This window comes from Bubalus kerabau, chromosome 14, assembly GCF_029407905.1.
Source record: "Bubalus kerabau isolate K-KA32 ecotype Philippines breed swamp buffalo chromosome 14, PCC_UOA_SB_1v2, whole genome shotgun sequence".
NCBI lineage: Eukaryota > Metazoa > Chordata > Mammalia > Artiodactyla > Bovidae > Bubalus > Bubalus kerabau.
The window spans coordinates 47,586,267-48,739,699 of NC_073637.1; the positions used below are offsets into that span (position 1 = coordinate 47,586,267).

General features: G+C 41.8%; 2 protein-coding genes and 7 long non-coding RNA genes across 20 annotated transcripts; 6 read left to right on the top strand and 3 right to left on the bottom strand.

Moving 5' to 3' along the window:
- Positions 1-93,555: 93,555 nt before the first annotated feature.
- LOC129627251 (uncharacterized) lies at positions 93,556-111,659 on the bottom strand. The gene is made up of 3 exons (XR_008702508.1): positions 111,534-111,659; positions 109,145-109,254; positions 93,556-93,974 (listed from the first exon to the last, which is right to left on the bottom strand). It is a non-coding gene; the product is annotated as an uncharacterized LOC129627251 (long non-coding RNA).
- Positions 111,660-129,093: 17,434 nt separating this feature from the next.
- On the bottom strand, positions 129,094-140,844 carry LOC129627250 (uncharacterized). Its single transcript, XR_008702507.1, has 3 exons — positions 140,684-140,844; positions 134,147-134,316; positions 129,094-130,976 (listed from the first exon to the last, which is right to left on the bottom strand). It is a non-coding gene; the product is annotated as an uncharacterized LOC129627250 (long non-coding RNA).
- A 91,116-nt stretch (positions 140,845-231,960) lies between these two features.
- On the top strand, positions 231,961-759,807 carry SAMD12 (sterile alpha motif domain containing 12). Of its 12 annotated transcripts, XR_008702260.1 has the most exons (7): positions 231,961-232,112; positions 284,199-284,377; positions 440,362-440,491; positions 499,502-499,642; positions 676,456-676,541; positions 682,803-682,852; positions 684,236-684,744. XR_008702260.1 is itself a non-coding variant. In XM_055546360.1 (6 exons), the coding sequence occupies exons 1-5, from the start codon at positions 232,100-232,102 to the stop codon at positions 676,506-676,508; spliced, it is 516 nt and encodes a 171-aa protein (XP_055402335.1). In that variant the 5' UTR covers positions 231,961-232,099; the 3' UTR covers positions 676,509-676,541; positions 684,236-684,744. The 12 variants fall into 12 exon arrangements, 10 of the variants coding, with proteins under 10 accessions (XP_055402335.1, XP_055402329.1, XP_055402331.1 ...); XR_008702261.1 differs by lacking the exons at positions 676,456-676,541; positions 682,803-682,852 and adding an exon at positions 655,326-655,465; XM_055546360.1 differs by lacking the exon at positions 682,803-682,852.
- Positions 381,717-382,607, top strand: LOC129626861 (uncharacterized). Its single transcript, XR_008702265.1, has 2 exons — positions 381,717-381,802; positions 381,916-382,607. It is a non-coding gene; the product is annotated as an uncharacterized LOC129626861 (long non-coding RNA).
- LOC129626858 (uncharacterized) lies at positions 691,802-694,508 on the bottom strand. The gene is made up of 2 exons (XR_008702262.1): positions 692,973-694,508; positions 691,802-691,877 (listed from the first exon to the last, which is right to left on the bottom strand). It is a non-coding gene; the product is annotated as an uncharacterized LOC129626858 (long non-coding RNA).
- Positions 759,808-781,696: 21,889 nt separating the features above from the next.
- On the top strand, positions 781,697-1,098,085 carry EXT1 (exostosin glycosyltransferase 1). Its single transcript, XM_055546353.1, has 11 exons — positions 781,697-783,366; positions 1,055,925-1,056,018; positions 1,057,490-1,057,597; positions 1,062,968-1,063,087; positions 1,070,876-1,071,008; positions 1,074,786-1,074,904; positions 1,076,353-1,076,448; positions 1,085,860-1,085,949; positions 1,091,910-1,092,070; positions 1,094,945-1,095,116; positions 1,097,536-1,098,085. The coding sequence occupies exons 1-11, from the start codon at positions 782,405-782,407 to the stop codon at positions 1,097,719-1,097,721; spliced, it is 2,241 nt and encodes a 746-aa protein (XP_055402328.1). The 5' UTR covers positions 781,697-782,404; the 3' UTR covers positions 1,097,722-1,098,085.
- On the top strand, positions 826,460-882,603 carry LOC129626859 (uncharacterized). The gene is made up of 3 exons (XR_008702263.1): positions 826,460-833,291; positions 878,171-878,253; positions 880,499-882,603. It is a non-coding gene; the product is annotated as an uncharacterized LOC129626859 (long non-coding RNA).
- On the top strand, positions 969,677-1,011,056 carry LOC129626860 (uncharacterized). Its single transcript, XR_008702264.1, has 3 exons — positions 969,677-969,804; positions 1,006,282-1,006,366; positions 1,010,209-1,011,056. It is a non-coding gene; the product is annotated as an uncharacterized LOC129626860 (long non-coding RNA).
- Positions 1,098,086-1,105,701: 7,616 nt separating the features above from the next.
- LOC129627252 (uncharacterized) lies at positions 1,105,702-1,106,619 on the top strand. Its single transcript, XR_008702509.1, has 2 exons — positions 1,105,702-1,105,809; positions 1,106,428-1,106,619. It is a non-coding gene; the product is annotated as an uncharacterized LOC129627252 (long non-coding RNA).
- The last annotated feature ends 46,814 nt before the right edge of the window (positions 1,106,620-1,153,433 follow it).

Below are 1,153,433 nucleotides of genomic sequence, written 5' to 3' on the forward strand. Positions count from 1 at the left end.
TTATTTTTCTGGGCTCCAAAATCACTGCAGATGGTGACTGCAGCCATGAAATTAAAAGACGCTTACTCCTTGGAAGGAAAGTTATGACCAACCTAGATAGCATATTCAAAAGCAGAGACATTACTTTGCCAACAAAGTTTCATCTAGTCAAGGCTATGGTTTTTCCTGTGGTCATGTATGGATGTGAGAGTTGGACTGTGAAGAAGGCTGAGCACTGAAGAATTGATGCTTTTAAACTGTGGTGTTGGAGAAGACTCTTGAGAGTCCCTTGGACTGCAAGGAGATCCAACCAGTCCATTCTGAAGATCAGCCCTGGGATTTCTTTGGAAGGACTGATGCTAAAGCTGAAACTCCAGTACTTTGGCCACCTCATGCGAAGAGTTGACTCATTGGAAAAGACTCTGATGCTGGGAGGGATTGGGGGCAGGAAGAGAAGGGGATGACAGAGGATGAGATGGCTGGATGGCATCACTGAGTTGATGGACGTGAGTCTCAGTGAACTCCGGGAGTTGGTGTTGGATAGGGAGGCCTGGCATGCTGCGATTCATGGGGTTGCAAAGAGTCAGACATGACTGAGCGACTGATCTAATCTGATCTTACATCTTTCATTTCCTTTTCTATATTCAGATTCAATTAATTGTGAATTTAATGATTTTATCACATGATTTTGTGATTCTAAGAATTTCCTATTATAGCCTTTGTTCAAACTTCTATTGAGCTATGCTTTCAGGTCAGTTCAGATATTATATATTCTTTGTGTCCTATAGATTTTAAGCTGTCATCTGAATTTGTGTATCTGCAAATACATTTTACAAATCTATCATCTATCCATTGACTTTGGTACTTTCTGTAATATTTATACATGTTTAATGTGTCTTTTATACTATCTGAATTTCCTGTCCTGATTTAAAAATTCTATCTCATACACAGGCAGCATGTGTAACTTCTTAGATTTTCTTCTAAGATTCTCATTTATTTCTTTAAATCAATTTTTTTAAGTCTTTAATTCAGCTGAAATTTAAATGTCAACTGTTCTGAATAAACTATCTTTTCCCCCAGTGAAACAGAGTGCCAACGTTACTATATATCAAAAATTCATTAATATTACAGCTTATTTTTTTGATTTTCTATTTTGTTCCAACAATCTATTTATCTATTTAAATGTCAAAATAAATTCTACAGTAGCTTATGTCTGGCAAGGCAATATCCTTATCATGATATTTATTTTTCATACTTTTTTAAAGCTATATTTGTTACTTATTTTTCCATAAGACCATCTTTTGGAAAAGGAAATGGCAACCCACTCCAGTATTCCTGCATGGGGAATCCCATGGACAGAAGAACCTGGTGGGCTACAGCCCATGGAGTTGCAAGAATTGGACATGACTTAGCAAGTAAACCACCACCACCACCAAGAACATCTTTTATGAAATTACCAAAAACTCTTTTTACAATTGTAATTGGAATTAATATTATTTTGAAACCATTGATATTTTTATTTACTTAATGTTACCATTTAAAACATGATATGTCTTTCTAATTGCATGAATATCCTTTTATGTCTCTCAATAGGGACCAATTTTTTCCTCTAAGTTTTCTGCTAAACTTTCCTATTAAGTTCTGATGCCTTTCTTCTTAAATTCATTCCTAAGTACTTTATCATTTTTTTAACCATTACAAATAGAATATTTTCTTACTCTTATTTCTGGTTACCATTATCACAGAGAAAACCCACTGCTTTTTATATATTTATTGTATATCCAGTTATTTTACATCATTTTTCTATTAGTTTTACAATACTATTCTGTAGATGATGTACTTGTTGATTTTCTAGCTATACAACTCATCAGTAAAAAGAAACATTTTCATGAGTTCTCCAAAAGTTTGCTTTTGTTTTAATTAAAACAATTTTAATATTTGACCATTTAGAATGATATATTTAGTTTTGAGGGTATTTGAGAATAAATGATTATTTCACACTCATTAACTACTTTTTCATTATAATTATCTGGATTTTTAAAATTAATACTAATAATCTCCAATAATTAATAGTGAATAAAAACTAAATGTTAACTTCTCCACATACATACACATTAGATGGTAAGGTAAAATTAATCATATAACAATTTATTAGCAATCAGCAATCAAAACAGCCACACAATCTATTTCTAAAAATCAAGGAAGCTCTAGCTTCTCTTCAACTTTTAAGAACTCCAAAGAATACCTTGCCTGGAAAGTGCAGCCCTTCACAAATAAAGCAGATATTCTGGAGGGTCCACTAATCTAGTCAAATCAGGCAGGGAACACAGTTTCAAATGACTTTATACATGTAGAGGGCTGCCCTGAAGGTGTCAGGTGAAAAACTAGGTTCCAGCCAATAGCCATGTGAATGAACCATCTTGCAAGTCAGTCCTCTGGCCCATTTAAGCCTTCAGATTAAGTACTGGGTCCCACCAATATCCTTACCTTATGAAAGACTCATATGGTAATAAGAGGTAATGAGAGGGTAATGAGTAACAAGAGGGCCATTACTATTCAGCTAAGTTGCTCCAAAATTCCTCACCCACATAAACTACAACATAATACATCTTTGGTACTTTAGTTCATCAAATTTTGGGTTATTTTTTTAATGCAGCCAAAATCTCTTATGCTTTATGCTTAAGGTCAAATGATTGATCATAAAAATTGTATTCCTTCATACTAAATTAAATTGGAGAAAAATGTTTCATTTCTACCTTTCAGAAATTGCAAAGTAGGAAAAGGTTGATATGAAAAAATCCCTTTCCCTTCCTCAGTGTACATAGTTCACATCTTTCTTTGTTACCTTTAAACTATATCCTTGTATGTCAGTCTGTTTTGGACTCCTTTGCTAGTGTTACAGGTGGAAATAAGTGGTTAATTTAATTTGGGAAAAATAACATAATTAAAACAATATGTAGGGGACTTCCCTGTGATCCAGTGGTTAAGACTCTGCACTTCCATTGCAGGGAGCATGGGTTCTATCCCTGGTTGGAAAACTAAGATACCACATGGCCTGTGGCACAGTCAAAAAAAAAAAAAAAATCACAATATATATATTTTTTCTATCTTTCATCTTACTCTGGTAATTTATGTTGACATCTTTCCTTTTTATATTTGCAGCTTACTTACAGGTAGAACTGCTTGTTAATATGAGATCTCTACTATACTTTGGGTACTAACAGCATTCTCCCCTTTCCTGGCAGTTACAGTTAAAGCCATTATTTCTCTATTAATACTAATTTTAGCTCAAAACCCCTCATCAAGTGCTCTATTCCTCTACTGCATGCATGTGTGAGTGCTCAATCACTTCAGTCGTATCCAACTCTTTGCAACTCTGTGAACTATAGCTTCCAGGCTTCTCTGTCCATAGGATTCTCCAGGCAAGAATACTGGAGTGAGCTGTCATGATGCCCTCTAGGGGATCTTCCCAATCCAGGGATTGAACCCACGTCTCTTATGTCTCCTGCATTGGCAAGTGGGTTCTTTACCATTAGCGCCACCTGGGAAGCCCATTCCTCTACTGCAGCCCTCTATCTCCCTTGCACCTCTTAGGATGAGACTTGTAGATGCTCCATTCTTCCTATTTCCACTCATAGATTCCGTTTCTCCCCTACCACCTCTCAAACACCTTATTCCAATCTATGTTTTGAGTTACTTGCTGTTTGTTATGGTCCATTCTCCAGAATATTCCTCCTATAGAATATCTGGATGATGTATATGTTGTATCCTTTTGTACCTAAAAATGTATTTATTTCATCATGCTAATGGAACTGCATTTTGGCTGCTTACAGAATCCATGGGTGCACTTCTTTTTTCTAAGTAATCTGTAGATGTCATTCTGTGGGTGGCAACTCCTGATTCTGTACATGAGAAGTCTATTCAGTTCAGTTCAGTTCAGTCGCTCAGTCATGTCCGACTCTTTGTGACCCCATGAATTACAGAAGGCCAGGCCTCGATGTCCATCACTAACTCCCGAGTTCACCCAAACTCATGTCCATCGAGTCGGTGATGCCATCCAGCCATCTCATCCTCTGTCGACCCCTTCTCCTCCTGCCCCCAATCCCTCCCAGCATCAGAGTCTTTTCCAATGAGTCAACTCTTTGCATGAGGTGGCCAAAGTACTGGAGTTTCAGCTTTAGCATCACTCCTTCCAAAGAAATCCCAGGGCTGATCTCCTTCAGAATGGACTGGTTGGATCTCCTTGCAGTCCAAGGGACTCTCAAGAGTCTTCTCCAACACCACAGTTCAAAAGCATCAATTCTTCGGTGCTCAGCTTTCTTCACAGTCCAACTTTCACATCCATTCATGACCACAGGAAAAACCATAGCCTTGACTAGACGAACCCTTGTTGGCAAAGTAATGTCGCTGCTTTTCAATATGTTATCTAGGTTGGTCATAACTTTCCTTCCAAGGAGTAAGCTTCTTTTAATTTCATGGCTGTAATCACCATCTGCAGTGATTTTGGAGCCCCCAAAAATAAAGTCTGCCACTGTTTCCACTGTTTCCTCATCTATTTCCAATGAAGTGATGGGACCAGTTGCCATGATCTTTGTTTTCTGAATGTTGAGCTTTAAGCCAACTTTTTCACTCTCCTCTTTCACTTTCATCAAGAGGCTTTTTAGTTCCTCTTCACTTTCTGCCATAAGGGTGGTGTCATCTGCATATCTGAGGTTATTGATATTTCTCCCGGCAATCTTGATTCTAGCTTGGGCTTCTTCCAGCCCAGCATTTCTCATGATGTACGCTGCATAGAAGTTAAATAAGCAGGGTGACAATATACAGACTTGAAATACTCCTTTTCCTATTTGGAACCAGTCTGTTGTTCCATGTCCAGTTCTAACTGTTGCTTCCTGACCTGCATATAGGGTTCTCAAGATGAACTATGGATGGAGGTTCATGACATTGTACAGGAGACAGGGATCAAGACCATCCCCATGGAAAAGAAATACAAAAAAGCAAAATGGCTGTCTGGGGAGGCCTTACAAATAGCTGTGAAAAGAAGAGAAGCGAAAAGCAAAGGAGAAAAGGAAAGATATAAGCATCTGAATGCAGAGTTCCAAAGAATAGCAAGGAGAGATAAGAAAGCCTTCTTCAGCGATCAATGCAAAGAAATAGAGGAAAACCACAGAATGGGAAAGACTAGAGATCTCTTCAAGAAAATTAGAGATACCAAGGGAACATTTCATGCAAAGATGAGCTCAATAAAGGACAGAAATGGTATGGACCTAACAGAAGCAGAAGATATTAAGAAGAGGTGGCAAGAATACACAGAAGAACTGTACAAAAAAGATCTTCACGACCCAGATAATCACGATGGTCTGATCACTGACTTAGAGCCAGACATCCTGGAATGTGAAGTCAAGTGGGCCTTAGAAAGCATCACTACGAACACAGTTAGTGGAGGTGATGGAATTCCAGTTGAACTATTTCAAATCCTGGAAGGTGATGCTGTGAAAGTGCTGCACTCAATATGCCAGCAAATGTGGAAAACTCAGCAGTGGCCACAGGACTGGAAAAGGTCAGTTTTCATTCCAATCCCAAAGAAAGGCAATGCCAAAGAATGCTCAAACTATCGCACAATTGCACTTATCTCACACGCTAGTAAAGTAATGCTCAAAATTCTCCAAGCCAGGCTTCAGCAATACATGAACCGTGAACTTCCAGGTATTCAAGCTGGTTTTAGAAAAAGCAGAGGAACCAGAGATCAAATTGGCAACATCCACTGGATCATGGAAAAAGGAAGAGAGTTCCAGAAAAACATCTATTTCTGCTTTATTGACTATGCCGAAGCCTTTGACTGTGTGGATCACAATAAACTGTAGAAAATTCTGAAAGGGATGGGAATACCAGACCACCTGACCTGCCTCTTGAGAAATCTATTACCAACTTGAATTTTTAAATTAGTCTTCAACATAACTTGTTCTTTCTACCAGGAGGCCTAGACATTTTTTTTTTTATCCTTGGACTTTAGGAGTTTATTAAAACTTGCCTCAATAAACCTCACTGTCCATTCAGGTCTTTCTTCAGTTGAGGAAATTTTTCTTCTGTTATTTCTTTAATTATTGCCTTTCTGCACAATCTTCTTGTTTTCCCTTCTGGAACTCTTATTATTTGCATGTTATATCTCCTTTGACTCCTTTTAAAGAGCCATCTTTTTCTCTTGAATTCTCTTTGTAGTTTGATCAAGTAGTCTCAGAAAATTTCCTCCACTTGATCTTCCCAACATCTAATTTAAATCTCTGTAAGGACTAGCTCTCCTTCAATTTATCCACTGATATTTTACTTAAAATATTATGTCACTTACTTGCCAGAATCTCTTCTCTGCAGCAACAAACCTTCTTATCTTCTTTAAATTTTATTATTCAAGTTGCATACAGATCACCCACCAGCTCTTGGAAGGGCAGGGGCTGCCTCTCCTGATGGGCTTGTTCTTTCTCTCTCTGGGCTGTGGGAACCTTCTAGTGTGTATTTTTTTTTCTTTGTCTGCTCATTTGGGACCAGCCACTGGACTATCCTAAGTGGCACAGTGGACTCTGGTCCCACGGGAGTAGATGTAGCCAGCAGATTTTCTGACTCCTGTGTAATTACATGAGGAAACTTAGCTGTTCTTTAGTCTCTTGAAACATTTCAATCATGGGAGTTGGGTTGACTCAGCTCATTGGTTCAGTTTTTCCTCTGTGATCATAAATAATAGACCAACATGACCCAGCCTCCCAGGATCCAGATCTGGTTCAAACTCACCACATTGCTTACTGTGTGGCACCCAGGCTCGTTTATGTCCAAAGCATGGAAACTCCTGCAAAAACTCTCTCATTCACATCCTCCATGCTCTAACTGCCTTGTAGCCATGACAATGACCAAGATATTTTAGCAATCACATTTTAAAAATCCTTTTCTGTCTTTAGAATTTATTCCTTAACTAAGAGGTGATGCCAATTTGTGTCTAACACATGGTGTTAGACAACATCCCAATCCCCAAGCATCTATTTACATCCTCTTATTTACATGCAAGCAGAGCGTTTTTGAATGTTGCCTGTAATTAGGATATTTCTGATACAAACCATATTGCAAGGACAGATGATAGCTGTTGTTGATGTATGGGAAGATCAGTAAAAAAATATTTCAATTTTCCTGGTCTCAGTTTTGAAGCAAGCAGAAAGTATAACAAAGGAATAAGACAGACGAAGATGCCAGTAGCACCTTAATTAGCTATTTAAGAACATAGCTTAAGCACTGTGGTAGTTAATTTCTTAAAAAGGCACCCCTCCCACCCACCTTTGATCACCTCCCAGTATTAACTGGTGCAGCCATCCCTTGCCTATTAAAGCCTGGGTGGCTCTGGGATTCAACTGTAAGCAACAGATTACATCCAAAGTGACGCGGTGTCACTTTCAAGACTAGATCAGAAGAGGCCTTCCACTTTCCAGTTTGGTCTCTTGGAATGCCCACTCTGGGAAAAGTCAGCCATAATATCTCAGAGAAATTCACTACTCTGAGACCACCACAATGTGAGGCAGCCCAAGCTAACCTCCTTGTGGAGGGGTAGATTTGCCTAGGTAGCTCTAGTTGTTTCAACCATCGCAGCCCAGGCAAAGATAAGTCAGTGAAAACCTTGAACATTCCAGCCCTGCTGGAGAAACACTGAGGAACCCAGATGACGGCCAGAATCAAAGTCCGAAACAGATGGCTCCAGTCAAACCAGATGAGCCAAATCCAGCTATTTCAGCCAACCTTAGGCTCTAGTCATCACAGAGTAGATACAGGTCATCCTTGCTGCATCCTGTCCAAATTTCCAACTGAAATACTTATGAACTTAATAAAAATGCTGTTTTACATCGCTAAGATTTTTTTTTAATTGGAGCTTAGTTGGTTTACAGTGTTGTGTTAGTTTATGCTGCACAGCAAAGTGAATTAGCCGGCTGCGACGGGCGCACTAAGCACTGCTGAGAGGAGTTACCCCACGTCCGAGGTCAGGGGCAGCGGCAGAGAATGCCAGAATGCGACGGCTCAGGAACAGCTGAGAGGAGCTACCCAAGTCCGAGGTCAGGGGCAGCGGCCTGGAGGAGCTACCCCACGCCCCCAAGCCCTAGGCCAGGGGCGGCGGCCGGGAGGACCAACCCCACGACAATGGAGCTGTGGCTGCGCGGGCGCAGGAGGGCCTAGAGGAGCTATCCCATGTTGAAGGTCAGGAAGGGCTGCGGTGAGGATATACCCCTCCTCCAAGGTAAGGAGCAGCAGCTGCACTTTGCTGGAGCAGCAGTGAAGAGATATCCCACACCCAAGGTAAGAGAAACCCAAGTAAGACGGTAGGTGTTGTGAGAGGACATCAGAGGGCAAACACACTGAAACCATACTCACAGAAAACTAGTCAATTTAATCACACTAGGACCACAGCCTTCTCTAACTCAGTGAAACTAAGCCATGCCCATGGGGCAACCCAACATGGGCGGGTCATGGTGGAGAGATCTGATAGAATGTGGTCCACTGGAGAAGGGAATGGCAAACCACTTCAGTATTCTTGCCTTTAGAACCCCATGAACAGTATGAAAAGGCAAAATGATAGGATACTGAAAGAGGAACTCTCCAGGTCAGTAGGTGCCCAATATGCTACTGGAAATCAGTGGAGAAATAACTCCAGAAAGAATGAAGGGATGGAGCCAAAGCAAAAACAATACCCAGCTGTGGATGGGACTGGTGATAGAAGCAAGGTCCGATGCTGTAAAGAGCAATATTGCATAGGAACCAGGAATGTCAGGTCCATGAATCAAGGAAAATTGGAAGTGGTCAAACAAGAGATGGCAAGAGTGAATGTCGACATTCTAGGAATCAGTGAACTGAAATGGACTGGAATGGGTGAATTTAACTCAGACGACCATTATATCTACTATTGCGGGCAGGAATCCCTCAGAAGAAATGGAGTAGCCATCATGGTCAACAAAAGAGTCTGAAATGCAGTACTTGGATGCAATCTCAAAAATGACAGAATGATCTCTGTACGTTTCCAAGGCAAGCCATTCAATATCACAGTAATCCAAGTCTATGCCCCAACCAGTAATGCTGAAGAAGCTGAAGTTGAAGGGTTCTATGAAGACCTACAAGACCTTTTACAACTAACACCCAAAAAAGATGTCCTTTTCATTATAGGGGACTGGAATGCAAAAGTAGGAAGTCAAGAAACACCTGGAGTAACAGGCAAATTTGGCCTTGGAATACGGAATGAAGCAGGGCAAACACTAATAGAGTTTTGCCAAGAGAATGCACTGGTCATAACAAACACCCTCTTCCAACAACACAAGAGAAGACTCTACACATGGACATCACCAGATGGTCAACACTGAAATCAGATTGATTATATTCTTTGCAGCCAAAGATGGAGAAGCTCTATACAGTCAGCAAAAACAAGACCAGGAGCTGAATGTGGCTCAGACCATGAACTTCTTATTGCCAAATTCAGACTTAAACAGAAGGGGGGAAAACCACTAGACCATTCAGGTATGACCTAAATCAAATCCCTTATGATTATACAGTGGAAGTGAGAAATAGGTTTAAGGGCCTAGATCTGATAGATAAGAGTGCCTGATGAGCTATGGAATGAGGTTCGTGACATTGTACAGGAGACAGGGATGAAGACCATCCCCATGGAAAAGAAATACAAAAAAGCAAAATGGCTGTCTGGGGAGGCCTTACAAATAGCTGTGAAAGAAGAGAAGCAAAAAGCAAAGGAGAAAAGGAAAGATATAAGCATCTGAATGCAGAGTTCCAAAGAATAGCAAGGAGAGATAAGAAAGCCTTCTTCAGCGATCAATGCAAAAAAATAGAGGAAAGCAACAGAATGGGAAAGACTAGAGATCTCTTCAAGAAAATTAGAGATACCAAGGGAACATTTCATGCAAAGATGGGCTCGATAAAGGACAGAAATTGTATGGACCTAACAGAAGCAGAAGATATTAAGAAGAGGTGACAAGAATACACAGAAGAACTGTACAAAAAAGATCTTCATGACCCAGATAATCACGATGGTGTGATCACTCACCTAGAGCCAGACATCCTAGAATGTGAAGTCAAGTGGGCCTTAGAAAGCATCACTGCGAACAAAGCTAGTGGAGGTGATGGAATTCCAGTTGAGCTATTTCAAATCCTGAAAGATGATGCTGTGAAAGTGCTGCACTCAATATGCCAGCAAATGTGGAAAACTCAGCAGTGGCCACAGGACTGGAAAAGGTCAGTTTTCATTCCAATCCCAAAGAAAGGCAATGCCAAAGAATGCTCAAACTACTGCACAATTGCACTCATCTCACACGCTAGTAAAGTAATGCTCAAAATTCTCCAAGCCAGGCTTCAGCAATATGTGAACCGTGAACTTCCTGATGTTCAAGCTGGTTTTAGAAAAGGCAGAGGAACCAGAGATCAAATTGCCAACATCTGCTGGATCATGGAAAAAGGAAGAGAGTTCCAGAAAAACATCTATTTCTGTTTTATTGACTATGCCAAAGCCTTTGACTGTGTGGATCACAATAAACTGTGGAAAATTCTGAAAGAGATGGGAATACCAGACCACCTGATCTGCCTCTTGAGAAATCTGTATGCAGGTCAGGAAGCAGCAGTTAGAACTGGACATGGAGCAACAGACTGGTTCCAAATAGGAAAAGGAGTACGTCAAGGCTGTATATTGTCACCCTGTTTATTTAATTTATATGCGGAGTACATCATGAGAAACGCTGGACTGGAAGAAACATAAGCTGGAATCAAAATTGCCGGGAGAAATATCAATAACCTCAGATACGCAGATGACACCACCCTTATGGCAGAAAGTAAAGAGGAACTAAAAAGCCTCTTAATAAAAATGAAAGTGGAGAGTGAAAAAGTTGGCTTAAAGCTCAACATTCAGAAAACGAAGATCATGGCATCTGGTCCCATCACTTCATGGGAAATACATGGGGAAACAGTGGAAACCATGTCAGACTTTATTTTTTGGAGCTCCAAAATCACTGCAGATGGTGACTGCAGCCATGAAATTAAAAGATGCTTACTCCTTGGAAGGAAAGTTATGACCAACCTAGATCACATATTCAAAAGCAGAGACGTTACTTTGCCAACAAAGGTTTGTCCAGTCAAGGCTATGGTTTTTCCTGTGGTCATGTATGGATGTGAGAGTTGGACTGTGAAGAAAGCTGAGCGCCAAAGAATTGATACTTTTGAACTGTGGTGTTGGAGAAGACTCTTGAGAGTCCCTTGGACTGCAAGGAGATCCAACCAGTCCATTCTGAAGGAGATCAGCCCTGGGATTTCTTTGGAAGGAATGATGCTGAGGCTGAAACTCCAGTACTTTGGCCACCTCAAGTGAAGAGTTGACTCATTGGAAAAGACTCTGATGCTGGGAGGGATTGGGGGCAGGAGGAGAAGGGGACGACAGAGGATGAGATGGCTGGATGGCATCACTGACTCGATGGAAGTGAGTTTAAGTGAACTCAAGGAGTTGGTGATGGACAGGGAGGCCTGGCATGCTGCGATTCATGGGGTCACAAAGAGTCGGACATGACTGAGAGACTGAACTGAACTGAACTGAATGTCCTCTTCATCACCACAGAGCATTGAGTAGGGTTTCTCTGTGCTATTAATATAGAGTAGGTTCTTATTAGTTACCTATTTTATACATAGTATCTATAATTACTATGTGTCAATTCCAGTCTCCCAATGCATCCCTCTCTCCCTTTTCCCCCTTGGTGTCCATACACTTGTTCTCTATATCAGTGTGTCTATTTCTGCTTTGCAAATAGATTCATCTGTACCAGTTTTCTAGATTCCATATGTATGTGTTACTATATGATGTTTTGTTTCTCTTTCTGACTTACTTCACTCTCTAGGTGAAGACAGTCTCTAGGTCCACCCATGTCTCAGCAAATGGCACAATTTTGTTGCTTTTTATGGTTGAGTAATATTCCATTGTATATGTGTGCCACGTCTTCTTTATCCATTCCTCTGTTGATATGCCATTAAGTTTTTGGATGGTTTGCCACACAGCAATAACTGGGAAAGTTGTGCAGTAACAATGGGCTTGCTGTTACCCTCTCTGTCATGCACAGCACTGGATAATCATTAGCCTCTCCAAGCAGGGCTGCCTCCAATGAATGGACTAGGATATATGCTTTCTGAAGCAGACTGCCTTCCATGACAATGAGGAAGGAAGGAGCTGAGATACACATATCCTCTTTCCCTCCAAATTCATCAATCAGATAACTCACTCCACTACTGGGGGAGAAATAAAGGAAATGATGAGGAAGCCTAAGACATCAGGAATTATTAGGAGAACGTTTCTTCAGAGAGGAAATAATTCCCCATCCCAGATACCCAAAGGGAAAGGATTCTGGACCAGAAAGATGTATTCAGCGAATATAGGAGGGGTGGTTGTGAGTAAGGTCGTGCTTTCTACAAGACCTATACTTGGATATATGCACTTCCAGAAACAGAGCTCACTGTAAGTTGAAAAACCTACCTATAGAAATTTGAAATTGTATTATTTTGGTAGAGCAGCCATAATGAAAACCACAGACAGGATGGAGTACCAACAGAAACTTCTTTTCTTGCAGCCCTAGAAGCTTGGAGAAAGGTCTGATTTTCCCCGAGACCTCTCTCTCTGGCTTGCCGATGGCTGCCTTCTACCTTACTGTCCTCAAGTCTCTTTGTCTGTCCTAATTTCCTCTTCCTATAAGGACATTAGTCCTTGGATTAGGCCTCATTTTAACTTAATTACCTCAGTAAAGACTACTCTCTAATACAAACCAGAAGATGGGCTTATGTTACCATCAATCTTGTTTGTACACTTGGCTTAAATCTCTCATGTAAAGTGACTGTTTTTCTGTCTGGTTCTTAAGTCTTGCTTTCATGATAACATTACACTTGAGAGCAAATGATACTAAACAGTGAGGGTTGATATTGAGAAGGGCCCGGTGGGGCTCCTGGGCACAAAGCCTTTCTGTATTTCGCATTTCTTTGATTACAGGAAATAGCCTTCATTCAGCCTCCATAACCTTCCCTGAGTTCCAATGGGCAGATTTAAGCAGTTGCTAACTAGAGAAGGGAGGGGATACGAGATCAGGGAGAACAGTCAAGAGTAGCCTTGGGGCAAGGTCCTTGTTCCCCACCAATGTAAACGGACAATATCTTTGACCTATTTTGCAGATACTGAAACCCCCTCCAGATTGGAGATGTTAATGATTTAAAATGGTATGTTGCCACCAGCAGGGAGACCCCAGAGCAGCTGGACCTGAAGGCTGACGATGCTGGCTCCTACTTACTCACCACCACCCCATCAGAAGAATGTCCACAAGCTGGTTATCCCCTTTGAACCATTACTATAAAACCTTCTCACTATCCTCTCCCAGTTGGGACACAGTTTTTCTGAGGCAGGGGTCCACTGTGTCCCCCTTTGCCTAACAAAGTGATAAAGGTTCCCTGGTGGCTCAGATGGTAAAGCATCTGCCTGCAATGTGGGAGACCCAGGTTCAATCCCTGGGTTGGGACGATCACCTGGAGAAGAAAATGGCAACCCACTCCTGTACCCTTGCCTGGAAAATCCCATGGACAGAGGAGCCTGGTAGACTACAGTCCATGGGGTCGCAAAGAGTCAGACACGACTGAGCGACTTCACTTTCTTCCCTACTTCACCCAAAACTCCACCTTTGAGATTTGGTTCGGCACCAGTGTACAGAGAAGCTGAGCTTTCATTATCACAAGTGAGCAATAAAATAGAGTATTTGGCTGAGGAAATATCTAAGGAAAATGTGGAAGGAGCAGACTGTTTGCTCTTGACTGCTACAGGAAAATGGGGGAAGAGAGAGGTGCTTTAAAGGTGGAATTGTTCATCAGGAAGGAACAGAAACTTAAACGTACAGAACATTCTCAGCCTATCCATATTGTAAAACTGAGAAGGTCTATTGAGAAACAACTTTCACGATGTGGCCAAACCACCATCTGATAAGGCAATTTAGTCAGACTTCTAAAGAGAAGCCAGGAGCTATGTTTCAATGGAAAAATGACCCCTGCGTCTCCCCAAGGTGATCCAAAACTCATGAAAACAATTTCAAAAGAAGGGCCACCAGTGCCTGCGGGACCTCCATGCTCTTTGGCCTGTGTTAAATAAAATTAATATTTTATGACATGATAATAAAAATTTAAACATAAAGAATTTTCTCTGTCCCTTTGTCTCCTCTCTCCCCTCTACCATGCATCGCATATCTGCACTATGCATCAGCCAAACTTCCCCATCAGCAGAAGTACCTGCTCGACCATAAACCATAATCATTCTTCTAGCACCAACAAGACAATTCCTTAAAGGATAACATTCTTTCTTGATCTTGTAAGGGGCCATAAGGATGGCTAGAACTGGATTGTGGAAACTGTCAATACCACATAATTTAACATCCAGCCCTCTGTCTCAAAATTTATATAACTTTTATATAATTTATATATATTATACAAATAAAATGTATATAAATGTATGTAACTGCTCTGGCTTCTGATGGGCAAAACAGTTCTCAGTTTCTGGGTCTTCTCTACTGGCACAGAGTGCAGTCACCTGGGAGGCAGGGGATGTGGCTACCTCAACCTAGATTTGCAAGGAAAAGAGTGTCTCAGAGCCACAGGTGTGCCATTCAGACACAAAAACACTGTAGGAGTGGGGCTACCACAGACAGCACCCCACTAGAGTGGTGCCCAATAGAACCTGGGGGCAAGGTCATCCCCCAGACTCCGGGACAGTAGAACTACCAGCAGGCAATTCCAGTCCAGGAAAGCCACAGGCACAGGACTGAAACCAGAGGGAAGGGGGCAGAGATAAACAACCATTAAAAGAATGGTACAGCTTTGATGATATGACATAACTGATTAGAACCCATTAGGCCCAAGATGGTGGAAAATTCAACTTCCAGTGAAGCCCGAGTCTCAGTATACACTCGTTGTAATACATCAGCGTATGTTCAATGACACAGCCACAGGTGCCATGACAGTTCCAAGGCCAACCATAAAAGACCAAAAATGTGGGCAGTGGCCCAATTCCTGAAAATCCCTGCCCCTTCCCCAAAATAGTTGGAATAAACCCCCCACTCATTAGCCTATGAAATTACCTAGCTCATAAATACCAACTACTGCATATTTTGGGACCTCTCACCTTCTGAGATGGTCCACCCTCTATCTGTGGAGTGTGCTTCTCCTAGGACCACTCTTGCCTTTTCAGGATGAACTGCATTCTGTTTATGGAATATGTATTTCTCTTAATAAATCCACTTCTTACTTATCACTTCGTCTCTCGCTGCATTCTTTCTGCACTAAGGCAAAAAGAACCTGAACTAGGTCCTAAGACCAGGTGTGTGACTTAAAAGGTAGTGCAGTTCAAGTCCCAACGTGTGTTGTGCAGTTTCAGGACTACATCCAACCTGTGAGAGCTATGGTGGGGTTCATGTCAGCAAAGTCAGGGGTATGGGGCCTCCCAAAGCTGGGAGGGCAGGGCAACCTGGAGGCTTAAGGGCTGAAGCCCTGCAGAGCAAAGCTGGGGACCCACAACTCAGTCTAGAATGTGGGACCTCTGCCCCAGCACAGTTGGTGAGCAGGACAAAAAAATCAAAGAAGATTCTTACATCTTAAGGTTTCCGACTTGCTCAGGATCTGTAACTCCTCTCTTCTTGCCTTTTGGAATGGGGATATCTGTCCTGTGCCTGTCCCACCATTATACTTTGGAAGTACAAAGCTTGATTTCACAGGCTCACAGCTGAAGGGGAACTGCCTCAGGGTGAATCCACCTGGACCCATACCTGATTTTGATATTTACATGAGACCAAAATTTAGAGTTGATGCTGGAAGGAGTTAAGACTTCTGAGGCTACTGAATGTATTTTGCACGTAAGAAGGATATACATTTGGGGGAGACTCATTGGGCGGGATGCAATGAGCTGAATGTTTGCCTCCCCAAAATTCATATGTTGAAATCCTAATCTCCAAGGTGATGGCATTAGAAGGTGGGCCCAGTGATTAGGTCATGAGGGCAGAGCTCTCATGAATGGCCCTTATAAAAAGACTCCAGAGGATGGGACGAATGGAGAGAGTAGCATAGAAATATATACACTGCTGCTGCTACTGCTGCTAAGTCACTTCAGTCGTGTCCGACTCTGTGCGACCCCATAGACGGCAGCCCACCAGGCTCCCCCGTCCCTGGGATTCTCCAGGCAAGAACACTGGAGTGGGTTGCCGTTTCCTTCTCCAATGCATGAAAGTGAAAAGTGAAAGTGAAGTCCCTCAGTCATGTCTGACTCTTAGCAACCCCATGGATTGCAGCCTACCAGGCTCCTCCGTCCATGGGATTTTCCAGGCAAGAGTACTGGAGTGGGGTGCCACCCATATGTAAAATAGATAGCCAGTGTGAATTTGCTGTATGACACAGGGGCTCTGTAACAACCTAGAGGGGTGGAATAGGGTGACAGGTGGGAGGGAGGCTCAAGAGAGAGGGGACACATGTATATACCCATGGTTGACTCATGTAGATGTATGGCAGAAAACAACACAGTATTGTAAGGCAATTATCATTCAATTAAAAATTAATTACAAAATGAGAGACTTCAGAGAGATCCTTTAGTCCTTCTGCCATGTGAGGTTACACTTAAAAAAAAAAAAAACGGCTGTCTAGGAAGCAGGCCTTCACCAGACACCAGATCTGCCAATACCTCGATTTTGGATGTCTCAACCTCCAGAATTGTGAAAAATAAATTCCGTTGTTTATAAGCCACCCAGTTTATGGGATATCTGTTATGGTAGGCCAAACTGACAATCCCAGTTTCAAGATTTTAAGAAATGCATTTAATAGATTTTATTTTTTAGAGCAGTTTTAGTTTCATAGCAAAACTGAGCAGAAAGTACAAAGTTCCCATTTACTCACACCCAATACATTGTATCCTTTAATCTGTCTTTTGTTCTTTTATTATTAAAAAAAACTACTGATACTTGCAAAAACTATCATTTAGATAGTTGGTAGTCAGTGGGGGCTGGGATTCCAGAAGGTAGAAGTGATGATACTGGAGAAAGATGGGATGAGTTAGTATTTGGCCTCAACTGTACCCTCACTTTGGAGTTACCTAGCCTGGTATTTGGGTCCAATGCCAGCAATTCATTGGTCTGGAATGCTGAGTTAGAAAGAATCCAGATGATTCTAAGTGTGTCAAGATTTATAACCAAGAAGACAAAGCCATGTTCAATCAAAGTGGGGACAATTAGACAGTTAAAAAGTGTTTCTTTCATCCAGACTGAGGTTTTTCCTTTCGATTAGAGCTCAACAAGGTTAGTATGTGTAAAAGTGGAAATGGAGGCACCAGTCAGTCCTCACGCCTGGGGCTATGGGATATCAGATCAAATCACTCCTCTTGCCCTGGCCTTAGTCACAGCATCATAACTGTAAGCTATCTTTTTATCTCTCAGAAATAGCCAGTTCACTTTTACTTTCAATCCTCAAAGCTAATTTCTTCAAATAGAGTTTTGATTTTCCATTTCATCCTAAAAATGCTTTACCTGAACCAAGGGATAGCTGAGGTTTCAGCAATTCTCTTTGCAGCCTTGCAGTTGTGAATAAGCTAGTTATTGTCTGACTATCTCACTGATGTCTGCCTCTTTTCAGTTTTCCATTTAGAAATGGAGGCAAGTGTTGAAGAAATTGGAAAGAGGACAGTCCAGACACCCTTTCCTTGAAATCTCCACTTGTGTCTACAATCCTCTGGATTTCTAAAGCCTGGCATGAATAATCCCCAGAGGCACCATTGAAAATGGAATCTTGTTTTATTCTTCTGAGAACTTTCATCCCTTCCCCCTCCTTCCAATCCAGATCTTCCTGATTTGGTTATACCCATGTTGCTGTGGGCAGCATAGGAGTCACGGATCTGAGCTCCATCACCTTCAGGTTTCTCTGAAATTGGCTGGGAAGAAAGCATAACTCAGCTGGTAAAGAATCTGCCTGCACTACAGGAGACCTGAGTTGGATCCCTGGTTAGGAAGATTCCCTGGAGAAGGGAAAGGCTACCCACTGCAGTATTCTGGCCTGGAGAATCCCATGGACTCTATAGTCTATAGGGTCACAAAGAGCTGGACACAACTGAGCAACTTTCACTTTGCAGGATGTGCACAGGACCCTTCCCTTGCGTTTTTGTGAGCAGAAATAGTCCACTCCCCATTGCAGAGTCTGTCTGGAAAGGTGGATGAGATGAGGGGCTCTGGGCTTCCCATTTTCCAGTCCCATGTCACGTGTTTCAAGTCCAAGTTCAGATGTGCTGTATCTGACACCTGCCAAGTCAGGGACTAGCACTGGGGAAGAAAGACAAGATCAGAGGTACCCTTCCTAACAGTTGTTTTTTCAGCACCCTAGTGAGCGTTGCCTTCAAGGATTCAGAGCCTCCTTCACAGCGTCTGGAGGTGCACCTCATCCAGCACACGGCATAGCATGTAGCAAGGGGCCAGGACTTCTCAAAACTTCAAAACCCCTGTAGTTTTCTGGTCTTGAAAAGCTTTTGCCATCTCTCCCTGGGTCTTTTCTTTTTTTAAAATTGAAGTATAGTTGATGTATAATATTATATAAGCTAAAGGTGTACAATATAGTGATTCACAATTTTTTGAAGGCCATACTCCACTTATAGTCATTATAAAATATTGGATACATTCCCTAAGTTCTATAATATACCCTTGTAGCTTGTACCTCTTAATCCCCTACCCCTATATTGCCCCTCCACCTTTCGCTCTCCCTACTGGTAACCACTGGTTTGTTCTCAATATCTGTGAATCTGTTGTTTTTTTATTATATCTGCTAGTCTGTTGTTCTTTTTAGACTCCACATATAAGTGATATTATCCAGTATTTGTCTTTCTCTCTCTGACTTATGTCACTGAGCATACACCCTTCAAGTTCAGCCTCCCTCCTCGCTCCTTCAATGAACCTCGCATCCCTAATAAAAGAATATAAGAGTGAGAACAGGAGTTAATTGCTTCTAGAGGTCTGGAAAACTCTGTTTCTTGGGCCAAGGCCAAAGCCTCTGTTAGAATTGGAAAGTCGGTCTGCATTCTTAGGCTAGGAAAGGGGAAAAGTACCTTTCGTTCACTTCAAGAAAACAAATAACATATCACATCATCCTGCCTTAAAAACTAACATTAGGGGAAAACAAATATTGTATATATTAACACATACATGTGGAATCTAGAAAAATAGTACAGATGATCTTATTCACAAAGAAGTAGAGACACAGACATAGAGAATGAACACATGGATACCGGGGGTGGGGGGGGGGCGGGGAAGGAGGGGATAGGATGAATCTGGAGACTGGTTTTGACATATATACACTACTATGCATCAAAGAGATAACTAATGAGAACCTACTTTATAGCACAGGGAACATCACTCAATGCTCTATGGTGATCTAAATGGGAAGGAAATCTAAAAAAGAGGGGATATATGTATATGTATGTCTGATTCACTTTGCTTTTTAGCAGAAACTAACACAACACTGTAAAGCAATAAAAAATAGAGTATTTAAAAATCAAATTAAAAATTACATTTAAAAATATTAAATTAAATTAAATTTAAAAATTAATTTTCAAAAACCTCACATTAACCTTTACTTCATGCCACAGACCTATCTTGCCCAGTCCAATCTAACCAACTCATCTAGAAGGCGGTTACTTTTTTGCACTCTCAAAGCCCTTATATTTTGAGTTGTTCAATTAGTTACTTTTACATTATCTAGTCGCATGTTTGAGTCTCATTTTCCTCTCTGGGATATTAAGTCCCTTAAATATCAAGAGAATAGTATTTGCTTCATTTTGCCTGCTGTGTAGAAGGTCAGCAATGTTGATTTCTCCTTATATCAGGGGAAATAAAGGCCTCCTGAAATAAAGACCAGACCCTAACTCATTCCTCAGCTAGCTGTACTTCTTTTGGATTATTGTATCATCCAAAGATAAAAAATACTCTCCATCTATCTCTCACTTGTTCCTCCTTTCCTCCAAAATAATGAGATGGACTCTCTTTTTGTCTTGATGAATAAGAATTTAGGCCTAAATATAATTCAATTAAAAAAAATGAACAACTCTCATATCCAAATGTTACAGTCAATCATATCTGTAAAAATACATGTGAACAAATATGCTTTCTCATAACTTATCATGTGAATTGGATGAATCCCATAGTCTTTAGATGACCCAGACTATTACATGTTCAAACTTGTCTGTAAATTTGCTAAACCAAATTGTCTCTCTTCAGGCAGGAATCCTTTCCTTGTTAGGATTCCATAAATAGCACCTCTTCCTCTCTATTTCTCTACCTCATCTATGAATAGAATCAAATGTTGGGTGCTGTGGAGTGGAAGGTTATGAAACTTCCCGTCTCTTTTCAAATATTGGATTGTGGGTAAAGTTATGGTTTTAGGTGATGGGTCAATAAAATTCTGTCTCAATACCAGCTATAAGATCTGGGGTCAATTCCAGCTATAAGACCTGGGGTTGCTGTTATTCCCCACAAAGCATCTATTACAATACAGCAATTGTTACACTGACTAAAACTGTTGCAAAAAGAACATTATCATGTGAGCATTTGAATCATACAGCCAATTTTCAAAGAAAATTCACGTGGCCTCACCAAGCTTTGACTCATATCTTCAATTGCCTTACCGCCCATCCTCTACTTGAACATCCCACATAAAATAACATGAAATTACTTCACTTTTGCTAAATTTTGTATTGAGATGTTACCATTCCACCTGGAACTGATCAAATATTTTAAAATTAGGGGGATAGACAAGACCTGATGTTTAGTAGTAAAACTATCTCTATAAATGAAATAATTTGTTTTGGGGCATGTTCCACCTTACTGCACCCACTCCACACCTTATCACTGCAACTACATCCACATTGCTTCAGCTAATTGAGTGCCATCAAGTGATTTATCAGTCCATTAGAAAAGTGGCAAGGCTCTAAGTCGGCTAACAGGGCAGTTCTTCATCCTCTCCCATCTGACTGGCTGGAGCAGGACAAGAAAAAAAAGCAACTTAGATGAGTGTCTCAGAAATACTGATATTGATGCTATAGATTCTTTGAATTTCATGTAGACTGACCCTTTTCCCCAATAGAGTAGACCCCCATCTTGGTTGCTCCACTGCTAGGGTGTCTAGTCCCCACAGCTCCCATGCTTTGTGCTTTGCTGACAGTGTGCAGTCAATTTAGTTATCAATTTTCAGCTCCCTCATCTGGATTTCTTCCCTGGCATGTGCAGGCCACAGGAACAGAGGACAACTTCTGCCCTTTTCCTGCCTGGAGGTGGCATGCCACTCTGTCACTACTCCTGCTGCTCACTCTTGTCTCAGCCTCAGCAAATACAACCGACTGCAGCTCAGCAAACTCCAGTAGGAAAAAAAGAGAGAGAGAGAGGGAGAGAGAATGGTCTCCTACTCTTCCAAACTTCTTGGAAAGACCTGCCAGCAAACCCCTTTTAATTCCCACTGGGGCGGGGAAAAAAAAGAAAAGGGAAAGCAATAGAAATCTCTGCCCCTCTGGGCTAAAGTCACATTAGGAATGATATCCTTTTGATTTTACCTTCTTAGGGTCTGCATTTTTATTCTTGACCGTGAGCATCTGCTAAAGCAATGATTACCTTTATGGAAAAGGGTAACAGGCATCACAGAGAAAGGTTTAACAGGTCACATGGGAAAGGCATAGGGATGCTTTCCATTAATATTTCAGATATTATTAGCCTCTTAATTAACATTCATCAGATCTTTCTCTTGGTTGACTTTATTTTTATATTTATTTGGCTGCACTGGGTCTTAGTTGCAGCATGTGGGATCTAGTTCCCCAACCAAAGATCAATCCTGTCCCCTTTGCATTGGGAGCACAGAGTCTTAGCCATGGAACCAACAGGGAAGTCCCTTGACTTTATTTTTATACTATAATATTTTGAGTTTTAAGATAACCTGTGAGAGATAGAAGGCCATGTAGAAAAATCAGATGTTAGGGGTCAGGCAGACCAAACTGCCTTAAACTAGTTGTATAAATAAAAGCAGGTTAGTCTGTTTCACAGATGGTCTGTTCCCTGTTTTACTGGATAATAAAAAAAAAAAAATGTACCTCCTTAGGTTATAAAAAGTCAATTATTTTAAGCACTAAACCTGTAAGCACTATTAAAAACTATTAAGTTTCAATATTTTTATATTTTAAGCATTCATTTCAAATACTGATTAATAATTTTAAAAGTCTATTCAGTTGATCATTTTAAAACTTTCACTCTAAATTATCAGTTCTAATCTATAGGTTTCAGTTCAGTTCAGTTCAGTCACTCAGTCGTCTCCAACTCTTTGCAACCTCATGGACTACAGCACATCTGGCTTCCCTGTCCATCATCAACTCCCGGAGCTTACTCAAACTCAAGTCATTGCGTCGTGATGCCATTCAACCATCTCATCCTCTGTCAGCCTCTTATCTTCCTGCCTTCAATCTTTCCCAGCATCAGGATCTTTTCAAATAAGTCCACTCTTCGCGTCAGGTGGCCAAAGTATTGGAGTTTCAGCTTCAGCATCAGTCCTTCCAATGAATATTCAGGATCGATTTCCTTTAGGATGGACTGGTTGGATCTCCTTGCAGTCCAAGGGACTCTCAAGAGTCTTCTCCAACACCACAGTTCAAAAGCATCAATTCTTTGCTGCTGCTGCGAAGTCGCTTCAGTCGTGTCCGACTCTGTGCGACCCCATAGACGGCAACCCACCAGGCTCCCCCATCCTTGGGATTCTCCAGGCAAGAACACTGGAGTGGGTTGCCATTTCCTTCTCCAATGCATGAAAGGGAAAAGTGAAAGTGAAGTCGCTCAGTCGTGTCCGACTCTTTGCGACTCCATGGTCTGCAGCCTACCAGTCTCCTCCGTCCATGGGATTTTCCAGGCAAGAGTACTGGAGTGGAGTGCCATTGCCTTCTCCAATCAATTCTTTGGCCCTCAGCTTTCTTTCTAGTCCAACTCTCACATCTATACATGACTACTGGAAAAACCATAGCCTTGACTAGATGGACCGTTGCTGGCAAAGTAATGTCTCTGCTTTTTAATATGCTGTCTAGGTTGGTCATAGTTTTTCTTCCAAGGAACAAGCATCTTTTAATTTCATGGCTACAGTCACCATCTGCAGTGATTTTGGAGCCCCCCAAAATAGTCTCTCACTGTTTCCATTGTTTCCCCATCTATTTGCCATGAAGTGATGGGACAGGATGCCATGATTTTAGTTTTCTGAATGTTGAGCTTTAAGCCAACTTTTTCACTCTCCTCTTTCACTTTCATCAAGAGGCTTTTTAGTTCCTCTTCACTTTCTGCCATAAGGGTGGTATCATTTGCATATCTGAAGTTATTGGTATTTCTCCCAGCAATCTTGATTCCAGCTTGTGCTTCATCCAGCCCAGGTTTCTCAAGATGTACTCTGCATATAAGTTAAATAAGCAGGGTGACAATATACAGCCTTGATGTACTCCTTTCCCAGTTTGGAACCAGTCTGTTGTTCCATGTCCTTTTCTAACTGTTGCTTCTTGACCTGCTTACAGATTTCTCAGGAGGCAGGTCAGGTGGTCTGGTATTCCCACCTCTTTAAGAATCTTCCACAGTTTGTTGTGATCCACACAGTCAAAGGCTTTGGCATAGTCAATAAAGCAGAAGTAGATGTTTTTCTGGAACTCTCTTGCTTTTTCGATGATCCAGCGGATGTTGGCAATTTGATCTCTGGCTCCTCTGCCTTTTCTAAAACGAGTTTGAACATCTGGAAGTTCACGGTTCACATACTATTGAAGCCTGGCTTGGAGAATTTTGAGCATTACTTTGCTAGCCTGTGAAATGAGTGCAATTGTACGGTAGTTTGAGCATTCTTTGGCATTGCCTTTCTTTGGGATTGGAATGAACACTGACCTTTTCCAGTCTTTTGGCCACTGCTAAGTTTTCCAGATTTTCTGGTATATTGAGTGCAGCACTTTCACAACATCATCTTTTAGGATTTGAAATAGCTCAACTGGAATTCCATCACCTGCACTAGCTTTGTTCGTAGTGATGCTTCCTAAGGCCCATTTGACTTCGCACTCCAGGATGTCTGGCTCTAGTCCAGTAATCACATCACTGGGGTGATCTGGGTCATGAAGATCTTTTTTGTACAGTTCTTTTGTGTATTCTTGCCACCTCTTCTTAATATCTTCTGCTTCTGTTAGGTTCATACCATTTATGTCCTTTATCGAGTCCATCTTTGCATGAAATGTTCCCTTGGTATCTCTAATTTTCTTGAAGAGATCTCTAGTCTTTCCCATTCTGTTGTTTTCCTCTATTTCTTTGCATTGATCACTGAGGAAGACTTTCTTATCTCTCCTTGCTATTATTTTGAACTCTGCATTCAAATGGGTATCTCTTTCCTTTTCTCCTTTGCCTTTTGCATCTTGTCTTTTCTCAGCTGTTTATAAGGCCTCATCAGACAACCACTTTGCCTTTTTGCACTTCTTTTTCTTGGGGATGGTCTTGATCACTGCCACCTGTATAATGTCATGAACCTCCATCCATAGGTCTTCAGACACTGTCTAAATAAAGACAGAGTTTTTATCAATCTATAGGTTTATTGAACACTAAAATGTCATTGTCCATGTGCCAGCAAAGCTGTGGGACAACTGTCACTCTCATACAAAGCTCACTGAAGGGCATTTGTCAGAAAGAAGTAAAATCCTTAAATTATGTACTTTAACCTAATAGTTGCACTTCTAAAAATGCATCCCATGAAAATAACTGGATGTGTGCAAAGATGTATGTACAAATACTTTTTTATCATAGCACTTAACATCTAATTATCAGGACAAACAGAGAATTGATTCAATGATTGAATATACATACAGAGAATACGGGACTTCCCTAGTGGCTCAGCTGTAAAGAATCTGACTGCAATGCAGAAGACGTGGGTTTGATCTCTGAGTTGGGAAGTCCATTACTTTAATATATTTACTGAAAGGATGGTGTTTTCCCCATGCTTGCAGATCAACTGCTGCTTTAGTTGTCTAAATAGCATTCAGTCAGGCGAGCAGCAGGATTCTGAGTTATAAGGTAGGACCAGAGATCCCATGGTTATGTATCCATAGTCGCACCTACTTTCCCATACAGCTGGTCCCTTGGTCTGAGCAATCTCAGTCACTGCATGGAAGCCCTCCAGAGTGTTGGGAGTGAGGACAACCACATGCCCAGGGCATCGGTCATTAGCAGCCAGGACTCACAGCAGCTGGAGGATAGATGCAATGATCCAATAAAAGAGTTCTGGGCAGGAAACCAAAGTGTTTACAATAGCATGTATGACTTCTATAACCAGAAAAATAGCAATAAAGCTAAAGAAAGCTTTTATAGTCAGCTATGTGTTTTAAAATGCTGCACTTAGCTACAATTTAAATTCAAGTACTACATGAATTTACATTCTCATCTTTCACAGGAGGGAATCAATGCATGTGTGCCAAGTTGCTCCAGGCATGTCTTTAAGACCCTATGGACCATAGCCTCCCAGGCCCCTCTGACCATGGAATTTTCTAGGCAAGAATACTGGATCAGGTTGTCTTTTCCTCCTCCAGGGAATCTTCCTGACCCAGGGATCAAACCTGCGTCTCTTTTGTCTCCTGCATTGGCAGGTGGGTTCTTTACCATTAGTGCTACCTGAGAAACCCAAGGGCATCAATAGGTAGCATCTAAATTTGATAAGTCAAGAAGTAGAATTATAACATATTATTTTAAAAAATTTAAATTATATCTTAAAAATAAACACTCAGATTAGTAGCAGAAAATACAATTTCACACAGTTTAAGAGAATTAAGAAGACAGACATCATAAAAGTTGACAGTGTTTTTTCCTTGTGGAAGTTTAACAACATAGAGCTTTCAAGAACATTACAGATACAGAAAAACTTCAGTTTAATGTTTAGAGACCATACTTCAATCAGCAAGATAAACATTTTTTGTATCTCATCTGTGTCTCTTATTGAGATTGCCTCTAAAAGAAATATGAAACACCTGTTCGAAATAAGAACGAATTAACAGTATGTCAGTGGCTGTTCAACAACTGGTTAAGGAACCAGATGCCTATGTCTTCATCTGGCAAAGCCACCACTGACCAAATTAAAGTTAAATTATCTTGGCCTTCCTCATTTCCTCAAAGAAGACTTTAATCTATTGGGAATGCCAAAGGAATACTATTCTGTGCTAGAAGGGAGAGAAATTCATACTTATTCCCTCAAGTTCTGTTTTGTTTTTCCTGCTAACCCTTTATCACATTACTGAAGAAAATTAAGAGTAAATTTTAAAAGGCTTTGATTAGAGATGAAGAAGATGATTAAGTTGGCATTGTAAATTTTAAAAGCTGCAATGAATCATGAATCACAGAGCCCCTTTCTCATCCTGATTGGTTCATATATTCATCTGACCAGTGTTAACTGATCATCTCTTATGTGGCCAGGACCGAAATGCACAATACAGCAAATCTCCGAATGGAACAGATATGGCTCCTATATTACTAGAGTTAAGAGGTCTGAGGCAGGAGTGTGGCTTGGTTGGTTTATGGCTGCACCCCCAATGGAAGCATGTTGGAATATTTCTAATTTGTTGGTGTCCCTTGCTCATCTGTATAAATCAGTACTGAGGCTGCATCCCCAGATGATACTGATAACATGAAAAGATTTCTGTTTCCAACTCCCGTGGTCTTAATAGGGTGGTTAAATTCCTGAGGGTTTAAGCGGAAAGAAACCCAGGACTAAATGTGTTTGTTTCTGTGCATCAGATAAAACAGCTGTTTCTCCCAGTCTTAACAGACTGGTTCTGCATAGATGAACCTCTTCAATCGGCCCAGCCAAGCTCCTGATTGTCTCTCAAACCTCTATGAATGCCTAAGCTGTCTGTGTTTTTTTTAGTGACTCCCAGTAGTTGACAGTGTGACAAGGGCTCTTTAGCACCCCAAAGGGGAGGATCCCATTCAGCCCTGGATGCAGGCTGGAGGGAAGCCAGACTCTCAAGCAGTAGCTGGGAAAGCATGGATGGGGTCATGCCCCTTCCAGAGAGAAAACGGGAGATACTTTGCTTCTTGGAGGGCTTCCCAGGTGGCGCTAGTGGTAAAGAACTCGCCTCCCAATACAGGAGGTGAAAGAGAGGTGGGTTCGAATCCTGGGTCAGCAAGATCCCTTGGAGGAGGGCATGGCAACCCACTCCAGTATTCCTGCCTGAAGAATCCCATGGACAGAGGAGCTTGGCAGACTACAGTCCATGGCGTCGCAAAAAGACACGACTGAGGAGATTTAGCAGGCACACACATGCATGGGCTTCATGGAATACCACCATAGATGCAGGTTTTTAATTTAGTTTTATTTTATTTTTTGACTTAGCACATTCATTTTTATTGAGATATAATTCACTTAACAAAAATTCACCATTTAAAAATGCACACTTGAGTAGTTTTTATTGTGCAACTGTTACTTCTAATTCTAGAACATTTCCATCACTCCCCCCTCCCCCCCAAAGAAACCCCATTACTTGTAACAGGACAGTATCCCTCCTTTCTCCAGCATCTAGCAACCATTAATCTACCTTTTGTCCAGGGATTTGCCCACTCTGGACATTTTGCATAAATGTAAGTGAACACTAATGACCTTCTACATCTGACTTAGAATAATATTTTCTAGGTTCATCTATACTGTAGCATGTACCTACTCAGTTCATTTTAAGGCTAAATCATATTTTACTGTATGTATATATCACATTTTGTTTATCTGGTCAGCCCCTGATGGAAATTTATGTTATCTTCACTTCTGAGGTAGCATGCATAATGCTGCTATAACATTTTTGTACAGGTTTTTGTTTAAACACATGCTTTCAATTCTCTTGGAGATGGAGATATATATATATATATATATATATATATATATATATATATATGGAATTTCTGGGTCATATAATTATTCCTGTTTAAATTTTGAGGAACTCACATTTAATTTTAAGTCAATTAAATAATCATCATTCAGCACTATTTGTCCACTTTCATTCACCATCTACAACCCTTGTGCCAAAGAGAATTTGAGATGGTTCACAGTGGAAAGGAGCTTCCCAGGTGGCTCAATGGTAAAGAATCAGCCTGCCAATGCAGGAGTGTGGGTTTGATTCCTGAGTCAGGAAGATTCCCTGGAGAAGGAAATGGCGACCCACTCTAGTATGTTTGCCTGGGAAATCCCATGAACAGAGGATCCTGGTAGGCTACAGTTCATAGGGCTGCAAAGAGTGGGACACGACTGAGCGACTGAGCAGGAAGGCTTCCTGGGTGGCAAGGTGGTAAAGAATCTGCCTGCCAATGCAGGAGACTCAGGTTTGATCCCTGGGATGGGAAGATCCCCTGAAGAAAGAAATGGCAACCCGCTCAAGTATTCTTGCCTGGGAAATTCCATGGACAGAGGAGCCTGGCATGTTACAGTTTATGGGGTCACAAAGAGCCAGACATGACTTAGAGACTAAACCATAACAACAATGTGGTGAAAAGAAGTACAGTATAATAGTTATTTTAAAATATTAATACAGTAAAAAGGCACAAAATATGTAGTATACACTTAGGTGATTCTTAATCTTTTGGAGCTATGTGCCCCTTGGAGAAGTGTATAAAAGCCATGAACCTAGCTTAAGTGATTATGACATTCAAGGAGGGAAGACCCTTATATATTGAACATGGGATAAGGTGGGTTCAGTAATTGTGTGTTCTATTTGGCTTGGAAGTTTCCAGGAGCCAAAACTACTCCTGCTATGCAAAGGAGACCCTAGTCTTTCCAACTCATTTCACAACTATACCCAATAATTAGACTACAATGTAATAGAAGGGACTTCTCTGGTGGCTCAGACGGTAAAGCGTCTACCTACAATGCGGGAGACCTGGGTTCAATCTCTGGGTTGGGAAGATCCCCTGGAGAAGGAAATGGCACCCCACTCCAGTATTCTTGCCCGGAAAATCCCATGGACGGAGGAGCCTGGTAGACTACAGTCCATGGGGTCGCTAAGAGTCGGACACGACTGAACGACTTCACTCACTCACTCACAATGTAATAGAGCAGAAAACAGACTGTAACAGCATAACTTAAAACTGGTTCCAGGAAATTTCTACTCTTAAAAGCCCATGGGCACAATCCAGTCTTAGAGACATAAGATTATCTGGAACAGTTCCCTGCCTAGTGCCAGCCTGCCTCTGTATCACAAACACTAGGTCTACTTACCCTGCAAATTAATTGGGGAAATTTTTTCATTGTAAATCCTTTTTTGCTTCCTATTCCTCATCTCTTGAGGGATTTGAAGAAATCTCATTTCATACGAATTTCTACTTATTTCCTCCACCCATCATCAATGGTAGTGGTGGTTTAGTTGCTAAGTCATGTACGAATCTTGGCAACCCCATGGACTGCAGTCTGCCATGCTCCTCTGTGCATGGGATTTCTCAGGCAAGAATACTGAGATGGATTGCCATTTCCTTCTCCAGGGGATCTTCCTGACTCAGGGATCGTACCCAAGTCTCCTGCATTGGCAGGTAGATTCTTTACCACTGAGCCACCAGTGAAGCCCCCTCCCATGTAGGCCTTCTTTTATAACTCTGTACTAGTCTGCCTTTTATTCAAGGATAACTTTGAATGCTGATTTGTATCTTTTCACCAGACCCTGAGCACCAGTATTCATTTTGCTCCCTTTTCCCTTTTCCTGTTTTCCTAGAACAGTACTGTGCACAGGTAACTTCTCAATAGATAGTTGTTGCAATGAATCATCTCAGATCTTGACCCAAAGAGCTGATACTTTTTAAATTTATTTCATAAGCATTCTTTCATCTTGCTACAGTGAGAAACTTCTGCTTCCATATCCAATGCTCACTTCTTTTCTAAAGTCAGTCAGTTCAGTTCAGTTCAGTCACTCAGTTGTGTCCAACTCTTTGCGACCCCATGAATCGCAGCACGCCAGGCCTCCCTGTCCATCACCAACTCCCGGAGTTCACTCAGACTCACATCCATCGAGTCAGTGATGCCATCTAGCCATCTCATCCTCTGTCCTCCCCTTCTCCTCCTGCCCCAAATCCCTCCCAGCATCAGAGTCTTTTCCAATGAGTCAACTCTTCGCATGAGGTGGCCAAAGTACTGGAGTGTCAGTTTTAGCATCATTCCTTCCAAAGAAATCCCAGGGCTGATCTCCTTCAGAATGGTCTGGTTGGATCTCCTTGCAGTCCAAGGGACTCTCAAGAGTTCTCCAACACCACAGTTAAAAGCATCAATTCTTCAGTGCTCAGCTTTCTTCACAGTCCAACTTTCACATCCATACATGACCACAGGAAAAACCATAGCCTTGACTAGACAGACCTTTGTTGGCAAAGTAATGTCTCTGCTTTTGAATATGCTATCTAGGTTGGTCAAAACTTTCCTTCCAAAGAGTAAGCGTCTTTTCATTTCATGGCTGCAGTCACCATCTGCAGTGATTTTGGAGCCCAGAAAAATAAAGTCTGACACTGTTTCCCTATCTATTTCCCATGAAGTGATGGGACCAGATGCCATGATCTTCGTTTTCTGAATGTTGAGTTTTAAGCCAACTTTTTCACTCTCATCTTTCACCTTCATCAAGAGGCTTTTTAGTTCCTCTTCACTTTCTGCCTTAAGGGTGGTGTCATCTGCATATCTGAGGTTATTGATATTTCTCCTGGCAATCTTGATTCCAGCTTGTGGTTCTTCCAGCCCAGCATTTCTCATGATGTACTCTGCATAGAAGTTAAATAAGCAGGGTGACGATATACAGCCTTGACGTACTCCTTTGAATAACTCCCTGTAAATTTTAGCATCAAATCACATGTACAGCAGAAAGACTATTCAAGACATATAGGGCACTTGTCTACTTGCTATAAAATAACCCAGATCACAAGTTCCTGTCTAGTATTGTTTTACTACTTCCCTGAAGGAAGTTACACATTCAGGCTTTCTCTGAACACTGGTGCAGAATTGCCCAACATTCATGAGAGTTTGTATTATGGAAATATTCTACCCTCGTTTGTCTAAGATTATATATTGCTAACATCTGAGCCTGTAAATCATAGATGGTCTCAAAGAGGCATCTTAACTCTTAATGTATGTTTTACTACATTCTAAGTCTAAACAGGAGAGTCACATAAACTATATTTGCCATTAACCTTAGCAGTGACCTCATCTCACAAGGTCCCCAGACCATTAATCATTATATCCCACCACTTCTACCCTCCTTACTTCCAAATGTTTTGGATGTTACCATATTTGTTTTCAGGCCCTCTAACATTGGAGGGTGTAAGGTCCTCTATAAAAGCATTCAGGATATCATTAATCTGAATGTCTTGATACTTGTCATAAGGGACAAAACAATTTTTTTTTTGCAATTTCAGCCTGTTAATCTTACCTAGAAGCCTTTGTCCCAGCTGGCATCATTTTTCTTGCATATCAACCTTTATAGGGGTTTTTGTTTTGTTAGAACTTGTGTAGCCCTTACTCATAAATCATCTACTTAGGCCCATAATCATTTAATTTTCCTCTTCAGTTAACTCTCTCTGGGTAGTACAAGGCAGATTATTACATTATGAATTTGCATAATTTTTCCAAAGTGAATCAAAGAATTTCTCACAAACATGTTCCCATTAACCATTCTCACAGTTCCAGATAGAAGATGAGAGGAAAAACTGATATGTTTAGGCATAGAGGAAACAGTCATGGAGCATTTCAGTAAGGAGTGGGTTTGAACCTAAACATTATCCTATACAAACCAGATTGGTCAAATTTTACAGTGTCAGGGCCACTAGACATGTTTCCGGGAAAAGAGGACATATTCTTGCCCATTCTGCTAGTCTTGAGAATATGGAGTCTCCATGTGATCTCACAGAACAGCCTTGGGTTTCTTCAGAAAGGACTTGCCACCAAACCTCTGTGAGCGTTTCCATAACACCTGCTTGTTGCTGTTGATCCTGGCTGTTCTCATCCTTTGGCTCTCCTCCCTGCATCCAATTCTAGATCAACTTAAACAGTGTGCTACACCTTGAGACAAACAATAGAGAGGAGGTTCAAGGCCCTGGGCAGTTCTACCACTTGAACCAATTTCTTCAGGCTCCCATCTTGCTGCTTCTTCATCTGCACGAATAAAGTTAGTCATTGTCCTCAGAGGACTGCTGTGAGGTTGAAATCACAGAATGTATGTAGAGTCCCTGGCACTGTGTCTAGCAGGGTACTTGCTAAGCAATACCAACTATGTTACCATTATCATTATTTTTGTAGGTCTTTATTGAATTGGTTCTGTTTTATGTTTTTGGTTTTCTGGCCACCAGGCATGTGGGATCTAAGCTCCCCAACCAGTGATCGAACCCACACCCCCTGCATTGGAAGGTGAAGTCTTAACTGCTGGGCTGCCAGGGAAGGCCCATTATTTTTTATCACCAACACTGCCCTGGCTAAACTGCTCATCTGCCAACATGTATGGCTTCAGGTAAACTCTCTTTGTGTCCTGGTGAAATACATGTTAACAAGTTTTGTGTATCCTCCACCCCCTTCCCTTCTCCCCACTCACAACTTCCTTCCTCCCTTAAGTCCAGAGGAAAGAACTTCAACATCCAGATTTCCTCACGGGTCCCATCACTCAGCAGTGATGCCTCGGGGCTCACAGCTCCCACTGTATCCTATTTAAGTACGAGGAGTTATAATAACCTCTTAGCACCTGGTTCTACCACCTCTGATCCAATGCCCTAATTTTCCAGCACAATGTCTCAACACTGAACTGGGTAATCCAGGGCTTTAAAGAAAACAGAGCCCTTTAAAGGAAGCAAAACATGGGTTTGGAGGAGATGCCAGCTACCATAACCCATAAGGTTCCCTTGGGGATGCTTTAAAAGAAACTATTGTTGCCCTGATGTTCACAGAAATACCTAGGACTATTTTAGCAATTAGCAATAATGACTTTTTAGTTTTTATCTCCTGCTCCTGCTAACATTTTCTGCCTATCCTTGAAGGCCATTGATAGGATATAAGAAATACCTTTTGGATCTTGACTATTTAATTTCCAAGTGTTTATTCAGTGTATTCCTATAAACTTTATGAACTGGATGGAACCACATAAAGCTTCTACATTTGCATTATGAATTGAATCATTCAAAATAAATTCACCAGTATAACCTAATGTAAGGTGGAAATTTACTGCTCAAAGAGATAAAGAAAACAAAAGCAGACAAGCCAACAAAGACTCACACAGTTTATCTGTAAAGTGGACTAGAGTTTAACCAGGGGAGTGATGGTGATAAAAATAATGATATTGATAAAAGAGTCAATATTCATTAGCAAGTACCATTCTAGATACAGTGCAAGATCTTCTAGATGCATTGTCTCATTTCATGCCTGTCTGAAATGCTCTTTCAGGCATGATCCAAAAAACAATGTTATCCTCAGTCTCCATGGAGTAGCGTGGAGGTGCCTTTCAGAGACCAATAATTCCTTTGCAGAGACTGTCCTCATTCTCAGAAGCCAAAAGTTAGCTTGTCCAAGGTCAAATTAAAGGAGGCAGGAGAATCTAAAAGTCATTGTCTAATCTCTTAAATTTCTAGCAAATAGAGCATCAAAAATGTCCTTAATGATTCAAGTTTTAACTCTATAATATACCACAAAAAAAGAAGATACCTTACTAGCTCAAGATCTTGCTTTACTGAAAGTCCAGTTGAAAACAATTTAAGCAAGATTTTCTTGCCTTTATGTTTCTAATTAAACATCTATGCAATATAAATAAAGATGAAAATATCTATATATGAAGCAATAGGTTAATTTAAACATAAAAAAACAGACATTTATGGTAAAACTAGAACATGATCAAATAAAGAAAACTCAAAAAGTGTAAAGAAAAGAAAGTGTCATGAGAGGAACAGCCTTTTACAGGAGAAAAGGCAGGACTGCAACAGTGGTTCTCAACCAGGGGCAATTCTTCTCCCCAGGGGACGTTTGCCAGTGTCTGTGGACAGTCTTGGTTGTCGCAAATCAGGAACAGGGGGCACTACTGGCATCTAGTGGGTAGAGAACAGTGATGCGGCTAAACAGGCTCCCATTGGGTGCACAGGACCTTCACAGAGGATGACCCAGCTCATACTGTCAATACTGCTGATGTTGAGAAATCCGGGAAAATATAAAATTCCTTCCTTCAGTTATATTCCTACCTCTAAAACACCTCCAAAGTGAAGGTTACACAACTGTCCTCTGCAGATAAAAGTGGAAAACATGGGGAGAAAATCAGTCATGTTGCAACTTCATTCCTTCTGGACCGATGTGAAGCATCCAGTTGGGATTAAAGGCTGGGAATAGGCAGATCTTGAGGAGACATGGGAATATCTCAGGACTAGCCCTGGAGAAAAAAAAATCACTAGGGAGGTCCCCTCAGGCTGACCACAAGTTCCTTTAATCCTGCTGCTCCCGCTACTTGGCATCTCACATTCTCAGTATTCCCCCATTGGATGCTTCCTGTACAGAGGATGTCCAATATAGATCTTCTGGATGCTTATATAAATATATAAATTTTGTAATTGAAGGATAATTACTTTACAGAATTTTGTGGTTTTCTGTCATATATCAACAAGAATCGGCCATAGATACAGCCATGCCCCCTCCCTCCCATCCCACCCTTCAGTCTAATTAAAGAACCAATCTATTATTAGATAGTACTTATCTAGAATGTTAAAGGAGGGTGAGAACAAAGATGGAGCATCTTCTTTGTATCAAGCTGGAAGCTAAGTGCTTTATATGCACCATCACAACAGAACTGAGAAACAAGTACTCTCAGCCCAGTTCTACAGATGAAGTGTCTGAGGCTCTGTGTAATTGAATAACCAACCTAAGATCATACAGTTAACAATTGATGAAGCTGAAATCAAACACAGGTCTTTCTGACCCCCAAACCACAGCATTTTCACTTGACCACATAGCCTTCTAGGTCACATTTTGTTTTCATCTATTAACTAGTGCGTGCAACCAGAAATTCCTGAAGGGCTCATCATACTGATGGTAATTGCAGACATACATCCACTTTGTCTTGACACATTTTGCAATGAGCATCTTTGTCCATTAACCAAATCAAGGAGGCATGATGTTAAACCACCTATTCAAAGTGTCACCGCTAGGAGGACTTTAAAACATAACTCAGGCAGACAAGTATTCCTAAGACCAGGTGCCAATCAATACCATTTATGTATCAGTATTGTAATCATAAACTGAAGCCTGACTTGCTTTAATATATCCAGCAGCATGACTGAGACATCAATTCCCTACCTATCTTATTTGCCTCGGGATCTGCTCACTCTTATCCCCTTGGACTTCATAAATGCACTGAGTCACATCTCTATAGATTATTTCCTTATATGGCATCAGGAATGAGAGTAGCTTTCTGTGCTCAAAGAAAATACATAGGAGACATCAGTTCAGTTCAGTTCAGTCTCTCAGTCATGTCCGACTCTTTGTGACCCCATGAATCGCAGCATGCCAGGCCTCCCTGTCGATCACCAACTCCCAGAGTTGACTCAGACTAACATCCATCAAGTCGGTGATGCCATCCAGCCATCTCATCCTCTGTCGTCCCCTTCTCCTCCTGCTCCCAATCCCTCCCAGCATCAGAGTCTTTTCCAATGAGTCAACTCTTCACTGGAGGTGGCCAAAGTACTGGAGTTTCAGCCTCAGCATCATTCCTTCCAAAGAAATCCCAGGGCTGATCTCCTTCAGAATGGACTGGTTGGATCTCCTTGCAGTCCAAGGGACTCTCAAGAGTCTTCTCCAACACCACAGTTCAAAAGCATCAATTCTTCAGTGCTTAGCCTTCTTCACAGTCCAACTCTCACATCCATACATGACCACAGGAAAAACCATAGCCTTGACTAGACAGACCTTTGTTGGCAAAGTAATGTCTCTGCTTTTGGATATGCTATCTAGGTTGGTCATAACTTTCCTTCCAAGGAGTAAGCATCTTTTACTTTCATGGCTGCAGTCACCATCTGCAGTGATTTTGGAGCCCAGAAAAATAAAGTCTGACACTGTTTCCACTGTTTCCCCATCTATTTCCCATGAAGTGATGGGGCCGGATGCCATGATCTTCGTTTTCTGAATGTTGAGCTTTAAGCCAACATTTTCACTCTCCACTTTCACTTTCATCAAGAGGCTTTTTAGTTCCTCTTCACTTTCTGCCATAAGGGTGGTGTCATCTGCATATCTGAGGTTATTGATATTTCTCCCGGCAATCTTGATTCCAGCTTGTGGTTCTTCCAGCCCAGCATTTCTCATGATGTACTCTGCATAGAAGTTAAATAAACAGGGTGACGATATACAGCCTTGACGTACTCCTTTTCCTATTTGGAACCAGTCTGTTGTTCCATGTCCAGTTCTAACTGTTGCTTCCTGACCTGCATACAGATTTCTAAACAGGCAGGTCAGGTGGTCTGGTATTCCCATCTCTTTCAGAATTTTCCACAGTTTATTGTGATCCATACAGTCAAAGTCTTTGGCATAGTCAATAAAGCAGAAATAGATGTTTTTCTGGAACTCTCTTGCTTTTTCCATGATCCATCGGATGTTGGCAATTTGATCTCTGGTTCCTCTGTCTTTTCTAAAACCAGCTTGAACATCTGGAAATTCACGGTTCACGTGTTGCTGAAGCCTGGCTTGGAGAATCTTGAGCATTATTTTACTAGCGTGTGAAATGAGTGCAATTGTGCGGTAGTTTGAGCATTCTTTGGCATTGCCTTTCTTTGGGATTGGAATGAAAACTGACCTTTTCCAGTCCTGTGGCCACTGCTGAATTTTCCACATTTGCTGGCATATTGAGTGCAGCACTTTCACAGCATCATCTTTCACGATTTGAAATAGTTCAACTGGAATTCCATCACCTCCACTAGCTTTGTTCGCAGTGATGCTTTCTAAGGCCCACTTGACTTCACATTCCAGGATGTCTGGCTCTAGGTGAGTGATCACACCATCGTGATTATCTGGGTCATGAAGATCTTTTTTGTACAGTTCTTCTGTGTATTCTTGTCACCTCTTCTTAATATCTTCTGCTTCTGTTAGGTCCATACCATTTCTGTCCTTTATCGAGCCCATCTTTGCATGAAATGTTCCCTTGGTATCTCTAATTTTCTTGAAGAGATCTCTAGTCTTTCCCATTCTGTTGCTTTCCTCTATTTTTTTGCATTGATCGCTGAAGAAGGCTTTCTTATCTCTTCTTGCTATTCTTTGGAACTCTGCATTCAGATGCTTATATCTTTCCTTTTCTCCTTTGCTTTTCACTTCTCTTCTTTTCACAGCTATTTGTAAGGCCTCCCCAGACCGCCATTTTGCTTTTTTGCATTTCTTTTCCATGGGGTTGGTCTTGATCCCTGTCTCCTATACAATGTCACGAATCTCATTCCATAGTTCATCAGGCACTCTGTCTATCAGATCTAGGCCCTTAAATCTATTTCTCACTTCCACTGTATAATCATAAGGGATTTGATTTAGGTCATACCTGAATGGTCTAGTGGTTTTCCCTACTTTCTTCAATTTAAGTCTGAATTTGGTAATAAGGAGTTCATGATCTGAGCCACAGTCAGCTCCCAGTCTTGTTTTTATTGACTGTATAGAGCTTCTCCATCTTTGGCTGCAAAGAATATAATCACTCTGATTTCGGTGTTGACCATCTGGTGATGTCCATGTGTAGAGTCTTTTCTTGTGTTATTGGAAGAGGGTGTTTGTTATGACCAGTGCATTTTCTTGGCAAAACTCTATTAGTCTTTGCCCTGCTTCATTCCATATTCCAAGGCCAAATTTGCCTGTTACTCCAGGTGTTTCTTGACTTCCTACTTTTGCCTTCCAGTCCCCTATAATGAAAAGGACATCTTTTTTGGGTGTTAGTTCTAAAAGGTCTTGTAGGTCTTCATAGAACCGTTCAACTTCAGCTTCTTCAGTGTTACTGGTCGGGGCATAGACTTGGATTACCATGATATTGAATGGGTTGCCTTGGAAATGAACAGAGATCATTCTGTCGTTTTTGAGATTACATCCAAGTACTGCATTACGAACTCTTGTTGACCATGATGGCTACTCCATTTCTTCTGAGGGATTCCTGCCCACAATAGTAGATATAAGGGTCATCTGAGTTAAATTCACCCATTCCAGTTCATTTGAGTTCGCTGATTCCTAGAATGTCGACATTCACTCTTGCCATCTCTTGTTTGACCACTTCCAATTTGTCTTGATTCATGGACCTGACATTCCAGGTTCCTATGCAATATTGCTCTTTATAGCATAGGACCTTGCTTGTATCACCAGCCACATCCACAGCTGGGTATTCTTTTTGCTTTGGCTCCATCCCTTCATTCTTTCTGGAGTTATTTCTCCACTGATCTCCAGTAGAATATTAGGCACCTACTGACCCGGGGAGTTCCTCTTTCAGTATCCTATCGTTTTTGCCTTTTCATACTGTTCATGGGGTTCTCAAGGCAAGAATACTGAAGTGGTTTGCCATTCCCTTCTCCAGTGGACCACATTCTGTCAGATCTCTCTGCCATGACCCGCCCATCTTGGGTTGCCCCACGGGCATAGCTTAGTTTCATTGAATTAGACAAGGCTGTGGTCCTAGAGGAGCTATCCCACGGTGAAGGTCAGGAAGGGTGGCGGTGAGGCGATACCCCTTGTCCAAGGTAAGGAGCAGTGGCTGCACTTTGCTGGAGCAGCTGTGAAGAGATAACCCATGCCCAAGGTAAGAGAAACCCAAGTAAGACGGTAGGTGTTGCAAGAGGGCATCAGAGGGCAGACACACTGAAACCATACTCACATAGGAGACATAAGGACCTCTAAAAATTGTCACCTTTTGGTTCCTAATTCATGAATGGATTTTAAGGGGTTCATGCTTGTAAAATTTCATATGAGTGTGCATTATTTTCCATTAATTTATACAAGCATTCTTCAAATCCTCAGAGGTAACTATGTTCCTGAATTTAGAAATAATACTCTGCTACCATATAGACCTTGCACTGTAGGTTTTGATCCTATTATATTATCCTTAATTACAATATAAAGGACTTAACTCCTTAATACTAGCTTAGGGTACTGGGCACATAAGAACAGGAAGCTTCCTTGGCCCTACAATCCTCTATCACTACACATCCAAATGTTCTGGGGATGCCATGCTCTTCACCAAGAAACCATCTCATCCACTGGTGCTGGGCACTCACAGGTGGTAGATATCTGAAAAATCAATAAAATCTTACCCCAAAGAGTAACTCTAAGGTGATGTTTTAGATACTGGAAAAGGAAGGGAATATTGGTACCTCAAATCATAGCACCTAAGACAACCATTCTGCTTTACTTTTAAGCCAGTCTTTTCCTCCAAACTGTGGAAGACATTTTCTTCATATGGTACTTTAAGCAGAAAATTAAAGAAAAAATTTTTATAATCTGAAAGAGTTGTTGAAAAGGAGGATTTTAATGCTCTTAATACATAGAAAAGTTCCTTGAATTTTCTATCTTGAGGTTATCTCTCAATAGATTAATGATGGGTATTTGAATAATTCACCACTATTTACACTCAGCAATTCTCTCCAGTGTAATCTGATCATCTCAAAAAGGCTATACTATCAGGCAAGGAAAAAGTCCATAATATTGGGTTACTGAAATGATTTTGTAATTAGTATGACATGGTTTTCTATAATGTCACATTGACTATGAGCATAACAAAGGACTGGGAATAAATTGAGTTCACAGCAGTAAGTAGGTCCCTTTTCAGCATATGAAAAAGAAATCATGAAATATATATCCTGATACCTGTATCAGAATGCCTACTGTTAATAGAAATGTGAGGCTAGGACTCTGAATTTCAGAAATCTCAAGAAAATGAGACAGGCAGTGTGGTAGATAGTATAAATGGAAGCAAAAGCCCCTATTCTTCACCTCTTCCTCCATCCACACCTTTTACTATGTGCTTCTGTAATTCTTCCCTTAAATGAAGTAGAATAAATCTCCTTGCCATCTGACTTTGTGCTTCACCACATGGCCTGCTTTGGTCAATAGCACAAAGCATTGGAGACAGTAGTGTTTGGTTCTGATATGAAGCAATAAGAAATCTTGTATGGTTCTGCTTCCAGTCTTAACCTCTGCATTTCTGTGAGATGAGCATGTCCAGTCTGTTGGTCCCTGGAGGAAGATGAGAGACCCACAGACCTCAGCAGGAAGCTGCCCTCATCTCGCTCCTTCTGATTGAGTCAAACCCCCACCTCTATAAACATGGCGTGAGGAACAAATGCTTATCGTTGAATGCCACGCATGTTTTGCGCTATTATGCTGTATTACCAGAGAAGGCAATGGCACCCCACTGCAGTGCTCTTGCCTAGAGAATCCCAGGGATGGGGGAGCCTGGTGGGCTGCCGTCTATGGGGTCACACAGAGTTGGACACGACTGAAGTGACTTAGCAGCAGCAGCATGCTGTATTACTGTGGCCACAGTTGACTGATATAGGTGGGTATCTGTTTTGTGTTCCAAGATGACCTTAATGCAAAGTGAACAAAGTTAACAAATAACTCTACCTGGGTTTCACCTTGAAATGCACCAAAAGTAGGGAAAACTGGAAACAAGGAAACCAAAAAAAAAAAAAAAAAGGCAAAAACATAACAAATGGCTCTTTGAATTGGCTTTCATTTCAAGGATGATAACAGAGAAGAATCCGGCTCTCTCTGTGAAACTCAGGGACTCTGGCTTGACACTTTTAATTAAAAAGACATTAAAAAATTAACACAGAACTCTTCCCACTTTGCTCCGGGGCAGCTCATGAAAGATCCTTGCTTTGCTAGTTGAATGCATAATATCTTTGTCCAGGCCCATCTGCTTCCCCTTCCACAGGAAAGATTGTGAACGTCGGTGCCTCCAGTGAGAAACTGTCCCAGCGAGGCTTAATTTCCTCAGCACTGATAACATGAAAGCAATCTGGCAGAATAAATTAGTGGATGATTTCAAAGCACACATTCTTGATCTTCTGCCATATTCCTGACAGAAATCAAAACAGTCCAAATGTTTTTCACTACCAAGAATGGAAAGAGGTTTATTTGAAAAGGCACAACTTTGTTTTATCCTCTAAATAAACACCTTGTGAGATGCTGTGTGTGTGTGTGTGTGTGTGCATGCACGCGCATCTGCACGCGCACACACATTTCTGGGGCAGAGCTTATAAACACTAATCTATACACAAATCACATTGCTTTTCTCATGGCTCAGACTATAAAGAATCTGCTTGCAATACAGGAGACCTGGGTTTGATCCCTGCCTTGGGAAGATCCCCTGGAATAGGAAATGGTACCCCACTCCAGTATTCTTGCCTGGAGAAACTCATGGACAGAGGACCCTGGTGGGCTACAGTCCACTGGGTGGCACAGAGTCGGACACAACTGAGTGACTAACATCCTCATACCACACACAAATCACCAAGAGTTGATGTTAAAAGTAGATTATGATGTAGGAGGGGGTGGGTTACAAGATTCTGAATTTCTAAAAAGCTCCTCTGTGGGCTAGTGCTGCTGATCCAGATACCTCTAGAGGAGTGTTCTTTCAGTTCAGTTCAGTTCAGTTCAGTCGCTCAGTTGTGTCCGACTCTTTGCGACCCCAGGGACTGCAGCATGCCAGGCCTCCCTGTCCATCACCAACTCCCGGAATTCACTCAAACTCATGTCCATCGAGTCGGCGATGCCATCCAAACATCTTATCCTCTGTCGTCCCCTTCTCCTCCTACCTACAATCTTTCCCAGAATCAGGGTCTTTTCCATGGAGTCAGTTCTTTGCATCAGGTGGCCAAAGTATTAGAGTTTCAGCTTCAACATCAGTCCTTCCAGTGAACACTCAGGACTGATCTCTTTTAGGATGGATTGGTTGGATCTCCTTGCAGTCCAAGGGACTCTCAAGAGTCTTCTCCAACACTACAGTTCAAAAGCATCAATTCTTCAGTGCTCAGCTTTCTTTCTAGTCCGACTCTCACATCCATACATGACTACTGGAAAAACCATAGCCTTGACTAGACAGACCTTTGTTGGCAAAGTAATGTCTCTGCTTTTTAATATGCTGTCTAGGTTGGTCATAACTTTCCTTCCAAGGAGTAAGAGTCTTTTAATTTCATGGCTGCAGTCACCATCTGCAGTGATTTTGGAGGCACAAAAAATAAAATTCCTCACTGTTTCCACTGTTTCCCACCTGTTTGCCATGAAGTGATGGGACCAGATGCCATGATCTTAGTTTTCTGAATGTTGAGTTTTAAGCCAACTTTTTCACTCTCCTCTTTCACTTTCATTAAGAGGCTCTTTAGTTCTTCTTTGCTTTCTGCCATAAGGGTGGTGTCATCTGCATATCTGAGGTTATTGATATTTCTCCCAGCAATCTTGATTCCAGCTTGTGCTTCATCCAGCCCAGTGTTTCTCATGATGTACTCTGCATATAAGTTAAATAAGTAAGGTGACAATATACAGCCTTGACATACTCCTTTCCCTATTTGGAACCAGTCTGTTGTTCTTTACCTAAGCTCAATCTCTGTATAATGAAGTTATCCTGAACTTCAGGACTGATTTTTTACCACCAGGAGAGAGTACAATGCAGCATAATGAATGAAATTTAGAGGTGATCTAGAAATCCCAGGGATGGGGGAGCCTGGTGGGCTGCCGTCTATGGGGTCACACAGAGTCGGACAAGACTGAAGCGACTTAGCAGGAGCAGCAGCACTTGGTTAAGTAAAACGACTTAAAGCTTGCCTATTTATTTAACTTGCAGTATGTTTTTGGGCACTCTAATACTTATCAGCCTCCATTTCTTTGCCAATAAAATGAGAATAACCATTATGAGAAAGGAACTAACCTATAGAAAATCTTGCTAAATGGTCATTAGTCAATAATGGGAGCCACCAACTTTCAATGCAGTAAAATTTCAAATAATCATAACCTCATTTTCCTCAATTTACTAGCCTATTTTTATGTTTGGAGAAGCATTTATCCTTGTTCTGTTTCAGGTTTGTTTATTTTGTAATAAAATGCTTTGATCATAAAAAGACATGGAAACAAGACTTTTGGAGATGTCTGTTATGTGTAAGTCTTATTCATCCCATAAAATTTCATTGAAGGGCACAGCACTAAAGCCGTGATTAGTGCTTTGAAGTATAGAAAGACAAGATTTCACACCCTCAAGGAAGCTAAGTTCTAGAAAGAATCATATTGCATTTTCTTAGGTGTTACCTCCTCTTGAATTTGTTGAAGACTTCCCAGTATTCTGGGACTGAATATGTATCTTTCATTAGTAAATTTATTGTGCTTTTAAGAGATATTGGGTTTTGTAGAATCAAAAAAAAAAAAAATCAACTTTTTTTTTTTTTTTTGCCATGGAAATGGATTTTAGAAGCTATCCTGACCCATTGCTGTGTTGTATAGAAAACCTTAAGAAATATTCATGCCTTTCAAACTGGATTCTTTCATATTTAAGTATTCCTAAATACTTCTCTGATAAAATGTCTTTTGAAATTATTAGGACAAAAGGCAAATGATATTACTAAACAATTCTTAGTGTATATTTTTGGATGGAAGGGAATTGTTGAACTGATGAATTCTTGAAAATAAGTTCTTTTTTTTTTTTTTTTTTGGTTTGAAACTCTTTCTTCTCCTTTGTTAAAAGGGGGAAAGGAACTGGGGATGGGGTACCCCCAGGCTTTGGGGAGGCATGCAGGCAGCCCCAGCAGGCAGGCGCTGGGGGATGGGTGGGAAGAGTCCTGGAGTTTCCCACAATTCTTTTCTCTGCAGGGAAGAGCAAGGCTGGCTGCCCAGGGAGCAGGGGAGAGGGGCAGGGCCCTGGGGGGAGGGGCGGCGGGCGAGGGGGGTTCACTCTAACATGCAAAGTCCAGCTGCCCCATAAACTAGGTTGCTTCTCGAAGAGCGACATACGTATAAATACACAGACACAGCTACACGCACACATGCGGAGAAGGCTCTGCGTTCCCGAGGGTGGGGATCTAGGCCCGCCGGCCCCAGGGAGTTCCAAGGCAAGAGCCGGCCCAGTCTCCGGTGTGGCGATGCTCCGCTGCTCCCGGGGCCGGCGGGGCAGGGCGGGCGAGTCCTCTGGGGAAGGCTTATGAATTCTTGAAAATAAGTTCTTAGTTCTTAAACCTTGGGCAAATAATTTAATACCACTAAACCTCACAAAATTCATTTGTAAAATGGAAATAAAGAATATCTACTCTTTAGGAGGAACATAATTTCTCAATAAATGATGGCAGTTACTTGTTATTCCTTGAGCACTTTATCTTATTCTTTTCATGTAAGATACCAGGTTTCTCAAGCCAACAGAAGTTAGAAAAACTGGTTCAAAAGAGTTTTACCTTGTAGTCTTTTACATACAAGACAGTGATGAACATGGAGCTTTCCTGTACAGGAGTTTTTGTTTTTTTAATTGAATCATTACTCTTCAGCTTGTGAGCCCACTCACTTTGTGGACCCCTAGTTACTTCCTTACATACACCTTATACTCGAGGTAAGATATATGTCTACTTTGTTGTTACAAAGAATCTTTGCCCCTGGAATCAGACAACCCCAACCTCCATACTGAACCCACCCCTCACCATGTAGTCACTTTTGCGGGCAGTTGCCAGAACTGACAACAAGCCCAAAAGCGTCCTTAAATAATAACAAAGCCTATAACTATGGGAAATCACATCGTTGGAAGACTTCTCAGGAAATGATTGCAGAGACACAAAATCTAGACCCAGTGGTGTGATATTTTTTCAGCTGTGAATGCCAACCTTAGGATTCTCTAACTTTGTAATTCAATTATAAACACTCCTATTATATAGCTATAGAATTGTAACTAGGTCAAACCAAAAGGTAGCTAACCCATGTATTATTTTCCAATATCGGTGCACACAGGTCAGTGAGAATGTGGGAACTTGAGAATTTTTACACTTTTGCCAAAGTTGCTTTCCTTAGTAGACATGCTTTAGATTGTCAGTCTAATCAACTGCCTCCATTTATTAAGCACCTACTATGTTCTGAATACGTATTTATCTTAGTTGACCATTACAATAAACTTTATCAAATAGGTACAGTTTTATCATCCCAATTTACAGGTAAGGAAATAGACCCAGAATGGTTGAATATAATTTTGTCCAATCAGAGAATTATGAAGTGGTAGAGCTGAGATATATATACAATTTCTTTGACTTTAGGGCCAGTACTGGCTCTAACATTCAAAATTGTTTTCTATAACATCACTTTGGTATATTAAGAAAGGGCCCCTTTCTTCCTCAGGAAAGTGAACTCTACTTTAGAATTGATGAAAATAGGAAAAATCAAATAAAAAGCAACCCACAGGCCACCTGTAGGTTCTCCTTCCCAATTTTTAAGAAAGCTGCACATGAAATACTTGGTTGATTTGAGTTTATCATACCACTCATATACCCTCATCAGATATTTAGAGAAATCATGAGCTAATGAGCAACAGAATATCAAGATGGTTAAGATCAAGGAAGAGGGCTGGGGAATGGAAATTTCAGAGGAGCCTCAGAAAGTAGGGGACAGCTAAGGATCAGAAGGCTCAGGTAGGTCTAGAAACTCATGAAAAAAATTCTACATGAAGAAAGGTCTGTCTTGGCAAAAAAACAAGAAATCCAAAACAAGGACTCTCTCCCTTGGAGATCTACTTTGCTGGCAAAATAGGTCCTTAAGATCTCCTCAGGGCAGGATTGGGAAGGGAAGGTGTACATGTGGTAGCCAGAGGAAGGAGAGATAAGGAGGAAGATGAGAGAAAAACAAGAACTGAGGGTAGGAATGGGAGGAGAGGAAAAACACCAAATGGGGAATGCACAGGGTGAAACGCGGCATGCTTTCTGAGCAGACCGCAGACCACAGCTCAAGGCTTTTCAGCAGAGACTGCCAGAAGTATTGAAACTAATGAAGAGGTGGATCCTTGTCATAACTGATGATACATATACATCAAACTTCTATTCTTCAGCACCACAAGAGAAAAGGCCTCAGACTGCGCCAAGGGGTGGGGAGAATTCAACCTTTGATCCTCTGAAACTGTCAGCATTGAAACCTCTCACACGGCCCGTGCTTCATTTTGTCTCAATAGCATGGTTCTGTCCTCAGCCTGTAGCCACTATTAGACTACAAAAATAAATACACTGTGGCAAGATCCACTTTAGGACCATCTTTGCACTCCCTCTCATGTCTAGTAGAGAAACTGCTTGATACATTTTTAGAGTCATCAATAATTAATACACGAATGTTTGAGCATATTTGGAATCTAAACTGCAGTTCACATCTGTGTGACCTTGGACAATTTATGTAACCTTTCTGGGTTTTTGTTTCTCCAAGTGTGAAACTGGGATAGTAATAATGGAATATCATTCAGCCATAAAAAAGAACAAAATAATGTCATTTACAGTGACGTGGATGGACCTAGAGACTGTCATACTGAGTGAAATGTCAGAGAAAAGCAAATATATGATATCACTTATTTGCGAAATCTAAAAATGTGGTATAGTCTGCCCTCATAGTACTGCCAGCACCGTATCAGTCTCATAAAAATGTGGTACAAATGAACTTCTTTACAAAACAGAAATAGAGTCACAGATGTAGGAAATAACAAACTATGGTTGCCAGAGGGTAAGGGGAGGGGAGGGATAAACTGAGAGATTGGGATTGCCATAATCACACTACTATCTGTAAAACAGAAAACTATTAAGAACCTACTGTATAGCGCAGGGAACTCTATTCAATACTCTGTAATGACCTACATGGGAAAGGAATCTAAGAAAGAGTGGCTAAGTATACATGTATAACTGATTCACTTTGCTGTACAGCAGAAACTAACACAACACTGTAAATCAATTACATTCCAATAAAATTAATTTAAAATTATCCATCTCACAGGGTTCTTGTAATGATGAAAACAAATCTCTACATGCATGTGTGCAATACACATATAGCATTTGGCACAGTACCTGGAATGTGGGAAGTACACCAATCACAGGTGTTAGCTGGTACGTGTAGGTCTTTTTAAAGACCTGTCGACTTTGATCTGAAGTCCAGTTCCATAGACTGGAAATCCAGAGCTCTGTAAATATTTCTGCCAGTCCCCAAGTTCGATTTTCTCTTATTTCTCTTTGCTTCCTTCCTATACCCAAGCTTGATGCTAATTAGAATTAAGGTGAGTGTAAAATAGGGTTCCTTCCCAACTTCTCTCTCTTCCAATATTCACATACATACATCAGCAGCATCATGTACTCTTGAGAAAATTCAACTGTTGACGGTAACGGGGCAGGGTCACCTCGCACATCATGGAGCAACCTTATCATTGTAGGAGCCCCATCCTCTATTCCCTCTTCTAACACCCTCCCTCTGGGGAGGGGCAAGAAAATCTGTTCCCTTAAGTCACCCAGAGCAGGAAAGCTCATATTATACCCACTGGGTCCAGCCTTCCATTCTAAGTGCTTTTCCCCACAAATAAGAGTTGTTTTTCCCTATGGAATTCTGGTGAATTAAATATTCCTCATTCTGATATGTTATTCTGAATATAATAAGGAACTCCCAATGGTGAGTTTCACTAAGTCTGTAATAAGTTTACCAGGGCAGCTACTTAGACCTTTTCTTCCCTAGGGTTCTTTACAAGGAGATATATATTAATGATGTAGATGAATGTGTATGTACAGAAGGAGCCTGAAGTGCTCTATTTTTTCAACTGCCCTAATGATATAAGATCTTGCATTTACAATAGTGGTGTTAGAGCAGTGATCGCAGATACTTGGATTCACCAAAGCTCAGAAAGGTTCAGATACTTAATTAGCTGAAGAACAAAGAAGAAACTGGGTCTGCTGATCCTTAGTCTTATGCTCTTTCTACTACAAGCTACATTATGCCCAGTGCCCGAGCTCAACTGAGTAAACCTCTGTAGATCTCTGATTAGAGACCAAGAGGTGCCCTCCTTCCTGATCAAGGCTGACCTCAAAGTTCTAAATCATTTATTTCTATTTTAGTTCTTCCAAAGAGAGAGAAGGAGGGAGAGAGAGAGAGGGAGATGCTTTTCTTTTTAAATGATGCAGTGTTTGGAAACATCCCCAAGAAGGTTCTTTCCTTTTTTTAAAAATAAATCTCAGGGTTTGGTTTTGTTTGTTTGTTTGCTTGTTTTGGGTGAGGTTACCCTTCAAAAGGACCCGATGCACTTGGGTTGTGCAGCCATCTGCCACTACATGCTCAAGTATTGTGGTTAAAAAAAATCTGGCCACCCTGCCTTTGATATAGAAGAACCACATAGCGTTGAGTCATACACTGTGGAGAGAACACAGCTAATTATGGGATATGCTGGGCCCAGAGAAGATGTTAACTGCTACATAATTACAACTGCAATCCAAGGGGACGGAGTCATGGAAATTCAGTTAATATAAAGAAGTCAACAGAAAAATACTAAATTCTAAGCCACAAATTGTTGATATATAATCTCCTTCTTAAACATTCTTCCAAATTTAAGATCTGGTTTGTCATCAAGGATGTCCATAATCCTGCAGCACTTTTTTACCACTAAATGAAATATTGTTTAACAATGCTGTGTTTTGATGACTGGAATGAAGATGAAAGAATGGCATCAGTTTCTGAGACACAAGACCTTGGTTCCAGCCTCAACTTGCCAATTAAAAGAGCAAGAGACCTTGAACAAGTCATTTAATTTGGGAAGGGGGAAAGAAAGGAGTTAGTTAAGAGGATGTCTGAGGTTTTCCCTCATGACAGAAATAGTCTATTTCAAAAGAGTCATTGATCATCAAGTTTATGTCACATAAGTATTTGGATTTCAAAGACGAATAAGACATAGTCTAATAGCCAACTTCACAAAGTTATTACACTTTCTCTGAAGGTCTCATAATCTAGAAAGCTCATGACAGTAATAGAAACTTTACCTTTGGACATTTCTATTATTTTTTTTTCTCAAATTTCAACTCAAATTCTGATGAAGTAAAATAACTTCTTGTGAGCAGTGGATTAAGACGTTGAAAGGTGCAAAAGTAGAAATAAATCTTTAATGGGCAATATTTCATGGCCATACTCGATGATTCCTAGACTATGTTCCACAACATTCTATTTATAGGACATGAGGCTACAGGTTGAGACCAGTCAAGAAAGCAAAGGCATTTAAAAGAACCGTAGCATTGTAGTTGGTGTATTATACAGACTTCAGTTAAGTGGGCTTCAGTGAAGTGGTAAAGAATCTGCCTGTCAATGCAGGAGACCCAAGAGACGGGAGTTCGATTCCTGGGTCAGGAAGATCCCTTGGGTAGGAAATGGCAACCCACTCCAGTATTCTTGCCTGGAGAATTTCATGGACAGAAGAGCCTGGCGGGCTATAGTCCATGGAGTTGCAAAAAGTTAGACACGACTGAGCACACACACACGCACATGTATGTCCATGTGTGTTTATGTGTACGGAGTTCCATCCCTCAGGGGTAGAACATGTGCCACAGTGGGGGTTCTTAAACTGGGATTTGAATTAAAATCATATTAAGAACATATGTGATATTATAAAGTTCTCATTCAGTGGCTCTGTAGTGATATTCTTACCTTTGTTTTTAAAATAACAACTTCATTGTGCTGTAATTAACATACCATGTAATTCACCCTTTTAAAGTGTACAATTCAGTGATTGCTAGTATATTCACAAAGTTACACAATCATCACCGCTGTCTACTTTCAGCACAGTCTCATCACTCCAAAGAGTAACTCTGCTACCTCAGGACCCTGAGTAGTCATACCTAATTCCTCCTTCCCCATCCCCTGCCAACTGGGTCCTTACATCTCAAGGGACAGCTATAAGAAGAAAATGGGTTTCTTGTCAGATCTGCTAACTATTTTAATTCCCAAAGTTCCAGAAAAGTGATAAACAGCTAAGGGCTATGAGTTCCCACTTACATGAATTAGGAGACATTTTGGGTTCAGGAAAATGCAAAATTGACTAGATAAACATTAAAATCATGATGCCACTTGGGACTAGAGTTCATTTTCTCAGGCCAATTCCCCAGCGCTTTCAGAAAGTTCTCTTAAGAGACTTTTTCTTCCAAAGACCTCTGTGCTATCCAACTAACATAAGCGGTAACAGGAATTATAATAGCAATAGGAACATACTCTCCATGAGCTCTTGAAGAAATACCTCGAGCTGATCTTTTAACAGATGCCCAGCATCTGTCTTGTAGCCTGCTGGAGACGTGTGAGAGACACTAAAGATTTAATAAGAAATTCAAAGATCCCCTGCTTCCCAGAGATGCTGCTAAGGGCCAGATTTCTAGAGGTTGTCGTCATTGTTATCAATTGGAAGGCCTAGTAGTCACCACTCTGCTAGTGACATCCCTTTATTGAGAGCTTCCCCTGGAAAAAGCAGAAGCATTTTCAAGCTGGTGGCACTATACTGTCCAACATGACATGGTTGATGCATCAGTCAGGACTGAACTCAACCGCATGTGTCAAAAATCCAGTTACAGCATATTAACTAAATATGAGTTTATTTTTCTTGTGTAATAAGGTCCAGAGAAAGGTAGTTCAGGGCTGGAGCAGCTACTCATGAAAAGCAAAACTCTTTCCACTTTCTTAGCTGCACATAACTGTAGTTCTTTATGTTTTCCTCATTCTTCTGCCCACAGCTCAGATGAAGTATTTTTTAATCATCTTAAAATTATGAGAATGACAGTGCCACAGTTTGAGAAGGGAAAAAACAAAACAAACAAACAAAAACTACAGCTCCTCCAAAAGCTCTAGCCAGTAGACTTTTGCTCACACTTCATTAGCTAAAACTAGGTCATATGACCAGGAGAGGCTTGGCTACCAGGAATTCCACAGAGGAAAGTAGAGAGTGTTGCTTCTCTACTAAAAACTGGGTTGCATTAATTGAAAGCAGAAAGGAGGAAAATGCAGAAAACTAGGAGTATCTGCCACATGGGGTTTTCTTTTTTTTTTTTAAACACCCTCATAGCTATGTCTAAGTAAAAAACCTGATCTGAAGTTCATGGTTTTTTTGGTTTAGGTACAAGAAATTACTGACTAGTGCTAATTTCAATCTAAAACTTCTGGTTACTTTTTATGTTACTCTAAGAGGCTGCAACTCGGGGGGGGGGGAATATATATATATATATATATATATATATATATATATAGGTTTGACATTATAAGTTTTTAAGATGAGGGTCCTGCCTTAGAAATGTATGAAGCCCCAGTAAATATAATGCTTTGCATACAGAGGTCTACATTTCTTCTGAGCTATGAATGGGATCCAGAAAATGAAGTCAGTTTTACCCCAAAGCCTGGCAAACTAAAGTGTCCAGCACCTCCCAAGCAACCATGCAAAGCGAGCATCAGGTTGCCTAAGAGAACACTGCATATAAACAAGAAGCTCAAATAAAACGTCTTCTTCAAAGTGTCTAAACAGTGAAGGAAAACAGAGAAGAATATTGAAGGACTTTCACACAGAATGGTGGTGCTCTCAGCCACAGACAGTGGGGTGCAGAGGGGTTCCAGCTGATGAATGTAAAGAGAGCATCCCTCAGCATGTTCCTCGGGTCTAGGGAGAAGGAAGCTACTCTCTGTTACAGGCTTAACTGTGTCCCCTGAAATTTATATCTGGAAGTCCCAACCCCTATATCTCAGAATATGACCTTATTTTCAACATGACAGATGTAATTAGTAAAGATGAGGGCATACTGGAACAGAGTGAGGCCTTGATCCAATATAACTGATGTCTTTATAAACAAGGGAAATTTGGACACAGACAGCCACACAGGGAGAGAGATGTGTGACAATGAAGGTAGAGATCAGGATGATGCTTACACAAGACAAAGAACCCCAAAGAATGTCAGCAAAACACCAAAAGCTCGGAGAGAGGCATAGTATTGTTCTCAGAAGGAAGCAACCCTGTTGAGACCTTGATCTTGGACTTCTAGTCTCCAGAACTGGGAGAGAAGACATTACTATTCTTTAAGCCACCTAGTTTGTTGCACTTTGTTACATAGTCTGAGATAACCAATACTCTCTAAAGAAAGATGATGATAATTGGCTTTAGTTTTTATCATCAAGACAACAGATCTGAAGGCTGTGCTGCTGCTGCTCAGTTGCTTCAGTCGTGTCCGACCCGTGTGACCCCAGAGACGGCAGCCCACCGGGCTTCCCCGTCCCTGGGATTCTCCAGGCAAGAACACTGGAGTGGGTTGCCATTTCTTTCTCCGTCTGAAGGCTATTAGATGCATGAGGTGGCCAAAGTACTGGAGTTTCAGCTTTAGCATCATTCCTTCCAAAGAAATCCCAGGGCTGATCTCCTTCAGAATGGACTGGTTGGATCTCCTTGCAGTCCAAGGGACTCTCAAGAGTCTTCTCCAACACCACAGTTCAAAAGCATCAATTCTTTGGTGCTCAGCCTTCTTCACAGTCCAACTCTCACATCCATACATGACCATAGGAAAAACCATAGCCTTGACTAGACGGACCTTTGTTGGCAAAGTAATGTCTCTGCTTTTGAATATGCTATCTGAAGGCTATAGACCTAAGCAAATAGTGATTTTCCATGATATCAACTTTACCCCTTCTGATGATTGGGCAGTCTTACTAAGTTAATCAACAAAGGCATATGGGAAGACTGTGGCCTTGAATTCCAAATAGTCTCTCTAGCTTGTGTTTATGAATTTCCATATGGGGGAAGCCATAGTTGGAATCAGAAGCTAAAGTTTCATTCCGTACTATGCCGATTAATTGGCTGAAGAACTTTGGCAAATGACTCACATTCTCTGAAATTCAGTTATGATTACCTTTAAAATGGCGACAATACCTAGTCCAAAGGAATGCTCTGAAGATTAAATGATGCAGTGTAATACGCACAGTTCTGTGGGTGGCACTTAGTAATCTTTCAAGAAATTGTAATAAGGTTAACACTCCTGAGTTGTATCTACAGATCAGTTCAGTTCAGTTGCTTAATCATGTCTGATTCTTTGCACACCCATGGACTGCAGCTCACTAGGCTTCCCTGTCCTTCACCAACTACTGGAGCTTGCTCAAACTCATGTCCATTGAGTCGGTGATGCCATCCAACCAATTCATCCTCTGTTATTCCCTTTTCCTCCTGCCTTCAATCTTTCCCATCATCAGGGTCTTTTCCAAGGAGTCAGTTCTTTGCATCAGGTGGCCAAAGTACTGGAGCTTCACCTTCAACATCAGTCCTTCCAATGAATATTCAGGACCAATTTCCTTTAGGATTGTCTGGTTTGATTGCCTTGTAGTCCAAGGACTCTTAAGAGTCTTCTCCAACACCACAGTCCAAAAGCATTAATTCTTCCATGCTGACATAGTCCAACTCTCACATGCATACATGACTACTGGAAAAACCATAGCTTTGACTAGATGGACCTTTGTTGGCAAAGTAATGTCTCTTTTTTTAAATATGCTGTCTAGGTTGGTCGTAGATTTTCTTCCAAGGAGTAAGAGTCTTTTAATTTCATGGCTAAAGTGATTTTGGAGCCCTAAAAAATAAAGCCTCACTGTTTTCATTATTTCCCCATCTATTTGCCATGAAGTGATAGAACCAGATGCCATGATCTTAGTTTTCTGAATGGTGAGTTTTAAGCCAACTTTTTCACTCTTCTCATTCACTTTCATCAAGAGGCTCTTTAGTTCTTCTTCGCTTTCTGCCATAAGGGTGGTGTCATCTGTGTATCTGAGGTTATTGACATTTCTCCTGGCAATTTTGTGTTTCATCCAGCATGGTATTTTGCATGATGTACTCTGCATATAAGTTAAATAAGCAGGGTGACAATATACAGCCTGACGTACTCCTTTCCCGATTTGGAACCAGTCTGTTGCTCCATGTCCAGTTCTAACTGTTTTGTCTTGACCTGCATACAGATTACTCAAGAGGCAGGTCAGGTGGTCTGGCACTCCCATCTCTTTTAGAATTTTCCACTGTTTGGGGTGATCCACACAGTCAAAGGTTTTGACGCAGTCAATAAAGCAAAAGTAGATGTTTTCCTGGAACTCTCTTGCTTTTTCTATGATCTAACAGATGGTGGCAATTTTATCTGGTTCCTCTGCTTTTTCTAAATCCAATTTGAACATCTGGAAGTTCATAGTTCATGTACTATTGAAGCCTCGCTTGGAGAATTTTGAGCATTACTTTGCTAGAGTGTGAGATGAGTGCGATTGTGCAGTAGTTTAAACATTCTTTGGCATTGCCTTTCTTTGGGATTGGAATGAAAACTGACCTTTTCCAGTCCTGTGGCCACTGCTGAGTTTTCCAGATTTGCTGGCATATTGAGTGTAGCACTTTCACAGCATCATCTTTTAGGATTTGAAATAGCTCCACTGGAATTCCATCACCTCCACTAGCTTTGTTCATAGTGATGCTTATCAAGGCCCACTTGACTTCACATTCCAGGATGTCTGGCCCTAGTCCAGTGATCACATCATCATGGTTATTTGGGGCATGAAGATCTTTTTTGTATAGTTCTGTGTATTCTTGCCACCTCTTCTTAATAGCTTCTGCTTTTGTTAGGTCCATACCATTTCTGGAGAAATGGGACCATTTCCAGCACCATTTTTTGCTGACTGTATAGAGCTTCTCCATCTACAGAGAAGGTATCTACCATTTATTGTGCTCATCTTTGCATGAAATGTTCCCTTGGTATCTCTAATTTTCTTGAAGAGCTTCTTAGTCTTTCCCATTCTATTATTTTCCTCTATTTCTTTGCAATGATCACTGAGGAAGGCTTTCTTATCTCTCCTTGCTATTCTTTGGAATTCTGCATTCAAATGTGTACATCTTTTCTTTTCTTCTTTGCCTTTAGCTTCTTTTCTCAGTTATTTGTAAGGCCTCTTCATACAACCATTTTGACTTTATGTATTTCTTTTTCTTGGGGATGGTCTTGATCACTGCCTCCTGTACAATGTCATGAACCTCCATCCATAGTTCCTCAGGGACTCTATCTGTCAGATCTAATCCCTTGAATCTATTTGTTACTTCCACTGCATAATCGTAAGGGATTTGAGTTAGGTCAAACCTGAATGACCTAGTGGTTTTCCCTACTTTCTTCAATTTAAGTCTGAATTTTGCAGTAAGAAGTTCATGATCTGAGCCACAGTCAGCTCCTGGTCTTTTTTTTGCTGACTGTGTAGAGCTTCTCCATCTACAGATAGTATCTACAGATAGTGCTATAGTAGAATAAAATATGATTTATGAGGCATAATCAACTCTCAATAATCTGTGACTATAAGAAAAGGTTATTATAGGAAGTAAAACCATTAGTAACTAATCTAAAAACTATGTTTTCCAAATGAAAATTTTTATTGATTTTCATCAGAGAGCTTACATGCGTGCATGCGGGCTAAGTCATTTAAGTTGTGTCTGATTCTGTGCGACCCTATGGACTCTAGCCCTCCAGGCTCTTCTGTCCGTTGGGATTCTCCAGGCAAGAATTCTGGAGTGGTTTGCCATGCCCTCCTGCAGGGGATCTTCCCAACCCAGGGATCAAACCCATGTCTCTTATGTCCTCTGCATTGGCAGGCAGGTTCTTTACCACTAGTGCCACCTGGGAAGCAGACAGAACTTATGTATGCTCATTATAAAATGTTTACATGATATAAATATGTATAAGGTAGAATTATAATTGTATATTTCCAAAATCCAAGGTTCAGTGCTCATTTTTCATATTTCTTTAGATATGTCTGTGTGTTTAATAGAAATTTTTATACATTATTTTAAACAAAAATGGATCATATTCTGTATGCCCCCAACAGATTGATCGAGTTCTGTTCAATAATTTATCTTCAACCTTTCATGCCATACATACTACAAGCTCTATCACAATGTTTCAGATGTTGTATAGTGACTTTTCTGGTAGTCCAGTGGTAAAGAACCTGTCTGCCAATGCAGAGGATAAGGGTTTCATCCCTGGTTCGGGAAGATTTCACATGCCGTGGGGCAACTAAGCCCATGTGCCAACTACTGAACCTGCACTCTGGTGCCCACAAGCCACAACTACTGAGCCCACGCGGGTTGCAACTACTGAGGTTTGCACACCTTAGAGCCTGTGCTCTGCAACAAGAGAAGCCACTGCAACGAGAAGCCTGCACACTGCAACTGAAGAAAGCTCGCACACAGTGACGAAAATCAGCACAGCCAAAAATAGAGTAAAATTTTTTTAAATGCTGTATAATAATGATGTTCTATGGATATACAAAATTTATTTACTCAAGTTGTTTGAACATTCAGATTTGCCTGCAATTTGTAAAATTCACAATGTTATAATAAATGAAAACTATAATGAAGATCACGGCATCCAGTCCCACCACTTCATGGGAAATAGATGGGGAAACAGTGGAAACAGTGTCAGACTTTATTTTTCTGGGCTCCAAAATCACTACAGATGGTGACTGCAGCCATGAAATGAAAAGACACTTATTCCTTGGAAGGAAAGTTATGACCAACCTAGATAGCATGTTCAAAAGCAGAGACATTACTTTGCCAACAAAGGTTCGTCTAGTCAAGGCTATGGTTCTTCCTGTGGTCATGTATGGATGTGAGAGTTGGACTGTGAAGAAGGCTGAGCGCCGAAGAACTGATGCTTGTGAACTGTGGTGTTGGAGAAGAGTCTTGCGAGTCCCTTGGACTGCAAGGAGATCCAACCAGTCCATTCTGAAGGAGATCAGCCCTGGGATTTCTTTGGAAGGAATGATGCTGAAGCTGAAACTCCAGTACTTTGGCCACCTCATGCGAAGAGTTGATTCATTGGAAAAGACTCTGATGGTGGGAGGGATTGGGGGCAGGAGGAAAAGGGGAAGACAGAGGATGAGATGTCTGGATGGCATCACTGACTCGATGGACGTGAGTCTCAGTGAACTCTGGGACTTGGTGATGGACAGGGAGGCCTGGCGTGCTGCAATTCATGGGGTTGCAAAGAGTCGGACACGACTGAGCGACTGATCTGATCTGATACTTTAGAAGGGGCTTCCCAGGTAGCTCAGTGGTAAAGAACCTGCCTGCCAATGCTGGAGACACAAGTTTGATCCCTGGGTCGGGAGATTCCCTGGAGAAGGAAATAGCAACCCACTCAAGTATTCTTGCCCAGGAAATCCCACGGTCAGAGAAGCCTGGTGGGTTACAGTCCATGGGGTCGAAAAAGAGTCAGACACGACTCAGCAACTAAACACCACCACCACCACTGTGGAGAATGGATCTATTTTCTCCAATCTTTTAAAAATAAAACAAGGCATTGTTGGAAGGAAGGAAAGAAAATGAAAAGGGGAATGTTTATTCATTTTATCTAATAATTTTGGTTTATATAACATCAAATAACACATTTGCAGGTTGTCTTGTCGAATTTTACTGATAATTTCCCTGAATGAGAATTAACTGAATTGAGTGGTACCCTCTAAGTCATGTGTACACAGCTTTAGATAAAAGCTATACAATCCAAGTCACTTCAGTCGTGTCCAACTCTGTGCGACCCCATAGATGGCAGCCTACCAGGCTCCCCTGTCCCTGGGATTCTCCAGGCAAGAACACTGGAGTGGGTTGCCATTTCCTTCTCCAATGCATGAAAGTGAAAAGTAAACTGATCTTCATTGAACATGTAATGAATTTCATCTAAATAATCTAGTCCCAGGTTTTCATAACTTTTCCAACATTTTGACATCCTGCAGGAACCCCACTGTGAATCACCTCTAAAGCCAGATGGCAAAGCTTCTCAAACGATATGCCCAGAACTCACCCAGGCAGACATCCTAGGATCTTAGCTTCGTTTTGCAGATGAAATAAAGCAGGGTTTTGACTTAACATTCATTAAGAGAAAGAAGGAAAATATTTTTCTTCTGGGTTAACTTTGTGAGTGTTAAGCAATGCAAACATTTCAGAGGCAGTAGTTCATGATACCATGCAGGCAGACATCCGTGCCAGGAGACACACTTGCTTGGAAAGACGACTCTTCTTTCTCTAGTGGGTCTACATATACTATGTGGTTTCCATCAAAACTCCACTGAGAGTTTTCAAAAGGATATTGACTAGCTCTTCCCAAAGTCATCAAAAGAGCAGATTCCAAGAATAGCCAAAATATTTTGTATCAAAAAAAGATAAAACTCAATGTACCAAATCAAAATGTAAAGTGACAGTTGTTAAAACATTGAGGTGAATAACAGCAATTGACTGATTGAAATAGAATATGAAAGTCTGGAAATGAACAGATATATATGTGTGTGTGTGTATGTGTATATATATATATATACATATATATACACATGAGAGTCTATTATGTGATAGAGGTGATAGCTCAATTTAGAGGTAAAATTGCTTGCTACTTAAAATGCAGATAGAAAAAGTAAACATCTATTTGAAAAAATAAGCTATTTATTTCATTATATACACAAATGAAAGAATCAAATATATAACAGAAGCTTCAAAAAGCAGCAGAAGGAAAAAGATTCTAATAAGATTATTAACAAATTTTGGACTAATTTATGAGCAAAAAGCACTGTGCTGTGTGCTCAGTCACTTCAGTCCTGTCTGACTCTTTGCGACCCTATGGGCTGTAGCCCGCCAAGCTCCTCTGCCCACAGGATTCTCCAGGCAAGAATACTAGCATGAGTTGCCATGCCCTCCTTCACAGGATCTTCCTGACCCAGGGATCAAAACCACATCTCCTGCATCTCTATCATTGCAGGCAGATGCTTTACCTGCTGAGCCACCAGGGAACCCTAGACGCACACACACACACACACACACATACACACACACACACACACGAAAGTCTTTTTAAGTAAGACACAAAACTCAAAGGATACATATACAAACATTGATGTGTTTGTATCAATTTAGATTTAGATTTATTACTAAATCTTTATTTATTACTAAATCTAAAATAAATTTAGATTTATTACTAAATCTTTCAAATTACTTTGAAAAATATCATAAAAATTCTTCAAAAAATAAAGAAAAGTGGGGGAAAATATTTACAAAAAAATATCAACACTCACAATATTAACAGCTCTTACAAGTCTAAGAATAACATATTGAAACCACTAGGGAAAATGCACAAAGAATTTGAATAGACAGTTCAAAAAAAAAAGAGAGCAAATCATCAATAAATATTGAAAGATATTCATCTTTGTGGTTACCAAGGAACTAGAAATAATTAAAACAACACTACCATGACATTTTCACCTATCAGATGTACAATAATTAAAAAATTGTATCTAATAATAACAAAAATGCAGGAAAACGGACACTCAGCACTTGATGCAAGAGAACAAACAGCCTTTTCACAACATGATTCCATCGTGTTCATCACATTCAAATGCATTTATATTTTGGCCCAGTAATCTTACCTTTCAGTCTCTCTCCCAGAAGCCCACTCACAATTGCTTAAAGATATTTGTGCAAAGGTGTTGCTGCTGCTGCTAAGTTGCTATTGCACCATTATTTTCTAAGTTACCCATGAAGCACATGCCAACTACATAAAACACGTTAAAACACAAAAAATGATTAATGGGTGACTAGAAGGCTCAAAGGGACAAAAATACCAAGGAGAAACCTGGCTAGAGGGAACACTCTACAACTCAGTTCAATAAAAAGGCTGGAGGAGACATGGGGCAGAAAGAAACCATGTTTTTTTCAGATTCTCCCTCATTTCAAGAAAGATCCAAATCTTATGTATAAAATATTAGAATCAGATTTCTGTTTTGCACCCTAACTGTGTTTCTTTTCTACCTGAAGTCCAGATGCTCCTTAAGAAATCTTAAATGAATAAGAGTTTTATATCAGCGCCTTCTAGTTCTGATGTCCAAAGCTAAAATGAATAATGACTATCTTCAACTGAAAACACACTCTTTCAGGGCACTAAACAAAGTCACATATTTACTAAAGCTAAGAGGCAAAGCTATCATCAAAGAAACGTTGCGCATCAGGCCACAGTCAGAGTTACATCCTCACCAATAGACGTCTATAATATCCTTTTCTCTGCTTTTTGCTAAAGGTTCATGCAGTTCGAACTTCTACAGCCATGTTTATCTACCTAATTACATACTGCAACTTGCATTTGGAAGGCTAGTTCCATTTCATTACAGCTTCCCACAGACAAAACAAAAATATTTGTTTAAACTCATCCATTGAACCAAAAAAGTGACCACTGTTTTCCTATTCAATTGATACCAATATTGAATCTGAACACTAAAATGATGAAAGATATCTGTCTGGCTGAACAGAGAACAAGAGATTTTAGGATCAAAGCACATCACCACATCCTTCCTTCAAAATGGGTTCATAAGCAGTATGCAAAACTCAGTTTTTGTATCACTGGGAAGACACTATTCTATTCCAAGTCCTTTTAACCATACACCTGCTTCCAACCACTAGTGATGCTTAAGTCTTTCTCACTTGGCTTCCCCTATGTCCCCAAACCAAAGGACTATGTCTATCCCAGGATGGTACATGCTTCACTTTCTAACAGTTAGCATTCCCACAGATCCCTCTGGATCCCTATCATGGTACATTCTTTTAGAGCTTCTTGCAAATGGAGATTCCACTTACCTGCGTTATGAGGTACTGGGTATCCAGAAAGAATGATTAAGGCTTAGGACTTAAAATTGAACTACTGAAGGCAATCGCAGCTCTGCCATGTCACTTGTGTGTCCGTGAGCATATTATTGAACTTCCTTCAGCATTAGTTTCTTTATCTGTAAAATGGGAATAATAAAAGCACTTGCACTGTTGCCAAGATCATTAAACAGACTAGTACAGTGTCTGGCACATAAAAAATACAAAATATTTAGCTCTAATTGCTAGATTCTCATTATCTCCCTGCACACTCCTGCCTCGGACATACTTAGCAAAACATGTTACATAAATTCCCGAGAGGCCAAGGGACTACCTGCAGGGTTTCCCAGGATGTAGGCAAGTATACAAGCACTGAAGGCAACTCCACCAAGCAGGAGGTGAACTTCCTCCCAGACTCCTAGGCATGTCTGCCTCTCCATTTCCTATTTTGCTTTATGGAGACCCAGATAAAAAGGACACTGGTCCCATGACTATAAGCCACGGTGTCCACTTCCATACTTTGTAAAATCAGCCTTTCTGTAACCCTAGTTGTGCAGGCATGCGTCCACTGCTAGACTGTGGACCTGAAGGAGGCACCAAGTTTCCTTCCTCTTTGTATTTCTCTTGGTGACTGCCTGGTACCACGTCTGGAGAAGCAGCATGCATGCTCAGTGGTGTCCGACTCATTGGACCCCATGGACTATAGCCCACCAAGGCTCTTCTGTCTATGGAATCTTCCTGGCAAGAATACTGGAGTGGGTTGCCATGCCCTCCTCTAGTGTCTGGAGGAGAGGGAAGGCTAAATAAAGAATGAATGAATGGTTGTAATATTTATCAACAAGATAACTGAACCAGCTCAAGGCAAAAGGGAATTTGCCTTGTTCTTTCCCAGCTCCCTTTTCCCCAACTGTAAGGATATTCTTCCTTTGGTTAATAATGCCTTCAGCATGCCTTAGCTTGTCTCTATCTGTGTTTTGGATTCCTTCCTTCCATCTCTTTGTATAAGAACTTTTTCTCTGTCAAATGGCAATTAGGTATGAATGCATTCATTAATCAGGTAGGCAGCCCCTAAGACAAGGTACAAACAAAGGAATGTAACAAAAAGTTAAAAATCCTAATTCAAGGAAAACTTGTGTGTAAAGAACTTAACATGAGTCACTAGAAGCGGGCAATGTCTAGTCTCCTCCCTGACAGCTGAGAGAAAGACAACTATTTATTTACTTTCCAAGAGGCTTTTTTAAAATTACAGTTTAGCTGCTTTACAACATTGTGCTAATTTCTGCTGTACAGCAAAGTGACTCAGCTACACATATACATATATCCCCTTACGTCACCATAGAGCATTGAATCGAGTTCACTGTTATATAGGAGGTTCGCATTAGTTATCTATTTTATACATAATAGTGTACATATGTATTTGATCATTCCTTCTCCTTGGAATCCTGATGGTTTCTTTAAGTGACTCTGAGGATAGCTATTGTACACATAGAATGTGAACAAGTCTGGCCAGCCTGCTACTGCTATACTAATTTATCTTTTCTCTGGTTTTTCCCAGACCCACACTCGCAAGAATCAAAGTCCATGCAGAAAGTATTCTGAGAACAGTTACTGCTGTGTTTGCAGAACTGTTTTTCAGAGGAACTAGAGATAGCAGAGGGGTTATTGAGTTTAGATGTCAGTAGCAGCATTATTATGAACACAATCAAATGTTTGATGTCTTTGAGTGACCGCATGTAACTCCTCTACATAGCCAATGAGTAACATGACCAAAGACTGGTACTTTCCCTCACAGTTGAAACCTCCAGCTAAATGAATCACAGAAGTTCTATGAGAAAGTGAGGGGAAAACCCACCAATAATGAGCCAAGAGGTTTTCAAGTCTAACAGAGGAAGTAACTGGGGGAAGTGGGGAGTCAGAATGCCTAGGAAGTCCATTGCTTTTCTGATGGCATCTCCTATGTGCTCTGAATCATCTCGGACTGGAGAGTGCATTACATTACATTGATTGCCTTTATTTGATTAGAGTGGAAACTGCCTGAGGATAAAGTCTTACCTGACAGAGCAGTAACAGTGGGTCTGGTGAGTCAGGTGCCTGAGTCTGAGTGCAGTGTTGGCCATTGTATCTCCATAAACTTGGATTAGTTATTTCACCTCTTTGGACTTTCAATTTTGTAAACTGAAGACACTATTACTATCTTGCTCATAAAATGATTGTTGGTATTGCTTGTAATAATTAATCCATCTAAAACCCGATGTTTAGGCCCAGGTAAAATTACTGATGATCAATAATTACCAATTGCTATTGCTGACCACTGCTATCCTCCAAGTACAGCACCTAGTACACAGAAAATTCTCAAGATAAACTTAATGTCAGTCCCAAGTGTTGTCCCATGGAACTGCTATGTTGGTGAATAAATGAAACAGTCTGGAACAATCATGTCATTGTATCATCACACCTCTGCTTGCATTATCAAACAACTCTATTCTTTATTCATTGAGTAGATTGCATGAAATTTTGTAGCAGCTCTATACGGATGAACTGTGGTGTTGGAGAAGACTCTTGAGAGTCCCTTGGACTGCAAGGAGATCCAACTAGTCCGTTCTAAAGGAGATCAGCCCTGGGTGTTCTTTGGAAGGAATGATGCTAAAGCTGAAACTCCAATACTTTGGCCACCTCATGCGAAGAGTTGACTCATTGGAAAAGACTCTGATTCTGGGAGGGATTGGGGGCAGGAGGAGAAAGGGACGACAGAGGATGAGATGGCTGGGTGGCATCACCGACTCGATGGACTTGAGTCTGAGTGAATTCTGGGAGTTGGTGATGGACAGGGAGGCCTGGTGTGCTGCGATTCATGGGGTCGCAAAGAGTTGGACACAACTGAGCAACTGAACTGAACTGAACTGATAAGGATAACAGGAATTTAAAACATGACAAGGGAGTTATTCCTTTCTTCAACAAATATTTTTGAAACAGATACAGTTTTCCAAAAATGAAAACATTATAAAAATGACAGAAAGATAAAATTTCTATACCATTCTTATTAATAATAAGTCTATAATTATTACCCACCACCCAATAAGCATGGTGCAAGGCTCTTTATATCTATTAGCTCATTTTATGATGACAAAAAATGGCAAGGTCATTATTATGCTCATTTTAGAGAGAAGGAAACTAAGATGTAAACGGACTCAATAACTTGCCTAACATTTTTCAGCTAGAGTTTTCCAAAGCTGAAATCTCTTCTGTATTTCCAAAGCCTGTTCTTTTTCTATTTTGTTATTATCTTTCTTTCAATATCTTACTATAATATCAGGCAGAATGAAATAAGTACTTTATTGGAGGTATGAGTAAATTATCATGGAACTCCTGAACTCTGAAACTGTGGGAAAGAAAACAGTGAATTTCAATGGTAGAGAATGAGGGTTGACCTTAATCAGGACATTTTACATAAACCATATAAGATAAGGGGCAATAGGAGGAGATAAAGGGAACTTCAGGATGTAAAATCATATCAGTCAAGCCCTAGCAATGTCACTTCACAGGGTAGAGTAGTTGTGTGCTCAAACTTAAAAAATAGGCTGCAGGTAGGTGCAGACTCTATCTAGGTAGGGGTAGAATGACCAGAGTGTCAGAAAAGACTGTTCTTTAAAGTATGGATGCAGTCTCCATATATTCACCAACTTTACTGCATACCTGAAACACAGATGAACTTGAACGCTTCGTAGAATCATCACAATTCCTATTTGAGTGGGTTTGATTTAATGATGTTTTACAGTAACACATATGGGCTTCCCTGGTGGCTCAATGGCAAAGAGTCTACCTGCCAATGCAAAAGACACAGGTTTGATCCCTGGGTAGGGAAGATCCCTTGGAGAAGGAAATGACAAGCCACTCCAGTATTTTTGCCTGGAGAATGGACAGAGTCTGGTGGGCTACAGTTCATGGGGTTGCAAAAGAGTTGGATACAACTTAGCAACAACAACATATAACACACTCATACACACACACAACACTATGAGCAGACAATGTCTAAACAATCGTACCTTGGTCATTCATTCTCTCTACTCATTTTCTGACATAAGGCAAATTACTCACAGATTATTCTCAATCCTACAAATAATCAATAAGCAAATACATAAGGTGAAATCTGTCTGGTGCAAGACCTAAGGGAAAGGGAGAGCACTTGCTTTATCAATGACTCCAAAGCAGGTGTTGTAAGAGGAATACAGGGTTTAGAAAGTGGCCGGCTCCGGCATCAACACACAGCATGTCGGAGAGCAAGTTCATAGGACTCTGGGCCTTCAAGATAGTCTGTTTCCCCCAGTTTTATAGACAAAAGGTTTCTATAACCCTGAACTTGCACCAGGACCCAGCACCTTTGTTGCCCAAGGCCATCCTACCGCTTCATCCTTAAGCTGTTCTGAAAGCAGTGGCTGCCGCCGCTAGAATACATCCCGTTTGCCTCTAAAAGGAAGGCTTTTTTTGGCTACAGCAGAAGGAAAGTGGGAAGATAAAACAAACTTTAATTCATCTGTTCTTACTCATAGGCTTCCCATCAAGGGTGGGTTTTATCCTTATTTAGAATCAATACTAAGTAAAGAAAGTATAAATATACCAATTGAAAACCTCTTTCTGTGGATGCCTCGGCAGCCACAACTAAATTGCTTGAGGTTTACAGACACCATGCATTTTCCCCAGCGCTTATTCTGAAACCCTCAAGTGTTAAACTCAATCATTTCCTGGGACCCTTGAGAGAATGGAATCTAAGATCTGTTAATAGGGGTTTTTTGTTTGTTTGTGTTTGGGAGGGAGAGGGGGACTGTCATTCTGGGACAATTAGGTAAATCCCTAACAGACGGATGGAGTTTTTGAATCCTAATTGCTTGTGTTCAATATTTTTCCCCAAGAGATAAGAGTAACTATATTTAAGTTGAGTAGTCTGAGAAGAGTAGGAGGAGCTGGGTGAAACTGACGAACTTCCCCTGGGCATTTCCCATAGGTTAGCCCTGTGTCAACGGATTCAACCCTCAGAGATCTAGGGTTGCTGTGTGCCACTATAGAAGTGGCACAGACTCTGAATCAGGTGACTTTATGACTCTAACTACTACTGCAACCCAAGAGAAGGTCAATCTCCAAAGAACGTTTATATTCTTCATGTGTAAGATAGAAGACTCGAACAGACATGTCCCTTTAGAGCTCTTCCAACAGTGATCTATTCCACTGAGGGGGCTTTTCTGGGCAAACACAAAATGAGCCGGAAGGTAAATGCTCAGAGCTGAGTATTTTGAGAAAAAAAGAAAAATGCATGTAGAGAATGCACCTAAAGAGTTTTTATACCTGTATTTCTTCCCTAACTTAGAAAACCTGAAATCCTTTGACTGCTGCAGATTCTGGGTCAAGAAGTCTCAAGTTAGGTTCACTTTTTTTTAGGAAAGCAGGGATGGATTTATCTTCCTAGTAGGTAAGTAGGTAAAACCAAAACAACCGTGAGTGATAAGCCTAGATCTTGGGCTACTTTCCAGGCACTTTTCCACTACATTGTGCTACCTAGATTTTCTCCTTCAGACTTAAAGAAAAACATGAAATGACAGGCAGATGACTTGGAAAATGTCAAACTATTGTCTCCAGACTTTCTAAAAACTAATTCTGGAAGATATCTCATATAAAAATGTTTTTGAGGGGCAAAACATGTGGGATGTCAGAAAACTCATCTCTCTCTTGAAGTTTAGAAAGTATCATTCAAAAAAAGCTAATTAAGATCCTACTGTAGAGAAATCTACATATATTTTCTTAAACTGCTGCTGCTGCTGCTAAGTCGCTTCAGTCATGTCTGACTCTGTGCAACCCCATAGATGGCAGCCCACCAGGCTCCCCCATCCCTGGGATTCTTCAGGCAAGAACACTGGAGTGGGTTGCCATTTCCTTCTCCAACACATGAAAGTGAAAAGTGAAAGTGAAGTCGCTCAGTCGTGTCAGACTCTAGCATGCCATAATTTATTTGGCCAATGAAGACATACTCTACACAAACCACCAATTATCATTATATCTGATCTGCAAAAACATAGAAGTGATCATTTGTGTAGATCATTTTATCTGTATATTTAAGTGACCATGTATCCCATCTTAGTATGTGCCCATGCTAAGCTCCTTTTCTTAATCATCTTCATTCAGCACGCTGTTTTTTTCTTTTTGTAGTATTTTCACTTTATTTAACAAAGATATTCAGCATTTGCTATTGACAATGCATAGAAATTTTTTAAAATTTTACTGGAGTATAGTTGATTTATAATTTTGTGTTACTTTCAGGTGTCCAGTAAAATCAATCTGTTACACATATACTTATATCCACTCTTCTTTAGATTCTTTTCCTATCTAGACCATTACAGAGTATTGAGTAGAGTTCCCTGTGCTAAACAACAGGTCTTTATTAGTCATCTATTTAATATATAGTATTATATATGTGTCAATCTCAATCTTCCAATTTATCCTTCCCCCTCTTACCTCCTGGCAACCGTAAGTTTATTTTTTACATCTGTAACTCTATTTCTGTTTTGCAGATAAGTTCAATTGTACCTTTTTTTTTTTAAGATTCCACATATAAATGGTTTAATATGATATTTGTCTTTCTCTATCTGACTTACTTTACTCAGTGTGACAATCTCTAGGTCCATCCATGTTGCTGCAAATGGCATTATTTGTTCATTTTCATTGCTGAGTAATATGCTATTGTATGTATGTGCCACATCTTCTTTCTCCATCCCTCTGCTGATGGACATTTAGGTTGCTTCCATGTCTTGGCTACTATAAGTTAGTGCTGCGGTGAACACTGGGGTGCACGTATCTTTTCAAATTATGGTTTTCTTCAGAGATATGCCTTGGAGTTGAATTGCTGGGTCATATGGTATTTCTGTTTAGTTTTTTAAGGAACCTCCATAGTGACTGTACCAATTTAGATTCCCACCAACAATGCAGGAGGGTTCCCTTTTTCCCACACCCTTTCCAGAATTTATTTGTAGATTTTTGATGATGGCCATTCTAACCAGTGTGAACTGATATCTCATTTAGTTTTGATTTGCATTTCCTTAATAATTAGTGACACTGAGCATCTTTTCACATGCCTCTTGGCCCTCACCACAGTTTGTTTTTTAGCACAGTATTTGACAATCTGATTCAGTTGTTTCTACATTCCCGCCTTTGACATCACACCTCCGTATTCCCAAAATTACCTGGCATAATACTGGGTAAGATGTTATGGAAAAACTCAAACGATATTTTGGCCAACACAATGCTTGCAGGTCATGGATACTCAAATACTTGCGATGACCCTTTAACTGACCTTTACAAAACTTACAGCCATTTAAATGTGAATGCTCCATTTGATCACATATATTTGGCCCAATTGACTTCTATAGTCTATTGGTTTTGTGGCATACTGCACACCCAACCTTTCATGTGTCAGTGAGACGAGTGTAGCAAATCTAATCTTTGCTTAAATATAAACCAGGAGTAAAAAGAAGCCACAAGAATCTTCCCTCAAAGCCAGTACACACAGATCAGGGTCAGCAGTTAAAGGCACATGGTCATCTGACCAGTGACCTATCTTTACCCTTGGGAGCTGGTAAAGTTCCAGATAAGCTCTGGTGAGGAGGATGGATGGTAAGGCGGAATGAGTCCAGACCAGAGTGGCCAGAGGATCCACGCAGCCTGGAGTGGCTCCGTGCAGTCCTGCCCAGCTGTAGGCCAACACTGGTTAAAGCCCAAATGATAGGGTCACAGCCAGTAACAAGTAGCAGATACCAATGGGCACAGGGAACCACACGTGGCCACATGCACATATCGATCAGAAGGAACAAAAACAAATCATTTAAGATGAAATATGTTGGTGGGGACAAATGTATAAGTAGGAAGAAATTGAAACCCTTGTTCACTGTTGTAGGAATGCAACATTGCACAGCCACTACGGAGAACAGTATGGGAGTTCCTCAGAAAATTAAAAGCAAAACAATCATGTAATCCAGAAATCCCATTTTTGGGTATTTATCCCAAAGAACTGAAATCAAGATCTGAAAGCGCTATTAATACAATATTCACAGCGTTATTCACAATAACTAAGTTGGGGACACAACCTAAATATCCACTGACAGCCAAATGGATAAAGAAAAAGTGATATTTACACGTATAAAATAGTATCCAGCTTTAAAAAAATAAAATTCTGCAGTATGTGACAACATGGATGGCCCTTGAGGGCATTATGGTAAATGACATAAGCCAGATAAACACTCATGATTCCATTTTTATGTGGTCTCTAAAATAATCAAATTCATAGAATCAAGTAGCAGAATGATGGTTACCAATGACAGGGAAGAGAGAAATGGGGAGTGACTAGTCAGTGGGCATAATGTTTCAGTTAAGCAAGATGAATCAATTCTAGAGACCTGCCGTACAACATTGCACTCTAGTCAACAGTAATGTTATGTCACACTCAAGAATTTGTTAAAAGGGTATATCTCAAGTTACATGTTCTTACCACAATAATGTTTTTAAAAATAAAATTTGAAATAAAGGTCCTTGAGAATAAATAAATATCTAAAATAAATAAAATACTTATATATTGCATTATTATTCTGACTCAATGGGCTCTGAATAAGAGGATTTAGTTTAGTGAATAAGAGTGTGTGTAGACTGGAATCTGACATAGGGTGTTCAAAATCCTCCTGATTTCTCAAAGTTATAAGAATAGAATTAAATGGAATTATATAGGGCATGTAGCATAGGGGCAGCACCTAGCATATACTAAGTATATTTTGAATATTTTTTAAAAATATGATACAGGGCACCCTAAGCTGGTGCTCTGTGACAACCTGAAGGGATGGGGTGGGGAGGGAGGTCGAAGGGGGCTCAGGAGGGAGGGGACACATGTATGCCTATGATTCATACTGATGTATGTCAAAAACCATCACAATATTGTAAAGTAACTATCCCCCAATTAAAATCAATTAGTCAATTAATAAAAAATAGAATTGTGTGAAGCCCCTATAATTTTGTCATTATTAGTTGGTCTTCGTTTAAAGTTTATTCAGTTGCTCCTCATACATCTGTCGTGATTTCTTTCACTTTCCCCTTTGTTTTCCTCCTCATCTCTCTTATTGCTGGGTCTTATTTCTTCTCTTTCTGCTCTCTTATACACCAGGTCCACCATAGTCTTTTAAAGGTCTGCTTTCCTTGTGTGTGAGAGAGAGAGAGAGACAGAGAGAGGAAGCGGGGGAGAGAGAACATGGAGAAAGGTTGGGCAGACAGAAGTGGGCCATGGAGTGAAGGAGGGTCACAGTAGCGGCCACGCATTTCAGGACCAGAGGAACAATGGCGTACAGACCATCTTTCCTCCCCCACAAAAGTGCCATCATCCAGTCTCACTGCTCTCCTTCTGAACTCACAGACAGGACTGAGTGCTCACGCACGAACAGCACTCTGCTCTTGGCTTAACTGCCTTTGATGATGATAAGGGCGCATATCAACCACAGTCCTTAGGTATCCATCAGGCTACTGTCCAAGACATACTGACTCCTTTTATTAACTGGAAATTATTTATGTAACAAATATTTCCCAGAAATCAAATAACAGCTACTAATTTGAAAAACAAGCAAATTCAACTATTTAGCCAAAGTGGCTCCAAATGACACATATTATGCATGCAAACATCTCTAACAGACATAAACAATTTTTAAGTAATCTTTTTAAAATTAAATAGAAAATATAAACAGGAAAATTACACAAATTTCAAGGTTACAGATTGATAAATTTTCACAAGGGGCGCACACCCATACAACTATCATCCTGACCAAGAAATAGAACATTTCAGACATCCCAAAGTGCCTTCATCTTTCAGGCACCACCCCTCCAAGGGTTACACTATGCAGAGTGCTCACACCATAGATGAACTGCCTGCTTTTGAACTTCACTGAAATAGAGTTATCAGTCTCTAGTCGCTTGTGTCTGGCTTCTTCTATTCAACATAGCATTATATGATTCAGTCAAGTGAAAATGTAAATTAATTTCAATAATGAAAATTTAGCCAATGAAAATTTGAATTAATTATAACTCTGAAAACTTTAAACAGTATATCAAGTATGAAAATGTTCATATCCCTTGATCCATTGATTCTATTTCAAATAATCCATCCCCAATTTTTTTAAACAGGTAAGAGTTTACAGTCTAAAGTGATTATTAAAGGTGTATTTAACTTTGATGAAAATTCTAAGATGGGAATAGTTGAAAAAAAATAATAAGATTCATCCATGCTAATGCATGCGGCCATAATCCATTTGTTTCATTGATGTAGACTAATCCTAAGCAGCAGATTTCAATTAGCTTTATACACCAATCTCTTGATGAAAGTGAAAGAGGAGAGTGAAAAAGTTGGCTTAAAACTCAACATTCAGAAAATAAAGATCATGGCATCTGGTCCCATCACTTCATGGAAAATAGATGGGGAAACAGTGGAAACAGTGAGAGATTTTATTTTGGGAGGCTCCAAAGGCACTGCAGATGGTGACTGCAGCCATGAAATTAAAAGACCCTTACTCCTTGGAAGAAAAGCTATGACAAACCTAGACAGCATATTAAAAAGCAGAGACATTACTTTGCTGGCAAAGGTCCATCTAGTCAAAGCTATGGTTTTTCCAGTATTCATGTATGGATGTGAGAGTTGGACTAAAAAGAAGGCTGAGTGCCAAAGAATTGATGCTTTTGAACTGTGGTGTTGGAGAAGACTCTTGAGAGTCCCTTGGACTGCAAGGAGATCCAACCAATCCATCCTAAAGATCAGTCCTAGGTGTTCATTAGGAGGACTGATGTTGAAGCTGAAACTCCAATACTTTGGCCACCTGATGTGAAGAGCAGACTCATTTGGAAAGACTCTGATGCTGGGAAAGATTGAAGATGGGAGGAGAAGGGGACGACAGAGGATAAGATGGTTGGATGGCATCACCGACTCAATGGACATGAGTTTGAGTAAACTCCGGGAGTTGGTGATGGACAGGGAGACCTGGTGTGCTGCAGTCCATGGGGTCACAAAGAGTCGGACATGACTGAGAGACTGAACTGAACTGAACTGAACCAAACCCAGCATACTTTGGATGGCTTATAAGCAGGAGTTATATATATGAACTAGCGGCAAGATCAACAATCTGCTTAACTCTTTTAAAAACTTAATTAATAATTATTTTATTTTTCACTGTGCTGGGTCTTCATTGCTATGTGGGCTTTTCTCTAGTTGTGGTGAGAGGTAGCTACTCCTGGTTGCACTGAGCAGGCTTCTCATGGCAGTGGCTTCTGTGGTGGCAAAGCATGGGCTCTAGGGTCTTAGGCTTCAGTAGTTGCAGTGCATGGGCTTAGCTGACCCACAGCATGTGGGATCTTCCTGGACCAGGGATCAAACCAGTGTCCCATGGATTACAAAGTGAGTTCTTAACCACTGGACCACCAGGGAAACCCTGCTTAACTCTTTAAACAGCTCTTTTTATTTATTCTTTCTCATATGTCCTTCTCCTTGGCAATAACCTGAGACCAGCTCATTTGAAAAAAATGGGCTTTCAAATTATTAATTGCCTGACTCCTTTTTCCAAGCTCTGCCACACCGGTGATTCTCCACTTTCCCCCACTATTTCTTCTGTTTCACCTACCCTTCCCAAAGGTACGAACGCCAGGAAGTCTGAGGTGTAATATATTCTTTCCCTAACAATATGGAAAAACAAACAAACAAACAAACTACATGGGCAGAGGATGTTGGATAAATTGCAATTACTGTCTAATAGGGTCTTCACACTCATTCACTGCTTTGTTTGAAGTGTCATGAATATTCACACAAATATATATAAGAAAAAAGTGTTTTCATATTAAAAAAAAACTACTTAAGGTTTATCTGGGCCAATACTTTTTCTGCCACAAACAGTAGATGGAGAAAAATGAGAGTTAACTATAATGAACTAAAGTGAAGATGAATATTACATCCAAGCAAATGGATGCTAAGACCACGTATGTGGTTGTCTCAGCCACGGAAAAAGCCCTGGAGTATGGAAGAAAGACAGACATGCCAAAAATGGATGAAAGGAAGCATACCAGGCAATATGGTTACTCCACAATGTCATCCCTGCCCGTCCCAGAGGGGCATAAATAAAAATACTCTGGAATTGAGTAGTACTGATATTTAAGCCCAATTTCCAACAAGGTCAAGACTAATAGCGTGTTATTTGTTTTACTAACTCAGGTTGCAAATGCCTTTGGGCGGATCTGGTACCTTCTTCTATATCTCGTTCCGCGCCAAGAACACTGTTAGCCATCAACAAAACCATAATAGAATTTGAGTCTTCTCCAAGGGCCAATGAAAACACATACACTGAGCTAATGGGGACGTTTACAGGCAAGGATTCCAGTTTCCTTTCTGAAAATGCCACCAAGGCAGACTAGCTAATTAGGTCTTAGGAAGTGACACTGACCAGAAGGACCCACCTGCCTGGAGCTTTGTGAGTGCACCCAGCCTGTTTTCTATTTGTTTTGCTCTTGTTTTTGTTCTTCTAGCTATAAATGAAAATAACTATTTTTGGAATTTCAAAAGGCTCTCTCTGAGATCTGGCCTGTGTATTTACAGTAATTTCAGGAAAATGGGACTGTAGTACTTAACATTGAAAAAAGAAAAAAAAATGTATTCTTTTGGAAATGTTCAGTTATTCCTCTTCCACCCTTATTCTCTTCCTTTTGGAGAAACCTAGAAAAATAACTTTGTCCAAGGCCACCCTGAAATGCAGTGACAATTCCAGGAATGAAATTTTAGATGTTTCTCTCAACCCTGTTTCTCGATCCAGCCTAAGAATAGTCATAATTTTCCCGGTATTTCCAATATACGTGTCCTTGTGATGGTCCAACTCAACGTCTTTGTGCTTCTGAAAATAACACAGATTGACGGAGACAGGGATTATGGACAACAGACACTGGAATAACACAGACTCAAAGACTAGTACGTTGCTCTATGAATAAGAATTACTTTGACTTCAAGCAAGGTTCTTTGAACCCAAAGAAAGACCACATACAATGAATATTAAACACCAGAAAATGCAATGGGTATTAATGGAGCTTCTATTATAAACACTTAGAATACAAAAGTTTCAGTGTCCCTCATATTCTCTTCCTCCAAAATACTAGGAAAAAATGTTACAACTGCAAGTCATGGACTTTACCCATCTAAATAAATAAATAATTTTGGAGGAGTCAAAATACATCAACATGGGAGCCAAAACATACTAGGAAATTGTAATGGAATGTGGTAGAGCAGACAGAGAATGGACCAGAGAGGCAGACTAGCAATTTCAGTTTCATTTACTATCAGCTCCACAGCTGTTTAAATCTTTCAGCTTAATTTCAATTATAAAATCAAGACTCAAATACTGAGCTCTTTCAACTGCAAATATTGAAACAACCCAAATTTGTATAAATAACAACACAAATAGGTAAGAAATAAAAGAAATTTCTTGACTATTTATTAAAAAAAAACAAACCTAGGAGTTTCTAGCTTCTGGCACACTTGGATTCAGGTACTCGATATTGTCAGGAAGTCTGACATATGCCTGAGAGACATAATCTCTCTCATATGCCTCTTTCTTCTGAAAGGGCTTAATTTTCAAGTATGCTTTCCCATCACAATGGCCCCCAGAATTCAAGGGTAATATCCTTACACTCCCAACTCTTCTGCAATGAACACTTCTCTGAGCTAACAGGTAGAACAAAAGTTTACAAACTGAACCTCCTTTATTCCAATCAGTTATATGTTCAGAAGGAGGCATCTAGAGGAATCACTGGAAGGACCCCTAAGGTACATCAGAGTGCTATTACCTGAATAAAGGTAAATAACTTCTGAAAAAGTCAAAGAAACCAATGTCTTCTACAATGAATCTCAGGATTGTTGCAAAAGCAAACAAATAGAACTCAATTCCAATGTCCTAAAATTTCCATTAAGACAACAATAAATTAAAGCCATTCTTATAGGTGGATGAATCTTTGATATCCAGGAAATATGTGCTTGTATTAATTCCACTAAGAGCAGACAACATACTTAGTAGTGAAATTGCCATTATCTGCACAATATTCTGCCCAAATGAGGTAAGGGTGCAAGGTAAGATTTCAGTTAGATTGAAAAGAGAAAAGGATTTAGCCTAGTGAAGAAGAACAGAGCAGTCATTCTAAGGAGAAGTAAAATAAGATAATAATGAGATATTTTTCATATAAGAAAGAGTTTGTGGGCAAGATAAGCATTCTAACCAATAGAAAATAACAGATGCAGAAAGCAAATTTATGGTTACTGAGGGGTAAAGGTGGGAAGGGATAAATTGGGAGATTGGAACTGACATACACAGAGTACTATATACAAAACAGATAACTAATAAGAACCTTGGAGAAGGAAATGGCAATCCACTCCAGTATTCTTGACTGGAGAATCCGATGGACAGAGGAGTCTGGCAGGCTACAGTCCATGGGGTCACAAGAGATGGACATGACTTAGCAACTAAATCACCAATAAGAACCTACTGTATAGCACAGTGAACTCTAGTCTATACTCTATAAAAGTAGAGAAGAATCTAAAAATAATATGGGAAAAGAATCTGAAAAGAATGGATGTACATACATATATATGTATGTATACATAAATGATCACTTTGTTGTACACCCAAAACTAACACAACACTATAAATCAACTATACTCCAATAAAAAATGTTAAAAAGAAAATGACATATCATTAAGTAAATTTATAAATATTTTAGTAGGAAGAATTTGCATACTTTCACCAAAAATAAAATGTACAGAATTAAGTTCTTAAAACGTCGTCAGCAAGGAAAGATGTTTTGGGAGGAGTACTCAATCAGCGTAGTTTTTTTGGATATATGCCTCCTTCTTAAGCTGGTCTGCATTCAATGAGGCAGGCTGTGTGCGAACATAAATTTGACAAATGAAATTCAGCCTTCTTCATTATACGACACAATTAGCTCACTCCAGTACAGATGAGGATTTATTGGTTTAAGCATGTTAATAAAAGCCTGGCTGCAACAGAGAAACAACAAGTCATCTAGAATGAGAAAACTGCATTAATATACATGATGTGGCTTCTAACTGGGGGCCAAAAGGAAAACTATTTCCTGGATTTCAGATAGAGATCTGTCCAACAACAACCTTAATTTGAGCATTTTGAAGGTAGACTTCAAATAAACAATGAAAAGCAAGACAGGAACATTTAACCAAACATGAAGAGTTTTTTTTTTTTTTTTAAACACATGGGGAGTGCCAACCATAAATAATTTTTGCAAGCAATACTAAGCCAGACTTACCATCCTTCCGGTAATGCACCTACATCAGGCACCAACAATCCTTATTTCTGGCTATGATGAATTCAGATGAGTTATCCCATCCTCAAAAAGATGTCTAGAGAAGGCTTTGATGATTGCCAAAAGCACTATTCTCTCAAAATAGAAATCCCTTCTCAGTTCGACTTAAGTCTGTTATGATAATCTCAGGGAATTTACCAGTCTGGGAAGAATTTATTTCATGGAAATGGAGTGTTTCCAAGGTTTAAAGAAATTCACTCCATATTTCGGGAAATGAACATGTGATATATTTTGCATGTTGTTTTAATAGAAGAAGCAAATAGCTCTTTCTACAGCATGCTATGAGCTGTGGATTAAAAGTGGTTGTATGTTTACAATCAAAGAGTAAAAAACAAGACCTTAAGAAAAGTGAGCATAATTAAAATCTTGAGAAAATAAGGGTATTTTAAGGGCCATAATGGCAAAGTACTAGGTTCCAGAGCAAAAATAAAAAAAAAATTCAATTTGAATTGTTTTTCATTATTATAAGGTTGCTTCTAAATATGAACATATTGAGGAGTGTCCATGCCAAGTATTCATTGGATGGTATGATGCCTGCCAAGCATCTCTACTGCTCTGGGTCCTCTTGTTTTGTGTCTATGGTATAAAGTGACGTTTCCTCAACTCTTTCCTCAACCAAGAGCTCTGAAGCCAAAACAGAGTTAATGACATAACTAAACATATAAAGTTTTGATTACCACAAGGGTGTGCACAGCTTTCTATATGTCTGATTAACTGCAGAAGATCAAGGCAGCCTTGGGGTTTTGCTCATAGGAGAGATGTCTAAACTCATCTCTAGAAAACAGGAAAGCTTCTATGAATAGGGGAACTATAAGCCCTGCTTGAAGGAGGAGAAGAAGAAACTAGTCAGGTAAATAAGGTCTCGAGGGGGACTGGCATGGGCAAGAGACCACCAGCCAGTGGGAATACGGCTCTTTGGAGGAACTGGAATGTGTTCTGTTGCGTGAAAGAGCCACATATAAGGATGAAGCCAGTGGAGAGAGATTAGAAATGTAAGCAGAGATAAGACCACGCTAAATCTTATAGGTCATTATTAGGACCAGCATATTTGGGGAGCAGCCATGTTAATCATCAGAAAATTCTTTTGTCACTACATATGAAATATATCCAGAATCTGACCACACTTTTAAAACATCTTTATCCCCATGATGGTGAAAGAAAGTGAAGTCGCTCAGTTGTGTCTGACTCTTTGCGACCCCATGGACTGTAGCCCACCAGGCTCCTCCATCCATGGAATTTTCTAGGCAAGAGTACTGGAGTGGGTTGCCATTTCCTTCTCTAGGGGATCTTCCCAACCCAGAGATCAAACCCGGGTCTCCGGCATTGTGGGCAGACGCTACATATCCTCTCTGTGTGGGAGCTCCATCTCTGTCTCTGCCATCAGAAGGGCAGGAATAAACCAGTTTTGTTCACTGCTCTATTACCTGCTTTTTGAAAAATGCCTAGCACAAAGTAGATGCTGAAAAAGGTTTTGATCATTGAGGACTAGCTTGTGCCTCCTATATTTGAAATCCTCTAGCTGCTTACCATTTCAATAGGATGAAAAGTCAAAACCCTTACTCTGAGTTCCAGGGCCCTGCTGGACCTGGTCTTCTGGCCTCCCGCCTCCTTTCTGCTTTCATCTCCTATCACTTTTCCACTTGCTCTCTTTGACTGAGTGACTGAGCATACATACTCTTTACTAGACACATACTGGTCTTTCCATTTCCTGACTATAGTAAGCATGCATTACCCCCAGGGCATTTGCACATGCTATGCTCTCTTGATCCACATAGCTACATAATTTGATCCTATGCTTCCTTCAAATCTGCTCAAATGTCACCTGCCCAGAGAGGCCTTTTCTCTACCATCCCACACAATACAATAGCAGCCCCTTCCTGACACTCTTTTCCCCTTTACTTGGCTGAATTTGTGCATGTTAAGTTGCTTCAGTTGTGTCCAAGTCTTTGCAATCTTATGGACCCTATGGATCACAAGGCTCTTGTCTGTGGGATTCTCCAGGTAAGAACACCAGAGTGAGTTATCCCGTCCTCCTCCAAGGGATTTTCCCCACTCAAGAAACCTACGTCTCTTACGTCTCCTGCATTGTCAGGCAGGTTTTTTTTTTTTTTTTTTTAATTTATTTATTTTAATTGGAGGCTAATTACTTTACAATATTGTAGTGGTTTTGCCATACATTGACATGAATCCGCCACGGGTGTACATGTGTTCCCCATACTGAACCCCCCTCCCACCTCCCTCCACATCCCATCCCTCTGGGTCATCCCAGTGCATCAGCCCCGAGAACCCTGTATCATGCATTGAACCTGGACTGGCAATTCGTTTCACATATGATAATATACATGTCTCAATGCCATTCTCCCAAACCATCCCACCCTTGCCCTCTCCCACAGAGTCCAAAAGACTGTTCTATACATCTGTGTCTCTTTTGCTGTCTCTCATACAGGGTTATTATTACCATCTTTCTAAATTCCATATATATGTGTTAGTATACTGTATTGGTGTTTTTCTTTCTGGCTTACTTCACTCTGTATAATAGGCTCCAGTTTCATCCACCTCATTAGAACTGATTCAAATGTATTCTTTTTAATGGCTGAGTAATAGTCCATTGTGTATATGTACCACATCTTTCTTATCTATTCATCTGCTGATGGGCATCTAGGTTGCTTCCATGTCCTGGCTATTATAAACAGTGCTGCGATGAACACTGCAGGTTCTTTACCACTAGCACCACCTGGGAAGCCCATACTTGGCTGTATTTATTTTAATAATTGTGAAAAAATACTTATCATAATAAGTATTTATGTGTGTTGCATGTCTAACCCTATAAGATCAGTTCTGTGAAGGCAATAGATTTATGTGGGTCATGACTGTTTCCTGGCACTTAGAACTATGTTTGATCCAGGTTAGTATCTGCATTAGTGAAGTCAACTGGGAATCAGAAGTTACATCATTATTTGATGACAGGAAATTTAGTACCAAGAAGTGCTAAGTACTATGAGCTTGTTAAGTAGGTACCTGCTGCTGCTAAGTCACTTCAGTCGTGTCCAACTCTGTGCGACCCCATAGATGGCAGCTCACCAGGCTCCCCCATCCCTGGGATTCTCCAGGCAAGAACACTGGAGTGGGTTGCTATTTCCTTCTCCAATGCATGAAAGTGAAAAGTGAAAGTGAAGTCGCTTAGTCGTGTCCGACTCTTCGCGACCCCATGGACTGCAGCCTACCAGGCTCCTCCGTCCATGGGATTTTCCAGGCAAGAGTACTGGAGTGGGGTGTCATTGTCTTCTCTGAAGTAGGTACCAGAACAGTACAAAGAAAACTCTCGAGTGTCCCAGAAGTAACTAGAGCAGGAAGCAAACACCACCGCTTAGTCACAGGGATAAGGGAGATGCTGGAAATTCTAAAATGCAGAAACCTAGGAGAGCGTCCTTGTGGAGTTGAAACTTGGGGCTCTGAGAAGAGGGATCTCATGGCTGGTGCCTCTGAGCTCAGAGGAGTGACCTGGTAGGCTTGGGACCCAGACCTTTGAAGAAGGACTGTTGAAGGTTGGGCTGGGAAGTGATAAATGATGAAATGGGCTCTGTTCATCCTGGAAGAACCAGTGGCACACTGGATCCAGCTGTTGCTTTCAGAAGGAACAACTGCTATGGGATGAAGAAGTCATACTTGGGTGAAATACTGGGAACAGAGAGCAGACAGGAAGCCCCTAAGAAGCTAGGGAGGAAGGAGGATATCCTTTCTTCCTCTTCAACACTTGTGACCTCCCTCTGTCTCTCCCTATTGGTGAAGTCTACATGGAGCCTACTGCCAGAACCAAATTGTGATTTTCATAGTTCTAGCCACAGACAGCATCACAAAGCTGAATATAAAAGGATGGGTTTCAAGCTGAGAGACAACTCACTAACTTGCCCAGAGCTCAAGAACTTCTGTTGACAGAAGTTATTGAATGCACTGGAATGTCTTAAAAAATCATTTAGATTGACTAAAAATTAAACATGCTCATGATAATAAGTAGCAATTAAAAATTATCCAAAGGACACAGAGGCAATTGAGGTTTGTCCCCAGGCTATGGCCAAGTAAAATAATCAGTTTCTATCACAGGCAGTGCATGGTATTCTGTTTCCTGGCAGCTGAGGTAACAATGGAAATATGCCATGCATTAAAATTTCATTATAACAGTGAAGAGAGAACAGCAGAGAGGTCTAAAGATAAAGTTAGTTTTTTTTTTCTAAAGCAGAGGTTTGATTTTTTTCAAGCAAGCATATTTTTTGAAACCCCACAATATAGCACCAGGTAACATGAAATAAAAAGGCTTAGCCACGCTAATGTTTCAGCCCATAGTAGCAGTGTGTGTGAGACCACTGTTGGCCTCATCTATAAAGAACATCAATACATAAATAAGAAAACATCTCATTTTAAGAACTAGATTCTAAGGAGCCATCAGGATGAATTAGGAGCAAAATGAGCTTGAATTAGATATAAATCCACTTGTGGTCCAAGGGTGACTGAATCCCTATAAAAGACACAATAAATTGACTTCTTGCCTGGGGATATTTAAAACTGAACGTCTAGCAATTACAATGAATTTTTGTTTTGCAAGATTTTATGCCGAGTTGCTCCTCATGGAAGAAGTCAATTGACCCCCACTACTTCTTAAGTTCACTCCTAGAGAATACAACAAGAATACAACTTTATTCACATAAAGTAAGATGCTTGCATTTCTCTTTTTTTGCAGCAGGAGGAGATACAGTCAATTCATTTCATACTTGTACTATGTTGATAAAGATTTTTAAAATAGGTGCTATAATAGTCTTGTTTGACATCAGTTAAGGATATATTGTAATTTATCATGAAGGTATTTCTGCCTACCCTAATTTTGGAAAATATCTTGAGGGAGAGAGATAGCAACAGCTGTCTGGATTACCTCAGTAATCCTGACGTAACTGGACTGCATGAGATGGCCTGTAAACAACTGTCCATAGAATCAGAGGAGGATGATGGAACATCATGAAGATTACATCAAGCATCATGATGGTCTTGAGATGTTCTTAAATGCAAAGCATGTCAATGCAAGTGCATCAAAATAAATAATTATATTTTCAATTTCAAAACACAGATTACTAAGATAACTTCAAGAAAATGAGAAGACAAATCATAGAATAGAAAAAAAAATATTTGCAAAAGTCACATCTGATAAAGGACTGTTATCCAAAACATACAAAGAAGTCTTAAGACTCAATAATAAGAAAACAAACAGGGTTATTGTTACCATCTTTCTAAATTCCATATATATGCATTAGTATACTGTATTGGTGTTTTTCTTTCTGGCTTACTTCACTCTGTATAATAGGCTCCAGTTTACAATAACCCTGTGTACGAGACAGCAAAAGAGACACTGATGTATAGAACAGTCTTATGGACTCTGAGAGAGAGGGAGAGGGTGGGAAAATTTGGGAGAATGGCATTGAAACATGTAAAATATCATGTATGAAACAAGTTGCCAGTCCAGGTTCGATGCATGATACTGGATGCTTGGGGCTGGTGCACTGGGACGACCCAGAGGGATGGAATGGGGAGGGAGGAAGGAGGAGGGTTCAGGATGGGGAACACATGTATACCTGTGGCGGATTCATTTTGATATTTGGCAAAACTAATACAATTATGTAAAGTTTAAAAAATAAAATTAAATTAAAAACAAAAAGAAAACAAACAGCCTGATTTTAAAAGTGGGACAGAGACCTGAAAAGACACAATAGCAAAGAAGACATATGGATGGAAAATAAGTGTATGAAAAGATGTTCCACATTCCATGTTATCAGGGAAATGCTAATTAAAAATGAGATACCACTGCATATCTATCAGAATGGCCAAAATCCAGAACAGTGGAAATAACAAATGCTGGCAAGGATTTGGAGCAATAGAAAGTCTCATTCATTGCTATTGGGAGTGAAAAATTATATAATCCCTTGGGAAATAGTTTGGCAGTTTCTTACAAAACCACACTCTTTCTTTTCATATGATCCAGCAATCATGCTTCTTAATATTAACCCAAATGAATCTACAATTTATGTCCACACAAACCTGCACATGGATGTTCATGGTAGCTTTATTCACAATTGCTAAAATTTGGAAATATCCAAGATGCCCCTCAGTAAGAAAATGAATTAATGGTGCCATATCCAGACAATACAATGCTATTTAGTCCTAAAAAGAAATGATCAATCGAACCATGAAGACATGGAGGCAACTTAACTGCATATTACCAAGTGGTGGAAGATTGTAACCAACACCTCACTCTGATATCAGACATGGATAAAGGGGAGGTTGTATGTAATATGAGAACTCCCCATACTTTCTGTTCTATTTTGCTGTGAACCTCCAACTGCTCTAAAAATAAAGTTCATTAAATTTTTAAAAAGCGTGGAGTGATTGCCTATGTTACACTGAAACTAATATTTTATCACAACTTGTCTTCCTATGAAGGAGGAGAAAGTGGTTTCATGTTTATATTCCTTACCTCTAGAACAGCTGGCTCATAACTCTTACTCTATTTTCTAACATTTCCATCATTTTATGTCTCCTATTATTTCTGTAAATAGCATGTGTTAAATAAGAGAACAACTGCTTTCAGAGTAACAATCAAAAGTTTTACTTAAAAAGGGACCAAGATTATTTCAATTGGTACCCTGGAGACTATGTAGTTGGAACTCTTTGAGAAATCCTGACTACACCAGCCTTGCTAATCTAATCTCTCTTCTCATTACTTATCTATTCCAAATTCCATTAATTTCCTAGCTTGACTATGGCGTGAGCTTTCCAGAAGTCTTTGTAAGATTTTCTGCTTTATGGTACTTCCTGCATACCATTCAGTCTGTTTTGCCTCTGAAGGCCTGTTCATAAGACAGAATGCAAGAGAGAAGATGAGTCAGATTCTGTCACTGACAGCAGTTCATCGTTAATAATGCTAATAGTTACTTATGAACGACCAATCATGTGCCAGACACCATGTTAGGTGTTCAAATAAAAGTAAGTATTGTGCCCTTTATAGCTGAGGAAGAGTTTCCTGGTGACTCAGATGGTAAAGAATCTGCCTGCAATGCAGGAGACCTGGGTTTGATCCCTGGGTTGGGAAAATTCCCTGGAGAAGGGCAAGACTACTCACTCTAGTATTCTCGCCTGGAGAATTCCATGGACAGAGGCACCTGGAGTGCTAAGTCCATGGGGTCACAAAGAGTCAGACACAAGTGAGCAAGTAACACATATATGCATACATAGCTGAGGAAACCAAGCCTCAGAGAAGGTTCACAACTTACAAAAGTCCACAAGGCTGGATGATTTTCTGGATCCTCTGTTTGCAAGTGTCAGAAATAAGACTCCAACTCATTTTGGTGAAAAAGGATAAAGTTTGTCTCAATTCCAAATTTAAATTCCAAATTCCAAAGTTTAAACAAGCAGACCAAACGAATGAAAGTCACAAAGGCAGCGTGGCTTCAGGAATACTAAGAACCAGCAACTCAAAGTTAAAGTTTTTTCTGGGTCTCTCTACTCTCTCTGCTCTTCTCTGCATGTGTCACTTATTCCTTCTTATTGCAGACAAGTTTTTTGCCTTTGGGAGGGAACTGGGCTACCAATGGCTCCAAAGAGTTATATCTTAAAATGTCTGTCCCTGGAAAGATATTCTCTTTGCACTCATCAATTCAAAAAATCCTGGCAAAGAAAGTTCTACTCATCTTGTTGACTCCTCTGGGTTAATTAACTCTATTACTTAAAAAAAAAAAAAGAAAATGTGGATGACAAGAAATGGAAGTGGAACTGGGAGGAAGATCCCAGAAAATTGAAGACTATTCTCATAAGGCAAACTCAGAGATGTTCACTATAAAAACCATAATGCAATAATATATAATAATACAATTATTATTCTTATTATGTAGATGAGGAAAACAAAAGTTAAGCCATTAAAATAAATAAAAGTGTAACTTTGGAAAAGGAAATGGCAACCTACTCCAGTTTTCTTGTCTAGAAAACCCCATGGACAGAGAAGCGTGTCAGGCTATAGTCCATGGGGTTGCAGAGTCAGACAAGATTTAGTGCCTGCTGCTGCTGCTGCTAAGTCGCTTCAGTCGTGTCCGACTCTGTGCGACCCCATAGACGGCAGCCCACCAGGCTCCCCCTTCCCTGGGATTCTCCAGGCAAGAACACTGGAGTGGGTTGCCATTTCCTTCTCCAATGCATGAAAGTGAGAAGTGAAAGTGAAGTCGCTCAGTCATGTCCGACTCTTAGCGACCCCATGGACTGCAGCCTACCAGGCTCCTCCGCCCATGGGATTTTCCAGGCAAGAGTACTGGAGTGGGGTGCCATTGCCTTCTCCGGATTTAGTGACTAAACAACAACAAAAGTGTAAGCTGCTCAACACAACCCAAGAAATAAGTATCTGGGACTGTTCACTGTGCTTCTGTCCATTCCATTGTATCTGTTTCCAGCCGGAAGAACTGAGGGTGGCACAGAAAAAGCCCTTGCTAGTGGAAGGGTGATGCACAGTATCTCACAGGACCAAGTTGATGCCAGTGGAACTAGAAGTCCACAGATTGAATCAATGGCCAATCTCTCTGGCATCCATCCTCTTAAGATAATAAGACATAAACCATGAATATAGAATAAGAGTAGTGATATTAATTGATTACTGTCTTTATGCAGTGAAATCCGCTTATTTATTACATAAAATAAAACTCTGAAAAATAGGAAAAGATCATCACCGTTTCATATAAGAGGAACCTTAGAGAAAGAGAGGTGAAAATATCTGCCTAAAACCATGGCTGATATTCCAACCTATATAAAACCAGCTTCAAAGTTTCAGTGAGTTCCAAACATCTACTTCCAAAGAGAAGAAGGCAGAAAAGAACAAACAAAGATTCTCCCAAATAAAAATGGTAAATAACACTAGTGGTATTTGCCTTGATCTCAGCTGGATGAATGAAAGCAAAGGAAACAACAGACACTTACGATCTCAGCAGAGTCGGAGTCCTAGCAGCTGAGAGCAAGGGCTTAAATCTGACGTCAAGACTCCAAGTATTAATAGACACCAGGGATACAGTTAAACAAGAGTCTTCCAGCTGAGAAGCTTATATCTTCACTGAAAAAATAGACCATATTTTTATGTAAAACAAATAAACAGATAATTTATGTTTTGAGTGCATGCATGCATGTGTGCTAAGTCATTTCAGTCATGTCTGACTCTTTGTGACCCTAGGGATTATAGCCTGCCAGGCTCCTCTGTCCATGGGATTTTCCAGGCAAGAATACTGGAGTGGGTTGCCATTTCCTTCTCCAGGGGATATTCCGGACGCAGGGATTGAACCTGCACCTCTTAGGTGTCCTGCACTGGCAGGTCAGTTCTTTACCACCAGTGCCACCTGAGAAGCCCAATTTATGTTTTACTATTAATACATATGATGACATTAAAACAGGAAACTAGTAGCAGCAAGTGAATGCGGATGCTGGGTTGTTTAGTGTCCTCAGAGAAGATCTCTCTTAGCAGGAGATGTGCATTTAGTTCTGAATGATAAGTCAAAGGCAGCTAAACAGAAATCTGGGTGGGGTGGGAGGCAAGGAGGTGGGGAAAAGGATTATTTCAAAGAGAAAGAAGATCAAGTACAAAGACTCTGATCAATTCAGTTCAGTTCAGTCACTCAGTTGTATCCAACTCTTTGCGACCCCATGGATTGCAGCAGGCCAGGCTTCTCTGTCCATCACCAACTCCCAGAGTTTGCTCAAACTCATGTCCATCAAGTTGGTGATCCAACCATCTCATCCTCTGTCGTCCCCTCCTCCTCCTGCCTTCAATCTTTCCCAGCATCAGGGTCTTTTCCAATGAATCAGTTCTTCACATCAGGTGACCAAAGTATTGGAGCTTCAGCATCAGTCCTTCCAATGAATATTCAGGATTGATTTTCTTTAGGATTGACTGGTTTGATCTTCTTTCAGTCCAAGGGACTCTCAGAGAGTCTTCTTCAACACCACAGTTCAAAAGCATCAATTCTTCAGCACTCAGCTTTCTTTATGGTCCTATACATGACTACTGAAAAAAACCATCGCTTTGACTAGATGGACCTTTGTCAGTAAAGTAATGTCTCTCTGCTTTTTAATTTGCTGTCTAGGTTGGTCATAGCTTTTCTTCCAAGGAGCAAGCATCTTTTAACTTCATGGCTGCAGTCACCATCTGCAGTGATTTTGAAGCCCAAGAAAATAAAGTTTCTCACCATTTCCATTGTTACCCCATCTATCTATTTGCCATGAAGTGATGGGACCAGATGCCATGATCTTGGTTTTTTGAATGTTGAGTTTAACAAAGACTCTGAGAATGGAACAAGGCTGATCTGTTTATAGGGCAGAAAGAAAGCCAGAGTAGCTGGATCTCAGTAGCTGAGTTGAAAAATAGAGAGGGGCTTTGAGAGGGGAGCCTCCTCTTGATCCTGTAGTGCTTAACAGGCAAAGGCAGGAGTTTGACATTTTTAATAGGAAGTTAATGGATATTTTTATCTGGGAAATGATGAGATCTGATTTGTATTGTAGAATAATGGTTCTGAAGGAAGAGCCCACCTGAAGGCATGGAGATCAGTGAGGCTGGTAGAAAAATAGACCGGATAGGGTGGAGACTTGAACTCAGGTTTTAGCCATGAGATTTGTGCACAGTGGTCACACCCAGGGCACATTTTGGTGAAAAAGCATACAAGGTTGTATGTAGACTGTGAAGAAAAGAATCAAAATCCCCAAATCTTGGATTTTTGGCCTGTAAATGACATTTACTGAGATAACAAAACCTTATGAGAGAACAGATACAGTAGGTGGGTGGGGGGTGGGATGATACTTTTGTTTTGCCCATGTTATGATTAGTATGCCTATTAGACAGCCAAATGGAAAGGTCAAGTATGCAGTTAAGTGAATAATCTGCAAGTCAGGAAGGGGACTAGGACAGAGATATAAAAGTGAGAGTTTTCCATTTACAGGTACATTTGCACTAAATTCGTACCCTAGGGAGACACTGTGGATAAATAAACCAGAAAGATAAAGATAGAGCCCTGTGTCACATCAAAATTTAGAGTGCCGGGGAAGAAAGAGCCAATAGTAAGTAGCTCAAGGTGTAGCGTGTTAGGTGGTAGGAAAAGAGAGGGACTGAGTCACAGAAGTCTAAAGAAAAATATGTTTCAGGAAGGAGAAACAGGTCAACAATGATAAATGTTACTGAAAACAAGAGATCGAATAAATAAGAATAGAGACATCTGGATCATCATTCTTTCCACTGCAAGCCACAGAGACCCAACTGAGAGAATTTTGAACAATTTGGAAGTTATCTCAGTTATCTAGACCCTGGGCTGTCCCAGGGATCCTTAATTCAGAGGGTTAACAACACTAACAAGAACCAGATACCTTCCAATGATGATGAAGGTTCTGAATCCACTGAGTGTTCACTCTATGACAGGCATTGTTCTAATCACTTATTATTTTTCTAAATCTCATTTAATCCTCACAACATCCTTACAAGGTAGGTATTATTTTTATACCCATTTCATAGTTTAAAAGACAAGGAACAAGACAAGCCTGAAAGAGCCAGGCTTTGAACCAAGTCAATATGATTCTAGATTCTCTGTCCTTCAGCACTGTATTATGTGGTGATTTACAGAGAAATAGGTGAGGCTAAAAGATGAGGACATGATGACGGAGGAGAAGACATTTGGAGGCAGAGACATGAGAGCTACAAGGCAGGGTGAGGGATGATAAAGTCAAAGACATGCACGTCAAAGAATCTGGGGTTTTAAGGGAGGAAGAAGGAGGGACAGCCTGGAAGTGACAGTGGGGAGCAAGGCTTACAAGGCACAAAAGCATTTGAAGCATTTCCGACCAAAAGGACAACATAAAAAATAACTTCAAATTTGGGCATTTAGAGGACTTGGCAGTTCCTGAGGGTTCTGTCCTCATCGCTGTATTTTTATCCCAGGATAGGAAGTTCTTATGAAGTCCTTGTCCTCTAGTCCAGTCTAGCCAAGAATCATACTCAGTTTTGGAGTGAAGCTATCAGGTTAACCAAGAGGATATCAAAATGAATTATTTTGGGAATGGTTCTCAGCATGATACTCCCATGAAAGTATTTAAAAAACAGTAACAACAAAGAAAAAACTCTCACATGTAGGGATTTTTCTATTTTGTGATAGATTGCAAACAATGTAACTAGATGCAAATTTTCAAATGTAACTTTCCATGACAGGTTTTAAAATAAATAAGTGAACTGTTTTTCAAAACCAGTAGACATAGCTCAGGGGTCAGCAAAGTGCAGCCCATGGGCCACTTGTGTTTCTATGGCCTGAGAGTGAAGAATGCCCTTTACATTTCTAAGAGGTATGAAAATATAATCAAAGACAATTAATATTTAGTGACAGGTAAAAATTATATAAAATTCAAACTCAATATGAAATAATTAAAATCTCATGACACATCAACATTAACAACTGGACATTTGCAAAACATTGTGATGACAGATGACATCAAATAAATGAAGTCTTACTCCAAAAGGATTCCATTTTTGTCATTCTATTACAAACAAGTGCACTTGATTATTATTGTATTTTTAATTTCATCAGTAAAATATAATGGACATTTGTTTTCCCTTGTATTACAGAGGTACCTACATAACCTCAATTTCACCTGTTAGCCTGAAAAAGTTAAAAGTTTGGCTATCTGACCCTTTATAGAAAAACCTTCACTGACTTTTTGTTATAGATAATAGGTAGGCAAAATTTATATTACTTAGGTATCACAATAGAAGTCTTATGGATGTGATATGTGGATGTCTGTCTATAAATGTAAGCATTTGATCATATATTCATTCAGTCAGCAAGCATTTATTGAGCACCTGCTGTATACCAGAAAATGTCTTGCTTGCTGAGGATACAATGGTCATTGCTCTCAAGGAAAACAGTCTTATTTTATTGTCATGATAATTCTGGTAGAATTTAAGAAGAACAAGCAATTTCTACAAAGTTTTCCTGTGAATGACTATGTCTTTCTCTTTCTCCCACTCCATTTTCAGCTATCATTGACTACTGAATTTCATGTTTCTACATAAGTCTAGCAATTCACTGTTTTTCTATTTAGGATGTAAAATGCCAGTAAGCAAATGTGACATCTCTCTCCTACCTTTAATTCCACTGGAATGTGTTGAGACTTCCTCTTCTATGCTTACCCCCTATTATGTCACTGAATTGGTAGGGGTCCTGGCATGTCACTTGGACAAACTCATTCACGGGAGGTGCCTCTGCCAAGTGGAACTGAGCACTATCCATTATCGTAGCAATTGCATTGCTCATCCTCAGAATCAAGTTCCAAAGTCATTTTCTTGTTTTCCAGTAGCTAACTCTTGTCCTTTGCTTTCTAAATTGCCTCTGACAACAATGGTTCTACAGGATTTCAGTGTGGGTTTAGGAGACTGAACAGCCAATGGATCTGGGGCATTCTTATAGCATGCAATCATAACTTGTGTTTAGTTTTCATAACAAAATCTTATCCAAAACCATCTCAAAGAAGCCAAAACCAATCCAAAACCACTTCCTAGGTCCACATTGCGTAACAGATAGATGTGCTCTTTCCCACCACAAAATGAAGGGCAGTCGGTAGCTAGATGCCTAATGGTGAAAGTATTTGTCTATCATGTTTAAGCTACAAAAACTGCAAGATTTCTGATTCTGTGCTTGTTTCTGGCTCCAAGATTTCTGGTTCAGTGTTTATTAAACAACATTTTTCTATTCATAGGCATCGCTGTTCCTTCTGTGACTTCTTGGGAGTCTATTGTTCTTTCTCTTCAGTTCAGTTCAGTTGCTCAGTCGTGTCCAACTCTTTGCGAGCCCATGGACTCGCAAAGCACACCAGGCTTCCCTGTCCATCCCCAACTCCCAGAGTTTAGTCAAACTCGTGTCCATTGAGTCAGTGATGCCATCCAACCATCTCATCCTCTGTTGTCCCCTTCTCCTGCTGCCTTCAATCTTTCAAAGCATCAGGGTCTTTTCAAATAAGTCAGTTATTCGCATCAGGTGGCCAAAGCATTGGAGTTTTAGCTTCAGCATCAGTCCCTCCAATGAATATTTAAGACAGATTTCCTTTAGGATTTACTGGTTGGATCTCCTTGCAGTCCAAGGGACTCTCAAGAGTCTTCTCCAATACCACAGTTAAAAAGCATGCATTCTTTTGTGCTCAGCTTTCTTTATAGTCCAACTCTTCCTTCACATTCTAACAAAATATAACTATTGTGGGAGTAGTAACATGGGGGATTTAAGTCTTTCACTTGATACCCACAGATCAAGAAATAGGGAAGAAAAAGAGTATGTTAAAGAACTGCATTGATAGAAACGAAGGAACTAGGGGGCATGGAGCTTAAATAATTTAAATATTTAAACATTAAAATGTTTTTTCTTATTTCTCAAGTATCTTCCTTCCTTAAGCTCTCTCAGCACCATTGAGCTTCTGTGTCTCAGAAATAGCAAAGATTTGGGAATTTTTACTGGTTCAGTAATCACCCCTCTTCCAAAATGTCTTCTGTAGCAGCAATGAGATTATCTGAATCCTGAGTCCATGGGAAAGAAATCTTCATTCTTTTCCTTTTCAATTACAAGTACACATGACTGGGAGGTCTCTTGTGCTGTAGCCGGTGCACTTCGTACAGAGGGCAGGGTTTTGGCAATAATGGAACCGGAAGGGATAAAAGAATGAATTAAAGAATAGAGCAGATAGAAATTAGAAAAAATTTTTTAAGTCAGAGAAAAACTAAGTGTGTAGGGAGGTTAGGATCACATGGAAACACAGCAAGCAGAGGCCCAGATGATACAAATTTGATTCCAGGCAGTCCCATACCCTGCCCCACCACGCCCTCCAGCCCCAAAATGACATTTCTTCCATTGCTTTACGATGGTCTCTAAAACTGCCAGCATTAACAAAACTCTCTAGGGATATAATTTTAAAAAGATATTTTAACTTAATAAGACCAATCAGATGCCACTTTGGTATAAAAATAACATGCAAATGGTAAATAAGTGCTTGAGCTTGGGTTAAGCCTTATCTACACCCTCTACCTTCAAAATAAGAGTCTTCAATCAACAACACTTTCTGCATTCCACATCTCTGGGAAGGCACCCTGGCCTCTGTCACACTCTTTACAGAGTCATTCTAGATGCTTCTGTCTCCCTCACCATCTTCCCATACAATGGCACAAGCAATCACAAAAATGTACAATTCCTATTTCCTAAATATCTCCCAAATCTGTCTCCTCTTCCCTACCCACACTTCCACTATTTCAATCTAGGCTACTCCATCTCTCATGTGGATTTCTGACATAAATAGGACTAGGTAGTCCTATTCCCTGAATCTACCTAGAAAAGAGACTTTTCTAAATTACAAATCTGATCTTGATACCTTCTTGAATAACTTTCTCATGGGTTTCCTACAGGGAGTGCTCACACTCACCCCTGGGTTACAGCACACTTGTTTAGTGGCCTGTCCAGAACAAACTCCAGAGCATAGTTAGGGGTTGTCACGCTCTGCCACAGTGACATTCCTTGCAGTGTTTTATGCTGTCTCATGACTCTGCATCTTTGTGGTGATACAGATATTCTTGTCTATCTTGTGAAAACGGTGTGCTCCATGTACATGAGCACCATGTCTTTTTATTGTTATAGCCATGGTGTCTGACACAGTGTCTGGCACGTGGCACAATGAGATGGGGACTGGTAACTTCTAAAGCACGTGGACTATACCAAAAGGAGACAGTGTGTGCAGTCTGAGCACAGGCACCACAGTGATGAGGGCACAGCTACCTCTGACAGTCACAGAAAAACAGGAAGTGTCCCAAAAATTGGGGCCAAGGGAAGAAGGATAGGATGAGTGATGGGCACCAGGAGAAAAACATGAAATGCTTAAAAACAAACTGTCTAGTGCCTACTTTGGCAGAGGGCTGGCCCTGATGTGAAGGGTGGCTCAAAGGGAAATGACTGCCCAACATAGGAGTAAAGAATACCAATTATTTTCCTCTTAAGTAGGGCCAGACCAACTCAGCATAAAACCAGAGGATGGGCACTGCTTTCCTGGAAGGAAGCTGATGGTGCTGATGCCATCGGCTGGGTTGACTAAGGAGACATGATCCAGGAGCCACCCAGCTGAAGGCTGGTATACCACAGACAGACATGCTTCTAAGACCTGCGGCAATTAGGAATTCAAGGTTAGCCCCAACTTTTCAGATGAAGCCTTCTAATTTTCCTTTTCCCTCCCCCGAGCTTCTTCCAGGAAACCTGCCTTGTCCTCTGCTGTGGTTGGAAAAGATCAAATGTGCCCTTTACCGAAAAGGCAGGGCTTTCCTCTCTCCCCTGCTCCTTCATGTGCACCCCCATGTGACGGCTCATACAGGGACACTCCCGGGGCCTCTGACACAGAGCTGTCTCAACTCTGTGTCTCTGATCCTTTGTCTCGATTGAGGGCACACCAGGTCAAGACAGAAGGCCAGAGCTGCTGGTCCAAGACGGTTAATGATGATAGAATAAAGTCACCATAAAAAACCATCATTTTGAACAGAATTTTTTTGAGATAAATTTTGAGCTCAGACAATTCAGGGATGCTTTTGTGCAATACCTTCATAATTTCACTCATGCCAACTTCAACCAAAAACTTTATCAGAATAATGAGGCAAAAATCAGGGGGTGGAAAATGTGGTCTATTCTCCAAAGTGCAAAAAAAAAAAAAAAAAAAAAAGGAAAGAAAAGTTGTTGAAAGAGGAGAAAGCAGTTTGATTCCACCCTGATACCCAAGCTTTTCTCCTAGAATTTCAATGAGATTTCTAAAGTTGGCTAAACGTTCTCCCACTGCAGCCCAGGAGCACACAGGAGAACTTTCCAGTAGGTATCGTCTATATATTCATTGTCTCCATTCTGCCCAGTTGTATCAGTCCTTATAACCTGTATATTATAGAACCATTCCCCTTTTACTTCTGTCCCTCTCATCAGCTTGTGGACTTCTGGGAGACAGGAATGTATATCAGTGATCTCAGCTTGTCACCACTGGGTCACCCTTTCCTTCCAGAGATGGTTTCCTGTGTGTCACTGCTGGGCAGGGACATGGCTTATTTCAGCATATAAGACAAGAAGAAGACAATGGGCATGTACTGGCTTCTTGTCTGCTTTGGCCAAAACATTGGCAGGTCACATATTTCCATGCCCCAAGTTTGTTTGCAGATACATACACTGTTGCCTTTTCTGAAATCTTCATTTTTCTCACAATGAGTTAAATACTGCACGTGGAAGGATTTACTCTCTTGGTGTCAGCCCATGAGAGGGCTATGAAGGGGCAGGTGCTATGAGCACGTAACAAGATTTTAAGCCTGAGGTATCATGTGATGGTGGTGATGCTGGCCTAGGTCATTGCCCTCACTCACAACAGGCACAGCCAAACTTGCACAGGATCCCATTAGTAGCCCCAGTGAGGCCAGGAAATGCAGGGTAGCCCCAAAAGTGGAGTAACCACGGGGTCACTACAGAACATTCCTGAAGGGGAATATACTGGGTTTGATAAATCACAGGGTTCGTGACCCAAGGAACAACTCACTTTCCTTGATGATCCCACGGTATTTTTAGCCATTGAGCTGGTTAGTTCCCTGTCTGGATATTATTCCTTTTTTGTTTGCTCGACTCTTGATCCTTCCTTCCTTCCTTCCTGCCTTCCTGCTGTGAAATGGTCTGTTTACTGTGTATTGCTAAATCACTACCATATTTACTTGTGTTTTTACAGCCAAGATGCTCACAACCCTTCTTTTTTTCCATCTGGAAGGAAAAACCATTACCTAAAAAAGAAAAAAAAAAGCATGTCTCTTACATGAACTGAAATGTTTCATTTTATTTTCTACCCCATCTGAACACTTGCAGCTTATCAGGTATTGTGAAGCACATTAATACATATTATCTCATTTAACTCACCACGTTGATTGCTAGAGACTTGTTCTTATCCTCAGTTTTATTTAGGGGGGAATAAGCACAGAGAAGGCAATGGCACCCCACTCCAGTACTCTTGCCTGGAAAATCCCATGGACGGAGGAGCCTGGTAGGCTGCAGTCCATGGGGTCGCTTAGGGTTGGACACAACTGAGAGACTTCACTTTCACTTTTCACTTTCATGCATTGGAGAAGGAAATGGCAACCCACTCCAGTGTTCTTGCCTGGAGAATCCCAGGGACGGGAAGCCTGGTGGGCTGCCATCTATGGGGTCACACAGAGTCGGACACGACTGAAGCAACGCAGCAGCAAGCACAGAGAAACTTTCTCGAGGTTAGCTGCTAACATGTGTTGCTGCTGCTGCTGCTGCTAAGTCGCTTCAGTCATGTCCAACTCTGTGCGACCCCATAGACAGCAGCCCACCAGGCTCCCCCGTCCCTGGGATTCTCCAGGCAATTAGAGCTAGAATTTGTACCTGGGTTAGTGCGACTCCTCTTAGCTATTAATTTTCCATAACTTTGAAGTCTGTATCTTCATTTCCCATCACTCCCTCCAAGTCTGTGCATCAGTTTCAAAAGAATTCCTGACCTAGGGAATTGTGTATCACACAAGACCACAGAAATCATAGATCTCCTCAGCTTGCATCTTACAGATGTATGTAGATCATAGAGAACAAGAGTATTTACAAGATGTTAAAGCTACTTCATGCTATCTCAAACCAATTAGATTTTCTGGTCCTCTTGTGGGTCTCTTGTTCTTATTACAACACTGACTTCTCCTGTCCCTTATATTTTTACTATAATTTTCTGACGAGCAGTATTTCTTTTCCTTCATTCAAGAAGCTCTGCTTTGCCAAAGGAGAATGAAACCTCTCAGAAGGAGAAATCCAAATATATCATTTGACACCATTATGCATGCAGAGACACAGTAAGCCTTCTGGATGCTTAAGACGTCTTGGTTATGAAAAATGATTATGTAAATGAAGATAATTCATACTTCCTCGCTTTATAAATTAGCCCTCGGAACTGACTTGGCTGGTGAATGAGACTAAATACAAGCAAGGCCAACGATAAGCAAACATCAAATGAAGTGATATTTGTTTTGGATGACCTCTCACGTCCTTTCTGGCCTTTCCAGACCTCCTGGCATTCATCATCTTCTCTGCTCACCTGTCACCTGCTCAAAGTATCACACCAAATGGCTGTCCAAACACACTGTTTACCACCTTCTCTTTCAATTCCATTACTCTCTCTTCTTCCCTCCCCCAATTCTCATTCCCTAAGCTGGATGATTTCCCTCAAGGGTTAGAGGGCCTCTACCATTCTTTCGCATGTTCTCCTGTTCCTTTTCCTATGTTCTAAGAGCACCTGTGACTTTCCAGTACCGCCTCCAACCCACTCCTGACAGAAGACTTCCAGCAGAATGGGGCATTGCTGTGATCTGGGGATCTTTCTAGGGCTTTTCTCCCATGACTACTACCTGGTCTACACTTAGCTGTTTGCATGTCATTTCTGCTCTTTTAGAAGGCTAATGGATTTATTAATTTAATTATTAATATTTTTAAAATAAATTTTGATTAATTTTATATAAATTTATTAAAATAATACAAATTTTTGTTAATAATTACATCATTAAATTATTATTGTTTAGCTGCTAAGTCATGTCCAACTCTTTGTGACCCCATGGACTGTAGCCCACCAAGCTCCTCCATCCATGGGATTTCCCAAGCAAGAATACTAGAGGGGGTTGCTGCTTCCTTTTCCAGAGGATCTTCCCAACATGGAAACTGTACCCACATCTCCTGCTTGGCAGGCAGTTTCTTTATCACTAAGCCACCTGGGAAGCCCAAGGGCTCCTGCCAATGCAGGAGACACAGGAGACTCGAGTTCAATCCCTGGCTTAGAAAGATTCCCAAAGGAGGAAATGGCAACCCACTAGAGTATTCTTTCCTGGAAAATCCCATGGACAGAAAAGTCTGGAGGGCTATAGTCCTTGGGGCTGCAAAAGTGTCACACACGACTTAGCAACTAAGCATGCATGTATGGTAAATTATTGACACTCATACTTGTTAACTGGAGTAGGAGATGACACCCCACTCCAGTACTCTTGCCTGGAAAATCCCAAGGATGGAGGAGCCTGGTAGGCTACAGTCCACAGGGTGGCAAAGAGTCGGACATGACTGAGCGACTTCACTTTCACTTCACACTTGTTAATATTATTTAAATGTTATTTGAATAGTATTAATTTAATATTATTATTATGGATTTCATTAAATAAATATTGGTTAAATAAAATCAACAATCTAATCCCTGCCAATGTGTGAACTCCCTGACAGGTCATCCCACACAGTAATCAAGTTCAAAAGCACAGGTGTAGGTCCGGAAGACACTCTAGGAGTGATGACATTTACAAGCAGGTAGCAAGCCCAGTTTCTCAAATTCTGTCAGGGAGACCAGTCACTGCCAGCATCTTCTGACTCCAAAGTTAAGGTTATTTATCCAAGTCTTGCTAATTATCACATCATCCTCATTATGTCTATTATGGCTCATTCCAAAATAGATGGTTTATCATCTCATGAGGTAGTGAAACGTTTATTTTTCCTTTCATTTTTAGGGTTTATTTTTCAATTTAAAAATAATGCAAGTCTGTTCTAATAATGAAATATAAGAATACTCAAAGATATAAGGAAAAGATTAACAATCTCACTCTACCTCATTTTTACTCCATCAACCCTCAAGTAATCAATGTTAATAGTTTGATGTGAATTCTTCCACCCCTTCCTCTATGATCAATACATATATATTTGAAATAAATATATATGTTCATGCAAAGATATAAACTACAAATAAAATATTTTAATTATGCTCTAAACATGGGGTCATATTATGTGTATGGATCCCATGCTTGCTTTTGTTCTTAATAAAACGTCATGGACATCCCTCTGGTCATTATAATCTATATTATGGAATACTATAATGTAGTCAATTTTCCTTCTATTCCATCTGTTTCCACTTCTATTGTCACTACAAATAACAATATAGGAAATATCATTAACCATAGTTTTCCATCTCAGAGGCTATTGTTATCTATAGGATATGTTTCCAAAAATGAGATTGCCCAGGTCAAAGAATACATACATTATTTTCTGGAAAAGACTGGTTAAAGCAACTCAAACTCTCCTTGACAACATCTGAAAGTGTCTGTATTCTTAGAAGACTTATAATATGATAAAAACAACTGATAAAAATATTATGTGAGTTACAAACATACGATAAGTCCATGTGGGCTTGTGTCTAATAGTGAGACATTAGAGACATTTAAATAGTGAGACAATGAGACATTTAAAACAAAGGGTTGGTGGTGGAAGGAAGAGAGCCAGCTTTCAAGATGTATCCCAGCATTTTTACATAGGATAAAGCTCTTTGGAAATAGCACCAATGACCTTTCCTGGTATGTGAAAGTAGAGGTGGACATTTTATAAAGGATGAATATAGCTTTAAAGAGGAGGGTGGAAAGAGGAAAGATGATGTTGTTGCCAGGCAACCCTAAAGAAACTTGCTCTGATTGGATGTATGTCAAATGAGGATGAGATGGTTGGATGGCATCACCAACATAATGGACGTGAGTTTGAGCAAACTCCAGGAGACAGTGAAGGACGGGTAAGCCTTGCATGCTGCAGTCCATGGGGTTGTAATGAGTTGGACATGACTTAGCGACTGAACAACAACAATGAATAATTTAGCCAGATATTAAGGAACTTTACCAAAGTTTTACAGATAGAAAAATGCAGTGATGGGATTTAAATGGGAGGCTATGTGGCTTAAAATCTCATACAAATTCAACCACACTAGGTGACTTCTCAGCTGTTCTAGTACCGTAGTAATTATAACAGCTGTGATGATCAGTTCTATGTGTCAACTTGACTGAGCCATGAAGTGCTGAGATACTGATTTAAACACCATTCTAAGTGTATGTGTGGGGTGTTTATGGGTGAGATAAACCATAGGTAGACTGAGTAAAGCAGATTGCCCTTCCCAATGTGGGTGGGCTGCCTCCAATCTATGGGGGACCTGAAGAGAATGAAAGACAGGGAAGAGAGGATTCACTCTCTCTGTTTTCAAGATAGGACACTGACCTCTCCTGCACTTGGACTGGAACTTACACAACCAGCTCACCTGGTTTTCAGGTCTTCAGACTCACATAGGAACTATTCGACTGCTCTGCTGGGTCTCCAGAAGATCATGGATCTTCTGAGTCTCCAGACTGTATGAGTCAATTCCTTATAATAAATACATAATATCTATCCTATTGGTTCTGTTTCTCTGGAGAATCCTGACAGTAAAATAGCCAACCTGTATTGGTTAATTCATAGGAAACATGAATTACTATGTTTAAAGCACTGGATGCTGATAACTTTTTTCAAACTATCTCATTTACACCATACAAAAACCCTAGGAGGTAGGTACTATTATCCCATTTTACAAATAAGGAAAGTAAGATTCTGAGAACTTTAAAAACTTGGACTGGCACAAATGATTGAACTAGTATCCTAGAAAGTAGAAGTATAGGGATGCTGCTGCTGCTGTTGCTGCTAAGTCGCTTCAGTTGTGTCCAACTCTGTGCAACCCCACAGACGGCAGCCCACCAGGCTCCCCCGTCCCTGGGATTCTCCAGGCAAGAACACTGGAGTGGGTTGCCATTTCCTTCTCCAATGCATGAAAGTGAAAAGTGAAAGTGAAGTCTCTCAGTTGTGTCCAACCCTAAGCGACCCCATGGACTGCAGCCTACCAGGCTCCTCCGTCCATGGGATTTTCCAGGCAAGAGTACTGGAGTGGGGTGCCATTGCCTTCTCCGGAAGTATAAGGATATGAGGGCTCAAAAACCAAACTCTTCACTTCTGGTACTTTTTTCTCCTAAAAGCAGTTTAATATATCTCTCCCTCTTCATTGTCACTGCTATTATCCTGGCCTTCTGTATTTCACCCTGTGCTTTATCTCTTCTCTTTCTATTCCCATTACAAAGGTAGATATTTCATCTTATGTATCTCTAGCTCAACCAGGCATTAAGATCTTTTAGACTCGCATTGCTTACATCACCTGCATTGGCAGGTGGGTTCTTTACCACTAGCACCACCTGCGAAGCCCCAGATAAATGCATAGACAGTTGTATATCCTCTCCCATCCTGGGGATAGATTATTCACCAGAAATACTTACAGCTTCACCCCAAGCAATCCATGGACAGAGAGATGCAGTGATAAAAAATAAAAATAAAAAAAGTAAATCACTACAGTGAAATCATTACAGGCAGCTCAATAATTCTGTGACTCTCTGAGTTCCTCTACTAAGTTCCTGGTGAGAGATTCTACAATTAACACAAAAGGGGTAGTCAAACGAACCTAGGTTTGTTTGTTAGCTTGTTTGTATTGATATTAAACATAATATAGAGTTGGAACTGGTTATGGACAAGGAAAGTATCTATTTATTCATCCTGTGAAAGTGAAAGTGAAGTCGCTCAGTCGTGTCTGACTCTTTGCGATCCCATGGACGGTAGCCTACCAGGCTCCATGGTCCATGGGATTTTCCAGGCAAGAATACTGGGTGGGCTACCATTTCCTTCTCCAGGGGATCTTCCCAACCCAGGGATTGAACCCAGGTCTCCTGCATTGCAGACAGATGCTTTACTGTCTGAGCCACTAGGGAAGCCCTCTTCATCCTGTAATCACACCCAATCCCGTATCTTAGCACTAAATCTAAAGAAGCTATTCCTTGTCATTAAAATTTAAACCATGATATATCACATAGTGTGTATACATACAATGGTGTTATGTGATTTGAAAAGTCATTTATTTATTTTAGGGAGGGGCACAGCTTTTTAAATATCTCAATTTTCTACAAATTAACATGATGGTGAGAATTTCAAGGAAGTTTCCAATTTCAGAAGAAATTGGCCAATATCTATTCAAACCCCAAATTTGTAACCACAAAAGTTGATTCCTTTGAAAAGGACATTTTTTCCCCTTCCCACAGACAAGTCAGCTGAGCAACCCTACACATGGTGAGACTCAAGAACCAATGGAAAAAAAGGAAATAAACCATAGGCTTCTTTCCAATGTGCCAGGAAAGAGACAGTGGCGAGAACTTTAGACACTGGAATTTGGTAGGGCAACAGCACATTTATAAATTGCAGTTCATTCTTGGAGAATCACTAGGTTCCACTCCTCTTAATATCTCCTCCTGTTGGTTTCTAAAGATGGCTATTCAAAAAAGATACATCTACAATTAATCTATGACAAAGGAGGCAAGAATATACAGCAGAGAAGACAGTCTCTTCAATAGGTGGTGCTGGGAAAACTGTACAGCTACATGTAAAAGACTGAAATTTGAATATTCTCTAACACCATATACAAAGATAAACTAAAAATGGATTAAAGATCTAAATGTAAGACCAGATTCTATAAAACTCTTAAAGGAAAACATAGGCAGAACACTCTATAACATAAATCACAGCAGTATATTTTTGGATTCACCTCCTAGAGTAATGAAAATAAAAACAAAAATAAACAAATGGAACCTAATTAAACTTAAAAGTTTTTTTTACAACAAAGGAAACCATTAGCAAAACAAAACCAAACCCACAGAATAGGAAATATCTGCAAAAGATGTGAACAACGGACTAATGTCCAAAATATACAAACAGCTCAATAAAAAAAGGAAAAAAGTTCAATTTTTAAAAAATGGGCAAAAGATCTAAAGAGACATTTCTCCAAAGAAGACATACAGATGACCAGAAAGTACATGAAAGGATGCTTACCATCACTAGTTTTCAGAGAAATGCAAGTCAAAACTGCAACGAGGTATCACATTATACCAGTTACAACGGCTATCATTGAAATGTCTGCAAACAGTAAATGCTAGAGAGGGTGTGGAGAAAAGGGAATCCTACACTGTTGGTGAGAATGTATATTGGTAGAGCCACTAAGGAGAATAGTAAGGAGGTTCCTTAAAACACTAAAAACAGAGCTACCATACAATACAGCCATCTCCTCCTGGGCATATATATGAGGAAACCTGTAAAGAAAAATGACCCCAATGTTCATCACAGCACTATTTACAATAGCCAAGACATGGAAGCAACCTAAGTGGCCATCAACATAGGAGTGGAAAAAGAAGATGTGGGACATATATACAATGGAATATTGGTCATAAAAAAGAATGAAAAATGTCATTTGTAGCAACATGGATGGACCTAGAGATTACCATATTCAGTGAAGTAAGTCAGACTAAGACACATATCATATGGCATCATTTATATGTGGCATCTTAAAAATGTTGCAAATGAACTTATTTACAAAACAGAAAAAGACTGACAGAATTAGAAACCAAATTTATGGTTACCAAAGGGGAAAAATGGTAGGAGAGAGGGATAGATTAGGAGGTTGGGATTAACATATATATACTGCTATATATAAAATAATCAACAAGGACTTACTGTATAGCACAGAGAACTCTACTCAATACTCTGTAATAAGCTATATACAAAAAGAGTCTGAAAAATAATAGATATGTGTATATGTATAACTGAATCACTTTTGTTGTACACCAGAAAGTAATTCATTGTAAATCAGTTATACCCTAATATAAAAATTAAAATTACAAAAATACATCTGCTGCTAGCTGCTAAGTCACATCAGTCGTGTCCGACTCTGTGCGACCCCATAGATGCAGCCCACCAGGCTCCCCTGTCCCTGGGATTCTCCAGGCAAGAACACTGGAGTGGGTTGCCATTTCCTTCTCCAATGCATGAAAGTGAAAACTGAAAGTGAAGTCGCTCAGTTGTGTCCGACTCCTAGCGACCCCATGGACTTCAGCCCACCAGGCTCCTCCATCCATGGGAGTTTCCAGGCAAGAGTACTGGAGTGGCATTATTTATTTTGTGTGAAAAAAATAATTTAGTCTACCTGAGATAAAAATAGTGTGCCTTATCGATAAACAAGCCACCAAAGTTTTATTTCTAGCCAAACTTTTTTCTCTTTCAGTGAAAAAAAAAAATCAATACAGAATCTGACTTGGTTTGTATTCAGTGCAACTATTCTCTCTTAAATTATGTAAGCCACTTTATCTTTATCATCTCCAACCAAAGTGAAACTGATATTTACTTATATGCTACCTTTCACCTAGTCGCTAAAGATCTTTTGCATAGCATCCACCTAATTAAATCAGATAGACAAAATGAGAGGATGGGGGCAGTGCTGGCTTCAAGTTCATGACTTCCCCTGAAGGGCCAACTGAGGAAGACCTCAGGATGGTCATCATTGACACTCTATGGATGTCAATAGAGTCTTTGGTCTGAGGGTTGTAGGTGGAGCTTAACTATGCCTGGGAAGCCCAAGTGCTGGTGTGCTGTGTAACCCTGTGTAAAACAGTTGGTAAATGTGTTCTTTGTTTTAGAGGTCTGTTATATATTCTATTATGTTATATATGTATTATATATAATATATATAGTGTATATATATATATATTTGGATACATATTTTAGATATATAGATCCAAAATCTGGACTTCCCTGGTGGCTCAGTGGTAAAGAATCTGCCTGCCAGTGCAGGAGACACAGGTTTGATTCCTAAGATCCCCTGGAAAAGGGCACAGCAACCCACTCCAGTATTCCTGCCTGGGAAATCTCATGGACAGAGGAGCCTGCTGGGTTACAGTCCACAGGGTTGCAAAAAAATCGGACATGACTTAGCAACTAAACAAAAACAACAATCCAATATCCAGTGGGAAATCTTAAGAAGAAATATGACTTGGGGAACAATGGGGAACTTGGAAAAATCCCCTCCACTTAGTCTCTGTGGCCTCAACTCATTCTCATGAATGCAGGATGAACCAGAAGCTCTTTCTTCTCTGTTCCTTCTCTCTAATAACAGTGACTCTGTGTTCTTTGAGCGCCCCTTTCCTGAAGACCGCCCCTCAATGTTCTATTCTCAGCCACATGCCCTTCTACTTCTAGTCTTCTGCCCCCTGAATGATCTCCTTGAAAACACAGCAAGTGCCACACATAAAAGCAAATATAAAGTTATTATTTCTGTGCACAAAACTGGGGCTCTTTATCACCTGCCAAATAAAATTCAAGTCCCTGAGACTGACTGAGAACTGATTAAAAATCATAGCTAGAAATTTATATTCCTATAACAACAACAACAACAAAAAGCTCAAAATCAAAGATCAAATGATTATCCCAAGAAGTCAGAGGTGCAAACTAAATGTGACACAGAGAAAGTAGGAAAATAAACGGGGGTAGAAATTAATGGGAGTGAAAATATACAGTAAAGACACTAAACCGCCCAAAGGTTAGCTCTTTGGAAAGACTAATTAAATTGATAAACCTCTAGTGAGACTAATTAAGAGAAAAGAGACAAAAAAAGGCACAAATAATTGCTAATGGAGATGAAAGCAGACCATTGTTACTTGTTCAGACATTCAAAATAAAATGAGGACATTATAGGATTACCAGAAAAATATAGGATGTGGTTAAATCTGAATTTTAGAAAAGTAACTGATCATTTTTTAGTATACATATGGCCCAAATATTGTTTATCTGACAAATATCATAACAGTTTTATCCCTGTTAGAGAAATTGAAACCATAATTAAAAATTTTCCATACCAAACCAAAGACTTCAGGTACACATGGAATTACTGAGAATTGCATCAAATCTTCAAGCAAAAAATCTGACCAATCTTACACAAAACTCTTGCAGAGAATAGAAAAGCAAGCAAACACTTTCCAATTCATTTCATGCAACTGACATGAACTTCATAAGACAGACCGAACATTATAATAAAAATAAGTTCAGTCATTTCACTTATTTAAATAATATAAATAACATAGCTATAAAGACTATACAACACAAGAAAGCTGAGTTTATTTTAGGAAGGCAAATTTAGCTTAACATTTTGAAAATCAATGTTATATTCCACATTAATAGAATAAAGGAAAAAAATGATAAGACCATATCATATACAGAAAAAAGGTTGTGATAAAACTTATGCTTACAGAAGTATATTTTACCCATAACGTGCTCGGACAACAGTGTGAAGGGTTGACACTGAGTGTGTTTAAAGTGATCAGAAGTACTGGGTTGGCCAAATGTTTGCTGGGGTTTTTCAGAACATCATATGGATGCTTTGGGCCAACTCAATAAATTGAATTAGCAATTTCAGACTTGTTCCAGGAGAAAATAATTTCAAGTACATAAAAATGCAATATCTCCTAGAGGAGATACCCCACGTCCAAGGTCAGGAGCAGCAGCCATGAGGAGATACCCCACGCCCAAGGTCAGGAGTGGTGGCTGTGAGGAGATACCCTAGATCCAAGGTAAGGAGCAGCGGCTGCACATTGCTGGAGCAGCCATGAAGAGATACCCCACATTCAAGATAAGACAAACCCAGTAAGACAGTAGACGCTGAGAGAGGGCATCAGAGGGCAGACAAACTGAAACCACAATCACAGAAAACTAGCCAACCTGATCACATGGACCACAGCCCTGTCTAACTCAGTGAAACTAAGCCATGCTGTATAGGGCCACCCAAGATGGGCGGGTCATGGTGGAGAGGTCTGATAGAATGTGGTCCACTGGAGAAGGGAATGGCAAACCACTTCAGTATTCTTGCCTTGAGAACTCCATGAAGAGTATGAAAAGACAAAATGATAGGATACTGAAAGAGGAACTCCTCAGGTTGGTAGGGCCCAATATGCTACTGGAGATCAGTGGAGAAATAACTCCAGAAAGAATGAAGGGATGGAGCCAAAGCAAAAACAATACCCAGCTGTGTTTGTGACTGGTGATGGAAGCAAAGTCCGATGCTATAAAGAGCAATATTGCATAGGAACCTGGAATGTTAGGTCCATGAATCAAGGTAAATTAGAAGTGGCCAAACAGGAGATGGCAAGAGTGAATGTTGACATTCTAGGAATCAGCGAACTGAAATGGACTAGAAGAGGTGAATTTAACTCAGATGGCCAGCATATTCACTACTGTGGGCAGGGATCCCTTAGAAGAAATGGAGTAGCCATCACAGTCAACAAAAGAGTCCAAAATGCGGTACTTGGATGCAATCGACAGAATTTTCTCTGTTCATTTCCAAGGCAACCCATTCAATATCAAGGTAATTCAAGTCTATGCCCCGACCAGTAACCCTGAAGAAGCTGAAGTTGAACGGTTCTATGAAGACCTACAAGACCTTTTAGAAGCCCCTAGACCATTCAGGTATGACCTAAATCAAATCCCTTATGATTATACAGTGGAAGTGAGAAATAGATTTAAGGGACTAGATCTGATAGAGTGCCTGATGCACTATGGACAGAGGTTCGTGACATTGTACAGGAGACAGGGATCAAGACCATTAGCAAGGAAAAGAAATGCAAAGAAGCAAAATGGCTGTCTGAAGAGGCCTTACAAATAGCTGTGAAAAGAAGAGAAGTGAAAAGCAAAGGAGAAAAGGAAAGATATACCCATTTGAATGCAGAGCTCCAAAGGATAACAAGGAGAGATAAAAATGCCTTCCTCAGTGATCAGTGCAAAGAAATAGAGGAAAATAATAGAATGGGAAAGACTAGAGATCTCTTCAAGAAAATTAGAGATACCAAGGGAACATTTCATGCAAAGACGGGCTCAATAAAGGATAGAAATGGTACGGACCTAACAGAAGCAGAAGATATTAAGAAGAGGTGGCAGGAATAAACATAAGAACTGTACAAAAAAGATCTTCATGACCCAGATAATCATGATGGTGTGATCACTCACCTAGAGCCAGACATCCTGGAATGTGAAGTCAAGTGGGCCTTAGAAAGCATCACTACAAACAAAGCTAGTGGAAGTGATGGAATTAGAGTTGAGTTATTTCAAATCCTGAAAGATGATGCTGTGAAATTGCTGTACTCAATATGTCAGCAAATGTGGAAAACTCAGCAGTGGCCACAGGACTGGAAAAGGTCAGTTTTCATTCCAATCCCAAAGAAAGGCAATGCCAAAGAATGCTCAAACTACTGCACAATTGCACTCATCTCACACATTAGCAAAGTAATGCTCAAAATTCTCCAAGCCAGTCGTCAGCAATACATGAACCATGAACTTCCAGATGTTCAAACTGGTTTTAGAAAAGGCAGAGGAACCAGAGATCAAATTGCCAATATTCACTGGATCATCGAAAAAGCAAGACAGCTCCAGAAAAAACATCTATTTCTGCTTTATTGACTATGCCAAAGCCTTTGACTGTGTGGATCACAATAAACTGTGGAAAATTCTGAAAGAGATGGGAATTACAGACTACCTGACCTGTCTCTTGAGAAATCTGTATGCAGGTCAGGAAGCAACAGTTAGAACTGGACAAAGAACAACAGATTGGTTCCAAATAGGAAAAGGAGTACATCATGGCTGTATATTGTCACCCTGCTTATTTAAGTTCTATGCAGAGTACATCATGAGAAACGCTGGGCTGGAGGAAGCACAAGCTGGAATCAAGATTGCTAGGAGAAATCTTGATATGTAGATGACACCACGCTTATGGCAGAAAGTGAAGAAGAACTAAAGAGGCTCTTGATGAAGATTAAAGAGGAGAGTGAAAAAGTTGGCTTAAAGCTCAACATTCAGAAAACTAAGATCATGGCATCCGGTCCCATCACTTCATGGCAAACAGATGGGGAAACAGTAGAAACGGCTGACTTTATTTTTTTGGCTCCAAAATCACTGCAGATGGTGACTGCAGCCATGAAATTAAAAGATGCTTGCTCCTTGGAAGGAAAATTATGACCAACATAGACAGCATATTATAAAGGAGAGACATTACTTTGCCAACAAAGGTCTGTCTAGTCAAGGCTATAGTTTTTCCAGTGGTCACATATGGATGTGAGAGTTGGACTAGAAAGAAAGCTGAGCACTGAAGAATTGATGCTTTTGAACTGTGGTGTTGGAGAAGACTGTTGAGAGTTCCTTGGACTGCAAGAAGATCCAGCCAGTCCATCCTAAAGGCGATCAGTCCTGGGTGTTCATTGGAAGGACTGATGTTGAAGCTGAAACTCCAATACTTTGACCACCTGATGAGAAGAGCAGACTCATTTGAAAAGACCCTGATGCTGGGAAAAATTGAGGGCAGGAGGAGAAGGGGACGACAGAGGATGAGATGGCTGGGTGACATCACCGACTCAATGGACATGGGTTTGGGTGGACTCCGGGAGTTGGAGATGGACAGGGAGGCCTGGAGTGCTGTGGTCCATGGGGTCAGAAAGAGTCAGACATGAGTGAGTGACTGAACTAAACTGAACAAAAAATGCAAATTTGGAAATATTTTTACGGTAAATTCTAGCATATTTGACATAGGGGATCATTTTTAAATACCCTCTTCCTTGACATAAGAAAATTATTTGGAGTAACACAACTCAAAATAAAAAATAATAATGGTCAAAAATGGAAATAGAAGTAATTTTTCATTTTATAGAGCCTTTATATTGTTTTGTGATGATCCCTAACCAATATTGTAGTTGGATCGGTTCTTGTGGTTCTTATTAAGACCGTGAGATGTCCTCAGCAAAAAGGAGCAGAAAACTAGAAAAAAAGAGGTTTATTATTCATAGGTCCTGGAAAGTAGGTGGCACACCTGGGACCACGCAGTGAGGTTGCTGCAGGGTGCGGGAAGCGGGGTAAGGGAGGGAGGGAGAGGGGAGGGGGAAGGAGGAGAGAAAGAAAAGAGCACATCTGGCCTGGGATTTTGCTTTTACTGGTGGCTTCAGAGGCTTCTCTAGTGGCTAAGACCATAAAGAATCTGCCTGCAGTACACAGGTTCAATCCCTAGGTCAGGAAGATACCCTGCAGAAGGGAATAGCAACCCACTCCAGTATTCTGGACTGGAGAACCCTATAGACAGAGGAGCCTGGTCAGCTCCAGTCCATGGGCTCACAAAGACTAGGATATGACTGAGTGACTGACTCCTAGACTCAATTCTTTATTGGTGAATTTAAAACATGACAGCTGGAATTTAAAGCATAGGGAAAGAAAAAACATGTAGTCCAAATGGTCGGTTATTGAAATTAACTCTATAACAAAGGAACCTCAGTGTGGGGAGATGACCGGGCTCTTTATCCAACTGTATGGCTGGCTTGTGTTTATTCTAGATAGCCAACTTTGAAGTGGAAGCCTCAGCAATCAAAGCTTAAGGCAGGCACTTGCATTATAAGATGAAAAGCCAGCCATCAGGTCTTATGATACATACATAATTTCTTCAATTTTTTAAATGGAAACAACAACAAAAAAGAAACTTAAGGAAACAAGTAATGGATTAGTCATTTTAACTGCATTGCATATTTTTAAAGGGAAAAAATGTATACCTACATATTGATCTCTTGTAGTAACGACTAATAGTTCCAAAGAATTACAGTTCCTGTTTTTCTAGCTTTAACATTCTACAGATTTGTCAATGATTTTGTCAAAGTCATTTTTTTCACATATTTATGTTCAAGACAATGTCGACTTTTTTTGGTCAATCTGTGCTCACTGATAGTTGATGGAAGAACACATTTAACGTCATAAAATTTCTTTCACATGAAACAAGAGACATAAAAACAGCTAAGAAAATTTAATCTAAAACAGGGCAAAGTTTCATAAAAATACCATTTCAAAATAAATTTCATAAAATGTGTACTGTCCACGTCTTTATTTCTTTGGTATCAATTTGAATTATTCCAAATTTTTTACAGTCAAAAAAGTTCCACTAAAATACTTTCATCAGGAATCCATCTTAAATTTCTATTATATTTAGTAAAAACTTCTAAGTTTTTCTTTTGCTTTAGAATCAATGTCTAGAACTTAGTGGAAATGATTAGGATATTTAAACATTGCCTTGTTATTTTTCCAACAATGTAAGATGAACATCTTTTGTTATTTCTCTGGGTATTTTTCATCGAATTTGATTCATTTTTCTAGGTAAATGTCCAAATTCCTTACATCTGGCATAGAGAATAGGCTTTCTCACCATTGCTGTGCACCAATCTTCAGGGAAAAAGTTTGGAACTTGCTGCTGTCAGTACATCATTAAATGGATTCTGGCTGTGTGCAAATATTTTTATGGCTGGTTTCTTCACACTAGAAAATATATAATCAGGAACAAAAATCACATACTGCTATCTTTGTTTATTTCAAATGCACTGTTTAAATGCAGAAATATATAGCACCGTGGGAGTTGGAAATACAAACTGCTAAAGGAGGAAGCTCCAAGGATTATAAACCATTAGGAATTTCTTCTGGAAATGAACTTGGTGGCCAAGTCCACATGTGTCAGAGGCCAACTGCAGAGCTGGGCGTTCTCTGAATTAACTTTTGTATATAACCCAATGTTTATTAAAGAGATGGAAATGTGCTCATTTGAAACATAAATATATGTTACTGAAAACTCAGCAGTGATCATGGCAAATGCTTGTAAAGTAGACCAGAAAAATACTCTTTTTTTTTTTTTCCTGGATGGTGCTTAAGAACTGCTAGGCATGGTGGTAATTTAAACACAGACAAAGCTGAGTCAGTGTGGTTATGCTTTTAAATTCTTTACAGGTAATGCAGTCTCGATTGTCTGTAGCCCAAGTGGAGGGTGTATCCCAGTCTTTGATCAAATACAGATGGATCATCATGTCACTCTCCACTTACTGAAATGGAGAATACGCAAACCCTCAACCAACTTAGAACGTCGAGCCAGGAGGCTGCTCGTGCCTCTAACGGATGCCTTCATGCTTAAACCTGTACCATTTTTATCACGATTTGTGGATAGTTTTGTCAGTAGGTATTCTACGATCTCTTTTAAAATTTGCATCAGAAACAACAGTCCTGATTTCAATAGCTCACTGGGAAATGAAAGCTATGCAGAAATCCCTGGCCTATGTAGTCCATTGCTATGAGATTCAAGGCTTCTCCCTAACCCTGGATGTGTCCATCTTCCTTAAACAGGGCTCTGGTCCCACACCTTTCTTGGTGAGACACCGTCAAAACACAAACCCAATATAAACAGAGACAAAATGTGCCTTTTCCTCAGATACAGAAGCCACACAGCAGGTGGAGAAATAGGAATGTCCTCCCGATGCCATGTAACCCCTACATCTGTCCCAAAGCTGGCACACCTTCTAGAAAAAAAGAGAGGCAACCATTTAACTGGTGGGAATGGAAGAATGGCCCAGACCAGCTGGGTTGGGGGACAGGAATTCCAGAAAGCATGATGACGTTGAAGCTGGTATAACAGAATTACGTGCAATGTCTTCCTTCTGGCTGAAGAAAAAGCAGTGTTCTCCCAAACAGAATGCCTTTGAAAATGCCCTCTCTATAGAAGAAAGTAAAGTTCTAAAATTTCTAATTTCGCTTCCAAGTTTCTTCTGTTTTTCCCTACCCTCTCCAGCCACCCAGAGCTCAGCTAATCCTCCCCAAAATAAAATATTTCTGCAGTTGTTCCCAGCCTTATTCTCTTGGCCATTATGTTTTCATGCCAGCTCCTCAACTATGATTATATTGATCCATGTAACAGTAAAAGAAAGCCCCAAATGAGTCCAAGACCTTGGGATGTTCACCTCATAGCTCATTTTGACAGATTTATTTAAGAAGTTGTGTGTGTGTGTGTTTTAACTCAGTTTTGTTTCCTTTTCCAACTAAGTATATCCTCAGCATCAAGGCCCAATTTATAGACTTATGTAGTGGATTCCCTGGAATTAGTCTCCATGTACGTTCCGCCTTGTCCCAAGGTACAGACTGTACCAGACCCTCCCTCTGTGAACTGGACAAACTCCTGGCTTCTAATGCTGCGCCTAATGCCAAAACGCAGTGTGGTGTGACTGCCATCTGCTGGCGTGGTGCTGACATTACAGCATAGACCACCGTGCACTAATCAGGTGACTCTTGTTTGAAATCAAAAGCTTTCTCTGAACAAATGAAAAACAAGTTTCCTCAATCTAGCTTCAACACACACACAAATATTTACACTGGAAAAGCTGAAGAATTATAGAAATTTTTTTATGGAAGACTTCCAAGTGAGAATCATACTCTGAGGAAATGGGATTACAGACTACTTACCTCCTCACCCAGGGGGACTCCATCACCAAAAACCTAGAAGCCAAACCTCATCAACTCGACAGTGTGATTCTACCTTGTGAAGCCTGTTATGGGCTGATATCAAGTCCTATAAGAAGTGAAATCTTCCCTCAGATACTGACAATTAAAATAACTTCTTTCCCTTTAAAGAAAATAAAATGTTTCTTACAATCCAAATGGCTGAAACATAAACATTGACACTGAGGGAGGGGACAGGTGAATTCTTTTCTCATTACAAAAGCCATTCTCCAAGGTTTAAGAGTAAGAATCATGCTTAAGAAATGTTGACACAAGCTCACCCTTGAAGCAAGAGCCAGGCACTTCTGCTCAATTCTTTTTTTCTTTTTCCAACTCTTATCTTCAGGATTCATGGAACTGCACAATTCATGGCCATGAAAGCCAAATTCCTATGGCTGACTTCAATGGGTGTTGCCATTTTTTTTTAGGGCAAAGAATGGGACCATGTGTGATTGGGAATAGAATTCACAACCGCTGGGAGGACTTTCCCAGAGAGAATACCCCCTATAGTAGAATGCAATTGAACTTCTTGGAAGGATCCTACTCATTGCAGAAGCAACACATTCACTACCAAAGGCAACGGCTGCCATTAATCAACATAAATTTCTACATTAAAGGCCATGGGAACCAAGATAAATTTCACGTTTTACAAAACTAAAGGATTCAATAAGTACTAGATTTTTACATTATATGAATGCGATTTATCCTGTCCCCAAAGCCCCAGCTCCCGTTGCTCACCCCCTAAATGCATGGAGCTATCCTACACCTCTTATGCCCTCACTCATCACATCCAACCCATCTCCATGTCTTAGCAGCTGGATCTCAAAAGCCAAATCTGTTCATATCTCTCCAGATCCACATGGACCATCTTAATCCAATTGATGATTATATTCCTTGGGAGGTGCAGCCATCAGGTGCTAAATGGGCATTGTGTCCATTCTTGCCCTTCTATCCTCAACTCTCAGCTGTGCAGTTGGAGTGATCTCTTTAAAATACAAACCTCCAGGGGTGACAGAGACTAGAACCCAAATGCTGTACCATGGCTTACATGCTTTCTACCATCTGGCCTCTAGCTCTTCTTTATTCTCTTACCTTTCTCTCTTTCCCTCACTCTTTATACTCTAGCCACTCTGGCCATCTCTGTGTTCTTCCAACTCTCCAAATCTAGCTTCATCTAAGGAGGGGGATTGGCTTCTTCCTCTGCAGGATGTCAGAATGTCACGCCACCAGCAACTTCATTTTATTCAGCTCTCATTGAGGACATCACCACCTCACTCCAACGCTCCTTCCCTGATCACCCTATTGAAATCAGTCCTTCCCTTTGTTTTCTTTGCTTCATATCACTTATCATTATTGACAATTATTGTTGTTCAGTCAATAAGTCGTGTCTGACTCTTTGAACCGGACTGCAGCGTGCAAGGCTACCCTATCCTTGACCGTCTCCTGGAGTTTGCTCAAACCCATGTCCATTGAGTTAGTAATGCCATCCAACCATCTCATCCTCTGTCCTCCCTTTCCGCTCCTGCCTTCAGTCTTTCCCAGAAACATGGTCTTTTCAAACAAGTCAGTTCTTTGCATCAGGTGGCCAAAGTATTGGAGCTTCAGCTTTAGCATCAGTCCTTCCAATGAATATTCAGAGTTGATTTCTTTTAAGATTTAGTGGTTTGATCTCCTTGCAGTCTGAGGAACTCTCAAGAGTCTTCTCCAGCATCACAATTTGAAAGCATCAATTCTTCAGTGCTCAGCCTTCTTTACGTTCAACTCTCACATTCATACATGACTACTGGAAAAATTATAGCTTTGACTATATGGACCTTTCTTGGCAAAGTAATGTCTCTGCTTTTGAATATGCTATCTAGGTTGGTCATAACTTTCCTTCCAAGGAGTAAGCATCTTTTAATTTCATGGCTGCAGTCACCATCTGCAGTGATTTTGGAGCCCAAGAAAATAAAGTCTGTCACTGTTTCCATTGTTTCCCCATCTATTTGCCATGAAGGGATGAGACATTACTTTGCCAACAAAGGTCCGTCTAGTCAAGGCTATGGTTTTTCCAGTGGTCATATATGGATGTGAGAGTTGGACTGTGAAGAAAGCTGAGGGCCGAAGAATTGATGCTTTTGAACTGTGGTGTTGGAGAAGACTCTTGAGAGTCCCTTGGACTGCAAGGAGATCCAACCAGTCCATTCTGAAGGAGATCAGCACCGGGATTTCTTTGGAAGGAATGATGTTAAAGCTGAAACTCCAGTACTTTGGCCACCTCATGCGAAGAGTTGACTCATTGGAAAAGACTCTGATGCTGGGAGGGATTGGGGGCAGGAGGAGAAGGGGACGACAGAGGATGAGATGGATAGATGGCATCACTGACTCGACGGACATGAGTCTGAGTGAACTCCGGGAGTTGATGATGGACAGGGAGCCTGGCGTGCTGGGATTCATGGGGTTGCCAAGAGTCAGACACAACTGAGTGACTGAACTGAACTGAACTAAACTGATGGGACCGGATGCCATGATCTTAGTTTTCTGAATGTTGAGCTTTAAGCCAGTTTTTTCACTCTCCTCTTTCACCTTCATCAAGAGGCTCTTTAGTTCGTTCCTCTTTGCTTTCTGCCATAAGGGTGGTGTCATCTGCATATCGGAGGTTATTGATATTTCTCCTGGCAATCTTGATTCCAGCTTGTGCTTCTTCCAGCCCAGCGTTTCTCATGATGTACTCTGCATATAAGTTACTATCACAAGGTAAATTCATGAGACCTACCTTGCTGTTCTGTTTGACATAGTATCCTCAGTACCTAGACCAGACCTGTGTGCATGAGAACTTAACAAACCTTTGGCAAGTGAATGAATGTGTACACACTGTGTATGTAATTATCCTTGCTCATAATCAGACTTTTCTCTTATATAGAATAACTGGAACTTTTTAGGTTGAGGCTCAAGTTGGATACAAAAGAAAAGAGGTTCTGATATCAACAACCCTGGGTTGGTATCATAGGTCCAGGGTACCCAGTATCAGACTCTAAGGAAGGATTCACATGCAAGTGGTCATTTAAGGATGACATCCCAGGAAAGACTTGTAAGAGATCAAAAGATGTAAAACAGAGAAGCGCTGGAAGCCAAGCATAGTGGTGAAACTCAGGCAAAAGAAAAAAAAAAAAAAACAAAGAGGCGCTCTGGGGTGGAAGTTAAGCTTCAGGATCATCCCCAACCCGAGGCAAGGGAGCTGGGCTTTCTTCGTTCCTCCTGAGCAGGCACTGATGCAGGACTGCTGGGGGGATGCAAACGTCAGGGCCCTGCTGGGTCTCCAGCTCACAGGCAAGGCAACTCCAGTAGCACCCGGCTCCACCACTCCATAGCAGCCTGACCCGGGGAGCTGAGTACCGTCCCTAAGCACGAATTTAAATGAGCTCCAATATGAGTAACATTCCCAACAGAAAAATTCTTGGAATTTATTGAGATAATGCTTCCCTGGTGGCTCAGACAATAAAGAATCTGCCTGCAATACAGGAGACCCGGGTTTGATCCCTGGGTCGGGAAGATCCCCTGGAGAAGGAAATGGCAACCCACTCCAGTATTCTTGCCTGGAGAATCCCATGGACAGAAGAGCCTGGCAAGCTACAGTCCATGGGGTTGTAAAGAGTCAAACACAACTGAATGACTTACACACACACACACACACACACACATACACACACACAATTGCATATAATGCATTTACCTAACACCAAAAATACAGAGAGAACTTGGAGGAGAGCTATTATTCAAGATTTGGGTCTTAGGCAATTTGGTTTTGGTTTTAAGGCAATTTGGAGATTAGAAGGGATGTCTAGGAAGTGAAAATATTACATAAGAATAAAAGCTAAACAATAACTCTGGTATCTCATCCAGCCCTATGCATAAAAATTTAAGAGAAGTGAAGAATACTGGATAGTAGATTTAACAGAAAAGAAAAAGAAGAATCAGTGCACTTATATGAAGACACAATGTTCACTTCTCACTTAACACTATTCCTTTAAAACTTCTGTTGATGTCCTTTAGGATCCTGGAATATTCACAGAAAGAAAGCACAAACTTTTGGACATATAGGAGGTAAATGATTCACCAATTTTCAGTGCCCTGAGAATAAGAGAAATGGGTACTAACACAGTGAAAAGAAATGGGCTCAGTCACCTAATGGCATCCCGCACCAGTACTCTTGCCTGGAAAATCCCATGGATGGAGGAGCCTGGTGGGCTGCAGTCCATGGGGTCGCGAAGAGTCGGATACGACTCAGCAACTTCACTTTCACTTTTCACTTTCATGCATTGGAGAAGGAAATGGCAACCCGCTCCAGTGTTCTTGCCTGGAGAATCCCAGGGACGGGGGAGCCTGGTGGGCTGCCGTCTATGGGGTCACACAGAGTCGGACACGACTGAAGTGACTTAGCAGCAGCAGCAGCAGTCATCTAAAATATTTTTTAATTGGGGTATAGCTGCTTTACAATTTTGTAGAATGAAGTGAATTAGCTATATAAGCACATATATCCACTCCCTCTTGAGCTCCCTGCCACTCCCCATCCCACCCCTCTAGGTCATCAGAGAGCACCGAGCTGAGCTCCCTTTGCTATACAGCAGCTTCCCACTAGCTAGTTGTTTTATATATGGCAATGCTCATGCATCAGTCCTAATCTCCCAATTCACTGCCTCCCTACCATGGCCACACATGCACTCCCTGTATCTGCATCTCTGCTCCTGCCCAGCTAACAGGTTCATCTGTACTCTTCCTGATTCCACATGTATGTGTTAATGTATGGTGTTTGTTTCTTATGTTTGCACTGAGAGAAACTACAAAGGGTTATTGGCCACATTTTGGATTCATCAGTATGTATAGTCAAAAAAAATCTCATTGATCCTACAGAGAAAACAGCCTGGAGCATCTTCAACCCCACATGTAGCCAGAGCCTGTCCACTGGATAACATGAGGGGATTCTACAAGCTGTCAGCTTCACAGGAAAGTAAATGAGCTTTACTTGCCATTTTTGTATCAATGATGGTGACATCTGTTTAATAAGCTTGGGTAAATCTTTTAATAAATGTTAAAGTTTGGACCTGGGTCCAATCAGGAGAAACTACCAAAGCCCCAAACTGGTGGAATGAAGAGCACATGGACATGTGGGGGATTTGCTTCTCCCACCACAGAGCCTTGGGCCTGTAGAGAGAAACTTGATGAGATGCAAATGTGTCCACATCACTTCCCTGCTTCAGACAGCTGTGAATATCAAGTAATGCGTGTGAGGCATTTAACAGTGTCGGGCACACAGTCAGAATCTAATGTGTTATTATTTTATCATTCCTATTTTTACAGCTGTTAAAAAATGAGGATTACAGAGGCTTTAAAAAAAATTCCCAAAGGTTAGAAGGTTAATAATTTGCAAAGCTAGAATTCAAATCCCTAGAAGTTTTTGATACAAAAACTCATGGTCTTATTTATCTTTCTAATAAAGTTGTTTAAAATCTGCGGTATTAGTTAGGGTTCTCCAGAGAAACAGGATGTACATATCCAGATAGATAACTAGGTAGGTATACAGATATACAGATGGATGCACACACATAAGGGCTTCCCAGGCACAGTGGTAAAAACCCACCTGCCAATGCAGGAGAGCTGAGACACGGGTTCAGTCCCTGGGTTGGGAAGATCCCCTGGAGGAGGGCATGGCAACCCACTCTAGTATTCTTGATTGGAGAATCCCCCATGTACAGAGGAGCCTGGTGGGCTACAGTCCATGGGGTTGCAAAGAGTTGCACACAACTGAAGTGACTTGGCACACACACACATGTACACACATAAATGTGTATACACACACACATATATATGTGTGTGTGTATATATATATACACACACACATACATACGTAGAAAAGGGCTTCCCTGGTAGCTCAGTTGGTAAAGAATCTGCCTGCAGTGTTGGAGACCTGGGTTCGATCCCTGGGTCCCTAACCCTAACTGGAGGAAGGCATGGCAACCCACTCCAGTATTCTTGCCTGGAGAATTCCATGGACAGAGGAACCTGGCGAGCTACAGTCCACAGGGTCACACAGCGTTGGATATGACTGAAGTGACTTGGCATGCACACACATACACACACATAGAAAAAGAGGGAGAGACAGAGAAAGAGAGACAAGGAGACTTATTTTAAGGAACTGGCTTATGAGACTCAGGGGCTAAGTCCAAAAGCTGTGGAACAGGCTGACAGGCTGAAAATTCTGACGAGAGCTGATGCTGCAGCCTTGAGTCCAAAGACAGCCTGGAGGCAGAGCCCTTCCTCCACAGGAACTCAACGTCTGCTCTTACAACCTTCAGCTGATTGGATGAGGCCCACCCACATTACCAGTACCGTCTGCTTTCCTTAAATTTGACAGACTTAAACGTGAATCACATCTTTATAAAAAACACCTTTAGAGCAATCTTCATTGATATTTGGAAAACAACCAGGCACTACAGCCTAGTCAAGTTGACATAAAAATTCACCACATGAGACATCAGATGCAAATACGATGCATGGGAAAAAAGAATATTTATTAAACAGTATGCTTCATGGACAACAGCATACTATGCTTTGCTTTTCTGTTCCTTTTATGTTTTTTCCCACATTTGATGAATGGGCTGAGGGAGATGCTTAGAAGGTTTCACTCAGCCTATTAACAAAGGAAAACTCTAGAAAAACTGAGAAAGAAAGAAGAGGGGCCCCTGCGGTTTTTACAGACAACACTACTTCTGCCAGAGCATAGTATTTGTGCAGTGGTAAAGAATCTGTCTGCCAATGCAGAAGACTCAAGAGACACAAGTTCGATCCCTGGGTCGGGAAAGTAGGAAATGGCAACCCACTCCAGTATTCTTGCCTGGAAAATTCCATGGGCAAAGGCACCTGGCAGGCTATAGTCCATGGGGTTGCAAAGAGTCAGACAAGACTGATCACACACACACATGGAGCTTGTGAAGTGCTGCGAGATGACTCTGGCTGTCTTTGATGGCCATACACCCCTGAGGGTGAACACTCCTTCGATCACACAGAAAATGAGTGCTCACATCTCTATCATGATTCACCATCCTTCTGTTTATTTTTAATATATGTTTCTAAGATTAAATTTGTGAATTTTCCTCCTCCACAGGCTTTTGAAGCTTCTTTTATATTCTATCTGTGACAGAACAAAAGAATAAATTGAATTAGATGGCACCATGCAGTTGGGGTTGCCTGAACCTCACAATTCCTACATTATTTTCTGGGAATTTGAAACTTATGACAGTCACTCCAACCAAGAAGCAATGTGTTGCTTGTACATGAGGCCCCAAATAGCCTACTGTGCCTTTAACTAGTACAGAAAAACATGAGTTGTTTGAAATGACAGAAATTGATTTAGGATGGGGTAGTAACACTGATTTGGAGAAGGCAATGGCACCCCGCTCCAGTACTCTTGCCTGGAAAAATCCATGGACGGAGGAGACTGGTAGGCTGCCGTCCATAGGGTTGCTGAGAGTTGGACACGACTGAGCGACTTCGCTTTCAGGTTTCACTTTCATGCATTGGAGAAGGGAATGGCAACCCACTCCAGTGTTCTTGCCTGGAGAATCCCAGGGACGGGGGAGCCTGGTGGGCTGTCATCTACGGGGTCACACAGAGTCGGACACGACTGAAGCAACTTAGCAGCAGAAGCAGCAGCAGTAACACTGATTACTTATTTTAACACTCCGAGTGAAAGAGGGAATCATTTTTGTTGATGGTTGCAGAACGTGCCATTTTTGAAGTGGCATCACATGACTTAGGGCATGGGAGGAATAGAAATAGCCCGTGGTTTTCAAAGCCACGTTAAGGCATGGTGTTGTATCAGGTAGCCTAATAATTTAAATAGGTTTTTATATGTGTTTACAGGTGATTCTGAGCTCTGCCTGAGGAAACATGGTAGCAACACCACTAACACCCTCATTCTCTGTTGCCTTCTAGGCAATTTCATCCTGGCTCCCTAATATGCATCCCCTCTCAAAAAACAAAAGCCCTGAACTGACTAGACCCCCACCTCTTTCTTCAAAGGCAACTTAGTAAATACCGATTGTTGCCTCAGTTCTCCCAATAAAGTCCCACAAATGGCTGAACAAAAAATCCTTCCAATCATAAACATTATTTCTCTAAGAATTCCACTAGATTCTCCTTTCTCCATCAAATTACCTTCCCTGAGATGTTTCTGCAACTTATGTTAGTCAGAGCTAGATCAGAGAAGCAGGACCATTATGAGATTTATATAATAAGAGACTTATAGACGGAGAAGGCGATGGCAACCCACTCCAGTACTCTTGCCTGGAAAATCCCATGGACGGAGGAGCCTGGTGGGCTGCAGTCCATGGGGTAGCTAAGAGTCGGACACGACTGAGCGACTTCACTTTCACTTTTCACTTTCATGCATTGGAGAAGGAACTGGCAACCCACTCCAGTGTTCTTGCCTGGAGAATCCCAGGGATGGGGGAGCCTGGTGGGTTGCCGTCTATGGGGTTGCACAGAGTCAGACACGACTGACGTGACTCAGCAGCAGCAGACTTATAGAAGGGGTTTAATCTTAAACAAATGTGGGTTGAAGAATCTATTAAGCTATGGCTTCTGCAGCAAGGGGAGGCAGCCAGTGCATTCGGGAATGGAAGAAGGATGAGAAGTGAGGCAAGTAAGCTGAAAAAGATCCTTACAGGAATGGGCTGGGACACAGGAGAATGGCTGTAAAACTGCATCAGACTGGCACTGCCACTGAGCCTCCGACCTGGACCATGGGAATGATTTGAAAGTGAAGCTGGTGCCTGTTTTCATGCAGCTAAATCTACACCTGACCCAGGAGTCAGAGAAGCTGAAAGTGGGGTCTGGCTGCAGTACTGGATGTGGCACTAGAAGGGTGGGAAGCAGTGGGAGTGGGAGGGAGGTTCAAGAGAGAGGGGACATATGTATACTTACGGTTGATTCACATTGTTGTACAGCAGAAACCAACACAACATTGTAAAGCAGTTAGCCTCCAATTTAAAATATATATATTTTTAAAGTGTCAGCAGATAGATAACAACTCTCCTGGGATGCAACACTTTGTACCATCCTGAGCATAAACTGAATATTGCTGTTCCTTCCACCTTCCAAATCTTGTGTGAAACATCTTTTGTGGCTCACCCCAGCCCAGAGCTGTACACAAAGGGAATTCTGGGAACTGTAGTTCCTGAAGAGCTACATTAACACTCTGAATCTGCCACATATGTCTTATCAATTGGCACCCCAGGAAAATTCTTGGCTGACCCATCCATGAACCTATCAGAAACTAAAGTTTTCATGATGTCAGGATATAAGAGACAACTAGTGATGGAACGAGCTTAGAGTCATCTCAGTCCACACCTGCACTTTACAAATAAGTAAAATGACATCCAAGAAGGTGTAGAAACTTGCCCAGTTCTCTTAATCGCTCAAAGGCAATGCAAAAAATCAGCTTACCTGTGCACTATCCGTTAGATGTGAATTGAACATGGCATACCAAGCAGTAGAAATTGCCAGACAAGCCTATCCCAGTCTGATGCACCATGCCTCCTTTGAAGGCTGCACAGGGTAATAGATAATACATACGCTGTGGTCTTGGCATTCCTTTTCATTAAAAACAAAATTACTGCATAACCTATGTTTGTTATTTTTGCTTTGGCTTTCACATTTTCCTTAAGCATTATACCTTTAAATGATAACAGGTCATCAAAGAATTCATCTGAGGTATGAAATTTAAATTTCTTTAAAGATTATTTTCTTAATTATTTTTAATGGGTAATGCCTTTGAATAAAAAGTTTAGCCAAATACAACTGAGGTACAGACTATATTAAAGCTAACATTCTAAAGCTTCTGTGTGTGTGTTAGTCGCTCAGTTGTGTCCGACTCTTTGCAACCCCAGGGACTATAGCCCACCAGGCTCCTCAGTCCGTGGGATACTACAGGCAAGAATACTGGAGTGGGTTGCCGTTTCCTCCTCCAGGGGATCTTCCCAACCCAGGGATCAAACCTGGGTCTCCTGCATTGCAGGCAGATTTTTAGCCATCTGAGCCAACTAAAGCTTAGTCCAGGAAAAAAAAAATCTACATTATACAAGATTATGAAAATAGTCTTTGGAGTCACACAACTCAAATTTCAAATAAGAGTTCTACTACATATCAGCTATTGAGCCTGCATCAAGTTCCCCAAACTTTAGAAACTGTTTTCTTTTTTGTAAAATATAAAATTGAGTGTTGTGAACATTAAATGAGATAATTCAAGTACAATGTTTACTATATTGCCGGAGGAATAGAAAGAACATTAAAATAGAAGCTATTAATTACTATCATTACTATTGTTATTGCTATAATTGGCACTATTAGTAATGGAATTATACTAATTAATACTAATAATTATTAATTAGTATCACTGATTTAATTAATCATTAAGAGCATGTGGGACCTAAAGAACTGAATTAGCTCATAATAATTTTTATAAGGTTTTTTTAAATTGAAAACAATAGTTTATGTGATTCCTCTAAGAGGTCTTATTAATAAAACTGGGGTTTAATACCAAAAAAGCCTGGTATTTTCAATATAATATCTATTAGAGTTTATTAGATTTCCTAATATAAGAACTGTTAATTGTATGAAATGAAACATATATCTTTGCCAACATCCTGCCTCAAGCTGTTTATCTTCTTTCCATCACTCAGTTTCCTCTTCAAAACTAAGAAATACAGATCAAAACATAACCCTACCTGCTCAGCATCCTCTCTTCAACTGATGTTGGCCACAGATCAAGGGATGTTCTACATGACCCTTTAACATGGGAATAATTTATTCTGAAACTACTGGACCCCCCAAAAGCACCTTTTTCACTCTACAGATAAAAACTGCATGGATACTTGTTTATTAAAAAGTACTTTATCCAAGGCTCCACAAATTTCCCGATTCCCCAAGGTTTCCAAGCCTTCTTGATGTCCTCATCCACTGTCATGCAGGTTTTGACAAAGGTGAAATTGGTTGATTTCAACTTCTGATAGTTCATCCCTCTCCGTGTTCCACTGCTATTTTGAACTATTCACAACCTTTACTTAGACATGTATCAGTCTGCTGACAGCAAATACCAAAGATTTGTTTCTTTTCCATATCATATATCTTTTCCATATCATGTATATCTTGCAAGTTTTCAAGAAGTCTCTGCTCATCTTAGTCATTCAGGGTCCCAAGTTGATGGAACAGGCACCATCTTGAAGATTGCCAATTGCCGTGTTGAAGGACGGAGAAGGCAATGGCACCCCACTCCAGTACTTTTGCCTAGAAAATCCCATGGATGGAGAAGCCTGGTAGGCTGCAGTCCATGGGGTCGCTAGAGTCGGACACGACTGAGCGACTTCACTTTCACTTTTCACTTGCATGCATTGGAGAAGGAAATGGCAACCCACTCCAGTGTTCTTGCCTGGAGAATCCCAGGGACGGGGGAGCCTGGTGGGCTGCAGTCTATGGAGTCGCACAGAGTCGGACACGACTGAAGCGACTTAGCAGCAGCAGCAGCAGCAGTGTTGAAGGAAAATGAGTTCTGCAGTATCTTGCATCAACAATTAAATACTTGACCCCAAAGTGGCATGCAGAACTTCCTGTAATTCACTGGCCAGAATGATCACACGGTCCCATCTGATTGTAGCACAGTTTGGAAGTACTTAGCCAGAAGGGAGTGAACCAGAAATACCTGGGGAAGCCCTAAAGACTAGCACACCAAATTTCCATTTGATTCCAAACAGCAATATCTTTCTTTTGTTTGAAAAAACTGTGACCTTGAGAAGGCTGTTTACTTATTTTCTGCAGAAAACTTTTGTTGGTAATTCACAGAATATAATCGTTACATGAAGGGTTTCCAAATCAGATAAGTGGAAAGCATATTGATTAAAAGCTCAGGTGTAAGTAAATTTCAGTCTAGAAGAGTTTCTAATGGCAAATCACCACTGAAATCACACACTTGGAGACTTCTACACCCACCCTTGCAATCAAGATGAAAATGAAGGTAACCTGGTAACAGACCTATCCAAAGTCCTACAAAGAAGCAGACCCATAGTTTTCAAGAAACTGCCTTCATGATGTATCTTCATTGGCAAAAACTAGATTTGGCCATTCACTTAATTTAGGCATGAGAGTTCCAATTATTGGTCTTGGAACATACATGCTCATGGGAATAACAATCTAAACCAGCACTAAGAGGAGCTGCTAGCCAGAAATGTAGCTATTTAAACTTAAATGAATACATTAGGAATAAATTATATTAAATTAACAATTCAGTTTCTTAGTCACACTAGCTACATTTCAAGTGCTCACTAAGCACATGTAATTAGTGGCTATTGTATAGGAACGGCACAGATATTGAGCATTCCCATCACCGAAGAAAGTTTTATTAAACAAAAGCGAAAAACTCAAAGTGTTAATTGCCCAGTCTCGTCCGACTCTTTGAGACCGTATGAACTACATGTAGCCCACCAGGCTGCTCTGACCATGGAATTCTCCGGGTAAGAATACTGCAGTGGGTTATCTATTCCCTTCTCCAGGGGATCTTCCCAAACCAGGGATCAAACTTGGGTATCCCACATTGCAGGCAGATACTTAACCATCAGAGCCACCAGGGAAGCCCTTTATTAGACAGGTCTGATCTAAATATTTCACTTTTGTGTCTGCAAAGAGTTAAATGTTACCCATTTCCTAAATGACTTATAAGATCTTAAGAAAGGAAATGTAAAGTCCTGACTACAATCAACAGTCCATCTCTAGGGCTGGAACACAAAAGCTGGAGTTCTTGGATGACACTGATTTTATATGCTTTACAGCCTAGTGGCAAAGAGTACTTACATTAACACACAAAAAAGCAATTCAAGGACTTCCCTGATGGTCTGGTGGTTAGGACTTCACCTTCCAGTACAGGTCATGTGGTTTCAACCCCTGGTCGGAGAGCTAAGATCCCACATGCCTCATGGACAAAAAACCAAAATATAGCACAGAAGCAATACTGCAACAAATTCAATAAAGAGTTTAAAAATGGTCCACATCAAAAAAATCTATTTACAAAAAAAAATTTCAAATGCAAGGTCATTCAAGCTAGCAAAGGAAAGCAGAACATCAGAAATAGTGTACAGTTTACTTCATCTCTGCTGCTGCTAAGTCGCTTCAGTTGTGTCCGACTCTGTGCAGCCCCATAGATGGCAGCCCACCAGGCTCCTCCACCCATGGGATTTTCCAGGCAAGAGTACTGGAGTGGGCTGCCATTGACTTCATCTCTACTAACCCTGTATTTTATAATTCCAAGGTAAAATTTAGTCTAAAGGGAAATTCCTGTAACGTTACCTATATTTTTAGTATGCAAATATTATAGAAAGTCTAGGAATCATAAGTAAGATAGGATAATTTATTTTGATACTCTGTAACTCAAATGTTTGGAGAAGGCAATGGCAACCCACTCCAGTACTCTTGCCTGGAAAATTCCATGGATGGAGGAGCCTGGTAGGCTGCAGTCGATGGCGTCGCTAGGAGTCGGATAGGACTGAGGGACTTCACTTTCACTTTTCACTTTCCTGCATTGGAGAAGGAAATGGCAAGCCACTCCAGTGTTCTTGCCTGGAGAATCCCAGGGACGGGGGAGCCTGGTGGGCTGCAGTCTATCGGGTCGCACAGAGTCAGACACAACTGAAGCGACTTAGCAGCAGTAGCAGCAGCAACTCAAATGTTTCCATAAAATTAAGAACATTTGGGACATCCTTAGAGGTACAGGGGTTAAGACTTCATGCTTCCACTGCAAGGGCATGGGTTCAATCCCTGGTGGGAGAACTAAGATCCCTGGTAGGTGAACTAAGATCCCTGGTCAGAGAACCAAGATCATGCATGCCACATGGCATGGCCAAAAAGTAAAATAAATAAAATTTAAAATTACTCGAATTTTAAAAAAGAACATTTTATGACACTCAATAAAAAGGAGGTGAAAGGAAAGAGGCAGATCAGCTTGAGTTGTGAAGACAAAGAGGAGAAGATGAAAGAAGCCCCCACTCTGCTCTTCCTCAGGTATGATACCCATGTGATATGTGTATCTTTCCTCAAGATTGGTATGGTTGGTGACCAAAATGATGACCATAGGCCCTGAAAGCATGGATCATGAGAACAATGACCCAGAAGCTGGTCAGGCTTCAATTTCTGGTGTTTTGTTCTGGGAACATAATACCCCAAAATTGCCAAATATCCAAGATGTATATTGGTGTACCTCAACTCTTCACTGTCAAACCCCACTATGATGCTCTCTGCTTCTGTTTATTCAGGCTCCCCTTCCTACTTATGCAAAGTCTCTTACATCAGGGAAAAAAAACAAAAAACAAAACTAAGTTCTTCTGCCTCATCAAAGTTTGCCAAGAGATCCAATAACAGGACTGAGATCTAATTATTGACAGCTTAAGTCCCTTATCTGATACGAGCAAAGCCTGAGCAACAGTAAAAATCAAAACATTTCTCTGGATAAGTTTTATTGAACCATGATGATTTTAGGCCAAAATGTATTTGTTCTCTGAAACCTCCACATACTCAATAAGATGACTCCTGTTTTATGCAATTTGGAGAAAAACTAGGAGAATTTTAATCGACAAATTGATATATGGTTTATCTTTTTGCAGCCCAGCTCCTCAAATTATAATCACAAGAGAAACTTTAAGAAATATTCATTAAGCATGAAGCATGCATGTTCAGGTAAAATGTATACTTTTCACTCGAATGAAAATAAAAATGAAAAATTTGCCATTGACTATGAAGTTGTGGTTGTCAGGGATTGTTGGTATGAATACTTGTATTGTTCAGGCATCCGCTGTGACTGGTATTGACTCTACTTCTAAAAGACTGAAACTCGAACACAATGGCTAGGAGTCCATCCTTAGCGTCAAGACTGGGACGCTAAAATAATAGCCATACGCTTTGTTACTGTAACTTTGGAAGAGCTTCCTTATCCCTCCAGGTCTGTTTTCTTGATCATAAGATGCAGAAAGTAATATCCCAGGGTGGTTTTAAGGATTAGACGTAATGGATGCAAAGTCTCTGGCATATGGCAGATGGTCAGTGGATGTTAACTGCTGCTCTTATTCATATTGATTTCCACTCCTGTGTCCATAAGCAAGACAGTGACATGATGGTGGAAATTTACCCATGGAAGATGCAGTGACATCATCAGCCTTAGAAGGGGTTAGCACTTGTGCTCAATCATTAGGAACATGCTTCAAGCATTGAAGAAATAAATGGCTCCCTGTATGATGACTTAGTGATAATCAGACCAACCTCACATGAAAACTACCCTCAACCCCCATCAACACAGTATAGGAAGGTCTCCCTCACTGAGAGAGAGACTGTCATGTACAGACTTTGGGGGCTTGCTGTGGTGGTGGTGGTGCTGATGGTTCTTAATGTCTTGGATTTGAAATCTGGAAACCAAGGTTTGAACGCTAGCTCTGCCATTCTCAAGTTGTGTGCCCTTAGCTGCTAAGTCAATTAGTTTCACTGAACCTCAGTTTCTTTAGCTATAAAAATGGGGGCTGTTTTAAGCAATATGGTACTTGGATTTTTGAAAGCACTTTGCACATTGTAAATGCTTGTTATAATGCATATTTTTAAAAAGTCACTGGAAAGATGCTACTACAATGCATCTGTGTTATAAGGAGAAGCAACAACTGTCCTTGGATTTCACTGCTTCATCCCAGTAGCCGGCTCTCACTTCATTTATTCCCTCACTCACAAATATGGATGCCTACTACATGCCAGATGTAGCTCCAGAGACTAGACACACAGCAGATAGAGTCTCTCTTCCTGAAACCTACATACTAAATCAGAAAAAAACTAGATTTGTAAATATATGGTCTAACTTCCAGTAATGGTAAGTGCAATGAGGAGAAATAAAGTAGCTTAGGGAGTGGGGTGATCAGAGTTCTCTCTGAAGAAATAACATTTAAAAGCAGAGATTTGAATGAAGTGAGAGAATGAACCATGTGACTACTTCAGGAAGAACCTTCCTGTGCATTGAGGCAGGAGTATAACTGGAATCTTGGAGAAACATCAAAGAAATTGGTGCATCTGACACCTAGTGAGTAAGGCACAGTAGAAGATGAAACTCAGATCATGTAGTATGTGTAAGCTGTAACAAGAAGTTTGGGCGAGGTGGAAAGTACAAAGAACATGGGAGCTGACGAGGGTGGGGACAGAGGCTCCAGAGGGAGGAGACATATTTATACTCATGGCTGATTCACATTGTTGATGGCAGAAATCAACACACCACTGTAAAGCAATTATTCTCCAATTAAAAAGTCAAAACAAAACAGAAAAATCTATATTAAATAAAACTTGATATCTATTTTTTAAAAAAGAACATAGGAGCTGAGGGAATAGAAGCTTTGGTGAGGAAAGGGAAGGGAGATGGAAGGAATTTCAAGGTGGGCAGAGTGGGAGAAGGGAGATCTGGATACAGGGGCACAGTGGACGGTGCTGGACCACCAGAGCCCTGAGAGTATGGAGTGCACCAGCGTGGGTGCAGACAAAGGCTCCCATTCCCAAGACTAGCCAGTGCCTTTACTGGGGAGTATGATCACTACTGAGAACCAGTTCAACTTTTCCAGAACAATGCTTGGCACACACACAAAGTCAAATAATTTAATATTCACATTTAAAGTGGCATTTGTCAGGAGCATGCTCAGTTACTGATGTCAACGTAGAAGAGGCCACAAGAACTCATGATAAGAGAAAAGCAAGAAAGGCTGTGTACAACAGAAATGCTAACAATGTAGTAAAATAAATGTTTTTAAGACAAGGTGGCTGTGCCTTTTATTATTGTTATATTCCTAATTTCTCTAGACTACACAGTAGGACTATCCTATCACATATAGGCACACAAAGGTTTGTTAAGTGAATCAAAAGATAAGGAAAGAAGGAAGGAAAGTAGAAAAGAAGAGAAGGGAGAATAAAGGAAAGAATAGATGACACTGGTTTCCTAAGGCTGCTGTAACAAATTACCCAAATTTGGAGTCTGAAAATGACAGAAAGTTATTTTCTAACAGTTCTAGAGACTGGAAGTCCAAAATCAAGAAGCTAGGAGAATCCATACCTCTCTCCTAGCTTCCAGCAGCTGTTGACAACCCAAGCTGTTTCTTGGCTTGTGCCTGCATAATTTCTATCTCTGACTCTTGTCTTCATGTGGAAGACATATTTTTATTTCTCTCTGCCATCGCTTCTTTTTATAAGGATATATATCATTGGATTTGGGGCCATCCTAATCTCAAGATCCTTAGATTAATCACATCTTGAAGGAACCTTTTTCAAAATAAGTTCACAATCACAAGTTCCAGGTATACATGGCGGGGTGTGGGGAACAATACAACCCACTTGCAGGTGGTGATGTATATTTTTAATATGAGCAAAACTACTAATAGGTCAGATTATCTTATCACAAGCAGTATCAAGGTTATTTCTAAATTGAAAACAGTATGAAAATTTTGTCCTACACAGATACATTTTCAAAAGGAAGGATAATATGTTTTAAAGTATTTTGATATTCTTGAATAAGATTGCTCCAAAAATAGCTAACTAGATTTAGAGGGTGCAATTCTTATTTTAAAAGAAACTGAAGATATTAATTGCTATCTGCACTTTGAAGTGTTCTGCTTTTTGACTGGCCCATTTTAAAACAATTTAAGAATGATTATATTCTAATTTTCATATAAAAAGAACTTGTACAAGCAAATGCATGAGAATGAGGTTTTGCAGTAAAATGTTTAATAGTCAATAAATATTAACCCTCACAAGTATGTATTTTTATTCTGAAACAAGTTACATTAACAGTCAGCAAGCATTTGATGGATAACATACATCAACATGATTCTCAGACTGGTAAATGCAACCCCACCCCAAAAAATGAATATCCCACATCCATTCATTAGGTGGTCTCTTCTGCAACTGTGTGATATTCTTTGTATGAATATATATTGTTACATCAAAGTAAAGACTATATATATGTGTATGTGTCTATTTTTCTTTCTGACCTATTATTAAGAGTGTGTAAAAAGAAAATATGGCTAGCATTGATTTCTTAAAACAGAATGGGATCTGCCAGGAATTTGGAGAGGAGAGAGCCTGTGTTAGAAAGTCTTGTTCTTTCCTAGGACATTGTCATATTATTCAGTCTCATCTGGGGAAAAGGTCCTTTCTTTGCTCCTACAAGGCGTTACATTCTAAACAGGAAAATGGCAAGTTTGTGACATCTTTTTCACCTCCCTCATGGCAAATGGCAATCAAAAAAAAAAGACCACCATCAGAAAGTGCTCTCTCTATATATAGAGAGAGAGAAAAACCAGTGCCATAATCAAGGTAGACTTTAAGCAGAGGAATCAAGGCAAAAATATCAGGGAACTGTGGCCAAATGGCCATAATTTATTGAGAATTAAGAACTGGAAGGGAATATAAAGAGTTTGAGAGTGATTCAGACCTAGGAACAGAAATGAGGCTATATCTTATGTGACAAATCTATTTGATTGGCAGTGGTTCCTAGAGAATTGAGCGACACAGATCCTGAGACAAAGTCTACACCAAAGATCCTTTGGTGATCCTTCTGTTGATCAAAAGCCATAAAGCATAAACCTACTCGAACTCCTTTCACCAGCAGAGCATTACATTCTTCCTTGCCAAAGATGTGATGCAACACATATGGACCTAAAGAGGACAGGTAGTGAATGGAGGTAACAAAAGGAGATATACTAACCTAATGCCATTACTAAGCCCTAAAAATTATTTTAACTTAAAATTCTTCCTACTGTAAGATGCTCTTCATATTTAAAGGTGCTGTCCTCCTGGGCACAGAGAGAAGGAATCACCCGGACAGACTGTTCAATGACTCACTCTATCCTGATGAACACCTAGCTACTCTCTAACTTGGAGACATAGTTATTTGCTCTAACGCATTTGAGTTTTTCTCTCCAAATCTAATATACTGAAACAAATGATTCCTCCTTGAAATCCAAAAGAAGCAGTGTCAAATAGAGGCCTGATGTTAAAGAGGAGAGCATTTAAGAAAGGGTGCTAATCAAAAAGGTTTCCCAGGTGATGCTAGTGGTAACGAATCTGCCTACCAATGCAGGAGACACGGGTTTTATCCCTGGGTCAGGAAGATCCCCTGGATGAGGGCATGGCAACCCACTCCAGTATTCTTGCCTGGAGAGTCCCACAGAGGAGCCTGGTGGATGAAAGTCCATGGGGTTGCACAGAGTCAGACACAACTGAAGTGACTTAGCCTGCACACGAATCAAAAGAGGAGATCTAATAACCAAAGACATTAACACACAATTCACAAAGGAAGAAAAAAAATGGCTAACAAAATATGATAGTTTCAATCCAAGAAATGTAAATAAAAATCACTATGAATTTTCTTTGTTTGGCCTATTTTTTTTTTTTTTTTTTTTGCTAATATTGAAAAATACTGAGTAGTGAGTACACAAGTGTGAAGACATGCCACTCTGATGTACTGCTGTTGTTGGGAGTTTCTTTGGTACATATTTCCTGAAAAGCAATTTGGCAGTAGATGTGGCATCAATCCAGGGGCAGTTAGGAGAACAGCAGTCACTTGTTCTGAGGCTTATGACACAGCTGGGAGTCTGGGAGCATGTAGATCAGGAAGGCCCTTTTCAGGAAACCTGGAGGTGGAGGATCATAAACAAGTCACACCTGATATACCGGGTTCCCGGCCACACTGCAATACGTGGTTCTCCGAAGCATGCCTGAAGACTCTGAGGGCCTGGCTGAGGAGGTCAAAAGTCACAGGCAGAACTCAACTACTGGGCTTCCCTAGTGGCTCAGTGGTAAAGAACCCGCCTCCCACGGCAGGAGACACAGGTTCGATCCTTGGTCTAGGAAGATCCCACGAGCTGTGGAGCAACGAAGCTCCCATGCCACAACTATTGTGTCCAAGCTCTAGAGCCCAGAAACCGCAACTACCGAGCCTGTGAGCTCTAGAGTCCGTGCTCTGCAACGAGAGAAGCCACCCCAACGAGAAGACCATGCACGGCAACTTAGAGAATAGCCCCCACTCTCCACGGCTGGAGAAAAGCCCTCAGAGCAACAAAGGCCCAGCACAGTGAAAAATAAATAAATAAAAATTAAAAAACCCTACTACTGGGAAAAAAAAAAAAAAAAAAACCTATACTACTGAGTCAGTAGTACTGTGTCAGTCTTTAGCTGACCCAAAGAACCATGGCTCTTCCTTAATTTGTGAATTCTAAACAAATCCCTAACTCAAGAGAATCTGGGATACATACTTGCTGGGCTTTAAGATCCTTTGTTCCATAGTTAAACTTGGAAGTGTAGGTATAGGGAATATCTATCACCTATTTTGAGATATTAATATTTTGAATCTTTCTATTATTGAATCAGTGATTCCTCCTCTAGGAATTTAAATTGAAAATTAATGGATGCAAGTCTATAATATATATTGAGTATGTTCATCACAGCATTGTTTATAATGGAGAAACAATAGTAACTATATAATTATCCATCAATAAAGGATTATTTACATCCACATAGCACAGGAAGCAGAGATCAAATTGCCAACATCCACTGGATCATCGAAAAAGCAAGAGAATACCAGAAAAGCATCTACTTCTGATTTATTGACTATGTCAAAGCCTTTGACTGTGTGGATCACAACAACCTGCGGAAAATTCTTAAAGAGATGGGAATACCATACCATCTGATCTGCATTCTGAAAAATCTGTATGCAGGTCAAGAAGCAACAGTTAGAACTGGACATGGAACAACAGACTGGTTCCAAATAGGGAAAGGAGTACGTCAAGGCTATATATTGTCACCCTGCTTATTTAACTTATATGCAGAGTACATCATGAGAAATGCTGGGCTAGATGAAGCACAAGCTGGAATCAAGATTGCCAGAAAAAATATCAATAATTTCAGATATGCACATGACACCACCCTTATGGCAGAAAGTGAAGAAGAACTAAAGAGCCTCTTGATGAAAGTGAAAGAGGAGAGTGAAAAAGTTGGCTTAAAGCTCAACATTCAGAAAACTAAGATCATGGCATCTGGTCCCATCACTTCATGGCAAATCGATGGGGAAACAGTGAGAGACTTTCTTTTTGGGAGCTCCAAAATCACTGCAGATGGGAGACATTACTTTGCCTACAAAGGTCCGTCTAGTCAAGGCTATGGTTTTTCCAGTAGTCGTGTATGGATGTGAGAGTTGGACTAGAAAGAAAGCTGAGTGCTGAAGAATTGACGCTTTCGAACTATGGTGTTGCAGAAGACTCTTGAGAGTCCCTTGGACTGCAAGGAGATCCAACCAGTCCATCCTAAAGGAAATCAGTCCTGAGTATTCATTGGAAGAATTGATGCTGAAGCTGAAACTCCAATACTTTGGCCACCTGATGCAAATAACTGACTCATTGGAAAAGACCCTGATGCTGGGAAAGACTGAAGGCAGGAGGAGGAGGGGACGACAGAGGATGAGATGGCTGGATGGCCTCACCGACTCTATGGACATGAGTTTGAGCAAGCTCCAGGAGTTGGTGATGGGCAGGGAGGCCTGGCGTGCTGCAGTCCATGCAGTCAACAAAGAGTCAGACACATCTGAGCAACTGAAGTGAACTGAGCAGAGTCCTCACATGAGAGATATATTACTAGAGCTCCCTAATTTCTTTTGTATTGGCACATAATTGCTTTACAATGTTGTGCTAGTTTCTGCTATACAACAATGTGAAATCAGCTATATGTATACATATAGTCCTCCCTTTGGACCTCCCTCTCTCCCAACCCCACCCATCTAGGTCATCACAGAGCACTGAACTAAACTCCCTGTTCTATGCAGCAGGTTTATCTTCCCCAGACATGCACAAAGAGGTTACATGTCCCAGTCTTCTTGAAGTCAGGTGGCACCAGGTAGCTAGTTCTGATTAGAGGACCAAGAACAAAGTGTTCTAAACTGAAGCCATGAAAAGCAGTCTCTTCCCTTGCTGCACTGAATCCACAGTCAACTGTGTGAGCAAGTAATCCTTTATTTTATTAAGCCACTGAGTTGTAGAGGTGAATTTGTTACTGTGGAGAAGCCTTGATCATGCTGATTAATATAATTTATTGCTCATAAAAGATCAATCTTTCTGTTCATCAAAATGGTAAAATATTGTTTCAAGCAAATTGCTTTCTAAGTGTTAAAGCTTTCAATAAACATCTTGACTGAAGTAATGAATGGATAAAAGCAGGTTACAAATAGTGTTTGGAATATGATTCCACTTACCTAAAATCATATGATTGTACATACAGTGAATGCATGAAATGTGCAGAGAAAGATACTTGTAAATACTCTCACCAGAATGTTAACTGTGGTTATCTAGAATGTGGGACTTGCAACGATCTTTGCTTTTCTCTAAATACTCTTCTATATATACTCATTGATTTTTATAAATACCTATATATTATCTCAATTAATACTAATGCCTAAAACACAGTGTGAGTTATCATTAATATTATCATTACTTACAACCGGGAAAGATATTTTCAATAGATTTCAAAAATACTTAAACACATACTTCATTAAACATCATTGAATTATTAAAGCACAGAATTGAGTGACAGATCTAGGTATGTTTCCAGGCTCCGCTCTATCAGCAGCATGATCTTGACAAATTCACCTCTTGAAGATTTAATTATGATTATTCAGACAGGCTGTGGACTTTGGATACCTGGATTTGAATCCATGTTTCTTCCCTTAGCAGTAGTATGAGTTCAAGCAAATTATTTAAATATCTGGGCCTCAGTTTTATCATCGGTAAAATGGAGCTATTAAAATTTTACTTACCTTTTGGAGGAGACTAACTGAGCTGCCTTGTGTCATGGGAAAACTTAGTATAGAAGTAAAGATCCTTAACTCTGGATCTAGAATGTCACAGTTGCAATCTAGTTTTGCTTGTGGCTGTAGGTGTGACTTCAGGAAATTCTTTTTATCTCTCTATACCTTAATTTCCCCACCTGCAAAAAGGGGATGAATAATAGTATTTACGTATTTAGAAGATTCTTTCAAAGACTGAATGAGTTAATGTTCATTGAGTTCTTAGACCGAAGTCTGGCACATGTAAGTATTTGTAAGCAAAAACAATAAATACCATATGTGATGTGTCTGTAAAAAATACTGGGCACATAGTAAGTGCTCTATAAATTTCACTTATGCATAAACTCAGTCTGATGTATAGTAAGTACACTAGAAAAGGTATATGCTTCTGTTAAGGGAAATAAAATGCTTCAGAGAACATTTTTATTCTTTGAAGATGTTATTTAGAAAGTGGATGTTGCAGACAAACCCTTCCATTCCCTCTAAAATATCCCACCTACAAAGGGCACCCAAGGTGGCTAGATCCCTCTTCAGCCATCCTTACATTCTCAGACCAAAATGTCAGAATAGGGGTGAAGAAAGGTTATCTTCATATCAGAGTAATGTTTTTTATTTATTTAATTTCTAACATCTGAATAATGGTGTTAAATTAAATACCATATCAGTTCAGTTCAGTTGCTCAGTCATGTCCAACTCTTTGCGACCCCATGAATTGCAGCACGCCAGGCCTCCCTGTCCATCACCAACTCTCGGAGTTCACTCTGACTCACGTCCATCGAGTCGGTGATGCCATCCAGCCATCTCATCCTTTGTCGTCCCCTTTTCCTCCTGCCCCCAATCCCTCCCAGCATCAGAGTCTTTTCCAATGAGTCAACTCTTATGCATGAGGTGGCCAAAGTACTGGAGATTCAGCTTTAGCATCATTCCCTCCAAAGAACACCCAGGGCTGATCTCCTTCAGAATGGACTGGTTGGATCTCCTTGCAGTCCAGGGGACTCTCAGGAGTCTTCTCCAACACCACAGTTCAAAAGCATCAATTCTTTGGTGCTCAGCTTTCTTCACAGTCCAACTCTCACATCCATATATACCAGCAATACATAAATATTTAAGTATATATATTTATCTGTTTTATCATTTAGCCCCATTGCTCTCAGACTACATCTTTCCCATATCTGAGTCCTTAACTTTCATTTATTTGTTTTGTCATTTAAAATTTTTTTTAATTGGAGGATACTTGCTTTACAATATTGTGTTGGTTTCTGCCATACATCAACATGAATCAGCCATAGGTATATGTATGTCCTAGATTCTGCAACTATACTCCAATAAAAATTAATTAAAAAATTTTTTAAATTTAGCATTTAGAAAAATGGTATAGATGATCTTATTTGCAAAAGAGAAATAGAGACACAGACGTAGAGAACTAACGTATAGAGACAGAGGCAGGAAATGGGGGAGGAGGGTGGATGGGATGAATTGGGAGATTGGAATCGGCATCTATACACTACTGATACTATGTGTAAAATAGATAACTGATAAGAACCTACTGTATAGCTCAGGGAACCTTACTCAGTGCTCTGTATTGGCCTAAATGGGGAAGAAATCTATAAAAAAGAGAGGGTATATGTTTATGTATATGTATAGCTGATTCTCGTTGCTATAGAGCAGAAACTAATACAACACCATAAAGCAACTATACTCCAGAGCAATGGTTTTTAAACTGGGATCCATGGACCCACCAGGGCTCCATAAGGAAGCTCAGGAACTCTTAAGACACTGGTGGGATGCTGAGTAGGAAGGGCATCAAAACCTCGTCTCATTTGCACTACAGCATCTACAGCTAAGGACGTCTGCATCTTGACGTTCCACATGTCATGGTAGTGCAGCATGGTGATCTGCTGAAAATTTAATATAATACTATTACCTATTTAAATAGTTAAATGTGGGTGATTTTTTTCAGCTAGTCTATGATAACAGAGCCAAAAATTTGTTAGTCGCACATCTCAGGAGAGTGGTTAGGCCCTATTTCCTAGCTCTGTAGGTCTGTATTCCCCAATCCTCTAGGTTGCAGGAAAAACGGCCCTTTACTGTCCCTTCCTCCATTCCCCTCATTGGCCCCACACCCACCCCAACCAAGAGCCAGGAGCAGGAGATTATACCCTAATGATACCTTCTGAGGAGGGGTTTGATGTCCAAAGCTCTAGGCAATGTTGAAACTACTTTGAATCACCTAAAGAGGAAAATTATGGAGATGTTATGTCGTGAAGATTGGCAAGGGAAACTCCTAAGCTCCTGAGAGACAGTAAATCTCCTGGATTTGAATAAAATGATGGTAGATGCTGGGGAAGATTGAGGGCAGGAGGAGAAGAGAGTGACAGAGGATGAGATGGTTGGGTGGCATCACCAATTCAATGGACATGAGTTTGAGTAAACTCCAGGAGATAGTGAGGGACAGGGAAGCCTGGCATGTTGCACTCCATGGGGTTGCAAAGATTTAGGCACAGCTTGACAACTAAACAACAACAAAGATGCCTTTCTTAAAGCACAGTCTCTTTGAGGCAAGCCATTCCTCATCAAGGGCTGGCAGTGTGGGTGCTCGTTAGGGCTTGGGGTTAAGCATATGGCCTTGGTAACCTTGGCAAAAATGCTCTGTGGCTGAGATGGAAAAAAAGGAAGTGGGAGGGGCATAAACCTTTCTCCTCTGATGGACCATGGAGTCAGGGCAAGCAGCCAAGGCATCAGTGGCCACCATGGAAGCATGACCACAATTACATTAGAACTGTTGTCAAATATAAGAGGGACAGAGAAAGAAGAGGAAAGGGTGGTCCTTCCATCAGTATTGGCAAGAAGAGGCCGGGAGTCATGTTTGATTTAGCTTAAATTAAAATTTAAATATGGTATCATCTGTATCCTAAAGCATCATGTAGTAATTAAAAGCATTATTTTCATAAGACTTTGGGAAAAATGGTTTTAATGCTTAAAAAAAGTTAGAAAAGCTCTATTGTTGGACCTCACCACTCCCTTTGACCACACTACTCTTTACCTACATCAAACAAGGATTCTACTGAAGGAATTCTTAGTTCTTAGGAGTTCCACACCTGTGGGCAACACATCCAATTTTGCACAAGTCTAATAGCAAGGTCCGTGATGCCTGAAGCAGGCCTCTATAGTGAAGCAGGGGGTAGAAATCCAGACAAATGGAGAAATCAGAGCAGCAGCATCTACACGATAGTGACTACCACATCATATCGATAGCCCAATCATATGGAAAAGACTCAATGAGTTGGAAAAGACTGTGACCCTAGGAAAGATGGAGGGCAGGAAGAGAAGTGGGTGACAGAGGATGAGACAGTTGGATGGCACCATCAACTCAATGGACATGAGTTTGAGCAAACTCCAGGAGCTAATGAAGGATAAAGAAGGCTGGCATGCTGCAGTCCATGGGGCTGCAAAGAGTCCAACACAACTGAGCAACTGAACAACATCAACAACAAAGCTTTACTTGTACCCTCAGTCTTTTCCAACTGGTGAAAATACACTGGATCACAGCTGGAAGGTAAGGCAAACCTTGGGTGTTCCTCTCTATTTCCACCCAAGGGAAGAACTACCACGAAACTGCTGTTTCTCTGGCTGATACTGAGGCCCTGTAGGAATTGAAATAGTCTAAGGAAAGTAAACAGCTGATGGCACAAGTCTCAAGATTAAGCTCTCATGATCACTTTTGTCTGAGAGTTCAGAAAGAAATGTGGAACAAAGTCATTTAAACAGAGCCAGAAGCAACTCTCATTTCAGTACAAGCAAGTCCTGCTGCCTTTCTTGTGTGTGCAATTTATCATAAAAGCATGGCTTCTATTCCAGGGCAAAGCAGAAGCTGGAAGTCAATTTTAGCCCCTCTTTTGAAAAAAGCATCATGGGTGATGATGGGAATTAAAACAAAAGAAAAAAATCACATCTTATACCAGGAAAATAACTTTCAGCAGCACAAAGGAATCAAGTTCCACTATTTTTGGTCTAGAATTAATGAGGGCTTGGGGACAGCCTGAAAAGCTTTCTCTTTAGAAAACTCAATGCTATATTCAGTGGATCTCTGAATGACAAAAGCAAGGTGGGCATCCCTTCTCTAACAGGATGGGCCTTAAGTGAGGCGATCTTTTTAAATTACTTCTTCATTTTTAATGAATCATCTATCCTGTGATCTAGTTCCTGGGGCAGAGGTGGTAAGGGGTTAGAGGTAAAAATATGGGTTATTTGGAGGAAAATATGTCAAGTTAGACACTCATCTCACACATATATCAAAATAAAATCCAAGTTAAAGAGTGTCATATAAGAAGACCCAGAGAAAATAGCTTAGGTAGCAGATAATGGTAGAGAAAAGATTAGAAGCATAACAGCAGAGAGCACAAAGGAACATTTTAGGAGAATTTGCTACATAAGAATTTAAATGTCCATCATGAAATATTGTAAATAAAATCACAACTACTGAGCCTGTGCCCTAGAGCCTAAGCCCCACAACAAAAGAAGCCGCTGCAGTGAGCGGCCCTCGCACCACAACAAAGGGCAGCTCCTGCTTGTTGCAACTAGAGAAAGCCCGTGCACAGCAAGGAAGACCCAGCACAGCCAAGGGAAAAAAAAAAAAAAAAAACTAAATATATAAAATTATTAAAAAAAAAATTCTCTGTGCTATGACTCTTGGAACTCAGAGACAACATCAGTCTATCTTCACCTTAAGACATCCCTGACATTCTAGTGTCTTCTGTGAACACACTGAGAGGGGCAACTGATTTCGATTCCATGTTTTTTAACAAAAATGAAGAACTTCTAGGCAAAGTGTAATACACGGATACTTGTTTCACAGATGGGCTTCCTATATAAGCTTTTTTTTTAATTAATTTTTATTGGAGTACAGTTCCTTTATAATACTGTGCTAGTTTCTGCTGTATAGCAAAGTGAATCAGCTATATATTTACATATATCCCCTCTTTTATGGATTTCCTTCCTGTTTAGGTCACCACAGAGCACTAAGTACAGGGCCCTGGGCTGTACAGTAGGTTCTCATTAGTTATCTTGTACTGTTTATCTTTTTAAACTTTCCCCAGATCTCAGAGTCATATAACCCACACATCCCCCCATGTGCTGTACTTAGTCGCCCAGTCATGTCCAGCCCCTTGGACTAGAGCCTGCCAGGCTTCTCTGTCCCTGGAGATTCTCCTGGCAAGAATTCTGAAGTGGGTTGCCATGCCCTCCTCCAGGGCATCTTCACAACCCAGGGATCAAACCCAGGTCTCCTACATTGCGGGCAGATTCTTCAAAGTCTGAGCCACCAGGGAAGCCCATGAATACTGGAGTGGACAGCCTATCCCTTCTCCAGGGGATCTTCCCAACTCCAGGAAGCGAACTGGGGTCTCCTGCACTGCAGATGGATTCTTTATCAGCTGAGCTACTAGGGAAGGCCACAACCTGCCATATTTAAAGCACAAATACTGATGCTTGCATTCAGATTTTCTACTGCTCAGCTGAAAAGGCTTTTCACACTTAAATCCTTTAAGTATTTCCTATCCTATTATGGATGGGCTACAGATCCACCTTAAAAATTTCATTTTTTTTCCTATCTGCAAAAGGTGAATCACAAAGAACTTCACATGATTGGGCTTGAAATGAAGAGCATGTTAAATAGTTTCTTTTAAAAAAATAAAGAATTAGAGATGAGCTAATTAAAGATGGACATATTTCAGTGCATTTTTAAAGCATACAATAATATTAGGCAATAATCAAAATACCATCAAATGCCTTCAAATAATCTAGAACAATCATCTGAACATACTTGGAGGATAGTCAAGGTGAACTAAAATATATTATATATTCACTTCATGATCTGTCTGGACTCAATTCAATGATACTACTTATGATTTCAATCAGAGGAAAACAAATAATTCCAGAATAAGATTAAGGGCAATGGTAGAGAGTGGAAGGATAGAGGGGGTGAAATATAATTAGGGAGAAAACTTAGACCTCAGACCTTCGGGAGACCTGATGACCTTCTGAAAACTCTCTCCCAATATTTGAGCTTCAAATGAAACCTGCATCTGGTAAACACAGCTGTGGCTGGGTGCCAATTTAAGATCAAATGTCTACCAAGCAAGTGGCTGAAGTATTTTTTAAGACCTTGCAAAATCACTTAAAAAGAAAACCGAACTTCACATCTCACTACCCTGGTCTTCCAGTACTGAAGTCTTCAAGAGTCTCCAAAGTCTAAGCCACTTAAGTATTTTCTTTGCCCAATCTCATTCCCGATCATGCAATGTAAACGATAATGAAATTTGCAATTGTTTGTTATAGCTTATTATCAACTCCAAATCAGGTTCAGTGATTCAGTGAATCTCCTCCCTGGAGAAGCAAGAATTTCCACTTGAGAACCCATCCAAGCCCAACTGAAAACATCATCTTGTCTTAGCTCTAAGATCAGACTGAAAGTAGCTTTTCCATTTCCCCAGGCACCATAGAAATTACCTCAAGTGCTGACCACAGTGTTGATTTTATCATGTTTGAAATTTTCCATCACTGTATCTAGTCTCACCATGAGAAAGTAGCTAGGCTTTAAAGTACCTTTCTCCCACACATAAAAACGAGTTGACATATTCAAGCATCAAAGTTGTGCTTAGTTTGAGGCAACACACAGCTGGCTCTTACTTAAGAGTAATTCTCTCCTTAAAATCACATTAGTTCTCACTTTTAGCTTATAGATTCTGTATTTGGGATTCCAGGTAAGCATCCCCGTTAATTAGACACAAGCCAATATTAACAGCAGCAGCTACCACTGTGCAAATGAGATGCTACACAATGTCTGGTCTTAAAAGTCAAGAACCTATGAGTTAACTACAGGATCTAATCTAGCTTCTAATTAACCACATTAAAATAAATTAAATGCTCTTTCCTCTTCATGTTTCAAAACATAAAAATGTCATGCTCTGTAATTTGAGAATGACTGTTCTCATTTGATTCAGGAGATGGTGTGGTGTCTTTTAATTCCTTTATCAATATTATCCTAGACCAACAGATGGAGGATCAGGCAATTAAGGAGAAATGAGCATGTGCTGTGCTTATCATGCTTTTTTATTTTTTTCCCCTGAAGTTTGCTTACTGAAAGCAGTTTTGCCATATCCACCAGACAGGGGTGTTGATAGACAAGAAATGACAGAGGGAAAATTAAAGGGCTCGAGGAAATCCAAGATATATTGTAGACTCAGGGACAGAAGACAGATATCCCTCTCCTTTCTCAGTCTATTCTTTTATTGCAAGATTTTTATTCAAACAGACAGGTATCCAATAACCCTTGACTTTTTTCTTATATCCAGAAATTGTGACCTAGATTTTGCCAAGATAGTAGATCAGTCAGCAAGCATTATTGAGCACCTAATATATGTTCAGCACGTTGCTAGGCTCTGTAGACAGGTGGGTGACAACTCAGAGGCCCTGCCTACTAAGGGAACCAGAAAACTAGTAAGGAAGACAAATAGTAAGGAAACTATTTCATTTTGTTGTTGCTCCGTCACTCAGTCATGTCCGACTCTTTGCAACTCCATGAAGTGCAGCATGCCAGGCTTCCCTGTCCTTCACCATCTCCTGGATTTGCTCAAACTCATATCCATTGAGTTGGTGATGCCATCCAACCATCTCATCCTCTGTCACCCCCTTCTCCTCCTGCCTTCAGTCTTACCCAACATCACGGTCTTTTCCAATGAGTTGGCTCTTCACATCAGGTGGCCAAAGTATTGGAGCTTCAGCTTTATCATCAGTCCTTCCAATGAATATTCATGGTTGATTTCCATTAGGATTGACTGGTTTGGTCTCCTTGCAGTCCAAGGGACCCTCAAGAGTATTCTTCAGCACCATAGTTCAAAAGCATGCTAAGCCTTCTTATTGTCCAATTTCCACATCCATATGTGACTACTGGAAAAACCATAGCTTTGACTATACAGCCCTTTGTCAGCAAAGTGATGTCTCTGCTTCTTAACAATCTGTCTAGGTTGGTCATAACTTTTCTAAATATAAAGGAGTTGAATTTTGGACCATGGCTCTCGGGATCAAGACAAGTCACATGCTGTATCACACTGGGTCCCAGCAAGAAACAGAAGCCCATTTATGTAAACAGATGGGTGACTTTAATAAGGGACTATTTGTAAAGGTGTAGGCAGGATTCGGTCCCCTAAAAGGAAGCATGCGGCACTACAGGGTTGTGACGCAGAAGAGTGGAGTCCCCTGAGGAAATAATAAAAATAATAGAAAACAGTAGAGAGCTCTCTAGCACAGAGCCAGCTCTTACCCCAGGTCCTCCACCCTGACCTCACCCCATCCCACATACACTCTGGAAGGAGTAAGAGGATCATGCTTAGGGAATCCCAGAAGAACTTTCTGGAGGAATTGGGGCTTTCCTGGTGGCTCAGATGGTAAAAGAATTCGTCTGCAGTGTGGAGACCTGGATTCAATCCCTGGTTCAAGAAGATTCCCCTGGAGAAGGGAATGGCTACCCACTCCAGTATTCTTGCCTGGAGAATTCTATGGTCAGAGGAACCTGGCGGGCTAAGTCCATGGAGTTTCAAGGAGTCAGATATGACTGAGAGACTAACACTTTTCACTGACAGATAGAAATGACTCACCTCCGTGGAGGAATTCAATCCGCCCTTAGCAAACCAGCAGTGAGGGCAGGGGAACAAACATCCTGACTTCACTCTCCATCCTGATTCCCGTGGGTAAATAAAGGGCCCAGATGAGGCACAAAGCCATCACCATGCCCTGGGGACCTTGCTCCTTTCACCCTAAATCTGGCCTTGGGTGGACCCAGTGAAAGCCAGAGAGTAAGTCAGCCTGTGGATGCGGCCATGCAGACCACAGAGCGAGGCTGAGAGAGGACAGAGAAAATTAACAGAAGAACATATAGAATACATGTTTAGAGCACACTTGTTTATTTTTCTAAATCAGATCATATCTGCTCTAAGTCTCAATGTACCTGGTAGTAGTGTCAGTCGCTCGGTCGTGTCTGACTCTTTGTGACCCCATGGACTGTAGTCCACCAGGCTCGTCTATCCTTGGGATTCTCCAGGCAAGAATGCTGGAGTGGGTTGCCATTCCCTTCTTCAGGGGACCTTCCCGACTCAGGGATCAAACCTGGATCTCCTGCATCACGGACAGATTCTTTACAATCTGAGCTACAGGAAAGCTCTCAATCTACCTGGTTGGAGAGAAATTCAACTTCAACAAATATTTTGGCCCCCTTCCCCTCCTGGTATGACAGAAGAATCTTAGGAATGTGTGGTCAGTAGAGGGGGAGAGGGTCCAAGTCTTGGTAGCTCTTGCCTCTATAACTGTGCCCAGAACTACTCAGTATTTGCCCACTTTAGGCATTTGCAGTCCACTGGGGTCGCAAAGAGTCAAACAAAACTTAGCAACTGAACAGCAACAAGCAAATGTGATTAACAGATACTGCTTCTGCTGCTAAGTCGCTTCAGTCGTGTCCGACTCTGTGCGACCCCATAGACGGCAGCCCACCAGGCTCCCCCATCCCTGGGATTCTCCAGGCAAGAACACTGGAGTGGGTTGCCATTTCCTTCTCCAATGCATGTAAGTGAAAAGTGAAAGTGAAGTCGCTCAGTCGTGTCCGACTCTTTGTGATCCCATGGACTGCAGCCTACCAGGCTCCTCCATCCATGGGATTTTCCAGGCAAGAGTACTGGAGTGGGGTGCCATTGCCTTCTCCGTAACAGGTACTATTACACGTAAAATAGATAAGCAACAAGGATTTATTGTATAGCACAGGGAATTATATGCAATATATTATAGTAACCTACAATGGAATATAATCTGCAAAAAAAATGAATCACTATGCTGTACACCTGAAACAAACACAATATTGTAAATCAACTATCCTTCAATCAATTACTCATTCAATCAATCAGTATCTCCTAATTCTTCCAGTTCAAGAGAATTCAGAAATTTAGCAACCTCTGTCTGGGGCTAGAAGGGAAGAAAGGAGTCCCTAACACGCCCTGTTATATGTGTTCTTCTCAATCATTCACTCTGTCACTAAATAATAACAGCTGTTGTCAGGAGACAGGGGTGAAGAAGGTTGCCAGGTGGGAGGGGTGGCGAGGTACAACCTGAACAAACTATGGGAGAATTGGCCGCTGGCAGCCTAGAGAAAAGGTGCAGAGAAGTCAGAGTACCTGACCTTGGCAGGTGTCTTCACTCATTTTGCAGGAGATCTTCCAAGTTTTCTTGGTAGCTGCCTTTTCAACTCTGCTAATGATGATAAACTGTTGCCTCAGGACCCACAGCCAACTCTCTACACTGCCTATGGGTTTATCACTCTCATCAACCAACTGCAGATCCTAATTAGAAAACATAAATATCTGGTCGAGTATAAAAACTCACAGGTGTTGTATTGATCCTGAGTGACACTGACATCTAATTGACCAGGCTTCTGGTGGCAGTTCTCTTGGGAACTATGCAACAAAGCTAGTGATGGTTAAAAAAAAAAAAAAAAAAAAAACTGGAGAAAATAACTGTCACTTTGACTATGTACATGGTGTCCCAAGTTTAGAGCTGAATTAGAGACAGCTTCAAACCTAGAGGGGGACTTCCCTGGTGGCTCAGTGGTAAAGAATCCACATGCAATGCAGGGGATGCAGATTTGATCCCTGTGTCAGGAAGATCTGGAGGAGGGCACAGCAACCCACTTCCCCACTTCAGTATTTTGCCTGGAGAGTCCCCATGGACAGAGGAGCCTGGCAGGCTATAGTCCATGAGGTCGAAAAGAACTGGACATGATTCAAGTGACTGAGCACGCACACACTTGAATCTAGACGAGGGATTGCCTGGCTGGGTTGCAATCACAGGATACAGCTAGTGAACAGGAGGTGTGCTGATGCATGGGGGTGACAGGGAAGAAATTCCCTAACCTTTTCTGCCTTCACATGTTCATTTCCTTCCTCTTGTCTCCCACTGGCCGAGCCCAATGAGAAGAAGCTGGAAAGGGTGGTAGGGAAATATAGCCCCCAAAGACCAGCCTTAGAGGGTACAGAACAGAGATCAGAACAAGAGGCAGGCGGATGGGCAGAAGGAAGATTATTCCAGCTATTTTTGTCTCCTCTATCCAGGCTCTAAAGATCCACTGAGCTCATCCAAACCTGACTGGGATCAGAAGTACAACTAAGAGAACAGAAAATGGTCTTTCCCTCCAGGCAGAGTCTATAAAAGTCATTTCAATAATTTTCAAGGATAACATACTGACACAGCTATAGGACTATAAGATAAAGACATAAGAAAAATATGACATTGACCATGAGACTCATAAAAAAAATCAAAGGTACCTTTTATTATGGTTTTATTCCCTTAACTATTAATGGTATAGGTACTGGATATTGGGTTAGTGAAGAATATTCTATAACAGGACAGAAAGAAAGCATTTCTTAAAAATTGATCTTCCATAAGCACTCTTGTCAGAGTATATTGGATGTGGTGAGGCACCATTCAGATTCCTTGTCAGGAATCAAGGTCTGAGTGCCCAGTGCTGGGAATGGTGTTGGTAGACAGGTCTCAACTGCCAGTGTTCTCAGGGGTGCCTTAGCCTGAAGGGAGACACTCACCCAAGGTCAGGCAACTTTTCCCTAACCCAGAACAACTCACATCCAATGACTGATTAACACAGGCCTATAAATGGGCTTCCCTGGTGGCTCAGATGGTAATGAATCTGGCCGCAATGCAATAGCCCTGGGTTTGATCCCTGGGTTGGGAAGATCCCCTGGAGAAGGGAATGGCAACCCACTCCAGTATTCTAGCCTGGAGAATCCCACGGATAGAGGAGCCTGGCAGGCTACAGTCCATGGGGTCGCAAAGATTCAGACACGACTGAGTGACTAACACTTTACTTTGGGGCTTCCCAGGTGGCGCTAGTGGTAAAGAATCCACCTGCCAGTGCAGGAGACATAAGAGATGCAGGTTGGATCCTTGGGTCTGGAAGACTCTCTGGAGGAGGAAATGGCAACCTACTCCAGTATTCTTGCCTCTAGAATCCCATGGACAGAGGAGCCTGACAGGCTACAGTGCATTAGGTCACAGAGTCGGACACAACTGAATGACTTAGCATTCATGCATAAAGGGAGAGGTCTCTCACCCCAAGTAAGGACAGTTTTGAAGGTCTAGGCCATCTTCAGGACAGAACCCCCTTAGGGATGGCTCAGGCTTCCAGAGAGACTACATGTCAACTTGGCATTTCTCTCTGTATAATCCTGTTTATTTCTCTTTCCTTTCATAGGTTGACCCCAAAAGCACTAAGAAAAGCCCTAAATGCTGATCTTCATGTCAGAGTCTGCTTTCCTAAAACCCAACCTGCATCACAGAGAACCTCTAACAAATAACACTTGTATTTCTCCATATTGCTGAACCTGCCCGCTATTGCAAACCAGCTAAACAAAGGGATTATTTTGCTGCCAGTATTTCATTAAACTCTCTGCATGTTACTTTCCCTTTTCCAAGTTTCTAGTTTTGCTCTTGAAATGTACTTGAGAAAATTAATAGACTTGGATCCTTTTTTTAAAAAAAAATCAAAGCACAGTAAGTCTTGTACCAGGAAAACCAGAGTAGAGGGCAGCAGGGAGAACCATTAAAAAGGAATGAATGACCTAAGAAAAACAAGTACCAGAGCTATACCCACACACACACACACAAAAATCTCTTTTAACTCTGAAAAAAGAAAGAGATGAAAGAGAATGTAATAAATTCAACAGATTTAGAGGTCCAGTGAAAACCACACTTAATCCACACTTATCCAGTGGATACCTGATCCCATGGATACCATAGACTTCTTGCACTGGAAATCTGCTTCCGTTAGGAATCAGAAACCTTTTCCTCTGGGGCAGTACTACCATAGGACACCAAATGGGTGCAGATTCCTTCCACACTTTCTGAGTCCTTCCCTCAGAGCCTGTCAAGGCCAGAGAAGTCAAGAGCCTTCTTTAGTTTGATGCAAATGGTCAGCCCTGAAAAATGACAATAAATTCAGGTCATTTTCTGTGATAATAAAATAGTAATAGGTAACTTTCAAGTGTTATGCATGTGCAAGACTTTATGCTAAATGATTTAATAATATTTCATTTAAGGAGAAAAGGGAAGATGCTGAGAACTGTACATCATGTATGAGGGTATGTCAGTTAGCAAATGATTATGGCTATCAGAAAAAAAGAAAGAAATCAAAGAGGAGCCATAGTGGCTTCACAGTGTGTTGAGTTGGCTGGGCTGAACAACATTTCCCAACGTTCCTTTTTCTGAATGTTTCAGGTTAGGCTGGACCACAAGGTAGATTCTCCTGAGAGACCTGGAGTGCAGTCCTTCTGCAGGGCTAACAATGTAGCCCAAGCACACTGTCACAGAGCATTTTGTTGACCTGAGACAGTGGTTGGGTCCGCAACTTCTCCATCTTTCCCCAAATCCTTCAAATCTGCTAGAGTGATAGGCTCTACATACGGGCTAAGGCTTATATGATTTGAACTTCCTATAAGAACCAAAGCAGGGAGTATCCAAGTTTTCTTATCAGCCTGCCCAGGTGTGGGGCAGAGCGGAAAGGGAGTGGTGGGGATTGGGTGCTCTCAGCTAAAACAAAAATGGAGTCAATCTCTTTATTAGAAGCATCTTTGACTAATGGACCAGGGATGGGGGTTTTAACCTTATGACAAAGGGCCTTGGCCTCTCTAGAGCATTCACACCACCAAGATCAGAGGTAAGAAGAGTGGACATGGACTTCAGTCCATCTTGGAGGGCCCCAGCTCATGCTTGTGGGTCCCAGCTTCATCTTGCTTGACCCCACTTTATATCCATCTTCCCTTCAGGATTTCCTTAGCTTTGGACTTCAAGCTCCAGTAGCAGGTGCAACGACAACAACGTTAGAAGAATACTTAACCAGCTCTCCCCAGTGTACATGGCCAAATCCCTAAAATTAAATGTGTGTGTGTGTGTGTTTATACACTCCTGATTCTGCCTAGCTGATTGAACTGATTCAGAAACCCCAAATCTTACTTGTTTGGGGGATGGGAACATGCATCAAAAACGGTTTAACTTCTTTGACCACGTGATACTCTCCTTTAGTATGTTTGATCATTCTCACTGGGTTCCCAATTAAGAATGTGGGTGTTCAAGGTCCCTGCGCCTACATTTATACTCTCTATATGACAGCTCAGCTGAACTGCTGGCAGCTCTCTGACCAGATATTAATATTCTCATATCCAAAATGCAATGGTCTGGGGTGAAGGCCAAGTCCAACCACCAGAGGAGAGACTCTGGCCAACTGTACTGTTAGCCATGATCACCTGGTTTGTCTGGCAGTGTGTATGGTCCCCTTGGGCAATCTTCCATCTTTATTAGTCTCATTTTGAGAATAGATCATGTGTACAACTGGTGAGATTTTTCTTTTCAAAGACAGATTCTAGACGTTGAGAGTATATCAATCACTACATATTTTTTATTAAAAACCAATTCTCAAGGCCCTCACCATGCAGTATACTTTCTAACTTTTAGATCACAGGGTCTAACTGTGTCAGTCATGCTATCTACATGTGGATGGATTTCTTCCCTTTCATTTTTCTCTGATTTCTATTACTTACCATATTAAAAGCACAGTGTTTTACTACAATGCCCAATCTGTGCCAAGTGAAGATTTTTCATACTTACAGACAGAATTTAAAACTGCCAGGATTTAAAAGCTCAAGTTCTTATCAAGGCAAATGATTACAGTCATTTATGTAATTTTTGTTGACAGTTTTTTTTTAACTTTGATCTCCATGTCATAAAAATTAATGCCTATAAGTTGCTTTATGGTCCCACAGAGATGGATAGTGAAAGAAAGAGGAAAAATGCCTGCTCTGTTAGGGGATATGTTGAGAACTGATCATGTAAGTAAAAATCCAGATTAAAATCAATGCTATTAAGAGGCAAAAAAAAAGAAAATGGGATAAAGAAGCATTAAACAAATTATACTGAGGGAGAAACATAAACTCTACATTAGACAGGTCTGTTAACAAAAAGATAGAATACTAAATTATTATGACTCTAAACTTAGCTGAATGATTGTAGTCATTTTTCAACTCCTGTTTACCAAGTCAAATTAGAAAAATAAACTTGCACAATGAGAATAAAGGAAGCACTGAAAAATAAGTATTGGCAAAATGCAGGTGGGGCGTATTTAGAGTAAATGTGAACATAAACATTTGGTCTGGATGATATGCATCCTAGCATAACAAGAAAATTAGCAAACATCAATTGAATTGCTTATAATTATCTTTAAACAAAGCACTCAAGACATACCATGAGATTAGAGGAAGATAGATGTGGTATCATTCCACAGAGCAGATGACAATGGCTGAGCCAGCTATTGTAATTCAGAGACTCTACCTTAGCAATATAATGAAACAAATATAATAAAATGAAAAATCTTTAAACAGTTAGAACACAATGGGATCATAAGCAAAAGGTAAGATGGGCTTACCAAGAAAATATCACATTAGACTGAAGTCATAGATTTTTGCCAACAAATGAGAAAATCAATGACAGAAGGAAATGAAGTAAATGCTTTATAATTGGCCTTTGGTGAAGCTTATGACAAATTTTCATAAAATTCTACTTCTTAAATTGGTTTGAATCGGCTTAGAGATGAATATAGTCACCTGAAATGAAAATTGGTTGCCTGGTTGAAGGAATATGCCTAAAAGGCTCTGACGAGGATGAGTATTTATAACTTTTAATACTCCTAGACTTTCCTATTTCTTTCAAGGCCTTGATGAAAATGAGGGTAAATTTACAGATTTAGGCAATGCCCAAACACAGCCACTTAATTTTATATTTTTAGCCAAATGAACAGAGGTGCATCTATCTGAAGAAGACAGATGTAGAAGGAAATGAAGGAACTAGAGAAAAATAAAACACTCTGATAGAGGCATAAAGTACATAATATTGGCTGTTTCTGATGATAACTATGTAAACAGATGGAGATCGGGTTTGTTTGGGTTTTTCCTCCACTTTGGTTGAATTATCATCTGTACACATTATGGATTAAAAACCACTAAGACCTTGACCCTTGAATGATTCCCCTGCCATCTCCCCCCCTTTTTTTTTTACTGCCCAGCTACTCTTCTCATTCTCTCATGTGAGCATCCTCCTTGTCCACGGAAAAGAGCTGTTGGGAAGCTACCCAAAGATGTACTTTGTGCAACAATAAAGGACAGAGACCTGCTCTGGTTTCAAAAACCAGGTGAAAGTTAGAAAATTAGAGCCTGGGAGCTGGTTCTCCCTCATCTGGCAGGTGGGAACTGGTGAAGAACAAAATTCATCTTCCAGTATCCCAGGGTGTGAGTTAGGACCTCTCATTCACTGGGACACAGAAGTGATGAATAAATAGTAGAATTTTGTAAGATGCCTTCAAATTAGGTCACCTAATCTGATACAGAAAGTAGGAGAAACCATGGAAATGGATAAGCTGAGTGGCAGAGAAGAAGGCTTGAACTAGCTTAGAGGATCAGCAGGAGATCATCTGGGATTTAGAAAGCAAGCAGGGGAAACAATGTACTAAGAGAAAAGGCTACATGTAAAGACACAGAAGCAAGTGCATGCTGAAGTTCAGGACAGCTGTAGGCAATCTGGTATTAGATTGACTACACACTCAACACTCACCACACCACCATAGCTTACAGGACCTGCATGGTCTAGCCCACATCTAATTCTTCTACTTCCTTGCTGCATATCCTGTTGGGAGACAATTCCCTACAGACCTCTCAAGTTTCTGCATTTCTTGCAAGCAGAGGTACTTACCCTTCTGTTCCAGACTATCTTTCCAAGGGTTATTGTATAGGGCATTGTCCTGGAAGTTACAGATGATGTCTCCTTGTAGGGTAGGTTTGCGTACGTATTGTCCAGTGTAATAAAAACAACACGTACCTCCAGACTGAAGGAAATGACAACCCACTCCAGTATTCTTGCCTGGAAAATCCTAAGGACTGAGGAGCCTGGCAGACTACAGTCCATAGGATTGCAGAGAGTCAAACATGACTGACTACGCAAGCATGCCCTCCAGATCAAAGGCCAAGCAGGTCTATTTCTAATTTTAAAAGGCTCAGATTCCCAAAGCTCAGGATTCCTCAATGGTGGCACAAATTCACCATGTGTTCAGCCCCACTGGACCTCTCCATGTTGCCTCTGTGACTCTGGTGATGGGCAGGGGGAATGATGCAACACGAAGCTCCTGCTGTTTAATGTGTCAGGACTAATAGAACTTTTGTCTCTGATTCTGAGACATTTTGTCTTCTGTCAGTTTCTATAAGATGGTGGCAGGCTAACGTTTTTGGGGTACAGTTCAGTCCAGTCACTGAGTCGTATCCAACTCTTTGCGACCCCATGAACCTCAGCAAGCCAGGCCTCCCTGTCCAGCACCAACTCCCGGAGTCTACCCAAACTCATGTCCATTGAGTCAGTGATACCATCCAACGATCTCATCCTCTGTCGTCCCCTTCTCCTCCTGCCTTCAATCTTTCCCAGCACCAGGGTCTGTTCAAAAGAGTGAGCTCTTCACATCAGGTGGCCCAGTTTAGAGTTTCAGCTTCAACATCAGTCCTTCCAATGAACACCCAGGACTGATCTCCTTTAGGATGGACTGGTTGAATCTCCTTGCAGTCCAAGGGACTCTCAAGAGTCTTCTCCAACACCACAGTTCAAAAGCATCAATTCTTTGGCCCAGTTTAGAGTTTCAGCTTCAACATCAGTCCTTCCAATGAACACCCAGGACTGATCTCCTTTAGGATGGACTGGTTGAATCTCCTTGCAGTCCAAGGGACTCTCAAGAGTCTTCTCCAACACCACAGTTTAAAAGCATCAATTCTTTATAGTCCAATTCTCACATCCATACATGACCACTGGAAAAACCATAGCCTTGACTAGACGGACCTTTGCTGGCAAAGTAATGTCTCTGCTTTTTAATATGCTGTCTAGGTTGGTCATAACTTTCCTTCCAAGGAGTAAGCGTCTTTTAATTTCATGGCTGCAGTCACCATCTGCAGTGATTCTGGAGCCCCCAAAATAAAGTCTGACACTGTTTCCACTGTTTCCCCATCTATTTCCCATGAAGTGGTGAGACTGGATGCCATGATCTTAGTTTTCTGAATGTTGAGCTTTAAGCAAACTTTTTGACTCTCCTCTTTCACTTTCATCAAGAGGCTTTTTAGTTCCTCTTCACTTTCTGCCATAAGGGTGGTGTAATCTGCATATCTTAGGTTATTGATATTTCTCCCGGCAATCCTGATTCCAGCTTGTCCTTCTCCCAGTCCAGCGTTTCTCATGATGTACTCTGCATATAAGTTAAATAAGCAGGGTGACAATATACAGCCTTGATGTACTCCTTTTCCTATTTGGAACCAGTCTGTTGTTCCATGTCCAGTTCTAACTGTTGCTTCCTAATCTGCATACAGGTGTCCCAAGAGGCAGGTCAGGTGGTCTGGTATTCCATCTCTTTCAGAATTTTCCACAGTTTATTGTGATCCACACAGTCAAAGGCTTTGACATAGTCAATAAAGCAGAAATAGATGTTTTTCTGGAACTCTCTTGCTTTTTTGATGATCGAGCAGATGTTGGCAATTTGATCTCTGGTTCCTCTGCCTTTTCTAAAACCTGCTTGAACATCTGGAAGTTCACGGTTCACATATTGCTAAAGCCTGGCTTGGAGAATTTTGAGTATTACTTTACTAGCGTGTGAGATGAGTACAACTGTGCGGTAGTTTGAGCATTCTTTGACAATGCCTTTCTTTGGGATTGGAATGAAAACTGACCTTTTCCAGTCCTGTGGCCACTGCTGAGTTTTCCAAATTTGCTGGCATATTGAGTGCAGCACTTTCACAGCATCATCTTTTAGTATTTGAAATAGCTCAACTGGAATTCTATCACCTCCACTAGCTTTGTTCATAGTGATGCTTCCTAAGGCCCACTTGACTTCACGTTCCAGGATGTCTGGCTCTAGGTGAGTGATCACACCATCGTGATTATCTGGGTCGTGAAGATCTTTGTTGTACAGTTCTTCTGTGATTCTTGCTACCTCTTCTTAATATCTTCTGCTTCTGTTAGGTCCATACAATTTATGTCCTTTATTAAGCCAATCTTTGAATGATATGTTCCCTTGGTATCTCTAATTTTCTTGAAGAGATCTCTAGTATTTCCCATTCTACTGTTTTCCTCTATTTCTTTGCATTGATCTCTGAGGAAGGCTTTCTTATCTCTCCTTGCTATTCTTTGGAACTCTGCATTCAGATGCTTTATCTTTCCTTTTCTCCTTTGCTTTTCACTTCTCTTTTTTGTCACAGCTATTTGTAAGGCCTCCCCAGACAGCCATTTTGATTTTTTGCATTTCATTTTCTTTGGGATGGTCTTGATCCCTGTCTCCAGTACAATGTCACGAACCTCCGTCCATAGTTCATCAGGCACTCTGTCTATCAGATCTAGTCCCTTAAATCTATTTCTCACTTCCACTGTATAAGCATAAGGGATTTGATTTAGGTCATACCTGAATGGTCTAGTGGTTTTCCCCACTTTCTTCAATTTAAGTCTGAATTTGGCAATAAGGATTTCATGATCTGAGCCACAGCCAGCTCCTATGTATAGTAAAATCTTAGAACCATCACCAGGGACTCACCATCACTTTCTAAACTCTAGTCACATTCAACATCCTTAGATCAGAAAAATGGAGATTGAGAGTAGGAAGAGCTATTACTACATACGTATCAGAATGGCTAAAATAAAAGAAGAGTGACAACACTAAATACAGGTAAGAATGAAGAAAAATTAGATCATTCGTACTGATAGGAATGTAAAATGGTACAGCCACTGTAGAAACAGTAAGGCAGTTTTCTCAAAAACTAAATATGTAATACCATACAATCCAGTCATTATGCTCCTGAGCCTTTAGCCCAGAGAAATGAAAACTATGTTCTCATTAAAACCAGTATATGAATGTTTATTCCAGTTTCATCTGCCGCATCCAAAAACTGGAAAAAAAGGCTACGTGCCTTCAATAGATGAATGGTTGGCAGAATTTGGGTATAGCCATACCATGGAACACTACTCAGTCATTAAAAAGAAACTATTGTTACACAGAACAGCTTGGAAGAATCTCAAGAAAATTATCTTGCATTAAAAAGAGTCAGTCCCAAAAGATTACATACATGTTGTAAGATTTCCACTTATATAACATTTTAAATGACAAAGTTTTAGAAATGGAGATTAATGCTTTTCAGGAGTTGGAAATAGGGGTGAAAAGCAGAGAAAGGCTGATGTTGTTATGAAGCGGTTTCATAAAGGATCTTTGTAGTGATAAAATTTCTCACTATCCTGACTCTAGTGGTAGATGTGTGTGTGTGTGTGTGTGTGTGTGTGTGTTAGTTGCTTAGTTATGTCTGACTCTTTGCAACCCCATAGACTGTAGCCCACCAGGCCCCTCTGTCCATGGAATTCTCCAGGCAAGAACACTGGAGTGGGTTGCCATTTCCTTCTCCAAAAGGAACTACAGAAAGAAAGAAAGTGAAGTCGCTCAGTCGTGTCCGACTCTTGGCAACCCCAAGGACTGTAGCCTACCAGGCTCCTCTGTCCATGGAATTTTCCAGGCAAGAGTACTGGAGAGGGTTGCCATTTCCTTCTCCACTAGTGGTAGATACATGAGCCTAAACATGTGATAAAATTTCAAAGAATTAAATACACACATACACATGAGCACAAGTAAACCTGGAGAATTACAAGTAGGATCAGCTGGTTTTATCAATGCCATTATCCTATTAGTAATATTATACTATTGTTTTATATAATGTCTCCATTAGGGGAAACTGGGAAAAAAGTACATGGGATCTCTCTGTATTATTTCTTATAATTCTATTAAATCTAAAACTATCCCTGTAAAAATTTAAATTAAAAACTTCTGGGACATGCCAAAGATACTTTCTTTGCATAAGGAAGAAAATCTATCAAAAAATATTTCAAGGCAGAAACAGAAAAAGTCATGTCACTTCCTGTTTACATCACATCAAGTCTAACCAGTTATACACTGCTACAGCATTACATGATTTCACATTTATTTTTTGAGAACTTTGATGAATATCTCTTGCCTTACTGTACCATAAGCTTCTTTATGGCAGGACCGTGTCTGGTTTGCTCTAGGGCTTGGCAGGTATTAAGTGATCAAATATAATTTGTTGTTATTCATTTGCAAAGGTGTGTTTGACTCTTTGCAATCCCATGGACTGCAGCACACCAGGCTTCCCTGTCCTTCAACCGTCTCCCAGAGTTTGTTTAAACTCATGTCCACTGTGTCGATGATGCCACCCAACTATCTCATCCTCGCCCGTCCTCTTCTCCTTTTGCCTCCAATCTTTCTCAGCATCTTTTCTGAGGGTCTTCTCCAGTGAGTCAGCTCTTTGCATCAGGTGGACAAAGTATGGAAGCTTTAGCTTCAGCATCAGTCCTTCCAATGAACATTCAGGGTTGATTTACTTTAGGACTGACTGGTTTGACCTCCTTGCAGTCCAAAGGACCATCAAGAGTCTTCTCCAGCACCACAATTTGAAAGCATCAATTCTTCAGCACTCAGCCTTTCTTATGGCCCAGATGTCACATCTGTACATGACTACTGGAAAAACCATAGCCTTGACTACACAGATCTTTGTCGGCATAGTGATGTCTCTGATTCTGAATACACTGTCTAGGTTTGTCATGGCTTTTCTTTCAAGGAGTAAGCATCTTTTAATTTTGTGGCTGCAGTCACTGTCTGCAGTGATTTTGGAGCCCAAGAAAATAAACTCTGTCGCTGTTTCCACTTATTCCCCATCTATTTGCCATTAAATGATGGGACCAGATGCCATGATCTTAGTTTTTTGAATGCTGAGTTTTAATTTAACAAATTAATAAAGGAAGTTTCAAGAGGTAATATTAAAGAAACAGAACTTTACAAACATGAATATAATATTTTAAGTAGCGATAATGTCAAAGAAAGTTCCAGGATAACAGGTGAACAAGTACTCCCAAGAGTCAGACTGACCAGAGTTCACATTCTGATTCTGCCACTTATCTGATAGGTATGCTGTGCTTAGTTGCTCAGTCGTGTCCAACTCTTTGTGACCCCATGGAGTAGCCCACCAGGCTCCTCTGTCCATGGAATTCTCCAGGCAAGAATACTGGAGAGGGTTGCCATGCCCTCCTCCAGGGGATCTTCCCAACCCAGGATCGAACCCAGGTCTCCCGCATTGCAGGCTGATTCTTTACCATCTAAGCCACCAGGGAACCCTGTTGGATAGGTAACTAGGCACCTACGTTTATTTTCTCATCTCTGCAGCATGAAGGGATTAATGGCATCCATCCTAGAGGGTTGTTATAAGAACCAAGATTATATAGGGAAAACATAGGACTTAGAAAACAGAAGATGTTTAATAAATGCAGCTGCTTCCTCTACTACAGTTATTACTAACACCACTGACACTTGATTACAAAGCCAGTTGTTCCAACTGAAGAAAGGAGACACAGGCCAGAGGGTTTTGAAGAGATTAAAAAAAAATTTCCAACAAGTCTTTCAATAGCAAAAATGTTTTACAAGTATATTTTTCTACTGGGAGGAAAAAATAATAATAAAGTAGTTAAATAAAATCTTTCTTAAAAAGCTTTCATATTCATCAAGGTATACCACATTGTGGGCCATAAAATATACTTTTACACATTTGAAAGACTAGAAAACATATAAAGTTTGTTCTTATCCCACAATGGAATTAAAATATAAGTCCAGGAACAGAAATATAGCTGAAAAATTTCCCAAATATTTGAAGGTTAAACAATGCACTTCCAAATGACACAAGGACCAAAGAAGAAGTTATAAGAGAAATGAAAACGCATTTTGAGCTACATGAGCACAGCTAAAGGACAAAGACAATGAAATGGAGAAAAGACAGTCTTTTTAGAAGTGGTGCTAAAACAAGTGGATGTTTACATGCAACAAACAAAATAAACAAACAAAAAATCCTATATACACAGGCCTTATACCTTTCACAAAAATTACCTCAAAATGGAGTGTAGCCCTACAAGTAAATGCAAAAGTATTTTCTTCTAGAAAAGAGCAAAGTAGAAAATCTACATGAACTTGTATTTGGTGGTGAGTTTTCAGCTACAACACTAAAAGCATGATTCATGAAAGAAAAAATTGGGAAGTCGGAGTTTATTAAAATAAAAACTTTCTGCTCTGTGTAAGATGCTATTAAAAGAATGAAAAGGCAAGCTAGAGTCTTGGAGAAAATATGTGGAAAATGCACATCTGATAAAGGACTTGTACCCAAAACATAGAAAAAAATTCTTACAATTCAACACTAGCAACCAGCATTTAAAAAACAGACAAAAGATCTGAACAGGCTCTTCACCAAAAATGATACATGGAACAAAGTCAGCATATGAAAAACCTATATGAGAAAAGAGTATAAAAAGACTATATACACACACACACACACATATACACACATATGTATAGAGTATGGGCTTCTCAGGTGGCTCAGTGCTAAAGAATCCACCTGCCAATATAGGAGATGTAGGTTCGATCCCTGTGTCAGGAAGATCCCCTGGAAGGAAGTGGCAATCCACTCCAATATTCTTGCCTGGGAAATCCCATGGACAGAGGAGCCTGGTGGGCTACAGTCCATGGGGTCACTAAAGAGTCAGACTTGACTTAGGGACTAAACCACCATCCCCATATACAGTATGTGTGTGTGTATATATATATATATATATATATAGAATCACTTTGCATATATATATATATATACACACACACACACACACTCTGAATCACTTTGAAACTAACAAAACATTGTAAACCAATTATACTCCAATAAAATAAAACATATGGAAAGATTCTCAACAGCATTTATCATTGCTGCTACTGCTGCTGCTAAGTCGCTTCAGTCATGTCCGACTCTGTGCGACCCCATAGACGGCAGCCCACCAGGCTCCCCCGTCCCTGGGATTCTCCAGGCAAGAACACTGGAGTGGGTTGCCATTTCCCTCTCCAATGCATGAAAGTGAAAAGTGAAAGTGAAGTCACTCAGTCGTGTCCGACTCTTAGCGACCCCATGGACTGTAGCCCACCAGGCTCCTCCATCCATGGGGTTTTCCAGGCAAGAGTGTTGGAGTGGGGTGCCATTGCCTTCTCCAGCATTTATCATTAAGGAATTACAAATTAAAACATTTGTGACTTTATAGAGGAAAATTTTGGCAAATGCTCTCTTAGCCAGACAATCTATATTAAAGATGCTGTTCAGTCACTCAGTCGTGTCTGACTAGAGATGTCATATTGATTGTCCTCTACCTGAAGTCTAATCATGAGCAAAACACCAGACAGCTCCCAAATAAACAGCATTCTATAAAATACAAAAATCCTCAAAACTGTCATGGTAATCAAAAACAACAAAAGTCCGAGAAGTTGTCACGGTGAAAGGAACCTAAAGAGACATGTAATATAATACTGAACCCTAGACGGGATCTTGGAAGAGAAAAAGGAACACTAGGAAAAAACTAGGGAAATTTGAATCAGTATGGACTTTTAATAACCATGTATCAACATCATTACTTGTAGCAAATGTACCATACTTATTTTTTTTTTAGTCTCTAAGTCGTGTGCAACTCTTTTGCGACCCTATGGACTATAGCCCACCAGGCTTCTCTGTCCATGGGATTTCCAAAGCAAGAATACTGGAGTGGGTTGCCATTTCCTTCTCCAGGGGATCTTCCCGACCCAGGGATCAAATCTGAGTCTCCTGCATTGGCAGGGGATTTTTGTTACCACTGAGCCACCAGGGAAGCTATACTAATGTTAGATGTTAACAATAGGGGAAATTGGATATGGGATATATGAAAATTCTCTTGACTAGTTTTTGCAATTTTTCAAAAAAAGTTTTGGCTTTTTTTTAAGCCTTGTTTAATGGATAGGGAGCTCAGTGTTTCAAGATGAATAAGTTCTGCAGCTCTGTTGTATAATAATGTGACTCAACATTACTGAATTTTACACTTAAAAATGGTTAAGATGGTAAATTTTATGTTATGTGCTTTTTACCACAAGTAAAGGTTAATAAAGGGTTTCCCAAGTGGCACTAGTGGTAAAGAAACTGCCTGCCAACGCAGGAGACAAAAGAGATGCAGGTTCGATCCCTGGGTGGGGAATATCCCCTGGAGGAGGGCTGGCAACCCACTCTAGTATTCTTGCCTGGAAAATCCCCATGGACAGAGGAACCTAGAGTCTCAAAGAGTTGGACATGACAAACCAGTTAGCACACACACAAAGGTAAATAAAATTTTTAAAACCTCATTTCACTTTTAAAACAAAAGAGTTTCTCATTCTCTTCAATTAATTAAATATTAATTATTAAAAGACTATAGTAATTATTAGTATAGCTCTTAGCATCAATAGAATGCTTAATGTATTTACGAGCTGTGCTGAGCATTTCAAAAAAAATTCTTCAGTTGAAACCTCACAACAACTCCATTAGTTGGGTATTATTACAGCTGGCCTTTGAACAGTGTGGAGGGTGGGGTGCCAACTGTCCACCATTCACACAATTGAAAATATTAACACATGTATAACTTGATAGCCACCCCTCAATATATTGGGTTCCACATTCCTGGAGTCAACTCCAGACTGTGTTGTACCTATTTGGTGAAAAAGAGAAAAAAAAAAAAACCCACCTGTGCAGTTCAAACCCATGTTATTCAAGGGTCCAATGTACTACGGTTCCCATGTTACAGGTGGTAAATATGAAACCTTAAGTACATTGCTGCGGTCACAATGCTAGTAAGCGGTTCTAATTTCCAAAACAACTTGATACCAAAAATTCACATTCATGGTCACTTTGCTGTATTTGCAAATGTCACCTGCAGCAGTTCACAAACCCCCAGTTATTAAAACAAACAAACAAAAAGCCCACAAGAGTAAACAGGTAAATAAATGCCAACCCAGCAGAGCAGCCAGCCACTGACTTTGAATGCCTATGCATTTGTCATAAGGCATGCACACTATTTTGACCATTTTATAGATTACTGGTCCCCATTGTGATCCCATTAAAACCAATATTGGCCACTGTGATATAAACCACACTCCATCACTCACCCATATTCAATTTATCTTATAAAAACTGGAAGGAAAAAAATGCTATACCTTATAGACAGAAAAAATCCTAAAGGTAGTTCAGTTGAACCTTGAACATGGCTTGAACTGCGTGAATCCATTTACTGTAAATAAGTAAAGAAGACCTGTAAGTACAGTACTAACTTCATCCGGGGTTGGTTGCATCTGCAGATACGGAACCGCTGATATGGAGGAATCGTAGGTAGGAAGGAATCCTGATACAAGGGCCTACTACAATAAATTATAGGAGAATTTTCCACAGCTCAGAGGGTTGGCACCCCTAATCCCCAGGTTGTTCAAGGATCAACTGTACATTTAAACAAGCGCTGTATTCCTAGGGAAATTAGATTATAAAAAGTGAAAATGAAAGTCACTTAGTCGTGTCCGACTCTTTGTGACCCCATGGACTATACGGTCCATGGAATTCTCCAAGCCAGACCAAGCCAGAATACCGGAGTGGGTAGCCTTTCCCTTCCCCAGGGGATCTTCCCAACCCAGGGATCGAATCCACGTCTCCCAAATTGCAGGCAGATTCTTTACCAGCTGAGCCATAAGGGATGCCTAAGAATACTGGAGTAGGCAGCTTATCCCTTCTCCAGTGGATCTTCCCGACCCAGGAATTAACGGGGTCTCCTGCATTGCAGGTGGATTCTTTACCAACTGAGCTATGAGGGAAGCCCTCAGGCTATAAAAGTTACATCCTAAATATATTTTCCCTTGGGAGTAGAAGAATCTTTGAACAAAGAGGAAAGTAATGCCTTTGAACAAATCTTTCACTTTTGTTTAAAAAGACCTGCATTTACCTGTCTAAGAAGCCCCATGCACTTGCCAGGCATGCGTTGTGACTGACTGGGAAACAACTGAAATGTTTGTGAAATTTTACAGCACTCTCCTGGCATTTAGAAAAAGGCAAAAAGCTCATATGAGGCTAAACTGGATAGTTCCTTGCAGGTTAAAGTTGGAAACATTTGAGGAAAACATTTCAAGCTCTGCCTAATGCAAAAATCAGCACCAATGCTGACTTTTAATATGGAAAACCATCAATCGCTAGAATAAGTCCCTGTTTGGGATGGAACCATGTGAATGGAACATGAAAAAATGCATAAATAATTTTGAATGGAAAGAGTGAACATGTTTTCTAACTTTGAAAGGGCTGCAGAATGTTAAGTCATAGTTCATACTCTATGATTTTTTTTCCCTATCAGCTTGCAGTAATTTGAATTCTAAAGATTCTCACATGAAAGGAATGCATAACCTCTATTAACCAGGGTTCAAACTTCAATAGAGTTATTAGCTCCACCTTATTGATTATGTTAGTTGAAATTTCTCAATCTTTATTGGTGTTTTTTCCTCTGATTCCCCAGGATTGAGATAAGTGTGTTAAAATTTTCTATTATTAGTGTATTTCTATTTCACATCTCTAGTAGTTTCTGATTTCTGAAAGTCATTGCTGTGTTACTGGAGGAATTGGTAATAATAATAATTTTTGCATTTTCTTTGTGATTTTCAGACTTTAGTATTATAAAAATATTTTGATCTTCATCCTATTTTGCCTATATTGACCTGTAATTTTTTAATTACAATTGCCCAGCCTTTTAACCTTTGAAATTATTTAATTTTAGGTATGTCCCTTTTTGAGAGCTTTGTAGCTCAGAGGTTAAAGCGTCTGCCTACAATGTGGGAGACCTGGGTTCAATCCCTGGGTACAGTGGACAGCCAGATGTTGCTCTTGGGGGCAATATGAAAATCCTTTATATTTTTATCTTTTTTTTTTGTAACAACTGAAATAAGCCCGATATGATCTATATGCTTGATCCCTGTTCTGTCATATTGTTTAATGATATTTTTATGGAATGTAGAAAATTGTTCATTATGTGGACATTTTTCTTGCCCCTTTCCTTTTTTAAGACGCATATTAAAGTATTTGATAGTAAAATAACATAATGTCCGAGATTTTCTTTAAAATACTTCAACCATAAAATTGGTGGTGGGAGGGCTACAGATAAAATAAGTACGGATAATGCTGATGGTTATTGAAGGTGGACACTAGGGTTCATTGCAGTTCTTACTTTTATGTATGTTTGGAAACTTTTGTTTTCAAAAGTGTTTTGCTTTTTAAACAGTTATAAAATGTTTTGTCTTTTTTAATTTATATGTAGTTTGTGTGGTTTTTTTTTAAATTTACTTTCATAATAGCCAAGTTGTATCTTCATGAACGTAGACCTGAAATAATTAAAACTTAAGAGCTTCATAAAAAGAAGCGTTAGTCTCTAAATCAAATAAAGACTTTCTCTATTGCCCCAAGCCCTGCAGTAAATTATACATACTGTAAATGAGCACAGCTTCTTTTAAACTTACAAGAAACAATTTTGTCTTTGTGAGAGTTTTACAGCTACATCCAACAGCCTATAAAAAGCCTGTCTTGATGTGGTTCCCTTGGTGACAGGACATAATATATGTGTCCATTAAATTTGGAAATGTAATGAAGTGTAATAAAAATCTACTTCAGAAAAAATACACTTCTCAGCATATTTTTATTAATTAAAATATTGCACTGAGCATTTTTCATGTCTGCATGCCTGACAGCAAATATAAGCTTTGCCACAGATTAACTGTGACTCTTGAGTTTCATCCAATATTAATTGGTACAAAATAGGAAAGGCATTTTTGCAGAGAAAATATTTTGACTGGTAGCCCAGAGTGATTAATGGATAAACAGTTATGCTTCCTGAAGTGTGCATATACCATTTCAAATGCCACCAGCAATACGGATTTTGACATTTGTGTCTACAGGGGTAGAAACAGACTAGAAAGTGGATATCTTTAAGCCTTGGGGAAGAACTTCCTTACTGATGACTCCCTACTCCATCCTTGAAGACAGTGTCACTATTTTGCTTCTGGGGGAGGTATGGTATAATAAAAGTGGTTTAAGAAAACCCTGAACAAAATGGAGACACAGATGTAGGGAACAGACTATGGCTAACACGGAGGGAGTGGAATGAATTGGAGAATTGGGATTGACATATATACATTAGTATGTATAAAATAGATAATTAATGAGAACCTTGAAGTAGGAAATGGCAACCCACCCCAGTACTCTTGCCTCAAAAATTCCATAGGCAGAGGAGCCTGGTGGGCTACAGTCCATGGTGTCAAAAAGAGTCAGATACTACTGAGCGACTAAGCAATGAGACCTACTCAATGTAGCATAGGAAACTCTAAGTGCTCTGTGGTGATCTAAATGAGAAGGAAATCCAAAAATGAGGAGATATATGTATATGTACAGCTGATTCCCTTTGCTATACAGCAGAAATTAACACAACATTGTACAGCAACTATACTCCAATACACATTAAAAAAAAAAAAAGAAAAGCCTGCATAAATTCAACTAACAACAACATAAGCCAAGAAAAAAACCACCTTAGTGTGCCTCTAGAGGCAAAGAAGTTAAGAAAAAAAGTGGGGGTAGAGGAGAGGGAATCAAGGAGTAATAAGCAAAATCACTCTCACGTTCTACTTTGTTTTGTTCTTTAAACTTTAAGCGTTTTATTTTGTATTGGGGCATAGCCAGTTAACAATGTTGTGGTAGTTTCAGGTGAAGAGAGAAGGGACACAGCCATACATGTACATGTATACATTCTCCTCCAAACTCGCCTTCCTTCTAGGCTGGCACATAACATTGAGTAGAGTTCCACGTGCTATAGAGTAGAACCTTGTTGGTTACCTGTTTTGAATACAGCAGTGTGTACATGACCCTCCTAAACTCCCTAACTCTCCCTCCCCCCACCCCAGCAACAATAAGTTCATTTTCTTAATCTCACATTCTACTTTGGATGGCTAAAACCTGAAGCAGAAGGAGAGTAAAGAGACTTATTCTCGGGATGATGACCCGGTTATCTTCAGATGAGGAATAGAAAACTCTCAACTACTTCCATCTGAGCTCCTCCTCTCCTCCTCTCTGTCTTCCCAAATTAACAACATCTCAATGGCTTTGACATATTTTAAATCATATTAAAAACACATGGGCAAAGTGTGCACGGCTTCTACCCACCTCCTCCCCAAATCAACAAGAGTATGAGTGTCCTCTCATATATTAAGTTAATCTGAAAGATATTTGCTTTTTGAATTCTTGGGTAATTGCAATGTAATAATTATTGGAATCTTGACTGTCCTGGTTGCTGTTCCATGAAATATACCCAACCGATTTAAACCACATTGAGCAACTATTCAACCAAAGAACTAATGAGCTGGACTTACTAGGTCATAAACTCTCTCTCCTAATTTCTTTTTCAAAGTACTCATATAGGAGTCTCTTTACTTAACCACACCTTGATACCCGAGCCACGTTCATGTGAATTACAGAAAATATCTGAAAATACCACTGTACTCACTTGAAACAGTGCCATACTCAAAAGGAAATGCTCAGGCACAGTATTTGTACCAAACACATCACTGAGGGCAGAATATAATATCATATTACTATCAGATGGTACTTATTTGCCTAGCTGCAGCAGAGAGAAAGCAAATGATGGCAATCCACAAATGTTTGGAAGTTCTCCAAAACAAGATTTTTTTCCCTACTGGCTTGAAGGTTTTTTTGGAAGTAGGGAACTCTTAAGAGTTGCACATACATCAAGGCAATAATGGAAAGCAAAAGAGATGAGGAAACTGAAGACCTTCCAAATCTGAAGGCTCTCAGGGCCATGAAATACAGCCAACTGCCAAAAGCTATTGTTCACTTGGCAAGGCAGCATATGTGAGCACGCTCCTTTCACTAACCATGTGGAGTGATTCTCTACCAAAATATATCAGAGGGCTCTCTGAGAGAACCCTAGTCAGGGTTCCCTGATTTCCAGCATGTAACACTCCAGCTCTGATCCAAAGCCTCTCTGTCCCTAGTCCCTAATGCTTCAGCTCACATTGAAGGCACTTATCAGACTGTCTATAACGGTCTCCTTGTCCATGCCTGCCACGTACCAGACTGTGAGCCTCCTGACAGTGGGAGCGGAAGTGTCAGATGCTCGGTCGTGTCTGACTCTTTGCGACCCCATGGACTGTAGCCCGCCAGGCTCCTCTGTCCATGGGATTCTCCCAGGCAAGAACACAGGAGTGGGTTGCCATGCCCTCCTCCAGGGGATCTTCCCAACCCAGGGATGAAACCCAAGTCTCCTGTGTCTCCTTCATTGACAGGCAGATTCTTTACCACTGAGCCACCTGGGAAGCCCTCATTATCTGGATAGCAGATACATGAGGAGGCCTACTTTATTCTCTGCACTTGTTTGACTATTTGAAATATTACTGAATTGTTAAATTTGAATATAGGAAAAGAAAACACATATACCTAGTCACTAGTTCTGCCTATCTGTACCCATTTGCTTATTCATTTATTCTTTTTTCTTAAAAATATTTATCTTTATTTATAGATATTAACTGGGGCACACAAGCTCTTTGATCTTTGGTGTGACATGTGGGATCCTTAGTTGCAGCATACAAACTCTTTGTTGCACCATGTGGCACTTAGTTCCCTGACTAAAGATCAAACCCAGACCCCCTGCACTGGGAGCACAGAGTCTTAGCCACTGTGCCATTGGACCACTAGGGAAGTCCTTATTCATTCATTCTTGGCATATTTTTTCAGTGCCTATAAAGTACCAGGTTTGTGGTAGGCATTGGGCAAGAAGTAACGAACAAAACAGAAATTGCTTTTGCACTCTTGGAACTTAATTTCTACTGGGCTTGGGAAAAGACAATAAATTAGTAAATGAATACAGACACCAGTCAATCTTGGGTTTTAGTAGTGCTTGGAGAGAAAATAAACCAGATGATATAAGAGAGTGAATAGAAGGGGATAGAAGGACTAGATGACTAGATGGAACCCAGGTTCCATCCCTGGTCAGGGAACTAGAGAGGGGATACATTTCTGGTAGACAGGGAAGGCCTCATTGAGGTGGTAACTTTGACTAGGATAAATGTAGAAGAGGAAAGAGAGGTCGTGGGTAGCCTATGAAGGCAGGAAGGGGCTGGGGTAGGACCATGGAGGGACTTAATGGATGCTGCAAGGAATTCAGATTTCATCGCCGTGCCAAGAGAAACAATGGGAATGTTACAAGGAGGGAAGTGACCCAATCTTATCTGTAGGGAAGACCACCATGGCTGTTGGGTAGACAATGGAAGGTGAAGCACAAAGAGGAACATTTTTGGTTGTCAAAACTAGGGGAGAGGGGTGCTGCTGGCATTTAGTGAACAGAGGCCATGGATGCTGCTAGAAGTCCTACAACATACAAGGCAGCCCTTCTCAACAAAGAGCTATCTATCCAGTGGTGCCAAGGTTGAAAAACCTTTACTCTACGCAGATCAGATCTTTGACTTCAGGAGACTGCATGACAGAAGCAATGGGAAAACAAACAAATCAAAATATATACATTCTAAGGGATGTGTCTTCACGGGAAGCAAAGAGGCAAACTATGGGAAAAAAAGAACAAATAAAAAGAAGCTATAAATGTAAAAGTCAGTCAAAACATGGAGTCATTCACTTTTGTACCAAAACAGAAATGCTTTGCTTTTGAAACCAGCTGAATTCCCTTTAATTTCCCACTGCATCCTTGATATGGTGTCCTTGATATGGTGACTTTCATTGGTGGAAAACACACACACACACAGCTGGGACTTGCCTGGTGGTCCAGCAGTTAAGACTGTGCTCCCAGTTCAGGAGCCCAGGTTCCATCCCTGGTCAGGGAACTAGATCCTGCATGCTTCAACTAAAAAGACCCCACGTGCCACAACTAAGACCCAGTACAGCCAAATAAATAAACAAAAATAAACAAACAAATATTTTTAAAACATACAAAATTTCTTTCAAAAACACACAATGTTTTTTTTCCTTTAATTAAACTAAATAGCATTCCACTTAGATTGCATTGTGTTAACACTTAGAAATCCTTAGTGAGTAGCATTCTTGCCCTTGGATATGTCTTCTTTTCAATAAGTTTATGATGTGCCTTCAGAAATTTGAGCATTTTATTAGTTAGTGATTAGGATTAAAATTTTTGTCTGACAACACCTGGGCCTTTTCTATTAATATTCTGAAAACAGAGATAGCAGTCTACGTCGGACAGTACTGTCAGATATGTTCATCTAGGTTAAGCTGGATTTTTTTCCTTTTTCATGCAGATTGATGCGATGGGATTTGCCCAACAAATTATTATGCTGAGACTCAGAGACGGCTTCACACGCAAAGGGAGCCCCTGGGATGCTGTTACTACTCTTTGAAGGACACTTGACTTTCACCGAACATCTGCTTTGCTTAATGTACCTCTACTAAATGAGAGCACCTGAACTGAATATTTTAACCGAAGAAGGCAACCAGCAAAAGACCACTTGGAAAACCCCAGGATCTTTGCCAGGGGGCTAAAATACATTTGACCCTTGAAAAAAATGGGTTTGAACTGCGAGGGGCCACTTACACACAAATTTTTTCAACAAATACATATAGTACAACACAGTAGTACTGTGGTCCTTTGAACCCATGAATGTGGAACCTCGGATCAAGGGAGTAGAGGGAAGACTATGGGCTTAGGGCTTCCCAGGTGGCTTGGTGGTAAAGAATCCACCTGCCAAGCAGGGGACATAGGTTCTATCCCTGGGTCGAGCAGATCTCCTGGAAAAGGAAATAGCAACTGGCTCTAGTATTCTTGCTTGGAGAATCCCATGGACAGGAGGCTACAGTCCATGAAGTGACAAAGAGTAGGACACAATTTAGCAACCAAACAGCAGCAGTAGGGGACTTGAACTTGCAGGTGTTTTGGTGCCCATGGTGGGTCCTGGAGCAAATTCCCTGTGGATACTGATGGATAACTGAACAACTTAGATCCTTAAAAGAAAATCCTCAGAATAGGTTATTAGGGATTTCCTTTAAAGTCTGTGTTTAAAGCCTGTGAAAACCAGGCTTCCCTGATGGCTCAGACGGTAAAGCATCTGCCCGCAATGCGGGAGACCTGGGTTCGATCCCTAGGTCGGGAAGATCCCCTGGAGAAGGAAATGGCAACCCACTCCACTACTCTTGTCTTTAAAATCCCATGGATGAAGGAGCCTGGTAGGCTATAGCCCATGGGGTCAAAAAGAGTTGGACACGACTGAGCAACTTCACTTTCACTTAAAGTCTGTAATGTCAGACTTTCACAGTGAAAGTGAAAACCAACAAAAACTAATGGGAAAACAAAGATTACTTACTCGTATAAGAATATGAGTGTTAAAAAAAAAAAAGGAAAGAATGAGTGTTAGACATACTAGACATCCTATTACGAGGCAATGAAGTACAAGTTAGTACCAGTGAGGGAGGCAGGATGGGTATTCTCATACACTATTTGTGTGGGGGAGGGTTTATTAGAGCTTCCCTTGTAGCTCAGGTGGTAAAAAATCCACCTGCAATGCAGGAGACCTGGGTTCGATCTCTGGGTTGGGAAGATCTCCTGGAGAAAGGAATAGCTACCCACTCCAGTACTCTTGCCTGGAGAACACCATTATTACAAGCCCCTCTAGACAACTTTTTTTTTTTTAAGTTTATGCCTTATAATTTGATAACTACCCTTTGGGCTTCCCAGGTGGCGCCAGTGGTAAAGAATCCACCTGCCATTGCAATAGAGGCCAGAGGTGAGGATTTCATCGCTGGGTCAGGAAGATCCCCTGGAGTAGGAAATGGCTACCCATTCCAGTATTCCTGCCTAGAAAATTCCATGGACAGATGAGCCCGGCAGGATACAGTCCATGGGGTAGCAAAGAGTTGGACATAACTGAGCATACACACACTGCACCCACAACTACCCTTTTAAGTGAATGATCAGAGAAGAACACAGAGGTTTATGAGTACAGGTGCTTGGTGCAAGATTAAAATAATAGTGTGAAATGATAACAGCCAGAAATTTAAGTGGATTATAGTTAACTTATTATTATACTATATATATTAATTATTATATATTAATATAGTTAACCTAGGTTGGTAAGATGCCCTGGAGAAGGAAATGACAACCCACTCCAGTATTCTTGCCTGGAGAATTCCATGGACAGAGGAGCCTGGCAGCTACAGTCCATGGGATCACAAAGAGTCAGACACGATTAAGTGACTAACGCTTTCACTTTCATAGTTAACCTAAAATATGAAATATTAGTAACTTATTAAAAATCAAGTTTTCAGGACAACATTCAAGATAGCATTCACTAATGTATTCTTAGAACTTAAAATAATACCTGGTACATGATATTAAGCCCTCTAAACACTTGTCAAGTGAAAGAATATAACACTGAATGTCAGAGGGTACAAATAATTTTTTCCAACATGATCCAAATTCTCTTGTAAGTATAATTCAGATAGATACATGGGTAGACCCCTACCTATGCACAGAAAGAGATCTGAAAGGAACCACTCAGAATTATTTACAACTATTACTTCTAGGGGGTGGGTTTGTGCACTGTTTTTATGTTCTTTATTTCTTTCTTTATTTTAAAAATCTTCTATGATAAATACTAATAAATTCCATTAGTGACATTTCTAAGTGATAAAAGGTCTGTATGCATTGAAAAAAACATAAGTCACTATTCCTTTCGGTGATGTTTCTTGAAGGCCTTGATTCCACTTCCCTATTGCAGTGGTCCCTAACCTTTTCAGGCTTCCCTGGTGGCTTGGGTAGTAAAGAATCCACCTGCAAGGCAGGAGACCTGGGTTTGATCCCTGGGTGGGGAAGACCCCCCTGGAGAAAAGACTGGCAACGCACTCCAGTATTCTTGCCTGGAGAATCCCATGGACAGAGGAGCCTGGCAGGCTACAGTCCATGGGATCACTAAGAGTTGGACACGCCTGAGCAACTAAGCACGCACAGCAACATTTTTGGCGCCAGGAACGGCTTCATGGAAGACAATTTCCCCCAGGGGTGGGGGTGGGAGAGGGGGGATGTTTTTGGAATGATTCTCATAAGAAGCATGCAACCTAGATCCCTTACATGCATAGTTTGTAGTAGGGTTCCCGCTCCTATGAGAATCTAATGCTGCCACTGATCTGACAGGACATGGAGCTCAGGCAGCAATGCAAGTGATGGGGGGCAGCTGTAATACAAATAAAGCCTGGCTCAGTCAGCCATTGTTCATCTGTTGTGTTACTGGAACTCCTGAGTGTTTATGGGATTAATCAGCCAACTTAGCTTAACAAACATTTGTTGACATCCTGTTAAGTGTCTGCCATGATATGGGGAGACAAGCATAAGCAACATACTTCCTCCTCTCAAGGGGATTACAGTAACTATACAGCTATATGATTTATATATTTAATATAAAGCTAATATGGTTAAGAGAAAACCGTTTCATTACCTGGAACTAGTATCATAATGGAATTGGGTGGGCACAGGCCACCATCTGAGCAAAAAGCTAGAGGGTCATCACCAACCTGGGGGAGACCAGAAGGAGGAATTAAAGCCATAAGGCAAAAGCAGTGAAAATACACAGTTACAGAAGCCGAGGAAAGAAAACAAGCACAGGAGGAGGCCCCGCTGGCATTCTGACAAGAAACCAAATAAGACAACACCTGAGATGTGAAGTCAACTGCACGGGTAGTTTGACTGTTTGGTGTGTATTCCAGTCACATCTTAATTTCTATCCAAGGAGAAATGATAAATGACATGTCTACTGCCTTCTCTAGCCTCAAGGCCAATTTTCCAGCCCCTTAATCTAACTCTCATTTGTGAGTAAAACCCCCCTTCTTGGCTGCATCTCCACAAAACCTTGCTCACTCCATTTCCTACTCTTTCCACATCCCAAATCCTCCAGCTCTCCTCCCTGCCAAAGAAACACCTTCTCTAATGCTTTCATGATTTTAAGGCATTTTAAGACAGAGAGAAGCATTTTAAGTCACAGAATCCATGACTTAAAACTGCAGAGGGAGTCCATTTAAAGGAGATTTAGGTCACTGGTAATATGGTAACTTTCAAACAAGATCAGCAGTCCTCCTCTGCTCATCACGTAGGACATTAAGATGGATTGCCTTAACACCAGGCCCTTTGCATTAATAAACATCAGGTTTATAGCGAACAGCCCCAGAAAAAAAGGTATCTCTAGTGAGGCTCTTACCAACAAGCACTGTATTCAACAGCCACACAGATATAATAATTACCAATATAAGATCTTGTGCCAAAAAGAGCTAGGTGAATTTTGTGGTGTACTGTATAGATAAGCATCTAGGCCAGGGATTTCTTTTAAACACAGAACTCAGAAACAAACCACCAAAACACAAAGCAGCATGACCAATGCATAGACCAAAGAATGCTAGTTTTAGGAGATGAACACAGCTGTTATAAAAAATGAGAATCCGGGGACTTTCCTGGCAGGGGTAAATACTCTGTGTTTCCACTGCAGGGGGCAGAGGTCAGGGAACTAAGATCATGCAGGCTACATGGTGTGGCCTAAAACATTATATATGTATAGTCAAAGTGAAAGTGAAAGTCACTCAGTCATATCCAACTCTTTGCAACCCCATGGACTATACAGTCCATGGAATTCTCCAGGCCAGGATACTGGAGTGGGCAGCCGTTCTCATCTCCAGAGGATCTTCCCAACCCAGGAATTGAACTGGGGTCTCCTGCATTGCAGGCGGATTCTTTACCAGCTGAGCTACCAGGGAAGCCCTAATGAATATAAAAAGAGGTGATTTAAAGCAAAATAATATATATATTTTTAATGAGACTTTTGGGACTTCCCTGGTGTCCAGTGGTTAAGATTCCATGTTTCCTTTGTAGGGGGTACCAGTTTGATCCATGGCCGGGTAAGAACCTGCATGCCACAGCATGGGGCCAAAGAAAATAAATCAAAAATAAATCCTGGTTTAAAATTCTGGGAAACCCTACATGAGACAAGTGTCTCTACCATCGTCTTGAATGTGTCAAGGTAAACTGAATTTCTCCTAGAGCAGGATAAGATATATAACATTTCCCAAGTTTATTCGATCACAGAATTTCTTGATGTAGATTATTTTGCAGATCTAAGGTTTTCTTAGGAAGCATATTTTAAAACTCATGAAACTGGATTAGATTTTTAAATTATAGAATTGTATTAGAGGTGACTTCTAATCTCAGAAGTGACTTTAGAACAGCTGTTATCAATTGTGTCTGCCCATTAAAATCACCTAAGAAACATTTAAAATTCCCAATGACCAAAGTCTTACCCCAAATCAATCAGCTCAGAATCTCTTGTGCTAGGACCCAGACAGACATCAGTAGTTTGTAAAGTTCCCAAGGGGCCTTCAGTGGGTGGCCAAGTTGATAACCACTGTCACTGGGTCTGGGCTTCCCAGATGGTGCTAGTGGTGAAGAATCTGCCTGATAATACAGGAGACTTCGGTTCGTTCCATGAGTTGGGAAGATCCCCTGGAGGAGGGCATGGCAACCCACTCCAGTATTCTTGCCTGGAAATCCCATAGACAGAGGAGCCTGGCGGGCTATGATTCATAGGGTGGCAAAGAGTCGGACACAACTGAAGTGACTTAGCATGCGTGCATGCCACTGAGTCTCCTACCAATGTAGGAAGCTCTTCAGCATTCTGATAGCTTGCTGAAGTAGCTCTTCAATAATAGGGAAACTTGGTACCCACAAGAGACAGTGAAACATTCCTCTGCTACGTTAAACAGAAGATGAAGCACACTGCATCTAAGACAACATTTATCTCAGTAATATCTTCTCTTGCTAAAACTGTAGGGTGTCTGCAACATTCCTGTCTTTTATCAATAGATGAATGGCTCGTATATTTTTTCCCTCATTAGTTTGAACACAGTGTTCGAGATTAAATTCACACACAGAGAAAACACAAGCTTCAAATTTATTAATAAAGTTCTAACAGCAAATATTGAAAAGCAGGTATCTAGACAGAGAGTACAGAATATTAACTGTGACATGTAATATTTAAGGGTAGGCATTTTTATTAATATTTATATACCTAATATGTACCAACTAGAAATCTAAATAACAGAGATGCTTTTTGCATTATGTAGACACAGACCAAGTGAACCTAACCAGCCTCCTAAGCACAGACTGTCCTAGAGGTGGCAGCTGGCATAAGCTTCTTTGCCAATCTTTGCCTTGGTAGGAAGCTTAATTAATTTTATTTATAGTTCTCCCAAGTACTGCTTTGCTTCTTTTCGATGAATTAACTGGAACCCATGTGAGGTCATGAAAGCACTGCTTTCAGCTGAATAGTTAAAATTCTTGAACTCCAGAGACTCCAGCCAGACAAACAACCAAGACAGAAGTACCTTTCTGAATCGACCTAAAACCAATTTAACAATGACAACTCAAAAAGCATTGCCCCGACTTGGGGTGAGTCATTCTGTTAAAATGCATAATAGTTTAATCCCTTGGATACCCATGGATTTCATGCATTATAAACAAAATAACAGGCCCCAAATACAGTCACTTATGCTAAAGCCCCACATCACCAAATCTAGATTTCATTATAGTTTCAGCTCTCCCAGAAGTGGAATTTTTTTTTTTTTTAATTGAAGGATAATTACTTTACAGAATTTTGTTGTTTTCTGCCAAACCTCAACATGAGTCAGCCATAGGTACACGTATGTCTCCTCCCTCTTGAACCTCCCTCCCCATCTCCCTCCCCATTCCACCCCTCTAGGTTGACACATGGAGAAGGCAATGGCACCCCACTCCAGTACTCTTGCCTGGAGATTCCCATGGATGGAGGAGCCTGGTAGGTTGCAGCCCATGGAGTCACTAAGAGTCGGACACAACTGAGCGACTTCACTTTCACTTTGCACTTTCATGCATTGGAGAAGGAAATGGCAACCCACTCCAGTGTTCTTGCCTGGAGAATCCCAGGGACAGGGAAGCCTGGTGGGCTGCCGTCTATGGGGTCGCACAGAGTCGGACACGACTGAAGCGTCTTAGCAGCAGCAGGTTGACACAGAGCCCCTGTTTGAGTTCCTTGAGACATACAGCAAATTCACATTGGCTTTCTATTTTACATATGGTAATGTAAGTTTCCATGTTACTCTCTCCATACATCTCACCCTCCCCTCCCCTCTCCCAGTGTCTGTAAGTCTGTTCTCTATATCTGTTTCTCCATTGCAGCCTTGCAAATAAATTCTTAGGTGCCATCTTTCTAGATTCCCTATACCAGAAATGGAATCTTAAGCCAGTCAATCAGGAATCACCTAATCAGCACTGGTCAGATAATCTGCCTGATAGACATCTGCCATCCCCTAAAGAAAAGTGACCCTTCAATAACCACCCCAGTTTTTTGTCTAGTATAAACTCCTCGTTCTGCTCCCTTCTGCCTAATAAGTCTTTCATTATATACAGCTCCTTGGAGCTCCTCCTCTCTATCTGCTAGATTAGATGCCTCCTGATTCATGAATCACTGAATACCAGATCTTTAAAATTTACTCAAATGAATTTTGTTTTTTAACACATTCAAAACTTGCATCAAAGAAAACAAATACCTAGTGCTTAAAACTGAAAATGTTTATGACAAGGTAGTTGCATTATTTATTTGAATAATAAAATAGAGCCCAATTTCAACCTGACTTGCTAAAATGAGCTATCTGATCTTAGAATCACTAATCTTTATTTCCTTCACAATCCAATTTCCTTTATTATTTGCATTGCTAATGACTGTTTTGATTAAGGAATTAGGGATAGAAATGATCATGCAGTATAATTAGGTATGTAGATTTGCATCTTTTTGCTTTTAAATGCAGTGTATTCAAAGAGCCATATCTTGCTACTAGATAACTTGTGAAATTATTTATTGTATTAGTAATCTGCTGGGATAGTTAAGGAGCTAAGAATTTCAGGATCATCCCATGTCCAATGTCTGGTGGTCCATAAATATACCAAATGAATCTAAGTAGGCCTTTAAAAAATCCAATTTCATTGAAATAAATATGAGTTTTAATAGCCCAATAAAACATCACTGAAAGATAAATATTGGAAGTTATATGGCCCAATTTCAACATAGCAATTCAATGAATTTTACCTCTCAAGGAAAAAAATATATATTATAACTCTTTTTCATGACAAATTTGTATTTAACTTAATACTCCTTAATGAACTTGATAAGTTTTTATAATAATGGAGTGAAGTTATCTGCCGTTTCCCAAATAGTTTGCTAGGTATTTTGAAACTGAAATATAAAGAGGACCTCAGGGAATGTGCAGCACTTATGCTAAAGAGGAGGAAACACAGGGAAAGAAACTGAGAGGACAGGGGGATTTATAGCTGTGTTTAATTTTGTGCTTGGGCTGCTGTCATGGAGAAGAAGTATTAGACTTTCTCTGATGCTTCTGAAGGCTAGAGACCAAATGGAGATAGGTTGTAAAACAACAGAAAAAAATATTTTCAAGCAGGCAAAATTATTCCAAGATGGAAAATCCTGTAAGAGAAGTGAGTCTTTTGTTAATAAAAACAATAAAGTCTAGGCTTGATAAATACAGCAGAAATACTGAAGAAGAGGTCTAACTCAGAAGCAGAAGTCAACTGAATTACTTAAAAAAAAAAAAAATTTTTTTTTGCCGTGAAAAAGTCAAATATTGTACTGGAAGGAGGTGGCTACCTAAAGGGTTAAAACTAGGGTCATTATTATTTTCTTTTTAATTGGTGTATAGTTGCTTTACAATATTGTGTTAGTTGATAACTTTTAAAATCTGTTTCTACCCTGGTGATCCAGAAGTTAATTACAGTTAATTGGAGATTATTAAAAAAAACAAACAAACAAGGAATCTAGTTTAAATAAATTTAGTTTAAATCATTGAACTATCAGAAATCAGAATCAAGCTAAAATAAAACTTTTAATTTAAGGCACAGCCACTGAGACACACACAAATGGTCACAATTAAATTACTCTCTATTAAAAACTTATACAAATATCGTCATATTTTTTTGAAAATCTCTAGAAGAATGTTTTTTTTGTATATTTCACATTAAAAACTATAAACTACTATTTGCCTACACACTCCTGGTTATTATCCCTAGATTCGGAGGTCATAGATGATTTTTATTTTCTTCTTTTTGCTTATGTTAATATATTTGTTTTCTTAAAAATGAAATGGTTAATTGAGAAATAAATTTAGTAAAATACTCAAAGTACGTTTTGTCTACAGTCACAGAATAAAGTTAAAAACTGAGATACTTAGATATTTTCATCAAAGCCTCATTTTAACCTCAATTGTCTACATATAGCTAAAAAAAATTAAGTACTTAGTGATAGTTATGTAAATTTGTTCTTTAAATTTCTCAGTGCAGAAACAGCCTACACACTCCATAAAGCTCGTATAAATTAATAAAATTAGCATTCTGGACATATTTTACTGAAGTGTAAGAACATTGTTTTAGTATCTTTCACAATATAATTGTGTACTAAGGAGTATTTTATTTTTATAATATTTCAGTTTAAAATTAAATCATTGTCAATAATATTTCAAGTTACAATCTCAACAGCTATACCAACTGTGGAGGTTAAAACAAATAACAAGATTTAATTCTGGTAAAATGAAGCACTTTACCAAGCACTGTAGTCCAAATTAAGGCAAAAGCCACATGGTACAAATTCAAGAAAACAGAATTGTAACTTATTCTACTGTTCCCTGCCAGTATCATGCAAAAGAACTTATGAAAAAAATCTATAGTATTTCTGTGTACTTACCATTTGTACTCTGTTTTAAAATCACAGCTGTCTTCATTAAATTAAGCTGAAAGTTAAAGATATCACAAAAGGCCTTACAAAGGAATTCAGCCTCCATACTTTGAAAATTATTTGAAGCTTTGGGAAATCACTGTATTAGAAAGTTCAGCTTCTGAGACTTTCTGGTGGTCCAGTGGTTAGAACTTCACTTTCCAATGCAGCAGATGCTGGTTCAATTCCTGGTCAAGGAGCTGAAATCTCACATGCCCAGGGGTCTCCATTCCTCATGTCTTAAAACTGGAGTCCTGGCTCAGGCTCAGGCTTATGGCTAGTTACTTAAATGCTACGAATGGCTAGACCTCCCAGTTTTGATTTCTGCTAGTTTTGTTCTTCTGATGCCTCCATTTCCAGGCTTTGGTGCAGTCAGAGCACCTCTGTGATGTGATGCCATCCATCAACTGCATGCCCATCGATCACTATTTGTCCACCAGCCCTTATATGCCTGCCTGGCTAGACCTTCCTCAACCTCTGGCAGCTCTTGGCACTGCATGGACCTTCTCCATCCCAGGGGATACAACTTTTCTTTGTATGTCCCCATCCTCCTGATACAAATACTCTGAATCAAAAACAAACAAACAAAAACTATCTGAATCTCATCCATGTCAAAATAGAATCCACATATGGGACTTCGTGGAGAAATAGTTCATATGCTCCCTTTCAGAATCACTGCAGCATCTTTTCTTCATGTAAAATAGTTACAGTGAAATAGGTATATATCTACCATTCACTTCCAGGGCTGTGATTTCCTCTGCATTCCTTTTCTTGACTTCCCTAGTATGGGACACCAGTGGATGTCCCTAACTAGAGAATCCTCAGCTCTCCTCTTTTCAAGCTGCTGCTAAATATACATTTAATATACATCACAAATATACATTTGGGCTTCCTAGGTGGCTCAACAGGAAAGAATCCATCTGCCAATGCAAGAGCCGCACATGATGACAATTTGATCCCTGGGTCGGGGAGATCCCCTGGAGGAGGATATAATACCCCACTCCAGTATTCTTGCCAGGATAATCCTGTGGACAGAGGAGCCTGGCGAGCTACAGTCCATGGGGTCATAAGGAGTCAAACATGGCTAACCAACTGAATATGCATGCATACACACTAAATATACATTTAGGATGAAGTCATACATTAAAAGGCAAAATGGCTCTGGGACCTTGACCAGTAGCTACCATTACCATTGAAAAGAATTCAGTAACACATTTGTGACACTGGTAGATACTTTGGAGGAAGGAGCATTCTGACCACTGTGTGGTTTGGCCACACTGACATTTCATAATCGTGCAAGAAAGCTGCTCAGAACTGCTGTGTTATGCTACAGGGCACACTGTCTGTTTGGCTGTTCTCTGTTAAGTCTCTAAGAACTTTAGAAACAAAAACTGCTGTTAGCTTAAGTGGTGCTTAACCTGAAATCACTTGAGGAAGAGCCTGGAAGCATTGTGCCCTCTGAAGGGATGGGATAAATATAACATGTGTGAAATTTTATACCAAGTTGATAAAATAACTGAGCCCTTTGAAGAGACCACACAAAAACTTATTTTCCTGCCAACACTTGCGTACATGATTTCATCTAGACTCATGGATTAATTACAAGCTCATGACTCCCAAATTTAATCTTTCAGCCCAAATCTGTCCCTTGACCTTCAAAATTACTACCTAAATGCCTCCTCTATAACTCCACATGGATGTCAACCAAGCATCTCACACTGAACACATCCCAAACACAGATAATTCTCCCACATCCCCAGTCTATTTCTCCTGAAATCTCACTAAATAATACCTCCACTCTTGTCAGCGTACAGGAATAAAAATCTTGATTCTTCTCTTTTTTTTTCACTTTCAACCTATCAGCAAATTCAGTTAATTCTCCTTCCTAAATATCCAGAATTAGATCCCCACTCACCATCTCTGCCATAACAATCCTGTTCCAAGCAGCAGCATCTCTTGCCTGGACTAATACATCCTCCTACCTATAGCTTTGGTCCTTCTCCTTCTCCCTCTACATTTATTTTAAAGGGAGACGGAGACTTTAAAAGGTGAGCCAGATCATGTCACTCCCCTGCTCAAACCCTTGCAGTGGTTTCTCAATTTACACAGCAGAAAATCTAAATTCTTTACCAAGGTTTATGTGAGTCTTGATGGTCTGCACCCCAGCCTTCCGCTGCTTCCCACCTGCCTCTTCCTGATGACATCTATCATCACTCTCTCCATTACTCACTTTGTTCCAGCCACAAGGGCATCCATACTTCTACACCTTAAACATATGCCTGTTCCAGGGATCTTGCCTTGTTTCCTGAGACACTCCTCTCCTGCCATCCACCAGGCTTACTCCGTCACTTCTGCCAGGTCTCTGCTGAGATGGAACCTTAGAGAGGCCTCTGTCTGCTTATTCTACATAAAATAGTGTGTTTCACCCATAACACTCCTTATTTCCTGATCTTGCTATATTTTTCCTGCTTTGAACAAAACCATTTATTTACTTGCTGCTTGCCTTCTCTCAGAAGATATAAACTCCTCGAGGTTGGAGACTTTGTATGCTCAGCACCTCGAAAAGTGCCTGATACAGAATAAGCATTTGCTATATACTTGTTGGTTGATTAAACAAATGAATAATGCACTCCTGTGTTCCCAGTCTTCGTTATAATGAAAGCCGGCATGTTTGTACATCCTCGCACATCATCTGGAACACATCAGACCTTGATCCAGCCATTCACAATGTCCCCAGGATGGGGAAAATCTGGAGTTAATCATCCTTTTCAAATTGGCACTGCCCCCTGGGCATTCTATCATCCTTACACCAAGACTGCTGGAAAATCCAGATTGAGCGATTACAATGGTCTCCTAAGGAGCCATTTGCTGTTCATAAAACTCTAAAAAATAGCATCTATGGAACAAAGAGGCCGATGCAGTGTAGAGATACATTACCCTGAACAGCTTAAGATGGCTTCCAGGAATAGGATGTACCATGTAATAGCGTAATAACCTGTCCATTTCTCATTAAAAGGAGACTGAGAGTACCCTGGCACCACACATTTATTTTTTAAAGCTCTTGCGTGGAGTTGTTCTCATAGACTCTCACTGTGGACTTGAAGATTCTAAAAGAGAATTTCTAATAACTGAGAGACATCATCAACATATCTCAGGCCTCCTAAATGTGGAATTAGAAAATGAGATAGCAGACAACGAATAGAAGGAACTGCTGCAGAGAATACAGCATGTACATTTTAGACAAATCTTCTACTCTTTCAGAATGAATGAATGAATGATTTGAAAGAGTAAATACCTCACTCATTATCTACATAAAGTGTTTGGCTCAGAGGAGGCACTGAATATTTGGTACTTACATTTTTAACCTGATATTGGTGATATTTTTAACCGTGATATTGGTTAAGATGGTTAGATCTTGATATCAGATATACAAGGGTTAATTCTTGGCTGCTACTAATTACCCATTGAATTAGACAAGTCACCTAACCTCTCCGATCTTCTATTTCTTATCTAGAAAGTGGAAGGATTAGAACCTTTCATGGCTGGGGATGGGGTCGGGGGGGTCTCCCTGGTGGTTTGATGGTAAAGAATCCTCATGTCAGTGCAGGAGACATGGGTTCAATCCTTGGTCCAGGAAGATCCCACATGCCCCATAGCAACTAAGCCCGTATGCCACAACTATTGAGCCTGTGCTCTAGAGCCTGGGGGCTGCAAATACTGAGCCCATGTCTGAAGCCTGTAAGCCCCGGAGCCTGTGTTCCACAAGAGAAGCCACCACAATGAGAAGTCCTGGCACTGCAACAAAAGAATATACTCCATTCACTGCAACTAGAGAAAGCCCACACAAAGCAATGAAGACCGAGTGCAGCCAAAAAAAAAAAAAAAGTGTAAAAAAAGAACCTTTCATGGGAGAGGACTAAACAAAATAAGCAAAGAAAAGAAAGAGTGTAGTACAGCATCTGTGTGCTCAGTCACTTCAGTTGTGTCCTACTCTTTGTGACTCCATGGATTGTAACCCGCCAGGTTCCTCAGTCCATGGGATTTTCCCAAGAAGAAAACTGGAGTGGGTTGCCATGCCTTCCTCCAGGGGATCTTCCTAATCCAGAGACTGAATCTAAGTCTCCTGTGTCTCCTGCACTGCAGGTGAATTCTTTAGTGCTGAGCCACCAGGGAAAGCCCAGAACAATATCTAGCATATAAATAAAAATAACAAATACAATAGCAACAGTTAATACAGTAGGCATTGCAGGAAGGATCTGGGAAGAAAGAGGAGGCAATTACTCTTCCACACTTTCAGGTCTCCACTCTGCTCTCTACGGCATGTGATTTGAAGAGATCCTAGTGGCTCAGTTGATAAAGAATCTGCTTGCAATGCAGGAGATCTGGGTTCAATCCCTGGATCGGGAAGATCCCCTGGAGAAGGCAATGGTGACCTACTCCAGTATTCTTGCCTGGAGAATTTCATGGACAGATGAGCCTGGCGGGCTATAGTCCATGGGGTCACAAAGAGTCAGACATGACTGAGCAACTAACACTCTTTCACTAACAAAATAAAAGGCTTTGGATTCCTGTTTCTCACGCATTAGAGAGAGGAATTATTTCCCTCAACTTGTCAACTGATTTCCCAGCTGACATCACACAAAATTTAACCTCTTTTCCAGGGTTTGATAAACACCACACTTTCCCTAGGAATTCGCACTCAGTCTCTTAGAATTAAGGCAGGGACATTCATTAGTCGCTCCTCCAATCCTGCCAGTTTCTCCCTTGCTGGCTCCTCTTCCTACACTCCAATCCAGGTACCACTGGCTGCTTTTCCCCTGCTCCCTCTGCTCCCGTGAGAGAAGCCTCCTCGCCACTCCCTGAAGAAAGAGACTGGGATCTCAAGACTCACAATGTTGCACCTCCTGACCCTGCTCTTTGTTCTCATCCAAACCAAGACAGACTTATCCTTCAAGATCAAGCCTGTGTATTACCTCCCCATGATGCTACTGCTGTCTTCCCCACCAACCACAAGTAGAAATGATTTCTGACTCCTTTGCATCATCCATGTGTTTCGTTAGAACTGCATTTCACCTTTGGAATCTCTGTTGCAACTACTGGTCCATCCAGAACTCAGGATTAGGGTCAGAGAGACCTAATTTCTAATTCCAACTACCCATTAACTAGGTGACTTTGAGGATGTTATTTACTGTCCTAGAGCTTCAGAACCACCCTCTGTAAAAGCAAAGTCATACTCTCTATCTGAGAGGATTATTATGAGAATTCAGTGAGATCATGGAAATAAATGTTTAGTCAATGCTGACACATAATACGGGCTTTATGTGTAGTGTGCTTGGCACATAGAACCCAGTCTTTTATTAAAAAAAAAATTTATAGAGCACTTACAATGTGTCAGGCATTGTGTTAGGAGGCAGGAAGGCACAGTTCCAACACTCAACAAGCTCAGAGGCTGTTGCTAATGGGTGAGGGAATGCGGGTTGGGGGAAGGTGCAGTAGAGCAGGGCATGAGTGGGATGGACCGACTAGGGAAGCTGCAGTCACGCCCCAGTGTGGCAGGTGCTCTCACGGAGTGGGCTGACATGTGACTGCACCCACCCAATTCTTGGAGGGCAAGAAAGGCTTCCCAAAAGCCGTGGGGTTTAAGCTGAGAGGAATCAGCCGAACATGGCGATGGCTGAGGCAGTTGAGATGGTAGAAGTGATGAGGTTGACTTGGGGGTTGGTACTGGGGGCAGCACTTAGGTTGGTACTTAGGGCTTCCCTGGTAGCTCAGAGGTTAAAGCATCTGCCTGCAATGCAGGAAACCCAGGTGCGATCCCTGGGTTGGGAAGATCCCCTGGAGAAGGAAATGGCAACCCTCTCCAGTATTCTTGCCTGGAGAATCCCATGGACAGAGGAGCCTAGTGGGCTACAGTCCATGGGTCGCAAAGAGTCGGACACGACTGAGTGACTTCACTTTCACTTTCACTGGGGGGGCAGGGCTTGAAGGACATTCTTGGCAGGGAATGTGCAGAGACCTGGAAACAAAGGGAGCCTACTGGTTCCAAGAGCATTTCAATATGGCTTGAGACAATGAAGATAACCAATAAATATTGAATGAGTCGGACTTTCCTGGCGGTCCAGTGGTTGAGAAACCATCTGCCAATGCAGGGGACACGGGTTCGATCCAGGAAGATCCCACATGCCACAGAGCAACTACACCCATGCACCATGACTACTGAAGCCAGTGGGTCTAGAGCCCATGATTCACAAGAGAAGCCACCACAGTGAGAAGCCTGTGCGCTGCGACTAGAGAGTAGCCCCTGTTATGGCAACTAGAGAAAGTCCACGTGCAGCACTGAAGCCCCAGCGCAGCCAAAAACAAATAAATAAATTTATTACATTTATCCATATTATTGAATTAATCAATTAGCTGAGTAATTCATTAACTGGACCCTCTACCCTTCCCACCCTCACTGAGCTCTCACCACACTCTGCTGCGACTATCCATTTGAAGGTGTGTTCACATCCAGTGAACTACAGTGTAGACTACAGTGGTTAGGAGCAGGGGCCCTGGATGAAGACTGTCTGAGTTCAGATCTCACGTCTGCTACTTACTGGCTGTGGGACTTCAGTCCCACAGAGAGTAAACTCCAGTTTACTCTCTTGTAAAACAGAGATTAAAAAATAGCCCCTCCTGTGATTATTCAGATTTAGCTATTAGTATGGAACCAACTGACACAGAGAAATCATTCAATATATGTGATTAACAAAATATTCCCTAAGAGTATGTGTGCACTTCCTGTTTTGTGACCCAACAGCAAGCTCTTTGAGGTCAAACAGTCTTAAATGTTTTCTCTTCTCAGATATGACAGAGCAGTGCTGTTTGAAAATGCTCAATAAATGTGTGCGGACAGAGTTACATCAGTTCAGGCAGCAGGGAAGAATGCTTAAGATTGTGAATTTCGGAGCCAGGTCTGTCTGGGATCATATTCATACCTCTTCCACTTTCTGACTCTGTGATCTTGGGCAAGTTGCATAACCTCTCATTGCCTCCGTCTTCTCATCTGTAAAATGGGGATAACCATAGCAATGACCTCACTGGTTAGTTATGAGCATTCAGTGAGTGACCTTACTCCAGGGCTGGTATTTAAGAGCTAGTATTATAATTGTTATGCTGTGTGTATTTTTACCATTAGAATGGAAAATCAGGACTGAGGTGGGAATGAAGTGTCTAAACATGCAGTCAAACTAAAGACACAATGCCAACTAGAGATGTGCAATTTCTATGCATTTGTGTAAAATCATCTACGCATAGGCACAAATAAATATCCACAATTTCATTACATTAAAAGTGCATATTTGTGTGTGTGTGTGTGCGCACGTGTGCTCAGTCATGTACAACTCTGTGACCCCATGGACTGCAGCCCGCCAGACTCCTCTGTCCACTGGATTCTCCAGGCAAGATTACTGGAGTGGGTTGCCATGCCCTCCTCCAGGGGATCTTCCCAACCCAGGGATCAAACCCCCGTCTCTTGTATCTCCTGCATTGGCAGTTGATTCTGTACCACTGTGCCACCTGGGAAGCCCTTTATATTCAAAGTAACACCATCTAAAGTAATAGGTCCAATGTAGATTTCTTTCTGCTTCCTATCTGAATTTGTTCTATCAATTTCAAGTTAAACAGAATCTTGGCTTTAAAAGCACCAAAGTAAAAGATTGAAGGGTTTCTCAGAAATAAGAATCCAAACAACAAGAGACTGCATCTTAATATCCTGAAAACAGCAAATATCAAAAAACAACAGCTTTCAAAACTTAGATATTAATGATCAGTCTAATCCTAAGAGACTCAGTGCAATTTGAACCATCAAAGTCAGTTCTGAAGCTGGATCAAATCCACTTATCCACCCCTGATTTAGAGCTTATGGATTTATTCTTCTAAGGATCTGTAATCCAAATATCTTATGTGGGGCTCTTGGGAGAAGATACAATAAAGTGTACAGAATGATAGGAATTCAAATGGGGAAATTCCTAATTCCTTAATTAAAGTTGCATGGATAATGCTTCCTGCATGAATCAGATTCATAAAAGTATAATAACAACCATAGATTTATAGTTGGACAATGGATATATGTCATGCTCTGAGTTACAGCTGAGAACAGAGTTTGTTAAAGCTGAATTATGGCAAATGCCTTCAACCAAAAAAATGTATGCATAAAATATTAGCCATGATGCACACTTAGAATACTCTGCAGTATAATAAAGACCACTTCTTTTAAAGGTTGTAAATTAAGAATGTTTTCTTTCAAATGAAAGGAATTATCAATTATCACTTTCCCTTTAAAAGTGGCAGAGGAGGTATCTTGCACCTATCTCCTTTATAAAAGATAGGTCCTCAACTGTAACAGTTTTCTATGTAACTTTCTCCAGGGTCCCTGGATTATGGTCACAAAGCTACCATAAAAACAAAAGCAATATAACTCAGCCATTTCTATCAGTAGTTACTATGTTACTACCCAGTTACTTCTACATGTTCTTTGATGTGGTGGGCAGGTTTACAAATGTTCTGAGCACCTTTTTTTTCCTATCTTATTATTTTAGGAAAATCCAGGTAGGAATTGCTTAGGTAGTAAATATTCCCAACATGAAGGCAGACTTCTTTCTCTAAGCCAGGAAATGAGAGGAGAAAAATTCTCAAAACATTCAAAGGCACATTTTCATTAAGAAATTTGGGGATTTGAGTTTAAAACTCACATGTACAGGAAAGGGAGTCTGTTGGGTGGAATAAGTGACTCCCCAAGGCTGCAAGGGAACTGGGTCACTTGGCTGGCAGTTGATGGAGTGAGTTTTGGTGTCTCCAGTTGTCAGATTTGCAATAACATTTAGCCTTTACAAATTACTTTACCAACTCCCAAGATCATCAATCTGTAGTTTATTTGGTTCTTTTCTCTGAAACTTGCCTTTGGTTCCCACTGGTCTCCTGACTTGAGTTATTGCTAAGTTGATCCAAAATTCATCAGCTTTAGCTCTACCTCCTAACCAGGGAATATCAGCACTTAAGCTTCTTTTTGAGGGGGAAAAGAATGAAAATATATATATATATATATACACACACACACTGTAGTACATAATTAGATCTTCAAACTAGTTACTTAGACCTTCAAACTATCTCTTTCTTTAAAAGAAGCTATTCTTTGAAAGTATTCAAGATTCCCATTCTGTACATTTATCCAGCAGTTCAAGGGGGGAAAAAAAGCCTTTCGATTTTGCCTTCCTTCATGTGACTTTTTAAATATGCTTTTCCTGCTATGCTTAAATATAAGAATAAAGTACATACTTTTGTGAAATTTTTGAAGTTATGGAAAAGATAGAGAACAAAATTTTAAAAATCATTCCTAATTTCAATACCTTGAGATCATCACTATTACTACTTTGATGTTTCTTTCTAGTACTTTTCCTGCTGCTGCTGCTGCTGCTAAGTCACTTCAGTCGTGTCCGACTCTGTGCGACTCCATAGACAGCAGCCCACCAGGCTCCCCATCCCTGGGATTCTCCAGGCAAGAACACTGGAGTGGGTTGCCATTTCCTCCTCCAATGCATGAAAGTGAAAAGTGAAAGTGAAGTCGCTCAGTCGTGTCTGACTCTTTCTGACCCCATGGACTGCAGCCCACCAGGCTCCTCCGTCCATGGGATTTTCCAGCAAGAGTACTGGAGTGGGGTGCCATCGCCTTCTCCAGCACTTTTCCTATGTGCCTTCTAATAGCATAAGGAACAAAATCTATATAAACTGCTTTCCATACTGCCTTTAATATGTGATACTATATTTGAGAATTTTTCCATTTCCATATTCTGTGAAAATCAAATTTTTAGTGGTTATGTAATACTAATATGTATATAACCTATGAATTTAACCATTTCTATCTTGTCTGATATTTTAAATGTATTTACTTTTCATACTTAATTCTAGATTCTGGTTCTTATCTCTGAGTTTTTTCTCAAAGTTTCTGTAAGCACAAATACTGTGTCAAAAAGTATTTTAGAAGACTACCTAGGCCATATGATTTGTTAGACACTGCTCTTAACTTAATAACATTGATTTATTTATTTTAGCCATGTAAGGCGTGGGTACTGTTGTTATCCTTTATTTTACCTATAAGAAAACAGGCAGCAAGATTAAGTAATTTCCTGGAGTCACACTGGGACTGTGTAGAAGTACTGGTCTTTGAACTAACCATTATTCCAAGCTGCCTCTGGGGAAAAGCTGCAAGACTTTTCTGATAAATACTGTCAATGTTTCTAAAGATCATACAACACGAAACTACACGTGTGAGTGCCTCCCTAAACTTCCATCACTTAACTTAAATTCACCAGCACAGAATACTATTGCTTTTACCGTCTATCACCAAAGTTTACATTTTAGATGTGTATTTATTCAGGAATATGAATCCCTTTGCTATATACCTGAGACTAATGAGGCCTCGTGGCTCAGAAGGTAAAGAATCTGCCTGCTCTTCAGGAGACTCGGGTTCAATCCCCGGGTAAGGGAAGATCCCCTAGAGGAGGAAATGACAATCCACTCCAGTATGCTTGTCTGAAAAATCCCATGGACAGAGGTGAGCTACAGTCCTGCTGCTGCTGCTGCTAAGTCACTTCAGTCGTGTCCGACTCTGTGCAACCCCATAGACAGCAGCCCACCAGGCTCCCCCATCCCTGGGATTCCCCAGGCAAGAACACTGGAGTGGGTTGCCATTTCCTTCTCCATGGGATCACAAAGAGTCAGACATGACTGAGCAACTAGGCACGAACGCATACCTGAAACTAGCACAACATTGTAAATCAACTATACTTCGATTTTTAAAATGCAGCAAGGGGTATTTAAGGAGGAAAAGGGACCTAGGGAATTAAACTTATATCTTTATTTATTTTTTAAAAATTGTATTTATTAATTCAGCCCCTTTATTCTAAACTTAATAGACGCTTTTTCTCTTTGAGAAAATAGAACTTTGAATAAAGTTGGAGTTCAACCAATAATTGGTAGCTTTGGAAAAGAGGAGAATGAGTTCAGATCAGATCAATAAGCACTGATTCAACTTACTTGGATATAGACCAGCAAGCCTGAAAGAACAGTGTGGCCACCTGAGCTATTAAAGACAAGGCAACTATTTGACAGTGTACAGAGGAAAATTCACAGCATTAATGCTTCTGCTTAGTGGGGCTCCTTTCTTAACTCAGAGACAAGCTAACAGATGCTTCTTCAAGTTTACTATTCCTGAAGGTATGAAAGTATTTTCCAACAGAAAGCAGCTGGAAAATAATACAAGATGGTACCCAGCCATGAGCTAGATGAAATAAGTGTTATAGTAAGTCAGAGAGGGGAGAAAACTCCACAAGGCTAGGCCCTGAGCTGAATCCTGACAGATGCTGTGAGGTTTAGCTGATGTGTTGGATTGGCCAAGAAATTTGTTCAGGTTTTTCCATAAGATGTTATAGAAAACACAATGAACTTTTTGGCCAACCCAGTGACTGTATTGAACTGGTGGAGTGTGTCCTTCTGAGCAATGATGAGTCTTCTCTTTGGATGAACCTAATTCAGAAAAAGGAGAAATGTTTGCAAATGGAAGTATTTTAATTGCCTTTTAGTTTTAAGAAGGAAATACAATACCTGCAGCTGTTATTTTCTTCTTATGGAAGTAGTGCATTTTGGTTTACTTTATGTCAAAATGCTTGAAACTACATAAGCAGGCTGATGTCTGCTGTGCTTCTGAACACATTCAAGTTTGAGTAAGATATACCGATGCTCATGTTAAGGCAGCTAACTATGAGATGTGCTCTAATTGCACTTTTTAATAAAGTGGTCTTTTAAAGGATAGATTTGGTTGGATTTCAGAAGCTACTAAAAGTAGCTTTAAAATACAAAACTATTCATGTGACAGAAACACAGGCTTATTTCTAGACAGTTCTTGAGAGCAAATACTGCAGCAGTTTAAATACTATATTACTTCTTAATTATCTTTGGAAGTTGTTAAGGAAAATGTAATTACAGAATGGTTAAATTTTTATAAAAGATTAAGATACAAAGACAGTGATTTTTTTCTACTAAGAACCAAAAGCATCATGCCTAAGGCCTATAAAAATTTCAAAATCCACCCAAAAAAAAAAGTAAGAAAAAAAATACTGGCTTTAAAACAGAAAAAGAAAATTGCAAAGTAGGGATTAATAAATGATATTATTATATATACAGAAGGTATTCTTTTGTTAGGGCTTCCCTGGTAGCTCAGCTCATAAAGACTCTACCTGCAATGCAGGAGATCCCAGTTTGATTCCTGGGTCAGAAAGATCTGCTGGAGAATGGATAGGCTACCCATTCCAGTATTCTTGGGCTTCCCTGGTAAAGACGTTTTCTGGTAAAGCTTCTGTGGTAAAGCTCAGCTGGTAAAGAATCCACTTGCAATGTAGGAGACCTGGGTTTGATCCCTGGGTTGGGAAGATACCCCGGAGAAGGAAATGGCTGCCCACTCCACTATTCTGGCCTGGAGAATTCCATGGACAGAGGAACCTGAAGGGATACAGTCCATGGGGTCACAAAGAGTTGGACATGACTGAGTGACTTTCTTACACATCCTTTTGCTAATTATTTAATGACAGTTAAATCTTATGATGCTTGTGTGCTGTGCTGTGCTTAGTCGTTCAGTCATGTCCGACTCTTTGCGACCCCGTGGACTGTAGCCCGCCAGGCTCCTCTGTCCACAGGGATTCTCCAGGCAAGAAGACTAGAGTGGGTTGCCATGCCCTCCTCCAGGGGATCTTCCCAACCCAGGGATCAAACCCAGGTCTCCTGCATTGTGAGCAGATTCTTTACCATCTGAGCCACCAGGGAAGCCCCTTATGATGATTATATATAAGCTAAAATGTACCATTACCCTTGTTAAAATAAATGTGATACGATATGGGCCTCTATAAAAAAAGAACTTAAGTTCTGCCAAAATGTTACCTTGGCCCTGGAAAAGAAGTACTTCTGTCTGATCAAGATATTTTGAAGCAGTGCTCATTAAACATGGCTTTCATCTGTCCAATAAGTAACATTTATTATATAATATACCTAAGGTACACTTAAGATATCAAAAGGTATTACAAAATTTCTACATCTGTCTATAGCCTCAATTGATAAAGGTCACTTGCTTCAGGCAAGTGCTTTGGCTGATTATAATACTTGAGATGTTAGCAGTATGGTTTCCTCTATTTTAGCCACTGGTTTATTCTTCACTGAATATATATATTTAGTTTCAACATGCTTTTTGGCTCAGACTCTGTAACAAATTATTCACTGCTAGGCCTCAGGGGCCACCCAGTTTGTGGTACTTTGCTACATCAGCCCAAGAAACTGTACATCATCCTCAGGTTGAAATTCCAAACTCCAGCTAGAATAAAATGGATACATCCTGGGTCAGGTGTCCTTCTCTGCTCTAATCAATCAATCAGGCTGGGGTTGGGGGAGGGGAGGATTATAACTCCTGCAGACTAAGTGTGCATTTGAGACAAAGGGAGATCTAAGCCTGCATCCTAGAAAACAGAGCAAAAGTAAAGTGCTGATGCTTTATTTGGGGGGCGCAAAACCAGGGCGGCAAGAGTGAGGAAAAGGTAGGACGACCACGTATCCAGTTTGCTCTCATCCTGGATGGCACCTATCGCCCTGGTGCGGTGTGAGACAGATGAGCAGATGCACAAGTGGGTCTCCTTGGGAAGAGGCATGATGGTGCTTTCAGCTCCACAAATCCAGCACCATCCTTCTTTTTAAGAAAGACTATGTGATGCCAAGTGACCAAAGGGTTCATAAGGATAGAAATCAGGGCTCCAGGGCTATAGTTTTGCCTTTCATTTGGCTTAATAATGTCCATGTAATATCAGGCTTGGAAGCCATCTAGTTTGGGGTTCACTGACAAATTTTTTAAAGTAGCTTTTGTATTTTAATGCCCACTAAGTAAAATAACCAAGACATCAAATGTGCAAAATATAGTTTTAAAATAAATTTATCTTAAAAATTGAGTCAATCAATTAAGAAAAGGCTCAATAAATAATAGAACAGAGAACACTAGAGCAAAAATTGTGAGAGTGGTTCAGAAAAGAAGTTCATTCATGAATCCAATGTTTAATTCCACATACAACATGCAAGATATTGTGGTTCAGCTTGACCCTGAACAGCCCCAATGACTGGTGTTTCCTGATAATACTTTTCCAGTGCTTGACCCAGGTCTTTCCTCTTCTTCCTCTGTTCTTTTGTTGTTTTGTTTGTTTGTTTGTTTTGTTTTTTTTTTCTACTAGTCCTGACTCTGTATTCTGTGGAATCATACAAGTTATTCTACTGTTTCTTCTTCATGATTGTCCTTTGAATAGCTGAAGTCAATAATTGAATGTTCTTTTAATCTTCTTTTTCTATTGCCCTTTTTCATTAAGGATCCTTGTATTCTCTTCTTTATCATTTTTATGAATAAAGAGATAAAAGGCCCACGTTACAGAGCCTATGTTTCTCATAAAATACACTTGTGCAGGGTTCCAGGAGGGTTTCAACATTTCTATGTGCCTCAAATTTCTGAAATTCTTACATAAAAATTATGTGATCCCCTCTGTATCTTTGCAAGGTGAACAGGTAATATCAGTCCCATTTATGAAATTATAAAACAGAAGGACAAAAATGTTAAGCAATTTAATTAGAAGACAAATAATAATAAATTTCTGAATTAAAAAAATGGAGCCTCCATATACTAGTATTTTTTTTTCTGCTAATTCTGCTATTTTTATAGTCTCTGGTATCAGGAAATTCACAGCCCAAGATGTAAGATAATACAGACAGAGCCACAGAAAATGGAGAAAAAGAAAGGAGAAAACTGAAAGATAAAAAAATACAGGATCTAGAGAGGGGTAGATGGGAAAACCAGAGGGACATGATGGTTATAAAAGAGATATGATATTATATTTGAATATTTTTAAGTAGATTGTTATTCTTCATATTGGCTCTTAAACTTGAGCTCCATGAAGTGAGAACCTACCGCTCAAGTAGATGCTAGGGGGACCTTTCAGAAAATAAAATATCTTCTGGAAAAAATCAATAGAGAACTTATTTTATTTTCTGAAGGCCCCCCTAGCTTCTACTTGAGCAGTAGGCTCTGACTTCATGGAAATTTGGGTTGTTATATGTAGAAACCAACACAATATTGTAAAGCAATTTTCCTCCCATTAAAACATAAATTAAAAAGAATAAAAATACAGGATTCAAATAAAAATAATAAAAAAAAATAAGATACAGTTGGCCCTTCATATTCATGATTCCATGCATTTAACCAACCACAAGCAGAATTTTGCCTGAATTTTGGTTGAATCTGCACATTAGGAATTTGGGAAAAGGGAAGGCTGACTGTACTACACCATCTTACAAAAGGAACTTGAGCATCTGTAGATTTTGGTATCCATGGGGGTCCTGGCGCCAGTGTCCCTGGATACCAAAGGACGATCCTAAGTATATACCCCTAAGGAAGACAAGACTCATGATCTGCTCCAGGTTGGGTTTGTAGTTTCTGCTAGGAGGAATTACAAGACTCAGTATAAAGTAGAACTCACAGCTAAGATTTATTACAATGAAAGGAATACAAAGCAAAGTCAACACAGGTAAGGGCACGTAAGACACAGTCTGAAGGAAACCAAATGCAAGCTCCCAAGCGGACCATCCTCGGGCAGTCACAAGGACATGCTCAATTCCTCCAGCAGAGGGTTGTGATAGCACACTCGAAATCCTGTCCACCACGGAGGGTCACCGAAGACCCAATAACCAACACTTGCCTTGGAAGGTGGGCACACAGGCACCCACTGCCTGTCAGGTAACAAAATTCTAGAATCCCAGCAGGAAAGCAGGTGTTCAGCCTGAATGATACTGTTTGTCCAAACAGTTTAGGCACAGTGAGCCACTCTGGTCAGTTAAGGGGCCATTTAACATCCATGTAAGGATCTGTTTGCAATCACGTTCCCAGATGCCAGCCAAGGTCAATGCTGCAAGCAGAACTTTCTAAGGATGGCAATCTCAGGGGTGCCATGGCAACTCCTCTGCACACACAGGAAATGCTTCACCCAGCCAAAAGCTTTACTACAATCTCAGGTTGATTAGACCCTGGAACAGAATTTAGTTTTTACCTCTTGGAAAAAGAGAACCTGGACTGTTTTGATATATAAATACTAGTCATCAGAAATATTGGTTTCCCTGGTGGCTCAGTGGTAAAGAATTCACCTGCCAATGCAGGAACCCCAAAGGAGATGTAGATTTGATCCCTGGGTCAGGAAGATCTCCTGGAGAAAGACATAGCAACCCACTTCATTATTCTTGCCTGAGAAATCCGATGGACAGAGGAGTCTGGTGGGCTATAGTCCATGGGGTTGCAAAGAGTCAGTCATGACTGAAGCAGTTAAGTGCATATTGAGCACATCGAAAAGATATTAGGATGGCAGAGAGAGAAAAATGGGTAAGACCAAGGAACGAATCCCTACATCCGACTAAGGAATATATAATCTACAGTCTCATTGATGATCTCACTAAGGATTATTTCTCAATCCCACTTGAGGGTTCCTGCAACTGAGATATTTCTGCCCCTTAAATCTAACCTAGATCTTTCCTTCTTATTGAACTGGATCTTTCCATCTGGCTCAAGAAAGCCTTCCATTCCCCCTGGAGGCTCAGTTGATAAGTAGCATTACAGATCATCAGGGCCCACAATGATGTCTGTACCATACTGTCTGCTTACAAAGAAGGAAGCATTTGATCCTTGTACTGAAAGCGCTTAGTCGCTCAGTCATGTCTGACTCTTTGCAACCCCATGTACGACAGCTCACCAGGCTCCTCTGTCCATGGGGATTCTCCAGGTAAGAATACTGGAGTGGGTTGCCATGTTCTCCTCCAGGGGATCTTCCCAAACCAGGGATTGAACCCAGGTCTCCCGCACTGCAGACAAATTCTTTACCATCTGAGCCACAAGGAAGCTCAAAGTGTAAGAGAATTGCTCATCAGACCCAGCAAGATATGAACTCATGACCCCTGATTTACAAGACCAGTGCTCTAGCCCCTGAGCTATAGGGCCTGTACTGAAGGAGAAGGCTTTAAATTTCCCTATATAAAACACAAAAGTAATCAATGCAGAGACTTGAGGAAAGTTATGTTGGGAGATTTGGTTTCCTTCAGAGAAAACTTTCGTAACTAATTAACTGTGTCTTCTTGGCCAGTTAGACTCCCAAACCTCAGTTTTCTCATCTATAAAATGAGAGAATCAAGCTACAGGGCCTGCAAAGTCTCTTTGGACTCAAAAACTCTGATTTAATGGATCTCACATTACTGTCAAACATAATACCACTGGCCTGATTATAAAGTCACAATGTTCTCAACTCAAATGTCTTTCATCCCCAAATCAGGAGAGGGATGAGCAGTGAGCAAGGAGGGGAAGTTGGGAGAAGTGACTTCAAAAGAAAAAGTTGTTGGGATTAAAAGAGCATTTGAATTTTAAAAAAAAGAGTCTTCCAAATATTCTTCCTACTCAGAAATGTTTACTGGAATCATACAGAACTATTTCTTTATGCTCTAGCTGAACTTTCCCTGCTTGCTTTTCAATAATAAAGAGATCAGCCCATTAATTTTTTTAAAACAGGAAATGATAGGCAAAAGACTCCATAAACAGCTGAAATGTTAATCACACAAAGGCTCCCAAAGCAATTTCGTTCTGGATTCCTCATGGTTATGCATTACAATAGTAATTTTCATCAGAACAGTGGCCCTTCTGACAGGCTGCTGGGCAAATGATACCTATGGCAGCATGAATGCCTGTGCTGGCTTTTGAAGGGGCACCTGGGCAGAATGTTCCAGAAAAGCATTGGCATAGACAGTGGGGCTGGTGGGGCGGAGGCAACAGAGAGAGTAATTAATCCATTCAGAAGATACTAGGTAGTCTGCATATATTATTTATTTGAATTCAACAACAGGGGATATAATTATCATGCTCACTTCACAGATGATGGAAATGAAGTTCAGGGAAGGTAGGTAACTTTCCTACAGGCATACAATCACATCGTGGATTAGTTTTCCACTGCTGTGTTCTTGCTGCACAACAAATTACCACAACCCCAGCAGTGTAAACACCACAACTGTATTGTCTCACAGTTTCCACAGGTCAGGAGTCCAGGTGTAAGTTAGCTGCATTCTCCACTCAGATCTCACCAAGATGAAATCAAGGTGTGGGCCACGTGTGCAAAGTCACTTCAGTCATGTCCAACTCTGTGACCATATGGACTGTAACCCGCCAAGCTCCTCTGACCGTGGGACTTTCCAGGCAAGAATATTGAAGTGGGTCGCCATTTCCTACTTCAAGAGATCTTCCCAAGCCAGGGATTAAACCTATGTCTCTTATGTCTCCTGCACTGGCAGGCGAATTCTTTACCACTAAGGCTACCTGGGAAGCCCAATGTTACGTTCTGTTTACATTAGAAGTTAGAATTAGTAATGTAAATTAGAAATTAGAATTAGTTCCTGAGCCGTGTCTGACTCTTTGTGATCTCATGGACTGCAGCCCGCCAGGCCCCTCTGTCCATGGAAGTCTCCAGGCAAGATTACTGGAGTGTGTACCCATTCCCTTTTCTAGGGGATCTTCTCGACCCAGGGATCAAACCTGGGTCTCCAGCATTGCAGGCAGGTTCTTTACCATCTGAGCCACCAGGGAAGCTATGATTCTAATCTGAGGTTTGGGGTCTTCGTCCAGGCTCACTGGTTATTGGAAGAGTTCATTTCCACTAGAAGAGGTCACACACATCCTTACCATGTGATTTCAGTAGGCAGTTCACAACTTGGCTATTTGCTCCCAGGCCAGTCTGGCTTGTCCTGGATAATCTTCCATTTGATTAACTCATTAATCAAGTCAACTAACTGGTTAGTGACCTAATCACAGAGGTGGTACCCAATCCTAGCCACAGGTTGCACTCACACTCAGGTCGGGGGTGGGGAGATTATACAGCACAGCACATGGGCCACTGAGGGTCAGCTTAGAACTCTGCTTCCCATACACAGCTGGCAAAAGACAAGACCCAGACCTTGGGATTGCTAGGTCTTCAGTTGTGGGAAAGGCAGGAAAGTGAATAAACACAAAATAAATGTGTTCAGGGATATGTATGTCTAAATGTTAAGTTAGAGAGGAAGGAGCTATATCTGCCTAGGGAGGGTCCATAAAGTTCAATCTGACTTTAAAGAAGAGGCTGCTAGGTGGATAAGATGAAGGGCTGAGTGGGGAGTGTATTAGAGAAAGAGGAAGCATCTTCCCTAAATCTCTTCAGTGAATTTTCCATTGACTCTTCAGATTAATCTAAAGTCTTAAATATGACTTGCAAGTTTCCATGTGATCTAACTTCTCCTTCCTTTCCAGACACTGCCTCCTTTAGTATCTGCTATCTGGACTCACTATACATCTTTTATTTATTGATTTTTAAATTTTATTTTTATTTACTTTTTTTTTGGGGGGGGGCCATGCTGTGTGGTATGTAGAATCTTAGTTCCCCAACCAGGATTTGAACCTGTGTCTCCTGCGGGAATATGATTCCCCCAAATTACAGTGGCTTAAAACAAATGTTTATTTCATGTTCACAATGGATGATCATTATTGCTGCAAATACTGGTCATTCCAGACTTAGGCTGACAGAACATCCTCCATCTCCAATAAATCTGTGGCCATCATAACAGAGAAGAAACATGATAAATCTAAAATGTTCATCTTGGAAGTGACACGTTACTTCCATCTACACTACATACATGACATATGTATTCCATTAAAGAAAACAAGTTACATAGCCAGTCCTGAGTTCAACAGGGCAGAGACATATAAACCTCACAGAAGAAGGGGTTCTTCAAGGAAATATTTGACAAAGAGGAATATAATCAAACCAGGCTGCAAGGCTCTCTTCCAACATTTGGGTTTTCACTTTTCATTTGTTAGCAATTAAACTTTACAATTCTGCCTTGGATTTGCAGTAAAGAATACAAGTCAAGGTTTTAGAGGAAAGAGAATCAGAATGCCTTGTATTTTGGAAACAAGAAAACTGGCTCAGAGAAGCTGGTGTGCTTCCCTAAGGCAATTCTGCATCTCATGAGAAGTGGGATGAAACCACACACCACTGGCCTCTGGACTGAGGATCATTCTTCTGTTGCTTTCATGATATAGGGTTAGTCGCTCAGTTGTCCGACTCTGTGACCTCAAGGACTGTAGCCTGCCAGGCTCCTCTGTCCATGGAATTCTTCAGGCAAGCATACTGGAGTGGGTAGCTATTCCCTTCTCCAGGGGATTTTCCTAACCTAGGGATCGAACCTGAGTCTCTTGTATCTCCTGCATTGGCAGACAGATTCTTTACCATCTGAGCCACCAAGAAAGCCCTACATGAGATAACCAAACTCCTCTCCATTGATACAAATCAGACGCAAGGCTTTGCACAGCATGGATGTGATCCCTGCCCTTGAACCTGATTTACGGTCCTCCTAGGGGAACCCCTGAGTCAGTGAGTTACAATAGGGCTTTTCTCAAATCAATTCTCCTTGCTCTGTTGAGAGAGGCTGTAATTATGCTCAGTTCTTTGGTTGTTTTATAGCTTGGTACTGACATAGTGAGAACATCTCCAATAAAAATGTCTATGTGGCTTTGTTTCCTTTTGTATAAATTCATTGTCTAGAATCCAGCAGCCCATGTCTTGGTGATTTATCAGAATTAGTCCATTTAGGAAGGATTGCCTTGCTCAACTGAAGTCTGTACTCTTTGTTTTACCCAAACATTGGTATTGTCATTCCGCTCAAATTAAGCTCCCATGTATATTTCAAAGCTTTAAAAAAACCAAAAAAAAAAAAAACCAAAAAAAAACCCTTTTCTGGTTCTTAGTCAAATCAACTCAAAAGCCTCTCTATTCTAATCTTTTTATACTTCTTGCTTGTGTAATGAACACTTTTTCTTCATCATCGTTTTCTTTTCCACTGACATGCCATATAATGACTACCTAATCTGATGGCTACCTTCACTTATCAATTGGTCAAATCTCAGAGATGGCAGAAAATGTAATGAAACAAAGAACTATTTTTGAAAAATAAAGTGTGGTTTATTTTAAAAAATTTTAATATGAGCTCCTTAGTATATCATGGGTCGTATGTCCTTCATATTTTCTATGTAAAAACAAGCAGCATATACCATATGACCCTACATTCCCACTCCTGGACATATACCCTGAGAAAACACTGTCTGAAAGATTACAGGCACACCAACGTTCACTGCAGCACAGTTTACAATAGCCAAGACATGGAAGCAACCTAAATGTCCATCAATGGAGAAATGGATAAAGAAGATGTGGTACTTATATACAATGGAATATTACTCAGCCATTAAAAAGAAAGAAAGAACGCCACTGTGCAGCAACATGGATGAATCTAGAGAGTGTCATATTGAGTGAAATAAGTCAGACAGAGAAAGAGAAGTATCATATGACATTCCATATATGTGGAATATAAAATGAAATGATACAAATGAACTTAAACTTACAAAACAGAAACAAACTCACAGAGAAGGAACTTACGGTTGCTGGGGGTGGGGGGGTGGGAAGAATGAGGGGAAGGGATAGTTAGGGAGTTTGGAATCAACATGTACACACTACTGTATTTAAAATGGATAACCAACAAGGGTCCACTGTACAGCACAGGGAACTCTGCTCAACGTTACGTGGCAGCCTGGATGGGAGAGGAGTTTGGGGGAGAATAGATACAAATATATATATGGCTGAGTTCCGTTGCTGTTCACCAGAAACAATCACAATCTTGTTAATCAGATATACTCCAATATAAAATAAAAAGTTTAATTAAAAAAAATTGGAAAGAACAAACTATATGATGTTTAAACCAATGAATAAAGAAAACATGGAACATATACTCCAACATTCTCAAATCCCTCAGGAAAAAAAAATATCTATCTGAATATTCTTTTATCAATTGTTCACTCTCTGAGTTTTGAGTCCTTTTTTTTTTTTTTTTTTTACTATTTCTTATTTTCTATTTTTGACATATTTTATGTTGCATTTTTTTCTTCTACTATGTTCATGGTATTGAACTGAAAGGTAGTTTAGTGCTAAAAACAGGGCATATAGTAGACATGTAAAGGAATTTGAGACTAGACAGATTGGGCTTTTTTAAGAAATGAAATAAACATTCGCTGTCTGCAGAGAGGTTAGAATCTAGATTTTTTTTAATATATATATTTTGGCTGCATCATGTGGCATGTGGGATCTTAGTTCCCCAAGGGATCAAACCTGTACCCCCTTGCATTGGAAGCACAGAGTCTTAACTGCTGAACTGCCAGGGAAGTCACTAAAATCTAGATTGTTAAAAAATGGCCCCTGACACTTTTAAGAGTTGGAGTCTAAAAGCTTGTCTGGGGGTCCCCCATGCCTCAGCTGAATTTGGACTGCCCTCTGCTCATTTGCTGACACCAGTCCACTGTGCATAGCTTATCTTTGAACAGCCTGAGGACCAGAAATTTAGATTCACCTTCCAGTGATCTGTTCTACAATTTATATCCACATACACACATATATAACACAGGTATAGTATTTCCCCAGGGGTTCTCCAGCATAAATAAACTAAATGATGTCATATCAGACAAGGGAAATTCTTCAAAGAAAGCCAACATGGCACAGAGAATCCAAACATGGAGAGCACATTTGAACAAACAGGCAGACCGTGTGCTAAAGAGCTGCTTCCCTATAGTGCCAGAGTTTTGAAAAGTTGAAAAGTTTGGTTATTGGAATGGGACTGTTCCTAGAAGACATTATCGATTAGTGGACAGATGACTGGGCTAGGACAAGGATGCTATAGTCATGCTCTAGAGGTCTAGGAACTTAACCTGTTCCATGGCTTACTTTCCACAGCTCAGCTTGATGGCACTTCTGTCCTGGCCATGACCCTTTTTCTTTTGCTTACAAACAGCTGACATGATATTAAATCTACTGCTAAACACCATAATTTTAAGCCACAATACCTTTTGTATATTAATAATTTTCCTATATCAAAAACAGCACTGTAGAAATACAGGAATAGAAGAACAGTATAAAGAAGTTGTGTGTAATCCTAACATGCAGATGTAAAACTTCTAAAATGTTTGCTATATTTTCTTCTAACCTTTTCTTCTAGGATGACTTCATCTATAACCACACCCTCAAACCCAAACACAAAACCCCCACTTCCCCAACATACACATATGGAGGAAGGGATCCTCCATCACTTATTAGAAAATGACTTAATCTTTTTACTCCTTAGTTTTCTTACCTGTAAAATTCAGGTAAAACTAATGCCTGCTTCACATGACTAATGTAAAGATTAAATGAGTGAGTTATAGAATATGCTTAGAATCTTATCTTCCACATCAGTTCAGTTCAGTTTAGTTGCTCAGTCATGTCCGACTCTTTGCGACCCCATGAACCACAGCACATCAGGCCTCCCGGTCCATCACCAACTCCCGGAGTTTACCCAAACTCATGTCCATTGAGTCAGTGATGCCATCCTCTGTCGTCCCCTTCTCCTCCTGCCCTCAATCTTTCCCAGCATCAGGGTCTTTTCAAATGAGTCAGCTCTTTGCATCAGGTGGCCAAAGTATTGGAGGTTCAACTTCAACATCAGTCCTTCCAATGAACACCCAGGACTGATCTCCTTTAGAATTGATGGGTTGGATCTCCTTGCAGTCCAAGGGACTCTCAAGAGTCTTCTCCAACACCACAGTTCAAAAGCATCAATTCTTCGGCACTCAGCTTTCTTTCTAGTCCAACTCTCATATCCATACATGACCACTGGAAAAACCATAGCCTTGACTAGACCTTTGTTGACAAAGTAATGTCTCTGCTTTTGAATATGCTGTCTAGGTTGGTCATAACTTTCCTTCCAAGGAGTAAGCATCTTTTAATTTCATGGCTGCAATCACCACCTGTAGTGATTTTGGAGCCCCCCAAAAATAAAGTCAGCCACTGTTTCCACACATAATGATACTCAATAAATGTTGACTAGTATTATCTTACTGTATATTCAGTTTTGTTTCCTTTTTGTAAAAAAAACTTTATAAAGTACATGCAAACTGTCTCTCCACCTTCATAACCCCAGGCTAAGCTACTGCCATCTCTCTTCATAATCACTGAAATACTTATCTAATTGATGTCCTTAGTACAACCTATAGTCTAGTCTCCATAGAGTAGATAGGGCCATTTTTTACAAACATAAATCAGACCATAGAGCTCTTCTACTCAAAATCCTCTGATGATTTTCAATCACACATACAACAAAATATAAATTTCTTATTATATTTATTTTAAGAGACTGGATTTCAACTCCTGTCATGCATCCAGCATCCAGATCAAACGGGGGTGGTAAAGAACCTGCCTCCCAATGCAGGAGATGCAAGAGATGCCAATTCAATCCCTGGGTCAGGAGATCCCCTAGAGGAGGAAATGGCAACCTACTCCAGTATTCTTGCTTGGAAAATCCCATGGATAGAGGAGCCTGGTGGGCTATAGTCCATAGGGTTGCAAAGAGTTGGACAGGACGGAAGCAACTTAGCATGCAATCCAGAGTGTAACCACTAGAGATGCCCTCAAGGTCCCAGGAACTCTTTATCTTCCTGCTCCAAAACTGTAAGTTCAAAGCTCTCAGTTTCATGGTTGCAAGACACTACTCAATCTCCAGGATCTTCGCCATGTTCCAGAGAGATAGAGAAGAGAGAGGTGAAAGGGCAGAAGTCAAAGTGCAAGGAGATAAGCTGTAGAGTCTGTCCCTTTTGCAAGTCTTCACAAAAGCCTGTTCCTACACACTGATTTCTTGGTATGTCTTTATCAGTCAGTCAGTCAGTTCAGTCACTCAGTCATGTCCGACTCTTTGCTACCCCATGAATTGCAGCACGCCAGGCCTCCCTGTCCATCACCAACTCCCGGAGTTCACTCAGACTCAAGTCCATCGAGTCAGTGATGCCATCCAGCTATCTCAGCCTCTGTCATCCCCTTCTCTTTCTGCCCCCAATCCCTCCCAGCATCAGAGTCTTTTCCAATAAGTCAACACTTTGCATGAGGTGGCCAAAGTACTGGAGTTTCAGCTTTAGCATCATTCCTTCCAAAGAAATCCCAGGGCTGATCTCCTTCAGAATGGACTGGTTGGATCTCCTTGCAGTCCAAGGGACTCTCAAGAGTCTTCTCCAACACCACAGTTCAAAAGCATCAATTCTTCGGTGCTCAGCCTTCTTCACAGTCCAACTCTCATATCCATACATGACCACTGGAAAAACCATAGCCTGGACTAGATGGACCTTTGTTGGCAAAGTAATGTCTCTGCTTTTCAATATGCTATCTAGGTTGGTCATTACAGTCTCACAATCTCCCTAACCCCCACAGCAGCTTCAAGAAACCCCAGGACAGCCAGTATTTTAATGATTCACACAGGTGCTCCACACTAAACTGGTGGCCAGCTGAGAATTAACCCATTTTGTGCAACAATCACACAAACACAAAGAGACTGCTTTCAAGGGAAATACGGCATATAAAAAAAATTAAAACAAACAGGGCTTCCCTGGTGGCTCAGTGGTAAAGAATCTGCCTGTGAATGCTGGAGACACGGGTTTGATCCTTGGTCCAGAAAGGTCCCACATGCCGTGGAGCAACTAAGCCTGTGCGCCACACCTATTGAGCCTGCACTCTAGAGCCTGGGGACTGCAACTACTGAGCCCATGTGATGCAACTACTGAGGCCCACATACCCTAGAACTCAGGCTCCACAACAAGAGAAGCCACCGCAATGAGAAGCCCGCACACTGCAACTAGAGAGCCTGTGCACTGCCCACTCATAACAACCAAAGAAAAGCCTACATGGCAACAACGGCCCAGAACAGTCAAAAATAAATAAATAAACAGAACATAGGGACATTTTTTATCTCTTTTCCCCCATTCTCCCCTCATTAACACCATAACTTAGAAGTGGAAAACAGGAAAGAGTTAACAAATAAAGCCAGAAAGGCTCAAGTTCAGTTCCAAAGTTCTAGACATACCTTTGATACCAGCCAGACGAGCCTTTGAAGTGCAAAACAGGATCGGATCCCAAAGGGAATTCTGACACACAAGTCCTGACCTGAGAATTAATCAGAGAAGCCACTGGGTGTGAACAGACCAGGAGGAGTTGGAGGGTGTGGTATGAATACGCTGCTTGGTCTGGTGGTCCTCACCACAACAGAGAAAAATGATCCGCTTAGGGGTCAAGTAGGAAGTGTCAGGTCCCTCAGGGCAGAGCCTGGCAATAACCATCACTCAACATAGACAGGAAGCTCATTGCAAATAATTCAATACAGAAAGCTTATAAATAATTAATCTCAGCATCTTGCCATATTTTCCTGCTTTCTACCCTTGAACCTTGCAACTCAAAGTGTGTTTTGTGTCCTAGCAGCATTCACCTCACCTGGGGGTTGGTTAGAAATGCTAATCTCAAGCAGCTCCAGACCTATGGAATCAGAATCTACATTTTAACAGCATCACCATGTGATTCTTGTGCTCAGTCACTCAGTCATGTCTGACTTTTATGCAACCCCATGGACTGTGGCCCATCAGGCTCCTTTGTCCATGGGATTTTCTAGGCAAGAATATTGGAGCCGGTTGCCATTTCCTCTTCCAGGGGATCTTTCCAATCCAGGGATCAAACCTGCATATCTGTGGCTCCTACATTGGCAGGCAGATTCTTTACCGCTGTGCCACCTGGGAAGCCTACACACGACACTTGATATTAAAAGCCCTGAAATCTAAGTTGCATAAAAGCAGAGCCTTTGTGGGTTTTGTTTGATGTTATATTTCCAGTGGGGCAAATGATGCCCGGTATTACCTGGAGGGGCTCAATAAACATTTGTTTTGTGAATGATTCCAGGAGTGAAAGTGCAGCAGGAAGGGGGACCCTTCCAGGTCTGAGAGTAGGCGCTTGCCTAACACTTGTAAATGAATTGCCCAAAGAGACACATGCTGACAAAGCAAGAGACTTTATTGGGAAAGGGAGTCTGGGCAGAGAACAGCAGGATAAGGGAACCCAGGAGAACTGCTCTGCCACGTGGCTTGACATTTTGGGTTTTATGATAATTGGGTTACTTTCCAGTTTGTCTTTGGTCAAGCATTCTGACCCAGGGTCCTTCCTGGTGGCAAACACATCATTTAGTCAAGATGGATTCCAGTGAGAAGGATTCTGGGAGGTTGGCAGGACATATGGACTGGCATCTCCTCTCTTTTGACCTTTCCTGATTTTTTCTGGTTGGTGGTAGCTTGTTAGTTCCACGTTCCTTACCAAGACCTCCTGTTGCCTGGCCAGGGAGGGTGATTTCGGTCAGCAGTTCCCCTAACAAATGCACTAGAGCTTGCATGCTGAAGACAAATTTGAAAAGATGAGAAGAGCTACTCATGTATCATTCTCTGTATTTTACACATACAGGCACACAAACACATTTAATCAAAGAATATATTGTTAGTTCATACCTCAGATGCATTAATACAATCTAAATAGTGCTACAAGATGAACTCCTGTCTTGGCCATCATGAAAGACTAAATCCATGGAAGAGGTGAAGATAAGAGAGTGAGGTGATCCTGGAGAAGTTACTCCCACAACCCAGAAGATGATGTAGGTTTGTGGTTCACCCTGGCCTGTCCAAGAGCCATGCTCCTCCTTGGGAATGAATGCACACAGCTCAGAGGGGTATGACCAGGATCCGGGTTCTCTACATGGATGCCACAGAGCTCCGAAGAGATGCCTATTCCAGATTTGGCACTTATGCGACATTGCTAACTTATGCTAAAGTTCACTCATATCAGGTAATGTTCATTCCACCCTGACCTTGCTGGCCTGAAGACGTTTTAGAGCACTGCAGGAACCCCCCAGATCGATAAAAACCCTGGTCAGGGTGTCTGTGATGACAGAATTAACTTTCCTCCAGTGCTGGGATATAAAGACTGGGTCAGATTTCACTCCACTTAAAAAAATTAAGTGTGACATTCCCTTTTTAATCATTTCTTTTAAATTTATTTGAAAAATTTTCAAATATATACAGCAAGTGAAAAGTATAATGAGCCTTCATTATCCATCATCCAGCCCCCCAAATTATCAATATGCTGCCAAACTTGTTCTGTCTATACCTCCCACTTGCAACTCTGTGGTTATTTTTATTTGATAGTTTTATTGAGGTATAAGATTCACAGAATCCAACCATTGTGAGAGTACAAGTCAACGATTTTTAGTAAATTTATACAGATGTACAGACATCACCACAATCTGGTTTTCAAAAATTTTCATCACCCCAACAGGTCCGCATAGGCCGCCCCTCCTTCCCACTCCCATGCCTGTTTATAGTCAGTTCCTGCTCCCAATCTAAGCTCCAGGCAACCACTGATCTGCTTTCTATCTCTGTAGATTTGCCTTCTGGATATTTCATATCAAGAGAATTACATAGTATTTAATCTTCTTCCACTTGGCAGAAGATTTTTGAGGCTCATCCGTGTTGTAGCATATATAAGCACTTCAATTATTTTTATTACTGCAGAGTATTCCAGAATATGGACAGACCACAGTCTATTTATGCATTCACAAATTGATGGATATTTGAATGTAGGTTGGGGCTTTTGTGCTATAAAAATGCTATGAACATTTAGAAGGCTATAAAAATGTTATGAACACAAGAAGAAGGCTTTTTGTGTACATATTTTGATTTTTCTTGAGTAGATACATAGGTGTGGAATTGTTGGGCCATATGGTAGTGTTGTAAAATACTAAAAAAACTGTGTACCAAAGCAGTTGTATCATTTTATATCTCTACCAGCAATGTGCAAGAGTTCCAGCTTCTCCACATCCTCCCCAACACTTGTTTTGTCTTCATTTTATTATAGTCATTCTACTGCATAGGAAGTGGGATTTCACGGTGGTTTTAATTTCTATCTCCCTAAAGACCAATGACGTGCAGCATCTTTTCATGTACTTGGTGGTTTAGTCACTAAGTCATGTCTGACTCTTATGAACCCATGGTCTGTGACTCACTAGGCTCCTCTGTCCATGGAATTCTCCAGGCAAGAACATTGGAGTGGGCTGCCATTTCCTTCTCCAGGGGATCTTCTCAACCCAGGAATCGAACCCAGGTCTCTTGCATTGCAGGCAGATTCTCTACAAACTGAGCTACAAGGGTAGGACTGATGCTGAAGCTGAAACTCCAATAATTTGGCCACCTGATGCAAAGAACTGACTCATTAGAAAAGACCCTGATGCTGGAAAAGATTGAAGGCAAGAGAAGGACGACAGAGGATGAGACGGTTGGATGGCATCACCAACTCAATGGAGATGAGTTTGAGTAAACTTTGGGAGTTGGTGATGGATAGGGAGGCCTGGAGTGCTGTAGTCCATGGGGTTGCAAAGAGCAGGACACGACTGAATGACTGACATAAATCCCTTCTGAGATATATGCTCTGTGAACTTTTTCTCAATCCAATCAATAGTTGTCCCTCTATTTGATTAATGATGTTTTTCAAAGCACTCTGATTCTGGATGGTTATGACATCTGCTTACTCAGGATGTATAGAGACTTCACTTAGCTACATTTAGTTCATTTGGCCATAACATATGATGCAGAGCCAATTTTAACTGAAAGTTTTTAATCTTTTCACAGCATAAAAGTCTGCGTCTGGAGAAAACCAAGGCTGGCCAATCTTCTACCTAAAGGGGTGACCCAGGAAAGTTGGGGCACAGGGCTTCTCATGAGCGCAGAACAGAGGGTTCAGCGAGGACACCTGCTGGGACTTGGTTAGTGACTGTCAAAAATTAACATCTTCCAATTCACGAATATAGAATGTCTCTCCATTTATTTAGGTCTTTTTTAATTCCTGTCACCAATATTATGTCATTTCCAGTGTTAACAAGTCTTATACTTCTTGTGTTAAATCTATTCCTAAGCATTTTATTCTTTTGGTTGTGATTGTGAATGGAATGGTTTTCTGAATTTCATTTTCAGATAGCTCATTGCCAGTATATAAAATTACAATTGATTTTTGTAAATCGATCTTGTATCCTGTGACCTCGATGAACTCATTTATCATTTCCAGTCACTTTTTCTGGTAGTTCCTTTAGAATTTTCTACATACAGGTGTGATACCTTTTGCACGCACAATTTCTGTGGAATAAGATTCACAGGAGCCTGCTTCTAAATTGAACGAATTAGAATTCATTTGAGATTATTCCTATTATAGTGCTGCACACGCCTGAAGAGCAGAGTGGAAGAGGGATTGGCAGCCCATCTTACCTCTTCTAAGGCTGTATGAGACAGCTCTTTGGTTAAGGGTTTTGTCAAAATATGCCTATATGAATGTGTCTGGGCAAGGAGGAGGGATTCTTGAGAACTGCTGCCTTCAGAAGATGGCTTGGCCTGAGATATGTCCTTAAGGAAGATTCTAGGGAGACAGAAGAAATTAAGAGTAGAGGCAGCCTGGGAAAAACAAACCTGAAGCAACGCACTTTCATGCCCCCATGTGAAAAGCATAAAAGTGTAAGAAGAGGCATCTTCCATACTTCACAGAGGATACAGATGATGGTACCAAGTCAGTATGTTGAGTTCTGAAAGAGGACAATTCAAAGAACTAGATAAAGGCTAGGAAAGAAGGGAAGGTTTCACAATGCCTAAATTGTTGCTATAAAAGTTGCAAGCTCCTTAGGGTATAATAGACTTGAATCCTGACCTATCACTGAGTCCCTGAGTGTAAAGCACTTAGTTCAGAGTTTGTTTAAGAGTAAATGTTCAATTGCCTGGAAAATTCCACAGAGGGAGAAAAAGTGGTGGGTTACAGTTCATGGGGTCACAAAGAGTTGGACACGACTGAACAACTGAGCACACACACATACACACACAAATGTTGAATCCATGGCAGCTGTCTACATTATTACTATTACTTTCACAACTAAAATTAGAGGTATTCTTCAGTTCTCTACAACTAGCATTTCTCATGCTAAAGGCAGCTCTCTGCTCAATTTGTTGTGCATTTGAGGGACAATATTGTGGGACTCCAGAAGTAGATTAAAGCTGTTCCGGATAGAGACTGACTTCAGAGAAGGTGGTAAGGAAGATGACAAAGAAAAAGTTTACACTAAGTATGCATAGCAATCAAGACTACAAAGTGCTTTTCGCATGTCCATTACAGCATTATTCACAACAGCCAAGGTAGGGAGATAAACAACCTAAGTGTCCATCAACAGATAAATGAATAAAGAAGATATGGTTTCTCTGTCTAAAATATATAAACTATATATAATTATATATATTATATAATAATATTCGGAGAAGGCAATAGCACCCCACTCCAGTACTCTTGCCTGGAAAATCCCATGGACTGAGGAGCCTGGTGGGCTACAGTCCATGGGGTCGCGAAGAGTCAGACATGACTGAGCGACTTCACTTTCACTTTTCACTTTCATGCATTGGAGAAGGAAATGGCAACCCACTCCAGTGTTCTTGCCTGGAGAATCCCAGGGACGGGGGAGCCTGGTGGGCTGCTTTCTATGGGGTCGCACAGAGTCGGACACGACTGACGCGACTTAGCAGCAGCAGCAGCAGCTATAATAATATTATAATAAATTACATATATATATATATATATATATATATATATATATATAGTACCAGTCAGTTTCCTAAAGGAAATCAATCCTGAATATTCACTGGAAGGACTGATGCTGAAGCTCCAATACTTTGGCCACCTGACGTGAAGAGCTGACTCATTGGAAAGGGCCCTGACGCTGGGAAAGGTTGAGGGCAAGAGGAGAAAGGGGCAACAGAGGATAAGATGGTTGGATGGTATCACTGACTCAATGGACATGAGTTTGAGCAAACTCCAGGAGACAGGGAAGGACAGGGAAGTCTAAGGTGCTGCAGTTCATGGGGTTGCAAAGAGTCAGACACAACTTAGAGACTGAATGACAATACAATAAATTATATATATATAATTTATATATTAATATACATATAAATTATAGAAAGGAAATACTGCCATTTACAACAACATGGATGGACCTTGAGAGCATTATTCTAAATGAAATAAGTCAGAGAAAAAATAAATACTGTGTGATATCACTTATATATAGAATCTAAAAATGCCAAACTCATAGAAACAGAGAGTAGATAGATCCCTGTGATTACCAGGGGCTGAGGGCTGGGAACAATTGGGGAAATGTTGGTCAAAGGGGATAAACTTCCAGTTATAGGACAAATGAGTTTGGGGAATTCAATGCATAACATGGAGATTACAGTTAATAATTCTGTATTACATACTTAAAAGGTGCTAAGAGTGTAGATCTTAAATGTTCTCACCACAAAAACAGAACGGTAATTATGTGATGAAGGTGTTAGCTAACAGGATGGTGGTAATCATTTTGCAAAAGATGGGTGTATCAAATCAACAGGTTGCATGCCTTAAACTTACACAATGTGATATACCAATTATATGTCAGTAAAGCTGGGGGGAAAGAAGACTACCAAGTGCTTGTAAAGAGACTAATGAATGAAGCTGAAATGGCTGCATCTGTACATGTGTGTTTATATTCAGAATATGTATTTCAAGCTTATCCGTACTCATACTTAATTATATCTTTAATTTCTAAACTGCCAGATTAAGAAACAAGCTCCTTTCTCATTGTATTTTAAAACCTAACTCTGTGATTGTCAAAAAGGAGGCTATTGTGTAGCCAGAGAATGCAACCTGAGGGCAGTTTCAAAACAGAACTCTCCCCTCTCCTCCACTGCCCTCCCTCCCCGTTCCTCCTCTCCTTACTTCTGCTCTAGTTCAGGGCTGAGTCATCTTCCCCGGAGGTGATGGTGTCACTGATTTGGGAAATGGGGCTCTTTGAGCTACATTTACTTTATTTGGCTACAAAATACAACCCAGAAACCGAGGTCTAATTGGCTGGCAGATTTTTGGACCCTACACAGCACAAGAATCTACGTTTGGGGAAATCACCTCTGTCCTGCCCAGGTCCTGTGCTCCAGGTAGCCAGGAGTCAGAGCCTATTTGATAGGATGGTCCAGGGCAGGGCTCTCAGAAGTGGCCTGAATGTGTTCCGTTAGCAAAAATGCTCAGGTGGCCAGCACCTTTGGCAGAAGTAGGTGGTGTTGGGGCTCCCTGATAATAAGGCATCTTTATCTGGCTCATTTTCTCTCTCATGAGCAGAGAGACAATCCCGCAGCCACAGAGAGACACACATTGCTGAAAGAAGCAGGGAGCAGGCACACTGATTTTATCTTTGTGTGATGCATGGCAAGAAATGGCTGCAACCTCAGCACTGAATGGAATGAACATTCTAGACGTAACTTCATTTCCTGCTTAATGGGAAGTGAAACCATTTTACTTCTCTGAGCCTCCATTTTTGCTTCTTTATTCCAGAGAGCAATAATTCCTACCTTCAGGGTGGCATCAAGGATAGAAAAAGAACATACTCTAGAATGTTCTCTGTGAGATCCAACGCACTACACAAAAATGAACGAAAAAAATTACAAGCTGTCTCCCTGGTGCTATGTCTAAACTTGCCCCAGATACTAATATATTTAAGTGGCTAAAAGCAGGGCCAGTTTTCTCACTGATATTCTTTTTAAAAAGGTAATTTAAATTATAAGAACATACAATATTATTTTCACATAATTTTATAATGCTATTTTCATTTGAACAAAAAGAGTACAGTCATAAACTTCTTTTCTTTTTTCCTGAGTGGGTCCCTGTACAAAAATACATTGTTTATCATGACTCTAATTGGCTCCCTTGTTTCGGTCTGACACTCCTGCAGATCCATCCTTCACACCACTGCCAGCCTGCTCTGGCTCAAAGACAAATCTGAGTTTGACTCCTTTTTTCCCCTGAAGGCCCATATCCAATCAGTCAAGTCTTATGGATTCTGCCTCCTTAAAATCTCTCAAATCCATCCATTTCTCCCCATCACACCTGACGTGCCTCTATTTTAAGTCACTCATTTTTTACCAGAAATTAATGAATTAGCCACCTACACGGCCATTCATAGGGCCCCCGTGTTGCTCTTTTATCTGGATTCCTTTCTCCACCCTGCAGCTAGAATGATCTTCCCATGGTGCACATTTCATCATATAACTCCCTGCTGGAAACCGTGATTTTCAGGAATAATCAGGGTAAAATCCCCAACTGCGGGACCTGGCCTCCCTGCTCCTTCAGGTCCAACCTTGAGGTCCAAGCCCTTGCTTGGCTCCTTTGCCTCCCTGTGCACCACTCCCTCTAATTCACTCTCCACTCTAGCCTTTCCTAACGATGTGAGGCCCCCTCATGCCATGTTCTCATCCTTTGTACATACTGTTCCCTTTATCGGGAAGACTCTTTTCTAACAGTTTCCACCCTTGTTGCCTTCACATGCCTAATTCCTTTCATCATCACTGACACCATCTTTTCTGGGAATCCAGCTCGGGACCCCTAAGACTGGGTGAGATTGCGGGGAGCCAGCGTGAGGACCTCCACCCGTAGCAAAGGTCATGAGGAAGGAGCCTCGACATACGCAAAGGCAGGATCGAGCCTCAGGAGTCCCCCTGGATATTCTCAAGCATCTACCCCCAAAAACCAGAGTCTGCCTACTTTACTGCTTTGTGCTCTCACCTCTGACTTTACTGGGGGCTGTCCCCAACCACCATCTCGCTCTCTCTGATAAAGAGTTAACTTACAGCTCCAGTTAATAAGTTCCTGGGCATTAGGAGTGTTTAAATCCAAACCCCTCAGATAGCTCTCTAACTCGCCTGACAAGTTTACCCGGACTCCTACAGCTATGCATATGATTGTTTACAGTCTCCCAGCCTCCAGAGGCACGGGAAGCTTAAGATATTCAAATAGCTTAGAGCCTCTCAGAGAGTTAGAAACTGTCAGAATAAAACTAGTAAAAGATTTCATTTATGAGCCAATGCTTGCTGCCAAGTTTCCACATCCCCTGTATTGTATCCTTGAATGTGTATTAATTAATATAGTTGGTATGTAGAAAAAATAAGTAGTGGCCTTGGTGTTAGCAACTTTAGACCCTTAAGGTAATAAATTCTTTCCTTTGTTGTAAACCCACTGCACCTCTGCCCTATAGGAATGCAACTTTATCTAACACCTTCAGAGGATGGCGCCAAACCTTAAAATAATTACTCTTAGAGAAAATAGGTCTTACGGTTGACAAACGTTTGTCAAGAATCATAAAATGTTAATAGGCCTTCTGGCCAGAAGATGATGTAAATCACCTAAACCAGTTGTATAAGATAAGTTTGCAGAAAAGAAACTCTGGTCTCGATAAGGATCAAAGACTGCTGACTTTGCATGATTTCACATCCCCTATTATCCTCTATGTGCAACTTAGGGTATAAAAGCCCCTGTTGAAAATAAGCTACGGGCCTTGCTCACCAAAGCTTGGTCTCCCCATGTCATTCTTTCTTGTTTCCTTTTCCTCCTTTTCTCTTCTGTTCTTCATTCATGCCAAAATAATTTGGAGCGTGGGGGTCCTCTGCGACCACTTATTTGCCTGGGCTTCTAAGACCCACTCGAGAAGGTGCCTAAGGCGGGGCACCTTCCGCTATTCGAGAGGGTGCCTGCGGCCTCCGTGGTCAGAGCAAGTTTGGTGTCACAAACTTTATTGATTTCCCGCGTAAACCAGTTATTATTGAGCATCTAATAAATCTCTCAGCCTTTGCTATCCCTTAATTGCCAACGCTGTCATCCTGAGGGAATCCCTGGATCCAACCGGGGCTGGACCCCGACAGGAGATGCTCTTTCCCTGTGTCGTCAAGGTATTTTCCTCTGGTACTAATCTATCTGCACTTGCACTCCCTATTTGCTGCTGTGGCTCATCAGTGAGGCTATCAGCTCCCTGAGGGCATGGATAGATCCTTGTTTCTGCTATAACCCGTCCCACAGTGGATGTTGTGTTCCCACTCAGGTTACTTCCCATCTCCCAGCTGCTGGGGATGTCAATTTCTGATGGCTCAAAGCCATGACGCTTGCTGGCCACTGCCCCAGGCTGCAGAAAACTGGCTTGTTTTATATAGTTACAGATCCTCTAAGAGACACTGGGCCGTAGTTATAGACCCATCATTACAGACCCTCTAAGAGATACTGGCGGAGAAGGCAATGGCACCCCACTCCAGTACTCTTGTCTGGAAAATCCCATGGACGGAGGAGCCTGGTGGGCTGTAGCCCATGGGATTGCGAAGAGTCGGACATGACTGAGCGACTTCACTTTCACTTTTCACTTTCATGCATTGGAGAAAGAAATGGCAACCCACTCCAGTGTTCTTGCCTGGAGAATCCCAGGGACGGGGGAGCCTGGTGGGCTGCCATCTATGGGGTCACACAGAGTTGGACACAACTGAAGCGACTTAGCAGCAGCAGCAAGAAATACTGGAGGGTTACAGATACCTACAGATCCATATAGACCGTCTTAGAGAAATTGGGTCATAGTTACAGACCCACAGTACAGTCCCTCTTACACACATTGGGCCACCATTGACTGGCTGACATGGGCATACCTAGGCTGGGCCTCCTAGCTACTTTAGGAAATCTCTAAAGGGTTATCTCAGCTCCAGAGCTTCTGGTAGAATAGAACGAGGCTGCCACTGTAACTTCACTGAATATTCATTTTTCTCCTTGTCCAATCCCGCCATCTTACTTTCCTTCATGTGCATCTATCTCCCAAGAATATTCCCCAATAAACTTTCACACACAATTCACAACTCTCACTCTTTGAGTCTATTTCCAGGGAACACAGTCTAAAACATTCCCTACCACCCAATATAGTACCTGGCACACAGTAGGTGCTCAGGATACACTTGACGTTCAACCAAATAAATGTCTTGGAAGGCATACTTTCAAGTCAGGAGACTTGGATTATTCATGTTTCCATTTCTAGTGTCCAGCACAGTACCTAACTATTTACTTGCTTGAATGGTCCTTCAAAAGCTCTCTTTATATGACTAAGACAGCAGTCTTCCGGAGGCATACGGCTACTTTCTTTATCCAGAAGTTCCAAAGTTATACAAGCTAAAAGCATAAAAAGAGTCTATTATTACTCTGCATGATAAAATTTACTGCCTTCAATGGACGAACAAGTGACATTGCAAATTTCAAAGCAGTTAGAAAATACTTTGCTTTTCATTAGAGTTTAAAAGGGCTGTGCTCTCCCTGAGAATTAAAATAACTCTAAGGTGAGCTATGTGTTGTTCTAATATATCTGATAGGTTTTTTAAAGGTGTATCTTTAGGAAAACTCCCAAAGAAATATGGTTTGGAGGATAAATGCCAGCTTGAACGAAGCTGAAAACTGAAGAGCTTCAAGACCTTTCCCCCATACAACTCTGTGGCTTTCTGAGTGGTGAGAAGAAATCACTGACTAACTAAAAACCCAAGGGTGCTATTTTGGTCTCAGTAACTTGGACGTGGAAGGACATCTTAAGGAGGGGAATCACAAGGGTTTATGTAAGAACTCAATGGGTAGGAGTTGACGTTTTCCAGAACATGAATGGAATTTCAATGGGAAGTCTGGAAGATAAGGCTGTCTTGGATAGATGGGCAAAACCAGAAACAGGGAAGTCAGATTAGAAATTATGGTTGTTTTCAAAGAGGACCCACCTAGTAAAGGGTTGCATACATACATGCTCAGTTGCTCAGTTGTATCTGACTTTTTGTAACCCCATGGATTGTGAAGAAGGCTGAGTGCCAAAGAATTGATGCTTTTGAACTGTGGTGTTGGAGAAGACTCTTGAGAGTCCCTTGGACTGCAAGGAGATCCAACTAGTCCATTCTGAAGGAGATCAGTCCTGGGATTTCTTTGGAAGAAATGATGCTAAAGCTGAAACTCCAGTACTTTGGCCACCTCATGAGAAGAGTTGACTCATTGGGAAAGACTCTGATGCTGGGAGGGATTGGGGGCAGGAGGAGAAGGGGACGACAGAGGATGAGATGGCTGGATGGCATCATTGACTCAATGGACATGAGTCTGAGTGAACTCCAGGAGTTGATGATGGACAGGGAGGCCTGGCATGCTGCGATTCATGGGGTCGCAAAGAGTCAGACACGACTGAGTGACTGAACTGAACTGAAATGATGGACTATACCCCACCAGGCTCTTCTTTCCATGGATTATCCAGGCAAGAATACTGGAGTGGGTTACCATTTCTTTCTCATGGAGATCTTCCCAACCCAGGGATCAAACCCATATCTTCTGCATCATGTGCATTGGAAGGTGGATTCTTTATCATTGAGCTACATGGGAAAGCACCAGTTAAGGAGTGACTTCTTTGTTAATACATACACATATGTGCGTGTGTGTACACATACACACACATACACGTATACTTCTGGACCTTGAAGAAGTTATGTTTAGTACTTGGTTTTAAATTACTTCGTTTTTTTATTTTTTAGTGCAGTTGTAGGCACCATACACAACTAGCAAAAATTTCACACTATGAAACACAGTAATTCATTAGGTTTTAGCAAAACTGAGCAGAAAGTACAAAGGACTCTCATAACCCCTCAACTCCATCCACGCATAGCTTCCCCTATTATCAACATCCCTTATCAGAGTGGTACATCTGTTACCAATGATGAACTTTTACTGACACATCATCATCACCAAAATTCATAGTTTACATTAGGATTTGCTCTTAGTGCTGTATATTCTGTGGATTTGGGTAAATGTATAATGGTGTGTGGGCTTCTCAAGTGGCACTAATGGTAAAAAAAAAAAAAAAAAAAAAAAAAAAAAAAAAACACAAACCTGCCTGCCAATGCAGGAGACATAAGAGACCTGGGTTTGATGTTTGATCCCTGGTTGGGAAGACCCCTGGAGGAGGGTATGGCAACCCACTCCAGTATTCTTACCTGGAGAATCCCATGGACAGAGGAGCTGGTAGGCTACAGTCATAGGGTCTATATCATTACAGCATCCTACAGAGTACTTTCTCTATCCTAAGATCCTCTGTAGGCAATTCTCTCATAAAATCACCCCATTCTTCAGTAAAGAATGTTATGTATATGGACACAAGCACACACACACCTCTTGATATTCTGAAGTGGTGACTCTGAGGAGGCTGACGGTTGGGCAGTAAAGGAGAAGCAGAGCAACAGTTATTGAGGAATGGCTTTCTGGGATTTCACGTGTGAAGGTAGTACAGCAAGTAGGGACTTATTACCAAGTGAGAAGTCTCAGGGAAGTGGCCTGGTGATAAGAAACTGCTTTCAAAGAGACAACCCAAGAGAGTTCCCTCACCTGAGTTCATAAAAAGCTCAAAAGAGCCAACCTCTTGAGTTATATCCTCTCTCTCTCAGGTAGCTATGGGTTTTCCAGTAGTCATGTACAGATGTGATATTTGGACCATAAAGAAGGCTGAGCACCAAAGAATTAATGCTTTTGAACTGTGGTACTGGAGAAGACTCTTGAGAGTACCTCAGAAAGCAAGGAGGTCAAACCAGTTAATCCTAAAGGAAATTCACCCTGAACATTCAATGAAGGACTGATGCTAAAGCTGAAGCTCCAATACTATGGCCACCTGATGAAAAGAGCCGGCTCATTGGAAAAGACCTTGATGCTGGGAAAGATTGAAGGCAGGAGGAGAAGGGGGCGACAGAGGATGAGATGGTTGGATAGCATCACCAACTCAATGGACATGAGTTTGAGCAAGCTCCAGGAGATACTGAAGGACAGGGCAGCCTGGCATGCTGCAGTCCATGGGGGTCACAGAGAGTTGGATGCAACTGAGTGAGCAACAACAATAGGAAGATTCACGCTGCACGTTAGCATATCAAACTCTTCAGGAAATTCTATCACTAAAGAAAACTACTTCTTTTAAGACTATATGTTCCAAAAACTACTGATGTGTACTAATATCTGTGGTGCCCAGTATGAGGATTGCTACACAGCCAACTGACGGGATTTATTTAGCAACAGATTTTCACAACCAAAAAGGATATTCTTGGAGCTTTATGTGGTCTCTGGACACAAGATAGTTTGGAGATGACAATGACTGGAGATGTTCTTTAGGGACGGCTACAATGTTTCAATCCCAGTTCTCATCTGGTATAGAATGAAGATGGTGGCTAAGGATGAGAAGAGGAGTCAAGAGAGTAGTCATTGAGGGCAAACTGACCAGACTTGATCACTAACTTCTGTAAGGATGAGGAATAGGCAGAAGGATTCATGTCATTACATAACTTTAGAGCAAGAAGGGATCTGCAAGATCATCCAGTTTGGCAGTTTTCAAACTTATATTTAACCTTAGAACCTTCAAACATCAGTTTCAAGGAGAAACCTCAAGGTTAGGACAGTAGAAATCATAGGGCTGTGGGAGTGTTATATCCAACACTGGAGAAAGGAAGTGTGTGGGGGAGGAATTCCTGGGTTGAATTTGTTCTGAATCTTGGCTGCGAATTTTCATGGCATTCTAGATCTGAGAGAAGTGCTTCAAGAAAGAGGCTTCACAATTCAAGTATCATTTCACCCACTCTCAAAATAGGGCAGGGAAAATAAATTTCAAAGGAGGGAATATTTCACATGAGTAGTTTTGAATTGTAGGAAGACTCACAGTTTTAACTCCTGGCTCTATCACACCCTTCCATATGTTAACATCCAAGAAATTTCTTTTTATTATTATTTTTTATTATTATGATTATTTATATTGGGTGCACTGGATCTTCATTGCAGCATGTGAGATCTTAGCTTCCTGACCAGGGATTGAACCCAAGTCCCTGGCATTGGGAGCAGGGAGTCTTATTCATTGGACCATCAGGGAAGCCCCCCAAATCAAGAAATTTCTGAACTTCTCTGTGCATACTTCTGTTTTCCCATCTGTAAAACTGGGATAATAATAACAGAGTAACATCCATTTCCCAGGATTATTGTGACAATGAAATGAGGTATTCCACTGAAAATGTTTAGCACAAAGCATGACATAAGGTAAGCAGTAACTTTAGTTCACTATGTAATAAATATTATCCCACTACTTAGGATGCTTGCTATATGAAAAACACTATTTTAGGTACAGCAGAGATAAAGAAGAACACAATACTATTTAAGTCTTGCATTTACTAAACTCTTATTTCAGGAATTTTACTTATACTACCTCTTATGGTGATTTCATCAAGGCTGTATATTGTCACCCTGCTTATTTAACTTATATGCAGAGTACATCATGAGAAATGCTGGCCTGGAAGAAGCACAAGCTGGAATCAAGATTTCCGGGAGAAATATCAATAGCCTCAGATATGCAGATGGTACCACCCTTATGGCAGAAAGTGAAGAGGAACTAAAAAGCCTCTTGATGCAAGTGAAAATGGAGAGTGACAAAGTTGGCTTAAAGCTCAACATTCAGAAAATTAAGATCATGGCATCTGGTCCCATCACTTCATGACAAATACATGGGGAAACAGTGGAAACAGTGTCAGACTTTACTTTTTTGAGCTCCAAAATAACTGCAGATGGTGACTGCAGCCATGAAATTGAAAGACGCTTACTCCTTGGAAGGAAAGTTATGACCAACCTAGACAGCATATTCAAAAGCAGAGACATTACTTTGCCAACATAGGTCCATCTAGTCAAGGCTATGGTTTTTCCAGTAGTCATGTATGGATGTGAGAGTTGGACTGTGAAGAAGGCTGAGCGCCAAAGAATTGATGCTTTTGAACTGTGGTGTTGGAGAAGACTCTTGAGAGTCCCTTGGACTGCAAGGAGATTCAACTAGTCCATTCTGAAGGAGATCAGCCCTGGGATTTCTTTGGAAGGAATGATGCTAAAGCTGAAACTCCAGTACTTTGGCCACCTCATGAGAATAGTTGACTCATTGGAAAAGACTCTGATGCTGGGAGGGATTGGGGGCAGGAGGAGAAGGGAACAACAGAGGATGAGATGGCTGGATGGCATCACCGACTCGATGGACGTGAGTTTGAGTGAACTCTGGGAGTTGGTGATGGACAGGGAGGCCTGGCGTGCTGCAATTCATGGGGTCACAAAGAGTCGGACATGACTGAGTGACTGAACTGAACTGAACTGATGGTGATTTAGAATATGTCCACAAATTCTCAGACACTCCTTTAAAATGGAGAGCTTAATTCTCCATCCCTTGAGCACTGGCTAGGCTAAGTGGCTCACTTCTAGCATGTAGACTAGGCCAGAGTGATGCCGTATGAGTTCAAAGATGAGGTCACCAAAAACATGTGCTTTCCTCCTGGGATCACTGTCTCCGGGGGAAGCCACTGTCACTCTCTGAGGACCATCCAGCTGTCCCATGAAGAGGGCCATGTTGCAAGGTACAGAGGCATCCTATCTACAGCCAGCACAGATGTGCCAGGTGTGTGAGGAGCCATCACAGCAGTGGACCCTCCAGCCCTGCTCAAGCCTTCAGATGACTGCAGCCCTGACCAGCAACTTGACTACAAACTCATGAGAGACCATGAGCTTGAATCACCTGGCTAAACTGTTCTCAGATTCTCTGAACTACAGAAACTGGGTGAGATAATTTTTTTTTTTTAATTTTAAGCCATAAACTTTGAGATGAATCTGTTTAGAGAGACAGACAACCTACTCTCAAAAAGCCCTGAAAAGAAGATGTGGTACATATATACAACGGAATATTACTCAGCCACAAAAAGGAAAAAAAATTTGGGCCATTTTTAAAGACATGGATGGGCTTAGAGACTATTGTACAGAGTGAAGTCAGAAAGAGAAAAACAAACACTGTGTATTAATGCATATAGGTGGAATCTAGAAAAAATGGTAGAGATGATCTTATTTGCAAAGCAGAAACAGAGACACAGATGTAGAGAACAGATGTATGGACACCAAGGAGGTGAGGGGGAGGAATGAATTAGGAGATTGGGATTGACATGTATGTGTCATATATACACTATTGGTTTTGGTTTTTTTCAGAAATGCATGCTCAGTCATGTCCAACTCTTTGCAACCCCATGGACTGTAGCCCGCCAGGTTCCTCTGTCCCTGGGATTTCTCAGGCAAGAATACCAGAGTGGGTTGCCATTTCCTCCTCCAGGGGATCTTCTAGACCCAGGGATTGAATTCACATCTCCTGTGTCTCCTGCATTGGCAGGTAGGTTTTTACCACTAGCACCATCTGGGAAGCCTGGTGGCTCAGACGGTAAAGAATCCACCTGCACTGAGGGAGACCTGGGTTTGATCCTTGAGTTAGGAAGATCCCCTGGAGGAGGGCATGGCAACCTGCTCTGGTATTCTTGCCTGGAGAATCCCCATGGACTGAGGAACCTGGCAAGCTACAGTCCATGCGGTCGCAAAGAGTTGGACATAACTGAGCAACTAAGCACAGCACAGAATAAAATAGATAACTAGTGAGAACCTAACATACAGCTCAGGGAACTCTACTCAACACTCTGTAGTGACCTAAAAGGGCATATAGCTACATACAGCATATATATATATATATATATATATATATATAGCTACATACAGCATATATATATTATATATTAATTATAATAATATATTATATATTAATTATATATAATATATACATATACATATAGCTGATTAACTTTTCTGTAAAATAGAAACTAACACAACATTGTAAAACAATTATACTCCAATAAAAGTTAATTCTTAAAAAGTAAAACAAAATAAAAATAAATTTAAAAAATTAAGTCCTGAAAGAGATATGTGGTTATCCATTTCATCAATAAGAAAACCAAGGTGGAGATGTTAATTACTAATATTTTTTCAGGTCACTCAGCTGGTTGTGGGGAAAGGCAGATTTCAACTAAGATCTATGTTTCCAGGGTCCACGATATGTCTACTCCAAAGACAGAATCAATGAAATATCCAGCACACAATAGGAAGTGCTGTAGGGGAACATGTCCTTAGGGAGACATTGTACCTGCCTTCGCTTTTTGCCTAAGACCAGCCCAGAGGATGAGAGTGAAGGACACCCAAGGGTCCAAAGAAGGCCTATAAGAAGGCAGAGATTGCCTTAACAAATACAGTGTATAGCAATTAAAACACCTAATAGATACTACCTCATTCACATTTGAAACTGTGGGGCAAATATTAGCAGATAGTTTCCCCCACCACCATGAACTTCACATTTCTAGCTTTGGGGATTTGTGAATGAAACTAGACCTCACAGAAATACCTTTCAGTGCTTCCCTGGTGGCTCAGTGATAAAGAATCCACCTGGCATTGCAGTAGACACAGGTTAGATCCCTGGTTCAGGAAGATTCCCACATGCCATGGAGCAACAAGGTCCATATGGCACAACTACTGAGCCTGAGCTTGAGAGCCCGGGAGCCGCAACTGCTGACCCCAGACCCCACAACGACTGAAGACCGCGTGCCCTAGAACCCGTTCTCTGCAACAAAAAGAAGGCGTAACAATGAGAAGCCTGCGCACCACATCTAGCGAGTAGCCTCCGCTTGCCACAACTAGAGCAAAGCACACACGCAGCAATGAAGACCCAGCACAGCCAAAAATAAATAAACAAAATAATAAATTGGGGCTTCCCAGGTGGTGCTAGTGGTAAAGAACCGGCCTGACAATGCAGGAGACATAAGAGATGTGGGTTCGATCCCTGGGTCAGGAAGATCCCCTGGAAGAGGGCATGACAACTCCAGTATTCTTGCCAGGAGAATCCCATGGAAAGAGGAGCCTGGCAGACTACAGTCCATGGGGTCACAAAGAGTCAGACATGAATGAAGCGACTTAGCACGCAAAATAGGAAATAAATAAAAACTCATTTTAAAACAAAGAAATCCCTTTCAAAAGCCAAATTCTTCCCCAACAGTTACTGTGGGCTGGAAAAGCGAGCAGAAGACAGAGCCCGGATCTGCTATGCTAATGCTGGCCTTATCTCACAAGGCACATCTTGCCTGCTTCATTCTTTCCCTCCCAGGTGCAATCTAAATCATCTCCTATGTCCCATTTTTCTTTAACTTCTCTGAGTTTGGCAGACACGAGGATTGAGCCCTAGATCATACCTTCAGGTTTATGAGGACAGTAATCTGTCATCAGCACCTGCAGTGCCTTTTATCGGCCTCCAGCTGCATGAATTCCTCCGACTCTTAGTCTCTGACAACGGATAGACTTTTCTCATCTCTAACCACTAAGGCTCAACCCACTCGTTGCTTTTGCGACAACATACTACTCTGCTGTATTTTCTGCCTCTGGGAAAATAAGGAAGGCATACAACTTAAAAAGAAAAGGTTTCAGAGGTTTAGTCCGTGTTACTCGCCCACCATTCAAGAACAGAGACACACGGGGGTGGCTCCTTTGGGTCCACACCTGATATCAATGTACCCAGTTCCAAGTTTTGACCTTGGGTCTGAACTCTGCACAACTGCATATGGTGGAAATACAGTATGTGAAAAATTAGAAAGGTGAGCTTGCATAGTGGTTAAGCACATGGTCTGCAAAGTCAGAATGCTAGAGTGTTTTTAAAGCACTTAAAAGAATTTCTGGCAAATCATAACCACTCCATTAGTGTTTGTTTCATGTAGGAAGGTTAAATCTATTGAACCAAACTCCCATTTCTTTGGAGAACGGCCTCTCTTCTAAGATGGAACTTTAATTCTCTCATTTAATCCCCACAAAACCAAATAGTATATTAATATATTAGAGTTCAGAACCCTCTATCCATCATCCCATTCAGAACTAGGGATTTGATTGTTATTTTAGAGAAAGAATATTTTAAATTTACAGACATTTGCATAATAGTCTTTATGTTTTCCAATTTTGCTGAGCTAGGAAATTATTCTGCAGGATTTTATATATATATATATATATATATATATATATATATATACACACACACACACACATACACACACACACAATTTCAATATGTTTCCTATATTTCAAAAGCAATGTAAGGCATTTTCAAGGGCAAAGTTGCCTGTTTTTTTTTATATTTACTCTCCACTTTAACTTGAGATTCTAACCCCATCTAAACTGATGCCCTCTTTGTCATATTTAGTTGAACATTATACATGGCTTCTCTGGTAAATTTAACTTTCCATGCCTGAAATGCTATATTCAACTGTGGGATCTTTCCTCCTTAGCTCTGTGCATATAGCCATAGGGGTCCTGGGGTCATTGTTTCCAGAACTGGCTGAAGATAGAACTGTGGAGTCAGCAATGCTAAGTCGCTTCAGTCATGTCCGACTCTGTGACCCCATAGACGGCAGCCCACCAGGCTCCCCCGTCCCTGGGATTCTCCAGGCAAGAACACTGGAGTGGAATGCCATTTCCTTCTCCAATGCATGAAAGTGAAAAGTGAAAGTGAAGTCGCTCAGTCATGTCCGACTCTTCGCGATCCCATGGACTGCAGCCTACCGGCTCCTCCGTCCATGGGATTTTTCAGGCAAAAGTACTGGAGTGGGGTGCCATTGCCTTCTCCGGAGTCAGCAATAGGTCTTTGCTAATAATCATTTCCACAAATGTATTGAACACTGTTCAAAGTTTTGCTACATTTTCTCACTTTCTTCCTAGTGCAGCTCATGCCAGGTTCAGGAGCCAGCCCCGATGACCCCTCCCATCTTTTTTCACACCCATAGAAAATGAAGATTCATTATGATGACTCTGGGCTGTAAGCACAGGGCTTTATCAACTCCACTATTCCATGAGGCAAATAGGACTAGATTCCTTAGAATTATATCCTTATTACTCAATAAATTGGTTAAACCTGCTGCTTTTACCACCCAATTGAGATTGGGTCCCACTTTCTACTCCTTCTTAAGAACAATGGCTAGGGACTTCCCCGGTGGTCCAGTGGTTGGGAATCGACCTGCCAATACAGGGAACATCGGTCTGATCCCTGGTCCAGGAACTAAGATATAACATGCTGCGGGGCAATTAAGTCCATGCACCCCAACTACTGAAGTCTGCATGACCTAGAGCCCATGTTCTACAACAAGAGGAGCCACCGCAACGAGAAGCCTGCACATCACAACTAGAGAGTAGCCTTGCTTGGTTACCACAACTACAGAGAGCCCCTGTGCAGCCACGAAGACTCAGCACAGCAATAAATAAAAATAATTAATTAAAAAAAAAGAACAACGGCTAAATTTACCTCTTTGCAAAGTCTGGGTTCTAATGTCTTCTTTGGTGGTGGTTCTCAAACTTTAGCACAAATTAAAATCTCCTGGCAGACTTGTGACACCACAGACTGCTGGGTCCTGGTAGGTCTGAACTGAAACCCACGAATCTTAATTAACCAGCTCCCAGGATAATGCTTATGCCCTGCATCCAGGCCTGAGACCTTGAGAACAGCTGCTCTAGTTTATGAAAAATGGTACAAGAAGTTCCAGTCTGCTGGGGGTTGAATTGTGTCCCCGAAATAGATGTGTTGGATTCCTAACCCCAGGTCCCTGTGCATGTGATCCTACTTGAAAATGGGGTCTTTGTAGATGTAATCAAATTAAGCTGAACTCATACTGGATTAGTGAGTGAGTAAAAGTCGCTCAGTCATGCCTGACTCTTTGCAACCCCATGGACTATAGCCCATCAGGCTTCTCTGTCCATGGGATTCTTCAGGCAAGAATACTGGAGCAGGTTGCCATTTCCTTCTCCACATACTGGATTAGGGTGAGCCCCAAATCCAATGACTGGTGTCCTCAAAGGAGAGATTTAGAGACACAAGACAGATTCACGAGGAAGAAGACCACCAAGTGATAATGGAGATCTGTCTCCATGCAGTGCTGAAGCAACAAGCCAAGAACTTCAGAGATTGCTAGCAACCTAGATGAGAAGCTAGGAAGAGGCAAGAGATAATGCATGCCTGGAGCCTTCAAAGGAAGTACGGCCCTGCCAACATCTGGACTTACTTCAGAACTCTAGCCTCCAGGACCAAGAGTAAATTTTAAGCCACCCAGCTCACAGAACATGCCCATCGCAGCCATAGGAGGTAGATACACAGTCATGGTAGAGATTGAGGATTTAGCCCAATCCTTCATCCTTCCCTAAGCTCACATCCATCCCATGGCTTCCTTGTGTATTTCCTCTAAAGAGATTGGCCACATAACTCGCTTTGGCAAATGACACAGTGAAAGAAAGGGCAGTGCTCCAGAGCTAAGCCGAACCTTAACATCTTGCATGCTTTCTTTCACCCTCTTGCTCCTCTGCCATTACTAGGAGAGCGGCTTCCCCTTTCAGCCTGGCGAAGGGCTCCTTCAGTCTCCCCACAAATCTGCAGTGAGGAGCACAGCGGCGCTAGCTTCTCTGACTTAAAGCTAAGCCAGAAAACCAAGCCAAGCTGAGTCTAGAGCAACAGAAATCTTCCCCACCCCATTCCTGTCCAGAGCCTTGGTCTGGACCTATGCTGTGAATACTTGTTTGGCCACGGTGTGATCTGGGCAAACACTTTCGCTTTTCTGCCTTAACTGTGAAATGAGGGGCCTTAGATTAGCTTGTCTCTAAGTTATTACTTTGTTTTTTTAAATTGTAGTATAATTGCTTTACAATGTAGTAATAGTTTCTGCTGTACAATGAAGTGAATCAGCTATATGCAAACATACATCTCTCCCTTTTGAGCCTCCCTCCCAACCCCACCCTATCCCACCCCTCTGGGTCATCACAGAGCACTGAGCCGAGCTTCAGGAGCTTTAGAGCAGGTTCCCTCCAGCTCTCTGTTTTAAATATGGTATGTATATGTGTCAGTGCGACCCTCCCATTTTGTCCCACCCTCCCCTACCCCCACTGTGTCCACAAATCCATCCTCTGTATCTGCGTCTCTATTCCTGCCCTGCAAATAGGTTCATCTATACTATTTTTATGGAGTCCACATACTTGCATTAATACAAAATATGCATTTTTGAATTGATGAAAATGTCTACTTCTAAGAGTATGGAAATTAAAACAAACAAAAATGAAGTATGAACTTGCAGTTTCATGGGGGAAAATGGAGACCTAATCATCATTAGGTAGCTTATTCACAAACTCCTTCAGTCAGGCATTATTTATAAATGCATAATACATGTATTAAATATTCATTATGTTCCAGAGTGCTGGTAGCTGGAACATCAAAGGTGAGCAGAACTAGAGTCCATCCCTGTCCCCGTGGAACCACTGGAGACACTGATACTACTTAAATAAAGCGGAGGGCGTGGAGAGGAAGCCAGCACTCAAGAAGGTGCAACTGGACTCAGTGATGCTGTGCTATATTTAAAATGGATAACCAGCAAGGTCCTACTGTACAGCACAGGGAACTCTGCTCAATGTTATGTGGCAGCCTGGATGAGAGGGGACTCTGAGGGAGAATGGATACATGTACAAGGATGGCTGAGTCCCTTTGGTGTCCACCTGAAACTATCACAACATTGCTAATCATCTATGCTGCTGCTGCTGCTAATTTGCTTCAGTCGTGTCTGACTCTGTGCGACCCCAGAGACGGCAGCCCACCAGGCTCCTCTGTCCCTGGGATTCTCTAGGCAAGAACACTGGAGTGGGTTGCCATTTTCTTCTCCAATGCATGAAAGTGAAAAGTGAAAGTGAAGTTGCCCAGTCGTGTCCGACTCTTAGTGATCCCATGGACTGCAGCCTACCAGGCTCCTCCGTCCATGGGATTCCCCAGGCAAGAGTACTGGAGTGGGGTGCCATCGCCTTCTCCGCTAATCATCTATACTCCAATATAAAATAAAAAGTTAAAAAAAAAGATTCAGTGATGGGTTAACAAAGCAGTTAACAGAGGAGGATGCCAAGTCCCCTGTTTACTTCTTACCCAGACATTTTGGTCTCTATCCCTTTAACACTTTGTGCAATAGAAGCTACAGATTAGAATCTCCTAGAGTACTTGAAAAAAAGAAAAACAGCACTGGGTATGGGAGTCCTACTTCCAGAGATTTTGATGAACTTTGTTAGCATTGGTATTATTATCATTTTTTCAGTCTGTCTCCACCCACAAAAATGGGACGATAACTGCCTGCTTTAACAGGATGTGCCCTGTGTTTGCTTCTACTGCTGCATAACAAACTAAACACATATAACGCAAAATAGGTAAATTCAGCAGCTTAAAACAGGCTGGTTTATTAGCCCACAGTTCTATAGAGCAGACGGTTGAATGGACACACCTGTGTTCTCTGCTCAGGTTTTACAAGACCTAAATCAAGGTGTCTGGTGGTTTGCAAGCTTATCAGAAGTCTCTGGGAAAGAGTCCATTTCCAGACTCACCCAGGTTGTTGGCAGAATCCAGTTTCTTATGACTCCAGGGCTGAGGTCCATGTGCCCTTGCTGGCTGCATGCTGGGGCCCTCTTTACCTTCAAATAAGTAACCCGAGTGTTGAGTACTTTTCATGCCTAGATTCACAGTGAGTTCCTCTCCTGCCCTTCTCTTTTGCTTCCAGCTGGAGAAAACCCCTTAATTAGACTAGGCCCACCTGGATAATCTTCCCTTTTTTAAGGTCAACTGGGCCTCCTGCATGTGTGCTTGTATAATCAATCATGTCCAACTCTTTGAGACCCGTGGACTACAGCCCACCAGGCTCCTCTGTCCATGGGATTCTCCAGGCAAGAATACAGGAGTGGGTTGCCATGCCCTCTTCCAGGGGATCTTCCCAACCCAGGGATCAAATCTGCATCACCTGCACTGGCTGTTGCTGAGTCACTTCAGTCGTGTCTGACTCTCTGCGACCCTATAGATGGCAGCCCACCAGGATGCCCCATCCCTGGGATTCTCCAGACAAGAACACTGGAGTAGGTTGCCATTTCCTCCAATGCATGAAAGTGAAAAGTGAAAGTGAAGTCGCTCAGTCATGTCTGACCCTCAGCGATCCCATGGACTGCAGCCTTCCAGGCTCCTCCACATCCATGGGATTTTCCAGGCAAGAGTACTGGAGTGGGGTGCCATTGCCTTCTCCGCCTGCACTGGCAGGCAGGTTCTTTATCACGAGCCACCTCGGAAGCCCCTACTGTGCCTCCTCACAATGACAGGAGGACTGCCATCACATTCCCAGGTTCAGGGATTATAGCACAGACTCTTGAGGGCCATTTCTAGAAATCCAGTCTCTCATATATCACGAGTCCAGACAAGTGCCTGGCACACAGTAGGTCCTCAAACCATACTTGCTAAATGGAATGGAACTACCACTTTGCTGTGGCAAAGGATGAGAAGGCATAGATAGAGTGGCTGATAAACAGATCATTTATCAATTAGTTAAATCTAAGCATATTATTCTTTTAAAGACTTTTAGAGTAGAAAACATACATTCTGTGGTAGACTTCTACAAATCATACATATACAGCTCTATACATTTTCACAAACATTATATGCATGTAATCAGCACATACCTAAACAATCAGAATATCCCTAATACCCTAGAGGCCCTCATGGACATGGTCCTAATGCCATAGATTAGTTTTGTCTATTTTTTGAACTTTGTATAAATGGAATCACACAATATGTACTTCTGATTGTCTGGCTTTTTTTGTTCAACATTCTGTGTGTTGTGATAAGTAGCCTCTAAGATGACCTCCAATGATCCCCTTCACCTGGAATTCATGATCTTGACTAACCCTCTCCCCTTGAATAACCTGCATCTAACTAATAAAATGGGGCTCCCCAGGTGGTGCAAGTGAAGAACCTGCCTGCTAATGCAAGAGACATAAGAGAAATTGATTTGATCCCTGGGTCAGGAAGATTTCCCTGGAGGAGCAACTGGCAAGCCACTTCAGTATTCTTGCCTGGAAAATTCCAAGGACTGAGGAGCCTGGTGGGCTACAGTCCACGGGGTCGATAAGAGTCAGGCATGATTGAGCAACTGAGCACACATGCACACACACACACTATATTGGATACCATATAAATTAATTTATCCAACCTATTGATGAACATTTGGGTGCTTCCAGTCTGTAGTTATTACAAAAATGATGAACACGGCCATGAATAGTCCTATATGTCTTAACAGTCCTATAGCCAAGAACAGTCCTATATGTCTTTCAGAGAAAGATGTGTATGCACATCAGTCTGGTACACACCTAGGGGTGGATCTGCTGGGTCACTGCATAAGGATATATTCAGCTTAATACGCCAAATGGTTTTTCCCAAGTGGCTGTATCAATTCGCACAATGCCAGTAGTACATATGAGTCCTTACTGCTTCACAGTCTTGCCAAGAGTTTGTATTTTCTTTTTTTGGAGGACCATTCTAGTGGGAACTGGTTTTGTCCCCCAAGGTTCTCAGGTAATATTAATATTCAGCCAAAACTGAAAATCCCTGCTTAACTACTGCTTCCCCTTTATTAGGCTGAACCACATGAAACTGCTGTATTTGTAGGATTTAAAAAAACTGACATCCATATGTGTTTACCAACACAGAATGCATAACTAGTTACCATGAAATTAAAATGTTTGCTCAAGTCTTTTTTAATATTACCATTTCTGTCCCATTTCAGTTTGTACTAAAATTAAAGTAAAATTATTTTCCCCCTTGTAAAAAAAAAAAAAAGGTAAATACTGGCTATTTCTTGTGGCTAAACTAATGATTTCTTCACATCTTATTTACATTTATGCTAAAAATGAAACTCAAACTGAAATGCACACATCAGTGGGGAAATATCTTAACAACTGGAGCTGAAATGAAATTTTTAAATTAAAAATGGATTTCAGTGACTTTTACATTTTAATATTAACCAGATCCTTAAATGCTTGAAAACAGACCAATGATGTGCACCCTCACTGCCGGTCAGAATCTCCTGTGGGTTTTTAAAACTTAAGTGTCCCTGCCCCAACCCTCAGGAACCCTACCTCTGTGAGATTAAGGTCAGGCTAAGAATGTGTGTTTGTAAAAGGTGAATGTACAGACAAGGCTAAGAACTGTTGATACTACCTGTCCCATGGCTTTCTTTACTATTCATTCAATCTAAGGAAAGACTGAACAGTTTGCTGATTTTATATACTTGGAAGAGAAGCACTTGTGTGTTAGTTCCTTTTGGACTTTAGAATGCTGATCTGTATGTCAGGTTGGAAAAATTATTTTGGCCTGAACAGGACTCTTTCTACTGTATCAAGGACGGAAGGCTTGGGTTTGACTTGAATACAGCTCTATGAACTCAGAGTTAAAAAGTATCACCAAGAGCATTTACTGGTTACACACAGGTATTTTTAAAAGTGCCCAGACACAACCATGTTACCCAATAGAAGGACTAAGCATATACTCAGTGACCACAAAACCAGGTGTGCACGTACACACCCAGAAACAAAAATGCTCAGTTAAAAAAAAATTATGACCAAGTGGGACAAAGACAATCTAAGTAGTCATCATGACAGGAAGAATCAGATCCTTGTATTTCCTTAAAGTTATTTTCCAGAGTAATTAAAAATTAAATATAGGGCTGGGGGCAGATCATCTAGGGGCTGGGAGGAAGCAGTGCCAGATGCAATTCTGAGCTCAAGGCCTTTTCTTTTATTTCAAACTTTATTTATTTATTTATTAAATTTTGTATTGAGGTAGAGCCGATTAACAATGAGCCTTTAAAAATCTTACTAGAGACCTGAGTCAGATTGGTTCCCAATGCCATTCCCTTACCTCTTCCAGTGATAAACGCATCTGTATTTTCACATGAAGGGGAAAGAAAAAAGTCTGGAGACTTCATTTTTATCAGTATTTACCAACTCTGGAATTCTACTGCCTCCCGCGATTCTTTTTCCTGTCCGCTTATAGCACTCCAGCACCTGGAGTCGGGACACACGTGCGTAAGTTGAAAGAAAGCACTGCTGCTGCTAAGTCACTTCAGTCGTGTCCAACTCTGTGTGACCCCATAGACGGCAGCCCACCAGGCTTCCCCGTCCCTGGGATTCTCCAGGCAAGAACACTGGAGTGGGTTGCCATTTCCTTCTCCAATGCATGAAAGTGAAAAGTGAAAGGGAAGTCTCTCAGTCGTGTCCGACTCTTCGTGACCCCATGGACTGCAGCCCACCAGGCTCCTCCGTCTATGGGATTTTCCAGGCAAGAGTACTGGAGTGGGGTGCCATCGCCTTCTCCGAAAGAACGCACTAGATGGTTTTAATTACTAGTCTCTATCAACAGACCGCCAAGGGGCTCCCTGGCCAGCCAAGCTGAAAGCCTCCACTCTTGGAATCCAAGTAGTTTCCAACATCTGACATGCTCAGGTGGAATCCTGGTTCCTAGATTTTGTTCCTAATAACCCCTTGGGGAGATGCCTGCTCGGAATTCTCAAGACATCTCCCATCCCTACGTTGCTTAGCCACCTGAACCACCTGGAGGATCAGAACACAGTCCTATCACCAAGCAAGACTCTCCCTAACCCACCTCCCAGATCTTAAAGGAACAAGTTTCAACCGCACCCAGCACAACGGCTCTCTGGCCCAGGCGGAAAAACACACCTGGCCGGTGACTCTGATAACCTCACTAATTAGGTGGCCAAGGGGATCAGCGACAAACCCAGAAGGTCACACCTCAAACCCCTCCGCCTCCTGCCTCCCGCAAGAGCCCTGCCAGGTGCTTACCCTCTTCTAATCGACAGGGACGATCTCAATCACGGGTCTCTACTCCTGGCGCGGAACGAAACCCCGCGCGCCACATCTTGGGAAATGTAGTCCCCGTCTTCCCGGGGTCCCCGGGTCCATCCATGAGACCCCCTCACCCAGAGGGATTTCTCTGCCTAGGTCCGATGCAACCGGAGCTGCCATCCCACTGTGGGGTCGGGGCCTCCCCCCACGGAGGACTCGGGGTGCTCTCCCGGGTAGGTGGGAAGAGAGGAAACTACAGTCCCCAGGCTGCTCTGCGCCGAGCCGGGAGCCGGCAGCCTCGCTTTGCGTGACCGCGGCAGGTTGGTCCTGGAGCAGATGAGCGCAGAATATTTAGGCGAAAACGCGAGGAGGGGGTGGGATCGCGGGGCAGGAGGAGTATCTCCGCCAAGAAAATTATGCATGCGTTAGGGAAGCTCTGAGAGAATGGCTGTGGAAGGTAAGGGACGCTTGGGCATTTTAAGCTCCCTCTTAACGCGCGCACCCCAATACACACATCCCCGCTGAAGCTTGGGGAACCTGGGGAGGAAAGGAAAGGGGGTGGTGGCGAGCGGGCCCTTTCCTCTTAACACCTCTTCTTGGCACTCACCTGAGCCACGGAAGGCCAGTGGGCGCTTTATTCAGTTGTTTTAGAAAGACAAGTAGATTGCGCAGGACTCTAGGGTCGGAGGCAAAGAGTGTCCCTAATGAGAAACGATATGCTGGAAATGGGGGGAAAGCCCGAGAGATCGCCTTGAAATTTCAGCCCCTAGGTGCCCTTTTTAATGCTCCCCACCTCCTGCCCCATACACCGGAGCCAGCTCCTTGGCCTCAGGGCTGGTAGATGCTAGCTTTGCCCACCCCCGCTCCCCCCGCCCGCACGTGGGAAAGGACCCTCACCAGATGCGTCATGGGGAAGCATGGACTGCTATTGGGTCGAGGGCCCCACGTCGTGTGTACTCAGAAGCGACAGCAGTGGATGTACCCAGAGAGTGGAGGTGTCCCTACACCTGCCTCTGTTCATACAACCCTCCCGAGGCTGGCAGAGTTTACAGAAACAGTCAGTCAGGGATGAGGGCAATCAACCTCTTCGACTGGGGTGAATCCTCTTCTTTGAAGCCCTCCTTCTTCTTTCCTCATATAATTTTGGCCTTTGGCTTTACAGTGCGTGCTCTATGATCCTGCTTCATTTGAACTTTCCGGTTGAAAGCCGGGGATGGGCGGTTTGTATGGAATCCCAAGTTTTCGTTCAGATTCTCTCACCTTGGAAGACTGGCTTTTTTGCTGAGGGTGCTTTCTGGGTAAAATGTGTGGGCCAGACGGGTTTATGATGTCGCACTATAGCCAAACTGTGCCTGAATGATAAAGTGAAATGAGCACGAGACTAAAGGGGAGCATCCGATCACCTCCAGAATTATGGTTCCTGAGTGTGGCTCAGGTCGTAGAGGAAATGGGTGTTGGAAAGAGGGCATGCTTGCCAGCTGTGGCAGGCTCCTTGCCAAGGGGAAATGAGCCTGCTCCTTGGAGGCCGGAGGCAAGAAGAAACCATGAGGGCTTTCTGGCTTCCTTCTCCCCTCCCTACCCCAGGTGAGAGCAACTGAGCTACTCCACTCTTGTTAGATTACTCTTGTTAATTACTTAGCAACTTGAAGAAGCAACACCCCAGCTCCTGTAATCAACATCCATTAACTTGGAAGACTTGCTTTTGGGCTGCCTGAAGCTTGAAGATTTCCCCAGCTGGGCACTTCTATCTATTTATCTACCTACCTTTAATGTATATATTTGGCTTTTAAATTATTTATAAAATTATAAGTTTATACACACACACACACACACACATATATATATACACACATGATCTTCTGGAGAAGGAAATGACAACCCACTCCATCCAGTATTCTTGCCTGGGAAAAATCCCATGGACAGAGGAGCCTGGTGTCCTACAGTCCATGGGGTCACAAAGAGTTGCACAACTTAGCTTCTAAATAACAACAAATCATATATGTGACTTTGAAAAAATAACCAGCTTTCTTTTCCATGCAAATTAATAGTAGAATGAGAATCTGTCTTTTTGCATTGTTACAGTTGATGGTAACTGAGACAAGACTTTAGATGAAAAGAAAAAAAAAAAAAAAAAACACCAAGATAAAGCTCACTAAGCTGAGGCCAAGGGCAAGCTGACCTACTGGCACCCTCTCTGTTCACCCCTCAGATGACATGATATCTTCTCTTCCCCACTCTTCTGTGTCCTCAAGTGAAGGGCACTCCCACTGGTTGCCAATGTACTTGAAAACAATTTCCTGCTTGCTGGAAGAAGTATAGAATTAGTCATATTTCTTGTCTGATGGGTTATTATACCAGTGAAGCCAGACCTTACAAAAACAAAGGCTTTGAAAGGAAGTATGCCTGGACTGTGGAGAGCTTATTTTATTTTCTAGTGGCTTGTTTGGTTAAAGTGGCTGTCTAATAAACAGGAGATCCTGAGCTGGAATCACAATGAGCTTCAACTTGAATAAAGGGAACATTTTAAACTTTGGCTGCAAATATTCCTGTCTCTGGTCTTTACAAAGGCAGGCTTCTCGGTTTGAACTTGGCCCTTCCTGGCTACTCTCACTTGGCCTTTCAAGGCGAAGGGTAAACTTCTCTGAGAACTTATCTTAGCCCTCCTTTCCCTCTGACTTCTGAGTGGTCCGCCCAGTCTGTGGGAAGTGCCTCTAGCATTCTGTTCCCTTAGTACCTGTGCTCCATCCATCCTAGCACTTGCCTTAGTTCATGTCTCTCTCTGGACTCTAGTGAAACTGCAACCCCTTAGGAGTGGAGACCATGTGCTTTTGACATTTTATACTCCCAGTCTGTAGTATACTACCTGACCTGTGATAGGTATTCAACAAATGCTCATGAAATCCATGGGAAATAAATCCGTGGAGCTTTTGTAACTGACTCCCTAAGGGTGCATGGGACTTTCTTAGGATTTCTGAGAGGTTTGAAGGTAGGGAGGCTTTTAAAGGAAGTGCACCGTCTCTTGGAGAAGGCAATGGCACCCCACTCCAGTACTCTTGCCTGGAAAATCCGATGGACAGAGGAGCCAGATAGGCTGCAGTCCATGGGGTCACGAAGAGTTGGGCACAGCTGAGCGACTTCCCTTTCACTTTTCACTTTCATGCATTGGAGAAGGAAATGGCAACCCACTCCAGTGTTCTTGCCTGGAGAATCCCAGGGACGGGGAGCCTGGTTGGCTGCCATCTATGGGGTCGCACAGAGTTGGACACGACTGAAGTGACTTAGCAGCAGCAGCAGTCCCCTCTCTTTAGTCTTCTGATGCCCAAAGGCTCTTCTAGAACAGTGGTTTTCATCTGAGAGGGATATTTCTGCCTAGGGCATGTTTGAGATAATGCAGGGTCTGGCTTGATATTTTGTGCCCATGGGCCAGCAATGCTAAATGTCCTGCCATGCATGACTTTTTCATACAAAATTCCCAACCCAAGACCAGGGAACAATCAGTTTCCCCAAGCTCACTGAGAAACACTGAGAATAAGGAATTTCACCAGTGGGAATGGTATAGGAAATATAATACATGTTACTTAACATCTGAGATTTAGTTTCTGCATCTGGAAAAAATAGGCACACTACTGTTTAGGTCCTACTAAAGTTGTGAGTATTAAATAAAAGAAAAGGGCTTATTAAGAGTACTCAGAAGGTGGATTCTCCGTAACTGTTATTTGTACTACCATCCTTCTTTCAAAAAGCAATACTGTTTGGAACCTGTTTTCTACCCTGAATGTTTACTTATTCATGTCAGTTTTTGTAATTAGTAACAAATTAGAAGGTTTTTTTTCCTTGCAGTGTGTAACCTGTTTTCTTAAGTAAGCTTGAACTTGTAAAAGTGTTAAGAGCAAGTAAGTGGCTCATTCATTTTGCTGAACCTGTAGCTTTGAGTTTACATTAAAAAAAAGATGCCGTCTGTGTATTTTATGGCTATCCTGAGTTAGGTTTTCTTTAAATTAATGACAACATCCTAGGTGTAGTCCCTAACCTGGTTATGATCCAAGTCTTAAACTTGTGGGAAAGATGCCGTCTGTGTATTTTATGGCTATCCTGAGTTAGGTTTTCTTTAAATTAATGACAACATCCTAGGTGTAGTCCCTAACCTGGTTATGATCCAAGTCTTAAACTTGTGGGCAGCTTAAAGCTGTACTTTCCAGCCACAGAATGTGTTATGGTCTGCATTCGGATTGAGATTGTATTGGCATCCATTTTCTTCTTAAAAACATGTTGTAAGAAATTACTCCATTAAGCTGGAGAACTAGGACCTCTAGAAAGGACGTAGCCTGCAGAAACCAAGAGTAATCCATTCTCCGTGGAGACTGTGGAGACAGTTGTATCCATTGAGACACTTTTCTAACACAAGTTGTAGGCAGAGGGAAAAAGTAGATTCATCTGGCATAGTGTTGTATCCACCTCTATAATTCAAGATTGGTACCTGGCACTTTGGCAGACCTTAGTAACTTTTTCTTGAGTGAAGTATTGGGTTAGCCCCAAAATTCATTCAGGTTTTTCCATACAGTGTTATGGAAAAAAGTGAAGGCACTTTTTGGCCAACCCAATATAAATGCTTCGGAGCAAAAGAAAACTTTTCCTACTTTGGTTCTCATTTCCTCTCTCTGCGTCATCCTCAGCTGTATAAGAAAAATGGAATGGAGAAATACTATATATAGTGTTTCTATTCCAGATCTAATAGAATAATAGTTCCTCTTCCATAGCAGAAAGATGAGTCCCAATATTCACTACCCTTCCAAAAAGATTTCCAGTAGAAGGCTGTGTGCTGTAAATGACATTGGGCTAGGGGATCTGCATTTTCCATCTAAAATGAATAAGCTAACTTATCAGATAGCCTCTGATTAGTCATTCAGTGCTCACATTCTATAGTTTTTCTCCTGTGAAAGAGTAACAAAACTGCCCATCACCAAAATATTGTAAGGATAAGTAATCCTAACAGTGGCTGGGGAAAGAGGAGGAAACAAGATAGTTGGACCCTCGTGGTAAAGAGAAGCAGTCATGAAAAGTGACTGTACCCTGCTGGCCCAGAACTGAGTCACAATCACAATGCGAGCTAAAGACATTGTCTTGATTAGAAGGGTACAGGAGTTATTTTTTTCTAACTTTGGGCTGGATGGTAAAGTGGATTTGCTAATACTGCACCCCAGCAGTGAGTTTAGCCCTTACAGGAGTGCCTGTCTCTGTGACATTGGCAGCCTGGACTGCAGAGAGGAGATGGGCTTCTGCAGCAAGTACCTGGGACCCAGAGAGACACAGGCCCCAACTACGGATGCCTTGCTCCCTTTCACAGGCTTGCATGTGTCTACTTGTCTCCTCACCAGAGGAGAGCCCGTCGAGAGTGGCGAGAGACCAGCAGCGCTCTCCTCTTGAATTGCCTCCCACAGCACAGGAATCGAGGAGGAAGATGGCTATCTAGGTGCTAGCCCGCCTCCAGTTTTTCTAGCTGCGTTTCCATGTGGCAAACATGGTTTTTGTGCACTTCTCTTTGGTGGGGCTTTTTGCCTAACACATGATAGACTCTCCGTGAGGTTGGGTGAACGAATGAGTCAGTGAATAAGTGGCAGACTGAATGAATGGGGAAGCTTATGGGTGCATCTGCTTTCTGCAGTAGGCCCCATGTTCTCCCCAAGGAGAACCCTTAGCTGCGTTCATCTGCAGAAGTGGACGTTGTAAAGGCAGTGCAACCGTCAACCTGCTTCCGTTGTGACTCTGCGTAGCATCTGGTGTCAGTGTTCAGCTACTTGCTACTCAAGTCTCCTGCATTTCAGTTTTCACCAAGGGTCTTTTTTTTTTTTCCCGTCTTTTCTTAATATTTATTTTGTTCTGTATCCCACAAGATAAGACTTTCCTGCAGCAGCAACTTAAACAATCACTCTGTTTTAGGACTTGAGAGTGATGAATGGGAGCCCATCATGGAAAGCTCCTGTCGAGTGACTATGCATGAGGGAGAGGTGGGAGCCCTAGGCTGACTTCCTGCCACTCCCAGCTCTTCTCCTGATCTCTAACTGGTTGGACAGGACTTCAGTCTAATCCTGCCCTTACCTGGCCCCACCCTTGCTAATTCCTGTCAGGCCACCCTTCTTTCTCTTCTGTCTCGCTATGCACTTGGCACTAGGGCTGGTGCTAAGAAGGTGAAGACATGTGGGATATGTGATAACATGTAGCCAGTGAAGCTGTGTTCCATCCACATGCTGAGTGAGTCATAGTAGATGCCCCGGGGACACATTACAGGAGGGGCAGCCAGGGATCCAAAGCCTGTTCCTGTTCCCTGGGGAGTAAACATCAGACATTGTGCATATGGTGAATTAGGAGAAAGAGAAGAAAACTGCAGACTCTCTTTCTCTGGCATTGAGCATTTGCTGTTAATAAGCTGGAGAACATTGCCTGTGTGCAAGGAACTCTACTAAATTTGGGGCGGAGTCCATAAAGAAGAAAGCTTAGCCTTCCCTTGTGTCCACTTGGCTAGAGACAGATTCAGATGAAAGCTGAATGATATAAGTGCTAAATAAAAGTACAAGCAACATAACGTGGGAGGTCTGAGAACAGACGGAGCATTTAGTTCAGAGCTGGATGGGATGGGATGACCTAACCAAGGGGACCGCCTTTGAGTGAGCTTTGGAACACAATGCTTATGAGTGGGGGATGGGGGGAGGACATAGAACAGAGGGCTGTGAGTGGGATGTGTGTTCCCTAATGGCGTCTCCCCACCAAGTTCTAGTGTGGCTGTTTAGCCCTGTATGGGCAGGGTAGTGAACGGGCATGCGCCTGTCGAGTCTGGTACATTCCTTTTCCTATGGGCTGCTGCATTATCTGCTTGGCCAGACCTCTGGCACTCCCTGCAGCCCAGTTGGATCTTGCCTGTGGTCCTTTTGTCACAAGAGTGAGCTAGGAAAACTGCTCTCCTGATTCCTCCCCAATTTTCTGATATGGATGTCACAGCACTACCAGCTCAGAGCTGGCTCATGAGAGCACACTTGGCTATATTTAGTCTGATTTTTCTGAAGTGTGGGTGCAAGAAGCTGCTCGTATAGCTTGCCTCCCAAGGGAAGAGCACACAGGGGTAGTGGTTGTTGGGTGACAGGGGCCGCCTCACTGCCTTCTCTTTGCAGCCTTTTTCCCAGGGCACCTGGTGCTGGGAGGAAGCAGCTGGCAAGTTCAGTTCCTTTGTTCCTCAGCTGCTGTTGATGCTCTGGAAGGTGTTTGGTGCTATTCTGTCCAGAAGTCATTTTTATAGCCCAATGGTTTTACAGTGTCTGTGTATTAGCTGCTAATGAAGGAATGCAGATCCTAAGAGTTAGGATAACACCAACAAAATATAATAGGTAAAATAAAAGCCATCCTCACTTTTAAGTGTAGTATTTGTTTTTATTCATTATGTGATTCCCTGACATTATGAGGTTAACAGCAGGAAGTAAAGGTGATCATAATTGTTGTTCAGTCACTAAGTCGTGTCTGACTGTTTCCAACCCCATGGACTGCACCATACTAGGCTTCCCTGTCCTTCTCTATCTCCTGGAGTTTCCTCATAATATGAGTGTGTTTATTCACTAAAGACTCAACACTTAATCTTTCTCCACCAAAAATTTACTTTCCACTCAACACCCACAGTTTTGTAGGTTGGGCTCTCTTAGTCTGATAATTGCTCAGTTATACAATTGTGCATGCAAATTGACTGCAAAGAGAAATTTCGGATCATGCAAAAGAGGAAGAAAATTCATGGACTCTATGAAAATAACATTGGAAAACCGACAGAATGAGACAGCTGTGACCCAGTTAAGATTTGGCTTAGTTAGGCCAGGTAACCATTAAACAAGAGAAAATTGACCTACAATGCTGATTTGGTAGAAACCAAGGAAAGAATTAGACCAGCTAAGGATTAAGAGAAGTCTCTGGTGAAAAATGATGCCCTGAAATACTTTGGGGAGAAAATGATCTCCTTTATAAATGGGCTGTGAAAAGTCAAACATAAAATGAAAAATGTTTTGTCCTGCAGACATAAATCTTGTTGGAGGAGCTATATAACAAAAATTGATTTTTTTTGTTGTTGTTCTAAGAATTAACAGATACTTAAAATTTTAATCTAAGTTGACTAAACTGGAGATAAATATCTCCATTTCTCTCTCCAAGTATCATTCAAACTGTTTCAGTCTTTAATTTTTGAAACTTGACTCTCTATTTCCTTCCCTCTCTTTCTACATTAGTACTTTAAAAAGTTCAGATTATTTAGGTATAATTTACATTCAGTAAAATTTACCTTTTGTAGTTCTTTGAGTTTTGACAAACATATACAATTTATTCAGTTTTGTAACCATGAAGAAAATCAAGTTCAATTCCTACACCCTGAAAAGATTTCTTGTTCACTTTAGTTACACTTTGTTCACAGTCTCTGATTAACGTACTGTTCTGAGTTGTCCTTATATTTTTGCCTTTTCCAGAAGGTTATATAAAATATCATATACTATGATAAAATGATATACTATGTTGCCATTTGAGTCTGAATTCTTTCATTTAGTATAATGCATTTGAAATTCATCATTCAGCCCTGTTAATTGGTGAATAGCAAGCATTCCATTGAATGGATATAGCACAGTTTATTCACCAATTATATGTTTAGATTCTTTCCAGTTTGGGGTAATTATGAATAAATGACTGTTAGCAGATGCATACAGGTTTTTGTGTAAACATTGTTATTTCTCTTATATGAATAGCTCAGAGTGGAAATTGAGTCCGTGTGTGTTTTAACTTTATAAGAAACGGCCAAACTACTCTCTCGAGTTACTGTCTCATATGTATTTTTCTCAATTTGGATTTTTTTCTCTGTTAATCATCTGCTCATACTGAGGACCTCACAAGAATAAGAGAATTACATTAATGGGGACAATTAGAAGGAAACAGTTTTCCAGGAGTGAGTTCCCTGAGCTATATTATGGAAGAACATGCAAGTAAAGCAATGGCAAATATGTATCTTGCTTTCCAGGTTAGTCCAGACTTCAAGGATGGATTTGGCCTGGAAATATCACTGGTTTTACATCCAAAAGAAAGCTGTTAAATTCCCTTTATAATAAAAAGTAACAGGAATTTGCCATCAAGTTCTGGATATTTATTTGTTGTTTTGTTTTGGTTGTTGTTATTGTGGAAAACCAGATAAGGAATGGAGCCCAGACGAGGGAGGGCTTCCCTTGGGAGGAAAATTGGGAAAGAACATGCTTAAGAGGCCATAGATGAGTTAAACTGGAGCAGGAAAATTTTACTTCCTATCCCGGGAAGGAATTTGTCTTGCCTGCCAAGGGGAGCTTCCGATGGAGCCAAGGACTCCATTTTATGATGCCTAAGAAAAGGTTAATTGATTCAATCTCTAGTGATTTAAATTTTAAGTGTGGCTGTGTGTGATCTGATTAAAAATTGGGTCTTTCATGAGCTCTCCCTTTATACAGTGGGAGCAGTGCTTGATTCACCTGCAAAGACCAGATTTTGCTCAGCCACAAATTAGATGGAGGACTTTTCCACAGAATTGCTTCCAAGTGCAAAACATGGTTTTGGAGTTATAATTTGGGTATGGATGCATGAGGATTTTCAGAATTTCCCAGTGGTGTTTGCAGTATTTGAGTTTGGGATAGCCCAGAATTTGTATGATGCATGGTTGCCTTAATGTAGAGCTACCCTATTGGAGGTTGTAAAATGTCAGTTTAGGGTTTTTGTGTTTGTTTTTGAGAAGGTGCCTGTGCATTACATAGAGGTGAAAATATAATATTAACCAGGCTTCAGTAGATGAACATTGCACTTAATTTTGTTGAGTTGCTTATTTCCCCTATGATGACAGTGGTTTATAGCTGGAGGAAAGAGAGCAACCAGTAGCCAAGAAATGGACATGCACTTCCTGGTCTTGGCTGAGTCATCACCTTTTTTTCCCTTCCGTCTCTGAGGTTAGAACCAGGTATGTGTCAGTACTTTGTGATGCCTCAGTTTTTGCATTCTGTTTGTTTTCTGCTCTCTGAGTTAACTTAACCACAATGTAAAAAAAAAAAAAATTAAATTAAATCTGCCTGAATAAACTATAGGATTGCCCTTTGGTGTTAAGGCATCTTGGAAATTTAGGTGAGTATAGCATTTACTTCATCTTCCCTGGTGGTTCAGAGGTTAAAGCGTCTGCCTCCAATATGGGAGACCCAGGTTAGATCACAAGGTCAGGAAGATCCCCTGGAGAAGGAAATGGTAACCCACTCCAGTATTCTTGCCTGGAGAGTCCCATTGACAGAAAAGCCTGAAAGGCTACAGTCCACGGGGTCGCGAAGAGTTGGACACGACTGAGCAACTTCACTTACTTAGCGTTTACTTCCTACAGCTTAGAAGTGAAATATTCTTCATTTTACTCTCGTAGATATTTATTGAGCATCCAATGTATGCCAGTCTCTAGCAGAATTTGATTTATTGTCCTGTAATACTATGGATAAGCTTAGGAAAAACAAGTGTTCTGAAGACAGATCTGCTTAGGTAGTGTTTCCTTAGTGATGAGATTCTTCTGGGGCACTTGGTGATAACATCCATGTTCCTCTTCTCCTCCCTTGGATGGTATGTTTTTGAGTCAGAAATGTTAACTCAGTTGGTAAAGAAACTTCCTGCAATGCAGAAGACTTGGGTTCAATTCCTGGGTCAGGAGGATCCCCTAGAGAAGGAAATGGCAACCCACCCCAGTATTCTTGCCTGGAGAATCCCATGGACAGAGGAGCCTGGTGGGCTACAGTCCATAGGGTCGCAAAGAGTTGGACACTACTTAGCAACGAAACCACCACCAATACCATGGATAAGCTTAGAAAAAGCAGGTGTTCTGAAGACCGATCTGCTTAGGTAGTGTTTCCTTAGTAATGAGATTCCTCTGGGGCACTTGATAACATCCACGTTCCTCCTCTCCTCCCTTGAATGGTATTTTTTTTTGAGTCAGAAATGGGGCCTTGAATCTAACACATGGCCTGAGTCATTCTTAGTAAGTATATTTGCAGATGCTGATATAGGGGCAAGATTCTTAATCTAAAATCTAATCCTTGACCCCCTTAAACCATATGCACAATGTGTATATGGATATTGTATTTTTCATGGGAAAGGGGACTGGGGCTGTCATTCTGTTCTCCAGGGAATAAAGAAGAATGTGATCTTCTTTAGAACAGCCATTTTACTTTTTTAAAATATATTCTGATAAATCTCTAGTGCCAACAACTATGTCTGGCACATAGAAAGCATGCAACTATTTGTTTAGTAAACAGAAAGATTAACATCTTTTCATTAGTTACTACTGGTTACTCTAAGCCAGCCTCTTGATGGCCATTCTCCAGATGTTGTTGTTCAGTTGCAAAGTCTTGTCTGACTCTGTGACCCACTCATGCAGCACACAGGCTTTCCTATCCTTTGCCATCTCCTGAGTTTGCTCAAACTCATGTCCATTGAGTCGGTGATACCATCCAACCATCTCCTCCTCTGTCACCCTCTTCTCCTCCTGCCTTCAATCTTTCCCAGCATCAGGGTCTTTCCCAATGAGTCAGTTCTTTGCATCAGATGACCAAAGTATTGGAGCTTCAGCATCAGTCCTTCCAGTGAATATTCAGGGTTGATTTCCCTTAGGATTTATTGGTTTGATCTCCTTGCTGTCCAAAAGACTCTCAAGAGTCTTCTCCAGACATTAGTTTTCATAATGCAATGAGATAGTTGATTTCCCAGCCCATAGCTGAGAGACTTTAGGTCCAGAGATGATAAGTAATTTCTCCAAGGCCACACAGCTAATTGGTGGTGGGACTGGGCTTTGTTGCCAACTTTGCCATGTTCCAGTGAGAGTGAAAGTCACTCAGTTGTGTCTGACTCGGCGACCCCATGGACTATGTAGTCCATGGAATTCTCCAGGCCAGAATACTAGAGGGGGTAGCTGTAGGAATTGAACCCAGGAATTGAACCCAGGTTTCCTGCATTGCAAGCAGATTCTTTACCAACTGAGCTACCAGGGAAGCTTTTTCACAGTCCTGTGTTGCTTTCTGGTTTTGTTTCAGTTTGGTAGCTTGGCTGTACTTTACTAGCTGTTTGCTGGAAATGTTGATAATTTAAGGGGAAGAATAAAACAGTGTAATAAAAAAACATTGCTTATTTGGGCTCTACAGTAGGGAAAACTCTTCCAGGTTTTTAGATCAAATCTTTATGAGATATTTGTCTTGATCTCAGCTCTCTGCACTTTAGTTTCCTTCTGTGTAAGAGCCTGAGGTCTTTGGGTTTTTGTTACTGCTGTTTATCCCTGTTTCCGGATTCACTTATGTACCCAGCACAAATGAGTGTGCATTCCTATTTGGATAATAAACATTCATTGTGCACTTGTGATAAACTCAGCTCTGTGAATAGCACTCACCGGTGATAGAAAAGAATATAAGGCCACAAACCTTTCCTTCATGGGGCTTACGGTTGCTTCAGATTCAAGGCTTGGTTTGTGAATGTATCTTAATTAAAAAAAAAGAAGATATGTACTTGGGCAGAGTGGGCAGTGTAGGGGGCTCTGCTTTCAATCAGAGGGAGCTGCCATGCCCACAGCAATGGTCCTCTCACTGCCCTTGACTCCCCAGAAGATGTTCTTAAAGGGTGTTTTTTTGTTTGTTTTGTTGTTCATCTGTTTTTTTTAAAAACTTCTATGGAAAGTTTGATCACAGCCTGGAGAAATTGAAAAACCAAGGAAGCTAAAGTAATAAGATAAGGGGAAAGAAAGGAACAGAGGAACAGATGTGATAAACATTTCAGAGTAGGGGGGTGGGGAAGACTAGGATTTGAGATTGTGTAGTTACAGGGTGTGGCAGCCACATAAGTGCTCCCAACTCTTCAGGGCCACTCTACTGGCAGTAAAATCAAGCCCAAACTCCTTAGCAGTCAGCGACCTTTCCAGACTGTCACTGCCCTCCTGCTTCAGGCTGATCTCCACTCCTTTCCCTTAGGAACCTTCCCTGATACTTGAGGGCCCCAGGGATCAGCTGTGTGCTGACTCCCTACCATACTGTTTATGCTGGTCTCCCCACCTAGAAGGTCTTTCTTCCATATGTTCACTTTGCACATCATTCTACGTGCATGTCTAAGGCAAGAGAGTAGTTGGGTAAGTCAGGGAGATTTCATGTGTGATGAGCAGGATCACCAGTACCAGCAGTTTAAGGGATAGGATGAGGAAGAGGAGGCTGAAGGAGATGGGAAGAAGCACTCAGTGGAAGGAGGGGTCCCATTTCAGAGTGGAGAGTCTCAGCATCACGTGATGAACTAAGACCGCCAACAAGACATGTGCTGGGAAGTATCCAGTGGTTTGGTAAAGATTTAAGGCATTCTGATGAAATGGGGAGGCAAGTCCACTAATACTTTGGGGGTGTTGAGGAAGCTACTCTTGATGCAAATGTATCATCAAGAAATGGAAAGAAGTGTGAAAGTGGAAAGGAAAGGGAGTTGTGGAAAGGGAGTAATTATGGAAAGGGAGAGATCAAGGTCAAGGGAGTTGTAAATATTGTGAAAAGTTGGAAGAAGGAAAACAAGAGGTTCTCATGTAGGTGGGAAGCAGTTCAAAGCAAGAGATATGTATTTTTTTAAGCTATGAAATATTTGAGAGTGTTTCTAGTTTGTGTGTGAATTGACCCAGTGGAGAGGGAGATTTTGAAGATACAAAGGATAAAAGGGGTAACCTTTAGAGCAAGGGCCATCAGCACCAGCAAGAGTTTAGCTATTTTATGTCTTGGAGAAGGTGTTCCTTCTGGAAAGGGTGGTTGGTACAGGTAAGGAATGTTATAACTATAAAATAAAACACATGACTGTTAAAGATATTACTACCTGTACTGTGATAGGCACTGTTCTAAACTTATCACATGTTAATTCATTAACCTTCACATGAATCTTGTGAGGTAGGTACCATCATCATCCCTATTTACAAATAACAAAAGAGGTGCAGAGATGTTAAGTGACTTGCTTGTGGTCACTCAACTAGTTCATGGTAAAGCTGCAATTTGATTAAAAACAGAAGATGTTTGTGACTTCCCTGGTGGTCCAGTGGATAAGACTTAACCTTCTAATGCAGGGGGTGTGGATTTGATTCCTGGTCAGGGAGCTAACCTCCCACATGCCTTGCAGCCAAAAAAACCAAACCCTAAAACAGAAGCAATATTGTAACAAATTCAATGAAGACTTTAAGAATGGTCCACATCAAAAAAAAAAGAAAGTCTTAAAAAGATGTTCGTCCCATTTCCTAGTTAGGACACTTTGGGGAATACTGGATTCAGACATTATCATCTTCAGAATTTTTTTAAATTATGAGACTAGTAAATGATCACCTACTAATATACTGTTATGTCAGTTATATCAATGAAGATTTTTTTAAAGGATGATCTCTAAGGACATCCAGTGACATTGTCAGTAGGTCAGTGACAATTTCTTGCCTGAGTTTATTTTGTAATAACTAATTCTAGGTAGGACAAGGATGGAATTGAGGACTGAATTCTCAAATGTTGAGAGGGGGTAATTTTCAGAACATGAGTCCTCTTCTGGAGAGGTTAGGCTTTGTGGGGGTGGGTGGGGGGTGCTTGCCTGTGGAGCAGGGGTTGAGTGTACTGGCCAGCCAGGGGGTACCACAAGGGCACCCTCATTCTGCACCCTGGTTTCAGGGTTTCAAAAAAATAACAGCAAGCAAAAGTGATGTCAGAAAGGTGAAAAGAAAAAAGGTGAAATGATGCTGAAAATAAACTTGGCCAACTGTTCAGTTTTGCCAAGACAGGAACATCTTCTCCATTTCCTTCCATCTCCTGCCTCCTTTCTGCTTTTAAAGGCCTTAAGATTTAGGTTTCCAGGGTGCTGAGGCCATTGTCCCTGATTCTAATGATAAGGGAGAGTGATTTTCCCCAGCTAATGTTCCGTCTATTGCTTGCTAAGTGCCTCTCTACAAACTCACGGAGCTCCTGCCTCCCTCTGACCTGCTTTGCCTGGCCAGGGTTTCTTAGCGGAAATTCAATCGCTTGGCTTTGGCACCGCACGTTTGCTGGGGCTCACCCCAAGGCTATCATCATTGCAATCCTACTGCCCTGGCTTGCCTTCCCGAGTACAGCCTCTCATTGGAGCCACAGCTGACCTATTGGCAGCTGGACCAGGCACTCCTGTTCCCGTTTCATAAATTAGGATGTGAAGGCTCTCTTGCCCAGGGTCACATAACTCATTAGTGACGGAGCTCAGATTTAGAGCTCAGTGTCTCAAGTCTTTTTTTTATGGCCTCTGTGATTGCTGCCATGATTTGGAAGGGATGGTACAGTGCCTACTTTGAAGTGGGATACTCTAAAAGAGAGCAAGAATTTTCTTCAATTATGAGTGAAGGCAACCAGAATGGAGCCTGAAGTCGTGGACTTCCCTGGAGGCTACTAATCCTTGGCTCAAGTGATAAGTTTCTCTGTCTCTCTCCTAGTATTTTATTGATTCATTATAACTGTATCTTCTAAATAGTCATATGAAAGTAATATTTAAACAAACACTTTTCAGGTATGAAAAATTTTCCTATTTACCATAGAAAAAATATGAAAACAGAAATAAGAAACTAAGAATAACAATAGTTAACATTAATTAGGCACTTGCTGATATTAGCAGCTGGGACTGCTTCTCAGCCAACATACACTGGTATAACTGTTATTGGTTGGTAATAGACAAGGACTTTCCTGATGGATTGGGGTCCAGACCATACTGGTGGTCTTAAATACTCTGACTGTTCCAGTAGCCCTACAAGATGGTGGTTAATATTCATTTCCTACATAACAAAATTAAGGCCCAGACAGATTAAATAACTTCCCCCACATCATTGTTGTCATTGTTCAGTCACCCAGTTGTGTCCGACTCTGTGACCCCATGGACTGCAGTATGCCAGGCTGCCCTGTCCTTCTCTATCTCCCAGAGTTTGCTCAAACTCATGTCCATTGAGTCTGTGATGTCATCCAACCATCTCATCCAATATCACCCCCTTCTACTCCTGCCCTCAATCTTCCCCAGTGTCAGGGTCTTTTCTACTAAGTTGGCTGTTCACATCAGACGACCAAAATACTGGAGCTTCAGCTTCACCATTAGTCCTTCCGACTAGTATTCAGGGTTGATTTCCCTCAAGACTCATTGCTTTGATCTCCTTGCTGTCCAAGAGACTTTCAGGAGTCTTCTCCAGCACCACAGTTCGAAGGCATCAATTCTTTGGCTCTCACAACCATATGTGACCACTGGGAAGACCATAGCCTTGACTATACAGACCTTTCTCGGCAGAGTAATGTCTCTACTTTTCAACACACCGTCTAGGTTTGTCATAGCTTTCCTGCCAAGAAGCAATCATCTTCTGATTTCATGGCTGCAGTCACCATCCTCAGTGATTTTAGAGCCCAAGAAGAGGAAATCTGTCACTACTTCCACCTTTTCCCCTTTTATTTGCCATGAGGTAATGGGACCAGATGCCATGATCTTAGTTTTAAGCTAGCTCTTTCACTCTCCTTCAGCCTCATCAAGAGGCTCTTTAGTTCCTCTTTGCTTTCTGCCATTAGTGATATCATCCACATATCTGAAGTTGTTGCTGTTTCTCCTGTCTATCTTGATTCCAACTTGTAACTTATTTAGTCTGGCATTTGTCATGATGTGCTCAGCGTATATGTTAAACAGGGTGACCAGCTGGTAAATGATGGATCAAGAATTCAAACCCCAATTCAGATGACTTCAGTCCCCATTCTGTTGCTATTAATCAAGGAGACCACCCTGATACACCCAGTAGATTACCCTGGGAGAGTTTATATTTCTTCCTTGACTTTATGTAGGTAATTGACTGTATGTAGGTAATTGACTGTACTTGGTGTAATTTTATTCTGCCCCTTTGCTGATGCTGCTAAGTTGCTTCAGTCATCTCCGACTCTGTGCAACCCCATAGACGGCAGTCCACCAAGCTCCACCATCCCTGGGATTCTCCAGGCAAGAACACTGTAGTGGGGTGCCATTTCCTTCTCTGATGCATGAAAGTGAAAAGTGAATGTGAAGTCGCTCAGTCGTGTCCGACTCTTTGAGACCCCATGGACTGCAGCCTACCAGGTTCCTCCGTCCATGGGATTTTCCAGGCAAGAGTACTGGAGTGGGTTGCTATTGCCTTCTCCCTTCTGCCCCCTTCTGTTCTTAAAAAATGTCTGTAAGCATGATGCTCAGTTTCATTCTCTTCAGATGCAGCACTACTGAGCTCAATGATTAGAGCTCTTGAGAGGGCAACAGATACGTAACTGTCCTCGTTTCTCAAGGTATCATCACAGCGCTAGTCCTGTAATTTGTTGATGGTTATTGTCAAGGTCACAACCATAGAAAATACATTTTATAACGAAAGGTGTATGTGTTTTGGGCTTCTCTGGTGATTCAGATGGTAAAGAATCTACCTTTAATGCAGGAGACCCAGGTTCGATCCCGGGTCGGGAAGACCCCCTGGAGAAGGGAATGGCTGCCCACTCCAGTATTCTTGCCTGGAGAATTCCATGGACAGAGGAGCCTGGTGGGCTACAGTCCATGTGGAATGAGAAATCTATGCAAGATGAGGACAGGATCCAAGTTAATTGTAGAACTCAGAGTTGTAACAGTTTCTTTTTGGTTACATCTGTCAACTTCTCATCAACATTTATTACAGCTTAGTGATTGATGTGCTTTGATTATTGCCAAGGCATTTTATTCTTAAAAATGTTCTTTTAACAAGGTTTTCTACCTTTGCTTCTGAAGTTTCATCTTGGTCTCCTAGTTTGTCTATCTAGTTATTCTCTAATGTCGTGGTCCCCAACCTCCAGGATCTAATGCTTGTTGATCTGAGCTGATGTAATAATAATAGAAATAAAGGACACAATAAATGTACTTGAATCATCTGGAAACCATCCCCCCCAACCCCAGTCTGTGGGAAAATTGCCTTTCACAAAATCAGTCCCTGGTGCCAAAAAGGTTGAGGACCACTGCCCTAATGTCTCATTGATATTTTCTTGTTTATACTATGGAGGATGTTCAGCCAATTTTATTCTTAACGTTCTAAAATCTTTGATCATGTTCAGAATCACTTATTTTTATATTCAGCTACTACTTAACTGTGTCCTCCAAGTGCTGCATGAATGCTCAGTCTTGTCCAGCTCTTTGCCATCCCATGGACAAAGAGTCCAGGCTCTTCTGTCCATGGAATTTTCCAGGCAAGAATACTGGAGTGGGTTGCCATTTTGTCCTCCAGGGGATCTTCTCAACCCAGGGATCAAGCCCACGTCTCCTGCATTGAGGGCAGATTCTTTACCATTGAGTCACCTGGGAAGCCCCTTAAGTGTTAGATATTTGTAAATTAGGGTTATATTTTCAGATAATGAGACATGCCCATTTTTTTTTTTTAATAAGGGAGTATAGACAGATATTCTCTACCATTTATTGAGGGTTTATTGTACACCAAGGATTGTGGCTTATAACCATTTTTTATAATGCCTACTACAATATATGTATTCCCATTTTGCATATGAGGAAACAAGCTTTGGTTAAATGTTTGTATGAGGCTACTCAATAAAAGAAACAGAATGAAGCCTGTATATGTATGTATGTTTAAGAACATCATCATAGTGTCTAAATTCTTTGAGTACTTACTATGTGCAAGGAAGTGTATTAAGCACTTTATAAACTTTGAGATTTTATTTTTATTAGTTTTGTGAGCTTAATTGCAAAATGAGTTATTTCCTTTTAAAAATTGCTTAAAATGAGGTATTGTTTTCTTAATGTCGTATAAACATCACTAATTCCAAACAAAAATTTGTTTATTAAAGCTCTTCTCCATACATGCATATGGTATTCTGTCAGTCTTTTCTCACTGAAGAAAAATTTCCCCAAAGGATTCTGGCTGGTTTTAAGCAAGTCCATCTCTAGACTTGCTTCACAGCTGTCGTGTTTGGATTTCCTTCCACCGGTCTCTTTGGGTTGCCTTTCTTGGTGTCTGTGATATATTCCCTTCTCCAGGACCCTAGATCTATCTCTTACTTTGTTTCCACCTTCATTTTGATGGGCCCCATCCCCCTGTTACCCCTGAGAAAAGGTACATGGGAAGCATACTTTTGAGAACTTAGTATCTGATAAGGTGTGTATTCTACCCTTGTATTTAATTGATAAATTGATTAGACTTTTAAAAATAAGTTGAAAATTGCCTTCCCTCACAATTTTGAAGCCTCTAATATCTTCTAGTTTCCAGTCCTGGTTTTGAGAAATCTGAAGCCTTACCATTCTTGATCATTGGTATTACATTTTTTTGAAATTATTAAATCTTCTTTCTGTTTCTAGTGCTGAGAAACTTGATGAGAATATGCTTTGGTGTGAGTCTATTTTTATCCATTGCGTTGTGTACTTAGTGGTTTTTCAAAGTAGAAACTCATGTCATTCATTTCTGAGAAGTTTTTTGAATTATTTATTTGATTTCCTTTTATCCAATTCATTCTGTTCTTTATTTCTCTGGCTGCTATTTTTGAGATGATAAATTTCCTGGACTGGTTCTTATTTTTGAAATCTATGTTTCTTATTTCTCATCTCTGTTCTTTTTGTTCTGTTTTCTGGTAGATTAATTTTATCTTTCAAACTTCTATGGCACTTATAATTTCTACTATCATTTTTAACTGTCCAAAGAGTTTTTTTTAGTTTTCTGAAGTTTTTATAGCATCCTAATCTTGTTTTGTGGATGTAATCTTTTTATATTTTATTGAGGATATTAATGCTAACATTTTTATTTTTTCAACTGAAATTTATTTCACTCTGTATTTCTTCCAGTGCACTTTTCTTTCTATTCATTCTGGTCTTTTTTGATTGGATATTGTCAGATGTTTGTAGATATTAGGCTTTCCTTATATTTAAATAGCCCATGCTAAAAATTAGGAAGATCTCTATAAATTGGGTCTGTCAATCATGGTTTTCATTGTAAGATGAATTGGCTGGATATTTTTTAGGACAAGGGAGTGGGCCATCTTATGTCAGGACTTCTAGGGGTCTTTTTTGTTGTAGGCGGTGGTTTGTTTTTAATTGGGCTGGGCTGGTTAATTACTCAGATGACCCAGTATTCAAACTCTAGTACCTGATTGCTGAGTATAAGCCTTGTCACCAATTAGCTTCCATTATCTAGGTATATTTTATTATTTTTAAGAAAGTTGGTGATCTAAGCGTAGATTTTCTAGGAATGCCCATTTCTGAAGAGGATTCTTTTAACCAGAAATTTTCTTCCACTACAGTTATAACCTGTGTGAGTTCCTAAAAGAATAACTGGTGCATAGTAGGTGCTCAGAAAACAACTGTTGCCTGAATTCATATTTTTCTCAGCACATCAGGCTTTTTAAACAATGTACAATGGGATGAGAAAAAAGCCTTAAGTTTCCTAACTTCCATCCTAGTGCTATAGTGTACATATAGTCACTCAGATTTGACAAAAGCAGTCAGGCAAACTAACATATTAATAGATTCAGCCCTGAAAGAGAGAGTGTTCTGTTTATGGAACTTCTTGGAGTAAGAGTGTATTTTATATTTGAGATCAGGGGTTGTTGTTGAAGTGGCAGCCAGCTATAAGTCAGCCTGGAAAGGGTGAGTGGAAAAGTGCTGCCTCAGATCACAAAGCTGCTCCTCTTAGGAACCTGCAGACCCATGTGTGTTCAGATAGCGGCATTTTGGAACTTGATTTAAGCACACATTCTGCTGACTGCTTCCTAGAGACTTGCCCATCTGCTCCTTTCTGCTGATTGGGTCTTTTTGAACTTAGATTTCCCCATGGGTCTCCCACAGCTGCCTCTTTCTATTCTGACCTAGCTTTTTCTCCTCGCTTGTCCTCTGTGTCTTCCCACCAGTTCTTCATCATTGGGGTGGAAATGGAGGAGAGCTGGGTGATGCTGAGCTGGCATCTGTGGAAGAGCCAACTGTGGAACCCAGAGGACTCTCGCCTGTTGGCATGACCACATGCTCTGTGGTGACGCCTTTGTCGTCTGAACATCTGGGTTCCCAGTCTCAGGGAGCCACCAGTAGGTCAAGACTCCCTGAAAGAAGAAGGAGGTGAGCAAGACCTCTCCCCTGAGGGCAGTGAGACCACCATGTTTAAAGATAATCTTTCAGAAAAGCTTGAACTTAGATTCAGTCAGCCAACCATGTTGGGTTTGTCAAGAGATGAGAGGGGAAAAAGGGCAGTGTACAGAGAAACAGGGTAACAATGAGAAGAGTATGGTGTCTGGAAATACATAAAGAAGAATCATTCACTATGTATGAAGGAAAATAAATTACCCAGATAACAAAGCTTTATTAAAAAAATAATTTATCCAGTTACAAAGACCTAAAAGCATAGTTTGTTGCAAACCTGAAGGTTTAAAAAAATTTTTTTACATAATTTGCTATATTCTGTTACTATCCTAGAGGGAGATACTATTAGGTATTCAAGAATTTAAAAATGCAACATAGCAGCATTTCCTTACCAGTCAATTTAACCTTTTAAAATAATCACAATTACACATTTATTACATATACCCTTTGGAAAGTAGAAAGAAAAAAGTATTATCCAGGGACCTAACTTTGAAAGACAGCCACTGTTAGTATTTTCTTCTAGGCTTTTTCTTTGTATGGTTTTTGGTTTTGCATAGCAGGCATAAGGCATTTTACTTGCCTCATGGTAGATTTTTTTGGTCTTCAATTGGAGTCAACTGTGGTTATATTCTGATAATACATGTCTGTGATTTATTCTTTTCTTGTCATGAGGCTGAATAAGCAGTGCTTTAGTTCTTGGCTTGAATAAATTCTTTATATGCTTTTAACATAAAACATTGTTCAGATTAGAAAGTGAATAATCCTTAGAGCAAAGAAGTATGATGTATGTTTCACAACCCTTTTTTAAAAAGTATCAGATCTTTAAAAAAAAAAAAGTCAGAAGCACAAAAATGGCTTGGGGAAAATGTGTGAAACAAAGATAAGATTTTTAAGGTTTCCAGATAGGAGGCAGTCTCTCAGGGGCCCTAAGACACATCATAGATGTCTATCTAGCATTGCTTATTAAATAGACAATAATTTTTATTACATATAACATGGTGGTCTCAAGGCGGAGAGGGAAACCTTTATCTTTTCCCTTGGAAAAGGCACGGAAAAGAACAGTTGAGTGCAGTAGAGGCACCGCTGAAGCCAGTTGGAAATTCTGGCCCTGCCTTCACTGCTAAGTAGTTGCTACATCAGAGGCACCTGCCCTCAATATCATAACCAATAAAATGAGGTGGTTAAACTATATAATTTTTAATAAGTTTCTCTCCTCCTCTGACTCAATAAGTTTATGATCCTGGGACCAAACACTGAGAATATAAAGATGCAGAAACCCAGCAACTTGACTCTTCCTTTTCCTCTTCCTTCGCATCTAGTCAGTTACCAGGTTTGACCCATTTTACTGTCTAAGTCAGGGTCTGGCAAATGACCATCCTAGGACAGAGTTATGCTCATTAGTTTATGGATTTATTGCTGCCTTTGTACTGCAGCTTCCTTGGTGGCTCAGGTGGTAAAGAATCCGCCTGTGATGCAGGACGGAGAAGGCAATGGCACCCCACTCCAGTACTCTTGCCTGGAAAATCCTATAGATGGAGGAGCCTGGTGGGCTGCAGTCCATGGGGTCGCTGAGGGTCGGACACGACTGAGCGACTTCATTTTCACTTTTCGCTTTCATGCATTGGAGAAGGAAATGGCAACCCACTCCAGTGTTCTTGCCTGGAGAATCCCAGGGATAGGGGAACCTGGTGGGCTGCTAACTATGGGGTCTCACAGAGTCTGACACGACTGAAGTGACTTAGCAGCAGCAGCAGTGATGCAGGAGACCCTGGTTTGATTTCTGGGTCAGGAAGATCCACTGGAGAAGGGATAGTCTATCCACTCCAGTATTCTTGGGCTTCCATGGTGGTTCAGCTGGTAAAGAATCTGCCTGCAGTGCGGGGGACCTGGGTTTGATCGCTGAGTTGGGAAGATCCTCTGGAGAAGGGAACAGCTAACCACTCCAGTATTCTGGCCTGGAGAATTCCATGGACTGTGTAGTCCACGGGGTCGCAAAGAGTCGGACACGACTAAACAACTTTCACTTTCACTTTTGTACTGCCGTGGCAGAGTTGGACAATTGCAACACTGTCTGGGTTAGCAAAGCTGTAAATATTTACTATCCAGACCCTTGACAGTAAAAGCTAATCAACCCCTGATCTAAATAATTTACAAACACATCTCCTCTCATTTTCACTACCTTTGTCCTAACTTAGGTCTTCATCTCTTCTCACCTGGAGAACCCAAGAGCCTTAATGTTAGGGTTTCTCATTCTAGTTTTGAGCCTCCCAAATGTGTTGCATACAGATACAGAATAATTTTTTAGAAAAAATTTGAAATGGCAGTTTGCTTGCTTAAAACCCTCAAGGGGCACCCTGTTGAACTTAGGATAAAAATCGCAGTTCCTTACCTAACACACAGTTTGAAAACCACTCCACTGACTAGAAGACTCTTCTAGTTGTGGGACTAGGAGTGTGTTTGATGTGACACATGTAATACGAATTTCAGCCTTAGAAAACCCAACCTAACTCAACCAGGCTTGAGTACAAAGAGGCTTTATATTGGCTCACCCAACTAAGAAGCCTGGGAGCAGATGTGGATGAAACCTTTCCCAAGGCTAGGTTTCCAGTTGTGTCTCCTGAACTCTGTTTCTCTGTTGGCTCCTCTGCTGTGGTAGCCCTGTTCACACAGTGGCTTTTATCTTGGGATGAACTGCCATAGCAGTTCCTGCCTCATAGCCTCCTGTGGACACATCTTTTCCCACACAAGTGCAGAGGTCTCTCTGATTGGACAGCATAAGTCATGTGATCCAGGGTAAGGGACTGTGCTGAGGGGTTTAGGGCCAGGGCCTGTGCTTGAGCTCAGGAATTGGCTACATCTCCCCTGAACCGTAAGGAGTGGGAAGAGGAGGAGGGCATTATCCCCAAGGAGATATTAGGCTGTTGTGGAGACAGGATGGAGGTGGACTGGGACAAAATAACCAAGATTCACTGAGCATGCCATGAGCAGGAGATCTCAGGCAGTAGTAGTTGCAATGGGTACCTGGAGAGGCAGACTATCACAAGATCTGGGAACTGTGATTGCCTGTCTCAGTGGTTCTTAATTCTGGCTCTTCATTAGAAGAACCAGATGCCTGGGCTCTTTGAGGACCAGTGAACTTGGGAGCTCTTTCTGGTTGGCCAAGTGAGAATGATTTAACAAGTTCTCCAAGTGACTGTAATGTGTAGCTAAGGTGACCCACTGACTGGGCTTACATCCTGACTTCTTTTACTGGTCTATGGAATGGGAACAATTCTATCGTCCTTCCAGATTTGGGGAATGAATAAATGAGGTGATTCTATCATCCATCATCCAGCCAAATTTGGGTGATGTATGTAAGGAATATAGCCTACCTCCTTACTCAAGTAAAGGGTAGTTGATTTTGTTGTTGTTGTTTTTAAATAAGGGCACCAGTTATGTTGGATTAGGGCTCACCTTCATTGCCTCATTTTACCCTGCTTACCTCTTTAAAGGTCCTGTATCCAAATATAGTTACAATGGGGCTTAAAACATTAGCATATGAATTTGTGTGTGTGTGTAGGGAGGTCACAATTCGGTCCACAGCAGGTACTGATCTTATCATTCTCTGATGATAGCTAGTGTTTCTTTACCCAGAAAAATAGAGACATACATACATGTTTACGGACTTGCTTATGTTTATGCACTTTGAAGATGCCTGTTAAAAAGGAACATTCGAAGCAGCCTTGCAGAGGAAAACAGATACCAGAGACAAGGAGGCGTGTAACAGAGGACAAGCCCATTCATTCATTCACTTACTCATTTAACAGTTATTCGCCGAATGCTGCTGCAGGAACCGGGCCCTGTGCTAGGGTTATAACAATGACCCAGGCAAGGCTCCTTTGTCTCATGACTTTTTTTTTTTATTTCTGGAGTCGGGCAGTAAACACATCCACAATTCTGTAATAGAGAGCACCTAGTGCTATGTGTTAGAGAATTGAAATGGAGTGATGGGGTAGTGTTTGCCTGGGAATCTATTTAGATTTTGTGATCAGGAATGTCTTCGCTGAGAAGATGCTGCTGAAATGGAGGCCTGGATAACAAGGAGTCAGCCGTGCACAAAGGGGCAGAGGGTTGATGGCTGATGAAATGCCTGCTAGTCCCTGGTTTATTTTAGTACCAGCTGGCAGAGCCACCTCCTCCAGCACCAGCTGCTTCTCAGATTCCCTCCTGCTGCCCACAGAGCCAGCCTTCAGGATCTGCTCCAAGATGGGCATGGCTCTTGTGGATTGCTCCCCTCACTCTGGATGTCTTTCTCTTATCCTGTTGCAGAAATGTTTAGGTCATGTGTTCAAAGCGGGTGAAACCCGTCGAGGCAAATATCGGTGCCTCTAAACTCTCATTGACGTTCCCAGAGCTTAGTCACTATTGTCTCCTGCCTGAATTAGAGTTACCATCGTAGGGAGAGAAGTTGGCATTGGTGTTGTGGTAAATGCATAAACAATCATTGTGCTGTGTAACAGCACAGTTGTGCTTCCATAACAACATGGGAATTAAAGGGACCTCAAACAGCATCAGGATGGGATGGAGAAGACTTTCCCTAGAAGCTCCATCCTGAAAGGTCCTCACTGGCCTTAGGATAAAGAGCAGAATCCTACTGTGGCTTTCAGACGCCTGTGGGTCTGGCACCTGCCACCTTCTCTAGTTCTCTCTACCTCTCGGCTAAGAGAGGCTGGGATCAGTTCTACTCTGTGTGTCTCATCCTAGGGCGAGGTTTGAAAGAGCAGTTGCCTCTAGGCATGTCCTTTCCCTGCTTATGACAAGTGCCTGTGAAGCCAAGCAAACTTCATAGCATGCTGAACTCTGTTGCTCACATCTCCTACACTCACATCCACTGGCCAAATGAACTCACATGGTCAAGACCAAAGTCATTGTATAGGAACGTATTCTGCTCCGAGGGTAGGAGAGTGAATGTTTATCAAGCAGTAATCTGATGCACCCTAGCAGCATGAGTGCTTGGAGAAGGAAATGACAACCCACCCAGTATTCTTGTGTGGAAAATCCCATGGACAGAGGAGCCTGGTGGGCTGTAGTTCATGAGGTCGCAGAAGAGTTGAACACAACAACTAAGGCAATCTGATCCACCCTAGCAGCATTAAGTGCTTAGAAAAGTGCCCATATAAGTTGACCTAAATTAGAAACAATAGTGTACTATCTAACAATCTAATGTCTGGAAGTGGGAAAAAAGTTTGTCAATATACTCACAACAGAGTTGAGGAAAGATTATTATATAGGGTGAGACGAGCATGTCAGTAGACTTTTGGGAGGAATGAGTAGGCTGGTTGAAAATGGAAGGTGGGGCAAAGCTTGAGGATTCCGCTGAAATTGGAAAGTACAAACTTAGAGCAGTACCTTTTTTCTTGTGGTTTTTAATAGCAGCAGCCAAGAAGGCCAACAGTTGGATTGATAACTTTCTGTGAACTGAACTTTATGTGCTTGATCCCCACTCCCTTCTCCTCTCGAATCTTAAGGAGAGACTGAGATAGCGTAACAGTTGGTGTTTACAATGTTTTAATTGCTGTCATATTGAGAACTGACTAGAAGCATCTTTAGAAATAATTTATACCACCATAAAATGAATTGCTAATCTTTCAGAGAGTATTCTTTATCATTGTTTTTGTCTGTATACCAGCCAAGAAGAGCTAGACCAATCAGTGAAGACACTGGTAAAATATTTTAGAAGCATTGTCTGATTTGAATAGCTAAGTGGAAATATAAATCCTTTCTCAAATACTCAGTCACACTCGCTGCTATTCGCTTGTGGTTTTGTCGTCATTGTCTCCTAGAGCAGTGTGCGTGTATGTGCTTAACATGTCTACAACATACCCACCCACCAGTGCTCAGTGGTGGGACTCACAGGTGGGAACATAAGGGCAGTGGAGTATGTGTTGACTTGTACCAGCAGGCATTGTTTATAGTCCTTATGGTGAGCCCAGTATTGAAAGTGACAAAGGTAATGATGTTGATAATTAACAACATGATCCATTTGATGCCTGAGTTTTGAGTGGTGACTTGAAGTGGTAGCATACTGCCCTGAATGATGAAAGAAAGCTTTGGGAATTCAGATGAAGTAATACAAGTATGTGTTGGGATAGGGGAGAGGGTTTTAATGATACTTAAACTGTATCTTTGATTCAGGTGGTAAAGAATCTGCCTGCAATGAGGGACACCCAGGTTCGATTCCTGAGTCGATAAGATCCCCTGGAGAAGAGAATAGATACCCACTCAGGTATTCTTGCCTGGAGAATTCCATGCACAGAGGAGCCTGTCGGGCTACAGTCCATTGGGTCACAAAGAGTGAGACATGACTGAGAGACTCTCACTTTCAAACTGTATCTGAAGGCCACTTGCATATCAACATGTGAATGATCTCATCATTGTCATCCATGTTCCTGAAACATATTAGCTAAATTTCTCCCTGCTCAAAATCTTGCTTTTCCAACTGTTTAGTGAAAAATATTACCTCTTATCCTAATACCCAAGACATCACTCTCATTATAATCTGCTCCCAGATTATCCTGTCTCATCTTCATGATTTCTTTTCATTTAGGTTTTAAAAGACTTGTTCCTTCTTGTAAATGCTCCAGACTTCCCTAATCGGTACTTTTTATTTTCTTTTTTTTTTAATTATTGGTCTATACTTGATTTGCAGTATTATGTTAGTTTCAGATGTACCGCAAAGGGAATTAATTATACATATACATATATCCACTCTTTTTTTTAATTTTCTTTCCCCATATAGGCCATTACAGAGTATTGAATAGAGTTCTCTGTGCTATACAGCAGGTTCTTATTAGTTTATTTTATATATAGTAGTGTGTATATGTCAGTCCCAGTCTCCTATTTGGTCCTTCTGCTTAGATGTCTTCTCCTTATCTATGAGTACAGACCTCACCTCTTCAAACCCAGTCTAAAATTCCAAGTTCCTATGAAGTCTTGCCTGTTTTAGAGGAGGTGGTGATGGTAGCTGGAAGTAATTATCCCTTCTCATTTTGGAAGCCTCTCATCGTTACTTCCGGAGAAGGCAATGGCACCCCACTCCAGTACTCTTGCCTGGAAAATCCCATGGATGGAGGAGTCTGGTAGGCTGTAGTCCATGGGGTCACTAAGAGTCGGACACGACTGAGCGACTTCCCTTTCACTTTTTACTTTCATGCATTGGAGGAGGAAATGGCAACCCACTCCAGTGTTCTTGCCTGGAGAATCCCAGGGATGGGGGAGCTTGGTGGGCTTCCGTCTATGGGGTCGCACAGAGTCGGACACGACTGAAGCGACTTGGCAGCAACTTAGCAGCAGCAGCATCATTACTTCTTCAGCAGTGTTTATTCCCACCCCGTCTTACCATATCATCTGCAAATAACTGTTGGACTGCTTATTGTCATTATCATAGAAATGTTCAATCTTCTAGTTTTCATAGACAAGTAATTTTTTGAAATGGTGCTGAGTTCCTATAACTTTTTTGTTAACATTAAAACTTACGTGCACAGATGCAGAGGTACTCGGTTTTCCCAGGTGGCACTAGTGGTAAAGAACCTGACCGCCAATGCAGGAGACATAAGAGACGCAGGTTCAGTCCCTGGGTTGGGAAGATCCCCTGGAAGAGGGCATGGCAATCCACTCCAGTATTCTTCCTGGAGAGTCTCACGGACAGAGGAGCCTGGTGGGCTACAGTCCATAGGGTCACAAAAGAATCAAACATGACCAAGGCGACTTAGCAAACTCACAGCACAGAGGTACTCACAAACTCTTACCTAATTTCATAAAAGATACACAGTTGACATCAGGAAATGCAGGGAAAACAATACCAAAATGAAGGACATGGCTTTATACTGGAAACATCAGTGGAAAACTCCTAAGAGTCTGTTTTCATTGAGAACCAATGACATTTACATCGCATATATTTCTCTTCTCTGGGTAGGCATTTGGGAGCCACTATTTTAGTACACTGTGAGCTTTGCCAGAGCTGAATTATCTCTGCTTCCTAATTTATCTTTGTCTTTCTCAGATATCTTGGGTCTCTAAAAGCTTATAACGGCAACAACAAAAAAACCTGATTTGTGACAACAGAGCAAAGAGTTGGGGAGTAGATGTTTCATACATCTAACAGTTGTCTAAAATAACCAAACGAGCACATCACTTTTATAAAAGTCTATCTGAAATGTGTATGAAAGGACAATAGACAGGTTACAAAGGATCTTCATCCTCAGTGAGCAAAAATTTTACAAAATTCCAAATTATGGCTTTATATTTAATCATTTTCTTATCCTTAAAATGTAGTTTTGTTGTTGTTCAGTCAGTAGGATGTGTCTGACTTGCAACCCCAGGGACTGCAGCACACCAGGCTCCTCTGTCCTCCACTGTCTCCCAGAGTTTACTCAAATTCATGTCCATTGAGTGGGTGATGCTATCTAATCATCTCATCTTTTGCTGCCCACTTCTCCTCCTGCCCTCAATCTTTCCCAGCATCAGGGTCTTTCCAATGAGTCAGCTGTTCGCATCAAGTGGCCAAAGTATTGGAGCTTCAGCATCAGTACTTCCAGTGAATATTCAGGGTTGATTTGCTTTAGAATTGACTGGTTTTATCTCCTTGTGGTCCAGAGGACTCTCAAGACCCTTCTTCAACACCACATTTTAAAAGCATCAGTTCTTCAGTGCTCAGCCTTCTTTATGGTCCAGCCCCCACATCCACACAGGACTACTGGAAAAATTATACCTTTGACTATATAGACCTTTGTTGGCAAAGTGATGTCTCTGCTTTTTAATATGCTCTCTAGGTTTGTCATAGCTTTCCTTCCAAGGAGCAAGCATCTTTTAATTTCATGGCTGCAGTCACTGTCTGCAGTAATTTTGGAGTCCAGGAAAATAAAATTTGTCACTGTTTCCACTTTTTCCCCTTATATTTGCCGTGAAGTGATGAGACTGGATGCCATGATCTTACTTTTTTAAATGTTGAATTTTAAGCCAGCTTTTTCACTCTCTTCTTAAACCTTCATCAAGAGGCTCTTTAGTTCTTATTCACTTTCTGCTGTTAGAGTGATATCATCTGCATTTCTGAGGTTATTGATATTTCTCACAGCAGTCTTGATTCCAGCTTGTGATTCATCCAGCCCAGCATTTCTCATTATGTACTCTGCATATAAGTTAAATAAAAAGGGTGACAATATACAGGCTTGCCATACTTTTTCCCAATTTTGAACCAAGTTGTTGTTCCATGTCCAGCTCTAGTTGTTACTTCTTGACCCACATACAGGTTTCTCAGAAGACCAGTAAGGTGGTCTGGTACTCCCATTTCAAGAATTTTACACAGTTTGTTATGATCCACACAGTCAAAGACTTTATAGTTAGTGAAGCAGAAGTAGATGTTTTTCTGGAACTCCCTTGCTTTTTCCATGTTCCAAGGAATGTTGGCAATTTGATCTCTGGTTCCTCTGCCCCTTCAAAACCAGCTTGTACATCTGAAATTTCCTGGTTCACATACTGCTTAAACTTAGCTTGACGGATTTGGAGCATAACCTTTCTAGCATGTGAAATGAGTGCAGTTCTATGGTAGTTTGGTATTGCAATGAAAACTGACTTTTTCCAGTCCTTTGACCACTACTGAGTTTTCTGTTTGCTGACATATTGAGTGCAGTACTTTAACAGCATCATCTTTTAGGATTTGAAATAGCTTGGCTGGAATTCCATCACCTCCACTAGCTTTGTTCTCAAGGGTGTCCGGCTCTCGGTGAGCAATAATACTATCATGGTTATCTGGGTCATTGAGATCTTTTTTGTACAGTTCTTTTGTGCATTCTTGCCCCCTCATCTTAATCTCTTCTGCTTCTCTAAGTTCCTTACCATTTCTGTCCTTTATTTTGCCTATCCTTGCATGAAATGTTCCTTTGATATCTCCAATTTTCTTGACGAGGTCTCTAGTCTTTCCCATTCTATTGTTTTCCTCCATTTCTTTGCATCGTTCTTTTTATAAGACCTTCTTATTTATCCTTGCTATTGTCTGGAACCCTGCATGCATTTGGGCATATCTTTCTTTTTCTCTTTTATCTTTTGCTTCTCTTCTCTCCCCAGCTATTTGTAAAACCTCCTCAGACAACTGCTTTACCTTCTTGCATCCTTTTCTTTGGGATGGTTTTGGTCACTGCCTCCTGTCCAGTGTTACAAACCTCCTTCTGTAGTTCTTCAGGCACTCCATCAAATCTAATTCCTTGAATCTATTTGTTACCTCTGCTGTATAAGGGATTTGATTTAGGTCATACCTAAATGGTCTACTGTTTTTCCCTCCTTTCTTCAATTTAAGCCTGAATTTTGCAATCAGGTGCTGATGGTTTGAGCCACAGTCAGCTCCAGGTCTTGTTTTTGCTACTGTATAGATCTTCTCCATCTTTGGCTGCAAAGAACATAATCAGTCTGATTTTGGTATTGATGGTCTGATGATGTACATGTGTAGAGTCATCTCTTAGGTTGTTGAAAAAGAGTGTTTGCTATGACCAGCATTTTCTCTTGGCAAAACTCTGTTAGCCTTGCCCTACTTCATTTTGTACTCCAGGGCCAAACTTGCCTGTTATTCCAGGTTTCTCTTGACTTCCTACTTTTGCATTCCAGCCCCCTGTGATGCAAAGAGCATCTTTTTTTGGTGTTAGTTCTAAAAGGTGTTGTAGATATGGTTATTTAAATCACTGAAACAAATATAGAAAAGCCAGAAATCATTTCCAAATTCTTGTTTTTTTCAGTTCCTTTTCAAGTAACATTTATAGAACAAAACAGTTTGATTTCAACATTGGGAAGAAAGACACTGATTTTTTTTTCAAGTTTGTACTAGCCACTAGAACGTGCTATAATGATGGAAATGTTCAGTAATCTGCACTGTCTGATATGGTAGCCACAGCAGCACATGGTTGATGAGCAATGGAAATGTGGCTGGTGTGACAGAGGAACTAAATTTCATCTGTTCTTAAATATAATTAAAGTAGCCCATGCAGCTGTTGGCTCCTGTGATGGACTGTGTGGCTTCAAAGGATTGACCAAGGAGTATTGAGCTACACTTTGTGGTGCTAATTTGGATGGCATCTTATCAATTTTCTTAGTAAACTTGAGAAACTTTAACATGGGCATTTTTTTTAAAAATTAGTCTCCAGGAAATGATATGCCTATTAAAGGCTCTATTGACTTTTGAGCTACTTTTAGTCCTCAGATCACCACAATTTTTATATTTTTTAAAATTAATTAATTATTATATTTGTTTCTGGCTGTGCTGAGTCTTCATTGCTGCATGGGCTTTTCTCTAGTTGCAGAGAGTAGTAACTATTCTTTGTTGTTGTGCACAGGCTTCCCATTGCAGAGGCTTCTCTCATTGTAGGACACAGGCTCTAGGGCATGTGGTCTTCAGTTTTTTTCAGCACGTGGGCTCAGTAATTGAGGCTCTCAGGCTCTAAGAGCACAGTCTGAACAGTTGTAGCACAAGGGCTTAGTTGCTTTGTGGCATGTGCGATCTTCCCCGACCAGGGATTGAACTTGTATCTCCGGCATTGGTAGGTGGATTCTTTACACACTGAGCCACCAGGGAAGCCCTATCACAAGTTTTTAAAATGCTGATTCTCATTCTTTAAATTGCAGTCGTCCATTTCCTCCACTGGTATAGCTCTTCTTTGATGGTTTAGGTAATGTGATTTTTGACTTATATGTACTTGTACACATACATCAATCCATACATATAGGCACCTATAGATAGCGTATATACATTTGTGAAGATCAGGTGAAATGAGGGCTGGGACTTGTTAAACTTGAGTGTTCCTTTGTTGCTGCTAAGTCGCTTCAGTCGTGTCCAGCTCTGTGCGACCCCATAGACAGAAGCCCACGAGGCTCCCCTGTGCCTAGGATTCTCCAGGCAAGAACACTGGAGTGGGTTGCCACTTCCTTCTCCAATGCAGGAAAGTGAAAAGTGAAAGGGAAGTCGCTCAGTCGTGTCAGACTCGTAGCGACCCCATGGACTACAGCCTACCAGACTCCTCCATCCATGGGATTTTCCAGGCAAGAGTACTGGAGTGGGGTGCCATTGCCTTCTCCGTGAGTGTTCCTTTAGCCTGAGCATTACTATGAATAGAGAAAATAAGCAAACAGAATTGTCTGCCAAGTTGATCTGGCTCCACCCCCTTGGGGAAGGAGAACACCCACATTCGTCAAGTCAAACCAGAACCTATCAGGCCTTTTTCATGTTTCTGTGATTCCACAGAAAACTGATGTTTCTTCCTGAAGTATTCTTTTTTCTCTTCACTTGTGGGGTGACCCTTGCAAGAGAATTTTAAAGTTGCTTTTCTTCTCTGAATCCTCTATCTGACCTTTTGTCCTCTTTTCCCCTTCCTAGCCACACGAACCAGTCACCCCTTTCTTTTTAGTGGAGTTGTGTGTATATGTGGTCCTGGTCTTTGCTTTAGAAGAAATTGGCATCACAAAGATGATATTAACGAGAATGAAGGAAGTAATGATTGCAGCGGTTACTGTCTGTGGGGCATTTAGTAAAATGCCAAGCATTGACTAAACACTTTAAATACATTTTCATCTAACCCTTCTAAAGCATTGTAGAAAAGTTATGATTGTTCCAATTTTATAGATAAGACAACTTAACACAAAGTAAGTTGTCCAAAGCCTACCACCTCATCAGTGGTAGGGCTGGGTTTATTTGACTCCAGAGCTCATGGTTTTACTGACTAAGGGTTAATTAAGATGTAGAGAGAAAAAGAAAAACCTCTTATTCCCCATAGTACCATGGTGTGGTGGGAACAGCATTGTATGTCATGTGAAAGAGCTCTTGTTTTCATTTTTACCTTAGCCATTTTCATGGTGGCCTTAAGTGGGTCAAGTCTTTCTCTCCTTCTGATTTCTAATTCCCTCCTTCTTCTAAAAAATACCTTAGTGATAGAAAATGCAACATCCTCCATATGTTAATTCTACATTATTATACTTCCTCCTCCCTTCTCAAAATACCAGATTGTACTATGTAAAGACTTCTTGAACAATCAGACACTTTCAGTTCATTAGTTTGATTTGACAGACAGCCATCAGCTCACCTTTAGAGCATATGTTTCAAGGTGCAGCAGTTTGCTTTTATTTTTATTTCTGTCCTCATTCCTCAACTCTCACCAAGGTTGTTTATATATTTGGAAAACTGTCATTTTTTTCTTCTGGCTTTGCTTCACCCCTTTTTTTTTTTAAATTTCACTTTAGTTTTCCCTTTTCACTTAGGGCTCCTACTTTTCATGTCTGTAATGTGTTTGCCCTTTAAAGTTACATGATACCATTTTGCTGTTTAACAGTTGTTAAAATGGTTAATGCCAAATATTCCTCTGTTTTGATGGACGACAGAAGGATGTAAATGGAGTGTGGATGCTCGCTGACTATGTGCTAAGAGTCGGGTGTCCCATATGTGCCATCTCGTGTTGTCAATACAGTAACGTGTGGCTGAGTAATAAGGTCATATTAGTATTTCCATTTCATGGAAAAGAAGTGATATAACTTGGCTATAATGAAATATATATAGTAAGTGTAGACCTTGGGCTTGCATCAACATGTAGCTGAATAGAGGGGAGGGATGTGAATAAAAACACAGGATTCAGAAACATTTGTAGAGACTTCACTGGCAGTCCAGTGGTTAAGACTGCTTTTCAGTGCAGGGAATGTGAGTTCAGTGGGCAGCTAAGATCCCACATGCTTTGTGGCCAAAATAACACATCATAAAACAGAAGCGATATTGTGACAAACTCAATAAAGACTTTAAAAAAAAAGTCCACATAAAAAAGTCTTAAAAAAAATAAAAATGAAAGACAAAACAAACCCCAGAACATTTGTAAATATTTAAGTGTATCTAGTGTTTGTATTTTGTTACATTTTATTTATTTTTTTTTTTACAGGAAAATTATTTATTTTTTTTTAATTTTATTTTATTTTTAAACTTTACATAATTGTATTAGTTTTGCCAAATATCAAAATGAATCTGCCACAGGTATACATGTGTTCCCCATCCTGAACCCTCCTTCCTCCTCCCTCCTCCCTCCCCATTCCATCCCTCTGGGTCGTCCCAGTGCACCAGCCCCAAGCATTTAGTATCGTGCATCGAACCTGGACTGGTGACTCATTTCATACATGATATTTTACATGTTTCAATGCCATTCTCCCAAATCTTCCCACCCTCTCCCTCTCTCTGAGTCCATAAGACTGTTCTATACATCAGTGTCTCTTTTGCTGTCTCGTACACAGGATTATTGTTACCATCTTTCTAAATTCCATATATATGCGTTAGTATACTGTATTGGTGTTTTTCTTTCTGGCTTACTTCACTCTGTATAATAGGCTCCAGTTTCATCCACCTCATTAGAACTGATTCAAATGTATTCTTTTTAATGGCTGAGTAATACTCCATTGTGTATATGTACCACAGCTTTCTTATCCATTCCTCTGCTGATGGACATCTAGGTTGCTTCCATGTCCTGGCTATTATAAACAGTGCTGTGATGAACATTGGGGTACACATGTCTCTTTCCCTTCTGGTTTCCTCAGTGTGTATGCCCAGCAGTGGGATTGCTGGATCATAAGGCAGTTCTATTTCCAGTTTTTTAAGGAATCTCCACACTGTTCTCTAACCTTCTCCAGGATAGATCACATCCTGGGCCATAAAGCTAGCCTTGGTAAATTCAAAAAAATAGAAATCATTCCAAGCATCTTTTCTGACCACAATGCAGTTAGACTAGATCTCAATTACAAGAGAAAAACTATTAAAAATTCCAACATATGGAGGCTGAACAACATGCTGCTGAATAACCAACAAATCACAGAAGAAATCAAGAAAGAAATCAAAATTTGCATAGAAACGAATGAAAATGAAAACACAACAACCCAAAACCTGTGGGACACGGTAAAAGCAGTCTTAAGGGGAAAGTTCATAGCAATACAGGCACACCTCAAGAAACAAGAAAAAAGTCAAATAAATAACCTAACTCTACACCTAAAGCAACTAGAAAAGGAAGGAATGAAGAACCCCAGGGTTAGTAGAAGGAAAGAAATCTTAAAACTTAGAGCAGAAATAAATGCAAAAGAAACAAAAGAGATCATAGCAAAAATCAACAAAACCAATAGCTGGTTTTTTGAAAGGATAAATAAAATTGACAAACCATTAGCCAGACTCATCAAGAAACAAAGGGAGAAAAATCAAATCAATAAAATTAGAAATGAAAATGGAGAGATCACAACAGACAACACAGAAATACAAAGGATCATAAGAGAGTACTATCAACAATTATATGCCAATAAAATGGACAACGTGGAAGAAATGGGCAAATTCTTAGAAAAGTACAACTTTCCAAAACTCGATCAGGAAGAAATAGAAAATCTTAACAGACCCATCACAAGCACGGAAATTGAAACGGTAATAAAAAATCTTCCAGCAAACAAAAGCCCAGGTCCAGACGGCTTCACAGCTGATTTCTACCAAAAATTTAGAGAAGAGCTAACACCTATCCTGCTCAAACTCTTCCAGAAAATTGCAGAGGATGGTAAACTTCCAAACTCATTCTATGAGGCCACCATCACCCTAATACCAAAACCTGACAAAGATCCCACAAAAAAAGAAAACTACAGGCCAATATCACTGATGAACATAGATGCAAAAATCCTTAACAAAATTCTAGCAATCAGAATCCAACAACACATTAAAAAGATCATACACCATGACCAAGTGGGCTTTATCCCAGGGATGCAAGGATTCTTCAATATCCGCAAATCAATCAATGTAATACACCACATTAACAAATTGAAAAATAAAAACCATATGATTATCTCAATAGATGCAGAGAAAGCCTTTGACAAAATTCAACATCCATTTATGATCAAAACTCTCCAGAAAGCAGGAATAGAAGGAACATACCTCAACATAATCAAAGCTATATATGACAAACCCACAGCAAACATTATCCTCAATGGTGAAAAATTGAAAGCATTTCCTCTAAAGTCAGGAACAAGACAAGGGTGCCCACTTTCACCATTACTATTCAACATAGTTTTGGAAGTTTTGGCCACAGCAATCAGAGCAGAAAAAGAAATAAAAGGAATCCAAATTGGAAAAGAAGAAGTAAAGCTCTCACTGTTTGCAGATGACATGATCCTCTACATAGAAGACCCTAAAGACTCCACCAGAAAATTACTAGAACTAATCAATGACTATAGTAAAGTTGCAGGATATAAAATCAACACACAGAAATCCCTTGCATTCCTATACACTAATAATGAGAAAACAGAAAGAGAAATTAAGGAAACAATTCCATTCACCATTGCAACGGAAAGAATAAAATACTTAGGAATATATCTACCTAAAGAATCTAAAGACCTATATATAGAAAACTATAAAACACTGGTGAAAGAAATCAAAGAGGACACTAACAGATGGAGAAATATACCATGTTCATGGATTGGAAGAATCAATATAGTGAAAATGAGTATACTACCCAAAGCAATCTATAGATTCAATGCAATCCCTATCAAGCTACCAACAGCATTCTTCACAGAGCTAGAACAAATAATTTCACAATTTGTATGGAAAAACAAAAAACCTCGAATAGCCAAAGCGATCTTGAGAAAGAAGAATGGAACTGGAGGAATCAACCTACCTGACTTCAGGCTCTACTACAAAGCCACAGTTATCAAGACAGTATGGTACTGGCACAAAGACAGAAATATAGATCAATGGAACAAAATAGAAAGCCCAGAGATAAATCCACGCACATATGGACACCTTATCTTTGACAAAGGAGGCAAGAATATACAATGGATTAAAGACAATCTCTTTAACAAGTGGTGCTGGGAACTCTGGTCAACCACTTGTAAAAGAATGAAACTAGAACACTTTCTAACACCATACACAAAAATAAACTCAAAATGGATTAAAGATCTCAACGTAAGACCAGAAACTATAAAACTCCTAGAGGAGAACACAGGCAAAACACTCTCTGACATACATCACAGCAGGATCCTCAATGACCCACCTCCCAGAATATTGGAAATAAAAGCAAAAATAAACAAATGGGACCTAATTAACCTTAAAAGCTTCTGCACATCAAAGGAAACTATTAGCAAGGTGAAAAGACAGCCTTCAGAATGGGAGAAGATAATAGCAAATGAAGCAACTGACAAACAACTAATCTCGAGAATATACAAGCAACTCCTACAGCTCAACTCCAGAAAAATAAATGACCCAATCAAAAAATGGGCCAAAGAACTAAATAGACATTTCTCCAAAGAAGACATACAGACGGCTAACAAACACATGAAAAGATGCTCAACATCACTCATTATCAGAGAAATGCAAATCAAAACCACTATGAGGTACCATTTCTCACCAGTCAGAATGGCTGCGATCCAAAAGTCTACAAGTAATAAATGCTGGAGAGGGTGTGGAGAAAAGGGAACCCTCTTACACTGTTGGTGGGAATGCAAACTAGTACAGGCACTATGGAGAACAGTGTGGAGATTCCTTAAAAAACTGTATTTTGTTACATTTTAAAGATTACTTTATATTCATTATGCTGCTGTCATTCAGTTGCTCAGTGGAGTCCAACTCTTTGCAGCCTCATGGACTGCAGCACGCTGGGCTTCCCTATCCTTCACTATCTCCTGAAGTTTTCTCAAACCCATGTCCACTGAGTCGTTGATGCCATCGAATCATCTCGTCCTCTGTCGCCCCCTTCTCCTCGTGCCCTCAATCTCTCCCAGCATCAGTGTCTTTTCTAATGAGTCGGGTCTTTGCATCAGGTGGCCAAAGTATTGGAGCTTCAACTTCAGCATCAGTCCTTCCAATGAATATCCAATAGAAAGCAAGTATTTTAAGTGTTCAGGTCACTGAGTTTTGATACTTACATCATGTTGTGTAACTGAAGCAAGATGTAGAACACTTGCACTGCCTAGGAAGTTCCCTTGACTCTACAGTGAAATCTTTGTCTCTTCCACTCAGCACTTGAATGTGTCCACTGAGTTTTTCTTTTTTTTTTAATATTATTTAGTCATGATATTTCCATTTTTCTTATTTGTCTTATTTTTTTGTTTTTTTTTTTGTTTTTTTTTTTTTTGAGATTTTCTTGGCTGAAGCTTTCTGGGGGTGTGTGTGTGAGAGAGAGAGAGAGAGAGAGAGAGAGAGAGAGAGAGAGAGAGAGACAGGTTTAATTACTCACTGAAGGATTTTAAACACGGTCCACTTTTAGATTTTTGTCAAATAATTCTGAGATCTGTCATCTTGGTATTGGCATCTATGGATTGATCATTCCTCATTCAGTTTGAGGTCCTCCTGCTTCTTGGTTATGTGTGATTTTTCTGTTCAATCAGAACTTGGACATTTTCATTTTATGTTATGAGACACTGAAGGGAAATGTTAGTTGCTCAGTTGTGCCTGATTCTTTGTGACCCCATGGACTGTAACACACCAGGCTCCTCTATCCATGGGATTCTCCAGGCAAGAATACTGGAGTGGGTAGCCACTCCCTTCTCCAGGGGCTCTTCCCAACCCAGGGATCGATCCTGGATCTCCTGCATTGCAGCAGATTCTTTACCATCTGAGCCCCCAGGGAAGCCCATGAGACTGAATCTTTCTTACTTAAACCTTCTGTTTTAACTGCTTTTCTTTAACACCACTCTGGCCAAGTAGAGTTAGAAATTTAGGTTCCTCATTCTGCCTGTTGAATGCTGGGAGATGGGGCCTCTTTACTGTTTATCACTGATGATAAACAGCGTGATGAAAGCCCAGGCTCACCACCTGGCTTGCTCTGGCATCACCCAGAAAGGAGGGACTGCCTCCTTGTTGGGGGTGGAGGTGCAAACTTCACGCTTCTCAGATGACGTTGCAGGGGTGTGGAGGTAACCGTATCACCAACCGACAGAGATGAAGGTCTGGGCTCCTTACTTGGCCTTCTAGGACCCACTAGAGATTTTGGAATATAATTTTATTATAGCCTAGGGGAGGGTGGAAGTTGGGCTTCTCCTTTGCTGATATGAGTGGTTGCGTTACATTTTTACTGTGATGTTAGAGTAGAGCAATTACTATCTAGAAGTTTCCATCTTGCTAGGCTGCCCTTGTCACGGTCCTTTGTCTACAGAGCATAGGCTCTTATTATCTTTTTGTTGGTGCCCTTTGGCACCTCCATGTTTCAGCTTCTTCAGCTCCAAGTCTGGAATATATGAGGCAAAGAGAAAGCCTAGGAAACTCACCTTCATGTCTTTCCTTGAGATTCAAGGTCCCTAGGTTGTCTACCTCCTCTTCACCTTTCAAAGTCAGTCTTACATTTGCTTTGTATATAATGCTCAGGATTTTTGTTTTTCCTTGCTGCTTCTAAGTCGCTTCAGTTGTGTCCGACTCTGTGTGACCCCAGAGACGGCAGCCCACCCAGGCTCCCCCATCCCTGGGATCCTCCAGGCAAGAACACTGGAGTGGGTTGCCATTTCCTTTTCCAATGCATGAAAGTGAAAAGTGAAAGTGAAGTCGCTCAGTTGTGTCCGACTCCTAGCGACCCCATGGACTGCAGCCTACCAGGCTCCTCTGTCCATGGATTTTCCAGGCAAGAGTACTGGAGTGGGGTGCCATTGCCTTCTCCATGTTTTTCCTTAGTAGAGAAAATTGAGAAAAGTGTGTCTATTCTCTTTTCTCAGAAGCATCCAAGAGGTACTCCTTTAAAAAAATTTTTTTTGAGAAAAAAAAATCATAGTAGATTACATGTAGTAAAGGAAAATACTGTTTTATGAAAACTTGGTTCAGTTCATGTACATAGATACAGCTTTTTGGGTGCTGGTTCATGGCATGAAATCTGCTTCTTATAGTATCATGGCTAAAAATATTTTAGTCACCATTGTAGACCACCTGTTTTCTTATCAGTCCTCTAAAGCTTCACAGAACTTCTGAGTTTGCCTTTGTATTCTCCTCATGAAATAACAGTTAATGTCTATGTTCCCTGGAGGTTGTCCAAAGCCTTCCCCCACTGTCCTGATGGTGGTGAAATGTATAAGTTAAGCATTATCTGAATTTCTGCTGTGTTTAGTCCAGATATCATGGGTAGGAAGGGTGAATGCTTGCTGTGGTTGCCACACTTAAGTAGTCTTGGGGAAATGAGATTCTCTTAATCTGTTTTACAAAGAGGACGTCGTCTCTGTGGACACATTGAGTCAGAGTGAGTGTTCTTCATGTGGCTCAGAGGAGACGGCATCCCGACACAGCTTCATGTGGCTGAACACCTGGCTGGGACGGACACTCACCCAGGTTCCACTGTGGCAGCCACAAGGCAGTTGTCAAGGCTACCATCTATTGTAGGGCAGACTCCTGAAGCCAGTACAGTGTGTTTTGGGCGTCGGCTGTCCACGGTCCTTGCTGGTTTCCCCTCCTCCTCATCAGCAGAGTGCCTTCTTCCTCTCCAGCCTCTTCTTGTTCAGAGGAAGGGGTCCATCTGTTACTGGTCCCTTCCAGGCTGGCTAGGAATGGACCTGCCCTCTTCTAATGGCTCTGAGTTACCCATTTAGAAGTTTATGTTTTACTTTGTTCTTTTTAATAGTGAGCAAAGGATTTCAGACTATATCTAAAACATGTTAAGTTTTGGCATATGTTTGCAGAATCACAAGGAGAGGTTTGGAAATCCTATTCTGTTTCCTTATCAGATCAGATCAGTCGCTCAGTCATGTCCGACTCTTTGTGACCCCATGAATCGCAGCATGACAGGCCTCCCTGTCCAGCACCAACTCCCGGAGTTCACTCAGACTCACGTCCATCGAGTCAGTGATGCCATCCAGCCATCTCATCCTCTGTCGTCCCCTTCTCCTCCTGCCCCCAATCCCTCCCAGCATCAGCGTCTTTTCCAATGAGTCAACTCTTCACATGACGTGGCCAAAGTACTGGAGTTTCAGCTTTAGCATCATTCCTTCCAAAGAAATCCCAGGGCTGATCTCCTTCAGAATGGACTGGTTGGATCTCCTTGCAGTCCAAGGACTCTCAAGAGTCTTCTCCAACACCACAGTTCAAAAGCATCAATTCTTCGGCGCTCAGCCTTCTTCACAGTCCAACTCTCACATCCATACATGACCACAGGAAAAACCATAGCCTTGACTAGACAAATCTTTTTGGCAAAGTAATGTCTCTGCTTTTGAGTTCCTCTTCACTTTCTGCCATAAGGGTGGTGTCATCTGCATATCTTAGGTTATTGATATTTCTCCCGGCAATCTTGATTCCAGCTTGTGGTTCTTCCAGCCCAGAGTTTCTCATGATGTACTCTGCATATAAGTTAAATAAGCAGGGTGACAATATACAGCCTTGACATACTCCTTTTCCTATTTGGAACCAGTCTGTTGTTCCATGTCCAGTTCTAACTGTTGCTTCCTGACCTGCACACAGGTTTCTCAAAAGGTAGATCAGGTGGTCTGGTATTCCCATCTCTTTCAGAATTTTCCACAGTTTATTGGGATCCACACAGTCAAAGGCTTTGGCATAGTCAATAAAGCAGAAATAGATGTTTTTCTGAAACTCTCTTGCTTTTTTGATGATCCAGCGGATGTTGGCAATTTGATCTCTGGTTCCTCTGCCTTTTCTAAAACCAACTTGAACATCAGGAAGTTCAAGATTCACATATTGCTGAAGCCTGGCTTGGAGAATTTTGAGCATTACTTTACTAGCATGTGAGATGAGTGCAATTGTGCGGTAGTTTGAGCATTCTTTGGCATTGCCTTTCTTTGGGATTGGAATGAAAACTGACCTTTTCCAGTCCTGTGGCCACTGCTGAGTTTTCCAAATTTGCTGGCATATTGAGTGCAGCACTTTCACAGCATCATCTTTCAGGATTTGGAATAGCTCAACTGGAATTCCATCACCTCCACTAGCTTTGTTTGTAGTGATGCTTTCTAAGGCCCACTTGACTTCACGTTCTAGGATGTCTGGCTCTAGGTGAGTGATCACACCATCATGATTATCTGGGTCATGAAGATCTTTTTTGTACAGTTCTTCTGTGTATTCTTGCCATCTCTTCTTAATATCTTCTGCTTCTGTTAGGTCCATACCATTTCTGTCCTTTATCGAGCTCATCTTTGCATGAAATGTTCCTTTGGTATCTCTGATTTTCTTGAAAAGATCCCTAGTCTTTCCCATTCTGTTGTTTTCCTTTATTTCTTTGCATTGATCGCTGAAGAAGGCTTTCTTATCTCTTCTTGTTTCCTCATAGTCTGACCCAAATGATAAAATCAAACATGATTTAGTTTATCTAAATTGCCTGGGAGTGGGGGAGTGCAGAATAAGTCAGAGGTGAGTTCCCCAAAGATCCATGAGTTTTTGGCACTTTTTGATGATAAAGTGAAAGACCCTGGGGTCTCCAGAACATGGTTCAACTCTACCCTAGAACAGGGCTCACTCAGCAGACTTATTTTTGTAAAGGGTCAGCTGGCAGATGTTTTAGTCTTGCAGGCCATGGGATCTCTGGTGACTTCCCTATGGCTCAGACAGTAAAAAAAATCCACCTGCAATGCAGGAGACCCAGGTTCAATTCCTGGGTCAGGAAGATCCCCTGGAGAAGGGAATGACAGCCCACCCCAGTATTCTTGCCTGGAAAATCCCAGAGACAGAGGAACCTGGCAGCCTACAGTCCATGGGGTTGCAAAGAATTGGACAACTGAGCGACTAAGCATGCATGCCTGGTCTTTGTCACCACTACTCATTTTTGCCATTGTAGCACAAAAGTGGTCATAGATAATACATAATTAAGGATGGCTGTGTTTCAGTAAAACTTATGAACACTGACATTTGAATTCCATATATTCTTTTCAGGTCCCAAAATACTCCTTTAGGTTTTTTCTTTTCCCCCAACCTTTAAAAAAATGTAAAAATTATTCTCGGATCACAAGGCATATGAAAACAGGTGGCAGACTGAATTTGGCCCATGGGCTGAAATTTGCTGACTCCTGCCCTAGGAGATGTCCACTGGACAGGTTCCTTTGCCCAAATAGCCACTGTGCTCTGTATCCACTAGCTTAACCCAAACTTATATTCCTGAGACATTTCTGGTACATCACTATATTCTCATGTTAAAACGTTAGTGACCTCACACCCATGAACACATTCATTCATACAGAAGTTCTTATGAATATTGTGGATACTAGAGTCCCGCATTTGAGTAAGAGTTTTGCCTCAGGTCTCCACAGTGGAAGACCTGGATTGATCTACTTCTGAGGATAATTTTCTTCATTAACAACATGAACACCTTCCTTGCTAAGGTATTATTATACTTATGCAGCTTTCTAAGTCAATGGGAGTTATGCAACTCAAACTGGAACATTTTGCTAGGATTTCAGTGTTCTTTTTTTTTTTCTCCTTAAGGAAGAGCTAAGCAACCATATGTAAGTAGTTAAAATGGAATCATGTGTCAGTTTGGAATGGATCATCTGATAGAGGATACTTGATTCAAAGTGACTTAACAAAAAGGGATTATTTCTCTGTCAGAGCACCAAGTCCGGAGGGAGGCAATTATGAAAATAGTTGAGTAGCCCTATGGTGGCAGAGCCAATGTGGCCACTGGCCTCTTGACTTTCATTTATGTTTGGAGCCCTGTTGTCACAGAAGCTCTGTAGCAGCTCTAGAGAACACATCAGCATTCAAGACAGAGGGAGGGAAAGAAGGATTGTATCCACATCTGTTCTCTTTTGTCAGTTCCGGGACTGTCTCTTTACCCATCAAATGCCTGCTTAGGTCCTGTAGGCAGGAATCTGTCAGCAGCCACTTGTAGCTGCAAGGGAGGCTGGGAAATTGAGTTTTTACTTTAAGCCATGTTGTGGGAGGTGGCCACGGAGGAGAGCACTGGGAATGTTTAGCCAACTAGAAGTGTCTGCTACAGAGAGCAAGCAGCATTTTGTGATGCCTGGGTGACTTCTAGAGAGTCAAGTTCTGCTGAGTTTGAATCCAAAATATAATGCACGAGGCACTTCCCTTAATTAAACAGGTGCTTGGAGAGTGTCTGGTATGTGTTTATTATATATGAGAGGTATGAAACAAGGGCCATGTCCTCCAAGAACTTTATCTCTAGCTAATAGCAAGAAATAGACGTGAAATTGTAAAGAGTCTATCTCAATTTTAATAGCTAAGGCTGAGCATTGAAGTATATTAATATTTGTGTCATAAGGTCGTGTGTTCATTTAGCAACATTTATGAGGTGCCAAAGATGTCAACTGTTTAGTTTGCAGGTATGCAGATGAATAATGCAGTTTCTGTTCTGCAGAAAGCAGTCAAGTAAAACAGCAGTTTTGGGATCTCTAGGGTTCTGTGATTTATCATAGCTTGAATTATCCAATTATGTTGGAAGAAATTTTATTTGCTCTTTTTTGTTGTTTTTTTGTTTTTAAAGTTTTTTTTTCAATGGGATTATAGTTGCTTTACAATGTTCTACTATACAGTGAAGTGAATCAGCTATGCTGCCGCTGCTAAGTCGTGTCGGTCGTGTCCGACTCTGTGCGACCCCATAGACGGCAGCCCACCAGGCTCCCCCGTCCCTGGGATTCTCCAGGCAAGAACACTGGACTGGGTTGCCATTTCCTTCTCCAATGCATGAAAGTGAAAAGTGAAAGTGAAGTCGCTCAGTCGTGTCTGACTCTTAGCAATGCCATGGACTGCAGCCTACCAGGCTCCTCCATCCATGGGATTTTCCAGGCAGGAGTACTGGAGTGGGGTGTCATTGCCTTCTTGGCCCTCTCACCCTGCCATCCCACACATCTAAATCATCACAGAGCACCGAGCTGAGCTCCCTGTGGTCTATAGCAGTTTCTCACCAGCTAGCTGTTTTACACATGATAGTGTATACATGTCAATCCCAATCTTCCTTTGAAAAATAAAGATGTAAACTACTCAACAGAAGGGAATGACAGTCAGTAGGACTGGATCAGTATCTTTTCCATCGTACCTCTGCTTATTCTGTAAGCATCTTATTGAATCAGTCTTATTGTTTCAGGGTAACTGTACAGTAGTAGTCAGGTGGCTGGGCACTGGGTTTGTAAAACTCAATAAGAAGTCCCTTGCTTCATGGGGCTTCTAGTTATAGGGTAAGCAGACATGTTAATAAACACTTGGAATGCATGGTGTGTACTCACACAAGATCTAATAAGAAAAAGATGTATTGTCAACATTGCTTAGAAAGATATTAATGGATGCACAGTCAATTAAGGCTTCACAGGGAGAAGAAGAAAGCATTTACTATTTCCATGCAAATAAGGAAACAGAAGAGTATATTATGGGAAAAGACCAATTCTGGCAAAGCAGAGAAGCATAAGACATCTCGAGAGTTCCAAGCAGCATCTATGAGTTGGTATAAACGTAGGTGTAGCCAGAGCAGCACCATTGACGGTGTTTGCACAGCATCTCTCTTCTCAGTGATGCTGGAAATAAAGGACCATTCAACTTGAATGAGTTGTAAGGAGACAAGGGAGAGTGTGGCATGGGTGGGGATTAAAAGGACTGGGCAGCTGTGTGACTCCTTGACAAATAAATCCACTTGTTCTTACAAAGGAGTGTCGTGAGGCCAGCACGTCCCTCGGCTCCTCTTGAATTATCTCGAGGTGAAATGAAGCCTGGCACTTAGGCAGAGTTTGTTACTGTGACCGAAGTCCCATCGGAATGAGATCCCTCAGAGGTCAGGATCAGGCTGGCCCAGGCTCACTTCCAGCGAGTGAAGCATGTCTTCTGCTGGTCAGGCTGGGGTCCTTTCTGGAGACCGTGCCCTTTTCAGGAACATTTGAAAGAAATTCGATATCATTGAGCTATCGTAACTATTTTATTTTTGAAAAAAAAAAAGAAAAAGAAACATACCTGAAAATCACAATGAGATGATTGAAAGAAGACTAAAAATATTTTTGGAACTTTCTGCTTTGGGAGGCAGTAGAGAGGTGAAAGTAGACGTAGTACATTTTGGTTTTAAAATTTTATTGTAGAATATAACAGAATTGGTTACCGTAAAAAACGGTAAAAATTGGTTACCATTTTTGAGTGTGTGAGTCAGTGGCATTAGATATGTTTATATTGTTGTGCAACCATCACCACTGTCTATCTCCAGAACTTTCTCATCAACCCAAACTGAAATTTCATACTAAGCAATAAATCCCATTCCCCTCTCTTCCAGCCTCTGGAAACCACTGTTCCACTTCGTCTCTCTGAATGAAATAGAATCACACAATACTTGTCCTTTTGTGACTGGCTTCTTTCACTGCACATAATGTCTTCAAGGTTCACCCTTGTTGTAGCATGTATCAGAATTTCATTCCTTTTTAAGACTGTATAATATTCTGTGGCACATATATATCACATTATGTTTGTCCATTCATCCATCAGTGGACACCTGGGTTCTTTCCACCTTTTGGCTATTATGAATAATGCTGCTCTAAACACGGATAGACAAATACCTATTCAAATCCCTACTTTGGTTGGGATTGCTGGATCAAATGTATTTTGTATTTTAATTTTTTTTTTTTTTGAAGAATCATCATACAGTGTTCCACACAAACAGTCCCATTTTACGTTACCACCAGCAACACTCAAGGGTTTCCATTTCTGAGGGAGTGGATTTTTGCATGTGAAAAAGAGATGATGCCTTCAAATTGGCATCTCAAAACAATGCTAAAACATGGGTATTTGCAAGAAGAATTTTCTCTAGCTTTTTAAAGATTTTTTCTTTTTTTGGGTGTGGACCATTTTTAAAGTCTTTATTGAATTTGTTACAATATTGCTTCTGTTTTAGGTTTTGGGTTTTTGGCCTCAAGGCATGTGGGATTTTTATCTCCCCCACCAGGGATCAAACCCACAGCCCCTGCATTGGAAGGCAAAACCTTAACCTTTTTATGCTTTTAAAACCTTTAATGCTTTTAAAAGAGCAACATCTGTAAAAATCTGGTCTTTAACTCATTTTAAGAGCTCACTGTTAGCAACTTTAACATTAAAGCCGCAGTGGCAGCACTTAAGGTCAAGACTGCAAGCAGCCTGCAGTATCAATACAATAACTAAAAATCCACAAGCCACAAGACTGTGAGATTAGGGAGATCCCGGAAACAGTAAGGTCTCCAAGCTGACCTGTGAGCTACTGAGCCCATTAAACTGAGTAAATAACTTTAGTGAAAACAAGAAAGGGTCGTAATGAGGACAGAAAAGAGAAAGCAAATGGGGGCACCTTTTACATGATGAACAAAGAGATGGAGGTCACGGCATATAAGAGGCCATTTGAAAGTGGCTTGATTTGTAAATATTAGGGACATGAAATTTCAAGGAAAAGAAAACGAAGCCTGTCAGGAACCGTTTTAAATAAATACACCCAAGCACAGAAACATAAATCGGCTACTGGATTTGTAAGTGAGGAGGGAACAGTTATGAAGGATTAAAACTGTGTATGAAGAAAGCAACATGCATAGAAAGTCAAAATGCCATATCCCACCTCAGGTCTATAGAGATCTTACATTCTGTACACTCAGTATTTACTAGCAGAGAAGAGAGGTATTTTGATGTAAGGTGTGTTTGTGTAAAGATAGAAGATTGCTGGTTCATTCAGCAGCTGAACAGATGTTTCTCCGGTGCCTGTTACGTGCCAGATTCTGGACTGGGCAGTGAAGATGGAGTTGGCAGTTGTCAGCAATGAGACAGATCAATTAGACAGACATCCCCAGACAGGGAGGAGATGAAGCCCAGGATGCCAGAGCTCATAGGAGACTCGGTGAAGATGTTGGAACAGACACGTGGGCTGAGTAGGAGTTCACGCCCCAAAGAAGGAAGTGGGATTTGGGTGGAGTAGAACCTCTTTCTAGGAGGAGGGACCAACATGAGCAAGAGTGAGGGAAGTATGAGAGTCTGAGTTGGGAGGGGATAGCAGAGGAGGACAGGAGATACTGGAAGCTCCCAGCAGCTCAGTGATATTCCTCAGGATGTGAATTTCAAGGCAGGAAACAGCTGGGAATTGTGCTTGAGTATGAACAAAGATACACATTTTTTTTCTTTTCTCATTAATGTCTAAATCCCCCATCTCCCTATACAAGCTCACCTCTTTTTAATAATCACAGTTTTAGTATATTTAATTGAAAATTCACTGTAAGTAGGCTGATCTTTGGAGATGGAGAAGCTGATTGTTATTAACAGTAATTAGCCTCACGCTCTCATAGGTTGAGTTCTTTTTATTCCACTGCCTGAACTGAGTATTATGCTTGGTTCTCCAGCATCCATTCCACACCTGCTTGTTGAGTAACGGCAATGCGGTTAGGGGACTTGACCTTAGGTGGTTTAAGGGTAATCCTACCTCCACCACCAGTGTTTTAGTTCACTATTGGGTGTGTGTGATTCACTTTGGACCAATGAGAACAATCCAAGTTTGGAGGTGGATTGAGGGAGGAAACCTATGGTCAACCAAGCTGTCTCTATTGCTAGATGTGAACTAGAAGTTTGTAGCTGTAGTGCCCTGTTGGGGCCCAGGCTTACGGTGATGTTATGGATGGTAGAATGGAGAAGTAAAAAGGGTCTTGATGGCCCTATTGAACTGGGAAATCAGCTAACGCAGAACTTTTCCCATTACTGGGCTTCCTCTCCTGAAAGTTAATGATTTTCTTCACTGCTTAATCTATTTTGGGTTTGTTCATCTGAAACTTGAAATCATCTGCAACCTAAATGATACATGATCTTTGTGACCTTCAGCAGACACTGTACGACTTTTTATGACTATAACCCTTTAAGCCTCATTTCCCTTGTCTGTGAAATGAATATAATTATGTATCAGGGTTTTTCATGAAGATTATTTGAGATCCATCACAAAACCCAAGGGAAGAGGCATGAACTAATACATGAGTGCCTATGATGCACCGTGAAATAGGCTGGTCCATGTTTTAGGAACTTAAAAGACTAGAAAAGAATTTCTGATAATTTTTTAGATAAAATGGTATAAATAGGGCTTCCCTGGTGGCTCAGTGGTAAAGAAGCCACCTGCCAATGCAGGAGACACAGGTTCAATCCCTGATCCTGGAAGATCCCACATACTGCAGAGCAACTAAGCCCATGAACCACAGCTGTTGAGCCTGTGCTCTAGAGCCCAGGAGCGGCAACTACTGAGCATGTGTGCCATAGCTACTGAAGCCTGCGTGCCCTAGAGCCCGTGCTCCACAACAAGAGAAGCCACTGCGATGAGAAGCCCATGTGCCGCAACTGGAGAGTAGCCCCCACTCACCATCGCTAGAGAAAAGCAACAAAGACCCAGGACAGCCAAACAAAGAAATAAAATTATAAAGTGGTATAAATAAGGTCACATGCATACAGGCCACTGTACAATGAGTTTTTTAAGATTCGTGCAATGTTTGTTAAATACTTGTCGTTCCAGGCGTAGGATCTAATGTGGGGTGTGGGGGGGGGAGATAGGGAGAATGAGGGAGGGGATTAAGGAAAGGCGTGTCTGAAGAGTTGGTATTTAAGCCAAAACCTGACTGATGAGTGGCAGTTAGCTGAAGAATGGGGAAGAACAGATCAGACAAAGAAACATTATATGCTAAGTCGAGAAGGCATGGGATGTTCGAAGAAGAGACAAGGAAGTGGGTGGTACAGGTGGAGTGGAAGGGTTACTGTAGTGGGCGAGGAAATCGGAGAGGTAGAATGAAACAGATAATGTCATAGCCTTGTTGCCCACATTAAAGATTTTTGAATGTTCTGGGTGTACAATGAAGCCATTAGAAAGTTTGTTTGTGTGTGTTTTTTTTAAACTTTTTTATATACACAAAAGTAGAAGGAGTAGTGAAATAAATCCCCATGAATCTATCAATTAGCTTCAAGAATTATCAATGCATGGCCAATATTATCTATCTCATTCTCTTGTCCCCTCTACATTTTTTATACAGTGGATCTTTGATTATTTTAAATAAAGCAGTGTGTACATGTCAACCCCAAACTCCCTAACTATCCCTCCCCACCCAGGTAACCATAAGTTTGTTCTCTAAGTCAGTGAGTCTCTGTTTTGTAGCAGAAGAGTCTTGTAAAATGACCTATACATTTTTTTAATGAGATTATGGGTATCCAGGGAGGAGGAGCAGTTGGGGCGGCCAGTCTAGGTGACACAGGTGGGTAGCATAGACCAGAGTGATGGCAGTGGAGATGGAGTGAGGTAGGTGGATGGGAGCAACATTTTGAGTGCAGCACTTACTGGCCCTGGTAAAAGATGAAAGTGATGTACTGACTTACAGGGAGAGTGGTATCAAGGAGGACTCTTTAGCGTCTCTGTAGTGACTGGAGAAGGTGAATATTTGGGGGTAGAAAAATCAAAGTTCAATGTGAACATGTTAAATGTGAGATCTCTGATACCCTGACATTGGGATGCTGAGTGACAGTCTTACTTATGTCTGAAGCTTGTAAGAGAGGTCTTTCTGGGCTGTATGCGACAGGGCCATTGCTGGTTCAGTGGTAGAATTCTCATTTCCCATGTGGGAGACCCGGGTTCAGTTCCCAGCACATGCATCATGTTCACATTCGTTTTATATGTAAAAGAGATGACCAGTGCAAGTTTGATGCATGAAACAGGGCACTCAAAGCTCATGCTCTGGGACAACCCAGAGGGATACGGTGGGAAGGGTGGTGGGAGGGGGGTACAGGATGAGGAGGGGGGACACATGTATACCTGTTGCCAATTCATGTTGATGGATGGCAAAACCATCACAATATTGTCAGGTAGTTATCCTCCAATTAGAATAAATTAAAAAGCAAGTACACACCTGTCAGAAAAAAAAAAAAAAGAGGTCTCTCTGGGCTGGATGTAAGATTTGAGAGTCATGGGCAGATTGATTTTATCAGAAATGATGGGAAGGGATGGGACTTGTTAAGGGAGAAGTGAGAGCTGGAAACAAAATATCTGCTTGCCTTCTTACTATTTGCTCAATAAATATTTGTTGACTATTGAGTGGATGCTCGAAGAATAGGGAAGATTCAGAAGCTGGAAGGAATGAATGAACAGTGTTCCAGATGGAAGCATAGATACAAACTGAACTGCAGAGGTTGAAATAACTGCATGTGTGGGAGGCAGTGCCTAAGTTTTGCCTGATTTGGTATTATCATCTGTAATGTGGGGATTAGTCACTTGCTCAAGGTCGAACTTCTTGAAACTGATGCTTCCTGCATTTGTGCTGCCGTCTTTCTGACTTCGGAGCTCGGGATTTGCCACCATACCATGGTCCCTCTTCCCCAGGTTATTTCCTATAGTTATGATTCCACCCCTCAACTTGGAAATGTCTTGTTTCTTCCCATGTAGACCAAATGAAGTATTGTCTTTCATGGACACCTTCTTTATAGGATCTGTTTTCTGAGTTCGATTTCTTTCCTCTTTCCTAGCTCTCCACTGCGGTTTGAATCCACGGGGTATTGATCACCCTGCCCATGGTGAAGGTATTAAACTACAAATTGAAGGTGAAGGTGTTGAGTCTCAATCCATTAAAAATAAAACTTTCCAGAAGGTGCTTGACCAAAAAGGAACCCCCAAGCGACTGCAGACAGAAGCCGAGACAACTAAGGTAGGTGATACTCCAATGAGATTCTGAAGCTGCAGCTTCTATATTTTGTGGTCCAGCCCCAGGGAAGAACTGACAGTACTTTCATTAATTATTGTTGGTGATTCAAAAATCACTGCTCCTCGATTGCAGGTAATAAGAAATGAAAATAGTGACTTCATCACCTTTAGAGTGAAATCAAAGCACATTTGTGGTCAGTCTTAGAGCATGAGGCTCTGAGGATGGTATAGGATGAGCTATAGGGATGAGTGCCTGAACTTAACGATTTGTTTACCAGGCTCAATTGATCATTTGATAATATTGGACAAGTCATATGACTTTCCAAGCCTCAGATTCTTCACCTATAAAATGGGTACCAGAAATACTATCATCTCCATCAGGTTGAACAGATGAAATAATACTGTATATGTACAAGTATTTTGTAAAAGGCTCAGTTGGCTGCATGAGTATGAGGGGATTTTGCTGACCGTCACAGTAACAAGTGATATTTTATGAAATATATACATATATTCCAGGTATTGTTGGAAGGACTTTGACATACTGGCTTATTAGGTTCTTGTAACAATTCTGTCAGGTAGACAATAGTAAACAGAACCGTGGTTAAAGATATAGTTGCTCTATTTTGTTGCAGTATTCTTCAGTCCTTTAGTCTTTAATATAGATGTAGGTATAAGACACATAGTGGCAAACTGGGAGTTTAAAGGATAGATGATTATTTAGTAAGAACAGCCTCTTTCAAAGGTTTTCCATCATGGAACTGGCACTGTATGGATTTTTGTCTGAAACCAGTGAAGATGCTTTTGTTGGGGGTGTATGTTAGTTTGCTCCTTGCAAATTGAGAGAACTCATCTTCCTATGGTATTTCCTTCGAAGAGATTTCCTTTCAAATGTTTGTTGAGGAGATGAATATATGCATGCCTTGGAAAGCAGATGTTGCAGTCCCCCAAGAAAAGCCTCAAATAGAAAGGTCGCTCGGCTGTCATACAATAACTCCCTTCCACTCCTGTAAAAAAAAGAAAAAAGCCTTCCAAGATCAGATGTGAATTTTTCTACCTTGTCTGTACTTTTGGATAATTACCAATTACTTTAGTGCAGATAATTAAAAACTGATGACAAAAGAGTGTGTGTGTATCTGTGTTGTAGGGAGTGGGGAACAATTAGCAAGGGAGATATTGCAGATATTTTGCACATTTTAGCTGAGAGAAATTACACCTCATAGAAAATTGGTTGGTTATTGTTATGTGAGACGAGCTGGGAATAAGTAAGCCCTATTTGGTGTGCTGCGATTCATGGGGTCGCAACGAGTCGGACATGACTGAGCGACTGATCTGATCTGATCTGGTCTGATTTTGACATCTAAATCTGGTCAGCCAGTGGTTGGTTCCATCTTGAAAGAGTGAGAAAAAAAATGTCTTAAAGGTCTTCTTTAACTAGGAAGATAAATGGTTTATTTGAGTAGGATCTTTTCAGAGATGCATAAAATATTAAATATTACAGTGGAGGAAAAGAAAACAAATTAATTGACAATTGCCTGATTTTAATTCAACTTTAGTTTAATTAAATTAATTTAATTCAACTTTTCCAGATTCTCTTTTATTTGCAGAACAGATTTGGTGATATAAGAAGTTGGATTCAAACCTGATAGGATTTGATAACTTCTGAATTATTTGGAATGTGTGATGTGGTAGTAAAACCAGTCTTCATGTCAGTACCTTTTTGCCTCTAGTTCACTTCACATTTGCTTTGCTGAAAACCTACTTCACCGAGAATGCAGTCATCTATAATGAACCTTTCCTCAGGTTTAGACTCTAGTTGCAAGCCAGATTTGTCTGAGATTTTCCAGGTTGTCTACAGTGAAACCCCCAAACTGAGTTGAAAGGGAATTCTGAATGTCTTCACATTGACATATTTAGGAGTGAACAGACTAGGAGCTCTTGTTACAAAGTATTTATTTTTTCATGGAGGACTTGATGACAGTGGTGGTTGCTGGGAAACAGGGGCAAAAAGAAAAACACGGATTACTCCAGATCTGCAGTGTCACGTACCCCAGAGATTCTGTACCACCGACAGCGTGAACATGCTCTGTGCATATATGGACACACTGAGATGTGCCTTTCGGTTGCACTCCAAGGGTTATTGGAGTTGTGAGTCATCCTTTCTCCTTAGGTAAATAATTGAATCTCTGGTAACTTGACCTACTTTACACTTACCTTAAAAAACCTCTAGCTACAGATGCATCATGTAAAGCCACTCAAAAATGCAAATCAGTACAGATTTTCTGGAGGACGGTCTGATAGAGTTATCAAAATTTTCAATGAGTGTAAGTTTTGAGCCAGTGATGCCCTCTCTAGGAAATTGTCCTAAGGAAATAATCACCCAAATGTGCAAAGATGGCTGCAGGAGAATATTCACTCTAGCGATGTCTATAATATGAAAATAATGTTCATTCATAAAACTTTGGCCAAAGAGACTGTATATTCATGGAATTGAACAGAATTCTATCTTTTTAAGGGTGATGGAGACCTATGTATATTTATCTTAGTTTGTTCGGAGTGCTATAAAACACTTTAAACTGGGTGGCTTATAATATTATTCAGCTGTATAAAGGAACAAAGTGGAATCATTTGTAGAGATGTGGAGTGAAGTCAGTCAGAAAGAAGAAAAGAATTATTGTATATTAACACATATATGTGGAATCTAGAAAAATGCTATAGAGGCCTTCTTTGCAAGGCAGAAATAGAGACAGACGTAGAGAACAAACGTATGGCCCCTAAGAGGGGAACCAGGGGGTGAATTGGGAGATTGGGATCAACATATATGCACTATTGATACTATGTATAAAATAGATAACTAATGAGAACCTATTGCATAGCACAGGGAACTCTACTCAGTGCTTTGAAGTGACCTAAATGGGAAGGAAATCTAAAGAAGAGGGGATATATGTATACATATAACTGATTAACTTTACTGTACAGGAGAAACTAACATAGCATTATAAAGCAACTGTGAAAGGAAAGTTTTAGTCACTCAATCGTGTCCAACTCTTTGCAACCCCAGGGACTGTAGCCCACCAGGCTCCTCTGTCCATGAATTCTCCAAGCAAAAATCCTGGAGTGGGTAGCCATTCCCTTCTCCAAGGGATCTTCCTGACCCAGGGATTGAATCCATGTCTCCCACAATGCAGGCAGATTCTTTACCATCTGAGCGATCAGAGACTATGCTCCAATAAAAATTAAAGAAACTGGATGGCTTATAAACAACAGAAATTTGTTTCTCATAGTTCTGAAGGCTGTACCACCAGCTGGAGTGTCTGATATGAGCCTTGTTACCCAGGTCATAGACATCCATCATCTCACTGTGTCCTCACACAGTGGAAAGGGACCAAGGATCTCTCTGGAATCTCTCTCATGGGGACACTGATCCCATTTTTGAGGGCCCCATCCTCCCAAAGACTCCTCCTCCTTACTATCACATTGGGGGTTAGGGTGTGAATTCTAGGGGAACACCGATTTTCAATCTATAGCAGTGTTTATGCAGGAAAGTGAGCGTGCTGCTATTACAGCAGGGGGAGAGGAAGACGAGCAGGTTCCTGCACAGTGTGTAACATGTTCCCATTTTCCTATAAATATCTTTTCCCTGTAAAAAGGCATCACCGAGTCTGAAAGACTTCATTCCATAATTGTTTTTAATTTATTTATTTTTAAATGGTTTTTAATTTATTTCAAAATTTTATTTATATTTTAAATTAATTTATTTTTATTTATAATTGTTCTATAGTATTGTGTTGTTTTCTGCCATACATCAGTATGACTCAGCCATAGGTATACATATGTCCCCTTCCTCTTGAACCTCCCACCTCCTACCCGATCCCATCCCTCTAGGCTTGCACAGAGCGCCGGGTTTGAGCTCCCTGTGTCATGTAGCAGATTCCCACTGGCTATTTTACGTATGATTATATATATGTTTCTGTGCTATTCTCTCAATTTGTCCCACCCTCTGCTTCCCCTACTGTGTCTGCAAGTCTGCTCTCTGTTTGAATCTCCATTGCTGCCCTGCACATAGGTTCATCAGTACCATTTTTTAGATTCCATATGTATGTGTTAATATACAATATTTGTTTTTCTCTTTTTAACTTCACTCTATATAATTGACTCTAGGCTCATCCACCTCATTAGAACTGACTCAAATGTGTTCCTTTTTATGGCTGATAGTTAAGTCATGTATGACTCCTTGAGACCCCGTGGACTACAGCACACCAGGCTTCCCTGTCTTTCCCTATCTCCCAGAGTGTGCTCAAACTGACGTCTATTAAGTTGTTGATGCCATCCAACCATCTCGTCCTCTGTTGTCCCCTTCTCCTGCCCTCAGTCGTTCCCAGGATCAGGATCTTTTCCAGTGAGTTGGCTCTTAGTATCAGGTGGCCAAAGTGTTGGAGCTTCACCTTTAGCATCAGTTTATCCAGTGAATATTCAGGGTTGATCTCCTTTAGGATTGACTGGTTTGATCTCCTTGCTGTCCAAGGGACTCTCAAGAGTCTTCTCCAGTACCACAGTTCAAAAGCATCAATTCTTTGGTGCTCAGCCTTCTTTATGGTCCAACTCTCACATCCATACATGACTGCTGGAAAAACCATAGCTTTGATTATACAGACCTTTGTTGGCAAAATAATGTCTGTATTTTAATATGCTGTCTAGATTTGTCATAGCTTTTCTTCCAAGGAGCAAACGTCTTTTAATTTAGTGGCTGCAGTCACCATCTGCAGTGATTTTGGAGCCCAAGGAAATAAAGTCTGTCACTGTTTCCATTGTTTCCCCATCTATTTGCTATATGCTGATGGGACCAGATGCCATATTAGTTTTTTGAGTGTTGGGTTTTAAGCCAGCTTTTTCACTTTCCTTTTTTACCTTCATCAAGAGGCTCTTTTGTTCCTCTTTGCTTTCTGCCATTAGAGTGATGTCATCTGCATATCTGATGTTATTAATATTTCTCCCGGCAATCTTGATTCCAGCTTGTGGTTCATCCAGCCTGGAGCATTTCACATGAGGTACTCTGCATTTAAGTTAAATAAACTGGGTGACAGTATGCAGCTTTGACATACCCCTTTCCCAATTTTGAAACAGTTCCTTGTTACATGTCTGGTTCTAACGGTTGCTTCTTGACTTGCATACAGATTTCTCAGGAGACAGTTTATATCTAGAGCTGAGATTATGGGGAAATTTTTCTTCTTCTGCACTCGTTGGAGTTTCTTTTTAATATATGTACTCTTTTAAGCATAAAGGAAATCAGTCCTGAATATTCATTGGAAGGACTGATGCTGAAGCTGAAACTCCAATACTTTGGCCACCTGATGTGAAGAACTGACTCATTTGAAAAGACCCTGATGCTGGGAAAGATTGAAGGCAGGAGGAGAAGGGAACGACAGAGGATGAGATGGTTGGATAGCGTTACTGACTCGATGGACATGTGTTTGAGTAAACCCTGGGAGTTGGTGATGGAGCTTGGCATGCTGCAGTTCATGGGGTTGCAAAGAGTCGGACATGACTGAGCAACTGAACTGAACTCTTTTAAGCGTATTTATTTAAGGCTCTTTTCAGGTTGCCCATTAGCTTAAGCAGCTGAGCTGTGACTCTTCCTATTTGTTGAGTTGGTGTTCTACCTTTGAGGGTGTTGTCTTTCCTCCCATGGGTCTGAATTCTTGCTGAATGATTTGCCAAGGAGGAGAGTTGTCTTGGGAAATACGCCGTGTGTTGAGGCGCTTTTGTAGTCTGTGTGCTGTTGAAGCAAGCACTGATGTGCTTTTGTGTTTGTCTGTTCCTGAATTGTTTGGGAGGTAGCAGCTTTGACCAGGTGTTTAATTATGTCTCAATCTGATGTTGTCTTTGCTACTGATTATGCAAATAAAGTCCCCCCAGATGTGCTCTTTCATCTGCAGCTTCACACAGGAGCCTGGTTCCATCTCCCTGTCATGCCTGTGGGCTCTGCCATTCTGGGTCTGGCCAGGCGGGGCTTTGGAACCAATCCCTATTCCAGATTTCCAGGAGGCGTCTTTAGCTTCATCATTCCTCATTGCTATGGGCTCTTGGCACCTAAAGATATCTCTTCCTTGATTTCAAGTATGGCAATATATACATTTTAAAATATATTTTCTAGTATCTTTACATTTCTAGAGTCTGAGAGGGGATTGTATTGCATAAGTGTAATCTACCATCTTGACTGTGCAATTCATATTGCTTTTATAATTAAAAAATTTCTCTGTCTACACATCCTTGGAAAAAGCATCTTTCTGTTTCTTTATCTTAAATGTGATTTGGGGACCCTTGCCCTCAATGACTCAAAAGACTAGAGCTGTAATTCTAGAAAGAGGGTTATCTATGGCATTGGCTGTCTTAAATGAAAGAGAAATTAAATAGAAATTAATGGAGAACCAAGCTCGCTTTTAAGCCTTATTACTGGGTCGCATAGGGTCTAGTTGGGAAAACAGAAACAAAAACAGATACATTTGATGTGTGAATTTGCAAAAGGTATTTGCCAATGGGAGTCCTAAATGCCAGTGAGGACTTGGGGATCAGTGTCTTGGCTAGCACAGACATAGAACATCACAGAAAATTCTATTGGACAGGCTGCTCTGATCTGTGGAAGCCATTGAAGTTTTCTGATTATAAGAGTGAGTAAGATGAACAGATGGAGTTGTGTGAACATTTTCTCTGACCCTTGTCCTTGGGCCTGGGGGGGGCATGTGCTTCAATCATAAGAATAAATGTGGAAAGGGGAGTCTGTTTTGAAGGTTGTATCCCTCAATTGTCCTATGGTTGGAATTTGCGTTTCCATAGCAACTCAGGATCTGGATTAAGATCAGCCCATCGGTAGATAGCATGCTGGCTGTTCCCTACCTTGAAATTCTGGACTGTGTCCTCACAAGTGGCCTAAATACAGCATTGGGAAATCGAAACTCTTGTCTTCTAGACATGATCTTCTAGGTGCTTACGAGGAAATTTGCCCTGTGTTTTCATGCCTATAAAGTAAGAGTTTCATAAAGTTAATCTTTATTTTTTCATACCAGCAATGCTGATTCACCAGAGCATGTAAAACAGTGAATCAGAAGAATGAGAGTCTTGATGGCTTTCTGTGTGTCTCTTGTTTAGATGTGATTGACTCCTATGTTTTTATATATAAAATCTCCATCTTGCAGCTGAGAAAATGAAGAATGACTTGCAAAACTTAGCTTCTGGCTAAAAAGTGGAGGAACATGACTGAAATCTAAGTATAATGACTCTAAAACCAGGATTTTTTTCATCTCTTTAACATTAAATGACAAATGATTGATTGATTTGGAAAGAAAAGAGAATCTGTTATACTGAGAATCAGGCCAACGAGACAAAGGAAGAGGTTAAAGCACTGCATGTATTCTTTCGTTCTTGGGGAGAAATGCAGTAGATCCTGATTGCTATATTATATAAGGCAGAAGCAGTGCCAGCATCCAAAGCAGTGAATAATTGGCCACATTTGGCTCTGGGATGCATTATGTGAATCTTTGGCAGCAGATAGCCTTTTCTCATTAGGCTAATATTAGATTTAGTTTGTATTTCTTTGGCACAGAGTTAAAGGAGCTGGCCTGGAGTTTGGTGCTGGAGGCGGGAGGAGGAGAAAGCCCGGTGCTTGGGATAAGCCACAGGTGGATAAATGAGAGCTGACTGTAGGGCAGCTGGGGGATGTTTGTTAGAGTGGGAAAGGAAGCATAATCTGGGATTGAAACAGAAAGCTCTGAGAATTGTGTCTTGGGTTAAAGATGAAGGGGGATTGTACTTAACCTTGATCAAATCACATTGCTCAGCTGCCTCTGAGAAGGCCTACAGCAATTTGGGGATAGAATGATCTAATTCTTGGCTATCTGTATTTCTTGGCTTGGGAAGTAAGAATGTCTCCAAAAGAGGCTGCCAACCCACTGTACTGTCACCAGTGATAGGAAAGGACATAATGCATGGGAAACATAATGACCACATACTTAGTTAAGAATTGTCAGGGGTCAGAACAAGAGAGAGAAGCCAAAATGACTTCATGCCGTGTGAGTTCCAGGCCCCTCCTGCACATGCTCTGAACACTTGGAAAGACCTCAGGAGAAACTGCAGTCAACCCGTATTTGAAAAGGTAAGCATTTATAACTGAAGTGTTGAGCTCTGGAAAGTGTGACAGTGGAGCATGCATTGGAGCCATAGTTTCATGGAATAATCGATCAAGAAGGCACCTTAGGGAGCATCTGACTACCTGGTTTATGGCATAGGTGGTGGTGAGATGACGCCTTCTCCAAATCTTGAGGCCAGTAGTGGCACAGCCTGACCTAAAACATCATAATTCTGACACATGGCTGAGCTCCCACTCTATACAAAACAACAGCTTCTTGCAGCCACTTGGTTGGCGTTCCTTTTCTTGTGTACCCAGACTGCAGCGCATGCCATTTGAGGATAGAATGGAAAGTTGGCCTCAGGGGAAGTGGAGCCCCTATCAGTGGATGGATCGGAGCCCAGTTACAATTCCATTGACAATTTGACACAGTAAAGATAGTCTTCTGGAAGAAAGGGTGAGTTCTAGGGGTGGCTTGTCTGGTAGCACTCTGCCCAAATGCTTTTCTTTTCCAGTCTGAAATGCTGGGGATCAATATGTAAACTTTTCAACCATGACAGCAGTTAGAGTCATGCCTGTCAGAACTGATTGAGAAGTTTCAGAATTGCCTGCATTTATATAAAGGCAAGTGTATAATTTGAACCTAAGAAAAAGACAAACATAAGAGGCAGACGTGACAGCAGGGATCTGCTTCTGTGGCTGTGCTGAAGAGACTCCGAGTCCTTGATGGGTGACATTGGAAAAGCCTAGAGGCATCTGAGAGCCCTGGTCAACTCAGCCAAGTGAAGAACTCAAGAGAAGATAAAACAGAAGTTGGGAGAAGCTTAAGACCAAGTAAGATGAAGAGCAGAAGGTGGTAGAAGAAAGCAGGGTTGCACCTTTGTCTGTACCCATAGCTTGAGGACTGACGCTTATTCCAAGTGAGGGACATTGTAGTTCACCAGACGCACAGCATCTCTGAACATATACATACACGTTTCCCCTTTTGACCCTCTCTCTCCCTGTACACACAGACAGATGCTAAGACATTTTTATAAAATGTGTATTGTTGCATACGATTTTCAAGTATATTTTGGCTTTTCCTGGTATCCTACATCATAGTTGCTTTTGAACTATGAATACTTGGACTCAGGTGACCATGCAATTTGCAAACTTTGGCTATAAAAAGCCAGATAGTAACTGGTTCTTCATGGTGGGTGTTGCAGTCCCCATGTGACTTTGCAGAAGTGGATGTATTTCACTGAGATGCCTACAGGTAGACCTGTGTGGAGTTGCACGTCTGCGTGTCTTCCCTGCTCCACGATGTCTCAGTTGCACCTCAGCCAATGGGAGGCACTGGACAAGTCGGCTTTAGATGCTGTACACCCAGGATTCTGAACAAATACATGTTGGGAGAGGGTGTGTGGGGAAGGGACATTTTAAGTCATTTTATAAGAACACCCTGCCTTCTCTTCTCTCTTCTCTCTAAATATACAAATGGCTAACACTTATGTTCTATTTGGGTATAACTTGCCAAAAGTTAATAGTTGTAACAGGAAAAACTGTGGTAATAAGTAATACATGATTTTAAACTGCCCTATTATCTCATGGCGCTATCCCAAGTGGCATTAGTGGTAAAGAACCCACCTGCCAATGCAGGAGATGTAAAAGATGCAGGTTCAGTCCTTGGGTCGGGAATATCCTCTGGAGGAGGGCATGGCAACCCCCTCCAGTAGTCTTGCCTGGAGATTCCCATGGACAGAGGAACCTGGCAGACTACAGTCCATAGGGTTGCAAAGAGTCAGACACGACTGAAGTGACTTAGCAGGCAGCAAGATATCACTCATACATTGAGAAAGAGAATGATTTTGTAATAATGATTGAGTTGAAAAAATAGTATGTTGCATTATGTAGGAAAAAAAACATGAATTGTACAGGCAGTTCTGTTGTTTAGAGATAGATTATCCATCAACACATCATGTCTTACTTCTTATTCTAAAATCTACTCATGTTCCCACATCTGCTATCACCTGGACCCACCTCACTATTTCTTGACTGGCTTCCACTTCACTCCTGCCCTCCTGTGATCCTGTTCCCACACACCAATCTTGAATTAAAGGATACCACGCACCTTCTTAGCATCCTTTTCACTTAAAGTAAAAAATCCAGACTCATTCCTATGGTGAGAATCCAAGACATTCAGGCTTTGCTTGGCCTCCCCAATCTCACCTCATATCAGATTTCCCTCTGGTCATCTAAGCTCCAGACATACTTGTCTTTCTGTTTCTGGAATATTCCAAAGTCATGCTCTCTCTTGAGCGCATTGGTACCTGCAATCCTGTCTGCCTATATTTACCTCCTTGATCATTGCACCTTGGTTCCCTGTCACATAGGTCCCAGCTCAAATGTTTCTCTGCAGAGAGGCCTGGCCACTCCAGTCACGCTTTCTGATATCATGGTGTATCCTTCATGGAGCTTCTTCCTGTCTGAAATCATCCTGTTTATTTTCTGTCTCTCCAGTAAAATGTAAACTCCTTGACAGCAGTGATCTCTCTGTCTTATTCACTGGTACAGCATCAGTGCCTGCTGCAGTGTCCAGCACATCTTAAAGAATACACTTCTGATAAATGAAATGTTAGTTGATGTGACCCAGAAGTTCCTCGCCTCTGGGTCTTCCTTTCTTTTGCCCCATAGTGTTTATCTTTGGGCTTCCCTGATAGCTCAGTTGGTAAACAATCCACCTGCAATGCAGGAGACCTTGGTTCAATTCCTGGGTTGGGAAGATCCACTGGAGAAGGGATACACTACCCAGTCCAGTACTCTTGGGCTTCCCTTGTTGCGCAGCTGGTAAAAAATCTGCCTGCAATGCAGGAGACTGGGTTTGATCCCTGGGTTGGGAAGATCCCCTGGAGAAGGGAAAGGCTACCCACTCCAGTATTCTGGCCTGGAGAATTTCATGGACTGTGTAGTCCATGGGGTCACAAAGATTCAGACACAACTGAGCGACTTTCACTCATGCCACTCTGCTATCTTTATCCTCTGTAGAGGCGAGCAGGAAGATCCATCTTGCTGTAATGATTGTTAGTGGCAGAGGATGCTTTTCTGGATGGTGGGTGCAAGTGGAACATTGTCCACAGGACAGGCAAGGGTTTCATCCATAGCTCTTTAGTTACCCTCCTTCTTCACAGTTCTAACTTGTCCCTTAGGCTAGGGAAATACCTGTTCATGGTCTGTGGTTGGCATTCCAAACTTGACTTAGTTAAAAAGTCTCTGACCTGCACATCCGTCCCTCTGCTCCCTCCAGTGTTGGCCAAGATTCCACCTCCACCCACAGCTCTCTTCATAATCCTCAGTATAAGCATCAGCTGACTCCCCTAACTCTTTCCCCTTTGCCTTGAAGTCATAACCAGATGATAAAAGAAAGCAGCGGCTTCTCCTTAAATGATCAGGAAGTTTTAAATTGAGAATCAGACCACCAGGTATCAGAAAACACCTCGAACATTATTGCCAGGGATTTATGAATGAGAAATAGTTTTCAGGTGTTGCTGTTACATGTGACCATACATATTTTGCTATAGCAGCTTGGGATGCTATAACAAAATAGCATAGTTTATAACATGGACTAGGCAGCTTCAGTAATCATGTCTCACCGTTTTGGAGGCTTGGAAGTCCAAGATCAAGAAGTCAGTCAATTTGGTTCCAGGCAAGGGCCCTCTTCTTGACTTGCTAATGGAAGCATTCTGCCGGTATCCTCACATGATGAAGAAAAAGTGAGCTCTAGTCTTTCTTTCTCTTCTGAGAAGAATGCTGATCCTATCATGGGGCCCCGTCCTCATGACCTCATCTACACCTAATTATCTCCTAAAAGCCCTACCTCCAAATACGATCACTTTGGGGGTAAGGGCTTCAGCCTGTGAATTGAGGAGGGGCCACAAACATTTGGTTCAGAATATATACCAAATGTGCATTTTGGTCAGATGCCAAATGACCAAGTGTCCAGCCACTATTTGGCTGAAGTTGAATATCTTCATCTTAGAAAGAATGTCTGGCATACAAGTATAACCTGAAATACTGATAAGAATACCTATTTATTACAACTTAAATTTATACCAAGCGGATACTTTTTTTAATTGCCATTGTAGTGCAGTGGTATCACAAGCAGAGTCACAGCTATGGACTCCTGTGGCTTCTATAGTGCACATTTGTGATACTGAAAATACACTCTTTTCAACTGAGATCAGTGAAGGAGCAACAGATGTTTTGGTCAAGCTCTGCCCCTGCAGGCCATGCTAATGATGATATTACCAAGTCATTGAACTTTCATCCTCTCCACTGAAAACTGACTGAAATGAAGACTTCAACTCTTGGGCTTGCCATGTTGGTTGTAGCTCATGAGGCAGTTTCATTGAAACAGTCCCATAAATGAAAGCTTAGGATTGTATTTAAAGAAGATACTTGTTAAGCGTTCTCATGGTTAAGCTGAATTTTATTGCCATCCCTGTGGTTTTCTCTCTTAAAAAATGTTTTCACAGTACTGTAAAGCAGGAATTTCCATTCAGTAGCTGGAATTCATTCATATGCCCATCAGATCATGTTGTTCTCTGCTCAAACTCCTCTCATTGCTTCCCATTTTCTTTGAATTAAAAGCCAGAGTCCTTTCGGTGTCCTCCTGGGCTCTGCATGATCTGTTCCCTGGTAAGTCACTCGTGTCATCTCCTGCTACACTCTTCATGTTCAGGCTGCTTCTGGACTAAACCGGGTATCTTCCCACCTGGGTGGAGAAGGTAATGCCACCCCACTCCAGTACTCTTCCCTGGAAAATCCCATGGATGGAGGAGCCTGGTAGGTTGCAGTCCATGGGGTCGCTAAGAGTCGAACACAACTGAGCGACTTCACTTTCACTTTTCACTTTCATGCATTGGAGAAGGAAATGGCAACCCACTCCAGTGTTCTTGCCTGGAGAATCCCAGGGACGGGGGAGCTTGGTGGGCTGCCGTCTATGGGGTCGCACAGAGTCAGACACGACTGAAGCGACTTAGCAGCAGCAGCAGCAGCAGCTTCCCACCTGGGAGCCCTTGTAATGCTTGTTCCCTCTGCCTGCAGCTTCTTTTTCTCAGGATGCCCAAATCACTCTCCTCCATCTTCTTGAAACCTTTATTCAACCATAGCCTCAGTGAGGCTTGCTGGACTGTTGTGTTTAAATAACGAACTCTTTCCCAGTGCTTCTGATCCTTGACTCTTTCGTTATTCTCACTCCCACACTCAACATACCCATGACGTTCTAAAACAGTGTATCATCTTCTTATCTATTACATGTATTATTATTTTATGTCATCCCTCCAAATGTAAATTGTGTGAGGGCAGGGACCTGATTTGTTTTTTGATCTATCCCTAAAATGACAAACTATGCTTGGTATGTTATAGGGACACAATTACTTGTTGTGTAAATTAATTCATATAATCAATGTACATGTAAGTTTCACCTGATTAACTTTTAATATAAAAACAAGCCAGGAGATTAGCTTAATTAGACATAAAATACCTACTTTTATTGGAAAGGGAATTTTCATATAGCAATAAAAAGCCCTAAGGAGCATCCACATTGGAGAAGGAAATGGCAACCCAGTCCAGTGTTCTTGCCTGGAGAATCCCAGGGACGGGGAGCCTGGTGGGCTGCCGTCTATGGGGTCGCACAGAGTCGGGCACGACTGAAGTGACTCAGCAGCAGCAGCAGCAGCAGCAGCCCTATCTGTGTCACCAGAGGTGTAAGTAACCAACATGACCAAATGATCATGATTTTGCACAAGGTCAAGGTTGCCAAAACTGGAGCCAAAATGGCATTTGGCTACTTGGCCTGCCAAAAACCAAGGCTGAAGCCAAATCCTTATAGAATTTCGGTCAAATGTCACCAAAAGCTGAACTTCATTGCTTCCCTATTCTTTATATAATTAGTTTAGCTCTTAAATGCGCTCATGTCTAACTTGCATATTGTGTAATCTTTTTTTGGGAGAAATCTGATACCCACCTTTTCTCATGTTGTACTAAATAGACAAAGCAGGGTTAGTCCTATCAATGCCTGAATAGTAGTAACTACTTAGAGGTAGCCAGAAGTGTAACAAACAGAAAAGAAAGTAAAAGTGTTAGTCACTTTGTCGTGTCTTGACTCTTTAGGACCCCATGGACTGGAGCCTTTCAGGCTCCTCTGTCCATGGGAGTCTCCAGGCAAGAATACTGGAGTGGGTTGCCATTTCCTCCTCCAGGGAATTTTCCCAACCCAGGGATCAAACCCAGGTCTCCTGCATTGCAGGTGGATTTTTTAACCATCTGAGCCACCAGGGGAACCCAGATGGAAGAAAGAAATGCATCAAAGCTTGGATTTGTTATCGAGCAGAACTTTTTAAATAGAGGATATGTGATTTCAACATTTTGTTTCAGTTCAGTTCAGTTCAGTCGCTCAGTCGTGTCCGACTCTTTGCGACCTCATGAATCGCAGCATGCCAGGCCTCCCTGTCCATCACCAACTCCCAGAGTTCACTCAGACTCGCATCCATTAAGTCATGGATGCCATCCAGCCATCTCATCCTCTGTCGTCCCCTTCTGCTCCTGCCCCCAATTCCTCCCAGCATCAGAGTCTTTTCCAATGAGTCAACGCTTCGCATGAGGTGGCCAAAGTACTGGAGTTTCAGCTTTAGCATCATTCCTTCCAAAGAAATCCCAGGGCTGATCTCCTTCAGAATGGACTGGTTGGATCTCCTTGCAGTCCAAGGGACTCTCAAGAGTCTTCTCCAATACCACAGTTCAAAAGCATGAATTCATTTTGATATTTGGCAAAACTAATACAATTATGTAAAGTTTAAAAATAAAATAAAATTAAAAAAAAAAAGCATCAATTCTTCAGCACTCAGGTTTCTTCACAGTCCAACTCTCACATCCATACATGACCACTGGAAAAACCATAGCCTTGACTAGATGGACCTTTGTTGGCAAAGTAATGTCTCTGCTTTTGAATATGCTATCTAGGTTGGTCATAACTTTCCTTCCAAGGAGTAAGCGTCTTTTAATTTCAAGACTGCAGTCACCATCGGCAGTGATTTTGGAGCCCCAAAAAATAAGGTCTGACACTGTTTCCACTGTTTCCCCATCTATTTCCCTTGAAGTGATGGGACCTGATGCCATGATCTTCATCTTCTGAATGTTGAGCTTTAAGCTAACTTTTTCACTCTCCTCTTTCACTTTCATCAAGAGGCTTTTGAGTTCCTCGTCACTTTCTGCCATAAGGATGGTGTCATCTGCATATCTGAGGTTATTGAGATTTCTCCTGGCAATCTTGATTCCAGCTTGTGTTTCTTCCAGCCCAGCTTTTCTCATGATGTACTCTGCATATAAGTTAAATAAGCAGGGTGACAATATACAGCCTTGACATACTCCTTTTCCTATTTGGAACCAGTCTGTTGTTCCATGTCCAGTTCTAACTGTTGCTTCCTGACCTGCATATAGGTTTCTCAAGAGGCAGGTCAGGTGGTCTGGTATTCCCATATCTTTCAGAATTTTCCACAGTTTATTGTGATCCACACAGCCAAAGGCTTTGGCATAGTCAATAAAGCAGAAATAGATGTTTTTCTGGAACTCTCTTGCCTTTTCCATGATCCATCGGATGTTGGCAATTTGATCTCTGGTTCCTCTCCCTTTTCTAAAACCTGCTTGAACATCTGGAAGTTCACAAAATACGTGAAGTATTGCTGAAGTCTGTCTTGGAGAATTTTGAGCATTACTTTAATAGTGTGTGAGATGAGTTCAATTGTGCAGTAGTTTGAGCATTCTTTGGCATTGCCTTTCTTTGGGATTGGAATGAAAACTGACCTTTTCCAGTCCTGTGGCCACTGCTGAGTTTTCCAAATTTGCTGGCATATTGAGTGCAGCACTTTCACAGCATCATCTTTCAGGATTTGAAAAAGCTCAACTAGAATGCCATCACCTCCACTAGCTTTGTTTGTAGTGATGCTTTCTAAGGCCCACTTGACTTCACATTCTAGGATGTCTGGCTCTAGGTGAGTGATCACACCATCGTGATTATCTTGGTCATGAAGATCTTTTTTGTACAGTTTTTCTGTGTATTCTTGCCACCTCTTCTTAATATCTTCTGCTTCTGTTAGGTCCATACCATTTCTGTCCTTTATTGAGCCCATCTTTGCATGAAATGTTCCCTTGGTATCTCTAATTTTCTTGAAGAGGTCTCTAGTCTTTCCCATTCTGTTGTTTTCCTCTATTTCTTTGCATTGATCCCTGAGCAAGGCTTTCTATCTCTTCTTGCTATTGGAACTCTGCATTCAGATGCTTTTATCTTTCCTTTTCTCCTTTGCTTTTCACTTCTCTTCTTTTCACAGCTATTTGTAAGGCCTCCCCAGACAGCCATTTTGCTTTTTTGCATTTCTTTTCCATGGGGATGGTCTTGATCCCTGTCTCCTGTACAATGTACCAAACCTCATTCCATAGCTCATCAGGCACTCTATCTATCAGATCTAGGCCCTTAAATCTATTTCTCACTTCCACTGTATAATCATAAGGGATTTGATTTAGGTCATACCTGAATGGTCTAGTGGTTTTCCCTACTCTCTTCAATTTAAGTCAGAATTTGGCAATAAGAGGTTCATGATCTGAGCCACATTCAGCTCCTGGTCTTGTTTTTGTTGACTGTATAGAGCTTCTCCATCTTTTGCTGCAAAGAATATAATCAATCTGATTTCGGTGTTGACCATCTGGTAATGTCCATGTGTAGAGTCTTGTCTTGCGTTGTTGGAAGAGGGTGTTTGCTATGACCAGTGCATTTTCTTGGCAAAACTCTGTCAGACTTTGCCCTGCTTCATTCTGTATTCCAAGGCCAAATTTGCCTGTTACTGCAGGTGTTTCTTGACTTCCTACCTTTGCATTCCAGTCCCCTATAATGAAAAGGACATCTTTTTTGGGTGTTAGTTCTAAAAGGTCTTGTAGGTCTTCATAGAACCATTCAACTTCAGCTTCTTCAGCATTACTGGTTGGGGCATAGACTTGGATTACTGTGATATTGAATGGTTTGCCTTGGAAACGAACAGAGATCATTCTGTCGTTTTTGAGATTGCATCCAAGTACTGCATTTCGGACTCTTTTGTTGACCTTGATGGCTACTCCATTTCTTCTAAGGGATTCCTGCCCGCAATAGTAGATATAATGGTCATCTGAGTTAAATTCACCCATTCCGGTCCATTTTAGTTCACTGATTCCTAGAATGTCGACCTTCAGTCTGAAACGACAGACACACTGAAACCATACTCACAGAAAGCTAGTCAATCTAATCACACTAGGACCACAGCCTTGTCTAACTCAGTGAAACTAAGCCATGCCCGTGGGGCCACCCAAGATGGGTGGGTCATGGTGGAGAGGTCTGACAGAATGTGGTCCACTGGAGAAGGGAATGGCAAACCACTTCAGTATTCTTGCCTTGAGAACCCCATGAACGGTATGAAAAGGCAAAATGATAGGATACTGAAAGAGGAACTTCCCAGGTCAGTATGTGCCCAATATGTTACTAGAGATCAGTGGAGAAATAACTCCAGAAAGAATGAAGGGATTGAACCAAAGCAAAAACAATACCCAGCTGTACATGTGACTGGTGATAGAAGCAAGGTCCGATGCTGTAAAGAGCAATATTGCATAGGAACCTGGAATGTCAGGTCCATTCAGTTCAGTTCAGTCACTCAGTCGTGTCTGACTCTTTGCAACCCCATGAATTGCAGCACACCAGGCCTCCCTGTCCATCACCAACTCCCGGAGTTCACTCAGACTCACGTCCATCGAGTCAGTGATGCCATCCAGCCATCTCATCCTCTGTCGTCCCCTTCTCCTCCTGCCCTCAATCCCTCCCAGCATCAGAGTCTTCTCCAGTGAGTCAACTCTTCACATGAGGTGGCCAAAGTACTGGAGTTTCAGCTTTAGCATCATTCCTTCCAAAGAAATCCCAGTGCTGATCTCCTTCAGAATGGACTGCTTGGATCTCCTTGCAGTCCAAGGGACTCTCAAGAGTCTTCTCCAACACCACAGTTCAAAAGCATCAATTCTTCGGTGCTCAGCTTTCTTCACAGTCCAACTCTCACATCCGTACATGACCACTGGAAAAACCATAGCCTTGACTAGACCGACATTTGTTGGCAAAGTAATGTCTCTGCTTTTCAATATGCTGTCTAGGTTGGTAATAACTTTTCTCCAAGGAGTAAGCGTCTTTTAATTGCATGAATCAAGGCAAATTGGAAGTGGTCAAACATTTTGATTGCTCTTGATATAAAGTAGTAAAGGACACTGACCTGGGACATTGGATCCAATCCCCAGTCTACCCTGCTACTTGCCAGCTGTATAACCTGGGGCCAGTTTCTTATCCTTTCTCTGCCTCAGTGTCTTCATCTGTCCAGTGGGGATAATCATAGTGCCTGCCTCTTGGGGTGGTTGCTCGTATCATTGGAATTTATGTATAAAATGCTCGAAACAGCTCCTGGCATATAATAAGCATGCTGTTAAGTTTGCTTCTATTATTGTTCTTCATATCATCATTATCCCTGGAAAATATTTTGGCAAGATGGATTAGAGAAAATAACTTTTTTCAGCAGAAGTTTTGAATTGGCTGCCTGCAGCCATATTGGGTCTACCAACAAGTTTTGTTTGCCCACACACACTTAAGGTTTAAATTAATCTTCAGCAGTGGAAAAACCCTAACATTCTTCCTTTAAATACTCCAGATTTCCCACTTCTCTTGAAAATTTTTTAAAAATCTGGAAATGATAAGCCTAAATTGGTACCAGCTGGAGTTGTCAGCAGCTGCCCCTTTTTGATGAATAGGCTCTCTACTTTGGTTCTGCCTATGCCTGGCCCCTCTTCATTCATGAGGTTTCCTGCCAGGCTTCTATAGGGAGTTTAAGTTTGTGATCTTCAGTGTAAAGGACACTGACATAGTATAAAAAGTATAGTAAGCCCTATCTTATTTAAATGTCTTATCTCCTTAAAGTGCACATATCATTCAACATTCAAAGTATCTGTCAGACCCCTTCTCTGGTGATACTGTATTGAATAAGACAGAAGTGGAAACTGGATCTCAAACATGTACTATGGCACAAGTTCTGATATATATTTGGAAGGAAACCAACTGAGGTCTGAGAAACTGAGATCGAAAATAAAGATGGAGGTTAGGCTAGGGACCTGAAGGAGGAAAGGGAAAAAGGGTGCATTCTGAAATGAAATCCAAGTATTAGAAAGGAGCAGCCTTGCCAAAAGATGGGGCTGAGAATACTTCCTGAACCAGAGTCAGCTCCTACAAGGGCCCTGAAGTAGGGAGGAGTGTCTCCTGCTGAGGAAAGGAAAGAAACCTATGTGGCAGGTATACGGATGGCTCAAGGTGATGTTAGGGATCCTATGAGTTTGCCTGAACCTTATATTTTGTGCAATGGAGAAACTGATGGAAGGTTTCAGATAGGGGAGGGGCTTACAAAGAGAAGATCCCATCTGCTCCTCAGAGGGTTGGTTGGAAGTGAGCAAGAGGAGAAATAGACTAGGATGTGGATACTGGAGTTGATGGAGGTGAGAGATGCTGATACCAATAGAAATGGAGAGAAGGGGCAAATTTGGAGTTTATTTTGGAGACAGAAGTGATAAAATGAGATTAGGTATAATCCATGAGGCAAAGGGAAGAAGTGAGCATGACGACTAAGTTCCTGGTTTGAGCAGCTAACCAGACACTGGTGTTATTTAGTAAGATTAAAAAAAAAAAATGTCAAGGAAAGATGATGTTAATAGGGGAAGATTTGAGGTGAAATCAGAAGTTTCTTTTTGACCATAATTAATTTTATGATTTTAGAGTTACATCAAGAGAAAATGTCAAGTAAGTCATTAAACTTGCAAGTCCAGTTTCCAAGGGTGATCTGGGCTACAGCTATAGGTCAGCGGTCACGTGCATCATATTGTGGTGTGTATCTGTGTGTGTGTTGCAGAGGGATCAAACATGTAGAAACTCAGGGATATTTTAGAAGTCCTGACTTTTAAAAGGGGATATCTCTGTGGTTTTCCTGACTTTGTGTTGCTACTTGGACTCTTAGCCTTGTCCTGTCATTATTGAATTTTGAGCCTAAGGACTAGGCTCTTCAGTTTGGAGGATAATGACATAGCCGGAAATCATTTGGGTAGTAGATCATCTTCACTTTTTTCAGCTTTTTTTTTTTTAACCTCCCCCACCCATCGTCATGTTCGCCTACTGTTGACTGTTTCATGCATTTGGTGGAAGGAGACCAGTTGGAAAAGGAGTAGGGGTTGGGGGGATGAACAGCAGGTCGTTGTTAAGCTCTGAAGGCTCCTTAAGTGTCTGTAGGGACGTGAGTCTCTGCTCTTTATCAGTGTTGTCATTATAGTTGTCACTTATGTTCACCAACATCCACGTCTCTCCTCCTGGGCTCCAGTAAGACTGCACTTGCTGGTCTCCCAGAAGGCCTAGACAGTGGCCTGTAAGAGAAACCCACTGCCCTAAAGGACTGGGGCTAGCAGACACTCTGGTGCAAACTTCCAGCTCCCTTTGGGGAGTGTGGTAGCCACCAGCTCAGATGGCAGAGCACAGAGGCAAAGGAACTTTGATCACCAGGTCACCACAGAGACTGCCCAGGAGCTGACTCGGAGCTGACCTTGTATAAGCAAGAAGTACATTTTCATTGTGTCCCAAGAGTTTGTTACTGCAGCATGTGTTGTCATTTAGTCGCTAAGTCATGTCCAACTCTGTGACCCAATGGACTGTAGTCCACCAGGCTCCTCTGTCCATGGGATTCTCCAGGTAAGAATGCTGCAGTGGGTTGCCATTTCCTTCTCCAGGGGATCTTCCCAACCCAAAGATCGAACCCGTGTCTCCTGCATTGCAGGCAGATTCTTAACCACTGCGCCACTAGGGAAGCCCTACTGCAGCATAAGCCTAGCCTAATCAGTTTAATCCAGGTGGCATCTGAGAACAATGTAATAATGTTTGTCCCAAACCTAAGCTCCTCACAGGCAGGCATCTTGTTGAACGTCAAGCCAAGTGCAAACCCTGACAAAGATGGGTGTGCTCCACTAATCCTCTGAAGTCAGTATCGATCATGACTTTCTTTTCAACAGATGGAGACTCTCAGTGCCCTTTTCACTTTGAACGACTGAACTAAAATTAAACTGCTATTTGAAGATTTTAAAGCTTTTCTCCTGGGCCCCAGCGATTGTTACCAGCGTCAGGACATTATGGGGCACGTCTTCCTAGTGCCCCATTTTGTGTTTGTCTGTGATTGACAGGAGCTAGCCACCGTTCCCATCTCACGTTGTTGCTGTGACTTCCGTTAGCTCATGGTTTCTTCTCGAATGTATCACAGAGTGCTCAGTGCTGTACCTGGTCTACCTTTTTGGGCTTAATTGTTGCTTTTTTCCAGTGTTATTTGTGTGCGTGTGTATGCATGTATGCGGTTTAATCCACTGAAGCAATTATTTCGTTTTGGAGATGCTGCCCTCTTTTTCCTTCCAGAACGCAAATATGTGCTGTGTCTCTCACCATTTATACATCAACTTTAAGAACCAAGTGCTTCTCCTTGAATGACCCCTTTCCCTCTTGGGCTTAACTTGGCTAATATTTATCGGCAACATCTAGGGTTGAGCACAGGGAAGTTATTTGCAGCAGTGCTTATTAATGCTCTTCAGTGAGTCATGGCAGTTTCTAGCCAATGCCGCCATTTTGTTGAGGATGGTCCCCAGTGGAACCCCAAAATTTGCAGCAGCTTCTGAGGAAGCACAAGGCTTGTGTGCCTTGATGGCAAACCCTAGAAAATATAGGGGAAAGGAGTGGTCATAATCAGCATGAATGTTCAGAATCATCCAGCCCTCTCATTTTTACTGGTGAGAAAACTGATGGGCAAAGAAGAGGGATGGTTAGCAGAAGCCTGTGAAAATGTTACAGAGATGAAATTAGGAGTCAGATTTTTCATCCTGTCACTCCATCATGGCCTTTTTTTCTTGGGACTTTATTCAATACTTACTCCAAATATTTATGAGAAACTTCAAGTTGTATAGGGGTTGGTTATTTTCAGCATTTTAAGGGTTTCTCCACCTTTTTCCTGGAGAAGATCTCTTTGGAGCCATCCCTCAGTTAGAGCAGGGTGGAAGATGGCCTTTAGCTTTATACTTGGGGCTTGGACAGTGATGGCTATTAATGAGATTGGAATGAAAATCTGCCACAACATGGATGGACTTGGAGGGTATTATACTAAGTGAAATAAGTCAGAGAAAGACAAATACTATACATTACCACTTTTACGTGGAATCTAAAAAAAAACAACTAGTGAATATATATAACAAAAGACTCATAGAAAGAACAATCTAGTTGTTACCAGTGGGAGGAGAGGTAAGATAGAGAGGTAGAGGATTAAGAGGTACAAACTACTATGTATAAAACAAAACTTCATGGCCAAATTGTACAGCACAGAGAATACAGCCAGTACTTTATAATAACCGCAAATGGAATCTTAGCTTTAAAAACTGCAAATTGTTATGTTGTACACCTAAAACTTACATATTTTAAATCGACTATACCTCAAAATAAAATAATAACAATCTTAGGGATTGTTTATAAAGTGATTCCTAGGCTCATGCATGCATTTCCACTCTTTAAAAAGGTATGTATAATATTTGATAATATAGAATAGCATATAAAATATGTATATGTGACTAATAGTAAAATTAACACTGGTGAATCCACCACCGAACTTACGAAAGTCTGATTCATCCTCTCACTTTTAAACCCTCGAGTTTTCTGGAAATGACTGGCTCCCTTAGCTTTATCCTTTTTTTGTTGGTATTTTCTCCTTCTATAAAATGCTATTGGCTAAACATATGTACTACTTTTCTCTGTATTTACACAAGCCATGATTACAACAGTCTAAGGCGATGGCACCCCACTCCAGTACTCTTGCCTGGAAAACCCCATGGACGGAGGAGCCTCGTGGGCTGCAGTCCATGGGGTCGCGAAGAGTAGGACACGACTGAGCGACTTCACTTTCACTTTTCACTTTCATGCATTGGAGAAGGAAATGGCAACCCACTCCAGTGTTCTTGCCTGGAGAATCCCAGGGATGGGGGAGCCTGGTGGGCTGCCGTCTATGGGGTCGCACAGAGTCGGACACGACTTAAGTGACTTAGCAGTAGCAGCATCCCTCATATATAGTGATTTCCAAGACAATCATCAGCCTCCTCCTGGTTTTCTTACCATTTCCGCCTCAGCAGTGTCTGTGCAGATGACCAGCCGGCCTGGCCTCCAGGCCTGACAGCTCTCCCGAGCCCGCTTCCTTCACTTCCCAGTGCCTGGTGGACAGTCCCCCGGGACGCGCTGCTGTTACAGCACAAGGAACAGAGCAAGGAAAGGCTGCATCCTTTCTTTGGCAACGTATAAGTCTTTGACATAAAAATCAAGGAAGAAAAAAATCGAATCTATATTATTATTTTAGATGTCAAGCCTATTTCTCATCCATCTTGTAATTTTTCTTAAGTGTTCATTGAACTTGTTACAGTATTGCTTCTGCTTTATGGTGTGGGGGAGCCTCTTGGCCATGAAGCATGTAGGATCTTACCTCCTCAATCAGGGCTTGAACCTGCACCCCCTGCATTTGGAGGGCCAAGTCATTAACCCCTGGACCACCAGGGAAGTCCCCATCTTGTCATTTTTAAGAAAGGTATTTGTTTTTAGAAATGGTGCACACTTACATTATTTAATATTATTTTTCTAAATTGTCTCTTATACTTGATTACTGAGTATCAGTTTCTAAATTTGTAGACTGAGTAGGAATTTATTCTTAACATTTTATATCTTTCTGAACAAAATTTGTTAATCAGATAGTCCCATGAGCCATAAACTTTAATACACTAATTTTTTTGTTTGTTTGTTTTTTGCTTCAAGTCAGGTTGAGGGTTTTAATTTAATACTTGGTGTCTTTTATTAAGGAAGGCAGTTTTAAGATCATGATTATAACCCCAGAGTTAAAGTTTGAAATTTTATAAATGGTTTTAATTCCTATTTTAAATTAATCCAACAGAGGAGCAATGCAGGTATAGCTTAAAATATAGAAATTTCTTTTTCTTTAAAAATTTGTTCTTACTAAATGGATGAATAAAAGGATTTATTTGCTATGCATTATCAAAAGTTTAAATTTTCTTAAAACTGGCCCTCAAATTTCATTGTTTCATCAAATGTCTTCTTAAAATTTCACTTTTAGTCTAGTTGGTTTTTGTTTTTGTCCTGCAGTAGATTTTGTGGGGTCTGATACTTAGATAGTTTTGAAACTTTAGCTACAAAACTTCCAAGTACAAAAATTAACAGAGTATGATTATCACTTTAGAATCTGTTATTGTTGTTGTTCAGTTGCTAAGTTGTGTCCAATTCTTCAGGACCCCATGAACTGCAGCACCCCAGATTTCCCTGTCCTTCACTATCTCCCTGAAATTGTTTAAACTCATGTCCATTGAGTCAGTGATGGCATCCAACCATCTCACCCCCTTCTCCTCTTCCCCTCAATCTTTCCCAGCATCAGGCTCTTTCCAATGAGTCAGCTCTTCGCATCAAGTGGCCAAACTATTGGAGCTTCAGCTTCAGGCCACTCCTTCCAATGAATATACAGGGTTGATTTCCTTTAGTACTGACTCGTTTGATCTCCCTGCTGTCTAAGGGACTCTCAAGAATCTTCTCCAGTACTACAGTTTGAAAGTGTCAATTCTCTGGCACTCAGCCTTCTTATGGTTCAACTTTAGAATAATAAAATACAAAAGTTATAAATCTGAAAGAGCTGATAAATATCACAAACATCACAAAATCCAAAAAATAAAATTTTATTCATTGATACATAATACTTTTTTCCTTTTTTGACTGTTTGTTCATTGACTGTCTCTCCCTAGAACACTGATTTTTGTAGTATTTTCTATAGCAAGAATAGAAAGATAATTCATTATTTCCTCTAGTGGGTTTCACCAAAATTTCTTGGGATAGTGTATCCTGGAGTTGGTATCATATGACCTCTCATATAAATATACTTACCACTGGTTGTAGTAATACTATAGGTTTGAGCCCTAAGATAGGAATCATGATAGAATCTATTTGCTAAGATTCCTACACAAAGGGGAAAAAAAGATATGCTTATGTCATATTGTCAAGTCTGTTCCATAGGTCTCTTTTGACTTGGTGTATGTAAGAGCTAGATTCTCAGCTTTCAGCTTCCCATGTCTAAATAGTCGAAGAATTTTTCAGACTGGCACCTTGCTTCATTACATTTCAAAGCTTGCTTCTTTCACTACACTTGTACTTCCAGTGACAAATGATTCTGAGTCCATGCAGGTGAGAAAAATACTCTAAGAAGTCATACTATGCTGAGACAGCTAATAGTAACTTAGCTATACATGGAAGCACCATTGACCATGTGATAGCATATAAGCTATATAAATACCTATTACTAAAAAACTTAAGTTGGTTCTGCCTCAACTTCTCCTTAGCAGGATCCCCAACATGTCTGTGGATTTTCTAAGACTGCCCAATAGGAAGGCAGAAGGAAAAGTAGGGGCCAATTATCTTAAGTTACTATGGGTAAGATACATCACCTTAGCAAATTTTACAAATTATAACAGTATATACGGTTATGTGATTCCACAGGTGAGGCCCTGAGCAAATGAGGGGATGCTTCCCCAACTTGAATTTTAGTTTGTTGACCTCTATTTCACCATAAATATGTAGGATAATTGTTAAAAAGCACTCACTTTCTGAATAGTATTGACTTTAATTCACAGCTGATGACATGGCATTAGTTTATATGATTGCTTTTCCAGGATTTATTCAATTTGTGCTTTAAAATAAAAATGCATTGTTTATTGGAGCCCTCCCTTAACAAAAAGCACATAATCAATTTAAAGTGGAATTTAAAAAACCCACTAGGTTTACTTTACAGAAATGTTCAGTTCAGTTCAGTTGCTCAGTCATATCCGACTTTTGTGACACCATGAATCGCAGCACGCCAGGCCTCCCTGTCCATCACCAACTCCCGGAGTTCACTCAAACTCATGTCCATCGAGTCGGTGATGCCATCCAGCCATTTCATCCTCTGTCGTCCCCTTCTCCTCCTGCCCCCAATCCCTCCCAGCATCAAGGTCTTTTCCAATGAGTCAACACTTTGCATGAGGTGGCCAAAGTATTGGAGTTTCAGCTTCAGCATCATTCCTTCCAATGAACACCCAAGACTGATCTCCTTTATAATGGACTGGTTGGATCACCTTGCAGTCCAAGGGACTCTCAAGAGTCTTCTCCAACACCACAGTTCAAAAGCATCAATTCTTCGGCACTCAGCTTTCTTCACAGTCCAACTCTCATATCCATACATGACCGCTGGAAAAATCATAGCCTTGACTAGACAGACCTTTGTTGGCAAAGTAATGTCTGTTTTTCAACATGCTATCTAGGTTGGTCATAACTTTCCTTCCAAGGAGTAAGCGTCTTTTAATTTCATGGCTGCAATCACCATCTGCAGTGATTTTGGAGCTCAAAAAAGTAAAGTCTGACACTGTTTCCACTGTTTCCCCATCTATTTCCCATGAAGTGATGGGACCAGATGCCATGATCTTCGTTTTCTGAATGTTGAGCTTTAAGCCAACTTTTTCACTCTCCTCTTTCACTTTCATCAAGAGGCTTTTTAGTTCTTCTTCACTTTCTGCCATAAGGGTGATATCATCTGCATATCTGAGGTTATTGATATTTCTCCCGGCAATCTTGATTCCAGCTTTTGCTTCTTCAGCCCAGTGTTTCTCATGATGTACTCTGCATATAAATTAAATAAGCAGGGTGACAATATACAGCCTTGACGTACTCCTTTTCCTATTTGGAACCAGTTTGTTGTTCCATGTCCAGTTCTAACTGTTGCTTCCTGACCTGCATACAGATTTCTCAAGAGGCAGGTCAGGTGGTCTGGTATTCCCATCTCTTTCAGAATTTTCCACAGTTTATTGGGATCCATACAGTCAAAGGCTTTGGCATAATCAATAAAGCAGAAATAGATGTGTTTCTGGAACTCTCTTGCTTTTTCTATGATCCAGCGGATGTTGGCAATTTGATCTCTGGTTCCTCTGCCTTTTCTAAAACCAGCTTAAACATCTGGAAGTTCACGGTTCATGTATTGCTGAAGCCTGGCTTGGAAAGTTTTGAGCATTACTTTACTAGCATGTGAGATGAGTGCAATTGTGTGGTAGTTTCAGCATTCTTTGGCATTGCCTTTCTTTGGGATTGGAATGAAAACTGACCTTTTCCAGTCCCATGGCCACTGATGAGTTTTCCAAATTTGCTGGCATATTGAGTGCAGCACTTTCACAGCATCATCTTTCAGGATTTGAAATAGCTCAACTGGAATTCCATCACCTCCACTAGCTTTGTTCATAGTGATGCTTTCTAAGGCCCACTTGACTTCACATTCCAGGATATCTGGCTCTAGGTGAGTGATCACACCATCGTGATTATCTGGGTCATGAAGATCTTTTTTGTACAGTTCTTCTGTGTATTCTTGCCACCTCTTCTTAATATCTTCTGCTTCTGTTAGGTCCATACCATTTCTGTCCTTTATCGAGTCCATCTTTGCATGATATGTTCCCTTGGTATCTCTAATTTTCTTGAAGAGATCTTTAGTCTTTCTCACTCTGTTTTCCTCTGTTTCTTTGCATTGATCACTGAGGAAGGCTTTCTTATCTCTCCTTGCTATTCCTTGGAACTCTGCATTCAGATGCTTATATCTTTCCTTTTCTCCTTTGCTTTTCCCTTCTCTCCTTTTCACAGCTATTTGTAAGGCCTCCTCAGATAGCCATTTTGCTTTTTTGCATTTCTTTTCCATGGGGATGGTCTTGATCCCTGTCTCCTGTACAATGTTAGGAACCTCCGTCCATAGTTCATCAGGCACTCTGTCTATCAGATCTAGGCCCTTAAATCTATTTCTCACTTCCACTGTATAATCATAAGGGATATGATTTAGGTCATACCTGAATGGTCTAGTGGTTTTCCCCGTTCTTCAATTTAAGTCTGAGTTTGGCAATAAGTAGTTCATGGTCTGAGCCACAGTCAGCTCCCGGTCTTGTTTTTGCTGACTATATAGAGCTTCTCCATCTTTGGCTGCAAAGAATATATTAAAAGGTGTGGTTTTGTGTAATCATTCAGTAAGTATGCCACTATAATTGCTATGTATGTTACATTACTTGGATACAAAGAAATGGAGAAGAGAGAATGTTTTTAATTTCAGCAAACACTTGTATAGCAGTTATCATGCATCGGGTTCTGCTTGAAGTGCCTTTCGTGTGTTACCCCTTCTAGTTCTAGCAGAATGGCATGGTAGATAACCTGAGAGCCCTCTTATTATAAATAGCAAGAAATGCTACATGAAATATACCAGAAATCCTATACAGTGCATGGCAGAGCTTCTAAGGAAGTTAAAGGAAACCACCAGATGCTAGAAACGAAAAGGGAACCAAAACCAGGAGGTGAGAATCTGTCACAACACTGTGATGCCCTTGGTTGAAGGTTGACACTTGGATTTTAAAACTCATGTGGAGTTAAGGAGTGAGAAAGTTGGAGCTGCTCCTCACCCTGCATAAAATAAGAACTCTAAAAAGGCAGCATTTTCTGAGCAAGAGTAGTCTAAGGGTATTCCCATTAGAACAGGAAAGCAAAAGAAAATGTCTGTCTTCATGTGGGTTCTGGGTAGGGAAAGAAAAGTCTTCCTAGAAAAACTTGAATTTATGTACCTGGCTTCCTGTGAATTTGGAATTTATATTTGTAATTCCCATGTGTTCCAGGAGCTGCCAGCTGAGAAATTAATCCCCAAATTAGCTTTGTGCCAGTAATAGCCTTGGGACAAATCCCAGAACTAAAATCTATTTTGGAGGGAGGCTCTGAGATAATAAGGGATCAGTAAATAACTCTCTTCCATCTCCTGGTTTGAGACCCAACTAAATTATGGTTGGACAGATGTCAATTAGATTGTCACCTCTATTCCTGACACATCTGATTGGAAAGTGAGCAGTATGGGCTTGCTAGTGTTTCTCTCAAACCTGATCAATTTCATTGAGTATTAGCTCAGTTTCACAACTGCTGATCACTCATATGGGACAGATCATTTACAGCAATTCCCCCCAAAGATTGTCTGGCAGTCATCCTTGTCATTGTGTAATGATAGAAGGAAGAGTTCACTAGTCATATCAAAATTGCATGCACCTAATAAAATAGCCTCAAACTAGATAAATAAATTGAATGGAGAAATTGACAAATTCACCGTTGGAGAAGAAAGCTTTAGCTTCTCTTAGGAATTGAGAGCCTAGGTGGACCAATATTAGAAAGGATGTAGAAAATATGAACAACACAGTAAAGAATCTTGGTGTAGTAGATAGAGTTAGAACCTTGGACTAACAAGGAGTACACACTCTATCTGTAAAGTAAGCTAAGGTGACAGAATTAAAGGCACACATGCTATAACGTAGAGGTTGCATCTTACATCCTTGTACAGAAAATGATTTGTGAAAGAAGACATTTCATGAGTGTTAATTATAGGATTGTTTATAATACAAAAAATAAGAACCTAAATATTCAGAAGTAGAAGACCAGATAAATGAATTTTGTTCATACAGGGAATACTAAACATAATTCTAAATGATTGGTCTAGAAGTATCTAAAGCATCAAAATGCATAGGTCTCGATGAGTAAGAATCAAATTGTAGAAAAATATATGCAGCATGACAATATCAAGTTTAAAAATGTAAAAATGTATTTATGGGTACATAAATCTTTGCCAGCTGGTCAATAACGTGTGTACATACTGGAGGAAGCAAGAGAGTGGACCAGGTCTTACAAGGTGGTTTTGACTATGCTTGAACTTTCTCGTTAAAAGCAATTCTAGAATACTATGCTTAGAGGTATGGGAGCAACAGTTTCAAAGGGATGAACGTTGAGTGCTTGAGAATATAAAAAATCATATTCTAAATGGAATGGTTTTCCATTTAAATCATTAACATTCCCCCATAAGGTGATTGGTAGATTTCTATTCCTTCCACTTAGATAAGAATCCTAATGAGGCACAAGACTAAGGACCCCAAATCTAAACTCTGTACTTGTGACTCAGTGCTCTGTACATAATCATCTTACTCTGACATTTTCTAGTTCCCCATTCCCAGGATGTGATTTCATCATTTTTTTTCTAAACCAGTTTAGTAGAACATAACTAATGACTAGGTACTCACTGAAAATTACCAAATATCAAGGATTGGTAATTGTATCCCCCAAATCATTTAAAAACCACTTTATTACATGGTAAGTTGACCTGATGTTCAAGGATCCAGGCATAACCCTTGCCCAATTTCATGTTGCAGTGAGGAGGTTGCATTGCATAGTCGAGCTAATTGTAGCTAATTGGTCTTCCCAGGTGGCTCAGTGGTGAAGAATCCGCCTGCCAAGAAGGAGACACGGGTTCGATCCTATCAGAAATATTCCCTGGAGGAGGAAATGACTAGCCACTCCAGTATTCTTGCTAGGGAAATCCCTTGGATAGAGGAGCCTGGTGGATTGCAGTCCATGGGGTTGCAAAGAGTTGGACATAGTGACAAACTATGTCTTTTTTTTTTTTTTTTTTCAAACTAGTTCTTATGGTTTGTTTCTCTGTTCAGGAAATACAATGATAAACATATAACAGAGCTGATCTGCCCTTCATTGGCACACTGTTATTTAGTTGGATGGGGGGAATGTGCAGTGTGCTGATTTGCAGGGTAGAAGAGCCACATATTTTATGATTTTAATATTTTAAAATATCAATTGTCAATGTGGGCTGTAGAATTCATTTAGTTGTTTGATTCATTAAGAAAAGGCTTTGTATGGAGTGTCCCTGTGATAGTGTGGAGAAAGACAAGCTTGTTGTTTATAATACACGGTGATATACTAGAAGAAACCCACTGGCATCACTGAGAGTGGGGCAGGGGAAAGAAGAGGAGGAATAGTGTTGTTTTAGGGAAATATTTTAGAAAACTTAACTATATTTCTTTTCTGGCACTGACTCAAAGAGACAAAAGTACCATAAGCAAACTGTGAAACTTGGGTAAGAACATCTTAGTTGTTTTATTAGTGCTTTAAACAAAACTAAGAATGGAAATCAAGTGTAAAGATAAACAACATCAGGAAAAGAATTCTTCCGCACATGCTGAGAAAGTTGTAATTGAAATGAATTTATCATTAATTGATCTGTGTAGTTACCGTGTTGCTTATTTTTCTTAATTCTCACATTTGCTGTGTTAACAAACAACAGATGAATGTCTCACTTTTATCATTGTTGAATTAGTGATTTTTTTTTTCTTTTTTACCCAGATCCCTGATGGGTCATCATTAGGCCTGACTTGAGCCTCTTACAAATGCACAAACCGGGAAAAATATGGTGTATTAGTTCTCTGGACAGAACCCATTGGTTATATAGATATAAGTTGGCATGCTCAGTCACTTCAGTTACATTTGACTCTTTGTGACCCCATGGACTGTAGCCCACCAGTTTTCTGTGTCCATGGGATTTCGCAGGCAAGAATACTGGAGTGGGTTGCCATTTCCTTCTCCAGGAGACATGAATCTATTCATCCATATATCTTTTACCTAGCTACTTACCTGGGCATCTGCCTGCCTACCCACTTACACATCTGAGACAGATCGGGTAAGGAAATGGCTCATGACTGTAGGGCCTGGCAAGTTCAAAATCCACGAGGCAGGGTACAGACTGGGAACTCAGGCAGGGTTTATGTATTGCAGTTGTCAGGCAGTATTTCTTCTTCTTTGGGAACCCTCAGTCTTTGCTTGTAGGGCCTTCAGTTGGTTGGTGAGGCCCGCCTACATCACAGAGGGTTTCTTTGGGTTCTCCAGAGAAATAGAACCAACAGGTTGGTTGTGTGTGTCTGTGTGTTAGTTACTGTGTTGTGTCCGACTCTTTGTGACCCCATGGACTGTAGCCCCCCAGGCTCCTCTGTCCATGGAATTCTCCAGGCAAGAATACTGGAATGGGTTGCCATTTCCTTCTCCAGAAACAATAGTAGCAAGACATAAAACCACTGCTTTGGAAATATAAAATTAAGGAGCAGCAAAAATGGTTAGAAAAAAGGCAACTGGATGGGAGAATGCAGCAATAATACAGGAACATGAATGGGAAAGGAGAGAACAATTCAGGAGATTTTGTTTAAGAGAATATTCTGAACTTACTGACTGGATATGCAGGGAAAGGGAGAGGGCAAAACGAGGGATAAAGCTGTGGTGTCCAGCTCAAGTGGCTGAGCAGATGAAATGCCTTTTAAAGGGATAAGGAAGTCAGAGGGGAAGGCAAGTACAGCTGACTCTTAAATATTAGGGATGGGGATGGGAGTTAGGGGCTCCACTCCTCCAGAGTTGAGAAGAGGGGATATCTTTACAGTCAGTATCCATGATTCCACAATGGCAGGTTCAGACAACCACGGATCATGTAGTACTATAGTATTTATTTTAAAATAGGCATATAAGAGGACCCCTGCAGTTCAAACCTGAGTTGTTCAAGGGTCTTTATAGAGAGTATGCAAGATTATCAGTTCTATTTTGGACAGTACTGCTGGAATTTGGAGAAAATTCGTAGTAGTTACCCTGACTGTGTAGCACACAATTTAAGATTAGAGCCAAACAGAAATGTAGGATTTAACCAAAGAAGATAGTTCAAGTCATGACAGAAGATGAGATACCCCAAAAATAAAAGAAAGGAGAGTAGTACACCTTTATGGTTGAGAAGAAAAGGACCCGAGAAGAGGAGAAGTTCCACAGGGAGTGAATTAAGAGTGGCAAATGCTACTGAAATGGAAAGATGAGGACGAAGAAAACAGCATTTCTAATAAGAGTAAGAGGTACCTTGAGTAAATGGAGGGAGAAGCCAAATTCAAAAGGGTTAGTGAGTGATGGTAAGAAACTGAAATAAATTCAAATTTGTTCGCACCCCTCCCATCATTTCTTATTCCCAAAACACTGGTTAGATTTGTAGTCACAGGCCTCTTTCCTTTTTTTGGCATTCTGTGGCCCTCCAGATAGTGATTTGAGTAATTATTCTTAAATAAGTGTCCTTAGCAATCTTAGCTTAAAATCTGTTTGTTGGTCTTTTCTGTGCTGTCAGCACTCGGTACTGGTGCCTGGCTTGTCCCTGCTCCCTGCCACACCCCGTGTGTGTGTGTGTGTGTGTGTGTGTGTGTGTGTGTACACATGATTAAGGAATCAGATCACATGGTTATGGAGGCTGTTGTTCAGTCACTAAGCCATGTCTGACTCCCTGCGACCCATAGGCTGCAGCCCGCTAAGTTTCCATATTCTTCACTATTTCCCAGAGTTTGCTCAATTCGTGTCCATTGAGTGAGTGATACTATCTAACCATCTCATTCTGCGTCACCCCCTTCTCCTTTTGCCTTCAGTCTTGCCCAGCATCAGGGTCTTTTCCAGTGAGACAGCTCTTTGCATCAGGTGGCCAAAGTATTACAGCTTCAGCTTCAGCATCAGTCCTTCCAATGAATATTCAGGGTTGATTTCCCTTAGGATTGACTGGTTTGATCTCTTTGCTGTCCAAGGGACTCTTAAGAGTCTTCTCCAGCACCACAATTTGAAAGCATCAATTCTTTAGCACTCAGACTTCTTTACAGTCCAGGCCTCACATCTACACATGACTACTGGAAAAACCAGGACTTTGACTCTACGGACCTTTGTTGGCAAAGTGATGTCTCTGCTTTTTAATATGCTGTCTATGTTTGTCATAACTTTCCTTCCCAGGAGCGAGTGTCTTTTAATTTCATGGCTGCAGTCACTGTGTCACTGTCCATAATGATTTTGGAGCCCAAGAAAATAAAGTCTGTCACTGTTTCTACTTTTTCCCCATCTGTTTGCCATGAAGTGATAGAGGCGGAGAACTTCCCAATTATCTGCTGTCAGAAAACTGGAGACCCAGGATCTGCTGATATACTGCCTGTCCACAAACTGGTGATCTCAACATTCAAAAAAAGCCCGTGTTTCCGTTTGAGTCTCAAGACAGGAAAAGACTGATGTCCCATTTCAGAGCAGTCAGATGGAAAAGGGGTTCTCTTACCCAAGAGGGTCAGCTTTGTTATTCTGTTCAACTTTGTTTCTTTGTTGTTCTGGCCTTTAGCCAGTAGTTTGGTGGAACTGACCATTTACATCAGGAGGACAATCTGCTTTACTCAGTTTACTGACTCAAATGTTAATCTCATCGAAAACACCCTCATAGAAACAACTGGAATAACAGTTGGCCAATTATATGGGCACCATGACTCAGTCAAGTTGACACATGAAATTAACCATTATATAGGCTGTATTTTTTTTTCCCCTTGTTAAAGTACTGTGACCACTTCTTAAGTTATTAGGATACTAGGAAGAAAAAGAAAAATAATGTATCCTTTATCCCACTAGAACTTCTCTTTCAAGTCTTAAATTAAAGGCCATGTTTTAAAATATCTTGAAAATATTTGCAAAAATGCTTTGGGTGTTTGAAAGCTTTCATCTCTTCTGCTTATTTGTCCCAGTCGTCAGAGCAAAAAGACTAAAATGGGCCCGGGGGCCCTGGATGTTTGTCCAGTCACTGCCACTCACTAACTTTATCTGTTGAGAAAGAAAGAAAACCTCTCCTGAGCTTCAATTTCCTTATCTCCTTATGGATTGTTTGGGCTTGGCCATCTTTGTGACCTTTTCTGCTTGAATATTTTATTAATCTAGAATTTCTTAAGGGGGAGGTAAATGTCCCACTCTTATTACCACGTGCTGGAGGATTGGAGGTGGTGTACAGATGAACAGTGCTCAGTTTAATAATTTGAATATTTTACTGTGTGTTTGAACCAAATAAGATTTGCACACATAATCATGGTTTCCTGATTGTTGCTTAGGACGAGGTGAAAAGTAACAAAGGGAATCATTTTAGTGAAAAATATTAAGAAAATACATATTTTAGACTTATATGGAAAAACATTAGACTTGTTCCAAACTTGGGCTGTATACAGTATACAGTATTAACCTATGAATCTAAGTTGATGTGCTCTCGTGATGCTTTTCATGAGACCCAGAAATACCACAGTTCTTGTAGCAGAGACCAGCATATATGCTTTACTAACACTTTGCTCCACTTGCATGAGTATAACCTGCCAAGTACTGTACCAGGCACAGGAATCCTTGGGTGAGGGGATGTTGCTTTGGCCCTTGGAGAAGGCAATGGCACCCCACTCCAGTACTCTTGCCTGGAAAATCCCATGGACAGAGGAGCCTGGTAGGCTACAGTCCATGGGGTCACTAAGAGTCGGACACAACTGAGCGACTTCACTTTCACTTTTCACTTTCATGCATTGGAGAAGGAACTGGCAACCCACTCCAGTGTTCTTGTCTGGAGAATCCCAGGGACAGGGGAGCCTGGTGGGCTGCCGTCTCTGGGGTCGCACAGAGTTGGACACAACTGAAGTGACTTAGCAGCAGCAGCAGCTTATAGTCCGGAGAAGGCAATGGCACCCCACTCCAGTACTCTTGCCTGGAAAAATCCCATGGACGGGGGAGCCTGGTGGGCTGCTGTCTATGGGGTCGCACAGAGTCGGACATGACTGAAGCGACTTAGCTGCAGCATCTTATAGTCTAGTGTAGCATCAGGAGTGTAAATGAGTCACCGTAACCCAGTATCCTATCTGCAGTAGGGAAAGTACGTACTAGGGACCAGGTTTAGGATAATAGAGGTGGATCACCTCTGCCATGGGAACACCAGGGAAAGCCTTATTGAAGTCATTCTTGACTGACTGAAAGATTGGGAGTGGGCATTCCAACTACAGGAAATAGGCTGTCCAAGAGGCTTTCAGTAGATCCTTGGGTGTTTTCTGATATTTTGATCAGGAAGTCCCTGGAGAAGCTGTTTTCCTTTTGTCTTCCCAGATCCAGGTGACAAGCCTGAGCTAATCTTGCAGTGGTCATGGATTAGATTCTGGAATATTTGCCATCTCTGCACTTTCTTGTTTCCTGGCTCAGGGTTTCTATTTTCTTTTCTTTTTAAATTCCGAATGAGTCCTAAGTAAGAATCTGCATATCCTATAAATATTCTTTTTCAATATGGCTCTTGCCATTTTAAAAAAGGCAAAGAGAAGAAAAATGATTTTCAGTAATCTTGGATGAGGGAAAACTTTGTACCCCTAATGAAATGCCTAAGTTTGCTTTTGTGTTAGCTGGAAGCCTACTGTAAAGCAGACCGATGTGGCCTTCTGTTCTACTCCAGGCGCCAAGAGCTTGCTGGGCTGGCTTCCCACTGAGTCTGTGTAATGCATTCCTTCTGTCCCACCCCATATTGCTGAACTGCTGAGGCTGGTGACATCACCTTGGATGATAAAGCCATTCCCAAATGATTACAAGTTGAGCTGACTAAATGGAGAGATGCGGTGGGGGTGTAGAGGGGCTTGCCACTTAGACTAGCATTGTGATTTCATTTGCCTTCTTAAAAAAAAAAATTCCTCTGTAGAAATAGGAATGATTACACATTTAAATTTGAAGTATTTTATAGGGTGGATTTATTGCTCCATTGCCACTTGGCTCTCAAGCAGATCCATTCATCTGTTCCTTTGACAGCCTACAGATTTAAGCTTTCTCTCCCAGTGGGCCTCCTCTGGACACTTTAAGAGCTAGTGGGAATCATATGGAGAAAGTAGATGTGGGCTGCTGGGACAAGTTATCTGATGTCCTGTGATTCTGGTTGAGAATTTTTCCTGTCAGGGCTGGGGTTTACAGAAACCTCCTCCTCCCATCTCTTGCTTTGATAACTTAGTGCTACCCATCATTGTTAAAGTCTCACCTTAACCATTCCTTGGCCCAAGAGCCTTCCCTGAGCACCTAAGTTATGGGTGAGTCTCTTTGTTATCTCTGCTTCCCATCTCATCACAGTTGCCAGGCAAAGAAGGCCACAGCAGGCTCATGCCCTCAAAATTGTGTCCCTCAGACTTCCCTAGTGGTCCAGTGGTTAAGACTCTGTGCTACCCGTGCAGGGGGCACAGGTTCAATCCCTGGTTGGAGAACTACGATCCCGCATGCTGTGTGATGTGACCAAAAGATATATATTAAACAAACAAACCAAAAAAGCCTGTGTGTCTTGACCTGGAGGGAACAGGGAGGTGTTTCATAGTAATGATTCAAAGAGGGTGTGATCAGCTCATGAACATCCTTCTCACTGGTTGCTGGTGAGGTAAGTGGAAGTCAGCATCATTGATCTTGTAGGTCCAACCTGTCTGGGGTCTATATGCTTGTGGGCAGGATACAGTTAACTTCTCCCACCTGATGGAGGTTTCAGTATCTGTAAAACAGCTCATGTATCCCTTGAGGGGGAACCAGGACCCTGCTCCAAGGCTGCAGTATTGTTTATTTTGACTGTTCCTTCCTTGTCTCTGCATCTATCTTCTCCCTTCCCTAATTAGCAACTGTTTGAATCTGCTTGCTGGAACTCAGGGAAGGTCATGGAAGCTGAATGAAGCCTACTTCTTTAATGAAGAAATAGGGACACAGACAGGCTCTTGTGCCCAGGAACACCACAGGGTCCTGCACAATATCAAAATAATAGTGTCAACATAAATAGGAGAGAAAGTATGGGGTTTAAAAGAAGTAGTAGATACCATAACCTAGGATATGTGAATACTTGTGCGTTATTTAGAACTACCTGAGCTGCTTATTTAAAAGTCTGTGTGTCAATTTGTATATGTGTGCATGTGCATAGGTATTTGTATAGTTCAGAGCTTTATCTCAGCCTAGAGATTTATGACTGTATGATTAATACTTGGGCATCTTCATTTATCAGTTGCCCTCGGGAGGTCTGTCAGGGCCAGCATGAAACAATTTGAGAATCAAGGTCCTCATCCACCTTCTGTTGGCTTTCTTTCAACTTCTGGTCCCCACTCCGCCTTTTTCTGATTTTTTTTTTTTTTTCCTTCATTCCTTCTCTTCATGATATATGAAAGCATCTGGTACAATGCCTGGGCTTCCCTGGTGGCTCAGTGCTAAAGAATTCACCTGCCAGTGCAGGAGACACAGGTTTGATCCCTTGGCCAGGAAGATCCCCTGGAGAAAGAAATGGCAACCCACTCTAGTATTCTTGCTTGGGAAATCCCATGGGCTACAGTCCATGGGGCTGCAAAGAGTGGGACACAACTTAGCGACTCAACAGCAGCAGTACAATGCCTGGCGTGAAGCATGTTCTCAGTAAATCTAATCTTTTCCCCATCCTTTCTGCTGAATATTTCCAAAATGAGTGAGTGATTAGAACATTTAGGGGGCAACATTGCAGGATGTGTTGAGGAAGAAGTGGAGTAGTCAGGTGAAAGCTATGGACTGACATTTGTCCACGTTATTAGTCAGGAATGAGGATTGGGGAGGCCAGAGGAGGGCAAATACCTATTTGTGTGGTTCTTCTGAAACAAGAAGGAAGGGGGTGGGGCACAACCTTTAAAAGAATGACATAGCCCGAGGACACGACGTAAACTGATTGGAACCGAACAGATGGTAACAGAGCTCTGATACCAGACCCAAGAGCTTAGACTCTGTTCTCTAGGTAGATGGGCCCCCAGTGGACTTTCCTGAACAGGAGACTAATGGAGTAAATAGTCATTTAGTCCCAGTGGCTTGCAATGGGGAGATGCTGGCAGTAAAGTGTTGAAGGAGGATTATGAAGACCATCCTAGAAGTTGATGAGTACCTAAGATTTTGATTGTTGTTAGAAGGAAGGGAAAGTGAGGAATGGATGCAAAAATATCTTGTGAAGGAAGAGTCTTTGTTGTTGAGGGATATGGAGTCAAGACTCCTGAGGTTTCCACTATGAACTGAAATAGAGGTATGGGAAAGGGGAGCTTGGTGAAGGAGAAGGTGACTTACTGTTTTTTCCCATTGGGATTTGACATGAAGGTAGGTCTCCTAAAGAGGGATGTCAGACTCCGAATGAGAGGCCAGGAAAGGTTATAGTGATAGAGATTTGGAAGTTATACACGTAGAGGTGTAATTGGTGTCATGAGTGTGAAAGGTGGTGAGCTTAGGACTAAATGCATAAACTCTGGGAATGTCCAAAACAAGGGACAAGCTTTTTTGATTTTTTTTTTTTTTTTTTTTTGCTAGGCCTACAAGGATAGCCCTTTTCCCCTTCATTCTTAGGCTGTTTGTGTGTGTGTGTTTTTTTTTAACTGAGATAATAATGATTTATAACATAGGTTTTGTGTGTATAACATTCTGTTTGTACTTCTATATACACTATGGGATTCTCACCATCAAAGTCAGCCCATTTTACTGGTTAATTCTTTTTTCTCTTTTACCTTCTTTCATCTGCTTTCCCTCTTTAAAAAATTATATTGTATAAGTCTGAGATATACCATATGACGATTTGATATATGTATGTGTATATTGGAAAATCATTACTACACTAAGATTAGTTAACACATCCATCCCCTCCCATAGTTACCTTTTTTGTTTTTGTTTTTTTCATGTGTGGTGAGAACATTTAGGATCTATTCTCTTAGCACCCTTCAGGTGTATCATATGGTGTCTCTCCCCTAGATTTATTGAGCAATGTGCTGTGTTTAGTTACTCAGTCATGTCTGACTCTTTGCAACCCCACAGGGACTGGAGCCCACCAAGCTTCTCTGTCCATGGGATTTTTCAGGCAAGAATACTGGAGTGGGTTGCCGTTTCCTCCTTTAGGGGATCTTCCCTTCCCAGGGATCAAACCCACATCTCTCATGTCTCCTGAATTGGCAGGGGGATTCTTTACCAGTGTGCCACATGGGCATCCCTATTGAGCTATAATTGGCATATAATATTGTGTAAGTTTAAGGAGTACAACATATTCATTTGGTACATTTATATATTGTAAAATGATTAACACCTTAGGGTTAGATAACACCTGTATCACACACCATAATTACCATTTCTTTTTTGTGGTGAGAACATTTAAGAGCTACTCTTAGGCAGCTTTCAAGTATATGATACAGTGTTGCTCACTCCAGTCACCATTCTGTGTATTAGATCCCCCAGAACGTGCTCATCTTCCAGTTGCAGTTACCAGGCTGTACATTGCCTTGCTTCCCTCTTTTCTTTCTTTTCTCTCTTTTGGCCCCTCCCTCCTTCCTTCACCTCTTCCACTTCTTTTTTCTCTAATTTTGTCTTCCTTTTCACTAATCGAATGCAAAGATGCCTGGATGTTTTGACATAGACTAGGGACAATCTTTGATGCCAGAGAGGAGCATAGGCAAAGAGAAAATACAACCTTGAGAAGTCCACGGTTCTGTTTTATATGTTATGCACAAGACTAGTTTATCCTTCAAGGGCAAATTATTCCTCATCATAGAAATAAAATTCATTTGGTTAAATGGGGATTACAGGCAACCTATCATAACTAAATGTGTATAGGCTTGGAAATTAACTTTCGCTTGGACATTATTTTAAGTAACCTCATAAAAGTGATTATCGGGGAGGAGGGAGGAGGGTTCAGGATGGGGAACACATGTATACCTGTGGCGGATTCATTTTGATATTTGGCAAAACTAATACAGTTATGTAAAGTTTAAAAATAAAATAAAATTTAAAAAAAATAAATAAAATAAAAGTGATTATCATAAAATTGCCTTTCTTTGTTCTCTGGTTTCCTAATTCTGCAAGACTTGGGAGAGTGCCCTGGTATTTCCATACAGTGGTGTTGAAAGTTGAAATCAAAGTTCTGCCTCCTTCTCCAGATGACTTTAAAAACATACTCCCCTACAAGCCAGAACTTTAAAAGGTATATCTAAAATTGTACTATTTTTTTTTTTTAGTGCAGTATGTTAAGGACTAAGTTTGTAGCAAATATTATCATCTCAGGAATATTTTTAATTTATATTTAAAGCATTTTATTGTTCATAATGTGATTTAATTTTTAAGACAAATGCTTTTTTGAAAATTAATGGCAATAGATGTACCTGTTTTCCTACTGAGAATGAGATGATCTGATCATCTTTACAGAACTCAAGGAAAATATCTTTTTGATGTATCATTTTCTTGCTATTGTCTGGATGTCCTGACACTTACAATCTATGCAGCCAAAGGAGACTGTTTCTCACTAGCTGAATAATTCTTTCAACCTTATGTGGGGTAACGTGGGTAAAATGGACTCTGCCCCTTTTCAGTGGACATATGCCCGCCATCTAGCATCGCCTGCGTACCTTCACTTTCTTTGCTTTATTGTAAATGAGATATTTGACATTTGAAGATATTTTTACAAGATGAAGATATTCATCTTCAAGAATAAAAGTACTCAAAATCATGAGTTAACACCTTTATTAATTTGGTCGGTTAGTACATTTGCATGCTTTGGATCTGGCATTTTGTCAGTTACTGAAGAGTGTGTGTGTGTGTGTGTGTGTGTGTGTGTGTGTGTATTTAGTCATGGGGAAATCCTAAAACAACATAAAATGTTTTAACATATGGAATTTGTCAATAGGGGTTTGACAATCTAACTTCATGGTGATTTATTGCTGAAAACAGGAAACTCTTACCACAACCAAGTGCTGCATTCTCCCACTGCTTATTTTGTAAATAAATTTTTATTGAAACATAGCCACACATGGTTGTTTACATATTGTCTGTGATTGCTTTCACACTCTAGTGGTAATTTTGAGGAGTTTGACAGACTTTGTGTCCTGTAAAGCTTCAAGTACTTATTATCAGGTCCTTTACAGATGAGATTCAGTTGACTCCAAGCTTAAATGCACTTAAATACAAGTCAGTGATGCCCAAAAGGTTGGCCAAACAAGGTCTCATGGAGAGGCATTTTCAGATTGGCTACAGATTCGTGTAAAATATTATATACCTACTTGGAGAAGGGCAAACCAGAAAGACATAAACTGAAATGACTTTGGACAATTAGGAGTTCTAGTTCATCAGCAAAGTGAGCTTAATAGGTATCTACTTTCCTGGGTCACAGGATTTAAGGAAGTCACACACATACACCTGTTTTCTCTGGGTTGGCTTCTTGCTCTGGGAAAGACAGGTCCTTGTATCTCTAGGCTTACAGGCTTCTGTTAGTTGAGATTTAAGAAGACCCCATTCTATCACTTGAATCTCTCTAGTCACTTGCTCATGTCTGGACCAATCACTGGCCTTGTTGTTTAGTCACTAGGCCATGTCTGGCTCTTTTGTGACCCTGTGGACTGTAGCCCTCCAGGCTCCTTTGTCCATCACATTTCCCAGGCAAGAATACTGGAGTGGGTTGCCACTTCCTCCTCTAGGGGATCTTCCCAACCCAGGGATTAAACCCACATCTCCTGCATTGGCAGATGGATTCTTTACCACTGGGGCCACCTGGGAAGCCCATCACTGGCCTACCAGGATGCCATGGCCTGAGAGAGGAGTATTTCCTATGAGAAAGGAATGCAACCAAAAACTAACACGTTAACTGCATTGTCTTTACCTTTGTTAGACCTCATTCTTTGACTTTATTCAAGCTTTGTATGTATTCTGGGTTGAGATAAATGGTTTTCATAGCTAAGGCCTAGTGTACACGTGGACACTGATGTACAGCCAGCAGCGGTGGTGCAGGCTTAAGGAATAGAAAGGCTCTTCTGCAGCACCTGCAGTAGAAACTGCAGTGGCTTGTGGAGCTCCTGTGATATGTTTAGAATTCTGTGAATGGCACAGTCTCTGTGATTCTTAACTTTTTATCTACCTTGACAAACAGTGAGGGTAATTTTCACGTAACTAACAGATCTCTGTGTATATCCCAGGGGTTATGCACAATTCCCCGAATGCTGGCTTTATCAGATTTCTCTTCCACAAGAAAGCACATGGGAAGACAAGTGAAGCAGACTTTATTACAGATGACCTTGAATCTGCTCAGAGGGTGGGAACAATCGTAAAGCACTCCCCAACTTTAGCACTTCATTATAACATTAAAATTAGTAATGACCTACCTCACTGCTGATCACAATACCTTGGGGACCTGTGTCATGGTGGTTGAGAACCACTATCCTGGAAGAACTTGGAGTCACCTTAGGGTGATGGAAGTGGTTTATAAAATTATTCATGAGACAGGGTAGGTGGGTTGAGTGCCTAATAAGTGGAGCCGACATCTGGAACAGTCAAGAGCATAAAGCATCCCACAGATAGAGGATTCTTGCATTTGTGGGCCCGTATTAGTTATAGGTCTCTGGTTACAAGAAACAGAAATTCTTGTCAGTTAGCTTATGCAAAAAAAAGGAGAAGGTACTATAACAATAAAGTGTATCTTCTAGTCCTCCGTCGTCTAAAATGACATCTGGCACATACTAGGTGCGAAGTAAATATTTGGTGAATGCGTGGTCCCAGCCAGAAAGTCATTAGAAACCCAGTGGTTTTCCATCTCCAGCTCTCGTCTCTCTTCCTTTGTGTATAATACTCAATTCACCTTTTATTTTTTGCCCCTGCAGATGATTACTCAGCTTCCCACTTGATGTGGCAACCTGTGGCCACCCACAGCTCCAAGCTTATACTGTCCAGTTTCAGCCATGAAACGAGGCTGACTTGACTCCTTCATTCCCACTTTGAATTCTGGGAAAGCGAGAGTCTGGCCAGTATAGGTTAGTGATGTCCCTCTGGCAGATCAGTGGTGCTGCAGACCCTAGACTCCCTAGGATCCTGTGGCTCTGCATCAAGCAATATGGGGACTATTCCCAGACACAAAAGAATTCATTGTAGCTGAGAAATCAGTCCAGGGTGGCTACTCTTGACCCATGAGATAAATGAGATGGAAGGTGCTAAAGCCAGCTCTCCATGTAGTCTGCAGCAGGGCAGGATTCTCTGGGAATGGATGGTTATAGCTGGAGTCAGAATAGTTAAGCCTTCCGAGTCTTAGGTAGACTATCAACCCTACACTTCTGTGTTTATTATCACTCGGCTTCCATGCCAGCCAGGAGAATATAGAATATAGAATTGTCTTTTGAGAAAATGTCGAACTGAGGCATCCTGAGTTAGCTGGTGCTGAATAATAATGGAATTCTATTCTTGGACTTCGTGATTCCATCTCTGAGCAAATGCAGAGGAGACCTTGGCAGGTATCTTTATATATGATCAGCAATGCCAACGCACCTCTTACTGTTAAGGCGGTGCAGCAGACATGAGTGACATTTTTAGACTGTTTGTACTGAATGTAATAATGTTTTCATGTGGAATGTACTGTGCTTTACTCTTGAGAGATGGCTTGGTTTGATAGAGAGAGGCAAGCAGGTTTATTAATACAGCCCAGTAAGGCCACGTGCCATCTCTGAAGTATCAGTCTACTTCTTTAACCTTTGTGAGTTAGTTTTGTCATTTGCCTAATGGAGATAATGACATTTCAGGAGAAAGAAAGAAAAGGAATAAATAGATGCTTACTTTATAACATACACAAAAATTAATTCCAGATGGATTAAAGGGTGATTATGATAAAGTTTTAAAAATTTCAGGAGACAATGTAGGAGAAAGATTTTCTTAGGCATCATAAAATTAAATATTTCTAAATACAAAACAAATCACTATGAGCATAGGTAAACTTGGGTGACAGTGTGAAGACATTTGTAACATATAAAGCAGACATTCAGTTAATATTCGTAACATGTTCTGTAAAACAAATATCCACAACAAATCAGTAAAATAGGTCACATAAATAGGCAACTCAGAGAAGAAATTTTCATGTCACAATAAACTTATAGAAAGACTCAACTTCATTAATCAAAAAATTCATTTTTTAAATGAGATGCCCTTGCATTGGATTAGCAAACATTAAAAAAAAAAAAAAAGTGATGTGGAACAATGACCACTTTCATACACAACGAGTGGAAATTTTTTTTTTTTTTTAGTGAAGGCTCTGTTTGTTATTTTGGCATTAATTCTAAGATATAAAATGTGTATGCCTTTCGACTCAGCAATTCTACTTCTGGGAATCCCATCAAGAATTCAATTGTGCACAATAATGTATGTATCAGGACTCTTATTTCAGAATGTTTTGCTGTATAGAAAAAAATGAGAGCCAATCTTTATCAATGGGAGTAGTTACATTATGGTATCTATCATTAGAATGAAAAATTAGAAACACACTAAATCCCATCAATAAGAGGATAGTCAAATCAATCATGGTATATTCAGTAATATTGTGGAATATGATGTACAGATTCAAAAGAATGAGGGAGATCCAAAAACGAGACTATGGAAATATTGATAGCTCTCCAAGATCTCTTGTTAAGTGAAAAACTGAATCATGGAATCACAAATACAGTATGGTAAATTTATATAAAAGGTACTTAAATTTGTGTATATTTATGGGAAAATAGAAGAAAAAGGAAGGGTCATGCCAGTTTGACAGTAGGGGCCTTTGTGTAATGTTTCAATGTATAGATGAAGAGTGATAGTCACACTTTCTGTATTATTGTGATATTTAACTATTTTAGGTGAAGCATTTCCAATTTTTCACTCTAATGAATATACCATAATTTAACTACTCTATTAATACAGTGTTTTTAATTTTTCCCTTATAACAAAATGTTTTAAAACAAGAATCTTTGTACATGAATTTTGTGTACAATTGAATTCTTGATGGTTCCTAAAAGTAGAATTGCTGGGTCAAAGGGTATGCACATTTTATAAGTGTTAGTCGCTCAGTCATGTCTGACTCTTTGTAACCCCATGGACTGCAGCCCACCAGGCTCCTCTGCCCATGGGATTTTCTAGGCAAGGATACTGGAGTAGTTTGCCATTTCTTTCTCCAGGAGATCTTCCTGACCCAGGGATCAAACCCAGATCTCCTGTACTACAGGCAGATTCTTTACTGACTGAGCTAAAAATAACTTAAACAGAAGCCTTACTAAAGAATAGTTTCATTAACAATTTATGAAGGGTTCATTGTTCTACATTACTTGCCTAAGTTACTTGCTTGGTGCATAATAAGTCCTTGATATCTATTAACATTTTTCTTCTTTTAATTCTTTGGTAGAATGGATAAGAATTGCATAAACTAAGAAATATTCAGTTAGTGCCTTCTGTATGTCCTGGGGCGAACTCTCTGTAAGGACCTTCCAACCTGCCTCTGAAGATTAAACAGATTCCCTTGAAATGTGGATTTGCAAAAGGAAATTAATTAATCTGTTAAATGAAAAGTACAAATAAAAAATGCATGGGCAGTTGTCAGGGCTGATGTGTATGGTTGTGTAGGTTGGGCACTACACAATCTCCTAGATTTGTGCAAGGGTTCCAACCAGTCCATTCTGAAGGACATCAGCCCTGGGATTTCTTTGGAAGGAATGATGCTAAAGCTGAAACTTCAGTACTTTGGCCACCTCATGCGAAGAGTTGACTCATTGGAAAAGACTCTGATGCTGGGAGGGATTGGGGGCAGGAGGAGAAGGGGACAACAGAGGATGAGATGGCTGGATGGCATCACTGACTCGATGGACGTGAGTCTGAGTGAACTCTGGGAGTTGGTGATGGACAGGGAGGCCTGGCGTGCTGCGATTCATGGGGTCGCAAAGAGTCAGACGTGACTGAGCAACTGAACTGAACTGAACTGAACTGTCTACATAACTCTGTGGAGTAGTGAGATTATAGATGACCAGAATGAGCTGGAGTCTTAGAGAAAGTCATGGGAAAGTTGGAATTTAGAATGATAATTAGGGAGTAGGAAGGATTTGAGACAGAAGATATGAAGCAGTGTGATATTCCCAATGGCGACGAGGGGAATAGCAAACCTTTACAAAGAACATGTTCAGGGCTGAGGACAGCCGGAACCCCACGACTTATGCTTGTTTCCACCTGTGTTTGCTTTTGTTCGCTTCATTTGTGACTTCTTCAATTGTTAAAATGATAAAGGCATAGTCTGGCTTTGATGTTTCAAGGTTTTAGAAGCCATGCATTCTTGATTTAATCAGAGTTGAAGAGGTTCTGGGTTGTTGACTTATAGTAGTCAAACATAGAAGAGACTGATTCTGAACCAGAATGCAAAATCATTAATTTCCCAGGAAAGAGGCACCTGAAACAAGACCGAGACCCAGACATCTGGTGCAAGTATTGGCGGCCCATCAGAAGATTGCTTGATTAGTCCAGACTAGGGGCTAGGGTTCTGGCAGTCTTAGGAGAGATTTCCAGCAGATATTGGATTTGTTTATCTACTTTAGTAATGTCTATGCCTAGACTCTGTACCATTTTCTAGAATCAGAGCATCCCTTTCCTATTGTCATATCAGAGTTTGATGCAGACTAAAATGCTTAGCTATCCTACTTTTGTCATCATTATTTTTCAACTTATCCAAGAGTTTCTGGTACAGTTAGTCCTTTCCATCTCCCTGCTCCCTTTTATGAGTTGGTTCTTGTGTTTTATCCCTGTTTTAAAGTTTTATTGTACCTTTTGTTTTAATCTGTCTTGATTCCTTTTTTAGAATACAGGTATACAGTAAATAAATGTATGTTACTTATGCTTGCCACAAATTTCTACCATGACTTCATCACTTCATGTTGGGCATGTTACAATTAAGTTGTTAATTTTATTTTGTTAAGCTGCGTTTTCTGATAACTTTTGGCCCCCTCCCCAAGCAAAATAAGGTGGCTTATCAGGTGGCTCAGTGGTAAGGAGTGTCCGCCTGCAACACAGAAGAAGCAGGAGGCATGGGTTTGATCCCTGGGTCAGGAAGATCTCCTGGAGGAGGAAATGACAACCCACTCCAATATTCTTACCTGGAAAATCTAACAGACCTAGGAGCCTGGGGGGCTGCAGTCCATGACGTTGCAAAGAGTTGGACACAACTGAGCTACTGAGCACACAACAGTGCAAGCAAAATAAATCCACCCTCTCCTGTGTGTTCTTTCTTCGGAAGGCAGCTGTGCTCACCATTCTACCACCAACACTATACCACCACCACACTCGTGTGTGTTCTTTCTTTGTTTCTGCATGTGTGTTAGAATGTCTTATCTACCTGTGTCACCATGACTAGATTGTAGAGTTCTGAAGAAATCAAAGACAAGGTACATTCATTCATGGACTAGACACCCTGCTTCCTGGAAAGACCTGGGTCTGCAGAGTGGTGTGGACTCTGGGACTAAGGGCAGCACCACCCCTGGAACTACCTCTTGGAGGACCTCCTGACCCCCAGAGACAGAGGCTGAGGGATGAGAATACATAGGTTGCACTTCTCCTTTCTGTGTGAGTAGGAGAATGCTGGCTTCTCCAGCTGAGGGACTCAAGGGGAAAATGTACTTCCTTGGCATGCTGTATGAGTCCTGGCAGTCTCAGTGTAATCTGTGAAAAAGAAAAGTCCCCTAAACCTCAGTGACAAAAGTACAACAATTTTCTTTTTCATATTATATGTCAGTTGCCCATCATCGGAGGTGTCTCCACACCAGGAACCCCAGCTGATTGAGGCAGCACCATCTGGAAAGTCAGTAGTTACTAATGAAGGAAGAGGGAAAAGATGAGTGATTGCACACCGACCCTTCAGTGTTGTCTCTCCGAAGTGACACATACATTCACTGGGTAGAACAAGTCAGGGGAGTGTAATTCTTTCTGTGCAAGAGATGGCAGGAACTGTATATCAGCAGGCAGTGGAAATGTCCCCCACACTTAGAAATGGCAACTGCCAACCCAGCCATTGCTGGTCCGTGTGCCTTTGACCTCTTACCAGATTACTGTGTAAGGGCCTCAGTGGCTGAACCTGAACCTCAGGGACGAATAGAGCCAGGAAGAGGCAAAATAATAATAATAACCTAAAAGGGGCCCAGAATCCAGAGAGAAGAAAGATATGGAAAACACTCATAATAGGTAGCAACTAACTCCTGTAGGGGTCAATAGATTACAGCCCATGGACCAAATCTGGCCCAACCATTGTTTTTGTCTGACCCACAAGCTACAAATGATCTTACACTTTTAAATGATTGAAATAAATGGAAAGAAAAATAACATACCATGTGTTTTACAACGTGTCATACATTATTTCCTAGTGGCTCAGTGATAAAGAATCCACCTGCAGGAGACACAGATTCGATCCCTGGTCCAGGAAGATTCCCTGGAGGAGGAAATGGCAACCCAGTATTGGTTGCCAAAACCCAGTATTGGGGGAAAAAAAAAAAACCTGTATTTTTGCCTAGGAAATCCCAAAGGATAAAGGAAATCCCATGGATACAGTCCATGGGATCACAAAGAGTCTGACACAGCTTAGAGACTACACAGTAACAGCAACAACAGTATATTTTTCTAAGTCTTTTCTTTTATCAGCTCAATTAATCTTTACAGCAATCTTACAGAAGAGGTACTAGTAGTCATTGTGTAGAAGAGGCCACTGAAGCTTCTAGATTGGTTAGGGGATAAGTAGACCTCATGAGTCCTACAGCTGGAATTCACACCCATAAAGTTGTACCCTAGAGCCTAGGCTCACATATATATTTCTTATGTATCAGATCAGATCAGATAAGATCAGTTGCTCAGTCGTGTCCAACTCTTTGCAACCCCATGAATCGCAGCACGCCAGGCCTCCCTGTTCATCATCAACTCCCGGAGTTCACTCAGACTCACATCCATCAAGTCAATGATGCCATCCAGCCATCTCATCCTCTGTCGTCCCCTTCTCCTCCTGCCCCCAATCCCTCCCAGCATCAGAGTCTTTTCCAATGAGTCACACTCTTAGCCTGAGGTGGCCAAAGTACTGGAGTTTCAGCTTCAGCAGCATTCCTTCCAAAGAAATCCCAGGGCTGATCTCCTTCAGAATGGACTGGTTGGATCTCCTTGCAGTCCAAGGGACTCTCAAGAGTCTCCTCCAACACCACAGTTCAAAAGCATCAATTCTTCAGCACTCAGCCTTCTTCACAGTCCAACTCTCACATCCATACATGACCCCAGGAAAAACCATAGCCTTGACTAGACGAACCTTTGTTGGCAAAGTAATGTCTCTGCTTTTCAATATGCTGTCTAGGTTGGTCATAACTTTCCTTGCAAGGAGTAAGCGTCTTTTAATTTCATGGCTGCAGTCACCATCTGCAGTGATTTTGGAGCCCAGAAAAATAAAGTCTGACACTGTTTCCACTGTTTCCCCATCTATTTCCCATGAAGTGGTGGAACCTGATGCCATAATCTTCATTTTCTGAATGTTGAGCTTTAAGCCAACTTTTTCACTCTCCTCTTTCACTTTCATCAAGAGGCTTTTTAGTTCCTCTTCACTTTCTGCCATAAGGGTGGTGTCATCTGCATATCTGAGGTTATTGATATTTCTCCCGGCAATCTTGATTCCAGCAATGTGTGTGTGTGTGTGTGTGTGTGTGTGTGTGTGTGTGACTGTGCTGAGTCTTTGTTGTTGCACTTGGACTTTGTCTAGTTACAGCACTCGGGCTTAGTTGCCTAGCTATATGTAGCTTAGTTCCCTGACCAGGGATCGAACCTGTGTCCCCTGCATTGGAAGACAGATTCTTAACCACTGAACCACCAGGGAAGTTTTTGTATCCTAGAGCCTAGGCTCTTAATCTGCTTCCCTAAGCCAAAAGTTCAGCACTGTGAGTGCAGTGTTGAAATGACAAAAGAAATATTCAGGCAACACATTATTGGTGAGTTCCCAGGAAAGATGGTTGTATTTCAGTAAAGCAGAGAAAGGCTCTGTAGGAAAAGGAATCCCTATTTCTACCATAATAATAGGAACCACTAACTTTAAATCCTGATTAAGAAAATTCTTACCCATTCTCCTCCAAAATAATTCTGTTCTTCATTAGCAGATTTCAGACACATGTTACAAAAATTATATTCAGTAATCACTACTATGGAGAAGGCAATGGCACCCCACTCCAGTACTGTTGCCCAGAAAATCCCATGGATGGAGGAGCCTGGTAGGCTGCAGTCCATGGGGTCACTAAGAGTCAGACACGACTGAGCGACTTCACTTGCACTTTCCACTTTCATGCATTGGAGAAGGAAATGGCAACCCACTCCAGTGTTCTTGCCTGGAGAATCCCATGGACGGAGAAGCCTGGTAGGCTACAGTCCATGGGATCGCACAGAGTTGGACACAACTAAAGCGACTTAGCAGCAGTAGCAGCAGCAATCACTACTATATTTTAAATTTAGCTAATGAAGAGTTTATGGAAATTGACTTACTCTCTTGTTGTATGTGAACCCTATACAGAAGAAATTTGCTCACTCCTGAACTAGTGCGATGGAAGTTGATAAGAAGATGCCAATAACATTAATGCAGACAATGATACAAACATTTAGGAAATCCAGTAATAACATAAAAAGCTTTTGTGTAAATAAAAAATATGAATTTAGTTTTTTTTTTAATATGAAATTTTGAAACATACTCAAAATAGGAAAAAGGGGGTAAAATGGACCTCAGGTACCCAACACCTAGTTTCGATAAATGCCTAGTTTTACGTATTGCTCCAACTGTTCTGTCTCCTGACATCAAGGTATTGTAAACAAAGGCATTCTATCATTTTACTGGAAAATATTCCAGGATGTTTCTGTAATCGGTAAGGGCTTTTTTGTTTGTTTTTTTAAGGCATAGCCACAATATCATTATCACACCTAACAAAATTAGTTTTAAAAAATGCCTTAATGTTATAAAATAATAAGTCCATGTTCAGTTTTTCCTAACAGTGTCAAGGAAAGCAGAACTTGAAGTGGAGTGCCTGTGGGGGGAGACAGTGAGTGGTAACTTGATTAAGCCAAGAAAAACAAGGTAAAAGGAAACAGAAAACAATGAAGATATGAAGAATGCTGGGTGCATGCTAAGTTACTTTAGTCATGCCTGACTCTTTGTGACCCTGTGGACTGTAGCCCACCAGACTCCTTGGTCCATGGGATTCTCTAGGCAAGAATACTGGATTGCATTGCTATACCCTCTTCCAGGGGATCTTCCTGGCCTAGGGACAGAACCCCTGTCTCTCATATCTCCTGCACTGACAGGTGGATTCTTTACCACTTGCACCACCTGGGAAGCCCAAAATAAATAGAAAACAATGAAGATACAAAGAATAAAATTAAGTGTATCAGTGGCTTATGATGAACATGACAACCTCCCTTATTTTATACAGATTCAGTAAACAAAATCCAGCAACACGAAGCCCTTTTAAATCAAGGAGCTGAAAAGTGGTTTAAATTACAGGAATGTGCAAAGAGATACCAAGAAAAATAGAGGTTGTAATTTAATATACAACTTATGGGAATCTGAGGTTAAAAGCAGTGAACAGGATAAATAAGGACATTACTTATAGGCACAATACAAAAGGAAGATCTATTAGTCATAAGCATAAAAGCATCAAATAAGACTGAAAAATAAAAAGCAGAACTTACTAAAATGCCAAGGAACTTGATATTAGTTCAATTTTAGTGTATAATCTTGCTATATATTTTTCAAAATCACCTAGATCAGATAAACTATGTTATAATAAATACAATTACATATATTTAACTTTGAATTCTGTGAAAGGGAAGGGGGAGTATATTTTTGTATGTCCATATTATACTTTCAAGAATAGTATACCCAAATTTTCATAGACCATGTTCTCTTATTATAATCTAATAATTAAAAACAAGTTTAAAAAGGAAATCAATAATAAAGTGACTCAAACTATCTTAATTATATTCATAAAATTCTCCTAAATTAATCTTGGGTCAAAATGGAAGTCAAAACTTGAATTGTGAACTACCTCAAAAGCAATTTAAAAAGGAGAAAAATCTTATACCAAAATCTTATGGGACGTATCAAGAGCTGATCTCAAGGAAATGTATTATTGCTTTAGATATCAATATTTACAAAGTAAAAAAAGGAACTTCAAATGTGTCTTAAGAATTTAGAAACAGAACATAAAAATAAAACCTGGGAAAAAGTAGTAAAGATAAAGACTTAAATTGGTGAAGCAGAAAATAATAACTTGTAGAAAAGTTATGTGAGTCCAAAATCCAGTGCTTTGAAAAGACCAATAAAATCGATAACCTCTTCTTGATTGTAGTGGAGAAAAAGAGAGAGACAGCAAAAATGTGTGTAATTAGGAACAAGAAAGGAGATAAAACCACAGATAGAGAACAAATTAGAACACTTGTGAAAGGATACAGTGTAAACCCTTGGGACAGTAAATTTGAGAGCCCAAAAGAAATGTTTAGGATGCAAATTACAGGTCATATCTGGGGCTGGCCTACTCCGAGAAGCCCTACCCAGTTTATTGCTTCCAGTGGTTACAACCAGAAGTTCTGGATACCAAAAGAAACTGCCCAAGGCTTCAACAGTAAACAGTACACACAGATGGGGAGGGAGTCAGAACTTGAACTACCAGTACAGCGGTGATCACGGTTTTCCTGTTTCGCCCCTGCCTGGCTGAAATCTGAACTTTGCAGAGAGTGTCTACTACAGGTTAACAGAGAAACCCCCTATTTCTGACCAGGAAAGGGGGGCCTCCTGCAAACCAAAGAGTGGGAGAAATCTCTCTTTTCCTTGTTTCTTTTTCTCTCTGAGCCCTATCCTCACTCCAAGGGTGGCCTCAGCAGAGGTGCAGGTACCTAAAACCTTGGTCAGAAGAATCAGAAAAAGCAACCCCTCCCCCCAACAAACCCAGTCCAAAGATTGATGGGGGGATCACCCCATTACTGTTTCTCTCTTGTCTTTTCACCACATTGCCTGAGGGCATCCCCAGTTACACAGAAGTGTGAACAGTAAGGTGCCTTAGACTCAGCACACCTGTCTGTCCAGAGGAAGCAGGAAGTCAGACCCCTGTCATGGTGAGTACGTGACTCCGCGCATTCATCAAACTTGCAGGCATGTGTACCAACAGGAATGGATTTAACTGGATACAGATTCACAGAGAGGCCTAGAGTGCTGCAGTCCATGGGGTTGCAAAGAGTCGGACACGACTGGGCAACTGAATAACAAATTCAAAATTAAATTTAAACCAGAAAGCTTATACATTCATTTGGGAAGAAGAAAGCTTTGGTAATTAATTATCATAGAAGATATTAGAAATGTAGCAAAAGGTCTCCTGACTTTTAAATAGAAACAGGCCATGTATAGCTAAGTTGTCTATATATCAGAAAGAAGTTTCCACATATAAGTGGTATCATACAGTATTTGTCTTTCTCTAGCTTAGCTAGTAAATATAACAAAAAAGATGCAGACTCAGATATAGGGAACAAACTCGTGGTTACAGTGGGAAGATGAAAGTTGGGGGGCAATAATGGGGTAGGGAATTGATGGGTACAAGCTATTAACATCAGATCAGTCGCTCAGTCGTGTCCGACTCTTTGCGACCCCATGAATCGCAGCACGCCAGGCCTCCCTGTCCATCATCAACTCCCGGAGTTCACTCAGACTCACGTCCATCGAGTCAGTGATGCCATCCAGCCATCTCATCCTCTGTCGTCCCCTTCTCCTCCTGCCCCCAATCCCTCCCAGCATCAGAGTCTTTTCCAATGAGTCACACTCTTCGCCTGAGGTGGCCAAAGTACTGGAGTTTCAGCTTCAGCAGCATTCCTTCCAAAGAAATCCCAGGGCTGATCTCCTTCAAATGGACTGGTTGGATCTCCTTGCAGTCCAAGGGACTCTCAAGAGTCTTCTCCAACACCACAGTTCAAAAGCATCAATTCTTCAGCACTCAGCCTTCTTCACAGTCCAACTCTCACATCCATACATGACCCCAGGAAAAACCATAGCCTTGACTAGACGAACCTTTGTTGGCAAAGTAATGTCTCTGCTTTTCAATATGCTATCTAGGTTGGTCATAACTTTCCTTCCAAGGAGTAAACGTCTTTTAATTTCATGGCTGCAGTCACCATCTGCAGTGATTTTGGAGCCCAGAAAAATAAAGTCTGACACTGTTTCCACTGTTTCCCCATCTATTTCCCATGAAGTGATGGGACCGGATGCCATGATCTTCGTTTTCTGAATGTTGAGCTTTAAGCCAACTTTTTCACTCTCCACTTTCACTTTCATCAAGAGGCTTTTGAGTTCCTCTTCACTTTCTGCCATAAGGGTGGTGTCATCTGCATATCTGAGATTATTGATATTTCTCCCGGCAATCTTTATTCCAGCTTGTGTTTCTTCCAGTCCAGAGTTTCTCATGATGTACTCTGCATATAAGTTAAATAAATAGGGTGACAATATACAGCCTTGACACACTCCTTTTCCTATTTGGAACCAGTCTGTTGTTCCATGTCCAGTTCTAACTGTTGCTTCCTGACCTGCATAGAGGTTTATCAAGAGGCAGGTCAGGTGGTCTGGTATTCCCATCTCTTTCAGAATTTTCCACAGTTTATTGTGATCCACACAGTCAAAGGCTTTGGCATAGTCAATAAAGCAGAAATAGATGTTTTTCTGGAACTCGCTTGCTTTTTCCATGATCCATCGGATGTTGGCAATTTGATCTCTGGTTCCTCTGCCTTTTCTAAAACCAGCTTGAACATCAGGAAGTTCATGGTTCACATATTGCTGAAGCCTGGCTTGGAAAGTTTTGAGCATTACTTGACTAGCGTGTGAGATGAGCGCAATTGTGTGGTAGTTTGAGCATTTTTTGGCATTGCCTTTCTTTGGGATTGGAATGAAAACTGACCTTTTCCAGTCCTGTGGCCACTGCTGAGTTTTCCAAATTTGCTGGCATATTGAGTGCAGCACTTTCACAGCATCATCTTTCAGGATTTGGAATAGCTCCACTGGAATTCCATCACCTCCACTAGCTTTGTTCGTAGTGACGCTTTCTAAGGCCCACTTGACTTCACATTCCAGGATGTCTGGCTCTAGGTCAGTGATCACACCATCGTGATTATCTGGGTCATGAAGATCTTTTTTGTACAGTACTTCTGTGTATTCTTGCCATCTCTTCTTAATACCTTCTGCTTCTGTTAGGTCCATACCATTTCTGTCCTTTATCGAGCTCATCTTTGCATGAAATGTTCCCTTGGTATCTCTGATTTTCTTGAAGAGATCCCTAGTCTTTCCCATTCTGTTGTTTTCCTCTATTTCTTTGCATTGATCGCTTAAGAAGCCTTTCTTATCTCTTCTTGCTATTCTTTGGAACTCTGCATTCAGATGTTTATATCTTTCTTTTTCTCCTTTGCTTTTTGCTTCTCTTCTTTTCACAGCTATTTGTAAGGCCTCCCCAGACAGCCATTTTGCTTTTTTGCATTTCTTTTCTATGGAAATGGTCTTGATCCCTGTCTCCTGTACAATGTCACAAACCTCATTCCAAAGTTCATCAGGCACTCTATCTATCAGATCTAGGCCCTTAAATCTATTTCTCACTTCCACTGTATAATCATAAGGGATTTGATTTAGGTCATACCTGAATGGTCTAGTGGTTTTCCCTACTTTCTTCAATTTGAGTCTGAATTTGGCAATAAGGAGTTCATGGTCTGAGCCACAGTCAGATCCTGGTCTTGTTTTTGTTGACTGTATAGAGCTTCTCCATCTTTGGCTGCAAAGAATATAATCAATCTGATTTCGATGTTGACCATCTGGTGATGTCCATGTATAGAGTCGTCTCTTGTGTTGTTGGAAGAGGGTGTTTGTTATGACCAGTGCATTTTCTTGGCAAAACTCTATTAGTCTTTGCCCTGCTTCATTCCGTATTCCAAGGCCAAATTTGCCTGTTACTCCATGTGTTTCTTGACTTCCTACTTTTGCATTCCAGTCCCCTATAATGAAAAGGACATCTTTTTTGGGTGTTAGTTCTAAAAGATCTTGTAGGTCTTCATAGAGCCATTCAACTTCAGCTTCTTCAGCGTTACTGGTTGGGGCATAGACTTGGATTACTGTGATATTGAATGGTTTGCCTTGGAAACGAACAGAGATCATTCTGTCGTTTTTGAGATTGCATCCAAGTACTGCATTTTGGACTCTCTTGTTGACCATAATGGCCACTCCATTTCTTCTGAGGGATTCCTGCCCGCAGTAGTAGATATAATGGTCATCTGAGTTTAATTCATCCATTCCAATCCATTTCAGTTCGCTAATTCCTAGAATGTCGACATTCAGTCTTGCCATCTCTTGTTTGACCACTTCCAATTTGCCTTGATTCATGGACCTGACATTCCACGTTCCTATGCAATATTGCTCTTTACAGCATCGGACCTTGCTTCTATCACCAGTCACATCCACAACTGGGTATTGTTTTTGCTTTGGCTCCATCCCTTCATTCTTTCTGGAGTTATTTCTCCACTGATCTCCAGTAGCATATTGGGCACCTACTGACCTGGGGAGTTCCTCTTTCAGTATCCTATCATTTTGCCTTTTCATACTGTTCATGGGGTTCTCAAGGCAAGAATACTGAAGTGGTTTGCCATTCCCTTCTCCAGTGGACCACATTCTGTCAAATCTCTCCACTATGACCTGCCCGTCTTGGGTTGCCCCACGGGCATGGCTTAGTTTCATTGAGTTAGACAAGGCTGTGGTCCTAGTGTGATTAGATTGACTAGTTTTCTGTGAATATGGTTTCAGTGTGTTTGCCCTCTGATGCCCTCTTGCAACACCTACCGTCTTATTTGGGTTTCTCTTACCTTGGGCATGGGGTATCTCTTCACAGCTGCTCATAAGGATATACAAAACAGAATATAGCCAATATTTTATTACTAGAATGGAATATATTCTAGCTTTAAAAAATTGTGAGTGATTGCATTGTACATTTGTAATTATGTAATATTGTACATTAGCTATACTAATAAAGAATTATTCCAAAACTTAAAAAAAAAGGCAGTTAATCCTGATGTTACTATACTATCCCAGGCTATAAAGAGAAATAGCCTATCACAAATAGCAAAATATGATTTAAAATATATATAAGGAACATGTCTATAGGTCTACATGTCTGTATCATGATATAACTATAGCTATATATCTATCTGCATGTCTATATCATGTGATTAAAAATACCAAATAATCTAGCATTGTGACTATGAGTAATATGCTATAAGTAGGTAAACTTTTTTCCAGGAACAGAAAGATACTCAGTTTCAGGAAATCTATCAGTATAATTAATTTCTGATACAAATTAAAGGAAAACCATGATTAAAATGCTTCTAATGGCAGTTCCTAAACTTCAGAAGATATTCCTAAAGTGAAAGTAATGATGTGAGCATTTCATAAGTAAAGACTGTTTACAAAGAACAGATTTCAGTGGCTAATGAGTCTTAAATTGTAAAACATTCAAATCATTTTAGATAAAATCAGGAACTAGACAAGGGGTGGCTACTGTCACCAGTAGAATTAACAGAATTGTTTTGGAGGAATGAAAATGTAAAAATTGGTATAAATAGTAGAAAAAGAATACTTTATCACCTGTGCTTATTATAAAAGTCTATGCCTAGAAAGTTCATGATAGATTGATACTAGTGTTAGAATTAACAACCACTTGGTCCACATAAATATGCAAAAATCAATAGTTTCTCCTCTCAACTAGCAAAACTGCAAAAAATGGGAATAAAACACATTACATCCACAGTTGGTGTCTGCACATTACCTGTATGTTGTGGGGAGCTACTGTCGAAGGCGAAGCCTGGGAGAAATAGGATCAGTTTGTATTTTGAAAAGAATGCTTTGGCAGCTCCAAAGAGACTAGTGTGAAGCAGGGAGACCAATTATGAGGCTCCTGCAATGATCCAAGAAGAGACGGTGTTGCCTCAAGCAATGACAGCAGCAGTGGAAAAAAGTAGAAAGGGGTGGATTTGAAAGATCAAGCAGGGAATAAAGGATTTGCCATCAGCTGATTGGAAGGAAGGGAGAGGGAAGCGTTAGAGATGAATCCCTAGCTTCTGTTCAGGAGCCTGGGGGTGGGGGCTTCTTTTCCTATGTAGGAACACTGGAAGATGCAGGATGCTTTGGTCCCATGTGCAGGGGGTGGGGAATGTGAGGCATGTCTAGTTTATGGATATATGAGTATTCAGTAGGCAAGTGTGGTTACCTGTGTTTGGAGCCAAGAGTGAAGGAGGCATCTAAGGAAGACATTTGCATCTCCATTGCTGCCCTGCAAATAGGCTCATCAGTGCCACCTTTCTAGATTCCACATATATGTGGTACCATACGACATTGAGAACAGACTTGTGCACACAGTGCGAGGAGGAGAGGGTGGGACAAATTGAGAGAATAGCACAGAAACATATATGTTGCCATATGTAAAACAGCTGGTGGGAATTTGCTGTATGACACAGGAAGCCCAAATCCGGTGCTCTGTGACAACCTAGAGGGGTGGGATGGGGTGGGAGGTGGGAGGGAGGTTCACGAGGGAGGGGACATATGTACACCTATGGCTGATTCATGTTGGTGTATGGCAGAAACCAGCACAATATTGTAAAGCAATTAAACTCCAACTAAAAATAAACACAATTTTTTTAAAAAGAAAGACATTTGGGTGGCATCAGCAGATGGTAGATGTGTTGGAGATTCACAGTGCAATTACTGGATCAATGTTTCTTTACAATAGGAATCTGATCTTCAAATGCCTGATATAAAAACTTTTCCTTTTAGTCCTCCAGACAAGTATACCTCTCTTTTTTCTCCTCTTTGCTCAGGTATGAACTCCTTTCTATATAATTTATTTTTTTGCCATGTTTTAAAGTTTTAATTAAAGGATAATTTCTCTGCAGTATTGTGTTGGTTTCTGCCAAACATCAACATGAATCAGCCATAAGTATACCTACGTCCCCTCCCTCGGAACCTCCCTCCCCATCCCACCCCTCTAGGTTGTTACAGAGCCCTGGTTTGAGTTCCCTGAATCACATAGCAAATTCCCATTGGCTATCTATTTGATCTCTGTCTCCTGACCAACTTTGGCCTTGACCGACCATCTGTGCTCCTGCCAGGCTGTCTTCTCTAGCAACTATAGCAATTCTGTAAACTTTGGGCAGCTGTTCCCTCGCCTTGTCGCTTTCAGCCTGGAGGTTTAACTCTCTGCTGGTGTTCTGCTCCACCTGATCCCTGCCCACACTATTATAATTAGTCCCTTCATTAAATTCCTCCTCATCTTCCCATTTGATGTGCTGTTTCCTGTTGGCTATCTTATCTGGTTAGTGAATTGGCTGCATCAGAATTACCTGGATGCCTATTGAAATTCAGATTCTGGGCTTCATCCCAGAATAACCAAAACAGAACTTTTGGGGTGAAACCAAAGACTCAGCAATGTTTCAGGGGTCATAGGTGATTCTGATTTGTAGCCAGATTGGGGAATCTTCCCTAGTGTTCCTGGTGACATTTCTGGGACCACATAATATAGTGGACCAAATAAGTGAAAGTGAAGTTGCTCAATCGTGGCTGACTCTTCGTGACCCCATGGACTGCAGCCTACCAGGCTCCTCCATCCATGGGATTTTCCAGGCAAGAGTACTGGAGTGGGGTGCCATTGCCTTCTCTGACGTGGACCAAATGGCAGAGGTTGAATAAATAGTCCAGGGCTCTGCCATTGTCTTTGTGTGACCTTGTGCAAAATTATTTCACTTGTTTAAGCCTGGGGTTCCACGAATATAAAGGGAACTCATAGTTTCTTTCTCTTATGGTTATTCAGAGGCTTAAATGACGTAACCCAGATAAAACATCAGGATGCTCCTGGGCTTCCAGGGTTCCTTATTATCAGTTGATAGGGTTCATTCAGTCTCCACACACTTGAATTTTACTAGCTTTGGGGCAGATAAGACTTGATCCTTATATCCAGTCTTGTGCAGGACACAGAAAAGCAAGATAATTACAATAAAATGCAATTAGATTCTTCAATATTTAAAAACTGCTAACATAAAAATTTAGGAACTTTGACTAATGTCAGCAAGCTGTGGCCCAGAGCAGATGTCTGTCAGCTTCGTCCTATGGAGTAAGGCTAGCAGTTGCTTGGGCAGTGTTGCTCTCAACATATGAACAAGTAGTTGTGAACCTAACTGGGGGTAGAGCTGTTTTGTGATAAACTCTTTGGGGAGTACAGGAGAGGTGGGTTGAAGCAGGGAAGGTTTCAGAGACATCTGTGACACATCAGATACTTGAAGATGTTCATTCCTTGGGCAAGGAGTCAGGGCAAGTGTTTCACTGGCACCTAATAACACAGAGTACATGGGAAATGAAGTGTGGAATCATTGGGAAAGACACAGTTTGGTATGATGGAGACACAGTATTAGAAATGGCTGGTGTTTATTCAGCTCATATTTATTAAACTTTTGCTATGGATCAGGCACTGCTCTGCATGTTGGGAACACAGACTAGTGCAAAATAGTCCTTGTTTATGGCGCAGGAGCTTCCATTCTTGTAAGGATTTTAGTGAACAAACGAGTAAATGTATAATTTAAAATGCTGGTAATTGCCATCTGCTGTGCTCAATCGCTCAGTCTTGGCTGACTTTTTGCAATCCCAGGGACTGTAGCCTGCCAGGCTCCTCTGTCCATGGAATTTTCCAGGCAAGAATACTGGAGTGGGTTGCCATTTCCTTCTCCAGGTAATTGCCATTGAAAAGTACAATAAAGCAGGATAAAGAGAAAAGGGTATATGGACTGGGGAGGGTAGATAACAAGGGGCAGCCAGGGAAGGCCTGTCTAACAAGCTAACCTGAGAGAACACAGAAGCTGGCCAAGTGGATCCCTGGGGAAAACACTTCAACAGAGGGAACGTAATACAAAGACCTTGATACCAAGCACTCTTGATGGACTGAAGAAACAGCAAGGAGCCTGGATGGCTTGAAAATAAGAAAGATGAAAAGAGTGATGAGACAGGAGTGGAGAATTAGTGGAAACTGTAGTTCATGTAGAGCTTGGGTGCCAGTGGTGAGCATCTTTGTTTTCATTCCGGGTGAGGTGGTAAAGCATCATTGGTTTTTTAAACTATTATTATTAGTTTGGCAGCACTGGGTCTTCAGTGCTGTGAGGGTTACTCTCTAGTTGTGGCATGTGGGCTTTTCATTGCAGTGGCTCCTCTTGTTTTCGAGCATGGTCTCTATGGCACAAGGGCTCAGTAGTTGCAGCTCAAGGGCTCAATAACGGTGGCTCCTGGGCTCTAGAGCACAAGCTCAGTAGTTGTGGCATGCAGGCTTAGTTACTCCATGACATATGGGATCTTCCCAAATCAGGGAACAAGCCCATGTTTCCTGAATTGGTAAGACGATTCTTTACCACTGAGCTACCAGGGAAACCCCCATCATTGGGTTTATTAGCATCTGACTGACTTACAATGGGTCACACTTGCTGCTGTGTTGAGGATAGACTGTAGGGGGTGCAGGAGGAAAGCAGGAATACCACTTGGGAAGCTGTCCTAATAACCCAGGAGAGAGAAAGAGGGGGGCCAACAAGGGAGACAGGGGCAATGGTGAGAAGTAGTCAGACACTTGGTATATTTTGAAGATTGACCCACGTGTTTTAATGATGGATCACAGGTAAGTGTATGCATAAGAGATAAGAATCAGTTCAGATCAACTCAAAGTTTTTGAGCAGAGCAGTTAGAAGGTCATAAGTATTAACTGAACCAGAACTACAGGAGGAATAGGCTTGTTGGGTAAGGATGAAAATCAGGTATTCTCCTTCAAAGGTGTTTAGTTGGAGGAGGAGAGCAGACAGCTTCAGTAGAGAGCCTGAAGTGCAGGGGAGAAGTGCAGGCTATGGGAGGTGTTAATGTGTAAGTACTATTTAAAGCCTTGAGACTGGATGAGTCTTCTTAGGAAGAGAGAGTTCTACAGAGCTGCAAGGACTGGATGCCGGGGCTTCCAATATTTAGAAATCAGGGAGACTAGGAAGAAACAGTAAGGAGTCAGAAGGAGCAAGCAGTGAGGTGGGAAGGAAAGGAGGTGAGTTATGTCCTGGATGCTAAAACAAAGTGCTTCTAGAAAGGGGGACAGTGGAATTAAATGTACCTGATAAATGGACTTTGATGACTGAGAATTGACTGTAGCAGTTGGCCACATGGAATCGGTCACTGGTGACCTAATAGAGCTGTCTCAATTGGGTAGTGGGCTAAAAAGCCCGGTGAGAGTGAATTCAGGAAAGAATGAACCCACAGGATTTGGAGAACAAGAGCAAGGACAACAGTATTGAAACTTTTTACTTTAAAGGGAAAGAGAGATGCAATGGGAATAGGAGGTAGGTGTGGAGATATGGCATAGAAAAGGTATTTCTATCCTGATGGGGTTGATCTCTTATAGAGAGGGGAATTGAAGTGGAAGAAGAGTAGACAAGGGCTGAGTAATGTCTTGAAGTAGGCACGAGGGTGTGAGGTCTAGTGTTTAAATCAAAGGCTTGATTTCAATTAGGTCCCAGAGTTACAAGAGAGAAGACAAAGCAAATGAGCTCAGAGACAAGATGGGCAAGTGGAGAGATGATGGGGAAGGATTGGGGAGCTTTGTTCTGCTGGCTCCTCTGGTCTCAGAAATGAGAATTATAATTCCATTCAACAGTGAGAATGGACAGCAGACATTGGAAGGGGGTGAGTGACTGATTAGATGAGGGGCACAAATTGGAGATGCCCAGAAACACTAAATTTCCTCTTAAGTTACTGGCCTTGAATTTCAGTGGTAGCCAGTCACTAGAGTGGAGTTTTATTCTCCATCCTTATTCAGCTGGGAAGCTGAGGGTATTGTGTAGACAGAGTTGAATTTATCTAAGGTTGTGGCTTTGCCAGGCAGATGTAGCCAACCAAATGAGAGAGAAGCAAAATATGCCATGTAGGAAGCTTAGCTTTATTCTGTAAGCCAGGGGGTCTTCTGTGATGACATATGTGTTTCATTAGGATAAACCTGACAGCCATGAAAAGGGGGAACCAACATCCTGTTACAGTGGATGCTGAGGACTGATATTAATTGCTTCCGTTTCAGCTACCCTGACCTTGGTGCTTGCTTTCCGTTTGATGGACTGTTTGAAGTGTGGACCTCTTGGTAGACTTGTGTCTTTAACAAATAATAACTTCCATTTCCACAGGAGGTTGAGAGAGCACCCCCACCCCCACTATCCACTTCCCCTCCTCACAATCTTCAATAAACCACATGCCAAGTCAGCAAGCTCTGAAAAGTCTGAGGTTCCCAAAGCTAATTTTAACACTTTGGTACATCACAGAGCAAACATGCTGTGCCACTCTCGGTTCAACTGGGCCAACTTTTTTCAGGTACAAAATATATTTTATGAGTTAGATATCTATCTAAGAGTACATTTTGTAAAGCCAGATAAAATTGCATTTTCAGCTAGAGAAATATCAAATATCAGAATGACCTCCAAGGACCAAAACATCCCAGAACACTGTGTATTTTATTAAGTAAAGAGAGCTAAGCAAAATTCGTTGTGTGGGTATGTATAAAAAGTGTTTACACCAGCATCATCTATCTTGGGATGGCTTCTCATGACTACTTGCTTTATATATACCCTAAAGATAACTCAGTGTCTTATTTTTATTATAATTCATGTAAAGAAAAGCCTTTACATAAATTAAAAACCTTAAGAATTATTGTTTCCATTAAGTCATGTTGATTTTGTTCAGAGTCGTTTCCCATCTGACGATACGTTTGTTTCTCAGTGTAACAAATCAGGAAAGCCCTGCTGACAAGGCTTACAATTAAGCTGGATATGAAACTCCTTAATCTGCAGTTATCACAAATAGATTAAAAGTTCACAGCAGTTTTGTAGAAAAGTGTCTTTTGAAATGATTCCTTTCTGTTCCCCTTTGATGGAAACCATTAAAGCTCATGTCTTCTGACGGAAGATGATTATTTAGTGCTGAACTTGGTATCAGTTGTCTGGTGTGGGAATGTAGTTTGAGGCAAGGGTTTTTAAGTTATTGAAAACATTGATATGCTTAAGTCTCCCCTAAGACTGCTGAAAAACTCCCTCTGCTCACCAGGCTGTTAGGAGTGGAAACTACAGTGGACACTGAAATAATTGGATGATGTGTCTAGGTTCTCTTAGTTCTTCCCTTCCCCCTCCCTCTTTTACTCAGACAATTAACAGTTTACAGAGTGGCCACCACAATGCAGAACGCTGTGATCACACCAGGCTGGGGGGAGGACACAGTTCTTATCCCCGAGACTTTGTAATCTGGAGAATACTGGGCGAATTGCGCTATGTTGGCTATCGTAGAGGTTATAGACTTTCTTAAGGAACCAGTACTTCCTTGGGATGATGAATTTCCTGTTAACAAACACATATTGTCAGTCAGTGTAAGATTCCGCTATTGAGTAATCCAAAGTGAGTTTGGAAAATCTCAGCAAAAGTACCCTCTCCCCCACTCCACCCAGGCACACAATGAAGGGGGAGGCTTCTCTTTCTTTGCTCTATAGCTTCTGGATCTGACTGAATGCCAACTAAATGAGGTGGTGACAAGGATATGAATTTAATTACCTGGCAAGAAAGAGGCCTAATAAATTCTCAGCCTTATCACTTAGCATTATTAGTACCATTAAGGAAAATCAGGACCTTGGATAGAGATGAGCGGGGCAGCCTGGTGTCGGATGGAGCCCAGATGTGTGTATTAAGTATAGAAGGGGCGGAAGGTCATGCATCACTCACTCCAGCCATACGTGTGTGTATCTGATCATATAACAGTATCAGCAATAACATTGTCACATATGCAGGCGGCTGGAGGATAAATATGGACGTCGTGTGGAAGGTAAAAGCAGGAATAGAAGAATAAAGTGACAGTGAACCCTTATCTCTCAATAAGAAAGATGCTTTCAAATGTGTCCTCCTTCGGGCCTGCTCTGACAGGCCTCTAATACAAAATCCTTTGCCTCACATAACCAGCCTCTGAGAGTCGGAGCCCCTGTGCTAAGCCCCCTCTGCTCAGCACAGGGATGAAGGAGGTAGACATGGCAGCTGGTGTTAAAGAAGCTTAGCTCAAAGGGAGGATCAAGGGAAATGTGACAGACAGTGAGTGCTGGGTAGAGATAACACCTGCATGATGGATGTTTGGAAAAGTGAAAAATTGGACAATGCGACAAATAAAATGGAGAGGGGGAAAATGACAATTTTGAGATCAACATGCACAGTGATGCTAGTTTAGATGAAAAGGGAGGAGTCAGGCAGCAGACTAGAGGACATGAAGGAAGAGAAATGTATATGTATACACTTAATATACTTTTAAATTATACCTGGGGTGCAGCTAATCTTTAGTGCCTGGGCAAATACAGATTGACGACCCCGATGGCGAAACCATGCTGCCTAATAGGTTTACCCTTGCCCTAATTATTTTTTATGGATCGCTACCCAGAAAGGATATAAAAAAGAATGGCTTTAACCTTTCTCTCAGGCTGATTGGAGTTTTACTATCTTTTTGCTCTTCTCCTTTCTAAATCAATGAAAAAAAGTTTGTCTAAGAAACAGTAAATCGAGCCACTCTGACCTTTTGATATTTGGATAAAGCAAAAATGTAAGTGATCATCTTTAGTCATCTTATTGATGAGTCTTCCAAAAGAGAAGCACAAGCCATCTGGTTTCCTGGATAGCTAGTCCTTTACCTGTGAACATTTAACCATTAAGTGCCTGAATCTTCACAAATAAGTTATATGTTTTTAGATACAGATAATTAATGTAAGTTCCCTGGAAGGGAACGTGTCCATGTATAGATGCCTGTGAGCCTTTATATTTTAAAATGATCCTTTAAAAAAAAAAAAAAAACTCCTTCTATCCTTGTCCTAATAGTGTGGAGAAACATGGTCTTGCATTGTGTTAGGATGCTTTTTCTTTCCTGGACAGTAGTAATGGCCATGTTTTGGGGTATCTCACAACTATGCAAGTGTGATCTCTCACCATGCCTACCAATTCCGGCATTTCAGATGTAAAAACATTCAGGTCGGCTTTCCACATGATTTAAATTGACTACACTTTCTGAAAAGTCAGGAACTGCAAGATGAAAAGGAATTTCTATACATACTTTTTCTTTGCTAGAGGCTGGTGTGTGTCAGCATATGGTTGTCATATGAGGTAATTAAATCATTAGATTCTAGCAATGTTTTTATTTTAGGGAATAAACCAAGCAAATCAAACTTGGAATGCTCACCCTCTCCTTCCTCAACTCCCCTCTCAGCCAATTCCTTCCCTACACGAATAACTAGTGTGGGCCCCCCAAAAAATTTTTAAGATTTTCACATTGCTGACAATTACCTGAAATTATCAGTAATCATACAAGAGGCAATTATAACTTATAGAGGTACCAACATAATTATTACATTTTTTCAGTGCTGTGAACTTAAATATACTGATAACTCAAGCACAAATGATGTAGCTGTGGCTTTATTAATCATATTGTCTAGAATACACAGACTACACGTTAGTCACTTTATTTAGTTGTGACCAGTAAAAGTAAGTCCTAATTTTAAAAGTTCACAGCTTTAGACACTCTGTGGACTTCTTGCTCCTTTTTCTAATTGGAGCATGTTCACTCAGGCCATACCATAAAGCAGATCATCTTTAGGCAGAACCATATTATCACAGGGATGCATACCCAATTGGCATCAGCAATCTCTCAGCTCATGTAAAATCATCAAATAGGGTATGGCACTTGAAAGCAAATGTACAGCCACTGTGCCTCCATAAATCATCAAAAAGAATAAAAGTGATTCATGTATTTTTGAATGGACATAAGTCCTTTGCACTAGACTGGTTAGGAAAACAGTCCCAGAGGACTTTAGATTTTTGTATAGGGGAAAGAATATAAGAATTTCATCGAGACTTGCACTGAAATTCTGTCACTGATGCTCATTCTTAAGCTTTAGCTATTTAAACTCTTCTTTATAAACGACCAACATAACTAATGACTAATAACTTTATTATATAACTTTATATATATATATATGTATGTATAACTGTATTAACGACTAATATAACTGAGCTTCGCTGATAGCTCAGTTGGTAAAGAATCCACCAGGAATGCAGGAGACCCTGGTTCGATTCCTGGGTCAGGAAGATCCCTGGAGAAGGGATAAGCTACTCACTCCAGTGTTCTTGGGCTTCCCTGGTGGCTCAGCTGATAAAGAATTCACCTGCAATGTGGGAGACTTGGGTTCGATTCCTAGGTTGGGAAGATACCCTGGAGAAGGGAAAGGCTACCCACTCCAGTATTCTGGCCTGGAAAATTCCATGGACTGTATAGTCCATGGGGTCCCAAAGAGTCAGACACAACTGAGTGACTTTCACTTATATAACTAAGGGGCTTCCCAGGTGGCTCAATGGTAAAGAATCCTCTGCCAAGCAGGAGATGTGGGTTCGATCCATGCATCGGGAAGATCCCCTGGAGAAGGAAATGGTAACCCGCTCCAGTATTCTTGCCTAGGAAATCACATGGCAGGCTGCAGTCCATGGGATCACCAAAGAGTCAGACATGACTTACCAACTAAACAACATTATAACTAAAGATGTCAAGTGCCTGGCAAAACACCTGGCACATGGTTGGTGCTCAGTAAGTGGTAGCTCATATTATGTGCAGATTGTCACTGGAGGAGTTCCCTAGGGTTTAGTAGGGATGGTGAGGTTAATTTAGGGGTGTGTGGAGAACGCCTGGAAACCTCTGGGAAGATGCTTAACCACTGAGAGTCTAACTGATGAGGAGGCAGAGCAGTGCCATCCTGCAGTTGTATTTCTGCCATTCCCACATGACAGGCTTGCTTGTCTGTTGGTTTAAACAGGCTGGACCTCAGACCCAGACTGTTGACCTTTGTTCCCCTCTACTGATTGTTCTCTGCATTTCCAGCTCTCCTGCCTCTCCAACCTAGCTCTGTTGTTCAGAGCCACCATTATAAACCCCCCATTTCCACAGTTACCTTCTTTAAGAGGTTATCTGGGGGCTTCCCTGGTGGTCAAGTGGCTAAGAATCTGCCTGCCAATGCAAGGACACGGGTTCAATCCCTGGTCCAGGAAGATCGCATACACCGCAGGGCAACTAAACCCGTGCACCACAACTACTGAGCCAGCACTCTAGAGCTCGCACATCTCAACGAAGAGTAGTGCCTGCTGGCTGCAGCTAGAGAATGCCTTCGCACAGCAACGAAGAGCCATCACAACCCAAAATAAAGAAACTTAAAAAAGCTCATCCATTCCTTTCACAAACATTTATGGAACACACGCTGTATACTACACCCTTGTGCCTGACACTGGGGATACTGAGATAAAAAGACAGAGCTGTGCATTCCAGGAACAGGAATCCCAGCTCAGAAGCCCTAGGGAGATCTGGGGTGCTAACGATGCTCAGAGCACACTTCCTGAAACCTTTCTTCAGGAGGCCAGGGGTGCTCAGCATGATGGTGGGACAGCGGAGTATGAAAAAACATCACTCCAAGGAATGTTCTGTGTCTGTGTTATCTAGTAAGGGCAGAGAAGGGTGACAGGCTCTTATGTCAGTGGGTGATTTTCCTTTACCCCCAGTTTAGCACAACAGTTTATTCATAACTTGGGGAGCGTCAGACAAGCACTATGCTGAATGCTTGAAATGCAGTGCTAAGTACATTTCGTCCTTCTGTAACCCTTCAGGCATAGGGCACATACTAGAAGAAGGGATGGGGTAAAAGAGGCTATTTTTCTAATTTATCAGGATGCAAGTTTTGGGCTCAGAGCTACTGAGACTATATTGAAAGCTTATCTGTCTGTAGTACGACAGGTCCTCAATCCTGTTGGGAACCTGATCCATGTTGTTTGGTGGAGCCCATGGTGGCAGGCATATGACTTAGGCCTGGTAGTTTCCTATATCTTTGAACACAGTGATTGGTTCAGATATGGACATTTGATCCAGACTAGGCCAGTTGGGAATCCATGTAAGACATTCTTGCCAAAGCTATTGAAGATAACTGCCCTCTTTTCCTCGGGGTTGCTAAGCTGGTAGGAAGTGAGTCTGGGGTTACTTGACCACCACCTTTGCCTGTTGGGAAAGAGAAGAGAAACAGAACCTGAATGGCATCATTTCCGGCCCCAGATTCAATCATGAATGAAAATAATATTTCCTAGTTTTGTGTGTGTTAATCACCTCCCTCCTGTGACCCATTTCAACGATGAATAGATAGACATCAGCCAATTTAAATTAGATGGAGTTGCAACCAAAATAATTCTTATAAACTCACCCATTCAAAAGCTATTACCAATAAATCCTGGTTGATTTTATAATAATCTCAAATGTCTTAAGTCACATTGCCTCTGGAAACCACCCAATGTGTGTGTGACTGACTGTGCTGCTTTCTATGACCTTTCATATCCTGTTGGGCAGGCACCCAGCACACACGATGGTCCCTGGTGGTTTGTTAATAATCCTGTGCTCTGCAAGCACCTGGATGAAACATCATCTGGAATTTCTGTAGAATGCCTTTATGGGTGGGATCTACTTCCCTTCCATTTGTTGTTTTCAGTATTTCTCAGTCACTCACCACGTGCCAGGAACTGTTGTTAGACATTATTGTCATAACCTTTCATCCATTCTGTATGAGGAAATTAAGATGTTGAGCAGTTGAGTCATTTCCCCAATCAGCTGAGTAAGTGCTAGACCTGTGATTGGCCCTTGAACCTGACTCCAGAGCATGTGATGTAACCACTGTGTATTGGCATCTGTCTGTGTACCAGAAGTGATTTAGGTTTCTACATGTTTGGTCTCACTTCAGACAGTCTTGGCCTTTTCCCCTCAGCTCGTTGGTTCCCCTGGGTGACTAGTATGTCTACTGCCCCCTTTGAGCTAGGAAATATTCAAAAACAAAAATGGTTTCTTCCCACTGATTATTTGCTGAGAGAGATATTCACCCATATAAAGAAAGTAAGTCAGCCTAAGAAAGCCCTAGACTTGCTTGAACTGTCTTGAAATTTGTAATTTGTAGAACTATGAAAAAGTGGGCTTCTCTGGTGGCTCAGACAGTAAAGAATCTGCCTGCAATGTGGGAGACCCGGGTTCCATCCCTGGATTGGGAAAATTCCCTGGAGAAGGAAATGGCTACCCCTCTAGTATTCTTGCCTGGAGAATCCCATGGACAGAGGATACCAATATTTTGTTTGAATGGTTTTTCCAGTGGTCATGTATGGATGTGAGAATTGGACTGTGAAGAAAGCTAAGCACCGAAGAATTGATGCTTTTGAACTGTGGTCTTGGAGAAGACTCTTGAGAGTCCCTTGAACTGCAAGGGGATCCAACCAGACCATTCTAAAGGAGATCAGTCCTGGGTGTTCTTTGGAAGGACTGATGCTAAAGCTGAAACTCCAGTACTTTGGCCACCTCATGCGAAGAGTTGACTCATTGGAAAAGACTCTGATGCTGGGGGAGATTAGGGGCAGGAGGAGAAGGGGATGACAGAGGATGAGATGGCTGGATGGCATCACCGACTCGATGGATGTGAGTTTGAGTGAACTCAGGGAGTTGGTGATGGACAGGGAGGCCTGGCGTGCTGCGATTCATGGGGTCGCAAAGAGTCGGACACGACTAAGCGACTGAACTGAACTTTCAGAACTGAAAGAAAAACATCAACAGTAACAAAGAGCCACAGATGAAGTTTAAGGAAAAATGAGTCAAAGTGAAAAGATATTTTGAACCATAAAATTTATGGTCCAGGGAAGGAAAAATGAAATCTTGGGACTGTTAAGAACTAAGTTGTCTTTCTGTACCAAGGACAGCTTTCTGTATTCCCAGAACTCCTAGGATTCCTTTCACTGAGCAATTGTACATGCTTCATGTCAGCAGCATGCTATAAGCAACATAAAGCTTTTGTCCAAAACAATTTTACAAAAGTAGGATGTCATCACCACAGCAAAACCAACAGAAGCAAAATATTAATAACTCAAAAGCAATTGTAAAGCCATGTTTAAACCAATACATAATACTACAGTGTAAAGTGTGTAATACCAAGAAGATAGAGGGTATATATAAGAGATAAGAAAATGCTGGAGAAGTCAGTGTTAAATATACGTAGAGTATCATTCAGTCTTAAAAAAGAAGGAAATCCTGTGTATGAAATAACATGAACAAATCTGGAGGACTTTATGCAGAGTGAAATTAACTAGTCACAGAAATACAAATACCAGTTTTTTAAAAAGATTTTTTTTATGTGAACCATTTGTAAGTCTTTATTGACTTTCTTAAAATATTGCTTCTATTTTATGTTTTGTTTTTTTGGCTACAAGGCACATGGGATCTCAACTCCCTACCAGAGGTCGAACCCTCCTCCCCTGCATTGGAAGGTGAACCACTTGCCCACCAGGGAAGTCCCATCACATGATCTTATTTATGAATTTTTTTTAAGTCAAACTCATAGTAACAGAGTAGAATGGTGATTACCAAAGGTTCCTATAACCCTGATTGTCCACATAGTTAATTTCCTTAAATTGACTAAATCAGCATTTCATGTGCAGAAAGCAGCCAGTGTTTGAGGTGGTCAGCCTGCACAGTCGGTGATCCACTCTGAATATGTTGTAGACGGAAGGAGAAGAAGACACCTTTGATTTGTTAGACTTCCTCATCTTAAAGCCTTGAAGTGAGGAATGCAATGAGAATGCCTGGCTTGTAGTTGGTGCTCAAATATTTGCTGTGAATGAATGGCAGTGAGGAAACAAATGACTCATGGGACTCCCTTCTGCCTTGTCCAGAGCCTGCTATAAAGTTAGTCTGAAAATGGGCATCATAATACCTTTCTCCACATTTGCTCTGTGGAGGAATTGAAAACTTGGATGCAAAAACACTTGGTAAATACACAGCACTGTGTGCCTGTGTGCGTGTGTGTGTGTGTACTCAGTCGTGTCCAGCTATTTGCGACCCTATGGACTGTAGCCCACCAGGCTCCTCTGTCCATGGGATTCTCCAGTCAAGAATACTGGGGTGGATTGCCATGCCCTCCTCCAGTGGATCTTCCCAACCCAGGGATGAAACCCATGTCTCTTGGTCCCCTGCGTGGCAGGCGGATTCTTTACCCACTGAGACACCCGGAAAGCCCATACAGCGCTGCTGCTGCTGCTGCTAAGTCGCTTCAGTCGTGTCCGACTCTGGCAGCCCGCCAGGCTCCCCCGTCCCTGGGATTCTCCAGGCAAGAACACTGGAGTGGGTTGCCATTTCCTTCTCCAATGCATGAAAGTGAAAAGTAAAAGTGAAGTCACTCAGTTGTGTGCGACCCTCAGCGACCCCATAGACTGTAGCCCACCAGGCTCCTCCGTCCATGGGATTTTCCAGGCAAGAGTACTGGAGGGGGGTGCCATTGCCTTCTCTGCATACAGCACTACACATGTGTTTAAAATTCCTGCTGTGGTCCCATGACTCATTTTAGGGCCCTCTATGATCAGAAATTAGAAAGTAATATGGGGCTTAAAAACTAGCTTTAAATATTATGCAACTTGCAGAAGCTGCCTGGCTTTAAACACTCCGTAGCAGAGAGCCCAATAAATTTGAAGTTCTGCAGCCCTTCCCCGACCCCAGCAAATACCTCTCTCCAAATACTCCAAATACCTCTGCACTTGAGGTTTTTGGCGTAGAGGCTTTTCTTTTCTCTCTGGAGCAGCCAAGTTCTATCCTTTCTATAGCTGATTCTGCTGGCTTTGACCTGGTCTTTATTCTAAAACATGTATAGGAATATACATATGTATTTTGTGGGATTTGTGACAGGGGGAGCTGTTTTGGGAAGCATCCTTTTAAGACAGGGTAGATATAATTTTACAGCTTCACAGGAACCTTGTGAGCTCTGTTAGCCATTTATAATCCCCCAGCTTGTCCCGCATCCTACATCCTTTAATATGTTTTAATAGATGTACTCAGAGTTCTTCTTCCTTTAAGATTTTTCACTCCTGGATTATTTATATACTTTATTTGTAAAATATTTAAATTTCCTTCTCCTTGGGCTAACTGCATTTGGGATTGCCAGATTTTAAAATTTTCATGGGCTCTGCTTTTGCAAGAGAAAAATCAAATGACTAGTGCATGTCTGAACTACATGAATACTATTAGTATTAATTATGCCCAGACAGTCAACAAGGAAGAGAGATAAAACCAGTGCCTGCCTTCAAGCAGTTAAGAGTCAAATGAAGAAGATACACACATACAATATAAGTGCAAGAAAAACAATGATAAGAGTGCTCAATCATATTAAAAATAACTGACTTTATATACTCCCCCAAAGTGTTTGGAAGGTTTTTCACATACATTGCTTGGTATAAGAGCTTTGTAGAGAAGGGAATAATTATATCTGATGGGAAGACTTCGGTGAAGCTTCATGGAGGAGATGTTGCTTAAACTTGGCTGTAAAGGATAGTCTATAAGTGGAACAGTGGGGAAGAGATTTTGGGAATACATTCCAAAACAAGAGAATGACAAGCAGTATCAAAGAGGCATGAAAGGGTAGGGTGGGTTTGGATATGGATAGACCAGTATAGGTAGATCTTAGGAAGCCGAGAACAATATTCTGGACCATTTCATTGGGAAACTAGATCATAAGGAACTAGATCTTAAGGAACTCGTTGCCATGCTGAGTATTTCAGCACTGCACTGAAAGACTCAGTGTTTCTGCCAACAGCCTGGTGGTTTAATTACCCTTTATTGTAGTCTCGTAAAAATATTGTTTATTGAGAACCTGATGTTTCAGTGAAATGTGAATTGTTTACTTTCTCTGGGATTTGTTCAATTCTAAGTGATAGTAAAGTACCTTGTACTGTCTTATGCAGTTAATCAGTCAAATGATGGGATCAATATGTATGGACTCACGACATAACACTGGACTTTTCTGGTGGCTCAGATGGTAAAGAATCTGCCTGCAATGCAGGAGACCTAGGTTCGATCCCTGGGTTGGGAAGATCCCCTCAAGGAGGGCATGGCACCTACTCCAGTATTCTTGCCTGGAGAATCCCCATGGGCAGAGGAGCCTGGCGGGCTACAGTTCATGGGGTCACAAAGAGTCAGACACAACTGAGCAACTAAGCACAACATAGCACAGCACTGGAAAAGCCGATGGTGGCCAGACATGGCGGATCCAGAGCTCACAGTGTCACGGATCTCCTCCTTTAGGTCTCCTTTTTCTCTTTTGGCTCTACAGCAGGGCCTCTGCATGTGTACAATACCCAGGTCAGGTCCAGTAGACAGATGTCTCTTTCTTGGGAGTTCTTGCCAACATCTTCAGAGTTAAGGAACCACGCTGATTGTATTCACCTGTCCAACTGAAATATGGGCCTGGGAGTGGGAGAGAGGTGCCTCCAGGGAAATTGGAGTTATTTCCAGATGAAGGGGAACCGATGCAGAGTTGGAAGACAAAAGAAGTCCACTGAAATAATACTTTGTTCTCTTAGAAAGGCTCAACTGTGATTTACTCACTTAGGATTGGAGGCTCAATATCACTGATAAACAGGAAGGGCAAGTTTGCTTTTTATGTCTGTCCTACAAGTAGCAACAATTGGTTGCAAAGAGGCCAAAGCTTTGTTTGATACAGATGTGAATTTGTCACTGTTGTGCACTTTTGCTCAATAAATGGATACTTTTAAAGACATCACTATGGTAAATGCTTTTAACTATTAATACAACCAAATTGTGTCTGTTTAATTTGCTACTAACTGATCTTTATGAGGTTGTCAAGCCCAGTTACAGACCTTCATTCTGTTGTGAATTTTGTGTTGCATTGTGTTGAGAAATCTTCTAAATTGTCTTTTTTCCCCTTTACTTTAGAACTTGCTATTGAAGCGGGAATGTAAGAAAGAAAGTGCCTCTTCAACCGGAACTATAGAGTTGCTAGGGCCCTGCCATGATAATTGACACAGCAGAGGTTCAGCAAACACTGCTCTGAAGTTTGCATTATCAAATCTACCCAGATTTTCCAATCCACAAAACATCTATTCAGGCACTCTTTTTTTTTTTTTTTTTTTAATTTTACCATCCAGAGATTTCTAAATTTGTCAATTGACCTGCTAGACACTGCATATTACGTTGCTTAAAATAACACCGTAAACTGTGGGGGACAAAGGTGGAATTGTCAAATCACCTACAGTTTTTAATGGCTTTCTCTTTCATATGAACATTTCAATTTCAATTGCTGTCAGTTCCTCTAAATAGGAATCAATCTTTTTTTTTTTTTTTTCCACTTTCCTATTTCCATCATTCTGAGTGCTTTCCAGGGAAGCAACCAAATTAAATTAATCTCTGCAGCTTTTGAGTTTTTGTATTTATTTATTTATTCTTTTCTAATTCAGTGAATCTGTTGCACTAAGACATCCCTTTTGTTAATGGTTCAATTTCCTTCTACAGTTCTAGATGAGTTGTCAGTGATAATATTTGAATTCCAGTAGGTTCCTTGTGAAGAAAAATATAATATCCCAGGCTGTCACAGTCAGTTTATTTTTTAAATGACAGTGGTGGTGTTAATACCTTTTAACTTGACTTTCAAGAAGAATTTCAAGCTTTGATAATGTTAGAATCCATAGAAAAGTAACCACATTGACACTTTGCATTCTATCTACTGAATAGTTTGAGTTATTAGCGTTTTTAACTGTTGAGCCAAGCAAGCTTTTGATAGGAACTCGGTGAAGAATTGTTAAATGAATAAATAGTACTCTCCTGCCCCAGCTGCTGCTTTTGGGGTTTTTTTGAAGTGGTTAGAGAGGTTTGGGGTATTTACTGCCTCATAGAGCTAGACTGTAATTATCTAAGCTTGACCAGTAGCTGCTGTCCAACATGACACCCCTTTGTCTGCTGACTCGGGCAAAGCAAAGGTATACTGCGTAATGGAGGGAAGGGGTGCTTTCACTTTATTTATTATATGAATGACTCTTCCTGGAATTCTCTGGAGGAATCTTTTACTCAAAGTTCAAGGTTAAATTTTATATATACTTTATAGGCAGTAATGGAATATTATAAAAGTTGTTGTTCATTCACTAAGCTGTGTATGACTCTTTGCGGCCCTATGGATTGCAGCACACCAAGCTTCCCTGCCCTTCACTATCTCACGGAGTTTGCTCAAACTCATGTCCTTTGAGTTAGAGATGCTATCCAACCTTCTCATCCTCTGTCACCTCCTTCTTCTGCCTTCAATCTTTCCCAGTTTTGGGTCTTTTCCAGTGAGTCGACTCTCTGCATCAGGTGGCCAAAGGATTGGAGCTTCAGCTTCAGCATCAGTCCTTCCAATGAATACTCAGGTTGATTTCCCTTAGGATTGACTGGTTTTATCTCCTTGCTGTTCAAGGGACTCTCAAGAATCTTTTCCAGCACCACAATTTGAAAACATCAATTCTTTGCCACTCAGCCTTCTTTATGGTCCCACTCTCACATCCGTACATGACTACTGGAAAAATCATAGCTTTGACTATATGGACCTTTGTTGGCAAAGTGATATCTCTGCTTTTCCATATGCTGTCTAGGTTGGTCATAGCTTTCCTTCCAAGCAACAAGTGTCTTTTAATTTCATGGCTGTAGTCACAGTCTGCAGTGATTTTGGAGCCCAAGAAAATAAAATCTGTCACTATTTCCATTTTTTCCCCATCTATTTGCCATGAAATGATTATAAAAGTTAACCTCCATAAATAAATATAGTTCTCTTTCTCATTAAAAAAAATGATTGTGATACTGAACAATTGAGTGAAATTCTTCCTTGTTAGTGTGATCTGGACCAGAATCACATGACATGCTTGTCAGTGAAGGCTCCTGAGCCCCACCCTAAGCCTTCTTGGGGAAGAATTTTTTTTTTTTTTTTTTGGTGAGATGAGTGCTGATCACCAAGCCTCCCAGGAGGTTTTTATGTGAAGTAAAAATTGAGAACCACAGTTATAAAAGATTAGTAATTGTAAAGTACTAGCCTAACATTAAAATGTAGGAGTATGAAAAGGAAACAATCGTGTACAGTTGAGCCTTGAACAAGCTGGAGTTATTAGCATTTTTAACTGTTGATCCAAGCAAGCTTTTGACAGGAACTCTATGAAGAATTGTTAAATGCCTGTAATGTATAGGATGGGGAGGAGCTGGTCCTCCCCATCCATGGATTCAACCAAACATATAATAAATAGTGTAGCACTTACTATTGAAAAATACACACATATAAGTAGACCCACAGTTCAAACCCATGTCATTCAAGGGTCAACTGTATATTTGTATACGTGTGTGTTTGTGTATATGTGTAACTTCTTTTGCTTGCACAGATAATTCTCACCCTTAATATTATCTCTATCTACCAATGTTATTCCAAATTATTGAAATAATTTGTTACACAGTAACTACATATATTGTTACTTTAGGGTACAATAAAGTATTATACAAACATCACCTTTCTATCAAGATTTAACATCTAAGATAAATAATAGTCAGTGTTGACTATTTAAGACATGTTAAGGACAGAAGTCAAAGAAATTACAGGATTTTTTACTAAGTCACGTATTTCTACATTTCAGAAATAGAGCCATTTCAAGAACAGATCATGTACAGATGTATTCATTCTTGCCCTCCAAGAGTCAAGGCCATTTCATGAAGACACAGTACAATTTCTGTTCCTTGGGAAGTGATTTCTGACACCCTCCAGTGATTTTGCTGAAGTTCAGGTGCAGGCCCCCTCCCCTCTGTTGTCCCAGCCACTATGAGGTCTAGCCTGTGGGTTTAATCACAATCGACAAGGTGACTGTTTCAGCTGTGAATCAGTCCCGGAGGGTTAGATCTTATTAAACTTTGGTTAGTTGGCCAAATTCATTCCTACAAGAACTTCTAAAGTTTTAAGCGATTATTTGACATTTATAAAATACCAATAGAAACACAAAGAGATGTACATTTCTCTATATTTGGGATCTTTTCATACCTTCTGGAGGATCAGTTCACAATCACCCAAGAAAGGAATGCTTTTCTCTTACCAGACAATTATTCTATTTTATTTATGGCTGTCCTGGGTATTCATTGCTGCACGGCCTCTTCTCTGGTTGTGGCCAATGGGGGCTGCTCTCTAGCTGCAGTGTGCAGGCTTCTCATTGCTGTGGCTTCTCTTGTTGCTGAGCATGGGCTCTAGAACACGTGGGCTTCAACAGTTGCAGCACGTAGGCTCAATAGCTGCAGCTCCCAGGCCCTAAAGCACAGGCTCAATAGCTATGGCGCATGGGCTTAACTGCTCCGCAGCATGTGGGTTCTTCCCGAATCAGGGATCAAACCTGTGTCTCTTGCATTATCAGGTGGATTCTTTACCACTGAGCCAGCAGGGAAGTCCTTACCAGACAATTATTGAAACATAAAGGAAGAGGGCTAATACTCTTGGTATATTTTTTTTATCATCCACTTGCTTCCCAAGTGGCAACGCCTCCCCAATATTTAGGCCAGAGCATTATTAAGAATATGAAATGTTATTACAGAGCAGATTTCATAAGAAATTTGATCCATCACTATGGTATTATAGCAGACTTTCAATCACTTTGTACCATTAGAGTTCCATTTTTAATGTTGCCTGGGCCTGGAACTATGTTCAAAGTTGAAGAATGAAATGAGTTTGGAGAAAATGCGTTTATCCGTTTCATTCATATCTCCACCTCTGTCATGCTCTGCCTACCTTTTTGATTGCCCCCAGGAATTTGGCTGAAAATAGAATGTATTGTCTGAGGACTTGCTGTGTGCCCCTAAGTGCCCCATATTTAACAATAATACAGAAAAGCATTTCCTACCCAAAAAAGGAAAAAAATAATAAGTGGTGATGATACAAGTCACGTGGAAGCAAAAATACATTCACAGTTTCCAGGGATTTGGGACATGGACTTAGCTTTTGTGGGGGAGGTGGAGTGTGTGCTATTCAAACCACTACATCCTCTGATAAGCCCTGAGTTTTCACAGTATCCACCCAAGCCTTTTGGAAATAGCAAGTCAAAGGCACACCCTGTTCCCCACATGGTCTCACCAGCTGTGCATATTTGGAAAGAATAGACAAAATGATTAACAGCCAAGTCACCATTCCCTTGTGGTGGGCCTTATAGTGTTTCCTTCTGGAGAAGGAAATGGCAACCCACTCCAGTGTTCTTGCCTGGAGAATCCCATGGACGGAGAAGCCTGGTAGGCTGCAGTCCATGGGGTCGCACAGAGTCGGACATGACTGAAGCAACTTAGCAGCATGGTGTTTTAAGGGTTAGATGGACCTGGCACTAGGTGTGTACTCATTAAAGAAAATCTAGCCATTATTACTGTGTTGCTCTCATCTGGGCTTCTTTGTAATGCCTGGTCTGGAAAAGGCAGATCACAGACAGGCGTGTGTTGTTTTGCTGTGGGTTTATGAAGGTTGGTTCGTGACTGCGTTGTAGGTAACAACCTTTCCTTCCCACTCAACTGTGACCTCAGAATATAGATGAAGGCATGGTGAATATGAACTTCATAATATGGTAACAGAAAAAAAAAAAAAAAACCAGGAGAATGAGGGGCTAGGGAAAGACTGATTTAATAGTTGCAGAGGATCTAGATGAGCCAAGGAAATAATGTGACGAAGACCATTTCTATGGGATGATTAATCTAAAACACTGTTTTTGAGGACTTAAGTTTTGATAACCCCCAAAATAAACTTAAATAAGGAGGTTTGAGTTATAACCCATCCACTATAACCAACTTGCAAAGTTAATATCACTGCTCCTCTCAGGCTAAAAAATCACCTTAGGCAACCATTTTGTGTTTATTTTCTCTTTTAGTCCTTCTCCAGGCAATTATTTTAATTGGATTTTATCTGTGGCAAAAAATAGAGGGTGGTAGTCATGGTGAAGGATTGACTCTAGAGAATGAGAGGTGCAGGGAGATGGTGGCAGTATTGTGATTCCCCCTCCCACCACCAGGTGGCGCTTGATATCTGACTGACTGTTTAGCCTTGGAACAGGGTCTATTCTCAACTTTTTAAAGTGATGAAAGATGACATCATCTTGAAACAAATAGCCAACTCTCAGTGGACTTTTCACGCTTTGTGGATGAATTTTGACCTCATTCTAGAGGGTGAAAAGGAGTCATTGATGAGTTGAGCCCAAGAAGTGCTGTTGGCTAGTGGGAAGGGAGTCCTGAGCACAGTTATCTTATGCGTAAATATTTGTTAAATGAACAGATGACTTTAAAACCTTTTCATGAAAGAACTCTACTCATTAAATACTCAGAAGTCGTTAATGTCCCAGCCACAGAAGAAATCACATAAGTTTCTTAATTTCCTTTTATAATGCACTACTGGAAAGAGAGCTTATTTCTAGTATTAAACCAAATGACAGTACATTGATACATTTCCTTTTACTTGTGAGAAATCCCCACAGACAGCATTAATGGATTTATTTTAAATTGCTGTTTGTAAAATGAAAGCAAACTCCAAATAATTATATAAAATTGTTTTTTAATGTTTGCATAATTTTTTCATCATTAAAAGCCACTGAGCTCTTTAATATTGAGGCAGAACCATCCACTGAGCATAAAAAATTGTTACCTTGATGCTTTTAATATCTCTGCCTCACACACAAGCATTCTCTGCTCTTTGTGGTTATTTATAGTGCTTGTCACATTAGTGGTTTACTCTGACAAATGTATTGTTTTTCATGAACTTTACCAAGAGAAAAAGGGGAAAGAATCCTTATCCTGCAACTTCCCAGAAACCAGGCCTATGTGCTTGGCCTGGCATAGAGAATCAGACAAAGGTGCTACTCTCAGTTTACCACTTAAGAGACCTTTAAGTGATGCTATTCTTACCTTTCCCCTATTTTCAAATTCATCCTCTGCAGAGGCCATAACTGGATGCTGAAAAAGCCTACTGAATCCACTTATTAGGATCAATGTGTGGTTTTTAAACTGCCTTCCTCTTGAGTTCAGTTTTATATACATTTTCACTCATTGAACACTGGAGTGAAAATACACTCTTCAAGGTATTCCAGATGAATGCACCGCAGATCATTAGTACTTTAACTTGCCTTGACTTGCAGATAATAGAGAGAAAAGCTTTGCCTGTCATTTCTGTTTCATTGACACCTAACCTAAGATTGTAAACAGCCTGCTAAATAGTTGTAAATGATGATGATTATTTTTGTCTCTATGAATCAGGGCATTCATCAGGAAACATGCAAAAATAAACTAAATACACATGCTAATATTATGCATTTGTCTTACATAACCCATGAGTTCAAATTTTGCATTCATCAAAACAGCTTTACTGGCCTTTAGAATTGGCTGACTTTATAATAAGCAATGTTAAAAACTTGAACATAAATATTCAAGCTAATAAAAGATTGCTTTTGCCTAACAGTCCCTGGAAGATGCTGTTTTAAAATAGCCTCCCAATGAGCAAACTAACAGAATGGTTAAAAGTATGATCTGCCCACCAGCAGCCTGGAGGTTTGTTAGAAATGCATAAGCGTGGACTGAACCCCAGACCTGCTGAATCAGTCTGGATTTTAACAGTGACTGATAAATCTCCTGTGCAGGTTATAGATGATTTATATGCATGTTACTTGGAGAAGCACTGCATTAGACTAAGTAGCGTAAGTTTCTGCTGATAAACTTGTCGTCTGTGGGAGGTACCACTTATCACCCAGGAAAACACACTGTAAAGTGGAAGTGTTGGTTGGCTCAGCTGTGTCCTACTCTCTGCAACCCTAAGGACTGTAGCCAGCCAGGCTCCTCTGTCCATGGGGATTCTCCAGGCAACAGTACTGGAGTGGGTAGCCATTCCTTTCTCCAAGGGATCTTCCCGACCCAGGGATCGAACCCAGGTCTCTTGCATTGCAGGCAAACTCTTTACCATTTGAGCTACCAGGGAAGCCCACTGTAAAGATGCTTCCCAGATGTCACTCAGAGGGCCAGTGTCCAAACTGGATGTATTCCAAGGGCACATCTAGAAAATGATATAATTGATCTTGTGGGGATGAGGAATGTGTATGCATATTTCAGAAAGCTTCCTAGGCAGCTGTGATGAGCAGCTAGTTTTGTAGAAAGCAAGACATCAGAGCGTGGGATGGAAAACTGACAGTTTTGAAAGTTTGAAAAAAAGGGAAGATGAGTAAAAGGAAGGTTCACATCAAGAAAAAGTGATCATGCTAGATTGGCTCTAAGGTACCAAATCCTCATTAGTTAAGAGCTATTTGAGAAAGACAAGAGAAAATGGAAATGACAGAAAAAGTGGCTAGAGAGGCACCCCATCCACATTTGCTGGATACAGATCACCATGCTAGCCAGTGATGGAGGTGAGTGAGCAGACAGTCTAACCTGTAGTGACCTCGAATTGGGCGGGGGTCAGGGAAAAAGACTATCACTGACTCTAATCCAAGTAAGGACAAAATAAATATGAAAAGAAGGTCAGATAATTGTATTCTCAACCTAAAGGAAAGACTGAGCGGTTTTGGCTGGAAGAATCAGGAATGACTTCCCTGAATGGAGACCATCCCTGTGCTCCAGATGTTCTTCTCATCACATATGTTGATTGATTCTTTTAAGGAGACTCAGAGGTCAAGGAGGGTCAGCATCCTTTTTTTTGCATTGTTGTTGTTTAGTTGCAAAGTTGTGTGTGACTCTTTTGCAGTCCCATAGACTGTAGCCTGGAGAAGGCAATGGCAACCCACTCCAGTACTCTTGCCTGGAAAATCCCATGGACAGAGGAGCCTGGTAGGCTGCAGTCCATGGGGTCGCTAAGAGTCAGGCACGACTGAGCGATTTCACTTTCACGCATTGGAGGAGGAAATGGCAGCCCACTCCAGTGTTCTTGCCTGGAGAATCCCAGGGAAGGGGAGCCTGATAGGCTGCCATCTATGGGGTCGCACAGAGTCGGGACACGACTGGAGCGACTTAGCAGGAGCAGCAGCAGCAGACTGTAGCCTACCAGGTTCCTCTGTCCATGGTACTTCCCAGGCAAGAATACTGAAGTGGGTTGCAGTTTCTTCCTCCAGGGGATCTTCCCAACCAGGGATCGAACCAGCATCTCCTGCATTGCAGGGAAGCCATTTATTTTCATTATCCAATAGGAAAAAGTCCTTGAAGCTCTTGTCCTTGGAATCTGTGGCCAAGATTCATAAGTCATTTGTGTTTTTATCCATGCTGATCTCTTGGCAGCCTCCAGTGTTTATGAGTTTTTCTCAAGCACTGGCCAACCATGTCCTCCTTGGACTTGTGAAACTCATATTCAGCACATTCTACATTTCTAGAGTATGTGTGCTTTCAGAGTGTTTTTAGTGTCCCACTGCTTCACTGAAACTGTAGACCCACCATCCAGGGTAGGGAGGAGAGAGATGATTGCCATCTAATTTTAGGGAAGTTAAGTAACTTTGTGGACAGGGGGCTAATTAGTCATGGAGATGGGACTAGATCAAGTTAATTGTCCTTTTCATATTTCCACACTTCCTCTCCCTCCTTATCACAAGCCACTTGTGTTAAATCACTACTCCTAGCTAACAATATTTGATCCACCTCTCCTTCTGGACACATGGAGAGTGAACTTTCTGCTTCCCATCTGGTTGAGTGGTTCCGGCCAGGGAGACTGAGTGGAAGCGATGGTTGCCACTTTCAGGCTGGAGCATGTAATGGATAGTTTCAGACCAAGTGGTCTCTTCCTCTGTGTGGTCATCATGGAAACAATGCCAGGATGAGGTCTCTGTCACCCTGGGTTCCTGAGCATCTCTGATGAGCTGAGCTGCTGCACTTGACTTGTAGTATGATTAGAAAGTATACATTCATTGTTAAGTCCCTTGAAATTGGGAGTCATTGCTATATAACCTACCCTATACTGAGTGGTACAGACTCTATCAGATCCTTTTGTATATGAGCCAGTGTGTGTTCACTGGAGAGCAAAGGGGTGTCAAACCACTTGAACTCAGCAGGGTCATAAAGCATGTGCCCAATTCATGTGGTAATACAAGGTTCTAGATTCTCAGAGTGAGGGTGCTTCACCTCCTTTCCAATTTAAATCAACCACTTCTACTTTATACCTCACACCTCTTTGGAGCCCAGTCTATATTTGTTGAATGAATAAATGAATGAAAGTGAAAGTCACTCAGTCATGTCCGACTCTATGCGACCCCATGGAATAAATGAATAAATAGACATCCTTGGGGTTTGTTCTTCCTATCAAGATGTTTTAGCAACATCACTTCTACATGTTGAACTCTGTAAGCCATGGGAATACCAGGTGTAAACACCAACCTTTTCCCAGGAATTCAGTTTGGATAGGAGATCTGTGGCTCGGTGGTAAGGAATCTGCTTGCCAGCACAGGAGATGCAAGAGACACGAGTTCAATCCCTGGGGTCAAGAAGATCCCCTGGAGAAGGAAATGGCAATCCACTCCAGTATTCTTGCCTGGAAAATCCCATGGGCAGAGGAGCCTAGTGGGGTTCAGTCCATGGGCTCACGAAAGAGTCAGACACAACTTGGCAACTAAACAACAAAACAAAGGAGATCTATATTACCACAAAACATCTAGCATCATAGGTTTTGGAGGCAGAAAAAAGGGATGAAGTTGTTAATGTTACTAGAAATTCAGAGCAGGAATCCCCCAGCTTGGTTTGGTGATACTCCCAACACCTGCCATGTACCTCTAGGAATGTTGGGACATAAGATACAAGACTCTCAAGAAGAATTTAAATAAAACAGATTAGCTTTAAGTTTTTAATGTTTCATTGAAAACAATATCTTTTTACCTTTTATGTACCATGCTAATGAGCCCGTATTCCAGGGAGTAGCATGCCTGCATGCTAAGTCGCTTTGACTCTTTGCAACCCCATGGACTATAGCTCTCCAGGCTCTCCTGTCCATGGGATTCTCCAGGCAAGAATACTGGAATGGGTTGCCATGCCCTTCTCCAGGGACCTTCCTGACCCAGGAATGGAACCTGAGTCTCCTGTGTCTTAGTTGGGTCCTTTACCACTAGCGCCACCTTGGGAAGCCAGGGAGTAGCATATAGCTGCGTAAATAAAGTCCTTCAGCAGAGACAGTGTCTGTGATCAATAGCCATTGAAACCCTAAGTGGACTGCAAAGTCAGTTGTCTCAGCTGGTATCAGAGCTACCGGGTCTGGGAAGGGTGTCCAGGTTCACTGTGATGCCCTTGGCTACAGCTCTGCCCCCCATTATTTCACTGCAGTAATTATTGGTTCCTACTTCTTCTGTTTAATTACTCCTCTGTTTCAATCTTCCTGCTTCCTAACTTCATTTCTTTATTTTTTTTTTTAATTTTTTGTTGAAGGATAATTGCTTTATAGAATTTTGCTATTTTCTGTCAGACCGCAACATGAATCAGCCATAGGTATACATATATCCTCTCCCTCTTGAATCTTCCTCCCATCTCCCCCCCATCCCACCCCTCTAGGTTGACACAGAGCCCCTGTTTGAGTTTCCTGAGCCATAAAGCAAATTCCCGTTGGCTATCTATTTTACATATGGTAGTTTAAGTTTCCATGTTACTCTCTCCATACATCTCACCCTCTCCTGCCCTCTCCCCATGTCCATAAGTCTGCCTATTCTGCATGTCTGTTTCTCCATTTCTGCCCTGTACATAAGCTCTTCAGTACCATTCCTCTAGATTCCATATATATGTGTTAGAAGATGATATTGATCTTTCTCTTTCTGACTCACTTCACTCTGTATAATAGGTTCTAGGTTCATCCACCTCATCAGAACTGGCTCAAATGCATTCCTTTTATGGCTGAATAATATTCCATTGTGTATATGTACCACAACTTCTTTATCCATTCATTTGCTGAGGGACATCTAGGTTGCTTCCATGTTCTAGCTATTATAAATAGTATTGCAATGAACAATGGGATACATGTGTCTTTTTCAATTTTGGTTTCCTCGGGGTATATGCCTAGGAGTGGGATTTCTGGGTCATATGGTGGTTTTATTCCTAGTTTTTTAAGGAATCTCCATACCATCTTCCATAGTGGCTGTATCAATTTACATTCCCACCACAGTGCAAGAGCTTTTCTCCACTCCCTCTCTAGCATTTATTGTGTGTAGACTTTTTTGATGATGGCTATTCTGACCATTTTGAGGTGATATCTCATTGTGGTTTTGATTTGCATTTCTCTAATAATGAGCAATGTTGAGCATCTTTTCATGTGTTTGTCAGCCATCTGTATGTCTTCTTTGGAGAAATGTCTGTTTAGGTCTTTTCCCCACTTTTTGATTGGGTTGTTTGTTTTTCTGGCATTGAGTTGTATGAACTACTTGTATATTTTGGAAATTAATCCTTTGTCAGTTGTTTCATTTGCTATTATTTTTTCCCATTCTGAGGGTTGTCTTTTCACCTTGCCTATAGTCTCCTTTGCTGTGAAAAAGTTTTTAAGTTTAATCAGGTCCCACTTGTTTACTTTTGTTTTTTTATTTCTGTTACTCTAGGAGGTGGGTCATAGAGGATCTTGCTTTGATTTATGTTGAGTGTTTTGCCTATGTTTTCCTCTAAGAGTTTTATATTTTCTGGTATTTTATTTAGGTCTTTAATCCATTTTGAGTTTACCTTATTATATGGTATTAGGAACTATTCTAATTTCATTCTTTTACATGCAGCTGTCCAGTTTTCCCAGCACCATTTATTGAAGAGGCTGTCTATGCCCCATTGTATATTCTTGCCTCCTTTGCCAAAAATAAGGTACCCATAGATGCATGGGTTTATTTCTGGGCTTTCTATCTTGTTCCATTGGTCTATATTTCTGTTTTTGTGCCACTACCATACTGTCTTGATGACTGTAGCTTTGTAGTATAGTCTAATGTCAGGAACATTGATTCCTCCAGCTCCATTACTCTCTCTCGAGACTGCTTTGGCTATTCAGGGTCTTTTGTGTTTCCACATGAATTGTGAAACTTTTTGTTCTAGTTCTGTGAAAAATGCCATTAGTAATTTGATAGGGATCATGTTGAATCTGTAGATTGTGTTTGGTAATATAGTAGTTTTCACAATATTGATTCTCCCTGCCCAGGAACATGGAATATCTCTCCATCTGTTTATGTTGTCTTTGATTTCTCTCACCAGTGTCTTATAATTTTCTGTGTACAGTTCTTTTGCCTCCTTAGGTAAGTTTATTCCTAGATATTTCTTTTTGTTGCAATGGTGAATGGGATGGATTCCTTAATTTCTCTTTCTGATTTTTTATTGTTAGTATATAGAAATGCAAGTGATTTCTGTATATTAATTTTGTATCCTGCAACTTTTCTAAATTCACTGATTAGCTCTAGTAACTTAGTCCACTGGGGTTCACTCCTGAGGCTGCCCTGGAGGGCTTGGGTTTGCCCCTCTGAGGCCAGGTGTGGAAGTGGTGCAGCTGCTTGGGTCGCAGGGGTTCTGGCAGCACCAGGTTCTGGCAGCAGGAAATACAGTGCTCTAGAAGGGTATGACAACCAGTATTGGCCGATACACTCCAGTATACTTGCCTGGAGAACCCCTCTCGCTGACAGAGAAGCCTGGCAGACCACAGCCTACAGGGTTGCAAAGAGTTGGACACTGCTGAAGCGACCCTGCATGCATAGATGCAGGACTCACTGTGGCAACTCTGCCCCAGTGAGAGTTGAGCATGAAGGTGTCACAGCTGCTTCTCTTGCAAGGACCCTGGTGGCACCAAGTGTGCAGGGACATGGACTGCCTCCTCCACAGGAGTTCTGGCCCTATCAGAGCCTTTTTTCGAGCCTCTTGTAGCTGGTGATCAGAAGGCCTCTTTGGCCAGTCGTTCTCCATAGCTCTGCCATTCAGGCACTTAGAGGGCTCCCTTGCCTGGGGTCCTTCTCTGTTATTCAGCATGTCAGGCACAGAGAGGGACCCCCCTGGATGGAATCCTACTCTGTAGATCAGCAGGTCAGGCACTTAAAGGAGCACCCTAGGTGGGGTCCTACTCTGTAGTTGAGTGCATCAGGCGTTTGACGGGCCAGCCTCTCTGTTGGTCAGCTGCAGATGCTGGCATTTGGGGAGAGAGGCTACGGTGATGGCTCCACCCCCCATGCGTGACTCAACAGTATCGCCTTGCTTCCATGGCTGCCCGGCTTTCTTCCACAGGCATTTCCCACCACAGTCTCCTCTCTCACATCCTGTCCATTCATCTCTCCACAGTCAACAGCAGCGCTTGCCCTGGGATTGCTCCACAATCCCTAAATTCCAGCTCCCAGCCACTGCGCCTTCTGGGGGACCTGAGTCCCTGTCCAGGGTATGTATGGCTGCGGCAAGAACTGTCTGATTCTCATTACAGTTAGTCTGCCACAGATCAGCTGTTTCACCCTCAGCCTTAAAGTTTATCCTCTGACTCAGACAATTGCCCCAATGTGGGGATCAGACCCCTGCTTCCATTCCCCCACTTGCTGAGGGCAGGTCCAGTCCTATTAACACCCCTGTTTTTCCCCCTAGTTCCTTCGTCCTACTGAGTTTTGCGTGGGTCTATATATTCTTTTCCACTGGTCAGGTACTCCTGTCCGCTCTCAGCTGGTGTTCTGCATACACTTCTGGGTCTGAAGGTGTATTCCTGATGTATCCATGGAGAGAGATGTATTCCACGTCCACCTACTCCTGTGCCATTTTCTTCATTCCTTTTTTTCATCATCTCCATCTGTTTCTGTCTTTGAAAACTTCATTCTGGTCTTAAAGTCTAATTGATGTCTCCTCTAACATTTCGTAGTTCATTAGCATATCTTAACAGATTTCTTACATAGAGTTCAGCCATTTTTTACGTATCTAAGAACTTGAAAGTTCTTGATTAAGTATATGGGGCCTCAGAAAGTCACCTTTTTTAGAGGAAATAAATATTCCCAAATGCTTATGATTCTTAAAAAAAACATGTTTTCTAGTCTCTTAAGTCCAAAATAGCCTGTCTGCTACCCTTGATATAACACATTGTATTATTTGAAAGCATACTGATTAATGATGGTAAGAGTTAACTTTTAATGAGCACCTAAATGTGTCAGGCATTTTCCCTGAGTGCCTTGTATTTATTACGTCACTTAATTCTTGCTAAAACCCTAAGAAGTCAGTGTTCGCCCTGTTTTACACATGAGGAAACTGTATTGCTGAGTACTTGAGTATCAGTAACTGTGGCTTCAACCAGGCAGCAGGATCCAGGTCCCATTCTCATAACCATTGTAAAGAGAGAAAGAGATAAGATGAATAACTGGCCAGAAATACCTACAAGTCTTTGCAGATTATTTTCTGGTTGATATTGAAGTTTCTTACCAGTTTTCAGTTGGTCACCATGTATAGATTTCTTAAAGTGATCATGTCAAAATCATACCCCGCTGAACTTGGAAGAAAAATATTTCACAGAGTCAGTTTATTTGGAACCATTTTTGGGGGACTAGGAGAGAATATGAATGTTGATATTACTCTGTATTATACCCACTGAAGCTTTGGAATGTGGAGTTCTCCTATGCTGGATGGCTTGCTGAATACCCAAGTGCCAGGTCAGTCCTATACCCACAGGGGCACATCCCGTGACAATCTGTTGACACATTTGGATCTCTTCCTATTTTATACATATTGCCTAATTTCACCCCACAGTCTTTAACGTCCTCTGTTAGTGACAAGAAGGCTGAGCACCGAAAAATTGATGCTTTTAAACTGTGGTATTGGAAAAGATTCTTGAGAGTCCCTTGGACTGCAAAGAGATCATACCAGTCAATCCTAAAGGAAATCCCTAAACATTCATTGGAAGGACTGCGGCTGAAGCTGAAGCTCCAATCGTTTGGCCACCTAATGCAAAGAGCTGCCTCAATGGAAAGGACCCTGATGCTAAGAAAGATTGACAGCAAAAGGAGAAAGGGGTGGCAGAAGATGAGATGATTAGATAGCATCACCAACTCAATGGACGTGAGTTTCAGCAAACTCTGGGAGATAGTGGAGGACAGAGAAGCTTGGCGTGCTGCAGTCCATGGGGTCACAAAGGGTCAGGCGTGACCTAGCAACTGAACAACAGCACCAAGGTGATGAGGTTAATGAGAGTAAACCAACGTTTACCGTCCGGTACTTGTCAGGTACTCCATCTTCTTTATGGACATTCACTCATGTGATTCTTAGAGTAGCTCTATAATGTATGTAGTGTCATATCCTCGGCCTACAGAAAGGCAGCCTAGGGAAGTTTCTGTAATTTCTTCGTGGTGACACAATGGGGGACTGCAGCACTGGTAACCCCTGTTCTCAGCATATATGATTGGCGGTGAGTGTGTGTGTGTAGTTGCTCAGTCATGTCAGACTCTTTGCAACCCCATGGGTCCATGGGATTTCCCAGGCAAGAATACTGGAGTGGCTTGCCATTAGTGGAAGGCATCCATTTACAGACATTTATTGCCTCTGCTTTGTGTGATGTGTCCTGAGCACTCAGAGGAAGGAGGTGGTTTTTGTCCTTATGAACTTGTAGTCAGCCATGCACACAAATAATTGAGATAAAGAGATGAAAGAGTCTTTTCTGGGAGCACCAGCCAGAGAAGACCAACCAGTTCCTTAGGGGAAAACCAAGAACAGAGGCAGTGCATTTGATTGCATAGGAATTAACTAGGTGAAAAAGAAAAAGGCATTCAAGACTGAGGAAACGCTGTGTGTAGAGGCCTGAAGCCCTTTACTGATTCATTCAACAAATATGTTTGACTTACGGTTACCAGGGGGTTAGGGTAGGAGGGAATAAATTGGAAGATTTGGATTGACATATACATACCACTATTTATAAAATAAATATCTAATATGAACCTACTGTATAGAACAGGGAACTCTGCTCAATACTCTGTAATGGCCTATGGGAGAAAAGAATCTAAAAAAAAAAAAAAGAGTAGATATATGTATATGTAATAACTGATTCACTTTGCTGTACACCTGAAACTAACACAGCATTGTAAAGCAACTATACTCCAATAAAAATTTTTAAAAATATATGTTTGCCTGCATGTACTGGGACTGCCTTCATGGAGCTTACACCCCACCATCCAACAGATGGAATGAGATTTCATGGACATGCATGGCATGGCTAGCACGTGGCTACACGGGTGCTTACAAAGTAAAGGCAGGGAAACCTATGGGATTAGTTACCTATTGCTGTTGCAACAGATATCCACAAAGAGTGGCTTAAAACAACACAAGTTTATTGTCTTCCTGTAGTGGGAGTCATTTGTTGTTGCCGTTGTTGTTTTGTCATAAGTCCGGAATAAATAAATCTTAAGGTCTAAAATCCACATGCTGTCAGGGCTGTGTTCCTTCTCGAGGTTCTAGGGAGGGTCTATTACTTTGTCTCTTCCAGCTTCTAAAGGACACCTGTACTCCCTGACTCACAACCCCTGCCACCATCTTCAAAGCCAGTGGTGAATCACCTTCAAGTGTCTTCTACTCTTATACTCCTGCCTCCTCCAGAAAAGGACCCCTGTTACTACGTGGAACACAGCTGGATAACCCCTATCATCTCCCTCCACCTAAATCACAAAGTGCCTGCAGAATCCCTCTTGCCATGGAAGGGAAGGCACTCACAAATCTCAGGGATTAGAACATGGACACCTCTGGGGCCTCTTGTTTGGCAGGAGAGGCAGGTGATGAGTTTCATTTGATGCCCTCGATCCTGGGCTTTGTTTAATAGAATCACAGGAAATGAGCAGCAGCAAAAAGAGGATGGGAGAAAACATTAAGAGGTTTTTGCTTGTAAGAGCTGATGAGGATCTGAAGTCATATCAGTGAGAGTGGAAAAGAGTAAGCAATTTGAGAGAAAATTAGTACAGTTAGCATGGTGATTAACTGGATAAGCGATGAAGGAGAGGGAGAATTCTAAGATGACCTTCAAGTTTCTCCTGTGGTCAGCTGGGTAGCAAATATTCTTTATTTTCTGCTTAAAATGATGTTTTTCTGGACTGTCCAGTGTCAGCATAAATATTCAGGCCAGTACCTTAGCTGCGTTGACTACTAACAAATCACTGGTGTTAGGTTTTCCAGTTGAAGTTCCTCTTCTGTTTTTATATTTTTTCTCTCCTCCTTTTAATATGCTGGTATATCCAGATGTCTTCTGCACTGAATTGCATTTTAGTGTAGTATATTACTCTAATCTATGACTCAAACCTTTAAGATACGATAAGACGACGCACATCACTCTTTCTTTTGGCTTTTGATATGTTTAAGAAAGTAATTTTGATCCAGCAGCCTCATTTCTGGTAATATATCCAAAGGAAATAAAAATCACTATCTTGATGAGATATCTGTACTCCTGCGTTCATTGCAGTATTATTCACAGTAGCAAAGACACGGAAACAATCTAAGTGTCTATGGCTAGATGGGAATGGATAAAGAAAATGTGTATATACATATTCCATTGTGTGTTATATATTGATATATATGTACATATATCATTCAGTGTTATAAAAGAAGACAATCCTGCTATTTGTGACAACATGGATGAATCTGGTGGACATTTTGCTAAAAGAAATAAGCAAAAGACAGATATTGCATGATCTCACCTATATGTGGAATCTAGAATAAAAGTGTTGAAGAGTAGTGGTTACCAGAGGCTAGCAGGTGGGGGGAAATGTAAGGTATTGATCAAAGGATACAAACTTTCGGTTATAAGATGAATAAATCCTGGAGCTCAAATGTACAGCATACTGACTATACTTAGTAATAATGTATTATATACTGGAAATTTGCCAAGAAAATAGATCTCTAACGTTCTCACTATACATTATGGGATGTAGTAAATATGTTAATTAGTTTGATTGTGGTAATCATTTCAGTGTATACATATAGCAAAACATGTTGTTCACATTAAAAATCTTGCACAGCCTTGCTAATGCAAATTTCAGTTTTTTTCTATAGGACAAACACTTTACCAAAATATGCAACCTTTTTTGGTGGGAAAAGAGACTGTTCTGTGATTTCTACCCATTTCCTGAGGCCTGTGGAAATAAACCTTTATGTACTTAAAGTTATACACAAAATAGAATAAAACTAATACCAAAAAAATGTTGTACACATTAAGTATATACTCTTTATTTGTTAAAATTCAAAATATATTAATTCTTACCATTAAACGTTGTGTTTGCATAGACTGGGAGGAGTATATGCGATGCATGTATCTGACAAGTGACCTGTATTCTGAATAGATAAAGTCATACAGATCAAATTAAAAAAGAAACAGCCCTACTTTTTAAATTGTCTAAAACTTAGGCACTTCACAAAAGAAAAAAAATATCAAAGTGGCTGATAAGCCCAGGAAAATATATTGTCATTCAGATCAGATCAGGGACATATAAATTAGAACCATGGTGAGAAACAATGTCATACTCCTAGAATAGTCAAAACTTCAAAAGATCAGCATCATCAAGTCACTGAAGGTGTGGAGCAATCAGAACTCTCTTTCAGTGTGAGTGGAAATATACAATGTTGCAACTACCTTCCGAAAACTGTCAGCAGCATCTCAAACCTAAACACGGTAAATATAAGGTTAAATACATACTTGCCCAGTGACTCAATTCTACTCCTAAGTATTTCCAAGAGAAATTAAGACATATAGCCATGTAAATAATTCTACATGAATATTCATAGAAGTTTTATTCATAATACTCTGAATGTGTAAACAACTTAAATGTCCAGCCAAGAGTGGATCAACAAATTATGGTTGATAGTGGCTCTCTGCAACATTAAAAGAGAACAGATTACTTGTACTCACATCAACATGACTGAATCATAGACATTGTGTTGAAAGAAACCAGACCCAAAAGCAAACAGACTGCATGATTCCATTTAAATGAGGTATGAAAACAGGCAAAAACCACCTATGGTGATAGAAAATAGAAGATACTGTAAGGGGTTGGAACTAATTGGAAGAGGACATAACGGAATTTCCTGGGGGAATGGAATCATCCTATATCTGATTAGGGTATTGGTGATGCTGAAGCTGAAGTATCAATACTTTGGTCACCTGATGAGAAGAGCCGACTCATTGGAAAAGACCCTGATGTTGGGAAAAATTGAAGACAGAAGGAGAAGGGGGCAGCAGAGGATGAGATGGTTAGATAGCATCACAGACTCAATGGATTTGAACCTGAGCAAACTCTGGGAGATAGTGGATGGAGGAGCCTGGCATGCTGCAGTCCATGGGGTCACAAAGAGTCAGACGTGACTTAGTGACTAACAACAACAATATTGATTACAGGGTGAACACGCTTATCAAAGCTCATCAACTGTATATTTAAGGTGTATGCATTTTATTATCTGTAAATTTTATCTGTAAAATAAAAATAGTGTGCTAGGTACTAGGAATGCAATGATGAACAAAATAGATGGGGTCCCTGCCTTCATGGATTTTGGAGATGGATGAGTGAGAAAGACATTAAATAAGAAATTGCATGAGAGATAAGCCTTATACTATGATGTTCTAGTAGGATAAAGCAAGGAAACACACTCAGGAGAGCTTAGTGTCCCAAAAGAGATGATATTTAAGCAGATTCTTAGAGGATGAGAAAGAGTGACTCAAGTGAAGTTGAAGAGGCAATGAGAGATGAGTTTCCTAAGAAGTTGGAAAGTGGAAAAAGCAAAACTCACTCATTTAAGGAATAGAAGTAAAATATGACTCGAACATGGAGAAAAATGGGGAAAGTGACAAAAGAGGACAGTCAGGGGCCAGACAGTAAAAAATCTTGTGGATCATATTAAGGGCTGTGGTATGTTGCTGGGGCAAGGGGAATGTGGTGGTTGGCTTTACTTTGTAGAATGATGTGGTTGGTCCAGCGCTACCTACCAGGTTTCCTCCTGTAATTTTTCATTTAATATTAACAAAATTTTTTATCTGGGCATGACTGCATGCCCAGAGCAAAAGCTTCATTTCCTAGCCTAACTTGCAGCTCTTTGTGGCCATGTTGCCAAGTTTTGGTCAAGGGGATGTAAATTCCTGGGAGATTTCTCTAGGAGGCAGCTGGGGCATGCCCACCTTCTTCATTTCCTATTCCCGCCTGCTCCCAGGGACTTGGCTGTGGCCTTGAAGGATGCTTGAGCATGCTGGCCACACTGATTCTCGGGTCAGATCCTGAGGACCTCAAGAAGAGCTTACATAGTGGCCCTGAATGACAAGCCTTCAGACTTTTATGAGAAGGAGAGGGAAAGGAAGAACGGGTAGAGAGAAGAAAAAGCAGTTTGGAATTTTTGGTAGTTCTAGGTGAAGCTAGTCCTGACGCAGATTTCCGATTTTAAAAAATCATCCTAGCTTCACTGTGATTTCTTAAACACACTGTTTCATCCACTTTCCTTTGATAGTTTGCTTTCTCTTTGGTTTCCCTATCCTTTAGGGAGTTAAATGATGAAAATGAAACCATCTTTTATCCACACACAACACTTGATGGTTTTACTTTCAATTTCTGCAAGTGGCTGGTTTAAGGTATAGGAAAATGATAGACATGGTCCACAATTATAAACTAATTACCAAGAACATGGGAACCAAATCTCAATAAATGGGTTGCCCCCCTCCAGTTCATCTTGAGTGAAGTTGATTAGCATCTTAAATAGGAAAGTTGAATGACTCTCATATCTGAGTAGTTGTAATATGTTAGCTTATAATAATGATTTACTACATCAGCAATATCAGACTCCCATTTTAGAAAATGACAAACTAGTTAGGACTTAAAACATTTTACTCAAAAATAAACAAAAAACTTTTCTATCTGCAAGGAAGAAACATAGGCAGGATCGGTGCATAGTGATGGTATGGAAAGGAACCATTTCTTCCCTATATTAATCTGAAACCTCTCGGATGTTTCTGGACAACAGAGCTGCCTCCATTCCCTCCCATCCCCCACCTCAGTGTTCACCAGGACCTCAGTATCCTAATACTAACAATTGGCATGATGTTTTGAACAGTTAAATCATGATACTTCCTTTCAATGAGTCAAACAGAAGATGAAGCTAATATTAAAAAAGCACAATAAAGCAAAAACCATTACAACTGTGCTTAGAACAGAAGGACATTATGAGCTAAAAATGTTTTAAATTAGTTTTTAATGTGAAAATTAAAGGCATTATAAATCCATCACATGAACAGGATTGTAGTTTCCAGTCGATGCAAAGAAAAAACTATCCTGACAGGAAGGGTTTTAAAGCACCGGAACAGATCACTGAAGGAAATTTGTCAAGGTGGTTTCTCTGGAGATCTTTAAAGGGGAAGAAGTCCATCTTTTATAGCTGGTGCAGAAGAAACTTGGGAGGAGGCATGTGGCTTAAATTGCTGGCAGTGGAAGGTTTGTCTCTTCTACTGTTAAAAGTTCTGTGCAAAGGGGATGTCTTCGTAATGTTAGAGTTGGAGAAAATTTTTGAAAGCTCAGCATCATTACTAGTCGAAGAAATGCATATTAAAAACAAAATGAAACATTATGACCTTCTTACCAGAATCGCTGTAATTGAAACAACTGCCAATACCAGGGTTTGGCTGGAAAGTGGAGTAACTCGTCTTTTACTCATTGTTGCTAAAGTGTGAATTGCTGCAACCTCTTCAGAAAAGTGTTAGGTGGGTTTTGGTTTTTTTTTGGGGGGTGGGGTGGGGATGTTGGGGAGGGAGGTGTCTTTGTTTTTTATGAATTTAAATAAGCAACTCCTGTGACTCTGCAATTCTACTCTTAGGTATTTGCCCAAGAAAATGGAAATATGTCCAAACAAAGTCTCATATCATAGGAGCTTTATTCAAAATAGCTACAAACTGAAAATAACCTAGGTGTCTGTCAATCGGAGAAGGGAAGAAAGAACTAAAACCAACGATGGTATACTTTCTACACAGCAAATGGCTGATGCATGTATCAATATGAATAAAATCACAGACTTCATGCTAAACGAAAGAAACCAGGTGCCCGAGTGCCCACTATATTATCTCAGTGATGTGTGGTTCAAGAGAAGGTGGAACTAAGAGATGGAAGAGAAGCGCCAGAATAGCAGACTCCCCTAGGGCTGGAGACTGGGGGAAAGGGTGATATGTGACAAGTTCTGGTTGAGCAAGGGACATAAGAGAAACCTTCACGGGTGATAGAACTTTCCATTGTCTCGATCTAGGTTGTGATTGCGTGGTGTGTACATATGTAAAAAAACTATTGCATTATACAATTTGTACTAGCCTATCTTGCTGTTTGCATGACTTTCCTGGTGGCTCAGGGGTAAAGAGTCTGCCTGCAACACGGGAGACCCGGATTCAATCCCTGGATTGGGAATATCCCCTGGAGAAGGGAATGGCAGCCCACTCCAGTATTCTTGCTTGGAGAATCCCCATGGACCAAGGAGCCTGGCGGGCTACAGTCCAAGGGATTGCAGAGAATCGGACACAACTGAGTGACTAACACACACACACGCCCACACACACACACTATATACCTCAATACTCTGTATTGTGATTCTGAGTCCTGTGGGAGTATTGTCCAGTATACTGGATACATTGTATAAAGCACCTGTCTTCAAAGACTGTATTCTTTTAAATTTTGTTTCCAATTTTGTTGAGATATAATCAATAACACAGTGCTGTACAAGTTTGAGATTTATAGAGTAATTATTTCACTTATGTTTATCATGAAATCATTACCATGATAAATGTAGTTATCATTTATCATCTCATATAAGATACCTGCCCCCCTAAGAAAACCAAAAAACAGTGAAAAATGTTTTCTCTGTGATGAGAACTTTTAGGATGTACTCTCTTAACAACTTTCCTGTACACCATACAGCAGTGTTAAATGTAGTCATCAAGATGTAAGTTATAGTCCTATGCTTATTCATCTTACAGCTGGAAGGTTATACCTTCAATAGTAGGAGAAGGAAATGGCAACCCACTCCAGTGTTCTTGCCTGGAGAATCCCAGGGATGGAGGAGCCTGGTGGGCTGCCATCTATGGGATCGCACAGAGTCGGACACGACTGAAGCGACTTAGCAGCAGCAACTTAGCAGCATACCTTTATACCACCTTCCTCCAATTTCCCATCCCTCTCCACTCTAACCTGTAAGCCATAAATCTGATCTTTCTTTCTATATGTTTGAGGGTTTTGTTCTGTTTTTGTATTCTACATATGAGATCATATTTTTCTTTGACTTATTTTACTTCCAATAATGCCCTCAAGATCCATCCTTGGTACAAATGGCAAGATTTCCTCCTTTTTATGGTTGACTAATATTTGATGTCTATGTATACCATAATTTCTTTATCCATTCATCTGTTGATGGACACTTGGGTTATTTCCATTTCTTAGCTATTATAAATAATGTTTCTGTGAACATGAAGATGCAGATATCTCTTTAGCATAATATTTTCATTTCCTCTGGATATATTCCTGAAAGTGGAATTGCTGGATCATATAGTAGCTCAGACGGTAAAGAATCTGCTGCAATGCAGGAGAGCCAGTTTCAATCCCTGGGTCAGGAAGATCCCCTGGAGAAGGAAATGGCTACCTGCTGCAGTATTCTTGCCTAGAAAATTGCATGGACAGAGGATCCTGGTGGGCTACTGTCCATGGGGTTGAAAAGAGTCAGCCATAACTGAGGGACTAACACTTTCACACTTCCATGGGAGTTTAATTTTTAATTTTTTGAAGAGCTTCCATACTCTTCCAAAATGGCTATATCACTTTCCTACTATACCATTGTCCTACTAACAGTGCACAAGGGTTCCCTCTTCTCCACATCCTTGCCAGCATATGTTATCTCTTAATAATAGACAGCCTCACAAGTGTCAGTTGATATATCTCATTGTGTTTCTGATTTGCATTGCTCTAATGATTAGTGATATTGAGCATCTTTTCATGTACCTTTTGGCTATTAGCATATCTTCTTTGGAAAAATGGGTCTTTTCCTATTTTTTAATCTGATAATGATGATTTTGCTATTAAGTTGTATGAGTTCTTTATAGATTTTGAATATTAACCCCTTATCAAGTACATGGTTTGCAGATATTTTTCCCACTTGATAGGTTGACTTTTTGTTTTGCTTGCCTGTGCATAAGTTTTTTGGTTTTTTTTTACCTAGATGTAGTCTCACTTGTTTATTTATAGTTTTTTCTTCCTTGTGTTTTAAGTGACATATCCAGGAAGTAATTGCCAAGACCCATATCAAGGAGCATTTTTCTTATGTTTTCTCCTAGGAGTTTTATGGGTTTTGATCTTATGTTTAAGTCTTTAATTCACTTTAAGTTAATTTTTGTTAGTAGTGTAAGACAGGGGTCTAGTTTCATTCTTTTAGCCATGAATATCCAGTTTTCTCAGCATCATTTATTGAAGGGACTATATTTTTCATGAGTATTCTTGGCCCCTTTGTCAAATATTAGTTAACCATACATGTATGGGTTTATTTCTGTTCTCTAGATTCTGCCCCATCAATCTGTGTGTCTGATTTTATATAAGTACCATACCATTTTGTTTACTGTAGCTTTATAATATAGTTTGAGATCAGGAAGTGTGATGCCTCTCTCTTTGTTGTTCTTTCTCAGGATTGCTTTGCTATTTGGGTCTTTGGTGGTTCCATATAAATTTTAGGATTTTTTAAACATCGTTTTAAAATGTCATTCTAATATTGATAGAGAGTGCATTGAATCTGTTGATGGCTTTGTATAGTCTGGATATCTTAACAACTTTAATTCTTCCAATCCATGAACATGGGATAATTTTTTATTGTGTTGCCTTCAATTTGTTTTTAATGTTTCCTAGCCTCAATGTAGAGCTCTTTCACTTCCTTGGTTAAATTTCTTAAGTATTTATTATTGTAAATTTCAAGCACTTTAGATCACGTATCCTGTCATTAAAAAAAAAATAATAGTAAAGTGAATGAATGGAGCATGTATGCAATACATCCTTTATAACTGTATCTTTTCGAACAAAATGTATTTGGGGTAAAAAGATGATGATTATTGATGGTAATTGTGAACTCACATTAGATATTCTTGCTATTTTTTGTGTGCTGACTTGATGCTTTTGATACCAGAAACCCCTTTTTACTATGCTTATTTATGGGAATAAACATACATTCATTTTAATTCATCAGCTGCATTGCTGAACTTCATAGTCAATATCTTGGTGTGCAGGGTAACAATATATTATATTATGTAAAATTAATTAGACTGCAAGAATAGAAAGTCATGATGCATTTGATAGGTCCGTCTCTTAAGTTATGAAGCCATGATGTGAAGCCATGCTAGACTGTGTTAAAATGAACAGAAGAGTGGACTTCGGAAAAGTGAAGTAAAAGTTGCTCAGTCGTGTTCAAATCTTTGCAACCCCATGAATATACAGTCCATAACATTCTCCAGGCCAGAATTTTGGAGTGGCTAGTCTTTCCCTTCTCTAGGGGATCTTCCCAACCCAGGGATCGAACCCAGGTCTCCTGCATTGCAGGCAGATTCTTTACCAGCTGAGCCACCAGGGAAGACCAAGAATACTGGAGTGGATAGTCTTTCCCTTCTCCAGCAGATCTTCCCAACCCAGGAATCAAACCAGGGTCTCCTGCATTGCAGGTGGATTCTTTACCAACTGAACTACCAGAGAAGCCTGGACTTAGGAAAGATTACTGTCAAATCTCAGTTCTATCACACACTACCTCCAACCAAGTTATTTTTCATTTTTGAGTTTTACTTCTCTAAAGGAGGACCAGTAATACTTGCCTCAGAAGTTCATTTGAACAAGTAGAATAAAATAATATTTGTGAAAATGTCTAGCATAAGGCATAATACATATTAGGTTAAAGCACAGTAAAGCTTCACTCCTTCCTTTCAGGGCTCCCAGGAGCCACACGAAGCATCTAGACTTGGGAGTTCTTCCTTTTTGCTAAACGATCACATGGTTGGCCACTCCCAGCCTGCATAGCAGAAGCATCTAGGTGAACTCTGAAATAGATGAAGGTACCCGTGATGCATGCTGGCTTGTGGCTTGGATGGTCTTCCAGCCCCTTCTGGACCTTATTCTCTGCTTATTCACTAAACTTAGTGTACCTTCCCTTCAACTCCCCTTCACAAAACTCATAGTCTTTTGAATCAGATACATTTCCCAACTGCATCACAGTTGTATAAAATAGCTAGAGAATGATAATATCAAAAGCCTAGAGCTGCTAACAACCCAGAGTGGTAGAGTGGGTTGCCTGAGTGGGAGAGCCTACAGCATACCAGGTCCCTTATGTGCATTTGATATTGGGTATTCTGTTTACCCCATAAATCCAGCCTCACTCATCTTCGCCCTACTCAGACCCTGGTAGGACCACAATACCCAGGCTCCCTTGACCTCTGACTTCCAGTTGGGAAGCACCAGCAGGAGACCAAAGGGCAGGAGGAGAGTGAGGTTGAAATGTTCATTTCTCTTCTCCCCCTATACCAAGCTTTGATTGACAGCAGCTACAGTCTGCTACCTGAGGCCATGGCTCCCATTGGGCAGTACCTCTCATTTGGCTCAGGTTTCTTCAGGCTGCATTAGCAGCTCTCTCTCCTTCAGTCCTAGAGATGGTATCTGCCTCCCACCATTGCTGGCCCAGAGGTGACCCTCCCACCCCTACTGGTTCCATTAAGCCTTCCTGTACCTTTGTCAGTGGTTCTTACTGTGTTAATTTTCTATCGCTTCCATAACATGACCACAGATTCTGTCTTAGAACGTATATGTATGTTAGAAGTCTGTCATAGGTCTCACTGGGCAAAAATCAAGGTTAGTTAGGGAAACTCCAGGAAAGAATCCACTCCCTTATCTTTTCTGGCTTCTAGAGGTACCCACATTCCTTGACTTATGGCCCCTTCTTCCATCTTCAAAGCCAGCAACGGCACATTGAGTCCTCATAGCCAATCTCTCTGACCCCATCTTCTGCCACTGTGTTCTACTTTTAAGATTGGCCTACTTGGGTAGTTTAGGATAATTTCCCCATCTCAAGGTTTTAATATCAATCAATCCAGCAAAGTTCCTTTTCCCCAAGTTCTAGGTTTACAGGGATTAGAATGTTAGCATCTTTGATGGCCTTTATTCTGCCTACTGAAGCTTGTTGTTCAGTTGCTAAGTCATGTCCACCTCTTTGTGACCCTATGGACTTCAGCATTCCAGGCTTTCCTGCCTCCAAATATCTCTTGGAGTTTGCTCAAACTCATGTCCATTGAGTTGGTGATGCCATCCAACCATCTCATCCTCTGTTACCCCCTTCTACCCTCAGTCTTTGCCAGCATCAGGGTCTTTGCCAGTGAGTCAGCTCTTCACACCAGGTGGCCAACGTATTGAAGCTTCAGCTGAAATGCTAAATTCTCTTCATTTACCCCTTTGTGTTATCTGTTTCCTACCAGCACACTGATAAAGTATTCTTTAGTCCCATTCCCTAGGGACTCTGTGATATATAAGTGTTGTTTCACAGATGAGAAGATTGAGGACAGAAACCAGTCAGCTAAATTTGGATTTACCATACCCAGTATTAGGTAATTTTAATGATGTTTGGCTAGTTTAAAAAGAGAATCAGAAAATCCAAAATTGTTTGTCTTTTAGCTACTGGAAATACCCAAGAAATTTCATAAACATTGCCTAACTCAAGGCAGAATTATTTGCTGTACAATATGTGTATGTAAAATACATATGCATTTATGTATTCTGCCCCCCAACTTCCACAACCTGAATGTCATAACCCAGGATAAAGAAAAGGAAGTAGAAGAAAGAATCTGTATCAGGAGGTTTTAACTTTGAAAAACTGTGGAATAAGGGAGGTTCACTTTATTCTGGTTCCTTTGATGTCTCTGCTTCTCTCCTCATCTAGCCACTCAATTTAGTTTCTTCTTCCTTCTGCACCCCACCCTCACCTCTATGTATCTAATAAGTCATTGCAGCTTTGGTGTGAATTATTTTAATATATTGGGTTGGCCAAAAAATTCATTTGGGCTTTTCCAAAACATGGGTTTTAACATAATATGGAAAAACCTGAAAAAACATTTTGGCCAACCCGCTATTATCTCCCCCAGGATAACTGATGTGGTGGAAGAGGAGGTATCTGCAAAGCAGCTCATCTCGTTTCTTAAAATATTAATGGATATCTTGGGCCCATGGGTCATTTGGTCCTGCCTGATTAAGAAGCCGCTGCATTCATCTCCTCACTGCTGATCCTGTGCGCTACGTGAACCAAAGTAACAGAGAAACTGTGCTGGTGAAGGAACACTTGGCAGAACAACAGTCCAATTGAAAAGCCAAGATTTGGGTCTACAGATTGTGCTGATGCAGTTAGAGACAACCCAGGGGCAGATTCCATGCAGGGAGGCCAGGGCCACCATCAGCAGCTTTGAGTAGATCTAATAGCATGCAAGCCCTGTAGGACCAGGGATTGATGTCTGGTTTCCTTGGTCTCCATATTCCCAGTGCCCAGCATACATATTCTTTAGATTGTTGTTAAGTGAAGGACTGAGAGAAAGAGAGGAAGGAGAGAAAGAAGTGGCCTTTTTAGAGTCTGTAACCACTCCGCCAAAGACAAAGGGTGACTGTTTTTCTCTTGCCGTCTTTTGCCCCTCTTAAAGTAAAGCACTCAAGGGTTGACAGACATGTCTTGACAGCCAGAAAGAAGCAAAGCCCCACAGGAGGAATTAACTGTTGATTTTGAAAGAGAATTTCAACTGCTGTCTCAACTAATGTGTTTTCCTTCCTAAGGAGACGATGATATTTGATGATAAAGCTGTACCAATAATACATATGTAACCTACTTGTTGGGGCCTCCCAGGTAGCACAGTGGTAAAGAAGCTGCCTACTAATGCAGGAGATGCAGGAGCCACGGGTTTGATCCCTAGGTTGGGAACATGCCCTGGAGTAGGAAATGGCAACTTGCACTCCCACACCAGTGTTCTTCACTGGAAAATTCCATGGAGAATGGAGCCTGGTGAGCTATGGTGCATGGGGTTTGCAAAGAGTTGGACACAACTGAATGAATGAGCACACACAGAGCTTACTTGTAATAGAATATTGTAGATCAGTATATAAATGTGTCAAATCAACATGTGTGTGCCTTAAACTTATACAATATTGCATGTCAATTATGTCTCAATAATAAAAAAAAAATATCATGGATCAATTGGGAATTCTCTTGCCTAACATACTTCAATACATTCTCCCAGTAATCACGCCACTTCATCCTCATGACTTAAATCGCTGAAGTCTCTGCTCACATGTTCCTTTCTAGAGATCATCTCCCAACCTCATTACTGGCCCTTCCCTTTTCCTCATAGCACATGCCATGGTATTACATTACATGATAACTGTTTATCCCCACCAGAATGAACGTCCGTGCAGCTAGGCACTTTCTCTGTTTTGTTTCCTGTTGTGTCCTCAGTACTGAGAACAGTCCTTGACCCAGAGTTGGCACTCAGGATATATTTGCTGAATGAATGAACCTGGCTTTGAATCTATCTGGTGACCTTCGACAGGCCCGTCTCTCTGCACCTCAGTCTTATCATCTATGAAATGGGGGTAAGAATTACAATATGGAGTTATTTTAACAATTAGTATTCAAAAGATCCTGGCACACCCATCTGAACTTTCAAAGACCCTCAAAAATAGGGGTTTCTTTCATGTTGCCTGTTTTAATTGCATATATTCTTGAATGTAGGTCATTTTTCTTTGCTAAAAGATAATTATTAATATTATTAGGTATTTAGGAAACTTGTTAATATTAATGATCTAGATATGAGTTGTAGTAGTCAAATCTCATCAATGAGACAGAAAATCAAAGTTGGCCACTGACCATTAAATAAAATGTTATAATGACATTCACTAGATGGCAATCTTGGTCTCAATATGGCAAGAGTTGAATGATTGACAGAAGTTCTTATTTGTTAAAGCAAATTGTAAATGACCACGTTAGATGACATAAGCAGAGCAATAAATGTAGAATGTGATTTAAGACTAAGTTCTTATAATGTCAGTCCCTTTCAATTTGCAAATCTAAGTGGTATGTTTCTCCATTAAAAAGTCCGTGCAAATGCAAAATACTGTCTCCTTAAAATGTCAAGTGCAGTGAATTACTAAGATGTTGCTGATGGTTTGTGTTTTAACCTCAAACACTCCCAGTTATTGTCTTGATTGTTACAAATAGCAGATGTGCTTTCTGACATGGTTATTACTTTATTAAATAATTTTATTTAATGCTCTTTTATCTCTCCCATGTCTCTCTAATAATTTATTCATAAAGTTCATCATATTCTGCATAAAACTAGCATGATTATATTTGTACCTGAATTTTTTTTTTTTAGATTGAGATGGATGACAAAGATCAGATATGTTAAAATTACTTTGCTGCATTGCCCTCTAATTGCCAGTTTTACTGAATGTGAAATGTATTTACCTTCTCATCATTGTGCTTTCCCTGGGAATAACACTCCAAAGTCAATGAAAACTCTGTTCATTACAGAGCATACTTTCTGGTGGTCCTTCTTAGACTCCTTCTGCAAAAGTATCAGAATGTTTTTTATCACATTCAGATGTAATAAAAGGTGAAGTGAGCTCTGGGGCTTCCCAGGTAGTGCAATGGTAAAGAATCTGCCTGCTAATGCAGGAGGTGTAGGAGACACGGGTTCAAACCCTGAGTTGGGAAGTTCTCCAGAAAAGGAAATAGCAACCAACTCCAGTCTTCTTTCCTGGAGAATTCCATGAGCAGAAGAACCTAGTGGACTACAGTCCAAGGGATCACAAGGAGTCAGACATGATTGAGCATGTACATATGAGGTTAACTTTATGGATGACCTGAATTACTGATTGTTGGGCAGTTTTAAAGCAAGCAAAGAAACATATCTGTTTTTCTTATCTTTCATTTGGTAGCTGTTCAGTATTAATAAACAGTGGGAATTGAAAGTGTAAGAAGTGACATGCGTTGTGACTAGTTTTTAAGATATCTTTGCCTCAGAAAGTCATCTTTATTCTAGAGAGAAAATTGACATGACTGATGATGTTTGCTTTCGGATGGTGGGTATCATTTAGTTGCATAGAATGCTCATTTCATGCCTTTGAAGCTATGGGATCCTGTACCTTTTGAATGAAAAGGATTTCTACTGATGATGATTTTGGGGAATGAAAAAGATGGATGGTCATTTAACACATGTTACTGGGCATCCTTCTTGGAGGGGCATGACTGCCTGAATTTAAATCCCTGTTCTTCCAGTAATTAGCTACGTGATCTTCCCACATTTGTGATGGAGACAATAACTGATCTACCTCACGGAGTTGTTGGGGGAATTAAATGAGTTTATGTTTGTAATTCTTATCCCTGGGTTGGAAAGATCCCATGGAAAAGGAAATGGCAACCCACTCCAGTATTCTTGCCTATGAAATCCCATGGACAGAGGAGCTACTGTCTGTGGGGTCACAAAGAGTTGGACATGACTTAGCAACTATACAACAACAGCAATGTATGTAACTCTTGGGACGTTGCCTGGCTCCAAGTAAGCAGATCTCTACGTGTCTTCCAAGGTGCACTGTGGATCTTGCTTTGTCTATGGAACCTTCTTGGATCTCTCTTCTTTCTGGCTGCCTATTTGATTTATTGTCTGAGCTGTATATTTTGGAACTTTATTATATTTGGGGCTTCCCAGGTGGCACTAGTGGTAAAGAACCCGCCTGCCCATGTAGGAGACATAAGAAATGTGATTTTGATCCCTGGGTCAAGAAGATCCCCTGGAGAAGAGCATGGCAACCCATTCCAGTATTCTTTCCTGGAGAATCCCATAGACAGAAGAACCTGGTGGGCTACAGTCCATAGGGTCGCAAAGAGTCAGACGCAACTAAAGCGACTTAGCACACAGCACATCGTTATTTGATGTAGCCCTTTTTGTACCTCTGTCTTCCTCCCATTCATGTAAGTCAGTCTCATCCACAAATTTGTAGAATCATTTAGAATCATTAATGAACTGGAGCAAAAATGTTATTATTAATGATGGCAGAGGGTATGCATTTGCTGACTACAGATTGCTAGCCAATTATGTAGTAATACTGCTAACAATCAGAGTAATCATAATGAGATGGCTTCTAAAAAAATAAATGTTATTAAATATTGTGAAATTCATCTCAAATCTATATCATCCTAACAGTTTGCTTTGAAATTAACTTCTGGATTGAAATAAAATTACAATTCTGATGTATTATTTCTATAAACCACACAACTTGAGCCCCCAAAAATCACTTTTTTAATTGAAGTATAGTTCATTTACAATGTACTTTTAGTTTCAAGTGTACCACTTAGTGCAAAATTCTTGTAGATTATATTTCATTTAAAGTTACTATAAAATACTGGCGATATTCCCTGTACTGTGCAGTGTATCCTGGTAGCTTATTTTATACATAGTGGGTTTGTGCCTCTTAGTCCTATACCCTCTATAGCAGAGGGCTGGCTAAGTTTTTGACTTCGGTTCTTTGGTAGAAACGGTTCAAAGTGACCCCCCTCTGCAAGGCCTGTTAGGAACTTACTTCCTTTTCCTATGGAGAATTAGTTTTTTTTCTTAGCATTCCTTTATCCCCTAAAACCTATTTCTTTCTTCCTTCTTTTCCCCTTCCCCACCTTTGTTTCCTTCCAGTCAAGCCAACCGCCTAGCCAGCTAGCTATTCATCTTTTTCAACCTCTTGCTATGTGCTAGGTGTTCAGTATTCAAAGGGTCCACTTAGAGCTAGCCCCTGTTTTCAAGGAGCTTATACAGTGATATAAACAGTTGAGTACTTAATTGCAGATTACTTTAAAGACTAGAAAGAACAGTGTGCTCTGAGTGCAGAACAGTAGACTTTAAACTGTGTAGTTAAGGCTGCACTGAGGAAGTGACATTCAAAGGAGGACTTGCAAGATGAGAAAAAACCACCGTGCTGATATTAGTGGGGGAGAAACAAGGTGAGGAAGCCCAGGGTGGGTAGAGGGGACTGCACATAGGGAGGCATAAAGACCCTCATGGAACGGGGGATGGCCAACCCAACTGAAGCCCTGTGGGCTTGGAAGAGAGCTCTGAGAGAGGAACCTAAGTGGTCCCTGGCGGTGACCACATGGAACCTTGCAGGTCAGGGGTCTAGATCTGAAGAGTAATAAAAGTCAGTGAGATGGCTGAGGCTTGCACCTTTTGATTGCCATTTTTAAGTCACTCTGATTGCTTCTGTGGATATTGCTTTGGAGGGGGCCCAGGACAGCGTGAGGGGACCCAGAGGCTGTTGCAACAGTTCGTACCTCTATTACCATATTTAATGCACTGGGTTATTTAGTGATTGATTAGCTTTGCTCTTCATATTGGCGATAGTGAGTCCTGACACTGAATGCCTGAATTTAAGGCCACCCTTCATGCTGTCCAGGGGGATTACTTCTCTTGTGTGTGACTTGATTTGCTCATGATGCTGCTCATCTGCCACTGTCCCTGACCAAGGACCCGTGGCACACATGCTGCCCAGCTCCATAGCACCAGTCATCCAGCACAGCATCCTCTCCTGCAGAAGTGGTCCTGGCGAGAGAACCACTGCTTCTGCTTGTCTAGAGAATCATTACCTCTGCTGAAATTTAAGTTTTCAAAAGCATATGCTGAATTATTTTTTGAGATGTGTGTGTGTGTGTGTGGGGGGTGATGTTGTTCATGTTCTCTAATGACCTTGCTGTCGAATCCAAATATGACTCTGGTAGGGGGTTATACTTCTCTCCCTTCTACCTTCCTTCTCTTCTATACTGGTTTTGGGAGATCATCTGGATAACAGCAGCAGAAGAGGTGCTGTGAACCTGTGTAGAGGTGCCATGGTGGTCATGTGACGGGGATACAGCAGTGGTCATGTGTAGGGATGTGACAGTGAACACAGAATGATTAAAAAAATACCTACCTGTGTAAGGACTTAGTTTCTGGGAGCAATTATATGAGACAATGGTGACTATTATAGAGGCAAAAGAGAGGAAGGAAGAAGTTCTGGCCAGTGGGGTCATTGTCAGGAAAGGCTTCACTGAGAGGGCAACAGTTGAGCGAACACTTGAAGAGCGAGCCACGAGGACATCAGGGAAGAGCTCCCTGGATGAGGAGAGCAGCTTGCGCAAAGGTTCTGAGGCACTGCCTGCCTGGCAAGTCAGACGCCAGAGTGGACGGAGGGCAGCGAGCGCAGGGTGACTGGCCACGTGTCATCGTGAGACTGAGATGCAGGGACAGACGAGGACAGTCCTGGGGTCCACTATAAGGACTTTTACTCTGAGGGACGTGGGGAGCCAGCCCAGTGTTGACCAAAGGAATTCCTGGAGGTATGTTGACTGTGAACTGCTCATTAAGTGACTGAGGGAAAATGACCTACCAAATCCATTTGTCTTGAAATTGGTTTCCCAGGTGTGGCAGAGGAAATCGCTGACACTGGCTTTGAGTCACTCTGACATATTGTCATTCCTGGGGTAGCTTAATATCAAATAATGGAGTGTCAGCTCTCCCCTAATGAGGTCTTAGAGCTCCTCCTCACTGCTGGAGAGTCAGAATTGTGAAAAGTAGATCTGTCTGGGCAGTGGGGACCGAGGGTGACAGACACTGCCCGAAGCAACTGGTCATTAGGAAGAGACTCACACACAAGTGGCGTGGAGAGGCGGTCCGGTGTCAGGGCTAACAGCAGAGATTCTTGAGCCAGGCTGCCTGGGTTGGAATCAAGTTGTGCCCAAGCTGTAATGTTAGGAGTTAAGTTTGTTGTGCCTCAATTGCCATAGGCATGAAATGGGAATCATTGTGGCACCTCTTGGCATTGCTGTGAGGATTAGTGACTACTTGTAAAGTGCCTTATATGTTTTGAATAAAATCCACATATACTCTAGCTTTTGGGGGCTTACGCTCCAGGTCCATTACTTTGTGGCTGAAGGAAATGAAATTGCACTCCACAGAGCCATGTTGCCCTTTCCTGGGTTGCTTTGTTTTCCTTTGTGTTTGGCTGGTTGATGATTCTGCAGTTAAACCTGTATAGTTCAGGGCTCCCCTCCAGTCCCGGTCAAAAATGGAACAACTGCTTTCCTTGAAGGGGAACACTGTTGGAAGAAAATACATTGGCCAAGCCATCATGCTAATTATCTAAGGCTCAAAGGAATTAATTTTCTGGTGGTCATTGAGCTTACTGTCTTAAAAAAAAGAGTTTATTTAATGGGATAGGAAAGGATTTATATTTAAGTACTTGCATGATGACTAGAATAAGAATGAAGGCCTACTGAGAACTGGAGATACAGGGTCAGACCGCCAGTATTATTAAACATATATTAATTCTTAATAGATTCCCAGGTTTTTGATGAACTGGCATCTGGGTGATGATGCTATGTGCTAAGAATACTGTCTGGTTCTTTTTAACTTTAGAATCGGATAATTATTGAGAAGAGAGTTGAACCAAGTACTGAGTACTATGCTATACCATGTGATTTTTTAAAACTATCTCAGTTAATCATCACTTCATGAGATATGCACAGTTTCATCTCTGATACACAATTTGAGGAAACTTGAAGCTAAGAGGTCATACAGCTACAAATGTTGGTGCCAGTGTTGAGAACTTACTGTGTGCTTTCCAAGGCCACACTGTATCCACTCTCTTGTCTCTTTGGGAGGTCACTACAGACCATGATGAGTCACAGAACTTGATCTAGTCTATCCTAGTAGGTAATATTAATGCCTCCTTATCAGAATTTTGGATCCCTAGAACCAGTATGACAGAATTGACCCAGGAATAAATTATAGAATAAATCCTTGTGTGTATATCCTGTTACACAGGAGGAGGAGAAAGGGACAACAGAGGTTGAGATGGTTGGATGGCATCACCGACTCTATGGACATGAGTTTGAGTAAGCTCCAGGAGTTGGTGATGGACAGGGAAGCCTGGCATGCGCAGTCCCTGGGGCCACAAAGTGTCAGACGTGACTGAGCAACTGAACTGATCCTGTTACTAGTGTTCTCTAAGACTTTGTGAGTATGTGCTAAGTGGCTTCAGTCATGTCCAGCTCTTTGCAACCCTATGGACTAGAGCCCTCCAAGCTTCTCTGTCCATGGGATTCTCCAGGCGAGAATACTAGAGTGAATCACCATTTCCTTCTCCAGGGGATTTTCTCGACTCAGGGATCAAAACTGCGTCTCTTGCATCTCCTGCATTGGCATACAGATCCTTTACCACTGGCACCACTGGGAAGCCGTTTATATAAAGGGGAAAGACCAGAAAAATGAAAGACACAAGATCAAAATAGGGAAAAGAGAAAGTAATTTGAGTAAAGTATCTCTGGGTTGAAGTAAAGAATCTGCCTATAATGCAGTAGTCCCAGGTTCGATCCCTGGGTCGGAAGATCCCCTAGAGAAGGAAATGGCAACCCACTCCAGTATTCTTGCCTGGAGAGTTCCATGGACAAAGGGACCTGGTAGGCTACAGTTCATGGGTCATGAACAATCAGACATGATTGAGCAACTAACACTTTCTACTGTGTCTTAGAGAATAAGCAGATGCTGCTGTTGCAGGTTATGGGACAGCTGTCTTGAACTGGGCATCAAACAGACCACAGAATCAGACTGTGCTGCACCTTGGGGCTAGAGTTCATCCAAAGGATGAGAGAAGGCTGCTGAAGTGAGCAGGCACAAGGCTGCTAAATGTGTCTGGGTGGGAACCAGTGGCAGGTTCTCTAGAAGTCTTGTGTTTGTAGTCTTTGCCAGCAATTGGGAAGAAGCTTTGAGCATTGCTCAAAAACTGGCATAGAACCACTGTGCTAGAGAAACAAATGTCATTTTCTGAGGACTGAGGTTTCTTGGCAGAATCTTTGATATTTGGAGCTGCCAGGATGCAAATAAAGGCATGAAATAATTTTAGTATTTATTTTTAGTAATTTTTAAGAACACACTTAGTATTGTCTTGTTCCTAGAGTCACCTGTTCCAATTTGTTGAATTCGGATGGAAGCCATGCTAGGCATCTTTAGCCTCCTTCCTCCCACTTGAAGGCCCTCCACAAGATGCCTATCTGGTTCTACATACTCGCAGGATGACAAAATCAGCCGTGGAGAGGACTAAAGTGCAGTCTGGGAGCTTTAGAATTGTTAAGGGGTTTGGTAGAATTAAAGATGTCTTATCTTTCTGGGCTAGACTCAACTTGGGTTCTCTATCATCGTAAGATGAAAATTCAGACACCAAGGGACAGAAAAAATCCAAAAGCTAAGCATTCTGTCTATATTCCCTAAAAAGTAGAGTGCAGAAAAATCCTGAGAAATTGCCCACACTGCATTGAATCTGTAGTTCACCTTGGGTAGTATGGTCATTTTAACAGATTGATTCTTCCAATCCAAGAACTCAGCATATTTTTCCGTTTGTGACAGCTTCGATTTCTTTCATTAGTGTCTTACAGTTCTTAAAGTACAGGTTTTGCCTCTTCAGGTAGTTTATTCCTAGGTATTTTATTCTTTTTGATGTGATGGTGAGTGGGATTCTTTCCTTAATTTCTTTTTCTGATATTACATTGTTACTGTGTAGAAGTGCAGCATATTTCTCTATATTAACTTTGTATCTTGCAACTTGACTGAACTCATTGATGAGCACTTGTAGTTTTCAAGGGACATCTTTAGGATTTCTGTGTATTGTGCCTTCTGCAAACAGTGACAGTTTTACTTCTTCCTTTTCAGTTTGATTTTTTTCTTTTCTTCTGCAATTGCTGTGACTAAGACTTAAAAAACTATATTGAATATAAATGGTGAGAATGGGCTTCCTTGTCCTGTTCCTGATCTTAGAGGGAATGATTTCAGCTTGTTATTGTTGAGTATCATGTTACCTGTGGATTTGTCCTATACAGCCTTTATTATGTTGAGGTGTATTCCCTCTGTTCCTATTTTCTGGAGAGTTTTTACTCTATATGGATGTTGAATTTTATCAAAAAATTTTTCTGCATATTTTGAGTGATCATATGATTTTTATTCTTCAACTTGTTAATGGGATGTATCACATTGATTGATTTGTGGATATTGACGTCTTTGCATCCCTGGAATAAATCCCACTTGATCATGGTGTATGGTCAATTTAATGTTAGATTTGGTTTGCTAGTATTTTGTTGAGGATTTTTGCATCTATGTTCATTGGGGATTTGGCTAGTAATTTTCCTTTTTGTGATATTTTTGTCTGGTTTTGGTATCAGGGTGATGGTGGCTTCATAGAATGAGTTTGGGAGTATTTCTCATTTTGCAATTTTTTGCAATAGTTTCAGAAGGATAGGTGTTAACTCAGTCCCATCTGCTTCTCCCAAGAAGGGAAGACAATCACATGGAGATTAATGGATCTTTGGTCTCAAATGGGATTTTCCCAAAAGTCTTCTCTAACCAGACTTAGGCATATATTCCCAGTATCCAATTTGATAACTAGCATTTATTAAATAATCCAACAAACCTTTTTTAAGTGCCCCTGAAAAGAAATATAGACATATTAAGAGTAGAAATGTAAGACATAGAATGCCTAGATTTCAGTCCTAGCCCTGCAACCTACTAGTTCTACAGTCTGTTAATTTACTTTATTATTCTATGCCTCAGCCACTACAGCTGTAAAATGAGGGTGAAATTATCATTTGTACCATTGGGTTGATGGCAGCAGTAAATGAATGAATATCTCAAAACCACAGAGGACAACGTTTGACACATAACAAGCACTATTTAGGAGCCTGTTGATTGAATGTGACGCTAATGACAAATATGACTATGACAACAATGTTGGTGACGATCATGATTGTGTTGTTAGTCTGGGAATAAAAAATACAGCTCTTTCAAGTGACTAGTCATTTTGGGTAAGGATACAGCCAAATGAGTCAACAGTTTCATCACAGATTTTGAATGTGTTTGGATAGAAGTGTGAAGTAGTGTATGAGTATGGAGGAGACTTGGTGTGGGGTGGTGGGGAGAACTCTGGAGGGTATGATGTCCTAGCTGTATCTCAAGCAATGAGTAGGGGTTAGCCAGGAAACTAGATGAGAACAGTACCTTCCAGCTAGAAGAAGCAGTGTGTGTGAAGCTGTGTGACGCGTTTGAGAATCACAGTTAGTTTGGCATAATTAGTCAACATGTAGAATGCTGGTGAGTGAGGGGTGAGGTATTACCTTGGAGAAAGAAGTAGGAGCCAGATTTCAAAGGCTCTCATAGGCCTTAATTGGGAGTGGGGCTTTTACCTGGAAGGTCTGAAACACAGGACTGACAGAGCCAGGAAGGCAGAGAATCCAAGACTCAGAAACATCAGTGATTTTATAGCTTTGTGAGTTTCCTCATCTATAAAATCAGGGTCTCTGGGACCACAGGGTTTTAAGGTCTCTGCTGTGCTTGTAAGTACAGAATGAATGGACAGAATATTCTCATTTTGGACTCTCCATTGATCAAGGAGGAAACAAATGGCATACTTGGGTTTTTAAGAATAAATGTTAAGGAGAAGACTCTTGAGAGGTGTGAGCTGAAGATGTGGATACGGGCCACCTGAGAAAGGTCCAGCCATTGCCAAGACTGCTCAGATTCAGGGAGCAAGAGACCCTGTCCTCTGCCTGCCCCACCCTCTCATCTTCTCCTAGTGCCTCCCCTCGCACCTACTGGAAGCAAGAGATCAGTGTATAAGGTTGTATCCTTGGAGTTCAGGGAAGGACCAAGAGCAGTCAGATGGAAAAATGGGAAATATCCTGAACTCCTCTTGGGACCAATTATTCTGAGTCTATTTTAAGCATTTTTTTCCCTCTTGGGTCCCTATCAAAATCCACTGTAAGACAATAGCTGTGGATAAGATTGGAATTTGTGAAATTTTCCAAATCATCTTATTGTTCCGAATCAGAAAGCAATACAGGTTCTTTTACTATGATCAGCTACTTTATTCTGTTAGGGCATTACACGGAAAACCACAGAGTAAGTACAATACTTCCTCCTCCTCTTCTTTCCTCTTCTTGAAACTCATCAGTATGAGAGCCTCTTGAGAGTTATCACCACCATCCTTACAATAATCTAAAAGGTGCTTTATATTATTCACATTTTACGCATGAGGAAATACGCATGAGGACAATGGTTTTCCAGTGACCCTATGGCTGTAACAAAACAGGGCTTCCAATTCACTTTGGGGTTTTTGTTTATACTCCAGTATCTTTAGGCAGTAAAGGTCCTTTTGGTAAGTCTCCCATCCTGCTTTGGGAAAGATGCTGGTGCCTGGTTACTAACGCCATCACCAGCGTTGTCTCTACCACCATCTCTGCGGTCATCACTGGTGCTAACCCAAAACAAAAGCAGCGCATAGATACTTTAGGACGAGAGGCAAATTTTATGGACGCTAAGTCTGAGCATCTTAAGGAAGATTTATTTTTGCTTAACCTCTGGCTTCATTTTTTAATGACGTGTCAATTTTGGCTTTGTAAAGGTATTTTTTAAAATCAGGTTTCTTCTCACAGATGCTATCAGTGGTAACATATTGGTTATAATTTGGTGCCATGTCACATTTCAATGGAAGGATCAGGTCAGCCACTACTTCAGTACTATTTGGATGCAACTAAAATTTTTGCAACATAGTGCTAGTTAAAATTGCCCAGGACTAAGTGCCCTTCTGCTGTCCCCCAAAATGGTGGCTGCTAAAAGTCCTTACAACTGCAGATTAGGTAATTGAATAATTTGTATACCAAATTAAGGTCCAAATGATGCTTTTAATAGCATAATTACTCATAATAAGGAAAAGGTCAGCATTCACTAGTAATTATCTATTCTCTATAATTTTTAAAACATTAAAAAAAAATGCTGTGGCCAGCACATCCAAAAGGGAAAAGGCACCACAACACATCACTGATAGGCGAGCACCATGCCTTATTAAATTAGTAATTTCACTTGAGAGACACAGTGTATAATTGATCAGCTAATTTTCCCAAAGCCTTTCATTTAGATACTGTATTTCACATCTCCTTTCACATTTTCACATTTCTAAAAAGCCAGCATCATTATGTGACATAGTTTATTTAGCATCTTTCTTTTTCTGTCTTGGTGGTACCTAAAATAAATGCACATCTTAAAATCCAGTGGCATCTTAGATCAGATGAAATAGGGATTCAGACCCTTTTGTTTACTTTCTCCCAGTGAGATAGCCCTGAAAGACTGAAAGAACTCTTTGAAAAGAGCTAATGCAGAAGACTGAATTTACATCTTCTCCTAGTCATTTATTTTTCTAATTTATAGTATGTGCCTTACCTGGTTGAAACACTGTGAGTTCTTTATGGGAATAATAGTCACAATGATAAATAGTATTTTCAGTGTTTGAGTTGCCCTTTATAGTCTTTGGGGCTTCCCAGGTGGTGCTAGGGGTAAAGAATTCACTTGCAAATGCAGGAGATACAAGAGATGTGGGTTCAGTCCCTGGGTCTGAAAGATCTCTTGGAGAAGGCAATGGCTATCACTCCGGTATTCTTGCGGCTCTGACATACATCATCTTATTCTCAAAAGTGCCTTGGAGGACAGACATCAGTTTCCCACTTTCTGTCTAAAGAATCAGGTGCAAGCCTTCTGAAGGTTGGGTGATTCTGCTAAGGTTATCCAGGTCAGCACTGACAGCCAGAGCTAGGATCTGGGTCTGCCAACTCCGAGTCCACTCTTTAGAGAGGGAGCTTCCAAAGTTAAAGTCCAACTCCTGCTTTTCAATCAACATCTAAGCAAATTTTTTTTCCCCTTAGGTTCTAATATCTTTTCCCATGTTCTTTTTTTTAATTGCATAGGTAATACGTGAACACAAACCCACTGTTTTTTAAAAAAAGTGAAATATAAAGTAAAAAGTGATATATCTCCATACCACTGTTTCTTTTCTCATTTACATATGTATAAATAGCTCTTCAGCATAAATGAAATCATACTATATATAGTTTTGTAATTTGCTTTTCTTACTTGTGGTCTGTCTTAGAGGCACTTTTCTCGGCACTGAGAAATCTTCATGTCAGTGTATGTGATTTTATCTCTTTTCTTAACCAATAAAGGATATTCCATTCTACCCATTTACCATAATTTATTAAAATGCCTCCCTGTCATTGGACATTTGGCTTGTTTTCAAATGTAACTTCAGTTACAATTAATGCTAAAAAAAAATACAAAAATTGTAGCACATGCCTGTCAATGCAAGTGTGTACACTTGTGGGTGACAAATGTGTACTCTTCGTGGAGGAGTGAAGAGTGGACCTACTTATATTTTAGCTATTCTTACCTAACTGTCCACAAAGAAAAGCAAACCAGCAGTGTGTCAGAATAAGCAAACTGAATCTCCAGGAACTTTTTTCCCCCAGTTATAAAAGGGAGGAGATAACACTTAAACATCATAGGCTTCTTCTGACAGTCTTGCAGAGCGGGAATGAGAGCAGAGTCATGATCGCCACACTGCAGGGCTTCTCCCTCTCGTGGATCAGACCAAGCCACAAAAATGTGCACAACCAGGCAGTCAGTCCCAAGGGCACCTAGACAGTGTAGGCAGTTTCCAAAGGTTGGAGGATGAGGGGACTTCTGGCTGCCGTGTGATGGGAGCATAGAAGAGGGAGTCTGGCCAGCCTAGAGGCTGGGGAGACATGCATCAGGCCATGGCATCCCAGAAAGAACAGCGTAGGCAGAGGCAGGGAGAAAAGTGTGTTGGTGACCTGCGTGCAGCAAATCCTAAATGGTGTGATGTAGCTGCAACCCCAGACTGGATGACAGCTTTCACCCTGTATCTCATTAGTACAGCCGTTGTTTTTAATGACCTTTTTTGTTTAATGTGGACCATTTTTTAAAGTCTTTATTGGATTTGTTACAATATCCCTTCCGTTTTATATTTTGGTGTTTTGGCCACAAGGCCTATGTGATCTTAGCTCCCCAGTGAAGTGAAGTCGCTCAGTCGTGTCCAACTCTTTGCAACCCTGTGGACTGTGTCCATGGGATTTTCCAGGCAAGAGTACTGGAGTGGGTTGCCGTTTCCTTCTCCAGGGGATCTTCCTGGCCCAGGAATGGAACCTAGATCTCCTGCATTGTAAGCAGATGCTTTACCATCTTAGCTCCCCAACCAGAGATCAAACCCTCACCCCTTGCATTGGGAGGCGAAGTCTTAACCACTGGACTGCCAGGGAAGTCCCAGGATCAGCTGCTTCTCTTTGTCTGCTTGGCGTGGCCATTGCTTTCTGCCCCTGACTCTCTGCCCAATGACAAGAATGATACACCACCCATGGTTAGGCCACCAAGAGTCCTACATATCCCTCTAGTTATGGGAGAATGCTCATCAGACGTTTAATAACAGGGCTGAAACTGGAGGAAAACCTCTAGTCTGTTCCCACAGTGAAGCTACATTTGACTTCAACATGCCTGAACTGCTCTCTGCCCAGCGTTTTTCCAGGTGCTTCTGAAGCAAAGAGAGGAAGGTGGAGGGAATGAGATGGTTACAAAACCAACCCCGAACCAACTAAAAGCTTTCAGCTTAGAAATAGACTATTGTTTCATATCAGCAAAGCCCTGGGAAGCGCCGTGTGGCTCTTTGGATCTCCCTTTGCAGCAAGTTATTTTCCAAAGGCATTTCTGAGCCAATGGAAACAAAAGCAGGGTAGAGGAAAGAAGGCATTCTGGCATTTTTAAGGAGGATGCGGCTGCCAACAGTGCTGGGGTTTTTGTAAGCATGTGAAGACGGGCTGGTTTTCAGAGGCGGTTGGCAAAGACCCATCCCTCTTGGCTAGTTCATGTTACTTCCTGGTGTATCTGCCAAAGACGGTATGATATACTTTTTGGTCTCATCGCTGCAGCTGTTTGCCCATCATCCACAACTGTTTAATATTGTTAGAGATCTGGCCTAGGAGTGTTGTGTGTGTGTACACACTTCCTGTGCTAGGGTACTCTGTTATTTGTCATTGTTCATTTCCACATCGGTACTGTTGATACTCTATCATATCACTTGCCACAAAAAAAGAGTTGTGGTTTACAGCAGTGAGATTATCAGAGTAAGAAGTGCTGGCTTGAAACAGGTCTCCGTCTCCCAGTGGGTGGATAAAGTGACCCGCAGCATAGTGACATACTGACTCCCATCCTTAGAAATGAGACTCAGAAACCCACAAGTTTGGAGGCCTGTTGGGCTCTTGACTTATAAGACCCTCAGGGTGATTGGAAAGTGTAGTCTGATTAGCAACCGGAGTCATAAATAGATTGACACTGGGTCATAAATAAATCAAGAACCATCTACTCTGCATTGTTGTCTCAGACCATAATTGATGGGGCAGGATTCAAATAGATCCTTACCAACTGGCTCATTTGGCCTGTGCCCAACTGCCCACAGGTTTGCAGTTGCCAGGAGCTGCAGAGTGCAGGGCTGTATTACATAATGTGTCCAACAAGCCCATAAGGGGAGTGGCTGCAGTCCAGATACCTTGAGGTTACCTATTTTTCACTGGTCCGTATAGTCAAAACTATGGTTTTTCCATTAGTCATGTACGGATGTGAGAGTTGAACCAAAGAAGGCTGAGTGCCAAAGAATTGATGCTTTTGAACTGTGAAATTGGAGAAGACTCTTGAGAGTCCCTTGGACAGCAAGGAGATCCAACCAGTCAATCTTAAAGGAAATCAACCTTGAATATTCACTACAAGGACTGACGCTGAAGCTGAAGCTCCAATTCTTTGTCACCTGATGTGAAGAGTCAGCTCACTGGAACATACCCTGATGCTGAGAAAGATTGAAGGCAGGAGCAGAAGGGAATGACAGAGGATGACATGGTTGGATGGCATCACTGACTCAATGGACATGAATTTGAGCAAGCTCTGGGAAATAGTGGAGGACAGGGGAGCCTGGTGTGCTGCAGTCTATGGGGTCACAAAGAGTCGGACACAACTTAGCGACTAAACAACTTTACACTGAGTTGGCATTGTAGCAAAAATCACGACCACATGTCCCTCTGCAGGGAAACGCAAGAGATGGCTCTCCCACTTTTCTAACTGAACCCGAATCAGAGATCCTAACTTCCAAGTAGAGATAGCACAGCTTTGGAAATACACACAACAAAAACAGTAATGAAAATAGTAATGAACCTTCCTACAAATGTTACCATGTAGTCAACATTATTCCAAGCACTCTAAATGGATTGCATCACTTAATCCTTCAACAACACTGGGAGGTAGATTCAGTGATTCCCTCTTTACAGACCAGGAGACAGATTGGTGCAAAAATGATAATGCAGTGAACTGTATAGCTGCTGAGTGCTGGTTTGAGCCTGGGCAGTTTGACCTTAGGATCCCCAGGCTATAATTGGTTGTAAGAGTCCAAAGGAGCACAGAAGTAGCCATGGGGACAAGGAACTGTAGGCAGGGATCATAAGCATTTGATAATGGGCATTGTCTCTGAATACATAGCTCAAGAAGATGCAGTTTTGTCATTTTCTCTCCCCAACAGCATAGTATCTTCTCTGGTGATTCCTACTAGGAACCATTGATTACTGAAAATGGTTCGTGAAGCAATCCAATTAAGTGAGCCAAGAATTACATGTCAAGTGTTACCATCTTTATTTGCTTATGTCAAGTGGAGTCAGAGTCCTTCTGTGATCAGCAAAGCAAGTATAAAGTGGTTGATTAATTTCCTTTAAGTTTCGTCAAAAAATTTGTGGGCAGGGAATCTAATTTTCAGTTTAATTTTCCTTCCTAACACAGACACTCCATTTTTTTCTTTCCCTCTCTCTCCCCCAATTACTGCTAGCCAGAACGTATCATCTGTAGTTTCATTTTACTTGAGTGTTGGGTTAATAATTTTAATCTGAATCCTTCTCCCTTCTTATCTTTATTTTAAGTAATTTGTAAAGGATGCTCCATTACAAACCTGCTTAAATAGACACCAGCCATTTTGCAGAATACCTGAAAAAGCAAAAGACTTTTTATCCTTTAAAGTACTTCCCACACTGAAAGTTTTTTTGTGTGTGTGGCTAATAATATATATTTTGTGGGATTCATTGTGTGCCTACAATGGACTGGAAATGGAGGAAACACACGGGTGAATAAAACTCGTATCTACAACTGCAGTTTTCTCGTATATAAAATGAAGATGGTAAGTGGATTTCTTTCATAGAGGTGTGATTAAATTATATAGTCTTTGTAAATGTCTTGGCTTCCCTGGTGGCTCAGATGGCAGAAAATCCACCTGCATTGCAGGAGACCCAGGTTTGATCCCTGGCTCGGGTTGGAAAGATCCCTTGGAGAAGGAAATAGCAACCCACTCCAGTATTCTTGCCTAGAGAATCCCATGGACACAGGAGCCTGGTGGACTATGGTCCATGGGGTTGCAAAGAGTCAGACATGAATTCTTAGTCTAAGTATTCAACAAATGTTAGCATTGGCCACATGGCTTCAAGGTTGGCTTCTGCTTCTATGACATGGAAGCAACTGGCTACCCTGGACTGTAGGGTCCGTACTCTCTCCATGTTCTCCAAGCTCTCAGACCTGTGTTGAGACTCCTATTTATTCTTTCCATGTTGCCAGTGCCTGAGCTGTGACTTTTCAATCCTATATCAAGATTTCATCTAAAGACACATGGTGCTAGGTGTTAACTCAGGCTGTGTGATAGAGTGTGTGCTGGTTTCTCGTTCTTGGTGTGAGGATGTGAGACAGAACATTTGTGATTTCTCCTCTAATTTGATTGTTCCCCTTTAGCTACCACTATGGAGAAGGCAATGGCACCCCACTCCAGTACTCTTGCCTGGAAAATCCCATGGACAGAGGAGCCTGGTAGGCTTCAGTCCATGGGGTCACGAAGAGACAGACACAACTGAGCAACTTAACTTTCACTTTTCACTTTCATGCATTGGAGAAGGAAATAACAACCCACTCCAGTGTTCTTGCCTGGAGAATCCCAGGGACAGGGGAGCCTGGTGGGCTACCGTCTATGGGGTCGCACAGAGTCAGACACGACTGAAGTGACTTAGCAGTAGCAGCTACCACTAAAGGATCAGTGACACTTTTTTAATAAAGTTAAGCAATCCCACTGCTGGGCATACACACTGAGGAAACCAGAAGGGAAAGAGACACGGGTACCCCAATGTTCATCGCAGCACTGTTTATAATAGCCAGGACATGGAAGCAACCTAGATGTCCATCAGCAGATGAATGGATAAGAAAGCTGTGGTACATATACACAATGGAGTATTACTCAGCAATTAAAAAGAATACATTTGAATCAGTTCTAATGTGGATGAAACTGGAGCCTATTATACAGAGTGAAGTAAGCCAGAAAGAAAAACACCAATACAGTATACTAACGCATATATATGGAATTTAGAAAGATGGTAACAATAACCCTGTGTACGAGACAGCAAAAGAGACACTGATGTATAGAACAGTCTTATGGACTCTGTGGGAGAGGGAGAGGGTGGGAAGATTTGGGAGAATGGCATTGAAACATGTAAAATATCATGTATGAAATGAGTCGCCAGTCCAGGTTCGATGCACGATACTGGATGCTTGGGGCTGGTGCACTGGGACGACCCAGAGGGATGGAATGGGGAGGGAGGAGGGAGGAGGGTTCAGGATGGGGAACACATGTATACCTGTGGCGGATTCATTTTGATATTTGGCAAAACTAATACAGTTATGTAAAGTCTAAAAATAAAATTAAAAAAAATAATAATAATAAAGTTAATCCATCTTAGAAAGCTATGGGTATGCATGGACACCAACTCATCCCAGACTTAGCGTTGAAAGTCTTAAGTTTTAGGAACCCCTAAGGGTTAGTTTCCCCAGGACTGTCGCAGTTTTTAAGCTGAAAATCCCAGCTTCCAAGAACCTCCTTGAAAGAAAGTGAAAGTTACTCAGCTGTGTCCAACTCTTTCTGACCCCATGGACTGTACAGTCCATGGAATTCTCCAGGCCATAAAACTGGAGTGAGTAGCCTTTCCCTCCTCCAGGGGATCTTCTAAACCCAGGGATCAAACCCAGGTCTCCCACATTGAAGGCAGATTCTTTACCAGCTGAACCACCAGGGAAGCCCAAGAACCTCCCTGGTCCCAGGAAAACAAGGATGTTGGTCTCTCTAGATGCAGAAGACCAAGGTTGTCAAGAATGCATTCATAACAGCTTATTTGTATGTAGTTATTATTTTGCCATAATGAAAAATAAGAGCTAGTTATCCCTTTTGAAATACAATAACTGCTGTTAAAGTTCTGTGACACTGATGAGGCTTTACACGCTCTCCTGAGAGTCAGGAGGGATCCAGGTCTTAGCCTCTGTTTTGTATGTATCTGAAGCTATATATATCCGTTTCTCTCTAGTTAGATTCTGGAAGTTCTATAGGGCTCTTCAAAATAACAAGAAAATTGACAAATACATTGCTTTAATTGATTTAAAAATAACTGACTGGCTGGCAGGCAGACGGATGCCTTAGGTCAGCAGATCACATTTTTTAGCCTCTATAACAAGAATCAACCTAGAAAATGAGATAACTGTAAGAAAGGTGCTTGTTAATCATGGTGCTAGAGCAAAGGAAGTTGAGTCATTACATTAGAAAGCCATCAAGTTTTATGAGTTCTACTCGCTCATCTGAAGGTATGCAGTTAACCATTGAGCCATGTGGGAGTTAAGAGTGTTACCCTTCACACAGTCAAAAATTCAGTGGACCCTGTGTATCTGCATCCGCATCTGTGGATTCAGCCCGCTGCTGATCATTTAGTGCTGTAGTATGTATTGAAAAAAAATCTGGACCCATGCAATTCAAACCCATGGTTTTCAAGGGTCAACTGTGTATATCAACTTTCAGTGCAGGCTATGAAGTATGATCATTGCTTCCACAATATGCCCCTCAAAGATTCCAGTTTTATTTGATTGGAATGGCTCTCAGACATTGCTCTTTTAAAAATTCTCCGGGTTATTCTAATTTTAATCCAGCGTTGTAGCAAAGGATGTTGAGAACCCTCTCTACCGGGTCGTACCAGACACATTGACAACCACGCATTTGACCTTTTCTTTTGCTCCATAAAGACCAAACCATTCTGTGTAAAGACAATACAGCAAAGCATAACATCCACTACTTTCTGTTTGTAATTTCCTTGGGAAACTCCAGGTTATCTTATTAGGACTTGGGGGTATTTCCAAACCCTTTCTTATGGTGAGATAAATCTCCGTTTATTTATTTATTTATTTATTTTTTTCATTTTGGAGAAGGAAATGGCAACACGTTCCAGTATTCTTGCCTGAAAAATTTCATGGGCAGAGAAAAGCCTGGCAGGCTACAGTCCATAGCGTTGCAAAGAGTTGGACATGACTGAGCCACTTCACTTTTTGTTCATTTTATTTAATTCTTAATTGAAAATCAACTACATTGTACATATAATACATATATACAATGTATTTGCAATATGTAATAACTATACTATTTGTAACTATACAATATGTAATAATTGTATTAAAATAACTCTGCAACAGTGTGTTAGTTTCAGGTGTATAGCAGAGTGACTCAGTTATATATAGATATAACTGCATATGTATATTTTTAGATTCTTTTCAATTATAGCTTATTACAAAATATTGAATATTGTCCCCCATGTTATACAGTAAATCCTTGTTGATTATCTATTTTATATATAGTAGTGAATAGCCATTAATCTCATATTCCTAATATATTCCCCCCCCCACCTTTTCCCTTTGGTAACCACAATTATTTTTTCTATGTCTTTGAGTTGTTTCTGTTTTGTGAGTAGATTCATTTGTATTATTTTTTAGATTCCACATATAAGTGATGTACTTTCTCTGCTTCACTTAGTATGATACTCTCTATGTCCATCCATGGTGCTGCAATTTCCATTTATAATTGATTCTTAATATCAACCTAAGAGCTCCAGTTTTAGGTAATGCCCTTTGCAAATGTTGCCTCCAAAGCTTAGCAGGGCAGCCCACCAGAAGACTTTAACAGGTGCTGTATTAGCTCAAAATAAAGAAGTCAGATAATAAAACAGAATTGTTTCTGTGTATCCTTTACTCCACTTTCAAACATCTTTCTTTTTTCCTTCCTGATTTGCATTTGGAAACTTTTGGAAGAAAAATTTTATTCTTAGCTAAACAGTCAACATTCTACGGGTTAGATTTTCAGTTAATACCAAATAATACTTTACCAAATATGAACAGCTCTCTTTATCTATTTCCTTGGTTCTGTTGTCAACCTTAGAAGCCCCTTTTTTCTGGAGCCATCTTTTCTCTGAAGTGTTCTCGGTAGTGTTTCTGATTCAACTGCACGGGCTGGTGGAAATCCTGAGTCTCTTTGTCCCTGTTTCTCTCTGAAGGCTTCTTTAAGATAAATAGCTCAGTCGCATTAAATAGTAATCTGTCTTACAACACAACTAATTTGGGTTCAGCAAAGTTAACTTCTTCGCCTATCACAGACATAGCGCTAGTGCATTCCTTTGCAGTGGTTATTTGAGGGGACTTCTCCCAGGTCTCCTTTATTTTTTTCAAGGCCAGGGGGTGAAGGGCAGTATATAAATGAAGGATTCCCTGTAATCCTAATCCTTATAGTATCACTGTGGGCTCTTTAAAGCTACTCCTATAAGCTACCTCTGAAATATGATTTTCATTTTTTTCTATGTGGAAACTCAGACATAGTCTCACAAAGAGATTAAACGACCTCCCCAAGGACATTCTTTGCTAGTCAGAGGGTGATCCAGTAATCTAATTAAGGCCTTATAATTCCAGCAGTGTTGCCAAAACCATACTTTTCCCTCCTCCTACAAACCCAGTAACTGAGCATGATGACTCGCTGGCCCCTGGCCCTGGAATCCCTCTGATGCCCACAGCTGAAGCCATGTGACCACACTTAATGGATTCTACCCCTGGCCGAGGGCATGGCATGCTGAGTGGTCATTAATCAAGGGGGGAATTTAAGGAATCCTCCTCCAGGATCAGGTCTGGCCACAGAGACTTCTCTGGGTTTGATCCTTATGGCTGCAACATGGCCCCATATTGTACCCTGGTACTGGTCATAAATAGGATTACCATTCTCTTCTCCTTCTTTGGATTTTCTGATTTGTCCTTTGGTTCCTGCAAGGCTAGGGTGCCCAGTGTGCCCTCCCAGAATCCACGTTCTTTGAGCCCTTGCCAGGCAGCTTCCACCTGTCAGGCGGGCAGCCCTGCTTCTCCCGCCCATTCACCACCTGCTCGCCTTCCCACATGGCATTCACATGTGCCATTGCTCCCTGTGATTCCTGGGTAAATGGCTCTTTTCTAGACCAACTGGCCTACACATATATGACTATGGCCAGTTCATATTGATGTATGACAAAAACACTCACAATATTGTAAAGTAACTATCCTCCAATTCAAATAAATTTTAAGAAATTAAAAATAGCACCTACCTGGGCCGCTATGTGCCACCGACTCCTAGCACCTTGCTGCCCGCCTGCCCAGGCATCTCCCCCATTGCTGTAACTGGGTTGCCTCTGCTCTGTGAATCTGTCGAGGTTCAAGGTTCTAGTTTTGTGCCACCACCCATGAAGTTCCAGTGTGCTAGTCTGGATAGGAGCCGTCCATACCCTATACTAATTGAAGATGCTCTTTAGACTCAACACTTTCTTCCCATTTTCATTTATTTCTTACAGAACTTAACCTTTTATCCTGGCATTTGGAGGTAACCAGCAACCACCTTCTGTATTTCCAAGTGGTGTTTGGGCTATCTGCTTCTGAGTTTGAAAATTGTTCTCATTGCTCATTGTCCTTATTTTCGGCCATGGTGCCAGGTTTGTGTTTGTCTTTTCTTTCTCTGTTTTCTTCTTTCTTGTTTGATTTTGTGGAGGGTTCTATTTAATCCACCTTTTACTGTATCATTCTAGCCAGAAGATGGATGGGTGGGTGGGTGGATGGATGGACTGACATGCAGACATTCTACCTATTGCCTTTTCAGTGATCCATCATTGGCACAACCAGAGTATCCGGTGTGTGTGAAATTGGTGGATCTTTGTGTTTTTATCACTATCCCCTCCACAGTACCTTAAATGTAGCTAACATTCAACACATGCCTATTATCAATAATAAGGCAAAAACTATTACCTTGTCAAATTCAGATTTGGTGTCAGAATGAAGGAGAGGCTTCTACTAGTTTACCAGAATAACCACATCCTTCACTTTGTGTGGGAAGAGAAGCAAGACAAGGCTATTAACATCTCTGGAAATAAGTGATGTCTCTCAGTTCAATTCAGTCGCTCAGTTGTGTCTGACTCTCTGCAACCCCATGAATTGCAGCACACCAGGCCTCCCTGTCCATCACCAACTCCCGGAGTTCACCCAGACTCATGTCCATCGAGTCAGTGATGCCATCCAGCCATCTCATCCTCTGTCGTCCCCTTCTCCTCCTGCCCCCAATCCCTCCCAGCATCAGAGTCTTTTCCAATGAGTCAACTCTTCTCATGAGGTGGCCAAAGTACTGGAGTTTCAGCTTTAGCATCATTCCTTCCAAAGAAATCCCAGGGCTGATCTCCTTCAGAATGGACTGGTTGGATCTCCTTGCAGTCCAAGGGACTCTCAAGAGTCTTCTCCAACACCACAAATCAAAAGCATCAATTCTTCAGTGCTCAGCCTTCTTCACAGTCCAACTCTCACGTCCGTACATGACCACAGGAAAAACCATAGCCTTGACTAGATGGACCTTTGTTGGCAAAGTAATGTCTCTGCTTTTCAATATGCTGTCTAGGTTGGTCATAACTTTCCTTCCAAGGAGTAAGTGTCTTTTAATTTCATGGCTGCAGTCACCATCTGCAGTGATTTTGGAGCCCAGAAAAATAAAGTCTGACACTGTTTCCACTGTTTCCCCATCTATTTCCCATGAAGTGATGGGACCGGATGCCATGATCTTCGTTTTCTGAATGTTGAGCTTTAAGCCAACTTTTTCACTCTCCGCTTTCACTTTCATCAAGAGGCTTTTGAGTTCCTCTTCACTTTCTGCCATAAGGGTGGTGTCATCTGCATATCTGAGGTTATTGATATTTCTCCCGGCAATCTTGATTCCAGCTTGTGCTTCTTCCAGCCCAGCATTTCTCATGATGTACTCTGCATAGAATTTAAATAAACAGGGTGACAATATACAGCCTTGACATACTCCTTTTCCTATCTGGAACCAGTCTGTTGTTCCATGTCCAATTCTAACTATTGCTTCCTGCCCTGCATATAGGTTTCTCAAGAGGCAGGTCAGGTGGTCTGGTATTCCCATCTCTTTCAGAATTTTCCAAAAGGCTTTGGCATAGTCAATAAAGCAGAAATAGATGTTTTTCTGGAACTCCCTTGCTTTTTTGATGATCCAGCGGATGTTGGCAATTTGATCTCTGGTTCCTCTGCCTTTTCTAAAACCAGCTTGAACATCTGGAAGTTCATGGTTCACGTATTGCTGAAGCCTGGCTTGGAGAATTTTGAGCATTACTTTACTAGCGTGTGAGATGAATGCAATTGTGTGGTAGTTTGAGCATTCTTTGGCATTGCCTTTCTTTGGGATTGAAATGAAAACTGACCTTTTCCAGTCCTGTGGCCACTGCTGAGCTTTCCAAATTTGCTGGCATATTGAGTGCAGCACTTTCACAGCATCATCTTTCAGGATTTGGAATAGCTCCACTGGAATTCCATCACCTCCACTAGCTTTGTTCTAAGCTTTCTAAGGCCCACTTGACTTTACATTCCAGGATATCTGGCTCTAGGTGAATGATCACACCATCAATGTCTCTAAAGGGACCCTATTATCGGATGCACACATAGCCCTAAATTGCAGTATTTGAAAATATTAGAAATGAGAGAGATTTGAAATAAACCAGCCTTAGGAAGGGACAGACATGGGACCAGAGTGAATTTAGATTCTTTCAGTACCTCAGAGCCAAGAGTCACAAAACACTATGCAGGTATTCCATAATTTATTAAACCCTTATGCACATTTTAGGATGCTTCCAAGTTTTCACTGTATAAGTACCATAGCAACATACATGCACACCTACATGAGTACATTTACACATATGTGTTTCTGCTTCTTCAAGACAGAACTTGAAGTGGAATTGCACTTTGTAAACATTTAAAAACACACTAATTTCCACTTCAAAAAGACAAAGCTAGTCTGAGAAAGCGCATTTCTCCATGAATATTATCAACGTTCTCAATATTTGCATATTTCTTGGGTAAGAACTTAAACAAGGTTTTCCTCTACATGTCTGTGTTTATTAGTGAACACTAAGCTTTTGGAAATAAAGAGGTGAATCTGGCTTCCCTCATAGCTCAGTCAGTAAAGAATCTGCCTGCAATGCAGGGGACTTGGGTTTGATTCCTGGGTTGGGAAGATCCTCTGGCGAAGGAAATGGCAACCACTCCAGTATTTTTGCCTGGAGAATCCCATGGACAGAGGAGTCTAGCAGGCTACAGTCCATGGGGTCTCAAGAGCTGGGCATGACTTAGCAAGTAAACCACCACCACATCTGTATGTTGTAGGGTGGAAAATATTTCAAAAATCTACTGTTAAGTAAAACATAGGGATGGGCACAGAAAACCATTTTTCCTATTTTGTGTGTATATAGGTGTAAAACACACAGGAAAGAAAATGCATGCAAGGCTATACCTCAAAGTGATGATAGTTGCTAGCTCTGCTGAGAAGAATGGAGTTGGGAAAATAGTATGAAAAGAGTGGCTGATTCTTTATACATCTGTACTCTTTGAATTGTTACAGAAAATGTGCTTTCAAGAATTACCATGTATATATTTTTTAAAGATTTATTTATTTACTCATTGGTTGTGCTGAGTCTTCGATGCTGCACGTAGGCTTTCTCTAGTTGTGGTGAGTGGGGCTCCTCTTCGTTACGGTCTGCGGGGGCCTCTCATTGCGGGGGCCTCTCATTGCGGGGGCCTCTCATGCCGTGGAGCACAGGCTGTAGGTGCAGGCTTCAGTAGTTGCACTGCGTGGGCTCAGTAGTTACAGTTCCCAGACTCTAGAGTGCAAGCTCCATAGTTGTGGTGTGCAGCCTTAGTTGCTCTGCTGCATGTGGGATCTTCCTGTACCAGGGATCAAACCAGTATCCCTTGCATTGCAAGGCAGATTCTTAATCACTGGACCACTGGGGAAGCCCATCGTGCATACCTTTTAAAAATAAAACAGCCATAGTATAATGTCTCTGTCTCAGGTATCTGAGCCTTTGTTAAATGACTGCTTGAATAATAAATTATGTAAAACCCGACATGTACACAATGAACACCTCTTATATGGCAGACCTTGTGGGGGAGCCAATGAAGGGTAGAAATGATGGGCAGAAGTATGAGTGCCCTTGAAATGCTCAGAGTTGTGTGTGGGCACAGATGTATAGACAGATAATTAAACCCCACTGGAAACGGGACTCTAATGAAAGAATGTTACCAACAACTATGGGAACAAGGCAGAGGGGGTATTGGGGAGGTCCTCCCAGTGAGGTTGCATTTGACCTGGGGCTTAAAAAGGTGTGCAAGAATTCTTCAGGTCAAATGAAAGTAACACCCTAGCAAGATAAAGCTCAATGTGCAGAGACAGGGCAGGGGAAATAGTTTATGTGGCTGGGGAAGTAGTTCTGGGGCAATGATGGGTAATGAACCTGGGGTGATTTGTTGGGTACCAATCACATCAAGTTTGCCTGATGGGACCATAGAAACGGGCCTCTCTCCCTTGCTCTTGCTTCACCAGCACCCAGTGCAGCACAGCTTGAGAGAATGTGTAAGTGTGTGCGTGCAAGTGTCCCCACCATGTATGGGAACCCCACCGTGTCACTCTCTGTGGCTGCATCATTCATGCTCTTCCCAACTCCTCACCTATTCTCCTTCTTCAGTGATAGTCCTCCTTTCCCATAGTCTTTCAACTTTCTCAATCTTTTGGTTTCTTCTTTCCATTTCATTGATATCCTTGTGTGTCCCTGTCCTAAAACTGCCTACTGTTGATTCTTCCCACTCTCTGACTGCATTTCACCTTCACTTGCTTGGGCTGCAGACTGGTTGTATTCCCATGGGTGCCCACCTCATGGGTGCTGCACTTCTCTTACCTTGGATTGGGTTGGCCAAAAAGTATGTTCAAGGTTTTCATAAGATCTTACAAATGAACTTTTTGGCCAACCCATTGCTGCTACCATATACTGCTCTTACCCACTTATATTTCTCTCTCTTTTGAAACCCTTGGCTTCAAGCCCTCATTTTTCATCTTTGTGTCCCCAGCAGATGGAATAGTGCCTAGTATATAAGATTTGCTTTTTGTTGTTGTTTAGTCACTCAGTCGTGTCCAACTCTTTTGCAATCCCATGGACTGTAGCCCACCAAGCTCCTCTGTGCATGGGATTTCCCAGGCAAGAATGCTGGAATAGGTTGCTATCCCCATCTCCAGGGGATCTTCCTGACCTAGGGATCGAACCTGTGTTTTCTGAATTGCAGGCAGATTCTTTACTCCTGAGTTACCAGGGAAGCCCCAAGCAAGTGCTTAGTAAATGTTGAATAAGTGAATTTTACCTCCGTTTAAGGATGGGCTGTTGATTGTTAGTTTCTGTTTTTATACCTGGCCCATCAAACAGTACAATGTTCTGTGTGCCTATTGAAGAGTGCAATTCTGTGGTGATCAGATCAGATCAGATCAGTCGCTCAGTCATGTCCGACTCTGCGACCCCATGAATTGCAGCACACCAGGCCTCCCTGTCCAGAACAATGCAAATAAAACATAGTTCATGAGGATGGAGCATTTGTGAGAGTCAGTATCATATGGGGGGCTTCCCAGGTGGCTCAGTGGTAAAGAATCTGCCTGCCAATGCAGGAGACACAGGTTCAGTCCCTGGGTCAGGCAGATCCCCTGGAGAAGGAAATAGTAACCCACTCCAGTGTTCTTGCCTGGGAAATCTCATGCACAAGGAGCCTGGTGGGCTACCTCCCATGGGGTCATACAGAGTTGGACACGCATTAGTGACTACACAATAATAACAACAGCATATGAGACTTCAGAGCAGATTGGAGGCCGTGTTATTACTAGAAAACACAATTCTATTGAAAAGGAAACACTTTTCAATAAAATCAATGTTGTAACACCAATGTTAATTTTCATAGTCTCGTGTTGAGGTTTATACATGTTAATGCTTTTCAAAATATCAGTTTTTATTTTAGTGACTAGTTGTTCCCCAGCTGACATAGACATCCTTACTGCACTCTTACGGTCCTGATCCCACGCTCTCTCCTCACCCAGCTTTATCCTCACGTCTCTCATCACGATTCAGTGCTGACTCGAGTGTGTCTTTTATGCTAGAAAGTAAACCATTTGCAGGCAGGGGTCCTTTTGTTCTTTCTCACTAGCCTATCTCAAAGCATAGCTTAGATATTTCATGAGGGAATGAATCTTCTAGCTATTCTTCTAAAAAGTTACCTAGCCATTGGCCTGCTGCCTGATATTAAAAATTCTTCATGCTGAAATTCTCTTCTTTTGAACTCTGAGAGTTAGGAGAGGCTACTTAGCAGCATATTTAAAAACCTTGGTATGCATCTGACAGAAAACAGTCATCCAACGTCATTAATAATTGCTTGCTTGTTTTAAGTGGCTTTTAAATAGTTTGACTTACAATATGCAGAGGCATTTTCCCTGCTTTCAGTACTGCCCTTCTGCTCAGTACTCGGTCATTTGGGTGTAGGGTTGACTTATTTAAAGTAGAAAGTAAAGTAAAATGTAGAAGTGCCACTGCATATGTTAACTATGGAAATCAGGCCGCTTTGCAAATAGGAACTACAAAGCCAGTGATATCACATAACAATTATAAATTATTATTTGATGCCTTGCCTGTGTAGGAGACTTTTTTAAAGTAATATATTAATATTGTAAAAAGCTGGAGCCATGAACTGAATAAACACACACACACACACAGAGCTGAAAACTTAACTACTATTTGCTTTGAACAATGGGGCAAACAGAGCATGAAATTAAGTGTTGAGCACATTAAATCTACAGATTTCAAACTTTTTATATGGTCACTTTTCAATGAGTAATACTAACTTGAAAACTAGTTTGACTCTAAAAAGAATTATGGAGTGAAATACATTTGATGAGTAGAATAAGATGATTGAAAGGGTAGCTGCGAGGGAGGCTGGATGCACCCTGCTTGCCATATGAAAGATTTTTGCTGCTTTGTAATCAATAATTCTAAATGACTCTGAAGGACTCCACTGATGTATAAAAGGTACAGAAAAATAATGTAATGGAGGAACATAGAATCAGTGGAAAATTAGTTTGGAATCCTTTTCTGGGCTTTTCTTTGAAAGATCAGAAAAATGTCCTGCACTCAATTCTCTCTGGTCTGTATATCCAATGTGTAACCCAGATATTTTTATTATTAAGATAATGTGCTTTCAAATCAAAGAGGTCAAGAAATGCTGCCAATACCTTTGAACCTCCAGCCTCTTTTTGCACCTGCTCAGAATTCCACATGGCTAAAAGATCAGAATTAGAGCCCAGAAAATAAATGGAAAATAATGAGCATGCAAAGGCAGAGAATGAAGGTTTTTTGTTTTTTTAATTTAACTATCTGTGTAAATTCAAGAGAAAAATTGGAAATGGAGTAAAAAGTGAAAAGGGGAGCCTATTAAAAAGGAATAAACAGGAGACAAAAAGCAAACATTTGAAAGAGGATTTTCGATGATTTATGGGGAAATACGATTTTAGGTAAGGAATGAAATGGCATTTTTGGCATATCTTTTAGTGTTGTTACTCATTCCTACAGACTCTGGGTGATGCTTGGTGAGTGGAAGAGTTTTTCCTGTTTTGGATTTGTTAAGCACTTCTGTAATATCCCAGATTTCATTTTCACAAATAACATTTGTGTGCTGAGTGAGCCTTGCTCAGTGAGATTCCAGATTTCTATTTATGCCCCTGAAATGATCCTCACTAGAGAAGATCCGACAGCCACAAGGACCAAAAAGACAAGACAGACTGGAAGAAAGACTGAACAAATGAAAATGCTTCTCTCGGTCAAGACGTATGTGTACTGATTATTGGAAGCTTCGGTTCGTGTTTAATTGGCTGTTTGTGGTCAGAGAGAAGGCTGGCCTACTCTTCTCTGGCCTTTATTTCTCTGTGAATAAAGCTGCCTGATTTATGCCAGGATCTAAGAAATCAACAGGATACAATGCCATGTTTCTTACCTTTTCATACTGTTTTTGGAAGAGGTTATGGAATGGCAACCATCAAATCCTTTGCATTTTTTCCTTCTAGTAGATCTGGGTAAATTAGGCCACTGAGAAATAACAAAGCTGGTTTATTAGGCAGCTGTCAGTGTTTCTAAAAACATGCTTAATTCTGATTTGCACCTGACCTACACTTCAGTAGCAATAAATAGAGTAGCCGTAGAAGGAAGAGTAGATATAGCAACGGTAGAAGCAAAAAGAAAATAACAGTAATGGTAGAGGCTCTCAGTTATTAATAATTATTAATCATCAGGAGTAACAGAATAAATGACATGTTTTGAGTTTATTTTCTCATCAAAGTCACCATGTGTGTTCAATTGCTATGTCATGTCCAACTCTTTGTAACCTGTGCCCTGCAGCACACCAGCCTTCCCTGTCCTTCACTATCTCCCAGAGTTTGCTCAAATTCACATCCATTGAGTTGGTGATGCTATGTAACCATCTCATCCTCTGCCTCCTGCTTCTCCTTTTGCCCTCAATCTTTCCCAGCATCAGAGTCTTTTCCAATGAGATTGGCTCTTCATATCAGGTGGCCAAAGTATTGGAGCTTCAGCTTAAGCATCGGTCCTTTCAAGGCTGATTTCCTTTAGATTGACTGGTTTGATCTCCTGGAAGTCCAAGGGGCTCTCAAGAGTGTTCTCCAGCACCACAGTTAGAAAGCATCAATTCTTCGGTGATCAGCATTCTTTATGGTCCAACTCTCACATCTGTACATGAGTACTGGAAAAAATCATAGCTTTGACTAAATGGACGTTTTTCAACAAAATGGTGTCTTTGCTTTTTAATACTCTGTCTAGATGTGCCATAGCTTTCCTTCCAAGGAGCAAGTGTCTTTAAAAGTCATCATAGCAGAGGCATAAAGACATTATCACCTGCTTAAAATTAAATAGCCAGTGTATGGAAAAGCCAAGATACAAATCTAGGTCTCTGGAATTTCATTTGAACAGAGCCAGCTGAGTGCCTGTTCATGGTGTCATCCAAGCTCCCTTATCTGATCTTTGGTCTTTCAGACTCATGTGTGAATGTGAAGCACACTGTGAACGTCCCTCTGTGTCGGTCAGTGCTCAGTAACCCACACGTGATATACAATGCAAGGTGCTAATCAGGTGACCAGTAAATGCATATGAATGAAAGAATGAGGACAGAACTCTCATGATTTTTAAATTCAGATATCCAAGATTGCTGTTGCTTGGCAGGTTGCTTCATTGTGCCCCTTTGTCTTACACAAAAACCTTTCTCTCCCATCAAACTGGATCAGCAAATGGCACAAGGAAGACTGATTTCTGATCCAGCATGTAAGAAGCTTGGAAGTCGTCCCTCTATCCTAATAACAAGAAAAAGCTGTTATTAAATAAATAAAAAGAAAAGAAAAGAAAAATCAATAACTCTTCTTAGATCCACAAGAGAAGTGAGGTCACATAGCAAACTACTGCCTCCTTAATTAGAGAGACTAATAGGCAAATACAGAGACTCAAATCTCACCCGGAGAAGGCAATGGCACCCCACTCCAGGACTCTTGCCTGGAAAATCCCATGGATGGAGGAGCCTGGTGGGCTGCAGTCCATGGGATCGCACAGAGTTGGACACGACTGAGCGACTTAGCAGCAGCAGCAGCACATCTCGCCAGAGCATGAATGTCCATGTGGACCAGCACTGGGCTAGGAACACCTGAACTGGCATTGATGAATTGGAGACTCAGTGGAGGACACTGAAATTACTCAATGAAAGAAGCTAAGCTGAAAAGGCTACAAACTATATAATTTCAACTGTGGCATTATGGAAAGTCAAAATTATGGAGATAGTATAAAAGATCACTGGTTGTCAGGGGTTAGGGAAGAGGCAGGAATGAACAGGCTAAGCACAGAGGATTTTTAAGGCAACAAAACTGTCCTTTATGGTAGCATAATGGTGAATAGCTGTCATTATCCCTCTGTCCAAACACACTCAAAAAATGTGTAACACCTAGAGTGAATCCTAATGTAAACTGTGGACACTTTGGATGATGATGTATCGATGTAGGTTCATCAGTTGTAACAAATGTACCTCTCTAGTGGTGAATAATGCTGATGGGGGAGACTGTGCATGTGCGTGGGCAGAAGTATGTGAATAATCTCTGTACCTGCCGCTCAACTTTCAGTTCAGTTTAGTCACTCAGTCGTGTCCGACTCTTTGTGACTCCATGGATTCCAGCACGCCAGGCTTCCCTGTCCATCACCAACTCCCAGAGCTTACTCAAACTCATGTCCATCAAGTCAGTGATACCATCCAATCATCTCATCCTCTGTTGTCCCCTTCTCCTCCCGCTCTCAATCTTTCCCAGCATCAGGGTCTTTTCAGATGAGTCAGTTCTTCCCATCAAGTGGCCAAAGTATTGGAGTTTCAGCTTCAACATCAGTCCTTCCAGTGAATATGCAGGTCTGATTTCCTTTAGGATGGACTGGTTGGATCTCCTTGAAGGCCAAGACTCTCAAGAGTCTTCTCCAATACCACAGTTCAAAAGCATCAATTCTTCGATGCTCAGCTTTCTTTATAGTCCAACTCTCACATCGATACATGACTACTAGAAAAACCACAGCTTTGACTAGATGGACATTTGTTGGCAAAGTGATGTCTCTGCTTTTTAATGTGCTGTCTAAGTTGGCCATAGCTTTTCTTCCAAGGAGCAAGTGTCTTTTAATTTCATGGCTGCAGTCACCATCTGCAGTGATTTTGGAGCCCAAAATCACAACTTTGCTGTGACCTTAAAGCTGCATTAAAAAATAATTGTTTTTTTTTAACTTACACAAAGACACAAAGAGATAAAGTGTAATTCTGTATTCTCATTTTAGAATTTATACATCATCATAATCAAGAATCAGTGCAGACTCTGGAGACAGACCTATATTAACTGTTTGATTTATTTGTCATCTAAAGAATATTTACTGTGTGCCAAGTGCTAGGTGCAGAGAGTATAGTAGTAGACAAGTAAATGGAAAATTATTAGATAACAAGGACTATAATACATTAAAATGTTTGGGGAATTAGTTATGAACTGATGGTCAAGAAAGTCAGCCCTGAGGAAGTGAAGTTGAAACAGATCTGAATGACAAGCCAGTGCTAGTCAGGAGCAGAGCTGAAAATGGCCAGCCTTTGGTGCTTACTCTAGAACAGGGATGGGCTTCTTGTGTTGGAGGAGCAGGAAGAAGGTGAGAATGTCTTGACCTTAGAACATTAAGGCCAAGGCAGAGAAGAATTGGAGATAGCTTTGGAGAAGAATTGGAGCCCAGGAAAGGGCTTTTCAGGCTAGAGGATGGCGTTTGGATTTTATTATAAGTGGAAGGAGAAGATAATGAAGAACTGAATCAGATTTACATACTTAAGAGTTTATCCTTATTGAGCTATGGACAATAGATTATAGATGGCAAGTGTGGAAGTTGGGAAATGAGACAGAAAATTATTGCTGAAGTCTAGGTGACAAATTGTTACCTTTGGGGGTTGGAAGAAGCAAACTTGAGTAGAAGGATCCCAGACACAATTTTCATGCAGACTCCGTAGTCCTGGTATGGATCATGTATATTTGAATATTAGAAAAAGGGTGAGGGAAAGGTAAGTAATGAAAGAATGATTACTGGACTTTGGGTCGTATCTTCCAGGATGTTGAAACAGTGGCAGAAAAACAGAATTGAGGGAAATTGTGAATTCGTTTTAGGATATGTTGAGTTTAAAAGTCCTATTGGGTATCCCAGTGAGACATAAAATAGGTGACTTGTCTAAATAAGTTGAAGTTAGAGATACTGAGGAAGAAGTATAAAACTTCAGTATCACTGACTTATAGACAGTATTTAAAGCCAACAGGACTTGAAATTACCACAGGTGAGAGTGCACGTAGAGAACAGAAGTGGCTCTAGCATCAGTGCCAGAACAGACCACTTAGGAGTGAGTTAGAGGAGAATCAGGAGACACAAGAGACACGGGTTCGATCCCTGGGTCGGGAAGATCCCCCAGTAGAAAATGGCAACCCAGTATTCTTGCCTGCAAAATCCCATGGACATAGGAGCCTGATGAGGTACAGGCCATGGGGATGCAAAGAGCTGGACACAACTGAGCAACTGAGCACACCATCTATCCATCCATCTAGAGAAGAAGCAGCTTGCAAAAAGAGAAGTAACTGGAGAGGTGGAAAGAAAACCATTAGAGTGAGATGTAGGGAAACCAGGAGAAGGAAGTATTTCACCATCACAGTTTGTCTCATGGTGTCAGATGCACCCGAGGGGCCACATGAAGGGAGGTGTGCTACTGGAAGAAGTGATACTGGGCTTGGCCACCTGGATGCCTCAGTGGCCATGACAAAAGCATGTTCACTTGGAGGAGGAGGGAGAGAAGCCCAACAAGGTCAACAGCATGCAGTGCTGAAACAGACGGTTGCCCTAGACAATTCTTTCTGTGAAGAGAATGGACCAATGGGGCAATAGCTGGAGGTAGGGAAGGGGGAGACTGGGTTTTCAAAATATATTGTGGCAGAAAAATCAGGAACAATATACATTGTCTATTAATGGAGAAATGATTCCATTGTTAGCTTTTCATTGGAACACAAGTGTGTGTGCCTATATGTGAACATATATTCTTTTGCGTGTAGAAAATAGTATAACAATTTTTAGAAACAAGTAAATATGGCAATCATTTGTACTGACCGTAAACTGAGCACAGATGTCTGTGTCTTCTTCCTGCTAAATACCAAGAAACTCTGCTCAATGTCATGTGGCAGCCTGGAGGGGAATGGGGGAGAAGGGATCCATGTGTATGTATGGCTGAGTCTCTTTGCTGCTCACCTGAGACTATCACAGCATTATTAATCGGCTGTGAAAGTGTTAGTCTCTCAGCTGTGTCCAACTCTTTGTGACCTCATGGACTGTAGCCCACCAGGCTCCTCTGTCCGTGGAATTCTCCAGGCTAGAATACTAGAGTGTTTTGCCATTTCCTTCTCCAGAGGATCCTCCTGACCCAGGGATCCAACCTGGGTTTCCCTCCTTGTGGGCAGATTCTTTCCCATCTAAGCCACAGGGAAGCTGTTCACCTGAAACTATCACAACATTGTTAACTGGCTGTAACCCAATGCAAAATAAAAAGTTATTAAAAAATAAAATAAGATAACGGTAGGGGAATATAAACATTGATGGCAATAACAATGAGAAAGGAAGTGGGGGGAGACACCAGTGAGTTTCATTGTAAAATCTCAAAGAGGTTCTAGACTTGGGGACAGGAGTAGAAACAGGACGTAAAATAGGGGGTCAGTAAAGCAATGTTCATCAGTCTTTTCCTTGCCCATTCCTGCTTGTAGAAAGAAAGCCTAATGGCCAGGTGTTTATGCCTCAAGCAAAGAAACAGTATGTCTCTTAAAGGTTAACTTTTTTAAGTGTGTGGGATGAACTGGAGCATATTGTGTGGGTATTAGCACTCAAGAGTGAGGTCATCTTCATTTTGGCATTTGGGGATCATTTTGAGTAATAGGTTACTCAGGCATCACGCCCAGTGCAAATGCACAGAAATCCCTGTCTAGTCTCCACTGCCTCTTTTTTTTTTTTTCATTAGGAGATAAAGATATAAACCAGATATTTGCAGGAAACCTACAGATAAAGCCAAATATGTGCAAAGAGAACTTTTGAATAATAAAATCCTCCTTTTAAAAATTCTTCTTGTATCCTCAGAGATATTCAGAAACATACTGCATCCATATAAAATGCATTCAGTTTTTTAAAAGTCCTGGATGCCATGAAAAAGGTACATATCTAAGAATAAGTCAGCCCATGGAAATTACAATGCAATTTTTGAAATAAATTTTAAAATGTCATAGATTATTTGGCACATGAAATTGAGAAAAATCTCTCCCCATGTGTAGAACAAGGGTTGGCAAACTTTTTTCTGTGAAGATCCAGATAGTAAATATTTTCAACTTTGCAAGCCATTTGGTCTCTGTCAAAATCATTCACTCTAGTTTTGTAGCCTGAGGGCAGATGGGCATAGCCAAGTTCCTGTAAAACTTGATGGACACTGAAGTTTGAGTTTCACATAACTTTTACCCATCATAAAATATTACTATTCTTTGGTTATTTTAACTATCAAAAAATAAAAACTATGATTAATTAGATTGTGGACCATACAGAAACAGGTAGTGGATGTACCGGCCCATGGAACCATATCTTATTGGCCCTTAATGTTGATGAATGTATGGATGATATGTGGAAATAGCAAATGAAATTGTGGAATGAGTTTAAGCAACTGTTGGCATATAAGAAAAGAAAGTCTATTTGGTTTTCATGTTGGGAAGCTTCTTTGAGATTCTCAGCAAATATGACATTGGAATGCTGAGAATGTGACACAAGAAAAAAATCCAAACCAGACTAATTGGCTCAACATTTGAACAGTATTTACACAGTCATAATAGGGTAAATGCTGCTTACTGATCTTTTTAACTTTGAATCTATCTACAGTCATAATGGGGCAGACCAGATAGAGGTTGTAGGGCAAAATACCCACCATTGACCATGACAATATAAAAATAATATTATAGATGATGGAGGTGGGACTTGGAAGGAGGTGAGCAAGTATTGGAAATGTAGGAAGAAGAAATGAACAACCATAGAAAAAAGGTAAAGGGGCTTATTTGGAAAATCCTCTATTTAAATATATCAAGGCTACAAAGATAACCAATTAAGAGCTAAAGTTATTAATACAAAGAGTAAACCAAGGAGAAGGAAGGGGGACACTAGCATTATGTGTGTGAATTTCTCATCCTTCTCATGGAGAAATCTACAGATAATTCTCTAAGTTTGGTAGGTTAAAGAGACCGAAGAGAGGAATCATTAAGAGATTGCCCCTGGAAATTGCAACTGGGATTGGAGAAGGGAGATATTTAAGTTAAGCTGTGTGTGTGTTCAACTGCGAAGAACTAATTGTATCCAGTGAGAAGACATGGAACTTTTGTTTTTCAGTGTAAGCTCTTTTGTATATCTTCTTTTAAAAAAAAAAAAAAAAAAGAAAAGCATGTGCATGCTTTCCTTGATAGCAACAAGAAGGTTAAAAATAGACAGGATGACTATAGAGGCATAAAAATGACCTAAATTGGTAAGCTAGTGAAAGTACATGATTTTTTGTTCAGAGGGAAATACAGCCTTAAAAATATGTGCGTAGACATGGTTTGTGGGAAAAAATAGTTTATGACAATAAAGGTAATTATGTTGATGAGATCAATCTGAAGTAAAATTTTCTTTAATTTTATGAAAGTATTTGAAAGGTAAATGTACATATACGAGAAAAATATATTTTGGCTTTTATGATAAAATGCATGATACTCTATTTTATTCTCTTCCCTTTTATGTACTAAGGTCTTCAGAGCTCTATCAGCCTTAGATTGTCAGACTATTTTGTCCACCTGGCCAGTTTATCTGAACTAGAATTCACTCCTGTATTAGTCAGCCATAATAAAACACCATCAAATTGAGTAGCTTAAATAAGAGAACTTTCTGTTGTCACAGTTCTAGAGGCTGGAAGTCTAAGATCAGAATGCCAGCATGCAGATTCCATTGAGAGCTCTCTTCCTGGCTTGGAAATGGGCCACCTTCTTGCTGTGTCCACACCCTGGAGAGAGCTACAAAGAGCTCTCTGATGTCTCTTCTTCTCTAAGGACAGTAATCCTATGGGATCAAGACCCCACCATATGACCTCATTTAACCTTAATTACTCCCATAAAGTCTCTGCCTCTGAATACAGTCACACTGAGGGTTAGGGCTTCAACATATGTATTGGAGACGCAGACACTTAGTCTGTAACGGCCCTCATTGAACTAAGTTTCATGTGGCTTAGTTGAACTTACAAACACATTATTCTGCCACTGAGATGTCATGAGAATGACAATCCTTTATATAGGCTTGACTTTTAAAGCCTGATAACACTAGTATTAGAAGCTTTACATAGACTGGCTCTGACCCTAACAGATTGTAGAGATTTTAAGCTTTCCAAACCCAAGTCCCCATCCTGTCCCTGCTAAATATACCTAGACCAACATTCTCCTAGGGCTTTTGTTTCCTCCTGAGTGCCAACAGCATGGTGCCCTCAACTTCCCGAGACCCATCGGCCCTCTTTTTCTCTATATTCATCCAAAGTGAACACTTATCCTTTTGATTATTTCATTTGGTCATCACAACAGCTTTGCAAGATGGAGAGAGATGTTTTTATCCACATTTTATTGGGGATGTAGTTGAGAGAGAGAGATGAGCCTTGCCTTCCTTCCCATATAGTACAAAAAAATGTGCCTCCTTCCATAATAAGGATAAACAGCCCTGGACTAGGGGTCTTATGACTGGTGCCCATTCCAGCTCTAAGCTTGGCATACTCAGGACAAAGGCAGCTCAGATTTATCTTCATTGATTCAGTTAAGGAAGCAGTCTAGCCCTGGGCACCTCAGTAAGATGTCCCATCTTTTTGTCCCTTCATCCATCAGGCCAACATGATATCATAATCCTCGTTTCCCGCTATGTTCATGGAGTAAGAATGGAGTTTGAATTCACTAGCATTGTGACCTTGGATGAGTTACTTCACCCCTCTAAGCCTGTTCCTTTATAAACTGAAAATAATAATTACTTTGTGGATTGTTGGAAAGATTGTAGGTTTTTGGAAAGATTAAAGATGATTTATCTAAAGCACTTAAAACAATTCTCGCTCCCATATGCTGTTATAAAACTGTGCCTAATATTATGTCTAGAATGGTATTAATCTCCTCTGCCACTTTCCCAAGCCCAATTTGGTCCAATTTAACCAGACCTGTTCTAGCAATTTCAGAGGAGCAAGAAGAAGGCCCAAGTGCAAAAGATCTCTTGACCTCACCTATCATCAGCTCTGCCTTGTTCTTCTGATCAAAGCAAGTCACCAGGCTCCCTTCTCCCCTACCCCTATATTTAAGAGATGGATAAATAAATAGGTGCTACCTTGGGAATCTAAGGACCCTGGGTCGTATTGCAAAGGGTTTTTTTTGTTTTTTTTGGCACTGAGGATATTTTTGTTATCAATGCACCACATTTTTGTTCCAAAGGAATTTTAGTAAAAATATTAAACAAGGATGATCAACAACCATTTTTATGCTTCCCGTTTGGTTTCATTTGCGCTTCTGTTCATCCAGCATTCTTGCAGGGGTTTGCCCATCAGGTATGTGCTTGGAGTGCACATGTGCCCTGGCTCCTTGCACCTACCCACAGGGTGTGCTCATCTGGGCAGATAGCTGATGGGTTTCCCTCCTTACTATGAGCAGGCACAAAGGACAGTGTGATCCTCTCCCTTCGTGTCTCTCTTGACAGGTGCAACAATCGGGGCTGATAGGAAAGGCAGGCCTTGATAGTCAAGCCATCCAGGAGGCCAGAGGGATCTCGTTTCCTATTGACAGCCTGCATATGTCTGTGTGTTCCCTCCATGAGGTTTTATTGTTAGAAACCCTGATGCATACCCAGTATCCCACTCTTGGGATGCAGCAGATCTTAACCAGCATTGAATGCAAGCATCCGCTTCACAGCTTGTGAGCAGTAGAGTCTACACATCTGGATGATGTGCCTTTGTAAATATTTAGGTGCCTGGGGAATCGGGGATTTATCTTTGGTGTGAAATTAGGGTGCTTTCTGTCTGACTATCCCTGGAGACACGGAAGAGCTGACTCTGAGTCGGATAAAAACCAATGGCATGACCTATTGTTGGAAGGCATGAGGTGACGTTTGTGTGGTTGCAGCAAAGCCAGCCTGAATAAGGAGGACCGTTTCCTCATGTTTCCTAATTTGGTATCTATTTTTTTATCTTTCCTTTCTTTCCTTCTTCTGCATTTGCTCCCCCTCTCCCTGCTCGTATATCTACCTTTTCCACCAGTGCCTTTTCGTCTTCCTTGTTTCATACCAGCTGTTTTCCTTCGGATCTCTGCTTAGTACTCCTAACGCCATCTCACAATGCCTGTAACTGAGCTCCAGTCAGCCAGATTCCAAAGACTGACTGTGTCCACCATACTATTGCTTCCCCGCATCGGGCCTAAGAATCCAGTAGGCGAGTGTCCTGGTGCCCTTCAAGAGATGTGACCATAACTCTCCTGAGAACATAGTGTGTGCAGACACTTTTAAGCATATTTCTCATCCTTCCACCAAGGACAAGATCGGAATTGTTTCCAGCATGTGGAGGAGCATGTTTAGAAAGATTCGGTGACCTGCCCAAGGTCACAGTGCTAGTGAATGCCAGAACTGGCCTTCCATCCAGGTCTGCCTGATTCCAGATGCCAAGTTCTTTCATTACATCACTCTTTGTATCATTCAAAAAAGAAAAAAAAAAAAAAAGGATCAGAGATGTGAGCTATCTTGCTAAGAATTATAGTGCCAGACTGCCTCTGCATTTTTGGCTCACTATGAGAGACATCTAATCGGAGGAAAGCCTGTTTTACTCCCAACCTGGGAATGTCAAAAGCACAGCTGGGACTTGAACCAGTTTTCTGACACTCAAGGATATAGGAGCTGTGATATATGATAGACAGACCTTTCTTTCACTCCTTCCACAAATTATCAGGGCTGTGTGCCAGGCACTGTTCTGAAGTGTGGGATTCTTTGTGAAATAAAAAAGATCTTTGCCCTTGAGGAAGCTGCAAGCTAGTGGAAAGAAACTGATAATAAACAAAAGACAAAGTTAACTCTGGTACTTGCTATGGAGATGGAAACAGTGGAACAAGGTAATGAGTTCTGGAAGCTGGAGGGCAGAGTGTTGCATTTTTAATTAGGGGAGATTGGGCAGGACGTATTGGAAAGGTAGTATTGGAACAAAGGCTTGAAGGAAGTGAGGGAATTAGCTATGTGTAGGTATCTGGGGGAAGACCATTTCAGGCAAAACAAGGAGTGGGTATAGTTGGCATGTGTGAGTAACATCAAGAAAGTGTAGTGGAAGCACATGTTTTAGAAAAAAGTAATACAGGTGGCATCACAGATTTAGGTGCTCAGATTGCTCGAGGTTGTGTAGAACATTGTAAAGATTTAAAATAAGGGCAGGGGGAAAACAAAATGCTCTGTTAGGTGCATTGGGTACCTTGATGAAGTACTCTAGATGTGGCATAATAGTGTTTCTAATCATGACTGTAACAGTGTTGGTGATGAAAAGAGAAGTGGAGTCTGCATATAATGGAAAGTAGACCCCTCAAGTTTCCCCAGTAGATGAGACATGGACTACGAGAGAAAGGCATCCATGATTAATCCAAGATTTGGGATTTCAGCAACAGGAAGCAGGCCGTCTCTCTCAGATGAGCTGTAGACAGCCGTCTGGGGAGGAAGAACAGAGGTCATTTTTGGCAAAGGTGAATTAGACTGTTTCCTAACAAAGAATTGTGGAGGGAAAGGAGGGAAGAGGCGGGAATCAGGTTAGATACAAACACATAAACTTTGTGTGGTTAAGAAAAAAACAATTGTGTAGTGCTCTATTCCATTGACGAGAACAGTCCAAGCATGTAATAAATGTTTTATAAATATTTCTTGAATAAACAAAAACTCAGCATATCAAAAAAAAGAAAATGTTTCCTAGATATGCAAATAGAAATGTGAAGTCATCAGTTGTACAGTTTGGGATTCTGGAGATATGATTTGGGATTCATCATATACCAACGTTTAAAAAAAAAAAAAAGACATGTGATCCCATGGAGAGCCCCAGTGTGATGTGTGAACTGGAGATAAGTCCAGCAGGTAGTGAAATTTGTCTTGAATTGCTCCAAAAGTAAGACTCAAAAAGCAGTGAGAAAGATGATGGAGCTCTGACTTTGGCTTTGATAAAAAAGACCATTTGATGTATTTGATACAAAAGACTATTGCTTATAGACATGAAATAATAACACCTTTTACAGGACACATTTTCTAATGCTGCAAACTTTCAGAAAGAATCTTGAATCTAGATTGCCGTTTTCACAGGTCTGGGTTTCTCTAGATCTGTGCAGCTTCAAAAAAAAGAAAAAGAGAGAAAAGAAAAATGTAGTAATTATTTTCAGGTACAGGATTGACATTTGATCTTTATGTATTCAAGTGGTTGTTTATACACACACACACCCTTGATATATCCATCCTGATCCAGGTTTCTGGTCACCATTTTAGATGTCTTAAACTGGATTGGACTCTTGCCTTGGGTTCAAACTTGAACCTACCATTTAGATTTCTTCAAATTTTCAGTTTCTGTAATTCAGAGCATTTTGGAAGGAAAAAAGGCCATCAAAAATTTAATATGGACAAGTTAAGGGAAAACAACTATGTCAGGCCAAACATCTTTTTCTTTTTTTTTCTTTAATGGCACCACCATGATGATGCCTTAAAATAGTGATTCTCAAGCTTTTAATTCCAGGACCCTGCTATACTTTTTAAAATTATTGAGGACCTCAAAGATGTTTTCTTTACATGGATGGTGCAGATATGGGAGAATAACCAAATGCCCTTTTTAATAAGGATCTCAAATGATGGACTGAAACCTGTGAAATTAATGTTGATTAAAAAAATCTGCTTCAGGGTCAGAGAGTGCTAATTTGACAGAAATTCATCTAAAGAAGATGAAAAGTTTTAGAACTTTCCCCTAAGTTCAGTACAAGTCATTGATATGACTCAGTAATAATGAAGGTTTAGACTTAATAACACATTTCATTTTTGTAGTCACCACACTTAGGACACTACCTTTTGAAGGAAATACTAACAAGCTACAATACCTGGTGGAGGAGACTGGAAAGTAAAAGGTCTGAAACAGATGCCCTATGAAGAACTGTTGGAGGAATTGATCAATGCCACACTGTATACTTGGAAAAAAATGACTGAAGTTGCATAGCTGCTACTGCTAGTTAGAGGTGCTACACCGCTCACGAGAGATGAGCACCACAATTAGGAAGCATACAGTGATCCAGGTGGTAACTGAAGCAGTAGTCAATGTTGGAAAATGTGAATGAAATGAATCTTTCATTCATTCAAGAGGAAAAGTGTTTAACTTTTACCTGGAAACTTTCTAGCAGTGAGGTATCTTCTCTTGGGGAGGCAAGATGTTTAAGAGCTTCATTCACCGTAAGATATTTTGGTTTAAACCCGAGAAGGACCAAGTGGATCTCATAAACTACCCGGGGAATAAAATATAATAGAAGAGATACCTTTTAAAATTTGTCTAATCACATTTTTTCCCTTGAAAGAGTGAAGGTGGCCAAAGAGGGCACTCAGTTCAGTTCAGTTCAGTCGCTCAGTCGTGTCCGACTCTTTGCGACCCCATGAATCACAGCACGCCAGGCCTCCCTGTCCATCACCAACTCCTGGAGTTCACCCAGACTCAAGTCCATCGAGTCAGTGATGCCATCCAGCCATCTCATCCTCTGTCGTCCCCTTCTCCTCCTGCCCCCAATCCCTCCCAGCATCAGAGTCTTTTCCAATGAGTCAACTCTTCGCATGAGGTGGCCAAAGTACTGGAGTTTCAGCTTTAGCATCATTCCTTCCAAAGAAATCCCAGGGCTGATCTCCTTCAGAATGGACTGGTTGGATCTCCTTGCAGTCCAAGGGACTCTCAAGAGTCTTCTCCAACACCACAGTTCAAAAGCATCAATTCTTCGGCGCTCAGCCTTCTTCACAGTCCAATTCTCACATCCATACATGACCACTGGAAAAACCATAGCCTTGACTAGACAAACCTTTGTTGGCAAAGTAATGTCTCTGCTTTTCAATATGCTATCTAGGTTGGTCATAACTTTCCTTCCAAGGAGTAAGCGTCTTTTAATTTCATGGCTGCAGTCACCATCTGCAGTGATTTTGGAGCCCAGAAAAATAAAGTCTGACACTGTTTCCACTGTTTCCCCATCTATTTCCCATGAAGTGATGGGACCGGATGCCATGATCTTCATATTCTGAATGTTGAGCTTTAAGCCAACTTTTTCACTCTCCACTTTCACTTTCATCAAGAGGCTTTTGAGTTCCTCTTCACTTTCTGCCATAAGGGTGGTGTCATCTGCATATCTGAGGTTATTGATATTTCTCCCGGCAATCTTGATTCCAGCTTGTGTTTCTTCCAGTCCAGCATTTCTCATGATGTACTCTGCATATAAGTTAAATAAGCAGGGTGACAATATACAGCCTTGACATACTCCTTTTCCTATTTGGAACCAGTCTGTTGTTCCATGTCCAGTTCTAACTGTTGCTTCCTGACCTGCATATAGATTTCTCAAAAGGCAGATCAGGTGGTCTGGTATTCCCATCTCTTTCAGAATTTTCCACAGTTTATTGTGATCCACAGAGTCAAAAGCTTTAGTACTTAAAAATTACTTAATTTAAATGCCAAGTATTCTGTAAACTAGCCCATCCTTCTTGATAATTAAAGGCACTTTTTTTGGTAAATGAGCATAAAAACTGCTAGAACAGACATTAACGGGTTATTGTGTGAGTATACGTGTTCATCCCTCCTCCCCTCTCTTCCTTCCTTTCTCTAATCTTGAGTAAGATTACACAATGGAAGACAGTAAAAGAGAAGACTTGAAACTAAAGAAAAGACATTACAAGATGGTAAGAGAGGAAGAAGCAATTTTAGAGTTTACAAATACCTGTAGCATCACATTATAAGCAAGTATGTTTACCACTTTCTGATATTTGGGCATAAAGCTTTCTTTGTCCTGCCAATGGCAGTAAACAGGCTTTGCTTTCTCTACTTTTTCCAGTCAACCCACTGGACTTCAGGTGAGCCGAACTCATTAAGAGTTTGCACAGCCATTGGGGGCTTAAAATTTCAGCATTCTCTTATAAATCGAAACCCAGTAAATTAAAAAATAAAAAGAATTTATATGGAAAAACAAATAATGGATAACTGAATTATAAGATAAAATTTCGCTTTAAAAGTATTTTGTAATATGTTCTTTCAATATCAAGCTCCTTTAAAGCATTTTTTATTACTTAGCAGAAATGCCACAAGTTTACCTTAAACAACATATAACTTAAGAATTTTTTCTAGAACTTCCCTGGAGGCCCAGTGGTTAAGAGTCTGTCTGCCAATTCAGGGGATATGGGTTCGACCCCTGGTCCAGGAAGATCCCACGTGCCATGGGGCAGCTAGGCCAATGTGCCACAACTAGCGAAGACTGCGTGCTCTAAAGTCCATGCTTTGCAACGAGAGAAGCCACCGCAGTGAGAAGCCCATGCACCGCAACTAGGGAGCAACCCCACTCCCCACAGCTAGAGAAAGCCCGTGCAGCAACGAGACCCAGCACAGCCAATAGATAAATACATTTCTAAAAAAAAACCAGAAGAACCCTTTCCAATTAAATGCAAATCAGAAACTAGTAAAAAAACAGTTGAAATTATGGATTAAAGCAAAATTAAAATGGGAATTTCTTGCAAAAAGTAATTTGCAGACAATTTTCCTTTAAAGTCTTTTTAAAGAACTTTCAGAAATGTCATGTGTCTTTTACATAAAGTGAGGTGTCTGTAAAACAGAAAGTGAAGGCGTCTGAAATGTACATTCACATTGCCTATAGAAAGGCCAGGACCAATTCATAAAGAAAATGCCTGGAATTCTGCATGATGTCCAGTGCATAGGGGTTAAGATAACAAACTGCCTCCGGCCTCTTTCAGGGCAGCAGAATAAACCAAAATTGTCTCCAGGGCTGGAAATCAGATGCAGCAGACCTCCTGAGCATGGAGAAAGAAATAGGGCAGGTGTTTTTTCTAATGTTTGCCTCGGGCAAGATTTTTTTTTAAATTACTTTCTAATAAATATGAAATACTCTCTCTTTGTTTTATGAACTATTATTTTGGTTTAGACTCTTACTGTGAGGGGAAATACACCATGTTCAAGAAAATTATCTAATGTTGGGTGTAGAGAGAGGCATGCCTGTTGAATGGGAGGGGCAAGGAAGTAACACCATGAAGAGTGGACAGCTCTACACCTCCCATTGGGACAGTGTGATTATCGAATAGGCTGACGTGAGTTTGACACATGTTTGTTGTTCCAAATTGCACAGAGAAATAAAGTGTAAGCTCTTTAAAGACATCAGGTGATGGCTCCACCTGATGGTGGACTGACTCCCCAGGCTCGGTTGCTGTTGGGGGCGTCGTAATGGAGGAGGAGTGAAAGTTGACGGGGGCGGCTACACCGGGAGAAGTTGAAGCAAAACAAATGAAAGTCTGCTGTGAGAATAGAGAAAGCAGCTGCAGACCCGGGCAGTGGGAGTCACAATGGCTCTTCACAAGTTAACGTGTAGCCAACTAATAACAAGTTCAGATTAGAGCCAAGGCTGCGAGTCAGTTGATAAATGGGGCCAATAGTTACATCACATTCTCAGTAAGAGACAAACAGGGCTTATTAACGCTAGGAATCTCTGTCCCTCCCCTTTATATCTGTTATGCCTGTTGTTTACAGGGAGGCATATCTCCATAGGCTCATATAATCTTAAAAATGTATGCCTGAAGCTTTTCCATCTAACACCAAATTACTGCAGAGTAAGAGGAGAGTGTGGGCTTCCCTGGTGGCTCAGTGGTAAGGAATTAGCCTGCCACTGTAGGAGATGTGGGTTCAATCCCTGCATTGGGAAAATCCCCTGGAGAAGGAAATGGTAACCCACTCCAGTATTCTTGACTGGGCAATCCCACGGACAGGAGAACCTAGCAGGCTACAGTTCATGGGGTCTCAAAGAGTCGAACATGACTTAGTGACTAAACAACAAGAACAAAGAGTATAGCATGGAGGCAAATCAAGGCCGCACCTGGATTGTTAGCCTCAGCACACCTGGATTTACAATAAAAGGAAATTTATCACACGGGCATACATGGTGGGCTGAAAGGGTGTATTCTGCATTGACTTGGGATGTTTGGATTCATCTCCTCCTGAATCCCCAGTTGATGGGGCTTGTCTTGGTGCTGAGGGTACTTCATTCCCTAGGAAATGAGCAAGTGAAGGAATAACCTCCCAGGAAGTTTGATATCTTGATGTGTAAGCAGTTTTACCCTCCTGCCTCTCCCTTCCTAATTTACAGCCTTCTGTGACTGGTTTATAGTTGTTTTCAAAAGATTTGATTAGCTTTACTTGCAAGTAACTTGCTAGGGGTTTCAGGGCAATGATTTGTCAGCTATGAACTCATTCAGCTAATCTGAAGGAAACTTTAGAGCAGGAAGGAGCCAGATTCAGAGGTGCTGACTTGTGAAACATGGTGGGATGTGCATTTCTAGCTGAAAGAGCCAAATCTCTGGTTTCTTAATCATGTGAGGGAAAGGCGATGAGGGGCGGAAAGGAAAAAAACTAAACAACAAAGCATTTGCTCTATCCGTGCCAGAGGCCCTTCTTTCTCATCAAAATTAGGAAAACGATTGATCTGGTTGTACACCGTGATTGGAGGGAAAGGGGCTTCCTGTCTGCGACCAGAGGCTGTGGAGTGGAAGGAAGAGGTGAGATTAATTAGGAGCCACGTGAGCAGCACACAGTGAGGCTAGAGCAGAGAGGGCTGGACTTCCAATCCAGCTGGATTAATCCAGCTGGTTAAGTAGCAAGGCAGGGCTATGCTTTCAGACTCAGTGAGAATGGTGTCATTAATTCATTATGGCTCTATAGAGCATCTATTAAGTTCAGGGCTCTCTGGGAAGCTCAGCTGTCAGAGTTCTGTTCTGAGTGTTTCAGTTACTAAGGTCGCCATTACCCCAGCACAGTGGTGGAAGAACTGTATATGTTCTTTGTGGATTATATGGGTCAGCGATTGATTCGTTTCTGCATCAGGGTATCTGGGAGTTTGAACTAAAAGATTTGAATCCTGGTGGCTGGAATAATCTGCAGCTTGTCTACTCATTTGTCTGATGGTTGGTAGGTTAGTGGTGGCTGTCAGCTGAGATCTTATGCTCAGGGATTGGCCAGAACTCCTAGATCTGGTCTCTTCATGTGGTCAGGGCTTCCTTACAGAATGGTGTCTGGGTTTCAAAGGTGAGTGCCAGAGAGGGTGAGCCAGGTAGAAGCTGTATCTCTTTCATGATGTAGTCTCAGAAGTCACAGATAGAATCAATCCCACTATATTCCATGGCCCAGCTCCCTGTGATCCCTGTCAGAGATCAGGGGGAGGGAATATCAACCCCAAATATCAGTGGAGGAATACCAGTCACAGTAAATGAAAAGCAGATATATATGTGCGTATGTACATGTATGTGCACATGTAAAAATCATCTTTGGAAAAATGGAATGCCTTTCTTAAGAGTGAGAGAAAAAACTTAGCACAAAGCAAAAATCGATTTTTTTTTCTGATTATTTTATAAGCAATGGCCCAAAGAATCATGCAATTGGAAATATACTAATAAAACATAACACCTGAACAGTTTTCTAAACTTGAATTATCCTCTGTTTTCACTGTTACCATCTGTATTGTTTCCTTAAATTTTTTTTCTTGAAATTGACCTGTTTTTTATTGAAGGAAGTTGATGTACAATATCATCAGTTACAGGTGTATAATAGAGTGATTCACAATTTTTAGAGATTATTCTCCTTCTATAGTTATTATAAAATACTGGCTACATTCCCCATGTTGTGCAATATATCCTTGTATCTTACTTTACACCTTTTAGTTTGTACCTCTTGCTCCCCTACCCCTGGATTGCTCCTGCCCGCTTTCCTCTCCCCACTGGTAACTACTAGTTTGGTCTCTACATCTGTGAGTCTGCTTCTTTATCATTACAGTCACTAGTTTGTTTTATTTTTGGGTTCTACCTATAAGTGATGTCCAGTGATAAAAGAAAGTATTTGTCTTTCTCTTTCTGACTTATTTCACTTAGCATAATGCCCTCAATGTCTATCTGTGTTGCTGCAAATGGCAAAATTTCGCTATTTTTTATGACTGAGTAGTATTCCACTGTATGTGTATGTGTGTGTCTGTCTGTTGCTGTGTATGTGTGTATATGTATACACACCTTCTTTATCCACTAATCTGCTTCTGCATCTTGGCAATTGTAAATAATGACCCAGGTTTTTTAAACTCAAATTTGTTTTAAAAGAAAAGATTTAGGGTAACCTTACATATAAAAAAATAAAGCAGAGCAGTTATTATGTGCTAGATGAAAATTCTGCTTTCTGATGACAGTTCTGAGGCTGAAGGAAGCCCTATTTTTGTCAAAGATCATGTCAGTGTGTGTTGTAAGATATTAAATATATTATATCAATATATATTATATATTATATAATATATATATAATAACGCTTATACAAAATCAAGGCTCTCCTCTTGCCATTCAGAGAAGGCAATGGCACTCCACTCCAGTACTCTTGCCTGGAAAATCTCATGGATGGAGGAGCCTGGAAGGCTGCAGTCCATGGGGTCGCTGAGAGTCGGACACGACTGAGCGACTTCACTTTCACTTTTCACTTTCATGCATTGGAGAAGGAAATGGCAACCCACTCCAGTGTTCTTGCCTGGAGAATCCCAGGGACGGGGGAGCCTGGTGGGCTGCCACCTATGGGGTCGCACAGAGTCGTACACGACTGAAATGACTTAGCAGCTCCCCTTGCCATAATCTGAAAGTGTAAAGGGAAATGAAAGACATGTCAGTAATATTTAAGGCCAGGTCTGTGTACCATCCAGCATCCTTTACAGAACCATCTATATTAAAAACTGAGATCCAACTAGTCCATTCTGAAGGAGATCAGCCCTGGGATTTCTTTGGAAGGAATGATGCTAAAGCTGAAATTCCAGTACTTTGGCCACCTCATGTGAAGAGTTGACTCATTGGAGAAGACTGATGCTGGGAGGGATTGGGGGCAGGAGGAGAAGAGGACGACAGAGGATGAGATGGCTGGATGGCATCACTGACTCGATGGATGTGAGTCTGAGTGAACTCCGGGAGTTGGTGATGGACAGAGAGGCCTGGCGTGCTGTGATTCATGGGGTCGCAAAGAGTCGGACACGACTGAGTGACTAAACTGAACTGAACTATATTAAAATCCTGATCCAGAGTGCAAACAGTGATTCCGAATGATTTAAAAACAAAAAGCTATAGCTGGTTAAGCTTCCATCTCCCCTCAACCAAGTTCCTGGGGTCTGTGAGGAAGATGAGCCTCTAACACCATTGATGATTGTTAATGAATGAGTGTACTTGTAACCTGCCATTGGTCCACCTCTGTGTTTTGTTTCATAAACCTCCCTGAAAGATCCAGTGACCAATAAAAGACCTCAGCTGGTTGGCTTCTACATGAAGTCTTGCTATAGCCATTATCTTATTACCATCCCCACATGCTGGTGGAATTGACTTTTTCCCTTACCTACTATGCATAATTAATTCCTAGACTTTACAGGACCACCCTACATCCAGAGCTCCCAGGCCCACTTGCATACTTCTTAGTATGCAAGTATCTAAATCCTATAATGTTCCTAAAATAAGTATTAGCACCTGCTGTGGCCAGTTATCCTAGGTCCTAGAGATATCTGAGGATAGTGAGAAATCGACACTGTCTTAGAATATGCAGAGAAGCCATTTGGGGGCAGCTGTTTCACCCCCAAAATTTAATCAATTACTTAGCAATCCAGTTGTCTTGTTGTTAGAGTAGTCATCAGAAAATACTGCTTCCTGGGGACTTTTCCCAACAGAGAGAACTCGAGAATAGGTGTAGTTTTCATGGCTTTCTCCACCTGGACCTTTTCTTCCTAGTTTTCAGGGGTATGAAGACCGTTAAAGGAGGACAAGAGTCAGATATTTATCTTCAGGGACTCCAGCCTGTAGCTTTGACAGTCATCCCCAATTTGTTTTTGATACCAGGGACCCGTTTCATGGAAGATAATTTTCCTACAGACCAGGATTGGGCGGGGATGGTTTCTGAATGATTCATTACATGTATTGTCCACATGTTTTTAAGCTAATGCTGCTGCTGATCTGACAGGAGGTACTGCTTTGTGGTCCGGAGGTTGGGGACCCCTGCTTTACCACACTACAGGACTTCTAGCAGTAGAGTAGTAGACTCTAGGCATGGGACTGGCGTTAACAGACCTTCTTTTCCTTCTTTATTTGTAGTCGGCTACAGTAAAGCTGTCAAAACCAGTGGCCCTGTGGACCCAGCAGGATGTCTGCAAGTGGCTGAAGAAACATTGTCCAAATCAGTATCAGATCTACAGTGAGTCATTCAAACAGCACGACATAACTGGTAAAGTATGCAGTATCCGAAGTAACTCAGTCCCTCTCCCCAGCTCGATGGCCTTTCCCACACCCTCACAATGAAAAAGCATCTTCCTGCTGAAATTTTCTGGCCTGGGTTTACTTTAAAAGGGGTGATAAATTCCAGATCCGGGCACGCCACTGCAACTTAACAAGCAAATGTGGTTATTACAGGGAGCCATGGGTTTTGAGTGTCCAATATAAATGTATGTGGTAATCAGGGTTAAGGACTGGGAGGATTCTAGAGAAAATAAGAGTGTTGCAGTCCTTGAGAAAAGAAAGGGAGGAAGTCTTTCAAATGAGCTTGGTTACAGGATCCGTAGGTAGATGTTTTCAGTAGAAAAGATTTCTGAATGGGAAAATTCTGGAGTGAGTATAATAATACTAACTCACTGCCCCTGAGATGAATACCTTCAACGCACAAATTAAGCCTCCGTTTAGATCAAGGGCCTTTACGTATTGTATGTGGAGGTCGAGAAGCACTTGGCAGCAGGAAATATGACAGTATAATGAACTGTAAAAACCTGTAGGATCGTGGCTCTCAACTGGAGAATGGGGTGGGTGAGAGGAAGCTGGTGGGTCCACAGGGATGCTCATCAGGGTCAGGGTGTCTTCTGCAGGCCTCACCCATTCCTCCCACCCTTCTCTTTTCAAACTCTGTAATGAAAAGACAGAGGAACATGTTCTGTGCACCAAAACTGTGCTTCAGGGGGGATAAAGTTGACAAGTCCTGATTTGAGTCCGGATCTGTAGCGCACCAAGCTTCTCTGTCCATGGGATTATCCAGGCAAGAATACTGGAGTGGGTTACCATGCCTTTCTCCAGAGGATCTTCCCGACCCAGGGATCGAACCCAGATCTCCCGCATCACAGGCAGATTCTTTACTAACTGAGCCACCAGAGATCTTTCTTAATGTTTGTTTGATAGTAATAACAATGCTTTTTTCATTATGTATTTGAAAGTAGTGTTACCTTTTAATAGGGGTAGGAATTCTGTGATCCTCTTGAGGGAAGGGTAAGCATTTACAGTGGTTAGAAGAGAGTGAGCATTATACCCCTCAGGAATAAAGATCTCATGCTTCAATGATTATGAAGTAAACGGTACCACTTCCGAAGGCTGTATGCTAAGTGACGTGTTGCAAACAGCTGTCATATTGCTTTTGGTCTCCATGGATACCTCTAGTGTTAGTAGATCTCAACCTTCTTGGGATCTTTTGCAAACTCTTTAACCTAGGCAAGTTATTCAACCTCACTTCTTCATCTCCTAAGTGGAGATAATAATAATAATAATAATAATAATAATAATAATAATACCTGTTTCAGGGAGTCGTTGTGAAGATTAAATGAAATGGTATAATAAACCACTATAACCATTTAGTGACTACTGCATACCTGTTCTTCATGTCAAAACTCATCTGGATGTGTTTAAAATCATACTACTACTTCATTCTGGAGGGCAGCCTGTTTTCTGGCAAGAAAAGAAAGCAGAGGACTACTGGGGGACTTAAAAGGGAATGATTTCAGATTAACATTTGGCACACATCTTTCTGACATTCACCTGTTTGAGATAGACTACTTTTGTCCCCTGATTGCTGACCCCTGCCTCTCCAAGGGTGAATGTAAACTACCCAGATGATCACAGGTGCCAAGTGGCCAGAAGATAGCTCTCAGGACTTCAGCCAGCCTGCAGTTTCCAATCCTGTGGTGCTGGAAGCTCCAGGAATCCTAGCGCCCTTGTAGACTCTGATAAACCTAGGCAGAGAGGGTTGTGAAAAATCAAGACATGATGGCAGAGAAAACCTCAACAACTGATGCAGTCTGTAGAGTGTCTTAGAGTGAGGGTTGGGCAGTAGTTAAACGTCCCAGGTCAGTGCCCAGACTTGCAGCTTAGCGGTGTGATTCTGTGAAGGTGACTTGGTATTCTCCAGCTTTCTTTATCAATAAACAGGAGCTGATGGTAGTACCTGCCTCAAAAGTGTTGCTGTGAAAGTACTTCTCAGTCATAGTAATCACACAGTAAATGTTAGCCACTGCTCTCTTCCTCAGTGCTGCTCTGCTTTCTGTGGAAACAAACTATGCACAGAAACACTGCTGAATTCATCCATCTTCATTATCCTAAAAATTGTAATGAGCACCTAAGGATGGGGGTTGGGATCTGGGCTGGTAATATTCTGTTCTTGTCTGCAAGGCCACAATAAAGATGTTCATATGTCTCTTACTTACGCTTAGATTCTTAAAGCCAGGATCTCCAGTATCAAGCTCATCAAGGAATTATGTCTATATCTCTGTTATATATAAGTCGAAGTGAAGTCACTCAGTCCTGACCGGCTCTTTGTGACCCCGTGGACTGTAGCCTACCAGGCTTCTCCGTCCATGGGATTCTCCAGGCAAGAATACTGGAGTGGGTTACCATTTCCTTCTCCAGGGGATCTTCCCAACCCAGGGATCGAACCTGGGTCTCCCGCATTAGAGGCAGACGCTTTAACCTCTGCCCACCAGGGAAGCCCATAAACAATCCCCTAATTTAGAGGCACATGATACCATAATAATAAATTTAAAGGATGTGTTGAATAGAAGAATAAGGAAGAAGAAAAAAGACGGGCTTTCTGATTACAATCCTGAGGCAAACCCTCCTTCCCCACCTGCCTCTGCCCCTGCTCTCCACCCCTCGACCTCTGACAAGTAATAACCATGCAACGCTACACAAGCTAGTTTCAAGTTAGTGATATGAGAATAATATTTATCTTAAAAGGTTGTTGGGAAGATTAAAGAGGATGATGCATGTGAAGGCTTTAGCTTTATGCCTGATACATAGTAGACATTTATCTGTTTAGCAAGTATTTATGGAGCATCTACCCTGTTCCAGGTTTCGGGAATACAGCAATAAATAAAATGAGCAGTGATCTGTGTAGGGAAAAAAATTGTTCCTCCATAGAAAACTATGCATCCTCAATAGCACATTATTCCAGGTTATCTAATTCTGATTCTACAAAGCTGTTTTACAACTCTGTAAGTTGTAGGAAACTGATAGCAGTATAAAATAATTCCTGTTGTAGGTGTATAAATTCTGTCCCACAGAGGTGCAATTGACTTCACAGTCCACTGTGGAAAAGGTGAATTTTGCCACTCCTTTACACATTCACATCACTCCTGAGCTAAAAACATGTCTGCTGTTTGGATTCTCCTTTGAGTTGGTTGTAATATCTTTTCAGTTTTCACAGAATCTTAAACATATGTTGATTTTTCTGTTTCAGGAAAGTCATGCTTTTAACACTTTTGAAAATTATCCTTTAACCTTGTTAATTGTTTCATCTTTAAAAATTGATTTTAGCCAACAACTCCACTCTATTAATATCTTTCTGATGCCTTTGTTTGAGGCTTCCCTGGTAACTCAGGTGCCAAAGAATCTGCCTGCAGTACAGGAGACCCAGGTTCAATACCTGGGTTGGAAAGAGCCCTGGGAGAAGGGAATGGCTACCCACTCCAGTATTCTTGTCTGGAAAATTCCATGGACAGAGGAGCCTGGTAGGCTACAGTCCATGGGGGCTTTCCTGGTAGATCAGAGGCTCAAAGGGCTGCCTTTATTTAAAAGACATTAAATTTTAAACAAACTTCTCCCACCCTGCACCATCCAATTTCTCCAAAGTCTGAGAAAACTTAAATATGTTTTCACATACCAGCATTCAAAACCTTTTGCAAATTTCCTATTAGGATTTCTGCGAATTTCACTATGTCCAGAAGGCACCTGCTATTTTGTGGCAGATGTGTTTAATCAGAAGAGACGCTACTAGTGGTAGTAACTCCCTGCAGAAGCGCTTAACAGGCATAAGATGGTTAGAACACCTGAGAGGCGTTAGACTGGGTAGATTTAAATCATCAGATTAGGCTTGAAGGAAAGAAATTTGTCTATTTTCCTGTGCTTGCAAGATTCTTTTCCCCAGCTTTCCGAGGCAGGGCTTGGAATGCTGATGAGGAAGCTCAACTGGGGCCAGGTGTAAGCTCACAGGCAACTTTCAGATTCTCTTTTAAGCACAGTTAAGAATCTTTTCAGGTTTGAGGCGATTTCAGCCTCTAGCTGTGCCTAGTATTCTTCCTGTGGTGGTCGCTAAAGTCAACTCATTTCCTTCACCACCAAGCCTTCCATCTGTAAAGGGTTCTTTCCCTTGCCAACTTTAAAAACCTATTTTCATGGGTGAAGCACTCAGAGTGCCCCAAAATACACAGTGTGTTTTTAAAAACGGTTTTAAATGTGTAAAAGCTTTCCACATGACCTGCTTCATGGAACAGTGATGGGAATCCTTTAGATGTCTGCAGGAATAAATGCTTACTATGTAAATATCCCCTGCAGATGGTCAGTATTGATTTGTCGTATTTCTCAATGACCTCCTCCAAAATCAGTGACTGTTTCTGGTTCTTTTTGTGCTTCAGCCACTGCCCATTTGTACCTTATCCCCCTTTGCAGAATATTCCCCTGGGATGTAGCATCCTGAAATTTGGCAGTTCTTATGCTATCAAATAAACGAAGGTGAAGTGAAAGTGAAAGTCACTCAGTTGTGTCCGACTATTTGCAACCCCATGGACTGTACAGTCCATGGAATTCTTCAGGCCAGAATACTGTAGTGGGTAGCCTTTCCCTTCTCCAAGGGATCTTCCCAACCCAGGGATCAAACCCAGGTCTCCCACATTGCAGGTGGATACTTTACCAGCTGAGCCACAAGGGAAGCCCAGACCTTTAGGTTGTAGACTCCGTGCATTTGCTAACTTTCTGCTGTGGTCTTCCTAGTCTTTCATTATGGTTAGTTACCCATCCAGGCCAATGGAGTATGCAGTTAACAAGTGTCAAAAGAAGCAGAGTGTTATTTTACATGCTATACCTGTGAGAACAGTACTTTGTAGAACCCAGTATATCCCAGTAAAATGGAGGCTTGTTGAACCACCACACAGCCTCATCTGTATCTACACATTTTCTCGTCTTTATTGGATTTTGCTCTGGGTAATGTGTTCTACTTTTGCATGTTTGTATAATCATGATGGTGTGATCACTGACCTAGAGCCAGACATCCTGGAATGTGAAGTCAAGTAGGCCTTAGAAAGCATCACTACGAACAAAGCTAGTGGAGGTGATGGAATTCCAGTTCAGCTATTCCAAATCCTGAAAGATGATGCTGTGAAAGTGCTGCACTCAATATGCAAGCAAATTTGGAAAACTCAGCAGTGGCCACAGGACTGGAAATGGTCAGTTTTCATTCCAGTCCCAAAGAAAGGCAATGCCAAAGAATGCTCAAACTACCGCACAATTGCACTCATCTCACACACTAGTGAAGTAATGCTCAAAATTCTCCAAGCCAGGCTTCAGCAATATGTGAACCGTGAACTTCCTGATGTTCAAGCTGGTTTTAGAAAAGGCAGAGGAACCAGAGATCAAATTGCCAACATCCGCTGGATCATCAAAAAAGTGAGAGAGTTCCAGAAAAACATCTATTTCTGCTTTATTGACTATGCCAAAGCCTTTGACTGTGTGGATCACAATAAACTGTGGAACATTCTGAAAGAGATGGGAATACCAGACCACCTGATCTGCCTCTTGAGAAATCTGTATGCAGGTCAGGAAGCAACAGTTAGAACTGGACATGGAACAACAGACTGGTTCCAAATAGGAAAAGGAGTTCGTCAAGGCTGTATATTGTCACCCTATTTATTTAACTTATATGCAGAGTACATCATGAGAAATGCTGGGCTGGAAGCAGCACAAGCTGGAATCAAGATTGCCGGGAGAAATCTCAATAACCTCAGATATGCAGATGACACCACCCTTATGGCAGAAAGTGAAGAGGAACTCAAAAGCCTCTTGATGAAAGTGAAAGTGGAGAGTGAAAAAGTTGGCTTAAAGCTCAACATTCAGAATATGAAGATCATGGCATCCGGTCCCACCACTTCATGGGAAATAGATGGGGAAACAGTGGAAACAGTGTCAGACTTTATTTTTCTGGGGTCCAAAATCACTGCAGGTGGTGACTGCAGCCATGAAATTAAAAGACGCTTACTTCTTGGAAGGAAAGTTATGACCAACCTAGATAGCATGTTCAAAAGCAGAGACATTACTTTGCCAACAAAGGTTTGTCTAGTCAAGGCTATGGTTTTTCCTGTGGTCACGTATGGATGTGAGAGTTGGACTGTGAAGAAGGCTGAGCGCCAAAGAATTGATGCTTTTGAGCTGTGGTGTTGGAGAAGACTCTTGAGGGTCCCTTGGACTGCAAGGAGATCCAACCAGTCCATTCTGAAGGAGATCAGCCCTGGGATTTCTTTGGAAGGAATGATGCTAAAGCTGAAACTCCAGTACTTTGGCCACCTCATGTGAAGAGTTGACTCATTGGAAAAGACTCTGATGCTGGGAGGGATTGGGGGCAGGAGGAGAAGGGGACGACAGAGGATGAGATGGCTGGATGGCATCACTGACTCGATGGACGTGAGTCTCAGTGAACTCCGGGAGTTTGTGATGGACAGGGAGGCCTGGAGTGCTGTGATTCATGGGGTTGCAAAGAGTTGGACACGACTGAGCGACTGATCTGATCTGATGTTATATTTCTCTTTGGTATGAATTGCTCTACATTTTTTAACTAAATCTCAAGCAGCATTTTATTTCTGCATTGTAAAGTTTTGACATCATCAGGGCATGAATGTCCCATAAATTAATTTTCTAATAACAGCACTTATTCTTCTGTGATAGAAAGCTTAGTAATGTTACCTCTGTATTCCTCAGCATTCTTAAACCAAGGGTGCCAAGTTTGGTTGTATTGATGATTCAGGATAATAGACTTCTAAATGTTGAAAGGAACTTCAGAAGTCATCCGAAGTTTTATAGGATCAGTTTAAAAATGCCCTTTTCAATGAAAAATATGAATGGAGATCAAAATATCAGCTTCATTTCTAATAAAGCTTTTCTGAGAATGTCATTTAGGTCTTCAGATGAACACACCCCTTTCTCTGGATGATTCCAGCTTCCTTTCCAGCTTTAGTTCAGATACCACCTCCTAGAAAAGCTTTTCTTACTCTTCCTCATCTGGGTTCAGTAACTCATCCTGTAGCTCCCAGGATAAAGGCTGTGATAGGACATGTGATGTTGAGTTGACACTTGAAAATTTTAATTATTAGGAAGTTCTGCAGAGGTTTAGCTGAAACCCATCCTTAGATCCCATTTAGGTTCCTGGGTTAGAAACGTTTGCAGAATAAGGCCCTCAATACAGATTCTCATGCCAGGCCTTCATGGAGCCATGGTACCTTCCCCTGGCCTTTTCTTAATCACAGTGGTTTGTTGAGTGGCCATCCCCAAAAGCCTCCTCCCACATCCTTTCTTCATAAAGAAGAAAGTAAGTAGAAGACCTTTCTTCTAGTAAAGGTCTTGTTGCTGCTATACTGAGAAGTTTCACATTGTCTAATGGAACTTCCCTAAAACTGTTTACCTTCTATCCCATATGTCTTCTGCCTCTTGTTACAGAAAGCAGGTTCCTGTTCCCTTCTACAAACAACCTTTTCTGTCTCTACTTTCATGAGACTCCCCTTGTGACCTCTGGATATCTGCTTTCTCAGTTGTAGTCATCCTCTCATCTTTAGCTACACTGGTGACCTCCTTTCTCTGTAAATACAGTTGACCCTTGAACAAAGTGGGTTTGAACTATACAGGTCTACTTACACGCAGATATTTTTCAATGGCAACAGTACCACATTGTCCATTGACTCCTCGGATGCAGGGAAACAATACACGCAAAGGGCTGACTCTATATATATATACACAGGTAGATTAACCACCCTCATTGTTCAGGGGTCAACTATAGTTTCATTCTAGCCCCTTGACCAGTCCGTTTCTATTAATACTCATTTCATTTATTTGTTACATCATAGTTAATTCACTTGTTTTATAAGATTTCTGTGACCACTACTGCATGCCAGGCAGAATACTATACCCAACAACTTTAGAATGTTACACCCTTGCAGTTCAAGAGACTTATTCACCATGATGGACCATATGCTGGGTGCAAATCAGTCTCCGTCAATTTTTAAATTGTTCATTTTTGTAATTTAAAGTGAAATTTACATTTATTAATTTAAATTAAAGTGAAATGTAAATTAAATTTATTAAATTGTAGTGGCACAGGGTGCATTATCTAACCAAAACAGAATTAAGTTAGAAATCATTACCAAAACAATTAAGAAGCAAATATTTAGAAACTTAATGCACAGCCATGTAACCACATGGGAAGAGGGGGGAGGGAATCACAAAATAAAACAGAAAATATTTTGAACTGAATGATAGTATCAGGTTGGCCAAAATGTTCATTTGAGTTTTTCTGTGAGATGTAATGGAAAAAACCCAAATGAACTTTTTGGCCAACTCAATAGAAAGATTAATATTTCTAATGTTTTTGTGGTACAGACTCAATAGAACTTAGAGGAAAATTATTGCATGAAATGCCTGTATTAGAAAAGAAAGAAGACTTGAAGTCAGTGAATTAAAATGTTATCTTTAAGAAGTTAGGAAGAATACTAATCTCAAAGAGCTAAAGTCAGTGAGACGGGAAACATACACACTATAGAGAAAATTAACAAAGGTGCAGTTGATTCCTTTCAACAAAAATTGATAAATGTCTAGATAGACTGAACAAGGGCAGGGTGGGGGAGAGAGAGAATCAAGTGACAAATTGAGATACCACTAAACCTTCTACATGATTAAAAGAGCAGAAAATATTATGAACAGGTTTCTGCTCATATCCTTAACAACTTAGATGAAAAGGACTAATTTCTTAAAATTTAAATAGCCACAGATCTCTTTATACGTTAAACTTTTAATTAGAACTTCCCATAGAGAAAGCTTCAAGCACAGAAGTCTTTTTCCAGTGAATTAAGACAGTCAAGAATTAGCAACCAAACCTTCACAAATTCTTTCAGAGAATAGAGAAAAGGGGGTGTACTTCCAAACTCATTTTATTTGACCAGACTAATCCTGATACCAAAATTTGACAAAGATATTACAAGAATTGTATGGTACAGACCAATATCCTTCATGAATATAAACCGACAAACCTTGAGGAAATAGAAGCAGGTTGAATTTCACAGTAGACAAAAAGGATAGTATATCCTGGTCATGTGTGTATAGGAGTGCTGCTGCTGCTAAGTCGCTTCAGTCGTGTCCGACTCTGTGCGACCCCATAGATGGCAGCCCACCAGGCTCCACCACCCCTGGGATTCTCCAGGCAAGAACACTGGAGTGGGTTGCCATTTCCTTCTCCAATGAAAGTGAAAAGTGAAAGGGAAGTCGTTCGTTCGTGTCCAACTCTTCGCGACCCCATGGACTGCAGCCTACCAGGCTCCTCCATCCATGAGATTTCCCAGGCAAGAGTACTGGAGTGGGTTGCCATTGCCTTCTCCATAGGAGTGCTAGGTTGATTCTATTTTTTAAAATCAGTGTTTTTCATCATATTAAGCATATTAAGTGTAAATGAAGTCATACGACCATCTCATGAGATGCATAAATATCAGTTCTGATATGTAAAGGAACTTGGATGTCATCACTGTGATCCTTACCACAAGAGAAGCTGGACACAGAGAGGTCCCTGGTGGTCTAGTGGTTAGGACAGTGAGCCCTCACTGCCAAGCATCCAAGTTCAATCTCTGGTTGGGGAACTGGCATTTCACAAGTCATATAGTGCATCCAAAAAAAAAAAAAAGCTGGACAAACTGAAAAACAGCAGGGGTATTTTTGGACCCAAAAGGCTGATGTCACAAGTGAGATCTCCATCCTGTAATTTAGAGAGAAAGGCACATGCTAGAGCTACAGGCCCCCAAAGACTGCTTAGCTGGAACAGAGACAGCCAATAATAAAGGTCAAAAACCTGGATCCTTCCCAAGGAAAATAAAAGAATGGCCAATATGCATGTGAAAATATGCTCAGCAGTGTTATTAGAAAGATGGAAGTAGAACCCAGTGAGATATCACTTTACGCCCAGTAGAATGGCTAAAATCCGAAGGATTGGCAATACCAAATGTTGCTGAAGATATGAAACAACTGGATCTCTTGTACACTGTTGTGAGTAAATATGGTGCCACCTGATGCAAAAGCTGAATTTCTTAGACAGTTAATCATACACTTATTAGATGATCCTGCCGTTCTACTCAGAGATATTTACTCAAGAGAATAGGAAACATATGTTCATAAAAATTCCAGTCTGCTCATATTCAAAACAGCATTACTCAGACAAAAATTTTAAATAAGACTTAAGTCTTCAAGAGTCAGCTGGATAAACAAATTGTGATATATTCACACCAGAAATAATACAGAATCATACAAAGGAACCAACTACTGATACCTATGACAACATGTATGAATCTCATGTTGTACTCAGTGAAAGACATTAGAAAGAAAAGGACAAATACAGTGTGATTCCAATCATATGAGACTCTAAAACAACAAAATGAACCACAGTGATGGAGTGAAATTGGTGGTTACTTCTGGCCAGGAGGATGCCAGAGGGGAGACTAATTATAAAAAGGAGCAAAGAAACTTTCTGTGCTGTTGAAAATGCTCTGTATATTTGTCAGAGTTGTCTATTTGGCACCTCAAGTATGTGAAATATATAGTAAATAAGTTAAATCTCAAAGTTAGTTTTTAAAAGCTTGTGTGTTTTCCAGCTTTTCTAAAATGGACATACTGTTTTTAAAAGGAAAAAATGGAATGTCATCCTGTATCATTACATACTGGTTATAGGATCATTTATGTTAAAGGTAGATACGGTTTTATATTCATTTGTCTGTAATAATATATAGTTATATGTAATGAGATTGAGTTTGCAAATCCACTTTATGCATTTTTCACTGGAAGAATAATCAGATACCAGAACATTCTTATACAGAAAGATATAGTTTTACCAGTTTACCAGGGAGATTACACTGCTGATGAAGAAAGAGCAGCTCTCTTGTATTGAGATTCTTATTGAGTCTACATCTGTGTGTCCAAGACACTTGTATTTCACAGATAAGTTAAATTTCACGAAGTATTTGTTGCAATAGTAGATAGTTGGTACTTTTATATTTTACTCATTAATTTGTTGTTCAGTTGCTAAGTTGTGTCTGACTCTTTGCAACCCCATGGACTATAGTGCACCAGGCTTCCCTGTCTTTTACTATCTCCCAAAGTTTGCTCAAATCCATGTCCACTGGGTCAGTGATGCTATCTGACCATCTCTTTCTCTTCCACTCCCTTCTCCTTTTGCCTTCACTCTTTCCCAACATCAGGATCTTTTCCAATGAGAAGAGCCACCTGGCTCTTCACATCAGGTGGCCAAAGTATTGGAGCTTCAGCATCCAAAACAGAAGCCCAGAATATTGAGAGTTTACTTCCTTTAGTATTGACTGGTTTGATCTCCTTCCTGTCCAAGGGACTCTCAAGAGTCTTCTCCAACACCAGAACTTGAAAGCATTAATTCTTTGGTGCTTAGCCTTCTTTATGGTATAACTCTCACATCCATACATGCGTACTGGAAAAAACATAGCTTTGACTATATGGACCTTTGTAGGCAAAGTGATGTCTCTGCTTTTTAAGATGATGTCTAGGTTTGTCATAGCTTTCCATAGTTTTTTTCAATTAAAAACTACTCTCACCACCATTTTATAAACCAAAGGAAGTTTAACAACAACAACAACAAAAACCTCATAGTTTAGATAAAAATGAAGTACATTTTACTTTAAGAAAAACATACATTGTTTTTTATTTCTCCCACTTTCATCACAGATCAGCACTGCTTTGTAAGCTAGCTTAAAGAAACTACTGCTCTTGGGGGACATTTTTTGATATTCTAAATACATCATTTGTTTAATATTAGAGATGGTGTTTGGCAGGATAAGAGTAGAAGTTGTCACCAAGTGAACTATTCGTTGTTTCACAGATCAGAATGAGAACAGAAGGAATATTATTTAAAAAAAAAAAACAGCAGCATAAACTTAAATACTCCCCGTATATTGCTGCTCTTGTTTCATCTACTGACTGCCCTCTGTGGAATTATTATAATCCAGAGTCCTCTCACAGGTGGGAGGGTTGCTATGGCTACCGGTTCTTTCTTGGATGACCTTCCCCCTCCCTTTACCATCTTTATAGGTTTCATAGTTTCAGAAACAGACTCAAGGAGAAGGCTTGCCTAGGTCCCACGTCCAGGAAATGGGGAGCTGGAGTCAGGAATTGTGTTTTAAACCCTTACACCAGTGCCGCTCTCACTCACAAGATACCCTTTTCCCAGCCAGCACCAGATAACAGACCAACACCAAAGGCCTCCGAGACCTGAGACATGCTGGTGCCAGCCAGGAGGAATCTTCTTACCAAAGTAGTAATTCTGCTTTAGAAAACCCATTGTTAAGTCAGACAGAGATGGAGAAAAATCATATGACACCCCTTATATGTGGAATCTGAAAAGAAATGACACAAATGAACTTACAAAACAGAAAGAGACTCACAGACTTAGTGAATTTATGGTTGTGGGGGCAGGGAGGTATAGTTAGGGACTTTGGGAAGGTCATGTACACACTGCTATGTTTAAAATGGATAACCAACAAAGACCTATTGTATGCACATGGAGCTCTGCTCAGTGTTATGTGGCAGCCTGGATGGGAGGGGAGTTTGGGGGAGAATGGATACATGTATACATATGGCTGAGTCCCTTTGCTGTTCACCTGTGACTACCACATCGTTAATTGGCTATACCCCAATATAAAATGTTTTTGGTGTTAAAAAAATTTTTTTAAAAGAGAAAACTCCTGACATCTTAAATACTGTCTACTGCTTTTTGGAGGTTTTCTATGTGCAAGAGGCTCTGCTGAGAACTGTCTGCCTGTCAGGCACCTATAACTGGGACCATCAGTGTTGGCAAGTTAGTAGCTCTCTATCTTGCAAGCTGTTACAGGTGAGGAAGTGAGGCCCAGACTTCAGTGGGTGACTCAAACTGAGCACTGGACATCAGCAGGACCTCCCACACAGGCTTTTTGGGAGATGAGAGGAGTGAAAACATACTTACAACAGTGCCTGGCACGGGCTAGGAGCTCAGTGAATGTTATCTGCCATCCTCCTCATTACTGGCCTATGTTTAGTGAGCGAGAAGCATTTCATGCTTACCACTAGAAAAGCAGGACACCATCGGTTCCAGGTTTTTGGTCTTCTAGTCCGATAGAAGACTAGAAGACTCCTCCTCCATCCTCTTATTCACCTGTGCAAAAAGAAGCCCAGAGCTAAGCCGATCTGTGCAAGGGCACACAGATTTTTGGATTACCAGGAAATGTGAAAAGCTAGGTCACATCACTTTGGAAGAACAGGAGACCCATTCTTAGGGAGAGTCTAGTAGGTTGCCTTGCTTAGAAGTAATCAGAGTGGGGACCTGAAACGGACAAGACTCCCTTTCAGTGAGCATGTTTTTCCACTTCCAGTTCCAGGATTAGAGTGAAGGTTTTATAGTCACCAACTCAATCTCATAGTTCTCTTTCCACCAGATCCAGCTTTTCCTTCTCTTCCTTTTCTTTATTCCACCTTTCCAGTTCCCTATAAGAATGTCACTACATTATACTAAATCAACTATGATCCAAGATCTAACTTCCATCACCCTTTCTTTGAACATTGAGCTTTTTACCCTGTCAGGGAAATTAAGTTGACGAAATACTTCATCTGTCCTGAGAAGTCCCTGTTTGCTTTTCAGCTTCTGTATCCATTTGATTCCTTTTTTCCTAATGGTTTTATTAATTATGCTGTCTTGTTTTCCGTTTTACTTTGCGTGTTTTGGGAACATGCTGAAGTCAGATTGCACAATTGGAGATCCCCTCCCCTTGGTTTTGCTCCCAGCTCCTGTTTGAAAATTCATATATGTGTACTCCCTTCTTGTCAAGTCAGATTTCCCATCTGCATGGAGCCCAGGTTTTATGGGCCAAGCCTCTGTCGCTGCACACTATTGGGGGATTGGAAATTATGCCCTTTTAGAGGCCATCTGCTAAGTGGCCCAATGACTCTCCTCCTTCAGATGGCACTGTTTACAGTGATAAGCATGATACTGTACATTATTAATGGAGAGAAACTGAAGCCCACATGCGGGACTGATTCTATTAATTTTTAAGACCTCATGGCAATGTTCAGACGAAATGTGATTGTCCTCAAGAGGTCTTGGCCAGCATCATTCTAGACCATTCGTACTGGCATTCTGATGTTCCTCCTGGAGAGTTTCATTAGGTATAATTTCCAATTCCCGTACTTACTTTAGAGTGATGTAGCTGTTAAGGGTTTAATTGCTCCTGACAACCTTTCATAACCTTCAGAAAGTTATGAAAGATTAGAGAAAACAAGGAGTCCCCTCCACTGTTGAGTTGCCTTGGCCAAGTCTGTTTAACCTCTCTGACCTTACAAAGTTGGTGTTAGTTATTATTGCTATTGTTGTAGATATGTAGCTGAATGGACTCCATACAAAGGTTTGTAAGATGCAAAGGAGAGTATAGAAATTACTTTGCAAATGGTAGAGAATGATGAAATACATGTGTGTGTATGTTAAGTGAAAGCATTAGTTGCTTAGTCGTGTCCAACTCTTTGTGACCCCGTGGACTGTTGCCCTCCAGGCTCCTCTGTCCATAGGATTCTCCAGCAAGAATACAAGAGTAGGTAGCCATTCCCTTCTCCAAGGGTATCTTCCCTACCCAGGTATTGAACCTGGGTCTCCTGCATTGTAGGCAGATTCCTTATTGTCCGAGCCACCAGGGAACCCCATATGTGTGTGTGCATATTGTATGTAATATATGTGTATGTATACTTCTTGTTTTCACTGTATAACTATGGCCCTAAAAACTATCAGCTTCAATTTCCCAGCCCACCAGAATTTTACTTCACCCCATACATTTTTAAAGTAGTACTAATTATTGTAAATAAATATCAACTTATCTCCCAAACAAATACTTAGCATCAAATCCTCTCAATACATTTCTCTAGTAACTCAGAGTGTTAAAGAGTTTAGAAGATTTGATTCTTGATAATTAAGAAAATTACCGTGTTGGGGACAACCATTTATTATTAAAAATATTTGGATGTTTGCATGCCAGGCACTCTAGTAAGTATTTTGCGTGTATTTTATCTTCGTGATAATCCCATGCTATGCTATGCTATGCTAAGTCACTTCAGTCGTGTCCGACACTGTGCGACCCCAGAGACGACAGCCCACCAGGCTCCCCCGTCCCTGGGATTCTCCAGGCAAGAACACTGGAGTGGATTGCCATTTCCTTCTCCAATGCATGAAAGTGAAAAGTGAAAATGGTAATCCCATAAGGTATTGTTATTCCTGATTTACAAATGAGAAAAAATGAGACTTGGAAAACTTGGTATCTTATGCAAGCCTAAAAGTAGCAAAGTCAAGGTTTAAAGCCAGGGCCATCTGAATCCAAAGCTCATGTTTTGGCCTCTATGCTATAAAGATAGCACCATACAAGTACAAGTGAGTGATATAGAAAATAAACTTGGGAATTAGTACCAAAGAGGATTTGAGAAGGAACTCTTATTTGTGGTTTATTAGAAACTCTGCTTGGAGGAGGCTGAGCTCATTTGTATGAAATTTTAGAAGAGAAAGTCCCTGAAATATCAAACTGTTTTTGTATATTTGGTTTTATCCTGATAGAATTTGAAAATAAAATATAACAACTTTTGAGCCACAAACCTCACCACTCTCTATTGCCTCATACCATGCCTTTTAACACTTGTGTTAAACCTGCCTGAGCCTGCAAACATTTGGATTTCTGAATTCTGAGGAGTAAAACAGTGGTGGAGGTGGAGATAGATCAGAGGAGTAGACTGAGAGCTGCACTAGAGAAGCCTTGAGTGTCAGGTTAGGGAAATTAGATTTTCCTCTCTTGAGTGTCATTCAGCACCCGGTATAGCATCTTTAATGATAAGTGAAATGATAAGCGCAAAGCACTCCTGGAAAAAAATCAAATGCGCAGATACAGTGACATCACCGAGGTATAACTTGTTGGCCCAGGTGGATTCTGAAGCTGTTAGATAAGTCTTTCACCAATCTCTAGCTTTTTCCCTTTCTGGTTGCCAGAGGTGGTTTTATACCTAACTCCCTTTCCACAAAGCCCTCATCCCTACCATTTCTCTTAGTAGCATAGAGATCAGTAGTGATGAATTGTCTCAGTATCCCTCCCTGCAATATTATCTGCATTTTTACCTCTCCATAACTGTTTCCCTTATGTCTCTGAGGGGGAAAAAAAAATCCCAAGGCCAGTCCCCTAACCATGCTCTTCTTTCTGCCCACATGCCCTTTTTCCTCCCCCAGCCCGAGAATCTTACTCATCTGTTTTTCCCTTCCTTCTTGGTCTTCAGATTTCTGCCTCCACTTTCAGTTTGAAAACATGCTGTATCCTATCTACACCCCCTCCTTGCTATTCTTACTCCCATCTCTGTGGTGTAGGATTTCTGTCTGTCTTCTAAGCAATCTCCTATGATCCAACTTTATGGCTCTCTGGGAAACCATCTTTTGTCATTTTACACCAGACTGGACCAGGTCACTTCTGCATTGACATTGCATACACACTTCCCATGTATGTGTGTGTGTATATGTATATATGTGTGTGTATATGTATATATGTGTATATATGTAGATGCAAGCTTCCAAGGTGGTGCAGTTGTAAAGAATCTGCCTACCAATGCAAGATATGTGAGTTCCATCCCTGGGTCAGGAAGATCCCCTGCAGAAGGCAATGGCAACCCACTCTAGTATTCTTGCCTGGAAAAAATCCATGGACAGAGGAGCCTGGTGGGCTGAGGTCCATGGAGTTGCAACGAATCAGACATGACTGAGCATGCATGCATGTATATATATGTTTGTGCATGTATGCATGTATTTGTAGGTGTGTGTGTGTGTGTGTGTGTGTGTGTTATGTATGTGTGTGTAGATGTAGATGTGTGTGCTTCCCAGGTGGCACTAGTGGTAAAGAACCTGCCCGCCAATGCAGGAAACATAAGAGATGCGGGTTCAAACCCTGGGTTGGGAAGATCCCCTGGAGAATGGCACAGCAACCCACTCCAGTATTCTTGCTTGGAGAATCCCATGGACAAAAGAGGCTGGTGGGCTACAGTCCATGGGGTCTCAAAAAGTCGGACACAACTAAAGTGAACTAACCAACCCATGTAGGTATATAGATGTATATAAACAAAAGCTACTGGATAAAATCCAAACTCTTAAGCTTGGCATAAATATTCCTCAATTTCATTTGAGTCATTCTTCGTGTCCACCGATTCTACAACTGCAGTAGACCACACTAATTCTTGTTGCAATATATTTGCCTAGTGAGCTTTTAGTAATTTTCAAGACCTAATTCAGATTATTCCTCTCTTCCCTTCCTTCCCTGGACCAAGCAGAATTAATTTTTCCATCCTGTATTTTCTTTACATTTTTTTTTAAACAGCGAATGACAGCTATTACTGTTAATATTATAAGACTTATCATTTGGTTACATGTTTATCTCCTTTCCATCAGCCCAGAAACTCCCCTAGGGTAGAAAGAGCATCTGATTTATCTTATCATCTCTAGCTGTGTTAACCCAGTGCCTGACATAAAATAGCAATTTAGTAAGTGTTGATTGGATTAAATTGAGTTTATTCTTCCTTTGATAGGCTGAACTCTGAACTTAAAGCTGTTCTTCATTTCTGTTGATAAGAATACTTTGATTAGTCCTTAAGTTTCCTGATTTCCCTCCTTTTCATGAAGCTTATCCTATCCTTTCCTATCTGCGATGTCTTATAATTACATTCCATGGATAATCAAGTCTCTCTTCCCATCTCATTCTTAGAGAAGCCCCATTTTACTTTTTTAAAGAACTTCTATTCAAAATGTGTACCAACCCCCCAAATGCCATCTTTAAGTGTACTTGAATGACAGACTCTCAACATTTTGCAGAATTCAGAGTCCCATATTTCCTTCAGACAGGTCTTCCCAAGGATGTTTTGGCAGGCTGTGTCTGGCTCTCTACTCAGTGCCAAGACTGGTTGTCACCATGTCGTGGAAGCTTGCTGGGCCCACTGAAATGCAAGAGACAGGTGTTATCTTGTAGGGTGGAAAGAATATCCTTTGTCTGAAAAGCTTCTGTTTAGGGCAGCAGGGCAGGAATACAGAATCTGTCACACCACAGCTATGTTTAGTGCTGGTTTGCCTGTGTTTCACAAATAACAAGGCATGATACAAATAGAGTGTTATGGATTTTGTCATCTAAATGTCTGGACTTGGGTGCAGTAGTGCTAGATTGAATCCCAGCCCTTCATGGCAAATTAGCAAACCCCAAACTACCTTAATGACATTGATACTATCTCAGAGATTATAATTAGCACAAAAGAAATGAGAACAGTGAGTGACTGGAGTTGCCAATATGGAGCAGTTTTGACCAACAAAATTGGCAATTGCATTAGGTTTCTCATAATAGTGGAACGATGTATCTGCTATAAAGGAAGTAGTTAATAATAGGTAATGCTTTTGAGAATTTTCTAATATGCAGGGGACACTGTTAAATACTTTTTATGCATTAATGATTATAAAGAGAGTTATCCTTCCCTTTATATATGGGCAAAATGGACAGGGAGGGTCCAACTCTCTCAAGCTCACGTACTAATAGGATGCAATGGATAATACAATATCAAGGAAAGAACTCTTTGGACCCAGGAGTCGGAAAACTCTTTTTGTGAAGGGCCAGGTAGGGCCATTTGGTTTTTCAGGCCATATGGTCTTCTCACAAGTACTCAACTCTGCCTGTGCAGCATGTAAATGAATGAGGTGACTGTGTTCCAATAAAACTTTATTTATACAGGCTGTAACCAGCAGCCCCCTATTCTAACCTCTTCCTTCCTCTGCTCAAATATGTTTTCTTAGTGATGGTTATCAAAGAAATGTAGAAGTCATAGTTTTAAAAAACATGCATTACCTTTTTCCTTTTTGTGTATATTCAATATAGAGAAATTAGAAAATATGTACACAAAAAGGAATAGTATGTATTAGATTCACCAAAATGTTCATTAGAGTTCTTCCATAACATCGTATGGAAAAACCTGAGCCAACTTTTTGACCAACTCAGTGAAATACTGCTTTAATTCCAACATCCAGAAATAATCACTGGTACATTTTGATATGCATCCTTTCAGATTGTTGTCTCTGCACACGCATTTATAAGAAGTGGCATTTTACCTTAGAGAGTGGAATAGCTTTCCGTTTTCCACTTAAAAGTACATGGCAAGTGCAGTTGTATGTCAGTTGTTGAATGCAGAATATTTTCTTCGGTTGTTAGTGGTCATTCTCTGGATGTTGTGCATGTCTCCACTTTCCAGATAAATTGTTTATCTGCTCTCATACACTTCTCCTTCAATACCTCATCCTCCCTTCTCTCGCTCTGCCTGACATATATTCTTAGTTGTATTCTGAATTCTCCTTCCTCATACTTGTAACACACACAGAAGTTGATGATGACTTGATGTTGACCTGTCGCTCTGTCATGTCCAACTCTGTGACCCCATGGATGGTAGCCTGCTAGGCTCCTCTGTCTGTGGGATTTTTCAGGCAAGAATACTGGAGTGAATATTGCCCTTTACTCCTCCAGGGGATCTTTCAGACCCAGGGATCGAACCTCTGTCTCCTGCATTGCAGGCAGATTCTTTACCTGCTCAGCCAACATACACAGAGGTGCCTGCAAAACACTGCACTCCCAAGGCCCTTAATCTCCATGTCAGTAGCTCTCAGTTGTGCAGTTGGGAGTCATATTTTCTTTCACTAGCATTGGTACCTCTGATCCAGTCAACCAGATTCCTTCATCATAGCCCTGGTTGTGGCCAGCACAGTAGTGAAATCAGCTCCAGAGGTAAACAGGAAGGAGAAAAATACTCCATCTCCAAATTGCTGTTATTGTCCTCTATAGAAGCCACCCTTGAGGACAGCGTAATTTCTTTGAATGTTTTTCTTTCTGTCAGTTTCCTTCTTCCTCAGGGCTGCTCCGAAGGGGAAGCCTACAGCTTTTCTTAAATTCATTAAATTTTCAGTGTCCTTCCCCAGTGGTTGGTTCCCAGAAGCTTACACAAGACAAGAGGGCATTACAGTTCCTCCCAGGGAAAAGATACACCAAGAGAGTTTCAGAAGGTTGCATGTTGCCACCGTGGCCTTCTTTATAAATCTTTCAGGGGATGCTGAGCATTTCTATAAGTGACAGCTGGTGTCATTTTGGAAGGCTCTTACTCCAACCTGTCGTTGGGTGGTAAATTCACAGTGAAGATCAGATGAGCACAGAGAAAAAGGAGGATGTAGTACCTACATCCTACAAGATGTAGGTACTTCTGGTTTTGCAAAATGTGCGCCCACTAAGTTTAAAGTAAAAGTGTTAATCCCTCAGTCATGTCCAACTCTTTGTGATCCCATGGACTGTAGTCCACCAGGCTCCTCTGTCCACGAAATTCTCCAGGCAAGAATACTGGAGGGGGTAGCCTTTCCCTTCTCCAGGGAATCTTCGCAACCCATGGATCAACCCTGGGGTCTCCTGCTTTGCAGGCAGATTCTTGACCTTCTGAGCCACCAGGGAGGCCCCCTACTAAGTTTAGGTCAAAGATTAGTCTCAACAAACGTAGACTACAGAGTAAAGGATGCAGTTACAACTGGGTGAATACAGACAGAAAGTGCCCGATAGAATAAAAAAGGGAGGCCATTTGTTTCTCTAAGCAGTGACTTAAATGTGTTCAGCTAACTATTCTGAGGATGTCCCCAGAATAGTGTAGATTTTGTTACTCATAAGAAATTTCCCACTGATATTCAAATCACACTTAAAATTTATAAAGGTATATTTCATACATATCATCTAACCTCAGAACCCTGTTGATACAGTATTAATGGGAATCTGTTTTCAGATGAGGAATATAAAACTAAAAAAAGAAAAATGACCCAGACCACATAGCCAGTAGATGGCAGCACTCAACTCTGACACCAAAGACTGCATTTTTTTTTGCTCCAGTCCAAGTTAATGTCACCTTCCTTACTCCCCTCATTTTGCCCTTGTTAAGTAAATCCTGTGTAGAGTCATATTTGGCTATTACAGAACATTCTATGCTATTATATGCTATAGAACATGCAAACTATTAGCAGATTGAGAGCTCTAATCTGTATAGCCCAAGCATGGCTGTTCAAGATCTTTTAATACTGAGGGTATTATTCACCAAAATATATTGTTACCTTTAACTAGAACTAGTAGAGAAAGGGAAATTACAGTGGAACTATTCTGAGATAATTAGTAAAATGTCAGGGACAGATGGACTTGAAACTATGGGAAAAAAAATGTATATTCCACTGATCACACATTGGCAAAACGTGCTTCCTGATTGGAAAACTCTACTTGTCATTTTTTTTCTGCTTTTTATTTAAGAAATTAGCTGGCTTGCTTTTGCAAGTTTTTGTAGTCTGTGTCTTTCCCTCTTTATCACCTCTGGCTATGCACATTTAAGTTAGATTTTCTTAGTATGTTAAAAAAGAAAGACTAGGAAATGAACAATTCTACTCTCTGCTTGGAAGCAGTATCAATAGAAATGATTGTTGTATGAACCACTAAGGGAAAAACCAGGTCCTGTTCAGAGGATAATGGATGCTATAGCTCCTATCTTTGAAACCTCATAGTTTAAAAGGATAACTGTTACAATTATACTCTCACTTATTGTGAAGCCACTACCTCTTAATTCACAAGAACTGACCCCGTCCATCGAAATGACACTCGGTAGGCAGTGGAGAAATAAAGATTGAGTTAATGGCAGGCAGAAGAGATAGAAGAGAAAACCGAACCAAAAGAAAGCCAGCTATGTGCTAGCCAAGTAAATTCAGGTAGCTCATACATCGAAATGGGGCTCCAGTTCTTCATCTGCAAAACAGTGGAGTTTGAACAGAAAACCTCTCAAGTGTGTTTTAACAATAAGATTCTAAATCGGGCATTTAGCAGTTGAATATAAAAGAAATCTTCATTAATAACACGTTATTATGCAAAACGGCATGGTGAATTGCACTGCTCACTAATTTATCTAATTTTGTTTCAGGGCCCATTTATATCTTAACAGTGTTTGAAAATAATATTTATTTTCTGTGCAAATATTCTTTAGTTTGGACCTTTAATCCTTAGAGGAATCTTCCTTTTTTATTCTAGCAGTTTGTTTACTTCCTGAATATTTTATTGTTCTCTCTATTGAAGTTTAATTATTCACTGATTAACAAAATAATTTGTAATTTATTATAAATTGCTAATTTACAAATCATTCATTACCTGATAATTGTTTAATTATCTTTAAATTAGTGCTCATTAATTTGCTCAATAAACATTTGCTGAGCAATTACTAGATGGCCAGCACTAGCAGAATGGAGACACAAGCCCGTAGTGGGAAAAAAGTTGGGCTCCTTTAGAGAAAGAATTCACTGTCTGTGGTTTTCTGGAGTACTGGTTCTTCTTCCATGCAAACACCTATATTCACAACACCTCCTTATTAACCTAATTCCTTTAGCTTCATTTAGGGAAAAAAATCCCTAGAAAGATGACATTTAGAAACTTGTATCTGCTGCAGTTCATTTCTGAGATTGGTCAAAGGAAAACACCTTTGATAATCCAGAAGACTTTGAAAAATCAAAATGCATGAAGTTAATGGAATCATCAAAATTATATTTGTGTACTATATAATCCTCTGGAAAAGGGCATGGCAATCCATTCCACTATTCTTGCCTGGAGAATTCCATGGACAGAGGAGCTTGGAGGGCTAATGCACAGATTATTACTCTTCAAGTAACTATAGATGTGAGCTGGGCTTGAGGGATGAAAAAAATGGGATGAAAAACAAATTTTGAGGGGGGAAAAATTGTGAAAAGTTAATGGGGTTAGATGAGGTTGAAGGATTATTCCCTGATTCCATTGTGTTAGTTTTCCCAGGTGGTACTAGTCAGGCTAACCAACCCAAAATGAATGAAACTGTAAACCACAAAATGGTTCAATTTTTCTCACATAGGACAATTTTGGATCTGGAATTTTGGCAGCTGCAACATTTAGTTCAACAGCCTAAATTTTGTTTTAGATGAAACCATGTCTTTGTCATTTGATTCTACCCAAGTTTAAAGATTTCCTTGATTCCAGCTGATTCTCTGGGGCATGTTAGAGATAGACTGAAGTAAAAGCCTAATGTCATGGATTACTCTTTGCCAGAATTTGAGTAACATGCCCTGAATAAAACATTAATGCCTCTTGGCCTAAATTCTTTACTGGATCTGAGTAACTTCTGACAATTATGGTTAATAAGAATAGGTAACACAGTTAATAATAATAAAATTATGAAGCTCAACACTTCATACCACATTTTCTCTGTGTCTTTCCCTACACCCAGCATTTAATGCCATCTTACTGGGACTTAGATGGACAATGCATATTGCAAACTGCCACCCTGATTTCACTTCAGTAGGAACTATTAAACTATTATTGGCACTGAGCTGCCCTGATCTAATAGAAAGAAAACCCTATTCTCCTCTTAGAATCCTGAAATTTATGTCTGTCTTCATTGTGTTGAGGGAAATGTCTCCAAAAACTTTAAAAGGAAGAGGGAAAACCACACTTGATAAATGCGAATGTTCAGACAGGGTTAATGGAAGATCTCTGAGTCACCTGAGGCCCCAGGCATTGTTAGTCTGATAAAGCCCTCTTAGTTCTAGCATGAAATGGGCAGATTCTGACTTGTGAGTTGCCACTTCTAGTGTGCAGCGTGCCCTGGAGGTTTACTTCTTTGTCTTACGTGGGCAGATTGCTTAGAGCATTCTTAAAACATACTTGGGAAAGGAGCCTGTCGATCCTAGAGACAAATGCTTACTGAAGACCTGAGGCTACCACAAAATTGCCTCATTCCTTCTAACTCTTTCAAAACCTTCCAAGAGTTGGCTTTATGGTGTGCTTCTCTAATGGCTCAGCAGTAAAGAATCCACCTGCAATGCAGGGGACATGGGTTCTATCCCTGGGTTGGGAGGATCCCTTGGAGAAGGAAATGACAACCCACTCCAGTATTCTTGCCTGGGAAATCCCATAAACAGGGGAGCCTGACTGGCTACAGTCCATGGGGTCACTAAGAGTCAAACACAACTTAGAGACTAAACAACCACCACATCTTGAACCAAACGCAGACTCTCCAAATTCTCATTCAGCCAAATAGAATGTTTTCCAATTAATTGTAGCTATTTATCAAGAAGTATATTTTCTTCCTCATGTCATTCTCAGAACCCAAAGCAACTAATCATTGGTAACAGTCTACACACAGAAAAGTACTACTTTAGAACAGCCTTATCTTCATTTTTATAGTGGTTTTTTTTCTCAATTTTGTTGAAGAAGATGGGTCTTGGCTGGTGACAGGAGGTACCCTTGTGTTATATATATTTGTTGTTAAGTCACTAAGTCATGTCCGACTCTGTGACCCCATGGACTGCAGTACGCCAGTCTTCCCTATCCTTCATTATCTGCCGGAGTTTGCTCAAACTCATTTCAATTGATCAGTGATGCCATCCAACCATCTCATCCTCTGTCACCCCCTTCTCTTCCTGCTCTCAGTCTTTCCCAGCATCAGGGTCTTTTCCAGTGAATTGGCTCTTCGTATCAGGTGGCCAAATTATTTGTCTTATTTCACTTTAGAGATACCAGTGAAATAATAAAATGTCTTGCATGTAAGCCAAAAAAAAAAAAAAATTGAAGCCTTTTGTAATTGAAACCAAATTAGTAACTTTGTTTAACCTCTACTTAGAGTTGAAATAGATAGGGTATATAGAAGACTTAACTTTTCTCCAAACAGATGCTGAAAGGTTATTATAGTCTTTTTCAGACATGTTTGTCAAGGATTTTTTTGTTTTGTCCTAAAGGAGTGGGTAGCCTTTCTTCTGAAAGACAAGAGCTGGTGGTGGAATTTTTCAGGTGAACTTTGCAGTTGGCCATGTAATTTTTCAGTTGAATTGTGCAGTTGTTTTGAGCTCCTCAAGGGGGAGCTTCCACACAAGTTAACTGCGGTAAGCTCATGAGTTCCTCTTGACTTTTGGTAGGTAGCTCCTTTTACCACCACTTAGTCCTGGTAGGAGTCTCCCTTTGATATGCAAGTTTTACTGTTTTAATTGACATAAAGGAAGTGACATGCAGCCAATGCGACATACAGCCAATGATAGAAGTTTTTAAAACTTCTGTCAAGTTGTAAATTAATTGTTTTAGTTGTAAATTAATTGGCTCCAATGTTAAGTGCCCTACAGTATGTAGGACAGCACATACCTTACAAGCATGGTCAGTCTTGGCCAAACTGGCTCAAGAAAGCAATGACGATTGGGTCTTAGACATGTACTTTTAATTAGACAATTTTCTATAGGATTATTCAAACCTATCATTTCATACTGCCATATAAGTGATGCCTTCTTTTTATGGTTAATATGAAAGGCATTACTCTCATTCTTTAGTAGATCTCAGGAGTTATTCCTCACCCCACCTCCAAACACTGTCCCTTCAACACAGATCTATTTCAGTGTGGATTATGTTTTTATTCTCATTTTTAATATCTGAATATAAGGACTGGGTAAATCCCACAGAGACTCCTTTTTCAAAAATAAGAGGAAAGATAAATTAGTAACTTTGTTTAACCTCTACTTAGAGTTGAAATAGGGTATGTAGAAGACTTAATTTTTCTCCAAACAGATGCTGAAAGGTTTTTTCCTCTTGCTCCTTTTTTTTTTCTTTTTTTTTTTTATGAAAAAAAATTGAGATTTACACAGTGTCCCTAAACTGTGATTTTTGGTGGGTGATTATTTGCTCTAATTCAGCCTCCCCATTTTCTTCTGAGGTAACTTCCCTGGGGAGAAAGTTGAGACAAAGAGAAGATGCAGAGTAGCATTTCTCTTTAGGATTTTTGGAAATATAATGCCCTTTTGTGAAAAATACAATCATTTAGAGGGAAATGATTCTTCTGTTTTAACTCTGAATAAAGTGGGAGGATTTCTGTAGAATATAAATATTTGTAAATGCGTTATGTAAGCAGGCTTTAACCAAACACCTGGTAAATGTTGCACAGTTTATTAATGACTTGCAAACCCTCCAAGTTGGGAAATAAAACTATGCCATTATGATCAGTCATTTGGCAGACAGTCAAGCCTGACAGCGATTGTTTCATACCTTTTTGCCCATAAAGCCTCTGAATCACTGAAAACATTCAAGATTTCAGCAGATTTCCCTCCTACCCCCCGACCCCTGACCAAATTGCTCAATTATCTTGCATAAAGTATTCTATTATTCTTTCAAATTTGAAGTTATAAAAAATGACTCTAAGCAATGTTATAAAATGTACAGTACATTGTTTCTAGCTAAGACCCTTTCAAAAGCTATGGCGCATTCTTTGCTCTCTTCCTGTATTCATCTAACACCTATTGCATGCATGAGACTAGATTATGTGCTGGAGGGCTGGGAAGAAGGGTGAGAAGGAGTAGGACACAAGATACCACCCTCAGAGATCCTTAAGTACTTTTGAGTTTCAGTCTCCCTACCTGTGAGTTAAGTAACATCACGAAGCAATATACAGTTAACTGTCAAGAAGATGGTACAGAAGGTGAGTTCTCTAGGAATCCAGAAGTGAAGCTGTGGTGGGATGGAGTAGACTAAATTGATTCTGGAGTTCCAGAATTTAAGCTAGACTGTTACGAGTACATAGGATTAGGAGAGCCAGAAAAGGGGGAAAGAGCATCATCAGAAAAAAATAGTAGTTTGAATATGCCAAGTGTTTTAGGGACAGTGCACAAAACTGAATGTTTAGAAACAGAGTGGTTTTTATTAGCAAAGTGCCTTGAAATAAAAATCCTTGTTGTATTGATTCTATATTGCTATTAAAGGTACATAAAACACACATCCCCTCTCAAGGGGTGGATTACGACAAATATTTATTGAGCTCACAAGTTCACAGCCTAGTGATTTAGGGTAGATGAGTGGTCCTTCCGGGCTTGGCTGGCCTCATCCACTTGTCTGTGAGCCAGTTGGCTGTTGGTTTGTGTGGAACAGACTTAACCAGGATGACAGGGACAAATGGAGCCTCTGCCCCGCTGCCTTGTCTCTCACCTGCCAGCAGGCTGGCCTGGGCGCATCTTCTCATGGCAGTGATGGAGGTGCAAGAGAAGAGAACCCCAATCTTACATGTGCTATCCAGTCTTCTGCTTGTGCAACAGTTGCTAGCATTCCCTTGACCAAAACAAGTCACAGGACCACCCCCTCCCACCCCACTATGGAGTGCATCCTAGATATACACAGCGAACTGTTGCAGTTATCTATTGTTGCCCAATGAAATATTCCAAAACTTAGTTGCTTAAACACAATTTATTAGACTTCATAGGTTCCACGGATGAAGAATTCAGGGAGAGCTTAGCTGACCTAGTCTTCTGATCGTCATTGGTACTCATCTGGTAGATACACTATTCTGGATGATCCAGGGCAGCTTTGCTCATATGCCTGATGTCTTGGCTAGAAGTCTGGGCTCAGCTGGACTTTTAATTGTACTTTGTTCCAGCTTGATGAGGTCTTAGGGAGACTCAAAATCCTTTCATAGTGCAAGCTTTTCCCACAGTCAGCCTCCCAAAAGAGCTAGGGCAGGAACCACATGGCCTTTTCTGACCACACAGTAAGCTCTGCTGAGCTCGGTAGGTCAGAGCAGACATGGCATCTCCCAGATTCCAGGAGTGGAGACATAGACTTTATGGGAAGAATATGAAAGAATTTGCAGACATGTTTGGAAACCACCATGGTTATTCACAAACAACAAATTATCTACATTTTTCCCATGTGTGAATTATACTCAACTCTCATAAGCCCTTGTGGCTCAGCCGGTAAAGAATCTGCCCACAATATAGGAGACCTGGGTTCGATCCCTGGGTTGGGAAGATCCCCTGGAGAAGGGAAAGGCTACCCACTCCAGTATTCTGGCCTGGTGAATTCCATGGACTGTATAGTTCATGGGGTTGCAAAGAGTTGGACACGACTGAACGACTTTCACTTTCACTCATAAGCCCTGGGCTTCCCAGGTGGTAAAGAACCCACCTGCCAATGCAAGAGACATAAGAGATGTGGGTTCAGTCCCTAGGTCAGGAAGATCCTCTGGAGGAGGGCATGACAACCAACTCCAGTATTCTTACCTGGAGAATTCCATAGACAGACAAGCCTGGAAGGCTACGGTTCATAAGGTCGAAAAAAAGTCCAAGAAGTTGGACACAACTGAAGTGACGTAGCACACATGCAGGCACTCATGAGCCCCACCCATCGAAAGACCCATCCCATTCCGATATCAATCTTAGGCACAAGGTTCAACATCTTATCTAAATCAGGTGTAGCTGAAACCTTCACCTCTTCTTATCAGAATAGCATATTACTGTTGCTTTTATCTCATAGTGAAGCTAGTAAATGATTTTCATTGAAGTAAAAGTGTGAGTGTCACCATTTCAAGACTTGTTTAACATTCTTGTCTATTTTGTGTAAGTCAGTCGAGTTAAAATTAAATGTTATAAACTACAAAGCCATTTACCTGGCACATGTAAATGGAATATCTCATAGGACACTGACCAGGATCCCGTGAAGCGGACAATGCTGCTATCCCCCCAAGCCTATGGAATTCTCACTTTTCTGCTGTGAGTACTTTAAATACACCATAACCTTCCAAATAATGGAGCCTTATTTTTTAGGTTAAAAAATTATGAATATGTAGTCTTTTTCTTTGTTGTTGTTGTTTAGTCACTAAGTCATATCTGACTCTTTGTAACCCCATGGACTGTAGCCCACTAGGGTCCTCTGTCCATGGGATTTTCAGCAACAGCCCTGGAGTGGGTTGCCATTGCCTTCTCCAGAGGATCTCCCCAGCCCAAGAATCGAGCCCATGTCGCCTGCTTGGCACATGGGTTCTTTGTCATTGAGCCACCTGAGAAGCCCCCACACCCTAATGAGTCACCTGGCACACCCCCTAGGGTACAGACATACTATACTGAAAGCAATTCACTTTATCAGAGGATATTCAGTGAACAGAAATTGCATTAATAAAAGAAAAAATCTCTCACAAAGTAGGGATGGACACAAAGTTGAAAGAATACGAAATTGCTGTATCTGCAACAGAAAGTAAATTGCAGAAATCTCTGTTTTTTTCCAACAACTCATTACCTCAGTGATGTAGTCAAAACATTATGGAAGATTGGAACTTATTTTCCTATAAAGTGCATACCCAGTGGAGACTGATTTGAAAAATTAACATTCTGTATCAGTGGAGATTAACAATTTTTCCTCCTTTCTGCACCCTTCCCATTTGTAACTTCTTGATGTCTTGGGTTTTATGTTTCTAGTAGCCTCATAAATCATTAATTCTCTTCAACAATTAACTGAGCTAAGTTGGCAATGTTAATATCTTTTTTGTTCTTTTTGAGAATGAAGGCATACTGAGTTGAAATTTCTCACTTAATGCCACCTAGTACATCAGTAACCATGCTGAGATTAAATTTTTTAAATTCTTACTCATGGGTTTTACCTGTGTTGCTTTGAGCCACTATGGCCTTTTGATTTTGCTTGAAATAAAAGAATTCTTGATGATTAAATAAGTGGACTTTCTTTTAAATCAGCAAATAATGAGGCTTTCCAAACTAAAAGCAGTAAGCATAGAAAATCCAATAAGAATACTATTTTATAAAGTAGAGTTGCTACAAAGCAGCGTATTAAGCTGGAAAAAAAGAAAAAACAAGACTGTTAATGACTGTGATTCTTCAAGAATCCTTTTTTAGGAAGGTGGAAGGTGAAAATCTGACTGCCCTGTCAACCTCCAACCCAAAGCAGAGTCTGTTGGTTGATTTTAGAGTAGAAAAACTGAAGGAGTTCTCTTCTGTCAACCCCCAGATATTTCTACAAAGCAGAGCCCTTCTAACAGTGATGGTAGGTAGTGGTTGATAGGGAAGTTTAGGATACTGACAATTTGGAATGGAAGTGGTATAGATTCACACAACTGTTGAGCAGGTCTGAGGATCCAGGTGAGGGTGGAAACCATGGCTTGTAGTGGCTGTGGTCCACACGGGTGCTGCTGCTGCTAAGGCGCTTCAGTCGTGTCTGACTCCGTGTGACCCCCTAGACGGCAGCCCACCAGGCTCCTCCGTCCCTGGGATTCTCCAGACAAGAACACTGGAGTGGGTTGCCATTTCCTTCCCCAATGCATGAAAGTGAAAAGTGAAAGGGAAGTCGCTCAGTCGTGTCTGACTCTTCACGACCCCATGGACTGCAGCCTTCCAGGCTCCTCTGTCCGTGGGATTTTCCAGACAACAATACTGGAGTGGGGTGCCATTGCCTTCTCCACCACACTGGTGCAACTTCTCTAAAGTAATGTGTAGGTTAATAAGACAGATGGTTTGTATGGTCTTTGATTGATGCTTAGTTGGTCTATGATTAATTTGAGGATATTGTCAATGGAGTCTGTATGCAATTGACTATAGAATTGGAGTAAGAAAGTGAACTCACATAGGAATTTATAGATGAGGGGAAAGGAGAAGTAGAAGGCTTTTGAATGTGCATAAGGCTGAAGGATCGGAGAAGGCAATGGCAACCCACTCCAGTATTCTTGCCTGGAGAATCCCAGGGACGGGGAAGCCTGGCGGGCAGCTGTCTATGCGGTCGGACAGAGTCGGACATGACTGAGCGACTTCACTTTCACTTTTCACTTTCATGCATTGGAGAAGGAAATGGCAACCCACTCCAGTGTTCTTGCCTGGAGAATCCCAGGGACAGGGAAGCCTGGCGGGCAGCCGTCTATGGGGTCGGACAGAGTCAGACACAACTGAAGCAACTTAGCAGAAGCAGCAGCAGCAAGGCTGAAGGATAGAATAGCCAGAGGGAGTGGACAGCTGGGCAGAGAGGAGGTTGGTGATGAAGCTTGAACTTAAAGAGCATGAATAATTCACAGTGATACCCGAGTCCAGAGAGTGGCTCTAATGGTGAGTGTCTGAAGTAGGATAATAGTAGGTAGTAGATTCAGTTGTATGGTAGAGAGTAGGATTTGATGGAAAAATTAGTCTGAAATCCACGTGCCATGTTCCTCAAGGGATGTGGGTGATTGAGAAGATGAATGACGGCAAGAGAAGTAAAAAAGAAATTGGAGGAGGGTGTAAACACTAAAGGAAAAGGATCTTTTATGAGAGTGGAGTAATAATCAGTGAAGAACTAAAGAGCCTCTTGATGAAAGTGAAAGAGGAGACTGAAAAAGCTGGCTTAAAACTCAGCATTCAAAAAACTAAGATCATGGCACCCGGTCCCATCACTTCATGGTAAATAGATGGAACAACAATAGAAACAGTGAGAGACTTTTTGGGGGTGGGGGCTCCAAAATCACCGCAGATGGTGACTGCAGCCATGAAATTAAAAGATGCTTATTCCTTGGAAGAAAAGCTGTGACCAACCTAGACAGCGTATTAAAAAGCAGAGACATTACTTTGCCAACAGAGGTCCATCTAGTCAAAGCTATGGTTTTTCCAGTACTCATCTATGGATGTGAGAGTTGGACCATAAAGAAGGCTGATCACAGAAGAACTGATGCCTTTGAACTGTGGTGTTGGAGAAGACTCTTGAGAGTCCCTCGGACTGCAAGGAGATCAAACTGTTCAATCCTAAAGGAAATTAGTCCTTAATATTCATTGGAAGGACTGATGCTGAAGCTGAAACTCCAATACTTTGACCACCTGATGCAAAGAATTGACTCATTTGAAAAGACCCTGACGCTGGGAAAGATTGAGGGCGGGAGGAGAAGGGAATGACAGAGGATGAGATGTTTGGGTGGCATCACCAACTCAGTAGACATGAGTTTGAGCAAGCTCTGGGAGTTGGTGATGGACAGGGAAGCCTGGCGTGCCGGAGTCCATGGGGTCACAAAGAGTTGGACATGACTGAGCAACTGAACTGAAATGAGAGTAATAATCTGGAAGCAGCGATAGAAAAGTCTTGCCAGCAATCACTCAGACCCACCTCACTGCCTGTCCCTCCAGTGGCATTTGTCAGTGAGGCAAGGAGGAAATTCCTAGTTGATTATTTTTAAAATTAGAGAATTTTAAAAATAAAGTTATGGTTTTTGTTCATACTTTGTCCTTCCTAGTGTAATGAATGCAAAAATATAGGGCTGACCTCCCTCTTCTCCCTTCAATATTTTCCCCTCTGAGTTTATTTTATCATTTTGTGATTTATTTTCCTTGAGGAATGCACAGTGTTTATTTTAACCTAATTGCCTTGTAAGAAATATTGGAGCCAGGCATTTCACGGAAGGCCTTGTATATTTTTCTTCTTTAAGACTCTTTTCTCGTCAGAGGGAAATACTTAAATCTGGTTTAATCCAGCTTTATATAACCTAGTTAAACCAACATTCTCCAGCCTCCTGAAATCACTGAACCTTGTAGTATTTATCCATGGAAAACATTTTTTGTGACTGACCATATAGCCAAGACCAAAAAGAAGTCAGCAGGACTTATCTTTTCACACATGTGATTTCCATCGATTGTTAATATTTATTAACAGGAAATATTTACTCCATCTAGCTTTCTTTATAGTCTGGAACATGCTGGCTGAGAAAGAATGTAATAAAATCTGTGAAGTCATTAGTGATGAAGACCAAAGGGCTTTCAGTATTGTTTTCCAGATTTCCTAATTCTGGGACAAAGTGGTTTATCTTTTTCTCCCTCCCTCCGTACCTCCCACCTCCTACTCTTTCTGCTCTTTCTTTATCTTTCTTTCTTGCTGTTTTTCTGGTGTAACTTACATATAGTTGTGACTTCCCTGGTGGCTCAGACAGATTTTCTAATTCTGGGACAAAGTGGTTTATCTTTTTCTCCCTCCCTCCCTACCTCCCACCTCCTACTCTTTCTTCTCTTTCTTTCTCTTTCTTTCTTGCTGTTTTTCTGGTGTAACTTACATATAGTCAGCACACAAATCTTAAATGTACAGCTCAATACATTTTTACATAGGTGCATATATACTCCCATAAACCTCACTCATAACAAATCGTTTCTGTCATTCCAGCAGTGTCCCTCTGCTGCCTCCTAGCTATCTTCAGAGTGAACCATTGTTCTGGCCTCTACCATCATACACTGGATTTATTAATTCTTAAAGTTCGTTTATGTCTGGCTTTTTTCACTTAATATTTTCTCTGTGAGGTTCTTCCATGTTGTTGAGCGTAACTGTAATCTGTTGTTTTTCACTGTGTGTGTGCTCAGTCACTCAGTCATCTCCAACTCCTTTGCAATCCCATGGACTGTAGCCCGCCAGTCTCCTCTGTCCGTGGGATTCTCCAGTCAAGAATACTGAAGTGGGTTGCCATTTACCTCTCCAGGGGATCTTCCCAACCTAGGGATCAAACCCGTATCACCTGCCACTCCTGCATTGCAGGTGGATGCTTTCCTGCTGAGCCACCATGCATGATATTTAGTTGTATGAATATATCCTAATTTCTCTGTTTCATTGCTTAGGGACATTGGATAATTTCCAATTTGGGGCTATTTTGAATAAAGCGTCTAAGAATATTCTTGTACATGTATTTTGATAGAAAGAATCACTCATTTCCATACCAAGAAATGGAATTCCTGGGTCTTTGAGCCTGAATAGATACTCCAAAGTTTTCAAAAGTGATCATTCTAGTTTATACTTTGACAAGCGTTTCATGATAATTCAAGTTTTTCCACATCCTTGTCAACACTTGTAGTTGTCAGTGCTTTCAATGTTAGCCATCTTAGGAGAGCTGCAAGAAAAGTTTATTCTTAATCTAAAACCAGGACGATTTTAAGATGAATAAATAAAAGCATAGGTTCAAGCAGAGGGCCACTAATCTTCCAGAGCTTATTGGAGTGCCACAGTAAGAGATTTGTTGAGCTGATGTTTCTGTAAATATAACCTGCAAATCACCAACCTCAACTTTATTCAGGATGATACTCCTGGCTTCAACCCTGATCCACTGAATCAGAATTCGTGTCCTCAAACTGTGTACCAAATGTGTACCAAACTCTCTTAGTGACTTCTATAGATGTTACTGATTTTATGTAAACCACTGCATACAGATTAGAATGACAGAGATCTCAAATGGTAATGTAGAAATTGGGTTAAATCTATGTTGACTGTATTGCAAGGCAAGCAGTTGAGGTACCAAAAAATCAGGACAGCCTCAGAAAATCTCAGTCACCATTGATATCAGATGATTGCTCACATCAAATGATCATGTGTGGGTAATTTGAATTCCAGTGGGAAAAGAGAATGAGGTCAAGGAAATATTTGAATTTTCTTTGGGATACAGAGAATTATCAAGAGTTAGTGCAGACATCAAACCATACATCCAAGGAACTCAGAGAACACAAGACAGGACAAATACCAAAAATCAATCAATCAGACAAACAAAGCACACCATGCCAAGGCCTATCATGTTGCTGAAGACAAAATGCAATATATTATCTCTATTCAAAAGGTGTGGAAACATTTTTGTCATTGATTACCCCATGGCTTTTTTAATTCAAGTTATAAGCTTTAGTAAGAGGATGGTGCTGTTGTTGGCTTACCAGTTCAGAGCGTCCCCGCTCGTCTGATTTACTTCCACACTTTATTATATTATGTCATGCTAGGCATGTCAGTGCCAGTATTGGAAGTTGACCCATTAAGGTCACACCCTCCAAATATTCACAACTCATTTTTATAAACTCCTTTTGTTGTTTTTAATTTACTAACGGCAACTCTTACAAGACCTTGTGTGGCAGGTATTTAGTATATATGTATATCATCTCACTTTATCCTCATTCTCATGACAACTTTATTAAATAACTATTATTATCCTTTTTAAAAAACACATGTAGAAACTGAGGATAAAGGGACTTAAAATGTTCAAATTGATCAAGCAAATAAGTGAAACAACTAGAATTTAAACCCAGGCGGTCTGACTCCAGAACTCCTACTCTTTTTCTTTCCATGTTTATTCAGTTATAATTGGCAAATAAAAATTATATATATTTAAGGTACTTGACTTGATGTCCTGATATATCTATGTGAGTGGAAACAACTACACTTAACCATTCTGCTATACACATCTTAATTAAAAACCAAAACAAGAAACCACACCTCATTACTGCACACATACACATAAGAGCATGTGTATATGTAGCATGGATGTATAGCAGACTTTATTCCCTGTTGTTACTAAGAGTTGAGAGCCCGATTTGCTCAACAGGTTAGGACCTGTTTTGTCTATTTACCCTTGTTTTCATTTGCCCTGTTGCAACAGCAGACTGGTTGAAATGAACAAATCCTTTTGAACTCTAGAGCTGTGATACAGGAGTTGGCAGGCTGGCGTGGAGATGCAGTGTTTCCTACACGGCAGATGCTGGTCTCATCTCTCCAGTGTGTGGAGAGACGCAATAAATCAGGAAGGAGGCTGTGTACCCAATTCTGAGTGCAGGGTGTGTGGGCGGACTCTCCACAGGGATTCTGATAAATTTTAGAGATTGCTCACCAGCAAGTTCTTTTTACCCCATTTCACTGTTTTCTGGCAGGCTTCTTCTTTTTAAATGACTTGTCGCAACTAGTTCCTACTATCAGTTTTTTGTTTGTTTGTTTGTTTTTTTAAGCAGAGGACAACAGTAAAAGACAAACAAGACCAGGCCTTACCAAAAAATGTGTCTTTTCAATGGTCATATGGTGAAATCTAAAGATGCTTGAATTTTTTAGATAGTTTTTAGATAATTCTGCTCTGATTATTTGGGTAAATGCTAGCATCTGCTCCTTGTTGTTTATGCTTTATCAGCCCAGGACACCTACTTTCATATCTCCTCTCTCCCCAACACACATATACTCAGAAGAATGTTTACTGTGAGCCGTTGCTCTTTACTAGAAGGAAAACAAAACGGGAGATTTCTAAGGATTAGGTTACAGTCCATAGATGAAAGGTTGGGATTTTACACACAATAATATCCTTCATCCTTTGACCCCTCTGGCTCTTCTGGCTTTAACAGTTCCCTTCTGAACCAACCTCTGGACACTGTCAGCGCAGAAACCACACAGAACTCACATCTCTAGCTAGAAAACTTTCGAATAAAGTGTTATCTGCTTGATGTTTTAGTGCCATTTCTCCATTTGCCTGTCCTCTGCATCTTACATATTTCTCTCTGATATTTTGATCTATAAGGACTTGCCTTTGATTAAGGGCCCTGCTCCTTAAATGTTCTTTCTCAGTTTCTCCACTTTATCAAAAGATTGGAGGCACCTCTGGTGACCCAACATCCTTGACGTATTAAATCTGGGTGTCAATTGCAAGCTTTGATTTGACAAGCCTCTTCCATTTCTTAATTTCAATGACTTTGTAATACTGAATTATTTCTTTTTGTAGGCATATGATGTTCTTCTCCTCAAACGTCCCTGTGTTGCATAGGTTTTTCATGATTAAAGGCACTGGATTGTTTAGAATCTAATCGTGGACACATGTGCCTTTTTTATTCTGAAAAGGATATGGAACTTCATAAATCAGAATACTGGGCTTAAAATATAATTTATAAGGAATAAATACAGGAAATGTAAATCATGCTTAAGAAAGGCTTACTTTCATCTTAGAAGCTGGATTGAAAAATCCTGTGGCTACATTTGTAAGTGATGAAAAGACATTCTGAAAATAAAATCTCAAGGTTAAATCTAGAGGCACATTTAGTGGCTATTTGAGCATTCCTAGTGTCCCCAAAAGGTGTGTGTGTGTGTGTGTGTGTGTGTGATCCTAGCGATGAATCTCACGGCTCAGTTCATTTAAAAGGTGAATTCTCATCAGGGCTGACTTCTGTGTCCATATGAGTTTTTAACATTTCGGTAATTTAAAGAAAGCCTAGAGCTATAATAATCTGATCCAAAAAATATACAGGACTCTAAGCAAAAGGAAGCCTGGAAGACTATTGCTTTACTATCAAAGAAAATCTGAAAGAACTGTTACAGATTCAAATTTCAACTGTGTCCAGATTTCTTAGCACTGTATGATTAAGGAAGAAATCTAGGAATAGTCACTGCAGACATTTGTGTTCTTTATGTTAGAAGCAAGATGTGAAAATGGTCCAAATTACTAGTATTGGGATGACATGGCCAGGAAGATACAGCCCAAACCAATAGAAACTTGATGCTAGAGTAGAGATATATGATTTTAGAACTGACGATTCTATAAAGTCCTATCTAAGGATAGAATCATCTAATTCATCAGTTTAGACACATTTTGGGGCTATTCTTCACTGTAATAGTGAGGTTGTAACATTTGACATCTTTATGTAGGAGACTTAATTTAACCAATATAGTTTTTGTTGACTCCAAGCTGTTGATGTTACGATAGCAGTGCATTTATCAGGTATAAGATGTTTCTTCAATCTCAGTTCTGTTTTTATGGGCTGATCAGTATTCAGCTCTTCCTTCAACAGAAGCTGTCTCCTGGCTTATGAGGGTGTGTGTTCTCACGGTCACAACATGGGGTGTGTGTGTTGATTTACAGATTTTTGTAGCTGAAGGCATGTATTCTCCTATGCTCCATTAGTCTGCATACAAAGGGAAACATTTCGATTGTAAAAAGCAAGCTCACTTGAGTTGCTGAGACGATGTAGCTTCTGCTAGGGGCAAAGGACAATGATACATTTCCCCCATGGCTTTGTTGTTTGTGAATTTGACTTGTGTACCCTGGTGTCTCGTGATTTAAGGAAACCCAGTGTACAACATCTAAATGTGTAAAATGAGGGATCCTTGAGTCTCTGTCTGTTCTTGTTTTACTCTTGTTTAAGTCACAGCTTTTTACAATAAATTTGTTCAAATCAATGTTCAGCGTGGTATGCTGCTGCTAAGTCACTTCAGTCATGTCCGACTCTGTGCGACCCCATAGACGGCAGCCCACCAGGCTCCGTCATCCTTGGGATTCTCCAGGCAAGAACACTGGAGTGGGTTGCCATTTCCTTCTCCAATGCATGAAAGTAAAAAAGTGAAAGTGAAGTCGCTCAGTCATGTCTGACTCTTCGCGACCCCATGGACCTCAGCCTACCAGGCTCCTCCATCCATGGATTTTCCAGGCAAGAGTACTGGAGTGGGGTGCCATTGCCTTCTCCGTCAGTGTGGTATAGGGACTAAAAATATAGGGCTTGACGCTTCCCTGGTGGTCCAGCAGCTAAGAGTCCTCACTCCAATGAAGGGGGACCAGGTTTGATCCCTGGTCAGGGAACTAGATCCCACATGCTGCAACTCAAGAAACTACAGCAACTAACTAATTAAACTCAGCCGGTTTAATTAGTTTTTTTGAAGTCTCATAGTGCCAGATTCGGAGAAGGCAATGGCACCCCACTCCAGTACTCTTGCCTGGAAAATCCCATGGACGGAGGAGCCTGGTAGGCTGCAGTCCATGGGGTCGCTGGGAGTCGGACACGACTGAGCGACTTCACTTTCACTTTTCACTCTCATGCATTGGAGAAGGAAATGGCAACCCACTCCAATGTTCTTGCCTGGAGAATCCCAGGGATGGGGGAGCCTGGTGGGCTGCCATCTATGGGGTCGCACAGAGTCGGACACAACTGAAGCGACTTAGCAGCAGCAGTGCCAGATTTGACCCAAAACATCAATTCTTCTTGCTAGGAGGTCTTTGTCATAATCTTTAACATCTCTGGGCTAAATTTTCTCATCTGAAAAATGAGAGAAGTAATTATGCTTGTATGTAAGACTCTGATGAAATAAATCACAACAAGCATATAACAGATTATGCATAGATATTTGTGTGTGTATGAAAATATATGTATGTATATGCATATATACATATGTATTTAGGATTTACATAGTGATCAAATACAGAGTGTGCTATTCTTACATAGTGCCCACAGTGTTTTATGGAAAATGAGACACTTATAAAATCAATAGATAATGTACACATACAATTTTTAGCAGCAGATTTATCTTACTAATTATGTATTGCAGAGGCCACTATTCCTTTTGATCCCCCACGCACACACTTACTTACCATGGAGATGGGTGACTTCAAGGCATCCTGGCTGGGGCAGTGAAGCCACCTGGGCTGGTTTAAACTCAGGCAACATGTCACGTTTGTTTTGTCAGAGACTCTATCAGGCACCACTTTGCCTAGTGAGTCTGTGTCAGAGCTTGGGGCTTCCCCAGAAAGCAGGCTTAGAGAAGGAAATCTGAGTATTGGGAGTTTATTGGGTGGTGTACTACTTATCACCTTCTAGGAAAGTGAAAGATGCAGGATTCAGGCTGCGATTCAGTCATCACAAGAGCCTCAACTAGCTCTGGAGCAGGGATTGACCTTTGGAATTAATCCAGACCAGGGCCGGGGTACTTGGGGGCTGGACCTTTACGCCTATGCCTTCATCTTCCCACCCACCCACCAGTTATCGCTTCTGGGCTGCTCTCAGAAACAGGGTCATGACCTCGGGCAGCGTAACTCTTTTCAGCCCAGGACATCACCCAGAAGAGCTTCAAGCAACAGTCACTCCCACCTGGGGAGTTCTTCAGTATCTAAGTGACACAGCACGAAGTCTCCCATCCATTAGAACCTATCATTGTCAGAAATTGATTTGACCTAAGTTATCTGGTCTTGGCTTTTCTCTTGTTTTTCTTCCTCTATTCTTTCCTTTTCTCCCACCCTTCCATCAACCACTAATTGATGCCCTGCTATGTAGCAGGTATACTCTGCTGCTGCTAAGTCGCTTCAGTCGTGTCCAACTCTGTGCGAACCCATAGATGGCAGTCCACCAGGCTCCCCCATCCCTGGGATTCTCCAGGGAAGAACACTGGAGGGGGTTGCCATTTCCTTCTCCAATGCATAAAAGTGAAAAGTGAAAGTGAAGCCGCTCAGTTGTATCTGACTTGCAGCGACCCCATGGACTGCAGCCTATCAGGCTCCTCCGTCCATGGGATTTTCCAGGCAAGAGTACTGGAGTGGGGTGCCATTGCCTTCTCCAGGTATACTCTAATGAGGTCTAGAAATTCAAATATTTTTTAAAAGAGATTCTCTTCCTGTTCCAAAGCTTCTATTCAAATAAAGAGACAAACCAGGCAGCAAAGTGGGCAGTGATGATGACCTGTGGAATTGGAAAAATAATCATTCAACATTCTGCTGTCTCTTGCCCTCCATGTGATTGTGTCACTAAAATTCTCAAGCCCTATTTTCCTCATTTTTAAAATAAGGATAGCAATTAAACCTATCCAGAGGACTGTCCCAAAGAATAAATTAAAGAATGAGAAATTATTCACATTTATGCCCAGCCCATAATTGTCCACTCAATTTTATTGGTGATGTTTTTATTATTGGGAATAATGACTATGTCAGAGGTTCACTGACCCATTTCCATGTAACTCCTTCACCTTTATCTGTTGGGTCAACCAAAAGATACCTCACCTAGGCGAGGAGCTCAGTGGTTGAATGACCTGGTGTCTTGAACTCTACCCTTCCATACATTCTGTACGTGAGGGATTCCATGTCTTAAGAACCTTCCATTACGAAGTATGCAGTTACTACACCTGCTTGGGCTCCTCAGCGTCCATCACAAATGGTCTTGTCTCTTTCTTAAACCACATTCCTTCTGATATCTCGTTCTCCCAGATTTTTTTCCCTGTCTCTAACCACTCATTTAGCAGTGTGTCGCTGTGGGCCTGTTTTACTGATCTACCCACTTAATGGTAGAGGTCCTCAAAGGATCAGCCTCAGCGCCTCTCCTCTGTTCATGTCCCTTTCCCTTTGACGATGGGTTTATATGTCATCTCTATGATCGTGGCTCCCAAGCTAAACTCCAGACCTGACTTGTCTTTGCAGCTCCAGCTTGTACACCTCCACACCCACTTTACTGGTAAATATCTCATAGGCATAGGCAATTCAGATTTATTCCACGTCCTAACCAGAAGTATTAATTTCTCTCTTCTGACTTGTTAACTCAGTATTCTCCATGTCAGTAATTACCCTTTCTTTTATTTTATTAACCAATTTATTTATTGTATTGACCAATCCAGAAACCCGGGATGATCCTTGGCATCTGTTTCTCTCTTACCTCAAATACCTAATCCATCACCAAATCCTTTTGATTCTACATTTGAAGTATCTCCTCTCTTTGCATCTCCATCATCACCTTCTAGTAGAAGCCACCATCATCTATGGACTCAACTAAAGCTCTAGTCTCCCAACTAGCTTCTCTACCTCCAGATGTCACCTAGACCTTCAACAGGGACATTTTTTTTAATAGCCAAAGAGTGAGTTTTTAAATACAAATTGCATCTTGTCACTGCCCTGCTTAAAACTGTATTTTGATTTCCTATCACACTTGGAATAAGTAATGGGATTCTTCTCTTGCCTCCAAGATCAAGAATGATCTTAACTTTGTCTGCTCTTCTGTCCTCATCTCAAGCCATTGGTCTCCACCCTCCTCACAAGGCCACCTCCGCTCTCTGGCCTTCTTGCCTTTACTGAAAGTAATAGTCTGCAGAGAACATTTGCATATATTTTTTCTTCTGCCTTCACCCTCTTTCACTGCCCTCTTCACCAGTCTTTCTCATCCTTCAGATCTTAGTGTTCCTCCCTCACTAAATTTCAGCTCTGTGAGTACAGAAACCATTGTATTCATTGCTTGTACCCAGCAGCTAGCCTCATGGTTGTGTTAGATTATTGTTTATTAAATGAAGGCATGACCTTTCTAGACACAGTGTGAATTTGAATCAGATGTTTTGGCTCTAATCTCTGCTCTGCTAGGATTAGGCGTGTGACTTTGGGCAGGTCTCTTCACTTTTCTGGGCCTGGTTTTTTGTGTCTTTTAACCTTCAAAAATGGGGATGATACCATCTCTTTTCCCTTTCTTACAGGGCCATTAATCGATCAAAATGTTAATGAACACCTATCAAGTGCTGAGCACTGGAGCTACTCAGTTAAATGAAACTTACATTCTCTTTATAAAGAGTGCACAATTTGGAAGTGAAGACAGGCATGTGAACAAATTCATGATAATACTATAATATAGTAAGTGTAATGATAGAAACAAGGCATTCCTTTATGAAATCTCTGTTTTAATCATGAAGTATACTGAGTCCAATACTATGCAGAAAGTGCAGCGCATGTGCACTCAGTCATGTCCAATTCTGTGAGACCCTATGGACTGTAGCCCACCAGGCTCCTCTGTTCATGGGGATTCTCCAGGCAAGAATACTGGAGTGGGTTGCCATGGCCTCCTCCAGGGGATCTTCCCGACCTAGGTATCGAACCTGTGTCTCTTGCATTGGCAAGTGGATTCTTTATCACTGGCACCACCTGGATTTCCTACCTAATTTAACTTTCACCTAGAAAGCTGAAAGCTACAAAAGTCAATATTCCCATTTTACAGATGAGGAAACTGTGACATAGTAACCTTAAGTAAGCTCCAGTTCATAGCACTAGTGGGTGGAAGTGCGGAGATTCTAACGCAAGCTTTCTACTCAAGTTCAGGTTGCTTTCCTTCCCCCAGAAAAAGAAAATACAACAAAATTAAACTAAGTTATTACCTTATTGCTAGAAGAATGAATTAACTAATATTTAAGTAAAGTATTTTATTGCCAAATATAAGTCAGAACAAAAAATTTTAACAAGAATCTCACTTTTTCCTTCAGTTTTTTTCCTAGTTTTCTGAGTCTATTTTTATTATCATTTACCATTGCTTTTGAGTCTATTATTGGTTATAGCATGTCTTTATTTGTACCCACAGTAAGCAAAGTGTTTCCTATGACAATGATTTGAAACTTTTTGAGATCAGATGCCTTGTATGGGGCATTTTGGTCCCAAAACACTGGCCTCATATGGGGCTATTGGAGAAAACCCAAGTGGGCATTGCTTTGCTTTCTTTCCAAATAATTCTTGAAATGTCTCATTACAACTTAAAGTTCTTTAAAGGGGGCTCAATTTGAGATTAAATATATGAGGTACACATCCTGTAACAATGGAATTATTAAAAAGGGAAATAAGGACAGCTAAGGGACTTGAGCCATCAAGCGCAAGTGGCTGAGAGTAACAGTGAGTGAAGGAGTGTACAATGCAGGTGTTGGTGTAATTTTCGATTGGCTGTACTGTGTAAGTTGGTTGTATGGTACATTTCTCCTGTGCAGAGGGGCCGCATTGCTCATCAGAGACTCACCAATAGCAAATCCTCAGTCTTAGGACTGGTTGTCATCATCATCCATGGCTAATTTGCATTGAAATCTCATTGGGGGACTTCCCTAGTGATCCAGTGGCTAAGCTTCTGCACTCCCAATGCAGGGGGCCCAGGTTCAATCCCTGGTCAGGGAACTAGATCCCACATGCGGCAACAAAGATCAAAGAAGATCCTGAGTGTTGCAACTGAGATCCAGCACAGTGAAATAAATTAAAATAATTCTTTAAGAAAAAGAAAGATTATTATGTACCAGGCACTGTGCTTTCTTTATATCATCTCATTTAATCTTCATAAATATTCCTACAACAGAGGTACTGTTATCCCACCCATTAGGAAGGTGGGTAAATGAAGTCTTAAGTCAGATTAAGTAACTTGCTTAAGGTAGTATGGCATGTAATTGGTGGAGATCTGTTTTGCACCCAAGCATCTGACTCCACAGACATGACCTTGACCATCATAAAGCCATTGGTCCTTGCTGTCTAGTCGTCCAGTTCCCCCTTCCCCTGTGCTGCCAGTCTTCAGGGGTGATCTCACTCATCCTAACACGAGCCCTCTCCCTTCTCCTCTCACTCTGTTCTTTCTGCCTTCCTCCTGTTCCAGCTTTGTAATCCTGGGGATGAAAGAAGGGAGAAAATAAAGCTATCATCCATCCATCCATGTCTCAAGTTCCACAATCGTTAACACCAACACTCGCCTGGACTACCAGGGGGCTGTTGCAAGCCTGCAATTGCAAAGTCGGGGTATTGGCACTGTAGACATGGTGAAGCCAGCCAATTCAAATATACAGGAAATTGCAACATGGGACTGGTGGCCTTAGGGTCTGCCATGCCCTCCAACTTGAGTTTCCAATGACAAAGTTCATTTTGACTCTGTCCAAATATTATTTCACTAGTTTATTAAGCAGTATTCTGAATGTCAGCAACGGAAAAATGACAAGATGTACCCGTGCTTTAAGTGCCTCTAAGTAGGGGAAAGACATCCTCTCTGTAACACCACCGGATGTTTTACCTGTAGATTCTCAGGGGAGTCTGGGAGAGGTTAAGACTTGAGTCAGCCCTCAAAGCCTAACAGTCAAGAAGGGGATGGGGGCAGGGAAGACATGAGGAAGCAAAACTTGTAGGGAGACAGAGATACAAGAAACGTTGAAGAGAATCTGATTGTGCTGCTTATCTTATTCCAGTATAACTTTTAGTGGTATAACTTGTTGACATCAAATTTTGGACTTTAAGCTTGATGACCTTACTTTTACTCCCTCTTGGAGGACAGAAAGGAACAGTATGAACATGTGCATTTTTTTATTATCTCTTCAACATTGAAGCAATGCCAAACAGTATCAGTCAATTTTTATAGTCTTGCTTTCCTCAAATTTTCATCACTTATCAAACAGAGGAATCTGATTTCACTTTTGTTATTGTCTTAGTTAAACGTCACTTGAAATGTTATGGTTAAGCTTGATGGCTTTGAGGGCCATCAAGACCCAATGCATGGAAGTTTTTCCTGGTAGAACTGAACTGGAATCCTAGTTCTTCTAGTTGTATGCTTTGGCATTTTATCTCCATGGCTTGTTTCTGCATCCTTAAAATGGAGAAAAGAAGGCTTCCCAGCATGATTTATGGACTCAGTGGGGCGATGGATGGGAATGTGCCTGACACATAGTAGGTGCTTTCTCAAAAGTATGTTTTGTGTTGGTTTGCCTCCTTATCTGCCCAAGTCCTATGGAACCTCCAAAGCTGAGGATGAGTTTGTCTCTTGGGTAAGCATTCAATTAGTTGAAAGTGAACATCTATATTAGTGGTTCTCAACCAAGGGCAGTTTTGCCCTGCAGCAGACATTTGTCAAAAATCTGAAGACACTTTTGACCAGCACGACTGGGAACCAGTGCTGCTGGCATCTAGGCTAAACTTCCTGCAGTGCACGGCACAGCCCCACAGCAAGGAATTTGTTGTTGATGTTGTTTGGTTGCTCAGTTGTGTCCAACTATTTGCAGCTCCATGGACTGTATTCAACCAGGTTCTTCTGTCCATGGGATTTCCCAGGCAAGAACACTGGAGTGGGTTGCCACTTCCTCCTCCAGGGAATCTTCCCAACACAGGAATCAAACCTATGTCTCCTGCGCTGCAGCCAGATTCTTTACCACTGAGCCACTGGGAATGCCGAGCCCCAAATGTCAATAGCTCCCAAATAGACAAGGTCAAGCAAATAAGATCCACTGCATTTGCTTGTCATATTAATGACTTTTGAAATTTGGGATGTACTAAGTCAAATTTTCTTTTCCTTTTTACCCCAACATCCTGAGAATGGATTCCCAGTGTCACCATCAGGATGTCCTTCTTCCAGGTGCTTCCATCATAGTTTTGGAGTGAACTACACCATTCCCTATAGGACCTTACATTTCTTTTGGTCCTAGAAATGGCAATGACAGTCTCTATTCTACTCACTTCATTGAGTGCTTAATTAGCACACATGGGGCAGAAGGTATCATTTCATCCCCAAATTTACAAGTGAAGAAACTGAGGCCTAGAAAGGTGAGTCATCAGAATAGTAACCATGGAGCAAGTAACTGGTCAAGCCAACCCTGACTTTCAACTCCAAACCCAAGACCTCTTTCTTTTTCACCAAAGTTTTCATGGTTCTTGCTGTAGGATTTTATCACATAGTTGCTTTGTGGTCTGGTTGTTAGGACTTGTGGCAGTCCAGTTAAGACTCCGCACTTCCAATGCGGGGCACCCAGGTTTGATCCCTCATCAGGGAACTAGATCCCGCATGCTGCAACTAACCCCTGGCGCAGCCAAATAGATGTTAAAAGAAAAAAGCTTTGAAACATTTGTAAACATTCCTTTGGCATTGGGTCACTGGTTGGGATGAATCTGTGCAGAGAGACCAGCAAGCCTAGCACCCACCTCTTCTGGCTCTGTACATGTTGGGTTTACGGCCATGAGTGGAATACCACAGGGGAGGGGGAGACTGTCGATATCTCACGTGCTTCCTGGTAATTAATTTAGAAAGATGCCCAATGCACGGTGGGTTGCTCACCTAGTGACATTCGATTACCTGAGAATCCCCAAAGCCATGCATATAAACACTGACAAATAAAAGCAGATGCACCAACAGGTCTGGTCTACCTAGCCAAAGCAGAAAAAACCTTGAAGGCGATTTATGATATCATAAATCTTCAACCATAGTCTTGGATAAGTTGATACTACACTTCCTCGCTTGAAAAATCCTCTCTGAGGTACAAGGGAAGTAATTACTGAGTTTTCCCAGGGTCTAAAACAGAATCCCCAAACAAAATGTTTTAAGGTTTTCTTAAATTAATTTTTGGAGAGGATTTGGTAACTGTATGTTCTGCCAACAACATACAAGGATTTAACCTTTAATTTACTGTTTGGAAGCTGTGCCTTCTTAGGGAGCCGAAAAATAGTGCACAGGCCACATTTTCCCTCTGTTTGAAAAGCACTATAATTTCTTACCTTTATATTAATACTTTGGCTGGGAATTAGCATTATTTTCATTTCCTCCTTTGAACATCATTGGCACCTGAATATATTCAACCAAAAACCTAGATTATCTAAAACAGTCATCTTATCCTAGGATTAAACCACAATGGAGAAGAATATGTATAACTAAGTCACTTTGCTATATAGCAGAAACTGACACAAGGCTGTAAATCAATTATACTTCAGTAAAAAAAAAAAAAAAAAAAACCAATAAATTTTTTAAAAATTAAAAGAGAAAAGTCTTTTTTATCCAAGACTGGTTTAAAAAATCAACATACAGTCCCCGTCAGTATGGTAAATTACTCACAGTGACCATGGTGCAAATGCCCAATAACCTTCTCTTCCTCAACACAGGGAAGCGGTCTTTAATTTACTGCGAATCATTCCGAATGCAGCCAAGTAAGTGACTGGGCTTGGCAGTGGGCTGTGTTCTCAGGTAGAAATGAGAGGGGACTTATTGGTCTTGGAAGGTTTTGTGCACCTTCTTGCCAGGAAGTGAGGCAATGGGTTGGCTGACCTCAGAGTCCTGTTCACTCTGGTGCTAGTGATTCCCAGTTACCTTTAGGAAATCAGGACCTGGGTTAGAGGTTACCTGAGAAGATAGGTTTGCACTACACATTAGGTTGTAAAAATACAAAGAGCCAGTTCAGACTAGTCGTCAGCCACCCTTGGTCTCGTTAGCTGATAATCTAGAATAGGTCCCACAGAATGGAATCTCAGACCCTGGACTCAGTTGAAATCCTGAAGGCAGGGCTGCCTGAATCCCTTTCCACTGCCAGTGGGTGGGATGTGGGGGCTGTTGCTCTTGTTCAGTTGCTTACTCATGTCCGACTCTTTGTGATCCCATGAACTGCAATACACCTGGCTTCCTGTCCTTCACCATCTCCTGGAGTTTGCTCAAAATCATGTCCATTGAGTCAGTGATGCTATCCAACTATCTCATCCTCTGTCATCCCCTTCCTCTCCTGCCTTCAATCTTTCCAAGAATCAGGGTCTTTTCCAGTGAATCAGCTCTTTGCATCAGGTGGCCAAAGTTTTGGAGCTTTGGCTACAGCATCGGGCCTTCCAGTGAATATTCAGGGTTGATTTCTTTTAGGATTGATTGGTTTGATCTCCTTGCTTCCAAGGGACCCTCAAGAGTCTTTTTCAACACTACATGGTGGAAGAAAGGTTAAAAGTCAGCTATTGAAAGTGGCAATTTATGTGTCAGATATGACCCATCTACATGCTTTGTTTGGATTATAATATGAGGTGGGGGCAAATTTTAAATTAGGAGTTTTCATGAAACTTCTGGATTTTCCATTCTTAGCTTAAAAATAGAAAAAGTAACACACAGCCTGTATTCTAGCATAACAAAAATGTATCAGAATTGCACATTTTAGGGGGGGAAAAAAGCCAGACTGACCTGTCCACCATCATCCACCTAGTCCCAGTCGTCCCGTGGAGGGGTCCTCTTCACACAGTTATGTTATCCTGACAGCATTTGAGTCTATAACCTCTGGTGTAATTAGATAAGGAGGTGAACCCAGGTGCATCTAACATACAGAAGTATCCAGTTGGTCTTAAGGCATATTCCACATAATTTGTAAGGTATCATAATTAAAATACCAAAATTTGCCAATAATTAACTTTTTGGAAATAAGTTACCACAGGTTCTGATTATTCTTCCTCACCTACCTCCTGATGGGCTTTCTTGAAATGGTGATAAGCAGGCCAGGACGCAGCTCAACCGAGAATCGAGAATCGCAGATAAGCTTGACTCTGAAAGTCAAGATTATCTTGGAGTACATATGGTACATGAGCTCAGCTTGCTCCCTACCCTCTCCCCCTCGATATTGACTTTTATCAATGAGAAACCCAGGAATATCTGACTTCAGGCAGGGCTGTATTCAGGAAATCAAATAATGTTGTCTCATCTACCTCCCTCTCTTCCTCTGCTCTCACCACCCCCCTTTCTTCTTCTCAGCTCTTCTCTCTCTGTTGGCTTAATTCTCCAACAAATTCTCTCCATATGGTGGCAGAGACAGCCGCTGACAGCAAGTCTAAGCTTATTTTGCCCCTTGGGACATAATCTAAGAAAGACAGAGAGCATCCCTCTTTAGAAATCATAATCATTCTAGTAAATGTTATTGACCTTGTCTGGGTCACACACCCAGCATTAATTTAAGAAATTTGTTCAGTGCCTCCATTGAGTCAGGCTCTAGCTAGGTGATTTAAACTTTCTTACATAATGGGAGGTGGGAAGGGATCAGAAAATAAAAGGTAAACATAACAAGAAAATGATGCAGTACTTGAAAAGTCCTGCAGGGACTTTTTAACTTAGTGAAAGCCCTACCAGGGCTTCCCAGGTGGCACTAGGGGTAAAGAACCTGTCTGCCAAGGCAGAGGACATAAGAGATGTGGGTTCGATCCCTGACTCAGAAAAATCTCCTGGAGGAGGGCATGGGAACTCACTTTAGTATTCTTACCTGGAGAATCCCATGGACAGAGGAGCCTGGCGGGCTACTGTCCATGGGGTCACAAAGAGTCAGACACAACAGAAGGGACTTGGCGTGCACACAAAAGCCCGACCAGGTGAGGAGGAACAGCCCTCCCCACCAAAAGCAAAAGATGAGATGTGTTCAATCCCTGGTACTGACGTAGACCTATGAAGAAGGAGGGATGAAGCTGTTTGACGGCTCCCCTCAAAGACCCCACATTCCCCTGTCATTCTCCACTGCAAGGGGACTGGAAGGGTGAGCTCAGCCTAGTGCATCGTGAGGTTGTTCCCGTGTTCCCACTGCTTGCTTCTAAGTCCTCAGGCGCAGTAATCACTTCCTAACCCTTGCCTTTCCTGCCTGAAAATTGGCAGAAGTGTCAGGCTATGGAAAGAATTGCTGGGTGGCAGTTTACGGAGGTAGTTAAAGCACGGCCTCTACATATTTTTGTCTCCTAGATCTGCAGCTTAGTAAATATGTGACCTTTAGCTATGTTTAGTAGCTTTTAATTGATTTAGATAATAATAGTATCTTCAGAGAGTTGTTGAGAATGAGGTAATCCATGTAAAGCCCTTGGAACAGTGTTTAATGTTGCTATTATTGTGAGGGGGAGTGGAAGGAAGCAGGAGGAAGCATTCTCAGGCAGCCAGAGAACCATAGTGCCCAGGTAGTTCCCACATGGCATCGTCATGGTGGGTCCAGTTTGCAAAGGGCACGTGTTTGTATTTGTCATTTGATCCTCACAGTCACCTCCTGAAATAGGGTCATTTTTAGCCCTATTGTAGAGCTGAGGCGATTAAGACTCACATGTGCTTTCCGGAGCCTTTATCTGCACCATTTAGCTCATAATCGCATACTTTTATGTTTATGCTTCTCTCCTTGTATCGTTACTCCAGAAACTGTGACTTTGGAGTCATGGTGAGATGGAAGAAACATGGGTTCAGGCTGTGGTCCCTGGTGGTGTGCCCAGCCCCTGTCACTCTGTTACTTTGGCCCAGCCAGGACTGGGGTAGAGCCGAGGCATCCACCTCATGTGTCACCTTTACCAGCATCCGATTTGGAGCTAGTCCCATGCACAAATGGCTGTTTGTTTGGGGAGCTGTTCAGTGACCTCTATTTCTGCAAGAAAAGAGTCCCCGTCATCATTCTTCAGGAAAAGTGGCATCCCCTGCTCACTTGTAGGTGCATCAGGACTTTCCAGTAGGGTCGGAGCTGAAGCCGCATCCTCGGTCCCCTCCTGCTTACCCTGAAATTCCCATCAGGCCTTGCAACATGCAGTCAGTCACCTTTGAAAGCTATGCCAGGGCTTCTGCTATAGTTCTCTGAACAGAGGATTGGGGTCACCTAAACTAGAGACCAGACCAGACACGTGTCTAGACACAAGTCTCCTCCCATTTCCTGTGTGGTTTTAGTCAAGTACTTTCTCTGAGCCTCATTTCCTCACGGGAAGCACAATGAACCCTTTGCCATACTCAGAACTCTCAGAGATTGCTTCCAACTTAAAACAGACTGAATAATGGTCATTCAGAGACACAGGTCCTAAGCCCTAGAATCTATGAATATTACCTTATTAGGGAAAGGGACTCTTTGTAGATGGGATTATGTTAAGGGTCTTCCCAGGAGGAGCTTTTTCCAGGATTATTTAAACGGGCCCTAAAGTAAATTACAGGCTTCACTGTGCTCAGACAGTAAAAAATCTGTCTTCAATGTGGGAGATCCAGGTTCGATCCCTGGGTCAGAAAGATCCCCCGGAGAAGGGAATGGCAACCCACTCCAGTATTCTTGCCTGGAAAATGCCATGGACAGAGGAGCCTGGCAGGCTACAGTCCATGGGGTCGCAAACAGCTGGACATGACTGAGAGACTAATACACACATACAAAGCAGATCACAGGCCTCCTTATGAGAGAGAGGCAAGATGAGATTATACACACAGAAGAGGAAAAGGTAATGTGAAGATAGAGGCAGAGATTAGAACAATGTGGCCACAAGCAAAGGGACCGTGACTGCCAGCAGAAGCTAGAAGCGTCAAAGGAATCCTCGCCTACAGCCTCCAGAAGGGGTTGTGGTCCCGCTAACATCTTGATTTCAGCCCAGTGACACCAAAGCTGAACTCTGGCCTCTAAACTATGAGGAGTGAATTTCTGTGGTTTGGAGCCCTGTGTTTGTAATGTGTTAGGGCACCTGTGGGAAACTGGGACACCACTCCCCAAGTCTATCGTCACCTTCCCGTTCCTGCTCCCCATCTGCGCAGCAAAGCTTGTAGTCTCACTGGGTGCTTTTTCAAAAGCAGAAAAAGGCATTTGTCTTTTGTGAAGCCTATAGGAGGGCTTCCCTGGTGGCTCAGATAGTAAAGAATCTGCCTGCAATGCAGGACACCCAGGTTCGATCCCTGGGTTGGGAAGATGCCCTGGAGAAGGGAATGGCTACCCACTCCAGTATTCTTGCCTGGAGAATTCCATGGACAGAGGAGCCTGGTGGGATACAGTCCATTGGGTCACAAAGAGTCAGACATGACTGAGCCACTAACACTTTCACGTTCAAGCCTGTAGGAAGGTGAAGTGGTCATTTATTCCCAAGTTCTCTATGCCTTTCAACTTGGCAGGTGTTTCTGTGTTCAACCCCAATAAAATGCCCTCTATTACATTCAATTTCTCATTGTTGATGTCCAACAATGACTCTTGCAGCAGAAAAGGCACTTAGTTTAACAACCTTGAGATCATCAGTATGTGAGTAAAGAAGACAACATGCATTTAGTGACTCTGAGGACATCGTTCAATAAATATATCTCGATCGTTCTGTGTACCAGCACATGGGCAACATTGGGGCACGTGTGACGGTGGAGAGCCTGACAGGAAAGATTCTTATTCTTATGGAGCTGGCATTGTATTAGCCCTCACACATTACAGCTTCTGTGTAATGCTTAAGCTTCAGTTGGGGCAAAATTCTGATTTTCCAAGATTGCTAGCAGAGCATCAGATCCACGTTTCAGCTGGGTGAACTTCCTCTCGGAATATTCCAGGGCTGGAACTTCTGCAAGGGGTTCTAGGAAACAGTTTTAGCACCCAAGACCATTGTTAGGGTTCAGCAGTACAGACCTTGGCTCATAAGAGGTCCCTCTGATTTCTCTAAATTCCACTAGAAGTGTGTGAGCTTACCTGACCCCAGCCACCTTACAGCTTTGGAATTGAGGAGAGTATTGAACGAATGAAAACACTGTGGGCAGGAAAGAATATTTTAACTGTCCTCCTTTGTTTAATTCCATACTTTTCATCACTTCTCTAAATCCCAAGTACTCTCAAAAAAAAATAATAATAGCACTAGGTCTACCATGATTTCCTCCCTTTAGGACATCCTGTCTGGGGGCAGTGACTCAACTTCCTGCCCTGAAATGCAGCCCCCAGCCATTGGTGATTCAGGTTGAAGCCTGAGTTTATCTCTGATGTCTGCTGTTCTTTCACACCCCACTTGTAGATATCGTAATTCAAAATTCTACTTCTTTTTAAAATTAATTTTTAAATCATTTTTAAAAGTCTTTGTTGAATTTGTTACACTATTGCTTCTGTCTTATGTTTTGATTTTTTTGGCTACGAGGCTTGGGAGATCTTAGCTCCCCAACCAGGGACTGAACCTGCACCCCTTGCATTGGGAGGTTAAGTCTTAACTGCTGGGCCACCAAGGAAGTCCCTAGAATTCTACTACTTCTTACTATATCCTTACCTCCACCCTAGAGTGAGGCATCCCCACTTCCTGTTTTGACTGCCCTGGTGGTGTGCTGGCTCTTGCCATTGCTCCTCACTTACTCCCCACTCCCAGTTCATTCCCCACGTAGTAACCCAAGGGAGTCTTTGCATATATGAGATTATGTCTAGTTTATCACTTACTCAAAACTGTCTCCATTGAGTATAAACTCAGGAGACCTCACCAAAGTCTGGAAGGCCCTGTGTGATCTGGCCCCTGCCTTCCCTTGGACCTCATTTCCTAGGTTCACTTCTCTTGCCTTCTCTGCCCTAGTGACGCCAACCTTCCTGACATTCCTCTATTTGCCTTGACACTTCTGTGTGTTCCAAGGTCACCTCGAGAGAGACCCCTTTCTCACCACCTTAACTGTAATAGCACCATCCTTCCAGTAGGGGGCCCTGTCTGCCCTCATATATAGGTTTATGTGTGTTTTCCTCCGGCAGGAGTGGTAAGCTTCCCTGCAGCTCCAATACCCAGAGTAGGGTCAGGCATATGATGGTGCTCAGTAAGTACTTCATAAAGGAAAGAAGTAAAAGGCACGAGAATGATCAACATGAAGGCTTTTACGCTTCTTCCAACTCCAATCTATGAGTCTGTGAAAGGCCCAACAGCCTGGATCACCAAAATGCCATTTGGCACCAGTTGGAGTATCAGAAAATTTAGGTGATGCTTCCTTTTTGAAATTGGGTTGACTCTTCTCTCCCTCGCCCTCTTTAAAAGTAATATTTATTTATTTATTTGGATGTGACAGATCTTTGTTGTGGCATATGGGGTCTAGTTCCCTGCCTGACCTAGGATCAAACCCAGGCCCCATGCATTGAGAATGAAGAGTCTTAGCCACTGGACCACCAAGGAGGTCCTCAGAAGACTTCTCTCTCCTTGATCTCTCCCTGTGTAGGCGTCTGACCACAGAGCCATGTGGTCAGTCAAGACACTCTGTGAGAAACAGCAGGAGTATAAAGGTCCTAAGAGCACTCCTCTAATTTCTGTCTGTAATAGCAGCCTCCTCGTTCATCTAGATGCTGTTTAGTCACTAGGTCATGTCTGACTCTTTGAGACTCCATAGACTATAGCCCTCCAAGATCCTCTGTCCGTGGGATTTCCTAGGCCAGAATACTGGAGTGGGTTGTCATTTCCTTCTCCAGGGGATTTTCCTGACCCAGGGATCAAACCTGCATCTCCTGCTTGGCAGGCAGATTCTTTACCACTGAGCCACCAGGGAAACCCATCTACATGGTTACTGGACTCTTTAAAAAATCTTGGTTTTATCCAGTGGTCTTAGTCTGATTTACTTACTCTTATTACTTACTCCCTAAGTACAGGTTAAATATATCCTACTCACTGATAGCTCCCTGATACCCAGACTAGTTTAGCTCACCCAGTCTGGGCTCTCGTATTTGCCCTTTCTTAACATTGACACACCTGTAAACATTGATCATTATCTGCCTTGCATATCAATCTGAAAGCTCCAGGAGTGACCCTGACTGTCTTGTTCCTCATTATCCCCAGAGTGAATAGCAAAGTCACAAGGACACAGTCAGTGCTCAAAAAATGTTTGTTAAATTAACAGTTGGATTTTTATGATAAGCAACAAAAAGTGACAATATAAATTGCCAAAAAACGAGATATAATTGATGATTGTTGACTCCTTATCACTCCCATGACTCACTCTTGTTTAGACACTCTATTCTGTGATCAGCAGGAGGTGTTTGGTGAGGAGGCTGCCCAGGCATTTGCTCCTATAAAATATCTAATGCTTGTCAAGAGTTTTTGGAACCACAGGCTTGAATGGTTCCGTAAAAACCATCCAGGGATGGCAGCAAATCAGATTTTGTTCCTGAATTCCTTGGTGTACATATTATGATCTTTTCCAGAAGATATTTTATCAGGAAATTCTCTTATATAATTTCCCTTAATCTCTCTACTGTAGTCTAAGACTTTTATTTTCTTACCAAGGAAGATAAAGCACAACTAAAGTATAGTAGTAGGAATTAGGAAAAACTCTCATGCTTTAAATATTCTTCAGCTTTTCTCAATTTTCCTTTCTATCATTGGAAACAATGGGGTTCAGGATTGGGAACACGTGTACACCCGTGGCAGAATCATGTTGATGTATGGCAAAACCAATACAATATTGTAAAGTAATTAGCCTCCAATTAAAATAAATAAAAAAAATAACAACAGCAAGAACACTTACGGTCTCAGGGTTTGATAGAACAACTTGAACAGCCACGCATGTAAGAGGTGAAATGTTGATAGGTATAATTGTTTGTACCACATAGTGTGAAATGCACAGACTATTATACAAGTTTTGTAACTTACCCATTCAGAACTGATGAGATAACATTCTGACTGGGCTTCTGTATCCACACTGTGATATGTCAGATGCATTAATGGAAATGTTGAAGTTGGAGGTTCTTAGATGGGAGCATCTTGGTTTCTTTGCTTGTAAAGAAACTGAGCCATGCACAGTAGAATAAAACCCTCCCTTTGACTTACTAGCACTAATGATGGACCAGCCAACCTCTCAGGACCAAAGTTCTCATTTGCCCTACCAACACCTCAGCAGAATGTTCCAGCTTATGAAACCACAGCCCAAATGATGAGGAACAGAAAGTGAGATGATATCTACAGTCTGCTGGTGGAAGGGATTTAGATAATCTGAATTGTGTGTTTCGTTTTTTAACCAGCCTTTTTTTCTGGTTGGGGGTGCCCCCTCTGCACTGGTGGCATGTGGTGTCTTAGTTTCCCAATCAGGAATCGAACCCAAGCTCCCTGTGTTGGAAAGTGGAGTCTTAACCACTGGACGACCAGAAAAGTCCCCTGCTGCTGCTGCTGCTAAGTCGCTTCAGTCGTGTCCGACTCTGTGCGACCCCATAGACGGCAGCCCAACAGGCTTCCCCGTCCCTGGGATTCTCCAGGCAAGAACACTGGAGTGGGTTGCCATTTCCTTCTCCAATGCATGAAAGTGAAAAGTGAAAGTGAAGTCGTTCAGTCGTGTACAACTCTCCGAGACCCCATGGACTGCAGCCTACCAGGCTCCTCCGTCCATGGGATTTTCCAGGCAAGAGTACTGGAGTGGGGTGCCATTGCTTTCTCCATGTATAAAGCACTAGATTCCTGCTATTTGGAGGCCAATTAGCCACATAAATGATACCCAAGTCCCATAATGTATTTTCTGAATGAAATTTCAAGACCAAGGTCTGATAGCAGAATATTTGAAGGCAGGGCTGTCCTAGAAGCCTTGGACTTAGACTTACCACTCCTTAGCTCTTCACCTTGGAGTACGCCAGTGTCCAGAAACTAAGAAAGGAATTGGAAAGGAAATCTAAAGCCATGAGTTGGCTTCTCCAAAGCACATTGAGTTCCAGTCACAAGGCCAATTGCTACTGTAAAAAATTACTGCAGACTTAGTGATTTAAAATGACACAAATGTATTATCTTAGAGCTGTAGGGATCAGAAGTCTAAAATAGGTCTTCAGGAGCAGAAATCAAGGTGGAGCCACATTCCTTCTGGAGGGTGTGGGAAAGAATCCATTCCCTTGCCTTTTCCACTGCGTAGAAACTCAGTTCCTTGGCTCATGGCCACATCACTCCAGTGCCTGCTTCTGTTATCACATCTCTCCCCTCTCTGGCTCTCCTGTCTCCCTCTTTCACTTATAAGGACCCACATGGATAATGTCAGATACTCTACCATCTCAAGATCCTTAATGAAATCACATTTGCAGTGTCCCTTTGGTCGTATAAAGTGACAAACTCACAGGTTCCAGAGATGAGGACGTGGACATCTTTGGCCAAAGGGCATCATTCTGTCTATTGCAGAAGACAGACACGATTACTTGAGAGTGTGTGTGTGTCTGTACATGTCCCTTGCCTCCTTTCTCATGGCTGCCATGACCTGCCCGCTCTTGCTAAGCTTCCTCAGGTTCCCCTTCCCCCACCTCTCCTTCCTCTTCCTCGTACAGATTTTATTGAGGCTTCAGACCAGCACCCACCTCCACAACCTCCTGCACTCACTTCCTTGCCAGGCACCGGTCCAGAGCCAAATCAGTACTGGTGTGGTTCTCATCAGTTCTCCCCATGAAATGTGTCTCTTCCCCCACTTCTACGTGGCACGTGATGGAAGCACAGTTCATGTGTGGACCCTTGGTGGGTGGGAAAGTTCCTGTGATTACTTCTGGCCAAAGATTTGTCAGTAACTCTAGGCTGAGCATTTCATTGTTGCTCTGAGACCTTCCAGCACATCTCTTTCCCCTCTGATATAGTGATCAGCAGTTTTCAAAATAGATGGACTTGCAGTTGACATGAGAATAGGCAGGAAATAAACGTCATTGTAGCCACTGATATTTTGGGCCTACTTGTTACTGCAGCATGGAACCTAACCTACTCTGACTGATGCATTTAGCAAAGATTAAAGGAAAGGAAAGAGAGGCATGAACAGCACAGGTTGCTCCTAACTGTTTCTCCCCATTCACCTGTCTCTACTCAGAAGACACTTAGGTTTCACTGTTCCTCAGAAAAAAATGCCCATTAACCCCACCTTTGGACTGTTGGATTTCTTTTTCAAGGAGGTAGAGAACTCAGTTCCCGAAGTGTATAGCGAAGTGTACCCAAAGACTTACCTTTAATCACTGGTGGACTGTGTCTATTCGTCATGAGTTAAAGTGAAAAAAGACCTGCAAGTCTGGTGCCTGGGGGTGTGGAGTACAGGGGGGTGCTGCGGCATTAGCAATAATCATTCCCTTTATTTCTTACATTGAACTCTCCAAAGGGAAGTGTGCTTATTCCAGGGCAGGCAGAGTGTGGAGAGAGTTGGAGAATTTGATAGAAATCACAGTAGCAAGGGAAGCATGCAGGACCCTACCCCCACACCAGGAATAGAAAGGGATTGAAAGGAATCTATGCCAGGCTGCCCTGGTGGCTCAGTTGGTTAAGAGTCCACCTGCAATGCAGAAGACCTGGGTTCGATCTCTGGGTTGGGAAGATCCCCTGGGGAAGAGAATGGCTACCTACTCCTGTATTCTTGCCTGGAGAATTCCATGGACAGAGGAACCATCGGGCTACAGTCCATGGGGTCTCAAAGAGTCAGACACGACTGAGTGACTTACACTAACCAACACTATCCGAGCTACCCAGGGCCCAGGGTGTCTTTTCTGAGGGCACTCACACCTGAGGCTCCTTGTTTTGTAGTATTTTCGATGCCCACGCTCAGCCCTGCTGGACCCTGGCCTTAGACTGGTGATTGAGCTAAGGCATAGCTCCCACCAGGCTTCCCTGGCGGCTCAGTGATAAAAATTCCACCTGCCAATACTAGAGATGCAAGTTCAATCCCTGGGTCGGGAAGATCCCCTGGAGAAGGAAATGGCAAGCCACTCCAATATTGGGGAAATGTCATGGACAGAGGAGCCTGGTGAGCTTCAGTCCATAGGGTCACAAAAGAGCTGGACATGACTTAGGGACTAAATCAACAGTAGCCTAGGTTCCACCAGCCAAAGATGGAACTCCAGCCCAGCACCAGGGGTGCAGCATGGGAGGTGGATGCTTGCCGATGGAACCTGGAATATTAAATGCATGTTTCACAGAAACATTATTGTAACCTGGTTAATCATTGCTGGAGTTTCCCTATAACCATAGTTAGAGCATCTAACTCTTCAGGCTGCTCATCAGTGGCACGGGTTCCTATAGGCGAGCCTCAGAACCCATCACCCAACAGAGAGCATTGTTTCTATGGAAACCTGCAATCCGTGACCCAAATACCCAGGTTAAAATGTTGCTGTTCTATTTAACTCAATGCGTGGGTCAGTCGGGGTTTGCCAATACTAGATGAAAATTGAAGTGCTTTTTTAAATTTGTGGATTTTTTATCCATCCTGCCTATCCATTCCTGTCAGTGGGCACAAAGGAGGACCCTCTATTCTAAAGTGTCTGTGTTTAGATGGAGACTTCTGTTAGGACAAGGTCAGCCCAGAGGAAGACGGAAATCCTTTTCCAGTGTTGTTCATTTGCTTTTCCTTTTATTTCTTAAAACCCTGCAGGGCGAGCCCTGCTGAGACTTACAGACAAAAAGCTTGAGCGAATGGGGATTGCCCAGGAGAACCTCCGGCAGCTCATCTTGCAACAGGTGCTCCAGCTGAAGGTGCGAGAAGAAGTCAGAAACCTGCAGTTACTCACACAAGGTACCCTGCTGCTGCCTAGCGAGTGGATGTGAGGGGAGGCGGGAGGAAAGAAACCCTTACCATCATGACAGAGGGGAGCCGGGGAAAAACTGGATTGTTTTGTTTTGGGGTTTGGTTTTTGTGTTTTTTTTTTTTTTTGCAGAATTTCTTTCATCTTTTTAAAAAATATATATATAGATTTAAAGGTCACTTCCCTCCTAAAATTTCTCTTTTTCATAGCTCCCTAGGGGGAAGGAGGTACAGATGAGTAATGGATAAATAAACAATTATCTGAGCTAATTTCAAGGTCATCCATCACATCCAGCTATAGAGGTTGCGCACTGCATAAGCCCCAAAGAGTACCAGTAACATAGATCAGGATACCATTGCACCCCCTAGAGTTGTGCAGTGTGCAGCTTGCACAACAGTACAGGGCAGCCCCGCCGTTTTAGTCTAACTACCCATTCTGCAGGGTCCTTGGGATTTGAGTTCATATGTAGTTCATATGGCCATGATATAAGTGGCATTTTTATTCTGTTTTGTTTTACTTCACTTTTCACTACTAATGGGAGAAAAACATTTTAGAGGTATGTCTCTGTCCATGTGTGTGTATATATATATGTGTGTGTGTGTATGTGTGTGTGTGTGTGTGTGTGTATACATGTGGGGGCTTCCCAGGTGGCTCAGTGGTAAAGAATCTACCTGCCAACGCAGGAGATGCAGTTTCCATCCCTGGGTCGGGAAGATCCCCTGGAGAAGGAAATGGCAAACCTACTCCAGTATTCTTGCCGTGGAAAATCCCATGGACAGAGGAGCATGACAGGCTACAGTCCATGGGGGTCCCAAAAGACTCAGACATGAGTTAGCGACTAAAAACAATAACACATACATATGTACATACATATGTATGTATACACACACTTTCTAGGAATTTTGCAAACCCTATTTATCATCTTGAAAAGCAAATAGAATAAAATTTTAAATAGACTGTGGAGAATTTAAAACTGGAATATTGCAACCATATAGTTCTAAAGAAGAATCATTAATAATTTCAATTTGTTGAAAGCATTTAAAAGCCCTATAACTGGAAGTGACAGAATAAAGTTGAATCTTGAAGAAAACTTTAAGGCACACTATATGTAAGTTATATGTCTAGGTAAGATCTGGTTGCTATCAACCACTGTCAGCTATAACCCTGTTTTATTTTAATGCTCATTGTACACCATTTTGGATGAAAGGATGATAAAATATGTATTTTTGAGAGCCTTGGGTATTTTTCAATCTGTAGAATATTGTAATTGCATGCATACTGATATTGAAGAAATCTGGGTCAGCCAAGTTTCATGGTATTGCATTTAGATTAACCCAGTAATAGTCTGTTTGCCTAGAGGAAGTAAAGTACTGCCTGAAAGATGACCGTTCTAGAAGGATAGATACAGACTTCAAGTGATATGGAAATATATTGTTTATTTGGTGTGCATTATCCACTTTGGTCTCCAGAGACTTTCGATGATAAATTTACAGTTAACAGGTACACTCAGTGACTTACATGTGAATCCAACTTAGTGATACTTTTAAGTTTCTCTCAAGAAGTACAGAGAGATTCCAAGATTTATCACAGGAGTGTCCGTTGCAGTGCCAGGTATAAAACTGAAAAATTAAAACAACCAAGAAGTTCAGCAATACAGGGAGAATCAGATAATTCTACGTAAACTGAGAAGATCCAATATAACGGAGTCATTGGAATTATATCTTCAAGGAATATATGACAACATGGGAAAGTACTCAAAGTAATAGGAAGAAGGGGGAAAGGTCACATATAAAATTTCATTTATAATATGAGCCCCATTTTGTAAAGACATATTTTTATAGGCACATAGAAAAAGAGTTGAAAATGGTTTAGCCAGTATTTTGATAATGGTTTTCCATGGGGAGTGACACTGTGGGTGATTGTGTTTTCTTTTTATTTTTCTAAGTTTTTCCAATCTTCGAGTATAAATCTGTATTACATTTGTAGTAAGAAAACACACGCACACCATTTCAGCTCCAGTCACAGTGCTGCCCTGCCCAGTTCTGTTCGGCATCTGGCGTTTCCTCCGCTCTGCTGTTCTCCTCCCGGGGTGAGACACAGAATGAGACCTGAACTCATCACGTGTACCTTTGGGCTTTTTTTTTTTTTTTTGCCTGTGCTACTGACAGTCTGCCATGTGTTTGCTTTGCAAAATCATTTTCTACAGCTTTCATTGCCCTAGATGCATAATATATAAGATTTTTCCTGAGATAGTACTCAACTCTATTAAGCTAAATATATGTTTGTGTTCTGGGAAGGTAATGCGGAGTTCAGCCTTTTCAATTCAGTTGTTGTCATTTTCTTTCACTTTGAAAAGCAGTGCCTTTAGAATCCTTTTATTCCATTCCCTTTAGAAGAAGAGATCATGTTCTCTAGCTCTTGGAAATTTTGTTTGCACTCCTATTACTTTTTTTTTTATTGCTTGTCCTTTCCATGTTAATGTTCAAACTCATTTTATGTCAGATGGCCTTTGAAAATCCATACCTTATTGAAAGGATGATTTCTTTAAAAAAAGAAAAGGGAAACAGAAATTGACAAGTCATTTTATGATTCATAATAGAAGTTCTAAAATCAGCTAGGGTTGCCTTAAAACATTTTGGGTCTAGGTTCGCTGTAATAAGAATTGTAACTCCATTCCACCCAGGTGAACTGAGTGACTTAATTGTATATTATATAAAAATGTACCAGGGTAGCGATAATGTGATCCAGTATTGAATATTTGATCCCTCATCTCTGAAAATATTCATCACTGGAAATAATATGCTAGATAGGTATAAACAGATGTCTTAGAACGTGCCTTCGTTTTGGGAAATCCCTGCACATTTCCTTGAAAGAGTGTAACTCACCTCTTCAGTCTCTAGAGACACACTTTCTCACATGGGACTATGATTCTAGTGTAATGCAATTCATTTTTGTTTTTAAGAAATATTTTCCTACTAACACATTTAAATGGGGATTGTTGCCTTCAAAGGAGTCAATTTGTAAGGATGGGGACTTAATTCACAACTGATTAAGTTTCTTATGTGTTTCCTTCATGCTTTGGAAGGCAATTTCAAAACATAAGCTTTAACTGAGTAGCAAAAGTTTAGGAAGAGCCTGAGTGTCCACGTTAGGAGGCCAGATAAATACATTGTGGTACATCTGGGCGATGTTGTATACTTGGAAGTTATAAACACGAGATTGAAGACTAATGATATGAAAGGATCTGGAGATGCTGAATGAAGTAGAAAAAGCAAGGCGCAGAACAAGGTGGAGAGGATGCTGCATTTGCGAATGAAAGAGGGAGAAATATGCATACGTGCTTTATGTACATAAGGAAATGGTACTCAAGAAGACTCTTACCTGTGGGACGGGAAAGAAGGGAGGTACGGGACTTATGCTTTTTAAGTCACTTTGTGTCTTGAAATATGTTCATATTAACTGTTTAAAGAATAAAATATTTAAGAAGAAACAAGGAGAAACCATGAATTGTAGCATCACACAGGCCTGAATTTTAAATCTTGGCCCAGCGCTTACTGGTGTGTTATTTCATGGAAGTTACTTTGTCTGTGCTCCAATTTCCTGATCTCTGAAAAGTGAGATCAGTAAATCTACTCACCTCATGGGGTGTTAAGAGAATTAAATGAGCTCAAATACATACATCACTCAGTGCAGCGTGACAGTAAGTACGGCACGTAGTCAGCGGTCAGAAATGGAAGCCACAAAACTAAATCAACCTCCTGAATTTATATCAAAGCTTTATTTTTATATTATCCTTTATTGAGATATAAATTCACAGAATATGCAGTTTAACTACTTAAAGTGTAAATTCAGTGATTTTTTAGTACAGTCACAGAGTTGTGCACCCATCACCACAGTTAATTTTGAAACATTTTCATCACCCCAGAAAGAAACCCAATACCCACTAACAGTCATTCCACATTTCTTCCCAACACTCCCCAACCACCAGCTTTTAAAAACCATTAATCTGCTTTCTCTTTGCCTATTCTAGACCTTGCCTATGAATGGAATAATTCAATACATGGTCTTTTGCAATTGGCTACTTTCACTTAGAATAATGTTCCTAAGATTCACTCATGTTGTAAGCATGTGTCAATATTTCATTTTTTTAATTGCCAAATTGTATTTCATCATATGAATGTACCACATTTGATTTATTCATTCATCAGTTGGATACTTGGATTGTTTATGAATCTTGGATATTTTCTATAATATTGTTTTGAACATTCTTGTACAACATTTTGTATGGACCTGTTTTCATTTCTCTTGGGTATATACCTGGGCATGGAATTTTAGTCATAAAATTCCATAAAATTCCATAAAATGGTTACACACTCCATGTGTAACCATTACAGGACCTGCCAGACTGTTTTCCAGAGCAAGCTGTACCCTTTTTTTTATTTATTTATTTATTTTTAATTTTATTTTATTTTTAAACTTTACATAATTGTATTAGTTTTGCCAAATATCAAAATGAATCCGTATACATGTGTTCCCCATCCTGAACCCTCCTCCCTCCTCCCTCCCCATTCCATCCCTCTGGGTCATCCCAGTGCACCAGCCCCAAGCATCCAGTATCGTGCATCGAACCTGGACTGGCAACTTGTTTCATACATGATATTTTACATGTTTCAATGCCATTCTCCCAAATCTTCCCACCCTCTCCCTCTCCCACAGAGTCCATAAGACTGTTCTATACATCAGTGTCTCTTTTGCTGTCTCGTACACAGGGTTATTGTTACCATCTTTCTAAATTCCATATATATGCGTTAGTATACTGTATTGGTGTTTTTCTTTCTGGCTTACTTCACTCTGTATAATAGGCTCCAGTTTCATCCACCTCACCCTTTTATATTCCCACAAGCAGTCTATGAGGGTGTCAGTTTCTCCACATAGTTGCCAACACTTGTTATTGTATGTCTTTTTTATTGTAACCATTCTAATATGTGTAAAGTGGAATGTCACTGTGATATTGATTTGTTTATTTCCCTGACGGCTAATGATATTGAACACCTTTTCAAGTGCTTATAGGCCATTTGTGTATCTTCTCTGGGTAAACATCTATCATAGATCCTTTACTTATTTTATAATTGGATTATTTGTTTTTTCCCAAGCTTTATCTTGGACCCACCATGTTTCTCCATGCTTGATTACCCACTTTATTTACAAGATCTAAAGGTAAATATTGGGCTGCCATTTCTAAAGAGGAACCCAATTCTCCAAGGATGAAGTCTTACCCCAGGAGAGGCATTCAAAAGAACCTGCCACAAACTTGGAAATCAACTCCAAAATGAAACAAATGAATGGACTCTAAAGATTTCCTCTCAAGGAAACAACATCCTTTTGGATGTAGAAATTATACACAAATCAGTTACTTCAGTTTGTAGTCAAACCTCCAAATTAGATACATCCATCTGAAAGCTCATTCTACCCTGTTTCTAGAGGAAGTAAACTAATAGATAATTAAGGCTAATTTTCTGACTTTTAACTGATGTTTTAAAATCTGTCTTAAACTTTTCTTCTACACCAGTCATTGTCACTTAGCCACCAGGAGCCCCATGACAGTAATATGGCCAAAATCATCAAATAGACCAGGAGGGCTCCAGTCTGTCACTGTAGCTTATCTAAACACAGGAGAGATGAAGTTTCTGCCCTCCTTTTTCTTGCTGTCCCTCTTCTGGATGCTGACCAAAGACAAAAACTGTAAGGTGCTTTAAAAATGTGTATGGTGGACTCATAGTAAATAGATCCATTTATGGGCTCTATCAATGAATTGTGACAAAAATTCCTGAAGCAGCTCATGATCTAAAGCCAAAACCATCCTTCAGCTAAAATGCTGGTCTCTAATTGCCCTGCCTTTAATCACCATGGCCCTGTAACTACCTGATACTTGCCAGCAACATAATCAGAGTTTGGCCCTGCTTTATTCTCGTTCCCTTTGGTGCCTTTGAGGTGCTTCCTTCCCTCCTGCAGCCTTTTGGTCTTCTGTGGAGTGGCCAGGCTGTTCATCTGGTGGTCTTGCTTGCTTCCATGTTCCTGCAGGAAACTCAGCCATATCAGGGCACCTGCCACTGTCTTTTGTGAAATGCAGTACAGAGCAGGAAATAACATGATTATACTCTCCTTCTGCTTGATTCATGAGAGACAAGGAAAAAAAGGTGCTTTATGTAATACACAGAGTGGTGCAAATTATTCTGGGATCCACCAAATTAATCCATAATCAAACTTACAGGGGGCATCCTTAGCTCTTTATTACAGGATATTTCTAGGAAGAAAAACACTCACTCAGGGATACTAAAAGCTGTTTCTCATATAGCTGATGAGTATTAAATATTTACTATATACAAAGCAATGTGCTAATTGTCACATCAACCCTTGACATTTACCCGAGCATAATCAGTACTGTTGTTAGCTTCAATTTACTTGCGGGGAAACTGAGGTCAGAGAATATAAATAATAGATGCAGTTTCGGACAGCTAGTAAAAAGCCTAGCACAGGTCTGTCTGACTTCACAGTGAACTGTATCCATTACACTGTATCACCTCTGATCTGTCCAGTGAGTTATTCCTATTTCACAGCAATGATATGAGGATTGCATGAGATTTTATGTGAAAACTATATAGCACAGTTCATAGCATAGTCTATGAAAGTGGGCTGGCAGACTTCTTCTGGGAAGAGCTAGATAGTAAGTATTTTAGTCTTTCCAGGCCACAGAATGTCTGTTGTAAACCCCCCGCCCCCACCCATGATGGGAGAGCCACCACAGACAGTCCGAAGTGAATGGGGCTTAGTAGTGCACCAATAAAGCTTTATTTACAAGCACAATTTCTAGTTCATAGTTTGTGGACCCCTGCTTCACAAGGTCAAAAGTGTAAACTATTAACAGCATAATCAAGATTACAGTTTTATTCGTAATATCTTCCCCTTTGAGCTGTAATTGCTTCCCTCAACCCCAGGAACACTGCAGTACAGAACCGCTGCTGCAATGCCCTTTTCAGTGTCTTTCTTGGCTACAGATACCTGGATAATATAAAAATGTAACAGTAACTGTGAAGGTTGGGTAAATTTAAGCAGTAGAAAGCGATGTTCCAGCTGGAGGATAAGGCAAATGAAGACAGTAAACGCTGCCAGTCTTCAAAGGCCTTTTTAATTAGTGCCTGCAAAATGAAAAAAAAAAAAAAAAAAAATAAGAGTATGATTGTTTACCAAGGCCAGTTATAGCTCATTAAACATTAGTGTTTCCCAAAGGGCTTTTTCCACATTGTCAAAAATATATGTGTCAAATTTTAGTTGAGAATTACATGACCAGATGGACTTGCCCAAAGCTCCATCTTATAGAACATCACAAATTGGAAACACTACTCCCTAAGCCAAGAAGACTTTTCAGAACCATGTGTACAGACTGAGTATTTTAGTCCAGTCACCCCCACAACGATACTTTAGTAACTAAAGTAGGCCATCTGAATTGGAATAGGCCATCTGGTCCACGACCTTGCTTAAAGAAAGGAGTCTTTATAGAGCACATCAGTAGAATTTTTGAGAAAATTTCCAATCTCATTTTACAATTTTGGGCACCAAGACCCAAAGAGGGTTAGAGGATGGTCTGTGGTTACCCAGCTAGTCAGTGGCAAAACTGAAACTAGATCCCAATTCTCTTAATTCCCAGGCTGGTATTCTTTTTTCTCATTGTTTCTAATAAGGTATGATTTACATACAGTAAAATCACCATTTTTAATGTACAGTTCTGCAAGTTTTAATAAATGCATATGGTTGTATAACAACCACCACCACAATCAAGATATAGCAGTTTTATAACTCCAGAAAATACTCTCCCTGCTACCCCCATGTTGTCAACGCTTCTCATTACCTCCAGCGTCTGGAAGCACTGATAGGTCTTCTGTTCTTAGTTTTGCCCTTTCCAGAATGTCATATCATGGGACTCATAAAGTCTGGCTTCTTTCACTTGCTATAATACACTGAACCTTACCAAAGCAGAGGGTGTGTGTCACTTGTTCATTCACTCTCACTTTTTAGTGTGGAGTTGGATGGATATACCAAAGTTATTTATCCATTCCCCCAGTGAAGGACATCTAGATTGTTTCCAATTTGGGCAAATACTAGTAACGCTGGTAAGCATTCACAGTGACTTCTCTGGTAGTCCAGTGGTTAAGAGTTCACCTTCCAGTGCAGGGGGTGTGGGTTCGATCCCTGGTAGGGGAACTAAGATCCCATTTGCCTTGCGGTGCAGAAAACCAAAACATACCAGCAGAAGTAATATTGTAACACATTCAATAAAGACTTTAAAAATGGTCCACATCAAGATAAAATCTTTCAAAAGGATAAATAAAAGTGTGCACATACAGGTTTTTGTATAAACATCAGTTTTCATTCATTAGAAAAGTACCTAGAAGTGATTGCTGGGTTGCATACAACACGTTTAACTTGGTAAGAAGTGTTAGGCCAGTATTCTTAGGATAATCAAAACAGAACAGCAGTAGAGACTGACTTTAATACATATAAAATATTGGAGGTTTTCTGCAAGTCACTGCATCTCTGCAGATGTCCTCCCTAGCACTTCCTGGAGCCACTATTACCGTGAGAGGGCCCTGCTTTCCTGGGAGTTTCTAATAAACTGTCTCAAGGTAGGTTTAGGTCAAATGTGTTCACCGTTCACTCATTAATTCAATTTAAAAATTCTAGCATCTATGTACAGGCAGTAGGGTATGGTTTTCCCCAGTTGTCCCTGAGAAAAGCTTCCTTTGCCTCTTTACTAAGGAATAAAATCTAGTAATATTTGCAGCTCCTAGAAGAGAAAATGTGAGCCACTCAGATTCCTTGTTATGTGTACATGAGCTTTGTTTGATGGCTCTTTCTAGTATCTCTCAGTTTATACTATTTAATTTCCAGGCTTCTCCATGTCTAATTTCAGCTGTGTCACTGGTGTTATAAATCTGATGCTCACATATCAGGTCTCTTCATAATGGGCTCTTCTGTATCATAATTGGATAGCATTAAGTTTTTCCTCCTTAGTGCTCATCTATTCCATGAGCATGATAGTGACCCCCTTGGTTCTCCCCTTTGGTTTCTAATGGCTCCTTCTCAGGTGGGTAGCTTGATGCCCCCTGGAGGTAGGTCCTCTTGGTTCTTCTCGTTTTACGTGCTGTCTAGAGAGCCTCGCCCACTCCCATTGCTTTAACCATCCCCGACTTCAAAGTTACTTTCAAATATATCTTAGACCTCTATGAAGCTTCAGTTCCTTACATTAATATCCTTAAAAGATGTGAACCTCTGATGAGTAGTCCACTGACATCTCAAATTTAAAATATCCAAAGTCAACCCAATTGTCTTTCCCACCAGGTCTCCATCCAGTTCTCCTCTCTGTATTTCTTCTCAAGGTTATTAATGCCTTATTCATGCCATCACCTGAGTGAAGAAGGCTTGGAGTCACCTGTACTCCTCCTGTCCCCTCTCCACTCAAATGTAATCAAAGAGCAAACCCTCTGAATTCTGTTTATAAAATGGCTTTCTAGTTAGTCCCTGCCTCACCCTCATCCTTGTCACTGTGTTAAATTACCTCCCTTTGGCCTCTTCCCAGGCCATTAGACAGAGAAGGCAATGGCACCCCACTCCAGTATTCTTGCCTGGAAAATCCCATGGATGGAGGAGCCTGGAAGGCTGCAGTCCATGGGGTCACTAAGAGTTGGACACGACCGAGCGACTTCCCTTTCACTTTTCACTCTCATGCATTGGAGAAGGAAATGGCAACCCACTCCAGTGTTCTTGCCTAGAGAATCCCAGGGACGGGGGAGCCTGGTGGGCTGCCGTCTATGGGGTCGCACAGAGTCGGACATGACTAAAACGACTTAGCAGCAGCAGCAGCAGCAGGCCATTAGAATAACATACTAGTTATGATTTTGCTCTCTAGTCTCTGCCTTGCCCCATTCATTCTCCTTTAACTTCCAACTTCGGTTGCCAGAGTTAATTTAAATATATATCTGACGACATTATTTCCCTCCTAAAAAAAAAACAAACAAACATTTGATGACTCCCAGTTGCCTAAGGAATAAAATCCAATCTCTTTAGTATTCCATAGAAATCCATTCTAAAGCATTTCATAGGTGTATTAACTTTGGGCAAGTTACTTGTCGGAGATTAAGTTTCCTTAGTTGTAAAAATGGGGACTGAATCTATTTCACCGAGTTGTTATGAATATGATATAATAAAAAGGACCAAGCCAGGATGAGACATCACCTCTTCTGAGAAGCCTTACCTTATCTCTCAGGCAGAACCAATCACTCCGTCCTCTGCATTTCTAAGCGCATTGTTCATACTAATAATCTATTCATTACACAGTGTCTGTTGAATATCTGTTTGTTCTTCCATCCTGTTCTTCCAATGAGCAACAGGCTCTGTGGTAGACACTAGGGATAAAAGGAGCACCCAGTCTAGCCATAAGGATAAGCTGTGTGTGCCATGGCAGAGATGCATAGATGTGCAGTGATGCCACAGAACTGGAACATAACCTCATCTGGGAAAAGGGGGTAAAGGGAGATTTGCTGAAGGTGTAACTCTTTCAGTAGAAGTTGGAAGTTAATTAAAGGGGAATGAATGGGGCAGGGCAGAGACTAGAGAGCAAATCATAAGTAGTAGGTTATCCTAATGGCCTGGGAAGGGGCCAAAGGGAGGTGGTTTAACACAGTGACAAGGGTAGGGGTGAAGCAGGGACTGACTGGAAAGCCATTTTACAAACAGAATTCAGAGGGTTTGCTCACTGATTACACATGAGTGGGGAGGGCACAGGAGGAGTACAGGTGACTCTGAATCTTCTTCACTTAGATGGCGTGAATAAGGCATTGATAACCTTGAGAAGAAATACAGGGAGAAGAGCTCGATCTTAAAGGATGTAAGTTTTGACAGAGGAACATGAGCTGGCATGAGGCAGGAGCGGAAGCTTGGCCTCAGGCATGGGCGCGTGGGGTGTCTTTGTCTCCCCTACAGATCATGGGCCTCCTCAGTTGTCATCTGATTTTGCTGTGCTCTTCTATCTCCCAGCACCGTGTCTCTCAGAGAGTGAATCCTCTGTTTAAATGTGTTTTGCTGATTTAAGTGTAATTGTTGCCCTTTTCTCCTTATTTACCAGCTCTTATTTCATTTTCAATGTCATCTTCTAAAAACAGTGAATACAGTATCATTTTTTAAATGGGTTTGTAATAAAAGAGAGTCGCTAAATAGCCATTTTGCATTATCCATAGGCAAAATTGCCCCAAATTGTATTCCTTTGTGCTCACATTGTATCGATTTGATTAGCGCAGTGGCTGTGGTTCTTAAACGTATATACCTTTGGTGAGGACTCTTAAATACATAAGCCCGCCCCCCGCCCCCCCCCACCACATACATTGAGTTGTACCTCATATTTTCAAGTCTTCAGCGTGCTCCTCAGTGACACTCAACTGACCATAGAATGAACCTTTTCTCGTAAAACCCAGTTAATTGTCCAGGGGCTCACAGTAGGTGAGGACATTGAATGAGTGATTTGATAGGATTATATGCAGATTATTCCTTTTCCCACTGGAGTCTTCCATTGCTTCTTCTTCCTTCAGCGTTGTTTGATCATGCCCTACCAACCACATGCCCTTCCCAGTCTCCAAGACAACCTGTCTTCAACCTGCTGCCTTCTTGGGCTTTACCTTCAACACATTTGGGATCTTCACACCGTTTCACATAGTTTGCAATTAGGAATATTTCTAATTGTATCAGGTCTTTGTGCCTTCAGAGAAATTCTCCTTGGCATAGATTTGTGTTTAGTTTCCTAAACACAGGCTTCTTTGGGGGATCACTAAGCTCTCACATCAGTTCATCGGTAGGAGTTAGCATTGTGACAGGTGCATCCTAGCTAGTGTCCACTCCCGTTTTATTTTCATTCTGAAGTTCATCATGGCCATTCAGAAAGTGTTTTGTTTGAGGCTTGAAATGGACCCTTGATTCTAGTCTGTTGTAGTCTTCATGGCTGAAAAATATCTGCTTGTTCTGAGTACCCTGATGGCCCCTCTATCTAGTAGAAGGTGGAAGTGTTCACACATCGTTCTAATTTGGACACATTCTGCCAGGAATTATTCTTGTCATTACTTCTCCACAACTCCGTGTCTTGTGGTATCTTTGCATAGTAGAGTTCCCGTTAGGAAACCCCCACAGACTCCAAATTCTTCATGTCTGCCTCTGCAAAAATAATCAACCTTGAAATTCTCTGCCATTGACCCCTTTGCATTAAATGTTCTAAATGAAATTAAAAATATAGTTGGTGTTTCTTGTTTGGACAATTCAAGATGGCCATGAGATTGCACTGTTATGTCACCTCATGGTTTGAAGAACCTCCAGTGACTGATATTGCAATGAAGGTGATATGTGGGTTTTCCATGACTGACATTGGTCCATTTCTTTGGGGGGAAGTCTGGATCCTGAAACCTGAGCTGTATGGTATTCAACTCTCCTATGGGTTTTTAGAAAGGCACTTGAGAAGGACAATGGCATGTGGACCTGATACGAGAAAATCAAAGCCATTGGCAAGGATGCATGGAGCAGTGTTGGATTTTTTTTAAGAAGAGAGAAAATATGCCATCTAAATGCTTTAGGATTTCTGTCCCTAGTATTATATATGATATATTACTTTTGCTGTGGCTTTTTTCTTTGGGGCAACCAATTCTCAGTGCCTGGAGTTAAGTTCTGCACAGTGTAGATGTTCAAGGTTCTCCTTACATCCGAGTTTCTACATGCCAGTTCTAGAAGGCCCCACGTACATACATGTACTGTGAATGGCCCAGCCTTGTGCCCCAGCCAAGAATTAAAACCTTTTGTTCTTCTCTGAAATAGCCCCTCCATTCTTTGTGTCCCATTTTTGTTTGTTTATCCCTTTATAGTAGCAGTTATACAATCATCCAGTAATTCATCTAAAAGCAAGTTTATTGAGATCCTACCATGTACCCAGCACTTTATCTATGTGTTAGGGATACAGGGATGAATATGACATTTCTTGACCTTGAAGTCAAGCAAAATAGATATGAGGAGTAACAAAGGTAAATGTAGAATTCTAGGATCTTATAGGAAGGTCATCTGATTTAGAAGGAATGTGTCAGGAAAGATTCCGAGAGTAAGTGACCTCTGAACTGAACTGGGTGCTATAATTAGCAGAGTGTGTTTATTTTCTCTCTAATCATCAAGCAGATATAAAATTGCTAAGATGATAACTTTGGAGAGTTTATTTACTAACAAATCATAGATTTACTACTGAGTGTCTGCTATGTGTCTGCCTTGACTGAATGTTGGTGAAATTCAGTAGACATGATAGACGTGGTTCTCCCATACATGGATTTTGTGTTTTAATGAGGAAGGCAGTCATCAAAGAAAGAATCATAGTAACACAACAAGTGATGTGAAAGGGGACGTTAGTTACACTTTGGGGAGGGAATTCCCTGACTCTGAAAGATCAGGAAAACCTCCCTCAGGCTGAGATCTAAAAGAGCGAGAGGCAGTAACTAAGGCAAATGGGAATTGGGAAGATGTCTCAGGGAGAGGGAACAACCTGTTCTAAGGTCAAAGTTGAAGAGAAAGCTCGGTGCACTCCAGGAACACAAGGAAGGCTCCTACGATTACAGGTGGAGAGAGAGGGAGAAGGGACGCCAGCCAGCAGGAAGCCAGGTTGAAAAGGGACCCAGTCATGAATGTGAATGCCTTGTTTGTTTGAGCCCCTTAAGGAATTTCCAAGTCCCCTTAAGTTCCAAGGGACTCTCAAGACTCTTGAGAGTCCCTTGGACTGCAAGGAGATCAAACCAGTCCATCCTAAAGGAAATCAGTGCTGAATATTCATTGGAAGGACTGATGCTGAAGCTGAAACTCCAATACTTTGGCCACCTGATGTGAAGAACTGACTCATTTGAAAAGACCCCGATGATGGGAAAGATTGAAGGCAGGAGGAGAAGGGTACAACAGAGAATGAGATGGTTGGATGGCATCACCAACTCGATGGACATGAGTTTGAGCAAGCTCTGGGAGTTGATGATGGACAGGGAAGCCTGGTGTGCTGGAGTCCATGGGGTTGCAAAGAGTCGGACACGAATGAGTGACTGAACTGAACTGAAGGAATTTAGAGACAATGAGAAGACACTGAAGGGTTTCAGACTGGAGACTATGCTGATCAGATCTGTATATCAAAAGATGAGAAGAGGCACTGGAGAAGGACAAGACAGGGGGCCAGACATCCAGGCAGGAAGCTGTTGCATTGATCTGTGCAGGAGATGATGACATCCTGATTGTGCTAATACTGATTGTGCACCTATTTGCACATTTGGCATTTTAAATTCCATATTTAGTTCATACAATAACTTTGCAAGGTAGTTGTCATGAAACCCATATTACAGATAAAGAAACTGAGACCCAGAGAGCTGCAGTGCTACACAATTAAAACTAGCAGATGCAAGGATTCTTCAGAGAAACAGAACCAATAGGAGATACATATAAAATATTATATAGGAGATACAAGCATAGGCAGGGAAAGAGAGAGAGGGGGGTGAACTGATTAACTGAGTGTCCATTAGGAATTAGCTCTCATGATTATGGGGGCTAAGATCTATAGTCAGAAAGCTGGGGCCCCAGGACAGCCAATGGTGTAGTTCCAGTCCAAATACTGGCAGGCTGAAAACCCAAGAGCAAGTGTTACAGTTCAAGTGTAAAGGCTGGGAAACAACCCAGTGTCCCAGCTCAAGACAAGTCAGGCAGGAGGGGTTCGCTTTTACTTGAGGGGGGGATGAACCTTTTTGTTCTGTGCAAGTCTTTGACTGATTGGTTGAGGCCCACCCACACTGGAGAGAGCAATCTGCTTTATTCCTCTACCTATTCAAATGTTAATCTCATCCAAAACACCCTCACAGACACACTCAAAATAACATTTGACAAATATCTGAGCACCCTGTGGCTCAGTCAAGTTGACACGTAAAATTAATCACCCCAGTGGGTAAGATAACTAGTTGTCTCCAAAACCAATGCCCTTTCTTTCCAACCTACCTGCCTGCTGTGAAGTATCTCTTCTTTCAAAGATGCAGTTATTTTTCTTTTATAAAAAACTCTCAGTGCCAATGCACTTTTAAACATTAATGCTTGAGGCTGTTCAAATAAAAGATTTTTCTTAATAGCTTGCTTATCACACCTGGTTATCACTCTCCATCCCCCATTTTCCATGATTTAGGGCTGCTAGGAATGGGAGGGTGTCATTTTGCTGGGCTGTTTCTTGCATACCTGAGATTTGGGGGCACTAAGAAATCAAATTTGTTCATCTCCCAACTTGACATCATAATGAAGCAGAGATGCCAACCCAGCATTTCCTGATGTCCCTCAAATATCCTGAGTAATCTTAATCTTATTAGATCAATGATGTGAAATTTAAATTGATTGCCAGTTGCCATTTTAATTGATTTAATTGAAATTGATTCGGCATAAAGGAGTGCACAGAAAATTATTAACAGTGACCCCAAAGGTTTCAAGTGTCTGCTTTGTAAGAGGTGATGGAGCTTTGATGTTTATATCAGAAGACTCAGTCTTTCCAAGTTATGTTAGAGAAGTAAAGCGAATGTTTAGCACAAAAAACCATGGAACTTTGATGAGGTTCACATACAGAGGGTCTGAAAATGTCTGAGAAGCATTTGACTATACTTTCCAGTTCGCCCCATTTCTATCATGTTGTTTGGTCGTCATGAGTTCATGTTTACTATAAGCTACATATGTGGGTATTTATTACTGTGAAGTATTGGAAAATTTGATTTTTGCCATTTGGGTCCCTAAAATTCAGACCACACTATGGAATGGAGGAATAGATGAAATAATAGCAGTAAAAGTCTCATTGACCTAAAATTGTTTTTGTAATTTTTTTTAATTAATTGATCCTCTCTTGAAGCTTGGATATGTTTTGCTACATGAAGAGTTTTACTATAATTTTGATCTAGCAGGATTTGACCTTACTTAGGCAAAAATAAATGGCCTCTAATTCTCGGTTTCTAAAAGTTTAGATATGCATTATCTTTTCTGCTTCCTCTTCCCTTTCCCTCTTTTATTCTCCCCAGCTTCTCTCCACTCCCTATTTCTTCACTGGAGACCCCTCTCAGCCTGCAGAAGAACCATTAGAAATTTATTAATTAAAGACCAGTTTCTGCTTCTTTGCCAGGGATAATCATTTGTTTTAGAGCTGATTTTGTGCTTTAATTAAATGAACATGTCGCTCAGCCAAATGAATTCATTTATATTTATTTATCTAGTTCTTTGGGCTGGACTTTCTTAGCAGGGTCTCAGGCACATCACATTTGCTCACAGAATGAGCTGAAAAGTGTCTCATGTCAGTTTAAGAGGTTCACAAATGGTTACTCCTCCCCGTAAAAGCTGCATGAACAAAGCTGTGATTAGCAAATGTGCAATTGGCTGTTTCCTCAAGTCAAGGTCATCAGAGGAGCCATATTTGATTATGTTTGTGCATACACATGTGTCCTGCTAGAGCAGGAAAGTGAGGACTACCCATCACCACAGTCACTTCAGACCTTAAGAAAGTGTCAGAGGTCATGTTTTGACCATTTGGGCATCTACTGGCCTTTTCAAAATGCTAATGGATGATGCAAAGTTCAAATTCTACCCAATCTTTCCCATCAAATTTTGGGTTAGATTACCTACTGAGTATAGACTATGTCTAACATTATCATCAGATCAGATCAGACAGTTGCTCAGTCGTGTACAACTCTTTGCGACCCCATGAATTGCAGCACGCCAGGCCTCCCTGTCCATCACCAACTCCTGGAGTTCACTCAGACTCAAGTCCATCAAGTCAGTGATGCCATCCAGCCATCTCATCCTCTGTCATCCCCTTCTCCTCTTGCCCCCAATTCCTCCCAGCATCAGAGTCTTTTCCAATGAGTCAACTCTTCACATGAGGTGGCCAAAGTACTGGAGTTTCAGCTTTAGCATCATTCCTTCCAAAGAAATCCCAGGGCTGATCTCCTTCAGAATGGACTGGTTGGATCTCCTTGCAGTCCAAGGGACTCTCAAGAGTCTTCTCCAACATCACAGTTCAAAAGCATCAATTCTTCGGCACTCAGCCTTCTTCACAGTCCAACTCTCACATCCATACATGACCCCAGGAAAAACCATAGCCTTGACTAGACGAACCTTTGTTGGCAAAGTAATGTCTCTGCTTTTGAATATGCTATCTAGGTTGGTCATAACTTTCCTTCCAAGAAGTAAGCGTCTTTTAATTTCATGGCTGCAGTCACCATCTGCAGTGATTTTGGAGCCCCCAAAAATAAAGTCTGACACTGTTCCCCATCTATTTCCCATGAAGTAATGGGACCGGATGCCATGATCTTCGTTTTCTGAATGTTGAGCTTTAAGCCAACATTTTCACTCTCCACTTTCACTTTCATCAAGAGGCTTTTGAGTTCCTCTTCACTTTCTGCCATAAGGGTGGTGTCATCTGCATATCTGAGGTTATTGATACTTCTCCCGGCAATCTTGATTCCAGCTTGTGTTTCTTCCACTCCAGCGTTTCTCATGATGTACTCTGCGTATAAGTTAAATAAACAGGGTGACAATATACAGCCTCAATGTACTCCTTTTCCTATTTGGAACCAGTCTGTTGTTCCATGTCCAGTTCTAACTGTTGCTTCCTGACCTGCATACAGATTTCTCAAGAGGAAGATCAGGTGATCTGGTATTCCCATCTCTTCCAGAATTTTCCACAGTTGATTGTGATCCACACAGTCAAAGGCTTTGGCATAGTCAATAAAGCAGAAATAGATGTTTTTATGGAACTCTCTTGCTTTTTCCATGATCCAGGTGGTGTTGGCAATTTGATCTCTGGTTCCTCTGCCTTTTCTAAAACCAGCTTGAACATCAGGAAGTTCACGGTTCACATATTGCTGAAGCCTGGCTTGGAGAATTTTGAGCATTACTTTACTAGTGTGTGAGATGAGTGCAATTGTGCGGTAGTTTGAGCATTCTTTGGCATTGCCTTTCTTTGGGATTGGAATGAAAACTGACCTTTTCCAGTCCTGTGGCCACTGCTGAGTTTTCCAAATTTGCTGGCATATTGAGTGCAGCACTTTCACAGCATCATCTTTCAGGATTTGGAATAGCTCCACTGGAATTCTATCACCTCCACTAGTTCATAGTGATGCTTTCTAAGGCCCACTTGACTTCACATTCCAGGATGTCTTGCTCTAGGTCAGTGATCACTCCATCGTGATTATCTGGGTCATGAAGATCTTTTTTGTACAGTTCTTCTGTGTATTCTTGCCATCTCTTCTTAATATCTTCTGCTTCTGTTAGGTCCATACCATTTCTGTCCTTTATAACCCATCTTTGAATGAAATGTTCCTTTGGTATCTCTGATTTTCTTGAAGAGACCCCTAGTCTTTCCCATTCTGTTGTTTTCCTCTATTTCTTTGCATTGATCGTTGAAGAAGGCTTTCTTATCTCTTCTTGCTATTCTTTGGAACTCTGCATTCAGATGTTTATATCTTTCCTTTTCTCCTTTGCTTTTTGCTTCTCTTCTTTTCACAGCTATTTGTAAGGCCTCCCCAGACAGCCATTTTGCTTTTTTGCATTTCTTTTCCATGGGGATGGTCTTGATCCCTGTCTCCTCTACAGGGTCACGAACCTCATTCCATAGTTCATCAGGCACTCTATTTATCAGACCTAGGCCCTTAAATCTATTTCTCACTTCCACTGTATAATCATAAGGGATTTGATTTAGGTCATATCTGAATGGTCTAGTGGTTTTCCCTACTTTCTTCAATTTAATTCTGAATTTGGCAATAAGGAGTTCATGGTCTGAGCCACAGTCAGCTCCTGGTCTTGTTTTTGCTGACTGTATAGAGCTTCTCCATTATATTAGACATTATATAGACACAGTTTATAATGAGCTTCCCAGGTGGCTCAGTGGTAAGGAATCCGCCTGCCAATGCAGGAGATGTGAGTTTGATCCCTAGATGGGGGAAATCTTCTGGAGAAGGAGATGGCAATCCAGTCCAGTATTCTTGCCTGGGAAATCCCATGGACAGAGGAGCCTGGCATGCTACAGTCCATGAGTTTGTAAAGAGTCAGTCATGACTTAGCACACACACAACATTATAATAGGTGCTTAGGATATGAAAATGGAATAAACATACTTATTCATTCACTAGTTCAACAACTTTTGTTGAGTGCCTATTATGTGTCAGGCTAGGTATTAGGACTCAGTGATGAATAATGCAGTCCTTGCAATTGGACAAGTAGGCCAGCTGCAGAAGACTCACTAGAGTCTTTCTGGCATGAGAGAATCATGTTCCCTTTCCAGAAGACTGATGCACTGGTTCTTAAAGAGTTCTCATCTGCTTTTCCAGAACACATACCAAAGGGGATAAATGTTATCTTAAGTTCTTACCAGAAAGCAGTTCTCCATCTGATTGAAAGGATGGGAAAGGGTGCTGATGCCCACCTGGCACTGATAGACTTTAATTTAGACTTTCTGGTGATCTCACAGCTACAAATAATGAACTTCTTAATCACCCGTCCTTTGTGACAAAATCCCGATGGGTGTAAAGAGTAGCTCTGTGATTAAAAATAACTGTGTTCTTCATGACACATATTGCCATTTTCCCTGCTGAACTGCAAACAGGCTTTGACTCCATCTGGAGTCTCGGGGGTTTTGTTTTTTATCTAAAGTTGTCTGAACACAAAACTGGGTTTTAAGGGCTTGACCGTTGAGTTTCCAACAGCTTAACAAGTTACTCCTTAATGGAATAGGCATAATGTTAATCTTGAAGTCATTTGTTTTCTTCTCTGCATCATAATAAGAGCGGAAATTCTGACAACTCGGCAGTTTCTAATGTGAGAGACATTTGGGCTGGGAGTCAGTCTGTTGAATTCAACCAGCACTGGGATTAGGAACTGCCAGTACTTGAGTTTCCTCATCCTTAAAATAGTTCCTGGTAGATAATAAGTGCTGTGAGAATACAGATAATTGACATAATTCTTGCTTAGACTCTGGGGAGCCTATTCCATTCAAGCTCTCGGCTTAGAAAGGAAAGGTTGAGAAAGAGTTGACTTCTTTGTCCCTTGATATGGGTGTGGAAAGTGTTGACCGTGGCAGAAATCCTACTGCCCAGGTGGAGAGAAGAAGGTGACTGGCTGTTTACAAAGGTAGGAGAATGGCTTCAGCTTAGGAGCACCATCCCAGACCCCGAAATGTAGCTCATAGAGTATTCAATTGGATAGACATTTACTGAGTACATATTAGATGCTAAATACTATACTGATTCAAGACAACCCTGCCTTCAAGGATCCTTCAGTCCAGTGAGTGTTTCAAAGACTTAGACTTTTAACTTCTTAGAGTCATATTAAAATTGATCCACAAATCCAGAATCCTTAGTCCCAGGTAAGGCCAGGGTGACTAGCAACAACAGCAACAATCACTATCCTTTATTATATATTTATTATGTATCAGCTCTGTTTTAAACTCTCTGTTTACACTGTCATTGTATCCTTTCAACAACTATGAGACTCTTAAGATGGAAGCTATTATTTTCCCTGCTTAGTGGATAAAATAACTGAGGCACAGAGAATTGAAGAGACTTGAACCAGGTCCCAGTTTCAGAAGTGACAGGGCAAGGATTTGAACAGGCTTTCTTCGAAGCCCACTCTTAGACACCATGCTAAGCGTGTAGGTGCAATCATAATGGCATGAAGAAAAGACATGCAAGGGAGAGTGTTGGAACTGCAGTTTTAAAAAAAAAAAAGTACATCATTGCACATATAAAAATTCAACTTCTGTAGAGACTTACATTGACTTTTTCTAATAATGCAATACCCTGTGAATATATTTCATGATTCCTTTGTGCCATGTTCCATACCAGGTACTAGAGTTACAGTTCAGAATAGAGCGGAAATGGTCCCTGCCCTGGGTGATTTTATTTTATTTGTATTGGAGTATAATCACTTTACAATGTTGTCTGTGTTTCTGCTGTACAACAAAGTGAATCAGCGATATGTATACATATATCCCCTCTGTCTTGAAACTCCCTCCCAACCCCCCGCCACCAACCTAGGTCATCATAGAGCATGAAGCTGAGCTCCCTATGTTATACAGCAGCTTCCCACTAGCTATTGATTTTATATACAGTAGTTAAATATGTGAGTGCCACTCTTCCAATTCGTCCTACCCTCTCCTAACCCCCACCTTGGGTCCACACATCCATTCTCTCCATCTGCTTCTCTATTTCTGCCCTACAAATAGGTTCATCAGTACCATTTTTCTAGATTCCATATATATGTGCTAATATGCAATACTTGTTTTCCTCTTTCTGACATAACTTCACTCTGTATGATAGACTCTAGGTTCATCCACATCTCTACAAATGACCCACTTGATTTTAGAACCTCAAAGGGAGGTGGATGTGAGAAAAGAAAGAAGGCTGCATGTAAATATAGTCACATCTCATTAATGCCATCCCTGGCAGCACTGATTCATTATAACTACTTCTTTCTTAAATGTTTCCTTTAAAAAAATTATTTAGACCTATAACTATCCAATATAGTTACTAACCTGTATCTTATCCATTCTCTGAACTGTCCCACTCTGTAGTCATGCAGTTGGCTGCTACAGCTCACCTTAATGTATACTCGGCCCATGAGCATGGGGCTACTACTCTGGAACATTTTCAATCAATCAGCAATCTTTCTTCATAGTCTAAGTTTACTGTGCTCCTTGCTTATATTTTTTCTGCTTTGGCCTCTTTCTACCATTAATTTTGTCATCTGGTGACCAGTTTAGACCATAATAACATGAAGAAAAGACATGCAAGGGAGTGTTGGAACTGCAGTTAAAAAAAAAAAAAAGTACATCTTTGCACATATAACAATTCAAGTTCTGAAGAGACTCACATTGACTTTTTCTAATAATGTAAATTTTTATTTTTTTAATCAGAGAATAAGTGCTTTACAGTAGTGTGTTGGCATATCTCCCCTACCTCTGGAGCCTCTCTGCCACCCCTCCCCTCACATTGACTTTTAAGGTTTCAAATTTGCTTTCTGTAGGGACTCAAATTTGCCTTGAAAGGACCTAATGAAAGCCAACAGGAACATCACAAAGTTGGCCAGTGGTTGTTGGAAACAGTCTATGGTGAGAGTTATATGAGACTCCTTAGATTCAGAAGCATGGCCGCCATTGTCCAATACCAGAGAGGCATCTCCAAGGGAGCTGCACTGCCCCCTGCAGCATTGTTCAGGTAGCACATCCCTCTCTGGGGTCCTGCCCACAGGAAATGAGGTGCGTGTGTGTGTGTGTGTGTGTGTGTGTGTGTGTGTCTGCCTGTGTGTAGGCTATGAAGTTTCATCAAGGGTAATGAAGAAATCATTGAAAATGTGAAGAGTGGCTCTACGTTAGGCTGGGGAATAACAGTGACATTTAAGTGGTGACAAGAAGGAGAAATAAGGGTTGCTAGGTAGAGTAGAGGAAGAACAAGCAGGCTAATGGGAAAACATGTGCCAAATTTTGGAGCATAATAGAGGTTAGCATTACCTAGAAACTGAACACAGACCACAGACCGGACCTCAGAGCTCATCACACGGCCCAGACACAGCAGGGGCCCGATCCTGAGGGCCTGGGAGCCACGGTGAGGATCTGGAATAGCCGCTCCATAAGTAAAATGAGAGGCCATTTAGGGATTTTAAGCAGAGGAGCTAGGAGATCTCATTTACATTGTAAAAGATCACACTGGCAGCTGTGGGGAAAATGGATTGGAGAAGGGCGGGATGGAGCTGGGAAGGTCGGTGACTTTTGCAGAAATCCAGGTGAGGGCAGGCAGGTGACGGTTACAACTAGGGTGCTGGCCACTAAGATGAATGAGACAACAGGGTGGCTCTGTTTGCAGGTAGGCTCAATAGGACTTGGTGATGGAGTGGGTGTGACTGAGGGAGGTTGCAGAGTGAGTCCCGGTTCCTGTCCTGAGCTGCCAAGTAGGTCGGGGAGCCTGGAAGGGGGAGTGTGATGCAGAGGATGGACTGAAACGTGAAGAGGTCAGTTTGGAGCTTGTTAAGTCTGAAGTGCCTTTGATACACGTAAGAAAGCGGGTGTCTTGAGTGTGGAGCTCCAGTGAAGGATGAGCACAAACCTGTAGGTTTAGGAATCATCAGAATACATGTGTCCAGTATGCTGGGGGAAGGGGGGGGTGCAGTCACTTGACCACAAAGCCTTCCTGACCTTTACTTACAGTAGGTCTTGTTTTACGTCAAATAAGAGAACTGCAGGGGCATACTCTCAGAGTGCTGGGTGTGCTTTCCTGACTAGGTCACCCATCTCGAGTCTCTTCTGATAAAAGTTGTTCAAATGAAGATCAGAAAGGGCTTTGAGAGGGATGAGAGAGGATATTGAGGAGAGATATCATGGAGTGACATTATGAGGCTGTCCATCCCACCCTGTCCTCGGCTAGCCCCCCACCCCCCACCCCAGCATTACTTCTGTTGATATAGGATAAAGGATTGGAAAGTGACCCAAAGAATGAACCTCAGAGTCAGAGAATCTAGGTTATGACCCCAGCTCTGTCCCTCATCACCTAGGAGGCAACGTCAGATCCTCTCTGAAGGTAAGTTTTCTCTGCTGTCAAATGAGAACAAAAATATCTAGCTCAGAGTTGCTATAGGATTCAAACAGAGTTTTGCAAAGATTTGTCGGAGATCTGAATAAATGGTAGATAGGAAGAGAACCCACATCTAAGAAGATATTCTTTGCAGAGATGAGTAAAAAGATGAGGTATGTGTTTTATAAGACTGTCCTAATCACTCAAACACTGAATTTCTGTTAAAGTTCAACAATCATCTCAAGCCAATGAGATAAGAGATTGGACATTGTATAGGATATATATACACTGCCATTAAATTGCTTCTGACATTGGCCAGCTCTTTGTCAATCAGAATGACAATCATTACTATAGCAGTACCTAAAGACAAGTTTTCATTGTCTGTGAACAAGTCTGGAGAGTGGTTTAGAAGCTTCTAAAGATAGCTATGCATTTGGGTCCTTTTGATGATTTCATTTGATCAGGATATATAACTTGTTAAAGAATCATTCCTAATGTTTAGAGGTTCTTTATGAGAACATTTTACAAAACATAGTGTTTTTGCCTTTATCATTGTGGGACCAGAAAAATCCCTACCACAACTACCAGCAAACTGTCCATACTCTGCCATTGCTATTCCCTAGATTCCATTGTTAATAATTCCTTGTGTTTTAATGTTCCGCTGAGAAATAGTCACGGTCATTACTCAGGTCAGCAGGTATATCTGCTAAGCATCTCCTGTGTGCCCAATGCTGTTTGGACTCAGAGTGAAGATTCTTCCCTATATTTCATTGACTCTGCAACTAGAGAACAATACAAGAGTGTTTAATTTAATACTCATTGGAGTCATACATGGGGCTTCCCAGGTGGTGCAGTAGTAAAGAATCGGCCTTCCAATGCAGGAGATGGAAGAGACACAGGTTTAATTCCTGGATTGGGAAGATCCCCTAGAGTAGGAAATGGCAACCTACTCCAGTTCTCTTTCCTGGAGAATCCCATGGACAGAAGAGCTGGGTGGGCTACAGTCCATGGGGTTGCAGAGAGTCGGACATGACTGAGTACAGCACTCAGCACCAGTCGAGTCATGCGTAATTAAGTGTTCTAGGATGGCTCTGTCCAATAGAACTTTCTCACATCATGGAAATATTCTAGATTCACATTGCTCACTACAGTAGCTACTGACCACCTGTGGCTATTGAGCATTTGAAATATGGTTAGCATGACTCAGGGACTGAATTTCTAATTTCATTTTAATTTACATGTAAGCAGCCATATGTGGCTACTAGCTACCATATTGAGCAGTGCAGCTCCAGTAATTCTAAGGAGAGATGGCTGTGGGCTCCAAGAATTCAGGAAGGAGGTAAGACTCCAGCCTGAGCTTAGAAGTAGGGAGGAAACTGGAGGGCCACTCTAGCTAGGGTAACAGCGCGAGCAGAGGCTTTGAGGGAGGGGAAAGTGAGAGCTTTGTGAACATCACAGAGGGAAAGGCATTGAGGGAAATCAGATGACTGAGACTTTCTGAAAGTGGAAGAGGTTCCTGAGTCTAGACCATTCTTCTATTTTACATTTGGTATAAGTATTTCACCTGCATGAAGCCTTGCATATTTGGAACAGGGGTAACATAGTGTTGATTTTGTTATGCTTTCTATAAATAAATGAATTCCACAGAGTTATACCACATAGTATACTAGGTGTTCATTGAAACTTTCAATACAAATCAGATGAGAATCTAAAGATAATTAATAAGCATTTACTGGGACCTCCCTGGTAGTCCAGTGGCTAAGACTCCACAGTCTCATTACAGGGGACACAGGTTCAATCCCTGGTCAGGGAATCAGATTGGGCATGCCACAGATAAGACCCAGCACTGCCAAATAATTTTTAGGTTTTTTTTTTTTAAATAAGCAATTACTTATCAGAGGTTAAAGGAACCCATGAGGGTGTTTAGTCAGCCAGTGGTTAACAGAAGCAGAAGCCAGAAGGAGCAAAGGGAGAAACTGTGTTCATGGAGTCTTCAGAGAGCTGTAGCCATGGGAGAGGGGTCAGCTAACTGCAGACTCCATAGCAGAGTGGTGTAGCCTGTGCAGAACCATCAGTCCAAGCAGGGAGGGGATGAGAGAATAGCCAAACCTCTTGCCTGTTGCCTCCTGCTGGTCCCTCACTAGATAGAAACAGCCAGAAGCAAGATGGCATGAGGTCACAGGTAATGCATTCCACAGGAGTCAGCCTTCTAGAGCAGGACCGGACAGAAAAGGTGAGAATGGATCATGAGGGGAAGGGACAGGGAAGGAGGTGGAAATAAACAACACTCTTTTTTTTTTTTAATGTTTAAAAAAGTAGTGGCTTAGTTTGTGCTGCTAAAGCAAAAATACCATAGACTGGGTGACTTAAACAACAGAAATTTATTTCTCATAGTTCTGGAGATGGGGAAGTCCAATACCAAGGTGATAGCTGATTCGGTTCCTGGCGAGAACTCTCCTCCTGGTTTTCAGACAGTTTCTTCCTTGCTGCCTCCTTCCATAATTGGGGGTAGCAGGTAGCAGTGTTGTAAGTAGCAGAGAGGGGAAAAAAGCAAGCTCTCTCATGGCTCATGTTGCAAGGGCACTAATCACATTCATGAGGGCTCCAGCCTCATGACCTCATTTTTCCTCCCAAAAGTCCCACTTCCTAATATGTTCACATTAGGGATTAGAGATTCAGCATATGAATTTTGGGAAGACACAAACATTTAGTCCACAGCAAATGGTAAAGTAGAAACTATATAAACATCTAATGTGTTGGTTAAACTATGACAAAACCATATAATTAAATGTGTACAGTGTTGAAATTATATGCAATGATAAGAGAAAGTTCTCACCAGACATTAAATGAAGAATATGAAAATAGCATATGCAGGAAGTTTAAAATGTTATTTTTAGTGTATACACAGTAGATGTGTGAGTGTATCTTATAGGGAAAAAAAGAAAACTGAAAAGAAATGCACCAAAATTTTAAGTGGTATCTCTGGATGGTTGTTTGAGGGTGCTTTTTATTTTCTTCTTTGCACTCCTCTGTTTTCCAAATTTTCTAAAGCAACATAGTTACTGCATTTTTCTGACCTGGAACAATGTTTCTGTTGTTCTTGATATATCTGCAGGGCTACATTGAGTAAAGAGCAGTGTGACCAAGTTCCTTTTTATCAGCCAGATGGCAACCCATTCCAGTATTCTTGCCGTGGGCAGAGGAGCCTGGTGGGCTACCGTGAATGGGGTCGCGCACAACTAAGCACGCATGTATGCACTAGCTCTGCAGTTCACTGGAGTCTCCTTGTGTATCCATTTCTGCAGTGATGACAGTGACCTGAGTTACATTTCTTAGTGTGCTAAAAATGGGATGAGTTCATAAAATGCTCCTCTTTTAAAACATTCCCCTGAGAAATCCTTAGGTCCTGGAGAATGGCCTGATTTCCTATTGATCTTTTTATTGCCTCAATTATTTCCTCAAACATGGTTGGTTAGTTCAGGTCCCCACCTTTCCCCATTGTCTATTACGTTTGGTTTTTGTTAAATATGAATCTTTGGCGGCACTTCCATTATTAAATTGACAGTTGCATAATGCTATATCGGCATCTGTAAGAGTGAAGCGTATTTCTTAGGCCCCATGGAGACAGTAGCCATTTCTTTTTTGGGGAACCACCTGAGCAGAGCCAGTATTTTGTGCTCTTGTAATCTTCATCTTAAACACAGCAATCCATCTGTTTCATTGTTTTATTCTCTCCTGATAACACTTCCCGCTGCTGTCCTCCTGATCTATAATCATCCGATCCTCATGGACTCTTGTAAACTGAATCATCACTAGTGATCTGATGATGACTTCTCATATAAGTTATCATTTCAGGAAACCCATTCCCTTTCCCTGGTTTGCTTTTTAACCTTCAGCTGCTGCCCAATTATTAGTTCTTTGGATGGCTGCTTCAGCAGCTTTTCTCTTGTACTTGCTTGTAGTAGGTATTAATAATAATAAGCAGTTCATAAATGTGCACAATGTTGAATGCACATAAGGTTATTGTTGACAATCCTATTTGTAATCAGTTTTCCTGTTAGATGAGTTAGGATTCTTGTGGTTGCAAAGAACAGAAAGCCAAAAGTGTCTTCAGTAGAACAACAGGGCTTGGTAATACACATAGGTAAGAAGTCTTTGACTGGGCTTCAGAGCCAAGAGGCAGGAAACAGGGCCTCGGGTAGAAATATTAGTTTGGGCAAAAAGGTCGTTCAACTTGTGGACATGGTAGGGGAAGGAGAGGATGGAGCAAATTGAGAGAGTAGCGTGGAAACATATGCATTACCTTATGTAAAACAGATAGCCAGTGGGAATTTGCTGTATGATGCAAGGAGCTCAAACCAGCACTGTGACAACCTAGCGAGGTGGGATCAGGTGGAAGGAGGGAGGGAAGTTCAAAGGGAGGGGACACACGTATACCTGTGGCTGATTCCTGTTGTGTATGGCAGAAACCAGCACAATAATTATAAAGCAATTATCCTCCAATTAAAAATAAATAAATTTTAAAAAGAAAGCAAAAATAAGCAAAAAAAAGAGAAGTATTTACATCAGTTATCCACATGACTATACCATGCTGCCACTAAAAAATTTTCAAAGAAAAAATTATGAGATATTGATAACAATAAAATGCTAAAATTTGAGGATAGAGAAGCAGCATAGAAAAAAATATAGATTAGGTACCAAATTTTATATTTCTAATTTGTGTGTGTTTAGAAAAAAAAATTATATCAATTAAAAGTCAATGAACTACAAAAAAAATGCAAAAAAAGATGTGAGAATTTTTTTTTAAGTATGCCAGATATTAAGAAAATTTGAAAAAAATGTAAAGGAATGTCACTCTTCACTGATTTTTTAATTTGGAAAATATTTATTTCATAAAACATAGATTAACCGTGTAATGGGTTTATTATTTTAAAATGATTTAATAAAAACATTTAATATTGAAAAAAAGGTCATTCTGGGTTTTCCATAACATCTTACAGAAAAACTGCAATCAATAACCTTTTTGGCCAACTCAATAGAACTATGAACTGGGATCTAGACAATAGCCTGCTCTCTCTCTCTTTCTCCATCTGTCTATCTCTCCTCCTCTCTCTCATTTCTCCTTTTTTATTGACCTCATTTTCTAATCACAGTATCTCTGCAACCCAAGTCACAGAATAACAGACAATGCCTCACTCTTTCAAGTTCACTATGACTAAAGCCCTCAGAACTCTCTCAAATGCTCTCAATTTCTCACCTTTCTTCTCCGACTTATCTTCTGCCCCACCCCAACCCAATTCCATATTCCCTGAACAGGAACCCCTGACTCACCCAGCTTTGATCCAATCAACAACAGCCAACAGTAGGATTGTAATCTGTCTCCGTAGCTGTCTAAAGACATCCCCTGGGGTCATGGTGAGATGGACAGACACCCTAAAAGGTGTTGACCACAGTCATTAAGTGGTTGATGCCTTCATTGCACTTCCTTTGTAAGTACTTCACTGTACTTAGTCAATGTCAGGGGTATAAATTTACCAGATTTAAATCTTTTTTCATTAATATTTAGAGGAAGAAGCATATAGCTACTAAAGATGAAGTCATGGGGGGAAAAGTGAGCTTTGAAGACTTCTTTCCAACATGGCAAGAAAGAACAGGTTGTGTTCTTGGCATAAGAGATTATCACACAGAGATGTCAGGGAGGTGATGGGATGTGATTAAAGAGAGTAAAGTAGAAAAATCAGAACTAGGAATGACAGCAAGAAAAGTAAAAGCGGAAAGGGCTAGCTCTCGAGAAGTAGGCAGGATTCCCATGGTAAATATGGCTATTTTAAGTACCACATTTAAGAATCCAAATACCAACCTATGTAAGTTTTATAAAACTTGCATCCCACAAGTAAGAAGATCCATTTTGAGGTAACCAGAATACAATTAGCCCTTCTGTGTGTGTCCTATTGCATTGGATCCCGAAATTGAGGCATGTATGTATTCACTCATCTAAAAGACATTTGTAGAACACAGGATTCAGAGATAAACAGGCTTTGACCCATCAGATGTTGCTAGACAAGGAGGCCAACACTGGATACTGAAAACAGACAGATCTGTGAATAAATGACATTTTTTCAACACAGGTTTTTTGGACCTAAATGGTGAGCCAAGCACTGAGGTCAGTGTTAATTAGGAATTGACAGGCATGGATGGCACAGTGAAAGTGTGTGGAATGTTCTAGATCCTGCAAAAAAAGAGAGAGAGAGAGAGATGAGTCCTAGGAGAATGGCCACAAGGAATTATCTGTGTAAACAGGGGTATGACAAACATTGGCTTGCCTCAAAGAGATAATAGCATAATTTCCTCACCAAGTCCTTGCAAAATTCTTTATTTAAGCAACGGTTTTAGCACACCCAAGCATGCTGAGGGGTCTTCTCCTCCCAGTCTCTACACCCACCTGTGACTATCGACTCACTACAAAATATATCACTGTCCTTCACGTTCCAGAATGACGCTGCTGACTCTCCATATATCTCAGTGAAGGATTATTCAGTTATATAGAACATTCCTCAATTGGAGGTAACTTGAGATGAGAGAGAGAAAAAAGTGTTAAGGCATATTAAAAATTGGCTTTTTCCTGGTGGCACTTTGTCATTTTTCAATTTGGCATCCTTCCCTGTTCTCTTTTCCACCACGTAGATCTGTCTGAATCTTGATTCAGAGGGGATTTTCTTGCAAGGTCCCTTTCTTCCACCATATGGATAAAATCACCAGGTTTAACTGAAGGCTGTTTGGAGTCTTGCTTTATTTACAGTCAAAAGCAGATCACTTATGTTGTTGGCCTCAGTCCTAGACTCTCAGGAAATAGTGCCTGTTGGCCGATGATGGTCTGTGTCTACGCCCTGGCGTGAGCCTTGGCTTTGACTGGCCGTGGGTGTCACCGCTTCCTGGGACCTGGAGCAGGCTCCACCCCGGGCTTTTCTTGTTCCCTCAGGCCACCTTAATCTGACTGTCCCATCCCTTAGTCTCTGAAGCCACAAGTCTATTTTTGGTGCCCCTCTGTGGTTCACGGCATAGAGCAAATTATCAAAGCTGCTTGAGCTGGAAAGAAGTTCATTTACTTAAAAAAAAAAAAAAAAAAATCAGCAACCACACGTGCAGCAGTTCTTGTGTATTAAGCACTTTCTCATTTCACAGATAAAGAAACCAAGGCACACCAAGGTTGAGGAACTTGTCCTGCAGCTGGTAACTGGCAAAGCTGGGGCGTGATCTCGGGCAGTGATTCAGAGTCTTCACCGTCTCCCCCAGCTGCGCTGCTTCACCCCACTTAGAGGTTCCCTCATCCAACCTCTTATTAGATTAAATGAGTTATTGTATAAAAAAGCTCTTAACACACAGTCAGAGCAATATAAGTGCCAGCTGTTGTTATGAGTGTGTTTAATAAATGGTGAAAGCCGAAGCCAGAGAAGTAATTCAGGTTCATACACTTAGTGCAGTATTTCCCAAATCATATTCTGTAGAACGCTAGTATCCAAAAGGATGTAATAAGCACTGTATTTTTTAAAGGATAATGACCAAAGAGGTTTGGAAAATGGTGGTTAAAATTTAAAGCCAGTCTTTTACGCTATAGTACTTCTCAAAGCACTTTCATGTGCTAATGTGTATTATTAACCTCCCAAAGGTGGCCCTGACACACAGTTTTCTAGACTGAGTAAGACTATTGTATGGGAGAAAATTAGCATAACAAGACTGAGACTGCTTTTTTTGCGAGGTTGGCCCCAAATGGATTTCAGGAGAGTTCCCACCGCCTTTTGGTCAGAATGGCCCATGTGCCCATGTGACTAAATTGTCCATACAAGATCATTCATGCTGAGTACTTGCTTCCCTTCCGGGAGTCTAGAAATTTGGTACATGCCAGGCTGAGGACGCCTGTGTAACCAGATCCTGATAATAAAAAAAAAAAAAATCTCTGGGCAGTGACTCTCTAATGAGCGTCCCTGGTAGACAGCACTTCACACGTGTTGTCACAACTGGTAGCTGGAGGGATTAAATGCATCCTGTGTGCCTCCCTGGGGATAGGATACTCAGAAACTTGTGCTGGTTTCCTCCAGACTTCCTCCCGGGGGCCTTTCCCTTTGCAGATCTTGCTCTGCATCCCTTTGTTGTGATACATCTTAGCTGTGAGCCCAACTCTCTGCTGAGTCCTGCTGGTCCTCGCAGTGAGTCAGCAAACCTGGGATGTTCTTAAGGACCCCTGTCACAACCATGACTTTTAACAACATGTGACCCACTGGGGGTCCAGAGCGTATGGTGTGGGTAAGGATGAGCTGTTCACATCCTTACCCCCACAAGTTAGAGGCGGTGATCGCCCCACATCACCCCTCTGAGAAATGTTAGGGTTCCTGAGGCCCACATGGAAGTCATTACCAAGTAGTGATTTCCTTCCTGGCTGGGACACCCAGATTAACTAAACAGTGACAGAGCACAACTGGCTGGTTACAATTTTATCACATTTTTGGCACATTTGGGTGGCAAGAATAAGGATGAAACCAACTTTCAAGTTCTCCCATTTTTTTTTAAAGATTCACTTATTTGATTTATTTATGGTTGTGCTGGGTCTTTCTGTAGTTTCAGCGAGCAGGGGCTACTCTCTAGTCGCAGTGTGCAGCCTTCTCGTTGCAGTGGCTTCTCTTGTTGCGGAGCATGGGCTCTAGGCACGTGGGCTTCAGTAGTTTCCGCTCACAGGCTCTAGAGCACCAACTTAGTCATCGCGTTGCACGGGCTTAGTTGCTCCGTGGCATGTGGGATCTTCTTGGACCAGCGGTCAAACCACATCTGCATTGCAGGCAGATTCTTTACCACTGAGCCACCAGGGAAGCCCCAGTGTTCTTCCATTTTTTAGCCTTACCTCTTTAGCCCAGGATAAAAGTGTTTATATAGATGTGTATTATATTAGCATTTGTATGAAATGTATCATGTCAAATTATATTTGTGCATAGGAATTGTTTTATATATCTAGTTAGACAACTCTAGTAAAGGGAGGCTTTTTGAGCCTCATGGCTGAGCCTGTGGGCTTATCCCTTGGTAAATACAATTTCCTTGAGTTCATTTTAGAGAATAAACAGATGTGCCCAGGGTCTCCCGAGAGCAGGTAGGCTGCTCTGGTGGATGAAAAACCAGCTGAAGAGGGTAATCAGCCCCAGCATGTGTTCCTTCCAGCCCTGTCCCTGGTGCCCCTCCTCCTCACATTCTTCATGGCTGACTTGTCCTCCTGGTGTTTTTCACAGCTTCCAGAAGTTATATTTGCATATCCTCCACCATGGGTGGGGAACTGTACTTCCTGCAGACCAGCCCACTCCAGCTCACTTCCCTACATTGTATGTCTAGACCTGCCTACACTGTTTGCCTTTGACCTTGTTCTCACAGCCATGGTTGACCTGTTTCTAGATAACATACAGTCCTATACCAAGAACCATTCAGTTACTGGTTTCGCAGGCTGTTTGGCAACTGGACTAAACAGTTGGTCCTCCTTATAGTCCCAGTGCTGTGTGCTCACACTGGATCATGCCTTCATTTATGTGTTTCTTGTATCCTCTTTGATCTTGTTGAACTCTCCAAATCCCAGCTCACAGAGTGCTCCATGAAGCTGGCCCTCTCCATTGCACCACTGTGGACCTCCCTGGACCTTGAATTCCCACCAGTGTCTCTTATCTGTAACATATGCTTCACATGATTATTTTATCTCCTTATACATCCGTATCCACAGTGGTTGAGCTCCTGCTAAGAGCCATTCAATGTACTCAAAAATGGAGATACAAAAAAAGAATAAAACAAAGTCCCTGCCCCAAGGAGCTGACTGTCTGAGCTGCTTTATACTGTTACACTGTTTTTCACACTCAAGTGCTGATTCTTCTCTGCATCTTCAAACTCTCTGCAAATAACAAACTCTTCTTGGGTTCTTTGCATTTCCAGAATGATGATGCTTCAGTAGCAAATAGTGATTAAGAACTCAGGAACAGATTGAGTTCCCAGTCCATTTCTATAGTCATGAAACATGTTTGCTTCTATTTCCTCATCTGTAGACTGAGATGAGGAAGGGCTGATGTGGATAATGTTCATAGATTCCCAGCAGGGGCCATGCACACGCTGATCACATAACTAAGTGGTAGCTGTAATTCTTACTAAGCAGGCCTATGACACAGAGTTCATAAATGTTTTTCCTGGAATTTTGGCCTTGGAGCAGCACTGGGAGAATTTTCCTAGTGGGCGAGATCCTGGCATTGTACCATCCACCTCCGATCAAGTCCAACCTGAGCAGGATGGGAGGATGGGAGGTGTTACAAGAGAAAGCAGTGGTGATTCAGAAAGCCAACAGTGCGTGTCAAGACCTGCTAGGCTTCCTCTGCCCAAGGACGTGCATTTCCACATCCATTTTTGGCAAGAAGCTTGCTGCCCCTGTTTTGTTTCATTTCCTGACACTCAGGGTGGAATGGAGGCCGGAAAGAAGACTTTCCATGTAATGGTGGAGTACTGTCTGCCAGGTGCCATGTATGCCTTCTCTGTCTTCACAGCATTCCTGCTTAGAAGACCATCTTACTCTCATTTGAAAGACTTGAACACTGAGACTTAAAGAGGTTAAGTAACTTAACCGCAGTTACACAGCTAACCCAACACCGATCCAAAGCCTTTCCCCTTAATACCAAATGCCCTTTAGTAAATCAGATCTGTGGAAGTCCTGGCCTACTCTGAGCTGATCCATCTGTATTTTCCCTCCTGCAAGACCCACTCCCACTCAGCCCCCAGGGGTCTGTGAAATAGGTGGCAACTTCACACAAGCCTGCAGCACCATCGTCCTATAATGCAACCTCTTCAGGGCTGGGACTAGGGTGAGGTGCATGAGGGGCCTGGTGCAAAATATAAGGGAGGCCCCCACGCCCAGGTTCATGCATGTGTCTGTCCATGATTTTGCTCACCCTAATCCCAGCCCTGCCTTCCCCAAAGCCAATGGTCCTGCTAGAATTCGCTGAAGATGACTACACCTAGACCTCCATCACCGTGATAACCAGGATGGGTCTAAAATTCACTGGCAAGCTGTGTGCTCCCCCTCTCCCTCTTCTCAGATTGCATGTTTCTATACCAGGACAGTTCCTGCCCCTAAAAGTATTTTCCCTCCTCCAAAACTACTCTTTGTGGTTTCTTTTTACCTGATTCTCCCTCCCAAACCCTAATTTGCACGCAAGCAGGAGGAGACCTCAGAGATCCTCTGCCAGGGCTACAGATTTGGTCTCAACCCAGGTGTTAGCTCCATTCTGTTGGATGTGGCTGAGCAGAGAAGGATTGGAGGTGGGGGGTGGGGAGGGGGGGGGGTGGGCGGTGGGCAGGGCTGAACAGAGGAGGACTAGGAGGCCGGGGCTGAGTGGAGATCAGGGTGGTCTGGGTGAGCGGGCTCCATCTCAGGTATGGCTTGTGGACAGTTGTGCTCCCTATTGTTATAACCCTCGCTGGCCCTCCTCATCGTACAGAAGAGGAAATGGAAGCCACAAGGAAGGGATGACTTGCCTGAGCTAAGTTAGCCAGTGAATGCTAATCCAGGCTTAGAAACCCTGCCTGCTACTCTGAGCACATTTTCCCCACTGAGTCAGGCAGATGGAGCCCACTTTCTTCTCTTGGCCCCATTACTGCCACAGCTACCAGCTCATAAAAGGAGGTGTGATTCATCAATCTAGAAATCAAGACCTTTCAGAGTTTAGAACCACCCTTGATAGATGCACATTTTACTTTCTTGGCAAACTGCAGTGCAACTTTGGTTCTCCATCCAATTAAATATGGGCTTTGCTGATCTCCAGCTTTGTTCACAACAGATTTCTGCCTGTTGAGACAATAATCATGCATGAACAACGCTAGATTTCAATTGCACATTTCCTTGTTGTTGGAGTTAATAGATTGCTCAATCCCTTTTAAGCAAATAAGGTACCAGGTTACTGATCTGACAAAAATGAATAACTTCATTAACTATGTAATTAGACATTTGAAATTGAACTTTATGAATGCTTGTGTTCATTGAGAAAGCCATTAAAATCATATGGTAAGCGTTAAAAAAAAAGGGGGGGCGGTCATGATTCATACTTTAGCTATGCCCAGCTCTCTCTCCAAAACCTCCCCCCATAATTGAGTACTAGCAATGTGGTTAGAGCTTCCCTTGTGGTTCAGCTAGTAAAGAATCTACCTGCAATGCAGGAGAACTGAGTTTGGACCCGAGGTTGGGAAGATCCCCTGGAGAAAGGAAAGGCTACCCACTCCAGTATTCTGGCCTGGAGAATTCCATGGACTGTACAGTCCGTGGGGTCGCAACGAGTCAGACACAACTGAGCGACTTTCACAGTATGGTTCAGAATCATCTGGAGTTTTGACTCAAAAGTGCTGTGTCTTGCAACATCCCCTGATTCTCCTGACTCAGAAGGTGAGTCAGTCACTAAAGTTTAAAACGTACTCATATGGAACTTGGACCGTTTATATCAGTGACTTCTTACTTGGTTTCTGAACTTTTTGTTTTTCTTTCCTTTGAGACATGAAGTCATTACCGCCATCATATCTTGTATCTCTGGTTCTGAGTCAAATTCAACAAGAAATGGAAATCACTCTACATTTCATCAAACTATGTTTTGACCAAGATAGACATGGGAGAAGGGAATTCTCAGAATAGGAGACATTCAGTTTTCTCTTGTGGGTCATGATAGAGTTATATAGGAAGATCCCTCATTTACCTACTGGTGTGTTTTCAGTAAAATTCTGTTGTCAAAGATGATAAAATGCCCTTAAGATCTTTATTTTCAGTTATAGGCAGAAAATATCCAAATACGTGTCAGCATTTTCCTAAAGCTCCTTTGTAAGAATTTCTTTTAGTGCATGAAGCCCAGAGTGCATAGTGTTGGGCACGGCCAGAATCTGCCAACATGCATATTTGACAACAGAGTTTTTCAGAAAATGTGAATTAATCTCATTAATTAATTTGAAATAATTCATAAACTTGAGTTAATAATTTAAAATATTTATATTTTAAATATAAATTTCCATCTTCTACTTAAAATTTTTTAACTTTTTCATATGGGACCACAGTCCACCAATGCAACAGCCTGGTACCTAGTGGCTGTTCTTTGAAACAGACTGAGGCACACTAAAGACATTTGGAGATTCTCTAACATTCCTCTTATTGAGAGGTGGTGCTTGGGTATTCTCCCCTTGGAGGCTGAGTGACTGCTCTGACCATTATCATGTGGCATAAACTGGCAGTATCTAGTTCCCACACTCGTCCAAGTGTACCCACATAACAAGCACACCTGCCCTGAGATCACCATGCTGTGCGGAGCCCAAGCCACAGGAAGATGTTCTAGAAGAGACTTCACATGGAGAAAAATAAAGGTCAGGGAGCACCCAAGAAGGAATTCCCTGATGGTCCAGTGCTTAGGACTCAAAGCTTTCACAGCCAAGAGTATGGGTTCAATCCCTGGTCCAGGAACTAAGATCCTACCAGCCCTGTGTGGCACACCCCACCCCCCAAAAACAGATCACCCAGATGCCAGACACGTGACCGAAGAAGCCATCTTGGAAATGTACCCTCCACCCCCATAAGGGGACATCATATGGATCAAGGATGGACCACCCAGCTGAGCCCTTTTTGAATTCCTACCCAACAAAAACATGGGCAAGAGGAAACTCCTTGGCTCAAGCCATCTATTTGGAGTAGAGAACTGAAACAAGAGCCTGTATTTCTTCTCTGCTCTCTTCTCACCTTCATTCTTTCCCCTGGCCTTACTTTCTCAAAGTCATTTTACATTCTGGCTCTTGTGGGAATTTGGGTTATCAATCCTTATTTAAACCAGTCTGGAGATCTCCTCAAGTTATGTGAACTTTGGAAAATTAGAATATTAAAAATAAATGCATATACATTACAAAATTGGGTTCTGAGGGCAGGAGGGCTGCAGGGAGCAATGGAAATTTCTGCTTGAAGTGCTTTATCTTCCATGGGCCACCTTGCTCAAGGTGAAGAAAGCGCAAGATCAAGGATTGGTCAGCTCTTTCTGAGAGTTGCCTTCCTTATCGGTAAAAGCAGGACCTGTTCATCTTTGACATTCGAGGAGCCTAGGAGTAAGATAGGTCTGCTTTTGTATTACTTATTTTGAGGGATATTTTTGTCTCTTGTAACATATTAGAAGATATATTTATTCCATGGCAGTCCAGCCTGTGGGGCAAAAGAAGTATCTAATTCTTTGTAGGAGCCTGTGCCTTTCTCATCTTGTATCTCCAGCTCTCAGTAAGTAGCTTTGAATAAATGAATGAACAAATGAACGTGTGTTAGTGACTGAGGCTACAAAGACAAGTGAGACACGGCTCCTGCCCTTGAGGAGCTCACAGTCTATCGAACACAGGCAGCAAATTAAATACTGGTTATGCCTCCTAGGTAGCACATTCTTTTATTCAGAAACATCGTTCTGTCAGTATCGAGCTACTGTTATACCTATATCCTGATGGAATGACAAGCTTCAAGGAAACACAGTTCAGAAGATGCCAGAATAGGGCAGGAGGCTGCCAACCACTCACCCTAAATAGATAGCTTCCCCATGCTGGGTTGAGGTCTTAGCTTTGGTGGGAGGAGGAAGAAGGGAGGTATGTCCCATTAGAGCTGTGGAAGGCCAGGCACAATTACTCAGAAGCCCCCTCAGGGACCTGTCAGAAAAGCAGGAACAGAATCACTAACGCATCGTTCCATCAGGCTTTGCTGACAGAGACTGCAGAAGCAGCAGCAAGACTGCTTCATCACACTAACCCTCAGAGCTGCAGCCAGAGCTGAAAAGTTCAAGGCAAACACCAGAGTTGTTTTGTGTGTGAAGAGTGATGAGGAAGTCACTGATTTTCATCAGCCTGGCCCACAGGGGCTTTGAGGAATTGCCTTTTGTTTTCCACCCCAAGTCAGTTTGGCGAAGTGTCAGCTCATGCCTTTTTTCTCTTTTTCTTTCTTTATACCGAGGACTTTAGGAGGTGGGAGATAGAGGAGGCAAAGACCTTTGTTTAAAGATAAGTGGCTTCTTGTTCTTTACTCTCCTGGGGAGCTTGAGTATCAGTGACAATATATTGATATGATCAACATTGTATGGAGCGTTGCTTACCATGTTTTGGAGTTTTGAAAGATTTCTTTTTGTTTGTGTTACATAGCAACACCACAAGGATGTCAGGAATTTGTCAGAGAGTGATGCCAGGATCTGGTTAATTTCCAAGCAGTAGACTCATGTTCTAGCCCAGGGAGGCCGATCCCCACAGGTGGAAATGACTTTCTGTTAGTAGAACCTGGTGAAATACCTAAGCAGTAGTTTATTTCCTATCTTCAGTAGACTCTGAGCTCCTTCAAGTAGAAATCCCACAAGGAAAGGTAAAAGCAACAACATTGCAACCCAAAGTCTTTCCCATCCCTCACAGTTTAAAAATATCAATATCTTAATGCTTTGAGAAGAAAATGTCATCTTTATCAAGGGCCACTTTCTGTTTTAAAGCATAGCTTTTTCATCATCGTATCATTGGACTCCAAAGTAATCACAAACTCACTGTCTTGATAATTAGGTACAATTATAAAAAATAAAGTTTTTCTTTTTAAATTGAAGAGCAAGTACAGAAACTGTTGCTAGTAAGTGGTGATTAGCTTGTAATTACCGTGGCACTGACCCATGAACCTCATCAGCAGTTCTAACTGCAGAGCTCCAGTTTCAAAGGGGAAGAACTTTCATATTTCTGAAAGTAGAGCCTGCTTGCTAGTTTTGTTTCTATTCTTTTAAGTTTTACCACTTTCCATTGGTCTGTGCATTGCTCTTAACTGTGAGGAGTGTTTCCTCTGTGACCCTCCATCCCTGGTGATTTTGTTTACATCTGGACTCTTATGGCCCAAGATCCCTCCCTGTCTTTAGATGAGTAGTGAATAAAAAGTTTTATTGCTTAATCTGCAGGAGGCGACTAGAAGGTGAAATGAGGTTAAAGAAAGCATATCAAGATAGCATGCTTGGTCTCTCTGCTTCTAAGAGGTCTGAAATCACTCAGTTCCTTGGGACTCAAAACATGGAAGAGACACTGGTGTGTAAAGGCAAAACTAGCATGTAACATGGATTACTGGTCCCAAGCCAGCAATGATTAAGGACCCTCTTGGTTGCATAGTCTTGTCCCTTAGTCCAGAGAGCTGAACTCTCAAATGAGGACTACATGGAAAAAATTTCTGTAGCATGAGGTTCTTTCTTCCTCCATTCATGAAGACTGTTCTGTAGCCATAAGCATCCTAGAGGATGAGATAGTTAGATAGCATCACCAACTCAATGGACATGCATTTGAGCAAACGCTGAGAGATAGTGAAAGACACCGATGATTGGCATGTTGCAGTGCATGGCATTGCAAAGAGTTGGATATGACTAAGCAACTGAACAGCAACAAAACATCGAAGACCCAAAAAGAACTTGGAAAGATTGTTTTTGTCCATATGCTTGACTTCAGATAAAACAATCACAACCTACCCATACAAGATAAGAAAATGATAGTGGTCAGTTTTCTTTGGTAACATCCTGATGTTCGGTTACTTTCCCCAGAAGGAAAATCCTGGTATGCCTTTGGAGTCGGACAGATCTGGATTCCAGTGTCTGTGCAGTTACTCTCTGGGTGTGTGATTATGAGCAGATTATTGATCTTGCCAAACCGTAACTAATTTGTAATATGCAAATAAACACCATTCTGCATATATTAGGAGGTTTTGAGGGAGTGGAGATCTATGTTCTGTTCCTTCTCTCTTCCTCCTTATTCCAGCCAGTCCCTCCTGCTACATTCTCACTGCTGTCCTCCTCAGGGCCGAGGACAATGTCCAAGTCTAATCATTCCCAGGGCAGTAGACAGCATGATATAACTTGAACACTCGATGTAAATTTTAAAGGGAAACTTTCTTGCCCCCTTCAGAATAGCCAGATAAACTAAGCAAGCAGGTAGTGTATCCCATGATGAGTTAGTTTAACAAAGTGCCCAAAACTGGGTAGCTTAGAGCAACAAATATCCACGTGAAGGCATCAGGAAAGCTCTGTTCGGGGCCTCTCTCCTACCTCTCTGGTAGCTTCTTGTATGGCAGGATAATGCCAGTCTTCACATGCCTCTCTCCCAGTTTTCCCTTTTATAAAGACATCAGTCATTTTGGATTGGGGGCCACAATACTCCAGTGTGACCTCATCTTTTACATCATTCCATCTACACCACCAAATTAGGTCTCACACTCTGACCTGATGGGAATTTGGACTTTGATATATTAATTTGGGGGAGACACATTTCAACCCATAACACACTAAGTTGTGGGACAGTAATTCCTGAAAATCTTGTGGCAGGTCCTCCTTGACATTATATTAATACTTGGGATTCAAGACAAAGTAATTTGTTGCCAGCCCCTCAGGTGTTTCAGAAAGACAATTACTTGGAAAAACAAACTCAAACCCAGCAGATCAGGGAAACGTGTCATAGTGCAGAGTTGCAAAGTCACGTGCACAAAAGAAAGGGAAGGAAAGCCTGGAGGAAAATGGACAAGACAACCATAAGGGGCCTAACAGCCACATCAAGAATGCTGCACAATAGGTAAAGGGTCTTTGAGGCCCATACACTCTTCTTAGATCTAGGAGGTCTCTTCCTCTAACTAACGCTGTGCCTTTACCGAACTTAGGAAGCTTTTGGTCCCACAACAGTGACATGTGATGCAAAGACTTTCAGTCCCCAGGAGAAAGGTATTTGTCAAGGATATCTAGGCTTGAAAACTGGGCTCTATAAGAATAAAGTTAATTGAGATTCTTTTTTCTTTTTTAATAATAAATTTATTGGAAAAACTTTGAACAAAGATGTGGAAAACCTCCACAATGGAAATGATGAAAGATAACTAAGGGAAATTAAAATAAGATCTTCAGAAGTGTAGAAAGATCCTATATTTATATGTTGGAAATTTCTTTTTTAATTTAAATTTATTTATTTTAATTGGAGGCTAATTACTTTACAATATTGTATTGGTTTTGCCATACATCAACATGAATCCACCACGGGTGTACACGTGTTCCCCATCCTGAACCCCCCTCCCACTTCCCTCCTTGTACCATCCCTCTGGGTCATCCCAGTGCACCAGCCCCAAGCATCCTGTATCTTGCATCGAACCTGGACTTAACATCACATATTTTTGTTAGTTGGGACTAGCTGAGAAAATTTTAGAATAATTTTCAAATATTGGAATGGTGATGGAGAGCAACATTTTGTCATTTTCAAGGCAAGGGAGGATCAAGGGGAGACTCAAATTATGGGAGGTGTAGTTCAAACTAGATTTGAGAAGAAATTCCTGACAGTAAGGGTAATTTATTTTTTAAAAAAGTAAAACTGTGGTATCTTCTTTACATATGTTAGATACAAAGGTGGGCTCCTCTCTGTTATAAAATGAGCCTAGTCATTCCTGAATATCAAAGAGCTAGGCTTTATCTTTCCATCATTTTTATGGACTGTGCTCATAACTTACACAGGTGCAGAGCTGAGGTCTATGGTCACAGGGATGATAGGCACAGGTTCTATCCTCACAGAGCTCACCCACTCATGTCACTTAGCCAATATCTAGTTGTTGAATAAAAACATAAATGGAGATATAAACACAGATCAATTCTAATGCAATAGCATAGTACTAATGGCTGCCCCAGTACCATGTTTCTATGTCTAACTGTGGCCAAAGTCATTCAAGAATGCTTTGCAGGGCTTCCCTGGTGGCTCAGCAGTAAAGAATCCACCTGCCAATGCAGGAGACACAGGTTCGATCCCTAATCTGGGAAGATTCCATGTTCCATTGAGCAATTAGCCCGTGGGCCACAACTGCTGAGCCTGTGCTCTAGAGCCCGGAAGCCACAACTACTGAAGCCTGTGCACCCTAGAGCCCATGCTCTTTAAAAAAGAGAAGCCACTGCAATGAGAAACCTGCTTACCACAACTAGAGAAAAGCCTGTCAGCAACAAAGACCCAGTACAGCCAATAATAAATGAATGAATAAATAAAATTATTTTTAAAAAAGAGTGCTTTGCAGAAGAGTTGGCATTTGGGCACCATCTTGAAGGATGACTGTTGGTTTGCAGAATAGGCATGAAGGAATGGGACACACACCAGAGGCATAGTGATGGGCTATTTGGACGCTGAGTACAGTGTGATTTGAGTAGAGATGACCTAGTGGAAGTCAAGGGGGGCCAGTGATCAGAGAGGAGGTGAGAGGCAAGTAAAATGCATAAACCCCAGTTCTTCAGAGGGTCTCTTGAGCTGCTAGTGACTCAGATGCCTTTTAAGTGTGGTCCACTGTTTTCAGGACTCCCCTGACCCAGACTGACCATAAGACACTTTATTTTGTCCTTCATTTGTAAGTTGTAAAACAAAAGGGTTATCACTTGATGATATTCTAAAAGACAGGGCTGGATGAGGTCACTCTTCAACTTGGGAGTATTCAATTTCAGTGTCAGGTCTTCATGAACCTTCCCTCTCTGTCAGGAGAGATCCACTTGTGATCATAATGCAGAAAGCTGAACAAGCCTGATGCCAGCTTCTTTCCAGAGAAAGATGGAGCTTTGGGTAGGGGATGGATGGATGGAAGCACAAGCCAGCTGGACTCTTCCGTGAGGGTGGAGCTGGCCACAGCCACCCTGCTGTTGAACACTTGCCAGCTTATTTTGTTGCATAAAAATCTCATCTGTGCACTGGAAGAGTGGCTCTGTGGAGCTCAGAAGCTCAGGGAACATGCTTCGCCAAACTCTGCTTCTTAGACCCTAAAATTGTTACTGAACCAAACTTGGCTTTACTCACCCAATCTACCGACACTGGGTTGTGGTGAAGGAAAACACAGTGTTTATTTACCAAGGAAGGAGAGTAAGCAACTCATGCTCAAAATACCCAAACTTTTGATGGCTTTCTAGGGTTTTAAAGCCAATGTTAGAGGTGAGAGTCTCAGGGTGGGCGATCAGCTCCTGGTCCTTTTCCTGATTGGTAGGTAGTGAGGTAACTGGGTGATGTTTCAGGAATCTCAATCATTCCAAGCAGTCTGGGGTGTGTGTGCTTGTGGTCAGCATGAAGTCACCATCCTCTGCTGGGTTTTTCAGGGAAGGGCATCAGATTGTTAACTTTATCCCTTCAGGATGAACTTGAAGGCCTATGATTGTTGTTCTAATCATTAACTGCTTGAGTCTGCTCTTTGGAAGTCAGAGAATGTTACAGAAGAAAAAGGGGGAAATGGGAAGACTGGTGCCCACAGGGTCTTGCTAGTTTTCAGTCCCCCCTACCTTTTCTTTGATATCCCTCAGTCCTGAGGGGAAGAGGACAAGAAAGGGAATAAAGTTTCAAAGGGAACTCAGTTTTAGGGGAACTCAGTTTCAGGTTCTCATGAGAAGCAATAAAGCAAGGTATGAGCAAGGGAAGAAAAGGCTGAAGGGAAGCAGCTCAGAGGAGCTTTCCACACAGAAGTATCTGTTGAGCACTTTCTACGTTTTAGGCGCTGTGCTCCCGCTGGATGCAAACACCATATTTCCCTGCCTGCAGGCATACCATTCCCTGCCTGCTGAGGTGAGAGAAACATTTCCTCAGCAGAAGAGACAACTAAAAGCAGTCACAATATACAGGGAATTAAGGAGATAGGCAGAGGAGGCCGTGGACCCTTGGAGCAGCCTTAACGTAGCAAGGCATTCCAGGCATGGCAGCCAGATTCAAGAAAGGACTTGCTCAGTATGGCCAGAAGTAAGGTAACTCAGCTGGTAAATAATCGGCCTGCAATGCAGAAGAGCCCGTTTCAATCCATGGGTCAGGAAGATCCCCTAGAGAAGGGATAGACTACCCACTCCAGTATTCCTGGGCTTCCCTGGTGGCTTAGATGGTAAAAAATCTGCCTGCAATGCGGGAGACCTGGGTTTGATCCCTGGGATGGGAAGATCCCCTGGAGAAGGGACGGCTACCCACTCCAGTATTCTGGCCTGGAGAATTCCATGGACAGAGGAGTCTGGCGGGCTACAGTCCATGGGGTCGCAGAGTTGGATACGACTGAGCGACTTTCACCGGTTGGGCTAAATTTTGTGGTGGGTGCAAATATGAGGGCTGAGACTGGAGGGCAGATAAAAGTGAATGGTGCTAGGATTTCTTTGGCAGATCGGTGAATAAGACCCCCTCCCAATGCAGGGGGAGCAGGATCAATCCCTAGTCAGGGAGCTAAGATCATCTCACATGCCTTGGGGGTCGAAAAAACCAAAACATAATGCAGAAGCAATGTTGTAACAAATTCAAGAATGACGTTAAAAATGGTCTGCGTTAAAAGAAAAAAAATCTTAAAAAAAAAAAAAGGTGTATGGTGCTAAGGAGCTGACATATAACAAGAGAGCCTTAATAGCCTCACAGGGACTGACCGAACAGCTGAGGACCCAGTCTCACTGGGCTAGCAGCCAAGGTCCCACACCTTTAGCACACACACAAGCAAGCACCCAAGGGTGCTTTGCTACTACTGCTATGGTTATACTGAGAAAACCAGGGAAGAGCACAGTTGTAAAGAGTAATTAGTGTTGTGACTAAATAAATGAACGCCACCTGTGCATCCTGTTTGGGGAAATGAGTCAAATTAGTGAAACAAGTTGCATAATCACAGCAAATGCCAATCTCAGCCATTGCAGCCAGGCTGGCCATTTCTAGTTTTAATGAGCGGCTTCGTGATCAGCGTTCATTCAGATGAATGAAGAGGAATTTTCGGTGTACGTTTTATTTTTAATCGCATACATAATATGTAATTGCTGCCAGAAATTTTTTTTAAAATCATTCAAAAATTTAAAAGTTAAAGTTACTTTAAACCAACCATGCAGGAACAACTGTTACCATTTTGGTGCACATATTTTTAGACTTTCATAAATATGTATATTTATAAAAGCCGATTATTTGTTATTCTGTTCTCTTAGCTTACATTTGATTTCAGTTTTGGGGAGTTTCTTTTGTTTCTTCCCCCTTTTTAAAAAATATGAGAGTGACTAGTTTTGCCCTATGTTATGAGTTTTTCTTTGATTCCCTCCCACTCTCCCCATCCCATTCCAGGAATCTGGAAGGTAATGGAAATTGTTTAAAGTTCTTTTGATTGTTACCATCAGATTTTTTAAATAATACTGACGTGTTTAAAATCTATGTTCTAAACCTGTTTCTCAATTATTAATGTCAAAAATGAAACAATATCTATTGACTCACCCCTATATACAGATGAAAAATGCTCACACTTTTCCTTCCTCCGGCTCCAATCCATACCACCCTTCCTTCCAGTTTTTTGTTACTCCAAGTTTTTTATCTCAGTCTGCAGTAGTTAAGCTGTTGATTGTCACATAATGGGACCTCTTGTTTCAAGTTTGAGATAGCATTTACATTCTCCTTAAAAACAATGCTATTTAATGACGTTTGCTTTCCTTAGCGTTCATACTGCTGGTTCATCTCAGTTACCAGAGAGAACATATGCATGCGTGCTAAGTCGCTTCAGGCATGTTCGACTCTGTGACCCTATGGGCTGTAGTCCACCAGGGTCCTCTGTCCATGGGATTTCCTAGGCAAGAATACTGGAGTGGGTTGCCATGCCCTTCTCTAGCGGGTCTGCCCGACCCAGAGATCGAACTTGCATCTTTTACCTCTCCTTCATTGGCAGGTGGGTTCTTTACCACTAGTACCACCTAGTAAGACAAAACACATCAGCGTTCTAAAGTATTTTCCCAGCTGAAAATGTCTTCTTCTCGCCTTCCTTTATTACTGATAGAATTTGGGAAATAACCATTCTCCCTGAAAAACACATAGACAGATTCAACTGATATCTTTCTCTTGTATACAGGATATATTTCTTTTTCCTGGATTTGAGGAAGTTTATTTAAAAAAAAAAAACAACTTGATATTCAGTGGATGTATTTGCACAGAGCCCACAGTAAAGCTTTAACTAGAGGGTTTTTTTTGTTTTTTTTTCTCTCAGATTTTTCTTCACTATCCATTTTTGGGGAGTTTACATTTACCCGTTTTATTATCCTTTTTTCTAGCTTAGTTTTATTGAGAAATCATTGACATACATCATCCGTGTAAGTTTAAGGCACACAACATGATGGTTTGATGTGAGTGTGTGTGTGTGTGTGCTCCCTTCAGTCATGTCCTACTCTTTGCAACCCCATGGGCTTAGCCCGTGGCTAAGTCCTCTGTGCATGGGATTTTCCAGGCAACAATACTGGAGTGGGTTACCATTCCCTCCTCTAGGGGATATGTCAATACATATATTGTAAATGATTTCCACATTGGTTCAATACAAATCCACTTTTTCATATAGATACAATAAGAAAAGAAAAAAATTTTTCTCCTTATGTTGAGAACACTTAGTATTTACTCTCTTAGCTTTCTTGTATATCATACAGTGGTGTTAGCTATAATCATGTTGTACATTACATCCCTAGAACTTACTTATCTTTTAACTTCTGGTTCACACCTTTTGACCATCTTCTTCCAAATCCCCTTCCCTCCAGCCTCTATTGCTGATAACCATAGTTCTGATCTCTATGATTTTTTTCTCTTTTTCTGTTTTTGATTCTACATATAAGTACAATCACAGAGTATCTGTCTATCTCTGTATGCGTATTTCACTTCACATAATGCCTTCATGACCCATCTGAGTCATCACAAACAGTCGTGTTTCCTCATTTTTTATAGCTGAATAAATGGGCTTCCCTATAGCTCAAACAGTAAGGAATCTGTCTACAATGCAGGAAACCTGGGTTCGATCCCTGGGTTGGGAAGATCCCCTAGAGAAGGGAATGGCAATCCACTCCAGTATTCTTGCTTGGAGAATCCCATGGACAAAGAAGCCTGGAGGGCTACAGTTCATGGGGTCGCAAAGAGTGGGATACGACTGAGCGACTAGCACACTAATATTCCAATGTTTATATGTACCACAATTTCTTTATCCCTCCATCCTTGGACGGATACATTTTTGCAAAAGTAGAGTTGCTAGATCATATGGCAGTTTTAATTTCTGAGGAGGCTTTATCCTGTTTTTCCATAGCAACTGTCCCAATTTATAGTCCCACTCATTGTGCGCAAGGATTCCCTTTTATTTATATCCACACCAATATTTGTTATCACTTGTCTTTTTGATGATGGCCATTCTAATGGGTATGAAGTGATAATCTCATTTTGGTTTTAATTTGCATTTCCCTAACGAAGATCATGGCATCCGGTTCCATCACTTCATGGGAAATAGATGGGGAAACAGTGGAAACAGTGTCAGACTTTATCTTTTGGGGCTCCAAAATCACTGCAGATGGTGACTGCAGCCGTGAAACTGAAAGACGCTTGCTCCTTGGAAGGAAAGTTATGACCAACCTAGATAGCATATTCAAAAGCAGAGACATTACTTTGCCAGCAAAGGTCCGTCTAGTCAAGGCTATGGTTTTTCCTGTGGTCATGTATGGATGTGAGAGTTGGACTGTGAAGAAGGCTGAGCGCCGAAGAATTGATGCTTTTGAACTGTGGTGTTGGAGAAGACTCTTGAGAGTCCCTTGGACTGCAAGGAGATCCAACCAGTCCATTCTGAAGGAGATCAGCCCTGGGTGTTCTTTGGAAGGAATGATGCTAAAGCTGAAACTCCAGTACTTTGGCCACCTCATGCGAAGAGTTGACTCATTGGAAAAGACTCTGATGCTGGGAGGGATTGGGGACAGGAGGAGAAGGGGACGACAGAGGATGAGATGGCTGGATGGCATCACTGACTCGATGGATATGAGTCTGAGTGAACTCCGGGAGTTGGTGATGGACAGGGAGGCCTGGCGTGCTGTGATTCATGGGGTCACAAAGAGTTGGACACAACTGAGCGACTGAACTGAACTGAACTGCATGATTAGTAGGACTTCACTGGTGGCTCAGCAGTAAAGAATCTGGCTGCTAATACAGGAAACACAGGTTCAATCCCTGTTGGGGAAGATCTGCTGGAGAAGGAAATGGCTACCCACTCCAGTATTTTTGCCTGGAGAATCCCATGGACAGAAGAACCTGGCAGGCAACAGTCCATGGAGTTACAAGAGAGTTGGACATGACTAAAGCTGAAACTCCAATACTTTGGCCACCTCACACGAAGAGTTGACTCATTGGAAAAGACTCTGATGCTGGGAGGGATTGGGGGCAGGAGGAGAAGGGGACGACAGAGGATGAGATGGCTGGATGGCATCACCGACTCGATTAACATGAGTTTGGGTGAACTCTGGGAGTTGGTGATGGACAGGGAGGCCTGGCATGCTGTGATTCATGGGGTCACAAAGAGTCGGACACGACTGAGCGACTGAACTGAACTGAACTAGCAACTAGGCAACAACAATGCCTAGTGATGTTGAGCATCTTCTCATGTACCTTTTGTTCTTTCATATATCTTCCTTAGAGAAATGACTTTCAGATCCATAGCCCATTTTTAAACTGGGTTATTTGTTTTTTTTTTCTATAGGGTTGTATGAATTCTTAATGTTTTGGCTATTAACCCCTTTTCAGATATAGGGTTTGCAAATGTTTTTTCCCATTTTATAGATTATATTTTCACTTTGTTTAGGGCAATATACATTTTTGAAATGGATTCTCTCGCATTGGTTCTGATTGCTTCCTCATTTACTCACGCTGTGCATAGCTATATACTGTGTACCTGATTTTTTTTTCCTCTCTCTCTCTCTGAATTCTGGCTACATCTAAAATTCTGGTGAGTGTCTCACCTTAATAGTTACTAAAGCAGGTTGATATTCTGAATCATTTCAGGGTATTTTTGAAGTACAGATTTCTTAGCTTCACCAAAGGCCCGCTCAATCAAAATCTCCTATATGTAACCCTAGGAATATGTATTTTAAGTATCCTCCCCCTTCTGTGATCTTATAGGTTTGGAACCACTGGCCTATTCCACTAGTCTAATTCCATTTAGTTCAGGAACAATTCTCTTCACGGCTTTTTAGCAGTTTTAAATTCTACAGTGGAATTATTTGCTTGCTTGTATTCTTTTCAGAAAAGAATCTGCCTGCAGTACAGGAGATATGGGTTTGATCCTTGTGTTGAGAAGATGCCCTAGAGAAAGAAATGGCAACTCACTCATATTCTTGCCCAGAAAACTCCTTGCACAGAGAAGCCTGTCAGGCTACAATCCATGGGGTCACAAAGAGTCAGACACAACTTAGCAACTAAACAACAACAATTTTTTTCATAAAATGCCTTTTTTAATCTCCATTTGTTGCCTTATGACCTTTCCTTTAGCAAGTTGTGTTCTGAGTAATTACCTTGAGTATATGGAGTAGTTACTCTTAAACTTTTGTCTTTGTCTTGTGGCGAATTTTTTCCAAAGTCCATTCTTCCCTCATATGTTGTTTATTTCCTTTTAAAATGGAATATAAATATTTTATATTTTTATATATATATAATGAATAATAATATATTAATATTAATAATAATAAATATAAAAATATATAATAAATATATATATAAAATATAAATGTTTATTTCCTTTTTAAAAATGGGTTTAGATGATGTTTATGGTCTGTGGTGTGGAACCATTCTTCATGCCTTGGTGGGAGCCTGTTTGATAACTTACTCTTCACTGGTACCTTGGGTAACTTCTCTGCATTCCCAGGCACTCTTAATTTGAGGGCTGCGTGATGTGCATTTACAGAATAAGTTTTGTCATTCAGTTGCCTCGGGAGAATAGAAAGGAGCCAATTTCATGAGTAGACCCAGCAAGAGAACTTTGCCTTACTCAGCATTTGCTACGTGTGTGGGAACTCGTGCATCAAGACCTGTTTCTCCATATCTTGGGTACACTTCACCCTCCCCACTATTCTGTACGCCTAGTGTGGCTGCATCTATACCTCTCGTGAATTGTCTGATCACGTGATAGAATTACCTCTGGGTAGAACTTACATGAGTTGGAGCAGTATCCTATCTAGTTCCAGAATGTTTGTCCTGTTTCTTTAGGAATGACCACATTGCTGACAGGTTAGAGAGAATCCCCACTTCACAGGAGTTCTGAGTGGGTGGGCCATAGGCATTATTTTCCTGCACTGCATATTCCACAGTGTTCCATAAAATTGACTCTCTCCACTTCCAGCAGACTGCCCTGCCTCCAGAACCCTTCCCCTGGATGTTGGAGTAAATGCACAAAAAAGTCAAATAATAGCCCCAAACTGGAAATAAGCCCAATATGCATCTGCAGTTATGGTTAATAAATTTTGCTGTTTGCACTGCTGCTGCTGCTGCTAAGTCGCTTCAGTCGTGTCCGACTCTGTGCGACCCCATAGGTGGCAGCCCACCGGGCTCCACCGTCCCTGGGATTCTCCAGGCAAGAACACTGGGGTGGGTTGCCATTTCCTTCTCCAATGCATGAAAGTGAAAAGTGAAAGTGAAGTCGCTCAGTTGCAACCCCATGGACTGCAGCCCACCAGGCTCCTCCGTCCATGGGATTTTCCAGGCAAGAGTACTGGAGTGGGTTGTCATTGCCTTCTCCTGAAAAGTAAATTCTAATTAGCCACATGCCTCAGTGTGGACAAATGTCAGAAACAAAGTTGAACAAGGGTCTAATGGAAGGCATGCGGTATGACTGATTCACATCCCTTTCCAAACAGACAGAGCTTAGCAATACATTACTTAGAGATATGTATACAGGTGGTAGAGGTATTTTTTTTAAAAGCAAGTGAACAATGAACTCAAGTACAGATGATCACAGGTGGAGGGGAGGAGGGGGAACAGGGATACGGCCCTCCAGACATTTGAAGTCACTGCTAACATTCTACTTGCTAAAATCAGTAGGTGATGCTTGAGTATTTGTTTTATGGTTATTTTTAATAGCAATACTGATTTTTAATGACAATGATTTTAAATGTTTGTATATTTAAACTTTTAATGTGACTTAATAACTCCTTGTATGTAATCTAAGTCATGTTCAACTCTTTTTTGACCCCATGGGCTGTAGCCCACCAGCCTCCTCTGTCCATGGGATTCTCCAGGCAAGAATACTGGAATGGGTTGCCATTTCTTTCTCCAGTGGATCTTCCTGACCCAGGAATCAAACCCACATCTCCTGCATTGTCAGGCAGATTCTTTACCAGTGAGTCACCTGGAAACTTAATAATTTCAGTAATATATGAAATCTAATCTCAATAATTTTCATTACTCCTTTTCATGAATGACACTTCCTAATTTAAGAGCCTATTATACAGAGTGAAGTAAGCCAGAAAGAAAAACACCAATACAGTGTACTAATGCATATATATGGAATTTAGAAAGATGGTAACAATAACCCTGTGTACGAGACAGCAAAAGAGACACTGATGTATAGAACAGTCTTATGGACTTCGTGGGAGAGGGAGAGGGTGGGAAGATTTGGGAGAATGGCATTGAAACATGTAAAATATCATGTATGAAACGAGTTGCCAGTCCAGGTTGGATGCACGATACTGGATGCTTGGAGCTGGTGCACTGGGACGACCCAGAGGGATGGGATGGGGAGGGAGGAGGGAGGAGGGTGCAGAATGGGGAACACATGTATACCTGTGGCGGATTCATTTTGATATTTGGCAAAACTAATACAATTATGTAAAGTTTAAAAAATAAAATTAAATTAAAAATAAGAAGAAGAAGAAGAAGAAAAAAAAAAAAGAAATTAAAAGTAAAAATAAGCCATGTAGGAGAGGAAACAGCTAAGGGTGATCCTTCAGCTGTCCCCACTTCCACCCCACTGTGGCTTAGAGGGCCCTGTGTCTGTCATGGGGAGGAGGCTCCAAATGGGACCATGTTCCTTCCAGCCACCACCCATGTTGCCAGGCTTCCTAATCTAGTGATGTTGTTGGACTTTCCCAAAATGCCTTCCACTTGTTCCCAAACAACTGTGATCAACTCATAGAATGAGAGTTTGTATGCCTTCCCTCAGTTTGAGGTTTCTAGATACTAATGAATGGCTTTTTAGGTGACCTGATTTAGCACTAAGACAAGGCAGTTCCCTACTCCTGCTTCTCTTTGGATTTCTGAAAGGAGGAAGGTGGGGAAACTTGCTTTCATGTGAGACTTTTCCTCCAGAAATAGGAATAATGGCTAGAACCATAACACAGGGCAATGTTAGCAGCAGTGTGACCATGATCAATACAGAACATCATTGTCAAGTAGCACCGCGTGTATTCACTTCCTTCAAAGGCAGGGTTCATGCCATTATGCCATCAGACAAGGACAGTGAGGCTCAGGGAGTTGAAATGACTCGTCCCTCTTTTTGAAGCTATATTCACTGTCCAAAGCCCACCTCCATCCACTCCATCATAGTGCCCAATGCTTCAAGCCTATAGTCAGCTCTAGTTGAAAGATACTTTCAATCATTCAGTAATTATTTGTTGAGCACCTGTTTTGAACTGGACCAGGTGCTAAGGACATAGCAGTGAACAAGGCATACATTTTCACTGCTGTTCTGACCCTTAAAATATAGGACAGAATATAGACATTAAAGAAAGAATTACACAAATAACTAAGAAAGGACAGTTGTGAAGAAGTGACTGTGTAACAGTGTATAAGGGAAAACCGATGCTACAGGGTCAGGGAAAGGATTTCATAAAGGAGTGACCAAGAATAAACAAGTTATCAAGCAAAGAAGTGGGGAGAGGAAACTTTACAAGAGGTGTAGCCGGTAGGAAGAGCCCGGGCTCTGAGGAGAACTCGGGAAACTGAAGAAATTAGCAGAAGGGCTTAGTGAGACAGGTGGACGGTTGTCAGAGATGAGGAGCATCACACTGCAGGGCCGTGTAAGCCATGGTCAGGATTTTGGTTTTATTCCAAAAGGAAGGGCAGATCTCCAAAGGGTTTCATGAAGAGGGAGAAGCATGGTCATAGCCATTGCTTTGTCTACTGAAAAGAAGGTAAACAGAGCAGACCAGCTTATTTTAATCCAAAATATAACAGGGAATGATTAACATATACTAATCATATCCTGTATTATTACAGACTTGTTTAAAGTCTATAGTATCCGTAGTGAAAGTGAAATTGCTCAGTCGTGCCCGACTCTTAGCCACCCCATGGACTGCGGCCTACCAGGCTCCTCTGTCCATGGGATTTTCCAGGCAAGAGTACTGGAGTGGGTTGATGTTAATGGAAAAAATATGTCACTCTCACTCTACATATTGGAATAGATCTGGCAAGCCTTAAAATCTCTGGCGTTCACAACTTTTCAAGTTGAAGATGCGTCTTCTGAAAAGGAGGCGTCACTCGCTTGAGGCAGCTCCCATGGTTCTTGCCATGGCCCACCATCACCAGTCAGATTTGTCTGTCCTTCTGCAAACAAAAGGGTGGGTGGGGCCAGGAACTGCCAAAACTTCAGCTCTTCAAGGGTCTAAAGAAATATATATACCACATGACAAAATGAATGGGCCTTTGTTTTTCATCAACCTTTTGTTTTTATAAATTCTCATTCAGTGTCTATAAAGGGCCCACCCAGCAGATCTTTATAAAATCAGAAAGTTAATTTTAATATAACTTCACTTGATTACCCGCCAGTCTTTAACCCCCTCTAGTGGCATTTTATCTCTTGTTTTTCCATAAACTGGGAAATGACTGATTACTCTCCAGCATAAGGCTACCTGGAATGGCGAATGGTCCCGTTCACACCTGTTTATTGAGAACTTGTGCTGTGAAGCTACTGTGTCATATGCTTTGGAAATGGATGACAAAGATGAGCAAACCAGGTTTTCTGCCCTTAAGTGGCCTTCAGTCTTAGGAGATCAGAAGATTGCAGTAAACTGTAATGTATATGCTGCCAAGATGGCTCACAAACTGGATTTTCATAAACAGGAAAGGAACCAGGAGAGCCTTCAGTTACTCAGATCTCTGGCAGTAGAAGTTACTTTTTTTTAATTGGCGTATAATTGCTTAACAATGTTGTATTAGTTTCTGCGTACAATGAAATGTATCAGTTATATACATACATACAACCCCTGCTTCTTGGCCCTCCCTCCCACCTCTCTCCCTATCCCACCTATCTAGGTAACTTCGGAGTACCAAGCTGAGCTCCCTGTGCTATACAGCAGTTCCTTGTATAGCTAAAATAGTTATTTATTTTACACATGCTGCTGCTGCTAAGTCACTTCAGTCGTGTCCAACTCTGTGCAACCCCATAGATGGCAGCCCACCAGGCTCCCCCGTCCCTGGGATTCTCCAGGCAAGAACACTGGGGTGGGTTGCCATTTCCTTCTCCAATGCATGAAAGTGAAAAGTGAAAGTGAAGTCGCTCAGTTGCGACCCCATGGACTGCAGCCCACCAGGCTCCTCCGTCCATGGGATTTGCCAGGCAAGAGTACTGGAGTGGGGTGCCATTGCCTTCTGCGATTTTACTCATAGTAAGGTATTTATGGGACTTCCCTCATGGCTCAGACGATAAAGAATCTGCCTGCAATGCAGGAAACCAAAGTTTGATGCCTGGTTGGAAAGATCCCCTGGAGGAGGGCATGGCAACCCACTCCAGTATTCTTGCCTGGAGAATCCCATGGACAGAGAAGCCTGGTGGGCTATAGTCCATGGGGTTGCAAAGAGTCAGTCAAGACTGAGTAACTAACACACACAGTGTATTTATGTCAAACCAAATCTGCTAATTCATCCTACCCTCCCCTTCCACACTGTGTCCAAATGTCTGTTCTCTATGTCTGTGTCTCTATTCCTGCCCTGGAACTAAGTTCATATGTGTAACTTTTCTAGATTCCAGCTGCATGCATTAATAAACAAGATTCCCTTTCCAACTCAATGCACTCCGTGTGACAGACTCTGGGTCCATCACATCTCTACAGATGACCCAGTTTCATTCCTTTTCTGGCTGAGTAGTATTCGTTGTGTATATGTTCCACATCGTCTCTATTCATTCATCTGTCGATGGACACTTAGGTTGTTTCCGTGTCCTGGCTGTTGTAAATAGTGCTGCAGTGAACATTGGAGTACTTGTGTCTTTTTGAATTATGGTTTTCTCAGGGTAGGAGTTCATTTTAAAAAATACTGAAAGTCCGTGCTTCTGAAAATTCATGACTAGAATTCTGGACTGTCTGTTCGTGTACTCCCTACATAATGCCCTTCACTGAGTCAGTCTTTGAACAAATCTTCTCTGAACTGCCTGCCTCTTTGGGATCACTCATATACATGTTTGCATGCCGCTGCATGCTCACTCCATGGAAGGGACCAAGATGGCTATTGTCAAGTTGTTTTCCTTTTTAATTTGCTTCTCTGTAAATGGGATGGAAAACTGGCTATGGTAAGCTAATTATACTGAAGCATTTCCTTTCTGCTGCTAAATGGGATTATGTAGAAGGCATCCCCCCTACCCCAGAAGAATTTAGCATTTAACTGCAATAACTATTTTTATGTTAGATGAAACACCTGACTAACCTTTAGGACCTCGCTTGCCATGAAGTATAAGTATCTGACTAGCCAAGGAAGCATCCTGGTTCTGCAGAATGGCAGTGTATTGTGTCCACTACTCAGTATAAACCTCCAGTCGCCATAATGTAGCAGCTTCTTTGTGAGAGGGTGGGATGGGGCTGTTGGGGATGGGGGTGATTTAAATAGCAATTCCAGTACAGATTTATATCTTAGTAAACTCCTAAAAGAGGCTGAAATGGTTCTTTTACTTGGTGACCCTGATGCTGGGAAAGATTGAAAGCAAAAGGAGAAGAAGGCAGCAGAGGATGAGATGGTTAGATAGCATCACTGATTCAATGAACAAGAATTTAAGCAAACTCCAGGAATCAGTGGAGGACAGAAAAACCGGACATGCTGCAGTCCATGGGGTCACAGAGGCGGACATGACTTAGCGACTGCACAACAAATGTTCTCCAAGTCATCACCCAGCTGGGACCCTGAGTTTTGGGTCTCTTTTAGGAGGTGACATTTCACAGTGTATTCCTCAGTTTATGGTAACTGAATCATGTTGATTCAGGGGTAATTGCTCCCAAATTCTTTATAAGAAAAACTCAGTTGTCATTTGCATTTCAGATCCCTGAAATGGATTGGCAGGCATTAGAGAGTTAATCCATCTTCTAGCTATAAGTCATATATATATTTTTGTCATTCTCCAATTTGACACAGTGGAACAGGGTGCTGCTATTGAGAAATTGAAGCACCAGATGTGATTAAATAAGATCACACATTTCATTCTGTCTTTAATTTCACATCACTCTTCAGCAGCTGAATCTGTATGCTCCCCCCATGGAGTCAGCCAGCACCAGGCATTCTTAGCGTGCCCAGCAGAGCGGTAGCAAAATGTTTCCAAAGTCAGCCACCCTGCTGGGCTCTTGTGAGTCAAATCTGTTTTTGCCTCCAAAGTGTTCAGTATTGCTAGATCTGGTTTATTAAACTATTCCTCTCCCTAGAGAGTAAGATCCCTGGCAAATTTACATCATTAATGCTCAATTTCAACTAAGAGGCATTAAAAAAAAAACAACCTAGAATCAAGAATAAAGAAACAATTAGAAGTCTTCCTATCTTTCCCCTCAGCCTTCCCTTGTTTCTGCTGTGACTTCTCCATCTCTCTCCCCACCTACCCTGATTCTTTGCTTCTAGGAATAAGAGTTGGAAATGGCATTTATACATCTGCTTTGCAAGCATGTCTTAAGAAGCTATATTTGTGGCATTCCTGATGTAGTTGAAAAATGCAGTTGAAATAAGGGGCCATTTCTCAGATGAGGGCTCAGTGTACATGACCCCCGCTGTTGCACATCAGGCAGTTCAGTATCAACAATAGTGAAGCAGTGTCCTGCCTTGAAAAGTGCGTAGTGGTCCTTGGCATACTTGGCATGGCCATAGGGCCATCGTAAATGTAGTCTTTGAGGAGAGAAGAATAGCTGTCCCTTCCCAGCTGGGTATACTCTTCCTTTACAACCAGAATCCAGACTAAGATCAGCTGGATAGTATGATGTGGCTTGATTCATTCCACAAATACAGATGGAATATATGAATGTATGTAGGGCTGAGCACTGTCCTAGGCATGCTGAGCAAACATCATCACTGCTATGATGAAGCTTGTCTCCCTCTTCATGATCTGACCTCTGCTTACTTCTCCTTTCTCATCCATTCACCCGCAGTGTGCTCGCCAGGTAGAATAACCTGCAGTCTCATGACCATCATTCATTCTGGCTCATGTGTCTAGCCAACCTGAACTTCCTTCTACCCATTTGTCGGCCTGGCTTCCTGGCCAAGCATCAGGTCTCATTTCCTCCATGTGATGGCCTTGCCTCCTCCTCTGAGCTCACTGAAATGTATCTTCTTGTCTTTCATTCATTCTTCAACGTTTCCAAAGGTAAAGAGTGCCTCTTACTCAGTATGGTCCACATTCTGCCTAACACATAGTGGGCACTCAAGAAACATTTGTGGAATTAATCTGTGAATTCATTTATACCCTTAAATAAGACTCATATATACTCATTTGCCCTTCATACAATTTTTGTAAGACCCACAAAATAAACTCTTAAAAGGAAGTAGATTGTGACATCTATAACCTTATAACCCTAATTGTGCTGAGAAATTAACACTCCTGTGTACTTTCTTATGAAACTCACCTCCTCTCCCTGGTATGCTTTTTAATAAGAATGGAACCCCCCTGGCAAAATTAAATTGGAACTCTTAGAAATATTAGGTGGTTCTTTGTTGGAATCACTTCTGGAGAATTACCAAGCCTGTGCTTTCCTTACTGAGTACAAATTAAACTTTATTTTAAAAATAAGAAAAAGAAGAAACAGATTTGCAGCTATGAAAAATAGACATGCATATAGATAAAAGGGCTAAGACAATGGGTAAAAATGAAAGAGTGTGTTCGGGGGGTGTGATTAGGGTATATTTTTCTTATTTCAAAATGTCCTTTAATATTTTATAATTTATTTTGATGGAAAAAGTATTAAAAACAAAAACAATCTTCTTTGAAAAAAGCACATGTCCAGAAGGTTTTTGCTTTACTTACATGAGCACAAATGAATCAGTTAAAAATTTTCCCTGAGCAAACAAATATTTTTCCTGTGTTTTTGTATTGTATAGACTTTTTTTTAATCTCAGACTTTTCATCAGCAACATGTTCAGTCACTCCTTCAAAAAGTAAACACTAAATATCAAGTATATGTCAGGCATTCTGATATGCACTTGTTTTCTCTGTATTAAAAAAATGATTTGCAGTATATATGTGTATCAAATCATCACATTGTATACCTTGAGCTTACACAATGTGATGTGGCATCTGTATTTCAAAAAAGCTAGAAGAAGGGACTTCCCTGGTGGTCCAGCACTCAAGAATCCGCCTGGCAATGGAGGGGACACGGGTTCTATCCCTGGTGAGGGAACTAAGATCCTACATGCCACAGAGCAACGAAGCCCACGTGCCGAAACCATTGAGTCCTTGGGCTACAACTAGAGAGTGTGTGTGCCGCAATGAAAGATCCCTCATGACCCAACTAAGATGTGATGCAAATAAATAAATCCAAGTAAATAATTTGGATTGAATCCAATCCAAAGAAATAAGCTAGAAGAAAAATAATGTTAATGACAGAATTTAATAGCACTTTCTACCTCCTTAAGCTCTTCCTTATACAGAAGAACTACCATCTTTCACAACTCTATAGATAGGACATGTATTGGAGAAACAGTAGCTGCTATAACAAATATATTCCAAAAAGTTAGTGGCTTTGTTGTCTCTTATTTAACATCCTAGCTGCAGGTTGCAAGTCAAGGGGATGACTATTCCACACAGGGATTTACGGGCCAGACCTAACAGCCATTCTGCCATCTTTGTGCGTGTTAGTCGCTCAGTCATGTCTGACTCTTTGCAACCCCATGCACTGTAGCCCACCAGGCTCCTCTGTCCATGGAATTCTCCAGGCAAGAATACTGGAGGGGGTAGCTGTTTTCTTCTCCAGGGGATCTTCCTGACCCAGGGATTGAACCCGAGTCTCCTGCATTACAGGCAGATTCTTCACTATCTGAGCCACCAGAAAAGCCCCTGCCATCTTTAATATACCAGTTTTGATATTGATACTGCTCCAATCTTTGTTATTCCAATCTGGAAGTAAAGGGCCTTGAGCAGGAAACAGAGGTGACAGACATCACTTGTGCTTACATCCTATCAGTAAGAGCTTAATCACATGACCACACCAGCCTCAAGGGTAGTTTGGAATTATAGTCTAGTCTTGTGCTCAGAGTGAAGGGAAGAATGGACTTGTAGGCACAGCTAACAGCCTATCCCACAGCAGATATTTTTAAATTGTCATTTGTTAGATGAAAAAAACTAAGGCTCAAAGAGGTTGATCTCGAAATCCCCCAATTAAACATGAACTATCAGAACTATAAGTCTGGCTTCTGAAGCCTAGATCAATATCTCTTTCATCACTTCACATTGCCTAGAACTAGAATGAGAGCAAAAGACTGGCTCTGTGGAAGCCAGTGGCTTCCCTATAGCTGCCCTGTGCACTGGCTGCGGAAACAGGAACCGTCCTAGCACAGCCCAGAATTTGTTATTCTTCTCTTGTTTTATTGGTTCAGCCTTGACCAGAGAGGGGATGCTCCTAGTGTTAGAAGAAAGACTAAATGCTGCCTTATAAACAATTTACTGCAAGCAATATGTCTTTCTTTCCAGCAGCTCCAGGACAAGATAAGAATAGACTAATAAAATCCATACCCACATCAAAAGTTGAAGCACAATCTGCAAGCATGAATACAGCTGGGGGATCTCCCTTGTATCTTCAGTTGCTCCATATCTTTTGGCTTATTTAATGATTTTTATGGAGAACTTCAGAGAAGACAATGGCACCCCACTCCAGTACTCTTGCCTGGGAAATCCCATGGACGGAGGAGCCTGGTAGGCTACAGTCCATGGGGCCACTAAGAGTCAGACACGACTGAGCTACTTCATTTTCACTTTTCACTTTCATGCATTGGAGAAGGAAATGGCAACCCACTCCAGTGTTCTTGCCTGGAGAATCCCAGGGACGGGGGAGCCTGGTGGGCTGCCGTCTATGGGGTCGCACAGAGTTGGACACAACTGACTCGACTTAGCAGCAGCAGCATGGAGAACTTACCTTGTGGTGGGTACTAGAGAGAGGATCAAGAGAGAGACAACTCCAGCCATTACAGAGCTCATAAGAGATAGCAACTAACAAAACAGTTACAAATCTGTACCAAAAAGGCTGAGACAGACAATAATGATGGGAGTCCTATTTCAGGTATGGCTTCTGGAAAAGGCTTTCTAAGGAGGTAACATTTAAATTGAATCCCAGAGGATGAAGGAGTCAGTCATGTTGAGGACAGTGGGGAGTGTCTTACAAACAGAAAAGCAGCATACACAGTGATTCTGATCAAGAGAGAATGTGACATATTCCAAGAACTGAAGGTGTCATGTCTGCTGAGAGATACTGAGTGAGCGGAAGATATAATACTGGCTGAAGCATTCCTTATGTAACTCTCATAACAACCTGCGAGGTGGGTTACTACTGATCATCCCATTTTATTGATAAGGAAACTGAGGTGTAAAGGAGTTAAATGGTTAACTAACTAGCCTAACATCACACAGTTAATAAGCAGGGGGTCAAGAGATACACTCAAGGAGCCTGGCTACCTCCACAATCTTATTTTATGACATTATCCCATTATAATGCTGAAAACTCAAAACTTTCCACTCTGTCATAAACAGATTTTTCTCTCCTTCAAGACAAAATCCCTCTCTTCCTGTAGTGAAAGATTCTTAACTTTACATCTCAGGAACTCTTCCTCCTCCAAGGAAACCGAGGATGGAATTCATGAATTGGGGGTTCATGAATTTGGATATATATAATATATATTGTTGTTCAACAATATGTGATAAACATAAATAATATATTTAGGACTGATGAATTTAGAGATATATGATATATACTCTTGTGGAATAAATTACATAAATATTGCATATACATTTTAATCAAATAAAGTTGTACTGAGTCTTATGCTGAATTCAGTATATAAATTATACTTTATTTTTACTGAAATTTAACATTTCCTTCTATTATGAACATAAATATAAAACCTCACTATTCTTAACAGTTCTTGTGACTTTGTTACTAGAATCACATGTGATTTTTAATCACATGACGGTTGAAGTTACCTTGAAACAGCATTTGCTCTCATCACCACTCTCAAATTGTGTTAACTATGCCTCTGGCCAATAAATCCTCTCATTTAATGCATTGATAAAGAAACACTTGAGTAGGTGTTTGTTTGTTTGTTTTTAAGCTACTTATTTATCTCTGGTTGTACTGGGTCTTCCACTGCCTTGCACAGGCTTTCTTTAGTTGTGGCGAGTGGGGCTGCTCTTTGTCGCAGTGCATGGGCTTCTCCTTGCAGAGGCTTCTCTTGTTTCGGAGCACAGGCTGCAGGCATGAGGTCTTCTGTAGTTACGGTTTGTGGGCTCAGTAGTTGTGACTAAGGGGCTTAGTCGCTCCATGGCATGTGAAATCTTCCTGGACCTGGGATCGAACCCATGTCCCCTGCCACCAGATGTTGTTTTTCAAATGACGGGGGACATGAGTTTTTTAATCTGGCAGTTTAAATTTTTGCCCTCCTTCCCTGCATAACTAGGTTTCTAGCGCAGTCTGTATAGATTGTCTGCACTTTCTCACATCTCATTTGTTCCGCCATCCACTGTGTTCTGGCTCTCATGCCCAACTTCTTTTCCCAAAGTGGTAACTCTAAGATCACTGGCATCCTCTGAGGTTAAGCAAACACTTCTCAGTATCCCTTTTCCCTGAAATCTGTAGAATTTTGCCACTGTTGATCCCATTTTTCTTCGGGGGACTCTGTTAAGTCACCTTCAGGAAAATCACTCTTCTATTTTCCTTATGCATGTAGCAGTGTCTTTACCAGCAACTCCACTAATCACTCCTTAGAAAATAATGTTCCTCTTCTTGGGGAACCACACCTACTCCCAAGCCCTCAACTGCACCTGTCCACTGACAAGTCCAACCCCAGCCATTTCTTCTGAGTTTCATTCCAAGTTCCCAGCTGTCCAAAGACCATTTTTACACCATAGCCCAGAGGTACCTCCCACCCAGCACATTAAAGATGAAGTTATATGCTGCTTCCACACCAAACCTGATCTTTTCTCTTGTATCTGTATTTTGACTGTGGATATCAGTCTCTTCTGATCACCCAAGATCAAAACCTTAGGGTTCCCCTCAATTGCTTCCCCTCCCTCACTCCTACTTCTACTGAACCGACAGTTCCTATTGGTCCATTATTGAGGAGGGGGGGTTGACACAGCCCAAGGATGATGTGAACCACTGGGAGAGAAAAACATATTCTTGGTACAAGTTTTATTAGTATCATATCAATTTATGACCCCTTGAAAATTACTCTGTGGTTTTTATTTTTTTTATTCTTTTTTTTTTTTATTTTTGGTCACACTGGGTCTTCACTGCTGTGTGTGGGCTTTCTCTTGTTGTGGAGAGCAGGGGCTACTCTCCAGCTGTGGTGTGCAGGCTCTAGGCATAAGGGCTTCAGTAGTTGCAGCACGCGGGCTTCAGTAGTTATGACCAGTGGGCTTTATTGCTTCGAGGCACATGAATCTTCCTGCATCAGGGATCGAACTCCTGTCCCCTGCATTGGCAGGCAGATTCCTATTCACTGTGCCACCAGGGAAGTCCTATGGTTTTTATTTTATTTTATTATGATATCATTGACATAGAATATTAGATTAGTTTCAGATGCACAACATGATTAGATCCATGCCTTTATTGTGAAATGATCACAGTAAGTCTGGTTAGCATCTGTCACCACACATAGTTACAAATGTTTTGTTTTTTTCTTTTTCTTGTGATGAGAACTTTTAAGATGTGTTCTGTGACTTTTAACTGTCTTTCCCAAGGCCACAACTTCCACTAGGAGTCTGATGGCTGACTTACAACTTGAAATTCCAATTTTAATGGTTTTCCTCTCTTTTTTAGCTTGGAACATTGTTGGAAAAAGAATATAGGCTACATTCCTGTATCCAGCATCACATGCAGCTCATTCCCTTTGCTGACTAGGGGTTTCTCACCTTTTCCTGATGAGAACAGGTTGAGAAAGGCACAGTGGTCACAAAAGTTCTTGCGTGACAAATACTACCATAAGCGGACCCTTGCTCATGAGAGCTGACAAGTGTTTCCTCTTTGATGTGTTCCTCTCAGGACACTACCCTGCTCCCCACACCACTGGAGGTGACTCATTGTGTTTCCTTTGATGAGGGCAAATGCATCTGTGTCCTTCTACAAGCTTCTGTTTCTTCACCCGATGCTATTTCAGCAGCACATCAGCTTCTTGGCTTGAGTGGTGTTTTCCCTTTTTAAGTGGACGCTTTCTTTGAGGAGATCTTAGCAACTCCACACCAGCTCCGTCGTGCAGGAGGGCCCAGGTTCTGTTCCAGGGGAAATGGGGGTGTAGTCCTTGCACAGACAAACGAGGACAGACTGTCTCTGACATTAAAATCTTTTGTTTAGTCTGCCAGCAGAGCAGTTAGCGAGCCGCAGGTTCTGGCTCTTTAGATGTCTCTCTCTGTCCCCTGAGATCCCAGAAACATATGTCAGGCTGTTTGAGAGTTCCTTGAAGCCACCTCACCAGACTTAGAATCAGAAAGCAGCCACTCCTGTCTCTCTCCCCTCAAGCAAACAGAGGCAAATTAGAATATCAGGGACGCATGCCCAGCTTTTTCATAGAAAACCTCTGTCCAAAATTTTTCAATTGAAGTACGCACATAGAGCCTGCCACACATGTCGCGAGTGGTAAAGAAACTCCCTCCCTGTGCAGGAGACGTAAGAGACGTGGGTTCAATCCCTGGGTCAGGAAGATCCCCTGGAGGAGGGCATGGCAACCCATTCCAGTATTCTTGCCATGGACAGACGAGCCTGGCGGGCTATGGTTCATAGGGTCACAAAAAGTCAGACAGGACTGAAGCGACTTAGCCTCCACACACATACATATAGAAAAGACCATGTATGTTAACTGTACAGCTCACAGTATTTTCTCAGAGTAACCACACCCCTGAAACTAACATCCAGATAAAGAAATAAAACATGGTATGCATTGGAGAAGGAAATGGCAACCCACTCCAGTGTTCTTGCCTGGAGAATCCCAGGGACAGGGGAGCCTGGTGGGCTGCCGTCTATGGGGTCACACAGAGTCAGACACGACTGAAGCAACTTAGCAGCAGCAGCAGCAGCAGTATCCCAAAAGCCCTGCTTATGCTGCCTTCCAGTGGGTACCCCCTAAGGGTAACACGATTCTCAATTCTAACAGTAAAGAAAAGCATCATCTGTTTTTGCTCATCATATAAATAGAATCACTCATCATGTACTCTTGGTGTATGGCTTCATTCAGCAGTGTAGATCATTCATTCATATTGTTGTTTACAGTTGTTTTCTAACATGCTCATTATTTGTTTCTCTATGGCTGCACTGGGTCTGCGGTGCTTCTCGGGGCTGTCTCTAGTTGTGGCAAGTGGGGGCTCTCTAGTTGTGCTGTGCAGGCTTCTCACTGCGGTGGCTTCTCTTGTTGCGGAGCACAGGCTCTAGGACGTTCAGGCTTTGGTGGCCGCAGCGCGTGGGCTCACTAGCTGCAGCTCAAGGGCTCCAGAGCACAGGTTTGTAGTTGTTGTGCATGCGCTTAATTAGTTGCCCCACCCTGGACTAGGGATCAAACTGGGGCCCCCGCCTTGGCAGGTGGATTCTTAACCACTGGACCATCAGAGAAGTCCCAACTACAGTTTTAGATGGTTTATTTTCACTGCTCTAAATTGGTCAACATGCAACACATCACAAATTATTTCTGCATCCTGCAGCTCATGGGTATTTAGATAGCTTCCAGTTTGGGGCTACTCTGTATAAAGTTCTGCTCCGGATTATATTAGACATGTATGTGGGTGAACAAAACTAAATATTTCCATTGATACACATTAGAAGTGGATTCGCCCAGGAGGGTAGGGTATGTTGTGTTAGATTGCCAGTGCTATTATCACAGGAAACCAAATACTGGCTGGCTTAAACAAGAAAACTTATTTCCTCATAATTCTGGAAGCTGGAAGTCTGAGATCAAGGTATAAGTAGTATTGATTTCTTCTGAGAGCTCCTTCATGGCTTGGAGATGGTCGGCTTTTCCCGGTATTCTCTCACGGACTTACTTTGGTACATGTGTGTGCTCAATCACTTCATTCACGTCTGACTCTTTGGGATGCTATGAACTGTAGCCCACCAGGCTCCTCTGTCCATGGGATTCTCCAGGCAAGAATACTGGAGTGGGTAGCCATGCCCTTCTCCAGAGAATCTTCCTGACCCAGGGATTGAACCTGTTTCTCCTGTGTCTTCTGCATTGCAGGCAGATTCTTTACCACTGAGCCATTGGGGAAGTCCTTCCTTTTATATGTCTCTGTTCAAAATGTTCTCTCTTTATAAGAGTATCAATCATAATAGATTAGGGCCCACCCTAAAGGCCTCATTTTAACTGAATTACCTCTTTAAGATACTATCTCCAAAAGTGGTCACATTCTGAAGTCCTAAGGGTTAGGACTTCAAGATATGAATTTGGGGATGGGGGATGCAATTCAGTCAATTCAAATGTCCCTATTCCAGTTCTCATGATCCCCATTAACTTAAAATTGACAGGAACACATAAAGGCTTGACATCTGTACATTTTTCTCTGTCTCTACTAGACTATGTGGCTCATACATTCTGTAGAATAAAATAAAATCTAAATATCATCTTAAAAGTAGAATAGTGAAACTCTATTGTCAATGAAAACATGAAGACATAAAATATGCCAGTTTTCTTTTTATTTTTAAATAATTATAGATTCAGAGGAAGCAGCAGAAAAAAATGCACAAGGAGGTTCTATGTACCCTTTACCTCTCACTCCACATTACTAAAACCTTGATAACCATAGTACAATATCAAAACTAGAAAATGGACATTGGTACAATCCAATAGTTTTACAAGCATGCAAGTGTGTGTGTGTGTGTGTGATTTTGTCACAGGTGTAGCTTTGTGTTGGTGACTCAGTGGTAAAGACTCTGCCTGCCATTGCAGGAGACGTAAGAGACATGGGTTCAATCCTGGGTCAAGAAGATCCCCTGGAGCAGGAAATGGCAACCCATTCCAGTGTCCTTGCCTGAGAAATCCCATGGACGTAGGAATCTGGCAGGCTACAGTCCAGGAGTCGCAAAGAGTCAGACATGACTGAGTATGCACACACACATACACAGAGCTTTGTGTAACCACCACTACAGTTGAGATGCAGAGCCGTTCCATCAGCACAGGTCCTCTGTGCTGTAATTTTATAGCCACATCTATCCCCACTGTCCATGCTAACCCCTGGCAATCACTATTTCCTCCTCCATCTCTGTCATTTAGGTACTTCAAGAATGTTACTTACATGGAATCACAGAGTATATAACCTCTTGAGGTTGTTTTTTTCTTTTTCTTTTCCCCACTGAGCTTAACTCCCTTGAGATGTATCTGACTTGTTGCCATGGATGAAGAGTTTGTTCTTTTTTATTGCTGCCTCATATACCCCGGATGAATCCCACAATTTGTTTAACTTTGTACTCAAGGAAGAATATACAGATTATTTCCAGTCTTGGACTGTTGCACATAAGGCTGCTATGAACATTAGTGTACAGATTTCTGCACAAATGAAAGTTTTCATTTTTCTAGGAGAAACATCCAATAGCTTTCTTTAAAAAAAAAAATGTTCTTAAAAAAGAAAAAAAAAATAACAGGAGCTAGATGAGTTAATAGAGAATATTTAGCACATTGTTCGGAGAAGGCAATGGCACCCACTCCAGTACTCTTGCCTGGAAAATCCCATGGACGGAAGAGCCTGGTGGGCTGCAGTCAATGGGGTCGTGAAGAGTCGGACAGGACTGAGCGACTTCACTTTCACTTTTCACTTTCATGCATTGGAGAAGGAAATGGCAACCCACTCCAGTGTTCTTCCCTGGAGAATCCCAGGGACGGGGGAGCCTGGTGGGCTGCCGTCTATGGGGTCGCACAAAGTTGGACACAACTTAGCAGCAGCAGCAGCAGCACATTGTTGGACTAGTAAAGTGCTTGTTCATGTCAACATGCACTAACATTTTTCTACTGTGTTAACAGGAAACAGGCGCTATTCTAGACGCAGAGTGTACAAAGATAAAAAGATATAGACCCTGCCCTCAACAAACTCACTCTTCCCAATTAGAGAGAAAAAGAGGAAGGGTACCAGTGATCAGCCTTAGGCTGAAAAAGGCAAGAAGAGGGAGTAGTTCCAGGGACTTAGGAGGGGACAGTCATGGGGCAAGAGCCACTGACAAGAGCTGTGGCCTTTAGTTAAAAGATTCACCCCCGGAGACTGCGGTGAGGGAGGCTGGGGAATCAATACCCTGAACGCCTTACCTCCTCCCTCCGCAGTCTTCTCCTAGCACTTCCTATTGGCAGGACTCAACCCAACCAGAAGCCAGAGGACCCTGTGATACGGTCCGCCCAGATCAGTGTCTGGAAATACAGAGCATGATCGGGAAGGGTGTGGAGCAAAACGAGAGGAACCAGTAGACTTAGCTCCAACACCTTATACCTGGCTTTGAATCCACTTGGTAACTTTAGGCAAGTTAAGTTCTCTGCGCTTCAGGTTGCTTACTGCAAAACAAGTGTAGTAATGATAGTTATGCAGGTTATCAAAAGCATGAACTAGATGGTTTCAGGAAGATACCTAGTGGAGTTCCTGGAATGTGGTAGGCATCATTTTGTGTGGCCCAGCCCCACCCCCAGCTGATGACAACTCTCTACACTTGTGGCAATGTTGTGGCCTTCATGAGTTCCCAGGGGCACAATCTCTCCTAATGTGGTCCATAGACCAGGCACTGTAGAGACGCCTGGGGTCCTTTCTATCAGGCAAGTTCGTGACCCAGCCCCCCAACCCCATCCAACTAAATCATGAGCAGAAGGGTGGAAATCTTCACTTCAGACAAGTTCCCCCCAGTGATTGTCATGCACAATAAAGTTTTGGAACTACCATCCTAGAAGTCCGTATTTCTAATTGACACCCGCTTGGGTGAAGTATAGGTGAGATTTATCTGTACTTGGCAGCCATTAGGTACAGTTACAGCTCATCGGCTCCAGGAAGAGGGGCCATGAGACCAGGACACTAACAGTGTGTCTTGTGGTGTTGGGCCATGCTGATTTTCCGTTTTGCTGGCTTTATTAATACCTGAGGAACAATGTTCCCAGGCTTTTAATTAAAAATTCTCTAACATCCAGACTCTAATCATTTTCTAGGTTGGATATAGGCTCAGTAAGTAGCTGGCTTTGACCCCCCCCAACTCCTCCCTTCCAGAGAAAACTTAATAAGCAGAGCAGAAGCTGTTAAAGGGAATAAAATCTTTGGAAAGCTTTGTAGATGAGAGTAGGTCAATTCTAAGTATAAACAGGAGGAGGCCAAAACTTGGAATAAGGTCAGAGGATCAAGGACCTTGCTTTAATTTGTTAAGGAAAGGTATAAGAAAATTGATCAGCAGTCTGGGGCAGACACTGAGCTCATGATTTGGGTCCTGAATTGGTTTGGAACTCAAATTGGCTGCAGTAAAGAGATTGGAAAGAGCAGAAGCTTAGAGTAAAGAGAATTTTCTTTGCTTCTCGTGTAAAACTACAGAGGGAGGCAGAGCAGACTTGGGATGCTGATTTTTCTCCACAAAGTTCTCAAGGAATTGGGCTCCTGTGTCTTTTGGTCCTGCTGTCTCCCAAATTTGGCCCACATCCTCATGTTCCAAGATGGAACACCAGTGGTCCCATCCATGCTCCAAACCACAGGAAGAGGGGAAGAAGGTGCAGTGAGGACAGAGCAGCTAACTTTTAAAGAAAAGTTTAGACTCTGCCACACCACTCATCTGATCACTTCACTGTGGCCAGGACTCGTTCACATGGCCACAGCAAACTACAAGTCTAGCTTAGAAGCAGAATCCCTGCTAAATATTCAGTTTCTTAATATTTTGGATGTGGTCTGTGGTGTGTAGAATCTTAGTTCCCTGACCAGGGATCAAACCCGCACTCCCTACATAGGAAGCACAATACAGTCTTAACCACAGGACCACCAGGGAAGTCCCTAAATATTCTATTAAATGGATGACACATTGAGGACACCTAGGAGTCACTGCCATCCATTCCACATCCTGAGAAAATTTGGACCTTCCTTTCCCAGTGGAATGGTTATCATTCAGATTCCAGTCAGGAAGCCAGAAACCACTCTGGGTATATTTAGAATAGAGAACTTAATAAAGAGAATTGGCAGAACAAGTGCAAAAGTGAGACAACCCAGAGGTTAATAGCAGTGGAAACCTTTCCCGGGGCTGGGGCACACAGGAGGAGGCAGAGTTCAGAGCTCAGAGTTGCCTGGCAGAACTTGGAACCCCAGTGGGCAATCCAGTGGGAACTGGAGCCACGAGATGACAGTCACTGCCCTAGATGCCCCCAGAAGCAAAGTGACCCAGGAATATGCTGGCCTTTCCCTGCTTCTGCCCCCAGTCTCCTTCTCGTGCCTTACATTGTCTAGAACTGTCTGGAAGCCAGAAGGCAGGAACTGTCTGGGAACTGCAATTTCATGCCAACAGAGTAAGCAAAGGAGAGTGACGTATGGACCAGAAAGCAAACAGGTGCCTGGAATAGCACAAAATCAAGTTGTGGACGAGTATAAACTGCCAATAAGTGTTACCTGGCTAGGCATTATTTCTGGATGAAAATTTTGCAAAGCAAAATACTGTCCTCCATTGAAATATGTGTGGGGGCTTCCCGGATGGTAAAGAAGCCACCTGCCAATACAGGAGATGCAAGAGACATGGGTTCAATCCCTGGGTCGGTAAGATTCCCTGAAGGAGGGCATGGCAACCCACTCTAGTATTCTTGCTTGGAGAATCCCATGCACAGAGGAGGCTGGCAGGCTACAGTCTACAGGGTCCCAAAGAGTTGGACATGATTGAAGTGACTTAGCAAACAAGTACTCTGTATATATACACACACATCTTCAGATGTTCCATATATATAGATATAGATATATATATCACATATATCTGAAGATACAGAAATGGGTAATCTCACAAAGGAGCAGGAAAAGAAGTGAGAACCCAAAAAGCCTACAAGGGATCTTTGAAGAAGGAGAATATATGGGGAAATGTTCAGTCTCTGTGTTACCTGTTAACAAGGAGTGTCTGGGGTCAGGATATACCCAGCTCTGTCTGAAACAGCTCAGCAGTGTCATTGAGAACAAGCACTGAGAATGGTTGTTGGCTTCTGCCCCCAGAAAGGTTACTGGCTGCTTAGTAAAGGCTGTGTCTGTGAATGAAAAGGGACTCTACCCTGAAAGGGGGTGAGCAGAACAGTCTTTTCTGCATTTCTCCATTTGCTGGCTCAACAGAAGCAGTAAACAAACCCTATTCCCAGAACTATGCTGACAACGTTGATGACGGCGGCACACAAATTAGGAGAGAAACAAAAAACCATGTTAATTTCAAGCTCCATTAGAAACACAGGCAGAAGGGGAAAAAATCAACATCTGCCAAATAGAAAAGGTCAAAATCAGAAGGGAAAGAAACTTTCTCTTTGACATCCTAAGAAAGGTACTGCCAATGTTGAAGACATAGGATTCTGTTTCCTCGTTGACTTTGTTAACCATAAAAGTCTTGTAAAAAGTTCTCTTGTCAGTATCTCCTCAAATCAGATCTATGAGGTGATGGAGAACAACCTGCCTGTTCTTTCTCCTGGAAAAGAAAACTGTATGTTGTTTGGGATACAACCACAGGATTCCATTCCAAAGCTGTCTTCGATTTGGTTTATTGATGTAATTTTTTTAAAGAACCTCCAATAATGTTTATGGCTTTGGCATAATGTGTAAGTAATATTCTTTTGAAGACTCCACAGTATAAGTTGTCTATGATGTAAAACTGGCGTAACAGTCTTGTCTGAAAGACATCGGGCCCTTGAATGCCTTTGTGAAATGTGTTGTAGACCCCAGATCAAGTCCAGGAAATACACACATGCCTTCCTCTTAGTTGCTTGTGTTGAGGGGGATGATACACAAAGAAAAATAGATATTCCTCCTAAGTTCTTTCTTATGTCACGGCAGTGAGCATTCTGGGTCTTTGATGATGAATGAGTCTTCATCTGTAAATTGAATGCCATATGTATTAACTTCATTTCCTTCCAGGCGTTTTGTATTAGTGAGCATCACATATGACTTTATAATGCTTCAGTACCAGATGCCTGCTTGTTCTTTGATTCAATATATGCAGGAAGAAATGATGCATACGGATGTCACTGTAACTCTTTGGCTAGGAAATCAGTCAGAAGTTCCATCCCACCTGGTGGCAAGGGATTGACCTTGTTGATTTCTCGGGCTTCTCTCTCTGGAGTTTATGATCTGTGACATATTTTCCCAGAGGCATGAAGTTTGAAGAATCAATCACCAGATGTAATCAAATTCACCCTCCCTCCCCCAAAATCAAACAGGTATTTTTAAACACACAACCATATACACATTTCAACAATAGCAGAGTTCTGTTTGAGAATGGAAACATAGTCATTGCTAATTACATGAGTGGACTGAGCTGAACTCCAGGTATTAGTTACAGTGGGAAGTGAGAAATTGTAGGAGACTTTTAAAATCAGAACATGGATTATGGCTTGAATTTAATTAAGTGCATGCTGCCACTTAATTATATTCAATCTATCTCTTTTTATATACCAACTCTTACTCCCCAAATGTTTCATCTCTGCTCGTCGTGTTTTTTCTAGCTCTGCCATAAGCTCTTTGAGATCAGAGCTAATGTCACATAGTAGATCCTCGACAAAGACATTAAAAATAAATTAAGGAGCATAAGACTAGATGAATGTGGCTACAGATTCAAGACACTGCCATTTACATTACACAATATGACCTGAGAAATTTAAGAACAACTGAGGATATTCCCAGTTCTTCCCTGGAAGCCACTCAGTTTCCCCTCCTCTGGCTTCCATAAATAATATACAGGTTTAATTTTTCTTTCTCTGGTCTTTTGTTCTTTGAATCCACCCCAGCAAAAATGCTCAACTCTATGGCACTGGAAAATATTGTGAAGAGCTTTACCATATTCCAACATTTATGTTTTCCTATGCTTATTTTTTTCTTGCTCTTCATTTGAGCTTTTAAAAATTTTCTCAGTTTCCACTGTCATTTCATATTTGTGTTGTCTTTGCCTTCTTTTTGGCAGCTAAGGTACCTGTTTTAAATGAGATATTCCTTAGATGCAAGTTAAGGACTCTCTACTTGTAGAAAAATTCTCTAAGGATAATGTAAGGAGCTAGTGGCAGTGGGTATGTCCAGGAGCTGATATTGATGTATGGCAGAAACCATCACAATATTGTGAAGTAATTATCCTCCAATTAAAAATAAATGTTAAAAAAGGAGTGTAGAATCATGGAAGAAAGTGTTTTCATTTTGTGACCATCTGCATGGATTGTCTTTGCCCATGAGCCTGCATTGCTTTTATAATTTAAAAACTGGTTAAAAGACAAAATGTCTACTCTTATGATGGCAATTCTAGTAAGTCCTAAGTTTTCATGAAATATGAATGCAATCAGTTTATGCATATGATTATGAGAAACAAATGAATAATCTCATTGTTTTAAGATACAACACTTAATGAATTCTGTATCCCACCTTTTGAAGCATCTTGTAAGTGTCGGATATTAAATACTGGTCAGTGATTCATGCTAGGGGACATTTATGGGCAGAAAATGACTAAGCTGCTTTTGTATTTGTAGCTTTCAGCTTTGCATGGCATACATCTAGTGAGCATTTAATCACATAGAAAATGTTTCTGTCAGTGGGTCAACAGAGCCATTTCCATTGCATCTTTCTGTATTTTTATTCATGTTTTCACTCTTGGCAGTGTTCACACTTGTGCATATTGCACATGCTAAGAGTCCTCCACCTTGATTACAGCTTGCTAATTCTTCACGTCCGTGGTCCCATCACTTTTCACTCCTTGCATTCCCTAAGTTTCTCTTTCTCTTTGGGGTTTTTATGTCATTCTTTTCCAGGGTTTCATTCCCATGTCAGTCTTATCTGATCCTGCTCTGATTTATCATTAGCATTTCTACTCTGGCTTGTTTGAGTTTCTGCAAATGGTTCAACCACTGTCAGACATGTTCTAACTTTTAAGTAAATAAACGCCTGCCTATAAGTGCATAAAATTATTTGACTCCATAAATGAACTCAGAAACACATGCTGGACATTTAGGTTGCTTCCGTGTCCTGGCTATTGTAAATAGTGCTCCAGTGAACATTGGGGTACATGTGTCATTTTGAATTCTGGTTTCCTCACATACTATATCTCCAGTAGTGGGATTGCTGGGTCATATGGTAGTTCTATTTTTAGTTTGTTTTTTTTTTTTTTAAGGAAATTCCATATTGTTCTCCACAGTGAAACTGAAAGTCGCTCAGTTGTGTCTGACTCTTTACGACCCCATGAACTGTACAGTCCATGGAATTCTCCAGGCCAGAATACTGGAGTGAGTAACCATTCCCTTCTCCAGGGGTTCTTCCCAACCCAGGGATCAAACCCAGGTCTCCCACATTGCAGGCAGATTCTTTTACCAACTGAGCCACTGGGGAAGCCCAAGAATACTGGAGTAGGGAGCCTATCCCTTCTCCAGGGGATCTTCCCAACCCAGGAATCAAACAGGGGTCTTCTGCATTGCAGGAAGATTCTTTACCAACTGAGCTATCAGGGAAGCCCAAAATATGTTTAAATTTGTACATTGTAGAAACTGGAATTTTAATTTCCAGCAGAGTATGTATATAAATGCTCAGAGATATATACAGTTATGTGAAGATGCACTGTCTGTCTGTAATCTGTAACATTTAAAAATTAGCAAAAAAAAAAAAAAAAAAAAGAAAGAAAGAGACTGGCTATCTAATCCCCTTCACCAGTGAGTCTCCAACTTTAGTATCTATTAGAATTACTTGAAGAGCTGGTCGAAACACACTGAGTCTGAATTACAGATTCAGTCAGTCTTCAGTGGAGCCTCTGAGTTTTCTTTTCTGACAAAATCCCAGTTAATTCTGATTCTGTTGATCTCCAACAACATGTTGAGAACCATTGTGACCCCAGTTCTCCTGAGGACACAGAAGCACTGCACTTCCCAGCTGTGCTTGTATTGTACTTACATTAGGACCAAATGACTGGGTCCAGCCCAGCGACTCGTGTATGACATCTCCTAATCGGGCCACACCATTTCCCGCATGGTCCTCCACTCTCTCTCGCCTTTCCTGGGCAGCAGTGGAGACTATGTATTGAAGATGGTGGTCTGCCAAGATGGAGGGTCCCTAGATCTGTGAGTTTGTGGTGAAGGAAAACAGCCTTACTCACATAAAACTGGCATGTGAAAGAAGAAGAAGCCTTTCTTATCAGTTTATCCAGTCAGCGAGGTTTGGGCAGCATTGTTTAACTCATCCTAATATGCATGACTTTCACATGATCATGAGATGAACCAGTTGCCCAGCTCTGAGGCAACTATGCAAACTTGAGAGATTGGATCAATCTACCATCTACTCTCCCCATCCCAAAAAAATCTATTTGAATTGACCTATATGTACTTGGGACGTCCCTGGTGGCTTAGATGGCAAAGAATCCACCTGCAGTGTGGGAGACCTGGGTTCAATCCCTGGGTTGGGAAGATCTCCTGGAGGAGGGCAAGGCAACCTACTCCAGTATTCTTGTCTGGAGAATCCCCATGGACAGAGGAGCCTGGTGGGCTACAGCCATGGGGTCGCAAAGAGTCTGACATGACTGAGTGACTAAGTACACATGAGTACTTAGCTTAGAGCCATAAGGGTCTGTAGGCCACAAAGATTGTTGATAATCCTTCCAAACATCTCCTAAAGCCACTTTGATGCACTCTGGGAAGATGATCTTTCATCTGAGTTTTTCCAACTGCCAGCTCCTTGGACTGTTAATATTCTTACACTTTCAGAATGGTTCTACCCGCCCATCCTTTGCTTCATATTGAAGGAAACCAAGGCCCTTTTCTTCTCATTCAAGTCTCATGACTGCACAGCTCTGCCTTGCCTGCCTCCATTTCTCTTCTACCGTGTTCTGCCAGTGAAGTCATCCCAGAATTTCTTTTAGACAATCTGATTTATGTTTTTAGTTTTTATTTCATTTTTGGCTGTGCTAGGTCTTCACTGCTGCGTGTAGGCCTCCTCTAGTTGCAGCAAGTGGGATCTACTCTCTTGTTGCAGTGTGTGGGCTTCTCATGGCAGTGGCTTCTCTTGTAGAGCACAGGCTCAGTAGTTGTGGCACGCGGCACAGGCTCTGCTGCTTCACAGCATGTGAAATCTTCCCAGATTAGGATTCGAACCCATGTCCCCGGCATTGGCGGGTGTATTCTTAACAACTGGACCACCAGGGAAGTGTTCTTCTTTTATTTTCATGAGAACTTTAATTGAAGTATAGCTGGATAATGTGTTAATTTCAGGTGTACAGCAAAGTGATTCAGTTATCTACACACACACCCCCCCCCTTTATTTTTGAGATTCTTTTCCCTTACGGGTTATTACAAAATATTGAATATAGTTCTCTGTGCTATACAGTAAGTCCTTGTTTGTCATCTACTTTATATGTGAAAGTGAAGTCGTGTCCGACTCTTTGCAACCCCATGGACTCTAGCCTATCAGGCTCCTCCGTCCATGGGATTTTCCAGGCAAGAATACTGGAGTGGATTGCCATTTCCTTCTCCAACTTTATATATAGTATGGTGTATATGCCCCACCCTTTCCTCTTTGATAACCAAAAGTTTGTTTTTTGTTTGTCTGTGGATCTATTTCTGTTCTGTACATAAGTTCATTTGTATCTTTTTTTTTTTTTAATTTAGATTCCACCTATAAGCAATATCATGTATTTGTCTTTGCCTGTCTGGTTTACTGGCTTGACTAGAGCAGAATTCCCCTCAGGTATCTTCAGAGTTAAGGCTCATGGGCCTCTCATCGTGGTTTAAGCCTTGGAAGCCCCCAGAAGACCCCGTTCCTTTACCCCATTGCTGGTGTTACTTTGTTGAATCTGACCCACCCCCTGTCTCTGGACCCTGCCACATGCGCATCACCCCATCCTGCCACACAAACCTTGAAGAATTTGACCATCTGCCTGCTTGGTATGTGCCAGGCTCTGGTATCCCATTTATTTGCCAGTTCTCCTGTCCGCACTCTACACACAGCACACTTCGTAACTAAAGTGGACTTTAGTCGAACTCTCTTCTTTTTTATGTACGTGTTATATCATTGGTCCTAAGAACCTCTCTCACAAACAGAATTAAACCAAAAGCAAAGACTTTTCCAAAATATACTATTTAAAAATGTGCACTTCCCTGACCTAGACTGATTGGTGAGGAAGTTTCCTGGATAGTGAGACAAGTTAGCTTAGATCTGAATATTGAGTAAGACTTCACCTAAAAAACATATATATATATACTTCCCTCAACCCTTTCCTGGTATACTACACCACACTACCTTACATGAAATAAAAGCCTCAAGATGACAAAATATCAAAGATTCACATTTTAAAATGGTGTTCATTGTCCTGATGATAAGTAGACATACATTTTTTGAGAATTTTGAAATTCAGAAGAGTGGCAGCCTCTATCTAAAGATAATTTCTTATATATTTATTGCCATGTCATCTATAGTACCTAGATACTTAATATTCTCTTATACATTTAGGCTATCATTTATTCAAACGATCCGAACAAATGTTGCATCTGATTTTCTTGTTATTTATATAAAGACAGGCCGACTAAATCTTGTGCACATAACCTGATAATATTTCTAGAGTAGATCTAGAAACACATCTACCAAAAATCTGTTCCTTGATTCTTTGTAAGGAAATCCCTTCGTAAAAGTTTATAAACAATTGATGTAAATGCTACAAGAAAGCACTAAAATGTGAAAAGTGGTTATGCCTTGCAAGAAGTTCACTAAGATGGGCAGAAATGGATAGATGGATGCTGTTTTCAGTTATAAGCGCTGCATTTGACTTTTTCTGTCTGTGTATTATTACAATAAAACTTAGCATATTATTAAAATTATTTTTCCCGTGTGAAATTACAAGAAGGGTATATGAATACTTTAACGAATTCATATTACATACCTGTATGAACAAGCTGCTCTTCTGAAAATATACACAAATTTACCCTCCCATCAAAAATGTAAAACATTTCCCTTCCCATAAAAGCCTCACAAAGTAGGTATTCTATTTTCTTTTAAATATTTTCAAATTAGCTTTAAAATGACAAGCAATTTTGTTTGCTTTTATCTTACTGATAAGGTTGAATTGCTTTCCTATCTGATTATTTACTAACCATTTGTATTTCTTCTCTTTGCTTTTTAAATGAACACACCAAAGCTCGTACATCTAATGTATGCTGTCTCTGTGACATCTGTCACTTTCAAAGGTTGTTTCCTTACACCAGTGACATGGCCATGGCTTAAACATTTGGGTAACTCTTATTTTTGAAAGATCATCAGAGTCCAAGTCATGTTTTTTTGGATATTCTTAGGACCAGCTGTATCATCAAGTTAGGGACAAATTGCAGAGCAACTGCAGGGAACCTTAGTTTTCTTTTGTGGTTTTAAACCATCCATGACAGGAACTGTCAAAAAGGCATTCCAGGGATCTTCCCTGGTGATCCAGCAGTTAGGAATCTGCCTTCCAATGAGGGGACATGGGTTTGATCCCTAGTCGGGGAACTAAGATCCCACAGGACAACTAAGCCTGGGTGCCACAACAAAGAGCCCGCACACTGCAATGAAACATTCTACATGCCGCAACTAAGACATGATACAGTCCAAAATAAATAGATAAATGGCACTCCAGTTTCCCGTGGAGCTACAAGAATGTGAACAGAATAAATACGTGGCTCTGGAAAAGCAGTGCAATCATTTGACTATATCTAGTATGGAAGGCTTCTCACTAACTCATCATTTTACAGACTTCCTATTTAATATATTCATCTGAATTAAAAGCCCATTAGTCTGCATGTCAATCTGTCATACAATCTTATACACACAGAGTTATACAGAGCAGACACTTAGAAATTGGATCAAGATGATAGACCAAGCGTATTTTTGACTAGAATGTCATGCATCCTAAGGATTCTTCTCTGTTTTATTCATTGTATTCCAGACACCTAGAAGAGTCTCTAGCACAGCTAGGTGGTCAACAAATATTTACTGAATAAATGAATACATGAGGAAAATATAAATGAATGAATGGACAAACCAACACTTCACAATTGGGCCTTAAGACCAAAGCTTTGTTTACCTTCTTTTGTAAAACAACGGAAGATGGCAAATGCTTTTGAATAATACAACTGATAAATACACAGTAGAGGTCAAATGGCATTAAAAAAGGAGCAAGCTTCACGTCTCACCTTGGCTCTGTGCCCTCAGGGAATTTACAGTCTAGTGTATGAGATAGAGAGAGAGAGCTTGATCAAATGTTCCTACAAATAAATGGGAAATTACGAATTTTGTTGTTAAGTGCAGACATGTAACAGGCTTACCTGGCCTGACTAATCAAGGATGGCTTCCTTCTCTGAGGAAGAGGTATTTTGACGACATATGGAGGTAAAGGGAACATTTTGAATACAAGTTCAAAGACGAACAATAAAAGCACCAGGCATTGGAGAAACAGAGAAAAAACAGGTGCTAGGAAACTCTTGGGAGTAGAGAGTGTTGAGAGATGATGCTGGAGATAAGATCTTGGTGGTTCTCTGCTATGTGATAAGGGAGAGACTCATTGACCCTTACCAGCCGGAAGGACTTGGTAACGCCTACCTGGTAGATGTATTGTGAAGATAAAACATATAAGTGTAGCTGTTTGCTTAATGTCTAGCTCATTGTTGTTGTTCGGTTGCTAAGTCATGTCTGACTCTTTGCAATCCCATGGACTGCAGCATGCCAGGCTTCTCTGTCCTTTACCATCTCCCAGAGTTGGTGTCCACTGAGTTGGTGATGCTATCCAACTGTCTCATCCTCTGTTGCCCCCTTCTCTGGAGCCCTCAGTCTTTTTCAGTCATCAGTGTCTTTTCCAGTGAGTTGGCTCTTTGCATCAGGTGGCCAAAGTATTGGAGCTTCAGGTTCAGCATCAATCCTTCCAATGAATATTCAGGGTTGATTTCCTTTAGGATTGACTGGTCTGATCTGGCCCATACAGGTGCTCCATTATGGTTATTTTTTTCCCTCTTTCTTTTCTTTTATTACTTATGTATTGAGTTCATTAAGAGCCAGAACTTGGTCTTCTCTTTCAGTGGATCCCCCTTAGTGCCTGACCTGATGTGAACTGCTTGGTAAATGCTCAGTAAGTGACAGCTGGAGTTACTATTAGTAGTAAGTAGTCCATTGTATGGGTTTCCCTGGTAGCTCAGCTAGTAAAGAATCCATGTGCAATGCAGAAGACCCCAGTTCAATCCCTGGATCAGGAAGATCCCCTGGAGAAGAGATAGGCTACCCACTCCAGTATTCTTGGGCTTCCCTGGTGGCTCAAATGGTAAAGAATCCCCCTGCAATGTGGGAGACCTGGGTTGAGAAGATCCCCTAGAGGATGGCATGGCAACCCACTCCAGTATTCTTGCCTGGAGAATCTCCAAGGACAGAGGAGCCTGGTGGGCTACAGTCCATGGGATAGCAAAGAGTCAGACACAACTAAGCAACTCAGTACAGCATAGTCCATTGTATGCTGGGTCTTACATTTATTTTCTTACTTTGGATTTTATTCAATAAAAGCTGCTGTAGATTTTACTAAATTGAGTACCTAGCAATGATAATTCCTAGGTGGAATTATGCATCTTTGCTATCTGTTGAGACTTGATTATACAGTTTGGATATGGTTTTATTTTCCAGCAAGTGGAATGTTATTTCAGAGCTTCAAAACATCTGTAAGATTTAGAGTGATGAAAAATGTAGTCTATGTATAGTGAACTGCAACATATATTTGCATCACAGCATTTTTCTGATGGCTATTAAAGAAGCATATAAATACGGAGATTAAATGAATGCATAGAAATAAAAATATCCTTTCACCAGTAATTTGCTGCTCCAACAACAAAGCAATAATTTAGAGCTCTGACCTTGTAATTCAGCTGATTAGAGGAATCCAATTCTCTCTTTATTTCATGTTATGTTGTATCTAATTGATGGAGAAGTCTAAGTGAATCAATATGCCCAAAATTGACCTAGACAAACTCCATTTCTTTTGTGTCTAGATGACGTGTTTGCCCAGTTTTCCCAACTTTCCAGGAAAGAAAAGAAGTCTTTTTCCTTTTTTTCCAACTGCAAAAACTACAAACTAAATCTGGGTTCTTCCTCTCTCTTACACAGTTACATAATAAAGTTCCCACATTCCAAACTTTGCTGACAATTCTGTTGAGCATACACAAGATAGACTAGAATGCATCTCAGCCTTCCTTAACTAGATGAATCTAAACAATTTTAAAAACAACCTCTAATCAGATTTAATGTACTCAGACCCAGCCAAAATGCTCACAGAGCAGATCAGAGGAGAAAGAACACACAAAGCATCACCTTTTATGGCATGATCCTACATGGTTCTTTTTTTCTGATTCTTGGGATAGACCCAAGAAAATATTTACACTCTACATATTACCCACAAATGCTTTTTTTTTTTTTGTCTTTTTCATCCTTCCATTTTTATTAAGAATTTAAGTTCCTGTTTATCTTACCTCTCAGTCCTTCTTACAAATACTGTTTTGTGTACTGGCCTATTCATAAATTATTAATGTCACATTGGAAAAAAACCTTTCAGAAACAGGTCCTCCTGACATGTAACTACTGGTAATTTCAGCTGAGCGTCAGGGTGCCTGAAGCCCGCCCAGCCCTACCAGAGAGGAAAGCCTCTGAATTTCTCCTTTCCGCTAGTGAAACAATTAACTTTATGTTCCATTTGCCGACTGCGGGGCCCTCCTAAGTTGATTGTGTCTGTTAAACCCGTGTCAGTCTTTTCAGTCTGCTCAGCTCAGGGGAGAGTCAAAATGTATAGCCAGGCTCCCGCGCTTTGGGGTAGAAATGAAAAGATTTGTACTCATCGAACAAGAAAATGGCCTTGCTGGCTGTCAGTCCGGAAGGAAGAGCTTTTCTCTTCGATGCTGCACAGCAGGCTCTGCTCACGTCCCCAGCTGCAGCTCACGCCTCAGTGCTGAGCTAGCAGCTCACCCCACCTAACCTGGCAGGCAGACGTGTCTGACATGAAAGCAACCCACCCTCAGATTGAGCTGCAAGGATGTGCCACACTGAGACCGAGTTCTGTTCAACTGAATAGGTTGCACTGCTCTTACTTTAATATGGATTAGCCATCAGCTTTTGAACTGTGGTATTGGAGAAGACTCGTGAGACTGCCTTGGACAGCATGGAGATGAAACCAGTCAATCCTAAAGGAAATCAACCCAGAATATTCATTGGAAGGACTGATGCTGGAGCTCCAATTCCTTGGAGCTGACTCATTGGAAAAGACCCTGATGCTGGGAAAGATTGCGGGCAAGAGGAGAACGGTCGACAGAGGATGAGATGATTGGATTGCATCACCAACTCGATGGGCTTGAGTTTGAGCAAACTCTGGGAGAGGGTGAAGCACAGGGAAGCCTGGCAGGCTGCAGTCCATGCGGTTGCAAAGAGTCAGACATGACTTAGTGATTGAACAGCAAATCATTGGCTTTAAGATGGGCCTTCAAAGCCTAGGAAATCAAGTGGGAGAGTAGTCTATAGAGGTAGCTTGTGTCTGAAGACAGAGTGGCACATCATTTCTCACTGGCATCCGATGCCCCTTCCCCTCTCCCTGCCATATCTCGTCCAGCATAGAAACCCAAGTGGGCCAGTTGATCGGCTGTGAAGGGGATTGGGGATTGCTTGGAAGAACAGGCTTGGAGCCCCATGGGTAGGAAATGCCACAGTTTGGATCTATGATCTGACTGTGCATGGGGGTGTTTTGCATTTCACGTCTTCATCTGGCTTCTAGCAGCACACATCTGGCTCTGATTTTCACTAAAGTGTTTAAAAAAAAAAAAGAAAAGAAAAGTAAAAAAAGCAAAGTGGCTATGGTAATGCTCAAGGAGTTATTTTCTAAGAAGATAAATCTGCTGAGGGGGACATGTATTTCCAAACCAAATATAAATTGACTTCTGTATTTTCGATTTTCAGTTTTGTATGTTGTCTTTTCATTCACAAATATGGATTAGATGCCTAGTCTGTGCCACCACTGGACTTCCCCAGGTGGCTCAGTGATAAAGAATCCACCTGCCAGTGCAGGAGACGCGTGTTCTGGGTCAGGAAGATCCCCTGGAGGAGGAACTGGCAAACAACTCCAGTATTCTTGCCTGGGAAACCCCATGGACAGAGGAACCTGGTGAGCCACAGTCCGTGGGATCACAGAGGCCAACGTGACTTAGCGGCTAAACAACTGTGCCACTGTTACAGTGAGCAAAACAAACTGTTTTTCTGGCCCACAAAGTAACATTCTCATCAGTGATCATGAATCTTCAGAATTGGATGTATACAGATCCTTAGCATTTCAAACTATTTTACCATGTCTAAACACCTTATGGCTAAATGTCAGCATCTCATGTGTATAAAGAGGGGAATGGGTCTACAGAATCCTTAGGGTACCTGGAAGACATTCAGCTGGCTGGCTGGCTCTGCCATCGGGACCTGTGGGGTCTTGGGGAAGGTGCTTAATGTTTCTGAGTTTCAAACTTTGCATAAGTAAAATGAAATAATGCCCAATTTGCAAGGGTTTGTTTGTTTTCCCCCCCAGTGGAATGAAGATTGAAGTCTAGCCTGGCCTAATAGTAATAGAAGTAGCTATTATTGCATTCTTGCTGTTTTTTCTGTGAATCAGTTAATATAGATTTTGAGACAAGGATTCCAGAATGTGTTTTATTAGGTTTACCAAAATCGCCTGGTTCTGGTTTGCTGCAGTTTATAGTAGGCAGTAATAGAATTCAGTTTCTAAAGCATCACTCTGTAGCAGTTTCCTCCTTTTATATACCCACATGCAGGAGCACAGATGAAAAGAGATGCATATGTTCACTCTTGCCTGGTAAAGCAGGGTCATGCATAGGATCCAGTACAGGCTGTCACTAAAGAGTCAGCTGCTGAAAAACCAAACTCTGAAGTCACGCTATTTTGATTTCAAGCAAGCAAAACACACGACAGTTTATATAGATCTTTTCTGTTCCTCTAAATGTTTCCTTCCATGTTAGAAAAATGACAAAGATTTTTCTGGGAACTAAAGGGTAAATAGATGATCATAAGGAGACTTCAGGAAGTATAGCATATATTTCCTTTCAGAGCCAAGAACACGTGGAAATCAGGCCTCTGAAACATCAGCCAGATGCTGGAAACTCTTATGATTTGGTTTCATTAAAGATACCAAAGAATAATTAGACCACGAGGGGAATTCTGTTTTCCATTCCCCGGGGACTAGGATTAGTAAGTGATTTTACATGTCAGGGGTTTTTTTTTTCCCACTTCCTGTTTTGTTCCTGTTTGAGAAAAATGTTTGCCAAATGACAGGAACAAATAGAGTGGGAATACCCAAGCACCGTAGGCTATATGGCGACCCAAGGAATGCTGCTATGGGCTTCCCAGGGGGTACTAGTGGTAAAGAACCTACCTGCCAGTGCAGGAGACATAAGAAATGTGGATTCAGTCTTTGAGTCGGTAAGATCCCCTGGAGAAGGACACAGCAATCCAGTCCAGTTATTCTTAGCCTGGAGAATCCTTTGGACAGAGGAGCCTGGCAGGCTACAGTCTGTGAGTTTGCAGAGTCGGACATGGCTGAAGTGGCTTGGAATGATGCTAGTTATTTTTATTCCTGCCAGCCTGATCTAGGCTCTCCTGCAGGCCTTGGGTAGATTCTCTTTTCATCTAGGCAACCAAAAGGATAGAACTTTGGTATCTTTTTTTCCATTGTTAATATGAAAAAAAAAAGAAAGATAAAAGAAAATATGTATGCATAGAAATAAAATGAAGTTACTTGATGTGTTAGTGTTCCTAACAACTAAACACAGCGAAACACTATCACAAATAGGAAAGACTTTCAAGGTTTTCATTGTACTAAGAACTGTACACAAATAAATTGAAGTATAAATGTAAGCCAGCATTTCAGTTAAACTGCTCATTAAAATAATTAGGCCAGTGAAGCGAGGACTGTGTAAGCCAAGGAAATTGTGAGGTTTGGTTAAAATCCCCTCGCTGCAGGTATGTATAGAATTGAATGGGAAGGGAGTTGTAAAGCTATGGGTTTAGTAAATAAAACCTGTTCTGTGCTAAAAGTCAAAAGATACTGGGAAAAAACTAAAAAAAAGAAACCAATTTTAATCTCTATAGAGTTGTAGTAATAGGATTCCTAAACTGGAAGGGATTTTTGTTAAACCATTTCTAAACTGGCCACCATCAGGTTTCCATTAAAATTTATTTTTCCCTCTGAGTTTTAATTTTTGAAAGATCCCCTTTACAATTTACACTTATTAACTAGCAATTAATTAGATTTCCCACTAAGTAAAAACACAATCCTCCAATTACAGTATTGCCTTAGCATGGAATAACAACTAACTACTGTTTGCCCTTTCAATTCATATGATTTAAAAAATAAATGTGACATTTTAATTTTCCAGTGTTATCTTACCATGGGTAGATGTGTGAATTCTGTTAGACTTTTTCTGAGAAGCAAAAATAGTGCCAGGAGGCCCTGGAAACTCTTATGATTTGGTTGGAAAAAAGTGCCAGGAGTTGCCACTCTTGAGGGTGACTAGTAGCCACCCACTGTCTGTTCCAGTCTCTTCGTTGTCTGGGGGGTTTAATGGTTCAGCCTGAGACTGCACAGTGTAGTGCAAGGTCAAGGCTAAAATACAGGTCGGTTGATTTTTCAGTCTAGTCCTCTTTTTGCTAAACACCCTGCTGCTTGATAAACTTGGGAGCCTGAGGAATTTTGAGTGCTAATAATTCCAAGATTTTAGAAGCACAGCTGCATTTGAAAGTCTGTAAAAATTGCACTGTAGTAACCCATTTTCTTCTCTGGCTTTCTCATTAAATTTTCTTAATATCAAACTGGTCATTTTTTATTTTTGTCTCATGGGCCATACTGTTCTACAAGGGCCATACTTCCTGCTTAGTTGATCCTCTGTAAGAACTTCCAAGTCATTGCATCTTCTCTATTTGAGTCTTTAGTATGAAACTTGCCTCCCTCAAACACTTCTATTTGATAAAATTAACAGTAAGACCTAGAAAAGCTCAGAAGACACCTCTCTTCAAAGATAATTGTGTTAGGATTGCTTCTTTTTTAAAAAAAATGTTTATTGATTGATTTGACTGCACCGGGTCTTAGTTGTGGCATGTGGTGTCTTACATTGCAGCATGAACACTTAGTTGTGGCATGTGGGATCTAGTTCCCTGACCAGGGATTGAACCTGGGCCCCCTGCATGGGGAGCACAGAGTCTTAGCCATTGGAACACCAGAGAAGCCCCAAGGTTGCTTCTTTCTGATGACAGCTAAATTTGGAATTGAACCCTATACACCATATCTCTGAGCAAGCTGGTAAGCAACTCAGATGTGCTGTTAAGAACTCAAAAAAAAGAGTATGCGCTCCTCCATCTATAGGATTCTCTAGACAAGAATACTGGAGTGGGTTGCCTTGCCTTCCTCCAGGGGATCTTCCCAACCCAGGGATCAAACCCATGTACATCTCCTGGATTGGCAGGTGGGTTCTTTACCACTAGCGCCACCTGGGAAGCCCCAACTATTTGAGTCCATACTAAATATGTTTGGAACTGTATCCTTTCAGAACTTTAGGGAAAGTACAGTTGGCTTCAGAAAAGTGATAACATTGAAAAAAAGCAGTGTGGCTAAGAATTAGAATTGGTGCCAGCCGCTTAGGGAGCATTAGCCACCCCTGAATCGGGTTACCGCTACTGTAAGTTCAGAAGCCATAGTGAATGACTGGCCCATCACACCTGGCACCATTGTCTTTTTAGACCACCTGAGCATGCAGTGAACACATGAAAGGTTGCCATTGCCTATGGAAGCTTTTTTAGAAAACATGAGCTCACTGGGTGCCCCACAGGCCCCTCATAGCATCCAAATTACATTTGGAGAATGGAACGTTTAACTGCCTGCCATTTTAAGCTGCTGCTGCCAAGGAACCTCTGTCCTGAGGCTGCTTCGGGGAGACATTTGCAAGGTCTAGAGGGTGTCTCTCTTTCAACCTATCAATTAGGAAAAGAGCAGAGGGAGATGTGATAGATTACATGGCCCTAAGATGGATCGCTCTGAAAAATCTCATATTGGCAAGAGTAATTCAAATTGCCAGGAATCCAAACTTTGCCGTGTGACAGCCACAGAAGTCTGACGGGGTTTGACTGGTTTATCCTGCTAAATGAAGCTGCTGAGATGACTGTCGTGGGGTGATTGATAAAGTGCATAAATCTTAACTATGGAAAAAAGAGAAGATGAATCGACACACACATAGATTGGAAATGTAATGAAACCAAATTGAAGATACCAGGACTTCCTAATATAGTACACGAAAACAGTACCCTGTTTAGTGTTCCTCACGGGTCCCATTCCATTGGCCTCGTTTTGCAAATGACCGGGAGGACATGTTTGGTTTTCATTTTTCTCGCATTAGAGACCTAAACTGGCAACAGAGCAAGAAAATAAATAATAATGACAACATAGTGAATACGTGCCTCTGGTATTTATCATTTATTATTTATTTCCCTCATGTTAATGGAGCTTGGAAAAAAAAAAAGATGGCTTCTGCTTCCCTCCAAGCTGCTACTGAATGCTGTTAGTGATCATATGCAAAGTTATGGTAGTTTTCAAAGTAATTAGAACCCCGAGCAAATAAACACTAAATGGGCTCTCATCTTTGAAGTTATTTTTTCTAACTAAATCACTCTGTTCTGCTATAATTATATACTAGTCATTATAAAATTAAAAATCATTTTAAGTGAATGAATGCTTTTTTAAGAAGCATTTGTTTCTCGCTAATTATTACCAGCTAATTATAGTTTATGATGGTCTTCAAGAAATCCAAAATCACTGCCGTTAAGCCCTAGTCCCCAATGGTTGCAAATTTCAATTCCAGAAAGAAAAGAAAAATGATGGCGAAGAGGGTCCAAAGCAATGAAAACCTGAATTTTCACGACTTTGAAAATATCTGACTTTCTGAAGGTCATCACAGACAGATGGCATGAGAAAAGCTTTGTCTTGTGGACCAGCATTTCTAGAAGCACTATTGGAAACTAACTGTGACCTTTGCATGTTAATTAATGTCTCTAAGCCTCAATCTTTGCATTTTGGAAATGAGGATAATATCTACCTTGCAGCATTGTTTTGAGGATTAAAGATAATGTCTATAAAATTTTTAGCACAGGAACTGGCATCATAATTAGTCGCTATTATTATTAGCATCGTTTATCATCATTTATGTTTTTTTTCATGCTAAGAAAATGTACCACTGCTCAGAGGCCCAAGCTTGGTCTTCAGGACAGTCAGTCCTTGGCTTCTTGCGACAATTTTGCTTTCAGTGGCAAATTAGTTTCTACCAAAAACATGGCATTTAAGTTAAACAATCTGGAAAAGTGGCAGTTTCCCATGTTATTTTTCTTCCTTTTGGGGCTAAAACCAGAAGAATGGTGGGAAGAATGTGACTGTACAGGGCACATGATTTATGAGGGGCTTTCCCGTGAACCAGCAAGTTCTTGAAAGCCCACTAGTCATAGTTTCATGCAGGTCCACACTTTCTTAATATCTCCCGAGGACAGTAAGGAAAATAAATAAGAAGGGTAAACAGCAATAACAGAAAATCAACCCTGATAGCTCAGTTGGTACAGAATCCACCTGCAATGCAGGAGACCCCAGTTTGATTCCTGGATCAGGAAGATCCACTGGAGAAGGGATAGGCTACCCACTCCAGTGTTCTTGTCTAGAGAATTCCATGGACTGTGTAGTCCATGGGGTCACAAAGAGTCAGACATGACTGAGCGACTTTCACTTTCAAATCATGAAATAAGACAAACCCCTACAGATAAGCCCAAGTTCTCTCTTTCTTTACTTTGTATTACAAAGTAATACCATGAGTTAAACAGATTAATAAAACCTGGGTACCAGGTGACTTGGGAGGGAGGGAAAGGTGATGAATGTCACTTTTGGGGTTTCCCTCTATCTCCCAGCACTGTTCCAACTGTCTCCATCACAAAGCTCTTTCCTTTTACTGACCTTAGCTCTTTGCTTTGACTTCTCATTTCTCATTTTGTTGTTGACATAGAGAGCATTCCTCCTAGCTCCTTGGTTTCCAAGGACTAACTTTGCTGCTCTCTGCTCTTTAGTCGCTCACTCGAGTCCAAGCCTTTTTGCCCCCCTGAACTGTAGCCCACCAAACTCCTCTGTGCATGGAATTTCCCAGGCAAGAATACTACAGTGGGTTGCCATTTCCTTCTCCAGGGGAATCTTCCCGATCCAGCAATAGAACCCACGTCTCCTGCTTGGCAGGTGGATTTTTACCACTGAGCCACCCAGGGGGCCCTAAATTTTCTGATGGTTCCTTATATCCCAGGCACTGAAAATGCTTCACATGTGTTATCTTACTTAATCCTCAGAACAACTCAGTATTACAGTTGAGGGGAAGAAAAAAAAAGTGACCTCTTTCAGGTACGTGAGATCAGGCTACCTTCCTAGCTATGACATAGTGGGTACAGATTGGTAATTCCAGGTGAAATATCCACCAGACAAACCAAATTTTGATCTAAGTGCAGATGATATGAAGGGCACTGGGGCTATGACTCCTCAGTCTGACTTCTCCAAGCTCCCTCAGTGGAATGCGTCTAGTTCTTCTGGTGCGTAGTTGTTGATCAAGAGACACAAATATGGGACCTCCCTGACAGTCCAGTGATTGAGTCTGTGCTTCCAGTGCAGGGGAACTAGGGATCCCACATGCCGTGTGGTGGTTTAGTCACTGCTAAGCTGCTGCTAAGTCACTTCAGTCGTGTCCGACTCTGTGCGATCCCATAGACAGCAGCCCACCAGGCTCCCCGTCCCTGGGATTCTCCAGGCAAGAACACTGGAATGGGTTGCCATTTCCTTCTCCAATGCATGAAAGTGAAAAGTGAAAGTGAAGTCGCTCAGTCGTGTCCGACTCTTAGCAACCCCATGGACTGCAGCCTACCAGGCTCCTCCATCCATGGGATTTTCCAGGCAAGAGTACTGGAGTGGGGTGCCATCTAGTAATGTCCAACTCTTTGTGACCCCATAGCCTGCCAGGCTCCTCTGTCCAGGGAATTCTCCAGGCAAGACCACTGGAGTGGGTTGCCCTTCCGTTCTCCAGGGGATCTTCCTGATCCAGGAATCGAACGCAGGTCTCCCACACTGCAGACAGATAACTGTAGAAGACCTATAGGCACAGCCCAAAAAATTTAATAATAATAAAATAGTGTTTATTAAAAGAAAAAGTCACAAATCCAACCGACTTTCATGCATGCTTTCTTCCTTCCTCCTTGGAGCCATATGTTTCTTATAGCTTCCTGGTCCCACCACTCTGACTTCCCAGTTAAAAGGAGAGAGAGAACCTTGCCAGGTTATGACATATCCCCTCAGGGGTAACGGAAGAACATGCTGTCATTTCAATGGAATAAGGGTGTGGTAGTGTTGGCCTTTATTATTTTTCTTAAAGATACTGGAAAGAAAAAAAAGGTTGGGTGGTTTTCAGAGGAGAGATTGATGGGAGACAGGAAACCATACTGAGATGAATTGAATGCCCCCTGCAAAAAAAAGACAAGAAAAATTGCCCTTCCTAACTGCATCTCATTCCGAAGAGTCCAACACAGCTGTCTAACATATGCTTCTCCCCACCCACCAAACTCAAGCACCAGTAATAAAACCAGCCGTGTGTGTCTTTCTCCAAGTATCAAACACAGATTCTCACAGGATCAGATTTTTATAATAATTTTCTAATAGTAATAGCTACTGATTTGTACACCCACTCTGTGCCAGGTATGGAACTAGGTCCCATTCAGTCACTGCAGTAACTCTGAAATTGGTAAACTTTTATTCCTAGCTTACAAGAAAGCCATGGCTAAACAAGTTTAAGCAAACTGTTGCTGACATGTAGTTTGTTGTTCAGTCACTAAGTCATGTCCATCTCTTTGCAACCCCCTGGACTGCAGCACACCAGGCTCCCCTGTCCTTCACTATCTCCCAGAGTTTGCTCAAATTCATGCCCATTGAGTTGGTGATGCCATCCAACCATCTCATCCTCTGCCACCCTCCTCTCCTTTTGCCTTCAGTCTTTCCCAGCATCAGGGTCTTTTCCAATGAGTTGGCTCTACACATCAGGTGGGTAAAGTATTGGTGCTTCAGTATCAGTCCTTCTAATGAATATTCAGAGTTGATTTCCTTTAGGATTGAGTGGCTTGATCTCCTTACAGTCCAAGGGACTCTCAACAGTCTTTTCCAGCACCATAATTTGAAAGCATTGATTCTTTGGTGCTCAGCCTTATTTATGGTCCAATTCTCACATCTGTACATGACCACCAGCAAAACCATAGCTTTGACTACAGAGATCTTTGTTGGCCAAGTGATGTCTCTGCTTTTAATATACTGTCTAGTTTTGTCATAGCTTTCCTCCCAAGGAGCAAGCGTCTTTTAATTACATGGCTGTAGTCACCATCTACAGTGATTTCTGGAGCCCAAGAAAATAAAATCTCTCAGTGCTTCCACTTTTTCCCTTTCTGTTTGCCATGAAGTGATGGCACCAGATAGCATGATCTTAGTTTTTTCAATGTTGAGTTTTAAGCCAACTTGTTCACTCCCTTCTTTAACCCTTATCAAGTTAGAAATGGGGATATCTGGTATTAAAACTAAGCCCCACTGTCTTTCAAGACTGGCCATTTCTACTATGCCTCGTTGTCAGTAACAGGACAGAAGAGGGAACAGGGTTTTAAGAAAATCTGTTTGATAATCCAGTAACCTGAAGAAATAGCATTCGTTTCTTTTCTTTTAATGGCAACATTTAGAGGTCATTAATACGATAAACCTTCAAACTATTCTACGGCTTTTCTGCTTACCTATTTCTTTTTTTAAAAAAAATTTCTGCGTCTTCCCTGATGTTAATATGATCACCATAATAAGAGGACTATTGGTTCTCTCATGGAAGGTTGATTCAAGACTTGAGTACCCACAGCACATTTTGGGCAAAATGGATTTACAAAACACTCAGAGTTTGGAGATCCAGTCCAAAAATCCACGCCTTCAGCCAATAGTTCAGGCTCTTTCTTGTGGCCATTCCTGAACAAACATGGCTAAGAGCAGAGAAACTGAATAAGGAATCAGAAGGAACATGCCTGAGTAGAAAAGAATATGGCATTTAGAGGGAACGTGGGCCAGATCATTTATCTCTGTCTGGGATCATGTAGTTCCCAACAACAGATGAATTTTTGTCCACTGTTTCTCCAAGATTCTCCTATAGCCTAATTTCTAGAAAACAGTTATGTGAGTATCCATATGTCACCTCTGGCAATTGTAAGAGAATTTAATGAATTTTTATAACATCATTTCCAGGCAACTTTGATGTTCCATTTTGGTCTAAATAGTGTAAGAGGGATTATTGCAAATTCCTTATGGATGAAGATTGGAGGGAACAGGGATACATCAGGCAATCAATCATTCACTTGTCAATCTAATTGTGCAGATGTTCAAAACAGGATATGCTGATTCTTGTCCAATGCTGTGTGAAATTTTATGGAATCATATTGCTTGAAGGGAAGTTATGAGGTCATGCTAGCCAGTTCTGCCTCAAGCCACATACACAGCAAACTAACTGTTAAACATGAAGAGAGTAGCTTATTGTTTCATCTCTCTTTAAGAAAGGCAAGAAACCTGGAGCTTTCTTCATTTTATCATAAAGGGGGCAAAAAGTGATCATCAGGGTTGCCCGTAATGAGTCTAAAGATGTATATTTGGAAAGGCTTCATTTAATAATCTTTGGTGGATAGAAGATTTGGCAGTCTTTTAAAGCCACGTGTACGTTACCCATTTTCTTGACATGAAGTCTATGACTCATAGTCATCTTTGTTCTTTGAAATGAACTCACACACCTTCCAGAATGTGATACATTTTACTTTAGGGTGCCTGCAGGCCTCTACCAACCAGAAGCCACTGTGTCTCCATGTTGGAATTTATGAATGGAAACATTCTGTAATAGGGGAATTTTCTGAGTCAAACTCCCAGACAGTGAGAAGAAAACCCTACTCTCCAACCCCAGGACAAGCCCTGTTCCATATTTACGTACACATTCCACATTCATCTCCTCTGTTTATACATTGGCTATTTGAAGTCTTTATTCATTCTGTTTCTAACCTCCCCCCACCCCAATCTCTCCAACTTCTAGCCATACAAACAAGTACCAGGGGAAACCCTTTCTCTTCACAGAAGGCTCATCACTGGAGTCTAAGATGTACCTCCCTTCCCTAGAGTTCAGTACTTGAGGTTCTTACTCAAGTTCAGGTTAGTTAGTATTAGTTCAGGTGTGGCCAACAGCTTCGTTTCACATGCCAATTTGGATTGGGTGAGGCTGATTAGACAAAGATTACAAGGCCACTTATCTGTGAGGAGAATGTGGTGACAGGTTAGCAGCATCTTTCATGAGTATGGATATGGGAATAGAATATCTGCACTATAAATGTACCCTTCCAAAACTCACTCATAAACACCTAGAGAATAAGAATCTCTTACTTTGTATTTTAAATACTTTGCATACCTGGTACAGTTCTGACATCAGGAATGAATTCTAAATGAGCCTAGAAGGCAATATCTTATTTTTACCCAAAGATAACATTGTCTCTAAAAGCACCAGAGAAGGAGTACTGTGTACTTTTTTCCATGACTCCCAGCCAAGTATCAGAATAAAGTGAAATTCCACATGCAGCCATACTTAGAAGTAGATTTTATTTGTGATACTTCTGGGCCCTTTGGAATTTTTATTGTTTGTAAAAAATCCATGAGAGCAATTGTCCAGCTCCTTCTACCTGATACCGAATTTGGGCTGAAATGATAGGCCTAAAGGAAAAAATCTTAAAAATAAAAATATTTATCTGGCTGATATAAAAATGAAATAAATGTGCAGGCTGCTGCTGCTGCTAAGTCGCTTCAGTCATGTCCAACTCTGTGCGACCCCATAGACGGCAGCCCACCAGGCTCCCCCGTCCCTGGGATTCTCCAGGCAAGAACACTGGAGTAGGTTGTCATTTCCTTCTCCAATGCATGAAAGTAAAAAGTGAAAGTGAAGTTGCTCAGTTGTGTCCTACTCTCCGTGACCCCATGGACTGCAGCCTACCAGGCTCCTCTGTCCATGGGATTTTCCAGGCAAGAGTACTGGAGTGGGGTGCCATCGCCTTCTCCGAAATGTGCAGGGAACCACAGCTAATGAAAGTAGCTCACACGATAAAAATAGTCATATTTGCTTTGAAAACCCGCATTGAATTTTTAGAGGGAACAACCTGGTGGTGTTGACTGAAGCATCTAAATCCTGATCCCTCTCCAGTTTCGGCAGATTCCCAAAACATTGGAGATTCATTCTCATTTCATAAAGAATAAAAAAACTCCCCTATAGTTACAGCACTTACTGCCAGGGTTAATTGGAATTTCAACTTCAACAACTTCTGGAGGCTTTGAGCAAAATATTGTACATATGAAAAGCAAGAGAAATAAGTTGTAGGAAACTGACAGGTTGGGTTTCCACAGAAGTTTCCCTTTCTTTGGAGGAAAGCTCTTGAGCTGATCGAAGAAATAGGCAGCTGCCAGGGCCCAGCTTTTAATCTGTTCAGCAGACAACCTTCCCTAGCCTGTATAGAACACATCAAAGGGAGAAACAGCCTTTGCCCACCTTGAACCTTATGCCCTTAGGAAAATGGGAAGAACAATGGACTTATTATTGGAGAAGGCAATGGCACCCCACTCCAGTACTCTTTCCTGGAAAATCCCATGGACAGAGGAGCCTGGTGGGCTGCAGTCCACAGGGTTGCTAAGAGTTGGACACGACTGAGCGACTTCACTTTCACTTTTCACTTTCATACATTGGAGAAGGAAATGACTACCTACTCCAGTATTATTGCCTGGAGAATCCCAGGGACAGGGCAGCCTGGTGGGCTGCCATCTATGGGGTCGCACAGAGTCGAACACGACTAAAGCGACTTAGCAGCAGCAGTGGCAGTATTATTGGGTTGGCCAAGAAGTTTGTTCAGATTCTTCCATAAAAAACCTAAACAGACTTCTTGGCCAACCCAATAAAAGCCCCCAGTGCAAGTTTTGACTTCCCCAGTGGCTCAGCAGTAAAGAATTCACCTGCAATGCAGGAGATGCGGGTTCAATCCCTGGGTTGGGAAGATCCCCTGGAATAGGAAATGGCAGCCCACTCCACTATTCTTGCCTGGAAAATCCCATGAACAGAGGAACCTGGTGAGCTACCGTCCGTGGGGTTTCAAAGAGTCGGACTAAGCACACACATGCATGGTGTAGGTTTCTTCAAGACAGCTGACATTGAACATGTAATATAGCCAGTTTAAACATTGACTTCCTCTCTGGGAAAAAAAAAAAACCAAAACAAAACTGTTTTTGCTTACACCACAGGGTTGAGATGGTCAGATAAGAAAATGGAAGTGAAGACTTCCCTGGTAATCCAGTGGTTAAGAATCCACCTGGCATTGCAAGGGACATGGGTTCAATCCTGGGTCCAGGAAGATCCCACATGCTGTGGGGCAGCTAAACTCATGTGCTCTAGAGCCCAGGAGCTGCAGCTATTGAGTCCATGTGCCCTAGAGTGCGTGGTCTGCAACAAGAGAAGCTATTGCAGTGAGAAGCCCCTGCACCACAACTAGAGAATAGTGCCCACTCTCTGCAAGTAGAGAAAGCCTCTGCGCAACTATAAAGCCTCCAATTAAAATAAATAAATAAATTTTAATAAATAATAAGTAAAAAGACCCAGCACAGCCAAAAATAAATAAATAATATTTAAGCAAATAGAAAATGGAAGTGAAAGGACCTGATAAACTGTAATCAAGGCACATCATGCTGTTACCATCTGATGTCACTCAGCTCCTAGTTGGTTACCCCTGTCTAAACAACTTGCCTTAAAACAGAGTCATTAAAGTCTTTCTGGTGTTGACCTCACTTCTGCCAAAAATACCTGAAGCATGCAACTCCTGTGTATAACTTGTGGCTTTCTGCACTAGATGGTGGGAGAGGAAATAAGACTTTGAAATGACACTGCACCACCCCCCTGCTCAGTGCGACCCATAGCCTTTCATGTAGAAAAATGCATGATGAGTGCATCTTAGGGAGGATAGAGGAGATGTCGGTGTAGAAACTGAGGAAGGGTTTTTAACCATCCCTGGAGTCATACTCAGTAAGGGGTCTACTGAGTCACACTAAAGGCATCTACATATAAGGCCACCATGACTAAAGCTACTTAGAACCCTGCCAGCTTCTTTGGGGCCTGATGGCCACCCAGTGCAGGTTTCTAAACTATTTCTAGATGTATCATGTTTACAGAAACAACTGCCATGTAGACGGCATATCCCCTCTTCTCTCCGGTCTAGAGCTTATCCCTTTATGCCAAATATCAGCAGTTCCTTAAAATGTCTAGTGTCTATTGGGATGCATGCGTGCTCATTCGTGTCTGACTCTTTGTGACCCCATGGACTGTAGCCCACCAGGCTCCTCTGTCCATGGGATTCTCCAGGCAATAATACTGGAGTAGGTAGTCATTCCCTACTCTAGGGGATCTTCTGATGACCGAACCCATGTCTCTTGCCTCTCCTGCATTGGCACGTATTCATTCAGCTGACATGTATTGTTCACCTGTCACAGGTTCTGTGCTAGGAACTGACGATAAAACAGTGAGCATGTTAGAAGGAGTTACTGTCACATAGCATTTTCACCCCTAAGCCCACCACCACTATACACAGGGAGGCCCTTGAACAAGGGGCTTCTCTGATGCTGCATTTCTAAAGAACACTGGATTCCAGGTCTCCACTGAACCTCAGTTCTTTCTCTCTTACTAACTCACCATGTCACCTTTCTCATTCTCCATTTCCTAATCTGTGAAATTAGAGGCTGAAATGAGTTCTCTTCGGACCCTTTTGATTCTAGAATAACCTGCTTTCCTGGCCTTAACAGAACATGTGCTTCAACTGCCATATCTGTTGGAAAATTATATTTGCCCTGCTAGCACCACTGCCAGTTTCTGAAATTGAATTTAGAGAATATGTTGAGTTTGAACAATATAAGGTGTCCAGGTGCACAGAAGGTGCTGCTAAGACTATGCTGAGGATATGATCACTACCACAGGCCAAAAGCAGGGCAGCCTCGCAGTTTCCGCTCGGGGCTCCTGACTGTACATTGGTGCCACTTAAAGTAAAAGCGTGGAACCACCTGCTGCTGTGCAGGTGGCTGACATAGCTGGCAATTATTAAGAACTGTTATTTCTAGAGAACCTCTCCCACCAAAGTGCTTGGGGCACAATACATATATAGTCATACAGTTGAGATAAGTCTCAGTTGCCTAATGAGAAAATTACCTCCTGTCACCATTTATGTGTGTTCCCTAGAAGCTAAGTTCAAACCAGTTTCTCCTTATTTCTGAAGAATGCTTGAGCCTTTTCTTTCCCTTCTGCTGCTGCTTGGAGTAGGCTTTTGGAAGGAAATCTGTGTTTTCTTTCTCCTAAGCTTGATGGGCCAGGGTCACAGTCCCCTCAGGGTCGTTAAATATTATCATCATCCTGGCTGTTACCATGTTTATATTGAGAGCTGTAATCACCAAATCTCCAAGAGGTATTGAAACAGGAGGGAAGAAGAACAGGGCACAACCTTTAAAAGAATAATATAACCATAGCACATGACAAAAACTGGCTAGAACCAACTAGGTCCAAGATGGCAAAAGACCTTAAGCTTCATTATATGCTCACTGTAATTGTCGTTGCTTAGTCGCTAAGTCGTGTCCAGTTCTTTGCGACCCTATGGACTGTAGCTCACCAGGCTCTTCTGTCCATGGGATTTCCCAGGCAAGAATACTGGAGTGGGTTGCCAGTTCCTTTTCCAGGGGATCTTCCTAACCCCAGGGAGCAAATCCAAGTCTCCTGCTTGGCAGGCAGATTCTTTCCCGATGAGCCACCTGTGAAGCCCCCAACATTAGCTAATGACATGCCTACTAGCACCGTGACAGTTTAGAGCTAACCATAAAACGCCAAAAGTGGCGGTGGCCCAATTCCTAGAAAGGCTCCCCTCTTCCCTGAGGCAGTTGGAATAATCCTCCTACTCATTAGCTTACGAAATTACCCAGCTCATAAGAACCAACCATGCCATATTTAAGCGTCTCTCACCTTCTGATATGGCTCACACCCTTTCTTATGTTTCTTTCTAGATAAATCCACATCTTACCTATCACTTTGTCTCTCATTGAATTCTTTCTACAATGAGACATCAAGAACCTGAGCTTCCTTAGGTTGTAAGACCAGGTGTGTGATCTCAAATAAAAGACCATGGATTCAAGTCCCAATCTGAGTTGCACGGTTTCAGTATCAATGATGACAATATTATCCTTGATTCTATCCCAAACTCATTTATCTCTGCCCTTATAGCATTAGAGTGGACAGAGCAGCTAACTGGACATGAGCTCAGTGCACTTTGAGTGACTGCAATCCTCTCTGAGTTGCTTGGCTACAAAATGGCACTAGGAAAATGTTTTGCATTTGTTTAACATCATAAGGACTGGACTGAAAGGTATATTTTGACTAAGAATGAGGACATTGTGCTATCATTTACATAGGGATTTGCTTTTGGTATTCCTTGTTGAGCTAAAGAAAACGTTAAGGCTATTGATTTCATGGTTGATCTGGGCACTCACAGCAGAATAAAGCCTAGAAGCATTTATTATGCTCCCTGCATCGCCATCATGAAATTAACAAGAAGGCCCAGTGCCATGTGGCCAGGGAGACAAACTACAAAGGTCCACTGAGAATCTCAGTGGTGTCATCTAGGAGGGAAGCACTGGCAGATATGAAATTTGCCAAGGTTAAGTCACGTGTGTCTGTGTGTTTAAATATGTGGTTGTCTGTGCTCTAGTTGTTTGCTTCCCTAACTACCTCTTTGGGGAAATGAATACCATAGGACCAAGCTGTCCATTTCCCCCTGGCTGCCCCCAAAATGAAACAAATCTCAGACACACAGGGAGAATAGAATTATGCTGCATGGAAATCAGCAAAATGCATCAAATATGCACGTCCAGATCACACTATTAAAATAGATTTTTTACTTATTCCCTCTTATTTAAAGCACTGACAATGCATGCCACAGTGTCAGAACAGGGAAGTGGTAGGAGAATTAACCATTTCAGTTTTGTGTCTGATAGCCATAGACTTGGCTACAGGTCAAAGCATAATTCAAATGTGAACCAAAAATGAGTGATTAAAATCATTTAAAAAGATACAGTGCTTGCATCACTTCTCACGTAACCATTTCTTATTAGAGTCAATCATAAGCATTAATGAGAAGATGCTCATGTATGATTATTGCCTAATATTAAAATACACAAAGGCACACCCCCGTTTGATCTAGATTTCCATTCCAGTTAAAAGCAAGGGAAGGTGCTAGAATATTTTTCTTTTCATGTGTACTCAGTTGGTAATAAAGGGCTATTGGTCTGATCAGTAGGTCTTAAAATAATAACACTAACAGCAGCTGATTGTAATTTGTATTTCAGAAAAATAGTTGTTATACTTTGCATCATGTGGAGGGAAAAAAATTGTCAGGGGTGAGCACTTTTGAGCTTTTTGATCCCTTGGAATTCATCTTCATTTTTGCACTGGAGGCTGAAGCAGCCGCAGACCCAGATGTGCAGTTGATTTTTGTTCAATTTCAACTCTTTGGGGAAAATTACACAGAATTGCGTAATTTTTTTCTTGAACGCCCAGATTATGTAAACACACCCTTTTCATTTTAATAAGAAAGCTAGAGCCACCCATTGGGAGAGCATGCTAGTACCTTTTTTCCTCTAAATTGTATTTGGGAGCAAATCTTGAACAAGAAAAAGTTTAGATCCTTTTATAACCTGGGATGTGACAACATCTTATGAGCCACTTTGCAAATACACTTGGCCATATATGATGAGAACAATGCACTTTGACTTTCCGTCAGTTTATACTGCCATGTTTGTCTCTTTGATCATGTATGAAACCTCAGAATAGACAACTTACTGGACATAGTTTTGCATTTGCGTTCACTGAACTCTAAATTATAGTGATCCAAACTTTAACTCCTTTCCATATGACTTGAGGGCTTCCCTGGTGGCTCAGAGGGTAAAGAATTTGCCTGTAATGCAGGAGACCGGAGTTCAATACCTGGGTCAGGAAGATCCCCTAGAGAAGGAAACGGCTACCCACTCCAGTATTCTTGCCTGGAGAATTCCATGGACAGAGGAGCCTGGCGGGCTGTACAGTCCATGGGTTCGCAAAGAGTCAGACATGAATGAGTGACCAATAATTTCTTTTTTTTCTTATGGCTTGAGAGTAAGCTTTTTCTGGATATGTTGCTTTCAACCTGGTCTTGAATAGAAATGGCTCTGTTCCACTGGTAAGGCAGCCACTGATCAATGAAAAAGGGCCCATGTACCGTCTTTATGCTTTGTTCTCCATGTTGCCTGCATGCAGGAACTTTCTTGGATCCACTTTAGACATTCAAATTCAGCTAGGAAAAAGGGGGACTTGTGGAAAGACAGAAAAAGAGAGCCTTTTCCTCAGCTCTTTGCCTGTGGTAAATTCCACAGTGATAAAGCACGGAAATTAAATAAGATTAGTTTATCTATGGCATTAGATTTGGCAAGGTTGCCTCCAATAATACTTTAGGCTTAGCCTGCAGAACTACGTGGGCTTTTGCATAAACAGATATGTGTTTAATGAGAATTAGAATGGGAACCAACATCAAGAGATTTTATGGAAGGCTTAATTACCCTCAGAGGCTTGAAGAGTATGAATTATGAGATATTTGGTCAAAAGTAAAAATGGTAATTAAAAATTGCTTGACATTAGGACCCAAACAAAGGTTTGCTTTGAAAGCATTTGTTTATGTTATCATTGTTTGCTTTCCCACAATCTGGTCTCTTTCTGGAGTCAATAAATACCAAGTTTGCTAACAGAATGAGTGCTAGCAATTAGCAGAGTTCCAACCAGCACAGGGTAAATAGCTGCATTATTTGCTTTGAAAATTACCAGTGAAAAACTAACCAGAATTGTTTTTACCAGTTCTGAAAAGAATCTCTCAGAGCTCTTTATTTGGGGAAAAAGTAGCAAGAGTCAGGATAAAGGGCATGGACTCTGGGATTCAATAAGCAAGAGTTTGAATCCCAATTCAGTAAGTTAATAATCTCAAAATGTGGTCTCAGGTACCTCATCTATAAAATGAGGGTACTAATAAAAACTCTCCAATGGAGTCATGATAAGGATTAAATAAAGTGAGTATTAAAAGTAGTATACATAGTGGAAGGGAAAGCATCTCATTAGGGTTAATCCTTTTTGTTTCCTTGATCCCTAAATAATATCATTGCGAGTAGAATTCTGCAAATTTTGTAGCAGACATTCAAGTCAAATCTAGTTGTTTATCCCTATTGTGCTAGGCCTGCATAAATCTGTCAAAACAACATAAGGGAATGAGTGTGTTGGAACCAAAGCCTGGGATTTCATTTCTAGCTAGATGAATGACCAGATATTTAGAGAAAAGCCTTCCCAGTCTGCATTTAAGCATGCTGGATGATGATAGATTGATAGATATAAAGATACAAAGTCAAGAAACATCCAGAAAGCTCTACTTCACAGGAGTAAGCAAGTCCTGGAGCTGGCACTTGTGGTCTAGGTTTAGAGCTATGCACTTGTCAAGAAAGGTGGACTGGAGTTAAAATCTGGACTCGGAGCATATTGGGAAGTTGAATCAGATGTCCCTCACAAAAAGCCAAAACCTTGAAGTCCAAACATTCCCCATAGGTGAATTAGGAAAAATAAAACCTACACCACAGAAGTCTTGCTTTCCACAACTCCAAATGGTACAGACTGCATAGAGTCTAATTTCTAAGCTTGTGGAAGAAAAACTGCGGAGAGAGAAAAACTTCAAAAATCCTCAAGAAGTCAAGAAAGAAAAATGATAATAGTGGAAGTATAGAAAGAGTGGAACAGATGCCACAAAATAAAGCTGGGGAAATGAATCTAGTTATTTCAGTAGCCAAAACCAATGTGATTGTACTATCCTTCCCTACTAAAAGTCAGTAGTTATCAAACTAGATAAACACACACACACGCTATCAGACAGAATCCAGCTATATGTTGTTTAGAAGAGACACTGAATGGTTGAAACTAAAGATGAGAAAAAGATAGTTTAGGCAGACATTAGCCTAAATGAAACTTTCATTGATATAATAATAATATCAAACAAAAACAAAACTAAAGCCAAAAAATATTATGCTAGAGATATGGAGGTACACTGAATTTTCTTAAAAGTTGACATTCATCAGAAAACTGTAATAATGTTGAATTTTTATGTAATGAATAGTATAGCTTCAAATCGTAAAGACAAACTGATAGAATTACAGTGAAATACACAACGCCACATCATAGTAGGAAATTTTTACTTGTTGCTTTTAGTAGAATATAGAAAACTAGAACAACACAACAAATAAGCTTGACTGCAAGGACACACACAGAACAGTCTTCCAACAGCCGGAGAGTAGAAATTCCTTTGAGAGAGACCCAGAAAATTCATAAAAAATTAATCATATTCTAGGGCATACACAAAGTCTCTACAAATGTTAAAGAATCCATTCGATCACACAAGATATAAATAAATCAGTCATAAAAAGGTAAATGCATGTGTATGTAAGTTTTAAAGCCCACTTTTAAATTACCTGTGGATCACAGAATAAATCATAATGGAAACTATGTAAATTAGGTGATAATATAAATAATACTTCAGAAAGTATGTGACAAGAAGCTAAAGTAATACTTAAAGAAAAATTTATAGCCTTGAATGCTTATATTAGGGGGAAAAATGTACTGAGTGAATCATCAACTGAAAAATTTGAAAAAGAGCAGCAAAGTAAACCCAGAAATACCAGCAGGGAAATTGAGATTTTTAAAAAAAATGAAATAGAAAATACCAATAGAGATCATCATTACTCTTTGCAATAATGAGACTGATCACACAAAAATATTGTGTAAATAATAGATATAAAGTAATTACAAATGCACAAGAAGTTAATTAGATAAGGCAAAATTATAAACTTCTTTATGCAGATAAATTTGAAAATTTAGGTAAAATGGATAATCTAAAAATACAAATAATCAAAAGTAATTTGTGAGAAAAATAAAAAACCTGAATGATCTCATCATGAGTAAAATTAGTGAAGTTTTTCCTACTGGAAAACACTAGACAAGATTTTAGTTATGAGTTATGCCAAATATTAAATTCTAAAATACATAAAATATTTTAGGCAATAGAGAAATAAGGAGGGAATAATCCCAGACTTTTTCTACAAGACCAATATTAACCATGGATCCAAACTTGACACAGACAGTATAAGATAATGAATTACACACAATTCAAATATCTAGAACAGTAACAGGTAAAAAGAAATATTAGCAAATCAAAATAAGATTTTTGAAAGATGTATCATAAATTTGGCTTAACCCTGGAAGCACAATTGTTGTTGCTGTTCAGTCGCTCAGTCATGTCTGACTCTTTGTGACCCCATGGGCTGCAGCACGCCAGGCTTTCCTGTCCTTCACCATCTCCCGGAGCTTGCTCAAGCTCATGTCCTTTGAGTTGGTGATGCCATCCAACCATCTCATCATCTGTCGTACCCTCTCCTCCTGCCCTCATCCTCTCCCAGGGTTAGTCCGTTGTTAGAAAGTTATTGAATGTGAAGTGTCATGTCAACTGAGTAGAGAAAATCATATATCATCTCAATACATATCGAAAATCATTCAGTAAAATTTTACAATTCATTCATGATAAAAATTCTCAGCAAACTAGGAATAGAATGGAACTTTCTTAATCTGATAATATATTGGGTTGGCCAGTTAAGTTTGTTGAGATTTTTCCATAAAATGTAACAGAAAGAGCCAAACAAACTTTGGCCAACCCAATATATCTACTGGAGAAGGCAGTGGTCACCCACTCCAGAACTCTTGCCTGGAAAATCCTATGGAGAGAGGAGCCTAGTAGGCTGCAGTCCATGGAGTCACAAAGAGTCCGACATGACTGAGCAACTTCTTTCACTTTTCACTTTCATGCATTGGAGAAGGAAATGGCAGCCCACTCCAGCGTTCTTGCCTGGAGAATCCCAGGGACGGGGGAGCCTGATGGGCTGCCATCTATGGGGTTGCACAGAGTTGGACACAACTGAAGCGACTTAGCAGTAGCAGTAGCAGTAATATATCTACAAAAAAAAAAACCATATTTAATGGTGAAGTACTTTTGAAAGCCCCTTTAAAATCAGCAACAAAATGAGGAGGCTAGCTATCACTACATGTATTCAAAATACTTTGGAGGTTCTAGAGAAATATGGCTTAGTGAGTAATTTGTATACCGGGAGACAGGCACCAGAATGTTCAGAACAGTTTTGATTTCAATAGCATAAAACTGGAAATTACCCAGCTATCCCTTGACTTAGATTGTTAAATCAGTCTTGACATCTTCATATAATACCCCTCTATCACATCAAGTAAACCAATGGACCTTATCTTTATGTCTTCACATGGATAAGTAGTGTTGAACAAAACTAATCACAGAAGAATGCATATATTAGTATCATTCCATTTACATGAAGTGTACATAAAATTTAGAAACAGGCAAACTCTCATGTATTTTTATATGCTAAACACTGTTCTTTTTTTGTTAATTTTTAAATGTTTATTTTATATTGGCGTATAATTGATTAAGTTAGTTTCAAATATACAGCTGAGTGATTCAGTTATACATATATTGATACATGTATCTATTCTTTTTCAAATTCTTTTCCCATTTAGGTTATTACAGAATATTGAGCAGAGTTCCCGGTGCTATACCATAGGTCCTTGTTGGTTATCTATTTTAAGTATAGCACTGTATACAAAATACATATATAAACTATAAAGAAAAATAAGGTACTAACATTCAGAATTTTGGTTACGTCTGAGGGGAGCAGAGGAGATGAGCTTAGGGAAGGGCTTATGTACAGTTTTCTGTATCTTAAGCTTTTAAGAGGTACACAGTTCAGTTCAGTCGCTCAGTCGTGTCCAACTCTTTGTGACCCCATGAATCACAGCATGCCAGGCCTCGCTGTCCATCACCATCTCCCAGAGATCACTCAAACTCACATCCATCTAGTCGATGATGCCATTCAGCCATCTCATCCTCTGTCGTCCCCTTTTCCTCCTGCCCCCAATCCCTCCCAGCATCAGAGTCTTTTCCAATGAGTCAATTCTTTGCATGAGGTGGCCAAAGTACTGGAGTTTCAGCTTTAGCATCATTCCTTCCAAAGAAAACCCAGGGCTGATCTCCTTTAGAATGGACTGGTTGGATCTCCTTGCAGTCCAAGGGACTCTCAAGAGTCTCCTCCAACACCACAGTTCAAAAGCATCAATTCTTGGGTGCTCAGCTTTCTTCACAGTCCAACTCTCACATCCATACACGACCACTGGAAAAACCATAGCCTTGACTAGGTGGACCTTTGTTGGCAAAGTAATGTCTCTGCTTTTGAACATGCTATTTAGGTTGGTCATAACTTTCCTTCCAAGGAGGAAGTGTCTTTTAATTTCATGGCTGCAGTCACCATCTGCAGTGATTTTGGAGCCCCCAAAAATAAAGTCTGACACTGTTTCCACTGTTCCGCATCTATTTCCCATGAAGTGATGGGACCAGATGCCATGATCTTCGTTTTCTGAATGTTAAGCTTTAAGCCAACTTTTTCACTCTCCTCTTTCACTTTCATCAAGAGGCTTTTGAGTTCCTCTTTACTTTCTGCCATAAGGGTGGTGTCATCTGCATATCTGAGGTTATTGATATTTCTTCCAGCAATCTTGATTCCAGCTTGTGCTGCTTCCAGCCCAGCGTTTCTCATGATGTACTCTGCATATTGTTATTATTAGACTCTACATTTTGTATTTTCTGTACTATATTTCATAATGTATAAAAACAAAAAATTGTATGAATGTGGATGGAATACACATTCTTTGATATAGCATCCTATTACCCTATCAAAGGAAGAATCTGCCTGCCAATGCAGGAGAGGCAGGTTTGATCCCCTGAAAAAGGAAATGGCAACCCACTCTTGCCTGGGAAGTCCCACGGACAGAGGAGCCTGGTGGGCTACAGTTCATAGGGTTGCAAAAGAGTTGAACATGACTTAGTGACTAAACAACAACAACCCTATCAAAGGCATCAGTTCTAGAAACTTGCCAATTTATATATAAGACATCTCACATGGTGATCATCTAACTATTGTCCTTTGTGTTTATTTGGTTGTGGCCAAATTCTCCTCCATTATTTTTCTTCACATTCTTTTAAATCCACACTTTCATTTCTTACAGCCATAGATCCATGTCATGCAGTATATAACTACATGCTCATTCGGTCATTTGCAAATTTCTTAAATTCCTAAGGTACTTCCTCATCTGCGAAGCAGAAAATGTAATACCTGTCTCCCAGGCTGGTGCACGTTAAACAAAACGATTCTCAGCCTGGATCTTAGTAAGTACCAAGTACATGTTAACCATTATTGATTGTTTTTGTGAAATAGAATAGCATATGTAGGGTTCCAAGAAAATGTTGCATGCAGTGTGAGCATTGAATACATCACAGTCATTCTGAGTGTCATGGATCCAGGCCTGTGTTCATTTCCCTTTGATGATCTTCCGGGGACGCTTGTGCCGACCTCCAAGGCTATACCCATTTGCACGATGCTCAGCCCCGTTTCAATAGGACACATTCCTTGAGGCAGGTTCTCTGTTTCCCATCTGTGTGTCTGCATTGCCTGTGACAGTTTTTGCTGGGGGTGAAGGGGTCCTCAATGTTTACTGGCTTCCTTTACAGTCTACCATGTATTAGCATCTGTTCAGCAGTGACCATTACCTGGTATAGAAGCTCATCACAGGGCCTTCCTGAGGGCTTCACCCCTGGGGTCCTCTTCACTCAGAGCTTCAGACCTCCTTTTCGCTCAGGTTGATTATTTTTCCATCTTCTTTGTCCAGTCAGTCATCACAGGTTCTTACCCTGAAATAAAAATTAGTGAGGAAACATGTAAAAGATGCTACTACACAAATGACAGAAGAGATCTTTAAAAATCACTTGCCTTGCAATCCCTCTTTCATACTCTTGCCTTGCATTCAAGTCATTCCCAGAAGTCCAACCAATGAACCATGGTTTCTCAATTTAATAATTAGGGATATGATAACTTCTGCTCCATGTGGTTTAAACTTTAAGCTCCTATGAGCCCCATTTACCTAATAATTATATTCAGCTGATGCAGTGACCGCTTGGCCTGCTTATTGTATAAATAATTTATCTTATCTCTCCTTTATCCTTATTTGTTCTCTGCTGGTTTGCAATGTGTTCTTTTTCTCTTTAATCCAAGAAATATGTCACTGTTGTTGTCTTTTGGATTATAAGATCAAGTGTATGATCTAGCAGATTGTCAAGGATGTTCAGAGGAGACTGCTAAGAAAGACTATCTCATATGTGTCATGAATTTTCCTCTTAATGGCCAAGCTCCAGAAAAGCGCTAATTCAGCACACAGTATGTTCTGTGATTCCCTAACCTCTTGAAAAGAGACCAGATAAGAATGAGGAATGTTTCCATTTAATGTGCTATGTGTACAATGCAAAATTGGAATACAAATAAACATTTAAAAAAGAAAGATGAACAAACTCAAACAAGACCAGCCTACCCTCTGGGAATTCATAATCTAAATATGGCATACACAGAGTGAGAAAGGAGAAAAGAAAGTGGGTGGTAATGATATTGCTGACAGTAATGTCCACTCAGGAAATGGAAATATAAAGAGGAGTCAGCTTGTTCTTGGGCATTGATCAAAGAAGAAACCACAAACATATAGCAGGAGAGGAAAGTTGCTTGATTTCTTAACAGACTCCTGCTGATTTTATCTGGTTGCAGAGCTAGTTACCTCTGCCGCCCCAGGATTCTGGGGTGTTTTGACTAACGTTATTTGCAGTGTCCATAAACTCAAAGGAGGTTAGTGGTAAAGGGGGTATGAGAGAATAGTCATGGTGCAAAAAATAAAAGAAAACAAATATACTTAGGGAGTAGAAAATTCATAGCAATTTGTGAAGCAGCCTAGTGATGTTACCATAGTAGGAAGTAGAGATGACTGCAGAGAACTGTGGAGTTCTTTCCCCTTTTCCCACCAACATCCCCACTTAAGGCACTCACATTCTAAAAGAAAAAGTTTTTCTCATCTTTATTTCTTTAATTAATTTTTATTGGAGTATAGTTGCTTTACAATGTGGTGTTAGTTTCTGCTGCTGCTGCTAAGTCGCTTCAGTCGTGTCTGACTCTGTGTGACCCCATAGACGGCAGCCCACCAGGCTCCCCCGTCCCTGGGATTCTCCAGGCAAGAACACTGGAGTGGGTTGCCATTTCCTTCTCCAATGCATGAAAGTGAACCGTGAAAGTGAAGTCGCTCAGTCATGTCCGACTCCTAGCGACCCCATGGATTGTAGCCTACCAGACTCCTCTGTCCATGGGATTTTCCAGGCAAGAGTACTGGAGTGGGGTGCCATTGTCTTCTCCGGTTAGTTTCTACTGTACAGCAAAATGAATCAGCCATACATGTACATGTATCTCCTCTTTTTTTACTTCCCTCCCATTCAGATCGCCACAGTGTAGAGTTCCCTGTGCTCTACAGTAGGTTCTCATTAGTTATCTATTTTATACACAATATCAATAGTGTGTGTGTGTGTCAATCCCAATCTCCCAATTCCTCCAACCTCCCCTTCCTTCCCCCTTGGTATCCATACATTTGTTCTCCACATCTGTGATTCTGTTTCTGCTTTGCAAATGAGATCATCTATGTAATTTTTCCAGATTCCACATATATGCATTAATATACAGTATTTGTTTCTGTCTTTCTGACATACTTCACTCTTTATGACAGGCTCTAGGTCTATCCATGTCTCTACAAATGATCCAATTTTGTTCCTCCTTATGGTTGAGTAATATTGCATTATATGTATATATGTACATATTGCATTGTATACATATATATACATTTATACGTGTGTGTGTATCTTCTTTATCCGTCCCTCTGTTGATGGACATTTAGGTTGCTTCCATATCCTGGCCATTGTAAATAGCGCTGCTATGAACATCTAAAGAAATTCTTTCTTGTGCCAACAACCATGCTAAATGTGTCTGCTGACCCCAGCTGACATTGAAATACCAGTTGGTGAGCCTTAACAACTCCCACCGCATAGATGAGAGATGCCTACTGTGTTAGTGGTGTGGTGGTTTTAGTCACCAAGTCGTGTCTGACTCTTGCGACACCATGGCCTGTAGTCTGCCAGGTTCCTCTGTCCCTGGGATTCTCCAGGCAAGAATACTGGAGTGGGTTACCATTTCCTTCTCCCAGGGATCTTCCCAACTCAGGAATTCAACCCAGGTCTCCTGCATTGCAGGCAGATTCTTTACCGACTGAACTATGAGGGAAACCCCATTGTGGTCTTATTTACCCCAAATCACACAAACAGGGACAGAGATGCAGCTGGGATCCAGACCTGTTCATGCTGATGGGTGACTGTGCAACTTTGAAAGGAGGAATGTGCAGGGTTTTTTATGCAAACAAACAAAAAGAAAAAAATGTGCTAACTGAAATAAACCAGATGAGAGGAGTATAGAAGTTTTGTAAACACTCCCAAAGTACTGGGGTCAATAAAAGACACCCAAAACTTGATTGAATAAAACATCTTGCTTCCACCTCATTGCATCCTTGTCCATATTGATCAGCTGTAATAGAGCATGACAGAGGTATTGATTGCCCGAGGCAGTTCTAAGGTATTTGGGACCTAACAGCAGCCATAGACTATCAAGAAGGCAAAGCTCCACAGAAGCCTAAAATTAGGAAGGTTAAGTGAAAGGGGAAAGGTGCATAAGGTGTTCAATATTTATATGAGCCCAGAAAATGACTTACTTGAAGCAGAATGGGCTCATTTTTTGTCACCTGTAAGTTACAGATAAGCATACATTGGCTATTGTCTTATAATATCTGTTGATGTCTACTTAAAGTATTTTCCTGGGTTTTCTGTAATATTGATTTCTAAAACACTCTTAAAAATAGTGAAAGCAGAGTAGATACACACGTCTACATTTGTCTCCTGCTTAAAAAAAGAAAAACAACACCAAAGAAAAATGTTAAGTGCATAAATCCTTAAGACATGGAAAGGAAAAGAGAAGATGACAGTTCACAAATGGGAGCTGGAAAGCAAATGGACACATGGCAAATCTATTAGCAGTCTGAGGTATTCGTACCTGAGCTAATTGAAGAAGATCAACGGAAAGTTTGAGAAATAATCAGATCCCCAGAGCCCCTCTACCTCTCCTTATAGGCAGAAGACTGCCATGCCCCCTACCCTGGCTAATGACTGAAGCTTTGTCCCTGGAAAGGGTAAAAACGGTTTCTGGAAATGGGCTACCCCAGACACAGTTGAGAGCAAAGATCCAGGAGCCTCTTCTCCAAAAAGATGAAATTAATAGAGTACCTGAAGTGTGAAACATCTTCAGAGGGTATTTAGACAAGTGGTAAAGAGTCTGAGGCTGAGCAGTGACAAGTATTTAGAAAACCAAACAAATTGAAAAACACGATATAATTGCTACCTTTCAGGAAAACAGTAGTCACACAGGAAAGAAATTGTGATAGTAGTCCACGCCCTCCTCAATTTTGCATGGCATTTAAATAGTGTGACAGTGAAAAGAGTGAATACTGACTGAGTGCAAAGTCCTATGTGGGGACTAAGGGGTGATGGGAAGGGTGACAAGAGTGACAGAAGTTTACCGAGAGAGGTGAGCTAAGTGGAAAATTGCCTTTTTTAAAATTTGAAAAAAAATTCAGTAACATTGTAAATATATCATTTAGAGATATCCAGGTGAATGCCAAAATAATCAGCTGGGAGAGGAGGCAGGGAAGAGGAATATCATATGATCTTTTTTTGTTTCTCTTTTGCTGCACAAGGTCCTTTTTGCCGCCTGCAGGCTCTGAGTTACACAAGGGGATCTAGTTCCCTGACCAGGGATCCTGGCCACCTGCATTGGGAACTCGGAATCTTAACCACTGGGCCACCAAGGCAGTCATGATCGCAGATCTTGTAGAGCTATTCAGTTCCTTAAAATTAGGCCTAGATAATTATGATTTAAACATCTTTATATCATATAGATCCCTGGTGGCTCAGATGGTAAAGAATCTGCCTGCAATGCAGGAGACCTGGGTTCAATCCCTGGGTTGGGAAGATCCCCTGGAGAAGCGAATGGCAACCCACTCCAGTATTCTGGCCTGGACAATTCCACAGACAGAGGAGCCTGGCGGGCTACAGTCCATGGGGTTACAAAGAATCAGACACGACTTAGAAGCTAACACACACATTATATATAGATTCCAAACTGATTAACAAAAGTAGGATGGAAGTACGTGCTGAAAAGCCAAGTTGGACTTTTGTCTCAACAGCCAAGGGTGAGGATCAAAAAGCGTTCTGGTCTCTGCTGACATCTTCCCCAGCAAACCACTCTGTCCACGTGCTGTTGAAGTGATGCCTGTGTCTCAAGCTGATGAAATGATGTCCCCTCACTTAGGAATAATAGGAACCAGATGGCCTCAGCCTTTTCAGAACATCTCATTTCTAACTGCTTTTATTTATCTTACATTTTTGGTTGTGTTTCTTTAGGACATTTTTTGATCTTGCCAATAGTAAAAATTATTTTCTGAGATTCAAAGCATTTGTAAGACGTGAATTCTCTGGAGTTTATAGGGTCTCCTTACCCACCTTTTTCTGGATAAATAAGATCTATGCCTTTTTAACGGAGAAGGCAATGGCAACCCACTCCAGTGTTCTTGCCTGGAGAATCCCAGGGACGGTGGGGCCTGGTGGGCTGCCGTCTATGGGGTCACACAGAGTCAGACACGACTGAAGCAACTTAGCAGCAGCAGCATGCCTTTTTAAAAGTTTAAAGTATGGGGTCAGTGAGGGGGTGATCACGCTCACTCACCTTAGTCTCTTGCATTGTAAAATGCCTTACAGTCTTTGATAGGGAGCTACATAGTATTTAAGCTTTTTTTGGTCTGAGGCTTTTAGTTTCGTGAAAGCTATGGACTTCTTTTTCAGACAAATTCCTGTGTACAGATTTTACATGAACTTTAGGAGGTCAGAGTCCCAGATGCCCACTCACAGACCACTTAAGTGTCCCTGAACCTCTTAACAGGTCTGATCCGTATCACTTGCTCTACTAATAGATTCTAAGTAAGTGTTGAATTAAATGACTGAATGGATAAGAAAGCTATGGTACATATACACAATGGAGTATTATTCAGCCATTAAAAAGAATACATTTGAATCCGTTCTAATGAGGTGGATGAAACTGGAGCCTATTATACAGAGTGAAGTAAGCCAGAAAGAAAAACACCAATACAGTATACTAACGCATATATATGGAATTTAGAAAGATGGTAACAATAACCCTGTGTACGAGACAGCAAAAGAGACACTGATGTATAGAACAGTCTTATGGACTCTGTGAGAGAGGGAGAGGGTGGGAAGATTTGGGAAAATGGCATTGAAACATGTAAAATATCATGTATGAAACGAGTTGCCAGTCCAGGTTCGATGCACGATACTGGATGCTTGGGGCTGGTGCACTGGGACGACCCAGAGGGATAGAATGGGGAGGGAGGAGGGAGGAGGGTTCAGGATGGGGAACACATGTATACCTGTGGCGGATTCATTTTGATATTTGGCAAAACTAATACAGTTATGTCAAGTTTAAAAATAAAATAAAATTAAATAAATAAATAAATGACTGAATGGACCCAAAGAGAGGGCCTCCAGTTCCAGCTGACTTCCTGGGTGAAAACAAGGACACGTAATCATTGCACTCTTTTATGTCTTTGATTTTCCTCTTAGAGTCTGGAGAATCGGTTTCTCACCCCTGCTCTTTGGGTTCTGTCTTGCCTTGTATCATCCTCCATCCATCCATCCTTAAAAGATATCTTCCCTACTACCTAGACTCCTGAATTTCTAGCCCCGACTTGTAAAATGTGCCATTAATAGTTTGTCTTGCCATCCTGAAATAAATAATAATGCTCTGTTATGCCCAATTTGTTCTACTTATTCAGGGCTGCCATATGGCTTCAATGGATGTCTAGTGAAAATGTATTTAATATCTCCTACAACCTACATAAAGATGTCAAACTCCTATAATTAAAGACAAATCCTTTTTGAGATATTGCTTTACCAATTAGCCACCTGGAGCTGTCTGGCCAAGTCCTAATCAATGAGCCAGTTGTGGACATTTTTAAGATGTCTAAGTCCAAAGGAGAGTTGGGAATACATAGCAAGTTTAGTAGTGATGAGAGCACCAGGATAACTAAATTCAGGATGTTCTCATGATCTAAGTGCCTCCTTGCAGACCATTTCCACTCCCTCAGGTGATCACCATTGGCAGTAACTGGGCAGCATTACCTGAGCCCTGCCCTTTGCAGGATAGTAAAACTTCCAGTGGCCATGTGAGGAGCGATATAGTGGAGGTCAGAGGAAGTACTGCAGAATTAACCTTATTCTGTAGGTGGTTCATTCCTTTCTACAAAGGAGTTATGTCTCAAATTAAGTCCTCGCCTTGAGATGCTGTCAGGTCCATACAATTTCACCAGCATCCCCTTCCTTAGCAGTTCCCCAACAAGGTAGGAAAAGCTGAGGGGAAGGTAAACAGCAGTGTGTCTCAGAATCGCCCTGGGGACACACACCCATGTCCTGGTACTACGTAGTCCCTAGCTCATTCTCATGCATTTGCTTTCTTTTCTCTCATCCCCTAGCCTTCTGCCTTCACCTGTTCCACTCCTGTGCATATGGCCACAGTAGTCTCTTGACTCTAGCACAGGTCCTAACCAGCTTTAGAAAACCACCAACTAGGAATGTCTCGGAGCCTTTGTGATGGGTCACCAAGGCTTGCAGAATAGTTTCTCTGAAAACAATTTTATCTTCCTTCTTTGGCATTTAGAAACCAAAAGACTACTCCAATATGATATTTACGTCATTAAACCAAACCATGAGGAGAATTTTGTAAAAGATAGCCGGAAGTCCAGGATTTGTGCGTTACCCTTTAATGGAACTTGGGAGGAACAGGAGGTGAAAGTCTGTGTCTGTACTAGAGACACCTCAAGGGGCAGCAGAGATACTGAGAGAACAAAAGCTACGGGGGTAGTTACCCGGGAATCGTTTGCCTTCTGGAGAGAGGGCTAACTAGAAGGTTGTGTCGATTTTTGCAGGTGTTGGTGACAGAGCAAGAAAGTTGGACTGAAACGGAAAATAAAATAAAATTGAAACTTATGTTAGGAGACAACCGCGTGTAGCGTTCTTTCCATGGCAAGGGAAGATGGCTTTAGCTTTTTACAGGAAGTCTCACATTACTTGATGAAAACCATCTCCTCAGGGCTTAGGAGAGGAGTGGTCGCTTGCATTTTCACTTATTGTGAGCCTTTTAAGGACTGTTTTTGCGTTTGCTTGTCAGCACCTTGACGGAGCGGGCCAGCTCCATTCTCACCTCCCCTGCCTCACAAGCAGAGCCCTGGCTCCCTACTTCACTGTGCCTCTGGGTGGGAGCAATTACCCTGTATCTCCTAAGCCTTTCCACAGAAAATTCTTCCCTTGTATCTTCACATATGCTCCTCTTTATGGTTGCTGGGTGCTTTCTCCTGCAGTTGCTCTGTCCTTACCCTGGAAGTCTTGGCTTCCTAGAAACCAGAAGTCATGTCTTTCCCCACTCCATCTTTTGGTAGCATTTAGGATAATACTGCAATAAGAAGCCAGCCCTGAAACATGTGGATTAATTCAATAACTTTTTTTTTTTCCCCTTTTTTCTGGGATACATGTCTCTGTGTGTCTGAACAGAATTCTGTGACTTTGGTTAAATGCATGTCTGAAGGGCTTCACATTTCCCAAAAGCTAATGTTTAAAACAACGCCGGAGGCCTAAAAGCACCAATTTTCCTGTCCTGTTTTGCTCCACTCCTGCATTAACAGCGCGAGTCTCATCGTTCCACACCCTCTGCCATTGTTTTCATGTGTCCACACGTAAGAATTAAAATGATCACTGGCTGACTAGTATTTCTAAAGGATTCTGTGCTTAACACTTGGCAGCTGTTCTTCCCACAATCAATTACAGGAAGCAGGCACCTTTTTACAAGGAAACTAAGAAAAAAGCACTTTATCAAGACTGCTTTACAACACCAAGAAAATTAAGTGGAGAGGGAATAAGAGATGAAGCAAGAGTGACAGACATCGATGGTGACCAATCCTGGGTGGTGGTTCACATGGGTTCATAGTACTGTTCTCACTACTTTATGTGTGTTTAGAAACGTCCATAAAATAAAAGTGTTAAAATTATTAAAACAAGGCACTTCCCTGGGGCCCCAATGGTTAAGACTTCGCCTTCCAATGCAGCAGGAGTGCGGGTTCAATCCTTGGTCAGGGAGCCAAGATCCCACATACCTCTGGGCCAGAAAACCAAAAATGTAAAAGAAAGAATAGTGTAACAAATTCAGTAAAGACTTCAACATCCGAAAAATCCTTAAAAAATATTAAAATGAAACTAAGTTAAAAACTGGTCAGGAGAAATTACATCTCTTCTTCATCTAATCTTTGGTTATGATTATTTGGGTTCCTCCTCCTGGTATGGAAAATACTCATGATAAATGAATTCGATTCTGGAAGTTCGTTGAAACCCCTGGATAGTTTGTATCCAACCATTTTTCCTCCCCAAGGCTTTAAAGGCTTTAGATCTCCTTTAGCTTTCCTCCTGAGTATCCCACAGAAGCCTGTTTGGTGCGCCAGGAAGACATCAGGGAATGTCACTTCAAATGCCAAGATAGCAACTTTTTGCTCTGCTCCTTTGTGATACCTTGTGTGTTTCCCAGTAACTTCTCTCGGGTGTAAACTGCTTCTTTTTCCATGTCGTCTGTGCTGCCACCTCGTTTTCTTGTTTTAACTGAAGAATTGTTCATCTCTATTTAGACTTCAGATCTGCATCTGCTTTATGTTCTTCCATCTGTTCTGCATTGTAGTGTCTTTGTAATATATTAGGTGCTGGGTAACATTTAAAGAGACAGTCAAGCTAGTGTAGGCCTTGGGCTTTCTCTCTCTTAAAGGGGAAGATTCTTAGACTATTAACAGAAGTATAAATGGGTTTTACTGCCATGTAGAAATCAGTTTGTCTTTGGAAATTTAAAAATAAAGAATTTCTTGTTTTTAATTTTTAAATTGTAATTAATTTACAAGGTTCTGTTAGTTTCAAGTATAGAGCAAAGTGATTCATTTATATATATTCTGAATATATATATATATATATATTCTGAATATATATATATTCTTTTTCAGATACTTTTCCATTGTAGGTTATTATAAGATATTGAGTATAATTCCCTGTGCCAAACAGTTTATATATATAGAGAGAGAGGGAGAGGGAGAGAGAGAGTAGTGTGTTTATGTTAATCCCAAACTCCTAATTTATCTCTCCCCCACCCACTATCCCTTTTGGTAATCATAAGTTTGCTTTTTATGTCTGTGAGTCTATTTCTGTTTTGTAAAAGTTCATTTGTATCATATATTTCAGATTCCACATGTAAGTGATATCATATGATATTTGTCTTTCTTGGTCTGACTTCAATTAATATGATAATTCTGGGTCCACCCATGTTGCTGCACATGGCATTATTTCATTCTTGTTGATAGTTGAGTAATATTTCTGTGTGTGTGTGTGTGTGTGTGTGTACACACACCACATCCTCTTTATCCATTCATCTGTCAGTGGTTATTTAGGCTGCTTCTATGTCTTAACTATTGTAAATAGCGCTGCTGTAAACACTGGGGTGCATGTATCATTTTGAATGATAGTTTTATATGGATACGTGCCTAGGAGTGGGATTGCTAGATCATATAGTGGCTCTATTTTTAATTGTTTAAGGACCCTCCATAGTGACTGCACCATTGTCTTAATACATTCCCACCAACAGTGTCGGGGGGCTGGGTTCTTTATCCTCCAGCGTTTATTATTCATAGACTTTTTAAATTAAAATATTTTATATTCTTTTTCTCCTTACCTTTTTTTCGGCATCATTCCAAACCCACTCTCAGAACTAAGGGACCTGGTCTCCCCAACAGACTGGTGGATTGAAACTTCAAAAGTACCTGTGTATCCATGTGTCTCTCTCTGCTGCTAGGGGTGAGTGTATGTTATTCAGAGAAGGGCAGTTTCCACTGTGTGGCTCCTAAGTCCTCGTGCTTGGAATGAAATCCCACCTCTGCAGCAGCCTTCCCCAGACTCAGCTTTGCTGTCCATAGAATGGCAGGATAGTGCCTGCCTTGTAGTATTGTCATAAAGATAACATTTGCCAGGGCTTCCCTGGTGGTCAAGTGGTTCAGGATCCACCTTGCTATACAGGGATCTTGAGTTCGATTCCTGGTCAGGGAACTAAGATCCCACATGCCTCTGAGCAACTAAGCCTAATTGGTACAACTAGGCAGTCGGCGCACTGCACAAAAGAGCCCACGTGATACACTAAGACTGGATGCAGCCAGATAAATAAATAAATAGTTTTTAAAAAGATAACCTTTGAGAAGTTTGCAGTATAAGACCTGTCACTTACTGCAAATATTTTATAAATAGTCAAAAGTTATAATTACTATTAACTCTCCAAGTCACTGACAGCATGGTAAAGGGCTAAATATGGATGATAATAGCTACAAAAAATAATGTGTTTTCTGGGTTGCCAAATTAAGCTGAAACCAGTTTTCACATTAACAGCAGGAGGCACTTGCTAAGTTAGAAAACACAGCTACCAATGAGGTTCCAAAGGAAGATCTTTGAGGCTGATGCTCATTTCATGTGTCATATTCACTTTGGGTGAAAACTTTTACTGAAATGTGAGAGTCTCATTGAATTTATTTATTTTTCCCTCTCTTGTCTACCCAGCTGTTATTATGTGTATCCTCAGAGGTAGAAACTTTCTGACCAGGGCTTGTTGGTCAGGACAGAAGTTTCATGCTTTGATTTTGTTTTGTGTTTGAGGTTGCAATGAAGAGTTCAGGGGAAGAATTGTTGGATGCTCTAGGGAGAGTATAGATGTCACTTTTATTTCTATCTCCTGTAAAGTGACAAAGAACAGCAGTGCTAATAAGTGATACTGTGTCTAGTCAAGATCAAAAAAATAATTCACTGTTTCTGAAGAAAGTGAAGCCTTTGAGGAAGGCAGCTTTTTTTAATAAATGAAAGATTCTAAGACTTCCAGTAAAAAATTTTGGTAACATCTGTATTCCTTCATTTGCACTTTTAGTAAACATCTCTTGAGCATCCTCTTTGAGCCAGTTTCCTGTTATAGTAAGAATATTATAAAAAGGAGGGAGATGGCTCAATTAACTTCTATAATTTTAGGAGAGGTTTGAAAAGGGGCTAATTGCAGATGAATGGATTGGGTTTAGATAAAGTCACAAGGGATGGTGCAGTCCCAGGGGCATTGTGACAGTGGGGAGATATTTACCACCTCTTGGCCTCAATGAACAAGGGAAGGAGTGAGCCCTGGAACCTGGAGAGAGGCCAGTATGACTGCGCTACCCCTGGGAGATGCAATGAGCTATAGTTGATCAGAATGACCTGCTGGGCAGAGAGCTGAAGAAGATAAATTCCAAGGTCACTCCTCTGCTGTCCCCTGAAACTCCTGCTGGTGCTGCCCATTGGCAGATCCCTCTTAAAGCCAGAGAAAAAGGGAGCTCATTTGTGCAGTTCACAGAGGTCAGTCTCCCAGGTCTCAGAGCAAGGTGGAGAAGGTGCTGGAAAGGGCAAAGGGAAGAATCCAGCACCACTGTGACCTCCCTCAAGACACTCAGTTTAATGGTAGAAGGCTGACACAAGAGCAGGTAAATTTCAGCATTCACTGTAATTAACATGCTACTGAAACTTACAAAATAATGTGAGAGCCCAGAGGACAAAGCTACCAGCTCTGCTATTAGGTAAAATTTATTCTGGATCTCAAAGAATGAGTGCAAGTTTTCTGGATGAGAAGGGCAGGCAGAGGAAGAGGAAAAGGCAGAAATATACAAATCTTGTTTACAGATCATCAATGGCACCCCACTCCAGTACTCTTGCCTGGAAAGTCCCATGGACGGAGGAGCCTATTAGGCTGCAATCCATGGGGTTGCTAAGAGTTGGACACGACTGAGCGACTTCACTTTCACTTTTCACTTTCATGCATTGGAGAAGGAAATGGCAACCCACTCCAGTGTTCTTGCCTGGAGAATCCCAGGGACGGGGGAGCCTGGTGGGCTGCCATCTATGGGGTTGCACAGAGTCGGAAGCGACTTAGCATAGCGTGACTCCAGAGCAAGGTATATAGGACACAGGGAAAGGATTTGGAATTTTGCAAGGCTTTGCTTGGATTGTTGGAGAATCTTATCCAGACCTACAACAAAGTGTTTAGTGAGCAAGTGTAAGAGGCTGTCACATGCCAGCTTCATGAGAAGTGTCCCTTGTGTTCACCGCTGTGTGTGCAGCCACTGGAACAGTGCTTGGCATCTGTTCCCCACTCAAAAACTCTTTGGAGAACAAATGAGCAAGAGAACAAAAGACCTGTTGTATTTGACCTAAGTCCCATGACTTTGTTTTGATTTATTAAAATTAAATTTGATACCCATTAGCTAGATGGTGCAGTGGTAAAGAATCAGCCTTTACCACCAGGAGACCTGGGTTCAATCCATGGAAATATCCCCCAGAATAGGAAATGGCAACCAACTTCAGTATTCTTGACTAGGAAGATTCGTGAACAGAGGAGCCTGGCGGGGCCTACAGTCCATGGGGTCACAAAGAGTCAGACACGACTGAACACGCACACACACAGAGCAAGTAATACTGTTTTGATTCTCCCTTTCTGAGCTCAGTTCAGTTCAGTCGCTCAGTTGTGTCTGACTCTTTGCAACCCCATGGACTACAGTACGCCAGGCTTCCCTGTCCATCACTAACTCCCGGAGCTTACTCAAACTCATGTCCATCGAGTCGGTGATGCCATCCAACCATCTCATCCTCTGTGGTCTGCTTCTCCTCCCGCCTTCAATCTTTCCCAGCATCAGGTCTTTTCACATGAGCCAGTTCTTCACATCAGGTGGCCAAAGCATTGGAGTTTCAGCTTCAGCATCAGTCCTTCCAATGAATATTCAGGACTGATTTCCTTTAGGATGGACTGGTTGGATCTTCTTGCAGTCCAAGGGACTCTCAAGAGTCTTCTCCAACACCACAGTTCAAAAGCATCAATTCTTCAGTGCTCAGCTTTCTTTATAGTCCAACTTTCACATCCATACAGGACTACTGGGAAAACCATAGCTTTGACTAGACGGACCTTTGTTGGCAAAGTAATGTCTCTGCTTTTTAGTATGCTGTTTAGGTTGGTCATAGCTTTTCTTCCAAGGAACAGCGTCTTTTAATTTCATGGCTGCAGTCACCATCTGCAGTGAATTTGGAGCCCCAAAAAAGAAAGTCTCTTACTGTTTCCATTGTTTCCCTACTTAATTGCCATGAAGTGATGGGACCAGATGCCATGATCTTAGTTTTCTGAATGGTGAGTTTTAAGCCAACTTTTTCACTTTCTTGTTTCACTTTGATCAAGAGGCTCTTTAGTTCTTCACTCTCTGCCGTAAGGGTGGTATCATCTGCATATCTGAGGTTATTGATATTCCTCCCGGCAGTCTTGATTCCAGCTTGTGCTTCATCCATCCCAGTGTTTCTCATGATGTACTCTGTATATAAGTTAAATAAGCAGGGTGACAATATACAGTCTTGACGTACTCCTTTCCCAATTTTGAACCAGTCTGTTGTTCCATGTCCAGTTCTAACTGTTGCTTCCTGACCTGCATACAGATTTCTCGGGGGACAGGTAAGGTGGTCTGGTATTCCCATCTCCTGAAGAATTTTCCACAGTTTGTTGTGATCCACACAGTCAAAGGCTTTGGCATAGTCAATAAAGCAGAAGTAGATGTTTTTCCTGGAATTCTCTTGCTTTTTTGATGATCCAATGGATGTTGGCAATTTGATCTCTGATTCCTCTGCCTTTTCTAATCCAACTTGAACATCTAGAAGTTCATGGTTTACGTACTGTTAAAGCCTGGCTTGGAGAATTTTGAGCATTACTTTGCTAGCGTGTGAGATGAGTGTAATTGTGCAGTAGTTTGAACATTCTTTAGCATTGTCTTTCTTTGGGATTGAATTGAAAGCTGACCTTTCATTTTCACTTTCAGTGCTTAGTCCTGTGGCCACTGCTGAGTTTTCCAAATTTGCTGGCATGTTGAGTGCAACACCTCTGAGCTCAGTGGTAAAGAATCTGTCCGCAATGCAGCAGACTAGGGTGTAATCTCTGGGTTGGGGAAATCCCCTGGAGAAGGAAATGGCAACCCACTCCAGTGGTCTTGCCTGGAAAATCCCATGGACAGAAGGGCCTGGTGAGCTACAGTCCCTGGAGTTGCAAAGAGCTGGACAGGACTCAGCAACTAAACCACCACAAAAGACAGTGGTTTTTTGCAACAAGCACAAGATGAGGAGCCCAGATATCTTTTCATCACTGGAAGCATCATTAACCTTCTGTGTCTCAGCTCTCTTGTCTCTAAAGTGGAGACTGTACTCTCTTCCTCAGCTTTCTCTTAAGATTATTGTGAAGATCAAAGGTGCCTTCATAGGTATAAAAAACCTTGACAGTTAACATGACTCCTTCCCCTGCATCACCAGCAACTGAGATGGGCCACATAAGCGAATTTTTCAAATAATTAAATCTGTTGCATTAAACAAGAGTTTCTCAGTCTCAGTACTATGTACATTGGGGGTCAGAATATTTCTCTGTGTGTGTGTGTTGGGGACAGAGTGGCTGTCCTTGCATTATAAGATGTTTTACAGCATCTCTGACTTCTGCTCACTGGCACCCCCCACCACTAATTGCAATAACCAAAAAATGTCTCCAGACTTTGTCCAGTGTCCTCTAGAGGGCAAGGCCATCCCCTGGTTGAGAACCACTGCATTCATCATTCTTTTCTTTTCTTAGCCATTTTAGATGGAAATCTTTCTCAAATACGTTGATCACATCCCTGGCCTGTTAAACATGGGCTTCTGGGTTGCTCCACTAGCGTACTGGCATCCCATCTTTGAGACATGATAGAGTTATGTCCCCGTATCCCTACTCTCCCCTGTTTTCATAGACATTGTATCTGTATTGTATGCTTTTGATTTTCCCTCCCTCTCTTCCTGTGAGGCTGACGGCTGTCATTTTCCCATAAACATCAAAGTGTACTAATTTGCTGTCTCTGATCTGCTGAGGATTTTAACAACAGCTAACCAGATTTCATAGAATGTATCTAATATGAGGATCAACTCGCTCCCTGGGTTTGGACGTACAGGAGCCTGGCAGATGGACTTGGTTTCTTGAGCCATGTGGTGTGCTGTGTGCTAATTCACTTCAGTTGTCTCCAATTCTTTGCCAGGTTCTTTCATCCATGAGATTCTCCAGGCAAGAATACTGGAGTGGGTTGCCATGCCCTCCTCCAGGGGATCTTCCCTACCCAGGGATGGAACCCCCGTCTCTTATGTCTCCTCCACTTGCAGGTGGGTTCTTTACTATTAGCGCCACCTGGGAAGAGCCATGCAGAGGCTCTCTTATTCTTCACTTCTCAGCGCTTCTCCCCTTAGAGACACTTGCCGGGTCCCATGGTGATATCACGACTGCTATTAATATGGCCATGATATTACCCACATCAGCTTTCCCATATCCTGATTTTAGAATGAAATAAGAGAAGGATGAAAAATATCTGATGGTAGTTCACACATTCCTTTCAATTGGGTACAAACATTTCAAAAGACAGTTTTTTTTCCCAGTCTCACCACCCTCCTCACTCTTACATCCATTGAGAAATTATACAAGGAGATCATATATCATTTATGTCATCTAAGAAGCTGCCCAGAGCCTGGTGTGATGTCAGCCAATAAGATGTTCTTTGATATTTTAAATAAGTCTCATGTTAGCACCTAGGATAGTGACGTATTACCAGACACTTAATAGGTTCTCAAAAAATGTTTATGGAGGGAAACATAGGAATGAATAACAAGGATATAAACTCACTTCTGGCTCAGTGGTAAAGAATCCTTCTGCCAATGCAGGAGACACATGTTCAATTTTTGGGTCAGGAAGATCCCCTGGGGAAGGGAATGACAACCCACTCCACTATTCTTGCCTGGAAAATTCCATGGACAGAGGAGCCTCGTAGTCCATAGGATTGCAAAGAGTCAGACACAGCTTAAGAGACTAAGCAAGGACAACAAATCTCACTTCCCAGTTGTCAGTATGAAGAAAACTCATGGAAGGTATGGCAAGTCAGAGACTTCAAAAATCCAGATGAGGAAAGTGCTTTGTAATGAAATCACAGGCTAATCTTCCATGTCACAGATAAAGAGAGGAGTGCAGATGTCCTAGAGGCGGGCGGGGAAATAAAACAGCATTCTGTTTCCTGTTCTGTGTGGTTCTTCTTTTAAGTTTACAGACTGGGAATGGCCCAGCAGATTCCAGCTCACAGAGAGAATCCACCTCCTCTTCTTCCCTCCATTGCAAATGCTTGTGTTTTTCACTGGACAGGAAGAAAGGTTCCGACACTCGGTGTCCCCCTGCCACCAGAAGATAGAATCTGTCAGTGGATAGAACCTCAGTGATCTCTAACCACAGTTTGCCCAGGTAGTTAGGCTATTTCTGTCCACTGTAGCAAGGAATAATCCCTCACGTCAGAATAAAGCAACCTATTGAGGAACTCCTAGCTGAATGGTGTGCAAGGTTGGAGAAAAGCATTCCATTTAAAAATGGCTCTGTACGTAATTTTAAAAAGGGATCCATGTCCAGTAAGACTCTGAACACTGGGAAGAAAAAACAGCATTTGACTCACTGCATTCTCTCAAGGTTACATCTGGTCTTGACATTCCCCATGGGTGACAGGTTTTCAGATGGTGATTCTGAACCAGCCAGATCCTTGAGAAAGGAGGCCGAGATGACCAGTTTCCACCGGGGACTGTGAAGCCTGAGATCACTGCTGGTAGCATGATCACCCACAGGGCATGGCCTGGAATCTGAGCTGATCCCCGAATGGGATGAACCCAGGGATGCTGTGACTTATACTTGCAGATTTCATCTGGTCATTGCAGTGAGGCATTCTGTTAAAGACAATCTGACCTGGCCAGAGACAAGAAAAGAGCCTGTCCTTGAAAGATAAAGAAATTCTTAGAGCATAGTAACCACATGTTTGTATTTTCAAAAAGGCAACATTAGAAAAAATATCTGTGTATTTCTTGGGTTCTGCAGTCTTGTGGTATTTCAGATAGGTTAATTGGGCTGGGTTAATGGTTCCTTTTATTATGGTGACTTTCAGCTATGCAGAAGGCGCCTGATTAAATCATGGGCTGCTCTGGGTGAAAGATATCACTTCTCTGGCATTTAGCCTCCGCAGAATACAGCAGGAATTACATGGGTGACTTTGGAGCATGGTGGGGACTTAGCTTTGTTTTGTCTACATTCACAACAAAGAGCAGCAAAGTGCCTTTTCTAATGAGATGATTACACAGGATCTGGGGCCCTTTCTTGAAGCCAGTTGTGTCTGGAGTCTGAGCAAACAGGAGGGTGATGTGCAATGAATTCAGCTTAGGCAGGGCTCAGCATTAGGGACCTGTTAGGAAATGAGGAATGAGGGGTATAGAGGTGGGAGCTGTGTCACTGCTGAATTCTGGGTTGAATTCTCCCTGAATCCAAGGTCTCCTAAACGACTCATTGGACAGTGGGTTCTGGGGCTAGAAAGAATAACTCTTATGCAAATAGACTGAGTTAAAGAGGCCCTGCTGCCCATTTTGTAATTATTTATTGAGAACTTGCTAGGCTGTGGTCACTTTTATGCATGTGATTTAAGAGAATTTTTACAAGCCTTTGGGACATTGAACTAGTATTTTTATTTTTAAAGATGGGATAATGGGGGGCTGGCCATTTTCATATAGGTGATTTAGGAGAATTTTTACAAACCTTTCAGATCTGAATTATCTTTATTTTAAAGATGGGGAGATGGGGACTTCATCCCCATTAGTCTTGCATACTGTGGCCTGAAATTGGACCTGTCACAAGACTTTATTTGAAACTGGCAAAACTCAATTTGAAAATAGGTTTTCTGTTTTGTCCCTTTTATATTAAAGTTCTTCTTATGCTTCATAGGTTAAATTAACTTTTGAGACCTAGCCTAGGAAATGGAACACCAGAAATAGTTTTGATGAGGAAATGTCTTCTCATGGCAAATAAGAATAGTTGTTAAAATATAACTTGTAACCACATATATGTACATTAGTTATGAGGAATAACTTTTGTATATTATAAGTAAATGTGTGTGTACATGTGTATATATACAGTTACTTATTTATTTTGTATTCACTACATCGAGAAAAATTCTGAAACAATAGATCTTAAATGGTTAACAATAGCTTTCTCTGGACAATAAGATTTAAGGTAACTTCATTTTGTTCTTTTTTTTTCTTTCTCTGCTAATTTTTCCCCCTCATGGGGATGGAGCACGAATGATCATCCTTAGGAAAAAGAAAAATAAAGGAGACAGTGTACACCTGGCTCTTTAAAGATTCGGGCATATTTGGATTTTTCTCCTTCTGTAACCCATTCCTCCATCTGTATTGGTTTCATCACAATAATGTGGTTTAAGCGCTCAATTTGAAAGTGATTTTGTAAGAATATTAATGTCTGTGTGGGTGTCAACATTCCAGAGACATCGACTCAGATGCTAATTAGGATTGAGAGAATGTTCAGGGAGATATTGGGAAGAAATACAAGAAACCAAAGGGAAGATATAGAGCTACCTGGTCTCTAGGACTGTCTCCAAGAGACTTCAGCTTGGGGAGGTGATGAGCACCAACAGGGGGAAAGAATCACCCATTGTTGATCATTGCCTCTGAAATCAATCTGGGAGAGGAACAAAGGGCAGATCTCAGAGCATGAGAGGAACCCTAGAAAGATGGGAAAACATGGCCAAAGAGACTAAGGAAAGACCAGCTCTGAGTTGTGTGCTAAAAAGTTGGAGAAACAGCACCGCCCTACAGTGGGCACTGGTGTGTTTGAAAGGCTTGTGTGATGTGATCATGGAGGAAGCAAAGGGACTCTTAGAACTCATGTCTTGGGAAGAAATGGGGCGGGAGGATGGAGGAGGAGGGAGTGAGCCCTCAGGACAGAGGGAATGGAAACAATTTAGATATGTGTTATTAATTATTGTCTCCAAAGAGCCTGATGTGGCAAAATGGATGATGACACAGTGGGGGGGGGGGGGGTGGGTATTACTTCAATCCCTTCCAACATTGCTTACGTCTCTTCCCGTGTGGCATGAGTCATAGTCTCTGGAACTTTCTTGTTTCCAACAAAGAGGCTGCAGCGCTGATAGCAGCTATTGGGAAGATTGAGTGTTACATCTCTGCCATTTTTGCAACTGTTTTTCACCCTCCTGTCAACCCCAGCCTGCAAGACCCCAGGGTGGAAATAGTCACTGCAAACTAATACTTGACATGTAGGGGATTGATTCTAGAATGATTTTTCAGAACTTAAGTTATATTCTCAAATAAGTGGTTTCTGGCCCTTGTTCTCAAAACCCTCCTCTACATCTTTCATCTTTTATCTACAACAGATGTGGCCGATTTTCCCGTAGATGGAATCTATTTTATTTGCAGGCATCTATGGCTTAAGCATTATCATTGTCGTGATGGTGGTTGTCATTGTCATTTAAACTTCACCTGCTTCTAAGAAGTGTTTGAGACAATTTTCTTAGATACAATAGAACCTTTTAACAAGACTAAAATGCAAGAACTTTTTCACTGAAAGGATAGTTATAAACTGTCAGCCCGAGTGTTGTGTTTCCCATTCTGAGCATTTTCTTCCTGGGTCATAGCAGACACTTGATAACTATTTTGGAGTTAAATATAAGTGGGTTTTTATTTATTTTTGGTTGCCCTGGGTCTTTGTTGCTGTGTGCGCTTTTCTCTAGTTATGGAGACTGGAGGCTACTCTCCACTTGTGGGGCATGGGCTTCTCATTGTGGTGGCTTCTCTTGTTGTGGAACACAGGCTTAACACACACAAGCTTCAGTAGTTACAGCGTGTGGGCACAGCAGTTGTGGCCCATGGGCATAGTTGCTTCAGGATATGTGGAATTTTCCCAGACCAGGGATCAAACCCAGGTCCCCTGCATTGGCAGGTGGACTCAGCCACTGGACCACCAGGGAAGTCCAAGTATAAGTGGGTTTTGATTTCATGTGACTCATCTCTCTGTTGCCTATCAGTGTCATATGCCTTGATCAATTTATCTTCCTTTTCTGGGGCCTGGCCTCGGTTGGGGGATAGGCCAGTTGGTTAATTCATTTGTTTGCTAACCAACTGAATACATGCTAAATGTCAGAGTATGTGAGGCACGGTAAGTACATCACCATTATATGTTCTCCTCTCAGCAGCAGCAGCATCAGGAACATAAACTTCCCCAAATACCTGCTGTCACCAGCAGTGACACCAAAGATCAATTAGGGACCAACTGTTTACAAGGCAGCTTGACCATAAGACACAAAAAACATGTCTTCATACCTACAAAAACAAGTAGGGCATTCTATTTAAAAGTAACAATATGGAACATGATAATTTATAGTTTACTGTAGATAAATTATTTAACCATTTGCACAGAAATGGGATAAAATATGTCTTGCCACTGTTTCTGTTTTGGCATTGAGAAAACTGAGTCCTGTTACTCAGAATTTACAAACATAATGTGTCCGTCCAGGTTCTCTGGAGAAACAGAGGAACAGAACGTGTAGGAAAAAGGAAGAGATCAGGGTAGATGGATACATACATATACACATATCAACTGTTAGCTGTTAGGAACTGAGCCACACGATTATGGAGGCTGAGAAATTCACGTTCTATTGTCTGCAAGCTGGAGACAAAGAACTGACTTCCACTCCAAGTCCAAAAGCCTGAGAACCATGAGAGCTGGTTCAGTCCAAGTGTGGAATCCAAAAGCAGGAGGAGACTGTTGTCCCAGCTCAAAGACAGTCAGAGAGAGAGAATTCTTTCTCACTCAGGCGTTTGATAGATTAGCTAAGGCACACCCACCCTGGGGGAACTCCCCTGGTGGCTCAGTGGTAAAGAATCCGCCTGCAGTGCGCAAGATGTGGGTTTGATCCTTGGGTGGGAGGATCCCCTGGGGGAGGAAATGGCCACCCACCCCAGTATTCTTGCCTGGGAAATCCCATGGACAGAGGAGCATGGTGGGTCCATGGACCTACAAAGAGCTGGACACGAATGAGTGACTAAACAACGACCCACACTGGGGAGGGCAATCTGCTTTACTCCACCCACTGATTCCAATGTTCATCTCATCCAGAAACACCCCCACTGACACACCTAGAAACAGTTTAACCAGACATCTGGTGACCCTATTAAGTTGACACATAAGATTAACCATCACATGTTCTTACCTGAGCTTGTACCTCACAGTAAGAGACAGCTCACACTCCTGTGCCTTCCCACAAGGTTTCTCATTGAAAATACAGCCACCCCCCAACCCTACTCAATTTGGACAAAAGCTTAGATATGTTTAGATGTGTGTTGTCTGCAGGTGGTTTCTGAAGGAGTATCCGGGAGAGTCCCATCTCTCACCAGAGCAGCTACAGTGGCCAGGGGTTCTCCTACCTCCCCGATGGCTGCCCGCTCTCCCTCATCAAAGCCACACTACAAGCCTGTGCTCAGCTTCTCACCGCATGGCACCCATGTTCAATTCTTAGCAATGCTGCCACACTCTCCTCGCCCCAGTTGCCACATTTTTCAGGAATTCCCCCTGGCCCGGGACTCCTGCAGGGATGGGCAGAACAGAAGATAAAGGCAGGATGTGCCCTGTGCCTCCAAAGGCTCAGATCCCAGATCCATGGGGGATGGGACTACTCAGGCCACCAGTGTGTGCCCAGGGCCCAGGCCAGGCCACTCACCCATGTTGGGCAATTAATTAGCCTTTGGTAAAAGAAAGGGAGGATGGGGTGGGGAGAGGATGTCTAAGAAGGAATAAGATAGGGAAAAGAGGAGAAAATAAAAGAAAGGAAAAGTGAGAGAAAGGAGGGAGGGAAGAAGAAAGAAACATGAGAAAATTAAAAGAGGAGGAAAGAGAAGAAACAGAGGGCTTCCCTGGGGGTCCAGTGCTAAGACTCGACACTCCCAATGCAAGCAGCTCAGGTTGTCCTGTGTGCCACACCTGGGACCCAGCACAACCAAATAAATAAATAAAAATTAGAGAAGGAGCAGAAAGAGCCAATAAAGGAAGTGAGAATGGTGCTGGACTGGAACTGGACAGTAAAGTTGGATGATGGCTGGTCCAGGTAAAGAGAAAAGAGAGGCGTCTCCTAGCTCAGCCCTTAGCCAGCTACGGGACCTCACTCAAGTCAGCCAGCCTTTGTGGACTCTGGTGGGATGTCTTGTTTGTAACTGGATAGAATCAGACCAGATCATCTGATGGAGCCCCTGCCTCCATCCTGGCCCTCCGAGGATCAGCACAGGCCTCGTGGCCACCCGCACTGACTCAGTCCTGTTTGCTGTGCATTTCACCCAGTCTTCATCTTGCTGTTATTTGTTGTTCAGTCACTAAGTTTTGTCTGACTCTTTACGACGGTAAAGCATCTGCCTACAATGCGGGAGACCCGGGTTCAAACCCTGGGTCAGGAGGATCCCCTGGAGAAGGAAATGGCAACCCACTCCAGTACTCTTGCCTGGAGAATCCCATGGACGGAGGAACCTGGTAGACTACAGTCCATGGGGTCAAAAAGAGTCAGACACTACTGAGCGACTACACTTTCACTTTCATTTTTGCAACCCCATGGACTATAGCCCACCAGGCTTCTCTGTCTATGGGACTTGCCAGGCAAAAATACTGGAGTGGGTTGCCATTTCCTTCTCCAGGGGATCTTCTTGACAAAGGGATCTAACTCACATCTCCTGCATCAGCAGGCAGATTCTTTACTATTGAGCCACCAAGAAACCCATAGATGTACACCCATGGCTGATTCATGTCAATGTATGGCAAAAATCACTACAATATTGTAAAGTAATTAGCCTCCAATTAAAATAAGTAAATAAATAAAAACTATATGCTAAAAAAAAAAAGAGAAAAACCCAGTCTTCATCTTAATAGATACATAGTTGTCCTAGATGAACTTAGGGAGGAAAACAATGACAGTTTCTGTAGCAGCTAAATTGCAGAACATGGAGAGGGTTTGAGAAGGACCAAGCTTATTTTACATGGCCTGCTCTTAAAGCCAAGACATAGGCACATGCAGACCTTGGGTTCTGCCCTCTGCTGCACTCAGCCAGAGCCTGACTCGGAAGCTTCAGAAAGGAGAGTGTAAAATGAAATATAGATATTTATAATTGAAGTGTCTTTCCCCCTGGGTATCACTTTTCCTTTTTTTTTTTAATGAAAAGTCAGTCAACTGAATATTTAGCTCCCCAAGGATGGCTCCTTGGCTGTCGATTACACCACGCACATGAGGAAAAGCTCTACCGGAAAATGATGCCCGCTCTTGGCTAATGATCACCTTGCTCGGGATCAGTGCCAGACAAGGTCTTTGAGGTTGGCCCCCTTTCAGCTACGAATTAGGTATTAGGTTCAGAGTATAGCCAAAAGCATTTTGTGTGCGGCTGCAAACCCAATGGGCACTGGATCCAATTTTATACATGTACAGGTATATCAAATAAATTTAATTTCCCCATTGAAGGTGCTTGCTTTTAATTCTGGGGCCAGCAGTGCAGAACAGTTTTGAAGATTAAATTTCCATTCCAAGAAAGTAGTTGGGGATAGAACTTCTAAAGCAGAAGTAACCAAAAAGCAAAAGGTTTTCAGTGCTCACAGAGAAGGAAGGGGGGCGGGTACAGTGATCTCTCGGACAATAGATAGACAAGAAGCCTTCAGTGCAAGATTACTTCTGCCACCTCGTTTCAAGCCAGATAATCGCCTTACTTGTAACCAAAGCAAGGCTGGCTTTGATGCCCGATTGTAGCAGCGGGGACCCTACTGTCATTCAAAACACCTGGGGCCCCCCTGTGTTATAGGTGGCTGCTCAGCTTCTTAAACATAACTGCAGAATGCACCTGAATTAAGTATAATTTTAAGACCAAATCCAAAGGCTTTAAAGAATAATCCTAGATCACTTCCTCCATGAAGCCCTTTCTGATTTCTGCCACTCAGCCACCACCACCTAACCACCCTTTCCTGTGTCTGGCTCAGTGAGACCCTATGCACATATCTGTGACAGCAACTATAAGAAGAGGTAGTTTTATCTTAGGGTTCAGTTACCCACCTGGGGTCAATCCCTCGGTTGGGAAGATCCCCTGGAGAAGAGAAAGGCTAACCACTTCAGTATTCTGGCCTAGAGAATTCCGTGGACTGCATAGTGCATGGGGTCACAAAGACTCAGACACAACTGAGGGACTTTCACTTTCACTTCACTTTAAGTTACTCAACCTGTGTGTATGCATTTTATTTTTATTTATTTTTGGCTGTGCTTGGTCTTCGTGGCTGCTCGCAGGTTTTCTCTGGTTGTGGCGAGCGAGGTTGCTCTCTATCTGTGCTGCTCGGGCCTCTCATTGCCATGGCTTCTCTGGTTGCGGCTGGTGGGCTCTAGAGCTCAGGCTCAGTAGTTGTGGCACATGGGCTTAGTTGGTCTGTGGCATGGGATCTTCCTGGACCAGGGATCAAACCATGTCCCCTGCATTGGCAGGTGGATTCTTAACCTCTGGACCACCAGGAAAGTCCCTGTGCATTTTAAACAATGGCCATAATAATAAGGTTGTGAGGATTGAGAAGTACTTAAATCAGTACTTGGCACATGGTAAATATTATAGAGCTGGGGAGGGGAGAGCCTGTCTTTGACTCTCTAAAAGTCATCCCAGCTTAGCAAGAAAAAACAGCTGATTGACTTTTGATCCCTTTGTTTAGCTCAGCGTTTCATACTCTAAGCCTTGGGATATTTGAGGGGATTCAACAAACTGAACAGGTTTAGGTTGTCCCCAGTGATTGAGTGCCCGCTGCATACAAGCAGATTCTTTACCATCTGAGTCACCAGGGAAGTCTACTGTAGTAGGTACAAAATACTCTGTTTCATCCTTTCATAGCCCTCTGCTTTTTCCCATTCTAAATATTAGGGAAATGAGTCTCAAAAGAGTTTAATAACTCACTTAAGATAGTACTTGATGACCCAGGATTCAAACACATCACATTCCATCTCCATGCTGTTTCCTTACCTCAGCCTCCTGCACGTCACAGCTCGAGCAGTTGGATCACGTGCTGCCACACTCCAATGTGCTCTGCCACCCACACAGACCAGCCTCCTCACATGATCTGGGCAATTCCTAGTCAGCCAGACTGGCTGTCCTTCTGTCCCAAGGCCAGAAACTCAGCTCAAATTAAGAGACCGGGGGACATTTGCTCAGCTTATCTTCCATCCATCCTCTCATCCCAAAACCTGGAGTGTGGGATTGCCATCATCAGCAGTGCCTGCTCCCAGTCACCCAGTTAGTGATAAGACCAACAGCATGCTGGACCTCTAAAGCCTTCCCCCCAGGACTCCATCAGAAGTGCATGGTACCCTTGAAAGATAATCCTTTTGAAAGTTTGCACTTCATCTCAGATTATTCTAAGGGCCTAAGCTGCTGTGTTTTTGTTTTAATATTTATTTTTTTGGCTGTGCTGTCTCTTAGTTACAGCATGCAGGATATTCTGGAATCTTTGATCTCTGTTATGGCATGTAGGATCTTCAGTTGTGGCATGTGGGATCTAGATCCCCAACCAGGGATCGAACCCCACTACATTGGGAGTGTGGAGTCTTAACACTGGACCACCAGGGAGGTCCCTAAGCTGCTGCTTAAAATAAGTGCAAAGTGAGCCTAGAATCTTACAGACAGTACCAAGAAATCCTGACATTACTGCATGTCTTTTGTTGAGGAGAGGCTACCTGTCATTAAAATTATCTTTTCTGCTTTCTAAAATAAAAATATCTTTCACAAAGTACTATTTTGTAGGATATCCAAAGTGATTTATGAGAACAAAACCTGCAGCAGAAGAAAATTATGTGTGTGTGTGTATATACAGACATACATATCTACTCCGTTTTATTTAAGAAAATGAAATAATTGTCAGTTCAAGTGGTATTTTGACAATAGGGGCAATTCCACTCAGCGGATGGTTCTTGAGCATGAACAGATTCTCATGAATAAAGAGGTGCTCCTAGCTGTGTTTATCTTAAAATGGATTTGTTTTAGTGAGCTGACTATTTTAAGGAGAAGTATATATTAAGTTAAAAGAGTATTTTAGCAAGAAAGCTTTCTAGTGCTTTTGGTCATTTGGCACCAATCGTATTTTAATTGGCTTCCATTTATTGCACTTGTTTTCAGAAAAGGGTGTTCATCTTCTGATTTTTTTTTTTTATATATATAAAATAGTCACCTACTCACTAACTTTTATCAGATAGTGGCCAAAATAAAGAGTGGACTAAGGCCAGGTTAGCAGATACAGTCATGATTGCCATCGGATCCTTTCCATGCCCAGGGCAGACATCAAAAATCAATCTGATCCAGCCTTCTTCTCAATACCACCCTCTGGAAGCCACCACAAATCCATCAGTGTTGGCCACAAGTCTGATCCTGGACTATTTGTTCTTAAGTTTCTTCATAGTTGGAGCCAAAGCTCATACAGCAGTAGCCAAGAGTAAGAACAGAATTCCACATTGTTTAATCAAGATAGATATAATTCACTGTGAAAATCATACCATGTGATCCCTGTATTATGAACAGAAATGGAATAGTAGCTTTCCGTGTTCAGTTCAGTTCAGTCACGTCCAACACTTTGCGACCCCATGAATCGCAGCACTCCAGGCCTCCCTGTCCATCACCAACTCCCGGAGTTCACTCACACTCACGTCCATCAAGTCGGTGATGCCATCCTGCTATCTCATTCTCTGTCGTCCCCTTCTCCTCCTGCCCCCAATCCCTCCCAGCATCAGAGTCTTTTCCAATGAGTCAGCTCTTCGCATGAGGTGGCTAAAGTACTGGAGTTTCAGCCTTAGCATCAGTCCTTCCAATGAACACCCAGGACTGATCTCCTGTAGGATGGACTGATTGGATCTCCTTGCAGTCCAAAGGACTCTCCAACACTACAGTTCAAAAGCATCAATTCTGCTGCACTCAGCTTTCTTTATAGTCCAACTCTCACATCCATACATGACCACTGGAAAAACCATAGCCCTGACTAGACGGACCTTTGTTGGCAAAATGATGTCTCTGCTTTTTAATATGCTATCTAGGTTAGTCATAACTTTCCTTCCAAGGAGTAAACGTCTTTTAATTTCATGGCTGCAATCACCATCTGCAGTGATTTTGTAGGAAACAATGAATCATTTGGAAAGCAATTAATCATGAGGCCATATTTAGGGTAAGTAAAACAGTTCTTACTGGATATATATTTCATGTCTTCCCTTGGTGAAATGTCCCTATCCACCCATCTCCAGAGCCATGTCCCATTCTGCCTCTTAGGATCTCTCACCTGAACTTCTATAATAATTCCAACCAACCTTAAGCTCCTGTGTCTCTTTTCCATAATTATTGTTCATTTTATGTGAGTGCCTAGCACCATTTGGCACAGTGAATGAATGTGATTGAATCAATACCCACTGAGTTCCTTATCTCCTTTAATTGTATCCTCCATTTAAAAAATGTTTTTATTGGAGTATAGTTGCTTTACAGTGTTGTGTTAGTTTCTACTATACAGCAAAGTGAATCAGCTATACATATACATATATCCCCTCTTTTTTGGATTTCCTTCCCATTTAGATCACCACAGCATTGAGTCGAGTTCCCTGAGCTATGCAGTAGGTTCTCATTTGTTATCTATTTTATACATAGTATCAATAGTATGTATATGCCAATCCCAGTCTCCCAATTTGTATCCTCCATTGTATAGCCGTATGTAAATCTGAATATATCACTTCTTTGCCTAAAACCTTGTCTCCTTTTCACTATTGAGTGAAACCCAGAGTTCTCCCCAGTGATGCTGCCAGCCAGCCAAGCTTTGCACTTTAACATCTAGTGATACCAAACTCTTTGAAGTTCCCCACAAATATTATAATAGTTCATTCCTTTGTGCCTGTTTTCATTCTGTTCCCACTACCTGATAGCCCTTTCCCACCTAACTCTAGTTCAGCCTTCAAAGCTCAGTTAAATTATTATTTCCTTAGAAATCCTCCCCTATATCCCAGAGGTGGGGTCAATGCCTCACCACTGTTTATATTTTTATTGTAGCATTCAACCATTTGATGTTGTAATGATCTATTTTTAAATCTCCTTAAATGATTACATTTTTTGCTGCACATTACAGAAAATCCAACTCAGACTAGATTATATTGGTTCACATAAATGGAAAGAGGTAGAGAGGCTTCAGGTATAGTTTGATACAGAGGTTCATGGGATCACTAGGCTTCACTTTTCTATTTCTCTTGAGCCAGTCTTCCTGGGTTTTCCTTCAGACTAATCCCTCATGGTATCATAATGATTGCCACAACTCCTAGTACAAGTTTCCTGGTTGATACTTCTCTTCCCCTCGTGAGAAGACAAAAGCTCTGCACTTTCTCAGATTGAGTGAGTGAAAGAATAGCACCATCACTAAACCAATCATGGGTACAAAGGAGATAGGAATGTGATGATTTGTTGAGACTCCGAGCCTGGAAGGGGGCTTCCCAGGTGGCACGAGTGGCAAAGAATCAACCTGCCAATGCAGGAGATGTCAGAGAGACGGATTCTATTCCTGGGTTGGGAAGATCGGGAGTAGGAAATGGCAACCCACTCCAGTATTCTTGCCTGGGAAATCCCGTGGACAGAGGAGCCTGGTGGCTACAATCCACAGGGTCACAAAGAGTTGGACCCGACTGAAGCGACTTAGCATAGCACAACACCAAGGTTGGAAAGCTCAGGTCCTTGTAGGAAGGGGGAAGGTATGAAGAATATTTTGAAGGCCAACAACAGTATCCACTCTACTTTCCAATTAGACCAAGCTCCTAATGGTCACACATGCCCTGCCATATTTATCTTTGAGTTCCCAGCATGTAGCACCATGCTTGATACATGCAGAATAGATGATGAATACTCATTGGCTTAGCAGAAGGGAACTGAGCCTGCCTGGAACTGAAAACACATATCTATCCACACCCATGTTTGTGCACACTCCCTGCTTTAGCCCTGCAGATTCCACCTCCACGCTGACTGCCTCCTCCAGCTACTTCTCAGCCTTTCCCTATATGAATTCTTCTGCCTGAAGTGGATTCCCAGTGCCCTTATCCTGGGTTATTTTTTTCTCAGTCAAAATTCAGCTTCAACCCCACTCACACCCACCCCAGTTCCAAAAAGATCTTCTGGTTTAGAGGCTCTCTGAGGCTTCCCTTACAAGTGGAAGATTCTGTGATAAGTGCACGAACATATCACCAGAAATGATGGAAACATCAAAAGAGAATGGTTTGTCAGTCAGCCCTTTTTTATTAAGTATTTCCAGAAGGTAGCTCCTATATATCTTTTGATTATTCCTTCAGAAGAGAGAGGATAACAGAAGTAGAAAGAGACTAGACTTTGCAAACAGGTCAGGGTCAAATCCTGGAGCCATCATCACTTCTTAACTCTTTGAAATGTTGGGCAAGTGACTTAACCTCTGTGAGCTCAGCTCCCTCCTCTGCAAAGTGAGGGATAATCCTCCTCACCTCCTCGGATCACAATAAGGGTTAAAAAAAGATAAGCTGTCAGCCATAAAAAGGAACACATTTGAGTCAGTTCTAATGAGATGGATGAACCTAGATAAGTAAGTCAGAAAGAGAAAAACAAATATCACATATTAATGCATATATATGGGATCTAGAAAGACGGTACTGATGAACCTATTTGCAGGGCAGCAATGCAGAGAGACACAAGCATAGAGAACAGACTTATGGACCCAGGGAAGGGAAGGGAAGGGGAAGGTGGAATGAATGAGTAGTATGGAAATATATACACTACCATATGTAAACTAGATAGCCAGTGGAAATTTACTGTATGACTCAGGGAACTCAACCCCCACTCTGTCTTAGCATCCAGAGTACATTATTGATATATACCTAGTATTCTAAGTTCCATAGTAAAAATCTACAGGGGAGCCAGGCTATTAAACCAGCTCACTGTGACTGGAGAAGCTCTTCTGAAAACTCATTCAGCCTCACGGTGTCTGAGAGTAAAAAAGTGAGACTCCTTAACCATCTTTGGTCATTTGTCCAGTTCCCCTCAAAGGAAATTGTCTTCCTACTTTGACATGCCTTGGATTTGTTTCCTTGGTAAAGCCAAAAATAAACAGCTTGCCACCTGTGATCCCTCTGAAGATCCAGGTAGAATTGTTGCGGAAGTGGAGTCTGAGGAGTCTCAAGTGTCCTCGGGGGTGCTCTGGGCTCTGGCTTCCACACACATGGCCTCTCTGATAGAAAAGTCAGCACCATCTCCTGTTCCCAGAAATAAGCCTTACTGGAAATGGGAAATAGGCCAGGAAGATAAGTTGTTCGTTGACTTCACACAACTTCAGATGTATCAGTGGACATCCCTGGTTATAAAAACCTGCACCAGGCTATTATCTGGTTATTTCTTCAGACTTTTAAACCTCCTCTCGACTCCTCTCCATATATTCTGTTTCTTCCCCTTTGTGAGTTTTTGCTACACTTTTCTTTGGAGAACAAAACAGGATTTCTCCCACTATATATATATCCTTCAGGGCATTTTATCATCAACTTTTGTGGTTTTAACTACTTGTCTCCAACTACTTGTCTCCATGAACTGTAGAGTTCATCCCCCCTCCTCAAAAAAAAACAAAAAACAAAAAAATTGTTTTTACCTTTTTTGACCACACCATGCAACATGTGGGATCTTAGTTCCTTGGCCAGGGATCAAACCCCATGCCCCCTGCATTGGCAGCTCAAAGTCTTAACCACTGGACCACCAGGGAAGTCCCCCAAATTTTCAGCAAACAGAGATTGTTCCTTCTCTCAGAGGAATTTTAATGCCAGCTATCAATAATCGTTATGATTACACATTCATCACATATGTGTATGTGTATGAATGGATTTTTTTTTTCCCTACAAAATGTTCAGAAAGGGCCACCGCATGGAAAGGACTGCAATCGTTTTCAAATTCCAGTGATTAAAAACAGAGGTCAGTGGCTTCATTTGATACCTGAATGGGAAGAGGACAGTTATTTTATGTGTTCTTTGCCAGTGGATTTCTAATAGAGGGAAAAGCCTGGTAACTCTTGGGGACAATGTTTTTATTTGTATGTTTTCTTGGAGTATAATTGCTTTACAATATTGTCTTAAGTTTCTGCTGTACAACAAACTGGATCAATTATATGTATACATATATCTCCTCCCTCTGCAGCCTCCCTCACTCCCTCCCATCCCACCTATCTAGGTCATCACAGAGCACAGAGTTGTGCTCCCTGTGTATACAGCAGCTTTGCATTGGCCATTTGTTTTACACATGATAGTGTATGTACGTCAATGCCACTCTCCCAATTCATCCCCCCATCCCCTTCCCCCACTGTGTCCACATTAGAGAAAATGTTTTTAACTGTATACTCTTGAGTTTCTTGGGGAGCCAAGGAAAGAAAATGCCTGCCCAGTGTGTGGTTCTCTCTCTCTGTCTCCATGCAGAATTCTTTCTCTTGGTAAATACAGCTGCCTCGTGCTCAGCTCTTTAAAGTTTTACCCCTTTCCATTTTCATGAGAAGCACAACCAGAAATAAGAACTTCAGGTCATCTTTCAGGGACCTGAGCCTTCAAAGCTCCACACTGTGGGCATGGGTACAGGTGATTAAGCTAGCAAAACATGACACGTACCCTTAGGCCTTGGAAGTAAAGTTGTTTTCCTTCATACAAAAGGAATGTGTGTCCATTGTCTAGAAAGTCTAGACTATACAGATAAGCAAAAGAAGAAAGTAAAAGTCATATCCCGTTCCAGGACTAAGAAATAACCACTGTTAATATTTCATTGCAAATGTTTTTGATCCTTCAGACATATGTACATCTGGATAAACTGTTCTTACAAAAATGAATCAGAGTTTGGGCTTGCCGGTTTTCTTTCTGAATCTCAGCTGCACAGAGCTGAATTAACTGTACTGCTTCGTTTGTAGCATGCAATTTTTTCAGCTCTCTCAAAGCGCTCTCTATCTCCTCCCACTTAAGCAAAAACTACAATGTTTGACATATAATTAACATATACTATTGTTTTGAGTGAGAATGTTTGTAATTCATACAAACATGATACAGTGTTATCAATACCATAGTTTTTTTTCTCTTCTTTCATTTGACACTGGGAATCTGTGTTGCTATATATATGTGGCTTATATTGATATATATGTGTGTGTGTGTATATATATATTATGTTGATATATATATATGTATATATATTATGTTGATATATATGTATATGTATATATTATGTTGATATATATATAATTTGATCTTTATGAAAATCCTGAAAACTAGGTGAAACAGATATTATTCTCCCCATATGAATGAAGAAACTAAATTGACATAGAGGGATGAACTGACCTGCCCAAGTTCATATAGCTAATCAGTGGCCACACCAAGATCTACAGTCAAGGCTCTTGTTCCCTATCAATATCTCCCCATAGTACTTAAGAGTCAAGATTGTTTCCAGCAAAATGCAGTCATCTTAAACTTCTCCATGAGAAAATTGTTTATAACCTGATGAAAGGTCACATCAAAATATAATGTTTTCATAAGTCTGGGTTGACCTTTCATTTTTGTCTAAGAAGTAAGCCAGATGATCCTTTCCTCAAAAAAAAAAAAAAAAGAAGAAGAGGAGGTATCAGTGTGGCAGGGGTCACTCTTTTCTTTGAACACTGTCATGGGATATAAGTTTCCTTAATGAGTCCTGTTATGAAAGTGGTGATGGCAGACAAATTATGGTTTTCAAGGTGAATCATCTCCTAAACCTGCCCTCAGGTTAGCAATGGGATGAACCATTGTGCCAAAAAGAACAGAAACTTGGATAGGAAGAATGGGAAGCAGACAAAAGTTTCTAGCCATTCTCACATCAGAAAATACCCTGTTAGAAAATGAGAGTATAGTTCCTTTTGACCTCTGTGCAGACCATAAAAAGACATGTTCAAGAGAAATATTGGATTTTGGCCCCTAAAATCAGTGAATACTATCCCAGGAGTGGGACTCATGAGTGGAAGGTTGGGTGATTGTGTGCAGGGAAAGGTGAAGCCAAGTCCTTGACTCTTGCTGGTTAAGGAAAACGTGATTGAATGATGGGCTGATGGAGGACTCATTCTTCAACGTAACCTTAATTATATTACAGAATGCTCTTCATCAGCATTTTGTGGACAAAGAGAGAAGAGCTCAGTTGGCTGCTGGGTGGTTCTGGCTTTTTGATCTTGGCATGTCCTTCAGCACCACAGGCAATGGCAGGCAAAACCTGTGTTCTCCGAGCATGTTTTCCTCGTAAAAAGATTTCATCTGCATAATCCAATTGACAAAGGCTTATAGTCGGTACTTTAAGAAGAATCAGTATTTCAAATATTTGCCCAAATGAGCTCCCCAAAAGTTTCATAGTGATAATAATTATAACTTCTAAATACTGACTGCTTGCTGTGCGCCAGGCACTGTGTTTAACAAGCACCATTTTATTTATTCTGGGGGGGAAAAAAAAGAAAAACTTGGGCATTAGTACTATTATTATCTGCATTTTGTGGATGCAGAAATTGAGGCTTAGCAATGTGGAATGAGTTGCCCACGGCTGCAAAACTAACTGGCCAGACTGGAATGCAAATCTAGAACTGTGTAACTCCAAAGATAAATCTCTATGCTCTCAAAATTTGTGTGAGTTATCCATTCCTATGTTACAAATTACACACCACCACCACCATTCCCATCCCCAAGGCATAAGAATACCCTGGTGTGATGATTTAAGAATGTTCTCAGTCTGTGAACATGAGACCTAATTCCTCTTTCACTTCAGGTACCCTTATTTCAGAGAAGAGTCTGTTTCTTCTTCCATGATAACAAAACGTTTACTCCCCTATGTTGATATTATGTTATTATGACTCAAGGAAAAAAAGATTTTACCCCTAGAAGAACTTAACAAGCCTTGTCACCAGACTCACCCGAAGTATCTTGGAGTCATATTCCCTTAGTATTGGATTTCATCTTCACTATTTACCAACTCTGTGGGCTTGGATATATTAGCAACCCTCTCTGGACCTCCATGGCCTCATTTATAGATTGAAAACTTACAATTATTGTTTAGTTGCCAAGTTGTGTCAGACTCTCTTGCGACCACCTCATGGACTGTAGTCCACTAGGCTCCTCTGGCCATGGGATTTCCCAGGCAAGAATACTGGAATGGGTTGCCATTTCCTTCTCCAGCAGATCTTCCCAACTCAGGGATCAAACTCACATCTCCTGTATTGGCAGGTGGATTCTTTAGCACTGAGCCACCAAGGAACCCTGAAAACTTACAGTGCTACCAACCAAATGCCAATGAGGCTGTTATAAGAAATAACTGAGATTCTTTTGTCACATTTCTTGCATGTCTTTTCCATGGTAGATGCTCAAAGAAATATTTATGGAATCTTTATTTATTTCATTTTGCATTTATTCTTTCCATGTTGATGGAATGAATGTTCTAAGTCAATGCCCAGCTTTGCTGCTCATTCTAAAACTTGTTCACATGAGAGAAAGAAGAAATCCTTCCAAAATCTAGGGAACCCTAGAGGGATGAAATATCCAGGTTCCAGGGTTCAGTGTGACTTTGGGCAAGTCATAAGATGTGATTCAGAGTCTCAAGGGCCTTACACACAAAATAAGAGGAAACTGTGGCTGTTCAACCATGTGGATATGCTTAATGCCACTGAGCAAGACATTTAAAATAGTTAAAATGATAAACTTTATGTTATGTATATGTTACCAGAACAAAAAAGAGAAAATAAAGGAAAATCCTAACAGGCTACAGTACATTCTTTTCTTTTTTTTTTTTTTAACTTTTATTTTATATTGGGGTACAGTTGATTAACAATGTTGTGATAGTTTCAAGTGGACAGCAGAGGGACTCAGTCATACCTGGACATGTATCCATATGCCTCCAAACCCCACTCCCATCTAGGCTGCCACGTAACACTGAGCAGAGTTATCTGTGCTATATGGTAGGTCCTTGTTGGTTATCCATTTTAAATATGCAGCATGTGCATGTCCATTCCGAACTTCCTAACTATCCCTTCCCTGCATCTTTCACTCCAGGAACCATAAGTTGGTTCTCTAAGTCTGTGAGTCCATTTCTGTTTTGTAAGGATGTTCCTTTGAATCATTTCTTTTTTGATTGTGCATATAAGAGATGTTATACAATCTTTATTTTTCTTTGATTTACTTCTTAGAGTACATTCTGATACTGGAGTGCCAGAGATTGAGAGAGATAATATTAGCTTGGCTAGCATGTATGATCCTTGACTATGCGCCAAGCACTGCTAAGATACCAGATGTTTGATCTCAGGTGACTTTCTCAGTAGTCCTATAGATTGGGGTGTTATTATTATCCCCATCTTATAGACGAGGAAACAGCCTAAACTAGTGTATCCAGAGCTGGGATTTGAACTGATATGTGGCAGCTACAGTCCATGGGGTCACAAAGAGCCAGACATGACATAGTAACTAAACAACAACAACAGTACATAACTTATTCCAGCAATTCAGCTAAGTACATATATTATTAGTCATTGTCTTTTTCCATATAAAGCAACAGCTGTCCCTAGAATTTAAGTAATTTGCCCAGGACTACAAAGTTTTTAAGTTGTGGAGGCAGAGTGGAATCATGGAAAGTAGCTACCATTTACAGAGCCTTTTCAGTGGAGTCAGTGGGAGGACTGAATGGAATAATTCATCTAAGCATTTAACCCAGAGGCTGACACCAACCCTATGAAAAAGATTCTGTGACTACCATCCTACGTTTACTGACAGGGAAAGTATGGCTTACGGTAGGCAAGAAACGGTCTGAAAATACACAGCTTAAAGTGACAGAGCTGTGGAATCTGTCTTAATGCCAAAGCATAGGCACCAGTCTTCTGTGTCCTCTGACCTCAGAAATTGACTAGAAGTCAGGAGGGTAGATTTCTGACCTTGTGTGGTCTCCCTGTTAGCTCTGTGCGGTGAACCCCTGTTGTCATGGGGTTTAGTTGTTGTTTTGGCTGTGGTGGGCCTTTGTTGTTGCATGCAGGCTTTTTCTAGCTGCAGCGAGCCGGGACTGCTCTCGAGTTGCAGTGTGTGAGCTTCTCATTGTGGTGGCTTCTCTCATTATGGAGCGTCGGCTCTAGAGTGCAAGCTTAATCGCTGTGGCACTCGGGCTTAGCTGCCCTGCAGCATGGGGTATTTTCCCAGACCAGGGATCGAACCTGTGTCCCCTGCATTGGCAGGCAGATTCTTAACCACTGGACCACCAGGGAAGTCCTGTTGTTTTTGTTTTTTTATGAAAGTGAGGCATAAAGGGAGCTCTCAGTCCCCAAAAAATGTATCTTTTCATCTTAAGGATCAAGCTTGATAATGAAGGAAATTGTTCAGTTTGGTCCCTATATCAAATCTATTACAGAAGATGGATACTGTTTGCAGTGCCTTCTGTAGACATGAGTTGTAATCACTTCTCAAGAAGCTTTTCATATAGCGATGCAGAACCACTCTAAGTCAGCCCAGGCAAGGGTTTCCCCCATAATTGTGCCCGTAGTAATCTACCATTTTATATTTATTTCATCAATTTCAGCAGTTCATAAGAACACACATAATCTTAGATGCAGTAATCAACTGTTTCAGCATTGCCCCGTCCTAAAATTAGGGCTTGGACTTGGTAATTTAGCTGGAGAAACTTCATTGTTGAGTGCCACTCTTTCACAGATGAGGGAAAGTGCTACTATTTGGGCTGTATTTAATTCTTATTATTTCACCAGTTGAACTGGATACCATGGAGTTTAATAACGTGGGGTATAATGGCTATAATGCTGTGAAGGTGTGGCTGCTGCTGCCTCTAGTCCCTGCTGCAGGCCTCCCTCCCTCACAAATGGGACCCCGCTCCTCAGTGGGGCTTTTCTGCTCCAGTTTTTTAATAAAACAGATTTCCTTACAGTGAGGAATTTGTGCAGGAATCAGTTAAGGGTATGAAGTGGTCACCAAACAGCTTTTCAGGACTGCTAACATTGATCAAGGATTTCAATAAGTACCTCTTACTGTACCTTCAGCTTACTTCCTATCACTGGAACCTTGGAAAGTAGGTCCCTGTGCTGGCAAGTTCGCAGGGGCTGGACGGGGATTGGTCTGTAGTAGGTCACATGGCTCACAGGGGAGAACACCTCCTCCAGAGTCAGTGGTGTGCAGTTCCTGTTACATCGTCTTCCCAGCATAAACTCTTCTTGGTCCTTTTTGCAGCATGTAAAGGAGGGCATGTCTTAGAGCAGACAGAATCTAATGCCTAATGATCTCAGGTGGGGCTGATGTAATAATAATAGAAATAAGTGAAAGAAAGTAAAAGTGAAGTCGCTCAGTCGTGTCCAACTCTTGGCGACCCTATGGAATGTAGCCTACCAGGCTCCTCTGTCCATGGGATTTTCCAGGCAAGAGTACTGGAGTGGGTTACCATTCCTTCTCCAGGGGATCTTCCCAACCCAGAGATTGAACTCTGGTCTCCCACATTGCAAGCAGACACTTTACCATCTGAGCCACCATGATAGAAACAAAGTGCTTAATAAATGCAATGTGCTTCAATCAAGCCAGAACCATTCCACCCTCCCCAGTTCACAGAAAAATTGCCTTCCACAGAAGGTCCCTGGTGCCAGGAAGGTTGGGGACCACTGTCTTAGAGCATTCAGCACGTTCCATAGAGGATGAAGACAGTCCCAGATGAGCTGTGAACCCTGCATGTTTATTTGCCTGTTTCCCAGGTAGACTGTCATGGCACTAATTGCCGGTCAGGATAGTCCTTGTGTCTGTATGCTCCCCACCTCCCTGTCCACTCTTCAAGTATGACCCCAACAACTGAGAATGAAACAAATGTCACTCTGAAATGTAAAATATCTTATGAAGCTGTATCATTGCCACTGCTGAGATACTTTTCACTTTGTAGTAAGACTCACAATTTCCCATGGGAAATGATTCTTCCTTTATCAAAATGTGTAAACCCTGCGGACACCAGGACACATGTGATAAAGTAGATTTGTGATAATCACATTTCTTTTAAGAGTTTATAATGCATATGTTACTTGTTAATAGGTTGAGAGTGGCATCTTGCTGACCCTAAAATGTAAGGTTTATACTTCTAAGACAGTTGAGCAGATTTTAAGGGAAATAATGGTAGAAATGACCGCTTATTTGGATAATACCTTCTGACTGCTAAGAAATAAGATGAATCGAAAACCAAAGCATATTTATTTAAACATAACTTGGGATTTATTGGCCAAACATTTTTTTTGTGGATACTGATGTAGAAAAAGTGGATAAAAATCAATTCTGCTTCTTAAGCATTTATAAATCAAGAAAAAGTAGACTATGTTTGCTGAGGAATGATCTATTTTTAATGTCTTATTTTATAGCAGTAATTAAATTTTGTCTTTACTTAATTGTCCTCCTAACCTCTAAAAATAAAAGCAGCAGTCCCTATACACAATATGTATTACATTGTTCATTACTTCATTCAGTAAATATTTCTGTATCAGGCATTGAGCACTGTAGCAAGTGAGATAGAAAACCTGCCATCACAGGTCCATTTCGCTAGAGGAGACAAGTTATGAACACAAAACCAAATCAATTTGTGTAATTTCAGAGGATGATAAATGTTACGACAAATAAAAGTAAGGTAAGAAAGTAGACAGACAATGCTTCCTTTGAGGGGTAGTCAGGGAAAGACTTGTAAGGAAACAGAATCCCAGTAAAGACTAATGAAAGAGAAAGAAAGTTCCATGAATGCCTTTCATGTACAGACACCTCACCCAAAACAATTGGGGAACCACCAGCCCCACCTAAAGAAAAATTATTCTCTCTGACTTCCTCCCCCACAATTTTTTCCTAGTTCTGTTTTCTTCATAAAGTATTTAAGATTTTTTTTAAAAAAAAAAGGTCTCTGTCCATCTTTCTTTAATGTTATTCCCAAAGTGAGGCCGAATTTATCCTGAAGTTGGGATCAATTCTAACAGTGAGGGACCCAGTTCCATTAATCGCTAGCTTGCTATTTTCTAGAAGGCTCTTATTTGCTTGGGTCTCCTTCCCTGGTGGCTCAGACAGTAAAGAATCTGCCTGCAATGCAGGAGACCCCGATTTGATTACTAGACAGGAAGATCCCCTGGAGAAGGGATAGGCTACCCACTCCAGTATTCTTGGGCTTCCCTAGTGGCTCAGACAGTAAAGAATCTGCCTGCAATGCGGGAAACCTGGGTTCAGTCCCTGGGTTGGGACGATCCCCTGGAGGAGGGCATGGCAACCCACTTCAGTATTCTTGCCTGGAGAATCCCCATGGATGGAGGAGCCTGGAAGGCTGCAGTCCATGGGGTCGCAAAGAGTTGGACATGACTGAGTGACTAAGCACAGCACACAGCACACTCCTGTCCTTTGGACTCTTCAGATACCCTTCTCCCTAGGGGAAGTCCTTAACTAATGAACTCACCTTTCTCTTTATTCATATGCTAACCTGGAAGCCAGCCTTTGTTCTCTGTCTAGGGCTTCATGTCCTCTTCTCTCCCTGTTGAGGAGGAAAAAGAGATGAGACGTGCCATTTGATAGGATCCCAGGCATTTGACACACTTTGCCTCCTCTAATTTTTCTAATTTTCCTGAAAGCCTAACTGTTGTTCAGTCACTCAGTCATGGACTCTTTGTGACCCATGAATGGCAGCACACCAGTCTTTCACTATCTCCCGGAGTTTGCTTAAACTCATGTGCATCGTGTCAGTGATGCCATCCAACCATCTCGTCCTCTGTCACCCCCTTCTCCTCCTGCCCTCAGTCTTTCTGGGATATCTTCATTCTATAGGTGAGGGAAAACTGAAGCCCAGAATGCTTACCCGACTTCTTCAAAGTCACCCAGTTCGTGAGTTGTAGATCTGGATTTTGACCTTATTTCAGATTCCAAAACCATCCCATGCTCTTTCTACTGCATGGATCCAGAAAACTGTCAATTTCTCTTATCCCAGAAAAGGCATAATATATGCAGCTCTCCCACTGCTCAGCATATCCCAAGAAACCTTCTAACTAATTCTCATGGCTAGTGCCTGGCAAGTGGGACAACAATGCTACAAATGAACGTTCCAGTTTCTAGAATACAGTTTCCATTAAGAGAAGATATTGCAGGCAGTAAACCGACTACCTTAATAGTGGGTGCCAAAACCCTGTGGGTGATATATAGAGAAGTTGAAATAAGGAACAAAACAAATACATTTAGGCTTGACCGAATTCCTCTCAGTTTGGGAGGAAGAAAAATATTATTCTCTGCAAATGGGGAAAAAAAATAGATTTATTCCTCTCTACTATTACACGAGTCCTGCTAAGCAATAATGCACGGCCAAGCCAAATGCTCTGATCGGTTTCTCTGAGCCGTTATTAAAGTTTGCAAAATATTGCTCAGATTCTTCCTGGCAGGGTTTCAATATTGTCTGTTTAAACTGGAATTGGGCTGGTACTCTTCATTTCTGTTAAGCCTGCCAGAGCTGGTGATCCCACTGCACAAATCTCCTGGTGCGGTGGCCTTCATCCAGCATGGGCTGGTGACACCCTGAGAGGCAACACCCTCCCCTCTCTTGGAGCTCTGATATGACTCAGTTCAAAAATGACTGAATCGACTAAATTCATCTTCTTTCCCTTTGTCTCTCCTTCTCACCCCAACGTGCATGCACACGTGTGTACATGTACTCAGGCAAATGCACGCTTTGGGCTTCCTTGCTGAGCAGAAATGAGAAAGGGGAACTCTACAGCACAGTGTCTTGAAAGGTACCCTTCCCATGAAATGGGGACCTCTGAGCCCAGTATTCAGAAAGGGACACAACACTCTTCTTCCATCAATCTGGCAGGTGCCCTGAATTCTCCAGCAACTTTCTACTCCCCAACTTTGTCCTCTGATATTGTCCAGCCCTACTCAACCTGTCCCATTTCGTCAAACACCCCATGCTCTTTCTTGCCCCAGACTTTGCTCTGATGGGACCATCCTTCCTCCTTCCTATTCTGATGAACTCTGGTTTACCCTGTAGGTCTCAGCTTGGATGGGCTTCCCTGGTGGCTAAGGGGTAAAGAATCCACCTGTCAATGCAGGAGACATGGGTTCAATCCCTGGGTTGTGAAGATCCCCTGAAGAAGGAAATGGCAGCCCACTCCAGTATTCTTGCCAGGGAAATCCCATGGACAGAGGAGCCTGGTGGGCTATAGTCCATGGGGTTGCAATAGTTGGACACAACTTAGCAACTAAACAACAACAACTCAAATTGGATGGCATTTCTCTGATTCCTCAGGGTGATGATTTAGATGCCCTTGTTATGTGCTACTATGGGGAGCTTGCCTTGTCACACCTTGATTGTAACTCGTCTCCCCAAACAGGGCTGCAAATTCTGAGATACAGACTAAGACTGTCTTGTTCACAGACCTGTACAAGGGTGGGCTAATTGCCATAACACATCAACCAAAGAAATGAATGAAATGTCCAACACCATAGACTTTTATTCTTCCATGAATAATGATCCTAGGCAGCTTTGTCTGGTACACAGGATGGCCCTCATCCATGCAGTCATTCAACAGCCCAGACCAGCAGAGGTTCTGCCATCATCAATAAGTGGTTTTTAAAGACTCCCTGGAGGTTTCCTCCTTTCAATCCAGCCAAAAGGAAAAAGCATGAAGGAGTGCCTCACAGGAGGCCTTTATGGACCTGGTCTAGAGCTGTGTACATCATTGTTGTTCATGGTCTATTGGCAAGAACTTAGTCACCTAGCCACACCTAATTGCAAGGAGTCCTAGGACACATAATCCCTGGCTAGGCAGCTACTCCTGGGAGGGAGAACATAAATTTGGGTGGGTAAATAGTCATCAATAAGTATCCAATCAATAAGTGGTTGCTAAGCAAATAAATGGATCAACAAGTGAAAAGACTTAGGTAAGAAGACATCTCCTTAGTGTATTATGAACTATGGTGCAGGAGCACCTTCTCCCAGCTATTTCAGATTTTTAAAAAATCTATCAGCTACCAATGGTCAGAGAGGCAGGTGGAAACCTATCAATAGATTGCCTTCAGTTTTCACTAGTAGAATGATGTGCCTGGCACAACAGACAACATAGACAGTAAGCCCTCCATATCCACAGGTCCTGCATCTGTGAATTCACACACCTGCAGTTATGGAGGGCTGAGTACTCTACACCATTTTACCTAAGGGACTTGAGCATCCATGGATTTTGGTACCTGCAGGGGTCCTGAAACCAATCACACACAGATACCAAGGGAGGATCGTAGTTTATGTTCAATGAATATCAGTTGAATGAGTGATTGGAAATTGTAAACTATTGAGATTGGAAAAGACTTAAGAATCCCCATATTTATATTGTGCTGAGTGATCATCCAGCCCCACTATGGAGGAAGCACACTCACTGCTAATGTGGCCTCTGCCATCTCCAGGTCATCCCTGTTAGAAACTCCTGCCTTTCACTGAGCCGAAACCTGGCTCCTTACACTATCCCAGCATTGGTATCTATCCCTCCAGGTCATACAGAGCATGTGTCTTCCAGAGGTGCTCAAACCTGGCTGTACCTCAGAAGTGCCATGGGCACTTTTAGGAAGCTATGTACTCCCTGATGGCATCTCCAGAAATTCTGATTCCTCTGGGTTGTTTAGGAGCCAATTGTTTGAATGATCCTTACATGTAGCTGGTCCAGGAAGCCATGTGTCTGATACTTCTGTCTGGGATTAGAATCCTGCTTCCATCACTTATGGGCTGCAGTCCCCTGGGTGAGTTGTTTAGCCTCTTTATTCTTCATCTCTAAAGCTGTGACAAGAGTAGTGTCTATATCATAGAGTTGTTGTGAGGATGGAACGATTATTTCAAGTAAAGTGCTTAGTGTAGTATCTGGCCCACAAAGACCCTCATTAGACAGAGGGCACCATTAGCCTCCTTGCCCTCCAACTCCTGTTACTCACATCCTTTGTCTCCTTAGCAGCTTTTCAGATATATCAAGGCAACTACCAAAAAAAAAACACTTCTTTTTCCTGACCAGTTACTCTCAGTTCTCTTTTTTAACCCCTTTCCTATATGAAAGATTCATATTTCTCCTCATCCCAGGAGGAGGTAGTGTGTTTCTGTACCCCATAACTGGTAGGAATCAAAGCCTTTGATGCAATGACTGTAGATAATTGGGCTCTGGCTTGAAACTTCAGATGACAGTCGTTACTGGTCATAGGAGGGCAGCTGTGCATATTCTCTTATTCCAGGGAGGTCTTCCCATAGGGGAACCCTAGATGAACTAATGTCTGTAATGAAGGGGAAACCAGAGAGAGGATATGGGAGTTTATTTTCTGAATGCTTTCATCCTGATATGTTCAGTTGAGAGTCAGAACCCACCCCAAGTTAACTCATTAAGTTTCTAGAGTTCATTGTGGATTTTCAGTCTTTAGTTATCATGGTCAACACCACAGAAGCAAAAATAATGAAAATGGTGCCTGGGGAAGTAGGAAGGGCAGATCTACAGATCCAGTGTGAAATTAGGAGGGGAAGAAAAGGCCAAATGTAAAAAGCAAAGTGAGCCCTAGTTAACGATAAGGTATGGTGTAGACTTTCGGAACACATAAACAAGTCAGGGAGAAAACAATCTGGACGTTTCCTAGTACAAGACATACATGTTTCTTAAGTCTTATTTGTTAGTCATGGGTCATCTTTCTTTCCCTTAAGGTTGAGACTTATGCTTGTAGCATGAGGGACAGTTGGGGATTGGAGGGGATAAATTCATTTATCATCACAATAATTATATCAATAAGATGTTCTTCTTAAGCTTCATAATTGTTCAGTTACATCCCTATGAGTTAGACTATGTATTAATATTCTTGTCTAATATATGAGGAAGTGTCTCAGAAAGGCAGAGTGGCTGACCCAGTGTCAGGCTTCCATGTGTGCCCCACGAAGGAGGAAAACCCAAGTTCTTCTAATTCCAGGTTCAGTGTCCTCCACTTCTAAAGTTGCCAGTTGTTCCTGGAATATTCCATTCATTGACCAGCTCACTGTTCCTCAATTTTTACACATGCACATATTTAAAACTGTCATGTTCCTTTAAGCAGCTCTTATCCTCAGCTTACATGTCACCTCCTCTGAAAGTTCTTGACTTCCCGAAGTTGGCCATAGCATGTTGCTTCTACCTCAGTTACAACATGTATATCACTGGATTCTAATTGCTTTTTTATGAGACTTCTCCCTCCACCCCTGTGATGACCAGCCTGAGGGCAAGGACTATATGTCAACTTAACTTTATATCCCCAGCAACTTACACAGTACAAAGCATAGAGTAGATCCTCCTTAAACATTTGTTTCTTGGGTAGATGGACGGATAGAAGGTTTTTCAAGGTTGAGATTTTTAAAAATATACAAGGGCCAGCCTGCTTTCAATAAAGGGCTTGCTTGGCTTTCTGATAAGGACAGAATCCTTCTGATGCATTTGGTTTAGATCTTCTCCCATAATTATTTCTCCATATTCTAGAATTTCCATTGCTGAAATATTTACTTGCTATCAGTCATCACCGTGCCCAAAAGGGAAAGAACTTGTCCCAGGCAGCAGTGTAGTAAGAAGAGCACAGACATCAGGTAGAGAAGACTGGAATCTTGATTCATCAAGTTCTTGAGTGTATGAATTCTTCTACAAATTCCTTATTCCTTGGTTTCCTCAAGTGTTAAATGAGGACAATGATGGTGCCCCCTGTACAGATGGTTTGTGAGAATTAAATGAGATACGTAATATGTATGCATGCTCAGTCCAGCTCTTTGCAACCCCATGGACTATAGCCCACCAAGCTCCTCTGTCCTTGGCATTTTTCAGGCAAGAATACTGGAGCAAGTTGCCATTTCCTTCTCCAGGGGAGTCTTCCCAACCCAGGAATTGAACCCACGTCTCTTGCATCTCCTACATTGACAGGTGAATTCTTTACCACTAGCGCCACCTGTAAAGTGCTTAAATGAGATAATCAGGGCTAACCTGGTGGCTCAGACAGTAAAGGATCTGCCAGCAATGCAGGAGACCCAGGTTCAATCCCAGGGTTGGAAAGATCTCCTGGAGAAGGGAATGGCAACCCACTCCAGTATTCTTGCTTGGGGAGTCCCATGGACAGCAGAGCCTAGTGGGCTACAGCCCACGGGGTTGCAAAGTCAGACACAACCAAGTGACTCACACACACACACACACAAGTATAAAACACTTGGTACACACCAGCACTTTGGACAGCACCAGACGCAAAGTAAGCATTCCTTATGGATGAACTCTTCTGTCTTCTTACTGCACACATAGAATCCTGGGACCCGAAAATCTGCTGAGTCAAGTCTGTACCTGGAGACCCAGTGCCGAGAAAGCCTGAACATGTGATTGCGGTTACTTTTTAGACTAAACAGGCTATAATTCACTGCATCTTTAGCCAAGTCATTTCTCTGACTTCAGTTTATCATCTCCTCTTACAGACCTGCTTCAGTGTTTTAGTGAGCTAGATGTCAAGCACGGGGTCCCCTGCCCTGAACTTGGCACTTGATGTGTGTGACTTGAACTGGAAGTTCTTTGAAGACAGGAACTGTTTAATCCTCATCTTTCCACATCTGGGCCTGACTTCCTTCTCAGGAGTCCCTTCCCAAAGTTTTGCAGAGTTGAAATAAACTTTCCTACATCACTCAGCATGCTCTTGGGGGGACTTATTTGAGCTCCAGGAAGGTTCTGGCCCATTAACCCTGTTCCCCTGCAAGCACTTAGTGAACTTAATGATCCTGCTGCCCCCAGCAGGGCACCAGACCCACTCGTTCCCCGATGCCTTCCGAATCTTCCCTGGCATCCGGCAGCCATGAAAGCCCTGGCAGCACCACTTCCCCAGTGGCACTTGGGGAGCCAGGCCAAGTTCTCTGTCAAGTTAATGGAGCGACCTTCTTTTAAGTTGTGGCCAAGGCAGCCTCATGTTCAGAGGCAGAGGGCTCTCTCCCTGGAGCTATAAGCTCTTAAGTTTTATGTCTGTGGCTGCGTAGCACCTGGAACATAACAAACATTTAACATATGGGGAAGGATGGAGAGAGAGAAGGAAGGAGAGAGGGAGGCAGGGAGGGAGAAAAAGAGAACTGGATTCTTGGTAGTGTTAGCCTCAAGATGTATATCATTTACCTAATATAGGATGGAGATCAAGGAGAGCTACTTTTACTGTTTCCTAATAAAAAGTCTTCTCCCATGAGTGATTTTATGACCTCTACAAGCAAAGGGCAAGAGGGAAGCAACAAAATCATTTGGTCATTCCAATAGATGCTTTCTCCCATCCTCTGCCCTTTCAACAAATCTCAGTTGAGAAATATCTGTTGATAGGTGAGCAAGGATAATGTCATTGAATAAAAATGGATGGAAACCAATAGAAACTCAAAATGTTTTTAGTGCCAGAAATACTGTTTGCTCAACAATAAGTAACATCAGAGGACTGAAAGCTTTCCCACAGAGGTCAGCAGTTCTGCGAGTGAGGCACCGAAATTCACACCTCTGCCAGAAGCACTCTCTTCCTGGCATGACAAAGGAAAACTGAAATCTGTTCACGTCAATACCCAGAGGAGGCGAGTTTACCTCTTCTGATTATTGTTCAGGTGTGTCATTCTCCAAAGAGCCAGCATCCGGAGGCTTGTGAGACCTGTTATAAAATGTAAAAGCTTTGTTTTAAAATGGATAAGTCCTTTTTATGTTTTTGTTTTGCTTTGCTTTGTTTTTACTCTTGGAACTAAACTGTAGCCTGCAGATGTCTGTCCTGTGTGAACCTCAGATATACTCCTGTTTTAGCAAGCATCGCTTTTATTTCCATAATTGGCCATATCATGAAGCACACCACCTGGGCTAGACTATATCTTTGGTTGTCTTTGTAATTTTAAAATATTGTTCTTTATAGCGATTCGTTATCTGAGAATCTCAATTCTGGAGTCAAAGTATTTGAGGTTAGAAATTAAGGATAATAATAGTAACACTTGGATGCAAGAACTTTTTCTTCCCTTACTTCATTGAATCATCACAACAACCTATGACCTGAGTATATTATAATATACTTGTTATGAATATGAGGGAATCACTAGCCAAAGCTAGAATCCAGACTCCTCCAGAGCCTGTAACACTTCCATCCACTCTGTGGCTCCAAATACACCTTTAGCCACTCTTTGTTTTTCTTTAATACACTGTTGTTTTTGTTTAGTCACTAAGTCACGTCTGACACCATAGACTGAAGCCTGCCCGGCTCCTCTGTCCATGGGATTTCCCAGGCAGGAATAGTGAAGTGGGTTGCCATTTCTTTCTCCAGGGAATCTCCCCAGACCAGGGATCGAACCCATATCTCCTGCATTGGAAGCTGATTCTTTGCCACTGAGCCACCAGAGAAGCCCTTTCCTATAGCACCTATCAATTTCCAGCATACAAAATAATTCACCTATTAAGTGTATTGTCTATTGTCTTTCCCCTCACTAGACTATGAGTCCCATGAATGCAAACATTCTTTTTTTCTGTTCTGTTCATTGCTCTTACCTAAAGTCAAGACAAGAGCCTAACACATAGTAAACTTTCACTGTATATTGCAATAATTATCATCTATGTTTATCTACCGTACTGTGCCAATCCTATTCGTGTTTCACTAGTGGAAAAACTGAGGTCAGGTGCCACCTGCTGATTTACTAATGATGATACAGTGAGCAAGTTGGCAAGAAAAATCAGATCTCCTTACTGCCAACCCAATTCTTTGCCTAAATCCCAATTCAATCTTGCCGTACTTTTATTATGCTATAAAATGAATAACTGTTTATGAGTTCATTCCCAGGCACATTATTGCTTTTATATCACATCAAAGAACTTGAGACGGGCAAAAGATATAGCCCTATTGATTGTTCTCAGAGACTCAACTTTTCCATCCCACAAGGAATCCATGCTTAAGGTTCATTTTGGGGACAGAAGCAAATTTACCTCCGTGTCAGGACAGAGTTGCCAGACTGTCTGGTGTTAGGAATCTTGAAGTCAGTCATCTGAACTGAGAACCCTTATCTGTTCATCTCCATCATATTCTGGCAGAAACTTAGAACTGACCCAAAGTCAAAATCCTGAGATGTTTTCAGCTTTTGGAGACTCAGTGGGTTGGTGTCTTCTAGGGGAAATCCAGGAGCTGTGGGAAGTAGCAGGAAAGTGACTCACCCATCCTGGAATTAGTCATTGAAGCCGTGGGCCTGGGATGCAGGGCTGAAGTCCTGGATGTTGGCTGAAGAAGAAAGTGCCAACTTTAGAAGCAAGGGTATGTTAAAATAAAAGTGTCTGACTTTCTGATAAAAGACAAAAGATTCCAGAGCCTGTCAGGAGAATCCATTTATATGAGCATGAGTTTTATTACTAGCAACCTTAATCTTCATCAGTTCAGTTCAGTCGCTCAATCATGTCTAACTCTTTGTGACCCCATGTACTGCAGCATGCCAAGCCTCCTTGTCCATCGCCAACTCCCAGAGTTTACTCAAACTCATGTCCATTGAATTGGTGATGCCATCCAACCATTTCATCCTCTGTCGTCCTTTTCTCCTCCCACCTTAAATCTTTCCTAGCATCAGGGTCTTTTCAAATGAGTCAGCTCTTTGCATCAGGTGGCCAAAGTATTGGAGTTTCAGCTTCAACATCAGTCCTTCCAATGAACACCCAGGACTGATCTCCTTTAGGATGGACTGGTTGGATCTCCTTACAGTTCAAGGGACTCTCAAGAGTCTTCTCCAACACCACAGTTCAAAAGCATCAATTCTTTGGTGCTCAGCTTTCTTTATAGTCCAACTCTCACATCCATACATGACCACAGGAAAAACCATAGCCTTGACTAGACGGACCTTTGTTGGCAAAGTAATGTCTCTGCTTTTTAATATGCTGTCTAGGTTGGTGATAACTTTCTTTCCAAAGAGTAAGCATCTTTTAATCTTCACAGTAACATCTCATTCTGTCTACAGTGGAATATGTCACTTTCAGTAGAAAATATAGGAAGAGAGACTTTTCTACTACTAATGACATGCCTGGACTACTCTGCTATCAAACTCATGCACAAGGCTGCTGGCCAAAAAAGGGGGACTTATTTGTAGTTTAACAAGTCAAGTGGCCCATAGACATTAAACTTATGATGTTGAATTGATTAGTACTAGGCACTGGACATGAATTTGAGCAAACTCCGGTAGATAGTGAAGGAAAGGGAAGCCTGAACACAGGAGCCTGACGGGCTGCAGTCCATAGAGTCGCAAAGAGTCAGACATGATTTAGAGACTGAACAACAATGGGCTCTATTAGGGACTTCCCAGGTGGTGCTAGTGATAAACATCTGCCTGCCAGTGAAGAAGATGTAAGAGACTCAGGTTCAATCTCTGGGTCGGCAAGATTCCCTGGAGGAGGGCATGGCAACCCACTCCAGTATTCTTGCCTGGAGAATCCCATGGACAGAGGAGCTTGACGGCCTACAGTCCATGGGGTCACAGAGGCAGACACTACTAAAGCAACTTAGCACACACACAGGCTCTATTGGGCATGCACTATTCTTTAAAGCTTTCTACACTTTAAAAATACATTTTTAAAAATATACTTTCTCATAAGTTTTAGATGAGTGTAAAATCATCCTGAGTAATTGCAGAGACTTTTTTTTTCCTTAATATTTATTTATTTGGCTGACTCAAGTCTTAGTTGTGGTGCGAAGGCTGAGTTGCCCTGTGGCACGTGGGATCTTAGTTCCTGGGCCAGGGATTGAACCTGAGTCCCCTGCCCTAGAAAGCACATTCTTTTGTGACCTTTGTGTATAACATGGAGATGACAGGACTTAAGTTCCAAGATTATTGTGAAGATAAGTAGTAATATAAATAAATAGCCTAGCGTATTTTCTGATATGTGTTTTTTTCATATTTAATGGACTTTTTAAAAAAGTTTTAACTGGAAGATAATTGCAGCATTGTATAAGTAGAAGGTGGATTCTTCATCATTTAGGCCACCAAGGAAGTCCCTATAACAGAGATTCTTACACTTTCCATTTTATAAGTTAGAAACCTGAGTTAAGAGACACTCAGGACATGCCCTACGACAAATCCTCTGGCTTCTCAGTCTTTCCCACTGTGAGTTTCTGCCCCCTTCTCACCGTGATGTCTCTACCCGGATGTCCTGTAGGCTTCTCAAATACATAACAAGAGGCAAATTCAATATCTTCTCTTCTCAGAGAAAAAAAAAAAAGAAAGAAAATCCCATTCCTCTTTCCCCTTGTTATCTAATAACTGTTCTACTTCAGTCACCCACTCTAGAAACTTTGGAGTCTCCGTTGAACATCCCCTCTTTTCTCCTGCCGTATGTCTTAGGTAACTCAGGATTTTCATTTTTGAAATGTCTGTCAAAACTCTTCTGTCTTGTCCATTGTTACTGGTACTGCTCTGCTTCAGGCCTTTATCATCTCTTACTTGGCCTGTGCTAATACTCAGTAGTTTAGTTCATTCAACAATTCATCACTGGGGCTTCCCTGGCAGTCCAGTGGTTAAAACTTCATTTTCCAGTGCAGGACACTAGTGAGTTCAATCCCTGGTCAGGGAGCTAATATGCTCTGTGACCAAGAAAACAAAACATAAAACAGAAGCAATATTGTAACCAATTCAATAAAGACTTTAAAAAATCACCCAGATTGAAAAGAATCTTTACCCAAAAATGTCATCATTGAACCTCTGCCATATACCAGACACTGTGCTTGATGCTAGGGAGCCTGTCCTGGGCAAAAGCAAGCATAGACCTTGTCTGCATGGCACTCTGTTCTCTAATTTTGTTGTTGTTCAGTCACTAAGCTGTGTCTGACTCATGACCCCATGGACTGCAGCATGCCAGTCTTCCCTGTCCTTCACTATCTCCCAGAGCTTACTCAAACTCATGTCCATCCAGCCAGTGATGCCATCTGACCATCTGATCCTCTGTCGTCCCCTTCTCCTCCTACCTTCAGTCTTTCCCATCATCAAGGTCTTTTCCAATGAGTCAGCTCTTCGTATCAGGAAAGTATTGGAGCTTCAGCTTCAGCATCAGTCCTTCCAGTGAGTATTCAGGGTTGATTTTCTTTAAGACTGACTGGTTTGACCTCCTTACTGTCCAAGGGACTCTCAAGAGTCTTCTCCAGCACCACAGTTCTCTAATTAGTTATAATCAAATAATCACTCCAACAAATATAAAAGGGCAACTGTGAAAAATACATGATTACCTTGTCAGGAGTGCTAGTACAGAATGCTATTTCTAAACTGTGTATATGATCATGGCACAGTCTCTGCTTTACAGAGGTTCCTAACCACTCATCACCTACATGATAAAATCTGAACACATTAGCTGAGCATACATGTCTCTTCATGATCCGGCTCCAAACATTAGATGAGGTTGCAAGCCTCCTCCAACTCAATTAACTCATCCTATGACTCAGCCATATCTGATATTGTTTTCACATGTTACCCTTCTGGAAACAAGTGTGTTCCTTGCTTCTTCCACACCTTAGCTTAAGCAAAACTCTTCCAGCAGTGCTGGTCCTCTAGCTATGTAAGGAGATATCCTACTCATAGTGCAGATTCAACTTAAGGCCTCTTCCCACTCCCTGGATGTAATTAATTATTCTTTATGTTTTCTATGCCACTCACATGGCATGTCTCCCACTGGAATATAGTTATTAATAGTTTCTCTTTCTACCTCCCTCCCTGCCAGATTGTGACCCACTTGTGGGCAGAGATTGTTTTAGTTAATATAGATTTGAATTGATGTTACTGCATAAGCCAGACCATAAACACATAGTAAGGGAGACAAAAATATTTTGTTTCTTTAAAATTAATTTTTATTAATTTTTACCACAGTTGTGTCAGTTTCTGCTGTACAGCAAAGTGAATCAGCTGTATGTAATACATATTCCCTCTTTTTTGGATTTCCTTCCCATTTAGATCACTACACAGTGCTAAGTCGAGTTCCCTGAGCTATGCAGTATGTTCTCAGTAGTTATCCATTTTATACGTAGTATTAATAGTGTATATACGTCAATCCCCATCTCCCAATTCCTCCCAACCCCCACTTTCCTCCCTTAGTGTCCTAGCATTTATTCTCTATATCTTTGTCTCTATTTAAGTTTAAATAATATCATCTATACTTTTTTCTAGATTCCACATGTATGCATTAATATACATATATTTTTCTGTTTCTCACTTACTTCACCCTTTATGATGTCTCTAGATCCACCCATATCTCTATGTTTCATTCCTTTTTGTAGCTGAACAATAGTCCATTATATATACATATCACATCTTTATCCATTCACCTGTCAATGGACATAAAATTTGCTTCCATGTCCTGGCTATAGTAAATAGTGCTACAAAAAAATTTTTTTTTCATTTACTTCTTTTCACTGTGACTTTCTAATTTCTTTTTTTAATATAAATTTATTTATTTTAATTGGAGGCTAATTACTTTACAATATTGCATTGGTTTTGCCATACATCAACATGAATCCACCATGGGTATACACGTGTTCCCCATCCTGAACCCCCCTCCCACCTCCCTCCCCATCCCATCCCTCTGGGTCATCCCAGTGCACCAGCCCCAAGCATCCAGTATCATGCGTCAAACTTGGACTGGCGATTCGTTTCATGTATGATATTATACATGTTTCAATGCCATTCTCCCAAATCATCCCACCCTCTCCTTCTCCCTCTCCCACAGAGTCCAAAAGACTGTTCTATACATCTGTGTCTCTTTTGCTGTCTCTCATACAGGGTTATCGTTACCATCTTTCTAAATTCCATATATATGCGTTAGTATACTGTATTGGTGTTTTTCTTTCTGGCTTACTTCACTCTGTATAACAGGCTCCAGTTTCATCCACCTCATTAGAACTGATTCAAATGTATTCTTTTTAATGGCTGAGTAATACTCCATTGTGTATATGTACCACAGCTTTCTTATCCATTCATCTGCTGATGGACATCTAGGTTGGTTCCATGAGCACTTCTTTGCCCTCAATTTAATGTCAGGAAGTTTTCCCGCTTGGTTGGGGGTTTTTGTAGGAAATCATATGCAAATAATTCCAGAGACCTTTATATCATCATATTCAACAATGTGTCATCTCTTCACTATGTACACTATGTCCCTCCTGCTTTTTAAACCTTTGGCATAAGAACAAGTTTTGCATATTTGCATAATTACTATTTACATAATTATAAAGTGACCACATCAAAATATGGAAAAGGTGTTCTTTGGGAAGACTTTGATCTATTTGTTTGTTTGTTTCATGGCTATAAATTACCAGGAATGGATGAATTAACTGTTAACTGTTTCCATTACCTTTCCAACCTTGACCAAGCCTAGATCTTGTCTCTCTGTGCTTGAATCATGATTATGGCCAATTGGTTCCCAAGGTGTGCAACAGGAAATTGAGAAACCCATGAGAATAGCTGTAAACAGTTCTTTGAGAAACTGATTTTACAACATGATGAGAATGGTAGAAGAAAAATGTAGTGATAAACTAAAAACAGACCCTTGGGAAGGATGTAAGATTTTCTTTTAAATGTACACTTCTTAAGGACCTTTAGATTTCAGGCATCTGGCAATTTAAAGGAAACATTTCTTCAGTTCAGTTCAGTCGCTCAGTCCTGTCCGACTCTTTGCGACCCCATGAATCGCAGCACACCAGGCCTCCCTGTCCATCACCAACTCCTGGAGTTCACTCAGACTCACGTCCATTGAGTCAGGGATGCCATCCAGCCATCTCATCCTCTGTCGTCCCCTTCTCCTCCTGCCCCCAATCCCTCCCAGCATCTGAGTCTTTTCCAATGAGTCAACTCTTCGCATGAGGTGGCCGAAGTACTGGAGTTTCAGTTTTAGCATTATTCCTTCCAAAGAACACCCAGGACCGATCTCCTTTAGAATGGACTGGTTGGATCTCCTTGCAGTCCAAGGGACTCTCAGGAGCCTTCTCCAACACCAGAGTTCAAAGGCATCAATTCTTCAGTGCTCAGCCTTCTTCACAGTCCAACTCTCACATCCATACATGACCACAGGAAAAACCATAGCCTTGACTAGACAGACCTTTGTTGGCAAAGTAATGTCTCTGCTTTTGAATATGCTATCTAGGTTGGTCATAACTTTCCTTCCAAGGAGTAAGCATCTTTTAATTTCATGGCTGCAGTCACCATCTGCAGTGATTTTGGAGCCCCCAAAAATAAAGTCTGACACTGTTTCCACTGTTAGAGGCTATCAAATCTCATATTCCACAACCTGGTAGTCATAGACTGTTAGACTATTAGACAATGCCATAAAATACAGAATCATGGTCATATTATTCATGTAGATCAAAACAATGGATAGATAGCTTTCTAAAATATAAAATAAAAAATTAATAGCCCAGCAGAATTGCTGTAGAGAACAAGATATTATTCACCATGTCCATTACTGAAGGATGTGACGGTGGAATTACACATAACCAAGTACTCACTCAAAGTGGTGTGTGCATCACAAGACCCTGATTCTCTCAACAGCAGAACTCCCAGGCCAGTCCCTCCAGCCATGAGTAGCCTCAACCATTTACTCAGAGGGCCAGACAAGCATGATCACTTTTAATATATGCCATTACTGTCACCAGATGAGGACTAGAATTCTGATTATAAGGATGCTATCAGATAAATAGTAGAAATCAGGATGATTCTGTTTCATTTCTCTAGTGCTATGTAACCAACTATACCCAAAACTTAGTGGTTTATAATAAAACAACTACCATTTCATTATATCTTACACATTTGAGTGTTGGGAACTGGGGCAGGGCTCAGCTAGGCACCTTTTTGACCTCACATGGCATTGAATGTGGTTCATATGTGGCATTCAGCTGGTGGCAGGGTTGGTCGAAGACAGATTTACTTGTGTTCCTGGTGCTTTGGTGGGGATGGCTGGAAGACTGGGCTCAGCTTTCCACTTTCCGTAGAATCTCAAGGCTTCTCCATGTGGTCTTTCCTATAGTGTGGTGAGACTTAACAGACCAAGCTGCCCGCCTCTTACAGGCCAGTCCTAGACCTGGGATAGCATCATGATCCCATTCTCCACTGTTCAAAGCAGACAGAGGCCAACCCAGATTCAAGAAAAGGGAAATAGATGCCATTTCTCATTGAAAGAAAGTGTCAAAGAATACGTAGATGCCTTTCCTCCCCAAGAGAATGCAAATTGCCTTGCATATTTGATTTCAGATTTGTGCTGTAGATTTATAACCTAGACAGAATAGATCTGTGTTTATTCCATTTTTCTAAAAGTATTTATTAAGCATGAGCTTGTTGTGTGCATAGCACTGTGCTGTCTACTGAGAGAGACTGAGAAGAGATACGGGGCACAGTCTCTCCCCCTCCAGGAATTTGCATCTTGATGTGAATACAAGACAAACACATAGCAAGCAATTAGAGCATATACTAATATAATTAAAGTGGGAAAATGCACATCATAGACCAGTGTGGCCAACACAAATGCCTGTAGGGCTCAGGCAAACCCAGAAAAGAGAGGTATGCTGTCCTGGGAACAGTCAGGAGTGTGATGGGACTTTGGAGGGCTGGGGAGTTCGTGGCACATCTCAGGAGGTAACTCTGCTCAGCTCCAGCCAACTATTGTCATTTGAGAATATGGGACAATGATGCCACAACTACCGATTTTTCAAAGAAGTATATTCCTCTTCATTTTTGCGTGTTGACAATTAATTAAAATTTGACCTACATGCCACCAGTTTGCAACCCCTAAAAAGATAAGTGCTTTAAAGATTTGTGAAAACAGATGAAGTTAGACTGGAGCAGCACTATTTAAAGTGTGAACTGCACGGGACTTTCCTGGTGGTTCAGTGGCTAAGACTCCTCCCTCTCAATACAGGGGGTCCAGGTTTGATCCCTGATTGGGGAACTAGATCCCACATGCTGCAACTGCAAGTTTTCATGCCATAGCTAAAGATCCGCATGCCTCAATGGAGATCAAAGATCCTGTGTGCCACAACTGAGACTGATACTGTCAAATAAATGAGTGAGTAAGTAAGTAAGTGTGAGCCGCAGACCAAGGCTAGGCTGTACGCTGTGCATGACTAATCCACAGTGAAGTCAATAATTGAGGATAAGTATTGTGGCATACTCTACAGCACTTTAACACCCAAGCCTGTGCCTGGTATGCTTGTCCTATGAGGATGGACCAGTGTTGGTCCTGCAGAACTTGACTGTAAGCTGTGTTTGTTGTGTGCTGCATGGTAGCCCTGCATTGCAAGAGCATGTGGGACCAAGCCCCATGGAATAGAGCCCCCTGTGAGGTCCCACGGAGAAGCTGGACCTCAAATGATAAAAAGAGCTGGGCTAAGCAAGAGGGGACAGAAAGCTTTACTGGGTATTAGGAATCGTTGTTGTTCAGTTGCTAAGTTGTGTCTGACTCTTTGCGACCCCGTGGACTGCAGCACACCAGCCTTCCCTGTCCTTCACCATCTCCCAGAGCATGCTCAAACTCATGTCCATTGAGTCAGTGGTGCCATCCAACCATCTCATCCTCTGTCACCCCTTTCTCCTGCCCTCAATCTTTCCCAGCCTTAGGATCTTTTCCAATGAGTCGGCTCTTCGAATCAGTATTGGAGCTTCAGCTTCAGCATCAGTTCTTCCAATGAATATTCAGGGTATTAGGAATAGCATGCCCCCAAAATCAAAGGAGAGTTTATTTGTGAGAAATGTTGTGGAAGGCACAGATGGAATGTGGAGTGATGATAGAAAGCCCCAGATACAGCCTCGTACCCTGGAACTTACCTTGTGAGGAACACCCCTAGAGGGTCTTGGAAAGCAATTGTCCATTGCTAACTTCCTGAAATGCTTTTTCCACTCTTTTCTCATTTCTTTCAAGATCTGGTTCAAATTCCACTCTCTCAATTTATGCAACAGTGATCGCTTTTTTTTTTGTATCAACTAATACTCTATTTATACTGTCATCATTCCATGGCCATCCCTCTGTATCTGTGGGGGATTGGCTTCAGAACCTGCCACTGATACCAAAATCCTCAGGTGTTTGTGTTCCATAGCCCTCCATATCCTTGGATGTGGAACCCAGAGATATGGAATGCTGACTGTATTATTTATTGAAAAATAACCACATGTAAGTGGACCCACAAAGTTTAAACCCATGTTTTTCAAGGGTCAACTACATACGTATATTATCTTTCCTCCCTAATATTTGATGTACTTTGTGGGCAAAAACTCCCTTACCCAGCCCTGAGTCCCCTTCAGAATCTAGCAAGATCTCTTGCCCATAGTAAATATTCATGTGTGTGCTGATAAACAAGACACACAGTTCTGCAGGGCAGACTCCTGTGATAAGAGCATTTGGAATAGGTTAGAGCAGAAGAATAAAACATAAGCAAAGGTCTGAACAATGAATGCTGAGAGCGAGCACTGGAAAAGGATAACCTTATATAGAATGTGCATACAGTATACTTTGCTGACAAAGGTCTGTGTAGTCAAAGTTATGGTTTTTCCAGTACTCATATATGGATGTTAGAGTTGGACCATAAAGAAGACTGAGCACTGAAGAACTGATGCTTTCAAACTGTGGTGGAGCTGGAGAAGACTCTTGAGAGTCCCTTGGACAGTAAGGAAATCAAACCAGCCAATCCTAAAGAAAATCAACCCTGAATATTAGTTTAAAGGACTGATGCTGAAGCTGAAACTCAAATACTATGGCCACCTAATGTGGAGAGCCAACTCACTGGAAAAGACCCTGAGGCTGGGAAAGATTGAAGGCAGGAGGAGAAGGGAGCAACAGAGGACAAGATTGTTGGATGGCATCTCTGATTCAATGGACATGAATTTGAGCAAACTCCAGGAGATGGTGAAGAACAGGGAAGCCCGGTGTGCTACATTTCATGGGATCGCACAGTCAGACATGACTTAGTGACTGAACAACAACGAAAACATTGCACATAAGTTTATTAAGCTGTGGTACAGGTATCCCTATGTTAAATGTCCCCAGACTGTTGCAATTCAGTACATTTTCTGTTTCTTCAGTCCTCTGCCAAATCCTACTAAATGGTACCACGTGTGGGTCCCCGCTACTGTGTATCCTGATTTACTTCATGGAACTTGTTTGAGTGAGGATGAAAGGGTATTTCCTGTATGTCCATGGAATAAAGAGCACTTTGTAACAGCTTTTTCCCTTGCAATATAGAATCCTCTTAAAGCCTTTTCACTAGTACTAAATTTATTTTTGGTATTCTACATCGGGTGTCAGCAAACTTGTGTGTGTGAAGAACCATAGTAAATATTTTTGGCGTTGTGGATTATATGATCTCTGTAGCAACAACTCAGCTCTTCCACTGTAATTTGAAAGTAACCATAGACAATACATAAATGGATGGGTGTGGTCATTCCAGTGCAACTTGATTTATAAAAACAGGGGGTAGGCTGGATTTTCCTTATAGGTGCTCCAGTTTTCCAGCACCTGTTCTAGATTACTGGAATGGCCAGACGCAAGCTTTTGAAAGAGAGGAATTGGACTGTAACTTCGTTTTTATGTTTAAAAGTAACAGATTTTTCGTTTGTAGAGAAATTTCTCTAGTTTGCTCATTTCTTTTATTTTTAGATTCTCATTAGTTACCTGTTTCATACATACTAGTATATGTATGTCAAACCCAGCCTCCCAATTCATCCCACCCTCTTATCCCCCCTTGATATCTCTACATTTGTTCTCTATGTCTGCGTGTCTCTTTCTGCTTTGCAAATAGGTTCGTCTGTATCATTTTTCTAGATTCCTTGTGTATGCACTAACATACAATATTTGTTTTGTCTCTTTCTGACTTACTTCACCCTGTATGACACACTCTAGGTCCATCCAGGTCTCTACAAATGGCACAATTTCATTCCTTTTTATGGTGGAATAATATTTCATTGTATATATGTGCCATATCTTCATTATCCATTCCTCTGCTCAGTGGACATTTAGGTTGCTTTCCATGTCCTGGCTATTAATAAATAATGCTATAAAAAAACTACACTAGTCAGAATGACCATAATAAATCTACAAACAATAAATGTTAGAGAGGGTATGGAGAAAAGAGAATTCTCTTACACTGTTGGTGGGAATATAAACTGGTGCAGCCACTAAGGAGAACAGTGTGGAGTTTTCTTAAGAAACTCAAAATAGAGCTACCGTTTTTGTTCTTGTTCAGTCAATCCCGCTCCTGGGCATATATCCAGAGAAAATCATAATTCCAAAATATACATGCACCCCAAGTTTATAGCTTACTCACTCTATTCAGATCTTTTTAGTCCTTCAAATAAGTTCTCCTTACATCTAACAACTGCGGTAGTAGCCTGACCTCTTGTTCAACCTCTCATTTAAGTGCTGGGTCCTATCTAATCTCCACCTCCATCTCCAGCTATTGTTCCACTGCATTTTCTACTCTAATCTATTATGTCCAAATGCTGTAAGACACTGTCTCCTGCACAACCAATTTCATTAAGAAATGGTAGCTTTGTCATCAACCAGCAAGTCATGGAAAAGAATGACAATTTCATGAGTGCTGTAACTTTAAAGCACAGATAAACACCAGCAATTTGTATTGGGTTCAACACTAAGTTGACTTTCCTTCCCCTTCTTGATTTGCATAATAGACAACAAGTTTCTAACATCCATACTCATGTTAGATAGCATCCTTCACATATGTCTATTAAAAGGCTTCCTGCTTCAGTGATGAGTGGACTTTCCTTAAGACAAAGATCTGTCTCTTTAAGCCTCTTCAGTTGAACATTGCACTGCAAGAGAAAATGCTTGACAGCATTGCCTCTTGAGACACAGACATCTTTACCAAGGGCACACACTCGTAGCGTCGGTTCTAACACTACAGAAACCATAGCCTCGGCATGCAGACCATGAGCTGTTGAGACAAAAGATTTTGACATCCTGGCATAGAAAGTTAACAGCGATGTGAAATACATTTGATTGCTGTCTAAAGTAACATCATGGTCAGCCAGACTTCTGTCTCGACGTGGAGCCTTTCTGTCACAAAGACATGACTGATTCCATTCCGTGCGTTGGTCTGTCAACAAGGTAATCTACATCTTCTTCAGATTTCATTCTAAATAACCCGTGGCTGAGATGAATGAGTCCCTAGTGACTCTTACTTGTTTCCACTAAGATATTATTCATTGAGGCCACCACTGGATATCTAAAAAAGCTTGGGAATTTCACAAGCACATTTGCATCTAATTCATGAACTCTACTCCAAATTCCAAGAAGTGTTTAAGATTGTGTGGGGGGCAGGGAGGGGTCTGAAACTTTCCCCCTCTTGAGTATTTCTTAACTCTTCTCTATTTCTTTCCTACATGAGTATGTGCTGAGTCACTTCATTTATATCCGACTCTTTGCAACCCCATGAACTGTAGCCCACCACGCTCCTCAATTTTCCAGGCAAGAATACTGGAATGGGTTGCCATTTCCTTCTCCTGGGGATCTTCCTGACCCAGGGATCAAACGCAAATCTCTTAGGTCTCCTACATTGACAGGCGGGTTCTTTACCACTAGCGCCATCTGAGAAACCCATTTCTTTCCTGGGCCCAGCACAACTCAGCTCTTCTAAGGATTTCCAGTGATGGAAGAAATTCCTTGAGGGTGAGGAGAAAGGACTTTCTTAAAATTTTCATTTATAATCTACAGATCTCAAGAAAAAAACAATGAGTTGAATTTTAAGCCCTATACCTCTCTCATCATATGATTAGATGAGAACTGAGCAGTAAGACAATCAGAACCCTCCAAGTCCTGCTTATCCCCAGTAACCCCAGTGTATTAAATAATTATGCACAAGCCTCAGTCCAATAATTTAAAAATCTAGATTGACTTCCAGGTCCTGCTTCTTTAAGGTTCTTGAACAGACCTTCTTAAAGTATCTGTGAAAATTAACAAGGTAGTGAATTTCAATTATCTGTTGCTGCATTAAAAAACCGCCGCATTTTTTTTTTAATTTTTATTGGAGTGTACTTGATTTACAATGTTGTGTTAGTTTCAGGCGTACAACAAAGTGAATCAGTTATATGTATACATATATCCATTCTTTTTTAGATTCTTTTCCCATATAGTTCATTACAGAGTATAGAGTAGAGTTCCCTGTGCTATACAGTAAGTCCATAGTCACTTATTTTATATGTAGTAGTGTGTATAAGTCAAGTCCCAATCTTAGAGGCCCACAACAGTCACTAATTGGCTATGATTTTGCAGTTTGGGTGACTCAACAAGGAGCTCATCTTTTCCCCCACATGTTATCAGCTGGGGCTGAGATCCACATCCAAGACGGCACACTCCAGTGGCTAGCAAGTTAGTCAAGGCAGGTGGCTAGTTGCTCAGCTGGAGTGTCAGCTGGGAACCTCAGTTCTTCTCTATGTGGGCCTTTCCATGTGGCCCCTTGGCTTGCTTATAACATGGTGGCTGGGTTCTCAGAGGGAGGAAGCAGAACTTTCCAATCCTCCCAGATATTAGGTCCAGTGCCATTTCTGCCATATTCTGTTAGACAAAGCAGTCACAGGCCTGGCCCAGATTTTAAGGAGAAGGAAAAAAATACCCCAACAGGAGTTAGGAAGAGGGGCTGTGACAAGAATTTGCAGCCGTCTCTCACTCAGAAATGAAAATACTTTGATTTCCATGGAGATAACTCATAGTTTTTAGTTCCTAGAATGTAAATTTTATCCCCAAAGAGTCATATTTCAATCCAGTATTTTATCTCTTTGCAACCATATGAGAGTTATCCTCCCTGCACTCTTTTGAGATCCACCACTCTCCGTTATTAAATGGAAAGGAGTATGAAATTTGTTGAGCATCTGTTAGGCATAATACCCATAATATATGTTATTTTATTTACTGTATTTCTTTGCTTCTGAGGTATACTATTAGCACTTCTGAATTGTACCTTTTACATTATAATCACTGTAGGTCATATGGCAGTCTTGGCTACATGAACTTGGCTGACTGTTGATATTTTTATCATCTCACTCAAGTTATATATACTATTAGCACTTCACCTGTTGAGTTTAATTGCTATTTTAAAATGTCTTCAAAAAAAATAAAATGTCTTCAGAAATATTACACTATAATTTGGCATTGAAGCAAAAATTTATCCTGAATGCTGAAAGTCATGGAACTAGAACACCATTAGCGAGGCAAATGTTTGACATTGGGATAATGACCTCAATTTCATATTTTTCTGCAAAGCAGTAATCATGAGCTTTACACTGCCTAAAGGAAGATGCCACGAGTAGATGAAGGTGTGTTGATTTTATTACTAGGATGCATGCAAAAGGAATGCCTGTCATACATAAAGCTTACACCTAAAAGTACAGAAACCGCCAGGTTCTTCAGAGCAAATGAAAGAAATACCAAAGAAACTAAATATCATGCATTGTTCAGGACGGTCACAAAAAAAGCATTATCTCATAGTTCCATGAGCAGTGTTTTCTTCTCCTTCCTTTGTCCACAATGTATGCTTAGTCTCTCAGTCATGTCTGCCTCTTTGCGACCCCATGGTCTGTAGCCTGCCAGGCTCTGGGTCTATGGGATTCTCCAGGCAAGAATATTAGAGTGGGTTGCCATGCTCTCTTCCAGGAGATCTTCCCAACCCAGGGATTGTACCCAGGTCTCCCTCATTGCAGGCAGATTCTTTACGGTCTGAGCCACCAGGGAAGCCTATGAATACTGGAGTGGGTAGCCTGTCCCTTCTCCAGGGGATCTTCCCAACCCAGCAATCAAACCAGAGTCCCCTGCATTGCAGGCAGATTCTTTACCAGTTGAGCTAGCAGGGAAGCCCTTGTCCATGATACGTTAAAAAAAAAAAAAATTGCATTTTGGAGTCAATGAAATATAGTAGTTCTCACAAAACCATCTGTAAACCACACATGAATTCCCTCCTTTTACAGATGAAGGAACCTTGGCTTAGAGAGGTTAAATAACTTGACCAGTCTTAAGACTAGTGAGTAGAAAAATCACTGATGTTCATTACCCCACAGTGATTCTTTAAAATTGTAGAGCAACACAGGTGGGTAGTTCTAGAAAGATACTAAATGTTGAATGACAGCCACCACTGCCGTCTCCAGCACTTCACAAACGTGAATGCAGTGCCACGTGCAGTGCACGCAAACCAAACTCCTCGTCTCTAGAGAGAGAGCTTTCCACAGGCTGGGCCCCTGCCCAGGATCTCCCCACAGTCCTGTTGAGAAGAGCAACTAATAAAAAAGTTCACTCGTGCAGAGTTTCGGTGACTCAATCGATAAAGAATCTGCCTGTGATGCAGGAGACCCGGGTTCAATCCCTGGGTCAAGAAGATCCCCTGGAGAAGGGAATGGCTACCCACTCCAGTATTCTTGCCTGGGAAATCCCATAGAGAGTGCTCTGACAGGCTACAGACCTTGGGATCACATAGAGTCAGACACGACTTAATGACTAAGCCACCACCAATAAGTAATCAAAAATTAATGCTCTGAAAGAGTGACTTTTAAAGAACAATTTCCCAACTCTTAAATTCTCCAAGTTACTATGCCTAGAATGTGGGGCAGATACCACTTGCCCAAACTATCATTTTAAGGCAGTACATCAAGCATCCCCTGGCACCTTACAGGCAAGAGCTATGGTTTGGGCCGCTGCTTGCTCTAAGGAGCAAGGAAACCCTAAGGAGACATGGGAAGCTTCCTCTATCCCATCCTATCTGGGTCGGCTCCTTGTGGGGCTACCATAGCAGTCAGCAAGTTACTATGCAGAGCCTGCCACCCTCTTCTGCTTTTCCACTGAAGGGACAGAAGGGAAGCAGTTTAAAGGCCCCTCCTATCCTAATGAGAGAGACTCCATCACTTCGATGACAGTCTTTCATTAGGTGTCACTGTCACATAACTTCAGTTCAGTCTCTCAGTTGTGTCCAACTCTTTGCCACCGCAGCACACCAGGCTTCCCTGTCCATCGCGAACTCTCGGGAACTTACTCCCGGAGCTCATCACCATAGAGTCAGTGATGCCATCCAACCACCTCATCCTCTGTCATCCCCTTCTCCTCCTGCCTTAAATCTTTTCCACCATCAGGGTCTTTTCAAATGAGTCAGTTCTATGCATCAGGTGGCCAAAGTATTGGAGTTTCAGCCTCAGCATCAGTCCTTCCAATGAACATCCAGGACTGATCTCCTTTAGGATGGACTGGTTTGATCTCCTTGCAGTCCAAGGGACTCTCAAGAGTCTTCTCCAACACCACAGTTCAAAAACATCAATTCTTCAGCGCTCAGCTTTCTTTATAGTCCAACTCTTACATCCATATGTGACTACTGGAAAAATCATAGCTTTGACTAGATGGACCTTTGTTGGCAAAGTAATGTCTCTGCTTTTGAATATGCTATCTAGGTTGGTCATAACTTTCCTTCCAAGGCACACGTGTCTTTTAATTTCATGGCTGCAGTCACCATCTGCAGTGATTTTGGAGCCCCCCAAAATAAAGTCTGACACTGTTTCCACTGTTTCCCCATCTATTTCCCATGAAGTGATTGAACCAAATGCCATGATCTTCGTTTTCTGAATGTTGAGCTTTAAGCCAACTTTTTCACTCTCCTTTTTCACTTTCATCAAGAGGCTCTTGAGTTCTTCCTCACTTTCTGCCATAAGAGTGGTGTCATCTGGATATCTCAGATCATGAACTCCTTATTGCCAAATACAGACTTAAATTGAAGAAAATAGGGAAAACCACTAGACCACCGTCACATAGCTACTTAGTTTAGAGACTGCTGAGTGCTCAGGGCAAAACAAAGATGCATAAAATACAAGCCCTTCACATGTGAAGTTTCCCTAAGCAGGAGGGTGGATGAATCTTGGGCAGAATTCCCAGCCATATCTGTTAACAGTAATGAGCACCCTTCCTTCTGTAATATTATCCAGGATGTTATATGATAGTGGTTTTCCTGTGTACAGATCTCTCCATAGACTGGAAGCTTCCTGAGGGCAATGACAAGGATTATTCATCTTTATGTCTCTGGTGTCTTGCATAGTGCCTGGTACAGCAATCCAAAAATGGATGTTCATTTCTTTTGTTCATTCATTCAACAAAATCTTGCAGAGGTTCTGAACAGGGAGAGAGATGATTTATGAGAATATATAAGGCCATGTTGAAGTGGCCTGTGAGATGGCCCAATAGGAACAGGGGAATCGGGGCAGGAGGATGAGGAAGGAAGGACCATGTAAACAAAGGAAGGGCAGGATGGGACAAATTCCATCAGTTACTATGCCTGGAATTCAGGGTGGATACGTCTGGAAGAATGGGCTAAAGTGTAATTGTAAAGGGCCTGGAATATTGGGCCAAGTGTTCTTCTTGAATTGGTGCCATTAGATAGAATCCCCTTGCTCTCCTCAGAACACTCAGGAGGTGGCATTGCTCTGGAGGAGACTGGGGAATCAGGGTCCAGGGGGCTTCTCTTTTAGAAAAATGTGCTGGTGATTTGTCTTCCATCTTGGAAATGATATAGAGTGAATGCCGCGTAAGAACCAGCAGACTCCAGAGCTTATCTGTGATGCTAATGATATTTCCTTAGGGAGGAGGCAGTACATTATAACCAAGAGTCTAGGGTACCAGCTTCCATCCTGGCTCCATCCATTGTCATCAGTGCGACCCAACCACTGTGCCTTAGTTTTCTGGATTGATAATGGAGTTATCAAAGTTAGCAAACTGGAGTTGATAATCACATCATCTCAAAGGTGTTAAAAGGTTTAAAGGAAATGATGTTCAGAAACCTATGAGAACAGTACTTCTTGGCAGGTAAGTGTTCCACAAATGTTAACTACGATCATCTCTTCTCTTCTGTGGACCTTGGTTTCCTCACCCAAAGGGAGATAATACATGTTCTGGACCCACTTCTCCTGGGCCCTGACAGAATAAAATACGATTAAATGCATGAAAGCAATTTGGTAGTCAAGCTCTGCATAGTGGCAGGGTGGAGATAAGGCTGTTAATTATGATGTCCTTGGGTGAAACATAATCCCAAGAGCCTGGACAGGAAGGTGGGCTGTTCACATATTTTCAGGCTGCTGGTTACAGGTGGGTGTGTGTAAATGACTTCTCTAGATGAAGTATGTCAAGATGAGGGCTCTAGTGTTTGACTGGTCAAAGATGGAATAAAGATGGAAACAGGGAAATTTCCTAAGCAAGAAATAAATAAGGTTGCAGCCCTACAGCCTTGTAAGCCATATAATTTCAAACTTCATAGTCTCAGACATCTGGGCTCTATTACCTGAAATCCCATTAAACCTTCAGTTTCATAATTCTGTGTAGAACTTGGTAAATTGCAAGATTCTGCTTATGGCCACCAGCCAGTTCAAGCAATTAATCACAAGGGTCCCGGAGCAGGATTGCAACTCATGCCAAATGGATTCTTTAAGGGGAAACTGTGTACACAAAAGAAATAGCCCCATCCACACAGTTTCGTAGCAACATGCTTTGTAGCTCTGCCAACCCAGAGAAATTATCTGTTATCATTAAGACATCCAAGTCTCATAACTTTTTCCTCAATGGAAATTCATACTCACCAGCCCAAGGAAGATCCTCAAACCTCGTTAACTGTAATGTAGACTGTAACATGCCCAGAGCCAACAAGTCCAGTTCAGACTAAATGAAACCCTACCCTTTACCCACCCTCAGCGTTTTCTCCTTTGAGGGAACTCAACATGAACTGAGCTGTCTTTCCTTTTGAACTTTTCTAGAATGCCTGGACTGTTTGCATTTGCCCATATGTTCCAGGCCAAAGGGCCAAAACCCACAGCAGAGAAGTAACCTTGGAGCCTCTCTTCAGAATCCTGCTAGACATACCCCAGGGTGAAAGGGCCCATCACAAAGGAACTATTTCTCCTAAGACTTCTTGCTTGGTTTTGCCAACTTGAAAGAGTTTATGTAAACAAGATAATCTTCTATACTTTAGAGCATTTATAAAGCCTTTCCTAATTACTGTTTTGTTTAGAGAGAGACTGGGAACATGATAGAGAACAGAGGGGAGCCTTGAGCCCTCCCTTCAGACAGCAGAAAGGGGAGAGGGTGGCAGTCAGAATAAAATTTATGATATGGGGAAAAGTATTGTGACTTCACCTTGCTTTTTAGGTTTCTTCTTTCTGAAAGCCCCTTTATATTAAATCGCTCAGTCTCTGTTTCTAATGCCACACAGCAGCCGTCTAGTTTAGTAGCCACTAGGTACATGTGACCATTTAAATTTAAATGAGTTGGGACTTCCCTGGTAGTCCAGTGGTTAAGACTGTACTTTCAATGCAGGGAGTGAGGGTTCAATACCTGGTTGGGGAAGATCCTACATGCCTCATGGCCAAAAAATTTTTTAAATTAAAGTATATATTTTCAGAGTCCTTAAAAGAAAGAAAAAGAAAGTAAATTTAAATGAATTAAAATTAATTTTATGGAGACACTAGCTACATGTCAAGTGCTCAGAATAGCCACATGTGGTTAATGGCTGCCATACTTGATAAACCTGTGGTGCTGGAGAAGACTCTTGAGAGTCCCTTGGACAGCAAGGAGATCAAACCAGTCAATTCTAAAGGAAATAAACCCTGAATATTCATTGGAAGGACTGATGCTGAAACTGAAGCTCCAATATTTTTGGCCACCTGATGTGAAGAGCTAACTCACTGGAAAAGACCTTGATGCTGGGCAAGGAGGAGAACGGGATGACGGAAGAAGAGGTGGTTGGATGACATCACCAACTCAATGGACTTGAGTTTGCGCAAACTCCAAGAGATAGTGAAGGAAAGGGAAGTGCTGCAAGGACGGGTGTGCCGCAGTCCATGGGGTTGCAAAGAGTCCGACATAACTGAGAAACTGAACGACAAAGAACATTTCCATCATTGCAGAAGCTCCTTTGGATGGTGCTGCTCTAGATGAAGAACCTCAACAGCCTTGCTACTCAAAGTAGAGGGCACAGACCTGCAGCACTGGTATCACCTGAGAACGTGTTAGACATGCTTGATCTGCATTTTAACAAGATACCCTGGTGACTCCTCAGATCAGATCAGTCGCTCAGTCGTGTCCGACTCTTTGCAACCCCATGAATCGCAGCACGCCAGGCCTCCCTGTCCATCACCAACTCCTGGAGTTCACTGAGACTCACGTCCATCGAGTCAGTGATGCCATCCAGCCATCTCATCCTCTGTCGTCCCCTTCTCCTCCTGCCCCCAATCCCTCCCAGCATCAGAGTCTTTTCCAATGAGTCAACTCTTCGCATGAGGTGGCCAAAGTACTGGAGTTTCAGCTTTAGCATCATTCCTCCCAAAGAAATCCCAGGCAATTCTTCGACGCTCAGCCTTCTTCACAGTTCAACTCTCACATCCATACATGACCACAGGAAAAACCATAGCCTTGACTAGACGAACCTTTGTTGGCAAAGTAATGTCTCTGCTTTTGAATATGCTATCAAGGTTGGTCATAACTTTCCTTCCAAGGAGTAAGCGTCTTTTAATTTCATGGCTGCAATCACCATCTGCAGTGATTTTGGAGCCCCCAAAAATAAAGTCTGACACTGTTTCCCCATCTATTTCCCATGAAGTGATGGGACCAGATGCCATGATCTTTGTTTTCTGAATATTGAGCTTTAAGCCAACTTTTTCACTCTCCACTTTCACTTTCATCAAGAGGCTTTTGAGTTCCTCTTCACTTTCTGCCATAAGGGTGGTGTCATCTGCATATCTGAGGTTATTGATATTTCTCCCGGCAATCTTGATTCCAGCTTGTGTTTCTTCCAGTCCAGCGTTTCTCATGATGTACTCTGCATAGAAGTTAAATAAACAGGGTGACTCCTAGACACATTAAAATTTGAGAAGCAATGTTCTAAAATATCCTTCCCTTCTAAGAGTCTGTATAGTGAAATTGATAATTTCACAATTTGTTCATTTTTATGTAGCTTGTGTCCCCTTGTGACCTAGAGGGTGGGATGGAGTGGGAAGTGATAGGGAGGTTCAGGAGAAAGGCTAACCCTATGGCTGATTCATGTTGATGTATGGCAGAAACCGACACAATAGTGTAAAGCAATTATCCTTCAGTTAAAAATCAATTAAAAAATAATAATAAAAGATTTACTCTTTGTCCAAAGAAGCTTGGGGTTAGGAGTAGTGATACTTAAAAGAGTGGTCCTCAGATGGGTGATGTGGGTGTGCCCTGCAAGTTTATTAGAAATGCACATTTACAGACCCACTCCAAACCTACTGAATCAGATTTTTTTCCACTCAGGGCCCCAAATCTGGGTTTTACCATGCTCTCCAGGGAATTTCCAAGCACAGTGAAGTTGGAGAAGCATTAGGCAGACACGTCATCAGGTGATGCTAAAACAGCAAGATAAGTATAATGAGACAGGAAACTCTCCAAGCCCTGCACCCACAAGGGAGGGTGGGGGGCGGGTATCTTAGTAAATGTTTGGTGGAACAAATGTGGCTTGTCTGCTTAATTAAGTAGCTGATGCATGAATAGGCTTGTAGAAACTAAACAACACTGGGATGATGGACCTGGGGCTTTGGATGGATTGGATGGCTTGCTCGGGTCTTGCCTCTCCCATCTGCCTCACTCTAAAAGCCAGTATTTGGATCACTGCACTATATTATATCCAGGACTCTTGGTATTTTATTTCATGAAGTGAGCAAGACTATAAAGCAAATTTCCCCCACAGTCTACACACTTTTCTCTGTCTGAAAGACAAATAACTACTATTTAAGTACTGAGGAGAAGATGTAGGGGCACCCATGGATTTGTGCCAGGCAGGTTTCGTGAGAATCACCAAGCTGCTTGTTAAACAGAGAGATTTCTAGACTTCCCTCTGGACACTCTGAATCAGAGGAAATTGGAGAGAGGCTAGACAAAATAAAAATTGTAAGAAGCTCCTTGAGATGAGTCAGATGCAGTCGAGTTTGAGAACCTCAGACGAAAATGGCCAAGTTCTTATCACCCTGGAATTCAGAGACTCAGCTTAACCCACAGGAACCAGAGCTGATTTCTGAGAGATGTGTAAGCCTCATCGTGTAGACTAGCAGTTTCATTTGTAGTAGAGCAGGAAGGGGATGAATACAGTGTCAGTGGGGTGTTTTTTCCCCTTAGTGCTGAGGAAAAGGAAAGGGGCAGCTTGTGCACAAGTGCATTCTTCCTCTCAGTGTGTGTGTGTGTGTGTGTGTGTGTGTCTAATGTCACTCATCTCAGGAACCCACAAACTCTGTACAGAGAGGCAGCAACCCAAGCTGATCATGACAGCAAAGCCTGCTCCAAAAAGACTCCCCTTACAGTATCCAGATTCCTTCACATTCTAACTGAAACAATAAAATTGAGGGCTGAAAGGATAGAAGACGAAATCAAGGCCTTCCTACCCCACCTGGGTGTAAATGATTACCTAAAGGTCTTCGCACGGGGCTCTGGGCCCTCATGTGTCTTCTTAGCACTTGTGGCATCAGTGGGACCTGGACATGTCATAATCAGGTTGAACGTCGTAGCCTGGCCTGAAGGCTGCAGCTTCTCTAAGGTCCTTTATCTCCCCAAGCCTGCCTCTTTATCTTTAAAGGGAGGTCATGGGATCTACCTCCTCAAGTTGCTGCAAAATGGAACAGGCTCTTATCACAATGCTTGACACAGACTACTTAGTTAAGGATAGTTTTTTACAACTGTGGTCATTGTGGTCTATAGACTCTGAGTTAGTTGATGTTATCCAGAGAAACAGGATCAATAGGAGATATTGGTCTCCAGTAGGTGATATATCTGTATATCTATCTATAGATCCATCTATCTAGAGAGAGATGGAGAGATAATAGAGAGAGATAGTAAAGAGATAGATAGATATTGCAAAGAATGGCTTACACAATTTTGGAGGCTGAGAAAGCCAAGGATCTGTAGTCAGCTAGCTGGAGACCCAGAAGAGCTGATGGTATAAATTCTAGTTCAAGCCCAAGTGCAAAGGCAGGAAAACACAGATATCCCAACTCAAAAGCAGGCATAGAGAATGAATTCCCCCTAAAGCAGCCTTTTTTTCTACTTGGGTTTTCAGCTGACTGGATGGGGACCACCCACATTAGGGAGAGCAACTTGCTTGACTCAGTCTACTGATTCAAATGTTAATCTCATCCAGAAACACCCTCCCAGACACACCCGGAATAATGTTTAATCAACTATCTGGCCACCCCATGGCCCAGTCACATAAAATTAACCATCACAGAGTCATTACAGATTCCAGTTTACGGAGGGTTTTGAGAAGTTACAGGCTAGTTTGTGTGTGTGTCATCTGTTTTATTGCCCTGAACCCAAGTCCTCTGCCCTCCTGATACTCATCTTGTCTGAGATTCTGACCTCCATCTTCATCCAGTCAGAGGTAGCACTGATTTCTTCATCACATTCTCAGGAGGCAAACACCCCCTTCCTCAAACCATCAAGAAGGCTGGTAGTGGCAGAAATGAAACCAGTGGAGCTGAGAACACATGTGACTTCTCCCACCAGAGGGCTGGTGAGCAGAGTTGAGTTTTATTGCCACATAAATCCTTCTTTGTCCTTCTTTTATCTCCTAACTCCTTCCATACCTACTGATTAATTAATTGAGCATACCTGTTTAAAACATCCCCTCTTGATTCTTATAATAGTATGCCTGTGAGGGTTCTAAAAGTTAGAAATGATTTAGTATCAGAGGTTTTGATTACATTGAATATAAAATCAAATAAAATGAGCAAATGATGAAGAGAAGAGGGGAGTGAGGTTTGAAATTAGCCTTATTTCCTGTACACACAAGAGGCACACTTAAGTTGGTTTTTATCTTGGCCTATTTTGGGAGTGATATATTTGACTCACAACCAGGAAGAGAAGAGAAACAAGGACCTGTACCCTCTAAACCATCTTCAGTGCTATTGACATTTTGAGCTGGATAATTCTTTGAAGTGAGGGTCTGTCCTGTGCATCCCAGGATGTTTAGCAGGGTCCCTGGCTTCTACCCATTCGATGCCGGTAGTATGACAACCAGAAATGTCTCCTGACGTTGCCCAATGGGAGAAAAATTGTACCCAGTTGAGAACCACTGCTCTAAACACAGGACAGCTTTAGACTGTGAGACAGAAATGTACTTTCTCTAGGCCAAACCTCTTATTTAGGGTTCTTTATGTGTAGAGTTCACATTTGATGAGTATTCTTTGATAAAGACACAGCTACTTGCTTTGTCTCCTGCATTCCTGTTGGAGTTTAGCAACTCGCTTTCTTAATACATGTTTCCTGTTGAGTCAGGAAAGCATTGTGGTGAGAACAGATCTGCTTTCCAGTCTCAGCTCTGGGCACTTCAGCAGGACGGCCGTGACAAGTTAATGAACCTAACCTCATTTTTTCTGGGTGTGTTGTGAGGATAATGCAATTCAGCCCTCGAAGAAGGCAGTGGTGACTCATTGAGTACCCATAAAGTCTTAGCTGGCCATCATAGCTGCTCAGTGAATATTAGTGCTGCTGCTTCTTTTTTTTTTTTTTATGATTTTATTTATTTATTTGGGCTTCCCAGGTGGCGCTAGTGGTAAAGAACCCACCTGCCAATGCAGAGGACCTAAGAGATGCGGGTTTGATCCCCAGGTCAGGAAGACCCCTATTTATTTATTTTTGGCTAAGCTGAGAGTTGGACGGTGAAGAAAGCTGAGTGCCAAAGAATTGATGCTTTTGAACTGTGGTGTTGGAGAAGACTCTTGCGAGTCCCTTGGACTGCAAGGAGATCCAACCAGTCCATCCTAAAGGAGATCAGTCCTGGGTGTTCTTTGGAAGGAATGATGCTTAAGCTGAAACTCCAGTACTTTGGCCACCTCATGCGAAGAGTTGCCTTATTGGAAAAGACTCTGATGCTGGGAGGGATTGGGGGCAGGAGGAGAAGGGGACGACAGAGGAGGAGATGGCTGGATGGCATCACCGACTCAATGGGAGTGAGTCTGAGTGAACTCTGGGAGTTGGTGATGGACAGGGAGGCCTGGCGTGCTGCGATTCATGGGGTCGCAGAGAGTCGGACAGACACGACTGAGTGACTGAACTGAAACTGAACTGAAACTGGGTCTTCATTGCTATGAAGGCTTTTCTCTAGTTGCAGCGAGCAGGGGCTACTTTCTACTTGCACTGCACCAGCTTCTCATTGTGGTGGCTTCTCTTGTTGCTGAGCACAGGCTTAGGGTAAGCAGGCTTCAGTAGTTGCAGCACATGGGCTCGGTAGTGGCGGCTCCCAGGTGCTAGAGCACAGGCTCGGTAGTTGTGGCACATGGGCTCAGTTGCTCCAAGGCATATGGGATCTTCCAGAACTAGGGATTGAACCCGTGTCTCCTGCATTGGCAGGTGAATTCTTTACCACTGAGCCACCAGGGAAGCCCAGTTATGCTTCTTATTGATTGTTGTGGAGGCAATTCTGGGTCTCCCTCCTTTGGATGGTGCATCTCACACCTGCTATAAATTGTCAGAGTGCATTCAGGACCCCGAAGTCTTCAAACATGAGTCATAGGAGAGACACTTTCAGATAGAAGATATGTCCCTTCTGGTTGAATGGAAGACACTGAACAACCCTTTTAAGAGACGAAGTCATCTTTCCTCTCCAATCCGTGAGGGACGGGGCTGCCTGCACACACCATCTTTTCTTTTTTCCCAACACTCCCTTGCGGCTGGAGTAGGGGGAGGTGACACTGGACACTCTCAGTCCCAGGCACGTTCTTTAATCCTCTCCAGGCTGGCCTTTTTCTCCAGGGCCAGCGTCTTCCTGCCTTTCAAGTGTCTGTTGTAAACGGTCCTTATCACAGAACTGTCTGTTGGCATCGGCACTAATCTGGGTGAGAGGGGAAGCCAGCTGCATTCACTGTGGCCTTGGCAGGTGAGGGGAATGTTACCCATCACTGGAGGGGGCAAAGGCTTGGCCTCGGGGCTGTGTTGTTTCTGCTTCCTGACCCCTAGCTGTGGCGTTAGTACACTGACCTAATTGTATCTCGTTTCTCTAGGGAATTTTGAGAAGTTTCAGTAGTAATAATAATAAGCACCCATCACTTAGCAGATATTGACTGTTCACTAAACACCATGCAAAGAACTTTTTCTGTGAACCAATTTCCGCATTACATCAACCCAGTGAGGTGGGAATCATGATCACCATTTTAAAGGTGAGGATGTTGAGGTTTGGAGAAACTCACATGTTCAATATCCTGTAGTTGCTAGGAGGTGAGCCTGGGATATCAACCAGATCTGCCTGATTCAGTAACTCATGCTCTTCAATCACTGGACTCTGATGTGGCCCTGCTCATGCTGGACTCTGAAGCTGTTGCACTAAGGAAGGAAATAGCTCTCAGGATGGCTAAACCATTCAATAGTAATGTTGTTCACTAGTTGCAAATCCACACGTGGTCATTTCTGGGATGCACATGTTCCCTGAGTAGTCCTCGTGTGCATGCATGCGTGCTCAGTCATGTCCTACTCTTTGCAATTCCATGACTGTACCCTGCCAGGCCCCTCTGTCCATGGAATTCTCCAGGCAAGAATACTGGAGTGGGTTGCTATGCCCTCCTCCAGGGGATCTTCCCAACCCAGGGATCGAACCCACATCTCCTGCATTGGCAGGCAAATTCTTTACTGCACCACCTGTGAAGCCCGAGTAGTCCTTAGAGTCAAGAAAGAAATAGGCACAATTCCCACTCATTTGCAGCCCCAACTACAGGATTAGGTCTCCAGTAAAATTAGATATTGAATTAAGCCCTAAAAAAGAGAAAAACCTCTCCTTCTGCAACATCAGTTTCTTCTTCATTATTTCACAACCATTTATTAAGCATGTTCTGTGTATGTGGCACAACACTTTGCATTAGGAAGACACGCAATAAGTTGTGGTAGCACCCTCAAAAATTTAGGAGGCGAGATGGATGCATTAAACTTATGTTATTCTTAATAATTCTTTTTCAAGGTCACACATTTTCCAGAGCTGATATTAGCAAAAGTCTGAGTGATACTATGTAATGTCAGATTCCTAGAAATCTGTTATTCCAGCTACATTTGTGTACTTGCATGCATGCTAAGTCGCTTCAGTTGTGTCCAACTTTTTGAAACCTCATGGACTGTAGCCCACCAGGCTCCTCCATCCATGGGATTCTCCAGGCAAGAATACTGGAGTGGTTTGCCATTTCCTCCTGTACATTCCAGCTATACAGTTCCTTTAAGGGTTGGCTTGGATGAAAGATTTTTATTTGCATCAGTTTCTAACCCCCTTTAATAATGCTAGAATGTTGTCTCTTAATCGAATTATAAATATTTCTTTTCTTAGTAGTATTAGTGAATGAAAATAACTGTGGATGCTTTAGTTAGCCAAGGCTTATGGATCAAAGTTGCACCCTTGCAAACTGAATTTTTTTGTTCTTTTGTAAAACATCGTGACAACAATAAATCAAAGTCCTAAAGCCTTCACTTTTCCCTACATTTCTTTTCTATACATATGTGTAAGTTTTTTTTAACTTTTTATTTTGAAGTAGAGTTGATTATGTGATATTTTCAGGTGTACAGCAAAGTGATTCGGTTATACATATACTTGTATCTGTTGTGTTGTTTGGTTTTATTCAAATTCTTTTCCCATGTAGGTTGTTACATGAGCAGAGTTAACACGGAGCAGAGTTCCCTGTGCTCTACAGTAGGTCCTTGTTGGTTATCCACTTTAAATATAGCCGTGTGGACATAAGTTTTGTATTGTGGCATATCGTAACTGCTCACCATGTTGCTACATCATCATCATCATTATTACTTTAATGGCCATGTAATCATTCATCTTATTAATGTACTATAATTTACTTAACCTAAATTTTTAACAATAGGAAATTGGTTGTTTTCTACATTTTCCACTATTATAAATAACCTCTGGGTTGCACGTTTGTGCATATAACTTCTTTCATTTTCCTTAGGATGCACTCCTAGCATGGGAACAGAGTCAATGAATGTGAATTCTTAATATTTTTTAAATAAATTGACACTATTTTTCTAGCTTACAATGCCACCACAATATATTAATATTCTACTTTCATTACAGTCTTATCAGTAGTGTATATTATTTTATATTTAATACACTTAAATAGTACCTTACTTTTGTCTCAAAAATCATAGGTTTTAATGAAACACTTATAAATTGTGTATTCTCTCATGTTTTGAAAAGCCTGTTTTAAAGCCTAGGAATTTTTTTTTTTTAATAGTAAGAACTTTTAATTCTCTCCATTGCCCAATAGTTTGGGGTATTAAATAAAGCTAATACCAATATATTTTTCTGAGCAAAATATTCAATTGGCTCTTTTATTAACTAATTAGTGAAGACCTGTGTATATTGTATAGGATCTATAGGGAGTGCTGAGATAAAAGGCAATTAGAAAATGAAGTTTGAAAAATTAGACGAATATATCTGTACCAGCATTGCCAAGGTCAAGAGCACGTTTGCCATTCAAGTAGTTCAATCTGCTCAGGTTTTAATGACTTTCTCTACCTAATCGCTAACCTACTCAGCCAGTCTGCCTTTTCAACTAACAAAGGCAGGACCTCCACCCATACTGCTTCCAATATTTCCTTCTGGGTTTTATCCTGGGAAAGCTTCTTAATGCAGAATGAAGTGCCCCCCGCTATTGACTATACACACCACCCCCCCTGAAATGCTTCCACACCATTCCCAATCTGATCTTCCAGAACAAGTAAATGCATGAAACCCCACAGTGTACAGCATGGGTTCCCAAACCACAGCCCTGTCATAGGGCCGAATGCCAGTTCCAAGGATCTGGTTTTCCCCTTCCTTGCATTCAAGCTTGCACATTGCTGAGAGAGATATCTTCCGTGCTCTGGGAAAAAAAAAGGAAGGACGTTCCAAGAATACAACCCATCACTGTGATTTGCCTTGGAGTTGAATCACCGTTACCTCCACTAGAGCTTTCTCTTTGACCTAAGGATGTTGAGGTTTGTTTGAATATGACTGTTGCTACATACCAGAATATGAGAATATAAAGAAATTTATCATGTTTTCTTCTTTTTCCTCTTGCAGCCTCAGCCGAGGGTTCTCCATAAATGCAGTTAGCCTTCCAAGCTGCTGTCCTGCCAATCAATACGAACATGGCCTGTTCCTCAGAGAAAGACTAACTCATGGCACTGCCAGAAGATATCCTTGGAGCATTGACAGATTAACCAGATTAACTGAAAAACCACCCATTCAGTCAAGATTATGGGCTGTGGAAAATCTTAGTTTGCTCTGGATTTTTAAATGAGGTGCATAATATACAGTGCCAACTTGTTCCAAGTGGTCATTGGCAGACCATTAGCTGGAAAATTGCTTCCAGTTTTCATCACTGTGCATAACTGAGGCTCTCTTTGGGGAGCTGTCTGTGCCCTTCACTACAGGTCCTGTTTTAGCATGACAACTACTGGATTATTTTATTATGTGTGCAGATGGCATGATGTGTTAGAAAAAAAAAAAATTACAGCAGTCCTGCAATCTCAGTGGAAGTGTTCACAATATTATGCCCTGGTAGGAATATAAACATGTCTCGATTGTGTTAGTTATGGTGTCTAAAGGTAGTCTGTCCAACTCTTCAGCACTTTACATGATAACCCTACACAGAAATGCATTAGCACGTTCAGTACATGTGAGAAGACAAGTCTTTTGTGCTTTCTTATAAATTTTGTCCTATTTTGGCTCAGACTGTCCAAAACAAGACTCCACTCCCAGCATATACCCCATAGTTTGGGACAGATTGGTAAATATGGCCACAATACTGTTAGACTTAATCCCTTGACACTTTACTGGATTTCTTACAGCACCAAAGGGAGATAAAGGTGGGCCTGGGGAATGGTGGTCGTTTCCTCTTGTTTCCTCTTCTTGGGCACAACTTACCACAAGCACATCCACACACTCAAACACAGGAGGCTTCTTTCTAATTGGCCAGTGTACATAGTCTCTGTTTCTATAGAAGAGTTCTTTCACCAAAAATGGGGGGAATGGCCATATTTTCATCTTAGACTATGGTGCATTGATAGTAAGGACAGCAGAATAAAGGGATGTGACTTTAACATTTTGGAAAACTCTTTAGGTCAAGTGTTGATCTCAGTTCTCTGAAGAGGAAAAAAATAGTGTGACCCCCTGCATGTCTAGAGAAGCAAGAGTTTCCAGCCGCACACTAGGTTTCTTCTTCAGAAGAGAACCGACTAGTCCTTTTTAATCCTCTCTGGAATTATACCCGTAACAAATATGTTTTACTATGTTTTACAACAAAGCACAGTCCTGGGGTGCCAGTCAGCCCAGTTATTGCTTGTCTTTAGGAGTTAGAGGAATGTTCATGTTGACTGACCCTATATCATGCTTTAGGCATTTTTTCCCCCTGAAAATGTAAAGTTGACTGAATCAGAAACTCAGCCAAGTATGTTCTGTGTGCCCGTAATCCCAGTCTGTGGATCGCAGGGATAGGAGACTTTTCTTTAAATACATGTAACAACCTGGGACCCAGCCAGCACAAGCAAGCTTGGCATTTCAGAGGGTCACCAGACACACACTCATTGTCTGTTCTCCCCACATCTTTCCACCCCTGGGGGTATCAGGAAATGCACAGCCCATTAGAAAACATCCCTGCCTGTGATTTGGAAGCTTGACAGGGAAGGAGGGAGATCCAAAGGTGATCCGGGTGAGTCACCAGGCCAGATGACTCACCGCGAGTCTGCAGGCTGTGGTGCCAGAGAAGGGGGCTTCCAAGCGGGAACTCACAGGAGCTTCAGTCACCACCGAGATCTGGCCCTTTGATGGGTCAACATCAGGACCAACACTGTAATTCTTTACAGATCCAAAATTAAGAGGCCAAAGCCTACCTGCCAATGCCCCTGGACACCTCAGTCTCCACCACCCAACTCCTGAGGTTCAATTCCAACAGCAGAGTTCACTCCAGTCTTTTGTTTCTTCCTTTCTTTAGAAATCAAGTGTTTATTGAGCATCTACTATGCGCCAAGCATTGAGCTGGGGCACTATGGTTTACAAGGTAGACTCTCCCCGCCCTTATATCTCCTCCTCCCAAACACTATCCCAACCCCACCTTTTCCACAGTGAAAACTGAATTCAGACAGCATTCACCCCTCCGGAGTAATGTGGAGGAGACGGTCGCGCACAGCTCCCGTGACTGAGGAAGCAGGCAGCAGAGGGGGAGGTAATGGACAGCATCAGGCCATGTATTCGCACCCGTTATGTACAGCCAACCCTTCCGGCACCCAGATTTAGCTGATGAGAGCTTCCCAAAGCAAGTTTCAGTTGCTTCTCTTGATATCCACCCTGGTCACCTATATTCCCATCCCTTATACAGAAACAGCCATTCGTCATTTTGCTGGCATCTCTGAAAGCCCAGTTCTATAACTAGTCCTGGAGACACAGAATTGGGCCTGAGGAACTCGACAGAACTCCTGCCAGGTGCTGAGATACTGTAGCTGGAAATGCACTGGTTTAGCCGGGAACGTTAATGATTGTTAACACCCTTGGAAAACCGAACATGTTTATGGTGCAGATAGATATTCATTAAATGATGGTGATTCATCCTTACTTTGGCTTTTGCAAAATATGTTATGAACAAGTAAATAAGTAGAGTTGTCTAGGCCTTTTCTTTTTAGTCAAAGTGTACTGGACAGTTATTTAAAGATAGTGGGTGAAGGTGGAAATAAGAGAGCAAAGATGGAGACAATGAAAGAGCCCCATTGAAGATGGCTTCTCTAAAAATGCCTTAATTCCTGGCACGTACCACATATTTGCATATGAACTACTACTGTTTTCCAAACTGTCAGCCTCTGTTTGAAATCATTTGAGGGCATGGTTTTGGAAATGTGGTGGCTTAAAACCAGAACAGTCATGACCTAAACCAGCAAAACTGGAGAAACGATTTCCTTCTCAGCCTTGGGATTCTTTGTTCTGTGCTGACCCACAGTTACCCATGGCTACTTCCTGCTGTGTTGTACCTTCTTCCCAAGATGTGTGTAGGACATTTTACCTCCTAGAGATGGCTCTGTTGAGTTTTGTTTAGGAGGAGGCAGGAAATGGGGAGGGAGAATATAAAGGCTTTGATGTCTCAGGGCTGTAAACTGTTGATGCATTAACTTTTCCTCTTACTTGAACTTGTGCTGCACCTTTTATTAAAAGTCTGGCCCCTACACTCACACAGGAAAGGCACTCCTGGGAATGAACAGAAACGAATACTTATCAGACTCTCTGGGGTGCCAAGGCGGATAAGCTCAGTTCGGGCTCCAGAACGGAATTTAAATATGCGGAGCATCGGTGGTTCTGCTAGGGTGAAAAACACATCACCCGAGTCCTTTAAGATGCACCTGGGGGACAGAGACACTATCAGCTTTCTTGTGGGTAATGGCACGTCTTGGATTCCCTGCTTAGGCTCTGTGAGGTGTGTAACTGCGCCATCCACTTCTACCTCCAGATTACGGGAAATAACCCAGGTTCCCTCCAGAGTCCCTTCTCAGTTGCCCAGACAGAGGCGAATAGTCCTTCGTTCTGGGGGAATTAAGCCTCTTTTTTAACCTTCAAAAGGAAAGGAATATCAACCTTACGTGAGACTATAAACAAAAGGTTGAAGCCTCTAATAGATGCACTCCCTGGTTTCTTACAAATGCTTTCTTTGTCTGCAAATGTCACATGATTGTTTTGGGATAGGAACAATACAAGTCTAATGGAAGAAAAGTTTTCAAGACCCCCTTAGTACTTTTGTTTTACCAAAACCTCCTCTTCCAGTACATTAGCAGCTTCATTCTTTGTGATGCTTTCCTCTGCATTCTTTAGAGTAATTTTGTTACTTGACAACTAGACTTAAAGCTGCCTGTCGTCTCTTTTTAAAAACTTAATCTTTAAAAAGACATCAATTCTTCTATGCCTTAAAGGCTGTTTTTATTCACCTCTCCCACACCCCCTCCACCTCACTTTCTTGCTTTTGTGTGTGTGTGTGTGTGTGTGTGTGTGTTTCTTTTTAATCTCTTTCTTCTTTTCACATGGTTCCTTGGGTAGATTTCAAGTATTCTATAAAGAACTCAAACAGAGAAACATAGTTGTCACCTTTTTTCCCCAGGACTAACTAAGAATTCCTTCTTAAGTTTGATCTTGGTGAAAGCTAGTTGCCCAAACACTGGGACAAGAATTCTGATCTGGGGGCGGGGTGGGGGGTTGGTGGTGGTGATGGCAGGTCAGTGCCGATAATCAAAACAAGGGCCGTATGATCACAAGAGAGGACAGCCCAGGAGATGCACCTGCTCAGGACACGGCCGGGGACTCAGTTTCAAAGACAAGCAGGTCCTTCTCCTTAGTCTCCTGAGATGTGAATCTCATCCTGTAGCCAGAGAACTCGCTTATGAGTTCTGTTTATCAATGTGAAATATTCGTGGCTCTGAGACACAGCTTCAAGGTCAAAGAGAACTGTGCTTGCATTGTTTTGCTCTGCTGACTTACTCCAGGAAGGAGATGGGGAGCCTTCTTTTGAAGGTGAACCACCTGTGGGAAGCTTAAGGAAAAATTAGCCAAGGAGGTTACACCAGCCCTTAATAAAAAGCACAAAACAGAGTCTTCCCTGGAGATCTCATTTGGGAAGATGGCTAGGAGCATGGTACCCTGGTTTCTTCTGGCCATTATCTTGGCTCTGCAGGGAAAATTCTGGGCAAGTGCAGCAAGCACTAAGATCTGACCTTTTCAGGGTGAAATTTGCCTGTGACAGATAGAAATGCCGCTGAGTAGGGACTGGTTTTAGACATCCTGCTCAACTGGAGAATTCCATGGACAGAGAAGCCTGGCAGGCTACCATCCATGGGGTCGCAAAGAGTTGGAAACGACTGAATGACTAACCCTGACTGACTCAGCAGCACAGACTGAGAAATTACCAACACAGAACGGCAAAAAAGGGGTATAGAAGGCACTGTAAATCTGGAGTTTCCATTGCCACATATACGGCTATTTTAAAACCTTGCAGAGCCCCAAGCATCCTTACTTCAGAGGCTCCTTTCCGCAATTATATCAAGCACTAGAAGGCACCAACAGCTTAGGCCTCATAAAATTTCAAAGTAACCATATGACTTGCATTGAATTGCAGGTGACTGGCTTACATTATAGATATTTAAACATTACTTCTGATTATACAATATCTTTTTCAGCTGTGGGAGCCAGTGGCGTGGGGTTTCATTGTTTCTTTCATTGTTGTTGTTTTGCAAACCTCCAACATTTATGGAAGCCTTAGAAAGGCTCTTAAAGCCAGGCCTTTTTGCCTAAAGGACAGTGATTGAAACAGCCATTTGATGTAAACAAGGAGACTGTTAAATTAAGCCAAAGTTGGAGATACTACCACCTAAAATCTTTAAGGCTGGTTGCCTTCTGCATTGTTTATAGCCTTTTAAATTTCAGCCATTTGGATCAAAGGAAATAAATAGGGTGCTTTCACGTGGCCTTGGCACGGTAGCACACACAACTACTCCAGGTGGAATTCTAGGCTGGGTTGATGTGCCAAAGCACACAGATCTGTCTTATGTGGTTGTATTTAATCACCACCACCCACCCCTCAATTTCTATGAAAATATATTCAAATGCTTTACTCACAAGAAAATTCTAAAATGAGACTCATTATTTAGATCATTGCTTCTCTCATAGGAAGGGATATTGATTTTGTGACATAACCTTGAAGAAAATCACCTGCCATTAAATACCTTGATGGTCGCTTCTGTTCCAATCCACAAGCATACCCTGGTCTTCTCCCATCTCCTCAGAGGGCTGCCCAGCCTCGCTCTTAAGTAGCACATGTGTTATAAAGACCCCTTCTAAAGCTCTGAATAGACTCTCTGTTCAAGCATAATTCCAAAAATGCAATTTGAATTTTGGGTACCACCTTGGTCCTTGATATGACTCCCTAAATCAATTCTAATTCTTTATATCTATTTTCAGTGTTTTTTTAAGCCACAATCAACTGCATTTATATGTTTGCATTGGTCACTTCCCACCCACTCTGTCGCAGCTTTTGAGCAAGCCTAGACGATAAAGAATCTGCCTGCAGTGCAAGAGACCAGGGTTTGATCCCTGGGTCAGAACGATCCCCTGGAGAAGGGAATGGCAACCCACTTCAGTATTCTTGCCTGGAGAACCCCATGGACAGAGGAACCTGGTGGGCTACAGTCCATGGGGTCGCAAAGAGTCGGAAACAACTGAGCAACTAACACCTAACTTTTACACCAATTCCCATTTAAGACATTTGAGAAAAGACCAGAAATATTTCCCTGTGTACCAGCTGCAGAAGCTTTGAAGCCCATAACCAGGTTCTTTTTCACATCAAAAGGCTCCTGTTTATAGGTGGAAACCTTAAAGAGAAATGGGGGCATGCAAGGGGGTAGGATTCACATTTGAACACTGGAAGCTTTGTCTTTTTCATCATAATCTCACTCTCCCATCGCATCACCCTTCTCTTTCTAAAAGCAGTAGCCTCTTTGCTGAGTGAGTGTTGACCTCCCACTTGGGGTAGTCGGGGTTCCACTTGCTTAAATTCACTCAAGGAGAATTAGAAGGCTCTCAGGGGCTCTGAGTGATTCCAACACCCCTACTTTTCCTTTCCCAGTCGAAAAACGCTATCCTTATGCGGCCATGTTTGACAAGACCATGATTTAACAAGTGGAAGTTCCTATTTCAGAGAGCTGAATAAAGCCAGCTTCTTGACCCTGCCCTGTCTCAGTCGTGATTGGCCCAGAAGCAACTCATCTGCTGAAAAGCCAAGGCAGCACAAATGTTTTGAAACAAATTCCACTAAAACTCTTGTGTCACTCTATCACACCTGCTGTAGTTCCAGTTAATCCAACTATTTAATATTGTTAGGTACCAAATTAAACAGCTGTACACAAAATTTTAGAAAAAATCAATATTGTAATACAATTATACATTAGCCATCAAAAGTACCCGAGAAAAGAAAATATTGAACTGTTGTTTCTGTACTTGAATTATTCTTAGGATTCTGTGGAGAGTGGCACTGCTCTGATAAAGGGGAAACTGTTTCGAATTCAAGAATACTTGCATTCAAGAGAAATTGCGCGTCTCTCTGGGCCTTTGCTCATCTGTCTGGGATGTTACCTGTTCTGCCTTAGCAGACAGGGTTGTTTGGAGGCCAAATTGAGCCAAGGGGAGAAGCTGTTCTGTATCACCAATGTCTATGTATTCATCATGGTGAGCAGGGCTATGGGCTTTCATCAGTGAGTTCCTTTCCCTTGTATTATGCCTTTCCCTCATAGCTGTTTTTACTGAGTCCATTCTGGGATGCTAAAAAGTAAAACGGTAAGAAAGCACCAATCAATATTTTGGGGAAGCTACCAAATTATTTGAAGGGATGCTACTTAGGAAGAAACTTCCGTAGATGTTTTGGTACAACTTATAAAAAAGGTAAAGGTAACTCAAGCATTTTGTATGCACACACAATACATGGGGGCTGGTCTGCAGAACCTATGGCTAGGATGAACATTTATCTCCCCCTCCCAAAGGTTTAGAGCGCTGTGACCGAGCTGAGGGAGAGAGTTCCGGCTGGGCTGAGCGCAGGTGAAGATTGCCAATCCTCAGGTTAAAGAAAGCCAATGAAGTTGATGAATTGCGGGTCACAGGAAACAGCCACATCGAACTTCCTAGATGAGCTGGTGTCTTTGTGCTAGGAAAGGAAGAGGAAGAAAAATCACACCATGTGAACTGAATATAAAATGAGTGCTTTCAGTTGCATAAGAGTGGGAAAAATTCTGACCAAAAAAAAAAGTTCACTATTTTATAAACACTAACAAACATGGCTATAAAAGCACATTTCATAACACAAAAGCCTACGCAGATGGGAGACATTTTTATAGCTTCCTTAAGTGAGTAGTTAAACCAGCAGTCTGAAATCTCTTAGTCCCCTAAGAGTGGTTAATTAAATATTTTCCTTATTCATTGCCCACAAATGTGGGTTGTTTTTTTTTCTCTATGCACCCTAGAAAAATTCCCAAGACTAGACTTAAGGAGGACACAAGCTGGTTATGTAGTAAAATAAGAGTGCCTTTTCTGTTGGATGTTCATTTTAGTTCCCTGAGTTCCCAGGGCATACAATGTTTAGAAACTTCTTTCTCTAAACATAAGAATTATTGCACACCACGATTTTGAACTACCGATTTCCATATCTTAAGCAGCTATCAACTTGCCAATTCCCTTTGGGTCTTCTTTACATTTTTCTTATAATGTTTCCTTGTGTTCTGGATTGTCCTCAGAAAGAGTTTCAGGGGTGGGGGGGGGGGGCATGATTCTTTTTAAATTGATAGAAATGAAACTACAGATTTTTGCCCCCTTGTATCTGTGAGCATGATCTCTATCAGGCTTAAAAATCTGCTTTATCATTTTTGTATATTTGACTATTTTGTATTCAGCATTACTTGATTCCTTATGTGCATGGCAATGTATTAAAATGTGGGATTTCTATTACTGTGTAAAAGTGTTTTGATTCTGATTTTCAACCTATATCCTTGGGAAAAAAAATTACATTAAACTTTTCATTTCTATTTTCTTCAGCTCATCAGCTTTGCAGAAGAAAAAAAGAAAGTTAACAGCATTTCACTTTCCCTGTGTTAGCTAATGATGCGATTCATGGTGGAAAATTGTCCTCAATTATGCTGTGTTTCCTGGAGAAATGATATATGTGGAATGAATTGGTGGCCTCCCTCCAGCTCCCAGCACACAGAATTCCCCCAGCACCAAATCCCACCAGCATGATGGCTATTACCATTGAACACTTTCATGTGGAGCACAGCTGGGTAAAAGACACAGTTCTGTTCCTCCGCAGATACGCTAACACCCTGGAACGAGATGGCATGACAGATCCTGGCCTGCCAATTGACTTTCACCCCAGAGAGTCTTAAGTGCTTATCATTGCATGATTGATGGCATCCCCCAGCACTTCTCTCTCCATCTCTCTCAGGTGATGACCAGGTGCCAACTATCTGTATTTTATCAATTGAGATGCCTTCAAGTAACACCTGCCTAAGAGATTGGAATATGAGGGCCGTTCTCTAGTTCAGCAAACATCTAGATATACTCCATTCTCAACCACGTATTTAAAAGACACCAACTTTATTTTTTCCTCAAAAAAATCCACTGAGTAATACAATGCACCAAATATAACAATAGACCATTTTATCTGCTCCAAACTCCCATTTTCACCCTTCCCTTTCTCAAGGAAACATTGTAATGAGTACTTACAGCCACTATGACTTTGCTGAATATGATAAATTGCCTCAATTGATATTAGACACTTCCTTCCCCAAAAGGAAAAAGGAAGTGTAAATCACATGAAAAAGAAAGGAAACACTCATTGCCTTTTTTATTATTATTACATGTTTACAAAGAATCTAGTGTTCTGGGGGATTTGAGGGTTTTTGTTTTCCCCAGAAAAGGTTTCCAAAAACAAAACGTGTGAGAACCTTTTACTTTAGTTTACTGACCATATATAAAACTTCTAAAGCTGTCTACACACCCTATAACTCTAAAGGCACAATTTTCTCCCACTTTCTATTCACACAAGTTAAGAACATGGAAAATGGGGCATGTGTTTTTGTCAGTGAACTTCTTCAGAAGATGTAAAACTAGACCCCTACAACGTGCCCCCCACTTTGTCCTGACTTTTCTTGGATCATTTTTGGCTATTTTTTCCTTTCCTTTTTTTTTTTTTTTTTTTTTTTTGGTCCATTCCTCATAATTTCCTTCCTTTTCCTCTGTCAGTTCTATGACTTTAACTTATTGCTCCCTTTCTGTGTGCTTCTCTTGATGCCTTTCTCTGCCTTACCTTCCAACACCTCTATCTTATCTCCTTCTCTCTCCCTTTCTCCGTCTCAATCTCTAACCTATTTTACCTTTCTCCTTTCTTTTCCCTCTCTGTGGGGTAGGACACTCATCTTATTTGTATTTGTATCTCCATCTCTTGGTATATAATAGTTGCTCAACAATGTTAGGCCAACTGAATTAAACTTGGTTCCTAATTCTTCCCACCTTATTTCCTTCCTTTCTGCGGAGCCTACCAACTGCCACGAGCTCTTCATTAAGCAAATAAACTCATGGTAATAAAGATGAAAGCCAGATGTGTTTTCAGACGTGGGTGTTTTCAGAGGTGGGTGAATGGTAGCAGGTTACCTAGGTAGCTTTATGTAACCCAAGCCAGAATTATGCACATTTCCCTAAGTACCACTTTGCCAGTACAAAGAAAGCTTTCCTGCCATCTCTGCATTTCAGAAACTCATGCTTGCCTGGGTAAATGTGGTGCCCATATTTGAACCAAGGGTAGACACTATCATACAGAGTGAAGTAAGTGAGAAAGAGAAAAACAAATGTTGTATATTAACACATATATGTAGAATCTAGGGCTTCCTGGTGGCTCAGATGGTAAAGAATCCACCTGCAATGCAGGAGGCTCGGGTTCAATCCTGGTGTTAGGAATATCCCCTGGAGAAGGGACTGGCTACCCACTCCAGTATTCTTGCCTGGAAAATCCCATGTACAGAGGAGCCTGGCAGGCTGCAGTCTACGGGGTCACAAAGAGTTGGACATGACTGAGCAACTAACACATACTTAAGGGGAATCTGAAAAAAACTGGTATAGATGATTTTATTTACCAAGCAAAAATAGAGACATAGCAACTGTGAAATAAAACTGTAATAGACATAGAGAACAAACATATGGATACCAAGGGAGAAGTGGGGTGGGATGAATTGGGAGATTAGGATTGACATATATATACTACTGATACTAAGTATAAAGTAGATAACTAATGAGAACCTACTGCATAGCACATGGAACTCTACTCAGTGCTCTGTGGTGACCTGAATGAGAAGGAAATCCAAAAAAGAGGGGATGTAATACATAAAGCTGATTCACTTTGCTGTACAGCAGAAACTAACACAACAGTGTAAAGAAACTATACTCTAATTAAAAGGATAGTTATGTCATGAGAAGTTCACCATCAGAATTATGTGTTATATGACCCAGCAATCCCACTCCTAGGCATATACCCTGAGGAAACAAAAATTGAAAGAGACACATGTATCCCATTGTTCATTGCAGCACTATTTACAATGGCTAGAACATAGAAGCAACCTAGACATCCATCGACAGATGAATAGATAAAGAAGTTGTGGTATAGATTCACAGTGGAATATTACTCAGCCATGAAAAGGAACACATTTCGGTCTGCTCTAATGAGGTGGATGAACCTAGAACCTATTAAACAGAGTGAAGTGAGTCAGAAAGAGGAAGATAAATACCGTATTATAACACAAATATACAGAAGCTAGAAAAATGGTACTGAAGAATTTATTTACAGGGCAACAGTGGAGAAACAGACATAGAGAATAGACTTATGGACAGGGGGAGAAGGGAGGAGAGGGTGAGATGTATGGAAAGAGTAACATGGAAACTTAAATTACTATATGTAAAATAGACAGACAATAGGAATTTGCTGTATGGCTCAGGAAACTCAAACAGGGGCTCTGTAATCAACCTAGAGGGGTAAGATGGGGAGGGAAATGGGAGGGAGTTTCAAAAGGGAGGGGATATATGTATACTTATGGTTGATTCATGGTGAGGTCTGACAGAAAACAGCAAAATTTTGTAAAGCAATTATCCATCAATAAAAAATAATTTAAAAAAAAGAATTATGTGTTAACGTAGGATGATTCAGAATCATATAACATCCCTTCAGCTGCTGCTGCTAAGTCGCTTCAGTCATGTCTGACTCTGTGCGACCCCATAGACGGAAGCCCACCAGGCTCCCCCGTCCCTGGGATTCCCCAGGCAAGAACACTGGAGTGGGTTGCCATTTCCTTCTCCAATGCATGAAAGTGAAAAGTGAAAGGAAAGTCGCTCAGTCGTGTCCGACTCTTAGCGACCCCGTGGACTACAGCCTACCAGGCTCCTCCATCCATGGGATTTTCCAGGCAAGAGTAATGGAGTGGGGTGCCATTGCCTTCTCCGAACATCCCTTCAGAGGACCTAGTAAATGTATTCTGCTGTGCTAGGTCTTTTGTTCCAGAGAAAGCAGTCCACAGTTAAGGAGACCTCTGGTGATTATGAGATCATTAGGATTGTTAATACTTTCTCTTTTACAGAAATCTATTTTTTATGGCATATAGATATATGTGCACTGTAAAATAGCTTTCTGTTATCTTTCATGATTTTGTACGTCCATGGATGAAATCAACTAAAATAAGCTTTAAAGTGCCTTTCCAACCACTTTCTTTTGTTTTTGTAAGCAACTGGGGAGATGTAAAGAGAGAGTGGATAACGAGAAGTGTATACAGTTGTTTCACAAGAGATGTCCCCCTTCTCATGAGAAATGGACCACTTAATAGATTCCTATTTTTCTCTCATGTGTTTTTGTTAGTTTTAAACATAATATAATTAGGTCTCCCATTGCCCAATCTCTAGAGGGAAGTTCAGCAGTGGAACAAAACTGTAAACAAACATATTTCCAGATTTTATTTTGCCCTTCATGAAGCTTACAAAGCAGAAAGTGTGAGTCAGAGTGTGGTTATGTGTTATACAGAAAATATCTTAAAAGTCCTTTTCCCATGTATCCCATCCTCCTCTTCCATCCAAAACAGGTGCTTCCCTTCCTTAGACCAGATCTTCCCCCTCTGCCCCTTAACCAAGAACTCTCCAGCCACCAGACTTTTCTGGTTCTCAGTTCAGTCACTCAGTCATGTCCGATTCTTTGCGACCTCATGGACTACTGGAAAAACCATAGCTTTGACTAAATTCATTCAAGCATCAGCTATTTGTCCCCAGAGAGTACTAACGAATGGTGCATGGAAGAAGCACATGGGGAAATGCTGTTTTAAATCCATCATTAGTTTGGTGACAATGTGTTATCTTGACCAGATGACTATAAAGTCCCTCAGGAAATAAGTGATGCAAAAGATGGGCCTGCTAGAAGGTGATAGACATCTAAGGGCCAGAAAATGGGATAAGAACTTGCCTGTTTCTATTAATTAATTGTGAAGCGACAGTTAGAACAACAATACTTTGGCCACCTGATGCGAAGAGCTGACTCATTTGAAAAGACCCTGATGCTGGGAAAGATTGAAGGCAGGAGGAGAAGGGGACGACAGAGGATGAGATGGTTAGATGGCATCACCGATTTGATGGACATGAGTTTGGGTAAACTTCGGGAGTTGGTGATGGACAAGGAAGCCTGGCATGCTGCAGTTCATGGGGTCACAAAGAGTCAGACACAACTGAGCGACTGAACTGAACTAACTGAATTGTGAAGCAACTGCTACATAATCAACCTATGACCTATCACATCCTAGCCCTGCCACTAACATAATGGGAAGGGGGAAAACAGTAATGTGACTCTGGCCAAGTCACGTTTTTATTTATTTGGTTGTGCCAGGTAATAGATGTGGCATATGGGATCTTCCATGTTCATTGTGGCATACAGGATTTTTAGTTTCACCATGTGAGATCTAGTTCCCAGAACAGGAATCAAACCCAGGCCCCCTGCATTGGGAATGTAGAGTCTTAGTCATTGGACCACCAGGGAAGTCCCTGGATTTTAATTTTTTATTTTGAAATATTAGCAGTTTGGAATAGATGGGCTCTAATATGCCTTTGTAGCACAACCTTTTAAGTATGACTATAATTTGTACCACATTATCTCAAAATTTTGCTTTTAAAAGGCAGTGGCACCCCACTCCAGCACTCGTGCCTGGAAAATCCCATAGACGGAGGAGCCTGGTAGGCTGCAGTCCATGGGGTCGCTAGGAGTCGGGCACGACTGAGCAACTTCACTTTCACTTTTCACTCTCATGCATTGGAGAAGGAAATGGCAAGCCACTCCAGTGTTCTTGCCTGGGGAATCCCAGGGACGGGGGAGCCTGGTGGGCTGCCGTCTATGGGGTCGCACAGAGTCGGACATGACTGACGCGACTTAGCAGCAGCAGCAGCAACAAGCATACATCAATATCTAGAAGCTCCACTCCACTGTACCTTGGCTTCCTTCTTAAGACTAAAGAGGACTTTTTATATTACATGGTTTTGTTTCACAAGTGTCATGGGAGATTTTCAAAGGAAACAAGTTGGACCAGAATTTGAGCAATTGCACAAGCACGCAGACTACAGGCAGCCACCTCTCTGACATGAGCAGGTGCTGGGTTTTATTGGTTAAGCCAAAAATCTTTTTCAAAAACTATTCTTGGACACAATGGGAACTAGGGGGTAAAAAGCAGTCTTGCAAAGAATTAGAAAAAAAAAAGTGTATCAAACTTGCCACTTTGGTATGATTCCTTTGATGACACTCTGTTCAAAAATTAAATTAGTGGATTTAGAGAGAGGCTGAATCCCAAACTATATTTTAAAGAAGCATTCATAAAGGTGTACATTAACTTGACTATATTTCTCAAAGTGCATTGGTATATGCATAGTACAGTGATAGAAATGAAGGTGGGAGGGAAGGAGGAAGAAGCTGGAAATGTTTCTAACAAAGACCCAATTCTGCTTCGTCCATCTTGACTTCCTTGCTGATGCTGCACAAGACGGATAAATCCTTTCCCTCTTTTCCCTCAGTATTTTTCTCCATGACATTCCAAAATCATTCCATGGTACATGAAAACAGAATAATCTTTTTAAAAAGACATATTTTATTTCATTTTAGAGAACAAAAATTCTTATCGTGAGAATCGGTCCAGATGAGTATGTGATAATAGTCTCTGAAATACAATTTAATTGACTGACCCTAACAAAAACAATAGCTCCATTACCTGAGTGTTTGCCATGTGTGGAGCATTCTATATGTTATGTCATTGAATCCTCACAATATTGTTAGGTATTATTATTCCCATTTCACAAGTGAAGTAATTAAGAGAATTTAAAGGTTTTAAATTCTTAGGTCAGACTGCGTAACTGACTCAGCTCTTTGTGACCAGGAAACACAAAATCTCAACCATTAGAATATACATACATTAATAGAGCATGTACCATACACATTAATTGAGTACTAAATGACTAATCCCTCACATCAATTGTCCTTGACATCTTCAAAGTCACAAGTTCTTTTGAAACTCTTCTGAAAGCCATGGATGCTCTTGTCCAAAAGTGTACCCAACATACAAATCTTTACATACATTTTCAAGAGGTTCAAGGGCCTTCTGAACCTCATCCCATTTTAAGAATGCTCCCTTTAAGTAACAAAACAGAATTTACTTGGTGAAGTTGAGATGATAGCAGAAGAAATGGAGCCAGCAATGTTTTGGCCTTTAGTAAACAGCAAACATCTTCTCACAGGAAGGAGGGAGACAGTCATAATTCATTCCACAAGTAGTTACTGAGTGCTTCCCATGGGAAATGCCATGGTAGACCCTGGGAATACACCAGGAAATTCTGCAGACAAGGTCCAGTCCTCATGGAGACTGTTGTTTGGGAGGGGAGACAAGGAGATAAACAGGCATCAAATTTGCAATCCTTATTCTTCACTTTTTGAGCCTCTCACTGTTTATAAGGGTCCCCAAAAGACCAGATAATTTAGTTTTGGGTCTCTGTCGTAAAGATATATGTGACTCTCGCATGGTTTCTGTCCCAGTGTGTGAAGCTGAAAATATAATGAGCACTGAGGTTAAAAATATTTTTCTTTATTGCCTTTGGTAAACCGAGGAAGGAAGTGGACCCACTCTTTCCAATGCTGATGCCAACATCTGTCCTCTGAAATCACTATTAATGTATTCTCTTCAAATTAGGACTTTTGATTTTCTGGAGATAACAAGAATATTAGCTATGCTTTTTTTGTGTTGTTTCTCTTAAAATTTTAAACACGTTCTTTTTGTTCAATGTATTGTTCACTTCAACTGAGGTTGGGGGTGAGATGTCTGTTTGTAGGAAACCAAGAACATATTCTGTGTCCTCAGATGGAATTATTTCAAGCTTGTCAAGTCTTTTTTTTTTTTTTTAGGTTTATATGAATGCTTTTATTTATTCATAATCCATTTATATCCACAAAGTAGTTGAGCCAGTTCACAAGAAAATATACCATAAAATAGAAAGTTATAAATAAATAAAATCAGAACCAGAGAAATTGCACAGAAACTAGAAGATGAAGACAAGGATGTAGGCTGAAGCCCATCCATGTTGGCCGTCATTATGAAAGAGGAGCCATAAATTTCATGTCAACATCAGAGGCAAGCATAGTAAGCTGATATAAGATTTACAACATCCCTAAAACTAAACATGATGTCTAGTGGAGAAGAACACAAACATCACGTGAATTTTTAACATAAAACAGAAATAGTGCTCATACTGCTTAGGGTTATGCCTCCAACCCCTGGGAGTATGAGTTCAGTCTTCTCTGATGATAAGACTGAAAAAACTGGAGAAGGAACACCTTGGGGGAAGTCAAGTTTTCCTTCCCACATGAGTCTGAGAAAAATTTCTTAATGCATATTTCTAGATAGGACCCTGAGTGAAGCTATAGACAATGTCCCTATAGCTCATCCCGGTGGCTCAGATGGTAAAGAATCTGCCTGCAATGCAGGAGATCTGGGTTGGATCTCTGGGTCAGGAAGATCCCCTGGAGGAGAACATGGCAACACACTCCAGGATTCTTGTCTGGAGAATTCCATGGATGGAGGAGCCTGGCAGGCTATAGTCTGTGGGGTTGCACAGAATCAGACACAACTGAGCAGCTAACACTATCAGTTCAGTCGCTCAGTCATGTCCAACTCTTTGCGACCCCATGAATTGCAGCACGCCAGGCCTCCCTGTCCATCACCAACTCCCGGAGTTCACTGAGACGCACGTCCATCGAGTCAGTGATGCCATCCAGCCATCTCACCCTCTGTCGTCCCCTTCTCCTCCTGCCCCCAATCCCTCCCAGCATCAGAGTCTTTTTCAATGAGTCAACTCTTCGCATGAGGTGGCCAAAGTACTGGAGTTTCAGCTTTAGCATCATTCCTTCCAAAGAAATCCCAGGGCTGATCACCTTCAGAATGGACTGGTTGGATCTCCCTGCAGTCCAAGGGACTCTCAAGAGTCTTCTCCAACACCACAGCTCAAAAGCATCAATTCTTCAGCGCTCAGCCTTCTTCACAGTCCAACTCTCACATCCATACATGACCACAGGAAAAACCATAGCCTTGACTAGACGAACCTTTGTTGGCAAAGTAATGTCTCTGCTTTTGAATATGCTATCTAGGTTGGTCATAACTTTCCTTCCAAGGAGCAAGCGTCTTTTAATTTCATGGCTGCAGTCACCATATGCAGGGATTTTGGAGCCCAGAAAAATACTGTTTCCATTGTTTCCCTATCTATTTGCTATGAAGTGATGGGACCAGATGCCATGATCTTCATTTTCTGAATGTTGAGCTAGCTTTAAGCCAACTTTTTCACTCTCCTCTTTCACTTTCATCAAGAGGCTTTTTAGTTCCTCTTCACTTTCTGCCATAAGGGTGGTGTCATCTGCATATCTGAGGTTATTGATATTTCTCCCGGCAATCTTGATTCAGCTTCTGCTTCTTCCAGCCCAGCGTTTCTCATGATGCAATCTGCATATAAGTTAAATAAGCAGGGTGACAATATACAGCCTTGACAAACTCCTTTTCCTATTTGGAACCCGTCTGTTGTTCCGTGTCCAGTTCTAACTGTTGCTTCCTGACCTGCATACAGATTTCTCAAGAGGCAGGTCAGGTGGTCTGGTATTTCCATTTCTTTCAGAATTTTCCACAGTTGATTGTGATCCACACAGTCAAAGGCTTTGGTATAGTCAATAAAGCAGAAATAGATGTTTTTCTGGAACTCTCTTGCTTTTTCCATGATCCAGCAGATGTTGGAAATTTGATCTCTGGTTCCTCTGCCTTTTTAAAACTAGCTTGAACATCTGGAAGTTCACGGTTCACGTATTGCTGAAGCCTGGCTTGGAGAATTTTGAGCATTACTTTACTAGCATGTGAGATGAGTGCAATTGTGCAGTAGTTTGAGTATTCTTTGGCATTGCCTTTCTTTGGGACTGGAATGAAAACTGACCTTTTGCAGTCCTGTGGCCACTGCTGAGTTTTCCAAATTTGCTGGCATATTGAGTGCAGCACTTTCACACCATCATCTTTCGGGATTTGAAATAGCTCAACTGGAATTCCATCACCTCCACTAGCTTTGTTCATAGTGATGCTTTCTAAGGCCCACTTGACTTCACATTCCAGATTGTCTGGCTCTAGATGAGTGATCACACCATCGTGATTATCTTGGTCATGAAGATCTTTTTTGTACAGTTCTTCTATGTATTCTTGCCACCTCTTCTTAATATCTTCTGCTTCTGTTAGGTCCATACCATTTCATGCCCATCTTTGCATGAAATGTTCCCTTGGTATCTCTAATTTTCTTGAAGAGATCTTTAGTCTTTCCCATTCTGTTGTTTTCCTCTGTTTCTTTGCATTGATCGCTAAGGAAGGTTTTCTTATCTCTTCTTGCTATTCTTTGGAACTCTGCATTCAGATGCTTATATCTTTCCTTTTCTCCTATGCTTTTCACTTCTCTTCTTTTCACAGCTATTTGTAAGGCCTCCCCAGACAGCCATTTTGCTTTTTTGCATTTCTTTTCCATGGGGATGGTCTTGATCCCTGTCTCCTGTACAATGTCATGAACCTCAGTCCATAGTTCATCAGGAACTCTATATATCAGATCTAGGCCCTTAAATCTATTTCTCACTTCCACTGTATAATAATAAGGGATTTGATTTAGGTCAACCTGAATGGTCTAGTGGTTTTCTCTACTTTCTTCAATTTAAGTCTGAATTTGGTAATAAGGAGTTCATGATCTGAGCCACAGTCAGCTCCCAGTCTTGTTTTTGCTGACTGTATAGAGCTTCTCCATCTTTGGCTGCAAAGAATATAATGAATCTGATTTCAATGTTGACCATCTGGTGATGTCCATGTGTAGAGTCTTCTCTTGTGTTGTTGGAAGAGGGTGTTTGTTATGAGCAGTGCATTTTCTTGGCAAAACTCTATTAGTCTTTGCCCTGCTTCATTCCGTATTCCAAGGCCAAATTTGCCTGTTACTCCAGGTGTTTCTTGACTTCCTACTTTTGCATTCCAGTCCCCTATAATGAAAAGGACATCTTTTTTGGGTGTTGGTTCTAAAAGGTCTTGTAGGTCTTCATAGAACCGTTCAACTTCAGCTTCTTCAGCGTTACTGGTTGGGGCATAGACTTGGATTACTGTGATATTGAATGGTTTGCCTTGGAAATGAAGAGATCATTCTGTCGTTTTTGAGATTGCATCCAAGTACTGCATTTCAGACTCTTTTGTTGACCATGATGGCTACTCCATTTCTTCTGAGGGATTCCTGCCCTCAGTAGTAGATATAATGTTCATCTGAGTTAAATTCACCCATTCCAGTCCATTTTAGTTCGCTGATTCCTAGAATGTTGACATTCACTCTTGCCATCTCCTGTTTGACCACTTCCAATTTGCCTTGATTCATGGACCTAACATTCCAGGTTCCTATGCAATATTGCTCTTTACAGCATTGGATCATGCTTCTATCACCAGTCACATCCACAGCTGGGTGTTGTTTTTGCTTTGGCTCCATCCCTTCATTCTTTCTGGAGTTATTTCTCCACTGATCTCCAGTAGCATATTGGGCACCTACTGACCTGGGGAGTTCCTCTTTCAGTATCCTATCATTTTGCCTTTTCATACTGTTCATGGGGTTCTCAAGGCAAGAATACTGAAGTGGTTTGCCATTCCCTTCTCTAGTGGACCACATATTGTCAGATCTCTCCACCATGACCTGCCCGTCTTGGGTTGCCCCACGGGCATGGCTTTGTTTCATTGAATTAGACAAGGCTGTGGTCCTAGTGTGATTAGATTGACTAGTTTTCTGTGAGTATGGTTTCAGTGCGTCTGCCCTCTGATGCCGTCTTGCAACACCTACCATCTTACTTGGGTTTCTCTTACCTTGGGCGTTGGGTATCTCTTCACGACTGCTCCAGCAAAGTGCAGACGCTGCTCCTTACCTTGGACGAGGGGTATCTCCTCACCACCGTCCTCCCTGACCTTCAACGGATAACCATCTTATTGGGGTCTGGATGCCAGGTTATCTTTTGCAACTCCTGCATTGTAGGCAGATTCTTGACCGTTGAGCCATCTTCCTCTAGGTTCTTGAATTCCAGTTAAGTGAAATGTTACCTCCCACAGAAAAGAATTCTATGCTTCTCATTCTTTGATCTTCCTTTAGTTGCTCTCAACATCAACTGGATAGGGAGAGATCCGAGGAACCCAACGGAGGAACTGCACTTGCCCTAGCCAGATACCTCCGCAGAAACACTATAGCACATACAATAAAGGTTTTCACATCCAGCAGCTTCTTATCACGTCCATCAAAGGCAGCAAAGGGCACAGCAACTATGTGCAACCAGGTGGAAAAAAAATTCTGTGTGGCCAAGTCATGTGATCTCTGTTTATGAGCTCATCAAATCTGCAGGCTGCCTAGAGGATTGAGAATAAGGACTAAGGAAGATCATCTGCTCATGACTAGAGCCGCCTAGCAACCAACCTCAGTTGTGACAACAGTCATGTTTGGAGTGCTTGTAATATGGCAGGCACTTGAATGCACTGTATATTTAATTCTTGCAATAGCTCTCCAAGTCTTTCAGATACTAGAAACTTTCAGATAGTAGGCCCATAGAGCAAAGGAATATGATAAGTCATCTCTCACTAGCCAGGATGAGTCCCACGGCTCTGTCCATGGTTAGGGACTGGTCTGGGAGAATAGGGGACCTCCCTGGTAACTCAGATGGTAAAAAAAAAAAATCTGCCTGCAATGTGGGAAACCAAGGTTCAATCCCCGGGTCTGGAAGATCTCCTGGAGAAGGAAATAGCAACCCACTCCAGTATTCTTGCCTGGAGAATCCCATGGACAGAGGAGCCTGGCGGGCTACAGTCCATGGGGTCACACAGAGTCGGACATGCTGAGTGACTCAGACTGGGGGAATGGGCCATGCATGTCGATACTTTTGAGGTTTACCTTTTAGGCCTGTATGACTCCAGACCTTTGTCTCTCACCTTCTATAGCGCAGTCATATATTCCTCAAGTGCTACAAAGAAGCAAATGTAGATAGTAAACATTTCTGGCCAGCCTCTCCCGCACCAGCAGCCATGAGTGAGAAGGAGACATATATTCCCATTCCTCAGCTGATCCCAGGAGAAAGAGCAATAGATTCAAACACAGAACGCTAAAGAAGCTGGCTGGCACCCTGTCCAAAGGGCCATTTCAGCACCCAACTTCCCCTCAAGAGCCAAGGAGAAGGGGGCTGACTTGGAGGCCAGTTGCTACTGGCCTAGTAGTAAAGTGTCCAGAGCTGAGCCCAGCTGAGAACAACACTTTCAGGCTGCCAGGCACTGGGCTGAACCTCCAATGCAACAGTGCTTTTCAGCCACAAATTGTGTTCCTGAATTTAGTTCTTAGCGTGATTTGTCACGTGATTTTCTCTTTACGGACAACAGCAGGTAGTGATGGGAGATGCTGGTCTGGGCTGTCCAGATGCTGCCATGTGGTCTTATGTGGTAGCAGGAATCTGAGAGCATTAGGCATCATCCAAGTCCATTCTTACCTTATCTGTACCCACAGTTTTGATGCCAAACTCTTACCTGACCCCTAACTGCTTGAACCAGACTGTAAACCATATCCTCCCACTCTTGCCTCTTCTGGCTTAAACCAAAACTTGACTTAAGCTATGGGTAGAAGGCCTCTTTCACCTGGGCCCTACACTAGTAGGGAGTTGGTCTTCAAAATGTAGAGGAGGAAACCTGAGGCCAAAAGTGAAGTGAAAGTGTTAGTTGCTCAGCCGTGTCTGACTCTTTGTGACCCCATGGACTGTAGCCCACCAGGCTCCTCTGTCCCTGGGATTTCCCAGGCAAGAATACTGGAGTGGGGTGCCATTTCCTTCTCCACGGGATATTCCTGATCCAGGGATCAAACCCATGTCTCCTGCATTGCAGGCAGATTCTTTACCTGCTGAGCCACCTAGCTGCTGCTGCTAAGTCGCTTCTGTCGTGTCTGACTCTGTGCGACCCCACAGACGGCAGCCTACCAGGCTCCGCCATCCCTGGGATTCTCCAGGCAAGAATACTGGAGTGGGTTGCCTTCATGGAGGGCACAAAATCAGTTGTATATATATATATGTATATATATGGCGTGTGTGCTAAATTGCCTCCAGTCATGTTCGACTCTTTGCAGCCCTAGGGACTGTAGCCCACCATGCTCCTCTGTCCATGGGATTCTCCAGATAAGAATACTGGAGTGGGTTGCCATGCCCTCTTCCAGGGCATCTTCCTGACACAGGGATCAAATCCATGTCTCTTAAATCTCTTGCACTGGCAGGCGGGTTCTTTACCACTAGCACCACCCAGAAAGCCCCAGTGTCTTCAAAATTAGAGGAGGAAACCTGAGGCTGAAGGACAGGAGAAAAAGCAGCTTTCCAGAAGGGAGTGCTAAGAAAAGACAGGGCTTTTGATGTCTTCGCTTCTCTTACTCTAAACATCACCCCAACTAGAGTTTCCAATCATATCAGGTGTCCCCAAAGACTTCAGTCTTGAGATTTCCTGCTTTCACACAGAACATCTGTGGAGACATCACTGATTCTGACCTGTTATCCCAAGGACTGCCCTCTATTGCCCATCACAGGATGGACTGGCACTTGAGAATTGTCAACAGAAGTGATGATGTTCCCCCGAGCTCCTGGCAGTAGCAATAAACAGTCAGACTGCCTCCTCCTGTCCTTCTCTGCCAAGCATCCAAGGCCACTTTGGAGGCCACACATGCCAGATGGTGAGGCTACAAAGAGATGCTCCACCTGCATCAGGCCTTATATGTGCAAGAAATAGAACTGTAATGCACAAGCCAAGATTTCAGGAGTTGTCTGCTGTGGCATTTAGCATTAGTTATTCTGGCTAATTCAATATGAGAAATGTGTAAAAAAAAAAAATCTCAACTGTTTGGAAAATCATACAGTAGGCCCTAGGAGATGGTCTGTGCATGCTAAGTCGCTTCAGTTGTGTCCGACTCTTTGCGACGATATGGACTGTAGCTCGCCAGGCTTCTCTGTCCATGGGAATCTCCAGGCAAGAATACTGGAGTGGGCTGCCATGCCCTTCTCCAGGGGATCTTCTCAACCCAAGGATTGAACCTGCGTCTCTTTTGTCTCTTGCATCGGCAGGTGGAATCTTTATTGTTAGCGCCACCTGGGAAGCCCATCCAAAAGAAAGAAAATGTCGTATATCATTCTTAACTGCCCTTCACTTTTTCAGGAAATAGTTCTAGAATTGTGTATATGACCTTAAATTTTCTTTCTCAATGGAACATGGAGTTATTTGGCCTGAAATAAGGTTGATCATTATTGACAATTAATTTGACATTATTCATATCAATTCAAGTCTTAGCTACATTACACTGATGATACTTATACATCTTAACTCTAGTTTCAGAACATGGATTGTTTCATCTTCCACTTATAGTTATAAAATGAGAAGATAAAAAAATAAGAAAAGATTCATAGAATTGACTGAACACAACTGGATGGTCAAAACTAGATTGCAGGATTACAGGAAGTGCTTCCAGGTGATGGCTTCAGATTTTCTGATTTATGAAAGTTTGAATTCAGCCAACCAACAGTGGGTAAGAGAGGTTTGGAGGAAAGTGTATGGCAGTGTGTTTGCACCAGATGGGAGCGTATAAACTGGCATGAATATCTACCACCTGGGCTTCTGAAAGAGCCTCCTGCCTTTCTATTTTCCATACCTAGAATCCTCTCTTACCAGATCATCATGTAGCTATTTCTTTCTCAACATTCTGTTTTTCCCTCAAATGCCACCTAAGTAGGAAAGCCTTTTTTAATCACCCAGGTAACCACTCTCCCCACCCCCCAACACAAACAACAACAAAAAGCTATAATGGATTGGGGGTAGTGGGGGCACAGATGAGGAAAATTTGAATTTCACTACATATTAAATAATATTATTTTAACTATTAAGTTTTCTGAGAGTCCTAATGTCATTGGTTATACAGGTGAATATCCTATTCTTGGACTTCTTGGTGGCTTCATGGTAAAGAATCTGCCTACAATGCAGCAGCCATAGGAAGCACGAGTTTGATCCCTGGGTTGGAAAAATCCTACTGGAGGAGGGCATGGCACCCCACTCCAATATTCTTGCCTGGAGAATCCCATGGACAGAAGAGCATGGTGGGCTACAGTCCATAGGGTCACAAAAAGTCAGACACGACTGAAGCAACTTAGCAAGCATGCATCCTAAACTTGGGCTCTTTCCATTTCATCAAGTCACCTTGGCAAACATTGCCCCATTGAAACCCTCAGGTAAATCCTACAAACAGATAAAATGATTAGCCTGTCAACAGACAAGGGGGCCAAAATACTGGAAGGATCACAAGACTTGCCCAAGGTTATGCAGAACTAAGATTTGAACCCTGTTTTCCTGACTCGAAACAATTTGCCCTTTTTGCTATGCATCATACCATCTAAAAATATTACCATTACTAACCAAGAATTACAGCATTTTTAATTGCCAAATGAGTTACATATTTATATGTCTACAGATACATATATTCGTCAAAATCACATCCCAGAATAGTCTGTCACAGAAAACAGATTACTTCTCTGAAAGATAGAGGCTTGTAATGTACAACGACAACTTATTTTGTCTTTGAGATGGAGGTTGTAGGGGCACTGATTCTGAGCTAAGCCTCTGGGTCCTTTAAAGCAAGTACTTCTGTTCTTTAATCCACCAGCTTGACCTTCTGCACCTTCACCTCTGTAACGACAGTCAGTGGTGGCTCCAGAGCTCTAACATTGCACCCTGGCAATGCCCAACACCTTGCAAGCTGCACAGAGGCCTGCCTCAATCAATACTTGAACAGAAAGAAAACCTGGGAAAAAAATTTTTTAAGCATTGCAAGGAACAGTGTTGTTCACTTAGGAGTTTGTACTTTTAATCATGAGTCAACACTATATCACTTGTCCAGTAGGAAAAGGGGCTGGGTGAAATGTGTCATTCCTATCTCATATAAGGAACAGGAAGCTTAATCCTAGAAGCTGGTACTCAAAAATCCAGTGGTGAAGTCAGTCAGAAAGAGAAAAACAATTATCACGTATCAATTCATATATATGGAATCTAGAAAAATGGTACTAATAAACCTGTCTGCAGGGAAGGAATGGAGACACAGACATAGAGAATGGACTCTGGACACAGCAGCAGAAGAAGAGGGTGGGACAAATTGAGAAAATAACATTGACATAACCATGTGTAAAACAGATAGCCAGTGGGAAGTTGCTGTATAACATAGGGAGTACAGCCTGGTGCTCTGTGATGACCTAGAGGAGAGGGATGGGGGTGTTGGGAGGGAGGCTCTAGAGGGAAGGATATACATATTAAATATATATATATATATAGTTATAACTGATTTGAGTTGTTATACAGCAGAAACCAACACAAGACTGTCAAGCAACTATCCTCCAATTAAAAAAAAAAACCCAATGGTACCTCTAATTAGACTAGAATGCCTTTTGATCAAGGTTCAACTCATAATTACACACCCATCCAAATTTTCAATTTGGTCTCCAATTTGTTCAAACATGCCTGTGGATTTGGCTGTACAATAGTGTTAAGCTAAACCCATGCAATGATCACATATACATTTTATATTTTAGAAAGCTATGCTGAAGAAACTGACTAGAAAATCCGCATTCAAGATCTGTTTGGGAATTTTTCCCTTTCTTTTTAAAAAGCCTTACTAAGATGCAATTGCTATACCATAACCCCTATTTTAAGCACGCAGTTCAAATGTTTTAAACTATATTCACAGGGCTATGCAACCATTTACCACAACCTAATTTTAAAACGTTTTCATCATGCCAAAAAAGAGCTCTGCACCCCTCAGTAGTCACTCCTCTCACTCCAAAGCTCCTCTTCCCCCAGCCCCTTACAGACACGAATCTACTCCTATAAATCTGCCTATCCTGGACATTTTGTATGAATGAAATAATGCAATATGTAATCTTTTGTAACTGATTTAGTTCACATAGCATAATGTTTTCAAACTTCACTGGTCATAGCATGTATCAGCACTCCATTTTTATTGCCAAATGTTTCACTGTATGAATATACAACATTTTGTTTATCCACCCATCAGCTGATGGATATTTTCCTTGTTTTCCACTTTTGATGGTTATGAATAATGCTGTTGTAGAACAGCATTATTCATCTACATTCATCTACAAGCCTTTGGGTGGATATACATTTCTATTTCTCTTGGGTTTATACCAAGGGCTGAAATTTCTGGGTCATATAGTAACTATATGTTTAACTTTTTGAGGCACTGACAGACTGTTTTCCAAAGTGACTGAACGGTTTTACATCCCTCTTAGCAAAGTGTGAGAGTGGCAGCCTCTCCATGCTGTCACCACCCTTGTTAGTGTGTGAATTTTTCATCACAGTCATCCTAGTAGGTACAGAATGGTATCTCACTGTGGTTTTGAATTGCATTTTCACAATGACTAAAAATGTTAGTGAGCATCTTCTCACCTGCTTGTCATACGTATATCTTATCTGGAGAAATGTCTCTTTGTATCCTGAGACTAATTTTTTAAAAACTATTTTGTATTAGGGTATAGCCAATAGTTTCAGCTGAACAGTGAAGGGACTCAGCCATACATATGCATGTATCCATTCTCCCCCAAACTCCCTTCCCATCCAGGCTGCTTCCCTGTTCTATATAGTAGTCCTTCGGTTCAATTCAGTCGCTCAATTGTGTCCGACTCTTTGCGACCCCATGAATTGCAGCACACCAGACCTCCCTGTCCATCACCAACTCCCGGAGTGCACCCAAACTCACATCCATCGAGTCGGTGATGCCATCCAACCATCTCATCCTCTGTCATCCCCTTCTCCTCCTGCCCCCAATCCCTCCCAGCATCAGAGTCTTTTCCAATGAGTCAACTCTTCGCATGAGGTGGCCAAAGTACTGGAGTTTCAGCTTTAGCATCAGTCCTTCCAATGAACACCCAGGACTGATCTCCTTTAGAATGGACTGGTTGGATCTCCTTGCAGTCCAAGGGACTCTCAAGAGTCTTCTCCAACACCACAGTTTAAAATCATCAATTCTTTGGCACTCAGCTGTCTTCACAGTCCAACTCTCACATCCATACATGACCACTGGAAAAAACCATAGCCTTGACTAGACAGACCTTTGTTGGCAAAGTAATGTCTCTGCTTTTCAATATGCTATATGCTATATACTGTCCTTCCAAGGAGTAAGCATCTTTTAATTTCATGGCTGCAATCACCATCTGCAGTGATTTTGGAGCCCAGAAAAATAAAGTCTGACACTGTTTCCACTGTTTCCCCATCTTTTTCCCATGAAGTGATGGGACCAGATGCCATGATCTTAGTTTTCTGAATGTTAAGCTTTAAGCCAACTTTCTCACTCTCCTCTTTCATCAAGAGGCTTTTTAGTTCCTCTTCACTTTCTGCCATAAGGGTGGTGTCATCTGCATATCTGAGGTTATTGATATTTCTCCCGGCAATCTTGATACCAGCTTGTGCTTCTTCCAGCCCAGCTTTTCTCATGATGTACTCTGCATAGAAGTTAAATAAGCAGGGTGACAATATACAGCCTTGACATACTCCTTTCCTATTTGGAACCCGTCTGTTGTTCCATGTCCAGTTCTAACTGTTGCTTCCTGACCTGCATATAGGTTTCTCAAGAGGCAGATCAGGTGGTCTGGTATTCCCATCTCTTTCAGAATATTCCACAGTTGATTGTGATCCACACAGTCAAAGGCTTTGGCATAGTCAATAAAGCAGAAATAGATGTTTTTCTGGAACTCTCTTGCTTTTTCCATGATCCAGCAGATGTTGGCAATTTGATCTCTGGTTCCTCTGCCTTTTGTAAAACCAGCTAGTCCTTAGACCATTTTTAATTTGGCTATTTGTCTTCTCATTGAACTCTAAGTGTTGTTTATATATCTTGGATACAAGTGCCTTATCAGAGATATGATTTGCAAATATTTTCTCTCCTTCTGTCTGTTGCTTTTTAATTTTCTTGATAGTATCATTTGTAGCACAGAAGTTTTAAATTTTGGTATAGTTACTTGTATAGTTTCATTGTTGACTTGGAAAAAACTCACTTCACTCTTCCCACTGTGTTTTTTTAATACGACTACCACACTCACAATACTTCTAACACCAGATGTGTGTGGGGTTTTCCCCACACCAAACCATCTCTAACACTAGCTGGGTATCCTATAATTCAACTCAATTCTGACATGAGCTGCCTGAAGATATGGTCGGATCCCACAAGCTAAGGGCTCGGTCCCACAAGACTGCCCCCACTTCAGGTGACTGTCTCAAATCCAGCTGGTTTCCTATGCTTCTGCCCAACTGGCTATAAATGGGAGGTTCACCCAACCCCTTCCTTGGGTCTGATTAATTTGCTACAGAAGTCCATAAAACTCAGGGAAAAAAAAAAATCTTACATTTGCTGGTTCATTATTAAAGGTCATGATAAAAAGATACAGATGAAGCTGTATGTAGGGCGAGGTCTGGGAGAGTCCTTAGCACAGGAGCTTCTGTCCCTTCGAGCTGAGGTAAGTCACCCTCACTGCACACAAACGTGTGCACACACCTGGAAGCTCTCCAGGTGTGTGTGCTTCTTTGGGGATGCTGTACTTTAGGGATTTTTGTGATGGTTTCATCACATAGGCATGATTGATCACTAACTCAGTTTCCAGCCCCTTCTCACCTTCCTAGAGGATAGGGGTGGGGACTGAAATCTCCAAGCTTGTAATCATGGTTTGGTCTTTTGGTGACCAACTCCCACCCAGAAATTCACCAAGTGCTGTCTCATAAGAACAAAAGACGCTTCTTCTACCCAGGAAATTTCAAGGGACTTAGGAGCTCTAGGTCAGGAATGAGGGTCAAAGACCAGACATTAGAACAAAAGACACTTCTAGTGCTCTTATCACTTAGGAAATTTCGAGAGTTTTAGAAGCTCTGGGCCAGGAACAGGAGGCAGAGACATGTGTGTGTGTGTGTGTGTGTGTATATATATATATATATATATATATATATATATATTTATTTATTTATTTATTATTTCATAACTGTTTCATCCTACATACTGTTACCTAACCTAAGGTCCTTCCCCAGTGGCTCAACGGTAAGGAATCTACCTGCAATGCAGGAGATGGGGGTTTGATCCCTGGGTTGGGAAGATCTCCTGGGGAAGGAAATGGCAACCAGCTCCAGTATTCTTGCCTGGGAAATCCCATGGACAGAGGAGCCTTGCAGGCTACGGTTCATAGGTCGCAAAAAGTCCAACACAACTTGATGACTAAACAACAACATAGCTGTCCTACCCTAAATACTGCTGCCTGACCTAAGGTCATGGAGATTTACTCCCGTGTTATCTTCAAAGACTTTTTTATCACCTACATTTAGGTCTGTGATCCATTTTGAGTCATTTGTGTGTATGGTGTGAAGGTCAGAGCCCAACATCATTGTCTTGTGTGTGGCTGTTTCATTGTCTCAGAACCGATTGTTAAAGAGATTACTTCCCCCATTGAATTGTCTTGACCAATTAACCAGAAATGTGAGGGTTGGGTTGATTTTTATACTAGCATGCCTTCCATACTCCTCCAAAAGTTACCATTAATTAAATTGCTCTGTCTTATTGTTTGGGAAATATCTGATGTATTCCTAGGAAAGAGAATTTGCAGAGTATACGTTTACCAACAGAATATGACATCTTAAAGATGACTTTGAGCCCCCCTCCGTGTTTTATAAGGAATATTAGTTTTTAAATTAATAGATCAGCAATAATTATAATAACAGTAATAGTAGGATATATTGGGCCTGGAACTGTGCTAAGTTCCACGTTTCTTTCAATATGTGGAGCATTTAATCTTCACAAGAAGAATTTAAGCTCAGTGTATACTTGTTTCCCCAGATGAGAAAACTGAGGCTTAAAGGCATTGAGTAACTTGCCTCACACAGTAAGTCACTTGTACATTTCCAAATCTCAGATGAAGTGATCATCCTCTGTAAAACTTGTAGATCCTGCCTACTAGCAGACACAAAAGTCTAAATGTTCCCTCGGGGTATGAGAGTGTGGTCAAAACAACCCACTAAAAACCTGAAATTTCCTTGAAGGCCCCATTTACTTTAATGGAAAAGAAAACTGCATTAAAAATTACATGGATTTAAATTTAATTTAATTTAATTTTTTTTCTTTTTTAAATTTTATTTTATTTTTAAACTTTACATAATTGTATTAGTTTTGCCAAATATCAAAATGAATCTGCCACAGGTATACATGTGTTCCCCATCCTGAACCCTCCTCCCTCCTCCCTCCCCATACCATCCCTCTGGGTCGTCCCAGTGCACTAGCCCCAAGCATCCAGTATCGTGCATCGAACCTGGACTGGCAACTCGTTTTAATTAAAAATTGCATGAGTTTAAATTTGACCTTTTGTTGTTGTTGTTCAGTTACTCAGTCGTGTTCGACTCTCTGCGACCCCATGGACTGCAGCATGCCAGGAGTCTTCACTATCTTCACCATCTCCTGAAGTTTGCTCAAACTCATGTCCATTGAGTCGATGATGCCATCCAACCATCTCATGCTCTGCCACCCCTTCCTCCTCCTGTCCCCAATCTTTCTCAGCATCAGGGTCTTTTCCAATTCATGCAAAAATTTAATCTCCATAATACCTACATTTACTTTAACTAGATAATATGTTTATTTAAATGAAGCTTGTTCCTGGAGGTAACACACAGGAGGAGGGAATTCCTTTATTTCTTCTTCATCCTTTTTTGGTTTTAATAATTATTTATTTATTTGGCTGCACACAGCCTCAGTTGTGAAAAGTCGTGGATCACAACTGAATGATCTCTAGTTGTGGCATGCCAACTCCTAGTAGCATGTGGGATCTAGTTCCCTGACAGGGACAGAACCCAGGCCCCCTGCACTGGAAGCATGAGTCTTAGCCACTGGACCACTAGAGAAGTCCTTTTAAAATTGCAGTTAAAATGTTGCAACTGAACATATTGCCTCTTGAAAAGCCACCTAGAACTATCCCTAGGTCTCTCAGAAAGAGCCCTTGCGGGTCACAGGATTCTGCTGATAACAGCGCTGTGTCTGACTGAAGGACTCCGCATGTTCCTGAAGCATGGCTATAAAACAATTTCCTTTAAGCAAATCTGATTTTCATACTAACTTACATGATGGGAGTGAAGATGTATTCCTACAGGAACAAAGAAACGTAGCCCCAACATGTAATTTGGAAACAATTGCATCTGCAGGAAAGGTTTTCAAAATCACCTATTTAAAAAGAATGTATCATTTTTGATAAAACAATAATAAAGCCAAACTAAGTCACAAGGAGAATGAATAGTATGCTGAAACTTACAATACTGTGTTAGAATCTACATTTCCTCATGGAATGGTTTCCTCAAAAGAAAATTTGTCTACTGTGTACTCTGGGCTTTATAGTCAACCTGTTACTGGTTTTAAAAGGAAAACAAAAAAGTGTTAAGATGCCTAACATTTTTGAATATGTTAATTAAGGTTGATCATTCTCTTAGATAATTCATGGTCAGAGCCATGGATGGGTTTGTTTAATATCCTTTTCAATAACGAAAACGGGTTTATTCTACATATGGATGTCTTTATAATCCTTTCTCTTGGACTTGATTTTCACAACTGGTGTGCAGTTTTCTGACTTAGCATTCAGAAAAGGAAAGGGATGACCTGCCAGTCAGCTGATCTTGAAATTTAGTAATTTCAGAAGGTCTTTCCTAAACCTTTTCATTAAGCAAGGTGGAGCATCAAGAAGGATAACTTGTCAGAGGGTGATCCTGGGGACGTACCAGGCAAACTGGTGAAGCAGATGAACCAGAGGTCTGTGCGTAATAGAACAAAGGAGTATCTCAGGAAGAATGCATTGTAAGATAAAAGGGTCAGAGTGTAAAGAGAAGAATCCAGTAAGAAGCTTTGGTCCCGGCAAAAAATTGACAGCACTCTCAAACTGAATAGTTGAAGAGCTTTTAATAAAGATGCTATGTACAAAGGTGTGGCATTAAGGAAACCAATAAGAACTGGTGCAATGTCTCAGGACAGGACCATGTGGTCACTAGAATACAGAGAGGACACCCAGCGGGAAGTGGGGGGCAGGTATTGGGGGAATGACTACCTTTACCTCATTCTCCTCTTAACCTCCATCTTCTACCGGTTTCTCCCATTGGTCAAAGCCAAGCAGACACCAAAGGGGTCTTTGCGTCCACTTAGGTGTCAATGCCCTCCATCATAGAACTCCAGGAACATGGCTGTGATTGATCAATTGTGCTTATTGCTGTTTGTAATGGACGAGAATGCACACACACCCTGGAAAACACTGGGAGTCTTAGAAGGGGATGCAAGAGAGGATTTATTTCTAGGATTTGGGCTGGCGGTCGGTAATCTGGGAAAGCACTGAAGAAGCGAGAAGCTTAGTTGTGGGTCGATCCTGTTGGGAAGTGAGACAAAACTTCTTACCAGTTACAGCTAGGTCTCACCCCATGGCTCCATCATTATAAATAAGATTTATTTGGCTACCCAATCATAGACTTGCCCCACTTTCTCATAGCACCCCCCCTCCTCTAATTAAGATGATTGGTTATGTTTGTAGCTCACACAGTGTTCACATTTTTGTCTGTGTTCCCACGTGAGTGTAGAGTGCTCCTGCTATCTTGATCCATGAGGGTCACAGCCTGTCTGATGCTGAGGTTCTACATTAGATTCCAAGCTCTGTCTTTCCATATCCACCTTGCTGGGCAGTCAGCAAGGTTGATCCCTGGGCAAGAGAAAGGCAGTTCCTATTCTCTGGGACCTGGCCTGATGTAATCAGGCCTCAGGGCTCTAGTGTTGAATATAAAATTTTTATAGAACCTCAACATCAGACAAGAGCATGAAAGATGGAAGGCTCTGAGTCCAATGTGATGTTTGTCATCAGGCCACATCTCTGAGCCCGATTCTCCATGAGGAAAAGTAAGAAGTGATTTTGTTTCCCTTGAAAAGAAAAAAAGAAAAGCCCCACCTTGGGCTGCCTCCTAACAGAACATGATACGGAGGGAAGAGGACCTTCTTTCCCACATCACTGGAGGTTACTGGACCCTGTGCAACTTGGGCACTAGGAGGGATGGTTAACTCTGTGAAGGTGTCTGGCAGGCCACGGAGGAGGACTGCATTCTGGCACCTGATTGGAAAGTGATGCTCAGAGAAGCAGAGGAGGCCATTGGTCTGTGAGCACAGAACAGATGTCCTCTAGGGATCCCCAGATACACACAAGGGGCTTTATAGGAAGCTGAGATCTTGAATTATGTAGAAGGAATGAAGGAAGGAAGGACCAGAGAAATTGGGGCTTACCCTTATTGTCACTTTGTTAATATCCATGGTCTGTTGAGGTATAGTGGAACCTAGCATAAATATTTTAAAACACCAAATCAACCAATTTCAAGTGCATTTAATTAAAATGAGCCTCTTCCTCAGTTTGGCAACGATGCACAATGCACTTTTAACAGCTTTGTGCATCATTCCCAACCTGTAAATGCAGATAATCAGGTTTACTTATTTATAAGGTTCTTTGAGGGCTGGGGATGAAAGTCTCTTTTAAAGTACAAAGCATTAATTTTTTGTGACAGAGTGCTGTACGAGAAATGAACATGAAGCGATAGAAACAAGTTTGTGTTCTTTCTGGCTTTTGGTTTTTAGTTGCTTTCTTCAGTGAGACACAAAAGCCAGCCTCCAACAGGAGATCTGGGGTTTGAGATAACAGAACTAATAAAGTCCTGGAAGTATAAAATCCTAGATAGGCTCAAATCGGCTACTCCTTTTGAAGATGGGAGAAGTAAATTGATAGTCAGAGTATTCTGTACAAATGAACTCATTTCAGTAAGTTGCACTGATAAGCCTAGGAGTATGTAAATGGACCTCTATTTATAGACCCGTTACATCCATTTTTGACCAGGACGAGCCAGTGGAACGATTGCAATAGTCAATCATTACAAGTAACTAGACCACAAGAGAAAAATTTGCCAGTTGCTAGGTGATGACTTTCAATCTATCATTTTAAGCAATAAATATAAGATGAAGTTATGAGGAGAGAAGCTATTCATAGCTAAAACTCTAGCTTAAATGGCTATTATTTATTGCATGGAACTGAAATCGGATGAAGTTGAGAAACCCAGCATACCAACCCAGAAGCCAAGATGCTATACCAGCGGACATCTTTCAAGGACAAAACCAAAGGTAAAGAGAGAACAAGGATTTAGGAGAAGGATGAAGAGGATACATGTTAAAAACAAAAAAACAAAAAAAAAACACCATGGACCTGACTGTGTCACTTCTTATTATGCTTCAAACCATGAAAGGCAAAAGGAGTAAGCATTGTTTCATTATTTAGAACTTTGCCATTTCTCAAAAAGATGAAAAGTCCATCAGACCCTATCAATTAGCAAGCAGGTGGCAATAATGTATTTGGCACAATGGCAGACGTGAATGTCATGGAAGGCCCTGCTCTCGGAGAGCATGGAAATCAGTCTGGAAATACACGTAATCCAAGTGAAACAGAGAGTCACAAAAGGCATCAAAATCCATTGGTTAAAACCTATACCTGACCTAAAGCAAGTGCTTCATCAATGCCAGGTTTAACGATAAAGAATTGTGTAGCACAGTGTATACTATTGCTGGTCTATAAGGTGGAAACTTCAGCTGTCTAAAACACAGCTGAGAATTACAAAGCACAAGAAAAAGCCTTCCCTCATCACCCATTTACCTTCACAAGCCCGGTCTTCTAGAACAGTGGTTCTCATACTTTAGGGTGCATCAGAATCACCTGGGGAACTTGGTTAGTCACACATCACTGGGCCCCACCTCCCAGAGTTTCAGATCCAGTAGGTCTAAGATCATTTGCCTTTCTAATGTGTTCCCAGATGATAGTGATACTTCTGATTTGGGGAGCATATTTTGAGAACTACTGATGTCAAAGATTTTAAGCAAATTTAAAGGCATGAAAGAAGAAAATAATAACAGCTAGTACTTAATGGGTACCCACGATGTCACTATGCTTCAAATCCTCTATTAGGGGATAGATGGAATGATTGATGATAGATAAAGAGATGATAGATAGATGATAGAGAGAAAGTCTCTAGTTTTCATATATGCATAAACACAAAAATAGGCATTATGAATTTCTAATTTTATAGATAAAAACCTGGAACTAGGAGAAATGAAAACACTTTCCCACAGCTTGTAAGAGGTAGAACACAGTTTTGAACTCTAGCCTGTCTCAGTTAAAGCCTACGGTCCCTTCCCCATACCATTCTGCATCTCAGCAAGGCAGCAGTCACCTGTTGACGATAAAAAACACCAGCTCACAGTGTTAGAAGAGCTTAAAAACCAACCAAAACCAGAAAGTAGAACAGACAGCATATTAAAAAGCAGTGACATTACTTTGCCAACAAAGGTCTGTCTAGTCAAAGCTATGGTTTTTCCAGTAGTCATGTATGGATGTGAGTTGGACTGTAAAGAAAGCTGAGTGCTGAAGAATTGATGCTGTTGAACTGTGGTGTTGGAGAAGACTCTTGAGAGTCCCTTGGACTGCAAGGAGATCCAACCAGTCCATCCTAAAGGAAATCAGTCCTGAATATTCATTGGAAGGACTGATGCTGAAGCATCAATACTTTGGCCACCTGATGCAAAGAACAGACTCATTTGAAAAGACCCCGATGCTGGGAAAGATTTTTTTTTTTAAACTTTACATAATTGTATTAGTTTTGCCAAATATCAAAATGAATCCACCACAGGTATACATGTGTTCCCCATCCTGAACCCTCCTCCCTCCTCCCTCCCCATTCCATCCCTCTGGGTCGTCCCAGTGCACCAGCCCCAAGCATCCAGTATCGTGCATCGAACCTGGACTGGCAACTCGTTTCATACATGATATTTTACATGTTTCAATGCCATTCTCCCAAATCTTCCCACCCTCTCTCTCTCTCACAGAGTCCATAAGACTGTTCTATACATCAGTGTCTCTTTTGCTGTCTCGTACACAGGGTTATTGTTACCATCTTTCTAAATTCCATATATATGCATTAGTATACTGTATTGGTGTTTTTCTTTCTGGCTTACTTCACTCTGTATAATAGGCTCCAGTTTCATCCATCTCATTAGAACTGATTCAAATGTATTCTTTTTAATGGCTGAGTAATACTCCATTGTGTATATGTACCACAGCTTTCTTATCCATTCATCTGCTGATGGACATCTAGGTTGCTTCCATGTCCTGGCTATTATAAACAGTGCTGCGATGAACATTGGGGTACACGTGTCTCTTTCCCTTCTGGTTTCCTCAGTGTGTATGCCCAGCAGTGGGATTGCTGGATCATAAGGCAGTTCTATTTCCAGTTTTTTAAGGAATCTCCACACTGTTCTCCATAGTGGCTGTACTAGTTTGCATTCCCACCAACAGTGCAAGAGGGTTCCCTTTTCTCCACACCCTCTCCAGCATTTATTGCTTGTAGACTTTTGGATCGCAGCCATTCTGACTGGTATGAAATGGTACCTCATAGTGGTTTTGATTTGCATTTCTCTGATAATGAGTGATGTTGAGCATCTTTTCATGTGTTTGTTAGCCATCTGTATGTCTTCTTTGGAGAAATGTCTATTTAGTTCTTTGGCCCATTTTTTGATTGGGTCATTTATTTTTCTGGAGTTGAGCTGTAGGAGTTGCTTATATATTCTCGAGATTAGTTGTTTGTCAGTTGCTTCATTTGCTATTATCTTCTCCCATTCTGAAGGCTGTCTTTTCACCTTGCTAATAGTTTCCTTTGATGTGCAGAGGCTTTTAAGGTTAATTCGGTCCCATTTGTTTATTTTTGCTTTTATTTCCAATATTCTGGGAGGTGGGTCATAGAGGATCCTGCTGTGATGTATGTCAGAGAGTGTTTTGCCTATGTTCTCCTCTAGGAGTTTTACAGTTTCTGGTCTTACGTTTAGATCATTAATCCATTTTGAGTTTATTTTTGTGTATGGTGTTAGAAAGTGTTCTAGTTTCATTCTTTTACAAGTGGTTGACCAGATTTGCTGGGAAAGATTTGAGGGCAGGAGGAGAAGGGGACGACAGAGGATGAGATGGTTGGATGGCATTACCGACTCCATGGACATGGGTTTGAGTAAACTCCGGGAGTTGGTGATGGACAGGGAGACCTGGTGTGCTGTAGTCCATGGGGTCACAAAGAGTTGGACATGACTGAGAGACTGAACTGATCTGACAGAAGAAAATACAAAAAAATCACAGTAGCTGTGGTTTTTTTGACATACAGTCTGCCCCTCTGCAGGCTGGAGAGAAGGAACCAGTGTTGAACTGCACAGTATTATTGCTTGGGGTGACCAAGCAGTGGGGTGGGTGGCCAGGCCTCCCTGATGGCTCTAACCTTCTTATGGTTGAAGCAGAAACTGGCTGGGATGACTTTCAAAATCCAGAGAATGGACAAAAAGAGATGCTTTAAAATTACACACTCTCTTGGAAGGGCTCATATTTCTCCACACTGACATTGACTTTGACCCCAAATAATATGTGGAAGCCAGCAGGGTTAGAGCTCTAAAAAGTGTCTCCTCTCCCTCTTCCTCCTGCTTCTGCTCCTTACACAAAGAAGAGCTTTTGGTTCCGAGCCGAGAGTGGCCATGTAACATTTGGAAGTAGGCACCCATTCCCCTCGTCACAACTCCTACCCACTCCTACCCACGCTTTTGCTTCCTGCCTTGAGATAATATAAGCCCCTCAGGTTTTGTATCATCCAGATATTCTTTTCCTTTTTCTGATAAATTAACTTTATTATATTTTGTACATAACAGATAAGTGGTGATTGGGGGAAGATTATAAACAATATAATTAGGAGTGCATTTCCAGCAAAAACAAAGCTTTTAGGTTTTCCTTCACTCTTTGTTAAATATTTCAGGACCTGTAAATTAATGCCAGGGGTTTCCCTGGTGGCTCAGTGGTAAAGAATCCTCCTGCAATGCAGGAGATGCAGGTTACATCTCTGGGTCAGGAAGATCCGCTGGAGAAGGGATATGGCAACTACTCCAGTATTCTTGCCTGGGAAGTCCCATGGACAGAGGATCCTGTCTGGCTACAGTCCACAGGATTGCGGAAGAGTTGGACAGACCTAGCAACTAAACAACCATTAATGCCAACAGTTTTCTACACTTGGGGTTTACCTTCCCCTTCCCCACATGCGAGCACACCCGAACCTGACGCCGGTTGATGACCTGGGCTCCCAGTTATTCCCCAGCCAGGCCCCATTGCGTTTCGCCCACTTCCCTCTGAGGCCCTGCCAGGCCCTCTTCCCTGAAGCCCAGACACCTGCAGGTAACATCGCTGATGGGAGCTACCCGGGACCTCAGCAGTTGGGGTCGGGAAACGTGAGTGGAGCAGTAACTGACACGAGCCCAGGTGGGCCTGAGGAGGAGGAGCAATGAGCATGCGCCACCAGACCTGGGGCTGCATGGAGGAGAGCCAGGAGGCGGCGGGGGAGGAGCCTGGAGGAGCAGGAAATAGCTGAGTTGGCGATGTGGTCGCTAGCGGTGACCCGGACGCAGAGCAGGTAAGACAGCAGCCCTGGAGGGAAGAAGAAGGCCCCTCCTCTCTCCCCTTGCGCCCCATGACTCAGTGACCCCGAATGAGTTTAGTTCCTTCGGGAATGGCTTGCCTTGCAGAAGGAGTGAGATTCAAGAGCAGTTGAATGTACCCCTCGCGTCCCCCGTCTCCCCCACACCTATCTGCTGATGCCTGCTATTACTTTAATAGCAGATAAGACCTTTCACTTCCATACTTACAAGATTGAATTATGAGACAAAGAACAAATGTTCCCTGACCCAAATGTATCCATAGTAAAGAATAAGGGACTAAAACGGCCACCCACTCCAGTATTCTTGCCTGGGAAATCCCCATGAACAGAGGAGCCTGGCAGGGTACAGTCCATGAGGTGGTGAAAGAGTAGGACATGACTGAGACTAACCAACAGTGAGGGGCTAAGGTGAGACCTGTCCCGTAGATAGAGGTTAGGAAAAGGGACACCTCCTTTTCCACCTAGATTCTCTGATTTGACTCACCAAGGCATCCTGTGGCTGCAAAACTCTCCCAAGTGCTTCTGGGTATAGCGGAATATGAGAAACAGCTCTGGTATCTCTCTTATCTTGGTTTAAATCTGCGGTCTCTCCTGCTGCTGCTTTCCCCCCTTCTAAAAACATACTGTATCCAAACTCTAGGAAAAAATGCTTTCATCAACCCAGCATCTCCACAAACTCCTTGTCATTTGTATTCTTTTTTTTTTTTAATTTTTTCTCAGTTTATTGAGTTGTTTTTGATATATTACATTGGGTAAATTTAAGGTATACATTGTGATGATTTAATACATATATATTGCAGAATGATTACCACCATAAGATTAATTAATACATTCATTTCCTCACATAATGAACTTTTTTTGATAAGAACACTTTAAGATTTAGTCTTCTAACAAATTTCTTTTTTTTTTTAATTTTATTTTATTCTTAAAAAATAATGAAGGTTATGCCTGCCTGATTATTTAAACCCATTCAGTATTTAACCCCGCAAAAGCAGACTCTGGTCTCTATAACCTGTCAAAGCAGGGTTTTTGGTTTTTTTCTGTTTCTCGAACCCAGATGCCAATAACTTAGTGGCTCAGTTGGTAAAGAATCCGCCTGCAGTGCCGGAGACCTGCGTTCAGTCCCTGGGTTGGAAATGGAGAAGGAAATGGCAACCCACTCCAGCATTCTTGCCTGGAAAATCTCATGGACAGAGGAGCCTGGTGGGCTATATATAGTCCATGGGGTCACCAGAGTCAGTTACGATGTAGTGACTAAACCACCACCTCCTCAACTTTAATGATGCAGTTGATATGGAGACTGTTTAATCTTTGAATCCCTCTCAGGCCTTGAATTTGTGACCTCAGTTAATACTGCATTTCCTCCCTTACCAACCATGGCTTCTATGTCACTGTTACTCTTTTTTCATCCTCTACCCCATAGCTGTAGAAATTCCTCCAAGTTCCATGCACTTTCCCTTAGCAATCTTGCCCATTTGTAGGAATCAATAATCACTTTTTAAAACCATCTCTGCCTTCTTTACCTGTTGCCCAAGACTCTCAAGAAGTCTAAACCAAGATTCCACCTATGTATTCCACCTGTACATCCCCATCAGGCTCTTCCAAGTCGACATGTCCCAAATGAATCCATTGTTATCCTCTAGCCTTCTGTTTCTTCCCCACTCTCTCATCTCTTATGGAGTTACCCAGAGTTGAATCCTCAACATTATCTTGGAGTTACCTTTGTTTTCTTCCATTTCCTGCTAATTAGAGCACAGTTTCCATAACTATGCTAATACTTTCACGGAAGTACAATTGACATACATACAATAAGCTGTACCTAAAGTGTTTAAGTGATAAATTTGGCCATATGTATATATCCATGAAACACACAAGATAGTGAACAGAACTATAACAAAAAATGTCTCAGGCTCCCCTTCCCAACTGTCCCCTCCCCAGCCCAGGCAGCTATCTGCTTTCTATTACTAAAAGTTACTTGGCACATTTTAGAATGATATTGATCTTTTCCTGTGATTGTTTGCCATTGTGTTCTTTTGTGAAGCATCTGTTTAGTCTTTTGCTAAAATGTTAATTTACTTGTTAGAGAAATATACTGTTATTATTACATTTGAGGGCTGTTTATATATATCCTGGATACAAGTGCTTTGTCAGATTTATGATTTGCAAATATTTCCTTCTAGTCTGTGACTTGCCTTTTCATTCTCATCATGGTGTCTTTTGAAGAGAAGTTCATAGGCTTGATGAAGTCCAATTTTTTTTTCTTTTATAGATTGTGCTTTTGGTATTGTATCTGAGAAATCATTGCTTAATCCAGGGTAGCAAAGATTTTCTCCTGTTTTTCTTTCCTGAAGTGGTATGGTCACAGGCCTCACATTTTAGGTCAGTCAATTTTTATGTATAGCTTGAGATGTAGATCAAAATTCCTTTTTTCTTTTGCATATGGATAGTATATTGTTCTGCACCCACATTTGTGGGAAATTCCAACAAAACTCTCTGCTTTGTTGAAATCAATTCATCATATATGTGTGGATCTCTCTTCGTTTCTAGACCCTTTATTTCACACCATTGATCAATTTGTCTACAAGGATGTCAATATAACATATCTTGATTATTGTAACTTCATGATAAGTCTTGAGACCAGGAAATGTAAAGTTTGTTCTTCATTTGGAAAGAATTGGCTATTCTAGGGCCACTTAATTTCCATACAAATTGTATGGATTTTGAGTGGAATTTATTGAATCTATAGATCACCTTGGAGAAAACAGATGTATTGTAATACCAAGCCTTCAGCTCCACAAGTATATCTCTCCATTTATCATGTCTGCTTAAATGAACCACAGCAGCGTTTTGCAGTTTTCAGTATACAGGTATTATTCATCTTTTGTTAGATTAATCTCTAACTATTGTGAGTTTTATCTTGTTGGGTTCTGTGTATTTTTATATTCCCATAAATATTTGTGAGCTTGTTCTGGAATATGGTTAAGTTACTTGGAAATTGGAAACAGTTTGATCCTTCTGAGTCTTGCTATAAAGCTTTGTTGGGCAGAACCAGAGCAGCACTTAGTCCAGGATTAATTTTTCTCCACTAGTGAAGTAAAACCCTGCTGAGTACCCTGCTTTATGCCTTGTGAATTACAACATTTTCTACTCTTGCTGGTGTGAGCATGAGGTCTTCCTGGCCCTGTCTGAGATCTTATGGACTGTACTCTCTGATCCTCTTGGATGGTTCTTTTCCCAGCCTTGGATAGTTTCCTTATGAATAGGCGCCAATCATTACTCAGCTGAATATGCAAGAGATGTCCTCTACAGAACCCCAGAGTCCTCTCTTCTCATGTATTTCCTTCCACGAAAACTCTAAGTCCCTGGGAGTTTGACCTCCCTGTACCCACCCTTTGTCTCCTCAACTCAAGAAGACCGTTGGGATCCACCTGAGTTCTTTTTCCTTTCTTGCTACAAGGCCTGGACCTGCTCTCCAAGCAATAAACTGGGGCCATCATAGGGTTCACCTCATTTGTTTGCTATCTTTCTGAGAATACTGCCCTTTGTTGTCTGATATCCACTGCCTTGAAAAACTTTGTTTCATGTATTTGTCCATTTTCTCAGTTATTTTAAGTAGGAAGACAAATCTAGTCCCACTTCTTCCATCTTAGCTATACAGAGATGTCCTCCGTGTCCCATGACTTTATTCTACAGATTCTATTCTATTCTCTTTCATTCATATTTTCTATTCCACTGACCTCATCGTAACATTGTAAAAACAACAATGAAATAACTTTCATTTATGAACCCTTGCTGTGTGCCAGGGCCTATGTCACATGCTTGATAAGTGTTATATCCAACAACCATGGCTGTGAGTTGGGCTTATTTACCCATGAAGTATTTAAAACATTTAGAACAGCTCAAAGTAATGTAAATATTCTCAACAACTACAATGGACAGTGCTAAATTTTGGCCACATTTGCTTTAGCAGATGTGAAAATTCCCTTTGTATCTTCTTCCCCAGATCAATTTCCAACCTTCCCTTGCTTAAGATAGCTTTATTCTGGAGTTGGCATTCTTCAGGTCCATGGATTTGTACATTCAAGGTGGACTTATCCCCATTTTACTAATGAGGAATCTGGGACATAGGTTAAGTAACATGCACAGAATTGTTCAGTTTATAACTAGTGGGACTAATTTTGGAGGCCAAATCTCTCTGGTCCAAAACTATGTATCAGTACTTCACTCCCAAGAATACATTCATCTTCCCACAGTCCTATTCAGATCACACCATTTGCCAATTTTAAATGCTATGCCTGAATTAAATAAAAGATTTTAATCTCAACTTTGTAGTCCTGACAAAGCGTGACTTCAGTGTACGTAGCCACGCCTGCCCTGTGAAACCTTTTCCAATCATACCAAACCACATTTTTCCACAGTATCGCAGTGAATTTTCTTGCTGCTGTGTCTTGCCTATATTTTTTTTTCTCCTTCTTGAATGTCTTCGTCTCCCCATACCTGTGGATTAAAATCCATAGTGATCTCTCGTAGCTTATCTGACAAAATACATCACTGATTCATTCATTTATTCATGTCAAATACGGATGTCTAAAGAGCAGATGAGCGATGGCTATTTGAATCCTTGCTCCTTCCCTCCACTTGGTATTCTGCCGCTCTACTCAAAACCCATTAGCAAAGTATTTTTCATCTCTTCCCCTAGCATTTTGCCATATTTTATAGTAATTCACATACATACTCTCCCTCTTCTGTATGGTAATTTTATCTCTGTATTACTGTGAATGTCTAACACAGTGCCTTTGGACATGATGGGTGCCAATAAATGTTTCTTAAATTGAATTATACACTCCAAATCTGGATATTCTGGGAAATGTAGGAATTGATAGATATAGTAGTATTTGTTTTTAATTTACTTTAAGCTGCTTAAAAATTACTGAATGCAAGCATTTCCTTTTCTTGTACATCCCTAGAGCCCTTTCAAAACATGCAGCGCTCCGGCCCACGGGGAGCCTTGCTAGCCAGTGTTCCTCCAGCAAACCCCTGAAACACAAAAGGAAATCTCAACTCTGTGCTTCCACCCACAGAAAATGGCATTCACATCTTAAAACCAGTTGGCTGAAAGACCTTTGGGTCCAAGCAAGTGATATTAGGCCAAATGTTCTCACTGATACAATCTGACATTATCTCATATCGCACATGTTTAGTTTGGAGTTTTGGTGTAATTGATGGTGTATTATTATTATTGCCACATGAAATGCCACTGCCATGAACAGAGTTGCTATCAGTGAGTCTTTTTATGGTCACTGAGCTGCAGAGCAACACTGCTTGAGCTGGAATGACAGATACAGTGAATTTTTTCCTCAGCTAATTCCATGCGAATTTAGCCCCATTTTATAGTTCCCCTTGCCCTCTACTAAAACAGGATAGTGACTTTGAGATTACTCATTATATAAGGCAGAAAATAAACCATGTATTAGCACTATATATTATGCAGGGAAGCATGCTTTAAGACACAAAAAGTATTTGTTGCGGGATAGAAATGCGTGGATTTGTTTCTATGCTTGTGACACAATTTTGCTCAGCTAGGTGGATTAACCAAAGAGTGAGAAGGGAGGAAAAATACCTGAAACCAGAATAAATATTCCAGGCTGCTTCACCCTGTTCAACTCTTTGTGCATGGACATTGCTGATTTGGACATGTACCGTTTCGTTTTCATTATTCATCCTCCCAGAAGCCTGACAGACTAGAAATGTGCTAAGGTGTGTTGTGAAAAAGTAATGAATTCTTGGCCACAAGCACCCTCCCCAGCCCACACTCCATTCACTAGCCATAGCAACACAGCAACTCCCTGAGGCTTTGGTCCAAGGAGGAGCCTAGCATCACCCTCCTTGAAGCACATCCATTTTCAGCTCTGACAGGGTGCATCAGTGGGCATCTTTCTGGTACCAGTGTAATTTAGATCAGTTAGCACTGGCTGAGTACCTGTGGCATACCAGACTCAGCACTACAGTGGATACAATGTGATGCCTGGTTTTGCAGCTCTCATAACCTAATAGATCTAGAAAGAACTTTAAGATACTGTATTAGGGGGACTGTCATTACTTGTGGCCCACCCAACAAGGAAATACGTTGTTTAGCCACCGCATTCGGTAATGAGGTATCTGTCCTGTGTGTTCTAACCATGAGATTCTTTTTTTTTTTTTTGCATTTTAATTTTATTTTATTTTTAAACTTTACATAACTGTATTAGTTTTGCCAAATATCAAAATGAATCCGCCACAGGTATACATGTATTCCCCATCCCGAACCTCCCTCCCTCCTCCCTCCCCATTCCATCCCTCTGGGTCGTCCCAGTGCACCAGCCCCAAGCATCCAGTATCGTGCCTCGAACCTGGACTGAGATTCTTTTTTAAGTGTGTTTATATATGGCTGTGCTGGGTCATCCTTGCTGTGTGGGGCTTTTCTCCAGTTACTGCGAGCAGGGGCTACTGACTAGCTGTGGTGGGTGGGATTCTCATTGCTGTGGCTTCTCTTGCTGGGGAGTGCAGGCCCGAGGGCATGCAGGCTTCGGTAGTTGCAGATCCTGGCTCCAGAGCACAGGCTCAATACATATGGCACACAGGCTTAGTTGCTCCCCGGCATGTGGGATTGTCCCAGATCAGGGATTGAGCCCGAGTCTTCTGCATTGGCAGGCAGATAGATTCTTTACCACTGGGCCACCAGAGAAGTCCTGACCATTAGACTCTTATTCTAATTTAGAGTTGACTCCATTCTAACTTTGGTAAAATGCAACAGCTTTCTACCCAGGACTTAATAAAAATCAGTGAAAAAGATTAATCAGGTTGGACCTACAAGCTAAAGCAGATTTGATGTAATTTACTAAATAGATACTAATAAATATATGCATGTTGATTATACATACATATGCAGTATTAAAGTTTAATAACTAAGCTATAACTAATATGCAGAGCCAACTAAAATTTAATTAGTGTATGAGCAGTCTTGCTAACAGTGTTGCCCAAAGGGACGTCACCATCATGTAGGGTCTAGTTCTTCTTAGCTTCTCTCCAGTTCTTCTATATCTGTCTGCTCAGTTCCTTTGGTGGGTCCAAAACTGGTCACCTGTGAGACCATCTGCTTAGTTTTTTATTCCAAGGCTGACATACTGTTATCGATAATTGTTACCTCCTTCTGTCATTGCTCTCAAGGTTCAAGCATTTAGTCTTCACTTAAGGCTTTACTATATGTCATTATATTTCAGTACCACCCAACCTTTTGTTGTTCCAAATTTGCTTTTGCACAAATGTGTGCGGTGCTGGACTGTAGGATGCTCACTATTCTCCAGTGTCCACTCTGCACTACTGTCTGTTCCAGCCACATAGATTCCTTGTCAGTCCTGAAATTTACTGATGTGAGGGGTTCTGTAGAACACCCTAGGTCTCAGGTAGGGAAAGAACAACTTCCAGGCTAAGTGCTTTCTAAAAAAAGTTTCTGCATTGTGTGGGCATTATTGATGCACTTTTTTCTCCCTGGGGTTTCTGTAAGTGATCGATACATGCATGTTTATATGAGGTCTGCACTAGAGTAACATGATGAACAAAGCACCATGGGAACACAGAAAAGAGACTGTTGAATTCTGAAAGGACAGTGATACTTGATGATGATGGCTAGAAATTTTGTTCTGGCAGAGGAAGGGCATTCCAGACATAGGGACTGCCAGAAACATACAATAATTCATTGTTGTGAATGGCATGTTTAAAGACTGTGTGGCCCCCAGGTGTTACTGGAGTACAGGTGACTTGAGATGAGGTGAAGCGGCAAAGGGAGCAAGGTTTTGGAGGTCCTTGAATGCCATGATAAAGGTGTTGGAATTTGTCCTTTAAAAAAAAAATCTATCCTTTGGCTTTTTGTTTAAGCAGTTTTTGACATCTGTTTTTGTTTTTTCAAAGGAAATAGACTGCAGTGTAGTAGGTGGACCAGTGGCAGGTGGAACAAGTAAGGTGACTGTTATCCAAGTGAGAGATGAGAGACAATGAACTTCTCAATGAGGATGATAGCAGGGAGAGTAGGGGATTGTGTCATTTCAGATGTAGATTAAAGGGAGTTAAACTGTATGAAGGGTTGAAGGAGAAGGAGGACCAACAATGAAGTTCAGGTTTCTGAATCGAATGACTGGGTAGACTTCGATATCACTGATTCGGATTAAAAATATAGGAGGTGGTGAATGAAAATCTGCATTAGAGAGATTTGGAGGATGGGAAACAGAGATGCCACTCTAGCCTATAATCCTTGGTTCATGGTCTTGCCATTAGTCATCCCTCTTCTAAAGCAATAACAAGGGAGAAGCTCATTTCTGTGACCAGTGTGAAGAATGAAGCTTAGTTCAGCCAAGGTAAGTGAGAATACACCTGAGCATGAGCCACTGTGGTTATGACCAGCGCCTTAGTACCTAGGCTTCCAGAAGCTCCCTATGTAAATTGACCTTTCCCCTCTCCCCAAGAGGTAGATAGCATTATTGACTCCAGTCCTTTACTGCTTTTGGTATCCACACCCTTGATCATATATCTTTGCTGTGCCACCCACAGAAGACATGGTATACTTTCCTTCCTCTTGGCTCTGAGCTTACCCAATGACATGTTAGTAGGTGGGATGCAAGCAAGGGTCTAAAACGTGCTTGGGCAGTGGGCCTTGCTTGCTCTTTTGTACTTCACCCACCACCATCAGGAGTCCTTTTCCCTGAGTCACTTTCTCCCATTCACCCATTTACGAAGCACAGCCAGTCCACAGCGTGGAGTTTAGCCACCCAGACCCACATGAGGAAATAGTTTCATGTCACTAGGGTGTTTTGGGGATCTTTTTTGGAATGCCAACCATATTTAAAGTCTTTATTGGATTTGTTACAACATTGCTTCTGTTTTATGTGGGTTTGTTTATTCTGTTGGCTGTGAAACATGCAAGATATCAGCTCCCCCACCAGGAATTGAACCCATGCCCTCTGCATTGGACTTCCTGGACCACTGAGTTTTGGTGTGTTCTGTTATGTGGTGAAGGGCTTCCCTTGTGGCTCAGACAGTAATGAATCTGCCTGCAAGGCAGGAGTCCTGGGTTCAATCCCTGGGTCAAGAAGATCCCCTGGAGAAGGGAATGGCTACCCACTCCAGTATTCTAGCCTGGAGAGTCCCATGGACAGATGATCCTGGCAGGCTACAGTCCATGAGGTCGCAAAGAGTCAGACAGGACTGAGTGACTAACACAGTTTAGGGAGGTTATGCAGTGAAAACTGATACAGCTAGTGAGTGGAAAACATGGCTCTTGGCGGTGATCCTCTCAGCTTCTCTTCAGCCAGCCTGAGGTTGAAAGAGGCTGGCAGAGCCCCCAGCTTGTACACGCTGGTCTGAACAGCAGCTTGCACAGTGACTGCTGAGGTTAAACAGATCTAGTCATATTAGTGATGGGACCCTTCACGGATTTTCCGCCACCACTTGAAAACCATCCACTTCTGCTCATGAATGGCATTGTGCTTGTGTTTCTCAGATCACTAGAAACAGAAATTCCTCGCTTAGTGGTGGACTTTTTGCAAACCTTAATTAATCCCAAATCAAAAAATTAATGCTGTTTTGAATCTCAGTTTTTTATTCCATCCTAACTCTTAACTTATTTACGGGGCAGGCTGTGGGGGGAACTTGTTTCCTTTTCTGCAGAAGTAGACTATCTGGTCAGATGCCAACTTTAAATTCTTAAAGATGAGTATTAAGTAGACCTTTGGCCTTGCTTTTTCTGGGTAAACAATCCAAATTCACTTAACCTTTCCTCAGAGGTTCAATTTGCCAATTATGTGACTGTTCTTTGGTCTTTTCTGAACCCTTTTCTACTTTGTTACATCTCTTCTAGGTTGTAAAGACCAAAATTGGACTGGTCTTTACATCGGAACTGGTGCTAAGTGTGACCCCTGTACTCTTGGGTCTTTGAGAAGGTGCCAGGTCAGATACCACAAGGTTGGATTAGTTTCCATTGCACAGTTACAGAAGGTCTGTGCTCACTTTGGATATCCCAGCCACCTCTGGGACTCCCCATCTTGTAACTTTGGCATTGATTTTTTTATATATAATTTTATTTTTATTTATTTTTAGCTGTGAGGGTCTTCGTTTCTCTGCAGGCTTTTCTCTAGTTGTGGCAAGTGGGGACTACTTTCTAGGTGTAGTGCATGGGCTTCTCATTGTGGTGGCTTCTCTTATTGCAGAGCGTGGGCTCAATAGCACACAGGCTTCAGTAGTTGTGTCTCCTGGGCTCCAGAGCAAGGGCTCAGGAGTTGTGGAGCATAGGTTGGTTGCTGTGCAGCATGTGGGACCTTCCTGGATCAGGGATTGAACCCATGTCTTCTGCATTGGCAGGTGGATTCTTAACCACTGAACCACCAAGCAAGCCTGGCATTGACTTTTGATACTTCAGACTCTTAATCTGTTATTTTGTATTTGTCATGACCACTCCAAGTTGGTGATGGTTGTTCTTGATTTTCATAGAACAATACATCCTTCTGCTGAGACTCTAATCTTTGTAATTTAGATTTGAGATTTCAAAAGTTAAAGAAAAGACAGCCACATTAGTTAATTAGAATGGTGGGAGGGAGACTATAGAGGAAGGGGCTATACGTGTACTTATAGCTGATTCACGTTGTTGTTCAAAAACTAACACAACAATGTGAAGCAATTATCTGTCCAAAAAAAGTAAATAAATGAAAAAAAAAAAAAGAATGAACACACACCACTTTTGTAATACTAATCAAAGATAGTATTATGCTTAGTTACTAAATATAAATATTATACTAAGATAGTTAAATAATACCATAAGTTTATAGCCTGCCCAAAGGAAAAATGCAAAATGGTATCATTTCTCATATCCGTGAAAGGATTCCCCCCTAAATACAAGGTGAGGAAAATTAACAATAGTCATAATAGCTAACATTTATTGAGTAAAAACAATGCTCTAGGGGTTATACTGTTTCTGTACATTTTTGTAGATTAGGCTTCCCCAAAAAGACATAGATTAAAAAAAAAAAAGTTTGTGTGAATGTGAACTCACTAAGTTGTAGACCCAGCAGAAACCAGGAAGGGCCTGGAGAAAGTAGGAAAGGAAAGGGAAGAATTCAAGCAAGTGTGCAATTTCAGGTATGCAGTTTGCTCCTGGAGGAATGAAATCCATTCCAGTTGAACATTCCTGGGATAAGTCATCAAGACAGTGTGGCATTAGAGACAAAATGAACTCATAGATCAGTGGTACAGAATAGAGTCCAGAAATAGACCTATACACACACGGTCAATCGATTTGCAATAAAGAAGGAAAGGCGATTCCACTGAGAGCTATCAGTTCAGTCGCTCAGTTGTGTCCAACTCTTTGCGACCCCATTGCAGCATGCCAGGCATCCCTGTCCATCATCAGTTCCCTGGGCTTGCCCAAACTTGTGTCCATTGAGTTGGTGATGCCATCCAACCATTTCATCCTTTCTCCTCCTCCCACCTTCAATCTTTCCCAGCATCAGGGTCTTTTCCAATGGGTCAGTTCTTCACATCAGGTGGCCAAAGTATGGGAGCTTCAGCATCAGTCCTTCCAATGAATATTAGGACTGGTTTCCTTTAGGATGGACTGGTTGGATCTCCTTGCAGTCCGAGGGACTCTTAAGAGTCTTCTCCAACACCACAATTCTAAAACCATCAATTCTTCGGCACTCAGCTTTCTTTATAATCCGACTCTCACAGCCATACGTGACTACTGGAATAACCAAAGCTTTGACTAGACAGGCCTTTGTTGGCAAAGTAACGTCTCTGCTTTTTAATGTGCTGTCTAGGTTGGTCATAGCTTTTCTTCCAAGGAGCAAGGATCTTTTAATTTCGTGGCTGCAGTCACCATCAGCAGTGATTTTAGAACCCAAGAAAATAGTCTCTTACTGTTTCCATTGTTTCCCCATCTATTTGTCATGAAATGATGGGACCAGATGCCATGATCTTAGTGTTTTGAATGTTGAGTTTTAAGACAGCTTTTTCACTCTCCTCTTTTAATTTCATCAAGAGGCTCTTTAGTTCTTCTTTACTTTCTGCCGTAAGGGTGGTGTCATCTGCATATCTCAGGTTATTGATATTTCTCCCAGCAATCTTGATTCCAGCTTGTGCTTTATCCAGCCCAGTGTTTCTCATGATGTACTCTGCATAGAAGTTAAATAAGCAGAATGACAATATACAGCCTTGACGTACTCCTTTCCCAGTTTTGAACTAGTCTGTTGTTCCATGTCCAGTTCTAACTGTTGCTTCCTGACCTGCATACAGATTTCTCAGGAGGCAAGTAAGGTGGTCTGGTATTCCCATCTCTTGAAGAATGTTCCACAGTTTGTTGTGATCCACACAGTCAAAGGCTTTGGCATAGTCAGTAAAGCACAAGTAGATGTTTTTCTAGAACTCTCTTGCTTTTTCAGTGATCCAGCAGATGTTGGCAACTTGATCTCTGGTTCCTCTGCCTTTTCTAAAACCAGCTTGAACATGTGAAAGTTCTCTACTCATGTACTGTTGAAGCCTCACTTGGAGAATTTTGAGCATTACTTTGCTAGCATGTGAGATGAGTGCAATTGTGCGGTAGTTTGAACTTTCTTTGGCATTGCCTTTCTTTGGGATTGGAATGAAAACTGACCTTTTCCAGTCCTGTGGCCTACTGAGTTTTCCAGATTTGCTGGCATATTGAGTGCAGCACTTTCAGAGCATCATCTTCCAGGATTTGAAATAGCTCAATTGGAATTCCATCACCTCCACTAACTTTGTTCATAGTGATGCTTCCTAAGGCCCACTTGACTTCACATTCCAGGATGTCTGGCTTTAGGTGAGTGATCACACCATCGTGATTATCTGGGTCATGAAGATCTTTTTTGTACAGTTCCTCTGTGTATTCTTGCCACCTCTTCTTAATATCTTCTGTTTCTGTTAGGTCCATACCATATCTGTCCCTTATTGTGCCCATCTTTGCTTGAAATATTCCCTTGGTGTCTCTAATTTTCTCGAAGATCTCTAGTCTTTCCCATAATCCTTTTAATAAATGACACTGGAACAATTGGCTGTCAATATGCAAAAAATAAAAAAAAATGAACTTCAGTTCATACTTTACATTATATGCAAAAATATCTTAAACTAAAAATAGATAATGGGTTTAAGGCACAACTTAAACTTTGAGACTTCTAAAATAAAACAGAAAATCTTTAGAACCATGGATTAAGCAGAGATTTCTTAGATGTCACAAAAAGTATAATCCATAGAAGAAAAAATTCTTATATTGTACTTAATCAAAATTAAGAATGCTTACCCTTTGGCAGACTCTGCTGAAGAAGGATAATATCAAGCCATAAACTGAAAGGAAAGATTTGCAAATCCCTATCTAATAAAGGACTTGTACCCACAAGATATACAGAACAGTCAAAATTCAACTATAAGAAAACAGTAAAAATGAGGAAATGTTTTGAAGATATGTACATGGAAAATCATGTAAGATCATGCATGGCATCCAGTCCCAATCACTTCATGGCAAGTAGATGGGGAAATAATGGAAACAGTGAGAGACTTTATTTTCTTGGGCTCAAAAATCACTGCTGATGGTGACTGCAGCCATGAAATTAAAAGATGCTTGCTCCTTGGAAGAAAAGTATTACCAACCTAGACAGCATATTAAAAAGCAGAGACATTACTTTGCCAACAAAGGTGCATCTTGTCAAAGCTATGGTTTTTCCAGTAGTCATGTATGGATGTGAGAGTCGGATTATAAAGAAAGTTGAGAGCCAAATAATTGATGCTTTTAAACTGTGGTGTTTGAGAAGACTCTTGAGAGTCCCTTGGACTGCAAGGAGATCCAACCAGTCCATCCTAAAGGAGATCAGTCCTGGGTGTTCATTGGAAGGACTGATGCTGAAGTTGAAACTCCAATACTTTGGCCACGTGATACAAAGAGCCAACTCATTTGAAAAGACTCTGAGGCTGGGAAAGATTGAAGGTGGGAAGAGAAGGAGACGACAGAGGATGAGATGGTTGGATGGCATCATCAACTTGATGGACATGAGTTTGAGTAAGCTCCAGGAGTTGGTGATAGGCAGGGAAGCCTGGTGTGCTGAAGTCCATGGTGTTGCAAAGAGTTGGACAGGACTGAGTGACTGAACTGAACATGGCAAATACTTATGTACAATTCAACATCATTAGTCTTTAGGGTAATTCAGATTGAAACAACAAACATATATCGCTTCAAATCTACTAGAATGGCTGTAATAAAAATACAGAGAGTTACAAGTGTTGGTGAGCCTGTAGAGAAACTGGAATGCTCGTCAGTTGATGGTGGGTATGTAAAATGTAACACCCGCGTTGAAAACTAGTTTGTGCTTTCATGAAAAGTTAAGCACATATTTCCCATATTACCCAGCAATTCCACACTGAAGTATCTACTCAAAAGCCAAAACAAGAAAAAGAAACAAAACACATGTCCACACAAAGACTTGCCCACAAATGTTCATAGTAACATTATTCATAATTGCCAAAGAGCAGAAATCGTGGCTGACGTATGTACACTATTGATACTAGGTATCTAATAGATAACTAGCTGAAAATATACTCTACAGCACTGATGCTGCTGTTTAGTTGCTAAGTCGCATCAGACTCTCTGCAACCGCATGGACTGTAGCCTGCCAGGCTCCACTGTCCATGGGATTTCCCAGGCAAGAAGACTGGAGGGGGTTGCCGTTCCCTTCTTCAGGACATCTTCTTGACCCAGGGATTGAACCTGTGACTCTTGCTTGGCAAAGAGTTTTTACCACTCTTTACCACTGAGCCATCTGGGAAGCCCCTGATGTATAGCACAGAGGACTCTATTCAGTGCTCTGTGGTGACCTAAATGGGAAGGAAATCCAAAAGAGAGGGGATATGTGTAAATGTGTAGCTGATTCACTTTGCTGTACAGCAGAAACTAACACAACAGTGTAAAGCAGCTATATACCAATAAAAATTTAAATAAAGAAATGTCCACCAACTGGTGAGTGGATAAATAAAATGTGTTATAATCATACAATGGGATACTATTTGGGACATAAAAATAAATTGTAATTCATGTTACAACGTGCTGCTGCTGCTGCGTCGCTTCCGTCGTGTCCGGCTCTGTGCGATCCTATGGACGGCAGCCCACCAGGCTCTGCCGTCCTTGGGATTCTCCAGTCAAGAACACTGGAGTGGGTTGCCATTTCCTTCTCCAATATGGCTAAACCTCAAAAACATTATGCTAAGTAAAAGCTTGGTGCAGTGGCCACATATTATATGATTTAATTTCTATATGAAGTGTCCAAAAACGACAGATCTGTAGAGAAGAAAATACATTAAAGTTGACTATGACTCAGGGTAGGAATAGGGATTAAGTGCCAGCAAGCATAGGGATTTTTTTTTTTTTTTTTTGCAGAGGTTTGCAGAGAATGATGGACATAGTCTAAAAGTGGATTGTGGTAATGGTTGCATAACTCTGAAGATTTTCTAAAAATCATTAAATTGCACACTTAAATTGGTTAATTTTATGGTATGTAAATTACACCTCAGCAAAGCTATTTTTTTAAAAGATTATATTTTTTAATATTGTTATTGAATTATAATTGATTTACAGTGTTGTATTTACAGTGTTGCTATGAATATAGTGGTGTGTGTACATTTTTGAATTATAGTATTGTCCAGGTATATGTTCAGGAGTGGGATTGCTGGATCATACGGTAATTCTATTTTTAGTTTTCTGAGAAACATCCATACTATTTTCCCTAGTGGCTGCACCAACTTACTCCACCAACAGTGTCGAAGGTTCCCTTTTCTCCACACTCTCTCCAGGATTTATTATTTGTAAACCTTTCAATGATGGCCATTCTGACTGGCATGTGGTGGTTCTTTCTAGTTTTGACTTGCATTTCTCTAATATTTAGCAACGTTGAGCATCTTTTCATGTACCTATTGACCATCTGTATTTTTTCTTTGGAGAGATGTCTATTTAGGTTTTCTTGTCCATCTTTTTTTCATTGTTTTTCTGTTGTTTCTGTTTTGATTTTGTGTTGTTGTTGAGTTGTATGAGCTATTTTTGTATCTTGGAAATTAAGCCCTTGTTGGTAACCTCATTTACAAATATTTTCTTCCATTCTGTGGGTTGTCTTTTCATTTTGTTTGTGGTTTCCTAGGGAAATCATATTGTATATACAATTTTGCATTCCACTTTTTTCACTAAAAACTATACCATATGTATTTGTTAAGTCATTAAAGATAATTTGAAAATATCTTTTTAATAACTACTTACTATTTCTTTATATAAACATACCCAAGATTTATTTAATAGTTTCCTATAGACTGTTTATGATTTTTAAAAATATTTTGTTTAACCTCTTTGTATACAATGACTGTGTAACCACAGACATGTTCACCTCTCAGAACTTTAATTATCTGATAGGAAACAAGCATAATTAAGAGTTCTGACTTCTTAAAGACAAAATGGCTATTCTGAATATTATATAAAGTCAAGTGTGAAACAGCATGGTAACGACAGAAACCATCTAGATGTTAGCCATTATTACTGCTATTAGCAAACTTTATAGAACTTTAAATTTATGATTATTCCTCAGAATAGAATCACAGCAGTGAAATCTCAGGGCTTATTTTAAAACAACAACAACAACAAAACACAGCTCTCTAAATTAGAAGTAGGCAAAACACGTTCTTGGCTCTTCTCTGTCCCCCTTTCTCAGTCTGGGAATCCAAAATGATTCTTTGCGTTCTTGCTCTGATGCCATGAAGAGTTCCGTGGCTATAAACTTTTTATTTCTTCAATCACACCCCATCAGCCTGTGCTTTCTCTCCTCGTGGGGTATGGACTAGGTGGCCTTGGATAAAGACATTGAACAAAAATGACTGTGGGTGACAATGATTTATATGCTTCTTCACTGGTAACATAGTTGCCTTTTCATTAGGCTCACTAGAGCCTAAATCTAGAGAATTGGAGCATGGAGTCTTCAAGATTCTCTAGGAAGGTTAACGGGGAAAATCGTTGGTCACTGAGTGTTCAAATCACAGACCATTTTGCATGTTGTTGTCCTGCCCTAATTCCTTAGCCTGGTAGGCAGAGGCCTTAATTATTTACCCCCTGTTTACTTCTTCAGCTTTATCTCTTGCTTCACTGTCCCTCCAATAGGATACTAAAATCATACAGTAGAAGGTCTTGCCATTCCCCCAAATATGTTAGGCTTTCTCCCCCACAAAGCTCTATACACTATGATTCCCTGCCTTGAACACTCTGTACCTATCCCTACTCCCTTTATTTGGCTACTCCTACTTGTAATGCTGGCATCGTCTAATAAACTACATCTTCTTGGAAGTGGTTCTGTTCCCAAGCTCAAGTTTGGTGCTCCCTCTTTAAGCTCCCATGGCACCCTGTCATTACCCTTACTGGATTTAAATGGCCTGTTTATTTGCCTTCTCCCCAATCACATTATGTGGCAGCCATGGGGTTGCATCACTTTGATCTCCCTTCAAGAAAGAGCTTGCTATTTAACTGCAAGGAGTGCAGTTAGCTGACAGCCTCCAGCTGTTAATGCCTTCAGGATCTGCCCCAGCTTTCAAGCTGAGACCATGATCTTTTCCGGCAGCCTCAGCCAATGACTGAGCATAATAGCGGCACTGGGGCCAACTCAGAGCTCCTGCAGTGGGCAAGCTCTGAGTTGGCCAACTTGGTCAGATCTGCACGGTGGTCTGAGGTGCTCGCCGCCTCATTATACTTCTTTCATCTCTCCTCTCACACATGTCATGTCTGTGTTGGGGGCCGAAAATGTTCCCTTCACAGTCTCACCTCCTCACCCTCACTTTTATGGAATTGCTCTCCAATAAACCTCTTGCATTCCTCAATTTATCACTGCATCTGTTTTCTGGAGAACCTAAGACAGACGATGAACTTTTTAAAGGGAAGGACCATATTCTTATTCAAGTTGTATTTCCAGCTCCCATAACAACTCACAATAGGATCTCAGTAAATAATTTGGGAAGAATTGAATGAATGAATGAATGCTCAAGATAATGGTTAACTTTAAATGATATCTTGATCTTATGTAATTCACAAATGCCAGTCAACAGTCAAGAACATTCTGATCTGAAGACCCCAATTCATTCATGAAATGCATTGTAGGAATGACATAATTGTGCCTTTTGAAGTGGACATTTTCCAACGGTTGGATTAATGCTAAATATAAATTACCCCTTAAGAGAATCGCATGGTCTGCAGTAGTGGACTATGAGTCATAATAGATATTTGTATTTGAAATTACACAATAGCTATAAAATTATTATTTACTATCAAAATAGCAAATTTTAAATAGTATGGCCTATGCCTGGAAACCCTGTCTCAATGTTGCTCTATAAAATAAAATCCAAAAGCATTCAACATTTTTCAAAACCTGGACCCTCTTTACTTGGCACCTGGCACACTACCATCTGTATCCAGGAAGCAGCTCCCCCGTAGACTATGAACTGCTTGAGGACAGCACTCCAAGAGCACACCAGGCACTTCTTTGTATCTAATCCCTCCCACCCTAACTTAAACTGAAGCTGAAACTCCAGTACTTTGGCCACCTGATGTGAAAAACTGACTCACTGGAAAAGATCCTGATGCTGGGAAAGATCGAAGGCAGGAGGAGAAGGGGATGACAGAGTATGAGATGGTTGGATGGCATCACTGACTCAATGGACATGAGTTTGAGCAAGCTCTGGGAGTTGGTGATGGACAGGGAAACCTGGAATGCTGCAGTCCATGGGGTCGCAAAGAGTCTGACATGACTGAGCGACTAAACTGAATTGACCCTAACTTCACCCCCAGCATCTGTAGGAGCTGCTTTGTATTGGAAAGCAGTGCATTTCAAATGAAATGCAAGCTTCATCACTTACTAATTTTGACTTTCATCATCTAAAACTCCTCCTTATTTTCCATCTTATAAGAATTAGTAGTGAGATTTGGAGATCCTGTTTCCTTTCTTCTGCTTGCTCTCTCTCTGCCTCTCTCCTCTTCTTTCCTCACCCTTTCCTCTTCTGATTTTTCCTCTCTCTCTCCCTTTCTTCCCCTCCCCCTTCCTTCTTTCCTTTCTTGTATTTTCCAAACATTTATTAAGTATCTACTACGGCAGGTGCTTGGCGGCAGTGGTGAATAAAGCAGACAAGGCTTATGTCCTTCTGGACCTTCACGGTAGGGGGTGGAGATTATAAAAAACAAGGGACTGGCTGCAGGACTGTGGTGGGCCGGAAACTAGCCCCGCCCGCCCCACGACATCCAAGTCGAACCCCTGGTGTCTGTGAATGTGACTTTGCTTGAGGGGGACAAAAGGAGGGGGTCTTTGCTGGTGTGATTAGGCCCAGGATCTTGGAATGAAAAGACAGCTCTGGTTTATCTGATTGGTCCCTGAATGGACCCTGCCAACAGTTTGGAGATTATTCTGGCCTCTAGAACTGTGAGAACTCATTGCTGTTGTTTTCAGCCAGCAAGTTTGTGATAAATTTTTTTTTATCAGCCATGGGAAACAAACATAAGGGGACATGAAGCTAGGGGCTCTAATCTAGGTCAGGGGATCTGGGAAATGTCTGTGCAGAGACCTTGGTCCTCCCATGCTTTCCTGCCTTCTGCCCCCCTCGCACTTGAGGGTATTGTCTCCATTTCTGGACTCTACGTCCTTTCCTCTCTGTTTGATCCAGTCTTGCCTTTCCCTTGTCCAGAAAGTTGGAGATGAACTCTTATAGGTTTGCTTTAGACCCTCCTTGCTAAAGATTCTTAGGTCTACACTCCACATTTCTAGAAGAGCACCACTGACCTCCCTCAGCCTGGGTAGTGACAATGGCAGAGAAAGGAGGCAGCTAGGGCCCACTTTGCTAGCAGGTGCTACTTCCTAACGTAGGACTCTGTGAATCACCGGCATAAAAGACCCAGATGAGTATCACAAAAGTAAAAGTGAAAGGCGTTCAGTTGTGTCCGATTTTTTGTGACCCCATGAACTATATAGTCCATGGAATTCTCCAGGCCAGAATACTGGAGTGGGTAGCCTTTCCCTTCTCCAGGGGATCTTCCCAACTCAGGTATCAAACCCAGGCCTTGTGCATTGCAGGTGGATTCTTTACCATCTGAGCCACCAGGGAAGCCCAAGAATGCTGGAGTGGGTGGCCTATCCCTTCTCCAGCAGATCTTCCCGACCCAGGAATCAAACCAGGATCTCCTGAATTGTAGGCGGATTCTTTACCAACTGAGCTATCAGGGAAGCCCTGGGCATCAGAAAGTGAAAGTGAAGTCGCTCAGTTGTGTCTGACTCTTTGTGACCCCATGGACTGTAACCTACCAGTGTTCTCCGTCCATGGGATTTTTCAGGCAAGAATACTGGACTGGGTTGCCATTTCCTTCTCCAGATCTTCCTGACCCAGGGATTGAACCTGGGTCTCCCACACTGCAGGCAGACACCTTACCGTCTGAGCCACCAGGGAAGTCCACCAGGGAATTCCACCAGGGCATCACAGGCACTGCACTTTAATTGCATTTCAGATACCCTATTGATTGTATGGTCTTTGGCAAGTTGTTTAGGTTATTTATGCTTCAGTTTCCTTATGTGAGAAGTGAGCATTTGGGATGGGCTCAACCCTAAAGTTCTCTTGTTTTGTGCCCATGCTAGTCATGTCCGACTCTTTGTGACCCCTTGTGCTGTAGCCCACCAGGCTCCTCTGGCCATGGGATTTCCCAGGCAAGAATACTGGAGTGGGTTGCCATTTCCTCCTCCAGGCGATCTTCTTGACCCAGAGATTAAACCCGAGTCTCCTGCATTGCGGGCAGATTCTTTACCCACTGAGAAGTTCTCTTCTGGCTTTAAAAAGAATTCTCATTTCATAGTCAAAGATTTTTCACTTTTGTGGAAAAATATTTTATGCAAATTGACTTGGGATCCTATATAACTAACTTTGTAAATAAGTTCTGCAACACACATTATCTGAAAGGAAGAGGATCTGAACACTTAGATACTATGTGTCCACCCCGTATCAGATACACAGGTGATTGCTGATCTTGACTGTTCTCCCAAAACACACAGCTCAAGTCAACCTTTGAGAATTAATTTTTTTAAAGTGTCATGTGTTTCACAGTGTCATGTCCAGGGGTAAACTTAACCAAGTAGTATAAGGTAAATTATTCAACCGAAAGAGGTTCTCTGTCATACTTCCTTAATAAGATTGACAATTAACTGGTGCTGGGCCATGCCTGTGTTGGATAATTCATGATTCAAACAAATCTCTGGTTCTGTGCTCTAGGCAGACTGGACTGAAACATGCCTGCTCTTCCCTAACTCTCCTCTCTCTTGTCTCTCCCCTGCAAACTAGATGACACTGGATAATATTAATTACTTCAGTTCAGTTCAATTCAGTCGCTCAGTTGTGTCCAACTCTTTGTGACCCCACAGACTACAGCACACCAGGCCTCCCTGTCCATCGCCAACTCCCAGAGTTTACTCAAACTCATGTCCATTGAGTCAGTGATGCCATCCAGCCATCTCATCCTCAGTTGTCTCCTTCTCCTCCTGCCTTTAATCTTTCCCAGCATCAGGGTCTTTTCAAATGAGTCCATTCTTTGCATCAGGTGGCAAAAGTATTGGAGTTTCAGCTTCAGCATCAGTCCTTCCAATGAATATTTGGGACTGATTTCCTTTAGGATGGACTGGTTAGGTCACTTATATACATCAATAGATGCTTTCATCCAGTAGCCCACTTCTTTGCCTGACACTGCAGGAATCAGAAATGCACAAGACGTAAGTGGTCTGTGCCATCAAAGAACTTACCTGTGCAAAGATCGCCAAACACTCGTGTCAGCAGTAAGAACCTATATAGGAGTACTTGAATTTGTTGTAGAAACAAAGAGCAGGAAGCAGACACTGTGGTCTGAAATCTAGTCCATGAATATAAGTCATCCATAGAGACCCTAGAGTCTAGCACAATTTATCCAATAAAGCAAGAGCCCAGTAGATGTGAATTGAATGGATAAATGTATGGTTGAAAGTGGGTAAGGGTGGTCAGGAGGTTTCCAGAAGAGAAACTTGAGTTAGGATGTAAAGGATTGAGAGACATGAGATGACATAAGGCAAGAGGAAACTTCTAGAGGAATATAAGTAATGTTGCCAAAATAGACTGCCTAGAAATAAAAGTAGGATTTGAATGGAGAATTAATGCTGAGGTTGATTCTCTAAAGGTTAATGCTGTTTCAGTCCATGGCTTATACATTGTTGAATAGTAGAAATTTACAAGGCATTTCTGCTTCTGCTTCATAGTATGTTTCTAGCATTTGTTAATTTTGGCAGCAGAAACGAGAAATCCAAGGACCTGGGAGAGAGGCACAGCCTCCCTCTGCAGCTGACCTGCAAAAACTTTCCTAAGCAGATGCCAAGGTTTTCATGTGTTTCTAAAACTTCCAAGTGTACAGGGAGAATCATATATACAGCTGGGACTTCCCTAGTGGCTCAGTCGGTAAAGAATCTGTCTACAGTGCAGGAGACCTGGGTTCAATCCTTGGGTCAGGAAGATCCCCTGGAGAAGGAAATGGCAACCCACTCCAGTATTCTTGCCTGGGAAATCCCATGGTCAGTGGCACCTGGTTGGCTACAGTCCATGGGGTCACAAAAGTCAGTCATGACTTAGCAACTAAACCACCAAAACCACTACCACAGGATTTGTGTGGCTATCAGCAGCTGAGCCTAAAGAGGTGTTGCTTCATGGTAAGACAAGCTGGGGTGTCGTCTTAGGACATATGCCATTGAGAATTGTCCCAGGGCAGGATATTTCCCCAAAATTTCCAGAAACCAGTCACAAAGGATGACCAGGATTCTTCCTCAACCTCCTTTATTCTTCTCTGTGGGCCTGGTTCTCTACATCTGAACATCTTTCTGGTCTTTCTTTCTTGCTCACATCCTTAATAGTTGTCATGGAGTCAGGTGGCTTCCAGAGATAAATTAACTGGGATGATGCTCCATTTAGGATCCATATGGTTTCTATTACCCAGTGAATCAGAACTAACATTCTGACTTGGTATGTAAAACCATTCGCCAGGGTTCTTTGGACCTCATTCCTATCCCTTTAACCTACATCTCAGTTTCTGCACTTGTATTTTTGCATCATGGAAAGTTAAATATCAGACTGTTGGAAGGCAGTTTGGTGTATAGAATATTGACTTTAAAACTGACAACCTTGGCTTGAGACTAGATTCTGTCACAAATGAGCTATCTGGTCCTCCCCATGCCTAAACTTCATTTTCCAAAACCATGGCAAAAAAGGAACAGTACGTAACCTGTCAGCCTCACAGGATTATGGAGATAATCTAGTAGGATAGTGCGTGTGACAGCCTTTGTAGAATGTAAGGCACATAAATATGTTAAAAAGTTGTTTTTCTTTTTGAGTCTTCTCTAAGCATATGGCATTCTCAAATTACTATTTCTGTTCCATTATACAAATAGATATTGAAATCCCAAGACTTTCATAAAACCTGAGTCAGGTGAGTGTTGACAATGTCTGTTGAATTTCACAATCTCTTAGAATTTGATTCTATAGCTTCTTATCTTTTATGCCAATATCTAAATTTATTCTTGCCCCTGTGGCTAACACTGGCATGCTCAGTTATATCCGCTGAATTAATATATGAGTGACTCAATGTCTATTAGCCAGGATAGTCTAGGCTATGCTTCAATAACAGAAAAGTTGTGAAACCTCAGTAAGTTAATCTCATAAAACTTTATTTCTCATTCATGTAAAATCTGATGCAGACCAGTGAGGCTGGAGGAGGTCTTCAGAGACTCTGAGGGTCAGAGTTTTTTTTGCACTGAAATCAAGACTTGTTTTCCAAGATTGCCACAGGGAAGGAAATGAAAAATGAAGCTCAGAACTTTTAATTGCCCTGACTTGAACATAACAGGTGTCTTTTCCACTCATGGCCTATTTTGTTGTTATTGTTGAGTGGCCAAGTCATGTCCAACTCTTTGCAATCCCATGGACTGCAGCATGCCAGGCTTCCCTGTCCTTCACCATCTCCCAGAGTTTGCTCAAACTCATGTCCGTTGAGTTGGTGATGCCATCCGACCATCTCATCCTCTGTCATCCCCTTCTCCTCCTGCCTTCAATATTTCACAGCATTAGTGTCTTTTCAAATGAGTCAGCTCTTTGCATCAGGTGGCCACAGCCTATTGGCCAGAACTAATTGTAGAGACCAACCAGACCGCAAAAGAGGCTACAGAATGCAGGGGAGCAAATGCCAAGTGCCAGACTATTTGCTGAGTACTAACTTCTCTGCCTGTGAAGAGCTGGCTCATGGAAAAGATCCTGATCTGGGAAAGATTGAGAGCAGGACGAGAAGGGGGCGACAGAGGAAGAGATAGTTGGATGGCATCACTGACTCGATGGACATGAATTTAAGCAAGCTCTGGGAGTTGATGATGGACAGGGAAACCTGGAATGCTGCAGTTCATGGGGTCGCAAAGAGTCAGATATGAGTTAGTGACTCAACAACAACTTCTTTGCAACACAACATGGCCCTCCATCTCAGCAAGGGTCTTGCCTATTACATTCCAAGTACTGTCCTAGCACAGGGAACCAGAGCAATGTGTAAGGCAGACAAATTCCCTGATTTGGGGGAGGATATGTTGAGGTGAAAGGTTGAAAACATTCTGGCTGCACTCTGATGTTACAGTACATTGTTCTGTCTGTACTTCCACTTCAGTTATTGTTTATCCCTGTACTTGTATCTTTTTCGAGGGTGTCCAAGTTCTTGGACGAATAGAACCATTCTGATCACTCTGTGCTCCTCCCGGGAGAAATGACACTTACTTGTCTTGTTTCAGCTCATGTCTGCTGGTCATGAGGGTCAGAAGCCCCTGTGGTTTCAGCTGGAAGGAGGGAAGGAAAGCTTGGAGGCAGCGCCTTCCAGCTGGCCTTGTTTAGATTGGCACCGTCTCTGTAAGCAACCATGACTCCAGAGCTGCTGGAAAATGTGCTTATCACCCTAGGGGGCTGAGCAGGAAGGGGAAGGTCCCAGCTGATAGAACTTGAAAGAGAGCTAATGGAAAACTGGCTTCAGCCTTTTGGTGGATAAGCAGGAGGAAGATGTGGGGCTCAGCCTCGGGGAATGAGCAAGCTGTGATATTATTTTCACAATCATAGCCAGAGAGAAAGGAAAACTGTTGTTAGTTTTCATTGGCTGAATGGAAGAAATACACAGTTATGTTTCCTTTCTCGGCTAGTTCCTTGTGACAGTCCTTCCCTTCGATCACTGGAGTTCCCTTTAGCTTAACGGAAATATTTTTTTTCCTTATCGGCCAAAACCCTGACACCAGTCTCTAAGTCGACTTCACCCAACCTGACTTGTTCCTCTAATGCAGACTGGCATTTCTTGATTCTCGACACTGCACTTGATACTTGCTCTGGATATTGTTAGCATCCATGTCGACCACCTCTGTCTCCAGTTCACCTTCTATTACATGGACAGAAAGCTAAAAGCTACATTCCCCAGTCTCCCCTTGCTGTTAAGTCTAGGTGCAATGGAGGATTCTTCCATGAGAGATGTCCTCTCATGAGATTAGAAAGTGGAAGGGAGAAGTACCATCCTCTCCAGGGTTGGCACTGGTTGATGCACATGATCATCACATGAGAGCTTGTGCAGTGACCAGGGAAGCTGGTCTGGGAATGAGATTTGAGGCTGTGGAGTAGCTGGCATGTGAGCATGGTCTTCTGCAGTTTCTGAATTGGAGGTGGCAGCTGCAAGAGAAGCTTTGAGGCCTAGAGGTGGCCCCTGTTTCAAGTTCCTGCCTGTCTTCCTGCAACTTTGTAACCACTTCAGTTCAGTACAGTTCAATTGCTCAGTCCTGTCCGACTCTTTGCGACCCCATAAATCGCAGCAAGCCAGTCCTCCCTGTCCATCACCAACTCCTGGAGTTCATTCAAACTCATGTCCATTGAGTCAGTAATGCCATCCAGCCATCTCATCCTCTGTCATCCCCTTCTCCTCCTGCCCCCAATCCCTCCCAGCATCAGAGTCTTTTCCAATGAGTCAACTCTTCCCATGAGGTGGCCAAAGTACTGGAGTTTCAGCTTTAGCATCATTCCTTCCAAAGAACACCCAGGGCTGATCTCCTTCAGAATGGACTGGTTGGATCTCCTTGCAGTCCAAGGGACTCTCAAGAGTCTTCTCCAACACTACAGTTCAAAGGCATCAATTTTTGGCACTCAGTTTTCTTCACAGTTCAACTCTCACATCCATACATGACCACAGGAAAAACCATAGCCTTGACTAGACAGACCTTTGTTGGCAAAGTAATGTCTCTGCTTTTGAATATGCTATCTAAGTTGGTCATAACGTTCCTTCCAAGGAGTAAGCATCTTTTAATTTCATGGCTGCAGTCACCATCTGCAGTGATTTTGGAGCCCAGAAAAATAAAGTCTGACACTGTTTCCATTGTTTCCCTATCTATTTGCTATGAAGTGATGGGACCAGATGCCATGATCTTCGTTTTCTGAATGTTGAGCTTTAAGCCAACTTTTTCACTCTCCTCTTTCACTTTCATCAAGAGGCTTTTGAGTTCCTCTTCACTTTCTGCCATAAGGGTGGTGTCATCTGCATATCTGAGGTTATTGATATTTCTCCCGGCAATCTTGATTCCAGCTTGTGCTTCTTCCAGCCCAGTGTTTCTCATGATGTACTCTGCATATAAGTTAAATAAGCAGGGTGACAATATACAGCCTTGAGATACTCCTTTTCCTATTTGGAATCCGTCTGTTGGTCCATGTCCAGTTCTAACTGTTGCTTCCTGACCTGCATATAGGTTTCTCAAGAGGCAGGTCAGGTGGTCTGGTATTCCCATCTCTTGAAAAATTTTCCACAGTTGATTGTGATCCACACAGTCAAAGGCTTTGGCATAGTCAATAAAGCAGAAATAGATGTTTCTCTGGAACTCTCTTGCTTTTTCCATGATCCAGCACATGTTGGCAATTTGATCTCTGGTTCCTCTGCCTTTTCTAAAACCAGCTTGAACATCTGGAAGTTCATGGTTCATGTATTGCTGAAGCCTGGCTTAGAGAATTTTGAGCATTACTTTACTAGCGTGTGAGATGAGTGCAATTGTGTGGCAGTTTGAGCATTCTTTGGCATTGCCTTTCTTTGGGATTGGAATGAAAACTGACCTTTTGCAGTCCTGTGGCCACTGCTGAGTTTTCCAGATTTGCTTGCATATTGAGTGCAGCACTTTCACAACATCATCTTTCAGGATTTGAAATAGCTCAACTGGAATTCCATCACCTCCCCTAGCTTTGTTTGTAGTGATGCTTTCTAAGGCCCACTTGACTTCACATTCCAGGATGTCTGGCTCTAGATGAGTGATCTCACCATCGTGATTATCTGGGTCATGAAGATCTTTTTTGTACTGTTCTTCTGTGTATTCTTGCCACCTCTTCTTAATATCTTCTGCTTCTGTTAGGTCCATATCATTTCTGTCCTTTATCGAGCCCATCTTTGCATGAAATGTTCCCTTGGTATCTCTAATTTTCTTGAAGAGATCCCTAGTCTTTCCCATTCTGTTGTTTTCCTCTGTTTCTTTGCATTGATCACTGAAGAAGGCTTTCTTATCTCTCCTTGCTATTCTTTGGAACTCTGCATTCAGATGCTTATATCTTTCCTTTTCTCCTTTGCTTTTCACTTCTCTTCTTTTCACAGCTATTTGTAAGGCCTCCCCAGACAGCCAATTTGCTTTTTTGCATTTCTTTTCCATGGGGATGGTCTTGATTCCTGTCTCCTGTACAATGTTACGAACCTCTGTCCACAGTTCATCAGGCACTCTATCTATTAGATATCTATCTATCAGATCTAATCCCTTAAATCTTTTTCTCACTTCCACTGTATAATAATAAGGGATTTGATTTAGGTCATACCTGAATGGTCTAGTGGTTTCCCCCACTTTCTTCAATTTAAGTCTGAATTTGGCAATAAGGAGTTCATTATCTGAGTACAGTCAGCTCCCGGTCTTGTTTTTGCTGATTGTATAGAGCTTCTCCATCTTTGACTGCGAAGAATATAATCAGTCTGATTTCGGTGTTGACCATCTAGTGATGTCCATGTATAGAGTCTTCTCTTGTGTTGTTGGAAGAGCGTGTTTTCTATGACCAGTGTGTTCTCTTGGCAAAATGCTATTAGCCTTTGCCCTGCTTCATTCCATACTCCAAGGCCAAATTTACCTGTTACCCCAGGTGTTTCTTGACTTCCTACTTTTGCATTCCAGTCCCCTATAATGAAAAGGACATCTTTTTTGGGTGTTGGTTCTAGAAGGTCTTGTAGGTCTTCATAGAACCATTCAACTTCAGCTTCTTCAGCATTACTGGTTGGGGCATAGACTTGGATTACTGTGATATTGAATGGTTTGCCTTGGAAATGAAGAGATCATTCTGTCGTTTTTGAGATTGCATCCAAGTACTACATTTCAGACTCTTTTGTTGACCATGATGGCTACTCCATTTCTTCTAAGGGATTCCTGCCCACAGTAGTAGATATAATGCGCATCTGAGTTAAATTCACCCATTCCAGTCCATTTTAGTTCACTGATTTCTAGAATGTTGACATTCACTCTTGCCATCTCCTGTTTGACCACTTCCAATTTGCCTTGATTCATGGACCTGACATTCCAGGTTCCTATGCAATATTGCTCTTTACAGCATTGGATCATGCTTCTATCACCAATCACATCCACAACTGGGTATTGTTTTTGCTTTGGCTCCATCCCTTCATTCTTTCTGGAGTTATTTCTCCACTGATCTCCAGTAGCATATTGGGCCCCTACTGACCTGGGGAGTTCCTCTTTCAGTATCCTATCATTTTGCCCTTTCATACTGTTCATGGGGTTCTCAAAGCAAGAATACTGAAGTGGTTTGCCATTCCCTTCTCCAGTGGACCACATTCTGTCAGACCTCTCCACCATGATCTGCCTGTCTTGGGTGGCCCCACAGGGCATGGCTTAGTTTCATTGAGTTAGACAAGGCTGTGGTCCGTGTGATTAGATTGACTAGTTTTCTGTCATTATGGTTTCAGTGTGTCTGCCCTCTGATGCCCTCTTGCAACACCTACCGTCTTACTTGGGTTTCTCTTACCTTGGACGTGGGGTATCTCTTCATGGCTGCTCCAGCAAAGCGCAGCCGCTGCTCCTTACCTTGGACGAGGGGTGTCTCCTCACCGCTGCCCCTCCTGACTTTGAACATGGAGTAGCTCCTCTCGGCCCTCCTGTGCCCACACAGCCACTGCTCCTTGGATGTATTTCTTTGACAACCTTCAGGACAATAATTTCCTGCTATATCTCTTGGAACGACCGTGTCTGATGACTGCATTTTAGACACAACGGACTTGTAGGAATGATTCTGAAGCGGCAACTAACCAGAGTCGGAATAAGAGAGAGAAACGGATTCCAGGAGCCTGCTGGCAGCCTGACTCAACCGGGCCTGGACAGGCCCCCACTTCATGTAACCACACAATCCAGAACTACGGAAGCCTCGGGGTCGGCCGTTACTCGCCTGGCGGCACCTCCTGGAGCCTCCAGGGCTCCACTTACTTCTCTAGTTTTAAGTCCTATTCTGCTTGAAATATCTAGAGTGGTTACTGTTCCTTGTGCTATTTACTGACCCACATGGTGCTGCTATCCACTGTTTCACTGGGATGTTCACTGACTACACTTGACCCAAGGCACTCACCTGCCAGTGGGTAGTCAGGAAACACACTCTAAGATCCATGTTCTTATCCCTACTCCACGCTGCCTCCTTCCTTATCATTTAAGGCTCAAATCAAGTTTGACATCCATTCTCACCCTATTCCTCATTCCTCCATTCCAAGCAGATGTCTGTCCTGTACCTCTTCATGTTGATTCATTAATTTTCCCCTCTAATCCTCACAAAATGAAAAAGAAAGCTCCACATATACATACATTTTACATATATATATATATATATATATATATATATATATATATATACACACACACACACACACATTCTTACTGTTTTCCATTATGATTTATCACAGGATACTGGATATAGTTCCTTGTGCTCTACAGTAGGATCTTGTTGTTTATTCATTCTATATATAATGGTTTGTATCCACTAATCCCAAACTCCTAGTCCATCCCTTCCCCATCACCCCTTAGCAACAAGTCTGTTTTTTATGTCTATGTGTCTCTTTCTGCTTCATGAGTTTGTGTCATATTTAGATTCTGCATATAAGATTCCACACATGATATTATATGGTATTTGTCTTTCTGACTACTTCATTCAGTGTGATAATCTCTAGATCCATTTATCTTATTGCAAGTGGCATTGGTTCATTCTTTTTTATGGCTGAGTGATATTCCATTGAATATATGCACCACATCTTTATCCGTTCCTCTATTGATGGGCATTTAGGTTGCTTCCATGCCCTGGCTATTGTGAATAGTGCTGCAATGAACATTGGGGTGCATGTATCTTTTTGAATTATAATTTTGTCTGGATATACACCCAGGAGTGGGATTGCTGGATCACATGAATCTCTAGTTTTAATTTTTTGAGGCATTTGCATGCTGTTCTCCATAGTGGCTGCACCAGTTTGCATTCCCACCAGCAGTGTAGGTGGGTTCCCTTTTCACCACACCCTCTCCAGCATTTGTTATTTGTAGACTTTTTAATGATGGCCATTCTGATCAGTGTAAGTCTTGGTGTAATTTTAATTCCCTCTGGTGTATTCTTTGCATTTGCTGGATGGCCCTGTGCTAACTTGTAGAGCGTAAGAACACAGCACTCTTCTTCAATTTAAGCTGATCCTGCTCCTACTGTATGCATAATCCAGTGTCTGTGGGGCAGTGACAAGCACTATTGGGAAATGGGGGTGCACATTCTAGTGAAGGAAGAACCCCTATTACCAAAGAAATGGACGGGGAAGAGGAGGCAGAAAGAAACTGCCTTGGGATTTGTCCAAACAGGAAGCCCTGGGTTTTCTTCTTTGCTGACTTGATCACAGTTTTATTCTAAATTTCACATCTCAGGTCTCCTGCCATTATTTCACAGCAGACATCAAAGTGACTCCCCCTACCCCAATTTACATAGCTGCAGCTGGGCTAGGGACCCAGCTCCAGGAGCGAAGATACCAGCTGCGCATCCGACCCGGTTGTCTCAAGGGGAAACTTCGAAGTCATTTTCAAAGGTTAAAGGAAAGTTTAACCAGTCTGGAAGCTGCTGGAAATATCTAGCACGTACTTGATTTCTTTCCAGTCTAAGGAGAAAGCCTAAAGGATGGAGAGGCTATAGCTCATTGGTTAGAGAACACCAGGGAAATCAGAACTCAGTGGTGAATATCTGGTTTTGCAACTGGAAAAGTTCTCTCGGTGGTAAAGTTCCATCTTCCCCTTAGAGTCCCCTTGTGACTTTCCCACTAGATCTCATTCTGTGGTTTTGGTACTGGTTCTAGCCTTTCGGTTCATGAGAATTGATGGGAGCATCAACACTCTGAAACCAGCTTCAGAGTGACAAGACTGGGCAGGTGAACAAAGGTTGTGGGGAGTGGGAGGGAAAGGAAGGAGGGAAGTATTCTGTAGGAGGCGAGGGGGAAGAAAGCATGAGGGTTCTGAGAACACAAAGAGGAAGAAAGTAGAGACAAACAACTTTTCTCCAATGGAAAGAAAGATCTTTGTCTAAGCCCCTTCAAGACGGAACCTGGGGCTTCCCTGGTGGTGCGGTGGTTAGGAATCCGCCTTGTAGTGCAGGGGTTACCTGGTGCAGGAAGATCCCACATGCCGCGGAGCAACTGAGCACGTGAACTACTAAGCCCGCAAGCCGTAGAGCCTGTGCTCCGCAACAAGAGAAGCCACCACAGTGAGAAGCCCTGCTCACTGCAATTAGAGAAAGCCTGGGTGCAACAATGAAGACCCAGTGCAGCCAAAAAAAACTGTTTTTAATTGAAAAATTATTTTTAAAAAGATCCAACCTGATAAACTCTTGTAATACTGTTTTTTGGATCTCTCACTTTGTACAGACCAACTGGCAGGTCCTGTAGGATCATGTGTCATTTGTGCCAGGGTGCACTTGATTTCACGATTAGACCACCAGGTCCTCCAGTCACTTCTCCAGTCATACCTGTGTGGTCTCTGGACCAGCAGCACCGTCACTAGGGAGCTTGTTAGAAATGCAGACTCTCGGGCCCCACTCTGTAAACATGCTGAATCGGAATCTGCATTTTAACGAGATCTCTGTATGATTCGTATGTCCAGTAAAGGCCCTCGTGGGAAAGCCTGATGCATTTCGACCAGCTGTGTTGGGCTGGGAGCTAATTAGGAGGAAAGCTAGAATGGTCCTGCTTTCCCAGCCGTGTCATCCAGCAAACCTGAAGACAGTGCGCTGGTAAAGAAAATTAGAGATGAGACCCGGGAGCTGCCGTTTCATTGAGGGGAAGGTTTTGTCTTTTCTTTGCAGGAGAAAGCTAACATTTCCCATCTCTCCCTTCACCAGAATTAGGCAAGCATAAAACCAAAGTCAATTTCTTACAATTTAAATAGCCTCAGTACCAACCAATTATATTCCCGGACATGAGAAACAGCTGTTGTAACATTAGAGCTCCAACAGTTTCATCTCAGCTATTTAAAGGGATAAAAGAGCCAATATTTTCATTCCCTTGTGATATTATCAAGACATGATAAACAACAAAGACTGTAGTATTAATTACATTAATTTGGAGAGGAGAGAGACCACTTTAATTGCTCCAAGCTGGAGAATAATTTTTTATGGGACAGACAATCATTCTATAAATTCACATTAGAAAAGGTATTTTGTCTTTCTCTATCAGCAGCAAAATTTCTGGAGGCAAAAAATGACCGCCCCGTTTTAAGGTGGATTTCAATGGGAAAAAAACATTCTCATTGTTTCCTTGAGTCATTCATTGAACCCTGACTTGTGGAGCTATTTGAGAGAAAGCAGCACAGAGGAGGTATTTGTCTTGAAATAATTTGTGATCTATAAAAGGACGTAGGACTGACACCGCTAGATTTAAATGCTTTCTCATATGCAGAATGGATTTAGACTGTGTCACCTCGCTCTCAGGGTCAAGAAGACCAAATGAGTGATGTACATCAGAATGCTTTGTAAACTAGAACACCGTACAAAAGTGAAAAGGGAAAAATCCTTTATCAAGTGCTTCCTACATGGGGCACTGAGCTGGGTCTTGACTTCTAGGACCCTATTTTAATATTCATAAGAAATCTTAGGAAGAAAAATAACATTAAAAAATGAGAGAATGTAATAAGTAGGTGATTAAAATGCCAATTTTGTCAATGTGGAAATTATTCAGATAAAATTATACAGTTCTGATTAATTATGTGATACATACAATACTATTTATTCATGGTTACATAATCTCTCTCACCCCAAACACATAATAAATGCATACTGACCAATGTGCAGGCATGCTCAGTTGTGTCTGACTCTTTGTGACCCCATAGACTGTAAGGTGCCAGGCTCCTCTGTCCATGAATTGTCCAGGCAAGCATAATGGAGTGGGTTGCCATTTCCTCCTCCAGGGGATCTTCCCTACCTAAGGATCAAACCCAAGTTTCTTGCGTTGGCAGGTGGATTCTTTACCACTGAGCCATCAGGGAAGCCACATACTCACCACTACCCGGTCACATTATGAAATCACCCACACATTAACTGTAGTTTTGGTAATGAAAATACATGTAAGTAAATCTACCCATGAAAAGCTCCTAAGATTAATAACATTTGGCTCCAGTGGTAGTGACAGAAGAGGAGAATTTAGGGTGGTTCCAGAAAGAAGTCCAACGAGCTGTTGAATGTAGCAAGTATTGCTCTGGCTTTGGAATAGGCATTTGTAATTCAGGTCTTAGAGGATGCCATCCAGGTTTCTGAAAGTACGTGTTTTAGAAACTCTCTGTGAACCCTGCAGATGGAATTCCAGTTGAACTATTCCAAATCCTGAAAGATGATGCTGTGAAAGTGCTGCACTCAATATGCAAGCAAATCTGGAAAACTCAGCAGTGGCCACAGGACTGCAAAAGGTCAGTTTTCATTCCAATCCCAAAGAAAGGCAATGCCAAAGAATGCTCAAACTACCACACAATTGCACTCATCTCACACGCTAGTAAAGTAATGCTCAAAATTCTCCAAGCCAGGCTTCAGCAATATGTGAACTGTGAACTTCCAGATGTTCAAGCTGGTTTTAGAAAAGGCAGAGGAACCAGAGATCAAATTGCCAACATCCACTGGATCATAGAAAAAGCAAGAGAGTTCCAGAAAAACATCTATTTCTGCTTTATTGACTATGCCAAAGCCTTTGACTGTGTGGATCACAATAAACTGTGGAAAATTCTGAAAGAGATGGGAATACCAGACTACCTGATCTGCCTCCTGAGAAATTTGTATGCAGGTCAGGAAGCAACAGTTAGAGCTGGACATGGAACAACAGACTGGTTCCAAATAGGAAAAGGAGTTCGTCAAGGCTGTGTATTGTCACCCTGTTTATTTAACTTATATGCAGAGTACATCATGAGAAATGCTGGACTGGAAGAAACACAAACTGGAATCAAGAGTGCCGGGAGAAATATCAGTAACCTCAGATATGCAGATGACACCACCCTTCTGGCAGAAAGTGAAGAGGAACTCAAAAGCCTCTTGACGAAAGTGAAAGAGGAGAGTGAAAAAGTTGGCTTAAAGCTCAACATTCAGAATATGAAGATCATGGCATCCGGTCCCACCACTTCATGGGAAATAGATGGGGAAATAATGGAAACAGTATCAGACTTTATTTTTCTGGGCTCCAAAATCACTGCAGATGGTGACTGCAGCCATGAAATTAAAAGACACTTGCTCCTTGGAAGGAAAGTTATGACCAACCTAGATAGCATGTTCAAAAGCAGAGACATTACTTTGCCAACAAAGGTTCATCTAGTCAAGGCTATGGTTTTTCCTGTGGTCATGTATGGATGTGAGAGTTGGACTATGAAGAAGACTGAGCGCCAAAGAATTGATGCTTTTGAACTGTGATGTTGGAGAAGACTCTTGAGAGGCCCTTGGACTGCAAGGAGATCCAACCAGTCCATTCTGAAAGAGATCAGCCCTGGGTGTTCTTTGGAAGGAATGATGCTAAAGCTGAAACTCCAGTACTTTGGCCACCTCATGCGAAGAGCTGACTCATTGGAAAAGACTCTGATGCTGGGAGGGATTGGGGGCAGGAGGAGAAGGGGCCGACAGAGGATGAGATGGCTGGATGGCATCACTGACTCGATGGACGTGAGTCTCAGTGAACTCCAGGAGTTGGTGATGGACAGGGGCCTGGCGTGCTGTGATTCATGGGGTCGCAAAGAGTCGGACACGACTTAGCGACTGATGTGATCTGATCTGTGAACCCTGCTAACAGTGTCACACTTTCCAGGTTCCCCTGCCATTGCCTCCAGAGTTAGTATGGAGCAGTGTGGGGAATGGGTCTTCAATCCTTTTAATGCTCTGAAAACTCTAATTGAGGACAGGAGCAATTCACACACAACTAATAATATCACACTAAAGAAGAAGGGATTCAAAGAAATGAAAAGTACACTCTAGGACTGTGCATTCCCCAGTTGCTGGCACCAGGGGCACTGCTATATATGGGAAGCCCTCACTGAAGGATGAAAAACTCTGAGTACTGCAACATTCTGAACCACAGGATACCTTTTTATATAGAAATATCTTTATAAGTTAAATGTCCAATAGGGGATTGCTTAAGCAAAATGTGGAACAACTGTATAACCAAAAAAATCATGCAGTAGAACTGTGTAAGTCAATATGGAATAAGTCAGTATGTGTGAAGTATATTGCAGGAGAGAATTTCAATTGCAAAATAGTGTTGTTCAGTATGATCTCACTTTTCTCTAAAAACGTGTTAATATGAATAGGAAAATGTTAGAAGTATATGTATATAGAAATTTTAACAGTGGTTGTCACTTGATAATGGGATTTCAGGTCATTTTTATCACCTCTTTGCTTATCTACACTTTTAGGATTTTCTACAATATTATATGTGTGAGAATATATATACATATATATATATATACACATACACACACACACATACATATATATAGTTTTGTAATGCCCCAGAGAGACAGTCATATGACTATCATCCACATTTTTTTGGAGTTTGTTGTTAACCCACTTTTGAAAGCTTAATTTTCATAAACACAGAAACACCTGCAAAGAAACAACCTGTGGCCTAGCCAATATCCCATCTTTTTGTCTTGCTAACACACTCCAAATATTGTCTATCGAGCAGTGACTTGCTAGGAAAAGTAGGCTCAACTCTGATAGATTATTCTTAATCTAAGCCACAGTGATGGTTAATTTTGTGTCAACTGGGCCATGGGGTGCCCAGATATTTGGTTAAACTGAATATGTCTATGAGGGTGTTTCTGGATGAGATTTAACACTTGAATCAGTTGATTTAGTGAAACAGATTGTCCCCCTCAGTGTGGATGGGCTTCATCTGATCCAGTTGCCTACCTAGATTAAGAAAATCTTCTCTTTCCTGACTGTTTTAGAGCTGGGACATCGGTGTTCTTCTGTTTCTAACTCACGCTTGTGCTGAGACTGGACCTTACACCATCAGTTCTCCTGAACCTGAGCTTCCAGCTTGCTGACTTTGGAGCTTGGGATTTGTCTGCTTCCATCGGCACATGAGCCAAGACCTTATAATAAATCTCTTTATATAAAAAATGTAAAAATACATATCATTATATCCCACAGATGTATACATATATATTTTTTTTCCTCTATTGATTCCATTTCTCTGGAGAACCCAGACTAATGCAGTCAGTCATGGTCATTGCATTCTCTTTTGCTGGTGGTTTATAACACTGACTCCCTTCTGGTCAATGAAATGTAAAGAGATGCTGGGGAGGGGGTGTTCTGTGGAACTTTTCCTCTTTAATTAGAAGGAGAGTGGCCAAAATCTGGTGTGGCTCCTCTTTCTTCCTGCTTTCGGTTGGGTTATATGAGGGCAAATGCCTAGAGCTGGTGTAGCCATGTGTTAGTTGTCATGTCCAACTCTTTGTGACCCCATGGACTGTAGCCCGCCATGTTCCTCTGTCCATGGAATTCTCTAGGCAAGAATACTGGAGTGGGCAGTCATTCTCTTCTCCAGGGGATCTTCCCAACCCAGGGATGGAACCTGGGTCTTGTGCATTGCAGGCAGATTCTTTACCATCTGAGCCACCTGGTGTAGCCATATTATAGCATTATTGCTGACTTTAGTGATAGAAAAGTAGATGGAAAAATGGGAACCCTGAGTTCTTTTTTTAAATTGAGTTATAATTAACATACAGTATTATAATCCTTTCAGATACATAACATAGTGATTCAATATTTCTATACATTATGAAATGATCACCACAATACAGGCTGTATTCCACATGTGTATGTTATATCCCCACAACTTATTTATTTTTATTAACCGTAGGTCCATACCTCTTAATCTCCTTCGCCTCTGTCATCTGCCCCCCCCCCCACCTCCATCCCCTGTGGCAACTACCAGTTGGGTCTCTGTATGTATGAGTCTATTTTTGTTATGTTTTGTTTGTTTTGTTTTTTACATTCCATGTGTAAGTGAAATCATATGTATTTACTTTTCTCTGACATTTTTTACTTGGCATGATACCCTCCAGTTCCATCAACATTGCTGCAAACAGCAAGACTTCATTATTTTTATGACTGAGTAATATTTCATGTGTGTATGACTATATATATAGTCACACACACGTAGTGTCTTCTCTTGGTTTCTTTCCTTGTGGTTTGATGGATTCCTTTACTATTACTGGGCTTTCCAGGTGGCGCTAGTGGTAAAGAACCTGCCTGCCAGTGCAGGAGACAGAAGAGATGAGGATTTGATCCCTGGGTTGGGAAGGTTCCCTGGAGAAGAATACTCCAGTATTCTTGCCTAGACAATCCTATGGACTGAGGAGCCAGTGGGATTGTTTTTTCTTTGTGTGTGTGTGTGTGTGTGTGTGTGTGTGTATGCTCAGTTGTGTCCAACTCTTTGTGACCGCATGGATTGTAGCCCTTCAGGCTCCTCTGTCCATGGGATTTCCCAGGTGAAAATACTGAAAAGTGGGTCACCATTTCCTCCTCCAGGAGATCTTCCTGACCCAGAGATCAAACCTGCATCTCCTGCTTTGGCAGGCAGATTCTTTACCATTGAGCCACGGATGAAGGCCTTTATTTTTTATGTATTCATTGTAAGTTTTTGGTTTGTGGTTACCATGAGGTTCTTCTATGGCAACCTGTATGTATAGTCTTCAATTTTAAGCTAGTAGTTGCTTGAGTTTGAAGATATTTTGAAAGCACTATATTTTTACTCCTCCTCCCAATGTTTCATATTTTTAATACCATATTTTATATTTTGTGTACCCCTTAATTACTCACTGTAGTTATAGTTGACTATACTACTTTTGTCCTTTAACCTTCAGATCAGATCAGATCAGTCACTCAGTCATGTCCGACTCTTTGTGACCCCATGAATCGAAGCATGCCAGGCCTCCCTGTCCATCACCAACTCCCGGAGTTCACTGAGACTCATGTCCATCGAATCAGTGATGCCATCCAGCCATCTCATCCTCTGTCGGCCCCTTCTCCTCTTGCCCCCAATCCCTCCCAGCATCAGAGTCTTTTCCAATGAGTCAACTCTTCCCATGAGGTGGCCAAAATACTGGAGTTTCAGCTTTAGCATCATTCCTTCCAAAGAAATCCCAGGGCTGATCTCTTTCAGAATGGACTGGTTGGATCTCCTTGCAGTCCAAGGGCCTCTCAAGAGTCTTCTCCAACATCACAGTTCAAAAGCATCAATTCTTCGGCGCTCAGCCTTCTTCACGGTCCAACTCTCACATCCATACATGACCACAGGAAAAACCATAGCCGTGACTAGACGGACCTTTGTTGGCAAAGTAATGTCTCTGCTTTTGAATATGCTATCTAGGTTGGTCATAACTTTCCTTCCAAGGAGTAAGCATCTTTTAATTTCATGGCTGCAGTCACCATCTGTAGTGATTTTGGAGCTCCCCAAAATAAAGTCTGACACTGTTTCCACTATTTCCTGATCTATTTTCCATGAAGTGATGGGACCAGATGCCATGATCTTCGTTTTCTGAATATTGAACTTTAAGCCAACTTTTTCTCTCTCCATTTTCACTTTCATCAAGAGGCTTTTGAGTTCCTCTTCATTTTCTGCCATAAGGGTGGTGTCATCTGCATATCTGAGGTTATTGATATTTCTCCCGGCAATCTTGATTCCAGCTTGTGTTTCTTCCAGTCCAGCGTTTCTCATGATGAACTCTGCATATAAGTTAAATAAGCAGGGTGACAATATACAGCCTTGACAAACTCCTTTTCCTATTTGGAACCAGTCTGTTGTTCCATGTCCAGTTCTAACTGTTGCTTCCTGACCTGCATACAGATTTCTCAAGAGGCAGATCAGGTGGTCTGGTATTCCCATCTCTTTAAGAATGTTGCACAGTTTGCTGTGATCCACACAGTCAAAGGCTTTGGCATAGTCAATAAAGCAGAAATAGATGTTTTTCTGGAACTCTCTTGCTTTTTCCATGATCTAGCAGATGTTGGCAATTTGATCTCTGGTTCCTCTGCCTTTTCTAAAACCAGATTGAACATCAGGAAGTTCACAGTTCACATATTGCTGAAGCCTGGCTTGGAGAATTTTGAGCATTACTTTACTAGCGTGTGAGATGAGTGCAATTGTGTGGTAGTTTGAGCATTCTTTGGCATTGCCTTTCTTTGGGATTGGAATGAAAACTGACCTTTTGCAGTCCTGTGGCCACTGCTGAGTTTTCCAGATTTGCTTGCATATTGAGTGCAGCACTTTCACAGCATCATCTTTCAGGATTTGGAATAGCTCAACTGGAATTCCATCACCTCCCCTAGCTTTGTTCGTAGTGATGCTTTCTAAGGCCCACTTGACTTCACATTCCAGGATGTCTGGCTCTAGGTCAGTGATCACACCATCGTCATTATCTGGGTCATGAAGATCTTTTTTGTACTGTTTTTCTGTGTATTCTTGCCATCTCTTCTTAATATCTTCTGCTTCTTTTAGGTCCATACCATTTATTTCCTTTATCGAGCCCATCTTTGCATGAAATGTTCCTTTGGTATCTCTGATTTTCTTGAAGAGATCTCTAGTCTTTCCCATTCTGTTGTTTCCCTCTACTTCTTTGCATTGATCCCTGAAGAAGGCTTTCTTATCTCTTCTTGCTAGTCTTTGGAACTCTGCATTCAGATGTTTATATCTTTCCTTTTCTCCTTTGCTTTTCGCTTCTCTTCTTTTCACAGCTATTTGTAAGGCCTCCCCAGACAGCCATTTTGCTTTTTTGCATTTCTTTTCCACGGGGATGGTCTTGATCCCTGTTTCCTGTACAATGTCACGAGCCTCATTCCATAGCTCATCAGGCACTCTATCTATCAGATCTGGGCCCTTAAATCTATTTCTCACTTCCACTGTATAATCATAAGGGATTTGATTTAGGTCATACCTAAATGTTCTAGTGGTTTTCCCTACTTCCTTCAATTTCAGTCTGAATTTGGCAATAAGGAGTTCATGATCTGAGCCACAGTCAGCTCCTGGTCTTTTTTTTGCTGACTGTATAGAGCTTCTCCATCTTTGGCTACAAAGAATATAATCAATCTGATATCGGTGTTGACCATCTGGTGATGTCCATGTGTAGAGTCTTCTCTGGTGCTGTTGGAAGAGGGTGTTTGTTATGACCAGTGCATTTTCTTATTTGTAGGTTTTTAAGAAGCTGAACCACTACTTTTGCTATTTGCCTTTACCAGCATGATATTTCCTTTTATATATTCTATTATTTAGTTATGGCCTTTTTATTCTACTAAAAGAAGACTCTTTAGCATTTCTTGTAGGGCCAGTTTAGTGGTGTTGAACTCCTTTAGTTTTTCTGTTTCTGGGGAACTCTTGATCTGTCTTTCAATTCTGAATGGTAACCTTGCCTGATAGAGGACTTTAGTTTGTAAGATTTTTCCCTTTTAATACTTTAAATATATCCTTCTACTCCCTCTGGCCTGTAAACTTTCTGCTGAAAAATCAGCTGAAGCACCTATGAGGTTTCCTTTGCCTGTGATTGGTTGCTTTCCTCTTTCTGCCCCCTGGATTCTTATTGAAACTATTAACCTGTGTCACCAACCAAAGCCAATTTCTAGACCACGAGTTAAGTGAGAAACTAAGGGTAAGACATTTTATTTAAAGCACTTTTGAGTTTGCCTGTACTGTTTCTTACATAAGAAACTAGCCAAGGAACAAACTTGTGGGACACAGTGGTGTAAGGAGAGGGACAGATTGAGAGAGGAGCATGGAAACATATACATTACCATATGTAAAATAGATAGCCCGTGGGAATTGGTTGTATGATGCAGGGAACTCAAACTGGTGCTTGTGACAACCTAGAGGGTGGGATGGGGTGGGAGGTTGGAGGGAGGTTCATGAGGGAGGTGACATATGTATACCTGAGACTGATTCTTGTTGATGTATGGCAGAAACCAACACAATATTGTAAAGCAATTATCCTCCAATTAAAAGTAAATAAATTTAAAAAGAAACTAGCCAAAGAAAGGAAAAGTATAACCCCTCCCCCACTATTATTATATTTTGTTAATCTTTGTAAAAATTTGCTCTTTATAATCATTTCAGCCACAAAGTTAGAAACTTTACAAGATAAATCATTTACTGTTTGCCTGCTGGTCCCTGAAGCAGCCCCTGCAGAAAGATGAATACATAGAACGAGATCCCTTCTGCCAGTGACATTGCGCTCACTTTGTGAGGGACCGGACACATATCTGTTGTTGGAAGAGAAAGAGGAAATGGAGAAAAGGCTCCCTTTTCTTTCATGAGTGATATCAATGCCACTGAATCACTCTCAGACTTCAGAGTTCCTTGGGGAAGCAATCATTCCAGCTTTTAAAGGGTAAAACTGGTTTTCTCTGGCAGCATGGTTTTATAGTAAATTTCATCTCATCATGTCTCCAGCAAGGGAAACCTTTATTTTAAAAGGTTTAAAGTGGGAAACAGTTTATTGATGACACTGGCCATGAAGCCAGAAGAGGCACACAGGTACCCTCAGCCTTTGGGTCTTGGCAGCTTGCCTCCAAGCCCTTCCCCAACAGGAGACTTGGGAAGGGGCCAAGAAGATGGCTGAGTTGCAGAACTTGATGTTGGCTGCTTGGCCATGGGGCCACTTCATTACTCTAGGGACATTCATTCTGGGACAGTTAATGACCACTCCATAGAGCCAAATGAATTGAATACTTGGGTGCAGTCTTGAAAACGAGACCTCAGTTCTGTTCAGTTCAGTCGCTCAGTCGTGTCCGACTCTTTGCGACCCCATAAATTGCAGCACACCAGGCCTCCCTGTCCATCACCAACTCCCGGAGTTCACTGAGACTCACATCCATCAAGTCGGTGATGCCATCCAGCCATCTCATCCTCTGTCGTCCCCTTCTCCTCCTGCCCCCAATCCCTCCCAGCATCAGAGTCTTTTCCAATGAGTCAACTCTTCGCATGAGGTGGCCAAAGTACTGGAGTTTCAGCTTTAGCATCCTTCCTTCCAAAGAAATCCCAGGGCTGATCTCTTTCAGAATGGACTGGTTGGATCTCTGACTAGACAGTAGTAAATCTATTGAGAATAAGACTCAATGGGCTTAAAGAAATAAGACAGCAATTCTAGATGTGTGCCTCCTTTCACTGATTATAAGCACTGAAAAGTGAATGCAAATCAACTTATCGTAAAGAAAATCCCATCCTGCTAGTGGCCTGTATCATTTCAAAGATGATTTACCGGGCTGATGATTGATTTTCAAGATGTACTTGTTTCCAAACCTTTGACCTAAAATTTTTATTTTATCTTCCCAACCCTCTTGGTAAAATTACATTAAGTTAGGGATGCATTCACTCCTTTCCTCATTCATTCCACATGAATTTTATGCACACTTAACAGTGTGGCAGGTACTGTGCGAGGTGTGCAGGAAACAGAGGTGAAAAATCCTTGTCCTTATGAAGTTAACAGTCCTTCTGAGACTTCTAGTGTCTCAATCAACAGATGAAATAAGATAGGAGCAGCATAGTTATAGAGACATGGACAGGAACGCTTGACGCCAGATGAAATGATCAACTTCACACAGAGGGGATTCAGTTAAGGGAGCCTTTAGTTCCATGCAGTTCTCTTCCACAGCTTTAGCAAGCCGAAGTGATCCATTTTCAGATTTCAGTAAATTAATTGGTCCTAAAGCAAGACTTGGCTTAAACCATATATCTACTCCATTTTATTTTAATTAGCTTTTCTTGAGAATATGGGTTTATCTATTAGCCGTTCATTCAACAGAAGTTTATTGCACACAATTAGATGCTGGGTAGGTTGGAGAATTCTGGCTTTCAGTGTGAGTAAAGGAAAGAAGAGGTAAAGATTGGTTTGAAGGGAATAAAGGGAATAACAGGAATAATTGTGAGTCTAGGTCAATTCCATATTGGTGACTAAGAGAATATTTAGGAGCCTGGGCTCATACATTTAAAAAGCAATTTCCCACCTTAGATTAATAAGACCAACTGGTGCACATCAGTTTCTTTCCAATTAAAGGTAGGATCTCAGTGCTGCATTCAAATCAGTAACTGAACTTCCTCATAAAAACAGCTTAGTCAACATAATATTGCTTCCTTTGTGGTTCAGATGATTAAGCATCCTCCTGCAATGCAGGAGACCTGGGTTTGATCCCTGGGTTGGGAAGATCCCCTGGAGGAGGAAATGGCAACCCATTCCAGTATTCTGGCCTGGAGAATCCCATGGACAGGGAAGCCTGGTGGGCTATAGTCCATGGAGTTGCAAAGAGTCAGACACAGCTGAGTGACTAACACACCCACACACAGCTTAATATTAATGATTTGACTTAAGGCCCTACTTCTGCTCACACACATATGCTACATACACACATATATGTAGTACATATGATACATTTATAGCTTTCTAGAAATTGATTTATGATTTAGACGAAAAGGACAGACAGCACTAATACCATGATAAGTATGAAAGTGAAAATGTTAGTCACTCAGTCGTGTTGCACTCTTTGTGACCCCATGGACTGTAGCCCACCAGGCTCTTCTGTCCATGGGATCCTCCAGGCAAAAATACTGGAATGGGTTGCCATTTCCTTCTCCAGGGCATCCTCCCCACCCAGGGATTGAACCCCAGTCTCCCACACTGCAAACAGATTCTTTACCATCTGAGTCACCAGGGAAGGCCAATACCATGATAACTTGCTCATATTTTAAAGATCCTTCTTCCCTGGCAATCTCAAGCATGTTACTCTGAATTCCACCCTGAGAAAGGCTTGGAAACAAGCCTGGAAGGAGAAGAGACCCAAAGAGCCAAGTGGCGTGTGGAGTGGGACTGGTAGAATGTACCAGAAGCTCCTAGAATGTGACAAGGGAACTTTCATTTGAAGGGTGTGGGGAAAAAAATTAATTAGACAGCAACTGAATTCTTCAGTCAGGTTGTTGGGCAGGAGTTAAGAGGTACACTGTGCTCCTGTAAGGAGTTTGTTGTTTTTTTTTTTTAAGAACACCCAAGTGGAGAACACGGAGATATAATTTTTCTTGACACACCAATGTACAATGAGAACATATATTTAGTAACATTCGCCTCCCTGCACCCTGAGCAGCTGTTCAGCTCCAGCAAACACTCCTCCTTCCTGCTGGGGAAGGAGAAGCGTGCCGCACGAAGCTTCTGGAGTTGCCAGCAAGAGAGCGAGCTGGGGCCAGCCTTCCAGAGCCGCCCCTCCCTCTCCCCCCTACTAGGCAGCAGGGGGTCCATGGTCGGGAAGGGAAAGAAGATGCTCAGAGGGAAGACCAACCAGAGAGTCCTGTCTAACTGCAGCAGGAAGAGCACTTAAAGTTCAATCCTCCTTCTCAAAAGCAGGGGGCAGGAAAAAGAATCTCTTGAAATTAACCACCCCCCCCACCCCCCACCCCCAGCTTTGCTCCTTGAGGTTGTAAGTCACTAGGCAGGGTTAGGGGCCATCAGGGAACTATGTTGTATTGCCTAGAGGGCAGACTTACGGGAAGTGGAAGACAGGATGTATCAACCTGGGGTCAAGTCATGCTTTTCCAAGGAGTGACAGAGTGGACATCTGCTTGTCTAAGTTCACAGTTACCTTCTTGACAGTTTTTGACAGGAGCCGCGGGTGTACAGGTGGTGGTTAGGATGGACCAGGGTGGAGAAAGGCCCTGTGTAAATACAATACATGATCCAGTCGAGGATTGTTGGGTTTCCTTCTTCCTCTTATCTCTCTTCCCTCTCTCCTTCCCTTCTTTCCTTCCTTCCTTCTTCCGTCCCTCCCTGCTTCTACTATAGTGTAGTGGTGTTACTCAAAGTTTGGTCCTCTACTGGCAGCATCATTGTCATCATCACTTGAGAACTTGATAGAAATATAAATTCTTGGGTCCCACCCCGTATTCCCACAGGAGGTAAACTCTAGGCAGAAAGATGTCAATTCCTAGATGAGGATATAGAAAGACATGGGGATGGTCTTGGATATTCTCTGTCACTCACTCACTTGCTGTGAGGGAAGCCAGCTGCCATATTTTGGACATCCTTTTGGGGAGGGCTCTGGGGCAAGAAACTAATATCTCAGGTTAACAGCCAGTAATGACTGAAGGTCCACCAACAGCCGCATGAGTGAGCAGAGAACAGGATCTGCCCTAGTCAAGCCTTGAAATAGCATTAGCTTCCCCCGACACCCTGATTAGAGGAAACTTTGAAAGTCTCTGAGCCAGAGAACCTGATTAAGCTGAGCCCAGACTGCTGATTCACAGAAACTGGAGATGATAAATGTTTGTTGTTATAAGCCTCTAATCTTGGGGTAATTTGTTACACAGCAATAGATAACTAATAGAACTACTGAATTAAAAACTCTCCAAGTGGGGCCCTGGAATGACTATTGTAACATATTTTCCAGGTGACGTTCACACAAGGTAGTTTGAGAAGCACTGCATGTGACTAAGAATAGAGGCTTTGCAGCCAGACTACTTGGATTCAAATCCTAGCTCAACTCCATCCTAGCTGTAAGACCGTGAGCGGCTTACTTAACCTCTCTGTGTCTTCATTTCTTCTATAAACTGTTACTAACGATAGTATATACCTTTAGGTGGTGTAAAGAGGATTAGTTGAATTAATATATTTAAAGCACTTAGTACATTGCCTGGCAACATCGAGTACAGTACATTTAGTGGTGACTCATCATTCAACAAATATTTATAAGGCACCAACCAAGGGTGAGGCATTGTGCTAGATGCTGGAGTTACAAAGATGAATAAGACATAGGTTGACTTTCCTGGGACTCTTGTCCCAGGAGATAGGCATAGAAAAAAATAAACGTAATGTAAAGTTAAAATGCTGGGCTTGGGCTTCCCACGTGGTCCAGAGGTTAAGAATCTGCCTTGCAATGCATGGGACACAGGTTTGATTCCTGGTCTGGGAAAATCCTACATGCCATGGAGCAACTAAGTCTGTGAGCAACAGCAAAGACCCAGTGCAGCCAAAAATAATTTAAAATAAATAAATTAATTAAAAAAAAAAAAGTTGGGCTTGATTCTGGAGCCCATCAGTGGATGGAGGCATTAAGGAAAAACTTGATAAATGGGGTACTTGGAGGGATATGGACTTGATTGCCCCCAATGCCTTGTCTCAGTTCTTCTGAATCTCTCCAGCTTCCTTTTTATATGGAGAACTGGCAAATCTATGATCACCAACAGCAGCTCCTTAGATAGCAGCTGCTTAAATGCAGTCTTATTCACAAGGCTGTAGCCACTCTGTCCTGTTTTCCGCTCCTAATAAGGCAGCCCAGTTCGTCTGACTTTCGGGTGTCAGCATCTGCTCTTTGCTCTAAAAGCTTCCTACCCCACCTCCTTGCAACACAGGCTCCTTCTTACCCTTCATGTCTCTGCTCACGTGTCTCCCTGTCTCTGCTCTCACTGCCTGGTCACTCTATTTAAATAATGCCTCCGTTTCAACACACTTTTCATACCTTGAGCACCAGTAGAATCTGGTCCTTGCTTAATTGGTTTATTTATTTGTGAGTCTCCCTGAGTAGACTACACGGTCTCTCCAAGGTAACGTTTGGTCTGTTGTATTCACATGGCCCATGCCCAGTGCCCTCCCTGGGACATAGTAGGCTTTCAATAAATATTTGTTATTGATGGATAAATGAATGGATGGACATGTCCCTTTGCAGCCACTGTAACACTTCAGCATGATTTGCTGAAATGCCAATCTTAATCACCAAGGGCATTAATTCAAATTCTGTAAGACAGAACTGCTGAAACACCGATTGTGAAACCAAGTCACTTTAATTCTAAGGGGTTGCTGGAAAGCCCGGAAGAGATGGAGAGCAGGAGGCCATTATACTATTTAGCATTTAGTAAGCACCTCCTCCTAGGTGCTGGGTGCTCTATTAAATGTTTTATATGCATTATTTCATATACATCTGAAGTAGTTATTATCACTGGGGAGAGCAGAGAGGGAGACTGAGGCTTGGAGCCCGTAATTAACTTGCCTCAAGTCACAGCCAGTGTGATGTAGAAGTATCGTGATGGAACCCAGATGGTCAGGCTCTGAACCTCCTGGGTTTAACCACTCAACTCTCCTGCCCCCAATGGAATGCAGCTCATTAGGTAAATATTCTGCACAGATGGAAGTGTACACAGCTGAATAGCTATATGACACTGTAACCAGACGGGGAAATATCAGAAAGGTCTCTGATAGCCACGAAATGACAGCCCTGCTGGTCATAGACAGAGGTAGGTCATTCATGGGGGCCCTTCTCCTGCACCCGGGGGTGTGTTGTTCAGAAGTCAGGTGGTCAGGACAGCCGCAGAGTGTCCCACCCCCTCCAATTGATGTGGGTGTTCTCACTCTCCAAAACCGGTTTGGTGGTCTCTTTCTAAGCTCCTAAAGGATTAGCATCATCCTCCCCAGGATGGCTTGTAATTTGCAGTCATTGGCAATTCCTGTTGCAAGGGATTCTAAGATCAGACAAGCCAAGGAGCAGTTGACAGGTCACATCTGAACTTAGATGGACAAGTTGTCAGGGTGGGAGGGACAATAACTGAGACAAGGGGGCAGTAAAGCTTTGGGGCCTGTCTGCATTGCACCTGGAGCAATCTTTGACCAGGGGTTTCTATTAACAACAAGCCTCCACAGGCCTCAAAGAACAAGAAAGGAGTCAGGCTTATCCAGTCTTAAACAGGACTAAAGTCTGCATTTTTCCTGTGTGATGAGGAATTATTGGGCCTTCAGTGAGGGCAGGCTCCTTCTTGGGTAGAAGAGAACAGTTAGGAAAAGTGAGAATGCTTCTGTAGGCAATTCCCTTTTCAAGGCTTAATTAAAGCCAGAATGTATATTTTTAGTCTGCTTTTGCATTTGTGACATTTAAATATTCAGATTTTCAATGAGACAAAGCCTATGCTGAAATTTACATATAAATATATTGAAATATATTTAAATATGAGTCTTCTTCATACCTTTTTTCTTAGTGTTCCCAAGCTGTCTGCATTTCCACAAGGCGATCAGTCTTTGGGAAATGAAGAATAAAGGTGTCTAAAGAGAGAAGTAGAGAGAGATTTGTTGGGAAGCTGATGTACTTGGGTAGACCTAACATTATGTATCAGTTCAGTCGCTCAGTCGTGTCCAACTCTTTGAAACCCCATGGACTGCAGCATACCAGGCCTCCCTGTCCATCACCAACTCCCAGGGCTTACTCAAACTCGTGTCCATTGAGTCGATGATGCCATCCAACCATCTCATCCTCTGTCGACCCCTTCTCCTCCCACCTTCAATCTTTCCCAGCATCAGAGTCTTTTCAAATGAGTCAGTTCTTCACGTCAGGTGGCCAAAGTATTGGAGTTTCAGCTTCAGCATCAGTCCTTCCAAAGAATATTCAGGACTGATTTCCTTTAGGATTGGCTGGCTGGATCTCCTTGCAGTCCAAGGGACTCTCAAGAGTCTTCTCCAACACCAAAGTTCAAAAGCATCAATTCTTTGACACTCAGCTTTCTTTATAGTCAACTCTCACATCCGTACATGACTACTGGAAAAACCATAGCTTTAACTAGGTGGACAGTTTACAATTTGAGGAATGGTTTTTGTTTGTTTCAACTTCTCTGGTGGCTCAGAGGGTTAAAGCATCTGCCTGCAATGCAGGAGACCTGGGTGGGGAAGATCCCCTGGAGAAGGAAATGGCAGCCCACTCCAGTACTCTTGCCTGGAAAACCCCATGGATGGAGAAGCCTGGTAGGCTACAGTCCAAGGGGTTGCAAAGAGTCTGACACGACTGAGCAACTTCACTTTCACTTTGTTTGTTTAAATTACAACTTTTCAGAGTGACAGTTTATCCAGGCTAGAGGTCAGTCCCCAGCCATGCAGGCTTGGGTAGATGTATGTGTGTATTTTAATCTATTTAGAAAGGCTGCAGGCTTCCTGAAAGGCTACAGGCTTAGAGGCTTCCTCCTCAGACCTCAAGAAGTACGATTCACGGAGATAGAGCAAATTTGATCAAATAACAACCTAGAAGCATCACTCAAATCACTAGCTTTACAGTCCATATTATCACCATGCTAATAACTAGTTACCATACACGATCCATGGACCACCAACTTTAAATGATTTTGACTGTCATGAACTACATTTGAATCACTGAAATAGGACTGGACATAATCCAGCCTCCATCGAGTGAGTTAGCACGTACTTTTAAGATCCTACGGGGTCTCTCAGTTATTACTGCAGTCATCAATAAGTATGCACCAAGGGTAGTATATAAGTGCAAGAGGATGCACATTTTTCAGTTGATAGATAGCAGACAAACTTGATTCCACTGGGTATCAGAAGTTTGTTTTTTTTTTTCCCCCCTAAGTGAAGGGAACGTTGACAGACTATTGCATAACAAAGAATAGTACAATCTAATGGGGAAAATTGGCTTGAATTGTGGGTGTCTTCCTGATTTCATCACCTTTGATAGTTGACATTTCCATTTCTCATTTTCTCTCAGTTACTTGTCTATAAATGGATGTTCAAATGTTAATAGGGACCCACACAAATGTAGCAACTTCCTCCTCTGGTAAATTATACCCGTGGAGCCAATTTTATTGTGATTCTTTCTTTCCATGTCTGTTTCTCCTCCTGGAGTTTGGGCTGTGTGGTGCATGAATTGTTAAAGGAATGAAACAATTCCTTGGGAAGGAAACAGAAGCTACCGAGACAAGCCAGCAGCGTGGAGCTTGTGCTTCCCCCAGGAGTCAGTAAAACTTTCACAAGGCCCCTAGAATGGCATCCAGACTGAGGTCAGGGTAACTGAGGTCAGGGTAACTGAGGTAAGGGTAACTTCTTTGTCACCATTTGTTTCTCAGAAAACACCAACGAGAGGATGTCCTGTCACGGAAAACAGCTGCCAGTTTCACTTTGTGAAATACACATGGACGACACAGATAAATATAAATGTATATGACTTGGACCATGTCAAGCACTAGAGTTAAGATCTTAGAGGAAACTCTCAATTTAAATGTGCAGTTTTGATAAACACTAATACAGACTATCTTGCCTCATAAGCAATCGCAGGCTAAGTATCCACCAACTTGGCTTATTGGCTTGACTCTTGTCATTGTTTCTGTACTATGAAGACAGGACTTAAGTTTCCCTTCTCTCCTGGCTTGCCATCCTGGCTTCCAGTTGTTACTGTAAGGAATAAAGACTTGAGAAAAATGGACATGAATCTGAGCAAACTCCAGGAGATAGTGAAGGCCACGGAAGTCTGGCATGCTGCAGATCATGGGGTTTCAAAGAGTGGGACACAACTTAGCGACTGAAGACGACAGTATAAACTTGACTTCCTGCTTCCATTTTTGCTCTACTATCAGTGAGAGGAAGCTGTTAAAAATGGAAATCAGATCATATCACTCCCCTGCTTAAAATCCTCCAGGACTTATCCATTCCACCGAAAAGAAAATCCCAGTACTTGGCCCGACCTGCAGTGCCAGGGCATGTAAAAGTGCCTGCAACTTCTCTCTCTCCCTCCTGTCCTCTTACTTGCACTCAGCATACTCCAGAAACAGTAGCCTTTTTGCTGATGCTCTAACTCAATGGTTCTTAAAGTGTGGTTCCCAAACCAGCAGCATCAGCATCTTCTGCATAGTGGCTAGAAATGCAAATTCTTGGGCCATACTCAAACTCTACTGAATCATAAGTTCTGAGGGTGGGCCCCAGTGATCTGTGTTTGAACCAGCCCATCTAGGGATTCTGTTGCCTGCTGAAGTTTGAAAACCTCTGGTGTAGCTCCTCAGACACACTTCTGCCTCAGGACCATGTACTGGTCAGACCCTTTGCCTGCTATGCTCTTCCCAGGGCTCTTTCCTCATCAGCTGAACATTAGCTGAAATGTTAGCACCTCACCAATCATCCTATATTTTATTTTATTTAAAGTCTTTTTTTTTTAAAGGAGTGTATGCACAATTTTATTTATTTGTTTAGGGAGAGTGTGCCCAAGTTTATTTTTCTGTAGTGGTATTAAATTTTTAAAGTATTTATTGAATTTGTTACAATATTTTTTCTGTTTTCTGTTTTGTGTTTTTCTGGGCCATGAGGCATGTGGGATCTTAGCTCCCCAACCAAGTATTGGACCAGCACTCCCTACATAGGAAGGCAAAGTCTTAATCACTGAACCGCCAGGGAAGTTCCTATTTTATTTGAGTAAAGTTGATTTACAGTGTTTTGTTAGTTTAAGGTGTATAGTAAAGTGATGCAGTTAAGTGTTAGTTGCTCAGTAGTGTCTGACTTTAACCCTGTGGACTGGAGCCTGCCAGGCTCCTCTGTCCATGGAATTCTCCAGGCAAGAATACTGGAGTGGGTTGCCATGCTCTCTTCCAGGGGATCTTCCCGACCAGGGATCAGATCTGCTTCTCTGCACTGCAGAATCTTTACCGTCTGAGCCACCACATACATTCTTTTTTAGATTCTTTTCTCATATAGGTTATCACAGAATATTGAGTAGAGTTCCCTGTGCTATCCAGTAGGTCCTGTTAGTTATCTATCATATATATATAGTAGTATGTGTTTTCATCCCAAGCTTCTGATTTATCCCTCTTAAGCATCTTATTTAAAGTGAGCCTGTTTGCCTCTCCTCATCTTAATCTATGCCATTTAATTATCCTCTATGTTCTCTGTAGAACTAGCTCAAATTGTCTTGCTTATTTATTTACTTGTTATTTTATTATCTCCCCCATTAGAAGGAGATCTGACACTCTATTTTTCTACTGTGGATTCTGAGTGCCCAGCATAGCGCTTGCACGTAAGATGGGCTTAATAACAGTTTCTTAAATTAGTGCTTATGAGATTATTTTTTTTTTTGATTGCCTGTCTTTCAGAAGGAGATCAGTTAGACTCTCTAAAGGAAGCTGCAGTGTTGTGGCCAAGCCTTGTCATGGGGTCAGAAGATGAGGGTCAAATTCTAAATTCTCCACTTGAAAATCAGCTGACTTTGGGTAAGTCATTGAACTGGTTTAATGGGGGTTACAACAAGGAGTGATTTTGTCTCATCGAAGTGTTCAGCGGTGTCTGGAGATGTTTTTGGTGTCAACTGAGGATGCAAGTGAGAGTGGGGTGTGCTCTTGGCACCTAATGGGCAGAGGCCAGGGATGTGGCTAAGCATCCTGTAGTGCATGGGCCAGCCCCCACCTTATGCTCAGGAAAATAACAACAGTGCCTCAGCTGAGAAAACCCGAACTAGAAAATTAGGATTAACACTCTCTTCCTAACTCACAGGGTCCTGACGATGCTCAAGCAAAATTCTTCTCATGAAATTGTCTTGTAAATGACAAAGGACTGTAGGCAAATACCCTCAGTGTCCGGCACTGCACCTTACACAGAGTAGCTGCTTAATAAATATTGGCTCAAGGAACAAATGGATGAATGGATGAGTGGATGAATTGGATGATTCCATGAAATGGATGATTGAATTGCATGGAGCCCCTTCCCAGAACTGAATTTTTGTGTCCTCATTTGCAACAGAGGATAAGGATAGTACTTGTGTCCTAAGAACCTTGGGAGGATCGTGGAGACGATGTGTACAAAGCACCTGGCTCGGGATTGACACATCTTTGAGAGAATTGTCCTTGTTTCACCCTTGGTTATTGCCCTCGCCACCCCCACAGAGTTCCCGCTTCCTCCCCACTAAGTGACTCCCCTCCTCTATTCCCTTAGTTTACACAGAGCTGCCCTATCTGTTTCAGTGAAAAGGCATCATCAAGTCCTACTCCGCATTTTTCTGATGAAACACCTGTTATTCAGAAACCACCTGCTCCTGGTTTCCCAGAGTTCCGGAGAAGGGACTGGAACCCAGGCTCCTGTTTCCTGGCTGGGAATCTCTCCACCATGCCACTACTTTCCCTTGGCTCCTTCTGTTTTCTCACCTCCTACAACCAATCAGCACATACCCAGCAGAGTTTCCCAACCTTTCTGAGAGCTGGGAATGCTTACTGTTAGAAACCCCAGCACACATCACCAAAGCATTAAAATGTGCCCACGTCAAATAAAATCTGTGTATAACTTTATGAAAATTGGGTTGCCTTGGCAGTCGACTGAAAGTTACATTTTAGAAAATTTAAACACTTATTAATGTAAGTATTTTAGTTTGCTTTTTTACATTTTGAAGTCATTTTTTTTTTTCCCTCCAGCAGATGTAATTATAGACCCTTGAAAGGCATTTGTGCCTTTGGTGCTTTACACATTACAAAAAAGTTCTTATTTACTTTTTTGTCCATTGGTGAGTTTCCCATCTTCCTTGTTCCTGTTTGCTTATAATAGTCAATGACCATTCCAGAGTCTAGGAAGCATCTGGAAACTGTTGAGTACTTGGTGGGTGATATTTCATGTAGGTAATGCTGTTGACTTGCAAACATGATCTCATGCACTGGCGTCCATTTTTGTCCAAGAGTGTGACAGTCGAATCTTACATTTGCCATAGGTATTGTGGACTGCAAAGGGCTTTCTCATATATTACCCATTTGTACTACTTGAGCACAATCTGTATTATGTTACAGTTTCTCTTGATTTTACCAATAAGAATCCAAAACTTAGGGAGGAGAAGTGACTGACTCACTCAAAGTTATAAAGCAAGTGGCAGAACAAAGGTGAGAATTGCTATCTTCTGGGTTTCAAGTGTGCCATGATGCTTTTGGATCTGGAGAAATTACTCCTGAAAGAGGAAATAAGCAAGGATTGAATCACTGGGATAGCTTTAGCTTTGTGTGAGTGTGCACATGTGTGTGTGAGACTGAAACTAGCCTTGAATATTCTTTATTTGCCCTACAGATAGTGGAATCAAATTAATTAATTAGGTCAACAAATACTTATTAGTGATGGACCCCGTTGTAAGTGCTGGGGATATAGCAGTGAACTAAAAGAGCCTCACAGAGCTCACATTCTATATGCAACAGATAAATGATAAATTGACAAGACAATATATATTAATAGTATATGATGTCAATTAGTGTTAAGGATAAAAATTAAAGCAGTTGAGGGGATAGGAAAACTGGGTGGGGGGAGTTGCTGTGTTGTTCAGACAGGTCAAAGGTGGCTCATTTGTAAGGTGGCCTTGAGAAGAGACTTATAAGGGAGGAAGGATGTAGCATGGATACTGGGGACCGACTAGCCTAGATGAACATGTGCGAAGGCCCTGAGACAGGGACATGTTTGGCATGTATGAGAAACCACAAGGAAACCAGCCCAGCTGGAGAAGAGTGAGTAGACTGGGATGGAGGGAGAGAGTTATTGGTAGAAAATAAGGTGAAGAGGGGTCTGGTGAGGAGGCATGGGGTTAGTTAGGGAAGATCCTCCAGGACCTTATAGGGGCTTGTGGGGGCTTTGGCTGGGATTCTGAGGTAGGGTTTCCTTGAGCGCTCTGACCAAAGGAATGACATGATCTGACATACACTGTTAAAGATGTTTGATGGACTGATTAGATCATGGCATCTGGTCCCATCACTTCATGGCAAATAGATGGGAAACAGTGGAAACAGTGTCAGACTTTATTTTTGGGGGTTCCAAAATCACTGCAGTTGGTGATTGCAGCCATGAAATTAAAAGATGCTTACTCCTTGGAAGGAAAGTTATGACCAACCTAGATAGCATGTTCAAAAGCAGAGACATTACTTTGCCAACAAAGTTCCGTCTAGTCAAGGCTATGGTTTTTCCTGTGGTCATGTATGGATGTGAGAGTTGGACTGTGAAGAAAGCTGAGTGCCGAAGAATTGATGCTTTTGAACTGTAGGGTTGGAGAAGACTCATGAGAGTCCCTTGGACTGCAAGGAGATCCAACCAGTCCATTCTGAAGGAGATCAGTCCTGGGTGTTCCTTGGAAGGACTGATGCTAAAGCTGCAACTTCAGTACTTTGGCCACCTCATGCGAAGAGTTGACTCATTGGAAAAGACCCTGATGCAGGGAGGGATTGGGGACAGGAGGAGAAGGAGACAACAGAGGATGGGATGGCTGGATGGCATCACCAACTCGACTGACGTGAGTTTGAGTGAACTCTGGGAGTTGGTGATGGACAGGGAGGCCTAGTGTGCTGTGATTCATGGGGTTGCAAAGAGTCGGACACGACTGAGCGACTGAACTGAACTGAATTGAAGATATTCCTAGTTTGTAATATTTCCATCTTAGGAGACTCAGACCTGCTTTGAGAGACCACGAGGGACACCTTGCTCTTCAAGCATGTTCAAATCCTGAGGTGAAGTCGAACTTTAGTAATTGATTCATCATTCAGATCAGTGACTGGGCTCCACCCGAATACCAGAGCTACCTATGGCAGCCTTGGGGATTGAGGAATGAGTAACACAGGGTTCCTGCACTGAGGAAGCTCCTCTTACAGTAAAGAAATACAGACAACAAACAAACAAACAAAGGATTTCAGCTATTGAGAAGGGCTGGGGAGAAAATAAAACCAAGGGAGACGCAATGATGATGCCATCATAGAGGGCTTCTGTAGATTCCAGTTGGCTTTTGAAATGAGGAACTTGAGCAAAAAGTATTGCACACGTAGAGCAATTTATGGTATCCAGTTTCATAAAAAAAAATTATTATTCTGACTTTTTAAGCGAGAAGCTGACATTCCATGAGATTAAACCACATGACTGAGGCACTCGTAAATGACAGATCTGGGGGCCTGAATACAAATTTTCTCTCATTTTCCGAACCAGAGTTTTCTCATAGTGTATAGCACTATGGAATGTGACAGTAGGGCTGGATAACCCTGGAGCGTGGGATGAAGGAATCCATAATGCTTAGGCAAGATGGGAAAAATGTGTCAAAGCAGAAAGAGACGCAAAAGAGCAAGGGCTGTGACTTGCTCCCACTACGGTCACACAGGATGACTGTCAGGATGTAGAGGAGCTGCAGTCCCCATAGCCTTAGTTCCACTGGGCTGAGAAAATCTCCAGCCTAATCTCAACAGAAGGGCCCTTGCCTTGCACGGGTGCTCTCAGCAACCCAGGCTGGGGTGGGCCCCTGGGTCACATGTGGTTTCAATCACTGCATGTATCTGCATCACTGTCATTGTATCTGGAAGATGACTGAAGCCTCATTTCTCTCCCAGGCCTGTCTGATTGTGCAGGGGATACACGTCAAATCTGGAAAAGCTATCTCATCTTTGGCAGGCCAGAGATAGGGCAAGACTTCAGAAAGGTACAGCAACATCCCACCCAGGCCCCTTCACCCCTTTATTAAAAACAAATCTGAAACAACAAATGTCTAAAATTTTCCACTTATTCATTTCATCCTGCCTCATTATAACCATGCCCTTTGTCCACACCCGCTGGAGTTGTTTTTTTTTTTTGCAGCCTTGGGGGAAGCTGGGATGTGTCTGTCCCTAGCTCTCAGTCCCTCCCATAATAAACAATCACTAAACAGCTTGCTGCCCTAGGCAACTGTTTGTCCAGTTTGGCCACGCCCCTGTGACTTAGGCTGGGGAAGAGGGTGGGAGGTGTTCCCAGTAAAGCAGAATTCAGGCTGTAAGGCCAGGGACTTGGCTTTGACCAGAAGTACTGTTGGAAGCACATCTTTGCAGTCTTGGAGGATCTTTAGATAGACTCTGCATCTTTATCTGATTTGTCCAGTGATGGGTCCCTGAGGGTAGGGGCTCATGGCTGGCGTGTGGGAGGGCCGCTGAAGGAAGGACTAGCTTGTACTAATGGTAAAAAAGGTCATCCCCTGCCTCAAGTGTCTCATCTACAGCTGGCCATTCTACCAGTCATCTGTCCCTCAGAGACAGCGCCTTAAAAACCATTCACCTCCCCCGCAAAAGAGAGTAACATCACTTTCGGTACTGGGAGGAGCTTAAATCAACCGGGTTATTCTCGGCTATTAGATCTTTCTTTTTTCCACGGTGTGATTGGATCTCTTGGAAGGTTTCTACTGAATAGACAAAGGGCTTCGGAAGCTAGGAAAGGATGCGCGGAAAGTTATGGAGGATTTGGAATAGGTGTCTTCTCTTAGTGCACAGACATGAAGAATTAAAACGATTCCTTTCGGTTGTAGTATTTCCTTTTTATTATTGGGGATTGGGGTGGTTCCTTGGGAGTAAGAAAAAAGAGATGGGCAATGCAGGAGACGCTGGAGATAATGGGTTCGATTCCTGGGTTGCGAAGATCCCCTGGAGGAAGGCATGGCAACCTGCTCCAGTATTCTTGCCTGGAAATCCCACGGACAGAGGAGCCTGGCAGGTTACAGTCCATGGGGGTGGCAAAGAGTCGGACACGATTGAAGCACACATTTAGGGGATAAGGGACCTGTTTAAATGCTTTGTAGGAAGGAAAATTCGGGGCCCTCAGAGGGTGGAAGGTGGGCAGAGAGAGACATCCTTCTGGTCAACGGTCGCTTTCTATGAAGTCTTTTTTTTTCCTCCTGCAGCCCAAGGGCTCGCCCCACTGCTCCACTTTTCGAGCATCCTTCTTCAGGAACCCGAACACACCCCGCCGCCCGCTCGGGGAGGCGCTCCCGGCAGGCAGCGGAGGAGTAGGAATTCTCGAGGACGACCGGGGCAGCCGGAGCAGCGGGTCGGGGAAGCGCCAGCCAGTCCCCTGTTCCCCAGCCTCCGCGCGCCCGCAGACGCCTCTGGGAGGCGCTGGTTTCCCGGCGCGGCGGCTGCAGGTGGTGCGGCCCAGGCCGGGGTCCGGATCCCGGGCCTCCGAAGGGCCGCGGACTCTCTCGGGGCAGCCCCGCGCTCCGCCCGCTGAGGCCCGACCGAGACGCCCCGGGGTCCCCTCGCCGCCCGCACCCCCAGCGCCGCGCCGGCGCCTCTGCCGGTGGCCGGGGGTTATGAATGGGCGCAGCGGAAGCACCGCCCACCCCGGACGTGACGCTCGGCCAATGGCAGCGCGGGCTGCGTGGATGGATGAGGTCAGCGCTGTCGCGTCGGGAATGGAATGTGTAAGTGTAACATTCAGAACCGGGTAACATTCGGCGACCGAACGCGGCGGTCGGCAGCGATCGCGCGGGGGCCTGGGAAGCGCCGCTCGGGGCCGGCACTGCCCGCGGGGAGGACGCGCCGCCGCCGTCACCCAGCGCCGCCGCCGCCGCCTCCAGCCTTCTCCAGCCGGGCCGCCGCGCGTCCCGGGGGCCGGCCCCGCGAGCGCAGGAGTAAACACCGCCGGAGTCTTGGAGCTGCTGCAGAAGGGAATAAAGAGAGATGCAGGGATTTGTGAGGTTACGGCGCCCCAGCTGCAAGATGCACTAGCCGGCTGAACCCGGGGATCGGCTGACTTGTTGGAACCGGAGTGTTCTGCACGGGAGCCTGGATGAGTTGAAGTTGCTTTCCAGGGGCTCGTTTTCCACGGTGCCGAAAGGAATCCGAGAGGCAAGGAAATCACTTCGTCTTGCCATTGATTGGGCATTGGGAGCTTTTTTTCCCCCCCCTCTCTCTTTCTTTTCCTCGGTCTTGTTGCATGCAAGAGAATTACAGTCCGCTGCTCGCCCGCCCTGGGTGCGAGATATTCCGCCCCGCTCTCTCCCGTCCATTGTGCAACCCAAAGATGAAAGACCGAAGGGGAGAAAGTTAAAGAAATCGCCCACATGCGCTGGATCAGTCCACGGCTTGGGGAAAGGCATCCAGAGAAGGTGGGAGCGGAGAGTTTGAAGTCTTTACGGGCGGGAAGATGGCGGACTGGAGCTGAAAGTGTTGATTGGGAAACTTGGGTGATTCTTGTGTTTATTTACAATCCTCTTGACCCAGGCAGGACACATGCAGGCCAAAAAACGCTATTTCATCCTGCTCTCAGCTGGCTCTTGTCTCGCCCTTTTGTTTTATTTCGGAGGCTTGCAGTTTAGGGCATCGAGAAGCCACAGCCGGAGAGAAGAGCACAGCGGTCGGAATGGCTTGCACCATCCGAGTCCGGATCATTTCTGGCCCCGCTTCCCGGACGCTCTGCGCCCCTTCGTTCCCTGGGATCAATTGGAAAACGAGGATTCCAGTGTGCACGTTTCGCCCCGGCAGAAGCGAGAGGCCAACTCGAGCATCTACAAAGGCAAGAAGTGCCGCATGGAGTCCTGCTTCGATTTCACCCTTTGCAAGAAAAACGGCTTCAAAGTCTACGTCTACCCACAGCAAAAAGGGGAGAAAATTGCTGAAAGTTACCAAAACATTCTAGCGGCCATCGAGGGCTCCAGGTTCTATACTTCGGACCCCAGCCAGGCGTGCCTCTTTGTCCTGAGTCTGGACACTTTAGACCGAGACCAGTTGTCACCTCAGTATGTGCACAATTTGAGATCCAAAGTGCAGAGTCTCCACTTGTGGAACAACGGTAGGAATCATTTAATTTTTAATTTATATTCCGGCACTTGGCCTGACTACACCGAGGACGTGGGGTTTGACATCGGCCAGGCGATGCTGGCTAAAGCCAGCATCAGTACTGAAAACTTCCGACCCAACTTTGATGTTTCTATTCCCCTCTTTTCTAAGGATCATCCCAGGACAGGAGGGGAGAGGGGGTTTTTGAAGTTTAACACTATCCCTCCTCTCAGGAAGTACATGCTGGTCTTCAAGGGGAAGAGGTACCTGACAGGGATAGGGTCAGACACCAGGAATGCCTTATATCACGTCCATAACGGGGAGGACGTAGTGCTGCTCACCACCTGCAAGCATGGCAAAGACTGGCAGAAGCACAAGGATTCTCGCTGTGACCGGGACAACACCGAGTACGAGAAGTAAGTGACGGGCCTCAGCGGGTTAGCCCCGGGCCCTGCCCACCTGGATCCAGGTGTGAGCTTGGGGAATGGGGGTGGGACAGGGGAGCCCCTCCGGTCCTCTTCCTCTTGCTCCAAGCCTGGGACGGAGCAGCCTGGTTCTTCAGTGTGTGGCTCGGAGCTGAGGACCCAGAGTTGGAGCTCCTCGGGCAAGCGGAAAAGCCTGGAGCACTTTCTTGGGCCAAGTAGGTGACAGTGTCTCCCTCTTGCTTGGAAAACCTTCAGGGTGATGTATCTTCTATGAAGGGTGTGGGTTTGATCCAAGTTTGGAACCTGCGCTTCAACGGCGGAGCCAGGAGAGTGTTTGTGAGAGGTTATAGGGACCCCAGAGGCTCTGAATCCACCCAATCTAGGGACCTTCCACCCAAGATTGATGTTTTATTTGCTGTTCTCACGAGGAGGGAGAGGAAGCTGCTTTCCCTGGGATTCTCCCACCCTCCAGTTGTCATCTTTCCGTAAACCTTAAATGTGTGTTAGTAGTGGAAGTGCTCTAATTTTAGCTCCTAAACTTTGTGTGCCTGTCTCTTCCCTACTCCCAGATGGCATTGACTTTTATTAAGGGAGACTGTAAGCTGGTTAGGGCCTGTGATCTTGCATGCACGCATGCATGCATGCATTCATTCATGTGTGCTTGTTGGTATGTATATATCCTGCTTCCCCCCCTGGGAGAAAGCTGTTTGTAAATCTGGGCCTCAGCTCTACTGCTGTAAACTCCAGTTGCTAATTTAGATTTCCTCTTCCCTTTTGTCTTTATCAATTTGCATGTAAATCGGAGACTGTTACTCTGAATGGGCGGTGAGATGCCTCCTCACCCTCTGGAGTGAAGCAAGTTTTGTCCAGTTGCTAAGTAACTGAGCTGGAGACTTTGTAGCCTTTCTCACTCTTCCTTTTCCTTCACAGTGATGGTAACTGACACACTGGACTTGAGGGGGGGGGTGTCAAAACTAGTTTCCACCAATGGGCTTTAACCTGAGCTTGGAGGGTCCGTTTCCTAGTGGATGGGGTGGGAACTCCAGTTACTCAACTTGTGTCTGGCTTTGAAAGAGTTAGTGAGCTCCTACGGTGCATTTCCACTTTACGCCAGTTAAAAACCAGAGCAGCCTTGTGCTACCCAAGGAAACAAGGGGACCTCTCCGCTGAGTACAAGAGGAACTGGCAGAGGTTGGCGGATTTTGCAGTTGATTCATGAAATGCAGAATAGGGGAAACGCTTCGCAGACCTGATTGGAACCGGAAGGGGCATGGTGGGGAAAGGGCCCTGAAATGAAAGGTTTGATTGTTGTCTGTGGATTTCCTCAGACACTCAGGCCTCTTGTCGGAGGGATTGGAAGGGAAGTTCAAGTCCTCCTGTACTTGATCGTAGACAGTAAAGGAGAAGGGATCAAACACTGGGATTCCCCAACCCCCAGCACCTCTTGCCTTTCAAGCATAAGCAAAGCCTGAGGCTGTAGGGTCAGTTATGAATGTAAATTGTCCCCTGCTTCAGGGGCAGTTACCTGTGAATGTTGGGTGCAGTTGCCCTGTCTTCAATTTTTCTCACAAAAGAAACAAACCGTGGTTGGTAATGAACGCTTTGTTTACACGACATTTATATTGACCTATTCCTGTGGGTGCTTGTAACAAAAAAATGCTCATAGCCTTTGAAGAATTTCTTTGTCTGGTTTATGGTGGAGTAACTCGAGATGAAGTCTTAACCTTTCAGTCTAAAGCAGTCTCACTGAATTTTGTAGAAAGATCATTATGATCTTCATTCTTACAAAGGAGCTGGACCTGAGGTCTTACCTTAAGAAATTGGAATTGTGCATTTATTTGGGAAACACCCTCCATCCAATACAACAATCATATCTGCTTTACCTTCCTAGGCCTCAAATGAATATTAAATGTCTACATTCTCTGCTGAAGCGTTTTTCTAGAGATTTTGGCAATGAGGGAAGGAGGGGTTCGTTTTCTAGAAACTTTTAATAGTTGCTCATTAAATTTCCCTAATTTTTGACCCCTTTGTGATTGCACCAAGAAATCTGACACCCACGCCCTTGTTTTGGTTTATTTTTAAGGCCACAAGGGGTCAGGCCCTCAGGATTGAGTCTCCTTTGAAAAGTGGCATTTAGTGAGGAAGGCAAGTTGCTTCTTTCTCCTGAGCAGGGGTTTCTTTCGCAGCCACTTCTGGATTTTCTTCATTCCTCTTTTGCATACTTTCCAACGCTAACCTGGAGTTTCCTGGGATGGGATGGTGCTGCAGAACGTTTGTATTCATTGGCCTGGTTGACCTGGAGTTTTAACTCATTCCTCTCACTGAGTTATCTGGATGCTTTATTGTTGCTAAATGGTGTTTGCAAACATGATTGCCTATTGCGTTGACTTTGGAAGATATGAAGATGAAGAATGAGCTCTGATGTGGTGAGAATGCTCACACAGCAGGCAACCTGTCTTGTGCTCTGAAGTAAGCCCAACTACTGTACTTTGCTATTTATCCTGATGTTTTCTGGAAGTCAGCCGTGCATGTATCAGACACAGAACTCCAACAATCAAATGCTAATCTTGTTCCAGCATTCTAGAGGAGGTTGTTGCAGTTAGGTCTATAGAAGTTATCTAAGTTCGACTTCTCATACTGCCTTATGGTGTGACTTCTGATTCATCATCTTGAACCTTAGTTTATCTTTTGGTAGAATGGGTTTTAGATGGCTTCAGGGCACTCTATAAGCGTTTACTTGATAATGGCTTGTGAAAACAGAATCCGTTTTCATCTACTTCTTTTTTTTTATTACAAAGTGTCTATGAAAATGCTTCAGTTTAATTTGCTGCCACAAGTAACTACATATAACTTTGCTCTAGAATTAGGGGAATGATAATTAGATTGAAAATTTACGGTCTCATGGCCAAGTTAGGATACCATAGAATATGTACAACTAAAAAAGTTGCTTTTAGTGAAATTTAGTCTTAAGTGACAATAAATATTTAGTTTCTTCATCTCACCGTCACTTTTGTGAAAAGCAGACATTTATTGCTAAAGGTATAGAAGAGCTACGTGGAATAAAGGGAAAGACTTTTCTCTTGTAATAGAGCAATAGTTGTGACCCAGACGTCTAGGATTATATTAGAACATCCATTTTTATGACACTCATAATTAATTTTCATCAGTTACATATATTCACAGATGTAGATGACGCCGGCTAAAAGAAGTCGATGCGGTGATTACATGATTTGTAATGAGGCTTTAGAGAAATTCTATTTTACATTTTTTGAGCTTCTTATGCATTCTTACAGAATGACCGTAGTTTTTGCATGAACTACGTAGTTCAGATCCCTTCAGAGGGCATTATTGTGAAACTTCAAATTTGGCTTTCTGAAATAGAAGAAAGAGAAGGAAATGAGAGGTGGCTTCTATCTTTGACCCCTCCGAGGAAAGAGGTGGAGAATATTTTAAGGTGCTCTTCTGGTAACAGGCAGGATTCTGTGCAGGCCTTTTGGACACCTTTTTCCTGTGTTTGTTGAAGCTCACAATCCTGGTATTTTTACGGGTCCCGAGGTTAAGGAATCATTCGACTTCCAAACATCCTCCTTTTGCTGATGTGAAAACTGAGGGATAGACTGATGAATTTGCTTAAGGTCAGAAAACTGGTTCGTGGCAGGGGTAGTCCTAGAAAGTAAACCTTCTTCTGACTTTCTCTCCCTTGACCTACAATATTCTATCTTTAATTACAGACACACTTGAAAGCTCTCCAGACACTGGAAGGTCCTTGTTGATGGTGTTTCTTATAGGATTTCTCTTGGACTCATTTGGGAAGCTGATAAAGACTTTGGACAAGCTTTGTGGGAAAAAAAAAGAAAGCACATAGATGCATAATTTGTCATCTAGTTTTAGGAGTTGGTACACAGCCTCTACTAAAGGGCATTGTCAGACTTGAGAACTTTTGCTCTTGGGCTTGCATATTTCTTTTCATTGCCAACTAAGTTGGAGGTCCCTGGACTGTTGTGTCTGAGTAGGAGTTGTGGGAACCTTTCAGTTTGGCCTCAAGGAATTAATTCACTGAATGAGAAGCTGAATTCAGATGCATTCATGGCAAGCACAAAATGTGTACAAGTAAATGATGTGTTTATTCCCCCTTTTCCCAAGCTATGTTCCTAGACACCTGAGCAATTTCGCGATCCAGCAGGGAACCTTGGAGGCATGAAAGGTGGAAATTGTGCTTCTCAGGTTTTACATGTAGAAGCACCCTTTCCCCCACAGGTGTACAGTAGCACCAACACATTTCTAAAATAAACCACAAAATCACAGTTTTAAAATAAAGCTAAGGCCAGCCCTAGGCTAATCTTGAAGTTGGCAATTATGTCTTCTTGAACTGAGGTTCTAAAACTTTCTCTAACGCTTTTCCCCATTACCCCCCGCCCCCTACCCCCACACTTTTCTCAATTCCTCTGAACTTGCTTTCTGGAGAGAGCTCAAGAACCTGGTTTGTAAGGAATCCCTAAAGGTTGGGGTTCTGTGTGCTACTTCTAAGGACACTGCAGATTGATTGAGTCCAGTTCAACAAATGACCGTTGCCAGTAGAAGCCTTGACCTAAGCCTGCAGAGAATGGCTTGCTAGGAAGGCCCTGCCTGTGAGAGGCCACGTTGGTCGTCCCCGTGACTGTGACATCAGCTTTGGATGGCACAGACTTGGCCAAAACGTGTGTTCCCTTTGTTGGAAGACCTGTGGATGTGCCTCCCCAGAACTGTGACAATGAGACACCTGCTGACAATGACCTTGAGTATGCCAAGGTCACACCGAAGGTTGTGCTTGGTAGGGCCTGGCTCCTCTGCTCACGGGTGTTTCGTCAGGCCACAATCCAAGTACATGAGCTGAGGCCTGCTCTGGTGAGGTGCATCGTTGTAGGCTGCACAGCTTGTGGGTACCTGAATGGGGGCTACAGCCCAAGCTGTGTGGCTCCTCTCATTTCTCTGAAGCCTGCTGCTCCCTCCTGACCGTCATTTTCCCGCCTCTTTAGAGGAACTTCTCTGGCTCAGTGATCACTGGATACTCCAGACTCTGGAGCGTGTTTGTGCCTGGATGTGAACACAGGAGTTCGCATTTCCTTGAGCTCAACAACCATCTGGTTTTCCTTCAAAGCTCTTCTGCCCAGTGACCAAGTTCCTCTAATGCGCAAGGACCTCCTCACAATTGCATGGCATTTGTCCAGTGCCTGACGTCAGGTTGCCTTTATTAGCGCCTGAAGCCTTTTAACCAGTGTAAGATCTCCATTTTACAGATAGGAGTGCAGGCCTCGAGAAGGTCAAGTAAGGAGCCACAGTTGCGTCTGGTGAGGACGCGGCGGTGTCCAAACCAGGCATTCCGAATGCCGAAGACAGTGCTCCCTCGACAGGACATGACCACCTTAAAGAGCCAAACAACATGTCTGCCTGTTCACGGTTGTGTGTGAGTTTAATATCATTCCAGTGTTTGTGCATCATATCTCTCCACCGCCCCCCCCCCCCCCCCCCCAGTGCTGATTTCCTTTCTATACATGTTTTCCAAGGAAAAATTTGGCTCAGAGATGGGATCAAGATGGCCCCATTTATCAGCATGGCATGCTGCAGTTCATGCCATCGAAAAGAGTCAGACCACAACTTAATGGCTGAACAGCAAAAACATTGAACTCCTTCAACTCTTCTGTTCAGTTCAAGGCTTGTTAATAATTACTCTGTCTGTGTAGATTCTGGCTTTCATTCTCTCCTAAAGCTCTTCCCAGAAAAGTGAGGAAGTGAATGGTATGTGACCTTTGCCCTCAATGATAGCACCTTGCGGGGTTTGCCCTGTCCCAGGTGTCAGTGAACCCGTGAGAGTGTACTGGGGTGACCACACTAGGTGTCAGGGAACCTGTGAGATGGTGCAGGAGTGATCGTTGCCCCAGGTAAGAAGGTGTGATCCTGTAGAAATGGGAGACCCACTGGAAGGTTCCACTTCTGACAGAATGGGCCAAGTTTCTAGAGTATAGCACACCACTACTCTCTACCCTCAGGATCCCTATGGAAAAACAGTGGTTAAAAAATTATGAGTTGTGCAGAGCCTAAGACCTGGGTTTGATTCTTGGGTCGGGAGGACCCCCTGGATAAGGGAATGGCAACCCACTCCAGTATTCTTGCCTGGAGAACCCCATGGACAGAGGAGCCTGGTGGGCTCTGCAGCCCATGGGGTCTCAGAGTCGGACACAACTGAGTGACTACCACAACCACAACCAGCATGCAGAGCTTTTGTGAAAAATTAGGCAAATGCAAAAGATAGGAATATGAAAATAAGTTTCTTCTCTAATCCCCACAATAAGAGCTCACCACTATTGTTAAACTTCAGAAGCTCACCTTTTATAACCAAAATGTACACCTCTGTGATTATGTCATTCTGTCTCTGCATATCCAAGTACCTTCTACAGATATGTTAATTACTGCTTAATTAATAGTAAACAATGAATCTGACACATTTTCTTTCAGTGTCTTGTTTGTGCCAGACACATAGGTGTTGGAGCTTGGGGCATCCAGGAGCGAATACAGCAAACTTCCAGCCAGCCTCCTCAGTGGGTTTTATAAAGTCAGAGTCCGACTTTAAATGGATTTTTACATGTTGCTTTTTTTCTTAACATTATCCCAGAGCATTTTTCTCTCCCTCTAAATAGGAAAAGCCTATTAAAATATTAAAGTAGGATTTTTAATGGCTGCATAGTTCTTTTTAGTAACTCATGGCTATATCCTAGTTGATTTCCATTTTCTTAGTTAACAGATTTAACTTGTTTCCCTTCTTTTATTATACTTGGGCCTGTGATGAATTTCACTGTACTGAGGATTTGTTTTCTTCTTGACTAAGGTCTCTCTCGGAAAATACAGCACTTCCTTTCTCCCAACCCCCACCCAGATCCCTTTTGGAGGAATAGCTGTTCTTGAGGTGAGTCTGAGCACCCATTTAGTGAAGTAGCCATCATGAAATGACTGCTTAGATAAACATTTGTAGGTGTTAATTGGTCCTGCAGGGGGGTCTTTGAAGCTCCCACAGCTCTGGTCCCTTTGAAGTTTTGTTTTTACTGGAGCCAAAACCCTCTGTTGTGTCTCTTTCTGAGTAGACTTCTTCCTCCCTGCGTTCTGCAATCCTTCCTGGGATCTCAGAATCTGTGGGCCTAACCTGGGTAGGTGTCATTTTTTAAGTTAATTGTATCCGTCGCTCAAAGTCCCTCATCTCTTTTCTCTTTGGTTGTTGAGCTTATAGTTCTTTGGAGGTGAATTGAGGCAGGTGGCTTTGCCTGAGGGGTGTCCAGGTCAGATCTGGGATTCTAAGTGCAAATGAGGCACTATTCTAAGTGATTTAAATACCAAGTCAGGGGGGAATTGGTTAGGGCTCAGTGCTTTCACTGCTGAGGGCCTGGGTTCAATCCCTGGTCAGGGAACTAAAATTCCACAAGGCTCTCTGTGTGGCCAAGAAAAGAAGAAAAGCAAAAAACCAAGAGAGAAAACAAAGTGAACCAAATTCCTTAGGCCTAGTTAGTTAGGCTCTCTTTGCATCGTAATTGCTTTGAGCAGCAGTGAGAATTTTGGAGAACTTTGCTTGTCTTTTGTACCTTCTTGTTTCCCTCAAAGCCCTTTAGAAGAGTGCAGCGACCCTGGACCAGGGAAGTCACTGACCCACACACATTTCTGGACTAGGTGATGAACCTCTCAGCCTCAGTTTCCACATCTGTGAGTGGGGATCACAACCCCTCACTGGGACATCGAAAGGAGGTAGTGTGGGTGCATGCTTCTGATGCAAAAACTGGTAAATGCTAATGTGCTCTGCAAGGTGGTGGTGTTTATTAAAAACCATCTTCCTGCCATTTTCTAATCAGCCACAGAGGTTTGCTTTGTTTCATAACTTGGCTCTTTACTAAGCCACAGAAATAACTGCTCACCTCTCTCTTGATGTGTAATCCTCAGGAAATTGTGGTAGGTGCTCTGGAAGGCTACCCATTGTTTCTGTGGGCTGTGGAAAGATGTAGATGGGCACTGGAGCTTGCAGGTGGGCTGGGGCAAGGGTACGAGCAGGTGGAGTGGGCTGTCTCTGGGGCAGTCAGGCACTGCCTTGCCTCCACATCCTCCAAGTTTCCTGGGCGACTGCTCCAGGAATGCAGATGGTCACTTTTGCAGGTGACTTCGGCACCCTGATCGGTTGAGGGTAACTTTTGGGAGGATACCGCATGGGTTGGTTCCACAGGCCCTTAGGTTGCAAAGAGCAGAGTACCACTCAGGCCACCTTATGTCACAGGATTTATTGTGAAGGGCACAGGGAACAGAAGCTGGAATGGAACTGCTCCAGTGAGTTCTCAGGACCCAGCGCAACACCTGGGTATCTCCATCTGGACCTTCATCTCTGCCCTGGCTGGCACCTCTGTCCCTGTGTGTGTCTGCCAACCACGGGCCAGTCCTTCCTGAATTCTCTCATGCAGGCCCTGGATGAAACCAACCTGATTGGCTGCCCTGGGGATCCTTACTCTTTCAAGGGAGAGCCATTTGTATTAGGCCACGTCTCTAGGTCTGGTGGCGACCTCATCAGTTAAAAGGCTGTCCTGTCAGATTGTCATTCTTGATTGAATTGGTGGCTATCCTTTTGCAAAGAGCAACCTAAAGTTGCTTCCTGAAACGGGGGGCTGTGGTTAGGGGAAGTTGGCTGTGGTAAACACTGTTGAAGCCATATCCTGTTGGCACTGACAGATTTGAGCCTGGTTGATGATGATGATGATAGCATTCTTGAGAGCATACCATGTGCTGGGTGATGGGCGGTATCTTCTTGAATCTTTACGTCCACCCAAGCAGGAAGATATGCATTTGAGATGCAGAACGAAGTTCAGAGAATCTTTATAAGTGACTTGCCTAAGTGCACACAGCAGGGATACCAACCAAGGGCCATCAGCATTCTGTGCCTGCGTTCTTCACGTTGGTGTCTATTGCTTCTGCACAGCTGGAGTTGATGTCATAAAGACCACACACATGTGTCAACAATAGCTTGATTGATGTATAGAATATCACTCGTGTTTCTCACCTAGAATTTATTTCATCTTACTGAAGAAGAGACAGTTTTAACCAGCTTGGTCATCTGGTTTCTTAGCCCACAGCAGATTCAAAGCAATCGATTTAAAGAGAGAGGGATTCTTGGGAAGGCAGGTCTGGGAAGAAGGGACAGCTGGCAACCCAAATAGAAGGAAGCAGGCGGGAAGTGGTAACACCCAAAAGAAGTAAAGAAGCCCTGAAATTTTTTTTTTTTAATTTATTTTTATGGGAGTGTAGTTGCTTTATAATGTTGTGTTAGTTTCTGCCATACAGCAAAGTGAATCAGCCATACATATACATATTTCCCCTCTCTTTTGGATTTCCTTGTTATTTATGTCATCACAGAGCCTTGAGTAGAGTTCCCTGTGCTCTACAGTAGGTTCTCATTAGTTACTAAGTTTATACATAGTATCAGTGCTAGTCTCCCAATTCATCCCACTGTCCCTTTTCCCTCTTGGTATCCGTACATATGTTTGTCTCTACATCTGTGTCTCTATTTTTGCTTTGCACATAAGTTCATCTGTATCATTTTTCTAGATTCCGTATATAAGTGATATTATACGGTATTTGTTTTTCTTTCTTACTTCACTCTTTATGACAGTCTCAAGGTCCATCCATATCTGTACAAATTACACAATTTCGTTCCTTTTTATGGCTGAGTAATATTCTATTATATATATATATATATATATATGTGTGTGTGTGTGTGTGTGTGTGTGTACCACATCTTCTTATCCATCCAAGAAGCCCTGCAATTTAAGCTCAGCTGGCCCAGAGCCTGAGCGTGTCCTGCAGGTACCCCACATGTGTGCCTGTGGGTCCTGCCCCCTGGCACTGTGGCGGTCACACCGACCAGAGCTCCTGTAAATATCGGATAAACTATGCCATGGCATAGTGCCGACCACAAGCCATCACCTGTGTGCACTGGCCTTTGTTTAAGAAAGTCGGGGAGCATGTAATGAGTTTTGTAACTTTTTTTTTTAACCCCTGTGGTGAAAATAAAAATATTTTGGTGGCCCTCAAAAGAAGCTCTCCATTTGAAAGCTTATCTATTAATACTAAGCTCAGCAAGTTCCCCAAGGGCTCGGGGTACAAGGGATGTCCTTGGGATTTGTATCAAAGTTCTGGTATTTGTTGCTAACTCAGATTTCTGGGGTTTTATGATACATATCAGTACTGTAATGAGAAATACGAAGTTTTCTGGTATTGCTGTGTGGGCCTGTGATGCTAGTTATTCCTGATTGACTAGTCTTCCGAGTGACTTGGGCCCTGGGCTCAGGTAAAGAGCTGCCCCAGGTGTGGAGTGTGGAGGCTAGGAATTAGAGAGAGAATGTGCCCATAAGGGGATGAAGAGCCGCTTGTCTAGAGCTTAGAGGCTGCCTGGATGGTGCCGTGGGGCACATGTCCTGCTTTTTCCCCTTTTCTAGGGGCGTCCAGCATGGGGATTAATGGGTGGAAATCTGGAATGGATTTCACACATCCTGCATAAATGCTGGCATCCTGACAGACTGGTGGGAAGCATCCGCAGCAGCACTGATAGACATAGGACCGTGTCACCATGGTGCTGGGATTTGCCTTCGAGGCTTCTTGTTCATCCATATAGTATGGCGGGGGTGGGGCTGGAGCAGGTGCAGCTCCACCTGCCTTTCTGTCCTCAGGCTCTTAGTGGAGTCTCATTCCTCCTCTTCCTCCTTTTCCCCGAATGGCCTCCTGTCTCTCTCTTGGAAAGCTGTCCCCTGCTCCGTTCATTTCTTCCAGAGTCACTTCCTTGAGGCCCCAGACATCTCACAATCCCATGCTTTGGGCTCTTGTAGAACTGTTCTACCTGGCACGGCTGTGTTTTTTCCCATTTGTTTTACTATCTGTTTTTCTCTCTTCCCAGCAATTGTATAGGCCCTAAGGGGAGGATTCAGGTTGGTTTTTCACTACTCAGCTGATACTTACTGAGCACCTGCTGTTTTCCAGGCACTGGGGATTCAACACTGAACCAAACAGACACACATTCCTGCCCTGTGATGGCCCCAGTCTAACGATTGGAGACTGATAACCATGTCTATTGTGGTCTATGTTAGAAAGCTTTGGATCCTGGGAAGAAAACAACCTGTGGAAAGGGGTGAAGACATTGGCTCTCAATGTGGGGAGCTTCTGGAAATGGGGCCCAGGTCCTAGTCCTGGCCAATCAGACTCTTGGGGGATGAAGTTCAGGTGTTTAGAAACGCTCACCACGTGATGTGGATGCACAGGGAGAATGGGAGTGGGCATTTACAGTAAATGTGGGGGCAGGAAGGCCCTGTCGGTAAAGTGACACTGAGCTCAATCACTGATGTATCTTCACAGCCTAGCACTGTGCCTGGCCCACCCACACTGGGCACTCAGTTTTTGGTGGGTAAATGAAAAAGAGAAATTACATTTATTTAAACAAGTTACGTTTATTTGTAAATTTAAAAAATTAATTTGGTAAATCACACTTATTCATTTATTTTACATGTACTTAATTACATCTCTTTAACATTTATTTATTTGATTACTGTGTTTAATCAAAATTCGGCTAACCATTGATTCAATGTATGGGTCTGTAGGTGTCCCTGTCTTTGGTTTACAGCCCAGGAATCCCCGTGCTCTCCCCAAGTGCATCATTTACTGATTCACCCAGTTTCTTTTTATTTCCAAAGGGGATATTTCTCCCAATAACCTTTTTCTGCCCCTCCACAGTAGTTTCCTTTCTTTTTCTTTTTTGTTCTTGTTCTGTTGAATAAGCTATCGGTGAAACCAAATTAAAATGAACTGACAGGCTTTACTATGTAATGTGAATCTAAGGAATTTATTGCTACAGGAGAAACCATTATGGTGTTTTTGTCATTTAATTTTAACAGTCTGTAGATATTGGGACTTTCTGTCCCCCCTTAATTGCAATTTTTCTCCCAAATGGTAGGTTGAATATAACTTTTGGCTTTCATTTCCTGCTCAGGTTACATCCCAACTCTGTTAACTGATATTGAAGCGTTGCCCCAGAGTATATAGTAACACAGTGCTTAATTGAGCTATCAGGCTTCTAATGAATTCATATTGAGATTTATCATTTAATTAAAAAGCAAAGGGGAAAAAAAGCAGAGGGAAGGTATTCCATTGTTTCTCCCATTGGCCTCCATTTCCTGCCTGTAAAAATCTGCTGACTTGTTTGTGTTAGCTTGTGGAATTGTTCGGATATTGCGTAGAAGTATTCAAGGTGTGTAGATCAGAGAGAAGACACTGGATCACACTTACTTGGCTTCTTAGTAGGTCTTAAATAAGGATTCTGGTTTGGTAGCCATCATATGACACTTGATTAAATATGAATTATGTTTTATGTTTTTACAAAGCTTGGGAAGGTCATTTTCCAAAATGATTTCTAGGTCTGTATATCTGAAGCAATCTGAAAATCTAATCAGAACGGATCTAATACCGAGATGCTTCAGCTTTACTGAGCAACAGAGAATAAATTTTTCTTGAAGACATCATTTCTTAAATGCCGCATGCTCCTTTAAAATTCACACTGCATTTAAAAAGCTACCTTTAAGCAACACCTTTTATGATAACTGCATTTTTAAGCATTGCAAGTGTAATGTTGCAAATCTGTAAGTGTAGGGTCGTCAGTCTTTTATTGATTCAGAGACTGGAAATGTATAATATGCTCTGTATTTAGATTGTAGAGCTATATTACATGTTTTTTAAAAAATTGAACAGTATTCTATATGAAGATAAAATTTAAGTACCTAAATGTTTAGTAAAGTTCAGAGAAGGGGTAGTATTTTCCTCCACTTATTTTAGACTTAGCCACCTCTAAGAAGTGACCCAAGTAGGGTAAAAGAGAATGCTGCTGCTGCTGCTATGTCACTTCAGTTGTGTCGGACTCTGTGCGACCCCATAGATGGCAGCCCGCCAGGCTCCCCCGTCCCTGCGATTCTCCAGGCAAGAACACTGGAGTGGGTTGCCATTTCCTTCTCCAATGCATGAAAGTGAAAAGTGAAAGTGAAGTCGTGCAGTCGCGTCCGACTCGTAGCGACCCCATGGACTGCAGACTACCAGGCTCCTCCATCCATGGGATTTTCCAGGCAAGAGTACTGGAGTTGGGTGCCATTGCCTTCCCTGAAAAGAGAATAACAAGGATGAAATATCAAAAGAGACCTTTTTGAAAAATTGAGATATAATTGACATAAAACATTGTGTTAGTTTTAGGTGTACATCATAATGATTTGCCAAATGATGATATATATAGATATATTGTAGAATATTATATATATACGTACTGTGCCAGGCTCCTCTGTCCATGGAATTCTCCAGGCAAGAATACTGAAGTGGGTAGCTGTTCCCTTCTCCAGGGGATCTTCCCAGTGCAGGGATCAAACCTGAATTTCCTGCATTTGCAGGCAGATTCTTTACCGTCTGAGCTACCAGGGAAGTCCTCCTATATGTTAGCAATATGTATATGTTGTGAAATGGTTATACAGTAAGTTTAGTTAACATCCATCACCATACATTTTTACAACTTTTTTTCTTGTGTTGAGAAATTTTAAGACTTACTCTCTTAAGAGCTTTCAAACATATGTTACAGTGTTGTTAACTCTAGATACCATGCTATACATTATATCCCCAGGACCATTTATCTTAAAACTGAAAGTTTGTACTTTTTGACCACCTTTTTATTCACAAGTGGTATTCATATGGTATGACTATCATATGGTATTTGTCTTTTTCTGACTTATTTTACCTGGCATAATACCCTCAAGATCTGTGTTGTCCCAGATGGCAAGCTCTCCCTCTTTCTTAAGGCTGAATAATATTCCATTGTGCATGTGGACCACATTTCATTTATCTGTTCTTAGGTTGTTTCTATGTCTTGGCTACTGTAAATGATACTGTCAAAATAAATCTAAAGTTTTTATAAAAATAAGCTCAGAGATTAAGTGCTCTTAAATTCCAAGTATGAAGTAGATATTCTAGGGGTGTTGGTGACACTTTGGACCTCGCCGGGTCCTCAGGTTTCCCTTTACTGGTTTTCTTGCACAGAGTCCTGTGAGTTCACCCCTGATTGGAGCTATCAGGTCTGTCTGTACACACATCTGTGTGTTTTGCATCTGTCTCTTCATCTGAGGAGAGGAGCCTGGTGTCAGTCATGCTATCGCGGTGTCAGTTTTATCTGGAAGGAGGAGAAATAAGATCATTGGCGTGATCTTAAAGATCTGATGTAACTCTTGTATTATATAGATAAGGAAGTAGAGATCCAGGGAAGTTGGGCAACTTGCCCAAGGTCATGTGGCTGGTTATGACAGAACAGGGAGTGGAGCACCTGCCTCTTGACTTCCAGGAGTGTGACCGTGTGGCATGGAGGTCATGCACTTGGGCTCTGGAAGCCAGGGCCTTGAATGGTGGTTCTGCCACCAGCCATGAAACCCTGGGTGTCTTCTTTCCTCCCATTTCTTCACTTATAACATGCGGATGATAATAACTCCTACTTCATAGGGTTGTGACTGTGAGGACTGAGTGAATATTACACATAAGATGCTTAGAACAGTGCTTATGCAGTAAGCGATCAGTAACCATTGTTACTGTCGTTAATCTTCCTGTGCCATTGAATCACATTTGTCTTGTACGGTTTCCGATTTGCCACTTGTGTCTATTTATCATCCCTTTCATTTCTTCCATTGGCTCTGTTTATAGCTCAGTCTAACTGTAACCTGCAGTGTGATACAGTAGCTTGCTAGTCATATAGAAGTTCTAGGTGGTTTGGCAAGTGCCCAGAATTCCAACCACCTGTTGTAACTGTTGCCAAAATACAACAGATTTTCATTTCCCAAAAGTTGTTTCACCAAGGATGCAGATCATTAATATGACTTAATGTCTTAGAATTTTTTTTTCTTTTGCAAATGTACATATCATGCTTCCCACCCATTCTGTGAAGCTGAGTGATGACATGAATCTTCTTGTTCCTGCCTCTTTTTTTTTCTTATTTAAACTTTTTATTTCTTCTTGGAGTATAGCCGATTAACAACGTTCTGATTGTTTCAAGTGCTCAGCAAAATGATCCAGTCATACATATACACGTATCCATCCTCCCCCAACCCCCGCTTCCATCCATTGTTCCTGCTTTTCGAAAAAGCAGTAAAACAGTGGCAGACGTGCCAGTGGCATCACCTGAAATGACTTTCTGAGCCAAAGCTGCTTGAGACAGAGAAGATAATACTATTTTTTTTTTTCTTTTTTCTTTTCTCTCAATTCAAGTAGATGGAGGCGCAGTCCCCTCCTGATGGGGTACTTAGCAAATCAGGTAGTGATAACAGTGAATAACTTTCTACTTTCCCACATTTGCATGGTAGTTAACAATTGATGGCTTTTCTTTAGGAAGGCATTATCAGCTGCAGCAGGAACCAGACCTCTGGACCCTTTCTGCGTGCTAAGTTAAAGCAGTGCTGTACCTACCCTTGATGATAAACTTGTAATTGCAGTCAGGGTGAACGTTGGGGAGGAAATTTTAGCCTGTGTTCTGAAGATCTGGGAGGGTTCAGACACATCGTAATTTATATTTTCATTCTTTCTCTCAAGAGACACAGCTGCAATTATGAACAAACATGTGGTAGGAGCTGTTCTGAAATAACCATTTCTGCCACCAAATCCAGATGTGATCTGATTCCTACTTTATTCCATACTGAAGCGGGCCTGACTGTGTGATTAACATGTACCACGCGGGCCACACCTTATCCCTTGGCACTTTATTACATCCCCCCGCCCCCCAAAGAACAGGATCGTATCCTTGTTGTAAATCACAGAATCCTATAGTGTGTTCTTTAACATCACCTTTTGCAAAAGAGACTCTAGGGACAGTTCATTAAATGTAAGTGGGACCTTCCGCCGTCATCTCAAACATAATACTGCTTGGCTACAGAGAATAAGCAGGTGTGTATTTTATTCATAATAGCGACTCTAATCTTGTGTTTGTCTGTGGAGGAAATATTCAAAATCATTTTTTTTTCTGGGAATATTATTGGGTCAGTGTTGCATATTGTTTTCTACCAAGAATCAGGAACTTTTTTTTTTCCCCCTTTCCTTGTCCCACAGTTCGCTCATCTCTTCCCCACAAAATAAAAACTGCTTTTCTTTCTCCCAGTAAGCTGACTTGCAGATTTAGGTAGTAGTAGAGATAAAAGGATCATTTTGTATTTCCAGTTAGCTCATTTAATTAGATGAGGTGAACTAATTGGATTTTTTGACATGTCTTTTAACATCTAAGATATTCGCTTTGGAATTCCCAGGTACAGCAGCTTTCTCAGTCTGCTCCTTGGTTCAGGACTGGTGTAAAACCTGTCATTTGAAGCCTGTCATTTGAATTCCCCTTGAGGGGGTAGAAAAGTGGCCGAGTGATTTTTCAGATAGTGGAGCATAAATCAACAGGCCCAGGGCATTCCCTGGTTATCACCAGGCTCATCAGCAGAAGCCTGGATTAAGCATTGCTCTGTCCACACACAGCAGCTGAGGTGGTAACCTAAGGGCCTGTTTCCATCACGTGTGGACGGACTCTGTGAAGCTTCCTCACCCCTCTGTTAGAGGTCTGTAAGCTTTGGGGGACCTCCTTATGTCCTGTCATTCAGGGCCTGGGGAAGTTCTGGAATTTAGATTGGGGCAGTTTTAAACCTTACATCATTCTACTGTGCATTGTAATTATTTAGGTTTTGTCTCCCTAGATACCTATTTTGTCTCTCTAGGTGTATACTTGGGTAAAGCTGGTTCCTTTTCCTTTGTACCCCCAGAGTTCTCCCCCAACTTCAGTAGCTGACTTGCTAGGTACTTAGTTAAATCTTACTGCATTTGATTAGACCATTGAAGTCCTTTCTTTGCTCTAGAAATTCCAGAACCCAAACAGATGAAGGTAAGACTATGGTGTATATACTGGAATTTTTCGTTTTTTAAAAAAAATATTGTTTTTTAGTTTAATTTTTCTTTAGTATCTATCTTTTTCAAATACAGACCAAGGGGGCCAAAAAATTTACTGGGATCCAAGTACATAGCACCTCATTTCATGGTGGAAGAGTAACCGTAATAGGCTCTCTCTCTACCATTTGCTTCCAGACATCTTTTGATCACAAAGTTTTTTGGAGGTTTCATACTTTGTATTCTACTTGGACTTAAGTAAGACTTAAATCATAAGTTTTATCTTTAGACTTGTGTATTTGTTTTTCATCTGTTTTCTTGGTATTAACACAGTGCTGAGCATATAGTAGCTCCTCTAGAAATATTTGTCCAATGAGCATCTTTTGGCCATGGTGACCTATAAATGTGGAAAGAAAGACTTTTGGAACTTAATAGAATTTTTTCATTTTGTTTGGAATAAGCAACACAAAGGGGATATTGAATAGAAAAAGTAGGTTTAGAAGAATCCCCCCTTCTTTGCCCCCCCAACATTAGGTTAAATATAGTTAGTGTTAGTTGCTCAGTTGTGTCCAACTCTTGGTGACCCCGTGGACTGTAGCCTGCCAGATTCCCTCTGTCCATGGAATTCTCCAGGCAAGAATATTGGAGTGGGTAGCCATTCCTTTCACCAGGGGATCTTCCTGACCCAGGGATTGAACTGGGTCTCCTTCATTGCAGGTGGATTCTTTACCAGGTGAGCCAGAAGGGAAGCCCTGTGAAGTTAGAGATTCACCAAAATCAGATGATGATTTGCAGCTTTGAAATAACTTGTGTCTCTGACTGCCATTTTAGCTATGAGTAGGTTCCCGGTCATAATTCCGTAATATCCTGCAAAGCCTGCTTTATGGCCCTTGACCTGCACTGTGTTGTCTAAGGCCTCGGTTCTTGGCCAGGTACAGTTTCTATTGCTTCAAAGTTCGCTTCCTCCCGGAGGGCAGGCCGAGAGAGAGAGTTCCTTGTAGGGAAGTGGGGTGGACTTTCCTGACAGCTCCACAGGAGAAGAAGCCTCTGCTCACTCTTTTGGTGTTTCTATTGCCCCCTCCCAGGAAGGGACCAACCGTGCTGCTGGGACCAGAATCTCCATCCCCACTGTCTGCTAATGAATGGGGCACCGCCTACCGTGCTGAGCCAACAACTCTTGGTGCCCTCAGCCTTTCTGAACTCTAATCCCATCTCAGAGACTGTACACGGAAGGCCCAGGGATGCAGTTCTGTGGCCTCATGCACCCGGGGCCGTTTCCTGCCGGCGGGCTTTCAGCTTCCAGGGTTTGTCTCTAGGCTACTTCATTCTTTTCTTCCAGGCCTTCCATTGCCACTCACTTCTCTGCAGAGCAGCTCCTGTCACCTCCCACCGCCTTTTGACAGGGATGGGTTTTACACACCTCTTTTTTCCTGGGTCCTCTCTGGCTGTTAACCAGGGACTGTCAGAGGCATTTCTTTGTGGCTGTTCACGAAAACCCTCCCTCTCGTATGAGTCACCCACCCTACTCTCTGCTGCTTCTTTTTAGTTCTTTAGTTCGTCTTTTTTTAGTAACCCTCCCTCCCTCCTGTGAGGGTTGTGTGCACATGCATACACACACACACACACACACTCTCTCTCTCTCTTTCTCTCTCTCTTCCTGTTCCCTAATTCCCTTATCCTACGTCACCCCTCTTATTGCCATTCAAATCAAGCTGTTCTAACTCTTAAGGGTTCTTATCTCAGAAGCTGGAGTTTACATTTAACTTTTAAGATAGAGCCACCCAAGGCTATAGCGTAAACCACAATCCAGTGAGTGTTTGAGAAAAAAAAGTTTTTTTAATTACGATTGCAGATTGCAGAACTAATATTAGAGCACTGTTCAAAGTTCAGATGCTACAGAAAGTGAAACTTACCTGTAATGCACCCATATATCATCTTGAACTATTGAGTGTATCTATCCTGTTTTCGAGGCACATAGCATATTATTTATTTTCTTGAAAATAGGATTATTTTACATAGACACACACACATAATCTCCTCCTTTGTAATTTTTTTTTAATCGCTGAATTATACATCAAGCACTGTTCCATGTCAGTACATAACAAATCTCTCCCTCGTTTTAATAGCTATATGGTATTCCATTGTGAAAATAATTCTTTGATTATGTTACAGCAGGGTATCAAGTGTGGCATTTGAATCCTGATCTTAGTCTGTCTTCCTGTATATTTAGCCTCCATTCTTGGTCCAAGAAAAAGCGGTACACTAAGTATACTTCTAGCAAAATGAGTGTTTTTTGGGGGGAGGGGGCGGGGATAACTAGTAGTTTAAGTGGTGTATTTTTTTCAATTGCCTATGCCTGATTAAAGATCTATTTTAATGGTTAAAAAAGCCTTAGGATTTTAATTGCTTTTTAAAATACAAAAATAATGCACAGTTTAGTGTGTCGATTTAACTAAAGGACCAAAGTCTGTTAACTGAAAAAAAGTAAGTCTATGTACAGGAATAAAGAAATGTTTTCACAGAAATTGGGACTTCTCTGAGATTCAGAATTGCAGACAGTGAAATTTGGGGTGTGGCCCCTTAAATAAATGTAATTTGGAAAAGCTTTTTAGCACTACTTCACATAGTACTTTCAAAATGTCTGTTTATTTTCTCTCTTGGCACAAGTGAGTACAAATCATAACTGGTTAGATGATATCAAAAGTCTGAGACTAGCGTAGGGAGTGGGTCTTACTCTGATTTGATCAAAAGCAAACAAAGCAAAAGCAAATGGAAAAAAAAAAAGTCAAATGTTTCTCATTGTGGGACTAAAATGCTGCATGCTGAGTTTTCACTTTCTGATTAGAACTGACAGTTGAACAGATATGATTTATGTCTTTGGGGTCAGGAAGAAACTGTCAAATTTTAGTGTGGCTGTTCTTTTCTCTGTCTCCCCCCTACTTTTTTCCCCCCTTAAGCATGACTGTATTAATCAGATAGCAGCCAGTGTTTGACATGTCCTTCTGTGGTGTTTGCAGACTAAGTCAGAACCGTGCCAAAAATCACTTTGCATTTTTCTGATGGAGCAGAAATGAACCTGTTTCATTCCATCTCAACAACTTAACCCAAATGGGTCAGAGCAGACCTGCCTGATTTCAAGGAGGAGAGTAATGTGGGGTATGGTTTAATACAGGTGCCATTAAGACTACCCCCCCCCCCACCCCCCTCACCTCCAGGTTTTATGTTTTCATGAATATTGGCCTTAATTTACCCCAAACAAGCATATGAATGACCTTGTTATAGTATCGCTTGCCGATTTCAGCACCCTAGTAATAAGCCTGGGAGTGTTTTCTTTCTCAGCTCATCTGGGAGAGGGGAGCAGGTCTTCTGCAGTTACTTTGTGATACATTTACTTTCTACCTGCTGGCTTCAAACAGTATTAATTTTTATGTGCTCCTTGTGCATTGTGTTTAATTAAAAGCAGTTCTATTCGCAGAGGTACTTGTAAGATTTTTTTTTCTCCCTGAAATGAATAAAACAAATAGGCATCTGGTATTTGTTTTGTATAACACAATCCCCATAAAATGAAGAGTAATAAAACATAATTATCTGTAAAGGCTTGTTTTATAAGCCTGAGAATGGGCTTGTTTCTACCAGCATTTAAAATTCTGCTCATATTATAAAGAATCCCTTTTGTACATTAGTACGTAACAATAATAACAACAAAAACTTCCCAATTACATGCAGGAATCCAGCCTTTTTTCCCCTATTATGGCGTAAATGACCAAGGTTTGTCATCACATTCTCTCTAGGTAAACATGTTAGGCTAAAAAGGGGGAAATATTTACTTCCTGTTCAATATTCTGTTCAATTGGGATAGCTCCATTTATGATTTTTCCCCGTAATTAAAGAAACAATTTTATATCAGGTATTGATTTTCTGGAGGGGTGGGTCACAAACCACTCTGTATATTTTAAAACCTTCTTTTCAAAAAAGCACACATCAAACTTTTGCATACATTTTGATAGGATTTTCAGATCTTCTGATCCTTGGTTAAAGATTTCTGCCAATGCCTGATAATTGTTTTGAAAACCTTAGTTATAATCTGAAGCTAAGGTATTAGCTTTAGTATATGAATATCTGATGATGGAAATGTGCTCACTGGTTTAGTAGCATTGGATTTAATTTTGGGGTTGGGCTTCTTTTGGGAAATGGAGGAGTACTCCTGTCTGAGGGCAAAAAAAAAAAAAAAAAAAAACCCTCAGATTGTGGAAAGTATAAAAATTATTAATTCAGAGGTGGATCTGTTGTCATATTGGATGGTAGTGCCTACAGCCCTGGGGGCTCCTGTTCCCAAGACCATTTTTATTGTTCCTATCCAGTGCTGGGTGCGAGCCTGAAGTGGTGAATTCATCCTCTGAGGTTGTGTGTCCATTGCTGCAAGAATAAAAGAAGCAGTAACAAAATCATGCAGTGCAGTATTTCACGATGACAGTTTTATGTGGTGTGTGATGTTGCAGAGCCTTGTATGTGATATTGACCCCTTTCTCTTGAATCAAAGCCCAGGGTTTTATTGGAGAAAGGAGGCTTCAAAAATAACTGAGTCTACCACAAAGGTAAGCCCCTAAATAGTTACCCCATTCTGTCTATTATTAAACTAATTGCTTACAGGAAGTAATAAAGTGCATATATCTATTATATAGTACATATACTTACGTCCAGTTTGAGTAATGATGTCTAATTTTAGACTTCTAACCCTTTCTCACCTTATCTTTTGGCATTGAAATTATACTAAAACATTCATATTATTGTGAGTGCAGATGAATTCAATAAGGTTAATACTTGGTTTCTCTGTTGTCATCTATTGGAAAACAAATAGCTTTAAATAAGAGCATTAGTTCCTTATCCAAAGTGGGGAGGTTGGATAGTCCACTTCTAGATCGGCAGTTACTTTGCGTGCTTACTTGAAATACCGTTTTTGAACATACTTGGCAACTTAAAGTACCCAATTAAAAAGCTCTGTGGAAAGAGGAAGTCTGGGGATATATAATTAGTCCTTAGGATTCAGAGCATTTCCTTTATGTGTGGAAGGCCATAATATGAAATCACTGGACACAATAGCTTTATGCCAGGAACTCAGAATAGAGGGCATTTTCAGGATGGATTATTTTTGTACTCTGGGTCTTAAAATGGTTTATCCAAAGAGACTTCCAATCCCATAAAAATACTGATGGTGTGAAAAAACCTGGTTCTGTGCTTTCACAAAATTTTAGTTGGTTGACAACCATAACTAGCCATTTAATGAGCAAGACATAGCATTACACAAGCGTTGCTAGCATTCTTACACTCTTGATTTTAGTTGATTGACAGCCTCATCCCTCCCACCTTTTATTTTGTTTTATTCTTAAAGGGATAAAGGTTGGGTTCCAGAAAATTGGTCCAATATGGTGCTGTTCCTTACCAAAACAGTGAAGTCTCCCTGGGTAAAGTCAAGTGAGCTGTATAGTCTGAGATTATTTATAGTGTTTACGATAGGCCCAAAACACTAAGCACTTAGTAGCTTTCCTTATTTACAAGTCAGATTCATCTAAGGGATGTTATTCTTTATTTTTCTGCTGCTTGAAATGTCCCTTTAAAATAGATTATTGGGGGAATACACAGTGACAGAATTCGTTGGTGGCGAAAATGCAGGACAGATAAGCATTTTATTTTTAAATGCTTGCAGTGGAAAAAGCCCATTTTATCTAAGTAAAAACACCACTTTTTGTCTAAGTGAAGTCACATACACACACGAGTAACATAGAATGGGTAACTATATGTGAGAATGTGGCTTTTAGTTCCCAATTATATAATAGATGCCTTCCATTAAAGTTTGCAGTAAATGAACGTCTATTAAGCAAATTATTTTTCCCCACTGATTTCTATTGTAGAAATGGTGTTGTCTTTCACTAGGCTATGAACGTAATATATTCTCTAGTAAGAATACTAAGAGAAAGGAAGGAAGGAAGGGAGGAAGAGGGAGGGAGGGAAGAAGGAAGGAAGAAAGCAAGAGAAAGTGAGAAGAGAGAAAAACCCCGTCAATACCATAAATCTAAAGGAAACCTGGACTTTTTAATGAAGCTTCTGTTGGATGCTCAAAGTATAGCCTGTCATAGTGTCAGAGTTAAGGTATGGTGTATGACTTTAATAACAAAATGGGGGCACACAATAATATCCAAATTCTGAAGGTGTTATGCTTTTTCTTCGCCCTTCCTCCCATTGTTCCCTTTGGAGAAGCAATGTCACCAAGGAAGCTTATGTATTATTTTAACAGCCTCAGCATCCTTGTCTCCATACTGTATAATCTTGACCTCCAAGTATTGTTTTGTTAACTTGAAGATATAAGTTGAACATTACTCACCTCTTTCGAAACCATTTTCTCCTAACCCTTCACCAATTTGTTACAAGATATTTGCATGAGAAGTGCTAGTGGGTGATACCTAATACCTGGTGATTGAAACATCTGCACTTTGTTAGCAATAGTCTCTTCCTCAGTTCAGTTCAGTTCAGTTCAGTCGCTCAGTCGTGTCTGACTCTTTGCAACCCCATGAATCGCAGCACGCCAGGCCTCCCTGTCCATCACCAACTCTTGGAGTTCACTCAAACTCACGTCCATCAAGTTGGTGATGCCATCCAGCCATCTCAACCTCTGTCGTCCCCTTCTCCTCCTGCCCCCAATCCCTCCCAGCATCAGAGTCTTTTCCAATGAGGCAACTCTTCTCATGAGGTGGCCAAAGTACTGGAGTTTCAGCTTTAGTATCATTCCTTCCAAAGAACACCCAGGACTGATCTCCTTTAGAATGGACTGGTTGGATCTCCTTGCAGTCCAAGGGGCTTTCAAGAGTCTTCTCCAACACCACAGTTCAAAAGCATCAATTCTTTGGTGCTCAGCTTTCTTCACAGTCCAACTCTCACATCCATACATGACTACTGGAAAAACCATAGCCTTGACTAGACAGACCTTTGTTGGCAAAGTAATGTCTCTGCTTTTGAATATGCTATCTAGGTTGGTCATAACTTTCCTTCCAAGGAGTAAGTGTCTTTTAATTTCATGGCTGCAGTCACCATCTGCAGTGATTTTGGAGCCCCCCAAAATAAAGTCTGACACTGTTTCCACTGTTTCCCCATCTATGTTCCATGAAGTGATGAGACCAGATGCCATGATCTTATTTTTCTGAATGTTGAGCTTTAAGCCAACTTTTTCACTCTCCTCTTTCACTTTACATCTATTGTGGTACAATATGGATTGTAGAAAGCCCTGTGCTTTGGACTCCCAGCCCAAATACCTGACCTGGATTAAACACCAAGAGTGTATCATCAGGAGGGAACTATGCTTAACTCATACTTATCCTTGCAAAGGCTTCACTTGGTATGTATTGGTCAGTCTCTATTTTATAGGATGGTGAGGCTTAGACTTGTCAAATGACTTGCCCAGAATCACTCAAAGAATAAGATAGGGTTAGCGTTTGACCCCAGCTCAGATTGGGCTCAGGTACCTGGAAAATGCTTAACTAACACCACGCCTTGGATCTCAGCCTGGGTTGTGCTTTCAGAGTCATCCAGGGACTATTTTAAAACATTGCTATGCAAGGACTCAGCATCTTAAGGAGTGGGGTTCTGGGTGTCTCTGTCTTGAAGGTTTCACCAGTGACCCTGATGCTCCATCAGGCAATGGCTGAATTCTGTAACATGCTCAGTTTAGTTTCTTGCTTGTTTGTAGAACTGCTGAATAAAGATCTGATGCCCACATTCTTTGAGCCTATAGTTGGGTCAGGAAGATGGATGTGCACATAGCCAAGCCTGAGGAAGATGCCGTGTAGCAAGTACAGAGGTAGTGTCTTAATCTGGTCAAGCTGCTTTAACAAAATTCTACAGCCTGGGTAGCTTACAAGCACCATACATTTATTTCTCATAGTTGTGGCGGTGGAAATCTGGGATCAGGGTACAAACATGATTAGGTTCTGGTGAAAGCCCTCTTCTATGGGGCAAACTGACCCCTTCTTGCTGTGTCCTCACATGTTGATGGGGGGGAATGAGGGATCTGTCTGGTGTCTCTTTTATAAGGGCACTAATCCCTCTCATGAGAGCCCCACCCTCCTGATCTAATAACTGATTCCCCTCCCCAAAGGTCCCACCTCCTAATTCTATCCCCTTAGTGGTTAGGTTTCAGTATATGGATTTTGGGGAACACAAACATTCAGACTGTAGCAGGTAGGGCAGACTGCTTTGTAGTAACTCTGATGAGAGGGCTTACAGTGGGTCAGGTAGCATCTGGAACATGGTCACTTCAGACCATAACATAAACAGAATAAGACCTGTTTATTTTAGCTCAGTAGAGTTAGAATCTTTACTCTCTAAACCCTATAATTTCCTTGGTCTAGGTTCTCATCAGGGTTCCCAGGCAGGGATTTGGAGTCTTCCCCATTGAGCTTGTCTGGGAAAGCTTGGGTTATAAAACCAGTCATTTGTACATTTCTTTGATCCCCCCCCCTCCCCCCCCCCCCAAACTGACAGGTATGTTCTGCCAGGTCCACTTTACTGGGGTTATTAGGTCAGAGATAAGGCATCAGCCAAGACTTAAGCAGGCTGGAATGATAGTGTTCTCCTTTATGCTTTTCTTTTCTTTTGGCATGTAATTGCTTTACAGTGTTGTGTTAGTTTTTGCTCTACAACAAAGTGAATCAGCTGTATGTAGGCATACATATACCCCCTCCCTCCCACTCCCACCCTGCCATCCACCCCTGCCTCCTCCCCATACCACCCCTGTAGGTCATCCATCACAGTGCGCTGAGCTGAGCTCCCTGTGCTAGACAGCAGCTTCCCACCAGCTGTGTATTTTATACATGGTAGTGTGTATATGTCGATTCTAATCTTCAGTGCATCTCACCCACTCCCATCTCACCCGCTGCTTCCCTCTCTAAGTCCATGTGTTCGTTCTCTATGTCTGTGTCTCTGTTTCTGCCCTGCAAGCAGGCTCATCTGTACCATCTTTCTAGATTCCATACAGACCTGCACCTCTTTTACTCTTACTGAGACCCATTGAACAAAAACTAGTGCTCGATTCCTGAGTTTAGAAAACCTCTGTTGGGCTTCCTATGTGCTGGGCAGTGAGAACACCAGGGTGACAGAGACTTTATAGGAACGAATTAATCTCTTTTAGGTGAGGAAGAGAGGTGTTGAGGTAATAACAACTAGGGCATGGGCAGAGGATCTGTCTCATAACTCTGGGATTTAAGTTCTTGAATTCTTTGTTTTTTGGAATATGGATTAGGGCTAGACTGGCATTGACAACCAGGATCATTAAATACTTATGGTGACCGTTGGGTGATTGACCACATAAGAAGAAGATAGTGCAGTGTTCTCCATAAAAAAAGATTCTTTAATTGTGGAGAGGACTGTTCTGTATATTTATTCTTTCATGCTTTGACTATGTACTTATTAAGTGCTTTTTGTGTGCCAGGCTCATTCAAAAGTCTTTAGATTTCAAATTTGGTTCTTAGATGACTCAGAGTTTAGCTAAAGGCATTGTTTTGTCCTGAGTAGGAATTTTATCCAATTAGAATATGCTTAATATAAAGGGGCACGTCAGTCTCTCCATCACTCAAACTCTACCAGGTCTACTCCTGATTGGTCTCGCCAGTCAGCTCTAGGAGGTACACAACTTTCTCGGACCATCAGCACTGTACTCTATTGCATATCCTGGTAACAGATTCAAAAACCGATTGGAAGAGAAGTTTAATCATTTGTGCGAGTCTCACTGTTCAGGGATTTCAGAATTCTTTTCCTCACCACCAACTTAATTCTTTCTTCTCTGTTTTTAGTTTTAGAAGATCTTTCGAATGTGCTAGGGAGATTACAAAATGAAGTTAGGAGAACCACCCTACATGTCATTGGTGCTGTGAATAGGGGCAACTTGTGAGAAAGTTACTTAAAGTTGGATTTTCAAAACTTTTTTTTGCATACTGGTCAACTCACTATGTAATACTGTAATTACATTTAGCCCCAAATGGTGTTTTGGGTTGCATTATCTGTTAAGTTGGAACTTTTTGGTTGAAGAGAATATTGATACCCACATTTTAAAAAATGAGCCCATCCTTTTCTTGCTAAAAGAAACCATAGGCATCTGATAAAATCTCTGTTTTAGCATACTCAATCTTACTATGACTTTATAATGGTTTTATTTCTACAAAGTTTTATCCACATTGGTATGATTGAGAAAGAATAGATAGCTCTTTACTGGGGGAAAATGGAGAATTTTTCAAATAATAAAGTCACAAGATTTCCAGTTGTAATCTTCAGATATTATCTCATGGCCTCCAGTTTTAGAAGCGCATCTTTTCCCGCCAGGTGTGAAGAACAATGCTTCTTAGGACAATGGGGAGACTTTATCACATGAGATTATCCCTTTTGTGTTGTGTTATGGTGCATGGTGTGACAGCTTAGAAATAAACACACTCTTGGACACAACAGGATTCCATTAAGACATCCACTATTTTTAATACATTTTGCTATTTGGGGGCTGTTATGTTTGTTCTCTTAGGGTGAGAAACACCATCCACTTGCTTTAATCTGAGGTCAGAGTTAGCCCTCAGTTCTCTGTAATGGACTTGATGATGTTATGGTTTTGAAATAATTGAAAATTAAATAGGGGAAAAAATGTCTGTATGTGTGTAACTGAGTCACTTTAGTGTGCAGCAGAGATTGGAAAAACACTGTAAATCAACTATACTTTAATTAAAAAATAAAATTTAAAAATGAAATTAATAGAAATAAAGCCCGAGAAAGTAAAAATAAGCAGTAACTGAAAGTGAACGTTTCTTGTCTCCAGGATTACGATGGTATCCCTCTATCGCTTTTATGCTGTTAATCACACTCCTTTTTTCAAGAACTACCTCCTCTCCCCAGAAGTTAAATGCCATCATTTAATACACCTAAGTAATACCTGGCTAAAATCCTACAGTGTTTTGTTTTGTTCTCAGCTTTTGTGACAGTGTGAAGAGGAAGGCAAGTAGCGCAGGGGTTGGGCTGAAAGAGGAGAAAATGGAACAGTTGGATTCCCCCAGGGACAGAGTAAGCGATTGTTAATACATTAGTGGTGGGAGGGCTTGTGCAGAAAATACAACTGTACAATTAAATGGGGCTATTAAAAGCACGCCTGTGTCAATTCATTACATGACAGTTGCGATTTCTTTATAAGCCCTGTTCCAAGTCTTTCTCCTCCTGGGACTCAGGAGCGCAAAGACTGCCAGGAAAGAGCCACAGCCACTGAGATGCCCAGTCCCTCACTGCCTGCTTTGGGGGCTGATTGATGAAAACATTTTATGGAAGGGAAGCCCACTGAATACCTCTTCTCATCTGTAGCCCAGGGATGAAAGCAGGGCATCCTTGGTGACCATCTAGATTTGCCCTCCCAAGCACACCTGGCTGTATAAGCAGATACTTGATATAGAAGACATTTGCCAGGAGATAAAACCAAGTGAATTAGGTGGGACATTTGGGGTTAGAACCTTTTACTCCAAAAGAATACTGAATTGCATTTGTCAATCTTCTGTAAAAAAAAACTGCTCAAATGTTTCTTTTTTTAGTAAAATGTGTTTTAAAAATCAGCTGGAATTTGATTACGTGCATCACTTAGAACTTTGATTAAGGCTTGGGTTTAAGCATGTTTGATATCAAATGCTATGGTAGAGATTTTGACTTGGCATCTTTTTTTTTTTTTTTTTTCATTTTACTTAACTAAGATTGTCTCATCTCCTACCCCACCTCCATCCCCTACCCTATTTCCTCATTGGTAAAACAGGATACTAGTATATGTCTTATTATAGTTGCTTTGTGAGATTAGATACAGAATCGAAAGCATTTAGTATAGTTCCTGACACAGGATAAGTGCCCGCTGAATAGTAACTACTCATTATCAATTTAATTTTAGGACCAAAATAAAAAGGATTTGTGGTCTCATCTACCTATTGAAGGATAAGACTGAGGAAGCTAAGACCTAGAGATGAAGCATTAATTAGTAGAAGAGCGAGATAAGAATCCAAATCTATGGCTTCCCATTGGACTCTGGTAGCACTCATAGTATGAGGTGGTTCTACGTTTTGTAAAGGAGGATGTAGCCTTATGAATTCTGCCTCATTTTCCTGGGGATTGTATGAACTTCTCCATTTGGCCCCAACATCTTTTCCAGCCCCTGTTATTACATATGAGGGATGCTTTTTATATATTTAAGATGATAGTTTTCTATTGCTCAGGTTCTTTTGGTGGCAGAAATCCCTGTGCTTTTGAAGGTATTATCATTGTCTGAGTTTTAAAAGAACTACCTTCAGAGGAAAATTCATTCTTTTTGATTATGCCCGAGGCCCGCAGAACACCATTTAAACAGCAAGTGATTTTTTTTTTTTAAAGTCAAGTATTTGATTAAAACCAATCTCCCTTAAAGACAAATGTTTCAGTATGTATCAGGCCCTCTTCAAGGGAACTTCAGTGTGTTTTGCTGATGGCCAGATCCAATTTCTGGTGAGGTAAAAGAAAAGGCAATTATTATTATTATTTTTTAATTCCTCTTTTAACTTACAGACTTGATATGTTGAATCTAAAAAGGGGAGTGGAGATAATAGAAGTCTGAGTACTTAAAAAAAAAAAGTATGACATAGACTTCAGAAAAACAGCTATTTGATCAGATTTTGGGATAGCCTGAAGTTCTCATTGATAAAAGCTATTGACAGGCGAGTGACATTTATCAGCTGAGTAACTCAGGAAGCACAGATGATCTGAACCAGTGGAGATGCCTCCATACAGTTTTTTGCATTGCTTTGGTGACGGTCTGAGGTCTGTTTGGAGGAGACACTGGTAACTCCTGTTTTTAGTACAGATCACAGCATTTGCTGTTTCCATGGCCTGCTATAGCATCTGCCACTTGCCTCATCCCAACCTAATTTTTTGCTCACCTTCATTTGTTTTAAGACTCAGCTATAGGGATTTCCCTGTTGATCCAGAGGTTAATAATCCAACTTTGCGATGCAGGGGACACGAGCTTCAATTCCTGGTCAGGGAACTAAGATCCCACTTGCAGCAGGGCAACTAAGCCTATAAACCACAACTAGAGAGTCTGTGCACCGCCAAGAAAGATCCCACATGCTGTAACTAAGACCTTAGGTAGCCAAATAAATAATATTACAAAAATTAAGTAAAGTGTTGGAAAAAAAAAAAAACCTCAGCTATCACATTACCCCTGAGAAAGTCCATCTTGTCTTTCTTTATTGAACCATCCTGGTTAGAGGCCCCTCTGGGGGCTTTCCATAGCACCCAACTTTTGCTGCTTCTCCTAGCCCTTCTGGTGCAGTATTATAGTTATATGAAAATCATCTGTTTCTTGGTCTCTTTTTTCCTATGAAGCTTCCAGCTCTTTGGGGACAGGCTACTTTTTACTCAGTACTGGATCAGGGTGCCTGAAGGCAACAATGAGTGTTCATTGACTGAACGAATGAATCACTTTATGTCCAAACCTGGCGTCCCTGGGTTTATAGGCCCTGGTAACCTTTTGTAAACGAAACTATTTTTATTTAATTAGCCGTTTCTCGTCTTCCTGTCTACTGAAGGAATTTTTTATTTCCATGTAAACCTTGTTGTGCCCATGTGTCCCTCTTCCCCCCACCACATCCAGTGTGGCTCATGCTTTGTTTTGCTTTTTTAATTTTTGTAGTGTGTAAAGTACAAGAGAGAATATAATGTAGGCTAAATCCCAGGGCTATTCAACTCGACTAGACCCTTTTGGCCTTCCAGAATGTTGAGAAAGTAATTAGTGAGTGGGGAGAACGTGTTAGAAGAAATAGCCATGATTCTTTGTACCCGAAAGAATGTTTCTCCTTGGTGATTGTCACCCTTCTGAATAAATCCTTAAGTAAAGTACAAAAACACCAGCGGGCCGAACAATGACCAGCCGCCTCCCTTTGGGATGGCAGTCCCTAGAGGGATGGAATGGGGAGGGAGGAGGGAGGAGGGTTCAGGATGGGGAACACAGGTATACCTGTGGCGGATTCATTTTGATATTTGGCAAATCTAATACAGTTATGTTAAGTTTAAAAATAAAATAAAATTTAAAAAAAAAAAAAAAAAAACAAAAACAGAAATGGGTTTCCTGTTCAGATTTTTGACGAGTCATAATGTTGAGTGGCAGGCTAACCTTTGAACTTTCTGCATTTTGAACATCAAAAGAAATTCTGTGCTTTACCAAAGAGTTGTATTCAAGGAATTAATACTCTTAAGGCACAGAGAGAAATTAGCATCAGACTTGTAGACAATGATGGAAAAATTGGTATCTTTCATTTGCTCAGTTTCTTTGGATTATAGTTTTTCATTTCTGTTTTTTTACAATGGAGAGGTCAGATTTCCCTAGGTTTTCAGGATGTTGCTTTTAATGCCCATAAAATTAGTTTTCCTATGCAAAACTGGATTTGATTGAAAGTGGGTTTTTTGGAATGACTTGAATACTCCCCTGATTCTTCAAGACACCTAATGGTGTTCATTTTACTTGTGAAAAGTTTTGACTATGAGGGACAAGTTCTTAAGTAACACTTTTGTAGCATCTGACAACTTTTGGAGCAAAAATATGAATCAGTATAAGTGCACGTGCTTTTAGCACAACTAAAAATTCTCTTCATGGAATTTAAGATCTTAACTCTTGTTTTGGCAGCAAATTTTTGCACGTAGTAGGCTCTTAACACTGAACTGAATCCATTTGGACTATTCTTTGAGTTCTGAACATCTAATCTATGTTTCATTGTGTCCCTCACTTAACTCTTAAGTTGTTTTTTTTCTGGAGATGTATCATGGGAGATGTATCGTGGGAGATGTATCGTGCTTGGTTTCCGATTATTAATTAAAAAAATAAAACAGACAGCTAAACACATCCATCCCTTAGCATTTCCTATTTACGAATAAGAGTAATTTAAATTTTTCCAACATGGCTTGATGTGAGGATGTGTATTGTAACCAGAGGTCACTGTTTGTTCAGTTTACTTTCTTATTCACCCTTCATTTTTAGAAAAAAGGACTTACATGTTTAGTATGTAAAATGCCTTTCATAATGATCTTTGGGGCTGAGGTTTTTTTTTCCTAAAATGCTCCTGACCTCAGAAGGCTTATTATGAAAACTTAAAAATTAAAAATGTAATTAAATGCCCTTCACCTTTCAATAGACACACAGTAAGATCAGAAGGGGTTCAAAGGGTAACTTGTAGAGTCAAAGGACTTAAAATATGTCACAAATTTTGTCATATAAAATGGGCAAGACAAAATCATCATGTCTAGGGAGGCATCCTTGGTTGATAAAACTATAAAGAAACGCAAAATATAATGAATGTTAAAAGTAATCTATAAACATGTTGCCAGCAGTGCATAGAATGAACACTCAATGTATCATAGAAGCATTTAAGTTCTTGCCCATTTCTGGTTTTTAAAGAAACACAAATGAAATCAGATTATATGCTATAGGTACAGATTTTTTTTTTTTTGGTCAAAAGTCTTGGATTTTGAGTAGGATTATGTTGAGTCTGTGGACTAATGTAGGGAGAATTTATATTTTTGCAAGGCTGACACTTGTAATCAGGCCTGGACACTTTTGTTTTACAGGTACAGATTTTAATGGTGGCTAATATGACAGTGCTGAATTCTTAATAAAAATGTAAGGAATAGTTTCTGAGATATGGACCTAATAGAGATACTAGCTAGAAAGGTGACTGTATCGTTTTTTTTAAATTGTGAAGGAAATTTATTATCACTTTGTTTGCTATTTATTGCTAGTCTTTATGTTAATTCTGGTTTTATTGCTTTTCAGAATAATGAAGACCTAAGTCTTCTGCTGAATTCTGCTCAATTTTGTGATTTGTTTTGCTTTGTCCATTCATTCTGTAAATGTTACCCAGCAGCTTCATAATGCCATACCGTGAGCTGGGGCTACAAGGATTAAGTACAGCAAGGTAATCCTGCCTGTAAGGGTCTCCCGGACAGGGTCTTGAATAGTAAGTAAAAATAATGAATAAGGATTCGTTATTTTTGCTCTAAAAGTTTGTGATGGGATTTTGTCCAGGGCGATCTCAGCTGAATTCTCAATAGGGAAGCCTCTGAGCTGGGCGCGATTGTGCAGAGCCTTGCTATAGTCGCGGATGACTTGAGAAAGCTTGAAGCTGGAAGCTCACCACTCATGGGTGACCTTTTTCTAATGCTGCACAACCCTTGACATTCCTGGCATACTATCTTGAAAGACAGTTTATTGCCTCATAGGAATTCTGGATATTGTCAAAATCATTTGTTATTTTTCAAAATAAAATTGAAAATGCACTTTTTGGAAGAAAAATGAACCTGTTTATTTAACTGCATCGACTTGGGTTTTTCCAGGTGTGGTTTCTTTAATTGAAAGTTCTGTCTGGAAACAGATTTTTCATCTCCCTTCTCTTCTGTCTACTTTTAAAATGGGGAAAATTGGAACACTGCTTTCCAAACATTTTAATAAAAACAACTCCCAGAGTGAAATCTGTATGAAGTCTTTATTTTTATTATTCTATATATTTTTATTTTCCCATTAATAATTGTTGACTTCCTGTTTATAGGAAGGCCAATAAAAATGCCTGTGTAATTTCCATTTGGTTGCACAGTTTTGTCATCTAATTGTAAGATAAAAATAATTTCAGCAAATGATTTAATTTTCTAAAAAAAGAGGCGTCTCTAGCTCCTAAAAATTCATCGAACATTCATTCATCAGACACTGCTGTGTAATAGTAGTATCTCATGTTTATTGAGCACTTACTCTGTGTCAAGCACTGAGCGTCCTGTGGAATTAGCAAGATATCCTCACTGTTCTTGGGTGTGAGGGTGAATAACATAGTTTTTGGCCTCCGAAAGCTCAAAGATGAAGAGAGAGCTGTGGAGAGAGGGGTCAAGACAGACGCATGCCCAGGAGGAATTATTACTGATGATAATGGAAGTGCATACAAAGACTTTGAATGTCACACAGAAAGAGAAGGACACACTGAAAACTTTTTTAATGTTTACATTTGTTGTTAAAATTCATCCAAAGCAGACAATCATACATACCTGCTCTGGAACAAAAGTCCATTAAGTGATTACAATGGATGGTGTTCAAAATTCCGCAATTCACACCATTTCCCTTCCCTTCTAGAAGGGGAATGTAATGGAAAGTGGAAACTGAAATTTGTTCTTGAAAGCAGGGTGCCTAACATTTACTTTTAAAAGCAGCCTAGTTTGTGTCTTGTGGACTTGGGGATCTTACAGTTCTTATATTATCAACTGGTGACTTTTCTACGAGGGTTTTTTGGAATGATTTTATGTTTTGTTTCAGGAATATGCTTCCCTCAGCCCTGAATTACATTCGTGGTGATATATAAATCTATAAATTATGTTCATAGTGATATATAAACCCTCACCTGGTTGTATTTATTTTCTCTTTTCAGTATATAAAATGTAAAAGAAAACAGAATAATTACCCCCTACAGTACAAATAACAACTCCTTCCACAGAAACTTTGTTTAAATAATGAGAAGCTTGGATCCTTGGTACCATTCTTTAGCACACAGCACCGCCTCGGTATAAACTTTTCCATAGGGTCACAAAGAGTCCAACACAACTTAGCGACTGAACAACAGAAAAGCACCCCTCCTCCTTCCGCCACAATGCACTCCTGAGGCTTCCTTAAGGGGAATGGATGGGCTTCTCGTCCTTCCTTATAGCTTAAGCTTGAGAGTAGAGACGCAGCACAACTGAGGTTCCTAAACGTGCAGATGTGTGGGTCCAGCCAAGTCCTGATTTACAGTAGAATTCCCTTGCTGTGCTCTCTCTGAGCCCACGACTTTGGGTGCTTTCTGGAAGATTCTTTGGCAGATGCCTTGGCAAGATGTTGCATATAAAAGATTGGATATCCATTTGCTCAGTCAAGTTAGATCTGTTTCGAGAATTCGGACCTGTGTTTAAGCATCACTTAAAACAGTAACATCTGTCAAATGTTAACCATGCCATTATATTTGAGAGGGGAGGAGAAAAAAATAAACTTTTAGGAGGAAAAAAAAAAAGTCCTTTAGGAGTGTGCGGTAATTGAAACCCCACTATCCCAGTAGTGCTTTATTGTAGTCATGGGAAATGAATGGGGATGGTAGCCACACCTACTGGAATGGATCTAAATAAAACTTGCAGCCAGCTCTCCGCTCCCCAAGAATCCCAACCTCCTGTGGTCCAGATTTTCATATTCTTACCAATTTGCCCCAGAGCACGCTGTGACCCTCATCCATCTTTTTTGCATTTAACTAAGCTGTAAAGGGATTTATATGCTTTCCATTAGTCTTAGTAAAGCTGCTGTCATGAATATTTAATAGCGAGCACAGTTTGTTTTCTTTTTCTTTCTTTCCCAGCACCGCCTCCGCCCCCCCCCCCACCCTCCCGCCCAACCCCCACCTCTTGCTCGTCTTTAGCCTGCCAGAAACAATGTAAATATCTCAGCCCCGCACCCCTGGTCCGATCCTAAAGTGGCTCTAGCCTCTCTCAATTTAAAGCCTTGAACCCCTAAGGCTCCCCACCCCCACTGCATTGGCTCCCCCTCCTTCTCTTTTTTGGTCTCTCCCTGCTGGAATTGCTGTCCGTTTCGCGGTTTCGCGGTGGCGCGCGGTGGTGCGGGGACCAGCTTGCTCAGGGCTCTGCCTCCGCCGGGTCTCCCGGGTACTCCTCCTGCGCAACAGCCTAGCCTCCGCGAGTCCCCCGGGACGGTCTTTTCCTTTGAACTTCACTGAAGCACAATAGCTGCCCTGCAACTTCGCTGGGGCTCCCTCGGATGCATTCCTGACACTTGCACGGGTCGCTGGTCCCTTTCTCTTTGCAGCCGCAAAAAGGATGAATGTCTGGGACAGAAAATGACTTTCGAAGGCACTAAAAGATTTACCACGCCTAGAGCAACCTCTGAACTTTGCGGTTGTTATCTCAGAAAAATGCACTTTTCCTGTTGGAGGCTTAGAGCGGTTCTGGGCCTTCTCTCCTCCTTCCCTCCCTCCTCGCATCTCACCGTTTACTTAGGGAATTTCCTCATTTCACCGTGACCCCATCCTCCCCTCCATCCCTTCCCCCTTTTCATTTTTGCATTATCTCCTCCTGGGCCTGGGAAATGAGAGGCTCTCAAAGGCAAGGATCTATCCCAGTAAACTGAAGAGTTAAATCCTTCTCTGTAAGGGGAACGTTAAGGGCCCTGCAGGCCCTTCTCTCTGCTAGTGAGGTCCCGCCTGTGAGAATGCCTGTGATCGCCAGTACCTGCCTAAAGGCTTGTTGAAAAGTTGGACAAGGAAATCCATGCAGAATTTCATTGTAGCAGTTGACTATAGTAATGCTCGATAAATATCAGCTATATGTTGTAATTAATTTCACTATACACATTTACTCATTTTTCTGAAAGTTCTCCTGGTCTCAAAAATTCTCATGGGTTCTAAATCTTTCCCATTTTATTAATTTTGGTAGAATGGAATAATGTTAGAAGTACTGACCTAGATTCTGTTTATCCTTTATATGTACAAATACAGTTTTTTTTTGCATTAGTTAAAAAGCTACAGTTTATGAACTTAGATTTTTCTTTATTGGCTTTGGACTTTCATTTTTGACTTTTCACTTTCTTGGTGTATTCTGGACCTCTCCTCTCCTTCCTTCTACCTGTTGGATCCAACTTTAATCTTGGTTCTTTTTGATGTGATTTTAGCCACTAAGCACATTTTATACAAACCACAGAAGCAATGTTTCTTCCTGATCCAGAGGGCAGAGTATTTCACTGGTTGCCATACCTCTCCCACTTCCTCTGTGTCTGACAGTAGAAACTCACTGTGCCTCCTCCTGCTTTTAATTGCAGACACTGTTAAAAGATGTTGTGACATCCCAGCAAACAAAAGTATTTCGAGTGATAGCTAATTTATCTTTTAGTTTTCCCAGTGAAAGTTTTTGTAAATCTCATAGTGGAGCCGGCTCTGTGTGTAAGTCAACTTTATTTTGGGATATCCAGGGATTATTTCTTACAAAGTGGAAAAAAAAATAAAAATGGCTGCTTAGTCACCAAGCAAATGCTATAGGAGTCTATGTTAGTCTGCCCTTAGGCTCCTATGAAATCATTCTGTTTGCCTTCTAAGGAGCATGCTTGTGGTAATGGTTACCTGATGAGTTCAGTGAATCAACCGTAGGAATGCACATGGAGGAAATGAATGGGAACTCAAGTGCGATTTACCTTCCTGGAGCTTATTCACCTGCAAAAGCTAGAAAAGTATATGACAGGCCTGGATATGAGTGGTTCTCTTTCTCTTGAATGAATTATTTTTACTAGATCTTGGATCCTAAGTGCTTATCTATCTCTGATGAACGCCTACCACCTTCTGCTTAATTGATGAGAGTATTGCTTCATTTCTCTTTGGGTAATCTAAAATTTGAATCCATTAGCTTGCAGGTAACCTTAGCTCGCTAATTCATTGTGTGGTTACAGTTAGCTAAAATCTATGACAGATTTCTACAGGGGCTTCTAATTAAACATATCCTCCTTGTTCCTGTTTGGTAGACTTAACTACGTATATCTTTAAATTTCTTCTCAATAGATTTGGCCCCAAATTCCAGCTGATGAGATAATTTTGGATTCTGCCCCCAAAATCTAGTGAGTTCCTCTTTCTCAGCTTCAGACCTCCCTCAGATTTTGTCAGCATACCCAATTGCATCTTTGGTGGCAATGTTGACAGAGCAATGGCAAGTGAGAGCCCTTCAGTTCATCTTTGGGACCTTCTTGCCTTGAATTGACATAGGCCCACTAGTAGATCCCTTTGGGTAAGAGTTCCTCTAAGGATTTTCCTCTTTAGTTTTTTTATCAAGCCATGAGGCAGATTGGAGAGATGTTTTCAAATACCTTGCTAAAATCTTGGCACACTTGTGAACAGATGTCGATATGATTAGGCTGGATGAACAGAAAACGTGTATAGCTAGATCCATCTCTAAAATAAACTAGTTTCCACATTGCTTTCGATTTCTTCTTGTTTTGTTTTCCTTAAGACTTAATCCCTGCAAGTTTTAATTGACTTGAAGTTAAGAAATAGGAGGACGGTCTGGTCACTGGGTCTAGGAAAGAGGGATAGAAACAAATGGCGGGGGTGGGGGATCTCTCCCTTGGAGTAGGTGAGAATCTTGCTGGATCAGACAATTAGGTAACAATGTAAGGAAACACCCTGTGTGCGTGCTACATTGCTTTATTGAAGTCCGACTCTTTGCAACCCCATGGACTGTAGCCCACCAGGCTCCTCTGTCCATGGGATTCTCCAGGCAAGAATACTGGAGTGGGTTGCCATGCCCTCCTCCACGGGATCTTCCCAACTCGGGGATCGAACCCTTGTCTCTTATGTCTCCTGCATTGGCAGGCAGGTTCTTTACCACTAGTGCCACTTGGGAAGCCCAAGGAAACATAGATCAAATGCTAAATTAGGAAGAGCAGAGTATAGGCAGATGGTGGGGGAAAATGACTGTCTTACAACATCTCTGATGTCTGGAACAAGTTTCTGCTCTCTATTCTGAGGCTGTTCACTGCTATTGAAACTTTTCTGCTTTCTTGAAGCAATGATAATGTTTAACATTTTTCTGAGTACTTACTGTATGTCAGGAGATTGGTCTAAGAACTGATCATAACTAATTTGATCCTTTGCACACACCTCAGAGGTGCATGTGTTTCTTGTCTCCAATTTTTGATGAGGAAACCAAGGTGGGGAGGCTCATACCTGCCCGATGAGAGCCTTGATTAATTGTTTCTTCCTTTTGCTAGGACTTGATACCCTGTTTGCTCAGACGGTAAAGAATCTGTCTGCAATGCAGAAGACCTGGGTTTGGAAGATCCCCTGGACAAGGGCATGGCAACCCACTCCAGTATTCTTGCCTGGAGAATTCCATGGATAAAGGAGCCTGGCGGGCTATAGTCCAAAAGGTCGCAAAGAGTCAGACACAACTGAGTGGCCAACATTTTTGCTAGAAGGGTAGGCAGGGAGAGACGGGTTGCATTCTGAAAAGAGACCCTGAATTTTTAATCCTGGCTTCTTTTTTACCTAGTTTCCTGTGTAGGTAAGACCCTGGGCAAGTTGCTTCACCTGTCAGACGTTCTCAGTTGTAAAATGGGGCAGGGTTGTTTTCTGATTTAAATACCTTCTCTGCAATAGACTCTGAAGGAATGGGCATGCATTCATGCTTAGTTGCTCAGTCATGTCTGACTCTGAGTTGAAGTGGGGTAGTGGACCAGAATGAGGAAGGAAGCAACATCACCCTCCTCGTGCCAGGCCTAGAAGCCCAAGGACTTTGAGATCCCATGAGCTGCAGCCCACCAAGCTCCTCTGTCCATAGGGATTCCCCAGACAAGAATATTGGAATGGGTTGCCATGCCCTCCTCCAGGGAATCTTCCCAATCCAGGGGTCGAACCCAGGTCTCCCACATTGCAGGCGGATTCTTTACGTCTGACCACCAGGGAAGCTGTCAAGGGATGGAGACTTGTTTTATTCAAAGCAATGATAACAATGTCGTTATCACACTCTCTGCCCGAAGGAGATCTGTTAGAATTGCAGAGAAAAGGAACATGTCTGACTTGATAAGTTTTTAAATCCCAGGACTAAGTACAATATTTGTCCTTTATGGAATATTTGTGGAATGGACAGATGGAAGGACCGAATGGGACAGGGATCAGAAGCGTTCCTGTAGCAGGTGGAAATCATGTCATTTTCCAGTGGAGTTATTTTTAGCCTTTGTCATCCTTCTTTCATCGAAACAGTCCTTTTCTTACCCTTACTTTCCACCATTAGTGATGGTAATCATCACCACCCGACTTACATTTCTTGGGAAAACACATGCAAACAAAGCTATCTCTTTGTCTTGAAGGTTTTAACAGTAAGAAGTCACCTTATCACTAACTCCTGCCTTGTGATCCTGCCAGTGATGAAGAACAACGTGCCATCACACTTTGTGTCACCGCACGCAGAGAACTATGGCAGTTCATCCCGTATTAATACATTGTCTTAAGGTCCTATCACCAGATGGCAGGCTATAAAGATGGCTCCTGAACCAAGTGCTCGCACAACTATTCATTCTTCATTTACTTATTCCATTCTAAGGATGGGAATGCTGACGGACACTGCAAAATGCACTACCTACCTGTTTATAGGAATTGAATGACGGGCTCTTTGGCAGACTGCAGTAGCTTTTTATTGACACTATCTTTATGTATTTAAATTTCACACCTTAAGTATGTTTGCAGCACCCACTTACATGATTGAAATGAGAGGCAGTTGTTCATAAAAGCTACTTCAAAACAAATAAATTAGGATTTAGTTTGAAAGGGTCAGATCGCAAATGGAGGTTTTCAAACAGCCTCACGAACATTCAAATTGCATGTTTAATATTTTATATGGTTTTATATTTAGATTGGATATTTTATGTAAAGTCTTTTTTCCCTTCTTAGTGCTTAGACCTCTTGAGATCCCTTTTCTAGTTGGGTTGGAGAGAACAGTTACACTTAACTTCCATTTGCAATAAGTAATTTCAGTTTAATTTATGTCAAGGGAGATTACCAGAAACTTCCAGCCTTGTGTCTTTCTTGCCCCACTTAACTGTATTGATAGGTACCATTCCTTTGATTCCAATATATTATTTCTACATGATAAAATATGATTCCAATGAATTTGCACTTAGCAGTCATAAAAGAGTTAGTTTGGACTTCAGTTTAAGAGATTATTTATATTTGCATTGATTCTGGAATCCAAAAATGGAATCCTTCCCCAGATGGCATGGTTTCCTTGAAAATCAGTTTCAATTTTTCTTTAATCAGTTACTTTCAGTTTTGATTTTTCAAACTCATAGGTAATCCCCCAGTTAATCTCCCTTTCCAAGATTTCTAAAAGGAAAGTAATTTTAAGTTACATTAACTTTAAAATATCCTTATGCCAAACGCTAATTGATTTGAGGGGATTGGTTACATAAATAAAAGTCCTAAGAGAGAGAGAGCTTCCTATGTGTTAAGAGATTATTTTTTGAAATAGACATAGCGCTTACTCTAGATGTACGTATGTGTGTACACATGCATGTTCATTTGTGGCACACACAAACACACATATGGAAATGTATGTGATGCTCTAAGAATCTTGGGACCATCGGAAAAAAGTCAAGTAAATAAAATTAAAAACTTCAAAATAATTCCTGGGTTAACAGTGCAACTTCAGTGTTGCATTTCTGTATAAATAATGTTTACTGAAATTTAAAAGCAACCCAAAGCTTTGATGATTACTTTAAACTTTAGGAACAATCAGATACATCTTCTTTTGACAAAAGTGGCAGTATGTAAATGATCATCTGTCTGTCTGTACTCAGTTGTGTCTGATTCTTTGCAATCTCATGGACTGCATGTAACCCACCAGGCTCCTCTGTCCATGGGATTTTCCAGGCAAGATTACTGGAGTGAGTTGCCATTTCCTGCTCGAGTAAATGATCATATTTTTCCTTTAGAGCCTCATTCTTATGGATATAACAGGTGTGTAAGGGTATCATCTAGTTCACAGGGTTCTTGTCAGAAGTAAATGAGCTAGTATCAAAGAAACCTTTCTAATGAGCCTGGATCATAGCTAACCTGAAGGGAAAGATCGTTGAATTCTTACATTGTCACTAGAGCTAGGCTTTCATCCTGGGTCTTATCAGAATCATTTCCAAGTCCTTTGCCTGGTACAGAGTGGGAGATTAAAGTAACCCTTTCAAATGTCTGTGGCATCGCTACAGAGAATCTTTGAACCCTTCTGTGAAGTTTTTCCCTGGCATTGACCTTGGCCATAGGCTGTCGTTTCTTTGTTGGTGTCTATTTTATTTCTGCCATATGTCTCCTCCTGTCTGTCTCCACTAACTCCCAATCTGTAGTCCTTCCAAATTTTCTTTCTATCACCTAGACTTGGCCAAAGAGTACTTTTCACTTCCTTTTCAGCAGCACAGGAAACTTTTATGATTTGTAAATGGAAGAGGGTGGTAGGTTTGCAAGATTGGTCTCCAGTAGGAGTTCTGAGATAGCCAGCCCAGAAAGGAGGACATGGAGTCAGAATGAAACAGGACAGATGGGGAACTGGGCTGGCAGTCACACTGGCGGGCAGCTACTGGGGACTGACACTGTCTGTCACAAGTGTGAAACTTCCCTCTTGTTCCGTTCGAAGAAACCTTAGGCTCAAAATGCTGATGGGTTGTTGTCTCACTTTGTGTGAAGTGTCAGACATGGGAAGTTCACCTCAGCTACAGAGACAAGTCGTGGGCAAGCGGGAAGATCTCCATGGCTTAATTGCGTCCTTCTCGAGCACCCTCTCTCATTCTCTCTGGTTGCGTCTCACTGTGTGTACTTCCACCGACTGCAAGCTAGGTTTCTGTCAGTCTGCTGTCTACTCAGTCACTCCATTGTGTCTGACTCCCTGCAGGCCCTGGACTGTAGCCCTTCAGGCTCCTCTGTCCATGGCTTTTTCCAGGCAGGATACTGGAGTAGGTTCCCATGTCCTACTCCAGGGGATGTTCCCGACCCAGGGGTCGAACCCGAGTCTCTTGCATCTCCTGCATTGGCAGGCAGATTCATTACCACTTAGCCACCTGGAAAGCCCTTCTCTCAGTAAAGAATTGCCGTTTGATGGATACTTGCTATGAGCCGGATACAGTACTGGGGGAGGTGGGGTGCATCTGCGGGGTATTCCTTCCCAGCAGGCTAGCTTGGCTGTGTTTACGTGCCAACAGGGTTCCAAGAGGGCAGGACTTGGAAGCTGCAAGGATTCTTGCAGTTTTGGCTTGGACTGAACGAATAACAACAGCAAAACGGTAACAGTGATAGCAGTAATGCAAATTGCTCTTCTTTGGGACAAATCTGTTTCTTGTCCATGGAATATGAAAAATGTTTATCATTCAAGATGATTTTAAAAATTATTTTCTAAGCAGTGTCTGTTGTTTTTCAGGCACACGCACTTGGAATGACATATTTTTGGAATACATCCTGCTGATTATAAGGAGGCAATATTTTTTTTTTCAGATACAGGTTTATCTGTATGTTTATCTGTATGATAAACTTATGCAAGTTTATCAGTGCCAATTTCTGTTTATCTTTAGTGTTACCACTTTAACGAGACCATTTAACATGTGATTAAAATCCAGTATGATCTTTCTTCAAGACAGGTATGATTTCAGAAATGTATCTACATTTTTTAGCTTTCTTTTGCCAGTAACAGGCACTGACCACATTATTTAAGAATCCAGACTTTGGAGTCAGCCAGACCTGGGGTCTAGCCTCATGCAACCTTGCTGAACTCATTTGCTTAGCTCCAAAATGAAAATGGTTTCTCCATGAAAATCTCTATGAAGATGAAATGAGAGAGTGTTTGTAAAGATGGGAATGCAAGGGGTGGGAGGCAGCTCCAGCAGTCAGAGAGGTATAGTCACTGTTGTTCCAGAAAATGTTCTAAAAACAGGCCTCAGTGGTGGCTTCTTGTAGCTGGAGATTTACGCTCACCTTCCACACTGAAGAAATCAGTGATTTACTTGCCTTTCATTGTCGTCACTCAGTTGATCCAGCCCTGAAATGCTTACAGCATGGGGCTCATGAATCATGGATCAACACAAATGTTAGCAAGCTAAGAGAGAGTTTAGCAGAAGCAGCCTGTGTCAAGATAAGGTCTCTGATTTAATGTGCAATTTCTGAAAACCAACCAGCATGTAACTGGCCTTAACCCTGCTGAGATAAGATCTCAGGATAGTTGTTTTGCAATTTTAGTAATTGGGGGAGGATAATGTCCGTAATTTCCAGTTAGTATTGATCTAACTACTGCTTTGGTCTAGGATGAAGCCCCTTTGTCTCTATCCACTTTTCTTAGCTATGATGTGCACAGTTTAGTTTAATTTTTTTTCCCTAATATTTATTTATTTATTTTGCTGCATCGGGTCTTAGTTGCAGCATGCATTATCTAGTTCCCTGACCAAGGATCGAACCCAGGTGCCCTGCATAGGGAACATGGAGTCAGCCATTGGCCCACCAGGGAAGTCCCCAGCGTTTAGTTTAAAGCTAGGCTCATTGATGTGCTGGGTCCACACTGGACAGTTTATTGGGCAGGAAACAGCCAGTGAGCTCTGGAGAGTTTCCTTCCATTCTGCTGGTTTGGCTTCTCTCTTGCTGTCTTTTTTAAAAAATGTTCATTATAGTTTTTTTTTTTTTTCTCCCCAGGTTGATTTATTTATATACTTTGGCTGTGCTGGGTCTTGGTTGCTGCACTCTGGCTTTTCTCTAGTTTCGGCGCGTGGGGGCTTCTCAGTGTGGTGGCTTCTCTTGTGGAGCACAGGCTCAGCAGCACGTGCACATCAAGAGTTGTGGCACAGGGGCTTAGTTGCTCCAAGGCAGGTGGGATCATTCTGGACCAGGTGTCAAACCCATGTCCCCTCCATTGGCAGGTGGATTTTCAACCACTGGACCACCAGGGAAGTCCTCTCGTTCTCTCTTTTTCCTCGCTTCTTTCATCTAGTCCAAGCTATGTCTTAAGTCAGAATTGCCATCTCATGAACACTTGCTGAGAACCAGACTGTGCTGGTGGGATTTTAACACACTCCAGGAGGAAAGAAAACCCCAGACTGGTCCACATGGCTACAATGTCCCAAGAGGACAATGAGTGGAAACTGCAAGCTTCTCACAGTTTAGGCTTGAAAGTCTCATAGTATCATTTCCACTGCGTTCTTTGGGTTCAAGCAAGTTGTCTGACTACACCCAGAGTCACGGAAGAAGGAGATGTCTCAAGATCTTTACATGGAGGGAGAGGATTATCATGACCATGTTGCATAACGACCTACTGGAGACTTAGAGATGCCAGCTACAATTTCCCCACGTGGGTGTATCACTTATGAACAGACATTTATCTAACGAATGTTAGCTGGCAAAGCATCTAGGATGTTAGGTTTTAGTTTTAAAACTTTTTCAGAAAGTTCAGCTCCATCTGCAAGTAGGTGATTAGCACATCCATAAAATTATCTAATTTTCAAACAAGTGTGGTGAAGAAGAACTTTTAGGACATTTCAGGCTGGTAACCTTATTAGAACCAGATGTAGACCTACAGTTGTCTTTAGAATCTTTTAGTCCAGTTTCTTCTCACCTTCTCTCATGGACTTTGCTTTTTTCCCAGTGTGACATCTGGGACCCACAGAGATTTTAGTCACATGTCCAAGGTCAGGTGGATATTTAGCGCAAGGACTTCAGCCTCTTTCTGTAACTCCACCATCCAGTTGAAAGAATTGGGACAAGAGGAGTATTTAAAAATGCCCACCCACCAAATGTTATCTTCCCAATTTTGTCTATACACAGATATGCTAGAATTCTTAAACACTTATCTTTGGTGGTGCTTGGTTTGCAAAATCCAGCCTTTCTTTAGCAAATTTGCAAGGTGTAAGTTCAAATGTCAGGGTTCTTCTCCCACCCCCCCCATTCCCCACTCCCACCCCAATGCCTTAACACAGTAGGCAGTTTTATAACATGTACCAGATCCTTAGATTCATTTGGGGAAGACTGTGAATTCAAACCCTTAAAAATGTTCTGACTTGAAGCTGGAGAAGAAATTGAGAAGGGACGCAACTGTGAAATCGTGGTGGTCCTGGTCTCTCTGGTCTGTTCATTGTCGCCTTGTAGTTGCTTGTGTCCACTCTACAGAGTCTGTGGAGTGGTATTCTTTGATTCCGGGGGAACTGCAAGCCTTTTCAAAGCTTTCATTTGGAGGGGCATTTACAATCATATTTAAAAGCATGTCACTTGGTCTTATTAAATGTATGCTTTTTGTCTCCGTGTAATAGGAGTAACACAGTAATAGTAACATAAGAGCTGAGAAGCAAATAGTTCAATAAAACCTACAGCAAAAAAGTCTCCTGAATTGGGCTTGTGGTCTCACAGGGGAGGGTCGGTTGGAAGCTGAAGGCCAGAATTTGTAGCAAATTCTGCAGGGTTATTTGTAAGAGGGTATCTGGTCTGTCCTGGTTGAGTAGAGTCCTCTGTGTTCCCTCAGAGAGGTCAAGCAGTTTGTTTTTAAGACCCAGAAGAGCAAAACATCTGCCTGTGATGGGACCATCGGCAAATGTGGTGAACCTGGCCGTCACAGCAATTGCTGTGTTTCAGCTCCGTGAAACTTTCAACTGTGATGGTGCGATTAGCGCTTCAGCAAAAGCTTGGGAACATGCCTCATCCACTTCCGTGGAGAGGCAGGAAAATAACTAAGTAGCTGCTTTCATTGAACATCATGGCAAGCCTTGTTGAGGTGTACACCTTTCATACAAAAAGCCCTAGATGAACTGCAGTGGAAAATAGGGGTTTGTGATAATTTTGAATGATGTGTGATTGCCTTGATTAGTGCCATAGTTACTAAGCATATAAGCACTTCTTTGTTTTAAAAGGGAACTTGATTTTTTTTTTCTTTTTTTACTATAACTGCCAGTTGCTCAATCTCTACCATCTTTTGTCGTTTCAAAGAAAAAAATTTCTACTTAATCTGTGCTTGTCAGTGATGGCAAGTTTTAAAAGTAGCTCAAGTTAAAAAGAAACAGAAACAAAACTCTTTAGAAGCTATCATTGGTCAAATGTTAGCAGTGGTTTTTTCCTTTCAGATAGGTATGAGACATTTTCTGCTTCTGTTTTGCATATTTGCATGTACCTTTAATGTTCCAGAAAGCTAGGCTTCCATATTATTTTGAGTTTATGAAATTATAATAACCTAGTGATAGCTATGGGGGTGATTGAGTGTGGAGGGGATAGATAGGTAACAGAAAAATGGCAAGCAGCATGAATTGTACATTCTTATTTTTTTAAATAATTTATTTGTGGTTGTCCTGGGTCTTCATTTCTGCATGGGATTTTCTCTTAATTGTGGTGACTGGGGCCACTCTCTAGTTGTGGTGCTTGGGCTTCTTACTGCGGCGGTCTCTCTTGCTGCAGAGGACAGGCTCTAGGGCCTGGGCATCAGTAGTTCAGCAGTGGACTCAGTAGCTGGGGCTTCCAGGCTCTAGAGCAAGGCTCAGTGGCTGTGGCGCACGGGCTTAGTTGCTTCTTGGCACGTGGGATCTTCCCGGAGATCAAACCTGTGTTCTTCTGCATTGGCAGGCGAATTCTTTACCTCTGAGATGCCAGCAAAGCCCATACATACTTATTTTTGACAATAGTCTAGTATACAGTTTCCTTGCTTTCCTCAATCCACATATAGAACTTCTCTTCCTGAAAACACTGGTCCAATTTTACCAGCTTCTTGTTTAAAGCTTTCTGTACCTGCCTCAGACAAAAAAACAAAGAGACAAAAACAACAACAAAAAAATCACACTCTGAGGCATGATTCTTTCTAAATTGGTCCAAATCATTCTTCCCAGGTCACCCTTATTTCTGTTACTCATGAATGGCTCACATCCCTAGGCTGGCAACATGCTATTTTTTTCTGTTTTGAATGCCCGGAGAATCCCCTCCTTCTCCCTCAGCTGGTAACATTCTGTTGATTCATGTAGACTTGTTGAGTTTTGAGATCATGCCCCAGGTGATGCTGACCGGGTCAGTTCCTCCTCTGCTTCCTGAGCCCTTGAGGGAGCCTTTTGTAAAGCATGACTCGTTCTGTGTTGGGAGTTTGTGTCTGCAAGTCTGCCTCTCTCCCGCGGATACAGTTTATCGCTGGAACTGTAGGCCAGTCAGGACTTGACACATACTGGCCCGCTGCCTAAATATTGCACAAGGCATTGAATGACCTGCAGTGGAATAGTTGAGCAGATCCCAAATGGTCTTTTCCTGGCACCCATGCCAACTGCGGAAGGATTGTGGAGAAGTAGAGACTATCATGACCAGGAAGCTGGAAAAAAAAAAAAAAGTCAACGGAAGCGTGTAAATGTCTCTTTGTGGTTGTTCACTCCCTCAGTCATGTCCAACTCTTTGTGACCCCATGGACCGCAGCACACCAGATTCCCTGTCCTTTACCGTCTCCTGGAGCTTGCTCAAACTCTCGTCCATTGAGTCAGTGATGCCATCCAACCATCTCATCCTCTGTTGTCCCCTTCTCCTCCTGCCTTCTACCTTTCCCAGCATCAGGGTCTTTTCTAATGAGTTGGCACTTTTGTCAGGTGACCAAAGTATTGGAGTAACCTCTAAAAATGAATGAGTGCTACCTGAGAATTGTTTTTCTTGTTGTTTTAATGAATTTTTTCTTAAAAAAATAAAACTCTACCATTATAAGTCATTTTCCAATGAGTCGGCTATTCGCGTCAGATGACCAAAATACTGGAGCTTCAGCTCCAGCATCAGTCCTTCCAGTGACTACTCAGGGTTGATTTCCGTTAAGATTGACTGGTTTGATCTCCTTGCTGTCCAAGAGACTTTCAGGAATCTTTTCACTGGACTCATTGGAAGAGTCCCCAATACTGGGAAAGTTTGAGGGCAGAAGGAGAAGAAGGCGTCAGAGGATGAGGCTGTGGATAGCATCACTGATGCAATAGACATGAACTTGGGCAAACTTTGGGAGATGGTGAGGAACAGGGAGGCCTGGTGTGCTGTAGTCCATGGGGTTGAAAAGAGAGATGACTGAGTGACTGAACAGCAACAACCATTATAAGTCATTTTTTCTTCTCTATTTTCCTGTGGAATGTTATTTTCCATTATGAAAGTAAAAATACTTGAGAATTTTGAAACTTTAAAATCTAATCAAAGCATTTTCTCATTTTACCTAGTTACTCAGATTTTTTGTCCTATAAAGTGGGGATAATGTCCTTGCTTTTCCTAATTTATCTTGAGAGAGACAGAATGGAAATATTTGATCTCCAAATTTTCTGTGTAGATGAAGAACTCAGTTTATTGGACTTTTTGTTAGAAACCAGCTTGTGCTTCTAGAATCTTCTAATGTTATTTGGCTGATCAACTAGACATATGAGTATTTTACCTCATGTGCCTCCTTTAGCTTCTTATACTCTCCAGAGACCTAGTCAGTCCTGCCCCCGACCCTATGATGAACTGAGCCCGTCATGGGGAATTTATCTTACTTTACGTTTGAACATTTGGGTAGAAAGCTTGGGGTATTGAACCTTGTGGGTTATGAAATGGTTTTAGGTATCTAATGAGCCACACCACAAGTCTACACAGATGGAGAATTTTATTAGCCCATTTTCTAGGAGACGTAGTTGCTGCTTGCTTTTGAACGGAACCAAACACAAACAGTTTCCAAATTGCATTGCATACAACCCCCAGCTTATAGACTCTTGATTTATAAATGTCTCTCTTTCACTGGCGTGGCTCCCAAGGAATCCCCTTCCCAGCTTTGGTTGAATGTGCTTTTAATTTTGGCATGAATTGTCTGTGTTGACAATAATAAAACATAACAGTAATTTGAACCTCTATTGAATGTGCGTGCCAGCCCCTCTGCCAAGTGTTTTGCAGGCAGGGTTTATTTCATTCTCACTACAGTGCTCTTACAATGACTGATTTTAGCTGAGGAAGCCAGGGCAGCGAGGAGGGAAGTAACTGCCCCCAGTTGTCCGGCCGCCGTTTGCAGACACGGACTTTTTGTGGAGTTTCCATGTATGTCTGCTATTGATCTTTGCTTTCAGGCTCAGGCATCTTGCCTGAAGATCATGTTCGCTTGAGAATATCCACTGTGTAGCCATTTCTGCTTTTCCTCTCACCTCATGATGTAAAGAAAGAGAAAATGATACCAGGCAGTATTTTTGATAATAACAAGCAGATGTATTTTCATCAAGTAGTTCTCCTTGGTGAAGAATAACAGGTGTGCTTCACGGACTCTGATGCTGTGATTTTTACCTGGGGCAGCTGAGCTGGGTTGTGTTCCATCTTGTTCTTGGACGTGTTGCTACAGCCTCTTAACTGCACAAGGTATGTACCTGTTAATCACCTCTCCTTTGACATGAAGGCTGTGCTATATTAGGACCTGGAAAATGTAGGCATTTTTAGCAACCTCAAATGTTAATGACCCTTATCGGCCAAGACACCTCAAAACCACAGGTCACCAACTCAGAAACATCCTAGGGTGAAACAACTGGGAAAACTCAAACATCATATAAAGGTAATCTCTTTGAGCCTGCGAGGCCCTTGAGTAGTGGCTTCTTAAGAACAGAGGTTGCTGGCTGCAATCTCAAATGTTCTCCCAGCCCTAGCACGTGTTGTGAGTGGAGTACAGGGTGGGAGCTGAGGTGGTTGCCCTGCAGGAGGGTGGGGCTGGGGCAGAAGGGGTGCGGAGGTGGGGCTGGGGGAAACGACAAAGTCATCAGGTCTTTCAGGAGAAGTTGGAAATGTGGAATTTTAGAGGAAATCTCCCAATTTTCAAAAATTGAAACCAGTTCAACCATTTGAAAAAATCGGGGCAGGGGGAGGTGAGGGGGCCCAACCAGCATGCCTGTGGGCCAGAATCAGCTTGCAGGAACCCAACTTGTGACCACTGGTTTAAGGCATGTTGATAAATGAATTTATGGGTAGTTGACTAGATGGAATCTGAGAAAGATTTATCTTTTAGGTAAGAAGGAAGTCACTTAGGCATTATTGCTTAAGAGTTGTTGAGTTGCAAAATATTGGAAACTTGGCCGTCTTGGGGCACTGGTGGAGAGCCATCAGGGATGAGGCTGATATTTTGTGAAGAGCTGCAGGGGTTCAGGGTGGTTCTAGTGTTTGGATGGGTCATGTGTGTGGGGCTATAGAAACATGTTCTCTAATGAACAAGTTTTTGGTTCCTGTGTCCCAGTTACATGAAATTATAACTGATTTCAAAGAGGATCAGTAGTAGGCACGGGGACTGTGGACTGAGGTCTTGTTTCTGTATTATCTTATTTATCAAATAAGTTTCAGGCAAAGAAGCAGAACCATGGTGACTGTTATGGGATGAAGGAGTTTTTTTTTTTTTTTTTTAAATAGAAATTGGCCGTTTCTTGAATATCAGAGAAGTGAAGGCCTTGAGGGATGGCAGGGGAGACAGAGGATTTAAAGAAGGTTCTACTTGGTCTTAAAAAGGGATCATAGCCAGGAAGCCCATGAGAGTTCTCTAAAAATTGTTGTGGTTGCCACCTCTGTGGTCTGCAGTCAAGTGTCTAGTGGTACTCAGTAGGGCAAATTGATTGGGAAGACAAAGGTATGAGGGCATAAGCAAGGACATGCTGGGCCCCACCAGGCACCTTCCATCTGTCCATTGACCCTCTGAGAATCATGGACTGAATTTCACTTCTACTTTCCAAATCTTATACAGGGTCCTCATATGGCCAGCTATTACTGGAGCATAGTGGGAAGGGTTTTCTATCAAATTAGGGCTCCCAGCTAACCAAGTTGACCCATGTACCATCAGCATCCCCTGTGACTAGGAATGACTCCATCCTCAGAAGTGTGTACTGAGGACTGCTGAATTCTCTCCTTTGTCCTTAAAAGACTTTTTGCTCTGAAACAAGGAACTGAAATAGAAGATTTAGGGACTCCTGCTTTGGGCAGGCCAAAGGAGGTGCTTTTCTGTTTAGGATCCTTCCAGCATTTTATGAGTCACTCTTATGTATATTAAGGTCAATTGTTTGATCTGATCTTCCTGGAAAACTTGAGTCTGGTGGGTTGGAGGAAAGAGGTGGTGTCCGGGAGAAGCAAATGTAGAGATATAGAGAAGCGGAGGGGAGAAGGGAACTCTGAAGGTTAGGTTGAAGGAAGCTGAATTCAATTTTGCTTTGGTCCAACACACATAAATTTGCTACCTTATAGTTTTGTCTGCCACCCATCAGTATCTATTTCTATTCATTCTGATCCATGTCCATACACTTATCTATGTATTTATTTATCTGAATTTGTTTGCAGTATAATCTGTATCCTGCTATAAACACATACATCAAAAAACTTTTCAGTGGAGACTTTTATGGGTCTTTGACTATCTTATGTTGAAAGAATTTTGTATCAATTAGATACAATAATCCTCTTCAGAGAGAAATTTCAGTTCTATAAATTCTCACACAAAATAAGCTCAAAACAGTCTTAGATGTCAGCCTCTTTTCAACCTTTCTGTGAGATAATTGTTTTCTCTCCATTTGAGGAGATGCAAGGATAAATGAGAACTCCAGCTTCCTAATTTGTCTGCCCTTTGTCTGACTACAGAGTTGTTACAGAATTACATACTTGCAGTTGAGGGAAGCATGTTTGTGGGTTTATGGCTGAAGTTGGCAGTTTTTGCCAAAGTGTGGGCTGCTTTTAGGTGATACTTCAGCTTCTTATTGAAAAATTGGCTACTTCTTCTTGACTGGTAGGCAGCCTGACTGCTGAACAAGATAAGGGAAATTACTTTCAATCCTTAGAACGTTAATTTGGAAGTTACCTAGTGCACAGCAGCCAGTTTTCCCTCCTTATTTCTTCCCGCTGCAACCAGGTTTTTCCTTATCACCTACTTTCAATTTGGTAGGTGCCTTTTCATCAGTTTTGCTTGCTGCAAAAATGACCAAACTCCATCTTTCCTTCTGACGTTAGATGTTCTGGTGTGTATTGATGTCTGTGTGTATGTGGGAGAGGGGAGGGTTGTGTGATGTAGAAGTGTAGAGAGATGTGCTATCTTCAAGGAACATTCTCCCCAAACAGCTAAGCATTCTGAGTAGAGACAGTGGTTTGCTCAGGTGCAGATCATTTTAGAATATTTTAAGAGAGCAGTGAATTCCTCTACGTTCTGGGCACCGACCTGGGTACTTGGCCCTCTTAGGTACTCAGTGGGAAGGTTGCCTAATTGTCATGGCCCAGGTACGGAACAAAAGAATGGAAGTTGAACAGTCGTGAATTCGACTCATCACATTCATTAATTTATCATGTATTTATTGAGCATCTGTTCTGTGCCTTAGGAATTGAGCTGAGTGCTGAAAGGTTTAGTGGTGAGCAGAGCTTACACTGCAGCTAGGGAACAGACAGTCATGAAATGATTATACAAATAAATACATACACTCATTACTATGGTAAATGCTCTGGGGAGGAGGTGGTTAGGTGTTGCAGTGGGAGCACAAATTGGGAGTGTAAGCACAGAGGTTGTTTAGAGAAGGCAGGGCTTTGGAGTGGAGATAAACTCGGGGAATAGACTAGTCTATCTGCCGTGTCTGCATTAAGCCATCCTGTAGCTGTGGTCAGATGTGCTGTGGTCAGAAAAAAGAGTGTGCTTGAGGATATTTTTGCTTCAGATCCCAAGCCCCATTTGGAAGAAACTAGGTTGCACCTCTGGGGCTTCCCTGGTGGCTCAGCGGTAAAATTGGCCTGCAAATGCAGCAGACTTGGGCTCCAGCCCTGAGTCAGGAAGGTCCTCTGGAGAAGGAAATGGCACTCTACTCCAGTATCCTTGCCTGGGAAATCCCATGGACAGAGGAGCCTGGTGGGTCACAGTCCACGGGGTCGCAAAGTGTTGAACACGACTTAGCGATTAAACAACCACAGAAGTTGTCCCTCCAGCGCTCTCTGGTCCCAGGCATAGCTGACTTGTCATCTGAGCAGTGTGCTTGTCCAGGCTGACACAGTCAGCCTTCTGAGCTCTCCAGCCACATCTGCCAAGCCCACCAGTTGCTTTGTTCCCAGGCAAGGTAGGAAACTCACACAGACATCTTCTCCAGGCTCTCTTCTCTAGTAGAGCTCTTTCATAATCTGTCCTGTCCTGGCTTTTCTTTCTTTCTTCTTTTTTTTTTTTTTTTCTTTCTTTTTTTTTTTTTCTGATTCCATCAATGTTGAGTCAGGTGCCTATCCTCTCTTTGTGGAAAGCTTACTGTTTATTTGGACCAGACTGACCACTCCAGGCTCCCTTCCCGACTTCCTGGTAGATGCTCTGTTGTTCAGTTGCTCAATAATGTCAGACTCTTTGCGACCCCATGGACTGTAGCATGCCAGGCTCCTCTGTCTTCCACTATCTCCCAGAGTTTGCTCAAACTCATGTCCATTGAGTCGGTGATGCCATCCAACCATCTCATCCTCTGTTGCCCCTTCTCCTCCTGCCTTCAGTCTTTCCCAGCATCGAGGTCTTTTCCAGTGTGTCGGCTCTTGGCATCAGGTGGCCAAAGTATTGGAGCTTCAGCATCAGTCCTTCCAATGAATATTCAGGGTTGATTTCCTTTAGGATTGACGTGCTGATGCTCACCCAGGCTCAAATCACACACGTTTCTTCTTCACCTGGGGCCAGCTGCTTCTCTTTCAAACACTCCCTTTTTAGACTTGCCTGCACATGTGCTGGTACAAGGGGTGGATACTAGGGGCTGGGTAAGTTGGGGAGGGGAGGTGTGGGGTAAGTAAATCAGTTACACGGAGCATTTATCACAGCCCTCATTGGAGCTAGATGGATTTCACTAAATCCATTCATTTCCTTCTTGCTGCTGAGTGAATAATCAGGTGACTCAGAGATTCAGAGAAAGCTACAGGTTCAAAGGTTGCAACACGTTCTCACTGGTTCTGTCCTGTTAGACCTGGGAAAGAAGCTTCCATTTGGGTGTGTTTTTAGGCACAATGTGTCAACACTTCTGAGACTTATATTAAATTTTTTTTTTCTTTCCTCCAGAGAAGACATGGTTTATAAAACCATGAGAAGCACTCTGTTAGATCCTCTTTTTGTTTACTGTCTGCCTTCGAAGTGGTTGAGTGATCACTCAAGGTAAAAATCAGTCTAGAGGAATTTGGCACAAATAACAGGAATTCTGTGGTGGCTCAGATGGTAAAGAATATGCCTGCAATGCAGGAGACCCAGGTTCAATTCCTGGGTTAGGAAGATCCCCTGGAGAAGGAAATTGCAACTCATTCCAGTATTCTTGCCTGGAGAATCCTATGGATGGAGGAGCCTGGCGGGCTACAGTCCATGGGGTCGCAAAGAGTCAGGCACTACTGAGGCACCGAAACTTTCACTTTTTCTGTTTAAAGGCGTGATGGGGAAGCTTAGTCATTGTTTAACGATAGATATTCATATTACCAGTAATCTTATCCCATATTTATTGAGTACTTATACACTGGGTACAAGGTTATGATTGTATGTAGTCATCATCATTTAATCTTTACAACAGCCCTAGGAAGGAAGTCATGTTACCTTGATTTTATTCATCAGGAAAGTGACATAAGGTTAAATGATTGCTAAGGGATGGGTCCCAGAGAAGGCAATGGCACCCCACTCCAGTACTCCTGCCTGGAAAATCCCATGGATGGAGGAACCTGGTAGGCTGCAGTCCATGGGGTCGCTGAGGGTCGGACACGACTGAGCAACTTCACTTTCATTTTTCACTTTCGTGCATTGGAGAAGGAAATGGCAACCCACTGCAGTGTTCTTGCCTGGAGAATCCCAGGAACGGGGAGCCTGGTGGGTTGCCGTCTTTGGGGTCACACAGAATCAGACATGACTGAAGTGACTTAGCAGCAGCAGCAAGGGATGGGTCCAAATGACAAGACACACCATCTTCCTGGAAGAACATGTTTCTAGCTATTTCTGCAACATGTGCTCAGTAAGAGAGCATGGTTTGTTTTCTCATTTCCATTTCTGTATGCTGGAAAGAGGGTTCAAGATTTAACACAGTTTTATGATCTGGCAAAGTGTTTCTCTGGATGTGAATGAATTTAAAAGAGAATGGCAGGACTTCCTGGTGGCCCAGTGGTTAAGAATCTGCCTTCCAGTATAGGGGATGCAGGTTCCATTCCTGGTCGGGGAACTAAGATCCCACATGCCAAGGGGCAACTAAGCCTGCTCACTGCAACCAGAGAAAGCCCGGGCATCACAATGAAGAGGCAGCATTTTGTAGCTAAGACCCAATGCAGCCAAATAAATAAGTGGGCGGGGGGAGGGGGGAAGAGAATGGCAACTTGTATGGATGTTCACAGCAACTATTTGTAGTAACTCTCAACTAATCACAACTCAAATATCCTTCAACATCTGGATGGAGAGACTGTGACATAGTCATACAATGGGATAATATCCAGCAATGGGAGGGAATGAACTATTCATACACACTAACATGGATGTGTCTCAAAATATTATGCTGAATGAAAGAAGCTGGGGGGCGGGGAGAACAGTGTATGTGCCATGTGATGCCATTTAAAATTCCAGGAAATGCAAGTTAAGTTACAAGGACAAAAAATAAATCAGTGGTTGCCTGGGAGTGTCTGGGACTGATGGTAAAGCAGAGGACCAGGAAGAAACTTTCAAGGGTGATGGCTAGATCATTAACTTGATTTTGGAGTTGCTTTCATGACAATGTATATGTCAAACTCTCCAAAGTGTACAGTTTAAATATGGGGAGTTTATGGTGTGTCAATTATACCTCCATAAAGCTGTGAAAAATATATGCAGCAGGAGAATGCAAAGAGAATGGGTGTAGATATGTGTGAGGGAAATAAAAACGTGGTGGAAACCTCATTCATGGAGTGGCTGCTGAACCCCAGTGAGGTCATTATCGTCAGGCCAATCCTCCAGTGGGTGGATTTTGAACATTCTACCAGGTATTTTGGGAGAATTGCAGGTGTGTGTGAGACACACGGTTGCCTGAGCCTGGTGATGGGACCTCTTCAGAGAGAGCTCAGCCTTGTCCATCAGTTGGGTGTGGATCTGATTCTGGGCTCTTCTGCTTCTTTAGGATGGAGCCTTTGAACTTCCTTAACTTCTCTAAACTTCAGTTTTAGTTGTGGAGAAAACAGAGGACAGTATCTTTACTTCAGGTTTGCCTTTTGTGAACCTAAACATGTATCATGTGTTTGGCCAAAGTCTGGGTCCCATGGTAGGAATGCAATGGCAGTGATCATGATTATTAACCCCGTGAGCTGGTGGTACACTGTAACTTCGAAACCGGAGGTGCAAATTCTAGGGGAAGGAAATAGTTACTGTGGGCTGGTCTTCTCAGGCAAAACCTCACTTGAAATAGCTTCTGTTGGGAATTCCTTGGCGGTCCAGTGGTTAGGACTCCAAGCTTCCACTGCAGGAGGCTCGGGTTTGATCCCTGGTCTGGGAACTCAGATCTCACAGGCTGTACGGAAAAGAAATAGCTTTTGAAGGCTGTACAGGAGTTAGACAGATGGCAATAGCTGAGTAAAAATGCAGAGGTGACCCGGCATAAATAAGTTTTGATGAGGGGGGTAGGTGGGAAGAGCAAGAGAGAAAGACTCTTGTTAGGAAAGATGGTTTCCTAGCTAGTTTTGGATGCAAATAGCATGTAGACTTGGGGAGAAGGCAATGGCACCCCACTCCAGTACTCTTGCCTGGAAAATCCCATGGACGGAGGAGCCTGGTAGGCTGCAGTCCATGTGGTTGTTAAGAGTCGGACACGACTGAGCGACTTCACTTTCACTTTTCACTGTCATGCATTGGAGGAGGAAATGGCAACCCACTCCAGTGTTCTTGTCTGGAGAATCCCAGGGAGGCAGGGCCTGGTGGGCTGCTGTCTATGGGGTCGCACAGAGTCGGACATGACTGAAGCGACTTAGCAGCCGCAGCAGCATGTAGACTTGAAAGTGAGGGTGAAGAGAAGGAACGTGGGTGAGAAAGGTCTGTGTCATGTGGGTTCTTATCTGATCATTCTGCGTTACTGGCATTTTGGTCTGGATAGTTCTTTGTCGTTGGAGCTGCCCTGTACACTGTAGGCTGTTTAGCAGCATCCCTGGTCTCTACGCACTAGATGCTAATAGCACTCTGGCACCTACCCAGTCAAGACAATCCCAAGCATCTCCAGACTCTCAAGTGTCCCTGGGGGCACTGAGGATGTGTAGTGGTTAGACCAAGCTTCATGAAGATGATATTTTCTTTTTCATGTTGGGAGGGAGAAAGGATTGGAGCTTATACAGTAATAGAATAAACCATCCTAGCTGTAGAGGCTTATTTTAGCAGAAGTGGAACAGTTCAGAGCATTGATCAGGCGTCAGAACTGATTCGGATCCCAGCTCCATCATTTACAAGCCGCGTAGCCTTTGGCAAATATCCTATTTGTACTTCAGTTCCCTTACCTGTGAAATGGGGACAGTCGTGGTACCTTCCAGTAGAGTTGTTGTGAGAATAAATAAATTGTAACGGAAACCATGAATTATTTGCTTGAAGAAAACAGCCTAGCGCTTCTTCCTTTATTCAAAAGACTTTGAAAAGCACCTATGGGAAGACAGTGTGTCTTCCTGTCTCCAGGCTTCTTGAATTGATTTTTAAAGTATCCATCTCTTGAAAAGACCAGTTAAAAATTTAGTCTGAAAAGAAAGCATTGAAAGATAAATGTGGAAACCAGTACTTTGTCTCCACGGTGATTCTTTCTCCCCGAGCCCACGGAGAGATCCTTGTGTTACTTCGTAGGGGCCAGGTGTCCTTCAGCAGAGCAGAAAATGATGTCTAAGGCATGCAGTGGCTGTCATTGAGGTGAGTGGCTGTGTGCTAGAGAGAACTTCTGCGAGTGGCCTTGGCCTCAGGGAAATCTCGGAACTGGGAAGCCCTTCGCAGACACAGAAGCAAAACCACGAAAGGGCTCCATTCCAATGGGATTTTTCAATGACACTGGAGACCTGGAATGATGGCCAGATTGCCTCCTCAGACCATTTCCCAACCCGGGCCTTCTGCTGCTTTTAAAACTTAGGAAATGCTATTAGGGATGTGTCAGGCTTCAACAAATGAGAACTTCCTCCCCGCCACCTCAGTGAAGCCAGAGCAGTATAGAGCCTGGCAGAATGACGGATGCAGTGGCTTATCAAGGTCATGAGTGGCAGCTGGCCCCATTGTAGCCTGCTTTCAAAGAAGGCTCCCCCAGCACTGCTCGAGTCCAGGGTTCTGGCGCACATTCCTCACATTCCAGACACAGAGGAGGTACCCTCCTGCTGGAGTGATGTCCCCTGGGGCAAAGGCAGATTATTTTTAAGCTCTTGTGTAGCCTTCACTACAGACAGATGGGCATCCTTTGTCCTAAATAGAGGCTATTTGATAACATTTTGCTTCTTGTTATTAACTTTATGTACTCATCTCATGAATCTAAACTGTTTTGGGGACAGCGTTTGAATTATTCCAAAACAAAGGGAGAATCGTTCGGCCCAGTATTTCTTTCCTTTGGAGAGGTGAATATTAAGTAGGGTTTAAAGATTTTTTTTTAACCTCAAAAAGTTGAAGCTAGTTCTGGGGCTTAACATATATCATTCTGTGAGTACGTTGCTTCTGTAAGTCCAGTTGTCCTAAAAGTATGCAAACTCTTCCCAATAATTCAGGTTCATTTGATGTGTGTGTTTACTTTATTGGGGTTAGGGTTGAACTGAAGGAGAAAAACTATAGAAATACAAGCAACCCCAAAAGAAGAAAAAAACTGAATAGCGGATAATGCAGTGTCAGTGGCTGGGAGTTTTCTACATTCTTTCTTTGTACTGTGGTGAAGACTCTTGATTCGTCCTCAAGTGGGAATGGGGTTTTCAGCAACATTTTATTTCCATCAAAGCTCAATGTTTGTCCCTGTCTTGCTGTTCAGACTTATTGATTGAAATTAAAAAAGTGCAAAAATTAAAAAAAGAATCCCAAGTAGGAGGAGGGAATGTCCCAAGGATTTTTTTTTTGGATAGTCTTTCCTAAACATTTCAAAACTGATTGACAAAGATTAAAAGTTGACCATATTTCCTACTGGCTAATGTTTTGTGGTACCTGAGGTCTCTGAGGTCAGAGTCGTCGTCTTAATCATGTTGTTGTTTAAGTTGCTCAGCCGTGTCCAACTCTTTGTGATCCCATGGACTGTACTCCGCTGGGCTCCCCTGAGCATGGAGTTTCCCAGGCAAGAACACTGGAATGGGTTGCCATTTCCTCCTCTACCAACCCATTTGATCTTCCCATTTGCCATTTGATCTTCCCATCCCAGGGATCAAACCTACATCTCCTGCATTGGCAGGTGTATTCCTTAATCATGCTCACTTGCAAATCCTTTTCCCATTTTTTTGTAATTAAAACTTTTTATTGGCATTTGATTTACAATGTTGTGTTTTTGGTGTACAGCACAGTGAATCAGTTATACATAGACATATGTCTTTTCTTTTTTAGATTCTTCCCCCCCTTTTATCCCCCTACTCTTAAAGGTTTGATGATGTTAGGGGTTAGTTAACCTGATTCACATATGACCTCGTTCTAGAAAGACACTGAAGGGGCAGACGCTCCTGGTTTTTAAGTCTTTTTTTCCTCTGTTCTCCTCAAAGTTGCTTCTGACACTTAGAAATGCCCCCATCCCCTAGCAAGCATTTACTTTTCAGGAAGCATGCGGTATGGTAACCACCTTTCCAAAGGCCAAGGGCAAGGCCGGGTTTGACTTCAAAACGTGGTTACATTTACACTTTCTGTTGGGAATGCCTAGCAGAATATAACAGGCCAGCCATGTGGAGAAATAAAGCCAGAAGAGACAGTATATTTTTAGGAGCAATTTAGAGTATAATTGATCTTCCTGATAACTGCTAGTGTAGTGTTTATAGCTGACTAGGTTTACCCACAGCAACTAGCCAGAACTCTGTGTTTGGAAAAATCATGGGAGAAAATACACTGATTAGTTGGTAAGTTAACTCCACACTCTTAAGTGAGGAAATCAGCCAGTCCTTGAGAACTTGGAAAGATGTTCGTAATGTAATATGTCTTGTTCATCTCTGGCCAGGGTCACCTTTGTTTTCCCTGCCCAATGACATCATCTCTCTACTTTGTTTTCCCTGCTTAACCAAATTTTCAACCGGTTTTATTCAGTCTTCTTTTCCCATCAGAATAACAGAGGCAATTGTGCCCAAGAAGCAAACTTAATTCATAGGATGCTTCAGAGATCTAAAAAAAGAGATGAATTTCAAGGTTGTATGCTAGTTTGTGAACTGAGTTCATTTTAATTAAACATCACTATATCTGCATGTTTCATGGGGTTCTCTCTCTTCCTCTTTACCTACTCTGAAATGAATCGACATGTCATCTATGAATACCATAGAGGAGGGCTGCTAAACTCTGGCCTGTGGGCTTAGAATGACTTCCACATTTTTAAATGCTTAAAATAACCGGGAGAAGAAAAATGTTTTGTGACACATGAAAATCGCCTGCAGTTCCAATGGCAGTGTCCACACATAAAGGTTTATTGCAACCAGGTGTGTGCATTCATTGACTTGCGCTCTCTGGCTGACCTCTTCTTGCCGTGGTAGAGGTGAGTTGTAGCAATAGAGAATTTAAGGTCAGCACAGCCTAGAATGTTTACTCTCTGGTTCTTCATGGAAGAGTCTGCTGCCCCTGGTGTGGAGGCACATTGAAAACTGAGAAAGTAAGAGATGAGAGCATAAGCTTTAGAGGCAGGCAGGATGGAGTCCATGCCTTGGTTCCTCAAAGGTAAGTCAACTGCAGATTGTTCTACTTCAGAAGATGTTGGTAAAGGTGAAATGAGATAAGGAACATAAAATATGTATATATATTATATATGATGTGTATAACTATATAACATGATACTTTATATAAATAAATATGTATAGATGGAATGCAATAATTTATAGTATTATATATCTACATCTATTAGTATATACTATGTATAATATATGGACTTTCCTGGTGGCTCAGATGGTAAAGCATCTGTCTACAATGTGGGAGACCCGGGTTTGATCCCTGGGTTGGGAAGATCCTTGGAGAAGGAAATGGCAGCCCACTCCTGTACTATTGCCTGGAAAATCCCATGGATGGAGTAGCGTGGTATGGGGTTGCAAAGAGTCGGACACGACTGAGCGACTCCACTTCATGTATAATATATATAAATGACACATAGCTATATTATGTCTAATAGCTATATTAAGTCTAATAGCTGTATTATATATAATATATATATATAATTGTGTGTGTGTGTGTGTGTGTATATGCACACACGTGTGTGTGTGTGCTCCTCATAGATACTCAGCTAGTACTTGTTATCGATGTTACCAGTTTTTCAGTTTCTTTTTCTTATCCCAGGTCACCTGTTAACAGAACTGTAGCAGAAAATACTCTTTTCCAAGTCCGACAAGAGTTAGAACTGTATTTCTCACTCCTGCCCTCCTCCTTCCTTTATTCACCAGCTTCTTTCTTTGGCCCAGGAAGGCAGTGAAATGCATTTTACCTTGAGGTGAATAGGTAGATAGAAGTGGTCTGGCCCTTGAATGAAAGGAAAGCACGCCAGGCATCCTGGTGCTGGTGGAACTTCAGAGAGCGCGCTGGGTGCAGGGGACAGGGAGCACTGACCTTCAGAGGAGGGCTTCGCACCTGGTGTTGACTTTCGCGTCTCCCTTGAGGATGCGAGGGGGCCCCTGGGGGTCACGGGACCGCCTCCACCCACCAGCCGTGCTTTTTCCCAGTTAGCAGGCTTCTGGTTAAGCTGATGTGGCTCCTTCTAAACTGCATCTCCTTGGGCCAAAAAAGAAACACAAAGCCACTCCACGTGAAGATGAAGGTTCTTTGGCAGTGTCTTCCTCTGTCTCTTAGCGAGCACTGCAAACAGAGAACTCCCTTCTTTCCTGCTTAAGTTACACATATTCCGCCCCCCCCCACCTCCCCCCCTTCTTTTTTTTACTTTCAAAGCTGGCAGCCTCATAAGAACAGCATTCAAGTTGGCTGCTCCAGGGATGCGGGGCATCATGAATGGGGCATTTCTTGTCTTCCTGGCCTCCTTTCCCTTTGTGCTGTCTCTGCTGTGTGTATTATTAGCCACCTTGTGAAGTCGGAACTTTGCCAACCACTTGCTTCTGGGGCCTGTGGGTCACTGTCTGAATTTTGCTGCTTTTCCATGAAAAAGAGTTCATTTTACTACTGTTTGTAGGGGAAAAAAAATGAATCAGATTGTATCAAGCTCATTTAGATTATTAGGACATGTGGTAAGTTACCTAAGTAAACTGGGAGTAAAGCTGATGCTATGCAATGTGCTCATTGCAGTTGGGTTTTAATATGAATTTTGTCGACTGGTGAATGATATGGCCATATAAGCTTTTACTTTTCTTACTGTTTTTAAAAAATTATTATCTTCTATCTTTCTGTCTTTCTCTTCTTTTAAACATATTTTCATGTAATCTACCATTCCTGATTAGTTGGCTGTAAAGAGGGTAGAGGGATGTAATTTCAAGCCTTTTGATACTTGGCTTTTTTGGGGGAGGGAGGAATGGATAAGAGCATTCGTTCTTGTTATTGGCTTATGATGATCATCTGGAATTATTTTATAGATTGTGTTTGGCTGCCAGCATGGTACTTGAGTGTGATTAATTTGTACCGCTTGCCATTGGATAAATAATATTCATTCCTTGGATCCTTGTTCAGAAGGGATTAGCCAAGTGAACTGGAAACCATGCCTTTGCAGGAGAACTTTGGCTGTTTGTGATAATCAATGAACAATCTAGTGGTTGGTTTAATTCATTTCTCATAGAACTAGCTGACTCATTGGCACTTAATGCTTTTTAACTTCTTTTGTAGTTTAATCTTTAGTTTCTCACACATCCACCAATACTATAGTGGATATAGTTCAGAATTTAACATTTCCCTAGAGACTTTGCGAATTCAAAATGAATACCTTGTGAAAGAGGTTTCAAGAAAGTTGTTTTTTTAATGGGTCTGTTTTTCTTCTCATAGACCAAACATGAAATAAAGTAAAATAAGCTTAGTGTTTTGGAAAGGGAGGTTTAAAGCAAATATAACGTGAAACAAAACATGTACTCTCGAAGTCCATAACGTGGCTTTGGGTTTTGATAGTGCATCATTTATAGGCTAAATAATTTATAATTAAGCTTTTGCCCTGTGGGAGGGTTGCAGTGTGTTCCACCAGGAGGCAAGGGTTTCTTTTCAAATCTCCAGTTCACTTGATTGATGTGTAAGGTAAGTGACTGAAAAATAGAAGGGTCAGTTTGGGAAAGCTTTCTCCCTTCTGGCTGTCCTTTGCCTTTGAATCATTTCCTACAGGGTTTTGTTCATCTGGACAATACATTGCCTTGCCCAATGTGGGGGAGCTGACTTGTTGCTCATAAAATGCATGTCTTTTGGCTACCAGGGAGTGAAACAGAAAAGGTACAAGGTACTAATTTCCCCACCTCCCCCCGCCTGTGAGTTTGTGTGTGCCTGTGTGTCTCCATGGACTAGACTCTGCTTCCCCCCCGAATTTTAGCCTAAATTTCAATAAAAGTTGAATGTAGGTTTGTAAGATTTTACAAGTAAAAATAGAGCACAGCTAGGTACATTTGATTTTCAGATAAACAGTGAAGTTTTTAAAAATTATATTGTAGTTATTATATTTGATCATATTGAGTATACATACCCTTTTATCCGGTAGCCCTCAGTGAGTGCTGGTGAGTTAAGTTTCTCTATATTAAGGGCCCCCAAGTTGGATCAGGTATTCAGAGAGAATTGTGAGTGAAATGTAAGAATGGGAAAAGAGAATGCCATTTATTAAGCATTTAAAAAATATCAACTCCTTCACAGTTAGTCCTTAGCTTGAGAGGTAGATACAGTTAATCTTCAGTATCTATGGGGGATGGGTTCCAGGAACCCTTTGGATACCAAGGTCTGTGAATGCTCAAGTCCTTTATATAAAATGATTTAGTGTTGGCATATATACACACCCTCCCATATACTTTAAATCACCTCTGTCATTGTTGTTTAGTCACTAAGTCGTGTCGAACTCTTTGTGACCCTATGGACTGTAGTCTGCCAGGCTGCCCTGTCCATGGGAATTTTGGGGGCAAGAATGCTGGAGTGGGTTGGCATTTCTTTCTTCAGAGGATCTTCCTAACCCAAGAATAGAACCCAAATCTCCTGCACTGCAGGCAGATTCTTTACAACTGAGCCACCAGGATTTCTTAAAATACTGAACGCAATGTCAATACTTTGTAAGTAGTTATAAATACAGTGGAATTGTTATGAAAATAGTTGCTGGGTGCACAGCAAATTGAAGTAGTTTTGTGTTTTGGAACTTTCTTGAATTTTTACATTTTCACATATTTTTGATCTTCAGTTTGTTGAATCCACAAGTACAGAACCCGAGGATATGGAGGGGTGAGTGTATTATAAACCCTTTATACCTTTGCTGATAAAAAATTTATAATAAATAACATTTATTGCATGCCTTCCATCGGCTGGGCACTGTTCTGAGAAGTTAGATGTACTCCTCATTCAGTTCTGACAGTACTTCTATGAAGGTTAAGTACTGGAAGAATTCACATTTTATAAGGGGTAGGGGATTGAGCTGCAGTCCTGTAGCTCGTAAGGGATTGTTTGAGGTTTGCAGGAGAAGGATGAGAGAGGAGCACCTTGGTCCAGGTCACATGATTTGTAATTAGTGGAGCCAGGATTCCCAGAAAGGTCCCTTCACTCCAGCAGTTTTCCCTTTGGCTGCACGCTGGACGCCCCTGGAGAGCTTTAAAAGCCAGAGATAACTGGAACCCACTCCCAGAGAGTTGGATGTGCTTGGTCTGAGCTTGGCCGAGCCCTCAGAATTTTAAAACCTTCCCCAGACGATTCCAGTGTGCAGCCAGGGTTGAGAGCAGAGGCTTTAGCCCATTTTTTTGGAGTGAGATGAATTACTCTCCTTAGGAAGTCTAGTCGCCGTATGTGGCCATTCCTTTAGTTCCTCCTCCCCCACAGTAACTCACCATTCCAAATCTGGCAGCTAATTTTTCATGGTTTTTGTTTCTTCAAAATAATTTTCAGGAAGTCCCGGTGGATATATGTTGGGGTATAAACAAGCCATAAAGAAAGACTTCTTAGGGGTATTCTGTTGATGGATTTTTTTCTGAGCGATCTTTTCTTTTTCATTCATCCATTAGACTTCCTGGAGGAGGGAATATCCCTTTGTTCCTCATTTGGCTCCAGCTGGGTACCAGGCTGGGTATTTGAGGAAGTCCACAGATTAATAAAACTAAACTGCTGCCCTCCAGGAGTTTTCAATTTTGGAAGGGAAGTATATAAAAGTAATTCTCGGTTTAATTTTCTAAAAGTCATATTGGAGGATTTCAAGGTATTGAAGAATTCAGAGGTGGTGGAAGCAGGGGGCAGTGGAGTGGTGGGTGAGCTCTGCAGTCTACCTGCCTTGGTTTGAACTCCTGCCCCATCACTTACCCACTGCCCCTCAGCCTCCCTGCTCTCCTTGGCATAGCAGATGTTCCAGTCCTTTGCTGGGGGCAGGCAAGAGTCAGTTCCTGTCTGCGGACTGAACACAGCTGACCTGGACTGAACACAGCTGACCTAGCCCGGGATGGAAGCTCAATCAGTGTGAGCTGTCATTTTGTATCACTTTATTTTTTATTTTATTTTTTTCTGTGCATCACTTTAAGCTTTCCAGCTGGCCTTTGCAAAACTGATGGGCCTAAAATACTCATCTTAGGTCACTAACCCTGGTGCTACAGTCTGTGGGGTCACAAAGAGTCAGATACAACTTAGCGATTGAACAATAGCCCCAACAAAGCATGCGTCCTAGCTCACTAAACTTCCTCTATTAGTCCTTGAATTCACAGGGTCAAGAATTTGCCTTCATTCTGGGTCCACGAGGGGTCAGGAAGATGTGTGAATGGGGGACTGGACATGGTTCTAGAAACTTGTGACCCAGTAGAAACTGGAATAGGATGTGATAGGGCCTCAAGATCCTGGCTTGGCTGAAAAAAAAAAGAATAAGCCAGAAGGCAGCAGGAATAGAAAGAAGGGATGGATTTGGTACAGGGACTCAGATACCTACTGTGTATGGTGGGTGGGGAGGAAGGGGAACTTCCCAGGTGGCTCTAGTGGGAAGTAACCCACTGCCAACGCAGGTGACATAAGAGACGCGGGTTCAGTCCACGAGTCAGGAAGATCCCCTGGAGGAGGGTATGGCAACCCACTCCAGTATTCTTGACTGGAGAATCCCATGGACAGAGAAGCCTGGAGGGCTGCAGTCCATAGGGTCACAGAGTCAGACACGACTAAAGCGACTTAGCATGCGTGGGGAAAAAGGGACTGAGCTTTCAATCTGAAGGGAGATATTCACAGATGGATGGCCCAGGATGAGAGGCTGATTGTTAAAGAGGAAAGGATGGTGAATGAGGTTCCAGGTAAAGTTACACTGCGGCCTTCATCACAGGCAAAGCAGTGCCATGTTACGTATTTTCTGCGTGCCCTGACTGCTTATTTGGAGATAATGTAGAATCTTTCTTTAACTTTCACTGGTGTAAGAACTTGAATGAAGAAAGGTTCATACCACTACTTATCCCATCTGTCCTTTATATTGAACTTGTACTTTCTTGCCCTGGTGCGTGTAGATCTGAGTATAATATTTTGCATAGGGACTCGATAAATCTTCTGTTGCTCCTTGACTAAGGGGGCAGTTTCCTTGCTACCGGACAGTTCTGCAAGCAATAAATACTTAGGATATTCCGAGTACGTTTATTTCTAGATGGGAGCAGGAGTGGTAAGGCATTTACTAATGCCACGCTCCAGTTATAATTTAGTAACAGAAAGCAGACGACTCGCAAAGACTGTTCCCACTCGGGATTTTTAAGGTCACTGGAAAGCTTCCGTTTTTATTGCAGGCTCTGTACTTTGTGAATGATATGTTGAGACTTTTAGGGGATTGTTATGACTTAAACATTTTATCTTTGCCAGTGTAGCCAGGACCAGGGGTTGGCAGATTTGTTCTACAAAGTGCCAGATAGTAAATATTTTAGGCTTTGTGGGCTATTGAGACCCTATTGTAGTGACTCAACTCTGCTATTGATACATGAAAACAGCCAGAGACCATATATAAACAAATGAGCTTTGCCATATTCCAGTAAAACTTTGTTTACAAATACATGTGGTAGGCTGGATTTGGGCCTCAGGCCAAAGTTTTCTGACTCCTGGCATAGTATATGGGCATTATAGTCTTATTTTTTTTTAAAATATAAATTTATTTATTTTAATTGGAGGCTAATTACTTTACAATATTGTATTGGTTTTGCCATACATTGACATGAATCTGCCACGGGTGTACATGTGTTCCCCATCCTGAACCCCCTTCCCACATCCCTCCCCATCCCATCCCTCTGGGTTATCCCAGTGCACCAGCCCTGAGCACCCTGTATCATGCATCAAACCTGGATTGGCGATTCGTTTCACATATGATAATATACATGTATCAATGCCATTCTCCCAAACCATCCCACCCTTGCCCTCTCCCACAGAGTCCAAAAAACTGTTCCATACATCTGTGTCTCTTTTGCTGTCTCGTATACAGAGTTATTGTTACCATCTTTCTAAATTCCATATACATGCGTTAGTATACTGTCTTGGTGTTTTTCTTTCTGGCTTACTTCACTCTGTATAATAGGCTCCAGTTTCATCCACCTCATTAGAACTGATTCAAATGTATTCTTTTTAATGGCTGAGTAATACTCCATTGTGTATATGTACCACAGCTTTCTTATCCATTCATCTGCTGATGGACATCTAGGTTGCTTCCATGTCCTGGCTATTATAAACAGTGCTGCGATGAACATTGGGGTACACGTGTCTCTTTCCCTTCTGGTTTCCTCAGTGTGTATGCCCAGCAGTGGGATTGCTGGATCATAAGGCAGTTCTATTTCCAGTTTTTTAAGGAATCTCCACACTGTTCTCCATAGTGGCTGTACTAGTTTGCATTCCCACCAACAGTGTAAGAGGGTTCCCTTTTCTCCACACCCTCTCCAGCATTTATTGCTTGTAGACTTTTGGATCGCAGCCATTCTGACTGGCGTGAAATGGTACTTCATTGTGGTTTTGATTTGCATTTCTCCAGTAATGAGTGATGTTGAACATCTTTTCATGTGTTTGTTAGCCATCTATATGTCTTCTTTGGAGAAATGTCTATTTAGTTCTTTGGCCCATTTTTTGATTGGGTCGTTTATTTTTCTGGAATTGAGCTCCAGGAGTTGCTTGTATATTTTTGAGATTAATTTTTTGTCAGTTGCTTTGTTTGCTAATATTTTCTCCCATTCTGAAGGCTGTCTTTTCACCTTGCTTATAGTTTCCTTTGTTGTGCAAAAGCTTTTAATTTTAATTAGGTCTCATTTGTTTATTTTTGCTTTTATTTCCAATATTCTGGGAGGTGGGTCATAGTCTTCTTTATATGGGCGGTGGGCCCAGAAGCTCTTGGTTTGATTGGCCAGTTCTTAGCTGTGTGACTTATCCTTTCTTGAGTCTCCATTTCATCAGCTGTAAAATGGGATCCATAGAAGAAACAGCCCCATGGGGGTTATTTTGATGTTAAATGAGATCACACAGGACTTCCCAGGTGAGTCTAGTGGTAAAGAACCTGCCTACCAGTGCAGTAGACATAAGAAAAGTGAAAGTGAAAGTCCCTCAGTCGTGTCTGACTCTTTGTGACCACATGGACTATACAGTCAATGGAATTCTCCAGACCAGAATACTGGAATGGGTAGCCTTTCACTTCTCCAGGGGATCTTCCCAACTCAGGGATCGAACCCAGATCTCCCGCATTGCGGGCAGATTCTTTACCAGCTGAGCCACAAGGGAAGCCCAAGAATACTGGAGTGGGTAGCCTATCCCTTCTCCAGTGGATCTTCCCGACCTAGGAATCGAACCGGGGTCTACTTGCATTGCAGGCGGAAACGTGGGTTCCATCCCTGGATCAGGAAGATCTCCTGATGGGAGGGTATGGCAACCCACTCCAGTGAGATCACACAAGTAGTTCTACAAAGTGCCTAAAAATAGTAAGGGCATAGAAAATGTTAAAGAGGAGAAGAAACCTAGCAGTGCATTTCAGTCTTCTTTATACAGTAATCTTGAGGTTTAAAGTTTTTTTTTTTTTTTTTTTTTTTTTTTACTTTTGCTTGCACCACACAGCAGGTGGGAATCTTAGTTCCCCAACCAGGGATTGAACCTGTGCCCTCTGTGTTTAGAAGCACAGAATCTTGACCACTGGACCTCAGGGAAGTCCCAGTAATCTTGAGATTTGATTATAATCATTTTAAGGTCAAGAAGGAGAGACCAGCAAACCACAGTTTTTGAAGAACCACTGCAATCACAATTCCACAAAAAATGGATGTAAACTTGTTTTATGTTAGCTTTTAACAGACAAGAAAAAGTTGATGAGATCTTGGGAAGCCCTACATGGCCAGTATTGTTTATCCTTTGGATGGTTTGTCTTCTTGGAAATTTTGTGCTGTTCCCTTTCTGGAAATGAGTTAGACGTTTACCTATTTTGGGGGGATGTATAGTTGGGCTCCCCCCACCATACCCACCCACGATAGCTGAAGTGTAAGGAATGATTTCGCAAAGTGAAATGTAACAAGCACTTACTGAGTATCTGCTGTATGTTCACACTGTGAAAGGTGTCGTGACCACAGAGGGCATTTCTGTAATCAAGGACCTGGTGGTGGAGTTGAAAGAAAAATACATCCATGTGTGAAGGAGCCAGGCACAGTGCTCAGGCAGTATGTAAATAACTGAAATAAGTAAATAAATAAAGACGTAAATAAATAAGTGAAGGCTTGTGTGATGCACGGGGCTCTGTGTAAAGGTACCGAGGAAATTCAGCCTGAAGACAAAAGTCCTATCAGATGGTCTTAACCAGTGAAAGCTTCAGGAAGTCAAATCTGGATTGGGGCCCTTGCGAGGGTAGTTCATCTCAGCTGGGAAAATCTCTTTGCTGGGAAATACTTCTCTCTCCTTCCCCATAGGCATCATTTGATTTTAGATGGATAAAGTATCTCTTTATTTAAAAAACTGCTCCAAATCACCAAGGCAGTGATGTAAAAAGTGGGACTTGATGGTGATAGCCCAAGGTAACAGTCATGGCTTTAGGCATTGGGTTTGCTTCACATTTCAGAGAACTTATAAGTCAGAGTGATTTATTTATTCATGAAAACATGCCACGCACAGCCGCTGCTCATGCCTGGAATTCTTGCTGTGGGTGGTCAGGCTGCTCTGGTGAGAAGGGTGGTGGGCAGAGGGAGGTGAGGAGCACTTTCTCCATTAGAATTGCAATTCCACCAGGCAGGCAGGCATTTGGGGCTTTTGGATTCATTGCCATATACCCAGCATACTGGAACCAAATGTGCTGCAAAGTTGGAGCTCAATAAATTACTTTCTGAATAAATGTGCAAAGGAAATATTTGATGTTTACCTGTTGCCTTAAATTTGATATTGGGCATTCAAGCAGAGTAGTCTAATGACAGAATGGACGTGAAACAAATCAGAATAATCCATAGGTGGGGCTGTGATAAGTCTTCAGAGGGGCCGAAATGAGAGAACCAGCTGTCCATTTGGAGTTCAGGAAGGTTTCAGATGTGCTTTGTAGGAACTTGATCTTCAAGGATGGGTGAAATTATGGCAGGTATGTCAAGGCATGGAGCACAGGGAAGGGCATACCTTGCAACAGGAAGAGCTGGGCAGAGGCATGGTGGGATTAAAGAACAAGGCAGATTCAGGGGACACTTAAGCCTCTTGTAATTGAACTAAAAAGCCTCTTGATGAAAGTGAAAGTGGAGAGTGAAAAAGTTGGCTTAAAGCTCAACATTCAGAAAACAAAGATCATGGCATCCGGTCCCATCACTTCATGGGAAATAGATGGGGAAGCAGTGGAAACAGTGTCAGACTTTATTTTTCTGGGCTCCAAAATCACTACAGATGGTGACTGCAGCCATGAAATTAAAAGACGCTTACTCCTTGGAAGGAAAGTTATGACCAACCTAGATAGCATATTCAAAAGCAGAGACATTACTTTGCCAACAAAGGTCTGTCTAGTCAAGGCTATAGTTTTTCCTGTGGTCATGTATTGGATATGAGAGTTGGACTGTGAGGAAGGCTGAGTGCCGAAGAATTGATGCTTTTGAACTGTGGTGTTGGAGAAGACTCTTGAGAGTCCCTTGGACTGCAAGGAGATCCAACCAGTCCATTCTGAAGGAGATCAGCCCTGGGATTTCTTTGGAAGGAATGATGCTAAAGCTGAAACTCCAGTACTGGCCACCTCATGCGAAGAGTTGACTCATTGGAAAAGACTCTGATGCTGGGAGGGATTGGGGGCAGGAGGAGAAGGGGCCAACAGAGGATGAGATGGCTGGATGGCATCACTGACTCGATGGACGTGAGTCTCAGTGAACTCCGGGAGTTGGTGATGGACAGGGAGGCCTGGCGTGCTGCAATTCATGAGGTCACAAAGAGTCGGACACGACTGAGCAACTGATCTGATCTGATCTGATTGAAGCGAAAGGTTCAAGAGAAGGGTTATTGATACACATACCCAGAGCACCTTGGCAGATGATTTTCGGATGTTCTTTGCTGCTGCTGCTGCTAAGTTGCTTAAGTTGTGTCCAGCTCTGTGCGACCCCATAGATGGCAGCCCACCAAGCTCCTCTGTCCACAGGATTCTCTAGGCAAGAATACTGGCGTGGATTGCCATTTCCTTCTCCATCCTTTGATGCAAGGACTACAGTTTCTTAGAGTTCCTTCCTGCGCTCCAAGATCAAAGACCACTTTGGTGTTCCCAACCTTAATGGGGAAAGAGGAGAGAGTACTCTAGTCCTCAGCCTTGTAGCTGGCAAGTCTCCTCACCCAGCCTGGCTTCAGTGGTGTCACATGGAGGGTCACATGTCACATATGGGCACTGTATCTTTTTTTAAAAATACACCCAGTGTATTTTCTGCAACTTGTAGGAATTGACATTTCTGGCTTGAATTAACAGCTGCCATTCACTGAGGGAGTGTGATTCAATTGCCAGACCCTGTTCTAAGGGCTTCACCTCTAGTTCTTGGTATGGAATGCTTATAATAGCCCAGTGAGATAAGTATCCCAGTGAGACAGGATTCTAATCCCTACCTTATTGTTTTCAGGCAGGGACTTTATCTCGTTTGTTCCTTGCTGTCTCCCACACCTTGAAAGGCTCTTGGCACATAGTAGGTGCTGGAGTTTGAAAAGATTAATTGAGGGCAGACATCATTTGACCTCCTCATACTGGTTCTGTGTGGGAATTAGAAGCCAAGACTGAATGATTTCAAAGTCTGGATTCTTCACCCTGCATGATATTACCTCCCTGATGCCTAGAGGAGGAAATCGCAGTGTTTTTCAGACTTGAGGTCTCTGTGTTTTCTTTTTTTAAAAAATGTTTAATTAATTAATTTATTTGGCTGCACCGGGTTTTAGTTGCCACATGTGGGATCCAGTTCCCTGACTAGGAATTGAACCTGGGCCCCTTGGATTGGGAGCATGCAATCTTAGCTACTGGACCACCAAGGAAGTCTCAAGGTAATTTTTTTTTTTATAATATTCTGGCTGTGGGATGCCCACAGAGATACTTTTGGTCGCTCTCTAATATGTTCTGGATAAAAAGTTATAATACGGCAGGTGCTGTGTAGAAATGGCTTTGTGTTTTATGCTTATGCAACAATGTGCCTGTTCACTTCTCCCGATTTCACACCTGCTAAGGGTGCTTGCTTTGCCCAAGATTGGGATCCCCTACTATAACCTAACTTTGACAGACTGGAAAATTTGTGACTTGGAGCCTGAACCCTCTCCTGGAGTCTGGGTCAGGCCTGAGTTTGGAGAAGCCCCAGAGTTGGAAATTTAGGGGCTCAGCCACTGAAACTCATGTGCACAATGGACAAAAACAGTCCAAGGATTTACTGAACAAGGAAAGGCCATTCCATTCACAGATACTTCCTTAGTCCTTATCCTCTGTACTGTGAGAAATGAGAGCGTTCTTTGCCCCAGGGAGCTTCTAGTCTGCTGGAGGAGGTCAAACTTCTGGAAGTGGGGCAGAATGTGGTAAGAGCTTTAATCGAAGCTACACGAACTGGGAGGAGAGAAGAGATAGATGGCTTTTGGGTGCCTCACAGGCTTTTCTGCAATCCTGGATCTGGAAGAACACGATAGCACGGGTGATCTTGAAGGAAACCTAAAGGAAACTTCTACTGATAAGAGTTGAACATAGCCCTGGTCCAGTAGGCTTGCAATCCAATTTATGGAAACAAAGCAGAACATAGACAAAGGGAAAGAGGGGATGAAAGGGAGATGTCTGAAATAATTAGTAACTCCAACAAATGTGCCCACCACCTCCTCCTGTCCTCATCTCCCAAGGTTACCAAAAGGCAATTTCATAAAGATACGTAAAGATAGTTTCCTGCAACCCTCCATCATTTTAATTACCCTTGGGGCTCCCATCTCTGGACAATGAAGATACTTGTAGGAAGAGAGAGTTTCTGGGGGGGTGGGCAGGGTTGTGTGAATCTGTGGTTTAAGGACTGGTCACCAGGGTTTTTTTTTTGACAATAGAGCAGTTTGTTTAAAATGTTTAAAACATGCACGTGCATGCACACACACCCACCCACTCCGAACTCTGGTTTCTTACTGTAATGAGAAGGAAGGTTTCAGAGGTCAAACGTTGGCTCTTTCTACTTCTCATTTGATATTTTCGTGAGCCAGAAAGCTTCTTCATCAAACGGCATTTTCAACATTACTGGGCTGTGTGTTTTTTGGGGGCTGTTGTGCCTTCACAGAGGTTTTGAAATGTAACCACATTTCAGGATGAAAATGTGAAGTGAAAATGCTAACGCAGTAAACACCAATAGTAGAAGTGCTGTTATGGGCCTTTCTGCTTGAAGGGTTTTGTGTTTTTGGTGTGTTCATGTATTCTTTGGGAAAAAAAAAAAAAAAAAAAAACATCAAGCCTGCTTAGTCACTGCTCCCTCCCACCTGCCCAATTGAAGGAAGTTTCAAACCTTTCACCTTCACTCAGAATTCACGTGAATTATTGGCACCTGCTTGGGGGTTCAGTGAAAACACTTCATCAGCATTTTCTTCAAAAATTCTCATTTATTTTCTGGCAGTTTTGACTTGATATTTCCATTTGGTGGTCTTTTCATTGTATTTCCTGGTTCTTAACAGAATATAAGCTTACCCTTAGAGTGAAAGAAAGAATCAGGACATAAAATATCTGGGCATGTCTAGCCCAACATACATTAAAAAAGAAAAAATATATGTATCACTATATATATTATCTTCCACTGTTTGGAATGAGGTGATGCCACAAAATCTGATGAGTTATTTATTTATCCCTGCAAGTATTTTTTAAGCCCCATGTTCCAGATAGTAAGATATAGGAGAGTGAGCTAGACATTCAAAACCACTGCCCTAAAGGGACCTGTTTTCTTCTTCTTGGTGTGTGTGTATAGAAGATAGATGATTCATAAATTAGCAAGACCTTTTCTGGCTACAGCAAGGTCCATGAAAGGAACAAACTGTCCGTCTCAAAGGAAGGAGGCTAAGACAGGGGAGCTGGATGTTCAGGTCATGGTCAATGTTCAAAGAATCCTTTATGGAAAATGGGTAGGGGCAGAGAGTGGGCAGGTGTCTTAGGCTCGTTTTGATATGGTTTAATGAAGAGTGCTGTAAACGTTGTGTACCCTTCAAAGTTCGTGTTGAAACATAATCCCCAGTGGGGTGGTATTTGGAGGTGGGGTCCTTTGCAGGGTGGTTAGGTCATGAGGGTGGAGCTCGTGTGAGTGGCTTTAGAGTCCTTATAAAAGAGACCTCAGAGAGACCCCTGGCCTCTTGTGTGAGGACACAGCAAGAACACGGCAGTCTAAGAACTACAAAATGGATTCTCATGAGACACCGAACTCTGCCAGAACTTTGATCTTGTGTTTCTCAGCCTCCAAGAAGCATGAGAGGTATATGTCCATTGTTACAAGCCACTCAGTTTATGGCATTTGTGCTATAGCAACCCAAGTGAACAAGACAAAGAGTGATGGCTTGACATGAGACAAGGCTAACTTCAAATCTCAAATTTACTTCTTGGATGTCCTCTTAGGGAGGCGTAATCTCTACCATGCATAGTTGTTAAGAGGAGTAAAGACGAGCACAGGGCTCCAGGGCAGTCAGTGCTCAGTCATCAGTAAGTGCTCTCAAAAGTGTGAGGTGTCCTATGTGTAGCTAGAGCCTCAGTGAATGCAAGTTTGGAAGAAGGGGAACGGCTGATCATAAATGAAAATTAAAATCACCTAGTTTAATTAGGCTGCTAGCTGAGAGAAGTCCTGGAGGCTGTGTCAAAATAAGAGTCAAAGAGTGGACGGCAGGCCTTTCCCCCTGCCTGCTTCCCTGCCTTATATATTTAAACTGAATTTGCATTTAATTTATTAAGGGAGCAAATAAATCTCTAATGCAAGTCATTCTTTTTGTGATTTGTCATTATTCAGCAAGTCTTTTTTTTTAAACATTATGTTTTAAATGCTCTTAGGATTTATGTCTCTCTCTCTTGCATTAAAACAAAATGCTTTTGGGACCCAGAACTCAAATTCTTTTTAAGTTTTTTTTTTTTTTTTAACTTCCTTTAAAATCTCTTCTTGATATAATGAGATATCTGGAATTGTTTCAAAGGAGGACAATTGAAAGACTAAAAACTGACTCATCCAAAGATACTTACCCAGCTGGTTATGGAGAAGAGAATAGATTTTGGCCCTTTCAGTTTTCAGTGGAGAACTCATATTTGGTTTTAACTAATGTGTAAAATTAGGCAGAGCACACGCAACAGTATGCATGCAGGCTTCGTCAGAGCAGTCAGATCATTAAAGTGTGTGTGTATAACAGAAAATAAATACAGAGCCCCCTTTTCTGACTTGTTGTAAGAGTCGATTTCTTTTCCTCATCTTTTTACCTGAAAATTATAAAGCGCTTGAGGGCAGGCATTGGTGTTTAGATGTGTGTGTATGCGTGTGTCCATGTGTATACCTGTGCACGCTCATGGCCACCTCTCATGCCTTTCCCTAATGCACACTTGTATATCTCGAGGTCAGTGGGAGACTTGTTTATTTCATACAGGTGTTTTCCTTAGAATATTCTGGAGAAAAGTTTGAAGAGAGCCATCTGCATTGATCATAAAGTTAGGAAATTTGAACTATAAAATGATGCTGAGATAGGAATTTAAATTCCCTTTGTCAATTTCTTACAAGGACTTTTTGAGGCCAATGTTTCCTACTCTTGCTTGAATATAAGCATCTCTTGGGGAGCAAAATTTGGATTGTCTGGTTTCTTCCCCAGAGATTGCCATTGACTTAGCCTGGCTATGATAAAGCAGATTCTTTATACAGTAAGTTAAGACGGGAAGAAGATAAAAGTTCACTTGGAAGAAGAGTATTGCAGGAATAGGGAACAGAGTTGGCAAAGTCTTGCAGGTTCAAAAGAGCATTGGAGAAAGGGGTGTTGTGACTGAAGGGTGCTGGGTGGTCAAGTGGGGAAGATGAACCCCAGGAGGTAATTGACAGACACATGGTCTAGGGCCTTGTGTATAAAGCTCAAGTGTTCTTCATGGTGTGCCTAGTGCCTCATTCAATGTGTATGTTTTTTTGTCCTTACCAATGATCACAAAAGTAACATTTGTCCTTTAAAAATGGAAACATTGTAGAATAAATTGATCCCCAAAGCAAAATGTTCCCACAATTCTACCCTGTCCAACTTCAGTGAAATTGTTATTGTAAAGTGTTTGGTGAATCAGATACTATTCTTGTTCAGTCACTAAGTCATGTCCAACTCTTTGTGACCCCACGGACTGCAGCTCACCAGGCTTCCCTGTCCTTCACTATTTCACGGCGTTTGCTCAAATTCGTGTCCATTGAGTCTGTGACACTGTCTAACCATCTCATCCTCTGTCTTCCCTGTCTCCTCATGCCCTCAATCTTTCCCAGCATCAGGGTCTTTTCCAGTGAGAGCCCTATGAATCAGACAAGTGATTTAGAATTACAAGTCTGGTGGTGGAATGCAGCGGGAAAAGGGTCCAGCTTAGAGATAAGGTGTGATGTCATTTCAGTGTTCCAGGCAGGAGATGAATTAGGCTCTAAACTAAGGCCTAGGAGGATGCAGAAGAGGGGAGGCAGCCGAGAGATATTTAGACAGTGGAATGGATAGGATGTGGGGGAGTGAGAAAGGCCGAAGGAACCAGAGGGACCTCTGAGGCTTCTGGCTGGATTAACTGACTGACAGGGGCATTGTATCCTTAAGGACACTTAGGATTCTAGTGGGAGATCATATGATTGGAGACATGTCAAATTTGAAGGGCCCAGGGGTGTGTGTGGATGAGGATATCTGTTAGCCTTCTGGAATTTTGAAAGTGGAATTTAGGAGTGAGTTGGAATTTTAAGAATATAGATTTGGAAGCCACAGAGACATGAACTGCCCCCCCACCGCCCCCCCCCCCCCAAAAAAAGAGAGAAATACAGAGTCAGGGAGGCAAGAAAAATAATAGTAAAATGGGTCATAACTGATTAAGAGCTTTTGTTTGTAAGGCTTAATGAGATAAGGGCAACACTCAGACTTCAGGGAGAGGGATGGGAAAAGTATCTCCAGAGGTCACAAAGAGGTTATAGGATCTGTTCTCATGAATCCATGAAATTCAACTTCTCATGCTGAAAAAGTAGAACATTCCTACAGGAGCCATCATATCAACTTTCTGTTGTTTTGTTTTTCTAACTTGAAAGAGGTTCAAATGCAGAGTATTTATAAATTCAGAGAAATGTTCAATTTAGATTCCAAGTGTGGTCATTCCCATAACTATGTGGTGAAAGAAATCATGTTTTTGATGATTATACGGTTTTAAATATTGTACTAAAAAACTGTGACTGTTATGAGTTTTGGATTTGCTGGTGTGTGTGTTTGAATTGAGTTACAGAAATTACATCTGAAATCATTTTTCTGGGGGTTATTTTCATTTTAACATAAATTTTTTTCTATTTTTTCCTCTAAAAATTCTAGATTAAGAAGAAATGATAAGCCTAAAGTTACAAAGTTTAAACTTAAAAAAAAGGCAAATTTAGTTTTAAAATTTACAATAGCTGTATTGTCGGTGGATTTGCGGCGGATTCTGTAGAGTGTGGTTTTGGAAAATACATTGACTTTTCATGGCTTCAGATGCGGTTGACTTCCCAGCGCTGCCACTCATGGGCTCTTGGAAGTGACTCAGGACCTCTGAGCTCCAGGCTCTTGTTTGCAACTTAGGATGGCTATGCGCATTGCACGGGAGAGTTTCAGGGTTAAGTTACACTTTGGATGAAAACCCGAGCCCAGTTCTAACCTGTCCTGGGTTGGTATTCAAAACATGTCCATTCCCTTTCTATTCTTTACTTCCCATCCTCCCTCCCACAAAAGTCATGCTCTGTTTTGTTAAGACCCTTTTGTAATGCTCTCTTTTGCATGCTTTCTCTCAGTCCTAAGTCATGTCCCACTCTTTGTGACTCCATGGACTGTAGCCCGCCAGAACTGCTCTGTCCATGGAATTCTCCAGGCAAGAATACTGGAGTGGGTAGCCGTTCCCTTCTCCAGGGGATCTTCCCAACCCAGGGATTGAACCCAGGTATCCCGCATTGCAGACAGATTCTTTACCACTGAATGCTCTATTTTAACATGATACTAAACATATTGTCAGAAACCATGCTTTCCAAAGCATCTGGTGTAGTTTTATCATTTCTAACTTAGCTATTTTCATTAAAAATTTGAAAACTTTTTAGCTTTATAAACTTGCCTTTTGTTGTTAATGTTTGGGTTAGGGGGACAGTTTCTAGTCCTACTTTTCTGATGGCAGCTGCCCTGCTTGCCCCGCAGTGATTTCCCTGTGTCCTAACGGCATGACGGGTGTCATGCTTTGGCCATTGGTGTAGTTACTCATCCTGCCTCTGCAGCCTTTGGCAAGGATAGAATTAGAGAGGTCCCTGACCCAGTCCCCTGTGTGAATTGGTGGCTGTCCTGAATGTCACAGCAGCCTAAAATGTAGACCCCATCAGGAATGCAACAAGTGAGAATTTTGTCCGGTGCTACCCCGTCCCACAGTGCTGCCTGCCATCAGGACCGCTGTGACTTTGCATGTGTGTGTGGAGCCGGAACACTGTCACATTCATATCTGTGTGATCTAATGCCATTTTGCTTTTCTATCACCATCAGGGCTGCAGTTGTTTCTTTGCCTACAAATAACCAGCCCACCATCTAGAACTCTGAGAGATGCTATCGGACTTTATCAGACTTCTCTTTGAGAAGCAGATAGACTCTGCTCAGGTTCCAGAAATGTTGTCTTAAGATAGCTGGAAGGAAGTGTTTGAAATGGCACATATGCTTGTGATGCTGGTAACCAAGGAAACGTGTCCCTAATGCAAAGCTTCCTTTAAAAAAATGATAGTACCTTTGGAGGATTGTCTCAGAATCACCCACAGGAAGAGTCCAAAGGGACTGTAAATTAAACTAGGTCACTTCTAGAAATTGTGTCAAGAATGAACAAAGTACACGAACTGCCTCTTTAAAAATAGAAGAGCAACCCAATACATTGGAGATATGGTATTCTGGCATCTGAACAATCTGAGTCCTACATCCATTATAATGCATGTTGGATAAATCTTACTCTGCTCATGTGTTATTATTTTTATTATTATCATCATTCTCAGTTTGTCTCCTATTCCCAATTAATCTTTAGATTCTGTCCACCTTTTTTGTAACATGATTAAAATTATATAGTGATTGTTCCATGCAACAGCTACCTAGAAGGCATGAAGTGAAAGTGAAAGTTGCTCAATCCTGTCCAACTCTTTGTGACCCCATGGACTGTAGCCTGCCAGGTTCCTCTGCCCATGAAATTCTCCAGGCAAGAATACTGGAGTGGATAGCTGTTCTGTTCTTCAAGGGGTCTTCCTGACCCAGGGATCGAACCCAGGTCTCCCGCATTGCAGGCAGATTCTTTACTTTCTGAGCCAGCAGGAAAGCATGTATATGGAGTTTGCTAATACATGCATGTTGTGCAGAATCAGAGAAAGTAGAGTTGTTTTAGAAGATACAAACTTTTCTTTCAACAAATGAGACATTGAATTGAGGAAGTGTTACTTAGAGGTAGAAAGCATGCCCTGAATCTGAATATACACATTTTGATGATGTTCTTGACACAAAGACCTGAGTGTTGGTACAGTTCATATAGTGTGATCATCAATACCATTTTAACATTTCTTTTTGTTACAAAAGATTTCTGAGCACTGAACAACAGGGAAAAAAAAAATAGTAAATTTACAAACAGCCGAAGGAGTAGGACAGTCTTGAATGGAAAGGTCTCAATCTCATATGTTACAGCAGCAAGGCAGTCTTTACAAATATGTAGACTGATCTGTCGTGAAAGAACAGAGATCGTGCAGGTGTTTGAGGAACCGCAGTGGGTATAAATACTTAAAGTTACTTCAAGGACTCTTGACGGCCACATGGGTAGCAACCCTGCCTTAGACTTTCTTGTAATAAGCTGTAAACTGAATTAGTGCTGCCTTTTCCTTAAGTGATATGTTTCATAATTAACGAGGTTGAAGTGGAAAGAAGTGTACATAGAATGTTCACTTGAGAGCTAAATTTATACCTGATGCCTGGTTATTAATGAAATTATATACTTGGGAATACAATTTCAGTTTAGCTTAAAAGTTAAATTCCCACTGTGTATGAAAGATACTATGGAACCTTGATAGATCTTAAAGATACTAGATTATGTTAGAGTCATGAAAGTGAGCACGGACCCTGAGACAAATCTGTATTGTCTGAAAGCTGTGGTTCTCAAACAGCCATGGGCACCATAATCACCTGGAGGGCTCCTGCTATAGGTTGCTGGGCCTTGTCCCCACATTTCTGATTCACTGGGTGTAGGGGGAGCCTGAGAATTGGAGTTTCTAAGAAGTTCTCAGCAGATGTTGCTGCCTCTGCTCCAGAAACTGCTCTGAGGACCATGGATTAAAGGAAACCCAACAGTTTACTTCATTTTACATGAGCACTCCAATTAACCTGGTGCATTCATTTTATACTCATCCTACTTGCTCAGCCAGTGACTTAAAGACTGTGGCCCCTTAGATGGAACGTCCTAAGCATGGTGCCTGGTCAGTGTTTCACAAGTGGCTTTAGGGCTGAGGAAGAACTGTAGTTTGTCCTGTTGCCAGTGGGAGTGGTACATACACTTTCTTCCATCATGGCTACCAATATCTCACCCATCACCTTGTGTAAAGTTTTTGAAAATTGAACCATCATCTTCAGCAAAGCCTAAATCATAAAGAAGTGTCAAAGTTCACGTTGAAATTTAACCTTAAGAAAAGGGAACTCTTGTGCACTGTTGGTGGACATATAAGTTGGTACGACCATTATGGAAAACAGCCAGTATGGAGGTTTCTCAAAAAAAAAAAAAAAAAGCAAGCTATCATGTGACTCAGCAGTCTCACTTCTGGGTATATACTCAAGTGAAATGAGATCAGTTTCACAAACAGATAGCTACACTCCTATGTTCACTGCAGCATTTTTCACAGTAGCCAAAATATAAAAACAAGCTAAGTGCACTGGAGAAGGAAATGGCAACCCACTCCAGTGTTCTTGCCTGGAGAGTCCCAGGGACAGGGGAGCCTGGTGGGCTGCCGTCTATGGGGTCCCACGGAGTCGGACACGACTGAATCGACTTAGCAGCAGCAGCAGCAAGTGTACATCAGTGGTTGGAAATTTAAAATGTGGTATGTGAATACAATGCAATGCCATTCAGCCATAAAAAAGAAGGAATTCCTGTAATTCGCAACAATATGGACAAACCTTGTGAGTATAATGCTCAGTGAAATAATCTAGATGGAGCAAGACACATACTGTGTGGTATGTATGTATGGAATCTGAATAAGTCACACTCACAGAAGCAGTAAGTAGAACTGTGGTTGTCAGGAGCTGGGTGTGGGGGAAATGACATGTAGGTCAACGAGCATAAACTTTCAGTTATAAGATGAATAAGTTCTGGGAATTTAATGTACAACATGGTAAGCCTAGTTAATAATAGTGTGTTGCATACTTGAGACTTACCAAAAGAGTAGACCTCAGTTGTTCCTACTACCACCACCAGAAAAAGGGTGAATATGTGAAAAAAAGGAAAAGAAAACAAGGGAGGGAGGAAGGAAGAAAGTCAGCTTACCCTTACATGAGACAGACTGTGACCTTCTCTTTGAGGGTCAGGTATGGAGAGGTATAAAAAGTACATTTTTAGTTGAACGTGGGTGGTCTGATGAAGATGAGTCTAGTCGAGGGGGAGTAGACATTAGAGTTCAAAAGTCAAAGACTCTCTGTCCACCGAGGAGTTTTATTGGCTCTAAAGCCTTTTAATTTTGAATTATTTGCTGACTTTAACTGAAGATTTTTCATTAAAAAAAAAAAAAAATCCAAATTTCTGGCTTCTGTTGGATGAAAAGTTAGAAGTTGTGGAAACTCCAGATCCAGATTCTTACTCATCAGCCGTTCGCTGTCACTGCGTGGCTGCTGTTTCCTCCTCCGCGTGTTCCCCATTTAGACTAGGCAGGACCTCTCCTGTCCGTCTTTGTCCTTCGCTCTCAGCTGTGACACCCTTGGGCCTTTCTCATCCATCGGCACTCATGCTGACTACTGATGCCCTCTGCATCATTAGATGCAGATCCAGCATTATCTGCATCCTCTTTCATGGTAAATGCCAGTGGGGAGAAGGGAAGCATTTAGTCACTTCAAAGACCTTTACAAATTGAACAGTGAAAGTGGTCAGGTGTCTCTTTATTTCTTATTCTGTGTTTTCATCCTCCCTTTACTTGGGGAAAGGGAGAGGAGAAAAGAATTATACTTTCTAGAAACAGAAGCCAAGACCTGGGTGCTTAGGCACTCAGTTATATCTGACTCTTTGCAACTCCATGGACTGTAGCCTGCCAGGCTCCTCTGTCCATGGGATTTTCCAGGCAAGAATACTGGAGTGGGTCGCCATTTGCTTCTTCAGAGGATCTTCCTGACCCAGGGATAGAATCTGTGTCTCCTGCATTGCAGGTGGATTCTTTACTTACTGAACCATCAGGGAAGCCCAGAGAACTCTCTAATTTCTCTTTCTAAACTATAGACCTGGGATCAAGATGATGATATTCCTGATAAGAGAATATGTGCTCGTTGCTGGTTTAATTCTTGTTTGTACGGTATAGACATTTTTCTTTTCTGAATCCTGCTATTTGTTTGTCCCTCTGGTATTTCTTTTCCCATTTGCTCTCAGCACCTTGAATCTGCCCTGCTCAGGTTGGTTTTCATATCCTTAACTTCTGTGCATCTGGGAAGACACAGAGCAGAAGGAAATCTTTCTCACAAAATCTTGGACTTGCATGACCCACACTGTGGTTATTTTCTTTGAGGGAGATATTCTAAGTGTCTCTGGGAGAAAAGCCTGGGTTTAAATCTGATCATTATCAGATTGAGAGCTAAATACTTTGGCAACTTTCAGGAGGAAATATCCCTGGGAATTTTCTGGATAAACATATCATTCTTACGTCTTGACAGTGTGCAGAAATTCAGGCCACCCACATTGTGTGGGGTCCAGAACTGTTTGGTGAAGTTTAAATGATGTGTTTTCAGAGTTTGGTTGAACTTGTAATTTAACCTGGGGGAGAGTAAACAATACTTGTGGGAAAATATTTGTGCTCAAAATCAATAAGGAGCAGGCAGTACATTGCCCACACTGAGAGCTCTATCTACTTCGCAGCTGAAGTCAGTACCCCGTGGCATTTGTCAAGAGCGGGAAAAGGAGTGAAGATGTTGTCTTGGTTGGGCATGCTGACTTGCTAAAGACCACGCCTACTGACTCTTTGTCTTAGGATATTCAAGTCAAAGTTTATCCACAGACGAATAATCAGCGAGATTTATTCAGCATTTCCTTTGTGCCACATGGTGCATCATAGAAAGTTAGCATTATCAAGAGTCTCATTTTGGGGATAGACAGACTGTCTCTTGGAGAAGTCAGTTACCCTGTGGTGTTTCACAGCTCGTAGGTGAAAGCGCCAGACCCGAGTTCACCTTTTGTCATTTCTCTCTCTGATTTTTGGTTTTAAGCCATTGTGATCTGGGTCCATCTTACTTTAAATTAATTTTTTAAGTTAATTATTTTTGGCTCTGTTGGGTCTTCATTGCTGCACAGGCTTTTCTCTAGCTGTGGCAAGCGAGGGCTCCTCTCCAGTTGTGGTTCACAGGCTTCTCATTGCAGTGGTTTCTCTTGTTTCTGAGCACAGGTTCTAAGTGCACGGGCTTTGTAGTTGCTGCTCCCAGGCTCTAGAGCACAGGTTCAGGAGTTGTGGTGCACACAGACTTAGTTGCCCTGTGGCATGTGGGATCTTCCTGGACCAGGGATCGAACCCGTGTCTCCTGCACTGGCAGGTGGATTTTTTACCACTAAGCCACCAGGGAAGCCCTAGGTCCACCTTTTGAATCACATATTTTGTGTATATGTCCTGGCCCTTGGAAGACTATTCTTTTTATTTTTTTGTACTCATAAATGTTGAATCTACAAATGCATCACTATAAAATTTCTTATTTTAAACTCCTAAACTGGGTGGTCTGTAAAGTTCTTTGGATATTGCTTAGCACACACCATCTATCTGACATGGCCTGAACATGTTTATATATTTAATGAATATTAATGTATATATTATGGTGAGTTCCTCTTACTTTGTAATGCATAGCTTTATGCCTTAAATTTTCTTTTTATTTTTTCCTTCTGTGGTTGATTCCTCCACCAATCAGCCATATATAGAGAGAAATAAGTATTTTAACTCCCTTTCTTTCATTTACGAAAATTGAAAGATACTAGGTTTTCAGACGCCCACCGAAATAAAGTAGGCAGATTCCTATGTTCTGTAAAAAGCACAGCATCTGGTGAACAGAGCGTGTTAGATTTTCCATTGAGAATTCTCACATGTATCCAGTTTTCTGGAGATACCTTGTACTATCCCAGTTAACCTAGAAGTGTGTTTTTATTAAGAATTTCTTTTTCCTTGAGTCCAGATGCATCCCTGCCCTTTGGCTGAGTGATTCTGGGCTATCAGTGGAATATTGATAGCTCTGGGAAGAGAGCGGCTGCTTCAGGGTCCAAGCTTTGGGGTCTGTCGCCATCTATTTTTGTAGACTCTTAAGCATTTTAGTTGTTGTCCTCACCACAAGGGCCTTTGAGGGTTGGGGTCACAACTTTCCCTCTTATTCTCTGGTTGCAGCCACATAATTCGTTGTAAAACTTTCACCTGTAGGTGAAAACTCTCTCTTTTTGGCAACCATGAATTCCCACTGTAATTCATTTAGAAACTGTGTTATTTCTATTAATGGAGGAGTAAGCTCAAACAGGAGAAGGCAATGGCACCCCACTCCAGTACTCTTGCCTGGAAAATCCCATGGATGGAGGAGCCTGGTGGGCTGCAGTCCATGAGGTTGCTAAGAGTTGGACATGACTGAGTGATTTCACTTTCACTTTTCACTTTCATGCATTGGAGAAGGAAATGGCAACCCACTCCAGGGTTCTTGCCTGGAAAATCCCAGAAACCGGGGAGCCTGGTGGGCTGCCGTCTATGGGGTCGCACAGAGTCGGACACGACTGAAGTGACTTAGCAGCAAGCTCAAACATCCAACAGCCTGGCTCATATGTGTTGTTAATTGTATATTGTTGATAACTGTAAACTCTGAAATTGCACTAATAAAAGGTAATAATTCCCAGGACAGTCAGAAAGAGAGCTGAGGACGGCTTCAAATTCAGCTCTGGCCAGTTTGCTGTGTTGACTGTGTGTAAGCAAGAAGAAACTGATCTGAGTGACAATAATGCAATGGGAAATTTTTTTGGACTAAATATTGGTGATCACGATGCAACAGACATGAACTTGGGCAAACTCTGGGAGATGTTGACGGACAGGGAAGCCTGACGTACTGTAGCCCATGGGGTTGTGAAGAGTTGGACACGACTTGGTGACTGAACAACAACAACAGGTGATGAGAGATTGAAGACTTTGTGTCAGTACGAGGGCATGATGACGGCCCATGGCTCAGATGGTTTTTTCAGATAATGGCTGAGGGCTTGCAGTGCCATGACAAATGCTTCTCAGAAGTTGTAGCTCAGCCTTATATGGTCAAAAAGGAGTCTTCTTGCCTTTGGATCCACATTTCATGGAAGCTGAGGGCTTCCCTCGTGGCTGAGACAGTAAAGAATCTGCCTGCCTTGTAGGGGACGTGGGTTCAATCCCTGGGTCAGGAAGATCCCCTGAAGAAGTGCATGGCAACCCACTCCATTATTCTTACATGGAGAATCCCATGACAGAGGAGCTTGGTGGGCTACAGTCCATGGGGTTGCAAAGAGTCGGACACAACTGAGTGACTAACGCTTTCATGGAAACTGATACTCAAGGCAAGCACTTGTAGAGGGAGAAGAGGATGAGGATAAATCAGGTTTGGGCTTGAGTCTGGCTCTGTCCCTTTGCTGAATGCCCTCAGCCAGATCCGTTCAACTCACTAAACTTCAGTTCTTCGAACTTTGTGGAATGTAGCTGCTTTGTTAAGGCCACTATGAGCATTCCCTGAGATAATGTAGGATACTGAGAAATGACTTTGTAAACTCTTTTAAACATGGGGAAACCAGATACCTCCCCTTTCTTAATTTCCCAATGAGACAAATGGGCCCATAGGATGTACCACTGTAAATCTAGTCTTTACACTTGAGGTTCTTTCAGATACCACCCCCAAGTAGTGCTTATAGTTTCTCTCTTAAAAAAAAATTATTAAAAAGTCAGTTTTTGACCTATTCTCTGGGGCTAGAGGTGCCTTTTTTCCCCTTAATGTTAACCCAGATTCTCATAGCTTGCACTGGGTCATTACTTCGGGCAATCTGATGCCTGAGAAGATCTTGTTCTCTGTGTTTCAAATGAACCCTCTTGGGCTTGGAAAAGGCGCTGTCGAGAATGTGTGCCTAACCGACTGTTGAAGGTATTAGACGTAGCCCGAGAATCTGGTGCATCAGCAGATGACGTTTGTTGTTAGTAGCTATCACCATTTCCCCCCAGAGATAAAAGACATGCCAGCCCCTAACAATTAAGTTTGACTGTAACAGCATTTATGGCAGAGCTGAAAATCAACTAAAAGTCAAGTTACTACTCGTGGCTTAGCAGAAGTCAGACTCCTCAACATGGGTGGGGGAATGAATATGTTGTGTCCTTCAAGGAGAGATCTCAGAAGTTTATTCTACCCTTTTGAAATTGTGGCAGTTTATATTTTATTAAAAACCTATAACTGGGAGGCATATTTGTTATGTTTAATTGCATTCAAAGAAATAAAAGTAGCAGAGTTGAAAGAGAGGCGTCTAGAAGACATTGTTACCTTTTAAAGTCTTTGTCAAGATTACACCATAGACTCTGAGCAAACAAGAAGTGATAATCCAAGCTTTTCATCTTGGGATTCTAATGAAGTACATCCTTTCGCTGTACTGTTTTCTCCTGCAGTCCTCACTTCAGTGGAGCACAGAGAGTGTCTTGGACAGGGGAGGTGGCATCCTCTCTGAAGTGGAGGCTGACTTCTCTTAGAAGAGTTAGTATGGATCGCAAGATCCCAAGAAGATCGCAGGGCTGGGCTTGGGCCCCCGGTCTCCACCTGTCTGGATGGAGACCTCCGTGTAGTTTCATCATGGCAAGAGGACGAGCCGTATCTCCTAGGCTCTGCATAACTGCAACCTCTGGAACTCGAGAGGCAATCCTTGCGTTCAGAGCGTGGCACCTCTTTTCGGCATGTGCTTTTTTCTTGCATTTTTTGTTCCCTGCAAAACTTCCTGCAGCCAAAGATTGATGTGCCTGGGTGATTTATGGCAGTGATTGTCAGGGACTTTTGAAACCCATCCACTTTCAGGATTCGGCTTCTCATTTCTTGTCATTTGTGGCACATTTGATGAATTCTCACTATCAGCTGACATGTTTCATAATTGTCAAAACTTTGATGGAACTGGTATTTCTGGGAAAACAACAACAGCAACAAGAATGGGAGAAAGAAAAAACAAAACTCCTTTAATCACTTTTTTTCCCTGTGCCCCAAACTGCTCTGTAGGAGGTTCTCAGCCCCCTCATTTAGCCGCTCAGTGACTCGCTGACCTTGCAAGCCCGTCCGCCTCGCTCTCTTTTTTTCCAGCCTTCTGCCTGTGCTTACCAGGCCTTGTATTTTGCTTGTTTGGACCTTTTCTGCTCCAGATGGTAAACGCTGTTGAAAGTAGCAGTTTGGAGAAAGTTTCTTTTGCCTTCAGTTGTCTTTCAAGGCACATCTGAGTGGGGCTGGAGTAGATAGTATCAAGCTCTTTCCCTTATCTTAAAGCTGGTGTTGGTTTATTTTGTTTTTGTATTTATTCCACAAGCCAACATTCTTTGGCTGCAATGTCGGCTCTCCAGGTCTTTGGCTGCTTTTACAACCTAGAAACGCGTTTTGCGTTTTGCACTTTGCCCTTTCTTCTCTTCACAGTGAAGGCAGCAAGCATCAGTCAGGGATGGATCTGGTCCCTTATTAAGTAGAGTTGATTTTGTTGTTTACTTTGCTTTTCCTTTCCTTTTCTATTCTTTTCTATTTCATTTCATTTTCATTTTATTTTTGCCCACCTTAGTCCTGTGCATCTTTCTCATTCAGTAAAAAAAAATTAATATTAATAGCAACTGACTTCCTTCCCACTCTGCCCCCAGGATGCAGTGACAATGAGGTCTTTCTTTTACCCTGGCTTATAGTTTCTCAGTTTCCTTCCCCAGAAGCAATTACTAATATCAGTTTCTTTTGTATCCTTTCAAAGATAGTCTATGCACATATAAGGATTCATTAGCACACATACATAGAAACACACATATACAAACATCAAGAACTCATATAAATCTGAGCTTCTCACACTACTGTTTAGAACATATTAATATCTGTCATCTCCCTCCTGCAATTTAGGTGAAAGACAGTCTAAGTCCTGTGAGGATGCGCCTCGTGTGATCTGGTTCCTCGCTGACTCTCCAGCTCATTATCTGGGTCTTCCTCTTACTAAATTCCCCAAGCTCAACCCTAGTTCTTCTGTTAGTCCCGCAAACAGAAGCCTTCCCTGGTGCCTCACAACAGTTACCTGGACTGTTCATTTGTAGCATATATCATAGTTTTTAAATTCTGTATTTATATGACTGAATAGTGTCTTTCCTCTTCTAAACTGCAAGTTCCATGAAGACAGGCAGCTTTGTTTTGCTTTGCTTTTTCCTTCCCTTTTGCTTTTTTCCTTCCTCCCTCCCTCCCTCCCTTTTCTCAAGCCCTTTTATCCTGGAGCCTGTGCTTTGCCTGAAGTATACATAGCAGAGTTGCATAGATCACAGTTGCATGAATGGATAATGAATGACAAATGGTTGACTGGATGGATAAACGTATGGTCGAAGTTTCCTTTGGGTAGGGAGGAAATGCTGCCTTCTGGAAAACAGTTGCATTTTACTGTCAAACACATTTTCAGTCCATAGCATTATCTTTTTGTTGTTTCCTACCAATTCCTAAGAAGTTAGCCATCCTAGAAAGGTTGATCATAAAACAATGTCAAGAAGAATCTTGGTTAAGTAGGGTTCTTCCTTCTATTTTTATTTTTATTGTGGTTTATTTTTTGAAACATAAACACTGCCCCCCCCCTTTTTTTAATTCTTTCACATTGTCATTTCTCAATCCAGAAAATAAGATAGGGTAGATTGGTGAGAAGAAGAAGGCAAAGTGGACTTCTGGTCCACTGAAGGCGAGACCCCTGTCAGATATCTTTGTTCCCAGCATCTGGCACAAGTGCTTAGTACCTGATCTGGAGCCAAAATGGGACAGTGGACAAATATGTGGCAGAAAGGAAGAAATGGCACTGCTAGTTCCAGAGCTGACATTATCATGAGTGAACTGAGTGAACCACTCTGTTTCTTTGCTCAAGTCTTGAGTCTGATAAGCTGCTTGAGATCTGTATTACTTATGCTGCAGCCACTTTTTCAAATTTACCATCACTTTTTTCCTTTTTAGTTTTTTCCTTTAACTCTCAAGTTTTCATCTTGTGTCTGTAAAACTACAGAAAGTATTGGGAGCCTTTAGGGCAGGGATGGTGTGATGAATTGTTAGGTACAGCTCAGCATCTGGTCTTGGCGCTCATGCATTTTTCAAGGTTGATCACTGTGTTTTTCTCTTAGCCTAGGATTCAGTTTACAGTAACATCAGTCCACTTCTTGGATCTCAGATGTTCAAGAGAGTCAAGGTATTCCTGTTTAACTGAGCTTTCTTCTAAATCAGAGTCAAGGAAGGGGTACTTGTTGCTATTATCCATTGTGTGGATTGTGGCAGCACCATACATAATTGACAATGGTCAGGAACCTTCCTTCTTAATAAGAATTCTGGAGATATTTATAATTAGCCCATTGCTTGTTTGTTACTGGATTTGAAGTGCTTGAAAAATCTCTCAAGTCAATTTCTCTCTACCTTATTCCCTACAAATTTCCTTTTTCCTTAGCTAATCACAAAAACCAAGCTAACCCTAAGTCATTCTAAGTAGTGAAATGGTTTTGCTCTTTTATGAAGCATTTGAAATACAGTGTCACATTTGGTTATTTTCCAGGAAGTAATGGGACCTTGCTCTGAAATTTCATGTGGTTTGTGACTTCGTTTATGACACCAGATGAAAGCCACAGACTTAAATCCCCTAGCCACTTGTTCCTCTTTTCCTTCCCTTTGTTCACTTGACTTGACTTTTGATACAGTTCTTACATATCAAAATTTGCCTAGGTGCCAAGCTTCATGTTATGAATGATCCAAGGATCAAAGTATTTGACCCTTACTGTCTCCCCAGGTGTTTTCCTCCATAAATGATGGGACACACTTTATTCCAGTCATGAAAAGTAATTGGTTGTTTCTTTTAATCTACCCAGCTGCATTCCAGAAAGTAATAAATCTGAAGTTATTGAAATAATGAACAACAATTACAGACATTATTGGGTTAATCTTGGGAGCTAATCTTAAGGGAAATTAAGAGTGTATCCTTTATTCTATGTCACTCCCCATTCTTCTTTCTTTTTATTTCCTCCATTGTATATTCATGTGTATCAGCTTCACAGATACCAAACAAGTTATTGCTCTTTGGTAACACAATCTTTGGTCTGCCCTGGTGGCTCAGTGGTAAAAATATCCACCTGCTGAGCAGGAGACGAAAGTTCAATCCCTGGGTCGGGAAGATCCCCTGGAGAAGAAAATGGCAACCCACTCCAGTATTCTTGTCTAGGAAATCCCATGGATGAGGAGCCTGGAATGCTATAGTCCGTGGCGTCTAAAGAGTTGGACACAACGGATTGACTAAACAACAATGTCCACAACAACACAATCTGTATCTAACATGAAAGCTGTTACTGAGGTTTCACTGATGGTCAGTTTAGCTGGGGTTTATAAGTCAGAAGGCTTATGGAGATTCTTGGTTTTCAGCCAAGTTTCTATTCTATTTTGGGTGGAAAACCCAAGTCTCTTTCCGCATTCATGAAAATAGATTGATCAGGGTGACTAAAGTGATCAGAGCATAGTGTGGTTTCCAGATGAAGAGCAGAAAGATAAGGACTGGAGAGTGGTGGGATGAAGGGAGATGTGTAGGGTAGGGGCAGGTGGAATGTAGACTTGCTTACCTCATCCCAGGATGCTGGAACAAAAGGGCACCTCTTTAAGCTGGAGGGAGTAGCTTTAGTTCAAATAAAGGGGAATGGAAAGGATTTTCCCAGAGGATAACAAGCATATCGAACCTATTATCCTAAGCATCTGTGCCTGGTGCTTGGCATCTGAAATGCCAGGGCGTGTGTTTAGAGCTGGGTGGTTTAGACAGAATCCAGTGAGGACTTCTCAGTATCCAGCAACATTCAGACACCACCAGCCCCTGAGTTCACCATCACATGGGCAGACAGTCCTGTACAGTGTGTGTTTTGTTGAGATTATCACACATCATAGAGTCCAGTGGAAGCTTAGACTTCTGGTCTGACCCAGGGTGACAGTTTTTATGTTCTTAATACTGGTCATCTTCCAGAAGTGTCCATTTGATCGTGCTCATATCTCAGTACCTGAGCTTCTAACAGAGAAATTTTATTTGAGTCATAAGTTTTTAATGTCAAAAGCTTCCTGACAATTATTAGCTCAATGTTTAGTCCAAAAGAGAGATTAAATACATTTATCTTGTAACTTAGCTATCAAATGACTTTAACCCAATGAGGATTTTCTGGTTGGAAGTAGTTTCATAGGACTTTGGCAGAGAGACCTAAAGATCTCATATTTTAGTGATCATAACAAAACCTTTGTAATATATTATTAATGACCCACTGTATGAAAAACATGTTTCTAGAGGCAACCCAAGGAGTATAGTTAGGTAGTCCTTATCAATTAAAAACTCCCTCTTTTTAAAAAAATTTTTTTCATAAAAGTTCGTATTTGCACAATAAATGATTTATAGAGAAATTTTAATGTGTAAGCTTTCCACCGAGTCTAACTGAAATTAGAAAGCTTTGAAATGAACTCATAAATATTATTCTAACATACAAAAATATACTGGAAGCTGTAAAACATACATACAGCAGTTTATCACTGAAAAGTTAGGCTATATTAAAGGATGTAGATTTGGTTTAACTCTGTCTTCTCCACAGGGCTCAGTGATAACTTTGATGCTCAATGTTTTGCAGAGTCCTTTTTTCTTATAATTGTATTTGTTTATTTTTGGCTGTGCTGGGTCTTCATTGATTCATGGGTTTTTCTCTAGTTGCGTCATGGTCTTCTCATTGCGATGGCTTCTCTTGTCACAGAGCTCAGGCTGTAGGGCTCGTGGGCTTCAGCAGTTGTAGCACCCGGACTCTATAGAGCACAGGCTCAATAGTTGTGGCACTCAGGCTTAGTTGCTCCACAGCATGTGGGATCTTCCCAGAGCAGGGATCAAACCAATGTCTCCTGCATTAGCAGGCAGATTTTGTAAAGTACTTTTTACATATATTGTTTTATGTGATCTGTGGCACCACCCCCTCAAGTCAGAAGGAGAGTTGGTATTACCATTCTGGCCATCCTGGTTTTGTAGGCAAGGGAGCTATGGTGGAGAGAGGCTAAGGGGCTTGTTGGAAGGTCACCAGCACAGCCAAGTAGGGACCTAAGAAGACACAGATTCTATGACTCATAAGTCCAGGTCTCTTTTCCCTCAGTCATGCTAACCCATCATATAATACTATTCGATCAGGCATGGTCTTGAAATAGCCTCAGACAGACCTTAATGCTGAAGGACATATGCTTCCTTTTAATCAGAGAAGACCATGACAGCAAGGATTAGCTTACACTCATCCCTTGTATGCTACTGGCTAGGTGAATATTTGGAAAAGCTCTATATTTGTATCTTTGATCAGATAATACACTAAGCATTGTTTTATAGAGGATTATCGTAGCATCTGTAGTGTGTTTTAGATAACACAATTAATACAGCTCTGATTTCACTCAATGCTTTAAAAACCATCTCTACCTTGGGTACCTCCATCAATAACTAGGTCTGGATCGAAATGTAGCACAAAAGTTAAAAGCAGAGGTGTATGAAGAAAAGACCTCGAGCTGCCTCTCTCTGATTCTAGTGAAGGGGGAAATTTGTAAATAGAAGCTCAAATAGTGTCAGTGAACTCAGTTGTTAGAGTGAACTGTTTTTGCTTTCTGTGGCTGTAGGAACTGAGACCAGATGATTGCAACATCTCCAAATGACATTTTATTAAAATTCTCTCCAGACAAGCATTTTTAGAAGGATTACAAATGCAGATTTTTGGTTCTCTTCCTTTGTTGAAACAAAATAAGTGTTTTTCTGAAGCCATTGGAAGAACAGTAAAATAATAAATGCCAATAAAGGTGGAAGAGAAGCAGAGACTATGAATAATCCCCTAGACTGATAACCAGGGCTGACTGGCCAGCATGGCTATGTTATCTTTTCCACGTTGGACTAGTCAGGGGTCTGCAACATGAGACTATAAAAAGCATTCATTCTGCATGCATTGGATGTATGACTTTTGGTTACTTAACCACTGTTTACTAGAAAGCAGTGTTGGTGGTAATGAAGATGCTAGAATCTGGAACCCAGGGTTCGAGTCCTGGCGGTACCGCTTACCAACCAACTAGGTAAGTAATTTGGGGCAGTTGTTTAACCTTTGCAAATCTAAAAAGGGGATGTTAGCAATATTTCATAATACCCAGTGTTTAAAATAGTGCCTGACACACAGAAACCTTGAGTGTGTTCAAATCAGCATGTTAAGAATGGCTGGGGAGAGACTTCCTGGGCAGTCCAGTGCAGGGGACCCAGGTTTAATTCCCTGGTCAAGGAACTAGATCCTGTGTGCTGCATGCTGTATCTAAGACCTGGTGTAGCCAAAACAACAAAACAAGAAACATGTCAAAATAGAAAATTTTAAATAAAAAAAAAATGGTTTGGGGTGAGAGGAAGAAAGATAAAGACTCCTGGGACCTTACTTAGGGCCTGGGAGATGGCCATTCCATTTCTACAAAGATATAAGGAGTCCTATTCTGGGTGTAAGTGATACGAGATGAATAATTAAGGAAAAGAATCTTTCTTACAGTAGAACCCACCATTTACTTGTGGTTCTGCTAACAATTTAATGTTGGGTTACTTGTATTAATTAGTATTCCTGTTCTGCCCAACCTGTCCCTGATTCACAGACTTTTTATTCCTCTCTCTCTCTTTCTTTCTTTCTACACACACCCACACACACCCACACACACTTTTTTTTTTTGAGGATAACAGTTCAGAGAACCCCTTAGAATTAACTCGTAGTCGAGTCTTAGGTCCCCTTCTGCATAGACATTTGAGTCTATTTCTCCCATTTCTATCTCCTTTTTTTTGGTTGCTAACCTCATCTTACTCCCTCCTAAGGGAAAGAGAAAAGAATTAATTAAAGTTAAGGAAATCATAGTTTTCAGAAATGAAGAAACATGGATTTCTAAAGCTACTCACATTGGACTAGGTTATTTCATGTGTATTTCTTTAAGTCTTTTTTTCTTTTTTAATTTTCTTTTCCCTCTGCCTCTGGAGCTACCAAAAGCACATTGATCACTTTTTACAGCTTTGCCATGATAGGTGCAGTAGTTGTTTTTTTATTGAACCATAGATTGCAGTATTATAAAACACACTCATTCAGAGGAGTAATGAAGGCCATTTTTAATTGCACTTGGGAAGCAGGGCACTATTATTAAATTATACCTGTATCTGTATTGGAAAGAAGAGAGAGAAAACCAGATTGTGTTTCTCTTTTGGGATTTGAGATTTCCCAGAGCTGAAGTGAATTCGGGGCTGCCTGACAAAATTTGGAGCTTCCGCCTTTGGGGAGTGTGAGTCAGAATTTCCCCGGTCCTGTGATTAACCTCATATACCCACAACTATTGCAAATCAGACAACCAAGGGGTCAGTAATCTAAGGTTATTCATTAGCGGGTGCCTGTGTTCGTGCACAGACAGATAGGACACAGGGGTACATGAAGGTTTCAGTTAAAATTTGTATATGTATGTGGTATTAGTTTGCTAGGGCTTTCTTAACAGCCTTCATAAACTTGATGGCTTGAGTAACATCAGCCTCACAGTTCTGGAGGCCAGAAGTCCAAGGTCAAGGTGTTAGCAGGCCTGATTTCTTGTACAGTCTGTTCTAGAGAGTCAGTTTTATATATCACACTTGGCTTCTGGTGGTCTGCTGGCAATTTTGGTGTTTCTTGGCTTATAGAAGCATTTCCCCAATCTTTATATGTATGTATGTGTATACACACACACACACACGCACGTGCTCAGTATTTGGTTCAGATGGTAAAGAATCTGCCTGCAATGCAGGAGACCCAGGTTTGATCCCTGGATTGGGAAGATCCCCTCGAGATAGGAATGGCAACCCACTCCAATATTCTGGTCTGGTGAATTCCATGGACAGAGGAGCCTGGTGGGCTCAGTCCATGGGGTCACAAAGAGTTGGACGCAACTGAGCAACTAACACTTTGACTTTTCACTCTGTATTTGGTTTTTCTTTTAGTATTCATTTGTTTATTTGACTGCATGGGGTTTTAGTTGCAGCATGTGGTGTCTTTGTCGCACCATGAAGGCTCTCCCCTTGTAGTCCATGGACTCTCTAGTCGTGGTATGCAGCCATAGTAGTTGAAGTGTTCAGGCTTAGCTGCTCTGCAACATGTGGGATGTTAGTCCCCGACCAGGAACCGAACCTCAATCCCCTGCAATGCAAACCTGTGTCCCCTGCATTGCAAGGTGGATTCTTAATCACTGGACCACCAGGGAAGTCCTTGTCCCAGTCTTTGCATTCATCTTCATATGGTGCTGTCTGTGTGTGTGTGTTCAAATTTCCTCTTTTTTTAAGGGCACTCATCAGATTGGATTAAGGGCTCGCCCTGCTCCAGTATGACCTCATCCCAATGTAACTAATTACATCCATAACGACCCTATTTCCAAATAAGATCACATCCTAAGGTACTGGGGTTGAAACAGAGGCATTTAGGGGGGCATTATTCAACCAGTTTATCTTTATTGGTATATGTATATATCACAATATTCTGCCATAAGTTGTTGAGAATTTCTAAGAAGGGTGGAAATGAGTTGCAAGGGGAAAAAAATTCCTTGTGCAATGAACAGCACTAATTTCCTTCTTGACATTTCAGGGAAGCATTCTGGAAAGTGAAATTGCTTTGAGTCACTGCATGGAAAATCCTCTGTGAGTGATCATGCCTTTTGTTGCATTCTTCTAAAGATTCTTCTGACATCCCTGTGCTTAGTCCGGAGCCTCCACGTCCGGTGGTTTAGGCATGTGTGTACACGATTGTGCGCAGGGTTGTGTGAAGCCAATTATGGTTGGAAACACTCGCTTAACCAGCAATTAGGTTCCTCATGGTCTTGAATTATGTTGCTTTAAATTAAGATTGTGCAGATTTGAGCTGCTTTGGTAATTTGCAAAAGACATTTTGGAGTTATAACTAGAAATGTAATCTTCCAATTAAGAGGTTTTCTATCTGATACCTGTTTTGTTCATTAAACCGTAGGCTGAGTTTAAGGATTTTTTCTTTAGTTTCCAAAGCAGTGGCATGAGTGTTTGCATACCATCCAGGTGAGCATGGATAGAGGCAGAATCCTGAATCTTTGTCTGGTCCTGACCTCAGCTTTTTAGGACCCAATTCTGGCTCTATTGCTGTTCACTTTAGCAACCAGGTAGAAACAAGCATCAAAAAACTTTACCGTTGAATATAAAACCTGAGGTTTTGCAAGAGAGGAAACCTTTCAAATGTGAGATCTATTGTTTAAATATGAAGTAATATTCTATTATTAACCCAGGCCAGCCAAGACATGCTCTTTAATTAGCCTACAAAAGAGAGGATAATATGTAAGGAGAATGGAGGCGATTTTACTTAGTAATGTCTTAGAGGTTTAAAATTCATCCTAAGGTGATCAGATTTGGATTCAGGGGGACAAAGGGATAGAAATAATTGAAGTTCAAGATGATGGACATCTTATCTTTATAAATAGGATCGTGTCAGTCCCTCTGGGGGAACGGGAGGCCATATGTTGCATTTTCTCTCTTTCATTGCAAATTTTATGAAAGTACCATGCATATCGGGAAGTTCACACATCACAGGTTCTCAGCTTGATGATTTTTCAGAAAGCGAACTCACCTGTGTAACCGGCACCCGGATGAAGAGACAGAACCCCGAAAGGATGCTGTGTCTCTTCCAGTCACCTCGCTCCAGGTTTTGTGATTGTGCTGAAAACTTGTTTTTAACAGTAACTACTGATGATTTCTGAGAGCACACTTCCATCCTGGTGTTGTTTTAGTTGTTGGTTCATTTTTACTGAAAGCACTTTTGTGGTTCTTGTACACCCTCCTGAAGGTTGTGTTCGGTCCTTAGAGTGGAGTGTCCGGTGCTGTGACACAGAGGAGAGGATGGACTTTACTACCCCAGGGACGGTGTCCTCCAGCCACTGCCCACCTTCCCTTCTCCCCAAGTGCCAGGCGCTTTAGTCATGTCCGACTCTCTGCAACCCTAGGGCCTATAGCCCACCAGGCTTCTCGGTCCATGGGATTCTCCAGGAAGAATACTGGAGTGGGTTGTCCTGCCCTTCCCCAGGGGATCTTCCCAATCCAGGGGTCAAACCTGCATCTCCTGTGTCTCCTGCATTGCAGGCAGATTCTTTACCCACTGAACCACCTGGGAAGCCCAACCAATCTGAATTTCCTTTTCCCCACCAACCTGAATCCATGTGGTTCCTTGAAACCAAAGCCTTCTTCACCTTTACCTCCAGCTTTTACACTTGCTGTTACCCCTGTCAGCAGCCCATCTGCCCACGCTGGCTCAGTCCTATTCTGTTAGTTTCCTTGGGTTGTAATAGAGTATCACACACTGGGTGGCTTTAAACAACAGACATTTGTTCTCCTATAGCCCTGGAGGCTAGAAATCCAAAGTTGTTAAGGTGTTGTCAGGGCCATGTTCTCTCTGAAGTCTCTAGGCTTCTTCTCTAGTGTCTTTCAGCTTCTGGTATCTCTAGATATCCTTGGTTGTATGACTGTCACATGACTGTTTTCCTTTTGTCTTTTGTGTTTCTCTGCAAGGATATCATATGGCATTCCCCTCCCTCTTTCTTTTTACTTGAATTATCAGGACTCTAGTCATCTTGGATTAAGGGTCCAACTTATTCAAGTATGATCTCATTTTAATGAATTTTTACCTCTTAACAACCTTATTTCTGAAAAAAGAAATCACATTCTGAAGTGTTGGACTTAGGACTTCAACATCTCTTGAGGGCAACAAATTTCAACCTTCTTTTTCCTCTTTCAACACCTACTTGTCCCTCTTCCTTGGTTTAGATGTCACCTTCTCCGGGAAGTCTTCCATGATGATTTTTTGACCTTGATGTCACTTTGACATCACAACTCCCTCATTGTAATACTTCTTAGCATTTCTTATAATTGTTTCTTTATTTTCACTCTCTATTCAACCCTAAGTAACCTGATGTCAGGGATAATTTAGGGTATTTTAGAGATGTTTGTTTTCAAATTATCAGAAATGTTCCATTATAGTAATTTGCAGGAATTTATGCGTTTTGAGATAACTTGAAATATTGGTACCTGAATCATCTTCATTACCTTTTTTTTCGGGGAGGAAGGAAGTGGTACTTATTTGTAAAAGCTGAAGCTTGATTTAAGCATCACCCGCTGTCTTGAGTTTTTGTCATCGTGGAGGAACACGGTTTCTAAATCCTCGGCTCAAAAGCATATGACTGTCGAGTAGATGTGGCATCCGGTTCTCTCCAGAACCCTTAAGCAGCTTACTGATCCAACAGTTTAAAGACTGTTTACCGGCCATGGTAACATTACTTCTGGTTGCCTGTCTTAATTCATTTTAGATTAATCTGTCTTGTAGACCGAAGGAAAATGAATTGAGTCAGTAACTTCGAGTTATGTAAAATCTGTACAGTGCTAAATAATTGAATGGGGTTTTATGTACAGTCTTGAAATTGGAATGTCAATTTGACACAAATGCTCCAAAACAGAGTGCTAGATGAGTCGATCTGCTCCTCACAAAAAAGCTTTGAAGTTTCCATTCCTGTATCATTCTAGAATGTACCATTGCCCTCCTTCATGGAATATTCAGGGCCTGTTCATTTTCCTCGAGCATGAGTAAACTTTGGGGAAGGCAAGTTTGCCATGGAGCTCCTTACTCTGGGTTGAAGATTTTAGAGTGAAACGTGGAGTATTAGTCACTTCAGTCATGCCCGACTCTTTGTGACCCCATGGACAGTAGCCCGCCAGGCTCCTCTGCCCATGGGATTCTCTAGGCAAGAATTCTGGAGAGGGTTACCATTTCCTTCTCCAAGGGGTCTTCCTGACCCAGGGATCAAATCCGGGTCTCCTGTATTGCAGGCAGATTCTTTACCATATGAGCCACCAGGGAAGGTTTTGGGGTGATGGTACCCAAACTTCAGTGTATTTAAGAATAACCCAAACAGGCTATTTAGGAGGGATGCTTTCCGGGCTGCCCCTGGAAACTGATTTGGTAGACTGTGGTTGGGGCCCAGGAGAGTTCTTTGTAACTACTGGTGGCTCTTCTGCCGATGTTCTCAGACCACATTTTAAAGAAATACTGCTTTAAGGGATATGGGGGGAGAGTACGGGAACTCTCTAGAAGAAACTCAGGGCAGTTTCCCATCAAATACATTTATCATAACCAAGTGAACCAAAATTTACTTTTTTGTCTGTGGGAAAGGGGATATTTTGTCAAGTCCTCCCAAGCCCCCTGCCCCAACCCCTCCCCCTCCAAGAATAGTTCTGAAGATTTCCCTGGAGACATGTGGGAGGAAGGCTAAAGTGTCATTTTTCCCAGAAAATATATTTGAATTCTATTACCAATACCCTTGGGGCTTCCCTGGTGGCTCAGACAGTAAAGAATCTGCCTGCAATGCAGGAGACCTGGGCTCAGTCCTTGGGTCAGGAAGATCCCCTGGAGAAGGAAATGGCAACCCACTTCGGTAACTCTTTTCTGGAGAATTCTGTGGGCAGAGGAGAATTCCCCAGTTAGCCTATGAGGTCGCAAAGAATTGGACACGACTGAGTGACACACACTCTCACTTTTCACCAGTACTCTTAAGCCCATTTTACTGTGGGAAAGACTTGAGACCTAAAGAGCAAAGAAAACTAACATTGGTTGAGCACTGCATCGAAGCAGTAGAAATATTAGTAGTTATTATCATTATTTCATGACCCTTATAGAGCAGCCCTGTGAGGTGTTATCATGGTCATTTACAGATATGGAATGTGAGAGTCAGGTAGTTCAAATAACCTGCCTGGATTACACCTTTAGTTTGTGATCTGACTGGGATTCACACACAGCTCTCTTGAACTCCAGAACCCATGGTCTTGCTACTACATCAGGCAGGTTCAAGATCTTTATGTGGCTTGAATTGCTAGATAATAGGATGGCCAATTAAATTTGAATTTCGGATAAACAGTGAGTATTTTTAGTATGGCCCATAAAGTCAGTGAGAGAGACTAAGAAATTAGTGGAACATATTCATACTTTGAAAGAAATATCTGTGGGTGTCGTTATATTGAAAAACACGGTATTTATCTGAGATTCACATTTAACTGGGCATCCTGTGTTTCCGTTTGCTAAATCTGGCAGCTTTGGCTCTGGCTCTGGGTTTCAAGCTGTGGGATCGCCGTCTCCTGACTTCTGACTCCAAGTCCATGCCCTCCTCTCTAGGTGCCACATCCTGTCCTCTGTCACGTGTTCTCCTCTCTTCTCTTTGTGTCTAGTGAACAGCTTATCTACTCTAGTTCCCTCTTCCTAGATTGGTGAAGCCCAGCTCAGGTGGGAGTGAGGTCTGTCTCAAACCAGTAAGCACATAGACATGGCTTTCACTTTCTTCACCCACAGCACGGGTAGCTTCATTTGTTACATTTTAGAGACAAGAGTAAGAACCAGGGTGATTTTAGAGATAAAAATTGGAACCAGAGTCAGGTACCTTTGTAGTGATGATAGAATCAGACCACCAGTCTGCTACATCAGATTTAGGAAAAGGTTTTTATTTGAGGTATAGTTAAAGGCAGAACAATAAAGGTGAGTTAAAAAAAAAAAAAGCTCCTGGGGTAAAATTTTTGCCAGAAAAATAATTAATTTTTTTTGGTTAATGTTAGATTGAGTTTTTGTTATTTGGCAGGCACTTTATATACATCATTCTTACAGGCTGCCCTGTGAGGTAGTAATTATTATCACCCCATTTTAGAGATGTGGAAGCTGATAGAGAATGATGTACACAGCCCCAGGTATAACAGTGCTGCTCTACAGAGCTGGAATTTCAGCCAGCTGTCTCTATCCTAAGTCCTAGTCTTCTTCTCCTTCTTTTTTTTTTTTACTTAATTTTTATTGAAGTATAGTTGCTTTACCATGTTGTACTAGTTTCTACTGTACAGCAATGTGAATCAGCCAAATATTTACATATAGTCCCTCTTTTCTGAATTTTTTTCCCATTTAGGTCTCCCCTAGAGTTCCCTGTGTTGTACAGTAGGTTCTCATTAGTTATTGATTTGACACATAGTATCAATAGTGTATGTATGTCAACCTAGTCTCTCAGTTCATCCCTCCCCCTCCCTCCGTATCAATACGTGTGTTCTCTATTTCCTACAGCCTCATTTTTTCCCCCTAAACTTTTAATTTTTAATTGGAGAATAATTGCTTTCCATTATCATGTTGGCTTCTGCAGCACAGCATGAACCAGCTATATGTATGCATACATCCCCTCCCTCCGGAGCCCCCCTCCCACCTGCCCATCTCACTTTTCTAGGTCTTCTCAGAGCTCTCGCTGAGCTGGCTTTACTCAGTAGCAGTTTCCCCTCTAACTGTTGTACACATGATAGTGTGTATATTTCAATACTGCTGTCTCAGTTCGTCCCATTCTCGTCTTCCCCCGCTGTGATTGTCCTCTGCTGCCACCAATGCTAGAGCTTGCCAACTGGACACAGTCCTTCCACCGCAGACTGCCCTGTCCAGTGGCCTTGTAGGGGGACTTCCCTGATAGTGATCCAGTGGCTAAGACTCCATGCTCCGAATGCAGGGTGCCTGGGTTCGATCCCTGGTCAAGGAACTAGATCTCACATACCATAACTAAGAGTTTTCATGCTGCAACTAGAAATCCTGCGTGCCGCAACTAAGACCCAGTGCAGCCAAAATTAAAACAAAACAAAACAAAAAGTCGCCTGGTAGGAATCTGTTCTCTGGGCTCGGAAGGCCCACAGCCCTAAAGGATGCTGTGAGCTCCACACGGGTGCTAGCAGAGGACTCAGGTTGAGTGTGCAGGCGCTGGCAACTTTCTCCCTCTAGTTTTCCACATGCTAACTTCCCAGGTGGCTCAGATGGTAAACAATCTGCCTGCAATGCAGGAGACCTGGGTTCGATCCCTTGGTCCAGAAGATCCCCTGGAAAAGGGAATGGCTACCCACTTAAGTATTCTTGCCTAGAGAATTCCATGGACAGAGGAGCCTGGCAGTCCATGGGTTTGCAAAGAGTCGGACACAACTGAGCAACTAACAGGCGCGCACACGGCTTCCCAGGAGCAGGGTCTTTCCTGAAGTGCCTTCTGTTACTTGTGGCACGTGCGGAGGCCACAGCGACCTCTTCAGGAATTAGACCTCAGCGCAGAGGAAATGCAGTCTTATGTCTTCTGTGTGCAGCGGAAGCTTCCAGCAAGCCTTCTTAATAACTCTTGATGATTGCTGAATTACTTTGAAATTAAAACCAGTATCTGGCACACACTTAAAAAGGTTTCCTGCTTTAAGCGAGAGTTTTTGAAAACTTACGTCTGTGAATTTTCCTTTATCAGTAAATGACAATGACACTCTTTAAAGACAAGAAGTAATGTTTGTGGTGGCAGTTGTATGAAGGAGAAATGTGGAGACCGAGAGCCGGTCTTTGAAGTGTGGTACCCGGTGCCCCTCCTGCTGCATCCCTGAGCATCCCCTTCCGCACCAGGGCCACCTGCAGCTGACGTTCTCTCGTCCTGTCTGGTACTCTGACGAAGACACAGGCTCTCCCTTCCAGAATCATTTACAAAAACAGACTCTTCCCATTTTCTAAAGTGATTAACATTTCCTTGAAATAGTGAGATCAGAAGTGCTGTTTGGAATTTATCTAAGTGAATATTAACTGTGTCTTGGAAGCCTGGCAGAGGGGAACCGGGTCCTTTGAAATGCAAACGAAAGTCCTCTGAGCCAGAAAAGGGGACAAAGTGGGAGGTAAGAGAGGCAGGGAGTTTTGGAGTCAGATGAGAAATGGTCACCTTCTACATAGCTGATTTGGGGGAGTTGTTTTAGAGTCTCAGAACCTCATTTTTCTTAATCTGAAATACCAGTAACACTGATCACAGAGTCCTGGGACTAATATTACATGTGAAAGGCCAGGCAAGCTGACTTAGACCCAGCACTTGTTCAGTGCTTTTCCCCCCTCCTCTCCACATCTTCCTGGATGCACAGTGGTAAAGAATCTGCCTGCCAGAGCAGGAGATGTAGGGGCTGTGCGTCCTAGGTCAGGAGGATCCCCTGAAGCAAGATATGGCAACCCGCTCCAGTATTCTTGCCTGGAGAACCCCCACGGACAGAGGAGCCTGGCGGGCTACGGTCCAGGGGGTCGCAAAGAGTTGGACGCAACTGAGCGTGCACAGCGCCTGCCACATCATGCTATGGTGGTGGGAGATGGGTTTTGGTTTGTAGAAATCTCATAGGCAGTTTTATATTTTTATTTTTTAATTTAAAAAAAGCAATGCAACTTTATTCTCGTACATTTCTTAGATTTCTGAAGATCAGACATCTAAAATCAAAGGCTGTTTCCTCCTGGAGTCTTAGGTGGAGAATCTGTTTCTCTGTATGGTTGGTTGGTTTAGTCTCTAAGTCGTGTCCGACTCTTGTGACCCCAGGGACTGTAGCCCGCCAGGCTCCTCTCTGTCCATGGGATTCTCCAGGCAAGAATACTGGAGTGGGTTGCTGTTTCCTTCTCCAAGGGATCTTCCCAACCCAGGAATCTAACCTGGGTCTCCTGCATTGCAGACAGATTCTTTACCAACTGAGCTATGCTGCTGCTGCTGCTAAGTTGCTTCAGTCGTGTCCGACTCTGTGCGACCCCATAGACAGCAGCCCACCAGGCTCTTCTCTCCATGGTATTCTCCAGGCAAGAACACTGGAGTGGGTGGCCATTTCCTTCTCCAATGCAGGAAAGTGAAAAGTGAAAGTGAAGCCGCTCAGTCGTGTCTGACTCTTCGCAACCCCATGGACTGTAGCCTACAAGGCTCCTCCATCCATGGGATTTTCCAGGCAAGAGTACTGGAGTGGGTTGCCATTGCCTTCTCCGACTGAGCTATGAGGGAAGTCCATTTCTTTGTATAGGCAGTTTTTTAAATGAAAAGAAAAAAAGCTGTTGCCTAATTCCAACTATGCCTTCATGGCTGTTTCTGTGTCGGCTCTATTCCTGGCACTCTTTAAGCCACTGGGGATAGAGTATGAATGGGACAGGCATGGTTCACGCCTCTCTGCAGTTTAGTAGGCAAATGAACAGATGGAGTGTACTTTTAATGTTAGATAGCATCTTGAAGGCAACGCGGTGGGTAATAGGAATACAAGGGTGTTTGACTGTGGCAGCCAGTGTGGGCTTCTCTGAGGAGGTGACACTTGAGCGTAACGCTTTCTTGCCGTGAGTGGCTGTCATGCTGAAGATGACAGATCGCCGTCACTGGACAGGTCAGTCTTCCCCCCACGGTACATAAATTTTCTTTCATGTATCTTTATGGCTCTCACTTGTCCTCACCCCTGCTCTCTCCCTTCCACTGCCGTTATCCTGCTAGCATCATATTACCAGGCAGAATTCAATTACTGCACAGAAAGCTCTCATCAATGTGGCTCTTCCATCGAGGTGTTACTGTAAACCTTGGCACCATGAAAGTTGGCTGCGGAAGTAGCTCCTGGCAACAAGAGAGACTGAAGCCTGAGATGCGACAGGGTGAGAAAAAGTGAGATGTGAGCTGAGAGAATTCTTAAAACTTTCATGAGATTCCACAGAGCCCGCTAGAATACCTGGGGGCCCCTCCGTTGTTGGTGAGAATTGATGCCTTCAGCCCAAGGTAATGGAAGGCTCCTTGTAAACTGATGTGCTTTGTAAATATTACCCCCGATGGCCCTCAGTGCTGATGTTAGGAGTAAACTTCTCTAAGACTTCTCTTTTTAACTAGTGAGATGGATTTGGAGAGGTCAGTGTAACGCACTCAGGTAGAATTTACATTGGTTTAGTCAACAGCAGCCCAAGTTGGAATTTTTCCCAGCTGAGGGTCCCTGTTCTGCTTTCCCCTTGTTATTTTGCTGAGATTTGTGGGGAGGTGAAGTGGAGGTTGGGGGAGGGGCAGGGGGGTGGAACGTAAGCCACCGAGTCTGCAAATATACATGGATCCTGCCAACTCTGACATCCATCTTTTTTTTTTTTTCCCCTTATTTGGATGCAGCCCATTTTTAAAGTCTTTATTTGATTTGTTACAATATTGCTTCTGTTTTTGTGTTTTAGTCTTTTGACCTAGAGGCACTTGGAATTCTAGCTCCCCGACCAGGAATTGAACCTGCATCCCCCTGCTGTTGGAATGTGTAGTCTTAACTACTGGATTGCCAGGGAAGTCCCTGACATCCATCTTCTGACAGGCAGATGAGACACTGAGAGGCAAAGATTGTTCTAACTTATTTCTCTTATAGCTTCTCCTTCTCAGGGGTTCAGTAGCTCTGAAGCCTATTTGTAACTTCTAGCACTTGACGTTCTCATCAGCCTTTCCCTCCTTTTGTTTTGGATTTAATGTGCTCTTGGTGGAGGCAGCTGTGGCCACTGTTGATACAGACAGTGCGCCTCTGCTGATGCTGAGCCTGAAAACATTGGCCGGTATCTGGTCATTACTTGCTTTGACCCACTTGCTCGATGTCCTTTTCTTGAACTGCCTTCTGTGGACCAGAGCCACCAATCTCCTATGGCCTCATTTTCCAGTACTGAAAACAGGGACATGTGATCTTGGCCAAGTTTTTAATGTTTCTTCTAGGATTGAGAGGTAATCTGGGAAATATAGCTTGTCTGCCAAGAATTGGGTATTTCCAGGACACTTGGGTGGCTTATGAGAAGAACAAAGAAGAGTTTAGAATCTGGGAGGGGAGATTATTTTCCCAAAGCAGTGGAAGAGTCACTTTCTGCAGAAAGGACTTGCAAACTTCTGAAGTCTGTATGGTGATCTTTGGCCTTTTCCTCCCCCAGCGAAGTCAGTGGACACCTCATTTAACATCGCTTCCCCATTTCCTTTTAAATGTCTTGGTAATTCCACTACTGGAATCTGTATTATGTATATACTTCCATGGGTATGAGATGACCTGTATACTTAATAATAGTGACACTTGCTGAGCCCTTACCTGATTTCAGAGCTAAAGATTTTATATATTTCAAACTCATTTCATTCTTAAAACAACTCTTTGAGGTAGGACTAACAGTATCTCCATTTCTAAACAAGACAGTGGAGGCAGGAAGAAATGAAGTAACTTGACGAAAACAATTTTTTTTTATTTTACTTTTTTTTTTGTAACAACAGAAGATTGGAAGCAAGCTATTCACTGTGCCTCAATAAATATATAACTGTGGAATACTGTGTAGTCATAAAAAATGGTATTGAATATTGTCATGTAGTCACATGTAGAAATCTCCATGATATAATAAGTGAAAACACACAACTCTGTGTAGAGAGTATAATATGCTGCAGTTGTCTATGGGTTTGATTGGTGGAAAGAGGATGTATTTTTTCTAATATCCAAGAGATGAATGGTGATTATTTATGATGGGAAGGGGCCAGACTGGCAGATGGGAGACACAAGTGGAAAGGAATTTTTTTCCCACTAGGGTATTTTTGGAGCCCTGTGAATGTATTTTTTATTCATGATTACCTAAATATAATAATAATAATTTCAGCAATACTATTATGTTGCTCAGTTGCTAAGTCATGTCCAACTCTTTGCGACCCCATGAACTACAGCATGCCAGGCTTCCCTGTCCTTCACTATCTCCTGAAGTTTGTTCAAACTCATGTCCATTGAGTCGGTGATGCCATCGAACCATCTCATCCTCGGTCGTCTCCTTCTCCTCCTGCTTTCAATCTTTCCCAGCATCAGGGTCTCTTCCAATGAATCAGCTCTTCGCATTAGGTGGCCGAAGTATTGGAGTTTCAGCTTTAGCATCAGCCCGGTTACTATTATGAGCAAAACATAAATGAACCAGCTCACTCCGTAGTTAAAAAAACAGCAACAAAAATGACAACCATCACACATGTTTTATGACCCAAGCCCTTGTCATACATGATTTAATTCCACCAGTCCTGGCATGGTAGATGTTATTAGCACCGTTGATAGTGGGAAACTGAAGCTTATGGGAAACAGTTGGTGCCTGAAGCCCCAGCTCTGACCCAAGGACTGGCTGATTCTAAAGCCCGTTGCGCTGTTTGCATTCTGTCTCCGTGTGGGGCTTTTGCATCTATTAGAAAAGGAACTCGGCACATGAAATTAAACTCATTTGTTCCACTTACAAAAATATATTTTATCAGGTTAATTTGAGGGCTCAGTGATGAGTTAGTGATGCTTTAAAATGTTAAATCTTAAATTATGAGACTCTTTTGCTAGTGTTTTCTAAAATGAATGCTTCTCTGAATTATTCATTTGTCCTTTGAGACTTTATTTTCAAGAGTAAGACTAGGGAGTCCTTTAGTCTGGGATTTCTCTCTATATTGTTTTAGCAAGAGTCAGAATACTGGAAAAATGCTGTTCTAACCTGGGGGCATAGGTGGGCTTTTGATGGTGTACACAACTCTAGGGAATGGGGGGCAAACTTTTCTGTGTATTGATTTCCATGGAGGCATTTTCCCTGAGTGTGAGAGTAGTTTTAATCCAGGTTTTTAAAGATATTCAGGATCTCCTAAAGTTGTTTAAGACTGTTATCCTCAGAGGTGCTGCCGTTCTTCTGTAACCTGCAGACAGGTTTTCTGTGTCCATCAAATAATTTAAAAAATTGAATTAATTGCCAACTCTAATAGTTGGGAGATTTCACACAAAAACCTGGATTCAGTGCTGAGGTAGAAAAATTGAAAGGCTTGGCAGCACTGAGTTTGCAATTCTCTAGGGCTGTAGTCTTCTGGGGGAACCTTTTTTTTTTTAAATTGTTTTTAATTGAGGTATAGTTGATTTACAATGTTCTGTTAATTTCTGCTGTATAGCAAAGTGACTGAGTATGCACATATATACGTTCTTTTTTGTATTCTCTTCCATACGGTTTACCCAAGGATATTAAGTATAGTTCCTTGTGCTGTATAGTAGGACCTTGTTCTTTATCCATTCTATATGTAATGGTTTACATCTGCTAACCCCAGACTCACAGTATATCCCCCCCTCCCCACCACTGGTAATCTCAACTCTGTTCTCTATGTCTGTGCTTCTGGTTTTGTTTTGTGGATACATTCCTTTGTGTGAGACCCATTTAATGGGGTGTGTGCTCTCTATTTTGCCTCAGACTACAAGCTTCAGGGCCAGTTGCAGTCTAAATGGCATTGATTTGACCTGGCAAATGGGTTTTAGTCTCTTTCCTGCCCAAAACAGCTCTTAAAACAGTGTGGGTCATTCTTCACAGAGGATGAGACTCAGGTTAGAGAATTAAGACTCAAGTTAGAGAACTGAGACTCAGGTTAAATAACAACCCAAGTTGCACACTGATGTGTGTTAGGAGGACATGGATCTTGAACTCAGATCATCAGACTTTCTTCTAGTATTTTCTCCATTGATCCACAGTTATCTCCCATTATTTGTTGCTGTTATTTTGTTAATTTGACAATGACAGCATTACTAACAATAGGTAAAGTGTTGTATCCATTTTACAGATGAACAAACCAGAACTTAGCAGAACTCTGAGAAAGGAAGGTCATGTCCCGGAAGGGCAGGCCTGGTATTTGGTCCCAAGTTTTCTGAATCCAGACTTTATATGCGCTTTTAGTTGTGGGGACTTACAAACTACAGAGATCAATATGAATTCTGAGATTCTCTAAAGCCAAGATGTTAATGATTTTAACATGTTTGATTCCAAACAGAAGCAGGAAAGGTGCTTCATTGTTTCAGAACTGGTGGAAAGTTCCTGGGGTTAATCAGACCACAACTTGTAAAAGACTCCTTCCTTGCAAGGCAGGAACTGGTCTGGGATGTAGTACATGGCTAACAAGGAGAGAGGTGAAGAGGGATATCAAACTGCTTTCCAGAGTCCTATAATCTTTAATAAGGAACCTAGCTGTATATACCTGAAGGGATTTAAGCACCTTTATAAAGGCTATGCCTTAATAAGTACCTATTAACATTATTTTAACTGTGTTCTTACCTATAGCCTAAAAGGGATGGTATGTTGTATCAGTGAGAAGTGGCTGCTTGAGGGAGATGGGTTGTAAACCATTGTATGGAGCTATTTGGAGCATATGTATCAGTGCTCTGTATTAGTCACTAAATTTGCAAGGTGGGGGTTCTCTGCCACGAATGAAGAAATGTAGGGTGTGCTGTTTTCCTGGGTGCTTCTTTACTGGTTGACGAGTTCGCACTCAACTTGTAGTCTTCAGTCATACATAATACAGAAGAAAACGTGCAGGGAGAGCCAGAATCTCTGAAGACTATTAGGTCTATTAGGTCCTGGGCTCAGGACCAGCCTGTCTGGTTTAAATTCTGGCTCTGTCACTTTAAGAAGATGAACAAGGATGTGTGCTGTTTTCCTGGATTCCACATATATGCATTGATATCTGGTATTTGTGTTTCTCTTTCTGACTGACTTCACTCTGTGTGACAGTCTCTTGGTCCATCCACGTCTCTGCAAATAGAACAATATTGTTTCTTTTTATGACTGAGTAATATTCCCTTATATGTATGTACCCCCATCTTTTTTCTTTATCCATTCATCTATGGATGGACATTTAGGTTGCTTCCAGGTCCTGGCAGTTGTAAATAGTGTTGAACCTATTTGCGAAAGAGAGACACAGACATAGAGAACAAATGTGTGGACACCAGTGGGAGGGAAAGGGGCGTGGGTTGAATAGGGAGATTGCAAGTGACATAGAAACACTGCTGCTGCTGTTGCTGCTGCTGCTAAGTCACTTTAGTCGTGTCCGACTCTGTGCGACCCCTGAGACGGCAGCCCACCAGGCTCCCCCGTCCCTGGGATTCTCCAGGCAAGAACACTGGAGTGGGTTGCCATTGCCTTCTCCAGTGCATGAAAGTGAAAAGTGAAAGTGAAGTCGCTCAGTCGTGTCCGACTCTTCGAGACCCCATGGACTGCAGCCCACCAGGCTCCTCTGTCCATGGGGTTTTCCAGGCAAGAGCACTAGAGTGGGGTGCCAGTATCAAATGGATATACTAATGAGAACCTGCTGCCGTGTAGCACAGGGAACTCTGCTCAGTGTTACCTAGAAGCCTGAATGGGAGGGGAGTTTGGGAGAGAATGGATACAGGTATATTTATGGCTGAGATCATTTGCTGTGTTCCTGAAACTGTCAACAGCATTGTTAATTGGCTATACTACAATATAAGAGAAAAAGGTTCTTAAAAAAAAAGATACCTGCTTATAGAGTTTGTTACTTGTGTTTACTGCTTTGATTGTCAAGTGCTTGCCTATACCAGACAGTTCTCAGTTTTTCATCCCTACTCCCCAGTCTTCTCTGTGAAATAGAAGTTTGTTAACGTGGCTAAAGTTAACCAATATGAGTAGTGGATTCTATACTAGGAGCAGTAGTGATAGAGGAATATAATTATGCAGATACTTTAGTTTTACAAGGAAAAAAAGAGCAGTTTGCTGCTTTTTTGAATCTCAGACATTTTTGATCTCCAACCTTCATTATATTGAGTTGACTAAAATGTTCATTTGGGTTTTTCCGTAGCATCTTAACAGAAAAAGTCAAATAAACTGTTTGGCCCACCCAATACATTTGGGCTTAGTGAAAAGTCTCTGTAGAACTTTGGTTTATGTGGTTATAGCCATCAGTGTTCACCATGTTGAAAATGGGAACCTTAAAAATTGTTAAGTACCTGTTTGTCAATTCATCTACAATAGACAGCAATCATGAACACAGTACCTTTTAACACAATTAGGGTCTTGGTATATTGTGAAAATAACTGACTTCATGAATAGCCTGAGGGAGAGCTGCTGACCTAAAGTATCAGTTTGTCTCAGAACATGAAATAATAAAGGATAACACTTGGAAGGTGAATTTCATTTGTTTTGCTTAGAATGACCGAGCTTGTAAAAAAAAAAAAAAAAGAAAAGAAAGAAAGAAAGAAAAAGAAACAATAAAATGTATTAAAATCAAGAAAATTCCATTAAAAAAAAAAATCCTAATTCTATCATTTACCAGTTTGTGTGACTTTAGATCATTCATTTATTTGGCCACTTACTGCCTCGGTTTTCTCCTCTGTAAAACCAAGAGAACAAAAAATTCATATGCCTTGGAATTATTGTGAAGTCCAGTGAGTTATCTCTGAAGAAGACTTAGGACGGAATCTGGCGCATGCTAAGTAGAGCGTGGGTATTGGCGGCAGTTGCTGCTTTTATCTCCGTTGAGATGCTGCTTCCTGCGTTGCTCTGTTGTGGCAGAAGGAGCTTGGGATCTAAAGCTAAAGAAACTGGTGGGCACAGATGCTGGGAATGGGCACCCTCTGGGGCTCCCTTCCTGAGCCTTCACATGAGGGCATTAGACTAAGTCCCAAGAGTCTGCCTAGCTGCACACAAGTCTGGGATGCCCTTCCATGACAAACAGTTTTATTCAGTACCTGGTGGTCTGTGAGGCTAGGACAGCCATGTGCACACAGAGCCCTAGTTTTCAAAAGATGGCTGACTTTGGGGAGAACCATAGGCTCTGACTTTGAACTTTGACTATACCACTTCAACTGTAGGATCTTACACAGATCTCTTCTGTTTGAGGGCTTTGTTTCTTCCCTGCCATGTAAAAGTGGAATAATAATACCATTTTGCAGGGTCTGTGTCAGGAATGAATAGTTGTGTTTGGTGAAGGTCCTGCAGAGTGTAGTGGCCTGGTGCTCAGGAAATGGCAACAGCTCTGAGTATCGTGATGAATGAAAAATTCTGGCCTCAGATCCTGTAAATCGAAATACCCTAACTCCTTAAATCATCCACATATCTGAAGACCAATAAATACTGTGGATTGCATATTACTTGGAGAATGTGGGTGAACTAATTGCATCCAGGCAAGGGGTTGACTTGCTTGAGATTGAGTCAAAAGGAATTTCCTGGGTTTGTGACGTAAGGGAAGTCCACAGCCACGGTGGTGGTCAGAGTAGTCAGGAACTGAAACCCCAGGTGCCAGGACCAAGAGGAGTGATTACAAGTGGCTGTGAAAGTGATGGAGGGATGGGGTGATGGACCGAGTCTAACTGGACATCTACACTGTGATCTGCGTTCAGTTTCCTTCCTTTAATGGCTGAAAAATTTAGAGGTCAGTGCTTCTTCCTCCCCCAGCCAAGAACAGTTTCATTTTTCGCTTTAGTTCTGTCCACCCTATCTTTTCTTGCCTCTATTTGCCAATTTATTCAATAAATACTTATTTCACTTCTACTGTGTACCAGGTCCTAAAGATGCAATAGTAAAACACATATGTACAGACATATAAACATGTACACACACACACACACATATATATACACACATGTGTTCTCCAGTCCCTCCCTTTGCACAGTTTATGTTCTAGTTGAAGAAAATAGAAAATTTCTTTTAAAAAGTGTTTAGTAAAAGATAGAGTTTGTTCTGTTAGGACTGTTGTGTGGTTTTCTTTTTTGTTTGTTTGTTTTTGCCTCTGCTATTTAGGGAGTTGAGTGTTCCATTTCTTCCTCCTTAACCCATCCTTTCTGATCCTCTTCTCTAGGATATGCTAAACTCCCAGTCTTTAGTCTGTAGACTTGGGGCTTTTGGTGTGTATAGATCAGATCACCTTATTTGTGTGTATAGAATCTTGGTCAGTCTCCCTCTCCTCTCCTCTCCTTCTCCCCTCCTGGAAGATAGTAATCTCACTCCAACATCCATGATACAATGACTTGCCAAGTGCTCTATTTCTGGCTACGGTTACTAAGGAATTGTAAGAAGGCCCTGGAAAATGGCACTTGGCCTCTGCTTAGCTTTTATTCAGATTGGCTGTTTTCCAAGCCCCAGAAGATCAATGATGCATGTAGTGCAAAAGGGCAGCTGCAGGGTCAGGGCATATTTATTGCTTGCTGGGGCATGTTATTGACCAATAAGAAGTTAAACAGTGCCTGGCTATACCTGTTAAGATGTTGCCTCTGAGCCGGGAAGACAAGAGATCACCTCAGGCCACTTCTGTTTACACGGACAGGTGTGCAAATGGACTCGATGCCTGTAGTGCTGGGCATTCCTGTGTCTACTAGAATTTTAGCTTGTTTGGTCCTGGTAGAAAGAACACATTCATGATGCTGAGCCTTTTTGGACCCAGTTTTCCTCAAGGTGAATAGGGACTGATCACTTTGAAACCTCTGTTGGTACACCCAGGCTCTCTGCAGGTACCAGTTCATGTTTCCTGATGCTGAGCTACCTCTTCTGTCTGTCTGTCTCTCCCTATGTGTTTATCCATCTATCTGACATCTATCTGTGTATCATCTATCTCCATCTCTATCACTTCTGTAACACCTCTATCATCTATCTTTATATTTTACAAACCTATTTATAATTTTCTCTCTTTTGAAACTGTCTTTTGGCATTGAATGAGGGACAGACAGGAGATTCTGGTAACTGATAAATACAAACACACTTTGCATGTGCTTAGATGCATAAGGAACTCCAGAGGTGCTTTATTCAGGAAAAAAAAAATCCAACTCTGTTTATACACACACACACACACATATATGCACACACTATATATGTATTAAAGAAATATGTAGTGAAAATCTCCTTTTAGCTTTATGTTCTTTTCTGAAGCTCAGCGCTGGGGTTTATGTTCTGGCTGTGAAAAAAATTTTTTTATGAACTTTTTAAAGAATATTTCTTCTCCTTTTTCTTCCTAGATGTCAAAAGTACTATTTGGGTGAAGTATAGACTGAGGAAGGAGAGGCTGGAGCAAGGAAAACAGCAAGAATCCAGATTAAAAGGCCCTAAAGAGTAACAGCTAGTGTTCCCCTGTCTCCCCACCCTGTCATGAAATAGTTGTTTCACTTTGGTTCTTTATATTGAGGATTAGGCTTGTGTGAGCCTCACAACATTTGAGATTCCTGTGTTTTTGTAACCACCTGCCTTAGAGTGAAATATTTTAGCATGTTAAGCATGTGTTGTGTATGTAGGAGGGTTAATCAGTAAATGGCATTAGAAGTACAAGAGTATCTAAAACTAAAGCACAGATATATTTTGGATTCTGTTGTTTAATCACGTTTGATGAATCTGCAAGAATGGTAAGTAGTGTGTATCTGAATTAAGAAGGGTTGTTGGGGTGGGGGCGCCTGCCCGCTGTTGTGCAGCTCTCATCTTTATGTGATCGACATGTAGGAGTTAAATTGTGGAGCATCTCCTATCAATTGGACTTCACTGGTGGCTCAGATGGTGAAGAATCCACCTGCAATGCAGGAGACCTGGGTTGGATCCCTGGGTTGGGAAGATCCCCTGGTGAAGGGAAAGGCTACCTAATCCAGTATTCTGGCCTGGAGAATTCCATGGACTGTATAGTCTGTGGGGTCGCAAAGAGTCAGACGTGACTGACTTTCACTTTCACTTTCCTAATAATTTATCCAGAAACATCCTTCTTATAACTGCGAATCAGATATTGACTTGTTTGGTGGTTGAGCCTGATTTGACTACTTTTTCATTGTTTCAGGTTGTGGGAACCGTTTTGTGCAGAATCTGGTTGTTTTCAGTGCTAGAGTTTGGGGTTCCATTGTGTACCAGTAATTCTGGGAAACTCTAAAGTAGACCAACCAACTTTTAAAATGATGGTACTGTTCGATTACTGTTGACTTTTCACAGTTTCCTTTAAAATCTGTGTGGCGGCCTCTCCTTCTGGAATTTCTGAAAGGTTGAGGAGGAAGTGAATGGCTATTTCCCCCGGACCTGCTATGTCCCGGGCATTGTCTTATATGAGACAGACATGCCCTTCTTTCCGAAGGTAAGGAAGCCTTGGGCCTTTACCTTCGTTTTACAAGTGAAGAGAGAGGTTAGCAGATAAGGGCAGGGCCACCCAGTTAGGGAGGAGTGGAGCTAGGACCCTAACATTGTGCTTGACTTCTGTGCCTATAATCTTTCTGCTTCTGTTTCTTGAAAATGGGCTCATTCGGACTCCTTTGGGGTTTCACCACTTGGCCTTTTGGTAAGAAGGGCCTGGAAGCCTTCACCCGTGTTCAGCTGTCTTGTATTTGTGTGAAGGGCATGGAGCACTTGCATATTTGTTGTTTTTGTTTGCAGGATCAGCCTCATTCTACCAACAGGAATAAACTCCCTCCCTAAAAATGCAGAATTTACCATATGCATGAATGGCAATGGATTCTTGCTCTCAAAGTACATGCTTGCAGAAGCACAGGAGTGCCAGTCACAAGAGGAGGCTACAGGGAAGGGCTGCGGAGGCAGGATGATGTCACTGGTGAGGCAGGGTCCTGCAAGGTCTTTGGAGAGCAGAGGCGAGCCCTGGTGAAACAGAGCTTTGTATTAAACCACAGGCATTTAGGCCAACGAGGTGGGAGATGGAGAGTGACAAACACCCATCTCGGCCAACAGTTGCTTATTAGCTTAAGAGAATAGCTTATTATTTCTTTTCAAGAGCTATAAGGGGAGGCCACACTCAGAAATAATCAAGAGTGAGCTTTACCAAGCAGGGCATCTCAGGACAGCAGTGTGTGTGTCATTTGAACTGCCTTCTGGAATAATTCCACCTTGACAGTGTGCAAAATGGCCCGGGAAAGGCTTAGAGAGGGAAACTGAGGCAGGAGGTGAGATTCCGTACAACTTGGGGAGGCTCACTGAGGAGGGCCTACATTTTAGGGATTTCCTTGCGTGGAAGGAGGAGAACAGCTGTTAACTGAATTTAAAAAATTTTAAGTTTGGGTCTTGAGGATCACCATGTGAGGAAGGCCTAAGTTTTACTGTGGAAAAGAGCTGAACGAGTATAGAACTGTGGGTTAAATGGTGCTTGCTGCACATTTTGTTTTGTGACCTTGGATCCCATGTGATCACACAAGCCACTAAGGATGTCAGGGAAATAGCATCAGGCTGGGATGGCCATATTCACAGATTGGCCAGTGTGTGGGTTTGGGTGAAAACCTGAGCTCCTGATCTTGTCACCTGTCAGCGTTCTCACCTGATCCTCAGGTTGTGTGCTCTGCTTCCCTTATCTCTGGTAAAAACAATCTGGACAGTTGATGAATCCAGTGACCTTCCAAGCAAGCAATTTTTCTTTTTATAAACTTGGCACCTGAAGGAAATGGGTTTTGTAATTTTGTGGCTTCATCTGCATTGGGATATTAATGGAACAGAAATTGTGCTTATTAACTTACAAAAAATAATCAGAATAATCTAATCTGAGCTAATGCTTTCAGACAAAGGCCAGAATAGGCTGTTTACTGTTTTCTGCCTCTACCAAATGATAGAAAACATGTATATCAGTTCAGCCAGTTGATTTGCTTTAATTGTTCTTGATCACTTTCCCAAAGCAATTTCTGTTTGAGGTAATGGCATTAACCCCTTGTCTTTTAGTCAGTTATAAGGGGTTGCCTCACTATGGCTCAGACCCTTAACAGGAAAAATTTATCAACCTTGACCTATATTAATGAATATGGCTTTATTGTATCTGTGCATTTATAGTAAATTGCAAACCCTTCTTGAACAAAAGTGGGGGTGGAAACCTACATACATATCTTTCAGTGTATCCTGTGTCTCTCAATTGTGTCTGACTCTTTGCAACCCATGGAATTCTCTGTCCACAGGATTCTTAAGGCAAAAATACTGGAGTCGGCTGCCATTTCCTTCTCCAGGGGATCTTCCCAACCCAGGGATCAAACCTGGGTCTCTGCATTGCAGGCAGACTCTTTACCATCTGAGCTACCAGGGAAGCCTTCAGTGTATCCTAGTTGGTCATATTGGGAGGAAAATTAGCCCTTCCCATGGTGACTTGAAAGGAAAAAAAAAGGGAGGTGGGGAATGGCCACCATACATACCAGGAAGGGCCAGTGCCTAAATCCAGGCTGTAACTTGGAGAGCCAATTGAAGGCATTTCATCTTCTCTCTCAGTGTGTGCAAGAGCAGGATAAGACCACAGAGAAGTGTTCCACAGTGCAACTGGTGTTCTCCTGGTCTGCAGCCAGAAGAGGTACTGGTGGAAATTTTAGCTGCTTCTCGTATAAAATGTTAACTGCTCTGCTCAGCACAAGCTGAGGGTTAGTGACAGGGACTGAGTGTTCAGTTGTGTTACAATAAGTCATTTCAGGAATGACTGTTGACTCCTTACCTGTTACTCTCTGCTTCCCCCTTTACAATTCTGCATTAAGGAATGTAGGTGTAATGGAGTTTTGCGAAGGGTCTTAGAAGTTCTAAGAAAGACTGTTCTTCCATTTACTATAACTGCATCTCAAATGACTCCAAAATTTACCTGCGTAAACAGCCGTTTATTATGCTGACAGATTCTATGGGTCAAGCATTAAGACAAGGCAGAGCAGAGATGACTTGTCTTTGTTTTTTGATGTATGGGGCCTCAGCTGAAGAGCTCAAATGCTGGGGCTGGAATCATCTGAAACAATGCTGTCTAAGAGAATTCCCCACAGTGATACAAAGATTCTATATCTGCACTGTCCAATATAGCAGTCACTAGCCACTCACCACTGTCGAGCTCCCGAAATAGGGCGAGTGCAATATGGAATTAAACTTTTTATTTAGTTAATTTGGATATAAATAGCTACTAGTGGCTGGCTTGTGGCTACCATATTGGACAGTACAAATCTAAAGACTTGTTTTCATAGCTAGGTATAGATACGTACTATCCAATATGGTAGCCATGAGCCACTAGTTAAAATTTAGTTGGGCCTGTTTCCAATGGAATACCTCTTTGCGACTGCTCCTTGTGGCCTGCTCCTCCTCATCACATGGCAGCTGGGTTCCAAGGGTGAGGTTCTTGAGAGGAGCCAAGGAACTGACCTACCACTGGAGTGGACAGTGTTGCTTCCACCATATTATATTCATCGAGGCATTTACAAAGTCCCATCCCATTCAAGAGGAGGGGCAAAAGACTTAATTTATTGATGACAAGTGGTAAGGTTCTGGAAGAGCGTTGGGACTGGAAAAATTGCTGTAGTTATTTCTCAAAAGTGTCATTCTGCCACTGGTGCTCTGGGTACCCAGTCTGTTCACTCATTTATTCATGCAGCAGACATTGAGCACCTACTCTGTACCTGCATTACATTTTTTAGGGGGAATAGCAGTTGAAAGTAGTGAAGCTTATAACAGAGTGGACAGGGTTAGTGGGGAAGGCACTCAGGTATTTCCAAGGCAATGTGAAATGTGCCGTGATGATATGTAGAAAGTAGAGACGATTTGTTGAGACACATAGGAGTCTGTTTGAAGAAGCCACATGGAAACTGTATTTTAAAGTCATTCGAGAGGGACTTCCCTGGTGGTCCAGTGGTTAAGACTGCATGCTTCCACTACAGGGGGGTGTGGGTTCAATCCCAGGTTGGGGAAATAAAATCCCGCATGCCATGCAGTGTGGGCCCTGCAAAAAAAAAAAATTATGCCAGACTGACTAAGGAGTGTGCCAGAGAGGGACCAGTAATTTAGGCAAAAGGACAAGCTTATTGAGAATCAGGCAAAAAGCTAGGCTTTTCCTAGAGATGTCTCAACACTTAGAGCTTGGTCAAGAAGGAAGACTGTAGAGTTGCCCTGCCAACCACATCTTTCACTTCCCTTGTGTGTGTCCCCATCCACACTCTGTATATTGAGAACCAGCCGCACACCCAGTGGGTCACCAAACCGGAAAAAATCCATAGCCCACGGGGATATCATTGATGAATTACCAACAAGTTGCCTGTCAGCAGGAAACATGGATTGGATTAGAGAGTCCTCATACCATGCCAGCTTTTCTAAAGAAGGTCTGGCTCTGAGAGAGAGGAACAAAGATGCCTGAACACATGGTCAGCATTGAAAGCAAATATTGATTGGCCCCTGCTGGGGGAGCCAAGCTAGAGTGGGTTAGAGTCTGATGTTAGAAATTGCTGGGGTGTGGAAAACTATTAATTGTGCTGATTGACCAAAATAAAAGCTCCACCTATTTTGAAGATCTCAAAAATGAGGGGGAGATATTTGAGCAGGTGGAAGGGCAAAAGGGGTGGTTAGAACCGAAGCCCTGGGCATAGGCACTTTCTCTGAGTTGGCCTTTGTTACTCTGGCCACAGGTCCTGGATATCCTTTTCTATCTCGTGTTCTGCATGGTGATTCTCTGGACCTGAGTGTGTTCCTTAACGCGGTGCAGAATTCACTTAATTGAGTATGAATGTCCAAACAGCTCATGTTCAGCGGTGTTCAGATTTGGGATTCAGACCGTCTGCTGGGTGTTATTAAACTGGTAGAAAAATGCTCTGGCTGTATCAGATTGCATCTGACTGTCGACTGGGTTAGAAATATCTCCGTTCACTAGCAGATGTACGAAACATTGGAAAGTGAGCCTTTTCTTTAGCAAATTAGACTAGCCAGCTCCATGGATCCAGATTGACTAAAATAGCTTGTTGCTCCAGGGATAAGGCTAGCTGGGCTCAGTTCATTCCTTTAAAGTCTGATCTTGAGTTTTTTAATTGAAGATTTTCAAAACCTGCTCCTTTACTTTGAAACCTATCCTGTGTTTGTCTTCTAGAGTAGCATTCTCCAGTAGAACTTTCTGCAATGAAAATGGTCTAAATGTGCATGGTAACCATTAGCCACAGGCGGATATGGAATACTTGAAATGTGGTTAGTGCAACTGAGGAGCTCAGTTTTAAATTTTATTTAGTTTAAGTGTAAACAGCTACATGGGGCTAGCAGCCACCCCAATAGGCAACACAGTCATGGGTGTATGTTTTTAGAAATGGTATTTGCTGCTGTGATCATGAAAGCTTTGCTAAGTTTCTAGTTTTTAAAAAATAATTTTATTTATTTATTTTTGGCTGTGCTGGGTCTTTGTTGTGTCTTGGGCCTTCTCTAGTTGTGGAGCGTGGGGGCTACTCTCTAGTCGCAGTGCCCAGGTTTCTCATTGCGGTGGCTTCTCTTGTTGCGGAGCACGGACTCTAGGGCATGCAGGCTTCAGTAGCTGTCGCACGTAGGCTCAGTAGTTGTGGCTCCTGGACTCTAGAGCCCAGGCTCAGTGGTTGTGGTGCACAGGCTTAGTTGCTCCAAGACATCTGGGATCTTCCCAGGTCATGGATTGAACCCATGTCTCCTGCATTGGCAGGTGGATTCTTTACCACTGAGCCACGGGAAGTCTGACTTTCTAGTTTTTGAGCAGTATCTTAAATCATGAGTCCAGTCTTTCCTCTAGCAGCAATCTGTGGAAAGAAGCATCAGCTGAGGTGGGTGGGTGGTCATTAGCAGATAGGAGGCTTGGGATGAGGATGGAAGTTTGAAAGGGTCACTGAGTCAGTCATGACACTCATTTTCCCTCTGGCTTCTCTGAGAGAGAACCAGGGTATTTCTAGTGGATTCAGTAGCCAAAGAAATTTGGGGAAAGCCAGATTAATTGCAATCACACGGTTCTTTCTCAGCCTTAAATATGCTAATATGGATTGTGAGTTTCCAGATCAGGTTTCAGGGCCAGTATATTTGATCCCCTTTTCTCTTTCTGGTGTTTTCTATGAAATGCTTTGGGAAATGATGGTTTAAGCCATGACACTTTCTGCCATGAGAACTGATAAACTTAGTATCTGTTACAGGCAGTGAGGGCTTCCCAGGTGGCACCAGTGGTAAAGAAACCACCTGACAATGCAGGAGATGTAAGAGACGTGGGTTTGACCCCAGGGTGAGAAAGATCCCCGGAGGAGGGCATAGCAACCCGCTCCAGTATTCTTGCCTGGAGAATACCATGGACAGAGGAGCCTGGTGGGCTATGGTCCATAGAGTCACCAAGAGTCAGACATGACTGAAGTGACTTAGCATGCACTCACAGGCAGTGAATCTATCCATCCCTCTTTTGGATTTCTGCAGAGAGCTGGATTCTGCATTTGTGCTGTGAGTCTGGTCGTTCAGTCATTCCTTCGCTGTGTGTGCATTGTCCGTTAGCTCAAGTCTGGAAATATCTGGGCTGGGCTGGCTAGATTGCACGCCCTACAGGCCAAAGGCTCAGGTGTCTGCTGCGGATAATTTCAACTTCTTGAGCCCTGGGTTGTAACAGCTAGCGCCACAGGCCTGAATGTAGCTTTTTCTTTTCTTTCCTAGAAAAGGGTGAGACTTTTTAACCCTCACATTACTGAGCCCTTGCTGCTGACTTTCTGAGTGGTCAGGATTAGTTCTTGTAGTTGGAGAAATGCTGGTGCTTCCTGTTTCAGTAATTATTCTCTTTGCTCTCTCCTTGTATAGACTTGCATATGAATGCATACATACTTCTCTCTATTTTTTTTTAATAACTTGATCAGCCCACAGCAGACAAATCCAGCAGATCATAGCACCCTATTTATTTAATCATGTGAGTTACTAAAGGAAGGAAAAGGCAGGAAGTATGAAAATGAAAGAGAAATATTTTCTCCCCTTCCTCTTTTGCCTCCCTCTCTTTAAAAAATTGTCCACTGAGTTATCTGCAGAAAACATCTGTCTCCCCAAGAATAAATGCAATTTTGTTTCTGATCTCGGCGGGTCCCCCTCTGGTTGGAGGGACGAGTTTTTGCCATGCGACAGAAGTGAAATCAGCAAGATGCTGTCTGTTGGGAAGTTAAAACACTGAGCTTTATGAGATGGCAGTCCATTGGGAAGAAGTGGTGTTTTTCTGCTTGACAGCAGCACCATGGTGGGATAAAGAATTCTGGGAAGAAGAGGCTCACAGATCACCAGGTCTACAGATGTCTGTCCCCTTGTCCTTCTAGGCTCACTGTTGTGGCAGTCCCACCACCTTGGAGTGAGGACCATCACTGCTTCCTCTGTGTTAGTGGTTTTCTGGCTTGTACTGATGATCTTGTCAGGAGACAAAGGGTCTGCAGCATAGGTGACTGAAAAATGTCATCTATAGCCCTGCAGGGAATAGGATGCTCCGAAGGCGTGAGGAGAAATGCATGGTTAGTGTGTGAAGCCTGGAAGCCTCCTCTTTGTTAAAAAGATTCATGGGTGTCTGAAGAGTGACATCATCAAGGCTAGGGTAAGATTTGGGGTCAAGCCTTTGTAGTCTATATCCATATACTGAAAACAATTTTTTTTTTTTTTTGAGTTAGCAGAAAAGGGGAGGTCTCACTGGGGCTGATTTGAACCAATATTTGCTCTCCCTAATTATGTAGCCAGAGCAGCTCTCCTGAGTGTTTAATGCACACCTTCGTATTGACAATAGCATAAGGAAGAGTTTAGCATGTGTTTGGGAGGCTTGTGAAGGTGGGGCAGTGATTCTTCTTTGCACTTCCGTAAGACTTTCCTTCCTGGGAGACCTCAGCAAGGTTTACCTTAGCCGCTGATCACGGGGCAAAGTGAGGAGATGAAACTCCAGAGAAGGGAGGAGCCACTCAGGGCAGCCACCAACATGTTTTATAGGTGAGACACTTGTCTTGGCCAAAAGTTTTGTGCCAGCCACCATCCTTTCTTTCTGAGTAGGAGTAACAAGCAAGCCAGAGCTTACAGCTTCTTCCTGTTAATGGGTCTGTGAGTGTCATGTCGGGTGGGTGGTGGGCAGGCTGGACTATTGACCCTGATGGTGGTCTTCTGGCTCAGTCCCTCCTCTGTGATGGGCCAGACCATCTCTTTATTAGACTCAAGATTTAGTGAGTGTTACTAAGAGAATACTTGAAGAACTTGTCTGCATGTTGAAGACGCTGGGGTCTAGGGTAACTGAGTTCAAAACCTTCCTTCATCCTGTATTTGGACTTTGGCAAGATTGTTTTACTTCTTGGTGCCTTGGTTTTGCCATCTGTAAAGTAGGCATAATAAACACCATTCACACATGCTTGAACTGACGTTTAGAGAAAGTACAAGTCTAGCTCTAGAGCTGGGGTGGATGCTTGTGTTGGAGCAGTGGGTATTAATTCTGACAACACCTGTAGAGTCTTTCAACACCTGAGGGCCAGCTTTATTTTGCAGGTTGGATAACATTGGCTTTTAAAATCATTTCCTGAAATTTTTCTCCATGTCATTCATTGCATCCAGAACAACTCAAACTGGTTCACTCAGAAGTCATGGTCTCCCCACAAAATTAGAGAAAAAAGGGGGTTGTGACCAATACAAGGAAAGCAATGAATACTTTGCTATACACCTGAAACTAACACAAAATTTCAATCAATTATGCATGTGTGCGAGCTCTGTTGTGGTTGACTCTTTGTGACCCCATGGACTGTAGCCCACCCGTACCCTCTGTCCATGGAATTTTCCAGGCAAGAATACCGGAGTGGGTTGTCATTCCCTACTCCAGGGGATCTTCCCTACTCAGGGATCGAATCTGCATCTCCTGTTCAATGGGTGGATTCTTTACCATTGGGCCACCTGGGAAGCCCATTGATCAACTATACAACAACATAAAATAAAAACATTTTTTAAAAGTTCTTTCAAAAACAAAAAAAGGGAAGGCAATGAAGCACGTGAATATGGCCAAGATTTCTAGGATAGTGGTTCCCAGCTCTCTCAGCACCTGAGACCGGTTTCATGAGAGAAATTTTTCCGTGGACCAGGGGGATGGTTTCGGGATGATTCAGGGGTGTTACATTTATTGTGCACTTTATTTCTCATCTTATGCTACCATTGATCTGACAGGAGGTTCTGGTCCCTGGCTTGGAGGTCAGGGACCCTGGTCTAGGAAATCAGGTTGTGGGCAGTGAAGATGCGAGTGGAACCTCTCTCCTCCAGAACTGGGTCTGTAGACCTAACTCGAGTTCATCCACCTCCCTATTGGGAACTAGCTGCTGGAATTGCTGCCATGACTTCTGAGCCTTTTGCTGTCCGGGAAAGCATATATTTAGGTGAAGATGTATAAACACTCACTTTCTGGGAGGCTGGAATGTGTCAAGATGTCTCCTCTGCTGAGAAGTCTGCTTTTCCTGCTCCAACTGTTTTGGTTAAATCTGGTTCTGTGGATGCTGTGCCCAGCCGTCAGGTGGTCTCAGTTCTCTGGAATTTGTTTAAAATAAAGTCAGTTGTTTCTTACCTGTTGTCTTGAAACAGAATTGTTCTGGTCTTCATTGTTACCATCTCCAAGGTCAGGAAAGGATATCGTTCTCTACAGAGAGACCGGGAGACTCCACTTGGTTTCCAAGGGTCCTTTGATTTAATTCCCCTTGTGTGCATGCATTTGATTGTAACATCATTGGTGTCATGTGAGCCTTGGAGATGGGAAAACATTGGCCATCCTCTGGCAGGGCATGGCATCTCTGGTTCTTGGGCATTGACTTTAGAGGTGGGTGGGTTATGTCGCCCAGATTGCTGACTGGTGATGCTGGTAGCTGACTTCCTGTCCTGGACTTTGTCGAGTGGGTGACTTGGGGGTTTGTTAAGTAATACTCAACAGGGCTTCTTTAAGTGGTACTTCCACACAAGAGGAATCGTCACCACACAGAATGGGCTTTGGAGCTGGCCGGTTCAAAAGAACTATTGAATGAGTCTGTCGGGCTCTGTTCTGAGGCCTGGGGCCTCAGGAATGAACTGGACTGAGCCGGTTCTTTGTTCTCTAGGAGTGTATAGTCTGGAGGGGGGTGGGCAGATGGATAGCAAACGTGGAAGCCAAAATAAACAAAGATAAACAGATAAGACTGGAGAGGGAAGTGGAAGGAGGGAGACCCTCACGAGGCTTTTGATATTCTCCAGACCTTAGTAATGCTATTTGGAGTGAGGTGAAGCCAGGGGAGATGGGATCTTCATCTATAGTTTGGCGGAAAATCCATCAGAACCTGCCAGGTCTTGCCTCTGCTGTGGTTTGGTATTTAACTTCTCTGTAAAACCTTCATTTTCTTCTTCTGTAGAAGGGAGGTCATAGCAAATTCACTTCACAGAGTTGTCCTGGTTAAAAATGCATATATGTTTTTCATGGTGAGTGAAGGGGTGATATGAGAACAGGGACCTCTTGGTTTTCAAGGGGGTGCCCTGTCCTGTCTCAGGATGTCCACTTGTCCCTGCCGCCACCTCTGCAGGGACTGCTCCTGACTCTGGGGGTTGGGGGGCCTGAAGTGAGCAGCCGGCGGTGGGGAGGAGGGAAGCCCGGGGCCTGCCCTGGTGTCTCTCTGTCTGGTCGGTCCTGCCTTCTCCCACTGCTGATAGTTCCCGCCATCTTCTCTGATGCACAGTGCTTCCCCAAGAGCAGTGGGTACCCAGGTGTGGTCTGAGTCCCTTGGTGACAGAACCATATGGGATCTTTGTTAGACGGCAGACTCCTGGCTCCCCCGCAAATCGCCTGCATCAGAATCCCCAGGGCTGGGCTCCAGAATCCACACTTACTGATGGGCTCTCTATGCCAGCCTCATACACTCTAAATCTTGACACTGTCTCATTCTGAAAATTTGATTTTGTCCTTGGAGTCATGCTGCTGCTGCTGCTAAGTTGCTTCAGGTCGTGTCCGACTCTATGCGACCCCATAGACGGCAGCCTACCAGGCTCCTCCGTCCCTGGGATTCTCCAGGCAAGAACTCTGGAGTGGGTTGCCATTTCCTTCTCCAATGCATGAAAGTGAAAAGTGAAAGTGAAGTCGTTCAGTCGTGTCTGACTCTTCGAGACCCCATGGACTGCAGCCTACCAGGCTCCTCCATCCAAGAGAGTTTCCAGGCAAGAGTACTGGAGTAGGTTGCCATTGCCTTCCCTGCCCTGGAGTCATAAAGGTAGCTAATATTTATTGTAGGTTTATTATATTTTACATGCAATAACCATGTCATAGATCCTAGTTATCCGCTTGTCTTATCAGTGAATGAAATGTGTTCAGTTCAGTTGCTCAGTCGTGTCTGACTCTTTGCAACCCCATTGACTGCAGCACATCAGGCTTCCCTATCCTTCACGACCTCCCAGAATTTGCTTAAACTCATGTCCACTGAGTCGATGCCATCCAATCATCTCATCTTCTGTCATCTGCTTCTCCTCTTCCCTTCAGTCTTTCCCAGTGTCAGGGTCTTTTCCAGTAAGTCAGTTCTTCACATCAGGTGGCCGAAGTACTTCAGCTTCAGCATCAATCCTTCCAATGAATATTCAGGACTGATTTCCTTTAGGATGGACTGGTTTGATCTCCTTACAGCCCAAAGGATTCTCAAGAGTCTTCTCCAACACCACTGTTCAAAAGCATCAATTCTTCGGTGCTCAGCTTCCATAATAAACTGAGGAGATAGAAGATTTAAACAGTTTGTTCAAATATTGATGAAAGAGCCAATATCTGAACCCATATCCCAGCTCTTGTCCTTCCCCTCTTCTTTTTCGTCTCCCTTATGTAGTGATATTACGTGAATCAATCTTCTTAGTTTAAAATGAGGCCTGGGTGACCTCCTATTATGTAAAAAGTAGAAAGTTAAACGTGGAATGTTTTAAAATTGAGCTTTAACTTACATTAAAGCCTGAGATTTGGCTGAGAGTTTGATCTAAGTGTCCACCCTGATGACATTATTTTAAGGAAGGTTCACCTTTTGTTACTTTGGTAAATCAGACCCTGTGGTGTGGCCCTGCATCTCTTATAAATCTTTTACCTGCTGCATGAAATGCTTGTGCTGATGGGCCAGCACCTGAAACAGCTTCTGCTAAAGGGCCAGCACCTGGGCAGGTTGATGCCGTGGTTACCTTCCCCCACCCCCGCCCAGCTTCCTGGGAGGCTGTGTAAAGAGACCAAGAAGCTGGGTTTTCCCCTTGTCTGGAGAGCACTGAAGGTACTTTTTCTTTTTTCTTCTTCGTGATTCCAAGTTAGTGTCTGAGAAAAGTTGGCCATCAAAATAGGACCAGCCCAAGCAGGCTTACAGATAAAAATCAATCATTCCATGCATAGTATTTTCTGACTTCAGATTCCTATTGCTTCCAACGCTAGGGAAGCAACGACCTCACACATGCTTAAGGTGGAAAGAGACTTTCACTATGTATAAACTTTACGTCTCTTGCTGCTGCTGCTAAGTTGCTTCAGTCGTGTCTGGCTCTGTGCGACCCCATAGACGGCAGCCCACCAGGCTCCGCAGTCCCTGGGATTCTCCAGGCAAGAACACTGGAGTGGGTTGCCATTTCCTTCTCTATTACGTCTCTTAGAGAATATTATTTAGAAAAGGATAGGTGAAGGAGGTCATGACTAACATTTTATCCTTGCATCTCACATTCTGAAATCTTTAAAGCGTTTTTTTGTGCCCCCAAGCTGGCTCAAAATTGCATTTCTGAAAGCAGTTTTGTTGGTTTTAGCTTCACTTGAGTTGTGAGCACTTTGAAAATCCAAAGCCTAATCTTTAAGAAAAAGTACTTTAAAAATATAATGGTCTTGCATGCTGAACATTTGCAAGTTTGGTTTGTTTGTGACAACTTCAAGATTTACGACTAATTATCCCATTAACCATTTGCCAAATGTTTCTGAGTCGTTGGGATGCATTTTACCAGCTGTTCATAATAAGAATTTGTGAAGTTTTCTGGCCAGTTTTCAGAAAACAAGCCTATGATCGATGTTTATCTTTCTCTGAAACTAGGATCTCATCCTTAGAGTTTCCTCTCCACTGATTGGGTATTGAACACACAATAGTGGAGACACTGGACTTCCACTGTGCCCTGAATTTGTGGGCTTTGGTCTTTATAAAGTCCTAAAGTTGTTCTCCATAAAAGGAGAGGTAAAGACAAACATTTAAGATTGAATTTCAGTGCTTTTAAAAATAATTTTATTTACTTGGCCGTGCTGGATCTTTGTTGCTGCACAAGCTTTTTCTCTGGTTGGAGTGAGCAGGGCTACTCTCTGGTTGTGGTCCATGCGCTTCTCATTGTAATGGATTCTCCTGCTTCGGAGCACGGGCTCTGGGGGCATGGTCTTCAGTAATTGCAGCTTGTGGGCTCAGTGTTTCGGCTCTTGGACTCGAGAGCACAAGCTCAATAGTTGTGGTGCACAGGCTTAGCTGTTCCACAGCATATGAGATCTTCCTCCACCAGTGATCAAACCTGTGTCTCCTGCTTTGGCAGGTGGCTTCTTTACCACTGAGTCACCAGGGAAGCCCAAGACAAGCATTTCTGAGGTGAGCCAGGGACATCAGAAAGTTTGCACTTTGTAGAAAAAAGTGGCGCAAGGCACAGAGAAAGACGTTTCTAGGCTTTGTATCAAGGGCAGAAAGAGGAGACTTTGAGCAAAGAGTGTGTGTGTGTGTGTGTGTGTGTGTGTGTGTGCGCGCGCGCACACACACACATGCATATGTGCCTAATTGTTGGGTTTATTTTAAGCATCACAGAAAGACCTTGCCACCCTTTTATTCCTGCAACTGGTAAAGGATATCGACTGTTAATTAGCTCCTTTTAAATTTTCCCTTAGAATATTTAGGGTGACAAAGAGTCGTAAAGTGTTTAGTACCATCATGAAAAGAATAGCCTAACACTCAGGCGCCACCACTATCTTTTTTAAATGAGACAAGTCTCCTGTAGGTTTCTGGAAAAGAAGAAATCCCCAGTCCAGAGTCACTGAATTTAGAACACGACATCAAATTCTAGCATTCAAGCTAAGGAAGAATAGGCTGATTCCAATATAACTTATTCCAGTATTATAGAAAAGTGATTTGTGAGTTGACTCTAACATTTGAGATTTGTTTCAATCATAAAAATCACAAATTAACTAAGGAGCCAACAATGGATGTCATCTCATGTGACATAAATTTTGACTTAAATAAATGTAATCAGTGTGGCTACACCCCCATTGCTTCACGTTTACATAGTTGAAAAAGTTGGAAAAGTAATTCACATGTACAGAGTTTCTATATTTTTTCAGCTAAAAGTTTTTCTAATCTTTTCCTTTAAATGACCTCTTAATTTTTTTCTCTCCCTTTCCCTGAAGCTCCAGACTCCTTGTACCTTTAGAGCATCCAGAACATGTAGACACATGTGTGTTTTTCTCCTTTGGACTGTTTTGCCATACCAGAAACACTTTCTGTTCCTGGGGTCTTATTTCTAGAGAGCTCCACAAATACAGAGATCTGCAAATAGTGTACTGTGCCTGTGCTCAGTTCGGGGAAGTCTCCCTAATTTGGGCTCTGAATGACAAGGCGTTTACAGGCAAGGGCAGTGCTTACTAAGGCCTTCCTCCTGGTACCAGGGGGGCGGGGGACTGAAATGGCACCTCTGTGTGTGCACAAGGAAAGGGAAATGTGTGTGTGGGGGGGCGCATCTAAAGCAACACCTCCAGCCCCTGCTGTCACCAGCCCTGCCTTATTTTTTCCCAACGACAGCTTGCATATTGTCTGTCTGTCCCGTTAGAACTAAGGTTCCATAAACGTAGGGTAGTTCTCTGTTTTGTGAATCCTCCTATCCCTAGCATCTAGACCAGGGCCTAGCACATAACAGGGGCTCCATCCTTCTATGGTGAATAATGGGTTTTGAGTTTTCCATTTCTCAGTGATATGCTCTCTGAAAATTACAATAGGAAGGAAACTGGAGAAGACAGCCAGACACCATATATGGGATAAAGATAGATCAATTCACAGTGTGAAGGATCAGGCCAGATGTGTCATCATGACTCAGAATACCTCCTCTTAAATATTGTTAGCTCTGAACAAAATAACGTTTGTGTCCTTTTATAGTAAACACACACGTACATTAAATCATTAGATTCCTCTAAAAGATCCTATTAAATGGTGCTGATTTTTTTTTTAAATGGCAACAGTGTTGACCTTGTTTGTGGTAGGACTGTGTCTGCTTTTATTTTTATTTTGAGAGAAAGCAGTGGTGTTACAGATGCCAGGAGATGTTTAGAACCCGCATATGCCATGGGATCGACTACTACTGAGTTTGCACGTGGACATTTGGAGTTTTCTGATACTTTTTTTCATTGTGATAGTCAAGTCTGATAGGCATTACTCCTTCCCTGCCCAGACTGCTGTTACTTACCTAGAGAATAGAAAAGACAGACAGGCTTTGTTAGATGCCTTCAAGGAAACTACAGATCTTTATTTGATTGCACTAATAGGTAGTGGCATCTTAAAACTATGTTATTGGCTTTGTTGAAGTGTCAAGACCAGGAGAGTGGTGCTGACTGGGGAACAAATTTAAGTCTGCTTTTCTTTTTGTGAAAAGCACCCTTAATTTTGAGTAACTGGGGTTATACAGAACTCTTAACTTGGCCCCCAAGATTTCCACACTATGGTGTACACACATCTTATCCTAGTGATCTGATCAAACACTGATGGAGGTGCTGCCCTGAAAAGATTATTGCAGATGTAATTAAGGTCCTAAATAGTTGACCTTAAGATAGGGAAATTATCTTGAGTGAATCTGACCTAATCAGACGAACCCTTAGCAAGGGACTGGACACTTCCTTAAGATAAGAGTCAAGCCATGAAAGGGATTCAACCTGTAGGAGCTTCTCCTTTGCGGGCTTTGAAGATGGGAGGCAGGCAGTATGGGGAATGAGGCAAGAAATGGAAGTGGCCTGGCTGCTAGCGGCTGAAAGTGGCACCTGACTGAAGGCCAGCCAGGAACTGGGGACCTCAGTCCTTTAACCACAAGGAACTGAATGCTGCCACAGCCGTCTGTGCTTGGAAGCAGACCCAAGGCTGCAGATGAGAACATCACCTAACTACATCTGGCGAGACTGTGAGCAGAGAAAACATACACCAGGGCTGAACTCCTGACCTTCAGAACCACTTGTTCTTAAATTGGTTCTTTCAAGCTTTTGTGTTTACAGTCGTTTATTGTAGAAGCAATAGGAAGCTAATACAGAGGGAAATCTCATTCGGATTCAATCGGTTAAAAAACCCTACACTGTTGGTGGGAATGCAAACTAGTACAGCCACTATGGAGAACAGTGTGGAGATTCCTTAAAAAACTGGAAATAGACCTGCCTTATGATCCAGCAATCCCACTGCTGGGCATACACACTGAGGAAACCAGAAGGGAAAGAGACACGTGTACCCCAATGTTCATCGCAGCACTGTTTATAATAGCCAGGACATGGAAGCAACCTAGATGTCCATCAGCAGATGAATGGATAAGAAAGCAGTGGTACATATACACAATGGAGTATTACTCAGCCATTAAAAAGAATACATTTGAATCAGTTCTAATGAGGTGGATGAAACTGGAGCCTATTATACAGAATGAAGTAAGCCAGAAAGAAAAACACCAATACAGTATACTAACGCATATATATGGAATTTAGAAAGATGGTAACAATAACCCTGTGTACGAGACAGCAAAAGAGACACTGATGTATAGAACAGTCTTATGGACTCAGTGAGAGAGGAAGAGGGTGGGAAGATTTGGGAGAATGGCATTGAAACATGTAAAATATCATGTATGAAACGAGTTGCCAGTCCAGGTTCGATGCAGGATACTGGATGCTTGGGGCTGGTGCACTGGGACGACCCAGAGGGATGGAATGGGGAGGGAGGAGGGAGGAGGGTTCAGGGTGGGGAACACATGTATACCTGTGGCGGATTCATTTTGATATTTGGCAAAACTAATACAGTTATGTAAAGTTTAAAAAAAAAAAAAAAAAAACCCTAAACTTTTAAAAATGGGGAACACATGTATACCTGTGGCAGATTCATTTTGATATTTGGCAAAACTAATACAATTATGTAAAGTTTAAAAATAAAATAAAATTCAAAAAAAAAAATGAAATGCAGTTTGCTTTTTGAAGGAAAATACTTCTTTTGTCTCCATGTCACCAACATACACGACAGCCTATGGAATCAGGCTTAGGGTTGATTGCCTTGCTCTGTTGGGTCCTGGCTAAATGAGTAGATTGAAAGTTTGGGTAATTAGTAATCAAATGTTTATAAATTAATGGGTAGCTCCAAAGTATGAGAGGAGCCCTAAAATAGTTTCCGCCAAATGCTTTATCTATTTTTGGAACAATCTTATTCATGCATTATCACTTGCTTAGCAATCCTTTCTTCATAGACAGTACAGAGATTTGTTTCCGCTCTCTTCCTGTCTGAAGACTGTAGTTACTGAATTAGAGTTGGAATTCATAGTTTTAAAAAAGATAAATAAAGTGCTTAAAGTTCCCAGTGCTCCTGGTTTCACATAAAGAGGGAGTCTTTGATGAAGATCATGATATCCACAGACATTTTCTATAAAGGCATATTTTCAAGTGGGTTTGGGCAAATGAGGTCTCTTTCCTGAGACGTGAGTGAAGCATGTTTTATGCAGGAGGCGATATAAGTGCAGTCCGTGTACTCCTGCAAGTGGCCCTTTTGAAAGGCAGCCCCGGATGCATTTGCAGGCTGGCTGTCTTTAGCGTGAATGACAGCTCAGTCCTAGGAAAGCATACGCCTGCTCCCTGGGCCACCTCCGCCGCCGCCTTGCATGCCGCATGGGGCTGCCCTCCTGGCAGGAGAGTGTGTTTGTCCTGCCGGCCGGGGGGACTGCGGTTTGGCCTTTCTGTTTACAAGAGAGAGAGGAGAGTGGCCTGTGTCCTCCAGCTGCTGTGCAAACAGTGTTGGAAACCCAGAGCGAAGTTTCCACTCAAGGACTCAGCCTGCAAAACACCCCCCAAACTAACAAACCTTCCTTAATGAAAGACCGACCATCTGGGTTAAAACACAGCCCAGCGGGCCAGAACCCAGATGACAGGAAGACCGTGATGAGAGTAGTTGTTGTTTAGCAAACTTTCCGAGTGGGATTTCCATGTTTCAAGTTGGCAGAGGGCCTGATGGTGGAAAACAGGAAACTGGAAAGCAGAGTGTGCATTTCGTAGTGAAGATGGGATTAGTGGGGTCAGTGTGCATTTTGGTTCAGACCCCCATCTCTGAAGGTCTCCCCCCAAAGTGAGATAGGTTCAGGATCTGGCTTGGTATGACCTAAAATATGGGGAGGGGTTCACTGTGTCCTGGGCTTCCCTGGTGGCTCAGAGGGTAAAGAATCTGCCTGCAATGTAGGAAAACTGGATTCGATCCCTGGATCAGGAAGATCCCCTGGAGAAGGGAATAGCAACCCACTCCAATATTCTTGCCTGGAGAATTCCATGGACAGAGGAGCCTGGTGGGCTACAGTCCATGGGGTGGCAAAGAGTTGGACATGCCTGAGTGACTAACACTATTCACCATGTCTGAGGAATCAGGCTAGATTCTCAGTGGAACATTTGTGAAAAAACAAACCACTATCTCAGCTTTCATGGGAGCTTGTACTCTCCTGGGGGAGCTAGAAAATACCAGTGATTTTCAATTGGAGTTTAAGCGCAGTAATTGGACCCTGTAACCTTCTCATTAGAAATTCTGCTGTGATACGGAAAAAACTCACCAGGTGTAGTGATACAGAAAGTGCTAGCGGCAGGCAGTGGGGGAAGTACAGTGACAGAAAAATGTGATTTTTTTGGTGCCTCTTAGGAGAGGTGGCATCTAAGCAGAGTCAGGAATTCAGGATGAATCAGCTTATGAAGAGTCAGGGGAAGAATATTCCTGATGGAAATAGTTAGGAAGCAAAACCTGAGTTAGGAAGGAGCTTGTGGTCATTGGAGACATCCAAGGAGGCTGGCATGGCTGGGACGGTGATCACTAGGAGGGTGTCACCAGATGAGGGTGGGGAGGTAATCTGGGTTTGCTTGCACAAGGTCTTCAAGGAGGTTTTGTTTTAGTGTCAGTGTGCAAGGGACCCACTGAAGGTTATATAGCAGGGGATGTATCCATGCTCTGTTGTGCATTGAGTAAAATCTGTTTGCTTTTTTGGAGAATGGCTGGAAAGGAGCAGGGCTGGGCGGGAAGGCCAGTGTGGCAGCTCTTTCTGCCATCCAGGAGAGCAGTGACAGTGATGGGGAAGTGGGAGGTGACCACAGAGGCAGCTGGCTTGGAGCAGGACTTGGGAATGGATTGCATCTTGAAAGCAAGGAATGGGGAGAGGGAAGGGGGGAAGGACCAGGATGACCCCCAGGTCATCCTTCCCTTTCCTCCTTTGCCCTGTCATTTTCCTCTAAATTACCATCACAGGAAAAATGAGAATGAGCCTGTGAGACAGTTGCTTTGCTCAGTCAAGGCCAGAAGCTAGTGACCTAGAATTCTGTGCAGAGCGCCTTGAAGCCTCTAGACATTGGTACGGAATGTTGGCCCACTGTGAATTAATAACATACCTAAGCTATCCTAGACAGGAAAGCAGTTATTTACACCACGGGGGTCTCTCCATTACAGCGTTGCTACCTTGTCCCTGGGATCTACAAGCTTCACACTGAAGACTGGTCCCAGGGCATCAGTGAAAACACCTGCGTTAACCCATGGGGCTGGTGGGGCAGGGGAGGGGGGAAGGAGGGAAGTGCTGTGAAGCAGACGAGACTTCCCTCGTGGCTCAGCCAGTAAGCAGTCTGCCTGCAGTGCAGGAGACCCTGGTTTGATCCCTGGGTTGGGAAGATCACCTGGAGAAGAAAATGGCAACCCACTCCAGTATTCTTGCCTGGAAAATCCCTATGGACAGAGGAGCCTGGCAGACTACAGTTCATGGGGTTGCAAAGAGTTGAAGAGGACTGAGACACTTTCAGACATATAAAGAAACAGTTTGGCTAAATGGGAATTTATTTTCTAGCTTTTGCATGTCACTCACGAAAGGTACAATGGTCCAGATAAATGTGATTCTGTATGTATGTGTCCCCATGCCACCGTGTTCTGTTAGGGAGCTTTGGAAAGATGAAGAAAGTCACTTTATCCATTCAAACGTAGAGATTAAAGATCAAAATCTGGAACATTCTGCGGTGGAGACTATGCATTTAGTGGTAACCATGTGTTGCCTGGTCTAGTTTTTAAACTTTGAAGGGGAGCTGTCTTTGTCCTGTTTCTGTTATTCCTTTTTTCATTATCTGTTTACCAGGATGGTCTGAGGGCTTCCACTGGCTAGAGTACTTTGTCTTTCTCTCTCTTTTTTTAATATTCTTTAAGCAGCAGACTCAGTTCTAGAATGTTCAGAACTGCCTTATCTGCCTTATCATAACTGCCCCTCCCCCCCATGATCGTAGAAATACGCCATTGTAATCAGTAATGAAGGCAGACATGGTGGATGGGGCTCATGGAAACTAAATGAGCCCATTTGGTTTTTAACCCAACATAGTCATGTCTTCCTCCTGGGCTGAGGGCCTGGGGGACAGTGGCAGGAGAGGGGAGGAAAGTCATGTCTCTTGGAGTCATTTGCAAAGGGTCCATGCTGAGGTCTGCTGGTTACCAGTGGTGGAACTAAGCATAAGGCACCCGTCAGCCTTGGTCTTCTGCTTCATCACGTGGAACGTGGTAATAACCATGCCGGCCTGCTTCCCTCACAGACTGGAGTGAGAAATCAGAGGAGAGGGGAAGTCAGACGTGAAGTGGCTGGGTCAGCTGCACAGTGCTCTGTCACCATCTGCGGATGGCAGTGTTATTTCTAGACCAGTCGTGGGAGTGTTGGTAGACCCCAAACCAACCCCAGCCTTTCTAGAGTCTTTTTCCTGGTGTTAATCACTGCTTTGCTTTCAAACATGTTACCAGTGGGTCAGAACTAAAAGTGAATCATTGTAGCCACAACACATTTGAAGAAAGATGAACCTTTCTGGGATGTCCTGGGAATGTTTAGTTTATCATTCCTGTATATATCATCCAGAGGAGGAAATCTCCCCCTCGCCACACTACCACATCCTCGGACAGACACACAACCCAGCCAACCCAGTCTGTTTCTTTTCCCTCGGTAGTTTAGATAAATTGTGATTTTTCTTTCCAAGGAGAAACTTTGATAAGAAGTTATCTTTATATAGTTGAATGTGACCTCTAGATTCTCTTTTTGGGTCTTAGCATTTGCATTAAAATTCCAAAGAGGTGATGTACTGGCTGAAGGAAGCTGACAGATAGGGATGGGAAAAAGTCATTAACTCATTACTCAGTTTTTATTTTGTAACTGCTTAGAATAAGTGTATGTGTAAAAGGTGAGCGTAATGATGTGGTTTTAGCTGGAGCCAGATGCGGTTGTTCAGAAACAAGTAAGCGAATGGTTGCCAGACATTGACACGTCACTGGGCCTCATGTATGGTTGTCCAAGCTGGCAGCGCTCCCCATGAAGTAAGGTATAATGTACCTCCACCTTTCATCAGCAGAGAGGCTCCAAACATCATGGGACAGAGTAGATACTGGGTATGTATTGCATCTCCATCACCCAAACAGATACCCCTTTAAAGATCCTAGATACTGAGTTAAGGCGACTTCACTGTTAATTACTGTGTCAGGAATTCTTTTCCTTGAAACGAAACCGTATCAGCTCTGTGTCCTCATTAACTCTTTAGTTAAGTGCCTGGATGATGTATAGCTCTCCTTAGGGAGCTCTTTGTTGAAGAAAGAAAACCTAGTGACTGGCTTCACTGTTTGGGTTCTTAAATTTGTCTTCTTTATTATGTATCTACCAGGCCATTGGTCCTGAATGTTGCGATGTTTACATGGATCTCAGACCCTCTCATCTGATCCTCCATGCAACCAAGGCCAGTCAGTGATTGACCCCAAAATTGAAGGACTGACCAGGGTTGCATTTCATGCAAAGACTGTTTTGCCTTCTATCCTCTATGTTCCTTGCTCCTTCTATGTGTTTTCTTGGTATCAGGTTTACAGACTTAAAATGGCTTGTGGTTGACTGTGAGCCTCACATCATCTTCACCTCTCAAGTTGAGAACTTCACGTGTCAGCATTAGGCAATGTCTTTTCCCACTAGCACTGTCTTTTACTCCTTTGCCATACTGAAGGGGCACTTGATATGATCATCTATCTGAAAAATCTCAGGATTAAGAGTTATATTAAGTGTGCATTAAACCTTCGTGTACTGTGTAACAGTGAGTTCTGTGGGTGACTGAAAGATTCTTATCACAGTGCCCAGGGATACAGATACTAGGACCCCAATATCTAGGGCCACTCTTCCTTCAGGGGTCAGACCTGGGCTACCCATGCCCTGGCAGCACCTTTTTTTGATGTATTTCCTCATCCACGAGGCTCCCTGTCCTCCTCTTCTTACCTCCACCAAGATCTCGCATCAGCTCCCTTCTGCCCCTACTGTGCTGTTTCAGGGTTGTCTCCCACGTGAATTTGTTAAACAAACTTATACTTATTTAAACCTTCCCTGAAGTATAAACTGATATCAAGCGCCAAATCCTGTTTTTAGATGTCATGCAAATGGAGTCATATGGTACGTATCTTTTCTGTCTGACCACTGTGACTCAACACTGTGTCTGTGAGATTCACCCACCAGGTCGCGTTTATCTGGGTTTCACTGTTTGTTCCTGTTGAGCAGTGTTCCACTGTATGAATATACCACAGTGTGCGTACCCACTGGTACTGTGGATAAACACTCTAGTTGTTTCCAATTTGGGGCTGTTTATGAATACAGTTTGTATAACTGTATGTATGTGTATATATATATATGTAGATAGATGTAACACTTATTTCTGTTTGACTGTACAGCCATCAGAGGAATAGTAGGTTATTCATATGAGATTTTTAATGGGACAGATTGAATTTGATATTGAGAATTATGCTTTATAGTAAGCCTGATGGGGTATCTTTTTCCATGAGTTGAAAAATAACTCTAATACAGGTCTGACTACTTTTTTGCTTGATACTCTTAGAGAAACTTATTTCTCCAAGTTACCAGTGCCGTTTTGAACATGAATTTAGATTTGTTTGTGTGTTTTTTTTTTAAACCCCAAGACCACTTATTTATGCTCATGTGACTATTTTTCTATCAATAGATTAGCCCTTTTTCTTTTCCAGCATTCAGATTATTTTTTAAAAATAACAACATGTGAGTTCAGGGTCAACACTGTCAGAATCTTTCTTGTAAAATTACTCCTGGCTTGACATTGAACTACAGATGACAAGTTTGCCAAATTATATGAGGTAAAAGTAAAGTGAGAAGGTTAATTTTTCAAGTGGATATATTTGGGCAGCAGTCATTTATGGAGCACTCTGTGAAGCCATCACTCTATCAAGTACCCCAAAATATAGCCATTATTTGCAAGGAACTGACAGTTTGGTAGTGGGGGGCAGAAAAGGAAACCCATGTATTTAATGTCCTTTAAATATTGCTTTGCATGTTAGAGGGGAGAATGGGACGGTGGGAGGGGATGGAAGGGGGAGGGTGGTAACACGGGAGCATGGATATCGGGCATCTGAGTCAGGCTGAGACTCAGAGAGGGCTTCCTAGAGGAGTAGATTTTGAAAGAAGAGAAAAATTTAGGTATTTTGGGGAGATAGGGTGGGGTCAAGGGTTTGTATTCCAGGCAAAGGAACCAAATAGCATATTTAAAGAAATGGAGGCATGAAAAAGTATTATCCATCCGGTATCCAGTTTAGGGGATAAAACGTGTTCTGTTCCATTGGTGGTATACATTTGCTGTATACATTTCTGCAGTGCCTCTTTTGTAATGACTTTCAGAGCTAATTTTCAAACTCCACCAGAAAATCACTGTCGATACTTTATAGCTTTGACCCAAATGATATTCCCCAGCTGGGTCCTCACCAGATTTGTCTCCGGAACGCTTTTCACTCATTCCAAAGCAATACAGTCTGTTTTCAGAAGGTTTAAGATGTACCACTATTGAGGACATTTAAACGGTTATGTGTGCCTCAGAACTCAGAAATCAATTCCAGAAGGCCAGCTGTGTGCAAAAAGCACTTATTGGAATACGTCTATAACCTCTTAAGGTTGAAGTTCAGTTTCAGCTTTTAACCAAGTTTCTATTTTAGAGATTTTATGTCAAAATTGGATCATTTTGTATGATGAGAAATAGTGGATATGCCTTATGCCAAGGCCAAGTGCTTTTGGAGGAAGAAATGTATTCTTGTAACGTTATAAGTAGCCCTGGATTTGGCAAAACTGGCTAATAGACCATGGAATCAAGGGTCATCTGGGAGACAGCATTGAGAAATGAAAGCCACATCCTGGTGATAATTGTCTGTGATGTCTGCCAAATTGGGGTAACAGAAAGATCCGTAAAGCCATGGAACAGATGGGGAAAGATGGGGGAGGGTAACAGAACAGAGGCTTCAAGAAGGCAGGAGGTGGAATCTGGACAGTCAAAGAAGCTGACCAGCTCAGACAGTAATCAGTTAAATAGCCTTGCCTCCAGCTGTGTATTTTGAGTTGGCCTTTTCTTAGTTCAGTGACTCCTGTGACATGTGAGCAAAAATAAACCAAAACCCTCCCCTCTGTCAATGTAGATCTGATCTGTTATCTCTCGTGTATTTAGTTAATCAATCCTAGTTACTTTTGAAGATGGGAATCGTTTTATGGCCCAGTGAGTTGGGAGGGGAAAGGAAGACTGATCAACTTTTTATCTTAGGTCAAGACTTTATATTTAATGAGGGGCTAAACAATTGGAGCAGGTCTACACTGGTCTAAAAACTTACTTAAGATCCTGTTGGGTCTACTTCACTTATTTTCACTGGTCCAATAGCTCACGTGAGTTATTACTTTAACCTGGCTTAAACAGAGCCATTATACCATGCGCTTCAGAGTAATTAGATTCAAAAATCTGTTTCTGCTCATGTCTCCCCACACCCCGACCCCCCAGCCCAAATGCATTTATAGACTTTTTCCTTTAAGGTGTAAAGGCCCCATCTTAAACTAGCATGCTGCTGCTGCTGCTGCTGCTAAGTCGCTTCAGTCGTGTCTGACTCTGTGTGACCCCATAGACGGCAGCCCACCAGGCTCCCCCGTCCCTGGGATTCTCCAGGCAAGAACACTGGAGTGGGTTGCCATTTCCTTCTCCAATGCATGAAAGTGAAAAGGGAAAGTGAAGTCGCTCAGTCGTGTCTGAATCTTAGCAACCCCATGGACTGTAGCCTACCAGGCTCCTCCGTCCATGGGATTTTCCAGGCAAGAGTACTGGAGTGGGGTGCCATTGCCTTCTCCATAAACTAGCATAGCAACCATTGATTTGCAAATAGCCCTACACACATTTGGGGATGGAGATCCTGAAGGTTGCCGGAATTTTCATCTATCTGTCCCCACACGTTACATGTTCTCATACAGGTCTGGTTAGAACCACAGTGAGGATCAACAGATTACCTCCTCCTCCAACCCCTACTCTGGGTTTCCAATACGGTTGTTGTAGTGGAAGGGGAGGGGCTTACTGGCGATTTTCACTCCCCTGTCATTTTATCTTGTATCTTCAATGGCCATCAATTTCCTGAGGCTGTCACTTCAGTGCAGAAGCACCAGCACTTAATTTCTCACAAACAGAAAATACTTTACAGTGGCCCTGCAAGTTCTACAACGAGCACCACATAGTTTGTGTCTGAAAATATTGTTCAGCCATAAGGCAGCAAGCATCCTATACTCTGCTGGCTCAGATGGTAAAGTCTGCCTGCAATGCAGGAGACCCAGGTTTGATCCCTGGGTCAGGAAGATCCCCTGGAGAAGGAAATGGCAATCCACTGCAGTATTTTTGCCTGGAGAATTCCATGGACAGAGGAGGCTGGTGAGCTATAGTCCATGGGGTTGCAAGGAGTAGGACACGACCGAGCAACTGTCACTCACAAGGCAGCGTCCAAACAGGTTTGTTCTTGGTTTTCAGAATCTTTCTTTGGCTGCTGGTGAAACGTATGAAAACTATTGAAGATAAGTTATCGGCCTTTGATTGTGCATTTGCCACTATAATATGTGGACACGTGTGTGTTGTGTGAGAGTGTGCTTTTCCCCTTGGAATGGAAGAAGCGCACTTAGCCTATAATGAACTTGCTCTCTTGGCGCCTCTTCACCTCTTCCTACCATCGGAGCCAAAGCATTTCATATATTCTTTTCCAGCCATTGACCTTGCCTGTGTCTACCTATTACTTAACTAATTTTATTTGTGTCCAGCACCCTTGCCACAAATTTGCTTTTCAAGTGGAAAACAGTAAATATTCCTCTACAGTGTTTATTGCTCTGCAGAAGAAATGGGCAGAGGTTATAAAATGTTCATCCAGCACAATGGATTCTTCAGCTCCTCTCTGGAAATCCAGGAGCCTCAATCAGTGCCAAACTCGATTTCATTTTTCTGCTGTAAAAATTGTTACACGTTATGAATGGCTCTCCTCTTGGTGATCCTGAACACATTGGCACAGACCTCAATGTCTTTTGGGGGAAAAAAAATTTAAAAAGGGAATGGCATTTACAAAAAGAGTCAAACGCTGGTGATTACTAGGCATCAACAGTCTACAGCAGTAGTCCCTGTCCTTTTTGGCACTAGGGACCGATTTTGCAGAAGACAGTTTTTCCAAGGAGGGGTAGGGGAGTATAGTTTGGGGATGATTCAAGAATAGTACATTTATTATGCACTTTATTTCTTATCTAATGCCACCACTGATCTGACAGCAGGTACTGGTCTGTGGCCTGGAGGTTGGGGACCCCTGGTCTACAGACTGCCATTCATTCAGGGGGATTTTCTAGGGTGGGGGGCAGGGGAAGGAAGGATGCTGTTCATTCTATAGTTCTTCATCACCGATATTAACCCACATGGCTTTTTTTACTTCCTTGCAGTTAAATCATTAATAATCATGAAGAGTTTATAAACTCTGGATTTAATCTTCATTAATATATAAAACTCAGAGAGTGATGTCCTTTGAATATAAATAGACCATTTCTCCTCTGTATACTTAAAACTGCATTTTCCCTTTTGGTTTCTGGGATCCCCTTAACTCTGAGAAGGGTGTGCCCCAGCATGATTTGGATCAGAGAACTTCAGGAACTGTTTCTTGACTTTGGACCCCATCTGTGTTTTGTGGGCTGGCCAAAGTTTATCATACAATGTCCACTCCAGGAATGTGCCCCAGTTGCTCAGCCTCTGTGGGGCAGGGGAAATGGAGTAGTGTTTGTGGGAAGCTTAGAAGAGATGTGTTTTCCTTTGAATTTCTATAGTGAGTGAAGTGGTCTGGTTTCAAATAAGCGCTGGTAGGTTATGCAGGCTACTTACTCCTTCCTTTGGAAACATGACAAATTCAGATCCTTCTGCTGTTTTGGGGCACTGAAGGCAAGCCGGCTGGACCCCAGGGGCCGGGGCAGGCCAGCTCCCTACAGCCCAGTGCCTCTGGAGGGAGTGGGGGCAGGAGAGGACGTAACAGGGTTTGAGGACCTTCTCGGAACCCGGACCCACATTAGGTGATCCCTCCAGGTTCCTCATCCTTCTTTCCTAGAATCTGGTGAGAGAAGCCTGCCCACTTTGATTTCTTTCAGATGAGAAAACTGAGATAAGCCAGGATTACCCCACCCATAAGTAACATAAAGTGGCAGAATTGGAGCCCTTGTCCTCTGTGTGTTCCCTCTCATAGGTGTTCTCATTAAAATCATTTAGCTCTGATTCACAAGGAATTTTGGATGCATCTCAGCCAGGTCTGTAATTGCTAAATCATGATGTATGCACCCAGATCATCAAGAATTTCAGCTAAACCACTCTTTTCCAAAGTGTGGTCCGTGGACCACACACCTTGAAGTCTCACAGGGCCTTTGCTGAAAGTGCTGATTCCTGGGCCCTGCCTCTAATCAACTAGATTTCATGTTTTGAGGGTGGGGCCCAGGTATCAACACCATGGGAATTTCTGTGGTATCCCAAATTTGAGAGCTCTGGGGTACAATCTCTTCATAGCACTCTAGTAGAAAAATGTCTTGGGAAGAGGAATGGCTAAACCAGTATGTCTGCAGCAACGAGTCTGTGAATTCTGCCTGAAGAGTGTCTGGTTCTAGCTCCTCATTCCTTTCAAAAGGAAACTGTGGTTTGGAAGGTTTAAGTAATGGTTAAATAAATTCTCCTAGCTTCTTTGCAGTAAAGCAGAGACAAGGACCAGTTCTCCTCTTACCACACTGTAGTGCGCTGTCTCCAGCCTTTTAAAAATCAGCTAATCAAGGAAACTTGGATCCATTTCAATCCTTTCATTGACCCTACACTCCACATAAAAGATGAGTCCTGGGAGAACAACCATTCTGATTCACACTCATTTGAATGTTGAAAAAAACAGTGCATTTCTTCAGAGTTCTCTGTAGGAGGTGGAAAGATTCAATAAGCTAGCTAAAAAGGTTTCCATCTCTCTCTCTCTCACACACACACACCACCACCACCACCAAACAGCCTGGGTCTGTCACAACACGAGGGGTGGGGACTGGCAAGCATCCATAGTGTAGCAAGATTTTCATGGATTTTTCAGTAGTTGCAGGCAATTTCTTCAACCATCTATTAAAACAATTCTATAAGGATTAAGCTGGAGTTTCACTGTGGCCTCGAACGGAAGAGGATTGGCGATTCTGGGATTCATGTGCATATTTTAACGTGAGGCATTTCACCTTATGTCACAAGGAAGGTCTCACACGATGGCTGACATTTTTAGTGTGTAGGACTGAACACATGGATTGCCAGACAATAACTAGACAAAAAGGTGGAAGAGATTGTTTTGGAAAACAATTCAGTTAAGAAACACCTCTCTGCATACAATTTACTTGTTAGTTCTCAGAGAATAATGCAGAAGATACTTCTTGGGTGGGGGTCCTTGGGACAAAACCAGATTCTGCTTATTCCCATTTTTACTTTGGATTCCAAATCATGGGGCTTCTAGAAAGCTTGAACTTAGTCCCAAGGCCTGCCATAGGGGCTGACTTGTTTTGTTTCCTAATTGTTTAATTTGTAAGAATCTTCCCAATAAAGATGGTAAACATTTTTGGACCAGATCTGCATTTTGCATTTTCGTCCTTTCTTTAAACACCATCATGGGGTATAGTGCCTATCTTTACTTAATAAATAGTTTTGGGCCCGAGAAGAGTTATATATTTATTCTTTCCACATAATACTGTTGAGCACCTTCTGTGTTCAACATTATAGTGATGCTCCATCCAGGTTACTGAACACAGCTGTACACAGTAGGTAGGTTATAGTCAAATATTTATTGCTTTACATAAGGCAGAATGGGTTGTGTTTAATTAAGAGCATGTGTTTTGGGATGAGGTGGGTTGCATTTGAACCCCAGCAACGATGCTTGTTGCCCCTTGTTATCATCTTGGGAAGATTGCTTAACACCGCTCTGCCTCAGTTTACCCTTCTGTGAGTTAATAGTAACTCTCAGTAATGTTTTGAAGATTAAGTTGCAGACTGCATCAGGAAGTGCTCAATAAGTGATAAGTGCAATGGCTGTTATTATTGTTAGCAAGAACCAGAACAATTCTGTTACTCAAAGTATTGCTGTGCTGAATTATCTAAGTGTTTTTCTTATTTGACTTTTTGAACAGCTGCTGCTAAGTTGCTTCAAGTCATGTCCGACTCCGTGCGACCCCATAGACTGCAGCCCACCAGGCTCCCCCGTCCCTGGGATTCTCCAGGCAAGAACACTGGAGTGGGTTGCCATTTCCTTCTCCAGTGCATGAAAGTGAAATGTGAAAGGGAAGTCACTCAGTCGTGTCAGACTCTTAGCGACCCCATGGACTGCAGCCCACCAGACTTCTCCATCCATGGGATTTTCCAGGCAAGAGTACTGGAGTGGGGTGCCATTGAACAGCTAGGCTTGCTTAATTTCTGGGTTCGGTTTTCCGACCTCCCCCCTCAATTTGGTTTGTTGAGCTCATATCTATATTTTGTGATGTTTCCTTTTGCTCATATTACCTCAAGTTTACCAAGTTGAAATTTTAAGCATGGAAGCCTGAAGAGGTCTCCTTTTCTGAAAGGATTTTACTTTTTTTAATTTAATAAGTGTTGCTTCTTAAGTCATTGGTCTGATGAAAGGGCAGTATTTCTTTGGCGGTTGGCCCAAAGACAAAACAATAGGAGCTGGTCCTTAAACAGAAATGTGGAGTTTGTGAGTGAAGAGTTGGTCACCCAGACAGCCCTCCTCGCTCAGACACTCAGGTGCATTCTGGGAAAGCTAACTTAATTCAAAACCCTCACCTTGTCAGGGTCACCTTTAAGTGCCAGGCACAAAACCGTAATGAGCTTCCTTTCTCATAATTCTTCTTTTCATGATTTTTCTCAGCTGGATTCTTCAAAGGATTATTTGTAAAGACCTTTATGGTGTGTTATGATTTAATCAGATGTAGCTCGAATTTCCCAAGATGTGTTAATTATCATTGCCACACAAGTGCATCAGAGGAAGCAAAATGTTTTTCATTTGGGCAGGTTGAGGGTTTGTTTAAAATGTACTTAGGGCCATTAGGATCAAATCAAAATATAGTGCATGGTAATTATGCATGAAATAAAAGATTACCTGCTGTTTAAGTAGCCAGTTTTCTGATAATATTGCAATAAAGTCTTGAGAGAAAATTGGTTTCCCAATAGCAGTAGAATGCCTTATTTAAGGGGACAAAGTGAACTGTATTTGATTGAAAAATGAGAAAGAGATAGGGAAAAGAAAAATAGATTTTCTCATGAACATGATCAGTGGATACTATCCTCAGTCTTAAAGAAAAATTATTGTTTTAGTTATTCCCCTGATCCAAATTGAGAATGATTTGTTTGCATTTAAATAGCAATGAAGTTGTTATATTTCAGATTTGATTAAATAAAGGAAAGAATAAATAGCTTACATAAGAAGGGAAGGCATATGTTAGCCTCAGTATATGAGAGTAGTCAAAAACCTGACTTCAGAAATCAGACAAGTTCCCAAGTTGAAACCCAAACCCCAGGCTTACTAGCTACATGGCCTCCGCCATATTCCGTAACCTCCCTGACCCTCACTTTCTTTATCAGCAAAATGAGGCTGTTAATATAACACTCCTTGTGGTAAAGATTAAATGAGATAATGTAAGTAAAGCACTTAACCAGACATGTTTATTGTGTAGGAGTGATGAATTAATATTAGATGTTGTTATTATCCTATCAGCTGAGTCTATGGCTGGTTGAAAATAGTCTGAATAGAAGGGAAAGTTATTTTAAACTTTGGAATTCTGAACACATGTCGTATGTCTAAGGTAGACATCTCATTCTGTTTGTTGGAAATGGATGTTGCTTTGTGGAACTGTGATGGTGAGGGTAATATGAAGTGACAAATATGCTGATATGGAGAATTTTCAGCATCACCCATTGGATCAGTACTTATTTATCTTTTGGAGAGAATTAAATGATGAAATAGACATGTGTATAGTGATTTGGTTAGTTGATTTCTGAGAAGGTTTTCTTGTCACAGAACTGTCCTTGAAAAGTGAAAAGTGTTAGTCACTCAGTCATGTCCAACTCTGTGTGACCCCATGGACTGTAGCCGTCCATTGACTCTGTCCATGGAATTCTCCAGGCAAGAATATTGGAGTGGGTTGCCATTCCCTTCTCCAGGGAATCTTCCTGACCAGGTCTCCCACATTGCAGGCAGATATTTTACAGTCTGAGCCACCAGGGAAGCCCACAGACCTATCCTTGGTGAAGAAGAAATAATTTTCTTGTTTAATCCTCCAATAAGAAATCTGGATTTTGCCTTTTTGTTCATGATCGGTTAAGTTTCTAGCTACTCCTTGTGATCTATCTGTGTGAATAGTTAACACATGTTGAGAGTTAAAAATTAACTAGTTACAGAAAGTTCTTTTTTTTTTTTTTAAATTCTAAAAACGTAACTTCTTTTTGGGTATTAGAGAAAAAGTTCAAGCGAGTCACTGGTTAATATTTATTGAGCCAATTACATATCTGGCAGTGTGGTAGTGTTTTCACAGTTCTGTGTAACTTAATCAAGAATAACTGGAGGGGAAGAGGAAGAAAAAGACTCTTGTTCATATGAATTAGAAGACTATCCTTCAAGTTCTAAGAGTTGTCTATGGGCTTCTGAATTGCATGATTATCAATCTGCAAGACCTTGAGACTATTAACCGGGAAACTTCTGACCCCTGAATGCCAGCATCATTTTTGGTGGTCTCTGGACTGAATTCCCCCTTGTTTTTCATGTATCCATTAAAGAACAGAATGGAGGCAGTGCTTTTCTGCTGAGGGAGTCCTCAAATTGGCAGCACCATTTGGTTCTCAGTTGTTAATTGAACAGTAGCAATCAGCTTGCATGATCTTTAATATTCTCCGGCTGCTCAGTGATGCCGAGGACATCAGACATTCTGTAATCCACTACGAAATCATTCTGTACTCAAGATCAAAGAAAAACAACATATCAGTTGGACCATGTTTTATCTTTATTTTCAAGGTCTAGATGATATGCTGGTTGTATCTTTCCGTGGTCTCGTTAACTCTCAGACACTCCATATCTCAAGCCTAACATGAAAGGTCTTGAGAGTTAGTTCTGGTGAAATCATTTATTTCTGACTCTTCCTTTTACTTCATTTGTTTATCCAACAAATACTTACTGAATGTCCACTGTGTGCCAGGAGACATTCTTTTAAACACCTGGAGTGAACCAGCGAGTAAAACCAAGATTTCTGTTTGTGTGAAGTTTACACAACCCACTCCGGTATTCTTGCCTGGAGAATTCCATGAACAGAGGAGCCTGGCGCTCTACAGTTCATGGGGTCGCAAAGAGTTGGACATGACTGAGCGACTAAGCACAGCACAGCACGGCACACCCGTAAGGAATGGAGGTGGTTGGGATTTTTTAAGGGATCCTTAGCCTCTTGTCATTGCATATGGAAAGAAGAATTAAATCAGAAGGCAAAATACTGTACAAATCTTATTTTGGTGAATTAACATCTATTCCCTCACCTTCCACTGCCTGCCCCAAACTACCATGCATACACACCTTTCTGGGAAGAGAAAAGGAAAGCAATATAAAATTTATTGTACATGGCAGTGTTTGCTGTGGTCGTACCAAAGGTCTATTTAACTCAGCCTCCCAATCTTAATAATTGGCATTTTATAGAATCAGCTTTGACCGTCTCCTTGTTGCCCCCGCTGGACAGTTCTTTCTTGGTACCGAAAGTTCTGCCTTCTCCATAAATTCCCAGTTATGGTAGTTTTAATTTTTTTTTTCACGTGCAGTACTTTCATGTGATAGCTGACCTCAGGGGATCCTTATAAAAACTTAGCAGACAGGAATTATAAGCACTTCATTGGAATTCTACTAATTCTGGATTTCAGATCAACTGGGAGGGTTGTCTAGACAGAAGCTTATCTTTGCTTTACATTGCTATCTTCAAAGATAATGTAAATTAAAAGGATGGAGGGGAAATATTTAAAGTATATAAGTAAACAAATGATAAAAAGCTCTCTAATTCCCCAAAGCAGGCTCTTTGAGAATGCACAATGGTTTGTACTTAAAATTAATATTCCATGTTTAATAGCTTTCACCAGCTTTAATCAGCATAACCATTTCATCAAAATTATTGAGACTTTGATGAAATGCACCTGACTCCCAAGGGGTGAGGCGGGGAGGTGGGTTGCATATAATAAAACTAATTTATATTTGGAGATAAACAGCCACCTACCCCAAACTCTTGGGAATAAAGTAGTTAACAGTGGCTAAATTTGATTTGCCACATTTACAGAAGCAATGCAAGCAGTTTCTGCTTTTCATAGCATAGATTCCTAGAAAGAAGAGCATTCCACATGGATAATGGCTTAATATAGTTACTGTGTGGCTTGCAGTACCTTCTTCTACCAGAAGGTGGTCGTTCTTTCAATTCAGGAAGCCAATCCTCTGGACCAGACTACCTGGTAAAGAATGAGGGAGAAAACAGTGACCAAAACTGACAAATACGGACTTTGTTGTGGCACTACCTATATGGACAAGATCTGAGCCAACAGAAAGAAGGAAATGATTACCTTGCTAGTTTTTTCCCCTGTGCACTGATCATTACTAATTAATATCTGAGATCTCACCAAGACAGACTTTGTATCCTTCATTTATGGATGACACCAAGTGGAAAATTTATAGTTTACACAGAAAGTTGGGAGAGCCATGTCTAAGACCCCTTTAAGGCTGAAGTAGCAGCTTAGCCCAATGGCACCCCACTCCAGTACTCTTGCCTGGAAAATCCCATGGACAGAGGAGCCTAGTGGGCTGTGGTCCATGGGGTCACTAAGAGTTGGACACAACTGAGTGACTTCACTTTCCCTTTTCACTTTCATGCACTGGAGAAGGAAATGGCAACCCACTCCAGTGTTCTTGCCTGGAGAATCCCAGGGACGGCGGTGCCTGGTGGACTGCCGTCTATGAGGTCACACAGAGTCGGACATGACTGAAGCGACTTAGCAGCAGCAGCAGCAGCAGCTTAGCCCAGCAGATAAAGGTAGTAGTCCAGGTACGTCTTATAGTGAACCTGCAGTTTTTCTTGGATGTACTCCTGAGAAAGATCTAGCGATCCTTCAGATACAAGACCCATGCTTATCTTCTGCAGCAATACTTGTTCTCAACAGAAGATCACTGAATAATCTCTTTATATTTGACTTTTTAAAATAAGTGCATACAGGTTGCATGTTCATAAGTAGCTTCCAGTTTGAAAAAACTCATTTTAAAAGCTTTTAGGAATTCACAGGTATAGACTCATGAAATGTCAACTCAGCTCATAATGACTCTTTTGGTACATCCAGATTTCTCTGTGCTGGGTTTGCTTAAATTCACTGTAAATCTTAATTGCAAAGCATATTCAAGTCAGTGATTAATGTCAAAGATAACTGTTTATCCTCAGGCTTCTATGCTAGGATTTTTTTTTTTTTCCTCCCTCAATTCCATATGCTCTTTCCTTGACATCTGCTTCAAAATCAAGAAATGCTGTGGACAAGTAAATACCCTGAAATTTGGTCAAAGTAAGAGTCTCTTTAGGGCTTCCCAGGTGGCGCTAGCAATAAAGAACCCGCCTGCTAATGCAGGTAGACATAAGAGACAAAGGTTCGATCCCTGAGTTGGAAAGACCTTCTGAAGTAGGGCATGGCAACCCACTCCAGTATTCTTGGAGAATCCCATGGACAGAGGAGCCTGGCGGGCTACAGTCCATAGGGTTGCAAAGAGTGGGACACGACCAAAGCGACTCGCATGAATAAACCAGTGTCTCTTTAATACCACAGAAAATGGTATTGAGATGATTCTGCTTTTTTAAAAAAAGTTTGTGAATGTCAGGCAGCGTCTTGCACCTTCCAGGGTTTTCTCGCTGCTAGAATCAGCAGGATCAGGGCTGGGCATAGAATATCCCAGACAGATTTCACCCCTGTGCAATTCTTCCTTGTTATTATTTGAAAAACCAAGAATTCCTTGTAGCCCTTCAGTGCACTGACACTCGCATAGTTTTCCCCAGTCCCCTCATAAACAGCAGCATCTAAATGAAATGTCAGATTTCACCGCCTCCACATCCTCTGTGGGCACAGCATTCACGATGCGCATATCATTTCTCCAAGATGGCCACCTCGGGCGGTCTGTTCAGTCAAACCCAAGTTGTGACTAAGTCATTTTAGTTTTACACACCTGCCTTCATTCGCATTTCTCTCCGTTTATTATGCATGGTGAAAGTTCCTCACTGCACAGATCCAGGTACTCATGATGATGCACGAAAGACCTCAAACTGTTTCCTAAGGTTCATTCTTTTCTCTCATTTCCTTTCTATCTCTTCTCAGTTGAGTGCCTCTAAGATGAGATGGTCGTGGTGGTGAATAATTTGTGTTGGGTCTAGGTGAGTAAAACCTGGAAGGGTCCATTAGGTTTGGAGCTTTTGGTAAGTTTTTGAAGAAAGTAAAGGTGGAGTGGGGGTAAAATGTTGGGGGGTGCATTTAGATTACTTGCACAAAATAGCTTTTGCTATGAAAAATGCACATTTTATTCAATTTGCTGATTAATCCATAGCTTGCATTTTATATTTTATCATGTATTATACATTCTCATTGTGCAAAATCTGATGTTCTAACGAATGGACTGGTCCTAACAACCCTGTGCGGTCAGGTGGAAGCTTTTGAGATGTTGAGTAACTTAACCATGGTTATAGAGAAAGAAAGTCACTAAACCGGGCTTTGGGGCACAGGTCAGGTAGGAACTTAGACATTCAGCCTTCTTCAGTGTGTGTCGCTCACCTGTAACACTGGGCTCCGGGGCCTGACTCAGGGTGTTTGGACAGTTGTATTATGGAGAAACATTGTGATGCATTCATTGTGAGCTTGGGTTCTGGAATTGAACACATAAGGGTTCAATCACATTCTTTCCCTTACTCTCTGTGACCTCTAAGGTTCTCACCTGTGAAATAGAGATAAAGCATCATTGTCAAAAGGGTGGTTGGAAGGTTAAGAAAGATAGTGGGAAGGGTTTTTGTAGCGTCTGTATCCATAGGTGGTGATGGTGACAGTGGTGGAGACACGAGGATGGTGTAGATAACTGGCTTGGTTACATTACCCTCTCCCTGTGTAGACGCTTTCCTGGTGGCTTAGACAGTAACGAGTCCGCCTGTAATGCAAGAGACCCGGGTTCCATTCCTGGGTCGAGAAGATCCCCTGGAGTAGGATATGGCAACCCACTCCATTATTCTTGCTTGGGAAATCCTATGGACAGACGAATCTAGCAGGCTATAGTCCATGGGGTTGCAAAGAGTTGGACAGGACTGAGTGACTAAGCAGGCACTCTCCCTGTGTAGGGCCCCCCTCCCTAATAAGCCCCCTTCCCCATGGCTATAGCTTGAGGGCACATCTGGTGAGGAATGCTAAGCTAGCAAAAGCACAAAGGATGAAACATCTTTGTTTGTGGGGAGCTTAAAGCAGAGCACAGTGATAGATGCTCCATGCACAAGGCAGTGAAGGGTGGTGGTGAGACCATAAAAGGAGGCAGGCGCCTGGGCAGGGAAGGCTTGTGTACCATGAGAGTTCTGTGTTTCCTCCAGAAAAGTGGCCTGTCCTTTGATGGCTTTCCCCAGTGAGAGCACCTTTCCTAGGCAAGCCTGTCCACAGTTATTCTCATGCCCACACTCCAGGCACAACCTGTTTTCTAGGTGCAAGGAGGTGCTAGTTGAAGGAGGTGTCAAACATTAGAGGTCCTCAGGGTTCCTCTGGGGCCCTCTGGCTGATGGGCCCCTGCCTTAGAACTAGATCTGTGATAAAAGGCAGTAGTGGGGGGACCAGGAGGTCTAGGTAAACTCACCCTGCTTTTGGTTCGTAGTGGGGCTTCTGAGAAGAGACTTCCACATGGACTAAAATGAGGATATTTAATTGAAAAGCCAGAGGTAGTGAGTGCAAGACCCGTGGAGGGAGATGAATGGTGTATTTAGGGAAAAAAACAAAAACAAAAACAGCTCTTTGTGTCTATTTTTAACTGAATAAACTCCAATAAATTACTGACTTTTGACTGAACAAATTAAAAAAGTGTTCAGTTCTACTTGCAGGAACTAAAACTAGAGCCTGTGGGTACAGAGTTAAATGCTCATGAATATTTGCTCTGAACTCCAATGAAGATTACTGTGTTGCTCTAATATTTTTAGTTTCAGTCAGTTCAGTTCATCCACTCAGTCGTGTCCAGCTCTTTGCGACCCCGTGGACTGCAGCACGCCAGGCTTCCCTGTCCGTCGCCAACTCCCGGAGCTTGCTCAAATTCATGTCCATCGAGTCGTTGATGCCATCAAACCATCTCATCCTCTGTCGTCTCCTTCTCTGTTGATACCATCCAAGCATCTCATCCTCTGTCATCCCCTTCTCCTGCCCTCAATCTTTCCTACCATCAGGGTCTTTTCAAATGAGTCAGTTCTTTGAATCAGGTGGCCAAAGTATTAGAGTTTCAGCTTCAGCATCAGTCCTTTCAATGAATAATCAGGACTGATTTCTTCAGGAATTTTCGTATATATATATTTTTTTAATTTGGAAAGTAGGTAAGCAGTCTAAAAAATTATATTAGAATTAGTAATTTAAATAGAAGGAAATATGAGTGGTTAGTCTGTATGTGATTCACAAGCTATTTTGATGACCAAGTTTTGTTTTGGTTTATGAGTAGATTTGGTGTCAGTGTTTCTCAATTATCTAATTGGGGGGTAGGCTGGGCAGTGGTTTGTGTTTAATTCAAGTGCTCAGTTGGTAAAGAATCTGCCTGCAGTGCAGGAGACCCCTGTTTGATCCCTGGATTGGGAAGATCCCCTGGAGAAGGGATAGGTTACCCACTCCAGTATTCTTGGGCTTCCCTGGTGGCTCAACTGGTAAAGAATCCACCTGCAATGCGGGCAACCTGGGTTTGATCCCTGGGTTGGGAAGATCCCCTGGAGAAGGGATAGGTTACCCACTCCAGTATTCTGGCCTGGGGGATTCCATGGACTGTATAGTCCATGGGGGTCACAAAGAGTCAGACGCGACTGAGAGACTTTCACAAGTGAAAAACACACACTCCAAAGCAGGCTTGGTTCTTTTGGGAAGTCAAGTTCTTTGTAGGAGGTTTAGGGTCGTGTATAGAACTGTGATGACATCTCTCTGGATCTCATGTCCTGAACCCTGTCGCACACCCCAGCACTGCTGCTCGCTCTCCTCCATTCCTTCTTTTGTGCACTTGCAAAGCTGGATGCTTTCCTATAAGACGGGGTATTGCTTACAAAGAACTTTTCACTTGAGAGAAGACTTGGGGGACTTCCCCTCTGCTTTAACTTAGTCCCCATTTCAGTAAGTCTCTAAACCTTTGAAAATAAAATGCATCTGTTAAGAAGACTTGTTACCAGGAAATCTTGGGGGTAGAGGTTGGTTTCGTTGAAGGAATTAGAGGCTTCTCCCTTCTCCCTTCTTCAAAATAACCACTGAGTTCCACATTTACTAGTCCTCTTATTTTTAGAATGAGCTGGTGGTAATAGTCGGTTAAGATAAGATCGTTTGAGTATCTACAGGCGTTATTCTAAGAAAGCCTATTTCAACAGAAACATAGTTAAGTATCTTGAACTGCACAGATATGCTTTCAACGTTGAGCTGGAAATGAGTATTTTTATCTTCTTTAAAGAATGAACAAAGGAAAAGGAAAAGAATGAACTTTTTAAACTCCCTCCACCCCATAACCTCCATTAAAAATTTAAAAAGTAGTGCAAATACTCTCGAATTTCTTGAAATTCAGTACTACGCCATTAAAATGTCTCTAAGTATATAAGCAAGACAGGATTTTGCTGTCTTAAAGATTTACCTGAGGGAACTTTGAGGAAAATGCATTTCTAACACCCCCACGCCTCACCCCTAAACACAGATGCACACACCTGTCTTGGTCAAATCCCCAGTCGTTTTCGGATAAGGCTGGGACTGTGCAGGCAAGAGTTGGACCATAAAGAAGGCTGAGCGCCAAAGAATTGATGCTTTAGAACTGTGGCACTGGAGAAGACTCTTGAGAATCCCTTTAACAGCAAGATCAAACCAGTCAATCCTAAAGGAAATCAACCCTGAATATTAATTGGAAGTATTGATGCTGAATCTGAAGTTCCAATACTTTGGCCACCTCATGTGAGAAGCTGACTCATGGGAAAAGACACTGATGCTGGGAAAGATTGAGGGCAGAAGAGAGGGAGTGAGAGAGGATGCACTGGTTGGATGGCATCCCCGACTCAGTGAGTTTGAGCAAGCTCTGGGAGATGGTGAAGGACAGGGAAGCCTCGTGTGCTGCAATTCAGTGGGATCGCAGAGTTGGACACACCTTAGCAACTGAACAACAGGGTGCAATTTTGTAGTAAGATGGAGTCCTGATTAAAACATTGTGTGGGGCTTATTAAGAACTTGTTTCAGTATGATTCTGGATTATTCATTCCACAACTTTGGTAGTAGTCCGTACCAGAGTCACCAATTGGTAGAAGTATGCTGGATCTCTCATCTTCTGGGGGCGGAAACACGGGCCAAGTGAGTGGAAGTGACTTCTGCAGGGCAAGACCAAGCTTGTCCCAGGGGCTCCTCATTTTCTATTTCAAGGTTCAAGGTCTGTCTTCCATTTAAGGATCCCCCAGCGAAGGACCTGCAGCTGAGGAATCGCAGCCTTTCTGTTCTGGGCAGAGGGCAGCACAAAGTCATTGACACCGAAGGAATTACTGGTTGTTTATCAGAGCCTCTGGCGTCAATTTAATTTAGTGGCGCTATGTTGCTGGTTGAAGGGTTTGCAACTTTTCACAAGTAATGGATTTAACCAATTCCTCTGCTTTTATCCTGGCGTCTTAGCAGTCTTCAGAAAATATCAGCAGTAATGAGCTGATGCAGACTACTCTTAAAGCATGCACGCCTCGCATCTTCTGCTCGTCTTTTTGCTGCACTCTGAGCTTCTAAGACTCTTCACCTTGGTTGGAGTGTAACTCTTTTGACTGCTAACATAGTGTTGTCCCCAAGACACAAAGCAAGGAGAACCACTTTTCCAGAACTTGTCAGGTGGTTCAAGTTAAAAAGCAAATTATGATTGTGTTGTTAGAGCCCAGGAGAAGTGAAACTGTGTATTTCAAACTTGCCACTTCCTCTGTAAATTGCCCTTGTTGTAGGTTTGAATTTGGTGACCAGTTTCCAGTTCTCAGCCGGTGGTGCCCACTGGGAAGGCCTGTACTAGGGGTCCACTCTTCAGTGTGTTTCTACCCTGATCCTCCCCTTTCTCTCTTCTCTTCTGCTGTGCATATGTATATTGATGCCCATTGGTAGGGAAACCTAGCTTGGAATGCCATTGCCTCTCACATTAGAATCTTAAGGTGAGAAAGCAAAGCTGGCTCTTTTCTCTGTTTTAAAATAAGTCCTTCCTGCCTGGTTATGGGATTGTAGTTGGGGTCTATGAACAGTAGTAAGGAAGTACTATTTTTACTCTCTGTTTTGCTATTTTAAAAAAATTCATGCTTGTCATTTTGGGACCTTTTTCTGTAGCATCATTATTTATTAATAACCACGCTTAAAAGAGATGCAGGGAGTTCAGATGATCTGTAAACAACAGCTATTTTAACATTACTATGATGTACTTTTGAATTCGTTGCTTTTGTGGCTGTTATTTTCAGATTCTGTCTTCTCTGAGTACTGTTGATTATATATAGTAAGCGGACTGGCCGTGTCCGGGGTACCCTCCGGTTGGGTTGTGGTTCTAGGGGAGGCTGGTTTGGGCAGCAGTATGCTGTTGGCAACACATTTCTTTCCATGATTTCCAGATGCAGGGAGTTGGCAGAATGGTGATGAAGTCTTGAATTATTAATATAACCTCGATGAGCTCTGTGGTGGGGTTTAAAGTAAGGCTTCAGATTCAGGCTTGGGTTTGACCTGGTGGTCTATTCTTGTCTGTATCGCTAGCAAAGATGGCTGTTACCCTCTCTAACAGGGAGTACAGTGATGGGGGCTTTTGACTGGGTTCATTCTTGACTCAGACACATAGGATTGTAGGTGCTTTATGCCCTTCCACGCTGCTGTCTCTGCACAGCTGTGTTGGTCACAAGTTGAGTCTCATTACATCAGGACAAGACAACTTCTGGAAGTTTCCTCCTTGGGTCGCCTCTCAGGAGCAAGAATGTCCCTGGATCCCCTTAATGGACTCTGTCTCAGCTTCCCACACTGGAGGGAGGGCAGAGACGAAACACCATGATGGCTAACCCAGCTGGGAGCCGAACTCTGAGGGGGATGGGAGCTGGAGTGGGGCTAGTCTCCCCCTGGAGCAGATGGCCTGGGGAAGAGAGTAAACACACAGTGAGGAGTCTGCGAAGAAGGCGGATGGAGACCAGCAATGGAGGTTGGGGGGACAGGGAGGAAGCTGGCCTCAGCCTCAGTTTCCTCTGTTGTGAAATGAGGAGAACAGTAGTACTTAATGGAATTATTGTGAGAATTCAGAGCTTCCCCCATGGCTCAGCAGGTGAGGAATCCACCTGCAATGCAGGAGACACAGGAGACGCAGATTCAATCCCTGGGTTTATGTCCACCTCCCCTGCAGGAGGGCATGGCAACCCACTCCAGTGTTCTTGCCAGAAGAATTCCATGGACAGAGGAGTCTGGGGATGGTGGGGGGCTACAGTCCAAGGGGTTGCAGAGAGGCCAAGGTGACTGAGCAACTAAACACAGTGTTGTGAGAATCACATGAGTTAATTCTCTAGAACAACAGTCCCCAGTGTTTTTTGGCATCAGGGACAGGTTTCGTAGAAGACAGTTTTTCCATGGACTGGTGCAGGGTGGTGGTGGGTGATGGTTTCAGGATGATTCAAGCACATGTATTTATTATGTGCTTTATTTCTAACCTGACTGGTGATACCAGTCCACAACCTGGAGGCCAGGGACCCTTACTCTACAGCACCTAAGAGAGGTCCACTCACGTAATGAATATTCAATATGTGGTAGCTGTGATTATTACAGTAATGCGAGCATTGCAGTCCATTGGTGGTGTAATACGTGTTAAATTTAAAACCAGTGATAAAAAAGTGCAGGGAATGACCCACTATATGGCTGCATAATAAACTACAGTCCGAACTGGAAGCAGAGGCATCCTTTGTCAGCTTTGTTTGGGTCTGGTCACTTGTCACATTGAACCTGAACATTTGGGGCTTTCAGGATCCACTGTCAGCAGACGTATGGGCCACCGGATAGATTCCATCTGGGAGGAGCTAGAGAGAGCAGGCCCCTGAGAATGCACGTCATTGATTAGGCTGTAAGCTTTTTTGGGATTTACGGCACTGGAAAACACCTTTCGCAGAATAATGGGAGCAGAATGATCATTTCTCCCCGTAATCTGGGTCCCAGGCCCCATTTTGCTAGCTACATAGTTTTATGAGGATGGATTAAAGCAGTGATACATGTATTTATATTGCTGGATGAAGTGACAGCTGTGGGGCCAGCTGGGTTAGGACTCAAAATAAGATCATAGTCTTACAGATCCTCGGAGGTTCTGGGAAACAGGAGGGAGTTGTTATTTGGGACACAGTGGGGAAAGTGAATGACAAGAAGAGAGGCAGATTAATTAAAATACACACATCCTTGCCAGAATTAAAAGCGATTACATCTCTGGTTTTCTAACTGCATTATTCAGTCATTTACTAAATATGGCTTGTAATACATCAGCCAATATGATAACCTTTATATTACTGTAAAATTGATGAACCTCTTTGGTGCACACAAATCCATCTTTGGAGGCTTACCTCATTTCAGCCAATGCAGAATTGAAATGAGGGGTAAAGATTCTAAGATTTTATTCTAGAGTGTCGTCTCGCCCACATGTTTTTGAGTGTTGATTTTGTTTTCCCGATAAATTATAAATTCCTTTAAGGAACTCTGTTAAGCTCATCCTCTATTCCTGCTCTTTAGCGGAGTATCTGGAATGAAGTATTTACTTTGTAAATGTTTGCTGAGTAGGTGTTGAAGGTGTGAACCAACTACATTGTAAAGGCAATATGACACTAATTTTGTATTCAAATAACATTTTGCTATCTCATGCTTTATAATGTATATAACTAATGCGATTGCTACTTCATGAAGATGTGTGATAATGGGCATTTATTTCTTAAAGATTATTTAACATTGACTTGTGGGGGATATTTGTTCTAGGATGATCACCAAATACGCTTCATCAGAAGCCATTAGGAATCCCATTTTTGTGTGTGCTTGGTCGCGTAGTTGTGTCTGACACTTTGCGACCCATGGGCTGTATGTAGCCTACCAGGCTCCTCTGTCCATGGGGATTCTCCAGGCAAGAATACTGGAGTGAGTTGCCATGCCCTTCTCCAGGGGATCTTCCCAATGGAGGGATCGAACCCAGGTCTCCCACATTGCAGGCAGATTCTTTACTGTTTGAGCCACCATAAAAGCCTCCCCCATTTTTATGAATTCTAATAATTAATAATTTCTGATGTTGATTCAGTTTAGTTTTATCTTAGATGAGATCCAAACCATCTAGATCAGGGGTCAGCCAGCTTTTTTCTTTAAGAAGCCATGTGACAAATGGTCTTGTGGTCCATATGGTCTCCGTCATAACTATTCAGTTCTGCCCTTGTAGCAGGGAAGTAGCCACAAATAATACTTAAAAGAAGAAGCGTGACTATGTAACCCAAAATTATTTATGAACACTCAAATTTTAATTTCATATGTTCTTCTTTGATTTTTTCCCCACAACCATTAAAATACGTAAAAATTATTCTTAGCTTGCAGGCCGCCCCAGCCAGGCCCTGGATGGTAATTGGGAGATCTCTCGTGTAGACCCAAGTCATCTACTTAGTGTGCTGTCACAGAGGAAGTGGTCTACATAAAGAGCATAAATTGGAGAAATCAGGAGCAGGCAGGATGGCTTGTGTGCAGCCATTTGCACATATGTCTCTTACAGTCATAATTCCACTGGGTTTTGCTACATGTCTTTTTCCCATGGGCAGTAGGTGTCCCTTATGAGGGCAGAGTCCTGGCCCATTCATTCCTCTCCATGGCAATGCACCCCACTCCAGGACTTTGCCTGGAAAATCCCATGGATGGAGGAGCCTGGTGGGCTGCAGCCCATGGGGTCGCTGGGAGTCTGACACGATTGAGCGACTTCCCTTTCACTTTTCACTTTCGTGTATTGGAGAAGGAAATGGCAACCCACTCCAGTGTTCTTGCCTGGAGAATCCCAGGGACGGGGGAGCCTGGTGGCTGCCGTCTATGGGATCACACAGAGTCGGACACGACTGAAGTAACTTAGCAGCAGCAGCAGTGCCTGTGAATGAATGAACGAAAGAATAAAAGCATCAATCCAATGCACATGTCACAGTAGATGCTAGGTTACTGAATAACAAAGGATGAAATTTCCTTTGAGAAAAACACAAAAACCAGAGGCCCACAGCATTGCTATCAGTTTGCCTACAGACACTGAACATTATAATTGGGCTTTGTGTAACACATGGAAGAGTAGCATGGGGGTGCTGTGTAAGGAGTGTGTTAGTTGCTCAGTTATGTCTGACTCTTTTATGAGTCCATGGACTGTAGCCCACTAGGCTTCTCTGTCCATGGAATTCTCCAGGCAAGAATACTGGAGTGGGTTGCCGTGCTCTCCTCCAGGAGATTTTCCCTACCTAGGGATCAGACCCAAGTTTCCTGCATTGTAGGCAGATTCTTTACCATCTGAGCCACTGGGGAAGCCCTGTGTAAGGAGGGAAACTTGCAAATCATTCAGAAAGATTTCCATTCCCGTGGACTCTGGGTTGCTGGGGCATTTTGGTTCTTCCCTTAAAGAAAGATTGATCAGTCATCAATGATACTCTAAAATGTTACCTCTTCTTCAGCTTTATGTCTTTACAGAGGGACTGCTTAACCCTCAGGAAAGGTTTCCATAAGGAAATGATCTCAAATAAGATTAGATTTTTTTTAAACTAGGACCCATCTTCTTATGTATATTGGTACCATTATTTCTGATGTTGATTTAATTGATCTTTAATTTGTTGTTGTTGTTATTCAGGCGCTCAGTCATGTCTGACTCTTTGCGAACCCATGGACTGCAGCATACCAGGTTTCCCTATCCTTCACCATCTCCCGGAGCTTGCTCAAACCCATGTCCATTGAGTCAGTGATGCCATCCAACCATCTCTTCCTCTGTTGTCCCCTTCTCCTCCTGCCTTCAATCTTTCCCAGCATCAGGGTCTTTTCCAATGAGTCATCTCCCCCAAAATACAACTGTCCCCTTAGTTTAAAAGTAAAGAAACCCATGTTTTTTTAATGTTTCATTTTTGTTTCTCCATGGATAGTTTTGTTGTCGTTGTTGTTCACTCAGTTGTGTCCGACTATTTGTGACCCCATGGACTACAGCACACCGGGCTTCACCATCTCCCGGAGATTGCTCAAACTCATGTCCATTGAGTTAGTGATGCCATCCAACCATCTCATCCTCTGCCGTCCCCTTCTCCTCATGCCCTCAATCTTTCTCTGCGTCAGAGTCTTGTCCAATGAATTGACTATTAGCCAGTAAAATCCTCCTATTTTAACATATGAGAAAAGGCTGATTATGCTCTGGGGTGGTTTCTGCTAAAACAATCCAGGTGAATTTGTGGATTATCTTTGAGCACAATTCGTAGGCCATCCATGTAATGCTCTGGTATATGGATTTTGCTTTGTTTGCCTTTGGTGTGTCTGTCTTCTCCTTCTGTCTCTCACTCCTGTGTGCTCCTGCCCGCTTCTATCGGGTCAGGCTGATGTGAGCTTCAAAGGGACAGCTCAGACGGCCATGCTACTGGCTCCAGGCAGTTTGGCTCCTGTTGTGACCACTTCCGTTTCGCTGTTGTGATATTTTGACAAAGTGAAGGCTTATTGTGACAGGAGCTTAAATAAACAGGAATTGGACTCCTACCCCCATTTCCAGGAAAAAATGGGAACAGCAGGTATTATCTGATGTAATTAAAGTGTATTGAACCCTGAACAGAGTCCTCATTGTAAATCCCCATTTGACCCTTACAACCAGCAAGTTTAGAACCAGGGATGTGAGTGACCTGCTGGTTGGAAGCTCTGTGGCCTCTCTAAGGGCATGTAGAGTGCATGGCGAGCCTGTTACAGTTTTCCTTGGTAGTTTTTAGAAAGATACTTAGATAGCACCCGGTCTCCCCTCTCTGAACCCCAGTTACCTTGTCTACCAAGTGGATATAATTTTATCTCCCATTGGGATTGATGTTGGTTGGGCTTAACAGAAGCATTTTAAATAAAGTGCTTAGCACAGTTTCTCAGATTAGCAGACCCTCAAGAGTAAGTGACTGTTACTACCTTTTCTTTTCTTTTGCTAAACATCCCCCTAAAGTCTTAATTAGTAAAAGAATTCTTTCTTACTTGGTTGAAATCTTTACCATATAACCTAGTTTGTTTTGTATTATTGGGGACTTTCTGTGGTATTATAACTTATGTATGAAATAGCTGAACTATGTTCAGATTTTTCTACCTTGATATGTGTCAGTCATATATATATATATGTGTGTGTGTGTGTGTGTATAAGATATGTGTGTATCAATTATTAATATATATGTGTATGTATATATTGGGTTGTCCAAAAAGTTCATTTGCATTTTCCCATAAACTGCTATGGAAAAACCCAAATGAAATTTTTGGCCAACCCAATATATGTGTGTGTGTGAGTGTGTATATAAAATACATGCATATAATTTAAAAAAGCAGGTGCTGACATTAGATTTACCTGCAAAATTATAAATATGTCAGCTGTCTCTTAGGGTCACTGATTTTTCTAATGCTTTCAAATATTTCTAGAACTATAAGTGTGTAGACATGATGGATCCTTTGACTTCAAACAGGTGTTTGTTATTCAACCTAAATATTATTCATCCAGGTCCACTGCATTCTGTTTTACCCAGATTAATTTTCTCTTTCTTCTGAGGATGGCCTTATATACAAACTGCCGACATATTGAAGATAATAGGTTATGAAGTGAAGTCACTCAGTCATGTCTGACTCTTTGCGACCCCATGGACTGTAGCCTACCAGGCTTCTCAGACCATGGGATTTTCCAGGCAAGAGTACTGGAGTGGGTTGCCATTTCCTTCTCCAGGGAATCTTCCCAACCCAGGGATCAAACCTGGGTCTCCCGCATTGTAGGCAGATGCTTTACCCTCTGAGCCACCAGGGAAGCCCTGAAGATCATATGAATTGGGAAATTGATTGGGAATTTGCAGAATCATCTGGTTCTGGGTGAGAATGAGAATTTGGGATCTTTATCTCCCAAAGATACATAAACCTATCTCTTAAACACTCAACAAAGAATACTAGCATCATTAGACAACATTTAAAATTCAGGCATATTCACCCTTCCAGTTCCAAGTTGGAATAGACTTGTCTTCCACTGGGGAATAATTTGTCTCTATTAATTGAGAACAAACATGCATGGGTGTTTTAATTACACAGTAAATTAGGAGAATTTAAGATGCAGAATATGTGGGAGCCAAGAATTCAAAACCAGCAGCTCAAAAACCAAAGTAGATTAAACAGGGAAAACATCTCAGCATACGAGTACAAGCAGGTCCCAAGATAAAGAAGGGAGAAAAACAAGATCCAGACCAATTATTTGGGTTTTACTAAAGCTCCTTTCAGGGAGAAGGCAATGGCAACCCACTCCAGTACTCTTGCCTGGAAAATCCCATGGACGGAGGAGCCTGGTAGGCTGCAGTCCATGGGGTCGCTAAGAGTCAGACACGACTAAGCGACTTCACTTTCACTTTTCCCTTTCATGCATTGGAGAAGGAAATGGCAACCCACTCCAGTGTTCTTGCCTGGAGAATCCCAGGGATGGGGGAGCCTGGTGGGCTGCCGTCTATGGGGTCGCACAGAGTTGGACACGACTGAAGCGACTTAGCAGCAGCAGCAAAGCTCCTCAAGCGGAATGATTCTGACTTATGGTTATAAGTTGTTGCTGGCTGGACAGGACAGATGGAAGAAAACATATTCTTCATGGGGTTCCTTCAAAATGTCTGGCTTTCAGTGGCCCTTCTGTGCATTCAGTGAAGAATATTCAGTGAAGAAGAAGATTTCTTACATGAATTTGAGTGTTAGAGAAGTATTCAGTCTCTGTCCAAGGAACCTTGAGAGTATGTGCAAAATCATATGATTATGAGCTTCTGTGAGGAAAGACTCTAGAACTTTCTGTAGATTCTCAATGGAGTCCTTGATCCTAAAATATCTGAGGAATCAGAGCTGCTGCTTGAGTGATGTAGACTTTTGTTGACTTTGTTATCTGTCATTTGACCAGAGTTGCCTTCTCATAATGGAGAAGGAAATGGCAACCCACTCCAGTGTTCTTGCCTGGAAAATCCCAGGGATGGGGGAGCCTGGTGGGCTGCCGTCTATGGGGTCGCACAGAGTCAGACACGATTAAAGCGACTTAGCAGCAGCAGCCTTCTCATAAACTCTTACAGCTTCTGATTTTGTTGTTGTTGATCATTCGCTAACTTGTGTCCAACTCTTTTCGACCCTGTGGACTGCAGCATGCCTGGCTCCTCTGTCCTCCACCATCACCCAGAATTTGCTCACATTTGTGTCCATTGAGTCGGTGATGCTACCTAACCATCTCATCCCCTGCCGTCCCCTTCTCCTTTTGCATTCAATCTTTACCAGTATCTGATTTTTAGGTGAGGAGAATCAGAATTTTTTTTTTCCAGAGTGCCTTCAACCAAATTTGGTATTTCCCAGCAAGACCCGCCCATTTGTCGCTAGTTCAGACCCTCTTTCTCTTTCTCCTGCAATATACATGTTTAGATACCGCTGTCTATTCTTTTTTATTAAAAAAGAAAATTGCCTGGGTATCTGAGTGTTTGTTGTGAGCCACCTTAAATCCTTTCTGGAAGCAGTTTGGATGTGATAAAACACACACCTCCCTGAGATCTCAGACTGCTGGTTGATTGATTACAGGGCAAGGGAGGCAGAAGATGTAGGTAATTCCTCAACCATCGTGAGGGACAGAAAACAGCCTCTAATGGCATGTTCTACTGATGGCGACTGGGAAAGGCCCTCTTCAAAAGAGAGGACGGCGGGGAGAATTAGGGACTTCACCTGACCTCTGAAGTAGAACTGAGATCATGGCTGCCTTCCCAGCACAACTGAGGCTAACTACTGGGTAATTACTTGTTTTTATGCTTCCAATAGGGGTTGTGTACGTGCAGGTTTATCTTGTTTCCCCCAGTGGACTTTGAGCTCCTTAAAAATGAGGACGCTCACTCTTTTTCTGTTGAGCATAATGTTTCTTTGGGCAGTGCTTCTCACATAGCTGGCAAAATGCGATTGAAGTTAATGATCAAGACACTGACTATTTGGGAACCTAACACTGCTTCATGGAGGACCTTGAGAATACCATGAGGAGTTTTGTGGTAAACGTGTCATCACGTTCCAGAAAGTTTCAGAACTTGGTGATGATTTGTGCTTTCCCAAGACAAGCAGCTATGCCAGCGCTCGAGAGCAATGCTCCCTTCTAAACAGAGGGGATCAAGTTTAATTCATAGGAGCTGATTTCTGAAAGGTATAAGACATGGCTGTGTATTTTTTCCTCTAAACATTATCTCACAAGAAATTGAAAGAAAGAAAAAAGGTGACTCTGGGAAAATGTCAAGGATAATTTATTGTTTAAATCCTGAACTATCTGTGAGATCTTTAGGCCACTGAATACAGAACATTTTACCCTTCCGTCACTGGCATGGAAGTGTATTTACCCATCAAGGGTGGTTTATTTCCTAGTTTATGTGTGTTGTGTGTGTATAATCACGTCTGCCTTTTCCTCTCCCTCACATCCTAAGTGGAATTAATCACTTATTATGGTCCCTTTAAACAAGACAGGGCAGATCTCTATGTAAAGCTTAGGCGGTTCCTTTATAACAAAGCTTGGCTCAGGCATCTCATGTGTGTACTTCTTAAAATTACATCCCATAATTGTAATGTCCTGAAATTGGCTTCAGAGGCACACATGGTGTCCTCTGTGAGAAGCTCATGAAGCAATGTAGAAGAAGGAAGAAGGAAGCATTGTCAAGGAGGGGCCAGAAGTCAATGCTTTTTTATTCCCCAATATACGTTTCACTTTCCCTAAAGAGGAGGGTGGAAACTCCCTCAGGACTGTGCCAGGTGGCCTAAGGGCCAATGGCAAAGTCCACACAGGAACACGAGATGTTAATAATTAAAAAGCCCCAGGTCTCCCGCTGCCCTGGATGGATGCCTGGTGCTGAGACAAGTTTCAGGCCTGCTCCTGGTCCTCCTGCCAGGGCTCGGCTCTTTGTATTGACAAAACTTTTTGTCTGCTTGCCTTATGATCCCAAGTTACGTGCTGACTCCTGTGGGTTGTTCGGGCCCCTGGTTGTGTCTCTGCAGGCCCTGGCCTGTCTGTACTTTCCTCCCCTGTGACCGACCAGCTTCAGACACGAGCCCCAGAGGGTGCTGAGCTCCACACAGCACTTAGGTATGGCATTTACTGTTCTAGAGTGTCACATTGCCTTTTATTGGTTCTTGTTCAGAACTCTGATGTCAAGTGGGAAAAAAAAAAAAGATTGTTACTTAGGCTTTAATGCCAAAGGGGAAAGAAACAGAGTCAAGTCAAATGTGCCTTGCAAACAAATCCAAATGAAACTGGACTCCCTCTAAACCCCAACCACACTTTTTAGTATTCAATTGCAATTTCCACAGACGTGACATGGGAATCTTAAACATCAACAGACACTTGCCAAATATTCTGTGATGCTAGACTCCTATGAGAAGGTCCATCTCAAAGAGGAAGATAGGGTCCCCCAGATCCATTAAACTTGGCCTACTCTGTCCAAATGGCCACCAAAGGGAAGCCGTGGAGTCCAGTTTGGGAAAGTTGCCAGAGTCTCTTGGGGCTAACGTGGAGCTCACAGAGGGAGGGTGATGATTTGATTGAGGAAGGGTGACATGTTACAGATATTGGGACTGCTAGCATCCGTTTCTCATTTTGCAGACCTGCTAACCATATGATCTTAGTTATTTGGCCTCTCCAAGCCTCGGTTTCTGGTTTCCTCATCAATAAAGTGGTGACGCAAACGGGCTTATCTATTTTAGAGCTTCACCCATAGGCCGTATCATATCATATCTCATTGTGACCCCAAGAATGGCTGTATCATTGCTATTTTTGTTGTTGCTGTTATAACAATTATAACAATTGTTATAATAAATTATATAACAAATATAATTGTTGTTGTACTTTGAATTGTTGTACTTTGAATTTGGGGGAGTAGGTTTAAAAATTGAAACCATATCAGTAATAAAAATTGCCTATTCTTTTAATGGAGCTTCCTCTGGTGGCTCAGATGGTAAAGAGTCTGTTTTTTAAGTATGTATGTTCTTCCTTGGGAAGCATTCCAACCATGATCTGAATTTTTCTAGCTTAACAGTCATGGGGCAGTTCTGTCATAAAACCCATCATGTGTGTCATGTCTAAGAAGAGTGTTGGGTGCCTAGTAGCTGTAGTGAGGCAAAGCTGTCATCTGCTTCACTTCTTCACCTTCATCAAGCGGGAAAGAAAGTCAATAGCTCTGAAGAGTAGAAAAGAAATAACTCAGTACCAGGACCACATATGGCCTCAGGGGCCTTCCACTCCTTGTACTCATTTCACTTCCTGTAGTTAAAGGTAGAGTAGTGAAGTAAAGTGAAAGTCGCTCAGTTGTGTCCGATTCTTTGCGACCCCATGGGACTATGGTCCATGGAATTCTCCAGGCCAGAATACTGGAGTGGGTAGCCATTCCCTTCTCCAGGGTATCTTCCCAACCCAGGGATTGAACCCAGGTCTCTCACATTGCAGGTGGATTCTTTACTAGCTGAACAACAAGGGAAGCCCAGGAATACTGGAGTAGATAGCCTATCCCTTCTCCAGGGGATCTTCCTGACCCAGGAATTGAACCGGGGTCTCGGGCATTGCAGGCGGATTCTTTACCACCTGAGCTATCAGGGAAGGGAGAGTAGGGGGGAAGATCAACTAATAAAGGGCTTCCCAGGTGTTGCTAGTGGTAAAGAATCTGCCTGCCAGTGCAGGAGACTCAAGAGACGTGGATTCGATCCTGGGGTCAGGAAGATTCCCTGGAGTAGAAACTGGCAACCTACTGCAGTATTCTTCCCTGGAGAATTCCATGGACAGAGAAGCCTGTTGGGCTTACAGTCTGTGGGTTCACAAAGAGGCAGACACAACTGAGTTATTGAGTGCAACTAAGAAAACCACACACCCCCATCTCCCTTGTTCAGGTCAGTTGCTCAGTCATGTCCAACTCTGTGACCCCATGGACTGTAGCACGCCAGGCTTCCCTGTCCATCACCAACTCTTGGAGCTTGCTCAAACTCATGTCAGTTGAGTTGGTGATGCCATCCAACCATCTCATCCTCTGTCATCCCCTTCTCCTGCCTTCAGTCTCTCCCAGCATCAGGGTCTTTTCCAGTGAGTCAGTTCTTCACATCAGGTGGCCAAAGTATTGGAGCTTCAGCTTCAGCATCAGTCCTTCCAATGAATATTCAGGACTGATTTCCTTTAGGATTGACTGGTTTGATCTCCTTGCAGTCCAAGGGGCTCTCAAGAGTCTTCTCCAACACCACAGTTCAAAAGCATCAATCCTTCGGTGCTCAGCCTTCTTGATAGCCCAACACTCACTTCCATACATGACTACTGGAAAAACCAGTTTTGTCTAGATGGACCTTTGTTGGCAAAGTAATGTCTCTGCTTTTTAATATGCTGTCTAGGTTGATCATAGCTTTTCTTCCAGGGAGCAAGTGTCTTTTAATTTTATGGCAGCAGTCACCATCTGCAGTGATTTTGGAGCCTTGTATCTTGTATCTATTATCTATCTCCGTGTCTGGTATCTGTCCCTCTGGAGCCTTGGATCTATTACATCTCCTTATACAGAAATTGAGAGAGTGTCTCAGAAATATGATTGGAACTAAGCAGCCAGTATATGGGACAGTCAGTATAATGGGAAACAGACAGTGGAAATGAGGCCATGGAGCTTGGTGAGGTTTGCTGACTAGACCTGCTGGAGTTACAGCATGGCTTACCATGCAGCCAGAGCAGCAATGACATTAGGAATATGAGGCCTAAAGAACCAGCCGGATGTTCAAGGAGGTGGGGGTATCGCACCCTAGCTCCTCAGCTTCTGGCCTATTTCACTTGGCAAATTAGAAACAAAATAGGTTATCACACTGGTAATAAATATCAACGGTAAAAACAGAAAGCACTTACCATCGTCTTACCTCTCAGATATTCCTGTTGATTGTGACCTGTATGTCTATATGCGGATACACACACTGTATCTGGGCTCATATACTTTCCTTTTTGTTTTTAATTTTCTCTTTTTTAAAAATTTATTTTGAATGGGGGGGTACTTGCTTTGCAATGTTGTGTTGGTTTCTCCTGTACAACAACGTGAATCAGCTGTAAGTATACATATATTCCCTCTCTCTTGAGCCCTCTCCCACCCCCATCCCACCCTTGTGGGTCATCACAGAGCAGCGCGGAGCTCCCTGCGCTGCACAGAAGCTTCCCACCGGCTGTTTATTTTACGCACGGCATTGTATGTATGTCAACACTACTCTTTGGGTTTGCCCTGCCCTTTCTTTTCCCTGCTGAGTCCACAAGTGTATTCTCTGTGTCTGCATCTCTATTCCTGCCCTGCACATAGGTTCATCATTATGGACTTTCTTTTGCAAGAATATCATCTCTGCTGTCTCTTTTTGACCCGACAGTCTACCATAAACAGTTTTCCCTTTTATTAAATACACGTCTGTAAACTTTCTTTCTGTGTGGCTGTTTAGTATTCCTTGGCATAGGTGGACTATAATTTATTGATATAATCATGTATGATTTTATCATGATTCTTATGATTATAAGAAACACAGACATTTCTTTGTGCACCTCCTTGGCTCTTTCTCCACAAAAGACCTCCCATTCGACTTTCTTTCCAGCAGTTTATAAATTTCTACTTACTCCCACTCTTGCTGGTATCAGGTAATTATTTTATGAAAAAAAATTTCTTGCCCATTTGTTAGGCTGAAAAAGCTCCCTTGCTTTAATTTGTATGTCTGCGATTACTAGTGAGGTTGCAAGTCTTTTCCTATATTTATTGACTGTATGCATTTTTTTCTCTTGTGAAGGGCCTCCTCATGTTCTTTGCCTGAGTTGCCGTTACTGTGGCTCTATCTTACTTTATAAGAGCTCTTTTACATATTCAATCTATTTTCTCACTATTGGTCATAAATCTTGGCAGAATCTTCTGATGACAAGGAGCTGATCTTCCAGGAAAGAGAATATTCTGGACATAGTGATCTTCTGGAAGCAAGAGAAAAACAAAACCCAAGTACAGCAGTTTGCTTGGTTCTTCAGAAATAGGAAGACTTACTTTAGGGGATGTTTAGGGAATCCCAGGTGGTGCAGTGGTAAAGAATCCGCCTGCAATGCAGAGACACGAGAGAGGCAGGTTTGATCCCTGGGTCAGGAAAATCCCCTCAAGTAGGAAATGACAACCCCACTCCAGTATTCTTGCCTGGGAAACCCCATGGACAGAGGAGTCTGGGAGGCTACAGCCCATGGGGCTGCAAAGAGTCAGACATGACTGAGCAAGTGCGAGCATCCTTTCATGCTTTAGGGATTGGTTGCCATAAGTAAGGTATGTTTCTAGTGAATATTTCAATGTTGCAGTTACATGTACTCAAGCAGTGTACCTGAGAGAAGACAGTTTCTACTTTGGTAATAGAACATTAAGAGCAATGAAGAATTTTCTATCTCTACCTTTAAATAAAGATGGAATAAGAAAGCTATATCTGCAAACCAGTTACAGTGGCATGGTGGGGTATTCATGGTTTAAATCTGGATGGTTTAGGGCAAAATATCATATTTGCATTAAAGATTTAAACAAAACCAATTTTTTAATTGCCTAGATAAATGCTTCCTTACTCCATGAACATTTCATACATTTAAGGGAGCTATAGAAAATGATATAGGGACTGTTTTGTTTGAACATAAATATGTATATCAACTATAGATTGGAAAGAATCCTTGTAACTACGGGAGAGCTTCAACCCAGTGGACTCATGTTCCAATGATCCATGGATCCGAGGATACTCTCTATTTTCTCAAGATCATATGACTTCTACATGCCCAGGGCTAGGAGTAGACTCCAAGCCATCTGACTTTTTATCAAATGTCAGTTTTGTTACATCAGCAGAACTTGGTGGATTTGTGAGTGTAGAAATTTGATCATTTACTCACATCAGCCACCCTGCTAGGCTCTGCGGATATAAAAGATATGGGCCAGGTCTGACCTCTGTGCCATTATAGTCTCATAGGTGAGAAAGTTACTGTAACCTGGTAAAGGTACAGTCAATAAGTAAATGCCTCAAGTATCCAGGTGGTATGATTATGGTCTCTGTACAAGGAGGATGAAGAGAAAAGTGTGATTTATTCAGAGTGAAGACTTAATGGAACCTTGAGCTGAGTTTAAAGAGGCGAGGAACTGGGGTTTAAGGGATTAATGTGGCCTCCATGTCCAAATGAATAAGTTGGAACATTTGGATATCAGTGCGGATAAGGAGGCAGCAGAAGGTGGTGGAAAGATGATGGACTGTGAAAACAGTTTGCCCTGTGTTTGTGTCCTGACTGGTTGAACAGTTGATATACTTTCTGTGAGCCTCAGTTGTCCTGTCTGGAAATAGGACGATAATGTGTGTTGAATGTGTGGAATGGGGATTGCAGTCTCAGCTCAGTGCCTAGTGGAATAAATGGCAGAGAGGACAAGCGGGGGTGGCGGTAGTGGCATTCACAGGGTGAGTGACAGGGCGGGGAGGCCTGAGGCTCTCAGCTGCTGTGACCTTGCTTAACCTGTGTCGTACACTGGATGGCATGAGGCTGGACGTTGTGATTTTCACCCGGACTTTTCATTATAAAATGAGGAGTCCCATGAAGAAGAGAGACAGTGAGTTTTGCATGGAACGCTTTCTGAAGGACCCATTTTGGAGGAGCCGAGGATTTGGTACAAGGGTGTGAGATGGAAACAGAGCCCTTCTGTGCCAGCCCTCTTAAGGGGTCGGTGAGGGGGTGGGGCTGAAAAAGGTGCATTTACCATCGGCCCGGTCTGCACCATGTGTGGCAAAGGCCTGAGCTTCCTGCCACCCTAGTGACTAGTGTGCAAGGCTGTTTCTGAAGCCGACCCTGAAGAATCCAACCGTTTTCCAGCTTGTTGTTGCTCCCCTAGCTCCAGGCTTCCTGGAGTTTTCCCAGATCATCAGTTGTTTTTTTTTTTTTTTTTTTTAAAGTGATGAGCCCGGCCCAACATCTTTCTCCCTTCTTTAGTTTATGGTGGCCAAGTCCCCATATTCAAGCTTGGCAAATTAGAAATTGATTGATTTCCTCTGCTTCTCTAAAACTTGCCAGTGGCTTTGCATTCTGCATAATAGACTTCCTACCATGACATTTGATACTCACCTCTGCATGCTTGCATGCTTGGTCGCTACAGTTGTGTCTGACTCTTTGCGACCCCTTTGCGACTCTTTGGACTATAGCCTACCAGGCTCCTCTGCCCACGGGGTTCTCCAGGCAAGAATACTGGAGTGGGTTGCCGTTTCTTCCTCCAGGGGATCTTCCCAACTGAGGGATTGAACCCACACGTCTCTTGGGGCTCCTGCATTGGCAGGTGGGTTCTTTACCCCTCGAGCTACCTGGTATCCACCTGGACACCCTCTGTATTCATCAGGTATCCACATCCCTGCTCCCCTGGACAGTCTCTCTTCCTTGTTTGCTGCCTGCCCGCTGTGATAGGTAGGGTTCTTTGGATGTGGATTCTCATGCAAGTGATTTACTGAGAGAATATTCACTATGGAAACCAGTGAAATCATGAAGGAAGCAGGAGAGGATGGGGCAAGAAGCTGGGCAAAGAGGGCTGTAGGTTCATTGTAGTCACACCTCAGTCCTGGCTGGCCTCAGAGTCATCTCACCTTGAGGCTACAAGGCTGGGCCTTTGTATCTTGGTGTCGATCAGACATTGGCTACCTTCTGTGTGGGGGGAGGTAACCAGCCAGGATTGCCGCTGGAGATGACACTTATAACCTCAGCTATTAGGGCATTCTCTGGAGACGTTAATAGCTCGTACTCACTATACAGGGAGGACTGTACTGGCCCAACATAAAGTGAATCTGGTCAGACCACCAAGCTTCAACTGTACCTGCCAATCAAACTCCTACTGATCCTTCAAGACCCAGACATGCCCAACACCATGTGAAGTGTTCCCTAGCCCAGAAGTCCTCATTCCCAGCTAATGATGTTATCTACCATCTCTGCTTTTCTTTATGCCTCATTATAAGCCTTATCAAGATCCACTTTGCAGCACTGTGAATTGGCTTAATGTGCGGCACCCTGCTAGACTAATGAGTTTCTCCTTGAAGGCACAGTATGTTTTAATTCACCTTTAAATAGCTGCTCCCCAGGCCCCAGGACTGTCCCTCTGTAGCTCTCTAGTAAAGGTTCTCTGAATTGAAATGAACTGGAACATTCTTCCAGGCTGCCGTGTGCTTTGTCCCCAAGGGGCTTTTCCTCCAAACCTTCCCAATTTGGGGGGAGGGTTCTCTTCCAGAAATGCTAGCTCGGCCTGTTGTTCTTTGCTCCCCAGAATTCCAGAGCCATGGAGATTTTACAGCCTAATCTAAGTCTTCTGTCTGGACTTGTGTTTTCTTCCTCCTGCCTGCACCCCACCCCCGCCCCCACCCCCCAACCCATATGTCACCTGACTTTATCTCCCTCGTGAGCCCAGGCAGGTAGCCTGCTGTCATCCGCTCCCTGTAGCCTGCTGTCATCCGCTCCCTGCTTGGACTGGGCCCCCTGCAAGATGAAGTTGAAATAAGCATCTCGTCCTGAATGCCACTCTGGCTGCCACCCAGAACTTGGCAGTTGGTAAATTCCGGCTCGTGTCACTGAATGTCATGGCTCATTGGTCCAGCCGTGAAAATTGTTCAGAGGACAGCTGAGGCCTCTGTGGCTGACCCAAGAATCCTCTCTCGTGATGGAAAAGGGCTACCACCTCATAGTTTAGTCTAGAACCAGATTCAGAAAGTTGCGCTCATAGTCCAGGAGTCACATGAAAACACTCGTCCTTTCATTCTTTTACCCCATGGTCTTTTCTTCCTTGTGCTCTATTTCTTGTGGGCTGGGTAGGGGAACAATGAATGAGATGTAGTTTTTGCATTTGAGGCGTTTATAATCCAAGGAAGGAAATGGGATTGAGACAGGGGTGTACACAACTTGAAATAATCAGAGGAATTATGAGGTATATGCTGCAATGAGGGAAGCATTTAGGGCGCTGGGGAAGAGTTTAGTCTCTGAAGTTCACCAGCCCTAGGTCATATCTCAGCTCTGTTATTATTGGCATTGGGACTTTGCACAAGTACTTTAAGTTTCTTGGCTTTACTTTTTTTCATCTGTCAAATGGAAGTAACAATAGCACCCACTTCACAGGGTATGGATTAAAAAAAGGTTATCCATGTAAAGTATATAGCCTGGTGGAATTTATAAATATTAGATATCATTATGAATATTATTATTGGTGAGACTGATGCTGAAGTTGTAGCTCCAGTACTTTGGCCACCTGATGAAAAGAACCAACTCATTGGGAAAGACCTTGATTCTGGAAAGATTGAAGGCAAAAAGACAAGAGGATGGCAGTGGATGAGATGATTAGATAGCATCATTGACTCAACATTAATTTTAGCAAACTCGGGGAGATAGTGAAGGATGGGGGATCCTGGGGTGCTGCAGTCCTTGGGGTCAGACACAACTTAGCATCTGAACAACAGCAGAAAACCAGTCTTCTGGAGGGGTTCATAGAATAGGTGGCATTTTAGTGAGGCCTTGAATTTTTATAGGTAATAGAGGTTTCCAATGGAAAGAAACAGCCTGAAAAAGAAGTGAGGGAATAATTTATTTGGGAATTAGCTAGTGATCTGGACTGGGGAGGTACTGATCAATACTTGATGGGTTTCTCTGGGAACTGAAGCTATAAGATAGGTAGGGTCCAGTACCTGGCAGATAATGAGTCCTCAATAAATATTCCCCAAATTTCTTTGATCTGTGTATCTTGAGTTACTTTTTTATGTTCATGCATTAGCCTTCATTCATATTAAAGGATACTGGTGGGCAAGAGGTCCAAGTTTATTTTATTGCAACATAAAAATAATTCTGAGCATACCACTTTGAACAGGTAGGGGATTTTCAGAGATTTGGCCTGCTCCTGAAATCTGCACTCTCCAGCACACCAGCCATACGTAAGTCACGTGGGGCCACCGAGCACTCCAAGTATGGCTGGTTTGATAAAAAAACTGAGTTTTTAAATTTTCTTTAATTTTAATTAATTTACATTTAAGGAGCCCTGGGTGGCTGAGGGCAACCAGACCACATGGCATTGTGGTCCAGAAATGATTTTGGAGATCCAGAGGCAGTGTGCAGATGTGAAGCCCTGGATTTGGATTGGTGAGGTGCAGGGGGATGTTTCCTAGGGAGATTTCTGATCCTGTCATTCTGGAGAAGAGGGCCACTAAACCAGCTGTTTATTTTGATCAGTGTGGTTTCAGGGAGTCAGTCTCTGAAATAGGCTGCCTCTGACTAAAGTAAGCAGTTCTCCAATAGAGGGCCTTAAAAATACAAGGCAGATTACTGAATCCCCAGGAAGCAGTTGTCCTAATCAGACTCTGTTAATAAACTATAGGCCACAAACCAGTGTGTGTTCCTGTCTCTTCTTTCTCTCCCGATTCAGTGCTCACTCTGGCACAAAGCGCACCGCAGTTATTTTTCATCGCAGCCTCAGATTTGATGGCAGGATGCTCTGAAGCCCCTTGAGTTCAGGGGAAACCTTGCAGCCTTTCTTGCGCAGGAACAGCTAATGAGGGAGTCACTCTGACCACAGCTGGCTCTGTGTGCCGGCTTCTGGCCTCCAGCCTGTTGATTCGCTCACTGGGATGACTACACTCAGGCGGGCCGAGTTGAGCCACAGGGGGAGGGCAGCGTGAAGACGGGCAGGCTTCATAAATCAGGACGATTTGGCGAGATTGCATTTGCATTGACTCTGGGCCAGAGGCCTTCACGCCGCGGAGTGTCTGCTGTGGAAGCTGACATTTTAATGATTTGATTAGTTTAGGAAGAATATTTTTATGGGTTGTGTCGTCGACCGTATTAAGTCCTGAGTGGAGTTGTTACATGATGATGAACTTCCATTACCTTGGCTGTGGACGAGTCTGTGCAGTGACTGCCGCTCGAGACCCTAAGGGTAATCTCGTGCAATCCTCTTAAAGAAAGCGCCATTTAATGACTAAAGCTGTTAATCATATTAAATACACACAGCCCTGCTGGGAAAAATTGCCAAACAAGCATAAATTTTTTAAAAAAGGGTTTTGAATTAGCTAAACAGGGTTTTCTGGAGGGATGTTGGATGCAGAAGTAGCAGTGGGGAAGGGAGTCAAGGGGGAGATCGAGAAAGATAGTAGTGATAACCTGGTGCTGTTTACTGATCTGTGTGGCTGGTACTGGCTTGACTGAGTGTATCGGAATGCTTCGGGCCACGTATAAGAGACTGCCCAACCCCAAGTAGGTTACACAATAAGGAAAATTTACTATCTTGCAGGAAAAGAATTGAGATGGTAGACAGTTCTAAAGTGGTGTTTCTTATTGCTGTGTCTTATAAATCACTGTGATGTCAGAGTTCCGGGTTGACTTTGTGGAGGATGAGCTTGGTTTTCTCGAGATTTGGTCATTTTTGACCAGATGGAGGTTTATTTCTCCACTGGAGTGTCTTCTTGACCAGTGGAGGTTTATGAGACTGGTTGGGACGTGAGGAATCTCAAGTAGATCTGTCACAGGGAGGGGGACCCCTTCCAGGGCCTGAGAGTGGGCGCTTGTCTAGCGTCCGACAAGGAATTCTCCAAGGAGACACACGTGCTGACAAAGCAAGAGATTTTATGGAGGGGCGCCTGGGGGGAGAGTAGCAGGGTAAGGGAACCCAGGAGAACTGTGCTGCTGTGTGGCTGGCGGTCTCGGGTTTTATGGTCACAGGGTTAGTTTTCCCGATTGTCTCTGGCCCATCATTCTGACTCAGGGTCCTTCCTGGTGGTATGTGCATATTTCAGCCAAGATGAATTCCAGCAAGAAGGATTCTGGGAGGTTAATAGGACATTTGGACTGGAGTCTCCCCTCTCCTTTTGACCTTGCCCAAATTCTTCTGGTTGGTGGTAGCTTGTTAGTTTCATGTTCCTTTCCAGGACCTCCTGTTTTAAGATAACTCATGCAAACGGTTACTATCCTGTCTGGACAGGGCAGGCGTTTTCCATCAGTAGTTCTGACAGTGGAATTTAGAGCTTCTGGATCAGCACTCCACTGGAGGTGTTGGCTGAGAGCAGACTCCAACCAGAGGGTAATCTGGGAAGTTCCAGTCCTGAAGGTAACCCTCTCCTCCCATCCACCAGCATCCATTTTGTGTTCTTTGCATGCATCTCAGGGGAATTACGTTGCCAAATCAGGCCACCATTTTACTTGAGCAAATACGGGTGCACAGTTTTCCAAATACAGAGGCTTTGTGGGGTGATGGGCTGATCTGAAAAAGGAACAAGCCCTCTCTTTCCTTAGCCCTGTGTTGTCTTAGGCAAGAGCTGATAAAAGCAGTTCATTCATTCCCCTCTGCCTGGCGTTCTGTCAACCAGAAACAGGGAGCTTTGAACACAGCATTGAGCTGTCGAGGTTGGTTGTCATTAAATATTAAATACCTGCCCTTAAAATTTACAACCAGGTGTTTTGACAACCCGAGTTCTCTCTGTACCTGTGATTTCCTGTGTTAAGATACTGTGACAGAGGTCTGAACATTAAAACATATAAAATAAGGGTATGAGTTACCAAAATACATATTTGCGTTGGGATATTCAAGAACACAGAGTTTGAGTGCCGCAGGGTTGTAAGCGTGATAGGTGACTAAACAGGATTTTGTGCAAGAAAAAAACTTGGGTCTGACGAATGGAAAGATGACTGAGTGAAAATCAGGGGCTTAATGGTGGCAGTGATGGTATGTGCCCTCTACCCCGGCAACTGCTGTGTTGTTTCCTAAGAGCCGCTCCAGGGGAGTGGGCTCCCTAATGCCCATGACCATCTATCTAATTCTCACCACCGTCCTAGGAGGTTTACAGGTCTTCATTTTAGAGATGAAGAAATTGAGGCGACCAGCGTTTAGTAAGCATCAGAGCAGATTTTCAAGCCCAGATCTGTTTTGATAACAAAGCTCTGAGCCTCTCTCCCTGAGGATGCTCTGTAAGCTGTGTTCTGCTGAATCCTCAAGAATCCCTAGGTTAGATGAACGTGTGGGATCAAGTCAGGGCGAGAGGACTGGAGTGGCTTTGTGGCTCCCGACCTCTGCTCTAAATTGTTCTTATATCTTGAGGTTTAACATTTTTGTGGAGGAAAAGCTTCTGTGCTTTAAAAATTAATAATAAAATAAGAAGCATGTAGACCCATGTCCTGTCCCACAGTACTTAATTCTGTTTTCCTTTTACTTGCAGCGTAAGCCAGAGTAGGGAGGAGTTCTGGGCTTGCTTGCTTTATCTCGCTCTTCTTAATTGAAGTATAGTTGATTTACAGTGCTGTGTCAGTTTCAGGCATACAGCAAAGTGATTCAGTTGTGCACATGTATCTATTCTTTTTCAGATTCTTTTCCATTATAGGTTATTATATAGACTATGGTTCCCTGTGCTATGCAGGAGGCCCTTGTTGTTTATCTATTTTTTATGTAATAGTGTGTGTACGTTAATCCCAAATTCCTAGTTTATTTCCCTCCACCAAGCTGCCTTTCCTCTTTGGAGCTCTGGGGTTTCAAAGCACCCATCTGGCTGACTCCCTGGGAATTCACTGCCCATCGGCTTTCATTCTATAGCCACAAACTGAAAGGCATGAGCCCTTTGAAGAGACAGACGAAAGCAAAGAGGATCATCAAGATGAGAAGGAAGGGAAGTGGAGTGTGACATTCCTTGGAGGAAATTTCCCCAGTGGCTACTGCCTCCAGAGCTTCCACACTGAAGCTTAATGGGCAATGGCTTCCTGGTCTCCGCCGAAGCCCTGGGGACCTCTCCCCGCTCGTGGGCAGCTCCCCAGGCCCTTCCATCTCTCCTTATTAGAGGCTCAGAGTTTGCCTGCCTCCCTCTATTCTTATAAAGCCAGCTCTGTTTCCACCCTGCCTGTCTGCCTCCCTGGACCCCTTCTTCCTGAAGGCAAGTAAAAGAGTTGTTTTTTTTTTTCTTTTAAAGACATTACTCACTATGGGGGGACAGATGGAGGAGAACAAAACAAGCTCCTCAGGATCCCGGTCTTCCTGTGTCAGGGGCTGGGGTGCGGTGGGGTGGGGGGCTCTGAAAGGGTGCGGGTGTGTCTCAGACTCAAGGGGTTGCAAAACACTGTACTGAAGCAATGCACATCAGAGAAGGCACAGGCTGTTCTGGGTGGGAAAGCTAACCTTTGTTCAGAGTCGGAGTCAAGAGCGGAAGTGCTGGCAGGATGGTGGCAGAGGTTCTCAGAGCTGGAGCCGGGAGGGGAGGGTTCATGGCCCTGGGAAGCAGGCAGCCCCAGGTGGAGCCAGGCCCTCCCCACCCAGCCTGTGAGCCGGAGTCTGGACTTGATAATTTGGAAATGAAATAAGAAAAGTGTGATGTAACAGGTTCAAAAGGGGGCTCATGGGCAGAGTTGAATAGAAGGGGTAGTTGCATCACCTTTCTATGCCCTGTGCCATGCAGTTCTTCATTCATTTGTTCATTTAACAAACTATTGATTGATCATGTAAAATGGGCTCAGGCATATGGGTGTTGTCATTTGCTGTTTAGTCCCTAAGTTGTGTCTGACTTTTTGAGACCCCATGGACTGTAGTCTGCCAGGCTCCTCTGTCCATGGAATTTTCTAGGCAAGGTGGAGTGGGTTGCCATTTCCTCCTGCAGGAGATCTTCCTGACCCAGGGAGCAAACCCATGTCTCTTGCATTGCTGGCAGATTCTTTACCACTAAGCCACTGGGGGATTCAGGAATATGGGATAAAACTATAAATAAGACCAAGAAAGGCCCAGCTCTCAGGGGGCTTATATTCTGTAGACAGAGAATAAACAAACTAGCCAAAGTAGTGCCACCTGGGAAGTCCTAGATTAAAATATACATGTGTCATGAAGGCTATGCAGAGAATTAAAATAGGTTTATGATGTGCTTGAAAGAGACTGGATCTACTGAGACCAGGAGGCCTCTCTGAGCAGGGCTTTTAGGCAGAATAGGAGTAGAGAAAGGTGCCAGTCTTGTGAAATAGAGGAAGAATATACCACGAAGGGAGGACAGTCAGTGCAAAGACCCTGAGGCAGACAAGATAGTCAGGGAGCAGCGGGAAGCCCAGTGCAGCTGGATTTGAGTGAGGGAGGAAGGGGGAAGAGTGTTAGGAGTATTAGGTTTTTGTTTTAGATTTATTTATTTGGAGCTGCGTTCAGTCTTAACCGTGGCGTGTGGGCTCTTCATGGCAGTGTGCCGGCTTAGTTGCCTCATGGCATGTGGGATCTTGGTTCCCCGACCAGGGATTGAATATCCCCTGTGTTGGAAGGTGGACGCCTAATCGCTGGACCACCAGGGGAACCCCAGAGTATTAGCTTTATATGCCTACTGAGTGTCCTTGAACAACTTCCTCAGTCTGTCTGTACTACTGCACACTTGCTGCCAGCTCTGGGTCTCACATACTGGATTTTGGATGTCCACAGATGTGAACCCAAACTCCTTCATTTCTTGTTTCCAAGAACAGTCATAAAAGCATTTTCTGGGTCCTCATGATGCTCCTAGGACCGAGCAAAGCAGTGGATTTCATAACTGTTGATGTTTGTTTTGTGCCCTTGAGTCCAGGCAGTCAGTACCATGTGTATGTCATGAGTTGGATTCCCATTTTTATATGTCAGCTTGCCACATTTCTTGGAAGTATTCTTAGCTGGAGTCTGCTCTAACTTTATTTCCCTCTGCTCCCAGACTCAGTAATTGGATTAGCTACCATTTGATGCAGCTTTCAGTGCCTCAGAACTAGCCTTATCTTCATTTGAACAAAGCACCTCTTCAGATTTACCCAAGTGACTACTCAGTAAAATCAGCATGAAGGGATTGCTTCCTGGTCTACATTTGGGGAAGCTGAAGTCTGATTATCTTGAGCTTGCAAAGAAAACTTTGAAGTTCCTAATAACTTTTTGTTCAACCTTCTTATGTAAAAGGAAGTTAAAGGACCCCCAAAATCTTAAATATGGAACCCAACCAGAGAAAAACCCAACTGTTTTTCTACTGTAGAACTCAACTTGGACCAATGGCTTTTAGCAAAACATGATCTCAAATCAAAGTCATTGTCATTTCTTTGGTTTTTAAAATTTTCTATTTGTACATAAGGAGTAACATTTCAATAAAAATAATTTGAGGGAATACATTTACTTAATGCTTTTCCACATGGGTATTTCCTTCTTCACATGTGGTCCATATTACCTAAGTTTGAGAGTCACTGCTCCAGTTTACAAACGAGCTATGGAGCCTTTCAAGTGGTCAGAATACTAAGACCCAGATAGGATGATGCAGAGCTTTGGGATTCTGACCTGAGCCCCCAAAGAAACCTTGAGGGATGAATACGATTATCGCTATGATGCCCCGATAAAGGAAGAGGAGTGACAAAGGAATGAGACTTTGCAGCATGTAGCTGTTCTTCACTGGTATTTCCTGAGTCAGGCCCCTTTGGAAGGGTACTTTTGAAAATAGATGTCTTCAGCCTCTCCCTACCTTTTATTTTTGGCTTCTGGATGACCAGTGAACTTGGTAAGATTCATCTTGTGTGTGTGTGCTCAGTTGTGTCCAACTCTTTGCAGCCCCATGGACCACCAGGCTTGTCTGTCCATGGCATTTTCCAGGCAAGAATGCTGGAGTGGGTTGCCATTTCCTCCTCCAGGGGATCTTCCCAACCCAGGGATCATACCCATGTCTCCTGTGTCTCCTGCATTGGCAAGCAGATTTTTATCACTAGCGCCACTGTGAAGCTTAAAATTCATCTTAATATCTAGCTAATTACCACTTCTAGGTGTTTGCTTTTTCTCTCTCCTTCCCACCCTCCTCATCTCTCCTCAACCTCCTTCCCTCCCTTATACATTCTCGTGCGATACACAAACACACACACACTCTCTCTCTCTCTCTCTCTCTCTCTCTCTCACAAATACACACCTTATATTTCAGTGTAGCTTTAAAGATTTATCAGTTCCTCAGCATCTCAATATACCCAGTTCCTAATCGTGTCTCCACTGCTGTGTGTCCAGGAAATCAATCAGTCTGTTTGACTGTTGGAGAACACTCTGATACCTCTTCTTTTGCTTATATAAATATAGACATATATATTTAAACTCGACAGACATTTTTGCCACCATCTTCTCTTCTCTTCTCCCATATCCTCCAGTCCTAATCCATTTTTGGAAATGACTTTTGGAAGGGGTGGGCCAAAAGGGGTGGACCAGATGTGGATATACAGAGATAAGTCTGCCCATTTTCCAAATGAAGACGTCTATGTGGTCTTTGACACCTTGATTGTATGGATAAATGTTCTACTCTTTTGAACATTTGGCTAAAATAATTCATTTGCATTCGGTTGCCCAGATCTGTCTTCATAGCCTGGGGAGAGATGATGGTTGTCACTCATGGTTCCCTCCCACTCCCCACATTTCATTTGGTGCTTCATCTCATCCTCTGGGTGTCTGTGAGCATCTCAAGAAAAATGTTGGCTGGCCCACTCGTGCGGGTGACAGTGAGTGACAGGCAGTCTCGCACTTCTGGATTCAGGATAAGATCACCCATTTGGCCAGCTTTCCATGCTTCTATCAAACACATGGCTATGGATAGAGACCCATCTTAAAAGAAGCATCAGGCTGCCTGGGCTTTGCAGTTAACTGCTGGGCAGATCTTCATCTTTGTTCACTTCCCTCAACCTTGCCCCTCTGACCCTGACAGGAACAGTTCTGGGGAATCTGACATGAATCTCACCAGAAAAATCCATTGAGCCTACTTATAGTTCTTTGGTTTTTCTTTTCTTTTCGGTCATTGTTTTCCATCAGTCTGTTCGTTCGGCAGTTACTCAGCTCCCACTCCATGCCTGCTCACCGCTTTCCAGGCTGGTCTGTGAGCACAGCAGTGGGAGGCCAGTGCATATGGTTTATTGCTGTGTTCCCTGGCACCTTCCATGTTGCATAGCATGCAGTAGGTGCGCATATTCCTGTTTTGTGCATGGAGTGATTGGGGGAGGTGCTCAGAGACAGGGGTGCTGCTTAGGTTTAAGTCACCTGCCTGTAGACAGTCTTTTTTGAGCTTGTGTCTGGTATCTCCACAGTGTGTATATTTTTCTGCCTTCTTTGAGGGAGCTCTCTCTCGAGTTCAGCATTGCAGACATTACAACACAGAACACTACTTGGTCAGACTTAACCCATAAATAGACAACATGTACTGAGCACTTACTTTATACCCAGCACTCTTTCATGCATGGCATATCATGAGCTACTTTCCTCCTTCCAGTGACTTACAAGGTATAAGTGTCCACGAGGACCCTGACTGCTAAAGCCAAGGAACAGGACGGATTGAGACTTGGCTCAAGTGACCCACCACAAAGGAAGTTTCTTTAATCAACCCAGGGCTCACTAGTTCAGTGTTCGATTTGGCCTTGGGCTGTTGAGGTTGTTTTAATGGGAACATAACTCAAAGTCCTTGGTCTTTGCATGCTCATTTTAGTCAATGTCACAAGCACTTGCTCCATACAGAAATGGTCTCTCTTTTACTTTTCTCTTTTAAAAGAAAATGTTAAAAAAATTCCTTCTCTGTAATGCATTGGTCTAATCTTTTTGTTTTTGAAATATCGACCCATGTGTCAAGAGACCCTGTGGGCTTGAACACACGCATCTCTCGTCACATCTGACAGACATTCAGGCCCTGGCCTGAGGTTTCATGTATTTGAGAGTTACCAGGCAAAGAGACTTATTACTGAATTCTGTTGGATGTAAGATCTGAGTCGGCTGCCATTGAGATCTCTCTGCCTTCCTCTATTGTCATGTTCTAAATCAATGTTATTGCTCTTATCATCATCATCATTATTTTACGGTCCCTGTTTGGTGTTTTTCCAAAGAGGTATTCCTTCCTTGAAGGACTTAAAAAGAAAACTGGAGATTTTTAAGAAAGTTTAAGTAAAGGAAACATCGAAATGTTTAGATTCTGTGCCTCCTGAGAAATAATTTATTTTTTTGCCTTTTTGGTTTGTTCCTTCATTTACACATGCATACATACATACTTGAGTGTTCAATCAGGTATTAATTACATACGAGCAGTGAACAGAGCATTTCAACAGTTCTCATCAAATGGAACTTGATGTAGCTGAGAGAACAACAGCCTTGGTTTTTATCCTGTCTTGCCAGAACTAACTGTTCATTCTTTGACGAGTCACCCCAATGTCCAGCTGTTTACCCCAAAATGAAGCCTCTGTTCTCGAGGTTCTCTTTTGACTCCAAAGGTCTAAGATATTGATGATAAGGGCAGAGATATATGAGTTCAGGTCATCAGCAACATCATTTCAATCCTCTTCTGTGAGGAGGAAGTTGCCTTCTCAACTGGAGGCTCCAGTGAACAAATATCATGTCCTCTTCTGCCCCTCGGTTTTCTCATTTGACCATAGCAGCTTGTGTGAAAGGGAGCTGTTTGTAAGCCAGAGATGGATGTTTGCAGGTCTTAGCCTGAAAGCAGCCCCAACCACATAATTTTAATGGTCTTTGTTGTTGTGTGGTCACTCAGTTGTGTCTGACTCTCTGTGATTCCGTGGACTGCAGCACATCAGGCTTCCCTGTCCTTCACTACCTCCCAGAGTTTGCTTATTAGACTCATGTCCACTGAGTCAATAATGCCATCCAACCATCTCATCTTCTGTCACCCTCTTCTTTTCCTGCCCTCGATCTTTCCCATCATCAGGGTCTTTTGCAGTGAGTCGACTCTTGGCATCAGGTGGCCAAAGTATTGGAGCTTCAGCTTCAGCATCAGTCCTTCCAATGAATATTCAGGACTGATTTCCTTTAGAATGGACTGGTTTGATCTCCTTGCAGTCCAAGGGATTGCAAGGAAGTCCAAGTCAAGAATTTTCTCTGGCAACACATATTGAAAGCATCAATTCTTCGGCACTCGGCCTTCTTTATGGTCCAACTCTCACATCCATACATGACTACTGGAAAAACCATAGCTTTGACTATATGTTAAAGGGTCTAGCACCAAATGAAAATGCAGGCTCCTGATTAAGAAATTGTTAAGTAGAGCATTAAACCAAGCCTAGGATGCTTCTGAGAGAGCTGGATTTCTTTGTCATTGCCTGGGCCACCCACTCCTGAAGTCAGCTTTCCCTTCGACCAAATCTGATGTAAAGACAGAAGTATTTTGTAAGCTGATTAAGTGTATACTCCACAGTTTCACCTTGTATAAATTCTTCTTGCTGCTACTGTTGCTGCTGCTAAGTCACTTCAATCGTGTCCAAGTCTGTGCGACCCCATAGATGGCAGCCCACCAGGCTCCTCTGTCCCTTGGATTCTCCAGGTAAGAATACTGGAGTGGGTGGCCATTTCCTTCTCCATTCTTCTTGCTACTATAATGTTATTATCATGTAGTGATTATAATCATTTTATTTTAGTTTTCACTGTGCTGGGCCTTAGCTGCAGCATGTGGATCTTCTGCTGCGGTATGCAGGCTCCAGAGCGCATAGGCTCAGTAGTTGCGGCACACAGGCTTTGTGGCCCCACAGCACGTGGGACCTTAGTTCCCTGATCTGGGGTCCAGCCCACGTCCTGTGCATTGTAAGGCTTATTCTTAACCGCCGGACTGCCAGGAAGTCCCTATCATTTTTATTTTAAAAGGCACTGCTGCCTCTGCCCATCTTCCTTTGTGAGAGTATGAACTCTCTTGGACAGGGATTATAGCTTACTTGACTTTTTATCCCTCCCTGCCCCCCATCCCTCAACCAGATACCTGGTGTATGTTTGTTAAATACAGTGAATGCCATATTTACTTGTAAGAAGAAATCGTGAAATATTTTTTTTTTCCAGAGACCGCTTTTTCCAGGGAATGGATTTTAAAAATCCAATTCAGGGAGTTCCCTGGTAGTCCCAATGCTTAGGCTTCCAGGCTTTTAGCTCTGGGGAACTAGGTTCCTGCCCCGGGGAACTAAGATCCTGCAAGTTGCATGGAATGGACAAAACAACATCAAAAACATGCAAACAAACCCAAAACTCAGTTTGAAGAAGGCAGAGTAATACTTAATATGATGTGTGTGGCAATTAAGATGGGCTGTTCCCTGAGCTGCTTGGAAGGAGAACAGACACTGGGCAGTGAAAAGGAAGGAGCCATAAAGCAGTGAGATGAATTTGTTTTGGTTTCATTTGAAATCTTTTCGATGCAACACAGTTCAGTGTTTTTGTTGCTGGTTGGGACTTCCTGGAAGATGATAACCAGATGAGGGGAGGACTAAGAAAACCAGGAGGTGAAACATATAGACTGTGGTGTCGATAGCCCTGCATTTCTTCCGGGTGATATTATATATGTGTTCTTATGGAGGGGATGGTTGTTGTGCTAAGTTGCTTCAGTTGCGTCTGACTCTCTGTGACCCTGTGGACTTTAGCCCGCCAGGCTCTTCTGTCCATGTGATTCTCCAGGTAAGAATACTGGAGTGGGGTGCTGTGCCCTCCTCCAGGGGATCTTCCTGACTTAGGAATCGAACTTGTGTTTCTTTTCTCTCCTACATTGGAAGGCAGGCTCTTTACCACTAGGGCCACCTGGGAAGCCCAGGAATGGTTGTTACTATATTGTTATGACATATCCCACATGGCTGAGAAGCCAAAAGAGGGCTCACTGAAGGAGTAATAAATTGCATGTGTAAGCAGCTGGACTTCTGCGGGTCGGTAAAGCCTCTGAGATGAGATTGATGAAGGACATTATGCTATTTGGGGCTTTAGTTGTTAGTGTTCTTCTAGAATTTTTGACATGTCTTTAACCAAGAGACATGAGCAGTGCAGTTATTTTCAATAACCTGGACTCTTTAGGAAAATTTAAAAATCCATCCAAAAAGAAGGTAAAGAAAGATGTTTATAAGCAGAGCCTTCTCTGTAAGTGTTTTCATTGGAGATGGATTGTCTGAATCCTTGGCATTGAACCATCCACCCTCTTGCCTTACCTTATTCTCTTTAGTCACCTGTATGGTCACTTTGGCTTCAGTGACTGCCCTCTTTCTCTCCCCTCCCTGCCCCAGGTTTTTAGAAGCCAGTTGTATTTATGAGCTAAAGTATTTAGGTACTTGAATTTACCCAGTAATTTGGGCAGTTAATGACCTTCTATGGATTCCATTCTCACGCACCATCACTCTTTGCCTGTATGGAGCCAGGACGCTCTGCATTAATGATGCAGCTGGAGTGATGAAATGCTATATGCAAGAAAGTAGGGGAAGCAGAGCAGTCAGTTCAGTGGACATTGAAGTAGAGACCCTGTCTGGGATTTTATCTGGTCCTCTTCAGAAGAACTCACCTGGCTGCTCTTCCTTAGGATCACAAACTGTAAAGCAGTGGTCACTTTAGATCCATTTAGGGGCCAATGTGCATGCATGTGTACATGCTAAGTCACTTTAGTCGTGTGTGACTCTTCGTGATTCTATGGACTGTAGCTTGCCAGGCTCCTCTGTCCATGGGATTTTCCAGGCAAGAACACTGGAGTGGGTTGCTGTGCCCTCCTCCAGGGAATTTTCCCGACCTAGGGATCGAACCTGCATCTCTTATGTCTCCTGCATTGACAGACAGGTTCTTGACCAGCAGTGCCACCTGGGAAGCCCTTGGGGGCCCATATACTGAAATACTTTAAATAGACAAAGAGAAGTTCTACCACCCAAATGATCTAAAGAACGAGATCACAGTTTGCCCTGACAGGTGCATTGGGAATATACTGAGTTAACTGACTATGTTCCTATGAAGATGCTCACCATTGTCCCTTAGAGTGAGGGCGTCAACATGCTGGAGGGGAAAGAAGCATGAACGCGGAGAGGCCAGCCTGGGATCCAGTCCAGGCTCTTCTAACTTGAACTAGACCTGAGTCAGACTGCTTAACCTTCTGGGTCCCAGTTTCCTTAACTTTCAAATGAAAAAGCTCATAGAAACAACACGGGACCTGAGTATTGCAGGAAACTAGGGCTTTCGGCCCAGATTACCTCAGATATATTCTCATACACCTGGAACCATGTGCCTTCTGTAACTGGAAAAGGCTATGAAGTGATGATGAAACCATTTGTCTTTTGGAGAAAAAAATTCCTTTTCTCTGCATAGTTCTGCCGCAGCTTTGAAATACTGTACCAGGTCTCCCCCTTCAATCATAAGTTGTGGGTTATGTTTTGTTTTGTTCACTGATCCATTCATTCTTTCTCAACACTTACGTGCCAGTGTTATATTAAATGCTGTGGAAAGAACTGACGAAAAGGCAGATGTAGTTCCTGTCCTTGTACCTCTTAAAGCTGCCTCCTGTCATGTGAAGAAAGCCATAGACTATAGCTGGGGTGGGGGAGTGACATCATAGAACATTTAAAAAGCATTCTCGTTTCTAATCTAAAGATATCCGCAGTGGCACTGGGCGGGTATTAACATAGTCACTTCTTTTTAAAAACTTTTTATTTTGTATTGAGGTGTAGCTGATTCCCAGGTGGCGCTAGTGGTTAAGAACCCACCTGTGAATGCAGGAGACATAAGAACCTCGGGTCAGGAAGATCCCTGGGTCAGGAAGATCTCCTGGAGGAGGGCATGGCAACCCACTGCAGTATTCTTGCCTGGAGAATCCCAAGGACAGAGGAGCCTGGGGGGATAGTGTTGCAGATAGTTGTTGCATAGTGTTGCAGAGAGTCGGACACAACTGAAGCAACTTAGACAATGTTAGCCGGTTAACAGACAATGTTGTGATAGTTTCGGGTGAACGGAGAAGGAACTCAGCCATAAATATACATAGCATAGTCCCTTCTTCGGAGAAGGCAATGGCACCCCACTCCAGTACTTTTGCCTAGAAAATCCCATGGACGGAGGAGCCTGGTAGGCTGCAGTCCATGGGGTCACTAGAGTTGGACACGACTAAGCGACTTCACTTTCACTTTTCACTTTCATGCATTGGAGAAGGAAATGGCAACCTACTCCAGTGTTCTTGCCTGGAGAATCCCAGGGACGGGGAAGCCTGGTGGGCTGCCGTCTATGGGGTCGCACAGAGTCGGACACGACTGAAGTGACTTAGCAGTAGCAGTCCCTTATTACCTAAAACATTTCTAGTCTATCTTCTGGGATATTTTCCTCCATAAGAATATGTCTGTATTTATAATGAAAATCATTTAAGAGTCAGAAACTAACAGAATACCTACTTGTGAGTTTATTAGGGAAACAGGTTGCTGAGATTTAAGCATCATTTAATGAGCCCATTACATATCAAAAATTTGATACATTTCAAGAGCCATTTACTTACATGCTTTATTGATAATGCTTGTCTCTGATATTAAAATCCCCTTTGAACCAACAGACTCTAACATGCAGAATAAAGGGGTGTTAATTTTGCCTAATCTTTATCACACTTGGGTCAGGTTTCGTGTCCTCCTGAACCATAGCGGACCAGACTTTCCCTTCTCCCTCTGCTCCTCTTCCCTCTACATCTGTTATGTAGAAAGCTGTGTGTTTCTCTGATTTCCTTTTTGCTGTTTTCCTGTTTGCTCTGATTTCCTGTTTGCCCTGTAATGATCAGTATTTTTTCTCTGAAGCACATGATGTAACCATGGAGGCCAATGTGAGGTCGGTGGTACCCACATGGCACCGTAATTACTGGCAGCTGCTGATTGTCTTTGTGCTCAGATTTATAAAGATGTTGCATAAAGGTGTAAACAGATCATTTCCTTTTAGCCTCTGTTAACAATACAACCTAAAGGGATTCTACTCATTGAGCATTGCTCCCCCTTGGTTTTTATAGCAGCCAAAAATACCCGCCCTTCACTGCTCCTGGATACGAGGTAGCTGATGACATGTAAAGTCAATCTCTTAATCCCATGTGAGCTATAGATGGGATCAGCTAGTTTTCTGCAGTAGCTCTAGCCCAGTGCCATGTACAGAGAGGGCACTAATTATGTCACTAATACAGTAGAAATAGAGGAAAGAATTTTGGCCAAATCAGTCTGTATGAATCATCTCATTATTTTCTTAAAATGCAGGTTGTGATTCTAAATGATTCTAAATCTACTAAATCTCCGTAGATTCTAAATGAAGGCAGAGTCTAAAATTCTGCATTTCTAACACTTTGCTCCCATAGGATGTCAGTTCCCCTGGTCCCAGAGCCTCCTTTGAGTACCAGTTAGGCAGTGCTGGGGCCAGAATCTCGCTGTTGTGACTCCCACGCTGGGAGTCCTTTCCAGGACATCAGCGATAGCAAATGCCTCTTTCCTCTTACATGGTTCCCACCACTGACTGACTGCGAAGCTCATTGTCTCTGAGCCCCCAAGATGCTGCATCAGCATCATTCTAATGGGGTGATTCATGCCCCAACTGCCATGTGCATTGAATTTTATTCCAGATCATACCTGGGGCGGGGAGGCAGAAAAGGGAGTCATCCTTACACTCCCTGTTGCTTCTCTGAGTCAGCTAACGACAGTAAGTCTCCTACCTATGAACGCTCAGGTTGTGAGCTTTCAAAGATGAGAACATGCATTCGCACGTCCAGTCACAGAAGTCCTTGTGTCTGGCATGCGTTGTCACAAGCGTGCAACGCCTACAAGTGCTTGTGCTTTTGCGTACTTTACGATATTGTATCGAGTACAGTACTACAGTATTACTGTAGTATTATTACTGTAGTATTACTACAGTAATACTGCAAAGTACTACAGTAGTACTTTGTACTACTTTTCAAAGTACAGTACTGAAAGATTAAAAATTTTTTATTTTTTGTGTTTGTTTTTTATGTATTATTTGTGTGAGAAGTATTATAAACCTATCATAGTACAGTACTAGATGAGTGAGTCAAAGTCTCTCAGCTGTGTCCAAATCTTTGCGACCCCATGAACTGTAGCCTGACAGACTCTTCTGTCCATGAAATTCTCCAGGCAATTCTACTGGAGTGGGTGACCATTTCCTTCTCCTGGGGATCTTCCCAGCCCAGGGATCGAACCCGGGTCTCCCGCATTGCAGGCGGATTCTTTACAATCTGAGCCACCAGAGAAGCCCACAGTACTATATAGTTGACTGTATTATTTGGGTGCTAGGTTAACTTTGTTGAACTTATGAACAAATCAGACTTATAAATGAACTATCAGAACAGAACTTGTTCATGTATAGGGGACTTACTGATATTGATCATCCAAATTCCCATCAAACATTAGCCTTAGCAAATGATACCTCTTTATCCACTGGTAAGTCTAGTGAATATTCTTCGCAGAAAATCATAGAAACTGACTTTGACTGAGTTCACCAGAGAAAGAAATTACTGAGGGATCTTGGACTGTTCACAGCATTGAACAAGTGAGAACTTGACTGGGAATACTGGTTGGAACCTTGACTGTGACCTTCTCAGAAGCAGCCCAGACACACTGGGTGCTAGGCAGTGCCTCCACTGGATTCTGAGAGCCTCAGGTTGGCCACCTTAGGTTCTACTTCTAACCCATCCCGGGCAAGGGAGGTAAGGGGCGAGAGAAGCTGGGCTCCTCCCTGCTTCCATAATGAAAAGAAATCTTGTCCACCCCCTCTCCGCCCCCCATGGATTCTCACAGTGGGGAATTCCTCTATATAGAAAAGGGGATCATTTATTGGGCAGCCAAAGAGGTAGATGTCCACCGTAACTTTCATGCTCGGCAAAGTTACTTAGCAAAGGTTCTGCTGCTGCTGCTGCTGCTGCTGCTAAGTCACTTCAGTCGTGTCCGACTCTGTGCGACCCCGTAGACGGCAGCCCACCAGGCTTCCCCGTCCCTGGGATTCTCCAGGCAAGAACACTGGAGTGGGTTGCCATTTCCTTCTCCAATGCATGAAAGTGAAAAGTGAAAGTGAAGTCGCTCAGTCGTGTCCGACCCTTTGCAACCCCATGAACTGCAGCCTACCAGGCTCCTCCGTCCACGGGATTTTCCAGGCAAGAGTACTGGAGTGGGCTGCCATTGTCTTCTCCGAGCAAAAGGTTCTAAATGCTGCTAAAACTTAGTTACCAATCAACTCTAATAACATAGTGCAGAGTGCCCCTCTGTTCTTTTAATTGATGCTAATTGATGTTGGAAATCAGTTGACCTCTTCACATGGATGGAGGCATCTCCTTCTTTAGGAAGTAGGGTGGGGTGCTGGGCATGGAAGTGTTAAGGTCTGTGTGGTTCGAGTTGCCTGTGAATTTCTGGAAGACATATCTCCTTTGCAGGAGTTGTTGCCTTTGAACCAAATGGATTATCGCCCCCAGCAGCAAATCCAATTGACAATTGAATGTCTGCAGTTCTTACAGGCATTTAAGTGAAACTTTTGAAGCTGCCTTTTTGTAACTGGGGTTAAAAAAAAAATCTACATAAAGAGAGATAATCCTTTATGAAGTTTGAGCGTATAGTTCTGTTTCTTCAATTGTGAATGTTTTCCAGGCAGATGAACAAACTTTCTGGAATGTTGAGTATATGCAAACATTCCAATCAAGGCTAATTGTTGTGTCTGTGTGCTTTGACTCTGATTTCGCTTTCTCTTCATCTTCTGCTGTATCCTATAGGAATGTGATCACAGACTTAGAATTTGCGTTGATATAAATAATGCCCAAGCTATTTGGAGAAAAGACTTCCTGTCTAGGGCATACTGTTTGGAGATGGCGTTTTCTGCCTCAAATCTAGGCTTGGTTTAGGTAATACAAATCACACTTTTATTTGTCCAAACATCAGAGTTCACTTACCACCTTTCCATCTGTCCTTTCATTTGATCTTCATTCCAACCCCACAAAGTTGGCCAAATGGGCATTATTATTTCTCATTTTGCCAGTGAGGGAGTGATGCTTAGAAGAAGGCATCTAGATGAGAGATTTCTAGGTAATGTTCATAATGACATCCTCCAGTGTTACCCTGTCAGGTATATTAGTGGGTGGCTGTTTCCTCCCTTCGTGAATGGGACGTCTTTATGTGTCTCAGAGCTGCCTGGTGAGACTTAATGAGCAGTGTCTGTAAGATGCACCAAAATCCTCAGATAAGAGGGACACCGCTTAGTATTTATTTACTATGAAAGAGCAAGGCTTTTTGAGTAGCTCCTCCTGTGTCATTAATGACACTGGCCAGAGGAGTTGCTGGTTCCTGGGCTTTGTCTGAAGGCTTTAGTGGTCATTACCATCAGGAAATGTACCTCGATCAGGATGTTACTTCATAAGCTGTAAGTGCATTTTTGGAACAGAGAAAGGAAAATAGAAATTGCCTTTTTGATATAACATGTTAAAAGATGACCTTTATCATTACTGTGACCCTGAGTTCTCCAAATTTGAAGATATACCTTTGTTCTGAATTTTATATCGACTGGGTTTTAGGGGTGGTGGGGGCCTATAAAGCCACGATAGTGGTGGGGTCTCACTGAGTCTTGGGGAGGGGCACAGCGGGCTCTTTTCTGAACCAGCCACTCCTGGAACCCCAGCACAGCTGTGGATAAGTCATCTTAACCACCATAGGCCTATTTCCTCCTCCTGCCAGTAATCCCGAAGATAATGATGCTGCCCGTACTTCCTCAGACATTTGGAAAGAGTAGCTAATGTAAAGTAAAGGGGCTTGCAGTGTATACAAGCGTGCTGGAAACTTGAACTGCAAGGTAGCAGTTAGTAGTGCTCATTGTGGCTCAAGTACCATCCTGGAAAGGGCTCGGGACCTCCCCCCTCCAGGGCAGGATCCTTGCTGCCAGGCCCTCCCAGTGTGCTGACTGCACCATGGTCATCTGTGCATGTCTGCAAGAGCTCAGAGCATGTGCCTGCCAAGTCAGTGAGTGAGGGAAGGGAAAGGAGAGGATGAGGTGCCTACAGTGCCCCCCAAGAGAATACCTCTGGGATGGAATGTATGATTGCTTGTCCAGGCACACCCTCATCTCCTGTTCTCTCTTTTCTCCCTATAAGACACCCACCGCTCAACTGGACACACAGAAGCGATATGGGTATTATTATGAGAATGTGCAAATATGCTCATCATACCAGGTCCAAGGAGAGTTCTGAGTCTCTGAGGCTATTCCATTAGTTCTGTTAAATCAGTATTACACCATCCACCTCCAGAATTGGGAGTGAGAATTTTATGAAAGTGTCTTGACATTGAAAATATCCAAGAAGCATAAGCAGGTTTTTAGATCTTCCTATGAGTATTAGGATGAAGATAAGAAATGACGGTCGCAGGAGGAAGCTACTTACGAAAAGATGTCTTTACAGGGTGGTAGCTTGTGACAATCCTTTTCCTCTTCTCTTTTTTGTTCCTTCCCATCAGTACTAGTACTAATATTACTATATTGGTACTGACTGGGGAGAAGGGAATTGATTTTGATAGGTTTTCTTGAATTATTGTATTCCCTCTTAGCCATTATTATCTGAAATAGCTTTCTCTTAATATTGTTAATAAGAGTTGGAAATATGAATTTTTATTGGCAGTGCTGTTTCCAACTTTGATTCTGTCATTTTAAACTTCTTTCTACCTTATCATGCCTTTTTAGTAAGATAGGTATAGATATACCTATTGTAGATATACAATTTTATTATAATATACAATTATATAATATATGGATTATATAGAAATATATAAGTTAATTATATATAAATTATAAAATTATAATATATACCTTTATTATATAAAATGTAATACATAATCATCCTTGCAAAAACTGAGATGCAAGCCTCTATCCTGATAATTATAAATCTCTTAGGAAAGAGGCTCCTACCTGCGTTTCCTGGGTGATGGATATAGTATTACGTGTGTCTGTGTGTGTGCATCTGCATGCTGATACTCTGGGTCCTGGAGCCTGGTATCAGAATTACTCTGACCTAAAACCGCACTCTAGATTTTAACACACCTCCAGGCAAAGAGAGGCAAACACACGTGCAGCATGGAATTATCGGTGGCATTACCACGCAGGTGTCAAGGAAATGAAGCTTTTCTATTACAAGATTGCAGTAAATCACACAAGACGCTGACAGCCTCGTTAACATGGGTAAAGTTACTGTGATTTATGTATAAATAACTTTCCTATGTCAAGACATAGTATCATTCAGTCCCTCCAGAATAACATCTCTTCCATGAAGAAAGTGAAATGCCACAAAAAGCCGGTTCTGTCAAAGAAAGCCACAGAAGACAGTGGTTTCCTCCTATCAAACTGGCTCTGACACAGCCCACAGCATCTCTGCTTTATAATTTTAGGTTTTCCTTTCAGCCAAAACAGAATATTTTAGGCCTTATCTCAAATAGTGATTTGCTATACCGTTGGCTTTGATGCATCAATTGTCTGGGAGCCAGTTTAGAGCCAGATTATATAAGGACCTCTGTGGTGTCCTTTGGAAAAGGGGCTGTGTTGGGTGAAGGGTCTCTACTATTGATTTTATACTCAACTCATGGCAGTAGCCAAAAGGCTCCTCCACGTGGTTTAAGGAGAGATTTTGCCAGAGCTCCTGGCATAGTGAAAACATCTAGAGAGAGATCCTGAGCACGCCTCATGCTCTGAGGTCCCTGGAACTAGAAGTGAGGCCAAGCTGTAGTTCCAAGGCATTCACTTTGCTTTTGTGTTAAGGCCTGGTGAAGGGACAGGCAAGCAAGGGAGGCCCATACCCTTGTGTGAGCAGGAGTTCCTTGGACAAGCTGGCATCTTCGAACAAATGCTGAGTTTACCAGCTTGAACTCTACCACTCAAATTTATTCTTCTCTCAGTTCTACTGTGGCTATAATTATCTGGAACCGATCTCACAGTTTTCAGTATGAGACTAGTGATAGAAATACCAGCCTGGATGTTCACGTAAATTCTGGGACGGAATTTTGATTCGATTGTGCTTGACCTGGGGTGCTATATTCACACTTCCTGGTGCCATGTTGCACAGTGCGTGACAGGCGATTCACTGCTTACGGTCAGGATCCAGTCTGGCCAGAATGGACTCATTGCACTTTACACTTCCACCATGGCCTCTGCAACCAGGCACCATAAGCATGTTCCTGAGATTGGTGTGGGTAACCGAAAGAATGTGGAGCCCCAAATTTAGGAGGTCTGTGTCCTAGGCCCAGCTTGATTTCTCTGAAGATTCCAGTTTTCTTGTCGGTACATGAGGCTACTGAAATTAATCACTTTCAGGATCTCTTCTAGCCTTGAAGGAAGATTTTTCTTGCTTTTTAATTAGTTTTTTAAACATACAAATTTTAGTTATTTTTTAAACATGAAAGTACAACTTGATCATTCACATAAACAAATGAAAGAGTAAGGGAAAGAATAAAGTAAAAAGTCAAAAGTTTCCTGTCTCCTTCTTTGTTGTTGTTCAATTGCTCGGTCATGTTTAACTCTCTGCGACCCCAGGACTGCAGCGTGCCAGGCTTCCCTGTCCTTCTCCATCTCCCGGAGCTTGCTCAAATTCACATCCATTGAGTCGGTGATGCCATCCGACCATCTCATCCTCTGTTGCCCCCTTCTCCGCCTGCCGTCAATCTTTCCCAGAATCAGGGTCTTTTCTAATGAGTCAGCGCTTTGCATCAGGTGGCCAAAATATTTGAGCTTCAATCCAGTCCTTCCAATGAATATTCAGGGTTGATTTCATTTAGAATTGACTGGTTTGATCTCTTTGTTGTCCAAGGGACTCTCAAGAGTTTTTTTTTTTTTTTCTTTGTTTCTTAGGTCTTTAAATATACAGTTTTAAAGGAGGAAATCTGAGTCAGAAAGAGATGATCTCTTTAACTGTTTTTAAAAAATATTTATTTCTTTGCCTGCGCTGGGTCGTAGTTGCTGCATGAGGGATCTTTAGTTGTGCCGTGGGAACTCTTCGTTGCAGCATGTGGGGTCTAGTTCCCTGACCAGGGATAGAACCCCGGGCCCCCTGCATCAGGAGCACATAGTCTTTGCCACTGGACCACAAGGCAAGTCCTGAGATGATCTCTCTACATTACTCTTAGAAGTAATCTCTAATGATGATGACATGTAGCTCTTGTAAGGTTTTCTACATGCTATTCGGCAAGTGTGTGAGGCTGAACCATTCCAAGGGAAAGATTCTTGTTTTCAGTCTTTGTCTCTTTCCCTTGCACAGATTTAAGTAGGTCTCATGAGCCAGTGGGCTTCTCCAGTGACTTAGCAGTAAAGAATCTATCTGTAATGCAGGAGACACAGGAGACTTGGGTTCAAACCCTGGGTCAGGAATACCCCCTGGAAGAGGAAATGGCAACCCACTCCAGTGTTCTTGCCTGGGAAATCCTATGGACAGAGGAGCCTGGTGGGCTACAATCCATGGGGTCTAAAAGAGTTAGACATGACTGAGCACACATGAGACTGTTTGTGGTTACATTACTTGTACCAGTGACACCTAACAGCAAAGCCGTTTCTCAGACTCACACCTGAGCACTCATGGATGACTATTTGCTTATCTAGAGTCTTGTGGATCTTGCCATAATCTTGTGGAAAAAATATTGGTCACCTAGCTAGACTTTCTAAACCCTGGGCAGCTCATCTATAAAATGAGGACAATGACCCTTGATAAGGTTGTGGCGTGGTTAAACTATGTAACATACACGAAGCGGAGCCTGGACTCTCACATAGTGGTTCTCAGATTATTTCCTTTTTCCCAACCCCCACTGTAAATTCCTCTTCCTTCTTCCCTTCATTTCCTGATTTTTTTTCACTTGCAGTCACTCTTGTGACTTCAACTTATCTATTGCCAGGCTGTAGTTCCAAGTAGCAGAAAAGCAGAACTGGATGTGTTTATTGCTGTCTCAAGCTTGTGTTTGTAAGCTGGGGTTAGATCCCACACAAGGTGGACTGTCTTCCCTGGAGTTCTGGAGAGGAAAGACAGCCTTGTTGTTGTTTTAGTCAGTCATGTCCAACTCTTTGCAATCCCATGGACTGCAGCATGCCAGGTTCCTCTGTCCTTCGGAGTTTGCTCAAATTCATGTCCATTGAATCAGTGATGCCATCCAACCATCTCATCCTCTGCCAATTCCTCCTCCTGCCTTCAGTCTTTCTCCACATCAGGGTCTTCTGCAATGAGTTGGCTCTTTGCATCAAGTGGCCAGAGTATTGAAGCTTCAGCTTCAACATCAGTCCTTCCAACGAATATTCATGGATGATTTTCTTTAGGATTGACTGGTTTGATCTTCTTGCTGTCCAAGGGACTTTCAAGAGTCTTCTCTAGCACCACAGTTCGAAAACATCAGTTCTTTGACACTCAGCCTTCTTTATGGTTCAACTGTCACATCCATACATGACTACTGGAAAAAGCATAGCTTTGACTATATGGACTTTTGTCAGCAAGGCGATGTCTCTGCTTTTTAATGTGCTGTGGAGGTTGTCCTAGCTTTCTTTCCATGGAACAAGTGTTTTTTAATTTCATGGCTGCAGTCACCATCCGCAGTGATTTTAAGCCCAAGAAAATAAAATTTGTCACTCCTACTTTTTCCCTTTCTATTTGCCGTGAAGTGATGGGACTAGATGCTATGATGTTAGTTTTTTGAATGTTGAGTTTTGAGCCTGTTGGTAGACAAATGTGCCACAGGAAGAGGTGGCTAGCTTGTGGAATATATTCTCATTCTGATATCTCTTTCCTTTTTAAAAAACGTATTTATTTATTTGGCCTCTCTGGATCTTTAGCTGCAGCTTGCAAACTCTTAGTTATGTCTTACGGGATCTAGTTTCCTGACCAGGGATCAAACCCAGGACCCTTGCATTGGGACCATGGAATCTTAGCCACTCAGCCACCAGGAAAGTCCCTGGGAGTCATTCTTCTGGGAGTAATTATATCTTCACCAGCAGTGCATCTTGTCCTCCCAAGACTTGACGTGTGCACTCCTACTGGAGCTTGTAAAAATGATATGAGTCTGGCAGAAGCATTGAATCCACTGTGGAGACACCCTCCTTAAAGGAAATAGAATGCAGATTACATTTATCATGGGGAATGCATATTAGACCTCTCCTGGACCTCTCATATATAAATTCATTTTTACACTTTCTCCAGCAGGAGTTTCCACGAAAGGGAAATGATGGCAATGACAGGATTTCCCTGCTGGTCCAGTGGTTAAGACTTCGCCTTCTAATGCAGGGGGTGCAGATTTGAACCCTAGTTGGAGAGCTAAGATCCCACATGTCTCATGGCCTAAAAATCAGAACGTAAAAAAACAACAAAAGCAATATTATAACATTCAATAAAGACTTTTTTTAAAAAGCAAAATTTTAAAAAAAGAAATGATGATAATGAACCAATGATTGCAAATGAATGGAGCACCCCACTGTGATTTTTTTCTTTCTAAATGATTAAGAGCATCGAGTTATACACATAAGAAATAAAAGTAAGTTTTTAAGGTAGGTAAGTCACCAGCAATTATAGGACTGCAAATCAGCCTTTCCTTTTTTAACTTTTTATTTTGAAATAACTTTATACTTAGAGAAAAGTTCCAAAAATAGTATGGCGAGTTCTTTTATATCCTTCACACAGCATTCCCTAAAGTTAACATATTATGTAACCATAGTGTAATTACTCAAACTAAGAAATTAGCATTGGCGGTAATACTATTAATTAAGCTACAGATTATTTGGATTCTTTTTTTTTTCTTTTTTCCCACTGCTTCTCTTTCTGTTCCTGGATCCAGACCAGGATCCTACCCTGCCTTTAGTCTTGTCTTTTTTTAGTCTCCTCCAATCTGTGGCAGTCCCCAGTCTTTCCTTATCCATCATGACATTAACCGTGATTATTCATTTTTTAATGCTTCTTTTCAATCCTTATCTCTAACTTCTTTTATAGTCAACATTATACTGCCGTAGTAAATTTTTTTTCATTTAGCATCCCAATATGCGAAATTTTCAGTGCATGGCTTATTAAGTGACTAGAATTTCTCTCTGCCATAAATTTCAGAATTCGGAAAAAAAAAAAAAAAAAAAAGAATTTGGCTTGTGATTCAGTTCTTAATGCTTCCCAGGTGGCACAGTGTTAAAGAATTTACCTGCTAAGCCAGGAGACCCAAGAGATGAGAGTTCAATCTCTAGATCAGAAAGATCCCCTGGAGAAGGGCATGGCAACCCACTCCAGTATTCTTGCCTGGAGAGAGGAGCCTGACGGGCTACAGTCCATGGGGTCCCAAAGAGACGGGCACAACTGAGCACACGCATGCTGCTACACCACTGCTCAGCTCTTAATACTCACAGAATGAACAACAAAAGTACTTCTGATAGTTTCCTCCAAGGACTCTTGCCTTGAGCATAAATAGAGGGGAGAGGAGTAAGGGGACACAGGGAGGATCATGGTTAGTGGAGAACTCCAGTCCTAGCCTGTTGTCACATGGGAACCACCCTTAAACCCTCCAAAGTTTTCCCTTCACAGTTGGAATTAAATCTAGTGGCTACTGGCCTCAGCCTGGCCCCCCTCCCTCCTTCATGATTTTCTAGTCTCTCTTGCTCAAACATCCCGAGCTCATTCTTCCCTCCTATCTCAGGGCCTTGCTCTTGAAAGCTATCGATTTCATTTTGATTTTCCTAAAAGCTTCTCACTATAATCCGTGACTTCAATGATAAATATTGGCTTAGACAATAAGCAGAGCTGTCTCTTCTAATTGTAAACTGGCCTCGACGTGTTTTGTTTGCTTTATTAAGTCTTCCCTGCATTGCTGTCCGCTATAGAATGGGCTTCCTTGGTGGCTCAGATGGTAGAATCCACCTGCAATGCAGGAGACCTGGGTTCCACCCCTGGGTTGGGAAGATCCCCTGGAGGAGGGCATGGCAACCCACGTCAGTATTCTTACCTGTAGAATCCCTATGGACAGAGGAGCCTGGTGGGCTACTGTCCAAAGACACAACTGAGCGAATAAGCAGAGCACATGGAATGTGAACTTCTAGGGAGTTAAGAACCTCAGTCTGCTCACAACTGTCTCCTCAGGTCCAGAACATGCCTGGCATCTGAGAAATAGCTCAGTAGTTATCTGCAGACTGCGTGAGTACATTTTCTGAGAGCTGTGGTTACAGGAAAAGAGCCCTGTTCATCCCTTTCTCCCACAGCCTGTGAGAAGCATCTTTCCTGGGTTACCTGGTCACTAGGAATTTGTTGGAGGTCTCCCTGTGTAGCATCACAATAGGGCTTTTTAAAATCTGCCCTCTTCTCCCCACTGTTTTCTGTTTAGCTTGAATACTATAAGGGACAGAGAGCAAAAAAGATGAGCATTTCAAAGGCTTTTAAATCGGTCAGCACTGCCACTAGGCCTTTGGTGGGTTCCATTCAGTGAGAAATCCACCCCTTCTATAAAGGTGGTATAGGATACCTCTTTCCCAAGCATTTGGAGTGAGACTATACTGTCTTTGAAGGATAATAAAATGCCAAGGCTTAAATACGTTTCTGTTACTTTTGACAGCTCTGTTATTACTCCTTTGTCATTGGAGGGGCTCCTGAGGGGCTGTGAAAGGCCTTCAACCTGCAGATCAAAAGACTGAAGGCACCTCTGGGTTCAGCAGCCTGAAACAAGAGGACAGTGGCTTCCTTTCTGAGGCCTGTGCCCTGCCCCTGACTAGGCTTTACACTGTTAGATCTGGGTGGAGACCTGTTTGATTTGAGAGCTGGGTCGGCTTTCATTAAAAAATTTGTTTTTCCTTTATGAAGTTTCCTTAGCCAACTTGTTTGGTACGAATTACGGAGGCTACTCTAGTCAAGCCTTCTGTCATGACAAGGAATGAACAAAATGCATTATCCTCTGCCTGTTCTAAATGAGTGGGACATTAAGAAGTGCCAGGTCAGGTCATTCATATGTGATTAGAAATATAAAACTATCCTTTTCATTTAGATCAAAAATCCCACTTCTAGCATACTATCCTTATAATGGTATCAATCCATTTCCTGATGAGAATGCTGGGCTTTGAAAAGATCGGGTGCTGCTGTGCTGTACTTAGTCGCTCAGTCGTGTCCAATTCTGCTACCTCATGGGCTGTAGCCCACCAGGCTCCTCTGTCCATGGGGATTCTCTAGATAAGAATACTAGCATGGGTTGCCATGCCCTCCTGCAGGGGATCTTCAATCTTTCTTTCTTTCTTTCCTTTCAAGATCCAACCCAAGGATGGAACCCAGATTCCAAATATTTATATTTATTTCAAGTTCCAATCCAGGGATGGAACCCAGGTCTCCTGCATTGCAGGTGAATTCTTTTACTGTCTGAGCCACCAGGGAAGCCCAAGAATACTGGAGTAGGTAGCCTATCCCTTCTCCAGTAACTGACCCAGTACTCTTCCCAGCCCAGTAATCGAACCAGGGTCTCCTGGATTGCAGGTGGCTTCTTTACCAGCTGAGCTCAAAAAGATCAGAAAGTAGCCAGTAACAGGTGAACCAAAGTCTTTAAGAAATTATATGCATAAATGTATTGAATCCTGCTTGTGGAGCAGCAGGCATTATCCTGGTTCCACTTAGTGAATCGGATGAGTGATGAATAGGTTCTGAAAAGACTTTTTGGTGTTTGTTCCCACTTTGTTTTATATTTATTTCAAATTCACCAAACAACCAAGGTTAGATTGAGCAAGAGTTCCTTGAAAAGGAAGGCCAGATATGGACTCAGGGGGCCTGGGTGCTGCCTGATCTCTTTCTGTCACCAGCTAAGTTATTTGTGAATTGGGGCAGCAAATAGCTCTTTAGGCCACAGTCTCCTTTATCTGGCTAATTCTAAGTTATTATCCTTGTCTGATTCTGTGACAAAATAATTTTTTAAAGAAAGTGATTTGTAAGAGATATACAGGCTTTAAAGTTCTATTTTTTTTTAAGTTTTGGAAAGGAGAGTTATCTTAAAAAAACAGATATCATTGCCCTTAATTCTATATTATTGATAACATTTCTTTACTTAAAGAGACTTTCTCATGCACAATATTTAGTGAATAACAAATATACGTTGCCTAAATTAGTGAAAATGTTGTTTGGCCAAAATGAACCGAAAAGTCGTTTCTTTGAAGTTTAGACCATATTTCAGAAAAAGAAATGTAATCCATGTTGATAAGATTGTCCCTCGACCTTACAGATTACAAGGACTCTCATCCAAAATGTTTCTTAGTTAATATTATCTGCTAAGTGTAAAAATCCCACGGGCAGCTGGTGTACATTATAAGGCTTATAAATACCAGAACTTATAAACAGGCTGATCAGCAAGCTTTATAGTTTGCATTAAAAAGTAAGAGCTTCCCAATGGTGGAGAAATATCTCCAGTTCATTTGTTTTTAAAATGTGACTTTCATCAAGAAACCTAGGATGGATTCTTACCAAGTAAAGTGTGGTATAACAGTAAACTTCACAGCCCACTTTATTAATTCATATGTAATATGGGAGAAAGAGTGCCTATTGAAAACAGCAAAGCGAGAGGGTATTCCTCATTCAGAGTATCTCATTTTCTAGTATTAATAATTAACAGAGCTTTTCATTTTAAGTGTCACTACCGAAAGTGCCACTGTGCTCAGCAGTAAGTGATTTCAGAATGTTGTTTTAAGGTAATGGTGTTCTCACTGACAACATAAGTCAGAGGTTGGGCAGGATACACTCTTATTGTCAGATACAGGCATCATCCTGAAATAGGCTTTGTGGATTGTTCCCCAACTCTTTGCCCATAACTCTAATGCAGATACCCAGAGCAAGCATTTTCTGATGTTCAGAAGCTTGGAAATTAGGACTGAAAGTGGAACAAGATTTTTTTGGTTTAAAAATTATCACTTATTAATAATTAATAATGATTATTATTAAATTAATCCTTTAACAATTAATTATTACTTCTGTTATTTTTGACTGCACTGGGTCAGAATAGGCTGTAGGCATCTTTGCTGCCTGTAGGCTTTCTCCAGTTGCAGCAAGTGAGGGCTACTGTCTTATGGTATGTGGGTTTCTCATTCCAGTGGCTTCTTCTGTTGCAGAGCATGGACTCTAGGGCACTTGGGCTTCAGAAGTTGTGGCTCTCGAGCTTTGGAGCACAGGCTCAGGAGCTGTGGTATACTAGGGAAGTCCTGGAGTGAGGTTGTTGATGGTGCAAATTGCTAAACCCTTAGATGGGCAGATTGTTTTAGCTATTAAGATGCCAACATTTCGTGGTTACCTATTTGTGTTTGAGCAAGAATCTGGATATTAGTGGGCTTGCCTATGTGAAAGCATTTGCTTCATTAAGGTAGCCTTGTTGGATCTGAGAATGGTTTGAGGGGGGGTGTGCGCAGTGGAGGATGTCAAGAAAGAAGTCCTTGAGGAAGGCTCAGCCCTTTAATAGAGAATTCAGGACTGCTATGGGTGAATTTCATACTTCACTGGTGGCTCAGTGGTAAAGATTCCACCTGCCAATACAGAAGAGCAGGAGATGTGGGTCGAGAAGATCCCCTGGAGAAGGAAATGGCAACCTGCTCGAGTGTTCTTGCCTGGGAAATCCCATGGACAGAGGAGCCTGGTGAGCTACAGTCCATGGGGTCACAAAGAGTTTGACATGACTTGGCAACTAAACAGCAACGTGGGTGGATGTGCAGAGTCAGGCATGGTCTGGGTTGTCATCATACTGAGGGATGCAGGGGATGTGTTAAAAAACAGGCAGTCTGCCTTCCCTTGTTTGTTTTCTGCACTTAGAAGTCTCCAGATTTTGAGTAATAATAGTTTCGTATTAGCCAGATGGGTTAAGACCTGTGTGACATGACCTTTGTCTTCTGATCTACTAGATCTGACACCTACTAATGTCACCATATTCTTAAAATAGATGTGAAACATATGCACAGTCTTCTTTTCCAAGGAGACAAGTGTTTTCCCAGGAAAATATTTACAGTTCATTAATTTTTCAGATACCCATTTTTTTTTTTACCATCTTTTTCTGTTACTGTTTTGAGGTATACCAATTGCATGTAAAAAGCTTAACACACAAAATATGAATGTTCTGGGCTCTAAGGAATTATACAGGAAATAGGGCATGTGATGGAACAGATTTTTGAAAATGTGCTTTGAGGTTACAAGGTCTTGGAGAGCTGTCGTTTGGGAGGATATTTATCCCTGGGGATGACTAATGGATTTCAACGGGTGGCAACTCATATTAATTGGCAGTGGTTTCCTGGACTGCTGTGTTGAGAAGGATTCAGAGGGCTTTTGAACTCAGTGGGAAAGAAATCTATTTCTTACGTCTGTCATGGGCATGAGTCTTGTCATTTGTTTTAGCATTCCTGGTTTATATACTTCACTGATGTGAGACTCAACAGGGACTTAGCATAAAGCACTGTTTAGTTGGGTTCTGAGCCAATGTTCCAGAATTAAATTAGGTCCAGGAATGAAGTCTGTCAGAATCAAATCTTTGTTGAGTTCTTACCCTGTGCTGTATGCTGTGCAAAAAACAAATTTGCAAAGTTAAATGGAAACGTAAGACACTGAATGGTGGGAAATGGTCAAGTAATAATAATTGCATAAAGAATTAGGAAGAGAATACCAAACTGAGAGTCAGGAGAATCCGAGATAATAAAGAATGGCAAAGGGGAAGCCATTCTTGCAGGGAGAGATGGTTTTATATAAACAAAGGCAGCTAGCACAATGTATAGCCTTTTCAGAGGAATGTTAGGACTTCACCCTATTTGGAAAGATTGTTATTTGGAGAAAATGGGAACCACCACCTGGTAGAGGGCCTTAGAAATGGATTGTTTTCATGGTTTTCTTCTTCTTGCTACTTTGTTCTAGACTCCAAGAAACTGGTTATCAGTCACCTTGTTTGATTCACCAAGATCTGTTAAGCAGCCCACCATATGTCAGGCACCATATTAAGATGATGAGACTTGGTTTGGACTCTGGCCTGGAGAATTTTTCAGAGTGGAATAGAAATAGGGAAGACTATGAATACCCATTCATACCTGTAAGCCTTTTTAAAGGAACTCATGGTTAGCTCTATTGTACAGAAGACAAAACTGAGGCTCATAAATGTTAATTTGCTTAAGGTCACACAGCAGAGCTGGAAAGACATTTAAAGTAAGCAATTTATTTTTAAACTAAGCATTTTTAATGAAGCATAATATTCACATTGAAAAAGTCCACAAATCATTAATATTCAACTTGACCGGTTTTCACAAAATGAACACACTCCTTAGTGTGTGGTTCACAAAATGAACCACGAGGAACTCAGGGGTTTCCCTGATGACTCAGATGGTAAAGAATCTGCTTACAAAGCAGGAGACCCAGGTTCGATCCCTGGGCTGGGAAGATAACCTGGAGAAGGAAATGGCAACCCACTCCAGTATTCTTGCCTGGAGAATCCCATGGACAGAGGAACATGGTGGGCTACAGTCTGTGGGGTCACAGAATTGGACACGACTGAGCAACTGACACACTCAGAAGAACTTAATGCATTTCACGTATTTAAAGTGAGTGGAAATTGACCATAAGATAAGTACTTTTTGCATATTTCCTCTCTCTCCATTCTTCCCTTCTTTCCTCCTTCTTCCTCTTCTCCTATTCCCCATTTCTCTTATTCCCCTTTCCTCTGTTTCTCTTTTCCCTCATTTCTTCCAAGCTAAAGTGTTCCCTTAAATTTTTTGATTACAGAACTCTGTTCCAAAGGACATCCAAACCTTGTGGTTTGGAGGGGAGAGTGCTTGTTTTTGGGAATCATTTCAGTTACAGAGAACATGAGAAACGCCAGCAATGTTGAGTGCTGATTTCATTCTCTTAAAGCCACCTTCTACTCACATAAAATGTACCAATCACCGTGATATTTTAAAGAATATTTGCATGTCAATCTTCACAGATACACCCATTTTTGCCTACTAAGACACTGAAATTCAAAGCGGTTAGGTGACTTTTGCAAAGTTATATACAACCTAATAAATGGTATATTTCTTTTACTCTCATCCATTTTTCCTTAAAATGCATCCTAGTTGCCTTTTACCTTGGCTCTTTGCTAAACTAAGTTTGCATGACTAAAAATAAAACTAAATTAGTGCAAAAGGGCATAGAAACACCAGGTTTGTTACAGGAACTGCTTCCCTCCCGCACTTCCCCCACCCCCCCTTTCTTTTTTAGAATATGAACTCTGATTCCAGATAATTGCAGTCCTGGAAATAGAGACACAGACTCATATTTTGAGAAGCTGTTCTCACATTTCCAGATCTCTGTAAGAGCCCATCTTTGCAGCCCTGTTCATAGTTATCCTGTTGGCGTAAAGCTGATGCAACTGGTTTTCTTAAAACCAAAAGTTCCTGAAGCGATACTGACAAGAGATAAATCAGCCTTCTTTGTGTTCTGGTTAATTACAAAAACAAATTTTAAAAACCTCAGGTCAATTACTGTCCCTTGAGTAACCCATGTTAGTAGGAAGTACTTTAAATGCCCTTTGAGTGATACAAATGCAGTTCATGAGAAGGGCATCTAAGAATTTGTTTACAACTTCTGTCATTAGAGCAACTCTTACAGTGGAGTTCTTTTGATGTGAGAGTCTCCTTTATTATTTGTAGTTCCTTGTCATGCCTTTGCAAACTCAGTGTTGGGATTAAGCCTCTCCTTAGATTATTAATTAGAGGCACCGTTTAACTTGGTATTTGGACAAAGACTGCTGTATGTCATTTTGTAAGACTGACTTCTCTGTACAAGCAAATGGCCAGCAAAGAGGAGGAAATGAGTTTCAGTAGAGCTCATTGGAGATTGAAAATAATTTTTTACACTCTATGACTCCTTTCAAGAATTCCATTTTTATTTCTGTTCAGTTGAATCCATGATACATCTTTGTTTCCATGTTTTTTAAGAGTCAGTTCTAACTCAGAGGTGATCTGGGATATTTCTAAAATGCTCTAGTATATTCATAATAAACATATTTTTTAACATAAAAAATGAGAGCAGTTTCTTTTTCTTCTTTTGAGAGCATTTTCTTTCCTCTCATCACTCATCAGGGAGTTTGGGCTCATCAAGGGAGTATGTTCTGTTGGTATCTGGGAATCCCTAGAGCTAAATGAACACCCTCTCCCTTCTTCTGGTCTATTCCTTAATCTCTTCAGGAGTAGTGGAGTTTTTGCTTTGGCAGTTTCCTACTGCTTCTTATCTTTAGTTTGAGCCTTCAGATACGGTTTGAGCCTGAACATAATAAAACACTCCCCAAATAGGCGAATACCGGCAGGACAGATACATGGTTTGATGCTTCCTTTGTGCTGGGCTTGATTTTCTAGACAAATACCATCTTGTGTGCATATTAAGAACTTAATAAATATGGATGGAATGAATGAAAAATTTATGACAATGAAGGTTGTGTAACCCAGTAGTGATATGCACAGATCGTGGATTAGTCCCCTTGTTTGTTGAATTGAAAAAGGGACTTTCCTTTTATGAGATTGGAGATTTGATGGGAACATCAAAGAACACCTAAGGGGCTAAAGGAAAGAAATCTCTAGCACGCAGATTGTGGAGTGTGTCTGTAAAATCGCTCTCTCTGACAACGACAGGACTCTAAAGATTCAAGTGCTGAATCAAGAAGCTGAGAGCCTCCTTAGCCATGAGAAAGGAGAAAGGAAAACACGAATGGGAGAAGATGAAAAATGTATTGTTGCACTCACAGGGTTCTCCCCTCTTGTTTGCATAGGGTTACCGAAGGCTGTAGCAGGCTATTGGATTGTTTTCTTGTATGTGTGTGTGCATGCGCACGGGTGCTCAGTTGCTCAGTCGTGTCCAGCTCTTTGTGACCTTATGGATTGTACCCCACCAGGCTCCTCTGTCCCTGGGATTCTCTAGGCAAGAACACTGGAGTGGCTTGCCATTTCCTTCTCCAATGCATGAAAGTGAAAACTGAAAGTGAAGTCGCTCAGTCGTGTCTGACTCTTAGCGACCCCATGGACTGCAGCCTACCAGGCTCCTCTGTCCATGGGATTTTCCAGGCAAGAGTACTGGAGTGGGTTGCCATTGCCTTCTCCGGACCCAACTCTAGATGGCATTTATTGATGACAGATGTCATTTATTGCTGATCAGAATTCTGGCTTCACTGGGACTTCTTACTGGGTACTTTCAGCTTCCACACAAGACTGAATTCTTGCAGAGTTTATGCAGTGTCTACTTGGTAGGAATCAGAGGATGCTGCCAATGGCATAGTAGGCTTTGGGGTCAGAAAGACTTGTGCTGGAACCGTGACTGTTCTACTCATTAACTATGTGTCCCTGGGTGTGTTACTTAACGTCTGAACCTCATCAGTAAATCTGAGGAAAGGTATCCTCTTCCTCCTAAAGTCACAATGACCTGAGGAAAAATAACTATTAATACCAATGGATGGTAGCTACTAGTTCATACAAAAAGAAAGATTCCCCTTTCTTCTTTTCCTAACCTTTCATTCTAGGAGCCATCAAGTCTATTGCTGAAAGGGAATCACAAGGGACTATGAGAGCAGGGGGCTTGGAAATAGCAGACCAAGTCTTGGAGTTTGGCTCTCCAACTAACCTAGGCTGTTGGGGTCATTCACCTTGGTCTCTGCAACTAGGCAATGTGATAGTTTCCTCTATTTGTCAGTAGTGGGGGTGGAACAGATTCCTATCCCAGAATTAGACTTGTGGGAAAGACCAGTCTGCAACAATACATTTCATAGCTTCAGTGACAATGCCCAGCCCTGTATCCACTCTATGTCTTGAACTGGAATGAACTCAGTAAGCAACTATGCCCAGGTATTCTCTGTCAGACAATAACAATACAAGGCAATTGTTTTGAACTTGCTCTTAAAAACAAAGAGCATCGTCATATGATTTTCATATAAGAAAAGTACACAACATTTATTGAATCCTATGCCTTTGGAGAGTGATGGTGCTGATGTTGCCTTAGCAAATGTTGTTCTGCTTAGCTGGGTGCTTCAAGACCAGCACCTAACTCAGGTGTCATCTCTGGCCATCTTTCCTCGTCTCCTGGTGGACTTTCTCCTGATCATGCTCCCACAGAACACTTCTCTCAAAATACCCCCCACACTGTATAGAATGAATGAGTCATAAGTTGGCTTATCCCAGTAAGACCTGAGCCCCGTGAAGGTGAGGACCTTCCTGTGGTCAGTCAACATGATGCATCCATATCCTAGCCCAACGTCTGGCATGGAACTTGTTCCTTTTTGCTGTGATTGATCTCAACTTCACCAGTGCATTTAAGGGCTTTCTTCCTCTTGTAGAGGAAGATTCAACTCCAGTTTGAGTTCAGGTTGTCTCTCAGGGAGCATACACAGAGTGCAAGGTAGGGTATTTTGACATCAAGGGTTCTACGCTCAGACTGCCACACAGAAAGAACCACTTTCCCCATTCATGTACTTTCCTGATCCAACCCCAAAAGGAGGCATCAACTGCAAAACTGCAGTGGCTGATAAGCTTTGATTTTTATGTTGGTTACATTTTCCTTGCTGCTTCTTCAAAACACAGGCCTGCACGTTGCCTCTGAGACATCCTGTCTGGTCTACCCCATCTCTCTAGATTGGATTAATAGATTGATATAGCTGTTAAACACATGCTGCCTCAGAACACTTGTGTTTTAACCCAGTAGGAACCCCAGCTGATCCCTTCGAAAGCAACTTTTAAGAGAAACTGATGTCTTGTGAACACGTTAGCAAGCTGTCATTGCGAGTTTGTCAGCAGGCTCATCTTAGAGCGGCTGCAGACATGTTTCAAGGTTGCCTAATTATATACTGGGTCATGCTCCTTTCCAGTGATAGGCTGAGACTGAGCTGTTTCTTAAATACAGGAAGATATGCTCTGAATCCTTTACCGTTAAAACAGGTCACTTTTCTATTATGTTTTCCAAACTCCTAACAATAGCATTTTGTTTTCAGTTGCTAAGTTGTGTCTGACTCTTTGCAGCCTCATGGACTGTAGCCTACCAGGCTCCTCTGTCTGTAGAATTTTTCAGACAAGAATACTGGAGTGGGTTGCCATTTTATTCTCCAGGTGATTTTCCTGACCCAGGGATTGAACCCGAGTCTCTTGCATTGACAGGTGGATTCTTTGCCACTGAGCCACCAGGGAAGCCCAAATGCTAGCATTAGAATATATTAGAATATTAGAATAAAGCTAGCATTAGAAAATACTGTTTCTACCAGCTTCTAAAGATACAGAACTGTTCTTTCAAAAACTTGCTTTTTAGTGTTGGCAAATATGAGCACTGCATGTCTTACTGTTGGTTTTTAAAATAAATGTGTGCCTGGTGTGAGTATGTGTGTGTGTATTTAGACAGAGAATGTAAATTTCATCCCAGTAAGTGTTTATTCTGAAGACCATCCTCTCTTTAGTGTAAATGTGTGCTTATCAGTATGGAATAAATGTATTCCCCCAAAGTAGAAGAGTAAATGGCCTTTTATTCAAATTGTATTTTTTTTATAATCGTAAAAGCTTTATTATCAAGTACATCATTTTTCTCCACCTACAGATTTGGAGGGTAGAAAAAGAAAGCATTTGGGGGCCAGTTCTTTGAATCAAAGCAAATCAAGAGTTGGCAAAACTGTAGTTTCCTGACTATTTACCAACCTGATTGGTATCATTTTCTGAGCTTGGGAGAACAGTATTCATTCATTTTTATTTTACTTCTGCAGACTGAGTTTAGTAAGTAATGTGGAAGCCATCTAACATAAATAAATTGCTGCAAGATAACAAACAGAATTGGAATTCATGCTTGTGTTCCCTTGGCTCTTTTTCTTCTTCTTTTTCCTCCCTTCTACCCAGCTCTGCCTGGAAAGGCCCGTAATATGCTTTTCAGCATGTTGAACAGTCTAACTTACCAAGCTTCGCGTGGTCCTCAGTCATTCATACGTTTTACAAAACCATAAAGGTGGCAGTGAGGGAGGAAGTTCAAACTCAACTTGTCATAGAGGCATCATTTAACCATAGCTGAATCAAAAAATATGTGATTAAAATCATACCTGCTCGTATGAGGACACCACGATTCTGTTAAACCAGGTGGCATTTCTGAGCCACTTCTGTCAAATTCAGTGTTTCCATGGCTTTAAAGTCCCTAGCCCCTTCTATCTGCCAAATTTGCAAGACTGGAACTAGAAAATGGAGTGAATGTTCAGAACACCCCCAAGATGGCTTTGTCTGGGACACTATGCCTAGCATCCCATAGGGAAGCACTTCCTCCAAGAATTGACTCCATAGACATTGCTTCTGAGAAGAAGGAAATCCAAGTAGAGACTCCAGCATGAAATCATGGAAGCCCCTTGCTGTCCTTGGTTTGTTTGAAGCTTTGATTGCAAAACCTGGCTACCTCCACTCTGGGTCTTTCTCCTCAGGATACTGCTTCATGAGGAAATGATAGGGCATTGTGCTTTGGTGTTGAGACAAGTTCAGTTCAGTCGTTCAGTCGTGTCTGACTCTTTGCAACCCCATGGACTGTAGCACACCTGGCAAGTTAGGGAGCCCATTCTTGGCTTTGTTTCCTGTTGACAGGCTTGTAGGTAAAAGCCGTGTGCAGATAGTTTTGTCTACTATGGCGAGAACAACTAGTTCTGGCTGATTTTCTTTTTTTAAAACTAGCTGCCCCTTTGGTGTCATAGAAACATAGCGTTAGTCTCCTATTCTTCCCTGTCAAAAAATTACAATGCAGTGGCCCGGCATAGTCAGAGGAGCTGGCAGGTGAGGGTGGTTTTGGAGCAGGGAGGAGGCTGAGCACCGTCCTTAGAGGTGATGGGACAGGAACTAGTGCATTGGTACCCGAGGAGGGAAGAAGTTATGGACAGGGTTCATCCTTCTCCCTCGGGATGGAAACCTTAAAAGTGAACCCTTGGTTTAAGGGCAGTGAATTCAGAAGGCAGCTCATCTATTTGTCCCCTGTTCTTTCTCTCAGTGTAATTAAGGAGACTTTGAAGAAGGAATATTGTGCTAAAGCCTAGATAAGAGCCGCTCTCCATCCATCTCCGCAAATCCCTCAAACCTCGTTTGATTTTAATATTTTTCTTGTGGATTCCACTGTGCTGCTGTGAGGGCAAGCAGTGGGGCGGGGGTAGAGAGGAGGGTTCCTGGGGCAGCAGAAGCCCTCGTGGAAACCCGTTTTTAATCTGGATGATGGCTTGGTAATGTAAGCAGTGAGAGTTGGCAGGGGGTGAAAACTGTAGGATTAATGGCCTCGAGCCTAATTCCCTGATACCTTTTAAAAGGCCAGCTAAGCAGCTGGCTGTCTCCTTTCGCTCCACATACACACTCTCCCATATCCTGAATTTTTTTTTTTTTTTTTTACCTTTAGCCATTTTTAACCCCTTCCCTGATTTTTAGCATCAAATAAGGGTCAAATGAATCGGCTCTACTCCAATGTAAAATAAAAAGTTTTTAAAAAATGTGTGTCAGAGAGAGTTGTATGTATATGATTATATGAATCAAAGATGCTTAATATTCTAATGGGAAGACTTGGTCATGAAACTTGAGATGGTTGTTAGCATTACAAAGTGATCTGGGATTTTTTTTTTTCCCATGGTGCAAATTTTTTAAAATATAAACTCTTACATGGCTATGTGCACAAGCTCACATGCATGTACATTCCTGCCTATGTGTGAACGGCTGTGATTTTCCATTTAAACTCTCAGAATATGTGATTTCTTATGGAAGTAGAAATAAAACCCAACAAATGTTCCCAAGTCTTGTTGATGTTCCAGATACAATATAAAGGCCGGACCCTCCTCGTGCTTTAAAATCTTACCGCTTTATCCACGTTTTCCTCTAATGTCAGGCTGAAACTCGTGGGATCTTTAAGAGAGGCAAGCCAGGGTAGCCATACACAGCTGGTCTGGGCACGTCCGTGTGAACCCCTACAGGTGTAAGTGTGGAGGTAATGATCATTACTTCGGGTGCGAGTGGAAGCACCAGGCAGGAAGCAAAAGGAGTGTGACTGACTCTGGCAAACAAGAAGTTGATGAGTGTTTCCAGCATGAAGCCTTTGAAGTGGGTCAGCAGGAAAGGAAGAAAAGGCAAGGCAGCGAGTTGCAGGGAGAAGAAAATTTCTCGTTGCCTAGGTTATTCCAGGCGACTCTGATATACCGGTCCTTATTAGCGTGGTGGATAAACAGTCTCATTATTGCTGTCATTTGCGTTATTATTGGAAGATAATTAATGACACAAAGGTTTTCATATAACACTCAGACCTGGATGGGTCTTTTGGAGATCACTTCATTCTTGTGTGAAGTTGTTTACTGGTTGATTGTGGAGTGCTGGAAACCACTTGTGGTTTGCTCTGGTTGTGAGTGGACCCTGCTGTGCCTGATATGTTTTGTAATCTATTGCATTGGCCATACCAGTCAGATTGGCTTAATTCTTTCCGCCCTAGTCTAATGCCTGGCAGTATAGGTGTTCAGTAACAATCAAGGTGATTACAGTATGCATTAAACCAAAATATGGGAGCCTTTGTATAATTCTTGTTGTCATGACTGGTTTATGTCCATAGATAACATCTGATGTTTGGGGATTGTGGGTGTGCTTTTCCCAAATCACAGATAAACCCCCTCACATGTCTTTGAGAGCCAAGTCAAACAAGCCAGAATGTTATCAGATTGCTCCCTGTAACGTCATAGACTTTCTTGGTTGACAGCCATTCTGATCATGTCATCTCTAGATTTCCCATTGACAGTGGATTAGTTCCCCCACCCAGAGTTTTCGCCAATTTGATTACATCAAGCCCACGACACTTCTAGAGATTGAATTCACCAGTTGATGCTTGAGCCAGTCTTCCTGTTTAGATTCAGTTAAACACTCACATTTACACATTTCCATGTTTTTTTTAGCTCCTTTCTCCACCGCTTCCCTTCATTTCCCTTAGCAGGCCCCTCCCCTCTTCAAATGCAATGCAGGGATTAAACTGGATGCGGTGATAAAGGAGGCAGTGTCATTTGAAGCATGTTTCTTATAATGCATTTAATTTGCCCCAGTCAGGATCAGCCGAGGGCTCTCTAATGACAAGTGACAGAGGTGGCAGCCTTGGGGAGGAGATGGGTTTACTGTCCATGCTCTGCTTTGAAACAGGACCCTGCTCATGGTGGAAAGGATAACTAATTCAGAGTCACTTTACATTCATGGCAGACAGGAACATATTTCTCCGGTATTACTTAAAAAGGACTTGGAGGTGGGAATGAAGGCAGAAGGCAGAATTAGGAATGTAAGTACAAATAGGGCTGTCGTCTTTGTGGTTGTCCCTCTGGACGGAAGCTATTAATTTTAACAGCGTTGTGAAAGAGAGAGAGACTCGGGAACCTTGTGCTACAATCAGTTGCTCTCTCGCCTTCCCACCAGCTTCATACAAAACCCAATCCGCCCGCCATGGAGGGAGGGAGTCCAAGAGGTGCTGCCGCCGCTGCTCACTGTCTGTTCTCAGGAAATGTGACCCAGAAGTGCAGCAAGGGTGGCAAGAGTTTTTACCACTTCGCAGCGTGGTTAGTTCCACCCTGAGGTGAGAGCAGAAGGCGCCGGGGATTAGCGACAGGCTCAGATGTTCGGCAGCACCCTAGGGGTTGATCGGCCCACTTGAGTGCCAATCTCTTGAATTGATGTTGCTGTCTGTACCCCAGGGAGGTCAGCCTGGAAGCTTCTTGCCTCACTGCCCAAATTCCATTTGCACCCAGCAACCCTCAGAGGATTGCAGAGACCTTTTGTTTCTTCATGCCATTCTCCCTGTAAGCTTCCCATATGGCCTTGGCATGAAACAGGTGGATCTAAACCCCAGGGTATTAACAACACAGCTTTGATTGTTCTCGGAGACCTTTGCTTCTGTCCAAATGGCTTTTCTGTGCCTCCTCTCTCAAAAGGTGACAAAATGCTCACGTTTTCCCCTCTGACTTCATCATAATTCTGTGCTTAGTTACTTAGCTGAAGGTTCACAGGGATAAGAAAGATGGTATATCATGGCCATTTTTGTTCAGGAAGAAATGACCCCCTCAAGGGAAGATGAAAAAAAGGGTGCGTCAACCAGCCATCAGTCACTTGGATGTATATACAGACACATACATATACATACAGATAAATAACTACACACTTGTGTCTCAGACAGTAACGAATTTGCCTGCAATGCCAGAGACCCGGGTTTGATCTCTGGGTTGGGAAAATGCCCTGGAAAAGCGAATAGCTACCCACTCCAGTATTCTTGCCTGGAGAATTCCATGGATAGAGGAGCCTAGCAGACTCCAGTCCATGGGGTCGCAAAGAGTCAGACTCTGAGCAACTAACACACTTATGTATGTATGTATATGTATGTGTATAGATGCGGCTATAATAATGTGTCAGATACTTTTCCAGGATTGTCAAGAAGTAAAACCGGGAGCACAGTTTTAAACATGTAAGATTATATTTTGAAATAATACGTCTACAGCCAAGTCTTCCTTCACCCTCCCAGATTTGCAACTTCTGCTCTCTTCTCATCTCAGAAAAAAACCAAGTCCTCTCTCCGTTTGCTCAGGCCAAAAACCTTGATCTTGCCCTTGACTCCTTTCTCTCATAAACCACGTCCAGCTTACGGGAACATCCTGTTTGTTGTAACTTTGGGAGACAGCCAGAGCCCAGCCATCGTCTTATCTCCAGGGGCTTATCTCCAGGGCTTCCTCTTGAATCTCAGTCATGGTCACCTCTCACCTGACCATTGCGGCGGCTTCTTAGTGCACAGGGGCTGCCAGAGAAAAACACCCCAGACTGGGTGGCTTCTCAGCAACAGACATCTATTTCTCACAGTTCCGGCGACTGGAAGTCCGAGGTCAGGGTGCCAGCATGGTTGGATGAGGGCCCTCTTCAGGGTCACAGGCTCCTTGCTGTGTCCTCACGTAGCGGAAGGGGCAAGGGAGCTCTTGGGCCTCTTTACAGGGGCATTAATCTCATTCCTGAGGGACTTCCCTGGTGGTCTGGTGGTTTAAGAATCTGCCTGCCAATGTGGGGACACTGGTTCTATCCCTGGCCCAAGAATTAGGATCCCACATGCAGTGGGGTAGCTAAGCCCGTGCACCAGAACTACTGAGCATGCGTGCAGCAGCTGCTGAAGTCTGGGAGCCTAGAGCCTGTGCTCCACCATCAGAGAACCCAACACAGTGAGAAGCCTGCATGCCGCAACTAGGGAGTAGCCCCAACTCGCCGCAACTAGAGAAAGCCTGCTTGCAGTAGTGAAGACCCAGTGCACCCAAAACGAGAGAGAGAGAGAGAGAGAAAAGTCTAATTTATGGGGGCTTTGCCCTCGTGGCCATATTCAGCTTTCAAAAACCCCACCTCCAAATACCATCGCATTGAACATAAGGATTTCAACCAAAATTTGGGGGACAGGACACAAACATTCAGACCACAGTAGCTTCTTAATTATCCTTCCTGCTTACCCCACTCACTTTTGGCCCACTACCAGTTCTCCACCCTGCAGCCACCAGAGGAAAGCTTGGAAAAGATAAGTCGGTTCTTACCCTTCCTTTGCTCACAACCCTGAACAGCTTCCCGTCTCACTCACAAGAGATCCATATCTCCTCCAGGATCTACGAGATGCTGTCTGATGTCATATCCTAACTCTTCTCTTCATCACTCGTCTCCCAATTGACACGTATGCTCCAAACAGTAGTAGATGTAGCAGAACTGGAAGTAGAAGTAATTTTCTTATCAGACAGACTTAAGCTGACTTTTGCTACCTAGAGTCTTCCCATTGGAAAGTATCCTTATAAGATTACTTGCTTTGGGGTCATGTGTTTTTGAGCATGAGCTACCCATTCTCCTTTATTGGCCCTGCAGTAAAGCTTTTTCTGCTCCAGGAAAAAAAAAAAAAAATCACTTACTTTGGGCATTTTCCTAGGTGGGTGCGTTTGAGACCTTGCTGACAAATCCTTGGGCCTTACCTTGCAGTGGCTGTATTGTTTTGAGGTTCCTCAAATCTTCTACTGAGTGTCCAAAGCTCAGGAGATAATGAAACTGGAAATAGAAGGCATGTCAGGGATCAGCCTTTGTCCTCAGTGGGCTTGTGCCAAGGAGGCCTCCCCTGCCCCTCATTTGTCCTCAGGACAGTGCCTTCAGCCAGGGCCCCTGGGCTGGAGGGAAGCCCTTCTGAATGTTTTCTGTATCTGGATTAGTGAGAAGCAAACTAGACACTGTGGCATTTGTTCCTCCTGCCACGTGTAAAAGCGCTCAATGACTTCTTTTGACTTCATATAAGAAGCATCTTTAAATAGATTGAATCCAAGGCAATGATGTTGATCACACCCACTCTGTCTTCCTGACTCGGAGCCTTTTTTTCCCCCCCCTCAAGGGCATTTCCAACAAAGGAGTATAGCTTTCAGATTTGTAAACTGCCACCTTATTATCCTATTAGTCAATTACAGCTGCTGAAGAGCAGGGTAAGTGACAGTATGGCAGATTACAGCAATTTATTTGCCGTTCTCATCGTCTTGTTCAGCATATCATCAGGCTGTTTAAATTTAATGATAGGACTTTTACATGTGTCTTAGAGCAGTTGAAGTTGTAATCAAAATGTTTAGGAAAAACCCCTACTGACCTGGGTAAGTGCTGCCTCCTTCAGCATTGCTGGTAATGCCTTATTGTCATTTTTATTAGCAGAGCTGATTCTAATTAGGAGAAGCAACCTCTTTTGAAAAGAAAAGTAGGGCTTTTTGGTGTGTACAGAGCTCAAGAAAGATGGTGAGGATGGAAATCTCTTACTTAGGTTGATGTGCAAATAAGTGCCAAGTAGCTAACTTTTCCTGAGAAGCTCGATGGAGGCTGGGAATGGAGGAGGTCATGGGTGTGAGGTCAGGATGGGGTGCACAGCATTGGCACTGGGAGTAGCTTGGAGGAAGGAGAGCTATGGAGGAAAAAATAACTGCCATCTGGATGTCGAGTTCTCTTTCAAGCTAAGCACCATCATTTTTTAGTAGTGGCTACAGTGAAACAAAATCTGTATAAAAGAAAAAGCAGTTGAGAACTTAGAATCTTTGGATTTTATGCTCAGGATGACATAGTAGAGGACCTGTTGCCTTGAACTTGTCCACACCTTCAGTTTCATTGGTGGACGTGAGGGGCTGTTGTTAATAACTAAATAATGGGAAGACTTCAGTTTTGGCAATACCCAGCTTATTCTAAACTTCAGTATACTCTCTGGTCCTCACTGATAATTAAAGATGTCATTATTATTGAGCTCTCAGGATACCATATCAATTGTAAAGTCAACAATAACTGGTCTCCTATGAGTTTAAGCTCAAGAGTTTAAGACCTATAATCTCAGGGGTATGTGAGACCAGGGTTTCTCAGTCTTGATACTATTGGTTGGATAATTCGTTGTTATAGGGGCTGCTCTGTGCATTATAGGATGTTTAGCAACATCCCCAACCTCTACCCCATGGATGCCAATAAGACCCACCTATCACCCAATTGTGACAACCAAAAATGTTTCTAGATAGTGCTGAAGGTCCCGTGGAAGCCAAAATCAACTATTCCTGATTCCTGATAATTCACACTTTACATTATCACTAGCAAGTAACTCAGACTTTTGGGGTACACTTAACAAATATGTAATGAATATCTACTCTGTGTAAGTCAGCACAGAGGGACTGAAACAAGATACTTATTTACTGTTTTGTGACAGTGTATAGTACTTGTTGGTATAAAATATACATCCCAAAGTGAAAGTCACTCAGTCGTGTCCGACTCTTTGCCACCCCATGGACTGTACAGTCCATGGAATTCTCCAGGCCAGAATACTGAAATGGGTATCCTTTTGCTTCTCAGGGGATTTTACCAACCCAGGGATTGAACCCAGGTCTCCGGCACTGCAGGCAGATTCTTTACCAGCTGAGCCACAAGGGAAGCCCATATTTCATAGTTAATTGGGCGAGACAGTTTTTTTCATTCATTTTTGGAAATCATATATTTGAAAGTTATTTCAAATGGTTTTCTGAGAGAAATCATCATTTTGTTATATCAAATTTTACATCATGTGCCAGAGTCTAGCTGTAGGTTTTTCAGAGTTGGCAGAGTAATTGAATAGTCTGGGCACTGTATGCTGTAAAGCCATATGGTGGTGTTGCCTGAACTTTCTTAAGCAGTTAGACCTTAAGATGCTATCATATTTTTGGCACATTGCTTTCTTCCCATAATATTGGATCACTGAATTCCAAGTATGTTTTGTGTACTTTTTTCTGGATGGATTGGATCATTAGTGGGAAGAGCATGGGCTTAGGTCACCTGAATTACTTAGTAGTTCAGGGAGAACACGGTAAACAAGTGCCAAGTGACAAGTGGTGATGGTGTCGGTGGTTTAATCACTAAGTGGTTCCAACCCTGTGACTCCGTGGACTGTAGCCCACCAGGCACCTCTGTCCATGGGATTTTCCAGGCGAGAATACCCTAGGGGATCTTCCTCACCCAGGAATTGAATCCATGTCTCCTGCACTGGCAGGCAGATTTTTTACCACTGAGCCCCTGGGAAACCCGACAACTGATGCTACTGGAATTTAAATAAAGCATGATATCAGAGTCCAAGACAGTCAAGGAAGGCAAAGGGGAAGAGTTGGGAGTTGAGAAGGCTTTGAAAGAAAGACAGAGCTTGGAGAAGCAGAAAAGTAGGGAAACCAGAGTCCATTATAAAAGCTACATCAGCTGCTGTCTTCCTTAGAAGTCACAGTTCACAGGCATTTAGCTAAGACCTGAGAGCCAATGAAGGACCAGGTGCCTTGGGTTCTAGCAAGCATTCAGTTTTCTCTAAACCATTTACAGAACCCTTAACGAACCCCTATTGCCCTTTTTAGGATATATAAATATGGTATGTTACTAGAATGAGAAATATTATATAACCTTATTCTGCCTACTTCCAAAGCTGTTAAGAAACTAAAAGCTCTGAGACTCATGCTCTTAACATCTACAAGGATCATGAATCTTTCATGAATCTACAAGATTCATGAATCTATATGAATGTAATTGTATTGTTTAATCTATTATTATATCATCTATTTTTGTTATCACCATGTTGAGATAGTTCAGTACAGCATAAAATGATAACCTCTGTGAAAATGACTTGACATGTATTTCTACTAACTTCATGTTTATTTAGATACCATAAGAATTTTTGTTTTTAGTATTCTTAAAAATAGGTATTCTGAGAAGCACTATTATATTTGAATAGAACAGTCTTATTTTTATCAATTTTTTATAATATCTTTCAAATTGTGGATATTTGATCAAACAGAGAAGTCAGATGAGCAATGAGAGAGAGAGAGAAATTATTGTATGAAAAGAATAAGGGATTAGAGGTGTTCCTGGAAACGTTTTGCTTGGTGGCGTGTCCTTATAATATTTTTGAAAGATTAAATGTAGCATGGTATTTCTTAGTAGAGACAAGATAAAGAAATATCTCTGAGGCATATAATATCATTCTGTGTAAGCCTATAGCTCTATCTAAAAAGAATTATTAGCCAGTAGATGTCTTAGAAAATTAAGATATGGCCTGGAAAATAGATGTAACTATTTCTTATACGTTACCAAGGTAAGAAAGACAAAGGTTACCACTTTTCATGAAAAGAAAGCTTTCTTGGCTAAACTGTTAAGCAGAGGTTTTATTATTGGTAGAGTGCTTCCAATGATTTATTTCTCTTTTTAAAAGATTTTTAAAATATTTATTTATTTTATTTGGCCATGCCTGGTCTTAGCTGTGGCATGTGGGATCTTCTGTCTTTGTTGCAGCAAGCGGAATCTTTAGTTGCAGTATGTGGGATCTAGTTCCCTGACCAGGGATGGAACCTGGACCCCCTACATTAGGAGTGTGGAATCTTACAGCCACTGTACCACCAGGGAAGTCCCGCCAATGATTTATTTCATTCCCATTTCATAAATGTGTAGTGGAGGAACATAGATTACTTAACAGACTGAAAGTCACAAACTAGTAAGTTGTGAAACAGATTCAAACTCTGGTGAACCAGCATCAGATCCTAAGCTTTTGTTTGTTTGTTTGTTTTAATCCTAGGATTTTAACCTCTATCCTATGTCATATGGAATTTCAAACTAGGAATATTGAAGCCCTTGAGTTAATTTTACCCATTTAAAATAAGGTGAGCGGGTAAGAAGCCTACCTTCTGAAACTGGGATATGAGATGAATGTAATTGACTTGGCTACCTTGACCACAGAATGAGAAGACATAGGAAAAGTAGTGATCTAGTGGTTCCTACTGGGTCTTGCCCAGTGGCTGGATAAATATCTAGTTTCTGTATCTCAGGGATAACTTTCCTTTGGAATTTGATTTTTTTTTTTTTTTTTTTTTGTGTGCTCAGCCAATTTGCAGGTAAATCCGTTACATCTGTCATGCTACGGTGCTGCCAGTTTGGTTTAGTAAATGTTTACTAAGTCAACAGCCTAGCTGTCTTGCCTCTGAGAGTAGGAATGCTGACACTCATTCTTGTATGGAGGACACAGTTGGTAGCCACTAAATATTTGTGGTATCAAACTGACTGATAGGTCATCTTTGTTGTGTTTCCACTAGAGCTCACACTGAAATGGAAAGAAGCTAACCCTGAAACTCTAGTGCCTGGCATTCACCAGCAGACTGAATTCAGTGCAGTAGAAGGCGGTCCATTTATTATTCTGCCCGAGAGGGCTTAATTGCTGACACATCAAAAGAACTTTATTCTGAAGCCAGTTCACTTACAAGTTATATACTTTTACATATAATGTTGTTGCCATTAAAAAAAAAAAACACTCTATATTAAATGCCTGCTGCTAGGAGTCAAACACGACTGAGCGACTTCACTTTCACTTTTCACTTTCATGCACTGGAGAAGGAAATGGCAACCCACACAGTGTTCTTGCCTGGAGAATCCCAGGGACGGCGGAGCCTGGTGGGCTGCCGTCTATGGGGTCGCACAGAGTCGGACACGACTGAAGCGACTTAGCAGCAGCAGCAGCAGCACTACATTTTGAGCCAGGAAATGTGCTTCTGCCCTCTTCCTGATATGTCATCCTTTTGAACCTCTAGGAGGCGCTGTTGTGTGTTTGTATCTCAGAGTTGCCAGTCTACATTTTTCTTTTTCTCTGTTTTGCCTCATTTTCAAACAAACAAAATAACCAAAGAACTATTTTAGGGTCCTTTTGCCGCCACCACCAATATTAGCATCAATGTTACTAAGACACCTTGAGCTTTTAGATACAAAGAAACATTGACTTAATATAGCAATTTGTTTTTGCTGTTTAATTTACATTTAAATCTAGACAAGCTCCCACCTTTTAATATTTACTTAAAATATTTACTTTTACACATATACACAGCACTTGATAGGAATGCATTGAAGATGAGTGTTGATTTATTTGGTTTGTTTTTTAGTAAGTAATGCTGTCTATATTGCAGTGTGTTACAGGGGGGTCATTACATCAGCAACTCTTCAGTCTGAAGAGTGTATTGATGTGTAGGCTATGCCCTCACACCCTTTTCTGTACTCTGATGGTGTCATGGTAGCTTTCAAAATAAAGCTACCTATTTGTAGCTGTTTTTAGATTCATCTCCAATGCATTACTCAAGGAGAAAACAAACTCAGCAGACCCTCTGTTAATTGGGAAGCCCCTTCTGTGTTGCATTTCAATCTGTTTTTAAGCTGAAGCTGATTTGCACTTTGTGAAAAGTGAATCTAAATCCTTTGTGCTAACCAAGGGACTTTGAGCCATGTTGTTACTGCGGAAAGCTGGAAGGAGGAATGGATAAAATGGCAAGTTTCTTTTTTGTATTATTATTATTAACTATACAGTGTATAGCTTGGTGCCACACCTACCCTCTTCCCCAACAGACACCATTACTAAGTGCTGGTTTAATAAAGCAACCTAGCAGGTGAATATTTAGGGTTTAGTGGAATTCGGATAGTTTCACTTCAGAGCAGTAGAGAGAGGAGAATTTGGGGATGGGGCCATTTCCAGCATGCTGTTAAGGAAAGTGTGCGAGCTGACATACATTATGACACAATCGTAATTCTGAAGCATGATGTGTTTGTGAATTGGCTGTGTTTACTGTAATTTGTGGCTGTTCATCCTTGGGTGGTGTTTTCAGATGCAGGTTTTATCGTTATTATTCAGATATGGCGGGGCTGACAGACCAGAAAGCGATTGCTATTGAAAAGATAGTTTGTTACTGACAGTTTTTGGGTGGAGGAGGGGCATGCTGTTCATTCAGGGCCATGTGGGGAAGCACCTGGGTTGGTTAGGAGGCAGAGGAAGCAAGAAAGGAACCTAGACAAGTTTGTGTAGGGGTGGGAAGGGGTTTGATGGGAAGGAAAGGGTGAGTCCCAGTAAACAGTCTTAGGATTAGCTAGTTGAGAATCACTTCAGCCAACTGACTCTGGAGCACACAGGCTGTTTCTTATCTGGTACCTGGCCCTGAAATGAATAGGGTCAGGGGATGGTGGCATGGGGTATAAAACCCTAATAGAGGAGGGGATTGGAGGTGTGGGTTCTGGGCTGATGGGTTTACTGTCTCTAGGAATTAGCTAGCTCTGAGAGGGGCAGTCCCTTCAGTGTCCACCAGGTCCCAGACGCCAAAAATATCCATATAGAGATAAGCTTAATACAGGTGGTACGAAGCTCTCTGCCCCTTGGACAGCTGGCACTGATGATTGCATATGACACTCATCTACCTCTGCCACCTCCAGATGCCACAAGCTGGGCAGGTGGGTGCATAGTCTTGACCTGCAACTGATTGCATTCTTACTCTTGCCAAGCAGTGGCACCAAAGAGTCATTTGTTGATTCTCTTCCCCCTTCATTTTTCTTTCAAGGCTCTTGAGAATGTGAGACTCTTCTTTGTTTTCTTACTGCCTAGTATGGAGCAAGGAACGATGCCAGGGAATGGGGTGGAGAAGAGGAAGGGAGGTCTCATAGTATTTAGTTTTGTTCTTTTTCATGCTTAAACAGACTTAAGGAATTTTCAGAGCAGAGTCTTGTTTCAAGTATATGACCATTTTTCAATTAGAGTCACTTATTAACCTCCACTTCCATGAGCAGAAGCTCCCAAGTCTCTTTGAAGGCACAGACCAAAGATTTCCTTCCTCCCTCCAACCCTGTCCAAATCCCCAATGCTACTCCTAAGCTGGTTGAGAGGTTGAAAAGCTCACAGATGTGAAGACAGAAGCAGATTTGCACCTTTATGGCATGAACACTTTGATGTCTTCTTACAGAGAAACTATCCTGTGTAATTCAGAATTTTTTAATGTACATGCAAAACTGACTGCACTTTACCTGCTGCTGCTGCTGCTGCTGCCGCTAAGTTGCTTCAGTCGTGTCCAACTCTGTGCGACCCCATAGACGGCAGCCCACCAGGCTCCCCTGTCCCTGGGATTCTCAGACAAGAACACTGGAGTGGGTTGCCATTTCCTTCTCCAATGCATGAAAGTGAAAAGTGAAAGTGAAGTCGCTCAGTTGTGTCTGACTTCTAGCGACTCCATGGACTGCAGCCTACCAGGCTGCTCTGTCCATGGGATTTTCCAGGCAAGAGTACTGGAGTGGGGTGCCATTGCCGTCTCTGAGTTTACCTGGTAATGTTGTTAAATGGTATCTGGCCTTGACTCCAGCTGGTCTGTGGTCTCTGAAAAGACAGCCACACAGAGCCACTCCAGAGCTCTCTGCCCTCTGGAAGCTGTCTCCAAGGCACACTCCACTGAGATGGTGCACTCCACCATTGCTTAGCTAGGGCCCTTTCCTGAGGATAACTCCAGTTTGGGTTTGTCTAGTTGTACGCTGCCAAGGTAACAAGGAATCTCAGAAAACTAGAAGGAGAAGTGGCATCAATAGAAGTTCCTTGAGAAGAGGGCCTGAATTGACTCAAGCTCCATTAGCTTGAGTCAGCTTCAGAATTGCCAATGGGTGTTTCATGGCTGTGATGATTTTCATGAGCTATTATTGTTGCTTTCGCTGGCAGGACCATTCAGGGCCAGTGAGGAGAAGCACTGTCTAGTGAAGAGCAGTTCCTGTGATTTTCTGGAAGTGAATTGTAATCTCAGAAGCTGCTGCACAAAGGCCAAAAAGAAGTTTGTAAAGAAAGTAGAAGTTGCCCAGGTGGTGGTGGTGTAGTCGCGAAGTCGTGTCTGACTTGTGACCCCAGGGACTATAGTCCGCCAGGCTCCTCTGTCCATGGGATTCTCCAGGCAAGAATACTGGAGTGGGTTGCTATTTCCTTCTCCAGGGGATCTTCCTGTCCCAGGGAGTGAACCCAGGTCTCCTGCGTTGCAGGCAGGTTCTTTGCCGACTAAGCTAGGAGGGGAGCCAGAAGTTGACCAGGAGATGATGTCAAACAAATGAAACCTTGAGTTGATATTTTTTTCCCCCATGCTGGGTACCCAGGACCACATTTAAATGCCAGTACTTAAAAGGATAATTCAAAATCACATCCCCTTTTTTAGATCCCATTTTTTAGTAGATCCCCTTTTTCATAACAAAAATATGTAATTGAAGACAATATGCGTGCTTTGGGGATGGTTTATCTGGGTTAGAACTCTTCACTGAATATTGTGTGTTTTTATGTTTATTGCTTTCTTTCTTGATATTTCCCAGATGGCAAAACTTTTTAAAAAATTGTAGTGTATAGTGCCACATTATATTTTTAATACTCAATAGCACTTAGCACACTGATAGACCCAAAGGACTGATTGCGTAACCTTGCTTTAGAGGAAGTAAGTTAATTTACAGACCCTGATGCTGGGCAAGATTGAGGGCAGGAGGAGAAGGGAGCGACAGAGGATAAGATGGTTGGATGGCATCACCGACTCAGTGGACATGAGTTTGAGCAAGCTCAAGGAGATAGTGAAGGACAGGAAAGCCTGACCTGCTGCAGTCCATGGAGTTGCAAAGAGGCGGCTCTGACTTAACAACTGAACAACAACAAACAAGAAAACGTCTAAAGCTGCGAAGTAATGATCCATGTCCTTTTTCTACTCTGGGGATTTTGCTGAGGCTGATTGCGAACTGGTGGAACTGAGTATTGATGAGGGTAAAGGGTCTTAATGGCAGTGACATTAAGACAATAGGAAATTACAGTAGCCTGCTAGACATTGCCTCATCCCCGCAGCCACAAGCCCCACAAACAAACCTGCCATTGACCATTTAAAAGAAACTAAATAACATTAAAAGACGCTTACTCCTTGGAAGGAAAGTTATGACCAACCTAGATAGCATATTGAAAAGCAGAGACATTACTTTGCCAACAAGGTCTGTCTAGTCAAGGCTATGGTTTTTCCACTGGCCATATATGGATGTGAGACTTGGACTGTGAAGAAAGCTGAGAGCCGAAGAATTGATGCTTTTGAACTGTGGTGTTGGAGAAGACTCTTGAGAGTCCCTTGGACTGCAAGGAGATCCAACCAGTCCATTCTGAAGGAGATCAGCCCTGGGATTTCTTTGGAAGGAATGATGCTAAAGCTGAAACTCCAGTACTTTGGCCACCTCATGTGAAGAGTTGACTCGTTGGAAAAGACTCTGATGCTGGGAGGGATTGGGGGCAGGAGGGGAAGGGGACGAAAGAGGATGAGGTGGCTGGATGGCATCACCGACTCAATGGACGTGGGTTTGAGTGAACTCTGGGAGTTGGTGATGGACAGGGAGGCCTGGCGTACTGCGATTCATGGGATCGCAAAGAGTCGGGCACGACTGAGCGACTGAACTGAACTGAAATAACAACAATAAAAATCCAACTCTCTTGCTTTTGTCTGGCTACTGTTTCCTTCATAGGCTTAGATCTTGAGGTACGTGTTACCTGGCAGAAAATTCTCATTAGATTTATCACTACTTGATTTCTTAATAGTATTTCTCATCAGAATAACGTTTGGAGAAGATACTTTATGCCAAGGCAGTCCCAGGGAACCTGTGGAAGAAGGCCTGTATTTTTTGTCTGCAGCAGCAACTACAGTTTAGGAGAAGCACTGGGCGTGGTTTTGTGGCTTGTCTCTTTTTAGGGCTGCTCATCACTTCAACCACAAAATCACTGCCAACTTTCAGAAGGGGAAAGAAATACTGGCCAACTGACTTTTTCTTTTCTTTTTTTTAATGACAGTCAGTGACTTGGGTTCTTAGAGACCAGGCCCCTGAGTTGCGTTTGGAGTTCCCCAATACAGTCTTTGTAGAAATGTGGGTTAGTTTCTACATTGCTACAAACCAATCCTCTGCATTAGGGTTGGCCTGTGTCCTGGAACCACAGAAGTGGTTTGCTCTACCAGTTGACTCATCCTGCTTAATTTCTGTATCACCGTGAAGAAAGAGCCCATGAAGCTGTGGGACAGGGAACCTTGCAATGAGTGGTAAAGACTGGCCAATTTTCATTAAAAACCAAGAATCATTCATTTGTTCATTCATTCATTCAACTGTTTTTATGGACTTCTCTAAATGACCCAGGGAGTTCTCCAAAAGCTATATAGATGCAGTAATGAACTAGACCCACAATTGCAAAACTTTTTCTTTGAAGTGCCAGATAGTAAATATTTTAGGTTTTGCAGGCCTTAACTGTTCCTGTTATAGCTCAACTCTGCCTGTATTTTGGGTTTTTTGTTAGTTTGTGTGTGTGTGTGTGTGTGTGTGTGATTTTGTTGGTGTGTAGGTGTGTGTGTGTGTGTGTGCACAGTAGTAGCCTTAATGTTGTTGTTTAGTTGTGTCTGACTCTTTTGCTACTCCATGGACTGTCTGTCTGTGGGGTCCTCTGTCCATGGGATTTCCCAGGTAATAAGTGGGTTGCCATTTCCTTCTCCACGGGGCCTTCCTAATCCACGGATTGAATCAGCATCTCTTGCATTGGCAGGCAGGTTGGTTTTCTTTTTTTTTTTTTTACCACTGAACCACCAGGGAAGCCTCAGTAGCATATGAATAGCCATAGCAGTGTATAAATGACTATTAGTGTATAAATGACTGTGTTTTAATGAAACTTAATTTATAAAAACAGGTAACATGTGACTCACTCTTTACCACCCCTAAATTAGACCATGATATTCTTGCCTTTGTTGAGTGTACATTCCAATAGTCTGCATTTAATTTCTACAAGGTAGTTGTATTTTATGCAGAAGATATGTTCCTAAAGGCCTCACGTAATTCAAAACAAGAAAAGTTCAAAACTTAAAAGCTTAGGTTTAAAGTAAAAGACTCCTGAAGATGTTAAGATGTCAATGTAACCAGCAAATAGAAAAACTTATCATCTAAGAGTCAAAACAAAGCAATATTAAAAAAAAAACACATTTTTAATAGTTCATTATTACTAATGATTAGTAACTATGGAATATAATTTCTAGATATTAAACATCCACAAGAAAACTAAATCATCTGTAGTTTTTGATGAACTGTTCATTCCTTTAATGCTATAAAGACAGAGTAGAAACTTGTCACCAATTTCAGAAATCTAAATCTTTTAAGAACACTCCATCCCATACATCAAAAGTACTGCAAACTCCATAGATAGTTTAAAGAAACAAGTCATTTAGAAATTTGGTGAATGCAGAAAATTGTTCATTTAGTATGCTATCTTTGGTGAATTGGCCAATCATTGATTTGGTAGCTAGGCATGTTGACTTTTGGCAAAGAAACCTGGAAGCGATAAGCTTGGTTCTAGATACATGTCATGACTCAAAATGCTCTTTGGCTGGACGGTTGCATACATTATGATTACACGCATGTGGCCAAACTTGTACGTAGAATAGCATTAACTGTTTAAGTTAGAGGACTTCTCAGATTTCTACATGGCAGGGGAATTTCATTCACGATTCTGTGTAGAGAATGTTTGCTCTTGGAGTTCAGAAGCTGATTCAGTTCTGGACTTGCTTACAGTTTTCCCTTTAAATGCTTATAAATTAATATTTATAAATTTTCAGGCATATAGAAAAGTTGGAAGACTTGCCCAATGAACACATACATAGCTTCGGTCAGTGCTCAGTTATGTCCAACCCTTTGCGACCTCAGGGACAGTAGCCCACCAGGCTCCTCTGTCCTTGGGATTTCCAAGGCAAGACTACTGGAGCGAGTTGCCATTTCCTCCTCCAGGGGATCTTTCAGACCCAGAGATTGAACACAAAGACGTCTCTGGCGTCTCCTACATTGACAGGCAGATTCTTTACCACTAGCGCCGCCTTAGGCCTGCTCCTGTATGGCTGGTGAGTTTCTAATAAGTGGAAGGCTCAATGTTTCTAGAGTAGGTAAAAGAATATCAACTCAGATTTTTTTTTTTTTTTTTTTAGAACCACAGCTTTTCAGGAGTGATCAGAGACTGAACTGAACCATTTCTAGTTCTCCTTTGTGTTTCTTAGGAAAAACCATGAAATATTCCTTAGCTCTAGGTGGTACATGCCCTTGTACTTGCTCATTCTCACTTTCAGAGAGTTTAAAAAAAAAAAAAAAAGACAATGTTAGGTTTCTTTAGTGTCATGGAATCACCATTGCCAAGCCTTACAGGAACTGAAATCAACATCAGAAATGCTGGGTATGTGGCTGGATATTTTTCCACATGTTGTTTAGAAACTGGAACGCCTAGGATGCCCTTCTGATTTGGTAAGATTTACCTTTCCAGTGTTATAATTCCATTTAATTGCTACAGAATAAAAATTCAAGAGGTCTGTGTTACCCCAGCACTGTCTCTTTCCACATGTCAGTGTAAAGTATCATATGGATCTCAGGAAGGATTTACTAGCTGCAAAGTAAAATGCCATCTTCCACACTGTAATTTCTTGAGTTCCTTTTCCTTCCTGTGGGAAGGAATGATTGAGGGGGAAAAGAAATTGTTTGACATCTAACTACAGAAGGAAAAATTAGTCTCCTCCAACTTCTTCAGTTTCTGTTTTTGTTTCATTCTGCATCCTGTGTGCTTCTGGTCTGGTGAGGAATTATGATGTAAAAGGGAGTTATTTTCTTTTAGAAGATTCAGTCACCATTTAATAGTAATCACAAGTTTGGGAAAATTGAAGGGTTGACAATACTCTACGTCTTTCTGGGTCATCGGGTACACTCTGATGAATGCTACAACCTACCCATCGTTGACTGTTTTCTTGGCCACTCCTGCCTGTAGGATAATGATATATTCTTGCCCTGTTCACCTCCAGCTGTTATTCTGTTTTGGGCAATGAACTAGTGAGCTCAAATCACCTGTGTCACTTACCACGAAAAGCTTTAAGAGCCTTTGAGTGGTTCCATCGTTGTCTTTGTTCCTGCTCACCCGAAGGTGGTCAGGGCTCCCTGGAGGCAAGCTGCTCGGGTTCCCTAGTGAGACGTGGAACACAGCCCTCAGTTGACTGACAGTGACCATGTTGTGGAAAGCCATTGATACAGTGCTGGGGTCATTTATTACTGCAGCATAGCTTAGCCAAGCAGACTGGCATCCTGTGCTTAGCATAGTGCCAGCTCATGCTTCTCTGGTTCTAGGATGGAAATCACTGAAAGTTGTAAACTATCACCTGTGGAATTATGAGAGGAGGAGAGGGCTCTGGGCCAGTTGCGGTTAGAACAATGGATTTTTCAGACTACAATAACTGTTTTGAAAATCCTCTTCCCCCTTTCTGCTGCTACTGCTAAGTCACTTCAGTCGTGTCCGACTCGGTGCGACCCCATAGACGGCAGCCCACCAGGCTCCCCCGTCCCTGGGATTCTCCAGGCAAGAACAGTGTAGTGGGTTGCCATTTCCTTCTCCAATGCATAAAAGTGAAAAGTGAAAGTGAAGTCATTCAGTCGTGTCCGACTCTTAGCGACCCCATGGACTGCAGCCTACCAGGCTCCTCCGTCCATGGGATTTTCCAAGCAAGAATACTGGAGTGGGGTGCCATTGCCTTCTCCACCTCCTTCCTGGATTCTCCTCAAATTAGTCCTTTGAGAAGCTTTAAACTGAATTGCAAGCAGCTTATCCATCATTAATCAGAATAAAGCCTCCATGCGGGCCAGAGTTTGTTTTCAATGATGTATCCCAAATGTCTGCCACATAGTAGATGCTCACAGAATATTCAGTGAATGAAAGAATAATGTGATTTATTTCCAGTGGGTTTCTCTTTTGACATATATGTATTTTGTAAAGCATATAGTCAAGATAATCACATTCCTGAACTTTCTTTATCTAATAGAAAATCAGATTCTGGTTAATAGGTTGAATATTTCTTTCTCTTAGTAAATTAATTGACACTGCAAGATTAAATGACCAGAGGTCATGAAGGTGTCATCAATTGCTTGAAATACTACCTTTGCCTCTTTGAGGGGGAAAAGTTAACATATAGTTTAAAAGAAAAAGTTGACTATGAACTAGTAGCTTTCCAAAATGTGAGATTCTGCTTGACTTCAGTGTTCTAATAACTGAACTGGACCGGAAATGAGTCCTGTCACCTTGTTATATTCGTGAGCCCTGCCTGATTTAAGGGTGAGGATATTTCCCTGGACTTAGCGCAGCACTCATTCACTTCCTCTGCTTTGTCATTGTCAGGCTGGGTTTAAGTAGCATTACTGTAAAATTGCCCACTGAGAAATTTCAACACGAAGAGGTTTTCTGATTTCTTTAAAATAAAACGGTTAAAAATAGACCTTGTGGGAACAGTTTTCCACATCAAGAACAAAATCCTGCAAAAATGTTTGAATGCATATCGGGGACCCAATTATGTTTTCTCACCTCCGCTTAGCCATAGTTGCGCTGTAGTGAGAACAACAAGGCTAGGTTTTACAGAATGTAGCCAGCGAGGCCCTCTGAGTCCTGAAGAGGTCCTGTGTTGACTTGGCCACCGCCTGCTTCCTCTCCCCTCGCTGGGGCTTTGCTTGGGGCAGTGGGTCAAACTTTGCAGCCCTTCCTCTTCAGTTCAGTCGCTCAGTTGTGTCCGACTCTTTGCGACCCCATGAATTGCAGCACGCCAGGCCTCCCTGTCCATCACCAAACCCTGGAATTCACCCAAACTCATGTCCATTGAGTCGGTAATGCCATCCAGCCATCTCATCCTCTGTCATCCCCTTCTCCTCCTGCCCCCAATCTCTCCCAGCATCAGAGTCTTTTCCAATGAGTCAACTCTTCACATCAGGTGGCCAAAGTACTGGAGTTTCAGCTTTAGCATCATTCCTTCCAAAGAACACCCAGGGCTGATCTCCTTCAGAATGGACTGGTTGGATCTCCTTGCAGTCCAAGGGACTCTCAAGAGTCTTCTCCAACACCACAGTTCAAAAGCATCAATTCTTCGTCGCTCAGCTTTCTTCATAGTCCAACTCTCACATCATACATGACCACTGGAAAAACCGTAGCCTTGACTAGATGGACCTTTGTTGGCAAAGTGATGTCTCTGCTTTTGAATATGCCATCTAGGTTGGTCATAACTTTCCTTCCAAGGAGTAAGCGTCTTTTAATTTCATGGCTGCAATCACCATCTACAGTGATTTTGGGGCCCCCCAAAATAAAGTCAGCCACTGTTTCCACTGTTTCCCCATTTATTTCCCATGAAGTGATGTGACCAGATGCCATGATCTTCGTTTTCTGAATGTTGAGCTTTAAGCCAACTTTTTCACTCTCCTCTTTCACTTTCATCAAGAGTCTTTTCAGTTCCTCTTCACTTTCTGCCGTAAGGGTGGTGTCATCTGCATATCTGAGGTTATTGATATTTCTCCCAGCAATCTTGATTCCAGCTTGTGCTAGTTATTTCCCTGACCTTCTCCTAAGAGACCAAGAAGGCCAAGTTGGTTCAGCCACACTGGCCTCTGCTAATTGCAAACGGTGAAGTCTGCCCTGGGCAAAGGGGCAAGCAACTAAAAGGAGAACAAGGCACCAAAGAGACTCTGTAATTAAGATCCAGGGTCTTCTATTCACTGGGTCATTTGAGCTGGTTAAATCCCTCCTCTGTGACATGCCCAGGACCTTGGTTAGTTTGCGGCCCGTTCAGAGCATCTATATATAGCAAAACAGCCTCCTGACTGGCTATGGTGCTTTCTTACTTCAGTGTTATCCTCTTTCCCACAGCTTAGGCGCTTCCTTCTCTGTGAATGTTTGCTTGTGACCTTCCTTTACAGCTTTTGTTGCTGTTCTTTATTGCTGTCATTCTAACACCTTAGAAGGGTGCCAGGGACTTAATATGTGCTCAGTAAAGAGTTGTTGAATGAAGAATGAATGGCAAACTGATAAAAGCATCTCCAGTATTCGTGATTAGTAATGGTTTAATTTTGTGGTGGTGTTTAGTGCTTTATGCCCTATTGGGTTCCATATCGGGGAAAAGACTCAGAAAGTTCCAAATATTGCCTTTTACAATATAATATGACCCACACTCATCTTTATGGTTTGAGTGATTATTATTTACCCTGTGCCCTTACTTCTAGTTAGCAGGTAGAAAAGTCTCTCCAAGAAATTGTCACTGGACCAAACTTAGGTCTGCTTGACAATCTACTGGCCCCAGGTTGTGGTGAAGGAAAATGCAGCCTTCATTCCAGGGCACCAACTGAGGAGTCCAGGGCAGCCAGTGCACAAAATACCTCAACTCCCAAATGGTTTTCAGGGAGGCATTTGGAAGGTGGCATGCTATGCAGCATGTTAGATCTTAGTTCCCTGACCAGGGATCAAACCCATGCCCCTGCAGTGGAAGCACAGAGTCCTAACCACTGGGAAGTCCCAGGGAGGCAGTTTTAAAGGCCAGGTGAGGGAAGGGCTTGCAGGGTATGTGACCCTGGTGGTGGTTTTACCATCTGTAAAACAACTCAGGAAGTGTGCATCATATACTGTTGTCTAGACCCTTCAGAGGGGAGAGGGAGGGGTCTGTCCCGGGAAGGCCCCCTAGGACCTGCTCCATTCTTGTTGTTGCTCAATTGCTCAGTTGTTGCCAACTCTTTGGGACCCCACGGACTGTGGCCCTCCAGGCTTCTTTGTCCATGGAATTTCCCAGGCAAGAATACTGGAGTGGGTTGACATTTCTTACTCCAGGGGATCTTCCCAGACCAGGGATCCAACCCACATCTCCTGAGTCTCCTGCACTGGCAAGGTGATTCTTTACCACTGTGCCACCAGGGAAGCCCCCTGCTCTGTTACAAAATAGCAAACAATCCAAAGTCTAGCAACCAAGAATGGAATGCATTTCTCAAGATTCCCATTGGGCCATCTGTGTGGGGCATTTTTTTTTGAGTATTTTTATAAGAATCCACCCCTAGCCTGTGGGTCCAGGGTCTAGAATCTCTTCAGATGAACTTGAATATTTCTGAGATACACTGCATGTTGCTGTTGCCTGTTTCTGTTGCAGAGAGCTCATTTCTCTTGTGCTCTTATTGTACCCTCTTTCCACATGTTTCCATGCACATGCTTATTCCTCCTGCTTTTGTCCCATAATTCTGAGTGCATGCTCAGTCATTCAGTTGTGTCCAACTTTTTGCAATCCCCCTGGACTACAGCCTGCCAGGCTCTTCTGTCCGTGAGATTTTCTTGACAAGGATACTGGAGAGGATTGCCGTTTACTCCTCCAGAAGATCTTTCCAACCCAGGGATCAAACCTGTGGCTTCCGCATTGGCAGGCAGATTCTTTACCACTGAGCCACCTGGGACACCCCCTATAAAGCTATCATCTTTAAAGTTCAAGTGTCACTTCCTCTGGATATGCTCTCCCCGCACCTAGGAAGTAGATGCTTCCCCACCTCATTGCACCTGATGTGCTCTGAGAATATTTCCAGCATATAGTACTTATGACCTTCTACTGTTGCTATTTGATGAACAGGTAAATGGTTAAATTCTTAATGCCTCTAGGCCATGACAGGGCTTCTCTTGTGGCTCAGCTGGTAAAGAATCCGCCTGCAGTGCAGGAGACCTGGGTTGGGTAGATCCCCTGGAGAAGGGAAAGGCTACCCACTCCAGTATTGTGGCCTGGAGAATTCCATGGACTGTACAGTCCATAGGGTCGCAAGGAGTCAGATACGACTGAGCAACTTGCTCTCACAGGCCATGGCAAGAATATTTTTCATCTCCGCTGGTGGGCAGAGATGGCATAGTGCCTGGCGTGAATAGGTACTCAGAATATTTGTTGTGTGAATTTAATTGTTTACGTTCTAAAGAAAGCTTCGGGTAGGTACTCACAGTCCTTGGCATCTCTTTTTACATAAGCCAATTATCCTTCTCACTGCCTGGAAGGTTTGAATTTAAGGCCAGTTCAGCCTGCTATAGCAGAGCCCATGGCTATTGCCTGCTCCTGTGTGGGAAGAAGGGCCAGAGGGCATTTGTTGAGCAGGACACCAGGAATCCAGGGTTCTGGAATCCCATGCTTTCTCACTTTCCCATTATATTCTTCCCTATGCTTTTTTCCTGTTCCCCTCAACTTCTCTCCCCTAAAGGCAGGACTTGACAAAACTGATTATTTTGCTCACTTAAGCATCATGGAAATATAGCAAATAAAACAATGACCCTGGCAAGTCACTAGAACACAGTTGGAACATTGCCGAAAACAGTTATGCATGTGGAATTAGCAGTCAGGGCTCTGAAATCACAGCTGTTGCTTGAGAAGCAAGAGGCTGGAAGGGCCAGATACTGAGGCTTCTTCCTCCTCCATCCCCTGACTCTAACTATAATCATCCCAGGCAGTTGATTCGCAGCCTTATTAGCAAAGCACTGGGAAGAGACAGTGTCGCCATTCCCGTTGGCAAGTGTCTGTAGATGTCTCATACATAAGAAACCTGACCAACATCTTAACAGGTTTTTTTGTTTTTTTTTTTTCCCCCACAAGCTCCGGCTTAAAATTTTTCCCTCTAGCAGCTTCCATTTGTAGGAAGGAGAACAGTTGGCTGACCCAACTGTCGGATCTCCTACCAGACCATTGGAAAGAGGAAATTTAGGAAATAAAGCAATGTTAAAAATTGGGTAATGTAATTTTTAAAATGCAGCCACCTGAATATATGATGTGAAACTCAGGGCCGATGGAGAAAGAATGTTTATTAGATTCTGTGATCAGCAGTATTGGAACCCACTGGGATAAGAAACTGTTTTTTCCTTTACCATTTAAGGCTAATTATAGAATACTGAATATGGTTCCCTGTTCTATACAACATGACCTTGTTGTTAATCCATTCTGTATATAATGGTTTGCATCTACTATCCCAAACTCCTCATAGAACCCTTCAACTCCACCCCCACAAGTCTGTTCTCCGTGAGTCTGTTTGTGTTTCATAGATAAATTGATTTGTGTCATATTTTGGATTCCATTTATAAGTTATATCATATGGTATTTGTCTTTTTCTTTATGACTTACTTCACTACATATGATCATCTCTAGGTCCATCCATGTAGCCACAAATGGCATTGTCCGTTCTTTTTTATGGCTGAGTAGTATTCCATTGTTTATATGCACCACATCGTCTTTATCTGTTCATCTGTTGATGGTCATTTAGGTTGCTTCCATGTCTGTCTTGTCTGTTGTATATAGTGCTGCAGTGAACATTGAGGGGCATGTATGTTTTCAAATTTTAGTTTTCTCTGGATATATGCCCAGGAGTGGGATTGCTGGATCATATGGTAGCTCTGTTTTTAGTTTTTTGAGGAACCTCCATATTGTTCTCCATAGTAACTGCACCAATTTACATTCTCAACAACAGTGTAGGAGGGTTCCCTTTTCAGAATGAAAAACTTTGTAAAGTTCATGTTGTCAGTGAAAGATTGTCTACATTTTTATACACATGTGAGCAAGGGAGAAGATCAGTTGGTGGGATTGTACTAGATCTCATTTAGTAATTGTCCAGGATAATTGGGGTATAAGGATAAGGGTTTTTATTTTAAGGATGTAGTGGGAATTGCATTGAAAAATGAAATTGTCAAACAAACTTGACAGTATATATCCATTTATAATCATGCATTATTCAATAATCTACCCAATTTTATACCTCTCCACTCATTTCTATATTAAAAAGAACTGATTATTTTCACAAGCTAGACTGATTCATTATTTCCAAATTTACTTACCTACAAAAACTAATACCCAGGTTGAGTTTGATAGGGTGAGGAAGATTAAGATGTCTCATCGGAGGAGAACTCCTCTCCCAGGGCACTTGTAACCTTCTGTATTCCATGCTACCTGTCTTTCAGGATGGAGGAAGATCGTCCTGGTGTGTTATGTTTTGGTGGCATTCTAAGCCAGAAATGCAAACCAGAAATACCAAATGAATCTATTTTGAGTATTGATGAGCTGTTATTTGTATGAATGTCCAAAATCACTCTGACCTATTGGCACATCTGTACATATCATGTTAGTTTCCTTTTTTTTTTTACTAGTAAGAGAGATCAGTATTGGTCTTAACTATGTTTGCCATTTTTTTCCAGCTCCCTAACTCTCAATTTCTGTGGAAATTACAGTTTTCCCTTCAAAAAGAGTATTTCATTCGTAGATTACTCTTTTAGGGAACTATTTTGAACTAACCAACTGAAGTATTTCCTTGAAGAACTCTGAAACCCTCTCTCTTTAATTTCTCCCTCATTATCATCGTGGAAAATTCAGAATCTGTTACATAAAATTCTGTCTTGGTTCCATCACTCCTAAACTGGACATACATATCCTTTTAGTTTTTTCTCTCTCTGCCCAGTACTTGATTTGCAGGTGCTTAGAGATTTAAAAAATTGAGTGAATAGAAGAATTTATAGTATAGAAGTTAGATACTAAACTGCATCTCATGATTCTACCATGTCTTTCTTTTCCATACTGCTAATACTACAAATAATTATCCTTTGCTTAAACACCAATAACAACAGCAAACCCGCCCAGCTTCTCTTTTAATGCTGCACAATTAGCAGCTATCCAAACATCTCATGGTAAACATATTAAAATCCACACCCCGTGCTTTTAGGTAACAATATGTGCATTAAGATACTCTTCATTTTATAAATTAGGTAATCCTGGTAACGTTGGATAGTGTTATTCTCAATTCTTATCTGTAGCTATACAGTCATTGAGCTGAATAAAATGTTGCAATGTAGCAATTAAGAATATCCTTTTTTCTTTTTTAATCCACAAGTTCGGCAAATTACAACTTGTTTGTCTAAGTAAACAATGTTACCTGCTGTGGCTGCCTTGTTATACAACAGAGTTCTGCGTGCAAATTACCAACAGTTACAGTTAGAACTGGACATGGTACAACAGACTGGTTCCAAATAGGAAAAGGAGTAGGTCAAGGCTGTATATTGTCACCCTGCTTATTTAACTTATATGCAGAGTACATCAGGAGAAGCACTGGGCTGGAAGAAGCACAAGCTGGAATCAAGATTGCTGGGAGAAATATCAATAACCTCAGATATGCAGATGACACCACCCTTATGGCAGAAAGTGAAGAGGAACTGAAAAGACTCTTGATGAAAGTGAAAGAGGAGAGTGAAAAAGTTGGCTTAAAGCTCAACATTCAGAAGACAAAGATCATGGCATCTGGTCCCATCACTTCATGGGAAATAGATGGGGAAACAGTGGAAACAGTGTCAGACTTTATTTTGGGGGGCTCCAAAATCACTGCAGATGGTGATTGCAGCCATGAAATTAAAAGATGCTTACTCCTTGGAAGAAAAGGTATGACCAACCTAGATAGCATATTAAAAAGCAGAGACATTACTTGGCCAACAAAGGTCCGTCTAGTCAAGGCTATGGTTTTTCCAGTGGTCGTGTATGGATGTGAGAGTTGGACTGTGAAGAAAGCTGAGCGCCGAAGAATTGATGCTTTTGAACTGTGGTGTTGGAGAAGACTCTTGAGAGTCCCTTGGACTGCAAGGAGATCCAACCAGTCCATTCTGAAGGAGATCAGCCCTGGGATTTCTTTGGAAGGACTGATGCTAAAGCTGAAACTCCAGTACTTTGGCCACCTGATGTGAAGAGTTGACTCATTGGAAAAGACTCTGATGCTGGAAGGGATTGGGGGCAGGAGGAGAAGGGGACGACAGAGGATGAGATGGCTGGATGGCATCACTGACTCGATGGATGTGAGTCTGAGTGAACTCTGGGAGTTGGTGATGGACAGGGAGGCCTGGTGTGCTGCGATTCATGGGGTCACAAAGAGTCAGACATGACTGAGCAACTGAACTGAACTGAACTGAACCCTTATGGCAGAAAGTGAAGAGGAACAAAAAAGACTCTTGATGAAAGTGAAAGAGGAGAGTGAAGAAGTTGGCTTAAAGCTCAACATTCAGAAAACTAAGATCATGGCATCTGGCCCCATCACTTCACAGGAAATAGATGGGAAAACAATGGAAACAATGTCAGACTGTATTTTTTTGGGCTCCAAAATTACTGTAGATGGTGATTGCAGCCATGAAATTAAGACACTTACCCCTTGGAAGGAAAGTTATGACCAACCTAGATAGCATATTGAAAAGCAGAGACACTACTTTGCCAACAAAGGTCCATCTAGTCAAGGCTATGGTTTTTCCAGTGGTCATGTATAGATGTGAGACTTGGACTGTGAAGAAAGCTGAGCGTCGAAGAATTGATGCTTTTGAACTGTGGTGTTGGGGAAGACTCTTGAGAGTCCCTTGGACTGCAAGGAGATCCAACCAGTCCATTCTAAAGGACATCAGTCCTGGGTGTTCTTTGGAGGGACTGATGCTAAAGCTGAAACTCCAATACTTTGGCCACCTGATGTGAAGAGTTGACTCATTGGAAAAGACTCTGATGCTGGGAGGGATTGAGGGCAGGAGGAGAAGGGAACGACAGAGGATGAGATGGCTGGATGGCATCACTGACTCGATGGACATGAGTTTGGGTGAACTCCAGGAGTTGGTGATGGACAGGGAGGCCTGGCGTGCTGCAGTTCATGGGGTTGCAAAGAGTCAGACACGACTGAGTGACTGAACTGAACTGAGTATTTCCCAGTATGACAGTGGCTATGTTTCCTATAACTTAGACCTCCTTTCTCCCACTAAATCAGGAAAACAGATTAAGATAAACACATTATCCATATTGGGATAGCTCAGTTGGTAAAGAATCTGCCTGCAATACAGAAGACCCTGGTTTGATTCCTGGGTCTGGAGGATCCGCTGGAGAAGGGATAGGCTACCCACTCCAGTATTCTTGGGCTTCCCTTGTGGCTCAGCTGGTAAAGAATCCACCTGCAATGAGGGAGACCTGGGTTCAATCCCTGTGTTGGGAAGATCCCCTGGAGAAGGGAAAGTACCCGCTCCAGTATTCTGGCATGGGAAATTCCACGGACTGTATAGTCCCTGGGGTCGCAAGGAGTCAGACACGACTGAGTGACTTTTGCTTTCACTATTATCCGTATTCCCAATTTCTCAGCCCCAGGCAACCACGCCCATCCCAGCCCTAGCCTAGGGGAGATGGTGGAAGGACACCCTCTGCTCTCACAATTGCATTTAACAATGGTTCACAAAGTGTGTACAACCTAATCAGGACAGCCTGTTTGTGTGCTCAGTTGTTTAGTTGTGTCCGATTCTTTGCCACCCCGTGGACTGTAGCCTGCCAGGCTCCTCTATCCATGGGATTTTCCAGGCAAGAATACTGGAGTGGGTTGCCATTCTCTTCTCCAAAGGATCTTTCTGACACAGGGACCAATCTGTATCTCTTGCATCTCCTGCATTGGCGAGTGGATTCTGTACAGTTGAGCCACCTGGGAGGCTCTGGTCAGTATGGAGGCAATGCCAACTCATTTTCTCATTAAAGGTTAGAAATTTTTCTGGACCAGACTGAGTATGCATAGTCATTCCCACATTGGGGTAAACTGTGGTATTTCAGTGAGGTCCTGCTCTTGTGTACTGCATATGGTTCACTGTCAGATAATTTAACACCCAAGAAAATCTCCCTTGAATAAATTAGAATATATTTGCAAATTAATTGGTTAATTAGATTTTAGATATCTCTGGGGGACTGAGCTAAAACAGATGTGTGCAGAAGCCCCTCGTAGAACCAGGGACGAGGGCTTCTTATCCAGCTTTCTGAAGGAAGAACTCTCCTATTGCTCCATCCTCTCCTTGGTGCCAGAGCATTTCATTATGTGCATTTACACAGAAAGCAATAGAACTGCGTTCCTGCCTGGGAGTTAATTGTTATAGGGACATGCTCAGAAGGGTCCCTTCTCTGCAAATAACTGTACTGTAAAATAAAGCACTATTGGAGTTGATGCTTTCTTGATTATGTCAGGAAACCATATGGGGATCCAGTGATAACTACAGGAAGACAAGCTAAGAAATACTTTAAATACTTCTGTAAGACACATGCAGTGCCTGTGAAAATACCCCGTAAAAAAAAACAGAACTTGAGCTCAGGCCTTAAAGTTTGAAAGCAACCAGTATTTAGTTGTCTGTTTCTCTTTTTCACTCTGTTGCTTTACCCTTTAGGAGAATGAAAACTCAGTTGGCAGTACCTTAAGTACTACCTAACATTAATACTAGTTTGACTTTTTAAATTGGATCATTCAAGTAGATTCCATTTTGTTCCTTTTTTTACTTTTTTTTAATAAATGAAGCCTGTGTAGTGGACCCACTGGGTCCTAAGATGGATGCTGGAGACAAAAGAGAATGGCCCGGTCCCTGCTTTCGATGACTGCCTGCTGCTTTGTGCAATGGTGAAATGGGATTGTGTCTCTTCTAGTACTTGCAGTGGGAAGAGGCAGCCCACTCCGGAACAACTTGCATGACAGGAGGATGAAAAGGTCCAGTTAAAGATGGATTACGGACGAGTCATGTGTCCATAGCTATGAACTCACTATTGGCAGAACTACTCTGTGGGAGCTTGTGGACTGTTGGGCAAGGTGCTATAAAATTTGGAAACAAATGGTGTAATCAGGACAGAAATATCAACATCAGGCATCTTCTTCCTTTCTCTATTTGATGTCCACTAGTTACAATGATTTTCAGCTCCCAGAGGACACCTTTGTGTCACCTATATCTCAAAGAGTCCCCAGCAAAGAACAGACTGACAGCAAATGTTGAATCTGAGTAGATGCGCTGATGAAGCAAATGTTCAAATAGAAGAGCCACACCTGGAGAATCAGAAGGGAAGACTGGGGATCCAAGGTGGGTTTTTTTTGGGTGAGGGGGGAGGCAGGGAGGCATGCCACATAGCTTTTGGGATCTTAGTTCTCCAACCAGAGATCAAACCCAGGCCCTCGGCAGTGAAACCTCTGAGTCTTAACCACTGGACTGCCAGGGAATTCTCCAAGATGGAATTTTAATGACCATGCATCTCATTTCACTCTGAGATTTGAGGGATATGTTGAATTATCACAACAAATTTCTTCACTTTTAGTTTTGCTTACATGTTTAGAAAAGTGAACCATCACAGAAATAACTGATGAATAGTGCATCCTCTTTAAACCAAGTTTTTTTTCGTTTTCTAAACCTGACGTTTTTTTTTAAAGTAAGAGACAAAGCCTTAAAAAAGAAGTATGATGTTCTCTTTTGAAATCAGTACTGTTTCCAGCTTGGGGGCCATTGCTTCTTGTAATAGGGGTGACAGTGTCACCTCATATGATTTGCTTGCGTTCTATTCCATGGTAAATTGGTTTTTCCTCTAAATCTTAAAAAATTAGTTCATAGTCTAAAGGATTATTATATTTGATTTTTTTTTCAGAACGATGTTATTAAAAGTACTATTCACCTATCACAACCATATTTCAAGGAGAAATATATTTAGTGTGAGGGAAAATGAATCTTTATGACAAAGTAATTTAAACTCTACCTTCCTTTTGCAAATGGAATCCATTAAAATATAGTTTAATCAAATAGGATTATTTTAAAATCAGAAACCTATATACCGGTATTTATATTCAACATTGAAATAGAGATACCATAAAATGAAATGTTATTTTTAAAATGGACTTTGTTCTTGCTATGCTGTTCTTCAGTAAGAGCCCATATTTCCAGGGAGGGGTGGGAAGAAATTTACTAGGTTTGTTTGATTTTGATTTCCAGGCACGGTTTTTGAGGGGGGGGTAGATGTTTTGGAGGATTCCGATCATTTTCGGTAATTGACTTCGTCATACACTTGAGACCCTCTGCTCTAGAACCTGAATGGTCCTTTAGCCAACCCTGACTCAAGAGATGAGCATACAGTTCATTCTTCCAGTCCTCTGGATCGCAGAGACAGACTGCTGTTTATGGGCAAGAGCCAGCTCTTCACAGGTTGGCGTTTCTGTACAGATACTACAGATTGGCAGGTTGCCTTCCTTTCCTAAAGTTCTTCCCATTGGATGTGGAAGCAGGCTCGGACAGGTTAATCAGGGTTCATGGAGCTGATGGGAGGATCTGGGCCTGGAGAGATGCCTTCCCCACTGGAGGGGATCGGACGCTAGGTGGGGGCCTGCAGGTGCCGACAGGAAGTCCAGCCAGCCAGGCAGCATGCACACAGAGTTGTGCACAGAGTGAGGTTTCTGGCAGGCACTTGTCACTCAGGACATCCCGAGGGCCCCAGGACAGCTGAGTGGAGGAAGCCTGGGAGCTAACCTGTCCATGGAGCTTTAGTGCAGTCTGACACTGGTATCCGGCCGTGCTTCTTGGGCCAGGATTTTGGCAGGACTAGAATTTGTCCTGAAAACATGTTTTTATTGTACCATATCAGCTGGTAGTGAGAACGCGTGAAAGGGACTGTATGGTTTCTTCCTCCCTGGGTTGCTTAGACGCTCAATACTGATTACGAGCGCCTGACCCGAGGAAGCAGCCATATTGGCTTAAATGGCTCCCAAAGTGAAAGTGAAAGTAATAGTTGGCTCAGTCGTGTCCGATTCTTTGTGGCCCCTGGACTGTAGCCCACCAGGCTCCTCTGTCCATAGAATTCTCTCGACAAGAATACTGGACTGGGTTGCAATCCCCATCTGCAGGGGATCGTCCTGACCCAGGGACTGAAGCCGGGTCTCCTGCATTGCAGGCAGATTTGTTACCATCTGAGCCACCAGGGAAGTCCCAGGCCTTATCTTAAAAAAAACAACAAAACAAAAAACGTGGCCTGGGGAATGTACTGATGGCTTACGCTTGCATCCCGTGCTGCCCCTAAGGCTGGGAGGAGGGGTGACTCCCATCCACGCCAAAGGGACTGGGGAGCTCCCGAGAGAAGCGGATGTTGAGAAGGATGTGGCAGCCACGCAGTGTGGGAACGCACAGGAATGTCACATGTGTTTGGGTTGCCATCCACCTTGGGCTGTCTTCCATGAAGTTGTTCGCCCTAGCCTAGGGCCCCATTTGTCTGGAGAAGAGTGTGGGCAGTCATGCTGTTGGTTAATGGTGGTCCTTAGAGCCAAGTTTCTGGGCCTGGAAGATAGAGTTTGGACTTGGTGTCTGAAACAAGGGGAAAGTCCAACTATAAGAAGTTGAGACAAATAATTAAAAGAGCTAATGACTTCGGTCATGGGCTGAATCCCTGAATCTTGAACCCAGGCTTCTCAGGGCTTCTCTCTCAGAGGTGGGATGGTTCTAGAACCTCCCGTGGAATTAACTTGCCAAGTGGGTGGTCATGTGTTTCACCATGGGGCTTTGAAAACTGTGAGTAGAGGACCAGCACATTTAAATAGTAGAGCATATGAATCAGTTATTACGGGGTTGGTTGGTTAATATGTATGTTCATGTGTAGAAGAATGTACAGCCTCCCAGTTAGCAGGGAGGCTTTTTAAAACATAAAAACTAGGAAGGGGAAATAAAAAGATGTGCTTAGGAGAAGTGGGTAGGCTTCAAGAAATGAGTCTCTTAGATTGTTAAAGGTATAAGTCCAAGTCTCCAATCCAGCCAGGGTGTTAGTGACTGAAAATCATTATCATATGACCATTTGCTGTTTGGTGGAGTGTTTGGAATGAGCTAGTTAATCCCATTCCAATTCATAATGGGCAGGTAGCCAATTCATACAAAACACCTTGACAATCCATACTAATTGGTTTGTCTCCATGGAGCTGCCAAATTGAATTGCCCGTGGAGATGGGCATTTCCCTCAACCCACCTTCTGTTTCAACTCTCCTCCTCCTCCTCTCCCCTGCCACCACCACCCACTAGACACACACACACACACACACAGAGTCCTGGAATAATTTTGCATTGAAATAACATCATTTTTTCCACTCATCTTTCTGGGCTATAAATTTCCCCAAGCTTTCTTTTTAAAAGAAGGAGTCAATTCGAGGTAAGGAAAGAAAACCAAATGCCCTCGGGACCTTTTCAGGGTCATTTGTATTTTCAGACTTGCAGAGGGTAGTAAGAAAAAAAGAAAAATATCTGTGAACAAAGCAAAAATGCACTTCATGTTTTGGAAGGCCAGGGAGGCAAATTCCCAGACAAAGATTCATGCAGCCTAGAAATAGTTTCAGAAAGATCTACCAACCCACAAAAACTTCTAGCAGCCCACAGAATCATTTCCAAGAATGGCTAATCATGTACTATTGAGAAATACCCCCCAAAAGGATAAAAATGTAGGTTTATAACTTTTATCGATAGCTGGTTTTTGAATAAATAATTACCCTTTACACCTGAACGTTGGCTTTCCCAAGCAAGCGCTGAACCCTGTCTGGGCTCAGTTGATTCTCTGGACGTTTTCCAAGGGCCGTAAGATTGACAGCATTCCCTCCGTTTGGTGAGTGTTTTGTTCTGCCGACTAGCTGGGCGAGCAGTGGTAGTTGGGAGCAGTTAATTTTGAGCTCTGGAGCTGGATTGAGTCCGGTGATCTTCACCAGCTGTGTGACCTTGAATAATCATCTAATCTCTCTGGGCTCCAGTTTTTTAATCAACCATCTTTGTCCTAGGGGCTCTGCTGAAAATCATAGTTTATAATTCAATAACATGTTGTTAGTTTTTCAGTTTTAAAGGACTTTTGGTGCGTTTAGGTTTTACCTAAGGAAGGGAAACTTCCATGCAATGAAATGCTGTAACACCCCCTTCCTTTATTAATGTATATGGCCCACGCCCTTCTCCCTCCATCTGAGGGTAAATTAAAGCAATATAACTCACTGTAAACATTTGTCAACCCAGATGCATTTCTAGGCATTCGATGTGTACAGACACCTGGTTATTTACACGATTTATACCATTAGGGCAGTCATCTTGAGATAGGATGAATTTCGAATCCCTGCTCCACATAAGCCTTGCTGAGAGTTTTGACAGTCAGAAATAAATAATCTTACCTTTAATTATCTCTGTCTGTAGAATGTGGTAGATAGGGAACAATGGGTATGAAATACTCTTTTCTCTTAAGGTCCAAGAGAGATGAAAGAAATAGAGAAAGTTTTCATAAAGAAAAGACAAAAGGAAGTCATTTCTGAGTAAGCCCACTAAATAGTTTTCTTACTCCCTAATGACAAAGCTTACACACCCCCTGAAAGGCAAATGATCTGATAGGCTCCTCTTTACCATTGCTCGAGGATAGAGGGAGGTTTGATCTGAGCCTCTATGAAAAGCCACATAAACAGAAAGTGAAATTTACAAGGGATCCCAACAGAATCCACAAAGGTTGGCATGGGGTGGGCCAGCATATGGAAGGCTATCATCCTGGCTCTCAGACGTTCATTTGGGCTTCCATCACAATAATTCCTCTTTTATGCAGAGGAGGAATGACTGCCAGAGACAAGAAAACTAGAAAAGAAACCTCAGCTCAGTTTCTACTCTTTTGAAAAGTCCTTGTCTTTCTGGAGAAGTGAGAGGGAAGTAGGGAATCTCTCCAGACTGCCTTAAAGAAAACCTGCAAGCCATGGCAATCCAGTGCTGTCCTCTGGGTTTTCTTATTATCCATGTCCATCAGTTGCTAGATAAAGTCAAGGATACTTTTAATTGGGGAGAGAAAGAAAAACGTGTAAACTTGTTCCTTGGACTGAGAAAGAATGGAGTTTTAAAAGATTTTCCCTGATCTTTATGTTTTTGTTGTAGGTTTGAAATATATTCTTAAGGATTTTTTTTTTTTTAATGTTAGTAGAACACATTTTTCAACATTAACTTCTCTCCCTTTTGAGAGGACAGATAGGTATGGAATCACCTTGCTATGATGTCAGTGTACTAAAATTCTCTACGACCAGTTGCTTGTGGAAGACGTTGGAATAAATTGTTGCAGATGGAGGCTGACTGGCAGCAGAAACTTTTTCCACTGCATGTATGACTACTTCATCTTTTGGAAACTGTATCCAGGTAGTAAAGGCTGGCAGTGATTTATGCTGATTCGGGCTATGGCTCCTTCTATGCATAAGTGAAATACCACCAGTCTAGGGGGCTTCTTAAAGAACTCCACTAGATCCACTTCTTTCATCCTTCTTCCTCAGCCTCCATTAGTGACATGTCTGGAGTGTGATTTGAGGGTCTGCGGGAGGAAGGAGCCAGGATCTGGAGCCATCTGGAGCCTGGGTGAATAAGCACTGGGTGAACATCTGTTGGAAACTTTGTGGAAATATCTAGTACCGCTGATTTACAGCCCTTTGGGGAGTCTGTGTACAGAACCCAGACTCGAGAGGAAGCTGGCATCTGGCAGGAGTCGGGGAACACAATTGTGCTTGATTATCAGGATATGATAAGTCTGTCTGGCCTTATATCCATTGCCAAATTGTAGATTTCTTTTCTTTTTTTTTTTAATTTGGGCCACATTAGTCCTCCCTGCCATCAAAACCGAAAAAAATAAAATAAAATAAAATTTAAAAAGTACAAGGGGGGAAAAAAAAAGCCCAATCTTACCATGAAAGTGAAAGTCACTCAGTCGTGTGTGAGTCTTTGTGACCACATGGACTATACACGTAGTCCATGGAATTCTCCAGGCCAGAATACTGAAGTGGGTAGCTTTTCCGTTCTCCAGGGGATCTTCCCAACCCAGGGATCAAACCCAGGCCTCCCACATAGCAGGCGGATTCTTTACCAGCTGAGCCACAAGGGAAGCCTAAGAATACTGGAATGGGTAGCCTATCCTTTCTCCAGGCAGATCTTCGCAGCCCAGGAATCAAACCAGGGTCTCCTGCTTTGCAGGTGAATTCTTTACCAACTGAGCTATCTCATGCTAAGTTGCTTCCGTCGTGTCTGATTCTTTGCGACCCTGTGGACTGTAGCCCGCCAGGCTTCTCTGTCCATGGGATTCTCCAGGCAAGATACTGGAGTCAGTTGCCGTTTTCTACTCCAGGGGAACTTCCTGACCCAGAGATGGAAGCCGTGGTTCTCACATCTCCCTCATTGGTAGGCGGGTTCTTTACCACTAGTGCCACCTGCGAAGCCCATCGTACTCATATCAAAATATACACAGTCACACAGAACTGTCCCAGTAAAAGTATCTCCTAAGGATTGTGAGCATATAGAAGCGAAGAGTATGCACTTTGGAGTCAGGTAATTCTAGTTCCAGTCTAGGCTCTGGCACAAAAGTAGCTGTGTGACTGTGGGTCAGTCACTTAACCTCTCTGTGCTTTTACATCCTCATCCTTACAGCTGGATGTTAGTAATAGTGCTTATTTTTTGAGATGTAGATGGAGTTTATATATGTAAGAGATTTAAAATAGCACCTGGGAAATTAAGCACTATATAATTGTGTGTGTGTGTGTGTGTGTTTCTGTGTTTTCCGTGGAGTAGATAAGTATGATCACACCCAGGGCTACCCACTGCTCTGTCGGGAAAATGGCTTTAGTTATGTCATTTACCTTCCTTCCTCTACCATCACTTCCCTCTCCACCACTACCACCCCACCCAGACTAGCTTGCTTTCCCTTGATCTTTGAGAGTATCAAGAATGTTCCAAGTTGGAGCTCTGCACAAATTCATCCCCTTTCCAGAATGGTTCTTCCCACACCCACTCTAGGAAGCTTCATTGTCTTCGGCTTTTATGCCATGTCAATGTTGCTTCTTCAGAGAGGGCTTCCTTGAGCCCCCGGTCTTGACTCAGTATTGACCTTCTACCCAGAGTCACTCTATTGCCCCTGTTCTTTAGCCCCATTGGAGCTTACAGCTGCAAAGGACTAGTTGCATTTCTCCAGGGTTTGTATTGCACTGTAGATGATGACGTACGTGGAGCACATCTCATTTTTGAGTGAGTTCCCATTGTAGGGCCAGCAGCCAGCCCAGTGCCGTGCCAGCCCATAGAAGGCACTCACTAAATGTTGCTCCTCAGCAAGTGACTGACCAAATGATGGGCTTTTCTAGATTACATTCAAGGTGGCATGGGCAACCCAGTCCTTCTGAGCTGGTCAACTCAGATTCCTGTCCCGCTACCAGCCATCTCACTGGCCTCTACCTCTTTTGTTTATATTGTAATAGAATTGAAAGAGAAGTCAGGGAAGTAATCAAAGTCCTCTTTCAGAGATAAGATATGTCCTCCTTTTCCCCCTTTGGAATCATTTTGACCATCTGGTTGGGAGCGAAGGAGGAGGAAGCAGAACCTACTCTGATCAGCAGAGTTCAGTGGGAAGACTTGCCATGTGGATGTGCCCCATCTACTGGTCGAATCGGGTAACTGCATCCTTAATGGTCTGTGATCCCCTGTGCAGTTAATACTGGGCATCCAGTCTCATTAAAAGCAGCTGAGACTGGAGTTTCTATCACATGTTATTATCCTACCAGCAAGAGAATTAACAGTAAAGCATGGTTTGCTTGCAGAGCACGCTTTTTACCTTTCCAGTGTCTACATTGCATCAGGATTGACCATATTCTCTTGTGTGGAGTTTGCAAGTTTGTGGTGAAGGGTTCACACTTGTGCCCACAGGTTAAAATCTATAGTTTAACATCAGTGTTCACTGTTGAGTCATTCCCTGTGAACATTATGTTGACCAGATTTGCAGCATTTAGAGAATCCCTTCTCTGCAAGTCATCTGAAGATGTGAGCATCACACGCATTTTTCAGTCTTCCCGTAGGGATCGTGGGTTCTTAAGATAAAAGTTTTAGGGGAGAAAATAGAATCTCCTTGTGTTTTTATTTTTCTCTGTCTCCCTGTCACACACATATACACACCTTGGGACTTAAATTGCCTGTAAGACTCAATAAGTAAATTGGGGAAGATGGAATTTGTCAGTTTGCTTAAATAAACATAATTATTTTAAAATGACAAATGGTCCCTTTGTCACTAAATTATTTATGTCTTAGCTTCCATGCCTGGATACCTTGTGTAAATTATGAATTAGCTTGTAAGTAGGTTTAGCACAGGGTGCCCAGCAGGTCTCTGGGCTGAGGGTTAAGTGGGTAGCACTTCTTTCATTCTGATGCTCTTCCACTGTTGTTGTCTTGAGGATGCAGATGTCTGAACATGAATTCAGGTGACTATAGCTGTAACATGTGCTACTTTACAAGGATTCATCTAGCATTGCCATCCAAAAGAATCTTAGCTTACACCACACCCTCCAAATTTCAATATCAGAGGTAGCAAGTGCAAGATGAAACCATCTTACTTCAGTTTAAGTTTTAAGGTCAGTCACTCTCAGTTATAGGTTTTTGGTTTTTTTTCCCTTAAAAAAAAATTAAGTAGCTACTAACATATTCTTTGGGCTTCCCTGGTGGCTCAGGTGGTAAAGAATCTACTTGCAATGCAGGAGACCTGGGTTTGATCCTTGGGTCAGGAAGATCTGCTAGAGGAGGGCATGGCAACCACTCCAGTATTCTTGCCTGGGAAATCGCATGGACAGAGGATCCTGGTTGGCTATAGCCCATGGGGCTGCAAAGAGTAGGACATGACTAAGTGACTCACTCATACACACACAAACACACACACACAATGTATTCTTCCTCACTGTTACTCCACAGAATCTCCACTCAGCCTCCCAAAGGGAAGGCTTTGAACAAGTAGCTGGTTTTTTTGCCTGTATATTTGATCACTGAGTTATTTACAACCAGAGGATTTCACAGTGACAAGTGAACTCGATGGACCTGCAGCTTAATTTGGTTTTTCTCCATTCATGATGATTTTGGACAACTGAGCACATGTCTTCAGCACCCTATCAGAACAGAAATGAAAGACAGACTATGAATGCATTAACTTACCTGGAATGCAACTTATCTGCAATTTACATGACAAGAAGTCAGCCATGTAAATGTCTGCATACCTGTCAGTTCTGTATGTTAGGGTTTAGTGGTGCTTTCTTTGAATTGTTGTTGTTTTTCAATCACTCAGTCATGTCCAGCTCTTTGTGACCCCGTGGACTGCAGCACACCAGACCTCCCTGTCCTCCATCTCCCAGAGCTTGCTCAAACTGATGTCCATTGAGTTGATGATGTCATTCAACCATCTTATCCTCTGTCATCCTCTTCTCCTCCTGCTCTCAATCTTTCCCAGCATCAGGGTCTTTTCCAGTGTGCACTGCAATGTTTTCAGTTTTCATGCTTTGAAAGATCTCATCCCAGGGACGGGGGAGCCTGGTGAGCTGCCGTCTATGGGGTCGCACAGAGTCGGACACGACTGAAGCGACTTAGCAGCAGCAGCAGCATGCTATGCACTGAGCTAAATACTTTACATACAGTATCACCATCTCAGGGTCACAATCTAAGGTTAATAGCATAGGAGTGTGCTGAAAGTTGTAGCTATTGTTAGAGCATTATCATTACTGTTATTTCTCCATGTGAAGGTTCCTTGGTGGCTCACTGGTAAAGAATCTGCCTGCCAATGCAGGAGACGTGGGTTTGATCCCTGGATCGGGAAGATCCCCTGGAGGAGGAAATGGCAACCCACTCCAGGATTCTTGCCTGAGAAATCCCATGGCCAGGGGAACCTGGCAAGCTACAGTCAGCTCATGGGGTCACGAAGAATTGGACATAGAGATTAAACAACAACAACACACATGTGAAGGTACTATTTTATAAATATATATTTTATAAATATAGTTTCTGTTTTTCACCAAGAGCTTTTCCTTGGTCTCTTAAATCAGCTTTCTTACTCCAGGAGAGACTATGATTTAAAGAATGGAAATCCATTTTGTGATATTTAAATGTATCTACATATATTTATATTTCCCCCAACTTTTCCCTCTGATTTATGTTCTAAGAGATGAGCAGCCTTCAGGATACAGGTGGTAGTGGTCTGCTCTGGTCTGACCTCACAATATGATCTTGAGTTTGCTGTGTTGGAGGTTGTGGGCAGGTCTTGTAATCCCTAAATTTGCCTAAGAGGTAGATGGAAGGAAACAGTGTCTTTGATAGGTGAATCCAGTTTTGGCTTTTTTTTTGTTCTCGGCTCCAATCCAGGCATAATGCCTTAATAACTGAAATTGCCTCTTTCAGCTTTCTTACCTTAAAGACTGTTAAACTCAGCGGGAAAGGCTCATCGCTGTGGCAGAGAGATGCTCTCCCAGGTCTCTCTGGGCCAGTGGGCCCCAGGCTGGCCCCCAGCAGTCAGTATTTGAGGACAGGTAGGAGACAGGGCCCCTGGGTGCTCCTCCTGTGCAGGCTGTCCCTATAAAAGCTCCAGCTTGTTTTCCTCTCTGGCCACTTGTAAGGCTGCCTCCTTTTGCAATTAAATCATTTCATTCCTTTCTCTCATGCTTTCCTTCACCCTAGAGATGTTCAATGTTAGGACATTCTAGCTGCTCGTAGCATTTAGGGAGTTGGGGAATTTGGCTTTTAATTACTATGAAAATATGATTATTTGGGGACTCAGCACCATCTCGGCCGAGCCTGTAGGATGTTGAGGCAAACAGGAAGAAGGGCTCATGTGCTGTGCTGTGCTGCACTTGGTCACTCAGTCATGTCCGACTCTTTGTCATTCCATAGACTATAGCCCACCAGGCTCCTCTAGCCATGGGGATTCTCCAGGCAAGAATACTCAAGTGTGTTGCCACGCCTTCCTCCAGGGGATCTTTCCAACCCAGTGATTGAACCCAGGTCTCCCACATTGCAGGTGGATTCTTTACCATCTGAGCCACCAGGGAAGTCCAAAAAGACTGGAGTGGGTAGCTATCCCTTCTCCAGGGGATCTTTCCGACCCAGGAATCGAATCATGGTCTCCTACATTGCAGGCAGATTCTTTACCAGCTGGGCTACCAGGGAAGCCCACAAGGGCTCATAAATAAGTCTCAAGTAGGGAAGTTGGCAGGTCCTGGGAGGTGCGGGCAGAGGTGATATGAACTGGCATGATCCTGAGGATCTTTGCTTTTCTGTATTCAAGATGTCAAGCCTCTCACTGGCCGCAGCTTCCCTACCTGTAATGTGGGTTTGGGTCTGCTGCTCAGCAGGTGTGTGAAATCTGGGATGCTAGTAATATGATCTGGAGAAGGCAATGGCACCCCACTCCAGTACTCTTGCCTGGAAAATCCCATGGACAGAGGAGCCTGGTAGGCTGTAGTCCATGGGGTTGCTAAGAGTCAGACATGACTGAGCGACTTCACTTTCACTTTTCACTTTCATGCATTGGAGAAGGAAATGGCAACCCACTCCAGTGTTCTTGCCTGGAGAATCCCAGGGACGGAGGAGCCTGGTGGGCTGCCGTCTATGGGGTCGCACAGAGTTAGACAGGACTGAAGCAACTTAGCAGCAGCAGCAACAGTAATATGATCAACACGCTCAACAGTTTCTGTTGTGTATCTGTCCAGACATCCAAACTTGAATACTCATTTTCCCAGGCAGCCCAACCTTTATTTTACATGCCAGCCTCTGGATCCGTCTATGTCACATTTGTTGGGATGACTCATTGTGGTATGTTTATTTTTCTGGCTTGAATGTATTTTCAATTTCTTGATGGTCTTTGAGAGCTGGCTGTCAACACTGCTCACAGTACCCCTCTCCACTCCCCGCCCCCCACAGTCCTGTTTGACCCTTACTTATCCTTTAGCCCCCAGTTTAATCCCTTCCTCCTGACTAGGTCAAGTTCCTCTTTCATGTCCTCCCTTAGGACCATTAGTCTCTCCTTGGAACACTCACCACAGCAGTTGATTTTATTATGGTTAGTTATTTAATATCAGTCTCCCAAAAGAGACTGTCAGTTCCATAAGAAACATCATCATCATTATTAAATTTGTTGTTTTGCTCACCATTGAATTCCCCACTGCTGACAATAGGGTGCCTGGTACTTAGTGGATTCACAGTAAGTATTATCGGTAGATGGGGGATGGCTGGCTGAGTGAGTACATAGATGAATACATGAATGAATGACGTGCCAGTGGCCGACAGGATTTATCTCTTCCCTGTCCTGTTCCTGTGGCCTCAGGTACCCACACATGTAGTATGGGCTCCACAGAAGCGTCTGAGATATCTAAAAGGTATGCTGTAGTTCTCGGCACCACAGCCCCTCAGTGGAATTGGAAAAAAAAAAATTACATGCATTCTTAGAAAGAGGCCTTGATGTTTCTGTGTTCCAAAGTGGTCCTGCCTGGGATAAAGTACAGTAAATGAACCACAGCTTGTTTCTCACCTATTCTCCCTGCTCCCCGGGACCTGAGAATCATACTTTAAATGTGAGCTGATCTTGGGAAGGTGATCCTCTCTGATGCTGAGCTGGATAAAAGATCCAGTGCCCGGCATGTCTCTGATTAGAAGATCATAAATCAGTCCAGTAGATTCCATAGTAGTTCTCACAGTGTCCCTCAAGGCAGAGTTCACTGGCCAGTCCCTGGGACATCTTCTTGAAACATGATAGGAGGTGCCGCACACACACTGCATGCGTACACAGCGTGTGTTACTGTATATATGGTGTGTGCATTACTGTATATACAGTGTGTTGATTACTGTATATACAGTATGTGTTGCTGTATATACAGTGTACTGATTACTGTATATACGGTATGTGTATTACTGTATACACAGTGTGTGTTGCTGTATATACAGTGTGCATATTACTGTACAGTAACTTGGCCCTGCAGTCAGAATGCCTGAATTCAGATCCCACCTGCCTACTTATTATTATAAGTTCAGTTTAGACAAATCAGGTGTAATCTTCAATTTCCTCTTCTAGGAAGTAGGAGACATAATGTTACCTACCTTCCCTGGTGGCTCCGCTGTTAAAGAATCTACCTTCAATGCAGGAGACCTGGGTTCAATCCCTGGGTTGGAAAGATCCCCTGGAGAAGGGAATGGCTACCCGCTCCAGTATTCTGGCCTGGAGAATTCCATGGACTGTATAGTCCTTGGAGAAGCAAAGAGTCGGACACCACTGAGCAACTTTCACTTTCGTTTCTCTTTCACGTCATTGGGTTGTTGGAAGATCAAATGGCCAAATAGACATAAACTGCTATGCAGAAGGTCGGACGTGCAATAAACACAAGAAATGTTAGCTTTAATTATTACCACCAGTTTAATTCATTGCCGGAGTTTCCATTGCAATCCCAAGCCAGTCGCTATGAATGCCTTTCCATCCTGTCCCTTTCAGACTATCCTGGGACCCATGTGTTCCCCTGGCTTTTCTGCCTGCCTGCCTTTGGCTCAGATTTTTACTAGGAGGACCCAAGCCCAGTGTCCAGAAATGGCACCAATTATATTGCATCTTGCCTTATAATACCTTAACCCATACTGCAAAGGCCAACTTGAATTGCCTGAAAATCCATGCTGTACAGTGATTTGGGCAGTGTGCACACTCCATACACAGGCGTTAAATAAAGTAAATAATGCTGACAGTGTGTGTGTGCACTCAGCCAGATTGCCCCGCTTTCTTAAATCATTTAAGCACACTTAATCTAATGGAACGTGTTATGACTTCAGCAGCTTCTGAATAAGAGCTGGAGGAAAGAAAAATCCGAAATGTGGCACCAACTAAAAATCCCCATCCGGTTATTTAAGGTGGCTGAAGCATTTGCAGGGAAACTGGGCTCTGCTGGAGAAATAGCCACTCCTCTTACAGAATGAAACCACCCCCCCCCCCTTTATTTTTGGCCTTTTAAAACATTCCTTCTTTTGTTTTTAGATTTTGGTTGAGAATTGGAGTCCAAATCAATTTTCAGGCAATTTCTTCCTTTTTCTACTTGCTCAGAACAGTCCTTTTTATCTTGTTTCTGCCCCTGGTAGTATTATCTTAGGCTTCACTTCTGCTGGGTGTTCGCACTGGGTGATCTTTGTGGTACCTCCCAGCTGTTACCAGTGTTTTGTTTTGTTGTTTTTGATTTCATGATTTCTCTCCCTTGTTACTACAGAAAGCACAAGTGTTGTGCCTTAAGCCTAAGATAGGAAAGTATTTATTGGTCAGGTTGAAAAATCTCCACTTTCCAGGGCTCTGAGTTTGGGCTCAGAGAGTTACAGTGGTTTTCAGGCAGTTTTTGTGCAAAGAGTGGTTTTGAATTTCTTTTCTGTTTTTCTGTAGACCTTATTTGGACGTCTGGCCACTTGATCTTGGGAGAGAATACTGTGTCTCGACATAACACCAGTGCCCTTACCATTGGCAGGTTGTGGAAGCCCCACAGGCGGGTCCCAAGGCTGCCTGAGTCACCATTAATGAACCAAACGGCCTGTGATGCTCCTGTGGTCGCTTTTTGGCACATGGCAGGAAAATCCTTTTCATGTTAGTTTCAAGGTTGTCAGATATCATTATCCCCAAGTATTAAAAATTTCAAAGAAAGGAGGCAGTGTGTTTGATTTATAGAATAATTATCTAGCTTTAGCTCGAACTTGGCTTTGGCAGTGGTTTTGCAAGCACTTGAAAATTAAATCCATTTTTTATGGCACTACAAGGTATTATCTCACAGCAAATGATAATTAAACACCTGTGAAATCAATTAGCCCTTTAAGCAGGGAAAAAAAAGTTTTCCCATTATGTTTTCACACCTCCAAAACTTTTGTAATTCCAAAACCCGGCACTGGTGGAGAGGGATATGGTTGATGGGCGTTTCCGGGTTAACTTTCCATAAAGATCGTCCCCGAATTTTGCTTTGACTCAGTCCTGAGGAAGGCAGTTTGTGGAACCGGCTCCCTTCCAGAGAGGATGCAATCGCCTTTGGAGCTGATTCTTAGCAGCTATCTATCTGACACACAGCTGCGCTGTCAGCTCCTCTACAAAGGAGGTTACTCACTTTGTGTTTTGATGCCAAGTTTTACTTGACAGTTTATTTAAAAGCCAAGATACCTTAATGGAAACTAAGCTACACGGCATTCCGTGTGACATTATTGCTCTCCCTTTCTAAGGGCCCTGTAGCCAAGAGTTCTGAGCCATCTTCATTCCAAATTCATACGCCAAAAACAGACTGATGGGTTAATAGCTGAAACCTAGCACAGTGGAAAACTGGGAATCGTGGCAGGCCTTTCAGCCCCACAGGATCATATGTGTTTTAATCATTGGCTTTGGTAACAAATTAGCTATTCCAGATGCTTCTTTTGGAAAATCATCTGCACTTCTGAAGAACTGAATACATCTGGGAGAGAGGACATAACAATTTGGGACCCAAAAAAGAAGAAAAAGAAACAGGCGTTTGACATTCTCTGCATTATGCCGCAGATATGTACAAAGGCCATTCCAAAAATATGCTTGTTCATCTTTACTGATATTACTTAAATTTGCATAATACTCTCATCTAACTGTTTCATTACATCCTCAGTAGACCTCATTATTAGGTAGGCAAGACTAGCATTATTGTCCCATTTAATAAATAAGCATGGATTCAGAATCAGAGTAAGTCGCATAAAATCAAACAGTAACAAAGTCAAGACCAGAGCTTATATTTTCTAGGGGTTATTTCATGCATTTTCCATCCCATCACTCTATATAAACATCTCTTAAAAAGTCTTTTTTTTTTTTTAATTTTCTTTATAAAGACATTTTAATGGGACCTTGCTTTCATAGCAGATGGCATTTGGAGAAGTTGATGAATCTTAATGTTAACCAGAGATATCAGGCTGGTATGGCATACGGCAAAGACGAGAGAAAACTTCTCTTTTATCCTTTTAGAAACTTGTCCTATAGAATTACCCTTGCGAATGTGCCCTGAGATTTGGACACTTTGTGACCTCACAGGTGTTATTGGCTGAGGAATAAGGAGATCTGGCATTCATTTGACAAATCTTTCTTAAAAGATGACTGTGGTCCAAGTGCTGATCTAGCGGCTGGGGTCACAGTGATGAATAGGAACAGTTGGCCAGAAAGACAAACATGGGTGAATTCAGACAGCAGTAAGTCCTAGGACCGAGATAAAATAGGGACTTGGGACAGTGAGTGCTGGGAACACAGGCTGGTCTGCGAGGGCCTCTCTGAGGAGGAGCCGCTATTTGTTTGAAGGCTAATATGTGTCTTGAGGTAGATCTGGGAGAAGAGTGTTCCAGGCAGAGGACATAGAAAGTACAAGTCCCTGAGATGGTAATGAGTGTGGAGTTTCTAGAAACTGAGAGAAGGACAGTGTAGCTGTAGATGTTGAGTGAGGGGACAGGACTCAGAGCTGTGGGCAGAAGCCAGTTTCGGGGAACCCTGTCAGCCAAGGCAAGGGGCGCGACTTATTCTCAGGGCCGTGAGGAGTTGGTGGAGGGTTTTCAGCCTGGGAGTGACATCGTAAAGTTGTCTTTGGTTGCTCTAAGGAAAATGGATTTTGGGGGAATGAGACCGAACTATTCTGATCTAAAACTAGTAAGAACCAGAATATGCTCCTTGATGCTCTGCTTATATGGGAACTCAAAGAAGTAGAATTAAAGAGATAAAGGCAGGAGGGGAGTAAGGAGACTCTAGTTCCCATGAAATTACAGAAACCAATATGGGGGCAGCTCCTGGGGCTTCTGCATCATTGTTTCCTCAGTGCTCAGCATGCTACTTGGCACAGGAGATGCTTAACTTTCATTTGTCCAGCAAGTAAATATTAGAGCATGAAGGCATCTACAGGGCCATCTGGTCTACCTCTTCCCCATCAGCTGCTTTAAACATTCTCCTTGCCCCACAATCTCTCCCCAAAATGAGGCCACATAGGAGTTAACTAGCTGCTTAGCTGTTTCTCAAGGAGAACAGTGCTGAGCAGAGATGGCTAGAGGAGAGGCAGAGATGAGTCAGAGCTTCACAGGCTCTTTACTCTGGGGCACTGTTGTGCTTCTGCCAAAGGAAATGGCAGAGTCTAGACTTACGGGCTTTCTCAGTCTCCAGTGACCAAACCCCTCATGGGAGGATGATCTCATCAATAGCAATATATGGCACCAGATTGTTCATCATCACACAGATTTTTGTGTCTCATGGAGGCACATATGCACCTGTACATTTATATATTACATACCCAGATGGGAGAGATTAAACTTTCCATAGACAACTAGCCTCATGCAGCTATCACATGACATCCGTGTCCTATAATTTTTTTTTTTTTTTTTGACCATGCACTGTCTCTGCCTGTGCAGAGTTCTGAGGTCTCCTTTGCTCATTTGCTCAAAAGGCCCAGAAGTGAGGTGGCTCTGACTGTCAGAGTCAGAAGGTGGAGCCTAGGAATGGCAAATGTGGCAAAGGAGATGGGAAATGAGGGTAGCTGAAACCAGCATCATTTCATTAGCTGTTTGTAATTAGATTCTCAAGGTATTTTATAATCACTTAAGTGCAGGGACCAGATGAAAGGCTTCAGCCCCGACTAGGAATTCAGAGTATGCGAGATTTGCCACTGAACAGCTCCTATGTCGTGCCTACTCTGGTGACAAGAACAGCCTAGCAGGAATTCCAGCCATCGTCCTAATCCAAGCACTGGCTGACCAAGGTTGGCTATGCAGGAAAGAATGTCTTGGCTCAAGAAGGGAAGCGGTCAGAACAATGGGGTGAGCCCCATATTTTGGGAGGGATGAGGAGCCGTCATCTTTGCACCGATGCAGTGTTTATCATGACAGGAGGAGGTTCTCCAGTTTTTTTTCTTTAGTTCAGATATGGAGAAAAGACAGTTTGAATAGTGCTGTGCACACATGTAACTTGATTTGCAAATAATATGATTTATCAGAGCTGCTAAAACATGCATCTACCCACCCCCTTCTCCCATCAGTGTGCAGAGAGAAGACAAAATTTTTAACAAACTGCCAGGCCTTTGGAAATAGAGGCAGAGAAAGGATGGAAAATGTACAAAAGGAAGACACTATATGTAAACCACACTCCTTTCCCATCTCTAAGTCAGTTGGGCTCAGGCTGAACACAGGGAGTGCAGGTCATCCTAGAAAGACCTGGCAAAGTCAAGAGTGGGCCATCTTGTGATAGTAGGTGGACAGAGATAGTTATAACGAAGGGCTTGCATCTCTTCCTGTGTCTCCATTGCTTCCAAGCTCTTCTGCAAACCAGTGGACACTGAGAACTTTTCATCCTTTTCAAACCTATGCTTTTTGTGTGTGTTTCTTTGTTTAGTATTTATTTATTTGGCTGCGCCCGGTCTCAGTTGCAGCATGCATGATCTTTGATCTTCTTTGTGGCATGTGGAATCTTTAGTTGAGGCATGTGGGGTCCCTGTTATTGTTCAGTGGCTAAGTCATGTCCAGCTCTTTGAGACCCTGTAGACTGCAGCACGCCAGTCCTCCCTGTCTCTTACTGTCTCCTGGAGTTTGCCCAAGTTCATGTCCATTGAATTGGTGATGCCATCCAACCATCTTATCCTCTAGTTCCCTGACCAGGGATCAAACCCCGGCTCCCTGCATTGGGAGCACTTGGAGTCTTAGCCACCGGACCTCCAGAAGAAGTCCCCCATACCTGTGTTTGGAGTAGTTCCTATAGGCCAGGCCCTGGAGGCTGGTTCAGGAGGAAATTGGACCATGATCCTTCGGTCCTGACTCCTGAAGCCCAGTAGAAGAAAAAAAAGAAAACAGGCAACTTAATCCGGAGGGAGCAGTAGACAGGTCACCCTGGGTGCCGTGTGAGCAGCAAGAGGGTCTCTGGGCAGGACTTGGGGTCAGGTTTTCTTCAGGGTGGAGGGGAAGAAGGATGTGTGGAAAAAGGAGTGCCCCATCCACAGGCTGCGCCCCAAGGAGAAGAGTCGCCATCGAGGCTCGACAGCCCATACTGCCAGCCTGGTGCTGGCTTCTCAGCTTCAGTCCACACTTCCTGGCCCTGCTCCACTTGGCTTATCTTCATGGCGCAGAGCCTGGTGAAAGGTTAATGGTAAGATAATGACCTCAGGCTTCTCAGTTGTCCTCGAGTTGGTCCCAGACATTTAGCTTCTGCAGCCAAGATCTGGGTATGCCTCTTCTCAACCTATTTATCCATCTGAGGTCACAGTCGCTGTTGGCTCCTTAATTATCACTCCCTTCTCTTTCCACCCTGTACCCAGAGAGCCCTTTATTTAGCATTTTCAGAAATGCTTTATTTCCAATAAAAGAAAGAATTTAGACTAACGAGGCCTGGAATTGCGTTTATCTCAGAGCAGTTTGGAATTTGGTATTGCTGAGCACAAAAGCAGGTGCTCCAAAACCTCACCTCCTTCAGATAATAGGTTAACCTCCTAAGGTTGTTAACCTCCCCAGCACAGAGTGGGCTTCCCTGGTGGCTCAGATGGTAAAGAATCTGCTTGCAATGCTGAAGAACCCAGGTTCAATCTCTGGCTCAGAAAATCCCCCGGAGAAAGGAATGGTTCCCCACTCCAATATCCTTGCCTGGAGAATTCCATGGACAGAGGAGCCTGGCGGGCTACAGTCCATCAGGTCCCAAAGAGTCGGACATGGGCACAGTATATTCCAAATCTTTCACTTTTCCTTTTGCTGGCACCATGTTACTGCTTCCTTCTAGGTGTCTCTGAGAACACAGAGTCCGCCTTGTACAAGCGCCACAAAACCTTGGCTCCTCAACTTCATCATCTATAAATGGCGGCCACTTCACGTGGGGTTGTAGAGAGAAAGGGCAGGAATGAATGCGGATTGTTGTCCCACCCACAGGAAGCATTTAATCAGTGGGGGGATGATTGTTATAATTGCTACCATTAATGACTGTCCTACTTTTGGCACTTGCTTTTACATTTTAGCCATCGAGCTGCTGTGTAATGAGTGGGAACCAAGGTGGCCTTCTGCATGGTGTGCCTGCTGCCTGTTAAACTCGTCAGTGTGTGCAGGTGAAGCTACCATCTGGTTACAGTTTACAGTTCTGAGCCTTCAGTGGGTATTAAGGGTAGAGATGGAGTAAGTGAGTTTAGACTTGATATGGGATTATGATCCAGTGTGTTCAGACACAATATTTTTATTCCAAGGGTCTGTCTGGCCCTTTCTTCTTCCCTGTGAAAAGCAGGTATAACTGTATCCAATTCCTGGGTGGCTCTGAGGCTTAAATGAGATAAAGTATGTGAGAGTTGGTGCCTCCCACCCCAGCCAGAGCCCACACACTATTCCTCCTTCCTTTCTCAATATTGAAATGAATTTAAATGAACATAGAAAGAAGATGGTCTTCTGTGGAAAGCCAAGAAGTGTGAAAGGGATTGGCAGCATCATTCAGAGGAGCATCATTAAGCAATCAGTTCATAATCCTTGGCCTGACCAGGTACCCCAGAGGTTCAAGCCCAGCAGAGTGGTCTGTGCTAGAATCTCACCATTTCCGAATAGCGAGAACCTTCCTGTCGGGAGCCGCTGAGCGTCCCTGAGTCTGCAGCCACTCTGGTTACCAGTGACTCATGCTGGGATAATCCACGTGCATTTCCCTGACTCGGAAATGTGGAGTAGCTCATTCACGGTCACAGAAACTGTGCACACAGGTGGTGTGAAGAGATGGAGGTTCCATGAGTCCCGTGAATTCACAAGGACCACAGTGGGCCTATACTTTTCCCTGTGTTACTTACAAGACAACATGTAGAGATAAAATGGTGGCCAGTGGACCCATTTTCCAGCTAAAAGGTTGGTTCCCACTCATGGGCTTCTCAGTTCAAGTCTGTGCCTTGGACCAATTTCATATTATTGCATGCTATGGATTTGGGGATTTTCTCACAAATAATTGAAATTTGTTAATGTTAAATCTGTAGTAATCCACAAAAGGGCCATAGTTATTAAATGACAGAGCACCATCTCAGACTGAGCTCCAGATGTGACAGGGGGCAGAATTTCGAGTAGGGGAGAAAGAATCCCTTGAAATGGGGCTGTCTGTCGCCAGCGCTTGAAACTAGGTGAACCGCTGAGGACGTCACTGTGTCGGAAGCTGCATTTGTGTGAACTGCCCCAGGAGACAGTGCCATGTAGTGGAGAGCAAAGGCCCTTTAGAATAAAAAAGCCTGGAGCTGGAGCCTCATGCCTCCTTCGAGATGACCTGCATTGGCAAGGTTATGGGGCTCTCTGAACTCCATGCCTGCCTGTCTAGTTGGCTTACATCAAGTCCTACCTAAGAGTTCCTTCCATGATAGGTCATTGAGCCATTCAGTGGCTCACGAGCGCCCACACGGGGTCATGTCTGAGGTCCGGCAGTTATCGCACGTGATCTTTCCAGGGAGACCCTGCCTGTACCAGCAGCCTTACTGGCCCCTCCCTGCCCCTGACCCCAGACTGTGGGCACTTTATCTCACTGTCTCACTCCTCTGCTAGCTCCACCACCAGAAATGCCCATGGCCTCCTCTCAGCTCTTTGCCAGACTGATTCTTTTTTTTTTTTTTTTAATTTTATTTATTTACTTTTGGCCGTGCTGGGTCTTCACTGCTTTGCTCAGGCTTTTCTCTAGTTGCAGCAAGTGGGGCCTCCTCTCTAGTGGTGGGGGGGCTTCTCATTGCAGTGACTTCTCTGGTTGTGAAACACGGGCTCTAGGGTGTGTGAGCTTCGACAGTTGTGGCACATGGGCTCAGTAGTTGGGCTCCCAGGCTCTAGAGCACAGGCTCAGTAGTTGGGCTCCCAGGCTCTAGAGCACAGGCTCAGTAGTTGGGCTCCCAGGCTTAGTTGCTCTGTGGAATGTGGGATCTTCCCAGATCAGCGACTGAACCCATGTCTCCTGCATTGGCAGGCAGATTCTTTACCACTGAGCCACAAGGAAAGCCCCAGACTGGGTCTTGCTCTTCCTTTAATATTTGGCTCAGAGTCTCCCTTCCTCCAGGAGACATGCTTTCTTCTCACTCTTCCCACGAGAGCCAAGGGGTGACTTGTCATTGGTCTTCTCTGCATCCTTGCCTCCATCCTCCCATATCCCTCACTAAATGACAATCATTTGATAACACATCTACCTTCTCCCTGGAGAAGTACTGTTCCTTGAACAGTACTTGACACATGGTAGGCATTCAGCTAATGTTTGCTGAATGAATGAGAGAAAGTACAGCGGAGATGCTGAGGAAGCTTATTTCCCTTATCCCACAGCACTTTAACTACAACAGTCTTAAGTTGTTTTTGTGTTCTTTCTTTCTTTTTTTTCCTTCAGAAATGTGATTCCACCCTGGGGGTAAGAAAAGAAGTTTAAGTACTTATGAGGATGAGGGTCTGAGAGAAAACCAATCAGCTATAGAAGTTTACTTACTTTATTTCTTTATTATTATTTTTAATTCTTAAGCCCAGTGTGAACTCTTAACTGTGGCATATGGAATCTAGTTCCATGACCAGGGATCGAACCCAGGACCCCTCCACTGGGAGCACAGAGCCTTAGCTACTAAACTACCAGGGAAGTCCCTCACTTAGTTTGTAAATAAACACTTGAGACAAACTGTAGCACCATTGGGGGAGACTAAAACTGTGTGACTACAGAGATGCGGGCTTGCCTCACTTCTTCCCTGTCCTCTTTGATTAGCAGAAAATAGGCTCGCATGGCAGATTCCTACTAAGGAATTGTAGGAAGCCCAGGAGGACCCGTGGGCACACTGTGCCAGCAGTATCCTTGGCTGTGGAGCTTTTGATAATAAGGCAAAATCCTTTCAATTAGAAGCTGCTGTTGTGATTCATAGCTTCTGTTTTTGTTTAATTTCCAAGGGTCTGCTCCACACTTCTCCCTGGCACTGTCTTTGGGAATCTGATCTTTTTCATTTGTTTGTTACTTTTTTGAAATGTTTTTATTCCTCTTGAATTGCTGTAGTTTCTACAAAAATTTACAGTCATGTAGTGCGTTGCAGTTTCTACTGTATGCACTTAATCTCATTTAATCCTCACATCTCTGAGGCTCAGAGGAGCTAAACAGTTTGCACAGGGACGCATGGAAAGTGGTAGGTCCAGAATCCAAGTTCTTCAGCCCAGGCTTTCTGACTTCAAGTTGGCTGTACTTTCCATTCTATCTGGTTGCCTCCCTTCCATCATCATAATCACAGCTACCATTTATGGATTGTTTATAGAGTGCAATAGGCTTTCATTAAAATGTATCATTTAATCCTCCTAGTAAAAGTATTATCCCCATTTTGCCAACCAGGAAACTAAGATCTAGACAAATTAAGTAACTTTTCCCAAGATCACTCAGTTTGTGAATAGCCAAGATAAAAGTGGAACCCAGGCTTGGCCGGGTCTAAAGCTGCTTAACCACTAAGCTCTTAATTACTAAGCTCTTCACTACCATGCCAGTGGTTCTCAAAATTTAGGGTGTATCTTAATTACCTGGAGGGCTTATTAAAACATGGAATTCTGGGCCCTTCCCCCAGAGTTTCTGAGTCAGCAGGCCTGGGTGAGGCTGAGAATTGACATTTCTACCAATTTCCCAGATGATGCTTATAGTTGGAACAGCGTACTATGAGGACCCCAGCACTAATGCCACATTGCCCTCCACCCATTTCCTGGTTGCACTGAATTGCTGCCAGCCAAAAAAGAAAAAAAGAATGTGTTTCATATGGAGGGGAAGGACTTCAATTATGCATTATTATATGGCCCATTTTAAATGGGGTGTATCCCATGTGTTATTCAATACGCCTTTAAGGAGAAAATTATTACGGCCATAGAATGGTTTTGGTTTCTAGGTTAAATACGGGGTCATGTCATTTTTACTGCATTTTTCATTACAGTAGTTTATAGAAACTCTTCTACCTTCTGTGTCATCATCTATACAAGCAGGGACTTAATGGCCATCTGAAAAGGGTAACAAAAGCATTATTAATTAAATCTGTATCTGAGATTAGTTGCCTCCCTCATCTACTTACCTTCTTGCTTAGGATCTCATATGTTCATTATTTCTTGTTTTTAAGAAGTTTATGACTTCAATATGATTTATACTTCTAAGCTTAAGTCATAGGTAAGAAGTGGTCACTAAAAAGATTGTCCCCCTCACTTGACCTGTCCTCTCCCCCATGTTTTCCCCCATCCCTATCCACTGGTAACCACTAATCTGTTCTTCATCCCTGTAATTATGTTAGTTAATTAATGCTATATAAGTGGGATAATTCAGTGTGTGTCCTTTCAAGATTGGATTTTTCACTGAGAATAATTTCCTGAAGGTTGCTTGTCTGTATCTGTACATACAAGCCTGAAGTTTTCCAGTTCATATGACGGTAGTAGCTGTGCTGAGACCATGCATGTCTCCCAGCATGGATGCAGCAGAGTGTTCTAGGGGAGGCATCTACTAATTCATGCATTAATTTACTCAACATGTGTTTCTTGAAGGCCTACTATGTGTCTGTCACCAGTGCTGGAGCCAGAAGATCAGGGGAGACCTTTTACCCATATAGTGGGGGGGGGCATGCCTTGCCAGGGTTCATGGAGAGACATTTCCTTTTTTTTGCTAGTAAGTATTCTAAGTTATACATGCACCACAATTGGTTGAATGATTCACCCATTAAAGGATATTTGGATAGTTTACAGTTTGGGGCTATTAAGGATAAAACTGTGAACATTCATGGACAAGTTTCTGCGTGAAAATAAACTTTCATTTCTCTGGGATAAATGCCCAAGTGTGCAATTGCTGGGTCATACACTAAGCTCATTTTTAGTTCTAAAAGAAACTGCCAAACTATTTTCCAATGGGGCTGTACCATGTTACCTTCCCACCAGCAATATATGAGGTTTATATTCCAGTTTCTCATCAGCACCTGTTGTCATCTGTCCTTTTGATTATAGCCATCTTTGTGGTATAAAATAATATCTTATAGTTTTGATTTGCATTTCCCTAATGACTGTGGTTAAGTATCTTTTCATGTGCTTATTGGCACTTGGCATATTTTCTCTGGAACAGTATCTATTCAAAGCCTTTGCCTATTTTTAAATTGGATTATTTATCCCGATTTTTGGTTTGCAAGAGTTCTTTACCTTTGGTGGATAAAGCCACTTACCAAATTGATAATTTGAAAATATTTGTTTTCTTTTCTATAGGTTGTCTTCACTTTCTTGATGAGAGCTGAGGTAGAGGGATCCTAGTCTTCTCAGCTATACTCACCTACCTTAGAGCTTCTGTAACGCAGAGCTAGTGAGGGTTGGTAATGGAGCGGATCTTGGCTCAGATGCCCCAGATGCTCACAGTTCTTGCTGAAATTTGGTAGATTTTCCTGAACAAATGGTTTTCCACGTGTCATGATGCTCTTAGGACAATTTCCAGAAATTGTCAATGAATGTTCTTTGTTAAACTTTTTATTTTATATTGAAGCATAGTTAATTAACAATGTGTTAGTTTCAGGTATACAGCAAGGTGATTTAGTTAAACATACACACGTATCTATTCTTTTTCAAATCCTTTTTCTAGTTAGGTTATTGCAGAATATTGAGCCACGTTCCCTGTGCTGTACAGAAGGTCCTTGTTGGTTTTCTGTTTTAAATACAACAGTGTGTACATGTCATCTCAAACTTCCTAACTATGCCCCCTGTTCCCCAGCTCTTACCCCCTGGTAGCCGTAAGGTCATTCGAAGTCTGAGTCTGTTTCTGTTTTATAAATAGTTCATGCATATCAGCTTTTTCAGTGAATGTTCTTATACTTTGTATCAGGTAAATTGGTGTTTTGCTGGAAGGAGCGTCCACAGAATTCCTTACTGTGTCCTTCTGGAAGGCCAGCCTTCCACAGTGTACCGAGAACACCTACCCCCAGGGAGATACTACCCCTGAGATCCTTGTCAGCCTTTTCTACTTATCTGATGAGGCTTTGGTAGGTCTAGCAGCAGGAGAAGCATCTTCTCCAGGACTAGAACAGTGCTTGGAACATAGTATTTCTTGAAAGAATGACTGAGTAAATGAGTTTGAGCTCTTAGAAGGAGGTAGATGTGGGCGTATGAGCAGACCAAAGAGCTGAGTAGGGAGAGCACCACACATTCGCGTGGTTCTATTAGGACCATCACCCCCTTGCAGGCGTCATCATTTCTTCAGTTGTCATACACAGTCACTCATAGGCTCACTGTCACTAGAGCTGATGGTTCATGGGCTGAGCATGGTGAGAAATAGGAAACTCATTGTTTTAAGTTGTATGTGCTTATGTTTCTGTATGTCTTTGTATGTCAGTATAAATACACACATTGCACACTGTATAGACAAGCAGATTTCTATAGAAATATGTGTGTGTCTGCATGCATGCACACTAAGTCACTTCAGCCATGTTCGACTCTTTGTGACCCTATGGACAGTAGCCCACCAGGCTCCTCTGTCCATGGGATTTTCCAGACAAGAATACTGCAGTGGGTTGCCATGCCCAGGGATCGAACCTATGCCTTTCGTCTCTTACATTGGCAGGCAGATTCTTTACCACTGACACCACCTGGGAAGTCCCTTAGACACATACACACATACATGCATACAATGGCTATGGAAACTTTTGGAGCAGTGGGATAGTCTCAAAGGGACATAAACTAATGAAAGAATAAAGAGTAATGGGAGGACTTCCCTGGTGGGCCAGTGATTTAAGACTTTGCCTTCCAGTGTAGACCATGCAGGTTCAATCCTTGGTCCTGAAGCTAAGAACCCACATGCCTCACAACTAAAAAAACCTAAAAACAGAAAACAGAACAAATATTGTAACAAATTCAATAAAGACTTTTAAAACATGGTCCACATCAAAACACACAAAAAACCTTGAGAAATACTTTTAAAAAAATAATAATAATTATGGAATATTCCAGACAATCTTTAGTCATCTTGCCCAACTGACTCATTTTGCAGATGAGGAAACTGAGGCCCAGAAAGCCCATTGTTTCATTTGGAATTTCACAGCTTACCTAGTGGGTTCCTGATTCCAGCAAGAATGCCTGTCCCCTTTCTCCTGTTACCCATTATGTGAATGAACACTAGCTTCAATCATGAAGCTTTATTCCGTACATCAGCAAATCCCTCTCTACAACCACTTAAAAATCCACACCTTGAATAACTGTCATTTGAGTTTTTCCTCAAGTTTTCTGCTTTTCTTCTCCCTCTGCTCCTTTCCTCAAGTAAATTCTGCAGCTGAAAACCTTGAAACTTGTTACGATCCAGAACATTAATAGGGTTTTACATTTTTAGCAGCCTAATGATGAGGAGGTAGGGCCTTCTGTTCCAGCCCCTTAGGGGTTTCTATTCTGGGTATTTATTAAACTTTGCTGTAGCCTCAAGTATATTTGACCTTTTTAATATTAAAAAGTTTCAGTTTAAACTTTATACATACATCGTGTGTGTTTCCCTGGTCTCCATTGATTAGGTAGATATTCAGACATTATCAACAGTTGAGCCCAAGATCCTTGTCAATTATTTGCTTATGTTTGGTGAGGAAGAGAGAAACCATTACTATCATAATGTAATATTTTTTTCATTTAGCTAAATTAGAGCCCTCTTAAAAACCTTTCCACTTGGAAGTCTATTTTACAGTTTAATTAACACAGCAAGGATATTCCTTTTTCTTTCTTTCTTTTTTAAAATTTTTACTCTCAATGGAGATAATCCATTCATGGTGACCTTTTCTTGTGCAAATTAGTTGTACACGCTTGTTTAAGCAAATGGTCCTTTGCATGATGTCTCTTCTTAATGACGGGTTTATAATTGAAAATTGGCTTACTCCCATATGCCTAGTTTGTATAAGATTATAAAAATAGATGTGGACTTTAAAAATATAAATGTATATATCAGTATCCCCAAAAGAGGAGGGAAGAATTCAGTGCCTTCAGGCTATGATTAAATTAGACTATTAGAGTCAGAAAATGCCAGTGACATATGCTACTGTCAAAGGCACACCTGTCTGCTGAGCCCAGGAAGTTCTTGAAAAACGAGAGTGATTTCATCCTAGCCCTGAGAAGCTGGGCCTTCCCAGGACATGAGCCTTCTCCAGTTTCCCAACTTTGCTTCAACTCCGAGTGAACTTTCAGCTGTGTGTTTAGGACTGGGTTTGTGGAAATCATGTTTCAAGTGCCAGCCCTAAACAAAATGAGGTGCTTGTTGTCTTTCCCTGCACTGCACTGACATAAAGAGACAGGTGACATTCCTGTTTTATTTTGCATTTTTCTCAAGTGCAATAACAATGTGAGCTGGCTCAATGGTATTTGAGTAAAAGACACGATCATCTCATCTCTTGCCCAGTTTCCCACAGCCCTGAGTATTTTTTCTTCTCTTGTTATTTCTTCTCTTTCCCAGTTTCTTGGGCTGGCTCCTTCTCTCTTTCCTCCATGCCAACCATTCTTACACAGGAGTGTTTGTCTGGGGTAACCGAATGTTCTTGGTTAAAAGTAGAAACTCCAGCTTGAAGGAGAAAATAAATGTTTTGTGCTCAGAATGGAGGTTTCCTGAGTAGATTTTAATAGCATGGTTTCTTGGGGTAGGTAGGAAACAAGAGCAGTCTTCAGGTTCCTGAATGATATGGCATTATAAAAGAACAACTAGCAGTGATTATTTTTTTAAGCCGATGAAGGCAACCTATTTTTGCCAAGACACGAAAAAACCTGATTTGCAAAGTAAAGGCTGAGCAAGCCAAAATGTCACTGAGACCATCAGACTTGTCTTTTACGTATTGTTTGCACAAGACCCTAATTGCTTTGTCCAGTGGGAAGGGTCACATTTCCATTCCATCATGCGACAACCCTTCCTGCCTTCCCCCTGGAAAAGTGGGGGCTGGCTTGTATCCCACCCAAGTTGCTCTGGGTGGCTTCATGCACCCTAGGCATGCCTATTCATCCCGCCTCCATTCTTAATGATCTTTGTTTGCTGATGGCACCTCTTCTCCTTCTAGATATGATTATCGGGAAATGCTGCACAATGCCACTTTCTGTCTGGTTCCTCGTGGTCGCAGGCTTGGGTCCTTCAGGTTCCTGGAGGCTCTGCAGGTAAGAGACCCTGATCATCCCCAGAACAGAGTTGAGAACTGACGTCAGACAGGGGGTGGGGTGAGGGGAGGAGGGTTCACCTTACCACATCTCCTGGGATCTAAACCAAATGCACGGTTTACCTGGAACATCTGAAATCTGTTTTCCCAAGAAAATCTGCAACCTTTTATATGCGTGGGCGGCAGAGGAGGATTTACACCCTGCCTTTGGACATGAGGAGATTCAGTGGGAATCTCAAGGGAAGGTAGGTTCTCAGAGATGGGCTTGCAAACAGAGAGTAGATCTGACTGCCCACCAGACAGCAGAGCCGGGCTCCTCATGGAGGCTCAGCCCTCCTCCTTGGAAGCCAGTTTCAACAGCAGTGAAGATGGCTAATAAGTGGTATTTCCCCAAATCAAACTTGTTCTGTCCCCATTGCAGTCATCACTTGGCTTCTCTGAATTTTGAGCATGACCCCCAGCAAGATAGAGTCACTGTCTCAGCCTGGCTCTTCCAGGCTCTGCAGTTCTGAGGTCCCAGAGCTTCAGGACTCTTTTGCCATTAACCTTTACTCTCTGCGGTTCTCACCCAGAAGTTGCATCCAGCCTTCCTTGTTGGCGAGAAAGCAAGCCTTCCACCTCTCACCTCCTCCTCTCCTGAACTCCTTGCTGCTGTGACTTTCTTCCTTTGCACTCTGCCCCTGCCTGAATCTGTGCTTTAGTCACCATGTTTCCAGTGTTCTGTCTTGTCCTCCAACAGGAGGGCTTCCTTTCCTTGAAAGTCTTTTCTGACATGTTCTAGGAAGCATATCATCCCTAACATTCTCCTAGCCTCTGGGTATGTTGCATGGAGCAAATTGGTCTCTGCTTAGGATTACGAGTTCTTTGCAACCAGATTTTTGTCATTAGCCTGGTGTTTTAAGGCTCTTAGGTCACTGTTCAGGTAGTAAGTTGGTCAGGATCCTTCCACACTGAAGAGACCAAGTCTGGTTCGGGTGTTTGCCTGGCCTGGTGAGCACCCTGTAAGAATTAAGTCCACAAAGTGCTTTATCAGGAAAACCAAGTCCTGTTCAGCTCTTTGTTGCTCAGGACATTGGCATGAAGCACTTTGCACAAGAACTGTAGCGTTTTCATTGACAAGACCATGTATGTTCAAGGTGGGGTTTATGCTAGGATTTTGTTGGTGAACGATTTTGTTATGTCAGTAAAATTTCTTCAGCGAGGCCAGTTGTTTCCCTAGAAATAAGGTCAGCCAAACCAGGTATAAGAATAGAAATGGGGTTTTCACATTCTAAGGCACAACTTGCAAACAGTAAAATCTCAGCTGGATACGGACAGCCTTCATGTGACTTCATGAAAGCCCACTTTTCTATTGACCTCAGCAGTCCAGGATTCATGTCAGTAATTGAATTTGTACCGATTTCACCCTCCTGATTGGAAGGGTTCCTCCTGCCACCACCTCCCTCACACTCACAGTGCCCTTCTTTGTACAGGCCGCCTGTGTCCCTGTGATGCTCAGCAATGGATGGGAGTTGCCATTCTCTGAAGTGATTAATTGGAACCAAGCTGCCGTCATAGGCGATGAGAGATTGTTATTACAGGTAAGGAAGGGGTGGTGGCCTTCCCCAGATCAGTGGGTTATTGCTGCCCCCGTACAAACTTTCAAAGAAGATGAATCCAAAAGGTCAGCTCTATAAAAGAAATTTTATCAGGAGAAAATTGCCTGTGTCATGGCGAATATGAAGTCATTTAACATGACATCGTTCACTTCCTAGTATGCAATCTCCTCAGATCCAGGGAATATATACTCGGATAAGGAGAAGCTACAGGTGGAGGACATGAATGTTGATACTGACAAGAGGTGTATATCTACCCCCTTCAATTTCTGTAATATTTAGAAATCATGCCAGAGAGTTCGTGTACAATTCTGCTGCCACTTTGTACTCCTTTCCCATTTCCATATTTGCCTTCAGATTAATTTTCAGAAAGACAGGTCTCTAGGGCTGATTCTTGCCATTAGTGTTATCATTGCTCGAATGATCTAGTCTGGGTTAGTGTTATCTTTAAGATGTATATTTAAAAGAGCAGCCTCAAATGAAAATGTGTGTGTGGGGGGGGGGGTTGTCTTGTATTTTTGGCCATGTAGATTTTTTTTTCCATTTCATTTTATTGTTGTAAAAATACGTAACATGAAATGCACTCTCTTTACCAATTTTGACGTATACTCATTATGATTGAGTATAGGTAAATACAGTGTATTGCAGCAGGTCTCTAGGCTTATTCATCTCACTTAACTGAAATTTTATGCCCACTGATGAGTAACTCCTCAGTTCCCATCCCCCAACCCATGGTCACTACCATTCTACTCTTTAATTCTATGGACTTGACTATTTTAGATACCTCATATAAGTGGAGGACTTCCCAGATGGCTCAGTGGTAAAATAATTTGCCTGCCTGCCAATGAAGGAGATGCAAGAGACGTGGATTTGATCCCTGGATCGGGAAGATCCCCTGGAGAAGGAAATGGCAACCCACTCCAGTATTCTTGCCTGGAAAATTCTATGGACAGAGGACCCTGGTGGGTTACAGTCCATGGGGTCACAAAGAGTCAGACACAACTGAGCAACTAAACACATGAAAGTGGACTCATGAAATATTTTTCTTTCCATGACTGGTTTATTTCACTTAGTATAGTATCTTCAAGTTTCAACAATGCTGTCCTGTATTGCAGAATTAAGACTTACTAATTATTAAAATGTTCCTATTACCCAAAGTGATCCACAGATTCAAGGGAATTCCTACCAAAATCCCAGTGGCTTTTTTTTTTTTAAACAGAAATAGAAAAACAGTCCTAAAATTTGTGTGGAACCAGAAAAGACCCCAAATAGCCAAATCAATCTTAAGAGAAAAAGAATAAAGCTGGAGCATCATCATCCCTAGTTTCAAACTATATTACAAAGCTACAGTCATTAAAACAGTGTAATACTGGCATAAAAACAGGTATATAGCTCAATAGAACAGAAGGGAGTGCCCAGAAATAAATCCACGCATATATATCAGCTAAACTTCTACAGGGATGCCTAATAAAAGTCTGAACATCTCAATAGCTGCCTGGTAAGGGGGAATATGATACTCACAGAGAAATCCCAGGTCAGGAATAGTCAGTCACTGAGAATTTTTAAAGGCATTTTGTGCAATGATGCTTTAGCTTCAGCATAAATTGCCACACTCTTTTCTCTAAAATGATGTAATATTTTAATCATTTATTTCATGACATTGTACTACCACAAATATTTTTAGAATGATATTTTTTTTTAATGTCCTGCTGGCCAGTCTGCTAACTGACTGGTAAAATAACTCAGTACTCTCCCTAAAGTCACAGGTGAAATATCTGTAACCAAGAGTGCAATCAATTATAGCAAGGCCAGCTGAACACAGCTTCCAAAACATGCCTTGTGTCTGGTATTCAGATCTGTGATCTCCAAGGCCCCTGGGACCCCAGAAGTAGGAGAAGAACATGTGACCTAGTAGAGTTCTCCCTAGGTGCGTGCCTAAAAACATTCACTCATGGAAGGCCTAACAAAGTGATAGATGTGGTTCTTTTCCATGTTGCCTTTTTCCTTCCTCCTTTGATTTTTTTTTTTTAAAGATGCATGCTCATTAAAGGAAATTTGGAAATGAAAAATACCAGCCATAATTTCTCCAATTGTGTACCCACGCTCTCGTGAATGATATGAATAAGTTGGGAGTTTGTCTTTGAAATGGAGTGGATTCCGGGGTGCTGAACTGTGGTTGTCTGATCTCTGCCATTTCACCAGAGTTGATTCTCCAGAAGCATTTCACCTTCTGAAGCAACATTTAGGCTTGACGCTGGGGGTTTTGTTTTTCACTGTGCACCCACTCAAACTCGTTGGCATTTTCCGCTCATATGCAGTCTGTCTGCACAGCTGCCTCCATATTGAATGACGACTGAACTGTCATTGACAATGGTTTTAAAGAACTGGCACCCAGCCCAAATGTCTGCTCTGGGAAATGTTTTTGTTATGTTACCATTTTTCATTTCCTGTTTTAGAACAGCTCAGATGTTTTTATTTGCATATAGTCTTGTCGTCATGTCACCAAGAGAGCTTACTGTTGCTTTCCTGTATCTGTCTTGGTAGATTCCATTAGTTCGGTTACCATGCATGACCTTTTATTAAGACTTCGCTGGGTTCTGCCACTTCGAACAATCTGGCCAAATTGCAATTAATTTATCACTTTCCTATACCTGTCTCTCGGGACAAGCAGATTAATAACCAATAGCCAAATGCCATTAAAACTTGGAACTCTGTCTTTTCAATCAATTGGAATTATCTTCCAGAGCACTTTGCAGACTGCTGTCAGACACGTGTATGCACAGACGGGTAGAATATATTTCACTTGATATAGTAACAGCAAGATGTGGCTTATGTAAGAGAGGGGATGTATTGATAGGCTCATGTGTGATATACCATTCTGCCTTCCTAACCACAGTCTACTCAGTTTTCTGGAGACCACATAGTGATGATAGCTTTTGACATTTTTCTAATGGACTGGTTCCTCAAAATCACAATAAAACAGTGAAGTATCAACCTGTACAACCCTTAGAAAATACCACTGACACTTAGAAGAGGGCATGATTATGAAAATTGAAGATGATCATTTTTTCCTAATCTTTCTTTGGCTATCTGGGTAATTTTCTCAGTAAATAAAATTAAATGTTCTTTGACTTATCAGGGATTGATGATCTGAATGGTTTCTCCACCTTCTTCAAGGATATTTTATTTCCCCTTGACCTTGAGCTGTGATTTCAGGCAAATGTTTTTCTCCATTACCTGTTACCTTCATGCTGCTTCAGTGTTGAGAATCCAGACATACACTGGGGCTGCAGATTTAGTATCTGCTTTTGGACATCGCAAGTGAACTTGTCCTTATGTAGGTACTGTGGAACAGTTCTCTGGCTTCCTGTAGAAGTGGTCTTGAAAAAAAAAAAGTTCCTACTTCCTTCCCCTCCACTGGAAATTCAGATGTAGTCTTAGTCACGATGTCATGGGTAACTTTCTTATTAAAACAGCTAGCAGAGCATTCCTGCTTCAGTCCATGCCTCTCTGATTAGTTACATATTAGGGAGGCAAGCATGCAGAAAGAGGTGAGCACAAAAGGGCACTTGCTAATCACAAGGAATCTCCCCTAAGAATGTAGACTCCATAAATGAAACAGACCTTGGGCTTTAGGTGAAGATAAGGAGCAAGCCAAGGTAACTCACCAGACAGCCAGGAAGTACATTTCAGAGCTCCAGACCCAAGCAAGTTCACAGGCAAACATTAAGCAATTGGTCCAGCTTTTCATGTCATCACCCTTAAGTCAATAGCAATAGTAGTAGTAATAATTACTTTGTCAGTTAAACGTCCCATGTGTTAGGCATTGTGTGAAGCACTTACGTGCTCTTCATTACAACCTTACAATGATGTTAGAACTGTATCGCTGTTTTATAAATGAGGAGATGGAATCTTTGAGACATCAAGTAACATGTTCAAGGAAGCACAGCTAGTAAACTGTAGAGCCAAGACTCTTACCTTTGTCTGACTCCCATTTTCCTGTACTGCTAGTGAAAATAATAATATTCCTTCGGTGGTTTCAGATGGCTGTGGTCAATTTGACTTTTATTTATTAAATAGCTACTACAGGCATACCTCATTTATTTTACTTCGCTTTATTGTGCTTCATAGATGCTTTTTTTTTTTTTTTTAACAAATTGAAGGTTTGTCATAAGCCTGTGTTGTCAGATGATGGTTAGCATTTTTTTTTTACTTTGAATAAAGTATTTTAATTAAGGTATTTACATTGTGCTTTCAGACATTATGCTACTGTACACTTAATAGACTATAGTGCCAAAGTAACTTTTAGATGGACTGGTGGTGGTGGTGGTCCACAGTGGTGTCTGACTTTTGTGACCCTGTGAACTGTAGCCACCGGTCTCCTCTCTCCATGGGATTTTCCAGGCAAGAATGCTGAGTGGGTTGCCACTTTCTACTCCAGGGGATCTTCCTGACTCAGAGATCGAATCTGTGTCTCTTGCATTTCCTGTATTGGCGGGTAGATTCTTTACCACTGTGCCACCTGGGAATCCTCTGGGTGCACTGAAAAACCAAACAAATTTTGTGTGACTCGCTTTATTGTGATATTCATTTTATTGCAGTGGTCTGAAACAGAACCCACAGTATCTCTGAGGTGTGTCTGTACATAAAAGCCACTCTCCTAGCTAGAAAGTGTTTAGCTGGATGGACAGGGCATAAATCCTTCCTTTAAAATTGTGTAGCCTGGTAGATAGCAGTGTTGGCTAAGCACACATGACGGATCGTGTTAGTTTGGGGTAAGCACTAGAGCCAAAAAGAGAGGTCTGGGGAGCAGAAAGCTCTCAGGGAGAGAAAAGGGATACCTGCACATAGAAATAATTACCCTCAGCTGCATATTAAATGGACAGACTCCGAGACATTCCCTAAAAGGTCCTTCTGTAGGTCATTAGTAGTCCTGAGGGTGGCATGTCTTAGAAGTGCTTGGGACATAATGGCTCTCAGCTTTGCTCCAAGACTGTAGCCCCTTCTCTGCAGGATTTGATTGTTCACGGGCAGGTTCAAGGGCATGTGGGATTCTTAGAAAACGGCAGAGGAGCGCTACACAAGTGATAAGCTGCTACCAAATCTTAGAAGTGAGCTCTAACTGTTGTTTATTTGGTCATTAAAGGTCATCAATGCTGACTCCCAGTAAGTGCTGTTTTTAGCTAACACCTCTTAAGGGCCTTTCAGTCTAGGGGTTGGTGGTTTTTAGTAGATCTGTACGCTAGAAGCAGAATGCTATGAAGAAAAAAACTCTAACCTGAGTGGGTTATGATGATCAAATGGCATCTCATTGTTTTCCAGTTATAGTTATTATGTGTTCACCTTGTGTTACAGATTCCTTCTACAATCAGGTCTATTCATCAGGATAAAATCCTAGCACTTAGACAGCAGACACAATTCTTGTGGGAGGCTTATTTTTCTTCAGTTGAGAAGATTGTATTAACTACACTAGAGGTAAGTGAGATGCCTTGGCTTTCAGTCTCGAATAATGGTCCTTTATATGTTTCTCTTAGCCTTCTCTTTTGCTATTGTCAATGTGTAATTGGTCAAATGGGGCAACACTGAACTTTCTGTACTTGGATGTGTCAGTTAACCCCTTTGACCTGCTCTCCATTCTTGACGAACTCCACAGAGGAACACTAACTTAGGAGGAATTACACTCCTTGACACAGAGATCGGCTCTGACATATCATTTCAGAGACAGGTAGCTAATTATTGGCCTGTCATTCACACTCATGGCATCCTTTGAAGGCGTATTTCTGGAGTCCACTTAAGAAACAGATAGTGAGCAAGTAGGGGAAAATCTCCCATTCTAAATATATGAATAGTTTACTGGGTACTGTAGTGCAGTGGCATTCGGAAACAGCCAAATTCATTCTCAAGATACATGCAACCCACCAGTCATTATCACAAGGATGTGTTAAGAAAATAAGAATTACACTCATCTAGTGCAGAAAGTGTTAAGCTTTATAAAATCAGAAAATCTTCCAGGCAGATGGGTGCCCATCTTCAAGTTGCTTTTTTTAAGGCAGGAGGAAAAAAAGAAAGGGAAACATGGGGATGATTAAAACCTTTGGAAGTAGAGCAGAGAGCGGTGGCCTGAGGCTACACCAAAGTAGCACAAATTGCTGAGAAAAGATTTCGGAATCTGCACTCACAAATTACAGGAAGCAAAGCAGAGGTTCTCAGGTGTAGCCCAGCAGCGAGGTAATTCTGAGGTGTCTGTAACATGAGGTGGGGGCATTCGTGGCCTCACTTTCGAAGTATTTTCTTTGGAAATGTGATTACTGCTCCAGAAGGTAATGTCCTGGGAGTATGCAGTATGATCATTCTGAGATATACCAAGAAAATGGAAGTCATCCTGTTCTGTGCATATCACTGCTGTCTTGCCATCCTGGGTACCAGAGCCAATGCTGGTCATACCCCAGTCACCCTGGGACACTTACCTACCTGAAGCCTGGCCTTGGCTTCTGCTCTCATGGGGCTGGGCTCTACCAAAGTGTCCTCTCTGGGTGCACTGATTTCATCATGGAACTTAGTGAAAAGATATTTAGTACCCAGGTCCACCCATGAACGGGGACAGGGTAGAATGCCTTCCAAGGGCTTCTTTATTACAAGCAAATTCCTCTTATTCATCCAAATCACCCTCCTCAATGAAAATTAAGTTTCACTTGCATTCATAGCAGCAGATTTGAACATGTAATAAATTCTACCTTTTGTTTTTGATCATGTCCTCCATCTAAGACTCTTCTAAGAACCTTCTTAAGGAAAGTTGAATGTGAATTGTGTTTAGATTTTTTGTTGTTGTTGCTGGTTTGTTTTTTTTTGGAATGAGTGCTTTTTATCAAAGAAGTGCATGTTCCTTTTAGAAAATAATGGAAAATACTTAGAGCACAAAAATAAAATAATCTATCCGTACAATTCACTATTGACATATATACACACATATAAACATATATATATTCATTTTTTTCTATGCAAATGCATAAATATGTTGTCATTTTTAATTTAAAGAAGAGTCTTTCCATACTTAGTTTATAACCTGTTTTTTCTCCTTAATAATATATTAAGATTATCTCATTAGATTTTTCTGTAGTTATTTTAATGACCAATATTCCATTCATAATATCATTTAACTCCATTAATTAATCCCCATTTGAGACTACTGCAGTTGTTCTGTTTTTTCATTGTTATACACGTCCTTGAAGAAAATAGCCTCAGTGACGAATTGTTATGCAGGTTCAAGATTACTTTCTTAGGATAAAATCCTTGAATTCGAAGTCCTGATTCAAAGAATATGCCAAATGCTAAGATTTCTACATGAATTGTCAGTTTTCCTGCAATAGAATTAACTAATTTATATTCCCTTCAGCTTATATGAGAGAACTTATTTTAATTATTTTTATTTTTTTTCACCTTCACCATATTGGACATTATATCCTTCAAACTGATAAATCATTATTTTCTCAAGATTTTAGTAAGAAAGATTTTTCAGTATTTCTTGCTCAGGCAGCTCACAAAGAAAGGAATAGAAATAGCCACAAAATTTTCTCATTAATTTTTAAGAGCTTATTATATGAAAAATATTAACCCTTTGATTCTTTTCTTACAAATATTTTCCCCTAATTTGTAGTAGGCCTTTCTGTTTTGTTTATGATTGGGAAGTCTTTTCACTTGTGCCTTTTCCATTTGCTACTATTTAGAAAGGACTTTTTGACTCATAATTTTATTTATGCATAACCTGCATACACAATTTTCTAGTATTTATTTTCATGTTGGGGCTTCCCAGGTGGCACTAGTGGTAAAGAACCTGCTTGCCAATGCTAGAGATGTAAGAGATGTGGGTTTGATCCCTGGGTTAGGAAGATTCTCCTGGAGGAGGAAATGGCAACCTACTTCAGTATTCTTGCCTGGAGAATCCCATGGACAGAGGAGCCTGGCAGGTCCATAGGGTCATAGGGAGTTGGACATGACTGAAGCAACTTAGCATGCACCCACACACTTTTTTTAAAGCTTTGTATTTTGTACTGGAGTATAGCCAATTAATTTTTTTTAATGCAATTTACTTTGTATGTGATCTGTGTTGAAAAACCTAAACCATCCTTTTTTTTTTTTTTTTTTTTAACCAATTATTCTGTATTTGTCCCAATACAGGGTTTTTTTTACATTTTTATTTGATTTTTTTTTTTTTTTTTTTTTTTTTTGGCCACATCACACAGCTTATGGGATCTTGGTTCTCAGACCAGGGATTGAACCCAGGCCCTTGACAGTGAGAGCATGGAGTCCTAACCAGTGGACCACTAGGGAGTTCCCACAATAGATTTCTTAAGTTATTCTTTCCTCAATGTTTCCACATGCCACTTTTATGCATCTTTGGCTATACACTGAGACCACGTGTTTTCATTTCTTCACCCTATATTTCATCTCTTGGTGAACCTCTATTTATTAACTGACCTGCTATGGTTGACTGTTACTGTTGTCTCTAATTCATTCATTCTTTTTTTTATTTTTTAGATAGAGATAGCCCTTTATCCAATCAATGACTTTCCATGTGTATCTTAGACTATCTCTTTAGAATGGAGTCCTTGAAATAGGATTACTCAGGCCAAGGGTCCAAGCATGACTAAGGCTCATGATATGTATTGCCAAATTACTCTTCAGAAAGGTTGTATCCATCTAGATTCCCACAAGCCATCTGGGAACGACCCTCTTTCACTGTAACCTTATCAACCTTCAGGATCATAATTAAAACAAACATGCACAACTTTGCTAATTTGCCAGATGAAAGATGGTATTTCATTAATTCCGTTTCTTTTGAGTATGGTTTATTGCATAGCTCTGGTCTCTTGCCTGCTAACTTAGCAGTGCTCAATTATCCTATAATAGCAGTTGGATATGTTATATTCATCAGCATAGGATCTTAAGCCAAGCTGTTTTCATCTCTGTGCCTGGAAAGGCCTACTTCTCCTTGGATCTGAGCCAGGCAGTTCTTTAGAGAAAACACAGTTGTTTTTAAAACACTACAAACCATATACTTCATTCAAATTTATAGCAACTGTCAAAATCCCCTCATATAGTTCCAAAATTGGATTGTAACAGTTTGACCTCTCAACTGAATTGCATGAGAGATACCATCCAGTTTCCCTTTTTAAATCAGAGCTCAAATTACCCTAGGATCCAGTGTAAACAGAAAAGCAGAGAAAAATAGCAGAAAATGCCATCCACATACACAGATAAACAGCCAACAATGTTCATAAGAACGATTTAACTATCACAAATCAAAAATTCCTACTTGGCTTAGAACTTGGATAATGTGAATTCTTCAGTCCCTGCTGGAGTGCCTGCTGTCTGAGGATTATTCGGCATTACCCTTGGACAGCATAGATTCGAAGGTCTCTTGCTAAGGGGATGTTCTACACTCCGGCTTTTTCTTGCTTCTGTGCTGTATTCTGGGTCACGGGAAGGGAATTACTTGCTCTTTGGAGATTATGAGCCTTAGAGTTGTAGCAGTGCTTAGATAAAATTGGAAACAGGATGCTTCGTCCTTCTAACACCAGGGTCAAGTTGTGCGTACATTCGACTGTGTCACACTCTGTCCTGCCTGGGATTTGGCTAGTATTTCCAGGCTGATTGAAATTTCCAAATTCTGCACCTTAGAATTAAGGAGCTATTTAATAAGAGCTAGGCTCTTTGGAGCTTGTTTTTTTGGTGCAGATTGAGAAGTAAGGATAGGAACAGTGATAAAATGCTGCAAAAATAATGTTCATGGATTCCATTATTTGTCAGAATATTGTATGACAGTAACTTGGCACTAAGGGCTGAACCCTAGGAACTCAGTTGGAATCAGCCTGAGCAAAAGAAAAGGGTGTGAAATTGTCATAACACATGAGGACAGCTCATGGTAACTTGGAAAGCACAATTTAAAGTGAAGTTCTATGAAGGAGTCTCCATTTCTCTCTTCACTTATCTCTAACCATACACATTCAGACCATAGTATTGCTGATGCTGCTGCACAATGAAAATTTAAAATCAGTGAGAGAATAGAAATAGAAGATTAGTTTGGAGCAAGGTGGCATATGGCAGCCCTGCATGTATTAGGCAACGCTGCATTTGTCAAAAGACCAAGTCAGGGTCGCCTAGAATGGCTGTAGCCTGTAACCAATAGTCTATGATTTTAAAAATAGATGGCACATAAAGATGAAAAATAAGGAGCCTGTCATTCTTCCCTTTGAATTCACATTAATAAGAAGTACTATCCTTACTGAAGGTACCATGTGGGGCTATACGGAAAAAAAATTGTGTAAATTTTTCGTGATTGTGTGTTTTGATTTTCTTTATAGTATCCAACCTTTAAATATGACGTCTTTGTCCACAACAATTAAGAGTGAGTACCAAGGATCCAGGAAGCTGTCCAGTGTAGCATTAGGGAGACTTAGGCATTAGGAGAGGGACGAAATGACCTTTCTATTTGGTAAAATAAGATCTGTCAAACTTTTTTTTTTTAATTTTATTTTATTTTTAAACTTTACAATATTGTATTAGTTTTACCAAATATCGAAATGAATCTGCCACAAGTATATATGTGTTCCCCATCCTGAACCCTCCTCCCTCCGCCCTCCCCATACCATCCCTCTGGGTCGTCCCAGTGCACCAGCCCCAAGCATCCAGTATCGTGCATCGAACCTGGACTGGCGACTCGTTTCATACATGATATTATACATATTTCAATGCCATTCTCTCATATCTTCCCACCCTCCCCCTCTCCCACAGAGTCCATAAGACTGTTCTATATATCAGTGTCTCTTTTGCTGTCTCGTACACAGGGTTATTGTTACCATGGAGCCTATTATACAGAGTGAAGTAAGCCAGAAAGAAAAACACCAATACAGTATACTAATGCATATATATGGAATTTAGAAAGATGGTAACAATAACCCTGTGTCAAACTTTTGATAAGCCAAGTTGATATCAACCTTTCAGAAAGACAGTTGACAGTACATATGAACAGCCTTTAAAGTGTTCATACCCTTTGACAAAATCTTAAGGCATCAGTCCTAAATGTGGCAAGTTTTAGCTCATAAATATGTTCACTGATTTGCCTGGAAATAATTGCACTATTATTGGTCATTTAGGATAAGTAAACCATGAATACTATTAATAATATGGAAAGATCTGTAATATATAATACTTATGGTAGTATAGCTGTGTAAAAATGGGAAAATCCATGCTTAGACAATGAACACAGGAATGAGATTTTTTTAAGGCAAAAAAAAAAAAAAGAAGTCATAAGTATGAAGACTTAGGCAACTATTCCTAACAGATTCTGGAGGTTGTTGTAATTAATGTGATATTTTACTGCTTATTACATATGAGGATAGTAAGTCATAAAGGTGGCAGACTGCTTGACCTGGATTATATTCAACATTTGTTATTGCTCTTCTACCTTTTTTGATATTGCCCTGTCAAGATCTATTTGAAGAGCGTATAATGTGCTTTTTGGTATTTCAGAAGAATACTATGACTTATCATATCCCTGAATTCAAAAAGATGGCAGTGTTGTGATACTGAACCAAAAAGAGTCGACACTGAGATTCATACCATCCAGAGACCCAAAGTGAATGGGGATTCAATTTGTGACATCTCTGAGTTCTGTGTCACTTGTATGTAGGTTGGATGTATGACAGTCTTCTATCAATGTGTTCTGTGTCTTGATATCCAGAGTTTAAGTGACCACATGCTTGAAGGTGTATAAATTCGGGAAGCAAAAAAAAAGGACCCGAATGAAAACCTATAAAGGAAAATAAGTAGACAGTAGAATAGGAAAGTACAAATAATTAAAAACTGGAATAAATGGTGTACAAAGTGGAATTGCAAACCATGTAAAAACTCTTCACAACCATGACAATTAATGCCTAGACAACAGCATTTTAACATATCTCTGTTGTACCACAAAGAACAAACATTAACATTTGAGTGAAGTTTCTAAAATCTTCCCCAAATTTGAAACTTCTGCCAAGTCATATAAAACAAGAAGTTTTGATCTAAGGAAAAGAGAAACTGCAGAAATCATTGAACTAAGATATTTGAGTTCTAAATTTCCTCCTTGCTTCCTTTCTTCTCTTATTAAAAAATATAAACATGATAAGGTTTGTAAAGATAAGTGTAGCTCACTTTATTACTTGTCTAGCCACCATATGGGATGAGATGAGGGTGGTAATAACCTTAGCAAGTAATACAACTCCAACTAAAATGGTCTGTACTTAAATCACATTGCATTAAATGGGGACCCGGAAAATGATGATTTTGGTCTTAAATCTCTAGAGATATATAGTAGGCTTCTTCTCTTTTTTAAGCACACATACACACACACACAAAAAAATTGCTGAAAACTTGAAATTCTGTATCAAGTTAATTATTTGCCAAATCATATCTTAATGAGTAGATGGTATAATTACAAGAGTTTGAAAGTCACAGAGAGAAATCTATAAAGTAGACTAATCACCTTCATCTGACAAATGATTCAGGATGGGGGAATGTTTGACTCTAAATGTAGAATTTAATGATCTGCAAGGTCTTCAAGTCCAAAGAAACTAATGAACTAGCTTGGCTATTATTAGTCTTCATATGCCATGGTTTTTGTCCTATTATGTAGGTTGTTTTGAGCAATTGTTAGTTAACTCACTACTTTCTGAGATTAAAGTTAGAAAACCTGCAGCTAACTAGTACCCCCAAAGTCCTACAATTGAATTTGAAAGGGCAATGAAACTATGTCAAACAAATAAACCTGCCTCCTGAATTAAAGGAACAGATCAAAAGCTCAGCTGCTTATAGAATGTGCATGCCTTCAAGATGCTCCCAGCTCAATCTCTACATGGACATCTCTGTGCACTGAGAACCAAATCTTCATGTTAGAAGATCAGCCATTAAGGAAAATAACTCTTCTACACACTACTTTGAAAGGAGCACGGACTTAACAAGAGAAAGACAAGAAAGAATTTATGGTGAAACTGAAGTATAATTAGAAAATTGGATTAACCATCTCTTTCCTTTCTCTCTCTCCTTCTCTTCCAACACTCTGTCACTTTCTATGTATCCCAGACATTTTTATCATTGGAGAATGGGGGGTGGGGGTAGACCCAGTACTTTTACTGGCATCAGCCCTCAAATTTGGCCTGAATGTGTTCCTCATTAGATACCATCAGAGTCTCCTCCTCACCATATGCCAATGTTTTTGTTTTCTAGATTATTCAGGACAGAATATTCAAGCACATATCACGCAACAGTTTAATATGGAACAAACATCCTGGGGGATTGTTCGTCCTACCACAGTATTCATCTTATCTGGGAGATTTCCCTTACTACTATGCTAATTTAGGTAAGTGAATGCCTTCCCCAGAGCTTTTCTGGTTTACCCTCCAAATGTTCGGAACTCAAGTCCCTCGATTTTTTTATTCCATCGCAGTGTCTTTGTAACACCCTGTGTTGGAGACTGCTTTCTAGAGCCCTGTCCTAAATGGTTTATCAAGGTCATGAATTATAAATCCAGCTGCTGCTGCTGCTGCTAAGTCACTTCAGTCGTGTCCGACTCTGTGTGACCCCATAGACAGCAGCCCACCAGGCTCCCCCGTCCCTGAGATTCTCCGGGCAAGAACACTAGAGTGGGTTGCCATTTCCTTCTCCAGTGCATGAAAGTGAAAAGTGAAAGTGAAGTCGCTCAGTCGTGTCCGACTCTTATCAGAGACCTCATGGACTGCAGCCTACCAGGCTCCTCCGCCCATGGGATTGGGGTGCCATTGCCTTCCAGCAGAGCCTTGCAAAGTGAAAAACTCATTCCTGATCTGAGCCGCTGTTCTTTACGTTTAGTAGAGTCATTGCTTTTTAAGAAAAAGGCTCCCCAAATTACAGATCATTCTGAACATGACAATCTAAGTAATCTAAGTGAAAGTTGCTCAGTCATGTCCTACTCTTTTGCGACCCCATGGACTGTGGCCTGCCAGGCTCCTCTGTCCATGGAATTCTCCAGACCAGAATACTGGAGTGTTTTGCCATTCCTTTCTGCAAGGGAATCTTCCCAACCCAAGGATCAAACCTGGGTCTCCTGCATTGCAGGTGGATTTTTTACTGTCTGAGCCACCAGGGAAGCCCCAACATGACAATGAGTTTGCTATAATTTTGAGTCTTATCATGTATAAAATGAATCTAAGAGAGCTCTTCCTACATTTTTTTTTCTCCAAGATCCTAACTTCTCTGTCTCAGAATAAAGAAAAACCAAACTAATAAAGGGAAAGGGAAAAGATTTAAGAATATAGGACAGAGGACAAACTTATGCACTTCATTCCACACTTATTATGCTCCTCTTCTGTGCCGTGTTAATGCAGTGCTAGGTTACCACCTAGCACTGGTAGGAATAAAAAGTCAAAGGAGATATAAGCTCTGCTCTCAAGCAGCTTTTGTGCTCAGTCGCTCAGTCGTGTCCTGCTCTTTGCAAACTCACGGACTATAGCTCACCAAGGTCATCTGTCTATGTAATTTTCCAGTCAAGAATGTTGGAGTGGCTTGCCATTTCCTTCTCCAGGCAACTTTTAGGCTGGTCATAATGAGGAAAAGGAAACAGGTGGAGAGATGAAGCTTTACAAAAGGCTACCATTATTGCCATAGACATTTATGTATTGGGCTGGCCAAAAAGTTCATTTGGGTTTTTCTGCACCATCTTATGGAAAAACCTGAACAAACTTTTTGGCTGCCCCAATATTTGGAGCCCCATTTGCTCTAATGTTGGTAACATCTTGGACATTTCCCTTCAGTCACAGTTCCAAATTTGAGAAACCTTGGGATAATAAAGCATCCTTCAAGTTGATGTGGCAAGAAGACTCCAGATTTTTGTGTGGAGTCAATCGAGTTAGCACATTAGAAGTGTGTAAATGTTGCTTCTTAAACCATTACAGGAAAGTCTAAAAGCAGTGACTTGTCCTTACTGTTAAGGGAACCCCCTACATCATATTTATTCTTCTTACTTGGCAAAGCCTTAAATGTGTATTTCACTAGTGGGAAAGCTAGTTTCTTTCCAACATGAAACTGAAGTACTAGTCAGATGATGGCGTTTTCTCTGCAAAAGATCCATATAATTCTTTGAGGTATACACTGTAATTCTTCCCTTTATCAGTCACTCTCAAAGCTTAACTCCAGTGTCCCTTCACTGTCTTGGTCATATTTAAGCTGCTAAAATGTGAAATTAGTGGGTCTATACTAATGAAGTTTTCTAAAATTTAATTTGTTATTTTCATTATAATTCATGATGAATTTTGGATTTCACATTTATTCCTTTTGTTTTAAATGTTAATCAAGTTTATTGGCAGCACGACCCCTCCCCTCCAAAATAAAAGCTGTTCTATCATCAATAAAGACTGCTTATTCTAATAGTCTAATAAGAGCTCTACCATAGTATTAATGTTTCTTAGTCTGCTTTTCTTTTTTTTTAATTCTTTTTTTTAAATTGAACGATGATTGCTTTATAATATTGGTTTGATTTCTGCCGTACATCAACTTTAATTAGCGATAGGTGTACATATGTCCCCACTAATGAAGTTTTAAGAGGCTTTTAACCTGGCTCCTGTTTCTCAGTGAGTTCTCAGGAAAAGACTCATTTGCAGAAGAAGCCACCTCACTGCTTTCTCTTTGGAGGCAGTTGTTATTTTGCACGTGTGTGATACCTTTCCACCTTGGGCTTCAGAGCACACGGTTGGCAGAGGTCTGAACCACATGCTTTTTCTCTCGGCTGTGTTTCCCCGCTACATAAAGAAGAGATTTCTTGGGAGTAGAGCAGCTTCCACCCCAAAATAATGATGGTGGTGGCAGTGATGGTGATGGTGGGGGTGAGCTCACGCTGAGCACTTGGCGTTTGCAGGTCCTGTTCTAAATGCTCTGTATGCATCAACTCATTTAAATGCATTTTCATAAAAACCCTGTAACCTTGTTGCTGTTGCCATCAGTCCCATTTCACTGCTGTGGAAACACGGAGGGTTAAGTAATGATCCCACCACCACTCAGTGATGGAACTGGGCTTCAGACCTAGACACTTGGGCTCTGGATGTTGGCCTTTTAACCTTGACCACTTGCTGGTTATGATCTGAAATAGTAGCGATCAGGCAAAAACCTTTCAAAATGGCAGCATAGGAAAACATATTTGCAAAGCCAGCAACCAACAAGAGATTAATCTCCAAAATATACAAACAGCTCATGCAGCTCAATATCAAAGAAACAAACAATCCGATCAAAAAGTGGGCAGGAGATCTCAATAATGATTTCTCCAAAGAAGACATACAGATGCCCATAAAACACATGAAAAGATGCTCAAAACCACCAGTTATTAGAGAAATGCAGATCAAAACTACAATGAGGTATCAGCTCACACCAGTCAGAATGGCCATCATCAAAAAAGCCTGCCAACGGTAAATGCTGGAGAGGGTATGGAGAAAAGGGGATCCTCTTACCCTGTTGGTGGGAATGTAAACTGGTGCAGGCACTATGGAGAACAGTATGCAGGTCCCTTAAAAAATAGAGCAACCATTGTGACCCAGCAATCTTACTCCTGGGCATGTATCTGGAGAAAACCATAATTCAAAAAGATACATGCACCCCAGCATTCATGGCAGTGCTATTTACAATAGCCAAGACATGGAAGCAACCTAAATGCCCTTTAACTACATCACTAAGAATAAGATATATGCAAATACCCTGAAAGAGAGAGCACCTTTACTAAAATCCAGCCTAGGATGTAAGTAACTATGGTTATACCCTTTCTTGAGTAAAGAGTGGTGAGTAATGTTATGTGTATGTGTATAATTAGACTCTGGGTGCCTAAAAAGCAGAAGGGAGATCAAAGATGTATCCCCGAGGGAGGAAGGAAAAGGCCATCAAAGGAAAAATCTGGAAATGGGCCTTGAACTGTAAATTATCCAGGTCTCTAAACTCAGGCAGCAGTTCACTAGCAGCTTTTCACCTTGTTTTTGTTCTGTCAAGACATAAGAGGCAGAGGAAAAATATGCGAGAAGGGAACATTAGCTCTGGGGTGAGGCGATGGAGCAGAGAGGAATAATTTTCGAAGTCTTGTTTCTCAGTGCTTCATTAGGTTGCTCTGCCCTTGCTCTTTCAGGTTTAAAGCCCCCCTCCAAATTCACTGCAGTCATCCATGCGGTGACCCCCCTGGTCTCTCAGTCCCAGCCAGTGTTGAAACTCCTCGTGGCTGCAGCCAAGTCCCAGTACTGTGCCCAGGTGAGTGGGGAGGTAGGGAGGGTTGACCCAGTGCCTGCACCCTGCCGCTTGGTGGACCAGAGACCCCCCCACTCCTTCCCTGCTACACACTGGCTCCCAGGGACTCATCTCACGTCCTGCCCTCTTACTCCCCTTTCATTTGTCATGCCTTGTTACTCTCTTTTCATCAGCTTAGAGGTTCTTGGAAGTGAAATCTGGTACAGGTAATGGGTAGGTTACAAAGAGATCTTTGCCCTGGGGTAAAGTGAAGTATATACCAATACCTTTTCTTTCTTTTTTTTTTTTAAGATTCCACATATAAGTAGTACTGTGTGTATTTGTCTTTCTCTTTCTGACTTTCTTCGCTTAGTATGATAATCTCTAGGTCCATTCATGTTGCTGCAAGCGGCATTATTTCTCTCTTTTTTTTTTTATTTTAATTTCCTGGCCATGCTCCATGGCATGTGGGATCTTAGTTCCCTGACCAGGGATCAAACCCACACCCCCTGCAGTGGAAGTGAGGAGTCTTAACCACTAACCACCAGGGAAGTCCCCCAACACACTCTTTAAAGAATATATACACACATTATTTCATCTTTAAGTGTCAAAGTGAAAAACAAACTTCAGAAAGGCCCCTGAAAGGACCCAGAAAACTAAGCTGCAACAGCAGAAACTGACTCGTTGGCGTCAGGAGGCGTCAACTTTTCTTTCACAGCCGCTGGGACTAATTATAAAATTGGGAGCAGAAGATGATATCTATGGTAACAGTGTTTTCCAAATTAGCATTGCTCTCCTACTCTTAACAGTGGTTTTTCTGAATTGTAAATTACACGAGAAGGTTTACATATGAGAAAAGAATGGAGTCACACTGAAGGCTGCATTTGGGGGCTAAACACATTTATTGGCAATAATAAGGCCACAGGAAATAAGCTGCCATCCTGGAGAAGTCGGATCTTGACTTCTCTTCCTTCTCGCACATTGCCTGCTGGAGTGAAGTTCATAGCAGATGTTCAGTGTGCATTTTTCTTTAGTTTGATCAAGGCTGTTATCTTCCTCCTCATCATAAGACACCAGAATTTAGAAAACCACTTTTTTAAGAGCCAACAACCCTGGCATGCCTTCTTTCCTCCCCAGCCTTCTCCTACCCACTTGACATAGGTTTTCTTAGGTTACCCTTCTTGTCCCCTCTCTTTGGTTGTTAGAGTGATGGGGTTCTGGGGGTTGTGTGGGAGTAGACTCACTTAAAAAAATTTTTTTTGGAGTATAGTTGTTTTACAGTGTTATGTTAGTTTCGGGTGTACAGAGTGGAGTGGACTCACTTTAAATACAGTTTTGAGGTCTGCCTCTCTGCCTTGCTTAGAACACCGTCTTCTCTCTCTCTGTGTGTGTCTTTAAGAAGAAATGTTGGGTTGGAAGCCTATGTAAATCCAGCCTTACCAAGCCATCTGATGACCCCTTATCCCTTTCAGATCATAGTTCTATGGAATTGTGACAAGCCCCTTCCAGCCAAACACCGCTGGCCTGCCACTTCTGTGCCTGTCATTGTCATTGAAGGAGAAAGCAAGGTAGGACCCTAGGGGACTTCACTGTGGAATCAGCATGGAATCTTCTTTTCTGCAATGGGGCACCTGGGTGTTGGCCTTTGCCATCTTCCTCCTGCCCTTGGGAGGTGCTGGCCCTGGACTACTTTTCCAAAACTATACCTGTCTCTGACTGTCCTCCACTTTGATAGCCATGGGATTTTTTTTTTTTTTTTTTTGAAGTATAGATGATTTACAATTGTGTTACTTTCTGCTGTATGGCAAAGTGAGTCAGTTATACATATAGGCACTCTTTTTTAGATTCTTTTCCCATGTAGGTCATTATAGAGTGTTGAATATTATTCCCTGTGCTATACATAGGTCCTTATTACTTATGTATTTTTTAAATTTATTTTTAATTGGAGGATAATTGCTTTACAGTGTTGTATTGGTTTCTGCCATATAACATGAATCAGCTGTAAGTATACATATATCCCCTCCCTCTTGAGCCTCCCTCCCATCCCTCTAGGTCATCACAGAGCACCAAGTTTATTAAAGTATGGTTGATTTGGACTTCTCTGGTGGCTCAGTTGGTAAAGAATTTGCCTGCAATGCAGGAGACCTCAGTTCGACCACTGAGTTGGGAAGATCCCCTGGAGGAGGGCATGACAACCCACTCCAGTATTCTTGCCTGGGGAATCCCATGGACAGAGGAGCCTGGCGGGCTGCAGTCCATGAGGTCACAGAGAGTCAGACATGACTGAGTGACTAAGCACAGCACACATAGTTGATTTACACTGTTGTGTAATTTCTCTTGTACAGCAAAATGACTCAGTTACACACACACACACACATATTCTTTTTCATATTCTTTTCCATTATGGTTTATCACAGGAGATTGAGTATAGTTCCCAGTGCTATGCAGTAGGACCTTGTTGCTTATCCAACCTATTTATCCTGTTTATAATAGCTTGCATCTGCTCATCCCAAAGCCTTCCACCTTTCCTTCCCCATTGCCCTCTGACCTCTGGGCATCTACAAGTCTGTTCTCTATATCTTTGTCTGTTTCTGTTTGGTAGATAAGTTCATGTGCATTGTATTTTAGATTCCACAAATAAGTGATACCATATGGTATTTATCTTCTCTTTCTGACTGACTTTGCTTAGTATGATATTCTTAGGTTCATCAGTGTTGCTGCAAATAGCATTCTTTCATTCATTTTAATGGCTGAGTAATATTCCATTGTGTATATGCACCACATCTTCTTTATCTCCTCATCTGTTGATAGACATTTAGGTTGCGTCCATGTCTTGGCTGTTCTGAATAGTGCTACTATGAACATAGGTGTGCATATATCTTTTGAATTATAGTTTTGCCTGGGTATATGCTTAGAAGTGGGATTGCTGGACCATATGGCAACCCCCTTTTTAGTTTTTTGAGGAACCACCATACTGTTTTCCGTTGAGACAGCCATAGGCTTTCGAGTCAGGGAGTTCTGGATCTTAATACTAACTCTTTAGGAGATATGTGACCCTGTCTGTACTTTCCTTCTCTGAGTCTCAGTTTCCTCATCCACAAAATGGAAATAATACATACCACATGGATAGCAATTAGGAGTAAATGAATTCAGGACCTGGCAAAAGTAATCTTTCTGGAAATGATGAGGATGAAGAAGAGTTGGTGGTGGTGATGCATGAGCTGATTAATGCATTGCTTAGCTGATTAATCTGAATTAGTTGTATCAATGAAAGCAGTGGTTCTTCCCCACACCGATCTTAAAAAAGACATTTCCACTTTATGTTTGCTTTGATTTCTCCATCAGAGACTCTCAGGAGGGCTGGCTGCCTGGCTGGCCCCCTGCTTCCATTCTCCAGCTCATTTTGCCTACAACAGAATGATCTTCACAATCATCTCATAGCCCTTAAGGGACTCCTTTTGCTAATGTTTTCAATTAACATTAGAGACTGTGTACAATCTGGCCTTTGCTGGCCCTCCCAGTCTCCTCTCATTGCTTTTCCTTTACAGACTTGATTATTCACAGTTTACTGCCCTGTGTCCCTTCCCACCTCTAACGGTGGTCTTTCCCATTTGCTGTAGGTCTTGACCATCCCTCTCTCAACTCTTCATCTGTGTTATCGAAATTTCCATATATTCTTTAAGCCCATGCTGCCTCCTCTTTGAAATGTCTTGTATTTGTGGCAGCCAGGGATAAGTTCTCTTTTCTCAAGCTCTGCTTTATAATAGCTCTTATCCATTGTGAAGAAATTTGTTGTTGTTTTTGTTTAGTCACCAGGTCATGTCCAGCTCTTTGCTACCCCATGGACTGCAGCACACCAGGCTTCCATATCCTTCACCATCTCCCAGAGTTTGCCCAAGTTCATGTCCATTGAATCAGTGCTGCCATCCTACCATCTCATCCTCTGTCGCCCACTTCTCCTTCTGAAGAGATTCAGTTCAGTTCAGTTCAGTTGCTCAGTCGTGTCTGACTCTTTGTGACCCCATGAACTGCAGCACGCCAGGCCTACCTGTCCATCACCAACTGCCGGAGTCTACCCAAACCCATGTCCATTGAGTCGATGATGCCATCTAACCATCTCTCCTCTGTCATCCCCTTCTCCTCCTGCCCTCAATCTTTCCCAGCATCAGGGTCTTTTCAAATGAGTCAGCTCTTTGCATCAGGTGGCGATTATCTCTATTCAATGAAATTTAATAGAAGTTAGTCTCTATTAAATGACACTGATGTTGTCATCTAAGAGACTTTCCCTGTTGGTTCCCAAAGACTTAGGTTGTGAGAGATTGTCTCATGCTAAGTAAACTATCCCTGGGCCAGAATAAGAATTATCAGTGTATTAAGTTGCACCATTTGAAATCATCATTTGAGCTGCCACAGTGACCATTTCATGTAGTTCAGCAGGATGCAGGGAGAACTGTAATGGTTATGTGGACAAGATGGTCCATGCATTGTCTATTCAGTCCCAGTGTAGGCTGCCTACTGTATGCTGGACACTGTGCAACATGTGGGAACACAGTGAGAAAGGTGACAGACACAGTCACACCCTTCCAAGGGCTGGGGTCAAGCAATGTGGTTATCAGAGAGCTACTTGATAAGTATTAAATGAGGAAGTGAAAGTGAGCGAAGTCGCTCAGTCGTGTCCTACTCTTTGCGACCCCATGGACTGTAGCCTACCAGGCTCCTCTGTCCATGGGATTTTCCAGGCAGTAGTACTGGAGTGCATTGCCATTTCCTTCTCCAGGGGATCTTCCCGACCCAGGGATTGAACCCGGGTATCCCGCATTGTATACAGTCGCTTTACCATCTGAGCCACCAGGGAAGTCCTAAATGAGGAAAGGGAGGGATTAATCACATGCCTCTTGGCATCAGTTTTGCTTGTCCTTCTGAATCCCTCTCACCCATAGGTGTGGTTTTACAAAGGGTCTGGCACACAAAAGTTTCCTGCCTGCAGCCCCAATTCCAATGCCTGAGGCCCTGCACAGTGCTCACGTGGATGCTTTTCACTTTGAACTTGGGAATTTTTCATGGTTTGTTTTTATGTTTCCATAGGTAACTAGAACTCCTTCTGGTAGATAGGTCTTTCTTTGACTATGTCAGGATATTCAAACAAGATCCATTCTGTGTGACGGACTGTGAGCCATTCTGACTCCTGTGGTTAATTAGTATGCATTTTTATGCTCAGACTCGTTGATTGATTTTATATTTTCACTCCCAGCTAGTAGCCCCAGTTTCTTTATTTCTAGTTCAATTCAGTTCAGTCGCTCAGTCGTGTCTGACTCTTTGCAACCCCATGAACCACAGCACACCAGGTCTCCCTGTCCATCACCAACTCCGAGTTTGCCCAAACTCATGTCCATTGAGTTGGTAATGCCATCCAACCATCTCATCCTCTGTTGTCCCCTTCTCCTCCTGCCCTCAATCTTTCTGAGCATCAGGGTCTTTTCAAATGAGTCAGCTCTTCTGATCAGGTGGCCAAAGTATTGGAGTTTCAGCTTCAACATCAGTCCTTCCAGTGAACACCCAGGACTGATCTCCTTTAGAATGGACTGGTTGGATCTCCTTGCAGTCCAAGGGACTCTCAAGAGTCTTCTCCAACACCACAGTTCAAAGCATCAATTCTTCAGCGCTCAGCTTTCTTCACAGTCCAACTCTCACATCCATACATGACTACTGGAAAAACCATAGCCTTAACTAGATGGACCTTTGTTAACAAAGTAATGTCTCTGCTTTTGAATATGCTGTCTAGGTTGGTCATAACTTTCCTTCCAAGGAGTAAGCATCTTTTAATTTCATAGCTGCAATCACCATTTGCAGTGATTTTGGAGCCCAAAAAAATAAAGTCAGCCACTGTTTCCACTGTTTCCCCATCTATTTCCCATGAAGTGATGGGACCAGATGCCATGATCTTCGTTTTCTGAATATTGACCTTTAAGCCAACTTTTTCCCTCTCCTCTTTCACTTTCATCAAGAGGCTCTTTATTTTTTTTTTAATTTTATTTTATTTTTAAACTTTACATAATTGTATTAGTTTTGCCAAAAAGAGACACAGATGTATAGAACAGTCTTATGGACTCTGTGAGAGAGGGAGAGGGTGGGAAGATTTGGGAGAATGGCATTGAAACATGTAAAATATCATGTATGAAACGGATTCATTCAAGAGGCTCTTTAGTTCTTCTTCACTTTCTGCCATGAGGGTGGTGTCATCTGCATATCTGAGGTTATTGATATTTCTCCCGGCAATCTTGATTCCAGCTTGTGCTTCCTCCAGCCCAGCGTTTCTCATGATGTACTCTGCATATAAGTTAAATAAGCAGGGTGACTATATACAACCTTGACATACTCCTTTCCCGATTTGGAACCAGTCTGTTGTTTCATGTCCAATTCTAACTGTTGCTTCCTGACCTGCATATAGGTTTCTCAAGAGGCAGGTCAGGTGGTCTGGTATTCCCATCTCTTTCAGAATTTTTCACAGTTGATTGTGATCCAAACAGTCAAAGGCTTTGGCATAGTCAATAAAGCAGAAATAGATGTTTTTCTGGAACTCTCTTGCTTTTTTGATGATCCAGCGGATGTTGGCAATTTGATCTCTGGTTCCTCTGCCTTTTTTAAAACCAGCTTGAACATCTGGAAGTTCACAGTTCACGTATTGCTTAAGCCTGGCTTGGAGAATTTTGAGCATTACTTTACTAGAGTGTGAGATGAGTGCAATTGTGCGGTAGTTTGAGCATTCTTTGGCATTGCCTTTCTTTGGGATTGGAATGAAAACTGACCTTTTCCAGTCCCTTGGCCACTGCTGAGTTTTCCAAATTTGCTGGCATATTGATTGCAGCACTTCCACAGCATCATCTTTTAGGATTTGAGATAGCTCAACTGGAATTCCATCACTTCCACTCGTTTTGTTCGTAGTGATGCTTTCTAAGGCCCACTTGACTTCACATTCCAGATTGTCTGGCTCTAGGTCAGTGATCACACCTTCGTGATTATCTGGGTCGTGAAGGTGTTTTTTGTACAGTTCTTCTATGTATTCTTGCCACCTCTTCTTAATATCTTCTGCTTCTGTTAGGTCCATAACATTTCTGTTCTTTATTGAGCCCATCTTTGCATGAAATGTTCCCTTGGTATCTCTAATTTTCTTGGAGAGATCTCTAGTCTTTCCCATTCTAATGTTTTCCTCTATTTGATGATGATAATAACAGTACCTTTCCTGTAAGGTTTATCAGATATATCTTATAAAATACCTCCCATTCTCCCAGCCATATTTCTGTCTGGACTGCTGGCCATTTGTTGAGTCCTAGTCTTGACAGAGGAGCCCAATGGGCTACAGTCCATAGGGTCGTAAAGAGTCAGACACGACTGAGCAACTAACATTTCATTTTGCAGCCTTGACTTTGGCCAGTGACTCCAGTAGGTCGTGTGGTTCCTTTCCCCTCACTGTCACTGCCCTGAGACTGTGCATGTGTGTGTGTGTATGTGCATGCTAAGTCACTTCAGTCATATCCAACTCTGTGAGACCCTAGAGACTGTAGCATGCCAGGCTTCTCTGTTCATGGAATTCTCCAGGTGAGAATACTGGAGTGGGTAGCCATGCCCTTCTCCAGGGGATCTTTGCCACCCAGGGATTGAACCTGTGTGTCCTGCAGATCCTACATTGCCGATGGATTCTTTACCACTGAGCTATTGGGAAGTCCCGCCCTGGGACTGTACCACCTAATAAAGCATTTGCCCTCAAGCCTTCCTTTAGATTCTGTATTCTAGGGCAACTGGGCTAAGACTTGGGCTCATTTTGAAGAAGAAATATGACACTGTATTACAGGTGCTCAGCCCTGTAATACACTCGGCATTTGATAAATATCAGCTCCTTTTCTAAGGGGATGTTGTAAATTGATGGTTTGCCTTATGGGCTCTGGGGTCAGACTTCCTTTTTTGTGACCTCAGGCACATTATTTAACTCTCTGTGCCTCAACCCTCCCCTTCAGTAAATGGAAGAAATCCTAACATCTAACTGGTTTGATAGATAGTATCAACCACATAGTTTGATACTATACATATGAATGCACCTACAAAGTGGGTATATGTGGTAGGTGCTTGATAAATGTCAATAATTCTTGTGCTTTGTATAATTACTTACAAACGTTTCTTAGCTTCCCCACTGGACAGGGAACTTTTTAAAAATATTTATTTATTTGTTTAGCTGCTTCAGGTCTTAGTTGGGGCATGGGGCTCTTTTGCTGCAGTGTACAGGCTTCTCTCTAGTTGTGGGATGTGGGGTAGGTAGTTGGGGGACACAGGCTTAGTTGCCCCATGGTATGTGGGATCTTGGTTTCCCAACCAGGGATCCAACCTGCATCCCCTGCATTGGCAGGCAAATTCTTAACCACTGAACCACCTGGGAAGTTCTGACAGGGAACTTCTTGAGCCTTTGTCATTTCCTAGTCATTTTTGTTCATTTTAGAAGGGCTTGGGCTCTTATGGTAGCTAAATATTTCAAGTTAACAAGGGAGACTCAGCTTACTCTGCATTGACTTTGTAAGTAGATGCTCCTTTCATGCTAATTCATGGAGCTTTTGGAACTCCAGGTATTTGAGAAAGAGCCTCTAGTTTCTACACTAGAATTTGGAAGTGGCTGGCTTATGGGCGCTTAACTTTAGTTGATGAAGCAGTTTCAGAAAAAAGAAATGGATTCTTTGAAACCCAGTGGTTGGGCCCATAACAGGGGAAGGAAGTCATACGTCCTCCTCATTCCCCATTTTAAATTTCTACGTCTAGCCTTGAGTTTAAAATTGATGTGTTGGCTGCTTTGGCTGGGAAATTCTGTTTTGAATTTATAGGCCTTGTCTTTGCAGCTCTTCCCCTGTAGGCTTAACAAGGGAAAGGTCAGGGCATCGCTAAGCTGGCAACTAATGGCTTCTGAGTTAGTCAACGGACAAGGAAACAGTGTCAGGAGAATTGCTTCAGGCTGAGTTTCTGAGCCCTGTGCATAGGGGGTTGCTGATTGCTTTTGTATTTTATTTTATTTTGAAAGCCTGAGGGAAGGGGGGAAACGAACAAACACTTGACCCAGTTGACAGATGTGTGGGAGCAGAGCCTGGAGCCATTTATGCTGTAGATATGTCCCTTGAGCTCCCAGAGGTGGGTTCTGGTGGACATTTTCCATCTTTTAATGTCCTAAGCCCTCCAGTAGCTTCACAGACTTATAAACTGACTCTGAGACGAGGCTTGTGGATGAGCTGGCTTCCGGATGTAAATATAGCTTGGGCTTCTTTGGGGGGGCGGGTGGGTGAAGGCATTCTCAGATTTGTGGAGAGCTCACCCTTGGCAGCCAGACTAAGTGCCCCTTTTCCCTTTGCCTCCAGCACCTAACTGCCTCCTTCCCTGGCCTTCATGCCTTGAAAGTTGATTACAAGTGTCTTCTTTCTCTGTCTCCAAATATGAACCGGGAGAGGATGACGTAACAGTTAATAAGCCTTTCAGAGGAGGGTGGTGAATGTGAGATCACCATGTGTGGTCCATGTTCACTGCTGAGGTCCTTTCAACCCCAAGACAGGTAGAGTGTAGCGACTGAGGTGTGCTACAGGAGGTCCCCAACCCCCAGGATCTAATGCCAGATGATCTGAGGTGGAGCTGATGTAATCATAACAGTAAATGGAATTGTGCTTGAATCATCCCAAAATCATCCCCACTACCACCATCACCAGCCACCCACTGGCTTGTGGAAAAGCTGTCTTCCATGAAAATGTCCCGGGTGCCAGAAATGTTGGGGACCGCTACCTAGGATTGCGACTGCTAGATGGAATGTTGAGAGCAAGACACACCTTTCTGTACCTTAGTTTTCTCGTGTATACGATGGGATTGTTATAAAGATGAAATAAGAACTTTGAACATTCTTCGGCACATAATAAATGTTTAAAAAATGTTGGTTTTTCTTATATCATCATGCTCATTAGTTATTCAGTGGAAACCTTAGCACAGAGGTATAAGCTGTAATTGTCGTAGGGTAGTCTCTTTGGTCTCAGTCTTCCAACTGATCCCCCAGATCCTCACCACACACACAGGCACACACATACACGTGTAGAAACACACATACACTCACCTTGCCATGCCTTATCCTGGAGCTCCCCAAATCTTATTCATATACTAGCTTTACAGTTTTCCTTAATACATGGACCACATGTTCTATTGTTTATTTAATATTGTTTTTAAATCAGCTTAGTTTTCAATTTAATGAAATTATCTTTAAGGAGCTCTACTACTACTCCTTATTGCTGTAGCTATTAATATATATGTGTACATATTTTTGCTTCTCTGAGCTAAAACGAAGCCTAGAAAATTTTAAAAATTTGTCTCTGCACCTCCTAAAATGACCTGGCGGCCATCAAGTGGTGTGTGTCCCATGCTTGAAATCACTGCTCCCTCCATCTGCTCTTTCCTGACCTCAGAGCACTGGCTGTCCACTCTCTGCCTTTGCCTCTACTGAGCCCTCATTTCTATTTACACTCGGTGGATTCCTGGCTATCAGGATCACTTCTCCAAGGTCTTCGTTGCTTTTCCAAGCAGCTGGTTACTGCATCCTCTGATTTCCTGGGATTTCTCATAGTAGGCCAAGACTGATGATCCGCATCTTGGTCTTGGTCATCTTGGTCTCCCTGCAGACTGTGAACTCCTCCAAGACAGAGGGTGTATCTTACTTACCTCTGGCCTCCCTTTGACTGGCAAGGTGTCTGTACAGTTAGTGCCCAGTAATGGTGGAACCAGTGAATCTGCACTGATGGGAAACGGAAGCCTTTTATGTTGAGGGGTGACATGGTGGTTGAGCATCCTTTGTGAAGGTGAGGATGCGGGGGAAATTCTCCCCCAAACAAGACTCTCCATTTACCTCTCTTTTCCTGATTCCTTCCCTCCTGCCTGCCCCGCCGCCTCCTCCGCCCCCAACCTCCACCTCCCAGGTGATGAGCAGCCGTTTCCTGCCCTATGACAACATCATCACAGACGCTGTGCTCAGCCTTGACGAGGACACCGTGCTTTCAACCACGGAGGTAAGCAGCCTCTCAGGAGGTGTGGCGGGCCCTACAGGTGGTCACCTCAAACCCCAGGGTGCTGGCACCTCCTCTGCCCTTGCCTTGGCCAAGCCCAAAACATTTTTCAGAACTTCCTGCAGAGTGGGTTTGAATCAACCCTGATGAGGGCCTTTTCTCCTTGTTTCCTCTGCTAATTGGCTCCTCACTTGCCAGGCTGTGCCTCACCTCACCCTTCTGTCTGCCCTCCTGTTTTTGGATTGTTTTTAAACAGTGCAGGTGTGGGCAGGTGTGCAGAGGAACCCAGACGAGGCGGGCGGGCGCACCTGTTTGGTATTTTCTTGAAACCACACGATCCAGAGCCCCCATCTTTCGCGATCCTCCTACTGCCATGCAGGCATGTGTGGCCTCTGTTGGAGAACACTATTTCTGGGTTCTAAAGGCAGCTTTTCTGTCTTGGTTGGAAATGCGCATTTTCTTTTACCCACGCGAGAGCAAACAGTTTCACTTGAAGGCTGAGATGGAGATCCCTGCCTTTTCAGATGTTCACATACTTGTGCCAAAAATAAGATTGCACAGAGCCACGTGTGAGGGGGAGAGCGAGAAGGTGAAAGATAGATATGATAGAAAACCAATTTTTACAACTTGAATGAGTATTGATCTCTGAAACCTCACTTAAAACCGAAGAGGGGACCAAAGACATTTACACAAAAATGTAGCATGTCGGAAATACATCATTCAGGGTAGGTAGCTGCTAAAAAGCATGGAGACTTAGCTACTCACCCCCTTCCCCTTCTTTTATTCCTTTTTATTCATAGGAATAATTTTGTTCATATATTATCTTTTTTTTTATTTTATTTTATTTTTAAACTTTATATAATTGTATTAGTTTTGCCAAATATCAAAATGAATCCACCACAGGTATACATGTGTTCCCCATCCTGAACCCTCCTCCCTCCTCCCTCCCCATTCCATCCCTCTGGGTCGTCCCAGTGCACCAGCCCCAAGCATCCAGTATCGTGCATCGAACCTGGACTGGCAACTCGTTTCATACATGATATTTTACATGTTTCAATGCCATTCTCCCAAATCTTCCCACCCTCACCCTCTCCCTCTCCCACTGAGTCCATAAGACTGTTCTATATTATCTTTTTAATGTAAACACCAACAGTTAGCCGCAGACATTTTCCTGGGCGCCAGTCTGATTCTAATGGTCTGATGCCCCATACCCAAGACTCATGTTAACCTGGGCTGTTGGTTTCTGCTGCTCTTCAAATTCCATGGATGTTTCCCAGTTTCCATCCAATGGAGTTGAGCAGATGTTCTGTGGAAGGGCAACCAAAATCACCCCCCTGGGACACCTGCCCTGGGTCAGATCCTTTCTCTGCAGGTCTGCCTTTGTCGATCCTTTCTATGCAGTGCAAGGCCTGTAAATACTTGGTGAATGAGTTGGGGAGATGCGTGCTTCAAGGATTAAAGTGTGAACACACATCCAACTGTGTCACATGTGAGGCTGCAAGAGAAAGATGGGGTGGGGTGGTGGGGGTGGAAAGCAGGGGGAAAAGATGCTTCATGTTCAAAGGGAATGACAGCGATGGAATGCAGGGAACGGGACACTCCAGCTTGCATTTTTCTCCTGCTTCCTGCAAAGGAAGCTGGCACCCCTAGTGCACATTCATTCAACAAGTATTTATGGAGGGCTGGCTTTGTTCTGGTCCCTGTGCCAGGTACTTTGATTACACAGATCCTGCCTAGAGCCAGCAGAGTCCTGGCAGCAAACAGAATTCAAATCAAGTGATTCAAATGAAGGGATGGAGGATGACTACGTAATGGGGTTAAAGAACCCCATAGGAGCTGATGGAGAGGCAGCTGGGGAGTGGTGAGGGCAGGAAATAGCTCCCACTTCTATGCCTGAAGGAGTGAAGGAAGGGAAAGTGTTTCCAGAGTCCCTGAGAATGACTTCCCTGGTGGCACAGTGGTAAAGAATCCACCTGCCAATGCAGGAGACGCGGGTTCAATCCCTGGGTCAGGAAGATCTCCTGGAGTAAGAAGTGGCTACCCACTCCAGTATTCTTGCCTGGAAGATCCCATGCACAGGGGAGCCTGGAGGACTAGAGTTCACAGGATTGCAAAAGAGTTGACCATGACTTAGCAACTAAACAAAAACAATAGCAGTCCCTGGAAGGAGGAATTGAGAAGAAGAGGCTGTTGTCCTGTAAGAACTATGATCGTGAAGGGATGTGGCACCTGCCAGGACTCTGGTGCCAAAGCCAGGGCTTGCGGGGAGAGCAGGGGAGAAATACTGCCCTGCCTCTGTCCCACCTAATTTTCCTGCCAACGACTACCATTGACCTAACCCAAGCAGCCAGCAAGGATGCCCATGCTGTGCAGTCCATAGAGTCCCATTGTCTCAGGCGTAGGGCATGCAAGAAGGATGGAGAGTGGATCTTGGCGAGCAGACAGAGGAAAGGCCACACACTGTCATGGCGGAACGGATGGTCAAGACCACAGCATGCACCTAAATCGTTACCCCAGGACCAGAAGTATCGATTCACCTCTTGTCCTCCCCTGGGCATGAGGCCATAGATCTCACGCTAGGATTTGTTTCCCCCTGTCCCACGGTGAAATAACTTCCAGCTGCTGTGATGGATCCACGTGCTAGTGGGTATCTTTTCAAAGAACAGCAGTTCCAGCCTCTCAGCGCACGCCAGGAAGAACATGTGTTGCATGTGGAGCAATGAGAAGTTAGCTTGGCTTGAATATGAGATGTAAATTTAAGAGGCTGGCCCTCTAGTTTGCTTTGTGACTGATCAATAGCACAGTTGTATTGCCCAACATGGTGGAGGACAAAGATTTCTGTTTTCTCTTTTAGGTGAATAGATGTTGGTTCATTTTATTTCCTCTCTAAGGATCCTTAGCTTGTTTAAATGCCTCTCTGTGGTATTAAGGATAGATTTTTAAATAGCGTCCTATAAAGGGTATTAGACAGAGTTGGTTTTCTAGTTATTTACATTTATCTGGATTGCTGCACACTCTCAAAAGAAAACAGATGTTGGTTTTTAAGAGAAGAGGCCATAAGCTGACCTTTGCCTCCTTTGATGTGCTAATGAGCAGCTGAAAAGAGAACTATCACAAGCATCATAGTTTTATCGGAATTTACTTTTGAGTTGCTTTGAAATGACTTGAAACGGCTTTGAGATAGGAAGGAATTCATGTGATGAAAACACCCCATCGGGTTCTATAGTAGTTGCCAGTGTCTGCGTCTCCCTTTCAAAGGATAATGGAAAACCCCAAAGAGCGCTGACAGTCGGGCTGTTTCTTTGCCAATGGACTGCATAATGCACTGTCCCACCAGCTGGCACCGTTAGTCGTGAATGCCAGTGACAACGCTCAGGTTTTCACGACCTGCTTTCTATTTTCTGACAAATACTGTCCACTCAGCTGCTGTATTTTAACTTTGAGGTGCCCCTCGCCCCACCATACTTTCTTAATGTATATCCCAACCCCTCGTTTCCCCCTCCATGGCTTCCCCAGTGATTTCAGTGGTCAAAAATCTGCCTGCAATGCAGAAGATGCAGAGACACAGGTTTAATCCCTGGGTCGGGAAGATTCCCTGGAGGAGGGCATGGCAACCCACTCCAGTGTTCTTGCCTGGAGAACCCACGGACAGAGGAGCCTGGTAGGCTACCAACCATAGATAGGGTTGCAGAGAGTCAGACATGACTGAAGCTGCTGAGCATGCACGCGCAAGCTATATTGTTAAGGTGTTCGTATCTTGAGTCAGGGCACCAGACTAAATTCTTCATAAAGTTTTAAATTTGTGGCTGTTTATAAAAATTGTGTCTTCTAACTAAGCCCCAAGTATTCAGAGGAAAAAAGGACCCTTGCAGATCACTCAGACTGGTGTTTCCTAAACCTAGGATTTCACTGACCTGTTTACCTAGAATGGTGCTTAAAAACAAACAAAAAAAAGAAGTATAGGCAGTTTAAAGAAAAATATTAGCTAAGTCATTAAATGTGGCAAAAGAAGCAACAGTGGTAATGAATATGGTGAAAGCTAGGGAAATATCTTTAGGCTTATTTGCTTTGTCTTGTAATTGGGGTAAAATTCACAAAGCATAAAATCAACCGTCTTCAAGTGGCGTTTGTACCTTCCCAGTGTTATACACTTATTACCTCTACCTCATCCTGAAACGTTTTCATTATCCAAAAGGGACACCCCGTGGCCGTTAATCCGTCACTCCCTCTCCACTGGAGCCACCAGTCTGTTTTCTTTCTCTGTGGATTTGCTCTCCCTGGACCCTTGATGTGAATGGAATCACACAATATGGGGCCTTTTGTATGTGGCTTCTTGCACTTAACATAATGTTTGCAAGGTCCATCCACGTGGTAGCACGCATCAGTATTGCATTCCTTTTTAGTGCTGAGTCATATTCCACCAAATGGATATGCCATATTTGGCATATTTATTCATGAGTTGATGGCATTTGGGTTGTTCCCATTTTAGGGCTGTTGTGAACAGTTATTTGCTCTGCCTTCTTTTTTTTTTTTTTTGGCTGCACCATGTGGCTTGTGGTATCTTAGTTCCCCGACCAGAGATTGAACCCTCACCCTCAGCGATGAAAGCACAAGAGTCTTAACCACGGGACTGCCAGGGAATTCCCAACTTCTCTGCTTTTAAACCCCTGGGAGGTCAGGAATTGGACTTGCCAGCATCACTCAGCCACCATTACAATGCCAAGGCTTGAAACGTATGTGGAATATATGAAATTTCCATTTGCTTTACTTACAGGGAAAAGGTTGTTGATGGACATGTAACCTGTATAAGAGAAATTGTTTTGCACACTGTAGCAACAGAGCTAAAAGTGAGGCTATGATAACAGTGTACACTGAATCTGAAACCAGATGGCTTGAGTTCACATCTTGACTCTGCCACTTACTACCTCAGAAAAATACTTGAACCTCCATATCCGTAGCTTCCCCCCACTCTGTAAACTGGAGACTATAAAATTACCTACTTCTCAGGGTTATCGTGAGGATTAAATGAGTTAAAATATGTAAGTACCTGTCATATTATAAGGATTACATAATTATGAGCATTTCTATTACTTTTTAAAAAAAACTTTCTGTGTGTTGTTTTATTATTCATCAAATAATCATGGAAAGTCAGAAGTGAGTGCACACATTTGAAAACCGACTGTTCATGTGCTAACACAAGTGTTTGTAGCAGGTTCAGAAGTCCCTGCTTTGGGTGATCTTGAACACTAGGAAGTCATTTCACTGTGTTTCCTTTAAAATAATCCCATGGCTTTATTTGGCCTTGTCCCCACTTACTCCTAGTAATTTTTCACTGTGGGTACATTTCTGAATTTCCCTTGCACTGAGCATCTTCACACCTGAGAGGCCTGAATTTCTGCTCATGATGATACCTGCTCTTATTCCTGGTAGAACTTGTGTGCTTTTTAAACACCTTTTCTCTGGCTTTTAAGTGGATGCCTTGATTTTAGTCACTATGGCTTTGCTGCATGCTGGTAATGTTACATGCTATATATTCATATGCCGGATGTATATAGAAAATCTGCTCCTGTTTATAAAACAGATGCGTTTGTTCCTCCCACCCATGAATGGTCACGTGTCCTTTGTGGAGCAGCGGGGGTGGGAGAAGCAACTGATTTTTTTTTTTAAGCTTGAACAGACTGGATTTCTACAAGACATATCGCCAGTGTTTTGTTTTGTTTTGTTTTTTTTCCTTCTTTCATTTCCACACTAATCTGAAGTTTCTTTAACAGAAAACATTAAAAATGTACATAATTATGGGGCAAAATGTCAAGCAGTCAGTTTAATTTGCTGATGAATACATGGAATTAATGTTTCCCAACAGTCCCAGGATTTCGCATTACGAATTAGCAGGGGGAAGGTAATGTTTTGTTGACATTTGTTAACACTGTTGATTGCTTGTTTGGCTTGTGTTCTGCCTGCAGGTGGATTTTGCCTTCACCGTGTGGCAGAGCTTCCCCGAGAGGATTGTGGGGTACCCCGCACGCAGCCATTTCTGGGACAACTCTAAGGAGCGGTGGGGCTACACGTCCAAGTGGACAAACGACTACTCCATGGTGTTGACGGGAGCTGCTATTTACCACAAGTGAGGAGCCTGAACATCATTTTACACTGTTCCTTATATGACTTTCTGGCTGCTGCAAAAATTGGAACTTGGGCCAAGTCTTGTTAACAACCTTAGCGAAAATTAGTCTGCATCCCTGTTTGAGTTTTGTTGATGTGGTTAACATGTGTCTTTGAAACCAGTAAAACCTCTTGGCTTATTGCATTGTTAGAAGTGATGGTAGATCTGCATCTTCAGCAAGTCTGAGATGTGGAGACATCCTCAGGGTGTGTTGAGGGACTGAATGTGTAGAAGAACCAACAAAGTATATACTTCATGGAGCACCGCCCAGCATTGTTCTGGGGCTTCCCTGATGGCTCAGACTGTAAAGAATCCACCTGCAATGTAGGAGATTCCAGGTTTGATCCCTGGGTCAGGAAGATCCCCTGGAAAAGGTCATGGCAACCCACTCCAGTATTCTTGCCTAGAGAATCCCTTGGATTCTGGCAGTGGAGCCTGGCAGGCTATAGTCCATAGAGTCACAAAGAGTCGGACATGACTGAGCAACTAAGCAAGCGTTGTAGGTGCTTGGGATTTACTAGTGAATAAAATAGAAAAAAGACACAGGTCTTGAATCTAGCAAGGGGAGACACAGTATATATAATAATTCTATAATATGTGAGGACATAAGTTATATAGCAAAAAGTCAACCAGAGCAGCATAAAGGATACTGCTGCCACTAGGTCGCTTCAGTCGTGTCTGACTCTGTGCGACCCCATAGACAGCAGCCCACCAGGCTCCCCCGTCCCTGGGATTGATTCTCCAGGCAAGAACACTGGAGTGGGTTGCCATTTCCTTCTCCAATGCATGAAAGTGAAAAGTGAAAGTGAAGTTGCTCAGTCGTGTCTGACTCTTAGCGACCCCATGGACTGCAGCCTACCAGGCTCCTGCCCATGGGATTTTCCAGGCAAGAGTACTGGAGTGAGTTGCCATTGCCTTCTCTGGCATAAAGAATGAGGAGTACCAAAGGTGAAAAAGGGACTGGTTGGGGGTGTAGGGTGATCCTCCCTAAGCGGGTGAGATTTGAGAGGAGACAATAGGAGGAAAGGAAGTTAGGCAGGAGAATACCTGTTGGAAGAGTGCGCTGGTGTAGGGAGCAGCTGGAATAGATGCCCTGAGGCAGGATGCTGGAGGAATGTCCAGAAGATCAGTGTGACCCAAGTGGAGTGAGGGGCAAGCAAGTGAGAGAGATCATGGGAGCCCAGAAGCCAGGCCCTATTGTCCATTATGAGGACTTGACTCTCTTCTGGGTGACATGGGAGCCGATGGAGGGGTGTGAGGAGGGCAGTCTGTCTTATGCTTTAGGCATCCACTGTGAAGACTGTGATGAGGGAGGACTACAGGGGGACCAGGGAAAGTGCAGGGAAGCCTGTTAGGGGGTGACTGACCTGATCTAGATAAGAGATGATGGAGCCTGGATTCAGAAGTGAGGAGCAGAGGTGGGGAGTAGTGATCAGATTGTGCCTGTATTTTGAAGATGCTCCAGCATCATGTACTGACAGACCGGATGTAGAGTTTGATGACTCAGGCTTTTTGACCTGAAGAACTAAAAGGATAGAGTAAGCCATCAGTAGAGCTGGGGAAAAGTGTAGATGGAACAGGTATTAGGGAAAATAGAGGAGTTCAGTCTTGGGCATGTGAGGACATCGAAGAGAATGTTTGAAAAAGGTCAGGGATGGAAATAAATATTTTGGAGCTGTTTGCCTGGATCTGGTCTTTAAAGCCAGGGGACTCAGGTAAGATGGCCAAATTCATGAGTGTAGAAGGCTAATGTTCCTGACTGAGTCATTCTTGAAATCCCGACTCCTTTGTAAGATGAACATACCAATTTCACCCTAGTCTTTTTTAGAAAAAAAAAAAAAAAAAATAGAGAACCCTGTCATCTCAGGGATGGTGTTGGAAATGCACAAGGTATAAGCATTTGGGGTGACTGAAGCTTGATTTCAAGATTCCACCTCTTTCTTCCTGCTGCCACCACTCGGTGAATCTGATTCGGTCAAGTGATTTTTTCTAGAAATCTGTGCTGAATATGCATGTGTGCATGCTAAATCACTTCAGGTGTGTTAGACTCTTTGCTACCCTATGGACTGTAGCCCACCAGGCTCCTTTGTCCATGGGACTCTCTCCAGGCAAGAATACTGGAGTGGGTTGCCATTTTCTTCTCCAGGGAATTTTCCCAACCCAGGGATCTAACCTGTGTCTCATCTCCTGCACTGGCACGTGGGTTCTTTACCACTAGCACCATTTCTTTTGAGCAATGTGTGCTATATATACCTCTCCAAAAAAATAGTAGGGTGAGAAATAATTCAAATTAATTGTGTTTTCTCCATAATGATTGACCACCAGATTAATAGCTCTAAGAAGTGATGCAATACATGGCTTAGAGGCCCCCAAAATGGAATGATTATATTGTTGGAACCAGAGTTATGGGATAGTATTGAATATAGCTCTGATTAAACCAATAATTAAAATTGTAAAGCAGCTTGTAATGATATGTGTAAGTAACTTATTTTACATCTAAGTTTCTAACCAACCAGCCTGATTTTAAAGTTAGGCTGAGCAGACAATATCTGCATCTGTGGATATCTCTGTACGTTGTTTCCTTGTCTGTAAAACAGGGATAATAATAGTACCTACATCATAGGTTCCTTATAAGGATTAAGTGAGGAATTTCTTAGAAGGCACTTTAGAACATTACCTGGTGTGCAGTAAATACCATATAAATGATAATTGTCATCATCATCATCCAGGATGTGTTTAGGGATTCAAAGAATGGGTATGTATTTTCTTTCAAAGAAGACCAGCTGTTATTATACAGTGATGGCCCCTGCTAATACCTGTCTTTGGTTTTTACAGATATTATCACTACCTTTACACCCATTACCTGCCAGCCAGCCTGAAGAACATGGTGGACCAATTGGCCAACTGTGAGGACATACTCATGAATTTCCTGGTGTCTGCTGTGACAAAATTGCCTCCAATCAAAGTGACCCAAAAGAAGCAGTATAAGGAGACGATGATGGGACAGGTAAGAGAAGGAGACCTCTCCTCCTGTGCTTTGCTCACTGGTAGCTCAGTCTGTAGTAACGAGGACATGTTTTCTTGTAGGAAGCATAACAGGAAATACCAGGAAATAAACCACATCCAAAAGCCCCAAGGGAGCATATGGTCGGCACATAATTGGGAAGATGAAAGTCAAGGGTATCTTTATGTCAAGAATATAAAAGCTCTCTAAATTGGTACAGCCACTATGGAAAAAAGTATGGAGTTTCCTTAAGAAAACTAGAAATAGAATTACCATATGATCCAGCAATCCCATTCTTGGGCATATACCCAGAGAAAACTCTAATTTGAAAATACATATGTACCCCAGTGTTCGTAGCAGCACTGTTTACAATCGCCAAGATGTGGAAGCAACCTACATGTCCATCCACAGATGAATGGATAAAGAAGATTCTTTATACGGTGGAATATTATTCAGTCATGGGAACAACTGAAATAATGCCGTTTGCAGCAACATAGATGGACCTAGAGATTATCGTACTAAGTGAAGTAAGTCAGACAGAGAAGGGCAGATATCATATGATATCTCTCATAAGTGGAAGCTGGAAAAAAAAAGATACAAATGAACTTATTTACAAAGCAGAAACAAACTTCTGGTTACCAGAAGGGATAGTAGTGGGAGAGGAAAGATAAATTAGGAGTTTGAGATTAACATAGATACTACTTTGTAGTGGACTCTTTTTTTTTTTTTTTTTTTTTCTTTCATTTGTAAGAGAATAAGAATGAGCTTAGGATCTCAACAGTGTTTCCATTCTCAAATGTGAGCGCTTGCTGGGATGTAGGGGGTCTGGCCTTTTGAAGATGAGCAGGTCATTCAGAAATAATCTACAAGCTCATCCCAAATAATAGGAGCAAAATGGAGCTCCCTAGGACTTCCCTGGTGGCTCAGACAGTAACGAATCTGTCTATGATGCAGGAGACCCAGGCTCAGATCCCCTGGAAGGGAATGGCAACCCATGCCAGTGTTCTTGCCTGGAGAACTCCATGGACGGAGGCTGGTGGGCTGCAGTTGGTAAGCTGCAGTTGCATCGAGTTGGACATGACTGAGCAGCTATCACTTGGAACTGTCAACTCTGATATGGAGTCAAGTGGTCAGCTTAAACTGATACTGTCTCTGACTTACCAAGCAGAGTTCCTCTAGTACCAATGGTAAAGAATGAAGTCTGGGGTTTTCCCTGCCAATCCAGTGGTTATGACTTCACCCTCCAATGTAACGGGTATGGGTTCCATCTCTGGTCAGGGAACTAAGATCCCACATGCCCTAGGGCCAAGAACTGAAACATAAAATGGAAACAATATTGTAACAAATTCAATAAAGACTTTTAAAATGGTCCACATCAAAAAAAAAAAAAAAAAAGAGAGAGAGAGAATGAAGCCTGAGTTCTGCCCCTTTCTAGCCTTGAACAAACAATTTTAACTTCCTTGAAACTACTTCCTCATCTGTACAGTGGAAATGTTATTACACGGGTAGATCACTTGATCAGGTTGTTGAGAGGCTCAAATGAGCTCATGAAAACACTTTACAAATAGTATTTTGTTTGTTTCTTTGCTGCTCCAAGGTAACTTGAGATCTGTGTTTACCTTCGGTGGTTCCTTTCAAGCATGTTGACACTTGTGGTTTTACAGTGACTCTGAGTGGTTCTCACAGCAAAATGTACCTTCCTATGAAAGTAGTTTCTAACAATGTATGAGGATACAAACATGTTATACACACATACATGTATATGCATCATTAAATATTCACCTATTGACGTTAGTGAATTCATGGATTTTTCCCAACATAATTGGGCAGCCCACCTTTTCCTTGTTTCATACAAAGATGAAGATATTATGCTTTGTTGGTCCATTTAAATTTCAGCGCTGGGGTCATTTATGGTTTTCTTTTAAATCAATGTCAGTCATTTAAATGATCTAAACCAGTCTCAAGGTCAACATGGAGAATGAAGAGGTGGCAACCATCTTTCTACTTACCCAGAATCAACCAAGTTCACAGGAGGGCTTTAAAAAATTATCTTGGAAAGCATACACACATTATGAGTCATTGTATTTACCCCCAAGTGCAAAAAGAAGTTTTCTGTTGAGCGACCACAACAGCTGAAGCTCAGTTGGTAGGTCCTTCATGGCCCAGAGACTGTGTCAGTGCCTGTGGATCTTTGTTTGGAACATTGGGGAACGTGGCAGGTCTGGGGAAGGCAAATGGCAAGGCTGAAAATCCGGACCTGTGCTTGCATCTTCACCAGCCACATGGATGGGGCGGCCATGGTGGCCAGGCCAGACCCAGAGCCCTAACGCATGCCCACTGAGCACGACTTCATTTCCTGCCGTGTGTCCCTCTTGCCTGGTGCCCAACTCATCATCTTCCTTGTTTCTCTCCCTTTCCGCAGACCTCTCGGGCTTCCCGCTGGGCTGACCCTGACCACTTTGCCCAGCGACAAAGCTGCATGAATACGTTTGCCAGCTGGTTTGGCTACATGCCGCTGATCCACTCTCAGATGAGGCTGGACCCCGTCCTCTTTAAAGACCAGGTCTCCATTCTGCGGAAGAAATACCGAGACATCGAGCGGCTTTGAGGAACCCGGCCGAGTCGGGGAGGGGCCGCGAAGAAGGGCTGGAGGACAGGGTCAGCTGTCTCTCTGCCGCGTGCAGGTCCGCTCAGCAGCGGAGCCAGATTGTGCCAAGCATCCAAATAAACTAAGATGAACAGAATGACAGAAAAAAAAAAAAAAAATGGCCAATGGAAACTCTACTCCTGACTCGGGGGACTGCACAGGACTGCTCCAGATTCACCTCACTGGCTTCTATGTCCCAAGACTAGGTTGTGTACAGTTTAATTATGGAACATTAAATAATTATTTTTGAAATGATTGCTATGCAGGTTTAAACTTTTTTAATGATCAAAACTATTAAAAACCAGAGTTCTTTCTTTAATCAAAATTGTGTTGGTTGTGAATATTTCAAAGTGGCTGCTCCTCACCCTACAAACAGCATTGCTGTGGGTCACCCAGAGTGCCCAAAAGTTACAAAAAGCTCAGACTCCATGGAAAACACCCTGAGTCAGTCTCTCCTGTGTCAAGAAATAGCCAAGCATACCTGAGACAGGTTCCCTCTTCAACTTTGCCAGTGCAGATTGCTTTCCATTTTGAATTTGCAGATCCACTTAAACTTTTATCTCTAAATATCGCAGCATGGGAGAAGGTATTATGACCTCCAAGTAGACAGTTCTAACTTAAAACTTTATATTTGGGGAGTACGGTCATCTTTTTCACTGGGAGAGGTGGGGGAATTAGTACCAAGAAGACTTTAGTGTAATTAAGAAATGTGCAATTTGCACAAGGAACCATGCAAACATTCACCAGCATATTAATGAGGTGGAAATACTGACCCATAATAGTTATCCAGTGCTTTTCAGGGAGATGGGCGAGATTACACATTCAGCCACTGACACAAGTCTACTTAACGCTGGGAAAGGCTTTGGCTTAGAGGCAAAGAAAGAAGGAATGTGCTGGTGGCACAAGCAGAAGTCACAAGACAAGTTCTTCCGTGGTTGAGTGGCCCGAAGTTTCAGAGTCTTTACTATTGAGAAAGAAATGATAATGTCTAAATTCTCAGCACTGAACTTGAGGACTGCTGAGGAGCGTATCGCACCACTGGGACCCTGATACCATTTTTAGCCAAACACTGTTGTGAGCAAGAATCTGGCAAACAAAATAATCAGGAACAAATGTGAAAGCCATTTTATTTCGTATTAATTTTTAAATCTGTAGTGTGGTTGTGCTTTTTCTTAAAAGAATATTTCTTTTCCTACAAATGCTGCTTTGGCTTCAGATTATTATAAAATTGCAATTACTTGCAATTACAAGCTGATATATCCCTTAACTCCAGTGTAAAAGATGGAGACTTCTGAAATGAAACGCTTGCTTCTACTTGGAAGAAGCAAGAGAGAATAGAGAAGAGAAAGACCTCTTATGCTAAATAAACAAGAAATACTTTAAATTGTTTTGCCCCTCAACTATCATATATCTCATAAATTTTTTCCAGGATTGGGTGAGAAGAAAGTTTCATCACAGAATTGTGTTCAAATCACTTCAGGTGTCTGGCTTGGGTCAGTGGAAACCGTAAATCCAGGAGACTTGAACTCATCCTTGTATTGTAGACATCTGGAAGAGAAAGAGGAACTTGCAAAGAGAATTGAAAGAGGGAGAGAGAGATGACTAAGTATGCTATCTGGTGAGAGAGCAAGATCCAAAGCCCGCGTGTCCTGATTCTGTGTTGTGAGTGGTACACAGGCAATGAACTTCAATGAAAGATGGTCTTTTCTCTGCAGCCTTGTGACTCAGAAGAGCTCCCTAAATCTCTCATTCAACTTGACCCAGCCATAGCCCACTCCCATACATATGACTTCTTCTGCATAGTGGATGTGACTATCTCTTAGGTGTTTATTGAAACATAATTCTTAGGTTCATGGTACTTGAACTTGTTTCCTTCTATTACATGCCCAAATATATTTCATGCTATTTAAGCTGTGTCACTCAGCAACCTAAAGGGTTGTCAATTAATCCTTATTCATCTGGCCTCTGCAAATTTGTATTTAATTCTTTAGGTTTTCCAAATAACCCCTGTATCTTATCTTTCTTCTTTGCGAAAATGATTGCAATGTTTTGTTCAACGATCCCAAGTTGACTTGAAACTCAAGTTGTCATCTTGGCTTTCATATCTGTGTCCTTCATTGTACCAGCCAGTCACATGGATGGACCTAGGGAATTGCTTTACGTGTCACAAAGTTCACAGGGCATATTCTCCACAATGTATGTTACATGAAAAAAAAAAGGTAATTATAAATGAAAACAGGGTCTGACATACTTTTTAGCCACTTGAAATCTCCATGGTTTTATTTCATGTCATTCTCAGAGCACATCTCTTTAGAATGCTTGCTGGCATGTTATTTTCCCATTTGAAACCTACAGCTGGGAATTGAACAATGCTTGGCAAATCAGCGAGGCCCAACAGTAAGATGTAATTTTAATTCACTTAGGCAAGAGCTGTATTTCACTGCAGCAAGTTGACAAATCATAGCCATCTCTGTAGGATGTCAGGAGTTATCTCTCAGTCAACTTTAATGATAGCCAGGGGTCTCAAAGTCGGCCAACATGAATTGGGAAGGAGCCAAGACCAGAGAGTAGAGTGCCAACCACGTAATGAATTTCATGCAGAAACTCCGTAGAGGTCTCAGCCACTTATGATTCCCACACAGTATCTTTTTCCAGCTCCACGTTAGGACATATGATCTTAAAAATATGTTTTTTTCTTTTTACTCTGGCTTATGTATTCATTTGAGAAGGCTTATAAGAATCAAATCAAGTTTACATATACATGAACCATATCATCTTTGTTGGAAAAGCAAAATGACCCAAAATTGAGGCTGTAGAGAAAAAGCCATGAAATAATCATTGTAGCCATGTCACAAAAGATAACCTAGCTAGGACATACCTGGACATACCATATTGGCACACTTTCCAATAGGATGCTTCAGAAGAAGTAAAATATATGGCACGTGGAATTTTCTGTGCATGACACTAATTTCTTGTTCCAAATGGTGCTCAAAGAAGGATCAATCTCAATCGCTTCCTTCTATTTGTCTTTTGGGATGATTTTTGTTTTTCATTTACAGTAGGCTATGTTAGCCTTTATTTGAATGATTCTGGAAACCTGGTCATTTGAAGGAATGTTATGCTAGCTCAGATCCATTTAGTTCAGTCGCTCAGTCATGTCCAACTCTTCGTGACCCCATGGACTGCAACACGCCAGGCCTCCCTGTTCATCACCAACTCCCACAGTTTACTCAAACTCATGTCCACTGAGTGGGTGATGCCATCCAACCATTTCATCCTCTGTTGTCCCCTTCTCCTCATGCCCTCAATCTTCCCCAGCATCAGGGTCTTTACAAATGAGTCAGCTCTTCGCATCAGGTGGCCAAAGTATTGGAGTTTCAGCTTCAGCATCAATCCTTCTAATAAATATTCAGGACTGATTTTCCTTTAGGATGGACTGGTTGGATCTCCTTGGTGTCCAAGGGACTCTCAAGAGTCTTCTCCAACACCACAGTTCAAAAGCATCAATTCTGCAGCACTCAGCCTTCTTTATAGTTCAATTCTCAGATCCATACATGACTACTAGAAAAACACAGCTTTGACTAGACAGACCTTTGTTGGCAAAGTAATGTCTCTGCTTTTTAATAAGCTGTATAGGTTGGTCATAACTTTTCTTCAAAGGAGCAAGCATCTTTTAATTTCATGGCTGCAATCACCATCTGCAGTGGTTTTCAAGCCCCCCAAAATAAAGTCGGTCACTGTTTCCACTGTTTCCCCATCTATTTCCCATGAAGTGATGGGACCAGATACCATGATCTTAGTTTTCTGAATGTTGAGTTTTAAACCAACTTTTTCACTCTCCTCTTTCATCAAGAGACTCTTTAGTTCTTCTGCACTTTCTGCCATAAGGGTGGTGTCATCTGCGTATCTGAGGTTATTGATATTTCTCCCAGGCATCTTGATTCCAGCTTGTGCTTCATCCAGTCCAGCATTTCCCATAATGTGTTCTGCATATAAGTTAAATAAACAGGGTGACAATATACAGCCTTGACATACTCCTTTTCTGATTTGGAACCAGTCTGTTGTTCCATATCCAGCTCTAACTGTTGCTTCTTGACCTGCATACAGATTTCTCAGGAGGCAGATCAGGTGGTCTGGTATTCCCATCTCTTTCAGAATTTTCCAGTTTGTTGCTATCCACACAGTTGAAGGCTTTGGCATAGTCAATAAAGCAGAAGTAGATGCTTTTCTGGAACTCTCCTGCTTTTTTGATGATCCAGCGGATGTTGGCAATTTAATCTCTGGTTCCTCTGCCTTTTCTAAATCCAGCTTAAACTTCTGGAAGTTGACAGTTCACATACTGTTGAAGCCTGGCTTGGAGAATTATGGTAGTAGCCTTTCATAAAGTTTATTGAACTTTAATTAGGGGTGAGCGAATAGTTCTGGATACTGTTAGGTGGGGGAAAAAAGAGCTCTTGACTAAGAAGTAATGAAATTTTAATCAAACCTGTTTAAAGGGTGGGGGTAAGGAGAAGGCAGCCCTGGCAGCTTAGAATCTAAATAAGCCTTGCTAGACCAGCTGAGTTATGGATGAAGAGCTGAGACAAACTTCCCAGCTCAGGTCTTCCCTCAGATCTCCAAGAGCTCCAGGTTTAAAAAGGACCAGTTATTACCATGAACTCTCAAAAATGCCCCTGCTTTCTAATAGTTAAGATAATTGACAAGCAGCCAGTACATCAGGGCTTCAGTTGTTCATGTGATTTACCTAATTTCCATTGGCTGCGATGAGGGACAAGAACCTTTCAGGTGGCTCTGTCATTCTTGGCCAGATTTAACCAAGAAAGCTCTTTTGCTGCTGGCCTCAGGTGGCTCAGACGGTAAAGCGTCTGCCTACAATGTGGGAGACCCGGGTTCAATCCCTGGGTCGGGAAGATCTCCTGGAGAAGGGAATGGCAACCCACTCCAGTATTCTTGCCTGGAAAATTCCATGGACAGGGAAGCCTGGTAGGCTACAGTACATGGGTTCGCAAAGAGTCGGATACAACTGAGTGACTTCACTTTCACTTTCATTCTCTCAGGCATGATTGAGAGAGACAATGTTGTTCTGACTTCAGTTCTCAGTAAATGAGTATTAATACCAGCCTGTGCCTCCTTCCGTCTTAGAACTTCAGCAAGTACACATTCTGTTACTCCCTGTCTCCAAGTCTACTTTGAAAGAATGGGATCAAGCATCTAAGAACACTGTCTCTCCTGTCAGTTCAGTAATGCTGTCCAGAGGCTGTGGCTGGAAAAGCTGCTGTTTACAACATAATCTCGATAAGGAAAGTGACCCCTGAAAACCATCTCCCCTTTCGCTCTTTCCAAAAATCAAAGGATTTTATTGCTCTAATTTTTACTTAGCAGGGAATATCTGTAGTTGTTACTAATTTAGAGTTCCAGGATGTTTCAGGGGCTTCCTGAAAGGCTCAGTGGTAAAGAATCTGCCTGCAATACAGGAGACTCGGGTTCTGTCCCTGGGTTGGGAAGATCTCCTAGAGAAGGGAATGGTTACCCACTGCATTATTCTTGCCTGGAGAATCCCATGGACAGAGGAGTCTGATGGGCTATAGTCTATGGGGTTGCAAAGAGTCGGACACGACTGAGAGACTAATACTTTCTCTTTTCACTTTCATGCTGCCTATCAGGAGCCTAGATGAAATACCCGAATTTGGGACTCCATTGCCCAGTTCCAGAGGAGAGGGAGGCTGTAGTATTCTCTGGAAAAGTGACAAGTAGCAACCATCAAGAAAGCTGGCAGATTAGCACGGTCTCACCTTTGTTTAGGGTGACCTGGTGGCTCAGATGGTAAAGAATCCATCTGCAGTGTGGGAGACTTGGGTTCGATCCCTGGGTCGGGAAGATCCCCTGGAGGAAGAAATGGCAACCCACTCCAGTATTCTTGCCTGGAGAATTCCACGAACAGAGGAGCCTGAAAGGCTACAGTCCATGGGGTCACAAACAGTTGGACAAGACTGAGCGACTTTCACTTTCATCTTTGTTTAAAATCAAGTCAAGCTAGCCTTTCAGTCAGTCTATTTTTATAATGGTTTACCTTTTAGACCTCAAAGGCCATTTGATTTCTGCAGTAGTTCTCTGTTCTTCTTTTACAGGAATACATCCCTTTCCTTTCAATCGTAATTTTTATGACAATGAAAGCCATGCAGATGAACTGGTTACATGTAATGAACCTTGTATATTCATTTTGAGAAAAAGATGTATAGGATTGTTGAGGAGTAAAAGAAAGACATGGGAAACGAATTCTTTTAGGTGGCAAGTTGTAAAGAAGAAAGAAGTATATCTGATTTTGTATACGATGTACCTTTGGGACAGTTTTCTAATATGTTGCCAATGTTTTTTAGTAACATCACAGGTCTTTGCTGTAGTGTTTTCCCCATTTGTTATAGACTGTTATTGAACTAGTGCAATTAAGCCCTGAAGTGTGTGCATTGAGAGAGCCTGCGAGAAAATACAAAGCCATAGATCTTGATTTACTTCACTGACCTGTGTAACTTTATGTCTGGGTTTTCCCATCTGAGATAGTTTGTTTTATAGAGAGTGTCACCAAAGACTTTTTCCTTCCAATTTATGGAAGAAAAAAAAGAGACATTATTAATAAATGACATGACTTTTCATCTGTGTGGTTTTCCTTCCATCTTTTCTGTCGACTACAGAAAGATGTCAGTTCTAAGGAGGATTTGCTGCGCCAGGGAACACAAAGTGTGGTGGAGATTCTGGGGGAGATTGGAACATGAGGTTGGACCACGTGCACTGGGTGGAGGTCCAACTCTCACAGCCTGGCTGCAGCCCAGTGCCCAGCCTCCTGGGGAACATGGTCCTGCCAGCAGCAGCCGTCTCCCCGTCCAGATGCAGCTGGTACTGCTGGAAGCCGGCCAGGGTGAACAGTGATGATATGCCCAGTTCTCAGCATTCCTCCACATGGACTTGGGGACAACGTGGCAGGGCCTGGCCCCAGAGCATCTGGAGCCTGACAGCTGTGCCCATTACCCCCTTTGGTTTCAGCTGCTATGAAAAGGTCATGAATTTCTGGCTGACAAAGCATTTATTAGGCTGGCATTTCTCAAAAGAGTTTATAAATGGTTCCAGGTGTGAATGCAGCTCCCTGGTTCAAGACCACTGTAGTGAGGCTTTTATGACAACAGTGATCCTCATCCTCATTCTGCTCTGTGCTCCTTCCTCTCTGTGTCTATTCCTTCCCTTCAGCCCTCTTTCTTTGGACATGTTTTAGAGAAAGGATATCAGTTACCAATTCCATGTATTTGCAGGGTAGCAAGTTCCAGATTGTACATGGGGTGTTGATTTAAGACATCAGTGAGGTTTTATGTTCTGTATTTCAGTTTGTCCATCTGATTGGTGGCTAACGTGATGACTTCAGAATATTAATAGACAAATATTTTCTGAACAACTCTTATATACAGAACACTGTTCTAGGTGCATCCGAGAGAATAAAGATGGAAAAAGTCCTACTCTTTGCCCCAGTCAAGAAGTCAGGGTGAAGTTGGACCAGGCAAGTCTAAGGCAAGTCTTCTGAGGATGCTCAGAAACGAGCCGGCCAAGTCCCGGCTTCCAAACGGGAACGTGTTTGTGACAGTGCTGCTCGTGAAATCGCGCCACACGGTGTGGCTGGTGCTAGAATCGCTCCCACGTGTGAGGACAAACAAGAAGGCTTTTGAAGAAGTCCCTCTTAGGTTCTGGCCAACCCAGCATCACAGGTGTTTCAACAAATGCCATGGTGTGCAGAAATATCTCGAGCACACCTGCTTTACAAGTAGGAGCTGGTGTTGATTTATGGTCTGAGCATTTACACCAAGTCTACCCATGACAAAGGAAAACCAGAAGTTATTGTGGATACCTGCGTCATTCTGCACTGGTCTCCTCTAATGCTTACTGAATCTGATTTGCAGGAACTCAGAATGTAGCGGAAACAAATTAGGCTATGATGCCTACTGTTTGAGGCTCAACTGTGCCTTGGAGGATAGCAAGAAGACATATACCCTATGCAGTGGATGCAAGGTTTTTATTTGCTTTTGATTTCACTTAACTGCCCAAGTGTCCTACGTAAAGTCACAGTTTCACACCTGGGTCTGAATCCTGATTCTGTCTCTTGGTAGTTCAGTGATCTTTCCTCTCTCCCTCAGTTTCCTTAGAATACTACTCTATACCTTATAGGGCTTTCAAGGGGACTAAATACGTTAATCAATAAAACATTCTTAAAACAGCACATGGTATATAATAAGTATGTGACTCGTGGGCTTCCCTGGTGGCTCAGTGGTAAAGAATCAGCCTGCCAGTGCAGAAGACACAGCTTCTTCCATCTCTAGGTTGGGAAGATCCCCTAGAAAAAGAAATGGCAACCCACTCCAGTCTTCTTACCTGGGAAATCCCATGGACAGAGAAGCCTCTGGGCTATAGTCCATGGGGTCGCAAAAGAGTCGGACATGACTTGGCGACTAAACAACAACAAAAAAATGTATATAACTCTTAGCTATTATTAATACTCAATATTTTTGCAAAATGGCTTTTTTTAGGAATCTTTCTCTGTCTTAGAATCTAAGCCTATTAAAGAGTAAACAGTCTTAGTTTAATGTTTAGGGTGTTAATATTGATGAACTGGCTTTTCTACTCCCACAGGCACCTCTTGTTTTCAACTGCAATCATGTCTTGGTGTCTATCATCATGAAATCCTCCTAGCATTCAGGAATGGGCAGTCTATCAGCGGAAATTGTGCAGACTCAAGTTTTGATGTCCTGGCTGAACTTTGAGGAATGGTCTGTTTTTTATTCTCATTTAATAAAGTATAGTTGTGGTAGCTCAAGACGAAAATGAAGTTCGGGTGCCAAATATTATTGTTTTTTTCTTGGTGGCTTCAATTGTGTTAAGAAAGAAAACATGCTCTTGCCAAAATATAAAGTATTTGCCAAGTTTGGATTTTTCTTCCAAACTGAACTGCAAATAACCTGCTTTCCTTGGCTAAATCTACTTAAGAAATAAACTTAAAATGTGTCTTTAATCAGATAGGACCAGATCATTACATCTTAGGATTTAAGAGAAAAGTTAAACTATGAAGACGGGGACTTAGGGGCTATTTTAACTGCTCCCCAAAGGTCCATATACACATATTGTTTTATAAGATGCTTTAAAAAAGTTAATATATAGTGAACATATTTCCACACATTCAATCATCTTGAAGAGTCAGAATGTAATGAATACACAGAACTCCCTTGTATGACTATTCCACTTTTTTTTTAACCTAATTCCTAACTATTGGATATTTAGGTATTAATTTTCTTACAATTATGTGTAAGTATTGTAATCATCATTTGATCAATGTGGTGTATGCTGTGGTAAATATTCTTAAGATAAATCTTTGTTCATACCCATGACCATTATCTTAGGATAAAGCGTAGACAAAAATTGACAAGTCAAATGTTATAAACATTTTAAAGCCATGTGCTACATATTCACAGATAATTTCAATATATGATAATGGCTACTGAAGGGAAATTTAAATTAACCCAATAAAAAGCTATGTAGAAAAAATCATAATAATTGCAGTTTGGCAGCTAAAATGTTTATTAAAATGGAGTCCATGGAGGCAAAAGTAATAAAGGGTAATCTTCAGTGCTCAGAAAAAGAATTGAATATTATTCTTCTGGAGGGACAAATTTATTGGTATTAGCCCTCTTGTTGCTAATATGATAAAAGTGAAAGAGGAGAGTGAAAAAGTTGGCTTAAAACTCAGCTTTCAGAACACTAAGATCATGGCATCTGGTCCCATCACTTCATGGCAAGTAGATGGGGAAACAGTGTCAGACTTTATTTTTTTGGGCTCCAAAATCACTGCAGATGGTGACTGCAGCCATGAAATTAAAAGGCACTTACTCCTTGGAAGAAAAGTTATGACCAGCCTAGACAGCATATTAAAAAGCAGAGACATTCCTTTGCCAACAAAAGTCTGTCTAGTCAAAGCTGTGGTTTTTCCAGTAGTCATGTATGGGTGTGAGAGTTGGACTATAAATAAATCTGAGCGCCCAAGAATTGATAGTTTTGAACTGTGGTGTTGGAGAAGACTCTTGAGAGTCCCTTGGACTGCAACAAGATCCAACCAGTCCATCCTGATTAGGAGATCAGTCCTGAATATTCATTGGCAGGACTGATGCTGAAGCTGAAATTCCAATACTTTGGCCACCTGATGTGAAGAACTGACTCATTTGAAAAGACCCTGATGCTGGGGAAGATTGAGGGCATGAGGAGAAGGGGACAGCAGAGGATGAGATGGTTAGATGGCATCCCCAACTTAATGGACATGAGTCTGAGTAAACTCCGGAAATTGGCTATGGACAGGGAGGCCTGGCGTGCTGCTGTCCATGGGGTTGCAAAGAGTTGAACACAACTGAGCGACTGAACTGAACTGAACTGAATGATGCCCTCTTTTTGCACGCTGAAGATTTTTCTTTTCTAGGTAACATGTGCCTTATGTCTTGTCTTTAGGTTGAAATAAGAAGTTAAGACAAAGCTTCCTTCTCATATATGGTCTTCATCCTTCTGGTAATATCCACATCAATTACATTTTAATGAAAGTATTTTAACTGCCATCCTCCTTGGCAGCTGCTGCTGTTGTCTTCCAGTATCAGCCTGTTTTGCTTTTAAGGGAACCCAGCCCTCTTCCTTCTTAGGTCCTATCATTTATATGATGCTGACCCCACCCTTTGTCATAACTCAAGGGTAGTTGTGTGCCTGTCAGGTCATTGAGACCCAGTTCTAAATCATGCATTGGCACTTTTAAGAAGGAGGTACCATCTTTCTTTTAGCATTATGTGCATAGTGTAAGGCAGTAAGAATCACACTAACAATACAACAAAGGTAGATGTGTTGGAGAGGCATTTAGCATACCTCAAAGGAGACTTTGTTGGCATTGAAGATATGCGTTTAAGAGAATAAATAGCAATTTAACAGAAAAGAGTAAAAAGGGACATGGACCCAAATACCTTCCATCAGAATTATGTACAGAGAGAAAAGCCAGACCCTAGATCTATATGAAAACATCATCATAACATGAAGATTTTGTTAGTTCAGCTCAGGATGACTGCTTGGCTAACAGTAAGTAGTACTCCCAGCAAAAAGTAAAGTAAGTAGGTAAGTAATAACAACAATAATAGTTGCCTTGAGTCCCATTTTCTTTGCTCCTAATGCAAAAGTTTTGGTTGCAAACATGGAATTGAGGGTCAGAACTGATTCTGCAGCATTTAACCAGAGAAGGTATGCAGAGGGGAGCGGAAAGCCTATGCTTCTCAAAATCTTTAGGAAAGATCTTGCTCTAAAGACTTCCAACGTGGAAAAACTAGCATTTCATTTCTGATTAGGATGTAGAAAGTTGCCAAAGACTGTCACACTCATCCTTCCAATGAGTACAAGTCCGATAAGCTACATGTCATAATAATTGAAAGCCTGACAGAAAGATGAAGATGCAAAAACACTGAAATGAACTAAATCTTAGGAAGAGATAATCTATTCTTAGGAGAAGAGTTATCCCGTGGCTGCTTTCATTCTTGTAGTACCAGAAATTGTTTTCCATCGGAGAGGGGGGTAATGAGAAAACCAGGTGAACTGCTCGTAAACTTTTAGTGGCCATGTATGGGTTGGCATGAGGGGTTCAGATTCCTAGGCGACACAGTTGCCTGTTGAGCTGTGCCCATCTACCAGTTCTTTCCTGGGAGAGCCTCACCAATTGTATGCAGCAGGAAAATGAATGTAGATGCAGAGCAGGAGGATTGAGAGAATTCCCCTGGAGGCATGCTGGCTCTTCTCTGGGTGGAAGGTAATGGCCCACCAGTACCATAGAGGAGGGCAGAAACGCAGAGCATCCTTTCCACCCTGAGACATAGAAACCGAAACAGTGCGAGGCAGTGGGCCACCGAAGATGGGGTGGGGGAGTGGAAGCAGGAAAGCTGAGAGAGGTCTCCCCCTGGAGCACACAGAACCCCCTCAGGATTCACTGACCTTCCACTGAGGACATGGCAGTGGCCAACAGAGGCTGAAGGTGAGGCCAGGAAGAAAAATCTTCAAGTTCATGGGACCCCCAGCAAGTACAAGGCAATGACTCCCCACATCTTTGCATAGACATAAGGTAAGTGATATTTAATGTAAAATTAATATGTTCATTTTCTTATTGCCTTATAACTTGACTTTCAAAAAATTCCTTTCTGTACAGTAGGTTTCTCTCTCAAAATTGGAGAAACTGCATATCAGCCTAGAATCACAGATAAGTGTTTATATATATATATATATATATATATATACACACACACACACACACACCACACTTCAATACATCTTGCACAGAATTTTCTACACAAATTCTTAGGCAGTGATGATGATGCAGAAACACCTCATACAATTCTTGCCAAACAGTTATTGGATTTTTCACATGAAGACACACACACACACAAATGAGTTTATTAACTGTAAGCTTGAGTCAAGAGTGCTGGGAGAAATATCAATAACCTCAGATATGCAGATGACACCACCCTTATGGCAGAAAGTGAAGAAGAACTAAAGAGCCTCTTGATGAAAGTGAAAGAAGAGAGTGAAAAATTTGACTTAAAGCTCAACATTCAGAAAACGAAGATCATGGCATCTGGTCCCATCACTTCATGGGAAATAGATGGGGAAACAGTGGCTGACTTTATTTTTTGGGGCTCCAAAATCACTGCAGATGGTGACTGCAGCCATGAAATTAAAACACGCTTACTCTTTGGAAGGAAAGTTATGACCAACCTAGATAGCATATTCAAAAGCAGAGACATTAGTTTGCCAACAAAGGTTCGTCTAGTCAAGGCTATGGTTTTTCCAGTGATCATGTATGGATGTGAGAGTTGGACTATAAAGAAAGCTGAGCACCAAAGAATTGATGCTTTTGAACTGTGATGTTGGAGAAGACTCTTGAGAGTCCCTTGGACAGCAAGCAGATCCGACCAGTCCATCCTAAAGGAGATCAGTCCTGGGTGTTCATTGGTAGGACTGATTTTGAAGCTGAAACTCCAATACTTTGGCCACCTCATGCGAAGAGCTGACTCATTTGAAAAGACCCTGATGCTGGGAAAGATTGAGGGCATAAGGAGAAGGGGACGACAGGATGAAATGGTTGGATGGCATCACCGACTCAGTGGACATGGATTTGGGCGGACTCCGGGAGTTGGTGATGGACAGGGAGGCCTGGCGTGCTGCGGTTCATGGGGTCACAAAGAGTCGGACACGACTGAGCGGCTGAACTGAACTGATGGTAGTTATTTACTATTCACTACATAGAAGTGGATCATCATAAAGGTCTTCCTCCTTGTCTCTTTACCCATGGTAGGCTGAGGACAAGGAGGAAGAGAAGGGGTGGGTCTTGCTACTGTTGATGCAAGTAACACATAGTGAGGTCAAGCAAACTGAAACATCAGAGTTTGGAGCACAGAAAGTTTTATTACAAGGCCATGCAAGGAGACAGGTGGCCCATGCCCTAAAAGTCTAGAACTCCCCTGAAGCCTTTAAAGTACTTTTAAAACCCAGGTGAGGGAGGGGACTCTCACTGTCTGTGGTCAGCTTGTGTACAAGTCCCTAAACAGCCAATGGTGTAGTAGCAAGGTGGTGTCACAGGGATTAACATTATCAGTCCTTCAGTTCCAGGAGGCCTGGGGCTATGTGCTCATGGTCCTCAATAGCTAACACATTCCACTGGGGGGAGGTGTTTGGAGGTAGTGGTTTAAATCTGCCAAACAGCTCAGGAAATGTGCATCAAATACTATTATCTAGGTACTTCAGAGAGGAGCTAAAGCAGAGGTTATGTGGGAAGGCCTGTCCTGGGAAGGCCCCATAGGGTCTTGTTGAGTTACACTTTCTCAGGAGTAGAAGAGATGGAGGAAGCGGAAGGGAAGGTAGGTGAGGTGGGCACACTCAGTGTAACTTTTCAGAAATGCATCGTAATTTCTATCTGACTTTCTTGCTTTTTCGTTTGTCTAAAAATATTTCAATATGGTACCTGTCCTTTTCCCACCATTTGATTTCATTTCAGTGCGCATGTCATGGGGGAGTCCATGTCCTAAGAGAAGTCAGAGCAGTCTTGAATAGTCAGACCCTCCTGCCAGATTGTCTAATGTAAATTTGTCTGCTGGCACTGCTTCTTCTACATCTTCTTCTTTATCATCTGACACTGGTTGGGGAGTGCTCATCTCCATCAAGCTGAATTCTGTTTATTCATCGATGTGGTGTCCATTAGCTCTTGAGTTTCTCCATGATTCATATCTTGACACACCCCTGACCCCCCCTTTGCCACGTCTACAGTCTCATTCCTGACTTCCTTGATTGGCTCTGTTGTAAATTCTGTGAACTCATACACAACATCTGGAACAGTTTTTGCTGGCAGGAATTTATTATTTCAGGTTTGATGGCTTTCACATTTTTTCCTTCAGCAACTATGGTATCTTCAATGCTGTAATCCTTCCAGACTGGCACGATGATCTCTCTGTCAGGGTTCTCTTCCATAGTGTTGAAAACTTTTTCCATAGAGTACTGTGTGTAATGAGCCTTGAAGCCCCTTGTGATCCCCTGATCTAGAGGCTAAATTACAGACCTGGTGTTTGGGGGCAACTAGATCACTTTGTAAATGTTGGCCGGTTGCATTGTCCAATATTAAAAGAACTTTAAAAGTCAGTCTGTTACTGGCAAGATACTTCCTGACGTCGGGGATGAGCATTGATGGAACCAACGCAGAAAAAGGTCTCTCGTTGTCCAAGCCTTCTGGTTGTACAACCAAAAGACTGACAGTTGGCATTTACCATCTCCGTTTAAGACTTGAAAGTGAGCAGCTTCATCGGTAAAGGCAGCCTTAATCGTAAACCCAGTTGCATTTGCACAAAACAGTAGAGTTCTCTTCTTCCTTCCTATCTTAAATCCTGGTGCTCATTTCTCTTCCTTAGTAGTAAATGTCTCTTGTGGCATTCTTTTTTTTTTTTCCCCAGAACAGGACTCCTGTTCAGGCAGAAATCCTTTCTCCTCAATAATTTTCTTAATGGCACTAGGGAACTGATCAACTACGTCTCTGTTGGCAGAAGCTTCTTTTCCTGTCTTGATATTTTTTAAGCCAATCCTTTCTCTGAAATGATCAACCATCCTTTGCCGGCATCAAAGTCTCCAGCTTTAGATCCTTCACCTTCCTTTTGCTTTTTCTCAAGTTTTGTTAATCTATGAATATTCCTTTCTTATAGTAATCCTGCAAGTACATAAAAGCTGCATTTCCAATATGAGATAAACAGATGCTTCACAAAAAGTGCAAGGTTTTCACACCTCCTGGGATAGCTGCAGTGATGATTATGAATTTTCTTTTGTTTACAATGGTCCTTACATACAATTCTTTTATCTTGAAATGGTGGGCAATGCAGACCTCAATCCACAATATACATCCTCAAAATATTAAAAATAGAACTGCCATATGACCCAACAATGTCACTTCTGAGCCTATTTCTGAAGGAAATGAAATCACTATCTTATCTGTGCCTCCATACTCACTGTAGCATTAAGTACATTAACCAAGATTTTGAAACAAACTCTGTGTCTATTCATGGATAATGAGTAAAGAAAACGAAGTATCTGTCTATCTAATACCTACCTGTCATCTGTATCTGTGTATCTAGATATTATACATAATGGAATATTATTCAGTCTTAAAAAATAAGGAAATCCTGTCATTTGTAACAACATAGATGAATCTTGAGGGCATTATTTTAAGTGAAAGAAGTCAGACAAAAAAAGACAAATACTGTATGGTCCTGCTTACGTGGCAAATCTAAAGAAGAAAAGCAAACTCATAGAAGTAGACAATAGAGTGGCGGTTGCAGGGGGGAGAAATGGGTAAAGGTAGTCAAAGGCAAAAGGTTCTAACAAGTAAGTTCTGGGGAAGTAATGTAGAGCATGGGGCTATAACTAACAACACTGTATTCTACATTTGAAAGTTGCTAAAAGAGTAGATCTTAAAAGACCCCATCACACACACACACACAAACTGTAAGCATGTGAGGTGATGGATATGTTCATTAATTGTACTGTAATCATTTTGCAATATATTCAGTTCAGTTCAGTTCAGTTGCTCAGTCGTGTCCGACTCTTTGAGACCTCATGAATCGCAGCACGCCAGGCCTCCCTGTCCATCACCAACTCCCAGAGTTCACTCAAACTCATGTCCATCAAGTCAATGATGCCATTCAGCCATCTCATCCTCTGTCATCCCCTTCTCTTCCTGCCCCCAGTCCCGCCCAGCATCAGAGTCTTTTCCAGTGAGTCAACTCTTTGCATGAGATGGCCAAAGTATTGGAGTTTCAGCTTTAGCATCAGTCCTTCTAATACTTGTACATTAATATATGTTATTTATACCTCAATTTTTAAAAAATGTTTATTAATTAAAAATCACTAGCAATAAGAGAAATATGATTTTGAAAGTAATTAACATGCAAAGATTCCAGTCCTGGCTAATGGAGAGCTTAAATATTATCCAAGAAGAAGACAAAGAAGCACCTTACTAAAAGTAGAGTGAGTGCACTTTGGTAAGACATCTGGAACTCAGAAATGTAGGTTTTATGCTACTACAGGATGCAAAAGCAATTATTTTTCAACTATTTTGGGGTTCAGATGCCTTTGAGATTCCATCAAAGTTATGATCTCTGGCCCAAAGATATATATATAACCTATGTACACACAATATCTGACATGCTATAAAAGAGCTTGCAGAAGGAAATGGCAACTCACTCCAATATTATAGCCTTGAAAATCCCACAGACAGAGGAGCCTGGTGGGCTACACTCCATGGGGTCGCAAAGAGTCAGATATGACTTAGCGACAGAACTTTAAAGAACTTCATGAAAGTGGGAGTGTCATGGATTCCTTGGAGGTTATCCATGGACTCCTGGGATTCCACTGATACCAGGATAAAAAATGTTTTCCTAAATCCTCAAAGCCATAGAAATTTGCAGCACCAAGAAGCTGCCTTTTACTACTAAAGAAGACGGTCATATTTCTTTCTCTCTCTCTCTTTTTTTTTTTACTTTTTACTTTCTATTGGAGTATAGCCAGTTAACAATGTTGTGATAGTTTCAGGTGAACAGCACAGGGACTCAATCATACTTATACAAGTATCCATTTTTCCCGAAACTCCCCTCCCATCCAGGCCGCCATATAACATTGAGCAGAGTTCCCTGTGCTATACAGTAGGTCCTTGTTGGTTATCCATTTTAAATAAAGCAGTGTGTACATGTCCATCCCAAACTCCCTAACTATCCCTTCCCCCTATTCTTTCCCCCAGCAAGACATGGTAATCTTTCTTAACAGTATTTTTTATAGCAGGCTTGCTGCTACTGCTGCTGCTGCTAAGTCACTTCAGTCATGTCCAACTCTGTGCGACCCCATACATGGCAGCCCACCAGGCTTCCCCATCCCTGGGATTCTCCAGGCAAGAACACTGGAGTGGGTTGCAATTTCCTTCTCCAATGCAGGAAAGTGAAAAGTGAAAGTGAAGTCGCTCAGTTGTGTCCGACTCGGTGCAACCCCATGGACTGCAGCCTACCAGGCTCCTCCATCCATGGGATTTTCCAGGCAAGAGTACTGGAGTGGGGTGCCATTGCCTTCTCCGATAGCAGGCTTAGATTTATTTAAAAAATAGAAGATAGTAAGGATAGTTCCCATACATCCCAAATCCAGTTAACATCTTCCATGACTATGAAACCAACATTGATACATTATGACATTACCATTAACAAAACCCCATGCATTACAGGTTTCTTCATTTTCACCTAGTGTCCTTTTCTATCCTGGGATCAATACATCACATTACATGTAGTCATCATATTTCCTGAAGCTCCTCGGGGCTGTGACTGTTTCAAAGACTTTGCTGTTTTTGATGAAGAGGGTCATGTTTCTTTAGTGGTCTTTCTAAATACTGAATTGCAATTTTGTAAGAACATTTCATCCTCCAGTTCCTATAACGTTTCCACTAGCTGTAGCATGTCAGATCCTACCAAACCTTCTGCTAGTGTTTTCTATCCATACTGGTGAGAGTGCCCATTGCTAATGATAATTATCCATTTCCTGTGATCCTAAAAATGGGGTTGAGCTCAGTGGCCTGGGGATTCTCACTGGGAAAATGAACCCACCTCTAAATCCAAGTCGCTCTGCGTCAAAGGATCAATCAGTGTGTAGACATTACCAAGACTGTGTTTCTCACCATTCTCACTTGGTGGAAATATTGCCTGTAAGGTCATGTGTGTAAAACTGCTCCTGGATATGGAAAGAGAGATCAGAGCTACAGGCTGACTGGTATTTGTGTTTTTGACCAGTGTGGAAAATTATCTGTGACTAATTTGTTTTTTTTCTTGATCCCAAGTCATTGGCCTAGCTTTATCTTAGACTATCTGTGAATGGATGTAATCTGACCTAGTTTTTCCAGTAAATGAGTATGTATTCCACTCTCTGCCTTAGGTAAGGAAGAGAACATTCAGATTTTTCACTAAATATTATATCCACGACCTATCTGTTTCCAACTTTTTTGAAGAAAGAAACCTCTTTAGGCTAAGCATATCTCAGAAGCGTTGCATGTTAGTTTCTTCTTTTTGCTCCCTAACTCCTTATTTATAGCTTCAAGATATTGGCAGGAACAAATTCCTTCAGCTATTTTTTGCATAACGTTGTCTAAACACTTTATTTTGGGGCCCCCTTTTTTCCCTCACCCATCTACTTGTAGTGTCTGTAAAAATAGAGCCTCAAGCTGCTTAAAGGCAACCACTCTGCAGTATATCCCTGAATCTTTAATTAAAACAACAACAGTCCTTAGGTTATTTAGGAGAATACCTTAGGAATGGATGCTGAAAACTACTCCCAAGTTGGCCACCGAAAAACTGAGTACCCTTTGCTAATTAGTATGGGTCACAGGTCATCCAGGAGGATACCTCCATTGCATGACTCGAGGTGGGTCATGGCTCTTGCACGAAGATTATTCAGTTATGTTTACTCTGTTGTAATCTTTGAGAGGAAGGCCACATCCCTATGCAAAGTTGGGATGTCACTTGAGGGGTGAGGTTACTTATGATGTGAATAGGTAAAAGGAAACAAAAGGCAGCATGTGGTTGAGTCCTAGGCAAAATTGAAGGTCTAGCCCTCATAGTCCTGACCAGCATCCCCTAGAATTAGCTGCCTGTCAGCACTAGTAAAGGAAATTTTAAAACATACATGAGTTTCTAAGCTCATGTCCAGAGTCTGAGTCTGTAAGCATGAGGTGAGTTCTATCATGTGAATATTTTAAAATATGATCTGACATTTCTGATACATGTTCATATTTAGAATTACTTCTTATACCAGTGTCCATAATCCTTTTGCATCATTGATGCCATTCATAATCTGATGAAAGCTATGGGCCAATTTCTTAAAGAAATGCATATATACCCTCCAAAAATGTATGGGGAGTGGATCATCTAAACACCATGTCTGATCACATCTCTCTGTTGCCTACAAGTACCCAGTGATTCTCCTATAACTTATTGAGGTCACACTCCTTTACATGGCTTTCTGGGTCTTTCAAGACTACTTCACCATGTCCTTCCAAGTTTCCTCAAGTTTTTAAGCAACAGTGAACTGTATACTGCTACCTGAATGTGTTTTTAGCCTCTTTACCTTGGTTGCTGTGCCTGTTGCCTGGGATTCTATTCTCTTTCCTTCCCCAACCTATGATAGGTGACTATTCATGGATGCCTTTAGATTGAATTCAGACAATTCTTCCTCCAGAATTTCTGATCCAATCTCCCTAGTCCACTGCCCAAAGTGTATTCAGTTCTCTTCATCTGTTCTAACATAGCATCTTGTGCGTATTTCTTTCTTAGCACATACTATTCTGAAGTTTTCTGTTTAGGTGACTGTCTGGCACAACGTGGGGAGATAAGTGAGAACAAGAAAGTTACGTTCATCATTTTGTCACCTAGGCATTAGATAGTGCCTACCCAGAGTTTTTCCAGTAGTCATGCATGGACGTGAGAGTTGGACTATAAAGAAGGCTGAGTGCTGAAGAATTGATATTTTTGGACTGTGGTGTTGGAGAATACTCTTGAGAGACCCTTGGACAGCAAGGTCAAACCAGCCAATCCTAAAGAAAATCAGTCCTGAGTATTCATTAGAAGGACTGATGCTGAAGCTGAAGCTCCGATATTTTGGCCACCTGATGTGAAGAGCCAACTCACTGAAAAAGACCCTGATCCTGGAAAGATTGAAGGCAGGAGAAGAAGGGGATGACAGAAGATGAGATTGTTGGATGGCATCACCGATTCAATGGACATGAGTTTCAGCAGACTCCGGGAGATGGTGAAGGACAGGGAAGCCTGGTGTGCTGCAGTCCATGGGGTGGCAAAGAGTTGGACATGACTGAGCAACTGAACAACAATACCCAAAATTAGCACTCAGTGAGTGTTTGTTGACTGAATACCTAGGAAGAATTTGGAAGACTTGGAAAGGTAAATTCAGGCAGGATTGATTCAATATGCTCTTTATGACATGGAAGCAGAGTAGCAAGTTGGAAGCAACTTTTTGGTGAGGATCATGCGTTAATGTAACTGAACATTTGAAAGCAGAGGCAACACTGTATCTGGCCAATCAGAATATCTAAATTCAGACTTCTTTCACTTTTCTTTTGTTATCCCCCAACTTTAGTAAAAATCATATTTAATCATAGTAGCTCATTCCAGTATTCTTGCCTGGAGAATCCCATGGACAGAGGAGCCTGGCAGGCTACATACAGTCCATGGAGTTGCAAAGAGTCAAATATAACTGAATCGGTATTTGTTAATGCATACACATTCATTCAAAAATTATTTGTGAAGTGCCTATCAGCATTTACCTTTGACTAACTTAAGTCTTATTCTCTTCAAGAAAAAGCCCTAACCTACAAAAAAATTTTTTTAATTCATCAGAAAGTTCTTTCTCACCCACCAAACCACTCCACACACACACACACACACACAGATACACACACACGCACACACTAAGTGGATCTGGCTGCCGGAGGTGTGACTATGGAAAGACTTTCTTATCTGAGACCCTGATGCTTTTATGGTAATGTAGAAGAGTTCTGAGGCTGCATCTGACATCAGTCTTGGCAAAATGCTAACAGGTGAAGCAGGAAGCTGAGGCCCTTTTGCCTCTTCTGTTTTTGACATTTACTTTCCTCTTCATACCACCAAATGGGTAGTGGTTCATCAGGGGATATATTTAGCAACCTGCAAAAAAATTACTGTACTCTGGAGAGAGGAAGGGGTGAGTATGGGTGGTATTTTTTTAAACTCTATTATTATTAGAGAGGTTAGATTTTTTTTCTATTTTGATAGTTGTTGTGCAAAGCAGCAACCTTAAAACCATGCAGTGAATTATGAATCAGAGTATAAGAGCACGAAGCAGTCTTCTAGAAAAGTCTAGGACAAGGTTCATTGTTGTCTTCTGTCATGAGTGGGATGTGAAGGACATTGATGGTGGCTTCTTCCCTTGTCTTGCTCCACAGGCCGTGGTGCACTATGAAGGAAGCTCTATCTTAGGTCTGGGGACTAGATGTCTCCTAGCAAGGTATTTGTCTGCAGAGGTCAAAAGAAGTATAGGCAGTGTCCACATCATGCAGGGACAACAAGGTCTTGGTGGACCAGAGATTCTGTGGGTCATGTCAAAACTGGAGAGTGAGTAGAAGCATAAGAAAATTCCAGGTGATGAAAATGTGTCAGGGAAGTTAAGAGAATAGGATCATCAGGAACATACAGTGGCAAGAGCAGTGAACCAGAACACTTCATTCAAATAAAAGTCAGTGGATGTCTCTTCTGTCTGTGGTGGTGTAGCTGGTTGTGGGGGGCTTCCCAGGTGGTCCTAGTGGTAAAGGGTCTGCCTGCCAATGCAGAATATGCAAGAGATACAGTTTGGTCCCTGGGTCAGGAAAATCCTCTGGAGTAGGAAATGGCAATCCACTCCAGTATTCTTGCCAGGAAATTTCCATGGACAGTGCAGCCTGGAGAGCTACAGTCCATGGGGTCACAAAGAGTCAGACATGAATGAACGACTGAACACACACACACGCTCACACACACACACACACACACACACACACACACACAGCTGGTAGTGGACCAAACTTACCATCAAGACAACTAGAAAAGCAGCCAAAAAAGGCGGTTTGAATAAATGGGTTAGGGGCCTAGACTGAGAGGAAAGAGGAACTTCATGGGGTAAGTACAATATTCTGTGCCCCACTTTGCCTGAGGAACATTTGCCTATTCGTTAAGCTCTGCAGGGTAAGGGCTGAGAAGCTAGGCAGAGAAATGCCCAAAGAGGCAGGGATCTGGCAGAGCTCTTGGAAATCTCATGGTGACAAATAGACAAATATCAGGTTTGGGCCCATGAAGGCAGCCATGACTTGAGACAACAAGATTCTGGAGATAAGATGCTGAAGGGAAGAGACCATGGGTAATAAACTGAGTAAAATTCACAGGATAAAAACCAAGTTTTGGTATCCTTCCAGTACTGAGGGGACATAGATTAAAATTGATACACCATGAAGGAATAAGTGTCTATTAAACATCCCAAATTCTTATTTGGGACCCCTGAAAGGTTAGACTCAAGACTATAGGCAAACAGAAATAGAGAAAACTTTCGGTCTTAAATCTAGCTTTGAGATTGCTACTGGGAATGAGATAATCTACCTCACCAGTTTCACCACTCTTTTCTCCTTGAACCTGTTCAATCAGTCGTGCTCATGTTCATTTGCTAAGTTGTGTCTGACTCTGCAACCCTACGGACTGAAGCCTGCCAGGCTGCTCTGTCCATGAGATTTCCCAAGCAAGAAACCTGAAGTGGATTGCCAGTTTCTCCTCCAGGGGATTTTCCTGACCCAGAGGTCCAATCCATGTCTCCTGCTTCTCCTGCATTGGCAGGCAGATTCTTTACCACTGAGCCATCTCAATGCAAAGATGCAAGTGACTCTCAGGGACTTATGAGGCTAAGACAAAATAGTATATCTTACACCTGCCCCTTTTGGAATGTTCTCTGTCAACATGTCCTCTTTGGGAAGCTGTTTCCTTCTCATGATGTCCTACTACCTTGATATCATAATGTGTGGGAAGTGACTCCAGCTAGCTCTCATCTTTACCAGCTATCCCAGGAAACAAACATATGAGTAACAGAGTCAGCTCCCCAGAAGATACCACATGGAGAAGAACAGGAGCCCCAGTCATATGGGTCTCTTTGGTTCTATCTCAATCATCTCCAGCTATTTGAACTGCCACAGCTATGACCCTAAAAAGCATGAAAAAGAGATGAAGTATCCCTTCTGGATTCTACCTGAATTCCTGGCCCCCAAAATCATGATAATAAATATCATCATAATAAATTATTATTTTCTTATGAAACTAACTTTTGGAGTGGTTTTGTTTAGCAGCAGTAATTAATGAAAGCATGTCCTATTTGGCTACCTGCCAGATGACAGAGTGAGTAACATCATCTCTGCAGGAAAAGAACATCATTCAAAATGTTTACAGTTTTTCATAGGCAATATCTGGCATTCAATCAAAAATTATAAGTACTATCAAAAATAGAACAAAGAAAGAAATGAATAATAGTGCAAAACTACAGGTGGTTCAAAATTGGAACTAGTCAGATACAGACTTTAAAATAACTGTCATTAATATAATTCAAGAGAAAACAATATGGAACCTTTCACCAAAAACCCTGAAACCCAGTTTTAAAAAAGAATCAACTGTAAAACCAAAAAACACAATAACTGAATTTAAGAGTTTAAAAAACTAATTTAGCAGCTGATTGAGCATAGATGAAGAGATTAGTAAGCTGGAAAATGTAAGAAGAAAAACTCATTATTAGTGTATAGGAATGCAAGGGATTTCTGTGTGTTGATTTTATATCCTGCAACTTTACTATAGCCATTGATTAGTTCTAGTAATTTTCTGGTGGAGTCTTTAGGGTTTTCTATGTAGAGGATCATGTAAAATCAACACACAGAAATCCCTTGCATTCCTATACACTAATAATGAGAAAACAGAAAGAGAAATTAAGGAAACAATTCCATTCACCATTGCAACAGAAAGAATAAAATACTTAGGAATATATCTACCTAAAGAATCTAAAGACCTATATATAGAAAACTATAAAACACTGGTGAAAGAAATCAAAGAGGACACTAACAGATGGAGAAATATACCATGTTCATGGATTGGAAGAATCAATATAGTGAAAATGAGTATACTACCCAAAGCAATCTATAGATTCAATGCAATCCCTATCAAGCTACCAACAGCATTCTTCACAGAGCTAGAACAAATAATTTCACAATTTGTATGGAAAAACAAAAAACCTCGAATAGCCAAAGCGATCTTGAGAAAGAAGAATGGAACTGGAGGAATCAACCTACCGGACTTCAGGCTCTACTACAAAGCCACAGTTATCAAGACAGTATGGTACTGGCACAAAGACAGAAATATAGATCAATGGAACAAAATAGAAAGCCCAGAGATAAATCCACGCACATATGGACACCTTATCTTTGACAAAGGTGGCAAGAATATACAATGGATTAAAGACAATCTCTTTAACAAGTGGTGCTGGGAACTCTGGTCAACCACTTGTAAAAGAATGAAACTAGAACACTTTCTAACACCATACACAAAAATAAACTCAAAATGGATTAAAGATCTAAATGTAAGACTAGAAACTATAAAACTCCTAGAGGAGAACATAGGCAAAACACTCTCTGACATACATCACAGCAGGATCCTCTATGACCCACCTCCCAGAATATTGGAAATAAAAGAAAAAATAAACAAATGGGACCTAATTAACCTTAAAAGCTTCTGCACATCAAAGGAAACTATTAGCAAGGTGAAAAGACAGCCTTCAGAATGGGAGAAGATAATAGCAAATGAAGCAACTGACAAACAACTAATCTCGAGAATATACAAGCAACTCCTACAGCTCAACTCCAGAAAAATAAATGACCCAATCCAAAAATGGGCCAAAGAACTAAATAGACATTTCTCCAAAGAAGACATACAGATGGCTAACAAACACATGAAAAGATGCTCAACATCACTCATTATCAGAGAAATGCAAATCAAAACCACTATGAGGTACCATTTCACACCAGTCAGAATGGCTGCGATCCAAAAGTCTACAAGCAATAAATGCTGGAGAGGGTGTGGAGAAAAGGGAACCCTCTTACACTGTTGGTGGGAATGCAAACTAGTACAGCCACTATGGAGAACAGTGTGGAGATTCCTTAAAAAACTGGAAATAGACCTGCCTTATGATCCAGCAATCCCACTGCTGGGCATACACACTGAGGAAACCAGAAGGGAAAGAGACACGAGTACCCCAATGTTCATCACAGCACTGTTTATAATAGCCAGGACATGGAAGCAACCTAGATGTCCATCAGCAGATGAATGGATAAGAAAGCAGTGGTACATATACACAATGGAGTATTATTCAGCCATTAAAAAGAATACATTTGAATCAGTTCTAATGAGGTGGATGAAACTGGAGCCTATTATACAGAGTGAAGTAAGCCAGAAAGAAAAACACCAATACAGTATACTAATGCATATATATGGAATTTAGAAAGATGATAACAATAACCCTGTGTACGAGACAGCAAAAGAGACACTGATGTATAGAACAGTCTTATGGACTCTGTGGGAGAGGGAGAGGGTGGGAAGATTTGGGAGAATGGCATTGAAACATGTGTAATATCATGTATGAAATGAGTTGCCAGTCCAGGTTCGATGCACGATACTGGATGCTTGGGGCTGGTGCACTGGGACGACCCAGAGGGATGGAATGGGGAGGGAGGAGGGAGGAAGGTTCAGGATGGGGAACACATGTATACCTGTGGTGGATTCATTTTGATATTTGGCAAAACTAATACAGTTATGTAAAGTTTAAAAATAAAATAAAATTAAAAAAAAAAAAAAAGAAAAACTCAGATTGAAAGTGGGAAAAAACAAAACCGTAAGGTATGAAAAAGATCATAAAAGACATGAAAGACAAGAAAAACACCAACTATATAACTGCCATCTACAAGAAAAAGAGAGGTGAAAATAGGCACCACAATATTTGAAGAAAAAAATGGTTGAGAATTCCCTAAAATGGAATAATTGATATCAACCCAAAAATGCAAAGGTATTTATAAAGCCCAGGCAGAGCAAATACAAAGAAAAGCACATCTAGACACTTCAAAATAAGCTGCTGAAAAAAAAAAAAAAAAAAAAACAAGAAAAAGAGAAACTCGGAAAAGCATCCAGGGTAGAAAGGATCAAACTTCAAACATTGATTCAATTAGATAATCAGCTGACTTTTAAATAGAAAGCATTGAAGCCAGAATGTAATGGAAAGAATATTTAAGTCTCTGAAACAAAAATGATGGCAACAGAGAACACTTAACCCTGAAAAAATATCCTTCATATGTGAAAATGAAATAAGGACATTTCAACGCAAATAAAAACTGAGGAAGTTGATTTCCCATAGGCCTACATGAAAAGAAGTGATGAGAATTCTTAAGGAAAAAAGAAAGACTCCATGTATGGATGTAAAAATACAAAAATGAATGAAGAAACACTCATTACTTCAGTCAATATCATTTCATGTCTACTTTGGAAGAAGATTCTACTGTACGTCCGTCTTTGCCTTCAAACACAATCTTTGTATTCAGGGACAATCTGTTACTTAGACTGGTATGATTCATTCCATTCAGGTCTCATCTCTTTTATTTGAACATACCAGGAAAATTTCTACATCAAGGTCTTTCCATTTTTTTTGTACCTTCTGCCTTGAGTGCTCTTGCTCCAAAATATCTGCACGGTGTGTTCCCTCACTTCTTTCAGAATCTCACTGTGACCATCCCAGCTGGTGCTTGCCAGACATCTGTGTCTAAAATGTCAAAGCCTTCATATGAGAACTTTAGAGCCCCTTTTTCTTTACCATTCACCACTATCTAATAAACTACAGATTTTTCTTCTTGATATTATTATTTTCCCCTAATAAAATAATAATAATGTATTATTATATACATTATGGAGAAGGCAATGGCACCCCACTCCAGTACTTTTGCCTGGAAAAACCCATGGATGGAGGAGCCTGGTAGGCTGCAGTGCATGGGGTCGCTAGAGTGGGGCACGACTGAGTGACTTCACTTTCACTTTTCACTTTCATGCATTGGAGAAGGAAATGGCAACCCACTCCAGTGTTCTTGCCTGGAGAATCCCAGGGACGGGGAAGCCTGGTGGGCTGCCGTCTATGGGGTCACACAGAGTCAGACACGACTGAAGCGACTTAGCAGCAGCAGCAGCAGCATATACATTATAATAATAATAAAATGTAACCTCTAAAACGGGAGTTTTCATTATTGTATTCCTAGTGTCTATAGCAAAGATAATAATCTACTTAATAAGGGACTTCCATAGCATTTCTACTGCTGGTAGTATGGGTTCAATCCCTGGTCAGGGAACTAAGATCCCACTTGCTGCATTGCACAGCCAAAAAATAAAATTAAGTTAAAAAATAGTAGTCTATTCAATAAATATTTGTCAAGTTAATGAATAAATGAGTTGAATACAGTGGATGGCTTATATTTGAAAAATAGAAGTGTAATGCAATCGGAGGAAAGTAACATTTCTGGATTTTCAGAAGATGGGAAGGTCACAATTGGTAAGTATGATCTCCAAGGCCATGGTATTGGAGCTGTGTCTTTGAGGATGGATGGCAGCTGGAATTGGGAATTTGAAGGGTTTGAGGTACAGACTGATTCTTGGGTAGGAGCTGGAGAGGGAAATGTGAGGTGTGATCGAGGAATTCTGAGAAGCCGTGTGTGAATGAGTATACACAGAGGAGGGTTAGAAGATGAAGCTGGGGATGTCAGAATACCAAGGATCTTGAATGCTAGGATAGGGCTTGGGGTTTATTTTTGTAGGAAAAGAAGACAAGTCTTTCAAGCAGGGACTTGACAGAATTGGAGCTGTGCTGTCTGAATATCAATTCAGCGATCAGGAGAGTGGTCTGAACAGTAGAGAAGGGGAGGTGGATAGACCAGTTGTGAGGCCATTTTAATAATCCAAGCAAGAGTTAATGGGGGTCTGAATTAGGGTGACAGAAAATAGAAGGGAGAGGAAGAGGAAGAAAGAAGAGGTGCCAAGGAGGTAGAACTGACAGGTCTTGACAGTTGATTAGGAATGGAGGACAAGAGACAGGACTCCCTCATCCTGACTGTGAGGCTTCAAGATTGAGTGATGGACAGGTGGTGAAGCCATTAATAGAATAAAAGAGCTGAGGGGAGGAAACCGCTTTGAGGGTGGATTTAGGTTCTTGTCTGGATTTGAGATTGCTCATGGCATCTTTATTTTGGGGGGGACTTTACCCCTTCTCCTTCCTGAACCATGTTCCTTTGCCCCCTGGAAGTCCACGTTTTCTAGTCTAACCTCATGTATCAGATGCTCACGTGCTGTGGGATGTATATAAGGTTCTTTCAGTGAACCCATCTGGGCTGGGGCTCAAGGTTTGGTGTAGCCAGAGTATGGTTCTAATTTCTTCATTTGTCTCACTTGCTGTCAGCTGCTCCAAACTCTAAAGAGGATCACAATTGAGCCAAACGATGAGGATCAGTTTCCTGGAGGATTAGGTTCAAAGAAAGCAGCCTCTAGTGCCAAGGTTTCTGTAGGAAGGAGCTAGGGCTTTCCCAGTGTGTCTCTACCACACCCCCATGGATGCTTCACAGCTCAAAGCACAAGGTTGGCCATCATGATGGATTCCTTCTGAGATGCTGGCCAGCAGTTTACTGAGCATTTGTTAAGTCTCATGTATATACTTTAATGAACAGCAGAATACTCTTCATTACAAAAGAGTGGCATCCCGTGTTCCTGGATAGCTCCAATTACATTTAATTACAGAAAGTTGGGGCAAGGGAGAAGATGGGTTTTATATGAAAGGGTTTGCTTGATGTTAATGGCTCATTCCTGATAGTTATAGGAAAATCAGAATTTTCTGTATCATAGCCTCTTTTGATTGTTAGTGAGAAGTGCATTAAAGAAACCATGCTGCCGTTCTTGTGTAAGAAAAAAGGTGTTTAACAATGGGACCAACCATTTTTTCATTTACCTGGCTAAAGATTTTTCAGATAGGAAATAGCATGGTATATGGGAAAGAGCGTGGCCGTTGGTATGAGACAGACCTTGTTCATGCTCCAGTTGGTTCACTATTGTGGACATTGTTAATTGCCTATCTCACATACTTTCTGCCTTCCTCCTTAAGAGAGCAGCGTTTTTTCTGGTTCTGGAATATGCCTGATTGGCTTAAGATAATCCTGTCCAACGATTGGTTGATGCCAGTGATTGGTTGATCAATGGGCATGTGAACCCAAACTGGACCACTGAGAAATGAGGTAAGATCTGCTGGGGATTCTAAAAAAGTTCCTGCTCACCCTTTAGGGACAATTTCTTAAAGTAATTCTTTCTGACCAGTAAATGTAAAATAAGGAGCCACCATCCCACGACCGTGGAAGGAGCTGTCTTTAGGGCGGCACTGCAATCATGAATGTCTGACAGAAGGAATCTGAGCCCTTGGGCAGACTTTGGGGCTTCTAGATAGAGTAACCCTAAATTATATACCACTTCTGGACTTGCAGTTCTGCGAACCAGTAAATTTCCTAATTGTTTGCAGCTGCTTGAATCATGACTGCTTTAACTTGCCCGTGAAAGCAGCTTAATTGATACAGCCACTAACTAATTTAGGACCTGGGCAGATTGCTTTGTCATGCTAGCCTCAGGATCCACATCCATGAAAGGAAAAAAAAAGAAGAAAAGGAATGGAGACTTTAGAAAAGATGGCAATTTACCAGTTGAACTAAGGTGTTGGGGAGTCATCAGAGTTGACTGCTTTCATGCTGCATTTCCACTGATGCCCATAGCTGCTCCCAGAAGAGGTTGAGAGGTTAGTAGTTGGACAAGACTCAGCAACACGACAATAAAATTGGCATCTTTTGCTGGAAACATGAGAAGCAGCTGCTTCTTTTTACGTTCTTGATTCTTAAATTCCCCTGGTCCTGACTCCAATGGATGCTAGACAAATTCTTCTGCTGGAATAATGCCTTTGCCCCAGAGACCTTTTGTGAAAAGCCTCTTCTGAGTGTCAGGAAGGACAGAGCTAGGAATCCACTGAACTTCCAGACCTGCTTGTGTGGCTGTTTTCTGCAGGCTGTCAATAAATATCTAGTGGAACTGGGTGTGGTCTGGGATTCATTTTGTTAGGGCTGCGGTAACAAAATATCACAGACTGGCTAGCTTAAACAGCAGAGATTGATTTTGGAGGCTGGAAGTTCAAGATCAAGGGCCTGGTTGGCAGAGGTGATTTCTTCTGAGGCCTCTCTCCTTGACTTGTAGATGGCCATCTTCTCCTTCTGTCTTTACATGGTGTTTCCTCTGTGTTCATGTCTGGGTCCAAATTCCCTCTTATTATAAGGACAACAGTTCTATTGGGCTTCCCTGGTGGCTCAGACAGTAAAGAATCCACCTGCCATGCAGGAGACCTGGGTTCACTCCCTGGGTCAGGAAGATCTCCTGGAGAAGGGAATGGCTACCCACTCCACTAATCTTACCTGGAGAATTCCATGGACAGAGGTCACAAAGGAACTCATTTTTTAATATAATTACCCCCTTAAAGATCTCCAAATATGCTCCCATTCTGAAATAATGAGGCTTAGGGATTTAACACATACATGAATTGTATGTTGGCAGGGGAACTCAGCTGAAATCATAACAGGAATACAGCCCAGCACAAGAAAGACGAATCCTGAGAGGCAGCCCATTTTGAATATGAGCTCTTTGCCCCTGATGCTCTATTGCTTTATTTCCTGAGCCACCCCTCAGTGAAGTGATAGACTGAAGCGTTGCAAACAGATCAATTTTCAGCAGCAAAAGAGTTCTTCTAGATGGGGTTCTGAATCTTTCCTATTTTTTTTTTTTTTTGCAAGAAACTCTGATCCTTTACAAATATATGCCATTACTCACTGACAGTACATCCTATTACTGTTTTTGCTGATTCTATGCAAAGTGATAAATTTAGCCTAACTCTTTCTGAGTTGTAGGTAAAATGCACTGAGTTACAGAATAAGAAATAGCAAGCTGCCTGCAAAAATATGTTCAGTGGCAGGATGACTATAATCCGTGGAGATTATGTTCTGCTGTAGCAGAACTACAATTGTGGGTAGCCTTCATTAACCATTTGTTCTGTTACAGACTCTGTACTAAGTGGGTTATGTATGCTACCTCATTATCCACAAAACATGCCGTGATATTATCATTCCCATTTTTCAGATGAAAAATTGACACTCAGAGAAGTGAAGGCAGTTTGCTCAGGTTTGTTACTCTGTGTCGACCTGTCACCCATGCTATTAACTACCAAACTCACCTCTAGGAAAAGATGGCCTTGATTTTTGTTTAGGGAGGTATGGAATGGGACGTGATAGCTAGTGATACTTTGCTGAACTTTAAATTATATAACTCCAGAGCTGGAAGAGCTCATGAGATCATCGAGTCCTTGCTCAAGGATGTGCCTTCAGTGAGTTAAAAAGTTAGAACAATAATTCTGGTTTTCTGATTCCAGGAGGTCCCATTGATTCCCCATTTACTGTGTAATAATGATTATAAATGGGCTTCCCAGGTGGCTCAGTGGATAAGAATCCACCTACCAATGCCGGAGACACAGGAGGTTCAATCCCTGGGTCAGGAAGATCCCCTGGGTCAGGAGAAGGACATGGCAACCCATTCTAGTATTCTTGCCTGGAAAATCCCATGACAGAGGAGCCTGGTGGGCTAGAGTCTATGGGATCGCAAAGAATCAGATACAACTGAGCTTGCACGCACAATAATCATAACAAAAACACGATGTTGTTTTTAGAGCCTCTTTTTTTCAAAATGTTTCCACCTACTTAAAATTAGAACAACAGTGACTTCCCTGGTAGTTCAGTGGCTAAGAATCCATCTTCCAATGCAGGGGACGTGTTTTGATTCCTGGTCAGGGAACAAAGATCCCTCATGCCAAGGGACAGCTAAGCCCTGGCGCTGCAGCTACTGAGCTGACACTCTGGAGCCAGTGCACCACAACTGGAGAGAACCCTGAGTGTTGCAGGAAGAGCCTCCATGCCCGCAAAGAAAGATCCCACATGCCACAACCAAGACCCAACGTGTCCAAATAAATATTAAGAATGAAAACACAGAACTGCTGCTGCTGCTAAGTTGCTTCAGTCGTGTCCAACTCTGTGCAACCCCATAGATGGCAGCCCGCCAGGCTCCCCCGTCCCTGGGATTCTCCAGGCAAGAACACTGGAGTGGGTTGCCATTTCCTTCTCCAATGCATGAAAGTGAAAAGTGAAAGTGAAGTCTCGCAGTCGTGTCTGACTCTTCGAGACCCTATGGACTGCAGCCTACCAGGCTCCTCCGTCCATGGAATTTTCCAGGCAAGAGTACTGGAGTGGGGTGCCATCTCCTTCTCCGAAAAACAGAACAACAGACTTTAATTGGCTAAGCAGAAAATGGCCCAGGCTTCTCCAGGTGAAGAGGAAATTAACCTTGATGAACAGGAAATATCTTAGCAGCCATGTTTCTCCCCATCGCAGGCTGTTGTTAGCCTGGATCCTGCTCCTTAGGATTGACTGGAAAGAGCAGACTGTAACTCTCTTGTTCATCACCCTGGGGCAGAGAACACAGCTTTCAGAATTGGAACACAAAGGACTATATGAATGTTAAGAGCAGAACTTGCACATGGAATAAACTTGAAGGAAGCCATTGTTTCCAAGGTAAAGCCAGAAATTAATATATCACTAAGTATTCTGGGTTGTTTTAGTTGCTAAGCCATGTTGGACTCTTTGGGGACCCTATGGATTGTAGCCTGCCAGACTCCTCTGTCCATGGGATTTTCCTGGCAAGAATGCTGGAGCAGGTTGCCATTTCCTACTCTAAGGGATCTTCCCAACCCTGGAATCTGAACCTGTGTCTCCTGCAACGCCTACATTGGCAGGCGGATTCTTACCACTGAGCCACCTGGGTAGCAAGCCACAAAATCCCTTGCTGGCCAAAACCCAGAGGGGGAAAAAGAAACAAAATAAATGTGTTGTCTTGCTATAAGGCACTTCACAGGCTAGAAAAGAGGGTTAGAGAAATCATATTTAGAACAGAGAGGAACCGGGAAACTCCAAAGAGTCTCTAAAACTAGAATGAATATCTTCTGTCATGGCTTTACTTTATTTGAGAATTTAAACTCCTGAAGAGAAAGTCCAATTGGCTCAGCTTAGATTCTATGCCTGCGTGGAATGGTTAATGAACGCCTCTGTAGAGGTGGCCTCCAAGGTCAGCTTCAGCTGCCAAAGTACAAGGACAGGACCTGGTTTTCTGCCCTTCTCACCAAGAACACAAAACCTTTTTACTCTTTAAAATTATTGAGGACCTCAAAGAGCTCTAGTTTATGTAGCTATCTTACTAGAAATGACAAATGATACATCTTTTAAAAATGTGTTCATGCATTTATCTTCATTTTAAAAATATGCCATTTATGTTCATAAATGGCATATTTTAAAAGTGAAAGTAGTTGTATTCAAGACAGATGTCATTTTATATTTTTTGTAAATTTCTTTGTATCTGGAAGACAGATTTTTATACCTGCTTTTGCATTCGCTTTGCTGTAATATTTTATTTTGGTTAAAGTTTATGAAGGAAAGATGTGAAGTAGAAAAAGGGAGGAGTGTTTTAAAGCCTTTCAGATGATTGTAGAAATTCTTCTTTGATATTATACTGAAACTTAACAAGTAGTAGTTTCTTACAGTCGGAAACCTGGCTGATAAACTTTCATGCTCAGATACTTTAAAATCCATTAGTAGCTCTTGCACTCTGTATGGGTCTCTTATACATGCATGACTTTTGTTTCATCAGGCACTGGTCATTTGAAAAATAGTAACTGAGTTATGTGGATCTTCCAAATGTTCCCACACTTCACTGCTGCTAAGTTGCTTCAGTCGTGTCCGACTTTGTGCGACCCTGTAGACGGCAGCCCACCAGGCTCCCCTGTCCCCGGGATTCTCCAGGCAAGAACAATGCACTGGTGGTATACAAAATCATAGTGATCAGAAACACCACCATCTCATCCAAAAAATATTTAAGCGCTGAGACACTGTCAAACTTATAGTGGAGTCACTGTTTTCTATTATTTTCTAATTTTCACACGAAAATGTAAATGTTATTAGTAGCAAAAATACTATTATTGTCTCTGAAATGACATTTTCACCTCACTCATTTTTGATTAAGTGCCCAATATTTAGGTCTTAATACTCACAGTTTATCTGTCACTCTTTCAAGGCCAAAGGGAATTTCGTGGGGGAAAAAATAAAACAATCTGGCTCACACACAAGCCCCTGTGCAAGTGCTCCCACTCAAAACAATCACAGTGCTTCTGCACACAAAACAAGCACTCTGTTTCAGTTCAGTCGCTCAGTCATGTCCATCTCTTTGCGACCCCACAGACTGTAGCACACCAGGCTTCCCTGTCCATCACCAACTCCCGGAGCTTACACAGACTCATGTCCATCAAATTGGTGATGCCATCCAACCATCTCATCCTCTGTCGTCCCCTTCTCCTCCTGCCTTCAATCTTTCCCAGCATCAGGGTCTTTTCCAATGAGTCCATTCTTTGCATCAGGTGACCAAAGTATTGGAGTTTCAGCTTCAGCATCAGTCCTTCCAGTGAAATATTCAGGACTGATTTCCTTTAGGATTGACCTTTTGGACACCTCATTTAATCATAAAAAAAATATTTAAATGACATGTACTCAAGGGCCAAGGCTTAATAAATTAATAATTCATATTGCTTCATCAATGACATTTTAAAATGAAACTGGCTTTTAAAAGAATTGTATGTGGTGGTGAAGAAATGGATATAGTGGCTACTAGTATTATTTGGTGACACTTCTTGAATTTATATAAAGTACCAGTGATTTGACTTGTTGCTCTTTTTGAGTCACTTCTTACCTAGAATTGATTTAAAAAAATTTTTTTTAAAGGTCACAGAGCATTTGTTTGATGCTCTATTTCTCTACTTTTGGCTATGCTAGGTTGTTGGTGTGCATGCGGTGAGTGGGGGCTACTCTAGTCGGGGCGTGCAGGCTTCTCACTGCAGTGGCTTCTCTTGGAGCATGGGCTCTAGGGCATGGGGACTTGAGTAGTTGTGGCTCATGCGCTTAGTTGCCCCAAAAGGTGCGATCTTCCTGGACCAGGGACTGAACATTTGTCTCCTGCATTGTCAGGCAGATTCTTAACCACTGGACCACCAGGGAAGTCCTAGAAATAAACTTCAAAAAATTTAAAAGGTAAAAATCATACAAATAACACCTGTATATTTTTTTATTTTGATTTACCAGTTTTAGTATTTTGTTCCTTTTTTGCCTTATGCCTTTTGCCCTCTCCTTTTTTTTCCCCTGAAACATTTTAGAGTAAGTTACACATATAATTGTCATTTATCGCTAAATATTTCAGCCTGCATTTCCTAAGAAGGATATTCTCCTGAATAACCCCAGTACTTTGATCAACTTTATAAAGTTACATTGATACAATATCTCTATTGCTCATATTCCAGATTTGTCAACTAGGCTGATGAGGTCATTTATCTGTGCAAGATCCAGTGCGGAGTTAGGTATTGTGTTTAGTTCTGTTATCTATTCAGCTTCTTTTATTTTGAAATATACTTCCACAAACTTTTCTTCTTTGAAGACATTGACATTTTTGAGAGTAAAGGCCACATTCCCAACTCCTCTATGCCTCCATTTAAAAAAAAAACAACTTTTTTTAAAAGAAAAAAAAAACTTTATTTTCTGTTCATCTAATGTTTTATTATGATTAGATTCTGATTATGCATTCTAGGTCAGAATCCTGCCTAGGTATCCTTCTCAGGAACCACATCATGGAGCCCACCTTAGTCATATGTCATAATGTTAATGGTGATCACCAGTTAGGGTGTGGTCTGAGTTCTCTTCTGTACAATCACTGTGCTTTATTTTTCTCCTTTACCACAATAAGTAATCTGTGGGGAGATACTTTAAGACCATGCAAATGTCCTGCTGCTTATCCATTGATGAGATTTAGCATCAATTGATGATTCTTGCTTGATCTAATGTTTATTATGGTGGTTACTATATACGTGTGTGTGTGTGTGTGTGTGTGTGTGTGTGTATGTCTATCCTATGCTATCTATCCATCCATCATTTATCTTTCTTTTACTGACACAAATTTATGAATTGTTATTTTTTCAGTTGTTTACAATACATTCTTGTACTTAATTATTTGGTTGCTAAAATTGTCCCAACTCTTGCCAAAGGGAGCCCTCCGAGCTACTTCCTATGTCTTTGTGATGTGTCCCAATCACTTTTCATTCTTCTGAGCACTTTCTTACTTTCTGGCATAAGTTATCACCTCATTTCATACTTACCTACCCTGCCCTAGTCCCTGACTCAGCTGTTTCTTCAGGGTGGCCAGATTCCTTTTAGATTCCATTGTTCTTGCACCATCAGGGGGTCAATGTCAAGTGAAAAGGGCAGGTAAAGTCTTAATGTTGTTATGAAAATAGTTTTGACCTCTTGGACTTCCTGAAAGTGTCTCAAGAACTCCCAGAAATCTGTGGGCACTTTGAGAACTGTTAATGAATATAAATTATGCTTAAGTCTATGGTCAGGTGTTCATGATTTATATTGTATAATGTGTGTTAAATCAGCTTCATTGGAGAGCTAAAGATACCCACTTAGCAGCTGTGAGATCTTAGTTACTTGGCCTCTCTGGGTTTCATTCTCATCATCTGGAATTAGGGATGATATTACTTCCCAGTACTGCTGAGGATTAAATGCAATAACTCACCTAAATGTTGGATGAAGGGCCTAATATGGAGTGAATGCTTCATAAATATGTCCTTAGGGGGCAGGTAGCTTGTCTCTTTAGTACACTCATCATCAGATTGAGGAATGGTATTCAGGCATGGAAGGAACTGTGCTCACAGCTAAACCTTTTTTAGTTGCTAGCTCCTGGACTTGGAGCTGATGCCATAATGGTATGAGGTTTGGTGGTCTTAGGAGAGGGATAAATATATTTTGTATGTGTGAGAGAGGCAAACTGTGGTCAGAGGGCAGACTCTGGTGGAATGTAGTTTCCAAAATGGTCACAGCAAGATCTCCCATCCTGCCCCTTGTGTGAAGTGCCACTCCTTGCATTGAGAAGTGAGGTCTGTATTTCCTCTCTATGAACCTGGGTAGGCCTTTGGCTATGGCAGAATTGGTGCTCTGAGTCATTCGATGCTATGTCCTAACAATCAGTGCAGCTTGCACTGGGGTGTCTTGGAATGCTCGCTATAGGAAGCAGCCCAGTCTGAGGAAGCAGCAGCCACAGGGAGAGGTCACATGGAGATGTTCTGGTGCACAGTCTCAGGTGAGGTCTCCAATCACAGTGCCAACTACCAGACATGCAAGTGAGGAAGCCCTGATGAGCTGTTCAGTACCAGCCTCTCTCTGATGCAGCCACATGAGCAAGCTGAGCGAAGACTGCTCAGCTCAGCCCAAATAGCCCTCAGAACCTGAGAGATAAGAAGAAAATGATGTGGTTGTAAGCTACTACATTTGGGGTGCTTGCTTACACAGTGATAGATAGTAGTCTCTATCCATAGGTAGAAGCTAAGAATGGGTCATCTCTACAACAAACATGAGCTATGAAATAGGTCATAGGTGATGTGAAGACACTTGTTCAAACTTGGCAAATGCCCCAAGCAGAGTTCTGATGAAGAAAAACTCTTCACAGACTTACACATAATGACTATTGCTCTTCTGGAACCAAATTTGAAAAGTGTGGGGTAAGTGGTTTCTGACATGGATGACACCCACTGGGTGCACTTGAGGCAGCTGTAGAAGTCCTTCCATTCTTTCCTTCCTTCCTGTTTTCTTTTTCTCTCCTCTCCTGAACCTCCTTCTCCTCTTCTGCCTTGTCCTCACACTCTTTCTTCTGCACCCATAGCAGTTTGATGAAAAAAAGGAAGAACATGAATGTTGAAGGTAAGCTGGCCTAAGTTTAAACCCACTGATTAGTAACTTGACTTTGGGCCTGTTCTCTTTTCTCTCCTAGCCTCACTTCTTCCATCTGTAAATTACAGTTTACAGGGAATTATTGAGATGATTAGATGGCATTATTAAAGCATTCAGCATGTTGCTAGGCATGTTGATGATCACAATCCATGTTTCTCTCACACAACCTGAGTTTTCTCCTTTGCTTTTTCCAAAGCTCCCTGGCCTCTTTCCCCAGATCATCCCATTTCACAGATGCTGTTTTGTTTCCACTCTCGGTTTGCTCTGCCAGTGCCCCCAGCAGGCCTACCAATTCCAGATGCTGGGAGAAAAGCCCTTGATCCAGGCTGAATGCAGGGATGATATTCACTAACATGCAGATGGCACGTTAGGTACCTATGGGGAGCTTGTGTTCTGGATTGGAAACTGGCAAAGACAAAAATCTCTTGGCAGAAATGGACTCCTAGTCACGGGTAGGCAGGAAAGAACAGAGGCAGATGAAGGTTGGCTGATGGCACTGAGTCGCTCTCTGGAGTCGAAATCTGCACCCATAGCCTGGATACAAGTGAAGTAGCTGCATCCTGGGAAGGGGTGGTTTATCTGAATGAGAAGGGGAGCTGGGATTCAGGGAGAGAATATCTTAGAGAAAAGAGTTGTACCCACAGGGTGTTTAATTACCTATCTTTGTGTCAGATGCTTGTGTGGGTTAAATGGGCCTAATCTGGCAATGAACGCACAAAGTCAATGGGAATTTTGAGGGCAGATCAAATGCACCACCAGGAGAACTGTGAACTTTGCAGCCAAACAAGCCTCCAAGGCTGAACCAAATGATGTGCTAGAACACGGCATGTATCTAGGCATTCTGAAGAAGAACAACAACAAAATGGTGAAACAGGAAACTGCATTTATAAAGACCATTGCAATAACCACATGGTGGGAAATAGGACTCCAGGGTAGACAGTGAGAGCTGTTTTTGTCCAAGGAGCCTTTGTTATGGATACTTGTATTTCTATACAAATCTTTTCCTTTTGGCCTTGGTTTCTATTTTCAAACTCCAAGGATTCACAGATTGGACTCACAGATTGCTAGTACTAAAGAGATCCTTAGAGATCACCTAGTTCCACCCTGTCATTTCTTGGCCAAGATTACTAAAGCCTAGCGAGGTCTAATAAATTTTCTAAGAACACACAGCTAGCTTGAAGTCAGACCAAGACTGGAAGCTTGGCTGCCTGATTCCCTCTTTCACAGTCTCTCTTTATGCCACAGCTTCTCAGAAAGTAAAGGGTCTGCACTTTTTTGGTCAACCACTAACTGTGAAAGTGTTAGTCACTCAATCATGTCCAACTCTTTGCAACCCCGTGGACTATAGCCTGCCAGGCGCCTCTGTCCTTGGAATTCTCCAGGCAAGAATACTGGAGTGGGTATCCGTTCCCTTCTCCAAGAGATCATCCCAAGCCAGGGATCTAACCTCAGTCTTCTGAACTGGCAGGCAGATTCTTGACCCTCTGAGTCACCAGGGAAGCCCCTTCACATGAAAAATATTTATTAGATGCCACCAGCAATTCTATAATATGTACACATTTTTGCTCTAAGTGAAATCACTTCCTCCTTCAGGGAGATTCCTAATAATCTGAAAGAGAAATACTCTTTAAATACAGGGCATAGTTCAGTGGAAACTAGCTCAAAGTTGCTTGTACATTCATTCAACGAATATTTATTAATCACCTACTGTGTTCCAGTTACTGTATTCATGTATGATGAAATGTATGTAAACCATGATGATGAATCATGGTTTCAGTTATGAAAAAACAGACAAATGACACAGAACAGAGAGACTCAGTACATACATGTCCAGTAGAAACAGATCCAGCATTTAGAGTTGACCACACCTTTAATACACTGTGGGGGAATAAAACGAATATGTTCTATGAGGGCTGGGAGGTAGTTATTTTTGCTGTGAATTAGTCAGATCTTATAATGTCATATTTGGCTCATAAAAACTGTTGACGAGTCAGAAAAAAAGATTAATATAGCAATTTTTAAAAATGACTCTTATATTCCTATAAGGACAAAAATAAATGGGAGTGAGGTATTTGAATTAGAATTTAGAAACTCAAGAATGGCTTGAAACTAACTTGAATATGGGGAAATGTTAGCTGGACAGGCTCTATCTTCATAGAGAACTTTGCAAAATAAAATGAGCTTCAGGCACGGTGGGAGAGATTGAGGATGGATGTAAAGAAACTTTTCTTGGCATTCAAAGTGATACACCTGGACTTGGATCTAGTCTACACCATTGGTAGAGGAGGGGAAAGTTTCTTTTCTGTTGGTCAGTTCTCTCCTTCTAAGTTCTTGGTCAGAAACTATGCTGGTAATGTTTTCAGGTTTTTTCCCTGAAGATTAGGCAGAATCATGAAATGTTTGAGGTTCTGCAGTCCCTGAGTTCCTGCTCTGTCCCCCTGAGCCTGTCCATCAGCATCAAGTCCCTTCAGACTTCCTCTGATGAGAGCAGATTCTCCACATCACAGTACCTGTGAGTCTGTGTGGCGGCTCCTCCCAACCACATTCCTCAAGCACAGACATTTAAGATCTTGATCTCCAAGTGTGGTTCTGGGCAGGATTAACCCTACCCCACATCAACTGAATACCCACTGATTTCTACGCATTTTAAAGTTTGAGAAGCTTTGTTCTGGAACACTGGCCACTGAGGAGGACATACTTGACCTCAAACCTTGGCTCTGCTGTTATCTGACTCTGTGACCATGGCTAAGCTACCCGCTCTGCTGAGATTCCCTTTCCTCATCTGTAAAGTGGATACAAGAGTTCTTGCTTCTTAGACTCTCAGAAAGGCCTTTCCTGGTTATCTGACTTCACATGCATCCTTCCTATTACATTGACCTCAGTTTATTAAGTTTCTCCATGATCACAGTTACTACAACTTGAAATTACTAGTGTCTATCTTGTTTAGAGGGCTTCCTAGGTGGTGCTAGTGGAAAAGAACCTGCCTACCAATGCAGGAGACTTAAGGGATGCGGGTTAGGTCCCTGGGTTGGGAAGCTCCCCTGGAGAAGGAAATGCAAACCCACTCCAGTATTCTTGTCTGGAGAATCCCACGGACAGAGGAGCCTGGCGGGCTACAGTCCATGGGGTCACAGAGTCAGACACAACTAAAGCAGCTTAGCATGCACATCTTGTTTAGAATGTATGTTCTGTGAAGGCAGGAACCTTGTTGCTCCTTGATATTTAATATTTTCAGGACTTCGCCCAGTACCTGGCACCTAAACGGTGGTTCCATATTTGTTGGTTAACTGAATATTATAATGGTTGTTATGTGATGCAAGAAAAACATTAGCTCTATGACTGACTTGGAAAAAATATCCGCTAAATGGTAGCTATTGGTAAAACTGACTGCTTAATTGTGAAGCCCAGCATAAAATGAAAGTGCAAAGCCCCTCATTCAAAAAAAATTATGAAGAATTTCAAGATAATGACAACAGCATATTAACCCAAGGGCCCTTCTCAGAGTTGGACCCTTTGTAACTATATGGGCTGCATGCCCAGGAGGCCGGCTCTAGGCATCGATAGTGTTGCTAATACTGCGGTTACTCCGTGGTTGATATGGTCAGCACCCTAGGAGGGTCGTCTCCCCGCTTCTCCTTGAGGTGTGACATCAGGCCAAGAGTCCCACAGGCCACCTTGCCTCCTGAGACTCAGCCCGCCCTCCTCCACCTGCTCCAATGAAGAGACTAAGAGATAACTGGAAACTTGACAAATTGCAAAACAGACCCTGGCCAGTCAGCCGGGTCTAAACTCTTCCTCACAGCGGAGTGCTGATTTACACCTGATTAGTAAAGGTGGTGTTTATTGAATCAGCAAAAGTTCTGCAAATGTGCACCAAACAGAATTTCAGATGAGTTTCTGTACTGCATGTATACATAATGTATGGCTTTTAATTTCCTTGATAATGTAAAAGTACAGTCTGAGATGAGGAACGAGGCAGACAGAGTCACTCAGTTCAAATGTAACAACTTCTCTTTATGAGAAACTGAAAATCAGGGCAGGGCTTAGAATATAAAACAGTCAGGAGGAAATGAAGCTAAAAAGAGGGAGAGATGAATCCACTCGAAAACAACCAGCACAGTGGCGCAACTGGTCCTCGGATCCGCTGGATGGTGGGAGCCTGATGACCAAAATCAAGGTGTTCCCAGGGGTCCCAGCCCTGCGGGGCTTAGTGTGACATCCTTACTGGGCTACATTTATCCTTTCAGAGCCCGGGTTCCTTGGGCCGTTTAGCAGGGAAAATCATGCGCCTCCTGCCTACCTTTGTAGGCAGAGAATAAAGAATGTTACTCTTGTGAAAATGTTTTGTTCAACATGGGACCCAAAAGCAAGGCAGTATGTTCTGTAGAAAGACCACTGGCCTGGAAGTCAAAAAGCACAGTTTCTGATACATATTTTCCTATTTATTAACTACCCTTCTTCAGTGCTTTGGAGCCGAGTGGCTAGATCTGGGAGAAAAATTTCAAAGTTGTTGCTATCTGGCTGTGTAAACTCGGATGGACAGGAGTCCTTTAAATCCTCGGAGCCTCAGTTTTCTCATCTGTGAAATGGGACCAAACTAAAGCCAAGAGAATGTTTAGCACACCTGGCAAGTCCTCAGCATTTCTTTCAGAGCTCCGTTTTCCCTACTGTTGATTGGGATGTTAGAAAACCTCAAAACACCGTCCTGCCATATGACACTCCTGTGTGCTGCATTCAGGCTGGGGACATCTTATTGCCCCTGTAGCTCCTTATCCTCTCTTCCACCGGCCCCAGTTTCTGTAGGGCCTTTTTGTTCAGAGTTATATGTCAACCGCACTTGCCAATGGTATTAACTTGTAACTGTGGTGGAAGCTCTCTAGTAGAGACTTGTGCTTGAATTGAAAGATTTTGAAACCAAAAACACTGTACAGAGGCAAAACAGCAACAGGTAGGTGGAATTTATATCCAGAGACACAGGCCCTACTGGGTGTACCTTCCAAACATATAGCTCAGGCTCTATATACTTGTGAGGTCCATTTGAGCCAAGGTTTTAACTACCTATGAGGTTTGAAATGCAAGAATAGCTTAATGTATCTGCTCAGCCTTAATGACCGTGTGATTTTGATGATGACCTCAATTCTGCCATCTATTGTTTTATTCTGCACCATTCTCAGCATTACATAGAAATCTGCTTGTGCTGTGCTGTGCTCAGTCATGACTCTTTGAGACTGCATGGACTGTAGCCTGCCAGGCTCCTCTGTCCATGGGATTCTCCAGGCAATAATACTGGAATGGGTTCCAATTTCTTCCTCCAGGGTATCTTCCCAACCCAGGGATTCAACCCGCATCTCCTGCATTGGCAGGCAGATTCTTTACCACTGCCATCTGAGAAGCCCAGAAGTCTACTTATTAGACACAAATCACAGTGGCTGTACAGTTCATGATTTTCCCAGCAGCTGTGTGTGTGTTTCCCAGCTTCCTCTAGCACAGACATGACCCCACTCTAGCCAGCCCTGTAGACCCAGGACCCTAGGCTGCCCCAACTGCCATAGCTTCCCCTACCATAGTGAATGGTTCTGGAGGTGGCCATGTCACTCAAGGCAGGCCAGTTTTGTCCTTTCTCTAGATTTTTCCAACAAACTGCTAAACACAATGAAAAAACGTGAGGCCAGAGTGATATGCAGCCCAGTGTCCCCGTTGGCATATAGCTATAGAAATGAGACAGATGGACAGCCATATAGATCACTGATGATATTCTGCCCTTTCCAAAGTCACACTTCTCACAAACGAAAGTCCTCATTGTTCAGTCTGATACAAACATCCACATAGACGAACAACAAGATGTCATTTCTCTCAGAGTTATGATTACAGAGGTGATGTTACAGTGGGTAATAAAGCACAGGGTGTGATTAAGTAAAGACTGGTGGGTACAGATTACTCTTGCAAGAATGCTGGTGGGGAGAGGAAGAAAGAGGTCAGGCAATAGTGGATGTGATATTGTGATATAAGAAAGGCACATTTGGTCTTCCTCCCCAGTTTCCGGCATAGAACTTCTGAACCCTTTGAGTTTCTGGGTGACAGGAAGAGTGAGAAGATTCCTTTGCTTTTTTTTTTTTTTTTTTTTAATGTGCTGGATCTTAACTTTTGGCACCTGGACTCTTTAGTTACAGCATGTGGGCTCTTACTTGCCATGTGTGGGATCCAGTTCCCTGACCAGGTATTGAACCCTGGGCCCCCCTGCACTGGGAGCACAGTGTTAGCCACTGGTCCACCAGTTCCTGTTATTCTTAATAAGCTTTTGGAAATATACCGAGTTTATGCTGATGAGATCACTCTTGGTGGGCTTCTAGGTAGCTTCAGGTTGGGGGCTGGTTACCAAAGGAACCAACCATGCCGCTGAAGGGCAGAGACTTTCAGTCCCACCCTCTGACCTCTTAAGAAGGAGGGGCTGGAGATCGAGTTAACCAACAATGATCAATGATTTAGTCAACCATGTTTATAAAACGGAACTCCCATAAAAGCTCTTAAGAAAGGGGCTCTCAGAACTTCTGGTTGATGAAACACATCCATGTGCCAAGAGGGTGGCACACCCCAAACTCCATGGAAACAGAAGCTCCTACACTTCAGATCCTTCTGGACTTGTGCCTCATCATCTGGCTGTTGACTTGTATCCATTCTATTAGCTTCTATAATGAACCAGTACTCATAAGTAAAGTGTTTCCCTGAAATCTGTGAGCTGTTCTAGCAAATTTTTGAGCCCAAGGAGAGTGTCATGGGAACCCCTGATTTATAGCTGGTTGATCAGAAGTACAGGAGACCTGGCCTTGCAGTTGGCATCTGAAGTGTGGGCAGCCATGTGAGACTGAGCCCTTTAACTTATGGGGTCTAACTCCAGTTAGTTAATGTCAGAATTGAGTCATTGGACACCCAAGTGGTAAACTGAGAATTGGTTGTTGTTGTGGAAAAAACCCTACACATTTGGTGTCAGATGTGTCCTGATGTTGTGAAAAAAAAAAACAAGCAAATCTTATTAATAGCATAGCAGGCTCAAAGGAAGGTAGATTTTTCAGGCTAAAGGAGAATTTTAGCTGCCTGAGTTGTCTCTCCTCTCTTTAAGATGGGGAGAGGATAACCAAGGGAGCAAAGTCTCAGGAGAAATGCAGAAGAAGTTGTCAGAAGGGGCAGTAGCATTGGTCAGTATAGACACTTCCCCTTTGAGAGCACAGCAGAGGAAGAGAAAATGATACTAGAGAAAATCTGAGACATGGAGAGAAATTGAGGAAACTCATGCTGTGGTGGCCATGATTTTCTCACTGCAAGTGAAGATTTGGGAGATTAAATTGCTCTTCAAACAGAGATGTTTCCCTCTGGGGCCTGGACTCTGCTCCCATGCTCTCTGGAACCACCCAAGGGCCAAGGAAAGGAGAGGGTGGTGGCCAAAACAGACCCCAGGAAGGACAAGGCCTCTGGTGTTGATGTCTACATTGTAATTGATGGGTTGGCATTGACTGTCATAACTCAACCTCCCTCCCACAGCAAGGGCCTCCATTGAGGCTGTGGGAGCCTGCTGTGCACAGGGCTGTGGAGAAAAGACATGTTCTGTTAAATCAGAACCTGACAGAGCAGAGGGAACCAATGGGCTATTTACCCAGGTGATCTTTCTTTCATCTCTTAGTCAACTGCTAGAAGGGCATTTCCCAAGGGGATATTTTCTGATGTCCTGGTCCCACTGGGATTGTGGAGAGTGACTGTCCTAATGTGCCATGACTCTATATTATCCTCTGGTCTCCAAGATGGCAGACTCATGTGAAGCCTTAAGGGAGTGTCACTTGCATTAAGAATATTCTAAAGCCAACTAGGTTGTTTGCCAGCTTAGCTTTCTGTTTTCATTTTGACTTCACAGCTGAGAGAGTATCAAATATAGAGGGTATGACTCTGATCATATTGGTAGGTGGATCTTGTTTTGAATCTCACTGCAACTCTGATGATTTTGCATGACCTTCACAAAGTTATTTTAACCTCTTTACTTTTCCATTCTTCACCTGTAAAAAAACATGAGTACCTACTTAATCGACTATGAATATTAAATAAGAAAACATGTATAACATTCTTAGGTATAGCCAGCATGTAGTGGGTATTCACATAGCTGGATTCAAAGATGGCAAGAGAGAGAATCCAGGGCTCCTTATTCCTTCTTGTATCACAAGATTTGGAGAATTTTGGTTTGTTTTTTTAAACTGTTATGAGACTCCAGTGTACTTTGGGCATGAATAAAAATGAAAATGTTAGTCACTCAGTTGTGTCAGATTCCTTGCAACCCCATGAACTGTAGCCTTCCAGGCTCCTCGTCCATGGAATTCTCCAGTCAGGAATACTGGAGAAGATCCCCTTCTCCAGGGGATCTTCCTGACCTAGGGACTGAACTCAGGTCTCCCTCATTGCAGGCAGATTTTTTGCTGCCTGAGGCACCAGGGAAGGCCTACTTTGAGCATTTCTTTATGTAATTAAGCAGGGAGGTCAATTTAAAGCTTCTGTCATTAGCTTTATTTTTAATTAAGTGACTTGTTGAAAGGCAGACCACTAGGTCTCTCTGGTCAGTAAGTTTTATCATATACTAAATCTAATCCATTGATATTGACCATTTAGGACATGGTAGCGAGGATTTTCTAGGCCAGATTGAAAGAATCTAGGCTATGATTGATTAGTGATGTCAGCCCAAGACATGGTTAGGATTGTGACTTAACCTCTTCCACATATGTGCTGACTCTGTATAGACCCTGAGGTCATGGATCACAGAAGCAAGTCAGAGGCCAGAAAATGTTACATAAATTGCAGAATTGCCAATGCTCATGGAGAAGTTACCTGCTGATTTGAAGAGGCTAAAGCAGTGGCTGTCATTAAAATCAAGGGCACTGAACCGTGGATGGCTATAATGAGAAAGAGACAGCATTTGCAGTCTTGTACTTGGAGAATGACAGTGCATTGTGCATGTATAAATCTGGAGCCTCTAGAATTGACAGGTTTAAGACTGTGTCTGCACAATCTCAGGGAAATGTTTACAGAGTTAAAAAAAAAATGCCAATCAACTGGTTGATGGCATCAGGACTTGCCTGATTTCCTGCTTCATGTCTGTTCCTCCCCATAGTTGGAATTATTTGAGTCCCATGTGCAGCTCAGCTGAGCCACCCCATACCCTGAACCTAATTCTTCCTGCTGTCAACAGAGATTTTAAGAACTCTAGTGGGCTTTGAGGTCACCTAGCACCATCCACCCTGGCATCTAAGCCAGCTGTGGTCTGAGTCTGGTCTTGTTGCCTTGATCCCTCAAAGGTTGGGATCCGCCTGATGTCCTTGAAGGCAGGCCTATCGTCACCTTGTTGGTCTAGATCTCTAACATGATTTTTCCCACTGGATTTTACATACACCTGTAAGGGTGTCTGTCCTCTTTCCTCTTTCTTTCATGTATCAGAGGCTTTCTAATTATACAGCCTGCATCTTATTAGTGAGGTTTTTCACTTCCACAGGGGATGTTTAGGTGACGGAAACAAGGTGAGCTTTGAAATTAGCCAGACCTAGCTTCCAATTTCAGCTCAGCGTTTTTTTAACTACGTGGCATTTAAACACATGGGTCCATTTTCTCATTTATAAAATGTTAATAACACAGCAGGGTGTTATATCCTGAAGAAAATAGACAAACACATTGGAGGACCTAGCATATAGGAGTTGCTAACACATGAACCACTGACAACAAAATAACACTAAAAATGGCTATTATTTATTGAGCACTTACCATGTGTAAGACATTGATCCAAATATCCTCCATAGCAAAATTAATACTATATTTCACATTTCATAGACAAAGAATCTGAGGTTTGGCAAGGTCAGTAACTTATCCAACCTCACCCAGAGAATTCAGGGCAGAGCCTGGGTTTAAGTCAAGAGCTGCTTATCCAACCTAAAGCCTGACCTCCTTTAATCACACTACAGGGTCAACAGTAACATAAGCATCTTCCATCCATTTGGGAGAATGTTCTTGTGTTCTCTGAAGCTGACTTTGTCCCAAGCATTTACTGTGCCCCTCTGGACATAAATGATGGCAGTTTTCCTCAACCCACTCCCCTCAGTATGCCTCATTCTGTTCCCATGGAACATTTTACGGCTGACCATGTCAAAACATATGACACCCTCAAGTCTATTAAGACAAATACATTTGAGTTTAAAAATACTGAGTTGATTTTATAAACAGTCCTGGAAGCAGTTTTCAAATCTGGGCTCCCAACTAACAAAGTATCGATACTTTCCCTTTATTAATGGGAAAATAAGCATCTCCTTGGAAAAGGAAATGGCAATGCACTCCAGTATTCTTTCCTGGAGAATCCCATGCACAGACTAGCCTGGCAGGCTACACCCCATGGGGCTGCAAGAGTTGGATATGACTTAGCCACTAAACTGCCACCATCAAACATCACCTATAAATGTGTTTTTCCTTCCATGGCCCTTCTCATCAGATATACAGGACTGAATGGGCATATTTCATGCGTGAGGATGTCATGTGAGACTAGGTGAACAGGCTGTCGATCCAGAACAGACCTCATGTATGAATCTGCTTGGCCCTGCCCTATGATGGTTCTTCCTGCTCCCTCTGTTCCTGTGGGGTATTGTTTCATTAAAGTTTAGGCAGAACAATGAGCATTTGCTGTGACTCCAGGAACTCAAACTGGGACTCTGAAAAAAACCTAGTGGGGTAGGAGGGGGTGAGAGCTAGGAGGGAGGATCAAGAGGCAGGGGACATATGTATACCTATGGTTGATTCATGATGATGTATGGCAGAAACCAACACAATATTGTAAAGCAATTATCCTTCAATTTTAAAATAAACAAATTGCCAGTCCAGGTTCGATGCAGGATACAGGATGCTTGGGGCTGGTGCACTGGGATGACCCAGAGGGATGGTATGGGGAGGGAGGTGGGAGGAGGGTTCAGGATGGGGAACACGTGTACACCTGTGGCAGATTCATGTTGATGTATGGCAAAACCAATACAGTACTGTAAAGTAATTAGCCTCTAATTAAAATAAATACATTTAAATTAAAAAAATAAAATAAATTGAAAAAAAATTGGAAAAAAATTTAAAAAGTTTAGGCTGGAGTGATGAAAGTGAAAGGGGAGAGTGAAAAAGTTGGCATAAAGCTCAACATTCAGAAAACGAAGATCATGGCATCCAGTCCCATCACTTCATGGGAAGTAGATGGAGAAACAGTGGAAACAGTGTCAGACTTTATTTTTGGGGGGCTCCAAAATCACTGCAGATGGTGACTGCAGCCATGAAATTAAAACGCTTACTCCTTGGAAGGAAAGTTATGACCAACCTAGATAGCATATTCAAAAGCAGAGACATTACTTTGCCAACAAAGGTCCATCTAGTCAAGGCTATGGTTTTTCCTGTGGTCATGTATGGATGTGAGAGTTGGACTGTGAAGAAGGCTGAGTGCCGAAGAATTGATGCTTTTGAGCTGTGGTGTTGGAGAAGACTCTTGAGAGTCCCTTGGACTGCAAGGAGGTCCAACCAGTCCATTCTGAAGGAGATCAGCCCTGGGATTTCTTTGGAAGGAATGATGCTAAAGCTGAAACTCCAGTACTTTGGCCACTTCATGCGAAGAGTTGACTCATTGGAAAAGACTCTGATGCTGGGAGGGATTGGGGGCAGGAGGAGAAGGGGATGACAGAGGATGAGATGGCTGGATGGCATCACTGACTCGATGGACGTGAGTCTGAATGAACTCCGGCAGTTGGTGATGGACAGGGAGGCCTGGCGTGCTGCGATTCATGGGGTCGCAGAGTCAGACATGACTGAGCGACTGAACTGAACTGAACTGAACACTGATGGACCTGGAGATTGTCATACTGAATGAAGTAAGTCAGATTAGGAGAAATATCATATGATATCCCTTATATGTTAATCACTAAAAAGTGATACAAACTAACTTATTTACAAAACAGAAACAGACTCACAGACTTAGAGAACAAACATGGTTACCAGAGTGGGAGGGTAGACGGAAGGGATAATTAGGGCATTTGGGATCACCATGTACACACTGCTATATTTAAAATGGATAACCAACAAGGACTTACTGTGTAGCACAAGAAACTGCTCAATGTTATGTGGCAGGCTGGATGGGAGGGGAAGGGAGTTTGGGGGAGAATAGATACATGTATGGCTGAGTCCCTTTGCTGTCCACCTTAAACTATCACACCATTGTTAATCAGCTATACTCCAATTCAAAATAAATTAAAAAAAAATAGGTTAGGCTGGAGTCATGGGGAGTGAAGTCTTTTTGTAGGGTGGCTGTAATCAACCAATGAATAATGAGGAAGTTGTTAAGATTTGGCTACCAAAATACCAAATGACCATAGAGGTGATCTGTCAGTGGAGAACAGAAAAAAAAATTTATTGATCCAAATACTATCCCAAGTACTTTGTGTACATTATCTTATTTAATTATCCAATAATCCTGGGAGGGAGTCATTATTATTTCCACTTTTACAACACTGTGAAAATTAAATAACCTGTTACTAAACAGACTAAACAGTTACTAAATAACGCTACAACCCAACATATTTTATTATAAAACCTACTTTTTGATTCCAAAGTTCAAATAGTGAATAATGAATGTAAACTCTCCAAATTGGTGTCAGAATTTCTCACTGATTCAATACCTATTATACCAGATGCATAATTAGAATCTACCCAAAACTGATGTGAGTTTATAGCCAGACTCTGAAATTGAGAGATGCCGTTCAGCTATTTGCATACAAATAGACTACAATTATTATGAAGGATGGTCCATTACAGAATTCAGTTTAGCTTGCATTTTAGTGAAAACCATAAAGTCAGCTAGGAAAAAGTTAGCTTTATCAATTACACTTTTTGTAAGCCCAGTTTTGTTTTTGAAGGTTTCTGAGTTGATGTGCTCAAGGGAAAAAAATTACCCATGGGCTAAAATTGAATAATCAACATTGTGGGTAATGAGACTAAAGTTTTTGAAAGTTTTGGTCTCTTTCAAAGGAAAGTGCCAGAAATCTCAACCATCATTAGATTTTGCCTCTGATCTCAGTGTTAAATCAGTGCTTGACTGTCAACTTGTGGGACAAGCGTTATGTAGGATAATCTCCTTGGAGCATCAGAAGATTCCTGGATTCCAGACTCGCCACTCTGGCTCTTTCTCTGTCTTTGTTCTGTACTGACAAAGGTCTGTATAATCAAAGCTATGGTTGTCCCAGTATTCATGTATAGATGTGAGAGTTGGACCATAAAGAAGGCCAAAAAACTGATGCTTTTGAACTGTGGTCCTGGAGAAGACTCTTGAGAGTCGCTTGGACAGCAGGGAGATCCAACCAGTCCATCCTCAAGGAAATCAACCCTGAATGTTCATTGGAAGGACTGATGGTGAAGCCGAAGCTCCAATGCTTTGGCCACCTGGTGCAAAGAGCCGACTCATTGGAAAAGACCCTGATACTGGGAAAGATTGAAAGCAGGAGGAGAAGCAGGCAACAGGATGAGATGGTTGGATGGCTTCACTGATTCAGTGGACATGAGCCTGAGCAAACACTGGGGGATAGTGAATAGTGAAGGAGAGGGGAGCCTGGTGTGCTGTATCTATGGGGTTGCAAAGAGTCAGACAGGACTGAGCAACTAAACAACAGACAATAATAGTCATGGAGGCCATTCTGCTGGGGTTACCATAAGAGATAAAGTATGGGATTTAGAGTTAGAAAATACGGGTCTGAAAGCTATATCATTACTTGTGTCTGTGGAAATATTTATTTTACCTCTCTCTGTTTTACAGCCTCCTCTGAAAAATGAGAATTATAATGGCATATTACCTCAAAGGGGTGCTATAAGAATTAACTGAGATAAGAAGATGAAGTCCTCAGCATCGTTCATGGCATAAGGTAAATCACTCTGAATAAAAATTGTTAATAATTGTTAGAGGATTAACTTAGTGCGTGTAACCTAATAAATTCAGTAATGTATGTGGTCTAGTCAAAGAGTTGTGTGTCACATCCAAGGAAACTCAGTCCTAAACTAAAGGCACTTAAAAGCAATAGAAATCTCCTATTTGCATTTCTTGGAGAAGATCAAAGAGAATGTCATTACTAAGCCACCTTGACACTTTGTAACATCACTTTTCCTTTTTTTCTCCCATTCGCTTACACCCTGTAGTTGCCTCAATATCTCTTTCTTTATAACCTCAACTCCAAAAGAGACTCTTCCTTGATAACTAGGCTTCAAAGTTTTTTGATCTCTCATCTCCTTACCCCTCTTTCTATCATTTTATTATGTAGGTCAACTTAGCTTCTCTCTCAGTAAGCAAAAAATCCTTTCTTAGTAGAATTGAGAAGGAGTGGGAACTGAACAGGCATAGCAGGATTATTTTTAAGGGGCTGGAGGTGGAGTGGGGGTGGCTGTGAGCACTCATGGACAGAAAGGTTTACTTAAACCCACAGTTATAATCTCTGGAGCAAGGAAAGTTCTGGCTTCTAAGCTGTTTACCCTATACCTGAAGCCCTACTTTGTGAAGAATGTGATTCCACTTAACTGTGTATGCTGCTACTGCTGCTGCTAAGTCGCTTCAGTCGTGTCTGACTCTGTGTGACCCCATAGACGGCAGCCCATCAGGCTCCCCCGTCCCTGGGATTCTCCAGGCAAGAACACTGGAGCAGGTTGCCATTTCCTTCTCTAATGCATGAAAGTGAAAAGTGAAAGTGAAATCCATGGGATTTTCCAGGCAAGAGTACTGGAGTGGGGTGCCATTACCTTCTCCATAACTGTGTATAGAGGGAGTAATCCATAAGAAAATCCTGTGTCAGTGCATGGTCATTCCATATGAACTGGCCAAACTCAAGGATGCTATGACAGCTGCTTTTAGATATTCAAAAATGGCCAAACTAGAATCAATAGAATTGAGAGAAGGAGACTTATAGCTCAGTTGAATGAAGAATGTTCATCGAGTCAAAGCTGTTGGAAGACAGAATGAGCCTCCTGAGGAGGCAATGAGTATCCAGTGCCATAGATATTTAACATAAGGCTGATGACTTCTTGACAGACATATTGTAAATGGTGAAAGCATCTGAGTGGGGTTGGATGAACCATAGAGGTCTCGTCCTTTGCTGAGATTCCATAATTCTCTTAGAACAGAGTTTAGTGCATACTGCCAATATTGACAGCTTATAACTCCTAATCTGTAGTTCATGGCATCTGAGAAGGGATTTTTTGGGGTTGGGATTCTGTGGTCTGGTGCTTTCTCTGATTCTGTCTCTTCTTTCCTTGGCTTTAGTAGCGTAGTTCTTGTCCTCACCCCAGTGCCTGTGTAATTCCTATGAAATGGCTGGTGTGATTTCAGACTTCACTGGTCTCTTCCTGCCAATCTAGAGGTCAGAGGAAGTATGAGTCCAGGAGAGCAATATTATGGGACGGGCCATATAATGGCCACATGTCTGGACCTTAGGAGCTCTGGGCTCTTGTCCAGGTTCTGGTGCTAATTCTGTAAACCCCATCTCATGTCTGAGTCTCCATTTCCTTATCTTTAAATGAAGTACAACACAGCTTCTTTCTAATGTTCCCATGGTTTTTTCAACTCATGATACTCAGGGACTAAATCCCCCTCTGGTAAGAAGTGAAATGACTTGTGGAAATTGTTAATAAGCTGAAGCAGCATTTGGAATCTTAGTATTATGCTGTTCAACTAATATTCATTATGGGTTTCCCTGGTGGCTCAGTGGTGAAGAATCTGCCTGATAGTACAGGAGACACAGGTTCGATCCCTGGGTTGGTAAGATTGCTAGAGAAGGACATGGCAACCCACTTCAGTATTCCTGCCTGGGAAATTCCATGGCCAGAGGAGCCTGGCGGGCTATAGTCCATGGGATTCCAAAAGTGTCAGACACAACTTAGCGACTAAACAACAATATTCATTCTGCACCTACTATATGCCACATACTCTTTTAAGGCATAGAAGATGTAGGAGCTGATAGGGCAGATAAGGTGCCTGCCCTCACAGAGATTACATTCTGGGGTCTACAGAACCTCTTGACAGGTCAACAAATAGACAAGCTCATCTCATATTGTGAAAAAGATAAAATAGGATGTTAAGTTTGAAACTGATCCTGGAAGTCTAGAACAGCCTGTCTGAGGAAGTCCATTTGAGCTGATTTTCTATTTAGGATAGGGACCAACCCTAAGAGGACACAGGAGAGAGTGAAAACTAAGGGCGAAAGCTTTGGGTTTGTTTAAGGAGCAGAAGGAAACCTGCTGTGTCTAGAACATGATGGTAAGGAGGGATCAAGATGCTCGAAAAAGTAGGCAACACGCAGATCATCATCAGAAGAGTTAATACTTAATTTCATGTGTACGGGCTAGTGCATTTCTTGAAGGACACCACAGGGAATCCCATTGCTAACTACCTCAGCACTTGTAACTGCCCAAGATGGTGGTAAATTCAGATAAAGGGCTAGAACTGGCATGATAGTGGCCTGGGCCAGGTGGCAGCAGGAGAAGTAGAGAGAAGAGGATGCGTTCTGGAAACATCATGGTGGAGCCAGTGTGACTTACACTGGAGTAGGCATGAGGTACGGGGAGTACAGAAGGCAAACTCAAAATCTAGAACTACTTTTTGCTTTTTCTCTCTGAGCATTTGAGAATGGATGTATCATGGGAGAGGAATAGGGGTTATTAAAACTAATGGAAAAAAATAACAATGGCTATTATTTATTAGGCATTTATTACATGAGATCTGTGTCTGCCTTATGTCTCCAGCTCTATAAATTTGTTGAAAGTCATTGTATGTCAGGCATGATTTTAAGAACCTTGCCTACATTATTTTATTTGATTCTTAGTCAGTATTGGTTTACACAGTGACTCAAGAAGATGAAGTAACATAGCAAATAAGCTACAAAACTAGGATTTAAACCCAAGTCAGTCTAATTCTGGAATCTGGTTTCTTAATATCTATACATTTATTTCCTAGCATATCAGAGCATATAAAGGGACCTGCTAGCTAGTTCTGGGGAGCTGAGTGGCCTCCCAAGAGGCATCCCCAGGTAGTATCAGCAGAGAGGCACACCTACATTATTGAAATGACTTCAATAAAAATTGAAGAAACATGGAAGTCGATTTGAGGATCGGAACGAAACAAAGCTTCCATGCTATATATCCTCCTAACATGACCATAGCAAGACTCTAATGCTGTTTCCAAAATCTGGTTTGGAATTCCCCAGTGTTACAAGTACACAGTGAAGCCTGAACTATCTGTAAGATAAATAATGACAAGTCTAGTCCATGGATACTTACTGGATTTTTTTATCTGACAGAAAAAACTTTTTCCATATAAAAAGGTGGCTGAACATGTTAGTATCATCTAATGATATCAAACAAG

Coding starts and splice junctions, on each gene's coding strand:
- SAMD12 (XM_055546354.1), top strand. Junction 284,378..440,361: donor CAGAAGCCGAGACAACTAAG/GTAGGTGATACT, acceptor CTTTATTTGTAG/TCGGCTACAGTAAAGCTGTC. Junction 499,643..678,598: donor CCTGCAGTTACTCACACAAG/GTACCCTGCTGC, acceptor TCACATTCTCAG/GAGGCAAACACCCCCTTCCT.
- EXT1 (XM_055546353.1), top strand. CDS start 782,405: ATGCAGGCCAAAAAACGCTATTTCATCCTGCTCTCAGCTGGCTCTTGT. Junction 1,063,088..1,070,875: donor TTGTATTAACTACACTAGAG/GTAAGTGAGATG, acceptor TTTGTTTTCTAG/ATTATTCAGGACAGAATATT. Junction 1,071,009..1,074,785: donor TTACTACTATGCTAATTTAG/GTAAGTGAATGC, acceptor TTGCTCTTTCAG/GTTTAAAGCCCCCCTCCAAA.